The sequence below is a fragment of the Ranitomeya imitator genome, chromosome 1, assembly GCF_032444005.1.
Source record: "Ranitomeya imitator isolate aRanImi1 chromosome 1, aRanImi1.pri, whole genome shotgun sequence".
Lineage (NCBI taxonomy): Eukaryota > Metazoa > Chordata > Amphibia > Anura > Dendrobatidae > Ranitomeya > Ranitomeya imitator.
The window spans coordinates 901,968,269-903,121,701 of NC_091282.1; the positions used below are offsets into that span (position 1 = coordinate 901,968,269).

Below are 1,153,433 nucleotides of genomic sequence, written 5' to 3' on the forward strand. Positions count from 1 at the left end.
GACAGGTCAGTGGAGGCCTAGTGGAAGGAGGGACCGCAGACAGGCTTCGAAGCCCTAACATAATAAATTGGGCTTGCTGTCGGCAATTTTAAATTGGTTCCAGGGGAACACGGGCAGCAGTGGCCTGGTTAGTGTAGTAGTAGTGGAAAGAACGGGCCGCAGACAGGCTTCGAAGGCCTAACATAACAAAAATTGGGATGTAGGCAATTTAAAATTGGTTCCAGGGGAACACGGACAGCAGTAGACAGGTCAGTGGAGGCCTAGTGGAAGGAGGGACCGCAGACAGGCTTCGAAGGCCTAACATTATAAATTGGGCTGGCTGTAGGCAATTTAAAATTGGTTCCAGGGGAACACGGGCAGCAGTGGCCTGGTCAGTGTAGTAGTAGTGGAAAGAACGGGCCGCAGACAGGCTTCGAAGGCCTAACATAACAAAAATTGGGCTGTAGGCAATTTAAAATTGGTTCCAGGGGAACACGGGCAGCAGTAGACAGGTCAGTGGAGGCCTAGTGGAAGGAGGGACCGCAGACAGGCTTCGAAGCCCTAACATAATAAATTGGGCTTGCTGTCGGCAATTTTAAATTGGTTCCAGGGGAACACGGGCGGCAGTAGCCAGGTCAGTGTAGTAGTAGTGGAAAGAACGGGCCGCAGACAGGCTTCGAAGGCCTAACATAACAAAAATTGGGCTGTAGGCAATTTAAAATTGGTTCCAGGGGAACACGGGCAGCAGTAGACAGGTCAGTGGAGGCCTAGTGGAAGGAGTGACCGCAGACAGGCTTCGAAGGCCTAACATAAGAAAAATGTCAATACAATGGTATTGACAGTGCCAGGCATTGAAGGATGTCAGCGCATAGACTAAACATTGGTGGAGCTGTGAGAGAAAATTTTGCAAGTGGTAGAGCACTGTTTGAGCTGGGGGGGGACTGTCTTGTGGCCGGCGGTACAGGCCCAGGGCCCCTCATATTACAATGGTGTGTCTGACGTTGGGTGCGCACCACCACCGCCAGACACTTTATTGTACTATGAGGGACCTAGTGGCAGTGCCGTCGACCAAAAGCGGGCACACCCACCTCCTCAGACAAACAGCACTCTCACGGGTGCTGGCGCCAAGTGGCGATACCACGGCCCCGTGTGGGGACTTTGGCCATTTAGGGAGGTGTTAACATGTCGGATGCTGGACAATCAGGTGCTGCAAATTACGAGATTGGAAAAGTCGTTCAGAATAGTCCACATGCAAGACCTTTACATAGGAAAGCTAGGTGTCAGCCGGGCAAGGTGGGGCAAAAGATTTCGAAATCCAGTTGTGGTTCATTTTAATGAAGGTTAGATCATCTACATTTTGGGTAGCCAGACGAGTCCTTTTTTCTGTTAGTATTGAACCTGCAGCACTGAATACTCTTTCTGATAGGACACTAGCTGCCGGGCAAGCAAGCTCCTGCAATGCATATTCTGCCAATTCTGGCCAGGTGTCTAATTTGGATGCCCAGTAATCAAATGGGAATGACGGTTGAGGGAGAACGTCGATAAGGGATGAAAAATAGTTAGTAACCATACTGGACAAATGTTGTCTCCTGTCACTTTGAATTGATGCTGCAGTACCTGTCCTGTCTGCGGTCATAGCAAAATCACTCCACAACCTGGTCAGAAAACCCCTCTGGCCAACGCCACTTCTGATTTCTGCCCCTCTAACACCTCTGGTCTGCTGGCCCCTGCAGCTCGTGTTAGAACGATCACGGGCGCTGTGTGCAGGGAATGCCAGAAGCAAACGGTCAACAAGAGTTGATTGTTTGGTTGCTAATATTAGTTCCAAGTTCTCATATGGCATTATATTTTGCAATTTGCCTTTATAGCGAGGATCAAGGAGGCAGGCCAACCAGTAATCGTCATCGTTCATCATTTTTGTTATGCGTGTGTCCCTTTTGAGGATACGTAAGGCATAATCCGCCATGTGGCCCAACGTTCCAGTTCTCAAATCTGTGGTTGTGCTTGGTTGAGGGGCAGTTTCAGGCAAATCCACGTCACTTGTGTCCCTCCAAAAACCAGAACCCGGCCTTGCCGCGCCAACAATTTCCACTGGCCCCGGAAAAGCTTCCTCATTAAAAATATAATCATCCCCATCATCCTCCTCGTCCTCCTCCTCCTGTTCGCCCGCTACCTCGTCCTGTACACTGCCCTGGCCAGACAATGGCTGACTGTCATCAAGGCTTTCCTCTTCCTCAGCTGCAGACGCCTGATCCTTTATGTGCGTCAAACTTTTCATCAGCAGACGCATTAGGGGGATGCTCATGCTTATTATGGCGTTGTCTGCACTAACCAGCCGTGTGCATTCCTCAAAACACTGAAGGACTTGACACATGTCTTGAATCTTCGACCACTGCACACCTGACAACTCCATGTCTGCCATCCTACTGCCTGCCCGTGTATGTGTATCCTCCCACAAAAACATAACAGCCCGCCTCTGTTCACACAGTCTCTGAAGCATGTGCAGTGTTGAGTTCCACCATGTTGCAACATCTATGATTAGGCGATGCTGGGGAAGGTTCAAAGAACGCTGATAGGTCTGCATATGGCTGGAGTGTACGGGCGAACGGCGGATATGTGAGCAAAGTCCACGCACTTTGAGGAGCAGGTCGGATAACCCTGGATAACTTTTCAGGAAGCACTGCACCACCAGGTTTAAGGTGTGAGCCAGGCAAGGAAGGTGTTTCAGTTGGGAAAGGGAGATGGCAGCCATGAAATTCCTTCCGTTATCACTCACTACCTTGCCTGCCTCAAGATCTACAGTGCCCAGCCACGACTGCGTTTCTTTCTGCAAGAACTCGGACAGAACTTCAGCGGTGTGTCTGTTGTCGCCCAAACACTTCATAGCCAATACAGCCTGCTGACGTTTGCCAGTAGCTGCCCCATAATGGGAGACCTGGTGTGCAACAGTGGCAGCTGCGGATGGAGTGGTTGTGCGACTGCGGTCTGTGGACGAGGTCTCGCTTCTGCAGGAGAACGAGGAGGAGGAGGGGGTGCGAACGGCTACAGCCAACTGTTTCCTAGACCGTGGGCTAGGCAGAACTGTCCCAAACTTGCTGTCCCCTGTGGACCCTGCATCCACCACATTTACCCAGTGTGCCGTGATGGACACGTAACGTCCCTGGCCATGCCTACTGGTCCATGCATCTGTTGTCAGGTGCACCTTTGTGCTCACAGATTGCCTGAGTGCATGGACGATGCGCTCTTTAACATGCTGGTGGAGGGCTGGGATGGCTTTTCTGGAAAAAAAGTGTCGACTGGGTAGCTCGTAGCGTGGTACAGCGTAGTCCATCAGGGCTTTGAAAGCTTCGCTTTCAACTAACCGGTAGGGCATCATCTCTAACGAGATTAGTCTAGCTATGTGGGCGTTCAAACCCTGTGCACGCGGATGCGAGGCTAAGTACTTCCTTTTTCTAACCATAGTCTCATGTAGGGTGAGCTGGACTGGAGAGCTGGAGATCGTGGAACTAGCGGGGGTGCCGGTGGACATGGCAGACTGAGAGACGGTGGGAGATGGTATTGTTGCCGCCGGTGCCCTAGATGCAGTGTTTCCTACTACGAAACTGGTGATTCCCTGACCCTGACTGCTTTGGCCTGGCAAAGAAACCTGCACAGATACTGCAGGTGGTGCAGAAAATGGTGGCCCTACACTGCCGGAAGGGATGTTGCGTTGATGACTAGCTTCATTGGCCGAGGGTGCTACAACCTTAAGGGACGTTTGGTAGTTAGTTCAAGCTTGCAAATGCATGGTGGTTAAATGTCTATGCATGCAACTTGTATTGAGACTTTTCAGATTCTGCCCTCTGCTTAAGGTAGTTGAACATTTTTGACAGATGACTTTGCGCTGATCAATTGGATGTTGTTTAAAAAAATGCCAGACTGCACTCTTTCTAGCATCGGATACCTTTTCAGGCATTGCAGACTGAGCTTTAACCGGATGGCCACGCTGTCCTCCAACAGGTTTTGACTTTGCCACGCGTTTTGGGCAAGATACGGGCCCGGCAGATGGAACCTGTTGCGATGTTGATGCCTGCTGCGGCCCCTCCTCCTCCGCTTCAGAACTGCTGCCGCCTGCACCCTGTTCCCCCAATGGCTGCCAATCGGGGTTAAGAACTGGGTCATCTATTACCTCTTCTTGTAGCTCGTGTGCAACTTCGTCTGTGTCACCGTGTCGGTCGGTGGTATAGCGTTCGTGATGGGGCAACATAGTCTCATCAGGGTCTGATTCTTGATCAGCACCCTGCGAGGGCAATGTTGTGGTCTGAGTCAAAGGACCAGCATAGTAGTCTGGCTGTGGCTGTGCATCAGTGCACTCCATGTCAGATTCAACTTGTAATGGGCATGGACTGTTAACTGCTTCACTTTCTAAGCCAGGGACGGTATGTGTAAAGAGCTACATGGAGTAACCCGTTGTGTCGCCTGCTGCATTCTTCTCTGTTGTTGTTTTTGCTGAAGAGGACAAGGAAGCGACTTGTCCCTGACCGTAAACATCCACTAACGACGCGCTGCTTTTACTTTTACCAGTTTCACGAGAGGAGGCAAAAGAGCTAGAGGCTGAGTCAGCAAGATAAGCCAAAACTTGCTCTTGCTGCTCCGGCTTTAAAAGCGGTTTTCCTACTCCCAGAAAAGGGAGCAGTCGAGGCTTTGTGTAGCCAGACGACGAACCTGGCTCCACAGCTCCAGACTTAGGTGCAATATTTTTTTTCCCACGACCACCTGATGCTCCACCACTACCACTACCCTCATTACCAGCTGACAATGAACGCCCCCGGCCACGACCTCTTCCACCAGACTTCCTCATTGTTTTAAAAACATTACCAAACTAACGGTATTTGTTGCTGTCACACAACTTACATGGTGAGCTATAACTTCAGTATGATTTAGCTACCCCTTTACAGGTGGGTGAGACCACAACGAAAATCAGGCACAATGTTACACACTCTGTTGTTGGTGGCAACAAATGAGAGAGATGCCACACATGCAGGACTGTCACTGAAGCGCAAATGTAAATATTAATCTCCCACTGATTTGTTTTTTGTTTTTTTTAAAGGGAGACTTTAGAAAAAAAAAATAATAAAAAAAAAATGATTTTTTAAGGAAGAATTTATAAACCAAATAAAATGAAATGATTGTTTCAGGGAGAATTTAGAAAACAAATTAAAAAAAATAGGCTTTCTATGGCCCACTGAGTGAGAGAGGACGCACACAGGAGTCAGGAGTGGCACACAAGCCCAGAGGCCAATATTTATCTCCCACTGATTGATTTAGTGATTTTTTCAGGTAGATTTTGGAACCCAAATCAAGCAAAAAAATAAATAGACTTTCTATGGCCCACAATTGGAGAGAGAGAGAGAGATGGCACACCCAGGAGTCAAGACTGGCACACAAGCAAAAAGGGCAATATTAATTTCCCACTGATTTGATTTTTTTTTTTTTTTTCAGGGAGACTTTAGAAAAAAAAAATACAAAAAAAATGATTTTTTCAGGAATAATTTAGAAACCAAATAAAATAAAATGATTTTTTCAGGGAGAATTTAGAAAACAAATAAAACAAAAAATAGGCTTTCTAGGGCCCACTGAGTGAGAGATGACGCACACAGGAGTCAGGAGTGGCACACAAGCCCAGAGGCCAATATTTATCCCCCACTGATTGATTTAGTGATTTTTTCAGGTAGATTTTGGAACCCAAATCAAGCAAAAAAATAAATAGGCTTTCTATGGCCCACAATTGGAGAGAGAGAGAGAGATGGCACACCCAGGAGTCAAGACTGGCACACAAGCAGAAAGGGCAATATTAATCTCCCACTGATTTGATTTTTTTTTTTTTTTCAGGGAGACTTTAGAAAAAAAAATACAAAAAAATGAATTTTTCAGGAAGAATTTAGAAACAAAATAAAATAAAATGATTGTTTCAGGGAGAATTTAGAAAACAAATAAAAAAAAAAATAGGCTTTGTAGGGCCCACTGAGTGAGAGAGGACGCACACAGGAGTCAGGAGTGGCACACAAGCCCAGAGGCCAATATTTATCTCCCACTGATTGATTTAGTGATTTTTTTCAGGTAGATTTTGGAACCCAAATCAAGCAAAAAAATTAATAGGCTTTCTATGGCCCACAATTGGAGAGAGAGAGATGGCACACCCAGGAGTCAAGACTGGCACACAAGCAGAAAGGGCAATATTAATCTCCCACTGATTTGATTTTTTTTTTTTTTTCAGGGAGACTTTAGAAAAAAAAAATACAAAAAAAATGATTTTTTCAGGAATAATTTAGAAACCAAATAAAATAAAATGATTGTTTCAGGGAGAATTTAGAAAACAAATAAAAAAAAATAGGCTTTGTAGGGCCCACTGAGTGAGAGAGGACGCACACAGGAGTCAGGAGTGGCACACAAGCCCAGAGGCCAATATTTATCTCCCACTGATTGATTTATTGATTTTTTCAGGTAGAATTTAGAACCCATATCAACCAAAAAAATAAATAGGCTTTCTATGGCCCACTATTTGTGAGAGAGATGGCACGCTCAGGACTGGCACACAAGCCCAGAGGCCAATATTAATCTCCCACTTTTTTTTTTTTTCCAGGGAAAATTTATAAACCCAATAAAAAAAATAATAAATAGGCTTTCTATGGCCCTCTATCTGAGAGAGAGAGATGGCACGCTTAGGACTGGCACACAAGCCCAAAGGCCAATATTAATCTCCCACTGATTGATTTATTGATTTTTTCAGGTAGAATTTAGAACCCAAATCAACCCAAAAAATAAATAGGCTTTCTATGGCCCACTATTTGTGAGAGAGATGGCACGCTCAGGACTGGCACACAAGCCCAGAGGCCAATATTAATCTCCCACTTTTTTTTTTTTTTTCCAGGGAAAATGTATAAACCCAATAAAAAAAATAATAAATAGGCTTTCTATGGCCCACTATCTGAGAGAGAGAGATGGCACGCTTAGGACTGGCACACAAGCCCAAAGGCCAATATTAATCTCCCACTGATTGATTTATTGATTTTTTCAGGTAGAATTTAGAACCCAAATCAAGCAAAAAAAATTAATAGGCTTTCTATGGCCCACTGAGTGAGAGATGGCACACACAGGAGTCAGGAGTGGCACACAAGCCCTGAGGCCAATATTTTTCTCCCACTGATTGATGTTGTGATTTTTTCAGGTAGATTTTGGAACCCAAATCAAGCAAAAAAATAAATAGGCTTTCTATGGCCCACTGAGTGAGAGATGGCACACACAGGAGTAAGGAGTGGCACACAAGCCCTGAGGCCAATATTTTTCTCCCACTGATTGATGTAGTGATTTTTTCAGGTAGATTTTAGAACCCAAATCAAGCAAAAAAATAAATAGGCTTTCTATGGCCCACTGAGTGAGAGATGACACAGACAGGGATGGCACTCTAGCAGAAATGCCAATCTTAATCTCCCACAAAAAAAAAAAAAAGGAACTGTCCTTCAATTACTATCTCCCTGCAGTAATCTCAGCCAGGTATGGCAGGCAGCAATAAGGAGTGGACTGATGCACAAATTAAATAAGAAGTGTGGACAAACAAACAAGATAGCTGTGCAGAAAGGAAGGAACAAGAGGATTTGTGCTTTGAAAAAAGCAGTTGGTTTGCACAGCGGCGTACACACAGCAATGCAGCTATCAGGGAGCCTTCTAGGGCAGCCCAATGAGCTACAGCGCTGAGGAAAAAAAAAAAATGTAGCTTCCACTGTCCCTGCACACCGAAGGTGGTGTTGGGCTGTGGAAATCGCTACAGCACAAGCGGTTTGGTGGTTAATGGACCCTGCCTAACGCTATCCCTGCTTCTGACGAAGCGGCAGCAACCTCTCCCTAAGCTCAGATCAGCAGCAGTAACATGGCGGTCGGCGGGAACGCCCCTTTATAGCCCCTGTGACGCCGCGGACAGCAAGCCAATCACTGCAATGCCCTTCTCTAAGATGGTGGGGACCAGGACCTATGTCATCACGCTGCCCACACTCTGCGTTTACCTTCATTGGCTGAGAAATGGCGCTTTTCGCGTCATTGAAACGCGACTTTGGCGCGAAAGTCGCGTACCGCATGGCCGACCCCGCACAGGGGTCGGATCGGGTTTCATGAAACCCGACTTTGCCAAAAGTCGGCGACTTTTGAAAATGAACGACCCGTTTCGCTCAACCCTATTGCACACCAATATGTCCTGCTAGGTTTACACTAATTTTTTAAATTAAAATGTGATATCTTCGCTGGAGTTATCACTTAAAGGATCATTCAAGGTAAAATGGAAACACTATATATGCTCATTCAGACATCAGTTTTTCGTGTATGAGTTCTACCTGTGTTTTTGATAGCCCTCGTACCTATCGTATCATAGTCTGTGTGGGCTGTTCACATGTCCATGTTTTTTTTGTGCAAATAGAGAACAAGACCAGCACATCCAAGCTAGTGTGAGCCCAAAAAAAATATAAGTTAAAAAACGATAAAGGTTGCACCATTATTTACCAAGAATGATTACCCTAGAACATTGAAATTGAATTTCTGCCACAGAAAATAGGAAAAAAGCGCTATGTAATGTACACATGAAATATTTATCTGCAAAAATTGCTATGAAAAAAGGAAGGTATTTCGCTTATAAATTGGCCAATGTATGTGAGCCCAATTGCCACGTCAAGGCGTCCTTCGTAGTTAGGTCCCTGTCCTGTTTTGTCACCTCTCCTGGGCAAAAAAGCCAACAATTTATGGGTCAGGAGTGGACCAGCTAACTACTTAAAATCACCTGTGGCTATTGGGAGTGGGAGTGCACATGTCCAAAAAGGCTTAATACAAATAGAGAACAAGACCAGCACATCCAAGCTAGTGTGAACAGGCGCCAACCAAAAAAAAACATGTAAGTATGATTTTGTGTGGACAGAGTCGTCCAGGCAAAATCCTAGAGACAAGTTTGCTATTGATCCGAGTGTTGGATCAAAGTCAGCAATGCAAATCTATGGGTCTATGAAAAAATCAGACAACACTCAGATAAAAATATGAAGATGCTTCTGAGAATTGCATCTTTTATTTTTTACCCCATTTTGAGGATTTTGTAAACATTTTTTAGATCCCAGACAACTTATTTAACATATATTTGAAGGATTCCCTTAGGATACATAATCCTTATGAGATCATGGGGGTCTGACACTTGGTATCCTCATTGATCACCTGTCTTCAGCTCAGGCAGCACCTGAATTTAAACAGTAAACCTTTAAATGCAGAGATCAATAGATTTGGAAGGTTTGGAGAAGGAGGGAGCTCCCTCTCTCACCATTGGCACTCCGCAATGCAATCACAGGCTGCCAATGATTGCCATTACAGTAGAAGGGTAAATAATAGTGATGGGTGAGCACTAAAATGCTCGGGTGCTTGTTGCTCGGGTTGAGCAAATCGGAATACTCGGGTACTCGACCCAAGCCACGAGCCCAATGTAAGTCTATGGGAAACCCGAGTATTCTTACTGCGATACCCCCGGGGGTCCTTTTAAGGTCTAAAACCATCTGAAAATGATGGAAACACTGCTCAACTGACACGAGAACATCATGGGGATCGCCCCAGGAAGCATTTCTGACTCCTAGGTCCCAGCAATGTTGTCAGACTTTCACACCATTTTTACAGGTGCACCCAAAAATGAAACCAAAATGGATTTTGCTGGGAAATATGTTAAGGTACAGCCTTTCCAGGGTAATGACTTGTATATCAGGCAAAATAATTAACCCCAGACCAAAATGTTCCTCCACCACTTTTGCTATGTTGCTATGTTCACACGCAGCGTTTTCGATGCGTTTTTCAACTTTAACATTGCTTTCAACCAATACAAATGCATTCACTGGGAAATTCAACAGCCCGAAACACCGTGTCTGTCGAATTGAAATATTGATTTGGCTTTTATCCTAAGTCATATTGTATGACTCGTTAAAGGGTTGATTGTGATTTGTAGGATCGCTACTTCCAACAGGTGCCGCTATAGAGTTTAAGTCCTCTTTTTCTCAGAAGAGGCAATTTTCACTGGGAAATGTCATTGTAACATTTAACAACCCTAGCTGGCCATATGGTGTGTGACACATAAGGAGACACATCTTTTTCTTTTCTGAAGGAGGGACTCTTAAAGTCACATGCCTATTTTAAGAGGGGCATCAGGCGGCATTAATATTCTGAAAGGGCCATTATTAAATAGTGGGTCCCCTATGCTGTTATTGCCTATGCAGTGAGTGGCTGGGCTGCCAAGGATTACAACGCACTCCAATACCTCTTTCACAAGAGGTACAGGAGGGCCTCCTGAAAAAATGTTGCATTGAATGCAATGCCTGCCCTGCTATCAAGTCATATGCACCCCTAATAAGCCTTTGAACCCAGATACTGGAAGACCACAGGAAAACCCGCTTCACAGTCTCTAGTTGGTCCTGCCATACAGTTTCCTTATACATTGAATGCAAGAGCCGCCTTGACCCAAATTAGCGCGCATTCCAATCCCCCCTTGGAAGAAACATGAAGGAGGGCCTCCTAAAAAAACTGTCCTATTACAAAGTAGTCTCCTAGACTTGTAATGCCCATACACTAAGTGCATGGGCTTAAAAACATTTCCCCATAGGGGGTACATTTTTAAAAAATACTTTATGGGGATCATAGACACCTTTGCCAAAAATTGGACTGGCTGTAGCAGTACAGAACACGTTAACCCTGGTGCTCTAGTGGCAGTGGATGATGAGACGTTCAGGAAGGCCTCATTAAAAACTAGGCCCAATTTAAAGGAGCGGGTCTCCTAATGCCCATACACTAACATTTCCCCCTGGGGGAATAAAATTGTTAAAAATATTTTATGGGCATCATAGACACCCTTGCCAAAAATTGGACTGGCTGAAGCAGCATAGAACCAATTAACTCTGGTGATCTAGCGGCGGAGAATGAGGAGACATAATGAATGATCAATCATTCTGAAATCAAAAAAATGAATAAAGGATGTGAATCCACCTATGAAAGTAAATAATTAAAGGGAGGGGTGAACACAGGTTCATACATATGAAGCCAGAATGTGTCCAACGAGATATGTTGGTCCCTAGCAACAGCTCAGAGACAGGGATATAAATAAAAATATAATATAATAGTATACACTAGGTCATAAGAGGATGGTCCAGCGATAGGAAAAATGGAAAGACCGTGTGTAATACATGGTGGTGGTGGTGGCTAAGTGACTGGAAGCATTATCCGCTATCCAACCAACAAACATTTCACATTGCTCTGGCTTCAATAGTGATGTGCTGCTATCCCCTAGAAACTGGGACAGGAAGGTCGAGTGCGAACATGTGGGTCTTTGTTGTGGCCCACTTTCATCTTGGCCACGGCCTCGTCCTCTGCATGCACCATCAGCATCTCGTCTACTTCCCTGTCCCTTGCCTTAACCATTTTAAATGGACAGCTGAAATATTTGAAAAGCTCAATACAAATGGATTTATTTGGAGAAAAATTATATGAGATCAGTATGCCTGAAAAGCAAGCAGATACACTGAGTGTCTGAGGGAAATAACAGACAATTAAAATATATATACAGTATATATATATATATATATATATATATATATATATTGTTTTAAATATTTTTTAAAGGAAAATAATGAGTAGACCAAGGCTAATAGACCAAAAAATACGATGTATGCCTTCAAAGTGAAGATTTGGATACCACAGATACACCAAGTGTCTGACGGAGATAACAGATTGTATAAATTTTCTTTAAGTTATTTTTGTAATTTTGTAAAACAATAAATACTGAGTAGACCGAGGCTAGCAGACAGAACAATGCAACATATGCCTGCGAACTGAAGATTTTGATACCACGCATACACCAGGCATGTGACGGAGATAACAGACTGTATAATTTTTTATTTTTTTTTTAAACAATAAATACTGAGTAGACCAAGGCTAGCAGACAGGACAATGCAATGTATGCCTGCAAAGCACGGCTTTTGACATAACTGATACACCAGTAATCAGCCAGAGATAACAGACTGATCAAAATGTGGCCTTGATTTTTTTTGGCACACCAAAATTGTGTCAAAAAGTTGGCTATGACACCCAAAAAAAATTTGGAGCACTAAAATTTGAAGATATTTAGCGCAATGATATGTGTTGAGTGTGGCGTACAACTCACAGTGATAAATATAAGAACTGTAGCTAAATATTTTTGGCCCAGATACAGATTTTTGGGGCAGCAAAATGGTGTCCAAAAATGTAGTAAGACACTACAAAATATTAGATAGTACCAAAAAAAGGACAGATTTTTTGGCGCACTCACATTTGATGCTTAGGCCCTCAAAAATATAGTTAAAAATTATATTTTCACTCTCTTGTATTGCAATGACCTGGCTGTAGTCTGCAGCAAGACCAAGCAAATAAATGTAGAAAAAAGGGGGCTATGGATTGCTTTGTAATAACATGAGCAGGTATAATCTTGCTGAGTAATGACGGACTATATGGATTCACACACGGGTTAACTTCACCCTGTATGAAGAAAGCAAACCCTGTTGCGTAACAGGGCAACGGTACCGCACAAAAGAGTGCAAGCAAGGTGTCACAGAACTCAATCCCAAGACTCTGGATTAGCGTTCATCTAGACCTCTTGCGCTCAACACCGCAACTGGGGTGTCAGAGTGAATTAAATAATAATAATTTAGATGCACGAGAGTGCGTGCGGTGCCGCTCTGGTGGATGCCACTAACCACCCAGGCTTGGGTAAGGAAAGCGCTGTGAAAGCGCACGGCGCTGCACTGGCGGTCACAGCAATTTGACGCTGTTTTGTATGTCACGTGCTGATAGCTAAGTCGGGCACTAGATAGCAATCATCCACCTTAGGCGAGCAGTCATATACAAGGGAGGGGATAATTAATGAACGACTTTCACACATCAACACACACATGTTTACAAGTGTACACTAGCACATGGCCGAGCGGCCATGCAAACCTTTTATAGCGGCAGTGCTACAAGACCTTCCAGATGGTCCAATAGGAACCGCAACAGGACCTGAGCATGTGACCCTCGACCTCCAATGGGAGGTCATCCCGTTGGCATGCTCAGTATGGGAAAAGCAGGACTTAGTCCCAGAAAGATCTGCTCCCTGCTGATCAGTGCTGGCTAGAAAGGCAGAGCCTAGAAGGACAGTAGTAACCAGTCGTCCAGCATCAGCCTGAGCCAGACGCTGGGACCGATGTCTCCGCTGAGCAGGCTCCATTGTGGCTGGAAAAGAATGGGAGACCGCAGCAGAGATGGTTCGAGATTCCCCCTGTGCAGAGGCAGGAACTCTACACCTAACACATAGACTCCCCTGCCCAACTAGCACAATTAAATACTAGGCCCAATGTTAAGGATCGGGTCTCCTAGACTTGTAACGCCGATACACGAAGTGCATGGGCTGACAAATATTTCCCCATGGGGTAAATATTTTAAAAATTATGCTATGGGCATTATAGACACCCTTGACAAAAATTGGACTGCCTGTGGCAGCACAGAACACGTAAACCCTGGTGATCTAGTTGTGGAGAATGAGGAAACATAAACATAAATCATACTGAAATCAAACAAATAAAAAATGTGAATACACCTATGAAAGAAAATAACAAAAGGGAGGCGCGAACACAGGTTCATAGATATGAAGCCAGAATGTGTCCAATGAGATATGTTTGTCCCTAGCGACAACTCAGAGACAAGGATATAAATAATAATTTAATGTAATAGTATTTCAATATTTTTGTATTGTAGAGGTATGCACTAGCTAAGAGGATGGTCCAGAGATATGAAAACTGGAAAATATAAGAATAAATGGGAAGGATATACATACATCTCATTTTGATGACAGTTCCCCCTGGGGAAGTAACATTTCTTTTGGCTTCTAATTACTAACGGGCATCATAAAAGCACCCTTGCACAAAAATTGAGTTACTTTTGCATCACGGAATACGTTTTAACTTGGAAATAAAGACTTTGAATTTTAAAGGAGCTGGAACTACCCCCTTTTTTCTTTGATTAGAAACCAGTGACTCCACTTTTACCAACAAGTGGGAGGAGAACCTGACAAAGTGCTCACATACCTTGTTGGAACTACTAATTGGCTCAGATCGTAAAGCATTGGAAAGTGTGGAGAGTGAGATAGACAAATTGAAGAACAAAATTCAATCAACGTTGACAGTTGAGGAATGTGTGAAATTTGATAAGGATTTGGAGATTGATCTCACTAAGTGGGAAAAGGAAATACAAGCAACTAAGTTCTGCAAATTTCAATGGGACCTACAGGACTATTCGTCCAATAGAGTGTATAGGTGGCAATACAAAAAATCACAATCCAAACCAATATTACGTTCTTCATCAATTACATCAACTTTATCAGAGGAACCATGTGGAGAACATTTTTAGGAAAGCGGAGTGGGGGAGGAGAGGGAAACAGAATAGATCCATTCCCCCACACATCCGCAACTCCACTCCCTCCTATGCGTACACGAACTTATCACAAAAAAACAGAACAGGGGGATACGCTAAATATGAAGGTAATTAATTTATCTGATGTAGCCCTATCTCCTGCATAAACTCGGGTGTTGGAAAAGGGCCTTACATTCGGCTAAATTTAATTATTTTACAATGGTTAAAGATATCGAATTGTTTGCTAGAAAATTTACTTTTAAAAAATATTTTGTAAACCAATCTAAAAATATTTTTCCCACCAATGTAGAACAACAGGCCCTGGCTGATTTGGAGACATTACTTGCTGAACAAGCATCACCAGATGATCTACGCTTTCCTACGTATCTACATGCCCGGTCACAACATTTCCCCCCTTCAGGTATTTGTTCTAATGTGGACATTTTTATGAAATTGGTTAAGAAAGATTTAGTGTCACTCCCAGAGGACAGACTGTCATTTAATCTGACCTCTGTGGAGAATAAAGCTATTCAAAAAAAACTACGTAATTTAAAGCAGGTAGTTATCAAACCAGCAGATAAGAGGGGAATGTTCTGATCTGGCCATGTGCTATGTATGAGCGAGAGGTGTTTCGACAGCTCTATAACAAGCAGTGCTATAGGAGATTGGATGGTAACCCATTGGTTTCATATAAAATGGAATTGGATGCTATGTTGCAGCAAGCACACCAGGAGGGTATCATTACCAGTAGAATGTTGGAAGGGTTGATGATGGATACACCTGTAGTTCCAACATTCTACTTATATTACCCAAGATACATAAAGATATGGTGAACCTACCGGGTCGCCCTATAGTCTCGGGGATTGGGGGCATGAACGAGGATATTTGTCGGTTCATAGATTTTTATTTACAGTGCTGTGTTGAAACCTTGCCATCTTTCATAAAAGATACCACAGATATTTTGACACGTTTAAATAACATACAGTTGGAACAAGATATGTTTCTAGTGGTTTGTGACATTGAGTCACTGTATACATCGAATCAGCATGACCATGGGATCACGGCATCGAGGTCCTTCTTAGAAATGACATATTTGGATAGTGATCTTGTGGACTTTATCATAGATCTTTTAAAATTTGCTTTGACCCATAATTTTTTTACATTTAAAGGGACACTGTCACCTGAATTTGGAGGGAACAATCTTCAGCCATGGAGGCGGGGTTTTGGGGTTTTTGATTCACCATTTCCTTACCCGCTGGCTGCATGCTGGCTGCAATATTGGATTGAAGTTCATTCTCTGTCCTCCATAGTACACGCCTGCGCAAGGCAAGATTGTCCAAATTCAGTTGACAGTGTCCCTTTAAGGACAGATTTTTCCTACAGCTCCAGGGAACAGCGATGGGGGGTGACTTGTACGCCCTCATACGCTAATTTCTTCCTGGGGCAGTGGGAGAGAGAGGTGGTCTATGAAATGGGGGACTTCGCTGCCGTGATCTCATGGTCTAGATATATCGATGATATACTATTTATATGGCAGGGTTAGGAAACATCGTTAAATTCATTCATTGATAGATTAAATGATAATCAATGTAACATCAAAATCACTTGTAAGTATAGCAAGAAGGAAGTGGAATTTCTTGATGTTTGTATACAGGCAGATGCGAGTGGTTGTATTACTACTGATGTTTTCTGTAAAAGTACAGCGACGAATACCCTCCTTCATACCACCTCAGCACATCATCCTCAGACCACAAGGGCGATACCGGTGGGACAATTTTTGAGCATGAAACGTATCTGTTCTGATGAGGGGAGTTTTCAAAATCAAGCAAGGGTTCTTACTAAGAATCTCCAACAGCGAGGGTGCAATCACAAATGTATACGTAATGGTTACAGGAGAGCTGCCAATACCCCAAGATGTCAACTTCTAGTGAAAAAAAAGAAACTACAACAGGAACAACCAGTAAGGCTTATCACCACATTTAACTCTAGGTGGACAGATATAATGGATATCTTGAGAAAATATTGGCCCATCTTGAGAGCAGATGAGAATCTGTGTAGGTACATATATTGACACTTAGCCACTATGTGGCACCACAGAGGTCCTTTTTTTCTGATCAAGTAGGCCCAGTATGGGGCAATTTCAAATGTGGTGATTGTTCTCCATGCCAATATATTGAGAGATCATTTACATTCGACAACAGTGATGGTACTAAGACGTATAGAATTACACACCATATCTCCTGTACTACTGATATGGTTGAGTAATACGCCTATTATCCTTGTAAATTGATATATATTGGGATGACAACCAGACAACTAAAGGTGAGGACCCTGGAACATGCTAGGGACATAAAAAATGCAGCAACTGTTCAGGACCAGACAATCCTAAAAACCATACCGAGACATTTTCAAATCCACCACAATAGCAATCTAAAATGGCTCAGGGTCAAGGGTATAGATAGGGTCCAGGGGTGGAGATTATAAAAAGGAATTATTGAAAAGAGAAACAAAATGGATGGTCTGCCTCGATACCATTGCCCCAAAAGGCCTTAATGAGTCATTAAGCTTTAAGCCCTTTATCTAAAGAGTAAGCGTGAATTTTAATTGTATAATTTTTATATAAATATATTCTGCTGTTTTTATTTTTTCTGTTTGTTGTGTGGTTTTGTAATATATGTTTATTTTGTTTATATTTTATAGTTTAGTGATGTTTGACAATGCCAATACACTTTATGGACTGTTCGACTGTACAGCATTTAGAAATGGAGGAATTTACCCATTGCAGCTGAGTGGTATATATAGTTCACGGATCGGGATGGAGTCTAATATGGCAAATTATACGTGAGGCAACCTATGAGACCTATATCATCAAGATCCATATTGTCTGATATATTGTTATATTTTATTAATTATATATTATGATACATCTAAAGGTCTAAAGGTTAAGATACACATGTATACGACCCATATTTAGGCTTTTATAGCCTGAAGGGATATGTATAAGCGCTGTGAGTTGTTCCTCCTAGTGCTGTTCCGCTACTGTAAATATGGGCTTGTATAATTATTGGATTGGTGTCTTTTGCAAATTAATATTGGGACGGATGTGCAATATGTTTTTGATAGGTTAAGCATCAAGCGATGGGGTTTAGATGAATTTGAATGTCATATATACACCAATTCCATTTATATATGCCTTAGTTTTTCTTACCCACCCGTTCAGCTAAGCTGGAGCGCGTACCACGCGTGCGCTGCCTTTCGCTGTGGGGAGAGGCGCTCAGTAAGGGCGTCACGTCGTCATGGTTACTGGCCTTGAGCGCCGCTCCCCTCTGCGCGACGCAACATGACGGCGACGCGCCGCACACGGCTGCTAACAATTTGGGAGGATTCCTCTACTATATAAGATGGTTACACATACCGCTTACTCACCTCCTGACGAAACTGCAAAGGTGGTGAAACGTGCGTCGAGGTGTAGCATTTTGGATCACACATTGAGGGCACCATGACTGCAGGTATATTGTGATGATGGTTTGAGAAATTCATGGAGCCATTATATGGATGTATGTGAAGGGGTTAGGTGCCATAGTCACTTTCATTGAAAGTTATAAGCTATAGGATTTTTGTGGGGACATACATGCACCATATCAAAATGATCCAGTTAGCATTAGGCTCCATGGACAAATTAGATTTCATTTTTCCGCTAGCATTTTTATGGTGACCAGTATAGATAACTATAGGCCTTCTATAGAACTTTAATGTAATGGCCATGTAGTTTATTGATGTGTGATTCCATTCTTTCTATTTCTGCAAAACTTTCTACAGATGAGTAAAACCATCTGAGGTGTACTCGTTTTTTATATATATATATTAAAAAGTGTTATTGTAAATCTGTCATTTTTTATGATAATAGAAATAAAGGTTGTTATATTGGAAAATTACTCCATCTTTTTCTCAATTGGTAAATAGTCTTTGGTGAAGTTATTCCCATTTGATTGGTATATGAGGTGCTCTCTTTAAGTGTACGCCTCCAGAGCTTTGCCTCTTAGCCCTGGGGTCAGGTATCGGGCCCATTCTTTCCCAGGCAGCCAGTACTGTCTGCAGGCTTTCTCAAAGGCCTGCAGAAATGAGTCCAGGTCCCCATCCTTTTCCGTCACAGGAAAGTGCTCTGCCCGGGGTTTAGGGATCTGAGCGCTGTTGGGCTCACGGTTCCGCGTGGTAGATGGTACTGCCCCAAGTTGGGCCATCGGCAGTTCATGGTCCCTCCAAGCTTGGGCCTCCTGCTCGGCTTTCTCTGCCTCTTAGAATTGCAGGACCAGCTGCAGACGTCTCTCGGTGTCCTCTGCGGAGCCCATGTGCTCAGGCGATACATCAAGATGCATATCACATCTATAGAGCATCTAGACCCCATCAATAAGACACTGCAAGAATGCAGTTATTCTTTGCCCAAAACCCAGGCAGTCCCCCTGTGGTGACATCTCTTAGAGGCTATAAAGGCACAGATGATTTATTATCCTTATTTCCCATAAGGGATGGGGGCAGTGTTCTAGAATCACTGCGTTGAGAAACACGTGATGGTGTCTCCGCGGTGTTGGATGTTTTGGTCTCCCCGAGGCCAATCATCTGTGCCTTTATAGCCTTTTTACTAGGCACTGCTCCTAATAGCCAGATTCCTACTCCACACTGATGAGGGGCAAAAACCCCGAAACAGCTGTCTGTGGATGGATACCATGCTTGGCATAGGTGGCTTTCCTTCATAGGATGCTGCCCTTCCCGTGGTTGTTCCTTCCCGGGGAAAGGCCTGGCTATTCACTGCTTGCGTCGAGAAACACGTGATGGTGTCTCTGCAGCTTCTTTACATGCATCTGCATATTTGCCATAAGGGATGGGGGCAGTGTTCTGGAATCACTGCGTTGAGAAACACGTGATGGTGTCTCCGCGGTGTTTGATGTTTTGGTCTCCCCGAGGCCAATCATCTGTGCCTTTATAGCCTTTTTACTAGGCACTGCTCCTAATAGCCAGATTTCTACTCCACACTGATGAGGGGCAAAAACGCCGAAACAGCTGTCTGTGGATGGATACCATGCTTGGCATAGGTGGCTTTCCTTCATAGGATGCTGCCCTTCCCGTGGTTGTTCCTTCCCGGGGAAAGGCCTGGCTATTCACTGCTTGCGTCGAGAAACACGTGATGGTGTCTCCGCAGCTTCTTTACATGCATCTGCATATTTCCCATAAGGGATGGGGGCAGTGTTCTGGAATCACTGCGTTGAGAAACACGTGATGGTGTCTCCGCGGTGTTGGATGTTTTGGTCTCCCCGAGGCCAATCATCTGTGCCTTTATAGCCTTTTTACTAGGCACTGCTCCTAATAGCCAGATTCCTACTCCACACTGATGAGGGGCAAAAACCCCGAAACAGCTGTCTGTGGATGGATACCATGCTTGGCATAGGTGGCTTTCCTTCATGGGATGCTGCCCTTCCCGTGGTTGTTCCTTCCCGGGGAAAGGCCTGGCTGTTCACTGCTTACGTCGAGAAACACGTGATGGTGTCTTCGCAGCTTCTTTACATGCATCTCTTAGAGGCTGACACCTCCCCTTTACTTAGAATATAAAAACTATTTTTGCGCATATCTCGCTGTATGAATCTCGTATATGAAATACATCATGTTCCCGAGGTGTACTACATCAGGGCGATTCTTTTAGGTGTAAGCACGGCGTACTTACATTAACCGCTTAAGGAGAAATCCATGCTTTGCACTTGTTGCGTTTAGCTGCTAGCGGTTTCAGTGACTGATAGATCTATGGATGGACATCCGGAATATATAATTCTTATATCTCTAGCCCAGATTAGTGCCCATATGTAACACATTAATAGAACAAAGAAATGCCTGCAGTTTGGAAGTGGCTATACCAGTTCGGTCTGGTATTGGTTGGGAGGAGGGAATGAGTAGATTTAGGGAGATGTCTGCTGCAGCTATAAGCAATACAAATTCTTCTGGGAGGGGGAAATGAGGGTTTTTTGAATTACACACACCGGCAGAAGGCAGAGTGAGTAGAGGGGGGGGTCGAAATGGCCCACAGCGTGTCTGGTAAGCCATGTAACCTTCTGAAACTAAACTTACAATATGACATTTTTACATTATTGTGACAGGGGAGAATAAGTATGTGATACAATGCTGATTTTGCAAGTTTTCCCAACTACAAAGAATGGAGAGGTCTGTCATTTCTATCATAGGTCCAGTTCACCTGTGAGAGATAGAATCTTAAAAAAATCCAGAAAAATTATTTTTACATAATCAATTTGCATTTTATTGCATGAAATAAGTATTTGATATAATAGAAAAACAGAACTTAATATTTGATACAAAAAACCTTGTTTGCAATTATAGAGGTCAGACGTTTCCTGTAATTCTTGACCAAGTTTGCACACACTGCAGCAGGGATTTTAGCTCACTCCTCCATATAGATCTTGTCTTTATCATTCAGGTTACGGGGCTGTCACAGGACAACATTGACTTCCAGCTTCCACCAAAAATTTTCTTTTATGTTCAGGTCTAGAGGCTGGCTAGACCACTCGAGAACCTTGAAATACTTCTTACAGAGCCACTCATTAGTTTCCTTGGATGTGTGTTTCGTGTCATTGTCATTCTGGAAGGCCCAGCTACGACCCATCTTCAATGCTCTTACTGAGGGAAGGAGGTTGTTGGCCAAAATCTTGCGATACATGACCCCATCCATCCCCCTTCAACACAGTGCAGTCATCCTGACCCCTTTGCAGAAAAGCACCCCCAAAGTATGATATTTACCACACCATGCTTCACAGTTGAGACAGTGTTTTTGGTTTGTACTCATCCTTCTTCTTCCTAACATGGCAAGTGGAGTTAATACCAAAAAGTTCTATGTTATCTCACCTCACGCTGCCCCTTCTGGGTATTGATCCCACCCAACACAGCCTCTTCTGCATAGTGATCCCACCTCACACTACGGCTCCTTCTCCATAGTGATCTCACTTCATGCTGCCCCTTCTCCATAATGATCCCACCTCACGATGCCCCAAAAAAGTGATCCCACCCCACGCTGCCCCTTCTCCATAGTGATCCCACCTCATGCTGCCCCTTCTCCATTGGGATTTCACCCCACTCTGCCCTTCTCCATAGTGATCCCACCACACACTGCTCCTTCTCCATAGCCATCCCACCCCAGGATAACCCTTTTTCTAAAATGATCCCACGCTGCACCTTCTGCATTGTGATCCCACCCCATACTGCCTTTTTTCCATAGTGATTCCACACAATACTGCCTCCTTTTCCAAAGTGATCTCACCCCACACTGTCCCTTCTCCATAGTGATCCCACTCCATGCTGCCAATTTTTCCACAGTCATCCCACCCCACGCTGCCCCTTTTCCAGAGACATTGCACCCCATGTGGCCCTCTTTTCCAGAGACATTCAGAGACATGTTCGCCATGTTTTTGAAATGAGTTAGAGTTAGGGCTCGTTCACAAATCAGTTTTTCATTAACGAGTGCTATTTATGTTTTTTCACGGCTAGCCCTCATACTTGTGATAGTCTATGCGGCTGTTCACATGTCAGTGATTTTTTGAGTAATGCAAAATCGCAGAGACATGTCCAATGTTGATTGACAGTCTTTGAGTCCATGAAAAAAATCGGACAGCACTCAAATCCACTACAAAGTTGATGGAGCTGTTCTGTTCAGCGCTACAACTGCTAATTTTCAGCCACCAGTGCCACTGAGAACAATTGATCAGTGGAGGTGCTATGTGTCGCACCCTCACCAATTTAATATTGAGGAACTATTCTGAAGATATGTCATCAATATAAAAGTAGTAGAACAACCCTTTAAGCTGTAGGAAATTGAAGAGAATATAATGTCATCACTCAAGTCAATAACATTTTAAATGTGTGTGTCTAGACAATCCTTTCATAACAGCATTAACAATTAGTGATGAGCAAGCGTTCTTGTCACTACTCGTTACTCGCTTGAGCATCAGTGAGCTTGGGATGCTCGTTCCTCGGTGAGTATCTATTGAATATTTGAGCGGGAGCACGAGTCCTGCCTCGAATGTTTGGCACTTTTAGGCAGGCAATGAACAGCTGCATACCATCATCAGGTCTATATATGACCCATTACACCATGCTCGGCACACTGTACCCGGACACAGGCAGCATAGGGAGAGGTGCTGATGAGAGTTAGCTAGGGATTCAACCACATTTACATTTCTTTTAAGTACAACAACAGTCCTTCTTAGAGCTAATTATAATACATATTCATACTGCTATTAGCAGCATTTAGGGAGAAATTGTACTGAATGGATCGTGTAGGACAGGAAAGTGCAAATTGTACGTCTTTTATACTACAGCCTGCAACTGATGCCAAAACCTATTTTTCAGGGATAATGGTATTCTTTTTGCTCTTGCTCCTGCAAATTGTTCTAAGCAGGGTAATATTATACACCATCACTGCAGCAGTTGTGAGTAAAAAGCACACAGCCAGATTTGGTTGGATCTCAATAGCATTGCTATATTGATACTGCGGTCTCATACGTCCATCTCAAACGTACAAATTTGCCAGGCATTGCAATACTGCAATTTATTGAGCAGTGAAATTTTACATGCCATTTATTGTGCTACAGTTGGGACTCAAAACCCCCCAAAAAGAAATGGTTAGCTAAAAAAACGCATTGCTATATTTATACTCCAATCTCATATGTCCATGTGAGGTGTGCAAATTTACCTGACATTGTAAAACTGTAATTTTTTTGAGCAGTGAAATTTTATACAGCATTTAGCATGCTACAATTGGGCCTTTAGATGGAGCAAGACATTATACTGGGTGGTACTTCACAGCCCAGCCTCATCTCATCTTCTCATTGGGTGATAATGAGGAAGAGGAGTAGGAGCAGGAGTTGGTTGCCTGTACTACAGACGGTAGTACCCACATCACCTTCATCCCGTCTGTTCATACTTCATACTTACTGGTTGGTCACCCTTCTAGACTTATGCTACAAGGAGAACTTTTAATCTATCCCGTGGCGTAGAGATCTAATAAAATGTTGCATTACCAGAACCCCATAGTTGAAGAATTATTAAAAAAATTGCCATCTGACAACGCTGGCAGCAAAGGTCACAGTTCCAACCAAGGAGTGGAGACTAAGGAGACACAAACCAGATGCAGTGGACGCAAGGGAACACTCTCAAAGGTCTATGACAGTTTTCTCAGAACCTCCCAGCACCCAAGGCCTCATGCGTGGGGTATTCTGAAAAGGAGGGAAAAGTTTTGGAAGATGCTGAAGGAGTACCTTGCTGACCATACCAGCATACTCAGTGATTCCTCTGTGTCTTTGGTACCCAAGCTATACACGTGGCATGAACTGTCTCTCTTCGCCTTGGAGGTCCTGGCCTTCCTTGCCACTAGCGTTTTGTCAGAGCGGGTTTTTAGTGCCTCCTGGGGTATTATAACCAATAGGCGCATTCACCTGTTAACTGAAAATGCCGACAGGCTGACTCTTATCAAAATAAACAAGAGCTGGATGGGGCCACACTTCTCTACACTACTGGATGACAGTAGTGGAACAAACTAAAATACAGCGTTTTTTTTCTTCTGGTTTATTCGCATGCACTCCTTCCAAACCCAACATGGGTATATGCTTCAGGATTTCATCTTTTTAGTGTCGTCCTCCTTCACCACCATATCAACAGGGTGGTTACACTACCCTTGCTCTAAATTTTACAAGGGTGTTTATGATGCCCACATTAACAATTTTTAGAAGCCTACCTCGAACATTCTTTTATATATATACTGTATGTATACCCCCAAGAGGTAAATATTTTTCAGCCCATGCACTTAGTGCATAAGTATTACCATACTAGGATACCCACTCTTTAATAATGGGAAAGAAAAATTTATGAGGCCCTCCACTCCATCTCTTCAAAGGGGTATTGGAGTGCCTCCTGCTATTTTTTGGCATCCCTTGCATTTAGTGCATATGGAGCGCCCGCTAGGGCTGTGGGGTACTCGGGCCGTGTCCGGCGGTTCTTAAAGGGGTAGTCACAGTGGCAGTGACCCGGTCCGTGGCCCTGGACATCCAGTGAAAGGGGATGAACGGAAGTGGAGAATAAAGTCTATAAAGTATCATTCGTGACGCCACGTGTGGTATTCGGCCAGGGATGGCCGACGCTGCTTAAAGGAGTACACTGAGGCTGATTGAGTAGGAGCAGAGTTAGTATAGCTCCCTACAGGTAGAGCTTAGTCCCCAGGGCTACCGGTACAGTTGGTAAGAGGAATGATTGATGGTGGGGTGCTGGACTGAGGGTGCAAGAAATAATTGAAGGACACAGGGATAGCAGTTTCCTTTACCTTTTACTGATGAAATGCAGGTACAGTCCAGGGTACAGGTAGCAGGTGAAGATGGGATCCAAGCAGCCTGGAAACAGCTTGGGATCCACCTAACTAGGTGGGTTTTGAGGCCTTCCTTCTGTGCTTTGTACTCTGACCCTTGCTGCCTGAAGCTCTGCACAAGTCCTATCAGTGTCTGTACTTCCAATCCGTATGGCTGACAGCCTGAGCCTGTCTTGGGTACAGCCTTCTCACTGGCAGCCCCAGGCTCCTGACCTGCTGTGTTGCCTCCAGATGTCAGTTGGGGCCAGGAGACTTGTAATCTCCTGCCCTCCAGATTCGGTGGCTGAGTATGCAATCCTCTCACCACTGCGGACTCCAGTGTCTGGTCTCTTTGCACTTTATCTTTATTGGGGTGAGCCAAATCGCAGCTCCAGATCCCAGGTTCCTCTCTTGCTTCCTTTTCCTTCAGTTTTTCACATTCAACTCACTAACCCTGCCTCCAGACCAGAAGTTATAGGGAAGCTACACTGAAAGCAGGTTTAGAGCTCCCCCTTCTGGCCTGGAGTCAGGAAGGTGTTGCATGTTTGTGTTACTTGACTAGGGAATCCCTCCTTGCCTCCAGGCATGACATCACATCCCCCATGAGGAAGGCAATGTCATTGTGGCAACCGGACTCCTGGGGTGCCACACATACACTTTATCAGTGTAGGAGACCCACTCCTTAATAATAGAAAAAAATGCTTTTCTGAGAATCCAATTTCTCGTTCAGGGAACATTTTTTTAATTCAAAAGAGCCGATGGGTTCTGTTAGTATATGATCCAGTGCCTTTTTGTGGGCTGTCAGGTTGTCATCACAAAGGGAGTTCTCACACTGCATACAGGATTTCACAACCAGGTCAAGAGAGTTTGTATAGTAAGTACAGGAGATCCTGGTCTCCTCCATATCAGGCTGAGTAGATGCGGAATGCTCCACTATATTCCCCAGCAGGGTTAATGAAATAACAGCCCTTGATGAAGCTACATTGAACTATTCACTTTTTTCAGGGCTAATTCAAATCAATTCTATTCTGTTATATTAATACAGCTCTTATCTGCAATTTGTCTATGGTGAAGTGTTGCAGTAGGTATAGCATATGACTGGCATCTAGTCAGGGATTATTGGGTTATAAATTGTAATCCTTGCTGCTGTTTTTTTTCCATGAACTCATTGACGGATTCATGTTTCCGGTCATCTGTACTCAGAAATTTATCAAAGCTGGCAATGTTACTAATGTTACTCTGCGATCTGTTGTTGCTAAGTACAAGAAAAAACATTTTCAGGGCCGATTCAAATCATATATATATTCTATGCTAATACCACTCTTATCTGCAATTTGTCAACAGTGAGGTGTGGCAGTAGGAATAGCATATGACAGTCATATAGTCAGGGTTTGTTGCCTTATATATTGTAAGCCTTGCTGCTGTTTTTTTCCATGATCGCATTGATTGATTCATGTTTTTTACGGTCATCTGTACTCAAAAATTCATCAACGCAGGCAAAATTAATTGCCTTAATGTGTCCATTCACAGTTTGTCTGTAGCATCTGTATATAAGAGGTAGTGGTGCAAGACTTTATGCTACTGTTGCTGGAATTACCACTTCTGAATTCTCCAGTCCATTTTTTCTATGCGTTTCTAGCTGCTTCTTGAAGAATGTTTGGGATCATTGTCCTGCTGGAAGACCTATGACCTAGGATGCAAACCCAGCTTTCTGACCCCAGGCACTACATTGCAACCCAAAATCCTTTGGCAATCTTCACATGGCACCCATGGCCAAAGGCAGCAAAACAACCTCAAAATATCTTTGAACCTCCACAATATTTGACTGTACTTTACTAAAAAGCTCTATCTTGGTCTTATCTGTCCACATGACGCATGCTGGCCCTCTAACAATAGAAAGAACCGCCTGATGGCATGATCATGTCTCCACACCACATGGTCAAGTAAGGTAGTAAAATGATCAAATTAAATTTTCTGTTGAATGTTTTTTTCACCACTGAAACAATGCAAATGTGCAAAAACACTGCATGTGAACATAGCCCAAGGTGTGGAGGAGCATTTTTTTTCTCTTATTTATTTTGCCTTATATGCAAGTCATTATCCTGGAAAGAATGTTTATCAACATTTTTAGCAGTCAAATCAATATTAACTGAGCTTTTGTATGGTTTATTGTTAGTCCATAAAAGTGGCGTAATACTCTGACAACATTGTTCTCAGCACCAGTCTGGGATTCAGAGATGCTTACAGGGGTCTACCGCATGCTGTTGCCATGCCATTTCAGCACTGTTTCCATAGTTTTCAGCAGCTTTTAGACCCCCTCCAGACTTCTCAGTGGGGGCTCCAGAAAAATGCTGGAGTTTCCCATTGACTTCCATTATACTAGTTACTCGGGTCAAGCACCCAAGCCATACGATTTCCTCGACTCAAGTACCCAAGCATTTTAGTGCTCGCTCATCACTAATATACATGCTAGATAATGAGTTTGTTTGTAGTATAAGTTGTTAAGATTGTTGTGATGTGAATTATGTTATATCTGCTTTTTTATGTTTTATACTTTTTACATAAGAGTTATTTGTAACAGGGAAAAAGGATATCTGCTCTCTAACAAAGCCTAATGGGAGTATGGACATGGCATAACTGGGTGCCTCCATTAGAATTATGGCTGCCATGGAAATCCATTGATTTGGTGACAGACGGAGCCCTTCTTCCTTTATCTAACTGCTTAGATGGTGATGTTGCTATTCCACACTATCTAAGGAAATAGTTGGAGATGCCTCCTATACCGGCCATCATAGCAAAGTGTTAGCAATAATATACCAAAATCTTTATTGCAAAATAAGGATACAATCAATACATATACAGAGTACACTCAAATATATTTCATTTCAAAATTAGGATAAAAGTAATAATATGCAAATTTGGCACATTATATAGGCATAAGATAAAATAGTGAAGCATTCAAGCATTTTCCATTTTCTCACATTAGAATGTAGCAATGCCTGACAAGTCTTATTTACTCATAATTGTTACTCACCCTTTTTCTGATATTACAATAGTTGTCAGGACCTATTGGAAACAGCTGTCATCTTAAAATTTCAAAGGGGTTGTCCACTCTCAAACTTCTCCCCATTATTCCCTCTGCCGCTTTGTGAAGCACGTGTAAACAGGTGTGGGAATGCAGTAACGTAGAGTTTGCAGAACAAGGCTGCATAACAATATTATTTAATATTTTTAACAAAAGAGTTAGCAATGGTCTAGTTAATAGCAATAGGCTATGAACAATAAACGGGGGGCATTTTAAGGGTTAACTCAACCATCTGATGTTTAAATGGCACTTATTGTAGTCTTCTCTGATCCTTATCCACATACAGTCTATGGGAGTTGAAGTACCAGCAACGCCCCGTAGAGTGTCGTAAGATGAAATCCAACAAATCATGGTCCCATTTTGGGTGGCAACGGGCGGTCACCGGTTTTGCCCGCTGAGCCCCTAGTCTATAAATTTGTGCAGCAGAAGTGGGGAGCGCTGCAGAAGTCTCTGTCCGCAATGTCGCCTCCAAGATTTCCCCAACACGTCCAGTTATCCACCACATTTGAATCCTTCAAACGGAACCTGAAAACACATCTCTTCAAAAAAGCTTGACTACATGGCCACCTCAACACCATCGGAGCTATTTCAACCCTCAACCTACTGTCTCCTTCCCTATAGTCCTGTAGAATGTAAGCCCGCAAGGTCAGGGTCCTCTTCCTTCTGTTCCAGTCTGTCATTGTTAGTTTGTTTACTGTAAGTGATATTTGTATTTTGATGTAACCTCGTCTTATGTACAGCAACATGGAATTAATGGTGCTATATAAATAAATAATAATATCGTGTTCCACTGCACGCTTTTCCACTGCAAAAATGAAAGATGCACCTCAGGGTCCTGCACCTGACTCCCGCTCCTCCGTGCAAACACTGCACTCTGCTTAGCCGGATGCATGGCACTCTGCACACTCACGGGCTCCCTGGAGCATTCGCGCGAGTACTGCCAGGGCACATCTCGGATCTGTCTCTCTCTGAGGAGCGCGCTGCTTGACTGCCTCCGCTCTCTCTGCCGAAGGGAAAACTCTGACTCATTCCCGCCCTTCCTGCTCCTTGCCCGGCCTAGCCCCAACCACTCTCCCCGGGTCATCTGACCTGTCCAATTCCCCATTCTTTCCCCCTGGCAACACTGGACACAGCCTCGACAGTTCCGGACCCGGCATGATGCAGGTACCCGCAGCCTGGTCTTCCTCCTTACAGACATACATTAGTGTAAATGCCTTCTTTTTGGTCTTCTGGAGTGATGTCATAGGATGTGAACTCTCCTCTTGTGATCTGGCTGTGATGATATCTCTTCAATCAATCCCATTGGTCTCTTGGTTTTTCACTCTAACAGCTCCGCCCTGTCGGTGTGATGTCATCAGTTTGCTTTTTGGAAAGATATACAGCCCTGTGTCCATATCGCATTAAATCAGATCAAAGATGAAAGATCAAGCTGCAGATACTTCTGTGCATCCAGTCTGAAAAAAGCAGATGGGAGATCAGCTCAATAATTCAATGAGCACCTCCCCAGCTCCACTTTTTACTTTAAGGCTTGCGTCACGCTACCGTTACACATCGATGACATCTGGTTCGTGTGGGAGAGTTCTGAAACCAAATTGGAGAAACTCATGTACAAATTAAATCACAACAAATTAAACATCAAATTGACCTTTAAATATGGAAAATATCAGGATTTCTTGGATTTACAGATACATGTAGCCCCAATGGTAAAATAAAAACTGATGTGTATAACCAACCAACCAACAGCTACCAACACCCTACTTCACGTGGAATCCTCTCATCCGATATCCACAATCAGAGACATACCAACCGGACAGTTTCTAAGGGTCAAAAAAATCAGAAGATTATCTATTTGAAAAACAAGCTGGTTATTTGATTCACAAATCTGAGAAACGAGGCTACAGCCGAAGACAAATCAAACATTGCTATAAGACAGTGGCTAAAACCCCTGGAGACAAACTTTTATTTGGCTACAGGAAAACTAATAATTCCAAAAATCATGACCAACAAGAAGTGGTTAGATTCATCACCACTTATAACAAGCAATAGCCTTGTCAGCCTTAACTGACAAATATCATCAGAAAACATTGTCCTGATGAAAGATCCAATCTTAAAGAAAATGTTACCATCATTTCCCTCTATAGTGGTCAAAAGATCCATAAACTAGAAGGACATTCTGGTTCACAGCCATTATGAATCACCTTGTAAGGAAATAACAATACCAAGGTTGATAGGCTTTTTAATTTGTGACATGTGTAAAGCATGCCACAACTTTACAAAAAACTAGAACATTTACCAACCATAATGGATCTAGAATTTGTGACATCCAGAAGCTACTCAGTTGTTCTTCTAAGTGGGTAATCTACCATGCAGAATGTCCTTGTGGTAAGGCGTTTATATAGGACTCACAACACGTGAATTAAAAATACGGGTGAGAGAACACATTAGTGACATTAAAAAGGCACTCATCATTGATGACATCAATATATTAAGAACTATACCTAGACACTTTAAACAATTTCACAATTGCAATGCTACTTGTCTAAAACTTAAGGCTATTGATCAGGCCTCCATTGACCTAGATGTGGAGATTTAGGAAAAACACTAGCACAACTGGAGAATAGATGAATCTACAGTTTTCGATTTATTGTTTTTATTTTTGTTATTATTTTGAGTATTATGTTTAATTCATATTATGTATTCATGCATATATTGTGTACAATATCTTAACTTACCCTCTCATTAAGTAGATGCGACTATTCCTGGATTTCCTTGGGGATCATGATGGAACCCGGACCTATATCTTCCTATAGTCGTCTAAGAAAAAGAATATTACCATCGGAAAAATATCCAGTTAAATTGGAAGATTCCAAGATTTCCTTGAGGACCACAACCATAACTTGAAACAATATCCTTCTACATGCATTCTACATGCATTCAAGAATTAGAATCTGGCCATCAGAAGAATATCGAATGAAATTGGAAACATTTCTTCCAATAAGAATGACATGTGTTCCATTAGAATATAGATTGAAGCATACAGACACATGTGAATATTCAGTTTTACAATTAGAAATATAACTAAAAGGAAAAAGTTGTTTCATATTGGACCAATCTTGGCACACCCTCAATAAAAGACCCTCAACAAGTCCCCCCCAAACACCTATCCTACCCCTATTTTCATTTCCACCTCTAATCTTTATCATTCTTACCTCCACCCCCCTTTCTCACCACATTCTTCTCTCTTCAGCATTCTTCATTATATTTCATATTCAACAGTTAATAAACCAAAAAAGAACAACACCCTTAAAAATATCTTTAATTGACCCTATTAAAAATAGAATATATAAATAATAACCAACACCAAAAACCAAGATCAGAGCGAGGTATTAGTACAGCACAAAATACGCCAGGAAGACCTAGTAGGGGAAAGCAGTCCTGACTTTATGCCTAATTTCTTCCTAATGGACTGTACCTTCCTGGCAGTGGAGGTTGGCACCCTAATTTCGACATGGCGCCACCACTCCATGTCTGCTGTCCCTTCTGGCCCTAGTTGGACCCTAACAACTACCCACGCCCAAATCCCAACACCATACACACAACCACAAACACTTGGTCAGGCTAAAAAAGACTAATTGCAATAAATGTTGCACAAGATAAAGTGTAGCACCAGTAAACCTATTGCACTTATGTCCACTTAACCCCTTTCTGCCAATGGACGTACTATTCCGTCCATGTGGGGTGGGCCCTACTTCTCAACGACGGAATAGTATGTCCAGCGCGATCGGCCGCGCTCACGGGGGGAGCGCGGCCGATCGCGGCAGGGTGTCAGCACCTATTGCAGCTGACATCCGGCACTATGTGCCAGGAACGGTCACGGACCACTCCCGGCACATTAACCCCCGGCACACCGCGATCAAACATGATCGCGGTGTGCCGGCGGTATAGGGAAGCATCGCGCAGGGAGGGGGCTCCCTGCGGGCTTCCCTGAGCCCCCCACAGCAACGCGATGTGATCGCGTTGCTGCGAGGGTCTCTCTACCTCCCTCCCTGCTCCAGGCCTGTATCCAAGATGGCCGCGGCATCCGGGTCCTGCAGGGAGGGAGGTGGCTTCACAGAGCCTGCTCAGAGCAGGCACTGTGAAGCCTGCAGTGCTGTAAGTCAGATCGGTGATCTGACAGAGTGCTGTGCAAACTGTCAGATCACCGATCTGTAATGTCCCCCCCCGGGGCAAAGTAAAAAAGTAAAAAAAAATTTTTCCAAATGTGTAAAAAAAAAAAAAAAATCCTAAATAATGAAAAAAAATATTATTCCCATAAATTCATTTCTTTATCTAAATAAAAAAAAAACAATAAAAGTACACATATTTAGTATCGCCGCGTCCGTAATGACCCCACCTATAAAACTGTCCCACTAGTTAACCCCTTCAGTAAACACCGTAAGAAAAAAAAAAAAACAAGGCAAAAAACAACGCTTTATTATCATACCGCCAAACAAAAAGTGGAATAACACGCAATCAAAAAGACAGATATAAATAACCATGGTACCGCTAAAAGCGTCATCTTGTCCCACAAAAAACGAGCCGCCATACAGCATCATCAGCAAAAAAATAAAAAAGTTATAGTCCTCAGAATAAAGCGATGCAAAAATAATTATTTTTTCTATAAAATAGTTTTTATCGTATAAAAGCGCCAAAACATAAAAAAAGATATAAATGAAGTATCGCTGTAATCGTACTGACCCAAAGAATAAAACTGCTTCATCAATTTTACCAAACGCGGAACGGTATAAACGCCTCCCCCAAAAGAAATTTATGAATAGCTGGTTTTTGGTCATTCTGCCTCACAAAAATCAGAATAAAAAGCGATCAAAAAATGTCACGTGCCCGAAAATGTCACCAATAAAAACATCAACTCGTCCCGCAAAAAACAAGACCTCACATGACTCTGTGGACCAAAATATGGAAAAATTATAGCTCTCAAAATGTGGTAATGCAAAAAATATTTTTTTCAATAAAAAAGCGTCTTTCAGTGTGTGACGGCTGCCAATCATAAAAATCCGCTAAAAAACCCGCTATCAAAGTAAATCAAACCCCCCTTCATCACCCCCTTAGTTAGGGAAAAACAAAAAAATTTAAAAAATGTATTTATTTATAAAGTTAGGGTTAGGGTTGGGGCTAAAGTTAGGGTTAGGGTTTGGATTACATTTACGGTTGGGAATAGGGTTGGGATTAGGGTTAGGGGCATGGGCGGACATACCGCCGGTTCAACCGGTGCAGCTGCACCGGGGCCCGGAGGCTCTGGGGGGCCCCTGCAGGGCGGCCAGGGACGCTACTAGCGGCAGAAGAGAGGGCGGCAGAACTGGATTTGCGCTGCTAGGTTTTTTTTTTTTTTTATAAAACTCCGGAGTCAAGTGCCCGCCCCCCCTCCTCCCTCTCTCCTTCCCGCCCCCCCTCCTCCCTCCTTCCCGCCCCCCCCCCTCCTCCCTCCTTCCCGCCCCCCCTCCCTGAAGACGTAATACTCACCTTCCTCCAGCGATGGTTGCAACTGCGTCCCAGCGCCGGCAGCGCGTCCTGTCTTCAGCGGTCACATGGTACCGCTAATTTAAGGTCATGAATATGCGCATATTCATGACCTTAATTAGCGCTATCATGTGACCGCTGAAGACAGGAAGGAAGACGCTGCAGAAGAGATGCCAGGAAGGAAGTTCTGTTCTGTGCTGCGCGGTGAGAGGTAAGTATGACAGGGAAAAAGGATGGGGAGCCATGCACACAGGGAAAAAGGATGGGGAGCCATGCACACAGGGAAAAAGGATGGGGAGCCATGCACACAAGGAAAAAAGATGGGGAGCCATGCACACAAGGAAAAAGGATGGGGAGCCATGCACACAAGGAAAAAGGATGGGGAGCCATGCACGCAGGGTGGAAGGATAGGGAAGGCATGCAGCAGGGGAGAAGGATGGGGGAGCCGTGAACGCAGGGGAGAAGAATGGGGGAGCCGTGAACGCAGGGAAGAAGAATGGGGGAGCCGTGAACGCAGGGGAGTAGAATGGGGGAGCCCAGCACGCAGGGGAGAAGGATGGGGGAGCCGTGAACGCAGGGGAGAAGGATGGGGAGCCGTGAACGCAGGGGAGAAGGATGGGGGAGCCGTGAACGCAGGGGAGAAGGATGGGGGAGCCGTGAACGCAGGGGAGAAGGATGGGGGAGCCGTGAACGCAGGGGAGAAGGATGGGGGAGCCGTGAACGCAGGGGAGAAGGATGGGGGAGCTGTGAACGCAGGGGAGAAGGATGGGGAGCCGTGAACGCAGGGGAGAAGGATGGGGGAGCCGTGAACGCAGGGGAGAAGGATGGGGCAGCCGTGAAGGCAGGGGAGAAGGATGGGGGAGCCCAGCATGCAGGGGAGAAGGATGGGGGAGCCGTGAACGCAGGGGAGAAGGAATTACGGGAGCCGTGAACACAGGGGAGAAGGATGGGGGAGCCGTGAACGCAGGGGAGAAGGATGGGGCAGCCGTGAACGCAGGGGAGAAGGATGGGGGAGCCCAGCACGCAGGGGAGAAGGATGGGGGAGCCGTGAACGCAGGGGAGAAGGATGGGGAGCCGTGAACGCAGGGGAGAAGGATGGGGGAGCCGTGAACGCAGGGGAGAAGGATGGGGGAGCCGTGAACGCAGGGGAGAAGGATGGGGCAGCCGTGAATGCAGGGGAGAAGGATGGGGGAGCCGTGAATGCAGGGGAGGATGGGGGAGCCGTGAACGCAGGGGAGAAGGATGGGGGAGCCGTGAACGCAGGGGAGAAGGATGGGGGAGCCGTGAACGCAGGGGAGAAGGATGGGGGAGCCGTGAACGCAGGGGAGAAGGATGGCGGAGCCGTGAACGCAGGGGATAAGGATGGGGGAGCCGTGAACGCAGGGGAGAAGGATGGCGGAGCCGTGAACGCAGGGGAGAAGGATGGGGGAGCCCAGCACGCAGGGGAGAAGGATGGGGGAGCCGTGAACGCAGGGGAGAAGGAATTACGGGAGCCGTGAACGCAGGTGAGAAGGATGGGGGAGACATGCACACAGGGTAGGAGGATGGAGTATAAATATGGAGTATAAATACTGAGCCCTATAGGGGGGACACAGTGTGAGTGGACAGTGTGAAGAGGGGGCCGGTATAGAAAGGAGAGGTCAGTGTGAAGAGCATGTACCATAAGAGGGACAGTGTGGGGGTCATATTTTGTGCAGACAATATAGTGAGGGGCAATTTTTTATTCCGGAGCATTATAATGACACTTGTATCTTTAAGGGCATCTTGTGGAGACTTTCTGCAAAAGAGCGGAAAAGATGGAAGTCTGCAGAGACGGCTGTGGATGAGAAAACTCATCATGGGATCTGGACAAGATGAAGAAAAGAAGAACGGCTCCAGAGACGACATCATCTATAAGGTACCTGGATGTAAATGTTATTTGTGATACTGACTAACTCTCATGTTTTTATTTATGTTAGGAGCTTTAAAGGGGTTGTCCAGGTTTGTAATGAGTCTGCAGTCATTCTTTGTGACTGCAGACTTCTGAATTCTCACAGTGCGCACTGCACGCTGTCAGGATTCTGTCGTGCTGGCGATTTACATACGTGCGGTCATGTGCTGACTAGACATGTGTAGCCTCCGTCAGTGAAAATGCTTGTGCTGACATGACCGTCCACAGGCAAGGGAGAATCCTAGTAGTGTGCAGTGCATTGGTTGAGATAATTCAGAAGCTGCGATGTCAGGATTCAGCTCTGCAGGTTCCAGTAGTCGTAACATGGACACTTCACTCATATGCGACTTTCATACTTGTGGTCCTGTGACATCGAGCTTCTCTTCTGCTTCTCTCAGTTTTTCACTGAACATTGAGAGCATTAGGGAGAGGAGCTCGTGGGTACATGACTGAGTGTGCAAATCGCATATGTCCTTGGCGGAGGGGAGGCACCAAAATGAATTCTTGTCCCTGGTGCCAGAAACCCTAGATACACCTCTGCTGGTATGCTACTGCGAGCGGCGATTACCGGGTCCGGTGGAGGGATGTGTGTGCACAGGCAGTGAGGCAGGGACTGTGGGGGTGGGGGGGGGGCGCCATTTTTCCGTTCGCCTCAGGCAGCAGAGAGGCTAGGTTCACCCCCGAGGGCGGCTAATATAGAGGGCAATCTGGCCAGTCTATCCGGCCCCGAGGCTCCGGGGGCCCCCTGGCCAGATTGCCCTCATGTGCGGCAGGCATGGAGCAATCCCTGCAGCTCCGCTGCCTGCAAGAGAAAATGGCAACGGATCTGCAGGGAATGGATGCTTCCTGCTTCCTCTCTCACAGCTGCGGCTGTGCGAGACAGGAAGCTGTCGGCGTGCAGCTTCAGGATAGGATCCGTGCGCAGAGGTCTTCTTCACGGCTGCTCCTCCTCCCGGCTCGTCCTGTCTGGCACCTTCTCCCTGCACACACTTCCAGCCTGTGCAGAACGGCGTCTGCACACTCATGCCTGGAAGGAAGCTGCAGCTGTGCAGGACCTCAATCAGCCCCTGAACAGGAGGTAAAGAACGGTCTGAATGTGATGGATTGTTTGCAGAGTAAGGCCTCTTTCACACTTCAGTCTTTTGGCGTCAGTCACTACCGACATAGTGACGGATTGACGGATCCGTCACAATTGTTGCGAAAACGGTTCTAACGGATCCGTTTTTTTGACGGATCCGTTACTTGGGGGTTGTCTGGGAGAAGTATCTACTTTTTGGAGCATGCGCAATTGAAAAAACGGATTGGGGCGACGGATCCGCCGAAAAAACGGTTGCGGCGGATCCGTCGCCCATAGGCGCCCATTCTATGGAATGGCGGACGCGACGGATCCGTTGCGATCCGCCATTTCGGCGTTGACAAAAAACGTTCCAATGTCCGTCTATTTTCAGAAAACGTCCGCCAAATTTCGTCGGATCCGTCGCATGGCGGATGGAACGGACGACCATCCGTCACAATCCGTCACTAATGCAAGTCTATGGGAAAATAACGGATCCGTCAAAAAAAATGACGGATCCGTTATTTGAGGAAAATGGCAGTTTTAGACTGACGCCAAATAACTGAAGTGTGAAAGAGGCCTAAAGAGGGGAGACAGGGGCTGCAGTCAGAGACTAGAAGCAGTGATTTACTGACTGTGACCCCCGGAGCTTTGTGTTCTCTGGTCAGTGCAGGATTTTCATCCACACACAGCAGGGACCAGAGAGCTCAGGAACACAGTCACTAAATCACTGGGTCTATTCTCTGACGGGACTCCAGTCATCACTGCAGTATCAGATCCAGGCTGGGACTGACCCCCTGAGCCCATCCCCCACTGAAGACTTTTTCACATATACTGTATCTGTTGCATTAAACACACATATAAGGGTATGTTTCCACTGTCAGTAAACTCTGCGGATTGGACGCTGTGTACATCCACAGCATCCAGTCCGCAGCTCCTGATGTTACAGCATAGTGCATGAGATTTCAAGGAATCCAATGTCCACTATGTATGCAGCGGCACCCGCAGCTTCCCTGCAGAGACGGACATGCGGCACATCTTTCTAGACCGTAGCATGTCTATTTATCTTGCGGAGACGCTCAGTCTCCACAAGATAAATATCACAGTCCAATGTATAGGATGCGGTGATTCCGTATGTGTTCAATGAACACATGCGGAAGTATCACTCGTACCAAAGCCGGCAGCGCTTTGGACCGAGCGGACATGTGCTGCGTCCAAAGCGCTGCCGATTCCTGACCGTGGAACCATACCCTTATACATTAATGTATACTATGTCACATATGCAGTAGACACAGGTGTTTATTATACATGGGCATATTCTAAAGTGTATATATATATATATATATATATATAATGTAGCTTTGTCGCCTTTAAAGAAGGGGGGGCCCAAACACATTTCCTGCACAGGGGCCCCAAGCTGTCTGTGTCCGCCCCTGTGATTTGTCCAGTGTCTCTGTCCCTACGCATTTCGTGAGGTGATCACACTCTCTTTATAGACTATGTTACCGTAATCCACCTAAGTAGGCATCATCTCAAAGTGCTTGGTAGATCAATCTGTCCCATTCTCAATATAAGCGTTTGTGCTCGCATTTAATTGAATATGGTTCGCTCACCTGTACCATCAGGTTAGACGCTGATGGTAACAGAGTCTATAAAGAGAGTGTGGTCACCTCTATTCGTTCACATCCTGCTATGGGGCCACTATAGCTTGCTCCTGAACGTGGTCCCCTGATGAACCCCTATATTAGGAGGGGCGAAACGCGTAGGGACGGAGACACTGGACAAATCATGTCATATTATCCAGATAAGTAACTGATTACGGTTCTTTTAGCATGCTTGTGGTTCTCTATGGCGGTAACATGTGTAATATCATAATATGTTGTGTCGTGGCCATGAGAGACCAGTGAAACCACATATATGTGAAGTTTCCATATAGCTTGCTATAAATATCTGACTTGGTCGTGGTGACTTAGCTATGCAACCAATTATGGTAGTAGAACGCAAATAGACTATTAGCACAAGAGCACGTTAGTTATTTTTTTCTCACAAAAAATTGAATTTTGGAGGCCTTTTTGCTCCCCATTTCTGTCCCTTACAATATATATACATCCTGATATTTAAAAGGGTGAGCCTAGGGAACAGGCTGGGACTTTAAGTGGACATAAGTGCAATGGGTTTACTGGTGCTATACTTTATCTTGTGCAACATTTATTGCAATTAGTCTTTTTTAGCCTGACCAAGTATTTGTGGTTGTGTGTATGGTGTTGGGATTTGGGCGTGGGTAGTTGTTAGGGTCGAACCAGGGCCAGAAGGGACAGCCGACACGGAGTGGGGGTGCCATGTCGAACTTAGGGTGCCAACCTCCACTGCCAGGAAGGTACAGTCCATTAGGAAGAAATTAGGGATAAAGTCAGGACTTAGTAAGAAGGAACATAAACCAGCTCACCCGTGATTCAGCAACCAAACCTCGGGAGCACGGACCCGCTGTGTCCAGGCGTGCAAGATCCAAAAAAAGAAAAAGAAATGTCCAGCTTCACCGAGTCCGTAAAAAAGCGTTTTCTTTATTCACAAACTTATAACATGGAGGATACAGACTTCAGCACAACCATATGGGTAAGAATCTCAACGCGTTTCTGGAGACTAGGCTCCCTTAATCATCAATAAAGTCAGGACTGCCTTCCCCTACTAGGTCTTCCTGGCATATTTTATGCTGTACTAATACCCGACTCTGATCTTGGATTTTGGTGTTAGTTATTATTTAGATATTCTTTTTTTAATATGGTCAATTAAAGATATTTTTAAGGGTGCTGTTCTTTTTTGGTTTATAGATTGAGTATACCCCTATATTATTCGTTTTTGTTTTTTTATATTCAACAGTTACCCTTTTCCCATTGTTCACGCTTCATGGGTTGCACATCTATTCACACACTAACACATATTGCCAAAACCTTTTCCAAATCACTATTTTGTCCTATTCATCTGTCCCCGTGTTCTGTAATCATTATAAATCTTTGAATATTCTCTTATCCCCATAATTTTCAGTACATCTGTTCATTACCTCACCCACACACTATTACACATAACCTCCTTTTAATTAATGCACAACATTTTCTCACTACACCTAGATTTGACAAGTATTTATTTTTTTATTTTCATTTTCCCCTGAGATCTCCTGTGATTGCGAACATTACTGTGAATTTGTGATCACTTGATCTTTCATTCGCATCTTTGGTAAACCATAATCTAAAGATATTTGTGCATTGGCATTTCTATTTCAGATATCCAGCTGTAACTATATATGATTTTGCACTTGCACCTTACTGTTTGCACTTTAAATGATTTAGGTTACTGTACACTGTAGATGATGTCTCTAATAGTAAAATAACCTTTTATAGCTGGATAAATTATATACATAATTTGTAGTTTATATATTTGTTCTTGGTCATACACATGAAGATAATTTCTGTATTGACTATATATTAGCACTGTATTCAATGTATTATTTATTGACCAAACATGAATGTAGTATCTATGCACTAGCAGTTTACTAATTAGACCGTCCACCAATGATGATTACCTGGAATATCCAACTATGGAAAAAGCTATACACTTTACTTTCATTACCAAGATAATAGTAATTATCTACTCATAAACTCATTTTATTTCCCCTTCATAGTATCTTTCCTGGTAACAATGAGTAAATTATCTTTTTCGGCTCATTTTAATTATCTATGCGTTTCTCTCTTTGAGGATTTTTCCTGTTTTTTAAAATAGCTGCTTTAAATATTTCTTTTAATTCTTTTCAATAAATGATATAAGTTTTTAAAAAAATATTCCATGTACAGGTGCTTCTCAAAAAATTAGAATATCATCAAAAAGTTAATTTATTTCAGTTCTTCAATACAAAAGTGAAACTCATATTATATAGAGTCATTACAGAGTGATCTATTTCAAGTGTTTATTTCTGTTCATGTTGATGATTATGGCTTACAGCCATTGGAAACCCAAAAGTCATTATCTCAGTAAATAAAAATACTTTTTAACACCAGCTTGAAAAAGGATTTTAAAATCTGAAATGTTGGCCTCCTGAAATGTATGTCCAGTAAATGCACTCAATACTTTGCCGGGGCTCCTTTTGCATCAATTACTGCATCAATACGGTGTGGCATGGAGGCGATCAGCCTATGGCACTGCTGAGGTGTTATGGTAGCCCAGGTTGCTTTGATAGCAGCCTTCAGCTTGTCTGCATTGTTGGGTCTGGTATTTCTCATCTTCCTCTTGACAATACCACAAAGATTCTCTATGAGGTTAAGGTCAGGTGAGTTTGCTGGCCAATCAAGCACATTGATACTGTTGTTTTTAAACCAGGTATTGGTACTTTTGGCAGTGTGGACAAGTGCCAAGTCCTCCTGAAGAATGAAATTTCCATCTTCAAAAAGCTTGTCGGCAGAGGGAAGCATGAAGGGTTCTAAAATTTCATGGTAGACTGCTGCGCTGACGTTGGTTTTGATAAAACACAGTGGACCTACACCAGCAGATGACATGGCTCCCCAAAGCATCACTGATTGTGGAAACTTCACACTAGACCTCAAGCAGCTTGGCTTGTGTGCCTCTCCACTCTCCCTCCAGACTCTGGGACCTTGATTTCCAAATGAAATGCAAAATTTACTTTTATCTGAAAACACCATGAACCACTGAGCAACAGTTTAGTTCTTTATCTCCTTAGCCCAGGTAAGACGCTTCTGGTGTTGTCTATTGGTCGTGAGTGGCTTAATACATGGACACTTGTTGCCCATGTCCTGGATACGTCTGTGTGTGGTGGCTCTTGAAGCAATGATTCCTCAGGAGTCTAGTCCATGTGAATTTTCCCCCAATTTTTGAATGGCCTTTTCTTATCCTTTCAAGGCTGCGGTTATCCCGGTTGTTGCGCACCTTTTTCTACCACACTTTTTTCTTCCACTCAACTTACCATTAATATGCTTGGATACAGCACTTTGTGAACATTCAGCTTCTTTAGCAATGAGCTTTTGTGGCTTATCCTCCTTTTGGAGTGTGTCAATAACTGCCTTCTGGACATCTGTCAAGTCAGCAGTCTTCCCCATGATTGTGGAGCTGACTGAAACAGACTACGGGACCTTTTAAAATGCTTAGGATACATTTGCAGGTGTTTTTTGTTAATTATTCTAATTTACTGAGATTATGACTTTTGGGTTTTCATTGGCTATAAGCTATAATCATCAACATTATGAACTAAACACTTGAAATAGATCACTCTGTTTGTACTGACGCTATATAATACATGAGTTTCACTTTTTGTATTGAAGAACTGAAATAACTGAACTTTTTGATCATATTATAATTTTGTGAGAAGCACCTGTACATCTCTTCTCTATCCCGGAGACTTACAAAACATCCAGGTTGTGTTTTTATATCCATGACAAAATATCCAAACATTTGGCACAGCAAATGTCGAAAACTAACACATAAAGGGAAAAAACACTGTCAAACAAAATTTTCATCCTAATATTTGACAACCATTTGCTTCCGGTTTACTAAAATAACCAGGAAAATGGCATCACAACAAGACAGAAGTAATTACACTTTAAAACAGAAAGCAAAACTTTTGGTCTTTACTGTATGTCCCTTATCCTGGATCCCATCCTGGTATATACAGTATATCCCCCATCCTGTTATATATATACCCCATTTTATATATATATGTACCGCATTCTGCCGCTGTTCTTTAACCCCTTTCCGACATCAGCCGTAATATACGCCGATGTCGCACTCCTAAACTTTGATGTGGGCTTCGACGCTGAGCCCACATCTTTTCCGACACGTGTCAGCTGTTTTGAACAGAACACAAGAGAAAAGGATATGCACACAGTGGGATCAACCATATATAATACATTTTATTGTAACATATCACTACACATCAGGGCAAAAAAAGGAGACAAACATTTAAAAACATTTAAAAACTAGACGGACCTACCCACATCCCTCCAGATACAATAGCAGGGATCCACACAACAATACACAAAAAATGTGCAAATAGTATAGGGGACATCAACCAAAGCAGCAAAATAATACAATAATAGTACATATATTTGATACCCTGTGCTGCCAGCTGAATAAGTCCCCAATGTCCCGGATCCTAAATGTTACCGGCACTCCCTAGTCAAACAGTAGGCATGAAGTCAATATACAGTGCTGTCCCAAGGCAATAAACCAAATGCTATGCCATGCAAATAGATGGTACGACCAGCCTTCCCTAATACTAGCACCCCACACTATACATTACCAGACATAAGGCAAAAAGTCCTAGCCACTGAGGAGCCGGTACTCCATTGGTAACAGAAACTAGATATTTCCTCAAGAGGGGTGTAGGAATAGCAGGCATAAACAAGCGTAGGCCCCTGAGCACAGCCGAGACATGCAGGGAGTAAAGCCAAGACAAGGGAGGTCCAAGAGGGGGGATGGAGGCCCCACGCGTATCGACGCTACTGGAGCGTCTTCGTCAGGGGAAGGTAGTGAGGATAATCTCCCAAATATGCCCCTTAAGTATAGGACATAATCAAATTAAAGATTCACGTCACCTGTGGGTCTTACAGCGGCGTCCCATTAACTTCCTGGTGTGCGGCGCTGAGTAAGAACTTCCGGACATGCGCTTTAGACGGTACCATTATGCGCCTGTGCACCAGCCTACCAACCCCCATACCCGGCGTTCTACTGCACACGCGCCGCATCCGTCCAAAAACATGGATGCTGATCCATGATGCTCAAACCAGGGATTCAAGCTTCAGGAGGCTAATTTGCATATTCCAGGTGCCTTCTGGGAGAAGCGAAGTCTCCCTAAGCTAGAAGATCGCTGGGTACAGCCGGGACCAGCTGCTTCGAAAGCATCACCAAACCAGGGATTCAAGCTTCAGGAGGCTAATTTGCATATTCCAGGTGCCTTCTGGGAGAAGCGAAGTCTCCCTAAGCTAGAAGATCGCTGGGTACAGCCGGGACCAGCTGCTTCGAAAGCATCACCAAACCAGGGATTCAAGCTTCAGGAGGCTAATTTGCATATTCCAGGTGCCTTCTGGGAGAAGCGAAGTCTCCCTAAGCTAGAAGATCGCTGGGTACAGCCGGGACCAGCTGCTTCGAAAGCATCACCAAACCAGGGATTCAAGCTTCAGGAGGCTAATTTGCATATTCCAGGTGCCTTCTGGGAGAAGCGAAGTCTCCCTAAGCTAGAAGATCGCTGGGTACAGCCGGGACCAGCTGCTTCGAAAGCATCACCAAACCAGGGATTCAAGCTTCAGGAGGCTAATTTGCATATTCCAGGTGCCTTCTGGGAGAAGCGAAGTCTCCCTAAGCTAGAAGATCGCTGGGTACAGCCGGGACCAGCTGCTTCGAAAGCATCACCAAACCAGGGATTCAAGCTTCAGGAGGCTAATTTGCATATTCCAGGTGCCTTCTGGGAGAAGCGAAGTCTCCCTAAGCTAGAAGATCGCTGGGTACAGCCGGGACCAGCTGCTTCGAAAGCATCACCAAACCGCGCGCCGTAAGGACATTATTGCAAGAGAGCTTGGCTGAGTAGATTACACAAGAAGGAAAACACACAGCAAGTCAGCAGGATCTAGGAGCAACATGGCAGATGTGACAACCTACATGGTGAGCTGCAGCATGTGCTACATGTTCACAGATCGACCAGAAGAAGAATCCAATTTCACCTGTCAGAAGTGTAGACTAGTGGCCCTTTTAGAAGAAAAGGTGCGGGGTCTGGAAGAAAGAATAGCAACTTTGAAACTCATCAAAGAGAATGAAGACTTTCTAGACAGAACAGAAGCATCTCTACTGGTCACAGAAGGTGCAAAAAGTGTCAGAGAACCTCCAAAAGCAGATGAGTGGAAGCATGTGACCAAAAGAAGCAAGAAGACCATGGAGAAATCACCAACCACACAACTGAAGAACCGATATCAAATCTTTGTAGAGGATGAAGATGGCACACCTAAGAATGAAGCAATACCAGCAAGCAAAAAAGAAAAGGGCACACAGCAACAAGTGACAGCAAAAAGTACAGCCAAGAAGCAACGAAGAGTGGTGGTGGTGGGAGACTCACTACTGAGAGGCACCGAAGCAGCCATCTGCAGACCGGACATAACTGCAAGAGAAGTATGCTGCCTTCCAGGTGCGATGATCAAGGATGTGACCGATAGGATACCAAAGCTCTTCAGCTCCAAGGACGTCCACCCATTTCTTCTGATACATGTTGGCACCAATGACACGGCAAGGAAGGACCTACCGACAATCTGCAAGGACTTTGAAGAGTTGGGGAAGAAAGTAAAGGAACTGGATGCACAGGTAGTTTTTTCTTCTATCCTTCCAGTAGACGGGCATGGCACCAGGAGATGGAACAGGATCCTTGATGCAAACAACTGGCTAAGACGATGGTGCAGACAACAAGGATTTGGATTCCTGGACCACGGTGTGAATTACTGGTATGATGGACTCCTCGCCAGAGACGGACTACACCTCAACAAACCTGGGAAACACACATTCGCCAGAAGACTCGCTACACTCATCAGGAGGGCGTTAAACTAGAAGAAGAGGGGACGGGAAGAAAAACATTAGACTCGAACAAAGACGACCCAGGAAAACATACTCAGAAGGGAGGTAAGAACATTTCTAAAACAATCCACAGTGAGGAGATTGGAACAAAACAAAATCCTCTAAACTGCATGCTCGCAAACGCCAGAAGCCTGACAAACAAGATGGAAGAACTAGAAGCAGAAATATCTACAGGTAACTTTGACATAGTGGGAATAACCGAGACATGGTTAGATGAAAGCTATGACTGGGCAGTTAACTTACAGGGTTACAGTCTGTTTAGAAAGGATCGTAAAAATCGGAGAGGAGGAGGGGTTTGTCTCTATGTAAAGTCTTGTCTAAAGTCCACTTTAAGGGAGGATATTAGCGAAGGGAATGAGGATGTCGAGTCCATATGGGTTGAAATTCATGGAGGGAAAAATGGTAACAAAATTCTCATTGGGGTCTGTTACAAACCCCCAAATATAACAGAAAGCATGGAAAGTCTACTTCTAAAGCAGATAGATGAAGCTGCAACCCATAATGAGGTCCTGGTTATGGGGGACTTTAACTACCCGGATATTAACTGGGAAACAGAAACCTGTGAAACCCATAAAGGCAACAGGTTTCTGCTAATAACCAAGAAAAATTATCTTTCACAATTGGTGCAGAATCCAACCAGAGGAGCAGCACTTTTAGACCTAATACTATCTAATAGACCTGACAGAATAACAAACCTGCAGGTGGTTGGGCATTTAGGAAATAGCGACCACAATATTGTGCAGTTTCACCTGTCTTTCACTAGGGGGACTTGTCAGGGAGTCACAAAAACATTGAACTTTAGGAAGGCAAAGTTTGAACAGCTTAGAGATGCCCTTAATCTGGTAGACTGGGACAATATCCTCAGAAATGAGAATACAGATAATAAATGGGAAATGTTTAAGAACATCCTAAATAGGCAGTGTAAGCGGTTTATACCTTGTGGGAATAAAAGGACTAGAAATAGGAAAAACCCAATGTGGCTAAACAAAGAAGTAAGACAGGCAATTAACAGTAAAAAGAAAGCATTTGCACTACTAAAGCAGGATGGCACCATTGAAGCTCTAAAAAACTATAGGGAGAAAAATACTTTATCTAAAAAACTAATTAAAGCTGCCAAAAAGGAAACAGAGAAGCACATTGCTAAGGAGAGTAAAACTAATCCCAAACTGTTCTTCAACTATATCAATAGTAAAAGAATAAAAACTGAAAATGTAGGCCCCTTAAAAAATAGTGAGGAAAGAATGGTTGTAGATGACGAGGAAAAAGCTAACATATTAAACACCTTCTTCTCCACGGTATTCACAGTGGAAAATGAAATGCTAGGTGAAATCCCAAGAAACAATGAAAACCCTATATTAAGGGTCACCAATCTAACCCAAGAAGAGGTGCGAAACCGGCTAAATAAGATTAAAATAGATAAATCTCCGGGTCCGGATGGCATACACCCACGAGTACTAAGAGAACTAAGTAATGTAATAGATAAACCATTATTTCTTATTTTTAGTGACTCTATAGCGACAGGGTCTGTTCCGCAGGACTGGCGCATAGCAAATGTGGTGCCAATATTCAAAAAGGGCTCTAAAAGTGAACCTGGAAATTATAGGCCAGTAAGTCTAACCTCTATTGTTGGTAAAATATTTGAAGGGTTTCTGAGGGATGTTATTCTGGATTATCTCAATGAGAATAACTGTTTAACTCCATATCAGCATGGGTTTATGAGAAATCGCTCCTGTCAAACCAATCTAATCAGTTTTTATGAAGAGGTAAGCTATAGACTGGACCACGGTGAGTCATTGGACGTGGTATATCTCGATTTTTCCAAAGCGTTTGATACCGTGCCGCACAAGAGGTTGGTACACAAAATGAGAATGCTTGGTCTGGGGGAAAATGTGTGTAAATGGGTTAGTAACTGGCTTAGTGATAGAAAGCAGAGGGTGGTTATAAATGGTATAGTCTCTAACTGGGTCGCTGTGACCAGTGGGGTACCGCAGGGGTCAGTATTGGGACCTGTTCTCTTCAACATATTCATTAATGATCTGGTAGAAGGTTTACACAGTAAAATATCGATATTTGCAGATGATACAAAACTATGTAAAGCAGTTAATACAAGAGAAGATAGTATTCTGCTACAGATGGATCTGGATAAGTTGGAAACTTGGGCTGAAAGGTGGCAGATGAGGTTTAACAATGATAAATGTAAGGTTATACACATGGGAAGAGGGAATCAATATCACCATTACACACTGAACGGGAAACCACTGGGTAAATCTGACAGGGAGAAGGACTTGGGGATCCTAGTTAATGATAAACTTACCTGGAGCAGCCAGTGCCAGGCAGCAGCTGCCAAGGCAAACAGGATCATGGGGTGCATTAAAAGAGGTCTGGATACACATGATGAGAGCATTATACTGCCTCTGTACAAATCCCTAGTTAGACCGCACATGGAGTACTGTGTCCAGTTTTGGGCACCGGTGCTCAGGAAGGATATAATGGAACTAGAGAGAGTACAAAGGAGGGCAACAAAATTAATAAAGGGGATGGGAGAACTACAATACCCAGATAGATTAGCGAAATTAGGATTATTTAGTCTAGAAAAAAGACGACTGAGGGGCGATCTAATAACCATGTATAAGTATATAAGGGGACAATACAAATATCTCGCTGAGGATCTGTTTATACCAAGGAAGGTGACGGGCACAAGGGGGCATTCTTTGCGTCTGGAGGAGAGAAGGTTTTTCCACCAACATAGAAGAGGATTCTTTACTGTTAGGGCAGTGAGAATCTGGAATTGCTTGCCTGAGGAGGTGGTGATGGCGAACTCAGTCGAGGGGTTCAAGAGAGGCCTGGATGTCTTCCTGGAGCAGAACAATATTGTATCATACAATTATTAGGTTCTGTAGAAGGACGTAGATCTGGGTATTTATTATGATGGAATATAGGCTGAACTGGATGGACAAATGTCTTTTTTCGGCCTTACTAACTATGTTACTATGTTACTATGTTACTATGATGTAATGATCATAAAGCTTGTGTGCATGCGCACAGGTTACCATGGGGAGGACGCCCAGGCATGCGTAATAAAGATCCGGGACACTACCCAGAACGTGGACGATCTAGCACCACATTCACAACGCATATGCGCAACAGATATTCTATAGCGCGCAAAATTCAATGTGCAGGCGCCCTAACCATCATAAAGAGGACGCTTACGATCTGAAAAGTGGACACACAGATATTACATAGCAGTGTAAGTGATCACAATAACGCCCTATGCAACGCTCTCGACCAAATTGTCAAATATGTGAACCAAAGAGAAGGTAGTAAATAAAGACGCATCACTAATGAATACTATTGATCCAGTTTCTATTTAAACAGGGTAAAATCATACAATAAGAATTAGTACAAATAGCACCAGGTCCCTATTTGTATGATAAGCCCCATATACAACATAGGATCTCAAGGTGTGAACAGATAAGTATGGGGGGTGGTGACCAATAATCACCGACCATAAGTCCAAAGGCCATACAAGCGATTGCCCAAAATGGGGTTTGGACTTATAGTGGGGGTGTGTATGTACCTCCCATATAATACGTCCCTGATAACCATAGGGCTTGTGCGCAGGCGCAAGGGTTGTCATGGGGAGGACGCCCAGGCACACATAATACAAATCCAGGACGCTACCTGAAGTATGGACAGTCAGCAGCGTTACACCACATTCCCACCGCATAGACACGACAAATGATCTATAATGCGTAACGTTTTATTCGCAGGCGCCCAAACTACCCTAGACAGGGTGCTTAAGGTCTGCAGGGTGGATACGCCAATACTCCGTAGTAGCGTAAGTGGTCACAGCCTCACCCCATGCCATACCCAATAACAAAAAGTATACACATATATAGATAAAAGATGCGCACACATCCCTAATGGATGCTATAAATACCGTTTTTAGCCAGCAAAGTATGTCCATACCATACGAATAAGTTACAATTGCATCAAGTCTCCATTTGTTTAGCGAACCCCCAATTAGTGCATGGAGTTTCCCAGAATGAGCAAACAGATGTAAACAGTGGCGGCCGAAAATAGCCGAACACGAATATCAAGGCCATATGGGCGACCTCCCCAAAGGGGCTTGGACCTCTGATGGGGGTTCTGTTCCCCCCATATGGTCTAATAATAATAGAAATATATTTTATATGACCCACAGAGAGGGGAGAAATAAAAACCCATGCCAATGGCCCCCGATATTACAGGACCAATATGGTAAATGCACCAAACCCCACACAGACACAAAATCTATGTCCACTGGCTCAAATGCATGTACTTAAGTGATTCCAAAAAGGGCATTTTTACTTTTTTAGTTATCTTTATTGTCCATTACGCACATGGAGTTACAAATGAGCATACGAGGCTAGTCACAAAAAAAATGAGCTAATGCCCAAAGCTAATATAAACATACCTCACATGGCAACCCCCCCCCCCCCCCCCCCCCCACACACACACACACACACATGAGAGTTTGATCTCAGGTTAAATTCCCTGCCAAGATAACACCCCGAATAGCAGGCCCTTTGCTGCCTAACCCAGCCACTGGATATGAACAGACTGACAGGCAAAACACCCAAACGCCACCATATGGGTGGGAAGAGTGTGCACATGGAGAAGGCCTAGTAGCAAAAATAACTAACTCTAATGGCCAACAATGAGCCATAGATCAAAAGGGACAAATGGAGGGGAGAGCAGAGGGGAAAGAAAGGGAGAAGGGGGAGGGGAAGGAGGAAAAACAGATACTGCTGGCAGCACAGTAAAAACATAATGACCATATAATTAGGTATACAGGGAGTACGATTGATGGTAATCAAAGAGTCCACAAGATCTTTCTATCAGTTCCATTGTCCTTCAAGGGGAGCAACCATCATAGATGTTATAACCATAGGGGCAGATGGTATAAGTCAACCGGCACGAGATATCTGCTTCCGAAACTAGATCTGCTTGTAGAAGCCAGTGAATAAAAGTTCTTCGTTGATGCCCGCCAGGGGCCTGACTGTTCAAGTTGTAGATCCACTTAGACTCCCTCCTAAGCAGATCAAGCGTGATATTGCCAACCCTTATATCCAATTTCACCCCCTCCAACCCCATCACCCTAATACTCCCAGAGGAACCCCCATGTGCCTGCAAAAAGTGTCCTGCCACCGATGAGAGTTTTTTCCCTTTCTCCAAGTCTTTCTTGGCTGTATTGATATCGGAAAGGTGTTGTTGCACCCGGCGTCTCAACTCCTGTGTCGTGTATCCCACATAAATTTTAGGGCACCCACATACCAGGGCATACACCAAGTTCCTGGTGCAGCAATTGAAATACGCTGGTCGTTCAATCCTTTCTGGAATATGTGGGAGTGTTAGGCCCGTATACAAAAAAAGGTTGCACTCTATCGTGCCAAAACACGTCAAATATGAAATACATGAAATTTGAATAGCAAAATTGCTTTTTGAACATTAGGAAAAAAAAATTTTTGGAGACGCTTAGCACAGAATTTGGCCAAATAGTGTGAGCCCATCAACCATCGTCAATGTGGTCTCATTAAAAAACTGATGGGTACCTGACTTCCCTGTCCAAATGTGAACACTAAAGCCCCCGTCACACACAGCGAGATCGCTAGCGAGATCGCTGCTGAGTCACAAGTTTTGTGACGCAACAGCGATCTCAGTAGCGATCTCGTTATGTGTGACACGTAGCAGCGATCAGGCCCCTGCTGTGAGATCGCTGGTCGTGTCGGAATGGCCTGGACCATTTTTTGATCGTTGAGGTCCCGCTGGGTAGCACACATCGCTGTGTTTGACACCTTACCAACGACCTCGCTCACAGGACGTCCCATTGAATCATCATGAAATAGCATCGTTCTACAGGTCGCTACAGTTCACCACATCGCTGCTGCGTCGTTGGGGAGATCGCACTGTGTGACATCTCACCAGCGACCACATAGCGACGCTTGAGCGATCCCTGACAGGTCGTATCGTTGTCGGAATCGCTCAAGCGTCGCTATGTGTGACGGGGCCTTTACCGAAGGCTAATGTCTGCATGCTTGGGTGAATATGGACACCTCTCTCAGCAAAGCCTACATATGGGTTGGCCGGAATCAAGTGTGAATAGATGTAATTAAAAACCAGATGGTGAAGGGAGGAGTGCGCAGTCAGTAAGCTAACATAGAAATGACAGAAAAAACACTGGCACATCCAAACTAGTGTGAATAGGTGCATACCAGAAGCAGCTACCTCCATATATAATAAACATTTTTTTCCTAATGTTCAAAAAGCAATTTTGCTATTCAAATTTCATGTATTTCATATTTGAAATGCCTGTCTATAGAAAGTACGATCGAAGGTAAAATAATTCTTCTCCAGAACTATCTTAAGTAAATCCAATACAAAGCAGTCATGGTCCCTGTCTCTGCTCAATTTTTTGTCCAGAAAATACGTGATTGCCGCCAGTCCCAGCTTATGGTCAATGTTGGTGTAAAGGGACTCTACGTCAAGCGTGACAATCAGAGTGTCTCTCGGTATCTCCAACTTACCAATTTTTTCTATCAAATTCATAGAGTCCCGAATATAGGACCCCAAAGAGAAGACCAAGGGCTGCAAAAAATAATCCAAGTATATGCACGGCCTCTCAAATAGCCCCCCAATCCCCGATATTATAGGCCTACCTGGGGGGTTGTCCAGACTTTTGTGCACCTTGGGGAGCATATAGTATGTAGGCACTCTGGGTGTCTCAATAATCAAGAAATCCTTGTCCCTCTTGTTGATGATTCCCGAGCTGTGAGCGGTCAGGACCAGTCCATCAAGATGTTTCTTAAAGATGTCCGTGGGATCCGAGGGTAGGACCTGATAATGAGAGATGTTATGTAATTGCCTTTTGGCCTCGGCCACGTACATATCCTTGGGCCAGATCACAATATTGCCCCCTTTGTCGGCCTCCTTGATGACGAAAGAGTCTTGTTTTTTAAGATGTTTCAAACAATGTGCCTCCTCCCGAGTAAGATTTTTGGTACCCAAGTTCCTTATTTTGAGGTTACAGATATCCCTGCTCACAGTTTCAAAAAATATCTGTATTACTGGAAAAAGGGAAAAGGGTGGAAACACCTGGGACGGAATGCGCCCCATAAACCTACGGGACTTACCATCATCCCCCTCATTTTCATCAAGGAGCTCCAATAGGTCCCGAAACACCTGTCTGTCTTCATCTGGCATTGTGTCAATCACTGATGGTTTATGGTAGAGCAGTTTAAACATGAGCTGCCTACAAAATAGGTACAGGTCTTTGGTTAGTTCAAATTTATTAAGCGGATTATTGGGAGAGAAAGACAATCCCTTAGAGAGTAGAGAAATCTCCCCTAATGACAAAGGATATGAAGACAAGTTGACAATCTGTAACTCACCCGGCCCATCCTCCCGTACATTATCCTGTATTAGAATCTCCTGTTCTTCCTCGTGGTCCTCTTGCGGCCCACTGTCCAGTCCTGGAGAGGTCCACCCCTCGGCATTAGATTGATGCGCACATGCGCATAATGTTATCGTCTAAAGCGCATGTCCGGAAGTTCTTACTCAACGCCGCACACCAGGAAGTTAATGGGACGCCCCCGTAAGCCTCACAGGTCACATGAATCTTTAATTTGATTATGTCCTATACTTAAGGGGCATATTTGGGAGATTATCCTCACTACCTTCCCCTGACGAAGATGCTCCAGTAGCGTCGATACGCGTGGGGCCTCGACCCTCCTCTTGGACCTCCCTTGTCTTGGCTTTACTCCCTGCATGTCTCGGCTGTGCTCAGGGGCCTACGCTTGTTTATGCCTGCTATTCCTACACCCCTCTTGAGGAAATATCTAGTTTCTGTTACCAACGGAGTACCGGCTCCTCAGTGGCTAGGACTTTTTGCCTTATGTCTGGTAATGTATAGTGTGGGGTACTAGTATTAGGGAAGGCTGGTCGTACCATCTATTTGCATGGCATAGCATTTGGTTTATTGCCTTGGGACAGCACTGTATATTGACTTCATGCCTACTGTTTGACTAGGGAGTGCCGGTAACATTTAGGATCCGGGACATTGGAGACTTATTCAGCTGGCAGCACAGGGTATCAAATATATGTACTATTATTGTATTACCGTATATACTCGAGTATAAGCCGAGATTTTTTTGGGCTGAAAGTCCCCCTCTCGGCTTATACTCGAGTCATATACTGGGAGGTCGGCAGGGGAGGGGGAGCGGGGGCTGTGTAGTTATACTTACCTGCTGCGGCGCGGTCCCTGCAGTCCCTGGCTTCCCCGGCGCTGCAGATTCTTCCTGTACTGAGTGGCCACATGGCACCGCTCATTACAGAAATGAATAGGCGGCTCCACCTCCCATAGGGGAGGAGCCGCATATTCATTGCTGTAAATGATCGGTAACTGTGACCGCTCAATTACTGGAAGAAGCTGCAGCGCCGGGGAAGCAGGGACTGCAGGGACCGCAACAGGAGCAGGTAAGTATACGGGGAGCGCAGCGCTGTGCGATATTTACCTGCTCCTCGCTCCGGTGTGGCTCCGTCTCCAGCGTCCTCTAGCAGTGACGCTCAGGTTAGAGGGCGCGGTGACGTAGTCAGTGCGTGCCCTCTGCTGAGCGTCAGTGCTGGAGACGGAGCCGCACGAGGAGCAGGTAAATATTAAAAGCGCCGGCGTCCTGAGCAAGAGAGGTGAGTATGTGATTTTTTTTTTTTATTGCAGCACCAGCAGCATTCTATATGGCACAGCTTCATAAGGAGCATCTATGGGGCCATAATCAACGGTGCAGAGCATATATATATATATGGGGCACAGCTTTATAAGGAGCATCTATGGGGCCATAATCAAAGGTGCAGAGCATATATATATATGGGGCACAGCTTTATAAGGAGCATCTATGGGGCCATAATCAACGGTGCAGAGCATTCTATATGGGGCACAGCTTTATAAGGAGCATCTATGGGGCCATAATGAACGGTGCAGAGCATATATGGCACAGCTTTATAAGGAGCATCTATGGGGCCATATTCAACGGTGCAGAGCATTCTATATGGGGCACAGCTTTATAAGGAGCATCTATGGGGCCATAATCAACGGTGCAGAGCATTCTATATGGGGCACAGCTTTATAAGGAGCATCTATGGGGCCATAATCAACGGTGCAGAGCATATATATGTATGGGGCACAGCTTTATAAGGAGCATCTATGGGGCCATAATCAATGGTGCAGAGCATATATGGCACAGCTTTATAAGGAGCATCTATGGGTCCATAATCAACGGTGCAGAGCAATATATATATATGGCATAGCTTTATAAGGAGCATCTATGGGGCCATAATCAACGGTGCAGAGCAATATATATGGGGCACAGCTTTATAAGGAGCATCTATGGGGCCATAATCAACGGTGCAGAGCAATATATATATGGCACAGCTTTCTATGGAGCATCTATGGGGCCATAATGAACGGTATAGAGCATTCCATATGGCACAGCTTTATGTGGAGCATCTATGGGGCCATAATGAACGGTGCAGAGCATTCTATATAGCACAGTTGTATATGGAGCATCTATGGGGCAATAATGAACGGTATGGAGCATCTATTTTTATTTTTGAGATTTAGCAGTAGCTGCTGCATTTCCTACCCTAGGCTTATACTCGAGTCAATAAGTTTCCCCAGTTTTCCCAGAGTATATACGGTATTTTGCTGCTTTGGTTGATGTCCCCTATACTATTTGCACATTTTTTGTGTATTGTTGTGTGGATCCCTGCTATTGTATCTGGGGGGATGTGGGTAGGTCCGTCTAGTTTTTAAATGTTTTTAAATGTTTGTCTCCTTTTTTTGCCCTGATGTGTAGTGATATGTTACAATAAAATTTATTATATATGGTTGATCCCACTGTGTGCATATCCTTTTCTCTTGTGTTCTTTCTCAGTATTTTATATATGCACGTGGCTGATCCCCCTTTTTTCTATATTGTGTGAGGTGCCCGCCTCCTCTTGTTGTTTTTGTAATTGACAGCTGTTTTGAACAGCTGACATGTGCCTCTAATAGCTGCAAGTGGAATCGCGATCCACCCGTGGCTGTTAACTTGTTAAATGCTGCTGTCAAACTCTGACAGCGATATTTAACACGCTCTTCCGGCAAGTGGTGGTCGGCGCTCATAGCAAGTGAGCAATTCAGCTATATACAGGCGATCAATTAAGTCTTGGTGTCACAATACACTTTGACTGAATGTGTGTTCGATGACACATCCAGTTGAAGTTCGCCCTTGTCTTAATAGATGATGTAAGTGAATTTCGCAATGAAGCGTCTGAAACTTAACATGGAGAACAAAAAAATCTATTGGCCATAGGAGACGGGTTCAGAGCCTGGCCCTGGATTCAAGTCAGGTATGTAACACAACCCTTTTGTTATTTAGGAGACAAGTAGCTGCCAGAGGTGTATTGAAGTGTATTGAAGCTGCTCTCTGCATTCTATGATTTGAAAACAGACGAGTCAGTGATCTATCTAATGTGTGCCTTAAGACTCTGAATCTGAAAACTTAAACCAATTTATAAAAATAAAAGAGATCATCCACGATGGTTTACATCTTTTCCCCAAAACTGCCTCATTATTGTCACAACTAGATGGTGGCCCGATTCTAACGCATCGGGTATTCTAGAATATGCATGTCCACGTAGTATATTGCATAGCCCACGTAGTATATTGCCCAGCCACGTAGTATATTGCCCAGCCACGTAGTATATTGACCAGTCACGTAGTATGTTGCCCAGCCACGTAGTATATTGCACAGCCCACGTAGTATATTGCCCAGCCACGTAGTATATTGTCCAGCCATGTAGTATATTGCCCAACCACGTATTATATTGCACAGTCAAGTAGTATATTGCCCAGCCACGTAGTATATTGCCCAGCCACGTAGTATATTGCACAGCCCATGTAGTATATTGCCCAGCCACGTAGTATATTGCCCAGCCACGTAGTATATTGCACAGCCCACGTAGTATATTGCCCAGCCACATAGTATATTGCCCAGGCACGTAGTATATTGCCCAGTCACGTAGTATATTGCCCAGCGACGTAGTATATGGGCCAATCACGTAGTATGTTGCCCAGCCACGTAGTATATTGCCCAGCCACGTAGTATATTGTAGTATATTGTCTAACGCATCGGGTATTCTAGAATATGCATGTCCACGTAGTATATTGCACTGCCCACGTAGTATATTGCCCAGCCACGTAGTATATTGCCCAGCCACGTAGTATATTGACCAGTCACGTAGTATGTTGCCCAGCCACGTAGTATATTGCCCAGCCACGTAGTATATTGCCCAGCCACGTAGTATATTGTCCAGCCACGTAGTATATTGCCCAACCACGTATTATATTGCACAGTCAAGTAGTATATTGCCCAGCCACGTAGTATATTGCCCAGCCACGTAGTATATTGCACAGCCCACGTAGTATATTGCCCAGCCACGTAGTTTATTGCCCAACCACGTAGTATATTGCCTAGTGACGTAGTATATTGCCCAGTCACGTAGTATATTACCCAGCCACATAGTATATTGCCCAGCCACGTAGTATATTGCCCAGCCATGTAGTATATTGCACAGGCACGTAGTATATTGCCCAGTGACGTAGTATATTGCCCAGTGACGTAGTATATTGCCCAGTCACGTAGTATATTGCCCAGTCACGTAGTATACAGCACAGAGCCACATAGTATATTGCACAGCGACATAGTATACAGCACAGAACCACGTAGTATACAGCACAGAGCCACGTAGTATTTTGCCCAGCCACATAGTATATTGACCAGTCACGTAGTATGTTGCCCAGCCACGTCGTATATTGCCCAGCCACGTAGTATATTGTAGTATATTGTCTAACGCATCGGGTATTCTAGAATATGCATATCCACGTAGTATATTGCACAGCCCACGTAGTATATTGCCCAGCCACGTAGTATATTGCCCAGCCACATAGTATATTGACCAGTCACGTAGTATGTTGCCCAGCCACGTAGTATATTGCCCAGCCACATAGTATATTGCCCAGCCACATAGTATATTGTCCAGCCACGTAGTATATTGCCCAACCACGTATTATATTGCACAGTCAAGTAGTATATTGCCCAGCCACATACTATATTGCACAGCCCATGTAGTATATTGCCCAGCCACGTAGTATATTGCCCAGCCACGTAGTATATTGCACAGCCCACGTAGTATATTGCCCAGCCACGTAGTTTATTGCCCAACCATGTAGTATATTGCCTAGTGACGTAGTATATTGCCCAGTCACGTAGTATATTACCCAGCCACATAGTATATTGCCCAGCCACGTAGTATATTGCCCAGGCACGTAGTATATTGCCCAGTGAGGTAGTATATTGCCCAGTGACGTAGTATATTGCCCAGTCACGTAGTATATTGCCCAGTCACGTAGTATATTGCCCAGTGACGTAGTATACAGCACAGAGCCACATAGTATCTTGCACAGCGACATAGTATACAGCACAGAGCCACGTAGTATACAGCACAGAGCCACGTAGTATTTTGCCCAGCCACATAGTATATTGGCCAGTCACGTAGTATATTGCCCAGCCAAGTTATGTCACAGGTTAAAAAATAAAAAATTGTGTGTCACAGGTTAAAAAATAAAAAATAAACATATACTCACCTTCCGAGGGCCCCTTGTAGTTCAGTCACATGACCGTGACGTCATGGCAGGTCCTTCTCGTGCAGGCGCGCAGGGCCTGTGATGATGTCGCGGTCACATGACCGTGACATCATGGCAGGTCCTTCTCCTATACTATTCTTGGCACCGGAACCTGCCAGAGGTCACCGGAGCGTCGCGAAAGGTGAGTATATAATGATTTGTTATTTTTTAATTATTTTTAACATTAGATGTTTTTACTATTGATGCTGCATAGGCAGCATCAAGAGTAAAAACTTGGTCACACAGGGTTAATAGCGGCGGTAATGAAGTGAGTTACCCGCGGCATAACGCAGTCCGTTACCGCTGACATTAACCCTGTGTGAGCGGTGACTGTGAGGAGTATGGAGTGGGCGCCGACTGCAGGGGAGTAGGGAGGGACTAATCGGACTGTGGCCATCGCTGATTGGTCGAGACCAATCAGCGACTTGGATTCCATGACAGCCAGAGGCCGCGACCAATGAATATCCGTGACAGACAGAAAGACAGACAGACAGAAGGACAGAAAGACGGAAGTGACCCTTAGACAATTATATAGTAGATGTAAGTGAAAGGGTCTGAGCTGCCATATCAGAAACAACCCATACACACTTACGGGTCTATTTCTGCAAACATGGCAGTTTCTTTTTTTTTGTCATTTTTTTTTAAAAGTAAGTAAACGGAAATCTTGCTCTTGTGCTGTATTGTATGCAACAATTTAATTTAATAGTTTTGCAAAGAAATAAGCCCTGCAAGAAACCAGAGCAGACAAATGGAAATGATATTCAATGATGCTCACTAATGAACCTTAAAGCTCAGTAGCTCCATCGCATGCCTGTTTCACATGACTAGCCTCAATAATTGCTATGAATTTAATGGGCGCTTTTCTATATTTGCAAAATCATTTCTGCCCTAAGAAACCACAATGGGGGTAGTGTTATTAGACCCTTTAATTGAATTAAAATAAAACTTGGAATGTGAGAATACTTAAGTGAATGTATATTTATAGCAGGAACAAACAATCAATAGTTCAACTGCTTTCTTTGTCTCCTCCCTTCTGGCACAGCTGACATATGATGAAACCTTTATTATTTATAAAATATCTACCATGCATCATCTCATAATATGATTCATAAGTAAATGTCAGCCCATGCAACCTTCATTTATTGACTGTGTAATTATTTTTAATATTTATGGACATTTATTTGAAGAAATGATAAGGTGATTTTTTGCAGTTCAGACATAGTCCGCTTGATTTATCATGCTTTGGAATTTGGTTGAGTGAACTGAGTATGTTATGTTTCAGTGCAATAAAATACTGCATGACTACAAATAAGATATTATAGCTGGAAGTGGAAGATGAGAAGTTTCGAGATATGTTTAAATAACTTGAATTAGAGATGAGTTGATCATTTTATATTCAAGTTTGCTGACTTTGTTTTCCCTCAAAATTCGATTTGCCTCAAATAAATTTGCAGTGAATCATAGAATTGCAAAGCTTCTGCTTTCCTGGAAAATATGTGTTGAACCCATTTTGAATGCTGTAATGCAAACACTGCCTTATTAATGTTCAAGTGACCTCAATATATCTGATTACCGGAAAATGCTAAGCGGTAGTAACTAGCAACCTATTTTACCAGACATTGCAGATTCATACTTTATAGGCTACTTATATTGTATAAACAGTCCAAAAAATATCTATTTTTGGCAGGGCTGTGGAGCGGTAAGCCAAACCTCCGACTTCGACTCCTCAATTTCCATGACACCAACTCCGACTCCACCAAAATGGGTTCCGACTCCGATTCCACGACTCTGACTCTGATTTTTGGGGCCTGAAGCCCGCTTTGTTTATACACAATAGAGGAAAGAGACATGGCTTTCTGATGCGGGATGTTAAAATATGATTCCTTTTTGGGGAGTGTCAAAAGCTCTGTTCTTTGCTTAATGAAGAAGCAATAGCTTTTTCACAATCCGTCCCAAAATTTAGATCACAAAGCGAAGGCTTCTCAACAATCAGTAAAAAATTTTTCCTTTTGTTAGGATCAGCAACAGGTTTGCTATTCACAAAATCCTGAAGAAATTACAAAGGGTTTTTTTTTTAAATTGTAATTTTTATTGAAATAAATGTTAAAATTTTTACAGAAAAAAAATGTGCAATTTTAAACTTTCACTATCATTTACAGGTTGTCAACTAATATTATTCTATAATAATACTTTAACTTTCGGTTAAACATTTTCAAGTATATATAGTGTAAAAGCTCAGGAACGAACAAACACAGAGACTCAGACAAAAGGAAAAAGGGGGGAATATGATATAGAATGTTGTGCCCTATAATATCCATGTCATAGAGGTCATATATTTAACATGACCCCAATGAAATCCCAAGGAGACCAAACAAGTTTAAATCTCTCTACAGTATTGTCATTAACGGCTGCCCGGTATTCAAAGTTCTTGATTTCCTTGATGCAAGAATATAGATCAAGTTGGGAAGGTGGAGATGTTTTCTTCCAATGGTAGGCAATCATGTTATCATGTAAAAGCAATCTAAAGGATCTCTTGGATATGGACTCTGAAAATACTGAATAGAAAAAAAATGAAGATAAAGTCATCCAAACATTATCCTTCTTTTAGGAGCAGGTAACAGGCTAGCTGTTTTCAAAGTGAAGAAATTAATAGTCAACATGCCTTTCATAAAATTAGCCCTATTTTGGGAGCTATTTTCTGTTTGTATGCACACAATATAGTATGCTTCACATCCACTGTACTTTATAGCTATAAACTACAGAGGGCAGCCAGGAGACATGTGGTGGAGAATTATAATGTGACAAGTAAGGAAATATATGGAAGCACAAGGCCAGCAATGGCAACACTGGCAGTAGCAGTGCTACAATACAGATTACATGATGGGGAGAGAGTATATGGTAGGCCAAAAGTGTGCCTTCGGCACTGGTGGCAGTAGAAAGGCGAAGAAGACAGACAGTCTGGCAGACAGAAGGTATGAGTGATTTCATCATTGGTATCAGACATAGGTGAATTAAAGTTGGCACTGATCGGTGCCTGAGTCATTTTGATAAATGTAAAAATTTTGACCCTGTCAGAAGATAACTTGGTCTACTTTAGTGTGAAAAAGCAAGTGGCCACGCTGAATCTCCACTCTTACTGACAGTATATTCATACAAAACTGTGTCACTCCTTTCCAATCTGCTAAACACATGTCCAAAAAATTGGAGCACAGAGTATCTGCTGTAGAAAGGGAATGGTGCAGGTACAACTTAACCCGGCTTTTCCTGCAACTCTGTTTGCTGCTGTGCAACAACTAGTTGCACCGCCAGATAAACCATCTGGTCCATCATGTCATATATATTGTAATTGTTGCTCCTGATGCCTTAGTTAATTGTAAAATTGTTCATTTTGTGAAAAAAATTGCACCTATGAAATTCAAAGAATTAGTATTTAAAAACAAGTTTGCCCTTTCTGACCTGCCATGTGTTACAGTTGGTGAATTGCACAAAATAAAATATAAATTAAAGTACAATCGCAACCACCGTACAGAGATGAAACCTGTCGCTAGTGTGAACAATGGCGGAACCAGCAAGCGTCAAAGCCAAGCAGCTAGTTACCCCAGTCCTGACACTACTGAACCTGTGCCTAACCGGCACCCAAAGCATATAGCAAACAAGAGACTCTGGTGTTGAGCCAAGGGAATGAAACGGCATGAATGTGCAGACAGTGATAGAGCACCACCCATACACACCAAACATAAATGACACTAGTGCGTCCACGTGCACCGCTGAGAGACTTTTTTACATTAGGCTCCACACCAAACGCTCATTCCCAGTTAAGCGAGACATTACCCGCAGGCCAATCCTGCTCTGCCACATCACCAGAGCAGCTAATGTCCGATCACCAATGAGAAGACGCCACATCACGGACATGCTCAGTAAGGTCATCTCTGGATTTAGACTGAAGAGCGCAAGGCAGAACCTGCATATCACTGGTTACCATAGACTTGACTGGAGAGCCAGCAGTAACCAAGCGCATACCATGAGCCTGACAAGAGGCTGGGACTGACGCCTGTGCTGAGCAGCACTCGCAGCAGCCGGACCAGAATTAGAGACCGCAGAAGTAGATAATGCTTCGGATCTATCCTGCACAGCGGGAGAATCCCAACACCTAACACCTTGCACAGGTGTCATACATGCAGAGATGTGTTGACCGTGCCAAAGCTTCAATGATTAAAGAACACAGATTTTCCTGGTAATAATTCCCCTGCCTTAAAAATTTCTTAACAATTTTGGAGAAAAATGATATTTTTTAAGAAAATATTATTTATGGAATTTAAAAATTTTTGGTTGGATAATTTTCAGCTATTTTGCCCTTTCTCACAGTCATGATCAGGGTGTTATGGGGACAGTGAACTTCAGATGCAGTCATAATACAAATGAATTTCACCAAAAATTAGAAAGACGGTAAGTTATATTGAAAAATTGATGCACAGAACATGACAACATTTTGATTTGTGTGCCCAAGCCTGGAAATTACTGCTTTTTAATACAATAAATAATGGAAGCTATAAATCTTCCATTGCAGCTGAGTGCACGCAAATTCTATAAAAAAAAACTGTGCAATGTACATAGTCTGGCATCAAAAAATGTGAAATTGAACACTTGGGAGTAAAATTGCCACGTAATTGGATAAATGAACTCATGTTTCTTGGGCACATAAAAGAAGAACTGAAGCAATGCAATGGAAGTAGAGGAGGAAGTAGGTAAGAATGATGGTGGGTCTGATGATAATGGCAAGGCACTACTTGCAGTTGCAGAATTGTTACCAGAAAGTCGAAAAGACAGAGGACAGCTTGAACCTTGCTCACCTTGCTGGTCAGTTTGCTTTCTCCATGTAAGCAAATGATGCTGTTTCATGTGATGACAGAGTAATGTAGTTACTAGTCGATGTGTGCCAGCATGTACCCAGCTTATTTCCAGCACAACACACAAACTGCAATAGATTGGTCAAACAGCAATGTGGAAAAGAATTCTCACACATGAGATGGCCGTACACAGTACTCGCCAGCACCATGACCACCACTACAGCAGTTATCACGTCATCTGCTCAAAAGCAGAACAAGCAGATTTTGCTCCAGGTTTTTTTTTTTAGCCACACATCGTTTTAGCTTTGTTTCGCTGAGGTCAACAACTTCCTCCTTTAATGTTTTAATCTCTTTGGTACCCATGTCTGGTTCCAAGCTGTTGACCACAACAAAATCAACATCATCATGTTCATCACCATGCCTGTTTTGGCTGACAGTAGCCTCTGTGTTAGAAATGGCCTGAGCTATTTGCCCCCTGCTTTATTCTCACTTCGATGTTTGCTGTGACTCAGAGTACTACTAGTATTGCCAGTGCTTGTAATTAGAGTCGTGTTTTTATATTACATCAGTCCAGTCCCACGTCATTTGAGCATAAAAGCTGGCTGTTCATTTCGTGCATGTATCAGCTGGAAAAAGTTGTTCTGGTGTAGCATGTTCCTTAGCCCTAGGGTGATTTTAGTAACAGGATTATAGGTTACAATTGTAGCAAAAATATATACAGTCTGTCATGACTGTTGTCACGTGTCCCAGTACCAGGGGCACCTTCTTTGTCCCTAATGCTAGGGGCGCCCTAGCACACCCAGTTCCCCGGTTTACTTCTGATGGTGAAGATGCCGGGGCTACGTACCTTGCCTTAGCTCCTAAATCCACCCTAAGGCTGGGATCACACATGCGAGAAATACGGCCAAGTCTCACATGTTAATACCCGGCATTGCCACCATCACTCAGGAGCGTAGCGTGCGGCTGCATGTATTGCTATGCCACCGCACGCTCCGCTCCTGAGTGACAGCGGCAATGCTGGGCATTAACATGTGAGACTCGGCCATATTTCTCGCATGTGTGATCCCGGCCTTAGTCTGTACCCTTCCCCCATCCAGGGAAGAGGGGAATAGTAGTGTACCGTAATACACCAACCAGACTAACAAGGTAATAGGAACAGGGATAAAGGAAAATACCAATCATACAAATATACTCACTCAGATAACAGAGGAATGTACCTGAGAGTAGAAGATGGGGTTAAATCAAAAGTAGGAGAAGAAATGGAATTATCACACCCTCAAAACTTAGCAACAGTCACAGATAAATCCACCAAGCGCCTTCTCCAATAACAACCACCAACTACCATCAGCCATGCAGCAAAACAGTGCAGGAGTAGGAGAAGTCAGACGCTGTAGTCTTCAGGCTCCTCTTTGTCATGGTAAACCTGTGCAACAGTCATGGATGAAAGTGTTGGCACCCTTAATATTATTCCAGAAAATTAAGTATTTCTTCTAGAAAAGTATTGCAATTACACATTTTGTTATTTTTCTTTGTGTGTATGGGAACAGCACAAAAAAACTGAGAAAAAAGGCAAATTGGACATAATTTCACCCAAAATAGGCAGGACAAAATTGTTCGCATGTGATGCTCATTCAAACTCATATGTTGCAAGTAACAGGTGCAGGCATTATGAAAATTCCAACTTAAATCAGATAAAAAGAGGATTCATTAACTCAATATTTGCATTGTGTGTCTGTGTGTGTCACACTAAGCATGGAGAACAAAAAGAGGAGATGAAAACTGAGGACTTGAAAACCAAAATTGTTGAACAATATCAACAATCTCAAGGTTACCAGCCCATCTTCAGAGATCTTGAAGTTCCTTTGTTCACAGTGGGCAACATAATCAAGATGTTTGCAACCCATGGCACTGTAGCTAATCTCCCTAGACATGGATAGCAGAGACAAATTGATTAAAGGTTGCAACACAGAATAGTCCAGATGGTGGATAAACAGCCCCAATCAAGTTCCAAACAAATTCAAGCTGTCCTGCAGGCTCAGGATGCATCAGTGTCAGCTAGACTTCAGTTTGAAAAAAAGGAACGTGAGTCAGCCAAAATCCTTCTGTGGAAGCATCTGGTGGACAGATGAGAACAAGATAGAGCTTTAAGATAAAGCACATCATTCTAATGCTTACCAAAAACAGAATGAAGCCTACAAAGAAAAGAACATAGTCAAATATGGTGGAGGTTCAAATATGTTTTGGGGCTGGTTTGCTACATCTGGCGCTGGGTGGCTTGACTGCGTACAAGGCAACATAAAATTTGAAGATTACCAAAGGATTTTGGGTCGCAATGTAGTGCCCAGTGTCAGAAAGCTGGGTTTGCATGCTAGGTAGTGGACCTTCCAAAAAGAAAATCACCCCCAAACACACTTCAAGAAGCACCCAGAAATAGATGTAAACGAAGCGCTGGAGAATTCTGAAGTGGCCAGCAATGAGTCCAGATCTAAATCCCATTGAATAACTGTGGAGAGATTTTAAAATTGCTGTTTGGAGAAAGCATCCTTCAAATATGAGAGACCTGGAGCAATTTGCAAAAGGGGAGCGATACAAAATTCCAGTTGAGAGGTGTAAGAAGTTTTTTGATGATTATAGGAAGTCATTAATTGCAGTTATTTATTACAAACAATATGCAGCAAAATATTAAGTTGAGGGTGCCAACCATTTTGTCTAGCCCATTTTTGGGGCTTTGTGTGAAATTATGCCCAATTTTTCCGGGATGGGGCGACACACTGGCACTGACTGGAGGGGAGTAGGTACTGACTGGAGGAGAGTAGGAAGGGCCAATTCGCGGCCGGACTAAGCCTGTCGCTGATTGGTTGCGGCCTGCCAGCCGTATAGATTGATACAATGTTTCTATGTATATATATTAAATATTTGCCAATTGGATAAAATTAGGTGATTCAGAAAAGTTCTATAAGTTAGATAATAAAATGTCACGAGCGGGTCACGTCCTCCTGGGAGATCTGGGTTTAGAAAGTCACTACGTATTGTGAATCGTAGATCTTCCATTTAGCCAATGTCTTTGTGTTTCATATTAAATAGATTGACTTAGTTTATTTTGGTGCTGAAGTGCTTAGTGACCTTTTCTATGCTGGTTAGAAACTTGCAGCTCCATCTCTCAGCTGTTCCTGACCTGGTCATATACTCCCCCTATAAAATCTGGTCATACCTTCTCTCACTTGCCAGTGAAAGCTTTGCTCTAGCTCCTTGGAGATGCAGCGCTGAATTGGAGATGGTTGTTGCTACTGGAGATTGTTGTGTGCTGTTTTTTGGATGTACAGTTAGGTCCATATATATTGGGTTTTTTCTGTTTTCGCAGCTTAAGGATGGCTTGTTTCACATGCATGGAGAGCTCCTTTAACCGCATGTTTACTTCACAGCAAAACCTTCCAAATGCAAGCACCACACCTCAAATCAACTCCAGGCCTTTTATCTGCTTACTTGAGAATGACATAACGAAGGGATTGCCCACACCTGTCCATGAAATAGCCCTGGAGTCAATTGTCCAATTACTTTTGGTCCCTTTAAAAACAGGGTGGCACATGTTAAGGAGCTGAAACTCCTAAACCCTCCATCCAATTTTAATGTGGATACCCTCAAATGAAAGCTAAAAGTCTGAACTTCAACTGCATCTGAATTGTTTTGCATAAAATTCATTGTGGTAATGTCTATAACAAAAATTAGAAATATGTTGTCTCTGTCCAAATATATATGGACCTAACTGTATGCTTTCCTCATTGTCCTTTTCCCATTTGGTTGGTACAGTCATATCCCTCCCTATACACCTCTCTACCTTTAGGGAATGTTTCTGCATGTTTATTTCTGTTATTCCTGTCTCTCTTAGGTGTTAATACACTAGGATTTCTGTCCAAGCCTCCTGGAGTAGAGGGAGGGGACAGTTTTGGAATAACAGAAGAACAGCAAGGCTGGTGCCCCAAACCTCCTCACCTTTAGAGGTATCTTTGGGAGCATGGATAGTTGGGGCCCCAGTCCTAGGGACGGTTCTGGGCCCCTTTCCCTGATCACATACAGTCACTGCGTGACATAAAGTAACTTGTGCATAAATAAAAAAATATATAAACAAAATAAATAATTCCTAAATATGAATATAGTTCAATTAGAAGAAAAGCAAATGAATAAATATTATAAATAAAAAAACAAGTGCTGCAGACTCATAGAACATTTATAGATACAAGTCACTCTTCACATCAAGAATAGCTATTGTAGATGTATCCAATATAAATGAGTATAAAGTGAAATCAGTGCATAATAGCAGGTACAAACCCCTAAGTAACAATGTCCCAACAAGCGTTTCGACTAAACTAATGATGTCATGGGGGATGTACAATCATGTATATCTAGGAGGGAAAGGGGATAAATATAGAAGGGAAATCAAACTACCACAGACAATTCATTATCGATGCAAGACTATCTAAGAGCATCCTGATGAGCCAAATTCCGGATGGGAAGCATGTAGAGGCAATGCATGGGAGTTAGATGAGTACTATCTAATACTGATGATACATACAGTACCTGGTATAATTTGGACATATGATCCACTAATTTATTATTAATTTGGCAAATGCACAAGATTATGACGTGTAAATAACCGATGTTTGGTTAATCTGGATGGATAGAGCCACAAACTGATATTTCTGGTTTTATAACAGGTAAATACATAGTCCTACATGCTGACTGAGTTGCTTATATTACAGTACATGATATGGGTGCATAACTCGTACATTAGAGGATTATATGTTGGGTCATACTGTATAATTTGGGTGTATAACTTAACAGTGTATCTGATATACTATAAGCTGCATGTTATTAGGATGAATTGAATTTTTCACATCTGGAGCAGTTAAGTAACATATAGGGAAAGTCCTCATTGAGCAGGGGTGGCACTGACGTTAACCCTAGGGTGCCAACCTCCGCAGCTAGGCCTCCCTTTTTTTCTTTGCTATAATCTTTGGTGTATCAGGATCCGATTCTGTGGAACTGTGAATTTAATCTGTGAATTTATCTAGTTGGTATATGTAACACCCCAGGTTCTTGGTTGTTACAGTGGCATTGCTTTCCTTACGGGGAGAGTGATGTCACACTTGGAAGCAAGGAAGGATCACTTTATCAGGTATTCAACACATACAACACTGTTCTGACTCTAGGCCAGAAGGGGGAGATTTGAACCCAGTTTCAGGGAAGCTTCCCTAGATATAGATATATATTCTGGTCCAAAGGAAGAGTTAGGCAGTTGGTCCAGGGAGACCAGAGCAGCCAGTCTGTGAGAGGAGAGTGGAGTGAGAGGAGGCAGACAGAGTCTGAGAGAGAAAGAAGGGGCTGTGCAGCCACGTGAGGTGCTGCAGCTCCTGGGAAGAGCAAAGAGAAAGCAAACAAAGTGGAGTACAGGAGAGTGAATAGCTGTAGAGAAGCTGTGACTGGGCTTCCTCCACGCTGAGCACAGATACCGGTAGCTGGACGACCGAGGTTGTGAAGTACTCAATGTCTCACAGCAGTAACCGGCGGGACAGCTGGATTGCAAGTCACCTGTCCACCATTGACACCTGAGGACACAGTAGCAGAATAGAGCCCGGGTCGTGATAGAGGCTCGAGCTACTTGTCGTACGGGTAGTGTCCTACCAACAAGGGGGACAGAGAGAACGTGAGGACCTTGTGTGAGGCCTAAGGCAGCAAGGGACTACACCACAGCGCTAGTAGGAAGGCTTCCAATCCCATCTGGTAAAGGGGATTCCAGAATTGCTTCCAAGCCGGCTGGACCATACCTGCACCTGTGGTCCAGTACCCTGGACTGTGTCTGCCTGAATCCATCAGTAAAAAGGTAAAGAGACTGTATCCCTGTGTCCTTGTCCTCTGTTTCTTTCTACACCACCTACCACCTGTCATACCACCATCCCTGCTACCACAACATCACCCCAGAGGACTCCTTTAAGCAGCGTCGGTCACCCTTGACCAACTGGTGGCGTCATGAACATACTTTATTCAAACCCCTTTAAAGACCACGGACCGGGTCACCGCCGCCATGACACATCCCTTTAAGTACCGGACCCGGTACCGAGTACCCCAGGGCACTGGCAGGCATTCCATACACATGTACTAATGTAACATAGCTATGTCTTTTTACCTGCAGGGAGGGTGTTTTTAAATAATATGAATAAAAGTTACATTTTAATATGGGTAATTCTTGAAAGATGATACATACTATGCAATGCAACATAGCTGTAGAAAAAAAGACTTATATAACACATCCAAAACAGTCCAAATTGCCCACTGTTACATCACGGTGATCCTCTCTCAACCAGCATAACTTATGGATGTGGACTGGTTGCCAGAAAACAATCAAGAAGAAGAGATAGCTTCGGCCTTGCTTACCTTGTTGGTCAGAATAGAAACAGGTTTCATTGACAGAATTTCAATTCCGTCATGTACAAAATGTGTTATTGATGGTGATGGAGTGCACTGAGTAGAAAACCAAGTCAAGATGATGGTGTTGTTATCAGAGGTAACATCATGGCTGTGACTGAGATAAGTGATAGAATATATTATTACCGGCTATTATGCCTTCCATTTCTATAGGCAATACAGCTGAGTGTGAACTGCGTTTAGTACTCCTACTGACTGGATGGCTGGTGCTACCAGTGGTGGTTGTTCTGCAGTTGCTGCTAGCTGCTCCCACATCTTTTACCATTTCATGTTTTTTTCTTGCATTACCTCATCCATTGCCAGTGCCACTTTTTCATTTTCCATACATTTCGCTGCCAATTACAGCTCGGCGGCATCTGAGAATGCTAGATTGCTAAATTCGAAGTGGATCAATTTACTCGTCTCTAGTCATGTAGAAAAATCTATATTTTCCAGCAAAGACGCGGTCTTCACATATGATTTCAATAAAAGGAAAATGTATTTCAAATAAAAGTTGAAAGGGATATATGAAGATAAGAAAAAAAAGAAATGTGTGTATGTGATTTGTATGAATATGAGTGTCGGACCTGTCTTGCATTTCAAATTGTGCAATATGTAAGCAAAAATTCTGGCACACAGCCACTGGTCTTCTACACATAACCAAACCACAATGATACAACAAGCCGGTAATAGTTAAACAATACATAAGCAAAATATTAATCACTAGTTTTCAAAATCACTTCTCATAAAGGTTTGGAGGTTTCTGGTTTGTGTGACTATATCTTATCTACAGAGCATTGTTTTGCAGATTCTCTAAAACAAAGTATGATTTTATAATATTAGTGCATAGCTGACATAAATATCAAGTGACTTAACATACTGGCAAATTATAATAGCTGTATAGATTATTTTTTTTATCAGTTTCCTTCTTTTGTTTCTTTTGTTTTTGTTTTTGTTTGTACAAAATCAATATTCAAATTCAATTATAATCAATAGCTGTTTTCACGAGCTAGAAATACACTGTTTGCAAATACACACGGAAATTCAAAATTCACTGTACATCTACTATATAATTGTCTAAGGGTCACTGCCGTCTTTCTGTCTGTCTGTCTTTCTGTCTGTCTGTAACGGAAATCCCAAGTCGCTGATTGGTCACGGCAAAACAGCCACAACCAATCAGCGACGGGCACAGTTCGGCAGCAAAATGGCCGCTCCTTACTCCCCGCAGTCAGTGCCCACTCCATACTCCCCTCCAGTCAGCACTCACACAGGGTTAATGGCAGCGTTAACGGACCGCGTTATGGCGCGGTGTAACGCACTTCATTAACGCTGCTATTAACCCTGTGTGACCAACTTTTTACTATTGATGCTGCCTATGCGGCATCAATAGTAAAAAGATCTAATGTTAAAAATAATAAAAAAATAAAAAATAGTAATATACTCACCGTCCGTCGGTCCCTCGGATCCAGAACAGGCCTTTCCCGCTCCTCGCGACGCTCCGGTCATCGCTCCATGCATTGCGATCTCGCGAGATGATGACATAGCGGTCTCGTGAGACCGCTACGTCATCATGTCGCGAGACCGCAATGCACTCTTGAGACCGGAGCGCGCGAGGAGCATCGGTAAATGCTTCGCCTGGATCCGGGGGCCAACGGAAGGTGAGTATATAACTATTTTTTATTTTAATTTTTTTTTTAACAGGTATGTGATGCCCACATTGCTATATACTACGTCGGCTGCGCAATATACTACGTGGGCTGTGCAATATACTACATGGGCTGTGCAATATACTACGTGGGCTGTGCAAAATACTGCGTGGGCTGTGTTATATACTACGTGGGCTGTGCAATATACTACGTGGGCTGTGCAATGTAATACGTGGGCTGTGCAATTTCCTGCGTGGGCTGTGCAATATACTGCGTGGGCTGTGTTATATGCTATGTGGCCTGTGCAATATACTACGTGGCCTGTGCAATATACTACATGGGCTGTGCAATATACTACGTGGCCTGTGCAATATACTATGTGGCCTGTGCAATATACTACATGGGCTGTGCAATATACTACGTGGCTGTGCTATATATTATGTGGGCTGTGCAATATACTACGTGGCTGTGCAATATACTACGTGGCTGTGCAATATACTACGTGGCTGTCTTATTTACTACATGGACTGTTATATACTACGTGGCTGTGCTATATACTACGTGGCCGGCCGTGAACAATCAGCGACAGGTGCAGTCCGGCTGCGAATTGGTGTGGGATTTGAACCACACTGAGCTAATTGGTCGCGCCCGGCCGAATCCTGTGTATTCAATGTATTATTCTAAAATCTTCATAAATAAACTACATACATATTCTAGAATACCCGATGCATTAGAATCGGGCTACCATCTAGTAATTAATATAAGAACAAGAATTGCAACAATTGGTTTGAGAAATGCACCAAAGTACTCGCTCAACCATGCCCCTATGAAATCCATCCATGAGAGTGGCTCACATTCACCTGTCTTAGATGCTAACTTTTACCTATTGGAGATGCCCTGATGCAAGGTCAGAGCTATCAGAGATGTAAGAGATGTAATATTCATCCCCTGTAAATGCGCACACACCACCCTGTGCTGCTGGTAAAAAAACATCTGAAAACCTAGACCTGGTCAAAGTGTGGACCGAGAGAGCCGAGGGACTGGAAAACAGAGGTCCACAAGCCGCACCGTGCCCATCCGCTCACTGTCTCCATCTGCGCTGACTTCGGCCACTTCCTCCACCAATCAGTGTGTGAAACAGCTGACATGACGACGTCATTTCATTGCGTCAGCTGTGTGCTGCGGATAGTCAGCGCGCCGGAGGCAGGGAGAGAAGCAGAGCACCGGGAACGGGATCTGGGTGAGTATGTGGTATTCATTCTTTTTCATGTGTATGGAATGTTTGGGTGGACATGGGGAGGCTATGAGGGGTGTCGTGCTGCACTGGGGGAGGCTATGGGGGTGTTGTGCTGCACAAGGAGAAGCTATGGGGGTGTTGTGCTGCACAAGGGGAGGCTATGGGGGTGTTGTGCTGCACAAGTGGAAGCTATGGGGGTGTTGTGCTGCACTGGGGGAGGCTATGGGGGTGTTGTGCTGCACAAGGGGAAGCTATGGGGGTGTTGTGCTGCACAAGGGGAGGCTATGGGGGTGTTGTGCTACACTGGGGGAGGCTATGGGGGTGTTGTGCTGCACAAGGGGAGGCTATGGGGCTATCATGCTGTACAAGGGGAGGCTATAGGGGTGACATGGAGCACATAGGGAGGCTATGGGGGTGTTGTGCAGCACAAGGGGAGGCTATGGGGCGTCATGCTGCACAAGGGGAGGCTATGGGGGCATCATGCTGCACAAGGCGAGGCTATGGGGGCCTCGTGCTGCACAAGTGGAGGCTATCAGGGCCTCATGCGGCACATTGGGAGGCTGTGTGGGGTTTGTGTAGTATATGGGGAAGCTTTATGGGGCTAATGCTGTATATATGGGGAGGCTGTGTGGGGCTCATGCATGCTGTATATGGGCAGGCTGTGTGGGGCTCATGCAGTGTATAGGGAGGCTGTGTGGGGCTCATGCAGTATATAGTGGGGCTCATGCAGTATATATAGTGATGCTGTGTGGGGCTCATGCAGTATATATATAGGGAGGCTGTGTGGGGCTCATGCAGTTCATATATAAAGAGGCTGTGTGGGGCTCATGCAGCATAGGTAGGCAGGTTGTGTGGGGCTCATGCAGCATATATAGAGAGGCTGTTTGGGGCTCATGCAGCATATGTAGAGAGGCAGTGTGGGCTCATGCAGTATATATAGGGAGGCTGTGTGGGGCTCATGCAGTATATAGGGAGGCTGTGTGGGGTTCATGCAGTATATAGGGAGGCTGTGTGGGGCTCATGCCGTATATAGAGATGCTGTTTGAGGCTCATGTAGCACATATAGAGAGCCTGTGTGGGGCTCATGCAGTACATATAGAGACGCTGTGTGGGGCTCATGCAGTGTATATAGGGAGGCTGTGGGGCTCATGTAGTATAAAAAGGGAGGTTGTGTGAGGTTCATGCTCTATATAGGGAGGCGGTGTGGGGCTCATGCAGTATATATAGGGATGCTGTGTGGGGCTCATGCAGCATATGGGGAGGCTGTGTGAGGCTCATGCAGAGTATATAGGAAGGCTGTGGGTCTCATGCAGTATAAAAAAGTGAGGCTGTGTGGGGCTTATGCTCTATATAGAGAGGCCGTGTGGGGGCTCTTATAGTATATAAGTGGGGCTCATACGATATAAATAAGGGGTAGTACTTGGGTTCAGATGATATTCAGGAGAATGTCAGCATACTTAATTCTGCTCAATATTAAGTGATACATTTCATAATATAATTATCAATAATATAATTGTAATATATTGATATTAATATTGAGTAGAATTAATTTTGGCCTATTGGTTCAGCCCTGTACAACAGTCACGATCTTTCATGTGGCCCCTCACGAAAATTAATTGCCCACCCCTGTGGTAGCTTATTCTGTAAAGCTACTCTACGAGTCTGTGCTAATTCTTAAGAGATCTCTGTCACAGCTTCAGAAGGTTCCCTATAACCTAGTCCATAATATTAGCATAAATATTTAGCTTCCTCATAATGAGAATATGCCAACCCATCCAACATGGATTCAATGTATATGACATTTCCAGGGTGGTAACGGTATCCCTTCTGATTCTGATAATCCTGTGAGTGGGAAGAGATAATTCTTTAGAGGAGGTCTGATATCGTGCACCCACACAGATCGGATCACCTTTCCCAAAGTACAGTTGCGTATGGAATTAATAAGTAGCTGTTTATAGGCTTTGTGGTCACAAGGAAAATACAGATTTACAAGCAGAATTAAAGATTTATTTATATAATGTGGTAGGAAGACTTTAGATATTATCTCGTGATGAGCGAACTTTCTCGGATAACGTGTTATCTGAGCATGCTTGGGTGTTATCCCAGTATCTTGGGCGTGCTTGGATAATATGTTAGCATCCCTACAGCTGCATGCAGGGACTAACAAACAGGCAATCCCCGCATTTGTTGCGGCTGTATAACCGCTGCAAAACATGCAGCCAAGCACGTTCGCTCATCACTATTACTATCTGCAAAAATATATAAATGTTGTGATTGTTAGGGTCAGGATGTGTGCATAAGACATATGACATTATAAAGAGCATGTGATATGTTTCTACCAAAATGATGAAAATGTAGTCCTCTAACTGGTGTGTTCTTAACTTATTCTTGTAAATGATCATAATGCAACTCATATCTCAGATCAGGAAATGCATCTATAGTTCTACAATTACTTTAATTCCTGATGCTAAAACTAAAAATACATGAGCATGTAGTAAGCCAGCTAACTTTAAACTAATGCTTTCACTCTCCCAAGACTTAGCAGCATTTCTACTAAAATGATTATCATTGCACAGAAAATCAAGTATTTCAACATAGTTTAAAGCAAACCTGTCACCCCCAAAATCGAAGATGAGCTAAGCCCACCGGCATCAGGGGCTTATCTACAGCATTTTGTAATGCTGTAGATAAGCCCCCGATGTATCCTGAAAGATGAGAAAAAGAGGTTAGATTATACTCATGCAGGGGCGATGGTCCGATGGGCGTCGCGATCCGCTCCGGCGTCTCCCATCTTCTTATGATGATGTCCTCTTCTTGTATTCATGCTGTGGCTCTGGCGCAGGCACATTTTGTCTGCCCTGTTGAGGGCAGAGCAAAGTACTGTAGTGCGCAGGCGCCGGGAATGGTCAGAGAGGATCGGCACCTGCACACTGCAGTACTTTGCTCTGCCCTCAACAGGGTAGACAAAGTACGCCTGCGCCGAAGCCACAGCATGAAGAGAAGAAGAGGACATCATCTTATGAAGATGGGAGGCCCCGGACCAGACCAGACTCACCCCCCAGGTGAGTATAATCTACAGCAATACAGAATGCTGTAGATAGACCCCTGATGGGGCGTTATCCGAGCAAGTTTACTCATCACGAGATAATATCTACAACCTGATCAGCGGTGCACACGGCGGCTTCTGTCCCAGGGATGCATTGTGCAAAGAATCTGGGATTACGTAGGGGTCACGCGATCGTGACGTCACAAAGGTCCTTCGCGCAAAGCATCCCTGGGAAGAGAAGGTACCAGGAGCACTGCTGAGGAGAGTGAGGATAGTGAGAATAACCATATTTTTTATTTTTTTATTATTTTTAACATTCTATCATTTATTATTGATGCTGCATAGGCAGCATCAATAGTAAAACGTTGGTCACACACTATGCTTGTGTGACCAGCCTGTCAATCACTTTTACAAGCGATGCTTCAAATCGCTTGTAAAGCGCAAGCATTCTGCAAGCTAAAAACGCTTGCAAAACGCATGTGAATTCTGCATGCGTTTTACCTGCAGCAGGGAGTTGCGGAAATGCCTCGGACATTTCCGCAGCATTTCTGCAATGTGGGCACATAGCCATGCAGTGGGGAAAATAAGTACTTGTTACACTGCCGATTTTGTAAGTTCTCCCTCCTACAAAGAATGGAAAGGTCTGTAATCTTTATCATAGGTACACTTCAACTGTGACAGAAAGAATCTAAAAATAAAACCCAGAAAATCACATTGTAAGATTTTTAAATACCGTATATACTCGAGTATAAGCCGAGATTTTCAGCCCAAATTTTTGGGCTGAAAGTGCCCCCCTCGGCTTATACTCGAGTCACGGTAGCGGTGGGGTCGGCGGGTGAGGGGGAGAGGGCGCTGAGGCATACTTACCTAGTCCCAGCGATCCTCGCGCTGTCCCTGCCGTCCCACGGTCTTCGGCGCTGCAGCTTCTTCCTCTCTTCAGCGGTCACGTGGGACCGCTCATTACAGAAATGAATAAGCGGCTCCACCTCCCATAGGGGCGGAGCCGCTTATTCATTTCTCTAATCAGCGGTGCCGGTGACCGCTGATAGAGAAAGAAGCTGCGGCACCGAAGACAGGAGGGGACAGCGCGAGGATCGCCAGGACTAGGTGAGTATAGCATATTCACCTGTCCTCGTTCCAGCCGCCGGGCGCCGATCCATCTTCCCGGCCGGCGCCTCCATCTTCCCGGCGTCTGCGCTCTCTGACTGTTCAGGCAGAGGGCGCGATGACGCATACAGTGTGCGCGGCGCCCTCTGCCTGATCAGTCAGAGCAGAGACGCCGGGAAGATGGAGGCGCCGGAACGAGACGCCGGGAGCTGCAATCAAGGGAGGTGAGTATGTGTTTTTTTTTCTTTATTGCGGCAGCGGCGGCACAAATTTATGTGGAACATCTATGGGGCACAGTGAACGGTGCAGAGCACCGTATATGGCACAGCACAGCTATGTATGGGGTACAGTGAACGGTGCAGAGCACCGTATATGGCACAGCACAGCTATGGGGCACAGTGAACGGTGCAGAGCACCGTATATGGCACAGCACAGCTATGGGGCACAGTGAACGGTGCAGAGCACCGTATATGGCACAGCACAACTATGGGGCACAGTGAACGGTGCAGATCACCGTATATGGCACAGCACAGCTATGGGGCACAGTGAACGGTGCAGAGCACCGTATATGGCACAGCACAGCTATGGGGCACAGTGAACGGTGCAGAGCACCGTATATGGCACAGCACAGCTATGGGGCACAGTGAACGGTGCAGAGCACCGTATATGGCACAGCACAGCTATGTATGGGGCACAGTGAACGGTGCAGAGCACCGTATATGGCACAGCTATGGGGCACAGTGAACGGTGCAGAGCACCGTATATGGCACATCTATGGGGCACAATGAACGGTGCAGAGCACCGTATATGGCACAGCTAGGGGGCACAATGAACGGTGCAGAGCACTATATGGTTCACACCTATGGGGAAATATGAACGGTGCAGAGCACTATATGGCACAGCTATGGGGAAATAATGATCTATTTTTATTTTTGAAATTCACCGGTAAATGCTGCATTTCCACCCTAGGCTTATACTCGAGTCAATAAGTTTTCCCAGTTTTTTGTGGCAAAATTAGGGGGGTCGGCTTATACTCGGGTCGGCTTATACTCGAGTATATACGGTAATTAAATTGTATTTTATTGCATGAAATACGTATTTGATCACCTACCAACCAGCAAGAATTCTGGTTCTCACGGATCTGTTAATTTTTCTTCTACTTTGCACTCCCTCCTAGTCTGCACACATTACCTGTATTCATTGCACCTGTTTGAACTCATTACCTGTATAAAAGACACCTGTCCATACACTCAATCAATCACACTCCAGCCCAGAATTACACAGAAGGACCTGCCCAATGTTTTGTTTTTTTTCTATAGTATCAGATACTTATTTCATGAAATAAAATGCAACTTAATAAAAAATCATACAATGCGATTTTCTGAATTTTTTTTAAGATTCTGTCTCTCACAGTTGAAGTGTACCTACGATAAAAATTACAGATATCTCCTTTCTTTGTGGGAAAACTTACAAAATCTGCAGTGTATCAAATACTTATTTTCCTCACTGTAGTTCAGGCTTCACTTTGTAGAACAAGATGACATTAACAAATTTTGAGTCACTAACTAGAAGTATTTTTTCCATAAAATACGCTTATGATAACGGTGGGGAATAAATGAATGCTAATCACACAATTGTAAAAATAAATACTATTTCATTTTGTGCTTTACATCACATTAAACTTGACTACATTTAAAGACACGTATTGAGTGCAGTACCTTTCTTATCACAAAATAAGCCTGACACATAGATACAAGCATACAACTTTGTCCTTTATCGGCTTTATAACCCATTATTCTTTAATTCATGGTTACATTTAGATTAACAGACAATAAATAGGTCAACTGGCGCAGCTCACACACCCAGGGAGAAGGGCCGTCATGCTGATATAGCTCACAAGGACTACTTGCAAATTAATTCTAATTCAAAAGCAGTAGGTGGTAAGTGTAGAGTAGCCTGAAGATATACTCTGCCTATCAGAACTGTCAAAACATTTTTTCTAGTATCCACACTTGCTCGTTCCTTCTGTCGAATTTCTATGAATAGCACTTCTATCTATTAAGCAGCAAGAAAGCAGTACGGGCTTGTGTTACTATATGGAAATGCTAAATGATAGAATGAATGAATAATCTGTTTTAAAGGAAATTTTTCAGCAGGTGTTCTCCATCTAATCTGAGAGCAGCATAATGTAGAGACAGATTCTGATTACAGCTACAGGTTACATATTAGGCTGCTTGCTGTAGTTTTAATAAAATCACTGTTTTATCAGCAGGAGATTATCATCAGAGAACTAGAAAACCTGCTGCCATGTAGTCTTCCATATTCATGAGATCTGTATAACCCTCCCCCATCACTGATTGGCAGTTTTCTGCCTATGCACAGTCTACACAGAAAGCTGCCAATCAGTGGTTTGCGTCTGGTTAAAGAAAGCTCAGTATTTGGAGAACTGGTGGACCTGCAGCAGAAAAAACAGTAATTTTAGCAAAACTACAGCAAGCAGCCCAGTAAGTGATATTTTGCTAGAATCATAGTCTCTTCATCTACATTACGCTGCCCTTAGAAGAGACTGCAAAAATGTGGTCACAAATTCCCTGTAAATCATAACTTCCGTCATTTTGTCTCACGTCTGATTAATTTATTACCTGTAAACCAAATATAAAAAATAGGTGTACTGTATTGCTTAGAATTTTAGATTAAGATATTACTAAAATATAATTAAAATTATTTGTTATTGGATGGTATCAGTAGAGGAAAACTGATGAGGCCTAGGATAAGCTTTGAGACCATTATACTCCAGATTTAGACCTCATTCTCACATAGTACTTTTGTGGCAGTATGTAATTAGCAGAACATGAAATGGATCCAAATTTCATTAGGTGAATCATTATTATTTTATACTTGTACCTTGATAAAGTCTTTGATGTAGATACGAAAAAAAGGTTCCAATTGAATTGTGTTAATGAGGCCTTAACCCCTTTACAACCAATGATGGACATAGCACGTGTAGTGCAGCGGTGTCCTCGCTGTGCAGTGAGGAAGCAGTGACCCAGCAAAAGTTCAAAATAAAGTCTTGTTTACCGTACAGCGAACTCACAACCAGAAAGTAAAGCAGGTCCTCCGGATGCAGCCGAGAAAACAAAGACAGTTCATAAATGTGTCTGGTTGCCGACGGCAACTGCACCACCGAATCACCCCACTGAGTGCCAGTAGTCCGCTCTGCTGGTTCAGTATTACCTCACACTGACAGAGCTTCTGCAAACTCCAAACTGACACACCCAAACCCTTCCTGCAGGGTATTTCTCCAAACTGAAATCTGTGGCCATGGGCCACTTGCAAGATCCGGGCTGGAGGAAATGAATCGGCCCCACTACCTTCCTGCAGTCCGTTTCAAAAATAAAAGCCCATACTGGGTTTTCCTGAACAATTCCTTGGCCAAATAACTTAACCAGGTTCATGCATACTTTTATTCTGCCTTGTGACTCACAGGCGTCCTGCTGTGACCACAAGGCACTCCAGCGGATCTAATACGCTTATGAGCGCATTCTGGGGGACACATAGCAACCCTCGCAAATCACACCAGTCATTGCCTCACACATGTCATGATCAGGTTTCAGGTCCGCATCATGACGTGTTATGTCTGTCATGGTTTAAAACTGTCACTCGGGAGTCCCGGTATGTAGGAAGTAGGTTTACTGAGCTCCATGGGGACACCGGAGAAAGTGACCTATAACTAGCGACCTATAACTCAACAAAAAGAAGCTGGTCTCATTTGGACCCTGTTTGGGTGGATACAGAACTGCTTGTGGAGCAATCCAAGACCACCTGTGACCCTCTACGTGCAGGCACAGCCGAGATATTGGCTTTGAAAGCCAGCAGGACTGGACACTGCCGGCTGGTGAGTGGAGCCGCCGCAACACAAATCCCTGCACATCAGTAAAATAATTCCCAACACTGCCAATCTTTCCTTTTTTGCTAGATTCTTGGAAGTTGTTCATGGCTGGCATCCCACTAATATCTTATTAGGTGGAGAATTAAATACCTTTCATGACATCTTTCTTGATAGATATACACCTCTGCCTGCATCTCATTCTTCAACTGGAGCGATTTCTACCCTACTAGATAGGTTTGATCTAGTTGATGCTTGGAGATGCTGCCACCCAAAGAAGAGAGAATACACCTTTTATTCTATAGTACATGACGTGCATTATTGGTTAATCTCTGCCCCTCTTCTTTCTTTCTCACAAACAGTTGATATCCTCCCATCAGTTATTTCAGACCACTCTTCAGTTCTACTTACTTTGGAACTCCCCACTAGTAGAACTGTATCTTTTTGTTGGTGTTTTCCCTCATATCTTTACACTTCAGATGACTTCAAACGTTATATACCTGGTTGGTGGGAAACTTTCATGGAGGATAACCTGGAACACCTATTCTGGGCCACTGAGACGGTGCTTAGAGGACATATTATCTCCTTTGTGTCCCAGAAAAAAAAAGAAATTGTTGTCCTCCCTGCGGCCTCTCTTAGACCGGCTTACTCAATCATATAGAGATTTGAAATTACATAATACTCCCTCCTTCAGAGAGGCTTACCTTATGGCTAAACAAAACTTAAACACCCTATTGCATGAACAGGCACACAATCAGTTAGCTCATCAACACAATCAATATTTTCGGTGGGGTAGTAAACCAGGCCGTCTTACTAGAGTCTCTAATATTGCATTACCCGATGGCTCTATCACCCGTGACATGACTGAAAACTGTGCAGTTTTTAGAGATTTTTACGCAGACCTTTATGGCCCATCCCTAGACTCCCGGGAGGATGGATACAAATTTTTATATATGTTTGATCCGCCAAAACTTTCCGCTTCCCGAAAGGAAATTTTAAATCAGCCGATCTCACCTGGGGAGGTGGGATCTGTCATCAAGTCTTCAAAGTTGCTTAAAGTACCTGCCTTGCATCGGTTTTGGTTGAATTCTATAAAATGTTACAACCTTTACTCACTCCCACCTTACTTCTCTTTTTAATCATATTATTGACTCGGGTTCTATGCCTGACCGATTCAACGAAGCTCATCTACCTTTGTTACTAAAGTCAGGCAGGGACTCGCTTCTCCCTGCCTCGTACCATCCGATCTCCGTCCTAAACTTTGATTTAAAATTTCTTACCAAAATCATGGCTAGTAGACTTCACTCTATACTTCCTGATATTCTCACCTCATTGCAAACGGGCTTTGTTCATGGTCGGTCTATCACATAATATGAGGACAGCATTGGCTGCCATTACACATAGTTACCAAGCTAAAGCAAAGCAGCATTTACTGGTCAGCCTTCGATCGAGTGTCTTGGTCTCACCTCATTTAAACCCTTAAGTATACCTTACATTGTTTGGCTTTACCTTTTACAACTTTGTAAGGACAATTTATACCAACCCCCAATCTTCGATTTGGCTTAATGGTATTCAAAAATGCCTAATTATATCCTTTATAGGGCCATGGAGAGACAACACATAAATGAAACCCTTCACATAAGGCCAAAATATATAAAACTATGTCTTTATTAAATGAATATAGTCATTAAAAACAGGGCAATTACCACAAATACAGGAGAAAGAATGGTGGGACACCCGCGAAGATGCCCTCCCAAAAATTATATACAAAGTATATTATAAAATACAATGAAAGTGTCAAATATGGTAGTATTACAAAAAATACATAAACCAATTCGTCTTCACTATGCAAACCAGGATATCAGGGGTACAATAATTGTGTATACCTTGCCTTGCGCAGGTGTGTACTATGGAGGACAGAGAATGAACTTCAATCCAATATTGCAGCCAGCATGCAGCCGGCGGGTAAGGAAAGGGTGAATCAAACACCCAAAAACCCCGCCCCTATGGCTGAAGATTGTTCCCTCCAAATTCAGGTGACAGAGTCCCTTTAATGTTGAGGATTATGGCTTACAGCCAATTAAAACCCAAAAGTCATCATCTCAGTAAATTAGAATACTTCATAATACCAGCTTGAAAAATGATTTTAAAATCCGAAATGTTGGCCTACTGAAATTTATGTTCAGTAAATGCACTCAGTGCTTAGTTGGCCATCATTTTGCTTCATTTACTGCATCACTGCAGTGTGGCATGGAAGCGATCAGCCTGTGACACTGCTGAGGTGTTATGGAAGCCCAGGTTGCTTTGATAGCAGCCTTCAGCTCACCTGCATTGTTGGGTCTGGTGTCTCATCTTCCTCTTGACAATACCCCATAGATTCTCTATGGGGTTAAGGTCAGGTAAGTTTGCTGGCCAATCAAGCACAGTGATACTGTTTATAAACCAGGTATTGGTACTTTTGGCAGTGTGGACAGGTGCCAAGTCCTGCTGGAGAATGAAAATTTCCATCTCTAAAAAGCTTGTCAGCAGAGCAGAGGGAAGCATGAAGTGCTCTAAAATTTCCTGGTAGACGGCTGCGCTGACTTTGGTTTTGATAAAACACAGTAGACCTACACCAGCAGATAACATGGCTCCCCAAACCATCACTGATTGTGGAAACTTCACACTAGACTTCAAGCAGCTTGGATTGTGACCACTACACTCTTCCACCAGACTCTGGAACCTTGATTTCCAAATGAAATGCAAAATTTACTTTCATCTGAAAACAACATTATGGACCACTGATCAACAGTCCAGTTCTTTTTCTCCTTGAAAAATGTAAGACACTTCTGGCGTTGTCTATTGGTTATGAGTGCTGCTTGACACAAGGAATGCAACACTTGTAGCCCATGTCCTGGATACGTCTGTGTGTGGTGGCTCTTAAAGCAATGACTTCAGCAGCAGTCCACTCCTTGTGAATCTACGCAGAAATTTTTGAATGGCCTTTTCTTAACAATCCTTCCAAGGCTGCGGTTATCCCGGTTAGTGATGAGCGAGTATACTCGTTACTCAAGATTTCCCGAGCATGCTTGGGTGGTCTCAGAGTATTTTAATGTGCTCGGAGATTTAGTTTGTCGGCGCAGCTGCATGATTTGCGGCTGCTAGACAGCTTGAATACATGTGGGGATTGCCTGTTTGTTAGGGAATCCCCACATGTATTCAAGTTGTCTAGCAGCCGCAAATCACGCAGCTGCGCCGACATAAACTAAATCTCCGAGCACGCCAAAATACTCGGAGACCACCCAAGCACGCTCGGGAAATCTCGAGTAACGAGTATACTCACTCATCACTAATCCCGGTTGCTTGTGCATCTTTTTCTACCACACTTTATCCTTCAACTCAACTTTCCATTAATATGCTTAGATACAGCACTTTGTGAACAGCCAGCTTCCTTAGCAATGACCTTTTGTGGCTTACCCTCCTTGTGGAGTGTGTCAATGACTGCCTTCTGGACATTTGTCAAGTCAGAAGTCTTCTCCATGATTGTGGATCCTACTGATACAGACTAAGGGACCTTTTCAAATGCTTATGAAGCCTTTGCAGGTGATTTTTGTTAATTATTCTAATTTACTGACATAATGACTTTTGGGTTTTCACTGGCTGTAAGCCATAATCATCAACATTAACAGAAAAACACTTGAAATAGATCACTGTTTGTAATTACTCTATATAAAATATATTTTCACTTTTTGTATTGAAGAACTAAATAATTAAACTTTTTGATGATATTCTAAATTTGTGAGAAGCACTTGTATATATGTCTTACATAGCATCTGTTTTCTATATATGGACCATCTACCCTGACAAAAGTGTAAAGAAATAACATGTCAGCTAAACCTTTCATAAGGGCTAACCAATGTACCCAGTACAGAATTAAAGCTAGAAATTAATATCTGATTATTTAACCAATAAATAAAACCATTGACTCAACACAAAAAACAAGCCCTCACATTACGCTGTCGTCAGAAATATAGAAAAATTATAGCTCTTAGAATACGAAGATGCAAAACCTTGTTTATGAAAAAAAAGCGTCTTTTATTGTGTGCCAGCAGTCAAACAGAAACAAACTACCGTATTTTTCGGATTATAAGACGCACTTTTGATCCCCCCTGCTCCCAGTTCTCCTGTGGCTCCTCCTGTGTCTGTGCCGACATCAGATCATGTGATCGGCACAGCACAGTGATGTCATCACTGTGTGCCCATGTCACATGATCTGATGCCTGGGAAACAGAAAGTGCAACCGAGGAGCTGGGAGCAGGGAGACATAATCAGAAGGTGAGCTAAGTGTTTGTTATTTTATCATGTGCCTGCCAGCAGGGGGGCATGTAGTGACTGGGGGCGCTATGTGTGTGCCTGCAGGGGGGCATGTAGTGACTGGGGGGCCATGTGTGTGCCTGCAGGGGGGCATGTAGTGACTGGGGGGCCATGTGTGTGCCTGCAGGGGGCATGTAGTGACTAGGGGAGCCATGTGTGTGCCTGCAGAGGGCATATAGTGACTGGGGGGGCCATGTGCGTGCCATATAGAGAGAGGGGGGCCATGTGCATGCCAGCAGGGGGGCATATAAAGAGAGGGGGGCCATGTGCGTGCCAGCAGGGGGGCTTATAGTAACGGGGGGCTATATCCAGGATGAGATGGGGCAGTGTGCCAGCAGCACAGGGGGGCAGTTTGCCAGCAGCACAGGGGGGCAATGTGCCAGGATGGGGGTTATATAGATACCAGGATGAGGGACATATATATGATTTTTAAGACGGACACTGGCATTAAGACAGACCCCCATTTAACATAAAATTATTTTTTTCTCTTTATCTTCACCAAATTTGGGGGTGCGTCTTAAAATCAGGTGCATCTTATAAAGCAAAAAATGCGGTATATAAATCTGGTTTTGCTGTAATTGCACCAATCCTAAGAATAAAGTTGTCATATCACATGTACCGCAAGAGAAACACGTAAAAAAAAAAACCCACACAATTCTTCACACGCTGTTTATTTGTTAATTTTTGCTTCCCAAAGATCGCAGTAAGGCTCGGCTCACATTTATCCTGTGTTCTACACTGAGCGCTTGCATCGGGGTTTCCGTGTAAATCTCTGAAATACATGATTCAGACGGCATCCTCGGCATAAAATTCCTTACAACAAGGCAGATGGAGACACTGTGGTTGCCATCTACCCTATGATCTGGCCATGTCCCTCTTTTAGTGCGCGCATAAAAGTGCGGTTGGGCACAGTTTTGTGCACTTCTGAATAAAAGAACACCGCTGAACAGAGGACAGACGGAGTCCAGAGTAACTCTGCTGCCTCATTGGATAATGAATCCCTTGGTGTTTCATCCAAATCACGTATTTTGCAGATTTAGATGGAAACCCCGATTTAAGTGCTCAGCATAGAGCACAGGATAAATGTGATCAAAAATATTCTGTACCCCAAATGCCACCAATGAGAGCTTCTACTCAACCCACAAAAACCAAATCCTTACTCAGATTCGTCATCTGTTAACAGAAATATAGAGATGTCCAAATTACTGGTAACACAAAGGTTCTGAAAATGGAATGTGGCTCCCACTAAAATGAATCCAGTAAAATCTGTGCTCCCAAATACAAATACCCCCCTCTTCCTGAGCCCCACAGTTTGCCTAATCCATAATTAGCTTCCATATGCTTGACATTACTGTACAGGTCGCTACAATGGCATATTTGCATTTTCACTTAGCAGCATCCAATGCTAGCAAAATCATCACTACAACTTTAGATGAATTCTCATTGAAGTGTAACTTCCAAATTGGGGCCAATTGAAAGAGGATTCTGCTGTTCTGGCACTTAGGGGTTCTATATATAGAGTCAGCAAACTATTCTGCAAAAATTTTTACTCCAAGAGTCTCCAAATGCGACATGGCATCTGCTATTGATTCCTGACAATTTTGCACCCCAAAAGAAAAAAATGCTCCTTCCCTTCTGAGCCCTGTTGTGTGCCAAAAGGAGAAATTGCACAACAAATTGTGTGGTCAAAATAAAAAAATTGGGACTGAAAGAAAATTTTTGTGGGAAAAATATGTGTGGGGATACGGAGGTCAGTGGATGCTTTCATCTGCTGGCCCAAGACTTCATGAACCAGGGCTCATCCCACTGGAAGCCCACTCTCCTTTTTCCAGTTACATAATACTACTCTGATGAAGCAGGGTGGGGGTAAAACAGAGTGGCAATACTTTATTGAGCCACCAACAGATTCTAACATATAGAACAGTCCCAGCAAAATACCCAAGGTGGTGAAGAATTACAGAGTCTCACCCTTCTGCTGACTCGCTGGGATTTGAGAAGCTGTGACTTTGGAGCTTCTGGGACTAACTACCCCCACTAGTGACACACCTCTTTTGGCAGGCACCCACAGAGAGGAGGTAATAATAAGCTTAGAAAACTGACAGCTATTGAGGTACATGGCTAGGTGACTGGTGGATCACGAACTGGCTCCACAGAACAGCTCCATAGAGTCGCCAAGTGACTAGTGGTTCACAATCCTGGCTTCCTCAAAATTATCCATGGGGTCAGGTGACCGGTGAACCCAAATGCATCCATGGGTTCAGTGAGGGTCAATGGAGCAGATCTGTATTCTTTCAGCTGAGGCCTTGGTCCCCTAAGCTGACATCCTGTAGAATGTCAAATCTGTGTCCCTCTTGATGGAGTCATGTTGTCCTGGTAGAGTTTTCCCTTATGGAGCTATCGTGTCCTGGTTGTTGTTTTGTAAAGTCTCTCTGATTCTTCTTGCAGAACGATTGAAATCCCTTTTAATATCTACATCTGTGGCTCAGGTCATCATCCACAGGTCATGGGGACGTGGGAAGAGTTTAACTTTCAATGTTTACCTATTAGTTCATCCTTCTCTGTTTTGCAGGTCAACAAACTAGCTAGCCTGGTACAATGTGTAATCAACTTAGTAACAAACATCTATTGTTTCGTGACCTTGCTTCCCTGACCTCTAGAGATAACAGACAATAAGTTACAGCAAACATCAACTCAAGTGTCAGACAATACGACAATAGTCCCGTTTTTTGACAAACCAAAGAAAAACACATATATTCAAAAGTCGACATGAAGATAATAGTCTATTCCTCCTGGCTTACTAGAAATATATGTCTGGATAATTAAGATTAAATGCTTTGTTATAACGAAGTGTTTTTTTTTATGGCTCTACGTTATAACCTTCTGTGAAGCATCTGAGGATTCAATGAGCTCACCACACCTCTTGATACATTCCTATAGGGGTAAAGTTTCCAAAATGGGGTCACTGGTAGGGGTTTCCATTGTTTAGGCACATCAGGGGCTCTCCAAATGTGACATAGCATCAGCTTTTGATTCCAGACATTTTTGCACACAAAATGTCAAACAGTGCTCCTTCCCTTCCGAGCCCTGCCGTGTGCCCAAACAGTAGTTTTCGTCCACATATGGGGTATTGATGTACTCTGGACAAATTGCACAATAAATTGTATGGTCCATTTTCTTTTGTTACTCTTGGGGAAATAAAAATATTTTATGGGAAAAATGTGATTTTTTATTTTCATGGCTCTACGATATACATTTCTGTGAAGCACCTGGCAGTTCAAGGTGCTCACCACATATCTAGATATATTCCGTGATGGGTCTAGTTTCCAGAATGGAGTCACTAGTGGGGGGTTTCCGCTGTTTAGGCATATTAGGAGCTCTCCAAACGCAACATGACCTTCACTCTCTATTCCAGCTATTTTTGTGTTCATACAGGACAGACCAAAGGTTTGGACACACCTTCTCATTTAAAGATTTTTCTGTATTTTCATGACTATGAAAATAGTACATTCACACTGAAGGCATCAAAACTATGAATTAACCCCTTAAGCCCCGAGGGTGGTTTGCACGTTAATGACCGGGCCAATTTTTACAATTCTGACCACTGTCCCTTTATGAGGTTATAACTCAGGAAAGCTTCAACAGATCCCAGTGATTCTGACATTGTTTTCTCGGGACATATTGTACTTCATGATAGTGGTAAAAATTATTTGATAGTACCTGCGTTTGTTTGTGAAAAAAATGGAAATTTGGCGAAAATTATGAAAATTTCGCAATTTTCCAAATTTGAATTTTTATGCAATTAAATCACAGAGATATATCACACAAAATACTTAATAAGTAATATTTCCCACATGTTTACTTTACATCAGCACAATTTTGGAACCAAAATTTTTTTTTGTTAGGGAGTTATAAGGGTTAAAAGTTGACCAGCAATTTCTCATTTTTACAACACCATTATTTTTTTAGGGACCACATCTCATTTGAAGTCATTTTGAGGGGTCTATATGATAGAAAATACCCAAGTGTGACACCATTCTAAAAACTGCACCCCTCAAGGTGCTCAAAACCATATTCAAGAAGTTTATTAACCCTTCTGGTGCTTCACAGGAATTTTTGGAATATTTAAATAAAAATGAACATTTAACGTTTTTTCACAAAAAATTTACTTCAGCTCCAATTTGTTTTATTTTACCAAGGGTAACAGGAGAAAATGGACCGCAAAAGTTGTTGTACAATTTGTCCTGAGTACACCGATACCCTATATGTTGGGGTAAACCACTGTTTGGGCGCATGACAGAGCTCGGAAGCGAAGGAGCGCCATTTGACTTTTCAATGCAAAATTGACTGGAATCGAGATGGGACACCATGTTGCGTTTGGAGAGCCCCTGATGTGCCTAAACATTGAAACCCCCCACAAGTGACACCATTTTGGAAAGTAGACCCACTAAGGAACTTATCTAGAGGTGTGGTGAGCACTTTGACCCACCAAGTGCTTCACAGAAGTTTATAATGCAGAACCGTAAAAATAAAAAATCATATTTTTTCACAAAAATTATTTTTCGCCCCCAATTTTTTATTTTCCCAAGGGTAAGAGAAGAAATTGGACCCCATAAGTTGTTGTACAATTTGTCCTGAGTACGCTGATACCCCATATGTGGGGGTAAACCACTGTTTGGGCGAATGGGAGAGCTCGGAAGGGAAGGAGCGCCGTTTGACTTTTCAATGCAAAATTGACTGGAATAGAGATGGGACACCATGTTGCGTTTGGAGAGCCACTGATGTGCCTAAACATTGAAACCCCCCACAAGTAACACCATTTTGGAAAGTAGACCCCCTAAGGAACTTATCTAGAGGTGTGGTGAGCACTTTGACCCACCAAGTGTTTCACAGAAGTTTATAATGCAGAACCGTAAAAATAAAAAATCATATTTTTTCACAAAAATTATCTTTTCGCCCCCAATTTTTTATTTTCCCAAGGGTAAGAGAAGAAATTGGACCCCAAAAGTTGTTGTACAATTTGACCTGAGTATGCTGATACCCCATATGTGGGGGTAAACCACTGTTTGGGCGCATGGGAGAGCTCAGAAGGGAAGGAGCGCCATTTGACTTTTCAATGCAAAATTGACAGGAATTGAGATGGGAAGCCATGTTGCGTTTGGAGAGCCACTGATGTGCCTAAGCATTGAAACCCCCCACAAGTGACACCATTTTGGAAAGTAGACCCCCTAAGGAATTTATCTAGATGTGTTTTGAGCGCTTTGACCCACCAAGGGCTTCACAGAAGTTTATAATGCAGAGCCGTAAAAATAAAACAAAAATTTTTTCCCACAAAAATTATTTTTCAGCCCCCAGTTTTGTATTTTCCCGAGGGTAAGAATAGAAATTCGACCCCAAAATTTTTTGTCCAATTTGTCCTGAGTGCGCTGATACCCCATATGTTGGGGGAAACCACTGTTTGGCCGCATGGGGGGGCTCGGAAGGGAAGGAGCGCCATTTGGAATGCAGACTTAGATGGAATGGTCTGCAGGTGTCACATTGCGTTTGCAGAGCCCCTAATGTACCTAAACAGTAGAAACCCCCCACAAGTGACACCATTTTGGAAAGTAGACCCCCTAAGGAACTCATCTAGATGTGTTGTGAGAGCTTTGAACCCCCAAGTGTTTCACTACAGTTTGTAACACAGAGCCGTGAAAATAAAATAAAAAATTTCCCCCCAAAATTATTATTTAGCCCCCAGTTTTGTATTTTCCCGAGGGTAAGAGGAGAAATTCGACCCCAAAAGTTGTTGTCCAATTTGTCCTGAGTGCGCTGATACCCCATATGGGGGGGGGGAACCACTGTTTGGCCGCATGAGAGGGCTCGGAAGGGAAGGAGTGCCATTTGGAATGCAGACTTAGATGGAATGGTCTGCAGGTGTCACATTGCATTTGCAGAGCCCCTAATGTACCTAAACAGTAGAAACCCCCCACAAGTGACCCCATATTGGAAACTAGACCCCCCAGGGAACTCATCTAGATGTGTTGTGAGAACTTTGAACCCCCAAGTGTTTCACTACAGTTTATAACGCAGAGCCTTGAAAATAAAAAATCTTTTTTTTCCCACAAAAAATATTTTTTAGCCCCCAGTTTTGTATTTTCCCAACGGTAACAGGAGAAATTGGACCCCAAAAGTTGTTGTCCTATTTGTCCTGAGTACGCTGATACCCCATATGTTGGGGTAAACCCCTGTTTGGGCACACGGGAGAGCTTGGAAGGGAAGGAGCACTGTTTTACTTTTTCAACGCAGAATTGGCTGGAATTGAGATCGGACGCCATGTCGCATTTGGAGAGCCCCTGATGTGCCTAAACAGTGGAAACCCCTCAATTATAACTGAAACCCTAATCCAAACACACCCCTATCCCTAATCCCAACAGTAACCCTAACCACACCTCTAACCCTGACACACCCCTAACCCTAATCCAAACCCAATTCCCAACTGTAAATGTAATCTAAACCCTAACCGTACCTTTAGCCCCAACCCTAACCCTAACTTTAGCCCCAACCCTAACTGTGGCCCCAACTCTAACTGTGGCCCCAACCCTAACCCTAGCCCTAACCCTAGCCCTAACCCTAACCCTAGCCCTAACCCTAGCCCTAACCCTAGCTCTAACCCTAACCCTAGCCCTAACCCTAGCCCTAACCCTAGCCCTAGCCCTAACCCTGACCCTAGCCCTAACCCTAATGGGAAAATGGAAATAAATACATTTTTTTAATTTTTCCCTAACTAAGGGGGTGATGAAGGGGGGTTTGATTTACTTTTATAGCGGGTTTTTTAGCGGATTTTTATGATTGGCAGCCGTCACACACTGAAAGACGCTTTTTATTGCAAAAAATTTTGAGAGCTATAATTTTTCCATATTTTGGTCCACAGAGTCATGTGAGGTCTTGATTTTTGCGGGACGAGTTGACGTTTTTATTGGTAACAATTTCGGGCACGTGACATTTTTAGATCGCTTTTTATTCCGATTTTTGTGAGGCAGAATGACCAAAAACCAGCTATTCATGAATTTCTTTTGGGGGAGGCGTTTATACCGTTCTGCGTTTGGTAAAATTGATAAAGCAGTTTTATTCTTCGGGTCAGTATGATTACAGCGATACCTCATTTAAATCTTTTTTTATGTTTTGGCGCTTTTATACGATAAAAACTATTTTATAGAAAAAAATAATTATTTTTGCATCGCTTTATTCTCAGGACTATAACTTTTTTATTTTTTCACTGATGATGCTGTGTTGCGGCTCGTTTTTTGTGGGACAAGATGACGTTTTCAGCGGTACCATGGTTATTTATATCTGTCTTTTTGATCGTGTGTTATTCCACTTTTTGTTCTGCGGTATGATAATAAAGCGTTGTTTTTTGCCTCATTTTTTTTTTTTACGGTGTTTACTGAAGGGGTTAACTAGTGGGCCAGTTTTATAGGTCGGGTCGTTACGGACGCGGCGATACAAAATATGTGTACTTTTATTGTTTTTTTTTATTATTTAGATAAAGAAATGTATTTATTGGAATAATATTTTTTTTTTCATTATTTAGGAATATTTTTTTTTATTTTTTTTTTACACATTTGGAAATTTTTTTTTTACTTTTTTACTTTGTCCCGGGGGGGACATCACAGATCGATGATCTGACAGTTTGTACAGCACTCTGTCAGATCACCGATCTGACATGCAGCACTGCAGGCTTCACAGTGCCTGCTCTGAGCAGGCTCTGTGAAGCCACCTCCCTCCCTGCAGGACCCGGATGCCGCGGCCATCTTGGAACCGGGTCCAGCAAGGAGGAAGGAGGTAGGAGACCCTCGCAGCAATGCGATCACATCGCGTTGCTGCGAGGGGCTCAGGGAAGCCGGCAGGGAGCCCCCTCCCTGCGCGATGCTTCCCTATACCGCCGGCACATCGCGATCATGTTTGATTGCGGTGTGCCGGGGGTTAATGTGCCGGGGGTTAATGTGCCGGGGGCGGTCCGTGACCGCTCCTGGCACATAGTGCCGGATGTCAGCTGCGATAGGCAGCTGACACCCGGCCGCGATCGGCCGCGCTCCCCCCGAATTAAAGCCCACCCCACCTCGACGGGATAGTACGTCATATGGGATTAAGGGGTTAACACATGTGGAATTATATGCTTAACAAAAAAGTGTGAAACAACTGAAAATATGTCTTATATTCTAGGTTCTTCAAAGTAGCCACCTTTTGCTTTGATGACTGCTTTGCACACTCTTTGCATTCTCTTGATGAGCTTCAAGAGGTAGTCACCGGGAATGATCTTCCAACAATCTTGAAGGAGTTCCCAGAGATGCTTAGCACTTGTTGGCCCTTTTGCCTTCACTCTGCGGTCCAGCTCACCCCAAACCATCTCGATTTAGTTCAGGTCTGGTGAATGTGAAGGCCAGGTCATCTGGCGTAGCACCCCATCACTCTCCTTCTTGGTCAAATAGCCCTTACACAACCTGGAGGTGTGTTTGGGGTCATTGTTCTGTTGAAAAATAAATGATGGTCCAACTAAACGCAAACCGGATGGAATAGCATGCCGCTGCAAGATGCAGTGGTAGTCAAGCTGGTTCAGTAGGAGGTGGTCTCCTAGCAGCTATTTTACCATGTAGGTCTGCTGCACAAAGTCTCTTCTTAACAGTTGTTGTAGAGATGTGTCTGCTGCTAAAACTCTGTGTGGCATTGACCTGATCTCTAGTCTGAGCTGCTGTTAACCTGCAATTTCTGAGGCTGGTGACTCGGATAAACTTATCCTCAGAAGCAGAGATGACTCTCGGTCTTCCTTTCCTGGGGCGGTCCTCATGTGAGCCAGTTTCTTTGTAGCGCTTGATGGTTTTTGCAACTGCTCTTGGGGACACTTTCTAAGTTTTCCCAATTTTTCGGACTGACTGACCTTCATTTCTTAAAGTTGTGAAGAGCAGAACAAAAATGATTACCTCAATGAACAAAAATAAAAAAAAAGAATTTGTGATAAATATTGACCTGTCCATTCAAGGACATTTTAGCTATAGTATGAAATCCTGTTTTTCTTGTCTGTGGAATTGCCTTTGTACTGTTTGTTGTGAAACTGCCGCCCACGAAACTGTTTTCTTTTCTTTTCTTTCTTTCCTGTTTTGTCTCTTTGTTTAAACATGCAAAACTTGTATAACCACTAAACCTACTGAAACAACTATATAAAGAAGGGATAGCACCTTGAAGGCAGGCGTGCTTCAGAGACTTCCCAGTGATACACTATACAAGACGTGTCTTGTGTATTATTTCTGGTGATTCCCCACTTCCAAAGGCTGCTCCGACTGAGTGTGATCCCGACATTTCCTGGCGCCCGAACAGGGACCCGAGGTCTGTGTATTCCTTCAAGAACACCGGCAGAATACGAACGAAAAGAGAATCTGGGATAATGGACGGCAGATGAACAAAAACCTGGCCAGGTAAGAGACACTGTTAGATCTCTTATATCTGCCCTGCACTGTCCGTAAGATTTTCTGTGTCGTGTTCTTTAGCGGGTAGTTCTAGTAGAGGAGGATACCTATAGCTCGGGTTCTTGAACTATTTAGGAATTGATCACCTCACGGAGTACGGCATTGAATGAGAGTGAATGTGAATAGAAGGTGTGTGGAAGTTGGGAATAGCCCTATAAGCCGCCCAGGGGGTTGAAACAGAAGAAGTGACTGTCCCACTGGGCAACGTGGTTGCGTCCTTTCGGGGAGACCTCCGCGCCTATGTTCAATCTCTGATCCTGTCTTTGACAAAAACCTGGTGACGGATAAGTGTATGATAGTATGAGCCCAGGACAGATAAATTAGCCTGGGACAAGAATACGTTGTATGTGATAGTATAAGCCCAGGACAGATAAATTAGCCTGGGACAAGATACGTTGTATGTTCTTTTTCTTTTTCTGTCTGGTTGCATTTGTGTTGTTTGCTATAGGTGTAGGAATCAGGATTTTCTTACATCAACACAGTTTAAACATCCTAGCTCCTTAGGAAGAAGGTAACGAGGTATTCTCATACCCAAACGCCACCTAGGGCAAGAAAAAGACATCCTAGCTCCTTAGGAAGAAGGTAACGAGGTATTCTCATACCCAAACGCCACCTAGGGCAAGAAAGCTCAGGATAAGAAAATGGGGAATAAGCAAACAAAGTCGGAACCAGAAGAATTAGATATCTATACTATCATAAAGGAGAGAAGTGGTGAAGATGCCACTAAGGGGCTGAAAAAGATTTTTAGTAAGTTTGGAGTTACTAGGGCAGAAGCTTTTAGTAGAAAACTATGGGAAGGAATTCAGGAAAGGAAAAAAGGCATAATCAGAGACAAGAAATGGATAGATCAGATCCAAGCATTGATTGATGTCTCTAGGGTAGCAGAAAATGAGGGATGGACATATAATCAACAGAGTAAAAAGTGGTGTATTAGACCCACAGGATGTGGAGAAAAACAAAATGTGGAATCTAAAAATACCCCACCCCCATACCTTAACCCACATGCCCCATCTTTTCTCCAAACACCACCTCAAAGTTTAGCCGGACCAGGAGGATGGGTATGTCCGCACTGTGGACAACAAAATCCAGACTGGAGAAATGATTGCCTAGCCTGTGGTACACCTAGACATGGCGCTGTACTTGCCCCTGGTAGGGTAGTACCAAGACCCTTTAGGGAACCTGGTGCTGATGGAGTAATGGGAACTAGATATCACCAAACTCGACAATATTTCCCTTGGTCCCCCGCTGAAGGCATGTCTCTCTTGCACAACGCACCAGATCCCACCCAGTGTCCAGTTAGATTTGCACAATATATACAGCAAATTATGCAGACTCACGCTGGAGTTTGGGCAGATGGAGAAGAATTATGTAGAATGAAAATGACTCCTGGACTCTTCCAGGAGCTATTAGCAAATCTACAGGTACATAGGCCCCAAGCAGGAGATGGTGCCTTACAAACGATAGAATCAGGTACACAATTTGTAGATCACTTAATGGTTTTCATGAGGGAGAGACAGAGGCAGAGAGGAACAACGGGAGTGGTGGCTCAGAAATCTGGACAATCAGTAGACGAATATTATCTAAGTGTAGAAAATAATTTCAGAGATGAAGGCATGGATCTAACCGCTCCAGGAATGATGAGGTTAGTTACAAAAACCTTTATAGATGGATTGTCTCCAAAAGTGAAGGAAAAGCTTAAGGCCGCAACCCCTGATTGGAGAACCTTGGAAGACCCACACCTGGTTAGACAGAAAGCTGTAGGGATAGAAATGGACTTAAGAGAAAATTCTAAGCCAGTAAGAATTGCACAGGCTAATACTGGCTCTGCTAATCAAAAGTTTACTTGTCATTACTGTAAGAAGCCAGGACATTTCCAAAGGGAATGTAGGAAGAGAAAAGCAGATATAGATTCAGGAACCTTTGTACCCAAAAATAGGATAAATAACCCAGTGCCTGATCAAACAGACAGCTCAGAATGACTGAAAGTTATGCAGGTCTCTCTTCCTTCTAGAAGACCAATAATACAAGTTGAAGTTGAGGGTAAAAATGTACCTTTTCTGATAGATACGGGAGCAACATCCTCCATTTTAAATCAGGACTTTTTACCATATCCTGACAATATATCCTCAAAAGTTACATATGCAGAAGGGTATGATGGTAAAATTCAGGCGTTGCCCTTTACAAAACCTTTAAATGTGAGCTTTGGCCCTAAAACTTTTGTATCCAAATTTTTATTTGCTAAAGGTGCACCTACCTGCTTGTTGGGTACTGATGTCTTAAGTAAAATGCATGCAAACATCCATTTTAGAGAAGATGGCACAGTTATGCTGACCATCCCTGAAGATGCAGAAACTCTGGAACCATATGTTAGAATACAGGCAATGGAGGATTTTCCCGAAATTTACACTCAACAAGCAAAAATTGACTTGTCTCGGGTTCCTGACAGCCTATGGGCAAAAGGAGACACTGATGTAGGATTTTTATCAGTAGCTCCTATACTGTTAGAAACTGCCCCGGGAACCATATTACCTCAGCTTAGGCAATACCCCATCAGCGCCCAGCAAGAACAGGCGATTTCTCAACAAATTCAGGATTATGTGTTACAAGGTGTTTTGGTAGAAATCAGGTCACCCGCCAATACACCCTTATATCCTGTTAAAAAGAAAGTGTCCTCCAAAGAAACTATGGTGAAATATCGCATGGTGCACGACTTACGGGAAATCAATAAGGTTTTGGCACCAGTCACCCCTGTGGTACCGAATCCTCATACCTTACTGTCTCAAATTCCCAGCACTGCTGCATATTTTACGGTAATTGACTTATCAAACGCATTTTTTTCTGTGCCACTACATAAGAACTGTTGGCATTTGTTTGCCTTTACATTCAAGGGTAAACAATTAGCATGGACAAGATTGCCACAAGGTATGGTACACTCACCAACTTTGTACTCTGAAGCAATGCAGACCGTGCTAAAAAATTTCATCCCAGAACCAGGAGTAGTCATTCTACAGTATGTAGATGACTTACTTATTTGTTGCCCTGATGAGCAGACGGCAGTTACCTCAACTGTTAATTTCTTAATTTTCCTAGCGCAAGAAGGCTGTAAAGTAAATAGACAGAAACTCCAGGCTTGTCAACAAACAGTCGTGTTTTTAGGTCACTGCATATCACAGGGCATCAGACACCTCACACCTCAACGTACGGAAGCCATACGTAACATGCTTGAACCCAGGAATCACAAACAGCTGCGTGCTTTCCTAGGTATTGTTTCACACTGTAGACAGTGGATCATACATGCAAGTCAACTCATGCAGCCTTTATATGACTGTATTGCCAACACACCATATTCACTCAGTGAAGAGGCTAAACAGTCATTTTCCTCTTTGAAAACAGCACTGGTATCAGCTCCGGCTTTGGGACTCCCAGACTACACTAAACCTTTTCAATTGATGGCAGCTGAGATATCCTCACATGCTACAGGGGTGCTCACACAAAAACATGGAAACAAACAGAGACCTGTGGCATACATATCAGCTCATCTGGACCCTGTAGCTAGAGCCGCACCTTCTTGTGTAAGAGTAGTAGCCGCAATTTCACTGTTATTAGATAAAGCTTCTGAGATTGTTCTTGATCACCCACTTCTAGTTCAGACCACTCATGATGTACATGGCACTCTTAACCAGGTCCAACCTAAACATATTTCAATGGCCAGACACCTCCGTCTCCAATGTTCCCTACTACTGCCGCCCAACATTTCCTTTGCCAGGATTCAGACTCTTAATCTCGCGTCTTTGCTCCCTTTAGAGTCTGAGGGGGGTACCATACCTGAGGAAACTGCACTCTCCAACTCCTTTGAAACTGCACTCTCCAACTCCTTTGACCCATCAAAGTCAATGCATGATTGTGTACAATTAATGGAACAAGAGACTCAGGGCTTATGTAATGTACGTGACAAGCCACTCTGTAATGCTACATTTGAACTTTTCATAGATGGCAGTAGATATGCAGATATGAATGGACAATTTCATACAGGTTATGCGGTAGTAACTCAGCATGAAGTGCTGAAAGCAGAACCTCTCCCTGCTAATCAGTCTGCACAAGAAGCAGAGCTTACGGCATTAGTTGAAGCTCTAAAAATAGCCAAAGATCAGACAGCAAACATATACACTGATTCTAGATATGCACATGGCATTATTTTCGATTTTGGCGTAATATGGAGAGCCAGAGGTTATATGACTGCTTCAGGCCAACCTGTTAAACATGCCTCCCTCATTAGACAGATTCTGGAGGCAGCACAAGAAACTAAAGAAATAGCGGTGATAAAGGTAGCTGCACATGTGAGACTCGACACCGAGGAAGCCAGGGGTAACGATAAAGCCGATAAGGCAGCAAAACAGGCAGCACGTAAACCCTTACATCATGCCCACACACTAGATAGCTCTGAAGATGATGAGGAAAGATTGAAGGAAGCTCAGAAACAGGTAGACGACGAAGAACGAGGGCAGTGGCAGAAAAAAGGGGCAGAAGATCAGCAAGGATTATGGAAAAAAGGAACTTTGTTGTGTTTACCCAGAGCCTGGTACCCCGCAGTGGCAAGTGACCTCCACCTACCCACACATGTGTCGGCAAATGGTATGACGCTCAAGGTAAAAGAAAGGTGGTTGGCTCCAGGCTTTGGTAATTTTGCTCAGAACATGTGTGCTGCATGCGCTATATGCCTGGCACACAATCCAGGTCAGGCCATTAAAACCCCAACCAAGCATCATGTAAGACCACTGTATCCCTTTCAAAGACTCCAGATCGACTACATCCAACTTCCTAGGTACAATGGATACGAATATGTGCTTGTGTGTGTGGACATGTTCTCAGGGTGGCCAGAGGCTTATCCAGTTCGTAAAGCCTCAGCAAAAACTACTGCCATTAAAATAGCACATGAACTGATACCCCGTTACGGCATGCCTGAGGTGATCGAGTCAGATAGGGGTACCCATTTTACTGGGGAAATATTCCAGAATGTTATGAAAATGTTGGGAGTAGAAAACCAGTTTCACACTCCATATCATCCACAGAGTTCAGGTAAAGTGGAAAGATTAAATGGGACAATAAAATTAAAAATCCAGAAGGCCATGGCAGAAACAGGAAAGCCTTGGACCGAGTGTCTACCACTTGCCCTGTATTCCATCCGAAACACCCCAAGGGGGAAGGCTAAGCTGTCACCACATGAGATTCTTTTTGGTAGAGCAGCAAATTTGGGTTGTTATTTTCCACAACAACTGATGTTGAATACTGAGACTTTAACTGCTTATGTACAAGAATTACAAAAATGTTTAACTAAAGTGCATTCGCAAGTTTTTGCTTCCCTTCCAGATCCAGAAAATCTCGAAGGAGGCCACAAGTTGGAACCTGGTGATCAAGTCTACGTGAAAAGACACACCAGAAAGACTCTGGAACCGAGATTTGACGGACCTTTCCAAGTCCTGTTAACAACTCCAACAGCAGTCAAGCTTGAAGGAAAGGCATCATGGATACATGCAAGCCATTGCAAAAAAGCAGTATAAGACTCATGATATTGATGTTAATAATGTTAACCTCAACGGAGGCATGGGAAAGACTGAATTCTCTAGCCCCTTTGAACAATAGATTCGTACAACATCATAGAAAATTAGTGCATGACTTGTTAAATAATACGCAACCCCTGGCAGATTGTTGGATCTGTACCCATTCACCAGTATCAGCCACAAGTATACCTTTTCTAGCAGTTCCCGTGTCAGCTGAAGAAATATTCGCTTGGCCTAATTGTTCAGACAACCTGGCCAACAACCAACCTGGCAATACTAGACTATGGAATACTACAATCGCCATACCAATTGTGGGATGGGTAGAATTTCCTTGGTGGCAGGGCAATCTTACAGGAAAAATAGACAACTTACAATATTTAGCATTCAAGGGAGGAAAATGGGTACCTAGGAATAAGACTGGATTAACTGATTTAGGACAGGTCCCCACTGAAAATCTACAGCTCAGTTTCAGTACAACCACCCCTTCCTCTGATGCTTTCAAACCTACAGTATTGGAAAGATACATACATAATAGAAAATGGGAACATTCTGAGTTGTTCCCCCAAGGTGATGCAGACAGTTGTACAAGTAAGCCGGGGAACCTGGTTTGTAATGAATCCAATGAGTATGTCAAAGGAATGCCTGTATGTGGGAATCCCGCAGCCGGGTACTGTAGCCCCTTGGGACAAAAACCCTCTTGGTGTATGCTTCAGAATGTATCTAGTTTTGTGGATTTGGCTCACAGATTGGTATTGCAGCACTCAGCTTTGTGGGATCTGCCTGAGGGTACATTTTGGATATGCGGAGAAGGAGCATATAAATGGCTTCCCGTAGGTATAAAGGGTACTTGTACATTAGGACGCCTAACCCCGGCTACTTTCATAATTTCAAATAAACAAGTGAATATGCAAGCCGTGCCCAAGCACACACTGTATAAAAGAGCTGCAGATAACTCACCACGTCCCTCGGGGAGGCCGCATATAGTACAAATGGGAATTCCCAACAAAATTGCTAGTACCATTTTTATTTATCCTATGTTAACACAAATGTGGGATAAATTAGTTAGAGCCACGGATTATCTAGATGATCAGATTTGGGATATATTGGACATATTAAATACTAGTATAGCTGTACAGAATCAGCTTATAATAGTCACTAACCAACATACCCTGGTATTGGATTACCTAACTGCCTCACAAGGGGGTATGTGTCAAATCATCGGACCCACCTGCTGTCATTATATAGACCCGAATAGTACTATGAGTATGAGATTTAAATTAAAAGACGTACAACGACTCAGGGATCAGTATGACAAAGACAATGACCAAAATAAGGATAGCTGGTGGTCAGATACCTTTTCTTTTCTTAACCCGGCCAATTGGTTCAGAGGGATCGGTGGGTGGGTTACCGGGATTATGCAAAGCTTAATACATACAGTTATGGTTATTGTAATTATATATGTATTATTCAAGGTTGTACTCAAGGGTATCTCGGTATGCACAAATAAATTTTGTGTAATGGATGCGAGAATATAAAGTTTTTTTTTTGTAATATCACAAAAAGAATGACTAAAATGATCGACAAGGTTTTGAATGGAATATGTCAAAGGGGGGATTGTGAAGAGCAGAACAAAAATGATTACCTCAATGAACAAAAATAAAAAAAAAGAATTTGTGATAAATATTGACCTGTCCATTCAAGGACATTTTAGCTATAGTATGAAATCCTGTTTTTCTTGTCTGTGGAATTGCCTTTGTACTGTTTGTTGTGAAACTGCCGCCCACGAAACTGTTTTCTTTTCTTTTCTTTCTTTCCTGTTTTGTCTCTTTGTTTAAACTTGCAAAACTTGTATAACCACTAAACCTACTGAAACAACTATATAAAGAAGGGATAGCACCTTGAAGGCAGGCGTGCTTCAGAGACTTCCCAGTGATACACTATACAAGACGTGTCTTGTGTATTATTTCTGGTGATTCCCCACTTCCAAAGGCTGCTCCGACTGAGTGTGATCCCGACAAAGTAAAGATGGCCACTCGTGTTTCTTTACTTAGCTGCTTTTTTCTTGCCATAGAACAAATTCTAACAGTCTATTCAGTAGGACTATCAGCTGTGTATCCACCAGATTTCTGCACAACACAACTGATGGTCCCAACCACATTTATAAGGCAAGAAATCCCCCTTATTAAACCTGACAGGGCACACCTGTGAAGTGAAAACCATTCCAGGTGATTACATCTTGAAGCTCATCAAGAGAATGCCAAGAGTGTGCAAAGCAGTCATCAAAGCAAAAGGTGGGTACTTTGAAGAACCTAGAATATAAGACATAATTTCAGTTGTTTCACACTTTTTTGTTAAGTATATAATTCACATGTGTTAATTCATAGTTTTGATGCCTTCAGTTTGAATGTACAATTTTCATAGTCATGAAAATACAGAAAAATCTTTAAATGAGAAGGTGTGTCCAAACTTTTGGTCTGTACTGTATACCAAACAGTAGTTTTACCAGACATGTGGGCTATCATTGTACTCAGTAGAAATTGCACAACAAATTTGGTTTTCATATTCTACTGTTACCATTCTGAAAATTAAAAAATTAGGGTAAAATAACATTTTTTGTGGGAAAAATGTGATATTTTATTTTCAAGGCTCTACGTTATACACTTCTGTGAAGCATCTGGGTATTAAAGGGGCTCACCAACTCTCTATATACACTCCTTTAGGGGTATAGTTTCCAAAATGGTGTCACTTGTGGGGTGTTTCTACTGTTTATGCATATTAGGGGCTCTTCAAACACCACTAGGTGTCCACTCTCGATTCCAGCCATTTTTTGAGTTCAAAAAGTCAAACGGTGATCCTTCCTTTCCGAGCCCTGCCGTGCATTCAAACATGTGGGGTATAGGCACACTCAGGAGAAATTTCACAACAAATTTTGGGGTCCATTTGCTCCTGTTACCCTTGTGAAAATAAAAAGTTTGAGGCTAAAGTAAAAAATTTTTGAAAAAAGAAATATGTTCATTTTTTCCTTTCATTGCATTAATTACTATGAAGCACATGAAAGGTTAATAAACCTCTTGAATGTGGCTTTTGATATTTTGAGGAGTGCAGTTTTAGAATGGAGTCACCTTTGGGTATTTTCTGTCATATAGGCCCCCCAAAGTGGCTTCAAATGTGAAGTGATTCCTTCAAAAAATTGTTTAGTGAATTTTGTTGTAAAATTGAGAAATTGCTGATCAACTTTTAACCCTTCTAACTAGCCTACTAAAAAAAAATTGTTTCAAAAAAATAAGTAAAGTAGACATATGGGAAATGTTATTTATTAACTATTTTGTGTGTCATAACTTTCTCATTTACGGGCATAAGAATTAAAAAATTTCACCAAATACCCTATATTTTCACAAATAAACGCAAGTCATGTCGAACAAAGTTTTACCACTATTATCAAGTACAATATGTCACAAGAAAACAGTCTCAGAATAACTGTGTTCCATTGAAACATTCCAGAGTTATTACCTCTCAGGATATGTGCGCACGGTGCATTTTTTATGCATTTTTACGGGAATGGGCCAAAAACACTATGGAATCCTTATGCAAGCTAATTCAAAGACAATCCTGAAGTGTGGTTCACATGATCAGTAAATTATAGTGACTGATGAGCGAATATACTTGTTACTCGAGATTTCTCGAGCATGCTCGGGGGTCCTCCGAGTATTTCGTATTGCTCGGAGATTTAGTTTTCCTCACCTCAGCTGAATGATTTACATATCTTAGCCAGCTTGATTACATGTGGGGTTTCCCTAGCAACCAGGCAACCCCCACATGTACTTATGCTGGCTAACAGATGTAAAATATCTCATTACTCTAACATTACTGCATCAAAATGAAAAAGGTGGTGTTGAGCCAAGAAATTACATCACAAATCTTTTTTTCTAATATCTTTATTTAGCTTAAAAAAAAAAAGCCTTTATTGCTGTACAAAAACGCATGCAAAAAACGCATAGAAAACTGTAGCAAAAACGCACCAAAAATCACGACAAACGTCTGTTTTTTCTGCAACATTTTTGCTGCCTGAAGAGATGCAGAAATCTTGCAAAAATTTCTGAAAGCAAATACTCAACATATCCTTAAAGTGACACTGGTCAAATTTAAAAAAATGAGACTCAGTCATTAACACACAAAGTGGCTCGATCCTTAAGTTGTTAAAGGAAACCTGTCACATTGTACATGCAGATTGATCTGTGGAAGCGGGGCAGAATGGCATAGTTTTTTTGGAAAAGATATACTGTACAGTCATGGCCGAAAGTGACGGCATCCTTGAAATTATCCAATAAAATGAAGTATTTCTCTCAGAACACTATTGCAAAAATGTGAAAATTTCACAATTTTCCATCTTTGAATGTTCATGCCCTTTAATCACAGAGATATGTCACACAAAATAGTTAATAAATAACATTTCTTACATGTCTACTTTACATCAGCACAATTTTGGAAGCAAATTTTTTTTGCTAGGAAGGTATAAGGGTTAAAAGTTGATTATTGATTATTCATTTTTTCCAACATAATTTATAAAACCAATTTCTTTAGGGACCAAATCACATTAGAAGTGACTTTTAGGGGTCTATATAATAGAAGATACCCAAAAATGACACCATTCTAAAAAGCTGCATACCTCAAGGTGCTCAAAACCACATTCAAGAAGTTTATTAACCCTTCAGGTGCTTCACAGGAATTTTTTTTTTTAAATTAACATTTAATTTTTTTCACGAAAAATTTACTTCAGATCCAATTTTTTTTAATTTGACAAGGGTAACAGTAAAAAATAGGTTGACCAAAAATTTGTTATACAATTTCTCCTGAGCATGCCGATACCCGATATGAGGGAGAAAACCACTTTTGAGAGCATGGCAGAGCTCGGAAAGGAAGGAGCTCCATTTGACTTTTTGAATGAAAAATTTGCTGGCAAACTAAGATCCATTTTTTCCTGAGCGCGCCAATACCCTACATGTAATTGTGAAATATTTTTCAGGCACAGTGCAAAGCTCACAAGGCAAGAAGCACCATGAGCCACTGCAAGAGCCCAGAACAGCAGAAACCCCATAAGTGACCCCATTTTACAAACTACACCTCTCAATGAATTCATCTAGGGGTGTATTGATCATATTGATACCACGGGTGTGTCACAGAATTTTTTACCATTGGGCAGTAAAGACAAAATAACTACATTTTTACCACCAACATTTTGTTTTAGTCCCAGATTTTACATTTTCACACAAGAAGTGAATAAAAATGGCACAAAAATTTGTCCCACAATTTCTACTGAATGTGGCAATACCCATATGTGGCCGTACAGTACTACCTAGCCATACGGAGAGACTTGGGAGGAACGGAGCGCTATTTGCCTCCTGGAGCACAGATTTTCCTAGAACAGTTTGCAGACTCGATATACAGAGCCCCTAACTGCTAGAAGAGCAGAATCCCCCTCAAGTGACCCCATTTGGGAAACTATAGCCCTTGGGGAATTTATCTACAAGTGTAGTGAAGATTTTGATTCCATGGGTATTTTCCATAAACAAGCTGCAATGAATGTTGCCAAGTGAAAATTGCAAACTGCCTTTGTAGTGACCCGTACGCTGTAGTGACCTGACCAGTACGTTGTAGTGACTAGTACATTATGCCCAACCCGTGCTTCTGGAGGCATGCACCCGTAAGTTAGGCTAGCTCTCATCACTTCAGAAATGTCAAACGTAGATGCAATATATGGTTTAGGTACACTGTGGGGCTCAGAAGGAAGGGAGCATTTGGTTTTGGGATTGCAGAATTTCTGAATTTCTTTTAGCTTTTCTTTGAGCCTTGTGCTACTAGTAACGTGGAAGCCCCCTATATTTCCATTAACAGATGATGGACCTGAGTGAGGGCTTCCTTTTTTTGTGGATTGAGTTAAAGCTTTTATTGGGAACATTTTACATAACGTTTGGGATCATATTTATGCGGCGCTCTACGCGGAACACTTACTTTGGTGTTTCCATCTAAATCTCCGAGTGATGTGATTCAGACGAAAACCCCTGAGGGATGCATTCACTATAATGAGGCAGCAGAGTTACTCTGTACTCTGTCTGGCCTCTGTTCAGTGGTGCTTTTCTTTTCAGAAGTGCACAAAACTGTGGCAGATGGCACTTTTATGCAATCCTAAAAAGACAGACACCGTCGGATCACAGATCAACAGTTCCTTCATCAGCCTCATTATAGGGAATCTTCTGTCGGGGGTTCCATCTGATTCACATATTTCAGAGATTTACATGGAAACCCTGGTGTAAGCGCTCAGCGCAGAGCGCAGGGTAAATGTGCCTGATCCTTACTGCGATCTTTGGGAGACAGAATGAAAAAATAAACAGTACAGTCATGGCCAAAAGTATTGACACCCCTGCAATTCTGTCAGATAATACTCATTTTCTTCCTGAAAATGATTGCAAACACAAATTATTTGGTATTATTATCTTCATTTAATTTGTCTTAAATGAAAAAACACAAAAATAATTGTCCTAAAGCCAAATTGGATATAATTCCACACCAAACATAAAAAATGGGGTGGACAAAAGTATTGGCACTGTTCGAAAAATCATGTGATGCTTCTCTAATTTGTGTAATTAACAGCACCTGTAACTTACCTGTGGCACCTAACAGGTGTTGGCAATAACTAAATCACACTTGCAGCCAGTTGATATAGATTAAAGTTGACTCAACCTCTGTCCTGTGTCCTTGTGTGTACCACATTGAGCATAGAGAAAAGAAAGAAGACCAAAGAACTGTCTGAGGACTTGAGAAACCAAATTGTGAGGAAGCATGAGCAATCTCAAGGCTACAAGTCCATCTCCAAAGACCTGAATGTTCCTGTGTCTACTGTGTGCAGTGTCATCAAGAAGTTTAAAGCTCATGGCACTGTGGCTAATCTCCCTAGATGTGGACGGAAAAGAAAAATTGACAAGAGATTTCAACGCAAGATTGTGCGGATGTTGGATTAAGAACCTCGACTAACATCCAAACAAGTTCAAGCTGCCCTGCAGTCCGAGGGTACAATAGTGTCAACCCGTACTATCCGTCGGCATCTGAATGAAAAGGGACTGTATGGTAGGAGACCCAGGAAGACCCCACTTCTTACCCCGACACATAAAAAAGCCAGGCTGGAGTTTGCCAAAACTTACCTGAAAAAGCCTAAAACGTTTTGGAAGGATTTTCTCTGGTCAGATGAGACAAAAGCAGAGCTATTTGGGCAAAGGCATCAACATCGAGTTTACAGGAGAAAAAAAGAGGCATTCAAAGAAAAGAACACGGTCCCTACAGTCAAACATGGCGGAGGTTCCCTGATGTTTTGGGGTTGCTTTGCTGCCTCTGGCACTGGACTGCTTGACCGTGTGCATGGCATTAAGAAGTCTGAAGACTACCAACAAATTTTGCAGCATAATGTAGGGCCCAGTGTGAGAAAGCTGGGTCTCCCTCAGAGGTCATGGGTCTTCCAGCAGGACAATGACCCAAAACACACTTCAAAAAGCACTAGAAAATGGTTTGAGAGATAGCACTGGAGACTTCTATGGTAGCCAGCAATGAGTCCAGACCTGAATCCCATAGAACACCTGTGGAGAGATCTAAAAATGGCAGTTTGGAGAAGGCACCCTTCAAATATCAGGGACCTGGAGCAGTTTGCCAAAGAAGAATAGTCTAAAATTCCAGCAGAGCTTTGTAAGAAACTTATTGATGGTTACAGGAAGCGGTTGGTCGCAGTTATTTTGGCTAAAGGTTGTGCAACCAAGTATTAGGCTGAGGGTGCCAATACTTTTGTCTGGCCCAGTTTTGGAGTTTTGTGTGAAATGATCAATGTTTTGCTGTTTGCTTCATTCTCTTTTGTGTTTTTTCATTTAAGACAAATTAAATGAAGATAATAATACCAAATAATTTGTGTTGAAGAAACTGACATTATGCAAAAACTATTTATTAGAATTGGTTTTATTTATTTTTTACACTGTTCCTTGTGCGGTATAAGTGATTAGGCGACTTTATTCTTCAGGTCGATGCGATTACAGCGATACCAGATTCATATCGGGTTTTTATGTTTGGCAGCTGTCACACACTGAAAGACTCTTTTTATTGCAAAAAATAGTTTTTGCATCACTACATTTTGAGTGCTATAATTTTTCCATATTTTAGGCCACGGAGTCATGTGAGGTCTTGTTTTTAGTGGGGCGAATTGACGTTTCTATTGGTACAATTTTCGGGCACATTACATTTTTTAATCGCTATCTATTCTGATTTTTGGGAGGCAGAATGAACAAAAAACAGCAATTCAGGAATTTCTTTTGGGGGTGGTTATGCCGTTCCTTCTGTGGTAAAATTGATAAAGCAGTTTTATTCTTCATATCAGTACAATTACAGTGATACATCATTTATATCTTTTTTTATGTTTTGGCGCTTTTATACAATAAAAACTATTTCATAGAAAAAATTATTATTTTTGCATCGCTTTATTCTTAGAGCTATAACTTTTTTATTTTTCCGCTGATGGAGCTGTATGGCAAAAAAGCAGGACAAGATAATGTTTTCAGTGGTTCCATGTTTATTTATATTCGTCTTTTTTATAGCATTGTATTCTACTTTTTGTATGGCAGTATGATGATAAAGCATTGTTTTTTGCCTTGTTTTTATTATTATGGTGTTCACTAAAGGGGTTAACTAGTGGAACAGTTTTATAGGTCGGGTCGTTGCAGACGCGGTGATACCAAATATGTGCACTTTTATTGTTTATATTTTTTTTCATTCAAATATACAATATCTTGATTTTTTTAAATTATTTTTGTTTTTGGTTTTTTAATATTTTTACAATTATTTACTTTTTTTTACTTTTTTCTAACTTTTTTACTTTATTTTTTTCAGGCTGATCACTTCTACAGCATAGGGATGCCGCAGCATCCCTATGCTGTAGAAACTGTCAGCTCTGCACTGACAGACAAACTTGCTCATCATGCACTGGGCTTTCAGCCCTCTACTGGCTTCCAGAATGCTGCGAACGTGTTCAATCGCAGCATATTGGGGGTTTAAGTGCCGAGAGCGGTCTGTGACCACTCCTGGCACTTAGTGCCAAGTGTCAGCTATCAGAATCAGCCGACACCCGGCAGGCGATGGCACGGACGTAATAATCTGTCCCTGGTCAAATAGGCACAGGGATGGAATATTACACCTGATGTCAGAAAGGTGGTTAAATAAAAAGCAAAAATGTTGATTCAGTGCCAAAGGCTGTGATGAATCGGGACATAAGAGCAAATATTTATATAATTATTATTTTTTATTTCAGTGTTCAGTAGGGCTCGTAATGTAATGCTAAATGAATGTTGTAAGAACAGGATCTATACAGCAGATACATTTTCTCATGTTCTTTGTTAACATATGTACCTGCGCTATACTCTGCTTGTTTTTGCAGGATTTCTGAAGTAAGATCGCCATCTGCTGGTAATCTGAGATATTTCCATGATGATTGTAGAAAATATGGCTGACTTCACATAATTCTGTATAATTAAATGTGGAATTATAGTAATCTGATGTGCCTTTATGTTATGACAAAATAATAATTTAACGGGTTTTGGACCCGTTGAAGTGCTGAGGCACGAAACGATCGTTGTCAGCTTTTTTCACATCCCTCCCTGCACTTTTTGTACCATGTCCGAATAAAGTATTGTGACCAGCATATACGGGTAAATGCACTTCATTTTTTTCTTTTGTTGGACTATTATGTTGCACTTTGGAAGCTGCACCCCGTAAGGTATTTGGCTCTCTGATCAGTTTGGGTTGTTGCATTTTTAGAATCTAACTACATAGCAGCGGTGCGGTGGTTTTTTTCTTTGTATTGCTGTAGTTATTTCTTAGGCTGTGAAGAGGTGTCTAGGGAGAGTCAGGAACATCCCACGGCTATTTCTAGTGTTGTTGTTAGGATTAGGGACTGCGGTCAGTAGAGATACCACCTTCTCAGAGCTCGCTCCATGTTGCGTTTTAGCCACCAGGTCATATCAGTGTGGCCTCTTAACCACCAGGTCATAACAGTACAGCAGGCCAGAAATGAATTAAATGCATCTCAAAAGAAGGAAAAGAAAGTTCTGAACCATTTTTTTTTCTGAGCTCTGTTCTGTCTTTTTTTTCCTCTTGATATCTGGGTGGTGCTGAATATATGCTCTGGTATGGAGGTTCAGAGTTTGTTTTCTCGTGTGGATCAACTTGCTGCAAGAGTCCAGAGTATCCAAGATTATATTGTCCAGACTCTGGCTCTAGAGCCTAGAATTCCTACTCCTGATTTGTTTTTTGGGGACAGATCCAAGTTTTTGAACTTTAAAAATAGCTGCAAATTGTTTTTTGCTTTGAAACCCCGTTCTTCTGGTGATCCAATTCAGCAAGTAAAAATCATCATATCCTTACTGCGTGGTGATCCTCAAGACTGGGCTTTTGCTCTTGAAACAGGGGATCCGGCATTGTTGAGTGTGGATGCATTTTGTCAAGTGCTCGGATTGTTGTATGACGAACCTAACACAGTAGAGCATGCTGAGAAAACACTGTTGGCCCTGTGTCAGGGTCAAGAAGCGGCAGAGTTATACTGCCAGAAATTTAGAAAATGGTCTGTGCTCACTAAGTGGAATGAAGAGGCTCTGGCTGCTATTTTCAGAAAAGGTCTTTCTGAAACCCTTAAAGATGTTATTGTGGGCTTTCCTACGCCTACCGGTTTGAGCGAATCTATGTCTCTAGCCATTCAGAGTGATCGGCGCTTGCGTGAGCGCAAGGTGGTGCACCATATGGCAGTGTCCTCTGAGCAAAGTCCTGACTCTATGCAATGTGATAGGATTTGGACTAGAGCAGAAAAACAGAAATTCAGACGTCAGAATGGCCTGTGTTTTTACTGTGGTGATTCTGCTCATGCTATTTCTGATTGCCCTAAGCGTACTAGGAGGGTTCCTGGGTCTGTTACCATTAGTACTGTACAGCCTAAATTTCTCTTGTCTGTTACCCTGATTTGCTCATTGTCGTCCTTCTCTGTTATGGCATTTGTGGATTCTGGCGCTGCCCTGAACTTAATGGACTTAGAATTTGCCAAGCGTTGTGGTTTTTCCTTGGAGCCTTTGCAGAGTCCTATTCCCTTAAGGGGGATTGATGCTACGCCATTGGCCAAGAATAAACCTCAGTACTGGACTCAGTTAACAATGTACATGGCTCCAGCATATCAGGAAAATATTCGCTTTTTGGTGTTGCATAATTTGCATGATGTTGTTGTGCTGGGTTTTCCATGGTTACAGGTACATAACCCAGTGCTGGATTGGAGATCTATGTCTGTAACTGGTTGGGGTTGTCAAGGGATACATAGCGATATTCCTTTGATGTCCATTTCCTCATCCCCTTCTTCTGAAGTTCCTGAGTTTTTGTCGGATTTCCAGGATGTATTTGATGAGCCCAAGTCCAGTTCTCTGCCTCCTCATAGGGACTGCGATTGTGCCATTAATTTGATTCCTGGCTGTAAGTTCCCTAAGGGCCGACTTTTCAATCTGTCTGTGCCAGAGCATGCCGCTATGCGGAGTTATGTAAAGGAGTCCTTGGAGAAGGGGCATATTCGCCCGTCTTCGTCACCGTTGGGAGCGGGATTTTTTTTTGTTGCCAAGAAGGATGGCTCCTTGAGACCCTGTATAGATTATCGCCTTCTCAATAAGATCACTGTCAAATTCCAGTACCCTTTACCTTTACTTTCTTTTTTATTTATTTATTTATTTTTTTTCCAAACTTTTCAATACATATAAACAAGTAAACAGTCATACAGGTTACATGAATCAGATGAGGGTGGGTACATAATATAAAGGATTATACTGTAGCATTTCGGCCGAACCCTCCTTATGGATTGATAACCAGAAGTGTCCACGTTTCTGATTTTAGCATAACTAGTAAGCGATCCACAAAGTAGATTACACAATCCGGAACCTGAATCGCAAGAAAATATTGCACAGAAATTAAAATCAACAATAACAATAAAACAAACAGAGAATAATAGAAAATAAGAAGGGGGGGAGGGGGGGTTGTAGGAGGTACCGGGGGGGGAGAGATGCGGTCAAAGCAGGACTCTTTGTACAAAATTACCCCATCAGGGATAAAAAAACGAACAGAATGAGACCATAAATATAAGGGTAGCAAAACAGATGCTTTAGACCAATTAGAAAGCAGAGAATAGGACGAATATCGAGCATTACTCTAACAATTAGGTAATTGAGCTGTATCCGGAGCCATCACAGTGCAGGAAAGAGCCTTAAGAGGAAAGAAGTCAGTACAACCATATGTTGTGTAAGGAGAATAGTGAGTGGGAGACTAGGGGGTAGCTTGAGATGCTAGTTGCCATGGCAACCATATACGAAAGAATTTATCGTGCGTGTGTGAATCCCAACCAGTCAATTCTTCCAACCTGAAGATGTCCTGAACTTTTTTAAGCCATTCATTGATATGAGGGGGGGACGTTTGTCTCCAGTGTAAGGCGATCAAGTGCTTAGCAGCGGCTATTAGAAGGGGGAGTAGGTCATGTTTCTTAGGTTTATAGGACTTCGTGGGGAGGGACAGTAAAACCTCTTGAGGAGTCAAGTTCTGCGTTATTAGTTTCATCTTGCGGAGTTGGTTAAAGATCTCCTCCCAAAATTTAGCGATAATTGGGCATGACCAAAAAATGTGCGCCAGAGATCCTTTAGTCTTCATACATCTCCAGCAAAGCGGAGATTCCGAGAGGCCAAAGTGGTAGAGCGACTCAGGGGTTCTGTACCATCTGGAGAGGATTTTAAAGGCATTCTCCTGAAGCAAGACACATCTTGAGAACCCATGTGAGTGCTCTAAGACCTGCGCTATTTCTCTGTTGGAGAGAGATATGTTCAACTCAGACTCCCATGACGAAATATATAGGGGTTTAAAGTGAGATTTAGGGGAGATTAAGTTTAGAAATTAATTTGGGGGGTGTAGGGTTGAGTTTAAGAAGAAGTTCCAACCAGAGCCAATCGGAATTAGTTTGGATGTCCGACTTAAGCCTAGAAAAAATATATTGTACATGGTGGATTTGAATGAAATCTTTGGGTTGTTTCTTGGCATCTCGAGGCCAACTGTTTATGCAACTAATTTGGTTGGAGCGTATGTGTGAGATTGGGAGGGACGGTAGGGATTTCCAGAGGTCAAATGTGTCTATGTATTTTGGCTCAATGAGCCAAGGTATAACTTCCAAAGGCATACTGTCCAAAAAAAGGCATCTTGGCCAGTTATTCTGGACTAGCTTCTTCCTTATATTCAGGGTATTGCTAGTTATTTCCTCCAGAAAATTTTGCGGGGGAGCCGCAGCGGTCCAGAGATACTTCTCCGCCTCACCTCCCATTAACAATCGTTCAAGATTGGGGGTTTTTGAATCATGTTTTGTTTTAACCAGGCACATCCACCTAGCCAGATGGACCGCCTGGTAGTAAGTCTTAAAGTTAGGGAGTCCAAGACCACCCTTCTTTTTCGGGAGTGAGAGTATTTTGAAGGGTAATCTAGCCCTCCTGCCCCTCCACACATACCCATTGACTATTTTATTGGCTAAAGTGAAGAAAGATTTGGGGAGAGGTATGGGAATCATGGTCATATGGTAGAATATTTTTGGTAGGATGTATGATTTAATTACATTTATCCTCCCGATCCATGAGAGGAATGGTAAGTCATAGGATTTAAGAAGTGTTTGGAGATTATCCAGAAGGGGAATAAAATTGTATTTATACAGAGATGAGGGATTAGCAGTAAGAAAGACTCCTAGATACTTCAGTTTGTCTGAGAGCCATTTGAAGGGGGTAGACTTTTTAAGATCCAAGACTGCTTTGACCGGTATCGAAACATTCATGACTTCCGATTTGTGCATATTAACTTTGAAGTTGGAGATGACCCCAAACTCGTCAAGAAGTTTCAGGATAGAGGGAAAGGCAGTCATAGGATTTGAAATCACGATCATAAGGTCGTCCGCGAATGCAGCTGTTTTAAATTGTCTGTTCCACGACTAGACCTCTGATCAACTCCTCCTGTCTTATTCTCTGTATTAAGGTCTCCATAACTAGCACAAAGAGGGTGGGGGAGAGAGGGCAGCCTTGCCTAGTTCCATTCCCAATCTCAAAGGAATCTGATAGTAACCCGTTGACCCTGACCATAGCGGTTGGAGCAGAGTATAGAGTCATGATGGGATCAATGAAAGGTTGGGGGAAGTCAAACTTCCGTAAAGTGCATACCATGAAGTGCCAACTGACTCTGTCAAAGGCTTTCTCAGCATCAGTAGATAACAGGGCCAACGGGGTTCCAGTGCGTCTGGCATGTGAAATGGCTAAGAGGATTTTTAGAGCATTGTCTTTACCCTCTCGTCCCCTGACAAAGCCCACTTGATCAGGGTGAATCAGGGACTCGAGGATGATGTTGATCCTTGATGCAAGGATTTTTGCCCAAAGTTTCAAATCTGAGTTCAATAATGATATTGGGCGGTAGTTACCACATTGGCCGCCATCTCTCCCCTCCTTTGGGATAACAGATATGTGTGCTTCTAAAGTTTGTTTAGTAGGGGGGTTTCCTGCCAGGAAGGAGTTAAAAAGAGAGGCCAGGCGTGGAAGAAGTATGTCTGAGATAGGACATTGGGAAGCCGTCCGGGCCTGGAGTCTTATTGATTGCCATGTTTTGTAAAGTGTCGCTAATTTCTTGGCTGGTAATTTGGGCTAGGAGAGCCGAGTGGTCTTTAATTTGGACTTTCGGAAGGGAAAGAGGGGCTAGGAATTCCTGTATCCTATCTGCCGCAGTTTTACAGTCTTTCATGGGGTCAGGGGCTTCTAAGTTATAGAGGGATTGGTAATAGCATCTGAACGCCTCTGCAATATCTTCAGACCTGTCGACCCTCGTGTTTGGGTCTTTATGGATATGCTTTATGAATTTATTTTCTCTCTGCTTTTTAAGTAGATGTGAGGTCAATCTGCTATTTTTATTTCCATGTACATAGAATCGGTGTTTACAATGCATGAAGACCTTTGCAGATTTAATGTTAAGCAAATCTTTTAATTTATTACGAAGGGCCACCAGGTCCCGTTGTAGATTCTGGGTGTTAGTTTTTTTGTGGAGGCGTTCTGTGGTTGCTATTTGATGTAAAAGAGACATCATTTCCTTCTCCCTCTGTTTTTTTGCATGGGCACCGATTGATATAAGCTCCCCTCGAAGAACAGCTTTGTGTGCCTCCCATATATTGGGTGTAAGTGGACCGTCTGCGACATTTTCTATGAAGTAGCGCGACATCGTGTATTTTATTCTTTCCAAATTTTGTGGGTTGTCCAATAGGGATTCATTTAGTCTCCAAGATGTTGCAGGGCGGGGCAAGGTGTCAATGGCAATATCTATAAAGATCGGGGCATGGTCAGATATTGTGATTTGGCCTATATTGGCGGATTTAACTAAACTGAGAGATCGCGACTGGATCAGGATGAGATCAATACGGTGGTATGATGAATGAGGGTGGGAAAAGAATGTAAAATCTTTAGTGGTGGGGTGGATAATATGCCATGGGTCGATAAGATGGAAAGTAGATAACTTATTCAGTAGGTTGTGTCTCGCTTTCTGTGCGATGAAGGATAGACCGCTTGAGGAGTCAATCTCAGGGTCCAAAGTGATATTAAAGTCACCACCCACAATCAGTAACCCTTCTGTGAAGAGTTGCAGCACTTCTAATGTTTTAGTGATCGACTGAGTCTGCTGTTTATTAGGTGCATACAGGTTGGCAAAAGTGACTAAAGTGTTGGCTAAGTAGCCTTTGACAAAAATATATCTCCCTTCATGGTCACCCAATGTATCCCTGGGCGAGAATGGGAGGCCCTTTTTTAGCACAATACTAACACCCTTGGATGCAGAGGAGTTACAACTATTGAACCAAGTTGGGTATGGGGAGAAGGAGGTATTAGGGGCTCTGCCATTTTTGAAGTGTGTTTCTTGTAGGAAGGCTACCTGAGTTTTTTGTTTCTTTAGAAGGGTAAAAATTTGGTTTCTTTTTGCAGGTGCATTAAGGCCCTTAACATTAACAGAGGCAACTGTGATGGACCCGGAGCTCACCTTATCACTCATACTCGTCATGTGTTAGAGCAGAAAGGGAAAGAAAGGGAAAGGGAAAGAAAGGGAAAAACAAAACATGAATAACAAACTTTGTACATTTAAGCACTCGCCCATCGCAGGGGGGGGGGGGGGGGGGTAGTAACACCCAGACATAGGCGAGGGTAGTCCAAGTTGTGATAACTCTTAATGCTATGAGAAGAGCCAAATATAACATTTTTAGAAAAAACTTAGTGAGGCCGACATGGTAGCCTAAAAAGCAAAACAAGTAAAGTAGTTGTTCTGTACTTAGTTATACAAAACAGGGGGGGAGAAAAGGGAACTCATGGTGGGTGTTTCTTGGGGTCTTGTTTCTTGACTTTGGGAGATGCATGTTTCTTCTTTTGTGACCACTCCGAGGGTTTCTTCATTGAGGGCAGGCTCCAGTTGGAGTCGACTGGCATCCAGGAGGGTATATCAATTGGCGTGATATTTAGCGTCTCCCAAGCCTTGTGAAGGTCCTCTGGAGTACGAATTGTAATTTGGCGGCTAGCGGTATTCACCGCAAGGCCAAAAGGAAATAGCCATTTATATGTCAGGTTTTTGGCTTTCAGAGCGGCAAGAAGGGGTCTGAGTATCCGTCTTTTTGCTAATGTAGATGGGGCCAAGTCCTGGAAAAGTTGAATTTGTGAGTTGTCATATATAATTTTGTCTTGTTCCCTGGCGCCTTGCCAGGATGGCGGCTGTATCCACGTAGCTAAGAAGGCCACAAATAATGTCTCTAGGTGGTTCTTCAGCTTTTGGTTTAGGCCTTAGAGCGTGATGAATTCTTTCAATAATAATTTTTGAGGCCCTCTCTGTGTCCAGGAGATTAGCGAAGATTTCTCTCGCCACCTTGTCTAGCGCTTCTCGAGCGAAGGACTCTGGAACCCCTCTTATCCAGATATTTTTCCTCCTACTCCTATTTTCTTGATCTTCAATAGCTAATAGCGCTACGTTTAGATGTTGTTGTTGTTTGAGGGCTTGGTCATTTAGGCAGGTAACAGCTTCCACTATATCAACGTTTGCAGTTTCTAATGACTCGACCCTGTGGCCGAGGTGTTGAAGGTCGGCTCGCATACCCGAGACCTCCTCCAAGAGTGGCTTCATGTTTTGGGCCATCAGCTTTTTCATAAAGGCTCTGGAGATAGGGGCTATGTCTCCTGTAGCGGAGTCACTGTCAGTATCAGCGTCACTGAGTTCCGATTCATCTATATTTTCTGATGAAATCGCTTTTTTGAGGGTACTCCTAGTAGGAGTTTGAGAGACCTCTTTTTTTTTTTTTAAGGTATGAGTCAAGAGCGCCATGAGCTCCCTTTTTCTGGTCGTCTGCCATGGCTTTGTTTATAAGTTTATCACGTTCTTTTTGTGATTTAACCATCTTGAGAGCGTCGTAAAACGTGAAGTGCTACAATCACAACTTGGACATAAAGGAAAAAATTCAGTCACTCATTATATTGAATTCAAGGCACATATTCATGGTGGACACTAGATGTCACTATAAGGTCAGCAAATAGCAACACTGTCTTGCTGACCGTTTCTCTTGGTATATTAAAGCATATCTTTCAGTAAAAGAAAAAAAAAGAAAAAGAAAGAAAACTGACCTCCCGATATCTCCGTGTCAGGGAGCTGGCAGAGAATCTATGGTTGTATATGAAAGTCTATTATGCAGAACAGGAGACAGGGTGTAGGTGTGGATCAGCTCAGTCCAAGATGTATTTTACACCAGTGATTAATGCACAGTGCTGCCTCAAACCGATCCAATCCAGCAAGGGTTAATGTAATTGGGTATGGGGCAGCAAGAGATGCAGCGTGTTTATAGATTGCAGTCTAGATGTTATTCAGTACAAGGTGTAGCCCTCTGTGTCTATGCACACTATTGGTATTGCGGGCCCTCTCCACAGTGAGGTCTTTATTAAACCAGTGATTCAATAGGCTGTGCCCCCCTTGAGAGCTTCTTCATCTGGCTATCAGGGAAGCCGGTGTGAAAAAGCAGTGTGCAAATATGCCTTATCAGCAGCGCTGCAGAAGAGTCTAATGTCCGGGGATAGCAGAGCCGGCTGTGTGCAGTTATATTGTCGCCGCTGCCTGGGGTACCTCTTAAGCTGCGTCGCTGCAGCCGCACCACCGTTGTAGATTCCGAGTGCTGGGCCCGGGACTGAGGGGGTGAGTCACTGTGTCGCGGTCACCTTACCCGCTGCTGAGCGATGACCCGGCTCCTACGAGGTTCGCGCTTCTGTAGCGCTCCGATGTGGGGAGATCCGCCAGAGGCAGTGACCCTCTGGGACCTGTTGTTCTTCCGCCCACATTCTTTTCTTCAGCCTTTTCACCGCGCCTGGCACAGCGCGGACTGGGGGGCTCTCTGTGGGCTGCTTGGAGCCTCCGGTCGTCGGGAAGAGGCGGAGGAGGGGAGCGCGCACCTGCGCCCTCCTCCCCGGGTCTCGGCGGCCGCGGGGAACAGGTGTGGTGGCGACTTCCGCTGCTTCACTCAGCCCGCAGCTCCGGCGGGACCGAGGCTTGGAGCCACAGAAAAGGCGAGGGGAGCGCGCTTCAGCGCTCACCCTCTCCAGATGAATTCGTCTCAGCGGCTGCTGTGAGTTGGTGCAGGGGCAGCTCTGACTGCTTCACTCAGACCCCGGCAGCTGCGGGGCCGAGGCTTCAGATCTCCGGAGCAGCAGCTCACCTAAGATGTTTGAGGCAGTGAAGGATAAGCCTGCTGGAAGCAGGATGAAAGCCTGTGGGTGGATGGAGGGTTGTGGTGAGCCCTGGATATGGAGAGCCCAGTTTATGAGGGCTTTAGCTGCTTGAGGCCTAGACTAGGTCCATACCATGCGGTCTGCTCAGGAGTTTAAGATGAGGGACCTTGAGATAGGCAATTTTGGTCTCAAAAGGATCCTGGTATCCTGTGGATGTTGAATCCAATGTCCAAATTGTGAAAAATAAAGATTTGTAGCCGATGTTAGCCGATTATGAAAATGCCTCCTCAGAGCTCACTGGCAGCACATCCTACTCCATTGCTGCCTAGGCCACGCCCCCCCCCCTTTACCTTTACTTTCTGATTTGTTTGCTCGGATTAAGGGTGCCAGTTGGTTTACTAAAATCGACCTTCAAGGGGCGTATAATCTCGTGCGTATTAAACAAGGTGATGAATGGAAAACAGCATTTAATACGCCCGAAGGCCATTTTGAATATCTTGTGATGCCATTCGGGCTCTCTAATGCTCCATCGGTATTTCAGTCCTTTATACATGATATCTTCCGGAATTATCTGGATAAATTCATGATTGTGTATTTGGATGATATTTTGGTTTTCTCCGATGATTGGGAGTCTCATGTAAAGCAGGTTAGGATGGTATTTCAGGTCCTTCGTGCTAATGCGTTGTTTGTGAAGGGGTCTAAGTGCCTCTTTGGAGTTCAGAAGGTTTCTTTTTTGGGTTTTATTTTTTCCCCCTCGGCTATTGAAATGGACCCTGTTAAAGTCCAGGCCATTCATGATTGGACTCAACCTACATCTGTAAAGAGCCTTCAGAAATTTTTGGGCTTTGCCAATTTTTATCGCCGCTTTATTGCTAATTTTTCTAGTGTGGTGAAGCCTCTGACTGATTTGACGAGGAAGGGCGCTGATGTGGTGAATTGGTCCTCTGTGGCTGTTGAGGCCTTTCAGGAGCTTAAACGTCGTTTTACTTCTGCCCCTGTGTTGCGTCAGCCAGATGTTTCTCTCCCTTTTCAGGTTGAGGTTGATGCTTCTGAGATTGGGGCAGGGGCCGTTTTGTCTCAGAGAAATTCTGATGGCTCTTTGATGAAACCGTGTGCTTTCTTCTCCAGAAAGTTTTCGCCTGCTGAGCGTAATTATGATGTCGGCAATCGGGAGTTGTTGGCTATGAAGTGGGCATTTGAGGAGTGGCGACATTGGCTTGAGGGAGCCAAGCATCGCGTGGTGGTCTTGACTGATCACAAGAATCTGATTTACCTCGAGTCTGCTAAGCGGTTGAATCCTAGACAGGCTCGGTGGTCTCTGTTTTTCTCACGTTTTGATTTTGTGGTCTCGTATATTCCGGGTTCTAAGAATGTGAAGGCTGATGCCCTTTCTAGGAGTTTTTTGCCTGATTCTTCGGGAGTTCTTGAGCCGCCTGGGATCCTCAAGGAGGGGGTGATTCTTTCTGCCATCTCCCCTGATTTGCGGCGGGTACTTCAGGAGTTTCAGGCTGATAAACCTGACCGCTGTCCTGTGGAGAAATTGTTTGTTCCTGATAGATGGACTAGTAGGGTAATTTCTGAGGTTCATTGTTCGGTGTTGGCTGGTCACCCTGGGATTTTCGGTACCAGAGATTTGGTGGCTAGGTCCTTTTGGTGGCCTTCCTTGTCGCGGGATGTGCGTTCGTTTGTGCAGTCCTGTGGGACCTGTGCTCGGGCTAAGCCTTGATGTTACCGTGCCAGCGGGTTGCTTTTGCCTTTGCCTATTCCTGAGAGGCCCTGGAGGCATATTTCCATGGATTTTATTTCTGATCTTCCTGTCTCTCAAAAGATGTCTGTCATCTGGGTGGTTTGTGACCGGTTTTCTAAGATGGTCCATTTGGTGCCATTGCCTAAGTTGCCTTCCTCCTCTGATTTGGTTCCATTATTTTTTCAGCATGTGGTTCATTTGCATGGTGTTCCAGAGAATATTGTGTCTGACACAGGTTCCCAGTTCGTTTCTAGGTTTTGGCGGTCCTTTTGTGCTAGAATGGGCATTGATTTGTCTTTTTCTTCAGCATTCCATCCTCAGACAAATGGCCAAACGGAGCGAACCAATCAGACCTTGGAAACCTATTTGAGATGCTTCGTGTCTGCTGATCAGGATGATTGGGTGACCTTTTTGCCGTTGGCCGAGTTTGCCCTTAATAGTCGGGCTAGTTCTGCTACCTTGGTTTCACCTTTCTTTTGTAACTTTGGTTTTCATCCTCGTTTTTCTTCAGGGCAGCTTGAGCCTTCTGACTGTCCTGGTGTGGATTCCGTGGTGGACAGGTTGCAGCAAATTTGGACTCATGTGGTGGACAATTTGACGTTGTCTCAGGAAAAGGCTCAGCGTTTTGCTAACCGTCGTCGGTGTGTTGGTCCCCGACTTCGTGTTGGTGACTTGGTCTGGTTGTCTTCTCGTCATGTTCCTATGAAGGTTTCTTCCCCTAAGTTCAAGCCTCGCTTTATTGGGCCTTATAAGATTTCTGAAATTATCAATCCAGTGTCTTTTCGTTTGGCCCTTCCAGCTTCCTTTTCCATTCATAATGTGTTCCATAGATCCTTGTTGCGGAGATATGTGGTACCTATGGTTCCCTCCGTTGATCCTCCTGTTACGGTGTTGGTTGAGGGGGAATTGGAATATGTGGTGGAGAAGATTTTGGAGTCTCGTTTTTCGAGGCGGAAGCTTCAGTATCTGGTCAAGTGGAAGGGTTATGGCCAGGAGGATAATTCTTGGGATGTTGCCTCCGATGTTCATGCTGCCGATTTGGTTCGTGCTTTCCATTTGGCTTGTCCTGATCGGCCAGGGAGCTCTGGTGAGGGTTCGGTGACCCCTCCTCAAGGGGGGGTACTGTTGTGAATTCCGTTCTGGAGCTCCCTCCTGTGGTTGCTAATGGTATTTTTGTGAGTTCTGCCCTTGGGCTCCCTCTGGTGGTTTCGAGTGGAACTGCTGCTCCTTTAGGTAGCTGTAGCAGCTGCCTTCACTAATCGCCTTGCCTGGGTTTTTTATTTTAACCTGCTCTGGGCTTTAGTCCATGCCTGCTGTCAATGTTCTTGGTTGGATTTGGTTCTCTCCTTGGAATTTTCATATGGCCAGTCCTTGTCTGCAAAAGATAAGTTTTTGCTAGTTTTTGTTTGTCCATTTGTTTGGACTCTATTGCTTTGCAAATATGTCTCTTTTTGTCCAGCTTGTCACTATGTCTTATTCAGGCTAGCTGGAAGCTCTGGGAAAGCAGATTTGCCCCTCCACACCGTGAGTCGGTGTGGAGTTCATTTTTGTAAACTCTGCGTGGATTTTGAAGTTTTTTATACTGACCGCACAGTATCCTTTTCTCTCTGTCTATCTAGTTTAGTATTGGTCTCCTTTGCTGAATTCTGATTTCATTTCTGTGTACGTCATTTCCCTCTCCATTCACAGTCAATATTTGTGGGGGACTATCTTTCCTTTTGGGGGTTTTCTCTGAGGCAAGATAGCTTTCTATTTCCTTCTTTAGGGGTAGTTATTTCTTAGGATGTGAAGAGGTGTCTAGGGAGAGTCAGGAACATCCCACGGCTATTTCTAGTGTTGATGTTAGGATTAGGGACTGCGGTCAGTAGAGATACCACCTTCTCAGAGCTCGCTCCATGTTGCGTTTTAGCCACCAGGTCATATCAGTGTGGCCTCTTAACCACCAGGTCATAACAATAATGGCCACACATGATGCTCCATACTGTATAATGCCCCCCTCCTATCTTGTATGCATGGCTCATCTCCCCTCTCCCATCTTGTATGCATGGCTCATCTCCCCCTCCCATCCTGTATGCATGGCTCATCCCCCCTTCCCTGTATGCATGGCTCATCCTCCCTCCCTGTATGCATGGCTCATCTCCCCCCTCCTGTATGCATGGCTCATCCCCCCTCCCTGTATGCATAGCTCATCTCCCCCCTCCTGTATGCATGGCTCATCTCCCCCACCTCCCTGTATGCATGGCTCATCTCCCCCTCCCTGTATGCATGGCTCATCTCTCCCTTCCCTGTATGCATGGCTCATCTCCCCCCTCCCTGTATGCATGGCTCATCTCCCCCTCCTGTATGCATGGCTCATCCCCCCTCCCTGTATACATGGCTCATTTCCCCCCTCCTGTATGCATGGCTTATCCTCCCCTCCCTGTATGCATGGCTCATCTCCCCCCTCCTGTATGCATGGATCATCTCCCCCTCCCTGTATGCATGGCTCATCTCCACCCTCCTGTATGCATGGCTCATCTCCCCCCCTCCAGTATGCATGGCTCATCTCCCCCCTCCTGTATGCATGGCTCATCACCCCCCCTCTCCCTGTATGCATGGCTCACCTCCCCCTCCCTGTATGCATGGCTCATCTCCCCCCTCCCTGTATGCATGGCTCATCTCCCCCCCTCCTGTATGCATGGATCATCTCCCCCTCCCTGTATGCATGGCTCATCTCCACCCTCCTGTATGCATGGCTCATCTCCCCCCCTCCAGTATGCATGGCTCATCTCCCCCCTCCTGTATGCATGGCTCATACCCCCCCTCTCCCTGTATGCATGGCTCACCTCCCCCTCCCTGTATGCATGGCTCATCTTCCCCCCTCCTGTATGCATGGCTCATCTCCCCCCTCCTGTATGCATGGCTCATCCCCCCTCCCTGTATGCATAGCTCATCTCCCCCCTCCTGTATGCATGGCTCATCTCCCCCACCTCCCTGTATGCATGGCTCATCTCCCCCTCCCTGTATGCATGGCTCATCTCTCCCTTCCCTGTATGCATGGCTCATCTCCCCCCTCCCTGTATGCATGGCTCATCTCCCCCTCCTGTATGCATGGCTCATCCCCCCTCCCTGTATACATGGCTCATTTCCCCCCTCCTGTATGCATGGCTTATCCTCCCCTCCCTGTATGCATGGCTCATCTCCTCCCCCTCCCTGCATGCATGGCTTATCCCCCCTCCTGTATGCATGGCTCATCTCCCCCCTCCCTGTATCCATGGTTCATTTCCCCCCTCCTGTATGCATGGCTCATCTCCCCCGTCCTGTATGCATGGCTCATCTGCCCTCTCCTGTATGCATGGCTCATCTCCCCCCTCCCTGTATACATGGCTCATCTCCCCCTGTATGCATGGTTCATCCCCCCTCCTGTATGCATGGCTCATCTCCCCCCCTCCCCCTGTATGCATGGCTCATCTCCCCCCTCCTGTATGCATGGCTCATCTTCCCCCCTCCTGTATGCATGGCTCATCTCCCCCTCCTGTATGCATGGCTCATCTCCCCCCTCCTGTATGCATGGCTCATCTCCCCCCTCCTGTATGCATGGCTCATCTCCCCCCTCCCTGTATGCATGGCTCATCTCCCCCCCTCCTGTATGCATGGATCATCTCCCCCTCCCTGTATGCATGGCTCATCTCCACCCTCCTGTATGCATGGCTCATCTCCCCCCCTCCAGTATGCATGGCTCATCTCCCCCCTCCTGTATGCATGGCTCATCACCCCCCCTCTCCCTGTATGCATGGCTCACCTCCCCCTCCCTGTATGCATGGCTCATCTTCCCCCCTCCTGTATGCATGGCTCATCTCCCCCCTCCTGTATGCATGGCTCATCTCCCCCCCTCCCGTATGCATGGCTCATCTCCCCCCTCCTGTATGCATGGCTCATCTGCCCCCTCCTGTATGCATGGCTCATCTCCCCCCTCCTGTATGCATGGCTCATCTCCCCCCCCCTGTTTGAATGGCTCATCTCCCCCCTCCCTGTATGCATGGCTCATCTCCCCCCTGTATGCATGGCTCATCTCCCCCCCTCCTGTATGCATGGATCATCTCCCCCTCCCTGTATGCATGGCTCATTTTCTCCCCTCCTGTATGCATGGCTCATCTCCCCCCTCCTGTATGCATGGCTCATCTCCCCCTCCTGTATGCATGGCTCATCTCCTCCCCTCCTGTATGCATGGCTCATCTCCCCCCCTCTCCCTGTATGCATGGCTCACCTTCCCCTCCCTGTATGCATGGCTCATCTCCCCACTCCTGCATGCATGGCTCATCTCCCCCCTCCTGTATGCATGGCTCATCTCCTGTATGCATGGCTCATCTCCCCCCTGCCTGTATGCATGGCTCATCTCCCTCCTCCCCTCCCCCTCCCTGTATGCATGGCTCATTACCCCCCCCCCCTCCTCCCTCCCATCCTGTGTGCATGACTCATCGGCTCCCCATTCCCATCTTGCATGGCTCGGCTCCCCGTCCTCCTTCATCCCCCCCCCAGTCCTCCCTGGCTGTCATACTCACCTTTCCCGCACATCCCTCCATCTCTGTCCCGGCGCAGCACCTTCTTCCTGCGTGAGCGGTCACGTGGTACCGCTCAATAAGGTCATGAATATGCGTCCATATTCATCACTTTAATGAGTAGTACCAAGTGACCGCTCACACAGGACGAGCTGCCGGCACTGAGGCCAGGCTTCGCTGGAGTAGGGTGAGTATGACGTCTTTAAGGAGGCGGGCAGTCAGGCGGTCTGGTGGCCGCGGGAAGTGGGGGATTTTGTGCAGCGCCCCAGAGATCTGGTCATTGCAGTATGACACTCCGGCCACTAGGGGGAGAAAAAGGCTTTATTTATTGGGCCACTCCTCACACTGGTAAAACTAGGGGCTGGGGAGGAAGTTAGTCAGAAGCTGACTGGGTTGGATTCAGGCAACATCCCGTGGCAGGGGTGTTGCGGGGAGAAGACACAGGGGGGTCCCTGTCAGGCGTGGGAACCTGGTAGGAGCCTAGCGAACAGAACAGAACATTACGGAACCGCGCCTGCACTTCCTTGCGGCGGTATCCTAAGAAAGAGACAAGAAAGGGAAGGATATTGTGGAACAGTTTAAACGAGATCAAGCAAAAAGGAGTACCAGTAAGAGTCGTGCCGTGAGACCGAGGCAACATCTTACTGAGGCGTGTAGCCGGTGGCCGGAACACCGCGGGAGTAACTGACTTCAGGCCTTACTTCGAACTCTGCAGGACAGTTAATTATAGGTTGGCTGTCTACCTTAAATTTCCTAAGAAGACATAGGGGGCAACATTGGGAAAGGGGCGTCTCTAGGGTCCCGGAAGACCTCCAAGCCTTCCCGTCATACGGGTGCGTCCTAGCCAAAACATACTGGGGGACGAGAAACTAGTAACTGGAACAAAAGAGAGAGAGAGCTGTAGAGAACGAACGAACGAGAACAGCAGTTGTGAGGACTATACCGAATGCTCAGCAGGGTAGGACTACAACACACAGGCGCTAGTGGTGGGCAACGATTTCCATCTGCGAGGGAAACTCTGGAAGTGCCCATCAGACCGGCCTGTCTCTGATAGCCCTGTTAAACGTGCTCTGGATTGAGGATCCTGAAGTCTTCAGTAAAGAGGTAAAGAGACTGCAACCTTGTGTCCTCGTTATTGCCTGCACCTACACCATCGCCACCTACACCACTGGGAAGCCCTGGGGACACACTTCACCTGTGGGAAGGTATACCATCCAGCTGCTATTCCATCACCCCAGCGGACCCCATAGCAGCGTCGGTCACCCTGACCGAACACCACAGGTGGCGTCACGAACCCCTGACAGACTGCACCACCTTTATTGGACACCCCTTAACAGGGTCGCGGACCGGGTCTAGCCACCGTGGCAGCCTCAGAACTGAAGCAGAGAGGCCCAGTACCGAAACGCGTGGCCCTGTGTCTGGGGGCGATCCAACTTGGCGTCACGAACAGGATCGTACTTAAGCCTGAGAAGCAGGTCATGTGTGCCTTGGAACTGTGATTGAATTGTGCATGCACTGTGATCTGTTGCAAAGACTGTGTATTGCTATTTGCCACAAGATTCCCGCCAAAACCGCTGCCATTGCCGTGCCACGAGGAGCGCAGGAGAAGAAGAAGGGCATGGAAGTGGGCGTGAGCAAGCAGAAGAGCGCAAAAAGTAATGGCCGCCCAGTCTAAATATTTCTGTACTTTGAGGACGTGTCCGTCAGCAGCCGAGATCCACCTCCTGATCCTCAGTGGAGGGCGGAGATAAAGAAAATGAAACCGCCCACGAAGGAGAGAGCGGGAAAAGGACAAGGAGGGAGAAGAAGTGAGCCACGTGGGAGACGGCATGACAAGCCGCCCGGGACCGGAGCATGGGGTCGGAGCCGAGGACTCCCCCAGCTACCCAGAGAGATACCGTGGCCAGTCGTCACCTGTTGACCCCGACTTCCTGCAGGCCGGAGTGGACGAGCTCAGCAATCGACTCCGGCGGACGCAGCTGAGCACTGAGGCCGGGTGGAAGGAGATCGTCACCGGGGGCCTCACCAGACGTCTGTCGGCAGCCTCGTGTGGTCCGGAGCAAGAAAGAAGTTCCAGCGCTCCGAAGTCAGAAAGCAAGGCCCTGCCGGAAAGCGAGATGCTGCAAACAGAGATGACAACGCCACAGCGCAAGGCCCCGCAGTCAGCGTTCCAGATCCCAGCGGAGACGGAGCAGGCCGGCATCGGAGGGACCACATCTGAAGCAGGTATGAAGAACGACCCTGCCCCAGTGACAGAAGACCTACTGATAAGCTCCGTAGCAGCGCCACCTGCTGCCATGACTAAGACTAACTCTGAACTGACAAATCCTAATACTACTACCACAGTGGGCATTATTGCCGCTACTGAACCTACTACCAAAATTGACATTCGAACCCAGATGATACCTGAAAAACTGATTAGTGACATTGACACCGCATCAGATGGGAGGTCGAACACAGATCTTTCCAGGCCGGGAAGTGTTCGCTACCAACGGATGCCTTGCAATCTACCGTCGCAAGAATAAACCTTGGAAGCCCGCAATTGTACATAGTTAACTCTTTGCTTTCCTTACCCCTTTCTACTTAAACCCGCCCAGGGTTATTTCTTAAAGGGGTCCCTTTGTTTACCCGGGATCCCTATTGTTTTCTATTTCTTTTTCTACTTTTGCACAAAGTTCATCATTGTTTCTAAAGACTGCCGGATCATGAACATTGAATGAATCCAAAACTGTTTTGTATATAGTTTGCACCTTCTTAAAGGTGCTCCCTACCGGTTTTACAAGTGAAAGAAGACTTTGCGAAGATAATGCTTCTGGATATAACGCAGAAGGTCTTGCTTTCAGTGGACTTGCAGACAGAGAGAATCTGCACTATTTAAGACTTGGTTCCCTCTTAAAGGGAATGTCGACATGTTGCCTTAGAAAGGGTCGAAACGTTAATAATATTGAAAGTTAATAAAGTTTGATAATGTTGATAGAAACTGAGGACAGGAAAGCTTGGAAGTGAACCCGTAGGGGTTAGAGAGAGAGTCCTCCTGAGAACTGCAGAAAGATGGTCGGTACAATGACAGTAGGCTGTTGTGAATTCTGTGGCTGAGTTCACTTCTGTGGTCACAAGTGGTATTGCAGTCTCTGGGCTTCCTCCCTCAGGTGTTTTGGTGAGCTCGTTGGCTGCCTTGCTATTTAGCTCCACCTGAGTCTGTCTTCCTTGCTCCTTGTCAATGCTCCAGTGTTGGATCTGAGCTACTGCATCTTTCCTTGGGCCTGCTGCTCTGCTAGATAAGTGCTTCTAGTTTGTTTTCTGTTTTTTCTGTCCAGCTTGCTATTAACTTTTGCTGGAAGCTCTGAGAAGCAAAGGGGTGCACCGCCGTGCTGTTAGTTCGGCACGGAGGGTCTTTTTGCCCCTTTGCGTGGTTTTCGTTTTAGGGTTTTTTGTAGACTGCATAGTTCTCTTTGCTATCCTCGCTCTGTCTAGAATATCGGGCCTCACTTTGCTGAATCTATTTCATTCCTACGTTTGTCTTTTCATCTTGCTAACAGTCATTATATGTGGGGGGCTGCCTATTCCTTTGGGGTATTTCTCTGAGGTAAGTCAGGCTTGTATTTCTATCTTCAGGCTAGTCAGCTCCTCAGGCAGTGCCGAGTTGCATAGGTAGTTATAGGCGCAATCCACTGCTGCTTATAGTTGTGTGAGGATAGATCAGGTACTGCAGTCTACAGAGATTCCACGTCTCAGAGCTCGTCCTATTGTTTTTGGTTATTGCCAGATCTCTGTATGTGCGCTGATTACTGCACGCTGTGTTGCCTGATTGCCAGCCATAACAGTACAAGGAGCCACACCAATGATTCCCAATAGAGGGAAAAAAGAAATCCTGACATCATTTTTTTTTCTTAGCTCTGTCTTCAGTCTTTTTTTCCCCCTAGACATTAGAGTGCTTCAGGACACAGCTGTGGACATGGATATTCAGGCTCTGTGCTCCTCAATGGATAATCTCGTTGTAAATGTACAAAAGATTCAAGATACTATTGATCAGAAATCGATGCTAGAACCAAGAATTCCGATTCCTGATTTGTTTTTTGGTGACAGAACTAAGTTCCTGAGCTTCAGAAATAATTGTAAGCTATTTTTGGCCTTGAAACCTCATTCTTCTGGTAATCCTATTCAACAGGTTTTGATTATTATTTCTTTTTTGCGCGGCGACCCACAGGACTGGGCGTTTTCTCTTGCACCAGGAGATTCTGCATTGAGTAATGTTGATGCATTTTTCCAGGCGCTGGGATTGCTTTACGATGAGCCTAATTCAGTGGATCAGGCTGAGAAAAATCTGCTGGCTTTATGCCAGGGTCAGGATGATGTAGAAGTATATTGTCAGAAATTTAGAAAGTGGTCAGTACTCACTCTGTGGAATGAATCTGCACTAGCGGCTTTGTTCAGAAAGGGTCTCTCTGAAGCTCTTAAGGATGTAATGGTGGGATTTCCTATGCCTGCTGGTTTGAATGAGTATATGTCCTTGGCCATTCAGATCGGTCGTCGCTTGCGCGAGCGTAAATCTGTGCACCATCTGGCGGTATTGTCTGAGAGTAAACCTGAGCCTATGCAGTGCGACAGGACTATGACTAAAGTAGAACGGCAAGAACACAGACGTCTGAACAGACTGTGTTTCTATTGTGGTGATTCTACTCATGCTATTTCTAATTGTCCTAAACGCACTAGGCGGTTCGATAGCTCTGCCGTTATTGGTACTGTACAGTCCAAATTCCTTTTGTCCATTACCTTAATGTGCTCTTTGTCATCGTATTCTGTCATGGCGTTTGTGGATTCAGGCGCTGCCCTGAATCTGATGGATTTGGATTATGCTAAACGTTGTGGATTTTTCTTGGAGCCTTTGCGGTGTCCTATTCCGTTGAGAGGAATTGATGCTACACCTTTGGCCAAGAATAAGCCTCAGTACTGGGCCCAGCTGACCATGTGCATGGCTCCTGCACATCAGGAAGTTATTCGCTTTCTGGTACTGCATAATTTGCATGATGTGGTCGTGTTGGGGTTGCCATGGCTACAAACCCATAATCCAGTATTGGATTGGAACTCTATGTCGGTAACCAGCTGGGGTTGTCAGGGAGTACATGGTGATGTTCCATTTTTGTCTATTTCGTCATCCATTCCTTCTGACATCCCAGAGTTCTTGTCGGACTTTCAGGATGTATTTGAAGAGTCCAAGTCTGATGCCCTACCTCCGCATAGGAATTGTGATTGTGCTATCGATTTGATTCCTGGTAGTAAATTCCCTAAGGGTCGTTTATTTAATTTGTCCGTACCTGAACACACCGCTATGCGCAGTTATGTGAAGGAGTCCCTGGAGAAGGGACATATTCGCCCATCGTCGTCACCATTGGGAGCAGGGTTCTTTTTTGTAGCCAAGAAGGATGGTTCGCTAAGACCGTGTATTGATTACCGCCTTCTTAATAAGATCACTGTTAAGTTTCAGTATCCCTTGCCATTGATTTCTGACTTGTTTGCTCGGATTAAGGGGGCTAGTTGGTTCACCAAGATAGATCTTCGTGGTGCGTATAATCTGGTGAGAATCAGGCAGGGAGATGAATGGAAAACGGCATTTAATACGCCCGAGGGTCATTTTGAGTATCTGGTGATGCCGTTCGGACTTGCCAATGCTCCATCTGTTTTTCAGTCTTTTATGCATGACATTTTCCGTGAGTATCTGGATAAATTCTTGATTGTTTACTTGGATGACATTTTGATCTTCTCAGATGATTGGGAGTCTCATGTGAAGCAAGTCAGAATGGTTTTCCAGGTACTGCGTGCTAATTCCTTGTTCGTGAAGGGATCAAAGTGTCTCTTCGGTGTGCAGAAAGTTTCATTTTTGGGGTTCATCTTTTCCCCTTCTACTATCGAGATGGATCCGGTTAAGGTTCAGGCCATCCAGGATTGGACTCAGCCGACATCTCTAAAAAGTCTGCAGAAATTCCTGGGCTTTGCTAATTTTTATCGTCGCTTCATCTGTAATTTTTCTAGCATTGCCAGACCATTGACCGATTTGACCAAGAAGGGTGCTGATTTGGTTAATTGGTCTTCTGCTGCCGTGGAAGCTTTTCAGGAGTTGAAGCGTCGTTTTTGCTGTGCCCCTGTGTTGTGTCAACCTGATGTTTCTCTTCCGTTCCAGGTCGAGGTTGATGCTTCTGAGATTGGTGCAGGGGCGGTTTTGTCACAGAGAGGTTCTGGTTGCTCAGTGTTCAAACCATGTGCTTTCTTTTCCAGGAAATTTTCTGCTGCTGAGCGTAATTATGATGTGGGCAACCGAGAGTTGCTGGCCATGAAGTGGGCATTCGAGGAGTGGCGTCATTGGCTTGAGGGTGCTAAGCATCGCGTGGTGGTTTTGACTGATCATAAGAACCTTACTTATCTTGAGTCTGCCAAGCGCTTGAATCCTAGACAGGCCCGTTGGTCGTTATTTTTTGCTCGTTTTGATTTTGTGATTTCATACCTCCCGGGCTCTAAAAATGTGAAGGCGGATGCTCTGTCTAGGAGTTTTGTGCCCGACTCTCCGGGGTTATCTGAGCCGGCGAGTATCCTCAAGGAAGGAGTCATTGTGTCTGCCATCTCCCCTGATTTGCGGAGAGTGTTGCAGAAATTTCAGGCTAATAAACCTGATCGTTGTCCGGCCGAGAAACTGTTCGTCCCTGATAGGTGGACTAGTAAAGTTATCTCTGAACTTCATTGTTCGGTGCTGGCCGGTCATCCAGGAATCTTTGGTACCAGGGAGTTGGTTGCTAGATCCTTCTGGTGGCCATCTCTGTCACGGGATGTGCGTGCTTTTGTGCAGTCCTGTGGAATTTGTGCTAGGGCTAAGCCCTGCTGTTCACGTGCCAGTGGGTTGCTTTTGCCCTTGCCGGTCCCGAAGAGGCCTTGGACACATATTTCGATGGATTTCATTTCTGACCTTCCCGTTTCTCAAAAAATGTCGGTCATTTGGGTGGTCTGTGATCGCTTTTCTAAAATGGTCCATCTGGTGCCCTTGGTTAAATTGCCTTCCTCCTCTGATTTGGTGCCTTTGTTCTTCCAGCATGTGGTTCGTTTACATGGCATTCCTGAGAATATTGTTTCTGACAGAGGTTCCCAGTTTGTCTCGAGGTTCTGGCGAGCCTTTTGTGGTAGGATGGGCATTGACCTATCTTTCTCCTCGGCCTTCCATCCTCAGACTAATGGCCAGACCGAACGAACCAATCAGACCTTGGAAACATATCTGAGATGTTTTGTTTCCGCTGACCAGGATGATTGGGTGTCATTTTTGCCGTTGGCTGAGTTCGCCCTTAATAATCGGGCCAGCTCGGCTACCTTGGTCTCTCCATTTTTCTGCAATTCTGGGTTCCATCCTCGTTTCTCTTCAGGACAGGTTGAGTCTTCGGACTGTCCTGGTGTGGATTCTGTGGTGGACAGGTTGCAGCAGATCTGGACTCAGGTGGTGGACAATTTGACCTTGTCCCAGGAGAAGGCTCAGCTTTTCGCTAATCGCAGACGCCGTGTGGGACCCCGACTTCGTGTTGGGGATCTGGTTTGGTTATCTTCTCGTCATATTCCTATGAAGGTTTCCTCTCCTAAATTTAAACCTCGTGTTATTGGTCCGTATAGGATTTCTGAGATTCTCAATCCGGTGTCTTTTCGTCTGACCCTCCCAGACTCCTTTTCCATACATAATGTATTCCATAGGTCGTTGTTGAGGAGATACGTGGCACCTATGGTTCCATCTGTGGAGCCTCCTGCCCCTGTTTTGGTGGAGGGGGAATTGGAGTATATTGTGGAGAAGATTTTGGATTCTCGTGTCTCTAGACGGAAACTCCAGTATCTGGTCAAATGGAAGGGTTATGCTCAGGAAGATAATTCCTGGGTTTTTGCCTCTGATGTCCATGCCCCAGATCTTGTTCGTGCCTTTCATGTGGCTCATCCTGGTCGGCCTGGGGGTTCTGGTGAGGGTTCGGTGACCCCTCCTCAAGGGGGGGGGGTACTGTTGTGAATTCTGTGGCTGAGTTCACTTCTGTGGTCACAAGTGGTATTGCAGTCTCTGGGCTTCCTCCCTCAGGTGTTTTGGTGAGCTCGTTGGCTGCCTTGCTATTTAGCTCCACCTGAGTCTGTCTTCCTTGCTCCTTGTCAATGCTCCAGTGTTGGATCTGAGCTACTGCATCTTTCCTTGGGCCTGCTGCTCTGCTAGATAAGTGCTTCTAGTTTGTTTTCTGTTTTTTCTGTCCAGCTTGCTATTAACTTTTGCTGGAAGCTCTGAGAAGCAAAGGGGTGCACCGCCGTGCTGTTAGTTCGGCACGGTGGGTCTTTTTGCCCCTTTGCGTGGTTTTCGTTTTAGGGTTTTTTGTAGACTGCATAGTTCTCTTTGCTATCCTCGCTCTGTCTAGAATATCGGGCCTCACTTTGCTGAATCTATTTCATTCCTACGTTTGTCTTTTCATCTTGCTAACAGTCATTATATGTGGGGGGCTGCCTATTCCTTTGGGGTATTTCTCTGAGGTAAGTCAGGCTTGTATTTCTATCTTCAGGCTAGTCAGCTCCTCAGGCAGTGCCGAGTTGCATAGGTAGTTATAGGCGCAATCCACTGCTGCTTATAGTTGTGTGAGGATAGATCAGGTACTGCAGTCTACAGAGATTCCACGTCTCAGAGCTCGTCCTATTGTTTTTGGTTATTGCCAGATCTCTGTATGTGCGCTGATTACTGCACGCTGTGTTGCCTGATTGCCAGCCATAACAGTAGGCCCAGCCAAGGAGCTAGGCAATCCTGCATTGGGGAAGTTAGAACGGAAAGAAAAGGTTGAGTTATTTATATAGTATTCATAGTAGGCCTTTAGTGGGTTCAGCTTATACGCCCTTAAAGGAAAAAGTTAAATCAGAGTTTGCACTTCGTAGAATACCCGGCTGGGTACTGAGAGTTATTTATAGTCATAATGTTATTTAAAAAAAAATATTTAATCTTGTTTTTTTTTGTTTGTAACGTTCAAGTGTTCTCACCTCCCATAAAGGGAAACACCTTTTCTATTTATTTGTTCTAAGCATTTCAAAACATTGTATGTCTTTTGCTGTATTATATTGTTGTTCTTCTTCCCAGTCCAGGAGTACTGGATTTAACCGGGGGGGAGTGCAGCGCCCCAGAGATCTGGTCGTTAAAGTATGACACTCTGGCCACTAGGGGGAGAAAAAGGCTTTATTTATTGGGCCACTCCTCACGCTGGTAAAACTAGGGGCTGGGGAGGAAGTTAGTCAGAAGCTGACTGGGTTGGATTCAGGCAACATCCCGTGGCAGGGGGTGTTGCGGGGAGAAGACACAGGGGGGTCCCTGTCAGGCGTGGGAACCTGGCTGGAGCCTAGCCAACAGAACAGAACGTTACGGAACCGCGCCTGCACTTCCTTGCGGCGGTATCCTAAGAAAGAGACAAGAAAGGGAAGGATATTGTGGAACAGTGTAAACGAGATCAAGCAAAAAGGAGTACCAGTAAGAGTCGTGCCGTGAGACCGAGGCAACATCTTACGCTAGGCGCTAGTGGTGGGCAACGATTTCCATCTGCGAGGGAAACTCTGGAAGTGCCCATCAGACCGGCCTGTCTCTGATAGCCCTGTTAAACATGCTCTGGATTGAGGATCCTGAAGTCTTTAGTAAAGAGACTGAAACCTTGTGTCCTCGTTATTGCCTGCACCTACACCATCGCCACCTACACCACTGGGAAGCCCTGGGGACACACTTCACCTGTGGGAAGGTATACCATCCAGCTGCCATTCTATCACCCCAGCGGATCCCATAGCAGCGTCGGTCACCCTGACCGAACACCACAGGTGGCGTCACGAATCCCTGACAGACTGCACCACCTTTATTGGACGCCCCTTAGCAGGGTCGCGGACCGGGTCTAGCCACCGTGACAGCCTCAGAACCGAAGCAGAGAGGCCCGGTACCGAAATGCGTGGCTCTGTGTCTGGGGGCGATCCATTTGGACGGAGGCGGGCGGTCGGGAGGTGACCCCGGACTTTAGTTTTAAAAAAAAACAGAAAAAAACTTGCTCAGGTGCCGCCCCCCCCGCATCGTCCCGCCCTAGGCATGTGCCCTCAAGTGCCAAGTGGCAAATACGGCCCTGCCCAGATGAGAGAAAATACTGTGGTGTGACCCTAGCCTAACATGAAGCCACTTAGGCACCATGGAAGAGCGCTGTTTCTAGCACAACATATACAATACCTTAGCTCCATCTCTAACTACGCTCCTAGAAATACCACGTTACCATAACAAACTGACATTTCCATGACTGGATAATCCTGATAAAGAAATACTAAAATAGATTTACTGAATATTAAAGCTACCATAAAGCGGCCAAAATAATACAGTAGAGTGAATGAAATAAAGTAATACAGCAAAGAAATAATACTAGCATAGAGTAACTGAGTAATATCATATTGTGGTAGAAATCTGCTAATCAGCACTGAGGACATGATTGGGCCCAGAGACACGAGATACCTAGTCCTCTCGACATTATCTCCTGCTGATAAAAAATTGATTTTATTGAAGCAGCAAAGCACAGCCTAAGGCCGGTTTAACACATCCGTATATTTATGGTACCTGAAAAACCGGTATCGGAGATATCCGTGTCTGTGTGTGTACTACATGTGTGTTATGACCTGGTGGTAAGGACAATAATGGAGCTGGTGGTTAAGAGCACACGGAATGACCTGATAGTTACAAATAATATAGGGCGAGCTCTGAGACGTGGGAACTCTGCTGACCGCAATCCCTAATCCTATCACACACACTAGAAATAGCCGTGGATTGCTCCTAACGCTCCCTATGCAACTCGACACAGCCTAAGGAACTAGCTAGCCCTGAAGATAGAAAAATAATCCTACCTTGCCTCAGAGAAATTCCCCAAAGGAAAAGGCAGCCCCCCACATATAATGACTGTGAGTAAAGATGAAAATACAAACACAGAGATGAAATAGATTTAGCAAAGTGAGGCCCGACTTACTGAACAGACTGAGGATAGGAAAGGTAACTTTGCGGTCAGCACAAAAAACTACAAAAAGACCACGCAGAGGGCGCAAAAAGACCCTCCGCACCGACTCACGGTGCGGAGGCGCTCCCTCTGCGTCCCAGAGCTTCCAGCAAGCAAGACAAAAATCAAAATAGCAAACTGGACAGAAAAATAGCAAACTAAAGAAAAACAAGCAGGAACTTAGCTTCTGCTGGGAAGACAGGTCACAAGAACGATCCAGGAGTGAACTAGACCAATACTGGAACATTGACAGGTGGCATGGAGCAATGATCTAAGTGGAGTTAAATAGAGCAGCCAGCTAACGAATTAACCTCGTCACCTGTGGAAGGAAACTCAGAAGCCGCAGCCCCACTCACAACCAACAGAGGAAGCCCATGGACAGAACCAGCCGAAGTACCATTCATGACCACAGGAGGGAGCTTGACAACAGAATTCACAACACATGTGGCAGACGTGTGGCAACCGTGTGCCGCATCAGTACCACTGTTATGAGTGACAGCAGGTGTCAGATGATGGGGGTAACAGTCTCAAAAGCCACCACCTGCTGTCGGACTTTAATTTAACGCTTATTATTTTCCTCTGCTCGCCAGCAGAGCAGGGGAGAATGATGACAGCCGGCTTCAGCACCTGCCGCCAGGGAACAGCGCTTACAGTAGCGCTTCTTCCCCGGCAGCTGTCCATGTCACACGGAGGACATCAAACAGCGTTCTCCATGTGCTTGTGTGCGGGACATTTTGCCGTCTGTGCTGACGGCAAAGAAAAGACATGTCAGCGTGTTTTGCCCATGGACACACGGTTCATGGAAACAAACTGACATGTGCACAGAAACATTCATTTGAATGGGTTTACGTGTGAACGTGTTACTGGTACGTGTGAAAATTGTCACCACATGTACCAGAGACACGGACATGTGAAAGGGGCCTAAGTGACACATCACTGGAATCAGGATCTCTTCCTCCTGCTTCATGCTGCTCTCAGATTATATAGTAAAAACCAGCTGACACCAGCCAGCCCTATTTAAAAAAAAGAAAAATCTAACTCAGATTTGCAATAGATTCTGTAGCCCCCCAGAACCTACAATAACATGAAGAGAAGGTGCACACAATCGTTTTCTCTCAATCTAAAAAAATGTTCTGATTATTGTGATCAAACTCGGATCAGAGTTGCATCAAGGTGGAAAAAAAGGTTTCTTTACCTTCTCTATTTTGTCAGTCAATGAAACAACACGACCTTCCCGATGCGCCCTTTGGGTGTGCACGTGATCGCCGTCGCTAAGCGACGGTGGATCGCCTGTGTTCCACGGGCGCTGTAGGAAGTGTCCTTAGTAACATAGTAACATAGTAACATAGTAACATAGTTAGTAAGGCCGAAAAAAAGACATTTGTCCATCCAGTTCAGCCTATATTCCATCATAATAAATCCCCAGATCTACGTCCTTCTACAGAACCTAATAATTGTATGATACAATATTGTTCTGCTCCAGGAAGACATCCAGGCCTCTCTTGAACCCCTCGACTGAGTTCGCCATCACCACCTCCTCAGGCAAGCAATTCCAGATTCTCACTGCCCTAACAGTAAAGAATCCTCTTCTATGTTGGTGGAAAAACCTTCTCTCCTCCAGACGCAAAGAATGCCCCCTTGTGCCCGTCACCTTCCTTGGTATAAACAGATCCTCAGCGAGATATTTGTATTGTCCCCTTATATACTAATACATGGTTATTAGATCGCCCCTCAGTCGTCTTTTTTCTAGACTAAATAATCCTAATTTCGCTAATCTATCTGGGTATTGTAGTTCTCCCATCCCCTTTATTAATTTTGTTGCCCTCCTTTGTACTCTCTCTAGTTCCATTATATCCTTCCTGAGCACCGGTGCCCAAAACTGGACACAGTACTCCATGTGCGGTCTAACTAACTAACTAACTAGTGATGCGGTGACGCCCGCGAATGCGGCGATAATTAGCCGACGTCTTCCTGCAGTAGTCCCACTCTATTGGCTAGACGATGCTATTTATAGTGACACAATCGCGACCTAAGCCACGCCTCCTGACGAAGATCGGCGAAACACACGTTGAGGCAGCAGGCTGGGGTCTTAAGTCTCTCACCACATGTAGGTATTATTATATATCTAATCCACTTTGAACAAATTACTTTTGCACTTGACATGCACTTTAGTCTAACAGCGCAGCGTTGCACCCTTTGTTTCTCTATGCCTAGCAATTTTTTTTGCACTTTGCCTTTGATTGTATGTATAGTGGCTATATGAGGTCATATGTGGATTGCTAATAGCGTTGTTATATACTATCTATATGCACATGCACTTTAAATTTGTGTATGGTATTTATGAGTCCTGTTTCATTTTAGACTAGATATGGCTTTGAATAGTTAGTTTATTGTCTAATTAGCCACCTCTCATTACATTTCTGGATTTGTTTTCTCATTTTGAGGCCGGCGTCACACTCAGCGTATAAAAATACGGTCGGTAATTTATGGCCGTAATACGCTGAAAAGTCCCCAAAATAGTGGTCCGTATCTCCTCCGTAGGCAGGGTGTGTCAGCGTATTTTGCGCATGGCATCCTCCGTATGTAATCCGTATGGCATCCGTACTGCGAGATTTTCTCGCAGGCTTGCAAAACCCACATACGGATATACAAGGGATCCATGTGCTCTAAAAATAATAAAAACATATGTACTGTCTATATATATATATGTTAGTGAGACGCATATATATATATATATATATATATATATATATATATTAATATTTCATCCAGCGCGAGATAGCTTAAAAGCCGGTAATTCAATTGCCGGCTTTTGCTATCTCCTTCCAAAACCTGACATGATATGTGACATGGTTTACATACAGTAAGCCATGTCATATTCCCATTTTTTGTTGCATATTCCACACTACTAATGTTAGTAGTGTGTATGTGCAAAATTTGTCCGTTCTAGCTATTAAATTAAAGGGTTAAATGGCGGAAAAAATTGGCGTGGGCTCCTGCGCAATTTTCTCCGCCAGAGTAGTAAAGCCGGTGACTCAGGGCAGATATTAATAGCCTGGAGAGGGTCCACGGTTATTGCCCCCCCTGGCTAAAAACATCTGCCCCCAGCCACCCCAGAAAAGGCAAATCTGGAAGATGCGCCTATTCTGGCACTTGGCCACTCTCTTCCCATTCCCGTGTAGCGGTGGGATATGGGGTAATGAAGGGTTAATGCCACCTTACTATTGTAAGGTGACATTAAGCCAGATTAATAATGGAGAGGCGTCAATTATGACACCTATCCATTATTAATCCAATAGTCTGAAATGGTTAAAAAAAACACAAACACATTATTAAAAAGTCTTTTAATGAAATAAAAACACAGGTTGTTTGAATATTTTATTATTCTGGTAATCCACCTGAAGACCCTCTGTGACAAAGAAAAAATAATAAACCAACAATATAAATACCTTCCGAGGATCTGTCACGTCCCACGATGTAAATCCATCTGAAGGGGTTAATTTTTTTTTACAGCCAGGAGCTCTGCTATAATGTAGCTGTGTTCCTGACTGTAAAACCCCAGGGAATGAATGGAAACTAGGTCAATGACCTGTAGTTACCTTCATTCGCGGTGAGGCGCCCTCTGCTGGTTGTCCTCATATGAATTCGAGCCTGGGAACTTTTCAGATTTTTTCCCACGCTCGAAGGACATCCATGTATGCCCCCTGAGGAAGGAGTTCTTTAACTCCGAAACGCGCGTCGGGGATAGGACTCGCGGCTCCCTACTCCTGCATCACCCAGGTATGATACTTGCGGTCGTGTGCCGCTAATATTAGTGAAGGTGTATGTACACTGTTATTATGACTATTATTATGTGCTCTCATCATGGATGGATGAGCGGTGTTGCGGGGGTATGTTGCTGATCGAGTCCTTTTTGTTTGTCCGTGCCTCGTTATGAGCACATTTATCATCCACCCTATGACATTTACCTGATTTTTTGTAATGTTTTAAATAGTTATTTAATAAAGCTTCTGGTTTTATGGGTCCTTTTGACTGTTTTTCTTGTGGTTTTGGAGCATAGATATATTTGCAGTTGGGCCCTATTTTGGTCCGTGCTTACACGTAGATTGTATATTTATAATACGATTCTTTGGTATGCTGTCATTTGACCCTTTTGGGGTATTCTACGTGGAGTATGCCTGCTACAATTAACCTTTTCTGCTACACTACTAACATTAGTAGTGTGGAATATGCAAAAAAATGGGAATATGATATGGTTTACTGTATGTAAACCATGTCTCATATCATGTTGGGTTTAGGAAGGAGATAGCAAAAGCCGGTAATTGAATTACCGGCTTTAAAGCTATCTAGAGCTGTATGAAATATTAATATATATACATATATGTGTCTCAATGACATATATATATATATATATATATACCTATTCTATGTGTACACATTTATTCTACCTACTCTATTGTAAGCTGTCAGTGTGATTTTACTGTACACCGCACTGAATTGCCGGCTTTTCTCTCTAACACCGCTGCGTATTTCTCGCAAGTCACACTGCTGGTCCGTGTGTAATCCGTATTTTTCTGGCTTCCATAGACTTTCATTGGCGATTTTTTTTTGCGCAATACGGTGACAAATGCAGCATGCTGCGATTTTCTACGGCCGTAGAAAGCCGTATAGTACGGATCAGTAAAATATGGCAGATAGGAGCTGGGGCATAGAGTATAATTGGGCCGTGTGTAATGCGTGTTTTACGGACGTATTTTATGCGCTCATACGTCCGTAAAACCCGCTAGTGTGAGGCCGGCCTGACTCTCAAAGTTGTGGTCTACCTATGATGTCAATTAAAGGCCTCTCTCATCTTTTTAAGTGGGAGGACTTGCACAATTGGTCCCTGACTAAATACTTTTTTCCCCACTGTATTTCCCCTTATTCTTAAGTGGGTCTCATGAGATAGGAGACAATGTCTAGACTCTGTGCTGTGTTTGGCCACAAAACAGGAATTATTATTGTGTGGAAGTATAAAAGATGCCCCATAATAGCCCTTATAGTTGTAAAAATGCGTTAGATGCCTCACTTAGATGCGAGTACCCCCACACATGCTGAACCCCTAGATAAGTCTCTGAAGTGCCCACTACACTTAATAATATAATATTTAAACTTAGGGCGCAGACAGACGGCCATTTAACTCGTGCAGGGATCACATCGCAACCCTCAGACTTGCGTCGGCTCTACTGACCTGGGAATAAATATATAAATGGAGGGCACCGCAAAAATACAACAAAGATTGGAAGGTTCACTGTGGGCTTGTGATTAAACATGAAGAAAGAGCAAGAAAAAGATCATGCCCACATAGACAGGAACACCTCCATATATAATCCAGTATCAAAAATAGGTCTACTGACCTGAGCTTGACAGCTGCATAGAAATACATCATGCTGTCACACTCAAGTCAGGAGAGGTGCCGGGCCAGTCCATGCACTGCAATGAGATCCTCGTACGAGTTATACCGCCGTCTATCTGCGCCCTTAGAGGGTAAAATGGCCTGGGGAAGGAAATTACTCAATCCGACTAACTGACCCATAAAATAGCATAAAACCCACTAGGTGAAAGTCCTTCATTTTCAGACCATTAAAATTAATTTTATTAATTAAATTCTAAAATTACATATAGTGAATCATTGTCTTATCTGTTACAAAAGTTCACATAAACTACCCATAGCTGTTAGATTAAGTAATTTTCACATTTATACAAGGGCATACTTTGTGCCTCAATTATTGAAAAAAATGCTGTCCTCCATTTTATTTCCTAGTATAGCTGGTAAACTGAAGCACAAACATATTCCAAATGCCCAGCTCCCCCTCAACTCATGGTTTATCACTTTAGTGGCTTTTTTAGGGGATCGGACATGCGTGACTGGAAGAAATCACAGTTATGCCTCATATATATAGTTTATGACTGGTAGCCAGAGCACAGAGTAGTAGATGCTCAGCAGAAACACCGGTTACAAGACTCAAAGTCACTGGGTGCGTGGCTCCAGACGCAGAGGGATTCCAGGACCACAACACAGCAGATGGTTCAGACAGGGAGAGGTACAGGACAGGTACAGGATAAAGGATTCAGAACTGGATATACCGCCTCCAGGACAGGCGCCAGAACAGGAATCAAGGCAAGGATTTTGGTACCAAAACATAGACAGGAGAGGTGCAGGAACACAAAACACACATAGCAAACTTCAGGAGCTTTGAGAGTAACTCAGGACCCGCCCATAGGGCAGGGGAACTATATATAGGAGCTGCCCCTCAGCAATTGGCTGGGGACAGCATTTCAAGTACACACTAACCCTGATAAAAGCAGGGGAGGTGTGTCTGCGCACGCCCTTAGTACAAACAAAAACCATTACAGCACAATCAGCGCAGGAACTGAGGCTCAGGGCACCTGGCAGCGGCTGCACAGCCAGACACATATGGAAAGTGATGCACCAGCTGCAAATGACCTCGCAAACTGCGGACAGCTTCCAGAGTGGCAACCAGGAACCACACATGCGGATGGTCATGCAGCAGAGCAAATACCTAACCACCCATGTACGGCTATGCTGCAGAGCAGGGAACTAAGCAGGCTCCGTGCAGGTAGCAGCCAACAGTATCCCTGCTCAATTGGGGGAAAGGAGCAAAGGGTTAGAGCAAAGACATGCACTGTCATGCCGAAAACCAGATACAGACAGAATGGTATGACATTATCCCCTTATAAAGCCCCCTTTTCTGAAGCCCCCCCCCCCCCAAAAAAAAAAAAAAAAAACACAGAAACTTTTCTTGGGAAAGATGGTAAGTCCCAGTTCAAAAGCAGCAGAGTTCATTGCTACAGAAATCCAAACCGCTAACCAAGCGCAGGGTTGAGCAATCTAGTCCACTACCAGCTGGGATCCGAGCCAAGCGGGGCTCAGAAACAGTCCTACCATCCATACATGCTCAGCTGTGTCTGAGGCCTGAGCTTCTGTCACGATAAGCTGCAGCTGCAGATGTGGCCCAGCCCATAGACGCCCCCACGCCGACCATGACCGCGTGGGGCGTGCGTTCCCTGGGGACGCAATAGGGACCCTTTATACCGCAGAGGAGGACCCAGGCCTACCCAAACTCGGGGAGGGCAGAGACCGAGGTTCTGTGGCAGCTGAGCATGTGGACAAGGAAAGACATGTAGGACTTGATTACACCGCACAACTTCAGGTATAGAAAAAGTAAAGTTTACTAAAGTAAAGTCACACAGTACATAAACCAAACATGACTATGCCAGGCTCACGATTCCACACCTCCCAGAAGGGTACCACCCAGTGGACCCCAAGGCACCAACGGATCACCGAGGCACACATAGACGGGACATCAGGACACAGGCAGGACATCTGGACACAGGCTGAACATCTGGACATCAGGACACAGGTTGGACATCTGGACACAGGCTGGACATCAGGGGTCATCAGGACGCAGCCAAAACATTAGAGTACACAAGGAAGTCAGGACATCAGGGTATAAGAGGTCATCAGGACATCAGGGTACATCAGGACATCAGGGTACACAAGGTCATCAGCACGCAGGCAGGATATCAGGACATCTGGACACAGTGCCACCAGCAGACATCAGACAGAAGTCGTTCAGTTCCGGACATCCGACACAACCTACAGGCACCACCACAGTCATCAGGCTCCAAGCTCCAGGCAGCGGTCATCAGGTTCCAGACTGCAGTCGTCAGGCTCCGGGCATCGGACCTGGGAATGAACAATCAGTGCAGGAACTGAGGCTCAGGGCACCTGGCAGCGGCTGCACGCCCAGACACACGTGGAATGTCATGCACCAGCTGCAAATGACCTCGCAAACTGCAGACAGCTTCCACAGCGGCAACCAGGGACCGCACATGCGGATGGTCATGCAGCTGAGCAAAGACCTAACCACCCATGTACGGCTACGCAGCAGAGCAGGGAACTAAGCAGGCTCCATACAGGTAACAGCCAACAGTATCCCAGCTCAATTAGGGGGAAAGGAGCAAAGGGTTAAAGCAAAGACATGCACTGTCACGCCGAAAACCAGATACAGACCAAACGGCGTGACAATCTGGCTATACATAAGAAAAACTAACAGCTGCAATTAAGGTTAATTTTTCTATTCACCCTTACCCTATCTACTGATTGGCCTGTATTGCTGGTTCAGACTTGTGTCACTGCCCACCATTTAATTGTATGATATATTTGATTCATGTGTTAAAAATAGTTTGTACTAATATGTCTTGTTTATGTGATCACTGATCATCAATAAAATATCTTTTTGTACCTTGTTATAAAACAAGACTCAGAATATTTTCATTACTATCCACATTTATCTTTACTTTGAATAGAGATTTAAACTCCCAAATGTTCTCTCATTCAACATCCTCCCCATAGCCTAGAAGATGTCATTTACATGTATGAAAAATGTGGATTTCTCTGGAATAAAACATCAGATATCAAGGTATCATTTTATTCAGCTTCCTATGACCTACATGCCCATATAGATGGCTTAGGAGGGTTGATCTTACTGACAGATTTCCTTTAAGGGTACGTGTCCACGTTCAGGATGGCCGGCGGTTTTGACGGAGCGGCAAACTCTCTCTGCCAAAGCTCCGCCCCCGTCTGGAGACGCGATGATGGCGGATGTGTTCATTGCACACATCTGGAATCAACGCACCCCACACATAGGGCCCTGTGTTATACCTTGCGGCGGCGCAGCGTCGCCGCACGTTAAATGGACATGCTGCAATCTAAAAAGACGTGCCGCATGTCCGGAATCGCAGGGCCGCCGGATGTGTGTTACCACGCATAGTGGAGATGGGATTTCATGAAATATGAAACTATGCTGTAACATCTGGACGCTGCGTGTTTGACGCTGCGTCTCTATGCAGCGTCAAACATGCAGCGTTTCCTGAACGTGGAAACACCCTAATAAAGCAAAAATTACTCCACAAAACTCGAGAAACAAAGAAGATGAATTAGGGCCTTCAACGTCATTTACAGTTGGTAAATAAAGTGACAACGTGAGGAGGAGGCCTTTGTTAGGACACAATCTAAAATTGTCCAAAATCGCCAAGAGCTTTGTCCTGCAGAATTGGATATATCTTTTTCCAGAAGCTTTCCATTCTGGCTTATAAGTAGATCTCGAGCAGGAAACCTTAATCTATATGAATCATGGCCATCATTCATCCAGACTGGCAATATTTTCACCGGTTTTCATGAAGGGGGCATGGTGGAGTCATATGCTCCTGATTGATGAAGATGTGCACACCCCTTCATGAACATCTGACGAGGGGCGATCAGGAACATCTGACAAGTGGTGTGCACTTCAGTGTGCCTCATCACTAATCTTACACCAGTAACCGACTGGAGTAAGATTTCTGGAATAAATTCCTGCATGTGACAGCTGGCAGCTCATGACCTACGGCATCGGCCACGGCTGGATTTGGAACCAATCAGGACAGATTAACCCCTTAACTTCTTAACCTCAGGGCCATTTTCCATTTTTGTGTTTTCGTTTTTTTGCTCCCCTTCTTCCCAGAACCACAACTTTTTTTATTTTTCGTTCAATATGGTCATGTTAGAGTTTGTTTTTTGCAGGACAAGTTGTACTTTTGAATGACACCATTGGTTTTAAAATATCATGTACTGGAAAATGAGAAAAAAATTCTAAGTGAAATTGCAAAAAATTGCAATTTCACAGTTTTTTTTTTTTTTTTTTACCATGTTCACTACATGCTAAAACTGACCTGCCATTATGGTTCTCTAGGTCAGGGGTCCCCCAACTCCAGTCCTCAAGGCCCACCAACATGTCATGTTTTCAGGATTTCCTTAGTCTTGCCCAGGTAATAATTGCATCACCTGTGCAATGCAAAGGAAATCCTGAAAACATGACCTGTTGGTGGGCCTTGAGGACTGGAGTTGGGGACCTCTGCTCTAGGTCATTACGAGTTTACAGACACAAAACATGTATAGGTTCTTTTTTAATTTAAGCGGTGAAAAAACTCTAAAATTAGTTTTTTTAAAAATGGCGCCATTTTTCAAGACCTGTAGCGTCTCCATTTTTTGCGATCGAAGGCTGATTGAAAGCTTATTTTTTGCGTGCCGAGCTGATATTTTTAATTATACAATTTTGGTGTAGATACAATGTTTTGATCGCCCGTTAATGCATTTTATTGCAATGTAGTGGCGACAAAAAAAACGTAATTCTGGCGTTTTTAATATTTTTCTCGAAAAATACTAGAAACTGCAGTACTTTGTTTGCCTCTGCTACACACTGGCAATGATCAGAGCAGGAGTCTGCACCAAATAGGGGGAATCCGGCATGTGCATACATTATGGCATATGTCACAAAGGGGTTAAATAACGCTGTAAATTGTGACAGCAGCTTCAAAGTGGTTAAAAGGGGGTTAAAAGACCCCCTTTGGCAGGATCGACCATCCATGATTGTAAATTTTGTCACGGTATCCTAAGGTCATCTGATGATCCCAGGGTTTTGGGCATGTTAAGGTACCGTCACACAGTGCAATTTTGATCGCTACGACGGCACGATTCGTGACGTTACATCGTCGCTTAATTATCGCTCCAACATCGTAGACTGCGGTCACACTTCACGATGCACGGCGCTGGAGCGATAATTTCATGACGTATTTGCGATGTAGAAGTCGTATGGGACAGTCGTACGGTCGTGTCACACAAGACGATTCAGAGCACATTTTGCATAATCTGTGCGTGACGTTGTTCACTAGGGGCGTGTCGAGCTGCTAGCTAATGTGCTGATAGGCCACAGGTTCTGTGCACACAATTGGTTGGAAAATTTGTCACCTGAGCGCTATTGTTCCCAAAGCCACCTCACCGGTTTCAAAATTTCCTTTCTTCACTTTGTACTTGGACACTTGTTGGACCTGGACGTCGGATTTAGTATTTCACAGAATATTCCACGCTTTGCACCGCAGCTTCGAGGTATGTTAAACCGCTTGGGCATAGTGGATGGAACGATGTACGGTCGGCATGAGCGCTTCGTTCCGCCACTGAAGCGATGCGGATGGTACGCTGTTGTGACTGGTTGTGACTGGTGGGCTAGAGCGTGGTAGATGGAACGCTGTATGGTCGGCATGAGCGCTTCGTTCCACCGCTGAAGCGAAGCTGATGGTAGTCTGTTGTGACTGGTTGTGACTGGTGGGCTAGAGCGTGGCAGATGGTACAATGTACGGTCGGCATGAGCGCTTCGTTACGCCGCTGAAGCGATGCGGATGGTACGCTGTTGTGACTGGTTGTGACTGGTGGGCTAGAGCGTGGTAGATGGAACGCTGTTTGGTCGGCATGAACGCTTCGTTCCGCCGCTGAAGCGATGCGGATGGTACGCTGTTGTGACTGGTTGTGACTGGTGAGCTAGAGCGTGGCAGATGGTACAATGTATGGTCGGCATGAGCACTTTGTGTGGCTGCTGTAGTGAAGCGGGCGGTACACTGTTTTGGGTTATGGTGGCCTTGTGCGTGGCAGATGGTACAATGTATGGTCGGCATGAGCGTTTAGTGTGGCTGCTGTAGTGAAGCGGGCGGTACACTGTTTTGTTCTGCGTGGCAGATGGAACAATCAGGGCCGTATTTAGAGTTTCTGCTGCCCTAGGCACTTTTAGCGCTGCCTCCCCCTCTGGTGAGTATGACACTATCGGCAGTGACTTTGGGAAGAATCACTGATGTGAAAGTTGCTGTTTGCAGCAGATCAGGCAGTTTTTCTGCATCTGCCACGTAACGGATCACTTACGGCAACACTGCGTTTGGTTTCATTCATTCCTTATAGGATTTGCGGTACTTGATGTGATCTGGGAAATGCGGTGCCATACCTCCCAACTTTTGAAGGGAAAAAGGTCTAAAGGTTGCGGCGCACGTAGTGCGCCACGGCAAATTTTAGGCCACGCCTCTGACCACACCCATTTCACAACTAATCACACCCATATCCAAGTCCCAACCACACCCATTTAGCACTGCTGATCACACTGTTTCATATACATTAAAACAAAAAAAAATATGGCCGCGCAGTGCTTCATACTGTACAATGGCTATGCAGTGCTCCACATACTGTATAATGGCCCTACATGATGTTCCATACTGTATAATGGCCACACAGTGCTCCATACTGTATAATGGCCACGTCTGTCCTGTGTCCTTGTGTGTACCACATTGAGAATGGAGAAAAGAAAGAAGACCAAAGAACTGTCTGAGGACTTGAGAAACCAAATTGTGAGGAAGCATGAGCAATCTCAAGGCTACAAGTCCATCTCCAGAGACCTGAATGTTCCTGTGTCTACCGTGCGCAGTGTCACCAAGAAGTGTAAAGCCCATGGCACTGTGGCTAGCCTCCCTAGATGTGGATGGGAAAGAAAAATTGACAAGAGATTTCAACGCAAGATTGTGCGGATGTTGGATAAAGAACCTCGACTAATATCCAAACAAGTTCTAGCTGCCCTGCAGTCCGAGGGTACAACGGTGTCAACCCGTACTATCCGTCGGCGTCTGAATGAAAAGGGACTGTATGGTAGGAGACCCAGGAAGACCCCACTTCTTACCCCAAGACATAAAAAAGCCAGGCTGGAGTTTGCCAAAACTTACCTAAAAAAGCCTAAAACGTTTTGGAAGAATGTTCTCTGGTCAGATGAGACAAAAGTAGAGCTTTTTGGGCAAAGGCATCAACATAGAGTTTACAGGAGAAAAAAAAGAGGCATTCAAAGAGAAGAACAAGGTCCCTACAGTCAAACATGGCGGAAGTTCCCTGATGTTTTGGGGGTGCTTTGCTGCCTCTGGCACTGGACTGCTTGACCGTGTGCATGGCATTATGAAGTCTGAAGACTACCAACAAATTTTGCAGCAGAATGTAGGGCCCAGTGTGAGAAAGCTGGGTCTCCCTCAAAGGTCATGGGTCTTCCAGCAGGACAATGACCCAAAACACACTTCAAAAAGCACTAGAAAATGGTTTGAGAGGAAGCTCTGGAGACTTCTAAGGTGGCCAGCAATGAGTCCAGACCTGAATCCCATAGGACACCTGCGGAGAGATCTAAAAATGGCAGTTTGGAGAAGGCACCCTTCAAATATCAGGGACCTGGAGCAGTTTGCCAAAGAAGAATGGTCTAAAATTCCAGCAGAGCATTGGAAGCAACTCATTGATGGTTACCGGAAGCGGTTGGTCGCAGTTATTTTGGCTAAAGGTTGTGCAACCAAGTATTAGGCTGAGGGTGCCAATACTTTTGTCTGGCCCATTTTTGGAGTTTTGTGTGAAATGATCAATGTTTTGCTTTTTGCTTCATTCTCTTTTGTGTTTCTTCATTTAAGACAAATTAAATGAAGATAATAATACCAAAGAATTTGTGTTTGCAATCATTTTCAGGAAGAAACTGAGTATTATCTGACAGAATTGCAGGGGTGTCAATACTTTTGACCATGACTGTACTGAGCCCGAGCGACGGGCGAGACACCACATGTACTGAGCCCGAGTGACGGGCGAGACACCACATGTACTGAGCCCGAGTGACGGGCGAGACACCCCATGTACTGAGCCCGGGTGACACTGTAATATGTAAGTAACATCAGACTGTATTGTGGGGACCATTCACTTCTATGGGAGGGTGTTAAAGGGAACCTGTCACCCCCAAAATCGCGGGTGAGGTAAGCCCACCGGCATCAGGGGCTTATCTACAGCATTCTGGAATGCAGTAGATAAGCCCCCGATGTAACCTAAAAGATGAGAAAAAGACGTTATATTATACTCACCCAGGGGCGTTCCCGCTGTTGGTCCGGGTCCGGCGCCTCCCATCTTCATCAGATGACGTCCTCTTCTGGTCTTCACACCGCAGCTCCGGCGCAGGCGTACTTTGCCTGCCCTGTTGAGGGCAGAGCAAAGTACAGCATTGTGCAGGCGCCGGGCCTCTCTGACCTTTCCCGGCACCTGCGCAATGCAGTACTTTACTCTGCCCTCAACAGGGCAGGCAAAGTACGCCTGCGCCGGAGCTGCGGCGTGAAGACCAGAAGAGGACGTCATCTGATGAAGATGGGAGGCGCCAGACCCGGACCAACAGCGGGAACGCCCCTGGGTGAGTATAATATAACGTCTTTTTCTCATGTTTTAGGATACATCAGGGGCTTATCTACAGCATTCCAGAATGCTGTAGATAAGCCCCTGATGCCGATGTGCCTACCTCACCCGCGATTTTGGCGGTGACAGGTTCCCTTTAAGGAGGAGGAGGAGGTGAGCTGTGACATCTCCTATTGTGACTGTTGGATCTGGTTGCCGGGGTCTACCTTCCTGTGGTTGTTACAAGTATCCTCCGCTCACCTTTCGGGGTGTTGCGCTCCTCGTCCACTTGTCTCAGGAGATTCGGTTGAACGCTCGGTCCGGCGCTGACATCCTGCAATATAATGGAAATGGCGGCTGAAGCTGCAGCACAAGGAGACACCGGAGAACGGCGGGGACAGAGCGCTCTGTAGCCGTGGACACGTGCAGTATAGCACGCGGCTGCCGGTCATGTGACGCCTGCACTCACTTTCACCAGAGGAGCGGCGCTATAGGTCAGAATATCAGAGTAGAAGCCTCGCTGTCTGATCACCGGATATTTCCGCGGGAGGACGGAGCTGATCCGCGCGGGTGACACCGGCACAATCGACTGCGGACGCGGGATCTCCCAGTGTGGACGGGACTCCGCGGAGGATGGGGGTCGTCTGCCGTTATCTGCTCCATCTGCGCCCAACAGAGAAGACAAGCATGTCCGATAACTCTACAGGACCGTGACAGCTGCAGAACATCGCCCCTCCCTGCAGAACATCATCGCCCCCCCCTCCCTCCCTGCAGAACATCATCGCCCCCCTTCCCTCCCTGCAGAACATCATCGGCCCCCCCTCCCTCCCTGCAGAACATCATCGCCCCCCCCCTCCCTCCCTGCAGAACATCATCGCCCCCCCTCCCTCCCTGCAGAACATCATCGCCCCCCCCTCCCTCCCTGCAGAACATCATCGCCCCCCCTCCCTCCTTGCAGAACATCATGCCCCCCCTCCCTCCCTGCAGAACATCATCGCCCCCCCCTCCCTCCCTGCAGAACATCATGCCCCCCCTCCCTGCAGAACATCATCGCCCCCCCTCCCTGCAGAACATCATCCTCCCTCCCTGCAGAACTTCATCGCCCCCCCCTCCCTCCCTGCAGAGCTTCATCGCCCCCCCTCCCTCCCTCCCTGCAGAGCTTCATCGCCCCCCTCCCTCCCTCCCTGCAGAGCTTCATCGCCCCCCTCCCTCCCTCCCTGCAGAGCTTCATCGCCCCCCCTCCCTCCCTGCAGAGCTTCATCGCCCCCCCTCCCTCCCTGCAGAGCTTCATCGCCCCCCCTCCCTCCCTGCAGAGCTTCATCGCCCCCCCTCCCTCCCGAGCTTCATCGCCCCCCTTTCCTCCCTCCCGAGCTTCATCGCCCCCCCTCCCTCCCTCCCGAGCTTCATCGCCCCCCCTCCCTCCCTCCCGAGCTTCATCGCCCCCCTCCCTCCCTGCAGAGCTTCATCGCCCCCCCTCCCTCCCTGCAGAGCTTCATCGCCCCCCCTCCCTCCCTGCAGAGCTTCATCGCCCCCACTCCCTCCCTGCAGAGCTTCATCGCCCCCCTCCCTCCCTCCCTGCAGAGCTTCATCGCCCCCCCTCCCTCCCTCCCTGCAGAGCTTCATCGCCCCCCCTCCCTCCCTCCCTGCAGAGCTTCATCGCCCCCCCTCCCTCCCTCCCGAGCTTCATCGCCCCCTCTCCCTCCCTCCCGAGCTTCATCGCCCCCCCTCCCTCCCTCCCGAGCTTCATCGCCCCCCTCCCTCCCTGCAGAGCTTCATCGCCCCCCTCCCTCCCTGCAGAGCTTCATCGCCCCCCCTCCCTCCCTGCAGAGCTTCATCGCCCCCCCTCCCTCCCTGCAGAGCTTCATCGCCCCCCCTCCCTCCCTGCAGAGCTTCATCGCCCCCCCTCCCTCCCTGCAGAGCTTCATCGCCCCCCCTCCCTCCCTGCAGAGCTTCATCGCCCCCTCTCCCTCCCTGCAGAGCTTCATCCCCCCCCCTCCCTCCCTGCAGAGCTTCATCGCCCCCCCTCCCTCCCTGCAGAGCTTCATCGCCCCCCCTCCCTCCCTGCAGAGCTTCATCGCCCCCCCTCCCTCCCTGCAGAGCTTCATCGCCCCCCTCCCTGCAGGGCTTCATCGCCCCCCCTCCCTCCCTCCCTGCAGAGCTTCATCGCCCCCCTCCCTCCCTCCCTGCAGAGCTTCATCGCCCCCCCTCCCTCCCTCCCTGCAGAGCTTCATCGCCCCCCCTCCCTCCCTCCCTGCAGAGCTTCATCGCCCCCCCTCCTTCCCTGCAGAGCTTCATCGCCCCCCCTCCCTGCAGAACATGGCCCCCCGTCCGTCCTCATACTCACCTGTCACTCAGCTCAGCTGCCTGTCCCACACACTGCGCGCGCCGCAGCCGCCGACATCCCTCTGGCGCTCTGTCCCGCCGCAGCGCCTTCTTCCTGACTGAGTGAGCGGTCATGTGATACTGCTCAATAAGGTCATGAATATGCGCATATTCATGACCTTAATGACCGGTACCATGTGACCGCTCACTCAGGACGCGCTACAGACGGTGAGAACAGGCATCGCTGGAGGCTGGAGCAGGAGGTGAGTATCGTCTCTCTTCATGGAGGGTGGGTGGGATGCGGAGGCGGGGGGGGCGCGGGGAGGCAGGCGGGGGGGCGGGGTTTTGCGTCGGTCGCGTTTGTGACTTAAAAAAAAAAAATCCTTGCCCAGGTGCCGCCCCCCCGCAATGTCGCCGCCCTAGGCGTGTGCCCTCGAGTGCCTAGTGGCAAATACGGCCCTGGGAACAATGTATGGTCGGTATGAGGGCTTTGTGCAGCTGCTGTAGTGAAGCGGGCGGTACACTGTTTTGGGTTATGGTGGCCTAGGGCGTGGCAGATGGAACAATGTATGGTCGTCATGATGCTTTGTGTGGCTGCTGTTGTTAAGCGTTTGGTACACTGGTAAAAGTAGTGTTTAAAGGACTCTTTGTCAACCGTGTAACTTTTTTTTATAATTATTTTTCAGATGTCAAATCGTGTGGAATTTATCAGGGATTTCATAGAAATCTACCAGTCTTTTCCCTGCCTCTGGAAGATCAAATCTCCAGAGTATTGTAACAGGGAAAAGAGGAAGGAGGGTTATTCAAAGCTCATTGAGTTTTACAATCGCCATGCACCAGAAGAGCCAGCAAACGAAGCGGTAATCAAAAAGAAAATTCAGGCGCTACGCACGGTGTGGAGGAAGGAGCTTAACAAGGTTCTTCACACTACAAAGTCCGGAGCTTCCACCGAAGATGTTTACGTGCCTAAGCTTTGGTATTTCGAACATATGAATTTTCTGAGGGACCAAGAGGTGCCACGGACAATCACGTGTTTTCGCTTGTTGGCACCTGTGGAACAAATTGTATCGGAGAACCACGCCGAGCAGGACTCACAAGGGCAACAAGTAAGTACCTCTTTGCACGACAGTTCACCAATGTGTCCTATAATTACATATAATTTCTCTGCATTTTATGTTTTATACTTCTGATTATCCCATCAATTAGAAGTTATTACAAAATCATGTACACATAAGTAACCCTGTCGCAGTAAAGTATTATATGGCGAACTTCATATGTATGAAATGGCGACATTTCTAAACCATACCATCTAAGCAATATAGAAAATAGTATCGCTTCAAGCTGCAGATGTACTCTTGTTGAGACTATTTCGACAATAAAATATTCATCAGGTTCCCCTAGCAGTCAGAACAGTGTAGTTCAAAGTAATAAATAAATGGGAAGGTTAAAGAATATTACTAAGCTAAAAATATATTACAACCTTTTTTTCCCTAATACGAATATATAGTTTGGATGCGGTTATGGTGTTAAGACTTTTTGTTGCCGGGTTCATAACTTAATTTTTTTTTCTCCCCAGGAGGACAGTGCACAGGACAGTACAGAGGACTGTTCACAGGACTGCACGACAACTGATTTAGTGGAGGCTGCACCTGCCAGGACTCAATGGAGGCAAGGTCCAAGGAAACGGAAAGCCACCTCAGACGTCTCACTTGAACTGTTGAGCCTTTCAAAAAAGGTGTTAACAAACAATGTTAGCCCTGCGTTGCAGGGTTTTGGACACTATGTTGTTGACAAACTGGCCAAAATGGACGACAGGCAAAGAACACTAGTGGAGCGTCTAATTATGGAAGCTGTGAACAAGGGTACAGATGGCAATTTGGACAAGCACACTCGTTTGGTCTCTTCCCGGCCAATGCAGCGGACAGAGCCCTCATATTATAATGGTTGGTCACAGTGTCAGACACCAATGCGACACAATGTTCCTGTTTCCCACTTCGGCCAGCCACCCCCTAACTCCTACACGCCAATACCTTCACATATGGCTTCGCCCATCAGGCACCCAAGTTATCAGCCGGAAGAATCGGCGTATCACGATTTGTGATTTCATAACTTATTTTACATTACTTTTTTTTTTATTGTCTTGTTAACATAATGTGTTAAATAAAACCTTTTCTTAGAAATTCAATCACGACTGTTTGATTGGTGTGTCTCGATCACAGCACTGTATGATGGCACAAATTAACGTAACAAAGTCATGTACATTTAACTAATACAAAAAAAAATGGAATCATAGTTTAACTAAATTTTTTTAATGTAACAACAAAAAATTTTTTAAACCGGGAATACTCTGTATTATTGTCCCGCCTCCAACTGTTGGCACATGTCCTTAATCTTCTTCAACTCTCCGATTGCCAGATTCTGCTGCTCCTGAATCTGCGCCAGAGTCACGCACAGCCTTTCAATCCTGGCTTTAACCCCTTCATGACCCAGCCTATTTTGACCTTAAAGACCTTGCCGTTTTTTGCAATTCTGACCAGTGTCCCTTTATGAGGTAATAACTCAGGAACGCTTCAACGGATCCTAGCGGTTCTGAGACTGTTTTTTCGTGACATATTGGGCTTCATGTTAGTGGTAAATTTAGGTCAATAAATTCTGCGTTTATTTGTGATAAAAACGGAAATTTGGCGAAAATTTTGAAAATTTCGCAATTTTCACATTTTGAATTTTTATTCTGTTAAACTAGAGAGTTATGTGACACAAAATAGTTAATAAATAACATTTCCCACATGTATACTTTACATCAGCACAATTTTGGAAACAAAATTTTTTTTTGCTAGGAAGTTATAAGGGTTAAAATTTGACCAGCGATTTCTCATTTTTACAACGAAATTTACAAAACCATTTTTTTAGGGACCACCTCACATTTGAAGTCAGTTTGAGGGGTCTATATGGCTAAAAATACCCAAAAGTGACACCATTCTAAAAACTGCACCCCTCAAGGTACTCAAAACCACATTCAAGAAGTTTATTAACCCTTCAGGTGCTTCACAGCAGCAGAAGCAACATGGAAGGAAAAAATGAACATTTAACTTTTTAGTCACAAAAATTATATTTTAGCAACAATTTTTTTATTTTCCCAATGGTAAAAGGAGAAACTGAACCACAAAAGTTGTTGTCCAATTTGTCCTGAGTACGCTGATACCTCATATGTGGGGGTAAACCACTGTTTGGGCGCACGGCAGGGCTTGGAAGGGAAGGAGTGCCATTTGACTTTTTGAATCAAGAATTGGCTCCACTCTTTAGCGGACACCATGTCACGTTTGGAGAGCCCCCGTGTGCCTAAAAATTGGAGCTCCCCCACAAGTGACCCCATTTTGGAAACTAGACGCCCCAAGGAACTTATCTAGATGCATAGTGAGCACTTTGAACCCCCAGGTGCTTCACAAATTGATCCGTAAAAATGAAAAAGTACTTTTTTTTCACAAAAAAATTATTTTAGCCTCAATTTTTTCATTTTCACATGGGTAACAGGATAAAATGGATCCTAAAATTTGTTGGGCAATTTCTCCTGAGTACGCTGATACCTCATATGTAGGGGTAAACCACTGTTTGGGCACATGGTAAGGCTCGGAAGGGAAGGAGCGCCATTTGACTTTTTGAATGAAAAATTATCTCCATCGTTAGCGGACACCATGTCGCGTTTGGAGAGACCCTGTGTGCCTAAACATTGGCGCTCCCCCACAAGTGACCCCATTTTGGAAACTAGATCCCCCAAGGAACTTATCTAGATGCCTAGTGAGCACTTTAAACCCTCAGGTGCTTCACAAATTGATCTGTAAAAATGAAAAAGTACTTTTTTTTCACACAAAAAATTATTTTCGCCTCAATTTTTTCATTTTCACATGGGCAATAGGATAAAGTGGATCATAAAATTTGTTGGGCAATTTCTCCCGAGTACGCCGATACCTCATATGTGGGGGTAAACCACTGTTTGGGCACACGGCAGGGCTCGGAAGGGAAGGCGTGCCATTTGACTTTTTGAATGGAAAATTAGCTCCAATTGTTAGCGGACACCATGTCGCGTTTGGAGAGCCCCTGTGTGCCTAAACATTGGAGATCCCCCACAAGTGACCCCATTTTGGAAACTAGACCCCCCAAGGAACTTATCTAGATGCATATTGGGCACTTTAAACCCCCAGGTGCTTCACAGAAGTTTATAACGCAGAGCCATGAAAATAAAAAATAATTTTTCTTTCCTCAAAAATGATTTTTTAGCCTGGAATTTCCTATTTTGCCAAAGGTAATAGGAGAAATTGGACCCCAAATGTTGTTGTCCAGTTTGTCCTGAGTACGCTGATACCCCATATGTGGGGGTAAACCACTGTTTAGGCGCACGGCAGGGCTCGGAAGGGAAGGCACGCCATTTGGCTTTTTAAATGGAAAATTAGCTCCAATCATTAGCGGACACCATGTCACGTTTGGAGAGCCCCTGTGTGCCTAAACATTGGAGATCCCCCACAAATGACCCCATTTTGGAAACTAGACCCCCAAAGGAACTAATCTAGATGTGTGGTGAGGACTTTGAACCCCCAAGTGCTTCACAGAAGTTTATAACGCAGAGCCATGAAAATAAAAAAAAATATTATTTTCTCAAAAATGATCTTTTAGCCTGCAATTTTTTATTTTCCCAAGGGTAACAGGAGAAATTTGACCCCAAAAGTTGTTGTCCAGTTTCTCCTGAGTACGCTGATACCCCATATGTGGGGGTAAATCACTGTTTGGGCACATGCCGGGGCTCGGAAGTGAAGTAGTGACGTTTTGAAATGCAGACTTTGATGGAATGCTCTGCGGGCGTCACGTTGCGTTTGCAGAGCCCCTGATGTGGCTAAACAGTAGAAACCCCCCACAAGTGACCCCATTTTAGAAACTAGACCCCGAAAGGAACTTATCTAGATGTGTGGTGAGCACTTTGAACCCCCAAGTGCTTCATAGAAGTTTATAATGCAGAACGTGAAAATAATAAATACGTTTTCTTTCCTCAAAAATAATTATTTAGCCCATAATTTTTTATTTTCCAAAGGGTTACAGGAGAAATTGGACCCCAAAAGTTGTTGTCCAGTTTCTCCTGAGTACGCTGATACCCCATGTGTGGAGGTAAACCACTGTTTGGGCACACGTCGGGGCTCAGAAGGGAAGTAGTGACTTTTGAAATGCAGAATTTGATGGAATGGTCTGCGGGCGTCACGTTGCGTTTGCAGAGCCCCTGGTGTTCCTAAACAGTAGAAACCCCCCACAAGTGACCCCATTTTAGAAACTAGACCCCCCAAGGAACTTATCTAGATATGTGGTGAGCACTTTGAACCCCCAAGTGCTTCACAGACGTTTACAACGCAGAGCCGTGAAAATAAAAAATCATTTTTCTTTCCTCAAAAATGATGTTTTAGCAAGCATTTTTTTATTTTCACAAGGGTAACAGGATAAATTGGACCCCAGTAATTGTTGCGCAGTTTATCCTGAGTATGCTGGTACCCCATATGTGGGGGTAAACCACTGTTTGGGCACACGTCGGGGCTCGGAATTGAGGGAGCACCATTTGACTTTTTGAATACGAGATTGGCTGGAATCAATGGTGGCGCCATGTTGCGTTTGGAGACCCCTGATGTGCCTAAACAGTGGAAACCCCTCAATTCTACCTCCAGCACTAACCCCCCCACACCCCTAACCCTAATCCCAACTGTAGCCATAACCCTAATCACAACCCTAATTCCAACCCTAACCCTAAGGCTATGTGCCCACGTTGCGGATTCGTGTGAGATTTTTCAGCATCATTTTTGAAAAATCCGCGGGTAAAAGGCACTGCATTTTACCGGCGGATTTTCTGCGGATTTCCAGTGTTTTTTGTGCGGATTTCACCTGCGGATTCCTATTGAGGAACAGGTGTAAAACGCTGCGGAATCCGCACAAAGAATTGACATGCTGCGGAAAATACAACGCAGCGTTTCCGCGCGGTATTTTCCGCACCATGGGCACAGCGGATTTGGTTTTCCATAGGTTTACATGGTACTGTAAACCTGATGGAACACTGCTGCGAATCCGCAGCGGCCAATCCGCAGTGTGGGCACATAGCCTAATTCTAAAGGTATGTGCACACGCTGCGGAAAACACTGCGGATCCGCAGCAGTTTCCCATGAGTTTACAGTTCAATGCAAACCCATGGGAAACAAAAATCGCTGTACACATGCTGCGGAAAAACTGCACGGAAACGCAGCGGTTTACATTCTGCAGCATGTCACTTCTTTGTGCGGATTCCGCAGCGGTTTTACAACTGCTCCAATAGAAAATTGCAGTTGTAAAACTGCAGTGAAATGCGCAGAAAAAACGCGGTAAATCCGCCATAAATCCGCAGCGGTTTAGCACTGCGGATTTATCAAATCCGCAGCGGAAAAATCCGCAGAGGACCAGAATACGTGTGCACATACCGAAACCCTAACCCTAGCCCTAACCCTACCCCTAACCCTACCCCTAGCCCTAACCCTAACCCTAACCCTAGCCCTAACCCTAGCCCTAACCCTACCCCTAACCCTAACCCTAGCCCTAACCCTAGCCCTAACCCTAACCCTACCCCTAACCCTACCCCTAACCCTAGCCCTAACCCTACCCCTAACCCTAGCCCTAACCGTAACCCTAGCCCTAACCCTACCCCTAACCCTACCCCTAACCCTATTCTAACATTAGTGGAAAAAAAAAATTCTTTATTTTTTTATTGTCCCTACCTATGGGGGTGACAAAGGGGGGGGGTCATTTATTATTTCTTTTATTTTGATCACTGAGATAGATTATATCTCAGTGATCAAAATGCACTTTGGAACGAATCTGCCGGCCGGCAGATTCGGCGGGCGCACTGCGCATGCGCCCGCCATTTTGGAAGATGGCGGCGCCCGGGGAGAAGACGGACGGACCCCGGCAGGATCGGTAAGTATGATGGGGTGGGGGGGCAGCACGGGGGGGGGATCGGAGCATGGGGGGGTGAATCGGAGCGCGGGAGGGGTGGAACGGAGCACGGGGAGGGTGGAACGGAGCACGGGGGGGTGGAACGGAGCACGGGGGTGTGGAACGGAGCACGGGGGGGTGGATCGGAGTGCAGGGGGGGGTGATTGGAGCACGGGGGGGTGATTGGAGCACGGGGGTAAGCGGACAAGAGCACGGGGGGAGCGGAGCACAGGGCGGAGGGGAGCGGAGCAGTGTACCGGGCAGATCGGAGGGCTGGGGGGGCGATCGGTGGGGTGGGGTGGGGGCACATTAGTATTTCCAGCCATGGCCGATGATATTTCAGCATCGGCCATGGCTGGATTGTAATATTTCACCCGTTATAATAGGTGAAATATTACAAATCGCTCTGATTGGCAGTTTCACTTTCAACAGCCAATCAGAGCGATCGTAGCCACGGGGGGGTGAAGCCACCCCCCCTGGGCTAAACTACCACTCCCCCTGTCCCTGCAGATCGGGTGAAATGGGAGTTAACCCTTTCACCCGATCTGCAGGGACGCGATCTTTCCATGACGCCACATAGGCGTCATGGGTCGGATTGGCACCGACTTTCATGACGCCTACGTGGCGTCAAAGGTCAGGAAGGGGTTAACATCGACGATGGTCACACTGCCGGCTGCTGTTGTTGAGAAAGCATAAAAACATAACATTAATACCACAGTATTATCCAGATAGTGGGCTGTGATCACATCCCCATAATAGCGTAAAGGATGAATGAAACATCTGAGGCGGCGGAAGGCTCTGAAACGGCCCTTGCTGTACAGGGTTACATAGAGAGAGGCAGTGAGTGACAATCTTAAGCGAGTTGGAAAAACTTACGTGGCAAGACCTCGTCTGGGGACATATTCTCCGGAAGAGCATCAGGGGGCCAGTACTGCGGTGACTGGGAAGCCTCGTGGCTGCGGCGCTGTTTCTTTGCCTCTGTGAAGGGAAAAAAAATTTTTTTTTTAACATAAATAACAACAGTGACTGCAGGTGGGGGGGAGAAGAGGGGACCTGCCACCAAATCCTAATCACATTATTGTGGGAACCTACTAGGTTGTTCAGCCGTTGACCCAGAGGGCGCACGGACATCTGAGGCGGGGTGGGAAGCCTCGTGGCTGCGGCGCTGTGTCTTTGCCTCTGTGAAGGAAAAAATAAAGTTCCGGCCTTCAGACTTCAGATATGGCAACAGTGACTGCGGGGGGGGGGGGGGGGTTTGGGTGGTTGGAATAGGGGACCTGCAACCAAATCAAAATCACATTTTTGTGGTAACATACTAGGATCTGTAGGCACGGAGGGCAACTCTGGTTCAGAGTCCGTGTCAAAGACCTCGTACAGTCGACGGCGGCGCTGTGTCTTTGCCTCTGTGAAGGGAAAAAAAAAATTTTTTTTTACATAAATGGCAACAGTGACTGCAGTTGGGGGGGGGGGGAACAGGGGACCTGCCACCAAATCCTAATCACATTATTGTGGGAACCTACTAGGTTGTTGAGCCGTTGACCCAGAGGGCGCACGGACATCTGAGGCGGGGTGGGAAGCCTCGTGGCTGCGGCGCTGTGTCTTTGCCTCTGTGAAGGGAAAAAAAAAAAAAAATTTTTTAACATAAATGGCAACAGTGACTGCAGTTGTGGGGGGGAAGAGGGGACCTGCCACCAAATCCTAATCACATTATTGTGGGAACCTACTAGGTTGTTCAGCCGTTGACCCAGAGGGCGCACGGACATCTGAGGCGGGGTGGGAAGCCTCGTGGCTGCGGCGCTGTGTCTTTGCCTCTGTGAAGGAAAAAATAAAGTTCCGGCCTTCAGACTTCAGATATGGCAACAGTGACTGCGGGGGGGTGGGGTGGGGGGATGGGTTGGAATAGGGGACCTGCAACCAAATCAAAATCACATTTTTGTGGTAACATACTAGGATCTGTAGGCACGGAGGGCAACTCTGGTTCAGAGTCCGTGTCAAAGACCTCGTACAGTCGACGGCGGCGCTGTGTCTTTGCCTCTGTGAAGGGAAAAAAAAAATTTTTTTTTACATAAATGGCAACAGTGACTGCAGTTGGGGGGGGGGGGAACAGGGGACCTGCCACCAAATCCTAATCACATTATTGTGGGAACCTACTAGGTTGTTGAGCCGTTGACCCAGAGGGCGCACGGACATCTGAGGCGGGGTGGGAAGCCTCGTGGCTGCGGCGCTGTGTCTTTGCCTCTGTGAAGGGAAAAAAAAAATTTTTTTTAACATAAATGGCAACAGTGACTGCAGTTGTGGGGGGGGAAGAGGGGACCTGCCACCAAATCCTAATCACATTATTGTGGGAACCTACTAGGTTGTTGAGCCGTTGACCCAGAGGGCGCACGGACATCTGAGGCGGGGTGGGAAGCCTCGTGGCTGCGGCGCTGTGTCTTTGCCTCTGTGAAGGGAAAAAAAAAATTTTTTTTTAACATAAATGGCAACAGTGACTGCAGTTGTGGGGGGGGGGGGAAGAGGGGACCTGCCACCAAATCCTAATCACATTATTGTGGGAACCTACTAGGTTGTTCAGCCGTTGACCCAGAGGGCGCACAGACATCTGAGGCGGGGTGGGAAGCCTCGTGGCTGCGGCGCTGTGTCTTTGCCTCTGTGAAGGAAAAAATAAAGTTCCGGCCTTCAGACTTCAGATATGGCAACAGTGACTGCGGGGGGGGGTTTGGGTGGTTGGAATAGGGGACCTGCAACCAAATCAAAATCACATTTTTGTGGTAACATACTAGGATCTGTAGGCACGGAGGGCAACTCTGGTTCAGAGTCCGTGTCAAAGACCTCGTACAGTCGACGGCGGCGCTGTGTCTTTGCCTCTGTGAAGGGAAAAAAAAAATTTTTTTTTACATAAATGGCAACAGTGACTGCAGTTGGGGGGGGGGGAACAGGGGACCTGCCACCAAATCCTAATCACATTATTGTGGGAACCTACTAGGTTGTTGAGCCGTTGACCCAGAGGGCGCACGGACATCTGAGGCGGGGTGGGAAGCCTCGTGGCTGCGGCGCTGTGTCTTTGCCTCTGTGAAGGGAAAAAAAAAAAATTTTTTTTAACATAAATGGCAACAGTGACTGCAGTTGTGGGGGGGGGGGGGGGAAGAGGGGACCTGCCACCAAATCCTAATCACATTATTGTGGGAACCTACTAGGTTGTTCAGCCGTTGACCCAGAGGGCGCACAGACATCTGAGGCGGGGTGGGAAGCCTCGTGGCTGCGGCGCTGTGTCTTTGCCTCTGTGAAGGAAAAAATAAAGTTCCGGCCTTCAGACTTCAGATATGGCAACAGTGACTGCGGGGGGGGTTTGGGTGGTTGGAATAGGGGACCTGCAACCAAATCAAAATCACATTTTTGTGGTAACATACTAGGATCTGTAGGCACGGAGGGCAACTCTGGTTCAGAGTCCGTGTCAAAGACCTCGTACAGTCGACGGCGGCGCTGTGTCTTTGCCTCTGTGAAGGGAAAAAAAAAATTTTTTTTTACATAAATGGCAACAGTGACTGCAGTTGGGGGGGGGGGGAACAGGGGACCTGCCACCAAATCCTAATCACATTATTGTGGGAACCTACTAGGTTGTTGAGCCGTTGACCCAGAGGGCGCACGGACATCTGAGGCGGGGTGGGAAGCCTCGTGGCTGCGGCGCTGTGTCTTTGCCTCTGTGAAGGGAAAAAAAAAAATTTTTTTTTAACATAAATGGCAACAGTGACTGCAGTTGTGGGGGGGGGGGGAAGAGGGGACCTGCCACCAAATCCTAATCACATTATTGTGGGAACCTACTAGGTTGTTCAGCCGTTGACCCAGAGGGCGCACGGACATCTGAGGCGGGGTGGGAAGCCTCGTGGCTGCGGCGCTGTGTCTTTGCCTCTGTGAAGGAAAAAATAAAGTTCCGGCCTTCAGACTTCAGATATGGCAACAGTGACTGCGGGGGGGTGGGGTGGGGGGATGGGTTGTGGGGGGTTGGAATAGGGGACCTGCAACCAAATCAAAATCACATTTTTGTGGTAACATACTAGGATCTGTAGGCACGGAGGGCAACTCTGGTTCAGAGTCCGTGTCAAAGACCTCGTACAGTCGACGGCGGCGCTGTGTCTTTGCCTCTGTGAAGGGAAAAAAAAAACTTTTTTTTACATAAATGGCAACAGTGACTGCAGTTGGGGGGGGGGGGAACAGGGGACCTGCCACCAAATCCTAATCACATTATTGTGGGAACCTACTAGGTTGTTGAGCCGTTGACCCAGAGGGCGCACGGACATCTGAGGCGGGGTGGGAAGCCTCGTGGCTGCGGCGCTGTGTCTTTGCCTCTGTGAAGGGAAATTTTTTTTTTTTTTTTAACATAAATGGCAACAGTGACTTCAGTTGGGGGGGGGGGGGGGGTGAAGAGGGGACCTGCCACCAAATCCTAATCACATTATTGTGGGAACCTACTAGGTTGTTCAGCCGTTGACCCAGAGGGCGCACGGACATCTGAGGCAGGGTGGGAAGCCTCGTGGCTGCGGCGCTGTGTCTTTGCCTCTGTGAAGGAAAAAATAAAGTTCCGGCCTTCAGACTTCAGATATGGCAACAGTGACTGCGGGGGGGATGGGTTGTGGGGGGTTGGAATAGGGGACCTGCAACCAAATCAAAATCACATTTTTGTGGTAACATACTAGGATCTGTAGGCACGGAGGGCAACTCTGGTTCAGAGTCCGTGTCAAAGGCCTCGTACAGTCGACGGCGGCGCTGTGTCTTTGCCTCTGTGAAGGGAAAAAAAAAATTTTTTTTTACATAAATGGCAACAGTGACTGCAGTTGGGGGGGGGGGGAAGAGGGGACCTGCCACCAAATCCTAATCACATTATTGTGGGAACCTACTAGGTTGTTGAGCCGTTGACCCAGAGGGCGCACGGACATCTGAGGCGGGGTGGGAAGCCTCGTGGCTGCGGCGCTGTGTCTTTGCCTCTGTGAAGGGAAACATTTTTTTTTTTTTTAACATAAATGGCAACAGTGACTGCAGTTGTGGGGGGGGGGGGGAAAGAGGGGACCTGCCACCAAATCCTAATCACATTATTGTAGGAACCTACTTGGTTGTTGAGCCGTTGACCCGGAGGGCACAGCTATATCTGAGGCGGTGTGGGATGCCTCGTGGCGGCGGCGCTGTCTCTTTGCCTCTGTGAAGGAAAAAAAAAAGTTTGGTCAGCAGATAGCTGTGCCACATAGTGCTCTTCACCGTTCATACTGCCCCATAGCTGTGCCACATAGTGGCTCTGCAACGTTCAAACTGCCCCATAGCTGTGACACATAGTGGCTCTGCAACGTTCAAACTGCCCCATAGCTGTGACACATAGTGGCTCTGCAACGTTCAAACTGCCCCATAGCTGTGGCACATAGTGGCTCTGCAACGTTCAAACTGCCCCATAGCTGTGCCACATAGTGGCTCTGCAACGTTCAAACTGCCCCTTAGCTGTGGCACATAGTGGCTTTGCAACGTTCAAACTGCCCCAAAGCTGTGCCACATAGTGGCTCTGCAACGTTCAAACTGCCCCATAGCTGTGACACATAGTGGTTCTGCAACGAGAAAAACTGCCCCATAGCTGTGGCACATAGTGGCTCTGCAACGTTCAAACTGCCCCATAGCTGTGACACATAGTGGCTCTGCAACGTTCAAACTGCCCCATAGCTGTGACACATAGTGGCTCTCCAACGTTCAAACTGCCCCATAGCTGTGGCACATTGTGGCTCTGCAACGTTCAAACTGCCCCATAGCTGTGACACATAGTGGCTCTGCAACGTTCAAACTGCCCCATAGCTGTGACACATTGTGGCTCTGCAACGTTCAAACTGCCCCATAGCTGTGACACATAGTGGCTCTGCAACGTTCAAACTGCCCCATAGCTGTGACACATAGTGGCTCTGCAACGTTCAAACTGCCCCATAGCTCTGACACATTGTGGCTCTGCAACGTTCAAACTGCCCCATAGCTGTGACACATAGTGGCTCTGCAACGTTCAAACTGCCCCATAGCTGTGGCACATAGTGGCTCTGCAACGTTCAAACTGCCCCATAGCTGTGCCACATAGTGGCTCTGCAACGTTCAAACTGCCCCTTAGCTGTGGCACATAGTGGCTCTGCAACGTTCAAACTGCCCCAAAGCTGTGCCACATAGTGGCTCTGCAACGTTCAAACTGCCCCATAGCTGTGACACATAGTGGCTCTGCAACGAGAAAAACTGCCCCATAGCTGTGGCACATAGTGGCTCTCCAACGTTCAAACTGCCCCATAGCTGTGGCACATTGTGGCTCTGCAACGTTCAAACTGCCCCATAGCTGTGACACATAGTGGCTCTGCAACGTTCAAACTGCCCCATAGCTGTGACACATAGTGGCTCTGCAACGTTCAAACTGCCCCATAGCTGTGACACATAGTGGCTCTCCAACGTTCAAACTGCCCCATAGCTGTGGCACATTGTGGCTCTGCAACGTTCAAACTGCCCCATAGCTGTGACACATAGTGGCTCTGCAACGTTCAAACTGCCCCATAGCTGTGACACATTGTGGCTCTGCAACGTTCAAACTGCCCCATAGCTGTGACACATAGTGGCTCTGCAACGTTCAAACTGCCCCATAGCTGTGACACATAGTGGCTCTGCAACGTTCAAACTGCCCCATAGCTCTGACACATAGTGGCTCTGCAACGTTCAAACTGCCCCATAGCTGTGACACATAGTGGCTCTGCAACGTTCAAACTGCCCCATAGCTGTGGCACATAGTGGCTCTGCAACGTTCAAACTGCCCCATAGCTGTGCCACATAGTGGCTCTCCAACGTTCAAACTGCCCCATAGCTGTGGCACATTGTGGCTCTGCAACGTTCAAACTGCCCCATAGCTGTGACACATAGTGGCTCTGCAACGTTCAAACTGCCCCATAGCTGTGACACATTGTGGCTCTGCAACGTTCAAACTGCCCCATAGCTGTGCCACATAGTGGCTCTGCAACGTTCAAACTGCCCCTTAGCTGTGGCACATAGTGGCTTTGCAACGTTCAAACTGCCCCAAAGCTGTGCCACATAGTGGCTCTGCAACGTTCAAACTGCCCCATAGCTGTGACACATAGTGGCTCTGCAACGAGAAAAACTGCCCCATAGCTGTGGCACATAGTGGCTCTGCAACGTTCAAACTGCCCCATAGCTGTGACACATAGTGGCTCTGCAACGTTCAAACTGCCCCATAGCTGTGACACATAGTGGCTCTGCAACGTTCAAACTGCCCCATAGCTGTGACACATAGTGGCTCTGCAACGAGAAAAACTGCCCCATAGCTGTGGCACATAGTGGCTCTGCAACGTTCAAACTGCCCCATAGCTGTGACACATAGTGGCTCTGCAACGTTCAAACTGCCCCATAGCTGTGACACATAGTGGCTCTCCAACGTTCAAACTGCCCCATAGCTGTGACACATAGTGACTCTCCAACGTTCAAACTGCCCCATAGCTGTGGCACATTGTGGCTCTGCAACGTTCAAACTGCCCCATAGCTGTGACACATAGTGGCTCTGCAACGTTCAAACTGCCCCATAGCTGTGACACATAGTGGCTCTGCAACGTTCAAACTGCCCCATAGCTCTGACACATTGTGGCTCTGCAACGCTCAAACTGCCCCATAGCTGTGACACATAGTGGCTCTGCAACGTTAAAACTGCCCCATAGCTGTGACACATAGTGGCTCTGCAACGTTAAAACTGCCCCATAGCTGTGACACATAGTGGCTCTGCAACGTTCATACTGGCCCAAAGCCCTATAAAAATCCATGCAGCGTACCCCCCATTCCCATGAATCACCCAATTAACCCTTCTGCGTGCCATACTTTTGGGTACCTGCGTACTGACCTCTGCGAATCTTCTGGCGAAGCTCCTGCAGGCGCTCTGGGCTTTTGGACTTGAGATCGCCCCATTTTTTTAACAATCTGGGCCTAAGGCCGGCTTCACACTTGCGAGTTTTACGGACGTAAGAGCGCAGAAACTACGTCCGTAAAACTCGCAAAAAATACGGCACAATTATTCTCTATGCCTCTGCTCCTATCTGCCGTATTTTACTGATCAGTATTATACGGCTTTCTACGGCCGTACAAAATCGCAGCATGCTGCGTTTGTCACCGTACTGCGCAAGAAATACGCCAATGAAAGTCTATGGAAGCGTGAAAAATACGGATTACACACGGACAAGCAGTGTGACTTGCGAGAAATACGCAGCGCTGTTAGAGAGAAAAGCCGGCAATTCAGTGCGGTGTACAGTAAAATCACACTGACAGCTTACAGTAGAATAGGTAGAATAAATGTGTACACATAGAATAGGTATATATATATATATATATATATGTCAGTGAGACACATATATGTATATATATTAATATTTTTTCCAGCGCTATACAGCTTGAAAGCCGGTAATTCAATTACCGGCTTTTTCCTTCTCCTTCCTAAAAGCCTGGGAGCTTTCTAGGTAATTTCCCACGATCTATGAACATCCAGCAGAGGGCGCCTCACCGCAAATGAAGCTAAATATAGCTCATTGATCTATATTTAGACTCATTCCCCAGGGTTTTGCAGCGAGGAGTAGCATTGCATTAGCAAAGCTCCTTGCTGCAAAATGTTTTAACCCCTTCAGAAGGATTTACATCGTTGGACGTTACAGATCTGCGGAGGGTAAGTATATTGTTGGTTTATTATGTTATTTCTTTCACAGAACGAGGGTCTTCAGTGACTGGATTGGGCGTAGAATAAAATACTCAAACAACCATTGTTTTTATTTCATTAAAATAATTTTAAATAATGTGTTTGTGTTTTATTTAACCCTTTACTACAATTGGATTAATAATGGATAGGTGTCATAATTGACGCCTCTCCATTATTAATTAGGCTTAATGTCACCTTACAATAGCAAGGTGGCATTAACCCTTCATTACCCCATATCCCACCGCTACACGGGAATGGGAAGAGAGTGGCCAAGTGCCAGAATAGGCGCATCTTCCAGATGTGCCTTTTCTGGGGTGGCTGGGGGCAGATGTTTTTAGCCAGGGGGGGGCCAATAACCGTGGACCCTCTCCAGGCTATTAATATCTGCCCTCAGTCACTGGCTTTACTACTCTGGCGGAGAAAATTGCGCGGGAGCCCACGCCAATTTTTTCCGCCATTTAACCCTTTATTTTAAGAGCTAGAACGGCCAAATTTTGCAGATACACTCTACTGACATTAGTAGTGTGGAATCTGCAAAAAAAATGGAGAGAAGACATGGTTTACTGTATGTAAACCATGTCTCAAATCATGTCGGGTTTTAGGAAGGAGAAGGAAAAAGCCGGTAATTGAATTACCGGCTTTCCAGCTGTATAGCGCTGGAAAAAATATTAATATATATACATATATGTGTCTACTGACATATATATATATATATATATATATATATATATATATATATATATATATAGACAGTATATATATATATTTTTTTCTTTTTGTGACACATGGATCACTTCTATAGCGGTATGTTGGTTTTGCAAGCCTGCGAGAAAACCACGCAGTACGGATGCCATACGGATTACATACGGAGGATGCCATGCGCAAAAAACGCTGACACACCCTGCCTACGGAGGAGCTACGGACCACTTTTTTCGGGACTTTTCAGCGTATTACGGCCGTAATATACGGACCGTATTGTTTTACGCTGTGTGTGACGCCGGCCTTACTGTGAGTTATCCCAAACCGCTTCCTGAGGCCCTCAGACACCACACGGACAACTTCCTCCTTGTGCTGGTTGCGGTGCAGCACCAGCCCTGTGGTTTCGTACTGCATCCGATCCATTGTTCCAATAAGGAACTTGAGCTCTGGGATGCCCATAGGAGGATCACAGCGACTGGCAGCCATTATCAGGATGTCAGGGAACCAAAACAAGATAGCGCAGGCACGCCGGAACGCTGTAACGTCATCACGCCTTCATAGACCACGAGCGTACATTTACGTGCCGCTCCGGCGTTATATAACCATCCTTCGAACGGCATTTACTATGTGCGTTCCTTCCGTACCGCTCAGCCGTCACAAATGTGATCCTGTCCATAAACGGCAACGCTATTGCGATGCCGATCGCGCGGCAGGACGGCGGAGTCAAGCTCCTCCTCTGGGCGTTGCCGTTCAGGGTCATTCAATCTAAAATGGCGGCGAGATTGCGTTCTGCTCCTCTGGGGCAGCCAGAGCTCCTTTTTTTTGTGAGCAAGATGGATGCCCTGGATTATGAGGGTCTGGAGAGTCGCCCTGCCCACCCAAACATCCACAAGCGGGAAGTGCTTGGCCGCATTAGCAGCATGATGAAGAGGAGGTTTGGCGTCCGCCGCAGTCAGCTTCAGCTGCGGAAAAAGTGGGCTGACCTCCGCTACAAAACGCCACAAATTTTTGCTGAGTTGCGTGCGGAGGCAAGGCGAGGCAAGTACTAGTATGGGGGGATTGGGAGATGCACGCTGTCAGGAGGGGGGGATTTGGAGGGAGGCTTGCGCTCATGGTTGCCAACTTGACCTCAAATGAATTTAAAAACATGCCCCGTTTTTGTAAAATTTACTTATTGTCCAAGCAGAATATGCGTTGTCCGTGAGAAAACTTGTCCGGTAAGGGGTTCCCTAATCTCAACCACCATCTTGAAATTATTAAGATGTCCGTAATTTTTAGTTTCTCAATTGACCAAAAATATTATCTGAGGAGGTTGGCCTACTGATGAAATAATATGTTTTCCAAAGACAGGCAGACCATTGAACACCAGAGCCCACAGACATGTCAGAGTATCGCACCCCTGTAAAGTGTGATCTCTATTTTATGTTTCAGTATATTGTTAGCTTTGATCTGCAGCACTCAACTTTTGTGTGTAAACATTGCGATTCTTTACTTTAGGTGTAGAGAGACAGCGGCGGCAAGTGATACCAGCCATTGCCACCAGTACCCCATCTTCTGACAACAGTGGGAGCCCACAGTCCGGGACATCACGTAAGTTAACAATCATTGATTGCTTTTTTGTTTAACAGCATACGGGACATAAGAGGGTAGCTGAAATATTTGAAGACATTACCGGCGCAGTAATGACCAGGCGGCCTACCACACCTCCACCATCTGTTGCGACCATGCACCCTCGCACCCCTGTGAAGTGTGATATAAATTTTCAGTTTCAGTATATTGTTAGCTTTGATCTGCAGCACTCTACATGTGTTTTTAAAGATTGCGTATGTTTACTTTATGTGTAGAGAGACAGCGGCGGCAACGGATACCAGCCATAGCCAGCAGTACAACACCTTCCGCCAGCAGTGGGAGCCCACAGCCCGGGACGTCACGTAAGTTAACAATCATTGATTGCAATTTTTTTACCTGCATACGTGACATAAGAGGGTAGCGGAAATATTTGCATACATTACAGACGCAGTAATGACCAGGCGGCCTACCACGCCTCCACCATCTTTAGAGAGCAGGCGGCCTCGCACCCCTACACCACCCTCAACACCTCCCTTCCGCCACTCCTCTTCCTACCCCGGGTCGGCGGCATTCTCCCCAGAAGCTACCATACGTAAGTGACCAAAACAGCGAGCGCTTCCCAACGGCGTGTTCCATAGTTAACCAGATCTGTTATTATTTCCTTTTAGGTGCTGCAGCAGTGGCCAGATCTCTGGGATGGGAAATAAGCAGCTCTGGTTCTGGCAATGAAGAACCGGCGTCCCTTCTCCGTAAGTATCAAGATAATACGAGTGGTTATCTGCGGGATGTCACAATAGACAACTAAAACTGTAAAATTTAATAAAATAAACATCGCCCTGTGGGGCCAGACCAAATTGAAATTTACAACACACTAAATTTGGTCCTGCCCCAGAGGTCGAGATGTATTTTCAGCGGAATCACCGTCAGTTCTCCAACCTCTTCTATCCACAGAACCGCCCACCGTGAGAGAGCTCATGGCGAGACAATTGCGCCTGGAGCGGACAGCAGCGCTCCTGCAGCAGACAGCAGCGCTGATCCAGGCTCAAGTAGAGCAGCAGGGCGTGACGCTGCGACACCTGTTGAGCCGTGGAAGGAGATTATTTATTTTTATTTTTTTTGGTTATGTAATATTTTGTTGTTAAATAGTTAAATACCAAGAAATTGTTACAAAAAAACAAAAAATCTTCGCATTCTTTCTTTAATGTTTACCGAGCTATAAGGGTTAACAGCACCATTTTATAGGCATCTCATCTCATTTAAAGTAATTTAGAGAGGTTTATATGATTTAAAATACGATTCTGTGTGGGTAAACCATTGTTTTGGTGCATGCATGGCAGAGCTTGAAATGGAAGGAAGTCGCCATTTGACTTTGGAATGCAATCTAGACCGATCGCTATAACGTACTATCCCGTCAATGGGGATTATCGAGTCACAGGACACCTTGACGGCATAGGACGTCATATGAGTTGACCACTTTATCTAAACTGAACAACCAAGAATTACGGGAGTAATAAATACAATTTAATTTTATTACACAAAAGACAGTGACCTACTCGCCATATTAAATTGTGGACACGAAAGCATAACCTACATATTGTTGAGTAAACAGCAAAGCAAAAAGAAATATTTTTTTATACGGCGCGATCCTGCCAGGGTACAGCTCCAGAACCATTAAAGTACTGACAGTATTTTTCTCGACAGTCCCTTGCATCGTCTGCCTGTCTGCCAGATCCAAGTGCTTGAAGAGCTGTTAAATTATCAGGTTGTGTACGCCATTCCCCGGGCACAATATCTCCGGTTCTTGGGTCCACTGCATCAATAAACGAAGGAGGAGAATAGGAGCTCGTATCATGACGTCTCAGGAAATTATGGAGCACACAGCATGCCAAAACCACAAAGTCTATAGACGGCAGCTTCAAGTTGATAGCTGTGTGGAACACTCTAAACCGATTATCCATAATCCCAAAGGCATTTTCAACCACACGACGGGCCCTCGACAACCGGTAATTATAGATTCGGCGCTCCGGTGTGAGTGTTCTCTGCGCAAATGGCTTCAGCAAATGTGGATGAAGAGGGAAAGCTTCATCAGCGATGAAAACAAAATTGAGGTTTGCTTTTTTGTCTTCATTTATTGGCAACTGCAGTTGATTGTTCCTCAAGCTTTCCCCAAATGAAGTGTGTTCAAAAACACCACCGTCGGAGACTCGACCATTCATGCCAACATCCACATCTACGAACTCATAGTTTGCATTGACAAGGGCCATGAGGATCACACTGAAATACCTTTTGTAGTTGAAAAAAAAGGATCCAGAGTTGGCTGGTTGCGTGATGCGCACATGCTTTCCATCTAATGCACCACCGCAGTTTGGAAACTGCCACAGCTGATCAAAATCGGAAGCAATCCTCTTCCAGTCCTCCGCCGTCTTGGGAAACTGCAAGATGAGAAGGAAACATGTACAAATTAGGTCAACTATATTGTTGTGCACATACACTCTCATGTGGACATCCTAGAGTGATTGACGCGCAGTTTTGATTAGTATAACAAAGTCAACAATCCTGAATATGCAGGCAGCCATTTTATCAGACGGCTTCACTGACTGAGAGGGAGTGCTAAACAATATATCGAAATAATATAACCTATTAAATTATGTTGGGAGCAGCAAATAAAAGAAGGGTGGCGCAGGATTGGAGCAGCACATGTCAGAATGGAGCCGCAAAATGGGAGCAGCACATGTCAGAATGGAGGCGCAGGATGGCGCAGGATCGCAGCAGCACATGTCAGAATGGGGGCGCAGGATGGGAGCAGCTCATGATAGGATGGAGAACAGATACCAATAGAAATGTGCGCCGCCAGGGCGTAGAACGGGTTACATAGCTAGTATAATATATCGACATAACACAGCAGCCCAAATTAAATAGTAGCACCTCCATATAATGCCTTAAGCTCAGCACAATGGCCTCGCATGTCTCCGGAATCACAACGCTGAGGAAAGGTCTGGAAACAGCTGCGAAAAACTGCAAATCCTGAAGAGACCTTCCTGTAGCCAGGAACCGCAGTGTCACCGCCAACCTTTCATCCACGGGCACGGCTGCACGCATCGGCGTATCACGCCTTTGTATGAGTGGCGTAACAGCAGACAGTATTATCTTGAATGATTCCTCTGACATCCTAAGGTAGTTTCGGAAATCATGAGGGTTATTATCACGTAACTCTCTTATGAGACCCATGTGTGACAATGTGGATCTTTTCTGCAGCCAGCTCCGGGTCCACATGCGACGTTTTCGTTTAGGACGTCTCTCCTCTTGGAGACGTGCTGCCTCAAACAACAGGGCAGCAGCAACGACAGAACTCTCACCGGAAGTGAGCATACTTCCTAAAAAGAAAACAAACGTACAATAAATACACGTGCTTACAAAACAATGTTTTGACCATTGATCTAATAACTATATATGTTACTACTGGCATAAACGGGGCAGTCAACCATGCTACAGCTCGATCTCAAAAAGGATTAATTAATTGGGCCACGCTACAGCTGTGTACCTGAGGCTCTCTGGCCTTCTGCCCTACTCTCCATAAAGGAACAATCGACCACGCTCCAGCGTTTATCCCCGTTGAAGCGCAACATCTGCTACGCTGTAGCGTTATACATACCTCTTGCGGTAAAAGTCTGTAGTTATAGTAGTTATCAAAGTCCAGGGAATCCAGCGAATTTAGGAGTTCTGTTTCCAGCACGTGCTCCAGAGAGAAATGAATAGAGCGCTCGACAGCTCCGGTTTTATCCGCTGGGAACAATAGTCCTTTGTCTGTCGAATGAGCGCACAGTATTGTACCGCCCAATCAGCACACAGGAGGTGGAGAATTTAGCGCTCCTACGTAGCCAGCTCCTCCGCCCTTTACATCGTATACAATATCGTGCACACCTTTGTTACACCATGCGATCATGCCGCCACAGCGGGACACTAGACGACGAAAGAAAGTTTCAAACGATCTGCTACGACGTACGATTCACAGCGGGGTCCCTGATCGCAGGAGCGTGTCACACACTGCGATATCGTAACTATATCGCTCGAACGTCACGAATCGTGCCGTCGTAGCGATCAAAATTGCACTGTGTGACGGTACCTTTAGACCCAGCCACAAGCATAACAAGATAACAGGCAGTGTCAGTGAAACACTGAAGTACACAAGTACTGCAATGGCAATGCATGAGACCAGTAAGCAGAGTAAAAAAATATTCATGTCCCACAGTGGTACTAAGTGAAAAACTTAAATAAAATATATAAAAATAAACCCCAAAATGTGCAAAAATATCAAAAACTTGATACACCACTAAAAACGCAGCCTTTGCAATAACATCCAGACAGACCTGATTTATAAAACTGTCATGTTATTATTTCCATATTGCGAACACTGTAAAAAATGACAAAAATGTCATTTGCTCATCATACTGACACACATAAAGCTGAACTGAATAAAAAGATAAAAAATTCATATTTAAAAAATAAATAAATAAATAAATAAAATAATTGACATCATAGGTAGACCACAACTATGTGAGTCAAAATAAGAAAACAAATCCAGAAAATCACCTTGTCTGATTTGTCAAGAATTATTTTGCAAATTATGATGGAAAATAAGTATTTGGTCCCCTAAAAACATGCACGATTTCTTGCTCTCACAGACATGTAACTTCTTCCTTAAGAGGCTCCTCTGTCCTCCACTCATTACCTTAAGTAATGGCACCTGTTTGAACTGGTTATCAGTATAAAAGACACCTGTCCACAACCTCAAACAGTCACACTCCAAATTCCACTATGGTGAACACCAAAAAGCTGTCAAAGGACACAATAAACAAAATTGTAGCTCTGCACCAGACTGGGAAGACTGAGTCTGCAATAGGCAAGCGGCTTGGCGGTGATGAAATGAACTGTGGGAGCAATAATAAGAAAATGGAAGACATATAAGATCACTGATAATCTCCCTCGATCTGGGGCTCCACGTAACATCTCACCCCGTGGGGTCAAAATGATCACAAGAACGGTGAGAAAACATTCCAGAACCACACAGGGAGACCTAGTGAATGACCTGCATAGAGCTGGGACCACCGTAACAAAGGCTACCATCAGTAACACACTACGCCGCCAGGGACTCAGATGCTGCAGTGCCAGACGTTCCCCCTGCTTAAGCCAGTATATGTACGGGCCCGTCTGAAGTTTGCTAGAGAGCATTTGGATCATCCAGAAGAGTATTGGGAGAATGTCATATGGTCTGATGAATCCAAAGTAGAACTGTTTGGTAGAAACAAAACTTGTCGTGTTTGGAGGAGACAGAATGCTGAGTTGCATCCAAAGAACACCATGCGTACTGTGAAGCATTAGGGTGGCAATATCATGCTTTGGGGCTGTTCTCTGAAAAGGGACCAGGACAACTGATCCATGTACATGAAAGAATGAATGGGGCCATGTATCGTGAGATTTTGAGTGCAATCAGCAAGGGCACTGAAGATGAAAAGTAACATAGTAACATAGTAACATAGTTAGTAAGGCCGAAAAAAGACATTTGTCCATCCAGTTCAGCCTATATTCCATCATAATAAATCCCCAGATCTACGTCCTTCTACAGAACCTAATTGTATGATACAATATTGTTCTGCTCCAGGAAGACATCCAGGCCTCTCTTGAACCCCTCGACTGAGTTCGCCATCACCACCTCCTCAGGCAAGCAATTCCAGATTCTCACTGCCCTAACAGTAAAGAATCCTCTTCTATGTTGGTGGAAAAACCTTCTCTCCTCCAGACGCAAAGAATGCCCCCTTGTGCCCGTCACCTTCCTTGGTATAAACAGATCCTCAGCGAGATATTTGTATTGTCCCCTTATATACTTATACATGGTTATTAGATCGCCCCTCAGTCGTCTTTTTTCTAGACTAAATAATCCTAATTTCGCTAATCTATCTGGGTATTGTAGTTCTCCCATCCCCTTTATTAATTTTGTTGCCCTCCTTTGTACTCTCTCTAGTTCCATTATATCCTTCCTGAGCACCGGTGCCCAAAACTGGACACAGTACTCCATGTGCGATCTAACTAGGGATTTGTACAGAGGCAGTATAATGCTCTCATCATGTGTATCCAGACCTCTTTTAATGCACCCCATGATCCTGTTTGCCTTGGCAGCTGCTGCCTGGCACTGGCTGCTCCAGGTAAGTTTATCATTAACTAGGATCCCCAAGTCCTTCTCCCTGTCAGATTTACCCAGTGGTTTCCCATTCAGTGTGTAATGGTGACATTGATTCCTTCTTCCCATGTGTATAACCTTACATTTATCATTGTTAAACCTCATCTGCCACCTTTCAGCCCAAGTTTCCAACTTATCCAGATCCATCTGTAGCAGAATACTATCTTCTCTTGTATTAACTGCTTTACATAGTTTTGTATCATCTGCAAATATCGATATTTTACTGTGTAAACCTTCTACCAGATCATTAATGAATATGTTGAAGAGAACAGGTCCCAATACTGACCCCTGCGGTACCCCACTGGTCACAGCGACCCAGTTAGAGACTATACCATTTATAACCACCCTCTGCTTTCTATCACTAAGCCAGTTACTAACCCATTTACACACAATTTCCCCCAGACCAAGCATTCTCATTTTGTGTACCAACCTCTTGTGCGGCACGGTATCAAACGCTTTGGAAAAATCGAGATATACCACGTCCAATGACTCACCGTGGTCCAGCCTATAGCTTACCTCTTCATAAAAACTGATTAGATTGGTTTGACAGGAGCGATTTCTCATAAACCCATGCTGATATGGAGTTAAACAGTTATTCTCATTGAGATAATCCAGAATAACATCCCTCAGAAACCCTTCAAATATTTTACCAACAATAGAGGTTAGACTTACTGGCCTATAATTTCCAGGTTCACTTTTAGAGCCCTTTTTGAATATTGGCACCACATTTGCTATGCGCCAATCCTGCGGAACAGACCCTGTCGCTATAGAGTCCCTAAAAATAAGAAATAATGGTTTATCTATTACATTACTTAGTTCTCTTAGTACTCGTGGGTGTATGCCATCCGGACCCGGAGATTTATCTATTTTAATCTTATTTAGCCGGTTTCGCATCTCTTCTTGGGTTAGATTGGTGACCCTTAATATAGGCTTTTCATTGTTTCTTGGGATTTCACCTAGCATTTCATTTTCCACCGTGAATACCGTGGAGAAGAAGGTGTTTAATATGTTAGCTTTTTCCTCGTCATCTACAACCATTCTTTCCTCACTATTTTTTAAGGGGCCTACATTTTCAGTTTTTATTCTTTTACTATTGATATAGTTGAAGAACAGTTTGGGATTAGTTTTACTCTCCTTAGCAATGTGCTTCTCTGTTTCCTTTTTGGCAGCTTTAATTAGTTTTTTAGATAAAGTATTTTTCTCCCTATAGTTTTTTAGAGCTTCAATGGTGCCATCCTGCTTTAGTAGTGCAAATGCTTTCTTTTTACTGTTAATTGCCTGTCTTACTTCTTTGTTTAGCCACATTGGGTTTTTCCTATTTCTAGTCCTTTTATTCCCACAAGGTATAAACCGCTTACACTGCCTATTTAGGATGTTCTTAAACATTTCCCATTTATTATCTGTATTCTTATTTCTGAGGATATTGTCCCAGTCTACCAGATTAAGGGCATCTCTAAGCTGGTCAAACTTTGCCTTCCTAAAGTTCAGTGTTTTTGTGACTCCATGACAAGTCCCCCTAGTGAAAGACAGGTGAAACTGTACAATATTGTGGTCGCTATTTCCTAGATGCCCGACCACCTGCAGATTTGTTATTCTGTCAGGTCTATTAGATAGTATTAGGTCTAAAAGTGCTGCTCCTCTGGTTGGATTCTGCACCAATTGTGAAAGATAATTTTTCTTGGTTATTAGCAGAAACCTGTTGCCTTTATGGGTTTCACAGGTTTCTGTTTCCCAGTTAATATCCGGGTAGTTAAAGTCCCCCATAACCAGGACCTCATTATGGGTTGCAGCTTCATCTATCTGCTTTAGAAGTAGACTTTCCATGCTTTCTGTTATATTTGGGGGTTTGTAACAGACCCCAATGAGAATTTTGTTACCATTTTTCCCTCCATGAATTTCGACCTATATGGACTCGACATCCTCATTTCCTTCGCTAATATCCTCCCTTAAAGTGGACTTTAGACAAGACTTTACATAGAGACAAACCCCTCCTCCTCTCCAATTTTTACGATCCTTTCTAAACAGACTGTAACCCTGTAAGTTAACTGCCCAGTCATAGCTTTCATCTAACCATGTCTCGGTTATTCCCACTATGTCAAAGTTACCTGTAGATATTTCTGCTTCTAGTTCTTCCATCTTGTTTGTCAGGCTTCTGGCGTTTGCGAGCATGCAGTTTAGAGGATTTTGTTTTGTTCCAATCTCCTCGCTGTGGATTGTTTTAGAAATGTTCTTACCTCCCTTCTGAGTATGTTTTCCTGGATCTTCTTTGTTCAAGTCTAATGTTTGTCTTCCCGTCCCCTCTTCTTCTAGTTTAACGCCCTCCTGATGAGTGTAGCGAGTCTTCTGGCGAATGTGTGTTTCCCAGGTTTGTTGAGGTGTAGTCCGTCTCTGGCGAGGAGTCCATCGTACAAGTAATTCACACCGTGGTCCAGGAATCCGAATCCTTGTTGTCTGCACCATCGTCTTAGCCAGTTGTTTGCATCAAGGATCCTGTTCCATCTCCTGGTGCCATGCCCGTCTACTGGAAGGATAGAAGAAAAAACTACCTGTGCATCCAGTTCCTTTACTTTCTTCCCCAACTCTTCAAAGTCTTTGCAGATTGTCGGTAGGTCCTTCCTTGCCGTGTCATTGGTGCCAACATGTATCAGAAGAAATGGGTGGACGTCCTTGGAGTTGAAGAGCTTTGGTATCCTATCGGTCACATCCTTGATCATCGCACCTGGAAGGCAGCATACTTCTCTTGCAGTTATGTCCGGTCTGCAGATGGCTGCTTCTGTGCCTCTCAGTAGTGAGTCTCCCACCACCACCACTCTTCGTTGCTTCTTGGCTGTACTTTTTGCTGTCACTTGTTGCTGTGTGCCCTTTTCTTTTTTGCTTGCTGGTATTGCTTCATCCTTAGGTGTGCCATCTTCATCCTCTACAAAGATTTGATATCGGTTCTTCAGTTGTGTGGTTGGGGATTTCTCCATGGTCTTCTTGCTTCTTTTGGTCACATGCTTTCACTCATCTGCTTTTGGAGGTTCTCTGACACTTTTTTCACCTTCTGTGACCAGTAGAGATGCTTCTGTTCTGTCTAGAAAGTCTTCATTCTCTTTGATGAGTTTCAAAGTTGCTATTCTTTCTTCCAGACCCCGCACCTTTTCTTCTAAAAGGGCCACTAGTCTACACTTCTGACAGGTGAAATTTAATTCTTCTTCTGGTCGATCTGTGAACATGTAGCACATGCTGCAGCTCACCATGTAGGTTGTCACATCTGCCATGTTGCTCCTAGATCCTCCTGACTTGCTGTGTGTTTTCCTTCTTGTGTAATCTACTCAGCCAAGCTCTCTTGCATTAATGTCCTACAGGCAAAAATTTGCGCGCCGTAAGGCACGCGGTTTGGTGATTCTTTCCAAGCAGCTGGTCCCGGCTGTACCCAACGATCTTCTAGCTTAGGGAGACTCTTCGCTTTTCCCAGAAGGCACCTGGAATATGCAAATTAGCCTCCTCAAGCTTGAATCCCTGGTTTGGTGATTCTTTCCAAGCAGCTGGCCCCGGCTGTACCCAACGATCTTCTAGCTTAGGGAGACTCTTCGCTTTTTCCAGAAGGCACCTGGAATATGCAAATTAGCCTCCTCAAGCTTGAATCCCTGGTTTGGTGATTCTTTCCAAGCAGCTGGTCCCGGCTGTACCCAACGATCTTCTAGCTTAGGGAGACTCTTCGCTTTTCCCAGAAGGCACCTGGAATATGCAAATTAGCCTCCTCAAGCTTGAATCCCTGGTTTGGTGATTCTTTCCAAGCAGCTGGTCCCGGCTGTACCCAACGATCTTCTAGCTTAGGGAGACTCTTCGCTTTTCCCAGAAGGCACCTGGAATATGCAAATTAGCCTCCTCAAGCTTGAATCCCTGGTTTGGTGATTCTTTCCAAGCAGCTGGTCCCGGCTGTACCCAACGATCTTCTAGCTTAGGGAGACTCTTCGCTTTTCCCAGAAGGCACCTGGAATATGCAAATTAGCCTCCTCAAGCTTGAATCCCTGGTTTGGTGATTCTTTCCAAGCAGCTGGTCCCGGCTGTACCCAACGATCTTCTAGCTTAGGGAGACTCTTCGCTTTTCCCAGAAGGCACCTGGAATATGCAAATTAGCCTCCTCAAGCTTGAATCCCTGGTTTGGTGATTCTTTCCAAGCAGCTGGTCCCGGCTGTACCCAACGATCTTCTAGCTTAGGGAGACTCTTCGCTTTTCCCAGAAGGCACCTGGAATATGCAAATTAGCCTCCTCAAGCTTGAATCCCTGGTTTGGTGATTCTTTCCAAGCAGCTGGTCCCGGCTGTACCCAACGATCTTCTAGCTTAGGGAGACTCTTCGCTTTTCCCAGAAGGCACCTGGAATATGCAAATTAGCCTCCTCAAGCTTGAATCCCTGGATGGGTCTTTCAGCATGATAATGATCCCAAGCACACCACCAGGGCAACAAAGGAGTGGCTTCGTAAGAAGCATATGAAGGTCCTGGAGTGGCCTAGCCAGTCTCCGGATCTCAACGCCATACAAAACCTTTGGAGGGAGTTTGTAGTCCGTGTTGCCCAGCGACAGGCCCAAAATATCACTGCTCTAGAGGAGATCTGCATGGAGGAATGGGCCAACATACCACCAACAGTTTGTGCCAACCTTGTGCTGACTTACAGAAAATGTTTGACCACTGTCATTGCCAACAAAGGATATATAACAAAATATTGAGATGAACTTTTGTTAATGACCAAATACTTATTTTCCATCATAATTTGCAATATAAATCTTGTGATTTTCTGGATTTTTCTTCTCATTTTGACTCTCAAAGTTGTGGTCTACCTATGATGTCAATTACAGGCCTCTCTCATCTTTTTAAGTGGGAGGACTTGCACAATTGGTCCCTGACTAAATATGGTACTTTTTTCCCCACTGTATTTCCCCTTATTCTTAAGTGGGTGTCATGAGATAGGAGACAATGTCTGAAAATCAGACTCTATGCTGTATGGGGCCACAAAACAGGAATTATTATTGTGTGGAAGTATAAAAGATGCCCCAAAATAGCCCTCATAATTGTAAAAATGCGTTAGATGCCTCACTTAGATGCGAGTACCCCCACACATGCTGAACCCCTAGATAAGTCTCTGAAGTGCCCACTACACTTAATAATATAATATTTAAACTTAGGGCGCAGACAGACAGCCATTTAACTCGTGCAGGGATCACATTGCAACCCTCAGACTTGCGTCGGCTCTACTGACCTGAGCTTGACAGCTGCATAGAAATACATCATGCTGTCACACTCGAGTCAGGAGAGGTGCCGGGCCAGTCCATGCACTGCAATGAGATCCTCGTACGAGTTATACCGCCGTCTATCTGTGCCCTTAGAGGGTAAAATGGCCAGGGGAAGGAAATTATTCAATTTGACTAAGTAACCCATAAAAGGGGATAAAACCCACTAGGTGAAAGTCCTTCATTTTCAGACCATTAAAATTAATTTTATTAATTAAATTCTAAAATTACATATAGTGAATCATTGTCTTAGGCTGGTTTCACACTTGCGTTTTGATCTGCAGCGTTTTAAACGCATCTGCAAGTGCAGGAAAAAACGCATGCAAACGCGTACAAACGCAGCATTTTTTAGACGCATGCGTTAACGCATGAGGCTAAAACAGCGCAGCGTTTGTACGCGTTTACATGCGTTTTTCCTGCGTTTGCATTTTTGGTGCGCAATAAGAGAAATTTCACAAGAGAAAAATCAAGATAACCAGACACCACCAATGGGACTAGAGAGGGCGTATATGATGGGATCTCTATATATAGACCCTAGGGCTACTGAAATTTTAACAGCTTGCTACTGTATCCTGTGCATGATGGATCTTCGCATGGAGAGCTTTTATTTCAGCCTGGATTTCGGCTTCAAGCTGTTTCTTGCCTGTGCTTTTGCTTGGAAGCAAGACCGAAATCGCGAAAGATGGAGAAGGAGACAACATAGGCGTTTTTGGAGGCACCCCATTATTGAACTGCGTGAGAGCCGTGGAGCCTATCACACGCTCTATGCCGAGCTTAATGCCAACCCGGAGAAATTCCAGGAGTACACGAGAATGTCGCAAGAATCGTTCCGGGATTTGCTTTCTCGTGTCCAAGGAGCCATACGGCGACAGGACACCCAGCTCTGTAGAGCGATTCCACCCGAGGAACGTCTGCTGGTGACATTAAGGTGCGTTCAAAATCTAAACCAATGACAGTCCAAATTTATGTTATTCTGACATGTATTTTTTGTGTATTTTCCTCTTTTTTTTTTTGTAACCACACCATAAAAAGAATAGATTGTAATGTTGTTTTTTTGTTTGTGTTTTTCTTCTAGATTTCTTGCCACAGGGGAGAGTTTATCATCCCTCCACTTCCAATACCGGCTTGGAATATCTACCCTGTCCGGAATAGTTGTGGACACCTGTCGGGCTTTGTGGAATGTACTCCGTGATGAGTTTATACCCCTACCCAACGCGGACATGTGGCGTGAAATTGCAGCAAAATTCTGGAATGTGTGTGATTTCCCCAACTGTTTAGGAGCAGTGGATGGAAAGCACATCCGCATTATCAAACCTGCCAGAACCGGATCGGAGTTTTTCAACTATAAAAAATATTTTTCTGTAGTGCTCATGGCAATAGCTGATGCGGACTGTCGCTTCATCGCCGTGGACATTGGAGCTTTTGGCCATGGCAACGATTCCCAGACTTTCAAGAGCTCGGATATGGGCCAGCGTGTGTATGGCAACAATTTCAATTTCCCCCTTCCGCAGCCTCTCCCCAACACTCAAGGTCCACCGCTGCCATTTGTTATGGTTGGGGATGAGGCCTTCCAGATGTGTGAAAATCTACTGAAGCCCTATTCAAGTCGGGACTTGGACCACACTAGAAGGATCTTTAACTACAGATTGACCTGGGCTCGAAGAACAGTAGAGTGTACCATTGGCATTCTGGTCGCTAAATGGCGCATTCTTGCATCAGCCATAAATCTAAAAGTGGAAATAGTTGACAAGGTGGTCAAAGCCTGTGTGGTTCTCCACTATTACATAATTACTAAGGAGCGACACAACATTGAACTGGATGAACCAGTTGCACACCCACTGCCTGATTTCCAGCATCACCCGCTGCAGTCAACTGCAGCCGTTGGTCTCATGCAGGACCAATTTGCTGCCTTTTTTGATTCAGATATTGGACGGGTGTCATGGCAGGACAATGTTGTGTAAATGTCCTGTTGTATCTTTATCTGTACCAGTAATTTTCTACAATGAAAATAATATTTCACATTAATAAACTTTAGTGTTGGTTGTGTTGACCGTGTCTCCTATCTTTTTCCTCTCTAAACCAAGGTTGTACAAAACCTGGCAGTATTTGATCGGTATTTAATATCATTTTTTGTAATACAAAACCAGGAGTGGGCGATACAAGCAGAGGTGCTAGTTATTATGTTATCATAATTTACCTATAATTGTTCCACTCCTTGTTTTGGTTTACAAATACTGTTATAAAACACTGGCCACATACTGCTAATAATGGCAGCCATGTTGCTTTATTGGTAAGCTTGTTGACGTCATTGCGTCATGATTGTCTTCTCATGTATCCATTGGACACAAACTGAAGAGACAATCACTGTCACGCTATCTATACTCATCAAGTCAGGTGTCAGAAATAATGAATTCATGATAAACATATACAGGCTCATGAATTCACTATTTCTGACACATGGGCAGGTGAGCATAGATATGTAGCGTGTGACAACCACTGTCCCCTCAATTTGTGTGTAATAGATTATGTACAAGGCAGGTATCTACTCAACAGGTCAGGTGTCATAACTAATGAGTTTTTTGACACCTGACCTGTTCAGTAGAGGACTGCACTGTATTTCCACCATTTTCTCTTCATACTGCCACACTAGGCATAGACAAAAAGAGAATATGGAGATACATGTTATATTTTTTGGCCCACCTCATATCTGTATACTAAAGACACATATAGCTGCAGTCTTGTATTTTTAACTACTGGAGATATGATGTGGCCCAAAAAGTAAGTGTGTGGCGACGTTTCTTGGCACACGGTGTGTGTTGCCGGCGGCGATAGACACAATAAACCAAACATAATTGTGGCAAATCAAACTTTTTTTTATTTTGTTAACAAACAACTGAAAAAATTTATTTTTTACTGCATCGGCTTGGGGTATAGTAATGTAAACGGGGGGTGTGAAGAACTGAGGCCTGGCTAACCGTGGACGACGCAGAGGTGGCAGGAGAAGGGGCAATGAAACTAGAAGGGTCTGGAAGTTCGGGGATGGGGCTTGACACATGAGAGGCTTGAGACGCACTGGAAGGGTGAGACAAAACTGACAATACAGACACATCGGTAGGTGAAGGGGGAGGAATACTAAGAGTTTTTTGTTTGTTTTTTCTGAGATTTTTAGGGGGTTTGCGTGGTAGGGGGACGTCTTGGTGGGCTCATATGCTGTAGCGTGGTGGCGGGTGACCCATCAGGGTCCGGCTGCACTGTCTCACAGTCCATAGCGCTTGTCGAGCGAACGGCCATGCCAAGGTCCTGCTGCATCGTGGTGGGGGGGGGGTACATAAAGCAATGCCAGGGTCCTGCTGCGTCGTGGTGGTGGCGGTCCGGAAAGCCCTGCCAGGGTCCTGCTGCATCGTGGTGGGGCCAGTCCGTAAAGGCATGCCAGGGTCCTGCTGCATCGTGGTGGGGGCGGTCCTGAAAGCCATGGCAGGGTCCTGCGGCATCGTGGTGGGGCTGGTCCGAAAAGCCACGCCAGGGTCCTGCTGCATCGTGGTGGGGGCGGTCCTGAAAGCCATGCCGGGGTCCTGCGGCATCGTGGTGGGGCCGGTCCAAAAAGCCACGCCAGGGTCCTGCTGCATCGTGGTGTCAGTGGAGGAGGTCCAAGCCGGAGCAGCGGTTGTCACGGTGATGGCGGTGGGATGTCCAACTGCACTCGTCATGGTGTTGGCGCTGTAGTGGAGTCCGCCTGTGGAAGGAATTGAGGTGGCCGTGCAGTGGTATGCAGCAGAGGTCGGCATTGAGGTTAATCGTGACAGTGACGGCACAGTTGGATATGCTGCCACTGTCTGCTGGAAATACCGACTCTGCTGCATAGCCTGCACGTAAGCAGCATTGCAGGCCTGCATCACACTGAGCTGGAGATCAGGGGTAAGGTGTTCCGACATACCCTGCTCAATTTGGTTAAAAAAATGATGAGCTGGCCTCTGGAGGTCGGCTTTCACTTGATCAAGGCTTTTGGTGACCTCCTGGATACGGGCATTCAAGAGGTTATGAGAAACATCCATTCAGTCACCTAAAGCTTTGATTGCTTCGTGTAAAACCGAGCTCAAGTGCAAAAACTCGGGCATGAGTGACCTGTCTGAAGCCCTCTGTCGCTGCCGGGATAAGCCCAAAAAAAATGGGGCAGTGGAAGAGGACTGCGAAAGGGGAAGACCTGATGGGCCAGCTCACTGGTCTCCAGTTAGTGTGGAAGGCCCACCTGCTGCTGCGCTGCTTGATGGCTGGGACGGGTCCGTGGCTGCCGGATGAAGGACCGCTCCAGAACCTGGCCCGACAGTCCTGCTGTGTGTGCTGTGAAAAAAGGAAACAGAAAATTAATACCAAAAAATAACCAGACGCTAAATCCTGTGGAATTTTAAAATACAGATTATGTCAATACAATACAACCGAAAGCATGTGACAAAACTTACGTTCTCTGGACAAGGACCGGTCTTAAAAATGACAGTGCGCGATGATACTTGTACTTTCGGATCCTTGCTCCTGAACCACTGGCAGCACGACTCTCTTGGGGCACGTCCTTGTTGAAGCAGTCCTTCATCGAACGCCAACGTGTTTTTACTTTGTCCACTGTTAAAAAAAAAACACATTATGGTCAGGAAATTGACTTTTTTCCGTGCACAGACAACTGTGTGTGATGAGAGAAACTCCGGAGAGTTTCTTTCATCACACACAGTCAAGAGAGCACGGCCAAGGTCTCTGCTGCTTCACACTGCAGTGCAATACTTACCAAATGCACTACGGACCCGTGGCGGGGTGTTGTCCCAGCCATCCCACATCGCTTGGGCCACCTCATTCCATAAATGGCGGAGCGTGGTGTTCATCGAATGCAGTGGATCACGGCTGTCCCACAACGCAACTCGCTCCTGTACCAGTGTGATTAGGAGGTCGTTGTCGATCAGGTCATCGTCCCGTTGTGAAACCTAAAAATTAAAGAAAGTCATTAAAGTTTGCTCAATTACATAAGGAAAAGAAAGAGAACAGATGATGAGAAATGGCATGAATACAAAAGTCAACATACAAAAGGATTCCAGAAGAAAAAATTAAAGAAATATGAGTAAGAAAGAAAGATTCAAGAATATTACAATGAGGACAGTCAGCCTTGTATACGTACCCGCTGCCGTCTTCCCACCGGAGCTTGACTCCGCTGCTCCTGCCTGGTCTGTGCCTCAGTAGAAGTGCTCTAAAAAAAAGGAAAAATCAAATTGTCACATGTGCCGATGTGACAGTGAATACTTACCAAGCTGAAGAGGCAAATACTCACCTCACTGACATGCTCCACTTCCGACGGACGTGTCTCAAACTCCTCACCAGATGAAGACTCAGAAGAAGACATTCTGATGCATGTAGAAAGAAATAAATGGAAGAAATTAGGACATGTAGAGCCAAAAAAATAGAAAATAAAGGCATTGGCTAGGATATACCCACATTGATCAGGGTCTTGTCCTCCAAAATGCGGCCTGCCAGTATCTTGTCTTCTTGAGAGTCTGGTGAGAAGTGTCCTGAAACTGTCCCCAACCTCCTTTTTATCACCTTGATGGTAGGGGGTGGCTTATCAGTGTCTAGACATGGTTATCTTAATTGAAACGCATGCGTTCAAAAATGCAACCAAACGCATATGCGTAAAAACGCATGCGTTTCCATAGACACCAATGTATTTTTTTGACGCACATCAAACGCAAATGAACGCATGCGTTTCCATGCGCCAAAAAGACGCCTTTGAAAATTACTACATGTTGCATTTCCGTGGCAGGACGCATGCAGCAAATACCGTTTATATGCGGTACAAACGCTGCAGATCAAAACGCAAGTGTGAAACCAGCCTTATCTGTTACAAAAGTTCACATAAACTACCCTTAGCTGTTAGATTAAGTAATTTTCACATTTATACAAGGTCATACTTTGTGTCTCAATTATTGAAAAAAATGCTGTCCTCTTCATTTTATTTCCTAGTATAGCTGGTAAACTGAAGCACAAACATATTCCAAATGCCCCGCTCGCCCTCAACCCATGGTTTATCACTTTAGTGGCTTTTTCAGGGGATCGGACATGCGTGACTGGAAAAAAATCACAGTTATGCCTCATATATATAGTTTATGACTGTGACATCAACGTGCTACTAGTAACAAAGCTGACCTCACATTAGGCTACTTTAGAAATAATTACACAGTATTTTGAGTCATATCTTAGCTGGAAAGCTAACTATAACACCTGCAGTGGGAGTTTTGTGTACAGAGACTGACACAGCTGGGAATAAGCTGACATTCACAGCAGCAGTCATTAAAGAGGTTGTCCACTTTTTTTACATTGATGACCTATCCTGTCTGATCAGCTGGGCTCCAAAACCTGCTGGTCAACTATTATCGGTGGCCACTGATGCCTGGTAGTACTCACTTGCCGAGCTGCTCTGTCTACTTGTAGTGGCTGGGTGTTGGTGCTGCACTTAAGCCTCCTATTCAAATCAATGGGAGGTGGATGTGCAGTAGCAAGCCATGGCCAATACAAGTAGATGTATCAGCTCCAAAAGTGAGCAGTTCCAGCCAGCAGCCACCGTCACAGGTAGCAGCTGATCAGCAAGGGTGTTGGACCCCAGCCAATCAGACATTGATGACCTATCCTAAGGATAGGCCATCAATGTGAATGTAGTGGACAACCTCTTTAATGCTTCTTTTTCTGCACTGCCATGGACTACAACTCCCAGCAACCTTTGCTCCTATTTACATATTGGAAGAGGAGGCGTAGCAGAGGAAGAAAGTGATTTGCCAAGCAAGTTTGAGAAAAAGGGAAGAGCTAGCTGATCATGAGGACGTGTTTGTCTTTTGCAGCACCCCAGGTGACTGGTTGCTGCAGTGATGTTGCTTTTCCTTCGGGGAAGGTAATGTCATGCTCTGAGGCGATGGAGTTATCTTCACCAGGTAAGGCACACACATGCAACACATTCTGAATCCAGGCCCAGAGGGGGAGCTCAATACCCGGATTCAGGGGAGCTTCCCTAGGCTACATGGATCCTGACCTGGAGGAGGAGTTAGTTAGTTGGTCCTGGGAGACCAAGCAGAGCAGACGTCTAAGAGAGACGTAGAACAGACAGAGGCCGGGCAGCCACGAGGGAGCTGCAGCCTCTGGAAGGAGTAAGAGAACCTGAAGGGTTGTTGTATGTGGAGTAGCTGGAAGGGAAGGAGCACAGGAGAGGAACAGAGCTCAGAGAGGAACTGTGGCAGGGCACCCTCAGAGCTGAAGCACAGTAGCCGGGAACCGGGAGCCCGAGGCTTTGTGGGACTCTAGGACACAGAGCAGAACCAGAGGGCACAACACAACACGTTACCTGCCTGCACCACGCCTGAGATGCAGCAGCACCTGAGGAGCCTGGGGCATGTTAGAGTCCCTGTAAAAAGGCTCAAGCTGCCCATCACGCAGGTACCTGTCCCTGGACAGGGGGAAACTGGAGGACCCTGTAGGAAGCTTCAGGCAGCACCTTTAATGGCACGAATTGGAAAGGCTCATGGACCTCTACTGGAGAAGGGAACCTTCTATTGCCTCTGAGCCACCCGGACCACCATCACCCATGCCTGGTACCCTGGACTGTGGCCAGCAACCTGCAGTAAACCAGGTAAAGACTTACAACTTGCCTCCTACACTTATTTACCGGCTATACCATTCACGCCCTATACCATAGGACCCCTGGGGACCCAGCTTCACCAATGGGAAGTGTAACATCTGTGCTGCCGCAACATCCCCCAGGGGACCACTTTAATGCAGTGTCGGTCCCCAATACTGACCGAACTCCACAGGTGGTGTCATGACAAACTTTGAACATTTCCCCCTTTAACGTTGAGGCCCAGGGCCACGGACCGGGTCGCAGCCACCGTGACATCCCCCTTGCGACCGGAACTTGTACCGAGTATCCCACTGTCCTGCTGGTGACTCACTTTCTCCATTGAAGACTGCTGTGATCCTGACATTGAAGAGAAGAAGACAGAGCCACAGAAAGACTGCTTACAGTCCAGCAGATCATTGTGTGAGAGGGGAAAATAATCCTGAAGCTGAACTATACCTGCAGACCAGCCAATTTACAAGGAGATGTCCAACAGCCAGGGCCGGCTCCAGGTTTTTGAGGGCCCCGGGCAAAGAGACTGTGGGCCCCCACTTAACACATACCACGATTCATGATGTACAGATACAGCAGAGAAACCGGTTTTTACGTACCGGTAATAGGATTTTACGGAGCCACGACAGCACCCCTACGAGAGAGGGGATCCGCCCACCTTCCGGACAGGAACCTACAGAATTTAAAGGGGCGGTCCCCCTCACCACTCCAGTTTGTGTTTCAGAGTATAAGGGACACCGCCATTGAGTTAGTACATAAACATATATACTTAAACATTACTAAATACCATCACCTACTAAAGAGTGATTTTATAACAAGCACACTTTCCCCAAAGGGTGCAGAAACCAGTGAATAACTATGGGGGGGAATGTGCGGGTGCTGTCGTGGCTCCGTAAAATCCTATTACCGGTACGTAAAAACCGGTTTTCCTATCGCCACGACAGCACCCCTACGAGAGATTTTCAAAGATCAATCACCTGGGAGGGACTACAGCACTAAGTACTATACGGCCAAAAACTAAATTGGCCTCTGAAGATAAATTAAGGCGATAATGTCTATAAAAGGTGGAAGGAGAAGACCAAGTTGCCGCCTTACATATTACGTCTATGGAGACGTCCGCTCTTTCCGCCCAGGATGAGGCCATGGCTCGAGTGGAGTGGGCCCTGATGCCATCTGGTGGTGTCTGGCCTTTAGCAGTATAAGCAAGATATATGGCATCTCTTATCCATCTGGCGATAGACGCTTTAGTTACACTCGCCCCTTTCCTTGGATTCTGAAAGGAAACAAACAGAGCCCTACTCTGCCTCCATGGTTCTGTTCTATGTAGGTACTCTAATAGAGTTCTTCTGACATCTAACATGTGATATTTCTGCTCGTCAGCTGAATTCGGACTGTCACAGAAAGATGGTAAAATTATTTCCTGACTTCTATGAAATTTGGAAGCTACTTTTGGTAGGTATGCTGGATCAGGTTTTAACACTACCCTATCCTGAAAGACCATTAAATAAGGAGGGTCTATCGACAAAGCTTGTAAGTCACTCACTCTCCTAGCAGAGGTCAGGGCTACTAGGAAGGCTGTTTTTAAAGTTAAATTTTTAATGGAGACAGAATCTATTGGCTCAAAGGGGGCTTCTGTTAAGGCGTCTAAAACCAAATTTAGATCCCATGGTGGTAATCTAGGAATATACACTGGTTTACTACGTTCAGTGGCCCTGATAAATCGGGAAAGCCATCTATTTCCCGCCACATCACTGTTATATAACGCTCCCAAAGCTGATACTTGGACTCTAAGGGTATTTACCGCCAAGCCCAATTCTCGGTCTTTCTGTAAAAACTCCAGAATAGCCGGAATTGGAACCTTGCCAGAAAAGGGATTTTGGTAGAAGGCAAGGAACTTTTTCCAAGTTTTAGCATAGATTTTAGTGGTGACTTCTTTCCGACTATTTAAAAGGGTAGATATGAGAGCCTCTGAAAACCCTCTTCTCCTCAATAACTCCCTCTCAAATTCCACGCCGTCAGATGCAGGGATTCCACATTGGGGTAACTGAATGGACCCTGAGAAAGAAGCTCCGGGCTGGTCGGCAGTACCCAGGGGTCGGACACAGACATTGCCCTGAGTAACGAGAACCATGCCCTCCTGGGCCAAAAGGGGGCAATCAGGATCACTCTCGCCCTGTCCTCCCTGATCTTCCTGAGGACTAACGGGATCAGACACATTGGAGGGAACGCGTAAGCTAGAGGAAAATTCCAGTGTATTTGAAGGGAGTCTATTATACAGGGCTTGTCCGCCACCCGAAGAGAAGCGAACTTCCTAGTCTGCCTGTTCTCTCTCGTTGCGAATAGATCGATTACGGGCAATCCCCACAGGCCCACTATTTGTCTGAACACCCGTCGATCTAGAACCCATTCTCCCTGACGTAGAGAATGACAGCTGAGGTAATCTGCCTCTGTGTTGAGCTCTCCCCGAATGTGCACAGCTGATAGAGAGAGAAAGTGGGCTTCGGCTATTTCGAGTATGTCTGTGGCGGTGTTCATTAGGGATCTTGACCTTGTACCCCCTTGATGGTTGAGATACGCCACTACTGTTGTGTTGTCTGTCTGGACTCTTACATGTGAATCCTGCAGAGATGGAAGCAACCTGAGTAAGGCCCTCTTCACTGCCGTGAGCTCTTTCCAGTTTGAGGACTCTTGAGCCTCTAAGAGAGACCATTGCCCTTGAGTCCAGACATCTCCTATATGAGCTCCCCAACCTATTGGACTGGCATCGGTTGTGACCGTGTTGTCTGGTACTACACTCCAGCGTACTCCTTTCCCTAAATGTCTTCTGTTTAACCACCATCTCAGACTGTGTAGAGTGGCGGTGGACAACCTGAGTCTTCCGCCTAATTGCCCTTGAAGACTTCTCTCTGTATCCAAGACTTGGGCCTGTAACACTCGAGTGTGGAATTGAGCCCACTGGACGGCTGGTATGCAGGACGTTAGAGATCCCAGAAGGGACATAGCGTCTCTTAAAGTCAGATCTGGCTTCCTTGTTACCGTACTGACTTTGTGCACAATCCTCTGCTTTTTCTCTTCCGGAAGGAAACATTGTTGCACTTCCGAATCCAGCAGAATACCTAGGAAAGTCTGAGTTGTTGATGGGTCGAGTCTTGACTTCTCCATATTGACAATCCAACCCAAGTCCTGTAAGGAAGATATTACATGATTTAGGCGAGTACTGCACTGGCAAAAGGAATTCCCCACTACCAGGAAGTCATCCAAGTAGGGTATAATTAACGTATCCTGTTCTCTGACATAGGCCATTACTTCTGCCATGACTTTAGTAAACACCCTCGGTGCCATAGATAGACCAAAGGGCATTGCAGCAAACTGAAAGTGTCTGACCTGGTCGTTTAAGCGCACCGCCATTCTGAGGAATTGTTGATGATCCTGGTGAATGGGCAGATGGTAATACGCATCTTTTAAATCCAGGACTGTCATATAACATCTGGGAAAGAGAAGTTTAGTTGCCGTTTTAATCGATTCCATCTTAAAGGCATGATACTCTAGATGTTTGTTTAATCTCCGTAAGTTTATGATGGTTCTAAAGGATCCATCTGGCTTGGAGATTAAAAATAAAGGGGAATAGAACCCTTTCCCCTGTTGATGTTTTGGAACCTCCACTATGACTTTCTTCCGTCTTAACATTTGGACCTCTTTTTCAAGGGCCTTTTGTTGGTCTAAGGAATCAGGGGCAGTCAAGATATAAAATTCAGAAGGTCTTTCCCGGAACTCTAATTTTAACCCTGAATTGATTATACCCAGAACCCAATTGCTCGAAGTTATTTTGGCACACTGAGCATAAAAGAATTTTAACCTGCCCCCTACTGGAAGATCTCTATTAACGATAGCGGGCCAAACAGGTACTCACCCCTACACGGTATTGTACACAGTTTAGCTTTCGCCTGGGCATCCCCTTTCCAGGTCTTAAGCCATAGGGCTCGGCGAGCAGCGTTTGAGAGGCCTGCTGATCTTGCCGCCAATTTTAAAGAATCCACTGACGCGTCCGCTAAATACGCCACCCCTTCACGTATTTGCGACAGTGAGTTCAACATCTTGTCTCTGGGCACCTTGGACTTCAGCTGTTCTTCCAGTTGGGATATCCACACCATGACGGATCTAGCCGTACACGTGCTAGAGATAGCAGGTTTAAACGCCCCTGCAGTTGATTCCCAAACTTTCCTCAAAAACATGTCCGCCTTCCTATCTGATGGATCTTTCAGAAGGCCCACATCCTCCAGCGGCAAGGTACCGGCTTTAGACGTAGAAGCCACCGCTGCATCCACTTTCGGGACTTTCATCCACTCTGCCAGCTCATTATCTTCAAAGGGATACCTTCTTTTAGCTGATGACGGAAGGAAACCCTTATCCTGCTTATCCCATTCTCTCTTTATAAGAGTCTTAACCGTATCCACCACCGGGAACGCCTTACGACTCCTCTGGCACAAGCCCGCAAACATTATGTCCTGTGCGGACCTTGGTTCCTTGCTCTCTGCAACACCCATGGTAGCTCGGACTCCTTTAACTAACATGTCCATGTTGTCCACCGAGAAGCAAGGCCTTCCCTCTTCATCTGAGGAGGATGGAGATGAGGAGCGGGAACATTCCCCTTCTTGCAGGGACAGACTAGATCCTGGCGATATGTCCCTGCCCGACCTTTCCTGGCGGCTGCCTCTAAGGGAATAGCTAATTTCCTCCCTGATGACCGCTCTAAGGTATGATGACCGAAGGGGAGCTTCCTCTTCTAAGGTCTGAGATATGCAAGCCTGACACAGCCATTTGGTATAACTGTCAGGCATTGGTGTCATGCATAGAGCACATTGCTTGTGCTTAGATTTTGTGGTCTTTTTTCCCTAAAACAAAGCACAAATAACAGACCATATCAGCACCAGGTGTCTGATTTAACACTCACCATAAGGCTGATCCTGTGAATACCGGTTCTGGAGGAGTAGGATCCAAATGTGACGCTGGGGCGCTCGCACGCTGCTGCCCCCGTACCACGCTGCTGCTGTTTCTCCTTGAGCGGCCGCTACCGCTCTTACTGCGCTGTTCCGTTCCCTCTCCATGAGGGTGCTCGGCGTCCCCTACTGAGGACATGGTTGCGCGCCTCCTACCCTAGGCGTCGCTCTTTTACAGCGCTGCAGCGCTCCTCCCCCGGCTTACCCCGGAAGCGTACCAACTACTTCCGGGTTCACCAGCGCCGGTGTGGACGCTGCACACCGCGCTCAACCGCGGACCAGGACGGCACTACCCGACTCCTGGGACGCGCTCCTCACGGCCAGACGAGGGGGGGTCTGCACGCAGGACACCCCCGACGCTGCTTCCGAGCCCCCGATTCCGCCGTTCCTAACAGATACCGCGCGTAGGCATGGAGGCCCGGGTAAGACTGCTGCTGCAGGCTCCCGCCGTCCGGACAGGAACCCAAACTGGAGTGGTGAGGGGGACCGCCCCTTTAAATTCTGTAGGTTCCTGTCCGGAAGGTGGGCGGATCCCCTCTCTCGTAGGGGTGCTGTCGTGGCGATAGGAAAATATAGGTATAGTACTATGCCAGATTTCATTTCTTACATGAGTGATAGCTATTGTAAATTCTACAATACGATACAGCAGAGGGGCTTTATATAAGTCAATTATGCGAGAGCGATGCACGAGCCTTGCATTGCATCACCTGAAATGTCCGTATTTCTATGCAACTGCACACTCCTGTCCAAAGAACGGGCGGCTGTGCAGGGTGAAGTGATGCGAGGCTTTCGCAAGTGGAACTCCGAGTCTGACCTAATACATAGTACATAGTGTCCTGCAGAAACTAATTTAGAAACTAATCCGCAGCATTGCACGCTTGGCGGTTCCAAGCGCTGTGGATTAGACTGGGGTGGAAAGAGATGATTTGCATAGCTCCGCCTACTGCAAAGGATTCTGGGTAAACCTGCTATTCTTTGTATTATGCTGCTTGCAAGTACTTTCCGTTTCAGGAAAGCATCCACTATGTATTTCCTTTAAGTAGAGGGCTTTTCGGTCTCTTTCGTCCCGCTACATTTAGCCCAACTTGGGTCTCTCCCTAAGGTGGCTAGCATATATGTATATCTAATACATAGTAATGATTGGTCACTTAGTCACTTACTAGTCCACGTGTGTGTTCTGGAAAATAAGTCCTGATAGTGCACTGTGTCACTCTTGGAGTAGGTGACATTTAGATCTTGTGCTTTAGCAGCTGGCTAACTCTTGTGATCTAAGGTCCACAGGTCTCAGGGTATCAGTACCTGTAATATTAGAGGCAAATCAACATTATAGAATACTCTTGGGTTTTCATTGGCTGTAAGCCATAATCATCTGCATTAACAGAAATAAACACTTGAAATAGATCACTATGTTTATAATGACTATATAATATGGAGTTTCATTTTTTGTATTGAGGAACTGAAATAAATTAACTTTGATGATATTCTAATTTTGTGAGCAGCACCTGTATGTATACAACTTGATGAATAGGCAGCATTTTGTTTGTTTAGTATAATACACCACATAGTCCTCCATATATTATATTGTTCACTATAGTCCTCCATATAGTATAATACATTCCTCAGTCCTCCATATAGTATAATACACTCCTCAGTCATCCATATAGTATAATACACCCCTCATAGTCCTCCATATATTAAAATACACTGCTCAGTACTCCATATAGTATAATACACTCCTCATAGTGCTCCATACATGGCATAATGCACCACCATAGTTATCCATGTAGCACAATTCACTTCCCATAGTATAATGCACCCCATAGTTCTTCATATTGTATAATGTATTCCCCATAGTTCTCAATACAGTATAATGCAGCCCACATACAGTGGGGCAAAAAAGTATTTAGTCAGTCAGCAATAGTGCAGGTTCCACCACTTAAAAAGATGAGAGGCGTCTGTAATTTACATCATAGGTAGACCTCAACTATGGGAGACAAACTGAGAAAAAAAAATCCGGAAAATCACATTGTCTGTTTTTTTTATCATTTTATTTGCATATTATAGTGGAAAATAAGTATTTGGTCAGAAACAAACAATCAAGATTTCTGGCTCTCACAGACCTGTAACTTCTTCTTTAAGAGTCTCCTCTTTCCTCCACTCATTACCTGTAGTAATGGCACCTGTTTAAACTTGTTATCAGTATAAAAAGACACCCGTGCACACCCTCAAACAGTCTGACTCCAAACTCCACTATGGTAAAGACCAAAGAGCTGTCAAAGGACACCAGAAACAAAATTGTAGCACTGCACCAGGCTGGGAAGACTGAATCTGCAATAGCCAACCAGCTTGGAGTGAAGAAATCAACAGTGGGAGCAATAATTAGAAAATGGAAGACATACAAGACCACTGATAATCTCCCTCGATCTGGGGCTCCACGCAAAATCCCACCCCGTGGGGTCAGAATGATCACAAGAACGGTGAGCAAAAATCCCAGAACCACGCGGGGGGACCTAGTGAATGAACTGCAGAGAGCTGGGACCAATGTAACAAGGCCTACCATAAGTAACACACTACGCCACCATGGACTCAGATCCTGCAGTACCAGACGTGTCCCACTGCTTAAGCCAGTACATGTCCGGGCCCGTCTGAGGTTTGCTAGAGAGCATTTGGATGATCCAGAGGAGTTTTGGGAGAATGTCCTATGGTCTGATGAAACCAAACTGGAACTGTTTGGTAGAAACACAACTTGTCGTGTTTGGAGGAAAAAGAATACTGAGTTGCATCCATCAAACACCATACCTACTGTAAAGCATGGTGGTGGAAACATCATGCTTTGGGGCTGTTTCTCTGCAAAGGGGCCAGGACGACTGATCCGGGTACATGAAAGAATGAATGGGGCCATGTATCGTGAGATTTTGAGTGCAAACCTCCTTCCATCAGCAAGGGCATTGAAGATGAAACGTGGCTGGGTCTTTCAACATGACAATGATCCAAAGCACACCGCCAGGGCAACGAAGGAGTGGCTTCGTAAGAAGCATTTCAAGGTCCTGGAGTGGCCTAGCCAGTCTCCAGATCTCAACCCTATAGAAAACCTTTGGAGGGAGTTGAAAGTCCGTGTTACCAAGCGAAAAGCCAAAAACATCACTGCTCTAGAGGAGATCTGCATGGAGGAATGGGCCAACATACCAACAACAGTGTGTGGCAACCTTGTGAAGACTTACAGAAAACGTTTGACCTCTGTCATTGCCAACAAAGGATATATTACAAAGTATTGAGATGAAATTTTGGTTCTGACCAAATACTTATTTTCCACCATAATATGCAAATAAAATGTTAAAAAAACAGACAATGTGATTTTCTGGATTTTTTTTTCTCAGTTTGTCTCCCATAGTTGAGGTCTATCTATGATGTAAATTACAGACGCCTCTCATCTTTTTAAGTGGTGGAACTTGCACTATTGCTGACTGACTAAATACATTTTTGCCCCACTGTATAGTATAATGCTGAGACCCCACAGAATATATTGTATCCTCCTGAGTATAATGTATCCCCCCAGGGAATGTAATGCAGCCCCCTCATATAGTATAATGCAGCCCCTGCATATATACTATATGGTAGCCCCCTCATAGAGTATAATGCAGCCCCCCCATAGAATATAATGTAGCCGATCCATAGAATACAATGCAGCCCTCCTCATATAGTATAATGCAGCCCACCATAGAATATAATATAGCCCCCTTATAGAGTGTGATGCAATCACCCCTCATAGAATATAATACATTTAATACATAGAATAGATTTAATACATAGAATATAATACAGCCTACCTCCCCATAGAATATAATGTAGCCCCATAAAAAAGTATGATGCAATCCTCCCTCATAGAATATAATATATCCCCCATTGAATATAATGTAGCTCCCCAGAGAATATAATACAGCCCCCCATAGAATGTAATACAGCCCCCAATAGAATATAATACAGCACCCCATAGAATATAATACAGCCCCTATAGAATATGCTACAGCCCCCCATAGAATATAATGTAACCCCCATAGAGTATAATACAGCCCTCCCATAGAATATAATACAGCACCCCATATAATATAATACAGCCCCCATAGAATATAATATAATACAGCCCCCAGAGAATACAGCCCCCCATAGAATATAATATAACCACCATAGAATATAATACAGCCTTCCATACCATATAATACAGCCCTCCCATAGAATATAATACAGCCCCCATAGAATATAATACAGCCCCCATAGAATATTATACAGCACCCCATAGAATGTAACACAGCCCCCCATATAATGTAATGTAATATGGCCCCCCATAGAATGTAATGTAATACAGCCCCCCATAGAATATAATACAGCCCCTCATAGAATATAATGCAACCCTCCATAGAATATAATACAGCACAGCACCCCATAGAATATATTACAATCCCCAATAGAATATAATGTAGCCCCCTGAGAATGGCCCCACAATCCAGTTATCACTCATTGATAGATTTTTAAAAAACCACACAATCCTCACCTCTCCTCATGCCCCGCGCTGTTCCTCGTGCTCCAGGCTTGGCTCTGGTCTCAGCAGCTGCAGTCTGCACACAGCAGGTACGCGATGATATGATGTCATCGCGCACCCACAGTGTCAGAGTCAGAGGGGAATGATGGGAGAGGGAGTGTCATCTGACACTCTCTCCTCCATCATTGCATTCAACTGTACTAGCGTCATAGACGCTGGTATAGTTGAATGTGGTGGCACTGGCGGGAGGTGAGTTGGCACTGGCGAGGGGTGAGTCGGTGCTGGCGGGGGGTGAGTCGCCTGTGTCCCACACAGCGTGAGTGCCCCCCCCCCCCATCTCACCAGGGCGCTGGCACTTGCCCGGATACGCCGAGTGCTGACGCCAGCCCTGCCACCAGCAGATGTACAGTATTTTCTATAATCATCATGGAAATATTTCAGAGTACCAACAGATGGCAATCTTAATTCAAAAACCCTGCAAAAACAATGTAGTCAAGCAGAATATAACGCAGGTACATATGTTAACAAAGAACATTTCAAGGTTCACTTCGATTCACAAAACAGTTTGACGTTCTCCGAACGGTTCAACGAATGTTCCTGGACCCCATTAGATTCAATAGGAGACCAAGCCAAATGTAAACACAACACCTTAAGTTGTTACAAAAAGCTTCCCAAACAGCTAAAATTAGGGGCAGACACCATGACAAGTGGCATCAATTGACCCACAGTAGAAATTTGCAAATGGCACAGTAACAGTCAGCCATATGCCATGCGTGAGGTATCAAGGCCTGGCCCAGCATTTACAGCTTGAAATTGAAATTTCAATGATGACCTGGTGGTTAAGGTAAGGGTGTAAGCAGGGCCGTATTTGCCACTAGGCACTTGAGGGCACGTGCCTAGGGCGGCGGGATGCGGGGGGGCGCCCTTGAGCTAGGTTTTTTCTTTTTTTTTATTTTTTTTTTTTTATAAAACTCCGGGGTCAAGTTTCCGCCCCCCCTCCTCCCTCCCTCCTTCCCGCCCCCCCCTCCTCCCTCCTTCCCGCCCCCCCTCCCTCCCTCCCTGAAGACGTAATACTCACCTTCCTCCAGCGGTGGCTGCAACTGCGTCTCAGCGCCTGCAGCGCGTCCTGTCTTCAGCGGTCACATGGTACCGATCATTAAGGGTGATGAATATGCGCATATTCATCACCCTTAATTAGCGCTACCATGTGACCGCTGAAGACAGGAAGGAAGACGCTGAGATGCCAGGAAGTTCTGTGCTGCGCGCCGGTGAGAGGTAAGTATGACAGGGAAAAAAAGTGGGGTGCCGTGCACACAGGGGGGAAGGATGGGGAGCCGTGCATACAGGGGAGAAGGATGGGGAGCCGTGCATACAGGGGAGAAGGATGGGGAGCCGTGCATACAGGGGAGAAGGATGGGGAGCCGTGCATACAGGGGAGAAGGAAGGGGAGCCGTGCATACAGGGGAGAAGGATGGGGAGCCGTGCATACAGGGGAGAAGGATGGGGAGCCGTGCACACAGGGGAGAAGGATGGGGAGCCGTGCACACAGGGGAGAAGGATGGGGAGCCGTGCACACAGGGGAGAAGGATGGGGAGCCGTGCACACAGGGGAGAAGGATGGGGAGCCGTGCATACAGGGGAGAAGGATGGGGAGCCGTGCATACAGGGGAGAAGGATGGGGAGCCGTGCACACAGGGGAGAAGGATGGGGAGCCGTGCATACAGGGGAGAAGGATGGGAACCGTGCACACAGGGGAGAAGGATGGGGAGCCGTGCACACAGGGGAGAAGGATGGGGAGCCGTGCACACAGGGGAGAAGGATGGGGAGCCGTGCACACAGGGGAGAAGGATGGGGAGCCGTGCACACAGGGGAGAAGGATGGGGAGCCGTGCACGCAGGGGAGAAGGATGGGGAGCCGTGCACGCAGGGGAGAAGGATGGGGAGCAGTGAACGCAGGGGAGAAGGATGGGGAGCCGTGCATACAGGGGAGAAGGATGGGGAGCCGTGCACGCAGGGGAGAAGGATGGGGAGCCGTGAACGCAGGGGAGAAGGATGGGGGAGCCGTGAACGCAGGGGAGAAGGATGGGGGAGCCATGAACGCAGGGTGGGAGGATGGGGGAGCCATGAACGCAGGGGAGAAGGATGGGGGAGCCATGAACGCAGGGGAGGATGGGGAGCCATGAACGCAGAGTGGGAGGAAGGGGGAGCCATGAACGCAGAGTGGGAGGATGGGGGAGCCATGAACGCAGGGGAGAAGGATGGGGGAGCCATGAACGCAGGGGAGAAGGATGGGGAGCCATGAACGCAGGGTGGGAGGATGGGGGAGCCATGAACGCAGGGTGGGAGGATGGGGGAGCCATGAACGCAGGGGAGAAGGATGGGGGAGCCATGAACGCAGGGGAGAAGGATGGGGAGCCATGAACGCAGAGTGGGAGGATGGGGGAGCCATGAACGCATGGGAGAAGGATGGGGGAGCCATGAACGCAGGGGAGAAGGATGGGGAGCCATGAACGCAGAGTGGGAGGATGGGGGAGCCATGCTTGCAGGGGAGAAGGATGGGGGAGCCATGAACGCAGGGTGGGAGGATGGGGGAGGCATGAACGCAGTGTGGGAGGATGGAGTATAAATATGGAGTATAAATACTGGGCCCTATAAGGGGGACACAGTGTGAGAGGACAGTGTGAAGAGGGGACCGGTATAGAAAGGAGAGGTCAGTGTGAAGAGCATGTACCATAAGAGGGACAGTGTGGGGGTCATACTTTGTGCAGACAATATAGTGAGGGGCAATTTTTTATTTGGGAGCATTATAATGACACTTGTATCTTTAAGGGCGTCATGTGGAGACTTTCTGCAAAAGAGCGGCGAAGATGGAAGTCTGCAGAGACGGCTGTGGATGAGAAAAAACTCATCATGGGATCTGGACAAGATGAAGAAAAGGAGAACGGCTCCAGAGGCGACGTCATCTATCAGGTACCTGGATGTAAATGTTATTTGTGATGCTAACTCTCATGTTTTTATATATGCTAGGAGATTTAAAGGGACACTGTCACCTGAATTTGGAGGGAAAAATTTTCAGCCATAGGGGTGGAGTTTTCGGGTGTTTGATTCACCCTTTCCATACCCGCTGGCTGCATGCTGGCTGCAATATTGGATTGAAGCTCATTCTCTGTCCTCCGTAGTACATACTGTACCTGCACAATCTGCAATCTTGCCTTGTGCAGGCGTGTACTATGGAGGGCAGAGAATGAGCTTCAATCCAATATTGCAGCCAGCATGCAGCCAGCGGGTAAGGAAAGGGTGAATCAAACACCCGAAAACCCCGCCCCTATGGCTGAAAATTGTTCCCTCCAAATTCAGGTGACAGAGTCCCTTTTAAAGGGGATGTCCAGGCTTGTGATGAGTCTGCAGTCATTCTTTGTGACTGCAGACTTCTGAATTCTCACAGTGCACACTGCACGCTGTCAGGATTCTCTCATGCTGGGGATTTACATTAATGCGATCATGTGCTGACTAGACATGCGTGACCTCCGTCAATGAAAATGAACTGAGCGAGGCCGGGCACATCTAGTCGGAATGTGGTCAGAAGTATACAAATCACATACTTGTGCTGACATGACTGTCCACCGGCAAGGGAGAATCCTAAAAGTGTGCAGTGCATGCGTTGTGAGAATTCAGAAGCTGCGATGTCAGGATTCAGCTCTGCAAGTTCCAGTAGTCGTCACATGGACACGTCACTCATATGCGATTTTCAGACTTAGAGTATGTGTCCACGTTCAGGATTGCATCAGGATTTGGTCAGTATTTTACATCAGTATTTGTAGCCAAAACCAGGAGTGGGTGATAAATACAGAAGTGGTGCATATGTTTCTATTATAGTTTTCCTCTAAGGCTATGTGTCCACTTTCAGGATGGCCGGCGGTATCGCCGGAGCGGCTTAGCCGCTCTGCGGTAAGCCCCGCCCCCTTTCTGGGACGCGATGATGCCGGATGTGTTCACAGCACACATCCGGCATCATCGCACCCCACCATAGCGCCCTGTGCTATATCTTGCGGCGACGCAGCGTCGCCGCAAGATATACGGACATGCTGCGATCTGAAAAGACGCGCAGCATGTCCGGAGTCGCAGGGCCACCGCGTGCGTGTTACCACGCATAGTGGAGACGGGATTTCATTAAATCCCCTCCACTATGCTGTAACATCTGGACGCTGCGTGTTTGACGTTGCGGCTCTATGCAGCGTCAGACACGCAGCGTTTCCTGCACGTGGAAACAGACCCTAATTGTTCCACTCCTGGTTTTGGCTTACAAATACTGATGAAAAATCCTGACCAAATCCTGATGCAATCCTGAACGTGGACACATACTCTTATGGTCCTGTGACAACGAGCTTCTCTTCTGCTTCTCTTAGTTTTTCACTGAACATTGAGAGCATTAGGGAGAGGAGCTCGTGGGCACATGACTGAGTGTGCAAATCACATATGTCCTTGGCGGAGGGGGGGCACCAAAATGAATTCTTTCCCCGGGTGCCAGAAACCCTAGATACACCTCTGCCGGTATCCTACTGCGAGCGGCGATTACCGGGTCCGGTGGAGGGAGGTCTGTGCACAGGCAGTGAGGCAGGGACTGAGGGTGTGCACAGAGAGGATGGAGACCCGGACACTGCCCGTCCCAGTCTACGCCGTAGCCTAGAGCCCTCATTATCATAGGAATATGTCAGTTAATAAATTGCTTTTCTGAAGCTTTATAGTGTAGTTATAGGTCAGGGAGGGTTGGATAGGGATGAGCTAGCAAGGTGCAGGGACAGGTAGTGATGGCTACTTGCGAACATGTGCGGCAATTGCGGTTTTGCACTTACGATGATACATAAAACACTGCTAGTAGTGTTTTTTCTCATTGCTGCAAGTACCGCATTTGCCGGATGGCGGCAAAACCGCAAGTGCCGCACATGTCTGTAAGTCCCATAGGGAATGAATGAGGCCAAATGCAGTGTTGCCCTAAGTGATCCATTACGCGGCAGATGCGGAAAACCTGTCGGATCTGCTGCAAAAGGCGACTTTCACATCAGCGATTTTTGCCAAAGTCACTGCCGATAGTGTTATACTCACCAAAGGGGGAGGCAGCACTAAAAGTGCCTAGGGCAGCAGAAACTCTAAATACGGCCCTGGGTGTAAGCCTTCTTAGCTGGGAGCCCTAGTACTTCATGCAACACCTCCAATTTTGTTTTATTCCAGCCACACTCAAATGGCACAAATATCAGTTTCATACAGTACTATTGGTAGAAAAAATGTAAGGAAAGTAACACAGGTAGTTGACTGAAAGTAAGTGCTGGCCTACCTGTCTGGGAGAACTACTAACACAGGAAACCCTCCAGATGGAGATCCAACTCTGAGTCTCCACATTTAAAAAAATTGTTACACACCACTAAAGTGGCATCATTTTCCACAGAGTAGAAATGTTATAATAGGCCTCTGACACACCTTCCACTACAGGCATCCCACCAAATGGAGACCCGTCTTGTAGTCTCCACATTTCATAAAATTGTAAAACATCAGCTGTAAGGGGCTGGACCAGGGCTGTAGTCATGGCCAAACACTCTGGTACATCAGTGCCCTGGTCTCCCAATACAGAAAACATTGTGCATTACTTTGTGTACTTGTAGCTCCATTCTCTGCACTGTCAGGGACACCTCTGCTTTGCTGCAGGTTCCCATCAGTGGAAGTAACAAAGATTGAGACACAGTCCTTTTCAACTCTTGAATAAACAACTTTACTGTTTCCTTTACACAGCACATCCATATTCTTCACAGCATTTACTATGGGATCAATATTATACATTTGTTGTTCAATTTCTCCTGAGTACACCATACCCTATATGTGGTCGAAAACTACTTTTGAGGCACAGTGCAAAGCTCAGAAGGGAAGGAGCACCTTATTGCACTGCAGATTTTGCTGCACTGGTGTGATGGTGCCATGAAGTGCCAGAAAAGCAGAACCCCCCATAAGTGAATCCCATTTTACAAACTACACCTCTCAATAACTTCATCTTGGGATGCAGTGATCATACTGACACTACAGGTGGGTCACAAAAATGTATACTATTGGGCAATGAAGAAAAAATAATTTACATTTTTACTACCAAAATTGTGTGTTAGCCCCAAGAGTTCCATTTTCATACTGGGAAATGGGTAAAAATGGTACCAAAATTTGTCACACAATTTCTGCTGAATGCAGAATTACCCCATATATGGCTGTAGAGTACTGCTTAGCCACACAGTGAGACTCGGGAGGGATGGAGCGCTCTTTGCCTCCTGGAGCGCATATTTTCCTAGAATAGTTTGCAGACTCCATATACAGAGCCCCTAATTGCTAGAAGAGCAGAATTCCCCTCAAGTGACCCCATTTTGGAAATTATACCACTTTGGGAATTTATCTACAGGTATAGTGACAATTTTAACTCCATGGGTGTTTTCTAGAAACCAGCAGCAGTGGATGTTACAAACTGCCATTGGCGTGACCAGTATGTTGAAGTGACCAGTACGTTTTAGTGACCAGTACATTATAACAAGCTCATGCTTCCGGAGAAACGCACCCACAAATTAGGGGAGCTCTCATCACTACAGAAATGCCAAACATGTGGGCGCTAAATGTGGCTTAGACATACTGGGGCTCAGAAAGAAGTGGGCATTTGGATATGGGACCGTAGAATTTGCTAAATTTCTTTTGAGGGGAGAGGAGCCATTGTACTACCAGTAACTGGAAGCCCGTTGACAGATGTCTGACCTGAGCGGGGAGTTGCCTTTTTGTGGATTGAGGTGAAGCTTTTTATTGGGAACATCTTACATAACATTTAGGATCACATTTATCCGGCACTCGAAATCTCCTAAGGACGTGATTCAGATGAAACCCCAGAGGGATCCATTTACTATAATGAGGCAGCAGCGTTACTCTGGACTCCATCTAACCTCTCTTCAGTGTTATCCTTGTTTTCAGAAGTGCATAAAATTGCGGTCGACCGTGCGTCTATGCACACCTAAAAACACTGATGCCACTGGATTACAGGTCCTATGGCGTCCACAGTGCCTCCAACTACTTCTTTATTGGGAATTTTTTCCCCTGCGATTCCATATGAATCATGTATTTCAGAAATGTGCACGAAATCCCAGGTGTAAGCGCTCAGCATAGAGCGCGGGATAAATGTGCGTCAAGCCTTACTGTGATCTTTGGCAGGCAGAATGAACAAATCAACAGCAGGTGAACAATTGGTTTTATTTATTTTTTACGCAATTCCTCATGCGATATAAGTGATTAGTTGATTTTATTCTTCGGGTTGGTGAGATTGGAGCGATATCAGATATATATCAGGTTTTCATGTTTGGCTGCTGTTACACACTAAAAGACCCTTTTCATTGCAAAAACCAGGCATCACCATATTTAGACAGATATAATTTTTCCATATTTCGGCTGACAGAGTCATGTGACAGCCTCTTTTTTGCGGGACGAGTTGACCTTTTTATTGGTACCATTTATAGGCACATGACATTATTGGATCGCTTTCTATTTTTGGGAGGTAGAATGAACAAATAAAGCAGGGTTTTTTATACCGTTTGATAAGGCAGCTTTATTTTACAAGTCAGTACGATTACAGCGATACCCAATTTATACTTTTTTTATGTTTGGCACACTAAAAGCTATTTTATAGAAAAATAATTATTTTACATAACATAGTAACATAGTTAGTAAGGCCGAAAAAAGACATTTGTCCATCCAGTTCAGCCTATATTCCATTTTGTATTGCTTTATTCTGAGAGCTATAATTATTTTTCCACTGACGGAACTATATGTTGGCTTGTTTTTTGCAAGACAAGATGATGTTTTTGCCCTTTTTTTACGGTGCAAGTGGGACAGTTTTATAAGTTGTGTCATTCTGGACACAGCGATACGAAATGTATGTACTTTTTTGCTTGTTTTTTTATATAAATAAATGTATTTTTTTGGATTAAAATTTTTCTTTTTTTTGTATTTTATTTCAGGATTTTTTCAAATATTTTTACATTTTTTTTACATAAATAAATGTATTTATTGGATTACCATTTTACTTTTTTTGTATTTTATTTGAGGATTTTTTTCAAATATTTTTACACTTTTTAAATAACTTTTTTATGTTTAAACTTTTTTACATTGTTCCAGTCTGGGACATCGCTGTACAGTGACAGATTGCTGATCTGATACTCTGCAATGCTTCTGCACTGCAGGGCATCAGAGTAGCGTCTGAAAGGCAGGGGAGGAGACGTGTCAGCTCCTGGACTTAGCAGGCGCTCACAGGCCTCCATCTCGGCAGAACCCTGAAGGCAGCCGCTGTCATCTTGCGGATGGGAGCAACCATAGAAACCATTAACACACCGGATCACATTACGTTGTGCCGATGGAAGCAGACAGGGAGCTCTTTCCCTGTGAGATGTTCGTTGATGTCACTGTCACTATTGACAGCGGTATTGCAGCACCCCAGAGACCTGGTCGTTGCAGTAACTTCGCTCTGCCACTAAGGGGAGTGATGGTACATCTGATGGCACTAAAGGAGTTCATCTGACCAGGTATCACAAGCACACACTACACTTCACACTCCGGCCACTAGGGGGAGCAAAAGGCTTTATCTACTAGGTCACTCCTCACACTGGTAAAACTAGGGGTTGGATAGGAAGTTAGGACAGAAGCTGAATGGGTTTTGCCCAGGCAACATCCCGTGGCCGGGGGTGTTGCGGGGGAGACTTCAGGGGAGTCCCTGTCAGGCGTGGGAACCTGGCAGAAACTTAGCGACAAGAACAGAAAGCAACCTTAGAAAGGACACGAAGCGAAGGATATTGTGGACAGTGAGAAACGAGATCAAGCACAAAGGAGAGCCAGTAGGAGTCGTGCCCCGAGAACGGCAACATCCTACTGAGGCGCGTAGCCGGTGACCGGAACACCGAGGATGTAACTGACTTTATGCCTTATTTCAAATACCACAGGACAGTTAACTATAGGTTGGCTGTCTACCATACATCACCTAAGCAGACATAGGGGGCAACCGTGGAGAGGGGCGTCTCTAGGGTCCCAGAATAGCTCCGAGCCTTCCCGTCAAACGGGTGCGTCCTAGCCATAACAAACTTGGGGGACGGAGAGAGAGAAAGAACTAGAAAGAACGAGAAAGAACGAGAACAGAAGTTGTGAGGACTATACCGAATGCTCAGCAGGGAAGCACTACAACACACAGGCGCTAGTGGTAGGCAACGATTTCCACCTGCAAAAGGAACTCTGGATGTGCCTTCGGACCGGCCGGTCTCAGACAGCCCTGTTAACAGTGCTCTGGATTGAGGATCCTGAAGTCACCAGTAAAGAGGCAAAGAGACTGCAACCCTGTGTCCTCGTTATTGACTGCACCTCACACCATCGCCACCATCACCACCGGGAAGCCCTGGAGATATACTTCACCTGTGGGAAGGTATACCATCTAGCTGCCATCACATCACCCCAGTGGACCCCGAGCACCGTCGGTCACCCTGACCGAATACCACAGGTGGCATCACGAAACCTTGACAGACTTGTATCATATTTTATTGGACGCCCCTTAGCAGGGTCACTGACCGGGTCCAGCCACCGTGACAACCCCAGAACTGAGCCAAAGAGGACCGGTACCGAGTAACCCGCGGCCCTGCGTCTGGGGCGCTCCAGCATCATAGGGGTTAATTGCCTGCGAACAGTGCTAGCACCGATTGTGAACATTGCTGCAGGGTGTCAGCACTCACATAGGGCTGACACCCGCACCGGATCGCAGCGGCACTCAGCGCGAGAAGGCGCAATCACGGTACCGTACTTATATGGTGGTTTGCGGGAATGCAGCTCCCGCAATGCCATATATGTATGGCGCATGTCGGGAAGGGGTTAAGAAGAAAAATTACTTGCAGTAGACATCCAATATAATTGGACTTGCATGAAACTAGAGGAAGAAAAAAATAATAGTGTTGCTTTCAGGAACTCAATGGGTAACCATGGAGTGCCATAACAAAACTTGGAAGGACGCCCACAGAGTAATTACCATTATTAGCCGCTAATGTTTTCAATAAAGAGAAAGGTTATCAATGATTACAATGATTATCATTGTCATTGATGCATTTTTGTGTTTTCATCTTTCCATGGTCTCTCAGTATGTAAGCAGTACAAGAACAGAGTATGCATAATTCATCAGAAAGGGACACAGAGAAAGAACAGTGACAAACTCAGCAGGCTAAACTCAGAAACAAATTTTTGTGTTGGGCATAAGGGAGCATAACACATTGGAGATGAGGCATATACTAATACAAAATCTGAAGAATAAATATGTGATTCTTCAGATTTTGTATCAGTCTGTGCCTGATGAAGAGTAGTCTTGCTTGCAATTTGTTACCATCTTTTCAGTTAGCCATTAAACGATATCAACCACAGAGGACTCTCAATTCTAAATATTTTCAATTAAAAAGAAGTTGGGACTACATTGCAGCTAGCAGTGCTTTACTGTTGAAGTGCCTAAAGAAATATATTTTCGGACGTCTTTATAAATTTAAGCTAGTAGTGCTAGTCAACTAAGTTAAACGTTTCTCTTAACAATTCTATATTTTCTAGAATAACTATAACCCTCAATGTTATTTGTTATTAGAAAAACACACCGTATATCCCATTTTACATGTAAAGATCCTTTTGTTTTTTATGAGTAAACTGCAACATGAGATGACTGACAGTGGCTTCCTCATAGAAAACACCGGAACATATGGCATAATGAGCGATTCTGATTATAGGAGGATTGAGAGTGATAGTTGCCAGCCGAGCTATTTAAAAACTCTCAGAGTTTTGAAAAAAAATTCACTGCCAATTGCTGTACTTTACAAAAATATATTTAAAATGTAACTTTTAATTCAAGAAATTAAAAAAGTTATACAAAGACAAACAGCAATTACAATAGAAAAAATCTTTGGGTACTCAGTCTACATCTATTCAATCTCTCACTTTTATTCCTACCTTAAAGCAGAGGTTGGCATCATATACTGGCGGCTTACCCTTCATTAGGAGGGATAAGAAAGGAGGTAGAGAAAAAGTTCTAATGCAGTTCACAGATATAATCTATTAGTGCATAAACACAAAAAAGGATCAATCTTAAAGGATGTATAATATCAAACCACCATATAGCTGGAACAAAGAGTGATTCAATGTATCAGATCATCACCAACATATAGTTTGCAGTCTTTATAGGATTCATAACTCAAGAAAAATGTAAGACACCAATTGCAATAAAAACCTGAGTGGACACAGTCTACCCCTAGATCTCACTTCCTACCTTACAGCAGAGGTTGATACCCTATACCTGTGCAATTGGCTCCCCTATAACCGGCGTCTGATCCCTCTTTCCCTGTTATAACCTGTCATTGGGAGGGATAAGAAAGGTTGGTCAGAAAAAATGCTAATGCTGTTCACAGATATAATCTATTAGAATGCAATTATAACAAGGATTATTCCTGACATGAAGTATAATATAAAAAAATATGATACCAAGATTAAATTAATTTAAAGAAAGTGCTAGTGCAGTTTTGTTAAAAGACAATAAACAACAATTGCATCATATTGGTTATACCAGACTGGTATGGTATATTGTTGCTGTTTTTTACATTTTATTACAGGAAAACGAGGGCTTCAGTGAAATAGGCGTTTGGTGAGTATAACTGTGTTTGTTATTTTTAAATAAAAAATTAAGTGTGTTTTGTTTTATGTCGAATAATAGACTTTATTCTGGCTGTGTCTTTATTTATAAGATTAGTAATGGATAGGTGTTTTATAAACATCTCTCCATTACTAAGCCATGTGCTTGATGTCACCTGACAATACAGAGGTGACATCAACCCCACAAATATGAACCCCAATTGCCACCTCTACAGGGCAAGTGGGAAGAGCCAGGCAAAGTGCCAGAATTGGCGCATCTAATAGACGTGCCTTTTCTGGGCAGCTGCAGGCTTCTATTTTTAGGCCGGGGGGCAATATCCATGGCCCCTTACCAGTCGGAGAATACCAGCCCCTAGCTGCCTGCTTTAGAAAGGCTGGTTTTCAAAAATGGGAGGGACCCCATGCCGTTTTTTAAAATTATTTATTTAAATAGTTTTTTTTTAAAAAAACAGCGTGAGGACCCCTCTATTCTTGATAACCAGCCTTGCTGAAGCTGACAGCTAAGGGTTGCAGCCCCTAGTTGTCAGTTTTGCCTGGCTGGTTATCAAAAATTCAGGGGAACCCAAGCCTTTTTTTTTTCAAATTATAATATCAATAATTATTTATTTATAGCACAGGAGCGGCTAATGAATACTCCCATCCGCATCTCCTGCTCTCGCTGTTATTAGTGGCAGCAGGTGTCAGATGATGGGGTCAGTAGCCTCATCAGCTGACACCAGCGATCGGAGGTAAACTTTATACCTCTGTCCACAGCTGAGCGCTCAAGCTGTCTTTTGACGGTATAAGAACCACGGCTCTCTGACCGGCAGGGATGATTTCACCAGCGATCAGAAGCGGTGTTTGCTGTGCTGTCATGCACATGACAGAGTGGCAAACACTGGATGTTTGGTCCCCCCTTTCAAGTAAATGGGATTCGGTTCCGTGTACTGTTCTGATACCCAAACTTTTTGTAACTGAACCCGCCGGACCCGAATATCCAGGGGTCCACCCATCACTACTCCCATTAACTTATAATAGGTCTCTCAGGTTTATGTCAGAAGCTTTTGATTTGTTTTTTTTTCACTGGAAAAAATAGTACACCATGCTATGTTCTTGTAACGCTCATAAAATAATGGAAGCCTCATGTAAAAGAACTAATGTGACTGTGGACAGGCCGAAGAGAGAGAAACCAACCAAGGAATGAAGATTTCAGACTTACCGTTAGTGCAATTCTTTTTACCATACAAACACTTTTACAGTTTACAACAGCATTAAATAACAAATGTTTACCTGCCCCCCTCAACATTCTCATTTCTATTAGCCCCAGAAAAGTCTAGGTAATTCAAGTTGCAGTGACCACTTTTGGAGATCACTAACCACAGAGGTAGCGTATGTGGAGTGAACTAGTCACCAGTAATGCCAGTGATTGGCTGTTAAAGCTGCAGGTCAATGCAAGTAATCACTGGAGCTAGTGAACGGAGGCCCATTGGGGACCTGGCAGGTCTGGGGGTATATAATTAATTATTCTGTTACTTTAGACCATTTTAAGTGTGTTGTAAAAACATAAAATAATGGAGTCATAAAATGTTATAGCTAAAGGTAACTACATAACAATATATGTAAAAAAAAATTCTATATGAAATGAGTCCATAGCTTTTAACAATCCCCGGCACCCAGGAAAAATTGGAGGACAAACATTTACATGGAAAATGGTCAAATTGGTACAACAAAGAAGCTGGCCATATCGCTGAACTCAACCAGTTCCTCTGATGCCATGAAGGTAAAGCTGCCTCATACTGCAGCAAAGAGCAGAGGTGTCAAACTGCATTCCTCGAGGGCCGCAAACAGGTCATGTTTTCAGGATTTCCTTGTATTGCACAGGTGATAATTTAATCACCTGCACAGAATGATTCCAGCACCTTGTGCAATACAAGGAAATCCTGAAAACATGACCTGTTTGCGGCCCTCGAGGAATGCAGTTTGACACCTCTGGCAAAGAGTACCCAGTTTGAGCTAGCAATGCAACTATGCCATTGATCTGAACTGTCAATCAATCAGGAACGCACAGCCCTGAAGATTGATGGTGAGTCAACCCTTTAGTCATTTAGCGTGTAAGTAGTACCACTATAATTGCAATGTCTATACTGTCTTCTTTGCTTTTTAAAAAGTTTCATAATTTATGTAGGCTATCATGCAAGATACAAAATAAGAAAAAAATGCTGTCCAATAAAATCAGCATCTTTGTAACTGGAACTTCTGTAAAACACTTTGGGTGTAATTACAAAAACCATTATCCCTGTGATCTCTGCTGTCTTTACAGTTTCATTGCCTTTGCAAGGCCCAAATCATATTTCAACATTCAGCAGCAGCTGAGGAAATAGTTCAGTACAAATGACTTCCTACTGCAAGTGAAACAATTTCCTTAATGTAACATGTTGGTTTGCCAAAGTTAAAGCTTCTGTACAAATAAATTGCATACTCTGTGTAAGGTTCACAAGGCGATAGTCATGTTCAAGAGGGTGCTGTGTTCCCACACCCTGGTACAATACAAAAAAAAGTGTCCTAGTTCACATGTACTGATAATGTAATGTATAACAATCATGTTTCGGCCAGAGACCTCCGCTTTGTCCATGATCCCGGATCCAAGAACAGCTGCACATAAATCAGGAGATACTGATACCTTCGATTGATGGCTCCCATGGCCCCTAGGATACTCTATCCTGCCTTGCTACTCCCATGAGTCTTGTCCCATTTCCTTCACACATCTTCCTGTCAAGTTTCCCCTTGTGAGAAGGGAATAAGACACTTCCCAGTGTCTAGTTCTGGCCATAGGCTCGAGCATTGCAGGCGTGTCCACAGAAAACAGTTGCAGACGTCCTCATGCTGTACTTCTTGTGCCCTCCAGCCCTCTGTCCTTGAACGCTGCTGACTCTTTCTTTATCTTGCAATCTGATCTCTAACTATCTCTATCGGACTAAAACCAGGAAGTGGTTGCCTTTTACTGGTCCTAACCCCTTCGACTTTGGGTGAACCAATCACTGACTGTCTCCTTTCTCTGTCTCTTGCTAGGGAGACTTCATGTTTCACCTACTTAACTGACTTCTAACAGTATGCACTGAACTTCCTATATCTAATGTGCCCACAGCTGAATCTTTCCCCTTTCTAACTTAATCCCTAAGTCCTATGCTATGCTTATACTTTAAGCGTAACCCTAGGCTTTCATTTTCATTATACACTATAGATTGTTCAGATACCGTGTTTCCCCGATAGTAAGACACCCCCGATAGTAAGACGTAGTGGGGGGTTTAAGGGGGTCGGATAATGTAGAACGTACCCCGAAAGTAGGACATAGTGGGACTTTTGGGGATGAAATATAAGCCATGCGGTACCGTAGCACCGATACCTTTTGCAGCATTAACTGCGGGATGCGGATGGTTAGGGCTTGTTTCCACTTGCGCCGAGTCTCGCATGTGGAAATGAAGCTCTGGCGCCGGCACTGCAGAGCGGAGCGTGCGGCTCCATGTGTTCTTATGCAGCCGCACGCTCCGCTCTGGAGTGCCGGCGCAAGAGCTTTGTTTCCACATGCGAGACTCAGACGTACATCTCGCAAGTGGAAACAAGCCCTTAGAGCGGGATGCGGAGGGATGTGGAGGCCGCGGGAGCAGCAGTAATGTTGTCCGGCAGTAATGTTGTCCGGCAACATACAGCAACACGCAGCCTCAGTGCCCTCATGTGCAGCCGCTGGTGGCCCCTCTGATTGGCCCAGCGGCTCCTGCATGAGGACGAAGCCACACCTCTACCCAGCACCGCAGAGGAATTGATCGCCATTACGGTACCAAGTAAGCAAAATTGCACCATGTAAAGACTTGCTGCGATTGCTGTGGGATACTGTATGGGGCTGTAACCCTATGGATGGCAGGCTGTGTGGGATACTGTATGGGGCTGTAACCCTATGGATGGCAGGCTGTGTGGGATACTGTATGGGGCTGTAACCCTATGGATGGCAGGCTGTGTGGGATACTGTATGGGGCTGTAACCCTATGGATGGCAGGCTGTGTGGGATACTGTATGGGGCTGTAACCCTATGGATGGCAGGCTGTGTGGGATACTGTATGGGGCTGTAACCCTATGGATGGCAGGCTGTGTGGGATACTGTATGGGGCTGTAACCCTATGGATGGCAGGCTGTGTGGGATACTGTATGGGGCTGTAACCCTATGGAAGGCTGTGTGGGATACTGTATGGGGCTGCAACCCTATGGATGGCAGGCTGTGTGGGATACTGTATGGGGCTGTAATCCTATGAAAGGCTGTGTGGGATACTGTATGGGGCTGCAACCCTATGGATGGCAGGCTGTGTGGGATACTGTATGGGGCTGCAACCCTATGGATGGCAGGCTGTGTGGGATACTGTATGGGGCTGTAACCCTATGGATGGCAGGCTGTGTGGGATACTGTATGGGACTGTAACCCTATGGATGGCAGGCTGTGTGGGATACTGTATGGGGCTGTAACCCTATGGAAGGCTGTGTGGGATACTGTATGGGGCTGTAACCCTATGGCAGGCTGTGTGGGATACTGTATGGGGCTGCAACCCTATGGAAGGCTGTGTGGGATACTGTATGGGGCTGTAACCCTATGGGAGACTGTGATATGGAACCATAAGCAGTGCTTATACCGTGCGCTATATTTTTGCCCCTAGACATGAGCGCTTCCGGTTCCAGTGGTAAAAGGAAGAGCTACACCGTGGAGTATAAAAAAGCGATTGTCGAAGAATCTTGGGGCAAAAATGTAGTGGAGTTCTGCAAGGAGAAAATGTTGGATCACCGACTGGTCCAAAAATGGCGTGCAGAATACAGTAACCTGAGTGAAAAAGTGGAGAGTGGAATGGCTAAAAAGCGCAAGATTGGATGTGGTCGGCAACCAATGTATACAGAGCTGGAAAGCCTGGTCTCTGAGTGGGTTGCAGACAGGAGAGCAAAGACATTGGTGGTGACCAGGGCTCAGATTCAGGAGTATGCCCTTGCAGCGGCACCACAGTTTGACATTTCCCCTGAACAATTCAAGGCATCACAGCACTGGGTGGATAGCTTTCTTGAACGCAATGACCTGTCTTTGAGATCCACAACCCTCTTTAGGCTGGAGGATGCTGAGATTGTAAAACGTGCATTTGCCTACAAGAAGTTTGTGGATGACATTGACTTCTCTAAATACAGTCTTTGCAACATGATCGCCATGGATGAAACTGCCGTGTTCATGGGCCAAGCAGCTCAAACCACCATTGATCAACGAGGTGCATCCTCAGTGTACGTTCCCTCCACCGCTTATGAAAGTGCACGTGTCACCTGCATTTTGGCGATTCGCCTGGATGGCACTAAAGTAACACCGCTTCTCATTGCAAAGGGCAAGAAGGACAAGATTGAGCGGGTTTCTGGCATTTATGTGCTGGAAACTGAAAAAGCCTGGGCCACACAAGCTGTTATAAGGAAGTGGCTTACTTTAATGCTGCCGCTTGTTATGCGAGGGAACAAAAGAGGGATGCTGATCTGGGATGCAGCCAGCACACACCACGCCAAAAACATGAAAAACTTCCTTCATGAGCGGAGAATCGACCAAATCATGATTCCTGCAGGGATGACGGCTTATCTCCAGACTCTGGATATCGCCATTAACAAGCCGTTCAAGGACTATCTGCGTGCCGAAATCAATGACTACATTGAAAACCGCATGGAGAGAAATGTACGTGGGAACTTTGTGAAGCCAAGACTGCCAGAGATTGTGAACTGGGTTAAGAATTCCTGGGATAAGATCACTGACACCTGCGTTGCAAATGCACTGCGAGCTGGCTACCTGGACAAGACCTGCTCATTTCAGGACAGTGCCGTTGCTACCCATGAGAGATATGGGCCAATGATTCAGCAGGAAATGGAGTCCCGAGAGTCCCAAGAAAATCCACAGGAACCTCAGAGTATGGATGTTTATGAAGATGTTCCTGAAGATGATGACATGGTTGTCATGGAATAAATCTGTTTTATCTTCCAGTATAACATATTCAGACTGTTCGTTCTTACCGTTTTTCATTGTTTTACATGTTATACATGCAAATACGGTACCATCATGATACGGTTGTAACAAGACATTCTTAGCATTTGCTTTTATAAAACTGTTTTGTGGTGAATACCATACTGTTCAGGTTGTTAATAAATGTTAATTTTATGGTTAAAACAAAAAACGACATTTTTTCCCCAATATAAGACATACCCTGAAAGTAAGACATAGTGGGACTTTTGGGGGTAAAAAGAATGTAAGACACTGTCTTACTTTCGGGGAAACACGGTAGCACATTAATCACATCTCATTACAGTAATCGCATGACTTTGCACTGTAAGACTCATGTCGGTGTGGTAGTTGGGGGCAGGTATATCTCGCCCAGGTATTTGTCCTATGTGAATTAGACCACTCAGTATCTTCAGGATGCTAATGGGTTAACAAGTGCAGGAATAAAGGATGACCAGCTGGGGGTTTCCAGCGTCAGCCTGGGGCACACAGATTGCCTGTCTGTGTGAGACAAACGTAAGTGAGAGCTGTGCTCAAGAATTGTGTGATGTTAGCTGGGTGGGAGAAGCCCCCCCAGTTGTTGAGATAGCAACGTGTTGGTTTAGTTAGCGCCGGACAGGCTAGGATTTATTTTTATGTTTTGTTTTATCTATGTTGCTTTCACGTTAATAAACCTGACCTGAGGTCAGCCTGCTCAGAAAACTTGCTGTACGCCTCAGATGCAATGCACAAACCACGTGGCCTTTGACCCCAGCAAAGGCGATCCCGGAATGTTGTGTCACATTGTGGTGGAGAACGCAGGCATACCGTGGCACAGGCGACAGCATGGAAGACGTGGTGAAAGCCTTAGTACAGTCCACTGCCGTACAGCAGCAGGCCACTGCCGCACAGCATGAAGCTAATCGCTTGATGGCCGCACAGCTGAAGGAGTTAGTGGACATGACGGTTGCAGACCGCCAACTTCTCCAACAGGTGGCGCAGCGCCTGGTGAGCATGCCTGACGCTGACCCGGAAGCAGAGTCCAGAAGGATCCATGTGAGTCGACACTGGCAAAAGCTGACTGCAGAAGATGACGTCGAGGCATACCTGATAACATTTGAGCGGACGGCATGGAGAGAGAAGTGGCCGAAGGCACGATGGGCCGATTTGATTGCCCCATTTCTCTCCGGCGAGGCCCAAAAAGCTTACCATGATTTGGACCCGGAGGTCGCTCAGGACTTTGAGAAGCTGAAAGCTGAGATCCTGGCCCGGCTGGGTGTGACGACGGCTGTCTGGGCACAGAGGGTACATCAGTGGACATACCAGCAAGATAAACCGGCGCGGTCTCAGATGTTCGACCTGATCTACTTGACAAAGAAATGGCTGCAACCCGAGGTACTGACAATACCCGAAATAATCCAGCGGGTTGTCCTGGACAAGTACCTGAGAGTACTACCACCAGCGCTGAAAAGGTGGGTAAGCCAAGGAAATCCCACGACAGCGGATCAACTTGTGGAGTTGGTCGAGCGTTATTCTGGGTCCTGTTACCGCTGAACCCATGCAGTACGACGTTATAGACTCTAAAAAACGCATGTCTTTGGTTACACGGCTAGTGAGTGTGAATGCGGGTCAAAATGATACAGCGAAACACCTGTGTGAATTATCTGTTGATGGGAAAAATGTTGTGGCATTACTAGACTCTGGAAGTGTGGTGACTCTGGTGAAAGCTAGTCTGGTGGCCCTTCCATCTGGTCCATCTGACAAGTTTTCTGTAACGTGTGTGCATGGTGACACCTGCTCGTACTTAACAGCGGTCATATGGATTTCCACTCCCTATGGGTCAGTGCAGCACAAAGTGGGACTCGTTCCCGCATTGTTACAGGATGTAATCCTGGGCAGGGATTTTCCCTATTTCTGGCAGTTGTGGGAGAATCAGTTGCTCCTTCACGGTAGCTGTACCCGTGAATCTTCATCCATGCCATCTGGAGGTCCCGAGTCCCTAGAGGAGACCCCACAGGAAGATGTTGCTGGGGAGGTTAGTGAATCTAACCTTCAGTACCCCTTCTCCATCATGGCGGGGGAAACGGAGGAAATTGAGGAACCTCAGCGAGAGGCGGAGGCAGACAGCCATCCGGCACCCTGCCTGCCAGATTTGGGAGTCCAGTTGGATGACTTCCACAGCGAGCAAATTAAAGATCCTACCCTGACTCCGGCTAGGAAAAATGTAAAAATGATAGATGGGGTACCCGTAGAACCTGACACTAAGCTAGCGTACCCGTATATGGTTCTTGAAAATGATTTGCTCTACCAGGTAGAAAAAAAAGGGGAAGACACAGTGCAACGGTTAGTGGTACCCAAACCTTATCGGCGGAAGGTACTGGACTTGGCCCACGGACATATAATGGGGGGACATCTGGGGGTACAGAAAACCACAGAAAGGATATCGCATTGTTTTGTGTGGCCTGGAATACATAATGATGTGCGTAACTATTGTGAGTCCTGTCCAGAGTGCCAAATCTCGGCACCTAAACCTCGGTTCCGTAGCCCTTTGGTACCCCTTCCTATCATTGGAGTCCCTTTTGAGAGAATTGGAATGGTTTGTTTGGGCCCCTTCCCCGATCCGCACGTGGGCACCAACATATCCTCATCATCGTGGACTATGCCACTCGTTACCTGGAAGCAATCCCTTTGCGTAACACAGCTACCAAGACGATCGCCAAGGAATTGGTACAAGTGTTTAGTCGGGTGGGAATTCCAAAACAGATACTCACCGACCAGGGGACTCCCTTTATGTCGAGGGTAATGAAGGAGCTCTGCAGACTCTTACAAATAGACCCGTTGCGTACGTCTGTCTATCACCCTCAAACAGATGGCCTGGTTGAGCGGTTCAACAAAACCTTAAAACAGATGCTCCGGAAGGCGATAGACAAAGATGGGAAGAACTGGGATTACTTGTTACCCTATTTGCTGTTTGCCATTAGGGAAGTTCCCCAGTCTTCCACAGGGTTTTCGCCTTTCGAACTGTTGTACGCCCGTCGTCCCCGGGGACTGTTGGACGTCGCAAAAGAAACCTGGGAAGGTCAAGTCACTCCCTTTAAAAGGGGATCGACCATGTAACACAAATGCAGGATCATATTGCCGCTGTCATGCCCATTGTTAGGGACCATATGTTACAGGCCCAGGGAGCCCAGAGGCAAAGTTATGATAGAGGCGCTAAGGTCCGTACATTTGCACCCGGGGATAGGGTGTTGGTCCTAATCCCTACGGTGGATAGTAAATTTCTGGCGAAATGGCAGGGCCCATTTGAGGTCCTGGAAAGAGTTGGTGAAGTGAACTATAAAGTGTACCAGCCTGGTAAGAGAAAACCAGAACAGATTTATCATGTGAATCTGATAAAACCCTGGAAAGACCGCTCTGCCCTAACGGCGGATCTGCCCCGTCCGGTTTGTTCACCTATCGTACCGGAGGTGCAGGTTGCTGAGACTCTCTCGGAACGACAAAAATCTGAGGTTAAGCAGTTTTTGTTACAGAACCGACAGTTTTTCTCGGAAAAACCTGGCCGGACTAAGCTAGTGAAACATGAGATTGTCACAGAGCCTGGCGTCACAGTTCATGTGAAGCCCTACCGGATTCCGGAAGCACGCCGTGAAGCCGTCTCCCGGGAAGTGATGGCAATGTTGGACTTAGGAGTCGTTGAGGAGTCGCACAGCGCCTGGTCCAGTCCAATCGTGTTGATACCTAAACCGGATGGCTCCATACGGTTTTGTAATGACTTTAGGAAACTGAATGCGGTTTCTAAATTTCATGCGTACCCTATGCCCCGGGTCGATGAGTTGATCGACCGGCTTGGTAAAGCCCGATACATTACGACCCTGGATTTAACAAAGGGGTACTGGCAGATCCCTCTGGCCGAGGCGGCCAGAGAGAAGACGGCATTTGCTACACCGGAAGGTCTGTTCCAGTATGTCTACATACCGTTTGGACTTCACGGAGCTCCCGCAATGTTCCAGAGATTGATGGATCGAGTCTTGAGGCCCCACAGACAGTACGCTTCTGCCTACCTGGATGACATCGTAATTTACAGCATGGACTGAGAAACTCACCTCCGGAAGGTACAAGCGGTGATTGATGACCTGCGAGATGCAGGCTTAACGGCAAACCCCAAGAAATGTCACATCGGGCTTGAAGAAGCCCGATACTTGGGCTACGTGATTGGCAGAGGAGTGGTTAAACCCCAGATCGACAAAATACAGGCAATCCAGGGCTGGCCACAACCAGTGAACAAAAAACAAGTACAAGCTTTCCTGGGGATTGCCGGCTATTATCGCCGGTTCATACCCAATTTTGCAGCCATGGCCTCCCCCTTGACGGATCTTACCAAAGGGAAGGGTTCCGTCATGGTAAAATGGACCTCAGCTGCTGAAGAGGCCTTCCACAGCCTGAAACGGGCTTTGTGCTCTCAGCCCGTACTAGTGACTCCTGATTTCAGCAGCGAGTTTGTGGTACAAACTGATGCCTCTGATACTGGTGTCGGAGCTGTACTTTCCCAGGTGAGGGACGGAGTCGAACAACCGGTCCTCTACCTCAGTCAGAAACTGAATGTACATGAGCAGAGGTATGCAGTGGTTGAAAAAGCCTAGCCATTAAATGGGCTCTCGACTCCCTCAAGTATTACCTGGCCGGTAGGAAGTTTAGGCTGGTCACGGACCATGCCCCTCTCAAGTGGATGCACCTCCACAAGGACCGTAATAGTCGGGTAACCCGGTGGTTCCTTGCCCTGCAGGCTTACTCTTTTACGGTGGAGCACCGACCTGGGGTGCAGATGGGGAACGCCGATGCCCTGTCCTGAGTGCACTGTTTCAAGAGTGTTCTTGCTCGACCGGAGTGGTCTGAGCAAGGGGGGGGATATGTAAGACTCATGTCGGTGTGGTAGTTGGGGGCAGGTATATCTCGCCCAGGTATTTGTCCTATGTGAATTAGGCCACTCAGTATCTTCAGGATGCTAATGGGTTAACAAGTGCAGGAAAAAAGGATGACCAGCTGGGGGTTTCCAGCGTCAGCCTGGGGCACACAGATTGCCTGTCTGTGTGAGACAAACGTGAGTGAGAGCTGTGCTCAAGAATTGTGTGATGTTAGCTGGGTGGGAGAAGCCCCCCCAGTTGTTGAGATAGCAACGTGTTGGTTTAGTTAGCGCCGGACAGGCTAGGATTTATTTTTATGTTTTGTTTTATCTATGTTGCTTTCACGTTAATAAACCTGACCTGAGGTCAGCCTGCTCAGAAAACTTGCTGTACGCCTCAGATTCAATGCACAAACCACGTGGCCTTTGACCCCAGCAAAGGCGATCCCGGAGTGTTGTGTCACAGTACCTATAGAACTCCATGAAGATTCACAAATAACCTTGCTCACAAAAAATGGCTCATGCCCCTGGAAGAAGCAAAAGGGTGAAACGCGCGTCGGGACGCAGAGGGTCACTGGCAGACCACGGACATCATCTTTTGCACTAATTAAGGAGGATATGTCACCCATGCACTTTTAATGTGGATCTCTTTGAATAGGCTATTTTCTCTTCTATGTTTGCAGCATACTTTGTTCAAATGTTCACACTGGGGCACAACGTTAATATATATGCATTAACTGCCAAATCAACAAAATGCATGCTTTCAGCACCTAGTGAACCGGCTGATATTGCAATTCATATGTGAACGTATAGTTTGTATCTCATAAGTGACTAGCCAGATGTACAATAGTTTATTAACCTCTTAAATATAATTGAATGCTATTTGGTATTAATTTGTCTGTTAGTGTTGCCCTGCTTGGGGTATGTTTATGTGTATAATGGATGTGTGGCCTTTTTATACAATTTTTTAAATTCTTTTCAATAAAAAATAATTAATTTTAATATTGATGGTTCGCCTCATTTAGGTGGTGGTATACTTCACCGCCCCTTTTGAGTTGTATTGATCACTACAATGGCAGTTTGCAATTTTCACTCGGCAACATCCACTGCTGCTTGTTTCTGGAAAACACCCATAGATTCAAAATTGTCACTACACCTGTGGATAAATTGCCAAAGGGATATAATTTCCAAAATGGGGCCACTTGAGGGAGAGATTCTGCTCTTCTAGCACTTGACTCTCTATACAGTGCTCTGTTCCTCCCGAGTCTCTATTTATGGCTAAGTAGTACTGTACAGTGGGATATTGCCATGTTGAGTAGAAATAGTGGGACAAATTATGGTGCCATTTTTACCCATTTCTTGTGTAAAAACGTAAAATCTGGGGCTAAAAGAAAATTTTGGTGGTAAAAATGTAATTATTTTTTCTTCACTGCAGAATGATATAAAATTCTGTAACATACCCGTGTTGTCAATATGAACACTGCACCCTTAGATTAATTCGTTGAGATGTGTCGTTTGTAAAATGGGGTCACTTATGGGGGGTTCTGCTGTGCTGGCACCTCAGGGGCTCTCCCAGTGGGTCATGGCACCCGCAAACCATAACAGTAAGATCTGAAGTATAATATTGTGCACCTTCCCTTCTGAGCTTTGCACTGTGCCTGAAAAGTATTTCTTTTATTACATGTAGGGTATTGGCACACTCAGGAAAAAATGGACCTCATAGAGTCCAAAAACAGAAAAAAAAGGTGGCATTCATCATCCGGTAAAACATTCCTTTACTGAATCCATAACACGGGTACAGCGGGAGAGGAGCATATACCTTCTGTGGACGACTGCCGTTTCGTGCTAGCTGCGCTTCAACGGGTCCAAGTTAGTCCTATGTTGCAGCACTTTTTGTTTTTCTTTATTGTTTCCCTGTTTTAGCTGAAAAGACAGTATTCAATTTCTCCTCTTGTTTCTCCTCTTGTTGGTTTATTTAATAATAAACCAACCGAGGATTTAAATAGACAGTGTTCCTATTTTCTACCTCAATATACCACCACGTGAGTTGAACTACCACACAATGTGACACGGAACTTTTCACCATTCCAGTAAAATCAGAACTCCAATATGTGTTTCTTCGCTTCTGAGCTTTACATTGTGCGTCAAAAGTAGTTTTCCCCCACATATGGAGTATCGACGTACACAGGAGAATTTGCACAGCAAATTGTATGGTGCAATTTCTTCTGTTACCCTTATGAAAATGCAAAAGTTGGGACTGAAAAACATTTTTGTGGGGAAAATTAGATTTTTTTATTTTCATGGCTTTCTGTGAAGCACCTGGGGTTTCAGGGTGCTCACCATCCATCTAAATAAATTACTTGAGGTGCCTAGTTTCAAATGGGCTGACTTGTGGGGGGTTTCCACTGTTTAGGCACATTAGGCTCTCCAAACGGGACATTGAGTCCACTAGGTATTCCAGCAAATTTTGCATTAAAAAAGTCAAATGGCGCTCCTTCCTTTCTGAACTCTGCCGTATGCCCAAAACAGTGTTTTCCCACTAGATATGGGGTATCAGCGCGCTCAGGAGAAATTGCACAACAAATTTTGAAGTCCATCTTTTCCTGTTACACTTGCAAAAATTTAAAAAATTAGGGTCTAAAGCTAAGTTCTTGTGAAAAAAAAGGTAAATGTTCATTTTTTTTCTACATGCACCTGAAGGGTTAATAAACTTTTTGAATGTGGTTTTAAGCACCTTCAGGAGTGCAGTTTTTAGTGACTTTTGGATATTTTCTCTAATATAGACCCATCAAAGTCACTTTAAAAGTAATTGCTTAAAAAAATTGTGCTGATGTAAAGCAGACATGTGGGAAATGTTATTTACTATTTTGCGCGACATAACGCTCTGGTGTAAGGGCATAAGAATTCAAAGTTTGTAAACTGCAAGATTTTCCAAATTTTTGCCAAATTTCCACTTTTTTCACATATACCGTATATACTCGAGTATAAGCTGACCCCCCGAGTATAAGCCGACCCCCTAATTTTGCCACAAAAAAACTGGGAAAACTTAATGACTCGAGTATAAAACCTAGGGTAGAAAATGCAGCAGCTACTGGTAAACTTCAAAAATAAAAATAGATACCAATAAAAGTAAAATTAATTGAGACATCAGTAGGTTAAGTGTTTTTGAATATCCATATTGAATCAGGAGCCCCATATAATGCTCCATACAGTTTATGATGGGCTCCATAAGATGTTCCATATTAAAATATGCCCCATATAATGCAGCACAAATGTTGATTATGACCCCATAAGATGCTCCATACAGACATTTACCCCGTAAAATGCTCTGCAAATGTGGATTATGGCCCCATAAGATGCTCCATACAGATAATTGCCCCATATAATGCTGCACATGGCCCCATACAGATGCTCCATACAGATAACTGCCCCCATATCATGCTGCACATGGCCACATAAGATGCCCCATACAGATATTTGCCCCCATATCATGCTGCACATGGCCACATAAGATGCCCCATACAGATATTTGCCCCCATATCATGCTGCACATGGCCACATAAGATGCCCCATACAGATATTTGCCCCCATATCATGCTGCACATGGCCACATAAGATGCTCTATACAGATATTTACCCCCATATCATGCTGCACATGGCCACATAAGATGCCCCATACAGATATTCGCCCCCATATCATGCTGCACATGGCCACATAAGATGCCCTATACAGATATTTACCCCCATATCATGCTGCACATGGCCACATAAGATGCCCCATACAGATATTTGCCCCCATATCATGCTGCACATGGCCACATAAGATGCTCTATACAGATATTTACCCCCATATCATGCTGCACATGGCCACATAAGATGCCCCATACAGATATTTGCCCCCATATCATGCTGCACATGGCCACATAAGATGCCCCATACAGATATTTGCCCCCATATCATGCTGCACATGGCCACATAAGATGCCCCATACAGATATTTGCCCCCATATAATGCTGCACATGGCCACATAAGATGTTCCATACAGATATTTGCCTCATATGCTGTTGCTGCGATTAAAAAAATAAAAAAAATTACATACTCACCTCTCAGGCCCCCGGCACTTGCTATACTCACCTTTCCTGTTCCACCGCTGAACGCCGCTGTGTCTTCCCATCCTCTGTGCCGACGTTCAGGAAGAGGGTGGCGTGCACTAATCACGTCACCGCGCCCTCTGACCTGAGCGTCACTGCGGAAGACACAGCGGCGCCGACGGTGGAACGAGGAGCAGGTGAGTATCGCGCACTGCCCCCGTCATACTTACCTGCTCCTGGCGCCGTCGCTGCACGTCTGTTCCCCGGAGCCGCATTTTCTTCCTGCAGTGAGCGGTCACTGGTACCGCTCATTACAGTAATGAATATGCGGCTCCACCCCTATGGGAGGTGGAGCCGCATATTCATTACTATAATGAGCGGTACCATGTGACCGCTCACTACAGGAAGAAGCTGCAGCGCTGGAAGAAGCAGGGACGTGCAGGGACCGCGCCAGGAGTAGGTGAGTATAATTAGACAGCCCTCGCTCCCCCTCCCCTGCCGACCCCTGGGTATGACTTGAGTATAAGCCGAGAGGGGGACTTTCAGCTCAAAAAAGTGGCTGAAAATCTCGGCTTATACTCGAGTATATACGGTAAGTCCTATCGACGAAATTTTACCACTATCATGTAGTACATGTCATGAAGTATTATTATTACAAGTACAATGTGTCACGAAAAAAACATCTCCAAATCAGTGGGATCCGTTGAAGCGCTCCAGAGTTATAACCACATAAAGTGACACTGGTCAGAATTGTAAAATTTGGCCTAGTCATAAATGTGCATACCACCTTGGGAGGTGTAAGGGGTTAAGGGCTGTGTCAATGCAATCAGAAGTAGAATGGTTGCGGAAATATATAGTGATCCTTATGTAATAATGGAGACCACAGAACCCTCTTATTTCCATTGTTTAACCCCTTGTATGCTATATTAAAAACAGATCAGGGCATATAAAAGGAAAGAAAAGGCAGAGACAGCCATTAGGGTATGTGTACACAAATTTTCAGGCAAGCAAACCTGTGAAGGTTTTCAAGAGGAAGAAGCTTCAGGAAATGTCAATCACTGATTTTTTCCAAAATGCTTCTACTAATAAAAGTAGTAAGATATAAAAATATATATAATTTTTATTTTTACTGTGCCAAAATATTTGGCAAAATTTTACAACTCAGAGGAGTGAGGGCCCTGCCCGCATGCTTACAATCTATGAGGAAATAGGGGAGAAACCAAAATGTAAATGAGCTTGTAGTGTATGTTTTAGCTATTATTTACAACACATAGAGTTATATAAGTAAAGCATGAACTGGCCACCAGCCAGAAGTGGTGTAATTTTGAGAGAAGGGAGGGGAGTTTGTCCTCGGTTTCTGGTTAGCTGGATAACGTAGCCAGCGACTGCTATGCCATCTCAGTCACTTCTACCAGTTCCTAAGCAGAGCGAAGCAGTTCAGTTGAGATTCTGGCAGTGACTGAGATGACAAAAAGCTGAGCAGCTAATGAAGAAAGGCAAAATTGAATCATGTGCTCTACACTTCTGCAGCAATCCGCCTCTTCTCCTACATGTAATTTTATGAGAGAAGAGACAGACCTGCTGGGAGAGTTATTCCAAATTAAAATAAGTACCCCTGTAAAAAAAAAAAAAAAAAAGACTGTTATTATAATAAATGTTATGGCCCACTTTTTTGTAAGATGTGTCTATTCCGGCACTTAGCCTCTTTCTTCCCATTGCCCTGTGGTGGTGGCATATGGGGTAATAAGGGGATAATGTCACCTTACTATTGTAAGGTGACATTAAGCATGGTCAATGATGGAGGTTTCAATAAGACACCAATTCATTATTAATCCAATAGCATAAAAGGGTTAAAAATACACACACATACATTAAGAATAAAGTCTTTTAATGAAATAATGAAACACACAGGTTTAACATCTTTATTACACTCTCAATACAAATGAAGCCATCGTTCTTCTGTAAAAAAAAATCCAAAATAAAAAAGCAACAATATCCCATACCTGTCCGCCGTACAGTCAAGTCCCACGCTGCAATCTATCTCAAGGGGTTAAATAGTTTACAACCCGGTGTTGTGCTAATGCTACCCGCCCCGACTGTAAACCACAGAGGAATGAATGAAAAGCTGCCTGCGCAGCCTCCCCGCCTGACCGGACATGAACTCATTGTGTGGGAAAGTTTCTGAACATTTTCCCAAGCTGTCAAGTTTTACTGAACGCAACAATTGAATTATTAGCTATTCTGCTATCTAGTTCTGCATGAAATATAAAGATATACAGTATATATATATATATATATATATATATATATATATATATATATATGTGTGTCTCACTGACATATCTATATCTATATATATAATTGTCTAAGGGTTTATCCGTCTGTCTGTCTGTCTGTCCTGGAAATCCTGCGTCTCTGATTGGTCGAGGCTGCCCGGCCTCGACCAATCAGCGACGGGCACAGCATGGCGACGATGATGTCATAAAGGTTGCCTCGACCAATCAGCGACGGGCACAGTCTGACGCGAATTCGCCTCGACCAATCAGCGATGGGCACAGTATCGACGTAGATGTCATAATGGTTGCCATGGCGACGATTATGTCATAAAGGTTGCCTCGACCAATCAGCGACGGGCACAGTCTGCCGCGAATTCTGGAATCATCATTGTCCATATACTACGGGGACATGCATATTCTAGAATACCCGATGCGTTAGAATCGGGCCAAAATCTAGTATCTATAATATAACGCTGGGAGCGTCACTCTGTCCGAAGCTTTTATAGACTGCGCAGGCGCAAGCGCCGGCGCAGTCTGGGCCTCACAGAGTGACGCTCCCGGGACATCGCGGTGTGCGTTCACACTGAACGCACACCGCGATCTCCAACAGAGAAGCAGGGACCGCCAGGAGGGTGAGTATCGGCCATATTCACCTGTCCCCGTTCCACCGCTGAGCGCCGCCATCTTCCCGGTCTACGGTCTGTGACCTTCAGTTCAGAGGGCGCGGTGACGCACTTAATGCGCGCCGGCGCCGCCCTCTGACTAAACAGTCACAGCCAGGAGACCGGGAAGATGGCGGCGCGCAGCGCTGGAACGGGACAGACAGGTGAGTATAGGAAGTGCTGGGGGGCCTGAGCTGGCGGCGATACCGGCACCTGACCCCCACAGCGCGCCGGTGTCCCCGCCTGCTCAGGCCCCCCAGCACTCAGCGCCGAGCGGGTCAGAGGCAGTATGGGGACGCAGGATGGAGCAGCACATAAGGATGGGGACGCAGGATGCAGCAGCACATAAGGATGGGGACGCAGGATGCAGCAGCACATAAGGATGGGGACGCAGGATGCAGCAGCACACAAGGATGGGGACGCAGGATGGAGCAGCACATAAGGATGGGGACGCAGGATGCAGCAGCACATAAGGATGGGGACGCAGGATGGAGCAGCACATAAGGATGGGGACGCAGGATGGAGCAGCACATAACAGGATGGGGACGCAGGATGGAGCAGCACATGAAAGGATGGGGACGCAGGATGGAGCAGCACATAAGGATGGGGACGCAGGATGGAGCAGCACATAAGGATGGGGACGCAGGATGGGAGCAGCACATAACAGGATGGGGACGCAGGATGGAGCAGCACATGAAAGGATGGGGACGCAGGATGGAGCAGCACATAAGGATGGGGACGCAGGATGGAGCAGCACATAAGGATGGGGACGCAGGATGGGAGCAGCACATAAGGATGGGGACGCAGGATGGGAGCAGCACATAACAGGATGGGGACGCAGGATGGAGCAGCACATAAGGATGGGGACGCAGGATGGAGCAGCACATAAGGATGGGGACGCAGGATGGGAGCAGCACATAACAGGATGGGGACGCAGGATGGAGCAGCACATGAAAGGATGGGGACGCAGGATGGGAGCAGCACATAACAGGATGGGGACGCAGGATGGAGCAGCACATGAAAGGATGGGGACGCAGGATGGAGCAGCACATGAAAGGATGGGGATGCAGGATGGAGCAGCACATAAGGATGGGGACGCAGGATGGAGCAGCACATGACAGGATGGGGACGCAGGATGGAGCAGCACATGACAGGATGGGGACGCAGGATGGAGCAGCACATACCAGGATGGAGACCATATACCGATATAAATGCTCGCCACCCGGGCGTAGAACGGGTTCAATAGCTAGTATATATATATATATATAGTATATATATATATATATACTAGCTATTGAACCCGTTCTACGCCCGGGTGGCGAGCATTTATATCGGTATATGGTCTCCATCCTGGTATGTGCTGCTCCATCCTGCGTCCCCATCCTGTCATGTGCTGCTCCATCCTGCGTCCCCATCCTGTCATGTGCTGCTCCATCCTGCGTCCCCATCCTGTCATGTGCTGCTCCATCCTGCGTCCCCATCCTGTCATGCGCTGCTCCCATCCTGCGTCCCCATCCTGTCATGCGCTGCTCCCATCCACTTTACAGTTTGCACAGATTAACATCGCTGTCCCCGTTGGGGCTCACAATCTAAATTCCCTATCAGTATGTCTTTGGAATGTGGGAGGAAACCGGAGTACCTGGAGGAAATCAACGCAAACACGGGGAGAACATACAAACTCCTTGCAGATGTTGTCCAAGGTGGGATTAGAACCCCGGACTCCAGCGCTGCAAGGCTGCAGTGCTATCCACTGAGCCGCCATGCTGTGTGTGTGTGATATATATATATCACACACACACAGTATATATATATATATATATATATATATATATATATATATATATATATATATATATATATATATATATATATATATATATATATATATATATATATATATATATATATATATATATATATATATATATATATATATATATATATATATATATATATATATATATATATATATATATATATATATATATATATATATATATATATATATATATATATATATATATATATATTACACACACACAGCATGGCGGCTCAGTGGATAGCACTGCAGCCTTGCAGCGCTGGAGTCCGGGGTTCTAATCCCACCTTGGACAACATCTGCAAGGAGTTTGTATGTTCTCCCCATGTTTGCGTTGATTTCCTCCAGGTACTCCGGTTTCCTCCCACATTCCAAAGACATACTGATAGGGAATTTAGATTGTGAGCCCCAACGGGGACAGCGATGTTAATGTGTGCAAACTGTAAAGTGCTGCAGAATATGTTAGCGCTATATAAAAATAAAGATATTTTATATATATATATATATATATATTTGAGAATATTTGAGGCCATGGATCCATTATATGTCCATTTTGCAAGCCGGTGAGAAAATCTCACCATATGGATGCCATACGACTGTCACACGGATACTTTGAAGAGAAAAAAATTGCATCTTCGCACTGCACACGTGGGCCGTGAGAAACGGACCTATTTTTTATGTTATGTGTGACTCCAGCCTTAAGAAAAGGGCTAGGGATAGTGCAAAGGTCATCGTTAGGTTAAGGGCTAGGTTAATGAAATGGTTACTCAGGGGTCCTCCGAGTATTTTTTAGTGCTCGGAGTTTTAGTTTTTCTTGCCACAGCTGAATGATTTACATCTGATGGCCAGCATAAGTACATGTGGGGGTTGCCTGGTTGCTGGGGACGTCGGACACTCAGATCATTCTCTTGGGGTCGGTTTCTAATCATTTGTGCAGACACATGCACATTTGTGGCCGCTGGAGGTCATTTTGCAGGGCCCTGGCAGTGCTCCTCCTGTTCCTCCTTGCACAAAGGCTGAGGTAGCGGTCCTGCTGCTGGGTTGTTGCCCTCCTACGGCCCCCTCTTTGTCTCCTGGTGTACTGTCCTGCCTCCTGGTAGCGCCTCTGGACACTACGCTGACAGACACAGCAAACTTTCTTGCCACAGCTCGCATTGATGTGCCATCCTGGATGAGCTGCAACACCTGAGCCACTTGTGTGGGTTGTAGAGTCCGTCTCATGCTACCATGAGTGTGAAAGCACAACCAACATTCAAAAGTGACCAAAACATCAGCCAGAAAGCATTGGTACTAAGATGTCTGTGGTCCCCACCTGCAGAAACACTCCTTTATTGAGTGTGTCTTGATAATTGCCAATAATTTCCATCTGTTGTCTATTCCATTTGCACAACAGAATGTGAAATTGATTGTCAGACAGTGTTGCGTCCTAAGTGGACAGTTTGATTTCACAGAAGTTTGATTTACATGGAGTTAGTTATATTCTGTTGTTTAAGTGTTCCCTTTATTTTTTGAGCCGTGTGTATTGTGACAAAGTCACTGGCAAAGTACTGTAGGGGAGATATGTTCTGCGGAGGCTATTAGCTTCAGTGATGTGATCCCAGAAGTTTTTTTCAGCACATTAAGTGTTGCGAGGGGTGTTATGGACCTGGTGGTTAGGAGCACCCGGCACGACCTGATAGTTAAACTGACACAGGACAAGCTCTGGGATGTGGGAGCTCTGCTAACCGCAACCCCTAATCCTATCACAACAACTAGAAATAGCCGTGGAGCGTTCCTGACTCTCCCTAGACGCCTCTTCACAGCCTAAGAGCTAACTAGCCCTAGAGATAGAAAATAAAGCCTACCTTGCCTCAGAGAAATTCCCCAAAGGAAAAGGCAGCCCCCCACATATATTGACTGTGAGTAAAGATGAAAGTCACAAACGCAGAAATGAAACAGGTTTCAGCAAAGGGAGGCCAGACTTACTAAACAGACAGAGGATAGGAAAGGTATCTTTGCGGTCAGCACAAAAAACTACAAAAGACTACGCAGAGTGTGCAAAAAGACCTCCGCACCGACTAACGGTGCGGAGATGCCACTCTGCATCCCAGAGCTTCCAGCTAGTAAGGCAAAATCATGATATCCAGCTGGACAAGGCAACAATGAACAAATAATAACTGGCAGGAACTTAGCTTCTGCTGGAGTAGACAGGTCACCAGAAAGATCCAAGAGCGAACTGAACAAATGCAGGAACATTGACAGCTGGCAAGGAGTAACGATCTGAGTGGAGTTAAATAGAGCAGCCAACCAAAGGATAAATCACGTCACCTGTGGAAGGAACCTCAGAAGCAGCAGCTCCACTCACAGCCACCAGAGGGAGTCCATGGACAGAACTCGCCGAAGTACCATTCACGACCACAGGAGGGAGTTCGACAACAGAATTCACAACAGTACCCCTTCCCCTTGAGGAGGGGTCATCGAACCCTCACCAGAGCCCCCAGGCCGATCAGGATGAGCCAAATGAAAGGCACGAACTAGATCGGCAGCATGAACATCAGAGGCAAAAACCCAGGAATTATCTTCCTGACCATAACCCTTCCAATTGACCAGGTACTGGAGTTTCCGTCTCGAAACACGAGAATCCAAAATCTTCTCCACCACATACTCCAACTCCCCCTCGACCAACACCGGGGCAGGAGGATCAACGGAGGGAATCATAGGCGCCACGTATCTCCGCAACAACGACCTATGGAATACATTATGGATGGCAAAAGAAGCCGGAAGGTCCAAACGAAATGACACAGGATTAAGAACTTCAGAAATCTTATATGGCCCAATGAAACGAGGCTTAAACTTAGGAGAGGAAACCTTCATAGGAACATGACGAGATGACAACCAAACCAAATCCCCAACACGAAGTCGGGGACCAACACAGCGCCGGCGGTTAGCGAAACGTTGAGCCTTCTCCTAGGACAATGTCAAATTGTCCACCACATGAGTCCAAATCTGCTGCAACCTGTCCACCACAGTATCCACACCAGGACAGTCCGAAGGCTCAACCTGCCCTGAAGAGAAACGAGGATGGCCCGATTATTAAGGGCGAACTCAGCCAAAGGCAAGAAGGACACCCAATAATCCTGATCCGCAGAAACAAAGCATCTCAGATATGTTTCCAAAGTCTGATTAGTTCGTTCGGTTTGGCCATTAGTCTGAGGATGGAAAGCCGAAGAAAAAGACAAATCAATGCCCATCTTAGCACAAAAGGACCGCCAAAACCTCGAAACAAACTGGGAACCTCTGTCCGAGACGATGTTCTCCGGAATGCCATGCAAACAAACCACATGCTGGAAAAACAATGGCACCAAATCAGAGGAGGAAGGCAATTTAGACAAGGGTACCAAATGGACCATCTTAGAGAAGCGATCACAAACCACCCAAATGACCGACATCCTTTGAGAAACAGGGAGATCAGAAATAAAATCCATGGAAATATGCGTCCAGGGCCTCTTCGGGACCGGCAAGGGCAAAAGCAACCCACTGGCACGAGAACAGCAGGGCTTAGCCCGAGCACAAGTCCCACAGGACTGCACAAAAGAACGCACATCCCGTGACAAAGAAGGCCACCAAAAGGATCTAGCCACCAAATCTCTGGTACCAAAGATTCCTGGATGACCAGCCAACACCGAACAATGAACCTCAGAGATAACTCTACTAGTCCATCTATCAGGGACAAACAGTTTCTCCGTTGGACTGCGGTCAGGTCTATCAGCCTGAAACTTCTGCAGCACGCGCCGCAAATCAGGGGAGATGGCAGACAAAATTACCCCCTCTTTAAGAATACCCGCCGGCTCCGGAACACCCGGAGAGTCAGGCACAAAACTCTTTGACAGGGCATCAGCCTTCACATTCTTAGATCCCGGAAGGTATGAAACCACAAAATCAAAACGGGTGAAAAAGAGCGACCATCGAGCCGGTCTAGGATTCAACCGTTTGGCAGACTCGAGATAAGTCAAATTCTTGTGATCCGTCAAGACCACCACGCGATGTTTAGCTCCTTCAAGCCAATGTCGCCACTCCTCGAATGCCCACTTCATGGCCAACAACTCTCGATTGCCAACATCATAATTGCGCTCAGCAGGCGAGAATTTTCTAGAAAAGAAGGCACATGGTTTCATCACCGAGCCATCAGAACTTCTTTGCGACAAAACAGCCCCTGCTCCAATCTCAGAAGCATCAACCTCGACCTGAAACGGGAGCGAAACATCTGGCTGGCACAACACAGGGGCAGAAGAAAAACGACGCTTCAACTCCTGAAAAGCCTCTACAGCCGCAGAGGACCAATTGACCACATCAGCACCTTTCTTGGTCAAATCAGTCAACGGTTTAGCAATACTAGAAAAATTAGCGATGAAGCGACGGTAAAAATTAGCAAAGCCCAGGAACTTCTGCAGGCTCTTCACAGATGTCGGCTGAGTCCAATCATAAATGGCCTGAACTTTAACAGGGTCCATATCGATAGTAGAAGGGGAAAAAATGAAACCCAAAAATGAAACCTTCTGAACTCCAAAGAGACACTTTGACCCCTTCACAAACAAGGAATTCGCACGAAGGACCTGGAACACCATTCTGACCTGCTTCACATGAGACTCCCAATCATCCGAAAAGACCAAAATGTCATCCAAATATACAATCATGAATCTATCCAGGTACTCTCGGAAGATGTCATGCATAAAGGACTGAAACACAGATGGAGCATTAGAAAGCCCGAATGGCATAACCAGGTACTCAAAATGGCCCTCGGGCATATTAAATGCTGTTTTCCATTCATCGCCCTGTTTAATTCGCACAAGATTTTACGCCCCTCGAAGATCTATCTTGGTGAACCAACTAGCCCCCTTAATCCGAGCAAACAAATCAGACAGCAGCGGCAAAGGATACTGAAATTTGACTGTGATCTTATTGAGAAGGCGGTAATCAATACAAGGTCTCAAAGAGCCATCCTTCTTGGCCACAAAAAAGAACCCTGCTCCCAATGGTGACGACGACGGGCGAATATGACCCTTCTCCAAGGATTCCTTTATATAACTCCGCATAGCGGCATGCTCTGGCACAGATAAATTAAACAGTCGGCCCTTAGGAAACTTACTACCAGGAATCAAATTAATAGCACAATCGCAATCCCTATGAGGAGGAAGGGCACCGGATTTGGGCTCTTCAAATACATCCCGGTAATCTGATAAAAACTCAGGGACCTCAGAAGGAGTGGAAGACGAAATTGACAACAATGGAACATCACCATGTACCCCCTGACAACCCCCGCTGGACACAGACATAGATCTCCAATCCAACACTGGATTATGGACCTGTAGCCATGGCAACCCCAAAACGACCACATAATGCAGATTATGCAACACCAAAAAACGAATATCCTCCTGATGTGCAGGAGCCATGTACATGGTCAATTGAGTCCAGTACTGAGGCTTATTCTTGGCCAAAGGCGTAGCATCAATTCCTCTCAATGGAATAGGATACTGCAAGGGCTCCAAGAAAAAACCACAGCGCCTGGCAAACTCCAAGTCCATCAAATTCAGGGCAGCGCCTGAATCCACAAATGCCATAACAGAATAGGACGACAGAGAGCAAATCAGAGTAACGGACAAAAGAAATTTAGACTGTACCGTACCAATGGTGGCAGACCTAGCGAACCGCTTAGTGCGCTTAGGACAATCGGAGATAGCATGAGTGGATTCACCACAGTAAAAACACAGCCCATTCCGACGTCTGTGTTCTTGCCGTTCAGCTCTGGTCAAAGTCCTATCACACTGCATAGGCTCAGGCCTATGCTCAGGGAATACCGCCAAATGGTGCACAGCTTTGCGCTCACGCAAGCGCCGATCGATCTGAATGGCCAAGGACATAGACTCATTCAGACCAGCAGGCGTGGGAAATCCCACCATGACATCCTTAAGGGCTTCAGAAAGACCCTTTCTGAAAATTGTCGCCAGGGCACACTCATTCCACTGAGTAAGCACAGACCACTTTCTAAACTTCTGACAGTACACCTCCGCTTCATCCTGACCCTGACACAAAGCCAGCAAGATTTTCTCTGCCTGATCCACTGAATTTGGTTCATCATAAAGCAATCCAAACGCCAGAAAAAACACATCAACATCACGCAATGCAGGATCTCCTGGCGCAAGGGAAAATGCCCAGTCTTGAGGGTCACCACGCAACAAAGAAATAATGATTTTTACTTGTTGAACGGGGTCACCAGAGGAGCGGGGTTTCAAAGCTAGAAACAGTTTACAATTATTTTTGAAATTCAAGAACTTAGATCTATCCCCAGAAAATAAATCAGGCATAGGAATTCTAGGCTCTAACATCGGATTCTGAACCAAAAAATCTTGAATGTTTTGTACCCTTGCAGTGAGATGATCCACACAAGAGGACAGACCTTGAATGTCCATATCTACACCTGTCTCCTGAACCACCCAAAGGTTTAGGGGAAAAGAAAGACAAAACACAGTGCAAAGAAAAAAAAATGGTCTCAGAACTTCTCTTATCCCTCTATTGAGATGCATTAATACTTTTGGCCAGCTATGGACCTGGTGGTTAGGAGCACCCGGCATGACCTGATAGTTAAACTGACACAGGACAAGCTCTGGGATGTGGGAGCTCTGCTGACCGCAACCCCTAATCCTATCACAACAACTAGAAATAGCCGTGGAGCGTTCCTGACTCTCCCTAGACGCCTCTTCACAGCCTAAGAGCTAGCTAGCCCTAGAGATAGAAAATAAAGCCTACCTTGCCTCGAGAAATTCCCCAAAGGAAAAGGCAGCCCCCCACATATATTGACTGTGAGTAAAGATGAAAGTCACAAACGCAGAAATGAAAAAGGTTTCAGCAAAGGGAGGCCAGACTTACTAAACAGACAGAGGATAGGAAAGGTATCTTTGCGGTCAGCACAAAAAACTACAAAAGACCACGCAGAGTGTGCAAAAAGACCTCCGCACCGACTAACGGTGCGGAGATGCCACTCTGCATCCCAGAGCTTCCAGCTAGTAAGGCAAAATCATGATATCCAGCTGGACAAGGCAACAATGAACAAATAATAACTGTCAGGAACTTAGCTTCTGCTGGAGTAGACAGTTCACCAGAAAGATCCAAGAGCGAACTGAACAAATGCAGGAACATTGACAGCTGGCAAGGAGTAACGATCTGAGTGGAGTTAAATAGAGCAGCCAACCAAAGGATAAATCACGTCACCTGTGGAAGGAACCTCAGAAGCAGCAGCTCCACTCACAGCCACCAGAGGGAGTCCATGGACAGAACTCGCCGAAGTACCATTCACGACCACAGGAGGGAGTTCGACAACAGAATTCACAAAGGAGGGGTTAAAGTCCATTTTATTTAAAGGGCTGGGTTTTTGTGGACAACCATAGAGTGGGTGGGAGGTTGTCCAACTTATTTCCACACCACGGTGTGGTCTGGTATTTAAATAGGGGTGCTCAGAGGCCAGTGTCTGGAGAGGAACATTCCAGAGAAGTGTTTGTGCTTTGTGCTAAAAACCTGAGCCTCGGGTCTTCTTAACCCTGAGCGGGCTGATTCCCGCTACCATAAGGACTGTGCTTAGTGCTACCACTTTGTTTAGTTTTGCTGTTTCTGCCCAGAGGGCCACGTTTTCTTTTTGCTGCATCTAAGAATCCAAAGACGATCTTAAAGAGACAGTGCTCCCGTGTCTATCTCCATGTTCAGCTGAGTGAGCCGATCTTCCACAATATATATATATATATATATATATATATATATATATCTGCTATATAATTGTCTAAGGGTCACTTCCATCTTTCTGTCTGTCCTTCTGTCTGTCCTTTTCTCTGTCTGCCACAGATATTCATTGGTCGCGGCCTCTGTCTGTCATGGAATCCAAGTCGCTGATTGGTCGTGGCAATGGTCGTGGGCGTTTTGCCACGACCAATCAGCGATGGGCGCAGTCTGGCGGCAACATGGCCACTCCTTCCTCCCCGCAGTCAGTGCCTGCTCCATACTCCCTTCCAGTCAGCGCTCACACAGGGTTAATGGCAGCTCTAATGGACGCGTTATGCCGCGGTGTAACGCACTGCATTAACGCAGCTATTAACCCTGTGTGACCAACTTTTTTACTATTGATGCTGCCTATGCAGCCTCAATAGTAAAAAGATCTAATGTTAAAAATAATTTAAAAAAAGTAAAAAATCATCATATACTCACATTCCGGCCCCTTTCCCGCTCCTCGCGACGCTCCGGTGACCGCCCCATGCAAGCGGCAGGTTCCGGTGGCAAGGATGGTATGCGACATGTCATGTGACCGCGACGTCATCACAGGTCATGCACCCATACCTGGGACCGGAAGCTGCCGCGTGCACCGCACACAGGGCCAGGACTTCAACGGAGGGTGAGTATATGTTTATTTTTTATTTTAAGTCTGTATACTACATGGCTCTGTGCTGTATACTCCGTCGCTGTGCAATATACTACGTGGCTGGGCTATATACTACGTGACTGGGCTATATACTACGTGACTGGGCAATATACTACGTGGCTGGGCTATATACTACATGGCTGGGCAATATACTACATGACTGGGGAATATACTACATGACTGGGGAATAAACTACATGGCTGGGCAATATACTACGTGACTGGGCAATATACTACGTGACTGGGCAATATACTACGTGACTGGGCAATATACTACGTGGCTGGGCAATATACTACGTGGCTGGGCAATATACTACGTGGCTGGGCAATATACTACGTGGCTGGGCAATATACTACGTGGCTGGGCAATGTACTACGTGGTTGGGCAATATACTACGTGGACATGCATATTCTAGACTACCCGATGCGTTAGAATCGGGCCACTATATATATATATATATATATATATATATATATATATATATATATATATACACACATACATACAGTGGGTACGGAAAGTATTCAGACTCCTTTAAATGTTTCACTCTTTGCTCCATTGCAGCCACTTGGTACATTCAAAAAATTTCATTTTTTCTCATTAATGTACACTCTGCACCCCATCTTGACTGAAAAAAACTGAAATGTAGACATTTATGCAAATTTATAAAAAAAAAAAAAGTGATATATCACATGGTCATAAGCAGTAGCTTAGCTACCGGGGGGGGGGGGAGAAGGGGGGACTACAGATACAGTTATGCTACTGTAAATGTAGCGGCGTGCACAGTGCGCTGATACAGTTACAATCTGAGGCAGAGCAGGGAGAATCGATCTCCCTGCTCTGCCTCCTGGCCGCTATGGGGCCCCTGAGCAGGCAGGGGGCCTGGTGCCAGCAGTGGGCCCCCTGCCAGTCATCGCAGGGTCAACTGTATCGGCATCTAGCCGATACAGCTGACCGCATTGATGAGAGAAGGAGCATTAAGCTTCTACTCCCATCATTCCCCTCTCAGCATCTGATGCAGCGGGCGCGATGATGTCACTACCCGGCGCCCGCTGTCAGGAGATGAGTGGGAGCTTGGAGCAGCACAGGTACCAGGAGGAAGAGAGGTGAGTATTTTTTTTTAATGGGGCTGCATTATACTACAAAGGCTGCCTATGAGAGGGGGGCTGCATTATAATATATAGGCTGCCTGTGAGAGGGGGCTACATTATATCACAGAGGCTGCCTATGAGAGGGGGGCTGCATTATATTACAGATGCTTCTTATGAGAGGGGGGCTGCATTATAATACAGAGGGTGCTTATGAGAGGGGGGCTGCATTATAATACAGAGGCTGCCTATGAGAGGGGGCTGCATTATAATATATAGGCTGCTTATGGGGCTGCATTATAATACAGAGGCTGCCTATGGGGGTGCATTACAATATAGAATTTGCCTATGGGGAGTGCATGATACTATAGGCTGTTCCTTTAGGGAGTGCATTATACTATAGACTGCCTATGGGCAGTGCATTATACTATATGGAGACCTATGGGGAGAGCATTATACTATATGGAGACCTATGGGGAGTGCATTATACTATATGGAGACTTAGGCCGGCGTCACACTTGCGAGTTTTACGGACGTAAGAGCGCAGAATCTACGTCCGTAAAACTCGCAAAAAATACGGCACAATTATTCTCTATGCCCCTGCTCCTATTTGCCGTATTTTACTGATCAGTATTATACGGCTTTCTACGGCCGTACAAAATCGCAGCATGCTGCGTTTGTCACCGTACTGCGCAAGAAATACGCCAATGAAAGTCTATGGAAGCGTGAAAAATACGGATTACACACGGACAAGCAGTGTGACTTGCGAGAAATACGCAGCGCTGTTAGAGAGAAAAGCCGGCAATTCAGTGCGGTGTACAGTAAAATCACACTGACAGCTTACAGTAGAATAGGTAGAATAAATGTGTACACATAGAATAGGTATATATATATATATATGTCAGTGAGACACATATATGTATATATATTAATATTTATTCCAGCGCTATACAGCTTGAAAGCCGGTAATTCAATTACCGGCTTTTTCTTTCTCCTTCCTTCCTACAGTAAAATCACACTGACAGCTTACAGTAGAATAGGTAGAATAAATGTGTACACATAGAATAGGTATATATATATATATATATATGTCAGTGAGACACATATATGTATATATATTAATATTTATTCCAGCGCTATACAGCTTGAAAGCCGGTAATTCAATTACCGGCTTTTTCTTTCTCCTTCCTAAAACCCGACATGATTTGAGACATGGTTTACATACAGTAAACCATGTCATCTCTCCATTTTTTTTGCAGATTCCACACTACTAATGTCAGTAGTGTGTATCTGCAAAATTTGGCCGTTCTAGCTCTTAAAATAAAGGGTTAAATGGCGGAAAAAATTGGCGTGGGCTCCCGCGCAATTTTCTCCGCCAGAGTAGTAAAGCCAGTGACTGAGGGCAGATATTAATAGCCTGGAGAGGGTCCACGGTTATTGGCCCCCCCCTGGCTAAAAACATCTGCCCCCAGCCACCCCAGAAAAGGCACATCTGGAAGATGCGCCTATTCTGGCACTTGGCCACTCTCTTCCCATTCCCGTGTAGCGGTGGGATATGGGGTAATGAAGGGTTAATGCCACCTTGCTATTGTAAGGTGACATTAAGCCTAATTAATAATGGAGAGGCGTCAATTATGACACCTATCCATTATTAATCCAATTGTAGTGAAGGGTTAAATAAAACACAAACACATTATTTAAAATTATTTTAATGAAATAAAAACAATGGTTGTTGGAGTATTTTATTCAACGCCCAATCCAGTCACTGAAGACCCTCGTTCTGTGAGTAAAAAAACATAATAAACCAACAATATACTTACCCTCCGCAGATCTGTAACGTCCAACGATGTAAATCCTTCTGAAGGGGTTAAAACATTTTGCAGAAAGGAGCTGTGCTAATGCAGGCTGCTCCTCGCTGCAAAACCCCAGGGAATGAGGCTAAAAATAGATCAATGATCTATATTTAGCTTCATTTGCGGTGAGGCGCCCTCTGCTGGCTGTTCATAGATCGTGGGAAATTACCTAGAAAGCCAGGGAGCTTCTCCATTATTAATTAGGCTTAATGTCACCTTACAATAGCAAGGTGGCATTAACCCTTCATTACCCCATATCCCACCGCTACACGGGAATGGGAACAGAGTGGCCAAGTGCCAGAATAGGCGCATCTTCCAGATGTGCCTTTTCTGGGGTGGCTGGGGGCAGAAGTTTTTAGCCAGGGGGGGGGCAATAACCGTGGACCCTCTCCAGGCTATTAATATCTGCCCTCAGTCACTGGCTTTACTACTCTGGCGGAGAAAATTGCGCGGGAGCCCACGCCAATTTTTTCCGCCATTTAACCCTTTATTTTAAGAGCTAGAACGGCCAAATTTTGCAGATACACACTACTGACATTAGTAGTGTGGAATCTGCAAAAAAAATGGAGAGAAGACATGGTTTACTGTATGTAAACCATGTCTCAAATCATGTCGGGTATTAGGAAGGAGAAAGAAAAAGCCGGTAATTGAATTACCGGCTTTCAAGCTGTATAGCGCTGGAATAAATATTAATATATATACATATATGTGTCTCACTGACATATATATATATATATACCTATTCTATGTGTACACATTTATTCTACCTATTCTACTGTAAGCTTCCAGTGTGATTTTACTGTACACACTATATATATATAGACAGTATATATATATTTTCTTTTCTTTTTGGGACACATGGATCACTTCTATAGCGGTATGTTGGTTTTGCTAGCCTGCGAGAAAACCACGCAGTACGGATGCCATACGGATTACATACGGAGGATGCCATGCGCAAAAAACGCTGACACACCCTGCCTACGGAGGAGCTACGGACCACTTTTTTCGGGACTTTTCAGCGTATTACGGCCGTAATATACGGACCGTATTGTTTTACGCTGTGTGTGACGCCGGCCTTATGGGGAGTGCATTATACAGGGTGGGCCATTTATATAGATACACCTAAATAAAATGGGAATGGTTGGTGATATCAACTTCCTGATTGTGGCACATTAGTATATGGGAGGGGATAAACTTTTCAAGAAGGGTGGTGACCATGGCGGCCATTTTGAAGATGGCCATTTTGGATCCAACTTTTTTTTTTCAATGGGAAGAGGGTCATGTGACAACTCAAACGTATTGAGAATTTCATAAGGAAAACAATGGTGTGCTTGGTATCAACATAACTTTATTCTTTCATGAGTTATTTACAAGTTTATAACTTATAAAATGTGTTTAAAGTGCTGCCCATTTTGTTGGATTGTCAATGCAACCCTCTTCTCCCACTCTTGACACACTGACACAACACCGCAGAAGAAATGCTAGCACAGGCATCCAGTATCCATCGTTTCAGATGCTGCACATCTCGTATCTTCACAGCATAGACAATTGCCTTCAGATGACCCCAAAGATAAAAGTCTAAGGCTACGTTCACATTAGCGTTTGCGGGGCTGCATCGGGCGCAGCCGCGGCGACGCATGCGTCATGCGCCCCTATATTTAACATGGGGCGCATGGACATGCGTTGTCTTGCGTTTTGTGACACATGCGTCATTTTTGGCGCAAGCGTCAGGGCGCAGAGGACGCAGCAAGTTGCATTTTTTTTGCGTCCAAAATCATGCCAAAAAAGGACGCTTGCGTCACAAAACAATGCGTTTTGCATGCGTTTTTGTTTGCGTTGTGCGTTGCGTCGCCGACGCAGCACCGCACAATGCAAATGTGAACGTAGCCTCAGGGGGTCAGATCAGGAGACCTTGGTTGCCATTCACCTGGCCCACGACGACTAATCCACTTTCCAGGAAACTGTTCATGTAGGAGTGCTCGGACCTGACACCCATAATGTGGTGGTGCGTGTGGCTTTTCATGCGGCCCACGGGAAGATCCCCGGAGTCCGCAAAGTCTGGACGGCAGCCGCATCCTGTCGGCTGCCGGCCCTTTAACTCCAAGTGCATGGCACGCATCATTCATCACAGAACGCTGCCTGCCCTGCACATGAATGGTGTCATCGGGATGGGCAGGATTAGTGACGGGTGGGTGGGTTAACACCAGGGTGGGCGCGGCCAGCGCCAAATGCCCTCCCCTCCTCCTGTCCTGTAAGAGGAGCTGCTGCAGTCAGAGAGTCCAGAGCATCTCTGTGCTGGCAGCTTTGCAGGTGATCTGTGTCCCTCAGGTAATCTATGTGCCCAGTGTGATCTCTGTGCCCTCCCCCCGCTATGTGCCCCAATATGATCTCTTTACTTCCCCAACTATAAGCTCCATGTCATCTCTGTGCCCCTCATGTGATCCCTGTGCCCCTCAGCTATGTGCCCCAATGTGATCTCTTTACTCCCCCCCAACTACAAGCCCCCTATGATCTGTGCCTCCCAGCTATGTTCCCAATGTCATCTCTGTGCCCTTCCTGTGATCACTGTGCCCCTCAGCTATGTGCCCCAATATGATCTCTTTGCTGCCACCAACTATAAGCCCCCCGTCATCTCTGTACCTCCCAGCTATGTGCCCCCATGTCATCTCTGTGACCCTCCTGTGATCTCTGTGCCCCCCGATATGTGCCCCAATATGATCTCTTTGCTGCCCCCAACAATAAGCCCCCTGTGATCTCTGTGCCCCTCAGCTATGTGCCCCAATATGAGTGCAGCGCCCCAGAGTTCTGGTAGTTGCAGTATGACACTCTGCCACTAAGGGGAGTGATGGTACGTCTGATGGCACTGAAGGAATTCTACTGACCAGGTATCACCAGCACACATTACACTTCACACTCCGGCCACTAGGGGGAGCAAAGGGCTTTATTTATTGGGCCACTCCTCACACTGGTAAAACTAGGGGTTGGATAGGAAGTTAGTCAGAAGCTGACTGGGTTGGATTCAGGCAACATCCCGTGGCAGGGGGTGTTGCGGGGAGAAGACACAGGGGGGTCCCTGTCGGGCGTGGGAACCTGGCAGGCACCTAGCGACCAGAATAGAATGTTACGGAACCGCGCCTGCACATCCCGCGGCGGTATCCTAAGAAAGAGACACGAAGCGAAGGAAATTGTGGAACAGTGAGTAACGAGATCAAGCACAAAGGAGAGCCAGTAGGAGTCGTGCCGTGAGACCGAGGCAACATCCTACAGAGGCGCGTAGCCGGTGGCCGGAACACCGAGGGATTAACTGACTCTATGCTTTACTTCAAACTCCGCAGGACAGTTAATTATAGGTTGGCTGTCTCACCTAAACACCTACGAAGACATAGGGGGCAACTGTGGGAGAGGGGCATCTCTAGGGTCCCGGAAGAACTCCAGGCCTTCCCATCATACGGGTGCATCCTAGCCATAACATACCTGGGGGACATTGAACTAGAAACATCTGGAACGAATTAGAAAGAACGAACGAACGAGAACAGAAGTTGTGAGGACTATTCCGAATGCTCAGCAGGGTAGAACTACAAAACACAGGCGTTATTGGTAGGCAACGATTTCCACCTGCAAAGGGAATTCTGGATGTGCCCATCGGACCGGCCGGTCTCAGATAACCCTGTTAAACGTGCTCTGGTTTGCGGATCCTGAAGTCTTTAGTAAAGAGGTAAAGAGACTGCAACCTTGTGTCCTTGTTATTGCCTGTACCTCACACCATCACCATCCACCTTACTGGGAAGCCCTGGGCACATACTTCACCTGTGGGAAGGTATACCATCTAGCTGCCATACCATCATCCCAGCGGACCCCACAGCAGCGTCGGTCACCCTGACCGAACACCACAGGTGGCGTCACGAAACCTAGACAGACTCCTATCACCTTTTATTGGACGCCCCTTAGCAGGGTCGCGGACCAGGTCTAGCCACCGTGACAGCCTCAGAACCGAACCAGAGAGGCCCGGTACCGAGAACTCGTGGCCCTGTGTCTGGGGGCGCTCCATGATCTCTTTGCTGCCCCCAACAATAAGCCCCCTGTGATCTCTGTGCCTCCCAGCTATGTGCTCTCATGTCATCTCTGTACCCCTGCTGTGATCCCTGTGCACCCCGCTACGTGCCCCAATATGATCTTTTTGCTCCCCTAACTATAAGCCCCCTGTGATTTGTGCCTCCCAGCTATGTGCCCCCATGTCATCTCTGTGCCCCTCCTGTTCTGTGCCCCTCCTATGATCCCCATCACCCCAGCTATGTGCCCCCTGTTATTTATGTGCCCCTCAGTGATCTCTGTTCACCCTGTGATCTCTCTGCCCCTCCGCAGCTATATGCCCCTTGTGATTTCTGTGCCCTCCAGCTATATGCCCCTGTGATCTCTGTGCCCCCAGCTATGTACCCCCTGTGATTTCTGTGCCTTCCAGCTATATGCCCCCTGTGATCTCTGTGCCTCTCAGCTATGTGCCCCATGTCATCTCCGTGCCCCTCCTGTGATCCTTGTGATTTCTGTTCCCCCAGTGATCTGTTCCCCCTGTGATCTCTCTGCCCCCCACAGCTATATGCCCCCTGTGATATCTGTGCCCTCCAGCTATATGCCCCCTGTGATCTCTGTGCCCCCCCAGCTATGTACCCCCCTGTGATATTTGTGCTCCCATGTGATCTGTGCCCCCTGTGATCTGTCTATTTCAGCTATGTGTCCCCCTACTATGTGCCCCTCCGTGATCTGTGTCCCCCAACTATGTGCCCTTCTTTGATCTTTGTGCCCCCCTGTGAACTTCGTGCCACCCCTGGATAAGCAGCTGTGAGAAGCAACGTGATCAGTAGCACCTAACATCACAGCTGCACCAAAGAAAAGCAGCTCCAGCAGTCACATTAAGGCTGCCGTCACACTAGCAGTATTTGGTCAGTATTTTACATCAGTATTTGTAAGCCAAAACCAGGAGTGGAACAATTAGAGGAAAAGTATAAGAGAAACATATGACCACTTCTGCATTTATCACCCACTCCTGGTTTTGGCTTGCAAATACTGATGTAAAATACTGACCAAATACTGCTAGTGTGATGGCAGCCTAAGGCCGGGATCACACATGCGAGAAACACGTCCGTGTCTCGCATGTGAAATCCAAGCTCTGGCGCCGGCACTCCAGAGCGGAGCGTGCGGCCGCACAGCAACACATGGAGCCGCACGGTCCGCTCCCAAGTGCCGGCGCCAGAGCTTGGATTTCACATGCGAGACACGGACGTGTTTCTCGCATGTGTGATCCCAGCCTAAGGGTGAGTTACCATAATTAATTGTTTGACTAAATATACCAGGGTAATTTTCAAGGTGATCATTTTTGTGGCCCTCGGATGATGGTAGAAATTTCCAAATGGCCCCCAGCCGGAAGAAGGTTGCCCACCCCTGCCATATAACAATAAGTGCCCACTTTACATTTAATAATGTCCCGAGTCTTCCCCCTTTAGGGTATGTGCACACGTTGTGGATTCTCTGCGGATCCGCAGCGTTTTTTGCGGTGCAGAAACGCTGCAGATCCGCAATTGATTTACAGTACAATGTTAAATCAATGAGAAAAAAAAAAGCTGTGCACACGTTGTGGAAAATCCGGTGCGGAAACGCTGAGTATTAAAAGAAGTAGCATGTCACTTCTTTTTTGCAGATCTGCAGCGTTTTTGTACCCATTCCATTATAGAAATCCGCAGGGGTAAAAATCCGCAAAAAGAACGGAGCAAAAACAAACAAAAAACGTTGCGGATCTGCACAAAAAGCGCGACAAATCCGCAGCTGCGTTTTCTGCCAGGAGAGGCTGAATCCGCACCAGAAATTCCTACGGCTAATCCGCAACGTGTGCACATAGCCTTAAAGCCCCCCTCTACACAATATGATGCTCTCTTATACAATCTAATGCCCCCTCACTACATATATATATATACAGACCCCTTAGTATCCCCAAACGATTTGATAGCTCTAACACTAATCTCCACACTGTATGATAACCCCCTAGATAGCCTCCATGTAATAATAATAAATAATAATAATCTTTATTTATATAGCGCCAACATATTACGCAGCGCTTTACAGTTTAACAGTTTCAAACACAACAGTCATAAGTAACAACATTAACAATACAATAATTAAAGCAACATAAGACGACCCTGCTCGTGAGAGCTTACAATCTACAATGAGGTGGGGGAGATACAAAGTACAGGTGTGTATTTACAATGATGTATTTACAATGATGGTCCAGCCATCTTCAGGGAGTGGGGGATAGAAGGAAGTAGTGAATTGGGCTACACACAAACATAAAATGGCTTTGATTAGGGAACGTGATACGCCGCTCTGAACAAATGTGTTTTGAGGGAGCGCCTAAAACTATGCAAATTGTGAATGGTCCTAATATCTTGTGGTAGAGCATTCTAGAGGATTGGCGCTGCACGGGAGAAGTCTTGGAGTCGGGAGTGGGAGGTGCGGATTAGTGCAGAGGTTAGTCAAAAGTCATTTGCAGAGTGAAGAGGTCGGTTCGGCCGATAGACAGAAATGAGGGAGGAGATATAAGGGGGTGCTGCACTGTGAAGAGCTTTGTGGGTGAGAACAAGTACTTTGAGTAGGATTCTATAATGAATGGGCAGCCAGTGTAACGACTGACAAAGAGCGGATGCGTCCGAGTAACAATTAGCTAGTTAGACAACCCTGGCTGCCACATTAAGGATAGACTGGAGAGGGGAAAGTCGAGTAAGGGGGAGGCCAATTAATAGAGCGTTGCAGTAGTCCAGGCAGGAGTGGATCAGGGCGACAGTGAGGGTTTTTGTTGTTTCCATAGTGAGAAAAGGGCGGATTCTAGAGATGTTCTTTAGGTGTAAGCAGCACGAGCGGGCAAGAGATTATATATACGGGATGTGAAGGAGAGATCGGAGTCAAAGGTAACACCCAGACAGCGCGCCTGCTGCCAGGGTGTTATTACTCTGTAATGTGATTCGTGATTTTGAAAATTGAACTGTTCTTTTATATGGAAATCTACATGTAGAAAATGTATTTATGTATTTAGTAGTTGATGTATGTGGTCAACATATCCTAGAGCTGTTGCTTTGGCTCTAACCTTTCACTTATTCTTACAGACACACTGACCTGACTAAATATTCCTAATACCTGCCTTGGGTAAGTTATAGAAAGTTCCATCTCTCTTTTTTTCTATTTTTATTTTATTTTTTATTTTTTTGTGTTTTATTTTTACTTTTTATTTCATTTCACTTTATTTTTATTTTATTTATATTTTTTTCTATTTTTATTTTTATTATTATTTTTATATTTTTTTTTTTCTTTATTTTTTTATTTTCAATTCCTCTTATTTTTCATTTATCATTTTTTGTTATTTTTTCCTTATTTTTTCTTATTGTTTTATTTCGCTCCATAAGTTTATCACTCCCCTTCTCTTGTTTACGAAATTATTAGCTTTGGTACCCCTTTATAGACATAAATCTATATTTCTATTCCAATATGGACTACACTAGGGCTTATTCAGTTTTTTTCATTACCCATTATTTTATTTCCATTCTTTTCCCACAGTCTATGTATATTTATTCCCATTTTTCCATTTTTATTGTTTATTATTATTATTTCTTATTTTTTATTTTTTTCTAATATATATTTCCTATGAGGTTTCACATTAGCAGTTTACCCAGGTGGACTCCCGACACATTCTGGGCCTTTCTTATAAGTATGAGCAGCATTATGTAGGCAACCCAGCCATTGCATCACATCTGACTCCTAGACACAATCCATGCAGCTCGCACTCTGCGCTCCACAGCTCGCCCTGACATGACCTCACTTTATGGCCAGCAGGCATTATAAATGGAGCTACAATGCTCACATTAGCCCACACACTTCCAGGAAGCAGGATACCCCAGCGCCACACCAAGAGGAGGTTGGTAACTTGCCCACAATCTACATTTCCTTCCATACCACACAGACCTCATTTCTCCTTACTAAGGATTCTCCCTCTTATCCCCCCTTTTCTACCCGCAGCCCCTTTTGGGACCTAATTTCAAACTTTCAAACAGTATCAGCTACTCAGGTCAGTGCACTAGGTTTTCATCCACTTCATCCACTATACGAGGGGCGATCCAAAAGTAATGATAATCAATACTAAACACAATGAATATAGTCAAAAAATAAATTTATTTTTCTACATAGTCTCCTAACAAGTCTATACATTTAGTCCATCTCTTTTCTAAACTTAGAATTCCCTTCGAAAAAAATTCTTGATCTTGACCCTCTCTTCGATCTGCCAATACAACTTCTTCAACTTTTTCACGTTTTCTTCATTGAGGGACATGAATGGGCGTCCTTCACGATGGTTATTTTCTGTCGATGTTCTTCCCAGCTTAAATTCCTTGGCCCAGCGTGCAACTGTGGAATATGGAGGAGAAGAGTCCCCCAATGTTTCCACCAAGTCGCTGTGTATGTCTTTGGTAGTCATTTTTTTCAAGCAGAGGTATTTGATGACAGCTCTGAGCTCGTTTTTTTCCATTTTGATGTTCACTCCTCGGCAGTTCATATTCAAATGAATGTAGCTCCCGGGAATCGTGGTCTATTTAAGTAATTTTTTTTTCCTGGACTAGTGGGTACCTAAGAGAGAAGAAAACATTTTATTTTAATTTCTGTGTGCAATAGAAATAATCGATTATCATTACTTTTGGATCGCCCCTCGTATACCATTATGCATTTAGTTCACCACTGGGCAACCTAGATTATTCATTTTGACCACACATACTCTATCTACTATTGTGTCTCTGGTCCTAAATCTCGCGGTACAAAACCATCCATATACTGTGTATATCCACTGGCAAACCAGGGAAAGGACTTGCAGTGCATCTATTGTACCTTCAAAAAGATCCTTCACCTTAACGGGACAGTTGTATATATAGTTGTAAATATTAATTTCACGCATTATGCTCTATGTACATAAACACTAATTGTATTTTATGTTTACTTGCAGTTTGAGAAAGACCCGGAACTGGGTCGAAACGTCACTTTTTTTCTTATCCTGCTGTATGTGTACATATATTTGAATGTCAAACACATGTGAATAAATACACCACTTTGCAAGCTATAACCCGAGAGAGTGCGGCTGTTTTCTCGCTTATTATGGTGCCACCCACGGAGAGGGAAACGTCAGGTTTAGGGAGGTTAGTAGATGGAGGGAGCAGAAGAAGTTCAGTTTTGGAGAGGTTGAGTTTCAGATAGAGAGCGGACGTGATGTCGGAGACTGCGGACAGACAGTCACTGGTGTTCTGTAGTACAGCGGGAGTAAGGTCAGGAGATGACGTGTATAGTTGTGTGTCGTCGGCATAAAGATGGTACCGAAAGCCAAATCTGCTGATGATCCGTCCAACTGGGGCCGTGTAGAGAGAGAAGAGAAGGGGGCCAAGGACTGAGCCCTGAGGTACCCCAACAGTGAGAGGAAGAGGAGACGAAGTGGAGCCAGAGAACAGAGCACTGAAGGAGCGGTCAGAAAGATAGGAGGAGAACCAAGAGAGAGCAGTGTCCTTAATGCCTAGTGACTGGAGCCTAGAGAGTAGGAGAGGGTGGTCAACAGTGTCAAAAGCTGCAGAAAGATTGAGAAGAATGAGCAGAGAGTGGTCGCCGTTACATTTTGCTGTCAGAAGGTCGTTGGTCACTTTGATGAGTGCAGTTTCTATTGAGTGTAGCGGGCAGAAGCCAGACTGTGAAGGGTCTAGGAGGGAGTGAATGGAGAGGTAACGGGTAAGGCGGGAGTAGACTAGGCGCTCCAAGAGTTTAGAGATGAAGGGGAGGTTGGAGACCGGTCTGTAGTTATTTGTGCAGGATCAGTCGAGGGAGGGTTTCTTTAGTAATGGAGTAATGATAGAGTGTTTCAAGGAGGACAGGAAAATGCCTGAGGAGAGTGAGAGATTAAAGATTGTAGTTAGGTGAGTAGTGACGACTGGAGAGACTGGAGGAGATGAGAGGGAATGGGGTCGGTAGTGCATGTAGTCGGACGAGAAGAAGAGAGGAGCCTGGAGACTTCTTCTGTGATGGGATCAAATGTGGAGAGTGAGCCAGGAGAGATGCAGGGAGGGATGGGAGTCACTGAACTTGGTGATTGGGAGCAGATTTCCTATATTGTCTATTTTCTCTATAAAGTGGGAGGCCAGGTCATCAGCACAAATGTCTGTGATAGGGGCTTGTGCTTTTGGCCTGAAGAGGGAGTGAAAGGTGTCAAAAAGTTTCTTGGGGTTGTTGGATAGTGAGGAGATCAGGGTGGTGAAGTTGGTCTGTTTCGCGAGGTGAAGGGCAGAGTTATAGGTTTTTAACATAAATTTGAAGTGTATGAAGTCTTCTGGTGTGCGAGTTTTCCTCCATAAGCGTTCAGCACTTCTAGAGCAATCGGTTTGCGATGTGAGCCAGGGCTGTTTTACTCTGTGTTTGGAGGTTCTGATGGTGAGGGGAGCTACTTGGTCCAGGGTGCTTCTAAGAGTGTCATTGTAGTAATGTGCCACTATATCAGGAGAGGAAAAAGAGGAGATTGGGGACAGTGATGAGTGTAAGGAGTCTGAAAGTGTGTGAGGGTTAATGGCTTGTAGGTTTCTGACTGAATGGTAGGAAGGAGGGTGCTGGGGTGAGCGAGGATTTGTGAGCATGAAAGAGAGAATATTATGGTCAGAGAGGGGAAGCGGTGAGTTACTTAGGTAGGAGATTGAACACAGCCAGACAAAGACCAGGTCAATGGTGTTACCGTCCTTGTGTGTCTCAGAGGTTGAAAGCTGGGATAGGCCGAGCGAAGTGGTTAGTGATAGAAGCTGGGATGCAGATGTAGAAGTGGGGCTGTTTATGGGGATGTTGAAGTCTCCCAGGATAAGGGTTGGGAGTTCTGAGGACATGAAGTGCGGCAGCCAGGCAGAGAAATGGTCCAGGAAGTGGGTGGGTGAGCCTGGGGGCCGGTATATGACTGCTACTCTGAGGGAGAGGGGACAGAAGAGCCTGATGATGTGGACCTCAAAAGAAGGGAATGAGAGTGATGGAGCTGGGGGATGACCTGGAAGGTGCATTGTGGGGAGAGGAGTATGCTGACTCCACCACCAGGTCTTTTTGTGGGTCTCGGGGAATGGGAGAATTGTAGGCCACCATGGGAAAGGGCAGCAGGGGAGACAGTGTCAGAATCCTGGGTTGGATTCAGGTTTCAGTGAGGGCCAATAGATTTAGAGAGTTGTTTAGAAAGTAGTTGTGCAGGAAAGGAAGCTTGTTACATACAGACTATGGATTCCAAAGGGCACATTAATAAGGTTAGAATGGTTTTGATGTGAGGTAGGGTAGCAGTTGAGGTTGTGGGATGGTAGACCAGGGTTGGGGGAGATGTCTCCCGAAATCAGTAGGAGTGGGAAGATAAAAAGCAAGAAGTTTTTGGAATTGTAAGAAGTTTTTATGTGCAGTGTGTTTGGGCAAGACGGGCTGAGGTTTTTCAGGAAGGTGAGAAGTGCATGGGAGCTGGACATGGGAGAGGGAAGGAGAGAGGAGCTGATGTATATGAGTGGTGATGGAGGGGGGATTGGGCGGTGGATGTGGATGGTAAGGGTACATAGGAGGATAGGAATATAGCACATGGATAGAAGGGAGAGCAGATTGTGGGTTACCTGACTCCTGCCCTAACTGCCATGGAATAACTGCCCTATAACTTGATGCTTAGCTAATGCGATGCTTTGCTGAATGCGTGCGACCCCACACATGCGTGCACGCCTAAGAATGAGTCTAAATTTATAGGCCCCCAGTGCAGGGAGAGGACAGTGGGATTATGGGAGCTGGTTAGTTATAAATTAGGGACAGCTGCTCAACACATCCTCGTGTGGATAGATGATCAAAGATGCAGTCCTGATTACATCTCTATACTAAACTCTTCTCCTGTGAAAAACATCTACAAAGACTCCCCCTGGAGCTACAACAGTGAGTACTGAAAACTAGAGTTGAGCGACCTTGACCTTTTTAGAGTCGAGCCGGGTTTCGCGAAACCCGACTATCTCAAAAGTCGGGTCGAGTGAAATCGGCCGATTATGGCGAAAAGTCGGGATCGACCGAAACACGAAACCCAATGCAAGTCAATGGGGCAGCATAGTCGGCAGTGAGTGGGGGCCAGGAAAACACCTAGAGTGCCCATTTTAATGTCAAAACCATCCATTCTTCTTAATGAAGCTTGTCAAGCGTAATTTACCTTATAATAACTGGAAGGCATTTGAAATTGGGGGTCATTTGGCTAAAGTTGTGTGGGGTAGGGCTGGTTCAAGTAATTAGTGGGCCCAGGAAATCTGGACCACGTCACGGCAGTGGAGCAGGGAGAGGTAAGTATTTCAACTTTGCAAGTGCTGTGATCCTGAGCAAGCAGGGGGGGCCCACTTGTTGGCATTGGCACTGGCACAGGGCCCCTCAAAGTACAGCGGTGTGTTTGCACGGCGGGGGCGCCTCCCACCGGCAGCAACACTTTTGCGTACTATGAGAGGCCCTGTGCCAGTGACGTCGCCAACTAGTATTCCTCCCCCCACCTGATGAAGGAACCTGCACTTTCATCTGCACCTTCCTCTTTGTCCCCGTGTAAGGTGGTATGGTATGCGGGAAGAGCAACCTGACTTTCAGCAGGGTCACAATGTTGTTGTGTAGCATGCACGGGGAATGTTGCGTTATGGGTCAATGTACCAGCAGACTCATCTATCACTGGCTGGGCAATGGGCACGATGAAGTGGAAACACAGATATAGGCCCAAAGAATAAAGTGGGCTAAATGCAGTTCAAAATTGGTAACACAGGAATAACCAGGGGGCATTGCAGTGGAGGACAACTGGAATGAGAGGCTGACACAGAGAGTAGGGCCAAATCAGTAAGTAGTCGAAATGCAGTTCAAAATTGGCAACCGTAGTAAACAGGCGGCACAGCTTTGTTCAGTGGAGGAGAACAGCAAGGAGTGGCAGACACCGATAGTAGGCCCCAACCCAACTAGTAGGCCAAATGCAGTCTAACATTAACAACTACTTAACGAGAGCCTGAAAATGGAATTTCAGGACAGGAAACCAGGAGAACAGCAAGGAGTGGCAGACACCGATAGTAGGCCCCAAACCAACTAGTACGCCAAATTCAGTTGTTCCATTTAACCACAATTTAATGAGAGCCTGAAGATAGAAGCTCAGGAAAGGCAACCTGGGGAACACCTTGGAGTGTAACACACCATCTCTCTCCACCCCATACCCATTTTGTAGGCCTAATGCAGTGTACTTTTCTACAACTACTAAACGAGAGTCGGAAGACCGAAGCAATGGCAAGGAAACCTGGGGAACACCTTGGAGTGTAACACACCATCTCTCTACACCCCATACCCAATTTGAAGGCCTAATGCAGCGTAGTTTCCAACAACTACTAAACGAGAGCCGGAAGATCGAAGCTCAGGAAAGGCAACCTGGGGAACACCTTGGAGTGTAACAAACCCTCTCTCTACACCCCATACCCAATTTGTAGGCCTAATGCAGCGTAGTTTCCGACAACTACTAAACGAGAGCATGAAGATCGAAGCTCAGGAAAGGCAACCTGGGGAACACCTTGGAGTGTAACACAACGTCTCTCTACACCCCATACCCAATTTGAAGGCCTAATGCAGTGTAGTTTCCAAGAACTACTAAACGAGAGCCGGAAGATCGAAGCTCAGGAAAGGCAACCTGGGGAACACCTTGGAGTGTAACACACCCTCTCTCTACACCCCATACCCAATTTGAAGGCCTAATGCAGCGTAGTTTCCAACAACTACTAAACGAGAGCCGGAAGATCGAAGCTCAGGAAAGGCAACCTGGGGAACACCTTGGAGTGTAACACACCCTCTCTCTACACCCCATACCCAATTTGAAGGCCTAATGCAGTGTAGTTTCCAAGAACTACTAAACGAGAGCCGGAAGATCGAAGCTCAGGAAAGGCAACCTGGGGAACACCTTGGAGTGTAACACACCCTCTCTCTACACCCCATACCCAATTTGAAGGCCTAATGCAGCGTAGTTTCCAACAACTACTAAACGAGAGCCGGAAGATCGAAGCTCAGGAAAGGCAACCTGGGGAACACCTTGGAGTGTAACAAACCCTCTCTCTACACCCCATACCCAATTTGTAGGCCTAATGCAGCGTAGTTTCCGACAACTACTAAACGAGAGCATGAAGATCGAAGCTCAGGAAAGGCAACCTGGGGAACACCTTGGAGTGTAACACAACGTCTCTCTACACCCCATACCCAATTTGAAGGCCTAATGCAGTGTAGTTTCCAAGAACTACTAAACGAGAGCCGGAAGATCGAAGCTCAGGAAAGGCAACCTGGGGAACACCTTGGAGTGTAACACACCCTCTCTCTACACCCCATACCCAATTTGAAGGCCTAATGCAGCGTAGTTTCCAACAACTACTAAACGAGAGCCGGAAGATCGAAGCTCAGGAAAGACAACCTGGGGAACACCTTGAAGTGTAACACAACGTCTCTCTACACCACGGAAGGGCTGATTCTTAGGAAGGAAGGCTGTTGGAAATAAGCATTGCGCGTCCGAGGGTGATTATATTCTTATTAGGTATATACTCACCCTCGGACGCGCCCTGCTTCTTTATTTGGAATGAATGTTTATTTGCAATGTGGTGTTGACTTTCTCTATTATTTTGGTAATTAATGATTTTATTATTTTCATTGTTTTGCATCTTCTCGGCAATAATATAAAGAAGACGCGACAGGACAACACTCGGTGGATGCCATATCTGTGTTTTCAATTTAAAAAACCTTTCAGGATAAATACTTGCAGGATAAAGTAATTGTAGCTGGTGGCCATTTTTAGTACTGTACCAGATTTTAGTTGTGTGTTTGTTTTTAATGTTAAAATGTCTGCATTTGATATCTCACCAGTATTTTCTTTTTTATAAGCAAAATACTTTTTTTTTATTTTATGATGTTGGTTCAAGGGGTACACGGGCAGCAGTAGACAGGTCAGTGGAGGCCTAGTGGAAGGAGGGACCGCAGACAGGCTTTGAAGCCCTAACATAATAAATTGGGCTGCCTGTAGGCAGTTTAAAATTGGTTCCAGGGGAACACGGGCAGCAGTAGACAGGTCAGTGGAGGCCTAGTGGAAGGAGGGACCGCAGACAGGCTTCGAAGCCCTAACATAATAAATTGGGCTGCCTGTAGGCAATTTAAAATTGGTTCCAGGGGAACACGGGCAGCAGTAGACAGGTAAGTGGAGGCCTAGTGGAAGGAGGGACCGCAGACAGGCTTCGAAGGCCTAACATAATAAAATGGGCTGGCTGTAGGCAATTTAAAATTGGTTCCAGGGGAACACGGGCAGCAGTAGACAGGTCAGTGGAGGCCTAGTGGAAGGAGGGACCGCAGACAGGCTTCGAAGGCCTAACGTAATAAAATGGGCTGGCTGTAGGCAATTTACAATTGGTTCCATGGGAACACAGGCAGCAGTAGACAGGTCAGTGGAGGCCTAGTGGAAGGAGTGACGGCAGACAGGCATCAAAGGCCTAACATCATAACATTGGGCTGTTGGCAATTTAAAATTGGTTCCAGGGGTACATGGGCAACAGTGGTCTGGTCAGTGGAAGTCTAGTGGAAGGAGTGACGGCAGACAGGCATCAAAGGCCTAACATAATAACATTTGGCTGTTGGCAATTTAAAATTGGTTCCAGGGGTACACGGGCAACAGTGGTCTGGTCAGTGGAAGTCTAGTGGAAGGAGTGACGGCAGACAGGCTAAGAAGGCCTAACATAACAAAATTGGGCTGGCTGTAGGCAAGTTTAAATTGGTTCCAGGGGAACACGGCCAGCAGTGGCCTGGTCAGTGTAGTAGTTGTAGAAAGAACGGACCGCAGACAGGCTTCGAAGGCCTAACATAACAAAAATGTCAAAACAATGGTATTGTCAGTGCCAGGCATTGAAGGATGTCAGCGCATAGACTAAACATTGGTGAAGCTGTGAGAGATAATTTTGCTAGTGGTAGAGCACTGTTTGAGCTGGGGGGGGGGAACTGTCTTGTGGCCGGCGGTACAGGCCCAGGGCCCCTCATATTACAATGGTGTGTCTGACGTTGGGTGCGCACCACCACCGCCAGAGACACTTTATTGTACTATGAGGGACCCAGTGGCAGTGCCGTCGACCAAAAGCGGGCACACCCACCTCTTCAGACAAACAGCACTCTCACGGGTGCTGGCGCAAAGTGGCGATACCACGGCCCCGTGTGGGGAGTTTGGCCATTTTGTTAGGAGTAAACATGTCGTATGCTGGACAATCAGGTGCAGAAAATTACGAGATTGGAAAAGTCATTCAGAAGAGTCCACAGGCAAGACCTTTTCATAGGAAAGTTAGGTGTCAGCCGGGCAAGGTGGGGCAAAAGATTTCGAAATCCAGTTGTGGTTCATTTTAATGAAGGTTAGATCATCTACATTTTGGGTAGCCAGACGAGTCCTTTTTTCAGTTAGTATTGAACCTGCAGCACTGAATACTCTTTCTGATAGGACACTAGCTGCCGGGCAAGCAAGCTCCTGCAATGCATATTCTGCCAATTCTGGCCAGGTGTCTAATTTGGATGCCCAGTAATCAAATGGGAATGACGGTTGAGGGAGAACGTCGATAAGGGATGAAAAATAGTTTGTAACCATACTGGACAAATGTTGTCTCCTGTCACTTTGAATTGATGCTGCAGTACCTGTCCTGTCTGCGGTCATAGCAAAATCACTCCACAACCTGGTCAGAAAACCCCTCTGGCCAACGCCACTTCTGATTTCTGCCCCTCTAACACCTCTGGTCTGCTGGCCCCTGGAGCTCGTGTGAGAACGATCACGGGCGCTGTGTGCAGGGAATGCCAGAAGCAAACGGTCAACAAGAGTTGATTGTTTTGTTGCTAATATTAGTTCCAAGTTCTCATGTGGCATAATATTTTGCAATTTGCCTTTATAGCGAGGATCAAGGAGGCAGGCCAACCAGTAATCGTCATCGTTCATCATTTTTGTAATGCGTGTGTCCCTTTTGAGGATACGCAAGGCATAATCCGCCATGTGGGCCAAAGTTCCAGTTGTCAAATCTGCGGTTGTGCTTGGTTGAGGGGCAGTTGCAGGCAAATCTACGTCACTTGTGTCCCTCAAAAAACCAGAACCCGCCCTTGCCACGCCACCAATTTCCAATGACCCCGGGAAAGCTTCCTCATTAAAAATATACTCATCCCCATCATCCTCCTCATCCTCCACCTCCTCTTCGCCCGCTACCTCGTCCTGTACACTGCCCTGACCAGACAATGGCTGACTGTCATCAAGGCTTTCCTCTTCCTCTGGTGCAGACGCCTGATCCTTTATGTGCGTCAAACTTTGCATCAGCAGACACATTAGGGGGATGCTCATGCTTATTATGGCGTTGTCTGCACTAACCAGCCGTGTGCATTCCTCAAAACACTGAAGGACTTGACACATGTCTTGAATCTTCGACCACTGCACACCTGACAACTCCATGTCTGCCATCCTACTGCCTGCCCGTGTATGTGTATCCTCCCACAAAAACATAACAGCCCGCCTCTGTTCGCACAGTCTCTGAAGCATGTGCAGTGTTGAGTTCCACCTTGTAACAACGTCTATGATTAGGCGATGCTGGGGAAGGTTCAAAGAACGCCTCAAGATCTACAGTGCCCAGCCACGACTGCGTTTCTTGCTGCAAGAACTCGGACAGAACTTCCGCGGTGTGTCTGTTGTCGCCCAAACACTTCATAGCCAATACAGCCTGCTGACGTTTGCCAGTAGCTGCCCCATAATGGGAGACCTGGTGTGCAACAGTGGCAGCTGCGGATGGAGTGGTTGTGCGACTGCGGTCTGTGGACGAGCTCTCGCTTCTGCAGGAGGACGAGGAGGAGGAGGAGGGGGTGCGAACGGCTACAGCCAACTGTTTCCTAGACCGTGGGCTAGGCAGAACTGTCCCAAACTTGCTGTCCCCTGTGGACCCTGAATCCACCACATTTACCCAGTGTGCCGTGATGGACACGTAACGTCCCTGGCCATGCCTACTGGTCCATGCATCTGTTGTCAGGTGCACCTTTGTGCTCACAGATTGCCTGAGTGCATGGACGATGCGCTCTTTAACATGCTGGTGGAGGGCTGGGATGGCTTTTCTGGAAAAAAAGTGTCGACTGGGTAGCTCGTAGCGTGGTACAGCGTAGTCCATCAGGTCTTTGAAAGCTTTGCTTTCAACTAACCGGTAGGGCATCATCTCTAACGAGATTAGTCTAGCTATGTGGGCGTTCAAACCCTGTGTACGCGGATGCGAGGCTAAGTACTTCCTTTTTCTAACCATAGTCTCATGTAGGGTGAGCTGGACTGGAGAGCTGGAGATCGTGGAACTAGCGGGGGTGCCGGTGGACATGGCAGACTGAGAGACGGTGGGAGATGGTATTGTTGCCGCCGGTGCCCTAGATGCAGTGTTTCCTACTACGAAACTGGAGATTCCCTGACCCTGACTGCTTTGGCCTGGCAATGAAACCTGCACAGATACTGCAGGTGGTGCAGAAAATGGTGGCCCTACACTGCCGGAAGGGATGTTGCGTTGATGAGTAGCTTCATTGGCCGAGGGTGCTACAACCTTAAGGGACGTTCGGTAGTTAGTCCAAGCTTGCAAATGCATGGTGGTTAAATGTCTATGCATGCAACTTGTATTGAGACTTTTCAGATTCTGCCCTCTGCTTAAGGTAGTTGAACATTTTTGACAGATTACTTTGTGCTGATCAATTGGATGTTGTTTAAAAAAATGCCAGACTGCACTCTTTCTAGCATCGGATACCTTTTCAGGCATTGCAGACTGAGCTTTAACCGGATGGCCACGCTGTCCTCCAACAGGTTTTGACTTTGCCACGCGTTTTGGCCAAGATACGGGCCCGGCAGATGGAACCTGTTGCGATGTTGATGCCTGCTGCGGCCCCTCCTCCTCCGCTTCAGAACTGCTGCCGCCTGCACCCTGTTCCCCCAATGGCTGCCAATCGGGGTCAAGAACTGGGTCATCTATTACCTCTTCTTGTAGCTCGTGTGCAACTTCGTCTGTGTCACCGTGTCGGTCGGTGGTATAGCGTTCGTGATGGGGCAACATAGTCTCATCAGGGTCTGATTCTTGATCAGCACCCTGCGAGGGCAATGTTGTGGTCTGAGTCAAAGGACCAGCATAGTAGTCTGGCTGTGGCTGTGCATCAGTGCACTCCATGTCAGATTCAACTTGTAATGGGCATGGACTGTTAACTGCTTCACTTTCTAAGCCAGGGACGGTATGTGTAAAGAGCTCCATAGAGTAACCCGTTGTGTCACCTGCTGCATTCTTCTCTGTTGTTGTTTTTGCTGAAGAGGACAAGGAAGCGACTTGTCCCTGACCGTGAACATCCACTAACGACGCGCTGCTTTTACTTTTACCAGTTTCACGAGAGGAGGCAAAAGAGCTAGAGGCTGAGTCAGCAAGATAAGCCAAAACTTGCTCTTGATGCTCCGGCTTTAAAAGCGGTTTTCCTACTCCCAGAAAAGGGAGGGTTCGAGGCCTTGTGTAGCCAGACGACGAACCTGGCTCCACAGCTCCAGACTTAGGTGCAATATTTTTTTTCCCAAGACCACCTGATGCTCCACCACTACCACTACCCTCATTACCAGCTGACAATGAACGCCCCCGGCCACGACCTCTTCCACCAGACTTCCTCATTGTTTTAAAAACGTTACCAAACGAACGGTATTTGTTGCTGTCACACAACTTACACGGTGAGCTATAACTTCAGTATGATTTAGCTACCCCTTTACAGGTGGGTGAGACCACAACGAAAATCAGCCACAATGTTACACACTCTGTTGTTGTTGGCAACAAATGAGATGGCACACACGCAGGACTGTCACTGAAGCGCAAATGTAAATATTTATCTCCCACTGATTTGTGTTTGTTTTTTTTAAAAGGGAGACTTCAGAAAAAAAAAAAATTAAAAAAAAATTATTTTTTACAGAAGAATTTATAAAACAAATAAAATAAAATGATTGTTTCAGGGAGAATTTAGAAAACAAATAAAACAAAAAATAGGCTTTCTAGGGCCCACTGAGTGACAGATGACGCACACAGGAGTCAGGAGTGGCAGACAAGCACAGAGGCCAATATTAATCTCCCACTGATTGATTTAGTGATTATTTTTGGTAGATTTTGGAACCCAAATCAAGCAAAAAAATTAATAGGCTTTCTATGGCCCACAATTGGGGAGAGAGAGAGAGATGGCACACCCAGGAGTCAAGACTGGCACACAAGCAGAAGGGGCAATATGAATCTCCCACAGATTTTTTTTTTTTTTTTTCAGGGAGACTTTAGAGAAAAAAAAAAACAAAAAAAATGATTTTTTTCAGGAATAATTTAGAAACCAAAGAAAATAAAATGATTTTTTCAGGGAGAATTTAGAAAACAAATAAAACAAAAAATAGGCTTTCTAGGGCCCACTGAGTGACAGATGACACACACAGGAGTCAGGAGTGGCAGACAAGCCCAAAGGCCAATATTAATCTCCCACTGATTGATTGATTGATTTTTTCAGGTAGAATTATGAACCCAAATCAACCAAAAAAATAAATAGGCTTTCTATGGCCCACTATTTGTGAGAGAGATGGCACGCTCAGGACTGGCACACAAGCCCAGAGGCCAATATTAATCTCCCACTTTTTTTTTTTCCAGGGAAAATTTATAAACCCAATAAAATAATAAAAAAATAGGCTTTCTATGGCCCACTATCTGAGAGAGAGAGAGATGGCACGCTTAGGACTGGCACACAAGCCCAAAGGCCACCGATTGATTTATTGATTTTTTCAGGTAGAATTTAGAACCCAAATCAAGCAAAAAAATTAATAGGCTTTCTATGGCCCACTGAGTGAGAGATGGCACACACAGGAGTAAGGAGTGGCACACAAGCCCTGAGGCCAATATTTTTCTCCCACTGATTGATGTTGTGATTTTTTCTGGTAGATTTTGGAACCCAAATCAAGCAAAAAAATAAATAGGCTTTCTATGGCCCACTGAGTGAGAGATGACACAGACAGAGATGGCTCTCTAGCAGAAATGTCAATCTTAATCTCCCACAAAAAAAAAAAAAAAGGAACTGTCCTTCAATTACTATCTCCCTGCAGTAATCTCAGCCAGGTATGGCAGGCAGCAATAAGGAGTGGACTGATGCACAAATTAAATAAAAAGTGTGGACAAACAAACAAGATAGCTGTGCAGAAAGGAAGGAACAAGAGGATTTGTGCTTTGAAAAAAGCAGTTGGTTTGCACAGCGGCGTACACACAGCAATGCAGCTATCAGGGAGCCTTCTAGGGCAGCCCAATGAGCTACAGCACTGAGGAAAAAAAAAAAAAAGGAGCTTCCACTGTCCCTGCACACCGAAGGTGGTGTTGGGCAGTGGAAATCGCTACAGCACAAGCGGTTTTGTGGTTAATGGACCCTGCCTAACGCTATCCCTGCTTCTGACGAAGCGGCAGCAACCTCTCCCTAAGCTCAGATCAGCAGCAGTAACATGGCGGTCGGCGGGAACTCCCCTTTATAGCCCCTGTGACGCCGCAGACAGCAAGCCAATCACTGCAATGCCCTTCTCTAAGATGGTGGGGACCAGGACCTATGTCATCACGCTGCCCACACTATGCGTTTACCTTCATTGGCTGAGAAATGGCGCTTTTCGCGTCATTGAAACGCGACTTTGGCGCGAAAGTCGCGTACCGCATGGCCGACCACGCACAGGGGTCGGATCGGGTTTCATGAAACTCGACTTCGCCAAAAGTCGGCGACTTTTGAAAATGTTCGACCCGTTTCGCTCAACCCTACTGAAAACCATGTAACTGATGATGAATTCTAGCAAAGGAGTTGAATGACATGAAATTACCATTCAGGGTGCTTGCTGACACACAGAAAATCATTGCAATATACAAAGACATTCAGGATCCAAGGAGGGCTGGGGATATTCAGTGCATACCATTCAGGGTGCTTGCTGACACAAAGAAAATCATTGCAATATACAAAGTCAATCAGGATCCAGATAGAGATCCATATAGTATAATGCACCAGACTATCCTCAATATAGTATAATGCACTCCCAATAGGCAGACTCTATATAGTATAATGCACTCCCCATAGGCAGACTCTATAGTATAATGCACTTCCAATAGGCTGACTCTATAGTATAATGCAGACCCAAATATAATGCACTCTCATAGGCAGCCAGTATAGTATATTGCACTCCCATTTGCAGCCTGTATAGTATATTGCACCCCCATAGGCAACCTGTATAGTATATTTCACCCTCATAGGCAGCATGTATAGTATATTGCAACCCCATCCATAGGCAACCTGTATACATAGTATAATGCACCCATATGCTGCCTATTGATGGGAGTGCAATATACGCTACATGCTGCCTATGGTGGTGCAATATACTATATTGCATCCCCATAGGAAACCTCTACAGTATAATACACCCCCATAGGCAGACTCTAACATGATGCTCCCCCATAAAAAAATAAATCCAATACTCACCTCTCTTTCTCCTGGTTGCTCTGCTGCTCTGAGCGCCGGCATGTCTCCAGAACGCGGGCGCCGAGTAGTGATGTCATCGCAACCCCCTGTCAGTGTCGGCGTCGGTGATGTCAGATGCTGACATGGGGATGATGGAGCGCTATGCATCCCCCTTTTCTCATCAATGCAATCAGTTGTATCTGCTAGATTCCGATACAGCTGAACCTGCGATGACGGGCGGGGGGCCCTCTACTGGCAATGCGCCCCCATCCTGCTCAGGGGCCACATAATGGCTGGGCGGCAGTGCAGGGAGATTAATTCTCCCTGCTCTGCTGCAGAATGTAACTGTATGCAGTTACAGTAGCGCAGCTCTGGGTGGGCCCCCTCAGAGTGCAGGGCCCGGGGCGATGGCCCTCTCTGCCCCCGCTGTAGCTATGCTATTGATTCAGACCCTTTGCTCAGACATTCATATTTAAGTCACATGCTGTACATTTCCTTGTGATCCTCCTTGAGATGGTTCTACTCCTTCACTGGAGTCCAGCCGTGTTTAATTAAATTGATAGGACTTGATTTGGAAAAGCGGAAAGGCACACACCTGCCTATATAAGACCTCACAGCTCACAGTGCACGTCAGACCATATGAGAATCATGAGGTCAACGGAACTGGCTAAGGAGCTCAGAGACAGAATTGTAACAAGGCACAGATTTGGCCAACGTTACAAAAGAATTTCGGCAATACTCAAGGTTTCTAAAAGCACAGTGGCATCCATAATTCTTAAATAGAAGAAGTTTGGGACCACCAGAAGTCTCCCTAGACCTGGCTGTTAAGACAAACTGAGCAATCGTGGGAGAAAAGCCTTGGTGAGTGAGGAAAAGAACCCCAAGATCACTGTGGCTGAGCACCAAAGATGCAGTAATGAGAGGGATGAAAGTTCCACAAAGTCAACTATCACTGCAGTCCTCCACCAGTCGGGCCTTTATGGTAGAGTGGCCTGACGGAAGCCTCTCCTCAGTGCAAGACATATGAGAGCCCACATAGAGTTTGCTAAAAAACACACATAAAGGACTCCCAGACAGGCTCAGACTGGCTCACAGGTTAACAGGGGAATCCCCCAGTGGGCTCCTGTGCAATATGGGCGCCCAACCCGACTGTATGGGCAGTACTTAGTATAATTTACTTGATTCACTCTGTACAGAAAAAAGCAGCATCTCATCATTCACTAACCAAAACTACACAGTTTATAGAGATGTAGGTATATTTGTGAATGAGGGTAGTGTAATACCTGTATGCAGGTGAAAAGTGGGCCCCCCAAAGTCAATGTTACTGGTGGGCCCTGGTCTCCCCAGTCCGACACTGCTCCCAGACTATGAGAAATAAGATTCTCTGGTCTGATGAGGCGAAGAAAGACCTTTTTGGTGATAATTCTAAGCGGTATGCGTGGAGAAAACCAGGCAATGCTCATCACCTGCCCAATATAATCCCAACAGTGAAACATGGTGATGGCTGCATCATGCTATGGGGTTGTTTTTCAGCTGCAAGGACAGGACGACTGGTTGCCATTGAAGGAAACATGAATGTGGCCAAGTAAAGAGATATCCTGGATGTAAACCTCTTCCAGAGTGCTCTAGGCCTCAGACTTGGCCAAAGGTTCACCTTCCAATAAGACAATGACCCTAAGCACACAGCTAAAATAACAAAGGAGTGGCTTCAGAACAACTCTGTGACCATTCTTGACTGGCCCAGCCAGAGTCCCGACCTAAACCCAATTGAGCATCTCTGGAGAGACCTGAAAATGGTTGTCCACTAATGTTCACCATCCAACCTGAAGAAACTGGAGAGGAACTGCAAAGAAGAATGGCAGAGGATCCCCAAATCCACGTGTAAAAACTTGTTGCATCATTCCCAAGAAGACCTATGGATGTACTAGCTCAAAAGGGTGCTTCTACTCAGTACTGAGCAAAGGGTCTGAATACTTATTGCTAGGAGTCAAGTTCCCGCCGCTGCACAGGGGGAATCTCGAACCATGTCCGCTGCGGTCTCCCATTCTCCTCCAGCCGCAGTGGAGCCTGCTCGGCGGAGACGTCAGTCCCAGCGTCTGGCTCAAGCTGATACTGTGCGCTTGGTTACTGGTACCTTTCCAGGCTCTACCTTGGTAGCCAGTGCTGATCAGCAGCGAGCAGGCATTTCAGGGACTAAGTCCTGCTTTTCCCATACTGAGCATGCCCATGGGTCGACCTCCCATTGGAGGTAGAGGGTCACACGCTCAGGTCCTGTAGCAGCTCCTATTGGACCATTAGAAAAGTCCTTGAGAGCTACAGCTATGAAAGGTTCGCATGGTCACACGGCCATATGCTAGTATAAACTTGAGAACGTGTGTGTGTAGATGTGTGTGTAGATGAATGTCTGTCGATGGATGAAAGAGCCTTAATCATTCCCATTCCTAGTGATGATGACTGATCGCGAATGGTGGAAGCTACCTAGCGCTCGACAGTGCTACCTGCACACTTAGCACGTTTCAGCGTCTATTCGCAGTGCTCGCCTGTACGGCACCGTGCGAAATCAGTGAGCTTTCCTGACAGTGTCAGTGTAGGGTGGGAACTCCCACTAGGTCTCAGCATCTGACTCAGGGCGTCCTCAGACGTGGGCTCAAAAGCCACCGAAGGTCAGAGCGAGTCCAATCACCAGTTTAGTAGGGGTGATTCATAGGGATCCCACTAGTGTCTTTCAGCTGCACCCTGTGACTGCTAACAGGGCGCAGCGTATTTATTCTATGAAGCAACAGAATTCGCTTCCATTCACTCTGGGTGAGGTCTAACCCACGTGTGAGCAAGCGTCCATCCGCCATTACTCAGCTGCTGGTGTCATCTCTGCACGGTGGACCCCGGACTGCGAACGCACCTCATATTCTCTAATATTATTATTTGGTGCGTTCTGCCAGTCCTAACACTTATGACCATGTGATATTTCAGTTTTTCTTTTAAAAGTTTGCAAAAATTTCTACATTTCTGTTTTTTTTTCAGTTAAGATGGGATGCAGACTGTAGATTACTGAGAGAAAAAAAATGAACTTTTTAGAATTTACCAAATGGCTGCAATGAAAAAAAGAGTTAAAAATTTAAAGGGGTCCGAATACATTCCGTACCCACTGTATAATCAATAATTTTGAACATTCTGACCTGAAAAACCCTAATAAGGTCCAATATATATACCCTATATGTCCTGAATAGTTGTGTACTTAGTGTAATAGCATCTTCTTCTGACTAGTTTCCTCCCTCTTTTGGTCATTCAAGGGTTCATCAGGGAATTCCTTCAATCAGGACAGGAAAAGGAGACTAATAGTCACAGGTACAGGCAATATATCCCCATATACCCCCGTACATAGAGTATGAACACCCACACAGGCTCATACACACAGTATGAGTCCCCACATAGATCCCTATATATAGCTCCCTATATACCGTACGAGTTCACACACGGGCCCCTGCATACAGTATGAGCCTCCATATAACTGACTAGATACAGTATGAGCACTAACATAACTCCCTGTATACAGTATAAGCCTCGCATAGCTCCCTATACAGTATGAGTCCCCATATAGCTACCTAGATGCAGTATGAGCACTCACATAACTCCCTATATACAGTATGAGCCAACACATAGCTCCCTGTATACAGTTTCAGCCCCATATAGCCTCCTATACACAGTATGAGCCCATACATAGCTCCCTATATAGAGTATGAGCACCCATATAGCTTTCTATATACAGTATGATCCTACAGTCTCCTATATACAGTATACGCCCCACATAGCTCCTTATATAAAGTATAAGCCCGTACAAAAGTTCTCTATATTCAATATGAGCCCCCATATAGCCTCCTGTATACAGTATGATCCCGCACATAGCTCCCTATAGACAGTGTGAACCCACATCAAAGGAAGTGGTTTAATCTTAGTATATATAAACTTTTGACTTTGTAGTAAGCAGGGGTGGATTAAGAGTAGCCAGGGCCCCAGGCTGTTCAGACACTGTGGGTCCCCCGGTCATGTGACGGGGTCATGTGATGGGGTTATGTGATGGGGTCATGCGACAGGGTCATCATATACCTGAACCAGATTATTCCAGAAAAATAGTTGCTGTGTGAAATTATAACCTGTCAAACATCCATTGATCTAGTCAATTTACCCTTCAGTTAGGAAGAGAAAAAAAACAAACAAAAAAAACAAAAACACAATACTATCACCATAAGTGCCATTATACACAGGAGATCTGTACTTAGTATGCAGTGTCTGTGTAGAGGTAATACAGTGATCACCGGTGACATTATACACAGGAGCTCTGTATATAGTATACAGTGTATAGTGTCAGTGTATAGGTAACACTGACTCACCAGTGACGTCTCTAGGTGAAGTCCTTTATCTTTCATCCAGCACAGACCACCATCACTTCATCCAGCCAGGACTGGTCTCTGCAGGAAATAACAGTTATCTCGAGCTCCGCTTGCCGAACACATTACTTAATTTTTCCCAACTTCTACATTACACCACATGAAGAAAAAGAGGCAATATAGTGTCACTCTACACAGTAACACGACCGCCCCCCCATTTAAAACAGTGTCCTCAAAAAATAAAATAAATACATCACTGCAGTAATAATATCCCTTAATTAGCCCCTATGGTAATAATAATAATATCCCCCATCCTGGCCCCGCGAATCTCATTCCTGGCTCCAGCCATATGTCCTCCCATCCTGCCCTCATGAGTATCCATTCTGCCTGATATGATCTCCCCATCCTGCCCCATCAGTCTCCATCGTATCCATCCTGTCCCATCAGTCTCCATCGTATCCATCCTGCCCCATGATCCTGCACGATCTGTCTCCAATACTGACCAATGACTTTCATTCCGCCCCTTGTCTCCAATCATGCCCCATCTGTCTCCAGTCCTGCCCCCAGTGGTGTCCAGCATCTCTGCCCCCAGTAGTGTCCAGCATCTCTGCCCCCAGTGGTGTCCAGCATCTCTGCCCCCAGTGTGTCCAGCATCCCTGCCCCCAGTGTGTCCAGCATCCCTGCCCCCAGTGTGTCCAGCATCCCTGCCCCCAGTGTCCAGCATCTCTGCCCCCAATGTGTCCTGCATCCTGCCCCCAATGTGCAGCATCTCTGCCCCCAGTGTGTCCAGCATCCTGCCTCCAATATCCAGCATCTCTGCCCCCAATGTCCAGCATCTCTACCCCCAGTGTGTCCAGCATCCTGCCTCCAATATCCAGCATCTCTGCCCCCAATGTCCAGCATGTCTGCCCCCAGTGTGTCCAGCATATTGCTCCCAGTGTGTCCAGCAATCTGCCTCAGTGTCTCCAGCATATTGCCCCCAGTGTCTCCAGCATATTGCCCCCAGTGTCCAGCATCCCTACCCCCAGTGTCTAGCATCCCTGCCCCAGTGTCCAGCATCCCTGCCCCAGTGTCCAGCATCTCTGCCCCCAATGTCCAGCATCTCTGCCCCCAATGTCCAGCATCTCTGCCCCCAATGTCCAGCATCTCTGCCCCCAATGTCCAGCATCCTGCCCCAGTGTGTCCAGCATATTGCCCCCAGTGTGTCCAGCAATCAGCCCCACTGTCTCCAACATATTGCCCCCAGTGTGTCCAGCATTCTGCCCCAGTGCATCCAGCCCCCAGTGTGTCCAGCATATTGCCCCCAGTGCGTCCAACATATTGCCCCCATTGTCTCCAGTGCAGCGCCCCAGAGACCTGGTCGTTGCAGTATGGCACTCTGCCACTAGGGGGAGTGGCGGTACGTCTGATGGCACTAAGGAGTTCTCCTGACCAGGTATCACCAGAACACATTACACTTCACACTCCGGCCACTAGGGGGAGAAAAAGGCTTTATTTATTGGGCCACTCCTCACACTGGTAAAACTAGGGGCTGGGGAGGAAGTTAGTCAGAAGCTGACTGGGTTGGATTCAGGCAACATCCCCTGGCAGGGGGTGTTGCGGGGAGAAGACACAGGGGGGTCCCTGCCAGGCGTGGGAACCTGGCAGGAGCCTAGCGAAGAGAACAGAACGTTATGGAGCCGCGCCTGCACCTCCTGCGGCGGCATCCTAAGAAAGAGATAATTAGGGAAGGATATTGTGGAACAGTGTAAACGAGATCAAGCACAAAGGAGAGCCAGTAAGAGTCGTGCCGTGAGACCGAGGCAACATCTTACTGAGGCGTGTAGCCGGTGGCCGGAACACCGCGGGAGTAACTGACTTCAGGCCTTACCTCGAACTCCGCAGGACAGTTAATTATAGGTTGGCTGTCTACCTTAAAATTCCTAAGAAGACATAGGGGGCAACATTGGGAAAGGGGCGTCTCTAGTGTCCCGGAAGACCTACAAGCCTTCCCGTCATATGGGTGCGTCCTAGCCAAAACATACTAGGGGACGAGAAATTAGTAACATCTGGAACTAAAGAGAGAGAGCTGTAGAGAACGACGAACGAGAACAGCAGTTGTGAGGACTATTCCGAATGCTCAGCAGGGTAGGACTACAACACATAGGCGCTAGTGGTAGGCAACGATTTCCATCTACGAAGGAAACTCTGGATGTGCCCATCGGACCGGCCGGTCTCAGAGAGCCCTGTTAAACGTACTCTGGATTGAGGATTCTGAAGCCTTCAGTAAAGAGGTAAAGAGACTGCAACCCTGTGTCCTCGTTATTACCTGCACCTCACACTATCACCATCCACCTTACTGGGAAGCCCTGGGGACATACTTCACCTGTGGGAAGGTATACCATCCAGCTGCCATTCCATCACCCCAGCGGACCCCAAGCAGCGTTGGTCACCATGACCGAACACCACAGGTGGCGTCACGAACCCCTGACAGACTGCACCACCTTTATTGGACACCCCTTAGCAGGGTCGCGGACTGGGTCTAGCCACCGCGACAGCCTCAGAACCGAACCAGAGAGGCCCGGTACCGAGAACGCGTGGCCCTGTGTCTGGGGGCGATCCACCAGCATTCTGCCCCAGTGTGTCCAGCATCCTGCCCCCAGTGTGTCCAGCATCCTGCCCCCAGTGTGTCCAGCATCCTGCCCCCCAGTGTGTCCAGCATATTGCCCCCAGTGTGTCTAGCATATTGCCCCCAGTGTCTCCAGCATATTGCCCCCAGTGTCTCCAGCATATTGCCCCCAGTGTCTCCAGCATATTGACACCAGTGTCTCCAGCATATTGCCCCAGTGTGTCTAGCACCCTGCCCCCAGCGTGTCCAGCATATTGCCCCCAGCGTGTCCAGCATTCTGCCCCAGTGTGTCCAGCATCTCTGCCCCGGGCCCCCCGGATTGCCGTTCGCAGTATTAAAAAAAAAAAAAAAAAGAGTTCTCACCTGTCCGTGCTCCTTCGGCGAAGCTGTCTCCTCGCAGCTGAAGCGCGCACTCGCCGGCAACTGACAATGACATCAGACGCCGGTGACATGCGCGCTGCGGCTGATGTCAGCTGCCAGCCTCCGATTGGCAGGTGGCTGTTAACTATTGACGTGCGGGAGCGCGCCCGCACATCAATAGCGTTTAACTGCTGCACAGCCGCTAGGGGCCCGGTGAGAATATGGGACGGGGCCCAAAGCGGGCCCCCACTGCCCACCGGGCCCATACGCCAGTCAGGGCAGTAATGCCCTGATGACGGCGGGCAATCTGAGCGGTAGCCCAGGGCCCCCCCACACCACTGGGCTACCGCCCAGATTGACCTCATTATAATCTGCCCCTGGTAGTGAGTAATAAAAATGCATTATAACAATCTCTCTCTCATTATTCTGGCATTTGGCAAATATTAATAATTATGGTAATCCTAATTGACCTAAAACGGGAAAGGTTTATTCTGATTTCATGTCAGATATTGAGAAAAACATGCATATGTGTCTTTTTATATAGTGTATGTAAACTTCTGGTTTCAACTGTACATTACAATCCTGCACATAGCCTCCTGTATATGGTAATAGCCCCCATACATCCTCCTGTATACATTATGAGCCCCCATATAGCTTACTATATACAGTTGTGCTCAAAAGTTTACATACCCCAGCTGAATTTTTGCTTTCTTCGCCTTTTTTCAGAGAATATGACTAATAACACCAAAACTTTTTCTCCACTCATGGTTAGTGGATAAAACTGTGTTTTCTCTTTTTAGATCATAATGACTAGAATTGAGCGACCTTGACCTTTTTAGAGTCGAGCCGGGTTTCGCGAAACCCGACTATCTCAAAAGTCGGGTCGAGTGAAATCGGCCGATTATGACGTAAAGTCGGGATCGACCGAAACACGAAACCCAATGCAAGTCAATGGGGCAGCATAGTCGGCAGTGAGTGGGGGCCAGGAAAACACCTAGAGTGCCCATTTTAATGTCAAAACCATCCATTCTTCTTAATGAAGCTTGTCAAGCGTAATTTACCTTATAATAATTGGAAGGCATTTGAAATTGGGGGTCATTTGGCTAAAGTTGTGTGGGGTAGGGCTGGTTCAAGTAATTAGTGGGCCCAGGAAATCTGGACCACGTCACGGCAATGGAGCAGGGAGAGGTAAGTATTTCAACTTTGCAAGTGCTGTGATCCTGAGCAAGCAGGGGGGGCCCACTTGTTGGCATTGGCACTGGCACAGGGCCCCTCAAAGTACAGCGGTGTGTTTGCACGGCGGGGGCGCCTCCCACCGGCAGCAACACTTTTGCGTACTATGAGAGGCCCTGTGCCAGTGACGTCGCCAACTAGTATTCCTCCCCCCACCTGATGAAGGAACCTGCACTTTCATCTGCACCTTCCTCTTTGTCCCCGTGTAAGGTGGTATGGTATGCGGGAAGAGCAACCTGACTTTCAGCAGGGTCACAATGTTGTTGTGTAGCATGCACGGGGAATGTTGCGTTATGGGTCAATGTACCAGCAGACTCATCTATCACTGGCTGGGCAATGGGCACGATGAAGTGGAAACACAGATATAGGCCCAAAGAATAAAGTGGGCTAAATGCAGTTCAAAATTGGTAACACAGGAATAACCAGGGGGCATTGCAGTGGAGCACAACTGGAATGAGAGGCTGACACAGAGAGTAGGGCCAAATCTGTAAGTAGTCGAAATGCAGTTCAAAATTGGCAACCGTAGTAAACAGGCGGCACAGCTTTGTTCAGTGGAGGAGAACAGCAAGGAGTGGCAGACACCGATAGTAGGCCCCAACCCAACTAGTAGGCCAAATGCAGTCTAACATTAACAACTACTTAACGAGAGCCTGAAAATGGAATTTCAGGACAGGAAACCAGGAGAACAGCAAGGACTGGCAGACACCGATAGTAGGCCCCAAACCAACTAGTACGCCAAATGCAGTTGTTCCATTTAACCACAATTTAATGAGAGCCTGAAGATAGAAGCTCAGGAAAGGCAACCTGGGGAACACCTTGGAGTGTAACACACCATCTCTCTCCACCCCATACCCATTTTGTAGGCCTAATGCAGTGTACTTTTCTACAACTACTAAACGAGAGTCGGAAGACCGAAGCAATGGCAAGGAAACCTGGGGAACACCTTGGAGTGTAACACACCATCTCTCTCCACCCCATACCCAATTTGTAGGCCTAATGCAGTGTAGTTTCCAAGAACTACTAAACGAGAGCCGGAAGATCGAAGCTCAGGAAAGGCAACCTGGGGAACACCTTGGAGTGTAACACACCCTCTCTCTACACCCCATACCCAATTTGAAGGCCTAATGCAGCGTAGTTTCCAACAACTACTAAACGAGAGCCGGAAGATCGAAGCTCAGGAAAGGCAACCTGGGGAACACCTTGGAGTGTAACACAACGTCTCTCTACACCACGGAAGGGCTGATTCTTAGGAAGGAAGGCTGTTGGAAATAAGCATTGCGCGTCCGAGGGTGATTATATTCTTATTAGGTATATACTCACCCTCGGACGCGCCCTGCTTCTTTATTTGGAATGAATGTTTATTTGCAATGTGGTGTTGACTTTCTCTATTATTTTGGTAATTAATGATTTTATTATTTTCATTGTTTTGCATCTTCTCGGCAATAATATAAAGAAGACGCGACAGGACAACACTCGGTGGATGCCATATGTGTGTTTTCAATTTAAAAAACCTTTCAGTTAACTACTTGCAGGAGAAAGTAATTGTAGCTGGTGGCCATTTTTAGTACTGTACCAGATTTTAGTTGTGTGTTTGTTTTTAATGTTAAAATGTCTGCATTTGATATCTCTCCAGTATTTTCTTTTTTGTAAGCAAAATACTTATTTTTATATTTTCTGATGTTGGTTCCAGGGGTACACGGGCAGCAGTGCCCTGGTCAGTGTAGTAGTAGTTGAAAGAATGGACCGCAGACAGGCATCGAAGGCCTAAAATAAAAAAATTGGGCTGGCTGTAGGCAATTTTAAATTGGTTCCAGGGGTACACGGGCAGCAGTGGTGTGGTCAGTGGAGGCCTAGTGGAAGGAGTGACCGCAGACAGGCATCGAAGGCCTAAAATAATAACACATGGCTGTAGGCAATTTTAAATTGGTTCCAGGGGTACACGGGCAGCAGTGGTGTGGTCAGTGGAGGCCTAGTGGAAGGAGTCACCGCAGACAGGCATCGAAGGCCTAAAATAATAACACATGGCTGTAGGCAATTTTAAATTGGTTCCAGGGGTACACGGGCAGCAGTGGTGTGGTCAGTGGAGGCCTAGTGGAAGGAGTGACCACAGACAGGCATCGAAGGCCTAACATAACAAAAATGTCAATACAATGGTATTGTCAGTGGCAGGCATTGAAGGATGTCAGCGCATAGACTAAACATTGGTGGAGCTGTGAGATAATTTTGCAAGTGGTAGAGCACTGTTTGAGCTGGGGTGGGGGGAAACTGTCTTGTGGCCGGCGGTACAGGCCCAGGGCCCCTCATATTACAACGGTGTGTCTGACGTTGGGTGCGCACCACCACCGCCAGAGACACTTTATTGTACTAGGAGGGACCCAGTGGCAGTGCCGTCGACCAAAAGCGGGCTCACCCACCTCTTCAGACAAACTGCACTCTCACGGGTGCTGTCGCCAAGTGTCGATACCACGGCCCCGTGTGGGGAGTTTGGCCATTTAGTGAGGTGTAAACATGTCGTATGCTGGACAATCAGGTGCTGAAAATTACGAGATTGGAAAAGGCATTCAGAATAGTCCACAGGCAAGACCTTTTCATAGGAAAGCTAGGTGTCAGCCGGGCAAGGTGGGGCAAAAGATTTCGAAATCCAGTTGTGGTTCATTTTAATGAAGGTTAGATCATCTACATTTTGGGTAGCCAGACGAGTCCTTTTTTCTGTTAGTATTGAACCTGCAGCACTGAATACTCTTTCTGATAGGACACTAGCTGCCGGGCAAGCAAGCTCCTGCAATGCATATTCTGCCAATTCTGGCCAGGTGTCTAATTTTGATGCCCAGTAATCAAATGGGAATGACGGTTGAGGGAGAACATCGATAAGGGATGAAAAATAGTTTGTAACCATACTGGACAAATGTTGTCTCCTGTCACTTTGAATTGATGCTGCAGTACCTGTCCTGTCTGCGGTCATAGCAAAATCACTCCACAACCTGGTCAGAAAACCCCTCTGGCCAACGCCACTTCTGATTTCTGCCCCTCTAACTCCTCTGGTCTGCTGGCCCCTGCAGCTCGTGTGAGAACGATCACGGGCGCTGTGTGCAGGGAATGCCAGAAGCAAACGGTCAACAAGAGTTGATTGTTTGGTTGCTAATATTAGTTCCAAGTTCTCATGTGGCATTATATTTTGCAATTTGCCTTTATAGCGAGGATCAAGGAGGCAGGCCAACCAGTAATCGTCATCATTCATCATTTTAGTTATACGTGTGTCCCTTTTGAGGATACGTAAGGCATAATCCGCCATGTGGGCCAAAGTTCCAGTTCTCAAATCTGCGGTTGTGCTTGGTTGAGGGGCAGTTTCAGGCAAATCCACGTCACTTGTGTCCCTCAAAAAACCAGAACCCGGCCTTGCCGCGCCACCAATTTCCAGTGGCCCCGGAAAAGCTTCCTCATTAAAAATATAATCATCCCCATCATCCTCCTCGTCCTCCTCCTCCTCTTCGCCCGCTACCTCGTCCTGTACACTGCCCTGGCCAGACAATGGCTGACTGTCATCAAGGCTTTCCTCTTCCTCAGCTGCAGACGCCTGATTCTTTATGTGCGTCAAACTTTGCATCAGCAGACGCATTAGGGGGATGCTCATGCTTATTATGGCGTTGTCTGCACTAACCAGCCGTGTGCATTCCTCAAAACACTGAAGGACTTGACACATGTCTTGAATCTTCGACCACTGCACACCTGACAACTCCATGTCTGCCATCCTACTGCCTGCCCGTGTATGTGTATCCTCCCACAAAAACATAACAGCCCGCCTCTGTTCACACAGTCTCTGAAGCATGTGCAGTGTTGAGTTCCACCTTGTTGCAACGTCTATGATTAGGCGATGCTGGGGAAGGTTCAAAGAACGCTGATAGGTCTGCATACGGCTGGAGTGTACGGGCGAACGGCGGATATGTGAGCAAAGTCCACGCACTTTGAGGAGCAGGTCGGATAACCCCGGATAACTTTTCAGGAAGCACTGCACCACCAGGTTTAAGGTGTGAGCCAGGCAAGGAATGTGTTTCAGTTGGGAAAGGGAGATGGCAGCCATGAAATTCCTTCCGTTATCACTCACTACCTTGCCTGCCTCAAGATCTACAGTGCCCAGCCACGACTGCGTTTCTTTCTGCAAGAACTCGGACAGAACTTCCGCGGTGTGTCTGTTGTCGCCCAAACACTTCATAGCCAATACAGCCTGCTGACGTTTGCCAGTAGCTGCCCCATAATGGGAGACCTGGTGTGCAACAGTGGCAGCTGCGGATGGAGTGGTTGTGCGACTGCGGTCTGTGGACGAGCTCTCGCTTCTGCAGGAGGACGAAGAGGAGGAGGAGGGGGTGCGAACGGCTACAGCCAATTGTTTCCTAGACCGTGGGCTAGGCAGAACTGTCCCAAACTTGCTGTCCCCTGTGGACCCTGCATCCACCACATTTACCCAGTGTGCCGTGATGGACACGTAACGTCCCTGGCCATGCCTACTGGTCCATGCATCTGTTGTCAGGTGCACCTTTGTGCTCACAGATTGCCTGAGTGCATGGACGATGCGCTCTTTAACATGCTGGTGGAGGGCTGGGATGGCTTTTCTGGAAAAAAAGTGTCGACTGGGTAGCTCATAGCGTGGTACAGCGTAGTCCATCAGGGCTTTGAAAGCTTCGCTTTCAACTAACCGGTAGGGCATCATCTCTAACGAGATTAGTCTAGCTATGTGTGCGTTCAAACCCTGTGTACGCGGATGCGAGGCTAAGTACTTCCTTTTTCTAACCATAGTCTCATGTAGGGTGAGCTGGACTGGAGAGCTGGAGATCGTGGAACTAGCGGGGGTGCCGGTGGACATGGCAGACTGAGAGACGTTGGGAGATGGTATTGTTGCCACCGGTGCCCTAGATGCAGTGTTTCCTACTACGAAACTGGTGATTCCCTGACCCTGACGGCTTTGGCCTGGCAAAGAAACCTGCACAGATACTGCAGGTGGTGCGGAAAATGGTGGCCCTACACTGCCGGAAGGGATGTTGCGTTGCTGACTAGCTTCATTGGCCGAGGGTGCTACAACCTTAAGGGACGTTTGGTAGTTAGTCCAGGCTTGCAAATGCATGGTGGTTAAATGTCTATGCATGCAACTTGTATTGAGACTTTTCAGATTCTGTCCTCTGCTTAAGGTAGTTGAACATTTTTGATAGATGACTTTGCGCTGATCAATTGGATGTTGTTTAAAAAAATGCCAGACTGCACTCTTTCTAGCATCGGATACCTTTTCAGGCATTGCAGACTGAGCTTTAACCGGATGGCCACGCTGTCCTCCAACAGGTTTTAGCTTTGCCACGCGTTTTGGGCAAGATACGGGCCCGGCAGATGGAACCTGTTGCGATGTTGATGCCTGCTGCGGCCCCTCCTCCTCCGCTTCAGAACTGCTGCCGCCTGCACCCTGTTCCCCCAATGGCTGCCAATCGGGGTCAAGAACTGGGTCATCTATTACCTCTTCTTGTAGCTCGTGTGCAACTTCGTCTGTGTCACCGTGGCGGTCGGTGGTATAGCGTTCGTGATGGGGCAACATAGTCTCATCAGGGTCTGATTCTTGATCAGCACCCTGCGATGGCAATGTTGTGGTCTGAGTCAAAGGACCAGGATAGTAGTCTGGCTGTGGCTGTGCATCAGTGCACTCCATGTCAGATTCAACTTGTAATGGGCATGGACTGTTAACTGCTTCACTTTCTAAGCCAGGGACGGTATGTGTAAAGAGCTCCATGGAGTAACCCGTTGTGTCGCCTGCTGCATTCTTCTCTGTTGTTGTTTTTGCTGAAGAGGACAAGGAAGCGACTTGTCCCTGACCGTGAACATCCACTAACGACGCGCTGCTTTGACATTTACCAGTTTCACGAGAGGAGGCAAAAGAGCTAGAGGCTGAGTCAGCAAGATAAGCCAAAACTTGCTCTTGCTGCTCCGGCTTTAAAAGCGGTTTTCCTACTCCCAGAAAAGGGAGCGTTCGAGGCCTTGTGTAGCCAGACGACGAACCTGGCTCCACAGCTCCAGACTTAGGTGCAATATTTTTTTTCCCACGACCAGCTGATGCTCCACCACTACCACTACCCTCATTACCAGCTGACAATGAACGCCCCCGGCCACGACCTCTTCCACCAGACTTCCTCATTGTTTTAAAAACGTTAACAAACGAACGGTATTTGTTGCTGTCACACAACTTACACGGTGAGCTATAACTTCAGTATGATTTAGCTACCCCTTTACAGGTGGGTGAGACCACAACGAAAATCAGCCACAATGTTACACACTCTGTTGTTGTTGGCAACAAATGAGATGGCACACACGCAGGACTGTCACTGAAGCGCAAATGTAAATATTTATCTCCCACTGATTTGTGTTTGTTTTTTTTAAAAGGGAGACTTCAGAAAAAAAAAATTTAAAAAAAATTATTTTTTACAGAAGAATTTATAAAACAAATAAAATGAAATGATTGTTTCAGGGAGAATTTAGGAAAAAAAAAAAAAAAAAAAAAGGCTTTGTAGGGCCCACTGAGTGAGAGAGGACGCACACAGGAGTCAGGAGTGGCACACAAGCCCAGAGGCCAATATTAATCTCCCACCGATTGATTTAGTTATTTTTTTTGGTAGATTTTGGAACCCAAATCAAGCAAAAAAATTAATAGGCTTTCTATGGCCCACAATTGGGGAGAGAGAGAGAGATGGCACACCCAGGAGTCAAGACTGGCACACAAGCAGAAGGGGCAATATGAATCTCCCACAGATTTTTTTTTTTTTTTTTTTTTTTTTTTCAGGGAGACTTGAGAGAAAAAAAAATACCAAAAAAATGATTTTTTTCAGGAATAATTTAGAAACCAAAGAAAATAAAATGATTGTTTCAGGGAGAATTTAGAAAACAAATAAAACAAAAATAGGCTTTCTAGGGCCCACTGAGTGACAGATGACGCACACAGGAGTCAGGAGTGGCACACAAGCCCAGAGGCCAATATTAATCTCCCACTGATTGATTTAGTGATTTTTTTCAGGTAGATTTTGGAACCCAAATCAAGCAAAAAAATTAATAGGCTTTCTATGGCCCACTATTTGTGAGAGAGATGGCATGCTCAGGACTGGCACACAAGCCCAGAGGCCAATATTAATCTCCCACTTTTTTTTTTTTTCCAGGGAAAATTTATAAACCCAATAAAATAATAAAAAAATAGGCTTTCTATGGCCCACTATCTGAGAGAGAGAGAGATGGCACGCTTAGGACTGGCACACAAGCCCAAAGGCCAATATTAATCTCCCACTGATTGATTTATTGATTTTTTCAGGTAGAACTTAGAACCCAAATCAAGCAAAAAAATTAATAGGCTTTCTATGGCCCACTGAGTGAGAGATGGCACACACAGGAGTAAGGAGTGGCACACAAGCCCTGAGGCCAATATTTTTCTCCCACTGATTGATGTTGTGATTTTTTCTGGTAGATTTTGGAACCCAAATCAAGCAAAAAAATAAATAGGCTTTCTATGGCCCACTGAGTGAGAGATGACACAGACAGAGATGGCACTCTAGCAGAAATGTCAATCTTAATCTCCCACAAAAAAAAAAAAAAAAAAAAAAAAAAAAAAAAGGAACTGTCCTTCAATTACTATCTCCCTGCAGTAATCTCAGCCAGGTATGGCAGGCAGCAATAAGGAGTGGACTGATGCACAAATTAAATAAAAAGTGTGGACAAACAAACAAGATAGCTGTGCAGAAAGGAAGGAACAAGAGGATTTGTGCTTTGAAAAAAGCAGTTGGTTTGCACAGCGGCGTACACACAGCAATGCAGCTATCAGGGAGCCTTCTAGGGCAGCCCAATGAGCTACAGCGCTGAGGAAAAAAAAAAAAAAAAAAAGGAGCTTCCACTGTCCCTGCACACCGAAGGTGGTGTTGGGCAGTGGAAATCGCTACAGCACAAGCGGTTTTGTGGTTAATGGACCCTGCCTAACGCTATCCCTGCTTCTGATGAAGCGGCAGCAACCTCTCCCTAAGCTCAGATCAGCAGCAGTAACATGGCGGTCGGCGGGAACTCCCCTTTATAGCCCCTGTGACGCCGCAGACAGCAAGCCAATCACTGCAATGCCCTTCTCTAAGATGGTGGGGACCAGGACCTATGTCATCACGCTGCCCACACTCTGCGTTTACCTTCATTGGCTGAGAAATGGCGCTTTTCGCGTCATTGAAACGCGACTTTGGCGCGAAAGTCGCGTACCGCATGGCCGACCACGCACAGGGGTCGGATCGGGTTTCATGAAACTCGACTTCGCCAAAAGTCGGCGACTTTTGAAAATGTTCGACCCGTTTCGCTCAACCCTAATAATGACAACCCAAAGCATCCAAATGACCCCGATCAAAAGTTCACATACCCCATTTCTTAATACCATGTGTGGCACATCAATGACAGCTTGAAGTCTTTTGTGGTAGTTGTGGATGAGGTTCTTTATTTTCTCAGATGGTAAAGCTGCCCACTCTTCTTGGCAAAAAGCCTCCAGTTCCTGTAAATTCCAGGGCTGTCTAGCATGAACTGTGTGCTTGAGATCTTCCCAGAGTGGCTCAATGATATTGAGGTCAGGAAACTGAGATGGCTACTCCAATGATGGGGCTGACGGGTAGAGGGCAATGATGTTCCCATCATTGCCCTCTACCCGTCAGCCCCATCATTGGAGTAGCCATCTCAGTTTGGTGGGGGAGGAGAGGGCAATGATGGGGCTGACGGAGAGAGAGCAATGATGGGGATGGTGGTGGAGGAGGAAATGATGCAAGTGGTGGAATGGGCAATGATGGGATTGGGGGGAGGAAATGCTGGAGGTGGTAAAAAGTGCAATGATGGGTGTGACGGAGAAGGCAATGATGGAGGTGGTAAAGAGAGCAATGATGGGGTGGGGTAGAGGACAATAATATGTGTGTGGATAATTTGAGTGGGGATAGGGGAATTTATTATGTGTGGGGTGAAATTTTGAGTGGGCATGGGGGATTTAATGTGTGGGGGAGATTTGAGGACACAAAATGAAGAGCAAAAGGGGAGATGTGGGGCATGTACGAGGAAACAGTATGGGGGAATTGGGGGCATGTATGAGGAAACAGTATGGGGGAATTGGGGGCATGTTTGAGGAAACAGTATGGGGGAATTTGGGGCATGTATGAGGAAACAGTATGAGGGAATGGGGGGCATGTGTGAGGAAACTATGTGGGAGAATGAGGGCACAGTATGAGGAGCGATGTGAAAAATGTATGTGGACAGAGTACGGGGAGTGAGGGTGATGGGATATGTGCAGAAACAGTATGGGTAGTTATGTGAGCAGGTAGTATAGAAAGTGAGGGGGTAAATATATGAGGAGACAGTATGGTGAACAGGGGGATGTGAGAGGAGACAGTATGAGGAGGGAGGGGAATAGTGTGAGGAGACAGTATGGGGGAGAAAAGTGAGTGGGCACAGAATAGAAACTGAGTAGTGGGGGCGTAGCATGGGGGACAGTGTAAGGTCACAGCCAGGAGGGGACAGTATACCAGGAAGGGGGAGTGTGATGATTGAGTACAGTATAAATTCTGGGCCCTATAGGGAGGACACAGTATGAGAGGACAGTGTGAAAAGGGGGCCGGTATGGAAAGGAGAGGTCAGTGTGAAGAGCTTGTACCATAAGGACTGTGTGGGGGTCATATTTTGTGCAGACAATATAGTGAGGGGCAATTTTTTATTCAGGAGCATTATAATGTATTCTTGCCCCGGGTGCCAGAAACCCTAGATACACCTCTGCAACCCCGGTATATGGAGAAATGAACATCTCTTCCCAATATTAGTAGCGAAGATGAAGACTATAACCGGCCTGCAGACATGATCCTCGGCACTAGGTGGCACCAGAGGGCCTCCGCCAGGCTCTGGAGGGGAGTGGAGCGCCGTGAGTCAGGCAGGGTGAGCCTGGCAGTGTGATTGGCAGCTTGTGCGTCCCTGTTACAATGGTTACAAGATCCAGCCCCACACGGGAGCGCACAGCAGAGCGGCAGCCTCACAACAAAGAGGGTCTGCAGCGGGACATGGCAAGCCCCCGGGACCAGCTGGAGTAGAAGCCCCCCGACGCCCCTGAAGGTGTGTGCCCCTGGGATGCGGTGCTGTGCCGGGCACAGTGACTCTGGAGGCCCCGGCAGTGTGTGCTCCTGGAGATGCTCCTGCTGCTGCCGCCTTTCTGGGGGTTTCCTTCTCTAGCTCCTGACTCTATAAAACTTCTGGAAAAGTAATCTGACACCGGGGGTCTGTGCCAGAGGAGGAAAGGGGGACGTTTGGATCCTGATGCATAGCCACTAAGGAGCCCCCCAGAGGAGAGCCCCCCAGAGGTAAAAGCACACGGCTGCATGCTGGAGCTGGGAGACACTTGTTGCTTGTTTCCTCCATGTTTAGTATTGGGGTATTATTCTGAGAGTCCTGCACCCACCATGTAAGCACAGGAGGGGCATGCACTGCGCATCCTCCCTGTGGCACTGAAGCTGTTAAATCTCTGGACACACGTTTAACCCCTTCAGTGCCACCCTGTCCAGGAGCTTGCAGGCATTTGTGGCCCAGCTCTGATCCTGGAGGGGTGGGCTGCTGCATCTCATGGTGATGGTTGGGATCTAGCAGCAGACCTGGAGATCTGAAGAGTTTCTGTGTTGGAGGCCTAGTTTGGGGCTGGCTGGATTCCTTCCCCCCATGATCACTTCCCGATAAGTTATGGTTTTGATGAGTGATGTGATTGTTTCACTGTTGGGACTGAGATCTCTTGTTTTCCTTGTGAGGGTCTCAGCAGCTCATGATGAGGTTTCCTCCCCCCAGACCAGGACACTTCATTAAAGCCATGTGAGAGCACAAGGAGGTTCTACTGCACCACAAATGATTCCTTACTTACAGGTTGTGATTGATTTGTTTTTTAATGTGTTATCGTTTACAAAATGCTACGTACTATGATGATGCTGGGTATAATTTACTAAAAAAGAATAACAAAATATAAAACGTTATTTATCTTCAATGCACTTTAATATGTGCATTCAATATTTGTGATGCCAGGGGGTGGATGTACTATTACTGCAGCCTGTGTAGTTGTACAGGAGCCCAAGCGGAAAGGGGGCTGTAGAGGAGCCCAAGAGGAAAGGGGGCTGTAGAGGAGCCCAAGCGGAAAGGGGGCTGTAGAGGAGCCCAAGCGGAAAGGGGGCTGTAGAGGAGCCCAAGCGGAAAGGGGGCTGTAGAGGAGCCCAAGCGGAAAGGGGGCTGTAGAGGAGCCCAAGCGGAAAGGGGGCTGTAGAGGAGCCCAAGCGGAAAGGGGGCTGTAGATTAGCCCAAGCGGAAAGGGGGCTGTAGAGGAGCCCAAGCGGAAAGGGGGCTGTAGAGGAGCCCAAGCGGAAAGGGGGCTGTAGATTAGCCCAAGCGGAAAGGGGGCTGTAGAGGAGCCCAAGCGGAAAGGGGGCTGTAGAGGAGCCCAAGCGGAAAGGGGGCTGTAGAGGAGCTCAAGAGGAAAGGGGGCTGTAGAGGAGCCCAAGCGGAAAGGGGGCTCTAGAGGAGCCCAAGCGGAAAGGGGGCTCTAGAGGAGCCCAAGAGGAAAGGGGGCTGTAGAGGAGCCCAAGCGGAAAGGGGCTCTAGAGGAGCCCAAGCGGAAAGGGGGCTCTAGAGGAGCCCAAGCGGAAAGGGGGCTCTAGAGGAGCCCAAGCGGAAAGGGGGCTGTAGAGGAGCCCAAGCGGAAAGGGGGCTGTAGAGGAGCCCAAGCGGAAAGGGGGCTGTAGAGGGGCCCAATCGGTAAGGCGGCCCACTTCTACCTCTGCAAAGCAGCTGTTACATAAAGGGCCGCATTATGTGCTACTGGACCATAAAGGGCCCAATTGCAGTTCTTAGGCCGGGGTCACCATGACTTATTGCATCCGATGCGAGATCATCAGATGCGATATGCTAATGACCCTCGGCTCCTGCTCGCAGCAGAGCAGGAGCCGAGTGTCATGCGTCTGTGCTCCGATTCTCCCGCACAGGGAGGATCGGAGCACAGCTGCGTAGGAGGCGGAGAAATGAATTTCTCCTTCTCCTCCATTGCTGGGGTCCGCTTATAGCGCACATCACTCGGATGATATCCGAGTGGTGTGCGCTGTCTCACTCGCACCCATAGGCTTATATGGGTGCGAGTGAGCTGAGAGTTTTCCTCGGTCCATGACAATCGCAGCAGGCTGCGAGTGTCTCGGACCGAGGAAAACGGCCGACAAAAAGTCGGCTGCTGGGAGCAGCACCATATGCTAACATTGGTCCGAGTGCAATGCGATTTTTTTTTTTTTTTTTTTTTTTATCGCATTGCACTCGGCCGTATTACGGTCTAGTGTGACCCCGGCCTTACAGTGGGACTCTCTTTGGACTGTGGCCCATGTGTCATACGTGAAAAGTTTGGCTCAGCAGTTACCATAGACCATTAACGATAGCTCCATGAAAGTGTAATTTTGTGATTAAAGTGCCTTTCCAAAATCTTTTTTTTTTTTAAATGTTTTCTGTCAGCAAGGAATGGCATAACTCCCTTCCCCCCCAAAATAAAAAACACAAAAAAGCAAAACATCAATTCCAAGGTTTGTGAGCGCTTACTTTGTTTCAGCGATCATGTGCCGTTCATCTCTGTGCCGACTGCAGCCAATTACCGTACTTTCCTCATCACTGTGTATGCCAATAGAAACTGATGCCAGGGCCCGCACATGATCACTGCAGCGAGGTAAACAGAAACCGGAGAGGGGCGCTGGAAAGGCGGGGAGGCGAATTAACTGGTGAGGGTTTTTTCTTTTTTTTTTTTTCCATTTTCTTATATCATTTCCTGATGTTAGAAAATAAATGAAATCCTGTATGTTGATATTGTGCATGTGAGTAAAGGTGCCTTTAAACACTTTGATAATGTGCCCTACATGACTAATATCACAATGTGCCTAAATTCTCAGCAGAAGACCATTCTCAACTAAAAATTTGGGTTTTAAGATCCACAAATCAATGTTTGTAAATGAACTCGATCATTGATAATGAAACTGCCCCTATATTATCATTTATCAGTAGACTTCGATACCTCGGAATCAACATAGATTCAATGTTGGAAGAGATTGGCGTGTACTCACTCCATGCTGTCTCTGTCTTGGTTACCCTGATATTACAATGCATTGATTCTCCTGTGATTGTGACTGGAGTTATATTCTGCTCAGGCCACGTTCACACTAGCAGTATTTGGTCAGTATTTTACCTCAGTATTTGTAAGCCAAAACCAGGAGTGGGTGATAAATACAGAAGTGGTGACGAGTTTCTATTATACTTTTCCTCTAAATGTTCCACTCCTGGTGTTGGCTTACAAATACTGAGGTAAAATACTGACCGAATCCTGAACGTGTGACGGTGGCCTTAGACCTGTGTCTGCAAGGATCAGAGTCAACTCACATGTCCAGTAATCATCCGTTGAAATGGATCCAGCAGCAATCCGTTGACAAAAAAACTGTGCAGACATAACTATTGTCTGGCTGAAAAATGAAATATTTTGACCGGATGCATTTTTTTTTTTTACATTTAAGTCTATGAAAAATGGATCAGTCAATTAGCTATACCATTTTCTCCCTTTTGAATAGGATCCATTTTTTGCTTCCTGGATCAGTTTCAAATAGATGATTAAACTCTTTTTTTTGGACTTTCTTAAAAAAAATAAAATAAATAACTTCAGCTAAATGTTTGTTTTAACATTGAAGTCTATGGACATTGGATCTGTTAATTAGGCTCCTGTTATCTTCTATTTGCAACTGATCCAGTAAGCAAAAAAACTGATCCTTTTCAAATGGGAGAAGAACGAATCGCTATTTGACACATCCATTTTCCATAGACTTCAATGTTAAAAAATGGATCCAGTTGAAAACAAGTGTTTAAAGTTTTGGAAATCCTTTTGAATCCAAATCCGGCTTTAAACTTCTCCACAACAGTATCACGGACCTGACTGTTGTGTTCCTTGGTCTTCATGATGCTCTCTGTGCTTCAAACAGAACCCTGAGACTATCGCAGAGCAGGTGCATTTATACGGAGACTTGATTACACACAGGTGGATTATATTTATCATCATTAGGCATTTAGGACAACATTGGATCATTCAGAGATCCACAATGAACTTCTGGAGTGAGTTTGCTGCACTGACAGTAAAGGGGCCGAATAATATTGCACGCCCCACTTTTCAGTTTTTGAATTTCCACCAAAATGTAAAATAACCAATACATTTTGTTCAACTTCACAATTGTGTTCAACTTGTTGATTCTTCACCAAAAATTTACATTTGGTATCTTTGTGTGAAGCATGATATGTGGGAAAAGGTTGAAAAGTTCCAGGGAGCCGAATACTTTTGCAAGCGTATAAACGCTATGTTCAGGGAAATAAGATTAGTGACGTTCTTTAACAATCGTGAACATTGGAGAGAACCTGGTGTAAAGGCTATTAAAGCTGGCCATAGACTTGTGATTTTACTCTTCTGAAATGACAGACTTGGACCTTCTGTTGGCATTGTCAGTCCATTTTGCCAGTGGCACATAATATATTTTTGGTCACTGCTCGGGTGTAGGCAGTCGTATGTGAGAAATCTGTCATGTTGAACACTAATGCTACTCCTATCCTAATATGTAGTAGGTGTAAGCAATAAATAATATTAGCAAAGACCTCCAATTAGAGGTGTAGTATAGTTCTTTTGATTAGCTATGTCACTTAGGGTACCTTCACACTGATCAACTTTCCAACGATCACGACCAGCGATACGACCTGGCAGTGATCGTTGGAAAGTCCTTGTGTGGTCGCTGGGGAGCTGTCACACAGACAGCTCTCCAGCGACCAACGATGCCGAAGTCCCCGGGTAACCAGGGTAAACATCGGGTTACTAAGCGCAGGGCCGCGCTTAGTAACCCGATGTTTACCCTGGTTACCATTGTAAAAGTAAAGAAAACAAAACACTACATACTTACATTCCGGTGTCTATCACGTCCCTCGCCGTCAGCTTCCCGAACTGACTGTGAGCGCCGGCCGGCCATAAAGCAGAGCACAGCGGTGACGTCACCGCTGTGCTTTACGGCCGGCGCTCACAGTCAGTGCGGGAAGCTGACGCCGGGGGACGTGACAGACACCGGAATGTAAGTATGTAGTGTTCTTTTTTTTTTTTTACATTTACAATGGTAACCAGGGTAAACATCGGGTTACTAAGTGGCCCTGCGCTTAGTAACCCGATGTTTACCCTGGTTACCCGGGGACTCATCGCTGGATCGGCGTCACACACGCCGATCCAGAGATGACAGCGAGTGACCTGACGACAAAATAAAGTTCTGGCCTTCTAGCTCCGACCAGCGATGTCACAGCAGGATCCTGATCGCTGCTGCGTGTCAAACACAACAAGATCGCTATCCAGGACGCTGCAACATCACGGATCACTATCATTATCGTTCAAAAGTTGCTCAGTGTGACGGTACCTTTACCCCATGTGCAGGGCATTTGCAGTTACTTGGGTATCTTTGCTTAGAACTACTCATTTAGTGACAATTGTTTGTGGTCTTAACCATGTATACCAAAAGCTACTGCAATTCCCTGCACATGGGGTAAGCAACATAGCGAATCAGAAGAACTATACTACATTGCTAATTGGGATATGGTCTTGGAGATGGGAATGCCTCTTTGTTAGGAATGAAGAAGTCATAATCTCCCCTTAAGGCTGTGTGCACACGTTGCGGTTTTTTCGCGGTTTTTCCCGATAAAAACGCTATAAAATCGCAAAAAAACGCATACAATAAGCATCCCATCATTTAGAATGAATTCTGCATGTTTTGTGCACATGATGCGTTTTTTTCCGTGAAAAAAATGCATCGCGGTAAAAACCGCAGCATGTTTATTAATTTTCCGGTTTTTTTTTTTTGCGGATTTCCCACTCCAAAATGCATTGGGAAGTGTCCGGAAAAAAACGCGGCAAAAACGCATCAAAACCATGGCAAAATCGCGGCAAAAACGCATGCGGTTTTCTTGCGGATTTCTTGCAGAAAATGTCCGGAATTTTCTGCGAGAAATCCTGAACGTGTGCACATAGCCTAAATGTTCATGATGACTGTAGATACAATGTAGATATCGTCATGGAGACAGCCTTGGCCTTTTTATTTCAATGCTAATTAGGTGTGAGCTGCCATGTTTCTGCTCCTGACAAAGGAAGCAGATCTTGGCTATAGAATGAAGTTTCTAGTCTTTGCTCTGGATAATGGGTGTTTTAAGGAAATTACAGTTTGTTATAGCACTTGTTCCATTGTTTGCTGTGGTAGGGCCCATATAGGCCAAATGACACTTACATTTGGGGCTTTGTAATCTCCTTAAGGTACCGTCACATTTAGCGACGCTGCAGCGATCTAGACAACGATCCCGATCGCTGCAGCGTCGCTGTGTGGTCGCTGGAGAGCTGTCACACAGACAGCTCTCCAGCGATCAACTATGCGAAGTCCCCTGGTAACCAGGGTAAACATCGTGTTATTAAGCGCAGGGCCGCGCTTAGTAACTTGATGTTTACCCTGGTTACCAGCGTAAACGTAAAAAACAAACAAACACTACATACTTACATTCCGGTGTCTGTCCCCCGGCGCTCTGCTTCTCTGCACTGACTGTGAGTGCCAGCCGGAAAGCACAGCGGTGACGTCACTGCTGTGCTCTGCTTTCCGGCCGGCCGGCGCTCACAGTGCAGAGAAGCACAGCGCCGGGGGACAGACACCGGAATGTAAGTATGTAGTGTTTTTTTTTTTTTTTACGTTTACGCTGGTAACCAGGGTAAACATCGGGTTACTAAGCGCTGCCCTGCGCTTAGTAACCCGATGTTTACCCTGGTTACCAGTGAAGACAATGCTGAATCGTCGTCACACACGCCGATTCAGCGATGTCTGCGGGAGTCCAGCGACGAAATAAAGTTCTGGACTTTCTGCTCCGACCAACGATGGCACAGCAGGATCCTGATCGCTGCTGCCTGTCAAACTCAATGATATCGCTATCCAGGACGCTGCAACGTCACGAATCGCTAGCGATATCGTTCAGTGTGAAGGTACCTTTAGAGCTGTTTTGCTTAATGATACTTTTTTTTTCTCCTAGTGTTAGCAGTGACCTCCCATACCTATTTGCAGTCACTGTCTCTCAGATAGGAGAGGTGTTCTGTGTACAAGGTTTCTGTTCATTGTGAATCCCCAGAGGATGACAATTGCCATGTTGTTAGCACTTCTCTTTTTATTGCCTTATATACCACTAGAGAAGCCCCTTTCTGTACACCTTTATGTGGTTTCTAGGCATATTCTGCCTATGAGAAGTACAGTTTTACGCTGTTTTTTTTAAGTCCTCATTCAGATGTCTTTAAAATCAGGCACTTTTCTATCCACGTTTTTCACTGATAAAACACGTACCAATTATAGTCTATGGAGCTTTTTACATGTACGTGTTTTTTGCCAGCGGGGTGGTCCGCAATTAAAACCCCTCTGCGACATGTCTGTTTTTGATCTGAGCCATAGATCATAATTGCCCATACAAGACAATGGCTTTCATGTGGTGTCCGTGACTAAAATGTTAGGAAGACCTTTGTCGTATTGAACAACTGCTCCAAAATACACTTTTCCGGATAAATAATTGAGTTAATTCTCCGTGTCAACTGTTTCAAGTGTGCTATAAAAATCCATTTCTTACACAGGCCTATTACATGAACTTACTAATCTGACTCTTCTCAGTTCTCCCTTTCTATATTTTTGCTCAGAACCTGGTTCCTTCTGTTCTAATTTCCACACGCTCCATGCAAGTTTGGAGTTGCATTTCTGCAATCGGAGTTGAAGATTTGGTGTAGATTTATGGTGTTGTCAGTGCTGAAAACTACTGGCAGATACCTGTCCATCATGTAATACCATCAGAGAGTAGTCTGACTCCAAATGTATTCTGCATCAGAACAACCACCCCAATATCAAGTCAATATCCAATAACCATGAGTCCTGGAAGTGATGATATTGCCCCACAGAGCTCTGATCTCAACATTGAGCCTATCTAGGATTACATGATGAGACGAAGGGATTTCAAAGCTAACATCCATAGATCTGTGGTTGGTTCTCCATGATGTTTTGAAATGATCTCTTTGCCGAATTACTTCTAAAACTGTGTGCAAGTGTACCGAGAAGTATTGATACTGATCTGAACAGAATGAGTGGTTTAGATTTATTTTTTGTTTATTCACTTTTTATTTTTTTAATTGATCTACTCTTCAGCATTGTTTTTTTTTGTACTCCTGACGAAACCTTTTGCACATTACCGTATGTATGTAATATGTTTCTGCTCGCATAATTTGCTGCTACAATTACCTCCTTAGAATTCTAATACATTCTTCTCCAGGCAAGCACTGCACATTAATTGTAGGACACACTTGTTAATATATTAACTTTTTGCTTCATAGTTTGCTGCTGGTTAACCTCTGGTCTAGGTTCTTTTGTACAGTGGCACGACTTAATCGGATTAACATTTTACCAATGGACTGGAATGCAATGCCTTTGTGCTACGGAATGTGGACTGTGGCTGCAGTTTACTTCCTAAATGAATGAAAATTGAGTGTTATTTATAAGGGAAAAAAAAAAAATCTTTTTTACTCTGACCTATCAAGGAGCAAATCTAATTATATGCAGAAAATGACCCTTGCTTCTAAATGTACCTATTGTTCATATATTGTTTTTCAGTCTTATAATGTAGCGGCTTGACCTTCCCGTCATCCAATCGTGATAACCGTTTTTGTCATTTTACAACTAAGGCTGGCCATACACGTGATGGCAGTGGCTGAACGATGAATCGGCCAATTGTTTGGTGGACGGCCATCTTAGTCGACACTTCCGGACACATCACTTTTGTGTTCGCTATGAGTAAACCCCCTGTAAAACATCGGCTGGTGGCTTATCTCAGGAAGAACAATGCAATTGCATTCCGAAATCAGACGAGCGATCAATATCTCTTTTTTTCTCTCTTATAATTTTGCTAAAGGGGAAGCGGAAACTGCTATGGTCACGGTCCCAAATTTTAAAAAGTGTCCCTTTTTATAAAACAAACAAACCTACAGTTTCATAATTTTTTGCATACTTTTCTAACCCCTGCCGAAATTAAAGGTACCTTCACACTGGCCAACTTAACAACGATATCGCTAGCGATCCGTGACGTTGCAGCGTCCTGGCTAGCGATATCGTTCAGTTTGGCAGGCAGCAGCGATCTGGATCCTGCTGTGACATCGTTGGTCGGAGCAGAAAGTCCAGCACTTTATTTCGTCGCTGGACCTCCCGCAGACATCGCTGAATCGGCGTGTGTGACGCCGCTTCAGCGATGTCTTCACTGGTAACCAGGGTAAACATCGGGTTACTAAGCGCAGAGCCGCGCTTAGTAACCCGATGTTTACCCTGGTTACCAGCGTAAACGTAAAAAAAAAACACTACATACTTACATTCCGGTGTCTGTCCTCTGGCGCTCTGCTTCTCTGCACTGTCAGCGCCGGCCGGCCGTAAAGCCGAGCACAGCGGTGACGTCACCGCTGTGCTTTCCGGCTGGTGCTCAGTCAGTGCAGAGAAGCACAGCGCCGGGGGACAGACACCGGAATGTAAGTATGTAGTGTTTGTTTTTTTTACGTTTACGCTGGTAACCAGGGTAAACATCGGGTTACTAAGCGCGGCCCTGCGCTTAGTAATCCGATGTTTACCCTGGTTACCAGGGGACTTCGCATAGTTGGTCGCTGGAGAGCTGTCTGTGTGACAGCTCTCCAGCGACCACACAGCGACGCTGCAGCGATCGGGATCGTTGTCTAGATCGCTGCAGCGTCGCTAAATGTGTACCTTAAGGATAGTGCCACGGTTAGCATTAGGATTAGGGCTATGATAACCTACAAACAAAACACAGATTTGTTTTCACTTTTAATTTTTTTATTATGTTTAGCTTTTTATGAATTTTAGTTTAATTTCAGCAAAAAAAAAAAACAAACAAAAAGAAACTAACTAGAGGGTCAAAGAAAAAATATAATTACATCATTATTTAAAAAAAAAAAATACAATACATGTACTTTGTACACTAAGGTGTTCAATATTGGAAGGAATTCAGGGAGTGCTATCAGCTACAGTGGGGGACAAATCTTGCATTGTCACGGGTGCTGGTAACCCTCATTTTACCACTGGTACAAACTCAAGCAAACTGGTGAAGGCACAAAAATTCCTGCAACTTCGTTCATGGATAACATTAGCTTTTCTGTTTGTCTTCACCGGCCAACGTTTTAGCAGGCGGTTTGCTCATAGACAGGGCCAAATTCCTCATTGGAGATTTTTTTAAACATATTTTTCACGTTATACATGACCATGTTCTTACAAAACTAGACTTCACATTCAATAGATTAGGCTTGCAGTTTGTTTTTGCTTTGTAGACTTAGATTTTTTTTTTTTCAATAGAAGAGGAACTGTTGGCTTTCCTTACATGTCTGGTGTAGTAAATAAAACCAGACAATTTTTTTTTAGAATTTTTTTTTTTTTTTATTATACTCTCTGTTCTTCTTCTTGGAAATGTGTGATCCCATTCCCCTCATTAGTAGTAACCTTCCAAGGTTAGCATTAATATAATCCTTGTCGGACTCTGTAATGACAGGTGGGATGGAAATGCTCTAAGTCATTTCACGCCAGGAGGTATAACAGAGGTACAGGACTTCTCAGATTTTAAACCGGAAATACTTCAGAATTGTAACTTGCTAAAATTACAAAAGACATTGAAAAGCAAATGCTGTAAACATTTCTAAAGTTATCGTCCATGTTTACACACCTTCAGTTCTCTTCAGCCCTCTTGATAAATCTTGTCTGTGTAATTTTATATCTGGATGTAAAATCTTATTTGCTATCTTCTATTGTTTTAGGGCAAATTATCGTTTACAACAGGGGTGTCAAACTGCATTCCTTGAGGGCTGCAAACAGGTCATGTTTTCAGGATTTCCTTGTACTGCACAGGTGATAATTTAATCACCTACACAAATAATGAGTTGGTGATTAAATTATCACCTGTGCAGTACAAGGAAATCCTGAAAACATGACCTGTTTGCAGCACTTGAGGAATTCAGTTTGACACCCCTGGTTTACAACATTACCTCAGTCATTCAATATCGGGGGGAAAAAAAGCAAAAAAACCTGACACAATGCCATCATATGCTGGTGTACATGGACACTGAATTTACATGTATTGGGTAATGGCGGCTTCTGTGAGTGTTTTAACCATTTTTCACATTGTCTTAGAACTAAGGAAGTTTGTGGCTATGCTTCATAAAAGAAGCCTTTTAGAACAGTTCCTCCCTGCCTAAAAGTGTATTTCCCACAAGAGACTTTTCTAAAATATCAACTGGACATAGACGTTTCTAATTCCCTTGAATTATGTTACTGAATCGGTATTTTAAAGCGAACCTGTCACCAGGTAAGAGACTTGGCCACCACCTTTCAGGGCTAATATACAGCATTCTATAGAATACAGAATGCTGTATAATATAGCACGGCAGGACTCGGAAGGGAAGGGCGCCATTTGACTTTTGGAGCGCAAAATTGTCTGGAATCATTAATGGACGCCATGTCATGTTTGGAGAGCCCTTGAGGTGCCTACACTGTAGCACCCCCCCCCCCCCAAGTGACCCCATTTTGGAAACTATGCCCCTCAAGGAATGGAAACAGAAACACATGGGCTACTTGCACAGTGAACAAGTCTGTATGATCATGTTCACACACCACCAAGAAACCTGAAGACACAAAAGAGAATAGTAAAACCAAAAACACACAGTTTGAAAAAATGTTGCAGTTATCCGCAAGTGCTAGTAAAAGATGTAAAAAACAGGGTATTTGGTTGATACGTTTTTTGCAAAGAATGTATACTAAGCTGCTCTACCAAACTTCACGGTATACCCTTATCAGAGCAGTCCTAACTAATGTATGCAATCCCTATCTGATGTATTTAAAAACCTGATCATCTGTATATTACCTGTGTGAACAGGGTTCAGAGAGGAAAAATCCATGTGTGCATACAGGGTAGAACAGCTTTTGTGCAGATAGCCCAAGAGGAGTGGTGGAACTCCCCAGTCTTGTAGACACAAGAGAACAATTATGGAAACAGAAACACATGGGCTACTTGCACAGTGAACAAGTCTGTATGATCATGTTCACACACCACCAAGAAACCTGAAGACACAAAAGACAATAGTAAAACCAAAAACACACAGTTTGAAAAAATGTTGCAGTTATCCGCAAGTGCTAGTAAAAGATGTAAAAAACAGGGTATTTGGTTGATACGTTTTGTGTCTTCAGGTTTCTTGGTGGTGTGTGAACATGATCATACAGACTTGTTCACTGTGCAAGTAGCCCATGTGTTTGTTTCCATAATTGTTCTCTTGTGTCTACAAGACTGGGGAGTTCCACCACTCCTCTTGGGCTATCTGCACAAAAGCTGTTCTACCCTGTATGCACACATGGATTTTTCCTCTCTGAACCCTGTTCACACAGGTTATATACAGATGATCAGGTTTTTAAATACATCAGATAGGGATTGCATACATTAGTTAGGACTGCTCTGATAAGGGTATACCGTGAAGTTTGGTAGAGCAGCTTAGTATACATTTTTTGCAAAAAACGTATCAACCAAATACCCTGTTTTTTACATCTTTTACTAGCACTTGCGGATAACTGCAACATTTTTTCAAACTGTGTGTTTTTGGTTTTACTATTCTCTTTTGTGCCCTCAAGGAATGTATTTAGATGTATGATGAGCACATTGAACCTCCAAGTGCTCCACAGAAGTTTATAACGTAGAGCCGTGAAAATGAAAAATCACATTTTTCCCATAGAAATGTTTATAGCCCCAATTTATATTATTTTCACAAGGGCAACAGGAGAAAATAGAATCCAAAATGTGTTGTGCAATTTCTCCTGAGTACACCGATCCCTTATATGTGGTCATAAACTACTTTTGTGGCACAGTTCAAAGCTCAGAAGGGAAGTAGCGCCATATTGGAGTTTAGATTTTTCCTGAAATGGTTTGCGGGTGCCATGTCACATTGGCAGAGCCCCTGAGGTGCAGGAACAGCAGAAGCCCCCCCCCCACTTCATAAGTTACCTCATTTTACACACAACACCCCCCCACTTCCCACCAATTAATTCATCTAGGGGTGCAGTGATCGTGTTAACACCATATGTTCCTCAAAGGATTTTATACCATTGGGCGGTGAAGGAAGATTAATTACATTTTTACCACTAAAATGTTTTTAGTCCCAAGATTTTAATTTTTCTAAGGGCTAATAGGAAAAAAAATAGATCTCCGTTGTGCAATTTCTCCTGAGTGCACCAATACCCTGCATGTTATTGGGAAGTACTTTTCAGGCGCAGTGCAAAGCTCGGAAGGGAAGGAGCTGCATAGACCAAGTGCAGTCCATGCCGCTCTATTTGGAAGAAAAAATCGTATTGAGATTAATTTAGAAAAAATGAATATTTTTTAATTGCGTCTTTGTACTGAAAGTGATATTTGTGGTAAGATGAGGGAAATGAAAGAAGCAAACTTCCTCCTGAAGATAATGACACAAACTTATCATAAGCTATTAGTGGATCTGTTCAGTAGCTGAGTCCTGCATTGCCTCATTGCCGGCCTTAGTAGTCTCTAAAAAAAGAGCTACGGTATATAGAAGGTTTGATCATATAAAGGTATGGGCCTAAGTATTAGGAAATACTTCAGTATGTCAGAAAATAAATTGACATAACTTTTGGGTTTTGTTGACAACTCCTGTTAAATTTGAAGGAATTTTAGTCTGATGAAATGCTAGGGAGCCTATGGTGTTCATTTCTTAATGGGCTGACACACTAGAGACAGTAGTCTTTGTTCTGGAAAAGAACATTAGAACATTTCCTGTAAGAACCGTTATATAAGAGCTATCTTATCACACAAAAACAAATAAAAGACTATAAAGCCCCCGTCACACACAGCGAGATCGCTAGCGAGATCGCTGCTGAGTCACAAGTTTTGTGACGCAACAGCGATCTCAGTAGCGATCTCGCTATGTGTGACACGTAGCAGCGATCAGGCCCCTGCTGTGAGATCGCTGGTCGTGTCGGAATGGCCTGGGCCATTTTTTGATCGTTGAGGTCCCGCTGGGTAGCACACATCGCTGTGTTTGACACCTTACCAATGACCTCGCTGACAGGACGTTCCATTGAATCATCATGAAATAGCATCGTTCTACAGGTCGCTACAGGTCGCTACAGTTCGCCGCATCGCTGCTGCGTCGTTGGGGAGATCGCACTGTGTGACATCTCACCAGCGACCACATAGCGACGCTTGAGCGATCCCTGACAGGTCGTATCGTTGTCGGAATCGCTCAAGCGTCGCTATGTGTGACGGGGCCTTAACACATGAACTTAAAGGGTTTATCCAGGACTAGTTATTAGTTTTTACTGTGAGCATAAAAACTAACAAGCAGTAGTTGCTAACTACCTGCCTCTTCTATCCGGCGCCGGCTCAGGGTGGTCATTGACTGGTCCTAACAGCAGTTCAGCTGCTCCATGTCAACAAAGCAGCTCTTCTTCTTCCGGGCTGCTCTGTCAATGGGTGCGACTGGCGCAGGCGCCATCTTGCTAGAAAGGGTATGTGTCCACGTTCAGGATTGCATCAGGATTTGGTCAGGATTTTATGCAGGTAAAATCCTGACCAAATCTGCACCTGAGGTCACTGGCAGGTCACCTGCACAGTCCTTGCGTTGTTTCTACAATGTAAGGACATGCTGTGTTCTTAAAAGACGCGCCGCATGTGCGTTTTCGCGGGTCTGCCGCATGCGTCTTTTACTGCATAGTGGTGACGGGATTTCATGAAATCCCCTCCACTATGCTGTAACATCTGGACGCTGCTGTAACATCTGGACACTGCGTTTTTGACGCTGCAGCTCAACGCAGCATCAAAAACGCAGCGTTTCTTGAACGTGGAAACCTAGCCAAAGAAGGAAAAAAAATTGTCTCCATTAAGATGGTGCCGGCGCAGTAGCATCTGTCGGCGATTTGATAGATGCACCTGCCCAGTAGCAGCTATCGAATTGCCGACAGCTGCTATTCTCAAACTGATTTTTTTTTTTTTTTTAATTATGGATATCATCAAAGAAAAGAATGAAATACACATTATAGATGCGATCATGCATCTGTAGAAAAAGGTGATTTTTCTTTTCAATATACGGTATATATAATATTCATTATCTAAAGTGGGGGCCAGGTCAGTGAGGGATCAGTGACCTGACAGAACCCCACTCTAGTAAACGTATTCAGAACACCACATGAAGACCCCCCCCCCCACTGACCGCCCCGGGGCACGAGTATATCATTAAAGGGAACCTGTCACACCCCCCCCCCCCCCCAGGCGTTTTTAACTAAAAGAGCCACCTTGTGCAGCGCTAATGCTGCATTCTGTCAAGGTGGCTCTTTTATTTGTGGTCCCTTCAAATGCTGAAATTTTCGTTTTTATAATTTGCCCCTCATACCTGTATTCTGTCCAGGGGGCACGTATTTTCCCCTGGACACAGACGCCTCCCAACCATCCCTCAACCTCTCCGTGCTCCGGGCGCCGCCTCCTCTGCAGTCATTAACATCCCCGGCGCCAGCTCCGGGCGCCGCCTCCTCTGCAGTCATTTTTTTTTTTTTTTTGGGCATGTGCAGTTTGCACTGCCCTTCGACTCCCAGCACATGATGGGAACTTACAGCGCAGGCGCTGGGGACGTTGATGACTGCAGAGGAGGCGGCGCACGAAGGGGTTGAGGGATGGCTGGGAGGTGTTTGTGTCTGGGGGGGAAAAGACGTGCCCCCCCCTGACAGGCTACAGGTATGAGGGGCAAATTATAAAAACAAATATTTCAGTGTTAGAAGGGACCCCAAGAGCCACATTGACAGAATGCAGCATTAGTGCTGCACAAGGTGGCTCTTTTAGTTAAAGGCGCCAGGGGGTGACAGGTTCCCTTTAACTCAAAACTGAAAATAAAGATTAAACAACAACCACAAGATGGATTTCATCAACCAGGGTATTATTGTAATCAGTATAACAGCGCTGACCTGACACTGTCTGTAGGTTACTGTGCACAATCCTGCTGACAGGTTCCTTTTAAGGAGCAAAACCAAGACTTTGCTCTGTTCCAAGCATTACTTTTAGAAAGCAAATGCTTTCAAGTGGCCAAATATTATTTATCCATTTATCAGACATCCCTGCCTTTGATGGCACTGGAATGCTTTTCATAGTCGGTCTACACGTGCCCTGGTCAAGGGGGTTCCTGGCATATGAAAACCAATGCTACAAATTACTTAAACCCAATGGTTCAAATTGTACTTTGAATTGAAATAAACTTTTGTTTCAGTCACACTTTGGGGGGTTACCCTTAATTTCTTTTGGCTACTTCAATTAGTTAGTTCCACGTATACAAACTGAAATAAGCAAAATAAAAGAATTCCTGGCTGCAAACAATTTTACAAGTAATGATTTTCTGTGTCAAAGCCATCCACAGAGGACAAAATACGGTAGGTCATAAGGCAGTAAAGAATGCAGTGCTACTAAATGAGTGTTCTGATGATTGTGTTTCATCAGGACAGTTTTTGGCTATTTGCCTCCTGACTCGGAGTCAGCTAGTAATATTATTAATGCAAGCTATCATTTGTAAATATTAATAATAAAGGAATATTTTCCAGCACAAAACTCCCACCCTGGAGGACCTTTCCTGTCCATGTGTTATACGGTGTGACAATGCTGGGGGATAAATGGTCACATGCCGCTTCTTCTGGTTATAGTGTGGTAAGCCGTGAAGGATTAGATAAGGGGGCCATTAGTTGGTAGGTGAGCTAGCCTCTTTTTAAAATCGAAAGAATCACCCAACTGGTTTGTACATAAATTCTGCTACACTTGTTACTTTTGAGTCAGAAATTAACAGATCTGGCTGTCATGTTTAATATTTTGTTGTCTTTTGGATCTGTAAATTAACTTTAAATGTAAAAAGCCTTAGGCGTTATCTGGACTCTGATTTTTTTTTTTTTTTTTTATATTATTGGGCTTAAAAGTTACTGGCCATTAGTTGCCGACTACACCCTCATTCTGCAGAACTCTCTCCTGGCTTAGACGGTGACTCTTCTGCTTTTGATCTCACATCAACATAGCAGCTCTTCCTCTTCTACTCTGCTAAATTGACAGACTCTTGCTGCCGATGTCATGCTGATTGACGGCAAACTCCCTGTAGGTAGGCAGCGTATAGTCGGTTGTCAATCAGCATGACATCAGAAGAGATGCCCTGTGACAGAGCAGAGTGGAAGAGAACAACTTGCTGTGTCGACGTGCCATCACCAGAAGAAGAATCTCCAGCAGGAGCTGTCCGTAATTGCTCTGAACCAGAACAGATTGATGCAGCAGAAAAGACAAGTAGATGGCAACTACATGTCTGGAAGCTTTTAGCCCAATAGGAAAAATAAATCTGGATATCCCCTGTCAAGGTTTCATGTATTTTTTTTTTTTAATGCTTGTTTTTTTTTCTATAAAGCATAATGACAAACTGACCTAAATTTACTGCGGGTGAAAATCATATCTACGGCATTGCCAATTTTTTGAGTAAATAATATTTCTAAAGATTCTATTGGCATGAAATTTTCGCCAGATGTCGGTAACAACCCATCCAATCCACACAAGCAATGAACTCAAACCATAGATGTCCATAAATTATGTGTAATAATGAGAAATGACAGAGAAAAGGTATTGTATACATGAAGAGCGAAAGGAGCAAAAAGCCATGTATAGCTATACCAGCTTAAATCTATCAGTAATTCTAAAGCAATCCTTCCATTTAGGGAAAATTTATATCAGCTGGTTCAACTGATGGCCCTTGAAAGGGTGTTTTATTGCCAAGGTGCCATAGAAGAAACCTCTCATAACGGGTAAAGCCCGTGAGCTTCCTCAAGAACTTTGCAACCTTATTGTTGCAAAGCATCCAGGTGGCATTGGCTGCAGAAGAATTTCTAAACCAATAGGTACTGTTAGGACCATAATCTGGAAGTGGAAAGAACATAATTTCACCATAAACCAGCCACGACCAGGTGCTCCCTGCAAGATTTCAGACAGAGAAGTGAAAAGAATTCTCAGAATAGTTGTCCAAGAGCCAAGGACCACGTGTGGAGAGCTACAGAAAGACATGGAATCATCAGGTACAATTGTTTCAAAAAAAAAACTTTTTTGTCTTGTATGCATGCTCCCCATTCAATACTTCATTGATGAATAAAAATCATGTTCAAGCACATTTACAGTTTTCCCAACAACATTTAGACAAACCAGTGAAATACTAGGAGAATATAGTCTGGTCAGATAAGACCAAAATGTAACTTTTTGCAGTCCATAATACACATCATATTTGGAGGCCAAAAGGCACTGCATATCACCCCAAAAACACCATACCAACAAGTTTGTAGGTGGGAACATCATTACGTGGGCTGTTTTTAAGCATGCGGCACTGAAAAATGTCATACTTAAAGGAAGGAAGAATGGACAAATATATTATTGATAAAAATCTGTTGCCATCTACCAGGATGATGAAGATGAAGCGAGGGTAGACATTTCAGCAAGACAATGATCCCAAACATACAGGCAAGGAATCTCCTAGGGTATGTGTCCACGTTCAGGATTGCATCAGGATTTGGTCAGGATTTTATGTCAGTATTTGTAAGCCAAAACCAGGAGTGGGTGATAAATACAGAAGTGGTGCATATGTTTCTATTATACTTTTCCTCTAATTGTTCCACTCCTGGTTTTGGCTTACAAATACTGACATAAAATCCTGACCAAATCCTGATGCAATCCTGAACGTGGACACATACCCTTAGGCTACGTTCACATTTGCGCTGTTGGGCGCAGCGTCGGCAACGGATACCAACGCATGCGTCATGCGCCCCTATCTTTAACATGGGGGGCTCATGGACATGCGCCGGTATGCGTTGTAATGCGTTTTACGACGCATGCGTCATATTGACGCACAAGACAAGGCGCAGACAACGCTACTTGTAGCGTTTTCCCTGCGGCGAATTTCCTGATCTTTACGATCTTATGACAACACATGTGTCACAAAACGCTGCGTTGTGTATATGCGTTGTTGGTTGCGTCGCCGACGCTGCGCCCAACAACGCAAATGTGAACGTAGCCTTAATTGGCTTCAGAGAAAAGAAAAAGCTGCAAGGATGGCTCAGCCAATCACTGGACCTAAATCCAATAGAAAATTTATGGAAGGAACTGAAGCTCAGAGTTCATAGAAGGAGCCCACTGAACCATCAGGATTTGAAGTGTGTTTGTGTGGAAGAATGGGCCAAAATCGCACCTGAGCAATGCATGCGACTAGTTTCTCCATATAGGTGGCGTCTTGAAGCTCTCATTTCATGTCAATATAATATTTAGAAATATATTTAATTAAAAATTGGTGACGTGTTCAATTTTTTCACCCACTGTATATCACATATATTATTTGCTTTCTAATTTTTAGTCTAGACACTCTATTTCCTAAGCTAAGGCTGTTATGTGGATTAACTTCTATCAACCTTATCAGTCTGAAACAAAAATTATCTCCTTGGATTATAGATTTACATTGGAAATGTATCGGTCAAGGAAGGTTATCTCATGGCTTAATAATATCTCCTATGAAAAGGTCAGGCATTAAACATGACGTAATATATAACTATACATATTTTGTACCGTGTGTCCTGTTAGTGTAAATAGAAATTTACTTCATATGAACATGTTTTCAGTGTATTTTTTTCTTTGTTTGAATCCTGTTTAGAAACCATTTGAAGAAATGCCAAATTCATTCTGATGAATCTTCTTGAACTTTTAATCTAAACCCAGAACTTTACAGAATAATTGCCTTTTTTTTTAGTTTTGCTCTGTACCCACTAATTTATCAGTCACATTGTCTGGAGAGGAGTCATTGTGTCATGTTGTGTGCATCTGCTGCTTTTATCTGTGCTGGTAGCAATTTGCAGGATGATTGGACATCTGTCAGTAAAGAAGCTTTGCAAATAATATAATGAACTACGTGAGGTTTATATACAGCAAAGCTGTTTGTTTGTGGCAAGTTTAGACCGTTCTATTGGCTCAAAGGTATTATCTATCTTAAGGGGGTTTTGCATTTTGCATTTTATTTTTATTTTTTTAATACCATCTTTAGGGTACCTATAACTTACCGTAATTACACATTATGCTGCTTTTTAAAGGCTTTTCCATATGTCTGTATAAGTTGTGCATTTTAGTTATAGTATAGGTGCTATATGTTAACTACTACTTGACGCACCACTCCACTGTTTTAGTTTTTTTAGTGCTGGAGTGGAACTTTAAATGTAAGCACCCTGCCCCCGTTCTTATACACCTTCCAGTATTTTCACCTTTTTGACACTGCACCTTCCATGCTGCGACTTCCTGTTCCCATAACTTCTGACTGTCCGGAAGTTACGTCACAAGAGCTTAATGCAAGTCTATGAAAGCCAGAACGAGGCTCTCATAGAGATGTATTGAAAAGTAACCTCCAGCGCGGACCTGCCGGTAGGTCATTTTTCGCCTGAGACTGACTGGAGTGACGCTGGAAAAGAATGAAGGTGGCGGCAGGTGAGTGTGAGATGAGGCAGGGGAATTACATTTAAAACACCACTCCAGTGATGCAATTACAAAAAATGTTAGTGTAGCTTTTTGACCAATTTTTTCATGTTGAACAGGACACACAATGTACAAGTGGGTTCAGAGCAAAATAAAAAGTTTTTTTTTTTTTTATTTTGCCTCTCAGCTGCGGAGATTTTAGCAATCAAATATTTGGGAGATTTATGAGTTAACTTTGTCTAAGTGGGTAGTATTAGATAGATTAGTTTTTGCTTGCGGTGTGTACTTCTGCGTCCTGTATGACGCTGACCAATCATAAGCAGAAGCAACATAGAAGTGCAGAAGGATCTGTGATAATGTCATCAGTCACATGACCTGAGTCCACTGGTCTTACCAACCAGAATGTGCAGCCTAAATAAGCACTGTAGACCTATTATACAGCACAGAGGTGTGGAGCTTTATATTCCAGTTAATACTTCCACACTTTTGTGCTGTGTAATGCTAAGTTCACACTAGGCATTTTTGTTGCTTTTCTTTTTCTGCAGCAAAACCTGCAATCTTGGCAGAAAAGCAGCAGCGTCAAAAACGCATGTTTTGGGGTGTTGTTTTTTTTTTTTGTGCTATTTTTTTTGCTGCATTTTTCAGGATCACAAACTTCAGCTTTACTTCCATTACAGCAGACAGGTCACCAATACAAGACAAATGTTCATGAAAAAATGCACATTCAATTGGTCTGTAATTATATACCTAAGAAACCAGCAGTGCATAGCGTTTGTAGGACACTGTTTAACCTTCAGCCATTGAGTTGCTCAGACATTGTTCAATCTCATACCTTGGTCAGCCACAGGCATTGTTTAATCTCACACCTTTGTCAGCCAATGTTTACTTTGTACACATCACTAAAGCTAGGTTCACACTTGCGTTGTTGAACGGACTGTTCAACAAATTCGTTAGACTGCACTAACGCAAGTGCCGACTTTGGCACTGCGGTAGCGCAGATGGAGCATCTGCTAGCTCCATCTGCGCTAGCGTCTCGGGTCCGTCACTCAATGACGTCACCTCGCTAGCGCACGCCCATTGTGGGCTTGCCTTAGTGATGCGTTCGCCATTGCAAGTAATGGCGGCGTTAACTGACTATGTTACACCACGTTATGCCGCGGTGTAACATAGTCCGTTAAACGGGTTCACACAACGCAGTGTGAACCCAGCCTAATTTAACTAAATTGCACTAATCTAAACTGCTATCATTGGGTGACCAAGACAAGATGGTAAATCTGGAAAAATTACAAAAATAAATGGGTTTCATATACTGCTGTACTTGCTTTTTTTTCATTAAAATGCTTCAAAACCGGTGTTTTTTCAGCGTTTCTTTCATCAACCATTGCTTTCAATGGGTGAAAAACTCAGAGCAAGTTCCTTTTTTCAGCATTTTCTCAATGTCCAAAAAAACATGCAAAGCACAAAATACCGATGACAAAAAAAATGTGTGTTCATGAGATTTCAGAAATCTCATAGGCTTTGCTGGTGCTGTAAAACGCAGCTGAAAATTGGCATAAAAACACAGCAAAAATGTCTAGTGTAAACTTAGCCTAATATGTCTTCAGTGCTTGCCACTGAATGACTCCTCAGATGATTGGCACCGCCCAGATAAGTTTTCAGTGTAATTGGCATAAAATATATGTACTATTATACCATAATTTTTACAGGGTTCATACGAGGACATGCTGAGAAAGCTGTTGCAAAGTGGATGGAAAATCAAGTGATCGGTTCTCTTAACGAAACTGATATTCATAATGGTAATTGAATATTAGAGTGTATACTTTGTTTTAAAGGTTTTGTTCCATCAGTACAACCTCTAGCCATGGGCCCTAATGACTGAGGCATAATTGTATTGTGAGGGGGTCCATTTTCTCACAGATTGGTAAGGCTACTTTCACACTAGCGTCGTACTCGTACCGACGCTAGCAGTGAATGCGCCACACAACGGGGGCAGCGGATACTGTTTTTCAACGCATCCGCTGCCCCATGGGGAGGCGGGGGCGGAGTTCCAGCCGCGCATGCGCGGTCGGAAATGCTGCACACGACGCACCAAAGAACGTTACATGCAACGTTTTTTGGTGCCGACGGACCGACGCAACCGTCGCACGACGGTTGCGACATGTGGCAATGCGTCGCTAATGTTAGTCTATGGGGAAAAAACGCATCCTGCAGACAACTTTGCAGGATGCGTTTTTTCCCCTAAACGACGCATTGCGACGTATTCAAAACGACGCTAGTGTGAAAGTAGCCTAAAGCTGTTGCAAAATGCTATTGATTTTGACATAATTTTACATGGCCTCTTGTAATCTTTCATTTCCTTTTCAGCAGTATGTAACAACCTTTGTATATGTAGAGCCTGACGAAACATGCCACAATTTTTTTTCCAACAAAATTTGTATACCAAGTTACTGTAAACTCAGATTAGCTGTGAATTTCTATTATAGTTGCACAAAAAGAGTAGTAGTTCAAAAAATATGAATGAGGCCAAATGTATATTGATATTAAAGGGAATCTAACAACAGGGTTTGGCTATGTAATTTGACAGCAGCATGAGATAGGGAGGGATACACTATGTCACTTAGTTTCCTGGGTGCAGCAGTTGTCTTAGGCTATGTGCACATGTCCGGAAAGTATGCAGAAATTTCCTGAGAAAATCCTGAGGTTTTCCGCAGGAATTCTGCACACGTTTTTATCGCGGATTTTGCGCGGATTTTTTGCATTTTTTTCCGGAGGTTCCCAATGCAATAATATAGTGGGAAATTTGTTTAAAATCCGCAAAATTAATGAACATGCTGCGTATTTTTTGTGGAAAAAAACGCAACATGTGCACAAAAATTGCGGAAACCGATAAAAATGATGGGATGCCTAATGTATGTGTTTAAGCGTTTTTGACCCAGAAAGCCGCCGAAAAACGCGCGAATTAACCGGAACGTGTGCACATAGCCTTAAAATCACAGTTTTCACTGCTACAAATCTAGCAGAGCTCAGAGTGTTGAGGTGTGTATACACCCCACACACACCACTGATTGGCAGCTTTGCGTACTTTGTATAGGGACAGAAAGCTGATAGTGCTGGGGTGGGCTCTCGACCAGGAGGCACAAGGCATCTTGTCCTTTACTGATAGCCTGATTCCAGCAGTGTCAGCAGATTATCTTCCTATACATAATGATGCTCCTAAAGTACATAGCAAATACCTGCTGACAGATTCCCTTTACTTATATAGCTACATATATTCACAGTATGTGAAAAAAGACTGGATGCCATTTTGACTCTGCCCTTTGCTCCTGTGCTTTATTACAGAGCATAGTTTCCGCAGAAGTCTGTAATTGAAAAATCAGTCAATTGTTGCTTCTTGATTTTTCCATTACTCATTTGAATGTCCATTAAAGTTTTGCAAAAGCATCTATTGTGTTTTTATTTTTTCTGTTTGTATGACTTTTTTCAGACATGGTACACCACAAAGCACGAGGCCTTCAGGAGGTTTCTGTAGAAACATCTTTATTGTAAAAAAGACATTAGCAATCCGCTGTACAAAACCTATTTACAGTCTTTGACAGGAAGCCATCCTAAATCCCTCATGCGTGCAAAATAGCACTACACCAATTTTAACAAGAGCGCAGAAAAAAATGTATTATAGTGGACAAAGTTATTATCCAATATTAAATACCTGCAATGTCAAATAGATTTGCTGCTCTGCAAAAGAACCAGCTGGTAATTCCAGGGGAGAGCCCATGTAAATAGCTAGAGTCCCTAGGACAATAGAGATAATGGCAGCAGGGAGCCCCTGGATGAAGGGAGGGAGATAGATGGCATGGAAAGATGGGAATGTGGGAGAGCCCCACGCGTATCGCTGTGATGCAGCTTCGTCAGGGGTAGTGCCAGGCAGTGACTATTGCAGTCTTTAAGTAGAGACAAAAGCAGTTAAGATCATTAGGAAACTGGTTACCACTGTGTCAGGAATATGTTTCTCAGCCACACCTGAATCAGGAACATGGAGCCGAAGCAGAAAGTAAAGCTGTACATGGGAAGAAGAGTACAGCATAACTGTTCACTGCTTCCCATGCCCAGGACTATGGGTGTGTAGAGCAGTGAATAATTCATCTTCTTTGAACCCCTAATCTTTTTGATTTTAAGGAGGATAAGCTGCTGTAGCTATCTTGTCTACCCATTTAAAAACACACGAATTCTCAGCTGAGCAGACCGTTCATATGTATGGGGCAGGAAGAAGATATAGTTGTAATCGGACAGCTATCACTGGTGTATGGCCAAAATCAGTGACATCTTTGTGGACTGAGTGTGCCTAACATTAATAAAACTTATTTCTATGCCTCTGTTTCAGCCGGTGGGTTTCATCAGGGTTGCTGCATTCTTGATGGCAGGAATAGAAGAGCAAAAAAATAGCAAAATCTGTACTTCAGTTATATTCTACAGATAAACCCACTAAATAATATCAATAAATACAGCACAAGTGGAAATAAAACAGAACTTTTACTAAATATGGATAAAAGTCAAAACAAAGTCACCCAAAAGTGACATAAAACACATGGGGTAAGGTCTCAACTATGAAATCCCAAAAAAACCCTATTAGGATTCAAAACACTCCGCCTGCAGAGGCACTTGCGGAGGAAAAGCAGACCAAAGTATGGTTCAAACGCTAACTGCCAGAAACAAATACATATGAGTTGCAGAGCAATACTCCATACAGTTGGTTGCATGTGAAAAAATTATCACAGACTGACAAGACGTGGCACCTATAACACGGTGTCACTAATAATCATGAAATAAGATCCGGATATCTCTCGCTATTTGGGGGACACTATGGCAATTACTTACAGGAAAGCACGCTCGCTGAATGACAGACTGGTCCATAGCCACTTCTCGGGCCCTTCCAATGAGACCTGGCTTAGGAGCAACTTCACGGGCTGCCACAAGTGTGGACATTGTAAGGCCTGCCAGTACGTTAAAGGTACCGTCACATTTAGCGACGCTCCAGCGATATAGACAACGATGATCACTGGAGCGTCGCTGTAGAGATGTCAAACACAGCAACTCCAGAACGATGCAGGAGCGATCCAGTGACGTACTTATCGTTCTCGCTGGTTGCTAGCTCTGTGAAAAAACATTGCAGGCATCGTTGCTTTTGCTGTCAAACATGACGAATCACGCCGACCTGACGACCAAATAAAGTTCTGGACTTTCAGCTACGACCAGCGATGGCACAGCAGGATCCTGATCGCTGCTGCGTGTCAAACACAACGAGATCGCTATCCAGGACGCTGCAACGTCACGGATCGTTGTCGATCTCGTTGTAAAGTTGCTCAGTGTGAAGGTACCTTTATGTGGGCAACAATTTTGTGAGTAATGTTACCGGTAGGAAATATGATATCAAGCAATTCATGAATTGTAGAACTAAGGGAGTTGTCTATAGGGCATCATGTTCCTGTGGTATTGAATATATCGGTAAAACCATTAGAGAGTTTAAAAAAAGAATTGGCGAACATGTGGGTGATGTGGAGCATGGGAGGGACACCCCCCATCTCTCGGCACGTGAATCAGATGCATGACAGCCAATCCAAAGATCTTAAATTTATGGCCATTGAGAAGGTTACTAAACCTATACGTGGGGGCGACTGGGACCATTTGCTTCTGCAGCGAGAGGCTACATGGATTTTCTATCTTAACACCGTGGCCCCCCATGGCCTTAATGATCAAATCAATTACAGTTGTTTTATCTGAATTTATCTTTTATGTCTTTTTCTACAGCCATTTTCATATCACATAGTCTATTGTTATTTCTCTCATGCCTAAGTCCTTTTACTGTCACCCATTTTTCTGGGATTTGCATGTTGACTGCATATATTATCATTAACATAATACGGGGCCTGTCTGCTGTGCGGCATTTTTATGGGCTATTTCTTAACATTCAATAACGGTAATCTATTTCTGGGTAAATCAGCACCTATTTTTGTAATATCCTACGTGTTGTGCCTGCCACATGAGAACCGCTGCACAAAGAGTTAATTTACTATGGTATCTTGCACTGACATGTGCTCTGTGCTGTAAGGTTGCCTGGTTACATGCATTTCCTGTTTGTGTTTTTGATATAGGTAATGCTAATGTGCTGCGGTACCGGTCCGTTTTCATCCGTAGTGGTGCCTTATATACTGTTCCGCTTTACAGGCGCATGGGGTGTACTCTTCATTTGTACATCTTACGGCACACTTTATTTTGTGGCCGCCGTCGCAGCACTCGGGTGGGCAGCTGCGCGTCCTTGGTCGCCTAGCAACCGCATTGTCCGGTACTCACTGCGCATGTCGGCAGGTGCCGGCTCTCTTTGCATTCATGCAGGCGCCTGGTGTTCATTCGGATGGGCAGTTGCGCGTCCTTGGTCGCTTAACAACCGCAATGTTCGGTACTCACTGCGCAGGTCGGCAGGTGCCGGCTTTCTCTGCATTCATGCAGGAGCCTGGCGTTCCTCGTGGTTTATGGCGTGTGACACCATTACATAGGTGAGTGTGTTTACCGTTATTTTTTATGACGCTGACAGCGCTTTGTGCATTGGATATTAGGGTCCACCTGAACGGCCAGTTAGGCAGTGAGATAGCGCATTGGCCAATCGCAACGCGTGTTATGTGTGACCCACAGCCGCCACACAGGTGACTTGATCGCCCCATACTAAGTGGTTAAATATTCTAATGAACCACTTCCTATTTAAAGACCGGCCCCACACACTGTCCACTCTCTGCAGGATAGCATAGGGGGTGGCAGAAACTGTCTCCCTTTTTGAGCACGTAGGCACTTATCTCTCTAAACAAGCAGGTCCCCTGATGATTGGCTTGGAGGAAACGCGTCGGGACTGACCACAGGGAGAGTGCAGGGCATGTTGATACAGGGGTAGCTGTGGACTGCCCTTGTAAGGGCAGGAGTTCTGAGGATAGGTTACTGATAGCCCCATAGGGAATGACAGGGCATTGTCGTCTCTTCTCATCAAACTCCGGAGTATTCCCTGACCAGAGGTTTTCTGGTACTCCTGCTCATGTATCTTGGAATCGGTGAGAGCATTCCGTTTTCCATTCTTATTTTATAATTAGCTGAAGAGCCCGGCGTTGCCTGGGCATAGTAAATATCTGTGGTTAGTTATAGCACGTCACTTCTCTTATTTTCCCATCACGCCTCTCATTTTCCCAATCACATCTTTCATTTTCCCCCTCACATCTCTCATTTTCTCCCTCACACCTCTCATTTTCTCCCTCACTCCTCTCATTCCCCCCTAACACTTGTCATTTCAACCTCACATCTGTCATTTTCTGATCACTCCACTATTTTTCCTCACTTCTCTCATTTTGCACTCACACCTTTTCATTTTCACCTCACACCTCTCATTTTCACCTCATCACCTCAGTATATACATGTTTGTCATCTCCCTTATATATAGTATACATCTGTATGTCATCTCCTGTATATAGTATATACCTGTATGTCATCTCCCCTGTATATAGTATATACCTGCTGTGTGTCATCTCCCCTATATATAGTATATACCTGAATGTCATCTCCTTCTATATATAGTATATACCTGTATGTCATCTCCTCCTGTATATAGTATATACCTGTGTGTCATCTCCCCTGTATATAGTATATATCTGAGTGTCATCTCCTCCTGCATATAGTATATACCTGCATGTCATCTTCTATATATAGCATATACCTGTATGTCATCTCCTCCTGTATATAGTATATACCTGTATGTCATCTCCTCCTGTATATAGTATATACCTGTGTGTCATCTCTCCTGTATATAGTATATACCTGTGTGTCATCTCCTCCTGTATTAGACCTCGTTCACACGTTATTTGCTCAGTATTTTTACCTCAGTATTTGTAAGCTAAATTGGCAGCCTGATAAATCCCCAGCCAACAGGAAGCCCTCCCCCTGGCAGTATATATTAGCTCACACATACACATAATAGACAGGTCATGTGACTGACAGCTGCCGTATTTCCTATATGGTGCAATTGTTGTAGTTTGTCTGCTTATTAATCAGATTTTTATTTTTGAAGGATAATACTAGACTTGTGTGTGTTTTAGGGCGAGTTTCGTTTGTCAAGTTGTGTGTGTTGAGTTGTGTGTGGCGACATGCATGTAGCGACTTTTGTGAGATGAGTTTTGTGTAGCAACATGCGTGTAGCAACTTTTTGTGTGTCGAGTTACATGTGACAGGTTAGTGTAGCAAGTTGTGTGCAGCAAGTTTTGCGCGTTGCGAGTATTATGTGTGGTGCCTTTTGAGTATGTGCAAGTTTTGTGTGAGGCAACTTTTGCATGTGTTGCAACTTTTGTGCATGTGGCAATTTTTCCGCGTGTGGCGAGTTTTTCATGAGGAGAATTTTGCACTTGTGGCGAGTTTTGCAAGAGCCTAGTTTTTGCATGTGGCGAGTTCTGCGCGTGGCGAGTTTTGAGTGTCGACTTTTGTGTTTTGACTTTTATGTGGCGAGGTTGGTGTATTTGTGGTGAAATGTGTGCTGAGGGTAATATGTGTTCAAGCACGTGGTAGTGTGTGGCGCATTTTGTGTGTGTTCATATCCCCGTGTGTGGTGAGTATCCCATGTCGAGGCCCCACCTTAGCAACTGTACGGTATATACTCTTTGGCGCCATCGCTCTCATTCTTTAAGTCCCCCTTGTTCACATCTGGCAGCTGTCAATTTGCCTCCTACACTTTTCCTTTCATTTTTTCCCATTATGTAGATAGGGGCAAAATTGTTTGGTGAATTGGAAAGCGCGGGGTTAAAATTTCACCTCACAACATAGCCTATGATGCTCTCGGGGTCCAGACGTGTGACTGTGCAAAATTTTGTTGCTGCAGCTGCTACGCTTCCAACACTTTTCCTTTCACTTTTTCCCCATTATGTAGATAGGGGCAAAATTGTTTGGTGAATTGGAACGCGCGGGGTTAAAATTTCACCTCACAACGTAGCCTATGACGCTCTCAGGGTCCAGACGTGTGACTGTGCAAAATTTTGTTGCTGTAGCTGCGACGTTTCCAACACTTTTCCTTTCACTTTTTTCCCCATTATGTAGATAGGGGCAAAATTGTTTGGTGAATTGGAACGCGCGGGGTTAAAATTTCGCCTCACAATATAGCCTATGACGCTCTCGGGGTCCAGACGTGTAACTGTGCAAAATTTTGTGGCTGTAGCTGCGACGGTGCAGATGCCAATCCCGGACACACACACACACACACACACACACACACACACACACACACACACACACACACACACACACACACACCTTTATATAGTAGATTAGTGACACAGTGTTATAGGTGCCACGTCTTGTCAGTCTGTGATAATTTTTTCACATGCAACCAACTGTATGGAGTATTGCTCTGCAACTCATATGTATTTGTTTCTGGCAGTTAGCGTTTGAACCATACTTTGGTCTGCTTTTCCTCCGCAAGTGCCTCTGCAGGCGGAGTGTTTTGAATCCTAATAGGGTTTTTTTGGGGTTTCATAGTTGAGACCTTACCCCATGTGTTTTATATCACTTTTGGGTGACTTTGTTTTGACTTTTATCCATATTTAGTAAAAGTTCTGTTTTATTTCCACTTGTGCTGTATTTACGGTATTTACAGGAATAAAAGAGCAGGCGAGACGGCTACTTTCACACTAGTTCTGCGGTACGGGCCGTCGCAAACCGTCGACCCGACGGACAGTGTGATTGATTAGCACAACGTGGGCAGCGGATGCAGTTTTACAACGGATCCGCTGCCCATTATGCGTTCCGGGGAGAAGCTTCGGCCGCGCATGCGCGGTCGAAATTTGCGGACCCGACGCACAAAAAAAGTTACATGGAACGTTTTTTGTGCGTCACGGCCGCCAAAAACACGACGCATCCGTCACACGACGGATGCGACAAGTGGCAATACGTCGCAATGCGTCGCTAATGCAAGTCTATGGAGAAAAAATGCATCCTGCGTTGCAACGCTAGTGTGAAAGTAGCCTAATTTGGCAGTAAAAATATGGAAATCCAATTGGGGTCTGTTGTGATCATTAAGAAAGTAGATATGTCACCGCACAATGGCTTCTGCCATAAATCGAACATTGCCTGAATTTTAAAGGCATCCATATAAACTGATGTATCTTTTACCATTTTCAATGGGATTCCAGGATTTCTCTTCACGGGTATCCTGTCTGAGTAGTTCTATACTTTTTTCCTTAGACATGTACTACCAAATGTGTTTTGAACATATGGTTTTAATGCTAAAGCTAAGCAGACTCGAAAACCTATAATTTTCTGTGGGAGAGAATGTCTACATGAGCTTGAATGTGCTGTCATGAGCAGTACAATAATTACAACCCTCAACCTCTACCAGGAAGAAAGGCCGAGCAAACTCGTAATTGCAAATATCATTCAGGGCTTGTTAATAACCGTGCTGCGGCTATGTTCATTTAACTATTTGGTTCCCAGGTATACCGATCTGGCCTTTTTTATTTATTTATTTTTTTATAACCGTAGCAAATTTTTCGGCACTATACAGTTTTCTTTACGACAGTGTACATTTTGATTACATTTTCCCTAATATTTGACAGGGCTCATGATTTTATGAAAGAAACGAGGTTGTCTCAGCAGGAAAACCTATAAACTTTTGAACTCACCTCTGGTTATTTATGCAAGACTGTTAAAATATTATGGTAATGAAATCCTGTAAGTATGCAGTGGTACTCCTAATGTGATTTTTTTAATTGCAAAAAGGGAAAAAAAATTGAAATCCAGACCACTAGCAGCTAAAGTGGTAATTAGGGTCTGCCAAAATATGAACTCGCCCCTATGAGAGTTCACATAAAGTACAAGATAATGTGGTAGATTTTAATAAGATTCTTGGTGACTTCGTTATCTTTTTTCCTAACTTTATATTCGTGCGTGTGTATGTGTATATGTGTGTAATCTATATATATAATTGTCTAAGGGTTTTTCCGTCTGTCTGTCTGTCTGTCCTGGAAATCCAGGCTCTCTGATCAGAGACCGGCACAGCATCGACGTAGAAATCCCGCGTCTCTGATTGGTCGAGGCCGCCAGGCCTCGACCAATCAGCAACGGGCACAGCGACGATGATGTCATAAAGGACGTAGACATCTCACGTTTCTGATTCAGCGACGGGCACAGTATCGACGTAGATGTCATAATGGTTGCCATGGCGACGATGTCATAAAGGTTGCCTCGACCAATCAGCGACGGGCACAGTGTGCCGCGAATTCTGGAATCATCATTGTCCATATACTACGGGGACATGCATATTCTAGAATACCCGATGCGTTAGAATCGGGCCACAATCTAGTATCTATATATTTTGTGGTCAGAGAGCCGGGATTTCCAGGACAGACAGACAGACAGACGGAAAAACCCTTAGACAATTATATATATATATATATATTGTGGTCAGAGAGCCGGGATTTCCAGGACAGACAGACAGACGGAAAAACCCTTAGACAATTATATATATATATATATATATATATATATATATATATATATATATATTGTGGTCAGAGAGCCGGGATTTCCAGGACAGACAGACAGACGGAAAAACCCTTAGACAAAAAAAAAAAAAAAAAAAAAAATTATATAATATATATATATATATATATATATATATATATATATATATATATATATATATATATATATATATATATATATATATATTATATATATATATATATATATTACACATACTTACATACATACACATATATATATATGTACGTACATACATACATACAGGACAGACCAAGAGTTTGGACACACCTTCTCGTTTAAAGATTTTTCTGTGTTTTCATGATTATGAAAATTGTAAATTCTCACTGAAGGCATCAAAACTATGAATTAACACGTGGAATTATATACTTAGCAAAAAAGTGTGAAACAACTGAAAGTATATCTTATATTCTAGGTTCTTCAAAGTAGCCACCTTTTGCTTTGATGACTGCTTTGCACACTCTTGGCATTCTCTTGATGAGATTCAAGAGGTAGTCACCGGGAATGGTTTTCACTTCACAGGTGTGCCCTGTCAGGTTTAATAAGTGGGATTTCTTGCCTTATAAATGGGGTGGGACCATCAGTTGTGTTGAGCAGAAGTCTGGTGGATACACAGCTGATAGTCCTAGTGAATAGACTGTTAGAATTTGTATTATGGCAAGAAAAAAGCAGCTAAGTAAAGAAAAACGAGTGGCCATCTGTTGTGAATTCTGTGGTCAAGCTCCCTCCTGTGGTCATGAGTAGTACTGCGGCTGGTTCTGTCTATGAGCTTCCTCTGGTGGATGTGAGTGGGGCTGCGGCTTCTGAGTTTCCTTCCTCAGGTGACGAGGTTAAGTCGTTAGGTGCTGCTCTATTTAACTCCACCTAGTTCTTTGTTCCTGGCCTCCAGTCAATGTTCCAGTATTGGTCTTGCTCTCTCCTGGATCGTTCTTGTGGCCTGTCTGCCCTGCATAAGCTAAGTTCTGCTTGTGTTACTTTTGTTTGCTATTTTTTCTGTCCAGCTTGCTATATTGGTTTGTTTTGCTTGCTGGAAGCTCTGGGACGCAGAGGGAGCACCTCCGTACCGTTAGTCGGTGCGGAGGGTCTTTTTGCGCCCTCTGCGTGGTTGTTTGTAGGTTTTTGTGCTGACTGCAAAGCTATCTTTCCTATCCTCGGTCTATTCAGTAAGTCGGGCCTCACTTTGCTAAAATCTATTTCATCTCTGTGTTTGTATTTTCATCTTTACTCACAGCCATTATATGTGGGGGGCTGCCTTTTCCTTTGGGGAATTTCTCTGAGGCAAGGTAGGCTTATTTTTCTATCTTTAGGGCTAGCTAGTTTCTCAGGCTGTGCCCGAGGCGCCTAGGTCTGGTCAGGAGCGCTCCACGGCTACCTCTAGTGTGGTGTGATAGGATTAGGGATTGCGGTCAGCAGAGTTCCCACGTCCCAGAGCTCGTCCTATGTTATTAGTAACTATCAGGTCATTTTCAGTGGTCTTAACCACCAGGTCCATTGTGGTTCTAAATCACCAGTTCATAACAGCCATCATTACTTTAAGAAATGAAGGTGAGTGAGTCCGAAAAATAGGGAAAACTTTGAAAGTGTCTCCAAGTGCAGTTGCAAAAACCATCAAGCGCTACAAAGAAACTGGCTCACATGACGATCGCCCCAGGAAAGGAAGACCAAGAGTCACCTCTGCTTCTGAGGATAAGTTTACCCGAGTCACCAGCCTCAGAAATCGCAGGTTAACAGCAGCTCAGATTAGAGACCAGGTCAATGCAACACAGAGTTCTAGCAGAAGACACATCTCTACAACAACTATTAAGAGGAGACTTTGTGCAGCAGGCCTTCATGGTAAAATCGCTGCTAGGAAACCACCGCTAAGGACAGGCAACAAGCAGAAGAGACTTGTTTGGGATAAAAAATGCAAGGAATGGACATTACACCAGTAGAAATCTGTGCTTTGGTCTGAGTCCAAACTTGAGATCTTTGGTTCCAACCACCGTGTCTTTGTGCAACGGAGAAACGGTGAACGGATGGACTCTACATGCCTGGTTCCCACCGTGAAGCATGGAGGAGGAGGTGTGATGGTGTGGGGGTGCTTTGCTGGTGACACTGTTGGGGATTTATTAAAAATTGAAGGCATACTGAACCAGCATGGCTACCACAGCATCTTGCAGCAGCATGCTATTCTATCCGGTTTGCGTGTAGTTGGACCATCATTTATTTTTCAACAGGACAATGACCCTAAACACACCTCCAGGCTGTGTAAGGGCTATTTGATCAAGCAGGAGAGTGATGGGGTGCTACGCCAGATGACCTAGCCCCCACAGTCACCAGACCTGAACCCAATCGAGATGGTTTGGAGTGAGCTGGATCGCAGAGTGAAGGCAAAAGGGCCAACAAGTGCTTAGCATTTCTGGGAACTCCTTCAAGATTGTTGGAAGACCATTCCCGGTGACTACCTCTTGAAGCTCATCAAGAGAATGCCAAGAGTGTGCAAAGCAGTCATCAAAGCAAAAGGTGGCTACTTTGAAGAACCTAGAATATAAGACATAATTTCAGTTGTTTCACACTTTTTTATTAAGTATATCATTCCACATGTGTTAATTCATAGTTTTGATGCTTTCGGTGTGAATGTACAATTTTCATAGTCATGAAAAATACAGAAAAATCTTTAAATGAGAAGGTGTGTCCAAACTTTTGGTCTGTACCGTATATGTGTATATGATATATAAATAATATATATTAGTTCAGGAGCACACATTCGTTGGCATTAGTGTAGTCGGGCCAAAGCCATCCATTGGAACTCCTCCAGACATAAGAAGAGATACGTAATGTCAATTGCATCTACTGTAATGTCTATAGTCTACAGAGCACACCCCTTGGAGCAGTGCCCTCCCCTGCATGAAGTATCTGTACTAGGCATGTACAGCAGTGACTGGAGCTTGTATAGCAGCAGTCAGGCTTTTCTAGAAAGGAAAGGGGTAGGGTAGGGGTGGCCTTTTAGGAACAGTGGATGAACATTAGTGGACATGAAAGCATCTAGAAAAGGCCACAATTGCAGAGACTAATATTTAATGAAATAAGTTACACTTTTTAATGGGTCAGAGCTCTTTTGGTGGCACTGTGAGGACCTGCGCAATACTAGGCAGATTCATGTAAACTCCTATGCATTGGAAAAACAAAGCTCTCACACCCCCCCAAAAAATCTCTACGTATTGTTAATTAATAGTGATGAGCGAGTGTACTCGTTGCTCGGGTTTTCCTGAGCACGCTCGGGTGACCTCCGAGTATTTATGACTGCTCGGAGATTTAGTTTTCATCGCGGCAGCTGAATGATTTACAGCTATTATCCTGCTGGATTACATGTGAGGATTCCCTAGTAACCAGGCAACCCCCACATGTACTCAGCCTGGCTAGTAGCTGTAAATCATTCAGCTGCGGCGATGAAAACTAAATCTCCGAGCAGTCATAAATACTCGGAGGTCACCCGAGCGTGCTCTGGAAAACCCGAGCATCGAGTACACTCGCTCATCACTATTCAGTATAATTACGGTAGGTGTCCTGAGAGAGAGAGAGAAAGGCAAAGGGGAATTTTGCCATCTATGTTGAAGCCCCGTACACTGTTTGCCCCTAGTGAGGGCCAGTTTTTCAGCAGATTTTTTCCTGGGGATCAAAAAGAATATTGCACACGGTAGATTTATGGATTACTAATTAAAACAGTACAAAATTTTTCTTTGTTATTCATAGTGGGTTTTTTTCACAGCTACATGAAAGCCAATTGGCAGTTGTTTCATATTTATTTTTCCTATTTAGAAAGAAATTAAATTGCCTGCAGATCGGTGGCAGCAAGGGTTCTGAGACCCCCCACGAACCGAGCACTAGACCCCGGAGAAGTTCGCACCTCAGCAGACAGTTGCACACACCTCCTTTTTGAGCACTCACACAGCCACAGATACGGATTAAAGTACCACTCCAGCTTTTTTTTTTTAAATTTTTTTTATTTTCAGCGCTGGAGTGGTGTTTCTAATCTAAAGGCCCCTTCTCATTAAGCGACGCTGCAGCGATACCGACAACGATCCGGATCGCTGCAGCGTCGCTGTTTGGTCGCTGGAGAGCTGTCACACAGACCGCTCTCCAGCGACCAACGATGTCGGTAACCAGGGTAAACATCGGGTAACTAAGCGCAGGGCCGCGCTTAGTAACCCGATGTTTACCCTGGTTACCATGCTAAAAGTAAAAAAAAAAAAACACTACATACTTACCTACAGCCGTCTGTCCTCCAGCGCTGCGCTCTGCTTCTCTGCTCTCCTCCTGTACTGTCTGGGAGCCGGAAAGCAGAGCGGTGACGTCACCGCTCTGCTTTCCGGCTCACAGACAGTACAGGAGGAGAGCAGAGCACAGCGCTGGAGGACAGACAGCGGTAGGTAAGTATGTACTGTTTGTTTTTTTTTTACTTTTAGCATGGTAACCAGGGTAAACATCGGGTTACTAAGCGCGGCCCTGCGCTTAGTTACCCGATGTTTACCCTGGTTACCAGTGAAGACATCGCTGGATCGGTGTCACACACGCCGATCCAGCGATGTCAGCAGGAGTCCAGCGACGAAATAAAGTTCTGGACTTTCTTCAGCGACCAACGATCTCCCAGCAGGGGCCTGATCGTTGGTCGCTGTCACATATAACGATTTTATTAACGATATCGTTGCTACGTCACAAATAGCAACGATATCGTTAACGATATCGTTATGTGTGAAGGTACCTTAAGGTCTCTGCCCTCGTCTTATCCTCACCCTCCGGCATCGTCTGCAACTTCTGACTGGCTGGGAGTCAGAGGTTATTTCACAAGCTCTCAATGAAGTCTATGAGAGCCAGAACGAGACTTTCATAGACTTGTATTGAGTTGTGATTTCTGGCTCTTTAGCAAATACTGAAGAGATCAGTCCGGTCGCAAACAGATGTAGACCGATGGGAGTGGCGGTGATAAAAGGTGAAGACCCCAGAAGGTGAGTATAAGGCCACGTGCACACGAAGAGTATTTGGTGAATTTCTTATCTCAGTATTTTTTAAGAGAAAAGCTGGAGTGGATAAAAAGCGTAGCTTTGCAGAAACCAGACCTCCACCAATCTTTAGCAATTCAAGTGCCTACTAAATAGGAAAAATCAGTAAGAAAGTTTAGTCGCTCTATGCTTGCAGAACAATTGTTACTACTCTAGAATATCATTTTATTGGCAGCACGTCTTCTGTTTACACAAGATGATGTGCTGTCGAGAGTGATGATTTCTTAGCTAGCTTAACCCTTTAGTGACAGAGCCAATTTGGTACTTAATGACCAGGCCAATTTTTGCAATTCTGACCACTGTCACTTTATGAGGTTATAACTCTGGAACGCTTCAACGGATCCCGCTGATTCTGAGATTGTTTTTTCGTGACATATTGTACTTCATGTTAGTGGTAACGTTTCTTCGATATTACTTGCGATTATTTATGAAAAAAACGGAAATATGGCGAAAATTTTTAAAATTTTGCAATTTTCAAACTTTGTATTTTTATGCCCTTAAATCCGAGAGATATGTCACGATAAATAGTTAATAAATAACATTTCCCACATGTCTACTTTACATCAACACAATTTTGGAAACAACATTTTTTTTTGTTAGGGAGTTATAAGGGTTTAAAGTTGACCAGCAATTTCTCATTTTTACAACACCATTTTTTTTTAGGGACCACATCACATTTGAAGTCATTTTGAGGGGTCTATATAATAGAAAATAATGAAGTGTGACACCATTCTAAAAACTACACCCCTCAAGGTTCTCAAAACCACATTCAAGAAGTTTATTAACCCTTTACGTGCTTCACAGGAACTGAAACAATGTGGAAGGAAAAAATTAACATTTAACTTTTTTTTGCAAACATCTTAATTCAGAACCATTTTTTTTATTTTCACAAGTATAAAAACAGAAATGTAACCATAACTTTTGTTATGCAATTTCTCCTGAATACGCCAATACCCTATATGTGGGGGTAAACCACTTTTTGGGCGCACCGCAGAACTTAGAAGTGAAGGAGCGCCGTTTGACTTTTTCAATGCAGAATTGGCTGGAATTGAGATCGGACGCCATGTCACATTTAGAGAGCCCCTGATGTGCCTAAACAGTGGAAACTCCCCACAAGTGACACCATTTTGGAAACTAGACCCCTTAAGGAACATATCTAGATGTGTGGTGAGCACTTTGAACCCCCATGTGCTTCACAGAAGTTTATAACGTAGAGCCGTGAAAATAAAAAATCGCATTTTTTCTACAAAAATGATCTTTTTGCCCACAAATTTTTATTTTTACAAGGGTAACAGGAGAAATTAGACCACTAAAGTTGTTGTGCAATTTCTCCTGAGTACGTCGATACCCAATATGTGGGGGTAAACCACTGTTTGGGCGCACCGCAGAGCTTGGAAGAGAAAGAGTGCCGTTTTACTTTTTCAATGTAGAATTGGCTGGGATTGAGATCGGACGCCATGTTGCGTTTGGAGAGCCCCTGGTGAGCCTAAACAGTAGAAATCCCCCACAAGTGACCCCATTTTGGAAACTAGACCCCCCATGGAACTTATCTAGATGTGTGGTGAGAACCTTGAATGCCCAAGTGCTTCACAGAAGTTTATAATGCAGAGTCGTGAAAATAAAAAATATTTTTTTTTTCCACAAAAAAGATTTTTTAGCCCCCAAGTTTTTATTTTCACAAGGGTAACAAGAGAAATTGGACCCCAAAAGTTGTTGTCCAATTTGTCCTGAGTATGCTGGTACCCCATATGTGGGGGTAAACCACTGTTTGGGCGCACGGCAGAGCTCGGAAGGAAGGAGCGCCGTTTTGGAATGCAGACTTTGATAGAATGGTCTGTGGGCGTTATGTTGCGTTTGCAGAGCCCCTGATGTACCTAAACAGCAGTAACCCCCCACAAGTGACCCCGTTTTGGAAACTAGACCCCCCCAAGGAACTTATATAGATGTGTGGTGAGAACTTTGAATGCCCAAGTGCTTCACAGAAGTTTATCATGCAGAGTCATAAAAAAAATATATATATATATTTTTCCACAAAAAAGATTTTGTAGCCCCCAAGTTTTTATTTTCACAAGGGTAACAAGAGAAATTGGACCCCAGAAGTTGTTGTCCAATTTATCCCGAGTACGCTGATGCCCCATATGTGGGGGTAACTGTTATGAATAGGTAATTCAGAACCACAATGGACCTTGAAGTTCAGAGCACACAAGTGACCTGACAAAAACCACAAAACATAGGACGAGCTCTGAGACGTGGAAACTCTGCTGACCGCAATCCCTAAACCTATCAAACCACACTAGAGGTAGCCGTGGATTGCGCCTAACGCTCCCTATGCAACTCGGCACAGCCTGAGAAACTAGCTAGTCCTGAAGATAGAAAAATAAGCCTACCTTGCCTCAGAGAAATTCCCCAAAGGAAAAGGCAGCCCCCCACATATAATGACTGTGAGTTAAGATGAAAATACAAACAGAGAGATGAAATAGATTTAGCAAAGTGAGGCTGACTTACTGAATAGACCGAGGATAGGAAAGATAGCTTTACGGTCAACACAAAAACCTACAAACAACCACGCAGAGGGGCAAAAAGACCCTCCGCACCGACTAACGGTACGGAGGTGCTCCCTCTGTGTCTCAGAGCTTCCAGCAAGCAAGCAAAACCAAAAAAGCAAGCTGGACAGAAAATATAGCAACAAAAGTAACACAAGCAGAACTTAGCTTATGCTGAGCAGACAGGCCACAGGAACGATCCAGGAGGAAGCAAGACCAATACTAGAACATTGACTGGAGGCCAGGATCAAAGCACTAGGTGGAGTTAAATAGAGCAGCACCTAACGACTTAACCTCGTCACCTGAGGAAGGAAACTCAGAAGCCGCAGTACCACTCGTGACCACAGGAGGGAGCTTGATCACAGAATTCACAACAGGTAACCCACTGTTTGGGCGCACGGCAGAGCTCAGAAGGGAGGGAGCACCATTTGACTTTTTGAGCGCCAAATTGGCTGTCGTGTTTGGAGACCCCCTGATGTACCTAAACAGTGGAAACCCCCCAATTCTAGCTCCAACCCTAACCCCAACACACCCCTAACCCTAATCCCAACCTGATCCATAATCCTAATCACTAACCCTAACCATAATCACAACCCTTACCCCAAAACAACCCTAATGTCAACCCTAACCATAACCCTAATCAAAACCCTAAATCCAACACACCCCTAATCCTAATCTCAACCCTAACCTCAAACCTAACCCTAATCCCAATACACCCCTAATCACAACCCTAACCTTAACCCTAATCCCAAACCTAACCCTAATCCCAAGCATAACCCTAATGCCAACCCTAACCCTAATACCAACCCTAATCCAAACCCTAACCCTAATCCCAACTCTAACCCTAACTTTAGCCCCAACCCTAGCCCTAATTTTAGCCCCAACCCTAACCCTAGCCCTAAGGCTACTTTCACACTTGCGTCGTTTGGCATTCCGTCGCAATCCATCGTTTTGGACAAGAAACGGATCCTGCAAATGTGCCCGCAGGATGCGTTTTTTGCCCATAGGCTTGCATTGCCGACGGATCGTGACAGATGGCCACACGTCGCGTCCGTCGTGCACTGGATCAGTTGTGTTTTGGCGGACCGTCGGCACAAAAAAACGTTCAATGAAACGTTTTCTTGTACGTCGCATCCGCCATTTCTGACCGCGCATGCGTGGCCGTAACTCCGCCCCCTCCTCCCCAGGACATAGATTGGGCAGCGGATGCGTTGAAAAACTACAGCTGCTGCCCACGTTGTGCCCAATTTTCACAACGTGCGTCGGTATGTCGGGCCGACGCATTGCGACGGCCCCGTACCGACGTAAGTGTGAAAAAAGCCTAACCCTAAATTTAGCCCCAACCCTAACCCTAAATTTAGCCCCAACCCTAACCCTAAATTTAGCCCTAACCCTAGCCCTAACCCTACCCCTATCCCTACCCCTAACCCTAACCCTAATTTTAGCCCCAACTGCTGTTCTCCTGCCGGCCGGCAGATGGAGACAGATGGCGGGCGCACTGCGCATGCGCCCGCCATTCTCTTCTACCGGCGGCCAGGAGGAGCAGCAAGAGGATCCAGGGACACAGGTGAGTATGCTAGGGTCCCCGAATCCCCCTATTTCTCTGTCCTCTGATGTGCGATCACATCAGAGGACAGAGAATTACACTTTACTTTTCTTTTTTTTTTTTTGCGGTCGCCGGTAAACAGTTAATTACCGGCGATCGCAAAACAGGAGTCGGTAAAACCGATCATGCTCTTTGGGGTCTCGGCTACCCCCGGCAGCCGAGACCCCAAAGATTCTCGCGGGGCCGGCCGGCGGGCGCACTGCGCATGCGCCCGCCATTTTGAAGATGGCGGCGCCCACCGGGAGACACGAGGAGCATCGGGGGAGCTAGGTAAGTATTGGGGGGCCACCTGGGACCCCTTTTCTCTGTCCTCCGATGTGCGATCACATCGGAGGACAGGGAAATTAAAAAGAGATCGCGTTTTTTTTTTTTTTTTGCGATCGCCGGTAAATGGTTAATTACCGGCGATCGCAAATGCGGGGTGGGTTAAAACCCCCCCGAATCATGTTCTCTGGGGTCTCGGCTACCCTCGGCAGCCGAGACCCCGAAGAAAATCCGACTCTGGGGGGGCGCTATTCACTTTTTCCACAGCGCCGTTAATTAACGGCGCTGTGGTTTAAGTACCCTTAGCGGCCGCCGTTAAAAGGCGTATCGGCGGTCGCTAAGGGGTTAAAAATCATCTCGCCCAATGAATGTTTTGCTCATTTATTGGGTAATTACCGTCCTGTTTAGATGGTATGTTTCTAAAATGAGATTCTTCTAATTCTACAAGCTCTAATAAATGTTCCTAGGACTGCTCCTTGTTTGTTGTTCTTGTAATGAAGTGCTTCATGTGTAATGAAGGGTGATTTGATGGTGATGATGGTCACATGATATTGTGATGATTTTCCTTATGATTTTGCTGTCACATTGTCCTACAGCCACAGATTCCCTGCCGTCATTAAACATGAGTTTTTATGACCAATTCTTATGAAACTAGTATACATTTTAGGGATAGCACATGATATGCGCCAGACTTTCTTTTTTCAGTTGCTTTAGTAACCTGTAGAAGGTAAAATGTATACAATTGCAATTGTTCTCATGTGCATTTGCTGCTCAAAAAGTCAGCACCAGGAGTGAAAAAAAAAGTATTAATAAAAAAAAAAATGGTATGAAAATTGCAACTTTTACTGCACTACTGCCACCTAATGTTAAAGGTATTGTCTATTACTTCATACAATGCACTATATGTAAGAACCAGAATGGCCCAAGCATTAAAAATATATACCCACTTGTTGAAAGTCCTTTTTGGGCTCATACTCGCCCGATACGGCCGAGTCTCACATGTTAAAACCCGGCTCTGCCACCGGCACTCCAGATCGGAGCGTCCTGCCGCACAGCAACACATGGAGCTGCACTCTCCACTCCCAAGTGCCAGCGTCAGAGCCGGGTGTTACCATGCGAGACTCGGCCGTATTTTACGCAAGTGAGTATGAGCCCTTATATCGTGAAACAGGTGCATCTGATTATGGACATGTTCTCTACTGCGGCCAGTAACTGGCTGCAATGGTGACATTATCTCAGTTTGCAAATCCTCTGAGTCTCCAAGCCTTCCTCTGTGGTGGAGGACCAGGCAGTGATCTGTGGAGGGAGAAGTACGGTAGGCGAATATGTAAAAAATAAAGTACGGTATATAAAAAAAAAAGTACCAACATTTAATGTAAAGCGGTTATTTTTTTTCTGTGTTTAATTAGGACAATTTTTAAAAAATATATAAAAGGGGCCCCTGAAATTTACTGTTCGCAGGTTAATAAATTTGTGGACAGTCTGTAAAACAAAAGTCCTGTTGAACTACATACAGATCGTATGCTAAGCAGAAACTAGCCCGGCCATAGATTTCTGCTTGGATTATCCATTAAATCCACTGTAGCTTGTTTATCGCTCTTGGGTAACAGCACTCACAATTGTAACCACTCTTTACTCGAAGGTTTTTTTTTTTTTTTTTTTTTTTAATATCATAATATAATCTTAGGCCGGTTTCACATTTGCGGTTGTGTCCGCAGCGTTTCTTCCGCAATTATCCGCATGCGTTGTGTTTTCCTATATTTAACATTAGGGATGCATGTGTCTGCAATCGGTTGCATTTTGCCGCGTTTGACGACGCATGCGTCGTTTTGTCGTCTGCGGTTGGGCGCGGTAAACGCAGCATGTAGTAATTTTAGAGGCGTCAATTTGCTGCCTAGAAACGCATGCGGTTGTTAGCGCAAGGAATGCGGCAAAAAAACGCATTACTGTCTATGGGAACGCATGCGTACACATGTCTTTGCGTACGCATGCGTTTGATGTGCTTGCGTACTTCGGACTGCGCATGTCCAGGAACTGATTAAGACATGCCCATTAAAGACACACCCTCCTGGAAATACCAAACGCATGCGCATAAAAAGCGCAAACACATGTAAAACGCATGCAAACGCTGTGTTTTTTTACCATCATGTGTAAGCTGATGCGGATAATAAACGCTGCGTTACCAGATGTTTGCATGCGTTTTTGCATGCGTTTGCGGTTGTGGACGATACGCTGCGGACTTAACTGCAACTGTAAAACCAGCCTTACATATTAAGTATGAATATTTTTTTGGGTGGTATCTGTTTGTTGCAAAATATAATGCACTCCATTCCATGGTTCCAAACTAAAATTGTTACCCAGGAACCATTGGGAAATCCTAACCTAGGAAATATAATAGCCAAATGAAAACTTCACGTGTCCAATTTATTATATATACAGTTTATTTAAATAATGTTAAAGGGAACCTGTCACCCCGTTTTTTGAGATTGAGATATAAATACTGTTAAATAGGGCCTGCGCTGTGTGTTACTATAGTGTATGTAGTGTACCCCGATTCCCCACCTATGCTGAGAAATAACTTACCAAAGTCGCCGTTTTCGCCTGTCAATCAGGCTGGTCAGGTCGGGAGGGCGTGTTCACAGCGCTGGTTCTTCCTCAGCTTTACGTTGGTGGCGTAGTGGTGTCCGCATGTTGAGGTGACTAATCCACTGTGGGCACGTGAACAAGCAGCGCGCGATCTGCGCTGTCATCCCTTTCGTCGGTGGGGGCGGCCATCTTCCTGGGGCCGCGCGTGCGCAGATCGAGTGCTCTGCTGCACGGGGCTTCAGGAAAATGGCCGCGGGATGCCGCGCGTGCGCATTAGAGATCGCGGCGGCCATTTTCCCAAAGCCGAGATGCAAACTCGGCTTTGGGAAAATGGCCGCCGCGATTTGGTTGTAGAACAGTGTTATAAGTGATCCACGTCTACGTGTCTTAATTCTGAGAAGACATCAGCTGCATTCATTGTAAAGTGGTGATACTTACAGTCAAATTAATCTGTATAAGTTTCTTCAACTTCAAAAAAATTCATAGATGCTTTAACCCCTTAGTGACGGAGCCAAATTTTTTAAATCTGACCAGTGCCAATTTATGTGGTAATAACTCTGCAACGCTTCAACAAATCCCAGTGATTTTGAGATAGTTTTTTCGTGACACATTATACTTTATGATAATGGTAAATTTAGGTCAATATGTTTTGTGTTTATTTATAAAAAATATCAAAAATTTGAGAAAAATGTTAAATTAGCAATTTTCAAAGTTTGAATGATTATCCCTTTAATCCAGATGGTCATACCACAGCAAACCATTAATAAATAACATTTCCCACATGTCGGCTTTACATCAGCACCATTTGTAAAATGTTATTTTATTTTGTTAGAAGGATTTGTTAGGAGGATTAGAAGGATTTGGATTAGAAGGATTTGTTAGGAGGATTAAAAATGTAGCAGCAATTTTTCATTTTTTCAAGGAAATTTACAAAATTTATTTTTTTAGGGACTTATCCATGTTTGAAGTGACTTTAGGGGTCTCCTATATTAGGAAACCCCCAGACATATACCATTTTAAAAACCGCACCCCCTGACATATTGAAAACTGCTGTCAGGTAGTTTATTAACTCTTCAGGTGCTTTACATGAATTAATGCAAAGTGGCATGATAGGAATGAAAATGTGTATTTTTACCACCTAAATGTCTCTAACTTTTGAACAGATTACTACAGCCGTCAGACTCTAAGGCTGCTGTTTGGTCATGAATTGCCATGGCAAACATCAGGACCACAAAATCAAGATCTGAGGGCACCAATTTGGTTAAATAGGAAGCCTCCACACTCTATTAACCATTTATAATGATGTAGTCACTGTTGACAGCAGCACCTAAGGGTACCGTCACACAGTGGCACTTTGATCGCTAGGACGGCACGATCCGTGATGTTCCAGCGATATCGTTACGATCTCGCTGTGTCTGACACACTACTGCGATCAGGGACCCCGCTGAGAATCGTACGTCGTAGCAGATCGTTTGAAACTTTCTTTCGTCGCTGGATCTCCCGCTGACATCGCTGAATCGGCGTGTGTGACGCCGATTCAGCGATGTCTTCACTGGTAATCAGGGTAAACATCGGGTTACTAAACGCAGGGCCGCGCTTAGTAACCCGATGTTTACCCTGGTTACCAGCGTAAACGTTAAAAAAACATACTTACCTTCAGCTGTCTGTCCCCGGCGCTGTGCTTCTCTGCACTCCTCCTGCATCCTGTGTCAGCGCCGGCCAGCCGGAAAGCAGAGCGGTGACGTCACCGCTCTGCTTTCCGGCTGACCGGCGCTGACAGTGCAGAGGAAAGCAGAGCGCCGGAGGACAGACAGCTGAAGGTAAGTATGTAGTGTTTGTTTTTTTAACATTTACGCTGGTAACCAGGGTAAACATCGGGTTACTAAGCGCGGCCCTGCGCTTAGTAACCCGATGTTTACCCTGGTTACCGGGGACCTCGGGATCGTTGGTCGCTGGAGAGCTGTCTGTGTGACAGCTCTCCAGCGACCAAACAGCGACGCTGCAGCGATCGACATCGTTGTCGGTATCGCTTGTTATGTTTGCTAATGACAGGGGTTATGAAGGCAATCCAGAAACACAGTGTGCTTAGCGATCAGAGCGCACACAGTGATCTGACAAATACCCAAAAATACAAGAACGAGCTCTGAGACGTGGAAACTCTGTAGACTGCACACCTGATCCTATCCTAAACACAACTAAAAGCGGCTGTGGATTGCGCCTAACAACTACCTAGGCAACTCGGCACAGCCTAAGAAACTAGCTAGCCTGAAGATAGAAAAATAGGCCTGACTTGCCCCAGAGAAATTCCCCAAAGGAAAAGGCAGCCCCCCACATATAATGACTGTGAGTAAGATGAAAAGACAAAACGTAGGGATGAAATAGATTCAGCAAAGTGGGGCCCGATATTCTAGGACAGAGCGAGGACAGTAAAGCGAACTTTGCAGTCTACAAAAAACCCTAAAGCAAAACCACGCAAAGGGGGCAAAAAAAACCCACCGTGCCGAACTAACGGCACGGCGGTACACCCTTTGCGTCTCAGAGCTTCCAGCAAAACAAAAGACAAGCTGGACAGAAAAAAAGCAACAAAAAAGCAAAAAGCACTTAGCTATACAGAGCAGCAGGTCACAGGAACAATCAGGAGAAGCTCAGATCCAACACTGAAACATTGACAAGGAGCAAGGATAGCAGCATCAGGCGGAGTTAAGTAATGAAGCAGTTAACGAGCTCACCAGAACACCTGAGGGAGGAAGCTCAGAAGCTGCAGTACCACTTGTGACCACAGGAGTGAATTCAGCCACAGAATTCACAACAATCGCTGCAGCGTCGCTTAGTGTGACGGTACCCTAAGGGGTTAAACAGAGTTGGACTGTGCAAACACTGATCATGGCTGATGCAGAAAGTTGTCAGCTATAGTGTACAGCTGACAGCTGCTGGATTGTCACCTGTATGGGGAGGCTATTCTCTTATATCTTAGGTCAGTTAGGCTATGCGTTTTTCGACGCGTGCGTCGTTTTTTGACGAAAATCGGACGCATCGGTCAGCCGGAAAGCAGAGCGGTGACGTCACCGCTCTGCTTTCCGGCCGCTGTGCTCACAGCCAGTACAGGAGGAGTGCAGAGCACAGCGCTGGAGGACAGACGGCTGTAGGTAAGTATGTAGTGTTTGTTTTTTTTTACTTTCAGGATGGTAACCAGGGTAAACATCGGGTTACTAAGCGCGGCCCTGCGCTTAGTTACCCGATGTTTACCCTGGTTACCAGCATCGTTGGTAGCTGGAGAGCTGTCTGTGTGACAGCTCTCCAGCGACCAAACAGCGACGCTGCAGCGATCCGGATCGTTGTCGGTATCGCTGCAGCGTCGCTAAGTGTGACGGTACCTTATGTGGTTGGAACTTGTACCTGGAGGCCACATGGTGTAAATCATGAGGGAATCTTACACTATAATTGATTGTCGCTTAGAGCTACGGATGTGGGTACCTTATACTGGTTCTCACATTAAAACTAAAATACTTACCGTATATAGTCAAGATTCATTTTGTAGTAATTGATCTACATATTTCTGAAGGGAATCTGAATCGGATGTGTGGTAAATGTTATTTATCATCTATTTTGTGGTATGATTATTTTGGTTAGGGGTATAAAAATTCAAAAATTGAAAATTGCTAAATTCTCTTTTTTTTTTGTTACATTTTATATATCTTCACAACTTGTCACAAAAAAAGCAATCACAGAATCACTGGGATATGTTGACGCATCCCAGAGTTATTACCACACAAAGTGACACAAATCAGAATAGTAAAAATGTATAAAAAAGATTTACCGTATATACTCTAGTATAAGCTGAGATTTTCAGCCCACTTTTTTGGGCTGAACGTGACCCTCTTGGCTTATACTCGAGTCAGTGTCGGTGTGGGGTCGGCGGGTGAGGGGGAGCGGCGGCTGTGATATACTTACCTGCTCTGGGCGCGGTCCCTGCATGTCCGATGGTCTCCAGGCAGCGCTTCCTGTGTTCAGCGGTCACGTGGTACCGCTCATTAGAGTAATGAATATGCACGCATATTCATTACTCTAATGAGCGGTATGTGACCGCTGAACACAGGAAGATGCCGCCGGCTCCCGGAGACCATCTGACAGTGAGACGCTGCCAGGGACCGTGCCGGGAGCAGGTGAGTATATCAGGGGAGGGGGAGCATTGCGCAATAGTCACCTTCCACGTTCCATTGCTGCGCGCTGCTCTGTCTTCCGTCCTCTGGCTGTGACTGTTCAGGTCAGAGGGTGCGATGACGCGATTAGTGTGCGCGCCACCCTCTGCCTGAACAGTCAGTGCCGAGGATGGAAGACAGAGCAGCGCGCAGCGATGGAACGTGGAAGGTGACTATCGCAAGTGCCGGGTGCCTGAGCGAAGAGAGACAAGTATGTGTTTTTTTTATTTTAATCGCAGCAACAGCAAATAGGGCAAATGTATGGAGTATCTTATGGGGCATATATGATGAGCATCTTATGGGGCATAATGTGTGGAGCATCTCATGGGGCCCCTAATGTGTGGAGCATCTCATGGGGCCACAATGTATGGAGCATCGTATGGGGCATAATGTGTGGAGCATCTCATGGGGCCCCTAATGTGTGGAGCATCTTATGGGGCCACAATGTATGGGGCATAATGTGTGGAGCATCTCATGGGGCCACAATGTATGGAGCATCTCATGGGGCCATAATGTGTGGAGCATCTCATGGGGCCCTAATGTGTGGAGCAACTCATGGGGCCCTAATGTATGGAGCATCTCATGGGGCCATAATGTGTGGAGCATCTTATGGGGCCATAATGTGTGGAGCATCTCATGGGGCCATAATGTGTGGAGCATCTCATGGGGCCCCTAATGTGTGGAGCATCTTATGGGGCCATAATGTGTGGAGCATCTTATGGGGCCATAAACCTTTATGCAGCATTGTATGGGGCAAATGTTTTATGGAGCATCTTATGGGGCCATTATTAACCTTTGTGCAGCATTATATGGGGTATATTTTAATATGGAGCATCTTATGAGGCTCATCATGAACTGTATGGAGCATTATATGGGGCTCCTGATTCAATATGGATATTCAAAAACACTTAACCTACTGATGTCTCAATTAATTTTACTATCATTGGTATCTATTTTTATTTTTGACATTAACCGGTAGCTGCTGCATTTCCCACTCTAGGCTTATACTCGAGTCAATAAGTTTTCCCAGTTTTTTTGTGGCAAAATTAGTGGGGTCGGCTTATACTAGGGTCGGCTTATACTCTAGTATATACGGTATATATAAAAATGTCAGTTTGCCTCTGGTCTCAGAAATTAGCAACAAAAAGCTAAATTTATTCTTTAATTCTAATTTTTTATTTTTTTTATTTTTTTTTTTACATAAAAAGGGAACCGGTCACCCCCAAAATCGAAGATGAGGTAAGCCCACCGGCATCAGGGGCTTATCTACAGCATTCTGGAATGCTGTAGATAAGCCCCCGGTGTATCCTGAAAGATGAGAAAAAGAGGTTAGATTATACTCACCCAGGAGCGGTCCGGTCCGGGGCCTCTCATCTTCATTCCATGACGTCCTCTTCTTGTCTTCGCTGCGGCTCCGGCGCAGGCGTACTTTGTCTGCACTGTTGAGGGCAGAGCAAAGTACTGCAGTGCGCAGGCACCAGGAAAGGTCAGAGAGGCCCAGCGCCTGCGCACTGCGGTACTTTGCTCTGCCCTCAACAGTGCAAAGTACGCCTGCACTGGAGCCGCAGTGTGAAGACAAGAGGACGTCATCGTATGAAGATGGGAGGCCTCAGACCGGACCGCAACACCCATCGGACCGGACTGCAGCGGGACCGCCCCTGGGTGAGTATAATCTAACCTCTTTTTCTCATCTTTCAGGATACATCGGGGGCTTATCTACAGCATTACGGAATGCTGTAGATAAGCCCCTGATGCTGGTGGGCTTACCTCATCTTCGATTTTGGGGGTGACAGGTTCCCTTTAACATAAAAAAAATTGTGCTGGAATCACTTTTTTTCATCATTTCACAACACTTTTAATTTTTTTCCCCTCATTTTACAGTACATTGACTGATCAAATGTATGGTGTCATTCAAAACTACAACCTGTACACAATAAAAGAAAAAAACCTAATATGGTAATGTTGGCAGAAAAAAAATATAAATAAATATTCTAAATAAAAAATAAATATTGCATTTGGAAAAAGGACAGGAAAAATTTGTAGTGTGAAAATGAAAAATCTTCCAGGAATGAATGGGTAAAAGTGCCCTTGTTTCAGGTAATGTTTGAGATTAATATGTCCTTGTGTGTACATAAGGAATAATACTATTTCTGGCCCTATGACTTGTGTCCTTAATTTTTCAGTACTGCAGTTTTACTCTCTGCAGGCTCTATATCAGTATTTTCTGAGCTGTTGCAAGGATATCAACTATAATGTCTCCTATAGATGGCAAACGGAAGAGAAAGAATTCCTTTTTTTTATCTTTGCAGCAAACACAAAACAAGGAACAGCATGGAAGACATTAAACAGTACTTAACTGTGCGGCTGTGAATCCAGCTCTGAATTGTCCATATGCTGTCCATGATTAACATTGGAATATATAGAAGCCTTGCAGATATTTTGTTTTTCTACATGCGTGAAAATCATTTATAAAACACTGATGGTAAAAACTGATAAAATGACCAAACACTGATGATATTTGGACCATTTTTTTTGTATACATGAAAAGTCATGGAGATCTGAATGAAGTGTAAGATAGATACCACAAGCAAAATTCAGGTTGGCTCCTAAATTGTACTATATTTTGTCCATCTATGCCATAATAATGATAGTTCTTAAAGAAGCACTCCTCATCCCATCAAAATGTGTATTCTCTTAATATATTGCTATCATCATATAATATAGCACTGTGTACTTACAATTGCTCATTTTGCCTTTCTGCCCAGTTATTCTTCTCTTTTCCATTAGGTCTATGACATCACATGATTAAAAACTGACCAAATGAATCCTTCTAAGCTCTATGTGGAAACAGGAGGTCAATTTTCCCTTCTTGACTCATAAGTCACCGCAAAAGTTTCTGGCAGGGAGAATGATAAGGCTATGTACACACGTTCATGATTTTTCGCATTTTTTTCCCTTTTTTTGGCTATAAACGCTATAAAATCGCTAAAAAACGCTTTTATTAAGCATCCTATTTATTAGAATGCAATCCGCTATTTTTCTGCACATGTTGCGTTTTTCTCACAAAAAAAACGCATCACGGAAAAACGCAACATGTTCATTAATTTTGCGGAAAATCTCTGGATTTGCCACTATATATTATAGTACTGGAAAGCTCTGGAAAAATCCGCATAAAAAACGAAAAAACGCGAGCAGATTTAATGCAGAAAAAGTCCGGTTTTGTTCAGGAAAATTCTGCAAAGAATCCTGACGTGTGCACATAGCCTAAATGCAGGCAAAAGAGACTTCCTGTTTCTACATAGAGCAGAGAAAAGAGAAGAACTATCTGGGTAGAAAGGCAAAATGAGCAATTGTAAGTACACAGTGCTATACAATATGATGACTGCAATATAGTAAGAGGATAAAAAACTTTGTCGAAGGAGTTCTTCTCCAAGGCTACTTTCACACTTGCGTCGGTACGGGTCCATCGCTATGCGTCGTACCGACGCACGTTGTGAAATTTGTGCACGACGTGGGCAGCGGATGCAGTTTTTTTAACGCCTCCGCTGCCCATTTTAAAGTCCGGGGAGGAGGGGGCGGAGTTTCGGCCGCACATGCGGGGTAGAGAATGGCAGACGCGACGGACAAAAAAAGTTACATTGAATTTTTTTGTGACGACGGTCCGCCAAAACACGACGGATCCATCGCACGACGGACGCGACTTGTGGCCCTCCTTCGCGATCCATCGGCAATACAAGTCTATGGGCAAAAAACGCAACCTGCGAGCACATTTGCAGGATCCGTTTTTTGCCCAAAACAACGGATTGCGACAGATTAAAAAAAACGCAAGTGTGAAAGTAGCCTTAAGAGGAGCTGTCACCAAGTCAAAAGTGGGCAGTTTTGTGGACAGTGTTGTCACCCTTCCTCTTCACATTGTATACAGCTGACTTTCAGATCAGATCTCTGTCACCTCCAAAAATTCTCAGATGACTCGGTGATTGTAGGGTGCATTGTGAGGGACCGGGGGGGGGGGGGGGGGGAGGAGGGAAAATATAGAAGGGTAGTTTCTGACTTTATGGATTGGTGCCAGACTGTCTAGAACTGAATGTGAAGAAAACCAAGGAGTTGGTGGTGAGTTATAGAAGGAAAAAGGATGATTACTTACTGATCACCATTGCTGGCCAGGAGGTGGAGATGGTTGAGAGCTACAAATATTTGGCGGTTCACCTTGACAGCAAACTTGATTGGAGGTATCATACGGAAAAGGTTTGCAAGAAGGGAATGAGCAGACTGTACTTTCCACGGAAGCTCAGGTCATTCAGTGTGTGCAGTAAAATGCTCGAAATGTTCTACCAGTCCGTTGTGGCAAGCGTTATCTTTTTCACTATCATTTGCTGGGGCAGTAGTGTGCGAGTATCTTACACTAATAAGCTCAACAAACTTATCAAGAAGGCAAGTGCGGCTGTTGGCCTCCATCTTGACTCTTTTGAGGAGGTAGTGGAAGATAGGACTCAGATGAAGTGTAGGGCTATAATGAAAAATAATACACACCCACTATATGAGCTGTTCTTGAAGCAGAAGAGCACATTCAGCAGTCGTCTAATCCTACTTAGGTTCAAGAAGGAGAAATTCAGGAAATCGTTTGTACCTACTGCTATGGGGATGTATTATAATTTCCTAAGGGTGAAAGACGACAATGACCTATGGCTGGTGCACTAATGGCAATGATCATAGATTTAAGTACCTACATTCACCCAAATTTGTTTGTGACGTAATGTGGTTAGTCAAGTGCAAGATCTGTGTCTAGTAATTACTTTATGTAATGCTATTTGTAATGTTTGGAATGCTGTTTGTAACGCTGCTGTAATACCATAGTTTCCCTCAGGATCAATAAAGTGTATCGCATAGCTTTTGCTCTTATTTTATTTCCACTGCTCCCAAGTATTTTGTTGTTGTTGTTGTTGTTATTAATAATAATATTATTTTTATTTTTTTTGTTAATCCTCTATCTGATTCCAGAGACATAGGCCTTTTGACTTAGTGCTACTTTTTATGGTCTGCTAAAAGGGGGTGTTGCTCCCAGGGTAATAATGCTGAGCAGCCTAGTATAGACATGATGCCCACCCCAGAATCCTGTGAGCAGCGCGCACTTGGAAAGACTGGTGGGGCCCCACTGAGGTGTTTAGACTAAAGGGACACATGGTACCACAGCCCCATTAGTCCTGTGTTTTATTGGCCATCGCTGTTATTAATATTATGCTGTCTTTATTCATACTAATCTCTTTCTTCTATGTGTTCTGTTCTCATAATGGCTACTGGGTTAAGTTTACTATGAGGGGTTTCTCTTTACTTGGTTGCGCTGGTAACTGGGCAGATTTCAGAACCTGTTTTTCTCACAGATGTTCCTGATTGGACAGTGAAAATCGGCGGGAAGGGGTTTTGCTAATAAATACCTGGTGCTGAAGGTTTTTTCTGCCAGCCTGATGCAAGAAGAGGAAGATCAGTTCCCGCCTCCCTTCCCCTATTTTTTACTTTTTTGTCACAATGTTTTATCAAAGGGGGGGGGGGGGGGGGGTTATGTCGCTCGCTTTACAAGGTGGACTTGGTGATTTTCATGGTTTTGTTATTTTAACTATTGATTAACCCCTTCCCGACCTTTGAGGCACCGTATGCATCATGAAAACCTGTGCCAATCCGACCTGTGACGCAGCATATGCGTCATGGCCGGATTGGGCTCCTGCAGGCCGGGTGAAAGGGTTAACTGTAATTTCACCCGGCCTGCAGGGACAGGAGGAGTTGTACTTTAGCCCAGGGGGGGTGGCTTCGCCCCTCCCGTGGCTGCGATTGCTCTGATTGGCTGTTTAAAGTGACGTTTCACTTTCACTTTCAATCAGAGCGATAGTAATATTTCACCAATGAAAATTGGTGAAATATTACAATCCAGCCACGGCCGATGCTGTAATAGCATCAGCCATGGCTGAAGATCGTGACCTGACCCCCCCCACCGCCACCGATCGCCTCGCCTCCGGTCCTCTGTCCTGTTATCTACTGTCCCCGCTCCCCTCCGGTCTCCTGTCCGCCCCCCGCTGTCCTTTCCCCCCCGCTGTCCGATCACCCTCCCTCATACTTACCGACCTGGGTCCCTCCCGGTGTCCGTCTGTGTGTTCGATGGGTGCCGCCATCTTCCAAAATGGCGGGCGCATGCACAATTCGCCCGGCGAATCTGCCGGCCGGCAGATTCGTTACAGGTACATTTTTTGATCGCTGTGATAGGTTCTATCACAGCGATCAAAATAAAAAAAATAATAAATACCCCCCCCCCTTTATCACCCCCATGGATAGGGACAATAATAAAATAAAGAAAGTTTTTTTTCTTTGCCCCACTAGGGTTAGGGTTAGGGTTGGTTCACACTGCGTCTAAGCAGTCCATTAGACGGACTACGTTACACCGAGGCATAAACGCGGTGTAATGTAGTCCGTTACGGCCGCCATTGACAGCAATGTCGGACGCATCACTAGCGCACGCCCACAATGGGCGTGCGCTAGGGATGTGCCGTCATTGAGTGACGACCCGGAGACGCGGGCTGCCTCGTTTCTCGGTCCGTCACTGCTAGCGCAGATAGAGCTAGCAGATGCTTTATCTGCGCTAGCGCGATGCAAACGTCGGCACTTGCGCTAGCAGCAGCCCATTAGCGTATGTGCTGAACGGGCTGCAGCTAGCGCAGTGTGAACCTGGCCTTAGGGTTAGGGTTACGGCTAGAATTAGGGTTAGAACTAGGGTTAGGGTTAGAATTAGGCTATGTGCACACGGTGCGGATTTGGCTGCAGATCTGCTGCGGATCCGCAGCGGATTGGCCGCTGCGGATTCGTAGCAGTTTGCCATCAGGTTTACAGTACCATGTAAACCTATGGAAAACCAAATCCGCTGTGCCCATGGTGCGGAAAGTACCGCGCGGAAATGCTGTGTTGTATTTTCCTCAGCATGTCAATGCTTTGTGCGGATTCCGCAGAGTTTTACACCTGTTCCTCAATAGGAATCCACAGGTGAAATCCGCACAAAAAACACTGGAAATCCACGGTAAATCCGCGGTAAAATGCAGTGCCTTTTACCTGCGGATTTTTAAAAAATGGTGTGGAAAAATCTCACATGTATCCGCAACGTGGGCACATAGCCTTAGGGTTAGGGTTGGAATTAGGGCTAGGGTTGGAAATAGCGTTAAGACTAGGCTGTGGTTAGGGTTAGGGGTGTGTTGTGGTTAGGGTTGGGGTTGGGATTAGGGTTAGGGGTGTGTTGGGGTTAGGGTTGTGATTAGGGTTATGGCTAGAGTTGGGATTAGGGTTAGGGGTGTGTTGGGGTTAGTGTTGGAGTTAGAATTGAGTGGTTTCCACTGTTTAGGCACATCAGGGGTCTCCAAACGCAACATGGCGCCACCATTGATTCCAGTCAATCTTGCATTCAAAAAGTCAAATGGTGCTCCCTCCCTTCCGAGCCCCGACGTGCGCCCAAACAGTGGTTTACCCCCACATATGGGGTACCAGCATACTCAGGACAAACTGGGCAACAATTATTGGGGTCCAATTTCTCCTGTTACCCTTGTGAAAATAAAAAATTGCTTGCTAAAACATCATTTTTGAGGAAAGAAACATGATTTTTTTATTTTCACGGCTCTGCGTTGTAAACTTCTGTGAAGCACTTGGGGGTTCAAAGTGCTCACCACATATCTAGATAAGTTCCATGGGGGGTCTAGTTTCCAAAGTGGGGTCATTTGTGGGGGGTTTCTACTGTTTAGGCACATCAGGGGCTCTGCAAACGCAACGTGACGCCCGCAGACCATTCCATCAAAGTCTGCATTTCAAAAGTCACTACTTCCCTTCTGGGCCCCGACGTGTGCCCAAACAGTGGTTCCCCCCCACATATGGGGTATCAGCGTACTCAGGACAAACTGGACAACAACTTTTCTGGTCCAATTTCTCCTGTTACTCTTGTGAAAATAAAAAATTGTGGGCTACAAAATAATTTTTGAGGAAAGAAAAATGATTTTTTATTTTCACGGCTCTGCGTCATAAACTTCTGTGAAACACTTGAGGGTTTAAAGTGGTCACCGCACATCTAGATTAGTTCCTTGGGAGGTCTAGTTTCCAAAATGGGGTCACATGTGGGGAAGCTCCAATGTTTAGGCAAACGGGGGCTCTCCAAACGCGACATGGTGTCAGCTAACGATTGGAGCTAATTTTTCATTCAAAAAGTCAAATGGCGCTCCTTCCCTTCCGAGCCCTGCCGTGTGCCCAAACAGTGGTTTACCCCCACATGTGAGGTATTGGTGTACTCTTGAGAAATTGCCCAATACATTTTAGGATCCAATATATCCTGTTGTCCATGTGGAAATGAACAAATTGAGGCTAAAATAATTTTTTTGTGGAAAAAAAAAGTACTTTTTTATTTTTACGGATCAATTTGTGAAGCACCTGGGGGTTCAAAGTGCTCACTATGCATCTAGATAAGTTCCTTGGGGGGTCTAGTTTCCAAAATGGGGTCACATGTGGGGGAGCTCCAATGTTTAGGCACACAAGGGCTCTCCAAACGCGACATGGTGTTCGCTAAAGATTGGAGCCAATTTTTCATTGAAAAAGTCAAATGGCGCTCCTTCCCTTCCGAGCCCTGTCGTGCGCCCAAACAGTGGTCCCCCCCCACATATGGGGTATCGGTGTACTCAGGACAAATTGTACAATAACTTTTGGTGTCCAGTTTCTCTTTTTACCCTTGGGAAAATAAAAAAATTGTTGCTAAAACATCATTTTTGTGACTAAAAAGTTAATTGTTAATGTTTTCCTTCCATGTTGCTTCTGCTGCTGTAAAGCACCTGAAGGGTTAATAAACTTCTTGAATGTGGTTTTGAGCACCTTGAGGGGTGCAGTTTTTAGAATGGTGTCAATTTTGGGTATTTTCAGCCATATAGACCCCTCAAACTGACTTCATATGTGAGGTGGTCCCTAAAGAAAAATGGTTTTGTAAATTTTGCTGTAAAAATGAGAAATCGCTGGTCAAATTTTAACCCTTATAACTTCCTAGCCAAAAAAAAATTTGGTTCCAAAATTGTGCTGATGTAAAGTATACATGTGGGTAATGTTATTTATTAACTATTTTGTGTCACATAACTCTGTCGTTTAACAGAATAAAAATTCAAAATTTGAAAATTGCTAAATTTTCAAAATTTTTGCCAAACTTCCATTTTTTTCACACACGCAAAAATTATCGACATAAATTTACCACTAACATGAAGCCCAATATGTCACGATAAAACAATCTCAGAACCGCTAGGATCCGTTGAAGCGTTCATGAGTTATTACCTCATAAGGGGACACTGGTCAGAATTACAAAAAACGGCCAGGTCTTTAAGGTCAAAATAGGCTGGGTCATGAAGGGGTTAAAGTTTGATTTTATATTTATTCATGTCAGTTATTGGGTAACCCTCATTAATAAACATTGTAGCCCATTCAATCCACAGTTCTGGTGTGTGTGATTTTATGTTGGAAGGTGTTATGGGTATTTGGGATTGGGGCTTGTGATACCATGCAAAAAGTCCATATCTCGAACCATATGGAGAATTAAAAAAAAACATAAAAAGAATACTCTGGTGGCGCAGGAATGAAATAAGTCATTAGTGAGCTCTGTGCCTTATAAACCCCATCAATTAACAGAAAGAAGGGCTGAGCATTGAGCTCCTTGGGCTCCTGATTTGGAGATCTTTGGATCACTCTTAGTAGCTAAACAAGGGAAATTTATAATGTAGCAGTGTTTGCTAAGGCCGGGTTCACACTGCGTTCGTGTGACCCGTTAAACGGACTGCGTTACACCGCGGCATAACACGGTGTAACGTAGTCCGTTAACGCCGCTATTACTTTCTATGGCCGACGCATCGCTAGCGCACGCCCACAATGGGTGTGCGCTAGCGATGTGCCGTCATTGAATGACGGACCCGAGACGCGGGCTGCAGCGTTTCCGGGTCCGTCACTGCTAGCGCAGATGGAGCTAGCAGATGCTCCATCTGCGCTAGCGCTGTGCCAACGTCGGCACTTGCGTTAGCGCAGTCCGTTTAACATATGCGTTGAACGGACTGCACTAGCGCAATGTGAACTTAGCCTAATCTGGTTGACTAAAAGGGCTGTTAGAAGTTTCCTGTCTAGCTTGGGTTTAATGAAGTCTGCTGGGGTAAATTCAAGATTACCATGATTTTTGAGAATGAAAATACTGTGGTTTGCTGTGCTATTATTGTCTTCAGAAGTGACTGAAACCCTGACATAACCAACCAAAACAGGTTTTGAAAAATAACCTGATTCGAAATTTGGTTGCTATGTAAAATATATAATACTCTAAAAAGGAATATGAAAAACACGTTTGTTACAGTCTTCCTATCACAGAATGTGAATAATGTCTGAATTGTGCCTTGTCAAAGTGTAAAGATAGAGTTAATGTATGTTCTTTGCTACACATTGATGTGAATGGCCTTCTGGTCTATTTGGTTATTGGCTGTGAGATGGTTATTAGTCATGGAGTTTACAGAAGCTGAGGAAACCACTCAATCAATAGCACCACTTTAGTTGTCGGACCTTATTAGTATGCGTCCTCATGGCAACAATGGATAAGGAATGTCCTTGGTTGTTTGACTCGATTATTAATGGTTTCCCCCCCACCCTCCCTAAAAGTTGGTACTGATATTCCTAAATGTTGACTGCTGGTAGGTTAAGTGCACCCTATGTCTGTGCATCTAGCCTAAAGTACCGTATTTTGCCGATTATAAAACGTACCATGGTTTTAGAGGATGAAAATAGAGAAAAGAATATTTAAAGGGAACCTGTCACCCCGTTTTTTCAGATTGAGCTATAAATACTGTTAAATAGGGCCTGCGCTGTGCGTTACTATAGTGTATGTAGTGTACCCTGATTCCCCATGTATGCTGAGAAATACATTACCAAAGTCGCCGTTTTCGCCTGTCAATCAGGCTGGTCTGGTCAGGTGGGCGTGTTCACAGCGCTCTTTTCTTCTCCAGCTTTCCGTTGGTGGCGTAGTGGTGTGCGCATGTCCAAGGTCCGAATTCCCTGCGCCCACGTGAAGACACAGCTCGCGATCTGCGCTGTAATCCCTTGCATCGGTGGGGGCGGCCATCTTCCTGGGGCCGCGCGTGCGCAGATGTAGTGCTCTGCTGCACGGGGCTTCAGGAAAATGGCCGCGGGATGCCGCGCGTGCGCATTAGAGATCGCGGCGGCCATTTTCCCAAAGCCGAGTTTGCATCTCGGCTTTGGAAAAATGGCCACCGCGATCTCTAATGCGCACGCGCGGCATCCCGCGGCCATTTTCCTGAAGCCCCGTGCAGCAGAGCACTCCATCTGCGCACGCGCGGCCCCAGGAAGATGGCCGCCCCCACCGATGCAAGGGATTACAGCGCAGATCGCGCGCTGTGTCTTCACGTGGGCGCAGGGAATTCGGACCTTGGACATGCGCACACCACTACGCCACCAACGGAAAGCTGGAGAAGAAAAGAGCGCTGTGAACACGCCCACCTGACCAGACCAGCCTGATTGACAGGCGAAAACGGCGACTTTGGTAATGTATTTCTCAGCATACATGGGGAATCAGGGTACACTACATACACTATAGTAACGCACAGCGCAGGCCCTATTTAACAGTACTTATAGCTCAATCTGAAAAAACGGGGTGACAGGTTCCCTTTAAAGCAAAAATGTGGTCAAGATGTACAGTTATGGAGGGGATCTGCTGCAGACACTTATGGGGAATGTTGTCCCCCTTTCTGTACTAATGTCCCCCATCCTGGTGTATATATGTCCCATTCTGGTATATATGATCCCCATCTTGGTATTTATTGCCCTCATCCTGGTATAAATAATCTCCATCCTCGTATACCTTATATGGCGCCCATACTGGTATGTATGGCTCTCCATCCTGATATACCGTATATGGATCTCCATCCTGGTATATATGGATCTCCATCCTGGTATATATGGATCTCCATCCTGGTATATATGGCCTTCATCCTGCTATACATTGCAATGTAAACGTTTGGGCACCCCTCATCAAAATGACTGTTATTTTGAACAGTTAAGTTAGTTGATGATGAAATGATCTCTAAAAGGTCTAAAGTTAAAGATGACACATTCCTTTTGTAATTTAATTTAGGCAAAAAAAAAATATTGTCATTTTAAAAATTACAAGAAGGGAAATGGGCCAATGCAAAAGTTTGAGCACCCTTTGGAGATTTGTTGGAGCTTAGATAGCTTTGACAAAGTTTCAGACCTTAATTAGTCTGAACGGTTCTGGCTTGTTCACTATCATCAGGAAAGGCCAGGCGATGCAAATTTCCCAGCTTCATAAAAACCCAGCCTCCTATATATCCTTGTGCCAGAAAACAGCAGCCATAGGTTCTTCTAAGTGGCTGCCTAGCACTCTGAAAATGGTGGAGGCCCACAAAGCAGGAGAAGGCTATAAGAAGATAGCAAAGCTTGTTCAAGTTGCCCTTTCCTCAGTTTGGAATGTATGATAATTAAGAAATGGTAGTAAACAGAAACAGTGGAAATCAAGATAAAGATAAGGTCTGGAAAACCAAGCAAAATTTCAGTGAGAGCTGCTTGTAGGATTGCTAGAGAGGCAAATCAGAACTCCCAATTGATTGCAAAAGACCTTGAGAAATATTTAGCAGGAATTGTGGTACATTCTTCTAATGTTCAGAGGCACATGCACAAATATGGCACTCCTAGAAGAATCATCAGAAAAACTCTCAGCATAAAATTCAGCAACAAAAGTATGCAAAAGAACATCGAAACAAGCCTAATGCATTTTGGAAACAAGTACTATGGATCGATGAGGTTAAAATTGAACTCTTTGACCACAATGATCAAAGGTATGTGTGGAGAAAAAAAGGGCACAGAATTTCAGGAAAAGAACATCTCGCCAACCAGTAAGCATAGAGGTGGCTCAATCATACTTTGGGGTTGTGTTGCAGCCCATGGCACGGGGAACATTTCAGGGGTAGAGGGAAGAATGGATTCAATGAAATTTCAACAAATTCTTGATGCAAACCTAACACCACTTGTAAAAAAAGCTGAAGTTAAAGAGGATGGATTCTACAAATGGATAATGATCCTAAACACAAATCAAAATCCATAATAGACCACATCAAAAGACGCAAGCTGAAGGTTTTACAATGGCTCTCACAGTTCCTGATATGAACATCATTGAAAATGTGTAGGTAGACCTCAAAATAGCAGTGCATGCAAGACGACCGAGGAATCTCACAGAACTGGAAGAATGGATGAAAATCCCTCAAACAAGAATTGAAAGACTTTTGGCTAGCTACAAAAAGCATTTGTAAGCTGTGATTCAAAAGGGGGTGCTACTTCGTACTAACCAGGCAAAGTGCCCAAACTTTTGCATCGGCCCCTTCTTCCTTTTTATAATTTTTAAAATGTAAAGATGAAAATGTATACCGTATATTATTTATTTAGATTTATTTATTGTTTGTTTGCCTAAAACACAAAGGAAATGTGTGATCTTTAACTTTAGCCCTTCTAGAGATCATTTTGTTTAAGTTGCTTGATGGTTCACAATAACAGTAATTTTGACTAAGGGTGCCAAAACTTTTAAATGCCACTGTATATGGCCCCCATCCTGGTATATATGGCTCCCATCACACAGCGCACACTCAAAAAAAAAAAACCAAACGATTGTACTCACCTTCCCTGCACTCCATTGCACCGCGACATCCTCTTCTGATGCCGGCAACTGACTTCAGCATGTAAGCGGCGCATCGCATTACATCACTGCCACACTCCGACCTCATCTTCTGGAATATTCACTGCTCCTCACGCCCCAGGACTATGGGCGTGAGGACAAGTGAATATACAGTACATACTCCTTAATAGCGTATACATGTGTTAGCCCCATGCCGCTCGTGCCTCCCGTGATCCACTCCGCTGCCCCCCTTCTCCCACACACAGCAATAGCCATGTACATCTGGACTATTCTCCAAAATTTAGGCGAAAAAAATCTGTCTTATAGTCTGCATAAGGTATATGTAGGGAGCTATTTGTATGCGCCTGACACAGTAAACACAGTTTACAGTTTTCAAACAATGAACGCCATAATTCTGGCAAAATTGCTCTGATAACTTGGCCCATTTGTGTCCTTAAAGAAGCATGCCCACTAGCATTTGTATTGTTTAAATGTGCATTTATGTGGATATAATGAAGCGTGAGTGTATTAATATACTCACCTACCTACCACCACTCTCTCCAGTGTCCACCTTCATTTTCTGCTCTTCTGAATGACGTCACCACTCTGCAGACCCTCGCGCTCTGCGTAACCCAGAGGTTGCTTTCAGAATATAAGTCTATGGAGTGACCGAACAAGCCTCCATAGACTTACATTGTAAAAGAGCTCATGCATGGACCATAGCGTAAGCTCATTTGCAGTGATGTCGCTGAGAAGAACTGAAGAAAGGCTCTGGATCCCGGAGAGAGCAGCAGTAGGTGAGCATATTCAAACACTCGCACTATAATACATGCCCATATACACACACATTTAAACAATAAAAATGTTAGTGGGAGTGCTAATTTAACCTTTATGGCCTGCAAATCTATCCATGTACATTAGATAAAAGTTGGCCGAACCCGCCGATCTCAGCAGGATTTGCTGACCATCCACGGCAATCTTTTTTTTTTTTTTTTTTTTTGTGGGGGGCTATATTCTGTCCCCAAGAGATTTTATTGAAAGATATAAGCTATGAGCACTTGGGATTCAGAATTCCGATAATGTTCAGCAGGGAGATAAGCCGTTACCAAATGATTTTGGCACTGACTCTCTTATGGAGTGCACAGGAGCATTCGGTCAAGCTTGGGGGAATTGGGGGGATATCTGTCAGCTGAACAATAGTTTGGCCGACAGCTTCTGTTTAGCATCTCCAGCTTTATTGAATGGTTAGCAGACACAATGGCTACCTTTTTCTTTGCTTCATGTATCTCTGTACAGCAGCACAGGCTTGATATGGTGAATTGAGTTGGTGTACATATATCTCAATTTGGGTCATTTGGATGTTTTGGGTTGTCATTATGATTTAAAAACAGTAGTTTGACAATAAGTGGCTTTAGCCAACCACAAACCATGAGTTGAGAAGACACCAAAACTTTATAATTCATATTCTTTGAAAAAAATGCCAAGAAAGCAAAAATTCTGCCAGGGTATGTAAACTTTTGAGCACAATTGTACTTAATAAAAACTGGGCTTCACGTTTCTGAAATGTCTCAATAAAAGTCATATTGCCCCTAGCAACCAATAATAATTTTTCCAGTTCTGAAAGTGAAAGCTGATCCTGAGAACCAGGTAACTAGGCCTTTTTATCTGAGTCCTGATTCCTAAGGACCCTAATGTAAGGTGGTCATATGTGAAGTATGTTCATGTAATTAAACCTGACTATGGTGCATGTACAGTATAATATAAAGAAGCTGGAAGCAATGTATTATTTTCAGTAGGTGTTGGTATTGTTGAGGTGCCTATAGACACTGCTAAAACTACAGACTTATGCCATCTTTAGACCGTTACAGTTGTATGGAGCCCTAATGTGGCACCCATACAAGTGTATAGGCCCTTACTGTATCCCAGTATTTTTTTAGTTTCATATTCAGATTTTGTTTTTAGGAAAAAGTAACTCAATGCATATGGTATCTCAAAACAGTGCAGTGACATGGGGGCATGTCATTCTATGTGTCCGTTGGCTGCCCCACAATGTGATCGCAGGGTGCTGATAAGTTTCTATTGGCAGACCTCCGTGCCTGTCATAACTGGGCTTCAAAGAAGACGGTAATTTTTTCTATATACAGCAATTCTTTTATATTGCTGTATATGGGATAAGGAATTCAAGTACCATAAGTAGACTAAAAATCTAAATTAAAAAATTAAAAACATGAAAAATGCTTTAAAATCCAAATTGTCCTCTTCTCCCCCATCAACAATAAAGATTAAAAAACACACGTGGTATCACTGCGTCCAAGTCTGAATTATAAATATAAAATTAACATGATTGTTAAATGTCGTAAACTGAAAAAAACAAAAAACTTTTTTTTTTTTTTTTAAATGAGTGTGATAAGCGGTCAGAATGTCATCTCTATCCCAAAATGGTATGAATAAAAATTGTTGTCTCACCCCCCACAAAAATAGGCCCTCGCACAGCTCCATCAACTTAAAAAATGAAAATATTCCGGATATCAGGAAATGGTTACATAAGGAAAGTGAACATTTGTTAAAAAAAAACAATTATTTTTTCATCCCTAAAATGCAGGTGCAAAAAAAAGGAAAGCATTAATATAAGTTGCATTGGGTTTTTTTTTGCAATACATTGCAGTTGGAATATTTTTCCGGTTTCCGATCATGTGTGGTAAAATGAATGGTGTGATTAAAAAGTAAAACTCGTTACGCAAAAAGGAAAAAAAGACTTAAAGAAGTTGTCCACTACTTGGACAACCCCTTCTCATACCCCATGCTTAGTCCCTATAAAATAAAAAAGCCTATATTCCCCTCCCGTGCCGTCACCTTTCCAGAGGTGTTGGCACTCGCGTTCCCGGGGTTCTTGTGCGGTTATGACACGTGATCCCTGCACCCAATCAGCGCTGGTGTCACTGTTCTCACCTTTGGACAAATCGAGTATCAAGATGATGGTTTTTCTCTATTCCTCTTGATGTTCAATTTGTCTGAAGGCGAGGATAGTGATGCCAGCACTGATTGAGTGAAGGGCTCACGTGTCAAAACATCCGCACAAGAACCCTTGGAACGCGATTGCCAACACCACCGGAACGGCGGCCCGTACGGAAGGTGAGTATAGGCTTTTTTATTTTATTGGTGCCAAGCATTTACCGTAGATCAAGAAGGTGGTGTCCTAGTAGTGGACTACCAATTTTAATATGTCTATATGGATAGAAATATAAAAATATTATGTCTCTTGGAAGAAGGTGAGGAAAAAACGAAAACAAAAAAATGGAAATTGGCAATGTCAGGAAGGGGTAAACTTAATATCTAGGTGTGAAATTTCATAGGGAATACAAGTATTTCCTTAAACAGACATGTCAGAAGCTGTGATAGGTCCTTTATTGGCTTAATTGTGAGAGTAGTTGGTACAGTGCATTTTGTTTTTATAAATCAGTCCAGAAAATTAAAAAAAATATTGTGAAGCTCGTCACTCATCGATTCCTTTCCTTTGACCTGTGTCAGCAGGAATAGAAGAATTTCCGTGCCACACCTATCTTATTCCTGAGATTAACCCAGTTTAGAGCCAGCCTGTGTTCAATCAAGTCACCGTTTATTAAGTGCAATTTTAAAGAACTCGGCCAGATGTTTTAGGTAGACTGTAGGCTATTGAAGTAATATGGAGTGTTTTCATCCTAAAGTTCACAGACAGGTCTTGGTTGAACCTGATTCCTTCTGACTAGTGCTTATTTTCAGGAAAATTATCACTTTTATTCAGTCAAATGAAAAATGGCAGATGAATTCTTCCAATGCTAGAGGGAAAAGGAATCATCTATTAAATCCTAAAGTTATTACAGAAACAAAATTGAAGACCATCACTAATCCAGCGTGCATTATGTAAAAACTAAAATAATCAATTGTAAAAAAAAAAAACAGCTGCCATGTATATTACCATTTGGTTACTCTATTAGAACATTCTCTGCTATATGGATATTTTCACTGTATAATGTTCTCATTTTGGATTGTAATTTATTCACTAAGTTTTTGCCACCTAATCGGGGAACAAATTTAAGGGGATAACCAGGACTTTAACCCCTTCCCGCCGCGGCCCTTTTTCGTTTTTGTGTTTTCGTATTTTGCTCCCCTCCTTCCCAGAGCCATAACTTTTTTATTTTTCCTTCAATATGATCATGTGAGGGCTTATTTTTTTGCGGGACGAGTTGTACTTTTGAACGACACCATTGGTTTTACCATGTCTTGTACTAGAAAACAGGAAAAAATTTCCAAGTGCGGTGAATTTGCAAAAAAAGTGCAATCCCACACTTGTTTTTCGTTTGGCTTTTTTGTTAGCTTCACTAAATGCTAAAACTAACCTGCCATTATGATTCTCCTGGTCATTACGAGTTCATAGACACCTAACATGTCTAGGTTATTTTTTATCTAAGTGGTGAGAAAAAATTCAAAACTTTGCTTTAAAAAAGCACCATTTTCCGATACCCGTAGCGTCTCCATTTTTCGTGATCTGGGGTCAGGTGAGGGCTTATTTTTTGAGTAGGAAAGAGAAGGAGATCCAGCTCAACGAAATAGTGAAAAATCCATAATTTATTTCACTCAAAATACAGTGAAAGGACAAAACATCAGCATACAGAAAAAATTATAAAAACAAGGTCAACGCGTTTCCGGTGACTAAGCACCCTTAATCACTATTTCGTTGAGCTGGATCTCCTTCTCTTTCCTGTTTGTCCACGCCCTGACACAGCGGTTCCGTGCTCCGAGCTCCTGGGAATGTCGGTATGGTGAGCTGGATTTTGTTTTTCCCTTATTTTTTGAGTGCCGAGCTGACGTTTTTAATTATACCACTTTTGTGCAGATGCGTTCTTTTGATCGCCCGTTATTGCATTTTAATGCAATGTTGCGGCGACCAAAAAAACGTAATTCTGGCGGTTCAATTTTTTTTTCTCGCTATTCCGTTTAGCGAACAGGTTAAGGTTTTTTTTATTGATAGATCAGGCGATTCTGAATGCGGCGATACCAAATATGTGTAGGTTTGATTTTTTTTTTTTTGTATTTTATTTTGGATGGGGCGAAAGGGGGGTGATTTAAACTTTTATATCTTTTTTATTTTTTTTCATGTTTTTGAAAACATATTTTTTTTTAACTTTTGCCATGTTTCAATAGCCTCCATGGGAGGCTAGAAGCTGGCACCACTCGATTGGCTCAGCTACATAGCAGCGATCAACAGATCGCTGCTATGTAGCTGAAATGCAGGCTTGCTATGAGCGCAGACCACATGGTGGCGCTCACAGCAGGCCGGCATCAGTAACCATAGAGGTCTCAAGGACCTCTATGGTTACCATCCTGATGCATCGCCGACCCCCGATCATGTGACAGCCGCGCGGCCAGAAGCGGTAGTTAAATGCCGCTGTCAGCGTTTGACAGCGGCATTTAACAGGTTAATAGCGGCGGGTGAATCGCGATTTCACCCGCCGCTATTGCGCACACATGTCAGCTGTACAAAACAGCTGACATGTCGTGACTTTGATGTGGGCTCAGCGCCGGTGCCCACATCAAAGCCGGGGACCCGACGTGCCGTACTAGTGCGGCGCATGTCGGGAAGGGGTTTTTAAAAAGAAAAAAAAGGCATGTAGTTGCTACAGAGGCAACTACCTGTCTGTTGTACCCATCGCCAGTCAATGACCGCTCCTGCCAGAGATTCAGCTACTCCCTGTCAACAGAACAGCAGCTTCTCTTACTGTTAACAGGTCGGGACTACTGGTGTCATGCTGATTCACAGCCATCTTTTTGCTCCCTAGTCCGCTGTCAATCAGCATGACATCAGTAATCTTGCCCTGTCAACAGGAAGAGAAACTGTTGCTTTGTTGTTAGGGAGTAGCTGAATCTCCAGCAGGAGCAGTCAATGAGTGGCGACGGGTACAGCAGACAGGTAGTGATATTACTAGCAGTTCAGCAGTCTGGACAGGGGAGGGCTGACAGGTGGACTTCTGTGTACATTTTTTCCTCTGGCTGCAGATCTGCTGATTTCCAACCAGATAAACCATTCCCCGGCTGCCTCCTAATTGATGATGATAAAAAAGGTGCTAAATATACTGTATATATATTGTGTGTGTTTAACGTGTGTGTAATGTTGTTCCCAGTTGTGTTGTGTAATGCACATCTCTGTATGTAGGTAACAGCATACATATGAACATAAGTCAAATGAAGAAGTTTGCTGCAATATACGAATGGTCAGCGGAGCACTAGGAGCAACAAGACATGGGTGTATTAAGTCCACAACGCGTTTTGACGGTGACCCCGTCTTCATCAGGTGGACGTTTATTATTTGCATACAGGAAGGGGCATTTAAATAAAGTTTAACCAGTCAGGACCTAGGTACAATCATTAAGTCAATTGACAGATTGAAATCACCATGTTTAAAACGTCATATTTACCGCAATACAATGTAATGCTTAATAAAAACAAAATCTGAATAAAACAATAAAAAACAAAGCAATAAATGTAACCTATATACGGTATATAGAAAACTAAAAATGAAAATGTATGAGTTTTATTCATTATTTTATCTGCTAACTTTTTTCAAGTGTGAGATTTAATCCCTCAAGGGCCAATGTGCCAAGCTTGAACATCCAAAAACTTTCTATATTGATTAAATTACTGTAGCAATCTGAAACAGTATCAGGTATAAAGTCAATAATCGTTAGTCTCAAAGAATTCAAATTCTTTTGATGTACAGTTAAAAAATGTTTAGATAAATTATGCAACAAAAAAACATTCCGAATAATTTCAATAGACAAAAATTAAAATACTAAGGGTGGTAGTTCTTCCTCTGAAATTGCCAAATGGAGCCTCGTTACTACATTCAATCCCATGGGACGATACAGAAGCTTTTGAATAAATATTGGTTCATTTTGGAAGGTGACCCTATATTATCGGGCCACATCCCCATTCGACCTAGAACAATTTTTAGGATTTTTAAGGAGCCGAACATTGCGCAATTTCGTTGCACCGAGTAATACAATTATAACTCCTCGTCCCCTATCTATAACTCTAACGGCAAAAAACCCTTGTTTCTTTTCTTGCAGATCTGCTAAGTGCCTGTGTTGTGAGTCTATTAAAAAATGGAGTTAAAGAATTTAAATCCAATACTGCGGGTATCAGCTATAAAATCAATTATCATGTCAACTGTCAATCCATTTATAAAACCAGAAACACATGGGCTACTTGCACATTGAACAAGTCTGTAGGAACATGTTCACACACCACCAAGAAACTTGAAGATATAAAAGAGCACAATGAGGCCAAAAATACTCTGTTGTAAAAAATCACAGTAATAAGCAAGTGCTAGTCAAAAGATTGAAAAAACCCAGGGTATTTAGTTGATACGTTTTTTTGCAAAAACATGTATACTAAGCTGCTCCACCAATCATCAAGGTATATCTATATAGAGCAGTTCTAACTAATGTATATAATCCCTATCTGATGTATTTAAAAACCTGATCATCTATATAGTACCTGTATAAGCAGGGTTCAGAGAGGGAATATCCATGTGGACATGCTGGATGGAACAGCTTTAGTGCAAATGACTCACAAAGGAGTGGTGGACTCCCTAGTCTTGTAGAAACAAGAGAACAATTATAGAACCATGGGCTACTTGCACATTGAACAAGTCTGTAGGAACCTGTTCACACACCACCAAGAAACTTGAAGACACAAAAGAGCACAATGAGGCAAAAAATACATCCTTTGGTAAAAAATCACAGTAATAAGAAAGTGCTAGTCAAAAGATGGGGAAAAAAGAGCAGCTTAGTATACATTTTTTGCAAAAAAAAAAAAAAATCAACCAAATACCCTGTTTTTTTCCATCTTTTGACTAGCACTTGCTTATTTCTGTTGTAAAAAAAAAAAAAAATCACAGAGTATTTTTGGCCTCATTGTGCTCTTTTGTATCTTCATGTCAATCCATTTATATAATATATTTAATAGAATGTGGATGTGGACTCCAATATGTAGGTCGCACTATCCATACCATGCATGCAAGGCTAAATAAGCACCGCCAAAATATTCGGAATGGTTTTTTGTTGCATAATTTAAGTTAATTTCTACTGTTCTGTGTTAGTTACATGTCTTACATGCCTCATTTAATTTAAAATTAATTTCTGGAAGCAGATTCTCATGCAATCTGTGTCCGACCCATAGTCCCGACGAGCTCATTTACAAATAGCAAAACATGGATTTCTCTGGAATAAGGCTAGTTTCACACTAGCATTCGGCAGGGCTGCGGATCAGCCTTCTTTGTTAAGCCCCGCCCACTGCCACACCTCTTCCTTCAGCTCCTCCTACATCTGCAGGCGTCCTGCCTACCCTATCTTTAACACTGGATACGCAGGCCATGCGGATGCTTCCACATGCGTCGTTTTGACGCTGCGCCAACCGCAACAAAATGCAACACGTGTTCGATGCTGTTCAGCGCATCGTCAAAACGACGCATGCAGTGGCATCCGCATACTTCCGCATGGCCTGCGTACCCAATGTTAAAGATAGTAACATAGTTAGTAAGGCCGAAAAAAGACATTTGTCCATCCAGTTCAGCCTATATTCCATCATAATAAATCCCCAGATCTATGTCCTTCTACAGAACCTAATAATTGTATGATACAATATTGTTCTGCTCCAGGAAGACATCCAGGCCTCTCTTGAACCCCTCGACTGAGTTCGCCATCACCACCTCCTCAGGCAAGCAATTCCAGATTCTCACTGCCCTAACAGTAAAGAATCCTCTTCTATGTTGGTGGAAAAACCTTCTCTCCTCCAGATGCAAAGAATGCCCCCTTGTGCCCGTCACCTTCCTTGGGTACGCAGGACGCATGCAAACGTAGGCGGAACTGAAGGAAGAGATGTGGCAGTGGGCGGGGCTTAACAGAGGAAGAAGGCTGCCATACGCAGCCCTGCCGAACGCTAGTGTGAAACTAGCCTAAGACATCAGATTGCAGATATCAATGCATCATTTTATTCAGCTTCCTATGACCTACATGCCCATATAAACGACTTAGGAGGGTTGATTCTATTGACAGATTCCCTTTAATTTGCATATAAATTAAAACAGCAATTTTTCAGTCCGGGAACAACAGATTACCGCACATCAGTAAAGGTATGCATTATCTTTCAGAGATCAAGATGGTCATATAAACAGCTAGGGGGGTGGATCGTGGAAAAAGCATTCATTTTTAAAATATTTTACTATTTTAGACTATAGTTTTGTTAGAAAAGCCAGCTAGAAAATTTTTTATATGTGGGTAAACCCTTCAATGAATGTACTGGAGAATCAACATAGAAGAAATTAAGATGGAGTTCCAACTTTAGACATTTATAGCATATCCAAAAGATATACCGTAAGTGGCTGGGACCTCACCTATTGGAAGGACAAAGCCCTCACATAGAGAAGTTACTCACACCACCAGAAATGAAGAGGTGACTTAGTTTAGGAAAAAGATTGACAAGACTCTAGTTCAGCAGCCGCACAAGTAGTCCGTAACTGCCTGACCTGAGCATTGTGGACCTAGTATTACATGCGGCATCCCAGCACCTCTTCTGTTTAGGAATCATGTGCGCTTCACACCACTATATACAGTGGCGTAGGAAGGGGGGGGGGGTGGCCGCCCCGGGCGGCACAATGCGGGGGCGGCTATCATTGCTGCGCGCACTCATTCTCTGCTCCTTCCTCCCAGCATTATGAGGACTGGAGCAGAGCGCTGGCAGAGTTGCTGGCTGCAGTGTAGCAGGGGCACACAGTCACACACGCTGTGACTCACCCCCGCACCTGCAGTCAGCAGCAGAAGCTCCGATCCCGCCCCTCCAGCAGCGTCACAGCTCTCACAATGTGAAGAGCCATGGAGGGGCGGGGCTAAATGTCGGGGGCGGAGCCACGGACAAGCAGGAAGAAGAGGCAGAAGGAAATATGAAAATCAGAGCGGGAGACAGAAAAGATGTGAGAACAGAGACAGAAAACAACAGAGGCAAGACACAGGTGAGAAGTATATATGTATGTATGTATGTGTATATATATATATATATATGTATATATATATATATATATATATATATATATATATATATATATATATTACATCATTGTCTAAGGGTCACACTTCCGTCTTTCTGTCTGTCCTTCTGTCTTTCTTTCTTTCACGGATATTCATTGGTCGCGGCCTCTATCTGTCGTCGCTGATTGGTCTCGGCAGCTGCCTGTCATGGCTGCCGCGACCAATCAGCGACGGGCACAGTCCGATTAGTCCCTCCGCTGCAGTCAGTGCCCGGCGCCTGCTCTATACTCCCCACAATCAGCGCCCGCTCCATAATCCCCTCCAGTCACCACTCACACAGGGTTAATAGCAGCGGTAACGGGCCGCGGTGTAACGCACTCCGTTACCGCTGCTATTAACCCTGTGTGTCCCCAACTATTTACTATTGATGCTGCCTATGCAGCATCAATAGTAAAAATATGTCATGTTAAAAATAATAAACAAATGAAAAAACCTGCTATACTCACCCTCCATCGCCTTTCCCGCTCCTCGCAACGCTCCAGTGCCCGCTCCATGCAAGCGGCAGCTTCCGGTGCCAAGGATGGTATGTGAGAAGGATCTGCCATGACGTCATGGTCATGTGACCGCAACGTCATCACAGGTCCTGCGCTCATACCAACCCTGGGACTGGAAGCTGCCTCGTGCGATACAGGGCCAGAATTCATCGGAGGGTGAGTATATGTTTATTTTTTATTTTAAGTCTGTATACTACGTGGCTCTGTGCTGTATACTCCATCACTGGGCAATATACTACGTGGCTGGGCAATATACTACGTGACTGGGCAATATACTCCGTGGCTGGGCAATATACTACGTGGCTGGGCAATATGCTACGTGGGCTGTGCAATATACTACATGGCTGTGTTATATACTACGTGGCTGGGCAATATGCTACGTGGGCTGTGCAATATACTACATGGCTGTGTTTTATACTGCGTGGGCTGTGTTATACACTACGTGGCTGTGCTATATGCTACGTGGGCTGTGTTATATGCTATGTGGCTATGCTATATTTCTCTGCTGTATCTGCATCATGAATCATGCTATGTGTTAAAGGGGGGGCCCACTGAGACTCTTTCGCCCGGGGCCCTCTAAAACCGCGGCCGGCGCTGCAGCTGTTTAACGCTATTGACTTGCGGGCCCGCGCCCGTACGTCAATAGTTAACAACAGCCACCAGCCATTTGGAGGCTGGCAGCTGAAGTCGGCCGCAGCGCACATGTCGACGGCTTCTGACGTCATTGTCAGTCGCCGGCGAGTGCACGCTTCAGCTGCGTGGAGAAAGCAGGAGCGTGGTCAGGTAAGCAGAACTTGATTTTTTTTTTTGCAGACCCGATCATGTGTGTTGTCCTATTTTTGGTAACCTTTGTGTGTAGTGAGCCGAGGGAAGGGGGGGTGGGGGGGCGCCAAACTCGGGAGCAGCCCCGGGCGGCAAAAGCTCTAGCTACGCCCCTGACTACATAATGACATTAGGTGGTCTACAAATCAGAAGTGTCAAAGCTGAGGAAAGTGGTAGGGGTTATGCAGTTCTCTGGTGTTGTAGTGTCTGACTACCAAAGCATTCTGCACATTTTTTTGCTCAACTCTAGCGGCTCTCTGCATTTGTTTCTATTGGAGTTCGGTTTAATCGAGTATTTAAGGTATTTCTACAGAAGACATTGGAGAGGGAAGCGCATGTGGGGCATATCTCCACTGACAGCTTCAGAAGATGGGGTTATGCTCTCGAGCAGGGCCACCATCAGGGCATTATTGCCCTTACTGGCGTATGGGGCCTGAAGAGCGGACGGGGCCCGTGGTGTGCCCCCTCTCTTCTGCTCACAGGGCCCCAGCAGCAGTCTGCTGTCACTTCAGTAAGTGATCAAGTGTCCTCAGACTCACGATCAGTTAAAATGTGTTGCCGTGCAGGAGATTCTGTTGTGAATTCTGTGGCAGAGTTCACTCCTGTGGTCACAAGTGGTACTTCGGCTGATTCTCTTTGGGATCTTCCGTTTGTGGAGGAAAGTGGTACTGCAGCTTCTGAGTTTCCTCCCTCAGGTGATCTGGTGAGCTCGTTGGCTTCTTCTCTACTTAACTCCACCTGATGCTTTGATCTATGCTTCCTGTCAATGTTTCAGTGTTGGACTGGTTTTTTCCCTGGATCTTTCCTGTGGCCTGCTGCTCTGCAAAGCTAAGTTTTGCTTTTGTTATTTTGTTGCTATTTTTCAGTCCAGCTTGCTTTATTGGTTTTTCTCGCCTGCTGGAAGCTCTGAGACGCAGAGGGACGACCTCCGTACCGTTAGTCGGTGCGGAGGGTCTTTTTGTCCCCTCTGCGTGGTTATTTATAGGTTTTTGTGCTGACCGCAAAGTTATCTTCTCTATCCTCGTTCTATTCAGCTAGTCGGGCCTCACTTTGCTAAATCTGTTTCATCTCTATGTTTGTGTTTTCATCTTACTCACAGTCATTATATGTGGGGGGCTGCCTTTTCCTTTGGGGAATTTCTCTGAGGCAAGGTAGGCTTATTTTTCTATCTTCAGGAATAGCTAGTTTCTCAGGCTGTGACGAGGCGCCTAGGTTCTGGTCAGGAGCGCTCCACGGCTACCTTTAGTGTGGTTTGATAGGATCAGGGATTGCGGTCTGCAGAGTTCCCACGTCTCAGAGCTCGTTCTTTATTTTTGGGTGTTTGTCAGATCACTGTATGTGTTCTGACCGCTATGTCCATTGTGTTACTGAATTGGTTAACATAACAGTACAGGAAGCCAAAGTGCTAATGATTCTCAATAGAGGGAAAGGAGAAGTTCTGAGACCATTTTTTTTTCTTTGCACTGTGTTTTGCCTTTTTTTTCCCCTAGACATTTGGGTGGTTCAGGACACAGGTGTGGACATGGAGATTCAGGGTCTGTGCTCTTCAATGGATAATCTCGTTATAAATGTGCAAAAGATTCAAGATTTGGTGGTTCAGAAGCCTATTTTTGAACCAAGAATTCCTATTCCTGATTTGTTTTATGGTGATAGAGTCAAGTTTGTGAATTTCAAAAATAATTGCAAACTGTTTTTGGCCTTGAAACCTCACTCCTCTGGTGACCCAGCTCAACAAGTGAGAATTATTATTTCTTTTTTGCGTGGCGACCCTCAGGATTGGGCATTTTCTCTTGCGCCAGGAGATCCTGCATTAAGTAATATTGATGCGTTTTTCCTGGCGCTCGGATTGCTGTACGATGAGCCTAATTCAGTGGATCAGGCAGAGAAAAATTTGCTGGCTTTGTGTCAGGGTCAGGATGAGATAGAGGTATACTGTCAAAAATTTAGAAAGTGGTCTGTACTCACTCAATGGAATGAAGCTGCGCTCGCAGCGATTTTCAGAAAGGGTCTCTCTGAAGCCCTTAAAGATGTCATGGTGGGATTTCCTATGCCTGATGGTCTGAATGAATCTATGTCTTTGGCCATTCAGATCGGTCGACGCTTGCGTGAGCGTAAATCTGTGCACCATTTGGCGGTATTACCTGAGCTTAAACCTGAGCCTATGCAGTGCGATAGGACTTTGTCCAGAGTTGAACGGCATGAACACAGACGTCTGAATGGTCTGTGTTTCTACTGTGGTGATTCCACTCATGCCATCACTGATTGTCCTAAGCGCTCTAAGCGGTTCGCTAGGTCTGCCACCATTGGTACTGTACAGTCAAAATTTCTTCTGTCCGTTACCTTGATCTGCTCTTTGTCATCGTATTCTGTCATGGCATTTGTGGATTCAGGCGCTGCCCTGTATTTGATGGACTTAGAGTATGCTAAGCGTTGTGGGTTTTTCTTGGAGCCCTTGCAGTGTCCTATTCCATTGAGAGGAATTGATGCTACATCGTTGCCAAGAATAAGCCTCAGTACTGGACCCAGCTGACCATGTGCATGGCTCCTGCACATCAGGAGGATATTCGCTTTCTGGTGTTGCATAATCTGCATGATGTGGTCGTTTTGGGGTTGCCATGGCTTCAAGTCCATAATCCAGTATTAGATTGGAAATCCATGTCGGTTTCCAGCTGGGGTTGTCAGGGGGTACATGGTGATGTTCCATTTCTGTCAATTTCGTCATCCACCCCTTCTGAGGTCCCAGAGTTCTTGTCTGATTACCGGGATGTATTTGATGAGCCCAAGTCCGATACCCTACCTCCGCATAGGGATTGTGATTGTGCTATCAATTTGATTCCTGGTAGTAAATTCCCAAAAGGCCGATTGTTTAATTTGTCCGTGCCTGAGCACACCACTATGCGCATTTATGTGAAGGAATCCCTGGAGAAGGGGCATATTCGCCCGTCATCGTCGCCATTAGGAGCAGGATTCTTTTTTGTAGCCAAGAAGGATGGTTCGCTGAGACCTTGTATAGATTACCGCCTTCTAAATAAGATCATGGTTAAATTTCAGTACCCCTTGCCATTGTTATCTGATCTGTTTGCTCGGATTAAGGGGGCTAGTTGGTTCACAATGATAGATCTTCATGGTGCGTATAATCTGGTGCGAATTAAGCAGGGCGATGAATGGAAAACTGCATTTAACACGCCCGAGGGTCATTTTAAGTATCTTGTGATGCCGTTCGGACTTGCCAATGCTCCATCAGTGTTTCAGTCCTTTATGCATGACATCTTCCGAGAGTACCTGGATAAATTCCTGATTGTGTACTTGGATGACATTTTGATCTTCTCGGATGATTGGGAGTCTCATGTGAAGCAGGTCAGAACGGTTTTTCAGCTCCTGCGTGCTAATTCTTTGTTTGTGAAGGGATCAAAGTGTCTCTTTGGTGTGCAGAAGGTTTCATTTTTGGGGTTCATTTTTTCCCCTTCTACTATCGAGATGGATCCTGTTAAGGTCCAAGCCATCCATGATTGGACTCAGCCGACATCTCTGAAAAGTCTGCAAAAGTTCCTGGGCTTTGCTAATTTTTATCGTCGCTTCATCTGCAATTTTTCTAGTATTGCTAAACCATTGACCGATTTCACCAAGAAGGGTGCTGATGTGGTCAATTGGTCTTCTGCTGCTGTGGAGGCTTTTCAAGATTTGAAGCGTCGTTTTTCTTCTGCCCCTGTGTTGTGTCAGCCAGATGTTTCTCTTCCGTTTCAGGTCGAGGTTGATGCTTCTGAAATTGGAGCGGGGGCTGTTTTGTCGCAGAGAGGTTCTGGTTGCTCAGTGATGAAACCATGCGCTTTCTTTTCCAGGAAGTTTTCGCCTGCTGAGCGAAATTATGATGTGGGCAACCGAGAGTTGCTGGCCATGAAGTGGGCATTCGAGGAGTGGCGTCATTGGCTTGAAGGAGCTAAGCATCGCGTGGTGGTATTGACTGATCATAAGAACTTGACTTATCTCGAGTCTGCCAAGCGCTTGAATCCTAGACAAGCTCGTTGGTCGTTGTTTTTTGCCCGTTTTGACTTTGTGATTTCGTACCTTCCGGGCTCTAAAAATGTGAAGGCGGATGCTCTGTCTAGGAGTTTTGTACCCGACTCTCCGGGTTTATCTGAGCCGGCGGGTATCCTCAAGGAAGGAGTAATTGTGTCTGCCATCTCCCCTGATTTGCGGCGGGTGCTGCAAAAATTTCAGGCTAATAAACCTGATCGTTGCCCAGCGGAGAGACTGTTTGTCCCTGATAGGTGGACGAATAGAGTTATCTCTGAACTTCATTGTTCGGTGTTGGCTGGTCATCCTGGAATCTTTGGTACCAGAGAGTTAGTGGCTAGATCCTTTTGGTGGCCCTCTCTGTCGCGGGATGTGCGTACTTTTGTGCAGTCCTGTGGGATTTGTGCTCGGGCTAAGCCCTGCTGTTCTCGTGCCAGTGGGTTGCTTTTGCCCTTGCCGATCCCGAAGAGGCCTTGGACACATATCTCTATGGATTTTATTTCTGACCTTCCCGTTTCTCAAAAGATGTCAGTCATTTGGGTGGTCTGTGATCGCTTTTCTAAGATGGTCCATCTGGTACCCTTGTCTAAATTGCCTTCCTCCTCTGATTTGGTGCCTTTGTTCTTCCAGCATGTGGTTCGTTTGCATGGCATTCCAGAGAATATTGTTTCTGACAGAGGTTCCCAGTTTGTTTCGAGGTTTTGGCGAGCCTTTTGTGGTAGAATGGGCATTGACTTGTCTTTTTCCTCGGCTTTCCATCCTCAGACTAATGGCCAGACCGAGCGAACCAATCAGACCTTGGAAACATATCTGAGGTGCTTTGTTTCTGCTGATCAGGATGACTGGGTGTCATTTTTGCCTTTGGCTGAGTTCGCCCTTAATAATCGGGCCAGCTCGGCTACCTTGGTTTCACCGTTTTTCTGCAATTCTGGGTTCCATCCTCGTTTCTCTTCTGGACAGGTTGAGTCTTCGGACTGTCCTGGTGTGGATACTGTGGTGGACAGGTTGCAGCAGATTTGGACTCAAGTAGTGGACAATTTGACCTTGTCCCAGGAGAAGGCTCAACGTTTCGCTAATCGCAGACGCCGTGTGGGTCCCCGACTTCGTGTTGGGGATCTGGTTTGGTTATCTTCTCGTCATATTCCTATGAAGGTTTCCTCTCCTAAGTTTAAACCTCGTTTTATTGGTCCGTATAGGATTTCTGAGGTTCTTAATCCTGTGTCTTTTCGTCTGACCCTTCCAGATTCTTTTTCCATACATAACGTATTCCATAGGTCATTGTTGCGGAGATACGTGGCACCTATGGTTCCATCTGTTGAGCCTCCTGCCCCGGTTTTGGTGGAGGGGGAATTGGAGTATATTGTGGAGAAGATTTTGGATTCTCGTGTTTCAAGACGGAAACTCCAGTATCTGGTTAAATGGAAGGGTTATGCTCAGGAAGATAATTCCTGGGTTTTTGCCTCTGATGTCCATGCTCCCGATCTTGTTCGTGCCTTTCATGTGGGTCATCCTGGTCGGCCTGGGGGCTCTGGTGAGGGTTCGGTGACCCCTCCTCAAGGGTGGGGGGGGGGGTACTGTTGTGAATTCTGTGGCAGAGTTCACTCCTGTGGTCACAAGTGGTACTTCGGCTGATTCTCTTTGGGATCTTCCGTTTGTGGAGGAAAGTGGTACTGCTGCTTCTGAGTTTCCTCCCTCAGGTGATCTGGTGAGCTCGTTGGCTTCTTCTCTACTTAACTCCACCTGATGCTTTGATCTATGCTTCCTGTCAATGTTTCAGTGTTGGACTGGTTTTTTCCCTGGATCTTTCCTGTGGCCTGCTGCTCTGCAAAGCTAAGTTTTGCTTTTGTTATTTTGTTGCTATTTTTCAGTCCAGCTTGCTTTATTGGTTTTTCTCGCCTGCTGGAAGCTCTGAGACGCAGAGGGACGACCTCCGTACCGTTAGTCGGTGCGGAGGGTCTTTTTGTCCCCTCTGCGTGGTTATTTATAGGTTTTTGTGCTGACCGCAAAGTTATCTTCTCTGTCCTCGTTCTATTCAGCTAGTCGGGCCTCACTTTGCTAAATCTGTTTCATCTCTATGTTTGTGTTTTCATCTTACTCACAGTCATTATATGTGGGGGGCTGCCTTTTCCTTTGGGGAATTTCTCTGAGGCAAGGTAGGCTTATTTTTCTATCTTCAGGAATAGCTAGTTTCTCAGGCTGTGACGAGGCGCCTAGGTTCTGGTCAGGAGCGCTCCACGGCTACCTTTAGTGTGGTTTGATAGGATCAGGGATTGCGTTCTGCAGAGTTCCCACGTCTCAGAGCTCGTTCTTTATTTTTGGGTGTTTGTCAGATCACTGTATGTGTTCTGACCGCTATGTCCATTGTGTTACTGAATTGGTTAACATAACAAGATTCCTCCCACACGGCAACAGTTAAAGGGAACCTGTCACCCCCCCCCCCCCCCTGGCGTTTTTAACTAAAATCCACCTTGTGCAGGACGAATGCTGCCTTCTGTCAAGGTGGCTCTTTTATTTGGGGTTCCTTCCAAAGCTGAAATATTCATTTTTATAATTTGCCCGCCATACCTGTAGCCTGCCTGGGGGGGGCACGTCTTCCCCCCCCCGGACAAAAACGCCTACCAGCCATCACTCATTTCCTCTGTGCGTTGGCTCCCCTGCATTCATTAATGTCCTCGGCGCCTGCGCTGTAATTTTTTTTCGGGCATGCGCAGTTTGCGCTGCCCTTCAACTCACATCACATGATGGGAACTTACAGCGCAGGTGTTGGGGACGTTAATGAAGGCAGAAGAGGCGATGCATGGGCACGGAGGGGCTGAGTGATGGCTGGGAGGCGGTTGGGTCCAGGGGGAAAAGACGTGCCCCCCGGGCAGACTACAGGTATGGTGGGCAAATTATAAAAATGAATATTTCAGCATTAGAAGGGACCCCAAATTAAAGAGCCACCTTGACAGAATGCAGCATTTGTGCTGCACAACTTAAGGTGGCTCTTTTAGTTAAAAAAGCCAGGGGAGTGACCGGTTCCCTTTAACAGCTGCCAGCCAATGACAGGCCAGCAGCTGATGTCAGCGTGCACGTCACCGATGTATGATGTCATTGTCATACGCTGGACGCTAAGCGCACCTCAGCTGAATCATAGAGGAGGACACCTCTGGACCCCGGCCAGGTAAGGAGAAACTTTTTTTTTTTTTTTTTTGTAGCCGCAGTATAGGGCGCATTAAACTATATGTGACAAGGGGGTGCATTATACTACTATGGGGCTGCATTATAATATGGGGGTGCATTATACTGGCATGGGGGGTGCGTTATAATATGGGTTGCATTATACTGGTATGGGAGTCCATTATACTACTATGGGGTGCATTATTATAACATGGGGTGCATTATACTGCTATGGGGGTGCATTGTACTGGTATGGGGCTGCATTATAATAATATGGGGATGCATTATACTGGTATGGGGGTACATTATACTACAATGGGAGTGCAATTTACTGCTATGGGGCTGCATTATACTGCCATGGGGCTGCATTATAATATGGGGGTGCATTGTACTGGTATGGGGGTGCTGTTATGACCTGGTGGTCAGGACAATAATGGACCTGGTGGTGAAGAGCACACGGAATGACCTGATAGTTACTGATAATATAGGACGAGCTCTGGGACGTGGGAACTCTGCTGACCGCAATCCCTAATCCTATCAAACACACTAGAGATAGCCGTGGATTGCTCCTAACGCTCCCTATGCAACTCGGCACAGCCTAAGGAACTAGCTAGCCCTGAAGATAGAAAACCTTGCCTCAGAGAAATTCCCCAAAGGAAAAGGCAGCCCCCCACATATAATGACTGTGAGTAAAGATGAAAATACAAACACAGAGATGAAATAGATTTAGCAAAGTGAGGCCCGACTTACTGAACAGACTGAGGATAGGAAAGGTAGCTTTGCGATCAGCACAAACACCAACAAAAAGACCACGCAGAGGGCGCAAAAAGACCCTCCGCACCGACTCACGGTGCGGAGGCGCTCCCTCTGCGTCCCAGAGCTTCCAGCAAGCAAGACAACAATCAAAATAGCAAGCTGGACAGAAAAATAGCAAACCAGAGAAATACAAGCAGGCACTTAGCTTCTGCTGGGAAGACAGGTCACAAGAACGATCCAGGAGTGAACAAGACCAATACTGGAACATTGACAGGTGGCATGGAGCAAATATCTAAGTGGAGTTAAATAGAGCAGCCAGCTAACGAATTAACCTCGTCACCTGTGGAAGGAAACTCAGAAACACCCACAGCCACCCGAGGAAGTCCATGGACAGAACCAGCCGAAGTACCATTCATGACCACAGGAGGGAGCCCGACAACAGAATTCACAACAGGGTGCATTATAATAATATGGGGGTGCATTATACTGGTATGGGGGTGCATTATAATATGGGGGTGCATTATACTGGTATGGGGTGCATTGTACTACAATGGGGGTGCATTATACTGCTATGGGAGTGCATTATACTATATATGACTATGGAGTACAATATACTACTATAGGGGTGTATTATACTATTTATGACTCTGGGGTACATTATACTACTATTGGGGCACATTATACTATTAGGGATGACTATGGGGCAATATGGAGAGACATGGGGGAAGTATGGAGAGACATGAGGCAGAATGAGAGAACATGTGGGATCCAGAATGGGAGGGCACATGGAGTCCAAAATGTGGGATATTATTACTGTAGGGGCTAATTCAAGGATATTATTTTTGAGGATGCTGTTTTCAGTGTGGGGGAGGAGAGGTCCTGTAACTGTGCAGGGCAACACTGTCGCTTTTTTCTTCATCTGACGTAGTGTAGAAGTTGGGTAAAAATTGAGGAATGTTCTCTAGATAACTGTTATTTTCTGCAGACGAGTCCTGGCTGGAAGAAGTGCTGGTGGTGTGTGCTGGATGAAGATGAAAAGCGAAGATGAAGGTCTTTAACTAGAGACTTCACCGGTGAGTCAGCGTGTTACCTTCACACTGACACTATACAATGTATACTATATACAGAACTCGTGTCTATAATGTCATTGGTGATCACTGTATTTCCTGTACACTGACAATACAAACAAAGCTCAGGTGTATGTCACTGGTGATCACTGTATTACGTTTACATTGACACTATACACTGTGTATATATACAAAGCTCCTGTGTATAATGGCGCTTATGGTAAAATTTGTATTTTTTTTATTAATGATTTTTGTTGTAGTATTCAGTCACTATGTGGTTGTAATATGTGGTCCGGCCATGGTGTGACGATATTTTTCCCTGTATGTGGTATTCGGTCACTAAGTGGTGGTAATATGTGGTCCGGCCATGGTGTGGCAGTATTTGTGCCTTGTATGTGGTATTATTTGGTCACTATGTGGTGGTAATATGTGGTCTGGTCATAGTGTGATGGTATTTGTCCCTTCTATGTGGTGTTATTGTTCATTTTAAAAATTGCATGGGACACATTAACTTAAACATAAATAAAAATATACCTAAAAAGAGTATTGGATATTTTAACAAGTATTTAAATAGGTTAGAGTAGGGCCCGGCCAAAGAGTCTACCTAGTCGTGGTGGCGGCTTAATAAAATCTTTTAGCAAAAACAAAACTGCTGACTATGTATCTGATCTGGTGATCGATGGGAACTGATAATGTGTGATTGGTGAGGGCGTGGTGGAGATGTGAAGTTTTTCTATAAGTGGGCGGTGGGACAGTGGAAGGTTGGAGGCGGAGCTGGAGTGGAGCCTGGGCAGAGTCTCAAGTGCCTCGAAAATTTTGCCAGTATGGGGCTCTGAAATTCATGGTGGTAGCCCTGCTCTCGAGAAGGATGCAGGTCCTACCAGAGGGGCCAGCAAGTGTCATATTAAAGGCACTAGATTGTGGCCCGATTCTAACGCATCGGGTATTCTAGAATATGCATGTCCCCGTAGTATATGGACAATGATGATTCCAGAATTCGCGGCAGACTGTGCCCGTCGCTGATTAGTCGAGGCAACCTTTATGACATCATCGTCGCCATGGTAACCATTATGACATCTACGTCGATACTGTGCCCGTCGCTGATTGGTCGAGGTGAATTCGCGGCAGACTGTGCCCGTCGCTGATTGGTCGAGGCAACCTTTATGACATCATCGTCGCCATGCTGTGCCCGTCGCTGATTGGTCGAGGCCTGGTGCATCGGGTATTCTAGAATATGCATGTCTCCGTAGTATATGGACAATGATGATTCCAGAATTCGCGGCAGACTGTGCCCGTCGCTGATTGGTCGAGGCAACCTTTATGACATCATCGTCACCATGGCAACCATTATGACATCTACGTCAATACTGTGCCCGTCGCTGAATCAGAAACGTGGGATTTCTACGTCCTTTATGACATCATCGTCGCTGTGCCTGTCGCTGATTGGTCGAGGTGAATTCGCGGCAGACTGTGCCCGTCGCTGATTGGTCGAGGCAACCTTTATGACATCATCGTCGCCATGCTGTGCCCGTCGCTGATTGGTCGAGGCCTGGTGCATCGGGTATTCTAGAATATGCATGTCTCCGTAGTATATGGACAATGATGATTCCAGAATTCGCGGCAGACTGTGCCCGTCGCTGATTGGTCGAGGCAACCTTTATGACATCATCGTCACCATGGCAACCATTATGACATCTACGTCAATACTGTGCCCGTCGCTGAATCAGAGACGCGGGATTTCTACGTCGATGCTGTGCCGGTCTCTGATTGGTCGACGCGGGATTTCCAGGACAGACAGAAAGACAGACAGACGGAAAAACCCTTAGACAATTATATATATAGACTAGATTGTGGCCCGATTCTAATGCATCAGGTATTCTAGAATATGCATGTCCCCGTAGTATATGGACAATGATGATTCCAGAATTCGCGGCAGACTGTGCCCGTCGCTGATTGGTCGAGGCAACCTTTATGACATCATCGTCGCCATGGCAACCATTATGACATCTACGTCGATACTGTGCCCGTCGCTGAATCAGAAGCGTGAGATGTCTACGTCCTTTATGACATCATCGTCGCTGTGCCCGTTGCTGGCGGCCTCGACCAATCAGAGACGCGGGATTTCTACGTCGATGCTGTGCCGGTCTCTGATTGGTCGAGGCCTGGCGGCCTCAACCGATCAGAGACGCGGGATTTCCAGGACAGACAGACAGACAGACGGAAAAACCCTTAGACAATTATATATATATATAGATGACCATGCATAACCCAAAATGGTTATCTTCTTTTCAACAGTTAAGCTTTACATTTAGCGGGATGTTTATGTGATGAGACAAACCATGCATCGATTCACAGAGCGTGAGACGCTCTTTGCAGGCAGCCACTGTCCATTCTGTCTAGATCAGTAGCCTGGAATGGACCACATCTATAATGGAGGATTTGAAAATGGGTGTTTTAAACAAGGATACACTTTACAGATTTTCACCTAGATTGTATGTTACACCATCAGATTTTCTCTCTGGTCTTTTAACCTACAATTTTATGTTCGGATCTGAGCAGTTGTGATTAACCCCTTCACCCCAAAGCCTGTTTTCACCTAAGTGACAGGGCCAATTTTTACAATTCTGACCATTGTCACTTTATGAGGTTATAACTCTGAAACGCTTCAACGGATCCTGGTGATTCTGACACTGTTTTCTCGTGACATATTGTACTTCATGATAGTGGTAAAACTTCTTCGATATGACTTGCATTTATTTGTGAAAAAAACAAAAATTTGTCGGAAATTATGAAAATTTAGCAATTTTCAAACTCTTAGTTTATATGCCCTTAAATTAGAGAGTTATATCACATAATATAGTTAATAAACAACATTTCCCACATGTCTGCTTTACATCAGCACAATTTTGGAAACATAAATTTTTTTTTGTTAGGACGTTATAAGGGTTAAAAGTTGACCAGCGATTTCTCATTTTTGCAACAAAATTTGCAAAACCATTTTTTTACGGACCACCTCACACTTAAAGTGACTTTGAGGGGTCTATATGACAGAAAATGCCCAAAAGTGACACCATTCTAAAAACTGCACCCCTCAAGGTACTCAAAACCACATTCAAAAAGTTTATTAACCCTTCAGGTGCTTCACAGGAATTTTTTGAATGTTTAAAAAAATTGAACATTTAACTTTTTTTTCACAAAATTTTTACTTCAGGTCCAATTTGTTTCATTTTACCAAGGGTAACAGGAGAAATTGGACCACAAAAGTCGTTGTACAATTTGTCCTGAGTACGCCGATACCCCATATGTGGGGGTAAACCACTGTTTGGGCACATGGCAGAGCTCGGAAGGGAAGGAGCGCTATTTGACTTTTCAATGCAAGATTTGCTGGAATTGAGATCGGAGCCCATGTCACGATTGGAGAGCCCCTGATGTGCCTAAACAGTGGAAACCCCCACAGGTGACACCATTTTGGAAAGTAGACCCCCTAAGGAACTAATCTAGATGTGTGGTGAGCACTTTGAACCTCCAAGTGCTTCACAGAAGTTTATAATGTAGAGCCGTAAAAAAAAATTTTTTATTAATTTTCACAAAAAATGATCTTTTTGTCCCAAATTTTTTATTTTCCCAAGGGTAAAAGGATAAATTGGACCCCAAAAGTTGTTGTGCAATTTGTCCTGAGTACGTCGATACTTCATATATGGGGATAAACCACTGTTTGAGCGCATGGCAGAGCTCGGAAGGGAAGGAGTGCCATTTGACTTTTCAATGCAAAATTGGCTGGAATTGAGATCGGACGCCATGTCGCATTTGGAGAGCCCCTGACGTGCCTTAACAGTGGAAACCCCCCACAAGTGACCCCATTTTGGAAAGAAGACCCCCTAAGGAACTTATCTAGATGTGTGGTGAGCATTTTTAACCCCCAATTGTTTCACTAAAGTTTAGAATGTAGCATTGTGAAAATTAAAAAATCATTTTTTCTTTCCACAAAATGATGTTTTAGCCCGCAATTTTTTTTTCCCAAGGGTAACAGGAGAAATTGGACCACAAATGTTATTGTCCAATTTGTCCTGAGTACGCTGATACCCCACATGTGGGGGGGAACCACCGTTTGAGTGCATGGCAGAGCTCGGAAGGGAAGGAGCACTGTTTGAAATGCAGACTTAGATGGAATGGACTGCAGGTTTGCAGAGCCCCTGATGTACCTAAACAGTAGAAACCCACCACAAGTGACCCCATATTGGAAACTAGACCCCCCAAGGAACTTATCTAGATGTGTTGTGAGAGCTTTGAACCAACAAGTGTTTCACTACAGTTTATAACGCAGAGCCGTGAAAATAAAAAATATTTTTTTTTCCACGAAAATGATATTTTATCCCCTATGTTTTTATTTTCCCAAGGGTAACAGGACAAATTGGACCCCAAAAGTTGTTGTCCAACTTGTCCTGAGAACGCTGATACCCCATATGTTGGGGGGAACCACTCTTTGGGTGCACGGCAGAGCTCGGAAGGGAAGGAGCGCCATTTGAAATGCAGACTTAGATGGATTGGTCTGCAGGCGTCATGTTGCATTTGCAGAGCCCCTGATGTACCTAAACAGTAGAAACCCCCCACAAGTGACCCCATATTGGAAACTAGACCCCCCAAGGAACTTATCTAGATGTGTTGTGAGAGCTTTGAACCAACAAGTGTTTCACTACAGTTTATAACGCAGAGCCGTGAAAATAAAAATTTTTTTTTTTCCACGAAAATGATATTTTATCCCCTATGTTTTTATTTTCCCAAGGGTAACAGGACAAATTGGACCCCAAAAGTTGTTGTCCAACTTGTCCTGAGAACGCTGATACCCCATATGTTGGGGGGAACCACTGTTTGGGTGCACGGCAGAGCTCGAAAGGGAAGGAGCGCCATTTGAAATGCAGACTTAGATGGATTGGTCTGCAGGCGTCATGTTGCATTTGCAGAGCCCCTGATGTACCTAAACAGTAGAAACCCCCCACAAGTGACCCTATATTGGAAACTAGACCCCCAAAGGAACTTATCTAGATGTGTTGTGAGAGCTTTGAACCAACAAGTGTTTCACTACAGTTTATAACGCAGAGCCGTGAAAATAAAAAATATTTTTTTTTCCACGAAAATGATATTTTATCCCCTATGTTTTTATTTTCCCAAGGGTAACAGGACAAATTGGACCCTAAAAGTTGTTGTCCAACTTGTCCTGAGAACGCTGATACCCCATATGTTGGGGGGAACCACTGTTTGGGCACACAGGAGAACTCGGAAGGGAAGGAGCCCTGTTTTACTTTTTCAAAGCAGAATTGGCTGGAATTGAGATCGGACGCCATGTCGCGTTTGGAGAGCCCCTGATGTGCCTAAACAGTGGAAACCCCCAATTATAACTGAAACCCTAACCCTAGCCCTAACCCTAGCCCTAACCCTAACCCTAGCCCTAACCCTAGCTCTAGCCCTAACCCTAGCCCTAACCCTAGCACTAATGGGAAAATGGAAATAAATACATTTTTTTACATTTTATTATTTTTCCCTAACTAAGGGGGTGATGAAGGGGGGTTTGATTTACTTTTATAGCGTTTTTTTGGCGGATTTTTATGATTGGCAGCTGTCACACACTAAAAGACGCTTTTTATTGCAAAAAATAGTTTTTGCATCACCACATTTTGAGAGCTATAATTTATCCATATTTTGGCCCACAGAGTCATATGAGGTCTTGTTTTTGCGGGACGAGTTGACGTTTTTATTGGTAACATTTTCGGGCAGATGACATTTTTTGATCGCTTTTTATTCCGATTTTTGGGAGGCGGAATGAACAAAAACCAGCTATTCATGAATTTCTTTTGGGGGAGGCGTTTATACCGTTCCACGTGTGGTAAAATGGATAAAGCAGTTTTATTCTTCGGGTCAGTACGATTACAGCGATACCTCATTTATGTAATTTTTTTTATGTTTTGGCGCTTTTACACAATAAAAACTATTTTATATAAAAAAATAATTGTTTTTGCATCGCATTATTCTGAGAGCTATAACTTTTTTATTTTTCTGCTGATGATGCTGTATGGCGGCTTTTTTTTTGCGGGACAAGATGACGTTTTCAGCGGTACCATGGTTATTTATATCCGTCGTTTTGATCGCGTGTTATTCCACTTTTTGTTCGCCTGTATGATAATAAAGCGTTGTTTTTTGCCTTGTTTTTTTTTTTTTTTTTTTTTTGCGGTGTTCACTGAAGGGGTTAACTAGTGGGATATTTTTATAGAGCGGGTCGTTACGGACGCGGCGATACCAAATATGTGTACATTTATTGTTTTGTTTTTTTTTTTTTACATAAATAAATGGATTTATTGGGAAATGTTTTTTTTTTTTTTTTTTTTGGGGATTTTTTTTTAATTTTTTTTTTACACATTTTTTTTTTTTTTTTTTTACTTTCTAACATTGTCCCAGGGTGGGACATCTCTGTATTAGATCAGATCGTTGATCTGACACTGTGCATAGCACAGTGTCAGATCAACGATCTGACAGGCAGCTTACCTGGCTTTCCAGCGCCTGCTCTCAGCAGGCGCCGGCTAGCCAGGTCACTTCATGACCCGGAAGGAGTCCGGCGGCCATCTTGGATCCGGGGACTCCTTCCGGGTCACCGGAGCAACGCGATCTCATTGCGTTGCTCCGGTGGGAGAGCGCAGGGAGCCCCCGTCCCTGCGCGATCCCCCTCTATGCCGCTGTCACTACTGACAGCGGCATCAGAGGGGTTAAATGCCCGCGATCGGCGATAGCGCCGATCGTGGGCATTGCTGCGGGGTGTCAGCTGTCATATACAGCTGACACCCGCACCCGATCACCGCGGCGCTCAGCGCGAGACCGCGGTGATCGGTGCGCCGTACTAGTACTGCTGCTGGTACTAATGCAGTGCCGGCAGTACTAGTACGGCGCGTGTCGCGAAGGGGTTAAACATTGTGTTTTGCCTATTCAGCATTGAAAATAAAGCAGATTGTGCCAATAAAACTGTGCCAACCTGGAGGAGAGGTGGACCTTTTACTGTAATTGCTTTTATAATGACTTAAAGGAAAGTGAATTTCCTCTAAGTTAAGATTCTGTTTTTCTTACATTTCTTGCTTCCGGAGTGGATACATATAACCACAAAGAATTTGAGTTACGGGCCATGGATCTGGTAACTGTGGGGAGCGTTCTTATTGCAGTCTGTCTCTAGAATTACAAAGCCTTGGTCATAAGCTGTGCATTTTTGTGTGATGACCAAAGGCAGCTCATGGGAACCAGTCTTGTTTTTGTCCATAAGTTCTGCAAATTGGTGGGCAGCTTTCTGATTTATCTTACCTGTTCCACTTAAAAATCCTTTTTAATAAAGAGTGCATATTTCTTAACATCTTTTATATATTTTTCATTGTTTCTTCATTATAATTTTAGTAGTTTGTGAGAAAAGTGAACTCCTACATCATTGATTTTCTGAAAAAATAGTTCCTGTGATGGGCACTGAACATTAGGCACTCACACAATTTGTCATTATAAGTAGTGCCTAATTGCATCATAAAGATATCTAGTACATTGGGGAACAAGAAAATGTGTTTCCTGAAATATTTAACATATCAGGAGCAGACAAATAAACATTTGGGCCCCGATTTCTCCAAACAATTTAGCAAATTCGTTGTATTTTTGAGCATCTCGTAAACATTTTGTGACTTTTGGTGTTTTCATGTCAGTTTATCTCCGGTAGGTCAAAATGGGTATAACTGATGGGTGATGGGGTATAAGGACATAACAATATTAGAGCTCGAATAATTCATGACCAGCTGCGGCTTTCTTTTCTTCAGAAATCTTCCTCCAGTCATTGACTGGAGGAAGATTTCTGGCATGGCACACATGCCACTTGTCAGACACTCCTTATTCATGAAGAGCAATGTGAATCTTCAAGAATCAGGAACAACTCGCTCCATCACGCCCCCTGATCAAGATTGGTTAGAAAATTGCCTGTCTTGATGCATCTCTGGTTGCTGGTTTGACGTAGCTACTGAAACCTTTCTCAGGCTGCAGCAATTCCTGATTTAGTAGTTGAATTGATTAATTGTATGCACATTTTAATATTCTGCTAAATTCTGGAGACACGCAGAATCCTATTTAGTTTTGGCATTGCCTTTGAATATTGGTGATAAGACATTAATTACCAGGTAAAGTCAAGTAGAAAATGATTGAGAAGCTTATGCGTAGAGAAGTGCTTGCGTAGAGAAGTGCTTGCGTAGAGAAGCGCTTGTGTAGAGAAGCGCTTGTGTAGAGAAGCGCTTGTGTAGAGAAGCGCTTGTGTAGAGAAGCGCTTGTGTAGAGAAGCGCTTGTGTAGAGAAGCGCTTGCGTAGAGAAGCGCTTGCGTAGAGAAGCGCTTGCGTAGAGAAGCACCTATGCAGAGAAGCGCTTGCGTAGAGAAGCGCTTGCGTAGAGAAGCGCTTGCGTAGAGGAGCGCTTGCGTAGAGGAGCGCTTGCGTAGAGGAGCGCTTGCGTAGAGGAGCGCTTGCGTAGAGAAGCGCTTGCGTAGTTTGACAGTTTCATGTTCTCGATTCAGTATCACACATGTAAATATTAACTTTGCCTTGTGATTTCCCCTAAAGACTTTACTATTTTTTTCAAATATCTGCCCTTCAGTTTTTTTTTACATCTATGTATCTCATTTGCTTTTAAGGCGCTGTGCACACTTTCAGGTTTTTTTTGCGTTTTTCCGCGGTAAAAACGCTATAAAAACTCATTAAAAACGCATACATTATGCATTCTATCATTTAGAATGCATTCTGCATGTTTTGTGCACATGAAAAAAACTCATCGCGGTAAAAAAAAGCAGCATGTTCATTAATTTTGGGGATTTTCTGCGTTTTTCCCGCTATTCTATGCATTTGGGGAAAAAACGCATAAAAAACGCACCAAAAACGCGTAAAAAATGCACATGTCAGAAATTTTCCTGACAGTGCACATAGGCCTGTTCTGGATCCGAGGGGCCGATGGACGGTGAGTATATAATGATTTATTTTTTTTATTATTTTTAACAGATCTTTTTACTATTGATGCTGCATAGGCAGCATCAATAGTAAAATGTTGGTCACACAGGGTTAATAGCAGCGTTAACGGAGTGCATTACACCGCGGCATAACGCGGTCCATTAGCGCTGCTATTAACCCTGTGTGAGTGCTGACTGGAGGGGATTATGGAGCAGGCACTGACTGCGGGGAGGAAGGAGCGGCCATTTTGCCGCCGGACTGTGCCCGTCGCTGATTGGTCGTGGCTGTTTTGCCGCGACCAATCAGCGACTTGGATTTCCATGACAGACAGAGGCCGCGACCAATGAGTATCCGTGACAGAAAGACAGACAGACAGATGGAAGTGACCCTTAGGCAATAATATAGTAGATACATTTCTTATATTCTCGAGAAGTTGGCACTTTTTTTTTAATTTTTTTTTTTCAATTTGTCTTATGCAGTGTCTTGCAACTCATTTTTTGGGCTGTTTGGGATCAATTTAATTGGAAGCTTTGAACTTCACATTCCATTTTTAATGCCGTAGATGCATTTATTTATAGTTTTCTGCTTTAACATTTGCCTTTTTTAGTTATTTAATAAATTGTCATGAGGAAAAAAAATAAGGAAAAATGGACTTAACCACAATTTTCCACACCTGAATAGGACATTACTACAATGAGTGCTTTTCTACTTTAAAAGGATTCCATCATCAGGTTGTTACCACATAATCTGAGAGAAGGAAGAAGAGACAGAGACCCCGATTCCAGCAATGTATCACTTATTGTGCTTGCTGTAGTTTTAATAAAATCACAGTTTTATTAGGAGATTATCAGTAGAGGACTAGTAAATTTACTGACCATGTAGTCCTCCACGTTCAAGAGATTCCACCACTGGCAGTTTTCTGATTATGCCCAGAAAGCTGTCAATCAGTGGTGTGGGCGGGGTTATTCAGAGCTCAGCATTTAGAGAACTGCTAGATCTGCAGCAGATAAAACAAAGATTTTATCAAAACTGCAGCAAGCAGCCCAGTAAGTGACACTGGAATTAGGGTCTCTGCCCCTACATTACTCTACTCTTAGATGAGATAGCAGAAACCTAGTAATATCAGTTACTACTGACCTTCTTTTTGCTATTGAGCAGAGCTAGGGTTTCCTTCCGATTGGTATTTGACCATTAATTCATGCTGAAAGACTGGTGCCACTATTTCATGTTTACCGCCTGTGACTAGTCCACAGTGAGCTTAATTCAGATGATTGACTGGCCGAGTGCTATGGATCATGTGTAGCAGGAATAATTAGGGTAATTGTTGCTTCAAAGTCAGGATTTGTTTGTGGGAAGCCACCCCCATTTTCAGAGCAAATCGCACCTCTTTCATACCCAGACTTGGCTGGTGTGGTTTGTTAGGAAATGTGACAATGCCAAACCAAATATTTTCCATCTGGATAGACTGCAGTGCTTTGTTGGCTGTTTAATAGAAAACTATTGAAACTAAGCAGAAATACTATGTTTAGTCCACAAAAGACCTGCTTTGATAAGGCTGGAAACTGTGCAGGAAAAAATCCACTGCTGATTTTGATGTAAATGTATTTCAAAATCAAGGTTTTGCATGAGGATTTGTCGGATTTTAGTACAGACCTGGAGCAGATTTTACCCTATGTCTTACAAAGGATGAACTCTGCAGAAGTCTTGATGAGATTATGTTAGCGCTCGTGCGCTTGACCATAATAATCAGATGAGTGCTGCCCGTCCTTATGATGGATAGCACTCATCCCCATGTTATTCAATGAGGCCGTGCACATGTCTGATTGCAGCATGCACGATACGATACGTATGGTAATTGGAACGCGCTTGGCCATTCAAGCCTATGGTTCGTGAGAAAAATTAGACCACACTTGCATGACATCCGAGTGCAGTGCAATTTTCTCAGACAGATTGAATGAAGCAGATTGAGAAACCTTCTTTTGATTTTTTTTGTTTTGTTTTTTTTATTCTCCACATGCGAGAAAATCAGATTACACTAATCAGTCTGATTAGAGTGTGATTAGCATAATCGGACCAATTTTTTTGGATGAGCGAAAAACAATCGGGTCACCCTAACGTTACTATGACACAGTAACACTCTGGCAGTCTACACTTTTATCACTATATTCGCATATAGACATGAAGGGCATTTGAACAAGCACATGACTCTGAAAGGTACCAGCATAATTAAGAGACCTGCTTTGAATACTGCCAATGCACGGGGTGCTGATTTTTCAAAATGGTTGCTTGTGCATCTTTTTCTACCACACTATTTCATGCCACTCAACTTTCCATTGATATGCTTGGATACAGCACTCTGTGAACAGTCAGCTTCTTTAGCAATGACCTTTTGTGGCTTACCCTCCTTCTGGAGCGTGTCAATGACTGCCTTCTGGACATCTGTGAAGTCCCCATGTCTTCCCCATGATTGCAGAGCCTACTGAAACAGCCTATGGGACCTTTTTAAACGCTTAGGAAGCCTTTGCAGTTGTTTTTTGTTAATTATTCTAATTTACTGAGATAATGACTTTTGGGTGTTCAGTGGCTGCAAGCCATAATCATCAACATTAACAGAAAAACAGTTGAAAATAAATCACTCAGTTTGTAATGACTCTATATAATTTTTTTTGTATTGAAGAACTGAAATAAATTAACTTTTTGATGATATTCTAATTTTTTGAGAAGCCCCTGTATATAAAAATCAGTAAGTTGGAGAAAGGTGGCTGAGATCTCTTATCACCCTGGAATGTTGTTGCTGCACTTATTGGCCACTCTGTACACTAAAAAGGTGCCTTCACACTGAGCAACTTTAGAACGATAACGATAGCGATCCGTGACGTTGCAGCGTCCTGGATAGCGATATCGTTGTGTTTGACACGCAGCAGCGATCAGGATCCTGCTGTGACATCGTTGGTCGGAGCTGAAAGTCTGGAACTTTATTTCGTCGCTGGATCACCCGCTGACATCGCTGAATCGGCGTGTGTGACACCGATCCAGCGATGTGTTCACTTGTAACCAGTCCCCGGGTAACCAGGGGAAACATCGGGTTACTAAGCGCAGGGCCGCGCTTGGTAACCCGATATTTACCTTGGTTACCATTGTAAATGTAAAAAAAAAAAGAAAAAACACTACATACTTACATTCCGGGGTCTGTCGCGTCCCCCGGCGTTAGCTTCCCTGCTTGTTTCAGCGCCGGCCGGCCGTAAAGCAGAGCACAGCGGTGACGTCACCGCTTTGCTTTACGGCCGGCGCTTACACAGTGCAGGGAAGCTGACGCCGGGGAACGCGACAGACACCGGAATGTAAGTATGTAGTGTTTTTTTTTTTTTTTTTAAATTTACAATGGTAACCAGGGTAAACATCGGGTTACTAAGCGCAGTCCTGCGCTTAGTAACCCGATGTTTACCCTGGTTACCCGGGGACTTCGGCATCATTGGTCGCTGGAGAGCTGTCTGTGTGACAGCTCTCCAGCGACCACACAACGACTAAACAGCGACGCTGCAGCGATCGGCATCGTTGTCTATATCGCTGCAGCGTCGCTTAATGTGACGGTACCTTTACACTATGTAAGATAAGCTCTCACAAGCAACAGGTGAATGACAGAAGATCGATAAAGCAAGTCGTGCTGTCTAATAAACTACACAAATTTCATAATATGAAACTACTCCTTGAAATTTCATTCACTTTGCTTCTGTAGTGTGCTGCAACCTTTCTGTTTGGAATGCCATGTCAGAATATCTGCAGCATATTTGTCCATTGTAAAATACACTGCTCAAAAAAATAAAGGGAACACTAAAATCCCACATCCTAGATATCACTGAATGAAATATTCCACTTGTAAACCTTTATTTATTACATAGTGGAATGTGTTGAGAACAATAATTCCTAAAAATTATCAATGTAAATCACAACTAATAACCCATGGAGGTCTGGAGTTGAATGATGCTCAAAATCAAAGTGGAAAATAAAGTTACAGGCTGATCCAACTTCAATGGAAATTCCTCAAGACAAGGAAATGATGCTCAGTAGTGTGTGTGGTCTCCACGTGCCTGTATGACCCCCGTACAATGCCTGGGCATGCTCCTGATGAGGTGACGGATGGTCTCCTGAGGGATCTCTTCCCAGACCTGGGCTAAAGCATCCGCCAACTCCTAGACAGTCTGTGGTGCAACGTGACGTTGGTGGATGGTGCGAGACTTGATGTCCCAGATGTGTTCAATCGGAATCAGGCCTGGGGAACGGGCGGGCCAGTCCATGGCTTCAATGCCTTCATCTTGCAGTGACTGCTGACACATTCCAGCCGTATGAGGTCTGGCATTGTCCGGCATTAGGAGGAACCCAGGGCCAACCGCACCAGCATATGGTCTCACAAGGGGTCCCAGGATCTCATCTCGGTACCTGATGGCAGTCAGGCAAAGAAATGCCAACCCACACCTTTACTGACCCACTGCCAAACCGATTATGCTAAAGGATGTTGCAGGCAGCAGATCACTCTCCTTGGCGTCTCCAGACTCTGTTACGTCTGTCACATGTGCTCAGTGTGAACCTGGTTTCTTCTGTGAAGAGCACAGGGCTCCAGTGGCGAATTTGCCAATCCTGGTGTTCTGTGGCAAATGTCAAGTGTCCTGCACAGTATTGGGCTGTGAGCACAACCCCCATCTGTGGACGTCGGGCACTCAGACTATCCTCATGGTGTCAGTTTCTAACCGTTTTTTGCAGACACATGCATATTTGTGGCCTGCTGGAGGTCATTTTGCAGGGCTCTGGCAGTGCTCCTCTTGTTCCTCTCACAAAGGCTGAGGTAGCGGTCCTGCTGCTGGGCTGTTGCCCGCCTACAGCCGCCTCCATGTCTTCTAGTGTACTGGTCTGTCTCCTGGGAGCTCCTCCATCCTCTGGACACTACGCTGACAGACACAGCAAACCTTGCCACAGCTTGCATTGATGTGCCATCCTGGATGAGCTGTATATAGCAGCCACATAGTGTATAGCACAGGCCACATAGTATATAGGAGTCATGTAGTATATAGCAGTCAAATACTACGTGGCCTGTGCTATATACTATGTGGCTGCTATATACATACATATTGTAGAATACCCGATGCGTTAATACAGGCCACGCCTGTCTTATATTCTAGGTTCTTCAAAGTAGCCACGTTTTGCTTTGATGACTGCTTTGCACACTCTTGGCATTCTCTTGATGAGCTTCAAGAGGAAGTCACCGGGAATGGTCTTCCAACAGTCTTGAAGGAGTTCCCAGAGATGCTTAGCACTTGTTGGCCCTTTTGCCTTCACTCTACGGTCTAGCTCACCCCAAACCATCTCGATTGGGTTCAGGTCTGATGACTGTGGAGGCCAGGTCATCTGGCGTAGCATCCCATCACTCTGTTTCTTGGTCAAATAGCCCTTACACAGCCTGGAGGTGTGTTTGGGGTCATTGTCCTGTTGAATGCCGCTGCAAGATCCTGTGGTAGCCATGCTGGTTCAGTATGCCTTCAGTTTTGAATAAATCCCCAACAGTGTCACCACCAAAGCACCCCCACACCATCACACTTCATCCTCCATGCTTCACAGTGGGAATCAGGCATGTAGAGTCCATCCGTTCCCCTTTTCTGCTTCGCACAAAGACACGGTGGTTGGAACCAAAGATCTCAAATTTGGACTCATCAGACCAAAGCACAGATTTCCACTGGTCTAATGTCCATTCCTTGTGTTCTTTAGCCCAAACAAGTCTCTTCTGCTTGTTGCCTGTCCTTCGCAGTGGTTTCCTAGCAGCTATTTTACCATGATGGCCTGCTGCACAAAGTCCCCTCTTAACAGTTTTTGTTGAGCTGTGTCTGCTGCTAGAACTCTGTGTGGCATTGACCTGGTCGTTAATCTGAGTTGCTGTTAATCTGCTATTTCTGAGGCTGGTGACTGGGATAAACTTATTCTCAGGAGCAGAGGTGACTCTTGGTCTTCCTTTCCTGGGGCGGTCCTCATGTGAGCCAGTTTCTTTGTAGCGCTTTATGGTTTTTGCAACTGCACTTGGGGACACTTTCAAAGTTTTCAAAAATTTTCAGACTGACTGACCTTCATTTCTTAAAGTAATGATGGCCACTCGTTTTCCTTAGCTGCTTTTTTTCTTGCCATAATACAAATTCTAACAGTCTATTCAGTAGGACTATCAGCTGTGTATCCACCAGACTTCTGCTCAACTCAACTGATGGTCCCAACACCATTTATAGGCAAGAAATCCCACTTATTAAACCTGACAGGGCACACCTGTGAAGTGAAAACCATTCCCGGTGACTACCTCTTGAAGCTCATCAAGAGAATGCCAAGAGTGTGCACAGCAGTCATCAAAGCAAAACGTGGCTACTTTGAAGAACCTAGAATATAAGACATATTTTCAGTTGTTTCACACTTTTTTAAGTATATAATTCTACATGTGTTAATTCATAGTTTTGATGCCTTCATTGTGAATGTACAATTTTCCTAGTCATGAAAATACAGAAAAATCTTTAAATGAGAAGGTGTGTCCAAACTTTTGGTTTGTACTGTATATAACTTTTTTAAATTTTTTTATTCACAATGAGGCAATTTCTCCTTGGCGTCCTCACGTGCTCTGACATACATGAATATATGAGCTGCGTTGCTGGACACAACCCATGAACATGAGTAGAGCTTATTCTATAGAGAAAGTAGACTTAGGCAACTTTCATACTTGCGTTTTGTGCTGTACATCGTTGTGCAGCAAAATGACGTCCGAAAATAGGGAAAAACATGTGTGACGCATCCAGTATAATGACGGATGCGTCGTCCACAAATTCCGGGAATTAAGAGTGAGAGAGAGAGAAAATTTTTTTTTTTTTTTTTTTTGCAGAATCCTGCATTCTCAAAAACCGACGGATTGTGACGGAAGCTGAAAAACGCCAGTGTGAAAGTAGCCTTATTTGTAATCAGTCCCAGGCTATTTGTTCTGGTCAATTTAAAAAAAAAATAGTTTATTAAAAGTGGATACATCTGTAACACATAATTACTTGCCATTCTAGAGGCTCGGTGTACGTGGGAGTAAAAATGAGTTTTGAAATATGTCTGTCTGTACCACCCACACCAGCTTTCTTTTCTACCCAGACCACTTCCTGACTCTCCACAATGATTTATTACACCATTTAAAATGCATATAAGGTAAGTAGAGCAAAGAAGACTTCAGGATGGTGTGCCTGTGATGCAGATTCTGATCATTGATCCAAAGTATATACTATATTGTGGGAGCGTGTACAAATTTCCTGGAACTTTTATACAAGCTTCATAAAGACAGGTTTTTCTTGTGAAATCTGGAAGCCACCAGCTAGATAACATTCTTGTTATTTTATCTCTGTTGGTACTTTTTTATAGTAGTGGTGTTCATGCAAAATATTAGTAATTGATATTATAGTATCAATATCAATTTTGTAGAATGAGCTGTTTCCAAGGCTAGAAATACAAAGCAAATGTATCAATTCTCTATAAAGCACAAAGGAAAAATAAGTGAGACGAATATAAAAGATAATAAAGCTGTATTTAGTTTGCAACCCAGAAGCAATGATTCAGTCTGTTAATGTAGATAGGCATCACTAGAAGGCTGCGTTATAATGGCCGTCATTTATGTCCGTGTGCACAACAAGTAGGTAGGATGATGTGTGAATCGTTAATAGACAAGATTTTTCAGAAATGACCATTATGGACGATCTCGATGCTTTTTTGCATGGGCAGTGTGCCTTTTAAGTTGCACTTGAATTTGACCTCTTTATTTTCTCTGTCTATGAGTAATGTGAAACGTATGGTATTTCTCCGCACACTTGCTGGCCACACGTTTGCATGTGCTGTTGTTTCTGGCATCTTTCCAGAGAAACTGTTTAGCCTGGCATGAAAATTCCTTTGATCCTCTGCAATCTCCACATGTCCATTGCTGCTGAAAGAAAAATTTTATGGTGGTAACATAAATAGATAAAATGGTGTAAATATCCTACTTTGAAACACAATGGTACTTTGTGAGCAGTGTTCACTAATTCATCAAGATGAATAATTGAACAGTTTCAGAGCTCTGTAAACGTCAGCAGCTGGGGAGAAAAGCATACGTATGTATCTGCTTCTTTTTTCAGGGATGTTCATGCTCTATCCACCCCATAACATTGAAGTTGCAGCACCAAGAAGGAAAGGTTGTGGAATAATAGCATCACAGGATCGATAAAAGGTGGATGATATGCAAATGATGAAAAATGGCAACAGCATTTTCCAAACATCTCGATTTATTCAGTATAGAGTATGAGCGCTATGCACAGAAATACCCGCACTTGTATACCTTGGCTGCTAGCAGTGAGGTGATTAATGGTTATTTGAGGAATGTTCTGCCACATAAATCAAAAAGATCCGCTGCTGGCAGCTTCCTTTGCTGACCATTGTAGAGCATATTAGCAAATTTACGACACAGAAGCTGCTCACAGTAGCTTGAGCAACATTCTGCTGGTGTTGTGTTGAACAAAAAACAGCTTTTTGGATATTTTAAAGAAATGGTCATACCACTGGTTCTACAACCAACGTTCACACCATTCCTACGCCCAGGATTATGAAGTGGGCTGGAATGATGTACAGTAGCCGGACATCTCTAGTCTTCATTCCGGGTACATTAACAACTCTGCATTACATTGATTTGATCATTGAATTGGTTGTGCGGCCATTTTTACAAAGGTCCCAGGAGTCGTTTTTCTACATGACGGCACCAGGCCACATGTTGTTTGTGCTACTGTGATCTGCCTTCATGACCTAAAAGTGCTACCATTGCCTCCAGCATCTCTGGAGTAGTCTCCTGTCAAGCCAAGGTTGATAACCGTCCAGAAATTCCTGGACAATGCATAAAAATAAGACTCTTTGAACTTTCCGTAAAAAATATTTCAGGCATCCGTGATTTTTTATAAATTGAACAAACCTATACAGATTATTTTGACTAAGTATCATAATTTTACATATCATAAGTCATAACATATCATCGTAAGTTTACAGTGAATGCAACTGATATTTCCATATCAGAACTATGAGCTGTACAAATGAATCACTTATTATAATAATAATTATTATTATTTATTATGGTTTTTCAATGTGCCCATAAAAAAATTGTCTGTAATTATTTGATAAATCATCCAGAAGAAAAAAAATCAAGTTGGCAACCCTGCATCAATCACATCTGTGACCTCATTAGTTGGCAATTTTAAAGGAAGCTGCCAGCAGCAGACCTTTATGATTTACTTTCCTAAGTGCATTAAGTGTGACAGAAGATTTTGCAGATCACCATGAATCACTTCATTGATAACATGGCAAGGTGTGTAAGTGGGGAGATTTCTGCATGTGGTGTGGCTCTCACACTCCGTACTGAATAAATATTCAGTACTGAATTTTTAAAAAATGTTCTTACCATTTTTTAATCATCAGTATATCATTAACATGTCCGTCGATCCCATAATTTCGATAATTCCACAACTTTTCCCTGTTGGTTTCAGACAGTTTCAGGTGGGTGCCGTTATTCTTATTAAAATGATACCTTGGCTGACGAAATCCATCTTGTGGTTGTTGTTTAATCTTTATTTGTAGTTTTCAGTTAATGATATGCTCGTGCTGCGGGGTCGGCCTATGTGTGGGGTCTTCGTGTGGTGCTCTGATTACATATTCAGCTGTATGGCTTATGACAGGTCACTGATCCCTCAGTTACCTGCTCCCAATTTTACGTACTGTATACCTTATTGTTTGTAAACAAAAAAAACAAATTACATTCATCATGCATGCGCCTACGCTATAGCATAATGGATCTATAATTTCCCCCCCAAAATTCTTCCTTAAAAATGGCGCCGGCCGTGCCTGAGCAGTAGCATAATTCAGAACCAGATAGATGCTACTGCGCAGGTGCCACCACGGCACCAGTTTGCTACAGGAAAAGTTTGTTTCCACCAAGATGGCGCCGTCGGTTATCGGCTGGGCCATTCTAGCAGCTTTATTTTCTTTCTCTTAAACCAATTGAGAATTTTCTTGGCTGTGTGTTTGGTATCATTGTCTCGCTGAAATGTCCACCTCATTTCATATTCACCATCCTGGTAGATGATATCACATTTTTACCAAGAATGTCTCTGTATATTTGCCCATTCATCCTTCCTTCAAATAATTGAAGTTTGTCTGTGCCGTAAACTGAAAAACAGCCCTATGCCATGATGTTGCAAACTTCACTGTTGGTATGGTGTTTTTAGAGTAATATGCAGTTCCTTTTGACCTCCAAACTCCGTGTATATTAAGGCATCCAAAGAGTTCAATTTTAGGCTCATCTATATATTATTTCACAGACTTGTCTAAATGTTGAGCAAATTGTAAAAGATATTGAACATGCTTTTTGTTCAGCAATGGAGTCTTGCATGGTGAGCGTGCATACAGGCCATGGAGGTTGAGTGCATTACTTGTAGTTTTCCATGAAACAATTGTACCTGCTGATTCCAGGTCTGTCTGTAGCTCTCCTCAGGTGGTCCTTAACTCTTCGACAACTCTTCTGATTATTCTTTTTACACCTCTGTCTGAAATCTTGCAGAGAGCGGCTGGTCATGGCCTGTTTATGGTGAAAATGATGTGCTTTCCACTTCTGTATTATAGCCTTAACTGTGCTCACTGGAACCTTCAGAAGTTTGGAAATTCTGTAAACAATGGCATCTGCTTTTCAACAATAAGGTTGTGAAGGTCTTGAACAGCTCACTGAGGGTTTATCCGTCATGAGATGTTTCTTGTGTGCACCTTGGTAATGAGACATCTTTTTATAGGCCATCAGTTGTACCAGCTGATATAACTTTTGACTAAGTGGCAGGATTGCTTTTTAATTGCTGGTAGATTCTAGCTACTGTCATTACTTTAAATGTTTTTTTGCATCTCATGTGTTCAATACTTTTTCACTGTGTAATTTCTCATTATTACACATAACTTAATTTATGTGCATCTTTGGTTTGATTTGTTTGCGTTTCTGGATTGGATAGGTTACTACTGACATCTGGTAAGAATTTCATGGCAGTAGAACCTTTAAAAGTATATTTACTTTGAAAAATTGGTGACGTGGTCAATACTTATTTTACCTGCTGTGTATGGGTGTGTGTGTGTGCCAATGCGCCACGGGCTTACCTTAGAGGGGCATGACTAAATGTCTACCTGTCTCTCAATAGAGCTGATGGCTAGGATAGGCTGGGCTATTGGTAGACACCTGGTACCACTCCACGGTAGTTCCTGGGTCTGCAGCAGCTGCACAGAACATCAGAAACACAGGTACAAGGTACATTTGGACAGAAGAAAAGACGTAGTCGGACAACCCGGGGTCAGGCAGGACAGGTTCACTATACGTAGTCGAGGTCAGGAGCAGAGAAGTCAGGATAAATGGTAAAGGAGCAGTATCAATATCAGGAGAGACAAAACAAACATGCACCCATAGGAACCAGAGACAAGCAACTGGGAACCAACGATTGGGCCAGGAGTGGAGGGAGGAGCTACCTAATAAAACTGCTGCTGCCTAGTGATATGCTGGGGAAGGTAAACTCTGCAGGACAGAGCATGGTTAAATTCTTGTAGGATGTGGTCGCGCCTCCCTATAGCCAGGCGGAGAATCTCTTGGAGCAGAGCTGACCATGAGCACAAGGCAGCTCAGGGAGATGGTCTGACTCTGGGGAAGCAGAGTGGAGATTATAGTGGAAAGACTATACATATCTTTCCATGTGTTTGTCAATAAATTCTCCTAGTCAATATAGCATATTCAAAGTGTGTGTTGTTCCAATTCTATAATAATATCAGATCGGTAGAGGTCCATGGTAGCAGGCGCAATATCCACGAATCGTGATAAAGTTGCACTGTATGCACCCTATTAGAGCGTATTGATAAATAATGTACCGTAATAGAAGTTAATATATTATAATTTCTTACAAATTCTGTCTCCCGGTGTGATACCATCTTTTTGATAAAAATAAAAATGAAGTAGCGTTTTGCGCATGACATCCTGCTCCCAAGTAAGACCTCTTTCACACTTACGTCTTTGAGCTCCCGTTGAAATCCGTCGATTTTTGTAAAAACAGGATCCAGCAAATTTTTCTGCTGGATCCTGTTTTTTCTCATAGACTTGTATTAGCGGCGGATTGTGACGGACGGCCATCCATTTTATCCGTCGTGCACTGGATCCATCGGAAAATTGCTGTCCGTCGGGCAGGGACAATGCACAGAGGAACGTTTTTTTCTGTACATCGGAAAATCGCTCAGCGACTGTCAAAAGCAGGAATCCAGCGACTGGTTCCGTCTTTTGAAACTGAGCATGCGTGGAAGAATTTCCAGTCGGGGAAATTCTCTCTCGCTCGCTCTCTCTTTTTACTATTGATGCTGCCTATGCAGCATCAATAGTAACAAGATGATAATGTTAAAAATAAAAAAAAAAAATCTCAATATTCTCACCTTCCGGCGTCCTGCACAGCATTACCTATGCTCCCGGCAGCTTGCGTTGCTAGTAATGCATTGCGAAATGACCCAATGACGTCGCGGTCTCGCAAGACCGCAACATCATCAGAGGTCACTGCACGCAAGACATTACTTGGAACGCCAGCTGCCAGGAGCATCGCGAGCATCGGTAACGCTGCGCGGGACGCCGGAAGATAAGAATATTGGGATTTTTTTATTTTATTTTATTTATTTATTTATTTTTTAAATTATTTTTAACCTGGGTTGTGTTGTGTATGCATTACGCATACACAACAGGTGCACATAGCCTCGACGGGTCCGTCAGAAAAACGGGCCCAGCGCACCCGGTTTTTACAATCTGCACAGGATCCGTCTTTTCAACATTTTGACGGATCCTGTGCAGATTCTAAAAACGGAAGTGTGAAAGAGGCCTTAGAAGTTGGGAGACTAGGAAGAAGTGCGCTCTTGAAAAGAAAGGGTGACTCAAACCCTTTATGGACAGGTTTACCTGACCGGTCACAGTCATTGTTTGTCATCTTAGCTTTTACCTGTGAATCCAATTTTGCCACAAATGGTCAAGGTTCAAGTTGTGCATGTGTTCTTCACGTTAATTAAGGATGCTTCATAATTCTCCATTTCCCTAATGAGGCTCTCATGAGACTGAACACATCACCTTCGCAACCATGCTGCTTCCCTTGATAACTATGATGCCAGTGGTTACTAGAACATCTCCTGCCACAGTAAAATGTGCTTGTCACAAAGATGCACAAACAAGCTATGTGGTCGATTCCATTAAAGCCTAGATACACTCCGCTGTCTTATGGTTAGATAGAGATAGGCGATTGCGAAACAGAAGGCCATACTTCCATAATTTACACCAATTGGGTTCAGGACTGTTAGCTGGTTATCTTTCATTACCAAATTCAAGGCCAGTTTTATCAGTTTATTCTTACATGGTCACAAAAAGAAATAAATCTGAGAACAAAACATGGTTTGCAGAAGAAACAAAGGGGCAGATTTATCAACACCTTCCAGTTGTAAAATGTGATTTATTACATTGTTATCCAGCCACACAGACATGCCACCATTTATACTCTGAGGTCTGGAATACAAAATTGGATCCTAGAGCTTGAATCAAAGAAAATGTTTCCATTATTTGACCCTTTACTGCTTTTAATCCAGTCTCTGGTATTGGATAAAACCATCAAAACTTGTAGCACTGAGGTATTGTAGCGCCGGGGTCCACCAAGACAACATCTGCAAGGAGTTTGTATGTTGTCCCCATGTTTGCGTGTGTTTCTTCTGGTTTCCTCACACTCTCCAAAGACCCCAGTATTGATTGGGGTTCACAATATAAATTCCCTATGTGCTCAGTCATGATAATGTCTGTAAAGCGCTGTGGAATATGATGGCGCTATGTAAATAATAAATACTTTAGGACTACTAGATGGACTTGTACTCCAAAAAGTTGCTTAGTGAGGAGTTGGACTTTCACCGAGAATGGTTTAATCAAAGGGCAGTCCCAAAAATAGAACCCTCTAGATAGGGCACACTGCCAGCAAAGGGAAGGAATAGATGGGTCCATTTTATGTAAAAATTATGGTGTGTGGTACCAGAGATGAAGAATTTTATACTTGTATGAAATACAAGATACAGTCTGCTCTGGTTCAAACATTTCTCTACCACTGTTAGTGTTTTGCCCAGATATTCCTCCCAAATGAGCATATAAGAGTGTCTAGTTCAGGAATCTGTGTCTGGAGCCTGTAGGATATTGTAAATACTAGATATTATGGTTCAATATATGAATATTGTAAATACTAGATATTAAACCCTTTGTTGTTGACGTATTCTTGCATAGTCTCTCAAAGCAAGTAGGAATGGAGGCCTGTAGACCGTGGAATAATGAGGCAAAGTGCCTGATCTTAATGTATTGGAATAATTAAAGAGAATGGAGAGGAAACTTTTGGTTTCATCTCATCATAGGAACGTAAAGTTCGCGTTTTATATTTGATTATTTCAGCAAAGTTAAACAAGCCAGATTGAGTCCATACCCCTGTCTTTAGTGGCCTAGATTTTCAGGGAAATTCGGATGGAAAAGGAAGTAAGAGAGAGTTCGGTGATACCAGATTGAATTTTTTTTTTAGAGCAGATCCTCTATATATTTCTAATGTTCATCATTGGACCTAATAGGCCTATTGAAGGAGGATAGTAAGCCCCATTACAGGTCAGGGAATTGGGGTGAGCTGGGGCTAACCATAACTTTCCTATCCACCCATTTCATATAGTCAGGTTTAGAAGACCACAGGAGGATCGTGCGGAGGTGCGATGCCCAATAATAATGATAAAGTTAGGAGCCGCTCGGCCTCCCATCTTTTTATCAGCCAACATAACCGACTTTGGAATTCGTTGTCCTGACCATATGAAGTTTAAAATGAATCCTGGAAAATCACGTAGATATCTGAGTGGGACCAATATGGGTAATGTCTCAAAAAGATATGAATGTTTTGGGAGAAAAGTCATTTTTATTGCTGAGATGCATCCAATTATTGAGCGAGGAAGTGAATTCCATTTTGTCAATAAGGATACAATTTTTTATATAGTGGAGGGAAATTATTCTTGTATAGAATGGAATATGAGGTTGTGTGATTGATTCCTAGGTATTTGAGAGAGGTGGTGCGCCAGTGGTATTTAAAGTTACTCTGGAAATGACCTAGATGGGAGTCATTCATGTTAATTGGGATGACTTTAGTTTTAGTTGTGTTTGTTTTAAACCCTGATAATTAGACGAACTTTAAAAGCAGTGAATGGAGGTTGGGGAGTGATGTATGAGATTTTGTGAGTGTTAGGCTACTTTTACACTAGCGTCGGCCCGTCGCAGTGTGTTGGGCCGACGTACCGACGCATCCTGTCTCGACGCTGCGCAACGGTGGCAGCGGATGCATTATTACAACGCATTCCCTGCCCCATTGTGAGTTGCGGGGAGGAGGTGGCGGAGTTCCGGCCGCGCATGCGCGGTTGGAAATGGCAGACACAACGCACCAAAAAATGTTACAAGCAACGTTTTTTGCTGCCGACGGTCCGCCGCAACACGACGCAACAGTCGCACGACGGTTGCGATGTGTGGCCATGCGTCGCTAATACAAGCCTATGGAGAAAAAAGCATACTGCAGACAACTTTGCAGGATGCGTTTTTTCTGCAAAACAACGCATTGCGACGTGCGTCGTACGACGCTAGTGTCAAAGTAACCTTAGGAGGATATAATCGGAAAAAAAAGGTGTAATTTGAATTCTTTGTCTTTAACCCAAACTCCCCTGATATCTGGTGACAATTTTTTTTTTACAATCTTTGACAATTTTTGCATTGCTTATGCCTTTTTCTGTTCATTTTTGCTCCATAGATAATATGCAAGTATCACTAGCTGAAGCCCTGGAGGTGCGAGGTGGGCCATTGGAAGAGGAAGAGTTATGGGCCGTATTGAACCAAAGCACTGAAAGCTTGCAACAACTGATGAGAAAAGGTAATGGTCATTTGGACCTGTCCATATTGTAAACTAACTAGTAATGTTTAATATTTATATTTCTTAGGAGAGGTCCGGGCTTATGATATTGATGACCTATCCCTAAAATGGATCATCAATTTCTGGTCGGTGAGCATATATCACCCGTCACTCCCACCGGTCAGCTGATTTCAGCTGGTGGTCAGTTGTAGATCGTGAATAGACATAAAATAGTACAATGCAGTTTAATTATGTAGCGGCCATTTCAGAGACCGCAGCTAAGATCCTATTGAAGTGAATAGAAGCCGAACTGGATTTTTTTGGGAACAGTCAGTTCACCGTAACAGGGATGTATTATTCTCGTCTCCCTTCACTGTTTACATACATCTGGCCACTGCCAGAACCGAAAACAGCTGATTTGTAGGGGTGTCAGGAGTTAGACTGACTAGATTGATGATCTGAACTCTTTTCATAAGAATTGATGTTGGTTTCAGAATTTCTGTTTATAGATGTTCAGTTGCATAAATCTGAGTACATAGTTAATAAAACACTTCCGCCAATCCACAAAAAGAGAAAAACAGTGGGAGATAGATGGAAACAAGGCTGCAAATAGATGTTGTACACCATGTCAAATGTGTGCTTTCCGGGAAATTACTGACGGTAACCTTGATGATGTCACCGGTGATCAATGATGCTGCGCTCGCAGCAGCTCATTCACCAGTGGTTCTGAGCCTGGGCGGTCGCATCTTGGCACCGTCCAAGTTTAAAACTATTTATCCCCCAGACATGGATTTCTACGTGGGATAGAACAACGGACAGATGAGAAATATTGTTGTCTTTTAATTTTTGTTTTATTACAGGAGATGAGGTATTCGGTGGAATTAGGCGTTAGGTGAGTAAAACTGTGTTTTGTTATTTTTAAATAAAAATGGAAGTGTGTTTTGTTTTGTGTTATTTCAAATAAAGGACTTTGTAGTTGCTGTGTCTTTATTTACCATATAACTATATTATTGGTAATGGATAAGGTGTCTTAGACACCTCTCCATTCCAAGCCATGGGCTTGATGTCACCTGACAATACAAAGGTGACATCATCTTCCTTGTGATTTTGCTAGTGGAAAAACAAGTGCTGGTTAAATTCATGGTCTGTGTTCGTGTGTCATCCGTGTGTACATATGTGACATCTGTGTGAGATCCGTGTGCTGTTAGTGTAACATGTATGGAATGAAATGCAACATAGAAATAAAAGTGTTACGTATTAAAGATGTTCAAAGATAAGAGATAGTGATGGAGCATGATAGATAGATGTCAGTGTACTGTATAATCATTGCTTTGTGTATTTTTTTTCTGAATTAGTTTTTTATTTTTTAATAAATAAAATCATTTTTTTTTAAATGGGCAGGCTTCCACTTAATTTTCATAACCAGCAGAGGGAAAGCCAACCACTGGGGGCTAATGTTAATAATCTGGGAAAGGGGTCATTAGCCCTAAATGTTCCCAGGCAATTATTGACAGCTCACAGCTGTTTACTTAGCCTTTACTGGTTAATTTAAAGGGGGATTCCCAGAAAAAAATGTAGTGTCCCCCTATAAATTCTAACCAGCAAAGGCTAAACAGACACCTATGGGCTGATATTAATAGCAAGGGAAGGAGCCATATTGCCCCCCCCCTCCCAGGCTAATAACATCTGCCCTCAGTGGCCTCAGAAATGGCACATCAATAAGATGCGTCATATCTGACGCTTAGACTTGCTCTTTCCACTTGCCCTGGTGTGGTGGCAAGTGGGGTAATAGGGTTGGGGTTGATGTCAACTGTTTTATGGCCGCTGACATCAAGCCCAGGGGTTAGTAATGTAGAGGCGTCTATAACCCCCATTACTAACCCCAGAGTCATATTGTAAAAAATTCCCAGCCAGGGTAAACTCCTTTAATTGAAAGAAAGACACATATTCCTTTATTTAAAATAAACACTCTCCACCCTCTTTAAACTATTTATTAATGTAAAATAAAAAAGCCATATTCCTCACCTGTCCGATGTTAATCCATTTGTCCCACACCATAATCCATCTCTGTTTGATCTGGATGCCTTGCTGAACGGTGGCATGATGCGACCGATCAGCCTGGCATCCAGGAGACCTTGAGCTGAGCATCAGAGTGCAGTTTCAGTGACCTGCGGTGAAGTCATCGAGGTTACTACAGGTCAGTGAGCAACCCAATGAACTGTGGTGACCTCCATAAGATCATCGCTAGCACCATGAGAAATTGCACCGTAGTTCACCGGCCTGCTCACAGTGAACTGAGTGTGTGAACAGCTGGCAGTGACACAGTACCCTCAATGATGTCACCGCAGGATATTGAAGCTGCACACTGACGCTCAGCTCAATGTCTCGTGGCTGCCAGGCTGGATGGTTGATCATGCCACCATTCAGAAAGCCATCCAGATGAAGCAGAGATGGATTTTGGCATGGGAGAAATGGACTATTTGTCAGCCAAGTGAGAAATAAGTTTTTTATTTTCATTTTTACAGTAATAAATCGGAAGTGAGGGTGGAGTGTGTTTTTCAATTAAAGGACTTTATTCTTGTTGTATCTTTTTTACAATATGACTAGTAATAGGGGTGCCTTATATATGTGTCTCCATTACTAACCCCTCGGCTTGATATCTGCTGACAATACAAATCTGACATCAACCCAAACCCTATTACCCCACTTGACACGACACCAGGGCAATTGGGAAGAGTGAGGCTAAGCGCCAGATTTGGTGCATCTTATGGATGCGCCATTTCTGGGGCGGATGAGGGCTGTTGTTGGTAGCTGGAATTGGGGCCAATTTCCATAGCCTATTCCCTGGCTATTGATATCAGCCCACAGCTGTCTGTTTAGCCTTTACTGGTTAGAATTTATAGGGGAACCCTACATAATTTTTTTTTCTGGGGTCCCCGCTAAACTAACCAGTAAAGGCAAAGAAAACAGCGGTGAGCCGTTATTAATAGCCGATATTGTCCCCTTACTCAGATTAGTAACATCAGCCTCAAGCCGTGGGCTTTGCCTCTGCTGGTTATCAAAATTACACAGAGCCCACAACAATTTTTTTTATTTAATTCTTAAATGTACACAGCGGGTGCTGAATACAACTTCCATCATTGTTGTCTGGTCGCTCTGAGCTCAGGGAGAGCTGTATTCAGCCCCCCTCGCCTGGCAGCAGTGCAAACTGTACCGTTTTTTCCTAGGAGCCGATATGTGTCACGCTGATAACTCACGGATGTCATCCGTGTGTCATCAGTGTACACGTGTGTGGGATGTTTTGCGGCCGATGCTGATAAGAAAACCCGCACATGTCTGTGGGTATTTCACACCGACGCATCGTTGAACTAGTTGCTCCGCTGGGACACAGACACCGGAAGCAGGGAGCACGCCGTTCAGCCGCAGTTGTGAGTATATTGGTGTCCCTGCATGGAGAGTGAAGGGGTACTGGCATTAGTTCTACAGTACACATGCATCCTCTTCTTCATGCCCGCGAGGACGCTAAGCAGAGAAATTGGGACCCTACTCATGTTCATGGGCTCCCACAACATCTTTTCAGGACCATGTTCACTCCAATCCACTAGAAGAAAAGTGACGTCTCTCAAGTTTAGGGACCAAACATTTCTTGTGACTCCACTGTCCCCAAAAAGCACTTCTCAGGATCTCCAGACTAGAATAGGCACTCAAGTTCTCAGTTCCGGACAACCTAAGGAAGTGGATGGAATAAACCAGACAGCACATGGAAGGCGAACTTCTCCATATACAATCCTTCTATCTGGAGCTCTAGTTGTTCAGAAATTACTTGACTGGGTTTTTTAGGATTCGTCCTTAACCCAACAACACCCCAACCATATTCTGGAGCTCTCGGATGGGAATATGACAGATTCTCCACAGCTCGCAGCAAGAGCTTTCCCGTTGAATCAGAGTTTCCACTTGGCACAGATACATTCACAGTCATTGGTAGAGAGGGAATACTATCACCAAGGAGAACATAAGGCTTTGGAGTTTTTCTGACTTCACAGGACAAAGACAACTGGGTTATTCTACACAACCGCAGCAATATTGCAATCCTCTCTCACGACAGACCCATCAGCATCGTTGAGCCACTGGTCTGAACTCTGTGCTGCAGGGAAAGGGAGCTTTGACTCTCCAGAATTGGAGAAATTCAGGGGCACTTAATGGGATTGTCTGGTCTTAAGCTACAACTCTGCAGTCACTGTACGTGACTGCAGACTTGTAAATCCTCACATCTTGTACACTGCGCGTTGTGAGCATTTTCTGGTGCTGGCTCGTAAGCGGTCGGTTAAGTGACCACATGTATGCAATACGTATGCTCCAAGCCACATTCCAACTAGACTGTTTCCATCTTCGCTCAATACACTTGCATTGAGCGAGGTTGCACCCATCTAGTTGGCACGTGGCCGCATGTGTGCAAATCACATACTTGTGGCCATGTAATCACCACAATGTGCAGTGCATGCTATTTGAGGATTCACAAGTTTTCCGTCACATAAAGTGACTCCAGACTTGTAGGTTAAGACCGGACAACTCCTTTAATCTGTGAATCCAGCTTCAGTGCAGCACTTACAGATACTACTGGACTGAACTCCTCGCCTAGGAGACCTGACACCTGATGGATTGCAAAATCGTCCAGTAATCTAGGCAATGAATAGTAAACAATAACATTAAAAATCACCCTGGAATGGAGAGTATTTTTTAATAACAAGTGAATTTCAAAGTTGCTTGTTTTAACCATTTATGGTGTGAAGGAAACCTCTTTAAATTTACAAGGCTGTATGTGATTTTATTTCAGGAATACAACTTATTTGGTACATGCGACAGGTCCTATTTACCATCCTCATTAGATCAAAGGATCATATTATAGTATGTAAATTACTGTTCATAACTTTCTAAATATCATTAAACATGACTCCAAATGTGGCATATTGGCTCATATTTGCATAAATAGTATTTCAAATGCAATATCCAGGTCCTGTATTATTCCTTTTGACTTAACAGGTTGTATGCTTTTTATATTAGCATTCTGCTTTAACCGCGTGTTATATTTTTCTCAGGTGCACGGCTGTCACGTAGTGTAAAAGTTATTGTGTGAGAGTGTACTAAACTGTAATAAAATCTGTATAATATATTACATAAACAGAAGAGATTATAGACTAGCTTTATGTGATGACATCTCTGTGTAGGTGCTGCTCAGAGACTGTATTATTCAGCATGCCAAGCCCAAATCTGGTTTATCTACCCTCCTACGTAATTACATGCAATAAGCATTTTGTTATGGGAAGGGAGAACTAGCTGGAAGGACATGCTACATCATGTGATGAGTAAACGTTGTAGTACAGCCTGTATCAAAAAAGTCAGAAGAAATTGAATATAGCAGCACGTTACAAATCATTGTATAGTATTTGTCCTTGTGTTTTGTATTTTATTTTATGTCTAGAAACACTTATTCCCTTAGCTTCCATATCCTTGTTTAACAAAGGCATGGCACATTTAACCCCTTAACGACCGCCGATACGCCTTTTAACGGCGGCAGTTAAGGGTACTTAAACCACAGCGCCGTTAATTAACTGCACTGTGGAAAAAGTGAATAGCGCCCCCCAGAGTCAAATTTTCTCTGGGGTCTCGGTTGCCGGGGGTAGCCGAGACCCCAGAGAACATGATTCGGGGGTTTTTACCGGCCCCCGGGTTGCAATCGCCGGTAATTAACCGTTTACCGGCGGTCACAAAAAAACCCGTAATTTCCCATTTAATTTCTCTGTCCTCCGATGTGATCGCACATCGGAGGACAGAGAAATGGGGTCCCCGATAGCCCCCCGATACTCACCTGTCTTCCCCGGTGCTCCTCGTGGCTCCCGATGGGCGCTGCCATCTTGTTCTGGCCAAAAAATGGCAGGCGCATGCGCAGTGCGCCCGCCGGCCGGCACCCGGAAAATCTTTGGGGTCTTGGCTGCCAGGGGTCGCCGAGATCCCAAAGAACATGATCGGGGTTGGTTTTTACCGACCCCTGTTTTGCGATTGCCGGTAATTAACGGTTTACCGGCGGCCGCAAAAGAAAAAAAAAACGATCTGTCATTCTCTGTCCTCTGATGTGATCGCACATAAGAGGACAAAGAAATAGGGGTATTCGGGGACCCTGCTATACTTACCGGTGTCCCTGGATCCTCCTGCGTCCCCCTCCTGCTTCTTCGTCCAGTAAGAAAATGGCGGGCGCATACGCAGTGCGCCCGCCATGATCTGCCGGCCAGCAGCTGGAGGAGTTGGGGCTAAAATTAGGGTTGGGGCTAAAATTAGGGTTAGGGTTGGGGCTAAATTTAGGATTAGGGTTGGGGCTAAATTTAGGGTTGGGGCAAAATTTAGGGTTAGGGATAGGCTTCTTTCACACTTGCGTCGGTACGGGGCCGTCGCAATGCGTCAGCCTAACGTACCGACGCACGTTGTGAAAATTGTGCACAACGTGGGCAGCGGATGCAGTTTTTTGAGTTGTGATTAGGATTATGGATCTGGTTGGGATTAGGGTTAGTGGTGTGTTGGGGTTAGGTTTGGAGTTAGAATTGTTTTTTTTTCACTGTTTAGGTACATCAGGGGGTCTCCAAACACGACAGACAATTTTGCGCTCAAAAAGTCAAATGGTGCTCCCTCCTTTCTGAGCTCTGCCGTGCGCCCAAACAGTGGTTTACCCCCACATATGGGGCATCAGCGTACGCGGGATAAATTGGACAACAACTTTTGGGGTACAATTTCACCTTTTACCCTTGTGAAAATAAAAACTTGGGGGATACGAAATCTTTTTTGTGGAAAAAAAAAATATTTTTTATTTTCACGACTCTGCATTATAAACTTCTGTGAAGCACTTGGGCGTTCAAAGTTCTCACCACACATCTAGATAAGTTCCTTGGGGAAGGGGGGTCTAGTTTCCAAAATGGTGTCACTTGTGTGGGGTTACTACTGTTTAGGTACATCAGGGGCTCTGCAAACGCAACATAACGCCCGCAGACCATTCTATCAAAGTCTGCATTCCAAAAGGCGCTTCTTCCCTTCCAAGCTCTGCTGTGCGCCCAAACAGTGGTCCCCCACACACATGGGGTACCAGCATACTCAGGACAAATTGGACAACAACTTTTGGGGTCCAATTTCTCTTGCTACCCTTGTGAAAATAAAAACTTGGGGGCTAAAAAATCTTTTTTGTGAAAAAAAAAAATATTTTTTATTTTCACGACTCTGCATTATAAACTTCTGTGAAGCACTTGGGCATTCAAAGTTCTCACCACATATTTAGATAAGTTCCTTGGGGGGTCTAGTTTCCAAAATGGAGTCACTTGTGGGGGGTTTCTACTGTTTAGGTACATCAGGGGCTGTGCAAACGCAACATAACGCCCGCAGACCATTCTATCAAAGTCTGCATTCCAAAACGGCGCTCCTTCCCTTCCGAGCTCTGCCATGCGCCCAAACAGTGGTCCCCCCCCCCTCACATATGGGGTATCAGCCTACTCCGCATAAATTGCACAATAAATTTTGGGGTCCAATTTCTTCTGTTACCCTTGTGAAAGTAAAAATTTGGGGGTGAAAAGATCATTTTTGTGGAAAAAATATGATTTTTTTTATTTTCATGGCTCTACATTATAAACTTCTGTGAAGCAGTTGGGGGTTCATAGTCCTCACCACACATCTAGATATGCTCTTTGGGGGGGTCTAGCTTCCAAAATGGGGTCACTTGTGGGGGGTTTCTACTGTTTAGGTACATTAGGAGCTCTGCAAATGCAATATGATGCCCGCAGACCATCCCATCAATATCTGCATTCCAAGCGGCGCTCCTTCCCTTCCGAGCCCCGATGGGTGCCCAAACAGTGCTCCCCCCCACATATGGGGTATCAGCATACTCAAGACAAACTGGTCAACAGATTTTGGGGTCACATGTCTCCTGTTACTCTTGAGAAAATAAAAATATTGCAGGCTAAAAAATCGTTTTTAAGGGGAAAAAAAGGATTTTTTATTTTCACGGCTCTACTTTATAAATTTCTGTGAAGCACTTGAGGGTTTAAAGTGCTCACCACACATCTAGATAAGTTCCTTAAGGGGTCTAGTTTCCAATATGGTGTCACTTGTGGAGGGTTTCCACTGTTTAGGCACATCAGGGGCTCTCCAAACGCGACATGGCGTCCGATCTCAATTCCAGCCAATTCTACATTGAAAAAGTAAAACGGCACTCCTTCTCTTCCAAGCTCTGCGGTGCGCCCAAACAGTGGTTTACCCCCACATATGGGGTATTGACTTACTCAGGAGAAATTGCACAACAACTTTTGTGGTCTAATTTCTCCTGTTATCCTTGTGAAAATAAAAATTTGGGGCCAAAAAAGATCATTTTTGTAGAAAAAATGCAATTTTTTTGTTTTCACGGCTCTACGTTATAAACTTCTGTGAAGCACTTGGGGGTTCAAAGTGCTCACCACAGATCTAGTTAAGTTCCTTATTTTCCAAAATGGTGTCACTTGTGGAGCATTTCCACTGTTTAGACACATCAGGGGCTCTCTAAACGTGACATGGCATCCGATCTCAATTTCAGCCAATTCTGCATTGAAAAAGTCAAAACGTCGCTGACCGTCAAAAACTGGAATCCAGCGACGTATCCCGTTTTTTTTATTCTGAGCATGCCTGGAAGGATTTTATAGTCAAGGGAAAATCTCTCTCTCTCGTATTTTATACATTGAAATTCAGGCAGCGCCTAATTCAACGCATCCGTCACAACACAGGATGCTTTGCATCCGTTTTTCACTATTTTTAAGACATCCGTCGATACGTCGCATCGACGCATTATGACGGACGCCTGCCGAAGGAAGTGTGAAAAAATTCTAAGTGTCATGCTCGGATACTTATGCAAATGCAAATGGCAGCCTTTAGTGGCTGAAGAATTAATAAATAAAAAAAGTTACAGTAGCATGTAGTTTTATTATTAAAAATAATTGATTATACAATAATTATTAATACAAAAATATATAGTGCGACACCTTCCCTTTAAAGCAGAGTCACTCTTTCATAAAGGGAACCTGTCACCACCAACCTGTCTCAAAAGAGCCTATGAACAAATGGCACCACCTTTGACTGCTCCTATGATGCATCACACAAATGTTTCTATCAGCTCCCAACTTTCCCTATATAACCTGAAAATACCATTTGATATGCTCCTATGCCGTACGTTAATAAGGGTGCTTCGGTCCAAGCGGTGACCTCGCTGTGGCGTCTGTCCTTCCTCTTCCTCTCCTAATCATGTTGATGTGGACGCATCGTCCACACTGTGAACCGAGATAGCACGTATGTGCAGTAGCCTCACGGGATCGCGTAGTTCTCCGGGGGTGTCCGTACAAAAAATTAGTTTTACCTACTGACATTGCATAGTTTCTTGTATTTATGGTACCCTCATTTACAGTGCCATAACTGATAATGCTTTGTCTACTGTACGGAGATTATTATATACTGTTATTTTAAGTTTTTGAGTAAGGAGACTTACCTTTTACCACCACTTACCTTATGGTGACATGGGTTGGGTTGCCCAGTAACCTATTTAATCTCAACAATGTCTTCATTTTAGCATTATCATCATAAAGATGCTTGCTCTGCAATGGAGCTTTTTTCACAGTAGCTAATTTAATGCATACCCATTGTAAAGGCACCCATACACATTAGACTAACACCAGTTGAACCTGCCAATATTGGTGTGCTCGGTGTATGGGGGCAACGTCCGACTGATGGCCAGGGGAGATGTTAATCGTACATGTCCGATTTTGGACTGCTGATTATATTGTTCTCTCTGGAATAATCCGATGGCTACCATGTCAGTCGGTGGCTTTCTCATAGAGAATAGAGGAGTGCTTGGCCAAGCTAGCGCTATATGGGAAAGTCAGCCAAACCATCACACATTTTTATGAATGTGCTGGATGGGCCTCACCACTTTGGTGGAGCTGAACTGGACTGGTGTAAAAGTACCAGATGCAATTTCTAGGTGTTTTACTCCAGAAAACTGTTGAAAACACTCATGGGGATAAATATATTTTATTTGCAGGACTTTAGAATTTGTTATTATCTAGATACTGTTTAGTCTCTTGGGAAGAAGATGACTTCCGACTTTCAAACATGTTGACTATTAGATTATCCAAAGTTATTTATATTCACCAGAAGTTGACAGAAATAGCGGTGCATCATGGTTGACTAAAGATGAAAAACAACTCCGGGGATAAGACAAACCACACATCCCAAAACACAGGATAATTTTAGAAATTGTTCCACAGTCTGTGATGTCAAACTTGCCAAGTCATTGCTGAGTTAAGATTATATTAAGGTGCTAAGTGCATAATAGAATATTATACAGTGGTTTGTTCCTATCTTTATGTGGCTTTTCAATGAAAAGAACAAAAAGAAAAAAAAAATAACAGTAAAAAATGTCTGTACTTACCTAAATTATACTGCACCCCACATGGTCCTCTATAGAATATAATGCATTCCCCCTGCTCCGCCATACATTATATTGCACCGCACCCCCCATGGTCCTCCATACAATATAATGCACTCCCCATGGTCCTCCATACAAAATAATGCACCCCCATGGTTCTCCATACAATATAATGCACTCCCCATAGTCCTCCTTACAATACAATGATTCTGCCATGGTCCTCCATAAAATATAATGCACTCCGCATGGACCTCCATACAATATAATGCTTTCCCCATGGTCCTTCATACAGTATACTTCACCCCCCATGGTCCACCATATACTATTATGGCCACTAGTCACTGATTTAAATAAATAAATAAAATATTCACCCCTCCATCGAACATCTCAGAACAGCAGGCACACTGTAATGATGTCATCTCGCCTGCTGCTCTGACACGTCAGCTACTGAGGAAGAACAATGGGGGTGGAAGCATCAGCTGACGCTTCATCATCATTTCTCACGCTGACAGCCTGAGCCCACCTCCAGCCATCAGCGTGAGCAATCATGATGGAGGAGGGAGCATCAGCAGACACTTTCACCCCCGTCATTCTGTGCAGTCGGGCATTGTAGGCGCTGACAGGTGGAGGGGGGCACTGACACCGGGCCACCACCCCAGCTCATGGGTCCCATAGCAGTAGTGTGGCCTGCTGCCACTGCATCAAGCTCCCATGATGATCTGTTGTGGCTTATACAAGTCACATACAAAACCAGGCAAAATGTATATTCATGTCAGTCATATAAATAAACTAAATGATAGTTCATTTTTATGATTGTTTCATATAGGTTTTAGATATTCATTTCAGTCTCATTTCCCATAAACATTGGATAAATGTTGGCTTGACCTGCAGATTTCTTCAGGGCCTGCCAATTAGAGGTTTCCATAGAATGATTGGGTATGTTAGATTTTTTCATGCTCGATCCTTTGCTCTCATGAGAGAGAAGCAAATATCAGAAGAGTTTTGCAGCTACTTGTTCCTCTTTCCCCATTGAAAACACTCGTACTGCAGTGTGCAAATGGAATAGCTTGTTAAGCAGACAGCTGTGTAAGGGCAGCTTTAGGATGGAGAAGCAATTTCAATATTTTTTTCTACTCTGCTATTGTGGCTTTTTAAAACTCATCTACTCGCATTGTGCTGTACAAGAACACAGTACCGTAGCAAAAATGACAAATGCTATTTTAGTATGGTATAAGGGCCCCACACATTAGACTAAAGTCGGTTGAACCTGCCGATAATGATGAGTTCAACCAAAAGTCTAATGTGTATGGCGGCGACGACCGACTTATGGTTTGGAGACATGTCACTCACGCTTTGCCCAGTTTCGGACTGCTGATCAAATTGTTCTCTGAGATAAGCCGCAAGCCAACATGTGATCTGGCCGATTTCTCAAAGAGGCTACAAGCATTCTTCTGTGAATGGGAGTGTCGGCTAAGATCACTGTTGGCTGAATGATCGGTTGAAGTATTTTATGGCCAGCTTAAGGCTTCGTAAATCTACTTCCACTTACTTTCTACATAAAAAAACCCATACACCCTGTTTCATCACATCCATTGTTTATTTTGCTCCAAATGGCCATATACACTATACTGCGTGATTATTTTTATTATTGATCAACAACTATGTTCTCAATCAACCCAAAAGACTCATAAATACCAAAGCTTAATATTTTTGGAAGTTGGAGTGTTTTTTTTTTTAGATTTGGCTATCTTAGGAGGATATCTGTTTGTGCAGGTAACTATTAATGTGCAGAATTATTAGGCAACTTAATAAAAAACAAATATATTCCCATCTCACTTGTTTATTTTCACCAGGTAAACCAATATAACTGCACAAAATTTAGAAATAAACATTTCTGACATGCAAAAACAAAAACAAAAAAATTAGTGACCAATATAGCCACCTTTCTTTATGATGACACTCAACAGCCTTCCATCCAAATATTCTGTCAGTTGTTTGATCTGTTTACGATCAACATTGCGTGCAGCAGCCACCACAGCCTCCCAGACACTGTTCCCAGAGGTGTACTGGTTTCCCTCCCTGTAGATCTCACATTTTATGATGGACTACAGATTCTCTATGAGGATCAGATCAGGTGAACAAGGGCCATGTCATTATTTATTCTTCTTTGAGACCTTTACTGGCCAGCCACGCTATGGAGTAGTTGGAGGCATGTGATGGAGCATTGTCCTGCATGAAAATCATGTTTTTCTTGAACGATACCGACTTCTTCCTGTACCACTGCTTGAAGACGTTGCCAGACGTTGAAACTGGCAGTAGGTCTGGGAGTTGAGCTTCACTCTATCCTTAACCCGAAAAGGTCCCACAAGTTCATCTTTGATGATACCAGCCCATACCAGTACCCCACCTCCACCTTGCTGGCGTCTGAGTCGGAGTGGAGCTCTCTGCCCTTTACTGATCCAGCCTCTGGTCCATCAAGAGTCACTCTCATTTCATCAGTCCATAAAACCTTTGAAAAGGCAGTCTTAAGATATTTCTTGGCCCAGTCTTGACGTTTTATCTTATGTTTCTTGTTCAAAGGTGGTCGTTTTTCAGCCTTCCTTACCTTGGCCATGTCCCGGAGTATCGCCCACCTTGTGCTTTTTGTTACTCCAGTAACGTTGCAGCTCTGAAATATGGCAAAACTGGTGGCAAATGACATCTTGGCAGCTTCACACTTAATTTTCCTCAATTCATAGGCAGTTATGTTGCGCCTTTTTTGCCCAACACGCTTCTTGCGACCCTGTTGGCTATTTGCCATGAAACGCTTGATTGTTCGGTGATCATGCTTCAAAAGTTTGGCAATTTCAACACTGCTGCATCCCTCTGCAAGACATCTCACAATTTTGGACTTTTCAGAGCCCGTCAAATCTCTCTTCTGACCCATTTTGCCAAAGGAAAGAAAGTTGCCTAATAATTAAGCACACCTTATATAGGGTGTTGATGTCAGTAGACAACACCCCTCATTACAGAGATGCACATCACCTGATTTACTTAATTAGTAGTTGGCTCTCAAGCCTGAACAGCATGGAGTAGGACAACATGTATAAAAAGTATCATGTGATCAAAATACAACTTGCCTAATAATTCTGCACGCAGTGTACAATTGTTTGCTGATTATGCTCTTAACCCCTTTCTGCCAGCTGATGGAATAGTACGTCAGCTGGCAGATCCCCCGCTTTGAGGTGGACTCGGGCGGTGAGCCCACCTCAAAGCCGCGACATGTCAGCTGTTTTGTTCAGCTGACATGTGCGCACAATGAGCGCGAGCGGAATCGCGATCCCCTCACGCCCATTAACTAGTTAAATGCCGCCATCAAGCGCTGACAGCGGCATTCAACTAGCGCTCCCGGCCGCGCGGCCGGAGGTGCTCGCACCGCTGACCCCCGTCACATGATCGGGGGTCAGCGGTGCATTGCCATAACAACCAGAGGTCTCCTTGAGACCTCTATGGTTGTTGATGGCCGATTGCTTTGATCGCCACCCTGTGGTCAGCGTTCAAAGTACACCTGCCTTTCTACTACATAGAGGTGATCTGTACTTCACCTCAATGTAGCAGAGCGGATCGTGTAGTGCATGCTTCTAGCCTCCTATGGAGGCTATTGAAGCATGCCAAAATTTGAAAAAAAAAGTGTTTAAAAATATATATATAAAAAAAAATATATAAAAGTTCAAATCACCCCCCTTTCGCCCCAATCAAAATAAAACAAAAAAAATAAAAAATACACATATTTGGTATCGCCGTGTTCAGAATTGCCCAATCTATCAATAAAAACAAAGGATTAACCTGATCGCTAAATGGCGTAGCGAAAAAAAAATCAAAACGCCAAAATTACGTTTTTTTGTTGCCGCAACATTGCATTAAAATGCAATAACGGGCGATCAAAAGAACGTATCTGCACCAAAATGGTATCATTAAAAACGTCAGCTCGGCACGCAAAAAATAAGCCCTCACCTGACTCCAGATCATGAAAATTGGAGACGCTACGGGTATCAGAAAATAGCGCAATTTTTTTTTTTAAGCAAACTTTGGAAATTTTTTTCACCACTTAGATAAAAAATAACCTAGACATGTTAGGTGTCTATGAACTCGTCATGACCTGGAGAATCATATCAGCAGGTCAGTTTTAGCATTTGGTGAACCTAGCAAAAAAGCCAAATAAAAAACAAGTGTGATATTGCACTTTTTTTGCAATTTCATCACACTTGGAATTTTTTTCCCGTTTTCTGTTACACGGCATGGTAAAGCCAATGATGTCGTTCAAAAGTACATCTCGTCCCGCAAAAAATAAGCCGTCACATGGCCATATTGACGGAAAAATAAAAAAGTTATGGCTCTGGGAAGGAGGGGAGCGAAAAACGAAAACGGAAAAAAACGGAAAAAGCTCCGGGGGTGAAGGGGTTAATTGGCTATGTATGAATGAGGGATGCCCCAACGGTGGATGAATGGGCGCAACAATGAATGGCACGGTGGGTTTAAATCATGTAAATGTAGTCATAGAGGTGTGGAAGCATCCTATTCTTCTCGGACAGTACTAGTGTTCATTATTTGTGGAGCAGTTGGAGTAGAGGGTAGATGGTTTTCTTATTTGGCCATACTGATTAGATTAAAATTTTCTGTACCCACCAATTTTTTAAGTATTGGCCTACTATGTAACATGCACAAAGCTGTTAAATTGAAGCATAGTAGATTTTGGTAGCACAGAATCCCGACCATCTCTCTTAACTGCATTTTACCTCTCATGTATATGTCATAATATATGGTTTATCTAAATAAACCTCATTCAGTAGTGTGGTTTTTTTTTTTATTTGTTTTTTTTATTCAACCTTTTTATGTCCTTTGCTAAATTGTTTTTCTTTCTTTCTATCTATCATTACATCATCTATACAGTACTTTTGGTAACACTGTTGTTTTTGTTTCTGTATAGCGGACCCTGCAAGTCTCAGTTTTATTATCTCCCCCTGGTCTCTGCTGCTGTTGCCGTCCGGAAGCATAACTTTCACAGATGAAAATGTTTCCAATCAGGACCTGCGGGCCTTCACAGCACCTGAGGTGCTACAGACCAAGTCACTGTCATCTCTTGCCGATATAGAAAAGGTAACTTGCTAGGCACATTGATACTGTTGACTTGCAAACAAAGACCCCCTTTTAGGAAAGAATTCAGACAATACATTCCAGACATTGCCTGGGGGACATGTAGAAATGAATGAAGTTCTGCTCTGTTCTTTGGGAAGTTAAGTTCCATGACTTTTGCTGCTTTTGTATAATTTTGTGTGTATTATGGCCATTTCTCATAGTTGTCAGCATATTCTTTTATCTGTGCATTACTTACTACGTTATTAGATGGCAGCTAGTATTGTCTGTCCCTCTCAATGAACAAAATGTTCTATTTTTCAGAGATTGTATACATGGGAAATATACAATGGTAATTGTTAATCCTGGCATTTGCCTGGTGTAGCAAGCTAAGGCATGGTTCAGTAACTAAACAGCTGATGCAGAGACTCCTAGTCTGCCTTGCTGACCAGAATACAGATACTATTCTAAGAGAATTTGTTAATGATTGACTTTATGTGGCCTTAATAGACGACCACAGTATGAGTAACCTGCCTCTATAACTCTTTAATGGCAAAATCATATGTGAATTTACACTATAATAGCTACAAATCACCATCTGCACCCAATCTGTGTGAATTTGCCATTTCCCAAGTTAAAATCTCTCTCTCTGACAAATTGACTCAGTTGGGGGTTTAGAAGGTGATATACCATATTTTCTAGACTATAAGACAAGGGCCATAGCCATCCTGTCATTATTAAAGAGAATGAATATTCACTGCTCTCCACTTCCATGAGAGTGGAGAGCTGTGAATATTCATTCTCTTTTAATAGCGGGCACACGTGGTTGCCCGGTGGCTGCGGCTAACACTGGGTCCGCTGTTAATGAAGATAAATATTTACTGTTCCACACTCCCATAGTCCCTCCCACCTCTCGGTGCCAACTTCAGTGCATAGAGGTAGTGGGACTATGGGCATGGGGAGCAGTGAATATTCATTTTCTTTAACAGCAGGCACAGTGTTAGCCACAGCAGCCGACTCCTGCTTCCTGTGATTCGCTCCTCCGCCGCTCCTCTCCCATTCCTCTCCCATCCATAGCCATGGTGGACATATATATATATATATATATATAGTACATCCGGACTATAAAATGCACCCCCCACTTTCCTCTAAAATTTTGGAGGAAAAAAGTGCGTCTTATAGTCAGAAAAATACATTAAGTGTGTGCATTTATATATAGTGTATGTTTTTAGTTTTCAAATTATTCTGTTGAATTACAATTCGGTTTGATTATCAGTTGATATTAAAGGGGCTGTCCGGTCCAAATTGATAAGTCTGCAGTCTATACATACCCCCAGCCAGAGCCCGTCCAGTGGGTGCGGCCTCGCTCTGTACACTTATGTTGAGTGAGGCCATGCCCTCTATTCGGCCACTCCCACTGGACGCCTGCGTCACTAGTCGAGGAGCAGCGTTGCTCAATACGAATGTATGGAGCGAGGCCTCGTCCTCTGGCCGAGAATATGTATAACACATACATTCCCTCTGGTCTCGGCTCAGAAACTGGCGAATCCCCATAGCACTGGGGCATTTCATAAGTCTGCAGTCGCACAGAGTGACTGCAGACTTATCGATTTGGCCCGGACAACCCCTTTAAGTAAATTCAAAATTACTTTTGTCACTTTCAAATGTGTCTGTTTTTGTGACTAGTTAAGTAACTTGGTCTTGTTTCCATGTCAAAGCCATATTTTTTGGCTACAATTTTTTCATGAAGACCACTTCTGGTCAGACTTTTTTCCAAATAGTAGATGTGTGTAGTTGGGTTTTGCTGATTGCTACCAGTTGTGTGCTGATGGCAATTTTGGACATCTTCTCCTGATTTTGAAAGGAATTAAACATGTGTCTTCTCTACTTCGTTTCCTTGGCCCATGACTCTGTCTACTGTCTTACCATTGCCACTGGGAGATGAAAGAGCCATAATCATTTTTATCTGTCCGATTTAATATTGGAGTGTTTTAGATTAGAGTTGCAGAATACTTTTATATTAATTTTAAAGTTCAGACATGTTTACAGTTCTTGACATTGAAATCACAATACCAAGAAGGAAAAAAAAAACTTGATTTATTCAGTATCGAGTATGCGCGCCATGTACAGAAATACCCACGCTTACACACCTTGGCTGCCATTAGTGAGGTAATTAATGATTGCCTAAGGAATGTTCTGCCACACCAAATGCCACTTGAGTATGAAAGTCATAAAGATCCACTGCAGACCATGGTAGCACGTTCAGGCCACGCACGCTGCTCACGTACCACAATGTTTGGAAAAATGGATATTAGGAAGACATGGCTTTGGTTCCAAAACTAAGTCAAGTGTATGAGTGGTTGTAAAATCATTACATATTGTATGGAGGTGAATTACAATGTTGTCTTTCATTAGCTATATGATGTTTTCACACGTGTGGGCTGCAGGGCTGAATACTTACTGCCCCCATTTCCTGCCTGGCCTTCTCTGCTCTGCTTTATCTATTTCAGGTAAAGTGGGCGAGAGGGATCTTGCTTCAGTTGAGTGCACAAGGCTTTTTCTTTCATGTTGCTAAAAGTAATAGTTATTAGGTTGGCTGAGTCACGGTTGGTTTATTCACAAGTATCTCATTCTTTTCTCGTGTCTTTTTTTTTCTATGCCACGGTTATTCGATAGTAGCATAAAACTGCTGCCTTCTGCTTATAATTATCAGACAGTAAATTTGTTTTATCTGAAGAAAACAAATTCTTCAAGCATTTTCACAGTGCATTGGGATGTTGACCCTACTATGGGAAAACTCACTAATAAAGCACTAGAATAACCCAATGGTTTATACATCTGGCTTAAAAATCATTGCAGTCGACAAACAAGTGCAATAATGGTGCAACAAAATTTGAAGAATCACCTTTTTATTACACAGAGCAGAAAATATTCATGTGCATATTTGATATTCCTGCAATCAGTAAAATGCAGTTATCATTAAATTGCATCAATTAAGGGGCACAAATTTAACCCAAAATAAAACTTGACATAAATGTAATGATTAAAATGCACAAAAAACTAGAGCTTGTTTTGCCAAAACGTTACTTTATACACTGTTTGCCAAAAATAAAATAAAAATATGGCTGGTCATGGCTATAAACGTGGGAAAGTGGAAACGAAAAAAAAAATTCTGGTTGTCTTAATTTCCATCAGTACAAGGATTAAAGGATTTTCCCCATTATGAATCTTCAGGAGCGCACCTCTTCCCTTCTTTCCAGCCTTCTGCTTGTTGAGGGCAGTAGACTCCTACTTGATTGACAGTTCGGACCAGCCGCATGGTTGTGCCATTTGACTGAATTGTGTGCTTTCTTTATCAGAGCATCACTGGGGCAGTGAAGCTGCACGGATCTTTAAGAGCCAGCTTCAGAGCAGCGCTCTGGTCACTTCCTTTTTTTTTTTTGCGCTTTTGAGTGTATTTTTTTTACATGCGTTTTTAATCGTGTTTTTGCCCTGCGGTTTTTGTCTTTTTAAATAATTCATTTTTTTAAATATATTTCACGAAAACTTTAACCAAAATAGGAATCGTGGCACTCCTGTGGACGGTGCCCAAGATCTTATCCCATACAATTTTGGAGAAAACTTGGCACTTGGGTAAATGATGAAAGAAGATAATGTTATTGTGTGTTGGCAATCCAATAGAAAGACGACGTTTTGGTCATACAGTGACCATCAGTTGGGACAGAATGCTGTGTAATGGTAATGACGAACGTTCTAGATGAGCAGCGCTACTCAACGCCGTAGGACGCGCTGCTCATCCAGACCATTCTGTCTTACTGCTGAAGGTCATTGTATGACCGAAACGTCGTCTTTATTTTGGATTGCCTACACACAATAACATTATTTTGTTTCATCATTTGACAACATTTTATTGATACAGTCATGTGCGGATCCTTAGCAGAAACGCACTAAAATCTTTTTAATTCAATTCTCTGGGGAAAATCTTCAATTTGAACGCTGCGTGCCCGCAAATTGATGTTTTGGATTTCAAACACGTACCGCAGGTCGATTTTAAGCTGATCAAAAATAAAATAAAACAAATTGCACAATGGGCATGAGATTTTTATGTATCCTGTTCACGTTGCTCAAATTGTAAGACAAAGCGAAAATACTAAGACTTAATGTCCATCTAGGCTGAGGAGATTGAGCAAAGTTCTGATGTTTTTACAGGAGGATATGTGGATGATTTTAAAAAAATGATAAAAATCTTTTTTAAAGACAGAACGTCATAGAGAAAGCCCTGGCCTGAGCTTAGCAACTGAGGATTTGTTCATATTGTCAGGTCCATGTCCGCAGCTGTACATGCACGTAGCTCATCCTTTCAGCTGTGGACTCACAGACTCCACATTGAAAGCAGAACTTTGTTTCCCCTTATTTCCGGTGTGTCGCTGAGATCAGCTCTCCAGCATAGCATTTGACTACTATTACATAGTTGGAGTTCGACAAGTACTCAGTCTATTTAACTTCTTATTAGCAAAAGTAAAGTTTCCCTTTCAAGGAAACCATTGCTTCTGCTTTTTTGTTTTATAAGGCTATGTGCACACGTTGCGGATTCCATTGCGGATTTTTCAGCGCGTATTCTACAAAATCCGCAGGTAAAACGCCCTGCGTTTTACCTGCGGATCCACCGCGGATTTACTGTGGATTTAGTGTGGATTTCACCTGCGTTTTTACATCTGTGGATTCCTATTAAGGAATAGGTTTAAAACGCTGCGGAATCCGCACAAAGAATTGACATGCTGCAGAAAATAAACCGCAGCACATCTGCCAGAATTTTCTGCAGCATGTGCACAGCGGATTTGGTTTTCCATAGCTTTACATGCTACTGTAAAACGAATGGAAAACAGCTGCAGATCCGCAGCATCAAATCCGCCGTGGATCCGCAGCCAAATCCGCAGCATGTGCACATACCCTTAGAGCCACGATATGACTGTCCTTGTATGTAATAGAGTTCAATAAGGGGCTCCGTAAATGTCAAACAGCAGGGAATAAAATAAAATAGAACAATAAGCAATACTCACTCATTTCATAATTGTTTCATTATTGGGTTTTCAAAAGTATAACCATAAAATATTTTCTCTGGAACAGAATTAGTCAATTATTTGCCTGGGACAAATCACACAAACAAAATAACAATGCTGGTTATTACAAATCAGGTAGACATGAATCGGGAGCTATCTGGTTAAAGCCCCCCACACAAATGCCATACACAACAGGAAGCTGTCAACCATACACAAGGAAAAACGCCAAGCTCTCCTGTGTTCTCCTTGAGAGCTGATGCCAGTCTTTATCAGAGAACACAAGGAAACCTGACATGTCGTAACTTCTCTTCCCCAATATCATCTGTCAAGGGGAGGTTTTGGAGGCCCACATACACATTAGACTCTTGTCCTGTCTTACCCATATTGAGGCTCGTCTAAATTGTAAAGCAAAAAAAAGTTTGCAATCACTCCTTATCATATTAAAAAAAGTTTGCAATCACTCCTTATCATATTGTCCGCCACAAGTAGATAATAAATATAATAAACTATTAAGACAAAGGCAAATGCATAACGAGAAAGAAAAGGGTTATGACAAAGGGAAGAATGGCCAGTGGAGTATTACAAAGAACGCCTGTGTGTAAGGTGCTTGGGAGAGTCTATAATTAGTGAGTAAGCGAGTCCCAATGCCAAAACATCCAAATACAGTCAAATTTGCCCAGTTAGTCATTGACCGAGGCCAAAATATATTCCATATTTCAACCTTTTTTAATCCTAGCATAGAGATGAGCATTTTGTTCCATTGTTTAATAATAAGGCATTTAGCTGCCATAACGTAACATGTAAGTACAATATGGTGAATCCGTATGTGTTGGTGTTATATTCAAAAGAAAAGCGAAAGGATTCATAAGAATATCACAGTCTGGGACATTATATAGAAGAAGGGGTGCTGGTGCGCTGCCAAGGAGGATAGCAGACACCTAAGGTAGATGCACCATAAATACCTTTATTTGAAGATCTGGTATTCAAAGGTTGGAGACATGAGAACCCCAAAAGAATGTCTGAGCAAAGTGAATGATTTGCTTTGTGTCAACAATTGGTATTTGCCTTGTAGTTCTTAAAATTTCAGTATGGTGTGAATTTTGTAAATTGCTTCATCTTGATATTTGAACAGGCCATTTTGATACCAATTCTTAGACATAAGTAATGTAAGATTGTTGGGAGTGGAGGGATGGTAGAGGTAAGGAGGGATTTGATGAGGAAAGGGGGAACCTTCTAGAATATTTCTTTCAGATATCCCTAGTGAAGGATATGGGACCCAAAAGATCTTGTGTCGGAAGACAAAATGGACCAGAGCATAGAGGTGAATTGGGGTGAACAGCGGCCAGCTAGAGATTCTCAATTTCTTTTTACTTGGTTTAAGCTGGGAGGACATATTATGCAGTTATTCTCCTCGGAGGAGTTGGCCAATAATAATGACATTTGGGACTGCCAGAGCCTCAATGTGTCTGCCTACTAGTAGAGACAATTTTGTAAATCTGTGGTGACTTCCAGCAATAATTAAGAGATTTGTTTTTTTCATTTGCATGGGAAGTTTGTTTGGAGTCTCTCTAATTGGCCAGGAGTAGTATTTGAAAGAAAAGTTTCTGTCTCCTATGTGTTCACTTTGTTACCAAATAAACTACCACCATATTCTTGTGTGACTACATGCATTATGGGTAATGTATTGTGTGTGTGTAATGTTGAAAGGACATATTCAGCGAAACATATAGTAACTTAAATTCCCTGTCCCTCAACTTTACCCTTTATATGTTTGGATTGAGATATATTAAAGTTGCTAGCAACTCCATGCAAAAAAACAAAACACTGTTTAGGACCATTTGATTAGGATCTAAGGGGCAAAAGCATGGGGAAGTTTACTGCCTTGGGGTTTAAGAACAAACTCTTGATAGAGGATAGTAAACAACTTCTTCATACAATACGCTTTTAAAAAGACAATCCTAGTTGATCAAAAGCATTTTCAGCATCCAAACTCAATAAAGCAATACTCACTTCTTAATTCCTCTGTTATTCCAACACCGTAACATTGGTGGTCCCTGCCCGTCTGTTTAGTTTTGATTTCAGTGGTCTTGTTTTATACATCCACGTGACCAATGCAGCTTCCTGGCCTCATGGGTCTCTGTATCCATCCCCCTTTGTGGCGCTTCATTGATGACGTTCCGACAACAGAGTCCCAACTAAATAGATGCAAACAAAATGTCATCACTTCTGGAAAAAGGGCTTTGATGCGAGCACCACATGACTAGGTCTGACGGCAGAGTATTCAAAGCATAACATGTTATAACAAACACTCATGAGCAAAAGGGTAACAATGTTTTTAACTTTGACTTTCAGGCTCCATATCTAATCATCCACTATTGCTTTTTACGCGAGACTACCATTATTTTATAGACAATCATCTTGACTATCTCATACATAAATTTGACTTGTAAGTAGTTAGCATAGGATTAGATATTCAGATTCTTGTTAGATCACTGCATTGTTGCTGTTTTGCCCCTGGTGGTGGAAAAATATTTTTCTTTCTATAAACTACAAATTGCAACATGTTCTAATACAAGCGAAAGGTCAGTGGTTCGAATCGAGGAGCAGCCATGAAGAAAACTTCCAAAGAAAAGAGAAACTGCATCATACAGCTCTGCAATAGTGGTCTCTTGGAACAGAAAATTGTCAAACTGCATCAAGTGAGTGCCATGACAGTTGGAAGAATACAAAATGAAGTCCGTTCAAAAGCCAAGAGGTGGCCGTCCAGGCAACATAGCAGAGTTCGGCTCATCACAAGGTCTATCTATTCTGGCACAACAAACATGGCCGTGGAGGTGGCTCATATGCTTCGTATTAGTGAGATCACAAACATCCATTCAAGTAGTGAATGCGACTAGGCTCTGGTGGGTGCAAATGGGTCTGGAAGAAACAAGGGAAAATGGGGCTAATGGATTGAAAAATGTAAGAAACTGTCAAGTTCGGTGGAGGAAGCCTGATGGTATGGGGTTGTTTCAAATGCGTTGGATACATGACCAGAATCGACGATGGTCTCAATGCTGAGCTATATGTGAATATCCTACAAGATGAGTTACTTCATACACTCAAGTACTAGGAGTATAAAAAGGACGATATAGTGTTCCAGCAGGATAATGACCAGAAGCGTACGTCGAGATTGGCAAAGAAATGGTTCAATGACCATGAAGTAGAGGTGCTGGATTGGCCTCCACCGTCCCCAGACCTCAACCCAATCATACACTTGTGACTAAAGTTGAACAAAAAGCTGTATACATACCCAGGTGAGTCGACCAGTATGCACCAACCTTGGAAACGTGCAGAAGAGATCTGGGATCAGATTTCTGGTGAGACATGCTTGAATCTGATCGATAGAATGTCCAGAAGGATTCAGGCAGTGTTGAAAGCCAAAGGTGGAATTACAAAATAACGATTATTACAATTTTTTGTAGGAGCAAAACAATAACAATGCAGTGACATGCCAAGAATCTGCATAATTAGCCATATGCAAAATAGTTGCAAGTCAAATTTATGAATGAGATGGCCAAGATGATTGTCTATAAAATGATGGTAGTCTCACGTTCTATGCAGTAGTAGATGGTGTGATATGGACCCTGAAAGTCAAGTTCAAACCATCATTACCCTTTTGCTTGTCAGTGTACATGCATGTGAGTATTGGCCCAAGAAGTGGAGGTGAAAAAAGGACACCCCTTTTAAGTATGGACGCTGCAACAATGATGACATACATGAAAAAATGTTTAATTAGAATATTTCTTCACAATTTCTTAGCACAATTTTCCATACGAACTGTGTCATTCCCCTCTCATTTTTGCCTTGTCTCTTTGTGGCTTGCAGTTGGCAGTTTTCTTAGATTTTGATTGTTCTTGTGTGTTACATATACCTCATTATTTACAATGTTGTGTCTTTTAACAATTTTGGAAAGGCAGTTTGGCACAAATGTTACACAAAATGAGTCAATATTGGAACCGTGAGGAATGTTGTATTATTTACCTATGTTGTTTGCCAGAAATCTCTCCTCAGTCAACCATATCTTGCCAGAGACTGTCTGCAGTAGAACAGCCTTCTGCAAAATTTCATGGGGCTACTGTGTCTGGACCATGCTGCCTTATGACATTTTATTAGATTGGACATATTTCATTAGGTTTAGAATAGGGGCTTGTAACTACTGAATTTGATCCCTGTTGTTGGCCACTATAATTGTATTTGCAGTTTTTTTTCTAAATAAAAAGTGCACTACATGCTAATAATATTCAGTAGTAATAAATTACCAGACCTGAGGCACTCCATATCCATTATACCTCTAAAGTCTTTGGTTGTGTGATGCATAGACAGCAATTGAACACAACAACAACAAAATTTGCTCTCATATCACATTTTTATGGGCACCAGCCTCCTGCTTCCTGAATAATTAGCTAGCCCGGATGGACGGAATGCTAATTTTCAAAAAATATTCTGAAATTATTTAGCAATGGAATGTCCTATTTGCAGTGAGATAACGACAATCAATGTGGTCCAACAAGTTTTATGGCAGCAGAGAGAGAAATTAAAATTGTGCATGATAATGAAAGAATAAGTTAGAATGAAATTGAGGACATGCAGGTTGACATTCAGACATTTCCTCAGATTTTAAAGGATGTAAGGCTGCATAGGATTGTAACAAAATTTTCAAATTTTTAGTTCCCATAAGCAAAACATGATCATGAGCTCAAAGAATGCACCTGTTTTCTTTCTTTCTTTCTTCTTTCAAGCTGGTCTTGCATATAAGATTTTTTTCATGATATCCTGCTAATTGTAATGGGAACCACAACAATTTGATCAGTATAGAACAATCTTGACCGGTTCTTTGTTTCCATCGCCAAAGTGCTCCATCATCCACTTTTTTCAAAAACATGGATGATTTGCTGAGCTGAATAGTTGTGCTTATTAGAGAGTCAGCGGAGTGCAGCTCTCATGTGTCCTGCAAGACAAGACAAGACACAGGCCATTGTTTGCCCAGCTTCTTTCACTGTGTAGATTCTTTTTCTGAAATTGCTCTTTTTGTGTGACATACTGTACTTCGTGATAGTGGTAAAATTTCTTCTATATGATTTGCGTTCATTTGTAAAAAAAAAAGGAAATTTGGCAAAAAAGATGATTTTACAATTTTTAAACTTTTATTTTTTATACCTCTAAATAAGAGTTATGTCACACAAAATAGTTCATGAATGACATTTCCCACATGTCTACTTTACATCAGCACAGTTTTGGAAACTTTTTTTTTTTTTTTTGTTAGGAAGTTAGAAGGGTTAAAAGTTGACCAGCGAATTCTCATTTTTCCAACAAAATTTTACAGAACCATTTTCTTTTGGGACTGCATATTTGAAGCAACTTTAGGAGTTTATATGACAGAAAATACCCACAGTGAAAACATTCTAAAAACTGCACCCCTCAAGGTGCTCAAAACCACATTCAAGAAGTTTATTAACCCTTCAGTTGCTTCACAGGAACTGAAGCAATGTGCAATGAAAAAATGAACATTTAATTTTTTTCACAAAAAATTTACTTTAGACCCAAACTTTTTTTATTTTCACAAGAATAATAGGAGACCCCGATACCCTATTTGCACGGCAGGGCTCCGAAGGGAAGAAGCGCCACTTGACTCTTTGAATGCAAACTTGGCTCGAATTGAGAGCGGATGCCATGTCCCATTTGGAGAAACCCTGATCTGCCTAACGGTGCAAACCCCCCACAGGTGTCCCCATTTCGGAAACCACACATCTCAAGGATTTTTTCCAGTTTGCAACAGGTGCTCGAGTATGCACCGCGTATCGAAGGTGCTCGAGCCCCCGCCCCACATGTTTCACAGCTGTTAGACATCCAAAAACATATGTGGGGGATCTGCAATACTCCATGCATACCCAAGCACCCAATATAAACTCTGGTACCAAGCATTTGTGTTCAACACTATCCGTCATATATCACAATCTTTTTTTTCTAACACAACCCTAACTCCAACTGCAAAAACTGGAAAATGGGTTTATCACAGTGATCAAAAGGAACCAATAGGGAAAATTCCCCAATTTTTCCAGGTACCAGACGGCAGTTCTTGGTGGGCGCTCTGTGCAGGCGCCCACCATTTTTTTTTTTCCAGGAAGATGACGCAGAGGGTCGGGGGATGGAGCAGGATAGACTGGGGAATGGCTTAGGTACCGGGCGGGTTGAGGGGACCTAATTTTTCTCTCCTCTGATATGTATATCATGTCAGAAGAGAGAGAAATTATTTTAACAGCGGGCACAGTTTTTTTTTCGTGATAGCCGTTCTTCACTGAATAACGGTGATCAGGGACCAGAAAATCCAGGCCTGATCATGTTTTCCGACTCTGGGGGGCACTATGCACATAGGGTATGTGCACATGTTGCGGAAAGGTGTGCGGATTTTTCTGCACTGATTTTGGTAAATCTTCAGGTAAACTGCACTGCTGATTTACTGCGGAATTACCGTGGATTTACGATTTGTTTTTGTTTTTTTTGCGGTTTTTGTGCGGATTCCACCTGCGGATTCCTATTATGGAGCAGGTGTAAACCGCTGCGGAATCAGCACAAAGAATTGACATGCTGCAGCATAAACAACGCAGCGTTTCCGCTCCTTTTTTTTTATTTTTTACAGCATGTGGACTCCGGATTTTGTTTTCCATAGGTTTACATGGTATTGTAAACTCATGGAAAACTGCTGCGAATCCGAAGTGGCCAATCCGCAGCAAAATCCGCAACGTGTGGACATAGCCATATTCTAAATTGCCTTTTTAAAACAGCAATGAGGGAATAAGGCCCTTTAGCAGCCACCGTTCTAATACGTGTTGGCGGTCGTTAAGAGGTTAAAGAAATGTCAGCAATGTCAGTTCTTTAAAGAAGCAATCCCATCAAAATGTTTATCTTCTTACTATATTGCAATCATCATGTTCTTACAATTGCTCATTTTGCCCTTCTACCCAGCTATTTTTTCTTGTTTTTCATTCGGTCTATGACATCACATGATTAAAATCTGACTAGCTGAATCCTTCTAATCTCTATGTAGATACAAGAGGTCAATTTTCCCTATATGAGTGATAAGTCACTGCAAAAGTTCCTGGCAGGGGGATGAGTAGCTGGGTCAGGAGTTGAACAGGGGGATGATAAATCCAGGGACAATAGACTTCTTGTTTCTACATGGAGCAGAGAAAAGAAGTACTGGGTAGAAAGGCAAAACTAGCAATTGTAAGTACACAGTGCTATATAATATGATGACTGCAATATTGTAAGAGTATAAAAACTTATATGAGTGTGCTTCTTTAATAATGTTCCCTCACCCAGTGTTTCTAGGTGCAATGATACTAGTCCACCAGTATAACGATTTAAAATCATGACTAATATTGAGATGCAACATAAATCACATTTTACCCTCCAGCTCTGAAAGTGTTCCCTAGCTTGAGTTAAATATCCTAAATTTTTTGAAGCCCAAATTTCAAAGGAAACCCCTACAAAAGATAAAGAAACAGGCAATTTCTTTCCTCTGATGTTGTGTACCTAACACCTTTTATCTTATCAGGAGGATTGTTTAAAATATACAGATCCCCATCAAAGCAGAGTGTAATCCAAGCAATCTAAAAATAATACCAATTATACTGCAGAAGATAGTATTAATGAAAAGCATAATAATATGGAAGATTCTGCGATCACCATTTTTATCATTATCATGATTAGTACTCTCAATATTAGCAGTAGTGCTAAAAATAACAGCAATGGCAAGTTTTATATTGATGTGAAATCCAAGCTTCTATCTAAGTCTTTTTTTATTTAAAGCAGTTGTCCAGTCACAACATATTGATAACCTATGCCATGGATAAGTCATAAATATGAGATAGATGGGGGTCTGTCACCCTGCTCCCCCACTGATCAGCTGTTATTTGCGAACATGGCCTCTAGATATACTGTATTTTTTGTACTATAAGATGTATCTTATCATAAGATACACCCCAGGTTTAAAAAAAACAACGTTTTAACATTTTTCCTATTGATGAAAACTTACCTGGTGGTGAAAAGTGGAGGGGTCATTAGCACTAATTTTAATATAGTAGGGTAGTGTAGGGAGGTAATAAATCTATTGTTAGTGTCTCTGCAGTGTGTATTATACACGCACTGTTCTGGTACATATGAACATAGTCACACACAGCTCTGCTACTTTCACATACCGAACACACAGCTCCGCTACATACAGTACAGACCAAAAGTTTGGACACACCTTCTCATTTAAAGATTTTTCTGTATTTTCATGACTATGAAAATTGTAAATTCACATTGAAGGCATCAAAACTATGAATTAACACATGTGGAATTATATACTTAACAAAAAAGGGTCCAGCTCACCCCAAACCATCTCAATTGGGTTCAGGTGTGGTGACTGTGGATGCCAGGTCATCTGGCGTAGCACCCCATCACTTTCCTTCTTGGTCAAATAGCCCTTACACAGCCTGGAGGTGTGTTTGGGGTCATTGTCCTGTTGAAAAATAAATGATGGTCCAACTAAACGCAAACCGGATGGTATAGCATGCCGCTGCAAGATGCTGTGGTAGCCATGCTGGTTCAGTATGCCTTCAATTTATATGTATATGTACATACATATGTATATATGTATATAATAAAGTCACAGCAGCTCGCACCTGTTCAAGCTTCCTTTATTCTGTTAGATGCTTCTTAAAGGGAATCTGTCACCCCAAAAATCGCATATGAGCTAAGGCCACCAGCATCAGGGGCTTATCTACAGCATTCTGTAATGTTGTAGATAAGCCCCCGATGTAACCTGAAAGGTAAGAAAAACAGGTTATATTATACTCACCCAGGGGCGGTCCCGGTGTGGTCCGGGTCCGATGGGCATCGCGGTCCGGGGCCTCCCATCTTCTTACAATGATGTCCTCTTGTCTTCCTGCCGCGGCACCTGCACAGGCGTACTTTGTCTGCCCTGTTGAGGGCAGAGCAAAGTACTGCAGTGCGCAGGTGCCGGGCCTCTCTGACCTTTCCTGGCGTCTGCGCACTGCAGTACTTTACGCTGCTCACAACAGGGCAGACAAAGTACGCCTGTGCAGGAGCCGCGGCTGGAAGACAAGAAGAGGACGTCATCGTATGAAGATAGGAGGCATCGACCCGGACCGCGACGCCCATCGGACCGGACCGCCCTTGGGTGAGTATAATCTAACCTGTTTTTCTTACCTTTCAGATTACATCAGGGGCTTAGCTACAACATTACAGAATGCTGTAGATAAGCCCCTGATGCCGGTGGGCTTAGCTCATATACGATTTTTGGGGTGACCTGTTCCCTTTAATTTTTTTAGTTGTCATTGCACCAAAAAAGTCAGCATACAAAGTTGTTGCTGTCAGAAGGTGCAGAAAAGTTGCATGAAGTGTATAAATTAATGCTTTTCTTTGGGAGAATAGCCAAAGTGGCTGCGTAGAACAATCCTTATTATTCCACATGATCTTTATCCTCGTGGATAAATATCAATGGCCAAGTTAGTGAAACCTCTTTGAGACAAACAAAATTAATTGAATAGTATTCACATAAAGTTTGGTCTTCTCACATTATAATGCCAGTATGCAAGAGGTTTCTTTGTATAACATTTGAGAGAAGATTATTAGAAAAATTATCTGTTTATTGTGTACATTTTTGTCCTGGACCTAAAATAATAATAGCATCACCAGGCTGACCGTTGAGAATCCTCTCATCTGCATGGAATGTTAATCTCTTGTGTTATCCTACCTTTTGTGCAACTGGAAGTCCATTCTGACTATTTCATCTCTCTTCACATTCTTGCACGACACTTCTGCCTGCAGCGTCTGTATTTTTCTTTTTCTATTTTCATCTATATATATATAATTGTCTAAGGGGTACTTCCGTCTTTCTGTCTGCAACTTCCGTAACGGAAATCCTGCGTCGCTGATTGGTCTCGCCAGCTGCCTGTCATGGCTGCCGCGACCAATCAGTGACGGGCACAGTCCGATTAGTCCCTCCCCTAATCCCCTGCAGTCAGTGCCCGGCGCCCGCATACTCCCCTCCAGTCACCGCTCACACAGGGTTAATGCCAGCGGTAACGGACCGCGTTATGCCGCGGGTAATGCACTCCGTAACCGCTGCTATTAATCCTGTGGGTCCCCAACTTTTTACAAGAGTAAAAAGATGTAATGTTAAAAATAATTAAAAAAACAAAAACCCTGCTATGCTCACCCTCCGTAGCCCGCGCGCGGCCTCCGCCATCTTCCGTTCCCATAGATGCATTGCGAAATTACCCAGAAGACTTAGCGGTCTCGCAAGACTGCTAAGTCATCTGGCTAATTTTGCAATGCATCCTGGGAACAGAAGATGGGGCTCATCAGCTTAGCTGGATTGGATCCCGGCAGGTGAGTTTATAACTATTTTTTATTTTAATTAATCTTTTTTAACAGGGATATGGTGCCCACACTGCTATATACTATGTGGGCTGTGTAATATACCGCGTGGCTGCTATATACTACCTGGCCAGTGTTATATACTGCGTGTGCTGAGCTATATATTACGTGGCCAGTGTTATATACTGCGTGGGCTGTGTTATATATTACGTGGCCAGTGTTCTATACTGCGTGGGCTGTGTTATATATTACGTGGCCAGTGTTATATACTGCGTGTGCTGAGCTATATATTACGTGGCCAGTGTTCTATACTGCGTGGGCTGTGTTATATATTACGTGGCCAGTGTTATATACTGCGTGTGCTGTGTAATATACCACGTGGCGGCTATATACTACCTGGCCAGTGTTATATACTCGTGGCCTGTGTTATATACTACGTCACCTGTGTTATATACTGCGTGGCTTCTATATACTGCATGGGCTGTGTTATATACTGTGTGGCCTGTATTAACGCATCGGGTATCCTACAATATGTATGCATGTTTGTATATAGCAGCCACATAGTATATAGCACAGGCCACATCGTATATGTCTGCTATATACTACATGGCTCCTATATACTACGTGGCCTGTGCTATATACTATGTGGCTGCTATATACATACATACATACATACATATTCTAGAATACCCGATGCGTTAGAATCGGGCCACCATCTAGTATCTATATAAAGAGATATATAGATATAAGATTTTATGCCATTCAGTGTCGCACTGTGAAGCCAAAGGCCCACAAATAACATTGACTCTTGAGACCCACTTTTCAGCTACATGCAAATATTACATTACGATCATTCACAAATGTACCTATGCTTTTATATCATAATAAACTGGGTATCTTGTTAAATGAATGAAGATGTGTTGCTTTTGTCTGTATACAGTATAATGAATCTGATGTACTGCTAATATAAGGTGATGGAGCCTGACAGCTGCACAGGGGCCCTCCCGGAAATGTACCTGTTCCCCAGTTAGCCAGTCTGAACCTGATGCTATCACAAGTTTTTTTTCTGTAGCTTTGATGTATGGGATATTCAGTTATTCATATCTTTTACTATGTATATTTAATTTGTTATTAATCTTCTTGTTTCAGGATAGAATGAAATAATATTTTCTCTCATATGGTGTTATGTAGATTATTCGTATTTTCCTGTAAAAAAAACAGCCACATTGTAACCTCTTGTATTGATAATGATGTTTCTGTATTTCCTCCGCAGATTCATATTTATTCCCTTGGAATGACCTTGTACTGGGGAGCAGACTATAGTGTACCTCAAAGTCAGGTAAATATCACTGCTCTTAAAGGCAGATAAAAGCAAATTTGCCATCAGGATTTTGCTACCCCAATGGAGAGCTGCATGATTTAAAGGGAATCTGTCACTAGTTTTGGTCGATATAAGATAGGGCCATCACCTTTCAGGGTTTATATATAACATTCTATAATACTGTATATAAGCTCCCAACCTGACCTGTAAGAGAAGAAATATAACTTTTATTATATTCACCTGTGGCGCGGTTCGGTCCGATGGGCGTCACTGGTCTTGGTCCGGAGCCTCCCATGTGCTTACGTTCCCCATCCTCCTGCTTGCGCCGTGTGGATGACGCGTTCCTTCGTCATCCACACAATCTCCTCGGCACAGCATTCCTGCACAGGCGTATTTCTCTGCCCTGTCTTTGACCTTAGACGGCACCTGCTCACTGCAGTACTACAGAGAAGTGCACCTGCGCAGGAGCGTGGTGCCGAGGAGACGCGTCATGCACAAAAAGCTAGCTGGCGGCATCACAAGAAGAAGGGAGGCGCCGGATCAAGACCAGCAACGCCCATCGGACCGGACTGCCCGTCTGGTGAGTATAATGAAAGTAATTTTTCTTCTCTTACAGGTTGTATTGGGGGCAGATATACAGTAATATAGAATGCTGTATATAAGCCCTGAAAGGTGGTGGCCATATCTCTTTCGGCCAAACCTGGTGACAGGTTCCCTTTAAGGGCAGAGACCCTGATTCTAGCAGTGATGAACTCTGTATAACCCCGCCCACATATCTTATTGACATGTTTTTGGGTACACTGTGCATAGGCAGAAAGTTACTAATCAGTGGTGGATGTGGGGTTATACAGAGTTCATGAATATGGAAGATTACTTGGTAGCAGCTTTATTAGTCCCTCTAGTCATAATCTCCTTCTTTTTAAACAGTGATTTTACAGATTAATTTTATAGTTTGATGGATCAGACTTCTACAGACACAACAAAATTGAATATGTTTGTTTTTAAATGCAGAAAAAGGTTGATTTGAATATTTATGGCTTTTTTAGAAAAAAAAAAATTTTTAAACTTTATTTTGTGTACTTTTTTTTCTTTTAGTCCTTTGATTTCCTGTACTATATACTGTAATACCGGTATATGTGTGCACCTGGGATCGCACGCCTTAACTGCCACTGTTACCATCCGTGAAAGCGGCGTGATCTAACAGTTTATCTCTAATCACTACTCTTACAGGCATCTACCAGTCGCAGATCCTGAGCTTGCCATGTAGACTCGCACCCAAAGTGCGCCCCCCATATACAGTTAATATCGAACAGGGGTTAAAATAGATGTTAAACCTGTCAATTCTGTTGTGCTTACTGAAAAAATCCTGGTGTTAAATTCAGTATTTAAGTCCAGCTTAATATTGACTCCTTAGTGCAAGTGTATTCATGCTCTGCTCATCCAATGCTTTTGAGTATTATTTAATAATATTAAGCGTTCATTTGCTATGCCATAGGGTTGTCAATCCTCCAATGCTGGGTTGTGGATGTTCAGGCTGCATTTATTTCTGTACTTTAAGGTTCTGTTCACACTTGCTTTGGAAGAACGCTTTGCAAGTTATGTTATATTTTGATGGCAATAATATTACAGCAAGCAGCACTATCGTTGCCACCGAATGACAGGTCAAACGTCCTTAGGAGCCATTGCACGTCAGATCTAGCAAAGGCGTTTTAGCTTTCCATATTAATAGTCTATGATGCATATGTGAGCCTACTCTGTCTTATAATGCTGCGAGGAACACATTTGTGGAATTAACGTGTATCCTTAAAGGGAACCTGTCAGCAGGATTGTGCACAGTAACCTACACACAGTGTCAGGTCGGCACCGTTATACTGATTGCAATGATATCTTGGTTAATGAAATCCGTCTTGTGGTTGTTCTTTAATATTTATTTTCAGTTTTGAGTTAATGACATGCTCGTGCTCCGAGGTGGTCGGTGGGAGGGGGTGAGGGTCTTCATATTGTGCCATGTCACATTAGCAGAGGCCCTAAGGTGCCAGAACAGCAGAAACCCCCAATAAGTGACATCATTTTACAAACTACACCCGCCTATGAAGTCATCTAGGGGTGCAGTGAGCATGTTGACACCAAATGTGCGCCTCAGAAGTATATACCATTGGGCAGTGAACAGGGGTGGATTAAGGGTAGCCAGGGCCCCGGGCTGTTCAGACTCTGTGAGCCCCCCGGTCATGTGACGGGGTCATGCGACGGGGTCATCATATACCTGAACCAGATTATTCCAGAAAAATAGTTGCTGAGTGAAACTCCACTTCTCACCTATCACACATTAACCGTTCCCATTGCCAGATCACACATATAACCGGCAGCTTTTGTCTTGGCCAAAAGATTTTTCAAGCCCCACCATAAAACGGTAGACACTTTTGGCCGGGCCCTACGCTACTGTAACCTATTAAATATTTGTTAACATATGCAATACAATTTAGGTATATTTTTATTTATTTTTCAATTTTTAAAATTCCCAATATTATCACATACAAGGAACAAATACAACACCATGACCAGACCACATATTACCACCAGTGACCGAATAATATCACATACAAAGAACAAATACCACCACACCATGACCAAACCACATATTACTACCACAAACTGACCAAATAGCACATACAAGGAACAAATACCACAACACCATGTCCAGGTCCAGACCACATATTACCACCACATAATGACCTACTACTGCAATACTGATCAGTAATAAAAAAAAAAACCCCCACAATACTAATATTACCATAAGTGCCATTATACACAGGAGATCTGTACTTAGTATGCAGTGTCTGTGTCAGTGTATAGGTAACACACTGACTCACCAGTGACATCTCTAGTTGAAGTCCTTCGTCTTTCATTCAGCACAGACCGCCATCACTTCTTCCAGCCAGGACTCGTCGCTGCAGGAAATAGCAGTTATTGTATCTCGAGCTCCGCTTACAGAGCACATTACTTAATTTTTCCCAACTTGTATATTACACCACATGAAGAAAAAGAGGCAACATATTGTCACTCTACACAGTAACAGGCCTGCCCCCTCATTTAAAACAGTATACTCAAAAAATAAATACATCACTGCAGTAATATTATCCCTAAATTAGTCCATATGGTAATAATATTCCCCATCCTGGTCCCTGTGTGTCTCATTCCTGGCTTCAGCCATATGTTCTCCCATCCTGCCCTCATGATTATCCATTCTGCCCCATCTGTCTCCATCTTATCCATCCTGCCCCATGATCCAATCCTGCCCCATGATCCTGCACGATCTGTCTCCAATCCTGCCCCGTATCTCCATTCTGCCCCGTGTCTCCAGCATTTCTGCCCCCAGTGTCTCCAGCATTTCTGCCCCCAGTGTCTCCAGCATTTCTGCCCCCAGTGTCTCCAGCATTTCTGCCCCCAGTGTCTCCAGCATTTCTGCCCCCAGTGTCTCCAGCATTTCTGCCCCCAGTGTCTCCAGCATTTCTGCCCCCAGTGTCTCCAGCATTTCTGCCCCCAGTGTCTCCAGCATTTCTGCCCCCAGAGTGTCCAGCATTTCTGCCCCCAGAGTGTCTAGCATTTCTGCGCTCAGTGTCTCCAGCATTCAGCCCTCAGTGTGTTCAGCATTTCTGCCCTCAGTGTCTCCAGCATTTCTGCCCTCAGTGTCTCCAGCATTTTTGCCCCCAGTGTGTCCAGCATTCTGCCCCCAGTGTGCCCAGCATTCTGCCCCCAGTGTGCCCAGCATTCTGCCCCCAGTGTGTCCAGCATTCTGCCCCCAGTGTGTCCAGCATTCTGCCACCAGTGTGTCCAGCATTCTGCCCCCAGTGTGTCCAGCATTCTGCCCCCAGTGTGATCAGCATTCTGCCCCCATCTGTGTCCAGCATTCTGCCCCCAGTGTGTCCAGCATTCTGCCCCCAGTGTGTCCAGCATTCTGCCCCCAGTGTGTCCAGCATTCAGCCGCCAGTGTGTCCAGCATTCAGCCGCCAGTGTGTCCAGCATTCAGCCCCCAGTGTGTCCAGCATTCAGCCCCCCAGTGTGTCCAGCATTCAGCCCCCAGTGTGTCCAGCATTCAGCCCCCAGTGTGTCCAGCATTCAGCCCCCAGTGTGTCCAGCATTCAGCCCCCCAGTGTGTCCAGCATTCTGCCCCCAGTGTGTCCAGCATTCTGCCCCCAGTGTGTCCAGCATTCTGCCCCCAGTGTGTCCAGCATCCTGCCCCATCTGTGTCCAGCATCTCTGCCCCCAGTGTGCCCAGCATTCTGCCCCCAGTGTGTCCAGCATTCTGCCCCCAGTGTGTCCAGCATTCTGCCCCCAGTGTGTCCAGCATTCTGCCCCCAGTGTGTCCAGCATTCTGCCCCCAGTGTGTCCAGCATTCTGCCCCCAGTGTGTCCAGCATTCTGCCCCCAGTGTGTCCAGCATTCTGCCCCATCTGTGTCCAGCATCTCTGCCCCCAGTGTGCCCAGCATTCTGCCCCCCAGTGTGCCCAGCATTCTGCCCCCAGTGTGCCCAGCATTCTGCCCCAAGTGTGCCCAGCATTCTGCCCCAAGTGTGTCCAGCATTCTGCCCCCAGTGTGTCCAGCATCTCTGCCCCCCAGTGTGTCCAGCATCTCTGCCCACCAGTGTGTCCAGCATCTCTGCCCCCCAGTGTGTCCAGCATCTCTTCCCCCAGTGTGCCCAGCATTCTGCCCCCAGTGTGCCCAGCATTCTGCCCCCAGTGTGTCCAGCATTCTGCCCCCAGTGTGTCCAGCATTCTGCCCCCAGTGTGTCCAGCATTCTGCCCCATCTGTGTCCAGCATCTCTGCCCCCAGTGTGCCCAGCATTCTGCCCCCCAGTGTGCCCAGCATTCTGCCCCCAGTGTGCCCAGCATTCTGCCCCAAGTGTGTCCAGCATTCTGCCCCAAGTGTGTCCAGCATTCTGCCCCCAGTGTGTCCAGCATCTCTGCCCCCCAGTGTGTCCAGCATCTCTGCCCCCCAGTGTGTCCAGCATCTCTGCCCCCCAGTGTGTCCAGCATCTCTGCCCCCCAGTGTGTCCAGCATCTCTGCCCCCCAGTGTGCCCAGCATTCTGCCCCCAGTGTGCCCAGCATTCTGCCCCCAGTGTGTCCAGCATTCTGCCCCCAGTGTGTCCAGCATTCTGCCCCCAGTGTGTCCAGCATTCTGCCCCCAGTGTGTCCAGCATTCTGCCCCCAGTGTGTCCAGCATCTCTGCCCCCCAGTGTGTCCAGCATCTCTGCCCACCAGTGTGTCCAGCATCTCTGCCCCCCAGTGTGTCCAGCATCTCTTCCCCCAGTGTGCCCAGCATTCTGCCCCCAGTGTGCCCAGCATTCTGCCCCCAGTGTGTCCAGCATTCTGCCCCCAGTGTGTCCAGCATCCTGCCCCATCTGTGTCCAGCATCTCTGCCCCCAGTGTGCCCAGCATTCTGCCCCCAGTGTGCCCAGCATTCTGCCCCCAGTGTGCCCAGCATTCTGCCCCCAGTGTGTCCAGCATTCTGCCCCCAGTGTGTCCAGCATTCTGCCCCATCTGTGTCCAGCATCTCTGCCCCCAGTGTGCCCAGCATTCTGCCCCCCAGTGTGCCCAGCATTCTGCCCCCAGTGTGCCCAGCATTCTGCCCCAAGTGTGTCCAGCATTCTGCCCCAAGTGTGTCCAGCATTCTGCTCCCAGTGTGTCCAGCATCTCTGCCCCCCAGTGTGTCCAGCATCTCTGCCCCCCAGTGTGTCCAGCATCTCTGCCCCCCAGTGTGTCCAGCATCTCTGCCCCCCAGTGTGTCCAGCATCTCTGCCCCCCAGTGTGCCCAGCATTCTGCCCCCAGTGTGCCCAGCATTCTGCCCCCAGTGTGTCCAGCATTCTGCCCCCAGTGTGTCCAGCATTCTGCCCCCAGTGTGTCCAGCATTCTGCCCCCAGTGTGTCCAGCATTCTGCCCCCAGTGTGTCCAGCATTCTGCCCCCAGTGTGTTCAGCATTCTGCCCCATCTGTGTCCCCCCCCCCCCCCCCCCCAACACCACTGGGCTCTGGGCTACCGCCCAGATTGACCTCATTATAATCCGCCACTGGCAGTGAATAAAGAATAACTTCATACCATTAAAATGTTGTTTTAGCCCCAGTTTTTTTACTTTTATATAGACTAATAGGAAAAATGGACCTCACAGTTTGTAATTTTTTCATAAGTGCGCCAATACCCTACATGGCACAGTGCAAAGCTCAGAAGTGAAGGAGTGCCATGACCCACTGGAAGAACCCCTGAGTTGTCAGAACAGCAGAACCCCCCCATAAGTGACCCCATTTTACAAATTATACCTCTCAATTAACTCATCTAGGGGTGCAATGATCATATTTAGACAACAGGTGTGTCGCAGAATTTTATACCATTGGGCAGTCAACAAAAAAACATTAAATTTTACCACCAAAATTTAGATATTTCGTTTTTGCCCCAGATTTTACATTTTCACACAGGGAAACTGATAAAAGTGCCACCAACATTTGTCACAATTTCTACTGAGCTTGGCAATGCCCCATATCTGCCTGTACAGTATTGCCTGGCCACATGATGAGACTCAAGAGGGGCAGAGCGCTATTTGCCTCCTGCAGTACAATTTTCCTATAATAGTTTGCAGATTACATATACATATTTAGAGCCCCTAAGTGCTAGAATACCCTTCTCAAGTGACCCCATTTTGGAAATCATTCCCCTTTTGGGAATTTATCTACAGGTGTAGTGATGATTTTGACTCCAGTAGCTCAGCTAGTGTTACTGGAGACATGCACCTGTAAATTAGGTGGGCTCTCATCACTACAGAAATGCCAAACATGTGGACGCTAAATGTGGTTTAGGCACACTGGGGCTCAGAAGGGAGGGAGGCAATTGGATTTGAGAACGCAGAATTTGCTGAATTTCTTTAGAGGAGACCTTTTCGCTTTTCCAGAGCATTTTTACTACCAGTAACCTGGAAGCCCCTATATTTCCGTTAACAGATGACGGACCTGAGTAGGGACTTGCTTTTTTGTGGATTGATTTGAAGCTTTTGTTAACACTTTACATAACGTTTTGGATTACATTTCTGTTCTCTACACTGACCACTTACATTGCGGTTTCCATCTAAATCTCTGAGTGACGTGGTTCAGATGAAACCCCTGACGGATTCAATCACTGTAATGAGGCAGCAGTTACTGTGGGCTTAGTCTGGGCTCGTTCAGCTTACCCTTCTTTTCAGAAGTGCAGAAAACTGTGGCCGACCGCACTTTTAAGCACGCTTAAAAAGATGGAAACCGCAGGATCATAGACCAGGCAGAGTCCACAGTGCCTCTTTCTGCCTCATTATAGTCAATCTTTCGCTGAGGGTTCCATCTGAATCATGTATTTCAGGGATTTGGTCAGAAACCTCTGTATAAGCGCTCAGCGTATAGTGCAGGATAAATGAGTGCTGAGCCTTACTGCAATCTTTTGGAGGCAGAATTAACAAAGCAACAGCAGGTGAAGAATTTTTTTTTGCCATTGGGGATTAGACTACTTTATTCATCGAGTCGATGTGATTAAAGTGATAATAGATTTATATCTTTTTATGTTTGGCTGCTGTCCCTCAGTAAAAGATGCTTTTTTGAAAAACAAAAGTTTTTGCACCGCTATATTTGAAAGCTATAAGTTTTTCCAGATTTTTGCCGATGGTCATGTGAGGGTTTGTTTTTTGAGGGACGAGTTGATGTTTTTAGTAGTACCTTCTTGGTTCACATAACGAATTGCTTTAATTGCTTAATCTCTAGTCTGATTTTTGTGAGGCAGAATTAGCAAAAAAACAGCAATTCAGGAATTGTATTTTTGGGGCTCTTTTTATGCCATCCAACGCCTAGTAAAATTGTTAAAGCACCGTTATTCTTTGGGCCATTAACGATTACTGCAATACCACATTTACCGTATATACTCGAGTATAAGCCGACCCGAGTATAAGCCAAGACCCCTAATTTTGCCACAAAAAACTGGGAAAACGTAATGACTCGAGTATAAGCCTAGGGTGGAAAATGCAGCAGCTACTGGAAAATTTCAAAAATAAAAATAGATACCAATAAAAGCAAAATTAATTGAGACATCAGTAGGTTGTGTTTTTGAATATCCATATTGAATCAGGAGCCCCATATAATGCTCCATACAGTTCATGATTGGCCCCATAAGATGCTCCATGCAAAATACGCCCCATATATTGCTCCATAAAGTTTATGATGGGCTGCACAAAGGTTAGTAATGGCTCCATAAGATGCTCCATAGAAACATTTGCCCCATATAATGCTGCCCAAAGGTTGATTATGGCCCCATAGGGTGCTCCATAGAAACATTTGCCCCAAACAATTCTGCATAAAGGTTAATAATGGCCCCATAAGATGCTCCATAGAAACATTTGCCCCATACAATTCTGCATAAAGGTTGATTATGGTCCCATAAGATGCTCCATAGAAACATTTGACCATACAATGCTGCATGAAGGTTGCTTATGGCCCCATAAGATGCTCCATAGAGTAATATGCCCCATATGGTGTTGCTGCGATTAAAAAAAAAAAAGACATACTCACCTCTCGTCCCTCAGGCCCCCGGCACTTGCGATATTCACTTGTCCCCGTTCCACCGCCGGGCACCGCTGTGTGTTTCGCATCCTTTGCAGTGACTGTTCAGGCGGAGGGCGGCGCGCACACTAAACACATCATCGCGCCCTCTGACTTGAACGTCACAGCCAGAGGATGCGTAAGACAGAGCTGCGCCCGGGGGTGGAACGGGGACAGGTGAATATTGCGCAATGCTCACCCTCCCCCGTTATACTCACCTGCTCCTGGCCCGGTCCCTGCTTCCCACTGACAGATGGTCTCCGGGCGCCGGCAGCTAGTTCCGGTGTTCAGCGGTCACTGGTACCGCTCATTAAAGTAATGAATATGCGGCTCCACTCCTATGGAAGTGGAGTCACGTCCATATTCATTACTCTAATGGGTGGTACCACATGACCGCCGAACACAGGAAGAGCTGCTAGAGACCATGGGAGATGCAGGGACCGCATCGGGAGCAGGTGAGTGTGTGACATCCCCCGCTCCCCCTTCCCTGCTGACCCCCTGGGACAATGACTCGAGTATAATCCGAGAGGGGCACTTTCAGCCTTAAAAAAATGGGCTGAAAATCTCGGCGTATATACGATATATAATTTTTTATGTTTTGGTGCTTTTACCCAGTGAAAAGTATTTTATGGAAAAAAAATATTATTTTTGCATCGTGTGAGCTATAGCGTTCTTATTTTTCCACTGGTGAACCTGTATGGTGACTTGTTTTTTTGCGGGAGAAGAGGATATTTTCAGAGATACTATTTTTATTTGCATTTGTCTTTTTGATTGTGTCTAATTCCACTTTTTGTTCGGTGGTATGATGAAAAAGCATTTTTTTGCTTTATTTAACCCCTTCAGTGAACACCATAAAAAGTGTGACAGGTTTATAGATCTGGTCGTTTCAGACGTGGTGAAACTAAATATGTACTTTTTTTTTAACATAAAAATATGTATTTATGGGTATAACTTTTTTATATTACTTTTGTGATACATTTTTACATTTTTATACCTGTCAGTGCCGCAGTGGCAGATTGCCTTTTAGTCTATGCTGTGAGCATAGTCTAACAGACTTTCCGTAGCTTGGTGACTCGGATGTCGACATGACTACCTTGGGTCAGCATGGCAACGATTGGGATGCCATGATGACGTTACGGGAGCTGCCTCCTAAATGTTGCGATCCATATCAGCATTTAGGTGGTGAAACAGTCAGGGGCGTTTTGGGCATCACTCCTGGTTGTGAGAGCCGGGTGTCAGCTGTCATGTTAGCTGAACACCTGGCGGGGATCACATGAGCACAGCTTGTGTGCCCGCTCGATATACAGGATGTATCCATACGTCCAAGGTCAGGAACCCCTTCCCAGCCAGATTGTATGGATACATCCAAGGTTATGAAGGGGCTACAGCATCATTCCAGCGGTATTGTTTTTTTTTCAGCGCTGGACTGGTGCTTTAAATGTAAGTCCCCTGCCCCCGGTCATATACTCACCCTCCGGTGTCTTAATCACTTTTTGGCACCCCTCCGGTCCTGCGGCGCCATCTTGTGAGCACAGCTTCTAACTGGCTAGAAGTCAGAAGCTAGGTCACAAGCTCTCAATGCAAGTCTATGAGAGCCAAAACGAGGCTCTCTTAAGGTACCGTCACATTAAACAGCTTATCAACGAGAATGACAGCGATCCGTGACGTTGCAGCGTCCTGGATAGCGATCTTGTTGTGTTTGACACGCAGCAGCGATTAGGATCCTGCTGTGACATCGCTGGTCGTAGCTGAAAGTCCGGAACTTTATTTGGTCGTCAGGTCGGCGTGATTCGTCATGTTTGACAGCAAAAGCAACGATGCCTGCAATGGTTTTCCATGGAGCGAACAACCAGCGAGAACGATAAGTACGTCACTGGATCGCTCCTGCATCATTCAGCTGTTGCCGGTGTTTGACGTCTCCTAGCGACCTAAACAGCGACGCTGCAGTGATCGGCTCGTTGTCTATATCGCTGCAGCGTCGCTAAATGTGACGGTACCTTTAGACTTGTTTTTAAAAGTGACCTCCACGCTGCCGGAGAATGAACAGAGCGACGCTGGAAAACGATAAAGGCGGTGACAGGTATGTATGAGACAGGGGCCAGGTGAATTACATGTAAAGCACCACTCCAGCGGTGCAATAAAAAAGACACTGGAGTGGTGCTTTGAGGCAAAAGCAAATCATCTCTTAATTAATCTACTATTTTAGGTTTGGACATTATCAGTAATTTGGTTAGAAGGAGCTTTAGATTTGGAAGGCAGCTGCAATTTTTGAGCAATCAGTTTAGCTTATAAGCAAAAATTCTTCATCTCTCGTCTACAATTCCTTTTGTACAATAGGGTAATTATTATGTGCATGTTTCAATTTCTTTTCCAGCCATCATTGTTTTGGTTTGATGAACTCTTTGACGGATATTTGGTATTATGATATGGATGTTACACATTTGTAACAAAAGAGCAAGGGTGCCATTGTTTTAGTTGATTGTTTCAATGGCAAATCCCTCTTATAGCCATGAGCAACCAAACAGTTTTGATCCAATGTGTATGATCATCTTAAATGCCTTGTCCAAGAATAGAAAAAATAATAACGAATGAAAATGTAATTATAAATAAATACATTCAATTAGCAACTCACTACAATTTTCTCTAATGAGGTAATCCTTATGAAATGGCTTTTGTTCTGTTACACTGACGGAAACTTGTGTTAGAATGATAGGACAGATGTCTGTGAGCATTTTGCAGTAAGAAACTACACTTCTGTGACATGGAGATAATTCCAGTAGTTGATCAGACAAACATGTTCATTCTTCTTACCTCAGCACCCTTATCTCCAGTATTAAATCAGACAGACTGGGAGGACAGCAGTGTGACCATCTGCCTATTACATCAGCAACCTTGGTATATCCTGTATTAAATTTGACAGACCAGGTGGATATCAGTTTGAAGAAGCTTATTCTTACCTTAGCTTTCCTGGTATCGCCAGTGTTTGATCAGAAAGACAAGATGGACAGCAGGGTGAGCTGCCTCTTTTTACCTCATCACTCCCAGATAATCCAACCCTATCAGAAAGATAGGTTTGGATAGGGTTGACAGCAGTGGGAACAGCCTTTTCCTACATCAGCGCCATTGGTATCTCCATTATTAGATCAGAAAGTAAAAATAGGGGTAAACTGCATTGTAAGCGGCCTCTTGATACCTCAGCACTCTTTGTATTGCCAGTATTAACCCCTTAATGACAGCCAATACGCCTTTTAACTGACCTTACATATAAGAGAATAGCCTCCCCATACAGTTAATAATCTAGCATCTGTCGGTTGTGCACTATAGCTGACAACTTGCTGTATCAGCCACGATCAGTATTTGCACCGTCCAAATCTGTTTAACCCCTTAGATGCTGCTGTAAATAGTGACTACATCATTATATATGGTTAACAGAGTGTGGGGGCTTCTTCTTTATCTCAATTGGTGCCTTCAGATCATGATTTTGTGGTCCTGATGTTTGCAATGGCAATTTATGACCAAATAGCGGCCTTAGAGTCTGACTGCTGTAGTAATCTGTTCAGAAGTTAGAGGCATTTAGGTGGTAGAAATACACATTTTCATTTCTGTCATACCACTTTGCATTAATTCCTGTAAAGCACCTGAAGGGCTAATAAACTACCTGACTGCAGTTTTTGATATGTCAGGGGGTGCTGTTTATAAAATGGTATCACGTTTGGAGGTTTCCCAATATATGAGACCCCTAAAGTCACTTCAAACATGGATAAGTCCCTACAAAAATAAATTTAGTAAATTTCCTTGAAAAAATGAAAAATTGCTGCTGCAATTTTAAACCTCCTAAAATGGTAAAAAAATAAAATAATCAGAAAGATAGGGTTGATAGCAGTGGGAACAGCCTTTTCTTATTTCGGCGCCCTTGGTATCGCCATGATTAGATCAGAAAGACAAAGTAAACAGCATTGTGAGCGGCCTCTTGAAACCTCAGCACTCTGGGTATTGCCACTATTAAATCATAAAGACAGGGCAGACAGCAGGGTGAGCACCCTCTCCTTACCTCAGAAATCCTGGTAGCAGCAGTATTAGATCAGAACAATGGGGTAGACAGCAGCATGAGCACCCTCTCCTTACCTCAGAAATCCTGGTAGCAGCAGTATTAGATCAGAACAATGGGGTAGACAGCAGCATGAGCACGCTCTCCTTACCTCAGAAATCCTGGTAGCAGCAGTATTAGATCAGAACAATGGGGTAGACAGCAGCATGAGCATGCTCTCCTTACCTCAGAAATCCTGGTAGCAGCAGTATTAGAGCAGAACAATGGGGTAGACAGCAGCATGAGCACGCTCTCCTTACCTCAGAAATCCTGGTAGCAGCAGTATTAGATCAGAACAATGGGGTAGACAGCAGCATGAGCACGCTCTCCTTACCTCAGAAATCCTGGTAGCAGCAGTATTAGATCAGAACAATGGGGTAGACAGCAGCATGAGCACGCTCTCCTTACCTCAGAAATCCTGGTAGCAGCAGTATTAGATCAGAACAATGGGGTAGACAGCAGCATGAGCACGCTCTCCTTACCTCAGAAATCCTGGTAGCAGCAGTATTAGATCAGAACAATGGGGTAGACAGCAGCATGAGCACGCTCTCCTTACCTCAGAAATCCTGGTAGCAGCAGTATTAGAGCAGAACAATGGGGTAGACAGCAGCATGAGCACGCTCTCCTTACCTCAGAAATCCTGGTAGCAGCAGTATTAGATCAGAACAATGGGGTAGACAGCAGCATGAGCACCCTCTCCTTACCTCTGAAATCCTGGTAGCAGCAGTATTAGATCAGAACAATGGGGTAGACAGCAGCATGAGCACGCTCTCCTTACCTCAGAAATCCTGGTAGCAGCAGTATTAGAGCAGAACAATGGGGTAGACAGCAGCATGAGCACGCTCTCCTTACCTCAGAAATCCTGGTAGCAGCAGTATTAGATCAGAACAATGGGGTAGACAGCAGCATGAGCACGCTCTCCTTACCTCAGAAATCCTGGTAGCAGCAGTATTAGATCAGAACAATGGGGTAGACAGCAGCATGAGCACGCTCTCCTTACCTCAGAAATCCTGGTAGCAGCAGTATTAGATCAGAACAATGGGGTAGACAGCAGCATGAGCACGCTCTCCTTACCTCAGAAATCCTGGTAGCAGCAGTATTAGATCAGAACAATGGGGTAGACAGCAGCATGAGCACGCTCTCCTTACCTCAGAAATCCTGGTAGCAGCAGTATTAGAGCAGAACAATGGGGTAGACAGCAGCATGAGCACGCTCTCCTTACCTCAGAAATCCTGGTAGCAGCAGTATTAGATCAGAACAATGGGGTAGACAGCAGCATGAGCACCCTCTCCTTACCTCTGAAATCCTGGTAGCAGCAGTATTAGATCAGAACAATGGGGTAGACAGCAGCATGAGCACGCTCTCCTTACCTCAGAAATCCTGGTAGCAGCAGTATTAGATCAGAACAATGGGGTAGACAGCAGCATGAGCACGCTCTCCTTACCTCAGAAATCCTGGTAGCAGCAGTATTAGATCAGAACAATGGGGTAGACAGCAGCATGAGCATGCTCTCCTTACCTCAGAAATCCTGGTAGCAGCAGTATTAGATCAGAACAATGGGGTAGACAGCAGCATGAGCACGCTCTCCTTACCTCAGAAATCCTGGTAGCAGCAGTATTAGATCAGAACAATGGGGTAGACAGCAGCATGAGCACGCTCTCCTTACCTCAGAAATCCTGGTAGCAGCAGTATTAGAGCAGAACAATGGGGTAGACAGCAGCATGAGCATGCTCTCCTTACCTCAGAAATCCTGGTAGCAGCAGTATTAGAGCAGAACAATGGGGTAGACAGCAGCATGAGCACCCTCTCCTTACCTCAGAAATCCTGGTAGCAGCAGTATTAGAGCAGAACAATGGGGTAGACAGCAGCATGAGCATGCTCTCCTTACCTCAGAAATCCTGGTAGCAGCAGTATTAGAGCAGAACAATGGGGTAGACAGCAGCATGAGCACGCTCTCCTTACCTCAGAAATCCTGGTAGCAGCAGTATTAGAGCAGAACAATGGGGTAGACAGCAGCATGAGCACCCTCTCCTTACCTCAGAAATCCTGGTAGCAGCAGTATTAGAGCAGAACAATGGGGTAGACAGCAGCATGAGCATGCTCTCCTTACCTCAGAAATCCTGGTAGCAGCAGTATTAGATCAGAACAATGGGGTAGACAGCAGCATGAGCACGCTCTCCTTACCTCAGAAATCCTGGTAGCAGCAGTATTAGATCAGAACAATGGGGTAGACAGCAGCATGAGCACGCTCTCCTTACCTCAGAAATCCTGGTAGCAGCAGTATTAGAGCAGAACAATGGGGTAGACAGCAGCATGAGCATGCTCTCCTTACCTCAGAAATCCTGGTAGCAGCAGTATTAGAGCAGAACAATGGGGTAGACAGCAGCATGAGCACGCTCTCCTTACCTCAGAAATCCTGGTAGCAGCAGTATTAGAGCAGAACAATGGGGTAGACAGCAGCATGAGCATGCTCTCCTTACCTCAGAAATCCTGGTAGCAGCAGTATTAGATCAGAACAATGGGGTAGACAGCAGCATGAGCACCCTCTCCTTACCTCTGAAATCCTGGTAGCAGCAGTATTAGAGCAGAACAATGGGGTAGACAGCAGGGTGAGCACCCTCTCCTTACCTCAGAAATCCTGGTAGCAGCAGTATTAGGCTATGTGCACACGTTCAGGATTTCTTGCAGAAAATTCCTGAGAATTCCGGACATTTTCTGCAAGAAATCCGCAAGAAAACCGCATGCGTTTTTGCCGCGGTTTTGACACGTTTTTGCCGTGGTTTTTTCCGGACACTTCCCAATGCATTTTGGAGTGGGAAATCCGCAAAAAAAATGGAAAATTAATGAACATGCTGCGTTTTTTGCCGCGATGCGTTTTTTTCGCGGAAAAAAACGCATCATGTGCACAAAACATGCGGAATTAATTCTAAATGATGGGATGCTTATTGTATGCGGTTTTTTTGCGGTTTTATAGCGTTTTTATCGGAAAAAAACGCAAAAAAAAAACGCAACGTGTGCACACAGCCTGAGAGCAGAAAGAAAGGGTTGTCAGCATGTGAGCAGACTCTTCTTACCTTCCTACCCCTGAAGATTAGATCAGAATATCCTCTGGCACACCTTCCTACAGATGAATACATAATGGGATTTCTATTTCCAGGGAATCTTTTTAAAACCTTTACAAAAAATCGAAAGCTATGTGATTTTGGGATTCAGGTTCAACTCGAACGGGAATAACAATGAAGTTTGTGGGTCAACCTGCGAAATGCAACAAGTTTGTTTGTGTGCAACATTTATAACGAAATCTGTGTGACTTGCGTCTCATATATTTCAATAGTTAGGTATGACTTCTACTTGCACGTGATTTCGCAGTTTTCGCACTGGTAAATTGCAATTCTAAAATAGTCATGTGACAGCACGTTACAGACAAGCTGCACAGATGATTTTTGGTTGTGCAACTCGTCACACCTACTGTCGCGCAACTAGTGCGCTCTTGTAGCTGAAACCTTAGTTTTTGATTGAGTAGTCACTATCAGGGGTGGATTAAGGGTAGCCAAGGCCCCGGGCTGTTCAGACACTGTGCCCCCCCCCCCTTCCCGGTCATGTGACGGGGGTCATGTGACCGGGGTCATGTGATGGGGGTCATGATATACCCGAACCAGATTATTCCAAAAAAAATGGCCGGGCCCTACTCTACTGTAACCTATTAAATATTTGGTAGAATCTGCAATACAATTTAGGTATATTTTGACCAATAATATCACATACATGGAACAAATACCACCGCAACATGACCAGACCACAAATTACAACCACAGTGATCGAATAATATCACATACAAGGAACAAATACCACCGCACCATGTCAAGACCACATATTACCACCACTTGGTGACCAAATATCACATACAAGGGACAAATACCACAACACCATTTCCAGACCACATATTACCACCACATAGTGACTGAATACTACAATACTGATCCGTAAAAAACAACAACACAATACTATCACCATAAGTGCCAGTATTCACAGGAGATCTGTACTTAGTATGCAGTGTCTGTGTAGAGGTAATACAGAGATCACTGGTGACATTATACACAGGACCTCTATATAGTATACAGTGTATAGTGTCAGTGTATAGGTAACACTGACTCACCAGTGACGTCTCTAGGTGAAGTCCTTCATCTTTCATCCAGCACAGACCGCCATCATTTCTTCCAGCCAGGACTCGTTTCTGCAGGAAATAACACAGTTATCTCGAGCTCCGCTTGTAGAACACATTACTTAATTTTTCACAACTTCTACATTACACCACATGAAGAAAAAAAGGCGATATAGTGTCACTCTGCACAGTAACAGGACCGACCCCCATTTAAAACAGTATACTCAAAAAATAAAATAAATACATCACTGCAGTAATAATATCCCTTAATTAGCCCCTATGGTAATAATATTCCACATCCTGGCCCCGTGTGTCTCATTCCTGGCTCCAGCCATATGTTCTCGCATCCTGCCCTCATGACTATCCATTCTACCCTATATGATCTCCACATCCTGCCCCATATGTCTCCATCGTATCCATCCTGCCCCATGATCCAATCCTGCCCCATGTCTTTCATTCTGCCCCGTGTCTCCAATCATGCCCCGTGTCTACATTCTGCCCATGCCTCCAGTCCTGACACCAGTGTGTCCAGCAATCTGCCCCAGTGTCTCCAGCATATTGCCCCCAGTGTGTCCAGCATTGCCCCCAGACAGTGTGTCCAGCAATCTGCCCCAGTGTGTCCAATATATTACCCCCAGTGTGTCCAGCAATCTGCCCCAGTATGTCCAGCATAGTGCCCCAGTGTGTCCAGCATATTGCCTCCAGACAGTGTGTCCAGCAATCTGCCCCAGTGCGTCCAGCATTGCCCCAGACAGTGTGTCCAGAATATTACCAACCGTGTGTCCAGCAATCTGCCCCAGTATGTCCAGCATTTCCCCCAGTGTCTCCAGCATTGCCCCAGTGTCTCCAGCAATCTGCCCCAGTGTCTCCAGCAATCTGCCCCAGTGTCTCCAGCCATCTGCCCCAGTGTCCTCCAGCCTCTGCCCCAGTGTCCTCCAGCCATCTGCCCCAGTGTCCTCCAGCATTGCCCCAGTGTCCTCCAGCAATCTGCCCCAGTGTCCTCCAGCCATCTGCCCCAGTGTCCTCCAGGCATCTGCCCCAGTGTCCTCCAGGCATCTGCCCCAGTGTCCTCCAGCCATCTGCCCCAGTGTCCTCCAGCCATCTGCCCCAGTGTCCTCCAGCCATCTGCCCCAGTGTCCTCCAGCCATCTGCCCCAGTGTCCTCCAGCCATCTGCCCCAGTGTCCTCCAGCCATCTGCCCCAGTGTCCTCCAGCAATCTGCCCCAGTGTCCTCCAGCATTGCCCTCAGTGTGTCCACCATTATAAAAAAAAAAAACAAAAAACAAACAAAAAAAAAAAAACAAGCAGTCTCCTCACCTGTCCGCACTCCAGGCGGCGAGCTCCCTGCAGCAGAGCACACTCGCCGGCGACTGACAATGACGTCAGACGCCGGCGACGTTTGCGCCTGCGGCCGACATCAGCTGCCAGCCTCCAATTGGCTGGCGGTGGAGGCTGGCGGCTGTTGTTAACTATTGACGTGCGGGAGCGCGCCCACACGTCAATAGGAAACCGCCGCAGCGCCGGAAGGGGCCCGATGTGGGCCCCCTCTCTCTGCCCACCGGGTACGGCGGGGGGGCACATAAAATCCGGCGGCGGCCGCCGGCATTCACAGATGATTATCAGAGGGTAAATCTGTGCGGTAGCCCAGGGCCCCCCCAGACCACTGGGCCCTGGGCTACCGCCCATATTGACCCTCTGATAATCTGCCCCTGGACACTGTTGTCCAAAATGGGCCTCAAAAATGCTTTCTAGCACCACATACCTATGTGTCTTTTTGTATTCCTGTATGTGTACCTTACATTTAGAGCATTATAGTTTGTGTGATCGTAATAAACATAGATTATTTTTTTGCAGCCTATCAAACTGGGGGAACGCTTGAACAGTATTTTGCTGGACATGTGTGATGACAGTTGTATCACAAGACTGACTACACGCACAGTTTTAGATGGCTGCAGTGCCTTCATTCGCAACAATAACTGTGCACCTTCCTTCTATTACATCAAACAGCTGGTAAAGCTGGTGCTTGGCAGCCTGACTTGGGTGAGTTATGTTGAAAACTGGATTAATAACAATCAGAAGGACAAATGTTAGGACCCTTTTATGAAAGGGTGATATGCTACAGAGTATGATGATTTGCTGATTTCATGCTTGCTTACAAAATTATATCGCCTGACGATTTACTTGTATATCAAGCGATTACTTGCATATGTAGACAAGATAATAGTCGGGAATGAGCGATCCTACGATTGCCCGATTATCGTCCCATCTAATGGGCTATTCCCTTTTTGCTATTCTTACATTCTCAGGAACTATTAATAGCGAGTGATGTAGCAAAGATGTCTTTTTTTGTAAAAAATTAATAAATGAAATCTTTTTCTTTTGCTTCTGTAGTTAATGATTTATTTTTCCTTTCAGATGGATCAAGCAGGCAATAAGGTGAACGAATCAGATCGTAGCCAGGCAATCCGTGACCGACTTCGAGGGAAAGGTCTGCCCACAGGTTTGTTGTAAAGTTGTTTTTGCTTATAGTTTTTTGATATGATAGCTCATGTTTCCATTAGAAACATTTTTCCCATTCTCTGACCTGACTTTAATGCTAGATTCAGAGTATCTAATTTTGGTAATTGTAGGTATTTTTGTGAGATTTCTGAATTAATATGGATATTTTGCCATTTTGTAGTTTCATTCTTTCAAATCACTGTATACAGTACATGTGGTTTTGTGACTGTTTAATTTGACTTGCTCTATTTGCTTAAAGAAGCACTCTGTTAGGCTATGTGCACACGATGCGGATTTGCTGCGGATCCGCAGGGGATTTTTCCGTGCAGAAACGCTTCAGATCCGCACTGTGGTTTACAGTACAATGTAAATCAATGGGGTAAAAAAAGCTGTGTGGAAAAATCAGTGCGGAATTGCTGCGGATTTAAAAGAAGTGCATGTCACTTCTTTTGTGTGGATCTGCAGCATTTCTGCACCCCTCCATGATAGAAATATGCAGTGGCAAAAACTGCAGAAAATCCGCATAAAATCCACATCAATTCCGCGACAAATCCGCATAAAAACCGCAGCAAATCAGCAGCGGCGGATTCTGCCAAGAGATGCGGATTTTGTGCATAAAATTCTGCACCACATTTCCTACGTGTGCACATAGCCTTAATGTTTTTATCCTCTTACGATATTGCAGTCATCATATTGTATAGCACTGTGTACTTACAGTTGCTCATTTTGCTCTTCTACCCAGCAAATTTTTGAATCCTCATAGCATGTGCACATGTTCAGAAATGTCTGCAGAATTTTCCTTAGCAAAACCGCACTTCCTGCGCAGGAAATCCACTTGCGTTTTTTTTTGTGTTTTTCTCGCGTTTTTTTTTTTTCGGAGCTTCCCAATGCAATAATATAGCGGCAAAACCGCGTAAAATCAGCAAAATTAATTAACATTCTGCGTTTTTTTTCCGCAATGTGTTTTTTTTCGCTGGAGAAACGCAGCATGTGCACAAAAATCCAGTGCAGGCAACGAGAGTGGGCAATCACAAGACTGCAAAAGTGCAGTTTGCATACAAGCGGTCACACACTGACTAGATGTGTTTGGTTTTGGTAAAATCACTTGTATTGTTCAAGGCTGTGCACATCCAGTTCGAATGTGTCCGGAAGTATTGCAAATCACTCTCAGGCCAGTCTCACACGTCCAGATAATTCCGGTACCGGAAAAATCGGTACCGGAATTATCCATGTCCGTGTGCTCCCGTGGTACATCAGTGTGGCACACATGCGGCACACGTGTGTCGCCCGTGTGCCGACTGGGTACCACACGGAGCGTGCAGGAGACGGCGCTAGAGATAAACGCTGTCCCCTGCATCTGGTGCTGAAGCGGCCATTCATATCTTCTCTCCAGCAGCGTTCGCTGGAAAGAAGATATGAAAAATCCTTTTTTTTTTGTCCTCGTGTTTAAAATAAAGATCCCTGTCGCCACCCCCCCTCCCACCCCCTGTGCGCCCCCCCGCTGTTACTAAAATACTCACCCGGCTCCCTCGCAGCGTCCTGTCCTCGCCGCACCTTCTCCTGTATGAGCGGTCACGTGGTGCCGCTTATTACAGTAATGAATAAGCGGCTCCACCCCTATGGGAGGTGAAGCCGCATATTCATGACTGTAATCGGCGACAGGGATCTTTATTTTAAACACGAGGACAAAAAAACAAGGATTTTTCATATCTTCTTTCCAGCGAATGCTGCTGGAGAAAAGATATGAATGGCCGCTTCAGCACCACGTGGGGGGGGGATAGCGCTTACAGTAGCGCTGTCTCCTGCACGGCACACGGACTGCACACGGACAGCGTCTGTGTGCGGTACGTGTTTTACACGGACCCATTGACTTTAATGGGTCCGTGTAATCCGTGCGCTCCCATGAACACTGACATGTCTCCGTGTTTTGCACACAGACACATGGTCCGTGAAAACACGCTGACATGTGCAGTGACACATTGCTTTCAATGTGTCTACGTGAGTCAGTGTCTCCGGTACGTGAGGAAACTGTCACCTCACGTACCGGAGCCACTGACGTGTGAAACCGGCCTCATCCCCACTACCTGAGAATCCTGACAGCATGTGGTTTACATTCTGTGAGGATTGAAAAAGTCTGTAGTCACATTGGCTACTTTCACACTAGTGTCGGTACGGGGCCGTCGCCATGCATCGGCCCGACGTACCGACGCAAACTTCGATAATAATGAACAACGGGGGCAGCGGATGCAGTTTTTCAACACATCCGCTGCCCCATTGTAAGGTCCGGGGAGGAGGGGGCGAAGTTCCGGCCGCGCATACGCGGTCGGAAATGGCGGACTGGACGCACAAAAAAATGTTACATGTAACTTTTTTTGTGCCGACTGTGTGCCAAAACACAACGCATCCGTCGCACGACGGATGCGACGTGTGGCCATATGTTGCAATGCGTCGCTAATGCAAGTCTGTGGAGAAAAAAAATTTCCTACAAGCACATTTGCAGGATGCGTTTTTTCTCCAAAACGACGCATTGCGACGTACAGCAAACAACGCTAGTGTGAAAGTAGCCTAACATTCCAGACTTTCATTCCAAACCTGAGCAACCCCTCTAAGCTTTCACATTCCATAAGAACAGGCTTTTCTTTTCAGATGTAATCTTAAGGTTGAGGCAGATCAACTGCTGGAGGTGCTGTAAAAGGTAGCAATTTCAGGGGGGATTTTGCATCATAAATTTAAGCAGGGAAAAAACTCTTTTAACATGTGGGTTTTTCCCAGTTTTTGACATACTAGTATTGTGACTTAAGTAATTAAGTCTCTTATATTTGCCTATAGTGGCCACTAGGATTTTTCTGTATTTTTTTTTTTTTTAAAGAGACTCTGTCACCCCCCTCCAGCCGTTATAAACTAAAAGAGCCACCTTGTGCAGCAGTAACTCTTCATTCTGACAAAGTGGCTCTTTTAGTTATTGGTGCAGTCAAAGCAGAAATAGTGTTTTATAATTTCACAAAAATACCTGTCTTTAGTCGTGGAGGCAGGTCTTAACCCCCCTGCTGCACACGCCACACTGCCGTCACTGAAGGCTTCTTCGGCGCCGGGCGCTGCCCCCTCCACGCTGTTTTCAAATCACATCCGGCGCCTTCGCTGTTTTGTTCTGCCTGGGGCAGGCGCAGTGAGCGCTGCCCGTCTGACCTCAGATGCAGTCTTGCGCCTGTGCAGCCACCCAGCTTCTGAATCCCAGCCCCGCAGTGTGTTATGCATTATGCACAGTGCGGGGCTGGGATTCACAAGCTGGGTGGCCGCACAGGCGCAGTCTGCGAGACTGCATCTGAGGTCAGACGGGCAGCGCTCACTGTGCCTGCCCCAGGCAGAACAAAACAGCGCAGGCGCCGGATTTGATTTGAAAACAGCACGGAGGGGGCGGCGCCCGGCGCCGAAGAAGCCTTAAGTGACGGCAGTGTGGCGTGTGCAGCAGGGGGGTTAAGACCTGCCTCCACGACTAAAGACAGGTATTTTTGCCAAATTATAAAACGCTTTATTTCTGCTTTGACTGCACCAATAACTAAAAGAGCCACCTTGTCAGAATGCAGCATTACTGCTGCACAAGGTGGCTCTTTTAGTTTCTAACGGCTGGAGGGGGTGACAGAGTCCCTTTAAAGCGAAGAAAAAAAATATTGTATCACCTTGAAAACCTCTTTAAATATGGCCAATTAGAGCATGTAGGTATTGTAGGGATTTGTCAGGTAGGCGTTCGGCAGCGTTCACACAGGTATGCAGTTTCTGTCTCTAAACAGGCAGATTTATTAATTTCATAAATATTTTCCAGCAAAAAAAATAACCATTCAGCATAAGGCAAAACAAGATACGGTAGTTCATACAGTTGTAAAGGGGTCATCTCTTCACAATATTCTCAGCACACAGTCTGACCAAATGTAGGAAGTCTCTCCAGCTCCCACATAAGGTCTCAGAGATGTTTCCACCTCTATACACAGACAATTATGAGCAGGTGAACTGCCCTTTTAGCCCAGCTGCCCTTGATAGATTGGAGGATAGGAATGTCCCACCCATTACTAACAAGTCATTCCTGACACCTTAACTCTTTGCTGCTCCATTAAAGAAGATATCCAGGACTTTAGGAAAAAAAAGGCACGTAGTTGCTAATAGAGTCAACTACCTGTCTGTTATACCCTATGCATGTCATTGACCACTCCTGCCGGAGACTCAGCTACTCTCTGTGAACAGATAAGCAGTTTCTTTTCCTGTTAACAGGGCAGGATTACTGGTGTCTTGCTGATTTACAGCCGGCTCCCACTGCCTAATCGGGGGAAGCCGGCTGTCAATCAGCATGACACCAGTAGATCTGCCCCTGTCAATAGGAATAGAAACTGCTGCTCTGTTGACAGGGAGTAGCTGAGTCTCTGGCAGGAGCGGTCAATGGCACCGGGTATAACAGACAGGTAAATACCTTTATTAACAACTATTTGCCTTTTTTTTAACGTTTCGGATATGCCCTCTAAGTAAAACTCTTAGAACTCTGTGTTTGAGCTTTTTGCCAGTGTCATATCATCGAAGCCAGGTACATCTCTCTTCTCAGACTTGTCCGCAGCAGACGCCATCTTGCTGCCTGTCTATAGTATCATGATGAATCCACCTTTATGAGCCAGAGTGCAGCTACCAAGACATACTCATAGGAAAATTAGATTGTGAGCCCCATCGGGGGACAGTGATGATAATGTGTGCAAAACTGTAAAGCGCTGCGGAAAAAAAAATTATTATTATTATTATTATTAGCTGCCCAGAAAGAGTGGTTCCTGATTTTGTTGACCGGGCCTATCCATTTATTTGAATTACTTTGGTGCAGGGAGAAGTCCTCTGGAGATTGCTCCAGACTTGTCATGTCTCTCCCTATAGTACCTGGATAGGTTTTCAAACTATATTGGGGAAAAAAAAACATACCTGGCTGCAATCATGAGGTCAGGCTCTGATTCATGCTGCCATGCATGAATCAAATGACAGGTTCCCTTTAAACAAGAATAGAGATGTATGTGTCAGGAAGTGATGCAGCCTCCCGGCAGATAACATCAAGTCACTACAAAGATTGCATTGCCCAACAATGAAAGTGAACCATTGCCTTATGTAGATATTGGCACAATAACCTTCATTTAGAATGAACTACCTTTCACAACTGTATGTGTATGGTTAATTAGGCTGTTTGCAGAGAAATGCCTTTAGGATCATTGATGGCAGATATTGTGAATGGTTAATAATGTGAGGGGTTAATAATATAGGTTATTGGTCTTTAGTTTAGTTTTATCTACTGCTTGACACTATCTGTCTATTCATCATATGTCACAATTAGGTGTCATGTTCTTTTGTAATATATATTCTCCCTTAAGGTAAATGAGTTATATATTTGCAGTGTAATAGTACCTTTTTTCACGATAAACTAACAACATCTGTGATTGTGAAAAGCATTAAAAAAGCAGAAGTATATAATTTTACCTTAAATGTAATCTGTCACCAGGTTTTGGGTTTCCGTCATTTAACAGCTTCAGGCTTCGAAAGGTGTGAAGTGGCTAAAACCAGGGACTTGTCCATTCTTCAAGCGGCTTCTACTTGGACGCTGCCTTTAAAGGGAACCTGTCACCTGAATTTGGCGGGACCGGTTTTCGGTCATATGGGCGGAGGACAGAGAATGAACTTCAATCCAATATTGCGGCCAGCATGCAGCCATTGGGTAAGGAAAGGGTGAATCAAACACCCAAAAACTCCGCCCATATGACCGAAAACCAGTCCCGCCAAATTCAGGTGACAGGTTCCCTTTAATTTATATTTAATGAAAATCATATTATATAATGAAAATGGAAAAAAAAGGGGTCAAACGCGAACAGGGTTTTCCTGATTCGTCTTCTACTTCAAAAACTGTCCGCGCATGCTGCGTCTAAAAGACACTATGTGTACATGCCCTAAGAAAACCCACTGCCAGAGGAATCTCTCCAGGAAGAAAAAAGGATAGGGTGCTGAAATTCAACAAATCTCTCCTCACTACACCATGAAGAGCCGACAGGCTTCTATACACCTTAGACATTGAGCCCATCCCAATGGTATTGGCTGACTTAATGCCCATGGGGGCCTAACCCTTTCCACACAAAACAGTTGCGATACAGATTCTCATTATGACAACCCATCCCGAGCTGTTAACTTGCACCTTCAGGGGAATTATATTATAAATGTAGCGATATATGTCATTTTTTTTTTTGCTACTGTAAGGGTGGTACATACACAGAGGCTTTTTTGAAAAATATTTTGAAAATCCAAAACAAGAAATGTTTTTTAAGGGAATGGAAAATATGAAGAAATGACTTGTAATTCTCCTTTTTCCCTGGATCCACTTCTAGCTGTGGCCAAAAAAAAACATAAAAACATTCTTAAAATGTATTTATCCAACAGAAAAGACATCCTTAGTAGTCTTTTATTTTTTATTGTCATCTTTATGTCCAGGCTTATTTATGTATAGCTCTATTTATATAAAATTATTTACCAATTTACACAGTTACCATACAGATCCATGAATACCCCTGTATGTAGCCAAGTCAGCCAGTGGTGGTCAACCTGATACATTGACGGCTCTCTTATGTGGCACTTGATTTCATAACCTAATATTCAGATTATGTTTGGATAAGTGATGAGCGAACGTCCTCGAATAAGTTGTTTTCAGAGCTCATGTTCGTGTTGTAACCGAGTGTTTTCGGCGTGCTTCAAAATATTGTTCAAGTCCCATGGCTGCATGTCTCGCGGCTGTTCGACAGCCACAACACATTCAGGGATTGCCTAACAAGCAGGTAATCTATGCATGTGTTGTGGCTGTTGAACAGCTGTGAGAGAGGCAGCCGCTGGGACTCGGACATATTATTCGAGTACACCGAAGACACTCGGTTAGAACACGAGCATGCTCCGATAACACCTTATCCGAGGACGTTCGCTCATCACTAGCATGGATAAAAGACATTGGACATTCTAATACAAATATCGGGCACTTTTACACATCCATTGTGATGAGCTTTGTTATCGGGCACTTTTACACATCCATTGTGATGAGCTTTGTTCCCTTTTATTTCTGCCAATAATGAGAATATTTAAAATAGAAAAAGTACCTATTTTTCTCCATTTCGTGGTGGCAGGATGTGTTTTTCTGTACAGAGCCTACCATGCCCCTGCTGCCATGTATCTCCTATTCTTTATGGTTGGAAGGTACACTCCTGCCTGACCTGATCATTATCTTGATAACAGCAGCTGCGCTTTATGTGCATCCCCTGGGCTCCGGTCCACACAGCAGGCAAGCAGGCCACCCGTTGGGCATCAGTGGCTTGCAATATTCAGAGACCTAAGAAAAAAAAAAGAACACCATGGACATAATGTTTAACTTGCCGTTGTTTCTTTTTTTATTAGGTGACTTTTTAGCATTTATCATAATTGTAAATAAAAAATTTAAAAAATTTGGTAGTGCATATAACGCAAAGTTATGGTGGCCTCAAGCCTGCATTTTATTTTTTAGTTCTTCATTTGCTGATATTAGGAGCAATCAAGGTTGTTTCTTTTGCACAATAAAAAGTATGGACAATAATTTTTTTTTGTCTTTTGCATGTCTAATGCATTGGAGAGTTTGATATTTTGTTAACCCTTAATGTTGGATTGAAGGCATTTTCTGCATATTCGGATCGATATGCTCAGGATGTGCAGCTAGGTCACTTGCAAATGAAACACTCGATACAAAAAGAATTCCTAGATATGCATCCATCTGAATATACAGTTACACCACACATGAATATGATATCCTCCTTAGGGCACAGAACATTATTCACTATGTATTGAGTTCAATATGTATTTTTAATATTGGGTTACATTGTAATTTTTGTTTTAATATTACTATTTCTGAACCTGTGGGAAAGGCAAATCCATCCAAATATTCCAATAGAAATTGTGTTTACATTTTCAGTGGAAATTGGGACACAGAATGATCTAAACAGTTTCAGGATGTGGTTTGTTGCTTTATTTCTTGCTATGACGATATTTCATAGTCCACACTGTCTGGTACGATATATGGAAATTAACTTTGACCACATTGTGCAGAAGACAAAAACCATCTTCGGTTATTTTTAAAGAAATGGATCTAGTAAAATTAAATTTATGATCTTGTCTTCAAGGTACGGTAATCAAAAATACTAAAAGAACATTAGGAATACAATCCCAATAATATTTCTCATGCTCAAATGGCAGTTCTTCTGGTCAATGCAAGTTTCGTACAATGGTAGTCTTCATTTTCACCGTATAGGTGATAGATGCACTGGGGTAAACCTAGGATATTTTTAATTAGAAGTTTCAAAAACTCTTCGGTTTTGCTCCCATCACTGTATACTCATCCGTAAAGTCGGAAGACTGGACATGTGTTCGATTTCTGTATATTCATCCTTAGAAAAAACAAAACCCTACAATTTGAACATTTTTTTCAGGCTGAAATTAAATGAAAAATTCGCTTGATTTAACAAGACATGTTACCCTTCAATTTTCAGGCAGACGGGTAGAACGTGATACCACTGCTAATACGGTTTCACAGCAGAACTTTCTTAACCGAGGCCTCAGCAAATCTATGGGCTTCCTGGCATGTAAAGAACAAGACGATGAAGATGACAGCTTCCCCTCATTAGAACTTGGCTCCACCTATGAGGATATAGCAAAAACACATTACGCTTACAGCAATCTGCAGTCTAACCTTTTAGAAAGAAAACTTAGCGAACGCAGTCAAAGGAAAAAAAATTGGGCTTCATCGTTCGATGTATCGTCCATCTCTAGCCAAGGCACAGAGAGAGGGTTGTCTGCCGTAAAACCTTACAATCGCAATGTATCTGAAACTTTGAATGGACGAATTACAACCATGCCGAAAATGAAGGATCTCCGGCAGTCAAGTGATGGAGCTGATGTTTTCGGCAAGCAGAAAATGGACCAAGCAAAACACGGACCAGAAGTGCCAACCTCTGTTGCCATTTCAAGTGCCTTGGAAAGGATCAGAGAAAAGAAGAAAAACCTGCAAATACTGCGAGATGCCATGAACATAGAAGGTTAGTCCCACTGAATGTTAAAACACTTGGCTCATCAATTCATGTGAACATTGTTCTTTACCAGAAACCATGAAAACTTCTAAAAGTCATACACTGTATTGCTGACTTCTACATGTTTTTGTATCTATTTCCATTTGACGCTTAGTCCTGTGCTGAATCGTTAATTTTTTTTAAACATTTTTTTTTAATGATTTTTGATGTTTTTTTGGAAAGGATGTCACAGATATAATGTGATTCTTTTATTCCAAAAACCATCTTTGGCTTTCAGTCATGGGCGCGGTGCACAAAGTGGTTACAGTCACCGCTCTCTACAATGTGAATGGCAGCTGTAATCACTCCCTGGAACTGTGACTGCACACATGCTCTGCACATTATCTTACATCTATCTTTAGGGGGCACTACAGGATATGTTTTTCCTTCTAGAGGAGAGCTAATTTGCATGAAATTGACATTAATCAGTGTTCTTGAACACAAAATATGAAATATATCAGATACTTCAATTTATAGTTAAGAAACTTTTTATGTATAAACAGTAAAATATCTTATGATGTTGTAACTAAAGCGTGAACATACTAGCCAATTCTTTGGTTGTGAATCTAGTAATATTATACAGTTTAAGCTTTTGGCACTCATTATTTATATCAACTTTATGTGATACTTTAAATAGTAAATTTTTTACATTTCTAAACTTCAAAGGACTATTAAGTTATGAGGAAAAATAAGCCAGCTCACCCGTGATGCATAAGCCAATCTTCGGGAGCACGGACCCGCTGTGTCCAGGCGTGTAGAATCAAAAAAAGAAGAAATGTCCAGCTTCACGCGTTTCAGGAGACTAAGCTCCCTTAACCATAACATGATTAAGGGAGCTTAGTCTCCAGAAACGCGTTGAGATTCACACCCATATGGTTCGTGCTGAAGTCTGTATCCTCCATGTTTATAGTTTGTGAATAAAGAAAATTATTTTTACGGATTTGGTGAAGCTGGACATTTCTTCTTTTTTTTACTATTAAGTTATCCCCTATCCATAGGATAGTGATAACTTTGTGGTTCGTGGGGATCTGACTACTGAGACCCCTAATGATCCCAAGAACATGGCTCTAAAAAGCCCCTTTGGATTAACCCCTTCATGACCCAGCCTATTTTGACCTTAAAGACCTGGCCGTTTTTTGTAATTCTGACCAGTGTCCCTTTGAGGTAATAACTCAGGAACGCTTCAATGAATCCTAGCAGTTCTGAGATTGTTTTTTCGTGACATATTGGGCTTCATGTTAGTGGTTAATTTAGGTCGATAATTTTTGCGTTTATTTGTGAAAAAAATGGAAATTTGGCTAAAATTTTGAAAATGTTGCAATTTTCAAATTTTGAATTTTTATTCTGTTAAACGAGAGAGTTATGTGACACAAAATAGTTAATAAATAACATTACCCACATGTCTACTTTACATCAGCACAATTTTGGAACCAAATTTTTTTTTGCTAGGAAGTTATAAGGATTAAAATTTGACCAGCGATTTCTCATTTTTACGGCAAAATTTACAAAACCATTTTTTTAGGGACCACCTCACATTTGAAGTCAGTTTGAGGGGTCTATATGGCTGAAAATACCCAAAATTGACACCATTCTAAAAACTGCACCCCTCAAGGTGCACAAAACCACATTCAAGAAGTTTATTAACCCTTCAGTTGCTTCAAAGCAGCAGAAGCAACATGGAAGGAAAAAATTAACATTTAACTTTTTAGTCACAAAAATGATGTTTTAGCAACAATTTTTTTATTTTCCCAAGGGTAAAAAGAGAAACTGGACACCAAAAGTTATGGTATAATTTGTCCTGAGTACGCCGATGCCCCATATGTGGGGGGGAGAACCACTGTTTGGGCGCACGACAGGTCTCGGAAGGGAAGGAGCGCCATTTGACTATTTCAATGAAAAATTTGCTCCAATCTTTAGCGGACACCATGTCGGGTTTGGAGAGCCCCTGTGTGCCTAAACATTGGAGCTCCACCACATGTGACCCCATTTTGGAAACTAGACCCCCCAAGGAACTTATCTAGATGCATAGTGAACACTTTGATCCCCCAGGTGCTTCACAAATTGATCTGTATAAAAAGTACTTTTTTTTTCACAAAAAATTTCTTTTAGCCTCAATTTGTTCATTTCCACATGGGCAACAGGATAAAATGGATCCTAAAATGTATTGGGCAATTTCTCCTGATTACACTGATACCTCACATGTGGGGGTAAACCACTGTTTGGGCACACGGCAGGGCTCGGAATGGAAGGAGTACCATTTGACTTTTTGAATGAAAAATTAGCTCCAATCGTTAGCTGACACCATGTCGCGTTTGGAGAGCCCCTGTTTGCCTAAACATTGGAGCTTCCCCACATTTCACCCCATTTTGGAAACTAGACCTCCTAAGGAACTAATCTAGATGTGCGGTGACCACTTTAAACCCTCAAGTGCTTCACAGAAGTTTATAACGCAGAGCCGTGAATATAAAAAATCATTTTTCTTTCCTCAAAAATTATTTTGTAGCCCACAATTTTTTATTGTAACAGGAGAAATTGGACCCGAAAGGTTGTTGTCCAGTTTGTGCTGAGTACGGTGATACCCCATATGTGGGGGGGAACCACTGTTTGGGCACACGTCGGGGCTCAGAAGGGAAGTAGTGACTTTTGAAATGCAGACTTTGATGGAATGGTCTGCGGGCGTCACATTGCGTTTGCAGAGCCCCTGATGTGCCTAAACAGTAGAAACCCCCCACAAGTGACCCCACTTTGGAAACTAGACCCCCCAAGGAACTTATCTAGATATGTGGTGAGCATTTTGAATCCCCAAGTGCTTCACAGAAGTTTACAACGCAGAGCCATGAAAATAAAAAATCATGTTTCTTTCCTCAAAGATGATGTTTTAGCAAGCAATTTTTTTTATTTTCACAAGGGTAACAGAAGAAATTGGACCCCAATAATTCTTGCCCAGTTTGTCCTAAGTATGCTGGTACCCCATATGTGGGGGTAAACCACTGTTTGGGCGCACGTCGGGGCTCGGAAGGGAGGGAGCACCATTTGACTTTTTGAATGCAAGATTGACTGGAATCAATGGTGGCGCCATGTTGCGTTTGGAGACCCCTGATGTGCCTAAACAGTGGAAACCACTCAATTCTAACTCCAACACTAACCCTAACACACCCCTAACCCTAATCCCAACTCTAGCCATAACCCTAATCACAACCCTAACCCCAACACACCCCTAACCACAACCCTAACCCCAACACACCCCTAACCCTTATCCCAACCCTAATCCCAACCCTAACCACAACACACCCCTAACCATAACCCTAACCACAGCCTAATCTTAACCCTATTTCCAACCCTAGCCCTAATTCCAACCCTAACCCTAAGGCTATGTGCCCACATTGGGATTGGATTCGTGAGAGATTTTTCCGCACCATTTTTGAAAAATCCGCAGGTAAAAGGCACTGCCTTTTACCTGCGGATTTACTGCGGATTTCCAGTGTTTTTTGTGCGGATTTCACCTGTGGATTCCTATTGAGGAACAGGTGTAAAACGCTGCGGAATCCGCACAAAGAATTGACATGCTGCAGAAAATACAACGCAGCGTTTCCGCGCGGTATTTTCCGCACCATGGGCACAGCGGATTTGGTTTTCCATAGGTTTACATGGTACTGTAAACCTGATGGAAAACTGCTACGAATCCGCAGCGGCCAATCCGCTGCAGATCCGCAGCCAAATCTGCTGTAGATCCGCAGCCAAATCTGCACCGTGTGCACATAGCCTAATTCTAACCCTAACCCTAGTTCTAACCCTAATTTTAGCCGTAACCCTAACCCTAAGGCTAGGTTCACACTGCGCTAGCAGCAGCCCGTTCAGCACATACGCTAACGGGCTGCTGCTAGCGCAAGTGCCGACGTTAAAGTCGTGGCTCGGCATGTGTGCCACGTCTCCCACTTATTGTCTGCAGGGTTGCAGAGATAGGTGACAACTTTCAGTGTTGGAAATATCCATTTAAGTTATTAATATTCACTATTACAATGCAAAGAACTGCACTGCTGAAAGGAATTCTAATATGACACCGTGCCGCACAAGAGGTTGGTACACAAAATGAGAATGCTTGGTCTGGGGGAAAATGTGTGTAAATGGGTTAGTAACTGGCTTAGTGATAGAAAGCAGAGGGTGGTTATAAATGGTATAGTCTCTAACTGGGTCGCTGTGACCAGTGGGGTACCGCAGGGGTCAGTATTGGGACCTGTTCTCTTCAACATATTCATTAATGATCTGGTAGAAGGTTTACACAGTAAAATATCGATATTTGCAGATGATACAAAACTATGTAAAGCAGTTAATACAAGAGAAGATAGTATTCTGCTACAGATGGATCTGGATAAGTTGGAAACTTGGGCTGAAAGGTGGCAGATGAGGTTTAACAATGATAAATGTAAGGTTATACACATGGGAAGAGGGAATCAATATCACCATTACACACTGAACGGGAAACCACTGGGTAAATCTGACAGGGAGAAGGACTTGGGGATCCTAGTTAATGATAAACTTACCTGGAGCAGCCAGTGCCAGGCAGCAGCTGCCAAGGCAAACAGGATCATGGGGTGCATTAAAAGAGGTCTGGATACACATGATGAGAGCATTATACTGTCTCTGTACAAATCCCTAGTTAGACCGCACATGGAGTACTGTGTCCAGTTTTGGGCACCGGTGCTCAGGAAGGATATAATGGAACTAGAGAGAGTACAAAGGAGGGCAACAAAATTAATAAAGGGGATGGGAGAACTACAATACCCAGATAGATTAGCGAAATTAGGATTATTTAGTCTAGAAAAAAGACGACTGAGGGGCGATCTAATAACCATGTATAAGTATATAAGGGGACAATACAAATATCTCGCTGAGGATCTGTTTATACCAAGGAAGGTGACGGGCACAAGGGGGCATTCTTTGCGTCTGGAGGAGAGAAGGTTTTTCCACCAACATAGAAGAGGATTCTTTACTGTTAGGGCAGTGAGAATCTGGAATTGCTTGCCTGAGGAGGTGGTGATGGCGAACTCAGTCGAGGGGTTCAAGAGAGGCCTGGATGTCTTCCTGGAGCAGAACAATATTGTATCATACAATTATTAGGTTCTGTAGAAGGACGTAGATCTGGGTATTTATTATGATGGAATATAGGCTGAACTGGATGGACAAATGTCTTTTTTCGGCCTTACTAACTATGTTACTATGTTACTATGACATTATGCAAATTACATTCTTCTAGACTATATACAGTACTAACCTATTGCTAGATCCCATTATTAGTACGTAGTTTGTTTTGATTTTCTATGATGGCAATCAGAATTTTTCATTTTAATTTTTTTTTTACTGGACAACACCTTTATCACCTTTGCATAGGTTAGATGATAACTTGCTAATCCGTGTGGGTCCGACTTCATACCAATTGGCTGGAGGAGGAATTATTATCCTCAATGAGGGACTTTAATCCCAGTTATAAAATGGAACAGTAGGCCAAGATGCCCAACTACAGCTCCATTCATTCTCTATGGGGCTGCAGGAAAAAGCTGAGTTCAGCGCTCGACAGCCCCTAAGGGAATGAATGGAGCAGCTGGTATACATGCACACTGCTGCCCCACTCTAACAGGGATGAAGGGTCCCCGATTTGCCAATCTATCAGTCCCAGTGGTTGGATCTCCTCTGATCCTTTGGATAAGTGATATGTTGTTTTCACTGGAGAAACCCTTAAAGTTTGTACCCATTGTAGCAAGTTATCTGTTACCTCATGTAAGTACAGGACTGATCTGAACTATCGGATCTTATATTATCTGAATATTCCTCCAGACTGAGTTGCTTCATTCATTGATAAGTACGATAGTAAAAATGGCTTGTTTCTCTGTAGTTGCTGCACCCAGATAGACCAGTTACCTGGTATCCTGCACCAGTAGTAAATGTTAATTACAGTAAATCAGTGTAAATTTGTGGTTATATATAATTGACTCCAGAGAAGACGTGTTTTGTTATTTACGCTGGGATAACAAATTCACTGTCATGTCCCCATAACAAATAGACACTCTATATACAGTACATGAAGATTGCAAACTGAAAGGCATTAAAGGGAATCTGTCACCAGGTTTTTGCTGCCTTATCTGAGAGCAGCATAATGTAGGGGCAGAAACCCAGATTCCAGCAATGCGTCACTTACTGGGCTGCTTGCTGTCATTTTGAGAAAATCCGTTTTCTGCAGATTTAAGTTAGTTGAATGCTGAGCTGTGAATAACTCCACCCACACTACTGATTGATAACTTTCTACCCATGTACAGTGTATATCTGCAAATCAGTGGTGGGGCGGGATTAAACCAAACTCATGAATATGCTTGACTACCTGGCAGCATGTTTACTAGTCCTGTAGTGATGATCTCCTGCTGATAGAACCATGATTTTATGAAAACTGTACCAAGCGGCTTAGTAAGTGGCATATCGCTGGAACCAGGGTCTCTGTATTTACATTATGCTGCTCTCAGGTTAGCTGGCAAAAACCTGGTGACAGATTCCCTTTATTCAACACTGAAAAATAACTCAGATTTAAAGGGAACCTGTCAGCAGGATTGTGCATAGTAACCTGCACACAGTGTCAGGTCTGCGCCGTTATATTGAATAAAATGATACCTGGTTCTTTAATCTTTATTTTCAGTTTTGTGTTAATGAGATTCTCGTGCCCTAAGGCGGGGTTGGGGTATGTGGTGCTCTGATTAGATATTCATAATGCAGACTGCTGACAGGTCACGGATCCCTCACTGACCTGCCCCCTAGTTTGCATAATGAATATCTGTACATACGTTAAAAAAAAAAATTAAAAAAACCTTCTGCAGGCGGTGCTGGCCATGGCAATAATATGTTTTATTCAAGTTATTCAACTAGAGGAAAGAAAAAAAAAAACACCTCAATTTGAAACTGGTGCCGCCTCGCCTGCACAGTAGTTGCTTTCGGTGTAGCTGTGATCCGAGAGCTGTTACTGCACATGCGCTGGCAGCGCCATCTTGCTGGAACAGAAAAATAAAATTCCTCCTCCCAAGATGGCGCCTCCTGTGCAGTAGCAGCTCTCAGCTATCTCCGAGACCTGCTATTGCGCATACACCGGTGGCGCCATCTTGTAGGAAGAATTTTTTTTCTTGTCTAATCAGAGCACTACATATCCCGGCCCCGCCTTAGGGCACGAGAATCTCATTAACACAAAACTTAAAATAAAGATTAAAGAACAACCATAAGATTTCATCAACCAAGGTTTCATTTTATTCAGTATAACGGCGCCGACCTGACAGTGTGTGTAGGTTACTGTGCACAATCCTACTGACAGGTTCACATCCGTAATCATTGGCCAATGTAAATATGGCAGTGAGTAAGTGGCTTGTATGTTAACTGATCAAATCTTTTAATGTAGCCTTAATAAATTAATCTTTGTTGGCAGCACTTCCTAAAAGGGAAAGTCTTAAACGGGACTGTTGTCAGCACAGAATAACTTTTCAAGCCAAGTACAAACGCTCGGTGCATCATGGCGGGGCCAGTCATATATATACAACTTCCCACCTGCTTGTTTTCCATATGACTCCTCTTTTTTCTGGTCATGTAGCAAGAGCTGTCAATCAAAGATGAAGTGGGTGGAAGAAGAGTGAAAACGAGCAGGTGGGAAGGTGTATATAAATGATTGGCCCCACCATGAAGCACGAAGCGGCATGACTTAGTTTGAACAGTCATTCTGTGCTGACAGTCTCTTTAAACGAGCGTTGATGGAATTTAATAAACTGTTGATATGTGGCTGTGTAATATGGCCCTAAAGCCGATTTTACTCATGTAGCTGATCTTCTCGTTTAGCTGAGTGCTCTTGTATGAGAACAGCATTTGGTGATATTTTGGTCAGCGGCTTATTTCTGGGAGAACAATGCGATCGACAGTCCGAAAATGGACATGTTCAATCAACATCTCTCCCAGCCATCAGTTGGCAGGCGCCCCATACACGTAAGAGTGCAGGTTCATCCGACATTAGTCTTTACCTTTGTCCAGAGGGCTTTTTACTTCTATACCCTGATTGGCTCCAGTCAGTGTCGATACTGTGTAGGGAGAATTCCTATTGGGGACTGGTAATACCTACTTGTCAATTTATTGATGCATTTTCAAGAAGACCGAGACATGGCCCTTCATGAAGCTGTGGCTTGAACAATAATGCTCCAGACTTAGTACACAGGGAATACAAGCACTTACTAAAGCAGACCTGTCCAGGGGCTTGCAGGACCTCTATAATGTAATAAACTTGATGAATATTTTGGCAACTATAAAAGATCATTTGAATCCAAAGCGATTTTTGTAGCAATGAGTCCTGCATCTATACTCGACAGTTTTGGACTAGTTTTCAATCACATGTATTATAAAGCCTGTAATGCAGGGCTGTGGAGTCGGTAAGCCACAGTTGCGACTCAGACTCCTGGGTTTTATCAGGTTCCGACTCCGACTCCTTCATAAATGGCCAATTCGTAACAATAAATTTACTGTTGTCAAATATTAACATCGTGCTTATTCAGTTTCTCACCATCATATAAGTAATCAGACCACTTAGAGCAAAAACTATATTTATTAGAATACAATTAGAATATAGCAAATAACTTTTATAAACTTTTCTAAACTCTTGTTAGTAAATATGCAATAAACACTTATGCAGTTAATAAGATGAAATCTATAAATTTGTCCTCAGAAAAAGTATTGCCTCTGTCAGATTCTCTTTCGTGGATGCCCTCAAATCTGATCTAATTATTTTGAGAGCAGAGAACAACCTCTCTACACTAACTTGGGTTGGTGGCAAAGCAGTGACCACTCGGGCAACGTCTCTGACAATGTCCGGATACAGAGGAATTGCTTGTTGCACTGTTATTTTTGATGAACGGTCAAATTTCTCAATTTCTTTTAGTGCACATGAAACATTATGCTGAAATGTACTGGCTGTGTTCTTTGATGGGGATGACTCTTCTATGCATGAACGCTTTGCATGGTCCTTGTGATCCAAATATTTTTCGAAATTAAATTCTGTTATTCCTCATGTACTCACAGTTAACTGATGCAAAGTTTGTTGAAAGGATAATACTTCTTACAGTTTTCCTCTTCTGAGTAGCAGCTGTGAGATGCTTGGAAGACGCACACCAAACATCTAGTCTAGAGGAGGAGCTTTACTACTAAGAATTTGCAACACATTTTCACTTTCATTTTCATACATTGTAGGTAGGAGGGTTGGGGCAGCATGAGGTTAACCAAGTATAAGATTAGATAAGGACAGTGGAGAACAGTTACATAGTTACATAGTTATTAAGGTTGAAGGAAGACTATATGTCCATCTAGTTCAACCCATAGCCTAACATAACATGCCCTAACATGTTGATCCAGAGAAAGGCAAAAAAAACCCATGTGGCAAAGAGTAAGCTCCACATTGGGGAAAAAAATTCCTTCCCGACTCCACATACGGCAATCAGACTAGTTCCCTGGATCAACGCCCTATCAAGGAATCTAGTGTATATACCCTGTAACATTATACTTTTCCAGAAAGGTATCCAGTCCCCTCTTAAATTTAAGTAATGAATCACTCATTACAACATCATACGGCAGAGAGTTCCATAGTCTCACTGCTCTTACAGTAAAGAATCCGCGTCTGTTATTATGCTTAAACCTTTTTTCCTCCAACCGCAGAGGATGCCCCCTTGTCCCTGTTTCAGGTCTATGATTAAAAAGATCATCAGAAAGGTCTTTGTACTGTCCCCTCATATATTTATACATTAAAATAAGATCACCTCTTAGTCTTCATTTTTCCAAACTAAATAGCCCCAAGTGTAATAACCTATCTTGGTATTGCAGACCCCCCAGTCCTCTAATAACCTTGGTCGCTCTTCTCTGCACCCGCTCCAGTTCAGCTATGTCTTTCTTAAACACCGGAGACCAGAACTGTGCACAGTATTCTAAGTGTGGTCGAACTAGTGACTTGTATAGAGGTAAAATTATATTCTCCTCATGAGCATCTATGCCTCTTTTAATGCATCCCATTATTTTATTTGCCTTTGTAGCCGCTGCCTGACACTGGCCCCTGAATTTAAGTTTGTCATCCACCCATACACCCAGGTCTTTTTCATTGACGGTTTTGCCCAGAGTTTTAGAATTAAGCACATAATTATACATCTTATTACTTCTACCTAAGTGCATGACCTTACATTTATCCCCTTAAAGCTCATTTGCCATTTATCAGCCCAAGCTTCTAGTTTACATAAATCATCCTGTAATATAAAATTGTCCTCCTCTGTATTGATTACCCTGCAGAGTTTAGTGTCATCTGCAAATATTGAAATTCTACTCTGAATGCCCCCTACAAGGTCATTAATAAATATGTTAAAAAGAAGAGGGCCCAATACTGACCCCTGTGGTAGCCCACTGCTAACCGCTACCCAGTCCGAGTGTGCTCCATTAATAACCACCCTTTGTTTCCTATCCCTGAGCCAGCTCTCAACCCACTTGCACATATTTTCCCCTATCCCCATTATTCTCATTTTATGTATCAACCTTTTGTGTGGCACGGTATCAAAAGCTTTTGAAAAGTCCATATACACTACATCCACTGGGTTCCCTTGGTCCAATCCGGAACTTACCTCTTCATAGAAACTGATCAAATTAGTCTGACATGAACGGTCCCTAGTAAACCCGTGCTGATACTGGGTCATGAGGTTATTCCTCTTCAGATACTCCAGTATGGCGTCCCTTAGAATGCCCTCCAGGATTTTACCCACAGTAGAGGTTAAGCTTACTGGCCTATAATTTCCGAGTTCAGTTTTTGTTCCCTTTTTGAATATTGGCACCACATTTGCTATACGCCAGTCCTGTGGCACAAACCCTGTTATTATGGACTCTTTAAAGATTAAAAATAATGGTCTATCAATGACTGTACTTAATTCCTGCAGTACTCGAGGGTGTATCCCATCCGGGCCCGGAGATTTGTCAATTTTAGTGATTTTTAGACGCCGCCGCACTTCCTGCTGGGTTAAGCAGGTGACATTTAATTGGGAATTTTTATCACTAGACATTTTGTCTGCCATGGGATTTTCTTGTGTAAATACTGATGAAAAAAGTCATTTAGCATATTGGCTTTTTCCTCATCCTCATCCACCATCTCACCCAGACTATTTTTAAGGGGGCCAACACTATCATTTTTTAGTTTCTTACTATTTATGTAGTTAAAGAATATTTTAGGATTATTTTTACTCTCTCTGGCAATGAGTCTCTCTGTCTCAATCTTTGCTGCCTTGATTTGCTTTTTACAGAATGTATTTAATTTTCTGTATTTATTTAATGCCTCCTCACTACCTACTTCTTTTAATTCTCTAAATGCTTTCTTTTTGTCACTTATTGCGCCCCTTACAGCTCTATTTAGCCATATTGGTTTCCTCCTATTTCTAGTATGTTTATTCCCACACGGTATATACTGTGCACAGGTCCTATCCAGGATGCTAATAAACGTCTCCCATTTTCTTTGTGTATTTTTGTGTCTCAGGATATCATCCCAGTTAATTGCACCAAGATCCTCTCTCATCCGTTGGAAATTTGCCCTCCTGAAGTTTAGTGTCCTTGTAACCCCTCTACTACACATCTTTTTAAAGGATACATGAAAACTTATTATTTTGTGATCGCTATTTCCCAAGTGACCCCCAACCCTTATATTTGATATGCGGTCTGGCCTGTTGGTTAATATTAGGTCTAGCAGTGCCCCCCTTCTTGTTGGGTCCTAAACCAGTTGTGAAAGGTAATTGTCTCTCATAATTGTCAAAAACCGATTACCTTTGCTGGAACTGCAGGTTTCTGTTCCCCAATCTATTTCAGGGTAGTTGAAGTCCCCCATAATAATGACTTCTCCTTGAGTCGCAGCTTCATCTATTTGCTTTACGAGGATATTCTCCATTGCTTCCATTATTTTTGGAGATTTATAACAAACCCCTATCAGTAATTTATTATTTTTTCCCCCTCCCCTTATCTCCACCCACAGGGATTCTACATTTTCATTAAATTCACCTATATTATCGCGCAGGATGGGTTTTAAGGATGATTTTACATATAGACACACCCCTCCCCCTCGCTTATCTGTACGGTCATTTCTGAACAGGCTATAGCCCTGCAAGTTAACAGCCCAGTCATGGCTCTCATCCAGCCACGTTTCAGATATCCCCACCATGTCATAATTATGCTCCAACAACATTAGTTCTAATTCATCCATTTTGTTGGCGAGGCTTCTGGCATTAGTATACATGCACTTTATGTTCCTCTCTGTACTTCTATTTCTTAAATTATTAACTGTTCTGACCCCACCCCCCATGCCACCGCCACCCCCAACTTCCTTATTTTTGCCCAGGTCTCTGTCTGCACTATCTTCCCCTCCTATAAAATGAATACCCTCCCCCCAATTCCTAGTTTAAACACTCCTCCAACCTTCTAGCCATTCTCTCCCCCAGCACAGCTGCACCCTCCCCATTGAGGTGCAGCTCGTCCCTAGCGTAGAGCCTGTAGCCAACTGAGAAGTCGGCCCAGTTCTGCAGGAACCCAAACCCCTCTTTCCTACACCAATTCTTGAGCCACTTATTAACCTCCCTAATCTCCCGTTGCCTCTCTGGCGTGGCACGTGGTACCGGCAGTATTTCGGAAAATACCACGTTGGAGGTCCTTGCTTTCAGCTTGCAGCCTAATTCCCTGAAATCATCTTTAAGGACCTTCCACCTACCTCTAACTTTGTCATTAGTGCCAATGTGCACCATGACCGCTGGGTCCTCACCAGCCCCTCCCAATAATCTGTCCACCCAATCAGCGATGTGTCGGACTCGAGCGCCAGGTAGGCAGCACACCGTTCGACGATCCCTGTCTTTGTGACAGATTGCCCTATCTGTTCCCCTAATAATTGAGTCGCCCACTACCAGCACCTGTCTGGCCTGCCCTGCTCTCCTATTTCCCTCCTTACTGGAGCAGTCACTCCTCCGGCTTTCAGAGGACATGCCTGGCTGCAGCAGTGCTACCCCTGTACTGGCACCCCCCTCATCTGCCAACTTAGCAAACTTATTGGGGTGTTCCAGATCAGGACTAGCCTCCCTAGCACTCTTCCCTCTACCCCGCTTCCTAACTGTCACCCAGCTTGCTACTCCACTGTCCTGCAGCTCCATCCCACCATCCCCCCCCCTCATCTGTCCCATTGAGCGTCTGCTCCGTGAGCAGAAGACTCCTCTCCATATTGTCTATGGATCTCAGTGTTGCCAGCTGCACATTTAGAGTCAGAATCTGGGTTTCCAAATGCACAACGTGCTCACATCTCGCACAGCAGTATGCACCCTCGATCGGCTGCTCAAGGACTGCATACATGTGGCGAGATGTGCACTGGATGGCATTAACAATCGTGGAGCACATTTCCTAATGGGGATTGCACCAGACAGAACAGTTCAATAAAAAAAATAAAAATAAATACAAAGTATTAATAAAAATCAGACAGCAATTCCTCCCTTGGAAACTCCCTGAATCCAAAGTCACTGAATCACAAGTCACACTTACCGCCGTCCACACTTACACTCAGGCCACACTCAGCTCGCTCACACTCGCTCTGCTGAAGATTTATAGATTTTTTTTTTCTTTCTAGTTCCCCTCAACAGCAATCAACCTTGCTGTTCAAATGCACTTCCAAAAAGGACTTGAGCCCCAAACAGCTGCCCCTTATAAACCCTTAACTATGAGCCCCCACCCTAAGTTAACCCTTATGAATATAGCTACCCCCAATTCAGCAACTCACACCAATTCACACAGGTATTTGTTAAAGGCTTTCCAAATACCTCTTCACTGAATCACAAGTCACACTTACCGCCGTCCACACTTACGCTCAGGCCACACTCAGCTCGCTCACACTCGCTCTGCTGAAGATTTATAGATTTTTTTTTCTTTCTAGTTCCCCTCAACAGCAATCAACCTTGCTGTTCAAATGCACTTCCAAAAAAACACAAGAAGTAAGAAATGTCTCTATCTCCAGCAGAACTGCTTATCACTGTTATTCATAGTTTGATAGAGCATATATATTTGAGTAACATTTATAAAATTCATATGAAAGTTCAATTATGAAATATTAATAACATTTTTTAAAAGCTGGAGTCGGTACATTTCTACCGACTCTGACTCCAACCAAAACTACCTCCAACTCTGACTCCACGACTCCGACTCCACAGCCCTTCTGTAATGTGATCATAAATAATTTATTAATTGATTTAATTGCTGTTGTTAACCCCTTCCCAGCTAGGCAATTTTCCATGTTTGTTTTTGTTCTTTCCTCATCTTCTAAGAGCCTTTATTTTTCCATCTACAAAAGTGTATAAAGGCTTGTTTTTGTAGGATATGCTGTAGTTTCAAATCACGCTATTCATTTTACCATTATTTTTATTGGTAATAGGAAAAAAGTTGGCAAAAAATGCAATAACTCAGTTATTTTTAAGATTTTCTATTTACAATGTTCATTGTGCGATAAAAATGACCTGACATAATGTTTCTTCAGGTTAGTACAATTGTGGCAATACCATACTTGTAAAGTATTCTTTTTAATACTCCCCGTCCCCCCCCCCCCAAAAAAAAAAAAGAAAAAATTTAAAAATTAAAGCGGTTGTCCACTACTTTTACATTGGTGATCTGTCCTCTGATTGGCCAGCTTCGGACACCTGGCACACCTAATGATCAGCTGTTATCGGTGTCAGTGTGTGCCAACCAGAAGTTCTCACTTGCCGAGCTACTTGTAATGGTCCCCGCAGGGTACTGCACATCCTCCTCCCATTGGTTTGAACAGGAGGAGATGTGTAGTACCCTACGGCAGCCACTACAAGTAGACGGAGCAGCTCGGCAAGTGAGTATTTGTGGCCAGCGGCCACGGTGACAGCTGTCAGCAGGGATGTGCTGGGTGCCAGACCACGGTCGATCACACATTGATGACCTATCCTAAGGATAGGTCATCAGTGTAAATCCAGTGGACAACCCCTTTAAGAAATTCGTAAAGAAAAAAAAAAAGTTTTGCTTGTCACCCTTTTCCGAGAGCAAAAACATTTTTATTTTTCCGTCTATGGAGCTGTGGGCTTTTAAGTAGACATTTAAGTAGATAATAACCGCAGGGGGAGCTCGGCTGCCATCTATGGTGTTATACATGGTTGATGGCTGGAAAACACAGCAATTATGTGCTGGGAATGTTACAGGTATAACTCCCTAGCCTACTTCAAAGTCAGGAACCTGACATATGACATACAAGTATGTCATATGTCAAAGGAGTTAAAGGAACACTCCAGCCACCATTTGCACCATTTTAAGACTAAAAGTTGTTTTTCGGAACCCCTCACTGTAATCTGGGGCCACTTTTTTAAATTCTGAGTGGCACAAAAAAAGTAAAATTTTATGCATTTGCCAACTTTGTGGGCTTGGTTTTACATTGAAAACTGGGCTGATGTGTTTCGGGTCATGAAGGGCATAAAGTTAAGATAATACATACTATCTATATCCAATCCTCATCATCATTTGGGTCCTCTTAATATCCTGCAGGGGGTCATCGTCATTGTTCCATTATGAGATTCTGTCTGAGTATATTTCTCAGGCTGCCGTCACATGTTCAGTATTTGGTCAGTATTTTACCTCAGTATTTGTAGCCAAAACCAGGAGTGGGTGATAAATACAGAAGTGGTGCATATGTTTCTATTATACTTTTCCTCTGATTGTTCCACTCCTGGTTTTGGCTTACAGATTCTGAGGTAAAATACTGACCAAATACTGAACGTGTGAACGTGGCCTTATGTTGGCTCTGAAGTGGCCCATCTCAGCACTGCTTTCTTATTTTGTCAGCACAGGCTTCAGCTGCGGCCTAGTTAGGAAGCAGCGGAGTATCTGTAGGTGTACAATTCATGTGAGTGAAACTTTGTTTTTTTCTCCATATTGTATTTTAGTTTTAAGACTTAGGCCATGTTCACACAGTGCGTTTTTTACCGCGGAACCGCGGCGGTTTTGCCGCTGCGGTTCCGCAGCTGTTTTCCATGCAGGGTACAGTACACTGTACCCTATGGAAAACAGGACACACTGTGCACATGGTCCGGAAATTGTAAAAAAAAAGCCGCGCTGAATAGCTCCCGGAAAAAAGAAGGAGCATGTCAATTCTTCAATCTGCGGGTTTTACTGCGATTTGATGTGCAGAACCGCTGCAGCAGGAAGTGCGGGGGAGCGGGCGGAAGTGCGTGGGCGGAGTGTGGCTGCCCCCCCGTGCTCCGATCCCGCCCCCCCGTGCTCCGATGCCCCCCCCCGTGCTCCGATGCCCCCCCCCCAGTGCTCCGATGCCCCCCCCCGTGCCCTAATCTCCCCCCCTTATACTTACCCGGCGTCCCGGTGTCCGTCCGGCCGTCTTCTCCCTGGGCGCCGCCATCTTGCAAAATGGCGGGCGCATGCGCAGTGCGCCCGCCGAATCTGCCGGCCGGCAGATTCGCTCCAAAGTGCATTTTGATCACTGAGATATAACCTATCTCAGTGATCAAAATAAAAAAATAGTAAATGACACCCCCCCCACTTTGTCACCCCCATTGGTAGGGACAATAAAAAAATTAAGAATTTTTTTTTTTTTTTTTCACTAAGGTTAGAATAGGGTTAGGGTTAGGGGTAGGGTTAGGGGTAGGGTTAGGGGTAGGGTTAGGGTTAGGGGTAGGGGTAGGGTTAGGGTATTTTCAGCCATTTTAGCCCTAAAAAGCTTCCTAGGAAACACACAGTAAAAAAAGGATAAAAAAACGCATCAAAAAACGCATCAAAAAACGCATCAAAAACGCATCAAAAAAGGACAAAAAAAGGACCTGCGTTTTCTGCCAAGAGCTGCAGTTTTTTAAAAAAACTGTCCTGAAAAAAAAAGGATGGAAATCCTGAACGTGTGAACATACCCTTAAAGTACAGCTTTTCAAATACCGTAAATTTATTTTAATTCTGACAAACTTGTGTGGTAAACCTGACCAAATGGTTTCTACAAAAGGAGTATAAACTACTGTCTTGGAAGCAAGTCTAAAATGAAGTTTTTAATCCTGGTCCTAGGATATAGAAGCAACCAGTAAATCTCTGCCTAGATAATAATCAGTTTTAAGGCCACATTCACACGTTGCGTTCTGTCCTGCGGGTTCTCCCGCAGCAGATTTATCGCGGTTTGTCCTGCGGGTTCCGCTGCGGGATTTTACCCCTACTATTGATGCTGCATATGCAGCAATATGCAGCATCAATAGTAGTGTTAAAAATAATAAAATAATTATATACTCACCCTCTGACGTCCCGATTTCCTCGGCGCTGCAGGCGGCGGTCCGGTTCCAAAGATGCTGTGCGACCAGGACCTTCGTGACGTCACGGTCATGTGACCGCGACGTCACCGAAGGTCCTGGTCGCATAGCAAACCTGAGACCGGACGGCCGCGTGCAGCGCTGAGACTTCAGAGGTGAGTATAGCTTATTTTATATTTTAATTCTTTTTTTTTTTTTTACCACAAATATGGTTCCCAGGGCCTGGGGGAGAGTCTCCTCTCCTCCACCCCGGGTATAACCCGCACATTATCCGCTTACTTCCCGCATGGTGGGCACAGCCCCATGCAGGAAGTAAGCGGATCAATGCATTTCTATGGGTGCAGAATCGCTGCGATTCTGCACAAAGAAGTGACATGGTCCTTCTTTTTTTCCGCAGCAATTCAGCGCGGTTTTTTTCGGGATTTTCCGCATAATGTGCACAGCGGTTTTTGTTTTCCATAGGGTAACATTGTACTGTACCCTGCATGGAAAACAGCTGCGGACCCGCAGCGGCAAAATCGCGGCGGTTCCGCAGTTAAAACCGCATAGTGTGAACATACCCTTAGTAAACTGCAATTTGCTATTTTATAAAAATGACGATAAATGTCAGTTTGAAAACTTCAGTTTTTCGCAGTTTGTGCCTTGTTTTATTATCTATTCCAAAGTTAAATAAAACTGGAGAAAGGTAAGGGTATGTGCACACGTTAAGGATTTCTTGCAGAAATTTCCTGACAAAAACCGGACAATTCTGCCAGAAATCCGCATGCGTTTTTTTTTTTGCGTTTTTGACGCTTTTTTTTGCGTTTTTTCCCAATGCATTAAATAGCAAGAAAAACACAAAAAATCCACAAAATTAATGAACGTGCTGCTTTTTTTACCGCTATGAGTTTTTTTGCGGAAAAAAACGCATCATGTGCACAAAAATTGCAGACTGCATTCTAAATGATAGGATGCATATGTATGCGTTTTTTATGCATTTTTATCGCGAAAAAACCTAAACGTGTTAAGAAATATGTTCTAGTATGAACCCATGGAATTTCATTTGCCGATGTCTAACCCTAGATCAGTGCTGCATGGAAGGGAATAGTTTCTTATTTGGCATTTATAAAGCTGGCCATACTCTACAAATCTTATATGGCTGCTATGTGAATGACCTTTTATAGGTTACAGTGCAAAGGTTGAAATGATAAATTCCTATCGGCATACCAGTCTCTGTGCTGCTCTATGACCTATCAAGGGCATCTTTTGATAGGATGTCCCTTGGCATAATAACATACTCAATATTGCCATCAACTGAACTGAAACAAATCCCACACAGAAGAGTGACTTTTTTGGTAATGTCTGCCACTGTCTATGTATGTCATGCCCTTTTCTATTTAAATCAGAAATGTCTAATATGTGGTCAGATTTAGGCTTTTCTATGGATGTGATGAAAATAAGCAAATCCAACCTTCAGAACAATTCTATGAAGCATTAGGAAATGTGAGTCCACCTTGTACTCCATATCAGTGTTTTAGCTTTTATTTATACCCATTGTTAAGCAACAAAAATAGTGAAAAATGTATAGAAATTAAAATAGTGTGAACGTACAATTAGGTGGAGAAATATTTGAACAGTGACTGAATCTTTGTGATTTGGGCTCGGCATGCCATTATTTTTTATTTAAAATGAAACAACTAAGTTGTGTTTGATGTGTAGACTTTCAGGTTTCGTTAAAGGGGTTGAGCAAAAATATCCTGTGAAACATTTAGGAATTGCACCAATTTTCCACAAAATTTAGGGACTCAAAAGTAATTGGACAAATTAGCTTTATCATAAATAATAAATTAATTTTTAATACTTTGTTGAGAATTATTTGCAGGTAATGACTGCCTGAAGTCTATAAGCCATGGACGTCACCAACGTCTCTCCTTTGTGATGCTTTGCCATGCCTTTACTACAGCGGACTTCAGTTGCTGCTTGTTTGTGGGTCTTTCTGCCTAAAGTTTTGTCTTAAAGGGACACTGTCACCTGAATTTGGAGGGAACAATCTTTAGCCATGGAGGCGGGGTTTTGGGGTGTTTGATTGACCCTTTCCTTACCCGCTGGCTGCATGCTGGCTGCAATATTGAATTGAAGTTAATTCTATGTCCTCCGTAGTACACGCCTGCACAAGGCAATCATGTTTTACAGAGGATGTGGTGTGGTTTGGATCATGAGTCGTTCCAAAGCCTTCTCTATACTTTCTTGTTCCCAACATTATGGTACAGTTTGATATTAGTTTCATCTGTCCGAATAAAGCTTATCCAGAACTGGGCACGCTTCTTAAGAATTTTTTTTTTGGCAAAGTCTAATCTGGCCTTTTTATTTTTAAGGCTGAGTAATGGTTTGCACCTTGTGGTGAACTTTCTGTATTTGCTCCCATTAAGTCTTCTCTTTATCATTGATTTAGATGCATAAACAGTTAAACACCTATTTATGGAGAGTGTTCCTCACTTGAGTGGATTGAGGTTTTTCTTCCCCATGGAAAGGATTCTGCGATCGTCCACCACTGTTCTCTTCTGTGGACAATCAGGCCTTTTTGAGGTCCCAAGATCACCAGTGTGCTCTTTTTTTTGAACAATGTAGTTAACTTTTGATTTGGTAACCCCTAACATTTCTGCAGTATTTCTTACGGATTTCTTCTTTTTGTTTTCAGCCTAATGATTTTCTTTTTCTCTTCCATTGAGAGCTACTTTGATCACATGCTATGGGTTCACAGCACCAGCTTCCAAATGCAAATGCCACACCTGAAATTGGCTCTAGAGCTCTTACTTGTTTAATTGAGGATGGATTAACAAGGGAATAGCACATACAGTCCTTTAAAGAGCTAATAATTACCGTATTTTTCAGGCCATAAGAAGCACTTTTTTCCCAAATTGTTTTTGGGTGAAACTGGGTGTGTGTGTTATGGTTGCAATATACTTACAAATCCTGTGGCGGTGGCAGTGGCGGCGGTCCCAGTGCAGTCTCCCTTCCCAGGCTGGTGTGGCTATGGCGGTGCGGCGGGGCTCTGTGCTGTGGTGGTGGGCTGTGCTCCGGGGCAGTGGCAGCGGCTCTCTGTGCTCCGTGGGGGACTCTGCCGGCATTTCGTCAATGCCCAGAGGCCCCTGCACATCCGCTGTTGCCATGTTGCGGTGGCCTCTGGGAACATGGCCTCCGGGAAGATGGCTGCCGGGTCGGGGGCGGCGCATGCTCAGATTCAGATCTCATCCCGAGAGCCCATGCCCCGGAGCACAGAGCCCGTGTCCCCGAGCACAGAGCCCCTGCCCCAGCACAGAGTCCCTTCCCCAGAACAGAGCTGCCACCACAACAGCTTGCGATAGGATTTCCCGGAGGCCACCGCACCAGCCTGGACCACCGAACGACCCATGTGACCACTCCTCCACCTGTGCCGATCCCTTCCCTGGTAAGCTGAATTCGGACTGTAAGAAGGACCCCCATTTGACACATTATTTTTTTCCCCTATTTTCCTTCTGAAAATGTGGGGTTCGTCTTATGGTCCGGTGCGTCTTATAGTCCGAAAAATACGGTAGATAATTTTTCAATTACTTTTGAGCCCTTTATAAAAGTGCTGTAATTCCTAAACCATTGCTCCAATTAAGGTGTGACTACCCTCAATGTGAAGCCGAGAGTCAACACTTTAAGCCCATATTGATTATATCATTGTATCTTCAATCTGTTTTGGTAAAGAGTGAAAATGTCAAAACTTGTGTTGCAGTCGAAATATTTCTGGACCTATATGTATAGTAAAATTGTAAAAGGAAAAGTTTTCTATACTTTGGTGTAACCTCAATAAGTACCGTATTTACATGGTCATTACTGATTTAGTAATTAGATCCAGCTAATGCTTTTTCATGTCCTTTTTATACATAGGCCTATTTTTGGTAATAATTGTGCAAATCTTGTCAAGTAGTAATAATAATAATAATATAATAATAATAATGTAGTCCTGTAGTATAGGAGTTAACAAATAGCCATTTTTGTTTTTTAAACAGTATTTATTGTAATAGGTGTCTCAGTCAGAAGGGCGGACTTCATCATACTGATCTTGCCTGAGCTTGCATCCCTCATCCTGGATAATTAATGTTTTTATAAAAGTTTATTCTGCACTGGTGCATTTCAGGTTTAACCTACCCTTGATTTTGCAAGGCAAGTTAAATAAAAGAGCATTGGAGGATGTCACATGTGAAAGCTTTGAAATCCTATAGCAATGGTGGATGATGTGTCAAGGATGAATATTTAACAATAGGCTTTAGTCATTATGGGCTGTAAAGTTAATTCAGGGTGTCTCCTGGAAATGTATGAAATTATGAACTCTTCATCATCTTGGCAGTTTTGTTAATGTTGAACTGTGTCTCATATGCTATAACTCATGCTAGTTGTTGACTGCTTGTAAAATGGACCTTGTGTGGGAAACTTACAAAAACTGCTCACAGAGGCTGTTCTGCTCTAAAGTCTATGCTATGTAGGACCTACTAAAGCAGCAAGTACCGACATAATTACTACAAGCTCGTTGCTTTTCTTTGGGCAATATTTTGGTGTGTTTATTGGTTTTAACTAAAGCATTTTATCTTCTGATGCCTTCAAATATGGTATTGTAACATTTAGAAATCTAATCCAAGTAAACGTTAGAAAAAAAATAAAGAAGCAAGACAGAAGAAACCCATGATATAAGAAAGGGAGGTAAGGACTGACTTTCACAATTTATCGTCTGTTAGTTAATTTTTAGATTTTCTTTTGTTTGCTTATATTTAAACATTGTGGTGGCTTGGGAAAATTGTAGTACTTTTTCTTCTATATATATTTTTACTAAAACCAATAATAATATATAATAAAAATAACACAATAGAAAATCCAACACCTATGATTATGGAATCTGATAGAACAGCATAATACCTTCTAATAATCTGCTCACACAGAAAACATGTATACATTTGATCAGTTTACATTTTAAGGAGAATTTCATAACATAGCATCATTTATTCTAAAATACAATCACAATATAGTTTCTTAGAACTGTCACAGCAGGAACAAAGTAGGCACTTGCGAATAATTACCTTGAGTGACAATCAATTGGGACCCTGAATTTTGTTAACTCCTATATTACAGTTAGGAATAAAAGATCCACCTTTTCTTATGTATTATCTCAAAGACCTTATTGATGCAGATAAGTCAGCTCTATAATGGTTATTGCACCCCTATATATATGATTTGGGAGGTTATACTTCTCTTAAAACTGTTTATGTGGGTATTTGCAAACTCTACCACAGAAATCCCTTTTATTTCTAGCTGCATCAAACTTTGGATGTCCCCAAGTCACTAGTGGACAGCAATTACAGCTATGTTATTTAAAATGAATATGACATGATAAAATCTGATCATAAAACGGTTTCGATCCCTATAACATAAATTTAACATATGGTATATCCAAGGTCCAGCTTTGATCATTGTTATGGATGGATCAGGCACATTTTTTGGAAACCATGTAAATATATTATTTTTTGTTAAAATTACTCAGCTAATCAGAATTGTGGATTCCAGTATTGATGGGCACAAATAATTGTGTTTTTTTTGTTGGTTTTTGTACATTAGCAATTTGCTAATAGTAAACTTATTCTGGAAATAAGAAATAATTATTAATAAAGCAAGTGACTTGAATGCTCGTGAAAGGATTCAGTGCATGTGTCATGTTATTTTGCCTCAACCCCAAGTAGTTGTGGACATCATGACAAATCAAACTGTATCGGGGATGATGTTTTGAGTTCCCAATGTCCCCCAGCTAGGCCAAGAACTGTGTTCCTAGACTCATATGTCTTATTTCATGAAATAAAATGATATTCTTGCTGTACTCATGTCTTTTTGGACTCGGGGTTTACAATTTGATGCATTCTGCATGTCAACATTATACACAAACAAGAATATTGCACACATTGAGCTGAATAAAATGAGTCCAATCTTTATTCTCCTCGAGGCAAACTGCTCTCTGTTGGAGCTTAGAAGAGGTGCGTCTGTCTAACCCACCCTTTATCCTGTTTATCCAGTTGTCTGATAGATCATCACCTTGATAATGTCTGGTCTGGGCGCGGGTTATAGAACAAATCCAGCACTTTGCATGCCCTTCTATTGTGTTATGCTTGTAGGAGAGGGCTTTGAAATGTTTGTAATGGTTCTTCACTAGACTCATTGTTCATCGTTATTATGTCTGGGTGGTTTTGTTCAGAGTATATTGTACCTCAAATGAAGAAAATAGTATTCCTATTGGATAATGGATAAAAAATAACAATGGATTGGACACTTAATAGTAAACTACAGATGAAGAGGAGACAACAACAGTTTAATTTAGGAATTTTTTTTTAACACTCTTGGCTTTAGATTTGGTAACAGTGTGACTATCAGACCAATCAAAAGCCTTACCCAAAAAACCCTTCCCCTATCCCGTATCATTCAACAGTTTATTTAACACATACACAAACATTCTTACATTAGTAAAATGTATCTGACAATTATTTATCTTATGCTAAAATAATTTTGGCTAATGTATTTTTGTAAGGCTTAAGCCTTTATTTTTTTTATATACTGTTCACAATAGTACAAAACAACAATAAGCATAATATTCACCTTATAAATCTCTGCCACTCCTGTGCTTCTGATGCCTCCATGATAATAATTATCCACCTGTCTGTTAACCCCTTCCCGACATTGGATGTTTCGGTACTGCCTATTTTGTAGTGCATTCCTGCAAATGAACATACCGTTTTTTCTTGAGATTGTGTGGGGAAAGGAGCGGTGCCCACATGTTCACCGCTGGGAGCTCACCTTAACTGATAAATGTGGTATCATTGTATCCCTGTAATCTTACTAGCCTGAAGAATAAAGCGGTCTTATCACTTTTACTGCATGGATAATGGCATTAAAAAAAGCAGAAATATAAAAAAAATTATATCTCTCAAAATATGATGCAAAAATTTTTCTTTGTAAAGAAAACTTGTGTGTGATGCTAGCCAAAAAAACTATCTAGAGTATCTCTGTAATCACACTGACCGGAAGAAAAAAGTTGTCAAATCACTTATTCTGGCGAAGAAATGGCAAAAAAAAATAAATACAATTTAAATCTTTACCTACAATTGATTTTTTTATAAGAAAAAAAGGAAAAAATCCAGCTTCCAAAAATAACCAAATTTATTGAAGGTAAAATGCAAAGTCCAAAAACATGGTTCACAGGAAAATGAGTAGCAGCAGGCTACGCGTTTCGAACAATATGTTCTTTTTCAAAGCACTTTTTTTATAGTCTGCATCCCAAAAATCGCAGTAAGCCTCTGCTCACATTTATCCTGCGCTCTTTGCTTACATCGGGATTCACATGTACATCTCTGAAATATGTGATTCAGACGAAACCCCTGTTGGAAGATTGCCTAGAATGAGGCAGATGGAGACACTGTGGATCTTCTCTGGCCTTTGATCTGGCAGTTTCTGTCTTTTTAAGCTTTTTAAGTATGCTTAAAAGCATGGTCGGCCATAGTTTTGTGTACGTCTGAATCAAAGGACACCGCTGAACAGAGGCCAGACTGAGTCCAGAGTAAATCTAAGACAGAAGCAAAATGAATATATACCCTGCTGTAAGTAAATAAGTTAAAGCAATAGTGTATATAAATAACCTAGGGTACTTACTTATGGCTCCCGAGATTTAAATCTGTGCATGCGCCTCATCCGGGGGCCATATTCCTGAAGCCCACCACAGGGAATTCAATGGGAAGGGGACTCCACTCACTGCCCACATTTTCTGAAAACCCATGGCCAGCAGCCTCACACCGCCAGGACTCGCCCTCCTCCCAACATGGGGCTCGCAGAATTGACCCACTGCTGCTGCTGCCGGCCACCTGCAGCAGCAACTCAGCCTTCTGTGACCCCTCTCCATGGCAGGCAGTAGGCTACATTCGGATTATAAGACACACCCTAATTTTTTGGGGAAAAGAGTGCGTCTTATAATTCGAAACATATGGTATGGTTCAAAAATGATGCTGATGTAAAGTATACATGTGGAAAATGTAATTAATTTACTGTTTTGTGTGTTTATAACTATCTGCTTTAACCCCTTCCCGACCTTTGACGCCACGTAGGCGTCATGAAAGTCGGTGCCAATCCGACCCATGACGCCTATGTGGCGTCATGGAAAGATCGCGTCCCTGCAGATCCGGTGAAAGGGTTAACTCCCATTTCACCCGATCTGCAGGGACAGGGGGAGTGGTAGTTTAGCCCAGGGGGGGTGGCTTCACCCCCTCGTGGCTACGATCGCTCTGATTGGCTGTTGAAAGTGAAACTGCCAATCAGAGCAATTTGTAATATTTCACCTATTATAACGGGTGAAATATTACAATCCAGCCATGGCCGATGCTGCAATATCATCGGCCATGGCTGGAAATACTAATGTGCCCCCACCCCACCGATCGCCCCCCCCAGCCCCCCGATCTGGCCGGTACACTGCTCTGGCTCCCCTCCATCCAGTGCTCCGCTCCCCCCCGTGCTCTTGTCCACTCCCCCCGTGCTCCAATCACCCCCCCTGCATTCCGATCCACCCCCCCGTGCTCCGTTCCACCCCCCCGTGCTCCGTTCCAGCCCCCCCGTGCTCCGTTCCAGCCCCCCCGTGCTCCGTTCCACGCCCCCCGTGCTCCGTTCCACGCCTGCCGCGCTCCGATTCCCCCCCCCGTGCTTCGATCCCCCCCCCGTGGTCCCCCCCCACCCCATCATACTTACTGATCCTGCCGGGGTCCCGTCCGTCTTCTCCCTGGGCGCCGCCATCTTCCAAAATGGCGGGCGCATGCGCAGTGCGCCCGCCGAATCTGCCGGCCGGCAGATTCGTTCCAAAGTGCATTTTGATCACTGAGATATAATCTATCTCAGTGATCAAAATTAAAAAAATAATAAATGACCCCCCCCTTTGTCACCCCCATAGGTAGGGACAATAAAAAAATAAAGAATTTTTTTTTTCCCCACTAATGTTAGAATAGGGGTAGGGTTAGGGGTAGGGTTAGGGCTAGGGTTAGGGGTAGGGTTAGGGTTAGGGGTAGGGCTAGGGTTAGGGCTAGGGTTAGGGGTAGGGTTAGGGCTAGGGTTAGGGTTTCGGTATGTGCACATGTATTCTGGTCCTCTGCGGATTTATGGCGGATTTACCGCGTTTTTTTCTGCGCATTTCACTGCGGTTTTACAATTGCGATTTTCTATTTGAGCAGTTGTAAAACCGCTGTGGAATCCGCACAAAGAAGTGACATGCTGCGGAATGTAAACCGCTGCGTTTCCGTGCAGTTTTTCCGCAGCATGTGTACAGCGATTTTTGTTTCCCATAGGTCTACATTGAACTGTAAACTCATGGGAAACTGCTGCGGATCTGCAGCGTTTTCCGCAGTGTGCACATACCTTTAGAATTAGGCCATGTGCACACGGTGCGGATTTGGCTGCAGATTGGCCGCTGCGGATTCGCAGCAGTATTCCATCAGGTTTACAGTACCATGTAAACATATGAAAAACCAAATCCGCTGTGCCCATGGTGCAGAAAATACCGCGCGGAAACGCTGCAAAACGCAGTGCCTTTTACCCGCGGATTTTTCAAAAATGGTGCGGAAATATCTCACACGAATCCGCAACGTGGTCACATAGCCTTAGGGTTAGGGTTGTGGTTAGGGTTGTGATTAGGGTTATGGCTACAGTTGGGATTAGGGTTAGGGGTGTGTTGGGGTTAGTGTTGGAGGTAGAATTGAGGGGTTACCACTGTTTAGGCACATCAGGGGTCTCCAAACGCAACATGGCGCCACCATTGATTCCAGCCAATCTCGTATTCAAAAAGTCAAATGGTGCTCCCTCACTTCCGAGCCCTGACGTGTGCCCAAACAGTGGTTTACCCCCACATATGGGGTATCAGTGTACTCAGGATAAACTGCGCAACAATTACTGGGGTCCAATTTCTCCTGTTACCCTTGTGAATCTAAAAAAATGCTTGCTAAAACATCATTTTTGAGGAAAGAAAAATGATTTTTTATTTTCACGGCTCTGCGTTGTAAACGTCTGTGAAGCACTTGGGGGGATCAAAGTGCTCACCACTATCTAGATAAGTTCCTTGGGGGGTCTAGTTTCTAAAATGGGGTCACTTGTGGGGGGTTTCTACTGTTTAGGCACACCAGGGGCTCTGCAAACGCAACGTGACGCCCGCAGACCATTCCATCAAAGTCTGCATTTCAAAAGTCACTACTTCCTTTCTGAGCCCCGACGTGTGCCCAAACAGTGGTTTACCCCCACACATGGGGTATCAGCGTACTCAGGAGAAACTGGACAACAACATTTGGGGTCCAATTTCTCCTGTAACCCTTGGGAAAATAAAAAATTCTGGGCTAAATAATTATTTTTGAGGAAAGAAAACGTATTTATTATTTTCACGGCTCTGCATTATAAACTTCTATGAAGCACTTGGGGGTTCAAAGTGCTCACCACACATCTAGATAAGTTCCTTTGGGGGTCTAGTTTCCAAAATGGGGTCACTTGTGGGGGGTTTCTACTGTTTAGGCACATCAGGGGCTCTGCAAACGCAACGTGACGCCCGCAGAGCATTCCATCAAAGTCTGCATTTCAAAACGTCACTACTTCACTTCCGAGCCCCAACGTGTGCCCAAACAGTGGTTTACCCCCACATATGGGGTATCACCATACTCAGGAGAAACTGGACAACAAATATTGGGGTCAAATTTCTCCTGTTACCCTTGGGAAAATTAAAAAATTCTGGGCTAAATAATTATTTTTGAGGAAAGAAAACGTATTTATTATTTTCACGGCTCTGCATTATAAACCTCTATGAAGCACTTGGGGGGTTCAAAGTGCTCACCACACATCTAGATAAGTTCCTTTCGGGGTCTAGTTTCCAAAATGGGGTCACTTGTGGGGGGTTTCTACTGTTTAGGCACATCAGGGGCTCTGCAAACGCAACGTGACGGCCACAGAGCATTCCATCAAAGTCTGCATTTCAAAACGTCACTACTTCACTTCCGAGCCCCAACGTGTGCCCAAACAGTGGTTTACCCCCACATATGGGGTATCACCATACTCAGGAGAAACTGGACAACAAATATTGGGGTCAAATTTCTCCTGTTACCCTTGGGAAAATTAAAAAATTCTGGGCTAAATAATTATTTTTGAGGAAAGAAAACGTATTTATTATTTTCACGGCTCTGCATTATAAACTTCTATGAAGCACTTGGGGGTTCAAAGTGCTCACCACACATCTAGATAAGTTCCTTTCGGGGTCTAGTTTCCAAAATGGGGTCACTTGTGGGGGGTTTCTACTGTTAAGCCACATCAGGGGCTCTGCAAACGCAACGTGACGCCCACAGAGCATTCCATCAAAGTCTGCATTTCAAAACATCACTACTTCACTTCCGAGCCTCGGCATGTGCCCAAACAGTGGTTTACCCCCACATATGGGGTATCAGAGTACTCAGGAGAAACAGGACAACAACTTATGGGGTCCAATTTCTCCTGTAACCCTTGGGAAAATTAAAAAATTCTGGGCTAAATAATTATTTTTGAGGAAAGAAAACGTATTTATTATTTTCACGGCTCTGCATTATAAACTTCTATGAAGCACTTGGGGGTTCAAAGTGCTCACCACACATCTAGATAAGTTCCTTTGGGGGTCTAGTTTCCAAAATGGGGTCACTTGTGGGGGGTTTCTACTGATAAGCCACATCAGGGGCTCTGCAAACGCAACGTGACGCCCACAGAGCATTCCATCAAAGTCTGCATTTCAAAACGTCACTACTTCACTTCCGAGCCCCGGCATATGCCCAAACAGTGATTTACCCCCACATAAATTGCAGGCTAAAAGATCATTTTTGAGAAAATAATTTTTTTTTTTTTTTTTCATGGCTCTGCGTTATAAACTTCTGTGAAGCACTTGGGGGTTCAAAGTCCTCACCACACATCTAGATTAGTTCCTTTGGGGGTCTAGTTTCCAAAATGGGGTCATTTCTGGGGGATCTCCAATGTTTAGGCACACAGGGGCTCTCCAAACGTGACATGGTGTCCGCTAATGATTGGAGCTAATTTTCCATTTAAAAAGCCAAATGGCGTGCCATCCCTTCCGAGCCCTGCCGTGCGCCCAAACAGTGGTTTACCCCCACATATGGGGTATCAGCGTACTCAGGACAAACTGGACAACAATATTTGGGGTCCAATTTCTCCTATTATCCTTGGCAAAATAGGAAATTCCAGGCTAAAAAAATCATTTTTGAGGAAAGAAAAATTATTTTTTATTTTCATGGCTCTGCGTTATAAACTTCTGTGAAGCACCTGGGGGTTTAAAGTGCTCAATATGCATCTAGATAAGTTCCTTGGGGGGTCTAGTTTCCAAAATGGGGTCACTTGTGGGGGAGCTCCAATGTTTAGGCACACGGGCTCTCCAAACGCGACATGGTGTCCGCTAACAATTGGAGCTCATTTTCCATTCAAAAAGTCAAATGGCGCGCCTTCCCTTCCGAGCCCTGCCGAGTGCCCAAACAGTGGTTTACCCCCACATATGAGGTATCGGCGTACTCGGGAGAAATTGCCCAACAAATTTTATGATCCATTTTATCCTACTGCCCATGTGAAAATGAAAAAATTGAGGCGAAAATAATTTTTTTGTGAAAAAAAAGTACTTTTTCATTTTTACAGATCAATTTGTGAAGCACCTGAGGGTTTAAAGTGCTCACTAGGCATCTAAATAAGTTCCTTGGGGGGTCTAGTTTCCAAAATAGGGTCACTTGTGGGGGAGCGCCAATGTTTAGGCACACAGGAGCTATCCAAACGCGACATGGTGTCCGCTAACGATGGAAATAATTTTTCATTCAAAAAGTCCAATGGCGCTCCTTCCCTTCCGAGCCTTACCATGTGCCCAAACAGTGGTTTACCCCCACATGTGAGGTATTGGTGTACTCAGGAGAAATTGCCCAACACATTTTAGGATCCATTTTATCCTGTTGCCCATGTGAAAATGAAAAAATTGAGGCTAAAAGAATTTTTTTGTGAAAAAAAAGTACTTTTTCATTTTTACGGATCAATTTGTGAAGCACCTGGGGGTTCAAAGTGCTAACTATGCATCTAGATAAGTTCCTTGGGGCGTCTAGTTTCCAAAATGGGGTCACTTGTGGGGAAGCTCCAATTTTTAGGCACACGGGTGCTCTCCAAACGTGACATGGTGTCCGCTAAGGAGTGGAGCCAATTTTTGATTCAAAAAGTCAAATGGCGCTCCTTCCCTTCCAAGCCCTGCCGTGCGCCCAAACAGTGGTTTACCCCCACATATGAGGTATCAGCGTACTCAGGACAAATTGGACAACAACTTTCGTGGTTCAGTTTCTCCTTTTACCATTGGGAAAATAAAAAAATTGTTGCTAAAAGATAATTTTTGTGACTAAAAAGTTAAATGTTCATTTTTTCCTTCCATGTTGCTTCTGCTGCTGTGAAGCACCTGAAGGGTTAATAAACTTCTTGAATGTGATGTTGAGTACCTTGAGGGGTGCAGTTTTTAGAATGGTGTCACTTTTGGGTATTTTCAGCCATATAGACCCCTCAAACTGACTTCAAATGTGAGGTGGTCCCTAAAAAAAATGGTTTTGTAAATTTCGTTGTAAAAATGACAAATCGCTGGTCAAATTTTAACCCTTATAACTTCCTAACAAAAAAAAATTTTGTTTCCAAAATTGTGCTGATGTAAAGTAAACATGTGGGAAATGTTATTTATTAACTATTTTGTGTCACATATCTCTCTGGTTTAACAGAATAAAAATTCAAAATGTGAAAATTGCGAAATTTTCAAAATTTTCGCCAAATTTCCGTTTTTATCACAAATAAACGCAGAATTTATTGACCTTTAATTTACCACTAACATGAAGCCCAATATGTCACGAAAAAACAATCTCAGAACCGCTAGGATCCGTTGAAGCGTTCCTGAGTTATTACCTCCTAAAGGGACACTGGTCAGAATTGCAAAAAACGGCAAGGTCTTTAAGGTCAAAATAGGCTGGGTCATGAAGGGGTTAAGGACGTAAAATGTAAAAGTTTGAAAGTTACACAATTTTCTAATTTTTCTGTCAAATTTTTGACGTTTTCCTAAACAGAAAATCTTATCATTCAAAATTTTCCGCTAACATAAAGTATAATGTGTCATGACAATTTTTCCAGAGTATTACCTCATAAAATGACACTTGTCAGAATTGTGAAATTTGGCCTGGTCATCAAGGTAAAAACAGGCTTGGGGGTAAAGAGTTAAAAGGGAAGCTATCATTAGAAAATTACATCTTGTTTACATCAGTTCTATTTGTTAAAAGTATAAATTTGCTTTCATTTTTGGTGTATATACACCATATATACCTGAGTATAAGCCGACCTGAGTATAAGCCGAAGGCACCTGATTTTTTTTTTTTTACCATAAAAAAATGGGAAAACTTATTGACTCGAGTATAATCTGGGTATAGATTGCCACCTCATCCCTATACTGGTATACATGACTCCTCATCCCCATCCTGGTATGCATGGCTCCTGATCCCTATCCTGTTCTGCATGGCTCCTCATTCCTATCCTTATATGCATTTTCCCCTCATCCCTATCCTGGTATGTATGATTTCTCATCCCTATCCTGGTATGCATGGCCTCTTCATCCCTATCCTGGTATACATATCCCCTCATCCCTATCCTGTTATGCATGACTTCTCGTCCCCAACCTGGTCTGCATGGGTCCCTCACCCCTATCCTGTTATGCATGGCTCCTCATCCCTATCCTGGTCTGCATGGCTCCTCATCCCCATCCTGGTCTGCATGGCTCCTCATCCCTATCCTGGTCTGCATGGCTCCTCATCCCTATCCTGGTATGCTTGGCTCCTTATCCCTAGCCTTGTTATGCATGCTTCCCCCCTCAAAAAATAAAAATAAATAAACCCTCCTACTTGCCTTCCAGCTCTCCCTCGGAGTGTTTTGTTCTGATGCCAGAAGCTGTTTTATGCTTGTAAGCAGCGCATGGCAGGGACTGCAAAAAGTGGAAGTCCCAAAATGGGACTAAGTAAAAAAAAAAAAAGTGAAACAAAGTAGTCAAAGTTGTTTTTGAATCCCTTTCTGACATTGGGTGTAATAGTACGCCAATGTTGGACTCCCGTTTGGTGCAGGCACCGGTGCTGAGCTCGCACCTTTTCAGGCACATGTCAGCTGATATATACAGCTGACGTGCCCGCAAGAGCCGCGGGTGGAATCGCGATCCTAGTTAAATGCCGCTGTCAATTTCTGACAGCGGCATTTAACTCGCGCTTACCGGAAGAGTGTCGTATATCCCACCCATTGGTGACCCTGTCACATGATTGCAGGTCACTGATGGGTCGGCATGACAACCAGAGGTCTGACTGTCTGATTAATGCCTATGTGTAGCAGAGGCGATCGAAGTAGGGGAGCTTCTATTCTCCCATAAAGACTATTGAAGCATGCAAAAAGTTTTAAATTTTTTTAAAATACCGTATATACTCGTGTATAAGTCGACCCGAGTATAAGCCAAGGCACCTAATTTTTTTCCACGAAAAACTGAGAAAACTTATTGACTCGAGTATAAGCCGGGTATGCATTGTCCCCTCATCCCTATCCTGGTATGGATGGCTTCCTGTCCCTATCCTGGTATGCATGGCTTCCCATCCTTGTCCTTGTATGCATTGTTCCTATTTAACCCTCCGTCACATACAATATTCGGACTAACGAGTTCACATACAATGTGCCTGTCAGGCGCCTGCTGGAACAATACCTATAATATCTAATGTTTGCAATTTCAGTGCTCTAAAAGTGATCAGTGACCTTCATAGGGATGTAATAAAAGAGACTACACATAATCAGTTGCAAAAAAAAACATTTACTTAACATAAAACTAATAACTATGAAATACAAACTTTTCAAAACTCCCGCCAAATAGTTCCCAGTTCGACTCTCTCAAAAAAATGTACAAAGAAAATTTTTGAACACAAACTTAATTTTAAGGTACCTTAAGTACTATTAAAAACATATTCAATCAGAAGTAGATGCTGAGGTTTCCCCAGAAAAGTCACACTTGCAGAGCAAATAGCAAGAATTACACACCATTTTTGCATGTGTCAGGCAAATTGCTTTATGACATTTGAGACATTCATAATTTGAAAGCCTTCTGGGCCGCTTTCCGTTTGGCAGGTGGTGCATCTCCTTCTTTTGTGAGGTGGTGCAGATGGTGACTTTTCACCATCATCTTCTGGGCGGAACCTTTTGAGCTGAACTATGGCTTCTTGTTCCATTTAGTATTTTTATCTTTTTCAATATAATATGATCCAACTTCTTCATCCTCACCACTGTCACCATCTTGCTCTGTTTCAGAATCCAGGACACATTCTTCCACCTCATCATGAGAATCAATCTCACTTTCCTCTCCTAAATCCTCATTCAGTGTGAGGTCTCTATCATCTAACAGCATGTTTGTTACTTCCTCAACATCAAGTTGTTTGGATAAATTGTACATTTTCCTCTCCATTTCAGCAGATAATCTGAAGCAAGAGAAGGAATATGTTAGGGAACTACTGTATATGCCTGAGCAGCACACTTTCTTTTATAAAATCTCCCTTATTTCTATGAAATATCCTCACATTTTGTGCTATACATTCATAAAACAAGCTAAATAAACTATTGTGATGAATAAAAACATAAAATACCAACCTTACTGAATGTGACGTATTCACATACAATGAGCCTGAGAGATCTGTGCAGCTATATCCTCTCCCCTGAAGCTCTGAAATCCAACTGTGATATCAGGTTTCACAGACCTTCAAGAGACAGGAGACTACCTGGAGGGAGGGGGTTTCCTCACAATCTGGTGAGGAAGGAGAAATGAAAGTAAAAGAGAAGCGCCTGTCAGATCAGTTGTATGTGACGGAGGGTTAAAAAAAAAAAACATCCTACTTACCTTCCCTGCGCGCCCTCGCTGCATCTCCTATCGACGCCAGCAGCTCTTCCGGCCGAGTGATCACGTGTCCCCGCTCATTAAGGTAATGATTGTTCACTTCACACCTATGGGAGTGGAGAGCAGTGAATATTCATTACCTTAATGAGCGGGAGACACGTGATCACTGCTGGCGCCAGAACGAGATGCAGCGAGGGTGTGCAGGGAAGGTAAGTAGGATGTGTGCTGGAAGCCTGCGGCTGTACGTATGCGCTATAAGAGCAATGATGATTCACTGCCAGCGGGCACAGGCTTTAGCCGCAGCAGCTGACTCCTGCCTCTGTGAAACACTGTTTTGCCGCTCCCCCTACCCTGCCATCTTTCTGGGACAGTGACTCGTGTATATGGCGAGGGGGACATTTTCGGCACAAAAAATGGGCTGAAAAACTCAGCTTATTTACGGTATATAAAAAAATATATATATATATAAAAGTTCAGATCACCCCCCTTTTGCCCCATTCAAAATAAAACAATAAAAGAAAATCAAATATAATAATAATAATAATCTTTATTTTTATATAGCGCTAACATATTCCGCAGCGCTTTACATTTTTGCACACATTATCATCACTGTCTCTGATGGGGCTCACAATCTAAATTCCCTATCAGTATGTCTTTGGATACACATATTTGGTATTTCCACGTTCAGAATCACCCGATATATTAATATAAAAATAGAATGAATCCAGTCGTTAAATGGCGTAACAAGAAAAAAAGTAAAAACTCCAGAATTACATTTTTTTTGTCACCGCTACATTGCAATAAAATGCAAAAGATCATATCTGCACCAAAATGGTATCAATATAAAAGTCAACTCGGCATGCAAAAAATAAGCTCTCACCCAGCACCAGATCACGAAAAATGGAGACGCTACAGGTCTCGGAAAATGGTTGTTTTTTAATTTTTTTTTTTTACCAAACTTTGGATTTTTTTTAACCACTTGATTAAAAAAGAACCTAGACATGTTTAGTGTCTATGAACTCGTAATGACCTGGAGAATCATAATGGCAGGTCAGTTTTAGCAGTTTTAGTGAACATGGTAAAAAAGAAAAAAAAACAACTGTGTTTACTTTTTGTGCAATTTCACCGCACTAGGAATTTTTTCCTGTCTACAAGATATGTTAAAACTAATGGTGACTTTCAAATGTACTTTGTCCGGCAAAAAAAAAGCCCTCATATGGCCATATTGACAGAAAAATAAAGAAGCTCAGGGAAAAAGAGGAGCAAAAAACAAAAATAGCTCTGGTCGTGAAGGGGTTAAAAATCACAAAATAATTAAAAAATATATAAATATATTGTACCCATAAATAAATATTATTCTGGAAAAAAATTCACAATAAAAGTACATTTATTTGGTATTGCCGTGTGCGGAATGACCTGACTATAAAACTGTCCCACTAGTTAACCCCTCTAGTGGACACCTTAAAAATGAAAAAAAAGAGGCAAAAAAAGATGCTTTATCATAATTTTGCCGGAAAAAATAGAATAAAACGAGATACAAAAGACTAATGTAAATATATATGGTATTGCTGAAAACGTCATCTTATCCCGCAAAAAACAAGCCACCATACAGCTCCATCAGCTGAAAAATAAAAAAGTTATAGTTCTCAGAATAAAGTGATGCAAAAATTATTTTTTTTCTATAAAATGGTTTTTATTGTGTATAAGCTCCAAAACATAAAAAAGATATAAATGGGGTACCGCTGTAATCGTACTGACCCGAAGAATAAAAACTGCATTACCAATTTTACATTACGTTTAACGACGTTTAAAAAAAACAAACAAAAAAAAAACAATTCCTGAATTGTTGTTTTGGTTTATTCTGCCTCCCAAAAATCGGAATAGAAAGTGATAAAAATGTTACGAGCCCAAAAATGGCACCAATAAAATCGTCAACTTGTCCCTCAAAAAACAAGTCCTAACGTGATGTTGTCAGCAGAAATATGGAACAATTACAGCTATCTAAATATGGCCATGTAAAAACTAGTTGTTTTTTTTTAAACCCTTTCTGACATTAGACGTACTAACGGGATAGTACCTCTAAGGCGATCAGCCGATCGCGACCGGGTGTCAGCTGACTATCACAGCTGACATCCGGCACTATGTGCCAGGAGTGGTCACAGACCACTCCTGGCACATTAACCCCTGGAACACTGCGATCAAACATAATCACAGCGTTCCGGCTGCATAGGGAAGCATTGCGCAGGGAGGAGGCTCGCTGCATGCTTCCCTGAGACCCTCGGAGCAACATGATGTGATCGTGTTGCTCCGAGCGTCTCCTCCGTCCTCCTCCCTGCAGGCCCCAGATCCAAGATTGCTGCGGGTCTCCTTCCGGGTCCTGCAGGGAGGTGGCTTGCAAGCGCCTGCTCAGAGCAGGCGCCGGCAAGCCTCCTGCAGTGCTTATCAGATCGCTGATCTGACACAGTGCATTGCAAAGTGTCAAATCAGCGATCTGACACTTTACCATGATGTCCCACCTTGGGACAAAGTGAAAAAGTACAAAAAAAATATTTACTTAAAATTAAAAATCCTAAATAAATAAAAAATATTGTTCCAATAAATAAATTTCTTTATGTAAATAAAAGAAAAAAAAAACAATAAAAGTACACATATTTAGTATCCCCATGTCCGTAACGACCCGACTTATAAAACTGTTCTCATCAGTGAAAACCTAAAATAAAGGCAAAAAACAATGCTTTATTATCATACCGCCGAACAAAAAGTGGAATAACACGCAATCAAAAAGGCGGATATAAATAAACATTGTATCGCCAAAAACGTCATCTTGTCCCGCAAAAAAACGAGCTGCCATACAGCGTCATCATCGAAAAAATAAAAAAGTTATAGTCCTCAGAATAAAGCGATGCAAAAATTATTTTTTCTATAAAATAGTTTTTATTGTATAAAAGAGCCAAAACATAAAAAATGATATAAATGAAGTATCGCTGTAATCGTACTGACCCGAAGAATAAAACTGCTTTATCAATTTTACCAAATGCAGAACGGTATAAAAGGAATAAAAAGTGATCAAAAAATGTCATGTGTCCGAAAATGGTACCGATAAAAACGTCAACTCCTCCCGCAAAAAACAAGACCTCACATGACTCCGTGAACCAAAATATGGAAACATTATAGCTCTCAGAATGTGGTAAAGCAAAAAAATTTTTGGGAAATAAAAAAGCGTCTTTTAGTGTGTGACAGCTGCCAAACATAAAAACCCGCTATAAATAGTAAATCAAACCCCCCATTATCACCGTGTTAGGTTTGGGGCTAAAGTTAGGTTTGGGGCTAAAGTTAGGGTTAGGGTTGGGGCTAAAGTTAGGGTTGGAGCTAAAGTTAGGGTTAGGGTTGGGGCTAGAGTTGAGGTTAGGGTTTGGATTACGTTTACGGTTGGGTTAGGGGTGTGTCAGGGTTAGGGGTATGGTTAGGATTGGGATTAGGGTTAGGGGTGTGTTGGGGTTGGGATTAGGGTTAGGGGTGTGTTCGGGTTAGGGGTGTGGTTAGGGTTAGGGGTGTGTTGGGGTTAGGGTTGGAGTTAGAATTGGGAGGTTTCCAGTGTTTAGGCACACCAAGGGCTCTGCAAACACAACATGACGTCCGATCTCAATCTACACAATTGTGCGTTGAAAAAGTAAAACGATGCTCCTTCCCTTCTAAGGTCTGCTGTGCGCCCAAACAGTGGTTTACCCCCAAATATGGGCTATCAGCGTACTCAGGACAAATTGGACAACAATTTTTGGGGGTCCAGTTTCTCCTGTTACCCATGGGAAAATACAAAACTGGGGTCTAAAAAATCATTTTTGTGGAAAAAAAAAAGATTTTTTATTTTCACGACTCCGTTATAAACTTTAGTGAAACACTTGGGGGTCCAAAGTGATCACCACAATTTAGATAAGTTCCTGGGGGGGTCTAGTTTCCAATATGGGGTCGCGTGTGGGGGGTTACTACTGTTTAGGTTCATCAGGGGCTCTGCAAACGCAACGTACGCCCACAGACCGTTCCATCAAAGTCTGCATTCCAAAATGCCACTTCTTCCCTTCTGAGCTCTGCCATGCGCCCAAATAGTAGTTTTCTCCCACATATGGGGTATCAGCGTGCTCAGGACAAATTGGACAACAACTTTTGGGGTCCAATTTCTCCTGTTACCCTTGGGAAAATACGAAATTGGGGGCAAAAATCATTGTTGTGAAAAAAAAATAAGATTTTTTTATTTTTACGGCTCTACATTATAAAGTTCTGTGAAGCACTTGGAGGTTCAAAGTGCTCAGCCCACATCTAGATAAGTTCCTTAGTGGGTCTACTTTCCAAAATGGTGTCACTTTTGGGATTTCCACTCTTTAGGCATATCAGGGGCTCTCCAAACGCGACATAGCGTACTATCTCAATTCCAGCTAATTTTGCATTGAAAAGTCAAATGATGCTCCTTCCCTTCCCAGCTCTGCCATGCGCCCAAACAGTGGTTTACCCCCACATAAGGGGTATCGGCGTACTCAGGACAAACAACTTTTGGGGTCCAATTTCTCCTATTAACCTTGGTAAAGTAATACAAATTGGATCAGAAGTAAATTTTTTGTGAAAAAATAAATGTTCATTTTTTATTTAAACATTCCAAAAATTCCTGTGAAACACCTGAAGGGTTAATAAACTTTTTGAATGTGGTTTTGAGCACCTTGAGGGGTGTAGTTTTTAGAATGGTGTCACATTTGGGTATTTTCTATCATATAGACCTCTCAAAGTGGCTTCAAATGTGATGTGGTCCCTAAAAAAAAAATGGTGTTGTAAAAATGAGAAATTGCTGGTCATCTTTTAACCCTTATAACTCCCTAACAAAAAAAAGTTGGTTCCAAAATTGTGCTTATGTAAAGTAGACATGTGGGAAATGTTACTTATTCAGTATTTTGTGTGACATATCTTGTGTGATTTAAGGGCATGAAAATTCAAAGTTGGAAAATTGTGAAATTTTCAAAATTTTCACCAAATTTCCATTATTTTCCACAAATAAACTCAAGTAATGTCAAGGAAATTTTACCACTACCATGAAGTACAATATGTCACGAGAAAACAATGTCAGAATCTCCGGGATCGGTTGAAGCGTTCCACAGTTATAACCTCATAAAGGGACAGTGGTCAGAATTGTAAAAATTGGCCCGGTCTTTAACATGCAAACCACCCTCGGGGGTAAAGGGGTTAAAAAGTGTCTTTTAGTGTGTGACGGCTGTCAAACATAAAAACCCGATATAAATCTGGTATCGCGGTAATTGCACCAACCCGAGGAATAAAGTCGCCTAATGACTTATACCGCACAAGGAATGGCATAAAAAATAAATCGATTCTTCACATGCTGTTGATTTTTTTTCATTCTGCTTCCCAAAGATTGCAGTAAGGCTCGGCACACATTTATCCTGCGCTCTATGCTGAGCACTTATACTGGGGTTTCTGTGTAAGTCCCTTCAAATGTGATGTGTTCCCTAAAAAAAATTGTTTTGTAAATTTAGTTGTAAAAATGAGAAATTGCTGGTCACCTTTTAACCCTTATAACTTCCTAACAAAAAAAAATGTTTCCAAAATTGTTCTGATGTAAAGTAGACATGTGGGAAATCTTATTTTATTAACTGTTTTTTTGTGACATGACTCTCTGATTTAAGAGCATAAAATTAAAAGTTTGAAAATTGCAACATTTTTGCAAAATTTCTTGTTTTTTTTTAACAAATAAATGCAAGTCATATCAAAGAAATTTTACCACTATCATAAAGTACAATATGTCATGAAAAAACAGTCTCAGAATCAGTGGGATCCGTTGAAGACTGCCAGAGTTGAAGGGGTTAAATACATGTAACCCAAAAATCTGATTTAAGAAAAAAGGTCATTTTCTGATAATAGCTTCCCTTTAACTGGGCTTAGTTGAAAATGTGGCGTGTCCGCATGTGTCTGTTGCTGTCATTAAAGGGGTTGTTCAGGCTTTTCACAAATGTCTGCAGTCATTCTATTATTTTGTGCTAGCGGCGAGATCAGGCAGTTATGTGACTGTAAGTGTGTGATTTGCATACTTCCAGCCACATTACGACTAGACGTGTGTGGCCTTACTCATTGCTAGTGAATTGATTGATGCCTTTCCCAAGTCGGAATGTGGCTGAGAGTATGCACATTGCATAATTGTGGTCACATGACTGCTCTTTCTCACCACCGGCATTGGATAATCCTCATATGACACACTGAATCTGAGGATTCAGAAGTCTGCAGCCACACATAGTGAATGCAGGCTTTTCTGATAAGCCTGGACAACTCTTTTAACTGTCGGCGGTTACATGCCAATATCACCAAGTTCTTCGCTATCGCTAGTGATTGGCTGCAACTGTCACATATCAAGTCTACATGTCATTACTGAAATCTGGTGATCTTATGGGCAGCCATGATAGTGTCAGCATGGTAACAGAGATTGTAAAATCGTGATAGATAGCATAATAAAAATCTGAAGATAACATAAAACAAATTTGAAATAAACATGATTTTTGTTAGATCCAACGTCCGTTTCCCTGTTATATAAGAGAATAGGTTGTATAATAGATTGCAAGAAATGTAGTATCATTATTACCATGTAGTAATATACTGGTTACATGGAGTATATCCTGCTGTTGGTTTTTGTAATTGTAAATAAAATTGTTCTTGCTTGGCTTCAAATTAGAACTCGGTGTTAAGTTCTAGACAACCATCCTCACCAGAACATAAGGGACAGTCATAGAAACGTCGATCAAATGCTCCCTGAGCAATGTGAAAAGTGATGATGTAGACCTTTACGTAAAGATGGATTAGAATAACTGGGTAGTGTCACAGACAGTATCCTGTGCTGCTCGTTTCCCATAACACTAGACAAGACCTCTGTACAGCATTGTTTCATAACCAAACTACCGGTATATAAAATGTTGGCGGACATTCTTATTATACTGCTAAAGGGAGCCTGACATCCGATTGATACTTCCCGAACCATGGGCAGCATTATTCAGACACTGGCTATTTTTTTGCAGATGGGCATGTTTAAATCTGAAAAGCTGGACAGGGACTATGACCCCAATTCATCACCATTCATTGATGTTATTCATGCTGGTCTTGATGAAGTGGCATGTTGCTCTGAAACACGCCTGATTCATTAAAGGGGTTGTCTTATAGGGCTAAGAACTTACAGGCAGGTATTTGCTAACTACCTGCTCTTCTTCCCAGCGATAATCTCTGCTGGCTCCGGTGGTGACTCGCCTGCTTTATTTCACCTAACGTCAGTGGAGCAGCACCTTCTCTTCTGCTGTGCACTGTAGAAGTAGCAGTTAGACAGCGGGGAGCCAGCTGTCAATCAGCATGACATTGGCAGTGATGCCACATCGACAGAGCAGAAGAGAAGTAGCTTTATTGTCGACGTGACGTCACCAGAAGCTAGATAATCGCCGACAGGAGCAGTCCATGACCACTCTGAGCTGGCAGAGCTCATCGCTGGGTGGAATAGGCAATTAGTTAGCATCTACCCACCTGTAAGTTCTTAGTCCTGTAGGAAAAAATAACCAAAGTCCAGGATAAACCCTATAACACCTTCACGACATGCACCGTACATGTACTGCACATGTTTTGTCTCTCCCTTTGATGTGGGCTCCGGTGCTGAACCCACATCTTTTCCAGCACATGTCAGCTGTTTTAAACAGCTGACATGTGCCTCTAATAGCCGTGGGTGGATCGCGATTCTACCCGTGGCTGTTAACCTGGTAAATGCCGCTGTCCATCTCTGACAGCGACATTTAACTCGCGCTTCTGGTTAGCGCGCCGGAAATTCCGCCCATCGGTGACCCCGTCATGTGATTGCGGGGTCACCGATGGGTTGGCATGACAAGCAGAGGTCTCCAGCAGACCTCTATGGTTGTCACTGCCGGATTGCTATGAGCGCCGCCCGGTGGTCGGCACTCATAGGAAGTGAGCATTTCTGCTACATACAGGCGATCTGATCATCGCCTGTATGTAGCAGAGCCAATCAAAGTACTGCAGCTTCTAGTCTCCCATGGAGACTATTGAAGCATGCGAAAAGTAAAAAAAAAAGTTTTTAAAAATATAAAAAAGAATTAAAAAAATATATAAAAGTTCAAATCACCACCCTTTCGCCTCATTCAAAATAAAATAAAATTAAACATACACATATTTGGTATCGCCGTGTTCAAAATTACCCAATCTATCGATATAAAAAGAATTGGTAAACGGCGTAGTGAAAAAAAAGTCAAATCCCCAGAATTTTGGTAAATTCCAATCAAATGTGCCGTACCTCTTACGTATGTGTGTTGAAGCTTATGAGGATTTGACACAATTTGTGACATCCAATGGTACGATGACTGACTTTTGGATATGGCATCTGAATGACTGTTGTACACTTTAAGGTGTGGCATCTCTGTTAAATCCTAACCAAACATACCCCAGATGTGGGTTGGAGCTTATATTGATTTGACATTATTTATGACGCTCATTGGTGACCCATTGGGCCACAACTAAAACACACCGCCACTTGTGTGTATGCTCTTAGCGGACTCTGCACGTGCTGAGGGGCATACTTTCTCCCGCTAGGAAAAGGGTTTAAAGCACTTTATTAATTTTAGACTTCTTTATTGACAACTGAGTGGTTTTGTTTGCAGCTAGACCCTTGTTTACATCAGTGCCACGAAGTCTAAATTCCCAAGTTGTATTTTAGACCTAATTTCCATCTTGTGTTAAAGCTATTTCTTTATTTGTGAGTTTGGGGCTTGTAGTTGAGCAAAAAGTTTTTAATATGCTTGGGTTATTAGGTGGAAGAAAGATGAGTTATAAACCCTGCCGTTACAAAGATCTCACTGATGGATTCTCTGTTAGCTCATTATGCAATCTTCTATGTGTAATGATAGATGCCGCAGAAGCCAACTTTTAACATTTTTTAATAAAACCATTTTGCCAAAACACACGTTTTAAGAAAAATAAAAAAAATTGCCTATGAAATAATTCATATCCTTTAAAATCTACTTTTCCTATTTGTGTAGGCTCTGATCACAGTTAATTTTTTTAGTCATGTATTTAGTCACGCCTTTTAAACCCTGGCAGAGCCATTATAAGGGAATTTGGAATTTATGACCATGGAATACCGTAGTTAAGAATGGATATCCAACTATAGAAGCCATGAGGACAGTGTGAACAGAGCTTAGCTTGTTTTATTAGGTCTGCATTGCTGCGGTGTTTAGTACACTGTTCATTTCTGTGGTTTGAGACCAACAACTTAAAGTGACCTTATCAGCAGGATTGTGCACAGTAACCTACAGAGAGTGTCAGGTCGGCGCCGTTATACTGGCTACAATGATACCTTGGTTGATGAAATCTGTCTTGTGATTGTTGTTTAATATTTATTTTGAGTTAATGATATGCTCGCGCTCAGGGACAGCTTGTGGGGGGCTTCATGTGGTGCTCTGCTTAGATATTCACGAGTTTGGCGCCCGCACTTGCACAGTAGCCACACCATCTTGGAGGAGGAATTTATTTTTTCTTCTCTAGCAAGATGGCGCCGCCGGCTCATGCGCAATAGCAGCTATTGGATCACAGCCATGTACACAGATAGCTGCTACTGCGCAGGCGCGGCGGGCGCCATTTTAAAATGGTTTATTTTTTTTGTTATGCACCTCAGTAAAAGCGCAACCACATGTCTTAACTGCACATTAAACATGCGATGATGCTGCAGCGCAGGTGACACGACTGGCACTTGCACGCAGAATTTTTTTTTTTTAACTTCAGTATGTACAGAGGTTCATTATGCAAATGAGGGGGCAGGTAAGTGAGGGAGCAGTGACCTGTGAGAAGCCATACAGGTGAATACCTAATCAGAGCACCACATGCAGACCTCCCACAGGCCGCCCCGGAGCGCGAGCATATCATTAACTGAAAATAAAGATTAAACAACCACAAGACGGATTTCATCAACCAAGATATCATTTTAATCAGTGTGACGGCGCCTGTAGGTTACTGTGCACAGTCCTGCTGACAGGTTCTCTTTAAAGGGGTTCCCTTCACTATAATACTGATGAGGTATGTGGATTGGCCATCAATATTGGAACAGTGGGGGTCTGACATCAGTCCCCTTCACTATCAGCTGCTGTTTGCTCCAGCAGCTACCGGATGTGAACAATGTATGGTGCTAGAACAGTGAGGCTCCGTATATTGTTTAGTGGCTGCTCCTGGATACTGCAACTAATCTTGGATAATATCCCATCCTTCAGTCTCCTGGCTGCTAAGATCAGTGATTGGCTGCAGAAGTCACATGACTGGAATGGAATGTTATTTCAAAGATAAAGTCGTGTGCACTACTACTAGTGGTGCCCAGGTAGGTTCCCACACGATGTGATACTAAAAGAAAGAACCTGGCACTCAACTTAATGCTCGTGAGATTTTAATCGTAGTAGCCAAAAAACGTTTCGGTCCTATATCTGGACCTTCATCAGAGACAAGCGGGGATTCCGTGTCTGGACACAAGCACAGCAAGCACCTATCAGCGTGAATAAGTCCAGTCTGTGTGCCTAAACCTATCTGTGCAAATACCAGACGCAAACCATGCTGTGCCTTATATGACACTACAGTCATTCACTTTTTTCATCATAGTACGTAACTGATGAAGGTCCAGATATAGGACCGAAACGTTTTTTGGCTACTACGATTAAAATCTCACGAGCATTAAGTTGAGTGCCAGGTTCTTTCTTTTGGAATGGAATGTTATCCTATAACTTCCTATTTGAGTTAGACATCCGTAACTTTTAAATCCTTTACTTTTATGACAACCATAAATATATTCTTCCTCTTATTTACATAATGGTTCTAAAATGAAGAAAAAGGGCACGTCTGTACTTACTGCACCAAAAAAGTAATAGAGATATATAATATATTTTTTCATCTTTTATATTTTAAAAATTACAAAAAGGAAAATGGGCCGGTGCAAAGGTTTGGGCACCCTGTGTTGTTAGTACATAGTAGAACGTCCTTTTGAAAATATCGCAGCTTGTAAACATTTTTTGTTCCAGACAAGAGTCTTTCAGTTCTTGTTTGGGGGATTTTCATCCATTCTTCCTTGGGAAATTCTTCCCGTTCTGAGAGATTCCTGGGTCGTCTTGCATGCACTGCTATTTTGAGGTCTAGCAACAGATTTTCAATGAAGTTCAAATCGGGGTAGTGTGAGGGCCATTGTAAAACCTTTTGACACAAGGTTAGAGGAGGCTGGGTTTTTGGGTTACAGGAGCTGGGAAATTTGCATCACCTGGCCTTTCCTAACGATGATATTGAAGAAGCCAGAACCCTAACAAGCTAATTAAGGTCTGAAACCTTGGTTAAAGTTGTATGAGCACACAAATCTCAAAGGGTGCCCAAACATTTGCATTCGACCATTTCCCTTTTTGTAATTTTTTTAAATGTAAAAAATTACTATATATATTCTTTGCTTAAAATACAAAGGAAATGTCATCTTTAACTTTAGGCCTCTTAGAGATCATTTCATCTTCAATTGGCGTAACTCTTCACAATAACAGTAAGTTTGACCGTTGGTGCCCAAACGTTTACATGTCACTGTGTATGTGTGTGTATGTAAATATATATATATATATATATATATATATATATATATATATATATATATATATATATATATATATACTTTTTGTTTCTTCAGCGATCAGTCCAATGGTAGAGTAAAATATACCTTTTATTTATCCATTAAAAAGTTCCAGATTTCTTCAGTTACAATGTTGCATACATTCAATCCCTTATGGACGCCATGTTTCTACACCACATGTCTTTCTCCAGGTCCTGGAGCAATATTGTAAATGAAGAAATCTGGAACTTTAAATAAAAGGTATATTTTACTCTACCATTGGACTGATCGCTGGAGAAACAAAAAGTTTTTACTTTACATGTGTCGATTTGTCCAAATTTGTTTTCCTTGCGAACTGTAACCACAGGTTGGATATATTCCCGTTTCTTCAAAGTAGTGAGCTGGCTTTGCCAAAACTCTTTTTTATGTACAGTTGAAAAGTAAAAAGAAAAATAAGTTACAAATGTTAACATACTGCATTTAAAACAAATGCTCATGTGTTATTGTACTCCATGTTTTCTGTAATGATATTGCATTTACGGTGTATCATTCTACTCCTTGTTCTTCCTAATAGAATTACTAACATGATTGTTTAAATGACTTGTGTTCCTTTGTTGCAGAACCCGGAAGATTGCTCCAGTTGGCCCACAGTGATGACTATAGCACATCCAGTGAAAGTCCTTCGGTTTTGTCATCAGACCCAGAATTTAGACAAGGTAAAATGTAATAATTGGTGTAAAACTTAGATACAGTTTCAATTTTATTCTGTGTTGCTGCTAACATTGTAAAACTGCAATTCTCTTTAAAGGGGTGGTTTGGAGGTCAAAGAAATTTTTATCTAAATCCCTATCTATTTCATTCCGTAATCTAAACTGATTGCTAATATACCTGCACTAAAAAGTCCATTATCTAGCAGCTATTGTACCTTTTCCCCCTACTTCCTGTGGAATGACGCATAATTTGAGTATCCCAGTGCATTTTGAGATGCTTAAGTGAAGCATTAGGGCAGAGAATGCAGTGACTGAAACATCCTTGCTGAACTGAAGTGTCATCATTAACTCTTGCTTCAGGGGCGCGGCGTGTCCCTGCGCACTGTTATTGTGTGATGTGCATAGTGACAGCATGCACTCTGTGTTGCCGGCTGTAGAGCACACTGTCAGAGAGCGAAGTCAGGGTACCTAGCGTTCAGAGATCAGCCCCACCCCCTTAAGTGACAGTTTAGATTACCACATCAAATAAATAGGGATTCAGAGTAAAAATTTCTTTGACCTCCGGACCACCCTCTTAAGTCTAGGCCCAAACCATGTTTGGGGAAGACATTTGATGGGTACATCTACCTATGACTTCACATTAAGAATACTAGCCAAACCATTGTCTCAAACATGGAGTAAACTGAGCATTAGTTACTCAATATATTGGTGTGTATTTTTGGTGTATATTGCACTGCTTCTTAAAAGTAATCTGTAACCAATTATTTGCTATTAAATCTGAGAGCAGCATGATGTAGAGACCGGGACTCTTGATTCCAGTGATGTGCCACTTAGTGGGCTTTTCACTGTAGTTTTGATAAAATCACTGTTTTCTCAGCAGGAGATTATCACTACAGGACTAGAAAACCTACTGTCATGTAGTCCTCCATATTCATGAGGTCTGTGTAACCCCGCCCCTACCACTGATTGACAGCTTTTTACCTATCACATTGTATGCAAAAGCTACCAATCAGTGGTGTGGGCGGGGTAATACAGAACTGGTAGATCTGCAGCAGAGAATATCAAGATGAATACCTAGTAAGTGATACATCTCTGGAATCGGGGTCTCTGCCCCAACATCATGAAGCTCTCAGACAGGGTAGCAAAAACCTGGTGACATTATTACTTTTAAGGTATGTAAATTTTAGCTTACAGAGTGACGGCACCTTCTCCTGATTAGACAATGTATCTGACAAGTCCTCAAATGTTTTTCATTTTCTCAACCCTTTGGAAATAACATTAAGTGAATGCATCTGGCATTGCATGTGTAAAATGCATTAAACGCAGATTCTGCCATAGATCACTATAAATTCTTATTTCAGCCTAATGGTTGTAGCATTATTTTTTTGCTGGCCTTATGTTCTTACCAGAAAAGTCCCTATTGAAAGAACAAGCAGTCTGTAGCAAAATACAATGTAGGTCCTGTCTGTTTCTAGGCTTATGGCTCTTAACTAGAGATGGGCGAGTATACTCGTTGCTCAGGTTTTCCCGAGCACGCTCGGATGGTCTCCGAGTATTTGTGACTGCTCGGAGATTTAGTTTTTGTTGACTCGGCTGCATGATTTACGACTGCATGACAGGCTGAATACATGTGGGGATTCCCTAGCAACCAGGCATTCCTCACATGTACTCAGGCTGGCTAGCAGCTGTAAGTCATGCAGATGTGTCGACAAAAACTAAATCTCTGAGCAGTCACAATTACTCGGAGACCACCCGAGTGTGCTCGGGAAAACCGAGCAACAAGCATACTCACTCATCACTACTCTTAACCCCTTCCTGACATGCGCCATATACATACAATACAGCGCTGCTGGAGCGGTGTTCCCCCAAATATCCATGTATATACGCCGTGATGATCGTGCGGGCTCAGCCTGAGTGCTGCCGCATTCAAATGCCAGTGTCCGCTCTATAACAGAGAGCTGACACCTGGCAGTAACGCCCATGATTGGTGTTAGCACTGATCGCAAGCATTTAACCCCTCCGATGCCACTGTCAATAGTAACAGTGACATTGAGGGGCATCGCAGAGGGAGGGATCTCACTCTCTGCTACCATTGGCACAACGCGATCGCGTTGTACCAATGGTTTCCATGGTGACTCCCGACTGAAAGATGGCCGCGGGGTCATTCAGGGATCGTGGCCTGTCAGCTCCTGCTCTGAGCAGGAGCTGACATGCCTCCTCCTTATGTGAGAGACGCCGATCTAATGCCCTGGATTGCAGAGTATTAGATAAGCGATCATTCACTTGAAAATTTATGTTCCATCCTGGGACAATGTAAAAAAAGAAAAATGTTATTAAACATTGAAAATATAAAAAAATTCACAAAATAAAAAACACAAAAAAATAAAAAAATATTAATCTAATAAATACAGTTATTTATGTAACAGCAAAAATAAACCAAAAAAAGTACACGTATTTGGTATTGCCACATCCGGAATGACCTGACCTATAAAAATGTCCCACTAGTTAACCCCTTCAGTGAGTGCTGTTGAAAAAAGAAAAAAAAACGAGGCAAAAAACAATGCTTTATCATCATGAAGCCGAACAAAAAGTGGAATAAAACGAGATCAAAAGCACAAATGTAAATAAAAATTGTCTAGCTGAAAACATCATCTTGTCCCTAAAAAACAAGACTCCAAAAAACAAGCTTTAGAGCTCCATCAGCAGAAAAATAAAAGTTCTAGTTCTCAGAATACAGCAATACAGAAATAATTATTTTTTTTCTATAAAATAATTTTCATTGTGTAAAAGCACCAAAACATTAAAAAAATCATACCCGAAGAACAAAGCTGCCTTATTAATTTTACCACTTGCGGAGCAGCATAAAAAAAAAAAAAGATTCCTGAATTACTGTTTTTAGTTAATTTTGCCTCCCAAAACTCTGAGATTTAGATGGAAACCCCAATATAAGTGTTTAGCATGGAGCGCAGGATGAATGTTCCAGACAAAAGCTTCAACTTAATCCACACAATAAGTCCCAACTCAGCCCCGTCATCTGTTAACGGAAATATAGGGGGCTTCCACATTACTGATAGTACAAAGGCTGTGGAAAAGCGCTACAGCTCGTCGCCCTCAAAAGAAATTGCCCTCCCAAATCCAAATGACCCTCTCCTTTTTGAGCACCACAAGGAGCCTAAACTACATTTATCATCCACATGTTTGGCATTTCTGCAGCTGTTACACTAATTTACGGGTGTATGTTTCCAGAAGCATGAGATGGGCACTACACTGTACTGGACCCTACAATGGCATTTTCACTGCTGCTTGTTTCTGGAAAACACCCATGTAGTCAAAATCGTCACTACACCTGTAGATAAATTCCCAAAGGGGTATAATTTCCAAAATGATGTAATTTGGGGGGAATTCTGCTCTTCTAGTACTTAGGGGATGTGTTTATGGAGTCCGCAAATTATTCTAGGAAAATCTGCGCTCCAGGAGGGAAATAGTGCTCCATCCCTACCAACTCTCGCTGTATGGCCCAGCCGTACTGTACCGCCACATATGGGGTATTTCTACATTCAACAGAAATTGTGGAACTTATTTGGTGCCATTTTTACCCATTTCCCAGTGTGAAAATGTAAAATCTAGTGCTAAAACAAAATTTTGGTGGTAAAAATGTAATTATTTTTTCTTTACGACCCTGTGGTAAAAAATTCTGTGACACGCTTGTGGTGTCAATGTGATCACTGAACCCCTAGATTAATTCATTGAGAGGTGTAGTTTGTAAAATGGGGTCACTTATGAAGATTCTGCTGTTCTTGCACCTCCAGAGCTCTACCAATGTTACATGGCAGCTGCAAATCCGTCCAGCAAAATTCTAAACTCCAATATGGTGCTTCTTCCCTTGTGAACTTTCCACTGTGCCTCAAAAATAGTTTTTGGCCACATATGAGGTATCTGTGTACTCCTCAAATTTTGGGGTTCATTTTCTGCTGCCATCTTTGTGAAAATGAAAAAATTGGGGCTCAAACAACATTTTTGTGGGGAAAAATATATATTTTTTGTTTTCACAGATCAACTTTGTCAAATTCTGTGAAACAGCTGGGGGTTCAAGGTGCTCATCACACATCTAGATAAATTCGATGAGGGCTGTAGTTTCTAAAATGGGGTCACTTGTGGGGGTTTCCAGTGTTTAGGCACATCGGGGGCTTTCTAAACGCGAGATGGTGTCCGCTAATGAATCTAGCAAATTTTGCATTAAAAAAGCGAAATGGTGCTACTTTCCTTCCGAGCCCCGCTGTGCACCTAAACAGTAATCTTCCTCCACATTTCATATTGCCGTACTAAGGAGAAATTGCACAACAAATTGTATGATGCATTTTCTCCTGTTACCTTTGTGAATATGCAAAAAGCGGGGCAAAAATAACATCTCTGTCTGAAAAATTAGGCTTTTTTTTATTTTCACTACTCAACGTTCTAAACTTCTGTTAAGCTCCTGGGAGTTCGAGGTGCTCACCACACATCTAGATAAGTTCATTGAGGAGTCTAGTTTCCAAAATGGGGTCACTTGTTAGGCACATCAGGGGCTCTCCAAACGCAACATGACGTCTGCTAATAATTCCAGAAAATTTAGTAAAATGGCGCTCCTTCCCTTTTAAGCCTTGCCGTGCGCCCAAACAGAAGTTGCCCTGCACATTTGGGGTATCAACCTGCTCATGAGAAATTGCAGAACACATTTTGGGGTTTATTTTCTCCTGTTACCCTTGTGAAAATAAAAAAATTGGGTCTAAAATAACATTTTTATGAAAAAAGTTAAATATTCATTTTTTCTTCCACATTCTAATCATTCCTGTGAAGCACCTGAAAGGTTAATAAACTTCTTGGATGTGATTTAGAGCACATTGAGGGTTGTCACTTTTTTTTTTTTTTTTTTTTTAGAACGGTGTCACTTTTTCATATAGGTCCCTTGAAATCACTTCAAATGTAATGTGGGTTCTTAAAAAAAATGGTTTTGTAAATTTTGTTGTAAAAATGAGAAATCACTGGTCAACTTTTAAACCTTATAACTTCCTAACAAAAGCAAATTATGTTTAAAAAATTGTGCTGATGTTAAGGAGACATGTGGGAAATATTATTTATTCACTGATTTGTGTGGCGTAACTGAATTATGGGCATAAAAAGTTTGAAAATTGCAAAATTTGACAAAACTTTTGCCAAATTTACAATATTTTCACAAATAAACTCAAGTTGTATCGAACAAATTTCACCACTATCCTGAAGTACAATATGTCACGAGAAAACTCTCAGAATCACTGGGATCCGTTGAAGCGTTCTAGAGTTATTACCACGTAAAGTAACACTAGTCAGAGTTGAAAATTGAGAATTGGCCTGGTCAGGAAGGTGAAAAACAGGCTTCGGGTTGAAGGCTTGAAAGATCTTAACCTGTAACTTCTCACGGAGCTTTGATATGGTTACTAGGCTCACAGAGAAGAAAAAGTGATACAAGGCAATCTGTTTTCGTCCCTCTGCTGGGCACTTTGGGATAACATTTTGTGGGTACAATTTTCTTGACAAGTAGAATTTTTTTTTTGAAGACTGATGATGAAAACCTTTATTCAGATTAACATTAGCCCCCATCTGTGTGCTTGTTTGGGTACGGCCATAACTGTTTATGATGATGAATACAATAATGTGCTGTCATTTGATAATTATGTCTTGTTAAAATCTGATTCTCAGTAATCTGTTTGGTTTGCTCACCTATTTTAGTTTTTCACTTTCATACAATTTTACACTCCCCTTGGCATGCGTCTTGATTTGGCCTGAATCCCAGTTAATGAAGATATAGCCTTAAGTCATGTATTTCAGCACACAGGCAGCTCTAGTGTAAAAAAATTATGTTGATCTGAAACTTCAGGCAAAATATAACACATATAGTTTACATCAATATGAAGTTTTGGTGTTACTAATATCTCAAGGGGATATCTAGGTTGCTTTTTCTATGAGGCTAAGAACTTGCATACAGTTAGTTGCTAACTACCTGCCTCGTCTGCCCATCAGCGATGTCTCCCGACTGACTCAGGCAGTGATTCTCCTGCTTCTTTTAGCCTCACATCAACAGAGTCTTTCTCTTCCAGTCTGCTCTGTCAGTGGGACGTCACTGCCGACTTCATGCTGATTGACAGCTGACTCCTGGCTGTTAGGCAACAATAACTGGCTGTCAATCAGCACGCCCTGTCAACAGAGCAGATCGGAAGAGAAGAATTTACTCTGTCTATGTTACTTCATCAAATGAAGGAGAATGGCTGTAAGGAACAGTCTGTGAACGCCCTGATCTGGCTGATCATCGCTGGGCAGAATAGGCAGGTACTTAGCACTTTCTTATTGTATTGGTAAGTTCTTAGTCCTGAAGAAAAAAATGAAGCAATATCCTGGATAACCCCTTTAAGTTGTCCAGAGAGACTGTTTCTAAATGACTTTCTGTTCATTGATGGTCTATAAACGTAGTTGTTTTGAGTAACAATGCCATAATTTAAAATGGCAAATCAGTGAAAACAATGGATCAATGTCTGTCTGCATCTGTGATCTGGTTTGGGCTGCTATCAATCGGATGCAGAGCTGCCATTCCACATGATAAAGGTCAAAAACAATCTAACACAGTAGATTAGCTTTTCCACAAATAATAATTATTATTCTTTGCTTATATAGTGCTATCATATACTGCAGCACTTTACAGATATATTGTAATCATTGTCCCCTTTGAGGCTCGCAGTGTAAAGTTCCTATCAGTCTTTGGAATGTGTGAGAAAACCGGAGAACCCGGAGGAAACCCACACAACATGGGGAGAACATGCAAACTGCTTGCAGATGTTTTCCTTGGTGGGATTTGAACCCAGGACCCCAGTGCTACAAAGCATCAATGCTAACCAATAAGCCAACATGCTTCCCAATCTGTAACGCTTGTTTGCTTCAGGAAAAAGCACTGATGGTCAGCTGAAAATGGTCTGAAGGGCATAAGAAGGCCCATAAGATGGTTATTGTGCAAACTATGGTCCAGCTGGCAGTCACCTTACGTGACAGTCTCATCCATAGGAGTGAGTGCTCTCTCTGCCGAGTGCTCCTGTATTTTCTATGAGAGAACCGCTGACAGACATCTCTGGCGGTGGCTTATCTCTTAGAGAACAAAAGTCAGAAATCGGACATGCCAGATCATCATCTTTGTATCAACCTTTTCGGGGGATAGTCTAATGTGTGTGAGGCCCTGAAGGCTGTGTTTTGGCCATCCAACATTTCTAGTGTATGGCCAGCTGTGTATTGTGATACCTAAGCAGCCCAAATTATTGATTACAATCTGTATACAGGTGTGCGGATACATCATGTATATAAAAAAAAATCATTTCAAGATGTATTTTGCACTGTATAATTCTGTAGTGAAAACCAAAACTGGATTGTAATTCTAAAAAATTAATACAGCAAGTACACTTTTAAATCTAGCAATTAATTATGGATGTAGATTTGCAAAAACACCAAGGGTGCCGTAAACTGTTCATAGGTGAATGATTGCTTATCATCTAACAGCACCTTGGGCAAGTAGCATTCCAAATAAATATACCCATGTACGAATCAAAATCCTAAAGTGGCACGAACCGATGGGTGCTCTTCTATACCATTCAGTTGCCAAATTGCACATCATAATGATGAGAATTCATTGCTGGATAAAAACTACTCCGGAGCAGATCATTTTTTTTTGTTCTTATGTTTAGATGAAAGATTGTGACCAATTAATCTCTAGTAATAAGGAAAAACAATTTGAGCCGTACATTTTGACAGATATTTTATGTGTGTGATAGACTTTCTCTATAGGAGAACATTCAGTTGTTTATAGTAATCTGATGCCCCTTATTAATCAGGATAAGGTTAACCATTAATAAAGTTTAGTGTTTTTTTACAAGGGAGAAACCCCGAAGGACTGAGAGGATATGATTCACCAGGAGTTCTTACGGGAACCGAAGAAACAAGTCGTGCACAGCATACCTTAAGGTAGGCTGTTATTATATTGGAATTGTAACTATCATTTTTTTAATTTGTTAGACCCCTTATAGGTCCTGCCGACTGATGAGGTTCAGGTCTGGAGATCCCCATGGATCACTCAACAGATGTGGAAAGCTCACAGGCACATGCGCTTTACTGAGTAGTATGCGGACATATACAATTTCTGCTGTTGGTATTCTTGATTAATGGTCCAGGAGAATTGCACACTGTCACTATTCTGCGACTGCAGACCTTTCATGTCATTTCAGCCCGGACAACCCTTTTAAATCAGGCTTTTGAATTAAGTGACTTTTTTTTACCATGTTTTTTTATTACGGTATATAGTGATTTCAATATAAATAGAAATCTTGTAATTTTCACACTTCTTCAGATTGTATTCGTGATTATAACGCCTCCCCTACCTCTGATGATAAGGAAACTGCTGTAAACTCTTCCTGGAAAGACAGAAAGTCTAAAATAGTCCTACCGGCCCGTGCAAAAATTGCAAAATTATTTATTTAGTTTTTTTATATACAGAACTTAATTAGTGATGAGCGAATATACTTGTTACTCGAGATTTCCCGAGCACACTCAGGGGTCCTCCGAGTGTTTTTAGTGCTCGGAGATTTAGTTTTCTTGCTGCAGCTGAATGATTTACATCTGTTGGTCAGCATAAGTACATGTGGGGATTCCCTAGCAACCAGGCAACCCCCACATGTACTTATGCTTGCTAACAGATGTAAATCATTCAGCTGCAGCAAGAAAACTAAATCTCCGAGCACTAAAAAATACTCGGAGGACCCCCGAGCATGCTCGAGAAATCTCGAGTAATGAGTATATTCGCTCATCACTAATCTTAATATTAAAAAAAAAATCAAAAATACTTAAAAAAATACATGCAACATAAACATATTTATACAACAGGTCATTTTCTGACAATACATGCCCTGCTAAGTGTGAAAACCTATTTATTATGTAAGTATATTACCTGTTTTGTATGAGCCCTGAAATCTTCTGTTATTCAATTAAGGGGTGGATGTGCATTACCCTGTGTTAGTCTCTATGCAGTTGACGGAGCTGTGTATCTCCGCAACCGAGTACCCCCACCGATCAGATATAGATCTATCCTAAGAATAGATCATCAAAAGTCTCCAACAGCCTCTTTAAAACCAGTATGGTGGGTGAGTGGTCAGATCTGTTGTTTTGCATGTAGTTTGCCTGTCTGGGTAAGTATACCAGTAAGCATCCAGTATACCGCTGTACTCTGAAGACATACTGATAGAAAAATGTAGATTGTAAGCCTTCAATAAAAATGTAAACTTAGTCTTTCTCATCACAAAAGGCTTAATACAGGGATATAGGGCATACTCACATTCATACTTAAATCGCGTTTGAGGTCTATGACCCCAAACCCTATAATAACATTTGGCTTGGAAACTTTTCTTACTTTCTTTGTGATTTATAATTTCAAGTAAGGATTAACCTCCTCACTCACATTCAGCTCAACTACATGTTTCTAGTAGGGATTGGCAAGGAGTAAGAAAGTTCCAGCTGCAGTATTATAAGAAGAATATGAAGACGCCAGCTGGAGCAAGCAAATCTGTACAGTAAATAGAGGCGAGGTTTCAGTTCAGAGCGTCGTCATACTCGCTTTACCAGAGCAAGAGCGTAAGGAAATCTCATGGGGATCAGGGTTTGGTATAAATAAGGCCAAAATCATAGTGCTCCAAACTGCTCCTTTCTACAGCTGGGCGGAAAGGGACTGCAATGGTAAGTTTTATGGAGACTTGATTTAGTGAATAGATAGAGATGCTCTATTAGGTCATCCATGTTTAGTACTTAACCCCTTTGTGATCACAATATGTAAATTTAGAGTGATCTAAGCATGCACAACACCAGGCAGATGTTGGCTTTGTTATATAGCCGGCATCTTACTGTAACTGCAGTGTCCGGAGCCCTGAAGTTCAATCATTTAAATTGCGTTATTGCCAATGCCGTGTCCCATCGGCCCCGGTGACATGATTGTGAGGGAAGCTGCAATTATGGGTTTTAAAAAAAATGTATAAACATGGAAAAAAGTTTGAATCACCCCACTTTTCCCTATTATTAACTATCAAGTCCTTTATCATTGTAAGTGTACTGACATGGAGGATTCTTTTTGTTTGGTCATTTGTACCACACAATGAACATCATGAAAAGAAAATCCTAAAAATGTGTCAAGGATAACAGCCCGGGGGGGTCACACAGATCCCACTGCTGCCACCAGTTTGCCAGGGGAATGAGCTCCGCTGCATCCGATCTTCAGGACAGTTACATAATTGTCTGACGGGTGATGGACGAGGTAGCGACTGCTTCCACTAGTACTTTAGTTATTAGGAAACTGACAGTGATCGTATGGTGTGTACACCTCCAAATCCAAAACAAAATGGAACCACTACTAGCTGCCACCAATCATTTATACCAGCCAATTGGACACCGATTACAGATAACGTATGGCTTCAGGGGTGCGGTTTACAGAGCAAGAGGAACAGAACAATTACATTATATATATTTAATCTTGAAAGGTAGACAGTGTTTATAAAAATATACAAAGATGAGACAAAATGGGTAGAAAACTATACAAAATATGCAATTACATAAAAAAGAAAGGAATAACGAAAGAGAATTACTAATCCTGATGTTGCAGGAATGCAACAATGACTCTTATTTTTATGGTGGTAAGCACTCTGACTGGGAAAATGGACCACTCTCACCGTGAACTGTCACTTCCAGAATCAACAAAACAGACACCCAAATTATGCTTATTATTAGATCAAGTTACGCCCTCAAACCCTTCCCCTTGATGAGCTCGCATTGGGGCTGGTGGTGGTATGTGCTAGGTCCTTCAGAATTCCATGAGATCCCCAATTTAAAGGGAATCAGTCACCTACTTTTTCCACCTCCATCAGGGGCTTATCTACAGCATTCTGTAATTCTGTAGATAAGCCCCCTATGTTACCTGAAAGATAAGAAAAATAAGTTTTATTATACTCATCCGGGGGGCGGTCCGAATCGGTCTGGTCCAATGGGCGTTGCGGTCCGGCGCCTCCCATCTTCATGCAATGACGTCCTCTGCCTTCTTCCTGTTGCAGCTCCTGCGCAGGTGTACTTTATTTGCCCTGTTGAGGGCAGAGCCAAGTACTGCAGTGCGCAGGCACCGGGAAAGGTCCGAGAAGCCCAGAGCCTGCCCACTGCGGTACTTTACGCTGCCTTCAACAGGGCAAATAAAGTAAAGGAGCCGCGACAGAAAGCAGTGAAGAGGATGTCATCTCATGAAGATGGAAGGCGCCGGACCACGACGCCCATCGGACCTGATCGCGCCCCCCCCCCCTCCCAGGTGAGTATAATCTAACTTGTTTTTCTTATCTTTCAGGTGACATCGGGGGCTTATCTACAGCATTACAGAATGCTGTAGATAAGCCCCTGATGGCAGTGGCAGCAGCTTATATATGAAAAAGTAGGAGACAGATTCCCTTTAAGGGATATCTTCTCCCCTAGATATTGTCATCATTTTTCTTGTCATGATTACGGTATATTTGTCTATAAAGATGAAACATGGCCTGGATAGCACCATCGGACCGTTATTAAGTTAGAGGCGTTAGAATTGCCTTACGGTGATCTGAGTGAATGCATTATGTCCGTCCCTTCAATATGAAGCTGATAATATATCTTTCATAAATATCGGAGCAATGCGAAACTCCAATATTCATTACTGATCACCGGCTCCAATACGTCTAAAGAGATTGATTAGTTTGATTAGAGGAAGCTCTTTGGTTTGGAAGCATACTTCCTCACCTGCGTTAATGAATCTCCGACTTGATTTCTTGTTCCCAACAAATCTCCCTGTTGTAATTACCTGGTACAGCCGGAGGTCCTTATTTCAATGGAGATGGACATGTCAACTCTCTCCCTTCCTATTTATAATTAGCTTTCTCTTTTCCCCAGCTTAGTTTCTCTCACCCACAATGAATCCCAGATGTTCAATGTGAGGGTGATATGTCCCCTCTCTGGAGATGTCTAATGGATTTTTAATTTTTTTCTTTGGCACAATGGCAGAATTACATTGTTTTCATAAGCTTGCCACACTTCAAAATTTTCCCCCATTTTCCAGTACCTTGAATGGTAATTAAATAGTGTCATTCGTAACTTCGACTCATCCCACAAAAAAATAAAGCGTAGTATGACTATGTTGTCAGAAAAATAAAAAAGTCATGTCTATTGAAAGAAGGCGCAGGGGTTAAAGAGAACTTGTCGCTTGTCGTAAATATGTATTTCTTTACCTGTGTAAATAGCTCTGATTGTTGGAGTCCGGTGTTTTGGGTTTTTTTTTACGTGTTTTTCTCTTGTCTCCGTTCAGTTTTTCAGGTCTGCCCCCTCCTCTTTTTAGCGCCCTATTTGTAAATTTAGTCTTGTTAGTCAAAGGGGAGTGAATGCTTCATAAGATGACCAGTGAGAAGAGTTAAATTCAGCCATTAACCTTATCTGATCCATAACATCCATATTTATGGTGACAGGTCCTTTTTAATCCTCCATGCCAGATTTGATTTCCAAGAGTTTGTCTCCACAAAATACTCTTGATTTATAAAGATGCTAATATGATGGAGCTGCATTGAATGCAGGCCTGTAGGGTCACCTATTGGGCCTTATGGACATTATAGAACTATAAAACAATTCTGATTTTGTTTGTGTCTAAATTGGAGTTTTATCACCTTACTGTGTTTCAGTTTAACATTTTATTGTGAACTATATGTAACTATAATTATATTCATTACAATAATATGTCATGTGTATCCAAGTATACCATACCTAGATAATACAAAGGGGTTTCCGGAATGTCATTATTGATGTTATATCTTTAGGATAGGTCATCGATATTAGATCAGTGATTCAAGTTTTACTCCCAGCACCCCCACCAATCAGATAATTAAAGGGGTTGTGGCGCATCAATAGCCGAACACCTCTGTACATCGTGTAGTGGCCATAAATGGTACTGCAGCTCACTGATTCTGGTGAATAGTATTGCTAAAGTGCACTTACATGAGCATATCTTATGCTAAAATGCTTCAGTATGTCATATTCTTTTTACCATTGCAGCCCTAAGTATGAAACCCTCCCAGAGAGAGGTGACATCAATCAAGAAATGCTCAAACGACAAGAGGAAGACATGATTCAAATGAAAGCCAAAATGGCTTTTAAACAATCAAGATTAAACTTGTATACAGGGGATTTGCCTCGAGCATCTATGTTGGACCTCACACGGGATCCCATACGAGAAATCGCCATGGAAACAACTATGACACAAAGAAAATTAAGGGTATTGATTTGATTTAAGAATATATTTTAGAATGCAAAGTGATCAGTGAAATACTATTTTATGAAAATGTGTGAATTGGCATGAAATAAATAATAATTTTACAATATTAAATAGTAAAATGTAAAACCTGATTGAGGTCCACTGGTATAAAGTAGGAGGGGCTCAGCAGATTGGAGTCCAGTGGGCGGGCTCTCTGTGATTGACAGCCTTCCCTGACTATGCATAGTGAGATTGCTGCCGACTGAACAGATATACCTAGAGTGAGCAAGAATCTAAAGTAATGTATTCCAAGTTACACCCAACACTTTCTTATTAAACTATATATCAATCTGCTTAGTTTCTCTTATGTGTAACGTGCTGCCCGCAGATAGTGTAGCATGTTCAATGTGACCAATTTAATTTATCATCCATTTTCCTAGAACAGTGAAATTATAAAATGGCACACTATTAGTCCCACCCAGGTTGGCTTACCACCCATTTTAATATTTATGCCATGCATAGTTCATTACATGTTGAGATGTCAAAGTTTGCCATTTATCATAAAGTAAATATTGCAGGTGTCCTAATTCATAATTACCTGCAGCACTTAATGGTGTACTGACGTCTTCTTAATGAAGAGACTTGTCATTGTTCCTGTAGTGTGGGAACGTGCTCAAGAAGAGAGCGGAGATTGGCAGAGCTCAAACATAGGAAGGTTGCACAAATGCCTCGTTGTGGTTTATTTGAAATGTGTAGGTTAGATGTCTTCATGGAAAAACTATAATAATTAAATAATTTATGGCCAGTATAACAGAGTAATCGAGAATGAAGTGGTCATATTTACCAACACCAGGACACAATATTAATGCACTGCCGGATGCTGCAACCCCGTGATAAAAGCAAAGGAAGCACAAGTGCAAAATACTGAGGAAGCCACTCGCACCCCTATCATTTATGGAGGAGGTGTTTGCCTAGTATTATAAATGCACACAGATGAGACTTGTATAGGGCACCAGTCACAAACATACCTGTAGTGCACCATGTATAAGGTTTGTATAGGGACACTTCAATTTTCTAAGTCAAAATGAAAGGAAAAAGGGTTGTACCTTGCCAAAGATGAAAAATATGCAAAGATGTAGCTTTTTCATCTTTTTAGACTAGTGGCCCTTTTAGAAGAAAAGGTGCGGGGTCTGGAAGAAAGAATAGCAACTTTGAAACTCATCAAAGAGAATGAAGAGTTTCTAGACAGAACAGAAGCATCTCTACTGGTCACAGAAGGTGCAAAAAGTGTCAGAGAACCTCCAAAAGCAGATGAGTGGAAGCATGTGACCAAAAGAAGCAAGAAGACCATGGAGAAATCACCAACCACACAACTGAAGAACCGATATCAAATCTTTGTAGAGGATGAAGATGGCACACCTAAGAATGAAGCAATACCAGCAAGCAAAAAAGAAAAGGGCACACAGCAACAAGTGACAGCAAAAAGTACAGCCAAGAAGCAACGAAGAGTGGTGGTGGTGGGAGACTCACTACTGAGAGGCACAGAAGCAGCCATCTGCAGACCGGACATAACTGCAAGAGAAGTATGCTGCCTTCCAGGTGCGATGATCAAGGATGTGACCGATAGGATACCAAAGCTCTTCAGCTCCAAGGACGTCCACCCATTTCTTCTGATACATGTTGGCACCAATGACACGGCAAGGAAGGACCTACCGACAATCTGCAAGGACTTTGAAGAGTTGGGGAAGAAAGTAAAAGAACTGGATGCACAGGTAGTTTTTTCTTCTATCCTTCCAGTAGATGGGCATGGCACCAGGAGATGGAACAGGATCCTTGATGCAAACAACTGGCTAAGACGATGGTGCAGACAACAAGGATTTGGATTCCTGGACCACGGTGTGAATTACTGGTATGATGGACTCCTCGCCAGAGACGGACTACACCTCAACAAACCTGGGAAACACACATTCGCCAGAAGACTCGCTACACTCATCAGGAGGGCGTTAAACTAGAAGAAGGGGGGACGGGAAGAAAAACATTAGACTCGAACAAAGACGACCCAGGAAAACATACTCAGAAGGGAGGTAAGAACATTTCTAAAACAATCCACAGTGAGGAGATTGGAACAAAACAAAATCCTCTAAACTGCATGCTCGCAAACGCCAGAAGCCTGACAAACAAGATGGAAGAACTAGAAGCAGAAATATCTACAGGTAACTTTGACATAGTGGGAATAACCGAGACATGGTTAGATGAAATCTATGACTGGGCAGTTAACTTACAGGGTTACAGTCTGTTTAGAAAGGATCGTAAAAATCGGAGAGGAGGAGGGGTTTGTCTCTATGTAAAGTCTTGTCTAAAGTCCACTTTAAGGGAGGATATTAGCGAAGGGAATGAGGATGTCGAGTCCATATGGGTTGAAATTCATGGAGGGAAAAATGGTAACAAAATTCTCATTGGGGTCTGTTACAAACCCCCAAATATAACAGAAAGCATGGAAAGTCTACTTCTAAAGCAGATAGATGAAGCTGCAACCCATAATGAGGTCCTGGTTATGGGGGACTTTAACTACCCGGATATTAACTGGGAAACAGAAACCTGTGAAACCCATAAAGGCAACAGGTTTCTGCTAATAACCAAGAAAAATTATCTTTCACAATTGGTGCAGAATCCAACCAGAGGAGCAGCACTTTTAGACCTAATACTATCTAATAGACCTGACAGAATAACAAATCTGCAGGTGGTTGGGCATTTAGGAAATAGCGACCACAATATTGTGCAATTTCACCTGTCTTTCACTAGGGGGACTTGTCAGGGAGTCACAAAAACATTGAACTTTAGGAAGGCAAAGTTTGAACAGCTTAGAGATGCCCTTAATCTGGTAGACTGGGACAATATCCTCAGAAATGAGAATACAGATAATAAATGGGAAATGTTTAAGAACATCCTAAATAGGCAGTGTAAGGGGTTTATACCTTGTGGGAATAAAAGGATTAGAAATAGGAAAAACCCAATGTGGCTAAACAAAGAAGTAAGACAGGCAATTAACAGTAAAAAGAAAGCATTTGCACTACTAAAGCAGGATGGCACCATTGAAGCTCTAAAAAACTATAGGGAGAAAAATACTTTATCTAAAAAACTAATTAAAGCTGCCAAAAAGGAAACAGAGAAGCACATTGCTAAGGAGAGTAAAACTAATCCCAAACTGTTCTTCAACTATATCAATAGTAAAAGAATAAAAACTGAAAATGTAGGCCCCTTAAAAAATAGTGAGGAAAGAATGGTTGTAGATGACGAGGAAAAAGCTAACATATTAAACACCTTCTTCTCCACGGTATTCACGGTGGAAAATGAAATGCTAGGTGAAATCCCAAGAAACAATGAAACCCCTATATTAAGGGTCACCAATCTAACCCAAGAAGAGGTGCGAAACCGGCTAAAGGCCGAAAAAAGACATTTGTCCATCCAGTTCAGCCTATATTCCATTATAATAAATACCCAGATCTACGTCCTTCTACAGAACCTAATAATTGTATGATACAATATTGTTCTGCTCCAGGAAGACATCCAGGCCTCTCTTGAACCCCTCGACTGAGTTCGCCATCACCACCTCCTCAGGCAAGCAATTCCAGATTCTCACTGCCCTAACAGTAAAGAATCCTCTTCTATGTTGGTGGAAAAACCTTCTCTCCTCCAGACGCAAAGAATGCCCTCTTGTGCCCGTCACCTTCCTTGGTATAAACAGATCCTCAGCGAGATATTTGTATTGTCCCCTTATATACTTATACATGGTTATTAGATCGCCCCTCAGTCGTCTTTTTTCTAGACTAAATAATCCTAATTTCGCTAATCTATCTGGGTATTGTAGTTCTCCCATCCCCTTTATTAATTTTGTTGCCCTCCTTTGTACTCTCTCTAGTTCCATTATATCCTTCCTGAGCACCGGTGCCCAAAACTGGACACAGTACTCCATGTGCGGTCTAACTAGGGATTTGTACAGAGGCAGTATAATGCTCTCATCATGTGTATCCAGACCTCTTTTAATGCACTTTTAATCTAGCATACCAGAGCAGAAATAAATGGGGTCCCCCAATAGCACCGCCATCACCAAACCCTCCGGCCCTCCACGTCATCATCCTGGAAGAAAATGCTTCATTTTGATCACTGTGATAGACCCAAAATAAAAAAAAAATTGTAATTTAAATCCCCATTTGTCACCCCCTTAGTTAGGTAAAAATAATAAAATAAAAAAAATCTATTTTTTTTCCCATTCTTTGCAGTTAGGGCTGGAGTTAGAGCTAGGGTTAGGGTTGGGCTATGGTTAGACTTGGGGTTAGGGTTTGGGTTAGGGTTGGGTCTAGGGTTAGGGTTGAGGTTAGGGTTATGTTGGGGTTACAGTTGTGGTGTTGGGGTTAGGGTGGTGTTGGGGTTATGTTTGTGGTTAGGGTAAGGGGTGTGTTGGGGATAGGGATGGGGTTAGGGCTGTGTTATATCGAGGAAATGTTGCCGCTAACATGAAGTACCATACATATTGTAATATGTCACGAAAAAACAGTCTCATAATCAGTGGGATACGTTGAAGAGTTCCAGAGCCATAAATTCATAAAGTGACAGTGGTCAGAATTGTAAAAATTGGCTTGGTCATTAAGTACCAAACTGGCTCGGTCACTAAGGGGTTAATATTGTTTATTGGAGTTTGTAAATACTGCTGCTTTTTTCTGTGTTGTTTTTTTTTTATTTAATTTCCTTTTCGATGAGTTCCCATGTAAAGGGCTATAAATGAACAGCATGAACTTGTTGGAACATCAGTCAGCATTCTGTAGTGTAGGATTAGAGTAATCACATTAGGAATAGTGATTACCTATCTCTAGGATAGTTGATAACATTTAGATCGATGAGTGTCCTGCTACGATCCCCCACCAATCACCAGAATGGGGCACTTTTATCCCTATTAGAACACCCACTGCTCTGTTCATTCTCATTGGGATTCCTGGAAGCATATCTTAATTCACTGATCTAAAATTGATGACCTATGCTATGGATATGAGATAATTTCTTTCAACCGCAATACTCCTTTCCCCAGTAAATTTGAATGGTTCTGTAATCTGCTCAGCACGTATTTTTCATCTTCAAATTCGCTTTGGTGCATGATCATGTTTGGATTGTCTTGATCCTGAAAGATATTCAGGTCAGTACCTGATACTTGCTTCAGAGAAGATTATTGGAAGCTCTTTCTCATAGGTCACTTGTTTTGTTTAGGTTCAGGTATGTCAAAATTAATGAAGCTCATCTCTAAAGCAATTACTGAATGAAATGGAAGTTGAAATGTGTTGTAGAAATGTTGCCATAAATTAATTAGATTATAAATACAACAGCTCTGATTTACTAAGCTGTATTTTTCAGAATTCAGGTTTAAATTGCACCAATGTCTTACACCACATTTATCTGTCTTAGACACACTCAGTGAGGGGACATAGTCTAACTTGGATGTAAAATAATGTCACAATTTGGTACGACTTGGTATGCTACAGTAAGCCAACTAAGATGGTTTAATCTTGGACTAGACGTGTAAAGATGAACCATGTTCACTAATTGGCATGAGCCACTTTAATAAATTAGGTGGATATTAAGATTGTCCAGTCCAAGTTTGCACTCTATCGGCCCCAATGTCTTTTTCAAACTAAGTTGAAGATGTTGAGGTTGAAATGTATGTCCTCACAGTAATGTCATTCTTCTGCAGTATCTGTAGTGCCTTGTAATACAACTTTCATTGTAAACATTACATATCTTTTCCCCTTCAGAAGTTTTTTGGGCCAGAGTTTGAAAAGATGATTTTAGAACCTTGTGTCTCACTGGATCTCCCACAGTCAATTTTGGTAAGGAATCTTGATTTTCTGATGTCTCTTCGTAATTATTAATTACTATTTTGCATTCTTAAAATTTTACTATTTGTCTTTAAGACTAAAAAGGGAAAGAATGATGAAGCACGGCGGAAAGTGAACATCATCGTCCTTAGTGGACAGAGGCTTGAGTTAACATGTGACGTCAAGTCTACTTGTAAAGATGTGTTTGACATGGTGGTTGCTCACATTGGCTTGGTTGAGCACCATTTATTTGCCTTTGCAATGCTAAAAGGTATGTTATATTCCCAATAATTTTGCTCCAATATCAAACATGTTATTTTTATGTTCATCATTATTACATTAAGTATATTTACAGTAAACTTTCCTGATTGAAAAAATAATTTTACCTATTATACTTCAAATTAATGTGAAGCTCTAAAAAGTGGAGACAAAATATAACACAAAATACTATCTATACTTACAGGATGTAATATATATTTTTTATTCTGTAATATCTTCCCTTTACCTTCAGCAGCAATGTGTTTAGTGGAAAGAGGTCTATGCTTGTGGTCTATATGTCAAGTCAGGTGAATACATTGACAGTTTTCCTGACGTACACTTCCTACGTATGCCGATGTGTATCAATACATCACCCATTGGCTACAATGCAAAAAAAGAATACTCCATTGTATAGGAAAGTACAGTCTGTGCATGCTAACCGCAGGAAGTCAAAAGGACCCTCTTTTGGTCCTTGGTGGGTACATTTATTCTATATGCAAAGAGCTTCCCTGGTGTGTTCACCAACAGAGTTCAAATAGGAGCAATATCACAACATTTGTGTTTTTCCAAAACTATGCTGACTGAGATCGATTATGCCTGCCATGATATATCCATACCACCAGTTTGGCAAATGGGTTATATTACATATTCTTTTGTCATTTTAATATGAAATTAAGATAGAAAATGCTTTTACCTAGTAAATGCCATTTAGATAATGTATTTCTTTTTTTGTCTGTTCCAGACAATGAATGTTTCTTTATTGATCTTGACCAAAAATTGTCTAAAGTGGCTCCAGATGGCTGGAAAGAAGACACCAAAAAGAAAGGCAAAGCTGGGGTCAACTTCACCCTATACTTCCGTGTTAAGTTCTTTGTGGATGATGTCAGTCTTATACAGTAAGCATATTTTCTTCATATATATGTAACATATTTGGGACTGTCCGCTTGACTATTTCTGTCTGTTTGTCCAGACATGGCTTCACTCGTCACCAGTACTACTTGCAACAAAGGAAAGACATTTTAGAGGAGCGTCTACACTGTGATGACGAGACAGCTCTGCTTCTGGCATCCCTGGCTCTTCAAGCAGAATATGGGGACTACCATCCAGATGTAAGATCTCGCAGCTATACGTCTTTCTTCGTTCACTTTTTATTCAAATTATATAATATTCTTATAGATCTTGTCCTATATGCTTTGTGGAAAGTCTTAGTCTATATGCTTTGTGGAAAGTCTTAGTAGTGAAAAAGAAAAAAATACTGGCAATATTTGTTCCAATATTTGCCCTGTAAGAAAATGCAAAATGTGTTTGTATTGGAACCTATTTTGACTTACTACAAACCTTAGAACAAACCAATATGGAACTGGGAGGAAGCCTGCAGGAGCAGGAACCTTCGAAAACTGCATTTGTTACTAACCAAGGTTTTAACAAAAAAATGGGCCATATTGTACTTTCAGGTTCACGGCTTGGCCTATTTTCGGATGGAACATTACCTTCCCGCTCGAGTAATTGAGAGACTGGATCTTTCTTACCTGAAGGAAGAACTGCCCAGGCTGCACAGTACTTATGCTGGAGCTTCAGAAAAGGAAACAGAAATTGAATTCTTAAAAGTAATGAAATCTCTTTGTTTTCATTCTCTTTTCACTATGTAGGACCTGTTGACCTAAATACCAGAACCTTGATTATTTTTCCTCAACTCCTTACCAAAGATTTGCGTTGAGATACAGTATATTGTATTTCAATCATGAGACCTATGATATGTTTGTTCCTTGACGCTTTTGTTTTTTGTCTTATATTTCTTAAAAGAGATATTCACTTTAAGAAAAGTGGACCCCAAATGCTTTTATAACATGTAACATAGCAAGCAGAGCAAATTCTCAAACTCCCTGGTCCAGGGCCACTGATTTAGTCTTTCAACCGCAATGGTGATGTCACATCGAGAGGTAGCATCACCGTTGCAGCCTATGACTGAGCTTCACAGAAATTGCTGTCTACAATAGTGATTGGCTGCAGTGGTAATGTGAGCGATCAACTTGACATTACTGCTGAAGCCAAAAGACTAAGACCAGAATAGTGGAGGAGAGAAGGCAACCCGGGAATGGTGAGTACCTGCTGTGTTTCTTATGTTATGCTTATAAAAGCATTTGGGGAAAACTTTTCTTAAAGGGGTTGTCCACTACTAGGACATCTCCTTCTCACTCCCCATGCTTGGCTCCAATAAAAATTAAAAAGCTTATACTCCCCTCCAGTGCCGACGCCATTTCCACAGTGTTGGCACTCGCTCTCCCTGGGATTCTTGTGCAGTTGTCAAGACACCCAGTGGTGTAACTGGAAACTCACGGGCCCCGATGTGAAAGCTTCAACAGGGCCCCCAAATATTTTAAATATTTAATAGCAATAGTCTTTTTCTCTAGGCCAAAGGGACTTTTAGGTCCCCCTAGGCACCAGGGCCCGGGTGCGATTGCAACCCCTGCACCTGTTGTAGTTACACCCCTGGTGACACCTGACACCCAATCAGCGCTGGCCTCACTGTCTACACCTTCATACAAATCGAACATGAAAAGGAAGTCCTGGCTGCAGCTGATCTCTGACTTCCTGTTCATGTTCAATTCAACAGGATGTGGGGACAGTGACGCCAGCGCTGATTGAGCGTCGGAGTCCTATGTTACAACAACAATATGGGAGCCTCGGGGAGAGCAAGTGCCAATACCATGGGATCGGCGCCGGCACAGGAGGTGAGTATATGCTTTATTATTTTATCTGGGCCAAGCGAGGGGTATGAGAAGGGGTTGTCCAACTAGTGGACAACTTCTTTAACCCCTTCACGACCAGAGGTGTATTTTAGTTTTTGCGTTTTCTTTTTTTGCTTCCATTCTTTTCAGAGCCATGTGACTCCATAAGGGAGTCTGTGATCGGCGTACTGTTACGCCCGATGTCGGAAAGGAGTTAAGGCAGAAAACCCTTTTATCCACCAATCTACAAGCTGTTAGTGCAGGAGTTACCTTTACTTCCAAGAATACTAATATGACCATACACATAAGCTAAAAGTGAACCAAGCCTGACAATTAAAATGTGTGTATGTCGGGGCTTCCATCTCAGTCTTAACAACAGATTTTGGGGGCAGAGGATGCATTGGATTGCAATATAGCTGATCCTATGTTTACATGTGAGTCATCTGCCAAATTATTTTTCCTTCCACCATTGAAATAAGCATGCATTTCATGGTAGAGGTTGAAGAAATAGCTGACATTGAAGCAAGCATTCAGCTAACAGACAGCTACTCTATGACCCCTATGCAGTGTATGTACAGTAGAAACCAGAAGTTTACATACACTATATAAAAAGACACATATGCATGTTTTTCCTCAATATCTGATATGAAATCAGAATAAACCTTTCCCGTGCTAGGTCAATTAGAATTACCATAATGATTAAGGCTTTGGCTCTTTCATAGAGCAGACAGGAGTGCTTGGCAGAGCGAGTGCGCCTGTATATGGGAGAGTAAGGAGAAATGACTGCCAGCCGACCTTCGTTCGAACATCTAAAGTGTATAGGGGCTTAAGGCATGTGTTGGGCAATACTTCCAACATACATATACTGTAGGTCTGGTGGAAGTTTCAGATGTGATAGGAGCAGAGCCTAGTACTTCATTTTTTGCTCTAAGAATTTATCTATTATAAATTTCTGGTGCGGATTCTGCCTCTCCTGGCAGAAAACGCACCTGCAGATTTGTCGCGTGTTTTGTGCGGTTCCGCAGCGTTTTTTGTGCGTTTTTGCTGTGGTTTTTCTGCGGATTTTCTGCGTTTCTTTTTTTACCCCTGAGGTTTTCTATAATGGAATGGGTACAAAAACGCTGCCGATTCACAAAAAAGAAGTGACATGCTACTTAAACTGCAGCGTTTCCGCAGCGGATTTTCCGCAAAGTGTGCACAGCTTTTTTTTTCTCATTGATTTACATTGTACTGTAAATCATTTGCGGATCTGCAGCATTTCTGCACCGCAAAAAACGCTGCGGATCCACACAGAATCTGCAACGTGTGCACATAGCCTAATTGTCCCATTTGTTTGTCTGTCTAGTATTCTGTGCCTTGTAACCTCTATTTTGGAAGAAAATGCAGACGCCCACATGCTTATCTATATCCAGTCTAGCCATTGCTGGGCTTTTATAAATACTGAAGAATTTTTTTTTTTGTGTGTGTGTATTTCGATCCAAAAAAATACAATCACATCTTTATCGATAATTCATTAAATTTCATATCCAAGTGGTAAGCTGAATATAACAACTAGCATTGTATTTTGAATGCTACATGTGTCCTTCTTATCAATAACAAGGTGAAGGACACATGTTGCTTTGAAATAGGTTGGTATTTGTTATATGATGCTTACCATTTGGATATAGATTTTAATGAATTACCAATAAAGAAGTGATTTTATCTTTTTGGAAGAAGCTAGACTATCTATTTCGGTCTATCTATCCCTTATCTATCTGGGCCCACTCTCCATAATTTTCCACCCATGTTCACACACACATTAACATGAAGATTCCCATTATTTACACATACATGCCCACATAAAATATGGACATCTTAACGCATTATACATTCATTAACTCATTATGCAAACATATATCTAGCACTTCCATGCACATAAGCATATGTAAGACATGGACACACACATGACTTTGAAATGTGTGACTATAAGGCCTTAATAACGTATCGGCAGATTCTATCTGCCCCCAACCACGTATCTAATAAATAAAAACACCACACTGCGTGATGTTGGATATAATTCATTTTATTGAATAAACATATTAAACAATAATAATTCCTTATCAATATGACCACCAGAAAGGAGTGGGGGATTGATGATTTCAAAACCATTCCTAAAACCGCAGTGAAACAGCTTCTCCACCCCAGCCCCCAGTCACACCACCCTGGCTTGGATTCCCCAGCTGAATGTTGCCCATACCCAAATGTTCCGCTGAGACCTAGACCGGAGGATCCCGCTTACAATTCTGTAAGAACCTTGAAACTGATGGGAGTCGCCCATCCCTGCTCTGGGCTCCCTCAGCCTTCAGTGCAACCAACCTTCTTCAAATCCCCCCTCCTTTTATGCCAACCACTGTGACAGATTACAAAAAATCGCTAAATAATATTCAAGTAATTGATCTAAAAAAAAGGCGGGTGGGCAGTATGTTCTGGGTACAAAGGCAACCACAGAAGATAATCGTCCCCTAAAGGCAATCCCTTAAATACCCTTTACTGAAGATCAAAGCAATCAGGTAAGCCCCATGCCCCTGGATTTCCCGATCACCCTCCCCTTAACATTCCCGCTCCATAAACATTATACCCCATTTACCTCTTGGCACACAGAACTCAGGCCTAGCAAACATTAGTCATGAAGCCCTGCCTTGGGGGTACATTCTGGCTTTACATATGGTTGTACAGATGATACATACATCGTAAACTCATATTATGTACAATGGTGCACATTTCACGCTTGGCATATTTTCCTCTGATCTCTATCTTAATCACTATTGTTCAGCATTAACAGCATAGCTTGTCTTCATTATTTTGGTAGGTGTGCCAGAGACTTCAGGAGTATGGTGTACATTTTCATAGAGTGTTTCCTGAGAAAAAATCCCAGACTGGCATCCTTCTTGGCGTCTGTCCTAAGGGAGTGCTCATCTTTGAGGTCCGCAATGGAACACGGACTCCAGTTCTGCGATTCCCGTGGAGAGAAACCAAGAAGATTTCATTTGCTGTAAGTGTGATATCTCCTGTGCCAGCATTGGACATGTATGATGTCTACACTCTTCTGGCCCACAGTAACAATATACAGTTCCTCTACTCTTACTGCTCTTTATTTTTTGATGCAATGCTAATGAGTGATTATTAGTTGATTTCTCATAAAAAGACCCCTTAGTGCATACTAAAGCTGTAAAAACCGTTTTAAGCATCTGACCTACTAACTGAGATCTCACATCTTGAAGCTACAGGCCCAAAGCCTGAGGCTGCACCTCTTAAATCTATACATGTCTCCATGCACTGAGCAGGAAATGTCATCGGAAACCTTCACAGTTGTTCTGCTTGAGGGTTTGGCTTATTCTAAAATATGGAACACAGTCAATGAAAGTTAGGCCTCACACATACACATTAGACATTCAGCCGACAGCTATCTGTTTTATTATTTTACTGCTTATTATAGAAATTCCATATTGAAACTTCGCTAGGTAGAAATTCTATATAATATGTAACAATTTGACAACACTTGTCTTGACATTTTTCATTGTTTCATCTTTTTTTTTTTTTTCAAGATTGTGCAGTAAGCAGGGAACAGAAATGAGGCATGCAGAGATCTCAGACTTACTGTGTTAAACCAGACATATGTAAGCTATTAATGTCCTGTTGACCAAACATACCATATTGAATTGTATTTTTTTCTTCTATATTTTTTTTTTTTGGCTTCAGAAGAAAAAAATAAGTTTGCAAAACACATCAGATGGAATCAAACATGTTTTCCAAACGGACAGCAGTAAGACGTGCCAGTATCTCCTACACCTCTGCTCTTCTCAGCACAAGTTCCAGCTACAGATGAGAGCCAGACAGAACAGTCAGGAGACACAAGACATTGGTAATGTTAATACAGCCTTTCCCTATTGCATCTGGTTAGCCCTTTACCCTCATGATTGAAAAGGAAATCACATTTTTAGCTGAAATTTGGGACAAAGGTTAGCCTTCAGTCCATGTGACTTCAGGCTGCTGAATAGTGACAGTGTGCTGTGCGCTCGCTGTCACAATTCCCTCACACCGTCGATGTGATGGGGAGATCATGTTTGCATATTTACGGACACATGCCGAAGAATCTCATAAGCCGAATGTATCTAATTGGCACATGACTGCAGGTATGCAAATCTCATGGGGTCACTCGCATCATCATTACCAAGAAATCATGGCAGTGTGTGCACCACATGCTGTCAAGACTCAACAATCTTCAGTCACTTAGGGTGACCGCAGACTTTTGTCCAAAGGCTGGGCAACCCTTTTCAAGCATTTTTTTTTATATCCCTTCGTTAGAGATGTGAATGTAATGCATGTAGTCTCATACTCGCCAGTGGCCATCTTCTATTTTCCACCACGCTCTGAAACCACAGCACAGCAGTTGAGACCTGCCAAGTCACACAATGGTTACTCAGTGATGCGGAGCTCAGTTTGTTTTTAATATTTTCAATGTAATTCTATGGAAATTCAGAACCAAAGAAGCCTCGTTCTGTTGCCCATAGACTGGTGTAGAAAAGTGACTTCTGGAACACTGCGATCCGGCCGCTTCCAAAAGCCGATATGTGCTGCCGGAGCGACTGTACTGGGGCTCAAAAAAGATGATGACGTCCACCAGTGAGGCCATGGTGCTTACATTAAGAATTACTTTATTTTTACGGTTTGATATTCAGCCATAGCCACTGTAACCTGGCCCTTGCTTTGGCCTTACCTACAGCATATCCAGACATTTCTTTACCTGTCCCAGTTTTAGGGACAGCTGTGTGACTGCTCACCCATGGATTTTAATCAGCTTTACTGTAATCTTGTAAAGTAAATCTGTCCACCTAGCCTGTGAGATATTCCACTGCATAGCTAGGCCTGTTTTGTATATAAGAGTCTTGTTGAGGTGCAATGGCAGCCATATTAGTTGTCACACAGAATCAGCTTCCGTATGTGTATAAAAATTAATACATATAATTTTTTACAACTTGACCTAAACCTAAAACTGTTGTTTTACAAAGTTCTCTTTTTTTAATAACTAGCCCTGCCGTCAGCTGAGCACTGCAGATCCATCTTCTGTAAGCCTGAGTGATCAGCTGTTACCTAATGGAAGCTCCATATGGTCAGACATGTCCTTTAGTGCTGCCAATGGAAAAAAAAAGTAGCATTGCATACCATTTGTGGAAAAAAAAAATAGGCGACTAATGCATGCATGGGTCAGTCTGTCAGAACAGGCCTAATATCTCACTGTTTTAGCTTACAGTGGGAGGTCCCAGTCAGCGGCCCCTCTCTCTGTGTTCTGTATGCAATTATAAAGCATGTGTGCAATGAGACAGACCCAGCAGATAGAACAATTAGTATTTATTAGTTTTAATTTATTTATTTTAGGAGAACATTGGTTTAAAATGTGACTCTTAATCTCATTTTTTTTTAGAGAGAACTTCCCTGTGGAGTTTGAACATCCAGGCCGAATCACTCCGTGGACTTGGCATAGCAAGGGCCATCAGTACAACTAGCCTGGCAAGCAGTACCTTGAATAGGATGGCCATACGACCCGTGTCTATCCAGCCAGATCTTCTGAAGAGACTGTCTTGCTCTGATTTATCAGCTCTACAAACACATATTGGAAATGGCGCAAAGGACAGACAGAATAAGAACCCCTGGGAAGAGCGGCCTAAGGTTATCAGCAAATCTTATCATGACCTCAGTCAGGTGGCGCAGTCTCCACAAAGACGGATGCTTAGTACTAGGATGGACAGTCCCCCTAACACACTGGAAGAACTGATGAGCCGGGCATCGTTTCATTACATGGGAAAGTCTGATACAGAGTCAGTGACTGGATATGGAAAACTTAACGAGTATGTTCAATTTACTCTTTATTGTATTTATTTCTTTTGTAATGGTGGAAACCTAGCAGACTAGAGGAAAGTCAGCAGAAGATAAACATGGTCATAGTGTTACCAGTCTGCATGTTCCCACAAAACTTGTAGGAAGACTCAAGTTCATCATCTCCTCATGACTTCTATTTTTAGCTAATAGAGTTAGGGGTGCAGGGTTTCGGTAAGGCTAGGGCTACATGTATCGCATGAGACGATGTCTCATTGCAACATCACAAGGAATGATTGTCAGTGTTGTCACATTGCAACCTACTTTGCTGTGTGACAACAGCTTTCAAAAGGCTAAAATATTTCAAGAGGGAGTTGGGCAAAAATGTTGCTACTTTCGTCATTTTTACACCAATTTGAATCAGCTTCGCCATAATGGGTAGAGTTGGAGAGGAGCAAGATGGGGCAGGTGTGTGGCCACAGCGGTGTTTTGTACCGCACATATCAGTCCACGACTACAGTAGCATTCAGCAAAGGTGCTGAATTCATTAAGTGGTGTGATGTGCCTCTTAATGAATTTGATGCCTTTTACTCCAGCACGAGCGTGCACTACTCCAGTCTTGACAAATCGTCCTCAGTGGGTTTGGCATCCCTGCCCCTGACGTCTATTCAGCTACAATTGTATAGTATAAATTTATGCAAAATCATAAACCAGAAACTCTGAGTTTTTTCATCTCTTTATTAAGCTACATGTAATTAGTGAGATGCCCAATAAAGACAAAGGTATTCTAGGCCTGATGCCGTTATTAAAGTACAATTTTTGTATTTGTAGCATAGTAACATTTTGTCCCTTTGTTTTATTTAGGTCAAAATCATTCTCTGGATTTAATAGGAGCCTTGATTTGCGGAAACCTGACTCCGACTCGTCATCTGTGGATGATAGTGCTCAGGCCTATGTTGTAGGTCAGTATATGAGAGAGGTTAATAGGTTAGAAGTAGAGTGCATTCCTTTTTCTACATTTAATTTTTTGATAAAGGCTGGTTGTGCTATGCTCAGTCAATATCAGTAAAACTAATGCATAGAGAACATGATTTTCTCGTGCCTGGAGCCCTGAAAGCAGGAATGGAGGATAAATATATTTGAGACTTACAGGGTCTTCAATTTTTCATTATCTTTAGTTTTAATATTCAAGGCGTCCATTTCAAATAACTATCTCATGCATTAGGGTTTGGAAAAATTATACCTGTTTTATGCATTGAAGAGTTTGTTTTAAATGACCATATTGTTTTTTGAGGTTCTACACATTGCACCTTTTACTTAAAGTGAATGTGTCATCATCACAATGTTTAGCAATTTTTTTTTCATATGACAGTCTGTATTTAAAAAAAGAAAATAAAAAAGCTTACAATTTTCATACTGGCAACTAAGGGTATTTTAGACTCGTACTTGCTGTTCCTTCAGGAAAACCACATGTACCGTATTTTCCGGCGTATAGGACAACTTTTTAACCCCTGAAAATCTTCTCAAAAGTCGGGGGTCGTCTTACACGCCTGGTATGGCGTGTGCAGGGAGCGGTTCTGGATGGTTCCCAGGGTCTGGAGAAGAGGAGACTCTCCTTCAGGCCCTGGGATCCATATTCATATAAAAAAATAAAAAATATGGCTATACTTGCCTTCCGTCGGCCCCTGGCTCTCAGCGGTGCAGGCGGCGGCCTCCGTTCCCAAAGATGCATTGCGCGAAGGACCGGAGATGACGTCGCGGTCACGTGATCTGAAAAATCAAGATGGAGGGGGTTCCTTTAATCCTAGGCGCCCCAGATTGGCCACGTCGCGCGTGGTACGCGGAGCTCGTTCAACTCGTATCCGACGTTCCCTGGCGGCTACCAGATCGCCCAGATCTGCTTCGCCAAGGGCCGATCTACCACCAGAGCTCAGGGGCCCTACGTTTAACGGCTTGGCTGTTTTAACCTGGATCCTAACTCGAGCTGGTTTCTCCCAGCAAGTCATTACCACCATGATAAGCGCTCGCAAGACGTCTTCCGCTCGCATCTATCACCGCACCTGGAAAGCCTTCTTCTCATGGTGCAGGCTCCGTGGACATCCTTCTTTCGTTTTTTCAATTCCCTCCATTCTGGAATTTCTCCAGTCCGGCTTGGATTCCGGTCTGGCGCTCAGTTCCCTCAAGGGTCAGATCTCAGCATTATCTGTGTTGTTCCAACGTAAGATGCTGCTAATTTGCTAGTCAGGACTTTTGTTCAAGGGGTCTCCCACGTAGTACCCCCCATAGAATGCCGTTAGAGACCTGGGATCAATTTGGTCCTGAGTGTTCTTCAGGAGTCCCCTTTTGAACCTCTGCAAGATGTCTCGCTGATTGTTCTCTCCTGGAAGGTCGCCTTCCTTGTGGCAGTAACCTCTATCAGGCGAGTCTCAGAGTTGGCCGCCCTGTCCTGCCAGGCACGCTTCCTTTCCTTCCACCAGGACTAAGTGGTCCTATGTCCATCTCCGTCTTTTCTTCCCAAGGTGGTTTCATCCTTCCACCTTAATGAAAATATCGTTCTTCCCTCCTTCTGCCCACAGCCAAGACATAGGGTTGAAAAGGCCCTTCACACCTTGGACGTGGTAAGGGCTCTCAGGAGGTACATTTAGAGGACTGCCCCCTTCCGCAAATCGGACTCCCTCTTTGTGCTCCCTGAGGGTCACAGAAAGGGTTTAGCCGCTTCTAAAGCCACGATAGCCAGATGGATCCGATCAGCTATTCAGGAATCTTATCGGGTCAGGGGCAGACGTATCCCGGCGGGGATTAGGGCACACTCAACACGGTCGGTGGGTGCTTCCTGGGCCATTCGGCACCAGACGTCAGCAGAGCAGGTTTGCAAGGCCGCAACATGGTCTAGCCTGCATACTTTCACGAAGCAATACAATGTCCACACTCAATCTTCTGCGGATGCGGCCCTTGGCAGACGTATTCTGCAAACGGCCGTTGTGCATTTATAGTCAGTTGATACACAGAGTTTTTTGGTTATATTGTTCCCCACCCAGGGACTGCTTTGGGAATCCCATGGTTCTGTGTCCCCCAATGTGGGGGACACAGAACCATGGGTGTTATGCTGCTGTCGCTAGGAGGCTGATACTAAGTTGAGACAAAAAAGTTAGCTCCTCCCCTGCAGTATACACCCTCATGCTGGCTTCCAGAGACCCAGTTCAGTGTAAAAGCAGTAGGAGATCATTAACAACAAATAACATAATTTTAGAGTATAACATGTCAGAGTAAGCCAAAAGCCAAAAAAGGAACGAGCCATAAGGCTAACAGGGTGAGTGCCGTGTCCCCCGATGAGTGGCTCGGAGAAAAGGATTTTACGGTGAGTACACAATAATCCCTATTTTATATGGAAAAGTTGGGGGTCGTCTTATACGCCCAGTCGTCTTACACACCCGAAAATACGGTATATTAGCAGCTATAGACTGACTTCGATCCTATCTTTTATATTGAAGCATCCAATGAGCCTGAGCAAATGTCATTGTAAAGGCATGTGGTGCAGGGGGAGATGAGACATCACCTATTGTGATTAGTGAATTCTGTTGTTACAATTTATTCTAATCCTCTCTATGATGATAACGAGTCTTCTGAAAACTTTTCCTGAAAGAAAAGTAAGTATGAATGTAAAATAGCCCTGGTGGCCAGTGGGAAAAGCTTAATATTTCCATTATTTTTAATACAGATTGTGATGTCTAAAAAAAAACATTGCCAAACATTTAAAAAAAATGTATGGATGGATATGCATGGCACATTCCCTTTACACTTTTCAGTAGATAGAGATCATAATTAGGTTTTCATTACCCTCATGATTTTTTCTAGTTTGTTCATTCATTCATGTGGTGTGATTTACTGCTTACTGTTGGATGACTGTTATATTCTCTGTTACAGGTGTCAGTATGCATAGTCTCAGCAATCCTTCCTCACCAAATCTTTGTAAAGGAAATGGTATGTGATTCATACATCTTTGGATGTTTTCTTGGGTGGTAGCGCATATATCACTTTAGGGGACAGGAACGTGTCAGATTTAGGTTACGTTTTTGAGAGGCTTACAACATATTCCTCAGCTCGGACCCATTCTACCACCTGGTGCTTGGCTGCACCCTCTAGGTGATCTAGTATGTGAAACCTGTTGCACAATAATCAGACTGCTGGTGACTTTTGATGTAGACAAGAACAATAGGCGTAAGCACAAGCTGAAACTTGACACAGACTTAGTAACATCTTCCCAAGAACTACAAAACATTCCTGCACATAATATGGATTATGTAAAACAGATTGAATATGAAATAAATCAGCTGCAGGTAATAGCTAGAACCAGATGATATTACAACATAATCTCAGTCCATTAGGACATATTACATTTTAGATGGGAAAACTTTCAAAAACAATTATACAGCCATTATAATATGGATTTTCAAAGTAAACACACCGAAATCTCAGAGATTTATCAATGTATCCAGTGTGTTCTGTTAAATCTGGAGACAGATCTGCTTTAGGGTGAGTTCACACAGGGTGTTTTTGCTGCGTTTTTTCATGCTAATTTTCAGCTGCTTTTTACAATACCAGCAAAGCCTATGAGATTTCAGAAATCTCATGCACACACATTGGTTTTTTGTTTGATCAGTATTTTGTGCTTTGCTGCGTTTTTTGGACATAGAGCATGTCACTTCTTTCAGCGTTTTTGCTGCGTTTTTTCACCCATTGACTTGAATGGGTGTTGAAAAAACACGCAGCAAAAGCGCAAGTATCATTATTTGCTGCTTTTTTGCTGCTGAAAATCCAAGGACATTAGCATGGACAAAGAGAAAAAAAAACGCACCAAATACGCAACCAAAAACACACCTAAACCTGATTTTTTCCTGCCAAGAACATCAGGTTTAGCTGCAGAAAAAAAAGCAGCAAAAATGCCCTGTGTGAACTTACCCTTAAGATGCGGTTCCCATGAGCTATGTGCAGTCCCCACTGCTGATCTATGTCACACAGGGAATGAGGGTTCCTAGTCCCCACTACCAGGATGGAGGTGACAGCTCATGTTACTGTACTGTCATGAGTATCCCTTAACCCCTTTCTGCCATTGGACGTACTATTCCCTCCATGTGGGGTGGGCCTTACTTCCCAAGGACGGAATAGTACGTCCAGCGCGATCGGCCGCACTCACGGGGGGAGCGCGGCCGGGTGTCAGCTGCCTATCGCAGCTGACATCCGGCACTATGTGCCAGGAGCGGTCACAGACCACCCCCGCCACAATAACCCTCGGCACACCGCGATCAAACATGATTGCGGTGTGCCGGCGGTATAGGGAAGCATGGCGCAGGGAGGGGGCTCCCTGCGGGCTTCCCTGAGACCCCCGCAGCAACGCGATGTGATCGCGTTGCTGCGTGGGTCTGTTACCTCTCCTCCCTGCAGCAGGCCCGGATCCAAAATGGCCGCGGCATCCGGGTCCTGCAGGGAGGGAGGTGGCTTACCAAGTGCCTACTCAGATCGCTGATCTGACGGAGTGCTGTGCGAACTGTCAGATCAGCGATCTGTGATGCCCGTCCCCCCAACCCCCCCCCCCCCCCCCCCCCCCGGGACAAAGTAAAAAAGTAAAAAAAAAAAAAATGTCCACATGTGTAAAAAATAATAATAATAAAAAAAAAAATCCTAAATAAAGAAAAAAAATTAAATATTATTCCCATAAATACATTTCTTTATCTAAATAAAAACAACAAACAATAAAAGTACACATATTTAGTATCGCCGCGTCCGTAACGACCCCACCTATAAAACTGTCCCACTAGTTAACCCCTTCAGTAAACACCGTAAGAGAAAAAAACGAGGCAAAAAACAACGCTTTATCATACCGCCGAACAAAAAGTGGAATAACACGCGATCAAAAAGACAGATATAAATAACCATGGTACCGCTGAAAACGTCATCTTGTCCCACAAAAAACGAGCTGCCATACAGCATCATCAGCAAAAAAATAAAAAAGTTAGTCCTCAGAATAAAGCGATGCAAAAATAATTATTTTTTCTATAAGAGAGTTTTTATCATATACAAGCGACAAAACATTAAAAAAATGACATAAATGAGGTATCGCTGTAATCGTACTGACCCGAAGAATAAAACTTCTGTATCAATTTTACCAAACGCGGAACGGTATAAACGCCTCCCCCAAAAGAAATTCATGAATATCTGGTTTTTGGTCATTCTGCCTCACAAAAATCGGAATAAAAAGCGATCAAAAAATGTCATGTGCCTGAAAATGTTACCAATAAAAACGCCAACTCGTCCCGCAAAAAGCAAGACCTCACACGACTCTGTGGACTCAAAAATGGAAAAATTATAGCTCTCAAAATGTGGTAACGCAAAAAATATTTTTTGCAATAAAAAGCGTCTTTCAGTGTGTGACGGCTGCCAATCATAAAAATCCGCTAAAAAACCCGCTATAAAAGTAAATCAAACCCCCCTTCATCACCTCCTTAGTTAGGGAAAAATTAAAAAATTTAAAAAAATTTATTTATTTCCATTTTCCCATTAGGGTTAGGGCTAGGGATAGTGATGGGGCTAGGGTTAGAGATAGGGATAGGGCTAGGGTTAGGGCTAGGGTTGGGGCTCGGGTTAAGGCTACAGTTAGGGTTGGGGCTAAAATTAGGGTTGGGGCTAAAGTTAGGGTTAGGGTTTGGATTACATTTACAGTTGGGAATAGGGTTGGGATTAGGGTTAGGGTTGTGTCTGGGTTAGAGGTGTGGTTAGGGTTACCGTTGGGATTAGGGTTAGGGGTGTGTTTTGGATTAGGGTTTCAGTTATAATTGGGGGGTTTCCACTGTTTAGGCACATCAGGGGCTCTCCAAACGCGACATGGCGTCCGATCTCAATTCCAGGGGTTTACCTCAACATATGGGGTATCAGCGTACTCAGGACAAATTGGACAACAACTTTTGCGGTCCAATTTCTCCTGTTACCCTTGGGAAAATACCAAATTGGGGGCTAAAATATAATTTTTGTGGAAAAAAAAATATTTTTTATTTGCACGGCTCTGCGTTATAAACTTCTGTGAAGCCCTTGGTGGGTCAAAGTGCTCACCACACATCTAGATAAGTTCCTTAGGGGGTCTACTTTCCAAAATGGTGTCACTTGTGGGGGGTTTCAATGTTTAGGCACATCAGTGGCTCTCCAAACGCAAGATGGCATCCCATCTCAATTCCTGTCAATTTTCCATTGAAAAGTCAAATGGCGCTCCTTCCCTTCCGAGTTCTCCCATGCGCCCAAACAGTGGTTTACCCCCACATATGGGGTATCAGCGTACTCAGGACAAATTGTACAACAAGTTTTGGGGTCCATTTTCTCCTGTTACCCTTGGTAAAATAAAACAAATTGGAGCTGAAGTAAATTTTTTGTGAAAAAAAGTTAAATGTTAATTTTTATTTAAACATTCCAAAAATTCCTGTGAAACACCTGAAGGGTTAATAAACTTCTTGAATGTGGTTTTGAGCACCTTGAGGGGTGCAGTTTTTAGAAAATACCCAAGTGTGACACCATTCTATCATATAGACCCCTCAAAATGACTTCAAATGAGATGTGGTCCCTAAAAAAAAATGGTGTTGTTAAAATGAGAAATTACTGGTCAACTTTTAACCCTTATAACTCCGTAACAAAAAAAAGCCTTACTGCCAGACAATTAGCTTCCAGTTTGTTTTTTTATTACGGTATATTGACAAAAAAAAATATGGTAAGTAAAAAAAAACTATGGTAAATCAAATACACAGTGTACACCAGCATTTACCTGACCCTGGATTTCACCTGTTGGCTTCTTCCTGGGGCAAGCTCATGAGATTATGTCCTCTGTGTAGTGATCAGTATATAGTATATAAATACATACCCAAGTTTCTGTATCTAACCTAATACAATGAAGGACAACAGTACTTGTGCAGCAAGCATCTTTCTGTAAGCAAATGGACACTGAATATATTGTGTGGGCCCCTGGTTCATCAAGGCCTCTCATATTGTAGTAAGGTGAAAAAACATAGGTCTGGCAAGGTGCCGAAGATGAGATAATGGGAAAGCATATACATATACTGATGTATGCAGATTTTTTCACCAGAATTTTTGACTATTCTACACCCTCTTGCCAAACATATGCCCTTTTATGTTTTTTTCTATGGACAACATAGCTAAGAATGAAGGACAGATCGATTTTACAGACAAACAAGGTGGCCTAAGAGGTTGTCCCATAAACAAAGTTTATTTTAATCACTAAATCTAATATATAAAGCTGAATGTGTGTGTGTATGTGTGTATGTCCGGGATTGGCATCTGCACCGTCGCAGCTACAGCCACAAAATTTTGCACAGTCACACGTCTGGACCTCGAGAGCGTCATAGGCTATGTTGTGAGGAGAATTTTTAACCCCGCACGTTCCAATTCACCAAACAATTTTGCTCCTATCTACATAATGGGGAAAAAGTGAAAGGAAAAGTGTTGGAGGCAAATTGACAGCTGCCAGATGTGAACAAGGGGGACTTAAAGAATGAGAGCGATGGCGCCAAAGAGTATATACCGTACAGTTGCTAAGGTGGCGCCCCGACGTGGGATACTCACCACACACGGGGATATGAACACACACACAAAATGCGCCACACACTGCCACGTGCTTGAACACATATAACACCCTCAGCACACATTTCACCACACATACACCAACCTCGCCACATAAAAGTCAAAACACAAAAGTCGCCGCTCAAAACTCGCCACATGCAAAAGTAGGCTCACGCAAAACTCGCCACACGTGCAAAACTCACCTCATGGAAAACTCGCCACACGCAAAACTTGCACACGCGGAAAAATTGCCACATGCGCAAAAGTTGCTTGCAACACATGCAAAAGTTGCCTCACACAAAACTTGCACATACTCAAAACGCACCACACATAAAACTCGCCACGCGCAAAACTCGCCATGCGTAAAACTTGCTGCACACAACTTGCTACACTAACCTGTCACATGCAAATCGACACACAAAAAGTTGCTACACGCATGTTGCCACACAAAACTCATCTCACAAAAGTTGCTACATGCATGTAGCCACATGCAACTAAACACACACAACTTGACACATGAAACTCGCCCTAAAAAACACACAAGTCTGGTATTATCCTTCAAAAATAAAAATCTGATTAATAAGCAGACAAACTACAAGAGCAACAAATGTACCATATAGGAAATACGGCAGCTGTCAGTCACATGACCTGTCTATTATGTGTGTGTGAGCGAATATATACTGCCAGGGGGGAGGGCTTCCTGTTGGCTGGGGATTTATCAGGCTGGCAATTTAGCTTACAAATACTGAGGTAAAAATACTGACCAAAGAATGTGTGAACGCGGTCTAATACAGGAGGAGATGACATACAGATATATACTATATACAGGGGAGATGACACACAGATATATACTATATACAGGAGAGATGACACACAGGTATATAATATATACAGGAGGAGAGTACACACACATATACTGTATACAGAGGAGATGACACACAGGTATATGATATATACAGGAGAAGATGACATACACATATATAATATATACAGGGGAGATGACACACAGGTATATACTATATAAGGGGGAGATGACACGCAGGAATATACTATATACAGGAGGAGATGACACACACATATATACTATATACAGGAGAGATGACACACAGGTATATACTATATACAGGGGAGATGACACACAGATATATACTATATACAGGAGAGATGACACGCAGGTATATACTATATACAGGAGGAGATGACACACAGGTATATACTATATACAGGAGGAGATGACACACAGGTATATACTATATACAGGAGGAGATGACACACAGGTATATACTATATACAGGGGAGATGACACACAGGTATATACTATATACAGGAGGAGATGACACACTGGTATATACTATATACAGGGGAGATGACATACAGGTACATACTATATACAGGGGGGATGACAGGTATATACTATATACAGGGGAGATGACACACAGGTATATACTATATACAGGGGAGATGACACACAGGTATATACTATATACAGGAGCAGATGACACACAGGTATATACTATATACAGGAGGAGATGACATACATGTACATACTATATACAGGAGGGGATAACACACAGGTATATACTATATACAGGAGGAGATGACACACAGGTATATACTATATACAGGAGGAGATGACACACAGGTATCGTATATACTCGAGTATAAGCCGAGATTTTCAGCCCAAATTTTTGGACTGAAAGTGCCCCCCTCTCGGCTTATACTCGAGTCACGGTCGGCGGGTGAGGGGGAGAGAGAGTGTCGCATACTCACCTAGTCCCAGCGCTCCCCCACCTCTTCCCCTGTTCAGCGGTCACATAGTACCGCTCATTAAAGTTATGAATATGGACTCCACTCCCATAGGGGTGGAGCCGCATATTCATTTCTCTAATGAACGGTAACGGTGACCGCTGACAGAGGAAGAGGCTGCGGCACCCGGAGACCAGCTGTCCGGGGGAAGGAGCCAGGAACGCCGGGAGCAGGTAAGTATCTCATAGTTACCTGTCCGCGTTCCACATGCCGGGCGCCGCTCCGTCTTCGCGTCCTCTTGCAGTGACTGTTCGGGTCAGTGGGCGCGATGACGTACTAGTGTGCGCGCCGCCCTCTGCCTGAACAGTCAGTGCGGAGAGACGCCGAGACGGGACGCTGAGGAGCTGCGGGCAGCAAGAGAGGTGAGTATGTTGTTTTTTTTTTATTGCAGCAGCAGCATTATATATTGCAAAGATTTATATGGAGCGTCTATGGGGCCATAATGAACGGTGCAGAGAATTCTATATGGGGCACAGCTTTATGTGGAGCATCTATGGGGCCATACTGAACGGTGCAGAGCATTCTGTATGGGGCACAGCTTTATGTGGAGCATCTATGGGGCCATACTGAACGGTGCAGAGCATTCTATATGGGGCAGCTTTATGTGGAGCATCTATGGGGCCTGTTGTGAATTCTGTTGTCGGGCTCCCTCCTGTGGTCATGAATGGTACTTCGGCTGGTTCTGTCCATGGACTTCCTCTGGTGGGTGTTTCTGAGTTTCCTTCCACAGGTGACGAGGTTAATTCGTTAGCTGGCTGCTCTATTTAACTCCACTTAGATCTTTGCTCCATGCCACCTGTCAATGTTCCAGTATTGGTCTAGTTCATTCCTGGATCGTTCTTGTGACCTGTCTTCCCAGCAGAAGCTAAGTTCCAGCTTGTATTTCTTTGGTTTGCTATTTTTCTGTCCAGCTTGCTATTTTTATTGTTGTCTTGCATGCTGGAAGCTCTGGGACGCAGGTCTTTTTGCGCCCTCTGTGTGGTCTTTTTGTAGGTTTTTGTGCTGACCGCAAAGTAACCTTTCCTATCCTCGGTCTGTTCAGTAAGTCGGGCCTCACTTTGCTAAATCTATTTCATCTCTGTGTTTGTATTTTCATCTTTACTCACAGTCATTATATGTGGGGGGCTGCCTTTTCCTTTGGGGAATTTCTCTGAGGCAAGGTAGGCTTTATTTTTCTATCTTCAGGGCTAGCTAGTTCCTTAGGCTGTGCCGAGTTGCATAGGGAGCGTTAGGCGCAATCCATGGCTATTTCTAGTGTGTTTGATAGGATTAGGGATTGCGGTCAGCAAAGTTCCCACGTTGATGCGTTTTTCCTGGCGCTTGGATTGCTTTATGGCGAACCTAATTCAGTGGATCAGGCAGAGAAAATCTTGCTGGCTCTGTGTCAGGGTCAGGATGAAGCGGAGATATATTGTCAGAAGTTTAGAAAGTGGTCTGTGCTCACTCAGTGGAATGAATGTGCCCTGGCAGCAATCTTCAGAAAGGGTCTCTCTGAAGCCCTTAAGGATGTCATGGTGGGATTTCCCATGCCTGCTGGTCTGAATGAGTCTATGTCCTTGGCCATTCAGATCGATCGACGCTTGCGTGAGCGTAAAGCTGTGCACCATTTGGCGGTACTATCTGAGCATGGGCCTGAGCCTATGCAATGTGATAGGACTTTGACCAGAGCTGAACGGCAAGAACACAGACGTCGGAATGGGCTATGTTTTTACTGTGGTGATTCCACTCATGCTATCTCCGATTGTCCTAAGCGCACTAAGCGGTTCGCTAGGTCTGCCACCATTGGTACGGTACAGTCTAAATTTCTATTGTCTGTTACTCTGATTTGCTCTTTGTCATCCTATTCTGTTATGGCATTTGTGGATTCAGGCGCTGCCCTGAATTTGATGGACTTGGAGTATGCTAGGCGCTGTGGTTTTTTCTTGGAGCCCTTGCAGTATCCTATTCCATTGAGAGGAATTGATGCTACGCCTTTGGCCAAGAATAAGCCTCAGTACTGGACCCAATTGACCATGTGCATGGCTCCTGCACATCAGGAGGATATCCGCTTTCTGGTGTTGCATAATCTGCATGATGTGGTCGTTTTGGGGTTGCCATGGCTACAGGTTCATAATCCAGTATTGGACTGGAAATCTATGTCTGTGTCCAGCTGGGATTGCCAGGGGGTACATGGTGATGTTCCATTTTTGTCTATTTCGTCTTCCACTCCTTCTGAAGTTCCAGAGTTTTTGTCGGATTATCGGGATGTATTTGATGAGCCCAAAGCCAGTGCCCTACCTCCTCATAGGGATTGCGATTGTGCAATTAATTTGATTCCTGGTAGTAAGTTTCCTAAGGGCCGATTGTTCAATTTATCTGTGCCAGAACACGCCGCTATGCGGAGTTATGTAAAGGAATCCTTGGAGAAAGGCCATATTCGCCCGTCGTCATCACCGTTAGGAGCAGGGTTCTTTTTTGTGGCCAAGAAGGATGGTTCTTTGAGACCTTGTATTGATTACCGCCTTCTTAATAAAATTACAGTCAAATTTCAGTATCCTTTGCCGTTGCTGTCTGATTTGTTTGCTCGTATTAAAGGGGCTAGTTGGTTCACCAAGATAGATCTTCGAGGGGCGTATAATCTTGTGCGTATTAAACATGGCGATGAATGGAAAACAGCATTTAATACGCCCGAGGGCCATTTTGAGTACCTGGTTATGCCATTCGGGCTTTCCAATGCTCCATCAGTATTTCAGTCCTTTATGCATGACATCTTCCGAGAGTACCTGGATAAATTCCTGATTGTGTATTTGGATGATATTTTGGTCTTTTCGGATGATTGGGAGTCTCATGTGAAGCAGGTCAGAATGGTGTTCCAGGTCCTTCATGCGAATTCCTTGTTTGTGAAGGGGTCAAAGTGTCTCTTTGGAGTTCAGAATGTTTCATTTTTGGGGTTCATTTTTTCCCCTTCTACTATCGAGATAGACCCTGTTAAAGTCCAGGCCATTTACGATTGGACTCAGCCGACATCTGTGAAGAGCCTGCAAAAGTTCCTGGGCTTTGCTAATTTTTATCGGCGCTTCATCGCTAATTGTTCTACTGTTGCTAAACCGTTGACTGATTTGACCAAGAAGGGTGCTGATGTGGTCAATTGGTCTTCTGCAGCTGTAGAGGCTTTTCAGGAGTTGAAGCGTCGTTTTTCTTCTGCCCCTGTGTTGTGCCAGCCAGATGTTTCGCTCCCGTTTCAGGTTGAGGTTGATGCTTCTGAGATTGGAGCAGGGGCTGTTTTGTCGCAAAGAAGTTCTGATGGCTCAGTGATGAAGCCATGTGCCTTCTTTTCTAGAAAGTTTTCGCCTGCTGAGCGTAATTATGATGTTGGTAATCGTGAGTTGTTGGCCATGAAGTGGGCATTCGAGGAGTGGCGTCATTGGCTTGAAGGAGCCAAGCATCGCGTGGTGGTCTTGAGAGATCACAAGAATTTGACTTATCTTGAGTCTGCCAAACGGTTGAATCCGAGACAGGCTCGATGGTCGTTATTTTTCTCCCGTTTTGATTTTGTGGTTTCGTACCTTCCGGGCTCTAAGAAGGGGGACTTGTCAGGGAGTCACAAAAACACTGAACTTTAGGAAGGCAAAGTTTGACCAGCTTAGAGATGCCCTTAATCTGGTAGACTGGGACAATATCCTCAGAAATAAGAATACAGATAATAAATGTGAAATGTTTAAGAACATCCTAAATAGGCAGTGTAAGCGGTTTATACCTTGTGGGAATAAAAGGACTAGAAATAGGAAAAACCCAATGTGGCTAAACAAAGAAGTAAGACAGGCAATTAACAGTAAAAAGAAAGCATTTGCACTACTAAAGCAGGATGGCACCATTGAAGCTCTAAAAAAACTATAGGGAGAAAAATACTTTATCTAAAAAACTAATTAAAGCTGCCAAAAAGGAAACAGAGAAGCACATTGCTAAGGAGAGTAAAACTAATCCCAAACTGTTCTTCAACTATATCAATAGTAAAAGAATAAAAACTGAAAATGTAGGCCCCTTAAAAAATAGTGAGGAAAGAATGGTTGTAGATGACGAGGAAAAAGCTAACATATTAAACACCTTCTTCTCCACGGTATTCACGGTGGAAAATGAAATGCTAGGTGAAATCCCAAGAAACAATGAAAACCCTATATTAAGGGTCACCAATCTAACCCAAGAAGAGGTGCGAAACCGGCTAAATAAGATTAAAATAGATAAATCTCCGGGTCCGGATGGCATACACCCACGAGTACTAAGAGAACTAAGTAATGTAATAGATAAACCATTATTTCTTATTTTTAGGGACTCTATAGCGACAGGGTCTGTTCCGCAGGATTGGCACATAGCAAATGTGGTGCCAATATTCAAAAAGGGCTCTAAAAGTGAACCTGGAAATTATAGGCCAGTAAGTCTAACCTCTATTGTTGGTAAAATATTTGAAGGGTTTCTGAGGGATGTTATTCTGGATTATCTCAATGAGAATAACTGTTTAACTCCATATCAGCATGGGTTTATGAGAAATCGCTCCTGTCAAACCAATCTAATCAGTTTTTATGAAGAGGTAAGCTATAGGCTGGACCACGGTGAGTCATTGGACGTGGTATATCTCGATTTTTCCAAAGCGTTTGATACCGTGCCGCACAAGAGGTTGGTACACAAAATGAGAATGCTTGGTCTGGGGGAAATTGTGTGTAAATGGGTTAGTAACTGGCTTAGTGATAGAAAGCAGAGGGTGGTTATAAATGGTATAGTCTCTAACTGGGTCGCTGTGACCAGTGGGGTACCGCAGGGGTCAGTATTGGGACCTGTTCTCTTCAACATATTCATTAATGATCTGGTAGAAGGTTTACACAGTAAAATATCGATATTTGCAGATGATACAAAACTATGTAAAGCAGTTAATACAAGAGAAGATAGTATTCTGCTACAGATGGATCTGGATAAGTTGGAAACTTGGGCTGAAAGGTGGCAGATGAGGTTTAACAATGATAAATGTAAGGTTATGCAGCCAGTGCCAGGCAGCAGCTGCCAAGGCAAACAGGATCATGGGGTGCATTAAAAGAGGTCTGGATACACATGATGAGAGCATTATACTGCCTCTGTACAAATCCCTAGTTAGACCGCACATGGAGTACTGTGTCCAGTTTTGGGCACCGGTGCTCAGGAAGGATATAATGGAACTAGAGAGAGTACAAAGGAGGGCAACAAAATTAATAAAGGGGATGGGAGAACTACAATACCCAGATAGATTAGCGAAATTAGGATTATTTAGTCTAGAAAAAAGACGACTGAGGGGCGATCTAATAACCATGTATAAGTATATAAGGGGACAATACAAATATCTCGCTGAGGATCTGTTTATACCAAGGAAGGTGACGGGCACAAGGGGGCATTCTTTGCGTCTGGAGGAGAGAAGGTTTTTCCACCAACATAGAAGAGGATTCTTTACTGTTAGGGCAGTGAGAATCTGGAATTGCTTGCCTGAGGAGGTGGTGATGGCGAACTCAGTCGAGGGGTTCAAGAGAGGCCTGGATGTCTTCCTGGAGCAGAACAATATTGTATCATACAATTAGGTTCTGTAGAAGGACGTAGATCTGTGGATTTATTATGATGGAATATAGGCTGAACTGGATGGACAAATGTCTTTTTTCGGCCTTACTAACTATGTTACTATGTTACTATGAAGGCTGATGCCCTGTCAAGGAGTTTTGTGCCTGACTCTCTGGGTGTTCCTGAGCCGGCGGGTATTCTCAAAGAGGAGGTAATTTTGTCTGCCATCTCCCCTGATTTGTGGCGGGTGCTGCAAAAATTTCAGGCTGATAGACCTGACCATTGCCCAGCGGAGAAACTGTTTGTCCCTGATAAATGGACTAGTAGAGTTATCTCTGAGATTCATTGTTCAGTGTTGGCTGGGCATCCTGGAATCTTTGGTACCAGAGATTTGGTGGCTAGATCCTTTTGGTGGCCGTCTTTGTCGCGGGATGTGCGTTCTTTTGTGCAGTCCTGTGGGACTTGTGCTCGGGCTAAGCCCTGCTGTTCTCGTGCCAGTGGGTTGCTTTTGCCCTTGCCGGTCCCGAAGAGGCCCTGGACGCATATTTCTATGGATTTTATTTCGGATCTCCCCGTCTCTCAAAAGATGTCGGTCATTTGGGTGGTTTGTGATCGCTTTTCTAAGATGGTCCATTTGGTACCTTTGTCTAAATTGCCTTCCTCCTCTGATTTGGTGCCATTATTTTTCCAGCATGTGGTTCGTTTACATGGTATCCCGGAGAACATCGTTTCTGACAGAGGTTCCCAGTTTGTTTCGAGGTTTTGGCGATCCTTTTGTGCTAGGATGGGCATTGATTTGTCTTTTTCCTCGGCTTTCCATCCTCAGACAAATGGCCAAACCGAACGAACTAATCAAACTTCGGAAACATATCTGAGATGCTTTGTTTCTGCTGATCAGGATGATTGGGTGTCCTTTTTGCCGTTGGCTGAGTTCGCCCTTAATAATCCGGCCAGCTCGGCTACTTTGGTTTCGCCGTTTTTCTGCAATTCTGGTTTCCATCCTCGTTTCTCTTCAGGGCAGGTTGAGTCTTCGGACTGTCCTGGTGTAGATACTGTGGTGGATAGGTTGCAGCAGATTTGGACTCATGTGGTGGACAATTTGACATTGTCCCAGGAGAAGGCTCAACGTTTCGCTAACCGCCGGCGCTGTGTGGGTCCCCGACTTCGTGTTGGGGATTTGGTTTGGTTGTCGTCTCGTTATGTTCCTATGAAGGTTTCCTCTCCTAAGTTTAAGCCTCGTTTCATTGGTCCGTATAAGATTTCTGAGGTTATCAATCCAGTGTCATTTCGTTTGGCCCTGCTTCTTTTGCCATCCATAATGTGTTCCATAGGTCGTTATTGCGGTGATACGTGGCGCCTGTGGTTCCATCCGTTGATCCTCCTTCCCCGGTGTTGGTTGAGGGGGAGTTGGAGTATGTGGTGGAGAAGATTTTGGATTCTCGTGTTTCGAGACGGAAACTCCAGTACCTGGTCAAGTGGAAGGGTTATGGTCAGGAAGATAATTCCTGGGTTTTTGCCTCTGATGTTCATGCTGCCGATCTGGTTCGTGCCTTTCATTTGGCTCATCCTGGTCGGCCTGGGGGCTCTGGTGAGGGTTCGGTGACCCCTCCTCAAGGGGGGGGTACTGTTGTGAATTCTGTTGTCGGGCTCCCTCCTGTGGTCATGAATGGTACTTCGGCTGGTTCTGTCCATGGACTTCCTCTGGTGGGTGTTTCTGAGTTTCCTTCCACAGGTGACGAGGTTAATTCGTTAGCTGGCTGCTCTATTTAACTCCACTTAGATCTTTGCTCCATGCCACCTGTCAATGTTCCAGTATTGGTCTAGTTCACTCCTGGATCGTTCTTGTGACCTGTCTTCCCAGCAGAAGCTAAGTTCCAGCTTGTATTTCTTTGGTTTGCTATTTTTCTGTCCAGCTTGCTATTTTTATTGTTGTCTTGCTTGCTGGAAGCTCTGGGACGCAGAGGGAGCGACTCCGCACCGTGAGTCGGTGCGGAGGTTCTTTTTGCGCCCTCTGCGTGGTCTTTTTGTAGGTTTTTGTGCTGACCGTAAGTCGGGCCTCACTTTGCTAAATCTATTTCATCTCTGTGTTTGTATTTTCATCTTTACTCACAGTCATTATATGTGGGGGGCTGCCTTTTCCTTTGGGGAATTTCTCTGAGGCAAGGTAGGCTTTATTTTTCTATCTTCAGGGCTAGCTAGTTCCTTAGGCTGTGCCGAGTTGCATAGGGAGCGTTAGGCGCAATCCACGGCTATTTCTAGTGTGTTTGATAGGATTAGGGATTGCGGTCAGCAGAGTTCCCACGTCCCAGAGCTCGTCCTTTATTATCAGTAACTATCAGGTCATTCCGTGTGCTCTTAACCACCAGGTCCATTATTGTCCTGACCACCAGGTCATAACAGGGGCCATACTGAACGGTGCAGAGCATTCTATATGGGGCAGCTTTATGTGGAGCATCTATGGGGCCATAATGAATGGTGCAGAGCATTATATATGGCACAGCTTTATGTGGAGCATCTATGGGGCCATAATGAACGGTGCAGAGCATTATATGTGGCACAGCTTTATATGGAGCATCTATCGGGCCATACTGAACGGTGCAGAGCATTATATATGCATTCTATATGGCACAACTTTATGTGGAGCATCTATGGGGCCATAGTGAACGGCATGGAGCATCTATTTTTATTTTTGAAATTCACCGGTAGCTGCTGCATTTTCCACCCTAGGCTTATACTCGAGTCAATAAGTTTTCCCAGTTTTTTTGTGGCAAAATTAGGGGGGTCGGCTTATACTCGAGTATATATGGTATATACTATATACAGGAGCAGATGACATACGTATATACAGGAGGAGATGACACACAGGTATATACTATATACAGGAAGAGATGACACACAGGTATATACTATATACAGGAGCAGATGACACACAAGTATATACTATATACAGGAGGAGATGACACACGTATATACTATATACAGGAGGAGATGACATACAGGTATATACTATATAAAAGAGGAGATGACACATAGGTATATAGAGGAGGAGATGACATACAGCAGGTATATATTATATACAGGGGAGATGACATACAGGTATATACTATATATAGGAGATGACATACAGGTATATGCTATCTATAGGAGGAGATGACATACAGGTATATAGTATATACAGAAGAGATGACATACAGGTATATACTATATACAGGAGGAGAAGACACATAGGTATATACAATGTACAGGAGGAGATGACATACAGCAGGTATATACTATTAACAGGGGAGATGACATACAGGTATATACTATATACAGGAGATGACATACAGATGTATACTATATATACGGGAGATGACAAACATGTATATACTGAGGGGAAAATGAAAGGTGTGAGGTGAAAATGAGGGGTGTGAGGTGAAAATGAAAAGGTGTGAGTGCAAAATGAGAGGCGTGAGGGAATATAGTGGAGTGATCGGAAAATGACAGATGTGAGGTCGAAATGACAAGTGTTAGGGGGGAATGAGAGGAGTGAGGGGGAAAATTAGAGGTGTAAGGGAGAAAATGAGAGATGTGAGGGGGGAAATGAGAGGCGTGATGGGAAAATAAGAGAAGTGAGGTGCTATAACTAACCACAGATATTTACTATGCCCAGGCAACGCCGGGCTCTTCAGCTAGTTTTGTTTTAAAAATGAAGTTGAACAATTGGATGTGTTTCAAACAAAATGTTTCTATGCTGAGATAATCTTATAAATGTGCCCGTTATGTACTAAGTAATGGCGCTGTCTGACCTTGCAGACACAGCCATTACACAGTACACAGCAGGGGCACATTTATGAGATTATCGCAGCACAGGAATATTTTTTATCGCATCCATCCACATCACAGTGTAGAACTTTATTTTTATTCCAAGATCTAGTGTTTTAAATGTACCGTACTTTGTTCGTGGGAAATAAAAACACATATCATGACCTATGACAGACAAGGATGACAAAGAACCAAAATTCCCAAGTGACAGGTAGTAAGTATCAGACTATAAATACAGAAGGTATGAGTCCAAACATGGAGGGGCATAGCTATTCAGTTATTCTAAAGTACAGCATAGGTGATGAGTTGTAGAATTGCATACAGATGCTTGTAATAACGACCCAATAAATAACACATTAGCCCAAAGCTGTATAAAGTATAACTTGCCTATATCAGATATTACACCTCACCCATAGTGGACAGAGATGGTAGTCACAGGGATATAAAATTAACCCAAACTCGTGTTTCGCGTATAATGTATTCACCTTCTTTGGGGGGAGAATGAATAGGACCTTTAATTACTCTTTAAACACCAGGACCTGTGATCACATGGTCTCGATAGACCAGTAGCAGCCGATTACATCGGCCCATGCACATCCCGTGATGCGTGCCTGCCGCGTCACACACAGCAATCAAGGGGGACCACGCATTGCCAGGAGACAAGAACACATTTCCAAGTCTCCTGGGCATGCACAAACACCCATATAGATGCCGGGAACAGGGCTACGGCTCAGACAGGCGGGACGCAGGCACGCACACCACTGATTGTTACATAGTGGAAACTCAAACATATGGACATATTAGCTATGCACATAGCAACCAACAGGGATACCTGCAGCCCTATTATACCCAATGAAAAGTACAAGCAGCACTTAACATCTTAAGAAAAAAACCATCAGTGTGAAGTATTACTGCACAGATTTTGACTGCATGATGAAATGTGTTCATATGTTCACATGTTGTTAGTTGTTGGTTAAAACAAGACTGGTCACGATGTATACGCTGAATGAAGCAACAAACCAACTCTGAAAGGATAATACGAATGACACGAGAAATAAATGAGTTAAAAATAATACAAGTAGAGGAGCTGCGGAGACACCATCACGTGTTTCTCAACGCAGGCAGTGAGTAGCCAGGCCTTTCCCCGGGAAGGAACAACCAAGGGAAGGGCAGCATCCAATAAAGGAAAACCACCTATGCCAAGCATGGTATCCATCCACAGACAGCTGTTTCAGGGTTTTTGCCCCTCATCAGTGTGGAGGAGGAAACTGGCTATCAGGAGCAGTGCCTAGTAGAAAGTCTATAAAGGCACGGATGATTGACCTCGTGGAGACCAAAACATCCAACACCACGGAGACACCATCACGTGTTTCTCAACGCAGTGATCCAGAACACTGCCCCCAAATATGCAAATGCAAGTAGAGGAGCTGCAGAGACACCATCACGTGTTTCTCAACGCAGGCAGTGAGGTCAGACAGGAAGCAAGGAAGAGGAAGTCATGAAGATGGAAGGCGCCGGACCCGGACCGCGACACCCATCGGACCCGGACCGCCCCTGGGTGAGTATAATTCTTATCTTTCAGGTTACATCGGGGGCTTATCTACAGCATTCTGTAATGCTGTAGATAAGCCCCTAATGGCGGTGGCCAAAGCTTATATACGAAAAAGTAGGTGACAGATTTCCTTTAAAAAAAATACTAAAAATAAGAAAGTTAAAATCACCCCCCTTTTGCCCCATTCAAAATAAAACAATAAAATTAAAAAAATGCACATTTGGTATCACCGCGTTCAGAAACATCCGATCTATCAAGATATAAAATAATTAATCCAATCAGTAAACGGTATAATGAGAAGAAAAATCAAACCACCAAAATTACTTTTTTTTGGTATCTGCAATACTGCAATAAAATGCAATAACAGGTGATCAAAACATTGAATCTACGCAAAATGGTATCAGTAAAAACATCAGCACAGCACACAAAAAATGAGTCATCACCCAGCCTCAGATCATGGAAAAAAAAGAGACGCTATGGGTCTCGGAAAATGGTGACTTTTTTTCACCACTTAAATAAAAAAGAAACTATACATATTTGGTATCTGCAAAGTCATAATGACCTGGAGAATGATAATGGCAGGCAAGTTTTAGCATTTAGTACACATGGTATAAAAAAACAATTGTGGAATTGCACTTTTTTGCAATTTCACAGCACTTGGAATTTTATTTCCCATTTTCCAGTACACTACATGGTAAAATTAATGGTGTTGTTTAAAAATACAACTCATCACTGCAAAGGAAGAGATATATTGGCCTGACCTTGGTAGAGAGACCTTTGAGGACAAAGTAGAAAATCAAAAATCCATGATAAATATTTTAAGAGAAAAACATGTGCATCTATTTTATACTAAAAGCATTCGACGAAATTCCTCAGTTTTCTGGACAATCTGTTCTTTTTGGACAGTTGGTATCCCTCATCACACACCTGCTTGGCTGTGAATATACTATACAGAAAAGTACTTATATTTTTCATTTACGGTAGATGGAGCCAATATGTTCTGCACATGTTTTACCCCTATACATAATTTATGCTAATGATGCGCATTGCTGATTTTTTTTCTTTCTTTCTAAACAAACTTCAATGCGGTGAAATTCTTAAACTGCAGACATCAGTAGTTCTTGTCAACTGTAGGAATATTTATTTTCCTCATATGGTAAATGTATAAGCTCTGGCAAAAATTAAGAGACCACTGCAAAATGTTCAGTTTGTCTGATTTTTCTCTTTGTAGGTATGTTTTTGAGTATATTGTAAATTGTTCCTCTATATATATAATTGTCTAAGGGGTACTTCCGTCTGTTTGTCTGTCTGTAATGGAAATCCCGCATTGCTGATTGGCCAATTAGTGACGGGCACAGTCCGGCCGCGAATTCGCCCCTCCCTACTTCCGTCCAGTCAGTGCCCGCTCCATACTCCCCTCTAGTCAGCGCTCACAAAGGGTTAATGTCAGCGTTAACGGACCGCGTTATGCCGCGGTGTAACGCACTCCATTAACGCTGCTATTAACCCTGTGTGACCAACTTCTTACTATTGATGCTGCATATGCAGCATCAATAGAAAAAAGATATAATGTTAAAAATAATTAAAAAAAATAAAAAATCGTGCTATTCTCACCTTCCTTCATCCACCGATGAGCTTGAGGCTGCCGCCTGCTTCCGTTCCCAGAGATGCATTGTGAAATAACCAAGATGACTTAGCGGTCTCGCGAGACCTCTAAGTCATCTGGGTAATTTCTCAATGCATCTCTGGGAACGGAAGCTGGTGGCAGCCTCGCGCGCATCGGGACAGCTTTGGTGGACGGCGGACTGTGAGTATATAACTTTTTTTTTTTTTTTTTACGGGGATATGGTGCCCACACTGCTATATACTACTTGGGCTGTGCTATATACTATGTGGGCTGTGTTATATACTGCGTGGGATGTGTTATATATTACGTGGGCTGTGCTATATATTACGTGGGCTCTGTTATATACTACCCGGCTGGGCTACATACTACGTGGCCAGTGTTATATACTATGTGGCTGCTATATACTAAGTGACTCCTATATACTACGTGGCTATGCTATATACTACGTGGCTATGCTATATACTACGTGGCTGTGCTATATTCTACGTGGCTGTCTGTTACGTGGGCTGTGCTATATATTACGTGGGCTGTGTTATATACTAAGCGGCTGGGCTACATACTACGTGGCCAGTGTTATATACTATGTGGCTGCGATATACAATGCCTACAAGTAGTATTCAACCCCCTGCAGATTTAGCAGGTTTAATAAGATGCAAATAAGTTAGAGCCTTCAAACTTCAAACAAGAGCAGGATTTATTAACAGATGCATAAATCTTACAAACCAAAAAGTTTTGTTGCTCAGTTAAATTTTTATAAATTTTAAACATAAAAGTGTGGGTCAATTATTATTCAACCCCTAGGTTTAATATTTTGTGGAATAACCTTTGTTTGCAATTACAGCTAATAATCGTCTTTTATAAGACCTGATCAGGCCGGCACAGGTCTCTGGAGTTATCTTGGCCCACTCCTCCATGCAGATCTTCTCCAAGTTATCTAGGTTCTTTGGGTGTCTCATGTGGACTTTAATCTTGAGCTCCTTCCACAAGTTTTCAATTGGGTTAAGGTCAGGAGACTGACTAGGCCACTGCAACACCTTGATTTTTTGCCTCTTGAACCAGGCCTTGGTTTTCTTGGCTGTGTGCTTTGGGTCGTTGTCTTGTTGGAAGATGAAATGACGACCCATCTTAAGATCCTTGATGGAGGAGCGGAGGTTCTTGGCCAAAATCTCCAGGTAGGCCGTGCTATCCATCTTCCCATGGATGCGGACCAGATGGCCAGGCCCCTTGGCTGAGAAACAGCCCTACAGCATGATGCTGCCACCACCATGCTTGACTGTAGGGATGGTATTCTTGGGGTCGTATGCAGTGCCATCCAGTCTCCAAACGTCACGTGTGTGGTTGGCACCAAAGATCTCGATCTTGGTCTCATCAGACCAGAGAACCTTGAACCAGTCAGTCTCAGAGTCCTCCAAGTGATCATTCAGCAAACTGTAGACGAGCCTTGACATGACGCTTTGAAAGTAAAGGTACCTTACGGGCTCGTCTGGAACGGAGACCATTGCGGTGGAGTACGTTACTTATGATATTGACTGAAACCAATGTCCCCACTGCCATGAGATCTTCCCGGAGCTCCTTCCTTGTTGTCCTTGGGTTAGCCTTGACTCTTCGGACAAGCCTAGCCTCGGCACGGGAGGAAACTTTCAGAGGCTGTCCAGGCCGTGGAAGGCTAACAGTAGTTCCATAAGCCTTCCACTTCCGGATGATGCTCCCAACAGTGGAGACAGGTAGGCCCAACTCCTTGGAAAGGGTTTTGTACCCCTTGCCAGCCTTGTGACCCTCCACGATCTTGTCTCTGATGGCCTTGGAATGCTCCTTTGTCTTTCCCATGTTGACCATGTATGAGTGCTGTTTACAAGTTTGGGGAGGGTCTTAAATAGTCAGAAAAGGCTGGAAAAAGAGATAATTAATCCAAACATGTGAAGCTCATTGTTCTTTGTGCCTGAACTACTTCTTAATACTTTAGGGGAATCAAACAGAATTCTGGTGGGTTGAGGGGTTGAATAATAAATGCCCTCTGAAAAGACTTTTCACAATTTAAAAAAAAAATAAACAAAGAAATAACATTATTTTTTGCTGCAGTGCATTTCACACTTCCAGGCTGATCTACAGTCCAAATGTCACAATGCCAAGTTAATTCCAAATGTGTAAACCTGCTAAATCTGCAGGGGGTTGAATACTACTTGTAGGCACTGTACGTGGCTCCTATATACTACGTGGCAGTGTTATATACTATGTGGCTGCTATATGTTACGTGGGCTGTGTTATATACTATGTGGCTGCTATATACATACAAACATACATATTCTAGAATACCCGATGCGTTAGAATCGGGCCACCATCTAGTCTATATAATCATCTAAGGGGTACTTTCGTCTGTTTGTCTGTCTGTAACGGAAATGCCGCGTTGCTGATTGGTTGCTGGCAGGCCGCGACCAATCAGCGACAGGCTTAGTCCGGCTGCAAATTGGCCCCTCCCTACTCTCCTCCAGTCAGTGCCCCCTCCATCATCAATAGTAAAAAAATATAATGTTAAAAATAATAAAAAAAATAAAAAAATCATGCTATTCTCACCTTCTGTCGCCTCCACAACTTTCCCGCACCTCCCGATGCTTTCGGCAGCTTCCATTCCCAGAGATACATTGCGAAATTACCCAGATGACTTGGCAGTCTCGTGAGACTGCTACGTCATCTGGGTAATTTCGCAGTGCATCACTGGGAACGGAAGCTGCTGGCCGCATCGCGAGGAGCGGGACAGCTTCGGTGGGCGACGGAAGGTGAGTATATAACTATTTTTATTTTAATTCTTTTTTTCACAGGCATATGGTGCCCACACTGCTGTATACTACGTGGCCTGTGTTATATACTACGTGGGCTGTTATATACTATGTGGGCTGGGTTATATACTAAGTGGCTGCTATATACTACATCGCTGTGCTATATACTACGTGGCTGTGCTATTTACTATGTGGCTGCTATATACTATGTGGCTGCTATATACTATGTGACTGCTATATAGTACATGGCTGTCTGTGCTATATACTACGTGGCTGTGCTATCTACTGTGTGGGCTGTGTTATATACTACATCGCTGTGCTATATACTAAGTGGCTGTGCTATATACTATGTGGCTGCTATATATTATGTGGCTGCTATATACTACTTGACTGCTATATACTACGTGGCTGTGCTGTATACTACGTGGCTGTCTGTTATATACTGTGTGGCTGTTATATATTACGTCGCTGTGCTATATACTACGTGGGCTTTGTTATATACTACGTGACTGCTTTATACCACGTGGCTGTGCTATATACTGTGTGACTGTGCAATATACTACGTGGCTGTGCAATATACTACGTGGCTGTGTTATCTACTGCGTGGGCTGTGCTATATACTACGCGGCTGTGCTATATACTACGTGGCTGTGCTATATACTACGTGGCCGGCCGCGACCAATCAGCAATATTGCAGTGGGATTTAAACACCGCTTCGGTGATCAGTCGTGCCCGGCCATCCGCGACCAATCAGCGAAACGCAATCTGGCCGCGATCTGGTGCGGGATTTCAACCACGCTTCGCTGATTGGTCGCGCCCGGCTGGCCGCGACCAGTCAGTGATATTGGCGCAGAATTTATAATCTATATATAATCTAATTGATTATCTATCTATCTATAACTAAGTACATGTTAGATAGTTTACACATTTATACTATGGGTTTTCTTGTCCAGTAAAGGGATGTCTGCCATGTGACCAGTTGTGTGGGAAGCATCACTTGTCATAACATTTCCCTGCAAAGCTATATGAAGCAGAGAAGGCTTTGGAGGTCGTTCTTCGATTCTCTCTGGGATTGAGAATGTTCGCTGTGCGGTTGTTAACATTCTTGAGGGTTTGTTTTGCCGACTAGTTCCTTACAACACCTTTCAATCACTGATGTAACACAGATCTGATCCTAATGATTTCCATCTTTAGCTTAGAAATCCATGGCTCAACGGCAAAAAAATATTCAGCCTATGGGATGTTATTCTTCAATGTCCACATTCCTGCATTGATTCCAGTCATTGCTCAGTTTATCCTGCATTGCATTAAAGGAACATTTGCTCAGATCATACATTTATAAAGTACATATAGATCTAGGATGGTTGGAAAATATTGCAGTATGTAAGACTAGAACGGATTTCTGTCAGGACCTGGATGGGGAAAAGAGGTCCAACTAAAAAATCAAAATGAGGGTAAATGAATCATACAAGTGAAATTTGTGGCTTCTGTAAATCGTAATGCTGTAAATTTGGAAAAAGGGAAAGCAGAAACTGGGAAATAATTGTTGTTAAGAGAGCACATTTATGAGTAAGTACAGGAAAATACAGATTTGTTTCCAGTCACTCTGCCAGATTGGCTCGACCTAACACAGTCACTACTGGATTAAAAAATGGATATCACTTGGTCAGCACTAATGTGTGTTGTGGAAAGTCCTCCTAAGGAAAAGGCTACCCAGCTTCTAGCAAGATATTAAGTAGACTGGTACATCTCCAGCTTAACTATTTTACCAAGCTTTTTTGGTTGACATTGTGGCCTAATAATGGAAAAGTGTTTTAGGTTCAGAGAACTTGATGATTGGAAACACTTAGACAACTACGGTACTTAAGTTTAGATTGGCCTTCTAAAGAAGAACATGCAAAGAAAATCATGCATTTGACTTGAGGATAACAGACATTGTATTGGGTCTGTCAGTGGTGCCTTAACCAAGGACACACTGCTGGGTTACTGTGAAAGGACTGACAGCACAATCTTTAACGCAAATTCAGTTGTCCTTTGGTTCCGATGGCGATGTCTACTTTAGTTTCTCCTTTAGAAGTGGGGATTATAACTGTTACATAGCACTCATAAAAAACTATAGGGACTGTACAGCTATCCTACACCAAAAAAGTGGAGTACAAGTCCAAATAAGGTTTTTTTAACCCCTTCGCGACCTCCGCCGCACTTGTACGGTGGAGGTCACATCTCTTCCTTTGATGCGGGCTGCGACGGTGAGCCCACATCAAAGCCGGGAAATGTTTTGTACAGCTGACATGTGCCCGCAATAGCGGCGGGTGGAATCGCGATCCACCCGCCGCTATTAACTAGCAAAATGCTGCTGTCAAACGCTGACAGTGGCATATAACAAGCGCTTTCAGCCATCGGGCCTGAAATGCGTGCACTGGTGACCCCTGTCACGTGATAGGGGGTCATTGGAGCATTGGCATGACAACCAGAGGTCAAAATCCAGCTTCCAAACACCTTCTTTTGGAATTGTTTTTCACCACTTAGATAAAAAAGAATCTAGACATGTTTGGTGTCTATGAACTCGTAATGACCTGGAGAATCATAATTGCAGGTCAGTTTTAGCATTTAGGTAACCTAGTAAAAAAGCAAAACAAAAGAACAGTTGTGGGATTGCACTTTTTTTGCAATTTGACTGCACTTGGAATTTTTGTCCCATTTTCTAGAACACGACATGGTAAAAACAATGGTGTTGTTCAAAAGTGCATCTCGTCCCGTAAAAACCAAGCCCTCATATGGCCATAATGAAGGAAAAAAACAAATGTTATGGCTCTGGGAAGAAGGGGAGCGAAAAATGAAAACACAAAAATGAAAAAGGCAGGGTCTCTAAGAGGTTAAATAAAAAAACAATAATTTTATTAATAAATATGATAGTTAACATACAAAAATGAGTAAACAGAAACAGACAAGGCACATACAAACACTCATGTGTAGAAGGACACAGCTTTTGTTGTAACAGAGAAGGATGGTTAGCAAGCCACAAGGACACAATTCATAGCAAGTATTGGAGTAACAAGAATTTAGTAAAGTGCATAATGCAGGAAAAATACTGCACTTAATCCAAAAAATAATAATAATCATCCATAAATGCAACAGGCATGAGATGTATCCTCAACCCTCATTCTAACCTGCAAACTCACTACAAAGTGTAAGGAAGTATCTAGACCCATGTAAGTATCTGTCAGTGCGTGTCCTGTAGCTGCCCCGACGCGCGTTTCACGTGGGCTTCTTCGAGGGACTGTACAGCTACCTGATACAGATTGCTCTAAATGGTACCGCCATTTTGTAGACTGTACCTTCTGGAAAGAGAAAGTGGAAGTTCTTCAACCTGATATAAGATTGCACCTTCTAGAAATCGAAGCAATGTTAATTTTACACTAGGGAATACCTATAATATTTCAATTGCTGGATATGATCTATAAGTATTACTATTATTATTTATTTATATAGCACCATTAATTCCATGGTGCTGTTACTATGAACTGTACTGTAGTGTTAGTGATCATAAATTGTTATAGCATGATATTGTAAATATAGTAGCTCTCCAAGTCGAAAAGTGTAATCTGTAGCATTTGGGATATATTCTGAGAATTAACTGTGAAGGGAAATGTAAGGGCTTTAAACTGATCAGAGTAGGGGGCTAATGGAGTTAGTAGTAACCCCTTCATGACATGGCAATTTTCCGTTTTTTTTCCTCCTCTTCTTCCAATGCCAGAACTTTTTCATTTTTCCGTCATTATAGCCATGTGAGGGTTTGTTTTCTGTGGGACAAGTTGTACTTCCAAATGACACCATTCATTCTACAACGTAGTGTACTGGAAAACAGGAAAAAAATTGCAAGTGCATTGAAATTGCAAAAAAGAGCCATTACACAATTGTTTTTGTTTACGAAAGATCTATATTTTTTTTATATAAGTGGTGAAACAAATTCAGAAATTTTTCAAAAATAAAAAAAATTGTTTTTGTTGCCATTTTCCGGAACCTATAACATTTTCATTTTTCGGGATATATGGCTGTGTGAGGGCTTATTTTTTGCACCCTGATTTGATGTTTTAACTGATACTATTTTGGGGTGTGCATAATGTTTTGATATTTTATCAAAGCATTGTTGCGGCAGCCAAAAAAAAACAAAATTTCTTTTTTCTAATATTTTGATAGATCAGACTTTTACAAATTCAGCAATACCAAATATTTGTTTTTTATTTTATTTAGAATGAGCCAAAAGGGGGTGCTGTGGACTTTTGTATTTTTTGTTTTATTTCCTTATTTTTAAAAACCTTTTTTCACTTTTTACTGCATTTTTTAGTCTACTTAGGGGACTTGAAGCTGTGGATGTCTGATTGCCTGTGCTATACATAGCAGTGCTAAAACCACAATCTCCTGTGAAAACCAGCCACGGGCTGGCTTTCATAGGAGGATCGTAATGACAGGCACATGGGTCTACTGTCATGACGATCCATCGGTGCCCCATGGCCACGAGACTGGCTCACCAACGGGAGCGTGGAGCAACGCTCCTTTTTGCCGGCATATGTTTAACAGGTTAAGGCTACGTTCACATTGGCGTTCCGCCAATGTGCGTCGCTGTTGCGACGGCGACGCAGCGGCGACGCGCCCCTATGTTTAACATAGGGGACGCGTGCGTTTTTAGGGTGGCGTTTTTCGACACTTGCGTCGTTTCCGACGCTAGCGTCGGACGCAAGAAAATGCAACAAGTTGCATTTTCTGTGCGTCCGATTTTGGTCAAAAAACGACGCACGCGTCGCAAAACGCGCGCGTTTTTTCGTGCGTCGCGCGTTGCGTCGCCGACGCAGGGCGGCGCAACGCTAGTGTGAACGTAGCCTAAGATTATCAGGTTAACAGCCATAGGATGTACATGATGACTGATTAAATCTGCCATCATCTGCTGGGAAAGATGAAGTCTTGGCGGGCGAGCCCACATGAAAGGCAGGGAAACGACATATGATGTACATGTAGGTCATATGTTTAGGGCAGCACGGTGGCTCAGTGGTTAGCACTCTAGCCTTGCAGCGCTGGGGTCCTGGGTTCTAATCCCACCCAGGACAACATCTGCAAAGAGTTTGTATGTTCTCTCCGTGTTTGCGTGGGTTTCCTCCGGGTACTCCGGTTTCCTCCCACATTCCAAAGACATACAAGGGATTATAGATTGTGAGCCCCATTGGGGACAGTGATGATAATGTGTGCAAAACTGTAAAGCGCTGCGGAATATGTTAGCGCTATATAAAAATAAAGATTATTATTATTATATGTCATGCAGGGGTTAGAGGGAATTTCTGTTTTGGAAAACCCCTCTACGTGGCCCTATGTGTTTTTTTTTCCCCAAAAACAAACGTACTGTACATTGCTCTCCCCCCTGACCAAGCCCCCTACTTCCCGTGTCCAGTGCTGAGTATCCATCGCTCCTCCATGGGCCTGTTATTGTCTGCAGTGCTGAAGTCACATCAAGAGTGTTGCAGTCAATAACTGAGGTCTGTTCAAGTAGATGACATGTGCCTCCCAAAACCTGCTGAGCTCCATGATTGGCTGCAGCGCTGTCGACGTGATGAATAGCAGACAGTGAGAGCAGTGGCAAAAACTCAGCATTGGACCTGAGGAGGGTGAGTAGAGCTCAGTTTGTTTACTTAAAACAAGCTACACCTGGAGGAAAGGATCTTTCTGAAACCAAAAAAACTTGTTTAAAAACTATTTTGTTATATAAATGACCAAGTGCCACTCTTAACAAGTTATAGAAAGTTCCTAATTTCTTACTGATTATAAACAATATGTGATTGCAGCGTAGTTAGTATATTTTATTATTCTGAGATCAGATAATTAGTCTCTTCGGGACTCTCTCTCAACTAACAAAAGCTCCTCCGTATTGAAGAACGTCTTTATATAGGAGCTCTTGTGAAATGTCAGTAACAAGCATGAGACTGTCACTGGAAACACAGTGTAAAGCCATGGTGCAGAGCCAAGTATAGAAGTTGTGCTTTCATCTCACAGAGTTTATTTTTAATATTACCACATACTATGAGAGTCTATAGAAAGATGGTGTACAATTTTGTTATGATGCCTAATAACCTACAAATCTGGTAACTTAGAGGTAATAAGTGGTCAGATTTGCTCCTATTTTAGTCTCTATGCTTCCCTAGTATGCAATTGTTTCATATTGTTCCATATGGTTCTAGAGATGTGGTTCACGGGATAATTTGGGGGCGTGTCTTTAGGCTGGTCTGCATTATTACCGTAAGCACCACTCCCTTGTAAAGACATACAAATTGGCACCAAATAAAAAGGTCCATATCTTTGGAATGCTTTGGTGTAGTAAAAAAAAAAAAGTAAAATAGAATACGGGAATAATAAAAATAGAGAAAACTGTACTCTTTTTACCTGGTGAGAGGTTTTCCTTAAAGGTAGTTGCGGATTACTCTGCGGATTTTTCCTGACTGATTTTGGTAAATCCGCAAGTAAAGCGCACTGCGGATTACCTGCGGAATTACCGCATTTTTTGTGCGGATTTCTTCTGCGGTTTTACACCTGCGGATTCCTATTATGGAGCAGGTGTAAACCGCTGCGGAATCCGCACAAAGAATTGACATGCTGTGGAATAAACAACGCTACGTTTCCACGCATTTTTTTCCGCAGCATGTGCACTGCGGATTTTGTTTTCCATAGGTTTACATGGTACTGTAAACTCATGGGAAACTGCTGCAGATCCGCAGAAAAATCCGCAGCGTGTGCACAAACCCTAAGAGTAGAATTTAGTTTCTATGGGCAATACTGCAGATTTATTTGTGCATCAGCTTCATTATGTTTAATAGTTGTAAAAAAAATGTAGATCTTTGTAAGTTTTTATTAATATTTGCTGTATCTTCATTAGAAGCCATGCCGAGTAAAATATCTGGATGTACTCCTGAAAGAGAGATATCTTTGGTGAAGTTAAAGAAAGATCCCAAATATGATCTTGGTGAGTGCATACTTTATCCTTGAAAACACATACCGGTAACTCATGTGTGCAGCGTTTAAATTACAGCATTATCTGTATACTGTAGTTACATATTGATCACTAGGAAACCCCATGTCCATTAACTGAGGTTAAAAAGGTCAACACAGATAAATAAGAATTATATTACAGCATTAAATGGAGTATCGAGTACTTTGAGTTTTTTTGACTATGGGGCTAAGAACTTATCATCATGTAGTTGCTAACTACCAACCTGTTTTGTCCTGTGTCGTCGTGTTCTGGCTCAGACAGCGATTCTCCTGCTTTCTTTGACCTCATATCAACAGAGCAGCTCTTTCACTTTGGTCTGCTCTGTCGACTGGTCGTCACAGCCTTGCTGATTAACAGTTGTGTCCCCGCAGTTAGGCAGTGGGAAACCAGCTGTTAGTAAGCATAACATCCGCTGTGATGCCCCATCGGCAGAGCAAACTGAAAGAGAAGAAGCTACTCTGTCAACGTGACATCACAGGAAGCAGAAGGATAATGTAGGAAGGCCGTGATGCAATTGGCGCATAACTTACTGCGTTGCTTGCAGCAGTTTTGATAAAATCGATGTTTAATCTGCGACTGGATCTACTAGTTCTCTGAATGCTAAGCTCCATATTACCCGGCCACGTCACTGATTGGCAGCTTTCTGTGTACAATTGTCAGCTTTCTGTCTATGCACATCAGTGGTGGAGACAGGTTTATAAAGAGCTCATAAATACAGAGGATTACATGGCAGCAGGTTTACTAGGCCTCTATTGATAATGTCCTGCTAGTAAAGCAGTGGTTTTATCAAAACTACAGCAAGCAGCCCAGTTAGGGATACATTGCTATAATCTGAGTTGCTGTCTTTACATTATGCTTTCTGAGTAGGTGGCAAAATCATGGTGACATATTCTCTTTAATATATATGTGTCCTTTGTGTGAACAGAAGTGCTAAAGTACATACTCAAACTAGTAAAGTCCTGTTTAGTTGGCTTTTACTATTAATGTGACTACAACATAAAACGTTGTTATCTATTGACTGTTCATCACAAATATATACAATTTCTATAGGGTTCCAGATTATGGGTGGAGAAACAACAGGAAAGCTAGATCTTGGAATATTTATAAGTTCGATAACTCCAGGGGGACCAGCTGATCTGGATGGACACTTAAAACCAGGTAATTGTGATGCATTAATATGGTGTCACAAGACTGTAGTTAAATATCCTGGGGCCAGGGGCTCAGTCCCTACCCCTAAAGCTAGGGGCACCCTAGCTATCCCTGCTCCCCAGATTATTTCTAATGGTGAAGATGCCAGGGCCACATACCTTGCTGAGATCCTGAATCAGCCCTTATCTGTCACCAAGGAAATGGGGAGCAGTTGTACATAAGAATACACAAACCAGACTAACAAGGGAAAACGTACGGGGATAAATGAAAGTACCAATCATACAAATATACACTCCCAAATAACAGAGTGGAACACTGGGAAGTAAAAGCAATGAACAACCAAATAGAGGATGAGGTTATGCCTACTGCAAATCACAAAATTTAGATCAGCACTCCAATCTCCTACTCAACAAACACTTCTAACTCCACGCCAGGAACTATAAAACTAAGGCTAGCAATTCCAATTGCCAGAGGCGAGTATGTAAGTATATATATATATATATATATATATATATATATATATATATATATATATATATATATATATATATATATATATATATAGCCAAGGGGAGTGGCCAATACTGAACAGCTTAGGCTACTTTCACACTAGCGTCGGACTCGGACAACGGAGGCAGCGGATGCATTTTTCCTGCGCATCCGCTGCCCCATTGTATGCATGCGTGGTCGGAAAAAGCGGTCCGTCGGCAGCAAAAAACGTTACATGCAACGTTTTTGCTCCCGGCGGTCCACCACAACACGGCGCAACCGTCGCACGACGTGTGTCAATGCGTCGCATTTCGTCGCTAATGCAACTTTGCAGGATGCGTTTTTTCCCATAAACGATGCATTGCGACGTATTGCAAAAAACGCTAGTGTGAAAGTAAATAGGCAGTGTAAGCGGTTTATACCTTGTGGGAATAAAAGGACTAGAAATAGGAAAAACCCAATGTGGCTAAACAAAGAAGTAAGACAGGCAATTAACAGTAAAAAGAAAGCATTTGCACTACTAAAGCAGGATGGCACCATTGAAGCTCTAAAAAACTATAGGGAGAAAAATACTTTATCTAAAAAACTAATTAAAGCTGCCAAAAAGGAAACAGAGAAGCACATTGCTAAGGAGAGTAAAACTAATCCCAAACTGTTCTTCAACTATATCAATAGTAAAAGAATAAAAACTGAAAATGTAGGCCCCTTAACCCCTTAAGCCCCGAGGGTGGTTTGCACGTTAATGACCGGGCCAATTTTTACAATTCTGACCACTGTCCCTTTATGAGGTTATAACTCTGGAACGCTTCAACGGATCTTGGCGATTCTGACATTATTTTCTCGTGACATATTGTACTTCATTTTAGTAGTAACATTTATTCGATATAACTTGCGTTTATTTGTGAAAAAAACGGAAATTTGGCGAAAATTTTGAAAATTTCGCAATTTTCCAACTTTAAATTTTTATGCCCTTAAATCACAGAGATATGTCACGCAAAATACTTAATAAGTAACATTTCCCACATGTCTCCTTTACATCAGCACAATTTTGGAACCAAAATTTTTTTTTGTTAGGGAGTTATAAGGGTTCAAAGTTGACCAGCAATTTCTCATTTTTACAACACCATTTTTTTTTAGGGACCACATCTCATTTGATGTCATTTTGAGGGGTCTATATGATAGAAAATACCCAAGTGTGACACCATTCTAAAAACTGCACCCCTCAAGGTGCTCAAAACCACATTCAAGAAGTTTATTAACCCTTCAGGGGTTTCACAGGAATTTTTGGAATGTTTAAATAAAAATGAATATTTAACTTTTTTTCACACAAAATTTATTTCAGCTCCAATTTGTTTTATTTTACCAAGGGTAACAGGATAAAATGGATGCCAAACATTGTTGTACAATCTGTACTGAGTACGCTGATACCCCATATGTGGGGGTAAACCACTGTTTGGGCGCATGGCAGAGCTCGGAAGGGAAGGAGCGCCATTTGACTTTTAAATGCAAAATTGACAGGAATTGAGATGGGACACCATGTTGCGTTTGGAGAGCCACTGATGTGCCTAAACATTGAAACCCCCCACAAGTGACACCATTTTGGAAAGTAGACACCCTAAGGAACTTATCTAGATGTGTGGTGACCACTTTGACCCACCAATTGCTTCACAGAAGTTTATAATGCAGAGCCGTAAAAATAAAAAATCATATTTTTTCACAAAAATGATCTTTTCGCCCCCAATTTTTTATTTTCCCAAGAGTAAGAGAAGAAATTGAACCTCAAAAATTGTTGGCCAATTTGTCCTGAGTACGCTGATACCCCGTATATGGGTGTAAACCATTGTTTGGGCGTATGGCAGAGCTCGGAAGGGAAGGAGCGCCATTTTACTTTTCAATGCAAAATTGACTGGAATTGAGATGGGATGCCATGTTGCGTTTGGAGAGCCCCTGATGTGCCTAAACATTGAAATCCCCACAAGTGACACCATTTTGGAAAGTAGACCCCTTAAGGAACTTATCTAGAGGTGTGGTGAGCACTTTGACCCAACAAGTGCTTCACAGAAGTTTATAATGCAGAGCCGTGAAAATAAAAAATCATATTTTTTCACAAAAATAATCTTTTCGCCACCAATTTTTTATTTTCCCAAGGGTAAGAGAAGAAATTAGACCACAAAAGTTGTTGTGCAATTTGTCCTGAGTGCGACGATACCCCATATGTGGGGGTAAACCACTGTTTGGGCGCATGGCAGAGCTCGGAAGGAAAGGAGCGCCATTTGACTTTTAAATGCAAAATTGACTGGAATTGAGATGGGACGCCATGTTGCGTTTGGAGAGCCCCTGATGTGCCTAAACATTGGAACCCCTCACAAGTGACACCATTTTGAAAAGTAGACCCCTTAAGGAACTTATCTAGATGTGTGGTGAGCACTTTGACCCAACAAGTGCTTCACAGAAGTTTATAATGCAGAGCCGTAAAAATAAAAAATCTTATTTTTTCACAAAAATGATCTTTTCGCCCCCAATTTTTTATTTTCCCAAGGGTAAGAGAAGAAATTAGACCACAAAAGTTGTTGTGCAATTTGTCCTGAGTGCGACGATACCCAATATGTGGGGGTAAACCACTTTTTGGGTGCATAGCAGAGCTCGGAAGGGAAGGAGCGCCATTTGACTTTTCAATGCAAAATTGACTGGAATTAAGATGGGACGCCATGTTGGTTTGGAGAGCCCCTGATGTGCCTAAACATTAAAAACCCCCACAAGTGACACCATTTTGGAAACTAGACCCTCTAAGGAACTTATCTAGATGTGTTTTGAGAGCTTTGAACCCCCAAGTGTTTCACTACAGTTTATAACGCAGAGCCGTTAAAATAAATTTATTTTTTTTTCGCAAAAATTTTTTAGCCCCCAGTTTTGTATTTTTACAAGGGTAACAGAATAAATTGGACCCCAAAAGTTGTTGTTCAATTTGTCCTGAGTACGCTGATACCCCATATGTGGGGGGGAACCACTGTTTGGGCTCATGGCAGAGCTCGGAAGGGAAGGAGCGCCATTTGGAATGCAGACTTAGATGGATTGGTCTGCAGGCGTCACGTTGCATTTGCAGAGCCCCTGATGTACCCAAACAGTAGAAACCACCCACAAGTGACCCCATATTGGAAACTAGACCTCCCATGGAACTTATCTAGATGTGTTGTGAAAACTTTGAACCCCCAAGTGTTTCACTACAGTTTACAACGCAGAGCCGTGAAAATAAAAATCCTTTTTTTTCCCACAAAAATGATTTTTAGCCCCCCAAATTTTTATTTTCCCAAGGATAACAAGAGAACTTGGACCCAAAAAGTTGTTGTCCAATTTGTCTCGAGTACGCTGATACCCCAAATGTTGGGGTAAACCCCTGTTTGGGCGCACGGGAGAGCTCGGAAGTGAAGGAGCACTGTTTTACTTTTTCAATGCAGAATTGGCTGGAATTGAGATCGGACGCCATGTCGCGTTTGGAGAGCCCCTGATGTGTCTAAACAGTGGAAACCCCCCAATTATAAATGAAACCCTAATCCAAACACACCCCTAACCCTAATCCCAACTGTAACCCTAACCACACACCTAACCCTGACACACCCCTAATTCTAATCCCAACCCTAATCCCAACCGTAAATGTAATCCAAACCCTAACCCTAGCCCCAACCCTAGCCCTAACCCTAACCCTAACCGGAAAATGGAAATAAATACATTTTTTTTAATTTTATTATTTTTCCCTAAGGCTAGGTTCACATTGCGTTAGGGAAATCCGTTTAGCACTAGCGGATTGCGCTAACACAATGTCTTTTTAGGTGTCGTGTTTAGTGGTCGCGTTAACGTCCCCGCTCTGGAAGATCGGGGATCGGACCTCGGGCGCGCCGCGGACGCTGCAAGCAGCGTCTGAGGCGCGCCACAAAAGAATGGCACCTTGCTAGCGCGAGCCGAAAATGGCACGCTCTAGCGATGCGCTACACCTGAAAATCACATTGCTGTCAATGGTTGTGCTAACGGACCCGTTGCACGGCGTTAATTGTGACATTTTCGCCGTGCAACGCTGTCCGTTAGCGTTAACCCATTAACGCAATGTGAACCTAGCCTAACTAAGGGGGTGATGAAGGGGGGTTTGATTTACTTTTATAGCGAGTTTTTTAGCGGATTTTTATGATTGGCAGCCGTCACACACTAAAAGACGCTTTTTATAGCAAAAAAGTTTTTGCGTCTCCACATTTTGAGACCTATAATTTTTCCATATTTTGGTCCACAGAGTCATGTGAGGTCTTGTTTTTTGCGGGACGAGTTGACGTTTTTATCGGTTACATTTTCGGACACGTGACAGTTTTTGATCGCTTTTTATTCCGATTTTTTTGTGAGGCAGAATGACCAAAAACCAGCTATTCATGAATTTCTTTTGGGGGAGGCGTTTATACCGTTCCGCGTTTGGTAAAATTGATGAAGCAGTTTTATTCTTCGGGTCAGTACGATTACAGCGACACCTCATTTATATCATTTTTTTTATGTTTTGGCGCTTTTATACGATAAAAGCTATTTTATAGAAAAAATAATTATTTTGGCATCGCTTTATTCAGAGGACTATAACTTTTTTATTTTTTTGGTTATGATGCTATATGGCGGCTCGTTTTTTGCGGGACAAGATGACGTTTTCAGAGGTAACATGGTTATTTATATCCGTCTTTTTGATCGCGTGTTATTCCACTCTTTGTTCAGCGTTATGATAATAAAGCGTTGTTTTTTTGGCTCGTTTTTTTTTTTTTTTTCTTACGGTGTTCACTGAAGGGGTTAACTAGTGGGCCAGTTTTATAGGTCGGGTCGTTACGGACGCGGCGATACTAAATATGTGTACTTTTATTGTTTTTTTGTTATGTAAAGAAATGTATTTATGGGAATAATATTTTTTTTTTCTGCTTTATTTAGGAATTTTTTTTTTATTTTTTTTTTTACAAGTGTGGAAATTTTTTTTTTTACTTTTTCACTTTGTCCCAGGGGGGGACATCACAGATCACCGATCTGACAGTGTGCACAGCACTCTGTTAGATCGGTGATCTTACATACAGCCGGGCAGGATTAGAGCTGCAGCTGCAGCCTGATCCTGACCCGGAAGTGCTCCCTGCAGGACCCGGATGCAGCCCGGCGGCCATTTTGGATCCGGGGACTGCAGGGAGAAGACGCTCGGTACACAGTGAGTACATCACCGTGTACCGATCGTCTCAGGGAAGCCCGCAGGGAGTCCTCTCCCTGCGCGATGCTTCCCTGCACCGCCGGCACACCGCGATCATCTTTGATCGCGGTGTGCCGGGGGTTAATGTGCCGGGAGCGGTCCGTGACCGCTCCTGGCACATAGTGCCGGATGTCAGCTGCGATAGGCAGCTGACACCCGGCCGCGATCGGCCGCGCTCCCCCCGTGAGCGCGGCCGATCGCATATGACGTACTATCCCGTCCATGGGAATTAAGTCCCAGGTCACCTGGACGGGATAGTACGTCATATGGGATTAAGGGGTTAAAAAATATTGAGGAAAGAATGGTTGTAGATGACGAGGAAAAAGCTAACATATTAAACACCTTCTTCTCCACGGTATTCACGGTGGAAAATGAAATGCTAGGTGAAATCCCAAGAAACAATGAAAACCCTATATTAAGGGTCACCAATCTAACCCAAGAAGAGGTGCGAAACCGGCTAAATAAGATTAAAATAGATAAATCTCCGGGTCCGGATGGCATACACCCACGAGTACTAAGAGAACTAAGTAATGTAATAGATAAACCATTATTTCTTATTTTTAGTGACTCTATAGCGACAGGGTCTGTTCCGCAGGACTGGCGCATAGCAAATGTGGTGCCAATATTCAAAAAGGGCTCTAAAAGTGAACCTGGAAATTATAGGCCAGTAAGTCTAACCTCTATTGTTGGTAAAATATTTGAAGGGTTTCTGAGGGATGTTATTCTGGATTATCTCAATGAGAATAACTGTTTAACTCCATATCAGCATGGGTTTATGAGAAATCGCTCCTGTCAAACCAATCTAATCAGTTTTTATGAAGAGGTAAGCTATAGGCTGGACCACGGTGAGTCATTGGACGTGGTATATCTCGATTTTTCCAAAGCGTTTGATACCGTGCCGCACAAGAGGTTGGTACACAAAATGAGAATGCTTGGTCTGGGGGAAAATGTGTGTAAATGGGTTAGTAACTGGCTTAGTGATAGAAAGCAGAGGGTGGTTATAAATGGTATAGTCTCTAACTGGGTCGCTGTGACCAGTGGGGTACCGCAGGGGTCAGTATTGGGACCTGTTCTCTTCAACATATTCATTAATGATCTGGTAGAAGGTTTACACAGTAAAATATCGATATTTGCAGATGATACAAAACTATGTAAAGCAGTTAATACAAGAGAAGATAGTATTCTGCTACAGATGGATCTGGATAAGTTGGAAACTTGGGCTGAAAGGTGGCAGATGAGGTTTAACAATGATAAATGTAAGGTTATACACATGGGAAGAGGGAATCAATATCACCATTACACACTGAACGGGAAACCACTGGGTAAATCTGACAGGGAGAAGGACTTGGGGATCCTAGTTAATGATAAACTTACCTGGAGCAGCCAGTGCCAGGCAGCAGCTGCCAAGGCAAACAGGATCATGGGGTGCATTAAAAGAGGTCTGGATACACATGATGAGAGCATTATACTGCCTCTGTACAAATCCCTAGTTAGACCGCACATGGAGTACTGTGTCCAGTTTTGGGCACCGGTGCTCAGGAAGGATATAATGGAACTAGAGAGAGTACAAAGGAGGGCAACAAAATTAATAAAGGGGATGGGAGAACTACAATACCCAGATAGATTAGCGAAATTAGGATTATTTAGTCTAGAAAAAAGACGACTGAGGGGCGATCTAATAACCATGTATAAGTATATAAGGGGACAATACAAATATCTCGCTGAGGATCTGTTTATACCAAGGAAGGTGACGGGCACAAGGGGGCATTCTTTGCGTCTGGAGGAGAGAAGGTTTTTCCACCAACATAGAAGAGGATTCTTTACTGTTAGGGCAGTGAGAATCTGGAATTGCTTGCCTGAGGAGGTGGTGATGGCGAACTCAGTCGAGGGGTTCAAGAGAGGCCTGGATGTCTTCCTGGAGCAGAACAATATTGTATCATACAATTATTAGGTTCTGTAGAAGGACGTAGATCTGGGTATTTATTATAATGGAATATAGGCTGAACTGGATGGACAAATGTCTTTTTTCGGCCTTACTAACTATGTTACTATGTTACTATGTTACTATGTTACTATGTAAAGTAGCCTAAGATCATCAAAGCAGGAAAGCTTCAGAGACTTACAACTAAATAATTAACCCCTGCACTGCTAGCAGAAATCTGCAGCGACGAAGTGCTTCTAATCAGTTCAGGAGTATGTGGAATCGGACACCGTGGTCTTCTGGCTCCTCTCTGGTAAACCCGTGAAATAAGGATCATTGGATGATATAGAAAACAATTCCTCCATCAGTATAAAAAAAGACAAATATATCACTGGGGGGAATCTTAAAACATATCCTTTAATGTAAAATGTTAAAAAGCTTCCTGGCTAAATTACAATAAATGCCAAAAACAGACACAACAAAGATATAGATTCTCAAGCATTTGGACAACTCCAAATAAATAAACTGTAAATATGGGTCCCAAAAGCTAAAAACCAACTCAAAAATGGAACAATCTCACTGTAGATCATTCTTGTGAGTGGTATTCCAGGTTAATGATCCTCCACAGTGGATAGGAGGGAGGGGGAGCACAATTTAATAAAGCCACACATTACCCCACAGAAAAGGGATCAAAGACACAGGTTCCCCAAGGTACAAAGTTAAAATCTGCAAGCAAAAAAATAAGCAACATAAAACTTCCGAAATTTCATTCACTTTGCTGCTACTGGAAACGCAGTGTGTGAACAATTCTTTTTTTTTTTTTAATCTCTAAGAATTTAATTTTGTTCTATGCAGGAGATCGCCTTATATCTGTGAACAGCGTGAGCCTGGAGGGAGTGAGCAAGCAGGCGGCTCTAGACATCCTTCAAAACTCTTCTGAGGATGTCACACTCCTTGTATCTCAACCCAAAGAAAAACTTCCCAAAGGTAAAATGTTTTGTACTCTTTGCTGCATGTGCGTCTATGATTGAAGTGTGAGAAACGTAAAAAAAAAAAAAAAACACCGCAACGAAGCAGGACTCTATGTACTGGATCCTGTTTATTTTGCAATGCTGGTTTATACAACTGCCCTCACTACTGCCGGGCTCATTTATTCCATAGTGTAGCTCAATAACAATTTTAATGGGCAGCACGGTGGCTCAGTGGATAGCAATGCAGCGCTGGAGTCCTGGGTTCAAATCCCACCAAGGACAATATCTGCAAGGAGTTTGTATGTTCTCCCCGTGTTTGCGTGGGTTTCCTCTGGGTTCTCCGGTTTCCTCCCACATTCCAAAGACAAACTGATAGGGAATTTAGGTTGTGAGCCCCATCGGGGACAGTGATGATAATGTGTGCAAGCTGTAAAGCGCTGCGCAATATCTTATCACTATATAAAAATAATTATTACTACTAATGGTAATCTGTCAGCAGGTTTTTGTTATGAAAATTGAAACTTACATAATGTTGGTGTGGAGAACCCGATTCCAATAATGTGCCACTTACTAGGGTGCTTGTTGCAATTTCAATAAAATCCCAGTTTTATCAGCAGGAGTTTATTACTAGAGGACTAGTTATCTCATGTCATTTAGTCATCCATTCTTTGGTTAACATCGCCACCACCTCTGATTAGCAGATGTATGCCTATGCACAGTGTACACAGAAAGCTTATAATCAGAGATGTGAGTTGGGTTATACAGAGCTCAGCATTCAGAGAACTGCTAAATCTGCAGCAAAGAAATAGGGACTTTTACAAAACTGCAGCAAGCAGCCCAGTAAGTCATACATCACTGGAAGCATGGGCTCTGTCCTACATCATGTTAATTTCAGATTACAGTACAAAAACCTGGTGACAGAGTCCTTTTTAAGCGTATGTGCGCACAGGAAGACATACTGATAGGGAATTTAGATTGTGAGGCCCATCGGGGACAGCGATGATAATGTGTGCAAACTGTAAAGCGCTGCAGAATGTTAGCGCTATATAAAAATGAAGATTATTATTAGTAGTAGTATTTGCTTTCAGAAATTTTTGCAAGGTTTCTGCATCTCTTGGCAGCAAAAACGCTGCTGCTAAAACATTTTTGGTGCATTTTTGCTCGGTTTCGTATGCATTTTTTAATGCGTTCTTGAATATAAATGAAGGCTTTTTTTAGCTAAATTGAGATTATTTTTTTTTAAACAAAATGTTTTATAATGTAATTTCTTGGTTCAACACCTATTTCTGATGCAGTGGCATCTGGGTAATGTTCTTAGGGTGACACCAAGCCTAAGGTTTAGTAATGAATAGGTGTCAGCCAGACACCCTCATTACTAAACCGGTAAGTAAAGAGCTAAATAAACACTCACATTGTCACCAACCTATGTAGGATCGTTAACCAAAGGAAAAAATTGCGTGGGCTTCTGCGTAGTTTTCATAAACCGCAGAGGGAAAGCCGACTGGCTGAGGGCTGATGTTAATGTTCTGGAAAGGAGCCAATAGCCATAAAGGTTCCCAGACTATTAATATCAGCTGTTTGCTTAGCCTTTACTGTCTAGTTTACAGGGGACCCCAGAAAAAAATTTACGTAGGGTCGCGTTATGAAATCTAACCAGCAAAGGCTAGGCAAACAGCTGCGGGCTGATATAAATAGCCTAGTAAGGGGCCATGGTTATTGAACCCCTCCCTGACTAAAAACATCAATTCTTGGCCGCCCTAGAAATGGTGCATCCAAAAGCCTACTAGCCTCGCTCTTCCCACTTGCCCTGGTGTGGTGGCATAAGGGGTAATAGTATTGGGGTTGATCTCACCTTTGTATTGTAAGATGACATCAAGCCCAGAGGTTAGTAATGGAGAGGCGTCTATAAGATGCTCCCATTACTAACTCCATAGTGATATTATAAAAAAACACATACCCAAGTCCTTTATTTGAAATATTGACACAGACTCCTTCATTGAAACTAAATTAAACCATACTCGCGTCATCGCCCAATCCACAGAAGCCAATGTCTCCTGTAACAGAATTAAAATAATAAACAACAATATTCCTCACATGTCCACAGAGAAGATAATAATCCTTCATGTCCCACGATGAACCTGATGTGACTGCTCTCAAGAACAGCCGGCTACACACTGACACAGGAGGTAATCACTCCTGCAGTTTATAGTGCTGAGCTGCCGTGAGAAAGTTCACAGGCGTTCATCAGTTGATCCCCGGTGATCTCATATACGGTGTCACTGATGCGTGAGAAAGTTCTCAAGCAGCGGTGGTATCATAAGTGAGATAACCAGAGCTCATCGGCTCTCTCCCGGCAGTTCAGCACTATATACTGTAGGATCAATGACGTTCCTATCAGTCTGTAGCCGGCGACCGATTAGAGCAGTCACATCTCCTAATGTGACAGTTCTAAAAGTGATATCGCCGTGAGACACTTTGGATTACATGGACTACGGCGGATAGGAGAGTACATAGTTGTTTATTATTTTTGATTGTTTACAAGAGGCATCAGGGATTGGGCATTAGGTGATTATAATGTGTTTTTATATTATTTGAATATGTATTTAATTATTTTACATGTTTTATTTTATATTTTTAAGTTTGAGCACAGGTTCTGGCTGACGAGAGACTACTTCTCCCATCAGCGGTGCCTGCTATTCAGTTTTAGCAGACATAGCCTAATGGGAGTAGTAGTCTCTCATCAGCCGACGCCTGCTGACCTGCGGTAAGCTTTTAATGCAGGTCACAGTCAGAGCTGCGGGATCACGATGACATCTGACCGTGTGACCTCGCAGCGCTCTGACAGCTTTAGTGATCTTACAGGCAGGAAAGTTATTGAGGATCAGAACCACCGCACCGGTGTTTCTTCCTATGTCACACAGATGACAGTGTGTCAAACACCATAGGAATTCAGTAAAATCTTTGGAAATCCACATCAAATCCGCAAACCTTTTTATACCTGCGTTTTTGATTTGGATTTGACTGACTCAATTGAAGTCAATGTGAAAAACGCTAAAAATCCACAATAAGAATTGACATGCTGCAGAAACATACTGCAAATACTCAAAGGAAATTTACTGATCATGTGCACAATACTTCAGGATTCTCATTGAATTAGCTGGCATAAAGATTCACTAGGGTTCTTGCCCTATTTCCGCTCAAAAAATCTGCCACAAAAACTCACCAACAACGCACCGTGTGCACACAGCCTGATACTTAATGTTCTCTACATAAAGTGAAGATTGTATCAGTAAGATGAATTGGTGGAGATTTCACGTGTGATAATTTTTACCTGCTATTACTGCATTAGAACAGTAAAATTATAATTTTTGTACAGGAAATGAACACTTCATTCTGTGGTACAAAGGTCAGACTATATTGCAAAATTCTTTATGGTATTTGGTAGTATCACGTGTTTAATAGAATTTTCTGTATGTTTCATATTAGTTGTGGTTGACTGATTTCTTTATTGATAGATTCTTTATAAAATTCTATTATTTTTTTCCAAGCAATGTCTATTAAAAAAAATGTATGTATTTCTTTTTCTATGTGTGCTAAAAATACATTTTGTGTTTTATTTTACAGAACATCAATACAATGGGTCAAAAAGTCAATCTTGCACATCATTCCCTTATAAAGATAATGAAGCAGAATCTTCCTTTGATGAACACAAAAGATTCTCTGGTAACAGAAGACTTATGTCCGGAAGCTCATCTGGGATTTCTGCAGGAAAACGAGAGGGAAGCCTGAGCTCCCAGGATTCACGGACAGAGAGTGCAAGTCTTTCTAATAGTCACATCAGTGGTCTCGTCAGGAACCTGTCAAAGGATCAGGCAACACCTCTGTCAACCTCTGCCAAGAACTCTCCATCAGTCAGCGCTAAATCTAGTAACAAGAAGTCAGATAATCGTAAAGGAAAAGGCAAAAGTCCAGGTCTCACTGATTCTACAGACTTTTCAGATAGAGGCGACTCTGACATGGATGAGGCTACCTATTCTAATAGTCAAGAGCAACATACAGTACAGAAGGTTGTTTGTTTGCTTTATTTGTCTGTTCTATTTATGGTGTTTCCCCAAAAATAAGACAAGGTGTTATATTATTTTTTGCTCCAAAAGATTTGTTAGGGCTTTTTTTCAGGATATGTCTTATTTTCCTATCAACAACAATTCACGCTTATTTTTGTTCATAAAATCAACATTTATTCAAATATAATCGTGTCATCAGACACACTACACATGTATATATACACACACACACACACTCTGCACATACACATGTTTACACACACATACACAGTGCTCATACACATGTATATACACACAGTACACATACACACACACACACTGCAGATACAAGGATGTATATACACACACTGCACATACACATGCATATATACACACACTGCACATACACATGCATATATACACACACTGCACATACACATGCATATATACACACACTGCACATACACATATGTATACACACACACATACTCCTGTATATATAAACACACTCCAAGCAAAAAAGGCTACGTTCCTAAAGTGTAGCTAAAATTTAATACGTCATTTTTTGATGCAAGCAGGAAGACTTCGGCTCATACATGAATGCAAGTGATCAATAACACTGTATACATGAGTTACCAGTCAGACTCAATCTATATATTTTCCAGAGCAGGTCCACTCCCATTTATGCACCTTCTCATTTCATAGTCCAAGTGGTTGGTAATCACCAAAGGGTGGGTTGGATTAAAAACTTATTAAAAATGTTATTAAAAATATCTGTCTCAAAAATATAATGTTCTTTTTTGTTCTTTATTTTACAAAGGAGCCTTCTTTGGACAAATCATCACTCACAACCACTAAGCTTTCAACAACACCTCTTAAACCAGGAGATGTCTTCACAGTTGCATTGGCCAAGAAAGATGACAGCTTGGGGATAAGTGTCACGGTACTGTTTGACAAGGTTTTTGCGGTTTTTCTCCTTTGTTTTTGTCTTGCATGCAGCGTCTTTATGTCTTAGCATGAAGTATTAAAACTAAAGTAACTGCTAAAGAGGAATAGCTTCATATTATGACTTCTTACTAGTGATGAGCGAGTGTACTCGTTGCTCGGGTTTTCCCGAGCACACTCGGTTGACCTCCGAGTATTTAGGACTGCTCGGAGATTGTTTTCATCGCCTCAGCTGAATGATTTACAGCTATTAGCCAGCTTTATTACATTTGGGGATTCCTGGCAACCAGGCAACCCCTACACATACCCAGCCTGGCTAATAGCTGTAAATCATTCAGCTGCCGTGATGAAAACTAAATCTCCGAGCACTAACAAATACTCGGAGGTCACCTGAGCGTGCTCTGGAAAACCCGAGCAACAAGTACACTCGCTCATCACTACTTCTTACTAGTAATGGTCATTTTTTAAATATACAGTCATGGCCAAAAGTTTTGAGAATGACACCAAAATTATATTTTCACATGATCTGCTGCCCTCTGGTTTTTATTAGTGTTTGTTTGATGTTTATATCACATACAGAAATATAATTGCAATCATATTATGACAGTTAGAATGAGTTAATTCAGCAAGTCAATATTTGCAGTGTTGACCCTTCTTCTTCAAGACCTCTGCAATTCTCCCTGGCATGCTCTTAATCAACTTCTGGACCAAATCCTGACTGATAGCAGTCCATTCTTGCATAATCAATGCTTGCGTTTTGCCAGAATTTGTTGGCTTTTGTTTGTCCACCCCTCTCTTGATGATTGACCACAAGTTCTCAATGGGATTAAGATCTGGGGAGTTTCCAGGCCATGGACCCAAAATCTCTGTTTTGTTCCATGAGCCATTTAGTTATCACCTTTGCTTTATGGCAAGGTGCTCCATCATGCTGGAAAAGGCATTGTTGGGCGCCAAACTGCTCTTGGACGGTTGGGAGAAGTTGATCTTGGAGGACATTCTGGTACCATTCGTTATTCATGGCTGTGTTTTTAGGCAAGACTGTGAGTGAGCCGATTCCCTTGGCTGAGAAGCAACCCCACACATGAATGGTTTCAGGATGCTTTACAGTTGGCATGAGACAAGACTGGTGGTATCGCTCACCGAATAAGCTGTTTTCCAGATGTCCCAAACAATTGAAAAGGGGATTCATCAGAGAAAATGACTTTGCCCCAGTCCTCAGCAGTCCACTCCCCTTTTGCAGAATATCAGTCGGTCCCTGATGTTTTTTCTGGAGAGAAGTGGCTTCTTTGCTGCCCTCCTTGAAACCAGGCCTTGCTCAAAGAGTCTCCGCCTCACAGTGCGTGCAGAAGCACTCACACCAGCCTGCTGCCATTCCTGAGCAAGCTCGGCACTGCTGGTAGTCCGATCCCGCAGCTGAAACAGTTTTAAGATACGGTCCTGGCGCTTGCTGGTCTTTCTTCGGCGCCCTGGAGCCTTTTTGACAACAATGGAAGCTCTCTTCTTGAAGTTCTTGATGATGCAATAGATTGTTGACTGAGGTGCAATCTTTGTAGCTGCGATACTCTTCCCTGTTAGGCCATTTTTGTGCAGTGCAATGATGGCTGCACTTGTTTCTTTAGAGATAACCATGGTTAACTGAAGAGAAACAATGATACCAAGCACCAGCCTCCTTTTAAAGTGTCCAGTGATGTCATTCTTACTTAATCATGACTGATTGATCGCCAGCCCTGTCCTCATCAACACGCACACCTGTGTTAATGGATCAATCACTAAAACGATGTTAGCTGCTCCTTTTAAGGCAGGACTGCAATGATGTTGAAATGTGTTTTGGGGGTTAAAGTTCATTTTCTGGGCAAATATTGACTTTGCAAGTACAGTAATTGCTGTTAATCTGATCACTCTGACATTCAGGAGTATATGCAAATTGCCATTAGAAAAAATGAAGCAGTAGACTTTGGAAAAATTAATATTTGTCTCATTCTCAAAATTTTTGTCCATGACTGTACTAGGTTCCACTAGTTCCAGGAAGAAATCTAGGACAAAAACAGACCCTTGCTTATGACATGTAGACAAACCAATAATCGGCACGAGAATTTGTAGGTTGCTCAATGTCAACGTATTTAAACAGACCAGCGGCAATCACGTGAGAAACTGGCAAATTGCACATTGGCCTGGTGCAATGAATATTGTTATTGGCAGCACATTGTCGGCGAAGTGCTGCCAATAACATGATGTTCTGTACAAACAGAAATATCCTACTATTGATCCTACTGTGTACATAAAATATTAGTAATCCAGTCTAAATCAGCCAGTAAACAACTTCACATTGGTCGTGAACAGCCGACCTACAGTCATTTAATGACCTAGATCAGCTTGTGTAAAAAGGCCAGTAGTGTGTCTACATAGTATTTTAGGGGTATTGAAAGCTGAGTTTTAGGGTCCAGTCCTATTGTGCAGGATTCAGTAGGGCCTCTAGGTCAGCAGCTCATCCAGATGTCTGTTTTTCGCGGCATATGAGTTCTATCCCTACTTTTTTTCATGAATAGACCGCATCCATTGCGGCTTAAAGATCTGTTCATGTGTTTTGTTTTTTGTTTTTTTTGTCACCAGAGTTTCCGTAATAGGAAAAAAAAAATGGAGCCTTGTCCCAGACTAAACTCACCCTTTCAAATTAATACCATCCATGTGTCGTTAAGGGTCTGGTCTGGTTTTACCGTTTAGAAGCAGGGAGAAATTTTGTTCATTTTTTGTTCAGAAGAAAAAAAAATAAAATAATAAATCTACCGTAATTGGGTTTAATTGTGTTGCTGAACCAGAAAGGTCTTTGTAATGGATATTGTAATATGATCTTTGCACACTTTCCATGACTAGTGTCTCTGCTGACTTGGGATTAACCAATTTGATTTAGTTTTGATACTGCCGTACAAAAGGAGCTTGCACATTTTGTAAATCACATTCAGTCCTGACAACTAGTGTGTGTGACTATGGGTATTATGGTAGTCCAACAGTGGTTTTTTTGACATGTCAAGTTCTTTGATCCACTGGAGATAAAAGGAACAGTTTTCAGCAGGTTCATTATCATCAGAGGCAGGATTACAGTGACAACCACAAAAGCAGATATCACAGCTCGCCTTGCTCCTTTTCCCTTCACAATGACCACTGCACACTCTCATTAAATGCTTCAGTACAAAAGAAAGGGTCTCAGTAAGTCAGTTGCTGCTAATCGACATGGAGATATATTGAAGCAAAAGTAAATTTGATTCTAAAAAAAAAGTCCATGTGGCCAGTGTAACAAATGCAGCATTTCTAATTTTTCTTTTAAATCAGACTGTGATATGGAAACAAAATATATTTGTCAAAAGAAAATACATTTAGCATAAAAGTTTTCATCATTTTGTGATGATACATTTAGTTTAAACACTGTAAATGTATGTTTTATACCCCTGATGTGTTAGAGAGCAGCATGGTGGCTCAGTGGTTAGCACTGTTGCTTTGCAGCGCTGGGTCCTGGGTTTATAAAGCAAACCAAATGCAACATATACAAGAAGCTTTTATGTTCTTCCCGTGTTTGAGTGGGTGTCCTCCTAAACTCCAGAGACATATTGATAGGGAAGTTAGATTGAGCCCCAATGATGACATGATAATATTGTCTGGAAAGTGCTGTGCAATTAATGGCGCTATATAAGAAAGTAAAATCCCTATTTTTGGCTAGCCTTGGTATACTGTGACGATACAACCTAGGAATCCCATTTGTGCATGCCTTGCTGTGTTTGCAGTTCTCATTCAGCATGTTGCACTACGTTGTGCTTTGCATTCTACTTTTGTGTGTGTTTGAGCTTGGATGTTTCCTGGCAACTAGCTCAAGTGTTTGTTTGCCAGTCTTTTGGGTTGATATTGTGTGTCCATTTGTATTTCATAACTTGTTTCAGTGTTGGGTAATAAATTCACAGATCATTGTTCAATAGGCTTGAAGTCTGTTGTGGTCCAGACATTCCCCTCATACTTGTTCTTCGCTGAAGCTCTTGTCCATCTGTTTAGTTTTCCCATATACTTACATTGCTGATGATTTAGATTTATTCCTGTAGGTCCTGCAGTGTTAGCTCTGTAGCTTGATGCTTTTGGGCCTCTGTGCAAAAGCACTTCTGGGGTTCAGTTACCTAATCACAAGCGACTTTAGATGCAGCTATAAGGAATACATATATACATACATATACGGTATATTGCAAAGGATCACTAAGTCTGGACGCGGATGAGATATATGCACAGGCATGTGGTGTCTTGGTCACATAGGAAGATTTATTTAAAATCCATAAACTTCCAGCAGACAAAAACAAACAGCTTTCCACTGGCGAAATGGTGTAACATAAGAAATAAGCAGTCTCACAGTAGGTACTGGCTCACCCGTTTACAATTAACCCTTCACTCATGCTTCAGAGGAGACAGACCAGTACCTCACAAAATAGTATAGGCCCTGCTGAGACCTAGTCTATCCACCATTACATTTCCTCTCCAACACACAGAGTCAAGTCCCAAACGTGTTTCCACTTTCCACCTCTCCTCCCAGACAACTATTGAGCAAATATTCAATTTTAGATTAGCTGCAAAGCCTAGGTTAGAGATATGGGAACAGCCAGTCCCAGCTGCTCTTAACATCTGGACACAAAATCCAGGCCCATTAAAAATCTCTCAGCAATATCAGTGCTGGGACCTTCTTCTTGGGTTTCACATCAACCAAGGCTAGGCATCTTGGTGACACATACACTCCATCCTAGGGAGCTGGCTGTCAATCATCATGACGTGATGTCAGCAGAATCCACTGAATTGCCGGTAGGGATCGGCACTCCGCGCAACAGGCAGATAGTTAGCATCTGCCCGTCTGTTAAGGCCCCGTCACACATAGCAACGCTTGATCGATTCCGACAACGATACGACCTGTCAGGGATCGCTCAAGCGTCGCTATGTGGTCGCTGGTGAGATGTCAAACAGTGAGATCTCACCAACGACGCAGCAGCGATGCGGCGACCTGTAGCGACCTGTACAACGATGCTATTTCATGATGATTCAATGGGACGTCCTGTCAGCGAGGTCGTTGGTAAGGTGTCAAACACAGCGATGTGTGCTACCCAGCGGGACCTCAACGATCAAAAAATGGCCCATGCCATTCCGACACGACCAGCGATCTCACAGCAGGGGCCTGGTCGCTGCTACGTGTCACACATAGCGAGATCGCTACTGAGATCGCTGTTGCGTCACAAAACTTGTGACTCAGCAGCGATCTCGCTAGCGATCTCGCTGTGTGTGACGGGGGCTTTAGTGCTTAGGCCCATAGTAAAAAAATAAAATGGTCCTAGATATCCCCTTTAGAGTGTTCACATCATTATCCTATTAGCAGGCTGTGTCCTTCCATTTGGGCCCTGCCTTTTTATGGCATTGTTTTTTTTTATGTGGCCTAGTTACAATCGTATCCAGGTTTTATTGCTACCTTCTGTATCTCTATCACTGGATTTGTAGTAATATTTTTCTTTTATTTTATTTTTTAATTCTTCTACTATTTTTCTACTAGATAGTTATGGGAGGTCACTTAAATTAATTATTTACAAATCTCTTAGGTCCAAACACCTTTTTTTAGTATATTTTAGTAGGATATTGCTCTATTTGTAGGCAATTAATAACATAAAGCTTGTGTTTTTTTTTGTTTTTTTTTTTAAGGGGGGAGTAAATACCAGCGTAAAACATGGAGGTATCTATGTGAAAGCTGTAATACCAAAAGGAGCTGCTGAAGCTGACGGCAGAATACAAAAAGGTATGTCTCACGGATTTATGTTCTCCTTTGTGATATTGATCGCTATTTCAATTTTCTTCCCTTATTAAGAAGCCAGTTTTAATATCCCTCATTTCTCACAAAAGAGCAATATGTGACAATGTCTACATAACGTAAATACTCTTGCTGCAAAACCAGCTTCTGTAGTTACTGGTTTTATTGGTGTGGGGTAGAATAAGAACTTGAATTGATCAGTTTTCGGGAATCGCTAATGTAGCAGTGAGCCAGTGAGCACAAATCTTTCTCCCGCTGACACAATTAAGACTTTTTTTTATACATTTCATTACTGACATGATTCCCCATATACAAGTGCTTCTCACAAAATTGTGGACTTTGTGAATCAATCTAATTGATTTGGGTAGCGAATTCCAGAGAATTGGTGCAGCTCAAGAAAAGTCTTGAATCCCATTATGGAGAATATTGGTCTCACAATAGTTAGCATGGGTTGGGCTGTAGACAAAGATACATCATCCAGTTTACAGAGCTGTTTTAATGTAATAGGTGGTGGTTTCCGATTAACTGGTACATTATTATTACTACAAATAGATGTGCGCTAATATAGGTTTCCACAACACAAAAGCTCAATTTGTAAGATGCCTGTATTTATAATTAGAGGAATATTTTGATGATACAAAGACAAAAATCAATTTAATGAATCACAGAAGGATGATTCAATTGTACAGATCTACTGTAAACTATCTTTGTGATGGCACAATAGCCTTCTATCTCTGGTTTGTTGCATGGCAAAACTCTGTTGACCTTTTAGATTTTTTTTCATAATCCTGTAACTATTCATTAACTACATTCTAGGTATTAATTTGGACATCTGTTAACTATGCAATTGTGGGATTATTACAACTGTTGTCTCTATCCAAGGTGACCGTGTCCTGTCTGTAAATGGAACCAGTCTGGAGGGCGCCACACATAAGTACGCGGTGGAGATGTTGAGAAATACTGGTCAGGTAGGATATGCTTAAGGCACAACTCCCTTCTGATAAATCTTAGTGCACTGCATTTGGGTTTCAATGACATATACCGTATACCGTAACCTAATACTGATGCTAGATGACATAGATGCTAAACTATGCCTGGAATCCTAATCAATACAGTTTGCAGTTGAGAATACACATATGTCACCCAAGATTAAAAAGGCATGTCACAATAGGTAGAGTATATCTAAGCCACATATACAAAATAAATATAAAAAAATACTTGTTTCAAAGAATAATGCAGCAATGCTATAAAGCATGCACCAGCATTATTATTTCATGAAATACAGCTGGTAACCTCTACCCTTCCTTCTAATCCTATCGTCCTCTTCTGCATCATGGCTAAGTGTCTTGTTGAAATAGCATCCTAAATCTGGGTGAAATACAGTGATAAATATGCATTCATTTATATTCATATCTAGGTCTATATTCATCTCTGTATTTTATCTGCATTGATATTTTAATCTCTATGTTGACTCAATATTTCCTTGCAAGTTATGAGTCCAGATGAAATATGAAGCTTTTTGCCTGGCTCTGTTCATTTATATAGAGAAAACTCAAGCACAATATGAACAAAACCGACCAGCTACCGACTAATGAACAAACTACTAGTTATCAGATATTGCGAAGATAAATTATGGCTGTGTGGTGTTGCCTTGTTATATTGACTGTATAATTAGGATCTTGCCAATGCAGAATAAATATAGTCCCCAATTAAGCAGAGCTTTTAGAAAACTGGCGTCAAACATTTTCAAAAGCTTCACAGAGTTCCACAGAAATTTTTCAACTTTTACCATTTTGACCCCAGTTTTAGCCAACTCCACGAAATTGAGTGGAGTCCAGACAGGGTGTGGTGAAGCCCGCTCGTCTGATTCATGACTGGCTAATGCCACAATTCTTACTCTAGTCCCTCTTAATGAATCAGGTGCCACCAACTCCAGCACCTTCCCCTCATCAAGAATGCCATCTTGATTAGCTGGGGTCATAGTTCCTATTTTTACCTTACAAAAGCTGTCACATTGGCCCCGATTCATTAAGACTGGTTTTGCCAGTCTTGATTAGGGGCCTTTCTGTAGTCAGAGGTGTCTGATTCATTAAGGACTGGAGTAAGACTTGTGGAGTAAAATACGCCACAGCTTGTCATGTACTAGATGAGTGGGTGTCACCATTCTCCACCTGCCCATTTCAGTAGAGCTGGCTGAAACTAAAAACATTAAAAGTCAAAAAACTTTTGTGTAATACCACATTGCACAAAAATTTTGAGACTTTTCAAATAATTTTATGCCTGTTTTCTGTGTAAAAGCATTGATGAATTGGGGTGTTTGTGTTCATTTTTGTAATTGTTTTTCTTATGTTTTTCATCCTTGCTAGGACAACCCTCTTCTATCTTCATTTTACCTATCTATATCGTTTGCATGAAACTTTATACCCATTGATAGTATTTCTGTCAAATTGCAGAGTTTTGCATCAGTTATTATCTGCTATTGGGCCATAACCTCTAAACTCACTCTTAAAGGAGCCGTCTGCTTTTTATTAGAAAAGTTCCCCAAGAAAAAAACGATTAGACGGTGTCTCGCCACTGAGAACCCAAGTCATAGCCTAAACTTGTAACCACTGTCAGCTCTGACTTAGGCTATGTGCACACATTCAGGATTTCTCGCAGAAAATTCCTGAGAAAAAAACGGACATTTTCTGCAAGAAAACCGCATGCGTTTTTGCCGCGGTTTTGACGCGTTTTTGCCACGTTTTTTTCCAGACACTTCCCAATGCATTTTGTAGTGGGAAATCCACAAAAAAAACGCAAAATTAATGAACATGCTAAAATTCTAAATGATGGGATGCTTATTGTATGCGTTTTTTTTTGCTGTTTTATAGCGTTTTTATCGGGAAAAACCATGAAAAAAACGCGAAAAAACTGCAACGTGTGCACACAGCCTTATACTTAGGCATCTTGGTACTCTATTAACTCCTATCCCTATCAAGGTGTTAAAAACGTGCTACATAAATCAGAACGATTCTTTAGGCTCGTAATTACAGTTAGGTCCATATATATTTGGACAGAGACAACATTTTTCTAATTTTGGTTATAGACATTACCACAATGAATTTTAAACAAAACAATTCAGATGCAGTTGAAGTTCAGACTTTCAGCTTTCATTTGAGGGTATCCACATTAAAATTGGATGAAGGGTTTAGGAGTTTCAGCTCCTTAACATGTGCCACCCTGTTTTTAAAGGGACCAAAAGTAATTGGACAATTGACTCCAAGGCTATTTCATGGACAGGTGTGGGGAATCCCTTTGTTATGTCATTCTCAATTAAGCAGATAAAAGGCCTGGAGTTGATTTGAGGTGTGGTGCTTGCATTTGGAAGGTTTTGCTGTGAAGTAAACATGCGGTCAAAGGAGCTCTCCATGCAAGTGAAACAAGCCATCCTTAAGCGGCGAAAACAGAAAAAACCCATCCGAGAAATTGCTACAATATTAGGAGTGGCAAAATCTACAGTTTGGTACATCCTGAGAAAGAAAGAAAGCACTGGTGAACTCATCAATGCAAAAAGACTTGGGTGCCCACAGAAGACAACAGTGGTGGATGATCGCAGAATAATCTCCATGGTGAAGAGAAACCCCTTCACAACAGCCAACAAAGTGAACAACACTTTCCAGGAGGTAGGCGTATCAATATCCAAATCTACCATAAAGAGAAGACTGCATGAAAGTAAATACAGAGGGTTCACTGCACGGTGCAAGCCACTCATAAGCATCAAGAATAAAAAGGCTTGACTGGACTTTGCTAAAAAACATCTAAAAAAGCCAGCACAGTTCTGGAAGAACGTTCTTTGGACAGATGAAACCAAGATCAACCTCTACCATGATGGAAAGAGAAAAGTATGGCGAATGTGTGGCACAGCTCATGATCCAAAGCATACCACACCATCTGTAAAACACGGCAGAGGCAGTGTGATGGCTTGGACATGCATGGCTGCCAGTGGCACTGGGTCACTAGTGTTTATTGATGATGTGACACAGGAGGGAAGCAGCCGAATGAATTCTGAGGTATTCAGAGATATACTGTGTGCTCAGATCCAGCCAAATGCAGCCAAACTGATTGGTCGTCGTTTTATACTACAGATGGACAATGACCCAAAACATAAAGCCAAAGCAACCCAGGAGTGTATTAAAGCAAAGAAGTGGAATATTCTTGAATGGCCAAGTCAGTCACCTGATCTCAACCCAATTGAGCATGCATTTCACTTGTTAAAGACTAAACTTCAGATAGAAAGGCCCACAAACAAACAGCAACTGAAAACCACCGCAGTGGAGGCTTGACAGAGCATCAAAAAGGAGGAAACATAGCGTCTGGTGATGTCCATGAGTTCAAGACTTCAGGCAGTCATTGCCAACAAAGGGTTTTCAACCAAGTACTAAAAATTAACATTTTATTTAAAATTATTGAATCTGTCCAATTACTTTTGGTCCCTTTAAAAACAGGGTGGCACATGTTTAGGAGCTGAAACTTCTAAACCCTTCCTCCAGTTTTAATGTGGATACCCTCAAATGAAAGCTGAAAGTCTGTACTACAACTGCATCTGAATTGTTTTGTTTAAAATTCATTGTGGTAATGTCTATAACCAAAATTAGAAAAATATTGTCTCTGTCCAAATATATATGGACCTAACTGTATCTGTCCAGCATTTGCAACATTACAGATGTCAAGAGCTTGTAACATTGTACCTCTTTTATATACATACCCTATGGTCATATAATGCCAACGTGTTCTGCAGATTGTACTCATTCACATTAGTTCTTGTTCCCAAGAGGGGCGCTCTCGCTCATTTATAAACTCAGTCAGGGCAAATTCATTAGTGAAAATTGACCTACTAGTACATAGTCTCAGGAAACTCATGAAAACATATTGCGTACAGATGTTGTCCTAGGTCAGATATCTCCCTGAGTAAAGATGCCCATTCATCAGCGCATTGAGAAGTATATACTTTTTTAATATATACTTGATCCCCATAAGAAGAACATCTGTTTAGAAATGATTTGGTACATATTGATGTTATGGTATTAGGGGGATATTCATATATATTGGTTATTGTTGTAGGTGGTAACTCTGCTGCTTGAAAAAGGACAGCTACCAGCTGTTAAAGTCCACGCTCCTGTCACTCCTCAGTGCACACCACTGAACCAAGCAGGTGCCAGCAAGCCGCAGAACAGAAAGAATACAGCACCAGCAGAATACAGCTTCATCACCGATGGTACGGATACACTAAATACCCCCAGCACCCGCTGCTGATTCTGTATTACTAATGCCATAAGGAGCAACGCTAAACCTTCTAACAGTTTTAGAATAAAGCTGTAGTTTTGGGTGGCAGAGTTTTTCTACAGGAATATTCCTAGCCTTTAAAGGGAATCTGTCACCCCAAAAATCGGCTGAGCTAAGGCCACCGGCATCAGGGGCTTATCTACAGCATTCTGTAATGCTGTAGATAAGCCCCCGATGTAACCTGAAAGGTAAGAAAAACAGGTTAGATTATACTCACCCAGGGGCGGTCCCGCTGCGGTCCGGGTCCGATGGGTGTCCGGGTCCGGCGCCTCCTATCTTCATACGATGATGTATGTCTTGTCTTCCGGCGCAGGTGTACTTTGTCTGCCCTGTTGAGGGCACAGCAAAGTACTGCAGTGCGCAGGCGCCGGGAAAGGTCAGAGAGGCCGGTCTGCCCCTGGGTGAGTATTATTTTATTATTATTATTTATTTATATAGCACCATTGATTCCATGGTGCTGTACATGAGAAGGGGTTACATACAAGTTACAAATATCACATACAGTAAACAAACTAACAATGACGGACTGATACAGAGGGGCGAGGACCCTGCCCTTGCGGGCTTACATTCTACAGGATTATGGGGAAGGAGACAGTAGGTTGGGGGTTGCAGGAGCTCCGGTGTTGGTGAGGCGGTAGCTCCGGTGTTGGTGAGGCGGTAGCTCCGGTGTTGGTGAGGCGGTAGCTCCGGTGTTGGTGAGGCGGTAGCTCCGGTGTTGGTGAGGCAGCAGCGGTGTCAGTGCAGGCTGTAGGCTTTCCTGAAGAGATGAGTTTTCAGGTTCCGTCTGAAGGATCCGACTGTGGTTGATAGTCGGACGTGTTGGGGCAGAGAGTTCCAGAGGATGGGGGATATTCGGGAGAAGTCTTGGAGGCGATTGGATGAGGAGCGAATAAGTGTGGAGGAGAGAAGGAGATCTTGGGAGGACCGGAGATCACGTGAGGGAAGATATCGAGAGATTAGTTCAGAGATATATGGAGGAGACAGGTTGTGGATGGCTTTGTAGGTCAGTATTAGCAATTTGAACTGGATACGCTGAGGGAATGGGAGCCAGTGAAGAGATTTGCAGAGGGGGGAAGCGGAGGAGTAGTGAGGAGAGAGATGGATTAGTCGGGCAGCAGAGTTAAGGATGGACTGGAGAGGTGCAAGGGTGTTAGCAGGGAGGCCACAGAAAAGGATGTTGCAGTAGTCAAGGCGGGAAATGATGAGGGCGTGCACAAGCATTTTAGTAGATTGGGGGTTGAGGAAAGGACGGATCCTGGAGATATTTTTGAGCTGGAGGCGACAGGAGGTGGAAAGAGCTTGGATGTGTGGTTTGAAGGACAGGGCAGAGTCGAAGGTTACTCCGAGGCAGCAGACTTCGGGTACAGGGGAAAGCATGATGTCATTGACTGCGATAGATAGGTCAAGTAAGGAAGATTTGTGGGATGGAGGAAAGATGATGAGTTCAGATTTGTCCACATTGAGTTTGAGGAAGCGAGAGGAGAAGAAGGAGGATATGGCTGATAGGCACTCTGGGATTCTGGACAGCAGAGCGGTGACGTCTGGGCCAGAGAGGTAGATCTGAGTGTCGTCAGCATAGAGGTGGTACTGGAAACCATGGGACTTTATGAATTGTCCCAAGCCAAGTGTATAGATTGAGAAGAGTAGGGGTCCTAGAACAGAGCCTTGGGGGACTCCAACAGAGAGAGGGTGGGATGAGGAGGTAGTATGGGAGTGGGAGACGCTGAATGTGCGGTTGGAAAGGTACGAGGCGATCCAGGATAGGGCGAGGTCTTTGATGCCAAAGGAGGAGAGCATCTGCAGTAGGAGGCAGTGGTCAACTGTGTCGAAAGCAGAGGACAGGTCTAGAAGGAGGAGTACAGAGTATTGTCCAGTAGCTTTGGCGGTAAGTAGGTCGTTAGTGATTTTGGTCAGGGCAGTCTCAGTTGAGTGATGGGGGCGGAAACCAGATTGTAGAGTATAATCTAACCTGTTTTTCTTACCTTTCAGGTTACATAGGGGCTTATCTACAACATTACAGAATGCTGTAGATAAGCCCCTGATGCCGGTGGCCTTAGCTCATATATGATTTTTGGAGTGACAGATTCCCTTTAATGAGGACCTTTCACAAATTGTGACCCTCCAACCTGTATATTTCTGCACCTAGTAGAAGGAAGGTAGACCAAAATATTTTTCCCCCTACTTTGTTATGGATATAAAGGACACCAACATTACTGGCACCAAATATAAAATGGTCTTATTCAATGGGGAGTTCTCAGTTAGTTCATAGAAAGAAAAGGTAAGATCAGTGTGATCACACTAGACTGTCTCTCGTGGCCTCCCGGCACTTCTTGTTAGTAAAGCGCTGGGAGAGAAGCTGACAATAGCATGGGCGTGGAGAGCAGCCGGTAGAGTGAGTTGGAGGGCAGACCTACTACAGGTACGTATTACTACTACTGGGAGGGCTGCATTGTCAGCCTGGTCACACAAAACCGATAAAGTCTGGCTTGACCATGCAGGCATTGTTCTACCCTTCCCTATGGTCGCTTCATTTCAGTCAGAAAGTACACTCCCACAGAGCTGAATGACACGACCTCTTGAATAATTAATTAAAATTTGCATATTTGGTGTCAGTAATTTCTTGTATCTACACAACAGGGTGGAGAAAGAGAAAAAAACGTGTTTATGTGCATTCCTGCTACTATGTGCAAAAATTGGTGAAAACCCCTCTTTAACAATTAAGTCACACTTGTACTGGCACACTGGAGTGGAAGGAAAACGGAAACAAAAACTTCACATGGAGAAGTTACATGGAAACGACTCTGCACAGCAACTTTTCTGACCATAATCAGTACCGTGTGTCAGAAGGAGAACATTGCTCTGAAAAATGTTGGCACAAGAACGATTTGTGTTAGGGCACATTCAGATGTTCGTGCAAATCGGTCAGAGATTGGACCACAATGCATGGACTGGCCGCGGGTTGTGACCGCTTCATGAATTTCTATGAATCTGTCACACTCAGGTCGGGAGATCTGCGGCCAGTCCATGCATTGGGGTCCGATCTCAGGCCAATTTTCACGGACACCTGAATGCACCCTTACTGCTAGCACCCATTTTACTTTTCAGTGACTGCCGCACTGGAATTGATGCAGCAGAGCTGAATAAGTTATGTATTGAGGAAACATGGGTTGATAATAGCAGATATATCTGCAGAGTTTTAAAGAGAACCTGTCACATGGTCAAAGCAGACACTTTTTGCTTTCATTTTATTCCCACTGCTCCTCTGAGTATTGTGTTGTCGTTTTTTAATTCCAAAGGTATGGGCCTTTTAATTTAGTGCTAATTTTATGGCCTTTAATACAGGGGTTTGGATCACAGGCTAATAATACAGAGTAGCCTAAAGGCACGCCAAGAGAGAATAGAATCTTGTTAGCATCACCCCCTTGTTCAAGAAGATAAAAAATTGCACTAAATATAAAGGCCCATATCTCACAAACCATTCATATTTAGATTTACAGAAAAAAGCAATATCAGGGAATGAATATAAAAAGAATAGCAGCTGGTCACTTTTGACCTTTTTAAGGTGATTATCCATATCAAATAAATGTTGGCCAAGGTTGCCAGTTTCAGTGGTGGTCATACATAGGGTTAGGGCCATGTGCACACATTCAGTTTTTATTCAGTAATTTACATCAGTTAAAAACCAGGAGTGGGTGATAAATACAGAAGTGGTGATGTGTTTCTATTATACTTTTCCTCTGATTGTTCCACCCCTGATTTTGGCTTATAAATACTGATTTATAAAAAAAATCACCAAATACTGAACGTATGAACATGGCCTTACAGTAAATTGCACATGGTTGCAATCAGTGGGTTCTGCCAAAGCCTCTCTATTGTGTGTATGCAAGCTTACTCTTCAGAGAGGAAGAGGACTAGAACTGTAGCGCCACCTATTGGAAGTAGCGGTCCTAAAAGTCGATGTCGAGCATTTAACAAACTCGCACTAGTCTAGTTCTCTTACTCTCTGAAACTTTACTTCTTAGATCCCAGTTTAATATGTGTTGACACTTTTTGTGCTATCATCATGTCATGCGCTTTTTCCATCATACTTTCTGCATTAGTTGGCACACATATATGTCTGTTAATGCAGCAGTTCAATGGAAAAATTGATCTATGTTCTATTTTCTAACACAGCAGAGAAAGCCATTCACATAGATGAGTGGTCTCATTCACTGTTTATTCTGTTTCCTATGGTGGGAAATCATAACTACTTCTGCATATCTGCTTTGTGGTTGTCGCCCTCTAGTGGTTTTCCAGAATGTTTTCACTTTAGAATAGAAAACATACCAATGTAGCGTAGTTTTGACAATCCGCTACATGGCCGACCTTGGTTATGTACGACCTTTGCTATTGCTGTGCTCCAGGACTGTTTTAAGAGTTTATGCTGGCCTAAGTGCTTTCAGGCTGTGTTGATGATGAAGCAGTGCGTTTTTTGCTGTGACCTTGATAAAATCTGCGCTGTTTGCCAGGATTTTTGAAAATCACAGCAAAATCATTGCAGTATTGTCATGACAAGAAACTGCACTGCAGCGTGTGAACACAGCCTTAGGGTAAGTTCACACAGGGTGTTTTTGCTGCGTCTTTTAATGCTAATTTTCAGCTGCTTTTTACAATGCCAGCAAAGCCTATGAGATCTCAGAAATCTCATGCACACACATTGGTTTTTTGTTTGATCAGTATTTTGTACTTTGCTGCGTTTTTTGGACATAGAGTATATCACTTCTTTCAGCGTTTTTGCTGCGTTTTTTCACCCATTGGCTTGAATGGTGTTGGAAAAAACGTAGGTATCATTATTTGCTGCGTTTTTGCTGCTGAAAATCTAAGGACATTAGCATGGACAAAGAAAAAAAAATATGCACCAAGAATCGCATAAAAAAACGCACCAAAAACACAACAAATATGCAACAAAAAATGCACCAAAAACGCACCTAAACCTGCGTTTTTGACACAGCTTCTTTTCTGCCAAGATGATCAGGTTTTGCTGCAGAAAAAAAAAGCAGCAAAACGCCCTGTGTGAACTTACGCTTAGTGCTCACTTTTGGTGTTGAGTCGGATAGCTACAGACACTGTTCTATGAGTTTTAATGCCCCTTTTGAAAAAGCAAAGGCGAAACGGTGGCATCAGGGTGATGACGCATTACACTCTCAGCACAAGGCAGTAAGCACTTTATAAGTATCTTTTTTAAGGTGATCATCCATATCAAATAAATGTTTAGTTGCGGAGCAGTCAGCTGCAACAAGGTGCTGCAGATCCACCGCTATTCTTATGAAAAGGTGCGAATGTACAGCACACATGAATTTCATGGTAGTTTTCCAAGCACCTAAAAATCTGCATGAAAAAATCTTTATGTAAAGAAAGTTTTAATCAATTTTCCTGGAATATCAGATGGGCTGAATGGTTCACTATGCAAAATTGTGGATGGGAGGCTAACACCTGCCGTGGTTTGGTATAAAAGCTTATACTGCAATAATTCTAAATAAAAGGAATAATAGTGTTTAGTTTTTGTAGTTAAATGAAAAATAGCAGCCTGAGACTTCAATTCCCAGAGAAAATGTCAAATTTCCTTTCACTGGTATAATTGATGCGTTTTCCTTTTCTTTGTTTCGCATTTCAGAAAATATGTATGAAGTCAAACTGGTGAAGAATAGCTCTGGACTGGGCTTCAGCTTTTCACGAGAAGAAAATCTTATTCCTGGTCCGGTGGGCTCAAGCATAGTCCGAGTGAAGAAACTGTTCCCAGGTCAACCAGCTTCAGAAAGCGGCAAAATAAATGTTGGAGATGTGATCCTTAAGGTGAATGGGACTTCATTGAGAGGACTAAGTCAGCAGGTAATATTCCTTATTTCCATGGGTTATCTCTCTATTGATCTATCTATTTATCTTTATATTATACTAGATGAATCAGATGTTTGCGGTCTTATTTTTCTTCGTATCCAATCCTATTTTTACTCTATTGTAGGAAGTTATTTCTACTTTGAGAGGAACGTCCCCAGAAGTCACCTTGCTGATGTGCAGGCCGCCATCAGGTGTATTGCCTGAGATTCGCCCTGTTATTCTGGTAAGTGAAGTCCTTTGGTTTGTGTTCTAATATTAACTGCACATCAGACCAAATTGATATGTATTATGTACTTTCATGAAATTACAAACATTAACGAAGCATACATTTTAGGCTAAATTCTTCTATTTTCATACCATGATGTGTTGATAAATTGATGTTTGATGCTGAAGTTAAGGTAATATTTTTCTTTGCAGACGCCATTAAACTCCCCACAGCAAAGTATACCAGAAGACCAAGGCAGCAAGTATGGTTCCTTTCCTCAAGATCCAGAGGATATCTCAGACCATGAAGACAATGATGAGCTCAATGACCCTAGCACTAGGAGAAAAAACCCTTCTAGGAGAGATAGTTATAGTGATAGTAGTGGGACTGATGAAGACTTTATACCCATACAAGATGACACGCCAGCATGGAATGCCACAGTCTATCAAACACCAAGTGCTTCTTTGGCCCCACGCCATGCCCAGTGTGATACCCCCAACAACCAGGAAGAAACAATCCGCTCCAGCTTTTACACTCCAGAACAGACTCCTTATAAACCGCAGTTTGATGACAGGTGGGAAGACATAAACTGCATATAGTAAATGGCTTCTCTATAATTTGAGCACGGCCTTCACTTTATAGAAAATGTGTGTTCAGCAAGTCAAATTCATAGGCTGGAAACCATCTTTTATTTTACAGAATTAAAATAAAAGCTGTTTCTCACTCATTACACTCTACTTGACTTTGTAGTGGAGTTTTTATCTCTGGGATATTTAGTCTTTCACTTGACTCTCATCAATCTGAGGGTCCAGGGTCATAGCTATAAGGTTAGGCTGAAATAGCAGGTGCACCCAAACCTGGTTCCTAAGGATATTCAGATGCCCACCACTATAAGCTTCCATAAAGAATGCAGACTGTAGGCCAACTTGAGCGGTAGTTGCATGTTTTCTTGGAACTTTTTGTCACCTGGTGACATAGTCTTTAATGTCTAATTGGTTGGACCACTCAGATATTTTTATTGTTTCTGTCATTTGTTGGTCCCCACATATTTTTGTCACTATTGATGGTTTTATTGTCATATGTTTATATGCCATCATGCCTACAACTTACAGATGAAGTCTTTACATAGGTGTCCTCATGTTCAACCTTCAGGTGCAATCTGCTCCTCAGCCTCCTGCTTTCCTGCTTGCTAAGGATGTAGTGTGCTCCTGATGGTTAACAATTCAGGGTGGCAGCATGGCTGAGCCGCCATTCCGAGCCCTGTGCTTTCCAATGCTGCTAGCCAAGGAAGCTTTGCCTTTGCACCATCGGAGAAACACGGTGCTCTGAAGCTAGCCAGATCCAAAGATCTGGACAGCTTCTGAACAGTGCTTGCGAGTAGCTTTGAAATAGCTTGCAGATGAGGACTATCTGCCTCTCCTCTCAGATGTGTCCGGTAATCGGCAACGAGCTGGAAATTATAGATTCAACATCCCTCCGTTCTTTACAACAGAAAAGATTTTTAAAATCAGGTAAATTGCTAAGATAAAATACTACATTTTAAATACTAAATTAATTTATATTTTCTACTTTTCTCATGTGCAGCAATCCACCTTCTCCAGTTTCGCTAGATGTGTCCCCAACCCACAGTGGCAGTATTCCTCCGGTCTTACCTTCTCAAGAAAATTTATCTGATTCTAATGCATTCCTTGATACCACGTCAAGTTTTAAGAACCTAGGACTCAAGGACTTGGAAGACTATGAGCCAGTAAGTCTTCCTAAGCTCCTCAGCACTTTAACTTATATACAGTATATTGCCATTGATAAATTATTTATTTCCACCTGACTGGCAAGGCTAGTTCTAGGATTGCATGGTAAATAAGAACCAGTGGAGATAGTAGATATATAATTAGAGAGTGAAATCTGAGCTAATTTTTGCATTCTCTTTAGGGAGCCCAAATTCCAGCTAATGACCTAGACTAACAATGTAATAAATTCCTATGATGCTCTTCCTTTTAGTCATTAGAGCTTAAGTCACACAAATATTTACAGGTATAATACAGGCATAAAAATCTGAATTAAATTTGACAGTCGTACCAAAATTTTAGCTATTTGTTTTCTTATTTTTTTATATAAGTATCTATAAAAAAATGCCCATGTAATGCATTTAATTGAAATTAAAGGGAACCTGTCATGTTGAAAAACGCTATTAACCTGCAGATATATGGTTAATCTGCAGGTTAATAGTGCTTTAAAGCTGTGTACTTCTGCACTGAAAACAAAGCTGTGCACTTCTGCACTGAAAACCCGGCTACAGTGAGGATATAATTCCTCCTGGCAGCCTCCAGCTTTCAGTCACCACTCAGCCAGCTTTCAGTCAGTGCTGGGATGTAGTTACATCTGCTACTCACTAAGCATTGAGCGATGACTGAAGTTTATTTCCTCACTGTAGCCAGGCTTTTAGTTCAGTGGCCCCATAGCGTTAGAACACTGTTGTCCTGCAGATTAATAGCATTTGGGGTCATTTACATTTAATTGTCTCCATCTAAAACAATTATACATAATCATTTTTATTCTGTGTCAGAATTAATCATGTCATCTGTGTATTTCTGAGTACATATTCTAAATGATGGTATAAATAATAAGCTATAACAAAATGATTGTATAAAGACGTAACATTTTGTCTCATTTCTCTGTAGGAAGTTGAGCTTCATGTCACATTGACTAAATCTGAGAAGGGAAGTCTGGGTTTTACAGTGACCAAAGCCAATGACTGCATCGGATGTTATATTCATGATATCATTCAAGATCCTGCCAAAAGTGACGGACGCTTACAGCGTGGTGATCGGCTTATTAAAGTGGGTACATTAGTCCTCTGTTTTATGAGATTTGAGGAAACTCTTGACTGCTCACATTTCTTTTCTACATTCTCATATTCTATTCTTGCTGATCTTTTTTCCCCTTTGTGATTAGGTTAATAATGTAGATGTCTCAAATATGAGCCATACTGAAGCAGTCAATCTACTTAGGGCAGCTCCCAAAACTGTCCGTCTAGTACTTGGCCGTGTGCTGGATATTCCTAAACCACAGGTGCCTTCTCATCTCCTGCCCGACATTACACTTAGGTGCAACAAAGGCAATCTGGGTAAAGTCCTTCTAAATATACATATAACTTGGTTATATTTTCTTTTTTTTTAGTGACTGGTAACCTTTTTGCAATAATGTCTCTACTTTAAATTTGCTTAGGTTTGTCTCTCGCTGGAGGCCCAAATAGTTCTTCTCAGGTGCTGTATGTAGAAAATATCAAGCAAGGCTCTGTAGCTGATCTAGAGGGAACATTGAGACCACTAGATATTGTGCATTATATAAATGGAGAAAGCACTTTCAACATGACCCTAGAAGAAGTAAAACATACTCTGGAGTCTGCTCTACCATTGGTAGTATTGAAAGCTACCAGGTAAGATCTCATTTCTTGCCTCCCTGATGCAAAGGTTATTTAGCCATACCTTGATGTATGCCTACACTTTAACAAGTTTTTATATGTTGATGATTCTCTTTTCCATGAAAACTCATACTTTTAGTAATCAAATGAGTTGCAAAATGATTTGAAAATCTAGTTCAGACATTGACAAGGTTCGAAAAAAAGATTTTTATTTGAAATAATAATTTTCTCCTTCAAACTTTGCTTTTGTCAAAGAATGCTCCCTTTGCAGCAAATACAGCATTGCAGACCTTTGGCATTCTAGCAGTTAATTTGCTGAGGTAATCTGGAGAAATTTCACCCCATGCTTCCAGAAGCCCCTCCCACAAGTTGGTTTGGCTTGATGGGCACTTTTTGTATACCATACGGTCAAGCTGCTCCCACAACAGCTCAATGGTGACTGCGCTGGCCACTCCATTACAGATAGAATACCAGCTGCCTGCTTCATCCCTTCCCTTCCCCTGTGCTTTGGGTCATTGTCCTGTTGTAGGATGAAATTGGCTCCAATCAAGCGCAGTCCACAGGGTATGGCATGGCGTTGCAAAATGAAGTGATTGATAGCCTTCCTTATTCAATATCCCTTTTACCTGTACAAATCTCCCACTTTACCAGCACGAAAGCAACCCCAGACCATCACATTACCTCCACCATGCTTGACAGATAGCGTCAGACACTCTTCCAGCATTTTTTTCAGTTGTTCTACATCTCACAAATGTTCATCTGTGTGATCCAAACACATCAAACTTGTATTTGTCTGTCCATAACACTTTTTTCCAATCTTCCTCTGTTCATTGTCTGTGTTCTTTTGCCCATATTAATCTTTTCCTTTTATTAGCCAGTCTCAGATATGGCTTTTTCTTTGCCACTCTGCCCTGAAGGCCAGCATCCCAGAGTCGCCTCTTCACTGTAGACATTGACACTGGCATTTTGCGGGTACTATTTAATGAAGCTGCCAGTTGAGGACCTGGGAGGCGTCGATTTCTCAAACTACAGACTCTAATGTACTTGTTGCTCAGTTGTGCAGCGGGGCCTCCCACTTCTCTTTCTACTCTGCTTAGAGCTTGCTTGTGCTCTCCTCTTATTATTATTATTATTAATAATAATAATAATAATAATTTTATTTATATAGCGCCAACATATTCCGCAGCGCTTTACAAATTATAGAGGGGACTTGTACAGACAATAGACATTACAGCATAACAGAAATACAGTTCAAAACAGATACCAGGAGGAGTGAGGGCCCTGCTCGCAAGCTTACAAACTATACAAATTATTATTATTATTATTTATATAGCACCATTGATTCCATGGTGCTGTACATGAGAAGGGGTTACATACAAGTTACAAATATCACATACAGTAAACAAACTAACAATGACGGACTGATACAGAGGGGCGAGGACCCTGCCCTTGCGGGCTTACATTCTACAGGATTATGGGGAAGGAGACAGTAGGTTGTGGGTAAGGGAGTACTCTTAAGGGAGTAGTACACACCGTTGTAGGAAATCTTCAGTTTCTTGGCAAGTTCTCGCATGGAATAGCCTTCATTTCTAAGAACAAAAATAGACTGTCAAGTTTCACATGAAAGTTCTTTTTTTCTGGCCATTTTGAGAGTTTAATGGAACCAACAAATGTAATGCTCCAGATTCTCAACTAGCTCAAAGGAAGGTCAGGTTTATAGGTTCTCTAATCAGCCAAACTGTTTTCAGCTGTGCTAACATACCTGCACAAGGATTTTCAAGGGTATTCTAACCATCCATTAGCCTTCTTACACAGTTAGCAAACACAAAGTACCATACGAACAACGGAGTGATGGTTGTTGGAAATGGACCTTTATACACCAATAAAGATATTGACATTGCATTACAAACCAGACGTTTGTAGCCAGAATAGTCATTTACCACATTAACAATGTATAGAGTGTATTTCTGATCATTTAATGTTAGCTTCATTGTAAAAAAAACTGTGCTTTTCTTTGAAAAATAAGGAAATTTCTAAGTGACCCTAAACTTTGGAACTGTAGTGTGTGTGTGTGTATGTGTCCAAAACAGATTGTGGGCATGTACCCTTCTATATTCAAAATCAGGGGTTTCAGAGAGTGGTAGTTGCTGACTATAGACTTGAGACAGCCTTCAATAATGTCTAGTTATAAAATTTCTTACAAATTGTCTGAAACTGTTGAAAAAAAGATCTGAAGTTATTTCTATTTTGATCATTCCAGTTACAAATAGATAAGTAACACTATGAATATCAACTATAAAGTTGTCCAGATACATTAAACGTACTGTATATCATTCTAACCCAACTATTTCAATGGGACTGTATGGATGCCCATCTTATATGGATTGGGACTTCTCACCCATGTATATTTATGATTCATTTGTGTATTTGTTTGTAATGTGTAATTTTTGTTCCTTTTATTTTTCAACGTATCTATTTTTCTTTCTCAAACAGGGAGGGCAATCCAGTGGTTCCAAACAATAAAAACCTTGTTAACGCTGGCTCTAAATTCAATCAGATTAACGGTAAAAAACATTTTTCCTGATACTACTTTTTATACACTACATACAAGATGTCTACTGATTCTTATGTATGTACGCATGTCAAATTGACCCATGGATAGGTAGTATAAATCTATAAACACTAGATGGTGGCCCGATTCTAACGCATCGGGTATTCTAGAATATGCATGTCCACGTAGTATATTCCCCAGCCACGTAGTATATTGCCCAGCAATGTAGTATATTGCCCAGTCACGTAGTATATTGCCCAGTCACGTAGTATATTGCCCAGTCACGTAGTATATTGCCCAGCCACGTAGTATATTGCCCAGTCACGTAGTATATTGCCCAGCCACGTAGTATATTGCCCAGTCACGTAGTATATTGCCCAGCCACGTAGTATATTGCCCAGTCACGTAGTATATTGCCCAGCCACGTAGTATATTGCCCAGTCACGTAGTATGTTGCCCAGTCACGTAGTATATTGCCCAGTCACGTAGTATATTGCCCAGCGACGTAGTATATTGCCCAACCACGTAGTATATTGCCCAGCCACATAGTATATAGCAGAGCCACGTAGTATGGTATATTGCCCAGTCACGTAGTATATTGCCCAGCCACATCGTATATAGCAGAGCCACGTAGTATATTGCCCAGCCACGTAGTATATTGCCCAGCGACGGAGTATACAGCACAGAGCCACGTAGTATAGATACTTTAAAAAAAATAAACATATACTCACCTTCCGAAGGCCCGTTGAAGTCCTGCTATACTTGCCATCCGCCGCCTTTCCCGCTCCTCGGGAAGCTCCCGGGACCGCTCCATTGCAAGCGGCAGCTTGCGGTCCCAGGGCTGGTGTGAACAGGACCTATGATGACGTTGAGGTCACATGACCGTGACGTCACGGCAGGTCCTTGTCGCACACCAGCCCTGGGACCGGAAGCTGCCGCTTGCAATGGAGTGGTCCCGGGAGCGTCCTGAGGAGCGGGAAAGGCGGCTGATGGTGAGTATAGCAGGTTTTTTGTTTTTTTTATTATTTTTAACATGACATATTTTTACTATTGATGCTGCATAGGCAGCATTACGGAGCGGGCGCCGGGCAGTGAGTGCAGGGGAGTAGGGGAGGGACTAATCGGACTGTGGCCGTCGCTGATTGGTCGCGGCAGCCATGACAGGCAGCTGCAGAGACCAATCAGCGAATGAATAACCGTGACAGAAGGACAGACAGACAGACGGAAGTGACCCTTAGACAATTATATAGTAGATAGGACCAGTTGAAAGTTTGGACACAACTGTTCATGCACTGGTTTTCTATGTTCTTATCGGAATGTTTACCATGTAAATTCAGACTGAAGGCCGTAAAACCATGAAGGAGCACATATGGACACAGGGAGTAAAGAAATACATGTGAAACAAACCAAGATATGTGTTGACCCTTAAATTCCTCAAAGTACCTTTCTTTGACTGTGATGACCGCTTTATACCCACTTGGCTTTCATGGTAATGAACTTGGAATGACTTCAAATAAATAGCTATGCCTCATCAAGAGCTCATTTGAAAGAATATTGAATATTGAAAGAATCACTCCGCTAAGTAAGCAGAAACCACAATCCATCATTACTTTAGGACAGAATGGTCAGTCATTAATGGAAAAATGTTCCAACCTTAAAAGTATGCTCAAGTGCAGTCAGAAAAATCCATCAATCCTGTGATGAAACTGGCTCTCATGAGGACCGCTACAGGAAAGGAAGACCAAGAATGAATAAGATCATCAGAATTACCAGCCTCAGAAAATGCAAATTTCTAGCACCTCAAAATTCAGACTTCACAAATAATGCAGAGACATCAAGTAGTAGACACCTCAACATTAACTGTCGAGAGGAGACTGCAAGAAGCAGACTTATGGTAGAATTTCTGCCAGGAAGCTATTACTGAAGGCTACAAAAGAGAAGAAGCTTGTTTTGGCTAGAAAACACAAGGATTGGACATTAGATCAGTGGAAATCTGTACTGTGGTCTGACCAGTCAAATATTGAGATTTCTGGTAACAACTGCTATGACTGGTGCTGCACTTGTGATGCATGGATGGGGAGGTTTGTTGGTGAACACTAGTGGTGATTTATTCCAAAGGCACACTTATCCAGCATCGTAGCCAGATCATTCTAAAATGACATACTATCCCCATCTGGCTTGCACTTAGTGTGACCATCATTTGTGTTACAACAGGCCTATGGCCCAAAACAAACTGCCTCTCCATGCATGTGTTGTGACTGTCACACAGCCGTGACACTTGCAACTGTGGCGCCGAACAGCTGATTATCGGGAGCGCGCCAATGCAGCTATTCGGTAAGCGCTATAGCTATTCGGATAAGCACTTATCTGAAGCTATTCCATCAACCCTAGTTAGGAGGAGTTGGACGGCAGAGTGGAAAGGAAGGAACTCCTTCAAGACTATTGGAAAGCCATTCCAGGTGACAACCTGATGAAGCTGTTTGAGAGAATGCAGAGGGGGTGTAAAGATGTCATCATTATAAAACAGTGATATACAGGAATTTAAGATTCAACACTTTTTTTGTTTTACACGTGTTTCTTTACTCTCTTGTTTCCATATATGTTCTTTTGTGGTTTTGCTGCCTTCAGTCTGACTTTACATTGTACACATTCAAATAAGAACAAACCAAACCACTGCATGAACAAGTGTGTTCAAAATTTTGCAAATATTTATCTGGTGCTGTGTATATGTATACCTATAATATACAGTGGGTACGGAAAGTATTCAGACCCCTTTAAATTTTTCACTCTTTGTTTCATTGCAGCCATTTGGTAAATTCAAACAAGTTCTTTTTTTCACATTAATGTACACTCTGCACCCATCTTGACTGAAAAAAAACAGAAATGTAGCAATTTTTGCAAATTTAATAAAAAGAAAAAGTGACATATCACATGGTCTTAAGTATTCAGACCTTTTGCTCAGACACTCATATCTAAGTCACAGGCTGTTCACTTCCTTGTGATCCTCCTTGAGATGGTTCTACTCCTTCATTGGAATCCAGCTGTGTTTAATTAAACTGATAGGACTTGATTTGGAAAGGCACACACCTGTCTATATAAGACCTCACAGCTCACAGTACATGTCAGACCAAATGAGAATCATGAGGTCAAAGGAACTGGCCAAGGAGCTTAGAGACATAATTGTGGCAAGGCACAGATCTGGCCAAGGTTACAACAGAATTTCTGCAGTACTTAAGGTTCCTAAGAGCACAATGGCCTCCATAATTCTTAAATTGAATAGATAAAGAAGAACCACAACATCACTGTGGCTCAGCTCCCAAGATGCAGTAGGTAAATGGAAGAAAGTTCCACAAAGTCAGCTATCATTGCAGCCGTCCACCAGTCAGGGCTTTATGGTAGAGTGGCCTGACGGAAGTCTCTCCTCAGTGCAAGACATATGAAAGCCCGCATAGAGTTTGCTAAAAAAAAAAAAAAAGGAAGGATTCCCAGACTATGAGAAATAAGATTGTCTGGTCTGATGAGACGAAGATAGACCTATTTGGTGATAATTCTAAGCGGTATATGTGGAGAAAACCAGGCACTGCTCATCACCTTCCCAGTACAATCCTAACAGTGAGACATGGTGGTGGCAACATCATGCTATGGGGGTGTTTTTCAGCTGCAGTGATAGGATGACTGCTTGTCATTGAAGGAAACATGAATGCGGCCAAGTACAGAGATATCCTGGATGAAAATCTCTTCGAGTGCTCTGGACCTCAGACTTTGCCGAAGGTTCACCCTTCCACAAGACAATGACCCTAAGCATACAGCAAAAATAACAAAGGAGTGGCTTCAAAACAACTCTGACCATTCATGACTGGCTCAGCCAGAGCCCTGACCTAAACCCAATTGAGCATCTCTGGAGAGAGCTGAAAATGGCTTTCCACCAACATTCACCATCCAACCTGACAGAACTGGAGAGGATCTGTTGGAAGAATGGCAGACGATCCCCAAATCCTGGTGTGAAAATCTTGTTACATCATTCCCAAGAAGACTCATGGCTCAAAAGGGTGCTTCTACTCAATACTGAGCAAAGGGTCTGAATAATTATGACCATGTGATATTTCAATTTTACTTTTTTAATAAATTTGAAAAGATTACTACATTTCTGGGTTTTTTTTAAGTCACGATTGGGTGCAGAGTGTACATTAATGAGAAAAAAATGAACTTTTTAGAATTTACCAAATGGCTGCAATGAAACAGAGTGAAAAATTTAAAGGAGTATGAATACTTTCCGTACCCACTGTATGTCTAATATTTATACATCTGCACAGTACCACTCAAAACTTTAAACGCACCTAGCTTTCCTTCTACTTTTTGGAATATATATATATATATATATATATATATATATATATATATATATATATATATATATATATATATATCTGATATCAAAAACAGGTAGAAGTAGCACGCCATAATAAAGTAGAAAAAAGTGCTCTGTTAATGGCCCATATGGCGACGTTTCGATCCCAAGTGTGGATTTTGGAATTGAATCGAAACGTCGCCATATGGGCCATTAAAAGAGCACTTTTTTCTACTTTACTATGGCGCGCTACCTCTATCTGTTTTTGATATTATTCACAAGGACTGGTATGTACCTGTGAGGCTTGGCACCCTATTTCAACTGTGCTGTTGCTCTATTCATCTTATATATACATTGCTCAAAAAAAATAAAGGGAACACTAAAATCCCACATTCTAGATATCACTGAATGAAATATTCCAGTTGTAAATCTTTATTCATTACATAGTGGAATGTGTTGAGAACAATAAAACCTAAAAATGATCAAAGTAAATCACAACTAATATCCCACGGAGGTCTGGAGTTGGAATAATACTCAAAATCAAAGTGGATAATGAAGTTACATGCTGATACAACTTCAGTGGAAATGCCTCAAGACAAGGAAATGATGCTCAGTAGTGTGTGTGGCCTCTACGTGCCTGTATAATCTCCCTACAACGCCTGGGCATGCTCCTGATGAGGCGGCGGATGGTCTCCTGAGGGATCTCCTCCCAGACCTGGACTAAAGCATCTGCCAACTCCTGGACAGTCTGTGGTGCAACGTGACGTTGGTGGATGGTGCGAGACATGATGTCCCAGATGTGTTCAATCGGATTCAGGTCTGGGGAACGGGCAGGCCAGTCCATCCATGCCTTCATCTTGCAGGATTTGCTGACACACTCCAGCCACATGAGGTCTGGCATTGTCCGGCATTAGGAGGAACCCAGGGCCAACCGCACCAGCATATGGTCTCACAAGGGGTCTGAGGATCTCATCTCGGTACCTAATGGCAGTCAGGCTACATCTGGTGAGCATATGGATGGCTGTGCTGCCCTCCAAAGAAATGCCACTCCACACCATTACTGACCCACTGCCAACCCGGTCATGCTGAAGGATGTTGCAGGCAGCAGATTGCTCTCCACGGTGTCTCCAGACTCTGTCACATGTGCTCAGTGTGAACCTGCTTTCATCTGTGAAGAGCACAGGGCTCCAGCGGCGAATTTGCCAATCCTGGTGTTCTGTGGCAAATGCCAAGTGTCCTGCACGGTGTTGGGCTGTGAGCACAACCCCCATCTGTGGACGTCGGGCACTCAGACCATCCTCATGGAGTCGGTTTCTAATCGTTTGTGCAGACACATGCACATTTGTGGTCTGCTGGAGGTCATTTTGCAGCGCTCTGGCAGTGCTCCTCCTGTTCCTCTTTGCACAAAGGCTGAGGTTTCGGTCCTGCTGCTGGGTTGTTGCCCTCCTGCGGCCCCCTCCACATCTCCTGGTGTACTGGTTTTTCTCCTGGTAGCGCCTCCAGCCACTGGACACTACACTGACAGACACAGCAAACCTTCTTGCCACAGCTCGCCTTCCTGGATGAGCTGCACTACCTGAGCCACTTGTGTGGGATGTAGAGTCTGTCTCATGCTACCACGAGTATGAAAGCACAACCAACATTCAAAAGTGACCAAAACATCAGCCAGAAAGCATTGGTACTGAGATGTGGTCTGTGGCCCCCACCTGCAGAACCACTCCTTTATTGAGTGTGTCTTGGTAATTGCCAATAATTTCCATCTGTTGTCTATTCCATTTGCACAACAGCATGTGAAATTGATTGTCAAACAGCATTGCTTCCTAAGTGGACAGTTTGATTTCACTGAAGTTTGATTTACTTGGAATTATATTCTGTTGTTTAATTGTTCCCTTTTTTGAGCAGTGTATAACTAGCTATTGAACCCATTTTACGCCCAGGTGGCGAGCATAATGGCGATGGCCGGCGCGTGTGCATTGCTATGTCGACATTGTTGTACAGTTCTTAAAATAAATGGTGCCGGAATCCGTGTGTGCACATCCCATGAAATCTGACGCCATTTTTGTGAAGACACTGTGTCTACGAATTTGTGCACACAGTGTCTTCAATAAAATGATGGCGTAGTGCGGACGCATTCACGGTTATATGTAAGATACTTATCTATGTGTGCAACAAATGCAGAAATATGCAGGCATGTGATTTTTCCAACTGGTCCATGTTGTGATTCATGTTGCTCTTCCTTCTTTCTTATATTTTAGGTTATTCAAGTACAGAACGTTTGAGGCAGATAAAAGACAATTCAGATGTGTTTGCGCAAGAGGTAATAGTCATATGTCTTTATAGTACTGTATTAGAGTGAAAAGCAATAGCAATGGTTTTTTGGACAGGGTCTGTAATACGGCATGTCATACAAGGTCTGTAATACGGCATGTTATTTACTGGGTAAATGTGTGACCAATTCTCACATTAGTTAATTTCTTGTAATTGATGTAGAGATCAGTGGTCTTATACTTGTTACTTTTCAGCGTTCACAAAATGACAACTACTAGAATGCTCAGGCAACCACTGCTGATAGTTGTAGTTTGGCAGCAATCGGAGCCCTAGAGCACAAGTCTGCATTAGTTGTAGCAGTTAATGTCCTAAAGGACTGATATTAGTATTTCTTGGGACCTATAATGTAATTTACCAGTACCTCACTCCTTACTATCATCAGGCTAAGGCTATAGACTCCATCCCATTGACTATTGTTAATTAGAAATTCTCCAAATTGCTCTATTTTCTGTGCACTCAATCGAGCTAAATCTGCTGGCAATGACATAGTTACAAAGTAACCATTGTTCTACTTAGTTATTTCCCCATAAACCAATAGTGTACATAGATACAAGAATAATAATAATAATCTTTATTTATATAGCGCCAACATATTCCGCAGCGCTTTACAGTTTAACAGCTTCAAACACAACAGTCATAAGTAACAATGTGAACAATACAATAATTAAAGCAACACAAGACGACCCTGCTCGTGAGAGCTTACAATCTACAATGAGGTGGGGAAATGCCAAGTACAGGTGTGTATTTACAATGATGTATTTACAATGATGGTCCAGCCATCTTCAGGGAGTGGGGGATAGATGGAGATAGTGAATGGGCTACACACAAACAAAATAACTGATTAGGGAACATGATAGGCCGCTCTGAACAAATGTGTTTTGAGGGAGTGCCTAAAACTATGCAAATTGTGGATGGTCCTAATTTCTTGGGGTAGAGCATTCCAGAGGATTGGCGCAGCACGGGAGAAGTCTTGTAGTCGGGAGTGGGAGGTACGGATTAGTGCAGAGGTTAGTCGAAAGTCATTTGCAGAGCGAAGAGGTCGATAGACAGAAATGAGGGAGGAGATGTAAGGGGGTGCTGCACTGTGAAGAGCTTTGTGGGTGAGAACAAGTACTTTGAATTGTAATCCAAAACCAAGAAAAAAATGGAGTGCACTCACCGGTCCAAAATGCAAACAGTCCTTTAATCAAAACATGTGCAGGTACACTGGGAGAACGTGGAACAGAAGGACGATGGCCGTTTCACGCTACTGCGCTTTAGGACCTGTTGAAGCGCAGTAGCGTGAAACGGCCGTCGTCCTTCTGTTCCACGTTCTCCCAGTGTACCTGCACATGTTTTGATTAAAGGACTGTTTGCATTTTGGACCGGTGAGTGCACTCCATTTTTTTCTTGGTTTTGGATTATCATGGACTGACAGGCGTGCACCCAAGTGTCCAGCAGCAGGCACATAGGCACAACAGCTTGGAATTTCTGTGGTTGTATTAGAAATATTTACTAGCAGTGCCATGCATCACTTTTTTTCTCTCTATATCTATAATATTCAAACTTTGAATTGTATCCTGTAATGAATGGGCAGCCAGAGTAAAGACTGGCGAAGAGCGGACGTGTTTGAGTAACGATTAGCTAGATAGACGACCCTGACTGCTGCATTAAGGATAGACTGGAGAGGGGAAAGTCGAGTGAGGGGGAGGCCAATTAATAGAGCATTACAGTAGTCCTGGCGGGAGTGGATCAGGGCGACAGTGAGGGTTTTTGTTGTTTCTATGATGAGAAAAGGGTGGATTCTAGAATCGTTCTTTAGGTGTAAGCGACACGAGCGGGCAAGAGATATATGGGAGGTGAAGGAGAGATCAGAGTCAAACATAACACCCAGACAGCGCGCCTGCTGCCGGGGTGTTATTATGGTGCCACCCACGGAGAGGGAAACGTCAGGTTTAGGGAGGTTAGTAGATGGTGGGAGCAGAGGAAGTTCAGTTTTGGAGAGGTTGAGTTTCAGATAGAGAGCGGACATGATGTCAGAGACTGCGGACAGACAGACAGAGACAAGAAACTTTAATATATCTTATTACAGAAATCCGCTTCTGTCTCCTTCTGGAATGATCATTCATTCTGAAAAATTCTCATTTCCAGGTGAAAATATGTCTTCATATTTTCCCATTACTGAGAAAAGAGATGACAGTTGGTGCTCATAAAGTTCTACAGTGAGCTGTAACAGTCGTTTTAGGCTTCTTTCACACTAGCGTCGGGCTCGGCCCGTCGCAGTGCGTCGGGCCGAGGTTACCGACGCTAGCGTTGCCTCCGCCGCACAACGGGTGCAGCGGATGCTGCTTTTCAGCGCATCCGCTGCCCCATTGTGAGGTGCGGGGAGGTGGGGGAGGAGTTCCGGCCGCGCATGCGCGGTCGGAAAAGACGGTCCGTCGGCTGCAAAAAATGTTACATGGAACGTTTTTTGCGGCCGACGGTCTGCCGAAACACGGCGCAACCGTCGCGCGACGGTTGCGACGTGTGGCAATCCGTCGCAATGCGTCGCGTAATGTTAGTCAATGGAGAAAAAACGCATCCTGCAAACACTTTTGCAGGATGCGTTTTTTCTGCAAAACGACGCATTGTGACGGATTGCAGTTAACGCTAGTGTGAAAGTAGCCTAAGGAGAACTTACGGCAGAATGTGTGTGTCTGTCTCTAGCTTCTACCTCCGTAGAATTTAAAAGCACCAACTGTCATCTCCTATCATATCAAGATATAAAGGGAACCTGTCATCCCATTTTTTAAAGATTAGATAAAAATAGTGTGAAATAGGGGCAGAGCTGGGCTTTACATTAGTGCCTTTTTGGTGCCTTTATTCCCCCGTTAGGCTGCCGAAATACCTTTGTGAACTGGCCGTTTTGTCCTGTCACTCAAGTTGGTCAGGTCGGATGGGCGTGGTCAAATAGCGGTTCCTCCCCCCTGCTTCTCGGCGTGTCTGTCGTAAACGCGATCTGTGAATCGCACAGATCGCGCTCTTTCTTAGCAGTTGTGCAGTGAATTCGCCTCTGGCGCCTGCGCATTATGCTTTGCCCAACTGTGGGCATAGCATAATTTACATCACTGCGCATGTGCGGGTCGTAACTTAAACCTGGGTGCCCCGGAAGTGATCATATGGGCATAGTGTTTGTCTGGATGCCGGTAAAATTTTCTCAGTCCGAACTGCGAGCGTAAGTTTGGTGCCAAAATTACGCTCGCAGTTCGGGCTGAGAAAATTTTGCCGGCATCCAGATAAACACTATGCCCATATGATCACTTCCGGGGCACCCAGTCCATATTAATGTGTAAAATAAAGAATTAAAATAAAAAATATTGATATGCTCTCCTCTCCGGAGGCCCCTGGACATCACCGCTGGTAACCGGCAGCCTTCTTTGCTTAAAATGAGCGCTTTAGGGCCTTCCATGACGTCACGGCTTCTGATTGGTCGCGTGCCGCTCATGTGACCGCCACGCGACCAATCACAAGCCGCGACGTCATTCTCAGGTCCTAAATTCCTAGAATGAGGAGTTTAGGACCTGAGAATGACGTCGCGGCTTGTGATTGGTCGCATGGCGGTCACATGAGCGGCACGCGACCAATCAGAAGCCGTGACGTAATGGAAGGCTCTAAACGCGCTCATTTTAAGCAAAGAAGGCTGCCGGTTACCAGCGGTGATGTCCAGGGGCCTCCGGAGAGGTGAGCATATCAATATTTTTTATTTTAATTCTTTATTTTACACATTAATATGGATCCGATACCGATTCCCGATACCACAAAAGTATCGGAACTCTGTATCGGAATTCCGATACCGCAAGTATCGGCCGATACCCGATACTTGCGGTATCGGAATGCTCAACACTAGTTACGACCCGCGCATGCGCAGTGATGTAAATTATGCTATGCCCACAGTTGGGCAAAGCATAATACGCAGGCGCCAAATTAGACGTTACTGCGCAGGCGCTAAACACAACGCCAACGGCGGGACTAAATTGCGCAGGGAAACGCAAGAGGTGGGGGAGGAATCGCTATTTGACCACGCCCATCCGACCTGACCAACTTGAGTGACAGGACAAAACGGCCAGTTCACAAAGGTATTTCGGCAGCCTAACGGGGGAATAAAGGCACCAAAAAGGCACTAATGTAAAGCCCAGCTCTGCCCCTATTTCACACTATTTTTATCTAATCTTTAAAAAACGGGGTGACAGGTTCCCTTTAATGTAATTTTTTTTATTAGCGTTCAGATACCTACTAAACATTAATAAATAACAACAGACGACATTAATTGGTGGTTAAAAAGTGTCCACGGCCTTTATTAAATGTAATATAGTAATAATATAATCATATCCATAAACTACATATAACTATTTAAAAAAAGTGTAATTGTACTTTTAAATCAATAATGCACGTAAGCAACTTTGTAATATATCATATCATATGTGGGATATGTAAGTTTTGTAACAGCCATGAGTTATACACTTTTATAATCTGGCTAGGTCCCCCTAGGTTATCTTTCCTGTAGAGAATAGCTATAGCAATAATGCTCCTTGGTGATAGCTGCTGGGAATTACCCTGTATGGCACTGGTGCTTGATAATCTGAGGAGTACCGTAAACTCGTGTATAAGCCAAGAATTTCAGCCCATTTTTTTAGACTGAAATTGCCCCTCTCGGCTTATACTCGAGTCATACCCAGGGGTCGGCAGGGAAGGGGGAGCGGCAGCTGTCTTATCATACTCACCTGCTCCTGGCGCGGTCCCTGCATGTCCCTGGTTCTCCGGGTGCTGGCAGCTTCTTCTTGTAGTGAGCGGTCACATGGTACCGCTCATTACAGTAATGAATATGGACCCTGCTCCACTCCCATAAGGGTGGAGCCGCATATTCATTACTGTAATGAGCGGCACCATGTGACCGCTCACTACAGGAAGAAGCTGCCGGCACCCGGAGAACCAGGGACCTCACCGTGCCAGGAGCAGGTGAGTATAACACAGTGCGCGATATTCACCTGTTCCTCGTTCCACCGATGGCCGCCACTGCGTCTTCCCCGTCCTCTGCAGTGACGCTCAGGTCAGAGGGCGCGGTGACGCGATTAGTGTGCACTGCCCTCTGTCTGAGCATCAATGCACAGGACGGGGAAGGCACAGCGGCGGCCGTCGGTGGAACGCGGACCGGTGAATATAGCAAGTGCCAGGGGCCTGAGAGGTGAGTATGTCATTTTTTTTTTTTTTTTAATCGCAGCAACAGCATATGGGGCAAATGTCTGTATGGAGCATCTTATGGGGCCATGTGCAGCATTATATGGGGGCAAATATCTGTTTGGTGACGTGCAGCATTATATGGGGCAAATATCTGTATGGGGCCATGTGCAGCATTATATGGGGCAAATATCTGTATGAGGCCATGTGCAGCGTTATATGGGGCAAATATCTGTATGGAGCCATGTGCAGCATTATATGGGGCAAATATCTGTATGGGGCCATGTGCAGCATTATATGGGGGCAAATATCTGTATGGGGCCATGTGCAGCATTATATGGGGCAAATATCTGTATGGAGCCATGTGCAGCATTATATGGGGGCAAATATCTGTATGGAGCCATGTGCAGCATTATATGGGGCAAATATCTGTATGGAGCCATGTGCAGCATTATATGGGGCAAATATCTGTATGGGGCCATGTGCAGCATTATATGGGGGCAAATATCTGTATGGAGCCATGTGCAGCATTATATGGGGCAAATATCTGTATGGAGCCATGTGCAGCATTATATGGGGGCAAATATCTGTTTGGTGACGTGCAGCATTATATGGGGCAAATATCTGTATGGGGCCATGTGCAGCATTATATGGGGCAAATATCTGTATGAGGCCATGTGCAGCGTTATATGGGGCAAATATCTGTATGGAGCCATGTGCAGCATTATATGGGGCAAATATCTGTATGGGGCCATGTGCAGCATTATATGGGGCAAATATCTGTATGGGGCCATGTGCAGCATTATATCGGGCAAATATCTGTATGGGGCCATGTGCAGCATTATATGGGGCAAATATCTGCATGGGGCCATGTGCATTATTATTATTATTATTAATTTATATAGCACCATTAATTCCATGGTGCTGTACATGAGAAAGAGGTTACATACAGGGTTATAGATATTGTTAACAGTAAACAAATTTACAGTGACAGACTGGTACAGAGGGGAGAGGACCCTGTCCTTGCGGACTTACATTCTTCAGGATAGTGGGGAAGAGACAGGAGGTTCGTGTGCTGCAGCACTGGTGGTGGTGAGGCGGCAGCTCGGGTGGTCGTGGCAGCAGCTTGGGTGGTCAAGGCGGCAGCTCGGGTGGTCGGTGACGTGGCGGCAGCTCGGGTGGTCGGTGAGGCGGCAGAATGGTTATTGTAGGCTGTAAGCTTTCCTGAAGAGATGGGTTTTCAGGTTCCATCTGAAGGATCTGAGGGTGGTGGATAATCGGATGTGTTGAGGCGTGGAATTCCAGAGGATGGGGGATATTCGGGAGAAATCTTGGAGGCGGTTGTGTGAGGAACGAATAAGTGTGGAGGAGAGAAGGAGGTCTTGGGAGGATCGAAGATGGGGGCAAATATCTGTATATGTATATGGGGCAAATATCTGTATGGGGCCATGTGCAGCATTATCTGGGGCAAATATCTGTATGGGGCCATGTACAGCATTATATAGGGCAAATATCTGAATGGGGCCGTGTACAGCATTATATGGGGCAAATATCTCTATGGGGTCATAATTAGCATTTGTGCAGCATTGTATGGGGCAAATGTCTGTATGGAGCAACTTATGGGGCCATAATCAGCATTTGTGCAGCAATAGCAAGGTGGCATTAACCCTTCATTACCCCATATCCCACCGCTACACGGGAATGGGAAGAGAGTGGCCAAGTGCCAGAATAGGCGCATCTTACAGATGTGCCTTTTCTGGGGTGGCTGGGGGCAGGTGTTTTTAGCCGGGGGGGCCCAATAACCGTGGACCCTCTCCAGGCTACTAATATCTGCCCTCAGTCACTGGCTTTACTACTCCAGCGGAGAAAATTGCGCGGGAGCCCACGCCAATTTTTTCCGTGATTTAACCCTTAAATTTAAGAGCTAGAGCGCTGAAATTTTGCACATACACACTACTAACATTAGTAGTGTGGAATATGCAAAAAAAAGGGGGATATGACATGGTTTACAGTATGTAAACCATGTCTCAAATCATGTTGGGTTTTGGCAGGAGAAATGAAAAGCCGGTAATTGAATTACCGGCTTTTCTGCTACATCGCGCTGAAGTTAATATATATATATATATATATATATATATATATATATATATATATATATATATATAACGAAACCCGACTTTTAAGTAGAAATCGCCGACCCGATCCCAGAGTGGGATTGGGTTGGGTTTCACGAAACCCGACTTTGCTAAAAGTCGGCGACTTTTGAAAAGTGCCGATCTGTTTCGCTCAACCCTACTTCTGATGTCTCAATTAATTTTACTTTTATTGGTATCTATTTTTATTTTTGAAATTTACCGGTAGCTGCTGCATTTCCCACCCTAGGCTTATACTCGAGTCATTAAGTTTTCCCAGTTTTTTGTGACAAAATTGGGGGGGTCGGCTTATACTCGGGTCGGCTTATACTCGAGTATATACGGTAATTGATGTTTGTGACCTTCTGAAAACTAATGATGTTATCATACAGGTGAAAACCGCAAGGTCTATATACACCAGCAAATGTATAAAGCAAGGTTCCAGTCCGAAGGTTCCATCTGTGGTCAGTTAGTGGAGAATGTTCTTCTAAGCAGTCATGTACATTGGCATAAGTGCCAGTCAGTGGGATTCCTTTGTAGTCCTTGATAAGAGAGGTACAGCTGTAAGGGTACCGTCACACTATACCATTTCGATCGCTACGACGGTACGATTCGTGACGTTCCACGTTTCGTGGAAAAAAACGCATCATGTGCACAAAACATGCGGAATTCATTCTAAATGATGGGATGCTTATTGTATGCATTTTTTTTGCGGTTTTATAGCGTTTTTATCAGGAAAAACCGCAAAAAAACAGCAACGTGTGCACACAGCCTTAGTGTTGGTCTTTATTCTACTGAAAACAAATCAATACAAATATACTATTTTATTCATACATCTATAAGACTTGGTTTTTAGTGTAAAAAAAAAAAGGTTTAACAAAAGCAATTATGACTAAAAGATGTAAAATGATTTAACGTTTTTAATTTCATACGATGGGACATTTTGAAAGATAATTATACTGCACCCAAGTAAGAATTATTTTTTTAATATCTTTACAAAGAAAACTGAACATTGTAACAGTCATTATGTTGCTCCATGAAATGTCGTAATCTGAATCTTTTATCTTTTTTTTTCTGTGCCCATAAAGGCTGGATTAGTCCATGTTGTTTTGGAAAAGCCCCCATCTGGAGAGTTGGGATTTTCCTTGGTGGGAGGCGAATATGGGATATTTGTCAAGTCCGTCAGTCCTGGGGGTGTAGCTGACATAGAGGGGAGCTTGCAGGTTGGAGACAGATTACTTAAGGTAATTTTTCTCAAGTCCTCTCCTATCTTTCGTACACACATACACCTCCTTTACATAAAGGTAGAACGTGAGATTGGTCTTAATTGTGTTTACTAGAGGTCCTAATAAAAAAAAACATGGATCCTAGTCTTGTAGCCTTCAGTAAGCATTCTAGATAAGGTTTTTGTCTTTAGTTTATAGAATGGCATCGCGAAAGCAGACCCCCATTATTAGCTACATACGCTTTATTAGGCATAAGAAAAAACAATTAAAAAATGACTAAACTTTAATTTGTTTAATAATTCTGTCTAGCATGGAAAAGTATGAAACTTTGCAAATTAGTTTTGTTAGGGACTTAGACTTCATTCCTGTATACAAAATTGTATATAAGTGGATTCCAAACCCCTAGACATACTCATTTGGAGCACATATAATGGCAGTGAAAGGGTTAGCCTGTCTCACTAGGCCTCATTCAGGCCCGATTATTTTGATCAGAGTGTGGTCTGAGTGTCATCAGACCGTACCTGGATGTTATCCAAGAGCCGCCCGATTATTTTCACAGACCCATAGACTTGCAGATTTCTGCAACAGTGATGGACTTGTGAATGGCCTGATAGACTATCATAAAGCACTCGTATGTGAAAAATGGACATTTAAATAAGGCCTAAGGGCGCTTTCATACTGCATGCAGGCACCCGTTCGGTGGCCCCATTGGGGCTTATGTCTGAACCCCCCTCAAAACAGGATTTGGACGCATGCGCAGACGGAACCATAGACTATAGTGGTGTCAGCAGAGCGAACGTGCGGAGGTGACAGACACCGACACTTTCACTGCCATCATTGTACTCCAATGAGTATGTTCTGATATCAGTGTAACTGAAGGCAGGCAAATACATGGGAGAGTGGAAGCCTCTTATATAGTGAATGCACAGTACAATATAGGCTTAGTGACTCTTTAGCCACTACAACCCCTACGTGTATGGTACATTAGCCACTAGAAGGCATACTTGCATATATTTTCCAGTACTTTCTCATTATGTCATACAGAACTTAAGGATCAGCTAATGATGACTATGGAGGGGATGTGAAAAATTGTGGCTCCATTCTAAGTTTTTCTGTAGAATCGCAGTTACCCCTGCTGTGTGCATTATGCCTTTTCTTCCGCATGACTTTTTGCATTATTTTGGTGCTGTGACATCATTGCATTATATTTTTTGTTGTGCTGGTTATTCCTATTCTATGACTTGATGATTTGCATTATCGCTGTAAAGTTTCAGTAGTGTCAGTTTCGTGTTATAGGATCACTGAGTAGATCGTTGTCTGTGAAAGCACTGTATAATTCCTGCACTGATACATCACTAGGCGTTTCATCCTTGCTCTGTGATGTCACTGTGTGCACTATCCCTGGGTCGTAACATCCCTGTCCATAAAATTCCATTGTTGCAATGTTACTGAGTAGATTATTATTGTACGGTCACATCATTTGTTGCATTATCTTTGCGCTGTTACATCACTGTGTAGTCCCTACACTTGTATCTCTCAGTACATTACCTTTGTGCCATGACATAACTGTATGCATTATTCCTCTGTGATAACACTGCTTATAGCACTCACTTGCTGTAATGCATTGTAATGAGTCACTATTCCTGTATTCTGACATCACTGTGTGTATTATTCCTTACATTAACCCTACGCTGGGACTATATAGCACATATTATCCCAATAATATGATATTATTGTGGGCATTATGCCCTCTCTGAATTCGGTATGTGCATTACTTATGCCGCTAGGAAGGCCATATACCGACATGCCTCTAAAAAATACAGCATTTTTAAAATATAACCAGTGGTGTCCTATTATCTCCTTCTTCATTGATGTTAAAGGGGTTGACCACATTATGTCTGTTTTAACAAATGTGAAGAGGAAATGATTTTGTGGCATCTACCGATAAATAAATATTACAGGTTCTCCTCCTTCCTTACCGATTGCAGAGGTTTTCTATTCTCAAAATGGCCTGACCCATCTGTCATACTCCTGCAATTAAAAAACTCTTCACGTGGGACGGCTGTTTTTCTGTTGGAGGAGACTGATGGACAGGACTTGTCTGGCCACTTGCCATTGTGTGACTGCAATATACGGTACATTTGTTAATAATAAGGATAAAGTAGCTAATCCCTTTAAGCGATTTATAAAAAAAAGCAAATAGACAGTGATTTAATGGTGACAGATGTATTAGAAATGCTGATCGGCGATATCTTATGTCTTCACAGGTAAATGGTGAATGTATGCAAGGTGCTACACATGCAAAAGCAGTGTCTTGTATTCGAAATAGCAAAGGTCTTGCACAGATTGAAGTCGCCAGAGAACTTATGCCAAAAGATGTGTCATGTGCTTTAGACAAGTGTAATGGAAACTTAGGTAAGGCAGAAAATAATTCTGAACTACACAGATAATTTTTACCTTTCTATTCTATCCCATTCTTGTGGTCCATCACCATCCTGATTGTCACTTTTAGGCTACGATCACACTAGCAGTATTTGGTCAGTATTTTACATCAGTATTTGTAAGCCAAAATCAGGAGTGGAACAATTAGAGGTAAAGTATAATAGAAACATATGCACCACTTCTGTATTTATCACCCACTCCTGGTTTTGGCTTACAAATACTGATGTAAAATACAGACCAAATACTGTTAGTGTGCATCTGGCCTAATAGTATCTATCAAAATCGAGTACAAACTCTCTTTCGCAACATTTATGGTTCTTAGATTATGTTTGGCTTTTATTTTTATTTTTCATTTACATATATATATATATATATATATATATATATATATATATATATATATATATATATAATATACCAAGCAAAAAAGAGAAGGCAGCACTCCAATAGTTTGTAAGGTGAAAAAGCTGTGAAGTTTATTTCAGACCCACATCTCGCGACGTTTCGGCTCACACTGAGCCTTTCTCAAGCCAAATATATATATACTAGATTGTGGCCCGATTCTAACGCATCGTGTATTCTAGAATATGCATGTCCCCGTGGTATATGGACAATGATGATTCCAGAATTCGCGGCAGACTGTGCCCGTCGCTGATTGGTCGAGGCAACTTTTATGACCTCATCGTCGCCATGGCAACCATTATGACATCTACGTCGATACTGTGCCCGTCGCTGATTGGTCGAGGCGAATTCGCGGCAGACTGTGCCCGTCGCTGATTGATCGAGGCAACCTTTATGACATCATCGTCGCCATGCTGTGCCCGTCGCTGATTGGTCGAGGCCTGGCGAGACGCGGGATTTCCAGGACAGACAGACAGAAAAACCCTTAGACAATTATATATATAGATATATAGATATATATATATATATACTAGATTGTGGCCCGATTCTAACGCATCGGGTATTCTAGAATATGCATGTCCACGTAGTATATTGCCCAGCCACGTAGTATATTGCCCAGTCACGTAGTATATTGCCCAGCCACGTAGTATATTGCACAGCGACGGAGTATACAGCACAGCGCCATGTAGTATACAGACATAAAATAGAAAATAAACATATACTCACCCTCCGTTGAAGTCCTGGCCCTGTGTGCGGTGCCTGGCGGCCTCGACCAATCAGAGAGCCGGGATTTCCAGGACAGACAGACAGACAGACAGACAGACAGACAGACAGACAGACAGAAAAACCCTTAGACAATTATATATATAGATATATACTAGATTGTGGCCTGATTCTAACGCATCGGGTATTCTAGAATATGCATGTTCCCGTAGTATATGGACAATGATGATTCCAGAATTTGCGGCAGACTGTGCCCGTCGCTGATTGGTCGAGGCAACCTTTATGACATCATCGTCGCCATGGCAACCATTATGACATCTACGTCGATACTGTGCCCATTGCTGATTGGTCGAGGCCTGGCGGCCTCGACCAATCAGAGACGCGGGATGTCTACGTCCTTTATGACATCATCGTCACTGTGCCCGTCGCTGATTGGTCGAGGCCTGGCGGCCTCGACCAATCAGAGACACGGGATTTCCAGGACAGAAAGACAGACAGACAGACGGAAAAACCCTTCGGCAATTATATATATATACTAGATTGTGGCCTGATTCTAACGCATCGGGTATTCTAGAATATGCATGTCCCCGTAGTATATGGACAATGATGATTCCAGAATTCGCGGCAGACTGTGCCCGTCGCTGATTGGTCGAGGCAACCTTTATGACATCATCGTCGCCATGGCAACCATTATGACATCTATGTCGATACTGTGCCCGTCGCTGAATCAGAAACGTGAGATGTCTACGTCCTTTATGACATCATCGTCGCTGTGCTCGTTGCTGATTGGTCGAGGCCTGGCAGCCTCGACCAATCAGAGACACGGGATGTCTACGTCCTTTATGACATCATCGTCGCTGTGCCCGTTGCTGATTGGTCGAGGCCTGGCGGCCTCGACCAATCAGAGACGCGGGATTTCTACGTCGATGCTGTGCCGGTCTCTGATTGGTCGAGGCCTGGCGGCATCGACCAATCAGAGACGCGGGATTTCCAGGACAGACAGACAGAGACAGAAAGGCAGACAGACGGAAAAACCCTTAGACAATTTATATATATATATATATATATATATATATATATATATATATATATATATATATATATATATATATATATATAATTTTTTTATTTTTTTTTTATTTTTTAAATACTATTACAGAATTTTTTTTAACCTCGTGTCCATCTGCTGTAGTATATTGAATGCATTAAAATGCGTACCGGTCGCTGACTTCTGCTGTTTCTGGTGCTGCTTGAGTTCCTCTTCTGCATCATGTGACCACAGCTCTTTCTCAACTCCCAGAGTCCAGTTCTGAGTCCTATAGACTTACATTGAGTAAGCAACTTCCAGTCCATACAGGAACGCTGTGTGAGCTGGCTGGTTACATCTGCGGTCATGGACCGGAGCCACACTGGAAATGGCAAGAGACAGCGATAAGTAAGTTTTTTTTTTTTATGCACACATACTGAACATTCAGTACTGTTGATAGTTAATGGTGAAATTAAAAAGCTTTATGCCAGACATATGCCCATTGCAGTTGTGCTGGGTCCATTGCATTGTAATAAAGCCTCATACTTTGGGCAATTCTCTTTCATATAGTGCAGAAATTTGTGGTCAACCACTGAGATATTGACATGGAGTAGGAGGTGTGCCATATTTTAAGTTTTTTCTTGTAGGTATCAATAATACTTTTTATTTTTATTTCTTAGCACTTTTTGCCCAAACTGCAACAATATAATCATTATCAGCAGGTTAATTAGTGCTTTTTATATTTTTTAAGACCCAAAGCTCCATGAAAGCAATAATAATAATTATGAAGATGATGATGAGGAGGATCAGAATGATGTTATCCAGTCGCTACTTGATGTTGTCCATGAGCAAACGCAGAACCTACTACAGCTCAATCGCCAGAATGCACTTTCAGTAGAACACTATTCAGGTATTGTCTCTGCCTAAACATCTATCTAAGGCTGGTTTCACATTTGCGTTTAAAAACGCAGCGTTTTTTAAGCGCATGCGTTTTTGCATGTTTTAACGCAAACGCTGCGTTTTTTCCTGCGTTTGCGTTTTTGAAACGCATGATGAGAAGTGTGTGACAGCTGCCAATCATCAAAATCAACTAGAAAACCCACTATAAACAGAAATACCTAGGGTTAGGGTTAGGATCCCTAGTAACCCTAGGGATCCTAACCCTAAAACACAAACTCTAACCCTAAAACACAAACTCTAACCCAAACTCTAACCCTAACCCAAACTCTAACCCTAACCCTAGGGATCCTAACCCTAGGGATCCTAACCCTTAGGGTTAGGGTTAGGATCCCTAGGGTTAGGGTTGGGGGGTGGCTTATCAGTGTGTATTCTTGTGTTTTTCTATAAAACGCATGCGTTTACATAGACATCAATACGTTTTTTTGCCGCAAAAAAAGCATGCGTTTTTTTGCGGCAAAAAAACACCGCTAAATATTACTACATGTTGCATTTCTGCAACACAACGCATGCAGAGAAAAAACGCATGCGTCGTCAAAACGCATGCCAAAAAACGCATGCGTTTTTAATGTTAAGTATAGGGGGAAAAAACGCATGCGTTTTTTGCGCAAAAACGAAAAAAAAAAACCGCAAATGTGAAACCAGCCATGTTATTTTGTCATAAACTGTTTTATTGCAAGTATATGCCATCACACTTGGAAGTTGTAGTTTTCTGTACTATACCTGGTCCAAAATATGCGGCCAAATTGGCAGAGGTCCATGTGGTGATCCCTGCAGTCAGACATCCACCAATGAGCAAGTGATAGGTGGTTTCAGACTCTGAGGACTTGTGTAAGACTGCGTCATAAGAATATATTCCTTGTACGTCTTCTTATACTATTTAGCTCTCATATTTTCATAAGTTACATCTTGCAGTCTATATTTTTGTTCTTATTTTTATATCCTGTGATTTCTTTTTAAAATTTTGTTTCATTTTACAATAGTGGATCAGACTGAAGAAGATGAAAAAGCAGAAGATACAGATTGTGATGGTTCCTCATTACCAGATGACTCTCCCGAGGTACAGAAGTGAATAATATCAGTATAGGCATTAAAGAGAAAAAAACTGTCAGCAGGTCAAAAGGAACCAGTTTTTCTTCTTAAACAGATTCAACAGGGCAGAGATCCTAAAACATAACTTTTAATGAAATAAGATGAATTAAGCTAAAGCTAAAAATAGCCACCTGCAATATGACAAATGTATAGACATAACTGATATATATCCTCATGTAGCCATCACCTAAAATTAATAGAAGATGGTCTATCCTCAGGCCTGATGAGGTACCTGAAAGAGGTGAAAAAGACAGACTATATATACAAATTATTAAAAGGACCAATCTCACCATAATCCCAGTGGTATCATAAATTAGTAATGCAGGTAGCTTGATCCCTTGTTCAGAACAGAAGAAGGTGGGGGGGCCATCATAGGAAAGCCACACATTGCCCCAGGGATCAGACACACAGGTTCCCCACGGTACTCCTAACATGTTTCATCTGAGAATCGGGTAAGGGGGAAGATACCAGCCTGTTTGCCTGGAAAATGCATGGGACAGCATTCCCTTATTTTACACTCATCCAATAATAGACACATGAAACAAGGTATGGAGGTAAAGGTCACGGTGTTTATTTGGGTCAACCAAACACTAAAAGAGAAATCATCCTTAATTAGCTTATTTACGAACAACACTTCTACACAATCATTCACCTTACTAACACTAATGCGATCACAAAATGTACACCATAAATACCTCACAGATGAACAATCCAACCAAGTTTTGTCCGTTACCGATTTTTTTAACATAACCCATTGATCCGCCAACATCAGATTCCATAAGTGCCTTGGACATTCCAAGCCATCTTTGTGTGCCAAGGGAAGCTCCGGAAACTGTCCACCTGGCAACGAGTAAGAGAGTCAGCAATTAGATTCCTGTCACCCCTCAAATGTTTACCCTTTAACCAAATATTCAGCTGAAGACAAAACAAAACTAATTCTCTAAGTATTTTAACAACCACATCACATTTAGAGGATAGACAATTAACATCTTAAGCTACTCGCATATTATCTGTATTTAAAATAATTTGTTTATTCTTAAAGGTCTAACTCCAAAGAACCAGTGATACCAAAACTTAAAATGGCTTTAATAACCCTAAATTACTATTTAAACCCGTGTCTAACCAAGAATGATCCCATGGCTCAGTGCACCAGTGGTTATTCCAAAATTTTCCAAAACACCAGCTGCCAGATGCATCTGTAAATAAGCCCAAGGCATCCGTTTCAATGAATTCCTCTTGCCAAATAGATCAACCATTAAAGTTCAGCAAAAATTCATGCCATACTCTTAACATAATCTTTAAGTGCTCTAGTCATCCTGATATGCGAATAAGGAGAACTCAGACCCTTAGTAGCCGAGTACAGCCTCCTCGCAAAAATCCTAGCTATAGGAATCACCTGTGATGCAAAAACTAACATATCCAAATGTGATTGGAACTTCTTTGAAAGAACCTTTTTAGACTGTTTTATTCAATAGATCACATAACCTACCTATCTTATCATGAATTAACCGAAATTCCATCCTATTAGTATCAATAACAATACCTACAAATTCTAAACCAATACAAGGAAAAACTGTCTTTTCTGGAACACCAAACCACTCCATCGGTGAAGAAAAAGTATTCAAAAGCCTCATGCAATCATTTGAATTGGAAAAGCCAAAAAACAAAAAATGGTTCAAATAATACAATATTGTCCCATTACCCTTGTACTCTTCACAAATTGACCATTCCAAAAAGGTAGAAAAAGAGTCAAAACACGAAAGAGTGAAACCCATTTGTAACGCTTTATCAAAATAGAAAAAACGATCCAATTGAAAACCTTATGTATTAAAGCCTAACTGAAACAGGCAATAAATGAAAGGCTGATTTAATACCTGCCTTTGCTAATAAAGTCCCTTTACCACAGCACCTTAACAAATTCAATGCTTTGTCAAATGATGCATAAACTACTGATGCATTTGGCTTGTCCACTGAATCATTCAAAGCTGACCCAACCGGGTATGTGGTGGATCAATCTGTAACTGTTCACTTCTTTCTTCGGAACAAAACCCAACAGAGATAAACCAAAATTCTGAAAAGGAGACAAAAATGTACCTTCAATCCTTCTATCTGCCACCCCCTTTTCAAGTTTACATTGAACGATTTTGACGTCCAAAGTAATCTATCCCTAACTTTAAATTATTTACCCATGAACAACCTTCACCCAAAAATTCAGGAAGGACAAAACCATTGCTGAAGCCCTTAATTATTAAATCCACTTTCATCCTGCCTGGATAAAGCTCTAACCAAGGATTCATTTATTCCAGCCTCACTGGGGTCTGTGCCTTTTGAAACTGAACCTCTGAGATTACCTGCTGTTATGAAGCTTGGTTCGCCATCATGAAGCAGCTCACCACTGAGTGGTTTCCACCAAAAAAAAAAAAAAAACATTCATGCTTATATCGGTAATTGTTAAGCCACTTGCACCACGACTCATTGAAGGCAAAACAGACACCTTTACGAAAAGTAAAATTACCCCCCGACTGGGCCGATTCGTATGAACTGGATCTATGAGGGATCATCAGATTGATTAAAAAAACAATAGCCCAATCATGATGCACTGACATCTTCTGTCTAAACATTTCATCATACAATCACCAAACATTACCACCAAAGTTTCAGTGCGCTTCCAAAATAATATCAGCTTACCGAAATAAGTTTGCACATTTTACCTCTCACCTAAAACTGAAGCAAAAAGGCAGAAATCTTGCCGCCAATTATATAAAGATTTCATTACATTGCCTCTTCTTCTCTCATCCGTTTTATCATCCTTACTTCCTTAAAACCTTTCTTGTAGGATGGTAACAGGGAGAATAAATCTATGTATTTGTTACTTCAAATTTTTTCTTTAACCCCTTAGTGACAGCCAATTTGGTACTTAATGACCAGGCCAATTTTTGCAATTCTGACCACTGTCACTTTATGAGGTTATAACTCTGGAACGCTTCAACGGATCCCGCTGATTTTGAGATTGTTTTTTCGTGACATATTGTACTTCATGTTAGTGGTAACATTTCTTCGATATTACTTGCGATTATTTATGAAAAAAACGGAAATATGGCGCAAATTTTTAAAATTTTGCAATTTTCAAACTTTGTATTTTTATGTCCTTAAATCAGAGAGATATGTCACGAAAAATAGTTAATAAATAACATTTCCCACATGTCTACTTTACATCAGCACAATTTTGGAAACAACATTTTTTTTTGTTAGGGAGTTATAAGGGTTAAAAGTTGACCAGCAATTTCTCATTTTTACAACACCATTTTTTTTTAGGGACCACATCTCATTTGAAGTCATTTTGAGGGGTCTATATGATAGAAAATAATGAAGTGTGACACCATTCTAAAAACTACACCCATCAAGGTTCTCAAAACCACATTCAGGAAGTTTATTAACCCTTTACGTGCTTCACAGGAACTGAAACAATGTGGAAGGAAAAAATGAACATTTAACTTTTTTTTGCAAACATCTTAATTCAGAACCATTTTTTTTATTTTCACAAGTGTAAAAACAGAAATGTAACCATAAATTTTGTTATGCAATTTCTCCTGAATACGCCAATACCCCATATGTGGGGGTAAACCACTTTTTGGGCGCACCGCAGAACTTAGAAGTGAAGGAGCGCCGTTTGACTTTTTCAATGCAGAATTGGCTGGAATTGAGATCGGACGCCATGTCACGTTTAGAGAGCCCCTGATGTGCCTAAACAGTGGAAACTCCCCACAAGTGACACCATTTTGGAAACTAGACCCCTTAAGGAACTTATCTAGATGTGTGGTGAGCACTTTGAACCCCCAAGTGCTTCACAGAAGTTTATAACGTAGAGCCGTGAAAATAAAAAATCGCTTTTGTTTACACAAAAATGATCTTTTCGCCCACAAATTCTTATTTTCACAAGGGTAACAGGAGAAATTAGACCACAAAAGTTGTTGTGCGATTTCTCCTGAATACGTCGATACCCCATATGTGAGGGTAAACCACTGTTTGGGCGCACCGCAGAGCTTGGAAGTGAAGGAGCGCCATTTTACTTTTTCAATGTAGAATTGGCTGGAATTGAGATTGGACGCCATGTCGCGTTTGGAGAGCCCCTGATGTGCCTAAACAGTGGAAACCCCCCCCCCAAGTGACCCCATTTTGGAAACTAGACCCCTTAAGGAACATATCTAGATGTGTGGTGAGCACTTTGAACCCCCATGTGCTTCACAGAAGTTTATAATGTAGAGCCGTGAAAAAAAAAATCGCATTTTTTCTACAAAAATTATCTTTTTGCCCACAAATTTTTATTTTCACAAGGGTAACAGGAGAAATTAGACCACAAAAGTTGTTGTGCAATTTCTCCTGAGTACGCTGATACCCAATATGTGGGGGTAAACCACTGTTAGGGCGCACCGCAGAGCTTGGAAGAGAAGGAGTGCCGTTTTACTTTTTCAATGTAGAATTGGCTGGAATTGAGATTGGACGCCATGTCGCGTTTGGAGAGCCCCTGATGTGCCTAAACAGTAGAAATCCCCCACAAGTGACCCCATTCAGGAAACTAGACCCCCCATGGAACTTATCTAGATGTGTGGTGAGAACCTTGAATGCCCAAGTGCTTCACAGAAGTTTATAATGCAGAGTCGTGAAAATAAAAAATATTTTTTTTTTCCACAAAAAAAGATTTTTTAGCCCCCAAGTTTTTATTTTCACAAGGGTAACAAGAGAAATTGGACCCCAAAAGTTGTTGTCCAATTTGTCCTGAGTATGTTGGTACCCCATATGTGGGGGTAAACCACTGTTTGGGCGCACGGCAGAGCTCGGAAGGAAGGAGCGCCGTTTTGGAATGCAGACTTTGATAGAATGGTCTGCGGGTATTATGTTGCGTTTGCAGAGCCCCTGATGTACCTAACCAGTAGAAACCCTCCACAAGTGACTCCATTTTGGAAACTAGACCCCCCAAGGAACTTATCTAGATGTGTGGTGAGAACTTTGAATGCCCAAGTGCTTCACAGAAGTTTAGAATGCAGAGTCGTGAAAATAAAAAATATTTTTTTTTTCCACAAAAAAGATATTGTAGCCCCCAAGTTTTTATTTTCACAAGGGTAACAAGAGAAATTGGACCCCAGAAGTTGTTGTCCAATTTATCCCGAGTACGCTGATGCCCCATATGTGGGGGTAACCCACTATTTGGGCGCACGGCAGAGCTCAGAAGGGAGGGAGCACCATTTGACTTTTTGAGCGCAAAATTGGCTGTCGTGTTTGGAGACCCCCTGATGTACCTAAACAGTGGAAACCCCCCAATTCTAGCTCCAACCCTAACCCCAACACACCCCTAACCCTAATCCCAACCTGATCCATAATCCTAATCACTAACCCTAACCATAATCACAACCCTTACCCCAAAACAACCCTAATGTCAACCCTAACCATAACCCTAATCAAAACCCTAAATCCAACACACCCCTAATCCTAATCTCAACCCTAACCTCAAACCTAACCCTAATCCCAATACACCCCTAATCACAACCCTAACCTTAACCCTAATCCCAAACCTAACCCTAATCCCAAGCGTAACCCTAATGCCAACCCTAACCCTAATACCAACCCTAACCCTAATCCCAGCTCTAACCCTAACTTTAGCCCCAACCCTAGCCCTAACTTTAGCCCCACCCTAACCCTAGCCGTAAGGCTACTTTCACACTTGCGTCGTTTGGCATTCCGTCGCAATCCGTCGTTTTGGACAAGAAACGGATCCTGCAAATGTGCCCGCAGGATGCGCTTTTTGCCCATAGACTTGTATTGCCGACGGATCGTGACGGATGGCCACACGTCGCGTCCGTCGTGCACTGGATCAGTTGTGTTTTGGCGGAGCGTCGGCACAAAAAAAGTTCAATGAAACGTTTTTTTGTACGTCGCATCCGCCATTTCTGACCGCGCATGCGTGGCCGTAACTCCGCCCCCTCCTCCCCAGGACATAGATTGGGCAGCGGATGCGTTGAAAAACTACAGCTGCTGCCCACGTTGTGCACAATTTTCACAACGTGCGTCGGTATGTCGGGCCGACGCATTGCGACGGCCCCGTATTGACGTAAGTGTGAAAGAAGCCTAACCCTAAATTTAGCCCCAACCCTAACCCTAAATTTAGCCCCAACCCTAACCCTAAATTTAGCCCCAACCCTAGCCCTAACCCTACCCCTAACCTAACCCTACCCCTAACCCTAACCCTACCCCTACCCTACCCCTACCGCTCTGCTTTACGGCCGGCGCTTACACAGTGCAGGAAACCTGACGCCGGGGGACGCGACAGACACCGGAATGTAAGTATGTAGTGTTTTTTTTTTTTTTTTACATTTACAATGGAAACCAGGGTAAACATCAGGTTACTAAGCGTGGCCCTGCGCTTAGTAACCCGATGTTTACCCTGGTTACCCGGGGACTTCGGCATCGTTGGTCGCTGGAGAGCTGTCTGTGTGACAGCTCTCCAGCGACCACAGAACGACTAAACAGCGACGCTGCAGCGATCGGCATCATTGTCTATATCGCTGCAGCGTCGCTTAATGTGACGGTACCTTAACCCATACACTTGCTACCTTAGCTCATTTTCCCACACCTTCAGCAAACTGGTTAAGAGCTGAACCTCCCCCACTTGCTGAGTTACTCTGCGATGCTCTAGATAATTCTAAAAATCCTTTAAATAAAGAAAGCATAGAAGAAACCAGCGCAGGGTCTGGTTCAACGCCTGTCCAGCTGGGGTCTGACTAGACTGCCCCGCGGCACACTACGCTAACACTTAATGTGAACGCTGAGCTCCAAATGTCTCACCCTCAGATGGCCCCGGCTGGGTATTCAGCTCCCGTCCTTCTTCATGCCTTCTAGGTGATATCGTAGGCAATGCAGTATTTCCACCAGTCTTCTCCTTTGGTTTCATATTTTTGGTTTAGTGGTCATATGGTCACACCACCTTCTCCATATATGGACACTTCCAGACTCTCTATTTGGAGCCTTTTGATTAGCATATTTTACCTCCTTGTAAGCGACGGAGATAATGTACCTTCTGGGCAGGCCATGCAAGGGACATAACATCTTTCCATGCGCGCTCTGAAGCCGGATGCATGATGATGACATTTGCCTCTCATCTGTGCTTTCCACTAGGTCATGTGCCAGATGTGACATATTCCCTGGCGCCACAGAAAACCTATGCGCCAATATGATTTAAACAAGCGTCGGCGCCACATGCAGTACCAGACACATTTGCTTCCATGCACATTGCTGTTGTAGTATGTGCATTTTCCAGCCAATCAAACTGGTATCTTCCACCCTACCCGGTTCCTGCCTCCCCCCGATGATTCTCAAATGCAACATGTCAGGAATACCATGGGGAACGTGTGTGTCTGATCCCTAAGGTAATGTGAGGCTTTCCTATGATGGTGCCCAACCACCCTTCTTTTCTCCTGCATAAGGGATCATCCTGTCTGGATTACTATTTTAGGCCACCACCGGGATTACGGTGAGATTGTTCCTTTTAACAATTTGTGTATATATAGTCTGTCTTTTTCACCTCCTTCGGGTACCTCATTAGGCCTGAGGATAGACCACCACCTATTAATTTTAGGTGATGGTTACGTATGAAGCTATATGCCAGTTGCGTCTATACGTTTGTCATATGCTATTTTTAGCTTTTTATTTCATTAAAAGTAATGTTTTAGGATCTCTACCATCTGAATCTGTTTCTGAAACAGTGACTGGTAGATTATAAGTGTCATTATCAGTTTTTATTCTAATTTTATTCCCGCTGCTCCTCTGAATATTGTGGTTTTTGTTTGAAATCCATCATGTGGTTTCAGATGTTTAGACCTCTTTATTCAGTGTATGATCTTTATGAAGGAGCTATTGCTTAGGATGGGTATCTTTAGGCTGCTCTGCATTTTTACACTGTGAGTAAGGCAAGTCAGTCACCTGATCTCAACCCAATTGAGCATGCATTTCACTTTTTAAAGACTAAACTTCAGACAGAAACAGCAACTGAAAACCACCACAGTGAAGGCCTGGCAGAGCATCAAAAAGGAGGAAACACAGTGTCTGGTGATGTCCATAAGTTCAAGACTTCAGGCAGTCATTGCCAACAAAGGGTTTTCAACCAAGTACTAGAAATGAACATTTTATTTAAAATTATTGAATCTGTCCAATTACTTTTGGACCCTTTAAAAACAGGGCGGCACATGTTAAGGAGCTGAAACTCCTAAACCCTTCATCCAATTTTAATGTGGATACCCTCAAATGAAAGCTGAAAGTCTGAACTTCATTGTGGTAATGTCTAGAACCAAAATTAGAAAAATGATGTCTCTGTCCATATATACATGGACTTAACTGTATGTACAGTGGGGGAAATAAGTATTTGATTCCTTGCTGATTTTGTAAGTTTGCCCACTGACAAAGACAAGAACAGTCTAAAATTTTAAGGGTAGGTTAATTTTAACATAGAGAGATAGGATATCAAAAATAAAATCCAGAAAATCACATTGTATAAATTATATAAATTTTATTTGCAGTGAGAAATAACTATTTGATCCTTCTGGCAAACAAGACTTAATACTTGGTGGCAAAACCCTTGTTGGCAAGCACAGCACATGTCAGGAGGAATTTTGGTCCACTCCTTTTTGCAGATCATCTCTAAATCATTAAGATTTTGATGCTCCTCGGAGCTTCAACTCTCTTCATAACTTTTCTATGGGATTGAGGTCTGGAGACTGGCTAGGACACTGCATGACCTTAATGTGCTTTTTTTGAGCCACTCCTTTGTTGCCTTGGCTGTATGTTTTGGGTCATTTTCTTGTTGGAATACCCAGCCACGACCCATTTTTAATGTCCTGTGAACAATCACTCAGGATTTTACGGTATATGGCTCCATCCATTCTCCCATTAATACGGTGAAGTAGTCCTGTGCCCTTAGCAGAGAAACACCCCCAAAGCATAATGTTTCCACCTGCATGCTTGACAGTGGGGACAGTGTTCTTTGGGTCATAGGCAGCATTTCTCTTCCTCCAAACACTGCGAGTTGAGATAATGCCAAAGACCTCAATTTTTGTCTCATCTGGCCCCACAGCACCTTCTCCCAATCACTCACAGAATCATCCAGGTGTTCCTTAGCAAACCTCAGATGGGCCTGCACATGTGCCTTCTTGAGCAGGGAGACAGGTATTTGATCCCCTACCAACCATTAAGAGTTCTGGCTCCTACAGACCAGTTAGACGCTCCTAATCAACTCATTACCTGCATTAAAAACAGCTGTCTTACATGGTCACCTTTATTAACGACTCCTGTCCACAGACTCAATTAATCAGTCAGACTCTAAACTCTACAACATGGGCAAGACCCAAGAGCTTTATAACGATGTCAGGGACAAGATCATAGTCATGCACAAAGCTGAAATGGACTACAAAACCATAAGTAAGACACTGGGTGAGAAGGAGACAACTGTCTGTGCAATAGTAAGAAAATAGAAGAAATACAAAATGACTGTCAATCGACATCGATCTGGGGCACCATGCAAAATCTCACCTTGTGGAGTATCCTTGATTATGAGGAAGGTGAGAGATCAGCCTAAACTACACGGGGGAACTTGTTAATGATCTCAAGTCGGCTGGACCACAGTCGCCAGGAAAACCATTGCTAACACATTACGCCGTTAAAATCCTGCAGTGCCCGCTAGGTCCCCCTGCTTAAGAAGGGAAGAAATGCTGCTAAAGAACACTGTCCCCAAGCATGAAGGTGGAAATGTTATGTTTTGAGGTTGTTACTCTGTTAAGAGCACAGGACTACTTCACATCAATGAGAGAATGAATCTAGCCATGTACTGTAAAATCCTGAGTGACAACCTTCTCTCCACTAGGACATTAAATATAGGTCGTAGCTGGGTCTTCCAGCAAGACAATGACCCAAAACCTACAGCCAAGGCAACAAAGGAGTGGCTCACAAAGAAGCACATTGAGGTCATGGAGTGGCCTAGCCAGTCTCCAGTCCTTAATCCCATAGAAAACTTACGGAGGGAGTTGAAGCTCCGCGTTGCCACGTGACAGCCTCAAAATATTAATGATTTAGAGTTGATCTGCAAAGAGGAGTGGACCAAAATTTCTCCTGTCATGTGCGCAAACCTCATCATCAACTCCAAAAAACGTCTGACTGCTGTGCTTGCCAACAAGGGTTTTGCCACCAAGTATTAAGTCTTGTTTGCCAGAGGGATCAAATACTTATTTCCCACTGCAAAATGTAAATAAATTCATAATTTATACAATATGATTTTCTGGATTTTTTTTTTATATTCTATCTCTCAATGTTAAAATTAGCCTACCCTTAAAATTTGTAGACTGTTCATGTCTTTGTCACTGGGCAAACTTAAAAAATCAGCAAGGGATCAAATAATTATTTCCTTCACTGTATGTTATGAAGGGGTTAAATTAAGGCAAAAGCTTTTTGAAAGGAATTTAACACTCAAACCTAGTAATGCATTATAGCATTTATATCCCTTACCATTGTCTTTTATTTGCAGCCAGCCAAAGTAAATGACATGAGATCTTATAGCAACAATAATGGGGCTAAAAGGTAAGGAAATTATAATACAGAAATGTGAAAATGAAAGCTACCCTTTCAATGAAAATATTTTTAGATGTTTTCTATACTTAATTGTGCTGAAAAGTGGTGGGGGTCTAAGTTCTGATACCCCCACTGATCTCTCAAAACACTTAACTCTTCGCTTTCAGGGGCTCATGCACAAAGTAATGTATGAGCTCAATAGAGAATACATGATCCAGTACACAGAAACCAGTATGGGCTCATAGACTTTCTGATGAGCTGGAACCATAAACACAGAGAGGAACAGTAATTTAAGCAGTCAGTGGAGTTCTACGGACTTGGTTTCCCACTAATAGGCAGCACATTTAAGTATGTGAAACATATCACAAATAAATGAAGATGATTCACCTTTAAAAATAGTCCTACTTTACTACAAAAAACAGTAAGGTTAGATCCCTAAAGGTGCCCATGCATCTACTATATAATTGTCTAAGTCGCTGATTAGTCGCGGTCAAACGGCCACGACCAATCAGCGACAGACACAGTGCGGCCGCGAAATGGCTGCTCCCTACTCCCCTGCCGTCAGTGCCCGCTCCATACTCCCCTCTAGTCAGCGCTCACACAGGGTTAATGTCAGCGTTAATGGACCGTGTTATGCCATGGTGTAACGCACTCCGTTAACGCTGCTATTAACCCTGTGTGACCAACTTTTTACTATTGATCCTGCCTATGCAGCATCAATAGTAAAAAGATCTAATGTTAAAAATAATAAAAAAAAATAAAAAAATCATTATATACTCACCTTCTGTCGGCCCCCGGATCCAGCCCAGGCCTTTCCCGCTCCTCGCGACTGTCCAATCCATGCATTGCGGTCTCGCGAGATGATGACGTAGCAGTCTCGCGAGACCGCTACATCATCATCTCGCGAGTCCTCAATGCACTCTTGGGACCGGAGCGTCGCGAGGAGCATCGGTAAACGCCTGGGCTGGGCCAGGGGCCGACGGAAGGTGAGTATGTAACTATTTTTTATTTTAATTCTTTTTTTTAACAGGGATATGGTGCCCACATTGCTATATACTACGTGGGCTGTGTTAGATACTGCGTGGGCTGTTATATACTACATCTCTGTGCTATATACTATGTGGGCTGTGCTTTATACTACGTGGCTGTGGTATATATTACGTGGCTAGGCAATATACTACATTGCTGTGCTCTATATTACGTGGCCTGGGCTATATACTGCATGGGCAGTGTTATATACTAAGTCTCTGTGCTATATACTACATGGCTGTGCTATATACTACTTGGTTGTGCAATATATTACGTGGCTGTACAATATACTACGTGGCTGGGCAATATACTATGTGGCTGGGCAATATACTATATGGCTGGGCAATATACTATGTGGCTGGGCAATATACTATGTGGCTGGGCAATATACTATGTGGCTGGGCAATATACTATGTGGCTGGGCAATATACTATGTGGCTGGGCAATATACTATGTGGCTGGGCAATATACTATGTGGCTGGGCAATATACTACGTGGCTGGGCAATATACTACGTGGCTGGGCAATACACTAGATGGCTGGGCAATATACTACGTGGCTGGGCAATATACTACGTGGCTGGGCAATATACTACGTGGCTGGGCAATATACTACGTGGCTGGGCAATATACTACGTGGCTGGGCAATATTCTACGTGGCTGGGCAATATACTACGTGGCTGTGCCATTTACTACGTGGGCTGTGCTATATACTTCGTGGCTGTGTTATATACTATGTGGGCTGTTATATACTATGTGGGCTGTGTTATATACTACGTGGGTTGTGTTATATACTACGTGGCTGTGTTATACACTACTTGGCTGTGCTATATTTCTCTGCTGTATCTGTGCATCATGAATCGTGGTATGTGTTAAAGAGGGGGGCCCACTGAGACTCTTTCGCCCGAGGCCCTCAAAAACCTGGAGCCGGCCCTGGCTTCACTGATTGGTCACGCCCGGCCGCGAACAATCAGCAACAGTCACAGTCCGTTTGCGAATTGGAGCGGAATTTGAACCACGCTTCGCTAATTGGTCGCAGCCGGCCAAATCCCTTGTATAAATTACATTATTTTGAAAACTTCATAAATAAACTACATACATATTCTAGAGCAGGGGTCCCCAACTCCAGTCCTCAAGGCCCACCAACATGTCATGTTTTCAGGATTTCCTTAGTCTTGCCCAGGTAATAATTGCATCACCTGTGCAATGCAAAGGAAATCCTGAAAACATGACCTGTTGGTGGGCCTTGAGGACTGGAGTTGGGGACCTCTGTTCTAGAATACCCGATGCGTTAGAATCAGGCCACCATCTAGTATGCAATAACTGTCGGCCTTCGGTGAACCATGTGCATGCTCAACTACCCCCCTATATGTAACAGCAATAGGAGGTTAGGAGGGATAGGGTATAGCATGAGGAAGGGGCCTCTGAATGTCTTATATGTGGTCCTAAGCATCCATATGTACACCTTTGGTATTGCACAAAAACTGCACATACAGATAACAGAAAGTGGTTCTTCTGGTTGGGTGTTCCCACAAATAATGACCTTCAATTCAACTGAAACATGGTATGTACAGTATATAGAAAGCAAAATGGTGAGAATGAATGGTGACTGGTATATTGCCATGCTCACATTTGATCCTGGCATAAAGCTGACATTTGTATAATACTTATACCATAGACAGTACAACTTGTTTGTTAGTGTCTTTTCCTATAGCACACTGTTTTTATCCACTCAGGTGTACTGCTCCACTAAATGTACAGGTGATCTTAAGACTACATTAAATGTCCTTTTTTCACAGACCTGTTCTTTCCATATTATCCAGGATTAGAAAACATTCATATTTCAGTCTATAAGGCCGTTCATATATCCATGGTTTTGATCCAAGTCATGGATCAAACTCACCCAGTAAAATCCATCCGAGTGCTGTCTGTGTTCTTACGGTTTAATGACAGGAGATGCTTGGGATTTCTCTTAATGCTAGAAGAATGGATGAAACAATGATGGTAAAAACAGAAAACTAAATCATATTGTGGAAGAAAAAAACAGGGACATCTGAATGATGCATAAGGCAGACTGCTATAGCATTTGTACACCTATTTTTTCCCCATACACATTCATATATAAAACCTATATAGAACATTTCTGTTATACGTGGTCATTATCAATGGTTCTTTATTGTGCAAAATTACGATCTGCTTGTTGTGTCTTTTCAGATCGCCACCACAATCCAACACCGTGAAGACAGGCAAAATTGAAACAAAAAGTGATAACGTGCAACTAAATTGCTGTTCTTTTGGTAAGATTTTATTTTCCACTCCTCCAAATAGATTATATGCTATATCAGTGTGATTGTGATTATGCAAGTGTAATAAAACAATATACCAATGGGTAAGGTTGGTTTCACATTTGTGAAGGGCAGAGCTGCGGAGGGCTGCTTACTTCCTCGTACTTCCTCCGTTAAGCCCCGCCCTCTGCCACTCCTTTTCCATTCTGCTCCGCCTATGTCGGAATGCGTCCAGCGTACCTATCTTTCACCCCTTCCTGACATGCACCGTATTAGTACTGCTCTGCAGAAACTGCATTTGCGCAAACGGCAGTACTAGTACGGCGGCATGATCGTGTGGCCTCACAGTGAGCACCGCGGCGATCGCGTGCCAGTGTCAGCTGTATGTAACAGCTGACACCCCGCAGCAATGCCCACGATCGGTGCTAGCGCCGATCATGGGCATTTAACCCCTCTGATGCCACTGTCAGTAGTGAAAGCGGCATAAAGAACAATCTCGCAGAGAAGGGGGCTCCCTGCTCTCTCCCACCGAAACACCGCGATGCGATCGCGTTGTTCCCGTGGTCTCCCTGGACACCCCGGATCTAAAATGTCCTCGGGGGTCCTTCCGGGTCCTGCAGTGAGGTGGCTTGCAGGTGCCGGCAAGCCTCCTGCACTGCCTGTCAGATCGCTTATCTGACATAGTGCTATGCAAAGTGTCAGATCAGCTATCTGACTGTATATAGTGATGTCCCAACCTGGGACAATGTTATAAAGTAAAAAAAAAAAAAATGACATTTATTTATGTAAATAAAAAAAACACAGTAAAAGTACACAAATTTGGTATTGCCGCGTCCTTAACAACCCACTCTATAAAACTATCCCACTAGTTAACCCCTTCAGTGAACACCGTAAAAAAACGAGGCAAAAGACAATGCTTTATCATCATACCGCCGAACAAAAAGTGCAATAAAATGCAATCAAAAAGACGGATATAAATAAAAATGGTACCGCTGAAAACGTCACCTTGTCCCGCAAAAAAAAAGCTGCCATACAGCAAAATAAAAAAGTTATAGCTCTCAGAATAAAGTGATGCAAAAACAATTATTTTTTATATAAAATAGTTTTTTAGTGTGTAAAAGAGCCAAAACATAAAAAAATGATATAAATGAGGTATCGCTGTAATTGTACTGACCCGAAGAATAAAACTGCATTATCAATTTTACCTCACGCGGAACGGTATAAATGCCCCCCCCCCCCCCCAAAAGAAATGCAGGAATTGATGTTTTTTGTTCATTCTGCCTCCCAAAAATCGGAATAAGAAGCGATCAAAAAATGTCATGTGCCCGAAAATGGTACCAATAAAAACATCAACTCGTCCCGCAAAAAACAAGACCTCACATGACTCTGTGGACCAAAATATGGATAAATTATAGCTCTCAAAATGTGGTGATGCAAAAACGATTTTCTTAGAATAAAAAGCGTCTTTTAGTGTGTAACAGCAGCCAATCATAAAAATCAGCTATGAAAAAAACCGCTATAAATAGTAAATTAAACCCCCCTTTATCACCCCCTTAGTTAGGGAAAAATAATAAAATTAAAAAAATGTATTTATTTCCGTTTTCCCATTAGGGTTGGGACTAAAGTGAGGGTTAGGGTTTGGATTACGGTTGGGGTTAGGGTTGGGATTAGGGTTAGGGTTGTGTCAGGGTTAGGGGTGTGGTTAGGGTTATGGTTAAGATTAGGGTTAGAGGTGTGTTGGGGTTAGGGGTGTGGTTAGGGTTGGGATTAGTGTTAGGGGTGTGTTAGGGTTATGGTTAGGATTGGGATTAGTGTTAGGGGTGTGTTGGGGTTAGGGTTGGAGTTAGAATTGGGGGGGTTTCCACTGTTTAGGCACATCAGGGGTTCTCCAAACGCGACATGGCGTCCGATCTCAATTACAGCGAATTCTGCGTTGAAAAAGTCAAGCAGTTCTCCTTCCCTTCCGAGCTCTGCCCTGCACTCAAACAGTGGTTTACCCCCACATACTCGGGACTTATTGGACAACAACTTTTCCAGTCCAATTTCTCCTGTTACCCTTGTGAAAATAAAAATTTGGGGGCTAAAAATCACTATTGTGGAAAAAAAAAAATTTTTTATTTTCACGGCTCTGCATTATAAATTTTAGTGAAACACTTGGGGGTTCAAAGTTCTTACAACACATCTAGATAAGTTCCTTGGGGTGTCTAGTTTCCAATATGGGGTCACTTGTGGAGGTTCTACTGTTTAGGTACAGCAGCAGCTCTGCAAACGCAACGTGATGCCCGCAGACCATTCTATCAAAGTCTGCATTCCAAAACAGCGCTCCTTCCCTTCTGAGCTCTACCATGTGCCCAAACGGTGGTTCCCCCCCCCCCCCCCACATATGGGGTATCCACGTACTCAGGACAAATTGCACAACAACTTTTCGGGTCCAATTTCTCTGGATACGCTTGGCAAAATAAAAAATTGCTGGCTAAAATATCATTTTTCTGGGGAAAAAAAGATTTTTTTAAATTTCACAGCTCTATATTATAAACTTTTGTGAAACAATTGGGGGTTTAAAGTGCTCACCACACATCTAGATAAGTTCCTTGGGTGGTCTAGGTTCCAAAATGGGGTCACTTGCAGGGGTTTCAACTGTTTAGGCACATCAGGGACTCTTCAAACACGATATGGCGTTTGATCTCAATTCCAGCCAATTCTGCGTTGAAAAACTAAAGCGGTGCTCCTTCCCTTCTAAGCTCTGCCGTGCGCACAAACAGTAGTTTACCCCCACATATGGGGTATCTGCGCACTCAGGACAAATTGCACAACTACTTTTGGGGTCCAATTTCTCCTGTTACCTTTGGGAAAATAAAAAATTTGGGGTGAAAAGATCATTTTTGTGAAAAGAAATAAGATTTTTTATTTTTACGGCTGTACATTATAAACTTCTGTGAAGAACTTGGGGGTTCAAAGTGCTGACCACACATCTAGACAAGTTCCTTAGAGGGTCTACTTTCCAAAATGGTGTCACTTGTGGGGGGTTTCCACTGTTTAGGCACATCAGGGGCTCTCCAAACGCGGTGTGGTGTCCGATCTCAATTCCAGCAAGTTTTGCATTGAAAAGTCAAACGGCGCTCCTTCCATTCTGAGCTCTGCCATGCACCCAAACAGTGGTTTACCCCCACATACGGGGTATCGGCGTACTCAGGACAAATTGTACAACAACTTTTGGGGTCCAATTTCTCCTGTTACCCTTGGTAAAATTAAACATCTGAAGTTACCTTTTCGCGAAAAAAAGTTAAATGTTCTTTTTTTTTTTTTTAAACATTCCAAAAATTCCTGTGAAGCACCTGAAGGGTTAATAAACTTCTTCAATGTGGTTTTGAGTACCTTGAGGAGTTCAGTTTTTAGAATGGTGTCACTTTTAGGCATTTTCTATCATATAGGCCCCTCAAAGTCACTTCAAGTGTGAGGTGGTCCCTAAAAAAAATGGTTTTGTAAATTTTGTTGTAAAAATGAGAAATCGCTGGACAACTTTTAACCCTTGTAACTTCCTAACAAAAAAATTGTGTTTCCAAATTTGTGCTGATGTAAAGCAGACATGTGGGAAATGTTATTTATTAACTATTTTGTGTGATATGACTTTCTAATTTAAGGGCATAAAAACTAAAAGTTTGAAAACTACAAAATTTTCAAAATTTTCGCCAAATTTCTGTTTTTTTCACAAATACACGCGAGTCATAGCAAAGAAATTTTACCACTATTATAAAGTACAATATGTCACGAGAAAACATTCTCCGCATCACCAGGATCCGTTGAAGCGTTTCAGAGTTATGACCTCATAAAGTGACAGTGGTCAGAATTGAAAAAAATGTTGAAAACAGGCTTTGGGGTGAAGGGTTAACATTGGATACGCAGGCCATGCGGATGTATGCGGATGCCTCCGCATGCGTTGTTTTGACGCGCCAAACTGCATCAAATTTGTTGCGGTGGGCGCAGCGTCCAAACATCGCATGCGGAGGCATCCGCATACATTCCCATGGCCTGCGTACCCACTGTTACAGATAGGTACACAGGACGCATGCCAACGTAGGCAGAGCTGAATGGAAGAGGTGCCGTAGTGGGCGGGGCTTAACGGAGGAAGTACGCAGCCCTCCGCAGCTCTGCCCAACACAAGTGTGAAACCAGCCTTAGTGATATGTGACATTCTAATGATTTCCAAGATCCATTATGTTAGTTCCACAGTGTGCTAATTTTGCATTTTGCATTTTTCTTGTTACAGATAGCTTCAAAGTGACAAGTGAAAGACTGTCCTCCTTGCCACTAGTCCAGGTCTTGCCATTGGGCCGGTACTCGGGAAATAAGTTAAAGATGGTCATACGTCAGATACACAGTATGCTTGAACAAGGTGTGCCAACCAAGGAGTTTGAGGTAATAATCAGTATACTCTACATGTTCCTTTTTTGCGAGAAACACACCTTTAGAAGCTCTTTATAATTGTACTGGTCTCTGCTGCAAGGCTCTGACTGATGCAGTAAGAGGGCAAATGCACAGGGCTCTGCTGCTGGAGCTTTTCTACCAGTTGCAGTAGTGCACAGTGCTCTGCTGCTGGAACTTTTCTACCAGTTGCAGTAGTGCACAGGCCTCTGCTGCTGGAGCTTTTCTACCAGACACAGTAGTGCACAGGGCTCTGCTGCTGGAGCTTTTCTACCAGTTGCAGTAGTGCACAGGGTTCTGCTGCTGGAGCTTTTCTACCAGTTGCAGTAGTGCACAGGGCTCTGCTGCTGGAGCTTTTCTGCCAGTTGCAGTAATGATCAGGGCTCTGCTGCTGGAGCTTTTCTACCAGTTGCAGTAGTGCACAGGGTTCTGCTGCTGGAGCTTTTCTGCCAGAAGCAGTAGTGCACAGGGCTCTGCTGCTGGAGCTTTTCTTCCAGTTGCAGTAGTGCACAGGGCTCTGCTGCTGGAGCTTTTCTACCAGTTGTAGTAATGCACAGGGCTCTGCTGCTGGAGCTTTTCTACCAGACACAGTAGTGCACAGGGCTCTGCTGCTGGAGCTTTTCTGCCAGTTGCAGTAGTGCACAGGCCTCTGCTGTTGGAGCTTTTCTACCAGACACAGTAGTGCACAGGGCTCTGCTGCTGGAGCTTTTCTGCCAGTTGCAGTAGTGCACAGGCCTCTGCTGTTGGAGCTTTTCTACCAGACACAGTAGTGCACAGGGCTCTGCTGCTGGAGCTTTTCTTGCAGTTGCAGTAGTGCACAGGGCTCTGCTGCTGGAGCTTTTCTACCAGTTGCAGTAGTGCACAGGGCTCTGCTGCTAGAGCTTTTCTACCAGTTGCAGTAGTGCACAGGGCTCTGCTGCTGGAGCTTTTCTACCAGTTGCAGTAGTGCACAGGGCTCTGCTGCTGGAGCTTTTCTACCAGTTGCAGTAGTGCACAGGGCTCTGCTGCTGGAGCTTTTCTGCCAGTTGCAGTGATGCTCAGGGCTCTGCTGCTGGAGCTTTTCTACCAGTTGCAGTAATGCTCAGTGCTCTGCTGCTGGAGCTTTTCTACCAGTTGCAGTAATGCACAGGGCTCTGCTGCTGGAGCTTTCTACCACTTGCAGTAGTGCACAGGGCTCTGCTGCTGGAGCTTTTCTACCAGTTGCAGTAGTGCACAGGGCTCTGCTGCTGGAGCTTTCTACCACTTGCAGTAGTGCACAGGGCTCTGCTACTGGAGCTTTTCTACCACTTGCAGTAGTACACAGGGCTCTGCTACTGGAGCTTTTCTACCACTTGCAGTAGTACACAGGGCTCTGCTGCTGGAGCTTTTCTACCAGTTGCAGTAGTGCACAGGACCCTGCTGCTGGAGCTTTTCTACCAGTTGTAGTAATGCACAGGGCTCTGCTGCTGGAGCTTTTCTACCAGTTGCAGTAGTGCACAGGGCTCTGCTGCTGGAGCTTTTCTACCAGTTGCAGTAGTGCACAGGGCTCTGCTGCTGGAGCTTTTCTACCAGTTGCAGTAGGGCACAGGGCTCTGCTGCTGGAGCTTTTCTGCCAGATGCAGCAGGTGTTTGTGGCTACTAATCATGTACATGGCAAAACTAAGACACAGCAAATGATTTTTCATTTACAGCTTCTACATTTTTAATTTGATATCGAATGTTGGGAATTACCTTGTGTGATTTTATCAGTAATTGTATTTCTTTTTTTATTTATGTGTTTTTTATGTTTACATTTTTGAGGATAAAACAATTTTCCTAAAATTAGAAAATACTGTAGTTCATCCACCCTTCCTGTTACACATCCACAGGATCTACAAGATTTAAAACCAGTGGATGAATGCCTGATAGGACAAATTAAAGATAACAAAAAGAAAAACCGATACAAGAATATCCTTCCATGTAAGTCATTCATTTGATTGATCCCTCCTTATTACTCGAAGAATAGATTATTTATACCCTCATACATGATGCTGTATTATCAATCTCTTGTTCCAGTTTTTAAAGATTTCATTAAACTTTCTAGTAAGCCTTTCATAGGCCCCTTTCACACGTCTGTTTTTTTGCATCTCTATGCGGTCCATTTTTTAAGGACCGCAAGTACGAACACAAGCACACCCCATTGTATTCAATGGTGGTGTGCAAATGTCATTTTTTTCACACGGACTATGATGCTTGCAGCACACGTGCACACTGATGATGTCATCCGTGTGTTATCAGTGTGACATGTACTGGCACCTAGGAAAAAGCAGTACAGTTATTGTTGTCCCCAGGCGCAGGGTGCTGAATGAAACTCATCATTGTCGCCTAGTCTCCCTGTGATCAGCAAGACCAGGCAATGCTGATGGAAGTTTGGATCAGCACCCGCTGTGTGTGTATATAGTGTATTAAATAAATAAGTAAAAATGGTGTGGGGTCTGCTTTCATTTTCCCAACCAGCTGAGGGAAAGCAGACAGCTAGGGGTGAAGGAGGCCTTAGCATAATACCCAGAAATCTACATAGCACTGTAGTTACAGGGAATCTGTCAGCAGGTTTTTGCTATGTAATCAGATAAGACAATGATGTGAGGACAGAGACCCGGATTCCAGCGATGTATCACTTAATTTACTGGGTGCAGCAATTGTTGTAGAATCACCATTTTCTCTGCAGTAGATGTAGCAGTGTTCAGTTGTTAAGCTGTTTATAACCCCACCCACACCACAGACTTCTGTGAACATTGTATAGTGCTAGGGTGCGGTTGGACTAGGAGGCACAAAGCCATTTGTCCTGTAATGATTATCTCCTGCTGATAAAACATTGTTGTATTGAAATAGCAAAACACAGCCCAGTAAGTAACACATTGCTTGAATCAGGCTCTTTGTCCCAACATCATGATGCTCTCAGATTACATAGTAAAAACCTGCTGACTGATTTTCTTCAATCACTAACTACCATTTTGGGTAAATTACTTATATTGATTATTGTTACAGATGACTCTACCCGAGTACCACTAGGATCAGAGGAAGGCTACATCAATGCAAGTTTTATCAAGATGCCAGTGGGCAATGATGAATTCATATATATTGCATGCCAGGGGCCTCTTCCAAGTACAGTTTCAGATTTTTGGCAGATGGTATGGGAGCAGAATTCCACAGTAATTGCCATGATGACCCAGGAAATGGAAGGTGGGAAGATAAAGTGTCAGCGGTACTGGCCGGAAGAGCTGCAAAGGCCTGTACGGATAACCAATGAACTTCAACTTACCCTAGTGCAAACCCAGCAACTGGAAAGTTTTGTCCTGCGAGTTGTGGAATTACAGGAACTTCAGGTGAGCATTTGTGTTCTGACAAGTTCCTATCTGGGGTATTTTATATATAACTACATTTTTTATTGAGTTTTCATGAAGTATTACATATGAGAAAGAAGAAAAAACAATCCAAAAGCATATAGGCTAAAGCAATTACAATATATACTTTTCTATTAATCAAGAGAATTCTCATCTATAAGAAGTGGACTACAAACACTGAGCCAAGTTTACTCTTATCTGACCTATATCATCTTTTACAACTACGTGTGTCCCGTAGAGTCCATGTTCAAAATGCTCAATTGTATTATCTAATAAAGCTGTAAGGTATTCCATAATTCTGACAGCTCGTATTTGTAGCTGAAGTTCATTCATAGACGGAGGTTGAGTTGACTTCGACAGGCTATCAGACACCTTGCAGCCGGGGTCATGTGCAATAGAAGTTAATTACATTTAAGACCTACTTGAAATGGTGAAATATTAAGCAGATAGAATTTTGGATCTGAAGGCCTATAACATCTACTATATACCTATAATTGTCTAAGGGTCACTTCCGTCTGTCTGTCTGTCCTTCTGTCACGGTTATTCATTCGCTGATTGGTCTCTGCAGCTGCCTGTCATGGCTGCCGCGACCAATCAGCGACGAGCACAGTCCGATTAGTCCCTCCCCTACTCCCCTGCACTCACTGCCCGGCGCCCGCTCCATAATCCCCTCCACTCACCGCTCACACAGGGTTAATGGCAGCAGTAACGGCCAGCGGTGTAACGCACTCCGTTACCGCTGCTATTAACCCTGTGTGTCCCCAACTATTTACTATTGATGCTGCCTATGCAGCATCAATAGTAAAAATATGTCATGTTAAAAATAAAAAAAAACCTGCTATACTCACCATCCGCCGCCTTTCCCGCTCCTCGGGACGCTCCCGGGATCGCTCCATTGCAAGCGGCAGCTTCCGGTACCAGGGCTGGTGTGCGACAAGGACCTGCCGTGACTTCACGGTCATGTGACTGCGACGTCATCACAGGTCCTGCTCATACCAGCCCTGGGACCGGAAGCTGACGCTTGCAATGGAGCGATCCCTGGAGCGTCCCGAGGAGCGGGAAAGGCGGCGGATGGTGAGTATAGCAGGACTTCATCGGGCCTTCGGAAGGTGAGTATATGTTTATTTATTTTTTTAAGTCTCTATACTACGTGGCTCTGTGCTGTATACTCCGTCGCTGTGCAATATACTATGTGGCTAGGCAATATACTACGTGCCTGGGCAATATACTATGTGGCTGGACAATATACTCCGTCGCTGTGCAATATACTACGTGACTGGGCAATATACTACGTGACTGGGCAATGTACTACGTGACTGGGCAATATACTACGTGACTGGGCAATGTACTACGTGACTGGGCAATATACTACGTGGCTGGGCAATATACTACGTGGTTGGGCAATAGACGTGACTGGGCAATCTACTACGTGGCTGGCAATATACTTTGTGGCTGGGCAATATACTACGTGGCTGGGCAATATACTACGTGACTGGGCAATATACTACGTGGCTGGGCAATATACTACGTGGCTGGGCAATATACTACGTGACTGGGCAATATACTACGTGGCTGGGCAATATACTACGTGGCTGGGCAATATACTATGTGGCTGGGCAATATACTTCGTGGCTGGGCAATATACTACGTGACTGGGCAATATACTACTTGACTGGGCAATATACTACGTGGCTGGGCAATATACTACGTGGCTGGGCAATATACTACGTGACTGGGCAATATACTACGTGGCTGGGCAATATACTACTTGGCTGGCAATATACTACGTGGCTGGGCAATATACTACGTGGCTGGGCAATATACTATGTGGCTGGGCAATATACTACGTGGCTGGGCAATATACTATGTGACTGGGCAATATACTACGTCGCTGGGCAATATACTACGTGGACATACATATTCTAGAATACTCGATGCGTTAGAATCGGGCCACTATCTAGTTATAAATAAGAGGCTTAACAATTTCCCTTAAACCGTGAAAATTTGGGCATGACCGAAGTAAATGGGGTAGGTCACCTTCTGAATATCCATACCTCCAACAACTGTTAGGGACTGCGGGATTAAGTTTATGCAAGAGGTATGATAGAAAAACATAACAAATTTGTACTGGTTTTCTCTGTAAATAGAAAATGTAGATGTTTTGGCTGCAATCTGGGGTATATAAACCCCTTAACGACCAGAGGTATTTTTGGTATAGCATTTTCGTTTTTTGCTCATAACTTTTTGCCATAACTTTTTATTTTTTGGTCAAAATGGCCATGTGAGGGCTTGCTTTTTGCAGAGCGAGTTGTACTTTTGAACGACACCACTGGTTTTACCATGTCTTGTACTCGAAAACAGGAAGAAAATTCCAAGTGTGGTGAAATTGAAAAAAAAGTGCAATCCCGGAAAGCACTCGCATGGACGTCACATAGGTGAAGTGAGTTCATTGGCTGTGAAATCGCAGGACCTGTCTGACGACACCGTGGGCAGGAGAATTTTCTCACGCTCGCGGTGCCCTCAGACAGACATCTTATAGATGATGTTTTTAGCCTGGGAGGCCAGTATCCATGGCCACGTCCTAGACTAGTAATATCAGCCCGCAGCCGTCTGTATAGCTTTTGCTGGTTATTAATTATAGAGGGATCCTGCTTCATTTTTTTTAGGGTTCCCCATTTTAATAGCCAGTAAAGGCTAAGTATACAGCTGTGAGCTGATATTAATAGCCTGGGAAGCTCCATGGGTATTGCCCCCGTCCCAGGCTATAAACATCGGACCCCAGCCATTGGCTTTCCCTCTGCTGGTTAACAAAATTACGGCATTTTTTTTAATGCAAATAAATTTATATAATTTATACAATGAGAATTTCTGGATTTTATTTTTCATATTCTGTCTCTCAATGTTAAAATTAACCTACCCTTAAAATTATAGACTATTCATGTCTTTGTCAGTGGGCAAACTTACAAAATCAGCAAGGGATCAAAAACTTATTTCACACACTGTGTGTGTGCTTATATACTGTATATACTCGAGTATAAGCTGAGGCACCTACTTTTGCCTCGGAACAATGGATAAGCTTATTGACTCGAGTATAAGCTGGGCATGCATTGTCCCCTTATCCCTGTCATTGTATGCATGCCTCCCCCTTCCCTGTCCTGGTATAAATGCCTCCCCCCGTTCCGTCCCATTTCAGTCCCTGTATGCATGCTTCCCCCTTTCAGTCCCTGTATGCATGCCTCCCCCTTCCCTGTCCTGGTATGAATGCCTCCCCCGTTCTGTCCCTGTATGCATACCTCCCTCTTCCCTGTCCTGGTATGTATGCCTCCCCCGTTCTGTCCCTGTATGCATTCCTCCCCCCTTCCCTGTCCTTGTATGAATGCCTCCCCCCATTCTGCCCCTGTATGAATGCCTCCCCCCGTTCTGCCCCTGTATGAATGCCTCTCCCTGTTCTGCCCCTGTATGAATGCCTCCCCCGTCCCCTCCCTGTCTGCATGCCTTCCGTCCTTGTCATTGTATGCATGCTTCCCCTTCCCAGTCCTGGTATGAAGGCCTTCCCATCCCTGCCCCGTATGCATGCCTCCCCCATTCCGACCCTGTATGCATGCCTCTCCCCAGTTCCATCCCTGTATGCATTCCTCCTTATCCCCTATCCCTGTGTGAATTTTTCCTATTGAAAAAAAAGCAAACATACATCATACTCACCTACCTGTGCGCCCTCGGCGCTGGCACTGCTGCATCTCTTTCCGGCCGCTGGCGCCTGCCTGCAGCACTTCCTGTGCTCAGCGGTCATGTGGTACCGCTCATTAAGGTGAATATGCGCTCCACGCCTGTGGGAGTGGAGACACGTCCATATTCATCACCTTAATGTTAGGTATCACAGGACCGCTGAGCACAGGAAGAGCTGCAGGCAGGCGCCGGAAGGAGATGCAGTGCCAGCACTGAGGGCGCACAGGTAGGTGAATACTATGTGTGCGTTGGCTCCTGGCACCCGCTGCTCCACCGGCTTTTTGTACCGTGACTCGTGTTTAAGCCGAGAAGGGGGGGGGGAGGCATTTTCAGCACAAAAAAAAATGTGCTGAAAAACTCGGCTTATACACGAGTATATACATATGTGTGTTTTGAAGAATATTTTCTTTGAAAACGATGTGTCAATGGCTCACAGAATTGCTGTATGTGAAAGCTCATGTTAAAATCGCAATGAAATCGGATGGTAGGTATGAAAAATCCGATTGTACTCGCATGACACTTGCATTACACTTGGGCGACTCTCGGCGGGGAGACTCGGACCGATTTTTCATACGTCTTAGTATTACCCAGACTGGTAAACAAAATGGTGTAATTCATGGTACTGGTTTATTATAAAACAGCTTATGATGTAGAAGATTTGAGGCTTTCAGTGGTTGTCTTTATTTTTATGTAGAAAGCAAGGTTATAAAAATCGAACATGTTTAGTAATATTTTGGGGGTAAATATTACACACCATGATTCTCTGCTAACACAGCTGTATCTTGCACTGCTACTTCCAATGTACAGTACTTGTTCCGATAGTACCACCGGCTTGGTGCCTGGACTTGGGTAAATGCTGTGCATGCAAAGCCGCCATAATAGGAACAATGGATGGAGGTATCCAATAACAAAAAAAGAATGGCAAAGAGCTTGTTAATAGAAGCAATTTCTGTAATTTAATAATTATTTACCTTCATTGGGGGATTAGATATGGTAGCTGCTCTCAGAATACCCTTTAAAGTGTTTGCAAACAGGTGGGGATTTAAGTAATTTTCCTTTTACCGTTTTTTGTAGTCTGGTGAAGCACGGCACATTGCCCATCTAAACTTTACTGCATGGCCAGATCATGATACTCCTACTGATCCCAACCAGCTCCTCACATTTATCTCCTACATGAGACATATCCACAGATGTGGACCCATTATCACTCACTGCAGTGCAGGAATTGGACGCTCCGGCACCCTGATATGTATTGATGTCATGCTAGGTTTAATCAGCAAGGATTTGGAGGTAAGCATGGTCCCATAATACTAGATGTGACTACAAAGCTGCAAAAATCGGTAGCTTTAGGCTGTGTGCACACGCTGCGGATTTTGCTGCGGATCCGCAGCGGATTTGACCGCAGCAGTTTTCCCACAGTTTACAGTACCATGTAAACCTAAGGGGAAAAAAAACCGCGGTGCACATGCTGCGGAAAATGCCGCGGATTATTTTCCGCAGCATGTCAATTGTTTGTGCGGATTCCGCAGTGGGTTTCAACCAGCACCAATAGTAAAGTGCTGGTGAAAACCCGCAGAAGAATCCGCAAGAAAATCCACAGTGAAAACCGCACCGCAGTGGTTTTGCACTGCGGATTTTCCAAATCCGCTGCGGAAAAATCCGCAGGGAAATCCGCAGCGTGGGCACATACCCTTAAAGGGGTGGATAATCCAAGAAAAAAAAACAAAATTCTATTTGTTGAATACAATACTTGCAAAGCAAGGTATGATGTAACAATAGGACATGCACAATGTACACAGAGTAAGCTGTAAAATTATTTTACAACCCATTTTCAAGTTAAGATACCGTCACACTCAGCGACGCTGCAGCGATATAGACAACGAGCCGATCGCTGGAGCGTCGCTGTTTAGGTCGCTGTAGAGACGTCAAACACTGCAACACCAGAACGATGCAGGAGCGATCCAGTGACGTAACGGCGACTCACTTATCGTTCTCGCTGGTTGTTAGCTCCATGTAAAACCATTGCAGGCATCGTTGCTTTTGCTGTCAAACATGACGATACACGCCGACCAGACGACCAAATAAAGTTCTGGACTTCTAGCTATGACCAGCGATGTCACAGCGGGATCCTGATCGCTGCTGCATGTCAAACACAACGAGATCGCTATCCAGGACGCTGTAACGTCACGGATCGTTGTCGTTCTCATTGTAAAGTTGCTTAGTGTGAAGGTACCTTTAGTATAAAATGAATCTGACAATTCAGAGATAATGGTTATATATTCCCGTCCAAAAACAAAAAATAGATTGAAATATATTACACTGTAGTAAAGGTTTCCCCTAGTGGTCATATATTATTATTATCATATATTATATTATACTTACTTGCAAACTGGATGTAAATTCATTTTTTCCGCTCACTCTGTGGACATTGTGCATGTCCTATTGTTACGTCATACCTTGCCTTGAAAGTATTGTATTTAGCAAATAGATGTAGGATTTTGGTGATCGATCTGTGTATACAGTACAGACCAAAAGTTTGGACACACCTTCTCATTTAAAGATTTTTCTGTATTTTCATGACTATGAAAATTGTAAATTCACACTGAAGGCATCAAAACTATGAATTAACACATATGGAATTATATACTTAACAAAAAAGTGTGAAACAACTGAAAATATGTCTTATATTCTAGGTTCTTCAAAGTAGCCACCTTTTGCTTTGATGAATGCTTTGCACACTCTTGGCATTCTCTTGATGAGCTTCAAGAGGTAGTCACCGGGAATGGTTTTCACTTCACAGGTGTGCCCTGTCAGGTTTAATAAGTGGGATTTCTTGCCTTATAAATGGGGTTGGGACCATCAGTTGTGTTGAGCAGAAGTCTGGTGGATATACAGCTGATAGTCCTACTGAATAGACTGTTAGAATTTGCATTATGGCAAGAAAAAAGCAGCTAAGTAAAGAAAAACGAGTGGCCGTCATTACTTTAACCCCTTTACCCCAAAGGGTAGTTTACACGTTAATGACCGGGCCAATTTTTACAATTCTGACCACTGTCCCTCTATGATGTTATAACTCTGGAACGCTTCAACGGATCCTGATGATTCTGACACTGTTTTCTCATGACATATTGTACTTCATGATAGTGGTAAAATTTATTTGATATTACCTGCGTTTATTTGTGAAAAAAACAGAAATTTGGCAAAAATTTTGAAAATGTCGCAATTTTCCAACTTTGAATTTTTATGCAATTAAATCACAGAGATATGTCACACAAAATACTTAATAAGTAACATTTCCCACATGTCTACTTTACATCAGCACAATTTTGGAACCAAATTTTTTTTTATTAGGGAGTTATAAGGGTTAAAAGTTGACCAGCAATTTCTCATTTTTACAACACCATTTTTCTTAGGGACCACATCTCATTTGAAGTCATTTTGAGGGGTCTATATGATAGAAAATACCCAAGTGTGACACAATTCTAAAAACTGCACCCCTCAAGGTGCTCAAAACCACATTCAAGAAGTTTATTAACCATTCAGGTGTTTCACAGGAATTTTTGGAATGTTTAAATAAAAATGAACATTTAACTTTTTTTCACAAAAAATTAACTTCAGCTCCAATTTGTTATATTTTACCAAGGGTAACAGGAGAAAATGGACCACAAAAGTTGTTGTACAATTTGTCCTGAGTACGCCGATACCCCATATGTGGGGGTAAACCACTGTTTGGGCGCATGGGAGAGCTCGGAAGGGAAGGAGCGCCGTTTGACTTTTCAATGGAAAATTGACAGGAATTGAGATGGGACGCCATGTTGCGTTTGGAGAGCCACTGATGTGCCTAAACATTGAAACCCCCCACAAGTGACACCATTTTGGAAAGTAGATCCCCTAAGGCAGAGGTCCCCAACTCCAGTCCTCAAGGCCCACCAACATGTCATGTTTTCAGGATTTCCTTAGTCTTGCCCAGGTAATAATTGTATCACCTGTGCAATGCAAAGGAAATCCTGAAAACATGACCTGTTGGTGGGCCTTGAGGACTGGAGTTGGGGACCTCTGCCCTAAGGAACTCATCTAGAGGTGTGGTGAGCACTTTGACCCACCAAGGGCTTCACAGAAGTTTATAAAGCCGTAAAAATAAAACAAAAAATTTTTTCCGACAAAAATTATTTTTTAGCCCCCAGTTTTGTATTTTCCCGAGGGTAACAGGAGATATTGGACCCCAAAAGTTGTTGTCCAATTTGTCCCGAGTTTGCCGATACCCCATATGTGGGGGGGGAACCACCGTTTTGGCGCATGGGAGGGCACGGAAGGGAAGGAGCGCCATTTGGAATGCAGACTTAGATGGAATGGTCTGCAGGCGTCACATTGCGATTGCAGAGCCCCTGATGTACCTAAACAGTAGAAACCCCCCACCAGTGACACCATTTTGGAAAGTAGACCCCCTAAGGAACTCATCTAGATGTGTTGAGAGCTTTGAACCCCCAAGTGTTTCACTACAGTTTATAATGCAGAGCCTAACTAAGGGGGTGATGAAGGGGGGTTTGTTTTACTTTTATAGCGTTTTTTTTTTTAGCGGATTTTTATGATTGGCAGCCATCACACAATGAAAGACGCTTTTTATTGCAAAAAATATTTTTTGCATTACCACATTTTGAGAGCTATAATTTTTCCATATTTGACTCCACAGAATCATGTGAGGTCTTGTTTTTTGCCGGACGAGTTGACGTTTTTATTGGTAACATTTTCGGTCACGTGACATTTTTTGATCGCTTTTTATTCCGATTTTTGTGAGGCAGAATGACCAAAAACCAGCTATTCATGAGTTTCTTTTGGGGGAGGCGTTTATACCGTTCCGCGTTTGGTAAAATTGATAAAGCAGTTTTATTCTTCGGGTCAGTACGATTTCAACGATACCTCATTTATATCATTTTTTTATGTTTTGGCGCTTTTACACGATAAAAACTATTTTATAGAAAAAATAATTATTTTTGCATCGCTTTTTTCTGAGGACTATAACATTTTTATTTTTTCGCTGATGATGCTGTATGGCGGCTCGTTTTTTGCAGGACAAGATGACGTTTTCAGCGGTTATTTATATCTGTCTTTTTGACCGCGTGTTATTCCACTTTTTGTTCGGTGGTATGATAATAGTGTTGTTTTTTGCCTCGTTTTTTTTTTTGTTTTCTCTTACGGTGTTTACTGAAGGGGTTAACTAGTGGGATAGTTTTATAGGTTGGGTCGTTACGGACGCGGCGATACTAAATATGTGTACTTTTATTGTTTGTTTTATTTAGATAAAGAAATGTATTTATGGGAACAATATATATATTTTTTTCTTTAGGAATTTTTTTTTTTTTTTTTTACACATGTGGAAATTTTTTTTTTACTTTGTCCCAGGGGGGACATCACAGATCGCTGATCTGACAGTTTGCACAGCACTCTGTCAGATCAGCGCTGCAGGCTTACCAAGCGCCTGCTCTGAGCAGGCACTTGGTAAGCCACCTCCCTCCCTGCAGGACCTGTTGTGAATTCTGTTGTCGGGCTCCCTCCTGTGGTCATGAATGGTACTTCGGCTGGTTCTGTCCATGGACTTCCTCTGGTGGGTGTTTCTGAGTTTCACAGGTGACGAGGTTAATTCGTTAGCTGCTGCTCTATTTAACTCCACTTAGATCTTTGCTCCATGCCACCTGTCAATGTTCCAGTATTGGTCTGTTCACTCCTGGATCGTTCTTGTGACCTGTCTTCCCATCAGAAGCTAAGTTCCAGCTTGTATTTCTTTGGTTTGCTATTTTTCTGTCCAGCTTGCTATTTAATTTGTTGTCTTGCTTGCTGGAAGCTCTGTGACGCAGAGGGAGCGCCTCCGCACCGTGAGTCGGTGCGGAGGGTCTTTTTGCGCCCTCTGCGTGGTCTTTTTGTAGGTTTTCGTGCTGACCGCAAAGTAATCTTTCCTATCCTCGGTCTGTTCAGTAAGTCGGGCCTCACTTTGCTAAATCTATTTCATCTCTGTGTTTGTATTTTCATCTTTACTCACAGTCATTATATGTGGGGGGCTGCCTTTTCCTTTGGGGAATTTCTCTGAGGCAAGGTAGGCTTAATTTTTCTATCTTCAGGGCTAGCTAGTTTCTTAGGCTGTGCCGAGTTGCATAGGGAGCGTTAGGCGCAATCCACGGCTATTTTTAGTGTGTTTGATAGGTTTAGGGATTGCGGTCAGCAGAGTTCCCACGTCCCAGAGCTCGTCCTTATTATCAGTAACTATCAGGTCATTCCGTGTGCTCTTAACCACCAGGTCCATTATTGTCCTGCAGTAAACGAGAAGCACGACAAATCTCAGCATAATACAGTCATATACGTGATACAACATTCCAGATGATGGTACCGATTATATGCTGAGCCCAAAACAAGGGGAGAACTGTAACAAAGACTAGTCGCTATGTATCATAACCAAGCAAGATGGTCCACAAGGACCAAGAAAAAACGACCAAACAGTCAAAATAAACGTAGAAAAACTTTATTAATATTCAGATAATAAAAATATAGGACAATCAAAGACAGGTGGAGGCGAGTACCGCATGGTGTACACATCCGCTACACCGATGCGTGAACCACCACAGGCACACGGCACCAGGGAAGGGAAGCGTCTGCATTTAGGTGTAAAACAGTAACTACAGCAAAGCTGAAGACTACCGCAGCCATATACGGCTCATAATACTAATAGTAGTGCCACACAGTGCTAAGGATAAACAGAGATCATATGAAGAATTAGTACGCTCCTCAGGCTAGCATATACACTAGAGCTCTGTTAGCCAGATATCAGCACCGCAACTAAGACAGTATACGTATAGAGGCCATGGTGCGGCGCTTACCTCAGGTGTACACAGCAGAGTAGCCTCCCCCGGGACCGTGCGCCCTCCCCGACGCGCGTTTCGGCAACACACCTTCTTCAGGGGGCTTAGTGGGAAGATGCCAGGCCCAAGTTTATTTTGACTGTTTGGTCGTTTTTTCTTGGTCCTTGTGGACCATCTTGCTTGGCCATTATTGTCCTGACCACCAGGTCACAACAGTACAGGTGGCCCAAAGTACTAATGCATCTCAATAGAGGGATAAGAGAAGTTCTGAGACCATTTTTTTTCTTTGCAGTGTGTTTTGTCTCTATTTTCCCCTTTACCTCTGGGTGGTTCAGGACACTGGTGTAAACATGGACATTCAAGGTCTGTCCTCTTGGATGGATAATCTCACTACAAGGATACAAAACATTCAAGATTTTGTGATTCAGAATCCGATGTCAGAGCCTAGGATTCCAATTCCTGATTTGTTTTTTGGTGATAGACCTGACCGTTGCCCAGCGGAGAAACTGTTTGTCCCTGATAGATGGACTAGTAGAGTTATCTCTGAGATTCATTGTTCAGTGTTGGCTGGGCATCCTGGAATCTTTGGTACCAGAGATTTGGTGGCTAGATCCTTCTGGTGGCCGTCTTTGTCGCGGGATGTGCGTTCTTTTGTGCAGTCCTGTGGGACTTGTGCTCGGGCTAAGCCCTGCTGTTCTCGTGCCAGTGGGTTGCTTTTGCCCTTGCCGGTCCCGAAGAGGCCCTGGACGCATATTTCTATGGATTTTATTTCGGATCTTCCCGTCTCTCAAAAGATGTCGGTCATTTGGGTGGTTTGTGATCGCTTTTCTAAGATGGTCCATTTGGTACCTTTGTCTAAATTGCCTTCCTCCTCTGATTTGGTGCCATTATTTTTCCAGCATGTGGTTCGTTTACATGGTATCCCGGAGAACATCGTTTCTGACAGAGGTTCCCAGTTTGTTTCAAGGTTTTGGCGATCCTTTTGTGCTAGGATGGGCATTGATTTGTCTTTTTCCTCGGCTTTCCATCCTCAGACAAATGGCCAAACTGAACGAACTAATCAAACTTTGGAAACATATCTGAGATGCTTTGTTTCTGCTGATCAGGATGATTGGGTGTCCTTTTTGCCGTTGGCTGAGTTCGCCCTTAATAATCGGGCCAGCTCGGCTACTTTGGTTTCGCCGTTTTTCTGCAATTCTGGTTTCCATCCTCGTTTCTCTTCAGGGCAGGTTGAGTCTTCAGACTGTCCTGGTGTAGATACTGTGGTGGATAGGTTGCAGCAGATTTCTACTCATGTGGTGGACAATTTGACATTGTCCCAGGAGAAGGCTCAACGTTTCGCTAACCGCCGGCGCTGTGTGGGTCCCCGACTTCGTGTTGGGGATTTGGTTTGGTTGTCGTCTCGTTATGTTCCTATGAAGGTTTCCTCTCCCAAGTTTAAGCCTTGTTTCATTGGTCCGTATAAGATTTCTGAGGTTATCAATCCTGTGTCATTTCGTTTGGCCCTTCCTGCTTCTTTTGCCATCCATAATGTGTTCCATAGGTCGTTATTGCGGAGATACGTGGCGCCTGTGGTTCCATCCGTTGATCCTCCTGCCCCGGTGTTGGTTGAGGGGGAGTTGGAGTATGTGGTGGAGAAGATTTTGGATTCTCGTGTTTCGAGACGGAAACTCCAGTACCTGGTCAAGTGGAAGGGTTATGGTCAGGAAGATAATTCCTGGGTTTTTGCCTCTGATGTTCATGCTGCCGATCTGATTCGTGCCTTTCATTTGGCTCATCCTGGACGGCCTGGGGGCTCTGGTGAGGGTTCGGTGACCCCTCCTCAAGGGGGGGGTACTGTTGTGAATTCTGTTGTTGGGCTCCCTCCTGTGGTCATGAATGGTACTTCGGCTGGTTCTGTCCATGGACTTCCTCTGGTGGGTGTTTCTGAGTTTCACAGGTGACGAGGTTAATTCGTTAGCTGCTGCTCTATTTAACTCCACTTAGATCTTTGCTCCATGCCACCTGTCAATGTTCCAGTATTGGTCTGTTCACTCCTGGATCGTTCTTGTGACCTGTCTTCCCATCAGAAGTTAAGTTCCAGCTTGTATTTCTTTGGTTTGCTATTTTTCTGTCCAGCTTGCTATTTAATTTGTTGTCTTGCTTGCTGGAAGCTCTGGGACGCAGAGGGAGCGCCTCCGCACCGTGAGTCGGTGCGGAGGGTCTTTTTGCGCCCTCTGCGTGGTCTTTTTGTAGGTTTTTGTGCTGACCGCAAAGTAACCTTTCCTTATCCTCGGTCTGTTCAGTAAGTCGGGCCTCACTTTGCTAAATCTATTTCATCTCTGTGTTTGTATTTTCATCTTTACTCACAGTCATTATATGTGGGGGGCTGCCTTTTCCTTTGGGGAATTTCTCTGAGGCAAGGTAGGCTTAATTTTTCTATCTTCAGGGCTAGCTAGTTTCTTAGGCTGTGCCGAGTTGCATAGGGAGCGTTAGGCGCAATCCACGGCTATTTCTAGTGTGTTTGATAGGTTTAGGGATTGCGGTCAGCAGAGTTCCCACGTCCCAGAGCTCGTCCTTATTATCAGTAACTATCAGGTCATTCCGTGTGCTCTTAACCACAAGGTCCATTATTGTCCTGACCACCAGGTCACAACAAGGACCCGGATGCCGCGGCCATTTTGGATCCGGGCCTGCTGCAGGGATGGGAGGTAAGAGACCCTCGCAGCAACGCGATCACATCGCGTTGCTGCGGGGGTCTCAGGGAAGCCCGCAGGGAGCCCCCTCCCTGAGCGATGCTTCCCTGTACCGCCAGTAAACCGCGATCATGTTTGATCGCGGTATGCCGGGGGTTAATGTGCCGGGGCCGCGGTCTGTGACCGCTCCTGGCACATATTGCCAGATGTCAGCTGCGCTAGGCAGTTGACACCCGGCCGTGATCGCCCACGCTCCCCCCGCTCTGGACGTACTATTCCGTCCTTGGGAATTAGGGCCCACCCCACATGGACAGAATAGTACGTCCAATGGCAGAAAGGGGTTAAGAGATGAAGGTCAGTCAGTCCGAAAAATTTAAAGTGTCCCCAAGTGCAGTGGCAAAAACCATCAAGCGCTACAAAGAACTGGCTCACATGAGGACCGCTCCAGGAAAGGAAGACCAAGAGTCACCTCTGCTTCTGAGGATAAGTTTATCCGAGCCACCAGCCTCAGAAATCGCAGGTTAACAGCAGCTCAGATTAGAGACTAGGTCAATGCCACACAGAGTTCTAGCAGCAGACACATCTCTTCAACAACTATTAAGAGGAGACTTTGTGCAGCAGGCCTTCATGGTAAAATAGCTGCTAGGAAACCACTGCTAAGGACAGGCAACAAGCAGAAGAGACTTGTTTGGGTTAAAGAACACAAGGAATGGACATTAGACCAGTGGAAATCTGTGCTTTGGTCTGATGAGTCCAAATTTGAGATCTTTGGTTCCAACCACCGTGTCTTTGTGCGACGCAGAAAAGCTGAACGGATGGACTCTACATGCCTGGTTCCCACCGTGAAGCATGGAGGAGGAGGTGTGATGGTGTGGGGGTGCTTTGCTGGTGACACTGTTGGGGAATTATTCAAGATTGAAGGCATACTGAACCAGCATGGCTACCACAGCATCTTGCAGCGGCATGCTATTCCATGCGGTTTGCGTTTATTTGGACCATCATTTATTTTTCAACAGGACAATGAACCCAAACACACCTCCAGGCTGTGTAAGGGCTATTTGACCAAGAAGGAGAGTGATGGGGTGCTACGCCAGATGACCTGGCCTCCACAGTCACCAGACCTGAACCCAATCGAGATGGTTTGGGGTGAGCTGGACTGCAGAGTGAAGGCAAAAGGGCCAATAAGTGCTAAGCATCTCTGGGAACTCCTTCAAGATTGTTGGAAGACCATTCCCGGTGACTACCTCTTGAAGCTCATCAAGAGAATGCCAAGAGTGTGCAAAGCAAAAGGTGGCTACTTTGAAGAACCTAGAATATAAGACATATTTTCAGTTGTTTCACACTTTTTTGTTAAGTATATAATTCCACATGTGTTAATTCATAGTTTTGATGCCTTCAGTGTGAATGTACAATTTTCATAGTCCTGAAAATACAGAAAAATCTTTAAATGAGGTGTGTCCAAACTTTTGGTCTGTACTGTACATGTGTATTTTATATTTCATCTTGTTACAGGAAATGACATCCTTATACATCTTGGTCATACATGTGCCTATGATTTATGCTATATGTTTTCTATGGTCATACGCGCTATACAATAACATTGTGCCTTAACTATTTCATTATAAATATGTGCTGAACATGCCCAAAAAAACACCTTATTTTTCTCTGCAGAATCTCTTTTTTATGTATTTTTAATTATTTTATGTATTCATTCAATAAAGATTGGCTTGTACTTAATACATTAAGGAGTTCTGTTTTCTTCGATTTTTCTGCGATGTAGAACTCCTAAGATTGTGACCGGTTTTTGGTTATGTAAAGCGGTGGATGTAAAGCTGGAAAGATTAATAATAAACTCTTATTTTGATGAATTTTCTGTACCTTGTTGCCTTCTCTCCTATAACTAGTGCTGTGTTTCTTCATGTCCATCATGCCCTTGATCACACATCCATGGCTCTATGCAGGCATCTGTCCTTTGGTATGACTGTCCCATATTCCCTGCTAGTCGTCCCTTGTTCCCTGCTAGTCGTCCCGTGTTCCCTGCTAGTCGTCCCGTGTTCCCTGCTAGTCGTCCCGTGTTCCCTGCTAGTCGTCCCGTGTTCCCTGCTAGTCGTCCCGTGTTCCCTGCTAGTTGTCCCGTGTTCCCTGCTAGTCGTCCCGTGTTCCCTGCTAGTCGTCCCGTGTTCCCTACTAGTCGTCCCGTGTTCCCTGCTAGTCGTCCCTTGTTCCCTGCTAGTCGTCCCTTGTTCCCTGCTAGTCGTCCCATATTCCCTGCTAGTCGTCCCTTGTTCCCTGCTAGTCGTCCCGTGTTCCCTGCTAGTCGTCCCGTGTTCCCTGCTAGTCGTCCCGTGTTCCCTGCTAGTCGTCCCGTGTTCCCTGCTAGTCGTCCCGTGTTCCCTGCTAGTCGTCCCGTGTTCCCTGCTAGTTGTCCCGTGTTCCCTGCTAGTCGTCCCGTGTTCCCTGCTAGTCGTCCCGTGTTCCCTACTAGTCGTCCCGTGTTCCCTGCTAGTCGTCCCTTGTTCCCTGCTAGTCGTCCCTTGTTCCCTGCTAGTCGTCCCGTGTTCCCTACTAGTCGTCCCGTGTTCCCTGCTAGTCGTCCCTTGTTCCCTGCTAGTCGTCCCTTGTTCCCTGCTAGTCGTCCCTTGTTCCCTGCTAGTCGTCCCTTGTTCCCTGCTAGTCGTCCTATGTTCCCTGCTAGTCGTTCCATATTTGCTGAACAGGGAATTGTGGACATGTGCAGAAGAAACAAAAGGACAGAAGGTCACACAGGGCCACAGTTTTGCTAGTTACTACTTTGAATAGATAAACAGCGATATGTAAGCTAGTAATAACTGGTACAGCAACAGAAGATGGAAACTTGGCAGCATTTAAATATGAATATATTAATAATCTTTACATCATATGTTAATTTAAATCTAGTTATAAGAAAGTGGCTAAATGCCTATAAAACTAAAATAGTTATTCTTGGTTTTCTATATTTTTCAAAGGATTAAGATAATGTAGCTTGCTTTCTTGCCTGCTTTTACATTGTAATATTTTGATTTGTAAATTCTATACTTTTTGGTTCCCCAGTTCAGTATCTCAGATTTGGTGCGAACAATGAGGCTTCAGAGACATGGGATGATCCAGACAGAGGTAAATAACATATTAGAAACTTTGAAATAGTCTTGGGGCCCATTAATTAAGACTGGCTTTGCATACACCAGTCTGAATGAAGAGCTCACTGGAATACGATGCCCCAAATTCATTAAGAGGTGCATGCCGCTTATTGAATTCGGTGCATCTTCTCAGTGACGTCTTGCGAGAAATGCTACCACAGTCCCAGAATGCAGTAGCATTTCTGGCATATTAAACGTTTGCTGAATTTGACGGGCGCGTGTAGCTTTGCCCTGTCCTGCCCCAGCTCCTTCCCAACTTTGTCCATTTTGGCAGAGCTGCTTCAAACTATTGCGAAAACGCCAAAAGTAGAAAAATGTTTGCACCTTTTTAAAATGTCTTTTATACTCATCCACATTCCAGTGTAATACGAATTTACATACATCTTAGTGCAATGCAACTAACAGCTGTTCTCTTCATTTTAGGAGCAATACATGTTCTGTTATCAAGTCATCCTGTATGTCCTGAAAAGACTGCAGGCAGAAGAGAACCAGTAATGGACCAGTGATAACTCTCTACATGTAGATATGGTCTGTACTTAAAGGGCCAGTAAATAATAAACAAGAGCTGCATTTTAGTAGCTTACTTATACCATGCTCATTTGGTATCAGCTCCAGTGGATGCCAAGAGCAGTTGTTTATACTGCTGTTTTATTTTGTTTGGGTTGGAAGGGTTTATAAAGACAGTATTTTAATAAACAGACACTTGTTCCTATAGTATACATGGTTCTTAGCATGGTACGCTTTTATGTTTGCAGATAACTTTTTTTCCAAATATTTTCACAATGAAAAGGTTAGTTTTGTAGATGACACCTTAACCTCTCAATGACCGCCAATACTTCTTTTTACTGACCTGAGATATAAGAGACTAGCATTCCCATACAGGAGACAATCCAGCAGCTGTCGGCTGTACACTATAGCTGACTACTTGCTGCATCAGCAACGATCAGTTTTGGCACCGTCCATATCTGTTTAACCCCTTAGATGCTGCTGTCAATATTGACTACATCATATAAATGGTTAAGACTGTGGCTTTTCCCTCTTTATCCCCATTGACATCCTGAGATCATGATTGTGTGGTCCTGATGTTTGTCATGGCAATTCATGGCCAAATACTGGCCTTATAGTCTCCCGGCTACAGTGGCCTATTCAGAAGTTAGCGACTTTTAGGTGGCAAAAATACACTTTCTCATTCCTATCATGCTATTTTGCATTAATTCCTGAAATTCACCTGAAGGGTTAATAATCTACCTGACAGCAGTTTTCAATATGTCGGGGGGTGCTGTTTTTAAAATGGTATCGCTGTTGGGATTTTTCCAATATATAGGACCCGCAAAGTCACTTCAGACCTGGATAGGTCCTTCAAAAAATAATTTTGTAAATTTCCTTGGAAAAATGAAAACTTACTGCTACATTTTAAAAGCTCCAAAAATGCTACCAAAATAAAATATCATTTTACAAATGGTGCTGATGTAAAGCCGACATGAGGGAAATGTTATTTATTAATGTTTTGCTATGTGATCACTATCTGGGTTAATGGTATAATCATTCAAGGTTTGAAAATTGCATTTTTATTTTTTTTTTTGCATTTTTGTCACATTTGATATTTTTAAAAAATAAACACAAAATCTATGAAAATGAACAAATGAAAGTCAGACATTGCTTTTTATCCATGCTTACACAGATTTATCAAACTAAATTTACCATTATCATAAAGTATAATGTGTCTTGAAAGAAAGAATCTCCAAACAAATGGAATATGTTGTAGCTTTCCAGAGTTATTACCACATAAATTGATACTGGTCAGATTTTTTTAAAAATTGGCCCGGTCACTAAGGGGTTAAAACAGTATTTAAAAAGGCGGAAATATGTGTTTCTACAAACCCAGAATAGTAAGTTTATTGTAATTATTGCATACATTTCATAGAGTTTTATGTACTATTTATATACTTTTACAAAATTAAATAAAGCTACCCTGTGCCCAGCTGTATAAATTGGCACGCTCTTTCTCTACCTTGTAAATAAACCATGCACATTAAAATGTATATATAAAACTGTGTGGTTTCCTCTGCATTTTATCACTGCCTCAGCCTCTACCAGGCTGCCAGCTGCTGAGACATGGACAATACCATCCTGGTGGCTCAGTGGTCAGCAGCATTGGCGGTCTGGATGTCAATCCGACAAAAGGCCACACTTGCATTGAATTTGCTTGTGTGGGTTTCCTCCCGTACTCCAAAAATATAATAGGTTAATTGGCACACTATAATTGAGAATTATTACATTCATGCCCCTTTGGTCACAAGGACTTATGTGAATGATGGCAATCTCTATAATGCTGTAAGTAAGGGCCCATTTACCTTCCTGCATTGCGGGCTTCAGACAACCACAGATCAGGTATACGTGCATAGAACATCATGTTCTTGGCAGCAATTGTTCATCGGGTGATTGCTGAAAAAAACTGAAAAGGGATACAATTCCTTGTTCTTGGTGGAGATGAGTCTGTTCATGTGTAGCGGTAAGTTGTCCATATTCATAGTTGAAAAGCGGTATATATAGTGTCTGCCAGTGGCCAGTATGGAGATAGATGGGCTATGCCTAAATCTTTGTATTTTTTTTAGATACTTAGCCGCCAGCCTATTCCCTCTCAGCACTTTGATTGACAGCCTGCTTGACATCATATGTGTGCAGACCATGCTGTCAATATACAGGGGAGTGATTACAGAAGCTTTCACAGCAAAGTGCGTGGTGACTAGTGATGAGCGAGCGTACTCGTTGCTCGTGTTTTCCCGAGCACACTCAGATGGTCCAGGCTTTACACCATGCGGCACTTGCTCCTGTTGTGTACATACAAATTTTAAGAAAACGAGACAACTTAAATTTTATAACTCTAACAGCACGCAGGAATTTAGTATTAAAGACTATATCGTGTTGGTCATCAGGAGTGATATACTTAATTAAATGCCCTTGCAATAAAATTTATGTAGGCCACACTAAGCGCAAACTTAGGGATCGACTGAAAGAACATCTTAATAATATAGAAAAAGGCTTTGCTGGCCATCCCCTCTCGAGACATTTTAGGGAGCACCACGGTAGATCCTCAAAGGGGCTAACATTCTGTGGGATTCAGGTAGTACACAAGAATTGGAGGGGAGGTGACTATATTAAATTAATGTCACACACCGAATCCAGGTGGATTTTTATGCTGGACAGTTTAGCCCCTAGGGGTTTGAACCATGAGTTAGAGTTATACGCCTTTAAGTAATATTCCAGTTCTATATATTTTGATGAATAAATTATTAATTTTAATTTTTAAGCCTTTTACTTGCCCCACAACTTACAGTTGTGTACCTTTTCCCTGTAATTCTCCCTCCTTTCTTTCACTCCTCCCTCTTTCTTTTTGGGTGGCCCTCGGTACCTTTGGGTCATTCTTTTATCATAAGTATGGTTTCACATTTTTATAGATATATAAATACTCAAATTTTAATTAAAATAGGTTTTAACAATATTCCTTTTTAACTTAATAAAAGTTTTTTGTAGTTTCATGTATTTTATATGTTTGTTTTAAATGACACATTGGAATACAATTATGCTCACTTCTGGCCTAAGGGTGCATTTTTGATCATGAGACTAGGTAGCTTGCTTATTTATAATCAGTTTTGAGGCGGTTCCCTAGCTTTTCCCCGGGGGTCCTTTACGGCACACATATACATATACATTTTTTCTGTCAGCGGTGGGCGGGGCTTTTTCTTTATATACAGAGCAGCAGACAGCCGGGACCTTTAGTCCTGATGAAGAAGGTCTGGTGACCTTCGAAACGCGTAGGCAATAGGTCCTGCTCGGCATCCGTCTCCTGCTCTTTCCCTCCAGCTCTAGGTGATGTCACCCAGACCACGCCCCCTCACACACCGCTTCAGTTTAGCGGCGCCTTTGACCGAGACACGCCGCTTGCCAGTTTCTCTGGTGCGCGTGGCGGCTAGGCACTAACAGGGGAGGACGCTCCCCACAGGGGAGGACGCTCCCCACAGGGGAGGACGCTCCCCACAGCTCTGCCGCCCCACGCCGCCGCTCCTATCTCTAGCTCTGGATGCACGGAGGCTAATTTGTCTCCTTCTTCCGGCAAACCACCGCGTCGCAACAGACACGGTACTGACACTGCAGCAATACAATATCAGTAAGTGCTCGCCACATTTTTTTCTAATTGGTACCATCTTTTTGACATTTATTGGCTATTCAATCACTTGTCTGGTTATATGACCACTTCTGCCAGTGACTTATAGCAAGTGTTTATTTGTTATTCATTATTTTATATTTCCTTCCTGGTACATGCTTAAAAGAATATATAATACGAAAAGGGAAGAATCATAAACTGTGTGACATATAATCCCATTAAAACTTTAAAGTTTTTTATAAAATAGTTGCTAATCATCTTTAAAGTTTTAATGGGATTATATGTCACACTGGTACATGCTTACCATCACTGGTGGCTTATTGCTAATGCGTTAACCTTTATATATACCGGAACACTCAGGTTCATTTAAATTTGTCATTGTCTGAACTGGCCTAGTTAATCATCCTTAATTAGGGTAGCGCGCTGACCCCAATTTTCTAGTTTTTTTGCCTTCCAATATCTATAACAGCATAGTTAGAAAAAGCACATATCGCTAAAATGTAGTGAACCTTACAACAAGTCATTTTAAGATATTTATTAGCCATAGATACAAATCGTATTAAAGCCTATTAGGAAAAGTCAATTTTTGATGAAACCATAATAATCCATAATTACATTATCATGGCGACATAGCTAAATAACATGCTATGATACAGAACACATCACTAAATGTAACTCTCTCCTAAAAGAAACAATCTTCTAATATCTTAGCAACCTGCATAATAAGTCATAGAACGGTGTCCTTGGAGATTGTAGATATTACAAAAAGTTGCCCCAGTCGGGAAAATGGTGTCACTGGTGCTTCTATCTGGTTCTCTGGCACAGTCAGAGTTGAAATTGCAGTTCCCATTGATTATATCATTCATTATAATGTGACCTTCTAAATGGTTGACAAAGGTTTCATTACTTCTGGAACTGAAATTTCTCTTATATAACTGGTAGGCTGAAATGAAAGCAATCATAGCTTTACTACACAGAAAGGTTTTGGACATATACCGTAAATATTATCATTTGAGGTTGTACCACTTGTAGCCGTCCTACTTCATGAATGACACCTCTTGCGTCATCCACATCGCTGTATGACATCTCGTGCCTGCTCAGAAATATAGCGTTTCGCACTTGCGCAGTTGCTTTTTCCAACTATGGGCAAAGCCGAAAAACAGAAGTGTCATGCGCTGGCACATGTACCTCCAGCTCATGCACAGGCAAAAAATGCAATATTTCGAGCAAGCAGTGTGGATCGTTTCCATGTCAGAAGGACGGCGAGCAGAAGTCGGGAGGAGGGATGCAGAGGCCCGAAATCACACCCATCGGACCGGACTGATAAGCTTACCATACAGCGCTGGAGAAATTAAAAAAGATTTTTGGGAGTATACAAGGGGAGTCGGGGGGGTTCTATAAGGATTTAGGGAATGCATAGCAGATGTTGAGTAAGGTGATATTTTTAGCTGCTATTTCATAAAACTAATGACAGGTTCCCTTTAACTACTTTTCCAGGTTTACATCAGTCTCGAGAGCAGGAGACTCTGTGATAAGTTTTGCAAAGACTTTGCAGCAGTAATTCGTACCGAACACATGTATATTGTGCTGCATGTATAGTTGTGGGAAATCCATCACTGCTCACATTACATTTATAGATCTGCAGTATACATCACACAGCAGGCGCTGACAAAACAGCATAAGGATCACAAAGCACACCGAGGCTGGGGCATAGACATGACAGAAGACACCAGAATTGGGGCATAGATATGACCGGAGACACCGGGGCTGGAGCATAGACTTACCAGGGGAAGCTGGGGTATATATATGACAGGAGATATTGGGGCTTGGGCATACACATGACAGGAGACACTGGTGCTGAGGCATACACATGACAGGAGACACTGGTGCTGAGTCATACACGTGACTGGTGACACCGAGGCTTGGGCATACATATGACTGGAGACACCGAGTCTGAAGCATAGACTTACCAGGGGAAGCTGAGGCATACACATGACAGGAGTCACTAGTGCTGGGGATTACACATGACTGAAGACACCGAGGCTGGGGCATACATATGACTGGAGACACCAAGCCCAGGCCTACGCATGGCTTTAGGCATTGGACTGGAGGCTCTGCTGCTCTCTTCTGTGGGACAGAAGTGCATTCCACGCTAACTCCGCTCACAGAGTACATTCCATTACACGCGCCACAGCGTTCTGTAGTGAACATTGTGTGCGTGTGCTCACCCAGTAATAAATTTAAGGGCTGTCAAAATGCAGTTGCCAGCCTGAGCACTTCGGTTACTGAGAATCTGCAGGGGGCCGTAGAGAAGTTAATCACCAGTGGGCAGGAGGTTCTCCATCCCTGCTCTAAACAGTCCCCTAGAGCAGCAGTGGAGAGCCTGCAGTGAAGCAGGGGTTGGTAAGTAAAGCTCTGTTTTTTTTAAATGAGCAAGCTGGTAGGCTTTAAAAAAAATATGAAAAATGGAAACTCCCTTTAAGAGCTAATGCAGACATGTGCCATCAGATTTTTGATTTGTTAGCACACAGCACACTGACCCATGTTATTTTTCTCGGTCTGACTCAGAAAAATATCGCAGAATTCAAGTCTATGGGTACATAAAAAACATATGGACTCCACATGGCACATCCAAGTGGCATCTGATTTTTACGGATACATTTCTTTTATAAATCTAGCACACTGTATTTGATCCAAGTACATTTTTTAGTGTAGATGATTAAAAATGGATCACACATGGACATAAAAACCAGACACACGAATAAAAATCGGATGTAAATTAGAAAACAACCGTCCAAGTTTTCTGGATGAAACTTGGATGATTTTTCATACCCCAGCCTGCAGCCTAAAGCTGATCAGTAAAGCATTAGTAAGAGTGACCATACCACACATCACCCATACAATTCAGAACTTTAGATAAAATAAGAGAGCAGGGAGCCATGCAAAAAGAAGAAATGGGTATTGGGAGAAGAAAACTAAAAAGTCAAGCACCATGAAGGTACAGTATGTTCACTTGGCGTTTGGAGCAGTTCTTCTTTGAAACCCTACTTAAAACATTTGAAGGAATGAATATATGCATTTCTATGTAAAATAACTTTCTGTTCATATGTTCTGGCTTTTGAGAGTCTTTTAACCACTTCAGGGTTTGAAAGATACTAAGCAGCTAAAAGTAGTGAGCTTACCATTCCTGAGCTGACGATATAAGTCAATGCCCGCTCATCTTTTTGAGCATTTTGTCAGCAATTTTGTTTGTTTCAAAAACTTTCAGCAGTCAAAACCATTGAAATGTTCTTGGGAAACGAGCAAAAAATTAAAAAAAAAAACTGCTTCAGGTTTACAAAACGCCAGAGAAAAGGAGAGTTTCACTAAGTGTCTAGCGCTTGAAAAATGAATGTTTTTGGCTTTCTTGAAAAAGCTGTTGTGTGCATGTACCCTAATAATGAGAGATAAAAACTGGCTTTTGGAATGGAATAATGTGTTATGTAGGAGGGCTGGTGCACTAGCTGCTTGGTCCCTGAGACTTGTCTAGTGCTCCATTAGGGGTCGCTTATCAATACGACTACGGTATATGGCCTTGGTCTAATTCGGTGTCCAGAAGAAGATCTATGGTAACTTAGTCATTAGAATGGAATGTAGACAATGTGAGGTAATATATACTGTGTACTGAGCTGTGGAATATGTTGCTGGTAAAATAATATAAAGGAAATAAACTTGATTTAATACAAATAAAAGTCAGTAAAATAGGCCTCTCGTGAACGTTGTCAGGGTTATCATAGTAAGTCCCATTCTCTTGCACATGGTACGGAATCAATGTTGCTGTTTGAAAAAAGGAAGAATGGATTTTGTATTCAGATGAAAATCTGACAATCTGGGGAACACTATGCATAGAACAAAAAAAAGAAAATTAAACAGAAACCAATAAAATCTTTACCAATGTGACTCTTGGCCACAGACCTAACCCAAATTATTTTAATTAGGACCATTTACGGGATTTCAATTTGAACAGAGTATGTCATCCCAATCATACTGCTCCACTGATTCTGGAACATTTTTTCTTCTTCCTTGAACCCAGTAGGTGTATGCCACAAAATTTCCCTGGGAGTTTTTCCCATGTGTCCTCCGATGGTAGCCAATCAACATATGGCTGCGTTAACAAAATTCTGTGTTGAAGGAAAAATCTGCATCTTGTAGATTGTGAGCCCTCGCGGGCAGGGTCTTCTCTCCTCCTGTACCAGTTGTGACTTGTATTGTTCAAGATTATTGTACGTGTTTTTATTATGTATACCCGCCTCACATGTAAAGCGCCATGGAATAAATGGCGCTATAATAATAATAATAATCCTTATTACCAGGCGCATAACTTTGGAATGGAGAATCAGAGAAGAAACTGAAAAACTGTTTCAGAATCGGTGGTGCAGGTTCATTAGGAGGTGTTCAGTTTAAATTAAAATATTCAGTGAAAGGACCTCTTTAAATGGGTATTCTGAGAAAATATTAATTGTGTTTCTGTTAGTTTTTAATGTGAGCCAACATAATGATCTCTTACCAGCTACAAGGAGCATTCCATTAAGAAACTGGAAAGATGCATATATCAGTGGAAAGGTGAACATCTCAACAAGTTGCTGAGGTTTAAAGGACAACTGAAGAACAGTAAAACACATCTGAGTATTCTGGGCTCCCGTCTCTAGAGCAATTGTTCTGCATCTGGAAATGGAAAGAAAGAATACTTGAAGCAATGGTTTACTCCATACATTTCCTGTGGTTATTATCAGGGGCTTACATGGAAATCATGAGGCCCCAGCCCTAAAAAAAAAAATAAAGGGGTCATGGCACAGACATAGGCTTACCTCAAAACTTACGGATTGTGGCACTTAAACAGCAATTTTGTCATTACTGAAGACTCTTAGTATTCTTTCACACTGCGATACTCAGAGTCTGATTTTCCCCCAAATTCCCCCACACAATTTGTCCCCGCTATACACCATATAAAGCTTCCAGTATGATGCTGCCATGGGGGCACCGAATAATGCTTCCACAGTCTTCAACAATGTATGATGCTCCCACTGTGCCCCCACACAGTATAGTGTCCACACAGATCCTCTATATATAATATGAGGTTCCCAGTGACTCAACATAGTATGATGCACCAACAGTATGATGCTTTCAGGCAGTCCTCCACACACAGTATGATATTCTCACAGTTCCCTCACGTAGTGTGATTCCCCACAGTATGATGCTCCCACAGCGCCCCCATGGCCCCAAAGTTCACCACCCACTGTATGGTGCCCCTAAGATGCTTTTTCGCAGCACATACATAGTCCTCCACACACAATATGATAGCTCCCATAGTGCCCCCAGCACTGTATAATGGCCTTATAGTCATTCAGTATGGTTCTCCCACAGTTAACCTACATACTGTGATGCACCCACAGCCAGTCCACAGGGTCATGGCCCCCAAAGCTTCTCACACACAATATCATGCCCCAACAGTCCCCACACACAGAATGATGACCCAAAGGCTCCTCACACATAGTATTGTGCCCCACAATCAGTCCGATTCAGAATGATGTTCCAAAACATAGTTTGATGACCCTAAATCCCACCCAGAAAAGTATGATACCCCCACAGCCCTCCCACTAAAGCATGATGCCCCCATAAATTATGATTTATCAAACATCCCACTTTACACAGTATGATGGCACCTGCAGCCCCTAAGTATGTAAACACCCTCGAAATCAAGACACTGGGGGAGGGCCAGGCTTTCCCATCTTGCAGGCCCAAAAGGGGCCACATGATCTATTGTCATTATCAGTACACCAATAAGTTCTAATATCAGAGGTGCTTCATATAAAGTGTCTTATTTATAATATAATGAAGGGGCGCATACTAACAGCTTGGGGTCCCTGTGCAAGAAATGTGTCTGGGCCCCCATCCTTCCCCAGTATGCTGCTTATGATGAGGGCAATCTGGCCATGGGACCCCCAGAGGCTCGGGCTCTGAGAAACAAGCCAGATTGCCCTCATTATTACTGCCCTGCATGCAGGGGTCTACATAGAGTTCACACCATAGCAAAAGTTCAATTTGGGCCCTCCACACCTCTAAAAAAAATATATAGTTCTATTTTTTCACTGAGATGGAGATATATATACTGTATGTGTAATAAATATATATCCGTTAGAATTCGGTTTTTCTGGTTCCAGTGCAGTCATGTGACAACTAGTGTCAGCAATGTCAGTGAATATAACACTGCTGATGTGTCACATGACAGCAAGTGTGCAAAGCACATACTCGTGGATACGTGATTACTGCCAGAATGCAACCATGTATATATTATGTTACATTATATGTCTGGTATCTGAATCATCCGGTATCTGCTCTATTCATTGTCTATGGAACTGATGAAAATAGCCGAGCGCAGATCTCAGCAGCTATATAAATAATGAATAGAGCAGAGGCCAAGCATGTACAACTCTGCTCCATTCAGGACAAGATTGTAGACCCCTGTTCTCAGAATCTCTGGGGGGCCCAGTGGTCAAATCCCCAGTGATCACACATACATCTACACATACACAGTACATACATACACTATACATGCATACACTGTACATACATGTACCGTACATACATACAAACATATACCGTACATACACACAAGATGGTGGACCAGTTTGTGACAGAGTGCATCAGGGGAAAAATATCCCTGGGGGCTATGCTCAGCAATCTTCTGAAGTTCATGAGAAGCACTGTATCACTGGAGGATTGGGTAGAGAGACTAAAGAGCATGCTGTGCATGTACCCCTGACCTCTACCATACAGGCCGAGTTAGCCCTTCTGACACGTGACAGAGAGGCCTGACCGACAGTCATGTACCGCCAGCCTAAGGACCATGATACTGTGTATCTTGCATTGCGCAAGCGTGTACTACGGAGGACACAGCATGAACTTCAACGCAATATTGCGGCCAGCATGCAGCCAGCGGGTAAGGAAAGGGTGAATCAAACACCCGAAAACTCCGCCCATATGACCACAAACCTATCCTGCCAAATTCAGGTGACAGGTTCCCTTTAAGCTGTTTGAGCAGTCATAATGTGATTGCTCATATGTGATTCGCATACACACTGTCACATGCTGATTAGCTGCTCTTCTTAATTATTTTATAACTATATCCCTTACATGAAGAGAAGCAGGAAGAGAAGCTTTTTGGCACATGACTGTAAGAATGAAAATCACATATGAGTGATCATGTGTTGACCACTAGAACTGGCAAGCCGATTTGAATCCTGGACAGTGAATATATAACACACTGTTAGGGTTTGACATGTTACAGTTAATTTTATAATTAATTATCTTAACATAGACATAGATATAATAATCCTTAACTTGTTGGACAGCACAAAACTTCATTAAAGGGGTAGTCCAGGTTTATCATGAAAGTCTGTAGTCACTCTGTATGACTGCAGACTTGTGAAAACTCGCACCACGCATAGCGTGCGATGTGAGAATTCTCTGGTGCTGGAAGTGATCATGAGACTAGAAGTACGCAATATGCGTACTCCTGACTACATTTCAAATAGACATTAGTGACTGCTCAATTCACTTATATTTAGTGTGGCCATGTACATCTAGTCAGAATGTGGCAAGAAGTATGCATATCGCATACTTGCAGTAACTTGAAAACTCACTCTATCCGCCTGGACTGAAGAATCCTTACAGCACACATTGGGCGAACTGTGAGGGTTTGCAAGTCTAGAGATACACAGAGTGGCTGCACACTTTTGTGAAAAATTTGGCCAACCACTCTAAGATAACTATGTATCACATTATTTGAAAAGTTATGGATTGTTACATGTATACATGATCAGAACAAATAACAGTACATGAATACATCACGTGATCCACACAAAGTACTGAGATACATCACCAGAATCATTAACCGTAAAGAAATACATAATCAGAATCACTATTAATGCAGGAAAACATCACAAGAACCATTATCAGGTCACCAGTACCCACATCAGTACATGAACAAAACACCAAGCTCTATATATTGTATTGCATGAACCTACAATTCCTGGTATGTCTATATCAATGGTAACGTTTCTCCTTATGGAGAGTGACATACCAACTCTGGCTTGTCAAGGTAAGGAGGCTTATTCACCGTGCAATGCTCCTCTGGGAAATTTAATATGGTAATTGCCTCTTCAGAGAAAAAGAGGACTTAAACTCTATAGCGCCGCCCGTTGGAAGTAGCGATCCTACAAGTCACAACCCTTTAATGAGTATGTCACTCTCCATAAGGAGAAACGTTGCCCCTTAGGCCCCAGTCCAGAGCCTCTCATCTAGCCAAATTAGTTCTCATGCTTTGCACTGATGAAGGCCAACAGCCTGAAACACTGTGTCTGCGAATTGAGATACTGATTTGGCTTTTATTGCACGACTCGTTAACGGGTTGATTCTGACTTGTAGGATCACTACTTCCAACAGGTGGCGCTATAAAGTTTAAGTCCTCTTTTTCTCTGAAGAGGCAATTTGCATATTAAATTTCCCAATATATCAATGGTAAGAAGATGCTGGGAGTTGTTCTTAACAGCCATCATCAGACTGTAGACCATACAGAAATCACAGTACTGATTAGACACAAGCAGGTGACATTTTCTCTGATTGGATTTGTTCTCTTCTTTTCTATTTCATTAGATGTTATAATGACTTTTAACATTCACAGCTCATCTCTACAGACTTCCTTCTTCTGCAGTCTCCTGCAACACACCCTCACGTTGCCATTAAAAATAATAGTCATTATAATGCTTCTTAAAAAAATCAAATATCTGCACTAAACTGTGCTCATGAATAAATAATTGCCCCTCACTGTGCTCCCTGCAGAAAATATGACCCCACACTGTCCCTCTGATGGTACATGTCCCCACATTGTCCTCTCCTATAAAATACTGCCTCTACAACTTCCCCTTTTATGAAATATAATGGCTGCACTGTCCTCCTTATGCACGATAACATGTACTGTCCTGCCCTTACTGGCAATAACTGCCATACTGTCCGTCTTCATTAGCTATAACCACCACACTGTTCACTCTGATTAGCTATAACTACTACACTGTCCATATCTTAAGCTTCCCCCACCATGTGGATCCCTTTCCATAGTGGGCCCCCTGTTCACACTGTCCCCTCACACTGTGCCCCACCTATACTGCCCAGTCTCCATACTGTATCCCCTTTTCATGCACCCCCCAGAGCATGCTGTTCCCTTGTTCGTACTCCCTTTTTTCACTGCAACCACACAACCCAATCTCTATACTGTGTCCTCTCACACATTTTCCCCTACTCTGTCCCTTCAGTCTAACACCTGTACTGTCCCTTTACTACCCCAGACTGTCCCTGCACACTTTTTTCACCCTATAATGTACACATATATTTTTCGCAATAATACTGCCCCCTCACACTATTCTTCCTCACACTAATCCACCTATTCTGTCCCCTCACACTATTCCCCCTATACTGTCCCCTCACACTATTCCCCACATGCTATCCACTCACACCTACTCCCTTACTCTACCCTCAAAATATTTCCTCCCTCCAAATAAAACTCCTGTTTCTTCAGCTCCATCAGAACGCATTCTTTATCACCATGCTTGTGCTATGTGATGCAGTAGTGATGTCAGCAGTATGATCAATTACGAGTACAATTGAATGCAGAGAGCCAGTGTTTTACATATTCACCAAGCCGTCTGTTGCTTTGACAACTGGGTTGGGGAATAGCTGAATCCCACTCCCTGAGATGATGAATTGCCCCCAACTGGGAGGCATTAGGCTGAAACCTATAATAGAAGGAGTATAGCCCTAATCAAAAACATAGAGAGGTGCAATGAAGCACTAATTCAAGTAGACCAATAACTATGAGACCTAAAAACTGCTTTGAATAATCATTAAATACACCCAAAATGATTAACAGACTATTTACTTTATTGTTAGGACACCAATTTGACAAAACAATATAAAAGAAACATATACAAGACAAAAATAAAAAAAACACACAATATTAAAAATTGTAGGCAGAGGAAAATAAACACCATGAACCATACATTGCATGGTCGTATATCAGCAATATAAGTAGATATATTTATATATAAGGTGCAAGTGCATTAAAGAAAGGTATAGGAATATAAGAGTTGTAATTAAAAAATAATTAAGGATAAATATCACATATGCAAATATGAATCATGAAAAAATAAGTAATGAAAAGAAGTTACTAACCCGGGTTCATGGTGAAAATGCTATCGCTGCCCTACACTCCAACGTGTGTTTCATCCTAGCTTGCTGAGGGATCATTAGGCTGCATGATAGCGTCCCCCTGTTGGCTACGTCTTGGACAAATGCCTTGCCTAACGCCTTCCCAGTAATGTCCCTAATCGGCAGTTCAAAATTAGACTTGCTGGATCTTTAACTCCTCCAACATCATCTGCAGGGGAGAGTTGGGATGACCCAATACACAATTGTTCTAACTGACCAATAATTTCTCGTATAATTGATTTGAGGGTTGAATGAAAAGAACAAGGTTATAGAACTGTATTTCCAACCTTTGCCAGGACTGATGTGTAATAACTGCTAAGCAGAAGCCTGAAATGTAGCCAAGTAGAGGATAGATGATGCCAATGGTGAGGATGGAGATATCTGTGTTCCAGGAGCCTTTGTATAGCACCGCACTGGCTGTACCTATAATAAGCATCAGGAGTCCTCCAGTAATAGAGCCAACCTAGTCAAAAACAAAAACACATTCATGTAGTTATCACCACTTCGTGCCATTAAATGATCGCCTTCCTTACACTCTACTCTTGTAGGTTTCAGTTCGCTCCTCTTTCGTATTTACACCTATGTTTTCACCTAGCTTAATGTTCATAGGCTGATAACATACTCTCTGATATTCTTGTCTTCTGACACGCTTTATTTTCTGCTTTTATTGCTGTCTGTGATAATAATGAGCTCTTCATTGAAAAGTGATCTTTACAGAACAGGACGTAAGAGTCTAAAGTGACATAGTTAGACAAACCTACAGAGAGCATCTCGCTCACTCTATAGGAAGCCACTGGTCTGTCCATCACACAATCTATTAAATACCAAAAATATCTGTAAAAACTTTATTTTCTGCCTCATAGTGCGTCAAGATTGTTAGCTTCACTCACAAATTAGAGCTGATCATTTGGGGGTCCCAGTAGCATGAACCACCAAGTTTGTATAGCTTATTTTTGGAAAACCACTCCAACAAAAATTGCAAGGACAAACGCTTTAGGTTTTAATCTAGCATTAATATATCAGACAGCAAAAGGACTCAAGAATAGACATGAGCAAAACAACAAGACAAAAAAAGTAAAGCAAAGAAGAAATCCAGATTGGGGAAATAGCTTGTGAAATTTACTCTTCTTTTGCAGTACTGTGGACTGACACTGGCATGTTTAATTGGACATTTACTTACCTCCATCAGAAATTATTCTAGAAAAAGCTGTAGTATCCCACTAACTAATGCACTTACCCTTGAAATAAGTTTTGCTTTTTGTGGCCATTTGTAATTAACGTATACCCCAACTCCAACAGGGCACACAAACCCTAAAAGTGCCATACCTAAAAAAGTAGAGTAATAGGCAATAAATACATGGCAATACTCAAGCAAGAAAATAAATCTTTGTAATGTGGGATTTTGATTCGAAAAGTTAAAAAAAGAGTAAATATGCAATTTTGGTTTCTGAGTAAGATGAAAGCCGTTACACTGGTATATAGAAGGTGGTAAAAAATGAATTTGCACTCTGTAGCACAGTGGTCTCAAACTGCATTCCTCGAGGTCCTCAAACCATGCGGAAAGATTTCCTTAGCATTGCACAAGGTGCTGAAATCATTCTGTGCAGGTGATTAAATTATAACCTATGCAATAGAAGGAAAACCTGAAAACATGACCTGTTTGCGGACCTCGAGGAATGCAGTTTGAGACCTCTGCTGTAGTACTCTAGCATATAAACACAAAGTATATGAAATTTGAATTGCATTACTGCTCTAGATAATAACAAAAAATGGAGATGCTTCACACACAATTTGGTTAATGCATCCACTTAAAAACAGAAAAACCGATGTGTACGGGTGCAAACTAAGAGTAGCCATCTCTATATATAACAAATAAATTTGCACTCCATAGTGCTATAGAATGTAAACATGAATTATATGAAATTTGCAGCAAGCAACTACCATAAATGCAGGCTTCAGCCTAGGAAAGGATTCGTATTAGAACAACAGGGGATTGCCTTATTGACGGCAGCTAGGCATGCTTAATGAATTGGCCAAACTATGTGCTAAGCATCTCCTTTTTTCTTACAGTAATGCAATTCAAATTTCATATATTTCAAGTTGACATGCTATAGTGCTACAGAGTACAACTTTGTTTGTTATATATAGCGATGGCTACTCTTATTTTGCACTTGTATACTGTACACCAGTTTTTCTCTTTAGAAGTGGCAGTCAGTTTTTTGTTATTTGTATACAGAAGGTAGGGTTATGGTGTTAAATCTACCCACTATCAGCACCAAGTTGTGAATTTAACCACTATAGTAAGTATTTTCCACTGACGTGAAGAAATGTGACTGCATTACCAATTGTTATTTTTGCATAAATAGCCGCTGCAACCGAGTTAAAGAATGCCAATATCGCTAAGTAAATAAAACATAAAGACAATATTTTGACACTTGTTCTAAATACTTTTAACTGTTGAGGCAATGTGGCAGAATATCACTGGTACTGAGTCACCTCAACTGTTCCTATCAAAATGGTGCTGTGGCTCCTCTCTCATAGACCAAGTTTAATAAAATACCTTACTAAGGCTGGTTTCACATTTGCGGTTGTGTCCGCAGCGTTTCTTCCGCAATTATCCGCATGCGTTGTGTTTTCCTATATTTAACATTAGAGACGCATATGTCTGCGATCGGTTGCGTTTTGCCGCGTTTGACGTTGTTTCGTTGTCTGCGGTTTGGCGCGGTAAACGCAACATGTCATTTTAGAGGTGTCAATTTGCCGCCTAGAAACGTATGCGGTTGTTAGCGGAAGGAATGCGGCAAAAAACGCATTAGGGTCTATGTGAACGCATCCCGCCGAAAGCACATGCGTTTGCTTGCGTTTATGAACGCATGCGTTGCACCACACGAAAACATGTCTAGACACTGATTAGCCACCCCCCACATACAAACTGATAATATGAGGGAGTGGGCATTTGCAGGTCACTATACAGCAGACTGGGAAGCAGACCAGACAGAGGAAAGCACCTTGGAGGAAACAAGACTCTGAACAATGTGAGTATACACTAGCCAATGCCTTTATTTTCTATGTTCTGTCTCTATATGTCCTAATTTCTGCCAATTCTTTCTGCATGCATCAGAATGTCATCTTTTGAGGAGGAGGAGCAGCAAAGGCCTGGGCCTGCACAAGCCGAACATGTCAGTGAAGTGAGTACTCACCTCCTCAGATTGGTAAGTATTCACTGTCACATGAACACATGTGACAATTTTTCCCCCCTTTTTATAGAGCACTTCTTCCACTGCGGCAGAGGCTGAGCAGGAGCAGAAGGTAACATAGTAACATAGTAACATAGTTAGTAAGGCCGAAAAAAGACATTTGTCTATCCAGTTCAGCCTATATTCCATCATAATAAATCCCCAGATCTACGTCCTTCTACAGAACCTAATAATTGTAGGATACAATATTGTTCTGCTCCAGGAAGACATCCAGGCCTCTCTTGAACCCCTCGACTGAGTTCGCCATCACCACCTCCTCAGGCAAGCAATTCCAGATTCTCACTGCCCTAACAGTAAAGAATCCTCTTCTATGTTGGTGGAAAAACCTTCTCTCCTCCAGACGCAAAGAATGCCCCCTTGTGCCCGTCACCTTCCTTGGTATAAACAGATCCTCAGCGAGATATTTGTATTGTCCCCTTATATACTTATACATGGTTATTAGATCGCCCCTCAGTCGTCTTTTTTCTAGACTAAATAATCCTAATTTCGCTAATCTATCTGGGTATTGTAGTTCTCCCATCCCCTTTATTAATTTTGTTGCCCTCCTTTGTACTCTCTCTAGTTCCATTATATCCTTCCTGAGCACCGGTGCCCAAAACTGGACACAGTACTCCATGTACGGTCTAACTAGGGATTTGTACAGAGGCAGTATAATGCTCTCATCATGTGTATCCAGACCTCTTTTAATGCACCCCATGATCCTGTTTGCCTTGGCAGCTGCTGCCTGGCACTGGCTGCTCCAGGTAAGTTTATCATTAACTAGGATCCCCAAGTCCTTCTCCCTGTCAGATTTACCCAGTGGTTTCCCGTTCAGTGTGTAATGGTGATATTGATTCCTTCTTCCCATGTGTATAACCTTACATTTATCATTGTTAAACTCATCTGCCACCTTTCAGCCCAAGTTTCCAACTTATCCAGATCCATCTGTAGCAGAATACTATCTTCTCTTGTATTAACTGCTTTACATAGTTTTGTATCATCTGCAAATATCGATATTTTACTGTGTAAACCTTCTACCAGATCATTAATGAATATGTTGAAGAGAACAGGTCCCAATACTGACCCCTGTGGTACCCCACTGGTCACAGCGACCCAGTTAGAGACTATACCATTTATAACCACCCTCTGCTTTCTATCACTAAGCCAGTTACTAACCCATTTACACACAATTTCCCCCAGACCAAGCATTCTCATTTTGTGTACCAACCTCTTGTGCGGCACGGTATCAAACGCTTTGGAAAAATCGAGATATACCACGTCCAATGACTCACCGTGGTCCAGCCTATAGCTTACCTCTTCATAAAAACTGATTAGATTGGTTTGACAGGAGCGATTTCTCATAAACCCATGCTGATATGGAGTTAAACAATTATTCTCATTGAGATAATCCAGAATAACATCCCTCAGAAACCCTTCAAATATTTTACCAACAATAGAGGTTAGACTTACTGGCCTATAATTTCCAGGTTCACTTTTAGAGCCCTTTTTGAATATTGGCACCACATTTGCTATGCGCCAGTCCTGTGGAACAGACCCTGTCGCTATAGAGTCCCTAAAAATAAGAAATAATGGTTTATCTATTACATTACTTAGTTCTCTTAGTACTCATGGGTGTATGCCATCCGGACCCGGAGATTTATCTATTTTAATCTTATTTAGCCGGTTTCGCACCTCTTCTTGGGTTAGAATGGTGACCCTTAATATAGGGTTTTCATTGTTTCTTGGGATTTCACCTAGCATTTCATTTTCCACCGTGAATACCGTGGAGAAGAAGGTGTTTAATATGTTAGCTTTTTCCTCGTCATCTACAACCATTCTTTCCTCACTATTTTTTAAGGGGCCTACATTTTCAGTTTTTATTCTTTTACTATTGATATAGTTGAAGAACAGTTTGGGATTAGTTTTACTCTCCTTAGCAATGTGCTTCTCTGTTTCCTTTTTGGCAGCTTTAATTAGTTTTTTAGATAAAGTATTTTTCTCCCTATAGTTTTTTAGAGCTTCAATGGTGCCATCCTGCTTTAGTAGTGCAAATGCTTTCTTTTTACTGTTAATTGCCTGTCTTACTTCTTTGTTTAGCCACATTGGGTTTTTCCTATTTCTAGTCCTTTTATTCCCACAAGGTATAAACCGCTTACACTGCCTATTTAGGATGTTCTTAAACATTTCCCATTTATTATCTGTATTCTTATTTCTGAGGATATTGTCCCAGTCTACCAGATTAAGGGCATCTCTAAGCTGGTCAAACTTTGCCTTCCTAAAGTTCAGTGTTTTTGTGACTCCCTGACAAGTCCCCCTAGTGAAAGACAGGTGAAACTGTACAATATTGTGGTCGCTATTTCCTAGATGCCCAACCACCTGCAGATTTGTTATTCTGTCAGGTCTATTAGATAGTATTAGGTCTAAAAGTGCTGCTCCTCTGGTTGGATTCTGCACCAATTGTGAAAGGTAATTTTTCTTGGTTATTAGCAGAAACCTGTTGCCTTTATGGGTTTTACAGGTTTCTGTTTCCCAGTTAATATCCGGGTAGTTAAAGTCCCCCATAACCAGGACCTCATTATGGGTTGCAGCTTCATCTATCTGCTTTAGAAGTAGACTTTCCATGGTTTCTGTTATATTTGGGGGTTTGTAACAGACCCCAATGAGAATTTTGTTACCATTTTTCCCTCCATGAATTTCGACCCAAATGGACTCGACATCCTCATTTCCTTCGCTAATATCCTCCCTTAAAGTGGACTTTAGACAAGACTTTACATAGAGACAAACCCCTCCTCCTCTCCGATTTGTATGATCCTTTCTAAACAGACTGTAACCCTGTAAGTTAACTGCCCAGTCATAGCTTTCATCTAACCATGTCTCGGTTATTCCCACTATGTCAAAGTTACCTGTAGATATTTCTGCTTCTAGTTCTTCCATCTTGTTTGTCAGGCTTCTGGCGTTTGCGAGCATGCAGTTTAGAGGATTTTGTTTTGTTCCAATCTCCTCGCTGTGGATTGTTTTAGAAATGTTCTTACCTCCCTTCTGAGTATGTTTTCCTGGGTCTTCTTTGTTCAAGTCTGTTTTTCTTCCCGTCCCCTCTTCTTCTAGTTTAACGCCCTCCTGATGAGTGTAGCGAGTCTTCTGGCGAATGTGTGTTTCCCAGGTTTGTTGAGGTGTAGTCCATCCCTGGCGAGGAGTCCATCGTACAAGTAATTCACACCGTTGTCCAGGAATCCGAATCCTTGTTGTCTGCACCATCGTCTTAGCCAGTTGTTTGCATCAAGGATCCTGTTCCATCTCCTGGTGCCATGCCCGTCTACTGGAAGGATAGAAGAAAAAACTACCTGTGCATCCAGTTCCTTTACTTTCTTCCCCAACGCTTCAAAGTCTTTGCAGATTGTCGGTAGGTCCTTCCTTGCCGTGTCATTGGTGCCAACATGTATCAGAAGAAATGGGTGGACGTCCTTGGAGCTGAAGAGCTTTGGTATCCTATCGGTCACATCCTTGATCATCGCACCTGGAAGGCAGCATACTTCTCTTGCAGTTATGTCCGGTCTGCAGATGGCTGCTTCTGTGCCTCTCAGTAGTGAGTCTCCCACCACCACCACTCTTCGTTGCTTCTTGGCTGTACTTTTTGCTGTCACTTGTTGCTGTGTGCCCTTTTCATTTTTGCTTGCTGGTATTGCTTCATCCTTAGGTGTGCCATCTTCATCCTCTACAAAGATTTGATATCGGTTCTTCAGTTGTGTGGTTGGTGATTTCTCCATGGTCTTCTTGCTTCTTTTGGTCACATGCTTCCACTCATCTGCTTTTGGAGGTTCTCTGACACTTTTTTCACCTTCTGTGACCAGTAGAGATGCTTCTGTTCTGTCTAGAAAGTCTTCATTCTCTTTGATGAGTTTCAAAGTTGCTATTCTTTCTTCCAGACCCCGCACCTTTTCTTCTAAAAGGGCCACTAGTCTACACTTCTGACAGGTGAAATTTGATTCTTCTTCTGGTCGATCTGTGAACATGTAGCACATGCTGCAGATCACCATGTAGGTTGTCACATCTGCCATGTTGCTCCTAGATCCTGCTGACTTGCTGTGTGTTTTCCTTCTTGTGTAATCTACTCAGCCAAGCTCTCTTGCAATAATGTCCTACAGGCAAAAATTACGGCGCGCGGTTTGGTGATGCTTTCCAAGCAGCTGGTCCCGGCAGTACCCAACGATCTTCTTGATAGAAGGTACACGGTTGGGTGGCAAGGCGGCGTGTAAGTATACATGGCTGACTGTTTATTGTATCCTCACTTTACTATTCTTGAATCTTCATTTCTTTACTTTCCTCTTTCTATACATTTTTCTTCTGGACTCCTTTTTTTTCTTGACTTTCAATATTCATGCCATTTCTCTGCCTGTTTTCTTTCTTTTCTTTATGATAATGTCTTCAACATTAATATCTTTATTTATTTTTTAGGTTCCAGAACGGGATGAGGACCTCATTGAAGATGACCTCCTTATCTCCCTGGTCCATGAGCGAGTCCCGTTGTGGGACACCCAGGTTCCGCAGCACTCGGATAATGTGACGATTCGGGGGCTGTGGAATGAGGTGGCCAAAGCGATGTGGGATGGCTAGGATAACGCCCCAACTCGGGTCCGAAATGCATTTTGTAAGTATTGCAATGCAATGTGATGCAGCAGAGACCTTGGCCGGGATCACACAACTGTGTGTGATGAGAGAAACTCTTAGGAGTTTCTCTCATCACACACAGTTGTGTGAACACGGCCAAAAGTCCATTGTCTAACCATTATTTTTTGTTTTTTTCAATAGTGCTCAAAGTCAAAACACGTTGGCGTTCGATGAAGGACCGCTTCAACAAGGACCTTCGTCAAGAGAGCCGTGTTCCTAGTGGTTCTGGAGCAAGGATCCGAAAATATAAATACCACCGCATTCTGGCATTTTTGAGACCGGTCCTTGCCCAGAGAACGCAAGTATTTTTTGCTGTATTAGGTTGTGTTGTATTGCCATAATCTGTATGCTTCTATTCCACAGGAGTTGGCGTTTTGTTAATGTTTGGTATTAATTTTTTTTCTTTTTTTCACAGCACATGGAGCAGCACTGTTGACCCTGGTTCTGGAACGGTCCTTCATCAGACAGCCACGGACCCGTCCTAGCCATCCAGCAGCGCTGCAGCAAGTGGGCCTGCCACACTAACTGGAGATCAGGAAGCTGGTCCATCAGGTGTTCCCCTTTCCCAGTCCTCTGCCTCTGCCCCTTTTTTGGGGGGCTCTTCCCGGCAGTGGCAGAGGGCCTCGGACTGGTCACTCATGCCCGAGTTTTTGCACTTGAGCTCGGTTTTTCACAATGGAGTCAAGGCGCTGGGTGACCGCCTGGATACTGCCATTAGCCATATGAATACACGTATCCAGGAGGTCACCAAAAGCCTTGACCATGTAAAAGCCGACCTCCAGAGGCCAGCACATCATTTTTTTAATCAAATTGAACAGGGCATGTCGGAACACCTTACTCCTGATCTCCAGCTTAGTGTCATGCAGGCCTGCAATGCTGCTTACGTGCAGGCTATGCAGCAGAGTCGGTATTTTCAGCAGACAGTGGCGGCATATCCACCTGTGCCTACACTGTCACGCTTGAGCTCAATGTGACCTCTGCTGCATACCACTGCACGGCCACCTCCATTCCAAGCACTGCCGGACACCACTACAGCACCACCACCATACCGAGTGCTGTTGGACAGCCCACCGCCACCACCATGACAACTGCTGTTCCTGCTTGGACCTCATCCACTGCCACCACCATACAGCAGCAGCAACAGCAGCAGCCGGACCCTGGCATGGCCTTCCCCACCACTACAACTATGCAGCAGCAGCGGCACACGGACCCTGGAATGGCCTTCCCCACCACCACAACTACGCAGCGGCACACGGACCCTGACAGGTCGCCCACCATGGCCAGGCCGCTAGAAATGAGCTCAACAAGCCTCCCCGTACCGCAGCACCGATCTCAAAAAGGGAAAGCCAAAAAGAAACAGAAGAGTATTGCTGTCCCTCCCCCCTCACCTCCCAATGTGTCTGTAATGTCTGCTTTGTCTCACCCTTCCAGTGTGTCTCCGCCCTCTCATTTGTCAAGCCCCATCCCCGAACTGCCAGACCCCAGTAATTTAATTGCCCCTTCTCCTGCCACCCCTGCGTCGTCCACAGTGAGTCAAGCTTCACAGCTACATACCCCCCGTTTCCGGCACTCTACCCCAAGCAGGCGCAGTTAATTTTTTTTTTTTTTGGTGTAAAAATAATAATGGTTTTTGCCCCCAAAAATGTTTGGTTAATTGTGTATTTTGCCACCGGCAACACACACACCGTGCGCCAAATAAAACAATGTGCCGTACGCTTTATTTTTTTGCCACCTCATAGCTCCAGTAGTTAGCAAGTACAACACTGCAGCTTTGTGTGTGTTTGGTATAGAGATATGAGGTGGCCAAAAATAATTTTACTTGTATTTTCTCCATAATCTCTTCCTTCTGCTTACTCTGTGACTAGTGTTGCAGACTGAAGATAAAATGGCGGCAATACAAAGCAGAACTATACTCAACTGGTCATGTGTCCAAAAACTCATTAGTTAGGACACCTGACCTGGTGAGTAGAGAACCGCGTTGTATAACCTCCATTTTCTCTTATGTGTACGTAATCTATGTCACACAAAGTGAAGGGACGATGGAGGTCATACAAGGCATAGCTATACTCACCTGGACAATGTTTCAGAAATAGTGAATTCATGAGGCTGTTATATGTGCATCATGAATTCATTATTTCTGACACCTGACTTGATGAGTATAGATCTGTTTTGTATTAAACAGCCATCGTCTCTTCAGTCTGCGTCTAATAGATACTGCAGAACAGAATCAGGACGCAATGACGTCAACGACCTTACCACTAACAACCTAAGTGGTTTGTAGAGGAAATACATAGGAGACACGGTCAAGATAACAAAACACGTAGTTTATTAACAACAAATATTAGTAACATTTAAAACATAACTGGTACAGACCCAAACCCAACAGGACATTTTACACAATATTGTCCTGCCATGCCACAGGTCCAATATCAGAATCAAAAAAGGCAGCAAATTGGTCCCACATGTGGCCAACTTCAGCAGTTGACCGCAGCGGGTGATGCTGGTAATCTGGCAATGGGTTTGCAACTGGTTCATCCAGTTCAATTTTTGGTCGCTCCTTAGCCATTATGTATTTGTGGAGAACCACACAGGCTTTGACTACCTCATCGACTTTTTAGATTAATGGCTGTTGCCAGAGATGTATCTAGGGTTTCTGGCACCCGGGGCAAGAATTCATTTTGGTGCCCGCCTCCCCCCCAAGGATATATGCGATTTTCACATTTAGTCATGTACCCACGAGCTCCTCTCCCTAATGCTCTCAATGTTCAGTGAAAAACTGAGAGAAGCAGGAAAAGAAGCTCGTTGTCACAGGACCACAAGTATGAAAGTCGCATATGAGTGAAGTGTTCATGTGACGACTACTGGAACCTGCAGAGCTGAATTCTGACATTGCAGACTTCGGGTATGTGCACACGGTGCGGATTTTGCTGCGGATCCGCAGCGTTTCCGCAGTTGCGGGTCTGCAGCAGTTTCCTATGCGTTTACAGTTCAATGTAAACCTATGGGAAACAAAAAACGCTGTGCACATGCTGCGGAAAAAAGCGCGCGGAAATGCAGCGGTTTACATTCCGCAGCATGTCACTTCTTTCTGCGGATTCCGCAGCGGTTTTACAACTGCTCCAATAGAAATCCGCAGTTGTAAAACCGCAGTGAAAACCGCAGAAAAACCGCGGTAAATCCGCAGTAAAATCGCGATAAATCCGCAGCGGTTTTCCTCTGCATCCCCGGTTCACAACACCATCACCTCAGTCCTCAGCAGACACTACATGTCGGCGGCATACCGCATTACTGCGTCCCATTATAGATGTAGAATACGCTCAGTCGGGCACACTCATTAAGAGACTCATTAGGGAACCTTATTAATTTACCCTCCAAACATTGCGTATCCACATGAGCCCAACACCTCCGGTATATAAAATATCAGCACCCAAAGGTGGGACGCGAACGGCCGAATGGTTGCGGTCTCACAGGGTGTCTAATGTGAAAGACTCCTAATTTATGCTCCTTGTCCAATGGTAACATAAACGGAGCTCTCTAAGTGGGTGCTAAGGTTGTTAACAATACCGGACGCTGGATTCAGTGAGGGTATCCCCTTTTATATTTGACTGTAGGAGTACAGGATCTTACTCCTCTACTGTTCAGTTTTTGTTAAATTGTTGTTTTTTTCTTCTGTTAGATTTAATTAGTTTTAGTAGGTATTTGGGTAAGAACCGCCTCCAAAGCCATTATGACTTCCCATGCGTAATCAGTGGACTTTTCTCACCATCAATGCATACCATGTTTTTAATGGCTAGATATGGGGTCTGAGTTGATATGTATGACATGGAACATTCGGGGTATTAAATCACCCCGGAAGAAAATCAAGGTGTTCTCCCAAATTAGACGATATCATCCTCATATTGTGGCCCTGGTAGAGACACATCTAACTAGAGATACAGCCAGAGGTGTACAGAAACCATGGGTACAGTGGTATGCTCACGCGTTTCACACTAGTTACTCGAGAGGGGTGTCACTATTAATACACAAAGACGTCCAATGGGAGGCCCAGACGACTCGGCGAGATCTAGAGGGACGTTTTGTTTTTGTCCATGCATTAATTAATTCCCGCGAATACGTCATACTATGCATATATAACCCCCCCCCCGGCTAATACTTCAGTACTTAAGATGGCAATGAGCTTTGCGTTAAGCTACCCGGACGCACATGTTATTTGTATGGGTGACTTCAACTTAGTTATGGACAGTAATTTAGATAGAATGCGATTGGGAGATGGGTCGCCTGGGGAATCTTTGTCCTCTTCCTCTTCTTCGATCCCGACTCAGTTAACATTGTTCATGGAAGGTAGCAGCTGGATAGATCTATGGAGGATGCATCACCCCGGGGAGAGGGGATATACCTGCCACTCATCCACTAGAAGTTCCCTTTCTCGCATAGATTATATCTTCGAATCCGGTGACCTGGTGCGGTGGGTGGATAGTGTGGAACACGGTAATAGAGGGGCCTCGGATCATAGTCCGATTATTCTTAAACTTGTGTTTGGGACGTTAAATAATGGTAGAGTATGGAAATTGAATCCCTTTTGGCTTAAACTAATAGATTCGGACGATAGGACAGTTGACCAGCTGAACTGCTTCATTCAGTCCCACTCAGAACTTCAGAATATTAACTTATTTTGGGATACACTTAAGGCATATCTGAGGGGTTGCCTGTCTTCTACGATCTCATACATTAAAAGGGTAACATCGAGGGAGGACGATGAGATTGAACAACGTTTGAGAGATGCTGAGGCAACATATACAGCTGACCAGACTAATGATAATAGGGTTGAGTGGTTGACTCTGCAAAGATTATGCACCCAACACATAGACACCAAGTCTAAACGTAAGTTATTTTTTACGCGACAATCGTACTTTGAAATGGGGAATCAAGCGGGGAAATTTCTGGCCTACTTGGTGCGTCAACATAATACATCTAACATGATATTGCAAATTCGTTCACCGGACGGCTCATTGAATTCCACTACTGAGGGAATACTACAATGTTTTTATAACTATTATAAGGGGCTGTATGAATCTAAGAGCGGTTTTGATGTTTCCGATTGTCTGGGATATTTGTCCGATATAACACTCCCTGTGCTGAGTTCCGCCCAGCAGACCTTTATGGACGCTGAATTTACCCTGGAGGAAGTGGAGCAAGCTATAACAGACATGGCCTCTGGAAAGGCTCCTGGGCCAGATGGCTTCCCTGTAGAGTTGTATAGGAAATACCGGGGGATACTGGCTCCGCTTCTACTGAAAGTATTTAAAGAGATATGGAAGGGAGGGTGTCTACCAGATACTTTTTACGAGGCACATATCATTGTACTTAAGAAGGAGGGGAAAGATCCTTTGGAATGCGGATCCTATCGTCCTATATCCTTGGTAAATGTGGATTATAAGATCCTAACCAAGATACTGGCTACCAGGCTGAACTCCATTATATTAGATATTATACATCCAGATCAAACGGGCTTTATGCCCGGTAAGAACACCTCTATAAACATTAGACGGGTCCAGTCGGTGATTCAGTACAGTTCTTTGTTACCAGACAATGCCTGGGCATTGGCATCACTGGACGCAGCCAAGGCGTTCGACTCACTTGAATGGCCCTTTTTGTCCGCTTGTCTGCAGAAATATGGCTTTGGGGAGAAATTTTTGAAATGGGTTGGTGTGTTATATCTGAAACCCAAAGCCCGTATAGTTATTAACGGCTCTATGTCTGAACCCTTTTCACTATATAGGGGAACTCGTCAAGGGTGCCCCCTCTCTCCGGCCCTATTTGCTTTAGCAATAGAGGCATTAGCTGTGCGCTTGCGTTCAACTCCTGGTATTGATGGTATTAAGATAGCGGACCGCACTGACATCATTGGTTTGTATGCTGATGATATGATAATATTTATGGATAGGGCAGAAGAAACGTTGCCAAAAATAATTGCTACCATAGATAAATTTAGTGGGTTCTCGGGCCTATATATTAATTGGGATAAATCTGCCCTATTACCTTTATCTCAACACCCAGCACCCAGTCTTAGTACTCTTTCTTTACTGCCCATAGTGTCCAAAATTAAGTACCTGGGCATCTACATGTCCCAATGCAGTGGGTTGGACCTACAGCTCAATGTTCTCCCCCTGTTGGAATACACTAAACTGAAATTTGCATCTTGGAGTAAGCTTCCATTGTCCGTAGCAGGCCGCATTAATCATATAAAAATGATTTTGCTCCCTAAATTCAACTATTGTCTTCAACATAGTGCAGTAACCATACCAAAATTCTTTTTTACCAGTTTAAATTCTCATGTTACTTCATTTGTGTGGGGGAAAGGCAGGCCCAAGCTCAAACTGACTACTCTGCAAAGACCTAAACAGGAGGGAGGAGCGGCACTGCCAGATTTTTTTTTATATTATTTGGCGGGACAGGCTAAAGCATTATGTAAATGGATGCCTCATAACTATCTCCCTAATTCTGAAAATCACTTAGTTAGTTCTGTTGGTGCTAAGTGTCCGCTGGGTCTTTTGGAATTGTGGAAAATAAGTGCTCCTGGTTTGCTGCCCATGATTCGATTGGCGAGATCCACTTGGAAGAAAATTAGGAAGGTTACTGGATTTGGGGACATTGTAGCCGAGATGCCTCTGTGGGATAATAGTTATTTTCCGATGTTAGTGAATCACCCATCTACAAAATTTTGGGTTTCCTACGGGGTTCTTTTGATGGGAGATTTATATGACCAGGGGTTTTTTATGTCCTTTGAACAACTACAAGATAAATATGACCTTCCAAGATCTCAATTTTTTCGATACCTGCAACTCAGATCTGCCGTTCAGTCATTTGTCAGGAATGAGGGGATGAACCGTAACATCTCCTCTTTGCCTCTGATAGGTATTCTTAAGTCCCAGGGCCCTCAAGGTCTTATCTCGTCCCTATATACATATCTGCTATCAGCGGGAACGAACTCTGTTGTGGATTCGGTGAGAGGCAAATGGGAGGGGCTTTTTCCTGATATGCAAAGTGAGGAATGGGAGGATATTTTGGAATCACCCCTCAGAGTCTCCCCATCAGCCAATAATAAGATGACCCAATTATATATAATCCACCAGTCATATTTGACTCCATTGAGACTTTGTCGGATGGGTCGATACTCGACGTCGGAATGTTTGCGTTGCCACTCACCTGATGCTGACTTTGCACACATGATATGGCAGTGCCCCATAGTCTCTCATTACTGGAAGGAGGTGACGTCATTATTAGCTTCAATACTATCAATTCCAATTCCTCTTGAACCCTTAATTTGCCTGTTTGGAGTGTGGGACGAGGAGGCCTGGGAACACTATACGGGGATTTTTCTACGAGAAACACTTTTCTTGGCAAGGAAGTTGCTAGCTATGCGGTGGATGGGGAATTCACCCCCCTCCGTTAGGTCCTGGATTGAACTGGTGAATGCAGTCGTCCCCTATGAGCGTACTCTTTACCAAAATAGGGGCTGCCCGTATAAGTTCAGTAAAATTTGGGATAGATGGAATGCCTCTCATCTCACTCTGTGACCTGATTAAATGGGAGAAATGTGGTTTACCTGGTCCTTTGATCTGCAAATATTGCGCAATGGGAAAAGAACAAGATAAATAATGTATTTGGCTTTGGTCAAGTGGCGGTTTAGAAGCTTTGGAGGTTTAGTTGGGTTGTAGTTTAAGAACCCTATGTTCTGACTGTTTTTCTAAAAGTGAAATGATTGACATATGTATGTTCTGTCCTTTCCAATCCCTGTAATGTAACCACGCAGATTAATGACAAGGACAAATATGTATGCTGTAATTTTATTCTATGTTTAATAAATAAACGAATTTAAAAAAAAAAAAAGGTGGGACGCGATGTTGTAATTGTAGACGGGATATAGGACATAACGTGGACAGCATCTATATATGCTAATTATACAAAAGGTGGATATAAATAAATAGTTAGTTGGTAGTTCTCCTACCGACTCAAATAAACAGAGGGGAGAAAAAAAGAGAGGCAAAGTACCGGTACCAACCCAGACCATAGACACAGATTAGCATGGGCAAAACTAGAAAAAGAAGATAGGGATAAGTGCAAACACTACCGTATTCCTATTCTTCTCTGTTGCCTACCTCACAGCGGGGGTTGGCACCCTAAATTAACGAGATGGCGCCCCCACTCAACGGCGACTGGCCCTCATAGCGCCCTGCTCACCCTAATCACATGTGAGGAAATAAGAAAACAAAAACAAACACCACAGTTCAAAACATTAATTACTGATTAATTGATAGAGTGGGATCCAGGGGTGCCGACAGTTGTATGCCTGTTGTTACACTAGCATGCTTGCCCTGCCTAGACAGTGGAGGTTGGCACCCTATGGGGACAACGAAAATGGCGCCCCCACTCCGCGGCGGCTAGCCCTACGGGTCCCTATCTCAGGCCATGTATTTTATAGGAAACAACTAAATGTAAGTGTCTCATTAAGACCTGCTGGTGACTGTGTCTTCAGGTGATGAATCCACCTTATTTCACACTGCAGCACCCTCTGGTCCCAATCACCTCCCCTTTTTGGTTTCTCAACCTTATCGATACCCATAAATTTTAACTGGGCATAATTTCCATCATGCATAGTGTTAATATGTCTGGATAACGGGGTATCTTTTTTAAGTTCTATATCTCTGAGGTGTTCGCCCACTCTTCTACGCCATTCTCTCATCGTTTTTCCCACATATTCCAGACCACAGATACAGTCTGCTTTATAAATCACTCCCATTGTTCTACAATTTATGAAAAATGCCTTATTTCGAATTTTTTCTTAGTAGCATTGCTTTCAAAGAATTTCCCTTTTTTTATATGTATGACCCCACACTGTCCCTCTTACATGCTCTTCACACTGACCTCTCCTTTCCATACCGGCCCCCTTTTCACACTGTCCTCTCATACTGTGTCCCCCCTATAGGGCCCAGTATTTATACTGCACTCTATCATCACACTCCCCCTTCCTGGTATACTGTCCCCTCTTGGCTGTGACCTTACACTGTCCCCCCATGCTACGCCCCCACTACTCAGTTTCTATTCTGTGCCCACTCACTTTTCTCCCCCCATACTGTCTCCTCACACTATTCCCCTCCCTCCTCATACTGTCTCCTCTCACATCCCCCAGTTCACCATACTGTCTCCTCATATATTTACCCCCTCACTTTCTAGACTACCTGCTCACCTAACTCCCTTTACTGTGTCTGCACAAATCCCATCACTCTCACTCCCCGTACTCTGTCCACATACATTTTTCACATCGCTCCTCATACTGTGCACTCATTCTCCCATATTGTTTCCTCACACATGCCCCCATTGCCTCATACTGTTTCCTCATACATGCCCCTAATTCCCCCGTACTGTTTTCTCATACATGCCCACCATTCCCCCATACTGTTTCCTTATACATGCACCCCATTCCCCTGTACTGTTTCCTCATACATGCCCCCAATTCCCCCGTACTGTTTCCTCATACATGCCCCCCATTCCCCAATACTGTTTCCTCGTATATGCCCTCATTCCCCAGTACTGTTTCCTCATACATGCCCCCAATTCCCCTGTACTGTTTCCTCATATATGCCCCCATCTCCCCTTTTGCTCTTCATTTTGTGTCCTCAAATCTCCCCCACACATTAAATCCCCCATCCCCACTCCAAATCTCATCCCACACATAATAAATTCCCCTATCCCCACTCAAATTGTCCCTTGGATCTTCCTGTTTCCCAGAAGATGTCTGTTATCTGGGTTGTTTGTGACCGGTTCTCTAAAATGGTCCATCTGGTACCTTTGCCTAAGTTGCCTTCCTCCTCAGATTTGGTTCCATTGTTTTTTTCAGCATGTGGTTCATTTGCATGGCATTCCGGAGAATATTGTGTCTGACAGAGGTTCTCAGTTTGTCTCTAGGTTTTGGCAGGCCTTTTGTGCTAGGATGGGCATTGATTTGTCTTTTTCTTCAGCGTTTCATCCTCAGACTAATGGCCAAACTGAGCGAACTAATCAGACCTTGGAGACCTATTTGAGATGCTTTGTGTCTGCTGATCAGGATGATTGGGTGTCTTTCTTGCCGTTAGCCGAGTTTGCCCTTAATAATCGGGCTAGTTCGGCTACTTTGGTTTCACCTTTCTTTTGTAATTTTGGTTTTCATCCTCGTTTTTCTTCTGGGCAGGTTGAGCCTTCTGATTGTCCTGGTGTGGATTCTGTGGTGGACAGGCTGCAGCAGATTTGGACTCATGTGGTGGACAATTTGACGTTGTCTCAGGAAAGGGCTCAACGTTTTGCTAACCGCCGTCGGTGTGTTGGTCCCCGGCTTCATGTGGGGGATTTGGTTTGGTTGTCTTCTCGTCATGTTCCTATGAAGGTTTCTTCCCCTAAATTTAAGCCTCGGTTTATTGGTCCTTATAAAATTTCTGAAATTATTAATATGGTGTCTTTTCGTTTGGCTCTTCCAGCCTCTTTTGCCATTCATAATGTTTTCCATAGATCTTTGTTGCGGAGATATGTGGTGCCCGTTGTTCCCTCAGATGATCCTCCTGCCCCGGTGTTGGTTGAGGAAGAGTTGGAATATGAGGTTGAGAAAATTTTGGATTCTCGTTTTTCGAGGCGGAGGCTTCAGTATCTTGTCAAGTGGAAGGGTTATGGCCAGGAGGATAATTCTTGGGTTGTTGCCTCCGATGTCCATGCCACCGATTTGGTTCGTGCTTTTCACTTGGCTCGTCCTGATCGGCCTGGGGGCTCTGGTGAGGGTTCGGTGACCCCTCCTCAAGGGGGGGGGGGTACTGTTGTGAATTCCGCTCTTGGGCTCCCTCCGGTGGTTGTAAGTGGAATTTTTGTGAGTTCTGCTCTTGGGCTCCCTCCGGTGGTTTTAAGTGGAATGGCTGCTCCTTGGATTTAGCTGTCAGCAGCTGCTTCCACTGATTGTCTTTTCTGCTCGGCTATTTAGCCTGGCTCTTTCCTTTAGCTTGTGCCACTTGTCAATGGTTCCTGGTTGGATTCACATCTCTTTGTATTTCCCTGTTATCCTGACCAGTTCAGCAAAGCTAAGTCCTTGCTTGCTCTTTTCTGTCCACAGGTTGTGGACTTATCCGTTCTGTGCTTTCTATGTTTGTCCAGCTTGTCAGTATGAATTATTTCTGTGATGCTGGAAGCTCTGGGAAGCAGATTTACCCTCCATACCTTTAGTCAGGTGTGGAGATTTTTGTAAACTCTGTGTGGATTTTTTGTAGTGCTTTATACTGGCCGCACAGTATTCCATCCTGTCCTATTTATCTAGCTAGACTGGCCTCCTATGCTCATCCTAGTTTCATTCTGTGTATGTCTTTTCCCTCTCCACTCACAGTCATTACTTGAGGGGGGCTATCTATCCTTTGGGGATTTTCTCTGAGGCAAGATAGTTTTCCTGTTTCTATCTTTAGGGGTAGTTAGTTCTCAGGCTGTGACGAGGTGCCTAGGGAGTGTTAGGAGCATCCCACGGCTACTTCTAGTGTTGTGTTGAGCTTAGGGACTGCGGTCAGTACAGATACCACTTCCTTCAGAGCTTGTTCGATGTTGCTCCTAAACCACCAGTTTATAACAGGGCCCCATCTCATCTGCTCACCGGCTCCCTACCGGCACTGTGGCGGTTTCCTATTGACGTACGCGCGCGCCCGCACGTCAATAGTTAACAATAGCCGCCAGCCAATTGGAGGCTGTCAGCTGAAGTTGGCCGCAGGCGCAGCGCACACGTCGCCGGCGTCTGACGTCATTGTCAGTTGCTGGCGAGTGTGCGCTGCTGTAGGGAGCTCGCCGCCTGGAGCGCTGGTCAGGTGAGGAGAACTCGTTTTTTTTTTGTTTGTTTGTTTTTTGTTTTTTGATAACCTAACGGTGGAGACACTGGGGGCAATGCTGGAGGACACACTGGGGCAGATGATTGCTGGACACACTGACAGGGGCAATGCTGGAGACACTGGGGCAATGCTGGAGACACTGGGGCAGATTGCTGGACACACTGGGGCAGAAGATTGCTGGACACACTGGGGCAATGCTGGAGACACTGGGGCAATGCTGGAGACACTGGGGCAATGCTGGACACACTGGGGCAGATTGCTGGACACACTATGGGCAATGCTGGACAATTGGACATACTGGGGCATATTGCTGGACAGGACACACTGGGGGCAATGCTGGACATACTGGGGCAGATTGCTGGACACACTGGTGGTAATATGCTGGACACACTGGGGGCAATGCTGGACATACTGGGACAGATTGCTGGACACACTGGTGGTAATATGCTGGACACACTTGGGCAGATTGCTGGACACACTGTCTGGGGGCAATGCTGGACACACTGGGGCAATATGCTGGACATACTGGGGCAGATTTCTGGACACACTGTCCGGGGGCAATGCTGGACACACTGGGGCAGATTGCTGGACACACTGGGGGCAATGCTGGACACACTGGGGCAGATAATTGCTGGACACACTGGGGCAATACTGGAGACATGCCCCCCATTCCCCCATACTGTTTCCTTATACATGCACCCCATTCCCCTGTACTGTTTCCTCATACATGCCCCCAATTCCCTCGTACTGTTTCCTCATACATGCCCCCCATTCCCCAATACTGTTTCCTCGTATATGCCCTCATTCCCCAGTACTGTTTCCTCATACATGCCCCCAATTCCCCTGTACTGTTTCCTCATATATGCCCCCATATCCCCTTTTGCTCTTCATTTTGTGTCCTCAAATCTCCCCCACACATTAAATCCCCCATCCCCACTCCAAATCTCATCCCACACATAATAAATTCCCCTATCCCCACTCAAATTGTCCCCACACATATTATTGTCCTCTACCCCACCCCATCATTGCTCTCTTCACCACCTCCATCATTACCTTCTCTGTCACACCCATCATTGCCCTTTTTACCACCTCCAGCATTTCCTCCCCCAATTACATCATTGCCCATTCCACCACATCCATCATTTCCTCCTCCCCCACCATCCCCATTCCACCACTTCCATAATTTCCTCCTCCCCCACCATCCCCATCCTTGCCCATTCCGCCACTTGCATAATTTTCTCCTCCACCACCATCCCCATCATTGCTCTCTCCCCGTCAGCACCATCATTGCCCTCTCCTCCCCCACCATCTCCATCATTGCCCTCTACCCGTCAGCCCCATCATTGCCCTCTTCTCCCCCACCATCCCCATCATTGCCTTCTCCCTGTCAGCCCCATCATTGCCCTCTCCCTATCAGCCCCATCATTGCCCTCTCCTCCCCCACCATCCCCATCATTGCCCTCTCCCCATCAGCCCCATCATTGCCCTCTCCTCCCCCACCATCCCAATCATTGCCTTCTCCCCATCAGCACCATCATTGCCCTCTCCTCCCCCACCATCCCCATCATTGCCCTCTACCCGTCAGCCCCATCATTGCCCTCTTCTCCCCCACCATCCCCATCATTGCCCTCTCCCCGTCAGCCCCATCATTGCCCTCTCCTCCCCCACCATCCCCATCATTGCCTTCTCCCCATCAGCACCATCATTGCCCTCTCCTCCCCCACCATCCCCATCATTGCCCTCTTCTCCCCCACCATCCCCATCATTGCCTTCTCCCCGTTAGCCCCATCATTGCCCTCTCCCTATCAGCCCCATCATTGCCCTCTCCTCCCCCTACACACACACACACACCATTTACTTCTCTGCACATTCCCCTGCAGCGTGACACACACACACCCCTCTCACCTCTCCTCACGCTCTGCTGCAGAATCTCCATCGCCTTCCTCTAACACAGCCGGCCGCTGAATGATGACGTCATCCAGCGGCGCATCTGTATGAGAGGAAGCGCGGGTAGGAAGACAGATCGCTGCAGCTCTGCTGCTATTTTCCCTTGTAGGCAGCAGAGCTGCAGGGATTTCTCCCTGCCCGCCGCAGCCACCCTCCAGGGGCACCCCTCCACCTCCGCACATGTTGGGAGCCGGCGCTCTGCAGCTTCTCTGTGCCAGCTGTCAGACAGCTGACTCCCAGACCGGGGGCGGCAGAATGCAGCCGCGGGGGGAGACACTGCGGACCGCTGAATTAGACGGCCCAACTGCGCCCCCCTGACGGCTGTGCCCGGGGCACATGCCCCAGCTGCCCCCCCTAGATACTCCACTGGCTGTTGCAAGAATGCGCCATTTTGAGACTGGAATCCCAAAGGTACACTCTACTGTTCTTCGGGCCCTGGTCAGTCTGTAGTTAAAGATCCTCTTAGTGTGGTTCAAGTCCCGACTGGAATATGGCTTCAGTAGCTTTTCTCACATCTGAAAGGCCTCATCCCCAACCAAAACAAATGGCATCGGTGGGCCTTCAGTGTTGGGGAGAGGTCGTGGCCGTGGAAAATAAAAATTTTTGCCATATCCGAGTTCTTGAAAGTCTCGGATAATGGGGTGTCACCAAAAACGCCTACGCCGTGTCCTTCTCCGTCTTTCGCGATTTCTGTGTTGCTTCCAAGCAAACGTACAGGCAAGAAACAGCTTGATGCTTAAATCCAGGTTGAAATAAAAGCTATCTATGCGAACATCCATCATGACACAGGATACAGTAGCACACTATTAAGATTTCAGCAGTCCTAGGGTCTATATATAGGTATCCCATAATACACGCCCTCTGTAGTCCCATTGGTGGTGTCTGGTTATCTAGATTTTTCCCCTGTAAAATTGTCCACCATATGCACAAAAAACGCAAACGCATGAAAAAAACGCATGGAAAAGCGTGAAAACGCATTCCCGCATGCGTCTAAAAAATGCTGCGTTTGTACATGTTTCTATGCATTTTTTCCTTTCACTTGCAGTTGCAAATTAAACGCTGCGGATTCTAACGCAAATGTGAAACTAGCCTATGTCCTTGAAGTTCAGCATGATAGTTATGGGATAGCTGATCATTATTTTATTGCTCTCTGTCTTTTGATAAAAACCTGCATGACTGAAAGTCAGAGGCTGCCAAGAGAAATAAAGTTAATTTCTTGCACACATTGCTATTCTATTGTATAGTAGTAATAATAATAATTATATTTCTATAGCGCCAACATATTCCATAGCAAGTTACAGTCCAAAGAGGACGTGTACAAACAGTAGCAGACATGACAGAATAACACATAAATTCTACAAGCAAAAGCAGTGAGGGCCCTGCTTGCAAGCTTACTGTCACGCGGTTACCACAACAGTGAGGAACCAGAAGACCGCAGCATCTGATTGCTCTTACTCCGGCGCTCAGAAGAAGCTTTTCTTCATTTTAAATGTGTTTATTTCTTCTGGGAGAACAGGGGTTAATCGGCCATGTTGGGATTCCCTGGGTTCACAGCTAAGCTCGGTTAGCCACTTGCTTCCCCTTTATAATCTGGGCTCTGATACAAATCCTTGTCAGAGCAAGTATTTGCTGCATAGCTAACGGCGGGACAGGAGTACATATGAAAAGGAGAGTTGTAGGAGTTATCAGTGACTGTTGCTTGATTTGTATTCATGGTAATTCCTTATCCTTCTCTGTTTTTGTTTATTCCTCATCCTGCACACTCCGATCCATTCCTCCGTTATATGTGAGTGAATATTTTGTATGCCTGGAGTTTTCTGTCAACCCTCATGCGTGATGCATTATTTGTTGGGTTGTTGTACTACGGTGCATAGTAGCACCCCCTCTTCCCTGGGTGGGGGAAGAGAACAGACAGAGGGCTAACTCAGGAGAAAAGGCAAGGGCTGTGGCCCCGGCATCTTCGCCATCTGAAGAATCCTGGGCAACAGGGTGAGCTAGGGTGCCCCCTAGTGTTAGGGACAGGGAAGGAGCACATGGTCCCCGGTGACCCGACAGCTACAATTTATAAGAATATGGGGGTGAAAGAAAAGGTAAAAAGTGCTTGTCATGTATTGTCCAGTCATCTTTGTAATACATAAGGGAAATCAAGTAAAGCTACAAGAACCGGTCACCAGCCAGTATCTGTATTTGCACAGATACAAAGTGCTGATCAGTGCATGGAGGGTGAAGGGACAGATTTGCGGGGAGACCAGATTCAGTGGAAAATTTAGGTAGGGCGTAACAAGATCAGTTAGATTGGTGCGGTGATGTGATATGCCTGTCTTAATAACATGTATTTTTAGGTATGCTTAAAACTGTGAACACTGAGAATTAATTGGATTGTCTGAGGTAGTGCATTGCAGATAACTGGTTCAGGATGAGAGAAGTCTTTCAGCCAGGAGTGGGAGGTGTGGATTATGGAGGATGTTAATCTTGGATCAATAGCAGATTAGGGTAGGGTATTAGACAGATGAATAAGGAGATGTATGACTGTGAGATCTGTGATATCTATGAGATCTATGGTAGAACCAGACACAGAAATGGCAATATAAGCTTAGGAGAGGGAGCAAACACAAGGCGTTCAATTTTTGGAAAGATTCAGTTGCAGATACATTGAGAACATAACGTTAGAAACAGTGGACAATCACTGATATTTTGTATTAGTATGAGGGTGATGTCAGGAGAAGCAAAAGTTTAAAGTGGAGCCCCAAATTCTCACATATTGCACCATCACACAGAAGCATTTCTGTCGTATTTACATGCCCTGAGTTCAGGCCACTTAGGCTAGGGTCACATTGCGTTAATGCAATCCGTTTAGCGCTAGCGGATTGCGCTAATGCAATGTTTTCTATGGGGCTGCGGTCGGGGTCGCGGTAACGTCCCCACTCTCGCAGATCCCCGATCTGCGAGAGCGGGGAACGGACCGCGGGCGCGCCTCGGACGCTGCAAGCAGCGTCCGCGGCGCGCCAGGAATCACCGGCGCGTCGCTAGCGCGTGCCGAACATGGCACGCGCTAGTGAAGCGCGTTCCCATTGCCTTCAATGGGCGCGTTAACGGACGCGTTGCACGGCGTTAATTTCGCCGTGCAACGCTGTCCGTTAAACGCGGTCCCATAACGCAATGGGAACCCAGCCTAAATGAGCGCAATCGACAATATCGAAGTCGTTCGACTTTTGTTTCCCGGTCTCTTTACTGCGGCTGAGGAATGATGGGTACAAATAGTCCTCGATACAGTACAATACAGGTCTCATACAGTACATAGTATAATGCAGCCCCCCTCACAGAGTATAATGCAGCCCCCTAAGAGTATACTGCAGCCGACTCAGAGTATAATGTAGTCCCCTTATAGAGCATAATGCAACCCCCCTCAGAGTATAATGTAGTCCTTTCATACAGTAGAGTATAATGTAGTCTCTTCATAGAGTATAATGTAGTCCCCTCATAGAGTATAATGCAACCCCCCTTAGAGTATAATGTAGTCCTTTCATACAGTAGAGTATAATGTAGTCTCTTCATAGAGTATAATGTAGTCCCCTCATAGAGTATAATGCAGCCCCCTAAGAGTATTATGCATGCCCCTCAGAGTATAATGCAGCCACCTCAGAGTATAATGCAGACTCCCCACACACAGTATAATGCAGCCCCCTCAGAGTATAATGTAGTCCCCTCATAGAGTATAACGTAGTCTCCTCATAGAGTATAATGTAGTCATGTCATAGAGTATAATGCAGCCTTCTCAGAGTATACACACACATAATACCTCTCCTCCTCATTCCCCAGCTGCTCTGGCTTCTGCAGAGCATCTCAGCTTCCCTGCTGGCACACACTGAATCAGAGACAGAGGGGGAGTGATGGGAGAAGGAGCGTCATCTGACGCTCTATCCTTCATCACTGCTTTCAACTATATGATGTATATGATATATGATGTATGATGCCAATAAGTTGAATGCACAAAGCAGGGGAAGGGGTGGCACCGGGCCCATCTTACTCACGGGCCCCATAGTGACCGCGTGGTGTGGTGCTATTAGCGGCGCGCCACTGGCTGGGGGCCCCTGGAGGAGTGGGGGCCATAGGCAGCTGCCTGGTCTGCTTGTTCCTAACACCAGCCCTGAGGAGATGATGGATATTATTAGGTGTAATCAGAATAGGGATAGTTGAGTCACCCGTCATGGCAGTGAGGTACTCGGTACCGGGGCCGGTCGCAATTAAAGGGGTGGTCACGGTGGCAGCGACAGCGGTCCGTGGCCCTGGGCACCCAAGTAAAAGGGATGGTCTTTAAAGGGGTTGTGGAAATAATGAAAGTTTGTGACGCCATCTGTGGTTTTCGTTCAGGGGTGACCGATGCTGCTTAAAAGGGGTCCTCTGGGGGCGTTGTTGCTGCAGCAAAGATGGTGTCGCTTCCCACAGGTGAAGTGGTGACCCCAGGGCTCCCGGGGTATTTGGCATGGATGGTGAATACCGGCAAATAAATGGAGGACACGCAGTTAAGCAGCCTCAGTCCAGGGTACCGGCATCAGGTGTAAATGGAGTCCAGGCAGCCTGAAGACAAGTGGAAATCCTATTGACAGGTCAGTCAGTCCCTTGCTGCCTGTAGTTGTCTAACAGGTCCTCTTTCTTCCCTGTGCAGGGACAGTACCTGCACGGTATGCAACTTGAGCCATTTCTTTGGGGACTTCAGTCTCTGATTGCTGCTGTACCTCAGGTATTATTTGGGCAAGTCTCTTTTAGTTTTCTGTCCTCCGGTTCTGCCGTGGGACCTGTAGTTCCTCACGACCTCGGGCTCCCGGTACCTGGTTTCTGCGCTCAGCTTAGAGAGGCCCAGTCGCAGCCTTTCTCTAGCTCCTAAGTCCTTCTGTACTTCACTATCTGCTACCAACTGTCAACTGTCAGATTGTCTGCACCAGACTAACTGACTCCTCCCCTTGAACCGGGCCTAGAGATCCCCCTTCTGGCCTGGAGTCAGAACGTGTTGCATGTAAGGTTACCTGCCAAAGGGATTCCTCCTGTCTCCAAGAATGGCATTACCCTCCCCGAGAGGACAGCAATACCACTATGGTACCAGAATTCCTGGGGTGCCACATTAGTATTGAAAATCAAATCTGCTGATGTTTTGTCTAAGAGGGGAGGTGTATAGAGAAGGAGAGAGGAAGGAGAACCAGGAAAAGATACAGAGAAGAAGCGGTCAGAGAGGTAGGAGGAGAACCAGGTTAGCTTCTAAAGTAAATCAATGCCTGGCAGTGAGAAGGATGATTAACTTAGTAATTTATACCTATAGCATATCTCAAAGTCTGTGAAATATTGCTAAAATGATTACCTACATAACCGTAGGGTATCTTTATGCTTTTTGCCAGTTCCCAGAAATGGGAATATATGAAGAGACACAGGGGCATCTGCAGCGCCCCAGAGTCCTGGTCGTTGCAGTAATGTTGTTCTTCCACCAGGGGGAGCGATATTACGTCTGATGGCACCAAAGGAGTTCACCCTGCCAGGTATCACAACCACACACACACTTCACACGCCGGCCACCAGGGGGAGCAAAAGGTTCTATCTATTAGGCCTCTCCTCACATTTGGGTAAAACTGGGGGTTGGTTAGGAAGTCAGGCAGTTGGAGTAGAGGAGAGGAGAGCTCCTGGCGGGGGACCGACGAGGAAAGGTCTCCAGGTCGAGCTGGCTGGGGTGATCCCTGGTCAGATCCAGACTGTAGTCTGAGGAGGAAGGAAAGAAGGACACAGAGCTGCGCCTGCAACCCATGCAGCAGCCTCCTAAGAAAGGACACGAAAGGAAGTGTGCCGTAGTGAGTGAGCACAGAAGTCATAGCAACAGGAGTGAAACAACAGCGGGAGACCAGCTAGAAGCAGGTTGCCTCCCTCTGAGCGCAGATCCGGTGGCCGGAACACCGAGGGAGTAATAGACTCTACGCTTTACTTCAGAGACCGGCAGGGCAGTCGATTCCAAGTTGGCTGTCTGACCTAAAAGACTAAGCAGACAAGGTGACAATGCGGAGGAGGGGCGTCTCTAGGGTCCCTATAAAATAGCCTCAGGCCACCACCGTCATACGGGTTATGTCCTATCCATCTTGGGGACAGAGAGAGAAGTAACAAGAGTGAGGACCTTATGGTAGCTAATGCAAGTAGGGACCTACTACGTTACTGTGCGCAAGGGGAAGGCTACTGATTTCCACCTGGATAAGGGGACTCTGGAATTGCCATCAGACCGGCCGGACTCTGCCTACCCTGTCATCCGGCACTCTGGACTGTGGATGCTGAAGCCTTCAGTCAAGGTAAAGAGACTGCACCCATTGTGTCCTCGATATTCACCGCGCCTTGCACCATCCACCATCACCATCTACACTTCTGGGAAGCCCTGGGGATATACTCCACCTGTGGGAAGGTATACCATCTAGCTGCCATTCCATCACCCAAGCGGACCCCTAAGCAGCGTCGGTCACCCTGACCGAATACCACAGGTGGCGTCACGAACACTACCGTTATCTACGAACTCTGCCTTTTATTGGGCGCCCCTCATAGGGCCACGGTCCGGGTCGGGCCACTGTGACATCCCCGCTGAGGGAACTGAAGGACCCGGTACCGAGTACCCCATTGCCCTTACCTGGGGGCAATCCACATTATACCCATAGCAAGAACAGTTGAAGAGGCGGTCATACTGAGACTGAAAAAGAACATGCACAGATGAAATCTACAAGGTTTCTACACACCTCTTCCTTTGCCTGACATTTTTGTTATGTTATAATAACAATATAAATAATCAATTAATGGTATATATGAAACATAAGTGTGTCTAATAACTTTACCTGAGATCCATGTCTCCCATCGATCCACAAAGCGATGACATTAGAGAGGACTCCACCAGGACAACATCCCATGATCGATATAGCCACAGCTTGTGTTGGTTTAACAGGAAAGCCTATAGCTAAAAGATAAGCTATAAGAGGCATAAGTCCAAAATGGCACACCAGCCCTATCAGAATACCCCATGGTCGCTTTAAATGAGACCACAGTTTAACAGCCTCAACAGTGCACCCTAAGGAAAACACCAGCAAATCCAACATTACAGAGAGGATGGTGCTGAATATTACTTACAAAGTCTCTTGGTCATTGAAGTCAGTGATTGCTCCATTGAAGCAGACGGTTAAATTTGTGCAGTTGCTGGACATGATGGACACCTTACAGATGGTACTGGTAAAAAATAAAATTATGGACAGTTAACAGTTTTATGATTCATTTAGTATGCTAGAAAAGCAACTCCCACATTACCAGTTATTAGTAGCCCGTAAAGAATTTGCAGTGGAATGCTGCTTATTGTAATCAGCTTGAGCAATTCCAAAGATAAGTACTAGAAATTGAAAATTACTGAATTACTGTAGTCTCCTTGTGGAGAGTGACATACCAGCTCTGGCTTGTCAAGGTGCTCCACTGGGAAATTTAATATGCAAATTGCCTCTTCAGAGAAAAAGAGGACTTAAACTTTATAGTGCCACCTGTCGGAAGTAGCGATCCTACAAGTCACAATCAACCCCTTAGACCTCAGTCCTGAGCCTCTCACCTAGCCAAATTAGTTCTCATGCTTTGCACTGACGAGGGCCAATAGCCCGAAACACAGTGTCTGTTAATTAAGATACTGATTTGGCTTTTTTTTTTATATTGCACGACTCGTTAAATGGTTGATTGTGACATGTAGGATAGGAGAATAGTGTGAGCGGGCAGTATGGTTGCGAAAAATGTATGTGTACATTATAGGGTGAAAAAAGTGTGCAGGGACAATCCGGGGTAGTAAAGGTACAGTGCAGGCAGGGCCGGACTGGCCATTGGGCAATTCTGGCAAATGCCAGAAGGGCCTGTCTGGTCATGGGCTGCCTTGTCTGCTACGTTGTTTGCAGAATCAGTGGTCTCAAGACACCCATACTGTTAAGAGTTGTGATGGAGCACAAAAACACTGACTCCGTCACTCACCCCAGCAGCCACAGGTATCATTAGAAATATTGTTCTTGTAGTAAATCTTGCTTTCCTCCATCCACGATAATGTTAGTAATATATCCCCATCTGTTGCTCGGAAATGGGGACAACATGGGCCTGTGTGATTGCAAATGCCAGGGCTGAATTTTAGTCCCAGTCCGTACCTGAGTACAGGCGTTAGACTGAGGGGACAGTGTAGGGGAAAAAGTGCGAGAGGACACAGTATAGAGATTGAGTTGTGTGGTTGCAGTGAAAAAAAGGGAGTATGAACGAGGGAACAGCATACTGTGGGGGGATGCATGAAAAGGGGATACAGTATGGAGACTGAGCAGTATAGGTGGGGCACAGTGTGTGTGGACAGTGTGAGCAGGGGGCCCACTATGGAAAGGGATCCACATGGTGGGGGAAGCTTAAGATATGGACAGTGTAGTGGTTATAGCTAATCAGAGTGAACAGTGGGGTGGTTAGAGCTAATGAAGAAGGACAGTATGGCAGTAGGGGCAGGACAGTAGATGTCATCGTGCATAAGTAGGACAGTGCAGCCATTATATTTCATAAAAGGGGATGTTGTAGAGGCAGTATTTTATAGGAGAGGACAATGTGGGAACATGTACCATCAGAGGGACAGTGTGGGGTCATATTTTCTGCAGGGAGCACAGTGAGGGGCAATTATTTATTCAGGAGCACAGTTTAGTGCAGATATTTTATTTTTTTAAGAAGCATTATAATGAATATTATTTTTAAGGGCAACGTGAGGATGTGTTGCAGGAGACTGCAGAAGAAGGAATTATGTAGAGATGAGCTGTGAATGTTAAAAGTCATTATAACATCTAATGAAATAGAAAAGAAGAGAACAAATCCAATCAGAGAAAATGTCACCTGCTTGTGTCTAATCAGTACTGTGGTTTCTGTATGGTCTGCAGTCTGATGATGGCTCTTAAGAACAACTCCCAGCATCTTCTTACCATTGATATATAAAAATTGCCTCTTCAGAGAAAAAGAGGACTTAAACTTTATAGCGCCACCTGTTGGAAGTAGCGATCCTACAAGTCAGGATATAAGAGGGTCAATCTGGGTGGTAGCCCAGGGCCCAGTGGTGTGGGGGGGCCCTGGGCTACAGCACAGATTGCCCGCTGGCCGCCACCATCAGGACATTACTGCACATGCCCCTATCATTTATGTGCCCCCGGACCCGGTGGGCAGAGAGAGGGGGCCCGCATCTGGCCCTGTTGTGAATTCCGCTCTTGGGCTCCCTCCAGTGGTTGTAAGTGGCACTTTTGTGAGTTCTGCTCTTGGGCTCCCTCTTATCGTCTTCTTAATAAGATCACGGTCAAATTCCAATACCCCTTGCCTTTGCTTTCTGATTTGTTTGCTCAGATTAAGGGGGCTACTTGGTTTACTAAGATTGACCTCTGAGGGGCATATAATCTTGTTCGTATTAAACAGGGTGACGAATGGAAAACTGCATTTAATACGCCCAAAGGCCATTTTGAGTACCTTGTGATGCCATTCGGGCTCTCTAATGCTCCATCTGTGTTCCAATCCTTCATGCATGATATTTTCCGCAATTATCTTGATAAATTCATGGTTGTATATTTGGATGATATTTTGATTTTTTCCGATGATTGGGAGTCTCATGTGAAGCAGGTCAGGATGGTGTTCCAGATCCTTCGTGATAATGCTTTATTTGTGAAGGGGTCTAAGTGCCTATTCAGAGTTCAGAAGGTCTCTTTTTTGGGTTTTATTTTTTCTCCCTCGTCTATGGAAATGGATCCTGTTAAGGTCCAAGCTATTCATGACTGGATTCAACCCAAATCTGTGAAGAGCCTTCAAAAATTTTTGGGCTTTGCTAATTTCTATCGCCGTTTCATTGCCAACTTTTCCAGTGTGGTTAAGCCCCTTACTGATTTGACGAAGAAAGGCGCTGATGTGACGAATTGGTCCTCTGCGGCTGTTGAGGCCTTTCGGGAGCTTAAACGCCGATTTACTTCTACCCCTGTGTTGCGTCAGCCGGATGTTTCTCTTCCTTTTCAGGTTGAGGTTGACGCTTCTGAGATTGGGGCAGGGGCCGTTTTGTCTCAGAGGGATTCTGATGGTTCTTTGATGAAACCGTGTGCTTTTTTTTCCAGAAAGTTTTCACCTGCGGAATGCAATTATGATGTCGGCAATCGGGAGTTGTTGGCTATGAAGTGGGCGTTTGAGGAGTGGCGACATTGGCTTGAGGGAGCTAAGCACCGTGTTGTGGTCTTGACTGATCATAAGAATCTGATTTACCTCGAGTCGGCCAAGCGGCTGAATCCTAGACAGGCTCGATGATCCCTGTTTTTCTCCCGTTTTGATTTTGTGGTCTCGTATCTTCCGGGATCTAAGAATGTTCAGGCTGATGCCCTCTCTAGGAGTTTTTCGCCTGATTCTCCTGGAGTCCTTGAGCTGGTTGGCATTCTTAAGGAAGGGGTGATTCTTTCTGCCATCTCCCCTGATTTGCGGCGGGTGCTTCGGGAATTTCAGGCTGATAGGCCTGACCGCTGTCCAGTGGGAAAGCTGTTTGTTCCTGATGGATGGACAAGTAAGGTGATTTCTGAGGTTCATTGTTCAGTGTTGGCTGGTCATCGTGGGATTTTTGGTACCAGAGATTTGGTTGCTAGGTCCATTTGGTGGCCTTCCTTGTCGCGTGATGTGCGTGCTTTTGTGCAGTCCTGTGGGACTTGCGCCCAAGCCAAGCCTTGCTGTTCCCGCGCTAGTGGGTTGCTTTTGCCTTTGCCGGTCCCTGAGAGGCCCTGGACGCATATTTCCATGGATTTTATTTCGGATCTTCCTGTTTCCCAGAAGATGTCTGTTATCTGGGTTGTTTGTGACCGGTTCTCTAAAATGGTCCATCTGGTACCTTTGCCTAAGTTGCCTTCCTCCTCAGATTTGGTTCCATTGTTTTTTTCAGCATGTGGTTCGTTTGCATGGCATTCCGGAGAATATTGTGTCTGACAGAGGTTCTCAGTTTGTCTCTAGGTTTTGGCAGGCCTTTTGTGCTAGGATGGGCATTGATTTGTCTTTTTCTTCAGCGTTTCACCCTCAGACTAATGGCCAAACTGAGCGAACTAATCAGACCTTGGAGACCTATTTGAGATGCTTTGTGTCTGCTGATCAGGATGATTGGGTGTCTTTCTTGCCGTTGGCCGAGTTTGCCCTTAATAATCGGGCTAGTTCGGCTACTTTGGTTTCACCTTTCTTTTGTAATTTTGGTTTTCATCCTCGTTTTTTCTTCTGGGCAGGTTGAGCCTTCTGATTGTCCTGGTGTGGATTCTGTGGTGGACAGGCTGCAGCAGATTTGGACTCATGTGGTGGACAATTTGACGTTGTCTCAGGAAAGGGCTCAACGTTTTGCTAACCGCCGTCGGTGTGTTGGTCCCCGGCTTCGTGTGGGGGATTTGGTTTGGTTGTCTTCTCGTCATGTTCCTATGAAGGTTTTCTCCCCTAAATTTAAGCCTCGGTTTATTGGTCCTTATAAAATTTCTGAAATTATTAATATGGTGTCTTTTCGTTTGGCTCTTCCAGCCTCTTTTGCCATTCATAATGTTTTCCATAGATCTTTGTTGCGGAGATATGTGGTGCCTGTTGTTCCCTCAGATGATCCTCCTGCCCCGGTGTTGGTTGAGGGAGAGTTGGAATATGAGGTTGAGAAAATTTTGGATTCTCGTTTTTCGAGGCGGAGGCTTCAGTATCTTGTCAAGTGGAAGGGTTATGGCCAGGAGGATAATTCTTGGGTTGTTGCCTCCGATGTCCATGCCACCGATTTGGTTCGTGCTTTTCACTTGGCTCGTCCTGATCGGCCTGGGGGCTCTGGTGAGGGTTCGGTGACCCCTCCTCAAGGGGGGGGGGTACTGTTGTGAGTTCTGCTCTTGGGCTCCCTCCGGTGGTTTTAAGTGGAATGGCTGCTCCTTGGATTTAGCTGTCAGCAGCTGCTTCCACTGATTGTATTTTCTGCTATTTAGCCTGGCTCTTTCCTTCACCTTGTGCCACTTGTCAATGGTTCCTGGTTGGATTCACATCTCTTTGGATTTCCCTGTTATCCTGACCAGTTCAGCAAAGCTAAGTCCTTGCTTGCTCTTTTCTGTCCACAGGTTGTGGACTTATCCGTTCTGTGCTTTCTATGTTTGTCCAGCTTGTCAGTATGAATTATTTCTGTGATGCTGGAAGCTCTGGGAAGCAGATTTACCCTCCATACCTTTAGTCAGGTGTGGAGATTTTTGTAAACTCTGTGTGGATTTTTTGTAGTGCTTTATACTGGCCGCACAGTATTCCATCCTGTCCTATTTATCTAGCTAGACTGGCCTCCTATGCTCATCCTAGTTTCATTCTGTGTATGTCTTTTCCCTCTCCACTCACAGTCATTACTTGAGGGGGGCTATCTATCCTTTGGGGATTTTCTCTGAGGCAAGATAGTTTTCCTGTTTCTATCTTTAGGGGTAGTTAGTTCTCAGGCTGTGACGAGGTGCCTAGGGAGTGTTAGGAGCATCCCACGGCTACTTCTAGTGTTGTGTTGAGCTTAGGGACTGCGGTCAGTACAGATACCACTTCCTTCAGAGCTCGTTCGATGTTGCTCCTAAACCACCAGTTTATAACAGGGCCCCATCTCATCTGCTCACTGTCTCCCTACCGGCACTGTGGCGGTTAACAATAGCCGCCAGCCAATTGGAGGCTGTCAGCTGAAGTTGGCCGCAGGCGCAGCGCACACGTCGCCGGCGTCTGACGTCATTGTCAGTTGCTGGCGAGTGCGCGCTGCTGTAGGGAGCTCGCCGCCTGGAGCGCTGGTCAGGTGAGGAGAACTCGTTTTTTTTTTGTTTGTGGAGACACTGGGGGCAATGCTGGAGGACACACTGGGGCAGATGATTGCTGGACACACTGACAGGGGCAATGCTGGAGACACTGGGGCAATGCTGGAGACACTGGGGCAGATTGCTGGACACACTGGGGCAGAAGATTGCTGGACACACTGGGGCAATGCTGGAGACACTGGGGCAATGCTGGAGACACTGTGGGCAATGCTGGACAATTGGACATACTGGGGCATATTGCTGGACAGGACACACTGGGGGCAATGCTGGACATACTGGGGCAGATTGCTGGACACACTGGTGGTAATATGCTGGACACACTGGGGGCAATGCTGGACATACTGGGACAGATTGCTGGACACACTGGTGGTAATATGCTGGACACACTTGGGCAGATTGCTGGACACACTGTCTGGGGGCAATGCTGGACACACTGGGGCAATATGCTGGACATACTGGGGCAGATTTCTGGACACACTGTCTGGGGGCAATGCTGGACACACTGGGGCAGATTGCTGGACACACTGGGGGCAATGCTGGACACACTGGGGCAGATAATTGCTGGACACACTGGGGCAATACTGGAGACAGTGGGCAGATTGCTGGACACACTGGGGCACATTGATGGACACACTGGGGGCAATGCTGGAAGACACACTGGGGCAGATGATTGCTGGACACACTGGGGCAATGCTGGGCACACTGTCTGGGGGCAATGCTGGGCACACTGGGGCAGATTGCTGGACACTGGGGCAATATGCTGGACATACTGGGATAGATTGCTGGACACACTGGGGGTAATATGCTGGACACACTGGGGGTAATATGCTGGACACACTGGGGCAGATTGCTGGACACACTGGGGGCAGGACTGGAGGCATGGGCAGAATGTAGATAAGGGGCATGATTGGAGACACGGGGCAGAATGAAAGACATGGGGCAAGATTGGATCATGGGGCAGGATGGATATGATGGAGACAGATGGGGCAGGATGGCGAGATCATATGGGGTAGAATGGATACTCATGAGGGCAGGATGGGAGAACATATGGCTGGAGCCAGCAATGAGATACACGGGGCCAGGATGGGGGCTATTGTTATTACCATAGGGGCTAATTAAGGGATATTATTACTGCAGTGATGTATTTATTTTATTTTTGAGTATACTGTTTTAAATGGGGGGCTGTCCTGTTACTGTGCAGAGTGACACTATATCGTCTTTTTTTCTTCATGTGGTGTAATGTAGAAGTTGTGAAAAATTAAGTAATGCGTTCTACAAGTGGAGCTTGAGATAACTGTGTTATTTCCTGCAGAAACGAGTCCTGGCTGGAAGAAATGATGGCGGTCTGTGCTGGATGAAAGATGAAGGACTTCACCTAGAGACGTCACTGGTGAGTCAGTGTTACCTATACACTGACACTATACACTTTTTACTATATACAGAGGTCCTGTGTACAATGTCACCAGTGATCACTGCATTACCTATACATTATATACTGAGCTCCTGTGTATAATACCACCAGTGATCTCTGTATTACCTCTACACAGACACTGCATACTAAGTACAGATCTCCTGTGAATACTGGCACTTATGGTGATAGAATTGTGTTTTGTTTTTTTATTACTGATCAGTATTGTAGTATTCAGTCACTATGTGGTGGTAATATGTGGTCTGGAAATGGTGTTGCGGTATTTGTCCCTTGTATGTGCTATTTGGTCACTAAGTGGTGGTAATATGTGGTCTTGACATGGTGCGGTGGTATTTGTTCCTTGTATGTGATATTATTCGATCACTGTGGTTGTAATTTGTGGTCTGGTCATGGTGCAGTGGTATTTGTTCCTTGTATGTGATATTGGTCATTTTAAAAATTGAAAAATAAATCAAAATATACCTAAATTGTATTGCCATATTTTAACAAATATTTAATAGGTTACAGTAGAGTAGGGCCAGTCCATTTTTCTTGAATAATCTGGTTCAGGTATATCATGACCCCGTCACATGACCCCGTCACATGACCGGGGGGCCCACAATGTCTGAACAGCCCGGGGCCCTGACTACCCTTAATCCACCCCTGCTACCCAGAATGTTGATGATCTAACCGTCATTAAAATGAACCAATCATGGATTTCAAATTATTTTGCCCCACCTCCTGCTGACACGTAGCTTGCCTGAAAAATGTCTTGCTTTTGGCCTCCTCTTACTGACTTCTCCAATTCCGCCATTTGCAGCTGCTGAATGTCCACCATAGGCCATTTTTATACCTCCCTAAATGGGCTGACTCCCCCCCACAGGGCTGTGGTCACCACCTGGCTCAAGCACCCGTGCGAGTGCCGTTTGCCTGGACAGATGGGTGCACCCACTCTTGGGTGACGGAACTGGCACAGGGTCCCTCATAGTAAAATGAAGTGTCTCTGATGGTGGTGGTGCACAACCAACGTCAGACACACCGTCGTAATATGAGGGGCCCTGTGCCAGTATCGCCGCCCACGAGAGAGTGTTCCTGGCCCAGCTCGAACAGTGCTCTACCACTTGCAATACTTACCTCTCCCTGCTCCACCACTGTGTAGTCTGTGCTGTTAAATCATTCAATGGCACTGCCAATACAAATTTGTTGAAATTATAGATGATAGTTAAAATATACAGAGGCCCTGGCCTCCATATAGACCAGTTAATACTTTGCACCTACTACCACTGTCTGCTACTCAGCAGGGGAGCCCACCCCAGTACCTAGCTATGCCGCCTGTTTAGTCCTGTTATCAATTTTGATCTGCATTTAGCCTACTTTATTATTTGGGCCTATATCGGTGTTTCCTCCTCATCCTGCCCATTGCCCAGCCACTGCTAGATGTGTCTGCTGGTACATTGACCCAGACCACTACATTCCCCTTGCACTCTACACAGCCTGAATCTGACCCTGCTGAAAGTCAGGTTCCCCTTCCAGCACACTATACCACCTTACACGGGGACAAAGAAGAAGGTGCAGATGAAAGTGCAGGCTCCTTCATCAGGTGGGGGGAGACATACTCGTTGGCGACATCACTGGCACAGGGCCCCTCATAGTACGCAAAAGTGTCTCTGGCAGTGGGAGGCGCCATCCTCCGTCAAACACACCGCCGTACTATGAGGGGCCCTGTGCCAGTGCCAAGTGCCAATGAGTGGGCCTCCCTGCTTGCTCAGGATCACAGCACTTGCAGAGTTGAAATAGAGTTATCTAGTGTGCACCCTTGTAGGTTCTTTGTGATGTGTTTGTGTTTTGGTCTGTCTTTTTAATCTACTTAATAAAAGTAAATTTTTATTTATTCATTTTTTCCAGGGGGTTTTCTTATGTTAGCCACTTTATACAGCACCCCTTCAACTACTATTTAAATTTAATAAAAAAAAGTGCACTCATATTGTAGTTATGTCCCCATATTGTAGTTATGTCCCCATATTGTAGTTCTGAATGTGCACCTAAGGACGCACATTCGGCTGAAATAAAACGCTCCTGTTGGCGGCCCCCTGAACTGGGCAGGGATGCCAAGGGGTCTACAGTATCTGCGGGCTGCATGAAGCTGCCTGAGGGGCTGCATGCAGCTTGCATGTTTGAGACCCCTGCACTAAGGAGTGCCATGGATTCCTGAACCAGTGCACCTTGTACTATGAACTATTGGGCCATCAGTTTCCCTCTGTTCGGACTAAAGTGGGATTCCTGATATCCCACCTTGCAGGAGAGGCCCTAGCATGGTTCAACTTGTGAGAGGAAGGGGACCTGTTGACCATTGATCCACAGGCCTTCCTGGTGGCCTTCCAAAAGGTCTTTGCTGAGCCGGATCTTGTACTGGGGACGGCCTAAGAGTGGTACCTGGCGGTTATCTGCAGCTCATACCTGACTCCACCATCAGGAGCGCCAGTGAAAACCTGGTAGCTGCTTAGCTAAAACACTCCTAGGCAAGCCCGGCCCATGGCACAGTATACCCACGAACCAGGTGTACCACCTGAAACCGTGACATAAGGGTGTAACCTTTACTGTCGCGCTCCTGCCTCTGAAGACACCAATTGCATCATGTGAATGTCATGCGTATATATATATATATATATATATATATATATATATATATATATATATATTTATATATACAGTTGAAACCAGAAGTTTACATACACTATATAAAAAGAAACACATGTTTTTCTCAATATCTGACATGAAATCAGAATAAACTTTTCCTGTGTTAGGTCAACTAGGATTACCATAATCTTAGTGTATGTAAACTTTTAACTTTGCAGTAAGTAATAAAAATTCCTTAAAACATTCTCTCTCTCTCATTATTCTGGCATTTGGCAAATATTAATAATTATGGTAATCCTAATTGACCTAAAATGGGAAAGGTTTATTCTGATTTCATGTCAGATATGGAGAAAAACATGCATATGTGTATTTTTATATAGTGCATGTAAACTTCTAATCTCAACTGTATGTATAGTGTCATGTGAAGTGTAACCTATGTCCTGCGGTTTTGAAATTAATTAGGTAGTCATGTGATATAATGTGAATTCTAATAGAAAGGTTATGCATAATGTCAATAGTGTATAGTGCAGATTGAAGAGAACATGTAACCCCCCCCCTCAGGCGTTTGTAACTAAAAGAGCCACCTTGTACAGCACTAATGCTGCATTCTGACAAGGTGGCTCTTCTAGTTCGGGTCCCTGCAAACGCTGCAATAATCGCTTTAATAATTTGTCCCTCATACCTGGGGGCATGTATTTTCCCCCGGACAGAAATGCCTCCCAGCCATCAATCAGGGCCTCTGCGCGCCGCCTCCTCTTCCTTCATTAGCGTCCCCAGCGCCTGCGCTGTTAGTTTTTTTTGGGCGCTGCCATTCGAACTCACAGCGCAGGTGCCAGGGACGATAATGAAGGAAGAGGAGATGGCGCCTGGCGCGCAGAGGCCCTGATTGACGGCTGGGAGGTGTTTCTGTCCGGGGGAAAAGACGTGTCCCCAGGTCTATTTCAAGGTATGAGGGACAAATTATAAAAGCAATTATTGCAACGTTTGCAGGGACCCGAACTAAAAGAGCCACCTTGTCAGAATGCAGCATTAGTGCTGCACAAGGTGGCTCTTTTAGTTACAAACGCCTGGGGGGGTGACAGGTTTCCTTTAATTATAGGCACAGATTAGAATTTAGGAGAGAAGATAGTGACTGTAGGTAGATGATGATAATAGGGTAAGAATGATACAGTTAATATTTGGGACTAGCCCATAATGTGAGGGAAGATTGACAGTAAAAAGGACACTGCTTCCTTTTTGAAGACAGTTTGTTAGCTTTAATCAAAAGGTCAAGTTCAACATGTACTAGGCTGATAGTGGAAGTAGTGTATATTGTTCTGGGTGGTACAAGGCCTTACAAGAATTTCTTGTGGACATTCCTGCAACATCTGGACTCAAGACTCAATGTAGGTGCTATGGTGAGCATCGTCCTCAACCCATTCCATACAGAAGAAGATAGAGGTGGAACCGCGTGTAGAAAATGTAACGCATTCCAGGTGTACTGCGGAACTCAACTGGGAATCCTTGGGGCTGACATGATCAGTGAACATAGGGATAGTGTTGTGCCTGATACTGTGTGTTACAATCTGATGTACTTGAACTGTCGTGTAAAATTATGTGTGTTGAAACAAATTGGGTGTTCTCTGATTCATATGCAGCGGCTCCTGAAGTTGAAGACCTGGAGAGAGCAGAGGCCTGCAGCCTACGAGTGCAAAGCATCTCACACATCACAGCACATTTAAACAGGAACACAAATTCTCTGTAAAGTGCCAGGGTGACATGAAGCAACAGCTCACCTATGAGCACTGCCCTGTGGTGCCTTATAGATCAGGGGTGTCAACTGTTTAGACGAGCCTGGCTAGAAGGGTTCTTCATGGAAGAATTGCGGTGAAAAACTATACTTTCAACATGGGAACAAGGACATGTGTCTCAACTATCTATGAAAACAGAAGCTTTGGTGCAAAAAAGGGCAGCAGGTGCTCTGGACTTGTGAGTCAAAGTTTTATGTATTTGTCTGTAATAGAAGGGAGTTTGTTCACCAACAAGCTGGATAGGGTCTGCGGGCAAGAGTGAAAAATGTTCATAAAGAAAAGAAAATTGATCCAGCACTTAAAAAAATTCAAAACTTTATTCCAAAAATATTTCCATCCGTAAAAACATGATTCAAGGAAAAATTCATATTCTGAAATGGATAAATGTATCATCCGAGGAGAAAGTCCAAAGAGAACATTAATGTCCTGGTTGACCCGTTTCAAAGTGATACTCCTTATTAATAACATGCCTATTGTGCTCTAAATTGTAACACGGAGAACCGTAAAGACTAAGAATCGATAAGGAAAAAAGGATCCTCCAAACACAAAATAGTGTCTAAAAAGTATTGATTTTTATTTAACAATTATTTAAAAAAAGACAATTATAGTTACAGTAATTACAGTTATAGTAAGAATCACTCCATTTATAGGGGTTTATACATATAGAGCATGTAAACTAGTATTGTCGATGGTAATTTAGAGTTTCAGATTGCGAAAATTACCCGATAACCTGATTTGAGAATGCAGCTCAGACAGAATATAAAACTTTCTCCAGGTAACCACAACTATACACGCATGATTCCTTAATCTATTTAATAAGTGCAGTACCGGTGAAATAAAAGAAGAACACACACTGTGATAAAGCCATATATCAGATAACAACAGAGAGGTCAGCAGAGACATACAGTAACTGAGAGGAGAGCTGCAGCTGTGTGTGCAATTACAATCAGCTCAGCTCTACTCCACTTCACCCCACACTGACTGCCATGAGATAAAAGCTGAAAGTGTTTGTAATCACTCAGCTCTGTTATATACACAGTAGGTGTAGAGGTCATGGCTGTCTGTTATTTCAGGTCTTAAAGGAGGAAAATGTACTTTTTACTTTCTGGGGGTATGTTCTTTATTCCCTTGCATGATGCTTTCTGCTTATGTCTTAAAGGGATTTTCCCATGAGCAAAAGTTCATTTTTTTCCACTAGATCTTGGAATGAAAATAGGGACCGGGAAGTGATTAAAAAATATTCCTGTGCTAAGATTATCTTATAAGGGCCCCTGCTATGTACTGTGTAATGGACTTGTCTGACCGTGCTGGGACGTGGTCTGACCATACCACAGCTCCTGGGCAAGGGAAGGAAATGAAAGAGCATACAGACATTACAGCAGGGGATCACAGACGATTCTTTTTGTGAGGTCAAACATTTGCCTGACTGTTTTTAAAACAATGTTTTACCTCACAGAATAGGCTGTGATCCTACGCTGTCCCACTGCCTATATAATCTTTTGCATCCTCCCCTGCCCAGGAGCTGTGGTATGATCAGACCATGTTCCTGTCTGGACAGACACAGCCATTACACAGTACACAGCAGGGGCACATTTATAAGATTATCTCAGCACAGGAACATTTGTTTTAAGGCCCCTTCACATTAAGCGACGCTGCAGCGATACCGACAACGATCTGGATCGCTGCAGCGTCGCTGTTTGGTCGCTGGAGAGCTGTCACACAGACAGCTCTCCAGCGACCAACGATCCCGAAGTCCCCGGGTAACCAGGGTAAACATCGGGTAACTAAGCGCAGGGCCGCGCTTAGTAACCCGATGTTTACACTGGTTACCAGAGTAAAAGTAAAAAAAAAAAAAACTACATACTTACCTACCGCTGTCTGTCCCTGGCGCTGTGCTCTGCACTCCTCCTGTACTGGCTGTGAGCACAGCGGCCGGAAAGCAGAGCGGTGACGTCACGCTCACAGCCAGTACAGGAGGAGTGCAAAGCACAGCGCCGGGGACAGACAGCGGTAGGTAAGTATGTACTGTTTTTTACTTTTAGGATGGTAACCAGGGTAAACATCGGGTTACTAAGCGCGGCCCTGCGCTTAGTTACCCGATGTTTACCCTGGTTACCAGTGAAGACATCGCTGGATCGGTGTCACACACGCCGATCCAGCGATGTCCACGGGAGATCCAGCGACCAAATAAAGTTCTGGACTTTGTTCAGCGACCAACGATCTCCCAGCAGGGGCCTGATCGTTGGTCGCTGTCACACAGAACGATTTCCTTAACGATATCGTTGCTACGTCACAAAAAGCAACGATATCGTTAACGATATCGTTATGTGTGAAGGTACCTTTAATCACATCCAATTGTGGAACTTATTATACCAAGTTCTAGTGAATAAAATGAACTTTTGTTCATGAGAAAACCCTTTAAGATAATATCTCCACAGCGGAGAGGAGAAATTAAAAAGTAAAAACTACATTTTACTCAGTTCTGCAGCCATTATTCCATGATGTGGTTTACTTTAGCATACTAAAACATGTGAAAGTTTCCATTTAAAGGGAAAATCCTTGAGTCATGTCCTACCCCCTCTCACGTAAGCACTAAACAAATATAACATCAGTTTTTCCTGCTCCTTTAAAAAGGAGCTTCACTTTTATACTAGATGTTATTTTTTTTATAATATTAATCATTTTTATTTCTATAGCGCCAACATATTCCGTAGCACTTTACATTTTAGAAGGGACTTGTACAGATAATAAAGACATTACAGAGTAAACACCTAGGGTACCGTCTCACAGTGGCACTTTGGTCGCTACGACGGCATGATCTGTGATGTTCCAGCGTCACTCTATTAACGCTCCAGCGTCGTAGACTGCGGTCACACTTCGCAATGCACGGTGCTGGAGCGATAATTTCATGACGTATTTGCGATGTTGAAATCGTGCGCTCCTACGTATCAAGCTCCTCCACCCATTACATCGTATGCAATATCGTGCACACCTTTGCTACACGATGCGATCATGCCGCCACAGCGGGACACTTGACGACGAAAGAAAGTTTCAAACGATCTGCTACGACGTACGATTCTCAGCGGGGTCCCTGATCGCAGTAGCGCGTCAGACACAGCGAGATCGTAAGTATATCGCTGGAACGTCACGGATTGTGCAGTCGTAGCGACCAAAGTGCCACTGTGAGATGGTACCTTAAGTCAACAGATACCAAGAGGAGTGAGAGCCCGGCTCGCAAGCTTACGAGTATTTTTACAATATTGTGCAATATTTTATGTTCTTAATGTAACTGCTTTAAATCTAAGAGTATATTTATACTTCCAAGGCAAATTACTTTTTCTCCTGATGCCAACTACTAATAATTTTTCCATATTAGGTTTCAGAACTTGTCTAACAGGCATCTTATTAGAAGAATATAGATTTTTACTGAAAAAGTTGAATAGGATGCTGTACGTTCTATGCGGACAAGCATTGTAAATAAAGAGCACAACACCCTCAGTATAGTTTCTGGTTTTCAAGAAAAGGCATGGCTTATGAACTATTGACTTATATGTCTTAGTCCAGGACACCGTTTCAGATTCATTATCGTTATTATCTATAGTTCTGTTTCCATAAGTAGAATGTGTGTCACAAATGCATAACTGAAGGTCCACAGCAGAGTCTGCACATCTCTTGTATGAGCTGAAGGCCGTTAACCTGCTATAGCCTAGGAACAGTATTCCCTCTCTATGGGATGCCGAACCAAACAGCATGCTAACTGTGAACCTCTCCTCTTCGAATTTTATTTTATATGGTGACTTAATGTGAAGGTCCATCAAAATAGTAATATCACCAGATCCTTCATCTGTGCTGATTTTTACGTCAGTATATCTGGTGGCAGTAAGTCTGTGACATGATTTGCTGCTATTTCTCCTCTGTTCAATAATCCTCATGTTCATGTAACTTAAAGCAAATTCGGCAAATAATGCGTAATAGGAAGAGTTCTTTTCCAATCTGTAGGAATCCTGACAAATGCAGAGATTTGGATAGAGTCTTGGCATGTCTTTACATGTTGTAGATGCAGAAACAGGACTCAGCAGACCATCGCTGTTCACAGGGAACCCTGGGCGATATATACGAGTCTGTTCAATTGTGGAGAGAAGGCCCAAAAAAGTGTAATGTACATCAAGAAGGCTGACCAGTCTCTTCTGATTTATGTGCAGTGCCTTCATTTTTGCATCTCCAAAGATTCTGGATGCACTATCAGGAACAATCACAAAAAGTGAAGGGTGGAATATTTCCACATGAAATTCTGGAGAGGCTGAAAGAAAATGGCCATATGTATTACCGTGATCAGAAAGAATGAATGATATTGTGTTTTCCTGATGTGCCAAAAAGGAGACGTGTCTGGCTAGATCTTTGTCAACTTGCTTTATTCTAAGTCCGGTGTCCTCATGTCCTGTGTCTAGGATCATAAAGGTGAATGTTGGCCTACGTATACTTGAGAATTGCCTTATAAAATACTCCATGTACTGTAGAAGATAGGTGTGATGGTGGATTCCATTGTAGCAGATAGAAGCCGGACCATGAAATGGATTCTTCACTCTGTTCGCCTTAAGAATTAAACAGCTGCTATAGGTAACATCTATGTGGTCTATTCCAGCCCTATCAATAGCTTCATTAAATAGCTTTACTCGCACCTGAAAAGGGGCTGATAGATTTATTGCCCCTTGTTCTTTAACAAGACCCCATTCATCAAGCCAGCACATATCTTCAACATACAGAGTCTCATAGCCAAAGGCTCTGAATTTTCCAAAGGTTTCATTGATATCGACAATATAATGAGTCTGTTCAAAAGTGTTAACCAAAGGGAACAAATTTTTGCCACCTCCAAAAAGTGCTTGAAGGGACTCAAACGTTCTGCTCTTAATCCCCTGAAGAAGCTCATAATCAAATACGTGACCGCTTGTAAAAAATTCTTCATTCAAGTGTCTGAATTCTTTGATGGTCCTTGGCAAAGACCTATAAAAATGATGCCTGGAAACTGAATCTATTAATAAAACATTAATATTTAATAATGAAGTATTACTATGCATATCTTTCAGATGCCGTCTTGTATGTAGAACAGGTGGTAAGATGAGGAGTTGTGAAACACGGATTCCCAGTGTGCTTGTACACTGAATTAAACAAAATCCATTATTTGGAAACTGTATGTGGTGGTCTACAAGCAACTTAGAATTGATGAAAAGTTCTAGTTCTTTTGTGGATTTTAGCTTGTACCACACATATTTACCCATCCTAGGGATGTACAATCCAATAGATACATAAGAAAGCTTCTTGCAGATATCATCATGGCAATGCACATAAGGTTTCTTTAGGTTTGAAAGCTAAGAAAATAAAGAAAGAATATTAAATAGTGCATAATAGTATTAAACTTTTATGTTTCTATGTACATTATTTGTTTCTTGACAAGACTCAAAGTGAATTTAGACTTGGTACTTGCTTTATCACAGGTCTATTAGTGCTCCATCAGTATATACACCATAGAACCCTATGTAAGGATATCTCATATAGTTAATGCACAATGTGGGCCAAGCTCCTGAACAGTGAATATAAATTATCTGGAGGAATTAAGTTTCTAATTGATTAATCTTAGTTTGGTGAATGGCCAAGCACATAATGCCTTCTTCAAATTAGTAATACTAACACCACAGTACACATGTTAAACAATTTTCACTTCGAACTTTGTGGCAACAGTTTGAAGAAAGTTTTTTCTTTTTCCCATATGACTGTGACTCAAAGCAAAATCTATGACATGGTCTGATGACTTTGTCTAGAGAAACTCAAGTGGCCCCCACAGATCCCTGACATCAAACCAATTTGGAATGAATAAGAAAGGTAAGACTTAATCGTCCAACATCATTGTCTAACTCCTGAAATGGTCTTTTGGATACATTTTATGAATTCCCAAAGACACACTCCAAAATCTTCAACTGCTGTATCCCCATGCTGTAGATATGATCAGCCTGCAAAAAATGATAGTCCCATAGTGGGACAAAGTAATAAAAAATATTTAAAAAAAAATCAAATATAATAGAAAAATCAAAAGATTTCATGCAAATTAATATTTGTATGAAAAAATATAAACAAAAAGTTGATTTGCATGAAAAAATATATAAACAACGACCCGACCTATAAAACTGTCCCACTAGTTAAACCCTTTAATGAACACCTTAAAAAAATAAAATAAAAAACAAGACAAAAAACAATGCTTTATCATCATACTGCTAAACAAAAAGTGGAATACAGCGCGATCAAGAAGGCGGATATAAATTGCACCAATGACAACGTCATCTTGTCCTGCAAAAACAAACCGCCATACAGCTCCATCAGCGTAAAAACAAAAAGTGATAGATCTCAGAATAAAGCGATGCAAAAATAATTATTTTTTCTATAAAATAGTTTTTATTGTGTAAAAGGGCCAAACATATAGAAACAATATAAATGAGGTTTCTCTGTAATCGTACTGACTCGAAGAATAAAACTGCCTTATCAATTTTTCCACACACGGAACGGTATAAACCCCCCAAAAAAATTAATTCCTGCCTCCCAAAAATCGGATTAGAAAGCGATCAAAAAAAAATGTCATGTGCTTGCAAATGGTACCAAGAAAAACGTCAACTCAAAAACAAGCCTTCACATGACTCTGTGGGCCAAAACTTTGAAAAATAGCAGCTCTCAAAATGTGGTGATGCAAAAACTATTTTTTGCAATAAAAAGCGTCTTTTAGTGTGTTACAGCAGCAGAACATAAAATCTCGATATAAATCTGTTATCGATGTAATTGCAAAGATCTGAAGAACAAAATAGCCTAATCACTTATACCGCACGAGCAACAGCTTAAAAAATGAATAAAACCAATTGTTCGTCTACTGTTGCTTTTTTCATTCTGACTCCTAAAGACTGCAATAAGGCTTGGCGCACATTTATCCTGTGCTCTGCGATGAGCGCTTGCATCGTGTTTCCTTTTACATATCTGAAACACGTGATTCAGGCGAATCCTCTGGTGGAAGATTCCCTATAATGAGGCAGATGGAGGCACTGTGTAGGCCATAGGACGGTGTCCGTCTTTTTAGGATTGCATAAAAGTGCTGTTGGCCACAGTTTTGTGCACTTCTGAAAAGGACACCACTGAACAGAGGCCAGAGAAAGTCAAGAATAACTCTGATGCCTCATTATAGTGAATGGATCCCTCAGGGATCTAGTCTGAATCACGTCACTCAGAGATTTAGGTGGAAAAACAAAGTAAGTGGTCAGCGTAGAGCGCCGGTTAAATGGTATCTCAAAAATTATGTAAAATGTTCCCAATAAATGCGTCAACTCAGTCGACAAAAAATCAAGCCCTCACTCAGGTCTGTCACCTGTTAACAGAAATATAGGGGGCTTCCACGTTACGGGTAGCACAAAGGCTCTGGAAAATCGAAATGGCAATCACCCACATAAAAAAATTCAACAAATTCTCCACTCCCAAATCCAAATGCCCCCTCCCTTCTGAGCCCCACAGTGTATCTAAACAACATACTGTGTCTACGTTTCTGAAGCGATGAGAGCCAGCCTAACTTACGGGTGCATGCCTCCAGAAGCTTATTTCTGGAAAATACCCATGGAGTCAAAATCGTCCCTACACCTGTAGATAAATTCCCCAAGGGGTATAGTTTCCAAAATGGGGTCACTTGAGGGGGATTCTGCTAGCAATTAAGGGCTCTGTATATGGAGTCCGCAAACTGTTCTTGGAAAATCTGCGCTCCAGGAGACAAATAGCTCTCCATTCCTCCCAAAATCTCTCCGTTTGGCTAAGTGCTCCTGTACAGCCACATATGGGGTATTGCAATGTTCAGAAATTGTGGGACAAATTATAGTGCCATTTTTACCCACTTCTTGTGTGAAAATGTACAATCTGGGGCTAAAACAAAATGTATGTAAAAATGTAGTTATTTTTTCTTCACTGCTCAATGGTATAACATTCTGCGACAATCCCATGATGGCAATATGATCACTGCACCCCTAGATGAATTCATTGTGAGGTGTAGTTTGTAAAATGGGGTCACTTATGGGGGGTTCTGCAATTCTTGCACCTCATGGGCTCTCCCAGAGGGTCATGGCACCTGCAAACCATAACAGTAAAATCTCTCCTTGCCTTCTGAGCTTTGCACTGTGCCTGAAAATTATTTCCTGATTACATGTAGGGTATTGGTGCACTCAGGATAATAAGGACTTCAGTTTGTTGTAAAAAAAAACTTGGGGCTTAAACAACATTTTTGTGACAAAAATGTGATTTTATTATTTTCATGGTTCAACGTTATAAACTTCTGTGAAGCACCTGGGGGTTCAAGGTGCTCACCACACATATAAATACATTCCTAGAAGTGTCTAGTTTGCAAAATGGGGTCACTTGTGGGGGATTTTCACTGTTTAGGCACATCAGGGGCTCTCCAAATTGGACATGACGTCCACTAATGATTCTAGGAAATTTTACATTCAAAAAGTCAAATGACACTTCTTCCCTTCTGTGCTCTGCTGTGCGCCCAAACAGTGGTTTTCTCCATCATATGGGGTATCAGCATGCTCAGGAGAAATTATGTAACAAATTTTGGGGTCCATTTGCTCCTGTTACCCTTGTAAAAAAATGGATTTAAAGTAAATTTTTTGTGAAAAAAGTTAAATGCTCATTTTTTTTCACATTCCAAAAATTCCTGTAAAGCACCGGAAGGGTTAATAAACTTCTGGAATGTGGTTTTGAGCACCTTGAGGGGTGCTGTTTTTGGAATAGTATCACTTTTGTTTATTTTCTATCATATAGACCTCTCAAAGTGACTTCAAATGTGATGTGGTTCCTAAAAAAAAAATGGTGTTGTAAATTTTGTTGAAAAAATGAGAAATCGCTGGTCAACTTTTAAGGCCATGTTCACACTGCGGAACCGCCGCGATTTTGCCGCTGCGGCTCCGCAGCTGTTTTCTTTATGCAGGGTACAGTACACTGTACCCTATGGAAAACAGGAACCACTGTGCACATGATGCGGGAATTAACTAAAAAAGCCGCGCTGAATAGCTGCGGTAAAAAAGAAGGACCATGTCACTTCTTTTTGCGGAACTGCAGCGGTTCTGCACCCATAGACCTCCAATTGTGAGGTCAAACCCGCAGTAAAACCCGCAGATGAAAAAAATATCTGCGGGTTTTCTGCGGTTTGTGGTGCAGAACCGCTGCAGTGTGGCTGCCCCCCCGTGCCCCAATCCCACCCCCCCATGCTCCGATGCCACCCCCCGTGCTCCGACGCCCCCCCCGTGCCCTCATCTCGCCCCTTATACTTACCCGGCCTCCCGGTGTCCGTCCGTCTTCTCCCTGGGCGCCGCCATCTTCCAAAATGGCGGGCGCATGCGCAGTGCGCCCGCCGAATCTGCCGGCCGGCAGATTCATTCCAAGGTGCATTTTGATCACTGAGATATAACCTATCTCAGTGATCAAAATAAAAAAAATAGTAAATGACCCCCCCCCTTGTCACCCCCATAGGTAGGGACAATAAAAAAATAAAGATTTTTTTTTCCACTAAGGTTAGAATAGGGTTAGGGTTAGGGTTAGGGGTAGGGTTAGGGTTAGGGTTAGGGGTAGGGTTAGGGGTAGGGTTAGGGGTAGGGTATTTTCAGCCATTTTAACCCTAAAAAACTTCCTAGAAAACAAACAGACTCTGCATAGAAAACTGCATTAAAAAACGCACTAAAAAACGCATCAAAAACGCATCAAAAAACGCACCAAAAAAAGGACCTGCGTTTTCTGCCAAGAGCTGCGGTTTTTAGTGCAGAAAAAACAGCAGGGAAATCAGGAACGTGTGAACATGGCCTAACCCTTATAACTTTCTAACAAAAAAAATTTTGGTTCCAAAATTGTGCTGATGAAAAAAATGACATGTGGGAAATGTTACTTATAAAGTATTTTTTGTGACATATCTCTGTGATTTAAGGGCATGAAAATTTAAAGTTGGAAAATTGTGACATTTTCTCCAAATTTTAGTTTTTTCCGCAAATAAATGCAAGTCATATCAAAGAAATTTTACCACTGCCAAAAAGTACAATATGTCACAAAAATTTTTTTTTTTTTTTTAATCACTGGGATGCGTTGAAGCGTTTGATAGTTATTACCACATAAAGTGACAGTGGTCAGAATTGTAAAAATTGGCCTGGTCATTAACTTGCAAATCACCTTGGGGGGAAAAGGGTTAAGGCAGATTTACACATGCAGATTAATTTGGTTCTGTCACAGAATGTTTCTACAGCTAATTATACTGTGAGGAGCTGGCCTTGTTCTAAAGACTATTGTACGTAGAGTGGAATCTGCTGCTCTAAGCGATGCAGACTTTTCCCAGCATGGAGCGCCGGTTACGTCAATCTTATTTTGTTCTATTAGAGATTTTCTTGCTTATCATATCAGCCTCAGTGTCATGGGGTTATCGCGACAGTGTGGAGCCAGAAGACTGCAGCATCTGATTGCTCCTACAGGTCCTTCTCAAAAAATTGTTTTAATAATGATGATTTTGGCATACAACTCCTGATAACCCAAAAAACCTGTCTCAATAAATTAGCATATTTCACCCATCCAATCAAATAAAAGTGTTTTTTAATAACAAACAAAAAAAACCATCAAATAATAATGTTCAGTTATGCACTCAATACTTGGTCGGGAATCCTTTTGCAGAAATGACTGCTTCAATGCGGCGTGGCATGGAGACACTGCTGAGATGTTATGGAGGCCCAGGATGCTTCAATAGCGGCCTTAAGCTCATCCAGAGTGTTGGGTCTTGCGTCTTTCTCTTCACAATATCCCACAGATTCTCTATGGGGTTCAGGTCAGGAGAGTTGGCAGGCCAATTGAGCACAGTAATACCATGGTCAGTAAACCATTTACCAGTGGTTTTGGCACTGTGAGCAGGTGCCAGGTCGTGCTGAAAAATGAAATCTTCATCTCCATAAAGCATTTCAGCCTATGGAAGCATGAAGTGCTCCAAAATCTCCTGATAGCTAGCTGCATTGACCCTGCCCTTGATGAAACACAGTGGACCAACACCAGCAGCTGACATGGCACCCCACACCATCACTGACTGTGGGTACTTGACACTGGACTTCAGGCATTTTGGCATTTCCTTCTCCCCAGTCTTCCTCCAGACTCTGGCACCTTGATTTCCGAATGACATGCAAAATTTGCTTTCATCAGAAAAAAGTACTTGGGACCACCTAGCAACAGTCCAGTGCTGCTTCTCTGTAGCCCAGGTCAGGCGCCTCTGCCGCTGTTTATGGTTCAAAAGTGGCTTTACCTGGGGAATGCGGCACCTGTAGCCCATTTCCTGCACACGCCTGTGCACGGTGGCTCTGGATGTTTCCACACCAGACTCAGTCTACTGCTTCCTCAGGTTCCCCAAGGTCTGGAATCGGTCCTTCTCCACAATCTTCCTCAGGGTCCGGTCTCCTCTTCTCGTTGTACAGCGTTTTCTGCCACATTGTTTCCTTCCAACAGACTTACCATTGAGGTGCCTTGATACAGCACTCTGGGAACAGCCTATTTGTTGAGAAATTTCTTTCTGGGTCTTACCCTCTTGCTTGAGGGTGTCAATGATGGCCTTCTTGACATCTGTCAGGTCGCTAGTCTTACCCATGATGGGGGTTTTGAGTAATGAACCAGGCAGGGAGTTTATAAAAGCCTCAGGTATCTTTTGCATGTGTTTAGAGTTAATTAGTTGATTCAGAAGATTAGGGTAATAGGTCGTTTAGAGAACCTTTTCTTGATATGCTCATTTATTGAGACAGGTTTTTTGGGTTATCAGGAGTTGTATGCCAAAATCATCATTATTAAAACAATAAAAGACCTGACAAATTTCAGTTGGTGGATATATTATATATCTATAATATATGAAAGTTTAATTGTAATCATTACATTATGGTAAATAATGAAATTTAACACTATATGCTAATTTTTTGAGAAGGACCTGTACTCTGGTGCTGAGTAGAAGCATTTCTCATTCAATTTAAATGTGTTTATTTCTGGCAGAACAGGGGTTAATTGGCCATGTTGGAAATCCCTGTGTTCACAGCTGTCTCAGTTAGCCACTCCTTTCCCCTTTATAATCTGGGCTCTGTTACCAATCCTTGTCAGAGCAAGCATTTGCTACATGGTTAATGGAGGGAAATGAGCACAAATGAGAAGGATAGTTGAAGGAGTTATTAATTACTGATTGCAGCTTGGTTTGTATGCGTGGTATTTCCTTATCCTTCTCTGCTTTGGTTTACTCCCCTACCTTCATACCCCGGTGCATTCCTCTGTTACATGTGAGTGAATATTTTGTATGCCTAGAGTTTTCTGTTAACTCTAGTTTGTGTTGCCTTGTTTGTGGGGTTGGTGTACTATGGTGCACAGTAGCGCCCTCTTTTCCCTGGGTGGGGGAAGAGAACAGATGGAGGGCTAACTCAGGAGAAAGGAAAGGGCAGAGACCCCAGCATTTTCGCCATCTTAAGTATCCCGGTAGCAGTGCAAGTTAGGGCACCCCCTAGCGTTAGGGACAGGGAAGGAGCTCATGGTCCTGGGTCACACGACAGCTGTGCCGTGACACTCAGAAATCAATGTTTCCATTTAGTGACAGTAAGCAGATGAAGATGTGCAAGCCGGATCTTATGCATACATAGGGCCAGACACAAGATTAGTAATCAGATAGCGCAATCATTTCTTTACTCTTGTGTTTCAGGAGCCTCAAGTCATTATTCTCCTAGCCTCTAGTCCCATTGTGTGGATGGAGATAGTAGACCCAGTGGAGCTGTCACCACAGATGGTCTCACATGCTGTCCCAGGTGATGGATTCTGCCTGAGCAAAATAACTCCACCAATGTACAGTTAGCTTTAGCGAGAAGGGTGGGAACACTTCTGCCCATTCAGGGGGTTGATTTCAGGGATGGAGGACAATAAGTCATGTGTTCAGTGAGGAGTTGATGCAGTAACGCCAAGGGGTGAAGATCTGTTAGTGAGGTCCTGGTGCCCTACGGAGATTAAAGATCGGTTGCCATCTGAGTTTGATACACGTGCTACGGTCGTGATATCCATCATCTTGATGTGAGCAAATTTCTTAAGGACTGACTCTTGTTGCCACCTGGAGCGAGACATGTGCGTTGGTCATGTTATCTGTCATGTGGATAAGCATGGACTGTAACAACAGACTATTCTGATGGGAGATTCAAAAATCTGTGGGCAACTAAAAGTTGGGAGACAGTGAGTATCGCTTGGGATGGGGGCAGTGGGACTACAAGCCCTGGGGAGGGAATCTTGTGGAGTGGAAGCAATGTATTTTGGCCATCTACCTGGAGTTATATAAAATCATGGATGTAAGGAATAAAAAATAGTTGCGTCATTAACCTGCCTAGGTGTTTATTACAACCCACAACCTCAGATCTTCACATATCTCACCATAGACCCGGAGTCACGCTGTCCTGTGTGAGACTCAGCGATTCTGATGAGTTGTTCAGAGCCGCCGGGTCTTGCAACTCTGATTAGCGGTGATGTCAGAACCCGGCTCCTTTGAATAGCAGTATCATTCCTGCTATTCACAGTCGCCGGCACTGGATTCAAGGAACTCTGGACTACGTTGGATCTGTGTGGCTTCATTTTTAGAAATAAATTTGTGAACGAGATCGAATGTAGTGTTTATTTTTCTCACTTTTTATGTCTTTCAGGTATCCATTTGTGGACTAACGCAGATTTGGTGGACTACGGCGGATTCCCTGGACTACGGCGAAGCTGCATGTTTTTTTTTCTTCCAGTAAATTGCTGAACCAGGGAATGGATGTGTCACAGGGTTTCCTCAACAGAGAGGAGCTAGAAGACCGCGGTACAGATTGCTCCTACTCCTACGCTGGGAAGAAACACTTCTCCTTCATTTTAATTATGTTTATTCCTTTTGGCAGAACAAGGGTTAATCAGCCATGTTGGAAAACCCTGTGCTCTCAGCTGAGTTCAGTTAGCCAGTTATTTTTTAGTGAATATTTTGTATGCCTGGTGTTTTCTGGTAGCCATTGTTTGCGTTTCCTTGTTTATTGGGTTGGTGTACTGTGGTGCACGGTAATGCCCCTTTTCCCTGGGTGGGGTAAGAGAACAGATGGAGGGCTAACCCAGGAGTTAAGGGAAGGGTGGCGGTCCCAGCATCTTCACCTTCAAAAGTATTACGGGGAACAGGGCGAGCTAGGGCACCCCCTTGTGTCAGGGACAGGAAAGGAGCCCCTGGTCCCGGGTCACCCGACACCTGTGTCGTGACAGGGTGGGGGTGTGTTTATTCAAATTAACTTTTATTTCTGTATCTGTGTGTCTTTTTTAAATACTTGGTTATTAGTGGGGGCGACTGACAGACAGCTCTCCGTTACTAACCCCAGGGGATGATGGCAGCTCTGATTTTTGACAAATCACAGCTTTCATCAACCCCAAATACCATTACCCTGATTGAGGCCACACCAGGTCAATCGGGAAGAACCGGGCAAAGCACCAGATTTGACACATCTCATGTAATATGCCATTTCTGGGGAGAGTTTTTTAAACTTTTTTTTAAAACTTTTTTACCTTGTTCAAGTATAGGACATCAACTTTCCCTGCCCTGATCACTGATCTAATACCCCCAATGCATTTTTAATACAAAAGTAATAAAGCATACAACTATATTATTTTGTGTTGCCATAAACATACCACCCCACAGAATAAAGTTAACACTTTATATGTTCAGCCCCATGAATAGTGGAAAAACTGAAATATAAAAAAACAGAACAGCTGGTTTTTTTCTATTTCAATTAAAAGGGTCATAAAAGTTAGGTAATACTTCAAGTTATATATACCCCAAAATGCTACTGGAGCACCCGCCAGGGCCGCTGGGTACTCGGTACCAGGTCCGTTGGTTCTTAAAGGGGATGTTTCACGGCAGCAGTGACCCGGTCCGTGACCCTGGGCATCCAATAAAAGTGACGATAAAAGGGAATAAAAGTTTATGGGGGATAAGGGGAATTGTTCGTTACGCCACCTGTGGTATTCGGCAAATAGGAGATGTTAGCCGACGCTGCAGTTCAGATCCTCTGGGGCAGATGGTGATGCAGCAGTGTTGTTACAGCTCTCCACAGGTAGAGCTACACCCCAGCCCAGTGATGGTGTTAAAGGTGATGATGGTGGTTGTAGTAGCTGTTGTGAAGGGCAAGTGACGCAGGAATAATTCAGAGGACACAGCTGGGTGCAGTTTTCAACGCTTTACTCACAGTTCTTAGATGTAGCCCCCCGCCAGGGTGCTGTGTTATCCAGGTCTGTGGTCCAGCCAGCTCTCAAGTAAATTGGGTGCACCTTCAAGAACCCCCTTTCTAGGTTTTTTTCCTGGCCGTCTCACTGCGCTGGCTCTCACCCTCCTGCCCTGCGCCTTCACACACAGTGTTCCAATCCAGCAGCCTTGGATCTTGTCAGGCAACACTCTCTGTTGGACCCTTGGATCCTATGTGGCTGCCTTTTCAGCGAATGTGTTGGATGTGGCTGCAGCACATGCAGATGCTGTAGCCTCCGGCTTGCTAGTTAAGTCTTGTAGTCCTCCACTAGTCTTGAGGGGCCGGTTCCCCCACTGCGACCTGGTCCCTCCACCTGGTGATGGTCAGCGTAGATGCGAGTCCCACGGGTGGATTGCTCACTACCCGTGCCCCTAGGACCCTTTCTCTCTCTCTCTCTTCTTTATGTCAGGAGCTTCTCTCTTTCTTCTTCCTCTTGCTCCCTCTGACAGGGAGTTCCCTTCTGCACGTCTCACTCCATCTCCTTCCTCTCACAAACTGACTAACTTTCTAGACCTTTCCTGACTCCTCCAACTGTTTCCATGACATCTCTACTCTCTCCACCCACACCCTCTACCTAGTAACCCTCTCCAGACTGGGATGAGGCCATCCTCCCTTAGGGTACACACAGATGCCCTGACTGGAGTGTTGTGGTGTTGGATGCTGGTGTGGAGTCCCGGTTAGTACCCCCTCCTTACCCGAGAGCGGAGTCCCACACCTCTGGATGAGGTGCAGTACCTCTGTGGCGACCAGACCTCAGGGGTGCCACACTACCACTGACAATTACAACTCACCAAAAAAATACAACTACATTGTTGTAAAATATAAAATGGGCCAAATTTTAATAGGGTTATCCCAGAATTAATGTATTTCTTTTCAAACACCCTGTAGCCCAATAAGCCCTCCAAAAAAACCCAGCCATGCCTTCAGATTCTCAATGGCCAATTTCTTACATAATTTTGGAGCTCCAAGTCCTCCATAATTGTGACTCTGTGCAATGTGAAGTGAGTGCTCCTTTAGTGCTGCCTATGTGATCGCTGTAAATTACATTTCCCATAACTATTTGCTGCTACTTCAGGCTTCCTGCTTCCCCCATGCACAAACAGCATTAGCTACTCCACTAACAGCTCTGTGCTCATCTAATGGCCCCCATGGCAGAGCTGACAAGAGGAGACATGGTGCTGTGAATAGCTAGTATTATTAGACAGAAAAATACATTCTTGTTTGTCTATATCGCTCTGTATAAAGACTTTTAATCCTCCATCCTCAGTGTCATAAGTTGAAGCTTTTGGGCCCCAATGCAAAATCTCCAACAGGGCTCCAACTGACATAGGTGTTTAATAGTAATACTATTCTCATATGTGGCAGAGACATTTTGGGTCTTCTAGTCTCCAGGGCCTTGATGTGATTGCAACCCCTGCACCTATTATTATTAAACCCCTGTCCATTCTTAAATACTACATGTGTCTCAAATATATTCTCTTATTATTATTATTTATTATTATAGCGCCATTTATTCCATGGCGCTTTACATGTGAGGAGAGGTATACCTAATAAAAAACAAGTACAATAATATTAATCAATGCAAGTCACGACTGGTACATGAGGAGAGAGGACCCTGCCCGCGAGGGCTCACAATCTAAAAGGGATGGGTGAGATTACAGTAAACGTAGGTAGAGTTCGTCATGCAGTGGTTTGGTCCATTGGTGGTTACTGCAGGTTGTAGGCTTGTCGGAAGAGATAGGTCTTCAGGTTCTTTGTGAAGGTTTCCACGGTAGGCGAGAGTCTGATGTTTTGGGGTAGAGAGTTCCAGAGTATGGGGGATGTGTGGGAGAAATTTTGCATGCGATTGTAGGAAGAGGAGATAAAGGTACCGTCACACATAGCGACGCTGCAGCGATACCGACAACGATCCGGATCGCTGCAGCGTCGCTGTTTGGTCGCTGGAGAGCTGTCACACAGACAGCTCTCCAGCGACCAACGATCCCGAGGTCCCCGGTAACCAGGGTAAACATCGGGTAACTAAGCGCAGGGCCGCGCTTAGTAACCCGATGTTTACCCTGGTTACCATCCTAAAAAGTAAAAAAAAACAAACACTACATACTTACCTACCGCTGTCTGTCCTCGGCGCTCTGCTTCTCTGGTCTGGCTGTGAGCGCCGGGCAGCCAGAAAGCAGAGCGGTGACGTCACCGCTCTGCTTTCCGGCTGACCGACGCTCACAGCCAGAGCAGGAGGAGAGCAGAGCACAGCGCTGGAGGACAGACGGCTGTAGGTAAGTATGTAGTGTTTGTTTTTTTACTTTTAGGATGGTAACCAGGGTAAACATCGGGTTACTAAGCGCGGCCCTGCGCTTAGTTACCCGATGTTTACCCTGGTTACCAGCAAAGACATCGCTGAATCGGTGTCACACACGCCGATTCAGCGATGTCTACGGGGAGTCCAGCGACGAAATAAAGTTCTGGACTTTCTTCCCCGACCAGCGATCTCCCAGCAGGGGCCTGATCGCTGCTGCCTGTCACACTGGACGATATCGCTAGCGAGGACGCTGCAACGTCACGGATCGCTAGCGATATCGTCTAGTGTGACAGTACCTTAAGAGGGGAGTAGAGAAGGAGATCTTGTGAGGATCGGAGGTTGCGTGCAGGTAAGTACCGGGAGACGAGGTCACAGATGTATGGAGGACACATATTGTGGATGGCTTTGTATGTCATGGTTAGTGTTTTGAACTGGAGTCGCTAGGGAGCCAGTGCAGGGATTGACAGAGGGGAGAGGCAGTGGAATAGGGGTGGGGAGACAGGTGGATTAGCTGAGCATTTAGAATAGATTGGAAGGGTGCGAGAGTGTTAGAGGGGAGGCCACAGAGCAGGAGGTTGCTGTAGTCAAGGCGGGCGATGATGAGGGCATGGACTAGGGTTTTTGCAGGTTCTTAGTTTAGGAATGTACAGATCCGGGAAATATTTTTGAGTTGAAGTCGGCAGGAAGTAGAAAGGGCTTGGATATGTGGTTTGAAGGAGAGACGAGTGCCAAGGATTACCCCGAGGCAGCGAGCTTGTGGGACTGGGGAGAGTGAGTTGCCATTTACTTTAATGGATAGGTCTGTTGGGGGAGTCGAGTGAGATGGGGGAAAGATGATGAATTCTGTTTTGTCCATATTAGGTTTTAGAAATCTAGCGGAGAAGAAGGATGAAATAGCAGACAGATATTGTGGGATTCTGGTTAGTAGGGAGGTGTATTCTCCTGGATCCCCTGGACTCAAACTCACCTCTCCATGTTTGCAGGCTGCAAGTCTATCAATGGCCACAGCCCACAACAATGTAGATGGGAGAATGTAGTAATTGTATAACAATGCATTTCTATGGTATACTAGAGGTGAAAAAAAGTCAGATTTTTTTGTTCCCATAAAACGGCTAAAAATAATAGAAAAATAAATTACAAAAATGTAATTTTATCTTTTTGTGAAACTTCCCCTTGTTTGAACCCTCAACCTTCAACATTACAGGCAGGAGATAAAGCTACTGAGCTACAGGCTCTGGTGATGCAATAGGGAGAAATTGTGTACTTAATCTGTATTGCAGAATCTGACACCACAGGCAGATTGTACTGATGAATTGTACACAGCAGTGTATTTCTATATATTTGTATTCTAGATGGAGAATAAAATAGATGTTTTAATCCTATAAAATTACTAAAAACTAATTAAAACACTTGGAAAGGAAAAAAATAATGTTATTCTTAATAAAAAAATGATAAACATCACAAATCAGCAAATAACAGACATATTTGGTGTCCCTGTAATTGTATGGCTATGTGCACACAATGAGAATTTGCTTGCAGAAATTTCTGAAAGGTTTCTGCATATCTTGGCAAAAAAACACAGTGGAAAATCAGTGCTTTTTTGTTGGGGATTTTCATGCGGCTTTGTAAGCTCCAATAAGAGACTCTTCCTCCATCAGACATCATTACCTTTGAAAATTGTGCAGCAGTTTTTCGAAGCAAATCCACAGAAAATCTGCAGCAAATCCGCAAACCTTTTAACACCTGCATTTTTGCTGCGGATTTGACTGACACAATGGAAGTCAGTAGGTACAGAAATGCTGCAGATCCGCAAAAAAAATTGACACGCTGCGAAAAATAAAATGCAGCACTCCAGGAATGTCATTGATTAACATTGCTTAAGTACCGTATATACTCGAGTATAAGCCGACCCGAGTGTAAGCCGACCCCCCTAATTTTGCCACAAAAAACTGGGAAAACTTATTGACTCGAGTATAAGCCTAGGGTAGGAAATGCAGCAGCTACTGGTAAATTTCAAAAATAAAAATAGATGCTCCATACCGTTCATTATTGCCCCATAAGATGCTCCATATAAAGCTGTGCTATATATAATGCTCCATACTGTTCATTATTGCCCCATAGATGTGCCATAGAAAGCTCTGCCATATAGTGCTCTGCACCGTTCATTATTGCCCCATAGATGTGCCATATAAAGCTGTGCCATATAGTGCTCTGCACCATTCATCATTGCCCCATAGATGTGCCATATAAAGCTGTGCCATATAGTGCTCTGCACCGTTCATTATTGCCCCATAGATGTGCCATATAGTGCTCTGCACCGTTCATTATTGCCCCATAGCTATGCCATTTAGTGCTCTGCGCCGTTCAGTATTGCCCCATAGCTGCCATATAGTGCTCTGCGCCGTTCAGTATTGCCCCATAGCTGCCATATAGTGCTCTGCGCCGTTCAGTATTGCCCCATAGCTGCCATATAGTGCTCTGCGCCGTTCAGTACTGCCCCATAGCTGCCATATAGTGCAGTGTGCCGTTCAGTACTCCCCCATAGCTGCCATATAGTGCTGTGTGCTGTTCAGTATTGCCCCATAGCTGCCATATAGTGCTGTGTGCCGTTCAGTACTGCCCCATAGCTGCCATATAGTGCTGTGTGCCGTTCAGTACTGCCCCATAGCTGCTATATAGTGCTGTGTGCCGTTCAGTACTCCCCCATAGCTGCCATATAGTGCTGTGTGCTGTTCAGTATTGCCCCATAGCTGCCATATAGTGCTGTGTGCCGTTCAGTAATGCCCCATAGCTGCCATATAGTGCTGTGTGCCGTTCAGTACTGCCCCATAGCTGCCATATAGTGCTGTGTGCCGTTCAGTACTGCCCCATAGCTGTGCCATAGAAAGTTCTGCCATTGCTGCTGCTGCAATAAAAAAAAAAATGCCATACTCCCCTCTCTTGCTTGCAGCTCCCGACGTCTCGTTCCGGCGTCTCTGCGCACTGACTGATTAGGCAGAGGGCGCCGCGCACACTATATGCGTCATCGCGCCCTCTGACCTGCACAGTCAGAGCGCAGAGACGCCGGGAAGATGGAGCGGCGCCCGGCGGCTGGAACGCGGACAGGTGAATATGCGATACTTACCTAGTCCTGGCGGTCCTGACGCTGCCCCTGCCCGTCACGCGGTCTTCGGTGCCGCAGCCTCTTCCTCTATCAGCGGTCACCGGCACCGCTGATTAGAGAAATGAATAGGCGGCTCCACCCCTATGGGAGGTGGAGCCGCCTATTCATTTCTCTAATGAGCGGTCCCACGTGACCGCTGAACAGGGGAAGAGCTGCAGCACCGAAGACCGTGGGACGGCAGAGGGAGAGCCAGGATCGCTGGAAGCAGGTAAGTATGCCTCAGCACCCTCTCCCCCTCACCCGCCGACCCCACCGCTACCGTGACTCGAGTATAAGCCGAGAGGGGCACTTTCAGCCCAAAATTTTGGGCTGAAAATCTCGGCTTATACTCGAGTATATACGGTAATTAGTGATGAGCAAGTATACTCGTTGCTTGGGTTTTCCTGAGCACGCTCAGGTGGTCTCCGAGTATTTGTAAGTGCTCGGAGATTTAGTTTTTGTTGATGCAGCTCCATGATTTACGGCCACTAGCCAGCCTGAGTACATGTGGGAGTTTCCTGGTTGCTAGGGAATTCCCACATGTAATCAAGATGTCTAGTAGCCGCAAATCATGCAGCTGCGGCAAGGAAAGCTAAATCTCTGAGCAGTCATAAATACTCGGAGACCACCGGAGCAACGAGTATACTCGCTCATCACTATAAGTAATTCATTGGGTTTTTAGAGCATTTCCGAGCGAAAAAATGCTGCGGAAACACAACAAATCCGCATTGTGTGCCTTACAACTCGCACAACACAGCAATCCGATTATTTACAGGAATCGGTAAATTTTGTAAAAAAAATAGTGATTGATATTTTTTCTCTATTAAACCCATAAAAAAGTAATAAAACAGTAATGCTGAGGTCGTGTTGTAAATGTTGCATTCTTTCTACGGCTTTTGTTTTCTGCAGGCAACAATAACGCAATAACAATCTTCCCTGATTATTGCGTGTTTTCTGCTTTTCTTTTAAGCATTTCCCCCTTATGTGATGTGATTTTGGTGCAGATATGGAGCAGACTTTTTATCACTTTTTTAATACTACAGAAAAGTTTTGATTCTGATTCTGCTTAAAAATGCAGAATCATGCTTTTTTCAGAAGTAGCCTATAGAGAAAAAATGCCCAAAACTTTAGACGCACCGAGAGCAGAGATTTTATGAAATTACATCCACTTTGCTTGGAAATTTAGACCACGTTCACTTGTAGCGTAAAAGTTGTTGTTTTCTCTGCTGCTTTTTTTTCACAGAAATTCTGCTGTGTTTAACTGTCCAAGCAAAGTGAATGTGATTTTATGTGCATCTAAGGCTACGTTCACACTAGCGTTGCGCCGCCCTGCGTCGGCGACGCAACGCGCGATGCACGAAAAACGCGCACAAACGCACGCAAAAACGCGCGCGTTTTGCGACGCGTGCGTCGTTTTTTGACGAGAATCGGACGCACAGAAAATGCAACTTGTTGCATTTTCTTGCGTCCGACACTAGCGTCGTAAACGACGCAAGTGTCAAAAAACGCCACCCAAAAAACGCACGCATCCCCTATGTTAAACATAGGGGCGCGTCGCCGCTGCGTCGCCGCTGCGTCGCCGGCGCAACAGCGACGCACATTGGCGGAACGCCAATGTGAACGTAGCCTTAAGATGCTGAACTGTGCGGTTTTGGTGCATTTTGTTTAGACTCTGCATAGAAGACAAGAGAGGAAAACCTTATGTGGAGACTCAAAAATTGTATATGAAAAACTGCAGTTACTTTTTTAAGTGCAGAATCAATGCTTTTCTGTACTATATAAACCACATTAAAAATGTGGCTTTACCGGGGGCGTGGCCTGAGCCTGCAGCATGAGGACGTAGGTTCAGGAGCTCCAGGGAAAAACATCCCAATCCAACTAAAAACCGACAATAATCTAGCCATCCAGCCCTAAAAACGTATAGGAATGATCCAGGACACAGACTAGCCCCTTTCCAGACGTGTATTTTTCAAGTCTGAGGACTTTTGAAGTTGAGGCCTACAACGCAACTCTGAGGCCTGGATCTATATTTCCACAGCCGGCTGGCTGCAGCGTTACCACACCTCCCCAGACTCAGTGAGGTTCCTCCTGGACTAAGAAGAGGCTGGAAAGAGACTATCTAACAGGGCCCTCCTGACACCGGGACCGCCGAAATAAGGTGAGACAGCCGCTGCAGAGCCGCCGCAGAAGCGTCTCCCCCCCTCCTCCACGGCACCCGGTAGCGGTGAGCGGGTGACCAAAAGCCCGCAGCACACGCCGAGGCCAAGCGCAGAGAAGCGGCTGAGAAAGCAGCGCTCACCGGCCTTACTACAGCCAGGCCCGGCGAAATAAGGAGAGACAGCCGCTGCGGAGCCGCCGCAGAAGCGTCTCCCCCCCTCCTCCACGGCACCCGGCAGCGGTGAGCGGGTGACCAAAAGCCCGCAGCACACGCCGGGGCCAAGTACAGAGAAGCGGCTGCTAAAGCAGCGATCACCGGCTGTACCACAGCCGGGCTCGGCAGAGACGCGACCCGAGGCCCAGACCGGAGCAGGAAACCCTACTGGTCCCTTGCTGCGTCGGAGCCTCCAGACGGCAGAGAAGACAGCCGCGGCGGGAAAGCAGCCTCTCCCCCCTCCTTCCTCTACTCTCAGGAGCGAGCAGCACAACAAGTGGTGAAGAGACCTGCAAACTCACCAGGTTACAGCCGCTGCCTGGGAGCACCATCCAGGACACGGACACAGACCGGAGGTACAGGCACAACCGGAGCCTTACATACAGGAGGTAAGAGCCCCTCCTCCTCCCGCACCCAGCACCCGGCCATTAATCTCCCCATAGAGAAGCAGCCGCAGCATCGCAAGGGAAGCGATCTGTATACTATAGTGCTCTAGCGAGCATCGTCACCATAGCAACCCACAACGCTCCTGCGCTGTACGCCGCCCAAAAGTCCTATTCACAACGCTCCAGCAGGTCATTTGCAGCGCTACAGCGATTCGTTCTCGATGCACCAAGCGCCCAAAAAAGACGCTTCAGCGAACCACAATGCACTAGCGTCCTGGAAATCTGTGAAGCTCTAGCGGATAAATCGCAACGCTATAGTGACCAGTTTAAGGAAAACACACAGTGCCAACTACACAGGACTCTCTAGTGTTCTACACAAGACAACTCCATTGCTTAATTAGTGGCTTTCCTCTCTATCTTCCACAGACATTTGCAATAGTGCCACTGAGCCACGTAATTGCCGCTACAAGATACACAAGAGCGGCGGCTCCCACACCGGGTCCCCCCGGTATCAATCTGGTATCAACTTGATAAGCCACTCCAAGTCACTCCACTCATCATGAGTTTCTCCAGAGCTGAAGGGTCCTTGCAGACCCAACAATCACCAAAGTCACAAAATACTGCCAAACAAAACAAAACATATAGCAGCTACAAGCCTCACAAAGACCAAGTCAATCTCATTAGTCCTCGTAGAGCCAGATCCAGATCTCCTCCGAGAGACGTGAACCAACAACCAATAGTTAAAAGAAAAACGAGAACAGATGAAAATCCCCACCAAATGGAAAAAATGGACTCCTCCTTCTCTTCTAAAAGAAATACGCCAGGTGCATCGGGCGAAAAGTATGAAAACCTGAGAGACATAAGCGACTCTGACGAATCATACAACGACTGCAGCCCCAACCAAAGCCCTGATAAACAAAGACTTAGAAGAGAAAGCCCTTCAAGTGCCCATTCAGAAATAAACCCTCAAAACCAAAAACCACAGATAAGTATGGTTGAGGAAATGAGATCAGTATTTAGGGAAGAACTCCAAAAACATAAACAAGAATTTAAAGAAGAGATGGATAAATTCTGTGACAAAATCAACAAACAAATAGAGAACCATGAAAGGAGAATCCAAAAAATAGAAAGTTGAGCTGCAGAATCGTCTGTGGACTTGGAGTACCTATCAGAAGAGATCCACAAATTAAAAATTAAAATGGCGGACATTGAGGACAGGGGACGCCGAAATAACATAAAAATTAGAGGGCTTCCGGAATCAATCAAACAAGAAGATCTCCCACAGCATATCCAGGACATTTTCAAAACAGCAATCCCGGAGCTGTCTTCCTCTGATCTCATAATTGACAGAGCCCACAGACTTCCTCGACCTCCTAAAATCGCTTCGGACGTGCCAAGGGATACCATTCTAAGGATCCACTTCTTCCAAACCAAAGAAAAAATTATTAATTATCTCAGAATGAACAAGTTTTTCCCTGAACCCTACAAAGACCTGAAAGTCTTTCCGGACCTATCTAAAGAAACGTTGGAAGGCCGCAAAGAATTTAATAAAGTCACCTCATTTCTTAGGGAAAAGGGCATCCCCTATAAATGGGGTTTTCCACTAAAACTGCTAGTGAACTTTAGGGGGCGGACCATTCCAATCTACACACCTAACGATGGAATGAACTTCATTCATTCAATCAAAGACACCCCCACTAGAGATAAAGATTGAAAAAGACACTAAGGTTGCCGATGGGGGATGGCTGATTAGAACTTTCTGCTTTTAGGATGTTGTCCCTGTTCTTTTTTCCACAGGAGTTTCCCGTCGAGAGGGGGTAGCATCCCTTTGGGTCTACCTGATCATTCATCTTACGTTAATAAACAGGATTAATCATTCTTCTTTCTTACAGGAACTGACGCTAGTGTCTGAAAACTGTATAATAGTAAAGTTAAGTTGTAGTCGTTTCCAGTATCTGTTAATAACCTAGTTACCTACTAACCTTTTATCCTTACCTTCTAGTCACTCAGTAAAAACTCATAATGGAGCTGAACTTGATCTCATATAATGTAAGAGGGCTCAACAACCCAAGAAAAAGACACGCATTGTGGAGGGAGCTGACCGGGTCCAAGGCCAACATTATCTGCTTACAGGAAACCAAATTCCTGGAAGGTAACCATCCTTACTTTAACCATCATAAATTCCCACACATATTTGAATCTTGTAACACAAAGAAAAGAGCAGGAGTTTTAACAATGATTGAGAGTTCAACCCCGTTTGAGACCTTGGGTGAACTCAAAGACAAAAAAGGCCGCTTCCACATACTTACATGTAAAATAAACGAACAAGAACGCACAATAGCAAACATTTACGCCCCAAACATTGGCCAACTCCCATTCCTAAACAAAGTCATGAAAAAAATCGAAGAGGTCAGAAGAGGCAATTTGTTTCTGCTGGGCGACTTCAATGTCACCCCGGACAACAAGTTGGACTCATCCTCCAAAAATAGGCCCGCCACTGACTGCCTCAACATCTGGCTAGACAAAAACGAATTATTTGATTGTTTCAGGTGCCTAAACGCTAATTCAAAAGAATACACTCATTTCTCGGACATTCATCAAACGGCTTCGAGAATAGATTTAATTGTCACAGATATACACTCCTTGACAAAAATTAAGGAAATCTCAATTGGAGATAGGACAATCTCAGACCATGCTCCAGTCTCTGGGAAACTCATAATAGGTCCCCCTCTCCTAAATGCCAGATTATGGAGATGTAGCGCCAAAACCCTACATAATCCAGCTAATAAAACCATAATACAAACTGCAATAAATAATTACTTTGAAGCTAATATACCAGAGTCAACTAATCCCTGCATCAACTGGTGCGCACACAAGGCGGTAATCAGAGGAGTGCTGATGGGAATAGCATCCAGGGAAAAAAAGGAGTCTAGGAAAAGAATTCAAGACTTATCTAATAAAATTCGGACATTAGAAAATAATCTACTCAATAATAACACAGCCCCCCAGAATACCCAAAATGAACTCTCTAAACTAAGAACAGAACTCAGAGAGACTTTATTCTCTCAATATGACAATATTGTAAAAATGTAAAATTACAAATTTTATACATCCCATAATAAACCAACCAAGTACATGGCCAACAAAATAAAAAAGAACAGAATCAATAGTAGAATAAATAGAATTAATAAGCTAGATGGGATGGGAAAAATCTCTCACCCAAAGGAGATAGCAAATGAATTTGCAGCATTCTACACCAAGTTATACAACATAAACCCCCAAAATAATGACCCCACAGACAAATTGGACAAAATAGACAAAATCAAAGAATTTCTAAAACAAATAAACCTCCCCACCCTTACACCAGAAGAACTCACCGCCCTTAAAGCCCCTATAACCCCTGATGAAATAGAGAATATTGTTAAAGGGTTTGGTCTTCACAAGTCCCCAGGCCCTGACAGATTCTCAAATGCCTATTATAAAGCTTTCTCAAAATATCTTTCCCCACATCTGGCAGATACTTTCAATTATATCTTCGGCGGTGGCTCCTTCCCTAAGGAGATGTTAGCGGCCACAGTATCGGTGATCCCCAAATTAAAAGGAGACCCAGAGGCCATGGAGAATTTTAGACCCATCTCTTTAATAAACGTTGATGTTAAGATCTATTCAAAAATTCTTGCAGATAGGATCGGTCTGGTTATTCCAAGATTGATTCCAAATGACCAAATGGGATTTGTGAGAGGTAGACAACCAGCAGACGCAACCAGAAGAATCATCAACATCACAAGCTGGGCTAGGAAACAAGGAATTCCCATAACACTACTGTCACTTGACGCTGAAAAGGCCTTCGACAGAGTTAACTGGGACTTCTTAAGAGAATGCCTAGCCAAATTTGGCTTTGACAAATCCATGACATCACACATAATGGCCTTATACTCCGATCCTAAGGCCAGCGTCTACTGCAATTGTCAAATTTCGGACCCCTTTAGTATCAGGAATGGTACTAGACAAGGTTGCCCACTCTCTCCGATCTTATTTAACTTAGTTATTGAACCATTAGCAGAAATTATAAGATCCAACAATAAAATCTCAGGCATCTCCACACCCACTAGACACCACAAAATTTCACTCTTCGCAGATGACATCATTTTATCCCTCTCCAACCCAGAAGTCTCAATTCCCGAAGTGCTTCAAATTATGGAAAGATTCTCCACATTCTCAAACTTTAAAATAAACGAAGCCAAGTCCAATATACTTCCAATAGGTCTTAACAAAGACCAAACCCAAATCATAAAGAACTTAACAACCTTGAATTGGTGTGAAAAGGAACTCACATACTTAGGCATCATAATAAATAAAACAACTAAAGGGACAATAAAATCAAATTTTAACCTGCTAAAAGAAATACTAAACAAAGACATCCTAACACATAGAGATAACACACTGTCATGGTGGGGTAGAGTGCTGACAATGGGACTATTCACCCTACCTAGACTCCTCTACATCCTTAGATGCGTTCCCCTGCCATTTCCAGACATCAGCTTCACCCACCTACAGGCACAGATAAAAGCCTTCATTTGGAATTCAAAAAAGTCAAGATGCGCCACCCAGACTCTTTGTAAAAGAAAAATAAACGGAGGGATTAACATTCCAAACATCAAAGCCCATTACCACACCCTGCTTATAAAACAGAGTATCCATTGGCTGCAGAGCTCTAGCCCGCCAGTATGGTTAGATCTTGAGACAGCACTAAACAATAATCGTCACCCAAAATCGGTTATCTACAAAACAATATTTGGCAACCTCCCAGATTCAGTATCTCACCCCCTCTTCCAGGCAATAGCCTCAGCCTGGAAGAAACTATCATACCAAAAAAAAGGCCTTAAACACTCAGCTATCTTAAGAAATATCCCCATCTCCCTGGCTTATTCCATAATCGACCAAACCCTCCCTAAAATATGGTTAGATTCAAAGATTAAGAAAATTGGGGATATACACACAGGAGAGGCATTCATAAGCTTCCAAAATATGAAATGTCAATATGGTATTCATTCATCTTCCTTCCTTGAGTTCTTGATACTTAAAAAGAACATAGGATCTTTTATGGGGAAGAGACCTAAATTATCTGAAACGTCTATCAAACTTCTAAGCAACATAGGACATTGCATATTTTGGAGCCACAAATTCATATATAACAGCTTCAACTCAGATTTCATTCTAAGAGCCCCCCGATGTCTAAGTGGGAACAAGAAATAAAAAGTATCCACAGTATTGAGGAGTGGGAGGAGGCTTTCACCACTTCTTACCAGTCCACCCTCTCAATGGCTCTACAAGAGACTCACTTCAAGGTAGTTTCAAGATGGTACTACACCCCCAGTAGATTGGCACACATGGATACCATAAATTCCGCTCAATGCTGGAGAGGCTGTGGCCAAAGAGGTGACATCATGCATATATTCTGGAGCTGTCCTGCGGTAAACCCTCTGTGGAAGAAAGTCTCTAAAGAAGTTATCAACAAACTCACAAATGCACCCTTTCATTTGAAGCCCCAGGGAGCTTTGTTGTCTCTTGGACTCGGTCAGCTCGATCATAATCAGAAACTATTGGTGATACATATCTGTTTAGTTGTAAAAAACTTCATTGCTTCCCTTTGGAAAACTCAACAAACCCCATCAACAAAAGACATTATCTCAAGGATCTCACTACATAGATCCCACGAGTTTCACTTCGCAATTGCTAACAATCAGTACCTAAAATTCGCAAAAAAATGGTCCAGATGGGATCAGCAATTCCCTACTCCTATCACTTGAAATAACAGTCCTGTTCATGCTCCATTCGCCAATCATAAAAAGTTCTCCTGTTTTTAGTGCTTTCGTCGACTCATAAAGAGTCAAATAATGTGTCGTTTAATGTTATTACTGCTCTTACACATGTTCTTGAGTATCTTGTAAATGTACATAGTTCCTGCAATTTATTATCTATGCACTTCTAATGTGAAAATCGTTTTGTTATCCCCCCTAATGTCAGGGGGTTTGCCTTTTCCCTCCCCCCCTTTTTTTTTTTTTTTTTTCCCCTCTCCTTACCCTTTCCCTCCCCCCCCCACCTCCTCACCGCCCCCCCCCTATCTCCCCCTCCCCCCCTTTTTCCCATTAAAGTTGAAAATCTAATAAAATATTTTGAAAGTAAAAATGTGGCTTTACATCTGCATCAAAAACTCAACAAATAGGGGAAAAGCATAAAAAAATCCCGCGGAAAACAAAAAAACACAGTATTTCTGCAGCGTGTGAACATGGCCTTAAAGACACCAGAAGCCAAATGTCATTTAGTGAAGCTACATAAAGATGAGAAAGTTCTAGCGGCTCTGACTGTGAATGAAAAAACAAAAAAATAATCAATAGGTCTTAACTAAAGATGACTTTGTGCCAGCCCTGGCTAATCAAAAGCAGCACCAGAATATAAGGGTTTCACGTCCTCTCGTCCAGCCCCCAGGTACCACTGACCTGGACGCTAAACCAGAGGCCCATGAAACAATCTGCTCATCTCTAGTCCCAACTGTCGTGGATATCAACACAACTGATGGTCCCAACCCCATTTATAAGGCAAGAAATCCCACTTATTAAACCTGGCAGGGCACACCTGTGAAGTGAAAACCATTTTCACTACCTCTTGAAGCTCTTCAAGAGAATGCCAAGAGTGTGCAAAGCAATCATCAAAGCAAAAGGTAGCTACTTTGAAGAACCTAGAATATAAGACATATTTTCAGTTGTTTCACACTTTTTTGTTAAGTATATAATTGCACATGTGTTAATTCATAGTTTTGATGCCTTCAGTGTGAATTTACAATTTTCATAGTCATGAAAATACAGAAAAATCTTTAAATGAGAAGGTGTGTCCAAACTTTTGGTCTGTACTGTATATATCCGTTTTTTTCACGGGTACAACATGTACCCATAATAAACTATGGTGCTATTCACATATCCTTGCTTTTACACGAACTGTGTGCCAGTGCAAAACAAATGGAGACATATCCATCTTTTTCGAGCCCCATGGATGAAAAGGGCCTAAACAAGTCTATGGGTCCCAGAAAAACATGTACAGCACATGGATGACCACACGGGGGGTTACAGCACATGGATGGCCACACTAGGGGTTACAGCACATGGATGGCTACACTGAGGATTACAGCACATGGATCGCCACACTTGGGGTTATAGCACACGAATGGCCACACTGTGGTTTACAGCACACGGATGGCCACACTGGGGGTAGCACATGGATGGCCACACTGGGGGTTACAGCACACGGATGGCTACACTGAGGGTTACAGCACACGGATGGCCACACTGGGGGTTACAGCACATGGATGGCCACACTGGGGGTTACAGCACACGGATGGCCACCCTGGAGGTTACAGCACACGGATGGCCACCCTGGAGGTTACAGCACACAGATGGCTACACTGAGGGTTACAGCACACGGATGGCCACACTGGGGGTTACAGCACACGGATGACTACACTGAGGGTTACAGCACACGGATGGCCACACTGGAGGTTACAGCACACGGATGGCCACCCTGGAGGTTACAGCACACGGATGGCCACCCTGGAAGTTACAGCACACGGATGGCCACCCTGGGGGTTACAGCACATGGATGGCCACACTGGGGGTAGCACATGGATGGCCACACTGGAGGTTACAGCACACAGATGGAATTTCATACTAGCATACCAGCAAGTAGCCCAAAAACTTCATTCTAGCTGGAGTAGTGCAAAGGTATTCATATATATCTTACCTTGCAGACGATATAAGTGGTCTGATGGGTGCAATTTGCAGGTTCCTCTCTGAATATTGCTTTCATTATTCTACAAGAACCTTGCAGAAAATCCGCTCTTTTACAGGACACCTCATGTGAAGGGCTTTTATTTGGCATCAGCTGAAATACTGGGCATATATCATCCACATCTTCCTCACTATTTGGGGGATTTTGTACTTGTGAGTTGATTATCTGACAAAAGACAAAGAAGTATAGCAGTGTGACAATTTCCACAGATTTCAGATTACCTTGTATCCGGTAACAACTGACAATTATTCAGACTCTATAATTTCTATTAGGCTTCTTTCACATTTCCGTCGGTACGGGGCTGTCACGAAGCGTTGGTGCGACGTACCGACGGAAGTGTGTGCTTTCACATTTCCGTCAGACTGCAGGGTGAGGAAAGATCGTGAGAGTGATATTTCCTGCTGGGCATGCGCAGTCTGAAACACCTGATGCGACGTACAGAAAAACGATCCCTTGAACGTTTTTCTGACGACGGTCCGCCAAAACCCAAGGCAACCAGTGCACGACGGACGCAACGTGTGGCCATACGTCGTGATCTGTCGGCAATACAAGTCTATGGGAAAAAAATGCATCCAGTGGGAAAATTTGCAGGATACGTTTTTTTCCCAAAACGACACATTGTGATGGATTCCCAAAAACGGAAATGTGAAAGTAGCCTTACTGTATGCTTAATAAATGCCAGAATCCTCTTAAAAAGAATCAGTTATTAATCTTTTGTTACAGAAGCCAATCTGAGTGAGCACAATTGCATCAAAGTGAGGCTGCCACACCAAAACTCAACTTTAAACTACTTCTAGTAGTTTAGCAGTTTTAATTGAGTTCTGGGGGTGACAGCCTCACTTTTATTAGACTGTCCCCCAAAGTGGTAAATGAGTAGGGCCAAAATGAAATGTACTGCTCATACTAATTTTATTTTCAGGCGATTCTCTCCCCTCAGTTATCCCTATTGTCTAGTCAATGCTTCCACCATCCTGGTACATTTGACTGAATTACCAAACGTTTATTACATTATTTCTCAGGTATTGTTGCCTCAGGCCTCATTCAAAAGGCTTTTTTATGTTTAACATAAAAACGCAATCTAAGTAATAATTAATTTATGACACATTACTTTTAAATGCTCCCAGTAGAGAGTAGAAAAATGATTATGCAGCTTTGGTTAGAGACTCCAACTCTCAATCTATACTTTTTAATCTATCCTCCTAGTTACATTATTAAAGTCAGTGTAATTAGTTTCTCCTTTATCAATAATTTTGTTTAAGTTTTGCGAAGAAAGTCAATATTTAGTTATGAAATTATTTACCTCAAGAGATGGGATATTAGAGTTGGATAATTTGATGTCATGCATGTTTTCCAGGAACATCTGGAGCAGCCAAAGAACACTCTGTAGAAGAAGTAAAAAAGTATTAGGTCGGGATCACACTTACCGTATGGAAAATCGGTCCGAATCTCCCTGCCAAGAGTCGCAGGAGTGTTCTCCGTATGGTCATCTTTATGTAATCCGTTTGCAATGTGATGATGTGATTTTCTCGCACCTATGTATCCGTATGACATCCGGATGCAGTGCGATTGCTATCCGATTGCAATGTGATGTTAACATGAGCTTTTACATGCAGCAATTCTCTGTCATTTACACATCATTGTCAAAGGAAATATTCATCAAAACACACACATATGTATATATTATATAAATAATATGGGCTTTAAATATGGTTTAGGCACACTGGGGCTCAGAAGGGAGGGGGGGCATTTGGATTTGGGAGTGGAAAATTTGGAAGACCACTATATTTCCATTAACATATGATAGAACTGAGTGTGGGCTTGCTTTTTTGTGGACTGAGTTGAAGCTTTTATTGGGAACATTTTACATAACATTTATAATCACAGTTATCCGCCACTTTATGCTGAGCACTTACATTGGAGTTTCCATCTAAATCTCTGTGTGACAAGACAGATGAAAACTGTGGCCGATGGCACTTTTATGCAATCCTAAAAAGAAGGACGCCAATGGATTACAGGTTCTATGGCATCCACAGTACCTCCATCTACCTCATTATAGGGAATCATCCACCGGGGGTTCTGTCTGAATTACATATTTCAGAGATTTACACATATTGTGCAAATTGTCTCTTCAGAGAGGAAGAGAACTAGAACTCTAGAACCACCTATTGGAAGGTAGCAATCCTACAAGTCAATATTAACCCTTTAATGAGCCTTGTCACATGACTTAGGATAATAGCCAAACCAGAATGTCAATTTGCAGACACTGTGTTTCGGGGTACTGCCCCTCATCAGTGCAAAGCAGAGATCTGGTTTGGCTGTGTGAGAGGCATCAGACCATTATCCAAGAAGTATCGTTTCTCCTTGCAGAGATCGACATGCTAAGCATGCCGAGATGAGGAGACTTAAAGGGAACCTGTCACCCACCTCAGGCGTTTGTAACTAAAAGAGCCACCTTGTGCAGCACAAATGCTGCATTCTGACAAGGTGGATCTTTTAGTTATGATGCCTGCACACGCTGAAATAATCACTTATAAAATGTGCCCCCTCTTACCTTGAAATCGCCAGGGAGGCGGGTCTTTCCTTCCTAATCAGACGCAACACAGCCGTCACTCCGGGCCTGTGCGCGCCACCTCCTCAGCGTTGTTTGAATCTGTCCCGGAGCCTGCGCTGTGTTGTTAACCCTTGGGCATGTGCAGTGAGTGCTGCCCGCCCTCTGTCCTCATTTGCAGTCTAGCTGACTGCGCCTGTGTGGCCGCCCTGCCAGACATCCCGCCCCGCAGTGTGAATAAATCGGAGGCTGGCAGCTGACATCAGCCGCAGCCAGCTCAGACTGGCCCACCGGGGAACCAGAGGATCCTCCGGTGGGCCCTGGCACTGACACCTGCTGGCAGGGCCCCCACTGCTCCAGGGCCCCCCTCCCCGCCGCCCGCCACCCGCCTTGCATACTCACCCTGCTCCAGCAATGGTCTCGGCGTCTGCACTGCAGCTCGTCCTGAACGAGCGGTCACGTGACACCGCTCATTAAGGTCATTGAATATGCGCATATTCATGACCTTAAATGAGCCGTGTCACATGACCGCTCAAGCAGGAAGAAGGTGCTGCACTGGCGCCGCCGCCTGGAGTCGGGACAGAGCGCGAGGGATGTCGGCACGGCCGTGCAGTGGGATAGGTGAGTAAGAGGGATGGGGGGGATGGAGGAGGACATAAGCCGGCGCGTCGAGCAGGAGCAGGAGCGGGTGCGGGTGCGGAGAGATAAGCCTGCATACAGGGGGGAATATAAGCCATGCATACAGGGGGGAATATAAGCCATGCATACAGGGGCGGACTATGAGCCATGCATACAGGGGGGAATATAAGCCATGCATACAGGGGCGGACTATGAGCCATGCATACAGGGGCGGACTATGAGCCATGCATACAGGGGCGGAATATGAGCCATGCATACAGGGGCGGACTATGAGCCATGCATACAGGGGTGGAATATGAGCCATGCATACAGGGAGGGGATATGAGCCATGCATACGGGGAGGGGAATATGAGCCATGCATACATGGGGAGATATGAGTCATGCATACAGGAGGGGTAATATGAGCTATGTATATGGGATGGGAGGGAGATGAGCCATGCATACAGGAGGGGGGTCATTATACAGTATTGAGCATCATGTGTGGCCGTTATACAGTATGGAGCATCATGTGTGGCCAATGGACATTATAAAGTATGGAGCATCATGTGTGGCCGTTATACAGTATGGAGCATCATTTGTGGCCATTATACAGTATTGAGCATTATGTGGGATCATTATACAGTATGGAGAACTGTGTGGCCGTTATACAGTATGGAGTACTATGTGTGGATGGTCATTATACAGTATGGAGCACTGTCTGGCCGTTATACAGTATGGAGCAATGTGTGGCCATTATACACTATGGAGCATCATGTGTGGCCATTATACACTATGGAGCATCATGTGTGGCCATTATACAGTATGAAGAACTGTGTGTGGCCATTATACAGTATGCAGCATCATCTGTGGCCATTATACAGTATGGAGCATTATGTGTGTTGGCCGTTATACAGTATTGAGCATCATGTGTGGCCATTATACAGTATGGAGCACTGTGTGGCCATATTTTTGTTTGCTTATAATTATTGTATATAAAACAGTGTGATCAGCAGTGCTAAATGGCTGCGGTCGGGACGTGGATATGGGTGTGACTAGTTGTGAAATGGGTGTGGTCAGAGGCGTGGCCTAAAATTTGCCGCGGCGCACTACGCGCGCCGCAAACTTTATACCTCCTTCCCTTCTTCAAAAGTTGGGAGGTATGGTACCACATTTGCCAGATCACGGCAAAGTGCCGCAAATCCCACATGGAATGAATGAGGCCGAACTTAGAGTTGCCATAAGTGATCCGTTACACGGCAGATGCAGAAAAACTGCCAGATCTGCTGCAAAAGGCGACTTTCACATCAGCGATTCTTGCCAAAGTCACTGCCGATAGTGTCATACTCACCAAAGGGGAGGCAGCACTAAAAGTGCCGAGGGCAGCAGAAACTCTAAATACGGCCCTGGGGGGCTACATTATATTCTGTGGAGGGACTGCATTATACTCAGGGTACTACATTATATTTTATCGGGGGGCTACATCATACTATATGAGGGGTTACAGTATACTCTATGGGGGGCTGCATTATATCCTGTGGTGGGGCTGCATTATTCTCTCAGGGAACTACATAATATTATGGGGGCTACATCATACTATATGAGGGGGCTACAGTATACTCTATGGGGGGCTGCATTATATTCTGTGGCGGAACTGCATTCTCTCAGGGGACTACATTATATTCTGTGGTGGGTGGTATTATACTATATGAGGGGGGGCTGCATTATACCCTACGGGGTGCTACATTATATTCTATAGTGGGGACTGGGTCATACCTGAGAGGGTTGCATTATATTTTGGGGGGTGCTGCATTATATTCTATGAGAGGGGACTGCATTATATTTTATGAGGGGGCTACATTATATTCTGTGAGGGGGCTACCCCAACCCTTGCTACATTATTAAGACGTGAACTGCCTTATATTATACCCTGATATTAGCGCTTTTTACCGCACAATTGGTGGTCTTGTATCTATTTCTATGTAGCTACATAGTGGACCCCAAGAATGATTTTCTCTGGTCGGGCCAAGGTGCTCCAGTCCGACGCTGGCCGCAGCGCGCATGTTGCCGGCGTCTGATGTCATTGTCAGTTGCCGGCGAGTGCGCGCTTCAGCTGTGAGGAGGGAGCTTCGCTGAAGGAGCGCGGTCAGGTGAGAAGAACTCTTTTTTTTTTTCTTTTTTTTATTGCGAACGGCAATCCGGGGGCCCGGGCCAGTATGCTGGACACTGGGGGCAGAGATGCGGGACACATTGGGGGCAATATGCTGGAGACACTGGGGCAGATTGCTGGACACACTGGGGGCAATATGCTGGACACACTGGGGGCAATATGCTGGACATACTGGGGGCAATATGCTGGAGACACTGGGGCAGAATGCTGGACAAACTGGGGGCCATATGCTGGAGACACTGGGGGCAGATTGCTGGACACACTAGGGGCAATATGCAGGAGACACTGGGGCAATATGCTGGACACACTGGGGGCAATATGGTGGACACACGGGGGGCAATATGCTGGACACACTGGGGGCAATATGCTGGACACACTGGGGGCAATATGCTGGACACTCTGGGGGCAATATGCTGGACACACTGGAGGCAGGATGCTGGACACAATGGGGCAATATGCTGGACACACTGGGCGCAATATGCTGGAGACACTGGGGCAGATTGCTGGACACACTGGGGGCAATATGCTGGATAAACTGGGGGCAATATGCTGGACACACTGAGGGCAGGATGCTGGACACACTGAGGGCAATATGCTGGAGACACTGGGGCAGAATGCTGGACAAACTGGGGGCAATATGCTGGACACACAGGGGGCAATATGCTGGATACACTGGGGCAGATTGCTGGACACACTGGGAGCTGAATGCTGGACACACAGGGGGCAGGATGCTGGACACACTGGGGGCAGGATGCTGGACACACTGGTGGCAATATACTGGACACACTGGGGCAGGATGCTGGACACATTGGGGGCAGGATGGACACATTGGGGGCAGGATGCTGGACACATTGGGGGCAGTATGCTGGACACATTGGGGGCAGGATGCTGGACATATTGGGGGCAGAGATGCTAGATACTGGCGGCAGAGATGCTGGACACTGGGGGTAGAGATGCTGGACATTGGGGGCAGAGATGCTGGACACACTGGGGGCAGGGCTGGAGACAGATGGGGCAGGATTGGAGACATGGGCAGAATGTAGATACGGGGCATGATTGGAGACACGGGGCAGAATGAAAGACATGGGGAAGGATTGGAGACAGATCTGGCTGGATGAAGTGATGGCGGTCTGTGCTGGATGACAGATGAAGGACTTCACCTAGAGACGTCACTGGTGAGTCAGCGTTACTTATACACTGACACTATACACTGTATACTATATACAGAGGTCCTGTGTACAATGTCACCAGTGATCTCTGTATTACCTCTACACAGGCACTGCATACTAAGCACAGATCTCTTGTGAATAATGGCACTTATGGTGATAGTACTGTTTTTTTTTCTTCCTAACTGAAGGGTAAATTAACTAGATCAATGGATGTTTGACAAGTTATAGTTTCACACAGCAACTATTTTTCTAGAATAATCTGGTTCAGGTATATGATGACCCCGGCGCATGACCCCGTCACATGACCCCGTCACATGACCGGGGGGCCCACAGTGTCTGAACAGCCCGGGGCCCTGACTACCCTTAATCCACCCCTGTGTATGGTAGTTTGTTTATTGGTGGACAAGATGATATTTTCAGCGTTACTATTTTTATTTACATACATCTTTTTGATTTTTATTCCACTTTTTGTTCAGTCGTATGATAAAGCATTGTTTTTTGCCTCTTTTTTTTTACCGTGTTCACTGAAGGGGTTAGCTAGTGGGACAGTTTTATAGAGCGGGTCATTGCGATAACAAATGTGTACTGTTATTGATTATTCTTTTATTTACATAAATAAATGTATTTATTGGAGAAATATTTATTTCTTTGTTTGTTCTTTATTTGGGGATTTTTTTAAAAATATTTGTACACTTTTTAATAATTTTTTTAAAAAACTTTTTTCCATTGTCCCAGGATGGGACAATACCGTATAGCATCAGCACTGCAGAGCATCACATCAGCGTCTGACAAGCGGGAAAGGAGGCATCTCAGGTTCTGCTTTCTGCAGGCATTAAAAAACACATTCCCTGCAGAAACCCACGGCCATATTGCGGCCGAGGGTCTGCATGGAGTGTAAGGGCAAGTAACTGCTTGCTGTAGGTTAGTGAGATAGGGAAAAGTTCAAGTTGCAGTAGGGAGCATCTGTGATCATTGCTGCCATTGGGTGAACGACTAAGAGGACACCTTTAAGGAGTCCTTGGATAGAATGACATGTCACGAGAATGTTATTACCTGGTGGTTAGGAGCACCCGGAATGACCTGATAGTTAAAACTCACGCAGGACAAGCTCTGGGATGTGGGAGCTCTGCTGACCGCAATCCCTAATCCTATAACACACACTAGAAATAGCCGTGGAGCGCTCCTGACGCTCCCTAGGCGCCTCGTCACAGCCTAAGAGCTAGCTAGCCCTAGAGATAGAAAATAAAGCCTACCTTGCCTCAGAGAAATTCCCCAAAGGAAAAGGCAGCCCCCCACATATATTGACTGTGAGTAAAGATGAAAGTCACAAACGCAGAAATGAAACAGGTTTCAGCAAAGGGAGGCCAGACTTACTAAATAGACAGAGGATAGGAAAGGTAGCTTTGCGATCAGCACAAAAAACTACAAAAGACCACGCAGAGTGTGCAAAAAGACCTCCGCACGGTGCGGAGATGCCACTCTGCATCCCAGAGCTTCCAGCTAACAAGACAAAAGCATGATATCCAGCTGGACAAGAAAACAATGAACGAATTAGATACTATCAGGAACTTAGCTTTTGCTGGAATAGACAGGTCACCAGAAAGATCCAAGAGCGAACTGAACCAATGCAGAAACATTGACAGCTGGCATGGAGTAACGATCTAAGTGGAGTTAAATAGAGCAGCCAACCAAAGGATAAACCACGTCACCTGTGTAAGGAACCTCAGAAGCAGCAGCTCCACTCACAGCCACCAGAGGGAGCCCACGGACAGAACTCACCGAAGTACCATTCACGACCACAGGAGGGAGTTCGACAACAGAATTCACAACAGTATTGAGGAGGGGTCACCGAACCCTCACCAGAGCCCCCAGGCCGATCAGGATGAGCCAAATGAAAGGCACGAACTAGATCGGCAGCATGAACATCAGAGGCAAAAACCCAGGAATTATCCTCCTGACCAAAACCCTTCCACTTGAACAGGTACTGGAGTTTCCTTCTTGAAACACGAGAATCCAAAATCTTCTCCACCACATACTCCAACTCCCCCTCGACCAACACCGGAGCAGGAGGATCAACGGAGGGAACCATAGGTGCCACGTATCTCCGCAACAACGACCTATGGAACACATTATGGATGGCAAAAGAAGCTGGAAGGTCCAAACGAAATGACACAGGATTAGGAATTTCAGAAATCTTATATGGCCCAATGAAACGAGGCTTAAACTTAGGAGAGGAAACCTTCATAGGAACATGACGAGATGACAACCAAACCAAATCCCCAACCCGAAGTCGGGGACCAACACAGCGCCGGCGGTTAGCGAAACGTTGAGCCTTCTCCTGGGACAATGTCAAATTGTCCACCACATGAGTCCAAATCTGCTGCAACCTGTCCACCACAGTATCCACACCAGGACAGTCCGAAGGCTCAACCTGCCCTGAAGAGAAACGAGGATGGAAACCAGAATTGTAGAAAAAAGGAGAAACCAAAGTAGCCGAGCTGGCCCGATTATTAAGGGCGAACTCAGCCAAAGGAAAGAAGGACACCCAATCAGCAGAAACAAAGCATCTCAGATATGTTTCCAAAGTCTGATTAGTTCGTTCGGTTTGGACATTAGTCTGAGGATGGAAAGCCGAAGAAAAAGACAAATCAATGCCCATCCTAGCACAAAAGGACCGCCAAAACCTTGAAACAAACTGGGAACCTCTGTCTGAGACGATGTTCTCCGGAATGCCATGCAAACAAACCACATGCTGGAAAAACAATGGCACCAAATCAGAGGAGGAAGGCAATTTAGACAAGGGTACCAAATGGACCATCTTAGAGAAGCGATCACAAACCACCCAAATGACCGCCATCCTATGAGAAACAGGGAGATCAGAAATAAAATCCATGGAAATATGCATCCAGGGCCTCTTTGGGACCGGCAAGGGCAAAAGCAACCCACTGGCACGAGAACAGCAGGGCTTAGCCCGAGCACAAGTCCCACAGGACTGCACAAAAGAACGCACATCTCGTGACAAAGAAGGCCACCAAAAGGATCTAGCCACCAAATCTCTGGTACCAAAGATTCCAGGATGACCAGCCAACACCGAACAATGAACCTCAGAGATAACTCTACTAGTCCATCTATCAGGGACAAACAGTTTCTCCGTAGGACAACGGTCAGGTCTATCAGCCTGAAACTTCTGCTGCACGCGCCGCAAATCAGGGGAGATGGCAGACAAAATTACCCCCTCTTTAAGAATACCCGCCGGCTCCGGAACACCCGGAGAGTCAGGCACAAAACTCCTTAACAGGGCATCAGCCTTCACATTCTTAGATCCCGGAAGGTATGAAACCACAAAATCAAAACGGGAGAAAAAGAGCGACCATCGAGCCTGTCTAGGATTCAACCGTTTGGCAGACTCGAGATAAGTCAAATTCTTGTGATCCGTCAAGACCACCACGCGATGCTTAGCTCCTTCAAGCCAATGTCGCCACTCCTCGAATGCCCACTTCATGGCCAACAACTCTCGATTGCCAACATCATAAATGCGCTCAGCAGGCGAGAATTTTCTAGAAAAGAAGGCACATGGTTTCATCACCGAGCCATCAGACTTTCTTCGCGACAAAACAGCCCCTGCTCCAATCTCAGAAGCATCAACCTTGACCTGAAACGGGAGCGAAACATCTGGCTGGCACAGCACAGGGGCAGAAGAAAAACGACGCTTCAACTCCTGAAAAGCCTCTACAGCCGCAGAGGACCAATTGACCACATCAGCACCTTTCTTGGTCAAATCAGTCAACGGTTTAGCAACACTAGAAAAATTAGCGATGAAGCGACGGTAAAAATTAGCAAAGCCCAGGAACTTCTGTAGGCTCTTCACAGATGTCGGCTGAGTCCAATCATAAATGGCCTGGACCTTAACAGGGTCCATCTCGATAGTAGAAGTGGAAAAAATGAAACCCAAAAATTAAACCTTCTGAACTCCAAAGAGACACTTAGACCCCTTCACAAACAAGGAATTCGCATGAAGGACCTGGAACACCATTCTGACCTGCTTCACATGAGACTCCCAATCATCCGAAAAGACCAAAATGTCATCCAAATATACAATCATGAATCTATCCAGGTACTCTCGGAAGATGTCATGCATAAAGGACTGAAACACAGATGGAGCATTAGAAAGCCCGAATGGCATAACCAGGTACTCAAAATGGCCCTCGGGCGTATTAAATGCTTTTTTCCATTCATCGCCCTGTTTAATTCGCACAAGATAATACGCCCCTCGAAGATCTATCTTGGTGAACCAACTAGCCCCCTTAATCCGAGCAAACAGATCAGACATCAGCGGCAAAGGATACTGAAATTTGACTGTGATCTTATTAAGAAGGCGGTAATCAATACAAGGTCTTAAAGAGCCATCCATCTTGGCCACAAAAAAGAACCCTGCTCCCAATGGTGATGACGACGGGCGAATATGACCCTTCTCCAAGGATTCCTTTATATAACTCCGCATAGCGGCGTGCTCTGGCACAGATAAATTAAACAGTCGGCCCTTAGGAAACTTACTACCGGGAATCAAATTAATAGCACAATCGCAATCCCTATGAGGAGGTAGGGCACCGGATTTGGGCTCCTCAAATACATTCCGGTAATCTTATAAAAACTCAGGGACTTCAGAAGGAGTGGAAGGTGAAATTGACAACAATAGAACATCACCATGTACCCCTTGACAACCCCAGCCGGACACAGACATAGATTTCCAATCCAACACCGGATTATGGACCTGTAGCCATTGCAACCCCAAAACGACCACATCATGCAGATTATGCAACACCAAAAAGCGAATATCCTCCTGATGTTCAGGAGCCATGCACATGGTCAATTGCGTCCAGTATTGAGGTTTATTCTTGGTCAAAGGCGTAGCATCAATTCCTCTCAATGGAATAGGATACTGCAAGGGCTCCAAGGAAAAACCACAGCGCCTGGCAAACTCCAAGTCCATCAAATTCAGGGCAGCGCCTGAATCTACAAATGCCATAACAGAATAGGACGACAGAGAGCAAATCAGAGTAACGGACAAAAGAAATTTAGACTGTACCGTACCAATGGTGGCAGACCTAGCGAACCGCTTAGTGCGCTTAGGACAATCGGAGATAGCATGAATGGATTCACCACAGTAAAAACACAGTCCATTCTGACGTCTGTGTTCTTGCCGTTCAGCTCTGGTCAAAGTCCTATCACACTGCATAGGCTCAGGCCTATTCTCAGAGAACACTGCCAAATGGTGCACAGCTTTGCGCTCACGCAAGCGCCGATCGATCTGAATGGCCAAGGACATAGACTCATTCAGACCAGCAGGCGTGGGAAATCCCACCATGACATCCTTAAGGGCTTCAGAAAGACCCTTTCTGAAAATTGCCGCCAGGGCACATTCATTCCACTGAGTAAGCACAGACCACTTTCTAAACTTCTGACAGTACACCTCCGCTTCATCCTGACCCTGACACAATGCCAGCAAGATTTTCTCTGCCTGATCTGTTATGAACTGGTGATTCAGAACCACAATGGACCTAGTGGTTAAGAGCACACAAAGTGACCTGATAGTTACTAATAACATAGGACGAGCTCTGAGACGTGGGAACTCTGCTGACCGCAATCCCTAATCCTATCATACCACACTAGAAGTAGCCGTGGAGCGCTCCTGACCAGACCTAGGCGCCTCGGGCACAGCCTGAGAAACTAGCTAGCCCTGAAGATAGAAAAATAAGCCTACCTTGCCTCAGAGAAATTCCCCAAAGGAAAAGGCAGCCCCCCACATATAATGACTGTGAGTTTATATGAAAATACAAACACAGAGATGAAATAGATTTTAGCAAAGTGAGGCCCGACTTACTGAATAGACCGAGGATAGGAAAGATAGCTTTGCGGTCAACACAAAAACCTATAAACAACCACGCAGAGGGCGCAAAAAGACCCTCTGCACCGACTAACGGTACGGAGGTGCTCCCTCTGCGTCTCAGAGCTTCCAGCAAGCAAGAAAAACCAATATAGCAAGCAGGACAGAAAATATTGCAAACAAAAGTAACACAAGCAAAACTTAGCTTATGCAGGGTAGACAGGCCACAAGAACGATCCAGGAGAGAACAAGACCAATACTGGAACATTGACTGGAGGCCAGGAACAAAGAACTAGGTGGAGTTAAATAGAGCAGCACCTAACGACTTAACCTCGTCACCTGAGGAAGGAAACTCAGAAGCCGCAGCCCCACTTACATCCACCAAAGGAAGCTCATAGACAGAACCAGCCGAAGTACCACTCATGACCACAGGAGGGAGCTTGACCACAGAATTCACAACAGTACCCCCCCCTTGAGGAGGGGTCACCGAACCCTCACCAGAGCCCCCAGGCCGACCAGGATGAGCCATATGAAAGGCACGAACCAGATCGCCAGCATGGACATCAGAGGCTAAGACCCAGGAATTATCTTCCTGACCATAACCCTTCCACTTAACCAGATACTGGAGTTTCCGTCTCGAAACACGAGAATCCAAAATCTTCTCCACTATATACTCCAACTCCCCCTCAACCAAAACTGGGGCAGGAGGATCAACGGATGGAACCACAGGTGCCACGTATCTCCGCAACAACGACCTATGGAATACGTTATGGATGGAAAAAGAAGCTGGAAGGGTCAAACGAAAAGACACAGGATTAAGAACCTCAGAAATCCTATACGGACCAATGAAACGAGGCTTAAACTTAGGAGAGGAAATTTTCATAGGAATATAACGAGATGACAACCAAACCAAATCCCCAACACGAAGTCGGGGACCCACACAGCGCCTGCGGTTAGCGAAACGTTGAGCCTTCTCCTGGGACAATGTCAAATTGTCCACTACATGAGTCCAAATCTGCTGCAACCTATCCACCACAGTATCCACACCAGGACAGTCCGAAGACTCAACCTGCCCTGAAGAGAAACGAGGATGGAAACCAGAATTGCAGAAAAACGGCGAAACCAAAGTAGCCGAGCTGGCCCGATTATTAAGGGCGAACTCAGCCAAACGCAAAAAGGACACCCAATCATCCTGATCAGCAGAAACAAAACATCTCAGATATGTTTCCAAGGTCTGATTGGTTCGTTCAGTCTGGCCATTTGTCTGAGGATGGAAAGCCGAGGAAAAAGACAAATCAATGCCCATCCTAGCACAAAAGGCTCGCCAAAACCTCGAAACAAACTGTGAACCTCTGTCAGAAACAATGTTCTCCGGAATGCCATGTAAACGAACTACATGCTGGAAGAACAATGGCACCAAATAAGAGGAGGAAGGCAATTTAGACAAGGGTACCAAATGGACCATCTTAGAGAAGCGATCACAAACCACCCAAATGACCGACATTTTTTGAGAGACGGGGAGATCCGAAATAAAATCCATAGAGATATGTGTCCAAGGCCTCTTCGGGACCGGCAAGGGCAAAAGCAACCCACTGGCACGAGAACAGCAGGGCTTAGCCCGAGCACAAATCCCACAGGACTGCACAAAAGAACGCACATCCCGCGACAGAGATGGCCACCAAAAGGATCTAGCCACCAAATCTCTGGTACCAAAGATTCCAGAATGACCAGCCAACACTGAACAATGAACCTCAGAGATAACTCTACTCGTCCATTTATCAGGGACAAACAGTTTCTCCGCTGGGCAACGGTCAGGTCTATTAGCCTAAAATTTTTGCAGCACCCGCCGCAAATCAGGGGAGATGGCAGACAAAATTACCCCCTCTTTGAGAATACCCGCTGGCTCAGGCAAACCCGGAGAGTCGGGCACAAAACTCCTAGACAGGGCATCCGCCTTCACATTTTTAGAGCCCGGAAGGTACGAAACCACAAAGTCAAAACGGTAGAAAAACAGCGACCAACGAGCCTGTCTAGGATTCAACCGTTTGGCAGACTCGAGATAAGTCAAGTTCTTGTGATCAGTCAAGACCACCACGCGATGCTTAGCTCCTTCAAGCCAATGACGCCACTCCTCGAATGCCCACTTCATGGCCAGCAACTCTCGATTGCCAACATCATAATTACGCTCAGCAGGCGAAAACTTCCTGGAAAAAAAGGCGCATGGTTTCATCACCGAGCCATCAGAACTTCTTTGCGACAAAACAGCCCCTGCTCCAATCTCAGAAGCATCAACCTCGACCTGGAACGGGAGCGAAACATCTGGTTGGCACAACACAGGGGCAGAAGAAAAACGACGCTTCAACTCCTGAAAAGCTTCCACAGCAGCATAAGACCAATTGACCACATCAGCACCCTTCTTGGTTAAATCAGTCAACGGTTTAGCAATACTAGAAAAATTATTGATGAAGCGACGATAAAAATTAGCAAAGCCCAGGAACTTTTGCAGACTCTTCAGAGATGTCGGCTGAGTCCAATCATAAATGGCCTGAACTTTAACAGGGTCCATCTCGATAGTAGAAGGGGAAAAAATGAAACCCAAAAATGAAACCTTCTGAACACCAAAGAGACACTTTGACCCCTTCACAAACAAAGAATTCACACGCAGGACCTGGAACACCATTCTGACCTGCTTTACGTGAGACTCCCAATCATCCGAGAAGACCAAAATATCATCCAAGTATACAATCAGGAATTTATCCAGGTACTCTCGGAAGATGTCATGCATAAAGGACTGAAACACTGATGGAGCATTAGAAAGCCCGAATGGCATAACCAGGTACTCAAAATGGCCCTCGGGCGTATTAAATGCTGTTTTCCATTCATCGCCCTGTTTAATACGCACAAGATTATACGCACCACGAAGATCTATCTTGGTGAACCAACTAGCCCCCTTAATCCGAGCAAACAAATCAGACAGTAGCGGCAAGGGGTACTGAAATTTGACCGTGATTTTATTTATAAGGCGGTAATCAATACAAGGTCTCAGCGAACCATCCTTCTTGGCCACAAAAAAGAACCCTGCTCCCAATGGCGATGATGACGGGTGAATATGACCCTTCTCCAAGGATTCCTTTACGTAACTCCGCATAGCTGCGTGCTCAGGCACAGACAAATTAAACAGTCGACCTTTAGGAAACTTACTACCAGGAATCAAATCGATAGCACAATCGAAATCCCTATGCGGAGGTAGAGCATTGGACTTGGGCTCATCAAATACATCCCGGTATTCTGACAAGAACTCTGGGACCTCAGAAGGAGTGGATGATGAAATAGACAGAAATGGAACATCACCATGTACCCCCTGAGAACCCCAGCTGGACACAGACATTGATTTCCAATCCAATACTGGGTTATGGACTTGTAGCCATGGCAACCCCAACACGACCACATCATGCAGATTATGCAACACCAAAAAGCGAATATCCTCCTGATGCGCAGGAGCCATGCACATGGTCAGCTGGGTCCAGTACTGAGGCTTATTCTTGGCCAAAGGCGTAGCATCAATTCCTCTCAATGGAATAGGATACTGAAAGGGCTCCAAGAAAAACCCACAGCGCCTAGCAAAGTCCAAGTCCATCAAATTCAGGGCAGCGCCTGAATCCACAAATGCCATGACAGAATAGGATGACAAAGAGCAGATCAAAGTAACGGACAAAAGAAATTTCGACTGTACCGTACCAATGGTGGCAGACCTAGCGAACCGCTTAGTGCGCTTAGGACAATCGGAGATAGCATGAGTGGAATCACCACAGTAGAAACACAGCCCATTCTGACGTCTGTATTCTTGCCGTTTAGCTCTGGTCAAAGTCCTATCGCACTGCCTAGGCTCAGGTTTATGCTCAGATAATACCGCCAAATGGTGCATAGTTTTACGCTCACGCAAGCGTCGACCGATCTGAATGGCCAAAGACATAGACTCATTCAGACCAGCAGGCATAGGAAATCCCACCATGACATCTTTAAGGGCTTCAGAGAGACCCTTTCTGAAAATTGCTGCCAGCGCACATTCATTCCATTGAGTGAGCACAGACCACTTCCTAAACTTCTGACAATATATCTCTACCTCATCCTGACCCTGACACAGAGCCAGCAAATTTTTCTCTGCCTGATCCACTGAATTAGGTTCATCATAAAGCAATCCGAGCTCCAGAAAAAACGCATCAATATTACATAATGCAGGATCTCCTGGCGCAAGGGAAAATGCCCAGTCTTGAGGGTCGCCACGTAATAAAGAAATAATGATCTTAACTTGTTGAACTGGGTCGCCAGAGGAGCGGGGTTTCAAAGCCAGAAACAGTTTACAATTATTTTTAAAACTCAGAAACTTAGCTCTATCTCCAGAAAACAAAACAGGAATAGGAATTCTTGGTTCTAACATAGAATTCTGAACCACAAAGTCTTGAATATTTTGTACTCTTGCAGTGAGATGATCCACACAAGAAGACAGACCTTTAATGTCCATCACTACACCTGTGTCCTGAACCACCCAAATGTCTAAGGGAAAAGAAAGACAAAACACAGTGCAAAGAAAAAAAAATGGTCTCAGAACTTATCTTTTCCCTCTATTGAGAAGCATTCGTACTTTGGGCCTCCAGTACTGTTATGAACTGGTGATTCAGAACCACAATGGACCTAGTGGTTAAGAGCACACAAAGTGACCTGATAGTTACTAATAACATAGGACGAGCTCTGAGACGTGGGAACTCTGCTGACCGCAATCCCTAATCCTATCATACCACACTAGAAGTAGCCGTGGAGCGCTCCTGACCAGACCTAGGCGCCTCGGGCACAGCCTGAGAAACTAGCTAGCCCTGAAGATAGAAAAATAAGCCTATCTTGCCTCAGAGAAATTCCCCAAAGGAAAAGGCAGCCCCCCACATATAATGACTGTGAGTTAAGATGAAAATACAAACACAGAGATGAAATAGATTTTAGCAAAGTGAGGCCCCACTTACTGAATAGACCGAGGATAGGAAAGATAGCTTTGCGGTCAACACAAAAACCTACAAACAACCACGCAGAGGGTGCAAAAAGACCCTCCGCACCGACTAACGGTACGGAGGTGCTCCCTCTGCGTCTCAGAGCTTCCAGCAAGCAAGAAAAACCAATATAGCAAGCTGGACAGAAAATATTGCAAACACAAGCAAAACTTAGCTTATGCAGGGTAGACAGGCCACAAGAACGATCCAGGAGAGAACAAGACCAATACTGGAACATTGACTGGAGGCCAGGAACAAAGAACTAGGTGGAGTTATATAGAGCAGCACCTAACGACTTAACCTCGTCACCTGAGGAAGGAAACTCAGAAGCCGCAGCCCCACTCACATCCACCAAAGGAAGCTCATAGACAGAACCAGCCGAAGTACCACTCATGACCACAGGAGGGAGCTTGACCACAGAATTCACAACACTGATCCACGGAATTTGGTTCATCATAAAGCAATCCAAGCGCCAGAAAAAACGCATCAACATCACACAATGCAGGATCTCCTGGCGCAAAGGAAAATGCCCAGTCTTGAGGGTCACCACGCAACAAAGAAATAATGATTTTTACTTGTTGAGCGGGGTCACCAGAGGAGCGGAGTTTCAAAGCTAGAAACAGTTTACAATTATTTTTGAAATTCAGAAACTTAGATCTATTCCCAGAAAATAAATCAGGAGTAGGAATTCTAGGCTCTAACATCGGATTCTGAACCACAAAATCTTGAATGTTTTGTACCCTTGCAGTGAGATGATCCACACAAGAGGACAGACCTTGAATGTCCATAGAAAAGAAAGAAAAAGAAAGACAAAACACAGTGCAAAGAAAAAAAAATGGTCTCAGAACTTCTCTTATCCCTCTATTGAGATGCATTAATACTTTGGGCCAGCTGTACTGTTATGACCTGGTGGTTAGGAGCACCCGGAATGACCTGATAGTTAAAACTCACGCAGGACAAGCTCTGGGATGTGGGAGCTCTGCTGACCGCAATCCCTAATCCTATAACAACCACTAGAAATAGCCGTGGAGCGCTCCTGACGCTCCCTAGGCGCCTCGTCACAGCCTAAGAGCTAGCTAGCCCTAGAGATAGAAAATAAAGCCTACCTTGCCTCAGAGAAATTCCCCAAAGGAAAAGGCAGCCCCCCACATATATTGACTGTGAGTAAAGATGAAAGTCACAAACGCAGAAATGAAACAGGTTTCAGCAAAGGGAGGCCAGACTTACTAAATAGACAGAGGATAAGAAAGGTAGCTTTGCGATCAGCACAAAAAACTACAAAAGACCACGCAGAGTGTGCAAAAAGACCTCCGCACCGACTAACGGTGCGGAGATGCCACTCTGCATCCCAGAGCTTCCAGCTAGCAAGACAAAATCATGATATCCAGCTGGACAAGAAAACAATGAACGAATTAGATACTATCAGGAACTTAGCTTTTGCTGGAGTAGACAGGCCACCAGAAAGATCCAAGAGCGAACTGAACCAATGCAGAAACATTGACAGCTGGCATGGAGTAACGATCTAAGTGGAGTTAAATAGAGCAGCCAACCAAAGGATAAACCACGTCACCTGTGTAAGGAACCTCAGAAGCAGCAGCTCCACTCACAGCCACCAGAGGGAGTCCATGGACAGAACTCACCGAAGTACCTTTCACGACCACAGGAGGGAGCTCGACAACAGAATTCACAACAGAGAAACCCTGAGCTTGTTAAATGCAAAAGGTTACGGACCTAAACAAGACTGAGTTCATGGGAGTAGTGGGGGGTCCCGAGTGATAGATCCAGGGCACGAGTAGTGAAATAAATAGGGATGGCGAACTGCTGAGCTGGTAGAACGTCCTGCTGGTCAGCACTGTGTGCTTCACTGGGCCTGGAGTAGACTACAGTGGAAGGAAATGATATGTGTGAAAATGCTTTTCACTGTGAAGGAAATTTCCATAAGACATTGTACCCGCTACCCCGTGTAAATAATTCTTATCCCGTTATTGTTTAGTAAAGACTGGAAACTTCACACTAAACCTCAAGCATTTTGGATTGTGTGCCTCTCCACTCTTCCTCCAGAATCTGAGACCTTGATTTCCAAGGTCTAGTGTGAAGTTTCCACAATCAGTGATGGTTTGGGGAGCCATGTCATCTGCTGGTGAAGGTCCACTGTGTTTTATCAAGACCAAAGTCAGCTCAGCCGTCTACCAGGAAATTTTAGAGCACTTCATGCTTCACTCTGCCGACAAGCTTTTTGGAGATGGAAATTTTATTCTCCAGCAGGATTTGGCACCTGTCCACACTGCCAAAAGTACCAATACCTGGTTTAAAAACAACAGTGTCACTGTGCTTGATTGGCCAGCAAACTTGCCTGACCTTAACCGCATAGAGAATCTATGGGGTATTGTCAAGAGGAAGATGAGAGACACAAGACTCAACAATGCAGATGAGTTGAAGGCTGCTATCAAAGCAACCTGGGCTTCCATAACTCCTCAGCAGTGCCACAGGCTGATCGCTTCCATGCCACGCCGCATTGATGCAGCAATTGATGCAAAATGAGCCTTGACCAAGTATTGAGTGCATTTACTGAACATACATTTCAGTAGGCCAACATTTTGGATTTTAAAATCATTTTTCAAGCTCGTGTTATAAAGTATTCTAATTTACTGAGATAATGATCATTGGCTGTAAGCCATAATCATCAACATTAGCAGAAAGAAACACTTAAAATAGATCACTCTGCTTGTAATGACTCTATATGATATGAGTTTCACTTTTTGTATTGAAGAACTGAAATAAATTACCTTTTTGATGATATTCTAATTTTGTGAGAAGCACCTGTATATAGTTCCACACTATATGCTATATTCACAGTTCCACACTATATACTATTATATACAAAGCTCTACACTACATGCTATTATTTACACAGCTCTACACTATATACACTATATACTATAATATACAAAGTTCCCTACTATATACTAGTATATATACAGCTTTACATTATATACTATAATATATATAGTTCCATACTATATACTATTATACACACAGGTCTACACTATAATATACACAACTCTATACTATATACTATTAAACAGCTCTACACTATATACTATTATATACGGATCTCTTCACTATATACTATTATATACACAACTTTACACTATATACTATAATATACACAGTTCCATACTATATACTTTTAAATACACAGCTCTACACTATATACTATTAATTACACAGATCTACATTATGTACTATTATATACACATCTCTACACTATATACTATAATATATACAGTACAGTTCCATACTGTATACTATTATATACATACTAGATGGTGGCCCGATTCTAACGCATCGGGTATTCTAGAATATGTATGTAGTTTATTTATGAAGAATAATGCAATTTATACAAAGGATTCGGCTGTGCGGGTGCAACCAATTTGCGAAGCGTGGTTCAAATTCCGCACCAATTCGCGGGCGGACTGCAACTGTCGCTGATTGTTCACGGCCGGGCGTGACCAATCAGTGAAGCCAGGGACGGCTCTAGGTTTTTGAGGGCCCCGGGCGAAAGAGTCTCAGTGGGCCCCCCTCTTTAACACATACCACGATTCATGATGCACAGATACAGCAGAGAAATATAGTACAGCCAAGTAGCGTATAACACAGCCCACGTAGTTTATAACACAGCCCACGTAGTATATAGCACAGCCACGTAGTATATAACACAGCCCATGTAGTATATAACACAGCCACGTAGTATATAGCACAGCCACATAGTATATTGCCCAGCCAAGCAGTATATTGCCCAGCCACTAGTATATTGCTCAGCCACGTAGCATGTTGCCCAGCTACGTAGTATATAGCACAGTCACGTAGTATATAGCACAGACACGTAGTATATAGCACAGACACGTAGGATATTGCCCAGCCACGTAATATATTGCACAGCCACGTAGTATATAGCACAGCCATGTAATATATTGCACATAGTATATAGCACAGAGACGTAGTATATAACTCTGCCCATGGAGTATATAACTGAGGCCAAGTAGTATACAGCACAGCAATGTAGTATATTGCACAGCCACGTAATATATTGCACAGCCACGTAGTATATAACACAGCCCACATAATATATAGCACAGAGACATAGTATATAACACAGCCCATGCAGTATCTAACACAGCCCACATAGTATATAGCAATGTGGACACCATATCCCTGTTAAAAAAAAGAATTAAAATAAAAAATAGTTATATACTCACCTTTCGTCGGCCCCCGGATCTAGCCCAGGCGTTTACCGATGCTCCTCGCTATGCTTCGGTCCCAAGAGTGCATTGCGGTCTCGCGAGACGATGACGTAGCAGTCTCACCATACCACAATGTCATCATCTCGCAAGACCACAATGCATGGACTGGACCGTGACGAGGAGCGGGAAAGGCCTGGGCTGGATCCGGGGGCCGACAGAAGGTGAATATCTAATGATTTTTTTTTTTAATTATTTTTAACATTTGATAGTAAATAGTAAAAAGTTGGTCACACAGGGTTAATAGCAGCATTAATGGAGTGCATTACACCGCGGCATAATGCGGTCCGTTAATGCTGCCATTAACCCTGTGTGAGCGCTGACTGGAGGGGAGTATGGAGCGGGCACTGACAGCAGGGGAGTAGGGAGCGGTCATTTCGCGGCCGCACTGTGCCCGTCGCTGATTGGTCGCGGTCAAACGGCCACGACCAATCAGCGACTTGGGATTTCCGTGACAGACAGACAGACGGAAGTGACCCTTAGACAATTATATAGTAGATCTCTACACTATGTACTATAATATATACAGTTCCATACTATATACTAGTAGTATATACAGTACACAGCTCTACACTCTATGCTATGATATATATAGTTTCACACTATATGCTATAATATTCACAGTTCCATATTGTGTACTATTATATACACAACTTTATGCTACTATAATATGTACAGTTCCATACCACATACTATTATATACACAGTTAGCAAAAAAAAAAGTCCAAAGTCACATTACAGATATATGTAAACCTGTATGGGTCTTTCAGAAATCGACATTCCACATGGACAAAATGAAAGGTTGAGTACATACGCAACACAAGAATATGAGAAAAAATGTACGGTACTTGGAGAACCGTTTTAATAAACACACTTATCTTTATTGAAAATTGCAAAAATACATATAAAAAACATATAAAAACAGTGGGAAGCCACTAGGTGGCACAACAACCTGCATACATTGCTCAATACTGGATTAGTGTGAGTCTAATCACTCATGGAGTAGGTAACCTATTTAGTAGCTAGCTGCCAAAGATATGTATTTAAATATTCATAGTATAAGTTACAAAATATGTAACAACAGTACATGAAATGGGGCAAAGCTCATATTTTCATTAAAGCCATCAGGTTGTAGAGATTGCAAAGTCCAGATCCATTGTTTCTAACTGTTTAAGCAAGCAAGTAGTCTATCCATCATCTATACCCAGCACAATCTGATCTATACCTCTAACCTTTAACCCATTAGGGTCACATTTATGGAAATTTTTAAAATGCCTGGGTAGAGTGCGAAGATTCTGATATTTCTTTTGCCATTATGATGTGCCTAATGTGTTTTCGGACTCTTATTTTTAGGGCTCGTGTGGTAAGCCCTAGATACATTTTTGGACAGGGGCATTTTGCACAGTGTATCACTGCTTTTTTGGAGCAAGTGATAGATTGAGTAATTTTTTATCTCTTGCTCCCATCAGATGAACAGGAGGTTGTGACATGAGCAATGTTTGGGCATGCAACACATCCCCCAAAAGGATGACATCCCCATGTAGGACCACGAGTGCGAGAGAAAGGTAAGATAGACTGATCCTTTTGAACATAATGGCTATGCACCAAGATCTCTCGCAGATTCCTAATGCGTCGTGCCGTCATACTCGGTCGTGTCAGTAAGTATTGTCTAAGGGTCTTTCTGCCAGCAAAATGGACCAATATTTGAACCATTCACAAGGTTGTGTCATCTCTGTTGTGCTTAGCCCTATTATAGACGTTTTTGATGGAGTGATTGCTGTAGCCATGCTGCCGAAAGAGCTCTCTGAGGTACGCCACGCCACCCTCCTTTCAAAATACAGATCAGAGGAGCAGATGCTGTGGATTCTCAGGAACTGCCCTGTGGGTACAGCATTGATGACATTTGGTGGATGTAACGATGAGGCATGAAGGACCACATTCACAGAAGTCTCTTTACGATAAAAATCAGTTTGTAACATACCAAAATCATCACGCCACACTGTCACATCCAGAAAGTCAATGCTGTGTCACTGAACCTATAGTTGTGCTCAAAAGTTTACATATTATATACAGGGCTGCCACTAGAAATTTCGGGGCCCCATACTGGCAAAAATTTTGGGGCCCCCTTGAGACTCCGCCCAGGCTCCACCCCAGCCCCGCCTCCAGGCTCCACCCCTCTAACTGTCCACAGTCCCACCGCTCTCTCTTGGAAAAACTCCACTTCTCACCTATCACACATTGACAGTTCCCATCACCAGATCACACATATAGCCGGCAGCTTTTGTTTTGGCCAAAAGATTTTTTAAGCCGCCACCATAACACGGTAGACACTTTTAGCCGGGCCCTACTCTACTGTAACCTACTAAATATTTGTTAAAATATGCAATACAATTTAGGTATATTTTTATTTATTTTTCAATTTTTAAAATGACCAATAATACACATACAAGGAACAAATACTGCTACACCATGACCAGATGACATATTACCACCACTGTTATCGAATAATATCACATACAAAGAACAAATACCGCAACACCATGTCCAGACCGCATATTACCACCACAGTGATCGAATAATATCACATACAAGGAACAAATACCGCAACACCTTGTCCAGACCACATATTACCACCACATAGTGACTGAATACCACAATTCTGATCAGTAATTAAAAAAAAAGCACCATACTATCACCATAAGTGCCATTATACACAGGAAATCTGTACTTAGTATGCAGTGTCTGTGTACAGGTAATACAGTGATCACTAGTGAAATTATACACAGGAGCTCTGTATACAGTGTATAGTGTCAGTGTATAGGTAACACACTGACTCACCAGTGACGTCTCTAGATGAAGTCCTTCATCTTTCATCCAGCCCAGACCGCCATCACTTCATCCAGCCAGGACTCGTCTCTGCAGGAAATAACACAGTTATCTCGAGCTCTGCTTGTAGAATACATTACTTAATTTTTCCCAACTTCTACATTACACCACATGAAGAAAAAGAGGCGACATAGTGTCACTCTACACAGTAACAGGACCACCCCCCCCCCATTTAAAACCGTAAAACCGTAAAACCGTGTCTTTAAAAAATATAATAAATACATCACTGCAGTAATAATATCCCTAAATTAGCCCCTATGGTAATAATATTCCCCATCCTGGCCACCGTGTGTCTCATTCCTGGCTCCAGCCATATGTTCTCCCATCCTGCCCTCATGAGTATCCATTCTGTCCCATATGATCTCCCCATCCTGCCCCATATGATCGCCCCATGTGATCTCTCCATCTTGCCCCATCTGTCTCCATCGTATCCATCCTGCCCCATGATCCTGCACGATCTGTCTCCAATTCTGCCCCATGTCTCCATTCTGCCCCCTATGTCTCCAACCATGCCCCATGTCTGAAATCCTGCCACTTGTCTCCAATCATGCCCCATGTCTCCATTCTGCCCCCTATGTCTCCAACCATGCCCCCATGTCCAGCATTCTGCCCCCGTGTCTCACAGTCTGCCCCTGTGTCCAGCATTCTGCCCCCACTGTGTCCAGCATTCTGCCCCCACTGTGTCCAGCATTCTGCCCCCACTGTGTCCAGCATTCTGCCCCCACTGTGTCCAGCTTTCTGCCCCTACTGTGTCCAGCTTTCTGCCCCCACTGTGTCCAGCTTTCTGCCCCCACTGTGTCCAGCTTTCTGCCCCCACTGTGTCCAGCTTTCTGCCCCCACTGTGTCCAGCATTCTGCCCCCACTGTGTCCAGCTTTCTGCCCCCCCTGTGTCCAGCTTTCTGCCCCCACTGTGTCCAGCTTTCTGCCCCCACTGTGTCCAGCTTTCTGCCCCCACTGTGTCCAGCTTTGTGCCCCCACTGTGTCCAGCTTTCTGCCCCCCCCGTGTCCAGCTTTCTGCCCCCACTGTGCCCAGCTTTCTGCCCCCACTGTGTCCAGCTTTCTGCCCCCACCGTGTCCAGCTTTCTGCCCCCACCGTGTCCAGCTTTCTGCCCCCACCGTGTCCAGCTTTCTGCCCCCACCGTGTCCAGCTTTCTGCCCCCACCGTGTCCAGCTTTCTGCCCCCACTGTGTCCAGCTTTCTGCCCCCACTGTGTCCAGCTTTCTGCCCCCACTGTGTCCAGCTTTCTGCCCCCACTGTGTCCAGCTTTCTGCCCCCCCTGTGTCCAGCTTTCTGCCCCCACTGTTTCCAGCTTTTTGCCCCCACTGTGTCCAGCTTTCTGCCCCCACTGTGTCCAGCTTTCTGCCCCCCTGTGTCCAGCTTTCTGCCCCCCTGTGTCCAGCTTTCTGCCCCCACTGAGTCCAACAGGACTGGAGTGACAGTTCTCCGTGACTAAGAGCACAGAGCTGCACAACTGCCAGACAGGGGGGAGGAGGAGAGACCTGAATTAGCGCCGGCAGATGCAGCCACCCGAAGCCTCTTCTCACTGGATGTGCAGTCTCCTCACTTCTCCTGCTCTCTGCCTCAGCCCGCCCGACGACAACACACGCCACACTCCTCCAGAATGAGGAAGTGCTCAGTGTGTAACGTGACGTCGGGACCATGATGCACCAGGGCCCGCAAATTAAAGGTATAGTGCCCATTTCTCTCTGCCGGATACATTAACAACGCTGTAGGTGTAACTTTAAATCACCACAGCGTTGTTATGTATCTGGTCTGCGGCAGCTTTACACAAAATATCCCAGGGGCCCGATGAGCATTAGCAAAGAGAGGGGGGCCCGCCCAGACCGGGCTGTCAGCGTGTGCGGGCCCCCCTTTTTGCTTCAGCTCATCGGGCCCCATACTGTAGTGATGGCTGTAATGCCCTGATGGCGGCCCTGATTATATAAGCTTTTCAGCACTACTGTATATGTGAATTGTAGATTTAAGTTGTTATTACTGAGTTGTTGGAAGAAGATATCAAACTCAGTAGAGGTTCCCTTACCTTGGGCATGGTACATTGACTATGTAGTTTTGATCTGAAACCTACAAGAAGCAAAATGAGAAAAAACCCTGCTGTAACTAAGTACGGTAAGAAAAAAACAAAAGTGCATTTAAATAACACAGGGTTCTTAGCAATACTTCCACAGCCCGGCTTGCACAGAATGCAAAAATACAAAGAACAAACACAAAAATTGAGCCTGGTTTAAGTTGGTATACATGCAGCAACTTAATTACTTATTTAGTTACAGCAGGGGTTTTACTCATTTTGCTTCTTGTTGGTTTTGTATGCTTTATGGCCAATGTGAGCATGAGTTTATGTGCTACATGTATACCAACTTAAACCAAGCTCAATTTTTGTGTTTTTTCTTTGTATTTTTGCATTCCGTGCAAGCCGGGGTGTGGCCTCCCTCTCCTGAGCTGGAAATTACATTTAAAGACTTCCCCAGACTGGTGTAAACAGGTCGGGACCCGGTCCTTTTGTCTGCCCTCATTCACACACTGAGGTCAACTCTGACACATGGAAAGGTTTTTAATATTAGACAGCGTAGGACCGTCGCGATCAAGGTCACCTTGTCGATGGTGGGATGGCTTTTATGCTATTTTTGATCAAAAATAGTATTACTAAGAACCCTGTGCTATTTAAATGCACTTTTGCTTTTTCCTTATTTAGTTACCGCAGGATTTTTGCTCATTTTGCTTTTTGTAGGTTTTATATGCTTTATGACCAATGTGAACATGCGTTTATGTGCTACATGTATACCAACTTAAACCAAGCTCAATTTTTGTGTATTTTTGATCTGGATGGGAACCTCTACTGAGTTTCAGTATCAACAGTTAACATTTACATCCAGGTACCTTATGGGTAACCTCTTCTATGATTGAGTCTTTTCTTTCTTTTTATCTCCATCTTGTCCAGGCGCCATGAAGACTTTTCACATTCACAGCTCATATCCCCAGATTCCCTCTTCTCCATACTTCTGCAGCACTTCCTGACACAGTGCCCTTTAAAAATAACAGTGTTATTAAAATGAACTCTGCATAAAAAATATCTATCCATATTATGACCTAAATCAGCCTCCTAAATTATATGGCCTCCATACTGTCCGCCTTTTTGAGCTACACCCGCCACACTGCCATTATCAGCTATAACTGCTACACCATCCCCCCTCATGAACCATGGCCTATACCATGGGGGAAATCTGCTGACACTGTAATGGGGGTAATCTCCAATTCTGTACTAATGTCCCTCATCCTGGGCCCCTTCCAGGTATAGATGGCACCCTCATCAAATAAATTTCCCTCATCCTGGTATAGATTTCCCCCAATTCTGGTATAGATTGCCCCTCCTTCATCCTGGTATAGATGTCCCCCATCTTGGTATAGATGCCCCTCCCAAACTGGAATAGATGCACCCCCATCCTGCTATAGATGCCCCACCATCCTGGTACAGGTGTCCCTCCCATCCTGGAATATATGGCCTCCCATCCTGGTATAGATGCCCCCCATCCTGGTATAAATGGCCCCTCCATTCTGGTATAAATGGCCCACCATCTTGGTATATATGGCTCACTATCCTTGTATGTATGGCCCACCATCCTGGAATTTACAGTTGTGTGAAAAAAGTGTTTGCCTCTTTCCTGATTTCCTATTCTTATGTATGTTTGTCACACTTCAATGTTTCAGATCACTAAAGCAATTTAAATAGTAGACATAGATAACACAAATAAATGCAGTTCTTAAATTAAGGATTTTTGTCACAGGTTTACGGAGACAGAAGACCACAGCGTCTGATTTCTCCTACTCCTTGCACTGTTCAGAAGCACTTCTCCTTCATATTTAACTGTGAAAGTTTCTATTAGCAGTGCAAGGGTTAATCCTACTTTGGTTAAACCCCATCCTCCACTCCCCGATGTTTACCTATTGTTGTTTATATGTGTATATCTGTACTAGCTATTGAACCCGTTCTACGCCTGGGTGGCGAGCATTTATATTGGTATATGGTCTCCATCCTGGTATGTGCTGCACCATCCTTCTTCCCCATCCTGTCATGTGCTGCTCCATCCTGCGTCCCCATCCTGTCATGTGCTGCTCCCATCCTGCGCCCCCATTCTGACATGTGCTGCACCCATCCTGCGCCTCCATTCTGACATGTGCTACACCCATCCTGCGCCCCCATCCTGCCATGTGCTGCTCCCATCCTGCGCCTCCATTCTGTCATTTGCTGCTCCCATCCTGTGCCACCATCCTGTCATGTGCTGCTTCCATCCTGCACCCCCGATCTGTCATGTGCTGCTCCCATCCTGCGCCCCTGTTTTTTCATGTGCTGCTTCCTTCCTGCACCCCCGTTCTGTCATGTATAGTATATGCCCCCGTACACTGCTCCATTATGGTTGATGACCCCCATAAGATGCTCCATATTCTATGCCCCCTTACACTGCTCCATTATGGTTGATGGCCCCCATAAGATGCTCCATAGTATATGCCCCCATACACTGCTCCATTATGGTTGATGGCCCCCATAAGATGCTCCATAGTATATGCCCCCGTACACTGCTCCATTATGGTTGATGGCCCCCATAAGATGTTCCATTGTATATGCCCCCGTACATTGCTCCATTATGGTTGATGGCCCCCATAAGATGCTCCATATTATATGCCCCCGTACACTGCTCCATTATGGTTGATGGCCCCCATAAGATGCTCCATAGTATATGCCCCCGTACACTGCTCCATTATGGTTGATTGCCCCCATAAGATGCTCCATTGTATATGCCCCGTATGCTGCTGCGATATATTTTTAAAAAAATACCATACTCACCTATCGTCGCTGGGCGCCGAGTGCTGGGGGGCCTGAGCAGGCAGGGACACCGGTGCGCGGTAGGGGTCAGGTGCCGGAGTCGCCGCTAGCTCAGGCCCCCCAGCACATGCTATATTCACCTGGCCGTGATCCAGCGCTGCACGCCGCTCCGTGTTCCGGCTCCTCTGGCTGTGACTGTTTAGTCAGAGGGCGGCGTGCATTAAGCGCGTCATAGCGCCCTCTGAACTGTGAACGTCACGGGCAGAGGACCTGGAACATGGAGCCGCACGCAGCGCTGGAACGGGGGACAGGTGAATATAATGCTCACCCTCCTGGCGCGTCCACGGTCCCTGCCTCTCCGTTGGAGATCGCGGTGTGCGTTCAGTGTTTACGCATACCGCGATCTCCTGGGAGCGTCACTCTGTGGGGTCCAGACTGTGCCGGCGCTTGCGCAGTCTATAAAGGCTTCGGACAGAGTGACGCTCCCAGCGTTATATTATAGATGATTGGTATTTTCCTTTATCCTTGTTCGCATTAACTTGTTAGTCTGTTTGGTGTATTATGGTACACTACTATTCCCCTCTTCCCTGGGAGGGGGAAGGGTACAGAGTGAGGGCGGATTCAGGAGCTATGGCAAGGTACGTGGCCCCAGAGTCTTTACCATCAGAAGTACTCTGAGGAACAGAGTGAGCTAGGGCACCTCTAGCGCTAGGGACAGGGAGGAGCCCCTGGTCTTGGGATACCCAACAACAGAGTTGTGACATTAGCTCTGACCGAGTACATGTAGGAGGTAGGGTGTACTACTCAATAATCAATCAAATGGGGGTGTAAAAGTGAGAAAAAGAGTGCTGCATAATGCACGGTAAAAGAAGATTAGCTAAAATGTAATCAGAGATCTTTTATATATGTCCAAATGTTCTCTTATTACTAGAGATGAGCGGTGTTCGAGTCGAACTGTTCGCCAATTTCAAATTCGAGCTGTTTTGGGCAGTGTTCGAGTCGTTCGTCGAACCCGAACAATTTGCTTTAAATTCGGCTATTCGAGTTTCTGTTCGATAACTGTTCGTTCACCAAAAGCCTAGCTTGATTTGCACATTAAAACTGTTTATCATTGTTAGTAGACTGTTTCAGTGTGAGGGTGGGGGCGGGGGATAGATCTGTGCTGAAATAACGCCGATCTCCATTTTTTTTTTCTTTCCCGCATTTACAGTCGGGCGATGCAGTCTCTCAGCCTATCAGCAGTGCGCACACACACAGCAATGTGCATGTGATGCACACAAGCAAGGGCATGTGTCATTGGCTGTGTATGTCACATGTCCTCCTTGCCCTTTAAGAACCAGCCATTTGCCCCGTCCCCACCATATCCTCACTGCTGCAGCTTAGTGTTAGACGGCACCACTGCTGCTGTGGGCGCTATACAGACTAAGAGTGTTTTTTTGGAGCAAATTGTCAGAGATAGGTTTAGGGAGTCGGGACTAGTTGTAATATCAGCAATTTTCAGGGTAGGTTACAGCAGTTCATAGCACTGTTTGCCAGGCAGGTCTGTGCCAGTGCTGTGCAAGTGTTTGTCACAGCATTTGGTGTAATCTAGCTCAGCCAATCCTTTTGGGCTAGTAGCATTGTCTGATAGTCATCTGAGTAGCCCGCCTGTGAAGCTAGCTACACCGCCTGTGTATCTCAATTTTTACTGCATCTAACCCAGTTAATAGTTTTTGGCCTAGGAGCAGTGTCTGCACGTCAGCAGAGTAGCCCGCCTGTGAAACTAACTACACCGCCTGTGTATCTCTCAATTTTCACTGCATCTAATCCAGTTAATAGTTTAGGGCCTAGGAGCAGTGTCTGCAATTCAGCAAACTAGCCCGCCTGTGAAACTAACTACACCTCCTGTGTATTTCTATTTTTACTGCATCTAATCCAGTTGATAGTTTTGGGCCTAGGAGCAGTGTCTGCACGTCAGCAGAGTAGCCCACCTGTGAAACAAACTATACCGCCTGTGTATCTCAATTTTCACTGCATCTAATCCAGTTATTAGTTTTGGGCCTAGTACCACAGCTTGGCCACTCAGTTCTGCTCGGTTTTCATCCATCGGTTGTTGTGCCAACAACTACAGATACAGAGTTGCCAATTAGTTAAGCACTAAAATGAGTGGCAAAAGGCCTGCTGCTGGTGGATAGGGGAATAGGCGTGTTGGAAAGGGAAAAAAAGGTGGTTGTATCCGTGGGGTAGGTGGTAAAGCAACAGTAACATCTGCAGAAGAAAGACCATCTTAGAGCCAAAGTAAGATGTCTACTTCTTTTCGTGGACAATCTGATATGATCTCTTTCTTACGACCATCACTACAAGCATCGCCAAAAATTCCAGATGAGGCACAAAAACAGCAGGTGCTTGAACAGATATCAAGTGCTCGTTCAAGTGGGCTCTCCTCCATGTCAACTTCAACATCACAACTACTCCAGTCCTCAGAGTTGTCACCCCAATCGCACTTGCTTCCTCACAGCTCCCAAGTCTCCAGCTGCCCGTCTGAGCATGGGGTAATACACATGGTTGAGTCTGTAGAGCTGTTTATGCATACTATAGCCTGGGAATCAGAGGTCTGCTCCAGAGCTTCTGTGAATCCAGACGAGGAAATGTTCTGCACTGATGCCCAGAATCTTTGTGAGTCAGATCCAGGCCCAGATGAAGAAGGTTCTGAGCAAAATGTAGACCCTCGTTCCCAAACTGTAACTCCTGTTGGTGGAGACAATGAGGAAAATGATGATGAGACTGAGATACCTGATTGGAACGAAAACTTGACTTTTCGGTCGGGGCAGGAAGAGGTTGGCTCTGAGGACGACGGGTGTGAGAACACACAGGATGATGATGATGACGAGGTTGTAGACCCCACTTACTGTCAACCCCCAGTCCGCCAGTCCATGAGGTCAGCAGAGGAGGTGGCGGAGGATGCTAGAGACAAGTCTGATGATGAGGTAACGGTGCACCTTCCTGGACAGAGATGGAGTACTGGAAGCATGTCAACAACTGCATCCTCAACCCCAACTGTGCCTCAGACCAGAAGTCGTGGTGGCTCTTCAGGTCGCACAGGCTCTAAGCCTTGCATAGCCTGGGCTTTTTTTGACATCGCAAAGGATGACCCAACTCATGTTGTCTGTAAGATTTGTCAACAAAATCTCAGTAGAGGCCAAAAAATCACTAGCTTGAGTACTTCATGCATGAACCGTCACATGGATATGAGGCATAAGTTGCAGTGGGAAGCACACTGTGCTACAATGCGGCCTAGTGGGCTGGGTCAACCACCGTCTGCCCCATCAAATGCATCCATGTCCTATTCATCCTCTGTGACTGTGGGGACAGCAGTCGCACATGGTTTTGGATGCAGACCTTCCACCTCTTTACCCGCAACAGCCAGTGTGATTGGCAGGTCGTCAGGACATTTGCAAATAGAAACACCTGCTGGTGTTGAGCGCTCTCCGACATCGACATGACATTTTGATCAAGGCAACATAACATCTCTGCCTGCACCTTCCTCACAGACCAGCAGTTTGCCGGGGACACCCTACTCAACTCCGTCTAAGCACGGCAGCCAGCCCTCAATCCCTCAGATGTGGACAAGTAAAAGACCATTTCCTCCTAGCCATGACAAAGCTAAGAGGTTGAATTTCTCCATCTGCAAGCTGTAGGTTACAGAAATGCTGCCTTTCCGCCTGGTGGACACAGAGGATTTTCGAGACCTTATGTCCGCCGCAGTGCCCAGTACCAGATGCCCAGTCGCCACTACTTCTCAAAGAAAGCTGTGCCTGCGCTACACCAGCATGTCGCACACAACATCACTGCTTCCTTGAGAAACTCTGTGTGTGACAGGGTGCATTTCACCACAGCCATTTGGACGAGTAGACATGGACAGGGGCGTTACATGTCGGTGACTGGCCACTGGGTAACTACGGCGACATCAGGAGAAGGGGCTGCTGTCCAAGTCTTGCCGTCGCCACGAGTTGCTCGTCGATCCTCTGTATCTAGGAGTTCCTCCACTGCTTCTGCCTCCTCAACCTCCTCTTGGTCCTCCACCTGCACCCAAAGCCTGTCTGGTAATGCCACCCACGTTGTAACTGCGCAGAAGGAATCCTGCACACCTCTTCACTATGCTGTCACCAGGGCTCAACGGCATCAGGCAGTGTTTACAATGAAATGTCTGGGAAATGTGAGTCACACAGCTGAGGAGTTGTGGTCAGCTCTGGAGACCAAGTTCCATCAATGGTTGTCTCCACTCAACCTGCAGCCAGGGAAGGCTGTGTGCGACATTGCTGCAAACCTGGGTGCGGCCCATTGCCGGGGCAATGTCACACACGTGCCTTGTATGGCTCGCATTTTGAACCTGGTTGTCCAGCAATTTTTATCCCACTATCCTGGAATTGATGGGCTTCTGCAGAGGGCACGGTGGTCGCTGTGTGCTCACTTCCGCCGTTGGCATCCCACAGCTCGAGGACTTGCATCTCTACAGAAGTCGTTGGGCCTGCCAGTTCACCGGCTGAAATGTGATGTGCCCACATGGTGGAATTCAACTCTGCACATGTTGCAGTGACTGTGGCAGCACCCACGAGCCCTGGTGCAATACATTATGACGTATAGCCTGGGCCAACGAGATCAAGAGGTGGGGCAAATCACGCTGCAGGAGTGGTCTCAGATCAGGGACCTATGCACCCTTCTGCACAGTTTTGAAATAGCAACGAAGATGTTTAGTGCTGACGATGCCATTATCAGCATGACCATTCCGGTGATTTACATGCTGGAGCACACCTTACACAATTTTCGGAGTCAGGTGGTGGAACAAGAGGAGGAGGAGAAACAGGAGGAGTCGTATGTGGAAGGGATCATATCTCCAAGGTCAAGAAGGTTGGCAGGACCAAGGCGGCTGGCATTGGAGGTTGGGGGAGAGGGATTACCGAGAGGGCATGGTAGCAGCCAAACTGTTGAGGAAGGTGCAGGAGGCGAGGAAGAAGTGGAGGACGAACTGGTGCTGGGCATGGAAGACTCATCAGATGAGGGAGACGTTGATCAAATTTCTGTTGTGCGAGGTTGGGGGGAGAGGGCTCACCTCGCCACCACCAAGACAACAAGGACTTGGTCCTCCTGGATGCGCAAGACACATGAGTGCCTTCTTGCTGCACTACCTGCAACATGACCCTCGGATTGTCAGAATCCGAAGTAATGCCGATTACTAGGTTGCCACACTCTTAGATCCCCGGTACAAAAGCAAATTTGGCTAAATAATTCCTGTCATAGAAAGGGATTCACGCATGCAGGAGTATCAGCAGAGACTGTTACAGAATCTAACATCTGCTTTTCCACAAAACACCAGTGGTGCACGTAGTGAATCTCTGAGTTCTAACTTGCCAACCGTGGGACTATCGCGTCATCACTCAAACCGTAACAGTAACATCATATCTGGTGGTAACAGCATTTTTTTCCAATCAATTCCAGATTTTTTTAGACCATCCTTTGCAAGACCACAGGAGACAAGAAGTCTGACGCACAGCCAATGCCTAGAGAGGATGGTACAAGAGTATCTCCAAGTTAACATCGATGCCATGACTGTGGAACTGGACTCTTGCTCATTTTGGGCTTCCAATCTTGAAAAATGGCCTGAGCTCGCCACTCACGCCTTGGAGATCTTGTCGTGCCCCTCAGCCAGCATTCTCTTTGAATGTGTGTTCAGTGCTGCTGGTGGTGTGCTGACAGAAAAGCACACGCGGCTGTCCAGTGACAATGTAGACAGACTAACGTTCATCAAGGTGAACAAATCCTGGATCCGCAAAGACTTTTCTACCCCTGTGTCATCTTGGGGGGAAGACTAAAAGCTTGATGATTTTTGAAATTCACCTCACCAAACGTTTTAAAAAACTCTGGCAAAATTGATGCCACTTAAGTGGTGTCTGTAGCCGAATTTTTGGAAAAAATGGAGACTCTTATTTAGTCCCCTTGCTGAGTTTTACATGACGTTGCCATCGTCAATTCCAGGTGGGTGGGGTCGTCTGCAGAGTTGTTTCCTCACACTATGGCCTGGGATTCAGAGGTCTGCTCCAAAGCTTCAGTGTCTGCTAGTCAGCAGAGTAGCCCAGCCACCCACCGCCTGTTTACCTAAGTACTATTTTTAACAGCATCTGGCCCAGGAAATCCTTTTGGGCCTAGTAGAATTTGGTGCTACTCAGCAGCGTACTTCACCCATGAAGCAAGCTACACTGGCTGTTTACCTAAGTACAATTTTTTAACGGCATCTAGCCCAGGAAATCCTTTTGGGCCTAGTAGAATTTGGTGCAGCTCAGCAGCGTACCCCACCCATGAAGCAAGCTACACTGCCTGTTTACCTAAGTACTATTTTTTAATGGCATCTAGCCCAGGAAATCCTTTTGGGCCTAGTAAAATTTGGTGCTACTCAGCAGCATACCCCACCCATGAAGCAAGCTACACTGCCTGTTTACCTAACTACTAAATTTTAACTGCATCTAGCCCAGGAAATCCTTTTGGGCCTAGTAGAATTTGGTGATACTCAGCAGCGTACTTCACCCATGAAGCAAGCTACACCGCCTGTTTACCTAAGTACTATTTTTTAACGGCATTTGGCCCATGAAATCCTTTTGGGCCTAGTAGCATTTTCTGCTACTCAGCAGAGTACCCCACCCATGAAGCAAGCTACACCGCCTTCTTTCTTTCTCAATCTAACCCCTCGGCTCTGGGGTGTCCACTCTCCCTCCAGCTCTCTCCTTCTCACAGGTGGACTACCGCGTGTTTTCACACTGTGGTGATTCTTTTGGGCCCAGGCATAAGAAGTCGTCGAGGTAATGGATAATATGTGCTGCCTTACAAACGTCCATGACGACACATTCGAGGAAGCAACTAAATGCCTCAAATAGTGAGCAGGATATGGAGCACCCCATGGGAAAACAGCGATCTATGTAGTATGCTCCTTCACAGAAGCAACCCAATGGGTGGACACTATTCGGAGGCACAGGTAGTAAACGGAACACCCCCTCAATGTCTGTTTTGGCCACTAGGGTGCCCCTTACCAACTTCTTGACCCGCCTGATTGCCTCGTCAAAGGAGGTACAGTACATAGTACTGTACTTGGTTCCGTGTCGATGTTGTCGTTTACTGACCTACCCCTTGGATATGACAAATGGTGGATTAGTTTGAATGTATTGTGTCATTTTTTGGCACAACTCCCAACGGGGTACCACTACGTCTTCTAAGGAAAGTGTTCTGAATGGATCCGCTGCCATTCTACCTAAAGATATTTCTTTTTTTATTTTTTTTTTGTCAAGACGTCTGGGTGTTCGTAGAGTGAGTTTACATTTTTACTCTAGCCTTTCTTGATTTTAGAAGGGCATGACATGCCTATATCTGTGTCTCCTCCTCCTTTTACTCCTCCACCTCTTTTCTTTTCGCATGACTATATGTAGTTGTGATCTTTCCTTGTGTTTGTTGTGTCTTCTGAGCAGTTTGTCAGCTTTGGACACCTTCTAAGGTGTTTTCTATGTGTTTTCCATGTGTTTGTATGTGTTTGTGTTTGCCTGCCATTGGTTTCAATGGGGTTCGACGGTGTTCGTTGAACGTTCGACGAACATTTCGTCGAACACATCCCTGTTCGATGAACCGAACCGAACCAGAACACTAGGGAGGTGGCTCAACACTACTTATTACATCAATACCTATTTCACCACATGGACTCCTTCCAGTGCTAGGCATTGTTGCTATTTTTGCTTTTAATGTTTTTATGCGTGTGTTTTTGGTGTCAATAACATTTTGTTATTAGTTTCCATACTTTACATGTACTCCTTCTATATGCTATGGCTTTCACTTCCTTTTTAGCCAGTATTAAATGTGACCAAAACCATTTTTTTATCCAGTATTGATCCTATCACTGCTCTGACAGAGCAACTGTAGCATCTCAGCCTGGAGATGGCAGATCTACGCTCTGTCATTTTACAGCACCCTAACCCATCAGGTTTGGGTACCCTGACTCCCAGGCAACCCTTAAATGGAGCCCAAGATAGCTTTGCCTGACAGGTTCTCTGGGGTGTGTGACAAGTTTGTTGTTTTCAGGGAGACCTGTCAGCTATACTTCAGGGTACGTCTTTGTTCCTCAGGAACCAAGGAGCAACAATTGGGGATAATACTCTCTGTCCTTCATGGTGACCCCCAAACATGGGCATTCTGTCTTCCCTCTGACTCCAAATCGCTCTAACAATTAGATATTACATTCCTGCAGTTCCCGTCGCTTATCTTGACATAACATTTGATCTGATTTTGAGGCACTGTTTTAATGTTTTGTATTGTTTATATGTGAATAAAGGGTTTGGTTTTAGTATTGAAAACACTTCGTGACTGAGTTTAATAACTCGACGGTCAATATGTTCATATCTTATTTGGAGTGTGGCCCATCCTTTATTTGAGGAAATGGGTTGGTGCTTTATGTTTATTTTGAGTCCACACTATGTCAGATTCAGCAGGGAGACCGGTCGGCAGAGGAGTATTGCTCCGAGTTTCAGAGGTGTTCCACTGATACTAAGTGGAACAACCTTGCACTCCGTACCCAGTTCTGTGAAGGGCTATCAGTAAGGGTGAAGGGTGCCTTAGCCCTGTATGAGACTCCAGTTTCCCTTCATTCTCTAGCTATCTTGGTGGATCGCCGTCTTCGCCAGAGACATAAAGAGACACCCCAATGTGCGGGAGGTCCGGGGCCAAGGAAATCCTGATCTGAGTCATCTGAGGAACCTATGCAGTTGGGTGAGGCAACTTGTTCTGGAAAGCAGTCTGTTGTTCAGCGAAAAGGGGGAGTATGTTTTTACTGTGGTAGAAAGGGCCATTTCGTGGGCATATGTCCTTCCCTATCTCACTGTAAACAACCTCCGGAAAACTAAGGAGCCCAGATTGTGGGGAGGTTAGCAACTTGGGTGTACAAATCTCCTTTGTGGGTAGGACATAATTTTTTCTGCCTGCTGAAATCCATCTAGGCAAAAATAAGTTGACTATTTCTGCCTTTCTAGACAGTGAGGAGGGGTTTAACTTGATCAACGCTAGGTTCGTCCAGGTCCAGGGCTTCAAACCATATATACTATCCAGACATATACCCATAATCACCATTGACACCCTTGAGGCAGGGGTATTTTACTCAAGTTGTCCGAGGGTTACATCTACGGGTATGGGCCATGCATTCAGAAGGTATTGACTGTTTTGTGTTAGAGGGTCTGCCCTCTCTTGTGGTTCTTAGACATCCTTGGCTCAGTCTGCACAACCCTGTGGTAGATTGACAGCCTCGGGAGATGGTAAAGTGGAGTGAGTATTGTCAAGGACACTGCTTGAGCACCCGACTTGCAAGGGTTGATACCCAGACTGTGCCTAAATACCTGCCTGACTTTGGGATTGTGTTTTGGGAGCAGGGGTGCCAAGAACTTTCTACCCATCATCCTTATGACTGCGCAGTTAATCTTGTCCCTGGGGCCAAACTGCCAAAGAGCAGACTATATAATATCTCTGGTCCAGAGAGGCAGGCAATGAAAGATTGTATCATGGAAAGTTTGACAAAGGGAGATATCAGATCATCCTCATCCCCCATTGCTACAAGGTTTTTCCTTGTAATGAAGAAAGATGGAGGGGTTTTGCCCCTGCCTAGATTTCTGCGAACTCCATCTGATCACGGTCCGGGATGGGTTGGTTGACAAGGTTATGCATATGTCTGATTTATATCGCAAGAGGCGATCAATGGGTGGTTTCTATGACTACCACTATGCATGATGCTGATTGACCCAATAATATAAGGGATGGTCTTTATGATAATGGTGTCTTCCTCTTTACGATATTTTTGTGTTTTTTGTATTTTGTATTATGTTTTATGTGCATGTATGTAATATGATATTATTGTATTGATCCTGTGAACAATTTTAGATTTTTAAAATGTTATTTGTACTAACTGATGGTGGGCAGTACCTTATTGGTGATTGGTGCATGTTTGTATCCACACTATATAGGGCTGCCAATTTCTCTGTGTTGTATACTCGGTAAAGACCAATACCGGTCGAAACATTGTATGGCGGCGGAATAAAGTTTTTTCTATTTTTTCACCTCAATTGAATGCTGTTCCCCCTGTTTTCTATTAGAAGCTGCACTTGTCTGATCGGCTCTGCTACATTCAGGCGATGATCAGATAAACATTTTTTTAAAAATCTAAAATTTCGCATCACTTTTCTTTTCCCCCTTTAAAAATAAAGGAAAATAAAACATGTTTGGTATCGCTGATTTTGTAAAAGTCAAGTTTATCAAAATATAGAATTAACTTATACAATTGTGTCATAAATAGAAAAAAAATCAAAACTTCGGAGTTGTGGTTTCTTGGTCCTCTCACCTCACTAAAAAAAAAGTAAAAATTGATCAAAATGCCACATGTTCCCCAAATTGGTATTAATAAAAACTTCAGCTCAGCATGTTAAAAGGAATTTGTCTGCAGGATTGTGCATAGTCACTTACACACAGTGTCTGGTCGGCGCCATTATACTGTTTAAAATGATACCTTGATTGATGAAATCCACCTTGTGGTTGTTCTTTAATCTGTATTTTCAGTTTTGTGTTAACGAGATTCTCGTGCCCTAAGGCGGGGTTGGTGTATGTAGTGCTCTGATTATACACTGCTCAAAAAAATAAAGGGAACACTTAACAACAGAATATAACTCCAAGCAAATCAAACTTCTGTGAAATCAAACTGTCCACTTAGGAAGCAACACTGTTTGACAATCAATTTCACATACTGTTGTGCAAATGGAATAGACAACAGATGGAAATTATTGGCAATTATCAAGACACACTCAATAAAGGAGTGGTTCTGCAGGTGCGGACCACAGATCACATCTCAGTAACAATACTTTCTGGCTGATGTTTTGGTTACTTTTGAATGTTGGTTGTGCTTTCACACTGGTGGTAGCATGAGACGGACTCTACAACCCACACAAGTGGCTCAGGTAGTACAGCTCATCCAAGATAGCACATCAATGCGGGCTGTGGAAAGAAGGTTTGCTGTGTCTGTCAGCGTAGTCTCCAGAGGCTGGAGGTGCTACCAGGAGACAAGCCAGTACACCAGGAGACGTGGCGGGGGCCGTAGGAGGGTAACAACCCAGCAGCAGGACCACTACCTCAGCCTTTGTGCAAGGAGGAAGAGGAGGAGCACTGCCAGAGCCCTGCAAAATGACCTCCAGCAGGCCACAAATGTACATGTGTCTGCACCATTGGTTAGAAACCAACACAATAAGGATGGTCTGAGTGCCCAATGTCCACAAATGTGAGTTGTGCTCACTGCCCAACACTGTGCAGGATGCTGGTATTTGCCACAGAACACCAGGATTGGCAAATTCGGCACTGGTGCCCAGTGCTCTTCACAGATGAAATCAGATTCACACTGAGCACATGTGACAGACGTGACAGAGTCTGGAGACGCCATGGAGAGCGATCTGCTGCCTGCAACATTCTTCAGCATGACCGGTTTGGCAGTGGGTCAGTAATGGTGTGGGGTGGCATTTCTTTGGAGGGCCGCACAGCCCTCCATGTGCTCGCCAGAGGTAGCCTGACTGCCATTAGGTATCGAGATGAGATCCTCAGACCCCTTGTGAGACCATATGCTGGTGCGGTTGGCTCTGGGTTCCTCCTAATGTAGCACAATTCCAGACCTAATGTGGCTGGAGTGTGTCAGCAGTTCCTGCAAGATGAAGGCATTGAAGCTATGGACTGGCCAGCCAGTTTCCCAGTCCTGAATCCGATTAAACACATCTGGGACATTATGTCTTGCACCATCCACCAATGTCATGTTGCACCATAGACTGTCCAGGAGCATGCCCAGGCATTGTAGAGAGGTCATACAGGCACGTGGAGGCCACACACACTAGTGAGCATCATTCCTTGTCTTGAGGCATTTCCACAAAACTTGGATAAGCCTCTAACTTCATTTTCCACTTTGATTTTGAGCATCATTCCAACTCCAGACCTCCATGGGATATTAGTTGTGATTTACGTTGATCATTTTTAACTTTTATTGTTCTCAACACATTTCACTATGTAATGCATAAAGATTTACAACTGAAATATTTAATTCCGTGATATCTAGGATTTGGGAGTTTACTGTTCCCTTTATTTTTTTGAGCAGTGTATATTCATAATGCAGACTGCTGAGAGATCACTGATCCCTCACTGATCTACCACCTAGTTTGCATAATGAATATATGCACATAGTGAAGAAAAAAACACTTCTGCAGGCAGGTGACAGCCATGGCACCTGCTTTGCAGCAAAATTGCATTTTTTGTGTGCCAATAATACTTTTTTTCAGGTTATTCAGCTAGAGGAAAAAAAAATTAAATGTGAAAATGGCGCCTGCCACACCTGCGCAGTAGCTGATGTCTGTGTCTTGCTGCTGTGATCTGATAGCTGCTGCTGGGCATGCGCCAGCAGCGCCATCTTACTGCAGAGGAAGAAAAAAATTCCTCCTCCAAGATGGCGCTGCCCCCGTGCCTGTGCAATAGCAGCTCGGAAATAACTGCTTGTTTCCTGGCCTCTTTAAGAAGAAGAAGAATGGGCACAGAAAGATCACTAGTAGATCAATCTGTCCAGATAGAGTATCATGTTACCAGGCCTGCAGCATATCTGCACCGTGGCCATGTGCAGCTGAGAACAATTATTTTTCTCCCGGCAGCCAATGACTCAGAGGTATTCTTTGCAGCATGAGATGGTGCATTGTCATGCATGAAGATGGTTTTGCTCCTGAAGGCACGTTTCTGCTTTTTATACCATGAAAGAAAGTTGTCAGAAACTCTATATACTTTGCAGAGGTCATTTTCACACCTTCAGGAATCTTAAAGGGCCCTCCCAGCTGTTTCCCCATGATTCTGGCCCCAAAATGACTCCTCCACCTCCTTGCTGATGTCGCAACCTTGAGGGGACATGGTGACCACCTTCCAACCATCCACTACTCCATCCATCTGGACCATCCAGGGTTGCTCAACACTCATCAGTAACCAAGACTGTTTGAAAATTAGTCTTCATGTATGTCTGGGCCCACTGCAACTGTTTCTGCTTGTGAAACAGCAGGCACTCACAAGCCACCTTCCCTGCAGGACCTGGAAGGACCCCATGGCCATCTTGGTGCCAGAGGTCTCCATGGAGACCATCAGATTAATGCGATCGCATTGTGTTGTTCTGATGAAGGCATGCAGGGAGCTCCCTCCCTGCGCGATGCTTCTCTGTGCCTCTGTCACTACTGACAGCAGCATCAGAGGGGTTAAATGCCCGCGATCTGTGCTAGCACCGATCGTGGGCGTTGCTATGGGGTGTCAACTATCACATACTAGTACTGCTCTGGACATGAACGCACCTCCCGCAGAGCAGTACTAGTATGGTGAAGCTCGTGAAGAGGTTAAGACACTCCGTCGAAACGCATAGGTCTGTGACCATCTTTTTTGTACTGTCTAATAGTCTACTGGTTCTTAAATGGAGCTTTTTATTTGGCTTAATTAAAAGCTGTTTTAAAAATAATTACAAGTTTCCTCGCTGAATTCCTCCTTCCTTTCTGGTTTTAGGCTGTGTGCACACGTTCAGGATTTTTCGGGTTTTTTTTGCGGTTATTCGATATAAAAACGCGATAAAACCATGAAAAAAACCCGCATACATGAAGCATTCCATTATCAGAATGTAATCTGCAATTTTTGTGCACATGTTGCATTTTTTTTCCGTGGCGGAATCGCATTCCGGAAAAAAATGCAGCATGTTCATTCTTTGTGCAGAATCGCAGGGATTCCGCACACATAGGAATGCATTGATTTGCTTACTTTCCGCATGTGGCTATGCCCACCATGCGGCAAGTAAGCGGATCATGTGCGGTTGATACCCAGGGTGGAGGAGAGGAGACTCTCCCCCAGGCCCTGGGAACCATATTATTGTTAAAAAAAAAAGAATTAATATAAAAAATCATGATATTCTCACCTTCCGGCATTATTGGGACCGGAGCATCGCGAGGAGCGGGAAGACTGCCGGGGACGCCGGAAGGTGAGAATATCATGATTTTTTATTTTTTTTATTATTTTTAAAAGTTCTATCTTTTTACTATTGATGCAGCATAGGCAGCATCAATAGTAAAAAGTTGGTCACACTTGTCAAACACTATGTTTGACAAGTGTGACCAACCTGTCAATCAGTTTTCCAAGCGATGCTACAGATCGCTTGGAAAACACTAGCATTCTGCAAGCTAAAAACACTTGCAAAACGCTAGTGTTTACGGGAATATGCATGCCAATTCCGCATGCGATATACCCGCATCAGGAGTTGCCGCGGAAATTTCCGATGCAATTCTGCAACGTGTGCACTTAGCCTTAGGCTGCCGTCACACTAGCAGTATTTGGTCAGTATTTTACCTCAGTATTTGTAAGCCAAAACCAGGAGTGGGACAAATGGAGGAAAAGTATAATAGAAACATATGCACCACTTCTGTATTTATCACCCACTCCTGGTTTTGGCTTACAAATACTGAGGTAAAATACTGACCAAATACTGCTAGTGTGACGGCAGCCTTAGTCGGAGTTACAGGGGTTGTGCTCACTGCTAGTTTGCAGCCCAGCACAAGGAATGATGGGAAATGTAGTAAGAGCAGAATATTCTGATAAGGGAGTGATGACTGTGACAACTGAGCTGGTGCCAGGGCATAGGAAGAAAGCAGAAAAGTATAAAACAACATGAAACTTGGCAGAAAAGACTTGTGGGATTAATTAGGAGCATTTATGGTAAAACAAGTAACTGAGTCAGGGTTGTGCACAACCTTTAAAGAAATAATTAGTGGTTCACCTAAAACAAGGCTGTTTCCCCATGGATTAACTGACTTTTTTCACTGGGGAAAACTGCAACTTTAAAAAACACCAATAGTGCCCAAAACTGATTCAGAATATAATAGAGAATTGAGTGAAAGAATAACTATAAGGCCGGGGTCACCCTAGCGATGAATACGGACGAGTGCTATGCGAGAAAACATCTCATAGCACTCAGACCACTGTAAATCTATGAGGCAGCTCCCATCACCTTTTTTTTTTCTCAGGCATATTCTACGTGATTGTACGCGTATATCGCCCGAGTCTCGCTAATGCAAGTCTGTGGGTGCGAGAAAAAAAATCGGACACCACACGGACCATCAGTTTGACTTGTGAGAAATACTCACACATATTCCTCATTTCAGCACATTGAGCCATTAAATTCAATGGGGAAAAGCAGTGAGAAATGTAAAGCCATATTATGCATGTCATATGGATACATAGGTGCGAGAAAATCGCATCATCACATTGCAAACGCATTACACACGGATGACCATACGGAGAACACTCGTGCGACTCTCAGTAGGGAGACCGATTTTCCATACGGCAAGTATGACCCCGGCCTAAGTCAGGACTCAGGAGCAGACACAGGAAGAAAAGGGTCCCTGTGCAAGAACAATGTATAGGTCCTTTGCAGTCCTCATAATGCACAATTCCATCTGCTTTGGAGTTAGAATTGGGTTCTCTTACTACTTTGGCCCCCGTGTGGCTGCACAGGTTGTATCATTGTATGACCACCTCTGCAATAAGTAGTAAATGATCATGAAAACACTTACCATTGTTAAAATAATTCCAAGCAAAAAAGAAATCCTGGCCATCTGATTGAAATAACACCGTTGCGGTATCATATCTAGGCACTGCTAGTCCTGGTTTGTCCTGCGTGTTCTCTTCTACCAAGTTCTATTACACTGGTAATAAAGGCATTAGCTTTGTTGTATGTAACCGTCTCCCCACCATCAAGTGTTTCCATAGATCCTACATCCAACTTAACAGATCACTGAGCTGAGACCGCTCTCTCTTCATCTAGTTCTTGCTAGAAAAAAAACAAAACAGATAATGTAGCATAAGCATATGCCTTATAGTACATTCTACACAAGGTAAGATGTTATCATACTTAATAGGTAAGGGATGAAAATATCAATGTAGTAATGTGTCGAGGGCTATCTTTGCCAGTAGGATGGTGATAATAAATTATGAATACTTGAACTTCTTTTTTTGCACTCTACTGTATATTTCCGCAGATTTTAATCATTTACAAACTTAATCTAACAGTTAGGCCCCATTCATATTTTTCACATAGCCCACATAACCATTATAGTTTAACCCCTTAAAGACCAGGGGTATTTTCCTTTTTGTGTTTCCATTTTTTGCTCACAGCCATAACTTTTTTATTTTTCCCTCAATATGGCCATGTGAGGGCTTGTTCTTTGCGAGACGAGTTGTACTTTTGATTGACACCATTGCTTTTACCATATCATGTACTGGAAAATGGGAAAAAAATACCAAATGCGGTGAAATTGCAAGTGTGGCACCCCTAGGGGTATTTGCCACAAAAATAGTTACTGACAGTAAATGCAAATACTAAAATAGCAAGACTGCACTACCACCTCCGGCCAGAAGGGGGAGCTCCAGAGACTCCCCTTGATCCATTCTGGTCTGAGAGAAGAACTGGCAGTTGGGCTAAGGAGCTGAAAGTGAGAGGTCATACAGTTGAATCTCTAACAGCCCTGTGACTGTTACCAGGCCTAAATCACCGGCCTGAGGAGAAGAGGGATAGAGAAAAAGGACATTGTGAGAACCGGGTAGCATTAATCACTACCCAGAACAGGCGCAAAGACGGATACCGGATCCGTGGCTGTATTCATTACATATAATACAGCAACCGGAAAAACGTGAGGTGATATCAGCTTCACTAGGGTCGGACGCAGCAACAGACACAGAGTTCAGCGGTACTCCTGGAGGGGGTAAGCCGATAAAAGGACTCGGGTTGCCCGTCGAACTAGGACCCGGAGGGGACAGATTGGGCCGGCAGCCAGTTCACATACAGCAGCAGGGCCACACAGATATTGCGTACAATAAGAGGCGAAGACCCCGGCAGGGTCAAAGTAACTCAGAGTTCCCATACAGACTCCGGTGACAGGACTGGTTGTAAATCCTTTTTTGTTAAAGTAAACTGGTTAAACGTTTCAGTGCCTCAGTCTTTCATTTGGACAATAGCCATTTATCCAGGATTGGGATCATCACCGCTGGGAGAACCTGCTGCTGATCAAATAAGTGCCTGTTCCCTCACGATACCCTTTACACTGTGCATTGCCTGAGGCCACAGCACCGGGTCAAGCCACCCGTGACACCCCCCTCAAGAGACAGACCCCATTGGTCCGGTGCTGGGTATCCCGGTCTCTTGGGCGTCACAATTGGCGTCACGAACAGGATCTAGCCAGCCCGTATACCGGGTATTGTGTGCCGTGATTGGAGCCCAAAACTGTGAAAACTTGGATGAAAAATCTTGAAAATTGACTTTATTAAAGAAAAATCCATTCTCCATTGAAAACTATTGAAAGTGACTTTTCCCCATTGGTTATAATGGAGTAAAGATGGCCGCCATCCCCTGAGGTAATCACTTCATAACCGTTAGGCACGAGACTGTTAATTGAGCTATGCCATCACCTGAGCCCCAGTCTAACTGAAAAACTTCAGAATCCGCCATTACAGAGCGCGGTGGGTGGGAGCAGCAGGGGGCGTGTCATTGTGGGCGGCACCAAGCTGAGCGCTCTGACATCAGAGCAAGGGGAAAATCGATCCTGCTGCACAGCGGAACGAATCTACACTATCCCGATGGAAGCGGAGGACCGGAAGGGTCCGGATTAACTAAGGGGGCACAGTATGTCGCAGCACGGAGACGCCGCAGCACCCGGCGACGCTAATGCAGCTGAAAGACAGTGTCGATAGAGAGTCTGGTAGCGCAGCGGTGCAAGGAGTGGCGCCCATTATGCCGGTGCTGATGCCATATACCCCGGGTGGCCCATGGCTTCCAATGTATGAAGGTGAGCCTAATACCCTTGACGATTTCAGAGAAAAGATGCTGGCCCATTTTGACATGTTCCCTGTGGGTGAAGTTCAGCGTGTTAGTCTCCTGATGATGCAGTTAAGTGGCCATGCTAAGCGAGAAGTCACAGCATGGGCAGCTGATCTAAAAGGCACTGTTGAACGCATATTTGCTGGATTAAAAGCTACATTTGAAACCACTGCCAGCAGCAAAGCTAAAGTACGATTCTTTAATTGCAAACAAAAAGTTAATGAGGGCGTGAGAGACTTTGCCTTAAACCTGCAGGAAGCCCTTAAATCACTTACACTGGCTGAACCCATTTTTAACACCGGAGCGGATAAACTGCTAAGAGATCAATTTATTGAGGGACTCTACACCCCTTCTCACCGGGGGCATGTGAGCATGCTTGTTTTTAAGAACCCTGAATTGACATTTGCCCAATTAAAGGAGAGCGTTATACGTCTCCAGCTGGCAGAGGCACCTCGGGATCAGGATCCTGCGCAACTCATGGCAGAGGCTCCTCAACAACATGGAGTACCAGTGACATCAGCTATGTCCGGGGCCATTGCTAAGCCCCTGGGGCCCAGTACTAATGAGGCTCTTCAACAAAAGCTTGACTCTTTAGTTGATGTTGTTGCTTCAATGGCTAAAACCATGCAGGAGATGAGAGGACCCAAGATGGAGTTGTCAAACCGTAGAGAAGGTGTTCCATGGATGAGACCCCGGAGATACCCGACATGGAGAGGACGACCCCGCGACCGCTACCAACCGGATGGACAGCCCATTTGCCGCCGTTGCCAGCAGCCAGGCCACTTTGCACGAGATTGTGATTTAAACGGGAATCCCCTGGGAATGCGGGCCGCTTCGCAGGAATGAACTTTCAAGGCCCAACACCCTGGCACGACAGGTACATCGGAGGACGACCCATTATCCCTATCGTGCTGGACGGAATGCCCCTCAATGCTTTGCTGGACACAGGTTCCCAGATTTCATCTATACCGTATATCCTTTATAAGAGGTACTGGGCTGATGCAGATATTGATAAAGGGCCCTCTGATGTTGAACTAGATATATGGGCCAGTAATGGTAAGTTGGTACCGAAACTAGGATTCAGGGAGATGACCATAAAGATTGGTAAAGTAGAATTGAAGAAACAGGGTATAATTGTTGTTGATGTTGACCGGCGGAACTGTGAACCAACTGTATTGATAGGAATGAATGTGTTAGAGAACTGCTTTTCCGAAGTCATTTCTGTCTTACAGCAAATTGCTGAAACTGCCCAATCCTGCCAGCAGAGAGTTCTCCGGAGGGAAATAAAAGTATTGATGTTAAGGCAACAGGTAGAAGTTGCAGGTGGAGAAATCGGCAGTGTGAGGGTAAGTGATCCAACATCTATTGTAATCCCACCAAAAACAGAAATGCTGGTATGGTGTAGAGCAGCCATTGGTACTAAGGGACGAGATTATCAAGCCTTAATAGAACCAGTGTACACCGACAGCAGGCCCACTATACTCACAGCACGAGGGATAGTCGAGGTACACCGGGGACGAGTGCCGGTACGACTTTTGAACTGTGGAGAGGAAGAGGTCACTTTGCCAAGGTATGCTACAATGGCAAAGCTATATACTGTTGACAACAATGCCATCACAACCATTGAGCCCTTAGAACCAACCTGTCAGGTGGAAGGCAATGGCTCAGATGGAGAATTGGAGGATTGGTGCCAACAGCTACACGTGGGCATAAATTCAACACCTACCCATCAAAAACAAGGGGTGTATAGGCTAGTGACGGAATATGAACAAGTCTTCAGTAAACACCCATTGGACTTCGGACGGATAGAAGGGGTAGAACACACAATCCCCACCAGTGACCATCCCCCAATAAAAGAAAGATATAGACCCATACCGCCCGCTCACTATCAATGTGCAAAAGATATGCTGAGGGAAATGAAACAGGCCGGGGTAATAAGAGACAGCTGTAGCCCCTGGGCGGCCCCTCTAGTGATTGTCAAAAAAAAGGACGGAACCATGAGAATGTGCGTAGACTACCGGAAGATTAATAACATCACCCATAAAGACGCCTACCCCTTGCCTAGGATAGAAGAGTCCTTAACTGCTTTGAAATCTGCTAATTATTTTTCCACCTTAGACTTAACAAGCGGGTATTGGCAAGTCCCTGTGGCTGAGCGAGATAAGGAAAAGACGGCATTCACCACACCAATGGGTCTATGTGAATTTAATCGCATGCCGTTCGGACTCTGCAACGCATCCGGTACCTTCCAGCGGCTGATGGAATGCTGCCTCGGACACAAGAACTTCGAGACCGTCCTCCTGTACCTAGATGATGTGATCGTCTACTCAAAGACTTACGAACAACACTTAATAGACCTGGCAGAAGTGTTCGAAGCCTTATCCAGGTATGGCATGAAAGTCAAGCCATCCAAATGTCACCTTCTCAAGCCAAAGGTACAGTACCTGGGACACATCGTGAGTTCGGAGGGAGTAGCATCAGATCCCGAGAAAATAAGCGCCATAAGGGATTGGCCAAGACCTACCAGCGCAAAAGAAGTGAGACAATTCCTGGGATTGGTGGGTTACTATCGCAGATTTATAAAAGGATTTACCAAGTTGGCAGCACCCTTGCAAGACACCTTGGTAGGGCAGACGAAGAAACCTTCAAACCGAAACCCTCCTTTTCAGTGGAACGACGAAAGGGAAGACTCCTTTGAACAACTAAAGAAGGCACTAACCGGAGAAGAGGTTCTGGCATACCCAGATTACCATCAACCTTTCATCCTCTACACCGATGCCAGTAATGTGGGACTAGGAGCGGTGCTGTCACAAAAGCAAGAAGGTCGGGAGAAAGTCATCGCCTTTGCAAGTAGAAAGCTCCGGCCTACTGAAAGAAATTCAGAAAATTACAGCTCCTTCAAATTGGAACTACTGGCAGTAGTTTGGGCTGTGACTGAACGTTTCAAACACTATCTGGCCGCTGCAGAATTTATTGTCTATACTGACAACAATCCGTTGACCCACCTGGACACAGCCAAATTAGGTGCGTTAGAACAGCGATGGATAGCCCGGTTATCTAATTACAACTTCAAGATCAAGTATCGAGCAGGTCGCAAGAATGGAAATGCCGATGCCCTATCCCGGATGCCACACTTGAGAGATGTAGAAGAAGAAATGGGGGAGCTTGAAGAAATTGAACTACCAGCCTTCCATCATCCCAAGGCAAAACATCATCAGTCAAGTACCTATCAGAAACAACAAGAGGTGAATTTAAATCCGTTAGCACACCATAGATGGGCTGACACCCAAGACAGCAATCCGGCTGTGAAGTTGGTGAAGGAACTGTTGACTGAGCAAAGTGCATATCCCGATGAGGATGCCCCAGAAGAGACGCATCAACTCTGGAAAGAGAGAGGCAAAATGTTCCTGTATCAAGGGAAGCTCTGTAGAAGGTACACCAATCCGAAAACACATGAATTGGTTTGGCAGATTATCGTGCCTAAACAAGATGTCAAGATGGTCCTCGAAGCTTACCATAATGGTGCTGGTCACTTCGGTTGGAAAAAGTTAGAAGTACTTCTAAGAGAAAGATTTTATTGGGTCGGGATGAGAAAATCAATCGAACAGTGGTGCAGAAATTGTGGCCCGTGCAACCTCAGAAGAAACGATCAAAAGAACCAAAGAGCACCACTGCAGCCCATAATCACCAAACAACCACTTGAACTTGTAGCCTTGGACCACGTGAAGTTGACACCAAGCCGGTCTGGCTATGTCTATGCCTTGACCATCGTGGACCATTATTCACGCTTCTTGGTAGTAGTACCCGTAAAAGATCTGACAGCAAAAACAGCAGCCAAAGCGTTCCAAACGTACTTTTGTAGACCCCATGGATATCCGGAACAGGTTCTCACCGACCAAGGTACAGCCTTTGAATCAGAGATCTTCAGAGAATTCTGTAATATGTATGGTTGCAAAAAGATCCGGACGACGGCCTATCATCCACAAACAAACGGCTTATGCGAGAAGATGAACCATATTGTAATAGAACTACTAAAGACTTTACCTGAGGCAGAAAGGAATCAATGGCCAGAGAAATTGCCTGACTTGGTGGATCTGTATAATCATGTCCCGGTGAGTTCCACCAATTGCACCCCAGCTTACCTTATGCGTGCAAGACCCGGCCAATTACCAATCGATCTAGAAATGGGAATTCTGAAACCAGACGCAGAAGTCCAAGACTCCAATTGGGATATCATACGGCAAAAGCAGTATCGCCAAGTGCAAGAGAGTGTGGAAAGAAGCCTTCAGCAAACTAGAGAAAGACAAGAGCGAACTTTCAACCAGAATGCTCTAGCGACCCCATTAAGACCAGGTGACCAAGTGCTCAAGAGAAATCGTCGAACCAATAAACTGGACAATCAGTGGGAAGCCGTACCCTACACAGTTTTACCAACAAGAGTGGATAATCCTAAAATGTGTCTCATTAGCAAAAACGGAGGCTTAACATCTGTACTAGTGTCAAGAGACAATCTTAAATTATGTCCGGAAGCATTGAAAGAGCCAGACGTTGTCCAGCCAGAACCAGAAGTTATTCAACCCATACAGGTTCAACCAGTAAAGGAAAAAGAAGAGGAAGTGTATCACACCTGTATAGGAGACTTTCCCAAAACCCTACTAACATACCATGGTGCAGTAGTGGTTCCCATGGTGGCCTTTTACCCAACACCAAACCCAATACCAGAAGTCCCAAGACAGGAAGAGGCTGACCCCGTACTACAGGAGGTTCCAGGCCAGGAAGAACAGATTCCTGGTCAGAGTAATCCCATTCACGGTGGACTTGCCAACTCCATAGTCGTGGAATTATCTTTAGCAGAGCGGGCAGATACTACATCCGCAGTAGACAGTAGTACACCACATGAAGAGACACCGCTATTACGTAGATCACAGCGTAGTACCCAGGGTCAATTACCGGCCAGGTATGCAGATTACCAACTATAAAGCTCATAATGTGAATTGTATATATGTTATGCCGTATATAGTTAAACAGAAAATGTAGTATAGTCATTGTTATCAGTTTGCAACGTTTAAGCCCAGTGCCTACAGAGACTTGTCTGTATGAACTTCTTGCATATTCTTGAACTTTTTATCAGCCCGGAGGCACTAAATCAAAGCTCCGGGAAGACTGCTTTTTGAACTTTGCTCCTCGCTCTTTTTGAACTTTCTTTAGACTTTATATTGATAACTCTGTTGGAAAAATGGAACTAAATTCCTGGACACTAAGTACAGTGCCTTTCCTAATACCTTCAAGGATAGAACTGTATTAATGGACGCTATTTGAAGTGACTTTGTACAGAACTATATTTTTGTTTCCTCGAGTGGTTTTTGTAACTTTTCATTTTTAAGACTCTGTACATATTAATTGTTATTTCAAAATGTTATTGTCCCACAGTCCCGGAGTACTGTTCTTAACTAAGGGGGAATGTGGCACCCCTAGGGGTATTTGCCACAAAAATAGTTACTGACAGTAAATGCAAATACTAAAATAGCAAGACTGCACTACCACCTCCGGCCAGAAGGGGGAGCTCCAGAGACTCCCCTTGATCCATTCTGGTCTGAGAGAAGAACTGGCAGTTGGGCTAAGGAGCTGAAAGTGAGAGGTCATACAGTTGAATCTCTAACAGCCCTGTGACTGTTACCAGGCCTAAATCACCGGCCTGAGGAGAAGAGGGATAGAGAAAAAGGACATTGTGAGAACCGGGTAGCATTAATCACTACCCAGAACAGGCGCAAAGACGGATACCGGATCCGTGGCTGTATTCATTACATATAATACAGCAACCGGAAAAACGTGAGGTGATATCAGCTTCACTAGGGTCGGACGCAGCAACAGACACAGAGTTCAGCGGTACTCCTGGAGGGGGTAAGCCGATAAAAGGACTCGGGTTGCCCGTCGAACTAGGACCCGGAGGGGACAGATTGGGCCGGCAGCCAGTTCACATACAGCAGCAGGGCCACACAGATATTGCGTACAATAAGAGGCGAAGACCCCGGCAGGGTCAAAGTAACTCAGAGTTCCCATACAGACTCCGGTGACAGGACTTGTTGTAAATCCTTTTTTGTTAAAGTAAACTGGTTAAACGTTTCAGTGCCTCAGTCTTTCATTTGGACAATAGCCATTTATCCAGGATTGGGATCATCACCGCTGGGAGAACCTGCTGCTGATCAAATAAGTGCCTGTTCCCTCACGATACCCTTTACACTGTGCATTGCCTGAGGCCACAGCACCGGGTCAAGCCACCCGTGACACCCCCCTCAAGAGACAGACCCCATTGGTCCGGTGCTGGGTATCCCGGTCTCTTGGGCGTCACACAAGAAACACCAAAGGTTACGTACCGGTAGCCGTTTTTTCCGGAGCCCATGACAGCACACCTGAGAGAGGGATCCGCCCAGCCAGGACAGGAAACCTACTAAAAATAGAAGGGCGGTATCTCTCCCTCGCTTTAGTTAGTTTTCCGAGCATGAGAGGCCCCCCTGGTTAGTTCACATGGCAAACTACCACCACATCATATTAATAAAATAAAAAAACACCCAGCTAAAGTGCACACAAGGGTGAAAAAAGGGGGGGAATATACAGGTGCTGTCATAAGCTCCGGAAAAATCGGCTACCAGTAAGTAACCTTGGTGTTTTCCCTTCCTCCATGACAGCACACCTGAGAGATTTTTGGAGAAAGGAACACCTTCGGGAGGGACCACCGCTTGCAGTACCCTTCTACTCTTCTACCAAAGGTAAGGTATGTCGAGGAGGATAGATTCCGTCTGTAGTGTTTAAAGAATATAGATGGTGTGGACCAGGTAGAGGCCTTGCATATCTGATCAATCAATACCTCTGCTTTCTCTGCCCAGGAAGTAGCCACAGCTCTGGTGGAGTGAGCCTTGATACCTTCAGGAATCGGGGCGCCACGTGCAGCATAGGATAAGCTAATGGCCTCCCTAATCCATCTGGCAATAGTACTTTTGGGCACCAAATATCCCTTACTGCTACCCTGGAAAGCTACAAATAGGGACTGATCCTTCACTGACTGGTCAAGGATACGTACTGTAACATAGACCTTCTTAGGCTAGTTCACATTTGCATTACAATCCGCAGCGTTAATCCGCAACCTCAAACGCATGAAAACCCGCATCCAAACGCGTACAAATGCAGCTTTTTTTTGAACCATAAGGTAATGCATGCGGTTAAAAAAACGCGGCGTTTACACGCTTTTTCATGCGTTTTGCATGCGTTTGCGTTTTTTGTGCGCATGGTGGAAAATTTAACAGGAGAAAAATCTAGATAAACAGACACCGCCAATGGGACTACCATGGGCGTGTATTATGAGATATCTGTATATAGACCCTAGGACTGCTGAAATCTTAACAGTTTGCTACTGTATCCTGTGTCATGATGGATCTTCGCATGGAGAACTTTTATTTCAACCTGGATTTAAGCATCAAGCTGTTTCTTGCCTGTGCTTTTACTTGGGAGCAACAAACAAATAGAGAACGACAGAGAAGGACATGGGGTAGGTGTTTTTGGAGACACCCCATGATTGAACTCCGGGAGAGCCGTGGAGCCTATCACACGCTACATGGCGAGTAGGGTTGAGCGACTTTTCACTTATTGAGATCGAGTCGGGTTTCACGAAACCCGACTTTCTCAAAAGTCGGGTCGAGTGAAATCGGCCGATCTTATTGAAAAGTCGGGGTCGGGGATCGGCCGAAACACGAAACCCAATGCAAAGTCAATGGGAAATTTTCTTGTTTTATATTTGCTTCAGCGCGATATATCAGAAAAGCCAGTAATTCAATTGCCGACTTTTCATTTCTCCTGCCTTAACCCGACATGATATGAGACATGGTTTACATACAGTAAACCATGTCATATCCCCCTTTTTTTTTGCATATTACACACTACTAATGTTAGTAGTGTGTATGTGCAAAATTTCGGCGCTCTAGCTATTAAATTTAAGGGTTAAATCGCGGAAAAAATTGGCGTGGGCTCCCGCGCAATTTTTTCCGCCAGAGTAGTAAAGCCAGTGACTGAGGGCAAATATTAACCCCCTCATGACCTTTGGATTTTTCGTTTTCCATGTTCGTTTTTCACTTTCCTCCTTCCCAGAGCCATAACTTTTTTACTTTTCCGTCAATTTGGCCATGTGAGGGCTTATTTTTTGCGGGACGAGTTGTACTTTTGAACGACATCATTGGTTTTAGCATGTCGTGTCCTAGAAAACGGGAAAAATATTCCAAGTGCAGTGAAATCGCAAAAAAAGTGCAGTCCCACACTTGTTTTTTTGTTTGGCTTTTTTGCTAGGTTCACTAAATGCTAAAACTGACCTGACATTATGATTCTCCAGGTCATTACGAGTTCATAGACACCTAACATGACTAGGTTATTTTTTACTTAAGTGGTGAAAAAAAATTCCAAACTTTGCTAAAAAAAAAACATTGCGCCATTTTCCGATACTCATAGCGTCTCTATTTTTCATGATCTGGGGTCAGTTTGGGGCTTATTTTTTGCATGCCGAGCTGGCGTTTTTAAGGATAGCATTTTGGTGCAGATACGTTCTTTTGATCGCCCGTTATTGCATCTTAACCCCTTCATGACCTTGGGATTTTTAGTTTTTCCGTGTTCGTTTTTCGCTCCCCTCCTTCCCAGAGCCATAACTTTTTTATTTTTCCGTCAATTTGGCCATGTGAGGGCTTATTTTTTGCGGGACGAGTTGTACTTTTGAACGACATCATTGGTTTTAGCATGTCGTGTACTAGAAAACGGGAAGAAAATTCCAAGTGCGGTGAAATTGCAAAAAAAGTGCAGTCCCACACTTGTTTTTTGTTTGGCTTTTTTGCTAGGTTCACTAAATGCTAAAACTGACCTACCATTATGATTCTCCAGGTCATTGCGAGTTCATAGACACCTAACATTACTAGGTTATTTTTTATCTAAGTGGTGAAAAAAAATTCCAAACTTTGCTAAAAAAAAAAAAAAAAAAATTGCGCCATTTTCTGATACTCGTAGCGTCTCCATTTTTCGTGATCTGGGGTTGAGGGCTCATTTTTTGCGTGCCAAGATGACGTTTTTAATGATAGCATTTCGGTGCAGATATGTTCTTTTGATCGCCTGTTATTGCATTTTAATGCAATGTCGCGGCGACCAAAAAAACGTAATTCTGGCATTTCGAATCTTTTTCCCGCTACGCTGTTTAGCGATCAGGTTAATGCTTTTTTTTAATTGATAGATCGGGCGATTCTGAGCGCGGCGATACCAAATATGTATTGGGTTATGTATTGGGTTGATTGGGGCGAAAGGGGGGTGATTTAAACTTTTATATTTTTTTTATTTTTTGAACATTTTTTTCAACTTTTTTTTTTCACTTTTGCTATGCTTCAATAGCCTCCATGGGAGGCTAGAAGCAGGCACATCCCGATCGCCTCTGCTACATAGCAGCGATCTGCTGATCGCTGCTATGTAGCAGAAATGCAGGTGTGCTGTGAGCGCCCACCACAGCACCGGCGATCAGTAACCATAGAGGTCTCAAGGACCTCTATGGTTACAATGGAGACGCACCGGCGACCCCCGATCATGTGACGGGGGTCGGCGATGACGTCATTTCCGGCCGCCCGGCCGGATGCGGTAGTTAAATGCCGCTGTCTGCGTTTGACAGCGGCATTTAACTAGTTAATAGGTGCGGGCAGATCGCGATTCTGCCCGCGCCTATTACGGGCACATGTCAGCTGTTCAAAACAGCTGACATGTCCCGGCTTTGGTGCTGGCTCACTGCGGAGCCCTGCATCAAAGCAGGGGATCTGACCTCGGACGTACTATCCCGTCCGAGGTCAGATAGGGGTTAATGCAATGTCGCGGCGACCAAAAAAACGTAATTCTGGCATTTCGATTTTTTTTTTCTCGCTACGCTGTTTGGTGATCAGGTTAATGCTTTTTTTTATTGATAGATCGGGCGATTCTGAATGCGGCGATACCAAATATGTGTAGGTTTGATTTTTTTTAATTGATTTATTTCAATTGGGGCGAAAGGGGGGTGATTTAAACTTTTATATTTATTTTATTTTTTTCACATTTTTTTTAACTTTTTTTTTTTTTTTACTTTTGCCATGCTTCAATAGCCTCCATGGGAGGCTAGAAGCAGGCACAGCACGATCGGCTCTGCTACATAGCAGCGATCTGCTGTTCGCTGCTGTGTAGCAGAAAATCAGGTGTGCTGTGAGCGCCGACCACAGGGTGGCGCTCATCACAGCTGCCGGGGATCAGTAACCATAGAGGTCTCAAGGACCTCTATGGTTACAATACTGAAGCATCGCCGACCTCCAATCATGTGACGGGGTCGGCGATGCCGTCATTTCCAGCCGCCCGGCCGGATGCGGTAGTTAAATGCCGCTGTCTGCGTTTGACAGCGGCATTTAACTAGTTAATAGGTGCGGGCAGATCGCGATTCTGCCCGTGCCTATTGTGGGCACATGTCAGCTGTTCAAAACAGCTGACATGTCCCGGCTTTGATGCGGGCTCACCGCCGGAGCCCGCATCAAAGCGGGGCTTCTGGCCTCGGACGTACTATACCGTCCGAGGTCAGAAAGGGGTTAATAGCCTGGAGAGGGTCCATGGCTATTGGCCCCCCCCCCCCCAGCTAAAAACATCTGCCCCCACCCACCCCAGAAAAGGCACATCTGTAAGATGTTCCCAGGCTCGAGGTCATATGAGGACATCCAGCAGGGGGCGCATCACCGCTAATGAAGGTAACTACAGGTCATTGACCTACATTACCTTCATTCCCCGGGGTTTTACAGCCATGAGCACAGCTGCATTAGCAGAGCTCCTGGCTGTAAAATATTTTAACACCTTCAGATGGATTTACAACGTGGGACGTGACAGATCATCGGAAGGTATGTATATTGTTGGTTTATTATTTTTAATTTGTTACAGAGCGAGGGTCTTCAGGTGGATTGAGTACAATAAAATATTAAAACAACCTGTGTGTTTATTTCATTAAAATACTTTTTAATAATGTGTGTGGTTTTTTTTTAACCCTTTCATACAATTGGATTAATAATGGATAGGTGTCAGAATTGACGCCTCTCCATTATTAATCTGGCTTAATGTCACCTTACAATAGCAAGGTGGCATTAACCCTTCATTACCCCATATCCCACCACTACACGGGAATGGGAAGAGAGTGGCCAAGTGCCAGAATAGGCGTATCTTACAGATGTGCCTTTTCTGGGGTGGCTGGGGGCAGATGTTTTTAGCCGGAGGGGGGGGGGGGGGGCAATAACCATGGACCCTCTCCAGGCTATTAATATCTGCCCTCAGTCACTGGCTTTACTACTCTGGCGGAGAAAATTGCGCGGGAGCCCACGCCAATTTTTTCCGCTATTTAACCCTTAAAATTAATAGCTAGAGCGCCGAAATTTTGCACATACACACTACTAACATTAGTAGTGTGTAATATGCAAAAAAAAGGGGGATATGACATGGTTTACTGTATGTAAACCATGTCTCATATCATGTCGGGTTTAGTCAGGAGAAATGAAAAGCCGGCAATTGAATTAACGGCTTTTCAACATTATCGCGCTGAAGTAAATATAAATATATATATACAGTGCCTACAAGTAGTATTCAACCCCCTGCAGATTTAGCAGGTTTACACATTTGGAATTAACTTGGAATTGTGACATTTGGACTGTAGATCAGCCTGGAAGTGTGAAATGCACTGCAGCAAAAAAGAATGTTATTTCTTTGTTTATTTTTTTTTTAAATTGTGAAAAGTCTTTTCAGAGGGTCATTTATTATTCAACCCCTCAACCCACCAGAATTCTGTTTGGTTCCCCTAAAGTATTAAGAAGTAGTTCAGGCACAAAGAACAATGAGCTTCACATGTTTGGATTAATTATCTCTTTTTCCAGCCTTTTCTGACTATTTAAGACCCTCCCCAAACTTGTGAACAGCACTCATACATGGTCAACATGGGAAAGACAAAGGAGCATTCCAAGGCCATCAGAGACTCCGCTCCTCCATCAAGGATCTTAAGATGGGTCGTCATTTCATCTTCCAACAAGACAACGACCCAAAGCACACAGCCAAGAAAACCAAGGCCTGGTTCAAGAGGCAAAAAATCAAGGTGTTGCAGTGGCCTAGTCAGTCTCCTGACCTTAACCCAATTGAAAACTTGTGGAAGGAGCTCAAGATTAAAGTCCACATGAGACACCCAAAGAACCTAGATAACTTGGAGAAGATCTGCATGGAGGAGTGGGCCAAGATAACTCCAGAGACCTGTGCCGGCCTGATCAGGTCTTATAAAAGACGATTATTAGCTGTAATTGCAAACAAAGGTTATTCCACAAAATATTAAACCTAGGGGTTGAATAATAATTGACCCACACTTTTATGTTTAAAATTTATAAAAATTTAACTGAGCAACAAAACTTTTTGGTTTGTAAGATTTATGCATCTGTTAATAAATCCTGCTCTTGTTTGAAGTTTGAAGGCTCTAACTTATTTGCATCTTATTAAACCTGCTAAATCTGCAGGGGGTTGAATACTACTTGTAGGCACTGTATATACGTGTCTCTATGACATATATATATATATATATATATATATATATATAAAAAACGAAACCCGACTTTGGAGTACAGATCGCCGACCCGATCCCAGAGTGGGATCGGGTCGGGTTTCACGAAACCCGACTTTGCTAAAAGTCGGCGACTTTTGAAAAGTGCCGATCTGTTTCGCTCAACCCTAATGGCGAGCTTAATGCCAACCCGGACAAATTCCCGGAATATACCAGGATGTCTCAAGACTCTTTCCGGGAATTGCTTGGCCTTGTCCAAGGAGCCATCCGGAGACAGGACACCCAGCTCCATAGAGCGATTCCAGCAGAGGAACGTCTCCTGGTTATGTAGGTAGGTATGTAATCATTCTAAACAAATGCCAGTCATAATTTTTGTTGGTTTGTCATGTATTATTTGTATTTTCCTTTATGTCTTTAGCTAAACACCACCATAAATGGAATTGATTGTAATTTTATTTTTTTATTTTATTTCAGATTTCTGGCAACCGGAGAGAGCTTATCATCCCTCCACTTTCAGTACCAGCTTGGAATTTCCACCCTGTCTGGAATAGTTGCAGACACCTGCTGGGCTTTGTGGAACGTTCTCCAGGATGAATTTATACCCCTACCCACGGAGGACATGTGGATGGAAACTGCAGAAAAATACTGGAGTGTGTGTGATTTCCCCAACTGTTTGGGAGCGGTGGATGGAAAGCACATATGCATTATCAAACCCACCAGAACTGGATCGGAGTACTTCAACTACAAAAAATATTTTTCTGTTGTGCTCATGGCAATAGCAGACAGATGCGGACTGTCGCTTCATCGCCGTGGACATTGGAGCTTTTGGCCGTGGCAATGACTCACAGATTTTCAAGAACTCGGATATGGGCCGACGTGTGTATGGCAAAAATTTTAATTTTCCACTACCACGACCTCTCCCCAACACTCAAGGCCCACCGATGCCATTTGTTATGGTTGGGGCTGAGGCCTTTCAGGTGTGTGAAGACCTACTGAAGCCATATTCCAGTCGGGACTTGAACCACACTAAAAGGATTTATAACTACAGACTGACCAGGGCCCGAAGAACAGTAGAGTGTACCTTTGGGATTCTAGTCTCAAAATGGCGCATTCTTGCGACAGCCATTAATCTAAAAATGGAGACAGTCGATGAGGTGGTCAAAGCCTGTGTGGTTCTCCACAATTACATAATGGCTAAGGAGCGACCCAACATTGAACTGGATGAACCAGTTGCAAACCAATTGCCAGATTACCAGCATCACCCACTGCGGTCAACTGTTGAAATTGGCAGCATGCAGGACCAATTTGCTGCCTATTTTGATTCTGATATTGGACGTGTGGCATGGCAAGACAATATTGTGTAAAATGTCCTGTTGGGTTTGGGTCTGTACCAGTTATGTTTTAAATGTTAATATTTTTTGTTAATAAAATTTGTGTTTTGATATCTTGACCGAGTCTCCTATGTATTTCCTCTTAAAACCACTTATGTTGTTAGTGGTAAGGTAGTTGACGTCATTACGTCCTGATTCTGTTCTGCAGTATCTATTGGATGCAGACTGAAGAGACGATGGAGGTATAATACAAAGCAGTTCTACACTCATCGAGTCAGGTGTCATAAATAATGAATTCATGATGCACAAATAACAGCCTCATGAATTCACTATTTCTGACATATGTTCAGGTGAGTACAGACATGCCTTGTATGACCTCCATTGTCTCTTCGGTTTGTGTGAAATAGATTACGTACACTGAAGAAAAAATGGAGGTTATACAAGGCAGTTCTCTATTCACCAGGTCAGGTGTCATAAGTAATGAGTTCAAGATGCATAGTTTTGTGCATCATGAACTCACTATTTATGAATTATAGTAGTCTTGGGCGAACTGAAGACCGCGCTCACGAGGTAGATTTTAGGTTTTTTATTGAAGCCTACGCGTTTCAAGAGCTTTCTTACTCTCTTCTTCATGGCATATCTTCATATGAGATATGCCCTGAAGAAGAGAGTAAGAAAGCTCTTGAAACGCGTAGGCTTCAATAAAAAACCTAAAATCTACCTCGTGAGCGCGGTCTTCAGTTCGCCCAAGACTACTACCCTCAATATCCTTTTGGATTTTTGTGGAGACTTGCTGCTACGGTTATGCCTTCATGGGAGTTGTGACCTTTGGTTCACAACTGAAATAGGTGAGCACATTTCCCGCAAAGGATTGTATTCTTTCAAATATAGTGAGACACATTGGGGGCGCCTTGTGTTTTTTTTTTCTTTATTTATGAATTATGACACATAACCTGTTGAGTATAGTTCTGCTTTGTATTACCACCATTTTCTCTTCAGTCTGTGACACAGATTATTCTGACTGAAGAAGAGATTATGAAGAAAATACAAGTTATATTTATTTTTTGCCACCTCATAGCTCTATAACAAACACACAAAGCTGCACTCTTGTACTTAATAACTACTGGAGCTATGAGTTGGCAAAACAATGTAGTGTGCGGCGCAGTGTTTTATTAGGCGCACGGTCTGTGTTGCCGGCAGCGAAATACACAAATAACCAAACATTATTGGGGGCAAAAAACATTATTATTTATTTTGTTAACAATAAAAATATTTAACTGCGCCTGCTTGGGGTAGAGTGACGGAACTGTGGGGTGTGTAGCTGTGAGGCCTGGCTAAGTGTGGACAACGCAGGGGTGGCAGGAGAAGGGGCAATTAAAGTAGTAGAGTCTGGGAGTTCTGGGATGGGGCTTGACACATGAGAAGACAGAGACACTGAAAGGGTGAGACAAACCTGACATTACAGACAAATTGGGAGGGGAATTGGTGGGGAAGGCCATGCCAGTGTCCTGCTGCTGTTGCATGGTTGTGGTGCAGAAGGCCATGCCAGGGTCCTGCTGCTGTTGCATGGTTGTGGTGCAGAAGGCCATGCCAGGGTCCTGCTGCTGCATGGTGGAGGCAGTAGAAGAGATCCAAGCAGGAGCAGCAATTGTCATGGTGGTGGCAGTGGGCTGTCCAACAGCACTCGGCATGGTGGTGGTGCCCGGCAGTGCTTGGAATGGAGGTGGCCGTGCAGTGGTATGCAGCAGAGCTCGGCATTGAGGTCAAGCGTGACAGTGTTGGCACAGGTGGATATGCCGCCACTCTCTGCTGAAAATACCGACTCTGCTGCATAGCCTGCATGTAAACAGCATTGCAGGCCTGCATGACACTAAGCTGGAGATCAGGAGTAAGGTGTTCCGACATGCCCTGTTCAATTTGATTAAAAAAATGATGTGCTGGCCTCTGGAGGTTGGTTTTCACTTGGTCAAGGCTATTGATGACCTCCTGGATACGTGTATTCATATGGTTTATGGCAATATCCAGTCGGTCATCAATCGCCTTGAGTCCATCATGAAAGACCGAGCTCAAGTGCAAAAACTTGGGCAATAGTGACCTGCCCGAGCCGAGGCCCTCTGTCGCTGCCGGGAAGAGCCAAAAAAAAGAAGCAGAGGACTGGAACAGGGGAACACCTGATGGACCAGCTTCCTGGTCTCCAGTCTGCGTGGCAGGCCCACTTGCTTCAGCGCTGCTGGAAGACTGGGACGGGGCCATGGCTGTTTGATGAGGGACCGCTCCAGAACCAGGGTCAAGAATGCTGCTCCATGTGCTGTGAAAAAAGAAGAAAAAAACCACTTTACTACAAAAGATTTACAATAGTAAAGCGCCAACTCATGTGGACTAGAAAAATTCAGATTAGGCAATCCAACACAACCCATTACACCACAAAAAATACTTACGTTCTCTGGGCAAGGACCGGTCTCAAAAATGCAAGGATGTGGTGATACTTGTATTTGCGGATTCTTGCTCCAGAACCACTAGGAACCTGGCTCTATTGATGAAGGTCCTTGTTGAAGCGATCCTTCATCGAACGCCAACGTGTTTTGACTTTGAGCACTGTTGAAAAATATAAATTATGGTTAGACAATGGTTAGACAATGCACTTTTGACCTTGATCACACAACTGTGTATGATGAAAGAAACTCCTGAGAGTTTCTCTCATCACACACAGTTGTGTGATCCCGGCCAAGGTCACTGCTACAGCACTCCGCATTGCAATACTTACAAAATGCATTTCAGACCTGAGTCGGGGCGTTTTCCCAGCCATACCACATCGCTTTGGCCACCTCATTCCATAGCCGCCGGATCGTCACGTTGTCCGAGAGCTGCGGAACCTGGGTATTCCACATCGGGACTCGCTTATGGACAAGGGAGATGAGGAGGTCATTTTCAATGAGGTCCTCATCCCGTTCTGGAACCTAAAAAATAAATAAATACATTAATGTTGGAGAGATTAACATAAGGAAAAGAAAGAAGACAGAGACAGAAAACTGGCATGAATATTGAAAGTCAAGAAAAAAAAGGAGTCAAGAAGAAAAAGGTAAAGAAAGAGGAAAGTACAGAAATGAACATTCAAGAATAGCAAAGTCAGGATACAATAGTCAGCCAGGTATACATACACGCTGCCGCCTTGCCACCCAAGCGTCAGCCACAGTGGAAGAACTGCTCTAAGAAAAGGAAAAAAAAAATTTGACACATATGTAGATGTGACAGTGAATACTTACCAATCTGAAGAGGTGTGTACTCACTTCACTGACATGTTCGGCTTGTGCAGGAGCAGCGCCCCAGGGTCCTGGTCGTTGCAGTAATATCATTCTCCTCTGGGGGGGAGTGATGTTACATTTGGAGACAAAGAAAGACAACCGAATCCAGGTATCACAAACATACAACACATTTCGCACTCCAGGCCACCAGGGGGAGCGATTCTCCTATTTATTAGGGCACTCCTCACTTAGGTAAAACTGGTGACCTGGGGAGGAAGTTAGTTAGTTGCTGGCTGAGCTTGGTCCTGAGCTGAGGTAGTTGGTCCCTGGCAGGGGTGGGATCCTGTGTGGCAGCTTCCAGAAAGAGACACTGAAGGAGAACTGTATTGCAGAGAGGGTGAAGAAGTCATAGCAAAGGAGTGGATAAAAGAGGAGTTCTGCCCTGCACAGGCTGCCTCATTCTGAGGTAAAAGATCCCAGTAGCCGCAACACTGAGGGAGCAACAGTCCTTTATGCCTTGCTCCAGAGACCGGCAGGACAGCTAATTTCACATTACTAATCCGCCCATATACCCAGGAGGCAAGGTGGCAGCGCTTAGAGGCCGGGGCATGATAGAGTCCCTGTAAAAAGCCTCAAGCCACCGGTCATATGGGTTTGTCCTATCCATCTGAGGGACAGAGAGAGAGAGAGAGACATAACATCTACAACATCTGTGAGGACCTTAAGAGAGGCATAGCAGTAAGGTACTACAACACCGCAGCGCTAGAGGAAGGCTACTGATTTCTACCTGGATAAGGGGACTCTGGATTTGCCTCCGAACTGTCCGGACTCTGCCTACCCTGTGGTCCGTGCTTCGGACTGTGGATGCTGAAGCCTTCAGTAAAAAGTAAAGAGACTGCAACCTTGTGTCCTCGCTCTTCACTGCGCCTCACACCATCCACCATCTACACACTGGGAAGCCCTGGGGACATATTTCACCTGTGGGAAGATATACCATCTACCTGCCATAACATCACCCCAGCAGACCCCTTAAAGCAGCGTCGGTCACCCTGACCGAATACCACAGGTGGCGTCACGAACATATCCCTTTAAAGGCCTTACCCTTTCTAAACGGACGTCCCGAGGGCCACGGACCGGGTCAGCCACCGTGACATCCCCCTGCGAACCGAAGGACCAGGTACCGAGTACCCCTAGCCCTTGGGGGCAATCCAACTTGGCGTCACGAACAGGATATACCTAAGCCTGAAAATCAGGTCATATGTGCCTAGAGACTGTGCCAGAATTGTGCTTGAACTGTGATTTTCTAAAGGACTGTGTATTGCAAAAAGATCGCCAAAAATCCCCGCCAAAACTGCTGCCATTACAGCGCCACGAGGAGCGCAGGAGAAGAGGAAGGGTGTGTCGTCGTGGGAGTGAACGAACTGAGAAGCGTGAAAGAAAATGGCCGCCCAGTCTAAATATCTCTGTACCTTGAGGACGTGTCCGTCAGCAGCCGAGATCTGCCTCCTGATTCTCAATGGTGGGAGGAGACAAAGAAAAAGAAACCGCCCCCGGAGGAGAGAGCGGGAAAAAGACCAAGAAGGAGCCAACCAAGAGGACGATGCCATGGCCAGCCGCCCGGAACCAGGGCGTGGGGTAGAAGCAGAGGTCTCCCCCAGCTACCTGGAGAGACACCACGGCCAGGCATCACCCGTTGGCCCCGACTTCCTGCAGACCAGCGTGGAGGAGCTCATAGACCAGCTCCTGCAGATGCGGCTGAGCATGAAGGCCGCATGTTGGACGGCGCCTGCAGAAGATCCACCAGCACCGTCTCCAGAGCCGCTGCCAGCACCGCTGCAGACTCCACCACCAACGGAACCAACCGGCACTGAAGATATCGATGCGGCAGGTGAGGACGCCGACCCTGCCCGGTGACCGAGGGACTGCTGATAGGCCCCGTAGCAGCGCCACCTCCCCACGGTACCAGCCGGCTTCAACATCTCGAGCCCTGGGACCAGGCCACGGGGATGGAACAGTTTTTAAAGGCTCCGATCTAGCCAGCGAGCCTGCCTAGTGAAATCCATGCGGAGCAAGTCGTTTACCGCTGGGTGATTCCCGGACCAGACTTTATGGGGTTCCCCGGGGCGAAGAAGCAGAAGGGAGAGACTGTAGAAGTTCTAAGTTGGGAGGACTAACAGTCCCAGCTCGCCCGCAAGTGGGAAGAAAAGGAGGAAAAACATCAGGCCCAATGCAGAGCCTTTGGTAAGCGGGATCTACAAGTCAAAGCCCAGGCCCGCAAGGAACGTACTGCCAACCAGGCCCCGCGTAAGCAGGGCACAGTCGTCACCTTTAAGCTGCAAGGAGGATGGGGTTTCATTAAGGAGCAGGGGTTGTACGCAGAAATATTCGTCAACCGGAGGGACGTGGAATCTCATCTCTTGGAAGGACACCCGGATAGTGACCTGTATCCAGGAGATAGTGTCACACACCAGGCACCTTGTTGAAAAGGGTTGGTTTGCTCTGAATGTCCACAAGCAAAGAGGCGCCAAGACACCCAGCTCTAAAACACCAGCTATGTCTTCTCCTGTGGTAAGAGCGCCACCATGTGCCAAAGCAGCTACTACTACCACCACTACAGTTACCCCTACCTGCACCTTTACAAGGACCACAGTGTGTACTGTTACCACCACAGAGACTGCGGTAACTATGAAACCAACCGTAACCTGTGTCAAGGAACTGCCAGAACAGAATTCAGTGGGTACACAGACCCCTTCTGGAGTGAGGGAGTCCCATATGTAGCACCTGGTAGCCGCCAGTACCCAAAAGGGCAACCTCCACCAGTGCTACCTCCAGCAGGGCCGGCTCCAGGTTTTCGAGGGCCCCGGGCGAAAGAGTCTCAGTGGGCCCCCCCTTTAACACATACCCCGATTTATGATGCACAGATACGGCAGAGAAATGTATAGTACAATGCCAGATTTCACTTCTTACATGAGTGACAGCTATTGTAAATTCTGCAGTGTATATATACAGGAGGAAAGGTGCTGTGCAGTGTATATATACAGGAGAGGTGCTGTGCAGTGTATATATACAGGAGGAAAGGTGCTGTGCAGTGTATATATACAGGAGAGGTGCTTTTCTGTTTTGAGTTTTTCTATGAAACAAAGACTTTTCTATATAAACAACGTTGTTTGGTTTTGCGGCCCCAACAGATCTGTGCTACAAAGTAACAGGCGGCTCGGGCATTAATGAGGGACCTGATGCTGAATCCTTTCCACAAACCCTAATGACCCAATTAGTGCCCTGTCATTAGAAGCTCATTAAACGCCTCCCTGTCCTGGGCAGTCATGTACAGTATGGGGGGATCCTGCAGCCCACCCCCTGACTGCTCCATACCATACACTGCCCTCTGTCGCGCTCACTATTATCCTGTGCATTTCTCCGTCATCGTTACCCCATGTTACACTTGTCACCCCCCACTACAGAGTAGCAGAGCAGCCAATGTCACCCCCTCCCGGACCCTAATGGCAGCAGGAAATGTCTGCTCCTCTATTGGGTTGGAACCTGATTTAATCAAGGAATAATGTGGATTTGTTGCCGGTGGCTGCAGGGGAAGGGTTAAGTGATGCCATGTCCGTGGTGGGAGCAGTGGCAGCTGCTGGGAGCAGTGGCAGCTGCTGGGACCTGGACAGAGACAACCAATGTTGCTGTGACTACACAGTGTGATGTGGGAGGAGAGAAGCTGAGACTCCGGAGCAGAAATCACCCACATGCCAGCACTGGGCAGAGTCCCTCCAGTCACCAGCCTGGGGCCACGGGGCCCCAACATACAGCCCACAGCTCAGTTTTATCCATGGCAGCAGCTCCCCTTCCTCCTGGCATCTAGTTAACCCCATTTATGCGGGTCGGATTGTTATCTTTAAGGTTTAGCAATAACCTTCATACAAATGTGAAGGGGTTAAGCTTCTTCCTATCCCACTGGTGCAGGTTTGGTGCAGCATGCATGTATTCTGGGAGAGCTGGGTGGCTACAGGCTGCACCCCACCAGCTGCTCCTCCAGACATCACCCACATTTTTAGGCAGCGGAGACAGACAGCAGCAGACTGAGCCACAACTTCAACCACTGCTGGATACCATAACACTCACTCAGGCACTGGTAGGATGGAGCTCCTCGGAATCTGCCTGATAAGTTCAGCACTGTCTGCAGCCACCCAGGGGGGAGAGCAGAGAACGTGCTCTCTCCGCCCACAAACAGTCACACTGGCTGCCTTCTCTTAACCCCTATGTGTGCCTGCCTGGCTGCACTGACTGAGTGAGAAGATGCTTGTGTCAGAGCTGGCACATAGGGGTTAAGAGAACGCAGCCAGCAGTGACATTGTGGGCGGAGAGAGCATGTTCTCTCCTGCTCTGCTCTCCCAGCTGTAAGTGGGCCCCCCTCTCTCCCCAGGGCCCCGGCATTTGCCCGGAGTGCCGGGTGCTGACGCCGGCCCTGATCTCCAGAGTTCCAATAACTGAAATCCGACAAGACTGTATATAGTTCTTCAACTCTTTTGCTGCTGTTTTCTAAGTTCTGACCCCGACCTGGGTTATTTCTAAAAGGGCTCCCCTGTTAAAAGGATCAGGTGATTTGCACAAGTTGCCTCATTCTTAAAGAACTGCAGAATCATGAACTGTGCATGATCGGAACTTATTTGTAAATAGTTTGCACCAATCTTAGGCTACGTTCACATTAGCGTCAAACGACGCTGCGTCGTCAACGCACGACAACGCATGCGTCATGCGCCCCTATCTTTATCATTGGGGACGCATGCGTTGCGTTGTCGTGCGTTTTCGGTAAAACGCACGACGCATGCGTCGTTTCACCGCACCTGGGTGGCGTCGGAGACGCTACCATGTTGCATTTTTTTAGAGTCCAAAAAACGCATGCGTCGCACTTGCGTCGCTCGTGCGTCGTCAATGCGTTCAATTTCCCATTGAAACCTATTGACAACGCACTTGCGTCGCGGGTGTGCGTCGTGCGTGCGTTGTGCGACGCATGCGTCGTTAGATAAAATGAAACAAAAAAGTGTCTAGACAGTGTATAGACAGTGCAAACAGTGAGAAACACATCCCCCATATATAAAGAAAATGTTGGATTGTTTGTCACTTCTGCTGCAGGCTACACAACAGACTAGACACACTACAATACTGTCTTTTCATCCGCTGTCCAGAGATGTAAGTATAGAATGATTCTGTGCATTTTCTACATGTTTTTTAACATTATTTTTGCAAGTTGTGTACTATATTCTGCACTGTGGTTAAAGATATTGTGGTATTTTTAGTCTGGTTGTGATGTATGGCGTTGTATAGGATGGCGTTTCATTGTCTGCGGCCTTGATTATTGTTCTTTCCAGGATAGATTTTTCTTTTCCATTTTTTGGTTTGGTGGTGTTTTTTGTATTCATTTGTGATGTTTTATTCTTGCGTTATATGATGGCGTTTAATAGTCTCCGGCCCTGTCGGTTTTATTGTAAAGTATGGTAGTATAGAATGATTCTGCGCCCTTTTATTACATTTATTAATTTTTTATTGCAAGTTGTGTATTATGTTCAGCACTGTGGTTGTGTAAAGACATTGTTGTATGTTTCTGGTTGTGATGTATGGCGTTGTATGGCCTTTTATTGTCTCCGGCCCTGTCGGTTTTATTGTAAAGTATGCCTTTGTTTCTGCCCTTAATTTTTGGGGGTTGTTATTTTTTTCCTTTCAAAAATCTATTGTGTTTTTTGTGTTGCTCCATGCATACTGTACTTTTTAAAAAAAAAAAAAAATAATCTTTTGTGATTACTACATTGGGTCTGTTGTAGATTAGTTTTCTTATCTTAAAGGTACCGTCACACTTAGCGACGCTGCAGCGATACCGACAACGATCCGGATCGCTGCAGCGTCGCTGTTTGGTCGCTGGAGAGCTGTCACACAGACCGCTCTCCAGCGACCAACGATGCCGGTAACCAGGGTAAACATCGGGTAACTAAGCGCAGGGCCGCGCTTAGTAACCCGATGTTTACCCTGGTTACCATCCTAAAAGTAAAAAAAAAAACAAACAGTACATACTTACCTACAGCCGTCTGTCCTCCAGCGCTGTGCTCTGCTCTCCTCCTGTACTGGCTGTGAGCACAGCGGCCGGAAAGCAGAGCGGTGACGTCACCGCTCTGCTTTCCGGCTGACCGACGCTCACAGCCAGTACAGGAGGAGAGCAGAGCACAGCGCTGGAGGACAGACGGCTGTAGGTAAGTATGTACTGTTTTTTTTTTTTTACTTTTAGGATGGTAACCAGGGTAAACATCGGGTTACTAAGCGCGGCCCTGCGCTTAGTTACCCGATGTTTACCCTGGTTACCAGTGAAGACATCGCTGAATCGGTGTCACACACGCCGATTCAGCGATGTCTGCGGGGAGTCCAGCGACCAAATAAAGTTCTGGACTTTCTTCCCCGACCAGCGACAGCACAGCAGGGGCCTGATCGCTGCTGCCTGTCACACTGGACGATATCGCTAGCGAGGACGCTGCAACGTCACGGATCGCTAGCGATATCGTCTAGTGTGACGGTACCTTTAGGCTTTTGTACTCTGGCATTGGGTTGTCTCTGCCATTGTTTCTTTAATTTAATCAATGTGGCAGTGTTGTTTGCTCAGCGTTAGTTCAGTTGGAGTGCAATGTTCTTTGTGGTTTAAATGAATATTTTTTTTTTTTTTTTAATATATATTGCTGGATTGTGCATAGGAGCATAGGATCAATGTTATTTTGTTCTTTATTTCAGAATTGCATTAGTCATGGCCAGCGGCAGCGATTCGAGCAACACCCCACCGCTGAGGAGTCCGGTGAGTACATGATCTACTATTGCTTACTATATTCGCTGTCATTTGTAGATGGGTCACTCAACTTTTTGGTAAACTATTTTGCAGGCTTCTTCAAGTGAGGAGTAGGACCAGGAGGAAGAGAGGGAGCAGGAGCAGAGACCACGGGGCCAAGCTGTGGTTGCAGGACGGAGAGTAAGTTTTTCTTTCAAACCTATTCATTTTTTTTCTGTAATTTTTTTGTTTTTGCGGGTATGGGGGGTGGTGGGAGGGGGTGGTGGTGTTTGTGGTAGGTAGCGGTGGAGGAGGTAGGGACAATGTTTTTTTTCTTGCAAACATTAATATTTTCCATTTATTCTAGGTTTCACAACGGGCCCTGGATGAACCACTGGATATAGACATGATGGTGGCATCCATTGAAGCACGGGGCCCGTTGTGGGACAGCCGTGACCCCCGGCATGCGGACCAGGGCATATTGCGGCGTCTGTGGTTAGAGGTGGCACAATCGCTGTGGGATGGCTTCGACAACGCTTCCCCCAAGGCCAAAGCTAGTTTCCGTAAGTATTTCCAAAATGCTGCTGTGACCCATCATGCCAGGATTACACAACCGTCTGTGATGTCTTCTATTGGGATTGCACACGGTTGCGTAATCGTTTTCAATATATTATCTAAAACCTTTTTTATTTTTTATCTTTATACACAGTTAAACAATTGAGGACCAGATGGCGCTCCATGAAGGACCGCTTCAGGAGGGGCCTGAAAAAGGAGGGACAGACCCGTAGTGGTGCTGCAGCTTCAAGGACCTCGGTGTACAAGTACAACCGTATACTGCAGTTCTTGCGACCGGTCCTTGAAAGCAGAGAGTAAGTATAGTACCTATGCACACACCTAGTTTTTACAACATGCATATTCACATACTACATTCCAGCCACGTAGCTTATTGCCCAGCCATTTATTTTGGCAAGTACAAAGTATAGAAATGAAGAAAAAAAGGCAAGTTCATCGAGGCGTGAAACGTAAAAAATACATACTTTTATCCTCTTCAATCATAAGCAGAGGATGAAACATCAGCACAATACAATAGACACTATCTACGCGTTTCAGGAGACAGGGAACATCAGACCTGAAACGCGTAGATAGTGTTTTTATTGTATTGTGCAGATGTTTCATCCTCTGATTCTGATTGAAGTGAATAAAGTATTTAGTTTTTACTTTTCACGCCTCGTTGACCTCGAATTTTTTATTCATTTCTGGTCTTCTCACACTTGACACAGCGGCTCCCTTCTGGGATTACTACAATGGTGAGCTGGACTTACTAGCAATTTCCCTGAAATCTGAAGTATACAGAACACAGAAAGATAGTAGGTTGGCCATGCCCAGCCAATATTTCATAGTGGAGTAGTATAGTGGCTATCCAGGTGTATCCAAGATTTTTTATACACAAAAAAGTAAAATATAATAGATACGGCATACATTCCACTGCAAAGCAGGTTATATTCCCATGGTTGCTCAGCTCGCAGGACCTGTGATGACGTCTCGGTCACATGACCGTGACGTCATGGCAGTTCCAACGTAAGCATAATTGTCTGGCGTTACAAACCGCAACCATGGGTGACTATTTTGAATAAATAAATGCATTTTTTTTTAATATTGATGGTGCATATGCAGTGTCAATATTAAAAATAGGTTAATATTAATGGCGGCAATGGATACCTGGCGGTAAAGTTTATTAATGACGCATGTGAAATGTGATATTTAGTATACTAATGGTTTCCTTATGTTTTCACAGAACACACAGCAGCACCCGCGAGACTGTCCGACCCTCTGGAGCGGTCCTTTGTGAAGCGCCATCTGAACTGTCGCAGCCATCCCACAGCGAGAGCAGGTCTGCACCACCACAATCTGGCGAACCGGCAGCCGGTCCATCAGATGTTCCCCTGGCCGAGGCCTCTGTCGCTCCTTCCTTCGGGTCTTCCCGACAGCATCAGCGGGCCTCGGACAGGGCGGTCATGCCCGAATTTTTACATTTGAGCACCGTATTTCAGAATGGTTTCAAGGCGCTGTGCGATAAAATGTCCAATATCGAACGGCGTCTTGAAAACATCGAAACGGATCTCTCGAGGCCGGCCAAACATTTTTTTACTGCCATTCACAACGGCATGGTTGAACATCTTACGCCGGAACTCCAGATTTCGGTCATGCAGGGCTGCAACAATGTATATGTCACTGCTCGGGTCATGCAGTCAGCGACAAATGTGCCCGCAGTACCATCGCTGGCTGCCATGACTCCGACTCCTGCTGCAGAGCACCACCACAGAGCTCCGCATGCCGAGGGCCACCGCCACCGCCACCACAGAACAGAGCCCCAAAGTTCAGAGCATGACAGGCCTTCAAGGGCACACAGACGGGAGGCCGACCCACACCCAGAGGGAGAGAGGAGGAAGAAAAAGAAGAAGACGACGACGACGACGACAAGCACTACGACCTTGGCTATGGCTGCTCCCAAAACTACCACCAGAACACAGCCTGGGTCGACCCGGAGCACACCAAGTACCCAGGCTGGGTCTACACGGAGTACACCCAGTACCCAGCCTGGGTCTACAAGGAGTACACCATCTACACAGCCTGGGTCGACCCGGAGCCGGAGTAGCCAGCCAAGGACACTGGTCGTCCCTCCTCCTCCCTCACCTCCTGCTTTGGCAGTCTCGCCACCATCAACTGCCTGGATTGATGTCGGCATCCCGTCTAGTGTGATAGAGTATGCTGCTTCCTCCCCCTCGTCCTCCTCCTCAGTCTCCTCAACACCCCCAGAAAGTGGGGGATATCAATCCCCTTTAATAGCAGATGTAGATACCCCCTAATTACATTTTCCCATTTTTTTTTTGTGTCCCTAAATAAAACTTATTTTTTTTTTTTTAAATTCGTTTTTATTGTCTCAAATAAAGTTTGCACCAAATCACACCTTGCGCCGTATACACAAATCTTGTCTTTGTAACACCTGATGTGCAATGTCTGACAATATGTTATCAATTTTTTTTTTTTTTTTTTTTATAGGGCTGTCGCTCAGTGTACTATCAGATGTTACAAACACAAACAGCATTGCTCAATATGTCAAGTTTAAAATGTACCATCACACAACGATTTCAGTATAGATAAAGTTGGTTTTTGTGTGTAACCAACGTTATCTTTTCTGAAATCGTAAAACGATTGAGCACCTGCTGTGAGATTTTTGGTGTCAGCGAATGATTAGGAATTTTTTGGGGTAACTGATCACACGCTGTCATTGTTGGATCGGCGAGTTAGACACCGATCCAGCGATGTCTTTGTTTTAAACAAGGGAATATTGGGTTACTAGCGCAGTGTTTTAAACACTCAAATAAAAAGTGAACAATACCCCACAAATATAAAAAGGTGTCAACCACGTCCCTCGCCGTCATCTTTCCGCACTGACACTGTGATTCCCGCCCGTAAAGCTGAGCACACCGTTGACTTAATAATAAACGCTGTGCTGTGCTTTAGGGCTGGCACAGTACGGGAAGCTGACGGCGATGGACGTGTCACACACCGGAATATAATGTTTTTTTGCATTTTTTAAAATTACATTTACAATGGTAAACATCGTGAGTGCGGCCATGCACTTCATAACATTACCCAGATTACACGGGACTTGCTCTTTTTTGGTCGCTGGAGAGCTGTCTGTGTGACAGCTCTCCAGCAACCACGCGACAACTAAACAATGATCTCGGTCCAGTCGTATCACTGGTCGGTATCGTTGGATAATAGTTTTATTAATGTACCTTAAGAATATTGGTCAGGTGAGGTGGAAGCAATGTTCACGGTGTCGCCACTATTTGACTCTGGACGTATTCTAGCATCCTGAGTACAATAGTGTTAACTCTGTAGAGTTTTGCAAACATGATCGTCTCCCTCCTTGTCAAGCCAGGTTCCATATGAAAATAGTCTGCAGGATTAAAAATGGTTAACAAGGTGGGAGCCGATCATGTTATACGTCCAAACTATGGTACACACGGCTGAAAAATTTATTTGTTTTGTCACAGTCCATTTGGGTACTGATGCTCACATAAATTTTGTGGGACACACATTACTTTCACTAAAATTGGATTTTACAATTCTATTACTATGGAAAAACATATGGGAGATTTTTTTTGTGAAAACGGAAAGGCACAAGAACTTTATTTCAAAACACAACGCATTAGAAAATCAGGGGACATTATAACAATAACCAAACATAGGATGGTTAAATGACATGGACTCCACAGTGTTTACATGACATCATAATAACAAGATGAATTAAACCATTTGATCTTGCCATGAAACACGGCCAACATCTGAAACAAAGTATGCAGCAAATTGGTCCCTCATATGAGCAATCTCCACAGTTGTCCGCAGAGGATGATCTTGATAATCAGGCAATGGATTTGGTATGGGTTCATCGAGTTCCATGTTGACTCTCTCTTTATCAATAATAAAATTGTGGAGAACCACACACGCCTTCACCACCTCATCCACTGTCTCAATTTTCAAATTTATGGCGGATCCTAAGATACGCCATTTGGAGACCAGGATGCCAAAGGCGCACTCCACAGTTCTTCTAGCCCTGGACAGTCTATAATTAAAAATAGTTTTGGTGCGGTCCAACCCCCGACTGGAGTACGGTTTAAGTAGGTTGCCACTCATTTGAAAAGCCTCATCCCCAACCACAACAAATGGCAGGGCCGGTCCTTCGGTGTTGGGAAGAGGTCATGGCTGGGGGAAATTAAAATTGTTCTCGTATAATCTTCGGCCCATGTCTGACTCCTTAAATGTCCGTGAATCATTTGCACGGCCAAACGCTTCAATGTCCACAGCGAGAAACCTGCAGTCCGCACCTGCAATTGCCATGAGCACGGTGGAAAAGTATTTTTTATAATTAAAAAAAAGAGATCCACTTCTTGAAGGCTTGGTAATCCTAATGTGCTTCCCATCCACGGCTCCAATACAGTTAGGGAAAGAACACACTTGTTCGAATTTTTGGGCGTTGGCCTGCCATATTTCTGTTGTAGGGATGGGTAAAAATTCCTCCCGGAGGTTGTCCCACAATGCGCGGCATGTGTCGGCAATAATACCAGACAGTGTGGAGACTCCAATACGAAACTGGAAATGCAGTGATCTCAAGGTCTCTCCGGTAGCCAGGAAACTGACAAGAAGAAAAATAAATAAATATAATTAATTACATTGTTATGAAAGAATTTTTCATTTTTAATTACAATCCCCCACCCCACAAAACAAAAACACGTTACTTTAAAAAATGGAAAGAACATATAAATCCTTCACATTCCATTACGTACCGTAGAGTCACCAGCAGACGTTCCTCGGGGGAAATTGCTTTACGGAGCTGCGTGTCCTGCCTGGAAATGGCTCCTTCCACCAGACGCAGCAGATATCGGAAGCTGTTTTGAGACATCCTGGTGTACTCAAAGTATTTCTCCTGGTTGTCATTTAACTCGCCAAACAGACAATGGTAGGCTCAACGACTCTCTCGGACTTCCACTATAGGGTGTAGCCAAAAACGCCGACGACTCCTTCTCCGTAGTTTGTCTCTTTTCCTCTGTTCATGACAGGCAATAGCATAAGCAATAGCAAGGGCTAATTCCAGCTCAAAATTGAGGTAGATACTCTCCATGGAACGATCCATCTTGATGCTCTATGGTTGGAAATAATCTATGCCGGGGTATATATACCACTATTACATTAATACCCACCCTCATCTACCCATTGGTGGCATTATCGATTGTCTAGACACTAGACCCACCCTCTTCTATTCATTGGTGGTGTTATCTAGTGTCTAGACACTAAATTGTGTCTAAAGATATAATCATTGTTTGACAACGCATGCGTCGTAAAACGCAGCGTTTTTTGTAAAAACGCACCAAAAACGCACCAAAAACGCTGCATTCTACGACGCATCCGTCCGACGCTTGCGTCAAAAAAGGTGCGTTTTTGCGTGCGTTTCCGATGCGTCGTGCGTTGCGTCGGCGACGCAGCGTCGCATGACGCTAATGTGAACGTAGCCTTAGAGGTGCTTCCTACTGGTTTTACAAAGGAGGCTTTTACACAGACTGCCTCCAACAGAAACTGTTACTAATCTTGTTGTGAGAATTGTTTTGTTTTTCAGACCTGAAGAAAAACCCATTGGTGTGGCAGAATTCTGGGTCAGGATACATGCCTTGTAGCCCGCCCAAGAGCCCAAGACCAACGTTGGGGGTTCGTAACGGGTCCCTCGCATCATGTCACTTATATTGCTAAACTGACTTGAATCTTGATGTGATTGATTATTTGCACTACCTCATTGAAAGACTTGAATGTTACTTGAACCCTTAAAGGGAATGTTAAATTGTTGCACTTTGCCAGAAAGTTGGTGTATTACAGGGTTCATATAGCAGATAAGGTTAAAAATTTAGATTCAGGTAGAATTTAGTTTACATAGTCAATAGTATGTAGCTGGAGATATAGAGAATAATAATAAAATTGAGATTGAGACAAATGATAGGAAATGTTTGATGAAAAGATAAGGAGTAATAAAATGTTTCATTTCACACTTAAGAGATAGTATATCCATACTGCCGCTCCTTGTACCATTGTCGTATTGGCTAGGGCCTCTTCTCTTGGCACCTTAGTTTTGAATTGATCCTCTATTTGTTGCAGCCAGACTATAAGATCGCAGGCAACACATGTCCCGGCTATTGCCAAATTTAGACCTCCTGCAGCCGCCTCCCAGGTGTGTTTTAAGAACGCATCCGCCTTCTTGTCTAATGGGTCTCTTAACATGCCCGAGTCCTCTAAGGGTAGGGATGACTTTTAGATGACTTAGCCACCGCACCATCAATTTTAGGGACTTTATCCCACACTTCTGAATCCTTTTCCTCCAAGAGATACTGTCTTTTAGAAGATGAGGGGAGGCTACCAGATTTCTCAGGCTTCTTCCACTCCTTCTCTATAAGGGCTTTTACCCTAGAATTGACTGGGAATGTACGCTTCCTTTTCTCCTCCAAACATAACGTCCTCTACGGATCTACTCGCTTTCTCATCCTTTAGACCCATTGTAGCCCTGACTGATTTCACCAGTTTATCTGTGTTTTCAGTTAGAAAGCATGGTCGGCCCCCAACATCGTTATCTGAAGAGGAGCCAGAGGACATGGAAGAGGAGGGAAAGGGAGACAGAGGTTCCACCTGATATTCCTCGCCAGATTGAGAGGCATCAGAATCTGTAATAGACTCTAGGCTTTTGCTACTCCTCTTTTTAAGGACTGATTTTAAAGAGCCTTTAACTTCTGCCCTAATCATGGCCCTAAGGCTAGAGGCCAAGTCACGAAGATCACTCACCACCCGCTGACAATCAAGGGTACTGGATTTTGAGGCTGATCAGGAGCACGGACAACGTCTCTCCTAGAAGCTGAGGAGTCCTGCGACCTCCAGTCAGGGCGACTGCCGCTCCTTCCACTTGAGCGGCTACTTCTCTTAGTATGCTGGTGACCAGGCATAGCACCGGGTAAGGGCTCTTGCTGCTGCTGCAGTAATGGCTGCTGCTGCTCCATACAATCCTCCATAATGGAAAGCTCTATAGATATGAGCACTTACTCTGTGGATCTACCACCTTTTAAAGGGTGATCCACCACGCTAATGCCTCTTCCGGTAATCATCATGCTCCCCCCCTCCACACCCCACCGGGAACCATCAAATAGCCCTGTGATCCAGCAGGCGTCCGTGCCATGGGTGCCGCCATCTTGGATCCGGCGCACAGCACTGGCATCACGCGGGCACGCCCATTCCCAGCGTGCCTTGCGCACGACGCTAGTCGCGCACCCGGAAGTCAGGCCCAGAGCCGAAGGTGGCTGGCAGAGGGGACAGAGCGTGGCTTGGCAGCCGCAGAAGAGCCTCAGGACCCCGGACTGTGCTGGACTGATGCCCGCACGTGCGCAAAAGCCCCACAGGACCTGCGAACGGTGCTTCCACAACCTGAAGGCCGGCATGCAGGCACCCTGCCTGTTTTTCCAGTGCCAGGACAGGAGTGGGTGAGTGGAAATCTTCAAAGAAAAAAACGCCGTGATTTCAGCACTAGGGCTTCCATCAGGACAGGAAGCCCAAATGAAGCGAGGGAGAGGTACCGCCCTTTTATTTTCAGTAGGTTTTCTGTCCTGGCTGGGCAGATCCCTCTCTCAGATGTGCTGTCATGGGGAAAGGGAAAAAATGCAATTCCAGAATTATTTTTTAGATTATTTTTACATATTCACCATGTTCACTAAAAGCTAAACCTGCCATTATAAATCTCTAGGTCATTATGAGTTCACAGACACCAAACATATATAGGTTCTTTTTTAACCCCTTTCTGACATATGACGTACTATCCCGTCGAGGTGGGGTGGGCCTGTATGACCACCGACGGGATAGTACGTCATACGCGCTCACGGGGGGAGCGCGGCCGATCGCGGCCGGGTGTCAGCTGCCTATCGCAGCTGACATCCGGCACTATGTGCCAGGAGCGGTCACGAACCGCCTTGGCACATTAACCCCCGGCACACTGCGATCAAACATGATCGCGGTGTGCGGGCGGTATAGGGAAGCATCGCGCAGGGAGGGGGCTCCCTGCGGGCTTCCCTGAGACCCCCGCAGCAACGCGATGTGATCGCGTTGCTGCGAGGGTCTCTTACCTCCTTCCTCACTGCAGGCCCCGGATCCAAGATGGTCCTGCAGGGAGGCGCTTGGTAAGCCTGCAGTGCTCTATGTCAGATCGCTGATCTGACAGAGTGCTGTGCAAACTGTCAGAACTGCGATCTGTGATGTCCCCCCCGGGACAAAGTAAAAAAGTTAAAAAAAAAATTTCCACATGTGTAAAAAAAAAAAAAAAAATCCTAAATAATGGGAAAAAAATATTCCCATAAATACATTTCTTTATCTAAATAAAAAAACAAACAATAAAAGTACACATATTTAGTATCGCCGCGTCCGTAACGACCCAACCTATAAAACTGTCCCACTAGTTAACCCCTTCAGTAAACACCGTAAGAAAAAAAAAAAACGAGACAAAAAACAACGCTTTATTATCATACCGCAGAACAAAAAGTGGAATAACACGCGATCAAAAAGACAGATATAAATACACATGGTACCGCTGAAAACGTCATCTTGTCCCGCAAAAATTGAGCTGAAAAAAAATAAAAAAGTTATAGTCCTCAGAATAAAGCGATGTAAAAATAATTATTTTTTCTATAAAATAGTTTTTATCGTATAAAAGCGCCAAAACATAAAAAATGATATAAATGAGGTATCGCTGTAATCGTACTGACCTGAAGAATAAAACTGCTTTATCAATTTTACCAAACGTGGAACGGTATAAACGCCTCCCCCAAAAGAAATTCATGAATAGCTGGTTTTTGGTCATTCTGCCTCACAAAAATTGGAATAAAAAGCGATCAAAAACTGTCACGTGCCCGAAAATGTTACCAATAAAAACGTCAACTCATCCCGCAAAAAACAAGACCTTACATGACTCTGGACTCAAATATGGAAAAATTCCATCTAAGTCTGCATTCCAAATGGCGCTCCTTCCCTTCCGAGCTCTCCCATGCGCCCAAATGGTGGTTCCCCCCCCACATATGGGGTGTCAGCGTACTCAGGACAAATTGGACAACAACTTTTGGCGTCCAATTTCTCCTCTTACCCTCGGGAAAATGCAAAACTGGGGGCTAAAAAATAATTTTGGGGGGAAAGTTTTTTTTTTTTATTTTCATGGCTCTGCATTATAAACTGTAGTGAAACACTTGGGGGTTCAAAGTTCTCACAACACATCTAGATAAGTTCTTTGGGGGGTCTAGTTTCCAATATGGGGTCACTTGTGGGGGGTTTCTACTGTTTAGGTACATTAGGGGCTCTGCAAATGCAATGTGATGCCTGCAGACCAATCCATAGCATTCCAAATGATGCTCCTTCCCTTCCGAGCTCTGCCATGCGCTCAAACGGTGGTTCCCCCCCACATATCGGGTATTAGCGTACTCAGGACAAATTAGAAAACAATATTTAGGGTCCAATTTCTCCTGTTACCCTTGGAAAAATACAAAACTGGGGGCTAAAAAATAATTTTTGTGGAAAAAAAAATATTTTTTATTTGCACGGCACTCCTTCCCTTCCGAGCCCTCCCATGCGCCTAAACGGTGGTTCCCCCCACATGTGGGGTATCAGCGCACTCAGGACAAATGGCACAACAACTTTTGGGGTCCAATTTCTCCTGTTACCCTCTGGAAAATACAAAACTGGGGGCTAAAAACAAATTTTTGTGGGAAAAAATTTTTGTTTTATTTTTACGGCTCTGCATTATAAACTTCTGTGAAGCCCTTGGTGGGTCAAAGTGCTCACCACACATCTAGATAAGTTCCTTAGGGGGTCTACTTTCCAAAATGGTGTCACTTGTGGGGGGTTTCAATGTTTAGGCACATCAGGGGTATTCCAAGCACAATATGACGTCCCATCTTGATTCCAGTCAATTTTGCATTGAAGTCAAATGGCGCTCCTTTGCTTCCGAGCTCTGTCATGCGCCCAAACAGTGGTTTACTCCCACATGGGGTAACGGCGTACTCAGGACAAATGGGGTCCATTTTCTCCTGTTACCCTTGGTAAAATAAAACAAATTGGAGCTGAAGTAGAATGTAGAATGTAGAATGTAAGCCCGCAAGGGCAGGGTCCTCGCCCCTCTGTATCAGTCCGTCATTGTTAGTTTGTTTACTGTATGTGATATTTGTATAAATAATAATAATAATAATAATAAAAGTAAATTTTTTGTGAAAAAAGTTAAATGTTCATTTTTATTTAAACATTCCAAAAACTCCTGTGAAACACCTGAAGGGTTAATAAACTTCTTGAATGTGGTTTTGAGCATCTTGAGGGGTGCAGTTTTTAGAATGGTGTCACTCTTGGATATTTTCTATCATATAGACCCCTCAAAATGTCTTCAAATGAGATGTGGTTCCTAAAAAAAATGGTGTTGTAAAAATGAGAAATTGCTGGTCAACTTTTAACCCTTATAACTCCCTAACAAAAAAAAATTTTGGTTCCAAAATTGTGCTGATGTAAAGTAGACATTTGGGAAATGTTACTTATTAAGTGTTTTGTGTGACATATCTCTGTGATTTAATTGCATAAAAATTCAAATTTGGAAAATTGCGAAATTTTCAAAATTTTCACCAAATTTCTGTTTTTTTTTCACAAATAAACACAGGTAATATCAAATAAATGTTGCCACTATCATGAAGTTCAATATGTCACGAGAAAACAATGTTAGAATCACCAGGATCCATTGAAGCGTTCCAGAGTTATAACCTCATAAAGGGACAGTGGTCAGAATTGTAAAAATTGGCCTGGCCATTAACGTGAAAACCACCCTTGGGGGTAAAGGGGTTAATTAAGTGGTGAAAAAAAAATCGAAAGTTTGTAAAAAATAAAAATAAAAATCCCATTTCCCGAGACCAGTAGCATCTCCATTTTTGGGATCTGGGGCCGTGTGAGGGCTTATTTTTTGTGCTCTGATCTGACGTTTTTATTGATACCATTTTGGTGTGTATACGACATGTTATCATCTGTTATTGCATTTTATTATTTTTTTTGTCGCTACACAGTTTACCAATAGGATTAGTTATTCTTATTGATAGATCGGGCAATTCTGAATATGTATATATTTGTTTTTTTATTGTTTTATTTTGAATTTGAAGAAAGGGGAGTGATTTGAACTTTTATATTTTTTAAATTTTTTTAATATTTAAAAATTTTTTTTACTTTTGACATGCTTTAACAGTCTCCACGGGAGACTAGTAGCTGCCATAACCTGACCAGATCGCCTACATGTAGCAGAATACCTCACCTGCTATGAGCGCTCACCACTGGGCGGGGATCATAGCTATCCGGCTATGACAAGCACAGGGGTCTCCTGCTGACCTCGGGTTGTCATGCCAACCCATCGGCGACCCGCGGTCGTGTGACACGGGCGCCGATGGGAGAAGGTAATGACGCATTTCCTGCACGTGCATGTTAAATGTCGCTGTCAGAGTTTGACAGCGGCATTTAACATGTTAACAGGCCCATGGGTGAATTGCGATTCCACCCGTGGCTGTTCCAGGCACATCAGATCAGCTGTCATATGCCTGAAAAGGTGCGGGCTCATCGCCGGAGCCCGCAGCAAGCAGGGGGAGGCGTCCAATCATCATTGGACGTTAAGGGGTTAAGGGGATGCTCACATATTTGCTTGTTTTTTGTGGAGCATGAACAGTCAGTAAACAGAAACAAAAAAATGCCATATCTGATTTTCATCTGATTTATGGATCAAAATTGCCCAATTAAGTCAATGAGTTCATAAGAAAAAAAAAATAGACAACACAAGAATGCCACCATGTCTCATTCATGTACTGTCAGCCTTTCACTGTCTAATAAGTCAGAGAAATATGGAAACCATCTCTTTTTTTTAGCATGCCAGAAAAACTATGCCACACTAAGGGTAAAGACAGATATGTGGACCAAAGGATGATAAATACATATAAAACATACTAATACAAATTGATCAATTTTTGTTTTCACACACAAAAAAAATCCAGAAGTGTGAATGAGTCCTAAAGATCCCTGTGACATGCGCACCCATAATCTTGTAACCTCTATACCAATAGTAGATTCATGGCTCAAAAATATGACAAATGCAGAAAATAATATCTCTATTGCACTATGCCCATAAACTTTATATAATCCTATGTCATATAAATCGATGACAAATGCATGACCCAAAATGACAAAAAACAGAGTATTATCAAACTTGAACATAGTTCAGGACTCCCACAAAAATATGGATAGTCTCATTTCTCTCCTGATTAGACAGCCAGCACAGCAATTGGTGTACAGTCAAATCAATTCACAGAAAGTTTCCACATAATCGTGGTACTTATCAGCCATTATTCAGCTCCCTCTCTTGCCCATTGATATTATTTTTTGCATTTGTCATATTTTTGAGCCATGAATCTACTATTGGTATATAGGTTACAAGATTTTGGGTGTGCATGTCACAGGAATGAATAAACCCTATGGGCATTGTGCAATAGGGATACTGATCTGATTATTATTATCTGAATATTATCATCTGAACTGTATTTTATAAAGATCACCAATGTGACAACTGACATCTTGGCACTAATATTTATTTGAATATATTATCTGAACTATATTTCCTATCATCTGAACTGTAGTCTAAAAAGATGACTAATGTGACTACAGATTTTTTTGCCCGGACATTTAAACAGAGTACTTATGTGATTTTACGATTTTTTTGCAGTACTTCTTCTAAGATCTACTACGAGATAATTTTTGGGTAATATTGTCTAATTTTTGTATGTGTGTGTTTTTTGTATTTTAGTGTTTAAGATTTTTAGGGTGCATTAGGGCAATTAGGGCTGCCGACGTTGAGCGGGGGCGCCATTATGTCAACAAATTAGGGGGCCAACCTCCGCCGGTAGGAAGGGTGAATCTAGGGCTAACTTATGGAGAGGATAGCCCTTTTGTGCACTTTTTTGACAACTATAAATATTGTTTGATTTTTCCTTTTATAATCATTCTTAATAAAGGTTAATTTTTAGAGGTCTATGGTTTCTGCTGTTGAATTAAGATTAAGACCCTACTGTAACATTTATGGCCAAAAAGTTCAATTTTGGCCTCATCACTCCAAATTACCTTGTTCCAGAAGTTTTGAGGCTTGTCTCTGTGCTGTTTTGCATATTGCAGGCAAGATAGTTTGTAGCATTTGCGCAGTAATGGCTTCATCTGGCAACTCGACCATGCAGCCCATTTTTCTTCAAGTGCCTCCTTATTGTGCATCTTGAAACAGCCACACCGCTAGTTTTCAGAGAGTCCTGTTTTTCAGATGATGTTATTTGTATTTCTTTGCATCCCAAACAATTTTCCTGGCAGTTGTGGACGACATTTTTGTTGGTCTTCCTGACCGTGGTTTTGTTTTTACAGAGCCCCTGATTTTCCATTTGTTAATCACAGTTTGAACGCTGCTGATTGGCATTATCAATTCCTTGGATATCTTTTTGTATCCCATTCCTGTTTTTAATAGTTCAACTACCTTTTCCTGTAGATCCATTGACAATTCTTTTGCTTTTCCCATGACTCACAATCCAGAAATGTAAGTGGCTGGATGAAAGATGCTAGAGTCTGTCTGGATCCCAGAAACTCACTCTGCTTTTATGCACACACACGGATTACAAGCAAACAGGTCACAGGTGAGGATGTTACCTTTAGTAGCCATTGAAACCCATTTGTGTCAACCTCTGTGCATCTTATCAGGCCAAAATCACCAGGGTATGTGAACTTTTGATCAGGGTAATTTGGATGTTTTGGGTTGTCATTGTAGGGGATGACCAGGAGTGCAGTCATAGCCGAGCATACCGGGTCTGGCAGACCCTGGTCTCCCTCTAGAGAAAAATCACATCTCACTTTGAGCTTACTTGTGTTCCCATTTTCTGCTCCTTCTGGAATCCCCCTCTGCTCTTTAGGGTTATTTTTAGTCACTTCTGAATAAACAGACTCACAGTCCAATTCAAAATGGGCAACTTTACTTGACATACTTCGCAGCACATACTTGTCAGAAACAATTTCAGCATACGGTTCACATCCTGTACTTTCCCTATACTCCACTCCATGTCCTCTCATACATTGTGGGGTAATAGCGCCTTAGGCAGTACCGCAGCATTATCCTGGTGTAGACTCACTGCGTTTGAGGATTCACTCTTCTGTTTTGCCCCGGACCTTAGAGCTTCAGCCCAAGCAATGAGCTGCCACATGGTGAATAATCTGCACCCTGTACGTCTTCCGGACCACTTCCTCTTCTAAGCTTCCCACTGCTGGAATGCTGCTACTAAAGACTTTCCTTCTATCCCTATAGGACTCTGAATGGCTGGGTTCTCCTCTTTAAACGTTGTGTGGCTGCTCGGGTATCCAGGGCCTAGAGCACGTGTGGACGCTTCGGGCGCTTAGGCCCTTCTCAGCTCACCTAACATAATACACTTCCTTACCACACAGCAGCCCCTCCTACAATTAACCATATACCTACACTATGTTACTGAATACACTGCACATACTATAGTGCCCCCATCCAGTGGTTATAATTGGACACTACACTTTCTCTACTTAGTCAAATATTAATACAGTTTAAACATTAGTAAAACATATTTTACACCGTGGATTATACATAAAGGGATATGTTAACAAATAGCAATGGTAATGGTAATAGATGGTAATACACATGATCGTGTAGCAGTACCATTATATAGAAGTGGTAATACACTAAATCATGTAGCACTACCATCATATGTTAACAAATATACAAACACTGATTACATACGGCACCGGGACAAAAGAGAAAGGCAAAGGTATAAACGTAATATATCATACCCCCTACCTACATCATTATGATTTAATAAGAGAAAACACAGTAGTTTGACAATAAATGGCTTCACCCAACCACTAACCATGAGTGTAGAAAAAAATTTGGTGTTATTAATATTTTCTGAAAAAAGTTCAAGAAAGCAAAAATTCTGCTGGGGTATGTACATTTTTGAGCATAACTGTATATACCACATGATATACAGGGGGCTTGACACTTTTCACTTTATACTGACATCAGTGGGATGGTCTACGTCCAGAATCTGACATGCACGTGCTCCTGACCATATAACATTTTGGGCCTACACAAACAGAAGCATGTGCTTCTGAAGTTTACAATATCCTGGTGTTCTGTCCCCACATGAGGCGAATGGAGTTGTGGTTGATTAACCCCTTTACCCCCAAGGGTGGTTTGCATGTTAATGACCGGGCCAATTTTTACAATTCTGACCACTGTCCCTTTATGAAGTTATAACTCTGGAACGCTTCAACGGATCCCGGTGATTCTGACATTGTTTTCTCATGACATATTGTACTTCATGATAGTGGTAAAATTTATTTGATAATACCTGCGTTTATTTGTGAAAAAAATGGAAATTTGGCGAAAATTTTGAAAATTTTGCAATTTTCCAACTTTGAATTTTTATGCAATTAAATCACAGAGATATGTCACACAAAATAACTTAATAAGTAACATTTCCCACATGTCTACTTTACATCAGCACAATTTTGGGAGCAAAATTTTTTTTTGTTAGGGAGTTATAAGGGTTAAAAGTTGACCAGCAATTTCTCATTTTTACAACACCATTTTTTTTTAGGGACCACATCTCATTTGAAGTCATTTTGAGGGGTCTATATGATAGAAAATACTCAAGTGTGACACCATTCTAAAAACTGCACCCCTCAAGGTGCTCAAAACCACATTCAAGAAGTTTATTAACCCTTCAGGTGTTTCACAGGAATTTTTGGAATGTTTAAATAAAAATGAACATTTAACTTTTTTTCACAAAAAATTTACTTCAGCTCCAATTTGTTTTATTTTACCAAGGGTAACAGGAGAAAATGGACCGCAAAAGTTGTTGTACAATTTGTCCTGAGTACGCCGATACCCCATATGTGGGGGTAAACCACTGTTTGGGCGCATGACAGAGCTCGGAAGCGAAGGAGGGCAATTTGACTTTTCAATGCAAAATTGACAGGAATTGAGATGGGACGCCATGTTGCGTTTGGAGAGCCACTGATGTGCCTAAATATTGAAACCCCCCACAAGTGACATCATTTTGGAAAGTAGACCCCCTAAGGAACTTATCTAGAGGTGTGGTGAGCACTTTGACCCACCAAGTAAGGTTGAGCGAAACAGATCGGCACTTTTCAAAAATCGCCGACTTTTAGCAAAGTCGGGTTTCGTGAAACCCGACCCGATCCCACTCTGGGATCAGGTCGGCGATCTCTACTTAAAAGTCGGGTTTCGTTTTATATATATATATATATATATATATATATATATATATATATATGTCATTCAGACACACATATATATATACAGTGGGGCAAAAAAGTATTTAGTCAGTCAGCAATAGTGCAAGTTCCACCACTTAAAAAGATGAGAGGCGTCTGTAATTTACATCATAGGTAGACCTGAACTATGGGAGACAAACTGAGAAAAAAAAATCCAGAAAATCACATTGTCTGTTTTTTTAACATTTTATTTGCATATTATGGTGGAAAATAAGTATTTGGTCAGAAACAAAATTTCATCTCAATACTTTGTAATATATCCTTTGTTGGCAATGACAGAGGTCAAACGTTTTCTGTAAGTCTTCACAAGGTTGCCACACACTGTTGTTGGTATGTTGGCCCATTCCTCCATGCAGATCTCCTCTAGAGCAGTGATGTTTTTGGCTTTTCGCTTGGCAACACGGACTTTCAACTCCCTCCAAAGGTTTTCTATAGGGTTGAGATCTGGAGACTGGCTAGGCCACTCCAGGACCTTGAAATGCTTCTTACGAAGCCACTCCTTCATTGCCCTGGCGGTGTGCTTTGGATCATTGTCATGTTGAAAGACCCAGCCACGTTTCATCTTCAATGCCCTTGCTGATGGAAGGAGGTTTGCACTCAAAATCTCATGATACATGGCCCCATTCATTCTTTCATGTACCCGGATCAGTCGTCCTGGCCCCTTTGCAGAGAAACAGCCCCAAAGCATGATGTTTCCACCACCATGCTTTACAGTAGGTATGGTGTTTGATGGATGCAACTCAGTATTCTTTTTCCTCCAAACACGACAAGTTGTGTTTCTACCAAACAGTTCCAGTTTGGTTTCATCAGACCATAGGACAATCTTCCAAAACTCCTCTGGATCATCCAAATGCTCTCTAGCAAACTTCAGACGGGCCCGGACATGTACTGGCTTAAGCAGTGGGACACGTCTGGCACTGCAGGATCTGAGTCCATGGTGGCGTAGTGTGTTACTTATGGTAGGCCTTGTTACATTGGTCCCAGCTCTCTGCAGTTCATTCACTAGGTCCCCCCACGTGGTTCTGGGATTTTTGCTCACCGTTCTTGTGATCATTCTGACCCCACGGGGTGGGATTTTGCGTGGAGCCCCAGATCGAGGGAGATTATCAGTGGTCTTGTATGTCTTCCATTTTCTAATTATTGCTCCCACTGTTGATTTCTTCACTCCAAGCTGGTTGGCTATTGCAGATTCAGTCTTCCCAGCCTGGTGCAGGGCTACAATTTTGTTTCTGGTGTCCTTTGACAGCTCTTTGGTCTTCACCATAGTGGAGTTTGGAGTCAGACTGTTTGAGGTTGTGCACAGGTGTCTTTTTATACTGATAACAAGTTTAAACAGGTGCCATTACTACAGGTAATGAGTGGAGGAAAGAGGAGACTCTTAAAGAAGAAGTTACAGGTCTGTGAGAGACAGAAATCTTGATTGTTTGTTTCAGACCAAATACTTAATTTCCACCATAATATGCAAAATAAATGATAAAAAAACAGACAATGTGATTTTCTGGATTTTTTTCTCAGTTTGTCTCCCATAGTTGAGGTCTACCTATGATGTAAATTACAGACGCCTCTCATCTTTTTAAGTGGTGGAACTTGCACTATTGCTGACTGACTAAATACTTTTTTGCCCCACTGTATATATATATATTTATATTAACTTCAGCGCGATATAGCAGAAAAGCCGGTAATTCAATTACCGGCTTTTCATTTCTCCTGCCAAAACCCGACATGATTTGAGACATGGTTTATATACAGTAAACCATGTTATATCCCCCTTTTTTTTGCATATTCCACACTACTAATGTTACTAGTGTGTATGTGCAAAATTTCAGCGCTCTAGCACTTAAATTTAAGGGTTAAATCGCAGAAAAAATTGGCGTGGGCTCCCGCGCAATTTTCTCCGCCAGAGTAGTAAAGCCAGTGACTGAGGGCAGATATTAATAGCCTGGAGAGGGTCCACGGTTATTGCCCCCCCACTGGCTAAAAACACCTGCCCCCAGCCACCCCAGAAAAGGCATATCTGTAAGATGCGCCTATTCTGGCACTTGGCCACTCTCTTCCCATTCCCGTGTAGCGGTGGGATATGGGGTAATGAAGGGTTAATGCCACCTTGCTATTGTAAGGTGACATTAAGCCAGATTAATAATGGAGAGGCGTCAATTATGACACCTATCCATTATTAATCCAATTGTATGAAAGAGTTAAAAAAACACACACACAATATTAAAAAGTATTTTAATGAAATAAACACACCGTTTGTTGTAATATTTTATTGTACGCTCAATCCACTCGCTGAAGACCCTCCCTCTGTAACAAATAAAAAATAATAAACCAACAATATCCATACCTTCCGTAGATCTGTAACGTCACACGTTGTAAATCCATCTGAAGGGATTAAAATATTTTACAGCCAGGAGCTCTGCTAATGCAGCGCTGCTAGTGGCTGTTAACCCCAGCGAATGAAGGTAATGTAGGTCAATGACCGGTAGTTACCTTCATTCGCGGTGATGCGCCCCCTGCTGGATGTCCCTGGAGCGTGGGAAAAGTTCCCAGGCTTGAGGTCATATGAGGACATCCAGCAGGGGGCGCATCACCGCGAATGAAGGTAACTACAGGTCATTGACCTACATTACCTTCATTCACTGAGGTTTACAGCCACAAGCACAGCTGCATTAGCAGAGCTTGTGGCTGTAAAATATTTTAACCCCTTCAGATGGATTTACAACGTGGGACGTTACAGATCTACGGAAGGTATGGATATTGTTGGTTTATTATTTTTTATTTGTTACAGAGCAAGGGTCTTCAGCGAGTGGATTGAGCGTACAATAAAATATTAAAACAACCTGTGTTTTTATTTCATTAAAATACTTTTTAATAATGTGTGTGTGTTTTTTTTAACCATTTAATGCAAATGGATTAATAATGGATAGGTGTCAGAATTGACGCCTCTCCATTATTAATCTGGCTTAATGTCACCTTACAATAGCAAGGTGACATTAACCCTTCATTACCCCATATCCCACCGCTACACGGGAATGGGAAGAGAGTGGCCAAGTGCCAGAATAGGCGCATCTTCCAGATGTGCCTTTTCTGGGGTGGCTGAGGGCAGATGTTTTTAGCCAGGGGGGGGCCAAAAACCGTGGACCCTCTCTAGGCTATTAATATCTGCCCTCAGTCACTGGCTTTACTACTCTGGCGGAGAAAATTGTGCGGGAGCCCACGCCAATTTTTCCAGCGATTTAATCCTTAAATTGCTGAAAGCTATCAAATTTAAGGGTTAAAGGCAATTTAAGGGTTAAATCGCTGAAAAAATTGGTGTGGGCTCCCGCGCAATTTTCTCCACCAGAGTAGTAAAGCCAGTGACTGAGGGCAGATATTAATAGCCTAGAGAGGGTCCACGGTTTTTGGCCCCCCCCTGGCTAAAAACATCTGCCCCCAGCCACCCCAGAAAAGGCACATCTGGAAGATGCACCTATTCTGGCACTTGGCCACTCTCTTCCCATTCCCGTGTAGCGGTGGGATATGGGGTAATGAAGAATTAATGTCACCGTGCTATTGTAAGGTGACATTAAGCCAGATTAATAATGGAAAGGCATCAATTCTGACACCTATCCATTATTAATCCATTTGCATTAAATGGTTAAAAAAAAAACACACACACATTATTAAAAAGTATTTTAATGAAATAAAAACACAGGTTGTTTTAATATTTTATTGTACGCTCAATCGACTCGCTGAAGACCCTCGCTCTGTAACAAATAAAAAATAATAAACTAACAATATCCATACCTTCCGTAGATCTGTAACGTCCCACGTTGTAAATCCAGCTGAAGGGGTTAAAATATTTTACAGCCACAAGCTCTGCTAATGCAGCTGTGCTTGTGGCTGCAAACCCCAGCGAATGAAGGTAATGTAGGTCAATGACCTATAGTTACCTTCATTCGCGGTGATGCGCCCCCTGGTGGATGTCCTCATATGACCTCGATCCTGGGAACTTTTCCCACGCTCCAGGGACATCCAGCAGGGGGCGCATCACCGCGAATGAAGGTAACTACAGGTCATTGACCTACATTACCTTCATTCGCTGGGGTTTACAGCCACGAGCAGAGCTACATTAGCAGAGCTCCTGGCTGTAAAATATTTTAACCCCTTCAGATGGATTTACAACGTGGGATGTTACAGATCTACGGAAGGTATGGATATTGTTGGTTTATTATTTTTTATTTGTTACAGAGCGAGGGTCTTCAGCGAGTGGATTGAGCGTACAATAAAATATTACAACAAATGGTGTGTTTATTTCATTAAAATACTTTTTAATATTGTGTGTGTGTTTTTTTAACTCTTTCATACAATTGGATTAATAATGGATAGGTGTCATAATTGACGCCTCTCCATTATTAATCTGGCTTAATGTCACCTTACAATAGCAAGGTGGCATTAACCCTTCATTACCCCATATCCCACCGCTACACGGGAATGGGAAGAGAGTGGCCAAGTGCCAGAATAGGCGCATCTTACAGATGTGCCTTTTCAGGGGTGGCTGGGGGCAGATGTTTTTAGCCAGGGGGGGGGGGCAATAACCGTGGACCCTCTCCAGGCTATTAATATCTGCCCTCAGTCACTGGCTTTACTACTCTGGCGGAGAAAATTGCGCGGGGGCCCACGCCAATTTTTTCCGCGATTTAACCCTTAAATTTAAGTGCTAGAGCGCTGAAATTTTGCACATACACACTACTAACATTAGTAGTGTGGAATATGCAAAAAAAGGGGGATATGAGATGGTTTACTCTATGTAAACCATATCTCATATCATGTCGGGTTTTGGCAGGAGAAATGAAAAGCCGGTAATTGAATTACCGGCTTTTCTGCTATATCGCCCTGAAGGAAATGTAAAAAAAAAACAAAAAACCATAGACACATTGGGTTTCGAGTTTCGGCCGATCCCCGACCCTGACTTTTCAATAGGATCGGCCGATTTCACTCGACCCGACTTTTGAGAAATTCGGGTTTCGTGAAACCCGACTCGACCCTGAAAAACTAAAAGTCGCTCAACCCTACCACCAAGTGCTTCACAGAAGTTTATAATGCAGAACCGTAAAAATAAAAAATCATATTTTTTCACAAAAATTATCTTTTCGCCCCCAATTTTTTATTTTCCCAAGGGTAAGAGAAGAAATTGGACCCCAAAAGTTGTTGTACAATTTGTCCTGAGTACGCTGATACCCCATATGTGGTGGTAAACCACTGTTTGGGCGCATGGGAGAGCTCGGAAGGGAAGGAGCACCGTTTGACTTTTCAATGCAAAATTGACAGGAATTGAGATGGGACGCCATGTTGCGTTTGGATAGCCACTGATGTGCCTAAACATTGAAACCCACCATAAGTGACACCATTTTGGAAAGTAGACCCCCTAAGGAACTTATCTGGATGTGTGGTGAGCACTTTTACCCACCAAGGGCTTCACAGAAGTTTATAATGCAGAGCCATAAAAATAAAACAAAAATTTTTTCCCACAAAAATTATTTTTTAGCCCCCAGTTTTGTATTTTCCCGAGGGTAATAGGAGAAATTAGACCCCAAAAGTTGTTGTCCAATTTGTCCTGAGTACGCTGATACCCCATATGTGGGGGGGAACCACCGTTTGGGCGCATGGGAGGGCTTGGAAGGGAAGGAGCGCCATTTGGAATGCAGACTTAGATGGAATGGTCTGCAGACATCACATTGCGTTTGCAGAGCCCCTAATGTACCTAAACAGTAGAAACCCCCCACATGTGAAGCTGATACCCCATATGTGGTGGTAAACCACTGTTTGGGCGCATGGGAGAGCTCGGAAGGGAAGGAGCGCCGTTTGACTTTTCAATGCAAAATTGACAGGAATTGAGATGGGACACCATGTTGCGTTTGGATAGCCACTGATGTGCCTAAACATTGAAACCCCCCATAAGTGACACCATTTTGGAAAGTAGAACCCCTAAGGAACTTATCTAGATGTGTTGTGAGAGCTTTGAACCCCCAAGTATTTCACTACAGTTTATAACGCAGAGCCGTGCAAATAAAAAATATTTTTTTTTCCACAAAAATTATATTTTAGCCCCCAGTTTTGTATTTTCCCAAGGGTAACAGGAGAAATTGGACCCCAAAAGTTGTTGTCCAATTTGTTCTGAGTACGCTGATACCCCATATGTTGGGGTAAACCCCTGTTTGGGCACACGGGAGAGCTCAGAAGGGAAGGAGCACTGTTTTACTTTTTCAACGCAGAATTGGCTGGATGTTATGGCTGGCAATCAGGCAACACAGCGTGCAGTAATCAGCGCACATACAGAGATCTGGCAATAACCAAAAACAATAGGACGAGCTCTGAGACGTGGAATCTCTGTAGACTGCACTACCTGATCTATCCTCACACAACTATAAGCAGCAGTGGATTGCGCCTATCACTACCTATGCAACTCGGCACTGCCTGAGGAGCTGACTAGCCTGAAGATTGAAATACAAGCCTGACTTACCTCAGAGAAATACCCCAAAGGAATAGGCAGCCCCCCACATATAATGACTGTTAGCAAGATGAAAAGACAAACGTAGGAATGAAATAGATTCAGCAAAGTGAGGCCCGATATTCTAGACAGAGCGAGGATAGCAAAGAGAACTATGCAGTCTACAAAAAACCCTAAAACGAAAACCACGCAAAGGGGCAAAAAGACCCACCGTGCCGAACTAACAGCACGGCGGTGCACCCCTTTGCTTCTCAGAGCTTCCAGCAAAAGTTAATAGCAAGCTGGACAGAAAAAACAGAAAACAAACTAGAAGCACTTATCTAGCAGAGCAGCAGGCCCAAGGAAAGATGCAGTAGCTCAGATCCAACACTGGAACATTGACAAGGAGCAAGGAAGACAGACTCAGGTGGAGCTAAATAGCAAGGCAGCCAACGAGCTCACCAAAACACCTGAGGGAGGAAACCCAGAGACTGCAATACCACTTGTGACCACAGAAGTGAACTCAGCCACAGAATTCACAACAGTACCCCCCCCTTGAGGAGGGGTCACCGAACCCTCACCAGAACCCCCAGGGCCGACCAGGATGAGCCACATGAAAGGCACGAACAAGATCTGGGGCATGGACATCAGAGGCAAAAACCCAGGAATTATCTTCCTGAGCATAACCCTTCCATTTGACCAGATACTGGAGTTTCCGTCTAGAGACACGAGAATCCAAAATCTTCTCCACAATATACTCCAATTCCCCCTCCACCAAAACAGGGGCAGGAGGCTCCACAGATGGAACCATAGGTGCCACGTATCTCCTCAACAACGACCTATGGAATACATTATGTATGGAAAAGGAGTCTGGGAGGGTCAGACGAAAAGACACCGGATTGAGAATCTCAGAAATCCTATACGGACCAATAAAACGAGGTTTAAATTTAGGAGAGGAAACCTTCATAGGAATATGACGAGAAGATAACCAAACCAGATCCCCAACACAAAGTCGGGGTCCCACACGGCGTCTGCGATTAGCGAAAAGCTGAGCCTTCTCCTGGGACAAGGTCAAATTGTCCACTACCTGAGTCCAGATCTGCTGCAACCTGTCCACCACAGAATCCACACCAGGACAGTCCGAAGACTCAACCTGTCCTGAAGAGAAATGAGGATGGAACCCAGAATTGCAGAAAAATGGAGAGACCAAGGTAGCCGAGCTGGCCCGATTATTAAGGGCGAACTCAGCCAACGGCAAAAATGACACCCAATCATCCTGGTCAGCGGAAACAAAACATCTCAGATATGTTTCCAAGGTCTGATTGGTTCGTTCGGTCTGGCCATTAGTCTGAGGATGGAAGGCTGAGGAGAAAGATAGGTCAATGCCCATCCTACCACAAAAGGCTCGCCAGAACCTCGAGACAAACTGGGAACCTCTGTCAGAAACAATATTCTCAGGAATGCCATGTAAACGAACCACATGCTGGAAGAACAAAGGCACCAAATCAGAGGAGGAAGGCAATTTAACCAAGGGCACCAGATGGACCATTTTAGAAAAGCGATCACAGACCACCCAAATGACCGACATTTTTTGAGAAACGGGAAGGTCAGAAATGAAATCCATCGAAATATGTGTCCAAGGCCTCTTCGGGACCGGCAAGGGCAAAAGCAACCCACTGGCACGTGAACAGCAGGGCTTAGCCCTAGCACAAATTCCACAGGACTGCACAAAAGCACGCACATCCCGTGACAGAGATGGCCACCAGAAGGATCTAGCAACCAACTCCCTGGTACCAAAGATTCCTGGATGACCGGCCAGCACCGAACAATGAAGTTCAGAGATAACTTTACTAGTCCACCTATCAGGGACGAACAGTTTCTCGGCCGGACAACGATCAGGTTTATTAGCCTGAAATTTCTGCAACACTCTCCACAAATCAGGGGAGATGGCAGACACAATGACTCCTTCCTTGAGGATACTCGCCGGCTCAGATAACCCCGGAGAGTCGGGCACAAAACTCCTAGACAGAGCATCCGCCTTCACATTTTTAGAGCCCGGAAGGTATGAAATCACAAAATCAAAACGAGCAAAAAATAACGACCAACGGGCCTGTCTAGGATTCAAGCGCTTGGCAGACTCAAGATAAGTAAGGTTCTTATGATCAGTCAAAACCACCACGCGATGCTTAGCACCCTCAAGCCAGTGACGCCACTCCTCGAATGCCCACTTCATGGCCAGCAACTCTCGGTTGCCCACATCATAATTACGCTCAGCAGCAGAAAATTTCCTGGAAAAGAAAGCACATGGTTTGAACACTGAGCAACCAGAACCTCTCTGTGACAAAACCGCCCCTGCACCAATCTCAGAAGCATCAACCTCGACCTGGAACAGAAGAGAAACATCAGGTTGACACAACACAGGGGCACAGCAAAAACGACGCTTCAACTCCTGAAAAGCTTCCACAGCAGCAGAAGACCAATTAACCAAATCAGCACCCTTCTTGGTCAAATCGGTCAATGGTCTGGCAATGCTAGAAAAATTACAGATGAAGCGACGATAAAAATTAGCAAAGCCCAGGAATTTCTGCAGACTTTTTAGAGATGTCGGCTGAGTCCAATCCTGGATGGCCTGAACCTTAACCGGATCCATCTCGATAGTAGAAGGGGAAAAGATGAACCCCAAAAATGAAACTTTCTGCACACCGAAGAGACACTTTGATCCCTTCACGAACAAGGAATTAGCACGCAGTACCTGGAAAACCATTCTGACTTGCTTCACATGAGACTCCCAATCATCTGAGAAGATCAAAATGTCATCCAAGTAAACAATCAAGAATTTATCCAGATACTCACGGAAAATGTCATGCATAAAAGACTGAAAAACAGATGGAGCATTGGCAAGTCCGAACGGCATCACCAGATACTCAAAATGACCCTCGGGCGTATTAAATGCCGTTTTCCATTCATCTCCCTGCCTGATTCTCACCAGATTATACGCACCACGAAGATCAATCTTAGTAAACCAACTAGCCCCCTTAATCCGAGCAAACAAGTCAGAAATCAATGGCAAGGGATACTGAAACTTAACAGTGATCTTATTAAGAAGGCGGTAATCAATACACGGTCTTAGCGAACCATCCTTCTTGGCTACAAAAAAGAACCCTGCTCCCAATGGTGACGACGATGGGCGAATATGTCCCTTCTCCAGGGACTCCTTCACATAACTGCGCATAGCGGTGTGTTCAGGTACGGACAAATTAAATAAACGACCCTTAGGGAATTTACTACCAGGAATCAAATCGATAGCACAATCACAATTCCTATGCGGAGGTAGGGCATCAGACTTGGACTCTTCAAATACATCCTGAAAGTCCGACAAGAACTCTGGGATGTCAGAAGGAATGGATGACGAAATAGACAAAAATGGAACATCACCATGTACTCCCTGACAACCCCAGCTGGTTACCGACATAGAGTTCCAATCCAATACTGGATTATGGGTTTGTAGCCATGGCAACCCCAACACGACCACATCATGCAAATTATGCAGTACCAGAAAGCGAATAACTTCCTGATGTGCAGGAGCCATGCACATGGTCAGCTGGGCCCAGTACTGAGGCTTATTCTTGGCCAAAGGTGTAGCATCAATTCCTCTCAACGGAATAGGACACCGCAAAGGCTCCAAGAAAAATCCACAACGTTTAGCATAATCCAAATCCATCAGATTCAGGGCAGCGCCTGAATCCACAAACGCCATGACAGAATACGATGACAAAGAGCACATTAAGGTAATGGACAAAAGGAATTTGGACTGTACAGTACCAATAACGGCAGAGCTATCGAACCGCCTAGTGCGTTTAGGACAATTAGAAATAACATGAGTAGAATCACCACAATAGAAACACAGTCTGTTCAGACGTCTGTGTTCTTGCCGTTCTACTTTAGTCATAGTCCTGTCGCACTGCATAGGCTCAGGTTTACTCTCAGACAATACCGCCAGATGGTGCACAGATTTACGCTCGCGCAAGCGACGACCGATCTGAATGGCCAAGGACATAGACTCATTCAAACCAGCAGGCATAGGAAATCCCACCATTACATCCTTAAGAGCTTCAGAGAGACCCTTTCTGAACAAAGCCGCTAGTGCAGATTCATTCCACAGAGTGAGTACTGACCACTTCCTAAATTTCTGACAATATACTTCTACATCATCCTGACCCTGGCATAAAGCCAGCAGATTTTTCTCAGCCTGATCCACTGAATTAGGCTCATCGTAAAGCAATCCCAGCGCCTGGAAAAATGCATCAACATAACTCAATGCAGAATCTCCTGGTGCAAGAGAAAACGCCCAGTCCTGTGGGTCGCCGCGCAAAAAAGAAATAATAATCAAAACCTGTTGAATAGGATTACCAGAAGAATGAGGTTTCAAGGCCAAAAATAGCTTACAATTATTTCTGAAGCTCAGGAACTTAGTTCTGTCACCAAAAAACAAATCAGGAATCGGAATTCTTGGTTCTAGCATCGATTTCTGATCAATAGTATCTTGAATCTTTTGTACATTTACAACGAGATTATCCATTGAGGAGCACAGAGCCTGAATATCCATGTCCACAGCTGTGTCCTGAAGCACTCTAATGTCTAGGGGAAAAAAAAGACTGAAGACAGAGCTAAGAAAAAAAAATGATGTCAGGATTTCTTTTTTCCCTCTATTGGGAATCATTGGTGTGGCTCCTTGTACTGTTATGGCTGGCAATCAGGCAACACAGCGTGCAGTAATCAGCGCACATACAGAGATCTGGCAATAACCAAAAACAATAGGACGAGCTCTGAGACGTGGAATCTCTGTAGACTGCAGTACCTGATCTATCCTCACACAACTATAAGCAGCAGTGGATTGCGCCTATCACTACCTATGCAATTCGGCACTGCCTGAGGAGCTGACTAGCCTGAAGATAGAAATACAAGCCTGACTTACCTCAGAGAAATACCCCAAAGGAATAGGCAGCCCCCCACATATAATGACTGTTAGCAAGATGAAAAGACAAACGTAGGAATGAAATAGATTCAGCAAAGTGAGGCCCGATATTCTAGACAGAGCGAGGATAGCAAAGAGAACTATGCAGTCTACAAAAAACCCTAAAACGAAAACCACGCAAAGGGGCAAAAAGACCCACCGTGCCGAACTAACAGCACGGCGGTGCACCCCTTTGCTTCTCAGAACTTCCAGCAAAAGTTAATAGCAAGCTGGACAGAAAAAACAGAAAACAAACTAGAAGCACTTATCTAGCAGAGCAGCAGGCCCAAGGAAAGATGCAGCAGCTCAGATCCAACACTGGAACATTGACAAGGAGCAAGGAAGACAGACTCAGGTGGAGCTAAATAGCAAGGCAGCCAACGAGCTCACCAAAACACCTGAGGGAGGAAGCCCAGAGACTGCAATACCACTTGTGACCACAGAAGTGAACTCAGCCACAGAATTCACAACAGGGGAGAGGAGGGGAAAGGAAAGCGGATGAATGTAAGAGGGTACACTATGTGTGAGGAGTGCGACACTCCTCCCGGGCCGATCCCAGGCCCCACGTAGAGGAAAGAAGAACATTGAGTCATCAACATTGGCTCCAGGCCGCAACAGCAAGTCAGAGGATATGGGTCACTGCCGTTACACTAGCGCTCCCAGATCGGTTCCAGATATGAATTAGGACCTGGACAACCATGCATCCAGTTCCGGGGTCTCCCTGAATACAATCCATGGAGCCCAAGTGTTAAAAAATTTTGTCGAGTCCCCCATGGATTCACTTATCAATTGTTCCATTCTGTAAATGTTGTTAAGCTCCGCAACAAAGTCAGAGCCTGAGGAGTAACGATCTTGCTTCCAGTATCTAGGAATCAAATTCCTGGCAGCCGTAAGAAAATGTCTGAGAAGACTCCTCTTAAAACCAGATATCGACATGTCACACAGAGACAAGAGAGCTAGTTCCACTGTGGGTTGTATTTTGCGAAAGGCTAATTTGTTATGGAGATCAAAAACCAGCATCCAGAATTTCTTTATGGGTGGACATTCCCACCAGATATGGACATAAGTCCCTTTTTCTGATGAGCATCTCCAACAAGTATCCGGTATCACCGGGAACATGGTGTGAACCTGGCAGGGGCATCTATACCACCTCGACAGAACCTTGTAACTCCTCTCCTGTGATACGGCCGACAGCGAAGTCCTAAAGGTGAACAGCAAGATCTTATCCCTTTCCTCTTGGGATAATGAAATCCCCAAGTCACTCTCCCATCTTGAGAAAAATGTTGGGAAGTCATGTGTTGGAGTCTGACTCTCCTGGAAAAGATTATATAAGAGGGACACCTTACGAGACGGGGGCTCCTCCACGAGACAAATTTTCTCGAAAGGGGTCAACACCCCCATGGACTTGTTGAGTTTAAATGATGTGCCTATGAAGCTCTTTAGTTGTTCGTAAAAGAACCAAGAGCCCTCAGGAGGTTCCCCCCCCTGGTATACCTCCCGCAGGGACTTAATACCTGTCTGGTTTATGAAGTCAAATATAATGGGTTTTGAAGCTCTGTTTTTACTCAGGAAATTTTCCCTACGGAGACCTGCAGGGAAGTGAGGATTGTCGTAAATTGGGGTTAGTGGACCCGGGGCTGTAGAAGTTATAGTATTTCTGCCACTCTGTCGAATAAGTAGAAGCATGTTTCTAGTCATGAATGGAAGGTTCGACCTCGCCCCCCCCCTCCTGTGTTCCACAATATCGTCTGAGGATCCCCGCCAACGAGATCACCATCCAAGCCCACCCATTTCTTGTTGTTGCTGCTATGATATAGGTCTAATATGCAAGAACCTATTGAGGCACGACTATATACTAGGAAGTCTGGTAGGCCAATTCCCCCCCTCCTCTTGGACCTGCTTAATACAAAGTGAGATATTCTTGATCTAGCATGGGACCAGACCAGTCAGATGACCGCTTTCTTGAGTCGTGAGAAAAAGGACGCGGGAAGATATAATGGGATTGTCTGGAAATAATACAAAAGGCGAGGCAACAAGTCCATTTTAATTACATTAACTCTACCAAACCAGGACAATTGTAATTTATGCCACTTCTCTAAGTCCAGCTCCGCTTTTTGCAACGCCTTTTTGAAATTTGCATCGTACAAACCAGATGTTTTGGCTGTTATTCTGATCCCCAGATATGGAAGTGAATCAAGGCGCCAACCGAACGGGAAAGAGGCTCGCAGCCTACTCACCTCAGATGGTGGTAGGGATATATTTAATGCCATGGATTTATGGGAATTAATTTTAAAATTGCTTAGGTGACCGAATTTCGATAATTCTAGTATAATATTGGGTAAGCTAGTTATGGGGGAGGTAACATATAAGAGGATATCATCGGCAAAAAGCGCCAACTTGTGTTCCTCCGAACTTAATTTAACTCCTCCTATGGAGGGGTTATTGCGTATGGCGGTTGCCAGGTATTCCATTGACAGGATATACAGGAGAGGGGAAAGCGGGCACCCCTGCCTCGTGCCATTCCGTATCTCGAACGCGTCCGAAAGGGTGCCATTCACCTTCACCTGGGCGCTGGGGGAGGTATACAAGGCCTTTATTCTGTGCATCATATTTTCTCCCAGACCAATCCCCGCCAGGGCCCGGAACAAAAACTCCCAGTGCACCCTGTCGAAGGCCTTCTCAGCATCGATCGACAGGATACACATGGGGTCGCCCCCCTCCCATCCCGCCCTGTCTATTAAAGAGATGGTCCTAATGGTGTTGTCGCGCGCCTCTCTACCCGGGACAAAACCCACCTGGTCTTGGTTTATCACGTGTGGAAGGAGAGGGCTCAATCTATTTGCAATCATCTTCGCGTAGATTTTAATGTCTAAATTTATAAGAGATATCGGACGGTAATTATTACATAACGAGGGGTCTCTATCTGGTTTTGGTATGACCGTGATATGAGCAGCCAAAGCCTGAGGGGGAAAGGAACCACCCGAGGAGACCGAATTACACACTTCAAGAAAAATCGGGCTCAATAATGAGGAGAATGATTTATAGAACCCAGCTGAGTACCCGTCTGGACCTGGACTTTTCCCTTGTTTCAGACCTTTAATAGTTTCCAAGACCTCCTCCAGCGTGAACTCCCCCTCTAGGCCCTGAATCCTGTCCTCCGGTAGAAGGGGTATATTGTTTTGATGTAAATACGTATTGATTTTGTTATGGAGAGCGGATATGGACAGATCTTTGTAGTGGCCATCTATGTTGTATAAGTCTTTGTAGTAGTCACTGAAGCTCGAGATGATGTCTCTGGTACTATGTAACTTTTCCCCTTTCCCATTTTTAATGAAGGGGATAAATGTATTTGGGCCCCGTGGGTTAATGTATCTAGCCAAGATCTTGCCACTTTTGTTTCCAAATTGGTAAAAGCGATTTCGGAGCCTTTCTCTGAGGTAACGTGATTTTTGGACCAGTAAGGCGAGCAACTTTTGTCTGGTTGTGGACAAGTGTGCGAATGTAACCTCGTTAAGATCTTTTTTGTGTTGTGTTTCTAATTTATGAATTTGGTCTGAGAGTTTAATTATTTCTGCGACCCTCTCCCTCTTCAAACGTGCACCGTGTGAAATAAGAACTCCCCGTATCACGCTTTTCAGGGCCTCCCACTTCATGGGAGAAGATGTGGTGTCCCCCCCCCATGGTCTGCTACGAAATTGGATATCGTCTTTTCTACATCGGTTTTGCATTGTGCGTCTTGGAGTAAGTGCTCATTCAGGCGCCACGAAAAGCCCGATTTTGTATTAGAATGGAACAGAATTGATAAAAATATCGGGGCATGGTCCGACCACAAAATCGAACCTATCTCTGCTTCCACTGGGAGAACCAGCAGGTTGTGTGATATAAAAAAGTAGTCAATTCTGCTGTAGGTGTTATGCACTTGTGAGAAAAAACTGTAATCCTTTGTACCCGGGTGAAGTACCCTCCATATGTCAACTAATCTCATGTCGCGCATTTTTTTCCTAATTCGAGCAATTGAAGAAAGCGAGTATGAAGTCTTACCCGAAGAGACGTCTACCACCGGATTCATGGGAATGTTGAAATCGCCCCCCAGGTATCACAGGAGAGGAGCCAGCAAATTCCCCGAGTCGCCTCCCACACTCCGCACTGAATAAATGCATTTTTTATTTTAAGATTGATGCGGCATATGCAGTGTCAATATTAAAAATAGGTTAATATTAACGGCGGCAATGGATACCGCCGGTAAAGTTAATTAATGACGCATGTGAAATGTTATATTTAGTATACTAATGGTTTCCTTATGTTTTCACAGAACACACAGCAGCACCCGCGAGACTGTCCGACCCTCTGGAGCGGTCCTTCGTGAAGCGCCATCTGAACCGTCGCAGCCATCCCACAGCGAGAGCAGGTCTGCACCACCACAATCTGGCGAACCGGCAGCCGGTCCATCAGATGTTCCCCTGGCCGAGGCCTCTGTCGCTCCTTCCTTCGGGTCTTCCCGACAGCGTCAGCGGGCCTCGGACAGGGCGGTCATGCCCGAATTTTTACATTTGAGCACCGTATTTCAGAATGGTTTCAAGGCGCTGTGCGATAAAATGTCCAATATCGACCGGCGTCTTGAAAACATCGAATCGGAGCTCTCGAGGCCGGCCAAACATTTTTTTAGTGCCATTCACAAGGGCATGGTTGAACATCTTACGCCGGAACTCCAGATTTCGGTCATGCAGGGCTGCAACAACGCATATGTCACTGCTCTGCAGCAGGCTCGGGTCATGCAGTCAGCAACTACAGTGCCCGCAGTACCATCGCTGGCTGCCATGACTCCGACTCCTGCTGCAGAGCACCACCACAGAGCTCCGCGTGCCAAGGGCCACCGCCACCACAGAACACAGCCCCAAAGTTCTGATCATGCCAGGACTTCAAGGGCACACAGACGGGAAGCCGACCCACACCCAGAGGGAGAGAGGAGGAAAAAAAAGAAGAAGACGACGACAAGCACTACAACCTTGGCTATGGCTGCTCCCAAAACAACCACCAGTATACAGCCTGGGTCGACCCGGAGCACACCAAGTACCCAGCCTGGGTCAACACGGAGTACACCCAGTACACAGCCTGGGTCTACAAGGAGTACACCTAGTACACAGCCTGGGTCTACCCGGAGCCGGAGTAGCCAGCCAAGGACACTGGTCGTCCCTCCTCCTCCCTCACCTCCTGCTTTGGCAGTCTCGCCACCGTCAACTGGCTGGATTGATGTTGGCATCCCGTCTAGTGTCATAGACTATGCTGCTTCCTCCCCCTCGTCCTCCTCCTCGGTCTCCTCAACACCCCCCAAAAGTGGGGTATATAAATCCCCCTTAGTTGCTGACATAGATACCCCTTAACATTTCCCTTTTCTTTTATTTTGTGTCCCTAATAAATTGTTATTTTTTTTAAAAATACTGAGTTTTTATTGTCTCAAATAAAGTTTGCACCAAATCACACCGTGCGCCGTATACACAAATATTGTGTTTGTAACACCTGATGTGCAATGTCTGACAATATTTTATAAAATTTTTTTTTCATTTTTTTAAAGGGCTGTCGCTCATTGTACTATGAGATGTTACAAACACAAACAGCATTGCTCAATATATCAAGTTTAAAATGTACCATCACACCACGATTTCAGTAACGATATAGTTGGTTTTTGTGTGTAACCAACGTTATCTTTTCTGAAATCGTACAACGATTAGACCCCTGCTGTGAGATTATTGGTGTCAGCGAATGATTAGGAATTTTTTGGGGTAACTGATCACACGCTGTCATTGTTGGATCTGCGTGTTTGACACCGATCCAGCGATGTCTTTGTTTTACACAAGGGAATATTGGGTTACTAGCGCAGTGTTTTTAACACTCAAATATAAGTGAGCAATACCCCCCCCCAAAAAAAAAAGGTGTCAACAACGTCCCTCGCCGTCATCTTTCCGCAGTGACTGACACTGTGATTCCCGCCCGTAAAGCAGAGCACACCGTTGACTTAATAAACGCTGTGCTTTAGGGCTGGCACAGTACGGAAAGATGACGGCGATGGACGTGTCACACACTGGAATGTAAGGGTTTTTTAATTTTTTTAAATTACATTAACAGGGAAAACATCTTGAGTGCGGCCATGCGCTTCATAACATTACCCAGATTACACGGGGACTTGCTCTTTTTTGGTCGCTGGAGAGCTGTCTGTGTGACAGCTCTCCAGCAACCACGCGACGACTAAACAACGATCACGGTCCGGTCGTATCACTGGTCGGTATCGTTGGATAATAGTTTTATTACGGTACCTTAAGAATATTGGTCAGGTGAGGTGGTAGCAATGTTCACAGTGTCGCCACTATTTGACTCTGGACGAATTTTAGCATCCTGAGTCCAATAGTGTTAACTCTGTAGAGTTTTGCAAACATGATCGTCTCCCTCCTTGTCAAGCCAGGTTCATTATGCAAATAGTCTGCAGGATTAAAAATGGTTGACAAGGTGGGAGCCGATCATGTTTATGTCAAAACTATGGAAAACACGGCTGAAATATTTTTTTGTTTTGTCACAGTCCATTTGGGTACTGGTGCTCACATAAATTTTGTGGGACACACATTACTTTACATAACATTGGATTTTACAATTTGATTATTATGGAAAAACATATGGGAGATTTGTTTTGTGAAAACGGAAAGGCACAAGAACTTTATTTAAAAACACAACGCATTAGACAATCAGGGGACATTATAACAATAACCTTACATAGGATGGTAAAATGACATGGACTCCACAGTGTTTACATGACATCATAATACCAAGATGAATTAAACCATTTGATCTTGCCATGAAACACGGCCAACATCTGAAACAAAGTATGCAGCAAATTGGTCCCTCATATGAGCAATCTCCACAGTTGTCCGCAGAGGATGATCTTGATAATCAGGCAATGGATTTGGTATGGGTTCATCGAGTTCCACGTTGACTCTCTCTTTATCAATAATAAAATTGTGGAGAACCACACACGCCTTCACCACCTCATCCACTGTCTCAATTTTCAAATTTATAGCGGATCCTAAGATACGCCATTTGGAGACAAGGATTCCAAAGGCGCACTCCACAGTTCTTCTGGCCCTGGACAGTCTATAATTAAATATACTTTTGGTGCGGTCCAACCCCCGACTGGAGTACGGTTTAAGTAGGTTGCCACTCATTTGAAAAGCCTCATCCCCAACCACAACAAATGGCAGGGCCGGGCCTTCGGTGTTGGGAAGAGGTCGTGGCTGGGGGAAATTAAAATTGTTATCGTACAATCTTCGGCCCATATCAGACTCCTTAAATGTCCGTGAATCATTTGTACGGCCAAACGCTCCAATGTCCACAGCGAGAAACCTGCAGTCCGCACCTGCAATTGCCATGAGCACGGTGGAAAAGTATTTTTTATAATTAAAAAACAGAGATCCACTTCTGGAAGGCTTGGTAATCCTAATGTGCTTCCCATCCACGGCTCCAATACAGTTAGGGAAAGAACACACTTGTTCGAATTTTTGGGCGTTGGCCTGCCATAATTCTGTTGTAGGGATGGGTAAAAATTCCTCACGGAGGTTGTCCCACAATGCGCGGCATGTGTCGGCAATAATACCAGACAGTGTGGAGACTCCAATCCGAAACTGGAAATGCAGTGATCTCAAGGTCTCTCCGGTAGCAAGGAAACTGACAAGAAGAAAAAGAAATAAATGTAATTAATTAAATTGTTATGAAAGAATTTTTCATTCTTAATTACAATCCCCCACCCCACAAAACCAAAACACGTTACTTTAAAAAATGGCAAGAACATATAAATCCTTCACATTGCATTACGTACCGTAGAGTCACCAGCAGACGTTCTTCGGGGGAAATCGATTTACGGAGCTGCGTGTCCTGCCTGGAAATGGTTCCTTCCACCAGACGCAGCAGATATCGGAAGCTGTTTTGTGACATCCTGGTGTATTCAAAGTATTTCTCCTGGTTCTCATTTAATTCGCCAAACAGACAATGGTAGGCTCCACGACTCTCTCGCACTTCCACTATAGGGTGTAGCCAAAAACGCCGACGACTCCTTCTCCGTAGTTTGTCTCTTTTCCTCTGTTCATGACAGGCAATAGCATAAGCAATAGCAAGTGCTAATTCCAGCTCAATATTGAGGTAGATACTCTCCATGGTACGCTCCATCCTGATGCTGTATGGTTGGAAATAATCTATACCGGGGTATATATACCACTATTACATTAATACCCACCCTCATCTACCCATTGGTGGCATTATCTAGTGTCTAGACACTAGACCCACCCTCTTCTATTCATTGGTGGTGTTATCTAGTGTCTAGACACTAAATTGTGTGGAAAGATAACATCATTGTTTGACAACGCATGCGTCGTAAAACGCTGCGTTTTTTGGGAAAATGCAACAAAAACGCACAAAAAACGCTGCGTTTTACGACGCATCCGTTCGACGCATGCGTCAAAAATGGTGCGTTTTTGCGTGCGTTTCCGATCCGTCGTGCGTTGCGTCGGCGACGCTGCGTCGCATGACGCTAATGTGAACGTACCCTAAGCTTGTCATTACCTCCTCGTTGTAGGGGGCCACCCAAAGCGGGGAGCCACTGGTGGGGCTATTCGGCACTGGAAGCAGTTCTAATCCCAGCGAGTCAGCGGAAGGGTTAGACTTTATAATTTGCATCATTTTTGGTATTTGCTGGGTCTGTTCTGTATGGTATTGTGTGATAGTGGTTCAATAAATTATTGCCACACTGTTTTACCCTCACCCTGTGTTGTTTGAGTAGTGTTCTGCCCATGGGGAGAGAGAGCGGGCATTCAGTGGTATGAGCACTGATCCATGCAGTCTTTCTAAAGACAGCCGGACCAGTGAACGAGAGCACGCACTGACCCCCGCGCTGCCACACTTATAACACTACTCAGACAACACAGGGTGAGGGTAAAACAGTGTCGCTGGCCCCCACACATGCACCCATCGTAGCTGACGTATGACAGTGACATCACCAGTGTATGACATCACTGTCTCAACAGGTGCATTCATGTCAGCCGCCAGCTTCTGCTATTTTGGTGGCCATTTGTACGTGAGCACACCGGATCTGTAGAGGATGAGGATGCTGCACGGCAGCGGGTGTGCGGGCAGGTAAGAGGAATCTTCTTTTTTTATTTCCTTCTGTGGATGCGGCATGGTGCGGTGGCCAGGGATACTATATTTGGGTGGAGCCAGGATGGATATATGGGGGACCATGATGCATATATGGAGGTGCCAGGTTGTATATATAGGGGACCAGGATGGATATATACAGGGGCCAGGATGGATATATTGGAGGCCAGAATGGATATATGGGGAGCCACGATGGATATATGGAGGGGTCAGGATGGATATATGAGAGGGCCAGGATGGATATATGGGGCAGGATGGATATATGGGGCCCGGACAAGTGGCATATTGGGGTCAGGATGGATATTTGGGAGGGCCAGAAGGGGTATTTGAGAGCCAGGATAGATATAGGGGGGCCAGGATGGACATATAGGGGCCAGGATTGATATATGGGGGGCCAGGATCGATATATGGGGCAGCCAGGATGAATATATGGGGGCAGGATGGATATATGGGGCCAGGACAAGGGGCATATGTGGGTCAGGATCAAAGGCGTAGCTATGGTTTTGGTTCAGGGGAGGCAAAACTTCTGAGTGGGTCCCCAACAAGGTAACCTTGAATACAGCTGGGTGACGCACCTTAATAGTGGAGGAGAACCTCAGCAGATGACCGCGCTATTACTGAAGATAAGCTCTATATAAAGACCAACATGGATATTACCTCCATATGGTCAGTGGTAGATACCAGCCTTGCAGAACATATAAAGAGATCACAGCAGAGTTACAGATAATGACTTACCACTGACGTCCTTTCTGATAAAATCGTTCACTTTTCCCGTCTTTTCCATCTGGCCCAGACTGTCACTTCTTCCAGCCACGACTCTTCTGCAGAGAATACAACAAAGACATATTTCATTTCTAACATTCCCGCCCCATCACCATCTATTGTCAACCTGCACAAACTCCTCATCCTGCTGTTACCCCAATACTGAGCCACTTCTGCCGTATGAGTCCTTCCGTATTACTCCACCTGATACCCCAATACGGAGCCGCACTGCCATATGTGTCCCGATTACTGCCCTTGATACCCCAATACTGAGCCGCTGCTGCCGTATGTTTCCCTATTACTGCCCCTGATACCCCAATACTGAGCCACTGCTGCCATATTTGTCTCTATTACTGCAACTGATACCCCAATACTGAGCAGCTTCAGCCATATGTGTCTCTATTACTCCACCTGATACCCTAATACTGAGCCGCTGCTGCCGTATGTGTCCCTATTACTGCACCTTATACCCCAATACTGAGCAGCTGCTGCTGCCGTATGTGTCCCTATTAGTGCACCTAATACCCCAATACTGAGCCGCTGTTGTCATATGTGTCCCTATTACTGCCCTTGATACAGCAATACTGAGCCGCTGCGGCCGTATGTGTCCCTATTACTGCCCCTGATACCCCAATATTGAGCTGCTGCTGCCGTATGTTTCCCTATTACTGCCCCTGATACCCCAATACTGAGCCGCTGCTGCCGTATGTGTCCCTATTACTGCACCTGATACCCCAATACTGAGCCACTGCTGCCATATTTGTCTCTATTACTGCAACTGATACCCCAATACTGAGCAGCTTCAGCCATATGTGTCTCTATTACTCCACCTGATACCCTAATACTGAGCCGCTGCTGCCGTATGTGTCCCTATTACTGCACCTGATACCCCAATACTGAGCAGCTGCTGCTGCCGTATGTGTCCCTATTAGTGCACCTAATACCTCAATACTGAGCCGCTGCTGTCATATGTGTCCCTATTACTGCCCTTGATACAGCAACACTGAGCCGCTGCGGCCGTATGTGTCCCTATTACTGCCCCTGATACCCCAATACTGAGCTGCTGGCGCAGTATGTGTCCGTATTACTGCACCTGATACCCCAATACTGAGCCACTGCTGCCATATGTGTCCCTATTACTGCACCTGATAACCCAATACTGAGCCACTGCTGCCATATGTGTCCCTATTATTGCACCTGATACCCCAATACTAAGCCGCTGCTGCCGTATGTGTCCCTATTACTCCACCTGATACCCCAATACTGAGCCGCTGCTGCTATATGTGTCCCTATTACTCTACCTGATACCCCAATACTGAGCCGCTGCGGCCATATGTGTCCCTATTACTGCACCTGATACTCTAATACTGAGCCGCTGCTGCCGTATGTGTCCCTATTACTGCACCTGATACCCCAATACTAAGCCGCTGCTGCCGTATGTGTCCCTATTACTCCACCTGATACCCCAATACTGAGCCTCTGCTGCCGTATGTGCACCTATTACTGCATTTGATACCCCAATACTGAGCTGCTGGCGCAGTATGTGTCCGTATTACTGCACCTGATACCCCAATACTGAGCCACTGCTGCCATATGTGTCCCTGTTACTGCACCTGATACCCCAATACTAAGCCGCTGCTGCCGTATGTGTCCCTATTACTCCACCTGATACCCCAATACTGAGCCTCTGCTGCCGTATGTGCACCTATTACTGCATCTGATACCCCAATACTGAGCCGCTGCTTCCATATGTGTCCCTATTACTGCATCTGATACCCCAATACTGAGCCGCTGCTGCCGTATGTGTCCCTATTACTGCACCTGATATCCCAATACTGAGCCGCTGCCGCCGTATTTATCGCAATTACTACACCTGCTGTGTGATTCTCTGTGCCCTTAAATTCTAAAGCACCCCTCTATAATATAGCAATGCCGGGAATAGTGCCCTAGAAAACAATGCCCATATTTTACCCTTAGAAAGTAATAATGCCCTGTGTGCCCCTTTGAAAGTCACAGTAACCTGAGTTCCCCTATAACAATAAGTGCCCACTTTACATTTAATAGTGTCCCGAGTCTCCCACCGTACTGCTCCCCTATACACAGTATGATGCTCTCTTGTACACAGTATAATGCCCCCTCACTGTAATCCCCACACTGTACGATGGCCCCCTCACTGTAATCTCCACATTGTATGATGGCCCCCTAGATAGCCTCCATATAGTATAATGCACTAGATAGTCCTAAATGTAGTATAATGCACTCCCCATAAGCCTCCATATAGTATTATGCACTACCCATAGGCCTACTATATATTGTATAATGCAGCCCCATAGGCAGAGACTATAGTATAATGCAGCACCCCCATAGGCAGATCCTGCAGTATAAAACAGCACCCCCATAGGCAGATCCTGTAGTAAAAAACAGGACCCATATAGGCAGACCCTGTAATATAAGGCAGCACCCCTATAAGCAGACCCTGTAATATAAGGCAGCACCCCATAGGCAGACCCGGTAATATAAGACAGTACCCCCATAGGCAGATCCTGTAGTATAAGGCAGCCCCCCTATAGGCAGACCCAGTAATATAAGGCAGCACCCCTATAGGCAGATCCTGTAATATAAGGCAGCACCCCTATAGGCAGATCCTGTAATATAAAACAGTACCCCCATAGGCAGATCCTGTAGTATAAGGCAGCCCCCAAAAGGCAGATCCTGTAGTATAAGGCAGTACCCTTATAGGCAGATCCTGTAGTATAAGGAAGCCCCCCTATAGGCTGATCCTGTAGTATAAGGCAGCCCCTCTATAGGCAGACCCTGTAGTATAAGACAGCACACCTATAGGCAGACCCTGTAATATAAAACAGTACCCCCATAGGCAGATCTTGTAGTATAAGGCAGTACCCCTATAGGCAGATCCTGTAGTATAAGGAAGCACACCTATAGGCAGACCCTATAATATAAGACAGTACCCCCATAGGCAGATCCTATAGTATAAGGCAGCCCCCCTATAGGCAAATCCTGTAGTATAAGGCAGCACCCCTATAGGCAGATCCTGCAATATAAGGCAGCCCCCCCTATAGGCAGATCCTGTAGTATAAGGCATCCCCCTATAGGCAGATCCTATAGTATAAGGCAGTCCTCCTACAGGCAGATCCTGTAATATAAGGCAGCCCCCCTATACGCAGACCCTGTAGTATAAGGCAGCCACCCTATAAGCAGATCCTGTAGTATAAGGCAGCACATCTATAGGCAGACCCTGTAATATAAGACAGGCCCCCTATAGGCAAATCCTGTAGTATAGGGCAGTACCCCTATAGGCAGATCCTGTAGTATAAGGCAGCCACCCTATAGGCAGATCCTGTAGTATACGGCAGTAACCCTATAGGCAGACCCTGTAATATAAGACAGGACTCCATAGGTAGATCCTGTAGTATAAGGCAGCCCCCCTATAGGCAGATCCTGTAGCATAAGGCAGCACCCCTATAGGCAGATCCTGTAATATAAGGCATCGCCCCTATAGGCAGATCCTGTAGTATAAGGCAGCCCCCATATAGGCAGACCCTGTAGTATAAGGCAGCCCCCTTATAGGCAGATCCTGCAATATAAGGCAGCCCCCCTATAGGCAGATCCTGTAGTATAAGTCAGCCCCCTATAGGCAGATCCTATAGTATAAGGCAGTCCCCCTACAGGCATATCCTGTAATATAAGGCAGCCCCCTATAATCAGACCCAGTAGTATAAGGCAGCCCCCTTATAGGCAGATTCTGTAGTATAAGGCAGCCCCCCTATAGGCAGATCCTGTAGTATAAGGCAGTACTCCTATAGGCAGATCCTGTAGTATAAGGCAGCACATCTATAGGCAGACCCTGTAATATAAGACAGGCCCCCTATAGGCAGATCCTGTAGTATAGGGCAGTACCCCTATAGGCAGATCCTGTAGTATAAGGCAGCACATCTATAGGCAGACCCTGTAATATAAGACAGGCCCCCTATAGGCAGATCCTGTAGTATAGGGCAGTACCCCTATAGGCAGATCCTGTAGTATAAGGCAGCCACCCTATAGGCAGATCCTGTAGTATAAGGCAGTACCCTTATAGGCAGACCCTGCAATATTAGACAGTACTCCATAGGCAGATACTGTAGTATAAGGCAGCCACCCTATAGGCAGATCCTGTAGTATAAGGCAGCACCCCTATAGGCAGATCCTGTAATATAAGGCATCGCCCCTATAGGCAGATCCTGTAGTATAAGGCAGCACCCCTATAGGCAGATCCTGTAGTATAAGGCAGCCCCCATATAGGCAGACCCTGTAGTATAAAGCAGCCCCCTTATAGGCAGATCCTGTAATATAAGGCAGCCCCCTATAGGCAGATCTTGTAGTATAAGGCAGCACACCTATAGGCAGACCCTGTAATATAAGGCAGCACCCCTATAGGCAGATCCTGTTATATAAGGCAGCCCCCCTATAGGCAGATCCTATAGTATAAGGAAGTACCCTTATAGGCAGATCCTGTAGTATAAGACAGTACCCCTATTGGCAGACCCTGTAATATAAGGCAGCACCCGTAAAAAACAAAAATAAATACCTCTCTTCCTCCACAGCTCTGGGCGCCTTCTCATCTCCTGACAGCGGGCGCCAGCTAGTGACATCATCGCGCCCCCTGTCCGTGTCTGCATCGGTGACATCAGACGCTGAGAGGGGGATGATCTGAGAAGGAGCTGATCTTCCGGTACAGCTGATCTTCCGATGATGGCAGGGGGCCCACTGATGGCATCCGGGCCCCCCCACTTGCTCAGGGGCCTCATAGCAGCTGGGCAGCAGAGCAGGGAGATCGATTCTCCCTGCTCTGCGTACATCGATACAGTTACAGTAGCGTAGCTCAGGGTGGGCCCCCTCAGAGCTCCGTGCCCGGGGCGTTCGCACCCTCTGCCACCCCACCCCCCCGATAGCTATGCTACTGGCCAGGATGGATATATCGGAGGGCCAGGCTGGACAAGGGATTTAGTGAGCCAGGCTGGATAAGGGACATAGGGGGCCAAGCTGGGGCATATTATTAAACAAAGGGGACCAGGCTAGATTAGATAATTAAATAAAGGGAGACAGGATGAGGGACTTAATTACTGTTTGGGGGCCAGAATGAGGAACATAGTTTATTAGTTTATGGTGACGAGTAAGGAGCATAATTTCTTTAGCGTCCAATTAGGGATGTTATTACAAATGTAATATAATTTACTTTCCATAAAACTGTTTTCCAAGGGGGAAGCAAAAGGGTGGCAATACATCGCTTTTTTTCTTCATCTGATGTAGTGTAGAAGTCAGGGAAAAAGTGTGGAATGTGCACTGGAAGTGATTAGCTATTGATGACTGTGTTATTTTGTGCAGATGAAGAAGTGATTGTGGTCTGTGCGGTATGAAGAAAAGAGAAGATGAAGGACTTTAGCTAGACACATTGGTGATATTGGCTTCTGTAGAAAGAAAACATTCAGAATGTTCAGTGTATTATATGTACCCGCACACTGGTGATCACTGTATTACCTACACACTATATACAGAGCTCCTGAGTATAATGTAATTGGTGATCAATGTATAACCTATACACTATATACAGAGCTTCTGTGTATAATGTCACTAATGATGGTAATATGTGGTCTGGTCATGGTGTGGTATTATTTGTTCCTTATACAGTACAGACCAAAAGTTTGGACACACCTTCTCATTTAAAGATTTTTCATGACTATAAAAATTGTACATTCACACTGAAGGCATCAAAACTATGAATTAATACATGTGGAATTATATACTTGCACAACAATAGAACACACTGGCGCTACTAAATAGACAACCCAAGTGCTGCAGGTATTCAGGCAGATCCGTGCACACTCTACCAAAAAAACAAATAGACCAATTAAAATAATAAATACCGCGCTACAAGGGTTAAAAGCTGGTTAAAATCTACAGATTAATTATTGCTGCACCTGAGTGCAACAAGCTTGGCAAAATAAAGTGAACAAACTATACTAGTGTTCACACAATCGTCGGCTCACACTGATTCAGCCTGCAGTTAAAGTACTTAGCAATTTATATGTGCACTATATGTAATATGATAGAAATAAATAAATAGTAGAGCACATACCATGATGGTGTAGCTAGTAACTGGAACTGAGCGGACCCCCGGATACATGCGGTACTCCACAGCGGGGGACCAGAGGTTAGTAGATAGAAGTGTTCCTCAGAGCGGTGGCGATCAGCTGGGCAGTATGACTCCGTAGGCCTGTGACGTCACACGCTGCGCAGCAGCGTCGGCCATTTTTTCAGTACACCCAGGATCGCCTCCGGCCGGGATGATTCCTGGCTCTGTAATGTTCATCGGCACCTGGTCCTCTGACTGATCTAGTGGTATCCGGTGCGTGCCCAGCTGATTACCACTGCTCTGAGGACAGAGGCGTAGCTAGAGCTTTTGCCGCCCGGGGCTGTTCCCGAGTTTGGCGCCCCTCCCCCCCCCCGGCTCAATACACACAAAGGTTACCAAAAACGGTTTTCCTGTTTTGTAGAACTTAAACTGGGCCTAATGGTGTCACCCCCACATGCCACACCTGTGACTTAATACCACCACACCATGACCAGGCCACATAGTGACCGAATAATACTACATACAAGGGACAAATACCACAACACCATTTCCAGACCACATATTACCACCACATAGTGACTGAATACTACAATACTGATCAGTAATAAAAAAAAAACCACAATACTATCACCATAAGTGCCAGTATTCACAGGAGATCTGTACTTCGTATGCAGTGTCTGTGTAGAGGTAATACAGAGATCACTGGTGACATTATACACAGGACCTCTATATAGTATACAGTGTATAGTGTCAGTGTATAGGTAACACTGACTCACCAGTGACGTCTCTAGGTGAAGTCCTTCATCTTTCATCCAGCACAGACCACCATCATTCCTTCCAGCCAGGACTCGTTTCTGCAGGAAATAACACAGTTATCTCGAGCTCCGCTTGCAGAACACATTACTTAATTTTTCACAACTTCTACATTACATCACATGAAGAAAAAAAGGTGATATAGTGTCACTCTGCACAGTAACAGGACCGCCCCCCCATTTAAAACAGTATACTCAAAAAAATAAAATAAATACATCACTGCAGTAATAATATCCCTTAATTAGCCCCTATGGTAATAATATTCCCCACCCTGGCCCCGTTTCTCATTCCTGGCTCCAGCCATATGTTCTCGCATCCTGCCCTCATGAGTATCCATTCTACCCCATATGATCTCCACATCCTGCCCCACCAGCCTCCATCGTATCCGTCCTGCCCCATGATCCAATCCTGCCCCGTGTCTCCAATCATGCCCCGTATCTACATTCTGCCCATGCCTCAAGTCCTGCCCCCAGTGTGTCCAGCATATTACCCCCATGTTGTCCAGCAATCTGCCCCAGTGTGTCCAGCATATTACCCCCATGTTGTCCAGCAATCTGCCCCAGTGTGTCCAGCATATTACCCCCAGTGTGTCCAGCAATCTGCCCCAGTATGTCCAGCACTGCCCCCAGTGTGTCCAGCAATCTGCCCCAGTGTGTCCAGCAGTCTGCCCCAGTGTGTCCAGCATATTACCCCCAGTGTCCAGCATTGCCCCAGTGTGTCCAGCATATTACCCCCAGTGTGTCCAGCAATCTGCCCCAGTGTCCAGCATTGCCCCAGTGTGTCCAGAAGTCTGCCCCAGGGTCTCCAGCATTGCCTCAATGTGTCCAGAAATCTGCCCCAGGGTCTCCAGTATTGCCCCAGTGTGTCCAGCAATCTGCCCCATGGTCTCCTGTATTGCCCCAGTGTGTCCAGCATTCTGCCCCATGGTCTCCAGTATTGCCCCGGTGTGTCCAGCAATCTGCCCCATGGTCTCCAGTATTGCCCCAGTATGTCCAGAAGTCTGCCCAGGGTCTCCAGCATTGCCTCAATGTATCCTGAAATCTGCCCCATGGTCTCCAGTATTCAGTGTGTCCAGCAATCTGCCCCATAGTCTCCTGTATTGCCCCAGTGTGTCCAGCATTCTGCCCCATGGTCTCCAGTATTTCCCCAGTGTGTCCAGCATTCTGCCCCATGGTCTCCAGTATTGCCCCAGTGTGTCCAGCAATCTGCCCCATGGTCTCCTGTATTGCCCCAGTGTGTCCAGCAATCTGCCCCATGGTCTCCTGTATTGCCCCAGTGTGTCCAGCATTCTGCCACATGGTCTCCTGTATTGCCCCAGTGTGTCCAGCATTCTGCCCCATGGTCTCCAGTATTGCCCCAGTGTGTCCAGCAATCTGCCCCATGGTCTCCTGTATTGCCCCAGTGTGTCCAGCAATCTGCCCCATGGTCTCCTGTATTGCCCCAGTGTGTCCAGCAATCTGCCCCATGGTCTCCTGTATTGCCCCAGTGTGTCCAGCAATCTGCCCCATGGTCTCATGTATTGCCCCAGTGTGTCCAGCAATCTGCCCCATGGTCTCCAGTATTGCCCCAGTGTGTCCAGCAATCTGCCCCATAGTCTCCTGTATTGCCCCAGTGTGTCCAGCAATCTGCCCCATGGTCTCATGTATTGCCCCAGTGTGTCCAGCAATCTGCCCCATGGTCTCCAGTATTGCCCCAGTGTGTCCAGCATTGCCCCAGCCCCAGACAGTCAGACATAAAGAAAAAAAAAAAAAAGTAAAATCCTCACCTCTCCCGTTCCCAGCGCAGGTCCGGTGCAGCCAGTCAGCGTCTCTCCGGCTCTGCGACGCTCAGGACAGAGAGGCTGAGCGGCGCGCACAGTAGTGACGTCATCGCGCCCTCTGCTCTGAGACGTCGCAGAGTCAGAGGACGCTGCAGCTGCCGGCGCCGCAGGAACCAGGAGAGGTGAGTATTAGAGCGGGGGCGGGGCCCGGGGGTGGGGGGAGCTGGCCCTGGTCGTGGCGGCGGACGGCGCCGCCCGAAGATTTAAAGGGGCGTCTTTTTTTTTTTTTTTTTCTTCTCCAGCAGCGCCGGCCGCCCCCCACATTGTGCCGCCCGGGGCGGACCGCCCCCCCCGCACCCCCTTCCTACGCCACTGTCTGAGGAACACTTCTATTTACTAACCTCTGGTCCCCCGCTGTGGAGTACCGCATGTATCCGGGGGTCCGCTCAGTTCCAGTTACTAGCTACACCATCATGGTATGTGCTCTACTATTTATTTATTTCTATCATATTACATATAGTGCACATATAAATTGCTAAGTACTTTAACTGCAGGCTGAATCAGTGTGAGCCGACGATTGTGTGAACACTAGTATAGTTTGTTCACTTTATTTTGCCAAGCTTGTTGCACTCAGGTGCAGCAATAATTAATCTGTAGATTTTAACCAGCTTTTAACCCTTGTAGCGCGGTATTTATTATTTTAATTGGAATTATATACTTAACAAAAAAGTGTGAAACAACTGAAATTATGTCTTATATTCTAGGTTCTTCAAAGTAGCCACCTTTTGCTCTGATGACTGCTTTGCACACTTTTGGCATTCTCTTGATGAGCTTCAAGAGGTAGTCACCAGGAATGGTTTTCACTTCACAGGTGTGCCCTGTCAGGTTTAATAAGTGGAATTTCTTTCCTCTTAAATGGTGTTGGGACCATCAGTTGTGTCGTGCAGAAGTCTGGTGGATACACAGCTGACAGTCCTACTGAATAGAATGTTTGAATTTGTATTATGGCAAGAAAAAAGCAGCTAAGTAAAGAAAAACGAGTGGCCATCATTATTTTAAGAAATGAAGGTCAGTCAGTCCGAAAAATTGGGAAAACTTTGAAAATGTCCCCAAGTGCAGTAGCAAAAACCATCAAGCGCTACAAAGAAATTGGCTCACATGTGGATTGCCCCAGGAAAGGAAGACCAAGAGTCACCTCTGCCTCTGAGGATAAGTTTATCCGAGTGACCAGCCTCAGAAATCACTGGTTAACAGCAGCTCAGATTAGAGACCAGGTCAATGCCACACAGAGTTCTAGCAGCAGACACATGACCTGAACCAAATTGAGAGGGTTTGGGGTGAGCTAGACCGCAGAGTGAAGGCAAAAGGGCCAACAAGTGCTAAGCATCTCTGGGAACTCCTTCAAGATTGTTGGAAGACCATTCCCGGTGACAACCTCTTTAAGCTCATCAAGAGAATGTCAAGAATGTGCAAAGCAGTCATCAAAGCAAAAGGTGGCTACTTTGAAGAACCTAGAATATAAGACATAATTTCAGTTGTTTCACAAATTTTTGTTAAGTATATAAATTATATACTTAACATATAATAACATATATAATATAATTCAACATGTGTTAATTCATAGTTTTGATGCCTTCTGGTATGATCAGGTGGCCTTGGAGCTGCATGAAATGACCTTCGCTGGGGCAGTGGTAACTTTACTGACCGCAAACCCTGATCCTATCACCGCAACTAGAAGTAGCCGTGGGGTGTGCCTAACCAGACCTAGACACCTCGACACAGCCTAAGAACTAAATATCCCTAAAGATGGAAATAGGAAAACTCTCTTGCCTCAGAGTAGACCCCCAAAGGATAGGTAGCCCCCCACAAATAATGACTGTGAGTAGGAGAGGAAAAGACACACGCAGACAGAAAACAGGGATAAGCAAAGGAGGCCACTTCTACCTAGATAGGAAAGGATAGTACAGGATACTATGCGGTCAGCATAAAACACTACAAAATATCCACAGCAGAAAAATACAAAAACTCCACCACCTAACTAAAGATGTGGAGAGTATCTCTGCGACTCCAGCGAGTCCAACTAGACTGAGAAAAACATCAGGCACAGTCTAGCAGGAACAAAATAGAAACAAGATAAGCACAGAAAATAAACACACAGCAGTGTGTCTAAAAAATGAAGCAAACACTTATCTTTGCTGAATTGGCAGCAAGCAGGGGAGGCCAGGCAGAGGACCAACACTTCCAAAGGAACATTGACTACTGGCAAGGACTAATGTTATGATTAGGTAATTCAGTACCACAATGGACATAGTAGTCAGAGCACATACAGTGATCTGACAATAACCCAAAAACATAGAACGAGCTCTGAGACGTGGGAACTCTGCTGACCGCAATCCCTAATCCTCTCCAACCACACTAGAGGCAGCCGTGGATTGCGCCTAACGCTCCCTATGCAACTCGGCACAGCCTGAGAAACTAGCTAGCCTAAAGATAGAAAAACAGCCTACCTTGCCTCAGAGAAATACCCCAAAGGAAAAGGCAGCCCCCCACATATAATGACTGTGAGTAAGATGAAGAGACAAACGTAGAGATGAAATAGATTTAGCAAAGTGAGGCCCGACTTTCTGAACAGAGCGAAGATAGGAAAGGTAACTTTGCGGTCAACACAAAACCCTACAAACAACCACGCAAAGGGGGCAATAAGACCCTCCGTTCCGTCTAACGGCACGGAGGTACACCCTCTGCGTCCCAGAGCTACCAGCAAGCAAGAAAAACCAAATATGCAAGCTGGAAAGAAAAAACAGATAACAAAATAACAAAAGCGGAACTTAGCTATGCAGAGCAGCAGGCCACAGGAACGATCCAGGAGGAAACAAGTCCAATACTAGAACATTGACTGGAAGCCAGGATCAGAGCACCAGGTGGAGTTAAATAGAGCAGCACCTAACGACTTCACCACATCACCTGAGGAAAGAAACTCAGAAGCCGCAGTACCACTCTCCTCCACCAACGGAAGCTCACAGACAGAATCAGCCAAAGTACCACTTGTGACCACAGGAGGGAGCTCTGCCACAGAATTCACAACAGACTAATGAGTCCTGCGCAGCTAAATCCCCAAGTCAGAATTGCAATTAGTAGAAACACCTGTCCAAGACTGCTGCTCAGGAATAACTGCATTACCATCAACAACCACCGGAGGGAGCCCAAGAGCAGAATTCACAACAGCCTTCAGTGTGAATGTACAATTTTCATAGTCATGAAAATACAGAAAAATCTTTAAATGAGAAGGGGTGTCCAAACTTTTGGTCTGCACTGTATATGGTATTATTCGGTCACTATGCGGTGGAACAAGTAGTCCAGTCATGGGGTGGTGGTCTTTGTCTTCTGTATGAGGTATTATTCGGTCACTGTTTGGTTGCAATACACGGTCTGGTCATGATGTGGCAGTATTTGTCCCTTGTATGTTGTATTTTTCAGTCACTATGTGGCGTGGTCATGATGTGGCAGTATTTGCTCCTTGTATGTGATATTATTTGGTCACTATGTGGTCTGGCCATTGTGTGGTGGTATTTGTCTCTTGTATGTGGCATTATTAGGTCACTATGTGGTGTGATCATGGTGTGGCTGTATTTTTCCTTGTATGTGGTATTATTCGGTCACTATGTGGTATGGTCATGGTTTGACTGTATTTTTCCCTTGTATATGGTATTATTTGGTCACTATGTGATGGTAATATGTGGTCTAGTCATGGTGTGGTGGTATTTCTTCCCTGTATGTGATATTATTCCGTCACTATGTGGTCTGGTCATAGTGTGGTCGTATTTCTTCCCTGTATGTGGTAGCATTGGTCAAGGTATAGGGGATTGTGCTCTATCTGGCGGTCATATGTTCTCTCTGATATTGATTAGAAGATTCTTTATTTCCATTAAAGATTACATACTTGGAACAAGATGCACTTACAGGGGTTCTACTGTGAATATAAGTAATCACCTCTCCACGGGATTAGTGATAATGTATTGTTTGGTGGGGGTCTGACTGCTTGGACCCAATCAGCAGAATATAGACATTTTTTCCCCATTAGATTATAGAATCATGTGGAACGTGACCACTGATCCATTCATTCCATCAGTGGCTGCGAGTGCTGCGCTTTTTTTTCTGGAAGCCCCAAAGAGATTGAATGGAGCTGCAGTCAGACATCCCACCTGCCACTCCATTTTAAAATGGGGAAAAGTGTCCTGCAAGGGCTAAAACTTCCCCATTCTTCCGATCTGTGCAGTTTCTAATGGTTGGGCCTAAATGATCACTAATCTTGTAGAACCCATGGATTGGTGATAAATTGTTTTAACCAAAGATCCCCTTTAATGCAAACTACCTTAATTGTACATCCCAGTTATGGTGGAGCAAAGTAGATGTGCAGGAGCCGCCTTTGTTTTACAGTCGATGCTCCACTATAACAGGGATATCTGCTTATGGGTATTTGCATATAGCTGAAGGGTGGGCCCCTAGGGTCAATTCCTCCTGTGGGTTCCAGACACCCCAGTCCAACCCTGACTGTACTCACTTATTATGTATAGAACAGTCCTTTAGTATATAGTTATCCCGTCTGTTATACTATAATCCCACACATAGTGAGGAGTTAACAGAAAAATCACATATATAAAAGGATTTTTTAATTAGTAACAATTTATTAAATATTTAATGAAAACAAAAGATAATAAAAAAACATAGTATCCTCAGACTCCCTCTGAAGAAGTGTGGCTGAAATGCATGTCTGGGTGGAGGGACAAGACACTGATTCCACACACCCAGTAAGTACACATTAAGGCTACTTTCTCACATCTGTTTTTCGCCGTCAGGCACAATCCGGTGAATTTTCAAAACAACGGATCTGGCGAAAGACTTGTATTAGTGCCGGATTGTGCCGGATGGCCTTCCGTTTTGTCTGTTTTTTGCTGGATCCGGCAAAAATGTTGGATCCGGTGGCCGGACAAAACGTTTTTTGTGTCCGGTGAAAAACCGGACAGCGCCTGATCTGGTCTTGGTAGATTTGCAGTGGTATGATACTCTTTCCATTTCAATATGATCGCTTGCACAGTGCTCCTTGGGATGTTTAAAGTTTTGGAAATAATTTTGTATCCAAATCCGGCTTTAAACTTCTCCACAACAGTATCATGGACCTGCCTGTTGTGTTCCTTAGTCTTCATGGTAACATAGTTAGTAAGGCCGAAAAAAGACATTTGTCCATCCAGTTCAGCCTTCATGATGCTCTCTGTGCTTCAAACAGAACTCTGAAGGTATGTGTCCACGTTCAGGATTGCATCAGGATTTGGTCAGGATTTTATGCAGGTAAAATCCTGACCAAATCTGCACCTGAGGTCACTGGCAGGTCACCTGCGCTGTCCTTGCATTTTTTTCTGCAATGTAAGGACATGTTGCGTTCTAAAGACGCACCGCATGTGCATTTTCGCAGGTATGCCGCATGCGTCTTTTAGGCTACGTTCACATTTGCGTTGTGCGGGGCTGCGTCGGCGACGCAACGCACAACGCAAACAAGAACGCATGCAAAACGCATAGTTTTGCGACGCATGCGTCCTTTTCTTGCCGGATTTTGGACGCAAAAAAAATGCATCTTGTTGCGTCCTCTGCGCTCTAACGCTTGCGGCAAAGAAGACGCATGCATCGCAAAACGCATGTTAAATATAGGGGCGCATGGCGCATGCGTCGCCGCGGCTGTGCCCGACGCAGCCCGGCAGAACGCAAATGTGAACGTAGCCTTAATGCATAGTGGAGACGGGATTTCATGAAATCCCCTCCACTATGCTGTAACATCTGGACGCTGCGTTTTTGACGCTGCAGCTCAACGCAGCGTCAAAAACGCAGCGTTTCCTGAACGTGGAAACATACCCTGAGACTATCACAGAGCAGCTGCATTTATACGGAGACTTGATTACACACAGGTGGATTATATTTATCATCATTAGGTATTTAGGACAACATTGGATCATTCAGAGATCCACAATGAACTTCTGGAGTGAGTTTGCTGCACTGAAAGTAAAGGGGTTAAATAATATTGCACGCCCCACTTTTCAGTTTTTGAATTTCCACAAAAATTTAAAATAACCAATAAATTTTGTTCAACTTCACAATTGTGTTCCACTTGTTGTTGATTCTTCACCAAAAATTTACATTTGGTATCTTTATGTTTGAAGCATGATATGTGGGAAAAGGTTGAAACGTTCCAGGGAGCCGAATACTTTCACAAGGCACTGTACATAATAAGTGAGCATATGATACATATGTATGTGGCTATATCTATTTATATAATTGCCTTGTAATATTTTAATTTCCTGTACTGTCCAGATGTCACTGTATCCCAGAATTCCAAGCGGAGGAAGTTCACCGACCGCCATATTGGGACACCCAAGTGATGGGTGTCTCAATAAGGAACCTGCTGCTGGTATCAACCTATTGCGTGGTACCACCAGCGGAACACTGTCGCACCACATGCACACACACACACTCTATACGCCGTAGGAACCACACACACACACACACTCACTCACACATACACACTCTCACACACACTGTCACACACTCACACACACTGTCACACACTCATGCAGCCTCTTGCGTGGTACCACCAGCGGAACACTGTCGCAAACACGCCACCGCCAGGATCAGCCGAATGATTCACTGACTACTGCCATCTTTGTACAGGAGAAGTGCATGCGCAGTTTTAATGTGACCGCAGCTATCTGTCTGCACAGAGATGGTGGCGGTCGGATTTACTGCGCCTGGTGTGAATTACGCGCAGGTGCAGTGAATCATTTGGCTGATCCCGGAGGCAGATGCGCAACGTGTCTACAGGCAGAGGAAGCTGGTCACATTAAAGGAGTTTTCCCATGAACGAAAGTTCATTTTAAAAATTGACTGTGTCTGACCGTGTACGGAGCATACCACATCTCCTGAGCAAGGCAGGAAGCAAAAGATAATACTGCCATTACAGCAGGGGATCACAGTAAATTCATTTTGTGAGGTAAAATATTTCACTGACTGTTTTTAAAAAATATTTTACCTCACAAAAGGTATCCTCTGCGATCTCCTGCTGTATTATCATGACTGCGTATTCCAAAATGGGACCTCCGAGCTACCAGGCCTCTCTTACCACATTGATCCTTGTACCCCCCTGCCAGGACCAATTAATGCCCCCTTAAATAAAACACAACAATTAATTTCTTTGGATAATTTTGGCCACAGCGGCCATTTTATTAAATAACCAACATAACAACCATTTATACATTTGTATAAAAACTTGAGGGGAGGGTTCTTGGAGCTAATAAATCTGGCACCTAATAGGCAAAGCCCAAAACCAACATGGAAAAACCCCTTCTTTACCCTTAGCCGTAACCACCAGCTCGAGGGCACCATGTAACCCGTTTACCGGGCAAACCAACCCCAAAGCTCCCGAGTTCAAATCCCCGTCCAGAGCCAGTAAACCAGCCAGATCAGCCCCATGAAACCAACTCCAAGAACCCCGCCCCCCGCCAACCATGAGCAGCACTGACCACCTCAGGCTCGCGAGTGCCCCACCACCGCCATGGCCCTCTCCACCCCTTCTTGTATTGCCAACATCCACAAATCCAAACCGATATCGTTCAAATGAACGCCATCACTCCTCCAGTAATTTCCCACACCAGCTTCCAACTCAAAATGGCGAAACGCCATCCCCCCGTTACGAGAAAGAAAACTCGCCACAGCCCTGTTTAGCTTCACCCGGGCCCTATTGATACCCCTCAAAGAGCGTGCTGCCCTCCACGTTTTCCTGGGCACAATGTCGGACCACACCATAACCATCCCTGGAAAGGATACCCACAATCGCAAAAGATCATACCGTATATGTCGAATTAGTTCTCTCACCGGCTTAGACCCCAAATCATTACCACCCAAATGTACAACAACAATATCCGGAGAACGATCCAAACTAACCGATCGGGAAAATTCGGTCAAAAACCCGCGCCACGACATGCCCCGAAAACCCAACCAATGGACCACCACCGCCTCCCTCTGAAATCCCAATTGCCTACCATCGTGTCTAACATCGGCACGAATCGCCCCCCAATGCACGAAAGAATGTCCGAAAATCCACGCCAGAAGTGGGGTCCGTCCTGCAAAATACAATAATGATTAATACCCCCCTAAACAAATAACAAATCAATTACGCACATAAGATAAATAACGATTCGACGACCACCTACCAATACGCCGAATAACCTCCGGACCCAGCCCTAAACCAGCAGCCTCAGATGCTGCCCCAATTCGAAAGGAATGTGTCCCAAATAACGACGGATCCAGGCCCAAACTTGTCAACGCTTGTCTCAGAACTGCCTTAAACTGAAACCGCGATAAAAATTCGCCCTGACTGTGCCTCAAAAGTGGGCCCGACCTATCCGGATCCAGACCCCAATAATCTTCCAAACACCTATGAGGGCACATCACCCCCCCAATCACTTTTCCTAAAACCACACGCCTACCTTTCCCCAACTGATCAGTCTTCGACCGCCGAATCCAAAAAGCAACCCCACCTGACCAAAATTCAGTATCCTCCGCCAACAAACCCCCAGCTGTGAACCTGCTAGGGAAAACCAGCTCCCCTATTCTCAAAGCCCCGAAAAAAGCTAGCGAAAAAGCCAGTCGAAACAGAACAGCCTCGTAATCAGAACTACATACCTCCCCCAAAGCTACCCCCAAACGCTCCAACATCCCGAAAGATATGGGCCGCCGAGTATCGCACGTTGAAAAACCCCTTCTAAAACCTTTTAATGCCTGCCGAATCAGAAAATTCTTAGTAACATCAACGGAACCCTGAAGCTTAAAACCAAAAGCAACACCAGCTATAAATTTATTCAATTTTGATACGGACCAACCCCATTCCTCCGCCGAACCAATTAAAAGCAACAATGCCATCTCCCTATCACCATCCGATTCGACTGAACCCAACTGTTCCAACCACCCTTCCCACAAATGCCATGACGCCTCATAACCTGACCACGTCCTTCCCGACACTGACGACTGTATCAGCCGACCTCCTCGTCCGCAACAATCTGCCACAAATGAAAAGGGAATGTCATTCCTGCATCTTCCGCTTCTGGAGCCAACTCCCGGAAACGCTCCCACTGCAAACGAGACAGAGCATCGGCTATAGAGTTTTGCACGCCAGGAACATGTACAGCTGAAATCCATGCATTCAACTCCAAGCACCGCAAAACTAACTCCCGAACCAATTTGATTACCGGAGGGGATGAAGAAGACAGACTATTGATCACCGACACTACACTCGAATTGTCGCAATGAAAACGTATCCGCCTATCCTGAAACGTACTGCCCCAAATGAACACCGAAACCACAATTGGAAACAGCTCCAACAACGCCAAATTTTTTGTAAACCCCGCTTCGCGCCACCAATCCGGCCATCCCCCAACGCTCCACCTTCCAGCACAATAAGCCCCGTATCCAACACTACCAGCCGCATCCGTAAAAATTTTGCAATCAAAATCGTTCAAATCCTCCTGTTGGATCAGGGACCTCCCATTATAGTTGTCCAAAAAACGCCTCCAAACCACCAAATCCTCTCTGTGCTCTTTTTTCAAGCGTACAAAATGATGCGCGGACCGCACTCCGGCCGTAGCTCTCGACAATCTCCTACAAAATATCCTGCCCATCGGCATAATCCGGCACGCAAAGTTTAACCGCCCCAACAGTGACTGAAGCTCTTTCAACGTAACCTTGCGCAGCTTCTCACATCTCATTACCTCTTGCCTTAAGGCTACCAACTTCTCCTCAGGCAAGCGACACTCCATCTTCTCCGAATCTATGAGAATTCCTAAAAAACTCAACACCGTAACAGGTCCCTCCATTTTATCACGCGCTAAGGGCACCCCAAACTGACCTGCTACCCACTCCATCGTAGCCAACAAATTGCCACACAACAAAGAATCCGGGGGGCCAACGAACAAAAAATCGTCTAAGTAATGAACCTGGGAAACATCCCGAACGACCCACTCCAGAAAAGTACTAAAGGCTTCAAACAGCGAGCAGGAAATTGAACAACCCATCGGCAAACACCTATCCAAGTAGAACCCCCCATTCCAAAAACATCCCAACAGCGGGATACTATCGGGGTGAACCGGAAGCAGACGAAAAGCCGATTCAACATCTGTCTTAGCCATTAACGCGCCTGTGCCATACCTACGCACCCATTGCACGGCCGTATCAAAAGAGGTATAAACCACAGAGCAGAGATCATCCGCTATCCCGTCATTAACTGACTGGCCCTTCGGATAAGACAAATGCTGAATAAGGCGAAACTTGTTGGGCTCTTTTTTAGGGACCACCCCAAGCGGCGAAACAACCACCCCCTCTACAGGTAAATCACTAAACGGCCCCGCCATACGCCCCAACTCAACCTCCTTTGCCAATTTTGCCGTAACCACATCCGGCTGCAAGTTAGCCGACCTCAGGTTCTTCTTAGAAAAGGGGATAGCATGAGCCGGATGAGGAATTCTAAACCCCTCAGAAAACCCATCACACAGCAACCTAGCCTTTTCCCTATCTGGATACCTACTTAGATAAGGGGCCATCCTTAGAACCTTCACCGGTGTCACCCCCATGACCGCCTCCCACTCCTGGTTTACCCCTCGCTTTCTTAAAACACTTGGCCGCTCCATGTGAGGCCCCTCCGCAGTGGGAACAGGCATGCTTGAACTTGCATGTGCTGCCATATTTGCATTGGCCGTCATTGAACTGCCAACACGTCCCTGTTTTGTCCTTAACCCCTTGTGACCCCTGTCCTCCACTTCCCTGTCCCGACTGCTGACCGCTACTCCCTCCACCCCCATGAAAGGGCTGCCCAAACCTCGTCGGAGCCATTACCTTCAACCACAAACCTATATCTTTTTGTTCCCACTTTATCTCGGGTCTAATCGCCTTCCTTTGCCGAAACTGCTCGTCGTAGCGTAACCACGCCTGGCCCCCATACGCCCTGTATGCTTCCCCTATCGCATCAACATAGCAGAACAAACCTGTACAGTTCTCCGGGAACTTTTCGCCTATAACTCCAGCCAAAATAAAAAAACGCCTGTTGCCAATTCGCAAACGTCTGCGGTATCAATCGCCAACGCCTCTTCTCCTCCTCCTCCTTTTTGCTATCCTCTTTCTTACCCTTATCCAAATTAAACTTCTCCAGGGGCAACAGGTGAAAAAATCTCTACATATTCGTCCTTCCATATTTTCTCCTTAACCTCTTTCTTTAAATGAGCCCCCAATGGCCCCTCAAAACACACGTAAACGTCCCCCTTAGCTCTATCATCCAACTTGATTCTATCCCCTTTTTCCTTATCCGTCTGTACCGACACCGACACCCCCGCCGATGACGCCTGTTCCACCCCACTCGCCCTATCAGATCCGACTCCCCCTCCCGAACCCGTACCAGAAACCGGCAACCAAGCCCCTAACGGAGACGACCGCCCACTACCCCGGCCCTCCCCATCCAATCTCCTCAAAATCTGAGACATACCCGCCAAAAGCTCTCTAACCCCCGGGACCCTCGCGGTGCTGGGCCCACCACTCCCCGCCAAATCGACCCCACCATACCAACTATCCCCAACCCAAGCACCACTATCCCACCCCGCAACAGAATCATTTTCATACTCACCAAGCTGCGCGGGTGCTGTGTCCCCGCCAGCCGTGCGATCACCGAACTCCCTCGGGTCGCTCCTGGAACCGGAATCCTCCGCGCCGCTGTGTTGCTCCAGGCCCGCGCCCCTGGCCTCCACGTCACCAGGGGGGACCGGAGCAGGTGAGCTGGAACTTTCCCTGGACCTTCTGGGTGACCTGGACCTGGCCGCCACCAGCCCGACTCCGGACCTGTCTTCTTGCCGGGCTCTCCCACGAGCCCCGGCAGCAGCCGACATTCTTCCACGCCGTGCTGGGCCAGGCTGCGGGGTTGAGGGGCGCCTGCCCGTCGCTCTGCCTCTTGCCGCGCCGCCTCTGCCAGGCACCCGGGGTGATCCAAACCCCGAGGTACCCGCCGCCACTCCGCTGCTGCTCTCTTGTCCCACCGCTCCCTGAGTCCTGCTCCTCGTCGCCGGTGATGTCGCCGGCACCGCAGACACCGCCGCTGCCCGCCGGGTACCGCTCCTGCTGGGCGCCGCCATATTGGTGCCGCGAACCGGAAGTCCTCCGGGCACTTCCGGTGCGGCCTGCTCTCCTCCCTGGGCCTGTGCCGCCGCTGCTCCCGGCCGCCGTCCAGCGCCCGCAAAGCTGGCCGGTGGATTCCTGCCGGAGGACGGGCCGGAGGGGGTAGGTGACCGCCGGCCCGAACGCTCCGCAGGGTCCCTGGAGGGGCTCCGTGGCCGGCGGTTGCCGCGCCCTCCGATCTCCGGCGACAGTCTCTCTGGGGGACGGGTCCTCCTGGATCTGGTCCCCTGGGCTCCCGGGCTGCCCAGCAACGACGCCAGCTGGTCCTCCAGCCAGCCTCCCCGCCGCGATCTCGCCATCTCCCGCAGCTGTCCCATGATCGCGTCTACGGAGGCCATCCTGCACCAGGTCAGCTGTCACGTCTTCTCAGGTCAGATGCTCAAACAGTAATGGCCCCTTTCCCGCACTTTCCACGACCCGCCCCCACCCCCACTAGGCTACCCCTCTACTCCTCCCCATCCCCTGAACCAATCCCTTTTCCCTGCCTTATTATTTAAAAATTGCTCCCCTGCATTCCCTTGGCAACGCAGTCATGGGGGGCTTTCGTTAACTCCGTTCCTCCAGCCCCCCCTCTGTATTGTCTTTTGCTTCCTCCCCTGCCCAGGAGCTGTGGTCCATCACTGTGGTGGAGAGAGAGAGCAGACAAGGGGGAGAGCCCATGGGGTACACAGGTCAAAGAAGAGATGACATGAGAGTAGAAGACAGCAGATGGGGGAGAGAGAAAGCACACAGGGGTTGAGAGAGACAGAGCTCAGGGGGGAGACAGCTCAGACGGGACAGCACATGAGGGGAGGATACAGCACAGGGAGAAGATACACAGCAGACAAGGGGGATGATAGCACATGGGGTAGACAGGTCAAAGAAGAGAGCACAGACGGGAGAAGTCAGCACATGGGGAAAGAGAGAGTGAATAGGTGGGTGGCACATGGGGGGGAAGAGATTCTCAATGCTACAAAGCCTGCCCCCATCGTGACATTACCGCCCTCCCGACGCGATAACATCGGGTCTCCATCTAGTATATATATATATCTATAGATTTCTCGCAATAAAAGGAGGGGGGCCCAGACACATTTCTTGCACAGGGGCCCCAAGCAGACATCTACTATATAATTGTCTAAGGGTTACTTCCGTCTGTCTATCTGTCCTTCTGTCTGTCACGGTTATTCATTCGCTGATTGGTCTCACCAGCTGCCTGTCATGGCTGCCGCGACCAATCCGCGACGGGCACAGTCCGGAAGAAAATTGCCGCTCCTTACTCCCTGCAGTCAGTGCCTGTCGCCCGCATACTCCCCTCCGGTCACCGCTAACACAGGGTTAATGCCGGCGGTAATGGACCGCGTTATTCTGCGGGTAACGCACTCCGTTACCGCCGCTATTAACCCTGTGTGTCCTCAACCTTTTACTATTGATGCTGCCTATACGGCATCAATAGTAAAAAAGTAATGTTAAAAATTATTTACAAAAAAAAAACCTGGTATACTCAACCTCCATTGTACGCTGAGTCGCTCCCGCCGGCCGCCATCTTCCACTGCAGTTTCCGGTGACAAATATGGTATGGCAGAAGGACCTGCCATGACGTCACGGTCATATGACCGCGACGTCATCACAGGCCCTGCGCGCCTGCGCTAGAAAGACCTGCCATGACGTCACGGTCATGTGACCGCGACGTCATCACAGGTCCTGCGCTGTGATACAAACCCTGGGACCGCAAGCTTCCGTGGACTACAACGGGCCTTCGGAAAGGTGAGTATATGTTTTTTTTTATTTTTTCACCTGTGACAAACCTGGCTGGGCAATATACTACGTAGCTGGGCAATATACTACGTGGCTCTGTGCTGTATACTACTTTGCTGTGCAATATACTACGTGGCTCTGTGCTGTATACTACATCACTGGGCAATATACTACGTCACTGGGCAATATACTAAGTGGCTGGGCAATATACTACGTGGCTGGGCAATATACTACGTGACTGGGCAATATACTACGTGACTGGCCAATATACTACGTGGCTCTGTGCTGTATACTACTTCGCTGTGCAATATACTACGTCACTAGACAATATACTACGTTGCTGGGCAATATCCTACGTAACTGGGCAATATACTACATGACTGGCAATATACTACGTGGCTGGGCAATATACTACGTGGCTCTGTGCTGTATACTACGTCGCTGTGCGATATACTACGTTACTGGGCAATATACTACGTCACTGGGCAATATCCTACGTAACTGGGCAATATACTACGTAACTGGGCAATATACTACGTGGCTGGGCAATATTCTACGTGACTGGGCAATATACTACGTCACTGGGCAACATACTACATGGCTGGGCAATATACTACGTGGCTGGGCAATATACTACGTGGCTGGGCAATATACGACGTGGCTGGGCAATATACTACGTGGCTCTGTGCTGTATACTACGTCACTGGGCAATATACTATGTCACTGGGCAATATACTACGTGGCTGGGCAATATACTACGTGGCTGGGCAATATACTACGTGGCTGGGCAATATACTATGTCACTGGGCAATATACTACGTCACTGGGCAATATACTACGTGTCTGGGCAATAGGGCAATATACTACGTGGCTGGACAATATACTACGTGACTGGGCAATATACTATGTGGCTGGGCAATATACTACGTGCCTGTGCAATATACTACGTGGCTGGGCAATATACTACGTGGCTGGGCAATATACTACGTGGGCTGTGCAATATACTATGTGGCTGGCCAATATACTACGTCACTGGGCAATATACTACGTGGCTGGGCAATATACTACGTGGCTGGGCAATATACTACGTGGCTGGGCAATATACTATGTGGCTGGGCAATATACTACGTGGGCTGTGCAATATACTACGTGGACATGCATATTCTAGAATACCCGATGCGTTAGAATCGGGTCACCATCTAGTTAAACTATAAATGGATTTCCGTTAGAATTGTGTAGAAAAAAAAAAGAAAGCAGCTATCACTATACAATATCTTCCTCAGGGGTCATATCACTGTTTAGCCCTTTTGGCAGCTCTTATGTAAGACTTTTTGGAGCATTTTTTATATTTTGACTGTAGCAGGAAAACCATGATGCAACTAATCCAAGCTCCAGTAAGAATCCTGTCGCTTCCAGTAATATAAACCAGTGCAATAAAATGTATTTCTAATCCTACCAATAAGGCACATGCTTCTCTAGCTCTGTTGAAAAGTGGATTATTACTGAATTAACACTAAAGTTAGTAAAGAGAAGTGGATCTCTTCAGTATACGTATTTTGTCTGGGAAAGTAATGGAAATTATTGAAAGTTGCAATTTAGACTGGGAACCTTTCGTGTAGACAGCCACGTCAATGCTTCTTATGAGCTCAGTGAATCAATGTGTAGAAAGCTTTTTTTTTCATAATGTGATATATTGTGCCAAATTTCTGAGCTGTCTGTGAAAAAAGAAGAGAATAGAGAAGGCTATGTTTTTTTTTCCCTAACATCCTTGCCAACACTTTTCCTCTTGGTGTTGGGACACTTCCAGTGAGTCATGTTCCCAGAAAATACATTAAACTATATAGCTGCTCCTTTGTAAATTACATAATTCTATGAACAATCGTAAAAGGATGGACATTTCAGAGTTCTGAGTACCAAGAACTGAATATATTCTGTATATACTAGACTTGTTAAACAATTGACCTAGAGTTCCTTGGCAATAATGAAAGTTATATTTATTACAGTGACGTATTTCCTGCAGTTCTATGGAACAGATATGGGGAAGCCTGTGCACCCTTGAATCCTAAACTTTTCTTTGGACCATGGCCATCAGTACTCGAAATTGATCCAGTGTCTTTGGTTGAGAAGATACAGCATTTGGGCGGGTATATTCACAATATTTTCTTTAAATGGCGACAGATGAGAAAAGGTTTGGAGACATTTATTCAAAGAATAAAACAAAAATCAACTATTTTTCCAGGATAACCTTGTATGCAGCTTGATTCATACATCCTTCGCAAAGATTAACCTGCCCAATTCCAGCCTTGCTGAAACATCCCCAGATCAACACCTTGTCATCTAATGCAGAGGTCCCCAACTCCAGTCCTCAAGGCCCACCAACAGGTCATGTTTTCAGGATTTCCTTTGCATTGCACAGGTGATGCAATTATTACCTGGGCAAGACTAAGGAAATCCTGAAAACATGACCTGTTGGTGGGCCTTGAGGACTGGAGTTGGGGACCTCTGATCTAATGTTAGACGGAGACCTGGAGAGGTGTACAAGCCACAGTGTCTTGCACCCACTGTGACATTTGGTGGAGGATCGGTGATGATCTGCGGATGCTTCACCAAGGCTGGAATTGGGCAGGTTGTTCTTTGTGAAGGACATATGAATCAAGCCGCATACAAGGTTATCCTGGAAAAACCGTTGTTTCCTTCTTCTCAGGCAATGTTCCCCAACTGTGAGGACTTGTTTTTCCAGCAGGACAATGCGCCGTGCCACACAGCTAGGTCAATCAAGGTTTGGATGAAGGACCACCACATCAAATCCTTATCATGGCCAGCCCAATCTCCAGACCTGAACCCCATTGAAAACCTCTGGAATGTAATCAAGAGGAAGATGGATATTCACAAGCCATCAAACAAAGAAGAGCTGATAACATTTTTGTACCAGGAGTGGCATAAGGTCACGCAAAAGAAGTGTGAAAGTCTGGTGGAAAGCATGCCAAGACGCATGAAAGCTGTGACTAAAAATCGTGGTTATTCCACAAAATATTGATTTCTGAACTCTTCCTGAGTTAAAACATTAGTATTGTTTCTAAATGATAATGAACTTGTTTTTTACATTATTCGAGGTCTGCAAGCAATGCATTTTTTGTTATTTTGACCATTTCTCATTTTTAGAAAATAAATACAAAATTTATTGCTTGGAACTTCAGAGACAAGTTGTCAGTAGTTTATTGAATAAAAGAACAATTTTCATTTTACTCAAAAATATACATGTGAAGAGAAAAATCGTAAAAACTGAAAATTATGCAGTGGTCTCTTAATTTTTGCCAGAGCTGTATGTTGTTCTTGCAAATTATAATAAATGAGACAACCTTTATGTCCAGTGAGTTTATTTTGTTCTTGTGTATTTATGGTGAGTTTTCTGCTTTCCTTCCCTTTTTCCCCTCAAGTATCTCTCTACTCTGGATCAAGCAACATGGAAAACAATGAATGATATGTGAAGATATAGATATTTTTTCTACTAAACAGGAAACATATGAACCAAAAGACTATTGAGTAAAACCAATTTCCTTTGATGGACTTTACACTCATGTCTTGATCAGTTTTTCCATATTTGAACTACTATATTTATATTTTTTAATACACATTATATGTGTCTTTTACGTGGTCCTGATTTTTAACTACTGGCATTCTAACCATGCAATTAGTGGTTATACTGTCTTATGTCTAAGTAGTGAACCATTTTCTTAGGTAGTTTGTTATAATTGACACAACATGATTTGGGTCTATGAATACATGTACAGTACATACTCCTAAGCATTGAAATTCCAACACCAAGAGGGAAAAGTCATAGCATTATGGAAAACACAGGATTGATACACATGTTAAATGATATGGAAATTATCAAAAAATTGAAACATATCTCGATTTATTCATTATTGAATAAGATTGCCACATGCAAAATTTGACAAGCTTACTCCCCTTTTCATGCTATCAATGAGGACAATAATTTTTGGCTGAGGAATGTTCTAGCACACTGAAATGCACTTGGATACACAAATCAACAAGATCTGCTGCTGGCAGCTTCCTTTGCAGTTACCTTGCTATGATGTTCCGGATGTGCTCGATGGGAGACAAAGTTCAGAGATGTTGCAGTCCATAATAGTACTTTTAGGCCATGCAGGCTGCTTGTAATAACAAAGATAAAAGTAATAAGTGTCATGGCATTATTGTGTTGAAAAACAGCTCCTGGGATACTTTGGAGAAATGGCTGTATCAGGCCGGCGTCACACTAGCGAGTTTTACGGACGTATGAGCGCATAAAATACGTCCGTAAAATACGCATTACACACGGCCCAATGATTCTCAATGGGGCAGGTCCTATCAGCCGTATATTACACATTCGTATTATACGGTTTTCTACAGGCGTATTGCGCAAAAAATACGCCAATGAAAGTCTATGGGGGCACGCAAAATACGGAATGCATACGGACCATGCATATGACTTGCGAGAAATATGCTACACTCTGGCAGATGTCTGGAAATGTCCAAAGGCCTCAATCAGGCAGGTGAGACATGCTAATTAGCTGAAAAAGCCAGACAGTGAACCCAGAAGTCTGCTGCACGCCTCCACGGAGTGAGAATCAGCATGGCTAACATTATCAATGTGGACATGCTTATAATTTTGGGGCAAGAAAGGCCAGTAATTTGGGACCAGAGAGATCCCAACTATGCGAACAGGGCCCAAAAAGAGGCAGCATGGAGGAGTGTATGTGTGTCCCTATTCCCACATTTTGAGCAGCAGCCACATGAGGCGCAGAGCCAAATAAGTAAGTACACTCATGTTTGTAAATTAATTTTCTTGTGAAACAGCAGTACCTAACTCCTTTGAAGTATTATACATGAAATTGTTAATTATTTCTGAAATTAATTTAAAGAACACCATTACGTACATGGTGCTGTACATGATAAACGGATTAAATACAGGGTTTTGACAGATGTCCCTTACAGTGTTAACCAGCAAAATTACATTCTGGAATAGAGGGTAGCGGACTCTGTCCTTGTGGCCTTACATACAAATTGTATTATTTGATCACAATTACTAATAAATGTATTCCACAAATGCATATTCCTATGCTACACTAAAATCTGTGTAGTCAATTACACCTTGTGTGACCACTGTGCATAATGGGGTAATCAATATGTTTAATGTATTTTGTTTCAGTGGGTGATGTTACGACAAGATGGCGGAGCATGCGCGATCAATATAGGAGGGAGAGGCAGCAGCGTGACAGGAGTGGGGCAGGCGCACCTCCAAAAAAAAATAAAAAAATATATATATATATATATATTTTGACCGTTTGACCTTCTTAAATCCCAGCATGGACCTCAGACCTTAAGTACAAACCTCACAACACATTTTCAACATGTTTTTTTTTATCATAAAAAATTTAACTAAATACTTTCATTACAGAACACAGTCTAACCTCACTGAGAGGGAGACAGGGTCTGATTCAGAGGTGGTCATAGACCCAGTTGGGGAAGGAGAAGAGGTGGCTGGCCCATCTTCTGATCCGTCATGCTCCATCCCTCCAGGATCTTCGTCATCTGGCCATCCAGCTCCAGCAGCACCAGGACAAGAAGATGCCCCACCATCAAAATCATCAGCAGCAGCAGCACAAGCAATCCAGGATGACCCTGCAAACAGCAGCAGCCCTACTGTTGCCCTGGAGCGCTCACCACAGGCTGCAGTGATCTCACAGCGTGCTCGCCGCAGAAGAGAGCTACTCCATAGTTGGAGAAATGTTGATGCTGGGGTGCTGAACTACCTGGCAAGGGTTCGTGAGGATGATGGTGAGGAAGGCTTTACGAGGAGCCTGGCCCGGTATTTACGTCCCCTAGGGCGTGAGGTGAGGCTTCGTGTGAGAGGGTGCATTCAGATCCTTATTGATGCATGCACCCCCCCAAATAACCCATACCAGCTTATGGAGACTATTGAAAATTGGCAGCTGTCACCACAAAATCTCCTGCGGCTGCAAAGATGTCAACAGGTGCATGCTCAACAGGGATTTGAAGCACCCCCTCCACATAAGCCTACACCTCATCCCCTACCCACACCCAACCCACCATGGCACCCTCAGTACCATATGGCAGGCTATCAGCAACCATACCAATATGGCTACTTGTCCAGACCCAGTGCTGGAGGCTGGTCCCAACGTGGGTTTGGAGGGGTAGGGGTTTGTCTCTATGTAAAGTCTTGTCTAAAGTCCACTTTAAGGGAGGATATTAGCGAAGGGAATGAGGATGTCGAGTCCATATGGGTTGAAATTCATGGAGGGAAAAATGATAACAAAATTCTCATTGGGGTCTGTTACAAACCCCCAAATATAACAGAAAGCATGGAAAGTCTACTTCTAAAGCAGATAGATGAAGCTGCAACCCATAATGAGGTCCTGGTTATGGGGGACTTTAACTACCCGGATATTAACTGGGAAACAGAAACCTGTGAAACCCATAAAGGCAACAGGTTTCTGCTAATAACCAAGAAAAATTATCTTTCACAATTGGTGCAGAATCCAACCAGAGGAGCAGCACTTTTAGACCTAATACTATCTAATAGACCTGACAGAATAACAAATCTGCAGGTGGTCGGGCATTTAGGAAATAGCGACCACAATATTGTGCAGTTTCACCTGTCTTTCACTGGGGGACTTGTCAGGGAGTCACAAAAACATTGAACTTTAGGAAGGCAAAGTTTGAACAGCTTAGAGATGCCCTTAATCTGGTAGACTGGGACAATATCCTCAGAAATAAGAATACAGATAATAAATGGGAAATGTTTAAGAACATCCTAAATAGGCAGTGTAAGCGGTTTATACCTTGTGGGAATAAAAGGACTAGAAATAGGAAAAACCCAATGTGGCTAAACAAAGAAGTAAGACAGGCAATTAACAGTAAAAAGAAAGCATTTGCACTACTAAAGCAGGATGGCACCATTGAAGCTCTAAAAAACTATAGGGAGAAAAATACTTTATCTAAAAAACTAATTAAAGCTGCCAAAAAGGAAACAGAGAAGCACATTGCTAAGGAGAGTAAAACTAATCCCAAACTGTTCTTCAACTATATCAATAGTAAAAGAATAAAAACTGAAAATGTAGGCCCCTTAAAAAATAGTGAGGAAAGAATGGTTGTAGATGACGAGGAAAAAGCTAACATATTAAACACCTTCTTCTCCACGGTATTCACGGTGGAAAATGAAATGCTAGGTGAAATCCCAAGAAACAATGAAAACCCTATATTAAGGGTCACCAATCTAACCCAAGAAGAGGTGCGAAACCGGCTAAATAAGATTAAAATAGATAAATCTCCGGGTCCGGATGGCATACACCCACGAGTACTAAGAGAACTAAGTAATGTAATAGATAAACCATTATTTCTTATTTTTAGTGACTCTATAGCGACAGGGTCTGTTCCGCAGGACTGGCGCATAGCAAATATTCGGCGCATAGCCAATATTCAAAAAGGGCTCTAAAAGTGAACCTGGAAATTATAGGCCAGTAAGTCTAACCTCTATTGTTGGTAAAATATTTGAAGGGTTTCTGAGGGATGTTATTCTGGATTATCTCAATGAGAATAACTGTTTAACTCCATATCAGCATGGGTTTATGAGAAATCGCTCCTGTCAAACCAATCTAATCAGTTTTTATGAAGAGGTAAGCTATAGGCTGGACCACGGTGAGTCATTGGACGTGGTATATCTCGATTTTTCCAAAGCGTTTGATACCGTGCCGCACAAGAGGTTGGTACACAAAACGAGAATACTTGGTCTGGGGGAACATGTGTGTAAATGGGTTAGTAACTGGCTTAGTGATAGAAAGCAGAGGGTGGTTATAAATGGTATAGTCTCTAACTGGGTCGCTGTGACCAGTGGGGTACCGCAGGGGTCAGTATTGGGACCTGTTCTCTTCAACATATTCATTAATGATCTGGTAAAAGGTTTACACAGTAAAATATCGATATTTGCAGATGATACAAAACTATGTAAAGCAGTTAATACAAGAGAAGATAGTATTCTGCTACAGATGGATCTGGATAAGTTGGAAACTTGGGCTGAAAGGTGGCAGATGAGGTTTAACAATGATAAATGTAAGGTTATACACATGGGAAGAGGGAATCAATATCACCATTACACACTGAACGGGAAACCACTGGGTAAATCTGACAGGGAGAAGGACTTGGGGATCCTAGTTAATGATAAACTTACCTGGAGCAGCCAGTGCCAGGCAGCAGCTGCCAAGGCAAACAGGATCATGGGGTGCATTAAAAGAGGTCTGGATACACATGATGAGAGCATTATACTGCCTCTGTACAAATCCCTAGTTAGACCGCACATGGAGTACTGTGTCCAGTTTTGGGCACCGGTGCTCAGGAAGGATATAATGGAACTAGAGAGAGTACAAAGGAGGGCAACAAAATTAATAAAGGGGATGGGAGAACTACAATACCCAGATAGATTAGCGAAATTAGGATTATTTAGTCTAGAAAAAAGACGACTGAGGGGCGATCTAATAACCATGTATAAGTATATAAGGGGACAATACAAATATCTCGCTGAGGATCTGTTTATACCAAGGAAGGTGACGGGCACAAGGGGGCATTCTTTGCGTCTGGAGGAGAGAAGGTTTTTCCACCAACATAGAAGAGGATTCTTTACTGTTAGGGCAGTGAGAATCTGGAATTGCTTGCCTGAGGAGGTGGTGATGGCGAACTCAGTCGAGGGGTTCAAGAGAGGCCTGGATGCCTTCCTGGAGCAGAACAATATTGCATCATACAATTATTAGGTTCTGTAGAAGGACGTAGATCTGGGTATTTATTATGATGGAATATAGGCTGAACTGGATGGACAAATGTCTTTTTTCGGCCTTACTAACTATGTTACTATGTTACTATGTTACTATGACATGGCCATATTGGGTTTGGATATGATTCCAGGCCATATTCTCAAGAACATGAGGGATTTGCTCAAAATCCTTATGGCCATTACACAACTGGCCCACATGAGTCCAGGCAGAATGTTCCTCCAGCCCACACATCATCCACACAGGGTGAAGGACAATTGGGCCAACAAAGGCCACCTGTTGAGGACCCTGATCTACCCCCATCTCCACCACCTACGTACCAAAATCTGTGATTTTGTAATTTTATTTTGTTAGTTTTGTGGACATAGCCATGTGTTCTTTATGTTTGTGCTGACATAGCACTTTGTTAAGATGTTCTTGTTTTTTGCATATCTATCAAAAAATTGAATTTGCATAAAAAGGCAAAACAAATTTTAGTTTTAAAAAAAAAAAAGTTACCTCAAAAAGGCTTTTGAGTTAAGTAAAATTGAACATTTAAAAAGCCTAATTATGGTTGTGGTCCAATCATTCTTACATCACACACACATGTTATGCTCATAACCATATGTGAATTAAGTTAATACAACACACAGTTTTTTCGGTTTACAATTTAAATGTTTTTTTTAAATTTCAAAAATATTTAGAAACAAAAGAAATCAAACATGCAAAATTGCATAATCTTGCCAGGGAGTTGCACCTTGAGGAGAAACAAAAAAATTGGTGAATACATCCCTAACTTTTAGGCCAGAAAGAGGACGCCGCGGAGGAGGGCCATATGGTGTAGGCCTAATCACATTGCTCAATAGGTGTTCACCAATATCAGCTGAGGAACAATCATGTATACGGGTAAAATTGTGCAAAATAACACAGGCTTATATGATTTCATTGACTGTAGCCTCACTGAGCTGAATGGCAGACTGGAGAACACGCCATTTTGCAGCCATAATCCCAATGGCGCACTCCACCAGTCTCCGCGCCCTGGAAAGCCTCATATTAAAGACCCTCCGCCGGTGGTCCAGGTTGCGGGATAATGGATAAGGCCTCATGATGTGCCTCGTCAGTTGGAAAGCCTCATCTCCAACCAAAACAAAAGGCACTGCTTCCGCATTGGAGCCTGGGAGTTGTTGTGGTGGTGGGAGGTCTAACTGGTTGTCACATAGCCGACGACCCATTATGGACGAATTGAAGACCCTAGAGTCTCCAGTTCGCCAATAGGCCCCAATGTCTACAATTATAAACCTGTAGTTACTGTCAGCAACAGCTAACAGAACTACAGAGAAAAACTGCTTATAATTGTAGAATTGGGAGCCAGAGTTCGGCGGCTTACGCACCCTGATATGTTTCCCATCCACAGCTCCAATGCAGTTAGGGAAGTCACAAGTGTTCTGGAATCCACTGGCGATTGAGCCAATCCTCCTGTTTGGGCTCAGGCATAACAAGTTCCTGAAGTTTCTCCCATATTTGAAAACAGGTTGAAACGAACAATGTCAGAAATTGTCGACCGCCCAATCAGAAACTCCAGGTGTAGTCCCGCATACGACAAGCCTGTGGACAGGAAGCTGAAAGACAAATAAAGATAATATTAGGTATTTAACATGAGTAGAAAGAAAACATGAAGAAGCACAAGTGCATAGTATATTTTCAAAGACATTATTTAAAAAAAAACAAAAAAAAAAAAAACAGTTCCCTTGGTTACTTTACTAGAACATTAACCACAATTTTGTTGATGTGCTTGTGCCATAATGTCCACATATACTTTCAAAAACATGCTACAACATGTTGTGAATTCTGCTCTTGGGTTCCCTCCAGTGGTTGTTGGTGGGAATGCAGTTGTCTCTGACTCGCAGTCCTGGCCAGGTGTATCGGATAATTACAATTCTGACTGGGATATTTAGGTGTGCAGGATCATTTAGCCCTTGCCAGTTGTCAATGTTTCTTTGGAAGTATTGGATCTCTGCCTGGCCTCTCCTGCTTATCTGCCAGTTCAGCAAAGATAAGTGTCTGTTTCTTTTCCTGTGGCACACATGCAGTGTGCTTATTTTCAGTACTGTTCGTTTGTTTGTCTTTTGTCCAGATTAGACTGTGTCTGTGTTTTCTCAGTCTGGTTGGTTTCACTGGAGTTGCAGATATACGCTCCTACATCTTTAGTTAGATGTAGGAAGTTTTTTGTATATTCTGCTGTGGATTTTTGAAGGGTTTTTATACTGACCGCACAGAACTCTGTCCTATCCTGTCCTATCCAGCTAGAGTGGCCTCCTGTGCTAAATCCTGTTTTTTCTGCCTGTGTATGTTTTTTCCTCTCCGACTCACCGCCAATATTTGTGGGGGACTGTCTATCCTTTGGGGATTTTCTCTGAGGAAAGACAGTATTCCGATTTCCATCTTTAGGGGTATTTAGTCCTCCGGCTATGACGAGGTGTCTAGGTGTGTTAGGTACACTCCACGGCTACTTCTAGTAGCGGTGTTAAGTTCAGGTTTGCGGTCAGTATAGTGGCCACTTTCTCCAGTGAAAGTTCTCATGCAGCTCCAAGGTCACCGGATCATAACAGTACAACTGGCCAACAATGAGTTAAATGCATCTCAGAAGAAGGGAAGGAAGCTCTTGAGCCATTTTTTTTTCTCCAGTCTGTTTTGTGTTCTCTTCCCTCTTAATATCTGGGTGGCTGAGGAGCCTGGTGCAAGCATGAATGTTCAGGAATTAGCTTCTAGTGTAGACCAGCTTGCTGCTAGGGTGCAAGGTATTTCTGATTATATTGTTCAGACTCCTGCTTTAGAACCGAAGATTCCTACTCCTGATTTGTTTTCTGGTGACAGGTCTAAATTTTTGAGTTTTAAAAACAACTGTAAACTGTTTTTTGACCTGAGACCTCGATCCTCTGGTGATTCCATTCAGCAGGTAAAAATTGTAATCTCCCTGCTGCGTGGCGACCTGCAGGATTGGGCGTTTTCCCTGGAATCTGGGAATCCGGCTTTGCTTAATGTAGACTCCTTTTTTCAGGCTTTAGGATTATTATATGATGAGCCTAATTCTGTGGATCAAGCTGAGAAGACCTTGTTGGCCCTGTCTCAGGGTCAAGAGGCGGCAGAATTGTATTGTCAGAAATTCAGAAAATGGTCTGTATTGACTAAATGGAATAATGATGCTTTGGCAGCAATTTTCAGAAGGTGGCTTTCCGAATCCGTTAAAGATGTTATGGTGGGGTTTCCCACACCTTCCGGTCTGAGTGATTCTATGTCTCTGGCCATTCAGATTGACCGACGCCAGCGAGAGCGCAGAACTGTGCGCGCTGTGGCGTTATCCTCAGAGCAAATTTCTGAGCCTATGCAATGTGATAGAATTCTGTCTAGAACGGAACAACAAGGTTTCAGACGTCAAAATAGGTTGTGTTATTATTGTGGCGTCGCTTCTCATGTCATTTCTGTCTGCCCTAAGCGGACAAAGAGGATCGCCAGTTCAATTACCATCAGTACTGTACAACCTAAATTTCTGTTATCTGTGTCCTTGATCAGCTCATTGTCATCATTTTCTGTCATGGCATTTGTGGATTCAGGCGCCGCCTTGAATTTAATGGATTTTGAGTTTGCCAAGCATTGTGGTTTTCCCTTGCAGCCTTTGCAGAACCCTATTCTTTTGAGGGGCATTGATGCTACACCCTTGGCTAGAAATAAGCCCCAGTTTTGGACACACGTAACCATGCGCATGGCGCCAGCCCATCAGGAAGATTGTCGATTTCTGGTGTTGCATAACTTGCATGATGTTATCGTGCTGGGTTTTCCATGGTTGCAGGTACATAATCCTGTGTTGGACTGGAAGTCCATGTCTGTGACTAGTTGGTGTTGTCAGGGAGTTCATAATGATGTTCCTTTGATGTCAATCTCCTCTTCTTCACCTTCTGAGATTCCAGAGTTTTTGTCTGATTTTCAGGATGTATTCGATGAGCCCAAGTCCAATTTTCTTCCACCGCACAGGGACTGTGATTGTGCTATTGAATTGATTCCAGGCTGTAAGTTTCCTAAGGGTCGACTTTTTAATCTATCTGTGCCTGAACATACCGCCATGCGGAGCTATATTAAGGAGTCTTTGGAGAAAGGGCATATTCGGCCATCTTCTTCACCGTTGGGAGCGGGGTTCTTTTTTGTTGCCAAAAAAGATGGTTCCTTGAGACCCTGTATAGATTATCGCCTCTTGAATAAAATCACGGTCAAGTTTCAATACCCGTTACCTTTGCTTTCCTGATTTGTTTGCTAGGATTAAGGGAGCTAGTTGGTTTACGAAGATTGACCTTCGAGGGGCATATAATCTTGTTCGTATTAAGCAGGGTGATGAATGGAAAACTGCGTTTAACACCCCCGAAGGCCATTTTGAATACCTTGTGATGCCATTCGGACTCTCTAATGCTCCATCTGTTTTTCAGTCCTTCATGCATGATATCTTCCGGACTTATCTTGATAAATTCTTGATTGTATATTTGGACGATATTTTGCTTTTTCCGATGATTTGGAGTCTCATGTGCAACAGGTCAGGATGGTATTTCAGATCCTTCGTGACAATGCCCTGTTTGTGAAAGGGTCTAAGTGTCTCTTTGGGGTGCAGAAAGTCTCTTTTTTGGGCTTCATTTTTTCTCCTTCGTCTATAGAGATGGATCTGGTTAAGGTTCAGGCCATTCATGATTGGATTCAGCCCACATCCGTGAAGAGCCTTCAGAAATTTTTGGGTTTTGCAAATTTTTATCGCCGTTTCATTGCTAATTTTTCCAGCGTGGTTAAACCCTTGACCGATTTGACGAAGAAAAGCGCTGATGTGGCGAATTGGTCCTCTGCGGCTGTCTCTGCCTTTCAGGAGCTTAAACGTCGATTTACTTCTGCTCCAGTGTTGCGCCAACCGGATGTTTCTCTTCCGTTTCAGGTTGAGGTTGACGCTTCTGAGATTGGGGCAGGGGCCGTTTTGTCTCAGAGGGATCCTGTTGGTTCCTTAATGAAACCGTGTGCCTTCTTTTCCCGCAAGTTTTCGCCTGCTGAACGCAATTATGATGTCGGCAATCGGGAGTTGTTGGCTATGAAGTGGGCGTTTGAGGAGTGGCGACATTGGCTTGAGGGAGCTAAGCACCGTATTGTGGTCTTGACCGATCATAAGAATTTGATTTACCTCGAGTCTGCTAAACGGCTGAATCCTAGACAGGCTCGATGGTCCTTGTTTTTTTTCCCGTTTTGATTTCGTGGTCTCGTACCTTCCGGGTTCTAAGAATATTAAGGCTGATGCCCTCTCTAGGAGTTTTTTGCCTGATTCTCCTGAGGTCTTAGAGCCGGTCGGTATTCTGAAAGAGGGGGTGGTCCTTTCTGCCATTTCCCCTGATTTACGACGGGTTCTTCAGGAATTTCAGGCTGACAAACCTGACCGCTGTCCTGTGGGGAAATTGTTTGTTCCTGATAGATGGACTAGTAGAGTGATTTCTGAGGTTCAGTGTTCCGTGTTAGCCGGTCATCCTGGCATTTTTGGTACCAGAGATTTGGTTGGTAGGTCCTTTTTGTGGCCTTCATTGTCCCGTGATGTGCATTCTTTTGTGCAGTCCTGTGGGACTTGTGCGCGGGCCAAGCCTTGTTGCTCCCGTGCTAGTGGGTTGCTTTTGCCATTGCCAGTCCCTGAGAGGCCCTGGACGCATATTTCGATGGATTTTATTTCGGATCTTCCGGTCTCCCAGAAGATGTCTGTTATCTGGGTTGTTTGTGACCGATTCTCTAAGATGGTTCATTTGGTGCCCTTACCTAAATTGCCTTCCTCTTCTGATTTGGTTCCGTTGTTCTTTCAGCATGTGGTTCGTTTGCATGGTATTCCAGAGAATATTGTTTCTGACAGAGGTTCCCAGTTTGTTTCTAGGTTTTGGCGGGCCTTTTGTGCTAGGCTGGGCATTGATTTGTCTTTTTCTTCTGCATTTCATCCTCAGACAAATGGCCAGACCGAGCGTACTAATCAGACCTTGGAGACTTATTTGAGATGCTTTGTGTCTGCTGATCAGGATGATTGGGTGGCCTTCTTGCCATTGGCCGAGTTTGCCCTTAATAATCGGGCTAGTTCTGCTACCTTGGTTTCGCCTTTCTTTTGTAATTTTGGTTTTCATCCTCGTTTTTCTTCTGGGCAGGTTGAGCCTTCTGACTGTCCTGGTGTGGATTCTGTGGTGGACAGGTTGCAGCAGATTTGGGCTCATGTGGTGGACAAGTTGGTGTTGTCTCAAGAGGAGGCTCAACGTTTTGCTAATCGTCGTCGGTGTGTTGGTTCCTGGCTTTGGGTTGGGGATCAGGTCTGGTTGTCTTCCCGTCATGTTCCTATGAAGGTTTCTTCTCCTAAGTTTAAACCTTGGTTTATTGGTCCTTATAGGATTTCTGAGATTATTAATCCGGTGTCTTTTTGACTGGCGCTTCCGGCCTCTTTTGCTATCCATAATGTCTTCCATAGATCTTTGTTGCGGAAATATGTGGAGCCCGTTGTTCCCTCTGCTGATCCTCCGGCCCCTGTGTTGGTTGTTGGGGAGTTGGAATATGTTGTTGAGAAGATTTTGGATTCCCGTTTTTCGAGGCGGAAGCTTCAGTACCTGGTCAAATGGAAGGGTTATGGCCAGGAGGATAATTCTTGGGTTTTTGCCTCTGATGTCCATGCTGCTGATTTGGTCCGTGCCTTTCATCTGGCTCATCCTGATTGTCCTGGGGGCCCTGGTGAGGGTTCGGTGACCCCTCCTCAAGGGGGGGGTACTGTTGTGAATTCTGCTCTTGGGTTCCCTCCAGTGGTTGTTGGTGGGAATGCAGTTGTCTCTGACTCGCAGTCCTGGCCAGGTGTATCAGATAATTACAATTCTGACTGGGATATTTAGGTGTGCAGGATCCTTTAGCCCTTGCCAGTTGTCAATGTTTCTTTGGAAGTATTGGATCTCTGCCTGGCCTCTCCTGCTTATCTGCCAGTTCAGCAAAGATAAGTGTTTCTTTTCCTGTGGCACACATGCAGTGTGCTTATTTTCAGTACTGTTCGTTTGTTTGTCTTTTGTCCAGATTAGACTGTGTCTGTGTTTTCTCAGTCTGGTTGGTTTCACTAGAGTTGCAGATATACGCTCCTACATCTTTAGTTAGATGTAGGAAGTTTTTTGTATATTCTGCTGTGGATTTTTGAAGGGTTTTCATACTGACCGCACAGAACTCTGTCCTATCCTGTCCTTTCCAGCTAGAGTGGCCTCCTGTGCTAAATCCTGTTTTTTCTGCCTGTGTATGTTTTTTCCTCTCCGACTCACCGCCAATATTTGTGGGGGACTGTCTATCCTTTGGGGATTTTCTCTGAGGCAAGACAGTATTCCGATTTCCATCTTTAGGGGTATTTAGTCTTCCGGCTGTGACGAGGTGTCTAGGTGTGTTAGGTACACTCCACGGCTACTTCTAGTTGCGGTGTTAAGTTCAGGTTTGCGGTCAGTATAGTGGCCACTTTCTCCAGTGAAAGTTCTCATGCAGCTCCAAGGTCACCGGATCATAACAACAACACAACACATAAAAAATATCATCAACATACAGTATGTGAGAATGTTGAATACATACCGTAAGGTTAGGAGAAGACGCTCCTCAGCAGATATGGCTTTTCATATCCTTGTGTCCTGATATGTGATACCTGGACGTAAGATCTCCAACAAGATATCAAAGGTACTGATGGTCATGCGACAGTACAGATAGAACTTGTCAGGATGTGACCTCAAAGCTGTATAGAGCCTCTCAAAATGTCCTTTACTGAGGCGTTGGGTCAATAGAGGATGCACCCACAATCTTCGTCTCCTCCTTCGCGGATCAACATTCACCGGATATGGCTGCCCAAAGCGACGCGACAACAGCCAGTGAAACAACACCCGCTGAGTTGTGCTTAAAGACACATGGTCAGACATGTTTTGAAGGTACAACCAACACAGCCAAAATAAGCCCAACAAATAAATGGGCAGATGGGAGGGTGCCACCTGTTGTAGAGGGCTTAAATAGTGTTGCTGATGATGATTTGAATTATTTGCAGGCCAGAGAACCGTTAAATGTCCATTTTGTCAAGTTGCCTGAAAAATACGCATTACGGATCACATACGGATCACACACGCAACAGTACATGCGCAAAATACGCGACCACACCTAGGCAACGGATTACCTACGGAACAATATTTCTGTGACATTTCGGCGTATTACGCGCGTATTACGGCCGCAAAATACGGACCGTATTGTCTTACGCCGAGTGTGACGCCGGCCTCACTGGTTCCACCACCAAATTACTGAGCTGTTGATGTATATTGAAAAAAAAACTACAGGGATCTGGCTACTCTTTGTTCTGACAAAACACACCATAATCCCTGCAGTATGATCAGTGTGATGTTCCCTCGTGAAGGCTTCTTCATGGTCTTGTCGATGGCATGTCCCAAGTGATGTCCAGACCAATCTCTGGCTATCATTGCATCCAAGACAAAAGAGGGACTCATTGCTGAAGAGTTTAGATCTCCATTCCAGCCTCTGTTGCAGTTTTGCACTGCACCATGATAGCCCTTGAGATTGGTGGTGTCAGATGAATGGAAAATCTATATGAACAAATTTCCCACTAGTCCTACTACCAGGAAGAGTTTGTGACATGACCACGGTGGTGGTGGCATGCGATTTGGGATACACGTGATTTTCATTACATGGCCTATAAGTCTCCTTACATGGTCATGTTAGGCTATCACTCAACAAGAAGAGACAGATCTCAGTCAGAGGCCTCTCATACAGTCAAATCAGATCTCTTGCTTTGCAATGAGGAGGGATAAAGAACCAAAGGAACTACTAAGCATGGACCTAAAAGGAATGGTAACGGGACATTAGAAATAAAGGTGTTACCTTTATTTAACAGTGAGTGGCAAAAGTTGGCACTGTGTGCAAAAGAGTGCCCGCACACGTGCAATCGTGCAATAATTATATTAAAAGAGTATATAAAAACACAATGTACATGGAATTAAATTGATTCAGAAGAAAAGGGGGAACCACAGGGAAAGTAAAAAGATAGATAATTAATTAGAGTGCATTATTAGTTAAAAAGCAAAATACCGTATATACTCGAGTATAAGCCGAGATTTTCAGCCCATTTTTTTGGGCTGAAAGTCCCCCTCTCGGCTTATACTCGAGTCATATACCCGGGTGTCGGCAGGGGAGGGAGAGCGGGGGCTGTGTAGTCATACTTACCTGCTGCGGTGCGGTCCCTGCAGTCCCTGGCTTCTCCGGCGCTGCAGATTCTTCCTGTACTGAGCGGTCACATGACACCGCTCATTACAGAAATGAATAGGCGGCTCCACCCCCATAGGGGAGGAGCCGCATATTCATTGCTGTAAATGATCGGTGCCATGTGACCGCTCAATTACAGGAAGAAGCTGCAGCGCCGGAGAAGCCAGGGACTGCAGGGACCGCGCCGCAGCAGGTAAGGGGAGCGCAGCGCTATAATTACCTGCTCCTCGCTCCGGCTCCGTCTGCAGCGTCCTCTAGCATTGACGCTCAGGTTAGAGGGCGCTGTGACGTAGTCAGTGCGCGCCCTCTGCTGAGCGTCAGTGCTGGAGACGGAGCCGCACGAGGAGCAGGTAATTATTGAAAGCGCCGGCGTCCTGAGAAGAGAGGTGAGTATGTGATTTTTTTTTTTTATTGCAGCCACATTCTATATGGAACAGCATTATAAGGAACACCTATGGGGCCATAATCGAAGGTGCAGAGCATATATGGCACAGCATTATAAGGAGCATCTATGGGGCCATAATCAAAGGTGCAGAGCATTATATATGGCACAGCATTATAATGGGCATCTATGGGGCCATAATCAAAGGTGCAGAGCATATATGGCACAGCATTATAAGGAACACCTATGGGGCCATAATCAAAGGTGCAGAGCATATATGGCACAGCATTATAAGGAGCATTTATGGGGCCATAATCAAAGGTGCAGAGCATATATGGCACAGCATTATAAGGGGCATTTATGGGGCCATAATCAAAGGTGCAGAGCATATATGGCACAGCATTATAAGGAGCACCTATGGGGCCATAATCAAAGGTGCAGAGCATATATCGCACAGCATTATAAGGGGCATTTATGGGGCCATAATCAAAGGTGCAGAGCATATATGGCACAACATTATAAGGAGCATCTATGAGGCCATAATCAACGGTGCAGAGCATTATATATGGCACAGCATTATAAGGGGCATCTATGGGGCCATAATCAAAGGTGCAGAGCATATATGGCACAACATTATAAGGAGCATTTATGGGGCCATAATCAAAGGTGCAGAGCATATATGGCACAGCATTATAAGGGGCATCTATGAGGCCATAATCAACGGTGCAGAGCATTATATATGGCACAGCATTATAAGGGGCATCTATGGGGCCATAATCAACGGTGCAGAGCATTCTATATAGCACAGTTTTATATGGAGCATCTATGGGGCCATAATCAACGGTGCAGAGCATTGTATATGGCACAGCTTTCTATGGAGCATCTATGGGGCCATAATGAACGGTATGGAGCATTCTATATAGCACAGTTGTATATGGAGCATCTATGGGGCAATAATGAACGGTATGGAGCATCTATTTTTATTTTTGAAATTCACCGGTAGCTGCTGCATTTTCTACCCTAGGCTTATACTCGAGTCAATAAGTTTTCCCAGTTTTTTGTGGCAAAATTAGGGGGGTCGGCTTATACTCGGGTCGGCTTATACTCGAGTATATACGGTAATAATAATCCCTTAGGCTAAGTGCACACGCTGCGGATTCCATTGCGGAATTTTCCGCAGCGGATTTGCAAAATCCACAGTGAAAAACTGCTGCGGTTTTTACTGCGGATTTACCGCGGTTTCTTTTGCGGTTTCCTCTGCGGGTTTTCACCTGCAGATTTCTATTGGAGCAGGGGCAAACCCGCAGCGGAATCCGCAGAAAGAATTGACATGCTGCGGAAAATAAACTGCTGCGTTTCCGCGCGTTTTTTTCCGCAGCATGTGCACTGCGGATTTCATTTCCCATTGCTTTAAATGGTACTGTAAATGCATGGGAAACTGCTGCGGATCCTCAGCTGTGGAAACGCTGCAGATCCGCAGCAAAATCCGCAACGTGTGCACATACCCTTAAAGTATAAGCCTACAGTTGGAAGAGATGCCAATACCACATACATTTATCCAAGAGTAAATAATTTAATGCAGTGTATTAAATCTTCCCAGATACATATAACGGGAACAATCATGTAAGGAGATCAATCATAGATAAAATGTCCTGTCATCCTGATGCGCCTCATTGGGACCAGGGACCACCACTTGTTTACTATTAGGTAATGCCTATTACTGCTATCCACATTCTCTTTTCCCTAACATATACTGTGCAGTTCATATGTTCCATACATATTCTCTATGATCGCTCTCCTTATATGATTGTCCCTCTTATATGTATCTAGGATGATTTAATGCACTGCACCCTTCCACTGACTCACCGGGATAAGAGTAGCTGTGTCTTCAGAGCTTCCAGGGCAAATTACCCCACCTGTGGCATGTACAGAGAGGTAACAATAAGCTTAGGAATGACAGTTCATTCACATACAAGGCCAGTTGACTTGAGGGGCATAACCTGGTTTCTCTGAACATCTCTATGGAGCCAGGCGATCGGTTGGTCTCATTCTTAGCTTTCACAAATGTATCCATGGTTCAGCGATGGTCAATAGAGCAGATTTGTATTCTTCCATCCAGGGCCAAGGTCCCCTAAGCTGACATCCTGTAGAATGAGAAATCTGTGTCCCTTATGATGAAGCCATGATGTCTTGGCTGCTGTCCTGTAGAGAGTCTCTGATCCATTGGATGTTTGGATGTCTTTGCTGAATCTCAAAAAACCAAAGAAAAACAGGATTCATAAAAAATAACCTTTATTAATATATACTACTAAAAAACTCTAATCATTAAAACACAATAGCAGAAATGTGCCTATATGATCCTAGAACGACACTACGCTTTGTCCTACCTGGCAGCGGGGGTTGGCAACCTAAATTACGCTTGGCGCCCCCACTCCACGGCGGTTCGCCCTCAGAATCCCTAGAGATCCCTACAATACAGGAAACCTGGAGCGACCTAATATATACCTAACGGACAAACCCTACCTGACAGTGGAGGTTGGCACCCTACTTTGAAACGGTTGGCGCCCCCACTCAGCGTCGACTTACCCTAGGATCCCTCAAAAATCCCTACAATGGAGATAAAGATCAGAAAAATGTCCCAATACACCCTGATAACCACAAAGATAAATAAATAAAAAATAAAAAATGTGAAACAAAAACATAAGGAGAATAACCCAACAAGATAATGTAGTGTAATAGAGAGATCAGTATATCACAGATTGGGCTTCAGTCTACAAAATCAGATATGCCCAGCTGATAAAGGGTATATCAGGATGCAGTAAATAAATCTCACATCATCAAAATAAGAAAAGATGATAACAAATATCCAATAGGGGGACACATTTATATCTTAAAGTCAATCAGTAGATGATTATGTTACCGAGACACGATCGTCTCTAGCCGAGCAGGCAATATACAAATGTTTAAACAAATTGCCCAGAAAGCCCCCTCATATGGACAAAAAAATAGGCTATTACATCAATCTCCAATCATACAAGTACAAACGGCAATAATAAAGTGCCAAATTGATAGAGGGCATAGGACCGATAATTATAGCAGCGTTATCGTCACAACAAGCCCCGTACTGACTCAGACTTAACCCTTAATAATAAAGGGTACAGAAACAATAGTCACAGCAGCATGGTAATTCAACTTGGATTACACGTGCTGCTGACCCCTGATGAACCCCCTTGCAACAATGGGGGGGGGAAACGCGTCGGGCATTGTTTTGGGGATAAGATTTTGATCGAGTGCTGCTTTTCTCATCTCCTTATCATCTCCTACGGCGTTACCCGGATTTCGGGATCTCGTGCCGCAGCTCACAGATGAGTATCTTTGATCTTACTGTGCTAATCATTGAATTACCATGCTGCTGTGACTATTGTTTCTGTACCCTTTATTATTAAGGGTTAAGTCTGAGTCAGTACGGGGCTTGTTGTGACGATAACGCTGCTATAATTATCGGTCCTATGCCCTCTATCAATTTGGCACTTTGCACTTTATTATTGCCGTTTGTACTTGTATGATTGGAGATTGATGTAATAGCCCATTTTTTTGTCCATATGAGGGGGCTTTCTGGGCAATTTGTTTAAACATTTGTATATTGCCTGCTCGGCTAGAGACGATCGTGTCTCGGTAACATAATCATCTACTGATTGACTTTAAGATATAAATGTGTCCCCCTATTGGATATTTGTTATCATCTTTTCTTATTTTGATGATGTGAGATTTATTTACTGCATCCTGATATACCCTTTATCAGCTGGGCATATCTGATTTTGTAGACTGAAGCCCAATCTGTGATATACTGATCTCTCTATTACACTACATTATCTTGTTGGGTTATTTTCCTTATGTTTTTGTTTCACATTTTTTATTTTTTATTTATTTATCTTTGTGGTTATCAGGGTGTATTGGGACATTTTTCTGATCTTTATCTCCATTGTAGGGATTTTTGAGGGATCCTAGGGTAAGTCGACGCTGAGTGGGGGCGCCAACCGTTTCAAAGTAGGGTGCCAACCTCCACTGTCAGGTAGGGTTTGTCCATTAGGTATATATTAGGTCGCTCCAGGTTTCCTGTATTGTAGGGATCTCTAGGGATTCTGAGGGCGAGCCGCCGTGGAGTGGGGGCGCCAAGCGTAATTTAGGGTGCCAACCCCCGCTGCCAGGTAGGACAAAGCGTAGTGTCGTTCTAGGATCATATAGGCACATTTCTGCTATTGTGTTTTAATGATTAGAGTTTTTTAGTAGTATATATTAATAAAGGTTATTTTTTATGAATCCTGTTTTTCTTTGGTTTTTTGAGCTTGAAAGGGTTCTAGAGTATATATTTTTGCTGGTTTTTTTCTTTGCTGAATCTCATCATGCAGAGGCTTACGTATAACCTCTTTTTATCGTTAACAAGTGTCCTAAGTAATCTATTTGCAAAGTTTTTCCTCTATTTTAAAAGTCAACAAACTATCTGCCTGGATAATGTGTAATCAACATATCAGCAAATATCATTGCTCCATGATCCTGTATCACTGGTCATCCAGGATAAGAGCACTAATGTTACAACAAATTGTCAACTTACAAATCAATATTACAGACTTACATGAGCAAAAGTCTATTTTCTTGACCAACCAGAAAGAAACACATATATTCGAAAGTCAACACATAGATAACAGTCTATTCTTCCTGGCTTGCTTAGAATAGATGTCTGGTTAATTAAGATATAATGATGTGTCCTCACACCAACCATTAAGCATGGGGGTGGATCAATCATGCTTTGGGGTTGTGTTGCAGCCAATGGCATGGGGAACATTTTACCGATAGAGGGAAGAATGGATTCAATGAAATGTCAGCAATTTCTTGAGGCAAATATAACACATCTGTAAAAAAAAAGCTGAAGTTGAAAAGAGGCTAATACAAATAGATAATGATCCTAAACACATGTCAAAATCCCCTATATTGGTTATATGGGTAAACAATACTCACAAAAACAATCAGCATAGTATCATATAATGGTTAATGTGATAATCAATCGTAACAAATAACCAGCTGAGAAGGGGACTTATTTAATACGGACTAATCGCTATACAAACTACTGAAAAGAGACACATGGCAAAAAAGCCAAGAAAAAACGACCAAAATAGTCCAATATGCATATAAAAGTGAAAATTCTTTATTAGCACATAGTAGTAAATAGGGACAAAAAGAAGCCATCAGGCCAAGGGATGACATGCAATACATGAGACCAACATGACAGAAATAAAAAACGGCAGGTGTGCACACATACCAGAAATACACAGCACAAAATGATACAAAAAAGATAATCTCCCCATCACAATATGGCGGTTTAAGAGAAGGTGCCCATAAAAAATATACAGTTAGGGCCAGAAATATTTGGACAGTGACACAATTTTCGCGAGTTGGGCTCTGCATGCCACCACATTGGATTTGAAATGAAACCTCTACAACAGAATTCAAGTGCAGATTGTAACGTTTAATTTGAAGGGTTGAACAAAAATATCTGATAGAAAATGTAGGAATTGTACACATTTCTTTACAAACACTCCACATTTTAGGAGGTCAAAAGTAATTGGACAAATAAACATAACCCAAACAAAATATTTTTATTTTCAATATTTTGTTGCAAATCCTTTGGAGGCAATCACTGCCTTAAGTCTGGAACCCATGGACATCACCAAACGCTGGGTTTCCTCCTTAATGCTTTGCCAGGCCTTTACAGCCGCAGCCTTCAGGTCTTGCTTGTTTGTGGGTCTTTCCGTCTTAAGTCTGGATTTGAGCAAGTGAAATGCATGCTCAATTGGGTTTAGATCTGGAGATTGACTTGGCCATTGCAGAATGTTCCACTTTTTGGCACTCATGAACTCCTGGGTAGCTTTGGCTGTATGCTTGGGGTCATTGTCCATCTGTACTATGAAGCGCCGTCCAATCAACTTTGCAGCATTTGGCTGAATCTGGGCTGAAAGTATATCCCGGTACACTTCAGAATTCATCCGGCTACTCTTGTCTGCTCTTATGTCATCAATAAACACAAGTGACCCAGTGCCATTGAAAGCCATGCATGCCCATGCCATCACGTTGCCTCCACCATGTTTTACAGAGGATGTGGTGTGCCTTGGATCATGTGCCGTTCCCTTTCTTCTCCAAACTTTTTTCTTCCCATCATTCTGGTACAGGTTGATCTTTGTCTCATCTGTCCATAGAATACTTTTCCAGAACTGAGCTGGCTTCTTGAGGTGTTTTTCTGCAAATTTAACTCTGGCCTGTCTATTTTTGGTATTGATGAATGGTTTGCATCTAGATGTGAACCCTTTGTATTTACTGTCATGGAGTCTTCTCTTTACTGTTGACTTAGAGACAGATACACCTACTTCACTGAGAGTGTTCTGGACTTCAGTTGATGTTGTGAATGGGTTCTTCTTCACCAAATTAAGTATGCGGCGATCATCCACCACTGTTGTCATCCGTGGACGCCCAGGCCTTTTTGAGTTCCCAAGCTCACCAGTCAATTCCTTTTTTCTCAGAATGTACCCAACTGTTGATTTTGCTACTCCAAGCATGTCTGCTATCTCTCTGATGGATTTTTTCTTTTTTTCAGCCTCAGGATGTTCTGCTTCACCTCAATTGAGAGTTCCTTTGACCGCATGTTGTCTGCTCACAGCAACAGCTTCCAAATGCAAAACCACACACCTGGAATCCACCCCTGACCTTTTAACTACTTCATTGATTACAGGTTAACGAGGGAGACGCCTTCAGAGTTAATTGCAGCCCTTAGAGTCCATTGTCCAATTACTTTTGGTCCTTTGAAAAAGAGGACGCTATGCATTACAGAGCTATGATTCCTAAACCCTTTCTCCGATTTGGATGTGGAAACTATCATATTGCAGCTGGGAGTGTGCACTTTCCGCCCATATTATATATATAATTGTATTTCTGAACATGTTTTTGTAAACAGCTAAAATAACAAAACTTGTGTCACTGTCCAAATATTTCTGGCCCTAACTGTATATAACCATGCACCAAGCAAGGTGAATAATGCTCAAAAAAATCAGAGCAATATGATGTAACTACAAGTGTAATAAACAATATGCAAGATGGACAAAATTACCTTGTAAGTACACGGCACCAATGTGCACATCACATAAAAAAACGGAAATGCCCAAGTTGCCATGGTAGCCACGGCGCCTCTGAAACTGCCCCAAAAGTTCCAATAAACTACAGTAAATAACGGGGACTAACATCGCGCACTCCCCATCAAAAGCCAAGTATAGATGAATATGCACAACAGCGGATCGCATCTCCCACTATACACGGCTCTGGAAATACAGACGCCGGACCAGTGGAGGCGGAACTAGACCGCGCATGCGCAGATGGGCATAGAGGAGGGAAACGCCATCATAAAGCCTGGCAAATAGCGCAAGACGTATAGCCGGCGGAAGATATATCCCACAGACCGGAAATAGAGCCACCACCATAAGGATTATATCATGATGGGCCACAAAATTACACCAAACATTGCAGCGCTCACTGTGTATTCCGCCACAGGTTGAGGAGATGACACGGGGCCCCGTGTATTCCACAACTTGGTGGGCAACAACAGAAGCGCCGAAACACAAAGGGTAAAGATCAAAGCTGCGCGTGCGCACATCAGTGCAAGACACAGAAGCACCATGATAACCAATGGCAACAAACAGGGCAAGTATAAAAAGTTACCAAAGGGAACAGTTGCACCCAGGGATAAAAAGTGATGTGCAAATGTATAGGGAAACAAAAAGCCGCAAAGAGCCACAACATGAGAGATATAATTACATATATAAAGTATATACATGGATATAATAGTCACTATCAAATGATATTCACATACTAAAATTAGGTGTACATCTGTAGTCAAAGTCCATATAAATTCATATTAATGAAGAACGAAAAAATCTTTCGGACATCCATCAAGGAATCTTTATCCATGAAGTAAGTAACTTTCCTCCCATGTTGCAGGAAGATGGAACGGCAAATAAAGCCACATCAGCAGGGACACCAAAACGGATCACGTGACGTAGAAAACATGTAAACAATAACAATAACTACTTATACAATTCTGATGTTCCTTAAAGTGTCTTGGTATGGTTTTTAATAATGTTGGATCCGCTTGCTCCCTGGCTGCCTCTATACCTCGCACATGCTCCCTGACCCGGACTTTTAGTTGACGTGTTGTCAGTCCGACATAAATCAGGGAGCATGGGCAGACCGCAAAATAGATCACATTTCTGGTGGTGCAAGTGATAAACTTCTTGATTTTAAAATTTTTCTGCCAGACGAGTCACAGAACACATAACTCCAATCGATATTTCTACACGCGACACAGTGTCCGCATGGGGTACAACTGTGTCGAGTCCTGTAATTATCGAGGAAAGTGCGCATAGGTATCTGATCGTGATGGCTATGGCCCAAATAATCCAGAAGGTTCTTGGCCCTTCTAAACGTAATCTGAGATTGGTCAGGTATAAGCTTCGCAATCCTTGTGTCCGCCAAAAGAATGGGCCACGATTTTCTAAGGGAGGAGCGGATCTGTTCAGACTGTGTATTAAAATTAGTAATAAATCTAACAACGTTGGAATCCTGCGTCTTAACCCTCTGATTGTACAGGAGATTATTTCTGCCTGACCATTTGGCCCTATGGTATGCCCTCTTAATGGCACGATGGCTATAGCCACGTTCGCGAAATCGTTCCTTTAACTTCTCCGCCTCAAGCTCAAAGACTGCCTGAGTTGAGCAAATCCGGCGGAGGTGGAGAAATTGGCCTACAGGTACAGATCGTACCATATGTGGCGGATGAGAGGAAGAGGCATATAAGAGGCTATTTGTGGCCATAGGCTTCCTATAGATGTTCGTACAGATGTTTCCATTCTCCCCTCTCTTTAGGACCACATCCAAAAAAATCAATCTCATCCGAGTGATAATTAAAGGTGAGGCATATGTTAAGATTATTATTGTTAAGTTCACCGATCCACTCCTGTAACTCAACAACTGATCCCTGCCAGACCATAAAGACGTCGTCGATGTACCGCGCCCAAGACAGAACGCGGCACACCGACAACGACCAATGGTCTGACTGGAAGAGGTCCCTCTCCCACAGCCCCAGGAACAGGTTGGCATAGGAGGGCGCAAAGGCCGCCCCCATGGCTGTTCCCTGGAGCTGCAGGAAGAAGGACCCCTTAAAAACTAAAAAATTGTGAGTAAGAGTAAATTCAAGGAGCTGAAGTACAAGAGATCTAAATGCAGAGGAGTAGTCAGACGAGCGCAGGAAAAAACTGACTGCCCTAAGGCCATCAGCATGCCTAATGCTGGTATATAACGACTCGATATCAGCAGTGACAAGAAGAGTATCTGAATCAAGTGGGAGGTCATCTACAATCCTCAATAAGTGGGTTGTGTCTTTCAAATAAGATGGTAAATCAACCACAAGGGGCTGTAAGATGGAATCAATCCACTTGTTAACCGGCTCCAGGAAATTCCCCCGACCCGAAACAATAGGACGCCCAGGTGGCAACTGTGCATTTTTATGTATTTTCGGGAGTAAATACAGAGTAGAAATTGTAGGTTCAGTAACCGTAAGGGCTGCAGCAAGTTCCTTCGTAATCACCTCCCCCTCTACAGCATCCGCCAGGATAGTGGCAAGATTGGTACTATACGCAGACAAGGGGTTATACGACAATCTCTTGTAACAGGTGGAATCCTTTAATTGTCGAAAGGCCTCAGGTTCATACATATCCGTGGGCCATATTACTATATTGCCCCCCTTGTCTGCGGGTTTCACCACCTGGCAGATCCTGCAGAGTACGGAGGCGCTGCCGCTCATCCCTTGTCAAATTGTCACTCCCGCGGTATTTGGGAATTTTCAAGAGATCTTTTGTTACCACCTGTACGAACAAATCGATATTGCTACACGTTGAAAATGGGGGGAACCTCCTGGAGTGTGGTCAAATCGAGGACGGTAGGATACCTCCTTCTGGTGTCCTGTGCTCGTCGGACAACTCCTCCAAGGCTCTTAACGCTGCCTGCTCCTCTTCTGTAGGAAACAAAACATGTGAATTTTCATAAAAGAAAAAACGTTTAAACAAAAGAGACCGGGCAAATATATGTAAATCTTTAATGAGTGTGAATGTGTCAAGTCCGGCAGAAGGTGAAAAGGTAAGGCCTTTTTCTAATAAGGAGAGATCAGTAGAAGACAGCGTGTGATCACTCAAATTGATTACCTTATTATTTTGATTTTTTTCTGCCTGATGAGAACCGTATCTTTTATACGGATGAAAGTTCAAATCATGAATTCTCTTGTTAGCAGTCCCCGAACGCGTGACCATTGATGATGCAGATGTATCTGATGCATCACCGGCAGAGGAGAGAGATGAAAATGATTCGACACGGTGTCTTGTTTGCACATGAGAAATATTTTTCATCCACCTATATACATTTTTTGAAAGGTAATCCTTAGAGTCTCTATTAAACTTGCGAGCCTGCGTATCATGTATTTTCTTTAAAGTTGCTTCCAAGCTTTTATCAAGCTCCTTATCGAAGCTCTGTATTTTTTCATTAGAACAACCGGTGCGGAGTTCAAGTTGTGCTGCATCAATACGTTTCTCAAGGTCATTAATAGATTGAGTATTCAAGTTGATAAGGAGTTGCATAAATGTCCTAGAACATATATTACAGGCTTCCTCCCAGTCTTTAATAAAGGATTCATCCTCAATCGGAAAAGTAGGGACCACACGAACACGTAGCCCTCTAGGTATAAGAGAACACGTGACATATTTCTCAAGAAATGCACGGTTCCACCAGATTTTGGTGCGTTTAATTAGCATTCCCTGAATAGAGCCACAGACATCCTTTATTAAAGACTGGGAGGAAGCCTGTAATATATGTTCTAGGACATTTATGCAACTCCTTATCAACTTGAATACTCAATCTATTAATGACCTTGAGAAACGTATTGGTGCAGCACAACTTGAACTCTGCACCGGTTGTTCTAATGAAAAAATACAGAGCTTCGACAAGGAGCTTGATAAAAGCTTGGAGGCAACTTTAAAGAAAATACATGATACGCAGGCTCGCAAGTTTAATAGAGACTCTAAGGATTACCTTTCAAAAAATGTATATAGGTGGATGAAAAATATTCCTCCTGTACAAACAAGACACCGTGTCGAATCATTTTCATCTCTCTCCTCTGCCGGTGATGCATCAGATACATCTGCATCATCAATGGTCACGCGTTCGGGGACTGCTAACAAGAGAATTCATGATTTGAACTTTCATCCGTATAAAAGATACGGTTCTCATCAGGCAGAAAAAAATCAAAATAATAAGGTAATCAATTTGAGTGATCACACGCTGTCTTCTACTGATCTCTCCTTATTAGAAAAAGGCCATACCTTTTCACCTTCTGCCGGGCTTGACACATTCACACTCATTAAAGATTTACATATATTTGCCCGGTTTCTTTTGTTTAAACGTTTTTTCTTTTATGAAAATTCACATGTTTTGTTTCCTACATAAGAGGAGCAGGCAGCGTTAAGAGCCTTGGAGGAGTTGTCCGATGAGCACAGGACACCAGAAGGAGGTAGGATACCGTCCTCGATTTGACCACGCTCCAGGAGGTTCCCCCCACTTTCAACGTATAGCAATATCGATTTGTTCGTACAGGTGGTAACAAAAGATTTCTTGAAAATTCCCAAATACCGCGGGAGTGACAATTTGACAAGGGATGAGCGGCAGCGCCTCCGTACTCTGCAGGATCTGCCAGGTATAGTGGTGAAACCCGCAGACAAGGGGGGCAATATAGTAATATGGCCCACGGATATGTATGAACGTGAGGCCTTTCGACAATTAAATGATTCCACCTGTTACAAGAGATTGTCGTATAACCCCTTGTCTGCGTATAGTACCAATCTTGCCACTATCCTGGCGGATGCTGTAGAGGGGGAGGTGATTATGAAGGAACTTGCCGCAGCCCTTACGGTTACTGAACCTACAATTTCTACTCTGTATTTACTCCCGAAAATACATAAAAATGCACAGTTGCCACCTGGGCGTCCTATTGTTTCGGGTCGGGGGAATTTCCTGGAGCCGGTTAACAAGTAGATTGATTCCATCTTACAGCCCCTTGTGGTTGATTTACCATCTTATTTGAAAGACACAACCCACTTATTGAGGATGGTAGATGACCTCCCACTTGATTCAGATACTCTTCTTGTCACTGCTGATATCGAGTCGTTATATACCAGCATTAGGCATGCTGATGGCCTTAGGGCAGTCAGTTTTTTCCTGCGCTCGTCTGACTACTCCTCTGCATTTAGATCTCTTGTACTTCAGCTCCTTGAATTTACTCTTACTCACAATTTTTTGTTTTTAAGGGGTCCTTCTTCCTGCAGCTCCAGGGAACAGCCATGGGGGCGGCCTTTGCGCTCTTCTATGCCAACCTGTTCCTGGGGCTGTGGGAGAGGGACCTCTTCCAGTCAGACCATTGGTCGTTGTTGGTGTGCCGCGTTCTGTCCTGGGCGCGGTACATCGACGACGTCTTTATGGTCTGGCAGGGATCAGTTGTTGAGTTACAGGAGTGGATCGGTGAACTTAACAATAATAATCTTAACATACGCCTCACCTTTAATTATCACTCGGATGAGATTGATTTTTTGGATGTGGTCCTAAAGAGAGGGGAGAATGGAAACATCTGTACGAACATCTATAGGAAGCCTATGGCCACAAATAGCCTCTTATATGCCTCTTCTTCTCATCCGCCACATATGGTACGATCTGTACCTGTAGGCCAATTTCTCCGCCTCCGCTGGATTTGCTCAACTCAGGCAGTCTTTGAGCTTGAGGCGGAGAAGTTGAAGGAACGATTTCGCGAACGTGGCTATAGCCATCGTGCCATTAAGAGGGCATACCATAAGGCCAAATGGTCAGGCAGAAATAATCTCCTGTACAATCAGAGCGTTAAGATGCAGGATTCCAACGTTGTTAGATTTATTACTAATTTTAATACACAGTCTGAACAGATCCGCTCCTCCCTTAGAAAATCGTGGCCCATTCTTTTGGCGGACACAAGGATTGCGAAGCTTAAACCTGACCAACCTCAGATTACGTTTAGAAGGGCCAAGAACCTTCGGGATTATTTGGTCCATAGCCATCACGATCAGATACCTATGCGCACTTTCCTCGATAATTACAGGACTCGACACGGTTGTACCCCATGCGGACACTGTGTCGCGTGTAGTAATATCGATCGGAGTGATGTGTTCTGTGACTCGTCTGGCCAGAAAAATTTTAAAATCAAGAAGTTTATCACTTGCACCACCAGAAATGTGATCTATTTTGCGGTCTGCCCATGCTCCCTGATTTATGTCGGACTGACAACACGTCAACTAAAAGTCCGGGTCAGGGAGCATGTGCGAGGTATAGAGGCAGCCAGGGAGCAAGCGGATCCAACATTATTAAAAACCATACCAAGACACTTTAAGGAACATCATAATTGTATAAGTAGTGGCCAACGAGTAGAGGGCATCGACTCTATTGATCATGGTATCCGTGGTGGAAGGATCTCCCAACGGCTATCACAACTAGAGTCGAGGTGGATCTGGACGTTAGATACCGTCCAGCCACGTGGATTAAATGAGAGCCTCAGCTTCGCTCCATTCCTATGATCACCATTTTCTGTGCGTTTCTATCATCTGTGTATTCCTTCATGTTCTAGTATTTTGATTTTAATTGTGTCTTTTATTCTTGATTTTATAGTGATTATTGTTTACATGTTTTCTACGTCACGTGATCCGTTTTGGTGTCCCTGCTGATGTGGCTTTATTTGCCATTCCATCTTCTTGCAACATGGGAGGAAAGTTACTTACTTCATGGATAAAGATTCCTTGATGGATGTCCGAATGATTTTTTCGTTCTTCATTAATATGAATTTCTATGGACTTTGACTACGGATGTACACCTAATTTTAGTGTGTGAATATCATTTGATAGTGACTATTATATCCATGTATATACTTTATATATGTAATTATATCTCTCATGTTGTGGCTCTTTGTGGCTTTTTGTTTCCCTATACATTTGCACATCACTTTTTATCCCTGGGTGCAACTGTTCCCTTTGGTAACTTTTTATACTTGCCCTGTTTGTTGCCATTGGTTATCATGGTGCTTCTGTGTCCTGCACTGATGTGCGCACGCACAGCTTTGATCTTTACCCTTTATGTTTCGGCGCTTCTGTTGTTGCCCACCAAGTTGTGGAATACACGGGGTCCCGTGTCATCTCCTCAACCTGTGGCAGAATACACAGTGAGCACCGCAATGTTTGGTGTAATTTTGTGGCCCATCATGATATAATCCTTATGGTGGTGGCTCTATTTCCGGTGTGTGGGATATATCTTCCGCCGGCTATACGTCTTGCGCTATTTGCCAGGCTTTATGATGGCGTTTCCCTCCTCTATGCCCATCTGCGCATGTGCGGTCTAGTTCCGCCTCCACTGGTCCGGCGTCTGTATTTCCGGCGCCGTGTATAGTGGGAGATGTTAGTCCCCGTTATTTACTGTAGTTTATTGGAACTTTTGGGGCAGTTTCAGAGGTGCCGTGGCTACCATGGCAACTTGGGCATTTCCGGTTTTTTATGTGATGTGCATTTCCGCCGCCTGCCATTATTTAAATCGGCTAGGGACACTATTCGGTATGACCCCTGAGGAAGGATAACATCCGAAACGTGCATTGGGGTGTGTGCACACATCCCAGGAACCCTCACATTGGTGCCGTGTACTTACAAGGTAATTTTGTCCATCTTGCATATTGTTTATTACACTTGTAGTTACATCATATTGCTCTGATTTTTTGAGCATTATTCACCTTGCTTGGTGCATGATTATATATATTTTTTATGGGCACCTTCTCTTATACCGCCATATTGTGACGGGGAGATTATCTTTTTTGTATCATTTTGTGCTGTGTGTTTCTGGTATGTGTGCACACCTGCCGTTTTTTATTTCTGTCATGTTGGTCTCATGTATTGCATGTCATCCCTTGGCCTGATGGCTTCTTTTTGTCCCTATTTACTACTATGTGCTAATAAAGAATTTTCACTTTTATATGCATATTGGACTATTTTGGTTGTTTTTCCTTGGCTTTTTTGCCATGTGTCTCTTTTCAGTATATTGGTTATATGGGTATTCCCCCTTGTTTGTATATTGCAATGCATGATTATATTACAGTTTTTCTTTGTATTATATATGCAAACTTCAATAAAAATTTATTGTTCAAAAAAAAAATCCACAATAGACCACCTCAAAAGGCACAAGCTGAAGGTTTTACAATCATTGAAAATCTGTTGCTAGATTTCAAAATAGCAGTACATGCAAGATGACACAGAAATCTCGCAGAACTGGAAGAATTTTCCAAGGAAGAATGGTTGAAAATCCCTCAAACAAGACTTGAAAGACTCTTAGCTGTCTACAAAAAGTGTTTACAAGCTGTGACACTTGCAAAAGGGATGCTGCTAGGTACTAACCATTCAGGGTGCCCAAACCTTTACATCGGCCAATTTTCCTTTTTGTAATTTTTAAAATGCAAAAGATGAAAATATTTTTTTTGCCTAAAATATAACGGAAATGTGTCATATTTAACTCTAGACTTTATAGAGATCATTTAACCCCTTAAGCCCCAAAGGGTGGTTTGCACGTTAATGACCGGGCCAATTTTTACAATTCTGACCACTGTCCCTTTATGAGGTTATAACTCTGGAACGCTTCAACGGATCCTGATGATTCTGACATTTTTTTCTCGTGACACATTGTACTTCATGATAGTGGTAAAATTTATTCGATAAGACTTGTGTTTATTTGTGAAAAAAATGGAAATTTGACGAAAATTTTGAAAATTTCGCACTTTTCCAACTTTGAATTTTTATGCCCTTAAATCACACAGATATGTCACACAAAATACTTAATAAGTAACCTTTCCCACATGTCTACTTTACATCAATTTTTTTTATTGTTAGGGAGTTATAAGGGTTAAAAGTTGACCAGCAATTTCTCATTTTTACAACGAAATTTACAAAACCATTTTTTTTAGGGACCACATCTCATTTGAAGTCATTTTGAGGGGTCTATATGATAGAAAATAACCAAGTGTGACACCATTCTAAAAACTGCACCCCTCAAGGTGCTCAAAACCACATTCAAGAAGTTTATTAACCCTTCAGGTGTTTCACAGGAATTTTTAGAGTGTTTAACAAAAAATGAACATTTAACTATTTTTCACAAAAAATTTATTTCAGCCCCAACCCTAACCCTAGCCCCAACCCTAGCCCTAACCCTAGCCCCAACCCTAGCCCTAACCCTAGCCCCAACCCTAACCCTCACCCCAACCCTAGCCCTAACCCTAGCCCTAACCCTACCCCTAAGCCTAACCCTAGCCCTAACCCTAGCCCTAATCCTAACCCTAGCCCTAACCCTAATGGGAAATTGTAAATAAATGCACATTTTTTTAATTTTATTATTTTTCCTAGCTAAGGGGGTGATGAAGGGGGGTTTGGATTATTTTTATAGCTTTTTTTTTGCGGTTTTTATGATTGACAGCCATCAGACTAAAAGACACTTTTTATTGCAAAAAATAGTTTTTGCGTCTCCACATTTTGAGAGCTATAATTTTCCATATTTTGGTTCACAGAGTCATGTGAAATCTTGTTTTTTGCGGGACGAGTTGACATTTTCATTGGTAACATTTTCGGGCACATGACATTTTTTGATCGCTTTTTATTCCGATTTTTGTGAAGCAGAATGACCAAAAACCAGCTATTCATGAATTTCTTTTGGGGGGGGCGTTTATACCATTCCACGTTTGGTAAAATTGATAAAGCAGTTTTATTGTTCGGGTCAGTACGATTACAGCGATACCTCATTTATATTTTTTTATGTTTTGGCGCTTTTATACGATAAAAACTATTTTATAGAAAAAATAATTATTTTTGCATCGCTTTATTCTGAGGACTATAACTTTTATTTTTTCGCTGATGATGCTGTATGGTGGCTCACTTTTTGCGGGACAAGATGACGTTTTCAGCGCTACCATGGTTATTTATATCCGTCTTTTTGATCGCGTGTTATTCCACTTTTTGTTCGGCGGTATGATAATAAAGCGTTTTTTGCCTCTTTTTATTTTTTATTTTTTACCGCGTTCACTAAAGGGGTTAACTAGCGGGACATTACGGACACGGGGATACTAAATATGTGTACTTTTATTGTTTTTTTATTATTTAGATAAAGAAATGTATTTATGTGAACATATTTTTTTTTCTTTATTTAGGATTTTTTTTTTTTTTTACACATGTAAATATTTTTTTTTTACTTTTTTACATTGCCCCAGGGGGGACATCACACTATAGTGACAGATCGCTGATCTGACACTTTGCACAGCACTGTGTCAGAGCAGCGATCTGACATGCAGGGCTGCAGGCTTACCAGCGCTTGCTCTGAGCAGGCGCTGGTAAGCCACCTCCCTGCAGGACCCGGATACAGCCATTTTGGATCCGGGGCCTGCAGGGAGAAGAAGAGAAGGTAGGAGACCATCGGAACAACGCAATCTGTTGTTAATTCTGTTGTCGAACTCCCTCCTGTGATCGTGAATGGTACTTCGGCGAGTTCTGTCTATGGGCTCCCTCTGGTGGCTATGAGTGAAGCTGCTGCTTCTGAGGTTCCTTACACAGGTGATGTGGTTTATCCTTTGGTTGGCTTCTCTATTTAACTCCACTCAGATCGTTACTCCATGCCAGCTGTCAATGTTTTAGCATTGGTTCAGTTCGCTCCTGGATCTGCCTGGTGACCTGTCTTCTCCTGCAGAAGCTAAGTTCCTTATTGTTATTTTTGCTCATTGTTTCTTTGTCCAGCTGGTTATGCTGATTTTGTCTTGCTAGCTGGAAGCTCTGGGATGCAGAGTTGCACCCCGCACCGTGAGTCGGTGCGGAGGACCCTTTTGCACACTCTGCGTGGTCTTTTGTAGGTTTTTGTGCTGACCGCAAAGATTCCTTTCCTATCCCCTGTCTATTTAGTAAGTCTGGCTTCCCTTTGCTGAAACCTATTTCATTTCTGCGTTTGTGACTTTCATCTTTACTCACAGTCATTATATGTGGGGGGCTGCCTATTCCTTTAGGGAATTTCTCCGAGGCAAGGTAGGCTTTATTTTCTATCTCTAGGGCTAGCTAGCTCTGAGGCTGTGACGAGGCGCCTAGGGAGCGTCAGGAGCGCTCCACGGCTATTTTTAGTGTGTGCGATAGGATTAGGGCTTGCGGTCAGCAGATCTCCCACATCCCAGAGCTCGTCCTGTATGAGTTTAACTATCAGGTCGGGTGCTCCTAACCACCAGGTCATAACAGTACAGCTGGCCCAAAGTATTAATGCATCTCAATAGAGGGATAAGAGGACTTCTGAGACCATTTTTTTTTCTTTGCACTGTGTTTTGTCTTTCTTTTCCCCTAGACCTTTGGGTGGTTCAGGACACAGGTGTAGAGATGGACATTCAGGGTCTATCCTCTTGTGTGGATCATTTCACTGCAAGGGTACAAAACATTCAAGATTTTGTGGTTCAGAATCCTATGTTAGAGCCTAGAATTCCTATTCCTGATTTATTTTCTGGGGATAGATCTAGATTCTTGAATTTCAAAAATAATTGTAAACTGTTTCTAGCTTTGAAACCCCGCTCCTCTGGTGACCCCGTTCAACAAGTAAAAATCATAATTTCTTTGTTACGTGGTGACCCTCAAGACTGGGCATTTTCCCTTGCGCCAGGAGATCCTGCATTGCGAGAGATAGATGCGTTTTTTTCTGGCGCTTGGATTGCTTTATGATGAACCAAATTCAGTGGATCAGGCAGAGAAAATCTTGCTGGCTTTGTGTCAGGGTCAGGATGAAGCGGAGGTGTACTGTCAGAAGTTTAGAAAGTGGTCTGTGCTTACTCAGTGGAATGAATGTGTCCTGGTGGCAATTTTCAGAAAGGGTCTTTCTGAAGCCCTTAAGGATGCCATGGTGGAATTTCCCACGCCTGCTGGTCTGAATGAGTCTATGTCCTTGGCCATTCAGATCGATCGGCGCATGCGTGAGCGCAAAGCTGTGCACCATCTGGCGGTATTCTCTGAGCATAGGCCTGAGCCTATGCAATGTGATAGGACTTTGACTAGAGCTGAACGGCAAGAACACAGACGTCGGAATGGGCTGTGTTTTTACTGTGGTGAATCCACTCATGCTATCTCCGATTGTCCTAAGCGCACTAAGCGGTTCGCTAGGTCTGCCACCATTGGTACGGTACAGTCTAAATTTCTTTTGTCCGTTACTCTCATTTGCTCTCGGTCGTCCTATTCTGTAATGGCATTTGTGGATTCAGGTGCTGCCCTGAATTTGATGGATCTGGAGTTTGCCAGGCGCTGTGGTTTTTTCTTAGAGCCCTTGCAGTATCCTATTCCATTGAGAGGAATTGATGCTACGCCTTTGGCCAAGAATAAGCCTCAGTACTGGACTCAATTGACCATGTGCATGGCTCCTGCACATCAGGAGGATATTCGCTTTTTGGTGTTGCATAATCTGCATGATGTGGTCGTTTTGGGGTTGCCATGGCTACAGGTCCATAATCCAGTGTTGGATTGGAAATCTATGTCTGTGTCCAGCTGGGGTTGTCAGGGGGTACATGGTGATGTTCCATTGCTGTCAATTTCGCCTTCCACTCCTTCTGAAGTCCCTGAGTTTTTATCAGATTACCGGGATGTATTTGAAGACCCCAAATCTGGTGCCCTACCTCCTCATAGGGATTGCGACTGTGCTATTAATTTGATTCCTGGTAGTAAGTTTCCTAAGGGCCGTCTGTTTAATTTATCTGTGCCAGAGCACGCCGCTATGCGGAGTTATATAAAGGAATCCTTGGAGAAGGGTCATATTCGTCCGTCGTCGTCACCATTGGGAGCAGGGTTCTTTTTTGTGGCCAAGAAGGATGGTTCTTTGAGACCTTGTATTGATTACCGCCTTCTTAATAAAATTACAGTCAAATTTCAGTATCCTTTGCCGTTGCTGTCTGATTTGTTTGCTCGTATTAAAGGGGCTAGTTGGTTCACCAAGATAGATCTTCGTGGTGCGTATAATCTTGTGCGTATTAAACAGGGCGATGAATGGAAAACAGCATTTAATACGCCCGAGGGCCATTTTGAGTACCTGGTTATGCCATTTGGGCTTTCTAATGCTCCACCTGTGTTTCAGTCCTTTATACATGACATCTTCCGAGAGTACCTGGATAGATTTATGATTGTATATTTGCATGACATTTTGGTCTTTTCGGATGATTGGGAGTCTCATGTGAAGCAGGTCAGAATGGTGTTCCAGGTCCTTCGTGCGAATTCCTTGTTTGTGAAGGGGTCAAAGTGTCTCTTTGGAGTTCAGAAGGTTTCATTTTTGGGGTTCATTTTTTCCCCTTCTACTATCGAGATGGACCCTGTTAAAGTTCAGGCCATTTACGATTGGACTCAGCCGACATCTGTGAAGAGCTTGCAGAAGTTCCTGGGCTTTGCTAATTTTTATCGTCGCTTCATCGCTAACTTTTCCAGTATTGCTAAACCGTTGACTGATTTGACCAAGAAAGGTGCTGATGTGGTCAATTGGTCCTCTGCGGCTGTAGTGGCTTTTCAGGAGTTGAAGCATCATTTTGCTTCTGCCCCTGTGTTGTGCCAGCCAGATGTTTCGCTCCCTTTTCAGGTGGAGGTTGATGCTTCTGAAATTGGAGCAGGGGCTGTTTTGTCGCAAAGAAGTTCTGATGGCTTGGTGATGAAACCCTGTGCCTTCTTTTCTAGAAAATTCTCGCCTGCTGAGCGCAATTATGATGTGGGCAATCGGGAGTTGTTGGCCATGAAGTGGGCATTTGCGGAGTGGCGACATTGGCTTGAAGGAGCTAAACATCGCGTGGTGGTCTTGACGGATCACAAGAATTTGACTTATCTCGAGTCTGCCAAACGGGTGAATCCTAGACAGGCTCGATAGTTGCTCTTTCTCCCATTTTGATTTTGTGGTTTCATACCTTCCGGGATCTAAGAATGTGAAGGCTGATGCCCTGTCAAGGAGTTTTGTGCCTGACTCTCCGGGTGTTCCGGAGCCGGCGGGTATTCTTAAAGAAGGGGTAATTTTGTCTGTCATTTCCCCTGATTTGCGGCGTGTGCTGCAAAAGTTTCAGGCTGATAGACCTGACCGTTGTCCTACGGAGAAACTGTTTGTCCCTGATAGATGGACTAGTAGAGTTATCTCGGAGATTCATTGTTCAGTATTGGCTGGTCATCCTGGAATCTTTGGTACCAGAGATTTGGTGGCTAGATCTTTTTGGTGGCCTTCTTTGTCATGGGATGTGCGTTCTTTTGTGCAGTCCTGTGGGATTTGTGCTCGGGTTAAGCCCTGCTGTTCTCGTGCCAGTGGGTTGCTTTTGCGATTGCCGATTCCGAAGAGGCCCTGGACGCATATTTCCATGGATTTTATTTCTGATCTCCTTGTTTCTCAAAAGATGTCGGTCATTTGGGTGGTTTGTGATCGCTTCTCTAAGATGGTCCATTTGGTACCCTTATCTAAACTGCCTTCCTCCTCTGATTTGGTGCCATTGTTTTTCCAGCATGTGGTTCGTTTGCATGGCATTCCGGAGAACATCGTCTCGGACAGAGGTTCCCAGCTTGTTTCGAGGTTTTGGCGGTCCTTTTGCGCTAAGATGGGCATTGATTTGTCTTTTTCTTCGGCATTCCATCCTCAGACTAATGGCCAAACCGAACGAACTAATCAGACTTTGGAGACATTTCTGAGATGCTTTGTTTCTGCTGATCAGGATGATTGGGTGTCCTTCTTGCCTTTGGCTGAGTTCGCCCTTAATAATCGGGCCAGCTCGGCTACTTTAGTTTCTCCTTTTTTCTGCAATTTTGGTTTCCATCCTCGTTTCTCTTCAGGGCAGGTTGAGCCTTCGGACTGTCCTGGTGTGGATGCGGTGGTGGACATGTTGCAGCAGATTTGGACTCATGTGGTGGACAATTTGACATTGTCCCAGGAGAAGGCTCAACATTTCGCTAACCACCAGCGTTGTGTTGGTCCCCGACTTCGTGTTGGGGATTTGGTTTGGTTGTCATCTCGTCACGTTCCTATGAAGGTTTCCTCACCTAAGTTTAAGCCTCGTTTCATTGGACCATATAAGATTTCTGAGGTTCTTAATCCTGTGTCATTTCGTTTGGACCTTCCAGCTTCTTTTGCCATCCATAATGTGTTCCATAGGTTGTTGTTGCGGAGATACGTGGAGCCTATGGTTCCCTCCGTTGATCCTCCTGCCCCGGTGTTGTTCGAGGGGGAGTTGGAGTATGTGGTGGAGAAGATTTTGGATTCTCGTGTTTCGAGACGGAATCTCCAGTACCTGGTCAAGTGGAAGGGTTATGGTCAGGAAGATAATTCCTGGGTTTTTGCCTCTGATGTTCATGCTGCCGATCTTGTTCGTGGCTTTCATTTGGCTCATCCTGATCGGCCTGGGGGCTCTGGTGAGGGTTCGGTGACCCCTCCTCAAGTGGGGGGGTACTGTTGTGAATTCTGTTGTCGAACTCCCTCCTGTGGTCGTGAATGGTACTTCGGCGAGTTCTGTCTATGGGCTCTGTTATGACCTGGTGGTCAGGACAATAATGGACCTGGTGGTTAAGAGCACACGGAATGACCTGATAGTTACTGATAATTAAGGACTAGCTCTGGAACGTGGGAACTCTGCTAACCGCAATCCCTAATCCTATCAAACACACTAGAAATAGCCGTGGATTGCGCCTAACGCTCCCTATGCAACTCGGCACAGCCTAAGGAACTAGCTAGCCCTGAAGAAAGGAAAATAAAGCCTACCTTGCCTCAGAGAAATTCCCCAAAGGAAAATGCAGCCCCCCACATATAATGACTGTGAGTAAGATGAAAATACAAACACAGAGATTAAATAGATTTAGCAAAGTGAGGCCCGACTAACTGAACAGACCGAGGATAGGAAAGGTTACTTTGCGGTCAGCACAAAACCCTACAAAAAGACCACGCAGAGGGCGCAAAAAAGACCCTCCGCATCGACTCACGGTGCGGAGGCGCTCCCTCTGCGTCCCAGAGCTTCCAGCAAGCAAGACAACAAAAAATAGCAAGCTGGACAGAAAAATAGCAAACCAAAGAAATACAAGCTGGAACTTAGCTCCTGCAGGGAAGACAGGTCACAAGAACGATCCAGGAGTGAACTAGACCAATACTGGAACATTGACAGGTGGCCAGGAGCAAAGATCTAAGTGGAGTTAAATAGAGCAGCCCACTAACGAATTAACCTCGTCACCTGTGGAAGGAAACTCAGAAACACCCACCAGAGGAAGTCCATGGACAGAACCAGCCGAAGTACCATTCATGACCACAGGAGGGAGCCCGACAACAGAATTCATTCACAACAGTACCCCCCCTTGAGGAGGGGTCACCGAACCCTCACCAGAGCCCCCAGGCCGACCAGGATGAGCCAAATGAAAGGCACGAACCAGATCGGCAGCATGAACATCAGAGGCAAAAACCCAGGAATTATCTTCCTGACCATAACCCTTCCACTTGACCAGGTACTGGAGTTTCCGTCTTGAAACACGAGAATCCAAAATCTTCTCCACCACATACTCCAACTCCCCCTCAACCAACACCGGGGCAGGAGGATCAACGGATGGAACCACAGGTGCCACATCTCCGCAATAATGACCTATGGAACACATTATGGATGGCAAAAGAAGCAGGAAGGGCCAAACGAAATGACACAGGATTGATAACCTCAGAAATCTTATACGGACCAATGAAACGAGGCTTAAACTTAGGAGAGGAAACCTTCATAGGAACATAACGAGACGACAACCAAACCAAATCCCCAACACGAAGTCGGGGACCCACACAGCGCCGGCGGTTAGCGAAACGTTGAGCCTTCTCCTGGGACAATGTCAAATTGTCCACCACATGAGTCCAAATCTGCTGCAACCTATCCACCACAGTATCTACACCAGGACAGTCCGAAGACTCAACCTGCCCTGAAGAGAAACGAGGATGGAAACCAGAATTGCAGAAAAACGGCGAAACCAAAGTAGCCGAGCTGGCCCGATTATTAAGGGCGAACTCAGCCAACGGCAAAAAGGACACCCAATCATCCTGATCAGCAGAAACAAAGCATCTCAGATATGTTTCCAAAGTTTGATTAGTTCGTTCGGTTTGGCCATTTGTCTGAGGATGGAAAGCCGAGGAAAAAGACAAATCAATGCCCATCCTTGCACAAAAGGAACGCCAAAACCTCAAAACAAACTGGGAACCTCTGTCAGAAACGATGTTCTCCGGGATACCATGTAAACGAACCACATGCTGGAAAAATAATGGCACCAAATCAGAGGAGGAAGGCAATTTAGACAAAGGTACTGTGACGCTGTAAGAATCTGGCTGCACTCGGATGTCACCCGAGTGCAGTCCTATAGAGCATGTAGATTCAAACAGTGAAAAACGGAGAGTGGACCCACTGGACCATGATGACGAACCCCTCTTTGACGAGCTGACCAGGTGGACCGCCCCCTATACAGGGAGAGTTAGGGGCAGGCCCGTGAGGGACTATCGCCACGGAAGCTGGAGGGTCGACTGAGATCAGATGGGTACACAGCAGGCACAAAGGAAAAGAGGGAACAGAAAGGAACTACTGAGACAAGGGAGAAGATGGGAACGCTACGGAGGCACGGAGGCTGGCAGGACAATATGGAGACACTGAGGCTGACAGGAGCATGGAAAAGATATAGGAGCCGGGCAGGTACCGCAGAGGAAAAGGAACTGAAGGAACAAGGCAGGAACACAGGAAACAGGCAGGCACTGCAGAGGGCGGAGGCGACCCAAAGTCAGAGCTAGGAACGCACAGAGACCACAGGTGGCCAGAAGCACTTGTAAACACAAATGAACATCAGGCACAGAGAAGCAGCAGGAAGCAGTTTACATAGCAGCATGGGAGCTACTTCCGGGTTACAGTCCTCCAGGATGACGGAGAGGACAGGAAAGAGCGCCAACAGAGGAATCAGATGTGCGCACGCGCAGAGCTGAATGCGACGCGCGTGCGCACCCGGAGAGCTGCAGGGGGGAGAGGCGGCGGCAGCAACGGCATGACAGTACCCCCATCTTTACGCCCCTCCTTTTTAAGACTAGAAAGAAACCGGGACAAAATACGAGGAGCCCGAATGTTCTCTCGAGGCTCCCAGGACCTCTCCTCAGGACCAAAACCCTTCCAGTCAACCAAAAACAAAGTTCTCCCTCTAAGTTTTTTCATGGCTAAAATGTCCCTAACTTCAAAGACATCATCCTCGGAAACAGGCGAAGGAGAACAAAGGTTAGAAGAATGAAACTGATTAAAAACTACAGGTTTAAGGAGAGACACATGAAAAGAATTAGAAATACGCAGAGAGGCAGGCAACTTAAGTTTGTAAGAAACGTCATTAATACGAGACAAAACTTCGAATGGACCGATATAGCGAGGACCCAGCTTATGTGAAGGGATTTTGAGACGGATAAATTTAGAAGAAACCCAAACCTTGTCCCCAGGATGGAATATAGGAGAATCAAGACGTCTTTTGTCCGCATGTCTCTTCATCCTAACTTGAGCCAACTCAAGGGTGGACTTGGTCTCCTGCCAGACCCTGGAGAACTCTCTAGACAGAAGATCAGCCGCTGGTACAGTAGAGACAGGAGGAACTGGAAGAGGAAGACCAGGATGTTGACCGTAGATGATTAAAAATGGAGATTTGTTAGTGGCTTCGCTGGGATGGTTATTGTAAGAAAACTCAGCCCATGGCAGTAAGTCAGACCAATCATTCTGATGAGAATTGGAAAAATGACGGAGATAAGTTACCAAGGTCTGATTAGTACGTTCCACCTGGCCATTGGACTGTGGATGGTAGGCCGAAGAAAAATCAAGCGAAATGTTCATAGATTTGCAGAGGGATCCCCAGAAGCGGGCGGTGAATTGAACACCACGGTCAGAACAATATGTAAAGGAAGACCATGAAGACGAAAAATATGGTGAACAAAAATCTTTACCAATTCGGGAGCAGAAGGTAAACCTGGGAGAGCGATGAAATGAGCCATCTTGGAGAAACGGTCCATGACCACGAAGATGACGGTGGAACCAGAAGAATGAGGCAGATCAGTGATGAAATCCATAGATAAATGTTGCCACGGAGTGGAAGGTACTGGCAAAGGATGTAAAAGCCCAGAAGGTAGTTGCCTGGGAATCTTATTCTTGGCACAGGAAGGACAAGAGGCGACAAAACTTTGGACATCCTTAGAAAACGTTGGCCACCAGTAAAAACGAGAGATCAAACGAAAGGTTTTTTTGAAACCAACATATCCAGCCAGTTTGGAGGCGTGACCCCAAAGTAAGACACGTCTCCTGTTCCCTACAGCAACAAAGGTCTAACCCGGAGGCAACGAAGTGAGAGAGACTGGAGCAACTGTGATGACTCTGGCAGGCTCAATGATGTGTGCAGGCTCGTCCTCCAAATCCACCACCTGGAATGACCTAGACAGAGCGTCGGCTTTGGAGTTTTTATTTCCTGGCAAGAAACGAAGTTCGAAGTCAAACCTGGCGAAAAACAAGGCCCACCTGGCCTGCCGAGGATTAAGTCTTTGCGCAGAACGAATATACGCCAGATTCTTGTGATCGCTGTAGATTATAAAATGATGTAAAGCCCCTTCTAAGAGGTACCGCCACTCCTCTAATGCCAACCTGATTGCCAAAAGTTCTTTATCACCGATGGAATAATTTTTTTCTGAGGAGGAGAAGATCTTTGAGAAAAAACCACAGGGCACAAGACGACCAGAAGAGGATTTCTGCGAGAGCACAGCTCCAGCTCCAATTGCAGAAGCATCTACTTCAAGAATGAAGGGTTTATTGGCCACTGGACGATGAAGAATAGGAGCTGAGGCAAAGGCTTGCTTGATGGACCGGAAAGCCTCTTCGGCCTCAGACGACCACAGATGAGGATTGGCACCCTTCCGAATCATGGAGGAGATTGGAGCTGAAAGAGAGGAAAAGTGAGGTATAAACTGCCGATAGTAGTTAGCAAATCCAAGAAATCGCTGAATTGCTTTCACTCCAAGAGGACGCGGCCAGTTGAGCACGGCAGAAACTTTTCCCGGATCCATACACAAACCAGCGTCGGAAATGATGAAACCCAAGAAGGGTAGAGATGACTGTTCGAAGACACATTTTTCCAGTTTTGCGTACAGCCGATTCTCTCTCAAACGCTGAAGTACTTGCCGTACATCTCTTCTGTGAGTAGACAGATCTGGAGAGAACACAAGGATATCGTCCAAGTACACTACAACACAGGTGTAAAGTAGATCCCGAAAAACATCATTTACGAACTCCTGGAAGACTGCAGGTGCATTGCATAAACCGAATGGCATAACCAAATATTCATAATGACCATCTCTGGTATTAAACGCAGTCTTCCACTCGTCACCAGAACGGATACGGATCAAATTATAAGCTCCTCTGAGATCCAATTTGGTAAAGATTCGTGCTCCACGTAGACGATCAAAGAGTTCTGGTATGAGAGGAAGTGGGTACTTGTTTTTGATCGTGATGGTGTTGAGACCCCGGTAGTCTATACATGGGCGAAGAGAACTGTCCTTTTTAATGAAGAAGAACCCAGCTCCTGCAGGTGAGGAAGACTTTCGAATGAAGCCTCTGGCCAGATTCTCTTGAATATATTCGGACATGGCTTGAGTCTCGGTAGGAGACAATGGGTAAATACGACCCCTAGGTGGAGTAGAACCAGGAACAAGGTCTATCGGGCAGTCATAAGAGCAGTGCGGCGGCAAAATCTCTGCTTCCTTCTTGTTAAAGACGTCCGAGAAAGCGCAATAGGCTGGAGGAATTCCCACGGATTCCGAAGCAGACCGAGAGGAGGACGCAGGCTTGACGGGAAGCAGGCACCTGTTCAGACAAGACTGTCCCCACCGTAGAACATCTCCAGTACGCCAGTCCAGCGTGGGTTCGTGATCTCTCAACCAAGTAAGACCCAAAAGGAAAGAATGAGACAAAGAAGGTAAAACATAAAAGGCCAGTTTCTCATGATGAAGAGCTCCAATCTGAAGTTCGACTTCCTCCGTAACCAAGTTGACGGTCTCCCGCAAAGGCTGACCATCGACGGAAGCTATTTGTCTAGGAGTCTCAAAGGGTCTAACAGGTGTCCCAATCCTGTTAACAACCTCGAGCTGAACAAAGTTCCCAGCCGCTCCTGAATCAACATAAGCCTCCAGAGAAAAGTGACGGGAACCTAAATGTAGAACAACAGACAAAACCAGAGGCAGAAAGGAATCATAACCACGTAGGAAGGCCTCTCTTACCTGTCCTAGGCGGATGCGTTTCCCGGCTTCTGAGGACAAGCGCGTAAGAGATGAGAGGCACTGCCGCAGTAAAAACAAAGACCTTGTGCGAGTCTCTCCTTGCGGCGTTGCTCAGAAGACTTAAGGCGATCGACCTGCATGGGTTCAGGAGAAGATGAAGAAGCCACCGGGGCTGCTTGAGAAAAAGAAGTCCCTCGAGCAACAGTGGTCTGGCGAAGAGGTCTCCTCTCTCTGGCAAGCTCACAAGTGCGCTCCTGAAAGCGCAGATCAATGCGTATGGCCAAGGAGATAAGATCATCCAAAGAGGTGGGAGTGTCCTGTCCCGCCAACTCATCCTTAATCCATGAAGACAAACCACGCCAAAACGCTCCAACCAAAGCCTCATTATTTCACCCAAGGTCTGAGGACAGAGTCCGGAAACGGATGGCGTACTGGGCTACTGAGAGAGTACCCTGGTAAAGGTTAAAGAGGGACTCAGTGGTAGAGACCAGGTTCATCAAAAACCTTACGGAAGGTATCCAGGAACGGATTGAGTTGGGAGACCAAAGGATCATCACGCTCCCAGAGGGGATTAACCCACGCCAAAGCCTCACCCTCCAAATGGGATACTATAAAAGCAACCTTAGCTCGGTCGGTAGGATAAAGTAGCAGAGACAATTCAAAATGCAACTGGCATTGATTAAGAAAGCCGCGGCATGCTTTAGAATCCCCACCATACCGAGGAGGTCTAGCAAGTCGGGGCAAGGGTTGTGGCACAGAGACAGGAGTGGAAACAGAGGCCACATTCTGGAGGGAGAGAAGTCGATCATTAATGGAGGCCATAAAATTCAAAATATGGGACCGAGTGTCCCGTTGTTGACCTAGCTCCTGCTGAAGGGCAACCAACTGCGGAGCAATACCAGGATCAGAAGGCCGTAAAGCCGCTAGGCGAGCCTCCATATTCTTTAAAAATGACATGATCCTAGTCTGGTTTTCACGCAAAAAGAGTAACTCCTTTTGAGTGGCGGAGACTCCAGCGGGGTCCATGGCCTGATGTTACTGTGACGCTGTAAGAATCTGGCTGAACTCGGATGTCACCCGAGTGCAGTCCTATAGAGCATGTAGATTCAAACAGTGAAAAACGGAGAGTGGACCCACTGGACCGTGATGACGAACCCCTCTCGGACGAGCTGACCAGGTGGACCGCCCCCTATACAGGGAGAGTTAGGGGCAGGCCCGTGAGGGACTATCGCCACGGAAGCTGGAGGGTCGACTGAGATCAGATGGGTACACAGCAGGCACAAAGGAAAAGAGGGAACAGAAAGGAACTACTGAGACAAGGGAGAAGATGGGAACGCTACGGAGGCACGGAGGCTGGCAGGACAATATGGAGACACTGAGGCTGATGGGAGCAAGGAAAAGATATAGGAGCCAGGCAGGTACCGCAGAGGAAAAGGAACTGAAGGAACAAGGCAGGAACACAGGAAACAGGCAGGCACTGCAGAGGGCGGAGGAGACCCAAAGTCAGAGAGCTAGGAACGCACAGAGACCACAGGTGGCCAGAAGCACTTGTAAACACAAATGAACATCAGGCACAGAGAAGCAGCAGGAAGCAGTTTACATAGCAGCATGGGAGCTACTTCTGGGTTACAGTCCTCCAGGATGACGGAGAGGACAGGAAAGAGCGCCAACAGAGGAATCAGATGTGCGCACGCGCAGAGCTGAATGCGACGCGCGCGCGCACCCGGCGAGCTGCAGTGGGGAGAGGCGGCGGCAGCAACGGCATGACAGGTACCAAATGGACCATTTTAGAAAAGCGATCACAAACCACCCAAATGACCGACATCTTTTGAGAGACGGGGAGATCTGAAATAAAATCCATAGAAATATGCGTCCAGGGTCTCTTCGGGACCGGCAAGGGCAAAAGCAACCCACTGGCACGAGAACAGCAGGGCTTAGCCCGAGCACAAATCCCACAGGACTGCACAAAAGAACGCACATCCCGTGACAAAGACGGCCACCAAAAGGATCTAGCCACCAAATCTCTGGTACCAAAGATTCCAGGATGCCCAGCCAACACTGAACAATGAATCTCAGAGATAACTCTACTAGTCCATCTATCAGGGACAAACAGTTTCTCCGCTGGGCAACGGTCAGGTCTATCAGCCTGAAATTTTTGCAGCACCCGCCGCAAATCAGGGGAGATGGCAGACAAAATTACCCCCTCTTTGAGAATACCCGCCGACTCAGGAACACCCGGAGAGTCAGGCACAAAACTCCTTGACAGGGCATCAGCCTTCACATTCTTAGAGCCCGGAAGGTACGAAACCACAAAATCAAAACGGGAGAAAAATAACGCCCATCGAGCCTGTCTCGGATTCAACCGTTTGGCAGACTCAAGATAAGTCAAATTCTTGTGATCTGTCAAGACCACCACGCGATGCTTGGCTCCTTCAAGCCAATGACGCCACTCCTCGAATGCCCACTTCATGGCCAACAATTCACGATTACCAACATCATAATTACGCTCAGCAGGCAAAAACTTTCTAGAAAAGAAAGCACATGGCTTCATCACCGAGCCATCAGAACTTTTTTGCGACAAAACAGCCCCTGCTCCAATCTCAGAAGCATCAACCTCAACCTGAAACGGGAGCGAAACATCTGGCTGGCACAACACAGGGGCAGAAGAAAAACGACGCTTCAACTCCTGAAAAGCCTCTACAGCTGCAGAAGACCAATTGACCACATCAGCACCCTTCTTGGTCAAATCAGTCAACGGTTTAGCAACAGCAGAAAAATTAGCGATGAAGCGCCGATAAAAATTAGCAAAGCCCAGGAACTTTTGCAGGCTCTTCACAGATGTCGGCTGAGTCCAATCGTAAATGGCCTGAACTTTAACAGGGTCCATCTCGATAGTAGAAGGGGAAAAAATGAACCCCAAAAATGAAACCTTCTGAACTCCAAAGAGACACTTTGACCCCTTCACAAACAAGGAATTCGCACGAAGGACCTGGAACACCATTCTGACCTGCTTCGCATGAGACTCCCAATCATCCGAAAAGACCAAAATATCATCCAAATACACAATCAGGAATTTATCCAGGTACTCTCGGAAGATATCATGCATAAAGGACTGAAATACTGATGGAGCATTGGAAAGCCCGAATGGCATAACCAGGTACTCAAAATGGCCCTCGGGCGTATTAAATGCTGTTTTCCATTCATCGCCTTGTTTAATACGCACAAGATTATAGCCCCTCGAAGATCTATCTTGGTGAACCAACTAGCCCCTTTAATACGAGCAAACAAATCAGACAGCAACGGCAAAGGATACTGAAATTTGACTGTAATTTTATTAAGAAGGCGGTAATCAATACAAGGTCTCAAAGAACCATCCTTCTTGGCCACAAAAAAGAACCCTGCTCCTAACGGTGATCACGACGGGCAAATATGACCCTTCTCCAAGGATTCCTTTATATAACTCCGCATAGCGGCATGTTCTGGCACAGATAAATTGAACAATCGGCCCTTAGGAAACTTACTACCAGGAATCAAATTAATTGCACAATCGCAATCCCTATGAGGAGGTAGGGCACTGGCTTTGGGCTCATCAAATACATCCCGATAATCCGACAAAAACTCTGGAACTTCAGAAGGAGTGGAAGACGAAACAGACAAAAATGGAACCTCACCATGTACCCCCTGACAACCCCAGCTGGACACAGACATAGATTTCCAGTCCAATACTGGATTATGAACCTGTAGCCATGGCAACCCCAATACGACCACATCATGCAGATTATGCAACACCAGAAAGCGGATATCCTCCTGATGTGCAGGAGCCATGCACATGGTCAATTGGGTCCAGTACTGAGGCTTATTCTTGGCCAAAGGCGTAGCATCAATTCCTCTCAATGGAATAGGATACTGCAAGGGCTCCAAGAAAAAACCACAGCGCCTAGCAAACTCCAAGTCCTTCAAATTCAGGGCAGCGCCTGAATCCACAAATGCCATAACAGAATAGGATGACAAAGAGCAAATGAGAGTAACGGACAATAGAAATTTAAACTGTACCGTACCAATGGTGGCAGACCTAGCGAACCGCTTAGTGCGCTTAGGACAATCGGAGATATCATGAGTGGAATCACCACAGTAAAAACATAGCCCATTCCGACGTCTGTGTTCTTGCCGTTCAGCTCTGGTCAAAGTCCTATCACATTGCATAGGCTCAGGCCCATGCTCAGATAGTACCGCCAAATGGTGCACAGGTTTACGCTCATGCAAGCGTCGATCGATCTGAATGGCCAAGGACATAGACTCATTCAGACCAGCAGGCATGGGAAATCCCACCATGACATCCTTAAGGGCTTCAGAGAGACCCTTTCTGAAGATTGCTGCCAGGGCACATTCATTCCACTGAGTGAGCACAGACCACTTTCTAAACTTCTGACAATATATCTCCGCTTCATCCTGAACCTGACAGAGCCAGGAAGATCTTCTCTGCCTAATCCACTGAATTAGGTTCGTCATAAAGTAATCCAAGCGCCAGGAAAAACGCATCAACATCACGCAATGCTGGATCTCCTGGCGCAAGGGAAAATGCCCAGTCTTGAGGGTCACACGTAACAAAGAAATAATGATCTTTACTTGTTGAACAGGGCCACCTGAGGAGCGAGGTTTCAAGGCAAGAAACAATTTACAATTATTTTTGAAATTCAAGAACTTAGATCTATCACCAAAAAACAAATCAGGAATTGGAATCCTAGGCTCTGACATCGGATTCTGAACCACAAAATCTTGAATGTTTTGTACCCTTGCAGTGAGATTATCCATACAAGAGGACAGACCTTGAATGTCCATGTTTACACCTATGTCCTGAACCACCCAGACATAAAGGGGAAAAGAGAGACAAAACACACTGCAAAGAAAAAAAAATGGTCTCAGAACTTCTCTTATCCCTCTATTGAGATGCATTAGTACTTTGGGCCACCTGTACTGTTATGACCTGGTGGTCAGGACAATAATGGACCTGGTGGTTAAGAGCACACGGAATTACCTGATAGTTACTGATAATTAAGGACTAGCTCTGGAATGTGGGAACTCTGCTAACCGCAATCCCTAATCCTATCAAACACACTAGAAATAGCCGTGGATTGCGCCTAACGCTCTCTATGCAACTCGGCACAGCCTAAGGAACTAGCTAGCCCTGAAGAAAGGAAAATAAAGCCTACCTTGCCTCAGAGAAATTCCCCAAAGGAAAAGGCAGCCCCCCACATATAATGACTGTGAGTAAGATGAAAATACAAACAGAGATGAAATAGATTTAGCAAAGTGAGGCCCGACTAACAGAACAGACCGAGGATAGGAAAGGTTACTTTGCGGTCAGCACAAAACCCTACAAAAAGACCATGCAGAGGGCGCAAAAAAGACCCTCCGCACCGACTCACGGTGCAGAGGCGCTCCCTCTGCGTCCCAGAGCTTCCAGCAAGCAAGACAACAAAAAATAGCAAGCTGGACAGAAAAATAGCAAACCAAAGAAATACAAGCTGGAACTTAGCTTCTGCAGGGAAGACAGGTCACAAGAACGATCCAGGAGTGAACTAGACCAATACTGGAACATTGACAGGTGGCCAGGAGCAAAGATCTAAGTGGAGTTAAATAGAGCAGCCCACTAACGAATTAACCTCGTCACCTGTGGAAGGAAACTCAGAAACACCCACCAGAGGAAGTCCATGGACAGAACCAGCCGAAGTACCATTCATGACCACAGGAGGGAGCCCGACAACAGAATTCACAACAGGGCTCCCTCTGGTGGCTATGAGTGAAGCTGCTGCTTCTGAGGTTCCTTACACAGGTGACGTGGTTTATCCTTTGGTTGGCTTCTCTATTTAACTCCACTCAGATCGTTACTCCTTGCCAGCTGTCAATGTTTTAGCATTGGTTCAGTTCGCTCCTGGATCTGCCTGGTGACCTGTCTTCTCCTGCAGAAGCTAAGTTCCTTATTGTTATTTTTGCTCATTGTTTCTTTGTCCAGCTGGTTATCCTGATTTTGTCTTGCTAGCTGGAAGCTCTGGGATGCAGAGTGGCACCCCGCACCGTGAGTCGGTGCGGAGGACCCTTTTGCACACTCTGCTTGGTCTTTTGTAGGTTTTTGTGCTGACCGCAAAGATTCCTTTCCTATCCCCTGTCTATTTAGTAAGTCTGGCCTCCCTTTGCTGAAACCTATTTCATTTCTGCGTTTGTGACTTTCATCTTTACTCACAGTCATTATATGTGGGGGGCTGCCTGTTCCTTTGGGGAATTTCTCTGAGGCAAGGTAGGCTTTATTTTCTATCTCTAGGGCTAGCTAGCTCTGAGGCTGTGACGAGGCGCCTAGGGAGCGTCAGGAGCGCTCCACGGCTATTTTTAGTGTGTGCGATAGGATTAGGGCTTGCGGTCAGCAGAGCCCCCACATCCCAGAGCTCGTCCTGTATGAGTTTAGCTATCAGGTCGGGTGCTCCTAACCACCAGGTCATAACAGCAATCACATCGCGTTGCTCTGATGGTCTCAGGGAAGCAAGCAGGGAGCCCCTCCCTGCGCGATGCTTCCTTATGCCGCCGGAACACTGCGATCATGTTTGATCGCAGTGTGCCAGGGGTTAATGCGCCGGGGGCAGTCCGTGACCGCTCCTGGCATATAGTGCCGGATGTCAGCTGTGATAGTCAGCTTTGAAACGCAGTCACTAAACACGCCAGACCTCTTTGTCCAGTTACCGTGGCCGACCACACGCCGAACAGTTCATTAATGTCCGTGGAACACACGACATTAGGTTGCAGTCTCTAAACATGCTGGACCTTACGCCGTCCAGTTACCATAGGTGACCGCACAGTTCATTAGCTGACCCCGCCAGTGCACACAGTTTCCCATACTCTGGGTTACCTTCCAGGAGCTCCTGCTCCACCCGCTGACTCCTGTCAGTACTCTCTCTCCCAGGGAAGCTGCCGAACTGGGATCACCACCCCGGACAATGCCTTACTCACCAGGCCACCTGACAGTCCAGATCCTCAGACGGACGGTAGCTCCCTCAATGCAGTGCCATCACAGACTCTGCATACATGGCCTTTCCATGGGCTCTTCAGGAAGTCCGTCCTCACCTGGGACCTTCCAACACACAGGTCTCCAGGTCCAAGGCCTCACCATGTGCTCTTCAGGAAGTCCATCCCCACCTGAGACCTTCCAACACATAGACCTTCCAGGACCCTATACACTCTCACCATTCAGGTGCATACACTCAGACCATGTGACCAGACCTCAGTCACATTATATAGCTGACATCATCCCCCTAGGTGGGCAATTTATGTGTGGTTAGTAGTGTTGAGCATTCCGATACTTGCGGTATCGGAATTCCGATACCGAGTTCCGATACTTTTGTGGTATCGGGAATCGGTATCGGATCCATATTAATGTGTGAAATAAAGAATTAAAATAAAAAATATTGATATACTCACCTCTCCGGAGGCCCCTGGACATCACCGCTGGTAACCGGCAGCCTTCTTTGTTTAAAATGAGCGCGTTTAGGGACTTCCATGACGTCACGGCTTCTGATTGGTCGCGTGCCCCTCATGTGACCGCCACGCGACCAATCAGAAGCCGCGACGTCATTCTCAGGTTCTATACTCCTCATTCTAGGAATTTAGGACCTGAGAATGACGTCGCGGCTTCTGATTGGTCGCGTGGCGGTCACATGAGCGGCACGCGACCAATCAGAAGCCGCGACGTCATTCTCAGAGCCTAAACGCACTCATTTTAAGCAAAGAAGGCTGCCGGTTACCAGCGGTGATGTTCAGGGGCCTCCGGAGAGGTAATTATATCAATATTTTTTATTTTAATTCTTTATTTTACACATTAATATGGATTCCAGGGCCTGAAGGAGAGTTTCCTCTCCTTCAGACCCTGGGAACCATCAGGATACCTTCCGATACTTGGTGTCCCATTGACTTGTATTGGTATCGGGTATCGGTATCGGCGATATCCGATACTTTTCGGGTATCGGCCGATACTATCCGATACCGATTGTGCTGCTCAGTTTATTCTGATAGACTTTCAGTCATACATGGACATTTATGTAGTGCTAATATGCTCAGTTCTATCATTTAGTGTATTTGTTATACTTTGCTGCCATCTACTGGCCGTTTGCTATATCACTAATATTTGTTATGGCATTTTTCCCACAACACCTTTCTGTCTTTAGCTCCTCCTATCTTTTTCCTTCTCTTCCTGTTTTGTACTTCGTGCCATCTTGGAATACACATGTGCTGCAGAGCTGGAGAAGGATTCTCTAACTCTAACCTGAAGCTTCTATTATCTCTATCTGGTGATTCTGTAACAGCTCTAACCTACAGTCCTCATCTCACCAAGGTACTGTAAATAAAACCTGTTGAATGTATCACTGCATCATCCTTCCGGATCACCACGCGCGGCTGATAGAGATTGGTGGCACAGGTTGGCGAGTAACGCTACCTGCCATTGTTTATATAGCGATTTGTGATCACATCCCTCAGACACATCTCATCCACGTATATCGGTGGCAGAATAACGATACTTTCAAGTATCGGACGGTATCGATCAACACTAGTGGTTAGTCATTCCCTCCCAGTTCTCCAACTAACCCTATAAGCCCCCTATCATAACTAAGCAAAACTCATTCAACTACAAGTCCCAGCACAACAACATTATTTCGGGCTTACAGAGCAGAGGACTTTTGCAACACATATCGGCCATTTACAACCCTGCTGGTCACTGTTTCACCATCATAATCACAGATACGCCTGTGACTGCCACGCCATCCCATGGCCCCCACAGCACCCCCTAGCTGCACCAGGGCTCATTGCCTCACATACTCCCCCATATTCAAACTTGTGGGGTTGAACACTTGTCACACACCAGGGGTCTCGAGACAGGTCATGCAAATTACCTAGCCCTACCCATCGATACAGCCATGTCAGTCGGTTTTGGGTGTCATTCAGTGTCATACCATTGTTAGGCTTCCCCTGCTGCCTGCAGTCAGTTTGTAGGCTTTGAGCTTTGGCCCTGGGGTCACAGTCTGACTGTCACCCCACCTTTTCCAGTCACCACACTTTCCAAGTGCGCCCATTCACGCGACCTTTCTCTCCATGGCTGCCCCCCACAGTTGCTGCAGTCATGAGACCCACTGACAGTTGAGCCTGTTGTCTGGTCTGAGTCTGACCCATCTAATACATTACAGGGGCTACTGTCCACATCCATTAGCTTTGTACTGAAAGAACTGCCACTTTCAGATTCTCTGCATCCCAGGCGTCTTCTTGCTGAATGTCTTTGGCTGTCAGCCATTCCATTTTTTGGAGGGCCCCTTCTGTTCCCTTTACCTTGGGTTGTAGGTGTTCTGTCCCCACATGAGGCGAATGAAGGTGTCGTAGACTAATAAGAGTTGTGAGAGAAAGAGTCGTACCTTCGTATTTCTTCGATGTGAGGCAGACAGGACCAATGCTGCTCAGCGTCCGAAGAGATGATGCACTCCAGGGATTGTGTAATCCAGACTTGTTTATTTTGTAGATCTGGACATACAGCGTATAACTGGTAATACAGTACTTTCTTCAGAAATGCAGGTGTAGACAAGGTGCAGTAAGAAGTAGCACCAAGTATGTCTGCGAGTGTGAGCAACAAAGAGCAGCAAGAGGTCGAAAGACTGATGCCTTCCTAAGCCTGGTTCAAGAGCACATCCTCTCACAACAAAGAGTAAACTGAAAATGGCTGCCAGAGGAAGAAAAGACTTGACCCCTGAACCGGAAGTAAGACATGCCCACTAGAAATAATGAATAACAAGCTGCCATATGGAAAAAGGCCACTGGGTGGCAGCAGAGTAAAATATAACATATATAACAACATACATGGAACAGCACAGTAGGCGGCCGCCATCTTATATCCTGCAGCTGTTTATTAATCTGTAGCCTATCCAGTCTTAGCTGCTCTCTCTCCCTCAGGTATGTCACCTGATATTCAAGGAGCATTCGGATGTTCCGAAGGCATTCCACTGAGCCAACAACAACGAATGGAACCATCACATCTTCACCAGCTACCTGGACTTCACCATCAGCTGGAATCCTCACTCTCACCACACCAAATCTATTCACAAGTTCTTGCATCACTTTTCCAAGTCTTCCAATGACTTTCCCAACCAGATTTCTGGATACTTGAACTATGTCTTCCACCAAGCCCAGCCGACTTTGAGCTTTCCTTGCACGCTACAAACGTCGTGCGGCTTCCTTATTCCTCAACAGGATCATCTGTTTCGTGTGGAGGCATTGTAGGTGCATATCCCTAAAGATAGTCACCCACTTCACTGTGACTTCCTTAGTTTACAGTATCACCAATTGTTTCGTCTCTGGTGCCCAGTGCACCCTACACGCTTCGACTGCCTTTTTAAAGGCCTCATGCACATCCTCACTGGTACATGCTTCTCGCACTTCTTCAGGTACCTCTATTACGCAATTGAAGAGCGAGGTCTCACTCTCTTCATGAATGGACGGCTCCTGCTTTGCCACTCCTTGCCAAGATGGGCATTTGCAGCTCCGCCTTGTTACCACTATGGCATTGCCGCTGTAATTCTACGACCACCTACTTCTTCTCTTGCAAAACACCTCCTAATGCTACTCTGAGCACTTTCATATACTCCAATATGGCCTTGTTCTCGGTTTGACACATTAATAGGTGACCTCTGAGCTCAGAGACTTCCTTCTCCAGCTCACCCACTCTGTGCTCAGCCGTTTGTCTCAGGACCCTTTCTCGTTCAACATGCTCTTTCACTGTCTCTTTAATCAGCACTATTTCGTGATCTTGTTCTCTTTTAGCTAGCACGTGTTGCACCATAACTTCTCGCAATATACTTTCTGATGGGGCAGCTTCCATGCTTGACACCTTCACTCATTCATGAGGCTCTGCCCGGTCACCCTTAGGTACCTAACACTTCTCTGGAACTTCAGAGTATTCCACACACTCCAGCTTCTCAGCATCCGGTTCTCTGGAGACTTCACCATACTCCGCTATCTCACCCTTTTCTTTCAACACAGATGTGGGTCTATTACAGGTCTGTTCTCCGGGACCTTCGTGGATTCTTGCTCCACCACCGCTTGCCAGGATTCCTTCTCCTATGGCGCCCTCTACCAACCGATCATCAGACTCCAAGCTAGCGGTTGCTACTGGCAACGACACATCATCTTCCTTCATGCTCTCTTCAGTGTCAGGAACAGTACTCAGATGGGAAGTAGAAGCACACTACCTTCTATTATCAGCAAAAGACACTTGAACAACTTATTTGTGGCCCTTGCTCCCCAGGCAATGGGAGGATTTGCTGTCCTTGTGCAGTCCTTCCTTACTGTATTCTCTCTCATTCTTAGAGTCACCGTCACCCCCGGAGTCTGTGTCACACCCCACAACATGGTGAACCCTCAAGTTGCTCTCTAAATGGGTGTCAGCTCCAAATTTTTTAGCTACCACATCACTATCAGTCGTTCTGTGGTACACGCCAGATGACATCAGGTCTGTAAGTTGGGCAGATACATTCTTCCCTTTGGTCACCCCTACGTCTGACCCGTCAATTTTGGGAGGTTTAACTGCCTTAATGTACGCAACCCCATCAGGAGAGAGACTCCCTTCTCCCACAAGTCTGCGAACAGCCCAGATTCCCAGCCTATTGTCACCGGACAGGTTAAGTTTGAGACTATAGTGACATCATGGATTGCACAGTCCCTGGCCGTCTCGAGGACCACCCTGGCCACTGGATAGTCCTTAGTGCGCCCATGGATGCAGGTGACCCTGACTTTCTTATTGGGTCTTTCAAATCCCTCGGGTGCAACCCTCACTAGAGTCACCAGGCTCCCAGAATCGACCAGACCGAATATATCCTCTGCGTTCATCAGCTGGGCACACCCCCATAAACTCTTGCTGGGTGGATAGTCCATATAGCAGACTGGACACACATAATGCACTTGCCCCGGGCAACAGTTCTTCTATGGCACCCCTTTGGGATGCTCTGCCCCCTTTTGGAAAACTACGATTCCCCAGGACTTCATCCCCATTTGGCAAACTATCCCTGTACGGATTACCCCCCTTTTTGGGACTTTTTGGGCACACCTTTTTGGACAACCTTCCCTGTTTGGGTAACCGCCCCCTTTGTTACTCCACCCCATTTTTTGGCAACCATCCCTGTTCATGTTGCTGCCCCCTAGGGTACACCCATGGACTTCCCACGGTACTTTTTGAGGCACCAGTTCGCACAGTACAAAAAAGTCTCTTTGGGTCGACACTGGCCCTTTAAGAGTCTGCACAATCTGGACCAATGTCCTCTCACCTCACGCTGGCACTGCCACAGCTGCTGCTGCAGTCACAAACTGCCAGCACCTCCGGCTGCGGATCACAAGCCGCTGCTGCTGCCACTGCAGCTCCGGCTGTTGCAGAACTTCTTGCTGCAACTGCAGCTCCTGCAATGCTCTGCACGGCTCCACACCACAGACTTCGTGGACCCAACCATCCACAGCAAATCTTCGTAACCCCCCCAAGTTACAGGCAAACGCTTGTAATCTTCGTGGCCCCAACTAGCCACAGCAATCACCTCCACACGTACTTCCTGGACCATGGCCCACAGTCTAGCACCATATGTAAGATAGCGCTTACTGCTTGTGTTGGGGAATACTCGATTGGCAACAGGATAAATGTAGACAGGCACCTTTTTTTCACATAAACGGTCTATTTTGGTTTATTCAAGCATCATAAACCATTGTAGGCCATGTTACCGATCACAGACCTCACATAGTCCTTAGCACTTCACAGTATACGGCTTTGAAACGCAGTCACTAAACACGCTGGACCTCTTTGTCCAGTTATCGTGGCTGACTGTTGTGAATTCTATTGTCGAGCTCCCTCCTGTGGTCATGAATGGTACTTTGTTGAGTTCGGTCCGTGGGCTCCCTCTGGTGGCTGTGAGTGGAGCTGCTGCTTCTGAGGTTCCTTACACAGGTGACGTGGTTTATCCTTTGGTTGGCTTCTCTATTTAACTCCACTCAGATCGTTTCTCCATGCCATCTGTCAATGTTTTAGCATTGGTTCAGTTCGCTCCTGGATCTGTCTGGTGTCCTGTCTTCTCCTGCAGAAGCTAAGTTCCTGATTGTTATTATTGTTCTTGTTTCTTTGTCCAGCTGGTTATCTTGATTTTGTCTTGCTAGCTGGAAGCTCTGGGATGCAGGGTGGCACCCCCGCACCGTGAGTCGGTGCGGAGGACCCTTTTGCACACTCTGCGCGGTCTTTTGTAGGTTTTTGTGCTGACCGCAAAGATTCCTTTCCTATCCTCTGTCTATTTAGTTAGTCGTGCCTCCCTTTGCTGAAATGAATCTCATTTCTGCGTTTGTGACTTTCATCTTTACTCACAGTCATTACATGTGGGGGGCTGCCTATTCCTTTGGGGAATTTCTCTGAGGCAAGGTAGGCTTTATTTTCTTCTCTAGGGCTAGCTAGCTCTTAGGCTGTGACGAGGCGCCTAGGGAGCGTCAGGAGCGCTCCACGGCTATTTTTAGTGTGTGCGATAGGATTAGGGCTTGCGGTCAGCAGAGCTCCCACATCCCAGAGCTCGTCCTGTATGAGTTTAACTATCAGGTCGGGTGTTCCTAACCACCAGATCATAACAGCTGACCACACACCGAACAGTTCATTAATGTCCATGGAACACAACAGGCACCAAAACATGACATTAGGTTTCAGTCTCTAAACATGCTGGACCTTACTCTGTCCAGTTACCATAGGTGACCGCACAGTTCATTAGCTGACCCTCTGTCAGTACAGACAGTTCCCCATACTCTAGGTTACCTTCCAGGAACTCCTACTCCACATGCTGACTCTTGTCAGTACTCTCTCTCCCAGGGAAGCTGCCGAACTGGGATCACCATCCCGGACAATGCCTTGCTCACCAGGCCACCTGACAGTCCAGATCCTCAGACGGACGGTAGCTCCCCCAATGCAGTGCCGTCACAGACTCTGCATACATGGCCTTTCCATGGGTTCTTCAGGAAGTCCGTCCTCACCTGGGACCTTCAAACACACAGGTCTCCAGGTCCAAGGCCTCACCATGTGCTCTTCAGGAAGTCCGTCCCCACCTGGGACCTTCCAACACATAGACCTTCCAGGACCCTACACGCTCTCACCATTCAGGTGCATACACTCGGACCATGTGACCAGACCTTAGTCACATTATATAGCTGAAACCTCCCCCCAAGGTGGGCGGTGCATGTGTGGTTAGTCATACCCTTCCAGCTCTTTGACTAATCCTATAAGCCCCCTATCATAACTAAGCTAAACTCAACTACAAGTCCCAGCACAACAATATTGTTTCGGGCTTACAGCGCAGAGGACCTCTGCGACACATACCGGCCATTTACAACCCTGCCGGTCACTGTTTCACCATCATACTCACAGATACGCCTGCAACTGCCATCCCATGGCCCCAACACGCCTCCGTGTACACACACAGAGCCCCCTAGCTGCACCAGGGGTCACTGCCTCACAGCACACAGACATTCTTGGTGCACACTGGTATTTTTTGCTTGCACCACTTGGATGACGTCACACTGATTTGTCGTGTTACAAAAAGCGCATTGCCATCACTAGGGATCCCCTTGCTCGACTGACTGGAATGGCCCCATCTGCGCATGCCAGACATCTTCCATTCAGAAGCGCTGATATGTGAGCTAGCATTACTTTGGTTATATAACACATAAATGTGACCCGGCAATTTCCAATCTGCTGACATGTTTTTTATAAACTTATAATAAAACTAGATGGTGGCCCGATTCTAACACATCGGGTATTCTAGAATATGCATGTCCACGTAGTATATTGCACAGCCCACATAGTATATTGCCCAGCCACGTAGTATATTGCCCAACCACATAGTATATTGCCCAGTCACGTACTATATTGCCCAGCTACGTAGTATATTGCCCAGTCACGTAGTATATTGCCCAGCGACGTAGTACAGTTAGGGCCAGAAATATTTGGACAGTGACACAATTTTCGCGAGTTGGGCTCTGCATGCCACCACATTGGATTTGAAATGAAACCTCTACAACAGAATTCAAGTGCAGATTGTAACGTTTAATTTGAAGGGTTGAACAAAAATATCTGATAGAAAATGTAGGAATTGTACACATTTCTTTACAAACACTCCACATTTTAGGAGGTCAAAAGTAATTGGACAAATAAACATAACCCAAACAAAATATTTTTATTTTCAATATTTTGTTGCAAATCCTTTGGAGGCAATCACTGCCTTAAGTCTGGAACCCATGGACATCACCAAATGCTGGGTTTCCTCCTTCTTAATGCTTTGCCAGGCCTTTACAGCCGCAGCCTTCAGGTCTTGCTTGTTTGTGGGTCTTTCCGTCTTAAGTCTGGATTTGAGCAAGTGAAATGCATGCTCAATTGGGTTTAGATCTGGAGATTGACTTGGCCATTGCAGAATGTTCCACTTTTTGGCACTCATGAACTCCTGGGTAGCTTTGGCTGTATGCTTGGGGTCATTGTCCATCTGTACTATGAAGCGCCGTCCAATCAACTTTGCAGCATTTGGCTGAATCTGGGCTGAAAGTATATCCCGGTACACTTCAGAATTCATCCGGCTACTCGTCTGCTCTTATGTCATCAATAAACACAAGTGACCCAGTGCCATTGAAAGCCATGCATGCCCATGCCATCACGTTGCCTCCACCATGTTTTACAGAGGATGTGGTGTGCCTTGGATCATGTGCCGTTCCCTTTCTTCTCCAAACTTTTTTCTTCCCATCATTCTGGTACAGGTTGATCTTTGTCTCATCTGTCCATAGAATACTTTTCCAGAACTGAGCTGGCTTCTTGAGGTGTTTTTCTGCAAATTTAACTCTGGCCTGTCTATTTTTGGTATTGATGAATGGTTTGCATCTAGATGTGAACCCTTTGTATTTACTGTCATGGAGTTTTCTCTTTACTGTTGACTTAGAGACAGATACACCTACTTCACTGAGAGTGTTCTGGACTTCAGTTGATGTTGTGAACGGGTTCTTCTTCACCAAATTAAGCATGCGGTGATCATCCACCACTGTTGTCATCCGTGGACGCCCAGGCCTTTTTGAGTTCCCAAGCTCACCAGTCAATTCCTTTTTTCTCAGAATGTACCCAACTGTTGATTTTGCTACTCCAAGCATGTCTGCTATCTCTCTGATGGATTTTTTCTTTTTTTTCAGCCTCAGGATGTTCTGCTTCACCTCAATTGAGAGTTCTTTTGACCGCATGTTGTCTGCTCACAGCAACAGCTTCCAAATGCAAAACCACACACCTGGAATCCACCCCTGACCTTTTAACTACTTCATTGATTACAGGTTAACGAGGGAGACACCTTCAGAGTTAATTGCAGCCCTTAAAGTCCATTGTCCAATTACTTTTGGTCCCTTGAAAAAGAGGACGCTATGCATTACAGAGCTATGATTCCTAAACCCTTTCTCCGATTTGGATGTGGAAACTATCATATTGCAGCTGGGAGTGTGCACTTTCAGCCCATATTACATATATAATTTTATTTCTGAACATGTTTTTGTAAACAGCTAAAATAACAAAACTTGTGTCACTGTCCAAATATTTCTGGCCCTAACTGTATATTGCCCAGCCACGTAGTATATTGCCCAGCCACGTAGTATATTGCACAGCGACATAGTGTACAGCACAGAGCCACGTAGTATACTGCCCAGTCACATAGTATATTGCCCAGCCACGTATGTAACAGGTTAAAAAAGACTTAAAATAAAAAATAAACGTATACTCACCTTCCGAGGGGCCCTTTGTAGTCCTGTTGGCTGTGTGTGGTGCATTTGGCAACTTCTGGTCTCAGGGTTGGTATGAGCGCAGGACCTGTGATGACGTCGCGGTCACATGACCATGATGTCATGGCAGGTCCTTCTCGCATAACATCCTTAGCACCGGAACCTGCCGCTTGCACTGCAGAGGACAGCGCCACGTCGGAGGGGTGAGAATAACGTTTTTTTTTATTATTATTATTTGTAACATTAGATCTTTTTACTATTGATGCTGCATATGCAGCATCAATAGTAAAAAGTTGGTCACACAGGGTTAATAGCTGCGTAACCGGAGTGCGTTACACAGCGCTCTGGTTTCGCTGGCATTAACCCTATGTGAGGGCTGACTGGATGACTGGAGGGGAGTATGGAGCGGGCACTGACTGTGGGGAGGAAAGAGCGGCCATATTGCCGCCGGACTGTGCCCGTCGCTGATTGGTCGTGGCAATGGCCGTGGGCGTTTTGCCACGACCAATCAGCGACTTGGACTTCCATGACAGACAGAGGCCGCGACCAATGAATATCCGTGACAGACAGACAGGACAGAAAGACGGAAGTGACCCTTAGACAATTATATAGTAGATGGGGAAAAAAATGGGGAGAGAAAAGATACAGGGTAGTAGGTGCAAGTATAAAATATAATCTTTATTGTGAAATATTAAAACATATCAAAATGGTGCATATGTTGTTAAAATGTTCTCACTGTATAATAGCGCTCAGTTCTGACACCCAAAGTGCAGTATAAGCTGCTGTAGGGATAATAGCATGTGTCACCAATAAAAATCCTCAATATTCTATGCTCTCATGTTGATATCCCAACCAACAAGAATGAACAATTAAACAGACGGAGTATAACAAGGTATATCATAAGCCAATTGTTAGTATGGTAATGTGCTGTGCATTAGTTGTCAGCATGGGCAAAGGATCATAGTAAGCTTGCTCAGTTATTGGAGCACAGGATTATTTTAATATACTGTAAGTGGAAAAGTGCCTAATACACACACATTATCAAACAAATATACTTGTGCTTAAGTCTTTGTTAATTACATTGGTGATAATGTGCTGAGATCGAAATACCACTGATATCAAGTCATGTGTCTCTATTAATATAATGTGCGCTTGGAAGAAGCCAGTCAAACTGGCAAAAACGTGTGCCAGGACGTATCTGCTGACATCAGCATTAAGGATAGCTCAATTGAATGCCAGTAAGGGATCTAAAATTTGTGACAATGATGTGTGCATTACATTGTCAAACTGAACTGCGGAATTCATTGACTTGCCTATTCAGCAATGTACAGGGTTAAGCAGGGCCAGCTTGTCCAGGAGCAAATATTCAATGCAATGTACTGTAAACTACTCCAGCCACAAAAAAGCAAGCCCTCACTCAGGTCCATCATCTAATAACAGAAATATAGGGGTTTACATGTTACTGGTAGCCCAAAGGCTCTGGAAAAGCGAAATGGCTCCTCGCTCCCCAAAAGATATTCAGTTAATTCTGCACTCCCAAATCCGAATGCCCCCCCCTCCCTCCCTTCTGAGCCCCACTGTGCCTAAACCACATTTAGCGACCACATGTTTGGCATTTCTGTAGTGATGAGAGCCTGCCTAATTTACAGGTGCGTGTCTCCAGAAGCATGAGCTGGGCATAATGTTCTGGTCACTACAACGGCAGTTTGCAATTTTCACTCAACAACTTCCACTGCTATTTGTTTCTGGAAAATTCCCATAGAGTCAAAATCATCACTACATCTATAGATAAATTCCCAAAGAGTGGGATTCTGCTGTTCTAGCACCTAGAGGCTCTTTATATGGATCTATTCAAGGAAAATCTGCAATCCAGAAGGCAAATAGTGTTACGTCCCCCCCCCCCCCCCCCAAGTCTCTCTGTATGGCTAAGTAGTACTGCACAGCCAGATATGGTGTATTGCCGCATTCAGTAGAAATTGTGGGACAAATTTTGGTGCCATTCTTACCCATTCCCCAGTATAAAAATGTAAAACTTGGGGCTAACACAATCTTGGTGGTAAAAACGTAAAATTATTTTATCTTCACTGCTCAATGGTATAAAAGTCTGTAACACACCTGTGGTGTCAATATAAGGCTAGTTTCACACTAGCGTTTTGAGGAGCTGCGGAGGGCTGCGGACTTCCTCCGTGAAGCCCTGCCCTCGGCCGCTAGCTCCGCCTACTTCTGCATGCGGCATGCATGCGGCCTGCGTACCTATCTTTAACATTAGGTATGCAGGTCGTGTGGCTGAATGCGGATGCTTCCGCATGCGTTGTTTTGATGATGCGGAGAAAAAAAATTGCTACAAGCTGCGTCCTACGCTGGTCGCCGCATCGTCAAAACGACGCATGCGGAAGCATCCGCATACAGCGGCACAACCTGCGTACCTAATGTTAAAGATAGGTACACAGGCCGCATGCAGGCCGCATGCAGAAGTAGGCGGAGCTAGCGGCGGAGGTGCGGCCGAGGATGGGGCTTCACGGAGGAAGTCCGCAGCCGTCCACAGCTCCTCAAAATGCTAATGTGAAATCGGCCTAATCACTGCACCTCTAGATGAATTCTTGAGAGGTTTAGTTTGTAAAATGGGGTCACATATGGAGGGTTCTGCAGTGTTGACACCTCAGGAGCTCTGCCAATGTAACATGGCACCCTCAAACAAGTGCAGCAAAATCTGCACTGCAATATGGTGTTTCTTCTCTTCTGGGTTTTGCACTGTGCCTCAAATGTAGTTTTTGATGAGATATGGGCTATCGGTGAACTCAGGAGAAATTGAACAACAAATTTTGGGGTCCATTTTTTGTCGTGTTTTCCCTGGCTTCCAGGCGAACTTCAATACTCCTGTGACCTCTCCTTCCATTCTCTCCATAATCCCATCTGCATCTGTGGACACTTCTTGTCCTGTCTGTCCTTTCTGCGTCATCAGCTCCTTGTAATCCCCTTGTCCGGCTTCCATAGGAAAAGGTGCCAGAAACACTATTATTGCTGCTCCAGTCCTGGTCATAGACCACAGATCTTTCCTGGAGATAGTCCCACTAAGATGATGCCCGTTGTGATGCAGTGACCCATGTTACAGCCAGGGGGCGCAGTATGTGCTCATCAGGATACACATGGAGGCATATCTGTAATGGTGATGGTGAAACAGAGTCCGGCATGATTGTAAATGGACAGTATGTGTCACAGAGGGAGTCTGCGCTGTAAGTCTGAAGTAAGGTTGTTCTGGGACCTGTAGTCCCACAAGTATTTGTGTTTGTTTACTAAAAGGGAGGCTTGCAGGGTTAGCTGGAGAGCTGGGTGGGTCTGGCTAACCACACACACCTCCGACTTAAGGGGGTGGTTACAGATACATAATGTGACCAGGGTTTGGTCACATGTTCAGAGTGTATGGACCGGAACGGTCAGTGTGTAAAGTCCTGGATGGTCTGTGTTGTAATGTCCTGGAGTGGACTGGATTCCTGGAAGCACATGGTGAGACCATGGACTAAGGGCCTGTGTGTTGGAAGTGCATGGGACTGGACTTCCTGAGTAGCGCATGGAGAGGCTGTATCTGCAGAGCCGGTGATGGCTACTGTGTTGGGGAATCTGCAGTTCCGTCTGCGGGTCTGGACTATCTGAAGTGCCCTGGTCACAAGGTTGGTGATCCCAGTGCGGCAGCTTCCCTGGGAACCAGGAGTGACAGGAGCCAGTGTGTGGAGCAGGAGCTCCTGTAAAGTATCTGCCATTGGAACAGACTGTCAGTGCTTATGATGTTCCATTGATGTAAATAATGAACTGTTCGTGGTGCGGTTTATGATGTTTAATAAACCGGATAGACTGTTTTTGTGAGAAAACGTGCCTGAGTGCTTTAATCCTGTTGCCAAGCGAGTGTCTCCCAACCCACTCAGGGAGCGCTATCTCACACCGTCCACTCTGTCCCAAGACCGAAGGTCCCTCTTCTCCATAGCAGCTCTATCTTCACAGCCTGAGGCTGTCCCATAAGCAGTATGCTTCCTGCCCTTGGGCAAGATGCCCAGGCTTTTTCTGACTCTAAACAGGAAGCATCCTGACTACATTCCCTGCTCTGTGCTGTACCTCCCACTTAGATAAACCCCCAGAGGCGTAGCTAGAGCTTTTGCCGCCCGGGGCTGATCCCGAGTTTGGCGCCCCCCCCCCCCATCTCAATACACACAAAGGTTACCAAAAATGGTTTTCCTGTTTTGTAGAACTTAAACTGGGCCTAATGGTGTCACCCCCACATGCCACACCTGTGACTTAATACCACCACACCATGACCAGGCCACATAGTGACCGAATAATACTACATACAAGGGACAAATACCACCGCACCATTTCCAGACCACATATTACCACCACATAGTGACTGAATACTACAATACTGATCAGTAATAAAAAAAAAACCACAATACTATCACCATAAGTGCCAGTATTCACAGGAGATCTGTACTTAGTATGCAGTGTCTGTGTAGAGGTAATACAGAGATCACCGGTGACATTATACACAGGACCTCTATATAGTATACAGTGTATAGTGTCAGTGTATAGGTAACACTGACTCACCAGTGACGTCTCTAGGTGAAGTCCTTCATCTTTCATCCAGCACAGACCGCCATCATTCCTTCCAGCCAGGACTCGTTTCTGCAGGAAATAACACAGTTATCTCGAGCTCCGCTTGCAGAACACATTACTTAATTTTTCACAACTTCTACATTACACCACATGAAGAAAAAAAGGTGATAGTGTCACTCTGCACAGTAACAGGACCGCCCCCCCATTTAAAACAGTATACTCAAAAAATAAAATAAATACATCACTGCAGTAACAATATCCCTTAATTATCCCCTATGGTAATAATATTCCCCACCCTGGCCCCGTTTATCTCATTCCTGGCTCCAGCCATATGTTGTCGTATCCTGCCCTCATGAGTATCCATTCTACCCCATATGATCTCCCCATCCTGCCCCACCAGCCTCCATCGTATCCATCCTGCCCCATGATCCAATCCTGCCCCGTGTCTCCAATCATGCCCCGTATCTACATTCTGCCCATGCCTCAAGTCCTGCCCCCAGTGTGTCCAGCATATTACCCCCATGTTGTCCAGCAATCTGCCCCAGTGTGTCCAGCATATTACCCCCATGTTGTCCAGCAATCTGCCCCAGTGTGTCCAGCATATTACCCCCAGTGTGTCCAGCAATCTGCCCCAGTATGTCCAGCATATTACCCCCAGTGTGTCCAGCAATCTGCCCTCAGTGTGTCCAGCAATCTGCCCCAGTGTCCAGCCTTTCCCCAGTGTGTCCAGCAGTCTGCCCCAGTGTGTCCAGCATTGCCCCAGTGTGTCCAGTATATTACCCCCAGTGTGTCCAGCAATCTGCCCCAGTGTCCAGCATTGCCCCAGTGTGTCCAGAAGTCTGCCCCAGGGTCTCCAGCATTGCCTCAATGTGTCCAGAAATCTGCCCCAGGGTCTCCAGTATTGCCCCAGTGTGTCCAGCAATCTGCCCCAGGGTCTCCAGTATTGCCCCAGTGTGTCCAGCAATCTGCCCCATGGTCTCCTGTATTGCCCCAGTGTGTCCAGCATTCTTCCCCATGGTCTCCAGTATTGCCCCGGTGTGTCCAGCAATCTGCCCCATGGTCTCCAGTATTGCCCCAGTATGTCCAGAAGTCTGCCCCAGGGTCTCCAGCATTGCCTCAATGTGTCCTGAAATCTGCCCCATGGTCTCCAGTATTCAGTGTGTCCAGCATTCTGCCCCATAGTCTCCTGTACTGCCCCAGTGTGTCCAGCATTCTGCCCCATGGTCTCCAGTATTGCCCCAGTGTGTCCAGCATTCTGCCCCATGGTCTCCAGTATTGCCCCGGTGTGTCCAGCAATCTGCCCCATGGTCTCCAGTATTGCCCCAGTATGTCCAGCATTCTGCCCCATGGTCTCCAGTATTGCCCCAGTGTGTCCAGCATTCTGCCCCATGGTCTCCAGTATTGCCCCAGTGTGTCCAGCATTCTGCCCCATGGTCTCCAGTATTGCCCCAGTGTGTCCAGCATTCTGCCCCATGGTCTCCAGTATTGCCCCAGTGTGTCCAGCAATCTGCCCCATGGTCTCCAGCATTGCCCCAGCCCCAGACAGTCAGACATAAAGAAAAAAAAAAAAAAAGTAAAATCCTCACCTCTCCCGTTCCCAGCGCAGGTCCGGTGCAGTCAGCGTCTCTCCGGCTCTGCGACGCTCAGGACAGAGAGGCAGAGCGGCGCGCACAGTTGTGACGTCATCGCGCCCTCTGCTCTGAGACGTCGCAGAGTCAGAGGACGCTGAAGCCGCAGGAACCAGGAGAGGTGAGTATTAGAGCGGGGGGCGGGGGCGGGACCCGGGGGTGGGGGGAGCTGGCCCAGGTCGTGGCGGCGGACGGCGCCGCCCGAAGATTTAAAGGGGCGTCTTTTTTTTTTTTTTTTTATCTTCTTCTCCTGCAGCGCCGGCCGCCCCCAGCATTGTGCCGCCCGGGGCGGACCGCCCCCCCCGCACCCCCCTTCCTACGCCACTGTAAACCCCTGTGCTGCCTGTACTCTATTATCACTCTATGCCTTAATATAATGCCCCCTCTACTCTAACCCTTATTGCTCTATGTCAGCTTCTATCCTATCTTATCCCTAATCTTAGAAACATTAAATACATCACATAGCACAAATTAAATAGCAGTAGAGAACCACGCATTACATTAGAACTACCAACACTGTGCCGCACTTGACACATACTGTATGTACATGTTCAAAGGAGGAGAGGCATGTGACATTCCGGGTCACCCCCTTACAAACTGGCAATTGGCTTCATTCAATCGGCGCTCATTTAAAGACTCGTTTAGACAGGTCGACCGCACAGAACATCATGCTATCTCGCATAGCACTCGGCCGTATTCTACGGTAGTGTGACTTTTTACCTATTTTGATACATTACAATCTGTGTTTAACTATTTTTGTAATCCAATTTGTGTGTGATGTATCAAAACTAAATAGTCTAAGTTGGTGAAGTGAAGTGAGAAAAATATAGGTATAAATTAAATTTATGGGATCAAATAACTAAAAATTTACAATTGCATATGTACCCCTTTTGCTATGAAGCCCCTATTTCTGGTGCAAGCAATTACCTCCATAAGTCACAGGCTTAAGGTACCTTCACACTCAGCGACGCTGCAGCGATACCGACAACGATGTCGATCGCTGCAGCGTCGCTGTTTGGTCGCTGGAGAGCTGTCACACAGACAGCTCTCCAGCGACCAACGATCCCGAGGTCCCCGGGTAACCAGGGTAAACATCGGGTTACTAAGCGCAGGGCCGCGCTTAGTAACCCGATGTTTACCCTGGTTACCAGCGTAAAAGTAAAAAAAACAACCACTACATACTTACCTACCGCTGTCTGTCCCCGGCGCTGTGCTTTCCTGCACTGACTGTGAGCACAGCGGCCGGAAAGCAGAGCGGTGACGTCACCGCTTTGCTTTCCGGCTGCCCGGCGCTCACAGCCAGAGCAGAGAAGCAGAGCGCCGGGGACAGACAGCGGAAGGTAAGTATGTAGTGATTGTTTTTTTTTACTTTAACGATGGTAACCAGGGTAAACATCGGGTTACTAAGCGCGGCCCTGCGCTTAGTAACCCGAGGTTTACCCTGGTTACCGGCATCGTTGGTCGCTGGAGAGCTGTCTGTGTGACAGCTCTCCAGCGACCAAACAGCGACGCTGCAGTGATCCGGATCGTTGTCGGTATCGCTGCAGCGTCGCTTAGTGTGACGGTACCTTAACCCCTTAGCGACCGCCGATACGCCTTTTAACGGTGGCCGCTAAGGGTACTTAAACCACAGCGCCGTTAATTAACGGCGCTGTGGAAAAAGTGTATAGCGCCCCCCACAGGCCGATTTTCTCCGGGGTCTCGGCTGCCGAGGGTAGCCGAGACCCCAGAGAACATGATTCGGGGGGTTTTTAACCCTCCCCGCATTTGCGATCGCCGGTAATTAACCGTTTACCGGCGATCGCAAAAAAAAAAAAAAAAAAAGCGATCTCTTTTTAATTTCTCTGTCCTCCGATGTGATCGCACATCGGAGGACAGAGAAAAGGGGTCCCAGGTGGCCCCCCAATACTCACCTAGCTCCCCCGATGCTCCTCGTGTCTCCCGGTGGGCGCCGCCATCTTCAAAATGGCGGGCGCATGCGCAGTGCGCCCGCCGGCCGGCACCGGGAGAATCTTTGGGGTCTCGGCTGCCTGGGGTAGCCGAGACCCCAAAGAGCATGATCGGGGGTCGGTTTTAGCGACCCCTGTTTTGCGATCGCCGGTAATTAACTGTTTACCGGCGACCGCAAAAAAAAAAAAGTAAAGTGTAATTCTCTGTCCTCTGATGTGATCGCACATCAGAGGACAGAGAAATAGGGGGATTCGGGGACCCTAGCATACTCACCTAGGTCCCTGGATCCTCTTGCTGCTCCTCCTGGCCGCCGGCAGAAGAACATGGCGGACGCATGCCCAGTGCGCCCGCCATCTGTCTCCATCTGCCGGCCGGCAGGAGAACAGCGGTTAGGGCTAACATTAGGGTTAGGGTTAGGGTTAGGGGTAGGGTTAGGGGTAGGGTTAGGGCTAGGGTTGGGGTAGGGTTAGGGGTAGGGGTAGGGTTAGGGGTAGGGTTAGGGTTAGGTTAGGGGTAGGGTTACGGCTAGGGTTAGGTTAGGGGTAGGGTTAGGGGTAGGGTTACGGCTAGGGTTAGGTTAGGGGTAGGGTTAGGTTAGGGTTAGGGGTAGGGTTAGGTTAGGGGTAGGGTTAGGGGTAGGGTTAGGTTAGGGGTAGGGTTAGGTTAGGGTTAGGGGTAGGGCTAGGGTTAGGGCTAGGGTTAGGGCTAGGGTTGGGGCTAAATTTAGGGTTAGGGTTGGGGCTAAATTTAGGGTTAGGGTTGGGGCTAAATTTAGGGTTAGGCTTCTTTCACACTTACGTCGGTACGGGGCCGTCGCAATGCGTCGGCCCGACATACCGACGCACGTTGTGAAAATTGTGCACAACGTGGGCAGCAGCTGTAGTTTTTCAACGCATCCGCTGCCCAATCTATGTCCTGGGGAGGAGAGGGCGGAGTTACGGCCACGCATGCGCGGTCAGAAATGGCGGATGCGACGTACAAAAAAACGTTTCATTGAACGTTTTTTTGTGCCGACGCTCCGCCAAAACACAACTGATCCAGTGCACGACGGACGCGACGTGTGGCCATCCGTCACGATCCGTCGGCAATACTATGGGCAAAAAACGCATCTTGCGGGCACATTTGCAGGATCCGTTTCTTGTCCAAAACGACGGATTGCGACGGAATGCCAAACAACGCAAGTGTGAAAGTAGCCTTAGGGCTAGGGTTAGGGTTGGGGCTAAAGTTAGGGCTAGGGTTGGGGCTAAAGTTAGGGTTAGAGCTGGGATTAGGTTTAGGGTTTGGATTAGGGTTGGTATTAGGGTTAGGGTTGGCATTAGGGTTACGCTTGGGATTAGGGTTAGGTTTGGGATTAGGGTTGATATTAGGATTAGGGGTGTGTTGGATTTAGGGTTTTGATTAGGGTTATGGTTAGGGTTGACATTAGGGTTGTTTTGGGGTAAGGGTTGTGATTATGGTTAGGGTTAGTGATTAGGATTATGGATCAGGTTGGGATTAGGGTTAGGGGTTGGAGCTAGAATTGGGGGGTTTCCACTGTTTAGGTACATCAGGGGGTCTCCAAACACGACAGCCAATTTTGCGCTCAAAAAGTCAAATGGTGCTCCCTCCCTTCTGAGCTCTGCCGTGCGCCTAAACAGTGGGTTACCCCCACATATGGGGCATCAGCGTACTCGGGATAAATTGGACAACAACTTCTGGGGTCCAATTTCTCTTGTTACCCTTGTGAAAATAAAAACTTGGGGGCTACAAAATCTTTTTTGTGAAAAAAAAAATATTTTTTATTTTCACGACTCTGCATTCTAAACTTCTGTGAAGCACTTGGGCATTCAAAGTTCTCACCACACATCTAGATAAGTTCCTTGGGGGGTCTAGTTTCCAAAATGGGGTCACTTGTGGGGGGTTACTACAGTTTAGGTATATCAGGGGCTCTGCAATCGCAACATAATGCCCACAGACCATTCTATCAAAGTCTGCATTCCAAAAAGGCGCTCCTTCCCTTCCGAGCTCTGCCGTGTGCCCAAACAGTGGTTTACCCCCACATATGGCACATCAGCGTACTCGGGATAAATTGGACAACAACTATTGCAGTCCAATTTCTCCTGTTACCCTTGTGAAAATAAAAACTTGGGGGCTACAAAATCTTTTTTGTGAAAAAAAAAATATTTTTTATTTTCACGACTCTGCATTCTAAACTTCTGTGAAGCACTTGGGCATTCAAAGTTCTCACCACACATCTAGATAAGTTCCTTGGGGGGTCTAGTTTCCAAAATGGTGTCACTTGTGGGGGGTTTCCACTGTTTAGGCACATCAGGGGCTCTCTAAACGTGACATGGCGTCCGATCTCAATTCCAGCCAATTCTGCATTGAAAAAGTCAAACGGCGCTCCTTCACTTCTAAGTTCTGCGGTGCGCCCTAACAGTGGTTTACCCCCACATATTGGGTATCGACGTACTCAGGAGAAATTGCACAACAACTTTAGTGGTCTAATTTCTCCTGTTACCCTTGTGAAAATAAAAATTTGTGGGCAAAAAGATCATTTTTGTAGAAAAAATGCGATTTTTTTTTTCACGGCTCTACGTTATAAACTTCTGTGAAGCACTTGGGGGTTCAAAGTGCTCACCACACATCTAGATAAGTTCCTTAATGGGTCTAGTTTCCAAAATGGTGTCACTTGTGGGGGGTTTCCACTGTTTAGGCACATCAGGGGCTCTCCAAACGCGACATGGCATCCAATCTCAATTCCAGCCAATTCAACATTGAAAAAGTAAAACGGCGCTCCTTCACTTCTAAGTTCTGCGGTGCGCCCTAACAGTGGTTTACCCCCACATATGGGGTATTGGAGTATTCAGGAGAAATTGCATAACAAAATTTATGGTTACATTTCTGTTTTTACACTTGTGAAAATAAAAAAAATGGTTCTGAATTAAGATGTTTGCAAAAAAAAGTTAAATGTTCATTTTTTCCTTCCACATTGTTTCAGTTCCTGTGAAGCACGTAAAGGGTTAATAAACTTCTTGAATGTGGTTTTGAGAACCTTGAGGGGTGTAGTTTTTAGAATGGTGTCACACTTCATTATTTTCTATCATATAGACCCCTCAAAATGACTTCAAATGTGATGTGGTCCCTACAAAAAAATGGTGTTGTAAAAATGAGAAATTGCTGGTCAACTTTTAACCCTTATAACTCCCTAACAAAAAAAAATTTTGTTTCCAAAATTGTGCTGATGTAAAGTAGACATGTGGGAAATGTTATTTATTAACTATTTTTCGTGACATATCTCTCTGATTTAAGAGCATAAAAATACAAAGTTTGAAAATTGCAAAATTTTAAAAATTTTCGACATATTTCCATTTTTTTCATAAATAATCGCAAGTAATATCGAAGAAATGTTACCACTAACATGAAGTACAATATGTCACGAAAAAACAATCTCAGAATCAGCGGGATCCGTTGAAGCGTTCCAGAGTTATAACCTCATAAAGTGACAGTGGTCAGAATTGCAAAAATTGGCTCGGTCATTAAGTACCAAATTGGCTCTGTCACTAAGGGGTTAAGTGTCACATGGTCTGTCAGTATATACACACCTTTTCTGGAAGGCCACAGAGGCTGCAACCCCATTAAGCAAGAGGCACCACTAACCAAACAACACCATGAAGACCAATGAGATCTCCAAACAAATTAGGAACAAAGTTGTTGGTGTCACGGACGTGGTTTATGGAACCAATGTGCCATGGACCGTGGAGAGCCTGGAGGGGTGTGACTAAGCAAACACCTGATTGTTCACTAGAGCCTCTGATGGTGAGGTTAGACTTAGCTCCCAATTAATGCCAAGTGCCACTCCAGGACAGACCAACGGACGTGCAGCAGCTGGTCCCAGAGGACAGACTGGAGGGACGGCTGGCAGAGTTTGTATTAGAATGCAGCAGACAGAGTTTGCATCAGAGTGCAGCAGACAGAGTTTGCATCAGAGTGCAGCAGACAGAGTTTGCATGGGAGTCTTATTGACCCCTCTCCATTATTAAGTGCCGGAATTGGCTCATCTTACAGATGCGCCATTTCTGGGGGCGGCTGCGGGCTGGTATTTGTAGCCAGGGAGGTTAATATCCATGGCCCCTCTCTAGGCTATGAATATCAGCTTGCAGCTGTCTGCGTAGCCTTTCTGGCTATAAAATATAGGGGTCCAGGGCCCCAGAGACCTGGTTGTTGCAGTAATGTCGCTCTGCCGCTAAGGGGAGTGATGGTACGTCTGATGGCACTAAAGGAGTTCATCTGACCAGGTATCACCAGCACACAGTACACTTCACACTCCGGCCACTAGGGGGAGCAAAAGGTTTTATTTATTAGGCCACTCCTCACACTGGTAAAACTAGGGGCTGGATAGGAAGTTAGTCAGAAGCTGACTGGGTTTTGTCCAGGCAACATCCCGTGGCGGGGGATGTTGTGGGGGAGATTCAGGGGGGTCCCTGTCAGGCGTGGGAACCTGGCAGGCACCTAGCGACAAAGATAGAACGTTACAGAGCCGCGTCTGCACTACCCTGCGGCGGCATCTAAAGAAAGGACACGAACCGAAGTATATTGTGGAGAAGTGAGAAACGAGATCAAAGCACAAAGGAGAGCCAGTAGGAGTCGTGCCCGGAGAACGGCAACATCCTACTGAGGCGCGTAGCCGGTGACCGGAACACCGAGGAAGTAACTGACTTTATGCCTTACTTCAAATACCGCAGGACAGTTAATTATTGGTTGGCTGTCTAACATACATCACCTAAGAAGACATAGGGGGCAAACGTGGAGAGGGGCATCTCTAGGGTCTCAGAATAGCTCCGAGCCTTCCCGTCAAACGGGTGCATCCTAGCCATAACAAAGCTGGGGGACGGAGAACAGAAAGAACGAGAAAGAACTAGAAAGAACGAGAACAGAAGTTGTGAGGACTATCCCGAATGCTCAGCAGGGAAGCACTACAACACACAGGCACTAGTGGTAGGCCACGATTTCCACCTGCAAAGGGAACTCTGGATGTGCCTTCGGACCGGCCGGTCTCAGACAGCCCTGTTGTCAAGATCCTGTCAGCACCGAAGCACAGTCACGGCTGAACAGGGTGACTCACCCACACTACAGGAGGACCCGGGGTCAGATACCAAAAGGAAAACTCAGTCAGACGGGACCTGCACAGCGTGCTGAGTATGGTAGAGAACTGGAGGACCTGCGATCATGTGACCACAGGAGGTGGGGCTTAGCGTCCTGCTGCTGGAGATGGGTGTAAGTCTTTACAGGGAAACTAAAGTAAAGGAGAGGGGAGCTCAGGTCGGACAGGCGGGGGTCATACACAGAGAGGGCGGCGCAGTACACAGGGGCAATCAGAAGAATAGTCAGGACGTAGCAATAGATCAGAAAAACCAGAACGGGCAATAGACAGTACAAAAACAGCAGGCAGAAATCACAACAGCGACAGAACCAAATCAGAAACCAAACAGACAGACTAGTACTTGCAAAAGCAGAGGCACACCAGGGTCAGACACACTCAGCCAATGGTCAGAGTATAAACAACAAGGACTGACCTCAGAGTGAGGCTATAAAAAGCCTCCCAGGACCCAGAAAGAGGCCATAAGAGTTAACCCTGCAACTACCTGACCCGAGAGCACAGTAAACCATGACAGTACCCCCTACTTAATGGGGGGCCTCTGGACCCCCAGGTTTCTCAGGATTCCGAGCATGGAATGCCTGAACCAGACGATCAGCATGTACCGACCTGGCTGACACCCAAGACCGGTCCTCCGGCCCGTACCCCTTCCAATGCACCAAGTATTGTAGAGACCCACGAACCCACCGGGAATCTACAATATGTTGTACCTCGAATTCCAGATGCCCCTCGACCAAGACTGGGGAAGGAACAGCACCTGGATCTTCCACCACCGATCCTAAAGGTTTAAGCAAGGATCTACATTATGAAGTTTCAACGAGGGAGGGAGGCGAAGACGATACACCACCGGGTTTACAACCTCAATGATCTCGTAGGGACCGATGAACTTGGGTCCCAGTTTGGCGGAGGGCATACGGAGACTTATATTTCGCGTAGAGAGCCACACCTTGTCCCCACACTGGAAAACCTGAGCAGAGTTCCTTTTTTTATCCGCAAAACGCTTATAATTCTCCTGAGCCCTGGAAATATTTAACCGGACTTTTGACCATAACTCCCTGATTCAGTTGACACAGTCCTCAGCTCCTGGACAGCCCGAATCTAATCGTGAGAATTCACCAAAATGGGGGTTCAGACCATAATTAATAAAAAATAGTGACTTACCGGTTGATTGATTGGTACGGTTGTTGAAAGCAAACTCTGCTAATGGTAGAGCATCACACCAGTCGCTTTGCAGAGCAGAAGTCAAACATCGAAGAATTTGTTCAAGCGACTGGTTGGTGCGCTCTGTCTGCCCGTTACTCTCTGAGTGGTAAGCTGAGGAAAAAGACAAAGATATCCCCAACCTTTTGCAAAAAGCCCGCCAAAACTTAGCCACAAATTGTGCCCCTCTATCTGATACAATGTTCATAGGAACCCCATGTAACCGTACAATTTGAGCAAGGAAATGTTTAGCGAGGGTCTGTGCTGAAGGTAGACTTGCCATAGGTACAAAATGTGCTAACTTAGAAAACCTGTCTATGACTACCCAGATTACTGTGTTACCCCGGGACACAGGAAGGTTGGTAATGAAGTCCATGGACAAGTGAGTCCATGGTCTTCCTGGAATTGATAAAGGCATCAATTTCCCGGCCGGCCGGCAATGAGAGCTCTTAGAACGGGCGCATACCCCACACGCAGCGACATACCTCTTAATATCCGAAACCATTAAAGGCCACCAAAAGACTAGCAACTGAGTCTCGTGTGGCAGAAATGCCTGGGTGAGCACTCAGTTTCGAATCATGGAACTCTCGCAGGAGCTTGGAGCGTAATTGCTGAGGAACAAACAATTTGTTTTTAGGTTTGGACCTTGGAGCTAAAGATTGAGCCCCCACAATCTCCCGTTCCAATTCCGATGACACTTCGGCTATAATGATATTGGGTTGAAGAATGGGGGACGGCGGATCAGGGGCGGATAGCGGCTCAAAACTACGTGATAAAGCATCAGCTTTCATATTTTTAGACCCTGGACGAAACGTTATTGAGAATTGGAATCGAGAAAAAAAAAAAGTGACCAACGGGCCTGCCTGGGAGTCAGTCTTTTAGCAGATTTGATATACTCTAGGTTTTTGTGGTCGGTGATGACCGTGATGGGGTGAGCCGCCCCCTCCAAAAAATGCCTCCATTCCTCGAACGCCAACTTAATTGCTAAGAGTTCTCTATTACCAACGTCATAATTCCTCTCAGCCTGAGAATTTTTTTTCGAAAAATAGGCACAAGGTTTAGAGATTAGTCAGAGAAGCAGGTCCCTGTGACAACACTGCCCCCACCCCTACCTCCGAAGCGTCAACTTCGACTACAAACGGCTTGGATGAGTCAGGTTGCACTAGAACAGGAGCAGTTGTGAAACAGTTTTTCAAAGATAGAAAAGATTGTTTGGCTGACAAGGACCAATTCCTGACATCTGCCCCTTTACATGTGAGGTCAGTAAGGGGTTTAACTATCTGAGAAAAACCTTTGATAAACCTGCGATAGTAATTAGCGAATCCCAAAAAGCGCTGGAGTCCCCTAAGGTCCCGAGGCTGGACCCACTCCATAATGGCTTGCACCTTCTTGGGATCCATACGAAACCCCTGTGGAGAGATTATGAGACCCAAAAATGATAGCTCCTGAACGAAAAAAGAACATTTCTCTAGTTTAACAAATAATTGATTTTCCCTGAGTCTTTGAAACACTGTTCTAACATGTGATAAATGAGAATGTCTGTCAGAGGAATATATCAGGATATCATCCAAGTAGATAACAACAAAGCGACCAATGAGGTCCGAAAAAACAACATTAATGAAATTTTGAAACACAGCTGGGGCATTGGTGAGACCAAATGGCATCACCAGATTTTCGAATAACCCCTCTGATGTAAGAAATGCAGTTTTCCATTCATCACCTTCCTGTATTCTTATCAGATTATAAGCTCCTCTGAGGTCCAACTTCGAAAACCACGTGGCCCCAGAGAGCTGGTTACAGAGATCAGGAATCAGAGGCAGGGGGTATGTGTTCCTGACTGTAATTTTATTAAGTTCTCAAAAGTCGAGGCAGGGACGTAGGCCGCCATCTTTTTTTTTAACAAAGAAAATCCCTGCAGCTACTGGGGGACACAGAAGGTCTTATATGCCCTTTACGAAGACTTTCAGCAATGTATTGCTTCATAGCTAGGCGCTCCGGGCCTGACAAATTAAATAGACGGGCTTTGGGCTCCAGGGATAAGATCAATAGCACAGTCAAATGGCCTATGCGGGGGCAGCGCCTCAGCCTCACTTTAAGAAAACGCGTCCTCAAAGTCTTTTAGGTACTCCGGAATACTCTCCAGACTAACAGAAGACACCGAGACAGGTTTTGCAAGTTTCAAACAACAAACAGGTTTATGGCAACAATCGACACATTTGGATCCCCATTTAATAATCTCCCCTGTTTCCCAGTCAATTACCGGGTTGTGGCGTTGAAACCATGGCATGCCCAGCACTAGCCCTGCGGGCAATTTGTCCATAACAAAACATTCCATCCCTTCCTTGTGGGAAGAACCTATCTGTAAAGAAAACCTTTTGGAAACATAAAGAATTCCTGTACGTGTAAGAGGGGAAGAGTCGATGGCCACAATTTTAAGTGGCGTTTCCAGCCTGACTGTCCCTATCTTGTGTTGGGAGATGACACAGGAACTGACCAGGTAGAGGGATGAACCACTGTCCACCAAAGCTGTAGAGAAAAAACGATAATTGTCTACCCATAGTTCCACCTTTAAGAAGACTTTAGTACACGAGGAAGACAGTACCTGAAGGTCTGAGCACTTTCCTCGACCGCTACCCAGACCTAGTCGTTTCCCGTCATCTGAGAGGATGATGGACTTGAGGGGCAATCTTTTCTCCAGTGTCCGGGTTCTCCACAATAGAAACAGAGTTTTTTCTCCCGGCGGCGTCTTCTCTCCTTCTCTTTTAGCGAGGTGACACCGATTTCCATGGGCTCAGGAGCAGACCCAATCTCTTTGCTGCCAGCAAACAGGGAAGTTTCACACTGCATTACACCCCTGGCGCGTAACCTGCGGTCCATTCGTACGGCCTGGGTTATGGCATCCTCCAGAGTGTCAGTTGGAGGATGAAGGGCCAAAGCGTCCTGGAGGCGTTCAGACAGGCCCCTGCGGAATAGCCCACGAAGGGCGGCATCATTCCAGGACACCTCTGCAGCCCACCGTCGGAACTCAGAACAGAACCACTCAGCTGAATGTTTGCCCTGCCGAACACTCATTACCATGTCCTCAGCCATACGGACTCTGTCAGGCTCATCATAGATGCGGCCCAGGGCACCAAAAAAAGCATCAACAGTCATCCTCTCAGGAGCAGAAGTAGATAGAGAAAAGGCCCAGGCTTGAGGAGCCCCGCGAAGTAAAGAAATAATGACCCCCACCTTCTGGAACTCATCCCCAGAAGAACAAGGCCTCAGGGAAAAAAAAAGTTTACATCCCTCCCTGAAGGCCTTTTTATCCCCTGAGAAGGTGTCGGGTAGTTTTACTGGAGATTCAGGAGACACCACTAACACGTCTGTACTACCAGTACCAAAAGACCCCGCAGCGACAGCCCCCTGTACAGTATCTACCAGCTGCTGCTGGGTCTGAGCCATCGTGCGCTGCTCCACATTCAATTTCTGGAACATTTGCGTTAGGTGTTTCACCTGATCCGCTAATGCCTGCATGAGAGAGAGAGAGAGAGAGAGAGAGAGAGAGAGAGAGAGAGAGAGAGAGAGAGAGGAGAGGGAGAGGGAGAGGGAGAGGGAGAGGGAGAGGGAGAGGGAGAGGGAGAGGGAGAGGGAGAGGGAGAGGGAGAGGGAGAGGGAGAGGGAGAGGGAGAGGGAGAGGGAGAGGGAGAGGGAGAGGGAGAGAGAGAGAGAGAGAGAGAAATAGTCAGGACGTAGCAATAGATCAGAAAAACCAGAACGGGCAATAGACAGTACAAAAACAGCAGGCAGAAATCACAACAGCGACAGAACCAAATCAGAAACCAAACAGACAGACTAGTACTTGCACAAAGCAGAGGCACACCAGGGTCAGACACACTCAGCCAATGGTCAGAGTATAAACGACAAGGACTGACCTCAGAGTGAGGCTATAAAAAGCCTCCCAGGACCCAGAAAGAGGCCATAAGAGTTAACCCTGCAACTACCTGACCCGAGAGCACAGTAAACCATGACACCTGTTAACCGTGCTCTGGATTGAGGATCCTGAAGCCTTCAGTAAAGAGGTAAAGAGACTGCAACCTTGTGTCCTCGTTATTGACTGCACCTCACACCATCGCCACTACTGGGAAGCCCTGGGGATATACTTCACCTGTGGGAAGGTACCCCATCTAGCTGCCATTCCATCACCCCAGCGGACCCCGAAGCAGCGTCGGTCGCCCTGACCGAACACCACAGGTGGCGTCACGAACCCTTGACAAACTACTATCAACCTTTTCATTGGACGCCCCTTAGTAGGGTCACGGACCGGGTCCCGCCACCGTGACGACCCCAGAACTGAGACAGAGAGGACCGGTACCGAGTAACCTGTGGCCCTGTGTCCGGGGGCGCTCCAGGGGGACCCCATGTCATTTTTTTGGGGGGTCCCCCTATTTTAATAACCAATAAAGTCTACGCAGACAGCTGCGGGCTGATATTCATAGCCTCGGAGGGGCCATGGGTATTACCCCCTTCCCAGGCTACAAATATTGGCCCCCGGCCGTCAGCTTTCCCCCTCTGTCGCAGAAAATTGTGCAGGAACCCACGCCATTTTTTTTTAACTGAAACATATTGTTCATTAACACTGTTCTATAGGGGAGATCGTCGTGGGACACTCGTTATTAATTGGATTGCGTTGGACAGGGAGTATACGGTTTATTATTTTAATTTTTTTGCAGGTGATCGAGTATGGTAAGTATGGTGAAATTAAGAATATTAAAATACTTTTTTCTGGCTGTGTATTTAATTTTTTTTTCACTACTATAGGATTAATAATGGATAGGCATCTTATTGACCCCTCTCCATTATTAACCGGGCTTAATGTCACCTGTAAAGCTGCAGTAGCATCGTACGCAGTGAAGAAGCAGTGACCCAAAAATTCAAACACAAAAGTCTCTTTTAATGTGTTTCTTTACAGCATTAAAGTCCAATTCACATAAATGCATAGAACTTCAGTGGATATTATCAGTGACCAGTTTACACCAGTTCAAAGCAATACATATCACATGGCTTTAGATTTGCGGTCCCTAAACAGGCCAGACTTCCCTTGTCCAGTTTCCCTGGGCGACCACACGCCATCTCACAGTCTCTATACGTCTCCATACACACAGCCTCATATGTTGCAGACACTACACACGCCAGCCCTCCTTTGACTAGTTCTCGTGGCTGTCCTGCATCGCTGTATCACAGTCTCTTTACAGACTCTTTACTCACACAGTCGTACACAGTTCAGGCTATCCTCCGGATAGCAGCCGGGCACCATATCCACCTGTTTGCAATCGTTGCACATGCTAGTCCTCTTTTGGGTACAGGACATCCACCTCCGGGCACAGGACTGTCCACATCTGACTCATTCGGGCACAGGACATCCACCTCCGGGCACAGGACTGTCCACATCCTACTCCTACGGGCACAGGACATCCACCTCTGGGCACAGGACTGTCCACATCCGACTCATTCGGGTACAGGACATCCACCTCCGGGCACAGGACTGTCCACATCTGAGACCAGTACCATGGACGACTTGCATCTCTGTGTACACTGCGGGTGCCAGGCTATTCAGTTGCCCTGGGTGCTGGCTCTGCTGGCCTCTATGCACTCTGCAGACCAGCACACACCAGACTGACACTGATGTGCACCTCGCACACCTGGCCTGACCTGGCCAGACACCTGACACACCCATACCCCTTACTGCAGGGTTTTTAAACACACACAAACCTGTGGCCTTCAGCCACCTGGAAAACCCGGACCGGAGATCCGTGACTCTCATGCACACTTATGGACTTCATCCATCTGCATGCACATTCTGGGGAGAACAAACAGCGCCCCCTAGCTGTATCAGAGGGCACAGCCTCACTTACCCTCCCCCACTGTTCATACCTGTGGGGTTAAACACTTGTTACCCCGTATGGGCACGAGATAATAAGGCATCGGTATGACCCTGTGACATCCCCGCCCAAAACAACGTTTTCAGTTTCTCCTGCCAATACCTCTAGGGGGAAGCCTATCGGGATTACACTCTGACCATAATTTGGCAACCCCTATGGCAGGTATCTCAATATTTTCAGGTTCTACGCCCAAAACAGTACATAAACACATTCTCTGCTGCAACTGCAACGCCTCTAGCTGCTGCTGCCAGAACTGCAGCTCCTGTTGCGCAAAATTCGTGGACCCGCTGATCCACAGCAAATCTTCGTAACCCCACCGAGTTACCACCAGAAGCCTTCAATCTTCATGGCCCCGCCGAGCCACAGCAAGCTGTCTTGAGAAGAAAAAAATAAAAATTCCAGCCGACTTTGCACAATGCTATGCAGCACGCTTTGAGGTATGCCTCAGTTCACACTGCCCACATTCTCCACCATATGTAACGCTGCAGTAGCATCGTACGCAATGAAGAAGCAGTGACCCACAAATTCAAACACAAAAGTCTCTTTTAATGTGTTTCTTCACAGCATTAAAGTCCAATTCACATAAATGCACATACCTTCAGTGGATATTATCAGTGACCAGTTTACACCAGTTCAAAGCAATACATATCACATGGCTTTAGATTTGTGGTCCCTAAACAGGCCAGATTTCCCTTGTCCAGTTTCCCTGGGCAACTGCACGCCATCTCACAGTCTCTATACGTCTCCATACACACAGCCTCATATGTTGCAGACACTACACATGCCAGCCCTCCTCTGACTAGTTCTTGTGGGTGTCCTGCATCGCTGTATCACAGTCTCTTTACAGACTCTTTACTCACACAGTCGTACACAGTTCAGGCTATCCTCCGGATAGCAGCCGGGCACCATATCCACCTGTTTGCAATCGTTGCACATGCTAGTCCTCTTTCGGGTACAGGACATCCACCTCTGGGCACAGGACTGTCCACATCCGACTCATTCGGGCACAGGACATCCACCTCCGTGCACAGGACTGTCCACATCCGACTCCTACAGGCACAGGACATCCACCTCCGGGCACAGGACTGTCCACATCCGAGACCAGTACCATGGATGACTTGCATCTCTGTGTACACTGCGGGTGCCAGGCTATTCAGCTGCCCTGGGTGCTGGCTCTGCTGGCCTCTATGCACTCTGCAGACCAGCACACACCAGACTGACACTGACGTGCACCTCGCACACCTGCCCTGACCTGGCCAGACACCTGACACACCCATACCCCTTACTGCAGGGTTTTTAAACACACACAAACCTGTGGCCTTCAGCCACCTGGAAAACCCGGACCGGAGATCCGTGACTCTCATGCACACCTATGGACTTCATCCGTCTGCATGCACATTCTGGGGAGAACAAACAGTGCCCCCTAGCTGTATCAGAGGCCACAGCCTCACACACCTTACAATAGCAAGGTGACATGAACCCCTTATTACCCCATATCCCAACGCTACAGGGGAGTGGGAAGAGAGGTGCTAAGTGCCGGAATTGGCGCATCTTACAGATGCGCCATTTCTGGGGTGGCTGCGGGCTGGTATTTGTAGCCAGGGGGGGCAATGTCCATGGCCCCTCTCTAGGCTATAAATATCAGCCCGCAGCTGTCTGCGTAGCCTTTCTGGCTAAAAAATATAGGGGGGCCCCACGTAATTTTTTGGGGGGTCCCCCTATTTTAATAGCCAATAAAGTCTACGCAGACAGCTGCGGGCTGTTATTCATAGCCTCGGAGGGGCCATACGTATTACCCCCTTCTCACATGTTGCATGTTGTATGTCGCATGGTGCATGTTGTATGTTGCATGTTGCATGTTGCATGTCGCATGTTGTATGTAGCATGTTGTATGTCACATGTTGCATGTTGTATGTTGCATGTTGTATATTGTATGTATGTTGTTTGTACCGTATGTGTGTAATGTATGTTGTATGTATGTTGCATTTCTATATGTATGTTTTATGTACTGTATGTGTGTAATGTACTGTATGTTGTATGTCTATATGTATGTTGTATGTACTGTATGTGTGTAATGTATGTTGTATGTATGTTGTATGTCTATATGTATGTTGTATGTACTGTATGTGTGTAATGTATGTTGTCTGCATGTTGTATGTCTATATGTATGTTGTATGTACTGTATGTGTGTAATGTATGTTGTATGTATGTTGTATATCTATATGTATGTTGTATGTATTGTATGTGTGTAATGTATGTCGTATGTACTATATGTGTGTAATGTATGTTGTATGTATGTACTGTATATGTGTGCATGTGTTTTATTTTTACATTCAACACATTAGCCAGATGATGGGACTACTACTATCCCATCATTGGCTAATGTGTCACTCATTGTAGTCCCATCGGACGATGCCTGCACACAGAGACACACACACCAATGAGCCCCCGCGCCCAAAGCAGACCCACCGCACAGCCCCACAGACCCCCCCGCCTGCACACCCCAGCACCGCAGATCCCCGCACCGCCCGCATACCCACCACACAGACCCCCCTCGCACACAGATCGCAGCACCGGCCGCACATCCCAGCACAGCCAGCAGACCGCCCCACCCAGCACAGCCCCGCCCACCCGCAGATCCCAGCATAGCCCTGCACGCAGACCCCAGAACCGCCCACAGCCCAGTCACTCTTGCTGTCTGTGGAGGCTGGGTCACGCCTGCTGATGACGTCACGTCAATTTCCAGACTCTGGGGGTTACGTGACCTGGACGCAGCCGCCGGCATAGCGCCGCTCACAGGCTAAAACACCAACATAAAGTATTTACAAAATTCATTAGGGGCCCCGGGAGGATACAACCCCTTTAATGGTGAGTAACTCTCAATCCCCGATAGAGTAGGTATGCTCAGGAGCGGGGAAGGCCTTAGAGAAGAAATCGCAGGACATGCGGCGGCCAGAGGAGTACTTCTGGGTGAACACAGCTCCAGCCCCTAAGGAGGATGCGTCCTCCTCTAGAAAGAACTGCTTGTTCAAATCTGGGTGATGCAGGATGAAGAACCATTTAAGAGAGCGGAAGGCCTCTTCAGCCTTGGAGGACCAGTTCTTTAGTTCTTTGGATCAGCTCCCTTTTGGGTCATTGCAGAGATGGGAGCGGTCAGCGTGGAGAAGTGAGGAATGAATTGCCGATAATAGTTAGCAAAGCCAAGGAATCGCTGTATTGCTTTGACTCCCATGGGAAGCGGCCATTTAAGGATGGAAGAGACTTTCTCAGGATTCATCCTGAGTCCGGTATCCCAAAAAGAGAAGAGTGGACTGTTCAAAAATGCATTTCTCATATTTGGTGTAAAGGCAATTGTCGCTAAGACGCTGAAGAACTTGCCGAACTGCTCATCTGTGGGAGGCCAGATCCAGGGAAAATACCAGAATATCGTCCAGATACATGACAACGCAGGAATAAAGCAGGTCCCAGAAGATGTCATTGACAAATTCTTGAAAATCTGCGGATGCATTACTGAGACGGAAGATCATCACTCCGTATTCATAATGTCCTTCCCTGGTGTTGAAAGCCATCTTCCATTCATCTTAATCCATTGAACAACTCAGGAATTAGTGGGACAGGGTATTTATTTTTCACCGTGATCTGGCTGAGACCTTGATAGTCAATACAGTCAGAGTGATCCATCCTTCTTCTTAACGAAGAAAAACCCAGCCCCATCAGGAGAGGAGGATTTCTGAATGAACCCCCTGGCCAAATTGCACACATGGAGAAAATGTAGCGGGATATAGGTACTCATATAAAAAATAAAAATTATTTATCCATAATTAAAAAAAGTTCCATGGATGTACCATAAGAAATACATTGTGAACATCAACACATAGCAGCATATGACACTACAGCAACTTTAGCCTACGTGTTTCGACAAGATGTCTTATTCATGGTTAGTGTAGATATGTTCTGAAAAGTTCTTATAGATCTCCAAGTGAGCACTCTCAGCTTGTGCCAATCAAGCTAATTGCTATGGGTAAGATCTCAGTAAGGCCGGCGTCACACTTGCGAGATTTACGGACGTAAGAGCGCAGAACCTACGTCCGTAAAACTCGCCAAACATACGGCACAATGATTCTCAATGGGTCTCGTCCTATCAGCCGTATATTACGGATCCGTAATATACGTCGTTCTACGGCCGTACAAAATCGCAGCATGCAGCGTTTGTCAGCGTATTGCGCAAAAAATGCGCCAATGCAAGTCTATGGGAGAGCGTATAATACGGAATGCATACGGACCATGCGTGTGTCTTGCGAGAAATACGCTACTCACTGGCAGATGTCCTGAACTGGCCAAAGCCCTCAATCAGGCCGGTGAGACATGCAAATTAGCTGAAAAAGCCAGACAGTGAACCCGGAAGTCTGCTGCACGCCTCCACGGAGTGAGAGATTCAGCATGGCCCGCATAATTAATGTAGACATGCTGATCATTTTGATACAGGAGAGGCCAGAAATATGGGACCAAAGAGACCCCAACTACGCCAACAGGGCAGTCAAACAAGCAGCATGGAGGAGCGTGTGTGGGTCCCTCTTCCCACAGTATGACCAGCAGCCACGTGCGGCCCAGCGACAAATAAGTAAGTACACCCATGTTTGCAATGTAATGTTCTTGGTAAACAGCAGGCCCTTACTACTTTGAATTGCTAAACCTTAATTTATTAATTCATCCTGAAAGTATTAGAAATTCCAGCAGTATAGACATGGTGCTGGACATGATAAATGTATTTCATGAAGGTTTTGACCAGGTGTGCCCTTACTAACATTGTTTTCCAGTAATTGTGTTTTCTGGGATAGAGGGTAGCTGTCCTTGTGGCCTTGCTTCATAATTTTTTTTTTTTAGTTAATTTTCTTGCTTAATGTGAGCCACAAATGCCTCTTTCTATGCTACCCGTAAATCTGTGTCCTCCATTACACCTTGTGTGAGCACTCTGCATATAATGGTCTAAGCAATGTGTGTATTTTTGTTGTTTCAGTGGATGATGTTACAACAAGGTGGCGGAGTATACGTGACCAATACAGGAGGGAGAGGCAGCAGCGGGAGAAAAGTGGAGCAGGGGCACCTCCAAAAAAGAAGAAATATATTTATTTTGACCGCCTAACGTTTCTCAACCCCAGCATGGACCTCAGGCCGTAAGTTACAAAATCTCAAACTGGGTTAATTTTTTAATGGGGAGAGATGATTCCAAAAAACATATTAAATGTCAAAATTTATATTTTGCAGAACTCAGTCTAACCTCACTGACAGGGAGACAGGGTCTGACTCAGAACAGGTCATTGACCCAGTTGGAGACGGTGAAGAGGTGGCTGGTCCATCTGCTGCTCCCTCAATACCTCCAGGATGTTCCTCATCGGGCCACCCAGCTCCAGCTGCAGCAGAAGAAAACACTGAGGCCCCACAGTTCTCATCTTCAGCAGCAGCACCAGCACCTAGCCAGGATGACCCTGGAAATAGCAGCAGCCCAACTGTTGCCCTTGACCGATCCCCACAGGCTGCAGTCAGACCACAGCGTGCACGACGCAGGAGAGAGCTTCTCCAAAGCAGGAGAAACGTGGATGCTGGGGTCATGAACTATTTGGCCCGGGTTCGAGAGGATGATGGGGAGGAGGGATTCACACGGAGCCTTGCACAGTATTTACGCTCCATAGAGCGGGAGTTGAGGCTGCGTTTGAGAGGGTGTTTTCAGATCCTTATTGACGCATGCACCCCCCCAAATAACCCATACAATCTGATGCAGATGATTGAACAGTGGCAGATGTCACCTGAAAATATTCTGCGGCCTCAGAGATTACAAGGCCTGCATGCGCAACAAGGATCTGAAGCACCCCCTCCACGTCAGCCAACACCTCCACCCCAACCCACAAATAACCAACAATGGCAACCTCAGCACCATATTGCAGGATATCAGCACCCATCCCAATATGGCCACTTGTCCACACCCAGTGCTGGAGGCTGGACCCAACCTGGGTTTGGACAATATGGTCATTTTGGTTTGGGGTATGATTCCCGCACATATGGGCAGCAACATCTGGGTTATCTCCCAAATCCTGGCCCCACTCATCAAAGTGGCCAGCATCAGAGCAGGCAGAATTTCCCTCAGGCCACTATAACATCCACACAGGCTGCTGGACAATTGGGCCTACAAAGGCCACCTGATGCAGACCCAGACCAATCCACTTCTCCACTTCCTACCTACCAGGACTTGTAATTTGTTTGGCTACATTTGGTTTTTTTTTGGTTTCCCAAAATTAGGTTTTGATTGTGCTGAAAAAGCAAGCTGTAATGTTTATTTTTGTGTTTGTTTTATTTCCTAAAAAAAAAGGGGCACTTAATTTGTCCAGATTTGTTATGCTAAAAAATAACTAAATCTACAAACAAGTTTCAAAAGTAAATTTGCCGTTAGTAAGAAACAAACTATGGATGCACTCTGTTCATTCTTATTAACTCACACACACATGATATGATCATAAACATATGTGAACAAATTAAAATCAGCAGACATATTGTCAAATTTGGTAATGCAAAAATGTCGCAAAAAAGACATTACACATGCAAAATTGTATAGTCTTGCCAGGGAGTAGCACCCTGAGGACTCAAAAAATAATTGGTGAACACATCACGAACTTTTAGGCCAGAAAGGGGACGTCGCGGAGGAGGGACATATGGGGTAGGCCTACTATGATTGGTCATGACGTGATCTTCCAAATTTGTAGACGAACAATCATGTATTCTGGTAAAATTATGTAGAATTACACAGGCTTTGATCACTTCATTGATTGAAGCCTCACTCAGCTGAATGGCAGACTGAAGAACCCGCCATTTGGCTACAAGAATACCAAAGGCGCACTCAACCAGTCTCCGTGCCCTGGAAAGTCTCAAATTAAAGACCCTCCGCCGGTGGTCAAGGTTGCGCCTGGGGTAAGGCCTCATGACGTGCCTCGTCAGTTGGAAGGCCTCATCTCCAACCAAAACAAAAGGCACTGCTTCCGCATTGGAGCCTGGGAGTTGTTGTGGTGGTGGGAGGTTCAACTGGTTGTCACGTAGTCGCCGACCCATTATGGACGAATTGAAGACCCTAGAGTCTCCAGTTCGCCCATAGGCCCCAATGTCTACAATTATAAACCTGTAGTTGCTGTCAGCAACTGCTAACAGAACTACAGAGAAAAACTGCTTATAATTGTAGAATTGGGAACCAGAGTTCGGCGGCTTACGCACCCTGATATGTTTCCCATCCACAGCTCCAATGCAGTTAGGGAATTCACAATTATTTTTGAAACCAGTGGCGATTTTGAGCCAATCCTCCATTTTTGGCTCAGGCATCACAACTTCATTAAGTTGCAGCCATATTTGGGAACAGGTTGTCCTAACAATGACTGAAATTGTCGAACGCCCAATGAGAAACTCCAGGTGTAGACCCGCATAGGACAAGCCTGTGGACAGGAAGCTGCAAAACAAGAACAAAAAGCACAAACAAAACATGAGGAATATGAAAACAGGAATAAGCACAAGTGTCTATTTAATTTTCTCAGTCATTATTGACTAAGCAAAAAGGGTCATTTCACATTATTACGATACTCTAATATGACCCACATTTTTAGAACGGTGCTTGTGGCTTCATGCCTAAGTAAAGTACCTGAAACATATTAGGACAAAACACATTTGCAAACAACAAAAAATATAAAAGGTCAAAAGACATACCGTAAGGTTAGGAGCAGACGCTCCTCAGCAGAGATGGATTTTCTCATCCAGGTGTCCTGATAGGTGAGCCCAGGACGTAACATCTCCATCAACATGTCAAAAGTCCTGATGGACATGCGAGTATACAGGTAAAATTTGTCTGGATGGGCCCTCAAAGCTGAATATAGTCTCTGGAAATGTCCTTTACTCTGGCGTTGGGTCAATAGAGGATGCACCCACAATCTTCGTCTCCTCCTTCGCGGATCTACATTGACCGGATATGGCTGGCCAAAGCGACGAGACAACACCCAGTGAAGCAACACCCGCTGAGTTGTGCTTAAATACACATGGTCAGACATGTTTGTAAGGTCAAAGTAACACAGCCAAAATATGCTAGAGAACATATAGGGCAGATGGGAGGGGTACACCTGTTGTCGAGGGCTTAAATAGGGTTGTTAATGATGGTTTAAATGATTTGCAGGCCTGAAAACCGTTAAATGTCCATTTTGTGATGGTGCGTGTCAAAAACGCAATACGGATCACATACGGATTACACACGGACCAGTACATGCGCAAAATACGCGACCACACCTAGGCTACGCAAGAACTACGGAAAGAGATTACGGAGACATTTTGGCGTATTACGCGCGTATTACGGACGTATAATACGTTCCGTAATGTCTTACGCCGAGTGTGACGCCGGCCTAATAGCTGCAAAAAAAAAAGTACCATTGACAAATATGTAGAATATTTAACATGTGCAGACAGAACAATGACAGACATAAATCCATATACAATGTGCATAAATATTAAAATCAATTAGGATCACCAGTATAGGAAAAATATAATGGAAATGTACAGCAGCAATCAGTATTGTAGGATCAGGTCCTGTCTGTAAGGCTATGTTCACACTAGTGTTTCCCGTTTTGCGTCGTGTTTGCGTCGGGCGACGCAGCGGCGACACATGCGTCATGCGCCCCTATATTTAACATGGGGGACGCATGCGTTTTTTGTTGTTGCGTTGTGCGACGCATGCGTCTTTTTTGCCGCAAGCGTCGGACCAAGAAAACGCAACAAGTTGCATTTTTCTTGCGTCCGAATTTCGGCAAAAAACGACGCATGCATCGCAAAACGCAGCGTTTTTGCGTGCGTTGTGCGTTGCGTCGCCGACGCAGCAGCGCACAACGCTAATGTGAACGTAGCCTAATTCAGACCATGCGGTATTCTTGTACCAAGTGAAAAGATCCAAAAGGACTCCCTATTCAATAGTTTTCTTTTACGGTCCCCACCTCTGCAGGGTTTATAAACTTTCTCTATCCTACAGAAGGCAAAAGCTTCTTGTGTCTCCCTTATGAGAATTAGCAAAATGTTTAGAGACCGCAGATGAAGATATCGCTGCTGGATTGCAGGCATCAGATAAGTGACGCCTGATTCTGGTTTTTAGAGTACATGTAGTGCATCCCACGTATTGAAGTCTGCATAGGGTGCATTCAATTACATAAACCACATATGTATCGTTACAGTTTATGAAATCTTTGATGTAATATTCTCTAGGATTGGAGTATGAATGAAATGTATCAGTTTTATGTACGTATTGGCACACTAAGCAGCGTAGTGCTCCACATTTATAGAATCCCTTAAAATCCAGCCAAGTTTTTTCCTTTGGTTGTATCTGCAGACTGTGGATGAAGAGACTGGGAGAAAGACTGCAGAGACCCAAAGAAACTATTCTCCCACAAAGTGACGCCACACCCGGATATTTTAAATATGACTTTTTTATTAAACTTTATAAATAACTTGCTTAAAGTCAACTTCAATTTGTCAATTTTCTCTTTTGGCTTAATAATTAAGGTCGCAGCTTATAACCCGGCAACATTTTGCCAACCAAACGGGTGTAGGGAGATTTACTGCCCTCCGGACTCCCGGCGCAGGTATCTTCACCAACCTCATAACCACCCATTCCGCTGCTGCGACTGAAAGAAGAAAAACGTAACCACTCAAACAAAAGGGAGGGAGTGAGGGAGACAGGTCCGTGTCCAAGTGAGGGGATCCGGAAGGGCAGGAAGCAAAGCGCCGCCTCTTTTGAAAGGGGCTCCGCACCCCAATCAAGCCCGGCCCCCCGGAGCGCAGCGACGTCACCCCGTGGGAGACCCGGTGAGAGCCATGCCGAGGCCCCGCAGTCAGGGGACATCGGCAATAGCCGTAGTGTCCCGCAGACTGCAGAGACCCAAAGAAACTATTCTCCCACAAAGTGACGCCACACCCGGATATTTTAAATATGACTTTTTTATTAAACTTTATAAATAACTTGCTTAAAGTCAACTTCAATTTGTCAATTTTCTCTTTTGGCTTAATAATTAAGGTCGCAGCTTATAACCAGGCAACATTTTGCCAACCAAACGGGTGTAGGGAGATTTACTGCCCTCCGGACTCCCAGCGCAGGTATCTTCACCAACCTCATAACCACCCATTCCGCCACGGAGTAGCCCGTGACACGAGCTACGACCCACCCAACGAATGGAGCGCCTGAACTACGCCCTCTCTAAGCCCGTCCAGGAAGATGTCCAGACCCGCGTCATTGAGATGCACCTCATCTGGCAAGAGAAAGCCAGAGTTGTCTCCTTCTAACCGGTGGTGTCTCACCACCACACCGTTCTTGAATCTGATGAATCGAGAAATTCTCTGGTTAAGCGTGCGTCTGGATCTTTCCATGGCTCCCAGTTCCCTGGCACCTCGCCAGACCAATCTAGGGATCATCTCGGACCACACCAAACGCATTACAGGAAAGAAGCCTGGGAGTTTGTCCAGATCGGCTCTCATCAGGGTCAAAAGTTCAGCGAGAGGAAAAGAGGCCAAATCATTTCCACCGGCGTGGATAACCACCACTGTAGGCAAGAATGCTACTCTTGCGATTCGCACAATCTCCGGCAGGACTTGTGACCATGTTAAACCTCTTGTTCCACGCCAGATGACGTCCATCCCTGTAAGGCCAAGCGAACGACCTCCTGGGCATAATTCCGCACGCCTCGCTGCCCAGTATATATAAGAATGGCCCACCAGCCATATGCTGGGTCTCATACCATCTAAAACCAGAAACAAACAGTTGTTAGTAAAATGAAAAACTCGAAACGGAAAGGACAAGAGGGAGATCAACAATAGGGAAGACACATCCGAGAAAGAAAAACAACCTAATAGCGCATTCTATGCAAAACTTATTGCAACACTAATTCCGGCCTGATATATCTGGTGAAACAGCGAGATCTCCATCTACCCACTCTCTGTATATCTGATTCAAACAGATCAGCCCTGGAGGCTTCCGTTGCCGCACCGATCCTAAATGAATGAGTACCGAATTCCGCTGCGGGCAAACCAAGAAACATCAATGCCTGTCTAAGGATCGCTAGGAACTGGCACGCAAACAGAGGGGAGCCGTTCTCGTGGATGAATAATTGCAGCCCGTTGCCCCTAATCTGCATGTAACTTCTAATCAATGATAATGGGCAAATTGATCCCTTGATGGCAAAAAGGGGGAACCAGATTCCTCTACCTTCCTGGTCAGTTTTGGATCTGCGCACCCTTACCCTCAGCCCGTCGTCACAGATCACCAGGTCTTCCAGCTGCAGGCCACCTGTCCTGCAGCGGGACGAGGGGAGGATCTCGCTAACCCGCATAGCCCCGAAGAAAGCCAGGCTGAAAGCCGCTGAAATCAACGTAGCCTCGTAACTGGAGTCGCAAACCGAGCCCGATACCCTAACCAAATTGGACAGGAGAGTAAAAGAAATGGGCCTCCTTTGATCGCTGCGCGCGCTGGCCCGCCTCCAGCCTTTTAAAACCTGTGCAATTAAAAAATGTTTGGTAGAATCCAGCCAACCGCGCAGCTTAAAATGAAATGCCACCCCCGAAATGCGGTTGCGAGCCGCTGCTCCCGACACCCCCGAAGCCTGCAAGCGCGCTAAAAAAGCCAATGTAACCTGGAGTCTCAAACTATCAGAGCTACCTACCGGTTTTTCGGCTGCCACCATACACCACTCATCCCATGCCTTACCGTATGCTTTCCATGTGGCAGGAGCGATGGAAGACCTTAACAAAGGAATCAGCTCTCCAGGGCATCCCAGACCGAATGCGGGCATCCCCGCATTTGCTGCTGTTCCCACGGCTGCTGACCATACCGCATCTGTGAATCAGAACAAAGTTTAACATCCGTAAAACCGACATTTTCCACACCGTGGTTGACCGCCTTTAACCATGTATTGTTCTCCAAGCATTTTAACACCGTGAACCCGATGACCTTTATGACCGGCAATGAGGAAGATGATAGGAAATTAAGGGCATGCGTGGCCTTGTCCGATTTCAGCCTCAAACACACACGTTTGTTGGCCAAAAACTGGCCCCAAAGCTCCATGGCAACCGCCAGGGGAAGCAGTTCCAGTAGCACTGAATCCTGGGTCCAGGCTCTGGTTACCCACGATTCGGGCCATGTGTCCTCGCACGTCTGTTCCCTAAAACTGACGCTGAAGCCCACCGCATCCACTTTACCGAGCCTGAGCCCTAAGCTATCACTGTCACATTCATTTTCCTGAAAACATGTTCTCCCGTTGTAGGACAAGAGAAAACGCTGCCATATGATCAGATCGCTGCGCAATTGCGCCGTGATCCTGATCCTGCGGTGGGGTTGTTTCACGCCTTTCGTAGCCAAAATTAACCTGCGAGAGAAGATTCTGCCCATTGGCATTACCTTACAGGCAAAATTCAGGGACCCCAGGAGGGATTGCATTTGAACTAGTGTAACCTTACCGACCGATAAACATCCCGCAATTAGTTCTTGCAGTTTTGATATCTTGTCTTGGGGCAACCTAAATTCCATTGCAACCGAGTCAATTTCGATTCCTAGGAATGTGATTACGGAGACGGGGCCGATGGTTTTTTCTGATGACAAAGGAACTCCAAAACAGGACATAACGTCCTTAAATTGGACCAGGGCATAATGACACACCTCCGAATTAGCCGGACCTACAAATACAAAGTCGTCAAGGTAGTGCGTAATTGATGGCAAACGCGTAACCTTGCGAGCTACCCACTCTAGAAATGTACTAAACATTTCAAAGTAATGGCAAGAAATTGAGCATCCCATAGGCAGGCATGTATCGAAGTAGTACTTGTCCTCGAACATGGCTCCTAACAGGTGATAGCAGTCCGGGTGAACCGGAAGCAGCCGGAATGCAGACTCAATATCTGATTTGGCCATGAGGGCGCCTGGTCCAGCTTTTCTGACCATTTCAACAGCTCTGTCGAAAGGTATGTATGTTACTGTGGTGTCATCATTGGGGATACCATCGTTCACCGATCTGCCTTTTGGGTATGACAGATGGTGGATAAGTCGGTACTTACCCGACTCCTTCTTAGGGACAATGCCCAAAGGGGAAACCCGTAGGTTAAAAAAAGGAGGAGAATCAAACGGGCCTTGAAAGCGGCCTGCTCTAATCTCTTTATTCAACTTGTCGTGTAAAATAGCCGGGAGTTCCCTGGCCGATTTTAAGTTATTTGACAACTGGGGTTTTCTTGAAAAAATAAAAGGGATGAAAAAACCGAACGAAAAACCAAAACTTAGCTGCGCTGCAGCTGGTTTATTGGGGTATCTGGACAACCATGGTTCCATGTTTTTTACGCTCACCGGTGTCAGATGGCTTACCCCCCGCGGATGACTTGTTGCTGATCGATTTTTGAGGGGTTTTTGAGCATTTTGATGCAGAGTGGGATCCCCCACAAGCGGAACATTCGTGCTTATACTTGCACAATCCGTAAAATTTGCAGTGGCCCTCGTTGAAAAGCCAACAAGTGCCTGGCCTACGTACGACTGCCGACCCAGCATTGCTGGCACTGCCGGCGGGAGCCCCGGGAAAGGGCTGCATAGTCTTCTGGGCCATCATCAGCCGCAGCCATGAATCGGTGGCTTTTACGCCCCACCCCAAATGTGGATTGACAGCTAGCCTGCGGCGGAAATCCTCGTCGTATTTCCACCAGGCCGAGCCGCCATGGGACTTATATGAACTGTATATGCTGTCCATATAAATGAAAAGCTCGGAGCATCGTTCTGGGTGTTTCTCTCCCATCACGCATCCTAGAACTGCGAAAGCCTGCAGCCAATTGTTGATAGTTTTGGCTACCTTCGGTTTTCTGTCATACACTCTCTCGCCTACCCGTCTCTCCTTATCCACTGAGTGTTGCTCTGTGGATACGAGGGACCAAATGTCTATGAACTCATTCGCCCAAATTTGTTCCTTTACGGCGATATCTAGGTGTGACCCCAGGGGTGAGACCCCGCAAAAAAGACCATCCTTGTAAATATCGGGGCGTGTGGGAGGTATTGTCTTAGGCTGCGCGGCGGGTTGCAACAGCCTGGGATTTACAAAAATCCTGCCGCAGCCCGCGCTAGACGGGGCCGCATCCGCTATATTACCCGTAATTCCCCTATCACCGCCCCAAGCACCAGTAAAGACGTACTCACCGGGTCGTATACTGGGTTCCGAGCGACTCTGCTCCTGAGGTGCGTGGATAGTAGCACCTCGCTGTCCGATCCGTGAAGTGGACCTGTGTTCCGACGCATCGTGATGACGAGAACGGCCGGATGAACTGCCCGAAGAGGATGGAGAGCACCACCTTGACGCTCTAGACCGCCTGCTGCAACGGCTGGAACGGGACCTGTGGGAGCGTCTCCTGCTATCATATTGTTCCCTGCGCCTTTTTCTATGACGGCGGCCATGCCCGGATGACGATGACGCGCTGCGCGCGGAGCGGTTACTCGCGCTCTGAACGCCAACCAGAGCCGAGGTGCCAGCACCCTGTATGGGGAGTCCCACACCGGTTGCCATCGGCGATATGCCTGCCGAGGCATTCAGATGTTCCCCCACCCCAGACGCTAAGTGAGATTGGGCTGTTTGACACCCAGCAGTAAATTGGTGGGGTGTTGAAAAAATTACCGGGAATGAAGGGAAAGGGGACTCAATTCTCACCCCTGTGTGCCCAAACCCTGTCTGCTGTCCCACTATGGGGGCAGAATGCTCCTGTTGCTGGGCCGCTGTTCCTAAATCCTGTCCCTTCCCAGTATTATTCCCATTCCCTCCCAAAGGCTGTAGAGTAGGAGAGAACAACTCCTGTGACTCCCCCGTCCCCTCGGTCTCCTGTGATGATGCAGACGCCGCTGAACCCTGAACCCTCCCCCATGCTAACAGCTGCCCGAGACTCCTGTGCCGCTGGGGTGACTAAGTGCTGCTGCTGAGCGTTCCCTCCCCAGGGGATTAGTACCGCCGTCTGAGCAGAGCTGACCAATCCTTGTGCTCCCCCCTCCTGCCTCTGCCCGACCGCCGCCGTCGCGCTGTGCTGTCTGCCCACGTGTGAGGATGCGCGCGCACTTGAGCTGCGCGCACTCCTCTTTGAAATTAATGGCGGGCTCAGACGTGCCGGTGGCCGGGAGGCTCTGCCAGATCGCCGCCCGACCAACGGCACCGCTTGGCTCGCTGCAGGGAGGGAGCCGCTCGCGGCCAATAGCGCCGCTAGCCAACCGCTACCCTCCCTGCCAATCTTCTCCCTCACCACTTCCTGGAGCGGGTCCATTTTCCGGCAGCCCCAAGACAGGTCCGGGTCCAAGTGAGGGGATCCGGAAGGGCAGGAAGCAAAGCGCCGCCTCTTTTGAAAGGGGCTCCGCCCCCCAATCAAGCCCGGCCCCCCGGAGCGCAGCGACGTCACCCCGTGGGAGACCCGGTGAGAGCCATGCCGAGGCCCCGCAGTCAGGGGACATCGGCAATAGCCGTAGTGTCCCGCAGAATTGTTCCCAAAGTGGGGGCTTTTTTCGCTACATAACGTATAGTGTGGTCAGTAATTACTTGTGTGAATTTAGCATCCTGATTCAGCATGGGAATATATTTTTTAATGATTTTCATTATTTCACTGAACTGAGGACTATAATCAATTGAAAAAGTTATGCTTCCCTTCCTCTGGTATGTGCACACGTTCAGGATTGCATCAGGATTTGGTCAGGATTTTTCATCAGTATTTGTAGCCAAAACCAGGAGTGGGTGATAAATGCAGAAGTGGTGCACATGTTTCTATTATACTTTTCCTCTAATTGTTCCACTCCTGGTTTTGGCTACAAATACTGATGAAAAATCCTGACCAAATCCTGATGCAATCCTGAACGTGTGCACATACCCAAATTAAGGCTGCCGTCACACTAGCAGTATTCGGTCAGTATTTTACATCAGTATTTGTAAGCCAAAACCAGGAGTGGAACAATCAGAGGAAAAGTATAATAGAAACATATGCACCACTTCTGTATTTATCACCCACTACTGGTTTTGGCTTACAAATACTGATGTAAAATACTGACCAAATACTGCTAGTGTGACGGCAGTCTTATTATTCTTATTTCCATGATTCCTCGCTCTAGTCCTCTCAGTATGAAGCATCCCAATATGGACCACAAGCGGCTCAGTAGCCAGACGAACCAAAGAGTTCTCCCATCGACAGATGTTATCGCCAAGGGGTTCTTGAGCAGATGAACTGGGATTTGGAACCGATCCACTACCACCTGGAGGAAAAAATTTCTGGCTGCCTTGGAATCCAAATATGCTGACTCAACAAACTGGGATTCACCGGTTGTCATGGCTACAGTAATGGTCAGGGGTAGGGAGATATCTTTTCCATCTGGGGAGGCCACTCCTAACGACCCTAGATGCTGGAGCTTCTCTGGCTTTACCAAACAGACTAGAAGGGAGTGACCCGTGTCTTCACAATACAGGCACTGGCCTTTAGCACGTCGATCCCTCAGTCGCTGTCAAGCAAGGGCCAGGTGGTCCATCTACATGTGTTCAGATGAGTCCTCGACAAGGAAGGATGAAATAACAAGCGGCCTTTGAAAAGAAAGAGCCAGGCGCCGCGGTCCACTTTTACTTGCCACCTCACAGGCACGCTCACGGAAACGAAGGTCTATATGGATGGCGAGGGCGATCAGGTCGTCGAAGGTAGTTGGTAAGTCTTGACCAGCTAGCTCATTCTTTTTGTTTCAAGAGAGGCCCTCCCAGAATGTTGTCACCAATGTGTCATTATTTCAACCGAGCTCGGATGCCAGACTACAAAAGCGTACCGCATATTGTCCCACAAACTAGTTGGACTGGCGTAAGCAAAGAAGAGCAGAAGCTGCAGAGGTGGTTTGCTCAGGTTCGCCAAATAATTTGCGAAAGGCTTCTAAGAATACGGACAAATTGGAGATGATAGGATCCTCTCTCCCATATTCAACCACACCAGGGCCTCACCTCCAAGATGTGACATAATAAATACCACCTTTGCTCAGTCTGATTAGAAGTGATGAGGAAGGAGTTCAAAGTGTAGCCGGCACTGATTGATGAACCCGTGGCAGAGCTTCGAATTGCTGTCAAAACGTGGTGGGGCTGCGAGTCGGGGAACTGGATTTTGAACTATGCAGATGGAACGCCCGCCAGGGCCGTGGGGTATTCAGTACCGGGTCCGATACATGTGTCATGGTGGCAGCGACCCGGTCCGTGGCCCTGGACACCCATGTTAAAGGGACGGTCTTTAAAGGGAATTGTGAAGTAATAAAAGTTTGTGAAGCCACCTGTGGTATTCGGTCTGGGGTGATGTTATGGAAGCTGGGATAGTATGGCTTCTCACAGGTAAAGCTGGATCCCCAGGGCTCCCGATATAGTTGGGACAGGTGGTAGGTGGTGTAGAAACGGTGGACACAGCGTTGCAGTCTCTTTACTGATGAATTCAGGCAGCCACAGTCCAGGGTACTGGGTCACAGGTACAGGTATGGTCCGGCCGGCTTGGAAGTGAATCTTGAATCCCCTTTACCAGGTGGGGTTGGAAGCCTCCCAACTAGTGCTGCATTGTAGTCTCTTGCTGCCTTAGGCCTCACACAAGGTCCTCACGTTTCTTCTCTGTCCCCCTTGTTGGTAGGACACTACCCGTACGGCAGGTAACTTGAGCCTTTTAACAGGATCTCTATCATGACCCAGGCTCTATTCTGCTACTGTGTCCTTGGGTGTCATTGGTGGGCAGGTAACTTGCAATCCACTGTCCGCCGGTTTCTGCGTTGGTCTTCTGGCTACCGGTATCAGCGCTCAGCATGGAGGAAGCCCAATCGCAGCTTCTCTCTCCAGCTCTCAACTCTCCTTTGCTCCTTTCCATCCTTCACTGTCCCTACAAACTGTTCTGTTCTCGTTCCTTCTATGAGCTGCAGCACCTATCGTGGCTGCACGGTCCCCTCTTTCTCTCTCAAACTCTCACTGTCTGCTTCCACACCATTCTGTCCCTCTGACAGACTGTCTAACTCCTCCCCCAGACCAGAATATATATTTATATACAGGGAAGCTCCCCTGAAACTGAGTTCAGAGCTCCCCCTTTTGGCCTGGAGTCAGAACTGTGTTGCATGCATGTGAATACCTGATAAAAGGAATCCTTCCTCACTTCCAAGCATGACATCACTCACCCGGTGAGCAAATCAGTGCCACTGTAACAACCAGGAACCTGGGGTGTCACCCCCCCTGTTAAATCCAGTACTACCGGACTGGAAGAACAAAAACAACAATAAATAGTTGAAGACATATGCAAAACATTTTTGAAATATGCATACGGCAGGTTATGAAAACTTTTGCTTCCCTTTATGGGAGGTAATTAGCTTTAAACATTACAAAACTTTAATATAAGGTAGAAATGAACTTTTTCAGGATAGAACTTTCTATGACATTAATATTAAACACTAAATATGAAATGGCGATTACCCTTCACGGGTATACTATCTTTGGCAACACTTCCTCTGATATAGTGCAAAAACATTAGTTCTCCTACAAATATATGACACTCTCACTGTAATACTCAATATTACCTGTGCATACATTAACAATCTGACATTTAAACTACCATTCACTTCCCTTACAAGATAACTTCCCTGGCAGTATTAAACACTATCACTCTATTAAACAAAGTGCAACAAGTCAACATTTTTCTATTCTGAGGTAGTGCAATTAAAGGTGCAAACATTATTCAAGTAATTCACATTATAACAGCAACAGTTTCAGTTTCAACAAATTGTGAGATTTTTCTCACTAACAATGAGCAATGATGCGGAGGACCCGTTCGTAAACCCCCAACGTAGGGCTGGGCGTGCTGCAAGACATGGCTGGCCTCCTCTTTGGACCGTTTCTTCGGCTATGCCAAAGGGGTTTTTCTTCAGGTCCTTGAACAATTATAAACTTTTTAGTGCAATCAACAATGAACAGTTTTTTTCAGTGGTTTCATGTAAAACCAGTAGAAAGCACCTAAGGAGGTGCCAACTATTTACATGACAGTTTGTGGACAATTCTCTGTCCATGGTCTCAGTGTAAACAAATTTTTAAAGCAGAAACCTTGCCAGGTTAACTTTTAACTATTCACAGTCACATTATTTAAATTGTTTATTTTTGCTGTTTCCAGGGCTGTTCCTGATGCTGGCTACTCCCTGACCGGGAAAATTCTGGATCGTATCTCTCAACTGGTACAGCATACAGGGCATACTGGCTGGTTCCACCACTGGTGTCTGGGTGGACTGGTGGCATTTAGTAGATGGCCTGGCCTGCAGGGACTGACATTAGAGCCTGGCCTGTTTGCTTTGACTGCTTTTGCACTGGTTTGCACTTCTGCAGTCCAGAGCGTACCACCCTTTGTCGCTGGTATGGCGGGTATAAGTCACTCTGTCACCGGGGTACAGGTCTCTGGCAAGGTGTCCTTCGATTAATTGGGATTCAATGTCTCTCGGGCTCTATTCTGCTACTGTGTCCTCGGGTGTCAATGGTGGACAGGTAACTTGCAATCTGCTGTCCGCCAGTTTCTGCCGTGGGTCAAAGAGTTACCCCCACAACCTTGGTCTTCCAGCTACCGGTATCTGCGCTCAGAGTGGGGAAGCCCAGTCGCAGCTTCTCTCTCCAGCTCTCAACTCACCTTTGCTCCTTTCCCTCCTTCACTGTCTCTACAAACTGTTCTGTTCTTGTTCCTTCCAGGAGCTGCAGCACCTCTCGTGGCTGCACGGCCCCCTCTCTCTCAGACTCTCACTGTCTGCTTCCACTTCACTCTGTCCCTCTGACAGACTGTTTAACTTCTCCCCCAGACCTGAATATATATTTATATACAGGGAAACTCTCCTGAAACTGGGTTCAGAGTTACCCCTTCTTGGTTGGAGTCAGAACGGTGTTGCATGTATGTGAATACCTGATAAAAGGAATCCTTCCTCGCTTCTAAGCATCTCCCCGTGAAGAAAGCAATGCCACTGTAACAACCAGGAACCTGGGGTGTTACACAGGCTGTCTGGGAAGTCTCTGGAGAATATACAGCTGCTTGAACATGCTGGAACTCTGGAGGGATGTTTAAGGCCTCCAACTTAGTGTGTCTGTGTGTCTTTCTGTCGGCAAAGCTACTGGTACATGGTCCGAACGGGCAGGATCTGGGGTCCAGCGGGATCCATGGCCTGAGCAAACTGTCACGGACCACTGTGCCACGGACCGTGGAGAGCCTGGAGGGGCGTGACTAAGCAAACTCTTGACTGTTCCCTAAAGCCTCTGATGGTGAGGTTAGACTTGGCTCCCAATGAACGCTAGGTGCCACTCCAGGACAGACCAACAGACACGCAGCAGATGGACCCAGAGGACCGACTGACTGGAAGGAGCAGCTGGCAGAGTTTGTATTAGAATGCAGCAGAGTTTGCATCAGAGTGCAGCAGACAGAGTTCGCACCAGAGTGCAGCAGGCAGTATTTGTATCAGAGTGCAGCAGGCAGGATCTGCATCAGAATGCAGCAGACAGAGTTTGCACCAGAGTGCAGCAAGCAGTGTTTGTATCAGAGTGCAGCAGGCAGGATCTGCATCAGAGTGCAGCAGACATGATTTGCATCAGAGTGAAGCAGGCAGGATTTGCACCAGTGTGCAGCAGGCAGGATTTGCACCAGAGTGCAGCAGGGACTGGTATGCAACCTTACACATCTTAGACTGCAAAACAGAAAGGTTGCTCGTGCACATCCCCAGTGGGGAGGAAGCAATATATACATAATGTCCCACAGCTATTGGCTGGGGAGGAAATAGCAAGTGCTCGCACTGACCCTTTAACCCCTTTTTGACCTCGGACGGGATAGTACGTCCGAGGTCAGAAGCCCCGCGTTGATGCGGGCTCCGGCGGTGAGCCCGCATCAAAGCCGGGACATGTCAGCTGTTTTGAACAGCTGACATGTGCCCGTAATAGGCGCGGGCAGAATCGCGATCTGCCCGCGCCTATTAACTAGTTATATGCCGCTGTCAAACGCAGACAGTGGCATTTAACTACCGCTTCCGGCCGGGCGGCTGGAAATGATCGCATCACCGACCCCCGTCACATGATTGGAGGTCGGCGATGCTTGTACATTGTAACCATAGAGGTCCTTGAGACCTCTATGGTTACTGATCGCCCGTAGCTGTGAGCGCCACCCTGTGGTTTTCTAGTACACGACATGGTAAAACCAATGATGTCGTTCAAAAGTACAACTCGTCCCGCAAAAAAAAAAGCCCTCACATGGCCAAATTGATGGAAAAATAAAAAAGTTATGGCTCTGGGAAGGAGGGGAGTGAAAAACGAACACAGAAAAATGGAAAATCCCAAGGTCATGAAGGGGTTAAAGGGCGGTAGTGCATGGGCACGTCCCCTAAGTACATGGCCAGAGGACCGGCTGGAAGTATGCAGAGCATGAGGAAGAGCAGGACTCCGGCGTGGTGCTAACAGTTGGGAAGTGCAAGTCAGGGTTGGGTTCTAAAAAAAATCCCAATCTCTGATGATCCCCCAGAGCACCATCAAATCCATTATCATCAAATAGAAAGAATAAGGTGCCATAACAAACCTGCCAAGAAATGGCCACCCACCAAAACTCTCAGCCCAGGCAAAGAGAGCATTACTCACAGAGATATCACAGAGACCAACAGGTAACCCTGAAGGAGTGGCAATTTTCCCAAGCAGAGACTTGAGTATCCCTCAATAAGACCACAATAAGCCATAAACTCTATATACTATAGGTGGCTTTTATGGAAGAAAAGAAAAAAGGCTTTACTTACAGGCTTTACTGACTATCGCAGCTGACATCCGGCACTATGTGCCAGGAGCGGTCACTATGTGCCAGGAGCGGTTCCAGCCAATTCTGCATTGAAAAAGTAAAACAGTGCTCCTTCACTTCTGAGCTCTCCCGTGCACCCAAACAGGAGTTTACCCCAACATATGGGGTATCAGCGTACTCAGGACAAATTGGACACCCCAAAAAGTGCCCCCCCCCAAAAGAAATTCATGAATAGCTGGTTTTTGTTCATTCTACCTCACAAAAATCGGAATAAAAAGCGATCAAAAAATGTCATGTGCCCGAAAATGGTACCAATAAAAATGTCAACTCGTCCCGCAAAAAACAAGACCTCACATGACTCTGTGAACCAAAATATGGAAAAATTATAGCTCTCAAAATGTGGAGAAGCAAAAACTATTTTTGCCATAAAAAGCGTCTTTTAGTGTGTGACATATGGGGTATCAGCGTACTTAGGACAAATTGGTCCATTTTTTCCTGTTACCCTTGGAAAAATACAAAACCGGGGGCTAAAATATAATTTTTGTGGAAAAAAGATTTTTTCTTTTCACGGCTCTGTGTTATAAACCGTAGTGAGACACTTGGGGGTTCAAAAATCTCACAACACATCTAGATAAGTTCCTTGGGGGGTCTAGTTTCCAATATGGGGTCACTTGTGGGGAGTTTCTACTGTTTAGGTACATCAGGGGCTCTGCAAATGCAACGTGATGCCTGCAGACCAATCCATCTAAGTCTGCATTCCAAACAGCGCGCCTTCCCTTCCGAGCTTTGCCATGCACCCAAACGGTGGTTTCCCCCACATATGCGGTATCAGCGTACTCAGGACAAATTGGACAACAACTTTTGGGGTCCAATTTCTCCTGTTACCCTTGGGAAAAGACAAAACTGTGGGCTAAAAAATATTTTTTGTGGAAAAAAAAAAATTTCACGGCTCTGCGTTATAAACTGTAGTGAAACACTTGGAGGTTCAAAGTTTTCACAATACGTCTAGATAAGTTCCTTAAGGGGGTCTACTTTCCAAAATGGTGTCACTTGTGGGGGGTTTCAATATTTAGGCACATCAGGGGCTATCCAAACACGACATGGCGTCCCATCTCAATTCCAGTAAATTTTGCATTGAAAAGTCAAATGGCGCTGCTTCCCTTCCGAGCTCTGCCATGCACCTAAACAGTGGTTTACCCCACATAAGGGTTATCAGCGTACTCAGGACAAATTGCACAACAACTTTTGGGGTCCAGTTACTTCTGTTACCCTTGGGAAAATAAAAAATTGGGGACAAAAAGATAATTTTTGTAAAAAAAATATGATTTTTTATTTTTACGGCTCTACAGTATAAACTTCTGTGAAGCACTTGGTCTGTCAAAGTGCTCACCACACATCTAGATAAGTTCTTTAGGGGGTCTACTTTCCAAAATGGTGCCACTTGTGGGGGGTTTCAATGTTTAGGCACATCAGGGGCTCTCCAAACGCGACATGGTGTTCCATCTCAATTCCAGTCAATTTTGCATTGAAAAGTCAAATGGCGCTCCTTCCCTTCCAAGCCCTGCCATGCGCCCAAACAGTGGTTTACCCCCACATATGTGGTGTCAGCGTACTCAGGACAAATTGCACAACTTTTGGGGGCCAGTCTCTTCTGTTACCCTTGGGAAAATAACAAAATGGGGGCGAAAAGATCATGTTTGTGAAAAAATATGATTTTTTTTATTTTCACGGCTCTAAATTATAAACTTCTGTGAAGCACTTGGTGGGTCAAAGTGCTCATCACACATCTAGATAAGTTCCCTCGGGGGTCTCTTTCCAAAATGGTGCCACTTGTGGGGGGTTTCAATGTTTAGGCACATCAGGGGCTCTCCAAACGCGATATGGCATCCCATCTCAATTCCAGTCAATTTTGGATTGAAAAGTCAAATGGCGCTCCTTCCCTTCCGAGCTCTGCCATGCGCCCAAACAGTGGTTTACCCCCACATATAGGGTATCAGCGTGCTCAGGACAAATTGGACAACAACTTTTGGGGTCCAATTTCTCCTGTTACCCTAAATAAAATAAAACAAATTGGAGCTGAAGTAAATTTTTTGTGAAAAAAAGTGAAATGTTCTTTTTTTTAAACATTCCAAAAATTCCTGTGAAACACCTGAAGGGTTAATAAACTTCTTGAACATGGTTTTGAGTACCTTGAGATGTGCAGTTATTTTTTTTGGTGTCACACTTGGGTATTTTCTATCATATAGACCCCTCAAAGTGACTTCAAATGTGATGTGGTCCCTAAAAAAATGGTGTTGTAAAAATGAGAAATTGCTGGTCAACTTTTAACCTTTATAACTCCCTAACCAAAAAAAATTTTGGTTCCAAAATTGTGCTGATGTAAAGTAGACATGTGGAAAATGTTACTTATTAAGTATTTTGTGTGACACATCTCTATAATTTAAGGGCATAAAAATTAAAAGTTGGAAAATTGCAAAATTTTCACAATTTTCACCAAATTTCCATTTTTTTCACAAGTAAATGCAGGTAATATCAAATAAATTTTACCACTATCATGAGATACAATATGTCACGAGAAAACAATGTCAGAATCATCAGGATCCTTTGAAGGGTTCCAGAGTTATAACCTCATAAAGGGACAGTGGTCAGAATCGTAAAAATTGGCCCGGTCGTTAATGTGCAAACCACCCTTGCGGGTAAAAGGGTAATAGCAATTGTTTTTTAAGAGTGTGACACCACAAAAATCGTGGGACAATAGACTTGAATACATTATCATTGGTCACAATAAACACTACAAAACAGCAAGGTATGTAGGAGGGCACCAAAGGTATAATATATGTACAACCAGTAGGGTAAATGTTGAAAATAATTTACAAGAATTTAGTAGAACATACCGCAACCCCCTCACACCACTCCATTGACGTTTTGCTGCTTCTTTAGTTCTTTACATGAACTGATGCAAAAGCTCAAACGTGACATTCCATGATGCGACGTAGCAAATCACAAAAAATGCCAAGGGGGGAAATACTTTTGCAAGCCACTGTATGTATTCCTCAAGGATCACACAATTAGTCATTATGTTTTCTAGGTTTCATTATTCATTTCATGACTTCCAATTGTAGCATTGCTATTATATTGCATATCATATTTAAAGAGTTTATTCTCCTTAAAGCAAACTGCATACTCTAATATTCTGTGATACATTACTGGAGATTCGCCAAGTTACGTGCTAAATATGGAATTTCAAGCCAGAGGAAAGGAGTATACTTTTCACTTCTGACATCTATGCATGAGTCATGTCATAAATGATCACTTAGTATACATCATAGCAATGATTAAGGCATGTCTCATCATGTGCTTGCAGTCATACAGGAGACATCTTAAAACCGCGTCTGTCAGATTATTTATCTCAAACATTCAGTTGACTGATACAGTTCGTGGTTCCATCTATGAAAGATATTTATCCAGAATGAAAGAATCTCAATAAAGAGGAGAAATCCCATTTCAATGGTACGGTATATTATATCGGTTCTCCTACTTCTCTATACACAAGGTCTACACTGAACCACAAAATATACATTAGATATCTGTCGGCCAAACGATGGTCCGGCTGATCAGGCAGCAGCTGTCTTGGCCATCTCTCCAATACAAAGAAGAACTCGTTTGGCTGAAAGCGCTGCGGCTTGCGGTGTCTTGCGCCGGCTTGTCCATGGGGAAACTAAGGGATTGGCCATACGAAATCAGACATGTCAGATCCTTAAGACCTCTGACAATCATCTCTCCGGGGACCCTTTGCACATTAGATGGTCAGTTGAACCTGTCATTATAGGCGGGTTGGGCCAACATTAGATTAATACGGGGAGCTAAAAGGCTCCTGACAATTGGTTAGTGTCAATTCCCCCTATTGACGGTTGAAAACACTAAGTGAAATAATCCCAGACAGCATCGATGGTTTGGGGGCCTATTTTATAGCAATGTTCCATTGCATCACTGGAGCTCTGTATTATCCCATCAAAGACAAAATCTGAGTTTGTATGTCCCCCCTTTCCCCATATTTGGATAAATTCCCACCAGGTACTCTAGTTTCATGCAGAAACATCCTGGTAGGATATTTAGCCTACTGGGAAACTATGTCCAAGATCGACCATTTGCATTATTGCCTATCTCTATTCAGAGCTGTGAAATGTGCTGACACTATATAAGCAATAAAAACTAAAATGAAGAGGACAAAATTAATAGTGATTTCATGTGCAAGAAGATGTTAAAAAAAAAACTAAAACTTCCTCTTCTTCAAGGAAACTTATTAAATTGTTCCCTGTCATTGCCCCGTGTAAAGCTCTTAAAAGGTAGCAAGCAAGTTTTTGTTATATAATCTGAATGCACCATGACGTAGGGCCTGAAAGCCTTATTCTAGTGATGCTTCACTTACTAGTCTATGTTTTGCTTTTTCAATAAAATTTGTGTTTTATCAGCAGGAGATTATCAGTAGAGGACTAGGTGTCACATGCCTCCTGGTCCAACTAAGTCTCCACTATTGATTAGTAGGTTACTGTCAATACAAAACGTAAACAGAAAGCTGCCAATCAGTGGTGTGGGTGGGGATATGTACAACTCAGCATTTGAGCTCTGCTAGATCTGCAGAAGAGAAAACAGTGATTCTATCACAACTGCTGCACCCAGTAAACTAAGTAATAAATCACTAGAATCAGGGTCTATGTCCCTACATCACGTTTTTCTCTGAATGCATAGAAAAACATGATGACAGATTCCCATTAAAGCCCCCAACACATTAAGCTATTACGTTGATGGAACTCACTGATATGGACGGGCTCGGCCATTAGTCTAATGTGTATGGAGACCCCTGACAAATTATGTTAGGGAAGATGAGGTTCCAGTACATCAGTCCGAGCAGAATCATTTTTCTAAATGATGGGATCTGTTAGGCTGGTTTCACATTTGCGTTTTTTTTTTTTCATGTACTTAACATTAAAAACGCATTTGTTTTTTTGCATGCGTTTTGACGCGTTTTGACAACGCATGTATTTTTTCTCTCCATGCGTTGTATTGCAGAAATGCAACATGCAGTAATTTTAGTGGCGTTTTTCCCCCGCAAAAAAACGCATGCTTTATTTGCAGCAAAAAAACGTATTGATGTCTATGTAAACGCATGCGTTTTTAAGCACATGCGTTTGCATGTGTTGTTAAACGCATGCGTTTTTATAGAAAAACACAAGAATACACACTGATAAGCCACCCCCCAAACCCTAACCCTAACCCTAGGGATCCTAACCCTAACCCTAGGGTTAGAGTTTGGGTTAGGGTTAGAGTTTGTGTTAGGGTTAGAGTTTGTGTTTTAGGGTTAGGGTTAGGGTTAGAGTTTGTGTTAGAGTTTGTTAGAGTTAGGGTTAGAGTTTGTGTTAGAGCTTGTGTTAGGGTTAGGGTTTGTGTTTTAGGGTTAGGGTTAGGGTTAGAGTTTGTGTTTTAGGGTTAGGGTTAGAGTTTGGGTTAGGGTTAGAGTTTGTGTTAGAGTTTGTGTTAGGGTTAGGGTTAGAGTTTGTGTTTTAGGGCTATGGTTAGGGTTAGGATCCCTAGGGTTACTAGGGATCCTAACCCTAACCCTAGGTATTTCTGTTCATAGTGGGTTTTCTAGTTGATTTTGATGATTGGCAGCTGTCACACACTTCTCATCATGCGTTTCAAAAATGCAAACGCAGGAAAAAAGCTTGTAAACGCGTCAAAACGCCGCATTTGCATTAAAACATGCAAAAACGCATTTTTGCACCAAATGCGTTTGCGTTTAAAACGCTGCAGATCAAAATGCAAGTGTGAAACCAGCCTTATGGAGGCTCCGACCCACAGATATGAACATAGCCTAAATCCTCTCTTCTGTGCAAAAATTAGCAAACGACTCAGAATTCATCTTCTTGGACCTCGTGATAATTTTATTTCATTTTTATTTTTTATATTAATATTTCACTCTTCATCTCTGCATCTGTTCTCAGGGAAGACAAAAAGTTCTGCTTTAGATTGCATTTAGATGCAAGGAAATGGAAAACTAGTTTGGAAATATTTTTAGCCCTCCATGTGACAGGAAACACACTATTACTGCCTTGTAAATGTGTTGACCTCAGTGATGCTGCAGGATAATTAAATGCATGTGCTCTGGCTAGACTGTATAATCCGAAGTGTCACTGGCAGTGCCAACTAATTCTTTCATTCTGAGATACGGAATAAACTAGTCCAAATAGCAATCTGTACCGTTACCGTCATGTATATACTATACGGGGGGGATTACTATTTAAGGTGTTGACGTTTTTTCAGGAAATCCCAGACCCTGCAATTTTGTTACAAAAAAACAAACAAACCAAGATTTTACTCGCCCTCCCCTAAACCTCTGCCTCGGCTTCCTGTTTGTTATTGGCTGCAGCGCTGGAGTCATGTGACACTGATAGCGCTGCAGTCAATCAGTGAGCTTATTGGCTCTGGGTGAGGAGTTCTATCTACAGGGGCGGAACAACAGAGCTCATTTATTGGCTGCTGGAAGCAGCAGTGGAGACTCAGCGCTGGACCTGGGAAGGGTGAGTAAAGCATGGTTTGGTTTTTTTATACAGCAAACTGCGCCTGGAAACAGTAATTTTCTGAAAGTGACAGCTAGAGGAGGTGACTTGGTGACATCACTATAACATTATTGCCAATATTATCCGTGTGCAAACATCACTATTTATTATCTCTGTATTGTGACATCACTGCATGTATTATAGGTGTACTGTCACATCTCCAGTTCAGTGTTTATTAGTCCTTTAGGCTATATTCACACGTTGCGCTTCGCTGCGTTTTTTAATGCATATTTTAAGCTGGGTTTTACAGTACCAGCAAAGTCTATGAGATTTCAGAAATCTCATGTGCACACATTGGTTTTATTTTTCTGACCGATCTGGAAAACTGCTGCGTTTCTGAAAACTGGAAAAACAAAATCCAGCTCACCATACCGACATTCCCAGGAGCTCGGAGCACGGAACCGCTGTGTCTGGGTTGTGGACGAACAGGAAAGAGAAGGAGATCCAGCTCAACGAAATAGTGAAAAATCCATAGTTTATTTCACTTAAAATATAGTGAAAGGACAAAACATCAGCATACAGAAAAATTAAAACCAAGGTCTGAAAACTGCAGCATGTCACTTCTTCACCGTTTTTTCAGCATATTTGCAGCGTTTTTTTTTTTTCACCCACAGGAAACAATGGTTAAGTGCAAAACGCAGCAAAAATGCAGGTAGCAGGTTGTGCTGCATTTTTTGTACAAAAACCTAAGGAAGTTAAGTCATGCTTTGTTAAGCCACTAAACGTTATCATCAGGCACAAAAGTCAACAAAAACTCTGCGGAAAAAAATGCAGCAAAAACGCAATGGTTTCTTTGCAATAAATCATCAGCCATACACGAGGATCTCAACTCTGCTCTATAAAATAGTATTGGGGGCCTGTTACAAATTCAGCATTGGACCCAAGTACTTTAAAAGGAAAGTATCATTAAAAAAAATACATATTGCTTAAATAAGATTTTTGCGTTAAATGTATTTTTTTTGCCAATAATTTTTCCTCATACTACAATCTTTATTAAAACTAAAATAAAGGTAGTTAACAATTTTCACACTGACTACTGCAACTTTAGACTCAACTTCCTGCTTCTTGAAATTCATGTACATTAGCAGCAATGAACAGAGTCTGACCCTATCTTCTATATTGTAGCATATAACGAGCCTGGGCAAATGTTATTGTGAAGGGAGGGGGCAGGGGGAGCGGTCACATCACCTTTTGTGATTGGTGGATCCTCGGTTATCATCTATGTATAGTGGTGTTATCAGACATTTTATACCTGCCTCTGATGATAAGGAGCTTACTGAAAACTGTTTTTGAAAGGACAGGAAGAATGAGTCTAAAATAGCTCCAGTGGCCAGTGTAAAAACTGCATATTGCTAATTTTATTTTTTTTATATAAAAATTGTGACGGGAAGAAAAAACAAACAAACTTTGCCATCATTTAAAAAAAAAAGTGCAGTACAAGTAACACAAAAAATTATTTTAGCTATAGGTCATTTTCTAATGACACATTCCATTTAAGTCTCATCTCTGATAATAGAACATGATCATCACATGACCAGAACAGATCATTTGATTAATACAAGAATCAAAATTCCCATTTTGACAGCAAAACACATATAATAGGAAAACCATCCCACTATATATTTTTTGAGATTTTAGAAATTGTATTGAGAGTATTGTGTATTGAATGGCTGCCAATGACTGATGGTAATGTAGAATACTTTGCAACCTAATTTCTAGCGAATGGCCTTGAATTGGTAAAATCATGTCATTTTTGTACTTGGACAGTTACGGACACAGCCAAGAGGGTTCTGTTGTTTTCCTAACTCCCATATACAGGTCCTTCTCAAAAAATTAGCATATAGTGTTAAATTTCATTATTTACCATAATGTAATGATTACAATTAAACTTTCATATATTATAGATTCATTATCCACCAACTGAAATTTGTCAGGTCTTTTATTGCTTTAATACTGATGATTTTGGCATACAACTCCTGATAACCCAAAAAACCTGTCTCAATAAATTAGCATATTTCACCCATCCAATCAAATAAAAGTGTTTTTTAATAACAAACAAAAAACCCAACAAATAATAATGTTCAGTTATGCACTCAATACTTGGTCGGGAATCCTTTGGCAGAAATGACTGCTTCAATGCGGCGTGGCATGGAGGCAATCAGCCTGTGACACTGCTGAGATGTTATGGAGGCCCAGGATGCTTCAATAGCGGCCTTAAGCTCATCCAGAGTGTTGGGTCTTGCGTCTCTCAACTTTCTCTTCACAATATCCCACAGATTCTCTATGGGGTTCAGGTCAGGAGAGTTGGCAGGCCAATTGAGCACAGTAATACCATGGTCAGTAAACCATTTACCAGTGGTTTTGGCACTGTGAGCAGGTGCCAGGTCGTGCTGAAAAATGAAATCTTCATCTCCATAAAGCATTTCAGCCGATGGAAGCATGAAGTGCTCCAAAATCTCCTGATAGCTAGCTGCATTGACCCTGCCCTTGATGAAACACAGTGGACCAACACCAGCAGCTGACATGGCACCCCACACCATCACTGACTGTCGGTACTTGACACTGGACTTCAGGCATTTTGGCATTTCCTTCTCCCCAGTCTTCCTCCAGACTCTGGCACCTTGATTTCCGAATGACATGCAAAATTTGCTTTCATCAGAAAAAAGTACTTGGGACCACTTAGCAACAGTCCAGTGCTGCTTCTCTGTAGCTCAAAAGTGGCTTTACCTGGGGAATGCGGCACCTGTAGCCCATTTCCTGCACACGCCTGTGCACGGTGGCTCTGGATGTTTCCACACCAGACTCAGTCCACTGCTTCCTCAGGTTCCCCAAGGTCTGGAATCGGTCCTTCTCCACAATCTTCCTCAGGGTCCGGTCTCCTCTTCTCGTTGTACAGCGTTTTCTGCCACATTGTTTCCTTCCAACAGACTTACCATTGAGGTGCCTTGATACAGCACTCTGGGAACAGCCTATTTGTTGAGAAATTTCTTTCTGGGTCTTACCCTCTTGCTTGAGGGTGTCAATGATGGCCTTCTTGACATCTGTCAGGTCGCTAGTCTTACCCATGATGGGGGTTTTGAGTAATGAACCAGGCAGGGAGTTTATAAAAGCCTCAGGTATCTTTTGCATGTGTTTAGAGTTAATTAGTTGATTCAGAAGATTAGGGTAATAGGTCGTTTAGAGAACCTTTTCTTGATATGCTAATTTATTGAGACAGGTTTTTTGGGTTATCAGGAGTTGTATGCCAAAATCATCAGTATTAAAACAATAAAAGACCTGACAAATTTCAGTTGGTGGATAATGAATCTATAATATATGAAAGTTTAATTGTAATCATTACATTATGGTAAATAATGAAATTTAACACTATATGCTAATTTTTTGAGAAGGACCTGTATTAGGAATCGGCGAAACGTCTAACACCTTGATAGGCAAGATGGGCATTGTTTGTTACTAGGTTTAACTTTTTTGTCCCATGTAGGCTGGGGAACAAAAATATTAAGGCAGATGCCTTGTCCTCTTGCTTTCCTGGCGGAGGAGATAAGTGTGAACCGGTACCTATTTTTCAAAAAGGGTTAGTTATGGCGTCTATATGCTCCGATCTGGAAAGAGAGGTTATTGACGCTCAGGGGGACTCCCCTGCTGCCTGTCTACTTGGCAAACTTTTTATTTCTGTTAATCTCCGTCTTAGAGTCCTTAGCGAACATCACAATTCAGTGTTGGCCGGACACCCTGGTAATAAAGCCACTGTTGATCTGCTTACTCGGCATTTTTGGTGGCCAGGCGCTCATCAGGATGTCCTGGATTATGCAGCCAACTGCAGTGTCTGTGCACATTCTCAGACCTCTCATACTCACCTGTCCAACCGTTGGAGATTCCCTGTAGACCTTGGACTCACTTGTTGGTCGATTTTATCATGGATCTTCTCGTGTCGGAAGGGAATACTGTAATACTGGTGGTGGTAGATAGATTCAGTAAAATGTCTTGTTTTATCGCTTTACCAGCTTTACCGAAAGCCAAATCCAGCTTTTCACCCACAGTCCAATGGGCAAACTGAACGGGTTACCAGAATCTAAAGACACACCTCAGGTGTTTTGTATCTGAAAATCAGGAGGACTGGGTTACCTATGTAATGTTAGCCAAATTCGCTGTAAATAATCGTCAGGAATTGACCAGTAATAAGTCCCCCTTTTTTGGGGCATATTGGTTCAATCCTCAGTTTAGTTCATTTAATAGTAATCACCCTTCTGGATTACCAGAAGAATAACGGTTTTTATCTTCTATTACTACCATATAGCAAGAGGCTACGAATAATTTGAGGAAGATGGGATCCAAATATAAGAGTGTGGTAGATCGGAGATGTGTTGGTGACTTGGTGTGGCTATCCTCTTGTAACATTAGGCTGAAGGTTCTATCTTGGAAACTGGGTCCCAGGTTTATAGGTCCATATAGGATCGTAGCCATCATCAAATAGCATAGCATTTTGCCTTGTTCTACAGCCTACCTTTTGGATCTATAATGTACTCCATCAATCTAACCTCAAAAAGTACAGTATGTTGCATCTTCAGTTTCATCACCTATACCACCGTCTCCTGACATTGTCTATGGAAACTTGGATTTTAAGATTGCGAAGATCTTGGAATCTTGTGCTGTTCGTCGGTCGCTTCAGTATCTGGTACATTGGAGGGGGTATGGTCCTGAGAAGAGGACGTGGGTACCAGTATCTGATGTTCATACGGCCAGACTGGTCCAGGCTTTTCATGTTGCACATCCCGATAGGCCTGGTCCTGAGGTTCTGGAGGTCCCTTGTACAAGAGGGGGTACTGTCACGGGGCTGCCGAGTCAGTGTGGAGCCAGAAGACCGCAGAGTCTGACTGCTCCTAATCCAGCGCTGAGAAGAAGCATTTCTCCATTTTACATGTGTTTATTTCTTCTGGCAGAACAGGAGTTAATGGGCAATGTTGGAAATCCCTGTGTTCACAGCTGAGCTTGGTTAGCCACTCCTTTCCTCTTTATAATCTGGACTCTGTTACAAATCCTTGTCAGAGCAAGCATTTGCTGCATGGCTAAAGGAGGGAAAGGAATTCATATGAGAAGGAGAGTTGGGGGAGTTATCTGTGACTGTTCCTTGGTTTGTACATGTGGTAAATCCCTATCCTTCTCTATTTAGGTTTATTCCCCTACCTTCACACCCCGATGCATTTATCTGTTATATGTGAGTGAATATTTTGTATGCCTGGAGTTTTCAATTAACCATTGTTTGTGTTGCCTTGTTTGTTGGGTTAGTGTACTATGGAGCAGAGTAGCGCCCCCCTCTTCCCTGGGTGGGGGAAGAAAACAGAGGAGATATAGCAAGGGTGGAAGCCCCGGTATCTTCACCATCTGAAAGATCCCGGGGAGCAGGGCAAGCTATGGTGCCCCTTAGTGTTAGGGACAGGGAAGGAGCCCTTGGTCCCGGGTCACCCGACAAATGTGTTGTGACAGATATAGTTTGCATTACACAGGTTAACATACAGTTAAAGCAAGGGATTAGCCCATTAGGTGGGAGGGGTTACATTAGTTTTTAGGGGAAGCACTTCCTAGTTTAGTCAGTCAGAGTCAGAGTGGAGGAGAGTGAGTGAGACGTTTAGGAGAGTCAAGCGTGTGAGAAAGTGATAGATAATGATGATGCCAATGGATTCTGAGAAAACTAATGCACCAGAGGCAGAAGGATTCTTACAGTACAAGTCTCCTAACAGTAGTTAGGAGTAGTAAGACACCTCCGAAGCTTTGTGTGGACGCTGGGATTGTCTTGGGCCTAGGGTCCGGAAGAGGTATTGAGTGCCATATCTCTTTCTCCCTCTATGAGGATGAAGTCAGTTGGGTCACAGCGAACAGGAAGGATGATGTTCTTCAGGAAAATTCTTATGCCAGATAGGAAGCTCCTTGGACCAACAGAAGATGTTGAGGCGGGGCAGGCAGAGCAAAATGGAGTCAAGGACTAATAATACACAGGACCAAGGGAACACCACCTAAAAGGGACTCTGTCTCAATATGTATGCTGCAATTGCTTGTGTCCATTTTGCACAGTAGAGCCGAACATGTTGATTCAAACCTACGGTCTCCTGTCATATCTGTAACTGCAACCGGATCTGGTCCCATGGACGGGGAGATTATAAGAACTCTCCAAGGAAAAAACGAAATACACAACACCCCACACCTGTCTGACTCCTGTTTAGAAGAGGAGGGGTTTCAGGGCAGTAGTGTAGCTACCGGGGGAGCAGAGGGGGCCATCACTCTGGGCCCCATGCTCTGAGAGGGCCCACCCGGAGCTACGCTATGTAACTGTATTGGCGTGCACACAGTTACATTCTACGAAAAACACATGGGCCACCTGCATAGCGAACAAGTCTGTAGGAATCCGTTCACACCACCAAAGAACTTGAAAATACAAAAGCGCACAGAGGGGTCAAAAAGATACTCTGTTGTAAAAAAAAAAAGTCACAGTAAATAAGCAAGTGCTAGTCAAAAAATGAAAAAATACAGGGTATTTAGTTAATAGGTTTTTTTGCAAAAAAAAGTATGTTAAGCTGCTCCACCTATCACCAAGGTATACCCATAATAGAGCAGTCCTGTCTAATGTATATAATCCCTATCTGATGTATTTAAAAACCTGATCATCTGTATAGTACCTGTATGAACAGGGCTCAGAGAGAAAATATCCACGTTGAACATGCGAGATGGAACAGCTATAATGCAAATGACCCACAAAGGAGTGGTGAACTCCCCAGTCTTGTAGAAACAAGAGAATAATTATAAAACCAAAAACACATGGGCCACCTGCATGACGAACAAGTCTGTAGGAACCTGTTCACACCACCAACGAACTTGAAAACACAAAAGCGCACAGAGAGGTCAAAAAAATACTCTGTTGTAAAAAAAGACACAGTAAATAAGCAAGTGCTAGTCAAAAAATGAAAAAATACAGGGTATTTAGTTAATATGTTTTTTTGCAAAAAAAAGCATGTTAAGCTGCTCCACCAATCGCCAAGGTATACCCATAATAGAGCAGTCCTGTCTAATGTATATAATCCTCTGATGTATTTAAAAACCTGATCATCTGTATAGTACCTGTATGAACAGGGCTCAGAGAGAAAATATCCACATTGAACATGCGAGATGGAACAGCTACAATGCAAATGACCCACAAAGGAATGGTGAACTCCCCAGTCTTGTAGAAACAAGAGAATAATTATAAAACCATAAACACATGGGCCACCTGCATGGCGAACAAGTCTGTAGGAACCTGTTCACACCACCAACGAACTTGAAAACACAAAAGCGCACAGAGAGGTAAAAAAAAATACTCTGTTATAAAAAAAAGTCACAGTAAATAAGCAAGTGCTAGTCAAAAAATGAAAAAATACAGGGTATTTAGTTATTAAGTTTTTTTGCAAAAAAAAGTATGTTAAGCTGCTCCACCAATCGCCAAGGTATACCCATAATAGAGCAGCAGCATTCTACGGCAGAGTAGGGAGAATCGATTTCCCTGCTCTGCTGCCCGGCCGCTGTGCAGCCCCTGAGCAGGCTGCAGGGGGTCCGGTGCTAGAAGTGGGCCCCCCACCCACCATCGCAGGGTCAGCTGTATTGGCTACATGCTGATACAGCTGACCACATTGATGAGAGAGAGAGCGTTACGCTCCTCCCATGATCCCCCTGCCAGCGTCTGGCATCACCGACGTCGCAATAACATCAGTACTAGGCGTCTGCTGTCTGGAGATGAGCGGGCGCTCAGAGCACCGCAGGAACAGGGAGGAGAGGAGAGGTGAGTATTTTTTTTTTATCTGGTGCATTATACTGTACTGGCTGCCTAATGGGGGTGCATTATACTGTACTGGCTGCCTATGGGGGTGCATTTTACCATGCAGGCTGCCTAATGGGGGTGCATTATACTATACAGACAGCCTAATGGGGGTGCATCATACTATACAGACTGCCTAATGGGGATGCATTATATTGTACTGGCTGCCTATGGGGGTGCATTATACTATACAGGCTGCCTAATGTAGGTGCATTATACTGCACTCGCTGCCTATGGGGGTGCATTATACTATGCAGCTGCTTAATGGGGGTGCATTATACTGTACTAAAATAAAAAAGGGGAGAGGCCAGCTCTGCTTATGGTCAGAAAGCAATACATAAAGTGCCCATGCACATATTGATATCTAACAGTATTTCAAAATGAGACATTTAGCAAACAATTGATCAATTCTTTGAGCCACCCCGCCACGCAAAGGCATTCTCATAATGGGGCAGTCCTACGCTATGTTTTTTATATACTGCATTATACTGCACTCGCTGCCTATGGGGGTGCATTATGCTATGTAAGCTGCTTAATGGGGGTGCATTGTACTGGCTGCCTATGGGGTGCATTATACTATATAGGCTGCCTAATGGGGGTGCATTATACTGTATTGGCTACCTATGGGGAGTGCATTATACTATACAGGCCTAGGGGGAGTGCATTATACTATACAGGCCTATGGGGAATGCATTACACTATACACGCCTATGGGGAGAGCATTATACTATACAGGCCTATGGGGAATGCATTATACTATACAGGCCTATGGGGAGTGTGTTATACTATACAGGCCTATGGGGAATGCATTATACTATACAGGCCTATGGGGAATGTATAATACACTGCTCAAAAAAATAAAGGGATCACTTAAACAACAGAATATAACTCCAAGTAAATCAAACTTCTGTGCAATCAACTGTTCACTTAGGAAGCAACACTGTTTGACAATGAATTTCACATGCTGTTGTGCAAATGGAATAGACAACAGATGGAAATTATTGGCAATTATTAAGACACACTCAATAAAGGTGTGGTTCTGCAGATGGGGACCACAGACCACATCTAAGTACCAATGCTTTCTGGCTGATGTTTTGGTCACTTTTGAATGTTGGTTGTGCTTTCACACTCGTGGTAGCATGAGAGGGACTCTACAACCCACACAAGTGGCTCAGGTAGTGCAGCTCATCCAGGATGGCACATCAATGCGAGCTGTGGTAAGAAGGTTTGCTGTGTCTGTCAGCGTAGTGTCCAGAGGCTGGAGGCGCTACCAGGAGACAGGCCAGTACACCAGGAGACTTGGAGGGGGCTATAGGAGGGCAACAATCCATCAGAAGGACAGCTACCTCAGCCTTTGTGCAAGGAGGAACAGGAGGAGAACTGCCAGAGCCCGGCAAAATGACCTCCAGCAGGCCACAAATGTGCATGTGTCTGCACAAACGGTTAGAAATTGACTCCATGAGGATGGTCTGAGTGCCCAACGTCAACAGATGGGGGTTGTGCTCACAGCCCAACACTGTGCAGGACGCTAGGCATTTGCCACAGAACACCAGGATTGGCAAATTCGCCACTGGCGCCCTGTGCTCTTCACAGATGAAAGCAGGTTCACACTGAGCACATGTGATAGACGTGACAGAGTCTGGAGACGCCGTGGATCTGCTGCCTGCAACATCCTTCAGCATGACCGGTTTGGCAGTGGGTCAGTAATGGTGTGGGGAGGCATTTCTTTGGGGGGCTGCACAGCCCTCCATGTGCTTGCCAGAGGTAGTCTGACTGCCATTAGGTACCAAGATGAGATCCTCAGACCCAGGGCCAGACTGGCCATCGGGCAATTCTGGCAAATTATACACATCTCACATCTCACAACAGTATACACATCTCACTGTCAGTATATGAAGTATATATATATATATATATATATATATATACACACATACACATACATATATATATATATATATTCATATATATATATATATATATATATATATATATACACTGTATATATATATATATATATGTATATATATATATATATATATATATATACACCAGGGCCGGACTGGCCATCGGTCAATTCAGGCAAATGCCAGAAGGGCCTGTCTGGTCGTGGGCCGCATTGTGTGCTATGTTGTTAACAGAATCAGTGTTCTCAAGACACCCATACTGTTAAGAGGTATGGCAAAGCACAAAGTTGCTGACTCCATCACTTAGCCCAACAGGACATAGGGAACATTAGAAATATTGGTCTTGTAGTAGATCTTGCTTTCCTCCATCCAGGGTAATCTTACTAATATATCCCATCTGGTGCTTGGGCCCGGGACCGCATGGGCCTGTGTGATTTCAAATGCCAGGGCTGGTGCGGTTGGTCCTGGGTTCCTCCTAATGCAGGACAATGCCAGACTTCATGTGGCTGGAGTCTGTCAGCAGTTCCTGCAAGATGAAGGCATTGAAGCTATGGACTGTTCCGCCCGTTAACCCAGACATGAATCCAATTGAACACATCTGGGACATCATGTCTCGCACCATCGACTGTCACGTTGCACCACAGACTGTCCAGGAGTTGGCGGATGCTTTAGTCCAGGTCTGGGAGCAGATCCCACAGGAGACCATCCGCTGCCTTATCAGGAGCATGCCCAGGCATTGTAGGGAGGTCATACAGGCACATGGAGGCAACACACACACAACTGAACATCATTTCCTTGTCTTGAGGCATCTCCACTGAAGTTGCATCAGCCTGTAATTTGATTTTCCACTTTGATTTTGAGTATCATTCCAAATCTAGACCTCAATGGAATATTCATTTTGATTTACATTGATCATTTTTATGTTTTATTGTTCTCAACACATTTCACTATGTAATGAATAAAGATTTGCAACTGAAATATTTTATTCAGTGATATCGAGGATGTGGTATTTTAGTATTCCCTTTATTTTTTTGAGCAGTGTACTATATTGAGGACTGTCTGGCACATTATACTATATGGAGACTATCTAGGGGGCCATCTTAAAGTGTGGGGGCCATCAAGCAGTTTGGGGGCTACTAAGGGGTCAGTATACTGTGTGTGGGGGTACAGTGAGGAGGCATCATGTTACGTATAAGAGAGCATCATGCTGTGTATAGGGGAGCTGTACAGCAGGTAGACTTGGGACAAAATGTGGGCACTGTTTTCTAGGACACTTGCACCCGGCATTACTATATTATAGAGGGTTGCTTTAGAATTTATAGGGCACAGAGAACCACACAGCAGGTGTGGAGCGCCCCGTGGGGCCGTGGGGTACTCGGTACCGGGTTCTATGGTTCACAGGGGGATGTCACGGTGGCTGACCAGGTCCGTGGCCCTGGGGTTGTCCATTTAAAAGGGAAAGGTCTTTAAAGGGATAAAGTTTGTGTTCGTCAGGGTGACCGACACTGCTTTAAGGGGTCCGCTGGGGTGATGTTATGGCAGCTAGATGGTATACCTTCCCACAGGTTAAGTGTATCCCCAGGGCTTCCCGATGTGTAGATGGTAGGATGGTGAGAGGCGCAGTGAAGAACGAGGACACAAGGTTGCAGTCTCTTTACCTTTACTGAAGACTTCAGCATCCACAGTCCAGGGCACCAGATCACAGGGCAGGCAGATTCTGGCCAGTTTGGAGGCAAGTCCGGAGTCCCCTTGTCCAGGTGGAAATCAGTAGCCTTCCCTTGCGCTGCAGTGTTGTAGTTCCTTACTGCCTAAGGCTTCACATAAGGTCCTCACAGATGTAATGTCTTTCTCTCTGTCCCCCATATAGGATAGGACAAACCCGTATGACTGGTGGCTTGAGGTGGTTTATAGGGATTCTATCATGCCCCAGCCTCTAAGGGGTGCCACCGTGCCTCCTGGGTGTAGGGCGGACACGTAACATGAAATTAGCTGTCCTGCCGGTCTCTGGAGCAAGGCATAAAGGTCGTTACTCCCTCAGTGTTCCGGCTACCGGGTTTCTGCGCCTCAGAAGGAGGCAGTCTGTGTAGGGCTGGTCCCCTTCTGGTATCATCTCCTTTGCTACGACTTCCGTGCATGCTTGCTGCAATACAGTTCTGCCTTCGATGTCTCTTTCTAGGAGCTGCAGCTCTGAGGGCAGGCACAGCTCTGTGTCCTTCTCCTTTATTCTCTCACAGGATCCCACCCCTGCCAAGGACCAACTAACTGAGCAGAGCTCAGCCAGCAACTAACTAACTTTCCCTACAGGCGACCAGTTTTACCTGTGTGGGGAGTGACCTAATAAATAGGAGCAAGAGCTCCCCCTGGTGGCCTGGAGTGTGAAATGTGTTGCATGTTTGTGATACTTGGATGCAGTTATCCTTCTTTGCCTCCAAACGTAGCATCACTCTCCCCGAGAGGAAAGCAATACCACTGCGACGACCAGAACCCTGGGGCACCGCAGCTGCAGTAATAGGGACACATACGGCAGCAGCGGCTCAGTATTGGGGTACCAGTAGGATGAGGAGTTTGTGCCGGTTGGGAATAGATGGTGACGTGCTGAAAATATGGGAAGTGAAGTGTGTCTTTGTTGTATTCTCTGCAGAGGAGTCCTGGGTGGAAGAAGTTGTGTCCGTCTGGGCCAGATGGAAAAGACCGGAAAAGTGAACAACTCCATCAGAAATAAAATCAGCGGTAACTCACCATCTGTAACTGTACTTTGATCTGTTATATGATCTGCATGGCTGGTATTTACCACTGACCATATGGCAGTAATATCAATGTTGCTCTTTGTATAGAGATTATTTTCAGCAACATCGCTGTCATCTGCTGAGGTTCTCAGGGTGCGCCACCCAGTTGTAATCAAGGTTACCTGGTTAGGGACCCACTGAGAAGTTTCGCTCCCCTGAACCAAAACCCTAGCTATGCCTCTGTTTCAGGGCAAAGAATAATAATAATCTTTATAATAATCTTTATTTTTATATAGCGCTAACATATTTCACAGCGTTTTACATTTTTGCACACATTATCATCACTGTCCCCGATGGGGATCACACTCTAAATTCCCTATCAGTATGTCTTTGGAATGTGGGAGGAAACCGGAGTGCCCGGAGGAAACCCACGCAAACATGGGGAGAACATACAAACTCCTTGCAAATGTTGTCCTGAGTGGAATTAGAACCCAGGACTCCAGCGCTGCAAGGCTACAGTGCTATCCACTGAGCCACCGTGCTGCCCTCAGAACTCAGTTTTGGCCCTTAGCAAATCAGCCCTGTACCCCACTTCAGAAACAAGTTGGACGTTTGATTTGTCTGATGTAAAATATTTTTTTTCTGCTGCCAGTGTGAAAAAAACACTGAGCTTTTACTGAAAACCTCCGTGTTGCCTCCTTACTGTGTCCCTGCCATTGCCTAAGTAGCGAATCCCCACAGTACATACAAATACGGGTTATGAATTGTGATGAACGGACAGGCTCGGATAAGGACTTAACCGAACATGCTCGGTTGATAACTGAATGTCCTCAGCATGCTCGAATAGTATGTTTAAGACCCCGCGGCTGCATGTCTCACGGCTAACAAACAAGCAATCCTTGCATGTGTTGCGGCTGTCTAACAACTGCGGACGTTACATGTAACGTTTTTTGCTGCCGACGGTCCGCCACAACACGGCGCAACCGTCGCACGACGGTTGCGACGTGTGGCAAAGCGTCGCAAAGCGACGCTAATGCAAGTCAATGGAGAAAATCGCATCCTGCAAGCACTTTTGCAGGATGCGTTTTTTCTACAAAATGACGCATAGCGACGTGCAGTGCAGGACGCTAGTGTGAAAGTAGCCTTTCTTGGTTTGTGACCCTGGAACTGACTGTGTATTCTAGACAAGCATCTGTTTATATGACCATTTGTTAATAGGTGTAGCGTCAAACATATCCAAATTAAATTAACATTGCTGACCTAGAGCTAGTTGGCAGTTTCAGAATGGATTAATTATTAGAAGCTTTGGTGTGGTTAATCATCTACAGTGTACACACAGGATATCTCAGCGGACAAATTCTGGCCTGAAAGGACAATGTGATCAGTTCAGTCTGAAAAATTGGGATTGAAGCGAGTGCTGGCTGTGTAACTAGGTTCTGTTCTGACAGCTGAATGCCAGTAGCATGTGTTAATTTCAGGGGAAAAAGAGCTGACAGTGCTGCAGTATTTAGAAGTGCTGAGTGTGCTGATGCACAAGTCCAAATTGGCAGCTGTAAAGAAAAGGAGGCGTTGGTATTGGCTCTAAACATGTAGAGCTATTATCCCAAAACTTGTCATATTGTTACAGAGACATTAGCTGATCCTGTCCTCGGTCTTCCACCTTTCACGTCTGTAAGTTCTTCCAGCTCTACTAGTACTAGTACTCTGTGCTAGGGTTGAGCGACTTTTACTTTTCTAGGGTCGAGTCGGGTTTTGCGAAACCCGACTATCTCAAAAGTCGAGTCGAGTGAAATCGGCCGATTATCGGGAAAAGTTGGGGTCGGGGATCGACCGAAACACGAAACCCAATGCAAGTCAATGGGGAAGCATAGTCGGCAGTGAGTGGAGGCCAGGAAAACACCTACAGTGCCCATTTTAATGGCAAAAACATCCATTCTTGGTACTGAAGCTTGACAATCTTAATTTACCTTATAATAATAGTTAGGCATTGGAAATTGGGGGCCATTTGGCTAAAGTTGTGGGGGGTATGGTGGTTCAAGTATTTAGTGGGCCCAGGAAACGTGGACCACGTCACGGCAGTGGAGCAGGGAGAGGTAAGTATTTCAACTTTGCAAGTGCTGTGATCCTGAGCAAGCAGGGGGGGCCCACTCGTTGGCATTGGCACTGGCACAGGGCCCCTCAAAGTACGGCGGTGTGTTTGCACGGCGGGGGCACCTCCCACCGGCAGTGACACTTTAGCGTACTATGAGGGGCCCTGTGCCAGTGACGTCGACAACGAGTATCCCCCCCCACCTGATGATGGAACTTGCACTTTCATCTGCACCTTCCTCTTTGTCCCCATGTAAGGTGGTATAGTATGCGGGAAAGGGAACCTCACTTTCAGCAGGGTCAGAATCTGGCTGTGTAGCGTGCAAGGGGAATGTAGCGGTCTGGGTCAATGTACCAGCAGAGTCATCTGGCACTGGCTGGGCAATGGGCAGGATGAGGAGGAAAGACATATATAGTCCCAAATACAAAAGTAGGCTAAAAGCAGTTCAGGCAGCATTGGTGTGGTCAGTGGAGGACTATTGGAAGGAGGGACTGCAGACAGACTTAGTAGGCCTAACATAAAAAAAGTAGGCTCTATGCACTTTTAAATAGGTTCCAGGGGTACCCAGGCAGCATTGGTGTGGTTAGCGGAGGACAATTGGAAGGAGTGTCTGACACAGTTAGTACTCCAAAATAATACATAGATGTTAAAGTCTCGCAAAAACACAAAACAAACAAAAAAAAGGGTGGCATACTTAGGTACAGGGGTGGGCTCCTCTGATGACTTTCAGACATTGTTATTTGGCGCAAAGTATTTACTGGTTTAAATGTAGGACAGGGCCACTGAATATTTTAAGTAGCATCAAACATGTCAACAAATTGGTATTGTCAGTGCCAGGCATCGAAGGATTTCACCGCATAGACTAGCGGTGGAGCAGTGACAGATAATTTTGCAAGTGGTAGAGCACAGTTTGAGCTGAGGGGTGGGGGGGACTCTCTCGTGCCTGGCGGTACTGGCCCAAGGCCCCTCATGTTACAATGGTGTGTCTGACGTTGGGTGTGCGCCACCAAGGCCAGAGACACTTCATTGTACTATGACGGACCCGGTGCCAGTGCCGTCGACCAAAAGTGGGCACACCCACCTCTTCAGACAAACGGCACTCTCACGGGTGCTTCCGCCAAGTGGCGAGACCACGGCCACGTGGGGTGAGTCAGCCCATTTAGGGAGGTGTAAACATGTTGCATGCTGGACATACAGCAGCTGCAAATGGAGAAATTGGAACACTCAGTAAGACCAGTCCAAAAGCAAGACCTTTTTAAAGGAAAGCTAGGTGTCAGCCGGGAAAGGTGGGGCAAAATAATTAAAAATCCATGAGTGGTTCATTTTAATGAAGGTTAGATCATCAACATTTTGGGTAGCCAGATGAGTCCTTTTTTCGGTCAGTATTGAACCTGCAGCACTGAATACTCTTTCTGATAGCACACTAGCTGCTGGGCAAGCGAGCTCCTGCAATGCATATTCGGACAATTCAGGCCAGGTGTCTATTTTGGATGCCCAGTAATCAAATGGGAATGACGGGTGAGGGAGAACATCGATAGGGGAGGAAAAATAGTTAGTAACCATACTGGACAAATGTTGTCTCCTGTCACTTTGAATTGATGCTGCAGTACCTGTCCTGTCTGCGGTCATTGCGAAATCACTCCACAACCTGGTCAGAAAACCCCTCTGTCTAATGCCACTTCTGATTTGTGCACCTCTAACACCTCTGCCCTGTTGCCCCCTGCAGCTCGTGTGAAAACCATCACCGGCGCTGTGTGCTGGGAATGCCTGAATCAAATGGTCAACAAGAGTTGCTTGTTTGGTTGCCAATATTTGTTCAAGGTTCTCATGTGGCATGATGTTTTGCAGTTTCCCCTTATAGCGTGGATCCAGGAGGCAGGCCAACCAGTAAACGTCATCGGTCATCATTTTTATAATGCGGGGGTCCCTTTTTAGGATGCGCAAGGCATAATCCGCCATGTGGGCCAATGTTCCAGTTGTCAATTCACTGCTTGGGCTGGGTTGAGGAGCACTTTCGGGTAAATCAACGTCACTTGCCTCCCTCAAAAACCCTGTACCTGGCCTTGCAACGCCACCAGTTTCTATTGCCCCCTGAGAAGCTTCCTCATCCAAAAAATACTCATCCCCATCATCCTCCTCGTCCTCCTCCTCTTCGCCCACCATCTCGTCCAGTAGACTTCCCTGACCAGACAATGGCTGACTGTCATCATGCCTTCCCTCGTCCTCCGCTGCAGACGCCTGCTCTTTTATGTGCGTCAAACTTTGCATCAGCAGACGCATTAGGGGGATACTCATGCTTATTATGGCGTTGTCTGCACTAACCAGCCGTGTGCATTCCTCAAAACACTGAAGGACTTGACAGATGTCTTGTAGTTTTGACCACTGCACAACTGACAACTCCATGTCTGCCATCCAACTGCCTGCCCATGTATGTGTATCCTCCCACAAATACATAACAGCATGTCTCTGTTCGCACAGTCTCTGAAGCATGTGCAGTGTGGAGTTCCACCTTGTTGCAGCGTCGATGATTAGGCGATGCTGTGGAAGGTTCAAAGATCGCTGATGGTTCTGCATACGGCTGGAGTGTACGGGCGAACGGCGGATGTACGAGCAAAGTCTGTGCACCTTCAGGAGCAGGTCGGGTAACCCCAGATAACTTTTCAGGAAGCACTGCACCACCAGGTTTAAGGTGTGAGCCAGGCAAGGAATGTGTTTCAGTTGTGAAAGGGCTATGGCAGCCATAACATTCCTTCCGTTATCACTCACTACCTTGCCTGCCTCAAGATGTACACTGCCCAGCCATGACTGAGTTTCTTGCTGCAAGAACTCGGACAGAACTTCCGCGGTGTGTCTGTTGTCGCCCAAACACTTCATTGCCAATACAGCCTGCTGACGCTTGCCACTAGCTGTTCCATAATGGGACACCTCGTGTGCAACAGTGGCAGCTGCGGATGGAGTGGTCGTGTGACTGCGGTCTGTGGACGAGCTGTTGCTTCTGCTGTAGGATGAGGAGGAGGAGGAGGGGGGGCGAACGCCTACAGCCAACTGTTTCCTAGACCGTGGGCTAGGCAGAACTGTCCCAATATTGCTGTCCCCTGTGGACCCGGCATCCACCACATTAACCCAGTGTGCCGTGATGGACACGTAACGCCTCTGGCCATGCCTACTGGTCCATGCATCTGTTGTCAGGTGCACCTTTCTACTCACAGATTACCTGAGTGCATGGACAATGCGGTCTTTTACGTGCTGGTGGAGGGCTGGGATGGCTTTTCTCGAAAAGAAGTGTCAACTGGGTAGCTCATAGCGTGGTACAGCGTAGTCCATCAGGGCTTTGAAAGCTTCGCTTTCAACTAACCGGTAGGGCATCATCTCTAACGAGATTAGTCTAGCAATGTGGGCGTTCAAATCCTGTGTACGCGGATGAGAGGATGAATACTTCCTTTTCCTAACAAGAGTCTCTTGAAGGTTGAGCTGGACTGGAGAGCTGCATATGGTGGTACTAGCGGGGGTGCCGGTGGACATGGCAGACTGAGAGAGGGTTGGTGATGGTATTCTTGCTGTTGGCCTACATATAGTGTTTCCTACCAAGAACCTGGTGATTCCCTGACTGCTTTGGCCTTGCGACGAAACCTCCACATTTGCTGCAGGTGGTGTGATAAACGTTGGGCTTACAGTGAGGGAAGGGATGTAGCGTTGCTGACTAGCTTCATTGTGAGAGGGTTCAACAACATTAAGGGACGTTTGGTAGTTAGTCCAGGCTTGCAAGTGCATGGTGTTTAAATGTCTACGCATGCAACTTGTATTTAGACTTTTAACATTCTGACCTCTGCTGAAGGTCCTTGAGCATTTCTTACAGATTACTTTGCACTGATCACTTGGATGTTGGTTAAAAAAATGCCAGACTGCACTCTTCCTACTATTGGATACCTTTACAGGCATTGCACACTGAGCTACTTTAACCGGATGGTCACGCTGTCCTACAACTGGTTTTGGTTTTGCCACACGTTTTTGGCCAGATACGGGCCTGCCAGATGGAACCTGTTGCGATGTTGATGCCTGCTGTGGCTCCTCCTCCTTGGCTTCAGAGCTACAGCTGGCTGCATCCTGTTCCCCCAATGGCTGCCAATCGAGGTCAACAACTGGGTTATCTATGACCTCCTCTTCTATGTCCTGTGCACCTTCCTCTGTGTCACCGTATAAGCCGGTGCTATAGCTTTCGTGACGGGGCTCCATAGTCTCATCTGGGTCAGATTCTGGATCAGTACACTGCGAGGGCAATGTTGTGATCTGAGTCAAAGGAACAGCATAAGAATCTGGCTGTGGCTGTGCATCTGTGCACTCCATGTCCGATTCATCTTGTAATGGGCATGACCTGTTAACAATTTCCCTTTCTAACCCAGGAACGGTATGTGTAAAGAGCTCCATGGAGTAACCCGTTGTGTCGCCTGACGCATCCTTCTCTGTTGTTCTGGGTGAAGAACGCAAGGAAGCGACTTATCCCTGACCGGGAACATCCACTGACGACGCGCTGCTTTTACATTTTGCACTTTCCGAAGAGGAGGCAAAAGAGCTAGAGGCAGAGTCAGCAAGGAAAGCCAAAACTTGTTCCTGCTGCTCCGCCTTTAAAAGCGGTTTTCCTACTCCCAGAAAAGGGAGCGTTCGAGGCCTTGTGTAGCCAGACGATGACGGTGGCTGAACAACTCGAGACTTAGGTGCTGTATTGCTTTTCCCACGACCACCTGATGCTCCACCACCACTACCATCATTACCAGCTGGTAATGACCGCCCACGGCCACGACCTCTTCCACCAGACTTCCTCATTCTTGGAAATATGTAGCCAAACTAACAAACGTTATTTGGTATTGTAAAACCAGTTACAAGGTGGACGCAAAATTGTTGTGAATTTAAATCTCCCTTTATAGGTGTGTGACAGTGCAGGGAAAATCAAGCCCACTGTATTACAGTACACAGTTTCAGTGGCAGACAGTGGCTGACAGATATGTCACTAACAGGACTGACGCAGATGCACAGATTTGCCAATATTAATCTCCCCTTCTTTTTTGGGGGGGATGGGAGACTATTGAATCAATCTGGCCCACAGTTTTACAGTAGTGTTTCAGTGGCAGACGGTGCAGACGGCTGCTTTCACACATCAGGTATAAATTGTGAAAAAACAGATGCAAACTGATGCACCGGATCCGTTTTTAGCTGTATCCGGCTCTATGTACTGTGCATGGTTTTTGAGAGAGAGAGAGAGACCCAAAAACAAAGCTTCTGGGCATGCTCAGTGGGTAAAAAATGGATTCGGTCGCCGGAAATGTTCTTTCACACATCAGTTCCATGCGTTTATTGCCGGAAACGTCCCTTCAGGCTTTTTTGCCGGACACAAAAAACGTTGCAGGAGACGTTTTTTGTGTTCGGCAAAAAATCCTGAAGGGACGGATCCGGCACAAAGCGGATGAAACGCATGTCCTTCAGGCACAATCCGGCAGTAATACAACTCTATGGGGAAAAAACGGATCAGGCTTAAGAAAAAAAACTGATCCAGATTGTGCCTGAAACTGCCGGATTGTGCCTGAAACCAAAAACCTGATGTGTGAAAGCAGCCTAACAGGACTGACGCAGATGCACAGATTTGCCAATATTAATCTCCCCTTCTTTTTTTTGGGGGGGATGGGAGACTAGTGCATCAATCTGGCCCACAGTTTTACAGTAGTGTTTCAGTGGCAGACAGTGGCTGACAGTTATGCCACTAACAGGACTGACACAGATGCACAGATTTGCCAATATTAATCTCCCCTTTTTGTTTTTATATGGAAGACTAGTGAATAAATCTGGCCCACTGTTTTACAGTATTGTTTCTGTGGCACAAAATGACTGACAGATACAACAGGTTTGAAGTGAAGGACAGCATCCAATTCAGGTGAAGACAATAAACACTTTATTGTGCCATAGGTGCAACGTTTCAACCTCAGGGGGTCTTTATCAAGCTGCGGCGGCAGAGGAGGCGTAGTAAGTGGGGGCCACCGCGATCTCCATCTGCGCACGCGCAGCCTCCCGCGGCCATTTTCCTGAAGCCCGGGAAGCAGAGCGCTCCATCTGCGCACGCGCGGCCTCAGGAAAATGGCCGCCACCACCGCTAACAACAGGATTCACCCAGCTCTCCTGCTTACCGGGCTGCTGCACCATCACCTTACCGGAGAAAGGGACCCCACTTACTGCGCCTCCTCTGCCGCTGCACCTCTGCCACCGGAAGCCTGCATGGTAAGCCTGGGACCCCTCTCACGCCATACCTCTCACTGCACCTCCTGATCCCAGCACCTCCTGATCCCAGCACCTCCTGATCCCAGCACCTTCTCATCCCAGCACCTCCTGATCCCAGCACCTCCTGATCCCAGCACCTCCTGATCCCAGCACCTCCTGATCCCAGCACCTTCTCATCCCAACACCTCCTGATCCCAGCACCTCCTGATCCCAGCACCTCCTGATCCCAGCACCTTCTCATCCCAGCACCTTCTCATCCCAGCACCTTCTCATCCCAGCACATCCTGATCCCAGCATCACCCACCTCTGCCGACACCTTGCCTCCTGTGACCCTGCTCTGCCGCCACCAGCCCTCAGGTAAGATACTGTACATTCGGACAATAAGACGGACCCCCATCTTATAAAAAAATCTTTTTTTCTGCAATTTTCACCCCAAATTTTGGGTGCGTCTTATGGTCCGGTGCGTCTTATAGTCTGAAAAATACGGTGTATATATATATATATATATATATATGTATATATAAAAGGGACTGTACTACAATTACTATCTCCCTACAGTAATCTCAGAAAAGTATGGTAGGCAGCAATAAAAAGGACTGCTGCACACAAAAGTGTGTACAAACAAACAAGATAGCTGTGCAGAAAGGAAGGAACAACAGAATTTGTGCTTTGAAAAAAGCAGTTGGTTTGCACAGCGGCGTACACACAGCAATGCAGCTATCAGGGAGCCTTCTAGGGCAGCCCAATGAGCTACAGCGCTGAGGGAAAAAAAAAAAATGTAGCTTCCACTGTCCCTGCACACCGAAGGTGGTGTTGGACAGTGGAAATCGCTACAGCACAAGCGGTTTGGGGGTTAATGTACCCTGCCTAACGCTATCCTTGCTTCTGACGAAGCGGCAGCAACCTCTCCCTATGCTCAGATCAGCAGCAGTAAGATGGCGGTCGGCGTGCACGCCCCTTTATAGCCCCTGTGACGCCGCAGAAAGCAAGCCAATCACTGCAATGCCCTTCTCTAAGATGGTGGGGACCGAGAACTATGTCATCACGCTGCCCACACTCTGCGTCCTCCTTCATTGGCTGAGAAATGGCGCTGAACGCTTCATATGAAACGCGACTTTGGCGCAAAGATCGCGTACCGCATGGCCGACCCCACACAGGGATCGGGTCGGGTTTCATGAAACCCGACTTTGCCAAAAGTCGGCGACTTATGAAAATGACCGATTCGTTTCACTCAACCCTACTCTGTGCAAAGTGATTTAAAGTATGCACATACGTAAAACTACTGTACATGAAAACCACCCTGAATTCCAAGACAGATTACATCGATGTTGAATGATGATACAATACATACTACCATGAAATAATATAACCTATACATTTATTGTTCTTTCTCTGTATTTCAATACATTCTCACTTTTCAGAGTACTGTTGTGTACACATGTTGCGTTTTTGTTTAGTTTTTCTGCACAGATTTGTTACAAAACCTGAATGCTTAGTTTTGACCTGCAGATTTGAAGCAGATGTAAATATGCAGCATATCAATTCTTTCAGTGTTTTTGATGCAGATTTCATCCATAGGGCTCATGCCCCTTTGCGATGAAATTGGACGAATTCAATCCGATAAAAAATCGGATTGAATTTGGACCAATGTTAATCTATGATTGTGTGCTCATCTGCGTCTTATTTTCCAGCTCGGATCGGATCACGATCGGGCTGGAGAAAAATTGCAGCGTGCTGTGAATGTAATCAGAAAACGGATCGCATACCACAATAGAAGCCAATGGGGCGATAAAGAAATCACACAGCACTCGCACCATGTGAGCGCTGCGTGATTTTTACGCACCAGTGTCCTTTGAAAAGCCGGAATGTCATATATAAAAGATAGATTACATATATACACATAGAGTAGGTGTGTATATCTAATATATAAAGCTGAATGTGTGTGTGTGTGTATGTGTGTGTGTGTGTGTGTATGTATGTCCGGGATTGGCATCTGCACCGTCGCAGCTACAGCCACAAAATTTTGCACAGTCACACGTCTGGACCCTGAGAGCGCCATAGGCTATGTTGTGAGGTGAAATTTTAACCCCGTGCTTTCCAATTCACCAAACAATTTTACCCCTATCTACATAATGGGGAAAAAGTGAAAGGAAAAGTGTTGGAGGCATCGCAGCTAGAGCCACAAAATTTTGCACAGTCACACGTCTGGACCCCGAGAGCGTCATAGGCTATGTTGTGAGGTGAAATTTTAACCCCGCGCTTTCCAATTCACCAAACAATATTGCCCCTATCTACATAATGGGAAAAAATGAAAGGAAAAGTGTAGGAGGCAAATTGACAGCTGCCAGATGTGAACAAGGGGGACTTAAAGAATGAGAGCGATGGCGCCAAAGAGTATATACCGTACAGTTGCTAAGGTGGGGCCCCGACATGGGATACTCACCACACACAGGGATATGAACACACACACAAAATGCGCCACACACTACCACGTGCTTGAACACATATTACCCTCAGCACACATTTCACCACAAATGCACCAACCTCGTCGAAAAACACAAAAGTCGCCGCTCAAAACTCGCCACGTGCAGAACTCGCCACATGCAAAAATTAGGCTCCTGCAAAACTCGCCACAAGTGCAAAACTCACCTCATGGAAAACTCGCCACTCGCAAAACTTGCACACGCGGAAAAATTGCCCCATGCAAAAAAGTTGCAACACATGCAAAAGTTGCCTCACACAAAATTTGCACATACTCAAAAGGCACCACACATAAAACTTGCCACGCGCAAAACTCGCCATGCGCAAAACTTGCTGCACACAACTTGCTACACTAACCTGTCACATGCAACTCGACACAAAAAGTTGCTACACGCATGTTGCCACACAAAACTCATCTCACAAAAGTCACTACATGCATGTCGCCACACGCAACTCAACACATACAACTTGACAAACGAAACTCGCCCTAAAACACACACAAGTCTGGTATTATCCTTCAAAAATAAAAATCTGATTAATAAGCAGACAAACTACAAGAGCAACAAATGTACCATATAGGAAATACGGCAGCTGTCAGTCACATGACCTGTCTATTATGTGTATGTGTGAGCTAATATATACTGCCAGGGTGAGGGCTTCCTGTTGGCTGGGGATTTATCAGGCTGCCAATTTAGCTTACAAATACTGAGGTAAAAATGCTGAGCAAATAACGTGTGAATGAGGTCTAATACAGGAGGAGATGATACACAGGTATATACTATATACAGGGGAGATGACACACAGATATATACTATATACAGGAGAGATGACACACAGGTATATACTATATAGAGGAGGAGATGACATACAGGTACATATATATACAGGAGGAGATGACATACAGGTATATACTATACACAGGAGGAGATGACACACAGGTATATACTATATACAGGGGAGATGACACACAGGTATATACTATATACAGGAGGAGATGACATACAGGTATATACTATATATAGAAGGAGATGACATTCAGGTATATACTATATATAGGGGAGATGACACACAGCAGGTATATACTATATACAGGGGAGATGACATACAGGTATATACTATATCCAGGAGATGACATACAGATGTATACTATATATAAGGGAGATGACAAACATGTATATACTGAGGTGATGAGGTGAAAATGAGAGGTGTGAGGTGAAAATGAAAAGGTGTGAGTGCAAAATGAGAGGAGTGAGGAAAAATAGTGGAGTGATCAGAAAATGACAGATGTGAGGTTGAAATGACAAGTGTTAGGGGGGAATGAGAGGAGTGAGGGAGAAAATAAGAGGTGTGAGGGAGAAAATGAGAGATGTGAGGGGGAAAATGAAAGATGTGATTGGGAAAATGAGAGGCGTGATGGGAAAATAAGAGAAGTGAGGTGCTATAACTAACCACAGATATTTACTATGCCCAGGCAACGCCGGGCTCTTCAGCTAGTCTAATATACAGTATAATGCTGAATGTGTGTGTGTATATGTATGTCCGGGATTGGCATCTGCACCGTTGCAGCTACAGCCACAAAATTTTGCACAGTCACACGTCTGGACCCCAAGAGCGTCATAGGCTATGTTGTGAGGCAAAATTTTAAACCCGCGCGTTCCAATTCACCAAACAATTTTGCCCCTATCTACATAATAGGGAAAAAAGTGAAAGGAAAAGTGTTGGAGGCGTCGCAGCTACGGCCACAAAATTTTGCACAGTCACACGTCTGGACCCCGAGAGTGTCATAGGCTATGTTGTGAGGTGAAATTTTAACCCCGCGCTTTCCAATTCACCAAACAATTTTGCCCCTATCTACATAATGGGAAAAAATGAAAGGAAAAGTGTAGGAGGCAAATTGACAGCTGCCAGATGTGAACAAGGGGGACTTAAAGAGTGAGAGCGATGGCGCCAAAGAGTATATACCGTACAGTTGCTAAGGTGGGGCCCCGACATGGGATACTCACCACACATGGGGATATGAACACACACACAAAATGCGCCACACACTACCACGTGCTTGAACACATATTACACTCAGCACACATTTCACCACAAATACACCAACCTCGCCACATAAAAGTCGAAACACAAAAGTCGCCGCTCAAAACTCGCCTTGCGCAGAACTCGCCACATGCAAAAACTAGGCTCTTGCAAAACTCGCCACAAGTGCAAAACTCACCTCATGGAAAACTCGCCACTCGCAAAACTTGCACACGCGGAAAAATTGCCACATGCAAAAAAGTTGCAACACATGCAAAAGTTGCCTCACACAAAACTTGCACATACTCAAAAGGCACCACACATAAAACTCGCCACGCGCAAAACTCGCCATGCGCAAAACTTGCTGCACACAACTTGCTACACTAACCTGTCACATGCAACTCGACACACAAAAAGTTGCTACACGCATGTTGCCACACAAAACTCATCTCACAAAAGTCGCTAAATGCATGTCGCCACACGCAACTCAACACATACAACTTGACAAATGAAACTCGCCCTAAAACACACACAAGTCTGGTATTATTCTTCAAAAATAAAAATCTGATTAACCCCTTCATGACCCAGCCTATTTTGACCTTAACCCCTTTACCCCCAAGGGTGGTTTGCACGTTAATGACCGGGCCAATTTTTACAATTCTGACCACTGTCCCTTTATGAGGTTATAACTCTGGAACGCTTCAATGGATCCTGGTGATTCTGACATTGTTTTCTCATGACATATTGTACTTCATGACAATGGTAAAAATTATTTGATAGTATCTGCGTTTATTTGTGAAAAAAACGGAAATTTGGCGAAAATTATGAAAATTTCGCAATTTTCCAACTTTGAATTTTTATGCAATTAAATCACAGAGATATGTCACACAAAATACTTAATAAGTAACATTTCCCACATGTCTACTTTACATCAGCACAATTTTGGAACCAAAATTTTTTTTTTTAGGGAGTTATAAGGGTTAAAAGTTGACCAGCAATTTCTCATTTCTACAACACCATTTTATTTTAGGGACCACATCTAATAATAATAATAATAATAATAATTTTTATTTATATAGCGCCAACATATTCCGCAGCGCTTTACAAATTATAGAGGGGACTTGTACAGACAATAGACATTACAGCATAACAGAAATACAGTTCAAAACAGATACCAGGAGGAGTGAGGGCCCTGCTCGCAAGCTTACAAACTATGGGGAAAAGAGGAGACACGAGAGGTGGATGGTAACAATTGCTTTAGTTATTCGGACCAGCTATAGTGTAAGGCTCAGGTGTTCATGTAAAGCTGCATGAACCAGTTACCTGCCTAAGTATGTAGCAGTACAGACACAGAGGGCTAATACTGCATAAAGTGTATGAGAACATGATGCGAGGAACCCTTTTTTTTTTTTTTTTTATTATAAATAGGCCACACAGGGATCGTTAGGTTAATGCATTGAGGCGGTAGGCCAGTCTGAACAAATGAGTTTTTAGGGCACGCTTAAAACTGTGGGGATTGGGGATTAATCGTATTAACCTAGGTAGTGCATTCCAAAGAATTGGCGCAGCACGTGTAAAGTCTTGGAGACGGGAGTGGGAGGTTCTGATTATTGAGGATGCTAACCTGAGGTCATTAGCGGAGCGGAGGGCACGGGTAGGGTGGTAGACTGAGACCAGAGAGGAGATGTAGGGTGGTGCTGAGCCATGGAGTGCTTTGTGGATGAGGGTAGTAGTTTTGTACTGGATTCTGGAGTGGATGGGTAGCCAGTGTAATGACTGGCACAGGGTAGAGGCATCGGTGTAACGGTTGGTGAGGAATATGATCCTGGCTGCAGCATTCAGGACAGATTGGAGCGGGGAGAGTTTTGCAAGAGGGAGACCGATTAGTAGAGAGTTACAATAGTCCAGACGAGAATGAATAAGTGAAACAGTCAGAGTTTTTGCAGAGTCAAAAGTAAGAAAAGGGCGAATTCTAGAAATGTTTTTGAGATGCAGGTAAGAAGAGCGAGCCAGTGATCGGATGTAGGGGGTGAATGAAAGGTCAGAATCAAGGATGACCCCAAGGCAGCGGGCATGTTGCTTTGGAGTAATGGTGGAACCGCACACGGAGATGGCAATGTCAGGCAAAGGTAGGTTAGTAGAGGGAGAGAACACGAGGAGTTCAGTTTTTGACAGGTTTAGTTTCAGATAGAGGGAGGACATGATGTTAGAGACAGCGGTAAGACAATCACTGGTGTTTTCTAAAAAGGTCGGTGTGATATCGGGAGCAGAAGTGTATAATTGGGTGTCGTCAGCATAGAGATGGTACTGGAAACCAAATCTACTGATTGTTTGTCCAATAGGGGCAGTATACAACGAGAAGAGTAGGGGGCCTAGGACTGATCCTTGAGGAACCCCAACAGTAAGGGGAAGGTGAGAGGAGGAGGAACCAGCAAAACATACAGTGAAGGATCGGTCAGAGAGATAGGAGGAGAACCAGGAGAGAACGGTGTCCTTGAGGCCGATGGAGCAGAGCATAGTGAGGAGGAGCTGATGATCCACAGTGTCGAATGCTGCAGAGAGATCCAAGAGAATTAGCATGGAGTAGTGACCATTAGATTTAGCTGTTAGTAGGTCATTAGAGACTTTAATGAGGGCAGTTTCAGTAGAGTGTAAAGAGCGGAAGCCAGATTGAAGAGGGTCGAGAAGAGAGTTATCTGAGAGATAGCGGGTAAGACGGGAGTGGACCAGGCGTTCGAGGAGTTTAGAGATGAAGGGAAGATTAGAGACAGGTCTATAATTAGCGGCACAGTTTTGATCGAGGGATGGTTTTTTAAGTAATGGATGTATGATGGCATGCTTAAATGAGGAGGGAAAAATACCGGAAGTGAGGGAAAGGTTGAATATTTTTGTTAGGTGAGAGGTGACAGCCGGGGAAAGGGACTGGAGGAGATGTGACGGAATGGGGTCACTGGTGCAAGTGGTCGGGCGAGAAGATGCAAGGAGCCTGCTTACTTCTTCTTCTGTAACTGCTTCAAAGTCAGAGAGTGAACTAGATGCAGTGGGGGAGGGAGGACAGTGCATGGTATGAAGAGATTGGGAGATGATTTCCTGTCGAATGTGGTCAATTTTTTCTTTGAAGTAATTGGCCAGATCGTCAGCACGGAGATCCGTGGTTGGGGCCTGCTCTCTTGGGTTGAGTAGGGACTGGAACGTGTCAAAGAGACGTTTAGGGTTATTGGACAGGGAGGTGATGAGGGTGTTGAAGTAGGTTTGTTTGGAGAGGTGAAGGGCAGAATTGTATGTCTTTAGCATGAACTTATAATGGATGAAATCTTCGGGTAGATTAGATTTTCTCCACAGACGTTCTGCGCACCTGGAGCACCGCTGCAGGAAACGTGTTTGCAGCGTGTGCCACGGTTGTTGCCGTCTGTGCCGAGTTGTTTTATGTATAGGAGGAGCAGCTTCATCCAGAGCACTTTGCAGGGTTTCATTGTAATGCTTCAATGCAGAATCAGGACATGAGATGGAGGAAATAGGGGCCAATGAGGACTGCAAGTTCTTTATAAGTTTCTGGGTGTTAATGGCCTGTATGTTTCTATAGGTGTGGAAAGTGGGGGTGACCTGAGCGGGATGGCAGTTCTTGATAGAGAATGAAAGAAGGTTGTGGTCAGAGAGCGGGAGAGGGGAGTTTGTGAAATCATCCACTGAGCAAAGTCGGGAGAAGACCAAGTCAAGGGAGTTTCCATCTTCATGTGTTGGAGAGTTAGTATGCTGCGAGAGGCCAAAAGAGGAGGATAGAGATAAAAGGTGAGAAGCAGATGGGGAGAGGGGAGAGGCAATGGGGATGTTGAAATCACCCATGATAAGGGTGGGGGTGTCACAGGAGAGAAAGTGTGGAAGCCAGGTGGCAAAGTGATCCAGGAACTGATGAGAGGGGCCGGGAGGACGATACACCACCGCCACTCGCATGGAGAAGGGGACGTAGAGTCTGACCACATGGACCTCAAAGGAAGGGAAGACAAGTGAGGGTACTTGGGGGATAACTTGGAAAGTACATTTGGGTGAAAGGTGAACATCTCATTTGAAGTCATTTTGAGGGGTCTATATGATAGAAAATACCCAAGTGTGACACCATTCTAAAAACTACACCCCTCAAGGTGCTCAAAACCATATTCAAGAAGTTTATTAACCCTTCTGGTGCTTCACAGGAATTTTTTGAATGTTTAAATAAAAATGAACATTTAACTTTTTTTCACAAAAAATTTAATTCAGCTCCAATTTGTTTTATTTTACCAAGGGTAACAGGAGAAAATAGACCCCAAACATTGTTGTACAATTTGTCCTGAGTATGCCAATACCCCACATGTGGGGGTAAACCACTGTTTGGGCACATGGCAGAGCGAAGGAGTGCCATTTGACTTTTCAATGCAAAATTGACTGGAATTGAGATGGGACACCATGTTTCGTTTGGAGAGCCCCTGATGTGGCTAAACATTGAAACCCCCCACAAGTGACACCATTTTGGAAAGTAGACCCCCTAAGGAGCTTATCTAGAGGTGTGGTGAGCACTTTGACCCAACAAGTGCTTCACAGAAGTTTATAATGTAGAACCGTAAAAATAAAAAATCATATTTTTTCACAAAAATTATCTTTTCGCCCCCAATTTTTTATTTTCCCAAGGGTAAGAGAAGAAATTGGACCCCAAAAGTTGTTGTACAATTTGTCCTGAGTACGCTGATAGCTCATATGTGGGGGTAAACCACTGTTTGGGCGAATGGGAGAGCTCGGAAGGGAAGGAGCGCCGTTTGACTTTTCAATGCAAAATTGACAGGAATTGAGATGGGACGTCATGTTGCGTTTGAAGAGCCACTGATGTGCCTAAACATTGAAACCCCCCACAAGTGACACCATTTTGGAAAGTAGACCCCCTAAGGAACTTATCTAGAGGTGTGGTGAGCACTTTGACCCACCAAGTGCTTCGCAGAAGTTTATAATGTAGAATCGTAAAAATAAAAAATCATATTTTTTCACAAAAATTATCTTTTTGCCCCCAATTTTTTATTTTCCCAAGGGTAAGAGAAGAAATTGGACCCCAAAAGTTGTTGTACAATTTGTCCTGAGTACGCTGATAGCCCATATGTGGGGGTAAACCACTGTTTGGGCGGATGGGAGAGCTCAGAAGGGAAGGAGCGCCGTTTGACTTTTCAATGCAAAATTGACAGGAATTGAGATGGGACGTCATGTTGCGTTTGAAGAGCCACTGATGTGCCTAAACATTGAAACCCCCCACAAGTGACACCATTTTGGAAAGTAGACCCCCTAAGGAACTTATCTAGAGGTGTGGTGAGCACTTTGACCCACCAAGTGCTTCACAGAAGTTTATAATGCAGAGCCGTAAAAATAAAACAAAATTTTTTTCCCACAAAAATTATTTTTTAGCCCCCAGTTTTGTATTTTCCCGAGGGTAACAGGAGAAATTCGACCCCACAATTTGTTGTCCAATTTGTCCTGAGTGCGCTGATACCCCATATGTGGGGGGGAACCACTGTTTGGGCGCATGGGAGAGCTCGGAAGGGAAGGAGCTCCATTTGGAATGAGGACTTAGATGGAATGGTCTGCAGGTGTCACATTGCATTTGCAGAGCCCCTAATGTACCTAAACAGTAGAAACCTCCCACAAGTGACACCATTTTGGAAACTAGACCCCCTAAGGAACTCATCTAGATGTGTTGTGATAGCTTTGAACCCCCAAGTGTTTCACTACAGTTTGTAACGCAGAGCCGTGAAAATTAAAAAAAAAAATCTTTCCCCCCCAAAATTATTTTTTAGCCCCCAGTTTTGTATTTTCCCGAGGGTAAGAGGAGAAATTCGACCCCAAAAGTTGTTGTCCAATTTGTCCTGAGTACGCTGATACCCCGTATGTTGGGGGAAACCACCGTTTGAGCGCATGGCAGAGCTTGGAAGGGAAGGAGCGCCATTTGGAATGCAGACTTAGATGGAATGGTCTGCAGACGTCACATTGCGTTTGCAGAACCCCTAATGTACCTAAACAGTAGAAACCCCCCACAAGTGACCCCATATTGGAAACTAGACCCCCCAGGGAACTAATCTAGATGTGTTGTGAGAACTTTGAACCCCCAAGTGTTTCACTACAGTTTATAACGCAGAGCCGTGAAAATAAAAAATCCTTTTTTTTCCCACAAAAAATATGTTTTAGCCCCGAGTTTTGTATTTTCCCAAGGGTAGCAGGAGAAATTGGACCCCAAAAGTTGTTGTCCTATTTGTCCTGAGTACGCTGATACCCCATATGTTGGGGTAAACCCCTGTTTGGGCACACGGGAGAGCTCGGAATGGAAGAAGCACTGTTTTACTTTTTCAACGCAGAATTGGCTGGAATTGAGATCGGACGCCATGTCGCGTTTGGAGAGCCCCTGATGTGCCTAAACAGTGGAAACCCCCCAATTATAACTGAAACCCTAATCCAAACACATCCCTAACCCTAATCCCAACAGTAACCCTAACCACACCTCTAACCCTGACACACCCCTAACCCTAATCCCAACCCTATTCCCAACCGTAAATGTAATCTAAACCCTAACTGTAACTTTAGCCCCAACCCAAACTGTAGCCCTAGCCCTAACCCTAGCCCTAACCCTAATCCTAACCCTAGCCCTAACCCTAGCCCTAACCCTATCCCTAACCCTAGCCCTAGCCCTAACCCTAACCCTAGCCCTAACCCTAACCCTAACCCTAGCCCTAACCCTAGCCCTAACCCTAGCCCTAACCCTAACCCTAACCCTAGCCCTAACCCTAGCCCTAACCCTAGCCCTAACCCTAGCCCTAACCCTAGCCCTAACCCTAGCCCTAGCCCTAACCCTAGCCCTAACCCTAATGGGAAAATGGAAATAAATACATTTTTTTAATTTTTCCCTAACTAAGGGGGTGATGAAGGGGGGTTTGATTTACTTTTATAGCGGGTTTTTTAGCGGATTTTTATGATTGGCAGCCGTCACACACTGAAAGACGCTTTTTATTGCAAAAAATATTTTTTGTGTTACCACATTTTGAGAGCTATATTTTTTCTATATTTTGGTCCACAGAGTCATGTGAGGTCTTGTTTTTTGCGGGACGAGTTGATGTTTTTATTGGTAATATTTTCGGGCACGTGACATTTTTTGATCGCTTTTTATTCCGATTTTTGTGAGGCAGAATGACCAAATACCAGCTATTCATGAATTTCTTTTGGGGAAGGCGTTTATACCGTTCCGCGTTTGGTAAAATTGATGAAGCAGTTTTATTCTTCGGGTCAGTACGATTACAGCGACACCTCATTTATATCATTTTTTAATGTTTTGGCGCTTTTATACGATAAAAACTATTTTATAGAAAAAATAATTATTTTTGCATCGCTTTATTCTCAGGACTATAACTTTTTTATTTTTTTGCTGATGATGCTGTATGGCGGCTAGTTTTTTGCGGGACAATATGATGCTTTCAGCGGTACCATGGTTAGTTATATCTGTCTTTTTGATCGCGTGTTATTCCACTTTTTGTTCGGCGGTATGATAATAAAGCGTTGTTTTTTGCCTCGTTTTTTTTTTTTTTTCTTACGGTGTTTACTGAAGGGGTTAACTAGTGGGCCAGTTTTATAGGTCGGGCCGTTATGGACGCGGCGATACTAAATATGTGTACTTTTATTGTTTTTTTTTTATTATTTAGATAAAGAAATGTATTTATGGGAATAATATTTTTTTTTTTTTTCATTATTTTGGAATATTTTTTTTTTATTTTTTTTTTACACATTTGAAATTTTTTTTTTTTACTTTTTTACTTTGTCCCAGGGGGGGACATCACAGATCAGTGATCTGACAGTTTGCACAGCACTCTGTCAGATCACTGATCTGACATGCAGCGCTGCAGCCTTCACAGTGCCTGCTCTGAGCAGGCTCTGTGAAGCCACCTCCCTCCCTGCAGGACCCGGATCCGCGGCCATCTTGGATCCGGGGCTGGAGGGAGCAGGGAGGGAGGTGAGACCCTCGCAGCAACGCGATCACATCGCGTTGCTGCGGGGGGCTCAGGGAAGCCCGCAGGGAGCCCCCTCCCTGCGCGGTGCTTCCCTGCACATCGCGATCATCTTTGATTGCGGTGTGCCGGGGGTTAATGTGCCGGGGGCGGTCCGTGACCGCTCCTGGCACATAGTGCCGGATGTCAGCTGCGATAAACAGCTGACACCCGGCCGCGATCGGCGGCGCTCCCCCCGTGAGCGCTGCCGATCGCATATGACGTACTATTGCGTCCTTGGGAAGTAAAGCCCACCCCACATGGACGCAATAGTACGTCTAATGGCAGAAAGGGGTTAAAGACCTTGCCGTTTTTTGCAATTCTGACCAGTGTCCCTTTATGAGGTAATAACTCAGGAACGCTTCAACGGATCCTAGCGGTTCTGAGATTGTTTTTTCGTGACATATTGGGCTTCATATTAGTGGTAAATTTAGGTCAATAAATTTGCGTTTATTTGTGATAAAAACGGAAAGTTGGCGAAAATTTTGAAAATTTCGCAATTTTCACATTTTGAATTTTTATTCTGTTAAACCAGAGAGATATGTGACACAAAATAGTTAATAAATAACATTTCCCACATGTTTACTTTACATCAGCACAATTTTGGAAACAAATTTTTTTTTTGTTAGGAAGTTATAAGGGTTAAAATTTGACCAGCGATTTGTCATTTTTACAACGAAATTTACAAAACCATTATTTTTAGGGACCACCTCACATTTGAAGTCAGTTTGAGGGGTCTATATGGCTGAAAATACCCAAAAGTGACACCATTCTAAAAACTGCACCCCTCAAGGTACTCAAAACCACATTCAAGAAGTTTATTAACCCTTCAGGTGCTTCACAGCAGCAGAAGCAACATGGAAGGAAAAAATGAACATTTAACTTTTTAGTCACAAAAATTATCTTTTAGCAACAATTTTTTTATTTTCCCAATGGTAAAAGGAGAAACTGAACCACGAAATTGTTGTCCAATTTGTCCTGAGTACGCTGATACCTCATATGTGGGGGTAAACCACTGTTTGGACACACGGCAGGGCTTGGAAGGGAAGGAGCGCCATTTGACTTTTTGAATCAAAAATTGGCTCCACTCTTTAGCGGACACCATGTCACGTTTGGAGAGCCCCCGTGTGCCTAAAAATTGGAGCTCCCCACAAGTGACCCCATTTTGGAAACTAGACCCCCCAAGGAACTTATTTAGATGCCTAGTGAGCACTTTAAACCCTCAGGTGCTTCACAAATTGATCTGTAAAAATGAAAAAGTACTTTTTTTTCACAAAAAAATTCTTTTCGCCTCAATTTTTTCATTTTCACATGGGCAGTAGGATAAAATGGATCATAAAATTTGTTGGGCAATTTCTCCTGAGTACGCCGATACCTCATATGTGGGGGTAAACCACTGTTTGGGCACACAACAGGGCTCGGAAGGGAAGGCGCGCCATTTGACTTTTTGAATGGAAAATTAGCTCCAATTGTTAGCGGACACCATGTCGCGTTTGGAGAGCCCCTGTGTGCCTATGCATTGGAGCTCCCCCACAAGTGACCCCATTTTGGAAACTAGACCCCCCAAGGAACTTATCTAGATGCATACTGAGCACTTTAAACCCCCAGGTGCTTCACAGAAGTTTATAACGCAGAGCCATGAAAATAAAAAATAATTTTTCTTTCCTCAAAAATGATATTTTAGCCTGGAATTTCCTATTTTGCCAAGGATAATAGGAGAAATTGGACCCCAAATATTGTTGTCCAGTTTGTCCTGAGTACGCTGATACCCCATATGTGGGGGTAAACCACTGTTTGGGCGCACGGCAGGGCTCGGAAGGGATGGCACGCCATTTGGCTTTTTAAATGGAAAATTAGCTCCAATCATTAGCGGACACCATGTCACGTTTGGAGAGCCCCTGTGTGCCTAAACATTGGAGATCCCCCAGAAATGACCCCATTTTGGAAACTAGACCCCCAAAGGAACTAATCTAGATGTGTGGTGAGGACTTTGAACCCCCAAGTGCTTCACAGAAGTTTATAACGCAGAGGCATGAAAATAAAAAAAAAAAATTATTTTCTCAAAAATGATCTTTTAGCCTGCAATTTTTTATTTTACAAAGGGTAACAGGAGAAATTTGACCCCAAAAGTTGTTGTCCAGTTTCTCCTGAGTACGCTGATACCCCATATGTGGGGGTAAACCACTGTTTGGGCACATGCCGGGGCTCGGAAGTGAAGTAGTGACATTTTGAAATGCAGACTTTGATGGAATGCTCTGTGGGCGTCACGTTGCGTTTGCAGAGCCCCTGATGTGGCTTAACAGTAGAAACCCCCCACAAGTGACCCCATTTTGGAAACTAGACCCCGAAAGGAACTTATCTAGATGTGTGGTGAGCACTTTGAACCCCCAAGTGCTTCATAGAAGTTTATAATGCAGAGCAGTGAAAATAATAAATACGTTTTCTTTCCTCAAAAATAATTATTTAGCCCAGACTTTTTTATTTTCCCAAGGGTAACAGGAGAAATTGGATCACAAAAGTTGTTGTCCAGTTTGTCCTGAGTACGTTGATACCCCATGTGTGGGGGTAAACCACTGTTTGGGCACACGTCGGGGCTCAGAAGGGAAGTAGTGACTTTTTAAATGCAGACTTTGATGGAATGGTCTGCGGGCGTCACATTGCGTTTGCAGAGCCCCTGGTGTGCCTAAACAGTAAAAAACCCCCACAAGTAACCCCATTTTAGAAACTAGACCCCCCAAGGAACTTATCTAGATATGTGGTGAGCACTTTGAACCCCCAAGTGCTTCACAGACGTTTACAACGCAAAGCCGTGAAAATAAAAAATCATTTTTCTTTCCTCAAAAATGATGTTTTAGCAAGCATTTCTTTATTTTCACAAGGGTAACAGGAGAAATTGGACCCCAGTAATTGTTGCGCAGTTTGTCCTGAGTATGCTGGTACCCCATATGTGGGGGTAAACCACTGTTTGGGTGCACGTCGGGGCTCGGAAGTGAGGGAGCACCATTTGACTTTTTGAATACAAGATTGGCTGGAATCAATGGTGGCGCCATGTTGCGTTTGGAGACCCCCTGATGTGCCTAAACAGTGGAAACCCCTCAATTCTAACTCCAACACACCCCTAACCCTTATCCCAACTGTAGCCGTAACCCTAATCACAACCCTAACCCCAACACACCCGTAACCCCAACACACCCCTAACCCTAACCACAACACTAATTCCAACCCAACCCTATCCCTAAGGCTATGTGCCAACGTTGCGGATTCGTATGAGATTTTTCAGCACCATTTTTGAAAAATCCGCGGGTAAAAGGCACTGCGTTTTACCTGCGGATTTACCGCGGATTTCCAGTGTTTTTTGTCCGGATTTCACCTGCGGATTCCTATTGAGGAACAGGTGTAAAACGCTGCGGAATCCGCACAAAGAATTGACATGCTGCGGAAAATACAACGCAGCGTTCCCGCGCGGTATTTTCCGCACCATGGGCACAGCGGATTTGGCTTTCCATATGTTTACATGGTACTGTAAACCTGATGGAACTCTGCTGCGGATCCGCAGCGGCCAATCCGCACCGTGTGCACATAGCCTAATTCTAAAGGTATGTGCACACGCTGCGGAAAACGCTGCGGATCCGCAGCAGTTTCCCATGAGTTTACAGTTCAATGCAAACCTATGGAAAACAAAAATCGCTGTACACATGCTGCAGAAAAACTGCACGGAAACGCAGCGGTTTACATTCCGCAGCATGTCACTTCTTTCTGCGGATTCCGCAGCGGTTTTACAACTGCTCAAATAGAAAATCGCTGTTGTAAAACCGCATTGAAATGCGCAGAAAAAACATGGTAAATCCGCCATAAATCCACAGCGGTTTAGCACTGCGGATTTATCAAATCCGCAGCGGAAAAATCCGCAGAGGACCAGAATACGTGTGCACATACCGAAATCCTAACCCTACCCCTAACCCTACCCCTAACCCTAACCCTACCCCTAACCCTACCCCTAACCCTAACCCTACCCCTAACTCTAACCCTAGTTCTTACCCCAACCTTAGTGGGAAAAAAAAAATATTTTTTTTAATTGTCCCTACCTATGGGGGTGACAAAGGGGGGGGGGGTATTTACTTTTTTTTTAATTTTGATCACTGAGATAGGTTATATCTCAGTGATCAAAACTCACTCTGGAACGAATCTGCCGGCCGGCAGATTCGGCGGGCGCACTGCACATGCGCCCGCCATTTTGGAAGATGGCGGCGCCCAGGAAAGAAGACGGACGGTCCCCGGGAGGCCAGGTAAGTATAAGGGGGGGGGGAGATCAGGGCACGGGGGGGGGGGCGTCGGAGCACGGGGGGGTGGATCGGAACACGGGGGGGTGGATTGGAGCACGGAGTGGGGGATCGCTGTGCGGGCGGGTGGATCGGAGCACGGGGGGAATCGCTGTGCGGGGGGGGATCGCTGTGCGGGGGGGATCGGAGTGCGGGGGGGGTTTGATTGGAGCACGGGGGGTGTGATTGGAGCACGGGGGGAGCGGGCAGGAGGACGGGGGAGCGGAGCACAGGACCGAGGGGAGCAGACCACAGATCGGGGGGCTGGGGGGGCGATCGGAGGAGTGGGGTGGGTGCACATTAGTGTTTCCAGCTATGGCCGATGATATTGCAGCATCGGCCATGGCTGGATTGTAATTTTTCACCAGTTTTTTAGGTGAAATATTACAAATCGCTCTGATTGGCAGTTTCACTTTCAACAGCCAATCAGAGCGATCGTAGCCACGAGGGGGTGAAGCCACCCCCCCTGGGCTAAACTACCACTCCCCCTGTCCCTGCAGATCGGGTGAAATGGGAGTTAACCCTTTCACCCGATCTGCAGGGACGCGATCTTTCCATGACGCATATGCTGCGTCATGGGTCGGAATGGCACCGACTTTCATGACGCAGCGTATGCGTCAAAGGTCGGGAAGGGGTTAATAAGCAGACAAACTTCAAGAGCAACAAATGTACCATATAGGAAATACGGCAGCTGTCAGTCACATGACCTGTCTATTATGTGTATGTGTGAGCTAATATATACTGCCAGGGGGAGGGCTTCCTGTTGGCTGGGGATTTATCAGGCTGCCAATTTAGCTTACAAATACTGAGGTAAAAATACTGAGCAAATAACGTGTGAACGAGGTCTAATACAGGAGGAGATGACACACAGGTATATACTATATACAGGGGAGATGACACACAGATATATACTATATACAGGAGAGATGACACACAGGTATATACTATATAGAGGAGGAGATGACATACAGGTACATATATATACAGGAGGAGATGACACACAGGTATATACTATATACAGGAGCAGATGACCTACAGGTATATACTATATACAGGAGTAGATGACATACAGGTATATGCTATATATAGAAGATGACATGCAGGTATATACTATATACAGGAGGAGATGACACACAGATATATACTATATACAGGGGAGATGACACACAGGTATATACTATATACAGGAGGAGATGACATACAGTTATATACTATATATAGAAGGAGATGACATTCAGGTATATACTATATATAGGGGAGATGACACAGCAGGTATATACTATATACAGGGGAGATGACATACAGGTATATACTATATACAGGAGATGACATACAGATGTATACTATATATAAGGGAGATGACAAACATGTATATACTGAGGTGATGAGGTGAAAATGAGAGGTGTGAGGTGAAAATGAAAAGGTGTGAGTGCAAAATGAGAGGAGTGAGGAAAAATAGTGGAGTGATCAGAAAATGACAGATGTGAGGTTGAAATGACAAGTGTCAGGGGGGAATGAGAGGAGTGAGGGAGAAAATGAGAGGTGTGAGGGAGAAAATGAGAGATGCGAGGGGGAAAATGAAAGATGTGATTGGGAAAATGAGAGGCTTGATGGGAAAATAAGAGAAGTGAGGTGCTATAACTAACCACAGATATTTACTATGCCCAGGCAACGCCGGGCTCTTCAGCTAGTATATATATATACAGTTAGGGCCAGAAATATTTGGACAGTGACACAATTTTCGCGAGTTGGGCTCTGCATGCCACCACATTGGATTTGAAATGAAACCTCTACAACAGAATTCAAGTGCAGATTGTAACGTTTAATTTGAAGGGTTGAACAAAAATATCTGATAGAAAATGTAGGAATTGTACACATTTCTTTACAAACACTCCACATTTTAGGAGGTCAAAAGTAATTGGACAAATAAACATAACCCAAACAAAATATTTTTATTTTCAATATTTTGTTGCAAATCCTTTGGAGGCAATCACTGCCTTAAGTCTGGAACCCATGGACATCACCAAACGCTGGGTTTCCTCCTTCTTAATGCTTTGCCAGGCCTTTACCGCCGCAGCCTTCAGGTCTTGCTTGTTTGTGGGTCTTTCCGTCTTAAGTCTGGATTTGAGCAAGTGAAATGCATGCTCAATTGGGTTTAGATCTGGAGATTGACTTGGCCATTGCAGAATGTTCCACTTTTTGGCACTCATGAACTCCTGGGTAGCTTTGGATGTATGCTTGGGGTCATTGTCCATCTGTACTATGAAGCGCCGTCCAATCAACTTTGCAGCATTTGGCTGAATCTGGGCTGAAAGTATATCCCGGTACACTTCAGAATTCATCCGGCTACTCTTGTCTGCTCTTATGTCATCAATAAACACAAGTGACCCAGTGCCATTGAAAGCCATGCATGCCCATGCCATCACGTTGCCTCCACCATGTTTTACAGAGGATGTGGTGTGCCTTGGATCATGTGCCGTTCCCTTTCTTCTCCAAACTTTTTTCTTCCCATCATTCTGGTACAGGTTGATCTTTGTCTCATCTGTCCATAGAATACTTTTCCAGAACTGAGCTGGCTTCTTGAGGTGTTTTTCTGCAAATTTAACTCTGGCCTGTCTATTTTTGGTATTGATGAATGGTTTGCATCTAGATGTGAACCCTTTGTATTTACTGTCATGGAGTCTTCTCTTTACTGTTGACTTAGAGACAGATACACCTACTTCACTGAGAGTGTTCTGGACTTCAGTTGATGTTGTGAACGGGTTCTTCTTCACCAAATTAAGTATGCGGCGATCATCCACCACTGTTGTCATCCGTGGACGCCCAGGCCTTTTTGAGTTCCCAAGCTCACCAGTCAATTCCTTTTTTCTCAGAATGTACCCAACTGTTGATTTTGCTACTCCAAGCATGTCTGCTATCTCTCTGATGGATTTTTTCTTTTTTTTCAGCCTCAGGATGTTCTGCTTCACCTCAATTGAGAGTTCCTTTGACCGCATGTTGTCTGTTCACAGCAACAGCTTCCAAATGCAAAACCACACACCTGGAATCCACCCCTGACCCTTTAACTACTTCATTGATTACAGGTTAACGAGGGAGACGCCTTCAGAGTTAATTGCAGCCCTTAGAGTCCATTGTCCAATTACTTTTGGTCCCTTGAAAAAGAGGACGCTATGCATTACAGAGCTATGATTCCTAAACCCTTTCTCCGATTTGGATGTGGAAACTATCATATTGCAGCTGGGAGTGTGCACTTTCAGCCCATATTATATATATAATTGTATTTCTGAACATGTTTTTGTAAACAGCTAAAATAACAAAACTTGTGTCACTGTCCAAATATTTCTGGCCCTAACTGTATATATATATATATATATATATATATACATATACATACATATATATATATATATATATATATATATATAGAGGGCTTTGCTTGGATTAACAGTAACAATAAAATGGTCTAACAGTGTTTACAGTTTTATTTTTAAAAGACTTTATTCTGCATGTGTGTGTGTTTATTTAACCCTTTAAAAACTTTAGGAGTAGTAATAGATAGGCGTCTTATTGACAACTCTCCATTACTAAGCCAGCTTAATGTCACCTTACAATATAAAGGTGACATTAACCCCTCATTACCCCATATGCCACCACTACAGGGCAGTGGGAAGAGAGAAGCTAAGTGCCGAAATTGACACATCTTACAGATGCACCATTTCTGGAGCAGCTGAGTGCTGGTGCTTGTAGCCGGGGGGGGGGGGGGGGGAGGCAATAACCATGGTCCCTTCCTAGGCTATGAATCTCAGCCTGCAGCTGTCTGCATAGCCTTTTCTGGCTATTAATTATAGGGGGACCCCACGTCATTTTGTGGGGGTCCCCCTATTTTAATAGCCAGTAAAGGCTAAATATACAGCTGCGGGCTGAGATTCACAGATTGGGAAGATCCATGGGTATTAACCCCTTCCTAGGCTACAAACAAACATTGGTCTCCCAGTCACTGGCTTTCCCTCTCTGACGCAGAAAATTGCGCTGGAGCTCATGCCAATTTTTTCCCCGAAAAGATTCTATTATTAACTACATACATGTCCCCTAATTTGCACACACACTATACTAATTGTATTGCTCACTGACATCTATATATCTAACTATTCTGCATGGATTAACTATATGTAATCCATGTCTCCTATCCTGTCGGCTTCTGCATTGATATTACAGAAGCCGATAAATGAATTAACGGCTATTCTTCTATCTATCTGTCTATGAAATATATATATATATATATCTATATATATAATTGCCTAAGGGTTTTTCCGTCTGTCTGTCTGTCTGTCTGTCTGTCCTGGAAATCCCTGCTCTCTGATTGGTCGAGGCCGCCAGGCCTCGACCAATCAGAGACGGGCACAGTATCGACGTAGAAATCCCGCGCCTCTGATTGGTCGAGGCCGCTAGGCCTCGACCAATCAGCAACGGGCACAGCGACGATGATGTCATAAAGGACGTAGACATCCCGCGTCTCTGATTGGTCGAGGCCGCCAGGCCTCGACCAATCAGCAACGGGCACAGCGACGATGATGTCATAATGGTTGCCATGGCGACGATGATGTCATAAAGGTTGCCTCGATCAATCAGCGACGGACACAGTCTGCCGCGAATTCTGGAATCATCATTGTCCATATACTACGGGGACATGCATATTCTAGAATACCCGATGCGTTAGAATCGGGCCATAATCTAGTATATATATAATTGTCTAAGGGTTTTTCCGTCTGTCTGTCTTTCTGTCTGTCTGTCTTTCTGTCCTGGAAATCCCGCGTCTCTGATTGGTCGAGGCCGCCAGGCCTCGACCAATCAGAGACGGGCACAGCATGGCGACGATGATGTCATAAAGGTTGCCTCGACCAATCAGCGACGGGCACAGTATCGACGTAGAAATCCCGCGTCTGATTGGTCGAGGCCGCCAGGCCTCGACCAATCAGTGACGGGCACAGCGACGATGATGTCATAAAGGACGTAGACATCCCGCGTCTGATTGGTCGAGACCACCAGGCCTCGACCAATCAGCGACGGGCACAGTATCGACGTAGATGTCATAAGGGTTCCCATGGCGACGATGATGTCATAAAGGTTGCCTCGACCAATCAGCGACGGGCACAGTCTGCCGCGAATTCTGGAATCATCATTGTCCATATACTACGGGGACATGCATATTCTAGAATACCCGATGCGTTGGAATCGGGCCACAATCTAGTCTATATATATAATTGTCTAAGGGTTTTTCCGTCTGTCTGTCTGTCTTTCTGTCTGTCTGTCCTGGAAATCCCGCGTCTCTGATTGGTCGAGGCCACCAGGCCTCGACCAATCAGCGACGGGCACAGCGACGATGATGTCATAAAGGACGTATAAATCCCACGTTTCTGATTCAGCGACGGGCACAGTATCGACGTAGATGTCATAATGGTTGCCATGGCGACGATGATGTCATAAAGGTTGCCTCGACCAATCAGCGACGGGCACAGTCTGCTGCAAATTCTGGAATCATCATTGTCCATATACTACGGGGACATGCATATTCTAGAATACCCGATGCATTAGAATCGGGCCACAATCTAGTATATATATATATGTATATGTATATATATATATATATATATATATATATATATATATATATATACAGTTATATGAAAAAGTTTGGGCACCCCTATTAATCTTAAGCTTAATGTTTTATAAAAATTGGTTTTTTTTGCAACAGCTATTTCAGTTTCATATATCTAATAACTGTTGGACACAGTAATGTTTCTGCCTTGAAATGAGGTTTATTGTACTAACAGAAAATGTGCAATCTGCATTCAAACAAAATTTGACAGGTGCATAAGTATGGGCACCCTTATCATGTTCTTGTTTTAAATACTCCTACCTACTTTTTACTGACTTACTAAAGCACTTTTTTTTAGTTTTCTAACCTTATTGAGCTTTGAACTTCATAGCCAGGTGTATGCAATCATGAGAAAAGCTACTTAAAGTGGCCACTTGCAAGTTGTTCTCCTGTTTGAATCTCCTCTGAAGAGTGGCATCATGGGCTCCTCAAAACAACTGTCTAATGATCTGAAAACAAAGATTATTCAACATAGTTGTTCAGGGGAAGGATACAAAATGCTGTCTGAGAGATTTAACCTGTCAATTTCCACTGTGAGGAACATAGTAAGGAAATGGAAGAACACAGGTACAGTTCTTGTTAAGGCCAGAAGTGGCAGGCCAAGAAAAACATCAGAAAGGCAGAGAAGAAGAATGGTGAGATCAGTCAAGGACAATCCTCAGACCACCTCCAGAGAGCTGCAGCATCAACTTGCTGCAGATGGTGTCACTGTGCATCGGTCAACTATACAACGCACTTTGCACAAGGAGAAGCTGTATGGGAGAGTCATGCGAAAGAAGCCGTTTCTGCAAGTACGCCACAAACAGAGTCGGCTAAGGTATGCAAAAGCACATTTGGAGAAGCCAATTTATTTTTGGAAGAAGGTCCTGTGGACTGATGAAACCAAGATTGAGTTGTTTGGTCATACAAAAAGGCGTTATGCATGCCGGCCAAAAAACACAGCATTTCAAGAAAAACACTTGCTACCCACAGTAAAATTTGGTGGAGGTTCCATCATGCTTTGGGACTGTGTGGCTAATGCCGGCACCGGGAATCTTGTTAAAGTTGAGGGACGCATGGATTCCTCTCAGTATCAGCAGATTCTTGACAATAATGTTCATGAATCAGTGACAAAGTTGAAGTTACGCAGGGGATGGATCTTTCAGCAAGACAATGATCCAAAACACCGCTCCAAATGTACTCAGGCATTCATGCAGAGGAACAATTACACTGTTCTGGAATGGCCATCCCAGTCCCCAGACCTGAATATCATTGAACATCTGTGGGATCATTTGAAGAGGGCTGTCTATGCTCGGCGACCATCAAACTTAACTGAGCTGAATTGTTTTGTAAAGAGGAATGGTCAAAAATATCTTCATCCAAGATCCAGGAACTCATTAAAAGCTACAGGAAGCGACTAGAGGCTGTTATTTTTGCAAAAGAAGGATCTACTAAATATTAATGTCACTATTCTGGTGGGGTGCCCATACTTATGCACCTGTCAAATTTTGTTTCAATGCAGATTGCACATTTTCTGATAATACAATTTACCTCATTTCAAGGCAGAAACATGACTGTGCCCAACAGTTATTAGATATATGAAACTGAAATAGCTGTTGCAAAAAAAAAACAATTTTTATAAAACATTAAGCTTAAGATTAATAGGGGTGCCCAAACTTTTTCATATAATATGTATGTGTCACTGACATATATGATATATACATATATATACTGTATATATACATAGATACATACAGTGGGTACGGAAAGTATTCATACCCCTTTAAAATTTTCACTCTTTGTTTCATTGCAGCCATTTGGTAAATTCAAAAAAGTTCATTTTTTTTCTCATTAATGTACACTCTGCACTCCATCTTGACTGAAAAAAACAGAAATGCAGCAATTATTGCAAATTTATTAAAAAAGAAAGACTGAAATATCATATGGTCTTAAGCATTCAGACCCTTTGCTCAGTATTGAGTAGCAGCACCATTTTCAACTAATACAGCCATGAGTCTTCTTGGGAATGATGCAACAAGTTTTTCACAGCTGGATTAGGGGATCCTCTGCCATTCTTCCTTGCAGATCCTCTCCAGTCCCGTCAGGTTGGATGGTGAATGTTGGTGGACAGCCATTTTCAGGTCTCTCCAGAGATACTCAATTGGGTTTAGGTCAGGGCTTTGGCTGGGCCAGTCAAGAATTGTCACAGAGTTGTTGTTCTCATGTACAGCATCATGGAATCAATGGTGCTATATAAATAAATAATAATAATAATAAGTTGTTCTGAAGCCACTCCTTTGTTATTTGAGCTGTGTGCTTAGGGTCATTGTCTTGTTGGAAGGTGAACCTTCGGCCAAGTCTGAGTTCCAGAGCACTCTGGAAGAGGTTTTCTTCCAGGATATCTCGTACTTGGCCGCATTCATATTTCCTTCAATGATAACCAGTCGTCCTGTCCCTGCAGCTGAAAAACACCCTATAGCATGATGCTGCCACCACCATGTTTCACTGTTCGGATTGTATTGGGCAGGTGATGAGCAGTGCCTAGTAGGGTTGAGCGACCTTGACCTTTTTAGAGTCGAGTCGTGTTTCGCGAAACCCGACTATCTTAGAAGTCGAGTCGAGTGGAATCGGCCGATTATGGCGAAAAGTCGGGTATCGCCCGAAACACGAAACCCAATGCAAGTCAATGGGGGAGCATAGTCGGCAGTGAGTGGAGGCCAGGAAAACACCTACACTGCCCATTTTAATGGCAAAAACATCCATTCTTGTTACAGAAGCTTGTCAATCGTAATTTAGCTTATAATAATTGGAAGGCATTTTAAATTGGGGGTCATTTGGCTAAAGTTGTGGGGGGTAGGGCTGGTTCAAGTAATTAGTGGGCCCAGTAAATCTGGACCACGTCACGGCAGTGGAGCAGGGAGAGGTAAGTATTTCAACTTTGCAAGTGCTGTGATCCTGAGCAAGCAGGGGGGGCCCACTCGTTGGCATTGGCACTGGCACAGGGCCCCTCAAAGTACAGCGGTGTGTTTGCACGGCGGGGGCGCCTCCCACCGGCAGCAACACTTTTGCGTACTATGAGAGGCCCTGTGCCAGTGACGTCGCCAACTAGTATTCCTCCCCCCACCTGATGAAGGAACCTGCACTTTCATCTGCACCTTCCTCTTTGTCCCCGTGTAAGGTGGTATGGTATGCGGGAAGAGGAACCTGACTTTCAGCAGGGTCACAATCTTGCTGTGTAGCGTGCACGGGGAATTTTGCGTTATGGGTCAATGTACCAGCAGACTCATCTATCACTGGCTGGGCAATGGGCAGGATGAGAAGGAAACACAGATATAGGCCCAAAGAATAAAGTGGGCTAAATGCAGTTCAAAATTGGTAACACAGGACTAACCAGGGGGCATTGCAGTGGAGGACAACTGGAATGAGAGGCTGACACAGAGAGTAGGCCCAAATCAGTAAGTAGTCGAAATGCAGTTCAAAATTGGCAACCGTAGTAAACAGGCGGCACAGCTTTGTTCAGTGGAGGAGAACAGCAAGGAGTGGCAGAGACCGATAGTAGGCCCCAACCCAACTAGTAGGCCAAATGCAGTCTAACATTAACAACTACTTAACGAGAGCCTGAAAATGGAATTTCAGGACAGGAAACCAGGAGGACAGCAAGGAGTGGCAGACACCGATAGTAGGCCCCAAACCAACTAGTACGCCAAATGCAGTTGTTCCATTTAACCACAATTTAATGAGAGCCTGAAGATAGAAGTTCAGGAAAGGCAACCTGGAGAACACCTTGGAGTGGAACACACCATCTCTCTACACCCCATACCCAATTTGTAGGCCTAATGCAGTGTAGTTTTCAACAACTACTAAACGAGAGTCGGAAGATCGAAGCAATGTGGACGAAACCTGGGGAACACCTTGGAGTGTAACACACCGTCTCTCTACACCCCATACCCAATTTGTAGGCCTAATGCAGTGTAGTTTTCTACAACTACTAAACGAGAGTCGGAAGACCGAAGCAATGTGGACGAAACCTGGGGAACACCTTGGAGTGGAACACACCATCTCTCTACACCCCATACCCAATTTGTAGGCCTAATGCAGCGTAGTTTCAAACAACTACTAAACGAGAGCCAGAAGATCGAAGCTCAGGAAAGGCAACCTGGAGAACACCTTGGAGTGGAACACACCATCTCTCTACACCCCATACCCAATTTGTAGGCCTAATGCAGCGTAGTTTCCAACAACTACTAAACGAGAGCATTAAGATCGAAGCAATGGCGAGGAAACCTGGGGCACACCTTGGGGAGGCAGACACCGTTAGTAGGCCCTACCAAAGTTGTACCCCCAATGCAGTTTTAAAATTCCTAGAGGCTGAAAACAAGACTATTGACGCTCAGCTTTTTTCAAAGGAACACAGCTGAATTGAGTGGCGCAGACAGACACAGGTAGTAGGACTTAAACCAAAAATGTGGCTCACTGCAGCTTAAAAAAGTTACAGGGGTACACAAGCAGCAGTGCTCTGGGCAGTGGAGGACAATTTTAATAGTGGACCGCAGACAGACTTTGTACGCCTACTATTAAAAAAAGGATGCTCTATGCAATTAAAAATAGGTTCCAGGGGTCCACGGGCAGCAGTGGTGTGGTCAGTGGACGAGTATTGGAAGGAGGGACCGCAGACAGGCGTAGTAGGCCTAACATAACAAAATTAGACTGTAGACACTGTAAAATTGGTTCAGGGGTACACGGGCAGCAGTGGTGTGGTCAGCGGAGGAAAATTGGAATTAGGGACTGCAGACAGACTTTGTAGGCTGTCCCCTGTGGACCATGCATCCAACACATTAACCCATAGCGCCGTAATGGACACGTAACTTTTTGTGGACATGCCTACTGGTCCATGCGTCTCTTGTCAGGTGCACCTTTCTACTGTTTGATTGCCTGAGTGCTATGACAATGCAGACTTTTTCATGCCGGTGGAGGGCTGGGATGGCTTTTCTCGCAAAAGAAATGTCGACTGGGTAGCTTGAACCGTTGCACAGAGTAGTTCATCTGGGCTTTCTAAATATAAAACAAAGAAAAAAAGGAGGCTACATGCACTTTCAGCTGGGTTCCAGGGGTACACGGCCAGCAGTGGTGTGGTCAGTGGAGGCCTAGTGGAAGGAGTGACCGCAGACAGGCATCGAAGGCCTAACATAATAACACATGGCTGTTGGCAATTTTAAATTGGTTCCAGGGGAACACGGGCAGCAGTGGCCTGGTCAGTGTAGTAGTAGTAGAAAGAACGGACCGCAGACAGGCATCGAAGGCCTAAAATAAAAAAATTGGGCTGGCTGTAGGCAATTTTAAATTGGTTCCAGGGGTACACGGGCAGCAGTGGCCTGGTCAGTGTAGTAGTAGTAGAAAGAACGGACCGCAGACAGGCATCGAAGGCCTAAAATAAAAAAATTGGGCTGGCTGTAGGCAATTTTAAATTGGTTCCAGGGGTACACAGGCAGCAGTGGTGTGGTCAGTGGAGGCCTAGTGGAAAAAGTGACCGCAAACAGGCATCGAAGGCCTAACATAATAACACATGGCTGTAGGCAATTTTAAATTGGTTCCGTGGGTACACGGGCAGCAGTGGTGTGGTCAGTGGAGGCCTAGTGGAAGGAGTGACCGCAAACAGGTATCGAAGGCCTAAAATAAAAAAATTGGGCTGGCTGTAAGCAATTTTAAATTGGTTCCAGGGGTACACGGGCAGCAGTGGTGTGGTCAGTGGAGGCCTAGTGGAAGGAGTGACCGCAGACAGGCATCGAAGGCCTAACATAATAACACATGGCTGTAGGCAATTTTAAATTGGTTCCGTGGGTACACGGGCAGCAGTGGTGTGGTCAGTGGAGGCCTAGTGGAAGGAGGGACCGCAGACAGGCTTCGAAGGCCTAACATAAAAAAATAGGGCTGTTGGCAATTTAAAATTGGTTCCAGTGGTACAAGGGCAGCAGTACAATGGTCAGTGGAGGCCTAGTGGAAGGAGGGACCGCAGACAGGCTTCGAATGCCTAACATAAAAAAATAGGGCTGTTGGCAATTTAAAATTGGTTCCAGGGGTACACGGGCAGCAGTACAATGGTCAGTGGAGGCCTAGTGGAAGGAGGGACCGCAGACAGGCTTCGAAGGCCTAACATAACAAAAATGTCAATACAATGGTATTGTCAGTGCCAGGCATTGAAGGATGTCAGCGCATAGACTAAACATTGGTGGAGCTGTGAGAGATAATTTTGCAAGTGGTAGAGCACTGTTTGAGCTGGGGGGGGAACTGTCTTGTGGCCGGCGGTACAGGCCCAGGGCCCCTCATATTACAACGGTGTGTCTGACGTTTGGTGCGCACCACCACCGCCAGAGACACTTTATTGTACTATGAGGGACCCAGTGGCAGTGCTGTCGACCAAAAGCGGGCACACCCACCTCTTCAGACAAACAGCACTCTCACGGGTGCTGGCGCCAAGTGGCGATACCACGGCCCCGTGTGGGGAGTTTGGTCATTTAGTGAGGTGTAAACATGTCGTATGCTGGACAATCAGGTGCAGAAAATTACGAGATTGGAAAAGTCATTCAGAATAGTCCACAGGCAAGACCTTTTCATAGGAAAGCTAGGTGTCAGCCGGGCAAGGTGGGCCAAAAGATTTCGAAATCCAGTTGTGGTTCATTTTAATGAAGGTTAGATCATCTACATTTTGGGTAGCCAGACGAGTCCTTTTTTCTGTTAGTATTGAACCTGCAGCACTGAATACTCTTTCTGATAGGACACTAGCTGCCGGGCAAGCAAGCTCCTGCAATGCATATTCTGCCAATTCTGGCCAGGTGTCTAATTTGGATGCCCAGTAATCAAATGGGAATGACGGTTGAGGGAGAACGTCGATAAGGGATGAAAAATAGTTTGTAACCATACTGGACAAATGTTGTCTCCTGTCACTTTGAATTGATGCTGCAGTACCTGTCCTGTCTGTGGTCATAGCAAAATCACTCCACAACCTGGTCAGAAAACCCCTCTGGCCAACGCCACTTCTGATTTCTGCCCCTCTAACACCTCTGGTCTGCTGGCCCCTGCAGCTCGTGTGAGAACGATCACGGGCGCTGTGCGCAGGGAATGCCAGAAGCAAACGGTCAACAAGAGTTGATTGTTTGGTTGCTAATATTAGTTCCAAGTTCTCATGTGGCATTATATTTTGCAATTTGCCTTTATAGCGAGGATCAAGGAGGCAGGCCAACCAGTAATCGTCATCGTTCATCATTTTAGTAATGCGTGTGTCCCTTTTGAGGATACGTAAGGCATAATCCGCCATGTGGGCCAAAGTTCCAGTTCTCAAATCTGCGGTTGTGCTTGGTTGAGGGGCAGTTTCAGGCAAATCCACGTCACTTGTGTCCCTCAAAAAACCAGAACCCGGCATTGCCGCGCCAACAATTTCCAGTGGCCCCGGAAAAGCTTCCTCATTAAAAATATAATCATCCCCATCATCCTCCTCGTCCTCCTCCTCCTCTTCGTCCGCTACCTCGTCCTGTACACTGCCCTGGCCAGACAAGGGCTGACTGTCATCAAGGCTTTCCTCTTCCTCAGCTGCAGACGCCTGATCCTTTATGTGCGTCAAACTTTGCATCAGCAGACGCATTAGGGGGATGCTCATGCTTATTATGACGTTGTCTGCACTAACCAGCCATGTGCATTCCTCAAAACACTGAAGGACTTGACACATGTCTTGAATCTTCGACCACTGCACACCTGACAACTCCATGTCTGCCATCCTACTGCCTGCCCGTGTATGTGTATCCTCCCACAAAAACATAACAGCCCGCCTCTGTTCGCACAGTCTCTGAAGCATGTGCAGTGTTGAGTTCCACCTTGTTGCAACGTCTATGATTAGGCGATGCTGGGGAAGGTTCAAAGAACGCTGATAGGTCTGCATACGGCTGGAGTGTACGGGCGAACGGCGGATATGTGAGCAAAGTCCACGCACTTTGAGGAGCAGGTCGGATAACCCCGGATAACTTTTCAGGAAGCACTGCACCACCAGGTTTAAGGTGTGAGCCAGGCAAGGAAGGTGTTTCAGTTGGGAAAGGGAGATGGCAGCCATGAAATTCCTTCCGTTATCACTCACTACCTTGCCTGCCTCAAGATCTACAGTGCCCAGCCACGACTGCGTTTCTTTCTGCAAGAACTCGGACAGAACTTCCGCGGTGTGTCTTTTGTCGCCCAAACACTTCATAGCCAATACAGCCTGCTGACGTTTGCCAGTAGCTGCCCCATAATGGGAGACCTGGTGTGCAACAGTGGCAGCTGCGGATGGAGTAGTTGTGCAACTGCGGTCTGTGGATGAGCTCTCGCTTCTGCAGGAGGACGAGGAGGAGGAGGAGGGGGTGCGAACGGCTACAGACAACGGTTTCCTAGACCGTTGGCTAGGCAGAACTGTCCCAAACTTGCTGTCCCCTGTGGACCCTGCATCCACAACATTCACCCAGTGTGCCGTGATGGACACGTAACGTCCCTGGCCGTGCCTACTTGTCCATGCATCTGTTGTCAGGTGCACCTTTGTGCTCACAGATTGCCTGAGTGCATGGATGATGCGCTCTTTAACATGCTGGTGGAGGGCTGGGATGGCTTTTCTGGAAAAAAAAGTGTCGACTGGGTAGCTCGTAGCGTGGTACAGCGTAGTCCATCAGGGCTTTGAAAGCTTCGCTTTCAACTAACCGGTAGGGCATCATCTCTAACGAGATTAGTCTAGCTATGTGGGCGTTCAAACCCTGTGTACGCGGATGCGAGGCTAAGTACTTCCTTTTTCTAACCATAGTCTCATGTAGGGTGAGCTGGACTGGAGAGCTGGAGATCGTGGAACTAGCGGGGGTGCCGGTGGACATGGCAGACTGAGAGACGGTGGGAGATGGTATTGTTGCCGCCGGTGCCCTAGATGCAGTGTTTCCTACTACGAAACTGGTGATTCCCTGACCCTGACTGCTTTGGCCTGGCAAAGAAACCTGCACAGATACTGCAGGTGGTGCGGAAAATGGTGGCCCTACACTGCCGGAAGGGATGTTGTGTTGATGACTAGCTTCATTGGCCGAGGGTGCTACAACCTTAAGGGACGTTTGGTAGTTAGTCCAAGCTTGCAAATGCATGGTGGTTAAATGTCTATGCATGCAACTTGTATTGAGACTTTTCAGATTCTGCCCTCTGCTTAAGGTAGTTGAACATTTTTGACAGATGACTTTGCGCTGATCAATTGGATGTTGTTTAAAAAAATGCCAGACTGCACTGCACCGGATGGCCACGCTGTCCTCCAACAGGTTTTGGCTTTGCCACGCGTTTTGGGCAAGATACGGGCCCGGCAGATGGAACCTGTTGCGATGTTGATGCCTGCTGCGGCCCCTCCTCCTCCGCTTCAGAACTGCTGCCGCCTGCACCCTGTTCCCCCAATGGCTGCCAATCGGGGTCAAGAACTGGGTCATCTATTACCTCTTCTTGTAGCTCGTGTGCAACTTCGTCTGTGTCACCGTGTCGGTCGGTGGTATAGCGTTCGTGATGGGGCAACATAGTCTCATCAGGGTCTGATTCTTGATCATTACCCTGCGAGGGCAATGTTGTGGTCTGAGTCAAAGGACCAGCATAGTAGTCTGGCTGTGGCTGTGCATCAGTGCACTCCATGTCAGATTCAACTTGTAATGGGCATGGACTGTTAACTGCTTCACTTTCTAAGCCAGGGACAGTATGTGTAAAGAGCTCCATGGAGTAACCCGTTGTGTCGCCTGCTGCATTCTTCTCTGTTGTTGTTTTTGCTGAAGAGGACAAGGAAGCGACTTGTCCCTGACCGTGAACATCCACTAACGACGCGCTGCTTTTACATTTACCAGTTTCACGAGAGGAGGCAAAAGAGCTAGAGGCTGAGTCACCAAGATAAGCCAAAACTTGCTCTTGCTGCTCCGGCTTTAAAAGCGGTTTTCCTACTCCCAGAAAAGGGAGCGTTCGAGGCCTTGTGTAGCCAGACGACGAACCTGGCTCCACAGCTCCAGACTTAGGTGCAATATTTTTTTTCCCACGACCACCTGATGCTCCACCACTACCACTACCCTCATTACCAGCTGACAATGAACGCCCCGGCCACGACCTCTTCCACCAGACTTCCTCATTGTTTTAAAAACGTAACCAAACTAACGGTATTTGTTGCTGTCACACAACTTACACGGTGAGCTATAACTTCAGTATGATTTAGCTACCCCTTTACAGGTGGGTGAGACCGCAAGGAAAATCAGGCACAATGTTACACACTCTGTTTTTGGTGGCAACAAATGAGAGAGATGCCACACACGCAGGACTGTCACTGAAGCACAAATGTAAATATTTATCTCCCACTGATTGATTTAGTGATTTTTTCAGGTAGATTTTGGAACCCAAATCAAGCAAAAAAAATAATAGGCTTTCTATGGCCCACAATTGGAGAGAGAGAGAGAGATGGCACACCCAGGAGTCAAGACTGGCACACAAGCAGAAAGGGCAATATTAATCTCCCACTGATTTGATTTTTTTTTTTTTTTTCAGGGAGACTTTAGAAAAACAAAATAATAAAAAAAAAATGATTTTTTCAGGAAGAATTTAGAAACCAAATAAAATAAAATGATTTTTTCAGGGAGATTTTAGAAAACAAATAAAACAAAAAATAGGCTTTCTATGGCCCACTGAGTGAGAGATGACGCACACAGGAGTCAGGAGTGGGACACAAGCCCAGAGGCCAATATTGTTCTCCCAATGATTGATGTAGTGATTTTTTCAGGTAGATTTTGGAACCCAAATCAAGCTAAAAAAATAATAGGCTTTCTATGGCCCACAATTGGAGAGAGAGAGAGAGATGGCACACCCAGGAGTCAAGACTGGCACACAAGCAGAAAGGGCAATATTAATCTCCCACTGATTTGATTTTTTTTTTTTTTCAGGGAGACTTTAGAAAAAAAAATAAAAAAAAATGATTTTTTCAGGAAGAATTTAGAAACCAAATAAAATAAAATGATTTTTTCAGGGAGAATTTAGAAAACAAATAAAACAAAAAATAGGCTTTCTATGGCCCACTGAGTGAGAGATGACGCACACAGGAGTCAGGAGTGGGACACAAGCCCAGAGGCCAATATTGTTCTCCCAATGATTGATGTAGTGATATTTTCAGGTAGATTTTGGAACCCAAATCAAGCTAAAAAAATAATAGGCTTTCTATGGCCCACAATTGGAGAGAGAGAGAGAGATGGCACACCCAGGAGTCAAGACTGGCACACAAGCAGAAAGGGCAATATTAATCTCCCACTGATTTGATTTTTTTTTTTTTTTTCAGGGAGACTTTAGAAAAAAAAAAATAATAAAAAAAAATGATTTTTTCAGGAAGAATTTAGAAACCAAATAAAATAAAATGATTTTTTCAGGGAGAATTTAGAAAACAAATAAAACAAAAAATAGGCTTTCTATGGCCCACTGAGTGAGAGATGACGCACACAGGAGTCAGGAGTGGCACACAAGCCCAGAGGCCAATATTTATCTCCCACTGATTGATTTATTGATTTTTTCAGGTAGAATTTAGAACCCAAATCAACCAAAAAAATAAATAGGCTTTCTATGGCCCACTATTTGTGAGAGAGATGGCACGCTCAGGACTGGCACACAAGCCCAGAGGCCAATATTAATCTCCCACTTTTTTTTTTTTTTTTTTTCAGGGAAAATTTATAAACCCAATTAAAAAAATAATAAATAGGCTTTCTATGGCCCACTATCTGAGAGAGAGAGATGGCACGCTTAGGACTGGCACACAAGCCCAAAGGCCAATATTAATCTCCCTTTTTTTTTCAGGGAGAATTTATAAAACCAAAAAAAAAAAATAAATAGGCTTTCTATGGCCCACTATTTGTGAGAGAGATGGCACGCTCAGGACTGGCACACAAGCCCAGAGGCCAATATTAATCTCCCACTTTTTTTTTTTTTTTTCAGGGAAAATTTATAAACCCAATAAAAAAAATAATAAATAGGCTTTCTATGGCCCACTATCTGAGAGAGAGATGGCACGCTTAGGACTGGCACACAAGCCCAAAGGCCAATATTAATCTCCCACTGATTGATTTATTGATTTTTTCAGATAGAATTTAGAACCGAAATAAAGCAAAAAAATAAATAGGCTTTCTATGGCCCACTGACTGAGAGATGGCACACACAGGAGTCAGGAGTGGCACACAAGCCCTGAGGCCAATATTTTTCTCCCACTGATTGATGTAGTGATTTTTTCAGGTAGATTTTAGAACCCAAATCAAGCAAAAAAATAAATAGGCTTTCTATGGCCCACTGAGTGAGAGATGGCACAGACAGGGATGGCACTCTAGCAGAAATGCCAATCTTAATCTCCCACAAAAAAAAAAAAAAAAGAAAAAAAAAGGGACTGTCCTTCAATTACTATCTCCCTGCAGTAATCTCAGCCAGGTATGGCAGGCAGCAATAAGGAGTGGACTGATGCACAAATTAAATAAAAAGTGTGGACAAACAAACAAGATAGCTGTGCAGAGAGGAAGGAACAAGAGGATTTGTGCTTTGAAAAAAGCAGTTGGTTTGCACAGCGGCGTACACACAGCAATGCAGCTATCAGGGAGCCTTCTAGGGCAGCCCAATGAGCTACAGCGCTGAGGAAAAAAAAAAATGTAGCTTCCACTGTCCCTGCACACCGAAGGTGGTGTTGGACAGTGCAAATCGCTACAGCACAAGCGGTTTGGTGGTTAATGGACCCTGCCTAACGCTATCCCTGCTTCTGACGAAGCGGCAGCAACCTCTCCCTAAGCTCAGATCAGCAGCAGTAACATGGCGGTCGGCGGGAACGCCCCTTTATAGCCCCTGTGACGCCGCAGACAGCAAGCCAATCACTGCAATGCCCATCTCTAAGATGGTGGGGACCAGGACCTATGTCATCACGCTGCCCACACTCTGCGTTTACCTTCATTGGCTGAGAAATGGCGCTTTTCGTGTCATTGAAACGCGACTTTGGCGCGAAAGTCGCGTACCGCATGGCCGACCCCGCACAGGGGTCGGATCGGGTTTCATGAAACCCGACTTTGCCAAAAGTCGGCGACTTTTGAAAATGAACGACCCGTTTCGCTCAACCCTAGTGCCTAGTTTTCTCCACACATACCACTTAGAATTATTACCAAAAAGGTCTATCTTCATCTCATCAGACCAGAGAATCTTATTTCTCATAGTCTGGGAGTCCTTCATGTGTTTTCTGGCAAACTCTATGCAGGCTTTCATATGTCTTGCACTGAGGAGAGGCTTCCGTTGTGCTACTCTACCCTAAAGGCCCAGCTGGTGGAGGGCTGCAGTGATTGTTGACTTTGTGGAACTTTCTCCCATCTACCTACTGCATCTCTGGAGCTCAGTCACAGTGATCTTGGGGTTCTTCTTTACCTCTCTCACCAAGGCTCTTCTCCCATGATTGCTCAGTTTGGCTGGACGGCAAGGTCTAGGAAGACTTCTGGTAGTCCCATACTTCTTCCATTTAAGAATTATGGAGGCCACTGTGCTCTTAGGAACCTTGAGTACTGCAGAAATTATGTTGTAACCTTGGCCAGAGCTATCTCTGTCTCTGAGCTCCGTGGCCAGTTCCTTTGACCTCATGATTCTCATTTGGTCTGACATGCACTGTGAGCTGTGAGGTCTTATATAGACAGGTGTGTGCCTTTCCAAATCAAGTCCTATCAGTTTAATTAAACACAGCTGGACTCCAATGAAGGAGTAGAACCATCTCAAGGAGGATCACAAGGAAATGGACAGCATGTGACTTAAATATGAGTGTCTGAGCAAAGGGTCTGAATACTTATGACCATGTGATATTTCAGTTTTTCTTTTCTATTAAATTTGTAAAAATGTCTACATTTCTGTTTTTTTCACTCAAGATGCGGTGCATAGTATACATTAATGTGAAAAAAATGAACTTTTTTGAATTTGTCAAATGGCTGCAATGAAACAAAGAGTGAAAAATTTAAAGGGGTCTGAATACTTTCCGTACACACTGTACGTATATACACATATACACAGTATATCACAAAAGTGAGTACACCCCTCACATTTTTGTAAATATTTTATTATATCTGTTCATGGGACAACACTGAAGATATGACACTTTGATACAACATAAAGTAGTCAGGGTACAGCTTTTATAACAGTGTAGATTTTGTGTGCCCTCTAAATAACTCAACACACAGCCATTAATGTCTAAACCGCTGGCAACAAAAGAGAGACTGTGTGCGTGTGATCGCCACCGGGTGTCAGCTAATACTGATAGCTGATACCCAGCACTCAGTGCCAGGAGGTGTGCCCGCACCACTCCTAGCATTATAACCCGCAATATGCTACAATCGCTAGGGGCCGATCGTTGCAATAGTGACCCGATAGCTAGGTCACCAGAGCTACCAAACATGCTAGATCATGCTCAGATCATGATGTAGCAAGTTTGTCAGTGCAGTGCTGACAGCTTGTTAAGCACAGCAAAGCTCCTGCTTTGCTATACTTTACAACCCCCATAGTGGGATTAAGTTAAATAGTTTAAAAAAAAGTGAAAAACAATTGTAAAAATATTTTTAAGTAAAAAATTTCTTAATAATATCTCTCTGTCCCTCCCTCTCTCTCTCTTCAGTTTTTTTTCTCACACCGCTACCCACAGTGCTGTTTCCAGCCGGGGTGCGCGAGGAGTCGGCGTTCTCCTCCTGCTCACTGAATGCCTGAATCTCCACCACTCAGCGCCTTCATGCTGTCTGTTCATCTGATCACTGGGCTTCACTAGTAAGTGCACCATATCTCGTATCTAGCAATTAGGCTAGGTTCACATTGCGTCAAGTACATGGCGTTAAACGGATTCGTTAAACGCATGTACACAAACGGAGCCAAAATATGTGAAATTCGTTGTCACGGTAACGCTAGCGTTAACGCATGTGATCGCGTTTTTTCATTTTGATGTCCGTTTACGAAGTATCCGTTTGGCTGCGTTTGTCACTGTCAATAAAGTTGTTCTTTTTTTTTTTTTTTCCTTTTGTCATTGTCGGGTGTGGGCACAGATTCATTCTCCATTTTGAAAGCATTGAGTGAACTTCTGCTAGCAAGATGTTTGTGTCTGAGCTCGTCAGATTTCGCTTGATGCGGTTGCGACTTCGGCAGAGAAAGCGTAGTTTGCAAAGGAGATATTGGATCCACTAAGTGAATTTCTTGCGGAGTACATATGGTGCCTTTCACACCCTGTATGTGCTGCTTCGGGATCATCCCTTCAAATTCCAACGCTATCTACGGATGTCCATTGAGACCTTTGATGTTCTGCTCTCACATGTGAAGGATGAGATACATCATCATCGCAGCACTTTTCGTGAAAGCATCTGTGCGGAGCAACGTTTAGTAGTGACTGTGAGGTAATTATACTTTTTTTTATCATTCTATTGACAAAGACTAGATCTCGGTATCGTGTGGCCTAATGTTCATTTAGCAATTGTATATTCTATTGTAACTAGCCTTTAGATGATCATTAAAATCCTAATTTTTTTTGTTTTTGTTTTTGAATGTCGACAGATATCTGGCTACCGGAGAAACTTCTGCGTCACTGCATTATCAGTTTAGACTTGGGAAGTCAACAATTTGTCAACTGTTTCGGGAAACTTGTGATGCCATTTGGAACAACTTGCAACCACTTGTGCTACCAACACCAACATCAGAAATGTGGCTAGCGATTTCCCAACAGTTTGAGGATGTGGCTAATTTCCCCAATTGTATTGGTGCCGTGGACGGAAAGCACATTCGGATTCAGAAACCTGCGCATAGTGGTTCCCTCTACTATAAGAAATACTTTTCTATAGTATTGATGGCGATTGCGGTTGCCAGGTACCGATTTGTTGCTGTGGATATCGGTGCTTATGGCCGGACTAACGATTCCAGAGTCTTCAGAGACTCCAACATGGGCTGATGTTTGTACAGCCAAAGTTTAAACATACCGTCATCACGACCTCTTCCGGGGACCGAAGGCCCAAGTTTGCCCTATGTTTTAGTTGGTGATGAGGCCTTCCAACTAGGACAAAATCTCCTCAAGCCGTACTCAAGCCGTAGTCTAGACTCCAGCAGGCGCATTTTTAATTATCGCTTGAGCCGGGCTAGACGTTATGTGGAGTGTGCCTTTGGGATTTTGACATTAAAATGGCGGATTTTACTAACCTGCATGCAACTGCAACCAGAAAATGTGGACCGTGTTGTTAAGGCGTGCATCTGTCTGCATAATTTTGTGGCGAGACATGAACCCCAGGTGGTAGACCCCGATGATTGTGAGTCGAACCTCAGTAGCATTGAATCGAATGCAGTTCGGTCTACAGCACAAATAATGAGGATTCGTGATCAATTTGCACATTACTTCACACATGAAGGCCATGTTCCATGGCAAGACAGATACGTGTGAAAATATTGTAAAGTCTTCCTGATGTCGTGTAAAAAGTTATGTTGTTTAACCTGATGTTGTGTAAAAAGTTCCTTATGTCGTGTAAAAAGTTGTTTAACCTGATGTCGTGTAAAAAGTTACCTTATGTCGTGTAAAAAGTTATGTTGTGTTAAAAGTTAAAGTCATACAAGAATCTTAAATTTGAAACAGTTTACTAAATGTTTATGGATTTTTCCAACAAACTGTTGGTACACAGGTTTAACATATGATATCCCATAGGGATGTAAAAAAAGGAAAATAGAAATTTACAAAAAAAAAAAAAAAAACTTGCAACGCGGTAATTGCACCTGGCTGGGGACAGTGAACGGTACTAAAGACTTTGGTACTGCACGGGCGTATTGTCTGCCCAACTGTATGATGGACTGCTACATTGTCTATGAGGTTCCACGCTCGTTTCACCCCGGCCTCTATATTGAGGGTTGTAGGCCGGCATGTCCATTCTTCTTGTTCCCGATGGAGCGGGTTCCTGGGGGCCCACAAATTCCTCAAGAAGGTCATTCAGTCTTTGTCTAAACATAAGGTTTCTATGTGCCGGGATATTTTGTGCTACAGGCACATAGGATAAGAAAAGTAGCTTCCACTCATTAGCAGAGTATACAGACTCGCGGGCTTGCAGCTCGGTAATTTCCCGCCTCAGGTCTTTGAGCTCACTGCGACACATGTCCTCTACCCGTTGGAGTCCATCCACGATAATTGCATCAGCTTCATCTTTTTGTGATGCTCGCTTGCGTCCACGCTGTGATTGCAACCGGGCACTCACACCTGCAGCAACAGTGCTTCTATCCAAAGATCGTGGCTCGCTGATGCCAGACACATCTTCAGGTTGGGTTGGTTCCACTGGAGAAGGCTCCAGTTCCTCTGTCGGTCTTGGCCCAGCGGTACTGCATATCGTGCTGTAAAAATTAATTATTTTCCTTTCAACAATTTTGTCTCGCACACAGACCTATTTGTACTTACGAGCGCTGAGACAATGTTTTTTGAAGAAAGAGCAATTGGTCGTAATGCACATACGGGGTCACCCGTTTGCCACTTGATCCGCTTGGTGCATTCTGACTGTTCCGGTAGTCACGGACAAAGCGATCGCGGATGGACTTCCAACGGGTATGGACAGCATCGGCTTTAAATTAAAAAAAATATATATATATAAAAATAGTAGATAGATAGTTTTAAGATATAGGAAAAATTGTTCATAGTTTGTTACGATAGTTGATATATAAATAGTAGATAGATAGTTGTTAGATAAGAAATAGTTTAGAAATAGTGTATAGATAGATAGATACATAGTGTACAGATAGTTGATAATTGAGAGATAGATAGCAGACAACAAGTGGATAGGTTGATAGGATAGAGAAATTATTTTTTTTTTTTTTTACATTTTCCGATGTTACGTCACCAATATTTACCAATTTTCTTCTTTGAGGTTGTCGACTTCTCCATGTATCGGGGATCAAAGTGACAGATAATTTGATCCCACAACTTGCGGTTCTTCACGATGTCATGGTGGGAGCTGTCGCTCTGGTCCCATATGGAGGGGTTGGCTTCCACAAGGTTGATTAGTGTCTCGTTGTGGATAGTCAATGGCTCTTCGTCAACGACAATTCTTTTTTTTTTGGTCGCTGACTTGGACTATGTAAACACAAAACGTTATGTTGATAGTGTCAATTTCACTGGATGGCCATATTCATATATACAGAGATAGATAGATACATAGATATAGCGATAGATAGATACATAGATATAGATAGATAGATACATAGATATAGATAGATAGATACCTAGATATAGATAGATAGATACATAGATATAGATAGATAGATACATAGATATAGATAGATACATAGCTATAGATAGATAGATGCATAGATATAGATAGATAGATACATACAGTAGATATAGATAGATAGACAAATAGATGGAGCGATAGATAGTTGATAGATAGTTTATAGATATAGTAGATAGAAAGTGAATAGATAGATTGTTGATAAATATTGGATAGAATATTTCTAGTTTTATATTTACCACTGGCAGTTGTGGCGACGACAGACGGCTAGGGACCTTCTTTCTTTTGTGTCCTCCGTGTGCCACAACCTATTGTGTATGTAAAATGTAAAAACAATTATTTTAACATTAAATAATGTTAACATTCATTGGATCAATAAATTTATGCCTGAAAAATTCAACATGTGTGCTATGTACCTTTGTGGTTTTTGCCTGTTTTTTGGGCGGAGGTCTAGCAGCCTCGGGCTCAGAAGATTCCTATTCACAATAAAACAATAAACAGGATTTTTATTACGTGCCTAGCTCAATACAATGGAGTTTCACACAACATTATAGTGGTTTTTTAAAGTGCAAACCTACCGACTCAGAAGAAAAAAATCGCAGACACGCTGCTGCTGCTGCTGACATCTGTATCCGACATCTGTGTGCAACAAAGCAATACATGTTTAGTACACACACATCCGAAGGAAATTACAGACTCCCATGATGTATACAGAGAGATATATATAGAAATGTACTTACATTTCCGGTGATCTCTTGCAACACTCTGTCACGTGCAGTAGACCTCAGGAGAAATGTGTGGGTGGGATATTCCTCCTTTAATGGCCGAAATCACATTTCCTGTCACATGACCACATGTGACCACCCTCAAACGCTATTAAAACGTGTGGTCCTATTTGGAAATTTTTCATGATTTGCGTCTGACTGCGTTTGCCATAGCCTTCTATGGCAGAATGAACGCTTCCGTTAGTATTGCGTTAGCTTGGCCGGACCCGAAAACGCTGCAAGCCGCGTTGAAGGTCCGTCAGAAAAAAAACGTTATGTGATAAACGCATACCAATTTAGGGATGCGTCACGATGCGTCAGACAATGCAAGTCTATGGGCGCGTTAGTATGTGCGTTACATTGCGTTTTTACTACTTAAAAACGAGTCCGTTAGACGGACACACCTAGCGCAATGTGAACCCAGCCTTAGCCTCAGATGGGACCAATAATAACTGTCACCACCATTTATTTAGTGCACACCTCCAGTGTCTTCATTGATTGAGCCATTACCACTTATTTACCCCTGTCTTGCTACTCCTGCTCATACTGCACACCCTGCTGCTTTATTGACCAAGTGCATTAGCCAGCAAGTACACGGGGTCCAACCATCCTGTCAAATCAGTACTCAGCACTTTATTTTAGAGCTATCTCCCTTTTTCATGGATTCCTGCATGCACCAGTGAATATATTGCTTCCTTAATCAATAGATAGTTCAATTACATTTATATATATAATTTTTTTTAAAAAAAATTTAAAAGAAAGAAAAAAAACTACATTTATTTATTTATGATTTTTTCACCACTATTTTCAGCAGTCTTAGTATCCAAACGTATGAACAATTACATTCATCTCTGAGCTCTCTCCATACAGACTCGTCTATTGTGTGAGTAAACACGATTCAATCTATCTCAGTTATTGCGCGGTGATCCGTTATTATATATCTACTATATAAAGCTGAATGTGTGTGTGTGTGTATGTTTGTGTGGATGTCCGGGATTGGCATCTGCACCGTCGCAGCTACAGCCACAAAAATTTTGCACAGTCACACGTCTGGACCCCGAGAGCGTCATAGGCTATATTGTGAGGCGAAATTTTAACCCCGCGCGTTCCAATTCACCAAACAATTTTGCCCCTATCTACATAATGGGGAAAAAAGTGAAAGGAAAAGTGTTGGAAGCGTCGCAGCTACAGCAACAAAATTTTGCACAGTCACACATCTGGACCCTGAGAGCGTCATAGGCTTCGTTGTGAGGTGAAATATTAACCCCGCGCTTTCCAATTCACCAAACAATTTTGCCCCTATGTACATAATGGGGAAAAAAGTGAAAGGAAAAGTGTTGGAGGCGTCGCAGCTACAGAAACAAAATTTTGCACAGTCACACGTCTGGACCCTGAGAGCGTCATAGGCTAGGTTGTGAGATGAAATTTTAACCCCGCGCGTTCCAATTCACCAAACAATTTTGCCCCTATCTACATAATGGGGAAAAAGTGAAAGGAAAAGTGTTGGAGGCGTCGCAGCTACAGCCACAAAATTTTGCACAGTCACACGTCTGGACCCTGAGAGCGTCATAGGCTACGTTGTGAGGTGAAATATTAACCCCGCGCTTTCCAATTCACCAAACAATTTTGCCCCTATGTACATAATGGGGAAAAAAGTGAAAGGAAAAGTGTTGGAGGCGTCGCAGCTACAGAAACAAAATTTTGCACAGTCACACGTCTGGACCCCGAGAGCGTCATAGGCTATATTGTGAGGCGAAATGTTAACCCCGCGCGTTCCAATTCACCAAACAATTTTGCCCCTATCAACATAATGGGGAAAAAAGTGAAAGGAAAAGTGTTGGAAGCGTCGCAGCTACAGCAACAAAATTTTGCACAGTCACACGTCTGGACCCTGAGAGCGTCATAGGCTATGTTGTGAGGTGAAATATTAACCCCGCGCTTTCCAATTCACCAAACAATTTTGCCCCTATCTACATAATGAGGAAAAAAGTGAAAGGAAAAGTGTTGGAGGCGTCGCAGCTACAGAAACAAAATTTTGCACAGTCACACGTCGGGACCCCGAGAGCGTCATAGGCTATATTGTGAGGCGAAATTTTAACCCCGCGCGTTCCAATTCACCAAACAATTTTGCCCCTATCTACATAATGGTGAAAAAGTGAAAGGAAAAGTGTTGGAAGCGTCGCAGCTACAGCAACAAAATTTTGCACAGTCACACGTCTGGACCCTGAGAGCGTCATAGGCTTCATTGTGAGGTGAAATTTTAACCCCGCGCGTTCCAATTCACCAAACAATTTTGCCCCTATCTACATAATGGGGAAAAAAGTGAAAGGAAAAGTGTTGGAGGCGTCGCAGCTACAGAAACAAAATTTTGCAGTCACACGTCTGGACCCTGAGAGCGTCATAGGCTTCGTTGTGAGGTGAAATTTTAACCCCGCGCGTTCCAATTCACCAAACAGTTTTGCCCCTATCTACATAATGGGGAAAAAGTGAAAGGAAAAGTGTTGGAAGCGTCGCAGCTACAGCAACAAAATTTTGCAGTCACACGTCTGGACCCCGAGAGCGTCATAGGCTATGTTGTGAGGTGAAATTTTAACCCCGCGCTTTCCAATTCACCAAACAATTTTGCCCCTATCTACATAATGGGAAAAAATGAAAGGAAAAGTGTAGGAGGCAAATTGACAGCTGCCAGATGTGAACAAGGGGGACTTAAAGAATGAGAGCGATGGCGCCAAAGAGTATATACCGTACAGTTGCTAAGGTGGGGCCTCGACATGGGATACTCACCACACACGGGGATATGAACACACACAAAATGCGCCACACACTACCACGTGCTTGAACACATATTACCCTCAGCACACATTTCACCACAAATACACCAACCTCGCCACATAAAAGTCAAAACACAAAAGTCGCCACTCAAAACTCGCCACGCGCAGAACTCGCCACATGCAAAAACTAGGCTCTTGCAAAACTCGCCACAAGTGCAAAATTCTCCTCATGAAAAACTCGCCACACGCAAAACTTGCACACGCGGAAAAATTGCCACATGCACAAAAGTTGCAACACATGCAAAAGTTGCCTCACACAAAACTTGCACATACTCAAAAGGCACCACACATAATACTCGCAACGCGCAAAACTCGCCGTGCGCAAAACTGGCTGCACACAACTTGCTACACTAACCTGTCACATGCAACTCGACACATAAAAAGTTGCTACACGCATGTTGCTACACAAAACTCATCTCACAAAAGTCGCTACATGCATGTCGCCACACGCAACTCAACACACACAACTTGACAAACGAAACTCGCCCTAAAACACACACAAGTCTGGAATTATCCTTCAAAAATAAAAATCTGATTAATATGCAGACAAACTACAACAATTGCACCATATAGGAAATACGGCAGCTGTCAGTCACATGACCTGTCTATTATGTGTATGTGTGAGCTAATATATACTGCCAGGGGGAGGGCTTCCTGTTGGCTGGGGATTTATCAGGCTGCCAATTTAGCTTACAAATACTGAGGTAAAAATACTGAGCAAATAACGTGTGAACGAGGTCTAATACAGGAGGAGATGACACACAGGTATATACTATATACAGGGGAGATGACACACAGATATATACTATATACAGGACAGATGACACACAGGTATATACTATATAGAGGAGGAGATGACATATAGGTACATATATATACAGGAGGAGATGACATACAGGTATATACTATACACAGGAGGAGATGACACACAGGTATATACTATATACAGGAGGAGATGACATACAGGTATATGCTATATATAGAAGATGACATGCAGGTATATACTATATGCAGGAGGAGATGACACTCAGATATATACTATATACAGGGGAGATGACACACAGGTATATACTATATACAGGAGGAGATGACATACAGGTATATACTATATATAGAAGGAGATGACATTCAGGTATATACTATATATAGGGGAGATGACACACAGCAGGTACATACTATATACAGGGGAGATGACATACAGGTATATACTATATACAGGAGATGACATACAGATGTATACTATATATAAGGGAGATGACAAACATGTACTGTATATACTGAGGTGATGAGGTGAAAATGAGAGGTGTGAGGTGAAAATGAAAAGGTGTGAGTGCAAAATGAGAGGAGTGAGGAAAAATAGTGGAATGATCAGAAAATGACAGATGTGAGGTTGAAATGACAAGTGTTAGGGGGGAATGAGAGGAGTGAGGGAGAAAATGAGAGGTGTGAGGGAGAAAATGAGAGATGTGAGGGGGAAAATGAAAGATGTGATTGGGAAAATGAGAGGCGTGATGGGAAAATAAGAGAAGTGAGGTGCTATAACTAACCACAGATATTTACTATGCCCAGGCAACGCCGGGCTCTTCAGCTAGTCTAATATATAAAGCTGAATGTGTGTGTGTGTATGTCCGGGATTGGCATCTGCACCGTCGCAGTTACAGCCACAAAATTTTGCACAGTCACACATCTGGACCCCGAGAGCGTCATAGGCTATGTTGTGAGGCGAAATTTTAACCCCGCGCTTTCCAATTCACCAAACAATTTTGCCCCTATCTACATAATGGGGAAAAAGTGAAAGGATAAGTGTTGGAGGCAAATTGACAGCTGCCAGATGTGAACAAGAGAAAGCACAGGCTGGAGCAGGCGCCCATCCCCCATGCAGCACTTAGTGGAAGCCGTCATGACAGGGGTTGGGGAAGGAAAGGGGTGGGGGTGGGTAATGAGTCATGGGAGGGGGTGGCTATGGTAATGGGTGGGGGGTTTATAATGTTAGGGGGGAGGAGCGGGGCACTTTCCCGCTCTGAAGCACAAGGAGAAGTCCCCGTGCTCCTCCACTCACCATGGCGTCCGTGGCCCAGGCCCTGGAGTCCCTTAGGAGAGCAGCGCAGAGCCAGCCGCCGGGCTGGCTAGAAGCACAGGTGGCGGGGATCATCGGCGGTGGAAGTGGCGCTGCAGCGTCGGATTCCGGAGCGCTGCGGCGTTTTCGCCGGTCCACCAGCGCGGCTTTCACCCGACGTCCCGTCCGGGCCTCAGCGCCGGCACCGGAGCCCCTCTCGGGACCCTCCAGTCCGGGCGCCTGCATCCAAGTGCCCCAGCAGGCCCCGGGCTGGGAGGAATCCACCGGCCGGGCTGAGGCCTACAGCGTCGCGCGGCCCTTCCCCCCCTGTGCCTGGGGCTGTGTCAGCGCGCGCTGGGGCTACAGGAGGACCTGGGCATGTTACAGCAGGCCGCCGGGGTAACTCACCTGGCAGGCGTCCTGCTTCGTCGTCGGGAGTGACCCAGCGGTGGAGCACAGCAGCGGATGCAGCGGCAGGTGGCCCCCCAGTGGTTTCGGGGTTGCTGGACCTGCCAGTAGATGGCGCTGATGGCGCTCTCGGCGCGTGCCAGCACTGGAGTGCTGGCAGTGGATCGTCGCATCACTCCCCACAGCGTGGATCGGGCAGCGGGTCTGGAGTCAGCAGGGACGCCCCGATACAGGGGCCCGCTGGCTCATCTGCAAGCAACAGGCTCCCCGTTTCCAGGGCCGCCGGGCCCTCTGCAGCGTCGCCAGTGGGATCCTTGAGGTCGGTCATCAGTGGACCTCTTCCCCCGGAGGGAGCTTCGAGATTGTCCATCGATGGTATCGACGCACGCCCAGCGGCTGGAGGGATCACAGCTCTCTCGCAGCCCGGTGAGTATAGCTCCATGTCTAGTTCGTCCATTGCGGTATCTCAGTCTGTGGGGGTCGGTACGGTGGGGGCGTCGGGCGCAGTTAGTCAGAGCGCGTCGGTGGCGGCCGGTTTGGGGGAAGCTGGTGTTAGCGAACTGCTGGGTAATGTTAGAGAGTTGATCGCGCGGCTGGATAGTGGTGCTTCTTTGCCTGGTCAGTTGGCCGCGTGGGTAGGGCCGCGGGAAGCCGGGCGAGTGTTTCCGGGTTGGGGCCTGGTGGCGCATAACAGCGCAGTTGAGCCAGTGTCTGTATCAGTACAGACCGAGAAAGAGAAAGAATGCAGGATTCATTTAGATGACAGGGCGCATGGCGAAGTGTTTGTGTGCTTCGAGGGCCCGTTGGGGGTCCATTTGAAGAAGGAAGTGAGGGAAAAGATTTGGAAAGACGAATACGTCGAAATCTTTTCCCTTCTCCCGCTGGAAAAGTTTAACTTGGACAAGGGGAAAAAAGACGAGAGCAAGAAGGAGGAGGAAGATAAGCGTAGGTGGCGGCTGATACCGCAGACTTTCGTAAATTGGTTGCAGGCATTCGCTATCCTGGCCAGTGTTGTGGGTGAGAAGGCACCGGAGAATTGTTCCGGCCTTTTCTGTTACATGGACTCGATCGGGGAGGCGCACCGTGTATATGGGGGTCAGGCGTGGCTCCGATATGATGGGCAGTTCAGGCAGAGAAAAGCGATACGGCCAGCTATACGTTGGGATCAAAAGGATATTGGCTTATGGCTTCGGGTGATGGCACCCACTCGGTTGGGACAACCCTTTCAGGGTGGGGCCGGTGGGACCAGCCAGTCTGCATCCCAAGGGACCGCCGGGGGGTCCGGGAGTCAGTCGGCAGGGCAGAAGCATGGCTTGTGCTGGCAATTTAACGAGGGCCAGTGCAGATTTGGCGCTACGTGCAGGTTTAAGCACGTGTGTTCGCACTGCAGTGGTTCCTCACATGTGCCGCACGATGTTTCAAAAAGAACAAGTCCAAGACCGAATCTGGTAATTCCAAAGGGGGCGACGCCAGTGAAGCTGGGCGCGATGGCCCCCTATCTAAGTAGATACCCTGATAAGAAAGGGGCCGAACTGTTGCGGTCCGGGTTTCAGGACGGTTTTAGGATACCGCCCCCCCCCCCGTTTGTCATTCCCCGGTCTTGTAAAAACCTCAGGTCTGCTGAGGAATATGCTGGTGTCGTCACTGAGAAATTGTCAAAGGAGGTTGCTTTGGGCAGAATGTCAGGACCGTTTCAGGATCCCCCCTTTTTGGATTTGGTGGTTTCCCCGTTGGGTGTCGTGCCTAGAAAAGAACCTAATAAGTTCAGGCTGATTCATCATTTGTCGTACCCTCGGGGTCGATCAGTCAATGACGGGATTGATCCGGAACTCTGCTCGGTTGTTTATACATCGTTTGACGAGGCGGCCCGTTGGGTTCGACGTTGCGGTAGGGGAGCGCTTTTGGCGAAGACGGACATTGAATCCGCTTTTAGATTGTTGCCGGTGCACCCGGAGAGTTCAAAGTTATTGGGGTGTTTTTGGAACAGCGGGTTTTTTGTGGACAGATGTTTGCCGATGGGCTGTTCCTTGTCGTGTTCGTACTTTGAAACGTTCAGTTCGTTTATTGAATGGGTCGTACGGGACTCGTCGGGCTTTGATTCGGTTATCCATTACTTGGATGATTTCTAATGCATTGGTCCGGCAGATTCCAGGTGCTGTGAACTTGTTTTGAGTGCAGTTTGTTCGGTGGCTGATCTTTTTGGCGTGCCGTTGGCTCCGGGCAAGACTGAGGGGCCTTGTACGTGCCTTTCGTTCCTGGGCATTGTTATCGACACAGTGAATTGGGAATTTCGTTTACCAGAGGAGAAGGTGGTCGCGTTACGGCTTGAGGTCGCAAGGGCGAGGCGTGTGAAGAAGTTGCAGTTACGTGAGGTTCAGTCGTTACTCGGTAAATTAAATTTTGCGTGCCGCATCGTTCCGATGGGGAGGGTTTTTTCCCGTAGACTGGCGGCCGCCACGAGCGGAGTTCGCGCGCCGCATCATTTTGTAAGGCTAACAGCTGAGCACAGGGCCGATTTGGAGGTTTGGGATCGTTTCTTGGCGGATTACAATGGTAGGTCTTTGCTCATGGAGGACGTGGTGGTAAACACAGAGTTGGATTTGTTTACGGATGCTTCCGGCGGTATAGGTTTTGGGGCCTATTTCACAGGACAGTGGTGCGCGACGAGGTGGCCAGCTGAATGGTTTGCGAACGGCTTGGTCAAAAATGTGACTCTGTTGGAGATCTTTCCCATTTTGGTGGCTGTGCATTTGTGGAAGTCTGAGTTTCGGAATAAGAGAATCCGTTTTAATTGCGACAGTATTGGTGTGGTGTGTGCTATCAACAGCCTATCAGCATCCTGACCTCCGGTGATTCGGGTTTTACGGCAGCTAGTGTTGTCTTGCTTGTCATTGAATGCGCATGTTACCGCCACTCATGTTCCCGGGGTTCAGAATTCCATTGCTGACTCATTGTCTCGTTTACAGTGGGATCGATTTCGTGTACTGGCTCCGACGGCGGAGGAACTGGGTCTGGATTGCCCACCGGAACTCTGGAGCGTGGTCTCAGGGCAGCAGACCATTTGATAAGGGCTTCACTGGCTCCCAGCACTTGGGCCGCGTATCAGTCAGTATGGGGTGCATGGGAAGGGTGGTTGGAATCCTGCCAGGGTGGAGGTTCTGCGGAAGATCAGGTGGGCGCCTTATTGTTGTGGTTGAGTAAAGGGGCTAAGGAGGGTTGGTCCTCAGCAAAGGCTGGGCGCATTTGTGCAGGCTTGGCTTTTGGCTTTAAACGTAGATGGCTCAGGGATCTGACGACAGTGTTTCTGGTTCGGCAGGCGTTTAAGGGGTTCGGGCGACAGAGTGGGGCGGGGGACCGCAGACGCCCGGTTTCTTTCCAAATGTTGGAATCTCTAGGGGGGCGCATGTCGGAAGTTTGTGTTTCGGATTTTGAGATCACTCTTTTCCGTTTGGCATTTTCCTTGGCCTTTTTTGGGGCTTTACGGATCGGGGAGCTGGTGGCTCCGAGCAGGAGTAGTTGTGGAGGTTTGCTGGCTAAGGATGTTGTGCTGGCTAACGGTCGTTTGGAATTCTGGATTCGGCGGTCAAAAACAGATCAGCTGGGAAGGGGTCGGAGGGTTGTGCTGGGGGCAGTAGCTAATTCATTGATGTGCCCCATTCCTTGTTTACAGGTGTTCCTCAGTTTTGATCCAGTGAGGTCTGGGCCTTTATTATGCCACGCGGATGGGTCATTTCTGTCAAAATTTCAATTCATAGCGGTTTTTAGACAGGGGTTAACGCTGATGGGTTTGGATACATCTCGTTTCGCCTCGCATTCCTTTCGGATCGGGGCTGCGACTGAGGCTGCGACGGGCAGTTTGTTGCCTGAGGTGGTGCAGAGAATTGGTAGATGGGAGTCGAACCGATATAGGAGTTACATTCGGCCCTGAGGGGCTGGGGGGGCGTTACAAAGTTAGAGTTATAGTGTGTTTTCCTATGTTAAGTTTCTTTTTCGTTGTAGGTACCAAACCCTTCTTGGTCTGGATATTGGGACACTCGTATGTCCATTGGGGCGCCCGACGGGCCGATATGCGACGAGACGGACGGCAGCTCGGTTTTCATCGGGACCTGGCGGTCGTTCGGTGGTTAGGTTTCCGAGGCATGGAGTGGAGCAGGGTCAACCAGGAGGTGCACAACAGTGCACAGCTAGACAGGCCTCCAGACATTTTGGTGCTCTACGCGGGAGGCAACGATCTTGGAGTTCGGCCTTTCCGGGAATTGGTGAGGGACATTAAGCACGACTGTTGTGAATTCTGTGGCAGAGCTCCCTCCTGTGGTCACAAGTGGTACTTCGGCTGATTCTCTCTGTGAGCTTCCGTTGGTGGAGGAAAGTGGTACTGCGGCTTCTGAGTTTCCTTCCTCAGGTGATGTGGTGAAGTCGTTAGGTGCTGCTCTATTTAATTCCACCTAGTGCTTTGATCCTGGCCTCCAGTCAATGTTCTAATATTGGACCTGTTTCCTCCTGGATCGTTCCTGTGGCCTGCTGCTCTGCATAGCTAAGTTCTGCTTTGCTATTTTGTTTGCTGTATTTTTCTGTCCAGCTTGTCTATTTGTTTTTTCCTGCTTGCTGGAAGCTCTGGGACGCAGAGGGTGCACCTCCGTCCCGTTAGTTCGGTACGGAGGGTCTTTTTGCCCCCTTTGCGTGGTTTTTGTAGGGTTTTGTGTTGACCGCAAAGTTACCTTTCCTATCCTCGCTCTGTTCAGAAAGTCGGGCCTCACTTTGCTAAATCTATTTCATCTCTACGTTTGTCTTTTCATCTTAACTCACAGTCATTATATGTGGGGGCTGCCTTTTCCTTTGGGGTATTTCTCTGAGGCAAGGTAGGCTTATTTTCTATCTTCAGGCTAGCTAGTTTCTCAGGCTGTGCCGAGTTGCATAGGGAGCGTTAGGCGCAATCCACGGCTGCCTCTAGTGTGGTTGGAGAGGATTAGGGATTGCGGTCAGCAGAGTTCCCACATCTCAGAGCTCGTTCTATGTTTTTGGGTTATTGTCAGGTCACTATATGTGCTCTGACCTCTATGTCCATTGTGGTACTGAATTACCTTATACAAAACAGTACTGGAGGCCCAAAGTACTAATGATTCTCAATAGAGGGAAAAAAGAAGTTCTGAGACCATTTTTTTTTCTCTGCACTGTGTTTTGCCTTTTTTTTCCCCTAGACATTTGGGTGGTTCAGGACACAGGTGTAGCGATGGACATTAAAGGTCTGTCTTCATGTGTGGATCAGCTCACGGCAAGAGTACAAAATATTCAAGACTTTGTGGTTCAGAATTCTATGTTAGAACCGAGAATTCCTATTCCTGATTTGTTTTTTGGTGATAGAACTAAATTTCTGAGTTTCAAAAATAATTGTAAACTATTTCTGGCTTTGAAACCTCGCTCCTCTGGTGACCCAGTTCAACAAGTTAGGATCATTCTCTTGCGTCAGGAGATCCTGCATTAAGTAATATCGATGCGTTTTTCCTGGCGCTCGGATTGCTGTACGATGAACCTAATTCAGTGGATCAGGCAGAGAAAAACTTGCTGGCTCTGTGTCAGGGTCAGGATGAGATAGAGGTATATTGTCAGAAATTTAGAAAGTGGTCCGTACTCACTCAATGGAATGAAGGTGCGCTCGCAGCTATTTTCAGAAAAGGTCTCTCTGAAGCCCTTAAGGATGTCATGGTGGGATTTCCTATGCCTGCTGGTCTGAATGAGTCTATGTCTTTGGCCATTCAGATCGGTCGACGCTTGCGTGAGCGTAAATCTGTGCACCATTTGGCGGTATTACCTGAGCTTAAACCTGAGCCTGTGCAGTGCGATAGGACTTTGACCAGAGTTGAACAGCAAGAACACAGACGTCTGAATGGGCTGTGTTTCTACTGTGGTAATTCCACTCATGCTATCTCTGATTGTCCTAAGCGCACTAAGCGGTTCGCTAGGTCTGCCACCATTGGTACGGTACAGTCAAAATTTCTTCTGTCCGTTACCTTGATCTGCTCTTTGTCATCGTATTCTGTCATGGCATTTGTGGATTCAGGCGCTGCCCTGAATTTGATGGACTTGGAGTATGCTAGGCGTTGTGGGTTTTTCTTGGAGCCCTTGCAGTGTCCTATTCCATTGAGAGGAATTGATGCTACACCTTTGGCCAAGAAAAGCCTCAGTACTGGACCCAGCTGACCATGTGCATGGCTCCTGCACATCAGGAGGTTATTCGCTTTCTGGTGTTGCATAATCTGCATGATGTAGTCGTGTTGGGGTTGCCATGGCTACAAGTCCATAATCCAGTATTAGATTGGAAATCCATGTCTGTGTCCAGCTGGGGTTGTCAGGGGGTACATGGTGATGTCCCATTTCTGACTATTTTGTCATCCACCCCTTCTGAGGTTCCAGAGTTCTTGTCTGATTACCGGGATGTATTTGATGAGCCCAAGTCCGATACCCTACCTCCGCATAGGGATTGTAATTGTGCTATCAATTTGATTCCTGGTAGTAAATTCCCAAAAGGTCGACTGTTTAATTTATCTGTGCCTGAGCACGCCGCTATGCGGAGTTATGTGAAGGAGTCCTTGGAGAAGGGGCATATTCGCCCGTCATCGTCGCCATTAGGAGCAGGGTTCTTTTTTGTAGCCAAGAAGGATGGTTCACTGAGACCTTGTATAGATTACCGCCTTCTAAATAAGATCACGGTTAAATTTCAGTACACCTTGCCGTTGTTATCTGATTTGTTTGCTCGGATTAAGGGGGCTAGTTGGTTCACCAAGATAGATCTTCGTGGTGCGTATAATCTTGTGCGTATTAAGCGAGGCGATGAATGGAAAACTGCATTTAATACGCCCGAGGGCCATTTTGAGTATCTAGTAATGCCATTCGGACTTGCCAATGCTCCATCAGTGTTTCAGTCCTTTATGCATGACATCTTCCGAGAGTACCTGGATAAATTCCTGATTGTGTACTTGGATGACATTTTGATCTTCTCGGATGATTGGGAGTCTCATGTGAAGCAGGTCAGAACGGTGTTTCAGGTCCTGCGTGCTAATTCTTTGTTTGTGAAGGGATCAAAGTGTCTCTTTGGTGTTCATAAGGTTTCATTTTTGGGGTTCATCTTTTCCCCTTGTACTATCGAGATGGACCCTGTTAAGGTCCAAGCCATCCATGATTGGACTCAGCCGACATCTCTGAAAAGTCTGCAAAAGTTCCTGGGCTTTGCTAATTTTTATCGTCGCTTCATCTGCAATTTTTCTAGTATTGCTAAACCATTGACCGATTTGACCAAGAAGGGTGCTGATGTGGTCAATTGGTCTTCTGCTGCTGTGGAAGCTTTTCAAGAGTTGAAGCGTCGTTTTTCATCTGCCCCTGTGTTGTGTCAACCAGATGTTTTGCTTCCGTTCCAGGTCGAGGTTGATGCTTCTGAGATTGGAGCAGGGGCTGTTTTGTCGCAGAGAGGTTCTGATTGCTCGGTGATGAAACCATGCGCCTTCTTTTCCAGGAAGTTTTCACCTGCTGAGCGAAATTATGATGTGGGCAATCGAGAGTTGCTGGCCATGAAGTGGGCATTTGAGGAATGGTGTCATTGGCTTGAAGGAGCTAAGCATCGCGTGGTGGTCTTGACTGATCATAAGAACTTGACTTATCTCGAGTCTGCCAAGCGGTTGAATCGTAGACAGGCTCGTTGGTCGCTGTTTTTTGCCCGTTTTGACTTTGTGATTTCGTACCTTCCGGGCTCTAAGAATGTGAAGGCGGATGCTCTGTCTAGGAGTTTTGTGCCCGACTCTCCGGGTTTATCTGAGCCGGCGGGTATCCTCAAAGAGGGAGTAATTGTGTCTGCCATCTCCCCTGATTTGCGGCGGGTGCTGCAAAAATTTCAGGCTAATAAACCTGATCGTTGCCCAGCGGAGAAACTGTTTGTCCCTGATAGGTGGACGAATAAAGTTATCTCTGAGGTTCATTGTTCAGTGTTGGCCGGTCATCCTGGAATCTTTGGTACCAGAGAGCTAGTGGCTAGATCCTTTTGGTGGCCATCTCTGTCGCGGGATGTGCGTACTTTTGTGCAGTCCTGTGGGATTTGTGCTCGGGCTAAGCCCTGCTGTTCTCGTGCCAGTGGGTTGCTTTTGCCCTTGCCGGTCCCGAAGAGGCCTTGGACACATATCTCTATGGATTTTATTTCAGATCTTCCCGTCTCTCAAAAGATGTCAGTCATTTGGGTGGTCTGTGATCGCTTCTCTAAGATGGTCCATTTGGTACCCTTGTCTAAATTACCTTCCTCCTCTGATTTGGTGCCATTGTTCTTCCAGCATGTGGTTCATTTACATGGCATTCCAGAGAATATCGTTTCTGACAGAGGTTCCCAGTTTGTTTCGAGGTTTTGGCGAGCCTTTTGTGGTAGGATGGGCATTGACTTGTCTTTTTCCTCGGCTTTCCATCCTCAGACTAATGGCCAGACCGAACGAACCAACCAGACCTTGGAAACATATCTGAGATGCTTTGTTTCTGCTGATCAGGATGACTGGGTGTCCTTTTTGCCTTTGGCTGAGTTCGCCCTTAATAATCGGGCCAGCTCGGCTACCTTGGTTTCGCCGTTTTTCTGCAACTCTGGGTTCCATCCTCGTTTCTCTTCAGGGCAGGTTGAGTCTTCGGACTGTCCTGGTGTGGATACTGTGGTGGACAGGTTGCAGCAGATTTGGACTCATGTAGTGGACAATTTGACCTTGTCCCAGGAGAAGGCTCAACGTTTCGCTAATCGCAGACGCTGTGTGGGTCCCCGACTTCGTGTTGGGGATTTGGTTTGGTTATCTTCTCGTCATATTCCTATGAAGGTTTCCTCTCCTAAGTTTAAACCTCGTTTCATTGGTCCGTATAGGATTTCTGAGGTTCTTAATCCTGTGTCTTTTCGTCTGACCCTTCCAGATTCTTTTTCCATACATAACGTATTCCATAGGTCATTGTTGCGGAGATACGTGGCACCTATGGTTCCATCTGTTGATCCTCCTGCCCCGGTTTTGGTGGAGGGGGAGTTGGAGTATATTGTGGAGAAGATTTTGGATTCTCGTGTTTCAAGACGGAAACTCCAGTATCTGGTTAAGTGGAAGGGTTATGCTCAGGAAGATAATTCCTGGGTCTTTGCCTCTGATGTCCATGCTCCCGATCTTGTTCGTGCCTTTCATATGGCTCATCCTGGTCATCCTGGGGGCTCTGGTGAGGGCATGTAAACGAACCACATGCTGGAAAAACAATGGCACCAAATCAGAGGAGGAAGGCAATTTAGACAAAGGTACCAAATGGACCATCTTAGAGAAGCGATCACAAACCACCCAAATGACCGACATCTTTTGAGAGACAGGGAGATCCGAAATAAAATCCATAGAAATATGCGTCCAGGGCCTCTTCGGGACCGGCAAGGGCAAAAGCAACCCACTGGCACGAGAACAGCAGGGCTTAGCCCGAGCACAAGTCCCACAGGACTGCACAAAAGAACGCACATCCCGCGACAAAGACGGCCACCAAAAGGATCTAGCCACCAAATCTCTGGTACAAAAGATTCCAGGATGACCAGCCAACACCGAACAATGAAACTCAGAGATAACTCTACTAGTCCATCTATCAGGGACAAACAGTTTCTCCGCTGGGCAACGGTCAGGTCTATCAGCCTGAAATTTTTGCAGCACCCGCCGCAAATCAGGGGAGATGGCAGACAAAATTACCCCCTCTTTGAGAATACCCGCCAGCTCAGGAACACCCGGAGAGTCGGACACAAAACTCCTTGACAGGGCATCAGCCTTCACATTCTTAGTGCCCGGAAGGTACGAAACCACAAAATCAAAACGGGAGAAAAATAGCGACCACAACGAGCCTGTCTAGGATTCAACCGTTTGGCAGACTCGAGATATGTAAAATTCTTGTGATCTGTCAAAACCACCACGCGATGCTTGGCTCCTTCAAGCCAATGACGCCACTCCTCAAATGCCCACTTCATGGCCAACAACTCTCGATTGCCAATATCATAATTGCGCTCAGCAGGCGAAAACTTTCTAGAAAAGAAGGCACATGGTTTCATCACCGAGCCATCAGAACTTCTTTGCGACAAAACAGTCCCTGCTCCAATCTCAGAAGCATCAACCTCGACCTGAAACGGGAGCGAAACATCTGGCTGGCACAACACAGGGGCAGAAAAAAAACGACGCTTCAACTCCTGAAAAGCTTCCACAGCCGCAGAAGACCAATTGACCACATCAGCACCCTTCTTGGTCAAATCAGTCAACAGTTTAGCAACACTAGAAAAGTTACTGATGAAGCGACGATAAAAATTAGCAAAGCCCAGGAACTTTTGCAGACTCTTCACAGATGTCGGCTGAGTCCAATCATAAATGGCCTGGACTTTAACAGGGTCCATCTCGACAGTAGAAGGGGAAAAAATGAAACCCAAAAATGAAACCTTCTGAACTTCTGAGACACTTTGACCTCTTCACAAACAAAGAATTCGCACGAAGGACCTGGAACACCATTTTGACCTGCTTCACATGAGACTCCCAATCATCCGAGAAGACCAAAATATCATCCAAATATACAATCAGGAATTTATCCAGGTACTCTCGGAAGACGTCATGCATAAAGGACTGAAATACTGATGGAGCATTGGAAAGCCCGAATGGCATAACCAGGTACTCAAAATGGCCCTCGGGCGTATTAAATGCTGTTTTCCATTCATCGCCCTGTTTAATACGCACAAGATTATACGCACTACGAAGATCTATCTTGGTGAACCAACTACCCCCCTAAATCCGAGCAAATAAATCAGACAGCAGCGGCAAAGGGTACTGAAATTTGACTGTCATCTTATTAAGAAGGCGGTAATCAATACAAGGTCTCAAAGAACCATCCTTCTTGCCCACAAAAAAGAACCCTGCTCCTAATGGTGACGACGACGGGCGAATATGACCCTTCTCCAAGGATTCCTTTATATAACTCCGCATAGCGGCGTGTTCTGGCACAGATAAATTGAACAGTCAGCCCTTAGGAAACTTACTACCAGGAATCAAATTGATAGCACAATCGCAATCCCTATGAGGAGGTAGGGCACTGGATTTGGACTCATCAAATACATCTCGGTAATCCGACATAAACTCCGGGACTTCAGAAGGGGTGGATGACGAAATAGACAAAAATGGAACATCACCATGTACCCCCTGACAACCCCAGCTGGACACAGACATAGATTTCCAATCCAATACTGGATTATGGACCTGTAGCCATGGCAACCCCAAAACGACCACATCATGCAGATTATGCAACACCAAAAAGCGAATATCCTCCTGATGTGCAGGAGCAATGCACATGGTCAATTGGGTCCAGTACTGAGGCTTATTCTTGGCCAAAGGCGTAGCATCAATTCCTCTCAATGGGATAGGATAGTGCAAGGGCTCCAAGAAAAAACCACAGCGCCTAGCAAACTCCAAGTCCATCAAATTCAGGGCAGCGCCTGAATCCACAAATGCCATAACAGAATAGGATGACAAAGAGCAAATCAGAGTAACGGACAAAAGAAATTTCGACTGTACCGTACCAATGGTGGCAGACCTAGCGAAACGCTTAGTGCGCTTAGGACAATCGGAGATAGCATGAGTAGAATCACCACAGTAAAAACACAGCCCATTCCGACGTCTGTGTTCTTGCCGTTCAGCTCTGGTCAAAGTCCTATCACATTGCATAGGCTCAGGTCTATGCTCAGATAATACCGCCAAATGGTGCACAGCTTTACGCTCACGCAAGCGTCGATCGATCTGAATGGCCAAAGACATAGACTCATTCAGACGAGCAGGCATGGGAAATTCCACCATGACATCCTTAAGGGCTTCAGAGAGACCCTTTCTGAAAATTGCTGCCAGGGCACCTTCATTCCACTGAGTGAGTACAGACCACTTCCTAAACTTCTGACAATATATCTCTACTTCATCCTGACCCTGACACAGAGCCAGCAAGATTTTCTCTGCCTGATCCACTGAATTTGGTTCATCATAAAGCAATCCAAGCACCAGAAAAAACGCATCAACATCACGCAATGCCGGATCTCCTGGCGCAAGGGAAAATGCCAAGTCTTGAGGGTCGCCACGTAACAAAGAAATAATGATTTTCACTTGTTGAACAGGGTCACCTGAGGAGCGAGGTTTCAAAGCAAGAAACAATTTACAATTATTTTTGAAATTCAGAAACTTAGATCTATCCCCAAAAAAACAAATCAGGAATTGGAATCCTAGGCTCTAACATCGGATTCTGAACCACAAAATCTTGAATGTTTTGTACCCTTGCTGTGAGATTATTCATACAAGAGGACAGACCTTGAATGTCCATATCTACACCTGTATCCTGAACCACCCAGAGGTAAAGGGGAAAAGAGAGACAAAACACACTGCAAAGAAAAAAAAATGGTCTCAGAACTTCTCTTATCCCTCTATTGAGATGCATTAATACTTCTGGCCACCTGTACTGTTATGACCTGGTGGTTAGGACAATAATGGACCTGGTGGTTAAGAGCACACGGAATGACCTGGTAGTTACTAATAATACAGAACAAGCTCTGAGACGTGGGAACTCTGCTGACCGCAATCCCTAATCCTATCACACACACTAGAAATAGCCGTGGATTGCTCCTAACGCTCCCTATGCAACTCGTCACAGCCTAAGGAACTAGCTAGCCCTAAAGATAGAAAAATAAAGCCTACCTTGCCTCAGAGAAATTCCCCAAAGGAAAAGGCAGCCCCCCACATATAATGACTGTGAGTTAAGATGAAATTACAAACACAAAGATGAAATAGATTTAGCAAAGTGAGGCCCGACTTACTGAACAGACTGAGGATAGGAAAGGTAACTTTGCGGTCAGCACAAAAACTACAAAAAGACCACGCAGAGGGCGCAAAAGACCCTCCGCACCGACTCACGGTGCGGAGGCGCTCCCTCTGCGTCCCAGAGCTTCCAGCAAGCAAGAGAAAAATCAAAATAGCAAGCTGGACAGAAAAATAGCAAACAAGAGAAAACAAGCAGGAACTTAGCTTCTGCTGGGAAGACAGGTCACAAGAACGATCCAGGAGCGAACTAGACCAATACTGGAACATTGACAGGTGGCATGGAGCAATGATCTAAGTAAATAGAGCAGCCAGCCAACGAATTAACCTCATCACCTGTGGAAGGAAACTCAGAAGCCGCAGCCCCACTCACAACCACCAGAGGAAGCCCATGGTCAGAACCAGCCGAAGTACCATTCATGACCACAGGAGGGAGCTTGACAACAGAATTCACAACAGAGCCCCTAGTCCCGGGTCACCCGACTGCTGTGTCGTGACAAAAACACCCATGGAGTCAAAATCGTCATTATATCGGTAAATAAATTCCCAAAGAGGTATAATTTCCAAAATGAGGTCACTTGAGGGGGGATTTTCCTCTTCTGTCACTTAGGGGCTCTGTATATGGAGTGCACAAACTATTCTTGGAAAATCTGTGCTCCAGGAGGCAAATAGCGCCCCGTCCCTCCCGAGTCTTACCATATGTATATGATGACAGAACTTTTTTCCCCATCAGATCGACCCTGGTGACTTATGACGCTTATTAGCTCCTGCAACCCTCAACCTACTGTCTCCTTCCCCATAATCCTGTAGAATGTAAGCCCGCAAGGGCAGGGTCCTCACCCCTCTGTATCAGTCCGTCATTGTTAGTTTGTTTACTGTATGTGATATTTGTAACTTGTATGTAACCCCTTCTCATGTACAGCACCATGGAATCAATGGTGCTATATAAATAAATAATAATAATAATAATATGGCTAAGCAGTACTGTATGGACACATACAGGTCTGGCAAAAATTAAGAGACCACCACATCAAAACCCTGTCATGGGCAGCCCAATCTCCATACCTGAACCCCATTGAAAACCCCATTAAAAATCATGGTTATTCCACAAAATATTCATTTCTGAACTCTTCCTGAGTTAAAACATTAGTATTGTGGTTTCTAAATGATTATTAACTTGTTTTCTTTGCATTATTTGAGGTCTGAAAGCACTGTTATTTTTGTCATTTTAACCACTTCTTTTCAGAAAAAAAATACAAAATGTATTGCTTGGAAATTCGGAGACATGTTGTCAGTAGTTTATAGAATAAATGAAAAATGTACATTTTACTCAAAAACATACCAATAAAGAGAAAAATCAGACAAACTGAACATTTTGCAGTGGTCTCTTAATTTGTACCAGAGCTGTATGGTGTATTTCCACATTCAACAGGAACTGTGGGACACATTTTGGTGCCATTTTTACCCATTTGCCATTCATTGTGATAAAGTAAAATCTGTTGCTAAAACAACATTTTGGTGGTGAAAAATGTAATTTTTTTTTTACCGCCCAATGGTATAAAATTCTATGACCACCTGTGGTGTCAATATGATCACTGCACTCCTAGATCAATTCATTGAGAAGTATAGTTTGTAAATTGGGGTCTCTTATGGGAGGTTCTGCTGTTATGGTACCTCAGGAGCTCTGCCAATGTGACATGGCACCCTCAAACTACTCGAGCAAAATTTGAACTACATTATGGTACTTCTTCCCTTCTGAGCTTGGCACAGTGCCTCAAAAGTAGTTTTCAACCACATGTGGGGTATCGGCATACTCAGTAGAGATTGTGCAACAAATTTTGGGGTTCATTTTCTCCCAACCTTGTAAAAATGAAAACATTTGAGGCTAAAACAAAATTTTTGTGAGAAAAATATACGTTTTTCATTTTCACAGCTCAACTTTGTAAAATTCTGTGAAGCACCTGTGGATTCAAGGTGCTCACCACACATCTAGATAAATTCCTTGAGGGGTCTAGTTTTCAATATGGAGTCACTGTTTAGGCACATGTATCAGGGGCTCTCCACATGCGACATGACACCTGCACCATTCCATCAATGTCTGCGTTCCAAAACATCACTAATTCCTTTCTGAAACATGCAGTGCACCCAAACAGTAGTTTTCCCCCACATATGTGGTATCTGCGTACTCAGGAGAAATTGCACAACAAAGTTTGCACCCATTTTCTTTCATTACCCCTGTGAAAATAAAAAAATTATTTTCATGGCTCAACGTTATAAACTTCTGTGAAGCACCTGGGGTTTCAAGAGGTTTACCACACATCTAGATCAGTTCCCTTAGGGGTCTAGTTTCCAAAATGATGTCACTTGTGGATGGTTTCCACTGTTTAGGCACATCAGCAGCTCTCAAAATGTGACATAGTAAATACAGATCTCAAAGCAGGGTATACATAACAAATGGATCAAAATGCAGAAGAGTATCAAAAGAGAAAAAATACTACAAAATCATACCTAATATGTATACCAATATGGACAAAGTAACGAACAACTCGGAAATTTACAAGCAAAGAAGGAGAACAAAAAAAGACCGAACTCATGCCCAAATATATTAATTAATATTTATTAAAGAATAGGGTACACCATGTGGTAGGGGGAAAAAGAAACCAAAAGAAGGGCACTATACCAGGAGACGGAGGAATATTTTAAACAGAATATTAAAGTGGCTACATGATAATGACATAGACCGCAAATGTTGGTAAATTAAATAAATAAATACATATATGACACCAACATTGGGATAAATAAATAAAATATGCACAAGGATAAGGTAAAGATATATACAAGGAAAGTACCTTGTGAATTAAGGTGCATGTGCAACAACACTATATACAGTATTGAGATAGTGCCGTCTATAGTGTGCTCTAGGGATAAGGTGCATATAGTGATTGCTCTATCTTGCCGCAGGCGTGTGTATATGAGTATGCCAAGTGTCAAATGTGACATAGTGTCCGCTAATTATTCTAGCAAATTTTACATTCAAAAAGTGAAATAGCGCTCCTTCCCTTTCAAGCCCTGCGCTCAAACAGCAGTTTTTGTCCACATATTGGGACATGGCGACAACATGGCTCCGCATTGCTTTCTCTGCAGGTGACTAGGGCTCCTTTTATACGGCGCGTCACCACGCCGGAACTCTCTGTTGGGGGAAGCAGAGCGTGCCGATTTCTGCTCTGCGCTGCCCTCTCCACTGCTCTGCGCCAGTGCCAAACTGACCTGCTTCTTGCACTTTTCCTTTTTATGACTCCATCACCTTGTGCTCTTTTCTGGCTCCTCCCGCTCTCCAGGGTTCAAGGGTTGGTCCGCCTCACTCAGGCTTCCCCCCGCAAACAGAGGATGCTGCCTATTCAGTTTCGGACCTGGCGCGCAGGTACCTGCTGTCTCTTCGGCCCCCCTTACAGTGACATAACTCTCTGATTTAAGTGCATAAAAATTAAAAGTTTGAAAATTGATAAATTATCTAAATTTTCTCTGGGGTAAGGTTTCTCCTTGTGGAGAATGACACGCCAGCTCTGGCTTGTCAAGGGAAGGAGGCTTAATCGCCGTGCAATGCTCATTTGAGAAATTAACAGTATATACTCGAGTATAAGCCGACCCCAATATAAGCCGCGGCACCTAATTTTGCCACGGAAAACTGGGTAAGCTTATTGACTCGAGTATAAGCCGGGTATGTATTGTCCCCTCATCCCTGTCCTGCTATGTGTGGCTCCCCCCAGCCATCCTGCTGTGTGGCTCCCCCTATTGTATGCATGGCTCCCCCGATCCCCTCGTTGTATGCATGGCTGCCCCCCTCCCATCTTGTATGCATGACCCCCCTCCTATCTTGTATGCATGGCTTGGCTCCCCCGTCCCATCCTTGCATGCATGGCTGGGCTCCCCCGTCCCATCCTTGTAAGCATGGCTCAACTCAGCTCCCTCGTCCTCCCCCATCATACTTACCCTCCCCACGCCGTCGCTGCATGGCCCTGCATCTCCGTTGTTCCAGTGCGGCAGCGCTTCTTGTGCTGAGTAGTCACGTGGTACCGCCCATTAAGGTAATGAATATGCGCTCCATGCCTATGGGAGTGGAGACGCGTTCATATTCATTACCTTAATGAGCGGTACCACGTGACCGCTCAGCACAGGAAGACAAGCACAGGAACCAGGACAATGGAAATGCAGGGATGTTCAGCAACGGTGTGAGGAGGGTGAGTATGATGTCACAGCCGCCGGCTTCTGCCACTCCCCTCCCCCTCTGGCTTTGTATAGTAAAAGAGAAGAAAAGGTCATCACCATGTTACCCAGCAATGTTATGTCATTAATTCACTATGGCTTAAAGGGAACCTGTCACCCCGTTTTTTGAGATTGAGCTATAAATACTGTTAAATAGGGCCTGCGCTGTGTGTTCCTATAGTGTATGTAGTGTACCCCAATTCCCCATGTATGCTGAGAAATAACTTACCAAAGTCGCCGTTTTCGCCTGTCAATCAGGCTGGTCAGGTCGGGAGGGCGTGGTGACATCGGTGGTTCTTCCTCAGCTTTACGTTGGTGGCGTAGTGGTGAACAAGCAGCGCGCGATCTGCGCTGTAATCCCTTGCATCGGTGGGGGCGGCCATCTTCCTGGGGCCGCGCGTGCGCAGATCGAGTGCTCTGCTGCACGGGGCTTCAGGAAAATGGCCGCGGGATGCCGCGCGTGCGCATTAGAGATCGCGGCGGCCATTTTCCCAAAGCCGAGTTTGCATCTCGGCTTTGGGAAAATGGCCGCCGCGATCTCTAATGCGCACGCGCGGCATCCCGCGGCCATTTTCCTGAAGCCCCGTGCAGCAGAGCACTCGATCTGCGCACGCGCGGCCCCAGGAAGATGGCCGCCCCCACCGATGCAAGGGATTACAGCGCAGATCGCGCGCTGCTTGTTCACCACTACGCCACTACGCCACCAACGTAAAGCTGAGGAAGAACCACCGATGTCACCACGCCCTCCCGACCTGACCAGCCTGATTGACAGGCGAAAACGGCGACTTTGGTAAGTTATTTCTCAGCATACATGGGGAATTGGGGTACACTACATACACTATAGGAACACACAGCGCAGGCCCTATTTAACAGTATTTATAGCTCAATCTCAAAAAACGGGGTGACAGGTTCCCTTTAAGCTCAACCCATGGATTCTCCATAAATTCATCCATTATTCATTAGACAATAACTTTTATAGGCTTCTGGGTTTTTTTTTCATTGCACAAGTTTAGGTGTTTTGTGAGACAGATATACAAGAAGCTACCCTGCAGGTTTTAAGCAAGGTGAGGCATGTATTAAATGACTTTACTAGCTTTATTATCTATTACTAATGATGTGAAACATGACTATGAGCACAGATACTTGGTCCACCTCAAAACACTGCCAAGATTTTTCCTTATTATGCTTTATTATGATATTTTCCCAATTGGGGCTCACTATCCAAATTCCCCTAAGAGTCTTTGGAATGTGGGAGGAAACCCACACATATAACGGGAGAGCATACAAACTGCTTGCAGATGTTGTCCTAAGTGTGATATGAACCCAGGACCCCAGTTCTGCAAAGCAACAGTGCTGCTAACCACTGAGCCACCGTGACCCTTTGGCCTAGCATAGATATTGACAACATGGAAACCTCATCACTCAGCACTTAATTCCCTATAGTGGTGTGTCAAGATAAACTTCAGTTGAATGAATAATCAAAAGGAATGCAGATTTCTAATATACTTAGGGACACTTTTAGAAAAACTGTGGCCATGTTATGGGGTAGATATAGGCTTCTGCATCGGTACATGAGACTCACTTCTGACTAGAGTTGGTGCCAATAGATTTACAGGACCCAGTCCATCGTCGATATCAATAATTTGCATCACCTGGCTGGGAGGCAAAATAACCATCTCCTACTTCCCAGCATTTGTGACCCTTTTGATTAGTTGGCCTGTCTCTACATCACTTGTGCGTCATGCTACAACGGTGATATTGTAACCAAGCCAGCTGATCAAAAGAAAAGCTGCATATGCTGGGAGATAGGAGACAGATCCCATCCAGTAGCCACAGATTACTAACATGGCCGATGGCCCAGGTCCTGCCATTGCACTAGCACTACTGCTGTTGTTGTGTTGATGGCCTCTTAACAGGTCTCATGTACGGCCAGGAGGTGTGGTGGAAATTTGTCCAATTCTATTTTGCAGGACAAGTCAATGCCATGCATGAGAGCTGCTGATACCTAGCAGGCTACAGTAGTCATAGAACTTTTTTTTATTAGTGCACAAGTGATTAAAACTTTTTATTATTAGCAAAGCTTAACTTTTTTTTTTTTACTTAATTGGAAAACGGTGTTGTTTTTTAAATCTGCAGCCCGTCAATTTTGTCAGCGTTTTTTTCACCCATACAAAGTAATGAGGAAGTTCAAAAAGCCCAACTAAGCATTTTTGCAGTGTTTTTGATGAATAAAACTAAATTCATAAAACATGTACAGTAGAGAAATCACACAAGCAATTTGCACCAATAAAAATTGCAAAAAAAATGCTGCAAAAAAAAAAGGTGTGGAAAGCGCTGAAAAACGGGCGTTTTGAACACAATACTTTTAATGCCAAGAGAGCAGGTTTCGGCTGTTTAAAAAAGCGCTGCTAAAATGTAACGTGTGAACACAGCCTTTATCTCACAGAGAACTGCCTAAAATTACATACTGATACAAACCTTCAGCTGTGACAGCAAGACTACGTCAGCATAAGCTTAGCTTTGAGTTACAGGCTCTTCAATTAACAGGACTCTGTCTGACACCACTGTGCCACATTACACAAAAATGGAAAGGTAGATAGTCCTGCTCATCATTATTGGCACCCATGAAGTTTTAACCTCTTTACCCCCGATGGTGGTTTTCATGTTAATGACTGGGCCAATTTTTACAATTCTGACCACTGTCACTTTATGCAACGGATCCCGGTGATTTAGGGACTGTTTTTTTCGAGACATATTGTACTTCATGATAGTGGTAAAATTTCTTCGGTATGACTTCGGTTTATTTAGCAATTTTCCAATTTAGAATTTTCATGCCCTTAAATCACAGCGATATGTCACACAAAATAGTTAATAAATAAAATTTCCCATGTCTACTTTACATCAGCACTAGGGATGAGCGAATATACTCGTTACTTGAGATTTCTTGAGCATGCTTGGGGGTCCTCCGAGTATTTTTTAGCGCTCGAAGATTTCATTTTTCTTGCCGCAGCTGAATGATTTACATCTGTTAGCCAGCATAAGTACATGTGGAGATTCCCTAGCAACCAGGCAACCCCCACATGTACTTATGCTGGCTAACAGATGTAAATCATCCAGCTGCGGCAAGAAAAACTAAATCTCCGAGCATTAAAAAATACTCGGAGGACCCCTGAGCATGCTCGAGAAATCTCGAGTAACGAGTATATTCGCTCATCACTAATCAGCAGAATTTTAGAACCAATTTTTTTGTTTTGTTAGGGAGATATAAGGGTTAAAAGTTAACCAGTGGTTTTTCATTTTTCCAGCAAAATTTACAAAATCTTTTTTTTAGGGACCACATCACATTTGAAGTCCCTTTAGGGGTCTATATGATAGAAGATACCTAAAAGTGATACCATTCTAAAAACTGCACCCAACAAAGTGCTCAAATCCACATTCAAGAAGTTTATGAACCCTTCAGGTGCTTCACAGGAATTTAAAAATAAATAAACTAACATTTAACTTTTTTTCACAAAAAATTGGCATCAGAGCCAACTTCACAGAAGTTTATAACATTGAGCCGTGAAAATAAAAAAAAAAATCAAATTTTCCCCAAATTTTGCATTTTCATATGGGTAATAGGAGAAATTGCACCATACAGTCTGTTGTGCAATTTCTCCTGAGTACGCCAATACCCCATATGTGGCGGAATACTACTTTTGAGGCACAGTGCAAAGCTTAGAAGGGAAGAGGAGCCATATTGGAGTTCAGATTTTGCTGGAATGGTTTGAGGGTGCTATGTCACAATGGCAGAGCCCCTGAGGTGCTAGAACAACAGAAACCCCCTATATGGTATATGTGAACTCACTTTACAAACTACACTAACCAATGAATTCATCTAGGGGTGCAGTGATCATATTGACACCATATCTGCCACCACTAAGCAGTGAAGAAGAAAAAAATTACAGTTTTACCACTAAAATGTTGTATTAGCCCCAAGTTTTTAATTTTTCTGAAGGCTAATAGGATTTTTTTTTTTTACAACAAACCGGGGTTCCTTTTTTCCTGAGTGCACCAATACCCTACATGTAATCAGGAAATATTTTTCAGGCACAGTGCAAAGCTCAGAAAGCAAAGAGCGCCAGATTTTACTGTTATGGTTTGCATGTGCCATGACCCACTGGGAAAGCCCATGAGGTGCCAGAATAGCAGAGCTCCTCATATGTGACCTCCTTTTATAAACTACACCTATCAATTAATTCATCTAGGGGTGCAGTGATCATACTGACACTACAGGTGGGTCACAGAATTTTATACAATTGGGCAGTGAAGAAAAAAATAACTACCGTATATACTCGAGTATAAGCCGACCCGATTATAAGCCGACCCCCCTAATTTTGCCACAAAAAAACTGGGAAAACTTATTGACTCGAGTATAAGCCTAGGGTGGAAAATGGAGCAGCTACCGGTTAATGTCAAAAATAAAAATAGATACCAATAAAAGTAAAATTAATTGAGACATCAGTAGGTTAAGTGTTTTTGAATATCCATATTGAATCAGGAGCCCCATATAATGCTCCATACAGTTCAATATTGCCCCATAAATGCTTCATATAAAGCTGTGCCCCATATACAATGCTCTGCACCGTTCATTATTGCCCCATAGCTGTGCCATATAGTGCTCTGCACCGTTCATTATTGCCCCATAGCTGTGCCATATAGTGCTCTGCACCGTTCATTATTGCCCCATAGCTGTGCCATATAGTGCTCTGCACCACTCATTATTGCCCCATAGCTGTGCCATATGGTGCTCTGCACCGTTCATTCTTGCCCCATAGCTGTGCCATATAGTGCTCTGCACTGTTCATTATTGCCCCATTGATGTACCATAAAAAGCTGTGCCCCATATACAATGCTCTGCACCGTTCATTATTGCCCCATAGCTGTGCCATATAGTGCTCTGCACCGTTCATTATTGCCCCATAGCTGTGCCATATAGTGCTCTGCACCGTTCATTCTTGCCCAATAGCTGTGCCATATAGTGTTCTGCACCGTTCATTATTGCCCCATAGCTGTGCCATATAGTGCTCTGCACAGTTCATTATTGTCCCATAGCTGTGCCATATAGTGTTCTGCACCGTTCATTATTGTCCCATAGCTGTGGCATATAGTGTTCTGCACCGTTCATTTTTGTCCCATAGCTGTGCCACATAGTGCTCTGCACCGTTCATTTTTGTCCCATAGCTGTGCCATATAGTGCTCTGCACCGTTCATTATTGCCCCATAGCTGTGCCATATAGTGCTCTGCACCGTTCATTATTGCCCCATAGCTGTGCCATAGTGCTCTGCACCGTTCATTCTTGCCCCATAGCTGTGCCATATAGTGCTCTGCACCGTTCATTATTGCCCCATAGCTGTGCCATATAGTGCTCTGCACCGTTCATTATTGCCCCATTAATGTACCATAGAAAGCTCTGCCATTGCTGCTGCTGCTGCAATAAAAAAAAAATGCCATACTCACCTCTCTTGCTTGCAGCTCCTCAGCGTCCCGTCCCGGCGTCTCTCCGCACTGACTGATCAGGCAGAGGGCGGCGCGCACACTATATGCGTCATCACGCCCTCTGACCTGCACAGTCAGAGCGGAGAGACGCCGGGAAGATGGAGCGGCGCCGGGAAGATGGAGCGACGCCCGGCGTGTGGAACGGGGATAGGTAGATATGACATACTTACCTGCTCCCGGCGTCCCGCTCCTTCTCCCGGACAGCTGGTCTTCGGTGCCGCAGCCTCTTCCTCTGTCAGCGGTCACCGTTACCGCTGATTAGAGAAATTAATATGCGGCTCCACCCCTATGGGAGTGGAGTCCATATTCATTTTTCTAATGAGCGGTCCCACGTGACCGCTGAAGAGGGGAAGAGCTGCAGCACCCGAAGACAGTGTGATGGACAGGGGGAGCGCCAGGATCGCCGGGACTAGGTGAGTATGCCTCAGCGCCCTCTCCCCCTCACCCGCCGACCCTGCCACCCACTGTGACTCGAGTATAATCCGAGAGAGGCACTTTAAGCCCAAAAATTTGGGCTGAAAATCTCGGCTTATACTCGAGCATATACGGTAAATTTTTACCACAAAAATTTTGTTTTAGCCCCAGATTTTGCATTTTCACACAAGAAGGGGATAAATATAGCATCAAAATTTGTCCCAAAATTTCTACTGAACGTGGAAATTGTTGTGAATTCTGTTGTCGGGCTCCCTCATGTGGTCATGAATGGTACTTCGGCTGGTTCTGTCCATGGACTTCCTCTGGTGGGTGTTTCTGAGTTTCCTTCCTCAGGTGACGAGGTTAATTCGTTAGCTGGCTGCTCTATTTAACTCCACTTAGATCTTTGCTCCAGGCCACCTGTCAATGTTCCAGTATTGGTCTAGTTCACTCCTGGATCGTTCTTGTGACCTGTCTTCCCAGTAGTAGCTAAGTTCCAGCTTGTATTTCTTTGATTTACTATTTTTCTGTCCAGCTTGCTATTTTATTGTTGTCTTGCTTGCTGGAAGCTCTGGGATGCAGAGGGAGCGCCTCCGCACCGTGAGTCGGTGCGGAGGGTCTTTTTTGCGCCCTCTGCGTGGTCTTTTTGTAGGTTTTTGTGCTGACCGCAAAGTAACCTTTCCTATCCTCGGTCTGTTCAGTTAGTCGGGCCTCACTTTGCTAAATCTATTTCATCTCTGTGTTTGTATTTTCATCTTTACTCACAGTCATTATATGTGGGGGGCTGCCTTTTCCTTTGGGGAATTTCTCTGAGGCAAGGTAGGCTTTATTTTTCTATCTTCAGGGCTAGCTAGTTCCTTAGGCTGTGCCGAGTTGCATAGGGAGCGTTAGGCGCAATCCACGGCTATTTCTAGTGTGTTTGATAGGATTAGGGATTGCGGTCAGCAGAGTTCCCACGTCCCAGAGCTCGTCCTTATTATCAGTAACTATCAGGTCATTCCGTTCGCCCCTTAACCACCAGGTCCATTATTGTCCTGACCACCAGGTCATAACAGTACAGGTGGCCCAAAGTACTAATACATCTCAATAGAGGGATGAGAGAAGTTCTGAGACCATTTTTTTTTCTTTGCAGTGTGTTTTGTCTCTCTTTTCCCCTTTACCTCTGGGTGGTTCAGGACACTGGTGTAGACATGGACATTCAGGGTCTGTCCTCTTGGATGGATAATCTCACTACAAGGGTACAAAACATTCAAGATTTTGTGGTTCAGAATCCGATGTCAGAGCCTAGGATTCCAATTCCTGATTTGTTTTTTTGGTGATAGATCAAAGTTCTTGAATTTCAAAAATAATTGTAAATTGTTTCTTGCCTTGAAACCTCGCTCCTCAGGTGACCCTGTTCAACAAGTAAGAATCATTATTTCTTTGTTACGTGGTAACCCTCAAGACTGGGCATTTTCCCTTGCGCCAGGAGATCCGGCATTGCGTGATGTTGATGCGTTTTTCCTGGCGCTTGGATTGCTTTATGACGAACCTAATTCAGTGGATCAGGCAGAGAAAATCTTGCTGGCTCTGTGTCAGGGTCAGGATAAAGCGGAGATATATTGTCAGAAGTTTAGAAAGTGGTCTGTGCTCACTCAGTGGAATGAATGTGCCCTGGCAGCAATCTTCAGAAAGGGTCTCTCTGAAGCCCTTAACCCCTTCATGACCCAGCCTATTTTGACCTTAAAGACCTTGCCGTTTTTTGCAATTCTGACGAGTGTCCCTTCATGAGGTAATAACTCAGGAACGCTTCAACGGATCCTAGCGGTTCTGAGAATGTTTTTTCGTGACATATTGGGCTTCATGTTAGTGGTAAATTTAGGTCAATAAATTCTGTGTTTATTTGTGATAAAAACGGAAATTTGGCGAAAATTTCGCAATTTTCACATTTTGAATTTTTATTCTGTTAAACCAGAGAGTTATGTGACACAAAATAGTTAATAAATAACATTTCCCACACGTCTACTTTACATCAGCACAATTTTGGAAACAAAATTTTTTTTTGCTAGGAAGTTATAAGGGTTAAAATTTGACCAGCGATTTCTCATTTTTACAACGAAATTTACAAAACCATTTTTTTTAGGGACCACCTCACATTTGAAGTCAGTTTGAGGGGTCTGTATGGCTGAAAATACCCAAAAGTGACACCATTCTAAAAACTGCACCCCTCTAGGTGCACAAAGCCACATTCCAGAAGTTTATTAACCCTTCACGTGCTTCACAGCAGCAGAAGCAACATGGAAGGAAAAAATGAACATTTAACTTTTTAGTCACAAAAATGATCTTTCAGCAACAATTTTTTTATTTTCCCAATGGTAAAAAGAGAAACTGAACCACGAAAATTGTTGTCCAATTTGTCCTGAGTACGCTGATACCTCATATGTGGGGGTAAACCACTGTTTGGGCGCACGGCAGGGCTTGGAAGGGAAGGAGCGCCATTTGACTTTATGAATGAAAAATTGGCTGCACTCTTTAGCGGACACCATGTCACGTTTGGAGAGCCCCCGTGTGCCTAAAAATTGGAGCTCCCCCACAAGTGACCCCATTTTGGAAACTAGACGCCCCAAGGAACTTATCTAGATGCATAGTGAGCCCTTTAAACCCCCAGGTGCTTCACAAATTGATCCGTAAAAATGAAAAAGTACTTTTTTTTCACAAAAAAATTCTTTTAGCCTCAATTTTTTCATTTTCACATGGACAACAGGATAAAATGGATCCTAAAATTTGTTTGCCAATTTCTCCTGAGTACACCGATACCTCACATGTGGGGGTAAACCACTGTTTGGGCACATGGTAAGGCTCGGAAGGGAAGGAGCGCCATTTGACTTTTTGAATGAAAAATTATCTCCATCGTTAGCGGACACCATGTCGCGTTTGGAGAGACCCTGTGTGCTTAAACATTGGAGCTCCCCCACAAGTGACCCCATTTTGGAAACTGGACCCCCCAAGGAACTTATCTAGATGCTGTAGGGATTCAACTCACTCAGGTGCGATGGCTGACACTCAGGAGGCGTGTTCCTTTAAAGTTCACTGGGTTTATTGCTTCATAAACCATATGGCAAAACAACAGAAAACAAATAGCCTTTGGTTCAGGCAAAGAAAAACAAGTGTCCAGTTCATCCGGCTCAGTCCTGAAGCCTTGACACACTTAGGAGGGTTTCACCTCCACACATATCTGCTGTAGCAAGCATTAGCCTGTCTTATATAGGATTAACCACACCCAGTAATCTATCACATGATTAGCCATGTGGTCTGACATCACCACAGGTCCTGAAACACAAATATATGGTTATGTAAAACAAAGAAATATTCCGGGCTACATTACAGCGACAAGGTACCTATGAGACACAAACCTCCCGTCGACCACACACCCGTTAGCCATGCTACATACCTCCCCCCTCTGCCTAAAGCCGTGGGGCTTGGCACTTTCCCCAACTAAACAAGGGATTCTTGATAGGGCATCCGCATTACCGTGCAGCTTTCCGGCCCTATGTTCCACATGGAAACTAAAGTCCTGAAGGGCTAAGAACCAACGGGTGACCCTAGCATTCTTACCCTTTGTTTCCCTCATCCATCTAAGTGGGGCATGGTCAGATATTAGTCTGAATTTACGACCCAGCAGATAGTACCGTAACGTGTCCACCGCCCACTTTATGGCCAAACACTCTTTTTCCACGACTGAGTAGTTCTTCTCAGATGAGGACAGCTTCCTACTCAGATAGAGAACAGGATGCTCCTCCCCATGTAGCTCTTGGGAAAGGACTGCTCCTACCCCAACATCTGAGGCATCTGTCTGAAGAATAAATTCTTTCTTGAAGTCTGGGGCCATCAGAACGGGCTGCTTACATAGAGCCCCTTTCAACTCTTGGAAGGCCAACTCTGTCTCTTCGGACCATTTAACCATCACTGACTTTGTCCCCTTCAGCAGATCAGTCAGAGGCGCAGCCACTGTGGCGAAGTTCGGGATGAACCTCCTGTAATATCCCACGATTCCCAGAAAGGCTTTAACTTGCTTTTTTGAAAGTGGTTTCGGCCACGTTTGGATTGCCTCCACTTTCCTGATTTGGGGCTTTATTTCTCCACGACCCACTATATAGCCTAGGTATTTAGCTTCTTCCTTACCCAAGGCACACTTCTTCGGGTTTATTGTAAACCCCGCCTCTCTTAGAGCATCAAACACCGCTTGGACTTTCTCCAGATGACTCTCCCAGTCCGGGCTAAAGATGACGATATCATCTAGGTACGCAGCAGCGTAGGCCTTATGGGGTGCAAGGACTCTATCCATAGCCCTCTGGAAGGTCGCCGGAGCTCCCTGTAGGCCAAACGGCATCCGGACATACTGGAAGCATCCATCAGGTGTCGAAAAGGCCGTCTTCTCCTTGGCTTCCTGTGCCATGGGGATCTGCCAATACCCCTTTGTCAAATCCAAGGTGGATATATATCTGGCGTGCCCAAGCCTTTCGATGAGCTCATCAACGCGGGGCACGGGATAAGCGTCAAACTTGGAGACCTCATTCAACTTCCGATAGTCGTTGCAAAACCTCCACTCTCCATCAGGTTTTGGGACCAGGACAATTGGGCTTGACCAACCGCTCTTGGTTTCCTCAATGACTCCAAGCTTCAACATACGCTCCACTTCCTTGGAGATAACTTCTCGACGAGCCTCAGGAATACGATAGGGCTTCACGTTCACCCGCACATGTGGCTCTGTTAGAACCTCGTGCTCTATGACCTTCGTGTGTCCTGGCAACTCTGAAAACAGATCCCTGTTTTTCTGGAGTAACTCCCGGCACTGCTGTTTCTGGGTCTTCGATAGCGTCTCTGCTATAGTAACCGCTCCAACCTCACCTTCTGGGATGCTTAACAACGATGGAGTTACTGTCGGCTCTCTATCTTGCCACGGCTTGATGAGGTTTACATGGTAAACTTGGAATGGTTTCCGTCTTCCTGGTTGGTGAATTTTATAATTTACCTCACCAAGTTTCTCGACAACCTCATATGGCCCTTGCCATTTGGCCAAGAACTTGCTTTCCACCGTCGGAACTAACACAAGAACTCGATCTCCCGGATTGAACTGCCTCACTCTTGCAGACCGGTTGTAGACCCTGGCCTGAGCTTCTTGTGCTTGGAGAAGGTGATCTTTCACGATAGGCATCACCTTTGCAATCCTCTGCTGCATCATGGCCACATGCTCAATGACGCTTCTGTGGGGCGTGACTTCGGCTTCCCAGGTTTCCTTGGCTATATCCAGGAGTCCTCGTGGATGTCGGCCATATAGAAGCTCAAACGATGAGAACCCTGTGGAGGCCTGTGGAACTTCACGAATGGAAAACATCAAATAGGGTAAGAGACAATCCCAGTCTCTACCGTCTTTCTCTATAGCTTTTCTCAGCATGCTCTTCAGTGTCTTGTTAAAAATCTCAACAAGGCCATCTGACTGGGGATGGTACACCGAGGTCCTCAACTGGGAGATTTTCAGGGCTTTGCATAACTCCCTCATCACCTTGCTCATGAAAGGTGTACCCTGGTCAGTCAGGATCTCCTTCGGCAGACCTGTCCGGGAAAAGACATGGACCAACTCGCGGGCTATGCTCTTTGAGGAAGAATTTCTCAAGGGAATTGCCTCAGGATAGCGTGTGGCATAGTCCAGGATGACTAATATATACTGACTAGATGGCAGCCCGATTCTAAAGAATCGGGAGTCTAGAATCCATATATACTTTATTTATTCAAATGTAAGAATAATACAATTAATAAATAATAGTAAGAAAGAACAAAAAATGGCTGCACTCACCAGCTCTTGACAATTCTTGTTATTTAAGGTACAGTTACACAGGATCCATGAACATGCTTATGAGGGGAGGGATGAAAGTTCAAAATTGGTGTGAAAATGTCACTGAACCACTTCACAACTAAATATATATAGTTTTGGTAAATTGTATTATCATTTTTTTGACGAAATTCGGCAGGAGCTTGAAGAGCAACGTCACTGGGCCCGCCTCCACGCAGTAGAAACTTGCTGTGAGGTAAAAATTCAAAAATCACACCAAAATGGCGGGCGGAGTGTGTCACAGTACGGCACGTTTCTGATTGGTCGCTCGCAGCAGGCGGCAACCAATCAGACACTGGACACTGTTGACGTCACTTATCTCCGGACATTAGCTCCGGACATTAGCTCCGGACATTAGCTCCGGACATTAGCTCCGGACATTATCTCCGCACATTAGCTCCGGACATTAGCTCCGGACATTAGCTCCGGACAAAGCCACGGAAGTTGGCACAAATTGCAGGAAGTAGTATTCTAGGCAATTAATCTCCGGACATTAGCTCCGGACATTAGCTCCGGACATTAGCTCCGGACATTAGCTCCGGACAAAGCCACGGAAGTTGGCACAAATTGCAGGAAGTAGTATTCTAGGCAATTACATATTAGATGGCCCCGAGCTGATTTAACTAAGGGACCGACCAAGTCCATGGCAATTCTCTCGAACGGTACCTCAATAATGGGCAGTGGCACAAGGGGGTTCCGGAAATGAGGAGTGGGAGCAGTTAGGTGACATGTAGGGCAGGACCTGCAATAGTTCACTATTTCCCGGTGACACCCAGGCCAATAGAACCTCTGCACAATCCATTCCTGCGTTTTTTCCACCCCTAGGTGTCCACCCAAGATGTGTGAATGGGCCATGTCCAACACCTTCCGTCTATACGGACCCGGCACTACCAACTGCTCTACCAACTCCTCCCTTATTTTCGTGACCCGGTACAACAACTCCCCACTCATCAGAAAATGGGGAAATCTTGTGTCTGCCCCCGGCTCCTGTACCACCCCATCAATAACTGTGACATTATTAAAGGCTTCCCTTAGAGTGGGGTCCCTATGTTGGGCAGTCCCAAAATTTTCACCGGATACCTCTAACTCCAGAATGTCAGATGCAGGGGACACTTCCTCCTCATCTCCAACCAGGACACAAAAAGGAAACCTGTCTGACTCTGGGTGTGGCGACACCCTTCCAGGGTTCATTGGTTCCCTACTCTTGCTAGGGAGCTCAGAACCTTTCCCCCACAAATCCCAAAATAAACAGAAATCCCAGCCAATAATTATAGGGTGCAACAAGTCCTGAACGACGCCGACTATGTGGGACTCAGTGCCACATGCCGTTTCAATGTCCACCCTGGCCATAGGGTAGTCCTTTGCATCACCATGTATGCACCGCACTCCGACCTTCTTTCCTGGGAGCAAGTGGAGAGGAAAAGTGGCCCTCACCAGGGTCACTAGGCTCCCCGAGTCTAACAGTGCCGTTACTGCTCGACCGTTCACCTTTACGGGACACGCTTGAGGTCCCTCGTTGGATGGAGAGTTCACGCTACAGACTGGATACGCATAGTATGAACAACGGCGTCCCATGCTGCAGTCCATCTGCTCAGTGGTCTGGGAACAACGGGCAGCTATATGTCCTGGCCCGTGGCACCTCCAACAAATAATATCACCCGTAGGGACCTTGGGCACCACCTCCCCCGCCCTTTGTGACCTTGGACGCACCACCCCTTTTTGGGACTCATGTTATGTTTGCTAATGACAGGTGTTATGAAGGCAATCCAGAAACACAGTGTGCTTAGCGATCAGAGCGCACACAGTGATCTGACAAATACCCAAAAATACAAGAACGAGCTCTGAGACGTGGAAACTCTGTAGACTGCACACCTGATCCTATCCTAAACACAACTAAAAGCGGCTGTGGATTGCGCCTAACAACTACCTAGGCAACTCGGCACAGCCTAAGAAACTAGCTAGCCTGAAGATAGAAAAATAGGCCTGACTTGCCCCAGAGAAATTCCCCTAAGGAAAAGGCAGCCCCCCACATATAATGACTGTGAGTAAGATGAAAAGACAAAACGTAGGGATGAAATAGATTCAGCAAAGTGGGGCCCGATATTCTAGGACAGAGCGAGGACAGTAAAGCGAACTTTGCAGTCTACAAAAAACCCTAAAGCAAAACCACGCAAAGGGGGCAAAAAAAACCCACCGTGCCGAACTAACGGCACGGCGGTACACCCTTTGCGTCTCAGAGCTTCCAGCAAAACAAAAGACAAGCTGGACAGAAAAAAAGCAACAAAAAAGCAAAAGGCACTTAGCTATACAGAGCAGCAGGTCACAGGAACAATCAGGAGAAGCTCAGATCCAACACTGAAACATTGACAAGGAGCAAGGATAGCAGCATCAGGCGGAGTTAAGTAATGAAGCAGTTAACGAGCTCACCAGAACACCTGAGGGAGGAAGCTCAGAAGCTGCAGTACCACTTGTGACCACAGGAGTGAATTCAGCCACAGAATTCACAACAGTACCCCCCCCCTTGAGGAGGGGTCACCGAACCCTCACCAGAGCCCCCAGGCCGACCAGGATGAGCCGCATGAAAGGCACGAACAAGATCGGAAGCATGAACATCAGAGGCAAAAACCCAGGAATTATCTTCCTGAGCATAACCCTTCCATTTAACCAGATACTGGAGTTTCCGTCTAGAAACACGAGAATCCAAAATCTTCTCCACAATATACTCCAATTCCCCCTCCACCAAAACCGGGGCAGGAGGATCAACAGATGGAACCATAGGTGCCACGTATCTCCGCAACAACGACCTATGGAATACATTATGTATGGAAAAGGAGTCTGGGAGGGTCAAACGAAAAGACACAGGATTGAGAACCTCAGAAATCCTATACGGACCAATAAAACGAGGTTTAAATTTAGGAGAGGAAACCTTCATAGGAATATGACGAGAAGATAACCAAACCAGATCCCCAACACGAAGTCGGGGACCCACACGGCGTCTGCGATTAGCGAAAAGTTGAGCTTTCTCCTGGGACAAGATCAAATTGTCCACTACCTGAGTCCAGATCTGCTGCAACCTATCCACCACAGAATCCACACCAGGACAGTCCGAAGACTCAACCTGTCCTGAAAAGAAACGAGGATGGAACCCAGAATTGCAAAAAAATGGAGAAACCAAGGTAGCCGAGCTGGCCCGATTATTAAGGGCGAACTCAGCCAACGGCAAAAAGGACACCCAATCATCCTGGTCTGCAGAAACAAAACATCTCAGATATGTTTCCAAGGTCTGATTGGTTCGTTCGGTCTGGCCATTAGTCTGAGGATGGAAAGCCGAGGAAAAGGATAGGTCAATGCCCATCCTACCACAAAAGGCTCGCCAAAACCTTGAAACAAACTGGGAACCTCTGTCAGAAACAATATTCTCAGGAATGCCATGCAACCGAACCACATGCTGAAAGAACAAAGGTACCAAATCAGAGGAGGAAGGCAATTTAGCCAAGGGCACCAGATGGACCATTTTAGAAAAGCGATCACAGACCACCCAAATGACTGACATCTTTTGAGAAACGGGAAGGTCAGAAATGAAATCCATCGAAATATGTGTCCAAGGCCTCTTTGGGACCGGCAAGGGCAAAAGCAAGCCACTGGCACGAGAACAGCAGGGCTTAGCCCTAGCACAAATCCCACAGGACTGCACAAAAGTACGTACATCCCGTGACAGAGATGGCCACCAGAAGGATCTAGCCACTAACTCTCTGGTACCAAAGATTCCAGGATGACCAGCCAACACCGAACAATGAAGTTCAGAGATAAGTTTATTAGTCCACCTATCAGGGACGAACAGTTTCTCTGCTGGACAACGATCAGGTTTATTCGCCTGAAATTTTTGCAGCACCCGCCGCAAATCAGGGGAGATGGCAGACACAATGACTCCTTCCTTGAGGATACCCGCTGGCTCAGATAAACCCGGAGAGTCGGGCACAAAACTCCTAGACAGAGCATCCGCCTTCACATTTTTAGAGCCCGGAAGGTACGAAATCACAAAGTCGAAGCGGGCAAAAAATAACGACCAACGGGCCTGTCTAGGATTCAAGCGCTTGGCAGACTCGAGATAAGTCAAGTTCTTATGATCAGTCAATACCACCACGCGATGCTTAGCTCCTTCAAGCCAATGACGCCACTCCTCGAATGCCCACTTCATGGCCAGCAACTCTCGATTGCCCACATCATAATTACGCTCAGCGGGCGAAAACTTCCTGGAAAAGAAAGCACATGGTTTCATCACTGAGCAATCAGAACCTCTCTGTGACAAAACCGCCCCTGCTCCAATCTCAGAAGCATCAACCTCGACCTGGAACGGAAGAGAAACATCTGGCTGACACAACACAGGGGCAGAACAAAAACGACGCTTCAACTCCTGAAAAGCTTCCACAGCAGCAGAAGACCAATTAACCAAATCAGCACCCTTCTTGGTCAAATCGGTCAATGGTTTGGCAATGCTAGAAAAATTACAGATGAAGCGACGATAAAAATTAGCAAAGCCCAGGAACTTTTGCAGACTTTTCAGAGATGTCGGCTGAATCCAATCCTGGATGGCTTGGACCTTAACTGGATCCATCTCGATAGTAGAAGGGGTAAAGATGAACCCTAAAAATGAAACTTTCTGCACACCGAAGAGACACTTTGATCCCTTCACAAACAAAGAGTTAGCACGCAGGACCTGAAAAACCATTCTGACCTGCTTCACATGAGACTCCCAATCATCTGAGAAGATCAAAATGTCATCCAAGTAAACAATCAGGAATTTATCCAGATACTCACGGAAGATGTCATGCATAAAAGACTGAAACACAGATGGAGCATTGGCAAGTCCGAACGGCATCACTAGATACTAAAAATGACCCCCGGGCGTATTGAATGCAGTTTTCAATTCATCTCCTTGCCTGATTCTCACCAGATTATACGCACCACGAAGATCTATCTTAGTGAACCAACTAGCCCCCTTAATCCGAGCAAACAAGTCAGATAACAATGGCAAGGGATACTGAAATTTAACAGTGATCTTATTAAGAAGGCGGTAATCAATACACGGTCTCAGCGAACCATCCTTCTTGGCTACAAAGAAGAACCCTGCTCCCAGTGGTGATGACGATGGGCGAATATGTCCCTTCTCCAGGGATTCCTTCACATAACTGCGCATAGCGGCGTGTTCGGGCACGGATAAATTAAATAATCGACCTTTAGGGAATTTACTACCAGGAATCAAATTGATAGCACAATCACAATCCCTATCCGGAGGTAGAGCATCGGACTTGGGCTCTTCAAATACATCCTGATAATCAGACAAGAACTCTGGGACCTCAGAAGGGGTGGATGACGAAATCGACAAAAATGGAACATCACCATGTACCCCCTGACAACCCCAGCTGGATACCGACATGGAATTCCAATCCAATACTGGATTATGGGTTTGTAGCCATGGCAACCCCAACACGACCACATCATGCAGATTATGCAACACCAGAAAGCGAATAACTTCCTGATGTGCAGGAGCCATGCACATGGTCAGCTGGGCCCAGTATTGAGGTTTATTCTTGGCCAAAGGTGTAGCATCAATTCCTCTCAATGGAATAGGACACCGCAAAGGCTCCAAGAAAAACCCACAACGTTTAGCATAATCCAAATCCATCAGATTCAGGGCAGCGCCCGAATCCACAAACGCCATGACAGAAAATGACGACAAAGAGCATATCAAGGTAATGGACAGAAGGAATTTGGACTGTACAGTACCAATGACGGCAGACCTAGCGGACCGCTTAGTGCGCTTAGGACAATCAGAAATAGCATGAGTGGAATCACCACAGTAGAAACACAGACCATTCAGACGTCTGTATTCCTGCCGTTCAACTCTAGTCATAGTCCTATCGCACTGCATAGGCTCAGGTTTAACCTCAGGCAGTACCGCCAAATGGTGCACAGAATTACGCTCGCGCAAGCGTCGACCGATCTGAATGGCCAAAGACAAAGACTCATTCAAACCAGCAGGCATAGGAAATTCCACCATGACATCCTTAAGAGCCTCAGAGAGACCCTTTCTGAACAAAGCTGCCAGCGCAGATTCATTCCACTGAGTGAGTACTGACCATTTCCTAAATTTCTGACAATATACTTCTATATCATCCTGACCCTGGCACAAAGCCAGCAAATTTTTCTCAGCCTGATCCACTGAATTAGGCTCATCGTACAGCAATCCGAGCGCCAGGAAAAACGCATCGACACTACTCAATGCAGGGTCTCCTGGCGCAAGAGAAAATGCCCAGTCTTGAGGGTCGCCGCGCAAAAAAGAAATAATAATCAAAACCTGTTGAATAGGATTACCAGAAGAATGAGGTTTCAAGGCCAGAAATAGCTTACAATTATTTTTGAAACTTAGAAACTTAGTTCTATCTCCAAAAAACAAATCAGGAATAGGAATTCTTGGTTCTAACATAGATTTCTGATCAATAGTATCTTGAATTTTTTGTACATTTATAACGAGATTATCCATTGAAGAGCACAGACCCTGAATATCCATGTCCACACCTGTGTCCAGAATCACCCAAATGTCTAGGGGAAAAAAAAAAAGTGAACACAGAGCAGAAAAAAAAAAAAAAAATGATGTCAGAACTTTTTCTTTCCCTCTATTGAGAATCATTAGTTGGGCTCCTTGTACTGTTATGTTTGCTAATGACAGGTGTTATGAAGGCAATCCAGAAACACAGTGTGCTTAGCGATCAGAGCGCACACAGTGATCTGACAAATACCCAAAAATACAAGAACGAGCTCTGAGACGTGCAAACTCTGTAGACTGCACACCTGATCCTATCCTAAACACAATTAAAAGCGGCTGTGGATTGCGCCTAACAACTACCTAGGCAACTCGGCACAGCCTAAGAAACTAGCTAGCCTGAAGATAGAAAAATAGGCCTGACTTGCCCCAGAGAAATTCCCCAAAGGAAAAGGCAACCCCCCACATATAATGACTGTGAGTAAGATGAAAAGACAAAACGTAGGGATGAAATAGATTCAGCAAAGTGGGGCCCGATATTCTAGGACAGAGCGAGGACAGTAAAGCGAACTTTGCAGTCTACAAAAAACCCACCACACATCTAGATAAATTCCTTGAGGGGTCTAGTTTTCAATATGGAGTCACTGTTTAGGCACATGTATCAGGGGCTCTCCACATGCGACATGACACCTGCACCATTCCATCAATGTCTGCGTTCCAAAACATCACTAATTCCTTTCTGAAACATGCAGTGCACCCAAACAGTAGTTTTCCCCCACATATGTGGTATCTGCGTACTCAGGAGAAATTGCACAACAAAGTTTGCACCCATTTTCTTTCATTACCCCTGTGAAAATAAAAAAATTATTTTCATGGCTCAACGTTATAAACTTCTGTGAAGCACCTGGGGTTTCAAGAGGTTTACCACACATCTAGATCAGTTCCCTTAGGGGTCTAGTTTCCAAAATGATGTCACTTGTGGATGGTTTCCACTGTTTAGGCACATCAGCAGCTCTCAAAATGTGACATAGTAAATACAGATCTCAAAGCAGGGTATACATAACAAATGGATCAAAATGCAGAAGAGTATCAAAAGAGAAAAAATACTACAAAATCATACCTAATATGTATACCAATATGGACAAAGTAACGAACAACTCGGAAATTTACAAGCAAAGAAGGAGAACAAAAAAAGACCGAACTCATGCCCAAATATATTAATTAATATTTATTAAAGAATAGGGTACACCATGTGGTAGGGGGAAAAAGAAACCAAAAGAAGGGCACTATACCAGGAGACGGAGGAATATTTTAAACAGAATATTAAAGTGGCTACATGATAATGACATAGACCGCAAATGTTGGTAAATTAAATAAATAAATACATATATGACACCAACATTGGGATAAATAAATAAAATATGCACAAGGATAAGGTAAAGATATATACAAGGAAAGTACCTTGTGAATTAAGGTGCATGTGCAACAACACTATATACAGTATTGAGATAGTGCCGTCTATAGTGTGCTCTAGGGATAAGGTGCATATAGTGATTGCTCTATCTTGCCGCAGGCGTGTGTATATGAGTATGCCAAGTGTCAAATGTGACATAGTGTCCGCTAATTATTCTAGCAAATTTTACATTCAAAAAGTGAAATAGCGCTCCTTCCCTTTCAAGCCCTGCGCTCAAACAGCAGTTTTTGTCCACATATTGGGACATGGCGACAACATGGCTCCGCATTGCTTTCTCTGCAGGTGACTAGGGCTCCTTTTATACGGCGCGTCACCACGCCGGAACTCTCTGTTGGGGGAAGCAGAGCGTGCCGATTTCTGCTCTGCGCCGAGTTTGCATCTCGGCTTTGGGAAAATGGCCGCCGCGATCTCTAATGCGCACGCGCGGCATCCCGCGGCCATTTTCCTGAAGCCCCGTGCAGCAGAGCACTCGATCTGCGCACGCGCGGCCCCAGGAAGATGGCCGCCCCCACCGATGCAAGGGATTACAGCGCAGATCGCGCGCTGCTTGTTCACCACTACGCCACTACGCCACCAACGTAAAGCTGAGGAAGAACCACCGATGTCACCACGCCCTCCCGACCTGACCAGCCTGATTGACAGGCGAAAACGGCGACTTTGGTAAGTTATTTCTCAGCATACATGGGGAATTGGGGTACACTACATACACTATAGGAACACACAGCGCAGGCCCTATTTAACAGTATTTATAGCTCAATCTCAAAAAACGGGGTGACAGGTTCCCTTTAAGCTCAACCCATGGATTCTCCATAAATTCATCCATTATTCATTAGACAATAACTTTTATAGGCTTCTGGGTTTTTTTTTCATTGCACAAGTTTAGGTGTTTTGTGAGACAGATATACAAGAAGCTACCCTGCAGGTTTTAAGCAAGGTGAGGCATGTATTAAATGACTTTACTAGCTTTATTATCTATTACTAATGATGTGAAACATGACTATGAGCACAGATACTTGGTCCACCTCAAAACACTGCCAAGATTTTTCCTTATTATGCTTTATTATGATATTTTCCCAATTGGGGCTCACTATCCAAATTCCCCTAAGAGTCTTTGGAATGTGGGAGGAAACCCACACATATAACGGGAGAGCATACAAACTGCTTGCAGATGTTGTCCTAAGTGTGATATGAACCCAGGACCCCAGTTCTGCAAAGCAACAGTGCTGCTAACCACTGAGCCACCGTGACCCTTTGGCCTAGCATAGATATTGACAACATGGAAACCTCATCACTCAGCACTTAATTCCCTATAGTGGTGTGTCAAGATAAACTTCAGTTGAATGAATAATCAAAAGGAATGCAGATTTCTAATATACTTAGGGACACTTTTAGAAAAACTGTGGCCATGTTATGGGGTAGATATAGGCTTCTGCATCGGTACATGAGACTCACTTCTGACTAGAGTTGGTGCCAATAGATTTACAGGACCCAGTCCATCGTCGATATCAATAATTTGCATCACCTGGCTGGGAGGCAAAATAACCATCTCCTACTTCCCAGCATTTGTGACCCTTTTGATTAGTTGGCCTGTCTCTACATCACTTGTGCGTCATGCTACAACGGTGATATTGTAACCAAGCCAGCTGATCAAAAGAAAAGCTGCATATGCTGGGAGATAGGAGACAGATCCCATCCAGTAGCCACAGATTACTAACATGGCCGATGGCCCAGGTCCTGCCATTGCACTAGCACTACTGCTGTTGTTGTGTTGATGGCCTCTTAACAGGTCTCATGTACGGCCAGGAGGTGTGGTGGAAATTTGTCCAATTCTATTTTGCAGGACAAGTCAATGCCATGCATGAGAGCTGCTGATACCTAGCAGGCTACAGTAGTCATAGAACTTTTTTTTATTAGTGCACAAGTGATTAAAACTTTTTATTATTAGCAAAGCTTAACTTTTTTTTTTTTACTTAATTGGAAAACGGTGTTGTTTTTTAAATCTGCAGCCCGTCAATTTTGTCAGCGTTTTTTTCACCCATACAAAGTAATGAGGAAGTTCAAAAAGCCCAACTAAGCATTTTTGCAGTGTTTTTGATGAATAAAACTAAATTCATAAAACATGTACAGTAGAGAAATCACACAAGCAATTTGCACCAATAAAAATTGCAAAAAAAATGCTGCAAAAAAAAAAGGTGTGGAAAGCGCTGAAAAACGGGCGTTTTGAACACAATACTTTTAATGCCAAGAGAGCAGGTTTCGGCTGTTTAAAAAAGCGCTGCTAAAATGTAACGTGTGAACACAGCCTTTATCTCACAGAGAACTGCCTAAAATTACATACTGATACAAACCTTCAGCTGTGACAGCAAGACTACGTCAGCATAAGCTTAGCTTTGAGTTACAGGCTCTTCAATTAACAGGACTCTGTCTGACACCACTGTGCCACATTACACAAAAATGGAAAGGTAGATAGTCCTGCTCATCATTATTGGCACCCATGAAGTTTTAACCTCTTTACCCCCGATGGTGGTTTTCATGTTAATGACTGGGCCAATTTTTACAATTCTGACCACTGTCACTTTATGCAACGGATCCCGGTGATTTAGGGACTGTTTTTTTCGAGACATATTGTACTTCATGATAGTGGTAAAATTTCTTCGGTATGACTTCGGTTTATTTAGCAATTTTCCAATTTAGAATTTTCATGCCCTTAAATCACAGCGATATGTCACACAAAATAGTTAATAAATAAAATTTCCCATGTCTACTTTACATCAGCACTAGGGATGAGCGAATATACTCGTTACTTGAGATTTCTTGAGCATGCTTGGGGGTCCTCCGAGTATTTTTTAGCGCTCGAAGATTTCATTTTTCTTGCCGCAGCTGAATGATTTACATCTGTTAGCCAGCATAAGTACATGTGGAGATTCCCTAGCAACCAGGCAACCCCCACATGTACTTATGCTGGCTAACAGATGTAAATCATCCAGCTGCGGCAAGAAAAACTAAATCTCCGAGCATTAAAAAATACTCGGAGGACCCCTGAGCATGCTCGAGAAATCTCGAGTAACGAGTATATTCGCTCATCACTAATCAGCAGAATTTTAGAACCAATTTTTTTGTTTTGTTAGGGAGATATAAGGGTTAAAAGTTAACCAGTGGTTTTTCATTTTTCCAGCAAAATTTACAAAATCTTTTTTTTAGGGACCACATCACATTTGAAGTCCCTTTAGGGGTCTATATGATAGAAGATACCTAAAAGTGATACCATTCTAAAAACTGCACCCAACAAAGTGCTCAAATCCACATTCAAGAAGTTTATGAACCCTTCAGGTGCTTCACAGGAATTTAAAAATAAATAAACTAACATTTAACTTTTTTTCACAAAAAATTGGCATCAGAGCCAACTTCACAGAAGTTTATAACATTGAGCCGTGAAAATAAAAAAAAAAATCAAATTTTCCCCAAATTTTGCATTTTCATATGGGTAATAGGAGAAATTGCACCATACAGTCTGTTGTGCAATTTCTCCTGAGTACGCCAATACCCCATATGTGGCGGAATACTACTTTTGAGGCACAGTGCAAAGCTTAGAAGGGAAGAGGAGCCATATTGGAGTTCAGATTTTGCTGGAATGGTTTGAGGGTGCTATGTCACAATGGCAGAGCCCCTGAGGTGCTAGAACAACAGAAACCCCCTATATGGTATATGTGAACTCACTTTACAAACTACACTAACCAATGAATTCATCTAGGGGTGCAGTGATCATATTGACACCATATCTGCCACCACTAAGCAGTGAAGAAGAAAAAAATTACAGTTTTACCACTAAAATGTTGTATTAGCCCCAAGTTTTTAATTTTTCTGAAGGCTAATAGGATTTTTTTTTTTTACAACAAACCGGGGTTCCTTTTTTCCTGAGTGCACCAATACCCTACATGTAATCAGGAAATATTTTTCAGGCACAGTGCAAAGCTCAGAAAGCAAAGAGCGCCAGATTTTACTGTTATGGTTTGCATGTGCCATGACCCACTGGGAAAGCCCATGAGGTGCCAGAATAGCAGAGCTCCTCATATGTGACCTCCTTTTATAAACTACACCTATCAATTAATTCATCTAGGGGTGCAGTGATCATACTGACACTACAGGTGGGTCACAGAATTTTATACAATTGGGCAGTGAAGAAAAAAATAACTACCGTATATACTCGAGTATAAGCCGACCCGATTATAAGCCGACCCCCCTAATTTTGCCACAAAAAAACTGGGAAAACTTATTGACTCGAGTATAAGCCTAGGGTGGAAAATGGAGCAGCTACCGGTTAATGTCAAAAATAAAAATAGATACCAATAAAAGTAAAATTAATTGAGACATCAGTAGGTTAAGTGTTTTTGAATATCCATATTGAATCAGGAGCCCCATATAATGCTCCATACAGTTCAATATTGCCCCATAAATGCTTCATATAAAGCTGTGCCCCATATACAATGCTCTGCACCGTTCATTATTGCCCCATAGCTGTGCCATATAGTGCTCTGCACCGTTCATTATTGCCCCATAGCTGTGCCATATAGTGCTCTGCACCGTTCATTATTGCCCCATAGCTGTGCCATATAGTGCTCTGCACCACTCATTATTGCCCCATAGCTGTGCCATATGGTGCTCTGCACCGTTCATTCTTGCCCCATAGCTGTGCCATATAGTGCTCTGCACTGTTCATTATTGCCCCATTGATGTACCATAAAAAGCTGTGCCCCATATACAATGCTCTGCACCGTTCATTATTGCCCCATAGCTGTGCCATATAGTGCTCTGCACCGTTCATTATTGCCCCATAGCTGTGCCATATAGTGCTCTGCACCGTTCATTCTTGCCCAATAGCTGTGCCATATAGTGTTCTGCACCGTTCATTATTGCCCCATAGCTGTGCCATATAGTGCTCTGCACAGTTCATTATTGTCCCATAGCTGTGCCATATAGTGTTCTGCACCGTTCATTATTGTCCCATAGCTGTGGCATATAGTGTTCTGCACCGTTCATTTTTGTCCCATAGCTGTGCCACATAGTGCTCTGCACCGTTCATTTTTGTCCCATAGCTGTGCCATATAGTGCTCTGCACCGTTCATTATTGCCCCATAGCTGTGCCATATAGTGCTCTGCACCGTTCATTATTGCCCCATAGCTGTGCCATAGTGCTCTGCACCGTTCATTCTTGCCCCATAGCTGTGCCATATAGTGCTCTGCACCGTTCATTATTGCCCCATAGCTGTGCCATATAGTGCTCTGCACCGTTCATTATTGCCCCATTAATGTACCATAGAAAGCTCTGCCATTGCTGCTGCTGCTGCAATAAAAAAAAAATGCCATACTCACCTCTCTTGCTTGCAGCTCCTCAGCGTCCCGTCCCGGCGTCTCTCCGCACTGACTGATCAGGCAGAGGGCGGCGCGCACACTATATGCGTCATCACGCCCTCTGACCTGCACAGTCAGAGCGGAGAGACGCCGGGAAGATGGAGCGGCGCCGGGAAGATGGAGCGACGCCCGGCGTGTGGAACGGGGATAGGTAGATATGACATACTTACCTGCTCCCGGCGTCCCGCTCCTTCTCCCGGACAGCTGGTCTTCGGTGCCGCAGCCTCTTCCTCTGTCAGCGGTCACCGTTACCGCTGATTAGAGAAATTAATATGCGGCTCCACCCCTATGGGAGTGGAGTCCATATTCATTTTTCTAATGAGCGGTCCCACGTGACCGCTGAAGAGGGGAAGAGCTGCAGCACCCGAAGACAGTGTGATGGACAGGGGGAGCGCCAGGATCGCCGGGACTAGGTGAGTATGCCTCAGCGCCCTCTCCCCCTCACCCGCCGACCCTGCCACCCACTGTGACTCGAGTATAATCCGAGAGAGGCACTTTAAGCCCAAAAATTTGGGCTGAAAATCTCGGCTTATACTCGAGCATATACGGTAAATTTTTACCACAAAAATTTTGTTTTAGCCCCAGATTTTGCATTTTCACACAAGAAGGGGATAAATATAGCATCAAAATTTGTCCCAAAATTTCTACTGAACGTGGAAATTGTTGTGAATTCTGTTGTCGGGCTCCCTCATGTGGTCATGAATGGTACTTCGGCTGGTTCTGTCCATGGACTTCCTCTGGTGGGTGTTTCTGAGTTTCCTTCCTCAGGTGACGAGGTTAATTCGTTAGCTGGCTGCTCTATTTAACTCCACTTAGATCTTTGCTCCAGGCCACCTGTCAATGTTCCAGTATTGGTCTAGTTCACTCCTGGATCGTTCTTGTGACCTGTCTTCCCAGTAGTAGCTAAGTTCCAGCTTGTATTTCTTTGATTTACTATTTTTCTGTCCAGCTTGCTATTTTATTGTTGTCTTGCTTGCTGGAAGCTCTGGGATGCAGAGGGAGCGCCTCCGCACCGTGAGTCGGTGCGGAGGGTCTTTTTTGCGCCCTCTGCGTGGTCTTTTTGTAGGTTTTTGTGCTGACCGCAAAGTAACCTTTCCTATCCTCGGTCTGTTCAGTTAGTCGGGCCTCACTTTGCTAAATCTATTTCATCTCTGTGTTTGTATTTTCATCTTTACTCACAGTCATTATATGTGGGGGGCTGCCTTTTCCTTTGGGGAATTTCTCTGAGGCAAGGTAGGCTTTATTTTTCTATCTTCAGGGCTAGCTAGTTCCTTAGGCTGTGCCGAGTTGCATAGGGAGCGTTAGGCGCAATCCACGGCTATTTCTAGTGTGTTTGATAGGATTAGGGATTGCGGTCAGCAGAGTTCCCACGTCCCAGAGCTCGTCCTTATTATCAGTAACTATCAGGTCATTCCGTTCGCCCCTTAACCACCAGGTCCATTATTGTCCTGACCACCAGGTCATAACAGTACAGGTGGCCCAAAGTACTAATACATCTCAATAGAGGGATGAGAGAAGTTCTGAGACCATTTTTTTTTCTTTGCAGTGTGTTTTGTCTCTCTTTTCCCCTTTACCTCTGGGTGGTTCAGGACACTGGTGTAGACATGGACATTCAGGGTCTGTCCTCTTGGATGGATAATCTCACTACAAGGGTACAAAACATTCAAGATTTTGTGGTTCAGAATCCGATGTCAGAGCCTAGGATTCCAATTCCTGATTTGTTTTTTTGGTGATAGATCAAAGTTCTTGAATTTCAAAAATAATTGTAAATTGTTTCTTGCCTTGAAACCTCGCTCCTCAGGTGACCCTGTTCAACAAGTAAGAATCATTATTTCTTTGTTACGTGGTAACCCTCAAGACTGGGCATTTTCCCTTGCGCCAGGAGATCCGGCATTGCGTGATGTTGATGCGTTTTTCCTGGCGCTTGGATTGCTTTATGACGAACCTAATTCAGTGGATCAGGCAGAGAAAATCTTGCTGGCTCTGTGTCAGGGTCAGGATAAAGCGGAGATATATTGTCAGAAGTTTAGAAAGTGGTCTGTGCTCACTCAGTGGAATGAATGTGCCCTGGCAGCAATCTTCAGAAAGGGTCTCTCTGAAGCCCTTAACCCCTTCATGACCCAGCCTATTTTGACCTTAAAGACCTTGCCGTTTTTTGCAATTCTGACGAGTGTCCCTTCATGAGGTAATAACTCAGGAACGCTTCAACGGATCCTAGCGGTTCTGAGAATGTTTTTTCGTGACATATTGGGCTTCATGTTAGTGGTAAATTTAGGTCAATAAATTCTGTGTTTATTTGTGATAAAAACGGAAATTTGGCGAAAATTTCGCAATTTTCACATTTTGAATTTTTATTCTGTTAAACCAGAGAGTTATGTGACACAAAATAGTTAATAAATAACATTTCCCACACGTCTACTTTACATCAGCACAATTTTGGAAACAAAATTTTTTTTTGCTAGGAAGTTATAAGGGTTAAAATTTGACCAGCGATTTCTCATTTTTACAACGAAATTTACAAAACCATTTTTTTTAGGGACCACCTCACATTTGAAGTCAGTTTGAGGGGTCTGTATGGCTGAAAATACCCAAAAGTGACACCATTCTAAAAACTGCACCCCTCTAGGTGCACAAAGCCACATTCCAGAAGTTTATTAACCCTTCACGTGCTTCACAGCAGCAGAAGCAACATGGAAGGAAAAAATGAACATTTAACTTTTTAGTCACAAAAATGATCTTTCAGCAACAATTTTTTTATTTTCCCAATGGTAAAAAGAGAAACTGAACCACGAAAATTGTTGTCCAATTTGTCCTGAGTACGCTGATACCTCATATGTGGGGGTAAACCACTGTTTGGGCGCACGGCAGGGCTTGGAAGGGAAGGAGCGCCATTTGACTTTATGAATGAAAAATTGGCTGCACTCTTTAGCGGACACCATGTCACGTTTGGAGAGCCCCCGTGTGCCTAAAAATTGGAGCTCCCCCACAAGTGACCCCATTTTGGAAACTAGACGCCCCAAGGAACTTATCTAGATGCATAGTGAGCCCTTTAAACCCCCAGGTGCTTCACAAATTGATCCGTAAAAATGAAAAAGTACTTTTTTTTCACAAAAAAATTCTTTTAGCCTCAATTTTTTCATTTTCACATGGACAACAGGATAAAATGGATCCTAAAATTTGTTTGCCAATTTCTCCTGAGTACACCGATACCTCACATGTGGGGGTAAACCACTGTTTGGGCACATGGTAAGGCTCGGAAGGGAAGGAGCGCCATTTGACTTTTTGAATGAAAAATTATCTCCATCGTTAGCGGACACCATGTCGCGTTTGGAGAGACCCTGTGTGCTTAAACATTGGAGCTCCCCCACAAGTGACCCCATTTTGGAAACTGGACCCCCCAAGGAACTTATCTAGATGCTGTAGGGATTCAACTCACTCAGGTGCGATGGCTGACACTCAGGAGGCGTGTTCCTTTAAAGTTCACTGGGTTTATTGCTTCATAAACCATATGGCAAAACAACAGAAAACAAATAGCCTTTGGTTCAGGCAAAGAAAAACAAGTGTCCAGTTCATCCGGCTCAGTCCTGAAGCCTTGACACACTTAGGAGGGTTTCACCTCCACACATATCTGCTGTAGCAAGCATTAGCCTGTCTTATATAGGATTAACCACACCCAGTAATCTATCACATGATTAGCCATGTGGTCTGACATCACCACAGGTCCTGAAACACAAATATATGGTTATGTAAAACAAAGAAATATTCCGGGCTACATTACAGCGACAAGGTACCTATGAGACACAAACCTCCCGTCGACCACACACCCGTTAGCCATGCTACATACCTCCCCCCTCTGCCTAAAGCCGTGGGGCTTGGCACTTTCCCCAACTAAACAAGGGATTCTTGATAGGGCATCCGCATTACCGTGCAGCTTTCCGGCCCTATGTTCCACATGGAAACTAAAGTCCTGAAGGGCTAAGAACCAACGGGTGACCCTAGCATTCTTACCCTTTGTTTCCCTCATCCATCTAAGTGGGGCATGGTCAGATATTAGTCTGAATTTACGACCCAGCAGATAGTACCGTAACGTGTCCACCGCCCACTTTATGGCCAAACACTCTTTTTCCACGACTGAGTAGTTCTTCTCAGATGAGGACAGCTTCCTACTCAGATAGAGAACAGGATGCTCCTCCCCATGTAGCTCTTGGGAAAGGACTGCTCCTACCCCAACATCTGAGGCATCTGTCTGAAGAATAAATTCTTTCTTGAAGTCTGGGGCCATCAGAACGGGCTGCTTACATAGAGCCCCTTTCAACTCTTGGAAGGCCAACTCTGTCTCTTCGGACCATTTAACCATCACTGACTTTGTCCCCTTCAGCAGATCAGTCAGAGGCGCAGCCACTGTGGCGAAGTTCGGGATGAACCTCCTGTAATATCCCACGATTCCCAGAAAGGCTTTAACTTGCTTTTTTGAAAGTGGTTTCGGCCACGTTTGGATTGCCTCCACTTTCCTGATTTGGGGCTTTATTTCTCCACGACCCACTATATAGCCTAGGTATTTAGCTTCTTCCTTACCCAAGGCACACTTCTTCGGGTTTATTGTAAACCCCGCCTCTCTTAGAGCATCAAACACCGCTTGGACTTTCTCCAGATGACTCTCCCAGTCCGGGCTAAAGATGACGATATCATCTAGGTACGCAGCAGCGTAGGCCTTATGGGGTGCAAGGACTCTATCCATAGCCCTCTGGAAGGTCGCCGGAGCTCCCTGTAGGCCAAACGGCATCCGGACATACTGGAAGCATCCATCAGGTGTCGAAAAGGCCGTCTTCTCCTTGGCTTCCTGTGCCATGGGGATCTGCCAATACCCCTTTGTCAAATCCAAGGTGGATATATATCTGGCGTGCCCAAGCCTTTCGATGAGCTCATCAACGCGGGGCACGGGATAAGCGTCAAACTTGGAGACCTCATTCAACTTCCGATAGTCGTTGCAAAACCTCCACTCTCCATCAGGTTTTGGGACCAGGACAATTGGGCTTGACCAACCGCTCTTGGTTTCCTCAATGACTCCAAGCTTCAACATACGCTCCACTTCCTTGGAGATAACTTCTCGACGAGCCTCAGGAATACGATAGGGCTTCACGTTCACCCGCACATGTGGCTCTGTTAGAACCTCGTGCTCTATGACCTTCGTGTGTCCTGGCAACTCTGAAAACAGATCCCTGTTTTTCTGGAGTAACTCCCGGCACTGCTGTTTCTGGGTCTTCGATAGCGTCTCTGCTATAGTAACCGCTCCAACCTCACCTTCTGGGATGCTTAACAACGATGGAGTTACTGTCGGCTCTCTATCTTGCCACGGCTTGATGAGGTTTACATGGTAAACTTGGAATGGTTTCCGTCTTCCTGGTTGGTGAATTTTATAATTTACCTCACCAAGTTTCTCGACAACCTCATATGGCCCTTGCCATTTGGCCAAGAACTTGCTTTCCACCGTCGGAACTAACACAAGAACTCGATCTCCCGGATTGAACTGCCTCACTCTTGCAGACCGGTTGTAGACCCTGGCCTGAGCTTCTTGTGCTTGGAGAAGGTGATCTTTCACGATAGGCATCACCTTTGCAATCCTCTGCTGCATCATGGCCACATGCTCAATGACGCTTCTGTGGGGCGTGACTTCGGCTTCCCAGGTTTCCTTGGCTATATCCAGGAGTCCTCGTGGATGTCGGCCATATAGAAGCTCAAACGATGAGAACCCTGTGGAGGCCTGTGGAACTTCACGAATGGAAAACATCAAATAGGGTAAGAGACAATCCCAGTCTCTACCGTCTTTCTCTATAGCTTTTCTCAGCATGCTCTTCAGTGTCTTGTTAAAAATCTCAACAAGGCCATCTGACTGGGGATGGTACACCGAGGTCCTCAACTGGGAGATTTTCAGGGCTTTGCATAACTCCCTCATCACCTTGCTCATGAAAGGTGTACCCTGGTCAGTCAGGATCTCCTTCGGCAGACCTGTCCGGGAAAAGACATGGACCAACTCGCGGGCTATGCTCTTTGAGGAAGAATTTCTCAAGGGAATTGCCTCAGGATAGCGTGTGGCATAGTCCAGGATGACTAATATATACTGACTAGATGGCAGCCCGATTCTAAAGAATCGGGAGTCTAGAATCCATATATACTTTATTTATTCAAATGTAAGAATAATACAATTAATAAATAATAGTAAGAAAGAACAAAAAATGGCTGCACTCACCAGCTCTTGACAATTCTTGTTATTTAAGGTACAGTTACACAGGATCCATGAACATGCTTATGAGGGGAGGGATGAAAGTTCAAAATTGGTGTGAAAATGTCACTGAACCACTTCACAACTAAATATATATAGTTTTGGTAAATTGTATTATCATTTTTTTGACGAAATTCGGCAGGAGCTTGAAGAGCAACGTCACTGGGCCCGCCTCCACGCAGTAGAAACTTGCTGTGAGGTAAAAATTCAAAAATCACACCAAAATGGCGGGCGGAGTGTGTCACAGTACGGCACGTTTCTGATTGGTCGCTCGCAGCAGGCGGCAACCAATCAGACACTGGACACTGTTGACGTCACTTATCTCCGGACATTAGCTCCGGACATTAGCTCCGGACATTAGCTCCGGACATTAGCTCCGGACATTATCTCCGCACATTAGCTCCGGACATTAGCTCCGGACATTAGCTCCGGACAAAGCCACGGAAGTTGGCACAAATTGCAGGAAGTAGTATTCTAGGCAATTAATCTCCGGACATTAGCTCCGGACATTAGCTCCGGACATTAGCTCCGGACATTAGCTCCGGACAAAGCCACGGAAGTTGGCACAAATTGCAGGAAGTAGTATTCTAGGCAATTACATATTAGATGGCCCCGAGCTGATTTAACTAAGGGACCGACCAAGTCCATGGCAATTCTCTCGAACGGTACCTCAATAATGGGCAGTGGCACAAGGGGGTTCCGGAAATGAGGAGTGGGAGCAGTTAGGTGACATGTAGGGCAGGACCTGCAATAGTTCACTATTTCCCGGTGACACCCAGGCCAATAGAACCTCTGCACAATCCATTCCTGCGTTTTTTCCACCCCTAGGTGTCCACCCAAGATGTGTGAATGGGCCATGTCCAACACCTTCCGTCTATACGGACCCGGCACTACCAACTGCTCTACCAACTCCTCCCTTATTTTCGTGACCCGGTACAACAACTCCCCACTCATCAGAAAATGGGGAAATCTTGTGTCTGCCCCCGGCTCCTGTACCACCCCATCAATAACTGTGACATTATTAAAGGCTTCCCTTAGAGTGGGGTCCCTATGTTGGGCAGTCCCAAAATTTTCACCGGATACCTCTAACTCCAGAATGTCAGATGCAGGGGACACTTCCTCCTCATCTCCAACCAGGACACAAAAAGGAAACCTGTCTGACTCTGGGTGTGGCGACACCCTTCCAGGGTTCATTGGTTCCCTACTCTTGCTAGGGAGCTCAGAACCTTTCCCCCACAAATCCCAAAATAAACAGAAATCCCAGCCAATAATTATAGGGTGCAACAAGTCCTGAACGACGCCGACTATGTGGGACTCAGTGCCACATGCCGTTTCAATGTCCACCCTGGCCATAGGGTAGTCCTTTGCATCACCATGTATGCACCGCACTCCGACCTTCTTTCCTGGGAGCAAGTGGAGAGGAAAAGTGGCCCTCACCAGGGTCACTAGGCTCCCCGAGTCTAACAGTGCCGTTACTGCTCGACCGTTCACCTTTACGGGACACGCTTGAGGTCCCTCGTTGGATGGAGAGTTCACGCTACAGACTGGATACGCATAGTATGAACAACGGCGTCCCATGCTGCAGTCCATCTGCTCAGTGGTCTGGGAACAACGGGCAGCTATATGTCCTGGCCCGTGGCACCTCCAACAAATAATATCACCCGTAGGGACCTTGGGCACCACCTCCCCCGCCCTTTGTGACCTTGGACGCACCACCCCTTTTTGGGACTCATGTTATGTTTGCTAATGACAGGTGTTATGAAGGCAATCCAGAAACACAGTGTGCTTAGCGATCAGAGCGCACACAGTGATCTGACAAATACCCAAAAATACAAGAACGAGCTCTGAGACGTGGAAACTCTGTAGACTGCACACCTGATCCTATCCTAAACACAACTAAAAGCGGCTGTGGATTGCGCCTAACAACTACCTAGGCAACTCGGCACAGCCTAAGAAACTAGCTAGCCTGAAGATAGAAAAATAGGCCTGACTTGCCCCAGAGAAATTCCCCTAAGGAAAAGGCAGCCCCCCACATATAATGACTGTGAGTAAGATGAAAAGACAAAACGTAGGGATGAAATAGATTCAGCAAAGTGGGGCCCGATATTCTAGGACAGAGCGAGGACAGTAAAGCGAACTTTGCAGTCTACAAAAAACCCTAAAGCAAAACCACGCAAAGGGGGCAAAAAAAACCCACCGTGCCGAACTAACGGCACGGCGGTACACCCTTTGCGTCTCAGAGCTTCCAGCAAAACAAAAGACAAGCTGGACAGAAAAAAAGCAACAAAAAAGCAAAAGGCACTTAGCTATACAGAGCAGCAGGTCACAGGAACAATCAGGAGAAGCTCAGATCCAACACTGAAACATTGACAAGGAGCAAGGATAGCAGCATCAGGCGGAGTTAAGTAATGAAGCAGTTAACGAGCTCACCAGAACACCTGAGGGAGGAAGCTCAGAAGCTGCAGTACCACTTGTGACCACAGGAGTGAATTCAGCCACAGAATTCACAACAGTACCCCCCCCCTTGAGGAGGGGTCACCGAACCCTCACCAGAGCCCCCAGGCCGACCAGGATGAGCCGCATGAAAGGCACGAACAAGATCGGAAGCATGAACATCAGAGGCAAAAACCCAGGAATTATCTTCCTGAGCATAACCCTTCCATTTAACCAGATACTGGAGTTTCCGTCTAGAAACACGAGAATCCAAAATCTTCTCCACAATATACTCCAATTCCCCCTCCACCAAAACCGGGGCAGGAGGATCAACAGATGGAACCATAGGTGCCACGTATCTCCGCAACAACGACCTATGGAATACATTATGTATGGAAAAGGAGTCTGGGAGGGTCAAACGAAAAGACACAGGATTGAGAACCTCAGAAATCCTATACGGACCAATAAAACGAGGTTTAAATTTAGGAGAGGAAACCTTCATAGGAATATGACGAGAAGATAACCAAACCAGATCCCCAACACGAAGTCGGGGACCCACACGGCGTCTGCGATTAGCGAAAAGTTGAGCTTTCTCCTGGGACAAGATCAAATTGTCCACTACCTGAGTCCAGATCTGCTGCAACCTATCCACCACAGAATCCACACCAGGACAGTCCGAAGACTCAACCTGTCCTGAAAAGAAACGAGGATGGAACCCAGAATTGCAAAAAAATGGAGAAACCAAGGTAGCCGAGCTGGCCCGATTATTAAGGGCGAACTCAGCCAACGGCAAAAAGGACACCCAATCATCCTGGTCTGCAGAAACAAAACATCTCAGATATGTTTCCAAGGTCTGATTGGTTCGTTCGGTCTGGCCATTAGTCTGAGGATGGAAAGCCGAGGAAAAGGATAGGTCAATGCCCATCCTACCACAAAAGGCTCGCCAAAACCTTGAAACAAACTGGGAACCTCTGTCAGAAACAATATTCTCAGGAATGCCATGCAACCGAACCACATGCTGAAAGAACAAAGGTACCAAATCAGAGGAGGAAGGCAATTTAGCCAAGGGCACCAGATGGACCATTTTAGAAAAGCGATCACAGACCACCCAAATGACTGACATCTTTTGAGAAACGGGAAGGTCAGAAATGAAATCCATCGAAATATGTGTCCAAGGCCTCTTTGGGACCGGCAAGGGCAAAAGCAAGCCACTGGCACGAGAACAGCAGGGCTTAGCCCTAGCACAAATCCCACAGGACTGCACAAAAGTACGTACATCCCGTGACAGAGATGGCCACCAGAAGGATCTAGCCACTAACTCTCTGGTACCAAAGATTCCAGGATGACCAGCCAACACCGAACAATGAAGTTCAGAGATAAGTTTATTAGTCCACCTATCAGGGACGAACAGTTTCTCTGCTGGACAACGATCAGGTTTATTCGCCTGAAATTTTTGCAGCACCCGCCGCAAATCAGGGGAGATGGCAGACACAATGACTCCTTCCTTGAGGATACCCGCTGGCTCAGATAAACCCGGAGAGTCGGGCACAAAACTCCTAGACAGAGCATCCGCCTTCACATTTTTAGAGCCCGGAAGGTACGAAATCACAAAGTCGAAGCGGGCAAAAAATAACGACCAACGGGCCTGTCTAGGATTCAAGCGCTTGGCAGACTCGAGATAAGTCAAGTTCTTATGATCAGTCAATACCACCACGCGATGCTTAGCTCCTTCAAGCCAATGACGCCACTCCTCGAATGCCCACTTCATGGCCAGCAACTCTCGATTGCCCACATCATAATTACGCTCAGCGGGCGAAAACTTCCTGGAAAAGAAAGCACATGGTTTCATCACTGAGCAATCAGAACCTCTCTGTGACAAAACCGCCCCTGCTCCAATCTCAGAAGCATCAACCTCGACCTGGAACGGAAGAGAAACATCTGGCTGACACAACACAGGGGCAGAACAAAAACGACGCTTCAACTCCTGAAAAGCTTCCACAGCAGCAGAAGACCAATTAACCAAATCAGCACCCTTCTTGGTCAAATCGGTCAATGGTTTGGCAATGCTAGAAAAATTACAGATGAAGCGACGATAAAAATTAGCAAAGCCCAGGAACTTTTGCAGACTTTTCAGAGATGTCGGCTGAATCCAATCCTGGATGGCTTGGACCTTAACTGGATCCATCTCGATAGTAGAAGGGGTAAAGATGAACCCTAAAAATGAAACTTTCTGCACACCGAAGAGACACTTTGATCCCTTCACAAACAAAGAGTTAGCACGCAGGACCTGAAAAACCATTCTGACCTGCTTCACATGAGACTCCCAATCATCTGAGAAGATCAAAATGTCATCCAAGTAAACAATCAGGAATTTATCCAGATACTCACGGAAGATGTCATGCATAAAAGACTGAAACACAGATGGAGCATTGGCAAGTCCGAACGGCATCACTAGATACTAAAAATGACCCCCGGGCGTATTGAATGCAGTTTTCAATTCATCTCCTTGCCTGATTCTCACCAGATTATACGCACCACGAAGATCTATCTTAGTGAACCAACTAGCCCCCTTAATCCGAGCAAACAAGTCAGATAACAATGGCAAGGGATACTGAAATTTAACAGTGATCTTATTAAGAAGGCGGTAATCAATACACGGTCTCAGCGAACCATCCTTCTTGGCTACAAAGAAGAACCCTGCTCCCAGTGGTGATGACGATGGGCGAATATGTCCCTTCTCCAGGGATTCCTTCACATAACTGCGCATAGCGGCGTGTTCGGGCACGGATAAATTAAATAATCGACCTTTAGGGAATTTACTACCAGGAATCAAATTGATAGCACAATCACAATCCCTATCCGGAGGTAGAGCATCGGACTTGGGCTCTTCAAATACATCCTGATAATCAGACAAGAACTCTGGGACCTCAGAAGGGGTGGATGACGAAATCGACAAAAATGGAACATCACCATGTACCCCCTGACAACCCCAGCTGGATACCGACATGGAATTCCAATCCAATACTGGATTATGGGTTTGTAGCCATGGCAACCCCAACACGACCACATCATGCAGATTATGCAACACCAGAAAGCGAATAACTTCCTGATGTGCAGGAGCCATGCACATGGTCAGCTGGGCCCAGTATTGAGGTTTATTCTTGGCCAAAGGTGTAGCATCAATTCCTCTCAATGGAATAGGACACCGCAAAGGCTCCAAGAAAAACCCACAACGTTTAGCATAATCCAAATCCATCAGATTCAGGGCAGCGCCCGAATCCACAAACGCCATGACAGAAAATGACGACAAAGAGCATATCAAGGTAATGGACAGAAGGAATTTGGACTGTACAGTACCAATGACGGCAGACCTAGCGGACCGCTTAGTGCGCTTAGGACAATCAGAAATAGCATGAGTGGAATCACCACAGTAGAAACACAGACCATTCAGACGTCTGTATTCCTGCCGTTCAACTCTAGTCATAGTCCTATCGCACTGCATAGGCTCAGGTTTAACCTCAGGCAGTACCGCCAAATGGTGCACAGAATTACGCTCGCGCAAGCGTCGACCGATCTGAATGGCCAAAGACAAAGACTCATTCAAACCAGCAGGCATAGGAAATTCCACCATGACATCCTTAAGAGCCTCAGAGAGACCCTTTCTGAACAAAGCTGCCAGCGCAGATTCATTCCACTGAGTGAGTACTGACCATTTCCTAAATTTCTGACAATATACTTCTATATCATCCTGACCCTGGCACAAAGCCAGCAAATTTTTCTCAGCCTGATCCACTGAATTAGGCTCATCGTACAGCAATCCGAGCGCCAGGAAAAACGCATCGACACTACTCAATGCAGGGTCTCCTGGCGCAAGAGAAAATGCCCAGTCTTGAGGGTCGCCGCGCAAAAAAGAAATAATAATCAAAACCTGTTGAATAGGATTACCAGAAGAATGAGGTTTCAAGGCCAGAAATAGCTTACAATTATTTTTGAAACTTAGAAACTTAGTTCTATCTCCAAAAAACAAATCAGGAATAGGAATTCTTGGTTCTAACATAGATTTCTGATCAATAGTATCTTGAATTTTTTGTACATTTATAACGAGATTATCCATTGAAGAGCACAGACCCTGAATATCCATGTCCACACCTGTGTCCAGAATCACCCAAATGTCTAGGGGAAAAAAAAAAAGTGAACACAGAGCAGAAAAAAAAAAAAAATGATGTCAGAACTTTTTCTTTCCCTCTATTGAGAATCATTAGTTGGGCTCCTTGTACTGTTATGTTTGCTAATGACAGGTGTTATGAAGGCAATCCAGAAACACAGTGTGCTTAGCGATCAGAGCGCACACAGTGATCTGACAAATACCCAAAAATACAAGAACGAGCTCTGAGACGTGCAAACTCTGTAGACTGCACACCTGATCCTATCCTAAACACAATTAAAAGCGGCTGTGGATTGCGCCTAACAACTACCTAGGCAACTCGGCACAGCCTAAGAAACTAGCTAGCCTGAAGATAGAAAAATAGGCCTGACTTGCCCCAGAGAAATTCCCCAAAGGAAAAGGCAACCCCCCACATATAATGACTGTGAGTAAGATGAAAAGACAAAACGTAGGGATGAAATAGATTCAGCAAAGTGGGGCCCGATATTCTAGGACAGAGCGAGGACAGTAAAGCGAACTTTGCAGTCTACAAAAAACCCTAAAGCAAAACCACGCAAAGGGGGCAAAAGAAACCCACCGTGCCGAACTAACGGCACGGCGGTACACCCTTTGCGTCTCAGAGCTTCCAGCAAAACAAAAGACAAGCTGGACAGAAAAAAAGCAACAAAAAAGCAAAAGGCACTTAGCTATACAGAGCAGCAGGTCACAGGAACAATCAGGAGAAGCTCAGATCCAACACTGATACATTGACAAGGAGCAAGGATAGCAGCATCAGGCGGAGTTAAGTAATGAAGCAGTTAACGAGCTCACCAGAACACCTGAGGGAGGAAGCTCAGAAGCTGCAGTACCACTTGTGACCACAGGAGTGAATTCAGCCACAGAATTCACAACAGACTCAGCTCCCTTCTGGGACCTGTTGTGAATTCTGTGGCAGAGAACCCCCCTGTGGTCACAAGTTGGTGGAGGGAAGTGGTACTGCGGCTTCTGAGTTTCCTCCCTCAGGTGATCTGGTGAGGTCGTTAGGTGCTTCTCTACTTAACTCCACCTAATGCTTTGATCCTGGCTTCCTGTCAATGTTCCAGTGTTGGACTTGCTTTTCCCTGGATCATTCCTGTGGCCTGCTGCTCTGCATAGCTAAGTTCTTCTTTGCTATTTGTTTGCTATTTTTTCTGTCCAGCTTGTCTAATTTGTTGCTGGAAGCTCTGGGACGCAAAGGGTGTACCTCCATGCCGTTAGTTCGGTACGGAGGGTCTTTTTGCCCCCTTTGCGTGGTTTTCTTTAGGGTTTTGTGTAGACCGCAAAGTTACCTTTTCTATCCTCGCTCTGTTAAGAAAGTCGGGCCTCACTTTGCTGAATCTATTTCATCTCTACGTTTGTCTTTTCGTCTTAACTCACAGTCATTATATGTGGGGGGCTGCCTTTTCCTTTGGGGTATTTCTCTGAGGCAAGGTAGGCTTATTTTCTATCTTCAGGCTAGTTAGTTTCTCAGGCTGTGCAGAGTTAGGCGCAATCCACGGCTGCCTCTAGTGTTGTTTGGAGAGGATTAGGGATTGCGGTCTGCAGAGTTCCCACGTCTCAGAGCTCGTTCTATGATTTTGGGTTATTGTCAGATCACTGTATGTGCTCTGACCGCTATGTCCATTGTGGTACTGAATTGCCTTTCATAACAGTACAGGAAGCCAAAAGTACTAATGATTCTCAATAGAGGGAAAAAAGAAGTTCTGAGACCATTTTTTTTTTTTGCACTGTGTTTTGCCTTTTTTTTCCCCTAGACATTTGGGTGGTTCAGTACACAGGTGTAGCGATGGACATTAGAAGTCTGTCTTCATTTGTGGATCAGCTCTCGGCAAGAGTACAAAAGATTCAAGACACTATTGATCAGAAAGCTATGTTGGAACCAAGAATTCCTATTCCTGATTTGTTTTTTGGAGATAGAACTAAGTTTCTGAGTTTCAAAAATAATTGTAAATTATTTCTGGCCTTGAAACCTCGCTCCTCTGGTGATCCAGTTCAACAGGTTTTGATTGTTATTTCTTTTTTGCGCGGCGACCCTCAGGACTGGGCATTTTCTCTTGCGCCAGGAGATCCTGCATTGAGTAATATCGATGCGTTTTTCCTGGCGCTCGGATTGCTGTACCATGAACCTAATTCAGTGGGTCAGGCAGAGAAAAATTTGCTGGCTCTTTGTCAGGGTCAGGATGAGATAGAGGTATATTGTCAGAAATTTAGAAAGTGGTCCGTGCTCACTCAATGGAATGAATCTGCGCTGGCAGCTATGTTCAGAAAGGGTCTCTCTGAAGCCCTTAAGGATGTCATGGTGGGATTTCCTATGCCTGCTGGTTTGAATGAGTCTATGTCTTTGGCCATTCAGATCGGTCGACGCTTGCGTGAGCGTAAATCTGTGCACCATTTGGCGGTATTACCTGAGCTTAAACCTGAGCCTATGCAGTGCGATAGGACTTTGACCAGAGTTAAACGGCAAGAACACAGACGTCTGAATGGTCTGTGTTTCTACTGTGGTGATTTCACTCATGCTATCTCTGATTGTCCTAAGCGCACTAAGCGGTTCGCTAGGTCTGCCACCATTGGTACGGTACAGTCAAAATTTCTTCTGTCCGTTACCTTGATCTGCTCTTTGTCATCGTATTCTGTCATGGCATTTGTGGATTCAGGCGCTGCCCTGAATTTGATGGACTTGGAGTATGCTAAGCGTTGTGGGTTTCTCTTAGAGCCCTTGCAGTGTCCTATTCCATTGAGAGGAATTGATGCCACGCCTTTGGCCAAGAATAAGCCTCAATACTGGACCCAGCTGACCATATGCATGGCTCCTGCACATCAGGAGGTTATTCGCTTTCTGGTGTTGCATAATCTGCATGATGTGGTCGTGTTGGGGTTGCCATGGCTACAAGCCCATAATCCAGTATTAGATTGGAAATCCATGTCGGTGTCCAGCTGGGGTTGTCAGGGGGTACATGGTGATGTTCCATTTCTGTCAATTTCGTCATCCACCCCTTCTGAGGTTCCAGAGTTCTTGTCTGATTACCGGGATGTATTTGATGAGCCCAAGTCCGATGCCCTACCTCCGCATAGGGATTGTGATTGTGCTATCAATTTGATTCCTGGTAGTAAATTCCCAAAAGGTCGACTGTTTAATTTATCCGTGCCTGAGCACGCCGCTATGCGCAGTTATGTGAAGGAATCCCTGGAGAAGGGGCATATTCGCCCGTCATCGTCATCATTAGGAGCAGGGTTCTTTTTTGTAGCCAAGAAGGATGGTTCGCTGAGACCTTGTATAGATTACCGCCTTCTAAATAAGATCACGGTTAAATTTCAGTACCCCTTGCCATTGTTATCTGATTTGTTTGCTCGGATTAAGGGGGCTAGTTGGTTCACCAAGATAGATCTTCGTGGTGCGTATAATCTGGTGCGAATCAGGCGAGGAGATGAATGGAAAACTGCATTTAATACGCCCGAGGGTCATTTTGAGTATCTGGTGATGCCATTCGGACTTGCCAATGCTCCATCAGTGTTTCAGTCCTTTATGCATGACATCTTCCGAGAGTACCTGGATAAATTCCTGATTGTGTACTTGGATGACATTTTGATCTTCTCGGATGATTGGGAGTCTCATGTGAAGCAGGTCAGAACAGTCTTTCAGGTCCTGCGTGCTAATTCTTTGTTTGTGAAGGGATCAAAGTGTCTCTTTGGTGTGCAGAAGGTTTCATTTTTGGGGTTCATCTTTTCCCCTTCTACTATCGAGATGGATCCTGTTAAGGTCCAAGCCATCCATGATTGGACTCAGCCGACATCTCTGAAAAGTCTGCAAAAGTTCCTGGGCTTGGCTAATTTTTATCGTCGCTTTATCTGCAATTTTTCTAGTATTGTCAAACCATTGACCGATTTGACCAAGAAGGGTGCTGATTTGGTCAATTGGTCTTCTGCTGCTGTGGAAGCTTTTCAAGAGTTGAAGCGTCGTTTTTCTTCTGCCCCTGTGTTGTGTCAACCAGATGTTTCTCTTCCGTTCCAGGTCGAGGTTGATGCTTCTGAGATTGGAGCAGGGGCTGTTTTGTCGCAGAGAGGTTCTGATTGCTCAGTGATGAAACCATGCGCTTTTTTTTCCAGGAAGTTTTCGCCTGCTGAGCGAAATTATGATGTGGGCAACCGAGAGTTGCTGGCCATGAAGTGGGCATTCGAGGAGTGGCGTCATTGGCTTGAAGGAGCTAAGCATCGCGTGGTGGTATTGACTAATCATAAGAACTTGACTTATCTTGAGTCTGCTAAGCGGTTGAATCCTAGATAGGCTCGTTGGTCGCTGTTTTTTGCCCGTTTTGACTTTGTGATTTCGTACCTTCCGGGCTCTAAAAATGTGAAGGCGGATGCTCTGTCTAGGAGTTTTGTGCCCGACTCTCCGGGTTTGTCTGAGCCGGCGGGTATCCTCAAAGAGGGAGTAATTGTGTCTGCCATCTCCCCTGATTTGCGGCGGGTGCTGCAAAAATTTCAGGCTAATAAACCTGATCGTTGTCCAGCGGAGAGACTGTTTGTCCCTGATAGGTGGACCAATAAAGTTATCTCTGAGGTTCATTGTTCGGTGTTGGCTGGTCATCCTGGAATCTTTGGTACCAGAAAGTTAGTGGCTAGATCCTTTTGGTGGCCGTCTCTGTCGCGGGATGTGCGTGCTTTTGTGCAGTCCTGTGGGATTTGTGCTCAGGCTAAGCCCTGCTGTTCTCGTGCCAGTGGGTTGCTTTTGCCCTTGCCTCACCCGAAGAGGCCTTGGACACATATCTCTATGGATTTTATTTCTGATCTTCCCGTTTCTCAAAAGATGTCAGTCATTTGGGTGGTCTGTGATCGCTTTTCTAAGATGGTCCATCTGGTACCCTTGTCTAAATTGCCTTCCTCCTCTGATTTGGTGCCATTGTTCTTCCAGCATGTGGTTCGTTTACATGGCATTCCAGAGAATATCGTTTCTGACAGAGGTTCCCAGTTTGTTTCAAGGTTTTGGCGAGCCTTTTGTGGTAGGATGGGCATTGACTTGTCTTTTTCCTCGGCTTTCCATCCTCAGACTAATGGCCAGACCGAACGAACCAATCAGACCTTGGAAACATATCTGAGATGCCTTGTTTCTGCCGATCAGGATGACTGGGTGTCCTTTTTGCCTTTGGCTGAGTTCGCCCTTAATAATCGGGCCAGCTCGGCTACCTTGGTTTCGCCATTTTTCTGCAATTCTGGGTTCCATCCTCGTTTCTCTTCAGGACAGGTTGAGTCTTCGGACTGTCCTGGTGGGGATACTGTGGTGGACAGGTTGCAGCAGATTTGGACTCATGTAGTGGACAATTTGACCTTGTCCCAGGAGAAGGCTCAACGTTTCGCTAATCGCAGACGCCGTGTGGGTCCCCGACTTCGTGTTGGGGATCTGGTTTGGTTATCTTCTCGTCATATTCCTATGAAGGTTTCCTCTCCTAAGTTTAAACCTCGTTTCATTGGTCCGTATAGGATTTCTGAGGTTCTTAATCCTGTGTCTTTTCGTCTGACCCTTCCAGATTCTTTTTCCATACATAACGTATTCCATAGGTCATTGTTGCGGAGATACGTGGCACCTATGGTTCCATCTGTTGATCCTCCTGCCCCGGTTTTGGTGGAGGGGGAATTGGAGTATATTGTGGAGAAGATTTTGGATTCTCGTGTTTCTAGATGGAAACTCCAGTATCTGGTTAAATGGAAGGGTTATGCTCAGGAAGATAATTCCTGGGTTTTTGCCTCTGATGTCCATGCTCCCAATCTTGTTCGTGCCTTTCATGTGGCTCATCCTGGTCGGCCTGGGGGCTCTGGTGAGGGTTCGGTGACCCCTCCTCAAGGGGGGGGTACTGTTGTGAATTCTGTGGCAGAGCTCCCTCCTGTGGTCACAAGTGGTACTTCGGCTGATTCTCTCTGTGAGCTTCTGTTGGTGGAGGGAAGTGGTACTGCGGCTTCTGAGTTTCCTCCCTCAGGTGATCTGGTGAGGTCGTTAGATGCTTCTCTACTTAACTCCACCTAATGCTTTGATCCTGTCTTCCTGTCAATGTTCCAGTGTTGGACTTGCTTTTCCCTGGATCATTCCTGTGGCCTGCTGCTCTGCATAGCTAAGTTCTTCTTTGCTATTTGTTTGCTATTTTTTTCTGTCCAGCTTGTCTAATTTGTTGCTGGAAGCTCTGGGACGCAAAGGGTGTACCTCCGTGCCGTTAGTTCTGTACGGAGGGTCTTTTTGCCCCCTTTGCGTGGTTTTCTTTAGGGTTTTGTGTAGACCGCAAAGTTACCTTTTCTATCCTCGCTCTGTTAAGAAAGTCGGGCCTCACTTTGCTGAATCTATTTCATCTCTACGTTTGTCTTTTCGTCTTAACTCACAGTCATTATATGTGGGGGGCTGCCTTTTCCTTTGGGGTATTTCTCTGAGGCAAGGTAGGCTTATTTTCTATCTTCAGGCTAGTTAGTTTCTCAGGCTGTGCAGAGTTAGGCGCAATCCACAGCTGCCTCTAGTGTTGTTTGGAGAGGATTAGGGATTGCGGTCTGCAGAGTTCCCACGTCTCAGAGCTTGTTCTATGATTTTGGGTTATTGTCAGATCACTGTATGTGCTCTGACCGCTATGTCCATTGTGGTACTGAATTGCCTTTCATAACAGTACAGGAAGCCAAAAGTACTAACGATTCTCAATAGAGGGAAAAAAGAAGTTCTGAGACCATTTTTTTTTTTTGCACTGTGTTTTGCCTTTTTTTTCCCCTAGACATTTGGGTGGTTCAGTACACAGGTGTAGCGATGGACATTAGAAGTCTGTCTTCATTTGTGGATCAGCTCTCGGCAAGAGTACAAAAGATTCAAGACACTATTGATCAGAAAGCTATGTTGGAACCAAGAATTCCTATTCCTGATTTGTTTTTTGGAGATAGAACTAAGTTTCTGAGTTTCAAAAATAATTGTAAATTATTTCTGGCCTTGAAACCTCGCTCCTCTGGTGATCCAGTTCAACAGGTTTTGATTGTTATTTCTTTTTTGCGCGGCGACCCTCAGGACTGGGCATTTTCTCTTGCGCCAGGAGATCCTGCATTGAGTAATATCGATGCGTTTTTCCTGGCGCTCGGATTGCTGTACCATGAACCTAATTCAGTGGGTCAGGCAGAGAAAAATTTGCTGGCTCTTTGTCAGGGTCAGGATGAGATAGAGGTATATTGTCAGAAATTTAGAAAGTGGTTCGTGCTCACTCAATGGAATGAATCTGCGCTGGCAGCTATGTTCAGAAAGGGTCTCTCTGAAGCCCTTAAGGATGTCATGGTGGGATTTCCTATGCCTGCTGGTTTGAATGAGTCTATGTCTTTGGCCATTCAGATCGGTCGACGCTTGCGTGAGCGTAAATCTGTGCACCATTTGGCGGTATTACCTGAGCTTAAACCTGAGCCTATGCAGTGCGATAGGACTTTGACCAGAGTTAAACGGCAAGAACACAGACGTCTGAATGGTCTGTGTTTCTACTGTGGTGATTTCACTCATGCTATCTCTGATTGTCCTAAGCGCACTAAGCGGTTCGCTAGGTCTGCCACCATTGGTACGGTACAGTCAAAATTTCTTCTGTCCGTTACCTTGATCTGCTCTTTGTCATCGTATTCTGTCATGGCATTTGTGGATTCAGGCGCTGCCCTGAATTTGATGGACTTGGAGTATGCTAAGCGTTGTGGGTTTCTCTTAGAGCCCTTGCAGTGTCCTATTCCATTGAGAGGAATTGATGCCACGCCTTTGGCCAAGAATAAGCCTCAATACTGGACCCAGCTGACCATATGCATGGCTCCTGCACATCAGGAGGTTATTCGCTTTCTGGTGTTGCATAATCTGCATGATGTGGTCGTGTTGGGGTTGCCATGGCTACAAGCCCATAATCCAGTATTAGATTGGAAATCCATGTCGGTGTCCAGCTGGGGTTGTCAGGGGGTACATGGTGATGTTCCATTTCTGTCAATTTCGTCATCCACCCCTTCTGAGGTTCCAGAGTTCTTGTCTGATTACCGGGATGTATTTGATGAGCCCAAGTCCGATGCCCTACCTCCGCATAGGGATTGTGATTGTGCTATCAATTTGATTCCTGGTAGTAAATTCCCAAAAGGTCGACTGTTTAATTTATCCGTGCCTGAGCACGCCGCTATGCGCAGTTATGTGAAGGAATCCCTGGAGAAGGGGCATATTCGCCCGTCATCGTCACCATTAGGAGCAGGGTTCTTTTTTGTAGCCAAAAAGGATGGTTCGCTGAGACCTTGTATAGATTACCGCCTTCTAAATAAGATCACGGTTAAATTTCAGTACCCCTTGCCATTGTTATCTGATATGTTTGCTCGGATTAAGGGGGCTAGTTGGTTCACCAAGATAGATCTTCGTGGTGCGTATAATCTGGTGCGAATCAGGCGAGGAGATGAATGGAAAACTGCATTTAATACGCCCGAGGGTCATTTTGAGTATCTGGTGATGCCATTCGGACTTGCCAATGCTCCATCAGTGTTTCAGTCCTTTATGCATGACATCTTCCGAGAGTACCTGGATAAATTCCTGATTGTGTACTTGGATGACATTTTGATCTTCTCGGATGATTGGGAGTCTCATGTGAAGCAGGTCAGAACAGTCTTTCAGGTCCTGCGTGCTAATTCTTTGTTTGTGAAGGGATCAAAGTGTCTCTTTGGTGTGCAGAAGGTTTCATTTTTGGGGTTCATCTTTTCCCCTTCTACAATCGAGATGGATCCTGTTAAGGTCCAAGCCATCCATGATTGGACTCAGCCGACATCTCTGAAAAGTCTGCAAAAGTTCCTGGGCTTGGCTAATTTTTATCGTCGCTTTATCTGCAATTTTTCTAGTATTGTCAAACCATTGACCGATTTGACCAAGAAGGGTGCTGATTTGGTCAATTGGTCTTCTGCTGCTGTGGAAGCTTTTCAAGAGTTGAAGCGTCGTTTTTCTTCTGCCCCTGTGTTGTGTCAACCAGATGTTTCTCTTCCGTTCCAGGTCGAGGTTGATGCTTCTGAGATTGGAGCAGGGGCTGTTTTGTCGCAGAGAGGTTCTGATTGCTCAGTGATGAAACCATGCGCTTTTTTTTCCAGGAAGTTTTCGCCTGCTGAGCGAAATTATGATGTGGGCAACCGAGAGTTGCTGGCCATGAAGTGGGCATTCGAGGAGTGGCGTCATTGGCTTGAAGGAGCTAAGCATCGCGTGGTGGTATTGACTAATCATAAGAACTTGACTTATCTTGAGTCTGCTAAGCGGTTGAATCCTAGATAGGCTCGTTGGTCGCTGTTTTTTGCCCGTTTTGACTTTGTGATTTCGTACCTTCCGGGCTCTAAAAATGTGAAGGCGGATGCTCTGTCTAGGAGTTTTGTGCCCGACTCTCCGGGTTTGTCTGAGCCGGCGGGTATCCTCAAAGAGGGAGTAATTGTGTCTGCCATCTCCCCTGATTTGCGGCGGGTGCTGCAAAAATTTCAGGCTAATAAACCTGATCGTTGTCCAGCGGAGAGACTGTTTGTCCCTGATAGGTGGACCAATAAAGTTATCTCTGAGGTTCATTGTTCGGTGTTGGCTGGTCATCCTGGAATCTTTGGTACCAGAAAGTTAGTGGCTAGATCCTTTTGGTGGCCGTCTCTGTCGCGGGATGTGCGTGCTTTTGTGCAGTCCTGTGGGATTTGTGCTCAGGCTAAGCCCTGCTGTTCTCGTGCCAGTGGGTTGCTTTTGCCCTTGCCGGTCCCGAAGAGGCCTTGGACACATATCTCTATGGATTTTATTTCTGATCTTCCCGTTTCTCAAAAGATGTCAGTCATTTGGGTGGTCTGTGATCGCTTTTCTAAGATGGTCCATCTGGTACCCTTGTCTAAATTGCCTTCCTCCTCTGATTTGGTGCCATTGTTCTTCCAGCATGTGGTTCGTTTACATGGCATTCCAGAGAATATCGTTTCTGACAGAGGTTCCCAGTTTGTTTCAAGGTTTTGGCAAGCCTTTTGTGGTAGGATGGGCATTGACTTGTCTTTTTCCTCGGCTTTCCATCCTCAGACTAATGGCCAGACCGAACGAACCAATCAGACCTTGGAAACATATCTGAGATGCTTTGTTTCTGTCGATCAGGATGACTGGGTGTCCTTTTTGCCTTTGGCTGAGTTCGCCCTTAATAATCGGGCCAGCTCGGCTACCTTGGTTTCGCCATTTTTCTGCAATTCTGGGTTCCATCCTCGTTTCTCTTCAGGACAGGTTGAGTCTTCGGACTGTCCTGGTGTGGATACTGTGGTGGACAGGTTGCAGCAGATTTGGACTCATGTAGTGGACAATTTGACCTTGTCCCAGGAGAAGGCTCAACGTTTCGCTAATCGCAGACGCCGTGTGGGTCCCCGACTTCGTGTTGGGGATCTGGTTTGGTTATCTTCTCGTCATATTCCTATGAAGGTTTCCTCTCCTAAGTTTAAACCTCGTTTCATTGGTCCGTATAGGATTTCTGAGGTTCTTAATCCTGTGTCTTTTCGTCTGACCCTTCCAGATTCTTTTTCCATACATAACGTATTCCATAGGTCATTGTTGCGGAGATACGTGGCACCTATGGTTCCATCTGTTGATCCTCCTGCCCCGGTTTTGGTGGAGGGGGAATTGGAGTATATTGTGGAGAAGATTTTGGATTCTCGTGTTTCTAGATGGAAACTCCAGTATCTGGTTAAATGGAAGGGTTATGCTCAGGAAGATAATTCCTGGGTTTTTGCCTCTGATGTCCATGCTCCCAATCTTGTTCGTGCCTTTCATGTGGCTCATCCTGGTCGGCCTGGGGGCTCTGGTGAGGGTTCGGTGACCCCTCATCAAGGGGGGGGTACTGTTGTGAATTCTGTGGCAGAGCTCCCTCCTGTGGTCACAAGTGGTACTTCGGCTGATTCTCTCTGTGAGCTTCTGTTGGTGGAGGGAAGTGGTACTGCGGCTTCTGAGTTTCCTCCCTCAGGTGATCTGGTGAGGTCGTTAGATGCTTCTCTACTTAACTCCACCTAATGCTTTGATCCTGGCTTCCTGTCAATGTTCCAGTGTTGGACTTGCTTTTCCCTGGATCATTCCTGTGGCCTGCTGCTCTGCATAGCTAAGTTCTTCTTTGCTATTTGTTTGCTATTTTTTCTGTCCAGCTTGTCTAATTTGTTGCTGGAAGCTCTGGGACGCAAAGGGTGTACCTCCGTGCCGTTAGTTCGGTACGGAGGGTCTTTTTGCCCCCTTTGCGTGGTTTTCTTTAGGGTTTTGTATAGACCGCAAAGTTACCTTTTCTATCCTCGCTCTGTTAAGAAAGTCGGGCCTCACTTTGCTGAATCTATTTCATCTCTACGTTTGTCTTTTCGTCTTAACTCACAGTCATTATATGTGGGGGGCTGCCTTTTCCTTTGGGGTATTTCTCTGAGGCAAGGTAGGCTTATTTTCTATCTTCAGGTTAGTTAGTTTCTCAGGCTGTGCAGAGTTAGGCGCAATCCACGGCTGCCTCTAGTGTTGTTTGGAGAGGATTAGGGATTGCGGTCTGCAGAGTTCCCACGTCTCAGAGCTCGTTCTATGATTTTGGGTTATTGTCAGATCACTGTATGTGCTCTGACCGCTATGTCCATTGTGGTACTGAATTGCCTTTCATAACAGTACAGGAAGCCAAAAGTACTAATGATTCTCAATAGAGGGAAAAAAGAAGTTCTGAGACCATTTTTTTTTTTTTGCACTGTGTTTTGCCTTTTTTTTCCCCTAGACATTTGGGTGGTTCAGTACACAGGTGTAGCGATGGACATTAGAAGTCTGTCTTCATTTGTGGATCAGCTCTCGGCAAGAGTACAAAAGATTCAAGACACTATTGATCAGAAAGCTATGTTGGAACCAAGAATTCCTATTCCTGATTTGTTTTTTGGAGATAGAACTAAGTTTCTGAGTTTCAAAAATAATTGTAAATTATTTCTGGCCTTGAAACCTCGCTCCTCTGGTGATCCAGTTCAACAGGTTTTGATTGTTATTTCTTTTTTGCGCGGCGACCCTCAGGACTGGGCATTTTCTCTTGCGCCAGGAGATCCTGCATTGAGTAATATCGATGCGTTTTTCCTGGCGCTCGGATTGCTGTACGATGAACCTAATTCAGTGGGTCAGGCAGAGAAAAATTTGCTGGCTCTTTGTCAGGGTCAGGATGAGATAGAGGTATATTGTCAGAAATTTAGAAAGTGGTCCGTGCTCACTCAATGGAATGAATCTGCGCTGGCAGCTATGTTCAGAAAGGGTCTCTCTGAAGCCCTTAAGGATGTCATGGTGGGATTTCCTATGCCTGCTGGTTTGAATGAGTCTATGTCTTTGGCCATTCAGATCGGTCGACGCTTGCGTGAGCGTAAATCTGTGCACCATTTGGCGGTATTACCTGAGCTTAAACCTGAGCCTATGCAGTGCGATAGGACTTTGACCAGAGTTAAACGGCAAGAACACAGACGTCTGAATGGTCTGTGTTTCTACTGTGGTGATTTCAATCATGCTATCTCTGATTGTCCTAAGCGCACTAAGCGGTTCGCTAGGTCTGCCACCATTGGTACGGTACAGTCAAAATTTCTTCTGTCCGTTACCTTGATCTGCTCTTTGTCATCGTATTCTGTCATGGCATTTGTGGATTCAGGCGCTGCCCTGAATTTGATGGACTTGGAGTATGCTAAGCGTTGTGGGTTTCTCTTAGAGCCCTTGCAGTGTCCTATTCCATTGAGAGGAATTGATGCCACGCCTTTGGCCAAGAATAAGCCTCAATACTGGACCCAGCTGACCATGTGCATGGCTCCTGCACATCAGGAGGTTATTCGCTTTCTGGTGTTGCATAATCTGCATGATGTGGTCGTGTTGGGGTTGCCATGGCTACAAGCCCATAATCCAGTATTAGATTGGAAATCCAGGTCGGCTTCTGAGTTTCCTCCCTCAGGTGATCTGGTGAGGTCGTTAGATGCTTCTCTACTTAACTCCACCTAATGCTTTGATCCTGGCTTCCTGTCAATGTTCCAGTGTTGGACTTGCTTTTCCCTGGATCATTCCTGTGGCCTGCTGCTCTGCATAGCTAAGTTCTTCTTTGCTATTTGTTTGCTATTTTTTCTGTCCAGCTTGTCTAATTTGTTGCTGGAAGCTCTGGGACGCAAAGGGTGTACCTCCGTGCCGTTAGTTCGGTACGGAGGGTCTTTTTGCCCCCTTTGCGTGGTTTTCTTTAGGGTTTTGTGTAGACCGCAAAGTTACCTTTTCTATCCTCGCTCTGTTAAGAAAGTCGGGCCTCACTTTGCTGAATCTATTTCATCTCTACGTTTGTCTTTTCGTCTTAACTCACAGTCATTATATGTGGGGGGCTGCCTTTTCCTTTGGGGTATTTCTTTGAGGCAAGGTAGGCTTATTTTCTATCTTCAGACTAGTTAGTTTCTCAGGCTGTGCAGAGTTGCATAGGCAGAGTTAGGCGCAATCCACGGCTGCCTCTAGTGTTGTTTGGAGAGGATTAGGGATTGCGGTCTGCAGAGTTCCCACGTCTCAGAGCTCGTTCTATGATTTTGGGTTATTGTCAGATCACTGTATGTGCTCTGACCGCTATGTCCATTGTGGTACTGAATTGCCTTTCATAACAGGGACCCCCAGTACGGCATGGGCTGCCTCCCGAAGGAGCCTTCCAACCCTTGGTATCTCTCAACCAGTCCGATCAGCTCGTCGGCATTCTGGGGATCACCCTGGGCAACCCAAGACTGTATAGGCCTCGGGAGGGAATGGACAAACCGATCCATCATCACCCGTTCTACCATCTGTGCAGGTGTAGATGACTCTGGCTGCAGCCATTTCTGGACCAGGTGCAACAGATCAAACATTTGGGAACAAGGTGGTTTGTCCCGGTGATAGGCCCAGCAGTGAACTCGCTGTGCCCTGACAGTCAGTGTCACCCCCAAACGTGCGAGAATCTCAACTTTCAATTTGTGATACTCTTTGGCATCCTGCAAGGTCAAATCATAGTACGCCTTCTGGGGTTCTCCCGTCAGGTATGGCGCCAGTACCTCTGCCCACTGCTCTGGCGGAAGTTTTTCCCTCTCAGCGACCCTCTCAAACACCGTCAGGAAGGCCTCAACATCATCCCCGGGAGTCATTTTCTGCAATGCGCGTCTTACCGTCTTCCGGACGTGGGTGTCATCAGCCAGACCTGGGGTTGGGGCGCTCGCCTTGCCCTGGATGGCGGTTGCCAGAAGCTGCATCTGCTGCTCATGCTCCTGCTGGCTCTGCCGTTGCTCCTGCTGGCTCTGTTGTATCTGCTGCTGGCTCTGTTGTATCTGCTGCTGGCTCTGTTGTATCTGCTGCATCAACAGCCTGTTGGTCTCTTGCTGCCTTTGCTCCTGCTGTGACTGCATCTGGACCAAGTGTTTCAGCAGGTCCTCCATTTTCTCAAGCAATGCTTGCTGGCTTGCAACAGACTTGACCCAGGACATTCAAAATAGACTTACGTCTCCGCTGGGAACGCTGCCCGCACGTCTACCACCAATTGTAGGGATTCCACTCACTCAGGTGCGATGGCTGACACTCAGGAGGCATGTTCCTTTAAAGTTCACTGGGTTTATTGCTTCATAAACCATATGGCAAAACAACAGAAAACAAATAGCCTTTGGTTCAGGCAAAGAAAAACAAGTGTCCAGTTCATCCGGCTCAGTCCTGAAGCCTTGACACACTCAGGAGGGTTTCACCTCCACACATATCTGCTGTATTAAGCATTAGCCTGTCTTATATAGGACTAACCACACCCAGTAATCTATCACATGATTAGCCATGTGGTCTGACATCACAACAGGTCCTGAAACACAAATATATGGTTATGTAAAACAAAGAAATATTCCGGGCTACATTACAGCGACAAGGTACCTATGAGACACATACCTCCCGTCGACCACACACCCGTTAGCCATGCTACAATGCCTAGTGAGCACTTTAAACCCTCAGGTGCTTCACAAATTGATCCGTAAAAATAAAAAAGTACTTTTTTTTCACCAAAAATTTATTTTCGCCTCAATTTTTTCATTTTTACATGGGCAATAGGATAAAATGGATCCTAAAATTTGTTGAGCAATTTCTCCCGAGTACGCCGATACCTCATATGTGGGGGTAAACCACTGTTTCGGCACACGGCAGGGCTCGGAAGGGAAGGCGCGCCTTTTGACTTTTTGAATGGAAAATTAGCTCCAATTGTTAGCGGACACCATGTCGCATTTGGAGCGCCCCTGTGTGCCTATGCAATGGAGCTCCCCCACAAGTGACCCCATTTTGGAAACTAGACCCCCCAAGGAACTTATCTAGATGCATACTGAGCACTTTAAACCCCCAGGTGCTTCACAGAAGTTTATAATGCAGAGCCATGAAAATAAAAAATAATTTTTCTTTTCTCAAAAATGATATTTTAGCCTGGAATTTCCTATTTTGCCAATGGTAATAGGAGAAATTGGACCACAAATGTTGTTGTCCAGTTTGTCCTGAGTACGCAGATACCCCATATGTGGGGGTAAACCACTGTTTGGGCACACGGCAGGGCTCAGAAGGGAAGGCACGCCATTTGGCTTTTTAAATGGAAAATTAGCTCCAATCATTAGCGGACACCATGTCGCGTTTGGAGAGCCCCTGTGTGCCTAAACATTGGAGATCCCCCACAAATGACCCCATTTTGGAAACTAGACCCCCAAAGGAACTAATCTAGATGTGTGGTGAGCACTTTGAACCCTCAAGTGCTTCACAGAAGTTTATAACGCAGAGCCATGAAAAAAAAAAAAAAATTTCTTTCCTCAAAAATAATTATTTAGCCCAGAATTTTTTATTTTCCCAAGGGTAACAGGAGAAATTTAACACCAATATTTGTTGTCCAGTTTCTCCTGAGTACGGTGATACCCCATATGTGGGGGTGAACTATTATTTGGGCACTTGCCGGGGCTCGGAAGTGAAGTAGTGACGTTTTGAAATACAGACTTTGATGGAATGCTCTACGGGCGTCACGTTGCGTTTGCAGAGCCCCTGATGTGACTAAACAGTAGAAACCCCCCACAAGTGACCCCATTTCGGAAACTAGACCCCGAAATGAAATTATCTAAATATGTGGTGAGCACTTTCAACCCCAAAGTGCTTCACAGAAGTTTATAACTCAGAGCCGTGAAAATAATAAATACGTTTTCTTTCCTCAAAAATAATTTTTTAGCCCAGAATTTTTTATTTTCCCAAGGGTTACAGGAGAAATTGGACCACAAAAGTTGTTGTCCAGTTTCTCCTGAGTAAGCGGATACCCCATGTGTGGGGGTAAACCACTGTTTGGGCACACGTGGGGGCTCAGAAGGGAAGTAGTGACTTCTGAAATGCAGACTTTGATGGAATGGTCTGCGGGCGTCACGTTGCGTTTGCAGAGCCCCTGGTGTGCCTAAACAGTAGAAACCCCCCACAAGTGACCCCATTTTGGAAACTAGACCCCCAAAGGAACTTATCTAGATATGTGGTGAGCACTTTCAACCTCCAAGTGCTTTACAGAAGTTTATAACGCAGAGCCGTGAAAATAATAAATACGTTTTCTTTCCTCAAAAATAATTTTTAGCCCAGAATTTTTTATTTTCCCAAGGGTTACAGGAGAAATTGGACCCCAAAAGTTGTTGTTCAGTTTCTCCTGAGTACGCTGATACCCCATGTGTGGGGGTAAACCACTGTTTGGGCACACGTCGGGGCTCAGAAGGGAAGTAGTGACTTTTGAAATGCAGACTTTGATGGAATGGTCTGCGGGTGTCACGTTGCGTTTGCAGAGCCCCTGGTGTGCCTAAACAGTAGAAACCCCCGACAAGTGACCCCATTTTGGAAACTAGACCCACCAAGGAACTTATCTAGATATGTGGTGAGCACTTTGAACCCCCAAGTGCTTCACAGACGTTTACAACGCAGAGCCGTGAAAATAAAAAATCATTTTTCTTTCCTCAAAAATGATGTTTTAGCAAGCAATTTTTTATTTTCTCAAGGGTAACAGGAGAAATTGGACCCCAGTAATTGTTGCGCAGTTTGTCCTGAGTATGCTGGTACCCCATATGTGGGGGTAAACCACTGTTTGGGTACACGTCGGGGCTCGGAAGTGAGGGAGCACCATTTGACTTTTTGAATACAAGATTGGCTGGAATCAATGGTGGCGCCATGTTGCGTTTGGAGACCCCCTGATGTGCCTAAACAGTGGATACCCCTCAATTCTAACTCCAACACACCCCTAACCCTTATCCCAACTGTAGCCGTAACCCTAATCACAACCCTAACCCCAACACACCCCTAACCCCAACACACCCCTAACCCTAACCACAACCCTAATTCCAACCCAACCCTAACCCTAAGGCTATGTGCCAACGTTGCGGATTCGTATGAGATTTTTCAGCACCATTTTTGAAAAATTCGCGGGTAAAAGGCACTGCGTTTTACCTGCGGATTTACCGCGGATTGCCAGTGTTTTTTGTGCGGATTTCACCTGCGGATTCCTATTGAGGAACAGGTGTAAAACACTGCGGAATCCGCACAAAGAATTGACATGCTGCGGAAAATACAACGCAGCGTTCCCGCGCGGTATTTTCCGCACCATGGGCACAGCGGATTTGGTTTTCCATATGTTTACATGGTACTGTAAACCTGATGGAACACTGCTGCGGATCCGCAGCCAAATCCGCACCGTGTGCACATAGCCTAATTCTAAAGGTATGTGCACACGCTGCGGAAAACGCTGCGGATCTGCAGCAGTTTCCCATGAGTTTACAGTTCAATGTAAACCTATGGGAACCAAAAATCGCTGTACACATGCTGCGGAAAAACTGCACGGAAACGCAGCGGTTTACATTCCGCAGCATGTCATTTCTTTCTGCGGATTCCGCAGCGGTTTTACAACTGCTCCAATAGAAAATCGCAGTTGTAAAACCGCAGTGAAATGCGCAGAAAAACCGCGGTAAATCCGCGATAAATCCACAGCGGTTTAGCACTGCGGATTTATCAAATCCTCTGCGGAAAAATCTGCAGAGGACCAGAATACGTGTGCACATCCCGAACCCTAACCCTACCCCTAACCCTACCCCTAACCCTACCCCTAACCCTACCCCTACCCCTACCCCTAACCCTAACCCTACCCTTACCCCTAACCCTAACCCTACCCCTAACCCTAACCCTACCCCTAACCCTAGTTCTTACCCCAACTTTAGTGGAAAAAAAAAATTCTTTATTTTTTTTTATTGTCCCTACCTATGGGGGAGACAAAGGGGGGGGTCATTTACTATTTTTTATATTTTGATCACTGAGATATAACCTATCTCAGTGATCAAAACTCACTTTGGAACGAATCTGCCTGCCGGCAGATTCGGCGGGCGCACTGCACATGCGCCCGCCATTTTGGAAGATGGCGGTGCCCAGGAAAGAAGACCGACGGACCCCGGGAGGCCAGGTAAGTATAAGGGAGGGAGATCAGTGCACGGGGGGGGGGCGTCGGAGCACGGTGGGGGTGGATCGGAGCATGGGGGGTGGATCGGAACACGGGGGGTGGATTGGAGCACGGAGCGGGGGATCGCTGTGCGGGGGGGTGGATCGGAGCACGGGGGGGGTGATCGCTGTGCGGGGGGGGATCGCTGTGCGGGGGGGTTTGATTGGAGCACGGGGGGTGTGATTGGAGCACGGGGGGAGCGGACAGGAGGACGGGGGAGCGGGGCACAGGACGGAGGGGAGCGGACCACAGATCGGGGGGCTGGGGGGGCGATCGGTGGGGTGAGGTGGGGGCACATTAGTGTTTCCAGCCATGGCCGATGATATTGCAGCATCGGCCATGGCTGGATTGTAATATTTCACCAGTTTTTTAGGTGAAATATTACAAATCGCTCTGATTGGCAGTTTCACTTTCAACAGCCAATCAGAGCGATCGTAGCCACGGGGGGGTGAAGCCACCCCCCCTGGGCTAAACTACCACTCCCCCTGTCCCTGCAGATCGGGTGAAATGGGAGTTAACCCTTTCACCCGATCTGCAGGGACGCGATCTTTCCATGACGCATATGCTGGGTCATGGGTCGGAATGGCACCGACTTTCATGACGCAGCGTATGCGTCAAAGGTCGGGAAGGGGTTAAGGATGTCATGGTGGGGTTTCCCATGCCTGCTGGTCTGAATGAGTCTATGTCCTTGGCCATTCAGATCGATCGACGCTTGCGTGAGCGTAAAGCTGTGCACCATTTGGCGGTACTATCTGAGCATGGGCCTGAGCCTATGCAATGTGATAGGACTTTGACCAGAGCTGAACGGCAAGAACAAAGACGTCGGAATGGGCTATGTTTTAACTGTGGTGATTCCACTCATGCTATCTCCGATTGTCCTAAGCGCACTAAGCGGTTCGCTAGGTCTGCCACCATTGGTACGGTACAGTCTAAATTTCTATTGTCTGTTACTCTGATTTGCTCTTTGTCATCCTATTCTGTTATGGCATTTGTGGATTCAGGCGCTGCCCTGAATTTGATGGACTTGGAGTTTGCTAGGCGCTGTGGTTTTTTCTTGGAGCCCTTGCAGTATCCTATTCCATTGAGAGGAATTGATGCTACGCCTTTGGCCAAGAATAAGCCTCAGTACTGGACCCAATTGACCATGTGCATGGCTCCTGCACATCAGGAGGATATCCGCTTTCTGGTGTTGCATAATCTGCATGATGTGGTCGTTTTGGGGTTGCCATGGCTACAGGTTCATAATCCAGTATTGGACTGGAAATCTATGTCTGTGTCCAGCTGGGGTTGCCAGGGGGTACATGGTGATGTTCCATTTTTGTCTATTTCGTCTTCCACTCCTTCTGAAGTTCCAGAGTTTTTGTCGGATTATCGGGATGTATTTGATGAGCCCAAAGCCAGTGCCCTACCTCCTCATAGGGATTGCGATTGTGCAATTAATTTGATTCCTGGTAGTAAGTTTCCTAAGGGCCGATTGTTCAATTTATCTGTGCCAGGGAACGCCACTATGCGGAGTTATATAAAGGAGTCCTTGGAGAAAGGCCATATTCGCCCGTCGTCATCACCGTTAGGAGCAGGGTTCTTTTTTGTGGCCAAGAAGGATGGTTCTTTGAGACCTTGTATTGATTACCGCCTTCTTAATAAAATTACAGTCAAATTTCAGTATCCTTTGCCGTTGCTGTCTGATTTGTTTGCTCGTATTAAAGGGGCTAGTTGGTTCACCAAGATAGATCTTCGAGGGGCGTATAATGTTGTGCGTATTAAACAAGGCGATGAATGGAAAACAGCATTTAATACGCCCGAGGGCCATTTTGAGTCCCTGGTTATGCCATTCGGGCTTTCTAATGCTCCATCTGTGTTTCAGTCCTTTATGCATGACATCTTCCGAGAGTACCTGGATAAATTCCTGATTGTGTATTTGGATGATATTTTGGTCTTTTCAGATGATTGGGAGTCTCATGTGAAGCAGGTCAGAATGGTGTTCCAGGTCCTTCGTGCGAATTCCTTGTTTGTGAAGGGGTCAAAGTGTCTCTTTGGAGTTCAGAAGGCTTCATTTTTGGGGTTCATTTTTTCCCCTTCTACTATCGAGATGGACCCTGTTAAAGTCCAGGCCATTTACGATTGGACTCAGCCGACATCTGTAAAGAGCCTGCAAAAGTTCCTGGGCTTTGCTAATTTTTATCGGCGCTTCATCGCTAATTTTTCTACTGTTGCTAAACCGTTGACTGATTTGACCAAGAAGGGTGCTGATGTGGTCAATTGGTCTTCTGCAGCTGTAGAGGCTTTTCAGGAGTTGAAGCGTCGTTTTTCTTTTGCCCCTGTGTTGTGCCAGCCAGATGTTTCGCTCCCGATTCAGGTTGAGGTTGATGCTTCTGAGATTGGAGCAGGGGCTGTTTTGTCGCAAAGAGGTTCTGATGGCTCGGTGATGAAGCCATGTGCTTTCTTTTCTGGAAAGTTTTCGCCTGCTGAGCGTAACTATGATGTTGGTAATCGTGAGTTGTTGGCCATGAAGTGGGCATTCGAGGAGTGGCGTCATTGGCTGGAAGGAGCCAAGCATCACGTGGTGGTCTTGACAGATCACAAGAATTTGACTTATCTTGAGTCTGCCAAACGGTTGAATCCGAGACAGGCTCGATGGTCGTTATTTTTCTCCCGTTTTGATTTTGTGGTTTCGTACCTTCCGGGCTCTAAGAATGTGAAGGCTGATGCCCTGTCAAGGAGTTTTGTGCCTGACTCTCCAGGTGTTCCTGAGCCGGCGGGTAATTTTGTCTGCCATCTCCCCTGATTTGCGGCGGGTGCTGCAAAAATTTCAGGCTGATAGACCTGACCGTTGCCCAGCGGAGAAACTGTTTGTCCCTGATAGATGGACTAGTAGAGTTATCTCTGAGATTCATTGTTCAGTGTTGGCTGGGCATCCTGGAATCTTTGGTACCAGAGATTTGGTGGCTAGATCCTTCTGGTGGCCGTCTTTGTCATGGGATATGCGTTCTTTTGTGCAGTCCTGTGGGACTTGTGCTCGGGCTAAGCCCTGCTGTTCTCGTGCCAGTGGGTTGCTTTTGCCCTTGCCGGTCCCGAAGAGGCCCTGGACGCATATTTCTATGGATTTTATTTTGGATCTCCCAGTCTCTCAAAAGATGTCGGTCATTTGGGTGGTTTGTGATCGCTTTTCTAAGATGGTCCATTTGGTACCTTTGTCTAAATTGCCTTCCTCCTCTGATTTGGTGCCATTATTTTTCCAGCATGTGGTTCGTTTACATGGTATCCCGGAGAACATCGTCTCTGACAGAGGTTCCCAGTTTGTTTCGAGGTTTTGGCGATCCTTTTGTGCTAGGATGGGCTTTGATTTGTCTTTTTCCTCGGCTTTCCATCCTCAGACAAATGGCCAAACCGAACGAACTAATCAAACTTTGGAAACATATCTGAGATGCTTCGTTTCTGCTGATCAGGATGATTGGGTGTCCTTTTTGCCGTTGGCTGAGTTTGCCCTTAATAATCGAGCCAGCTCGGCTACTTTGGTTTCGCCGTTTTTCTGCAATTCTGGGTTCCATCCTCGTTTCTCTTCAGGGCAGGTTGAGTCTTCGGACTGTCCTGGTGAAGATACTGTGGTGGATAGGTTGCAGCAGATTTGGACTCATGTGGTGGACAATTTGACATTGTCCCAGGAGAAGGCTCAACGTTTCGCTAACCGCCGTCGCTGTGTGGGTCCCCGACTTCGTGTTGGGGATTTGGTTTGGTTGTCGTCTCGTTATGTTCCTATGAAGGTTTCCTCTCCTAAGTTTAAGCCTCGTTTCATTGGTCCGTATAAGATTTCTGAGGTTATCAATCCTGTGTCATTTCGTTTGGCCCTTCCTGCTTCTTTTGCCATCCATAATGTGTTCCATAGGTCGTTATTGCGGAGATACGTGGCGCCTGTGGTTCCATCTGTTGATCCTCCTGCCCTGGTGCTGGTTGAGGGGGAGTTGGAGTATGTGGTGGAGAAGATTTTGGATTCTCGTGTTTCGAGACGGAAACTCCAGTACCTGGTCAAGTGGAAGGGTTATGGTCAGGAAGATAATTCCTGGGTTTTTGCCTCTGATGTTCATGCTGCCGATCTGGTTCGTGCCTTTCATTTGGCTCATCCTGGTCGGCCTGGGGGCTCTGGTGAGGCTTCGGTGACCCCTCCTCAAGGGGGGGTACTGTTGTGAATTCTGTTGTCGGGCTCCCTCCTGTGGTCATGAATGGTACTTCGGCTGGTTCTGTCCATGGACTTCCTCTGGTGGGTGTTTCTGAGTTTCCTTCCTCAGGTGACGAGGTTAATTCGTTAGCTGGCTGCTCTATTTAACTCCACTTAGATCTTTGCTCCAGGCCACCTGTCAATGTTCCAGTATTGGTCTAGTTCACTCCTGGATCGTTCTTGTGACCTGTCTTCCCAGTAGTAGCTAAGTTCCAGCCTGTATTTCTTTGGTTTACTATTTATCTGTCCAGCTTGCTATTTTATTGTTGTCTTGCTTGCTGGAAGCTCTGGGACGCAGAGGGAGCGCCTCCGCACCGTGAGTCGGTGCGGAGGGTCTTTTTTGCGCTCTCTGCGTGGTCTTTTTGTAGGTTTTTGTGCTGTTCAGTTAGTCGGGCCTCACTTTGCTAAATCTATTTCATCTCTGTGTTTGTATTTTCATCTTTACTCACAGTCATTATATGTGGGGGGCTGCCTTTTCCTTTGGGGAATTTCTCTGAGGCAAGGTAGGCTTTATTTTTCTATCTTCAGGGCTAGCTAGTTCCTTAGGCTGTGCCGAGTTGCATAGGGAGCGTTAGGCGCAATCCACGGCTATTTCTAGTGTGTTTGATAGGATTAGGGATTGCGGTCAGCAGAGTTCCCACGTCCCAGAGCTCGTCCTTATTATCAGTAATTATCAGGTCATTCCGTGTGCTCTTAACCACCAGGTCCATTATTGTCCTGACCACCAGGTCATAACAGGAAATACCCCATATGTGGCTGTATAGTACTACTTAGCCACACGGTGAGACTCAGGAGATACGGAACGCTATTTGCCTCCTGGAGCACAGATTTTCCTAGAACAGTTTGCAAACTCCATATACAAAGCTCCTAATTGCTAGAAGAGCAGAATCCCCTCTCAAGCGATCCAATTTTGGAAACTATATCCCTTGAGGAATTTATCTAGAGGTGTAGTGACGATTTTGACTTCATGGGTATTTTCCAGAAACAAGGAGCAATGAATGTTGCAGAGTGAAAATTGCAAACTGCCGTTGTACTGAACAGTACGCTGTAGTGACCAGTACGCTGTAGTGTGACCAGTGCGCTGTAGTGATTAGTACATTGCAGTCACCAGTACATTATACCCAGCCCATTCTTCTGGAGACTTGCACCCGTAAGTTAGGCGGGCTCTCATCGCTTCAGAAATGCCAAATGTGGATGCATTATGTGGTTTAGGTACACTATGGGTCTCAGAAGTGAGGGGACATTTGCATTTGAGAGCGCAGAATTTGCTTAATTTCTTTTGGCAGGTAAGGAGCCATTTTGCTTTTCCAGAGCCTTTGTACTACCAGTAACGTGGAAGCCCCTTATACTTCCGTTAACAGATGACATACCTGAGTGGGGACTTGCTTTTTTTTATTTGTGGATTGAGTTGAAGTTTTTATTGGGAACATTTTATATAACGTTTGGAATCACATTTATCCGGCGCTCTATGCTGAGCACTTACTTTTGGGTTTCCATCTAAATCTCTGAGTGAGGAGATTCAGATGAAACCCCCAAGGGATCCATTCAATATAATGAGACAGCAGAGTTACTCTGGTCTCCGTCTGGCCTCTGGTCAGCAGTGTCCTTTTCAGAAGAGCACAAAACTGTGGTCGAAAGCACTTTTATGCAATCCTAAAAAGACAGACACCACCGGATGACAGTTCAGACGGCATACACAGTGCCTCCATCTGCCTCATTATAGAGAATCTTCCGCCAGAGCTTACGTCTGAATCACGTATTTCAGAGATTTACATGGAAACCCCGCTGTTAGCGCTCAGTGTAAAGCGCAGGATAAATGTGCGCTGAGCCTTACTGCGATCTTTGGGAGGCAGAATGAAAAAATTAATAGTAGGTGAAGAATTGGTTTTATTTATTTTTTATGCTATTCCTCGTGCGGTATAAGCGATTAGGCAACTTTATTATTCGGGTCGGTGCGATTACAGCGATACCAGATTTATATCAAATTTTTTTGTTTGGCTGCTGTCACACACTAAAAGACGCTTTTTATTGCAAAAAATAGTTTTTGAATCACCATATTTTGAGAGCTATAATTTTTCCATATTTTGGCCCACAGAGTCATGTGAGAGCTTGTTTTTTGCCGGATGAGTTTTTATTGGTACCATTTTCAGGCACATGACTTTTTTTTATTACTTTCTATTCCGATTTTTGGGAGGCAGAATGAAAAAAATCCAGCAAATCAGGATTTTTTTTTTGGAGGGGGGAGATATGCGATTCCGTGTGATTGACAAGGCAGTTTTATTCTTCGGGTCAGTACAATACCCCATTGATAGCTTTTTTGTATGTTTTGGCGCTTTTACACAATAAAAACTATTTTATTGGCAAAATAATTATTTTTGCATCATTTTAATCTGAGAGCTATAGCCAGGGCTGTGGAGTCGGAGTTGTGGAGTCTGAGTCGTAGTCTGAGCCCATTTTGGTGGAATCAGAGTGGAGTCGGTATCAAGTGGACCGACTCCAACTACTAAATTATATAATACATTGGGTACAGTAGTTCAATGCAGTTTGTGGGGAATATTTTTTTAGAAGAATTTGGGAAAGTTATGAAATGTCCTATAAATGTCCCATTCCTGATCTAAGGTCTAGACTTTTAACTGAGATGAATCTGTGCTGCAGTTTATGTTCATGATAAGTAGTGAAGCTCCTCTACAGATAAGGGGAAAAAATAACAAACACACAAGAAGGAATGCCTGCATTCATCTCAGAACTTCTGGAGTGCACAGGAAAGCAGGATTAAGGTAAGTACTTCTTAAAGCATATCTAAACTTTCAATAAACTGTGCACAAATTCAATAGTCCAGTATATGTTGTCTCTGTATGCTTGATGTTTTAGTTTGTTTTTCCTCTTAGCTCATGTTTGGAGAAATGAGATGCTCTGATGACTTATATACACAATACATCTATAATATAACGCTGGGAGCGTCACTCTGTCCGAAGCCTTTATATACTGCGCAAGCGCAAGCACCGGCGCAGTCTGGCCCCCACAGAGTGACACTCCCAGGAGATCGCGGCATGCGTAAACACTGAACGCACACCGCGATCTCCACCGGAGAGTCAGGGACCGCCAGGAGGGTAAGTATATTCACCTGTCCCCTGTTCCAGCGCTGCGTGCGGCTCCATCTCCCGGGTCCTCTGCTGTGACGTTCCCAGTTCAGAGGGCGCGATGACTGAACAGTCACAGCCAGAGGAGCCGGAAGATGGCGGCGCGCAGCGCTGGAACGGGACAGACAGGTGAGTATAGCAAGTGCTGGGGGCCTGAGCTAGCGGTGACTCCGGCACCTGACCCCCACAGAGCGCCGGTGTCCCCGCCTGCTCAGGCCCCCAGCACTCGGCGCCCAGCGACGATAGGTGAGTATGGTATTTTTTTTTTTTATATATATGGCAGCAGCATACGGGGCATATATAATGGAGCATCTTATGGGGGGCATATAATACAATGGTGGCGCAGGATGGGAGCAGCACATGACAGAACGGGGGCGCAGGATGGCAGCAGCACATGACAGAACGGGCGCAGGATGGCAGCAGCTCATGACAGAACGGGCGCAGGATGGTAGCAGCACATGACAGAACGGGGGCGCAGGATGGGAGCAGCACATGACAGAACGGGCGCAGGATGGGAACAGCACATGACAGAACGGGTGCACGATGGCAGCAGCACATGACAAAACGGGCGCAGGATGGGAGCAGCACATGACAGAACGGGGGCGCAGGATGGGAGCAGCACATGAAAGAATGGGGGCACAGGATGGGAGCAGCACATGACAGAACGGGGGCGCAGGATGGGAACAGCACTTGACCGAACGGGTGCACGATGGCAGCAGCACATGACAAAACGGGCGCAGGATGGGAGCAGCACATGACAGAACGGGGGCGCAGGATGGCAGCAGCACATGACAGAACGGGCGCAGGATGGGAGCAGCACATGACAGAACGGGGGCGCAGGATGGGAGCAGCACATGACAGAACAGGGGCGCAGGATGGCAGCAGCACATGACAGAACGGGCGCAGGATGGGAGCAGCACATGACAGAACAGGGACGCAGGATGGGAGCAGCACATGAAAGAACGGGGGCACAGGATGGGAGCAGCACATGACAGAACGGGGGCACAGGATGGGAGCAGCACATGACAGGATGGGAGCAGCAAATGACAGAATGGAGGCGCAGTATGGGTGCAGAACATGTCAGAATGGAGGCGCAGGATGGGAGCAGCACATGTCACAATGGGGGCGCAGGATGGGAGCAGCACATGACAGAATGGGGGCGCAGGATGGGTGCAGCACATAACAGAATGGGGGCGCAAGATGGGTGCAGAACATGTCAGAATGGAGGCGCAGGATGGGTGCAGAACATGTCAGAATGGGGGCGCAGGATGGGAGCAGCACATGTCACAATGAGAGCGCAGGATGGAAGCAGCACATGACAGAATGGGGGCGCAGGATGGGTGCAACACATGACAGAATGGGGGCGCAAGATGGGTGCAACACATGGCAGGATGGGGGCGCAGGATGGGTGCAGCACATGACAGAATGGGGGTGCAGGATGGGAGCAGCACATGTCAGAATGGGGGTGCAGGATGGGTGCAGCACATGTCAGGATGGGGACGCAGGATGGAGCAGCTCATGACAGGATGGGGACGCAGGATGGAGCAGCACATACCAGGATGGAGACCATATACCAATATAGATGCTAGCCACCCGGGCGTAGAATGGGTTCAATAGCTAGTAGAATATAAGGGGAAAAACTGTTTTCTAACATCTCAGATTCGGAAACACAGTAACAGGATCGTTGAGGACATATATATTTGTGTGTGTGTTCTGGAATATGATTCAGCACAAACATACTGCCTCCATCCTCCTCTCTTCATAAAGAAATATGATGTGAAGCATTTAGCGAGCTGTACTCTGGGACAAGCCTGACATTGAAATTTCAGAGTAAAGCTATCTAACAACATATTTTACAAACTTTATACTTATCATGTGTCCTATTGATTTATGCAAAGATTGTTTTATTTCTATCCAAACTATACAGTGCATGATTCCCTATTCTTGCAAGAATTTCAGTATATCTTATTTTTTTACAGGACAAAATTATTTTTAGAGTGAATTTACATAATTACAAAATGTCTAAGAAGCATCTTATGAAGTCAGCTGTAAGCTGTATTTGAGCATTTCACAGTTACTCAAGCTAAAAAACATTTTGTGTGTCAGTGTATAAGTGACCCAGATGAAAACAAATGCTGTAATGCCAAAATCACTGCATACTCAGGCAAAATGTTCGTTCAAGAGCTTCCAATCTAAAAAGACATTTACAACACTGCCACCCAGAAGTTTACAAAGCTGTGATTGAAAAGATCACAGCAGAACCAAGAATCCACTGACTAGCACTTCCCGGCAGGCAAAGCGTCTCAAACATCAGTTACAAAATATTTTGGAGGTGACAAAGTTACCATAACAATGATAGCAGATGTGTTTAAAAGACAACTCATCGAGCTTGTTGTGAAGGACAGTGTACCATTATCATTATTTGCACAAACAGCTTTTACAGCTCTTAATGGAGAAATGGCTCACAAACTTGGTGTTTCTCTGGAAAGAAAAAGTATTAGAAAATTAGTGATTGCAGAAGCCCTTTAACCAAACGGAACATCTTAACAAGACTCTCAAGAGACACTTTGTGTTTCCTAAAATAGATGCCTGCACATGTCACAGAGTAAACTATTTTGCTATCCACATTCCATATTTGTGACAACAAAAAATTGTTACTAAGACGCTGGCAGTAAAAGATACTATAGTTCATCCCAGCAACCAGTTTCTCCAGACCTTAGTAGAAAAAGTTCTGCAAGATTATGAACTCACAAAAGAACAGGTTCTTGCTATTGTAACTGATAATGCTTCATACATAAGTACAATTAAACTGATGAAAGAGAATAATGAAGGTGAACAGCAGCTAGAAGAACATTTCACATTCAGTATGTTGGAGATGGAATGCCACAGTCCTGTTCCCATAACGGAGAGACAAATAGATATTACTACAGAAGAACAGCAAAATGATTCTTTACAAGTAGATGATCTTGTTGAAGCTGCTGCACACCTCTTTCCTATTCATCACATGCACTGTGTTGTGCACATGCTGCAGCTGGCAATAAGAGATAGGTGCAAGAGGGACATGCTGGAACTCTGATTAGCAAAATGAGGAAACTGGCTTTTGCTGCCAGAACCGCTAAAATTGATTCCATCTTGAAGAGACGTGCTGGAAAAGGGGCAATTGTGGATTTAACTCTTGGCATTTTTATAAAAGAGTGGAAGAACTTGTTGCTTTGCCTGTCCCAAAGAGGAGGTTTAATCACAGAGGGCATTTCTGTTTCAATGAAATGGAGAGAGACACTACTATTAGAAAATAAAATTCTTCTGGCAGCTCTTTATGTGGACCCGAGTCATCGTATATTGCAGGATGATCAACAGCTAAAGGAAAAGAAGTTCTGATTGAGGTAGCAGTTAGGATGAGTGGGCTACAGGACGGCCAAGAGCAAGAGGACTCGGATCCTGCCAGTGCTGCTGCTGCCGTTTCTTCAGCCTCTTCAGATGAGGAGTTTGATTTCAACAAGTATTTTGATGACGTGGAGCAGGGAAAAAGATTCCACTCCCATAGAAAACAGATTGACCATATTTCAGCAAAATTTTTCATTTGCTCTCAAAGAAGTAGAAGAGTTCAATCATTCATCAAAATTGATTGTGTACGAGGTAATTCCTTTATGCCCTGAAATTGTTAGAGATGTTGCCCATGTGGTTACTGCTTTGTCACCAACCCAAGTGAGTGTTCAGAGGTTGTTCTCTAGCTTTAAAATAATTAGGTCAGATATGAGGTCATCTATGAAGGAGGATCTGATGGAGGCGATACTATTTTTTCAGAACAAATTCATAGACTGCACAAATGTTATTCAGTACTTTTTTGTTGAAAACTGTTTTTTCCCACTTGCTGCATAGTGTATAATAAATTGTAAATATGCAAAAGTTTGTGTTCTAATGTTGTATTCCAATAAATATATGTTCTATCTAAATGGCTTGATTATTGTATCATAATGATTAAAAGCCTGATGTTATCATTTTACTGCAGTAAATTTATCACTTAAACTTAAACATGAGCTATGTATGAGGGAGTCGGAGTCGGTGGAAATTGAGGAGTCGGAGTTGGAGTCGGAGGCTATAACTTTTATATTTTTTCGTTGATGGAGTGGTATGGCAGTTTGTTTTTTTGCAGGACAAGATGATGTTTTCAGCGGTACCATGTTTATTTATCTCGGTCTTTTTTATTGCGTTTTATTCCACTCTTTGGTGATATGGTGATAAAGCATTGTTTTTTTTACATGTTTTTTATTTATTTTATGGTGTTCAATAAAGGGGTATACTAGTGGGATAGTTTTATAGGTTGGGTCATTGTGGATGAGGCGATACCAAATATGTGTACTTTTATTGTTTATATTTTTTTCATTCAAATATTTATTTATAGATACAATATCTTGTAGTTTTTTTATTATTATTTTTTTTTTTTTATATTTTTACAATTTAAAAAATGTGTTTTATCTTTTTCTAGCTTTTTTTTCTTTGTCCCACTATGGGATTATCATTTTTTGCAGGCTGATCACTGCTGTAGCGTGGGGATGCAGCAGCATCTCTATGCTGTAGAAACTGTCAGCTCTGCACTGACAGACTAACTTGCTCATCATGCACTGGGAATGATCAGAACATTTCCTACATCTGGCGACCCGTATGTCCTCATGACAGCATCGGGTCACCATGGCAATGATCGGGACCCCAAGTCACGCAGCGGGGTCTCCGATCCAAAGGCAGAGGGGCTGTCAGCCCTCTGCCGGCTCTCAGAATGCTGCAATCACTTTCGATCACAGCATTTAGGGGGTTAAAGTTCCGGGAGCAATGTGTGACGGCTCCCGGCACTTAGTGTCAAGTGTCAGCTGTCAGAATCAGCTGATACCCTGCAGCGATCGCCCACGCACAGCCCGTGTGCGTGTGCGATTGCAATGTCAAAATAATACGTCCCTGGTCAGCTGGGTCGCACTGGCCCACCGGAGAACCAAAGGATTCTCTGGTGGGTCCAGGCACTGACACCTGCTGGCATATTGGCCAGCAGCTGCCTAGGGCCCCCACTGCTCCAGGGGCCCCCGAGCCAGTGGCGTATCGCTAATAGCGGCACACCCAGCTGCTATGGGGCCCTTGAGTCAAGGGGGACCCTCCCGGTGACAGAGAGCAGCAGCTGGAGACAGGAAGCCTGTCCACGCTGCTAAAGAGAAATTAATATTCACGCTTCCCCACGCCTCCATGGGTGTGGAGAGGAGTGAATACCATTTCACTTTAATAGCAGGCAGCATTATCCGCAGGCTGAGGCTAACACTGCCCGATGGTGCTGCAGAATCGGGGCCCCTAAAGGGCGGTAAACCCTGATTGCGTTCCCTGCAGCTTGGGACCGGAGTGGAGCTGCAGGGATCAAATGCCATGACCTCCTTCCTGCCTGCCTTTCCGGCATGTCCTGTCTGACTCAGCTCGGCTTGATGAGAGAAAGCAATGATGGTTGTGGTGTAAAGGACAATGATGGGGGTGTAGGGGGGCTGCATTATACCTTTTCAGGGGGCTGCATTATACCCTATGAGGGGGCTACATTATATTCTGTGTGGGGCTGCATTATTCTCTCTGGGGGCTACATCATACTATATGAGGGGAGCTGCATTATGCCCTATGAGGGGGCTACAGTATATTCTATGGGGGGCTGCATTATACTCTGAGGGGACTACATTATATTCTGTGGAGGGGCTGCATTATACTATATGAGGGGGGCTGCATTATTCCATATGAAGGTGCCTCATTATATTCTATGGGGGGCTGCATTATACCTTACGAGGGGGTTGCATTATATTTTGTGGAGTGCTAATTATACCCTGTAAGGGGGGCTGCATTATATTCTATGAGGGGGCTGCATTCTATTCTGTGAGGGAGGCTACATTATATTTTATGAGGGGGGCACTTTATATTCTATGAGGGGGCTACCCCAACCCCTGCTACATAATTAAAACGTGTACTACCTTATATTATACCCTGATATTAGGGCGTTTTACCACACAATTGGTGGTCTTGAATTTATGTAGCTACATAGTGGGCCCCAAGAATGATTTTCTCTGGTGGGCCCAAGGTGGTCCAGTCCAATGCTGCTGGTCAGATAGGCCTAGGGCAGAGGGACGTATCATTACGACAAATCAGTAGGAAAAACAGCCGCACTTATAGGTAAATGGAAAATGTGCAAAGTTTTATTTACAGTGGTCACCACACTAGAAATTTAACAAAAAATTGATGACTCTGAAGATAGCAGAAAGCAAGCAATGTTTTAACCCAATCCTGACTCTTTTTCAAGCATTGCTAGTGTGGTAGACAACCAGGAGTAACTGCTGGGGAATTCCTTCAGTGCTTTTAGTCATGCAGCTCTTTGCCAGGGGGCTGGGTAGAGGTTCTTACTTTCTGCGATCTTCAGAATCATCAGTTTTTGTTACATTTCTAGTGTGGTGACCACTCTAAATAAAACTTTGCACATTTTGCATTTACCTGTGAATGCGGCTATTTTTTCCTACTGTCTGGTTGGACTCAGTCCTGTTCAGCCAGCATCAATCTACCCTGCTGAGTGCGCACCTTCTCTAATTCCCTTATTACGACAATGTCAGAAATTGCTTAAGTACATCATGTGGAATATCTCCTGAAATAAAAGGATCAAGTGAAACATTTTTTTTTCTATACAGTACTCATGTTAAATACAAAAGAGCAAATGATAACCTATAATTTAAAACAAAAAACAATAGGAGGGAAAAATAGAAAACCTAAAGCTTGCTGTGCACTGGTATTTGCACTCTATGTTAAATTAGTATGGAAACACATTTTAACTTGCCTGTGGTAAATCACAAATGAGAATCTCCTGTGATTGCCGGTGCCCATGTGACATGAATTAGCCAATAAATGATGACTTTAGTATTTTATAAAGCCACATGGTAGGCCCTGTTCCTTTGTCATAACTGTGAAGACAAAAGGAGCTGTCTGAGGACATCAGAGCTGCTCTTAGCAAACACAAGACTTCCAAAGAGTATAAAGGTACCGTCACACTAGACGATATCGCTAGCGATCCGTGACGTTGCAGCGTCCTCGCTAGCGATATCGTCCAGTATGACAGGCAGCAGCGATCAGGCCCCTGCTGTGCTGTCGCTGGTCGGGGAAGAAAGTCCAGAACTTTATTTCGTCGCTGGACTCCCCGCAGACATCGCTGAATCGGCGTGTGTGACACCGATTCAGCGATGTCTTCACTGGTAACCAGGGTAAACATCGGGTAACTAAGCGCAGGGCCGCGCTTAGTAACCCGATGTTTACCCTGGTTACCATCCTAAAAGTAAAAAAAACAACCACTACATACTTACCTACAGCCGTCTGTCCTCCAGCGCTGTGCTCTGCACTCCTCCTATACTGGCTGTGAGCGTCGGTCAGCCGGAAAGCAGAGCAGTGACGTCACCGCTCTGCTTTCCGGCCGCTGTGCTCACACAGACAGTACAGGAGGAGTGCAGAGCACAGCGCTGGAGGACAGACGGCTGTAGGTAAGTATGTAGTGTTTGTTTTTTTTACTTTTAGGATGGTAACCAGGGTAAACATCGGGTTACTAAGCGCGGCCCTGCGCTTAGTTACCCGATTTTTACCCTGGTTACCGGCATCGTTGGTCGCTGGAGAGCGGTCTGTGTGACAGCTCTCCAGCGACCAAACAGCGACGCTGCAGCGATCCGGATCGTTGTCGGTATCGCTGCAGCGTCGCTAAGTGTGACGGTACCTTAAGACCATCTCCAAAGACCTTGGTATCCCAGTTTCAACAATGTGCAATGTCATCAAGAAATTTGCCAAGCATGGAACAGTCAAGAACTTCTCTGTACGTGGGGGAAAGAGGAAAATTGACAAGATGTCTTCATAGGTAGGTGCGAATGGTGTAAAAACCACCATGTCAAAATCCAAAGACCTGATGGCCAACTTGAAACAGTCTTGGGTCATGGTTTCAACAAGTACCATACGCCCCACACTAAACAATGAGTGTCGGTTTGCTGCGTCTGGTTCTGGAGGCCTTGACCATATCACAGGAATAATGAAATCAGAGAATTATCAAGAGATTTTAGAGCAAAATGTCCTACCCAGCGTAAGAAAACTTGGTTTGAGTCAAATATCATGGGTCCTGCAGCAAGACAGTGACCCAAAGCAGACATCCAAAAGTACACAGGAAAGGTTGAATAATAAATAATGGACTGTTTTAAAATGGCCAGCAATGAGTCCTGACTAGTGTTGAGCGATACCGTCCGATACTTGAAAGTATCGGTATCGGATAGTATCGGCCGATACCCGAAAAATATCGGATATCGCCGATACCGATATCCGATACCAATACGAGTCAATGGGACATCAAGTATCGGAAGGTATTCTCATGGTTCCCAGGGTCTGAAGGAGAGGAAACTCTCCTTCAGGCCCTGGGATCCATAGGGATGTGTAAAATAAAGACTTAAAATAAAAAATATTGATATATTTACCTCTCCGGCGGCCCCTGAACTCAGCGCGGGTAACCGGCAGGCTTCTTTGTTCAAAATCAGCGCTTTTAGGACCTGAGAATCACGTCCCGGCTTCTGATTGGTCGCGGGCCGCCCATGTGACCGCCACGCGACCAATCACAAGCCGCGACGTCACCGCAAGCTATTAACGCGCTCATTTTTAAAAATGAGCGCGGTAATGACTTTCAAAGACGTAGCGGCTTGTGATTGGTCGCGGCCACGCGACCAATCACAAGCCGCGACGTCACCGCAAGCTATTAACGCGCTCATTTTTAAAAATGAGCGCGTTAATGGCTTTCAAAGACGTAGCGGCTTGTGATTGGTCGCGTGGCCGCGACCAATCACAAGCCGCGACGTCACCGCAAGCTATTAACGCGCTCATTTTTAAAAATGAGCGCGGTAATGACTTTCAAAGACGTAGCGGCTTGTGATTGGTCGCGGCCACGCGACCAATCACAAGCCGCGACGTCACCGCAAGCTATTAACGCGCTCATTTTTAAAAATGAGCGCGTTAATGGCTTTCAAAGACGTAGCGGCTTGTGATTGGTCGCGTGGCCGCGGTCCGCGACCAATCAGAAGCCGGGACGTGATTCTCAGGTCCTAAAAGCGCTGATTTTGAACAAAGAAGCCTGCCGGTTACCCGCGCTGAGTTCAGGGGCCGCCAGAGAGGTAAATATATCAATATTTTTTATTTTAATTCTTTATTTTACACATCTCTATGTATCCGATACCGATACCCGATACCACAAAAGTATCGGATCTCGGTATCGGAATTCCGATACCGCAAGTATCGGCCGATACCCGATACTTGCGGTATCGGAATGCTCAACACTAGTTCTGACCTTAATCCCATTGAAAATCTTTGGGGTGAGCTGAAATCTGCCATTGGAAAAAAAACCATGCAAACATTCAAGAGCTTGAAAAAACTGCAAAAGAAGAGTGAGAGAAAATACCAGATCAGAAGTGCAAGAAGCTTATTGATAGCTACAAGACACGTTTGGAGGCTGTCATCAGTGCCAAAGGTGTGCAACCAAGTATTAGGGGTGCCTGTATCGCTGCACCCGCTATTTATTCTGTCCCTTCTTAGAAATTGCAACATGTAAGTTGAAAAACAAAGTTTTATTGTAGTATTACTTTGGACCATTAATTACAAAATCATGAGGACATAACTATGGTACATTTCCATTTACCTCTGAAGATATTTTACATCTATCAAAAAAAAAATGAAGAGGTACCAATAACGGTGAGCAGGACTGTAGATATCTTCTAAACTGCATGATAACATTTTGATTGTCCCCTTTGCCATTTGGGTGACAACAACATGGAACCCGACATTATTTTTAAAATGTGGCATCTAACTATATGGTATCTATCTAATACATTTGGAAAATGTGAGATCATTTTATGAAACAAATGCCATGTCGGTGGATTTGGATTAACCCCTTAACGTCCAATGACTGACACAGTCCGTCATGGCCAGGTGTCCGTTCCCGCACCAGGACAGACTATGTCCGTCAAGCATTTAAACTACCACTTCGTGTAAGCACGCAGTGATAGTTCAGTGCTGACAGCTGTCTGTGACAGCTGAGAGGCACGGGAGGAGGTGCAGGGACCCATGCTGTTGGTCCCCGCACCCAGATCGCTGTGATTAGTCAGTCAGTCTGACTGACCGATCACAGCATGATCGTGCCGGAGATGCTGAAATATCAGCACTTCCCGCCCATTCAGTGCAGCAGCTCAGCTCTGTCAGTGGCTGAGCATCTGCACTAGCAGCCAGGCGGTTAACTCCCTAAATGCTGCGATCGAGCAAGATCACCGCGTTCAGAAGGGAGGCAGAGGGATGGGAGCTCCCTCTGCCTTCACATCGGCGTCCCTGCCATGTCATTACGGGGCCCAATCATCGCCATGGTGACCCGGGGTTGTCATGACGACCCCCGGGTCATCAAGCTGCAGAAAGCTTCTGAGACCATGCTCACAGAATGGTGTCAGAAGCTTTCAGTATAGGTACAGATGTGCTCAAAAGTTTGCATACCCCAGCAGAATTTCTGCTTTCAAGGCCTTATTTCAGAGAATATGAATGATAACACCAAACTTTTTCTCCACTCATGGTTAGTGTTTGGGTGAAGTCATTTATTGTCAAACTACTGTGGTTTCTTTTTTTAAAATCATAATGACAACACAAAATATCCAAATGACTGTGATCAAAAGTTCATATACCCCATTCATTAATACCGTGTATTGGCCCCTCTAACATCAATGACAGCTTGAAGTCTTTTGTGGTAGTTGTAGATGAGGTTGTTTATTTTCTCAGATAGTAAAGCTGCCCACTCTTTGCAAAAAGCCTCCAGTTCATGTAAATTCCTCGGCTGTCTAGCATGAACTGTGCACTTGAGATCTTCCCAGAGAGGTCAGGAGACTGAGATGGCCACTCCAGAACCTTCACTTTGTTCTGCTGCATTTGTTTTCTCATTTTGACTCTAAAAGTTGTGGTCTACATATGATGTCAATTACAGGCCTTTCTCATCTTTTTAAGTGGGAGAACTTGCACAATTGGTGGCTGACTAAATATTTTTTTTCCACTGTATTTAAAGGAAACCATCCGCTGATTAATGCTGCCCAATCCATAGGCAGCATGAATCAGAGCCTTACTGCAGAATTGCAGAAGGCATGTTTTTTCTCTGAACAAAAGAATAAACTTATAGTCAGGGCCGTATTTGCCACTAGGCACTCGAGGGCATGTGCCTAGGGTGGGGACGATGCGGGGGGCGGCATCAGAGCAAGGTTTTTTGTTTGTTTTTTTTATAAAGTCCTTGCACAGGCATGTACTACAGAGGACAGAGAATGAACTTTAATCCAATATTGCAGCCAGCATGCAAGGAAAGGGTGAATCAAACACCCGAAAACCCCGCCTCTATGGCTGAAAATTGTTCCCTCCAAATTCAGGTGACAGAGTCCCTTTAAGGGTGGACTGGAGGGGTGCGAGAGTGTTAGAAGGTAGGCCACAGAGGAGTATGTTGCAGTAGTCCAGGCGGGAGATGATTAGGGCATGCACGAGCATTTTGGTAGAGTGTGGGTTGAGGAAAGGACGGATTCTGGAAATATTTTTGAGCTGGAGGTGACAGGAGGTGGCGAGAGCTTGGATGTGTGGTTTGAAGGACAGGGCAGAGTCAAGGGTTACTCCGAGGCAGCGGATTTTGGGGACAGGGGAAAGTGTGATTTCATTTATTTTGATAGATAGATCAGGTAGGGAAGATATGCGAGATGGAGGAAAGATAATGAGTTCAGATTTGTCCACATTGAGCTTGAGGAAGCGAGAGGAGAAGAAGGAGGATATGGCCGATAGACACTCTGGGATTCTGGAGAGCAGAGAGATGACATCTGGGCCAGAGTGGTAGATCTGAGTGTCATCGGCATATAGATGGTACTGGAAGCCATAGGACCTTATGTGTTGTCCCAGGCCGAGTGTATAGATTGAGAAGAGTAAGGGTCCTAGGACAGAGCCTTGGGGGACTCCAACAGAGAGGGGGCGAGATGAAGAGGTAGTATGGGAGTAGGAAATGCTAAATGTGCGGTTGGAAAGGTATGAGGAGATCCAAGATAGGGCAAGGTCTTTGACCCCAAAGGAAGAGAGGATCTGTAGTAGGAGTCAGTGGTCAACTGTGTCGAAGGCAGAGGACAGGTCTAGGAGGAGGAGTATAGAAAATTGTCTGTTAGCTTTGGCTGTAAGTAAGTCGTTAGTAATTTTGGTCAGGGCAGTCTCAGTGGAATGGTGGGGACGGAAGCCAGATTGTAGGTTGTCGAAGAGAGAGTTAGATGCAAAGTGACAGGAAAGTTCAGTATGGATGTGCTGCTCAAAGAGTTTGGAAGCAAATGGGAGCAAAGATATGGGGCGATAGCTGGACATACTGCTTGGGTCAAGGGACGGCTTTTTGAGGATAGGTGTGATTGTGGCATGTTTGAAGGCAGAGGGGAAGGTACCAGAAGTTAGTGAAAGGTTGAAGAGATGGGTTAGGGATGGGATTAGTGTGGTGGTGAGGTTGGGGAGGAGGTGGGATGGGATGGGGTCAAGTGCACAAGTAGTGAGGTGTGATTTGGAGAGAAGATGAACAAGCTCCCCTTCAGAGATTTTGGAGAGTGAAGTTATGGGGTTTGGGCATTGGTCTCTCATACAAAGGGGTTGTGGTGGTTGGCCAACAAAGACTTGCCTTGTTTGGTCTATCTTATTTTTGAAGTGCGTGGCAAAGTCCTCGGCAAAGATTAGGGAACTCGGAGGGGGCAGTGGTGGGTGGAGGAGAGAGTTAGAAGTGTTGAACAACTGTTTGGGGTTGTGGGATAAGGAAGATACGAGGGTTGTGAAGTAGGCCTGTTTAGCAGAGGTGAGAGCTGATTTGAATGCCAGTGTTGCTTGTTTGAGTGCAGTGAAATCATCTTGTGAATGCGTTTTCTTCCAACGCCGTTCTGCAATTCTGGATACTTGCTGAAGCTTTTTAATGATGTTATTGTGCCAGGGTTATCTATTGGTTCGTTGCACTCTGCTATGCATGACAGGGGCGACCGTGTCAATAGCTGATGCAAGAGTGGCATTGTAGAAAGCAGTGGCAGTGTCTGTGTTGTGGAGTGAGGATATAGAGGACAGTGGTAGGATAGAGTCAGAAAGTGTGTGAGTGTCTAGGTGTGCGAGGTTCTTGTGTGGGTGCGCATGGTGCTGGACATGGGTGACAGGTGAGGAGGACAGGGATGAGAAAGTGAGTAGATGGTGGTCAGTTAGAGGGAGAGGGGAGGTTGTGAAGTTAGATAGGGAGCATAAACGGGTGAAGACCAGGTCTAATGTGTGTCCATCTGTGTGGGTGGCTGAGGAGGACCACTGAGTAAGTCCAAAGGATGAAGTAAGGAACTGGAGGCTGCTGACTGGTGGGTGTCAATGGGGATGTTGAAGTCACCCATGATGATGGTGGGAATGTCAGCAGACAGAAAGTGAAGGAGCCAGGTGGAGAATTGGTCAATAAAGGCAGTGTTTGGGCCCGGAGGTCGGTACATGATGGCCATTTGGAGGTTGTAGGGGGAGTAGATGTGGACAGAGTGGACTTCAAAAGAGGGGAGGATGAGGGAGGGTAGAGGTGGGATTGGGTTAAAGGTACAGTTGGAAGAAAGAAGAAGGCCCACTCCTCCACCATGTTTGTTGCCAGGGCGAGGAGTGTGGGTGAAGTGGAGGCCACCATAACATAGTGCAGCAAGGGAGGCCTGTGTCAGAGGGTGTCAGCCATATTTCGTTGATGCCCAGAAAGAAAAGATGACGAGAGGTAAAGAGGTCGTGAATCACGTGGAGTTTATTGCAGATGGAGCGGGCATTCCATAGCAATCCAGAGAGAGGGTGTAGGGGGGTGGGCGTCATTGGCTCGGATTTGAGCCCATGAACCTTTTGACTCTTCAAAACACCAGGTGACTTTGTGAACATAGCACACTTACTGTCTGCATACCCACTGCATCTGAAACACCTGCTGGCCACTCAGTTTGAAGAAAATAAACTCAGCCCAATGTGAGTGCCTATCTTGCTTCACTTGTTTCCTGGTAAATCACCAAGGTGTCTCTAAGGGCACAGACATACATCCATAATACCCATGCGAGTATTGCATCGTGACGCTCGGACTGGCCGTCGGCTCTCCTGACCTGAGCGTGACAGAAATAAATGCTGTCACACTCAGGCAGATGGCCAGTCCGAGGATTGTGATTCGATCCACGCACAAGTAATACTGCCATCTGACTGCGCCCTAAGGCTAGATTCACATTGCATTAATGGGTTAACGCTAACGGACTGCGTTGCACGGCAAAAATGTCGCAATTAACGCCGTGCAACGGGTCCGTTAGCGCACCCATTGACAGCAATGTGATTTCTGCCTGTAGCGCATTGCTAGCGCATGCCATTTTCGGCATGCGCTAGCGGTGTGCCGTTCTTTTGCGATGGACCTCGGACGCTGCTTGCATCCGAGGTCCGTCCCTCACTAGTGCAGATCGGGGATCTGCGCTAGCGGGGACGGTGAACGCGGCCCCAAAATAAGCATTGCGTTAGCGCAATCCGCTAGCGCTATGCGCTTAACGGATTGCCCTAACGCAATGTGAACCTAGCCTAACACCTAAGCTCTAAGAGAACCTAGCACAACAGAAACCAAAACGACAGCTGCAGGGACTGTGTGCCATCCAACACATATACTGCTTCCAATTAGGCAGAAAAAGTAATCACTGGGCCCAAAGACAGCTGGAACCCAGCCCCACTGTTACCTTATCTCGTAACTACTTATTAAGGCAAAGCGCACGGTCCAGTTGTGCATACATATTTTTGCATAAACAAGCATGGTTTGGAAGGTGCAAATTTTTTCTACATGTCGTTTAACAGGGTCATTACCACGGGTGTTCAATGTTAATTATATTGGTCTACTACTTCCTTCCTGATGGCTCCCTTTTTGTACTTTTGTTTTTTACTCCTTGTGTGGGATTCCACTTGTAACTTTAGGAAGTGTCCTTCCTGCCATATATACTTTCTCAAAATAGCAACCCCTCGAAGCCCACTTCTGACAGCAATTACCAGAAATTCCCCAGAACCAGGTGAACTATGCTGTAGAATCCCTTCTAAATCACAGAAAACAAACCGTAACATGCAAGAACTTTACCGACAGAATTTCAGAGAGAGATCACCCTATCCTGAATACCCTACATATCTAGTCCTTAAAAAATATTCAGACCAAACCATAACTAGACTGACCTCCCCCTCCTATTTATTGATATTAATGGACGAATGACTGCACAGAACCAATGCTTTTACTTCTATTAGAGAAAAGAGACTCGTATTCAAAAATGACTGAAAACAAGCAGCCAAAAGATACTAAGCAACTGACCAAACATGTGACCAGCTCAGAAGTGAAGAGCCATATGGCCTCAACATACCCCAAACGTCTCCCCATAGTAACATCATTCCACCCATCCTGTACTCGTTCGCAAGTTCTGACTTCTCATGTCAAACCATCGTCGGGGAACTATAGTGGCTTCATCAACTCCATCCAGAATGAACAATGCCAAACGTACAACTGCAGAGGTAAATTCCTAATATAGAAATAGTATCTGGTTTGAGACATACAATCTGTTCTTTATTTTTACTTCCCACTGGATCCATTCACCAGTGAGTGATTGACCCTTCCGTGACATGTCGATTTTCCATTTGTTTGTTTTTGTTTTCTCCTCCCTACTTTCCAGAACCTTAACTTTTTTATTTTTCCATCAATCTAGCAATAAGAGGGCTTGTTTTCTGTGGGACAAGTTGTACTTTTGAATAACACCATTCATTCTACCATATAGTGTACTGGAAAATGGGGAAAAAAATTCCAAGTGTGTTGAAATTGCAAAACGAAAGTGCAATTACACAATTGTTTTTTGTTTTTGTTTTTTATTTACCATGTTCATTATATGGTAAAAATTACCTGGCTATATGATTCTCCAGGTCAGCAAGAGTACTCAAATACCAAACATGTATAGTTTTTTTTTTTATTTATGTGTTGAAAAAAAAAATCGGAAATTTGTAAAAAAAAATTAAAAGTTTGCTTTTGGCACCATTTTATGAGAGCCATAGAGCTTTAAGTTTTCTGGATATGGGGCTGTATGAGGGCTTATTTTGTAGGACCTGAGCTGACGTTTTTTAATGATTCCATTTTGGGGTAGATACGATGCTTTGATTGCCTCTTGTTGCAATATTGTGGTGGCCAAAACCCCCTAATTTTGGATTTTTTTTTCTCATTATACATTTCTCTTATTATTTCACTTTATATTTTCATAGATTGGACAAATGCAACAATACCAAATATGTGTATTTTTAATTGCTTTATTTTTAATGGGGA

At 44.6% G+C, this 1,153,433-nt stretch overlaps 4 protein-coding genes, 3 long non-coding RNA genes and 1 other non-coding gene across 15 annotated transcripts; 3 read left to right on the forward strand and 5 right to left on the reverse strand.

Annotated features, from left to right (window-relative positions):
* Positions 1-172,337: 172,337 nt before the first annotated feature.
* Positions 172,338-174,011, reverse strand: LOC138658202 (uncharacterized). Its single transcript, XR_011317391.1, has 3 exons — positions 173,676-174,011; positions 172,949-173,397; positions 172,338-172,455 (listed from the first exon to the last, which is right to left on the reverse strand). It is a non-coding gene; the product is annotated as an uncharacterized lncRNA (long non-coding RNA).
* Positions 174,012-282,728: 108,717 nt separating this feature from the next.
* Positions 282,729-658,820, forward strand: PTPN13 (protein tyrosine phosphatase non-receptor type 13). 8 transcript variants are annotated; one of them, XM_069743364.1, is made up of 49 exons: positions 282,729-283,119; positions 390,315-390,434; positions 405,863-406,032; positions 422,770-422,835; positions 441,523-441,708; positions 442,084-442,168; positions 450,732-451,277; positions 497,937-498,032; positions 505,955-506,042; positions 511,167-511,386; positions 517,167-517,241; positions 517,326-517,500; positions 518,230-518,383; positions 518,458-518,596; positions 518,942-519,094; positions 523,065-523,247; positions 523,955-524,117; positions 525,678-526,101; positions 526,934-527,031; positions 529,994-530,050; positions 558,721-558,807; positions 559,885-559,992; positions 568,500-568,631; positions 572,240-572,682; positions 573,479-573,616; positions 579,313-579,406; positions 580,301-580,386; positions 584,519-584,672; positions 590,394-590,608; positions 590,739-590,837; positions 591,032-591,393; positions 592,404-592,566; positions 593,498-593,656; positions 593,772-593,943; positions 594,045-594,255; positions 596,734-596,804; positions 603,395-603,456; positions 611,881-612,036; positions 614,286-614,433; positions 617,364-617,522; positions 618,553-618,629; positions 629,226-629,278; positions 632,511-632,593; positions 636,849-636,997; positions 638,851-638,941; positions 640,010-640,347; positions 645,166-645,381; positions 656,684-656,746; positions 657,193-658,820. In XM_069743364.1, exons 2-49 carry the CDS (start codon positions 390,320-390,322, stop codon positions 657,262-657,264), a joined length of 7,554 nt encoding a protein of 2,517 aa, XP_069599465.1. In that variant the 5' UTR covers positions 282,729-283,119; positions 390,315-390,319; the 3' UTR covers positions 657,265-658,820. The 8 variants fall into 8 exon arrangements, with proteins under 8 accessions (XP_069599465.1, XP_069599466.1, XP_069599467.1 ...); XM_069743365.1 differs by having other exon boundaries at positions 573,479-573,601; XM_069743366.1 differs by lacking the exon at positions 611,881-612,036.
* LOC138653896 (uncharacterized) lies at positions 411,090-413,140 on the reverse strand. The gene is made up of 3 exons (XR_011316062.1): positions 413,079-413,140; positions 411,448-411,463; positions 411,090-411,153 (listed from the first exon to the last, which is right to left on the reverse strand). It is a non-coding gene; the product is annotated as an uncharacterized lncRNA (long non-coding RNA).
* Positions 658,821-661,641: 2,821 nt separating the features above from the next.
* Positions 661,642-700,183, reverse strand: SLC10A6 (solute carrier family 10 member 6). The gene is given in 8 exon segments (XM_069740597.1): positions 661,642-661,877; positions 665,481-665,638; positions 671,524-671,699; positions 672,474-672,562; positions 698,323-698,399; positions 699,637-699,678; positions 699,821-699,837; positions 699,839-700,183. Coding segments are annotated over 8 exon segments (1,140 nt in total).
* Positions 700,184-713,801: 13,618 nt separating this feature from the next.
* LOC138658203 (uncharacterized) lies at positions 713,802-788,396 on the reverse strand. Its single transcript, XM_069745715.1, has 4 exons — positions 788,145-788,396; positions 744,337-744,417; positions 742,989-743,201; positions 713,802-717,012 (listed from the first exon to the last, which is right to left on the reverse strand). Exons 1-4 carry the CDS (start codon positions 788,214-788,216, stop codon positions 714,919-714,921), a joined length of 2,460 nt encoding a protein of 819 aa, XP_069601816.1. The 5' UTR covers positions 788,217-788,396; the 3' UTR covers positions 713,802-714,918.
* A 61,230-nt stretch (positions 788,397-849,626) lies between these two features.
* Positions 849,627-850,999, reverse strand: LOC138658204 (uncharacterized). Its single transcript, XM_069745716.1, has 2 exons — positions 850,763-850,999; positions 849,627-850,611 (listed from the first exon to the last, which is right to left on the reverse strand). Exons 1-2 carry the CDS (start codon positions 850,876-850,878, stop codon positions 849,726-849,728), a joined length of 1,002 nt encoding a protein of 333 aa, XP_069601817.1. The 5' UTR covers positions 850,879-850,999; the 3' UTR covers positions 849,627-849,725.
* A 113,313-nt stretch (positions 851,000-964,312) lies between these two features.
* LOC138658205 (uncharacterized) lies at positions 964,313-965,229 on the forward strand. The gene is made up of 3 exons (XR_011317392.1): positions 964,313-964,451; positions 964,848-965,004; positions 965,096-965,229. It is a non-coding gene; the product is annotated as an uncharacterized lncRNA (long non-coding RNA).
* Positions 965,230-1,069,492: 104,263 nt separating this feature from the next.
* On the forward strand, positions 1,069,493-1,069,584 carry LOC138660523 (small nucleolar SNORD12/SNORD106). The gene has a single exon (XR_011317911.1). It is a non-coding gene; the product is annotated as a small nucleolar SNORD12/SNORD106 (small nucleolar RNA).
* The last annotated feature ends 83,849 nt before the right edge of the window (positions 1,069,585-1,153,433 follow it).

What these genes read in the sequence shown, in the direction of transcription:
- PTPN13 (XM_069743364.1), top strand. Translation starts at nt 390,320, where the DNA reads ATGCAAGTATCACTAGCTGAAGCCCTGGAGGTGCGAGGTGGGCCATTG. An exon ending in TGTTGAGAAATACTGGTCAG is followed by an intron (nt 580,387 to 584,518) that starts GTAGGATATGCT and finishes TTATTGTTGTAG; the next exon opens with GTGGTAACTCTGCTGCTTGA. An exon ending in AAACCGCAGTTTGATGACAG is followed by an intron (nt 591,394 to 592,403) that starts GTGGGAAGACAT and finishes TCTCATGTGCAG; the next exon opens with CAATCCACCTTCTCCAGTTT.
- LOC138658203 (XM_069745715.1), bottom strand. Translation starts at nt 788,216, where the DNA reads ATGATACCGCAACGGTGTTATTTCAATCAGATGGCCAGGATTTCTTTT. An exon ending in TTGGAATTATTTTAACAATG is followed by an intron (nt 744,418 to 788,144) that starts GTAAGTGTTTTC and finishes CTTCTTCTACAG; the next exon opens with AGTGTTCTTTGGCTGCTCCA. An exon ending in CTAATATCCCATCTCTTGAG is followed by an intron (nt 743,202 to 744,336) that starts GTAAATAATTTC and finishes GTCTTTTGTCAG; the next exon opens with ATAATCAACTCACAAGTACA.
- LOC138658204 (XM_069745716.1), bottom strand. Translation starts at nt 850,878, where the DNA reads ATGTCACAAAACAGCTTCCGATATCTGCTGCGTCTGGTGGAAGGAACC. An exon ending in CGTCTGCTGGTGACTCTACG is followed by an intron (nt 850,612 to 850,762) that starts GTACGTAATGCA and finishes TCTTCTTGTCAG; the next exon opens with TTTCCTTGCTACCGGAGAGA.